At 47.7% G+C, this 1,153,433-nt stretch overlaps 8 protein-coding genes across 9 annotated transcripts; 2 read left to right on the forward strand and 6 right to left on the reverse strand.

The window, feature by feature from the left end:
- Positions 1 to 1,153: 1,153 nt before the first annotated feature.
- Positions 1,154 to 288,729, reverse strand: LOC119162682 (BBSome complex member BBS7). The gene is made up of 19 exons (XM_075882301.1): positions 288,538 to 288,729; positions 268,608 to 268,670; positions 267,293 to 267,355; positions 267,054 to 267,232; positions 237,856 to 238,042; positions 217,816 to 217,888; positions 192,736 to 192,802; positions 192,636 to 192,685; positions 191,121 to 191,251; positions 188,837 to 188,921; positions 188,677 to 188,776; positions 152,093 to 152,291; positions 105,493 to 105,567; positions 88,971 to 89,179; positions 87,598 to 87,762; positions 44,816 to 44,925; positions 35,880 to 35,983; positions 26,791 to 26,914; positions 1,154 to 1,683 (listed from the first exon to the last, which is right to left on the reverse strand). The coding sequence occupies exons 1-19, from the start codon at positions 288,571 to 288,573 to the stop codon at positions 1,547 to 1,549; spliced, it is 2,157 nt and encodes a 718-aa protein (XP_075738416.1). The 5' UTR covers positions 288,574 to 288,729; the 3' UTR covers positions 1,154 to 1,546.
- LOC142784366 (uncharacterized) lies at positions 45,138 to 47,150 on the forward strand. Its single transcript, XM_075882764.1, has one exon. The coding sequence runs from the start codon at positions 45,402 to 45,404 to the stop codon at positions 47,148 to 47,150; it is 1,749 nt and encodes a 582-aa protein (XP_075738879.1). The 5' UTR covers positions 45,138 to 45,401.
- Positions 288,730 to 313,267: 24,538 nt separating the features above from the next.
- LOC119178576 (proton channel OtopLc) lies at positions 313,268 to 428,178 on the reverse strand. Of its 2 annotated transcripts, none has more exons than XM_075882305.1 (8): positions 428,038 to 428,178; positions 426,854 to 427,051; positions 390,850 to 391,076; positions 378,936 to 379,050; positions 366,213 to 366,504; positions 359,207 to 359,373; positions 351,190 to 351,340; positions 313,268 to 314,914 (listed from the first exon to the last, which is right to left on the reverse strand). In XM_075882305.1, exons 1-8 carry the CDS (start codon positions 428,038 to 428,040, stop codon positions 314,013 to 314,015), a joined length of 2,055 nt encoding a protein of 684 aa, XP_075738420.1. In that variant the 5' UTR covers positions 428,041 to 428,178; the 3' UTR covers positions 313,268 to 314,012. The 2 variants fall into 2 exon arrangements, with proteins under 2 accessions (XP_075738420.1, XP_075738418.1); XM_075882303.1 differs by having other exon boundaries at positions 426,854 to 427,125; positions 428,038 to 428,143.
- A 32,052-nt stretch (positions 428,179 to 460,230) lies between these two features.
- Positions 460,231 to 965,395, forward strand: LOC119162698 (transient-receptor-potential-like protein). Its single transcript, XM_075882308.1, has 16 exons — positions 460,231 to 460,359; positions 491,355 to 491,528; positions 494,180 to 494,426; positions 542,663 to 543,007; positions 544,275 to 544,448; positions 569,801 to 570,035; positions 611,607 to 611,744; positions 614,694 to 614,833; positions 615,414 to 615,529; positions 699,817 to 700,053; positions 700,162 to 700,357; positions 814,428 to 814,583; positions 826,009 to 826,062; positions 837,383 to 837,569; positions 871,687 to 871,951; positions 965,141 to 965,395. The coding sequence occupies exons 1-16, from the start codon at positions 460,313 to 460,315 to the stop codon at positions 965,283 to 965,285; spliced, it is 2,856 nt and encodes a 951-aa protein (XP_075738423.1). The 5' UTR covers positions 460,231 to 460,312; the 3' UTR covers positions 965,286 to 965,395.
- On the reverse strand, positions 673,361 to 674,661 carry LOC142784382 (uncharacterized). Its single transcript, XM_075882765.1, has one exon. It carries the CDS (start codon positions 674,642 to 674,644, stop codon positions 673,361 to 673,363), a length of 1,284 nt encoding a protein of 427 aa, XP_075738880.1. The 5' UTR covers positions 674,645 to 674,661.
- On the reverse strand, positions 724,522 to 727,502 carry LOC142783731 (uncharacterized). The gene is made up of 3 exons (XM_075882312.1): positions 727,374 to 727,502; positions 726,612 to 726,919; positions 724,522 to 725,078 (listed from the first exon to the last, which is right to left on the reverse strand). The coding sequence occupies exons 2-3, from the start codon at positions 726,896 to 726,898 to the stop codon at positions 724,694 to 724,696; spliced, it is 672 nt and encodes a 223-aa protein (XP_075738427.1). The 5' UTR covers positions 726,899 to 726,919; positions 727,374 to 727,502; the 3' UTR covers positions 724,522 to 724,693.
- Positions 728,277 to 730,309, reverse strand: LOC142784397 (uncharacterized). Its single transcript, XM_075882766.1, has 4 exons — positions 729,831 to 730,309; positions 729,126 to 729,289; positions 728,842 to 729,014; positions 728,277 to 728,305 (listed from the first exon to the last, which is right to left on the reverse strand). The coding sequence occupies exons 1-4, from the start codon at positions 730,005 to 730,007 to the stop codon at positions 728,277 to 728,279; spliced, it is 543 nt and encodes a 180-aa protein (XP_075738881.1). The 5' UTR covers positions 730,008 to 730,309.
- A 108,890-nt stretch (positions 965,396 to 1,074,285) lies between the features above and the next one.
- LOC142795486 (CD151 antigen-like) lies at positions 1,074,286 to 1,134,993 on the reverse strand. Its single transcript, XM_075886064.1, has 5 exons — positions 1,134,953 to 1,134,993; positions 1,133,136 to 1,133,445; positions 1,087,709 to 1,087,807; positions 1,078,834 to 1,079,019; positions 1,074,286 to 1,074,369 (listed from the first exon to the last, which is right to left on the reverse strand). The coding sequence occupies exons 1-5, from the start codon at positions 1,134,991 to 1,134,993 to the stop codon at positions 1,074,286 to 1,074,288; spliced, it is 720 nt and encodes a 239-aa protein (XP_075742179.1).
- Positions 1,134,994 to 1,153,433: the final 18,440 nt, after the last annotated feature.

The following is a 1,153,433-nucleotide window of genomic DNA, read 5'->3' on the forward strand; positions in this document are numbered from 1 at the left end:
AAGACGACGGAATGAGAGCTCACGCGGTGCCCCGAAGATTTTATTTTTGAGCGTCCACAGTGTGAGAAGGTGGCAGCAGGAGCAGAGTATAGGAGTAAATGACAGGATGACAAGTGCCATCTGCCGCGCCTGAACCACAACACTATATCGGCGAATTCAGCACACTTGAACTGTGCCCGAATAAGCTGGAGCACAATGATGAAATTGCGCTGTAACATCCACAAAATGGCTAACGCGCCGGAGTGCGCAAACAGTTTGCGTCAATTCCACGTAAAATATGAGATTTCATGGGTGCTGCATCTCGACGAGCGACTGATGTACTGCAACGCTATCGCAGAGAGCGAGCAGCTCTGCCAGTAACAATGTAATCGGGATCTCTAACACAAGAGCAAGTCCGGTCGGCAAGTGGGTCAGAAGGGCACTGCAAGGAAGGGTGCAGTGTAGATGAAGTCAGCCCGGCATCTGCTTATGCTCTCAGTTCGAGTTTCTGAGATGCGAAAATGAAGAGCGAAACTGGATACACTGAGATGGATACATCCCAGAGGCTTGCTAGTGGTCGTTTCACAACGCTCCCACGGTGGCACTGACAAAGTATGTTCGTCCAGCGAATGGACTTTAGGGCCCATGTAATGTACTAAGGCAGCTGCCACAGAAACACTGGTGTGCTCTATCCTCCTTGCCTTGCGCCTTCGATGAATGAGCTTGTCCAGCGTATTTAGTGTCACTTACCGTTTGGGTGGCAATCAGTGTGGCTGCAAAAAGGTACTAGAGGAAGTACAGGAGATTGAAAGCCGGCGTATGAGTTTATTTTCCATCGGCTGCTAGGGATGTGTTCTTCAAGTTTTGTTTCAACTGTGGTACCTCCATGGTACAGTGAACGGTTGAATTCGCTTTACTGTCTACTAACCTGACCGATACGAATAATTTTTGCGTCACCTACAATGTGTTTTAACATTTTTTTTAAATTTACTTGTATTGCATGAGAATGCAATGCCTGGGTACTTGGAACTAGTAGATTAAAAGGCAATTGTAAGATATTCACATTTGTATATTGCCAGCACATTATGTAAAAACTGGCAGGAATAAAAAATAGAAAATATATAAACAGAGGCTCTAGCCTTGAAGAGGTTCTAGGCCTGAAGAAGGCAAGGGAGAGAGAGAAAACATTTATTTGGTGGCCATTGAGTGAATGTGGGAGGGTCCCTCTGACCTGGACTGCGCAACAAGTCCACTTTTGTCAAAATGGCAGCTCAGAAATCCTGTTTACAGATTTTTACATACGAAGATTGCGCAACATTTTTTATCAAGCGTACTTTATAGCTCTTTGCGCGTTCTTAGTCGTATTGAACTTACCATTACTATAGTGATTCCGGGTGTCCCACAACTGCTCGGTTTCCCTTACACGAGGGCTATGGTTTTGAGGCGTACAACCTGAGCTATTATGACATCAAGCAGTCGTGCAAAAAAAAAAAGAAATTCTCCAATACCTTAACAAATTAATGGTATTGACCAAGAGCTGCATGAACTTCCTGCACGTTGGTGAAGATTATGCATTGTGATTGAAAAACGCGACAAGCGCACTGAAATCGTAGTGGTCGAGGACTTGGAGCAGCGCAGGAACCTTGCTCTTCACATTGATTCCTTTAAACTTGTACACGTCAATGTAGAGGTCGGTGATCATTCCTGCGTGAGAAGAAACGGCGTCTATAAATAACCTCGCATGTTTAGGGAAAAAAAGGCTGCGAGATTTTTTGTGCCTTCAACAGAGTGCCGTGGAAAGCTGTGGCTTGTTGCTGTACATAAAGTAGCTCACACTTAGCCAGAATTTCCTTTACTGCATCGCTGTGGCCATGGAACGCTTAGCCAAAAGTTTGTAGATTTCAGCGAAAACTAAAAGGAAAGGGTCTATTATGCCTGTACAGATATCAAAAATGGGCCGCAAAAATATTTCAGTGAGAAGTGATGGGCTGAAAATCTCACCCACTGCAATAGCGAGTGTATCGTCATGAGCAGCCAGGAGCAAAGTCTTTTCTGCCATAGTTTCAGCCACTGCAAACCGCTGAATTTCAGTGTCAAGCTGAAAAAAAGCCACATTATTTCGAGGTCATGAACGGCTGACCACGGAGCAATATCGTACGCCAAAATGCGAACGCTCGCACAGCTAGCTCCTTGCTCTTTATAATGTGCCCTAGTGTTGCCTGACTCTCAGGCTGCTCACGTACTCCAAAATATTTGATTGATATGTGGGGTTTAACGTCCGAAAACCACCATATGATTATAAGAGGCGCCATAGTGGAGGGCTCCGGAAATTTTGACCACCTGGGGTTCTTTAACGTGCGCCCAAATCTGAGCACACGGGCCTACAACGTTTCCGCCTCCACCGGAAACGCAGCCCCCTCAGCCAGGATTGGATCCCGCGACCTGCGGGTCAGCAGCCGAGTACCTTAGCCACTAGACCACCGCGGCGGGGCACTCCAAAATATTTAAATAATAACTTAGGTGCTCAATTTAATTTGCTATGCCAGCTTATTTGTGAATGCACAAGAATTCACTCACATTACGCAGATTATAATCGAAGATTACATGTCATGAAGTGCACCTTATATTCTCCTCAAGCCGTAGTAGTAATTATTTATGTCACTTTTACAAGACCGAATAGCCAACGGAAGTCATTTATGCGAGCATACAAGACGAGTACAGAATCGGTACAAAGAGGACACTGAGCCATTGATAGCAACACTGAAGAAGCACAGACAAAAAATAAACGTGAAAAATGTGGCTGATCCTCCTACCTATGAATCGGTATAACAATAAAGTGAAACGTGTCTTCACAGAGGTACTTGAGCATTCTTTCAGCATCAGCAACAAATTTCGCCGTCACGTGAACAATGGCAAGCAGCTCGAAACTTGTAGAGCGCACCTCAAGCAAAAAATACGCACGGAATTGAAATACGCAGGATGAACGCGAACGGACAACTGTCACAGCTCGACACTAAATTTAGCGCACTGTTCAAACACAAGGTCCGACGCATGGAACGAGCGCACAAGCATACACAGAACATGCGCGAACAGCTGTCAGAATTTTCACTTCGACGTGTGTCAGCAGTGCACTCCTTTCGTAGCCGCGGCAGCGAGCGAAGTGACCTTCGTCGTCTCCGGAATTACGAGTCTGATAAGCGCGCGCGCAAGACAGACCACGCTCTCTAGTGGCGACGACCTTTAGGGCGCTCCCAAAGCGAGGCCGTCGCGCCATCTCGCTACTGATAATAAAAACGCGCAAAAAGTTCGAGAGCTCTGAGGAACGCAAAGTAGTGTGTGGTTTATGGCTTCTTAGCATTCTCGCGAATGTACGCTCCGTGGCACAGTGGTTAGCACCGCGCGCTGCAAGTCGGGAGGTTTCATGCTCTATTGGCCTGGTTTTATTGCAATAGCAATTATATGGACAACTTCGGCTGGATTTTGCCGCCGGCGTCAATATGCATACATATATGAAAACGCAAGGAAGAAAAATAATCCAGAAAAAGACTCCTGCACCCAGATTTGAACGTCCAACCACTTGCTTGGGATTGCGAGGCATTAGCCACTAAGCTACGAAAGAGCACCTCTTTCAACGTTGAAACGGGAAGCTATGTAGATCTTCCGCGAACTGCGGGCGCGGGCTAAAAACGCACACACGAAGCGACGAAGAGGCGCACTGCACAAGTGCGTCTTCTTTGCTTCGGTTGTTGGTTGATTTCGTTATGCCACAACATTTACTATAAGCCGATTTTTCTACCTCCCACATGCATAGATCAAATAACTCACGGCCCTCAGTCCCCAGCAGTTGCGAAGTAACTGACCACGGCGGCGGTCAGATCTGCAACGCAGCAGAGGGTGCTAAGAATCTCTGGATCCGGACAGGCCGCTGTTGGAACCTGAACTTGGCAACGTTTAACGCTAGAACCTTATCTAGGGGGGGAAGTCTAGCTGTACTATTCGAGGAGGCCGCACCCCAGGCCTCTTTATGCAGTTCCATCAACACGCGGATTTTTTTTTATCCGGTTGGGAACTGCGCGGTACCGGGATTCGAACCACGGACCTCTTGCATGCGAGGCGGATGCTCTAACCACTACGCCATCGCCGCGAGGGAAGTCTAGCTGTACTATTCGAGGAGCTAGAGGGTGTTAAATGGGATATAGTAGGGCTCTGTGAGGTTAGGAGGACAGATGAGGCCTATACGGCGCTACAGAATGGGCACGTCCTTTGCTATTGGGGCTTGGCTGACAGAAGAGAACTGGGAGTGGGGTTCCTAATTAACAGAAACATAGCTGGCAACATAGAGGAATACTATAGCATTAATAAAAGGATGGTAAATATCGTAATTAAACTGAATAAGAGATACAAGATGAAGGTGGTACAGGTTTACGCACCTACATCCAGCCATGATGACGCTTCAGTTGAAAGCTTCTATGACACGTGGAATCGGCAATGAGTAAGGTAAAAACACAGTATACAATACTGATGGGAGACTTTAATGCAAAGGTAGGGAAGAAGCAGGCTGGAGACCAGGCAGTAGGAGATTATGGCATTGGTACTAGAAATGCCAGAGGGGAGCTATTAGTAGAATTCGCAGAACGCAATAATTTACGAATGTCGAATACCTTCTACCGGAAGCGAAGAACCTTAAGCGAACATGGAGGAGCCCTAATAGCGAAAATAAGAACGAAATAGAATTTATAATGAGTGCACACCCAGGCATCGTGCAGGATGTGGAAGTGGTTGGCAAGGTACGATGCAGTGACCATAAAATGGTACGGTCTCGAATTCGCCTAGACTTGAGGAAGGAACGACAGAAACTGATACGCAAAAAGCCAATCAGTGAGCTAGCACTGAGATGGAAGGCACAGGAATTCAGAGTCTCACTTCAGAACAGGTACTCGGCTCTTAGTGAGGAAACCAACCTTAGCATAGATACAATGAATCATAATTTGACAAGTATCATTACGGAGTGTGCAGTGGAAGTTGGAGGCAGGGTAGTTAGACAGGACACTGGCAAGCTTTCCCAGGAAACGAAGAATCTCATTAAGAAGCGTCTAATCATGAAAGTCTCATGTACAACAGACAAAATAGAACTGGCAGAGCTTTCGAAGTTGATTAATGGGCTTAAGGCATCCGATGTAAGAAGGTATAACACGGAGAGAATTGAACACGCTCTGAAAAACGGAGGAAGCGTCAAAGCAGTAAAGAGGAAACTTGGGGTAGGCAAAAATCGGATGTATGCGCTAGGGGACGAAGAAGGCAAAATAACTACCAATATGGATAGGATAGTTAAAATAGCGGTGGAGTTTTGCAGAGATCTGTACAGTAGCCGGGCCAACCACGACTTTAACCACGACTACAAGAACTAGCAGTAATCCAGATGACACCCCGCCAGTAATCATAGAAGAAGTCATAAAAGCTTAGGAGAGCATGCAAAGAGGCAAAGCTGCTGGTGAGGATCAGGTAACATGAGTGGGCAGTGGAACGGAGCGGCCGCCACCATGGTCTCATCCAACAACTTTTTGCTTTTTGTACAGTTGTTCGCAGTCATCAGCACGAGCTCGCCAGACTGCGTGGAACCACATGCGCCTGGCACGCCAAACGGCACGTGCCCTCCCCAGCCCGAACCGAGCCGTTGTTGCCCGGAGCCACTTCAACCTCCCGTTCCGGTAACCCCTTACGCTGCCACCAAGCCAACCGCATCGACATCGTCAAGCCACCCAGAAAACTACAAATACAGCCAGCCTTGCACCGCGCGCCTCAGTGGGCAGTGGAACGGAGCGGCCGCCACCATGGTCTCATCCAACCACTTTTTGCTTTTTGTACAGGTTGGTCCCTTCCAAGATTATAGCGCTAAGCGATCTAGCAACTATTGTCTGCTGCTCCTTCCATGCCCACATGTGTTGCTTGATATAGTCGCAGAGTGTTTTGTTGTTATAAAGGAACTTCTTCTTTGCGGGGATATTGAACAGAATCCTGGTCCGAATAGCGAAGTATTAGCCGCCATCAGCAAACTAACCGCACACTTGGATGAGCGTCATGACAACTTGCAGAAGACTATTAACGAAGTTAAAGAAAACCAGTTGCTACTTGATGCCAAAGTAACAGATTTAACCACCCTACTAACTGTACTTGAACAGAAGGTTCTTACCCTCGAGAGCGTTCCCGACAATGCACAGATACAAGGTCTTGTAACGGCTGCCGTGCGACATGAAAGTGTCGCTCTCAGTTCACGGCTTGATGACTTCGAGGATCGCTCTCGTAGGGAGAACCTAATTTTTTATGGGATATTGGATTCTGCCTCAGAAACCTGGGCCGAGTCGGAGCTAAAAAATTCGTGAAATCCTGTCTGCGTCTCTTAAACTGGAACTTCCTAATGAAGCCATCTCCCGTGCACACAGGCTTGGAACATATGTACAGAACAAATGTCGACCTGTTATTGTTCGCTTCAGTTCGTTTAAAACAAGAGAAAGTGTCTTTACTAAGAAATCGATGCTTCGCAGCACCCCCGTGTCAGTTAGCGAAGATTTCTGCAAGGCCACGCGCCACGTGCAGAAAAAGCTTTTAAATTTCGCGAAAAGCACTGGGCAGCCATATCACTTGAAGTATAACAAGATACTAATCAACAAGAAAGCCTACGTTTATTGTCCGGTCACCGATCGTGTAACCGAGGCAGAACCTATTTATGATAACCCCGTCCACGTTGCTCCCGAAGTAAGCAATGCAGAATGCGCAGGGGCCAGCGCTCCTCCTTCACATCGATAGCTAGATAAGCATTTTCGAGCTCATGAATTTTCTTTTTTGCTATGTAATTCTCGAAGTGTTACTAACAAGCGTGATGCCCTATCTGCGCTAATAGATACATGTCTAGCTGATGTCGTCGTAGTAACTGAAACTTGGCTGTCCGCGGAAATTGAAAATAACGAAATATTTAACTGTTCAAAAAAGTTTAAATTCTACCGCTGTGACCGGGGTACGAGGCGCGCGGGCGGCTTATTGATTGCCATTAGCGACGAGAATTGCTCGTTCAGTGTGCCTGTTGTTTCACCGCTTGAAATTGTTGTCGCGTGTGTTCGCATTAACCACAAAGATATCGTTGTTTGTGGCTGCTACCGGCCTCATAGCCTTACTACCGGTTTCGCAAATGAATTACACGATGTACTAAATAAGTTGCAAGTAAGGTTTCCGGCTGCGCCTATGTTTCTCCTAGGTGACTTTAACTTCCCTGATGTTTCGTGGTCTCCCCCTTTCCCAATTATTTCATCAACTTCTCCTGACAGTGCTGCCTTTCTTGATGTGTGTTCAGACTTTAACCTTACCCAGCTGGTTAACGCTCCAACCCGCATTACCTCGTCCACCTCCTCAGTTCTAGACTTGGTGCTGACCACGCATCCCGACCTAATTAAATCCCTATCAGTTATTCCGGGCATAAGCGACCATCTAGCTATTCATTTTAACATGACTAAAATAACTAAAAGAAATGATAGCTCAAAAGTTTTTAGGGACTACAAAAGAGCCGACTATGTTTCAATTAATAATGAGCTTCAGCTTTTCCTAAACGATTACCTTTCGCAATTTCTGGAAAGGTCCGTGCAACAAAACTGGAATTTGTTTAAGCAGAAGGTAGCAGAACTTACCAATCGTTTTATTCCGCTCCGCAGAATTAGGCAAAGCGCAAAGTCCTCTTGGTTCACGCTTACACTAAAACGACTACTGAATAAAAAGAAACGAATTTTTCGAAGGGCAAAGCTAACTAACAACGCGGAAAGGTGGTCCGCTTATCATCACGCAGCTGACGAGTACACTCGCGCATTATCCGTCGCAAAAGAAAATTATTATCAACAAACGCTTCCCTCTCTGCTTGCAACTAACCCTCAGAAATTTTGGCAGATGATTAGGGGAAATGAAAACAAGGCGATAGAATTAATCCATGATGATAACAGCCGTGTACCAAAAGAAGAGTGTTGTGTCATTTTAAGCTCTGTGTTTTCATCGTGCTTTGTTAAACCTACAGCGCTTTCCTTTCCCGATACCCCCACCCACAACTTTGTTGCCATGGAACCCCTTTTATTTGACTGTGTCGGCATACAAAAATTGATAGAAAACTTGAAATTAGCCAGTGCTCCAGGTGAAGACGGTATCTGTGCAAATTTTTTGCATAATACCTCTGTTTACTCATCTGTCATTTTATGTAAGCTTTTCACACAGTCTTTGGAATGTCATTGCCTCCCGGGCGACTGGAAAGCGGGAAAGGTGGTTCCTCTTCACAAATCAGGTGACGTTCATAACCCCCGCAATTACAGGCCCATATCGTTAACAAGTATACCGTGTAAGCTCATGGAACACGTCATCTACTCCCACATAATCACTTTCTTAGAAAACAACTCGTTCCTTAGTGATAACCAGCATGGATTCCGGAAACAGTACTCATGCGAGACCCAACTTCTCTGCCTTACTAATGACCTTTTTCTTGCCATTGACGCTTCTTCCCTTGTTGACTGTATTTTTCTCGACTTTGCTAAAGCTTTTGACACTGTATGCCATAAACTGCTACTGCTAAAACTAAGCAAACTTAATCTTGATGCTAACATATTAAAATGGATTGAATGCTTTTTAATAGACCGCTCCCAATTTGTAACTGCGAATGAATGCAACTCTCCCCTCTCACCCGTAACCTCTGGCGTCCCCCAAGGATCCGTTCTTGGCCCACTACTCTTCCTGATTTACATTAACGATTTGCCACATAACATCTCTTCTTCTATTAAACTTTTCGCCGATGACTGTGTTATTTACCGAGAAATTAAAACCCCTTCTGACCACCTTGCCCTTCAGTGTGACTTAGACAATGTTTCTTCTTGGTGCGATACTTGGCTAATGAAGCTTAATGTTACTAAATGCAAAGTAATGAGAGTCTCACGTCGAACATGTAATATTTCTACTAACTATGTACTTAATAATTCTCTCCTTACTAAAGTTAGCTCATACAAGTACCTTGGCATTACAATTTCTGACAACCTTTCCTGGCAGTCTCACATTGACATTATTAAAAACAATGCTAACCGCACACTTGGTTATTTACGCCGTAACTTCTCCCTTGCCCCGATGCAACTGAAACTTCTGCTCTATAAAACATTTGTCCGACAAAAGCTAGAATATTCATCATCTGTATGGGAACCCCACGTAAACATCCATATCAGTAGCATCGAAGAAATTCAAAATCGCGCCGCTCGTTTCATTTTGTCGAACTATTCCCGTACAGCAAGCGTAACCCATATGAAGTCAACCTTAAATCTACCCAGCCTATCATTTCGCCGCAAAATCTCGCGCTTGTGCCTCTTTCACAAGTTGTACCATACCATGCACTCACTGAGTAACTCGCTTTTTTTGCCGCCATCCTACATTTCATCCCGCAGCGATCACCACTTCAAAGTTGGAATTCCAAGCAGCCGTACAAACCTCCATTTTAATTCATTCGTGCCCAAAACAAGCACGGACTGGAATCACCTTCCCGCTTCCATCGCATCCATCACTGACCCGACCAACTTCAAGAATACCATAAACGCATACCCTTTTTAAACATGCTCCATTTGTTTGTACAGTTTTTTTTTCACCACTCCTCTCTGTAACGCCTTGTGCATTGAGAGAAAATAAATGAAATGAAATGAAATGAAATCAGATCTGCTGAAGGAGTGAGGACAGATTGTGTTAGAAAAACTAGCCACCCTGTTTACGAGGTGTCTCCTGACGGGAAGAGTACCAGAGCCTTGGAAGAACGCTAACAGCATCTTAATACATAAGAAAGGAGATGACAAGGACTTGAAGAATTACAGGCCGATTAGCTTGCTCTCTGTAGTATACAAGCTATTTACAAAGGTAATTGCTAACACAGTAAAGAAAACATTAGAATTAAATCAACCAAAGGAACAAGCAGGATTTTGAACAGACTACTCATTATTCGACCACATTCCTACTATCAATCAGGTAATAGAGGAATGCTCAGAATAAAACTAACCACTATACATAGTCTTCATATTTTACGAGAAGGCGTTTGATTCAGCAGAAATATCAGCCGTCATGCAGAAACTGCGGAATCAGGGGGTCGATGAAGTATATATAAACATCCTGGAAGAAATCTACAGGGGATCAACTGCTACCATAGTGCTTCATAAAGAAAGCAACAGAATATAATCAAGAAGGGTGTAAGGCAGGGGGACACAATCTCCCCAATGCTATTTACCGCGTGCTTACAGGAGGTTTTCAGAAGCCTAGAATGGGAACAGTTAGGGATAAGAGGTAATGGAGAGTACCTTAGTAACCTGCGCTTCGCCGATGACATTGCATTGCTGAGTAACTCAGGGGACGAATTGCAACTCCTGATTACGGAGTTAGACAAGGAGAGCAGAAAGGTGGGTCTTAAAATGAATCTGCAGAAAACGAAAGTAATGCACAACAACCTCGGAAAAGAGCAGCGCTTCGAAATAGGTAATAGTGCACTTCAAGTTGTAAAAGACTATGTCTACTTAGGGCAGGTAATAACCGCGGAGCGGAACCACGAGACTGAAGTAACTAGTAGAATAAGAATGGGGTGGAGCACATTTGGCAAGCACTCTCAAATTATGACAGGTAGATTGCCACTATCCCTCAAGAGGAAGGATTATAACAGCTGTATCTTGCCGGTACTTAGCTAAGGAGCAGAAACCTGGAGACTTACAAAGAGGGTTCAGCTTAAATCGAGGACGACACAGCGAGCAATGAAAAGAACAATGGTAGGTGTAACCTTAAGAGACAAGAAGAGAGCAGAATGGATTAGGGAACAAACTGGGGTTAAGAATATCATAGCTGAAATGAAGAAGAAGAAATGGACATGGGCCGGGCATGTAGCGCGTAGACAGGATAACCGCTGGTCGTTAAGGGTAACTAATTGGATTCCCATAAAAGGCAAGCGGGTTAGGGGGAGACAGAAGGTTAGGTGGGCAGATGAGATTAAGAAGTTTGCGGGTATAAATTGGCAGCAGCAAGCAGAGGACCGGGTTAACTGGCGGAACATGGGAGAGGCCTTTGTCCTGCAGTGGACGTAGTCAGGCTGATGATGATGGTGATGATGATGATGATAATTTTTCTATTGCTCAAAATTAGGATGAGTTCTTCGCATAAGCTTCAATTCTTTGTGACGTTGACGCTACCTGAGCGCATTAAACGTAAAAGTTTAGTATCATAACTAATATGGTCCGAGTGCCACAGCATACATTTTTTTTTCATTTTTGATGACTTTGAATACATTTATTGAAATACCCAGCAGAGATGCAGACATTGTCGAATAGTGCAAGAAAAGTAATAAATAAAAACTCCCGAGCATTTCCCCGAGGGTGAACATGGTTAAGTGCGGATGCATGGGGTGATGCTATGAGGGAGAATAAAGTTAAAATCCGTTGGCATTCGCCAATGAGTTAACGTAAACTCCCCCGTGTGATCACATTGCGTTTCCCAGAAACCATTAGACCCTCTCGGGAAATCTTGGTGAGTTTACGCGTATATGTGAGAGTAAATTCGCACTATAAAGATGTTTATGTCCACGGCCCGCATCGCCCGATCGCGCTCGCTATCACGGGCCCTTCGCCGCGCTGCCTTGTCTTCAACCGGCGCGACGTCTTTAACGACGCGTGCAATGCTCGCATTCGATTGCGTTGTACTCGTTGTTGGAGGTATCGCAGTCGAGGTGGATGCCTGCGATGGATCCGTACCTATGACGACTTGCCGATCTTGAGCAAGTCGTTGCTGCGCGGGCGCGTGCCGCCACTAAGCGAAGGGCGGAGCTTGCGCAATCACGTGGTGTGTGATGTCGCTGCGCCGTTGCTACAGACGCTCCTCTCCACTCCTCTCGCCGTTGCTAGGAGAGAGGAGAGGGCGCACCTCGGACGGCGGATTCAGAGTCGCTTATAAAGTGCATTTGCACACAATAACGCAACTACAGTGTACTAGAATGGGGCAGTGGAGTGAACGAGGCGGCCGCGCCGCATCTCGGCTGATTCTCCGGTGGATGACTGTAGGGGCGGCGCTGTAGTTACATGGTACTGAAGATCGCGGAAGCGTCTGCATTGGGAGCGTGCGCGCCCGCGCCTGCGAAAGCGTGTAATTGCTCGTTTTCAGCGCGTTTAATGCGTTTCTGAGCCTTTATCAGTGGACGTACCTGCTATGCGCCATGGTGCACGATTAAATATGCAGGCACGCTGAAATTGCGTCGATACATTCACTGTTTCAAAAGCCTGCCGACCCCGAAAAAAAATGTCAATCGAAATTTGCACAGATCCGCCTAGCTCCCTACTCAATCAGCGCTTTCAGCTGCGTTACATCATAGGTGGCTACTGGCAAACTACAAAGAGAGGAGAAGTATCGAAACTATGATTAAATCATGCGCTCGTTTTGTCAGCAGTCTCTACGAAATCCAGAGCACAGTGTTCCTCATATGAGCCTATATGCGGTCGATTGTTTCACGAGAAACCCGAGTGTAAGTAACGTTGTCACAACATTAATTGGTGACGACTCTTTTTATCATGCCAGTTTTGTGGAAATTAATTATTGCTTTCCGAAAGGCTTACTACATATTAAACTTATTAAAAACACTCAAACATAATAAAAAGTGCCAATTGTATATATAGCCCATCTGTTATTCGGCTGGTATTCGCAAATTGGAATACGGCTGGTATTCGCAAATTTTCTGAACGCGGGTCATAGATGCGTGCGGGTGACTCTGCGTCAGCTCTATGCGCGCACCAGGTCTGCAGTTCTACCATCGCTGCCATCGAAATGTTACAATGACTGGGTAAAGTGGTAAAATACATTTTGCAAGTTTTACCCGCTGCTGATTGCTCCTTCGTTTGTAGTGTACACGCTAAAAGAGAACTGTGCTGTTTTTCGTTGCGCATTCACAATTTTTCAAATGGAGCCTGATTAGGAATTACTTATTTACATAAAAAGGAAATATATTTATTCTCGCCTGACGTAGCTTAAAGACCGTGGTTGTAGAATTTGCTGTGTTTTACAGCGAAAGCTATTGAAATCACAAGGGCCGATTCCAGCGCCGTAGATGACCATTATAGCACGAAATAACAAAAGAAAATCTCACGTAAAAAAGGGGCGCTTTTGGGAATCTAACCCGAGCTCTTTAAGCGGTAGTCCAATACTCTACCACAAGACTACGTGAAAACTTCAAGCAAAACTCTAAAATTACTTTATGTAGGCTGCATATCGGGTAATAGTTTGCGTTTAAATGTGAAATAACTTGTTTTAGAACAGTTAAGTAACAGTCGTGCGTCACACAACGTGAATTGTGCAAAGAATACGCCGTTATGCTCTTACGCACTTCAAAAGCCCAAGGCAGTGTTCATTAAGTTATTTATGGGTAACTCTTCGTTGAGTTATATTCATCGAGATTAATCGGGTAAGTTCGTGTACCGTCAAAGCCAACAAATGTCGCATTTCACCAGCGTAACGTGAATACTGAATGTTCCTGCTCGTTATCCGGTCAGAAATTCAAAAAATTTGCAAAATTTAGTCAGCTCTTACGTCTCACTTTGTTGGTAATCGGGCAGAAAAGCGGCCTTCAAGCACTGCAAACACTGTGTGAAGGACGCAAGCCAAGTGTGCTAATAGGCAGCACGGCAAAAAAAAAAAAAAAGACACGGATGGGGTGTTGCCTGCAAAAACAGAGGGCGACTTCGCCGCACAGCTGGTTGCTAGCCAGGCAAGATGGCGCACCTATGCGCTACTCTGGTCCTTTAAGTAGAGAGTACTAGAAGTGTTGAGTGGCGTGACCGCGCCAGGCTGCCTGATCCCATCCGCGTTGCCCGTAGCGGCGGCGCTGCAGTCGAATAGCACTGAGAGAGCCGCGCAAGGCGTGCAGAAACTCCTATGCACTACGGCTCCTACGTCGCGCTTTCTTGATGTACATTTATTCGTACCTGCCCATCATTCATGTCTAGTACATGATGCCATAGCCCTTGAAGTACGACACGCGAATATACTGAATTTGTGCTCCATAAAAGCCCTCGTGAGAGATCGAAAATATTTCAGGAAGGACGTGTCTTATACTGATTTCTTCTGTCACAATTCTTTCTTTTTTCGTCAGGCATCCACAATGAGGCGTCTACAAGTTAGCTGTGCTCAAAAAGCATTGAAATAAAAAAATACCGTTTCAAATGCACACAGAGTCAGGAGGCCGTAAGTAGAGAGGGGAGAAGAAGAGAATCTGCCCCCGCTACACCACAAAGTTTTTTTTCGTAATTTACCTTTTCAGGGTCTACTAAAATATTTACAAGCATTCACAGCGACCACTTATTACCAAAATTAGCCGTTCTGCTGCACCTCCCCCCCTCGAAAAACAAATCAAATTCAGAGTGCTAATCTTGCGGCGAACGTTTACAGTTGGCGAAGCTGAATGTAGCGTGTCTCTGTACAAATTCGCACTGTCAATTTCAACTTTTCGACAGTATGACGTCTTAAAACTAGTTAAAGTCTAACGTAGTCAGAGGAGAAATGCACCGCCTACAAATAGTAACTGTGCTAAGGGGCATTGCATGAATAGTGTTAATGGGGCAGTGACGTGTGACTTGAATGCGTGTTGATGTGATTGATTGATATATGGGGCTTAACGTCCCAAAACCACCATTTGATTATGAGAGACGTTGTAGTGGAGGGCTCCGGGAATTTTGGCCACCTGGAGTTCTTTAACGTGCACCCAAATCTGAGCACACGGGCATACCAGATTTCCGCCTCCATAGGAAATGCAGCCACCGCAGCCGGGATTCAATCCCGCGACCTGCGGGTCAGCAGCCGAGTACCTTAGCCACTAGACCACAGCGGCGGGGCCCCAAATGCGTGAACTTAAATATATATATATATATATATATATATATATATATATATATATATATATATATATATATATATATATATATATATATATATATATATATATATATATATATATATATATATAGTCTAGCAGATCCTCCGTGAGCGGTCACAACGTGGTTTATTTCGACGTTTCGGCCTAGAGTCTGGCCTTCATCAGGAATAAAGATACAGTTTGTTGGTGCTCAGCTTTATACAATCTCAAATCAGAGGGCAAGGAAAGAGGGAAAAAAAGGAAATAAAAAAAAGAATATATATATATATATATATATATATATATATATATATATATATATATATATATATATAGAAATTGGATTGAGCGGACAAACGTGCGAAAACTTTTATTGCTCCTACGTTTCGGCCGGGGTCCGGCCTTCGTCAGGGAATACATTGCAAATGTCAACGTGCTGCTTATATACAATGGGGGCCCCCAACACGTGTCTATTTAATATCAAATGTCACATATATGACAGTGGCACACAAATCAACATGTGGAAGAGCACGATGTGATAATGACAAGACTATATCACGAAATGATAACATACGGTGAAGTCTGCGCAGCAAAAAAAGGCGTTTTTCATAGTCACGGAAAGGATCAACATAACAAGGGTGATAATGTACCACGAATGCATTTAACAATATTGTGTTAAAACAACTTGATGAACCAACAAGAAACATATGTGACATTTGATATTAAATAGACACGTGTTGGGGGCCCCCATTGTATATAAGCAGCACGTTGACATTTGCAATGTATTCCCTGACGAAGGCCGGACCCCGGCCGAAACGTAGGAGCAATAAAAGTTTTCGCACGTTTGTCCGCTCAATCCAATTTCTATTCATCACTGGATTCACAGAAGACACTCGCTGGATATATATATATATATATATATATATATATATATTGTAAGCTGGCGTTCTGTACCCTCAAGAATCTTCTTTATTGTGCCCCACAACCTAAACTGCAGTGGTGGTGAAGAGAACTTAGAGATGAAAAGATGGGACGCATAAATAATGCTCGCACTTATTTTCCCCGCACGCTTGAGGGGCCAGCGTGGCTGAGACTTAGGCGGGAAAGGTACGGCGAACAAATGGTTCAAGACGTGAAACGTGGACTATCTCAGAGACACGGTATCGACGGTCCGAGGAACCCTCAACGGTAGTGACAAGGTAATTGACAAGAGATGTTCGTTCACAAACAACGTAAGGTCCGAGAAAGCGTGACTGAAACTTTTCACACAATCCCGGTGTACGAACAGGCGTACAAAGTAGTACTTTATCTCCAGGACGGAACGTGACGTCTCGACGAAAGCTGTCATAGCGTTGCTTAGCGTGGCTTGTGGTCTTGTTGACTGGCCTCCGTGTTGAGTTGAGCACGTTGGCGTGTGTCAGCGAGCCTGGAGACAAAATATTCTGGCGTAGTCGTGGACGTTTGTTTTTTCGTTACACTGAAGAAAGAGGCGTCGATGGCGAATGTCAGCGCACGACTGTATACAGACGAGGAAGACCACTGCTGCATTTTGGCAGCAGTGGTTGCGGTTGTGTACAAGCATTGACCCTTGTGTTCGCTCCGTCCAGGTGGTGAATCTTATCTGCACGGCTCACCGGGCAGCACTGCTTAGCTGCTGCTGCTGTATCTTCGGCACGTGCAACTACGTCACTGAACTTCAGCCACTACGTTCGCCATCTACCGGAGAAGGAGCCCTACAAATAGACCATCGTTTGCCATTGCTTGTCATTTTGGCCGCAGTGGTTGCGGCTGTGTACAAGCATTGACCCTTGTGTTCGCTCTGTCCAGGTTCGTTGCTTCTTGGTGCACTCCTTTCTGTTTTGCATTTTTTCTCGCTTCCACTGCTGCCTTTATTATAGTTTAATATAGTTTATTTTCTTTTTTATTTTGTGTCTTTTGTTCCGTATTTTGAGTTTACTTATCTTCATTACTTATCTTGAGAATGCCGACTTGCGCGGAACTAGCAAAGGAACTACAGGCTCTTCGGCAGGAGGTCGCAGAGATGAAAACAAGCCTTGCGATGTTCAATGACCTCTATGAACGTGTAAAGAATGACAATGAGGCACTAACTAAAGAAAAAAAAAGGTCCTGAAGGATGAGAATAAGAAGCTCAGTAAACAAATGTGTGATCTCGAACAATACTCGCGACTTAATAATGTTGAACTGAAGGGAATTCCCGAGACAAAGGGCGAAGACTGCTTGGCAGTCGTTCAGGTTATCGGTGAGAAGATTGGTTGTCCAATTGCCGATACAGACATAGACGCCGCGCATTGGGTACCCGCAAAGAATGGAAGCAACATTATTGCGCGATTCTGTTCGAGAAACAAGAAGGCTGAATTCGATAAGAAGGCAAGAAAGGCACGCCTGTCTACCACAGATATAGGGTTTTCTCAGAGCACAGGCCCTAAACCTGTGTATGTGAATGACCATCTCACACCACAGCGAAAGTGCCTTTTTGCACAGGCACTTGCGCTTAAGAAAGCCAACCAGTGGAAGCTCCTCTGGACTGACAATTGTACAATCGAAGCCAGAAAGGCGGATGACAGTCGCGTGTTTCGAATTGCATGCGCAGAAGATTTCCGAGTATTCTCAGATATCCTATAAGTACCCATTTTAAACCGACCTTAGATTAACATGGCTGCGTTCTCGTGTCAGCAAACATCAGAATTGCTACTCGAGAAGTCACAAGCCCTATCACTACTTCACTTAAACAGTCGCAGTCATGGAGGCGGAAATGTTGTAGGCCCGTGTGCTCAGATTTGGGTGCACGTTAAAGAACCCCAGGTGGTCTAAATTTCCGGAGCCCTCCACTACGGCGTCTCTCATAATCATATAGTGGTTTTGGGACGTTAAACCCCACATATCAATCAAAACAGTCGCAGTCTTAGAAAGCACCAGGATGACTTTGTTGCGTTGATTTCTTTGCTTAAACATTTATTCTCTGTCATATGTTTATCTTAAACTTGGTTGACTGGTAATGAGGGTAACTTGTACGGATTGCCAGGTTATTATTCTGAATACTGTAATCGGGAGCTCTGTCGTGGTGGCGGTAGTGCCATACTTGTCAACTCATCCTTAACCTACACACGCCCTAGTGACATAACCTTCATAATAACAATATTTTATGTGAATCTGTTCGGCTTGAATTCAACCATAGTGTTATACCATTGAATAGCCGTAGTACTATTATAGCTTCCATTTATCGGTCACCTTCATCATCGTATTCCGGTTTTTGTAATCAGTTAAGCATCATTCTTAGTAACCTAGTGAGGGAAAATAAAAACGTTGTCTTATGTGGTGATTTTAATATAAACATTATTGATCCTGATAGTGCATCGTGCTTAGAATATATGAACTGTTCATGCTGCTTTGGCTTTACGTCGCATATTTCAGCACCAACTAGAAACGATTTACTAGGTTCGAATACGATAATAGATCATATCATCTCCAACATTTCCACTGAACACGTTGCAGGTGTAATAGATGATAGCATTACAGACCATAATCCCGTATTTTTCATTCTGGGCTCCGAAAATGCCAAGGCCAGTAAGATCTTTACGAAACGCCGATTCGATGCGAACAAGTTTGTGCAAATAATTGGCACAGTAGACTGGACATCGGTGACTAATCTAGACTGCTCAGGAAAGGCTTTTGAGTCTTTCTCAGAAGTAATAGCTTCAGGTATAGAAGCATGCCCCACTTCCACTACTGTCACGAAGTGGTATCGTTCCCCTACAAATCCATGGATAAGCAACTCGTTGTTGAAGTCCATTAATAAAAAGAATAACCTTCATAAGAAACTAAAGTCGCAGCCTTTTAACCTCGCATTAAAATGCCGCTTTCACAAATACTCGGCAACATTATCTTCCTTACTTAGGCGTGTTAAGCGCCATTACTATCGGAATCTCATTGTAAAAACACAGGTAACACGAGACGCTGCTGGCAAATCATGAAAGAATTTCTCAACATGAAAAACTGCTCAGAGCTTACAATAAAAATAAAGCAAGGCGACGAAATGTATACCGACCCTGTAGGAGTGGCCGCCACGTTCAGTGAGCATTTCTGCGCATCTGCGGATACGCAGCAATCACCAGGTCATTTACGCGATATACCATGGCGTACTCATTCTTTTTATCTTCATTCCACGTCTGCAGATGAAGTCCTTCAGGTCATCACATCACTGAAGACCACAAGTGCTGGTTTAGATAATATTGATCCTTTTAAAGTAAAAATAGTTTCAAACTGATTATCACCACCTTTGGCAGTAATTATTAGCAAGCTGTTTTCAGCGGGTGTGTTTCCGAGCTGCCTTAAGGCTGGTAAAATAGTTCCAGTTTTAAGAAGGGTGATAAAACTTTTGTACAAAATTATAGGCCAATCTGTATCCTTACTTTCTTCGGTAAGGTAATTGAAAAGTTATTCCACATTGCAATAATGCGTTATCTGAAAAAAATTAATCTTTTATCTCCACAACAATTCGGATTCTGTCAAGGATATTCAACTGAGCTGGCACTAATTACCTTAACGGAGGAAATTAAACAAGCTATCAATAGAGGGTTACTTATGGGATCCGTGTTTATTGATTTGACAAAGGTTTTTGACACAAACAATCATCACGTACTACTTGCTAAACTCGAATCATTTGGTATGTCTGGTCCGCCACTAAAATTAATTAAGAGCTACCTCAGTAACCGGTCTCAAATGGTTCATGTTAATGGCCATCTTTCAACCTCCAAGTTAATTAACGTTGGTGTTCCACAGGGGTCAATTTTAGGCCCACTTTTATTTTTGATGTTTATTAATGATCTACCTACCATTCTTACAAGGACCAAGTGCATACTTTACGCTGACGACACAACAATCTTTCAGTCATCTAAATCAGTTTCTTCACTCCAGTATGACCTCAACACAGATATACATAACATAACTTTATGGTTCCAGGCCAATTATCTTCAGATCACTGCTACTAAAACCGTGTTTATGTTGTTCCATTCCCCGTGCATTTTACTTGACATACAACGATCCCTTGACATTGGTAATACCGTCATAAACATTTCCAGTGAAGCGCGATTTCTTTGCGTCATCTTAGATAGCGAACTAAAATTTCATAAACATGCAGCATCACTCGTTAAAAAAGATTACATTTGGTATTGACATTATCATCAAGACACGAACCCATTTTCCGCCTCACATCATACGTACTTTGTACTTTGCTTATATTCATAGCCATATTGGGTATTGCGTATCATCTTGGCCCAACACATATTTCACGCACATCGAACGTTTGCAGATCATGCTGCTCGCACGTCACATAAAGAAGCGAACAGCGTTCCGATTCCGCTTTCAAGAGCGGATGCGGCGAGGCAGATTCGTCAACTCGCCCGCAGTCTCACACTGACTGAGTGGAACACACCAAGCATACGACGTACAAGACTGCACGAGCTCGACCCTTCACTACAACTCCGGCCTCCACCCGGCCTACATCGACGTGCAGCTTCGCTTCTCTATCGCCTTAGTTGCTTTCACGAAAGCTTATACCACGTTAATCGGAATTACTGACAGTGCGGTGTCCGATGTTTGCGGCTCTGACGAAAATATCGAACACCTGCTGTGCCATTGTCCTCGATTTGCCTCAGATAGACAAATACTTGCCAACGCAATGCGGCGACTGGATGATCAGCCTCTTTCTGTGCAGGTGCTATTACAGCAACGTCCACATGCCTCGACAGCCCACAAGGCAGTGAAAGCCCTGCTGTGTTTCCTGAGAAAGACAGGCTTATGTGAACGCCTCTGACATGCGGTAGAGTTCTTCACGCTGCAGTGAAATTACTGTCAGTCTCTCCCCACCTTTTTTTTCTTTTCCCTCTCTTCTCTCTTTCTCGTCTTTCTTGTCCTCTTCCCTAATTCCCCAGTGTAGAGTAGCCAACCGGATGTCTTTCTGGTTAACCTCCCTGCCTTCTCCCTTTTTGTTGCTTCCTTCCTTCCTTCGAACGTTTGCAGCGACTTCAGAATCAAGCAGTTAGATTAATGACTTTCAGCCCATTTTACTTCTCCTGTAGCTCGTTGTTTCCTCAGCTTAACATACTCCCATTGAGACAATTATTTTGTCATAGAATAACTACTGTCGCGTTTGGACTCACCACGCATGACATTTTATCGCATGTATTGATCATCGTCACCTAACTAATAGTAACATCAACCGGTTGTCCCAGTGCAAAAATCTTCTTTTGCCGGCCGTAAGGACAAACTGCGGCAAGTTCTCAACCTTATTTATTAGCATGGCCAGTTGGAATTCATTAACTTTCGTATTGAAATCATCGCATAACATCCATATTTTTACTTCGTGCAGCAAGAAATAATACGTTCAGGAATAATCAACTCATCCTATTTGTGTAATTAACTGTTAATAGCTCTCCACATTTTTGTGCAATTTACTACTTCAATTTGCTTTGTATAATTGATAACACTGATATTGAAACGTGTTGCATTTGTCACATAGAGTTGTTCATTAATATTGCTTTTTGTCTTCACTTGCTTTTGACTATTTCCTTGTTATTTTTCAATAGTGAGTATTACCGTTATGTTGTGTATTGATCGTATTTTTATTGTCAATCAAGCTTATTCATTAATACTCACAAGTCCGTATACTATTGCTGTATTTTTTTGTAATTACCCCATCCATGTAGCCATAGGAGGTACCCCTGTCAGTTTCTCTGAAACTTTAGGACCTCCTGCTGTAATAACGCTAACCATGTAACTCAACTGAACTATTTAATAAACTTGACTTCTCTTAGCTTGACTTGACTTGAAGAAAGGTGAATACCCGGTGGTTCGTTGAACAGCGATATTGTGTGCAAACATTACGAACGGCAAGATTTTGGCCCAGTTTCATGCCTCGGTCCGATGTACATGGATATCATGTCACTTAGAGTCCGGTGGAATCACTCTGTCAGGCCATTTGTCTGCGGGTGCTAACCGCATGTAATCTAATGAATTGTGCCACAAGCTTTAAAAATTTCGTCAAGAATTGTTGACATGAAGGCCTTGCCTCGGTCACTCAACAACGTGCGAGGTGCACCATGACGCAATACAATGGCTTCTAAAAACAAGGCGGCAACGTTGGAGGCAGAGCTAGTGCGTAGAGTAGCGGTCTCCGCGTATCATGTGAGGGGGTCGACGGCTGTGACGATCCAGCGGTGGCCCGCTGGCGTTACAGGAAGTGGTCCGATGATGGCTATTCTGACAATGACAAAAGGTGTATCAGGGCATGGAATGGGGGGTACTAAGCCAGCAGGAGCTGAAGCTGGTCCTTTCCGGCGTTGACAAAGTGCACAAGAAGCGATATAATTAGCTACAAAGGTAGAAAGACGAGACCAGAAGAAACGGCTCCTAATGCGGTTGTTTGCCTTCTGAAATCCCGACTGTACAGCTGATCGGTTATCGTGCAACGCTTCGAGAACTTGTTTTCGCAGTTAACGGGGAAGTACTGGCACCCACCGATGCCCATACACATTGTAAGTATAGCGCTGCAGGACATTGTTCTGTAGCTTGAACTGCCGTAGGTGACGACGTAGTCTGGCATTAAGTGGAGAAGGCGAGCCATTAAAGTATCCGATGATACGGTTACAGTAGGGGTCGTCACGCTGGCACGCGGCAAACTGAGCGCTGCTGTTTAAAGATAGTGACCCAGCAACTGCCAGGGGTGATAACGTGAGTGAAAAGAAAGCCGCTTGATCACCTGAGGGGCATTGAGGATGCGTGGTTGGAGATAAAAGCGGCAGAGGGTAGCGAGAGAGAGCGTCGGGATCCTGGTGCTGCTTGCCAGACCTGTACACAACGTGAAAAGTGTACTCTTGCAAACGGAGTATCCAGTGACCAAGGCGCCCAGACAAATTCTTCAGCGAGGACAACCAGCATAGGGCATGGCGGTCTGTAATCACAGTGAAGTAGCGTCCATACCGATAAGGTTGAAATTTCTGGATGGCCCAAACGACAGCGAGACATTCCTGTTCTGTCATCGAGTACTGCTCCGCAGGTGTTAGTGCGCGGCTGGCATACGCAACTACTTGCTCACGTGAAGGGTCGTCGCGCTGGAGCAGGACATCACCAATTGAGTGGCCGCAGGCATCTGTGTGCTGGGAAGTGGGCGCACTCTCATCGAAGTGACGTAGGACGGGGTCTGTTGTCAAAGCACGCTTAAGGGCTTAGAAAGCACACTCGCACTCGTCAGTCCAAGTGAAGGCCGTTGCTGACGTCCGAAGCTTGTGCAACGGTCCCGCAATGGCAGCAAAGTGGCTGATGAAGCGGCGGTAGTAAGACGCCAGGCCCACAAAACTTCGCAATTGTTTTCGATTGCCCTGACGTGTAAAACTAATTAAGGCAGCAACCTTGTCGGGGTTGGGTCAAACGCCATCTTTGCTGACAAGGTGACTCAATACTTTGATGCTTGTGCTGGCGAGTGGCACTTCTTTGTATTGAGGTGAAGGCCAGCGTTCGAAATGCACGTTAGAACTTCATCCAAACGCTTAAGGTGCTGACGAAAAGTAAAATAATAAATTACGATGTCGTCTAAATAACATAAGCAGGTTTACCACTTGAGACCACGTAAGACGGTATCTATTATGCACTCGAATGTTGCTGGAGCGTTGCATAAGGAAAAAGGCACGCCGTTAAACTCTTAAAACCCGTCAGGCGTTGCAAACGCTGTTTTCTACTTGTCTGCTTCGCGCATAGGTATTTGCCAATACCCGAATCGGAGGTCGAGGCTGGAGAAGTATTCTGTGCCTTGTGGAGAGCCCAGAACATCATCTATGCGTGGCAACGGATATACATCTTTTTTCATGATCTCATTGAGCGCTCTGTAATCAACACAAAACCGGGCAGAGCCATGCTTTTTCCGGACCACCACCACAGGAGACGACCGAGAGCTGGATGAAGGTCGAATAATATCCCATTTGAGCATGTCAGTGACGTTTTCCTCAAGGATTTGCCGTTCCGCTGAAGACAAACGGTATGGGCGGCGGCGTACAATGGAGCTGCTTTCGGTTTCGATGCTGTGCTCTGCAACGGAGGTGCGGCCTAAAACTTTGTAATGTATGTCAAACGAAAAGCGGCGTTTTTGGAGAAGGTCTAAGAGGTCTCTCTTTTGCTCGGCAGTGAGGTGAGGACCTATAGTAGCAATTAAATCAACAGTGGGAGCTTTGATATCACTTGTAGCAGACAAAGGTGGTGATTCTGCGTGAAGAAAAACCAGCAAAAAAGGCTCGCTGTCAGCGAAGCAGCTCACAGCAGTGCCCCAGGGAATCATCACTGGCGAATAAGTTGGTTTCAAGGCAGAGACCAATGCTTTGCCGTCGCTAAACCGCACAAGCCCGGGTGCAATGGTAAGCCCCACAGGTTTGAAGCGAACTGATGGCGCTATGAACACGTCACCCTTAATTATAGTGTGCGAAGTGATCCTGAGAATTTGTTCATCTCCTGGCGAAAGGAAACAATCAGCGGCAGCAACGAAATGGAAGCTGTGTAGATCGACATCGGATGAACTCTCAGTAGCTGACATATGAATTACTCGCTGACGGCACGATATATGAAAGCTCATACTGAAGAAAGGAAGTGGCTGTGTGAGTGCACAAAGGAAGTACAAGAAACTGAATGTGGTGAAGGATGCCATCCCTGAAAACGCGGACTGTACAAACACTTGAAAGCTGAATAGGGACTCCATTTGCGCACAACGAAGGGGAGGGCCATCGTAAGGCGTCTTAACTCTTTTCAAGTGGACACACACACACACACACACACACACACACACACACACACACACACACACACACACACACACACGCACACACACACGCACACACACGCGCGCGCGCGCGCACACACACGCACACGCGCACACACACACACACAAACGACAGGCGTCCGCGGAACGCGCAGCACAGTCACAGCGAAGGCTTAAAAGCGGCCTTTCAGAGCCTTTTCTGAACTCTGGCATGCTGCAAGCAGACTGCTGGGAACCCACTGCACCACAAATATTCATAAACTTTGTGTGGTAGGTCAGCATTCACTATGCTCTTCTTTGTAATTCTTTAGAGAAGCCTTCTATGTGCTATAAACTCGTCGGAAACTTTTGTAAGATTTTTTATGCAGCGGCTGATGACGATGAAGAAATACGCCAGAAGTGGGTATGCCTCATAGTTAATAGGGGATCAAGAACAAGTTTTCTAATGGGTTGGATATTTCGATGACCCAGTCGTTACGCATTTGGAATTGTGTGGTGCCTGGCTATTCCTTTGATGTTCTAAAACGCCTTGTTACTACTCAAACTAACGCGACTCCTTTCCCGACATCAAGCCTGCTTAAGACCACTTTAGAAACAAGTTCCAAGCACTAGCATGCCTTAGTGGTAGAATAGTGGCCTGGCACGCCATCGCGTCATTGCTGTTTTTTATTTGCCGAGTTTTAGATGCGGAGCATCTAATACTCGAGGCTTGTAGTGCGGCGCCGTCCGCAAGCTTCCTCCTCCTTCTTCCACCATGTGTGCATCCCTTCCTCCTCTACACACCGCGCGCGCTTCACTCCTCCACCATCTGTGCACCCTTCCTCCTCTACACACCGCGTTCGACATCTACAATTCTCCTGATTCTCCAGTGGACGCGCATGCGCCGTCGCGCTTCGAGAACATTCAACAGCTGACAGTGCATGCGCCGTCGCGCTGTATATATACTCAAGGTCGGCGCTCGCTCGCTCAGTTGCCGCTCGTCGGTTGGTTTGTACGGCGCGTCGACGTCCACGGTCGCGGTGAAATGAATTCCAACGAATCCACAAACACAATGATTGACGTCCCTTCGACCAGCGCCGCCCTTTCGCATACGTGTGTACGTGTTCACTCATTTAACACCCTCTCCTACAACCACGTTAACCAATTTAGCCATCGACCCAAGTAAGTCGCACTTTAACACCCCGATAACCAAATATATGCTCCGCATCCTCCTCAGTGTTCCCCCGAGGGAAGCTGCGGGCAATTTTTTTTGTTCGAGACTGGTTACGAACACCAGCAGTGGTGGTGGCGGCGGCGGCAGCAGACAACTACGGCGCCGATGTGACCCGTGTTCTAATCTCATAACAGCTTTCGCTGTAATACTTCGACTGCGCCATAAGCGGCGAGCACCCGAAAGATTTTCGGTTACGCCTTGACTGCGAAACTTTCCAGCGCCAATTTTCGAAGGCCTTAGGATTACAGGTGCGAAGAAACCACAAAAAACCACGGAATAAACACACACATCACGTGAACCAGAAATGTGCCCTTGCGGCTTGGGGTGCCCTAAAGATCGTGAAAAATGTCTAATATATAAGTATTTGAAGAAACTTTTTAAAATGCCTCACAACTATAAAAAATAGGATTATTGAAAAAATCCTGACGCAGGTGATTAATTAAATGTATGCTATTAAATTGATTTTTACGAAATCTAGAGACTTTTCGGATAATGCGATGATTTTTGGCGGGTCCGGCTACTCATTTCGTCTTAGGGCAATCTGGCAGCACTGATGTCCACTCTTGTCTCGCTGCTCCGCTGCTTGCCGCCGCAATAAGATTTCCGTCAATATGCACGTTTCTCTCATTTCAAGGTCTACTCTCTCTCGGAAGTGCGGATGATCTGCCTTAGTATCTCGTACCAAAGTGAATGGGAGGCAGGCTGGAGATGGTGATACTTAATGAAGGGTTATTGTTGAACTAGGTTACAGAAATATGCCAGTGGCTTTCAAAGCCTGTTTAAAAGCCGTTTTTGAGCACGCGTTTAACCAAAGCGTGAAAAAGAATAAAAGACCTGTCACTCATGGTACTCTACCGTAAAGTCTTTCCAGGTAACAAGGTTGTTTCTTGAATTCCAGCTCCAGCTCATCGCTTTGCTCCAGTATGTCTTGATATTCAGGTGCAAGGCAGTCCGAATTTCCTTCGTACACCTTGAGATCCTGCGTGATAAGTTTTAGAGAGCATAAGCAGCATTGTTACAATAGTGTATTCTGGAATGTTCGGGGTATAATTCATCACACCGACCGCACCATGCAGCTGCGATGGAAAAGAGTCAAACAGGCAGATATTTCGATGCCCCAAGAAAGCAGTAATCAGCGCGATAAGCTTCCATTTGCTTTATATTCGTGGAAAACTTTCTAGAAGGGCTGGTGAACATTTATTCCTTTCATGGTGACTAGAGTGCCCAAGTTCCTGCAAAAATTAACAGCCGGTTTTCTTTAAATCTTCACTGTACAGGAACAATAGTCTCAAGTGGAGGCTATATCACACGGATATGACCAAATAACTGTTTGGTGAAAAACGTACACCACTTTTCGCTAAACGGAACCGTGTGTAGATGCGAATCAGCAGGCGCTAACGCTTAAAGCGACGTTGACGCTGGCGCTAATCACGGCGTTGCGTAGGAGAGATACTTGGGAAGCCGTAAAGCGTGCAGTGATGGACCAGTGTTTCCTGCTGATTTGATGATTGATTAGTGGCGTTTTGTGACGCAAGGGCCATGGGTGGCTAAAGAGCACCGTGTTTTTGATGCGATGAAAGCATTTACCAGTGATTGTGATGACAGGGTGTATTACAGCTGTATAGAGGCCTGAAATCACGTGCTCTATGAAAGCGTAAAATGTGTGTATAAAGTATAAAATCCTGACAGTGATAAGCGATTTGATGTATAGATGTGGGATGATTCACAAGTGAAAATCGTATCTTCAACTGAGCTATTGTAAAATAGCACAAATGTCTCCTCAGCCCCTTTGAAGCTAAAGGCTGAGAGGCAAATGCTTGTCAGAGCGGCTACTGCAGCAACGACTTCTGCCGAGAGATTGCGCTACGGATTTCTCTTATATGTGATGCGGAACTGTGAATTTCATCTAAAACGCCAATAATGACTGATAACAAAAATGGTTCTTTGCCAATGAGCATCCCGCGATGTAGTGGAATGTGTTCACGGCAAGCTAACGGAAAAGGGTTTTTTTTTAGATGCGGAAGCATCTTATACTCGCGCCTTGTAGTGCGCCGTCCGCGCCGTCCGCACCGCTTCTCGAACATTCGACAGCTGACGCGCGCGCATGCGCCGTCGCGCCGTCGCCCACCATCTGTGCCGCGCGCGCTTCTCCTTCGAGAACATTCGACAGCTGACAGCGCATGCGCCGTCGCGCCGTCGCCATCTGTGCCGCGCGCGCGCTTCTCCTTCGAGAACATTCGACAGCTGACAGCGCATGCGCCGTCGCGCTGTATATATACTCAAGGTCGGCGCTCGCTCGCTCAATTCCGCTCGTCCGTTGGTTTGTACGGCGCGTCGACGTCCAAGGTCGCGGTGAAATGAATTCCAACGAATCCACAAACACAATGATCGACGTCCCTTCGACCGGCGCCGCCCTTTCGCATACGTGTGTACGTGTTCACTCATTTAACACCCCCTCCTACAACCACGTTAACCAATTTAGCCATCGACCCAAGTAAGTCGCAATTCAACACCCCATTTCACAACCACGTTAACCAATTTAGCCATCGACCCAAGTAAGTCGCACTTTAACACCCCGTTAACCAATTATATGCTCCGCATCCTCCTCAGTGTTCCCGCGAGGGAAGCTGCGGGCAATTTTTTTTCTAATAGAGTCTGTGGGGCCCGAAACGTAGAGAGCACCACGCTCTTCGAGTAAACAGGTACGGTATACACTGTGGGAACGAACCAAAAGAACACATTTAATAAACTGCATTTACATTAGATCAACAACATTGTCAGCCGAATTATTATACCATCAATTTGGTTCGGCAAGCTAAAACAACCTTACACAATATAACGCAACGCTCAACGACGTAACAAACACAAGAACACACAACAGGCGCCTTCGCCAACGCCTAACTCACTACGAAGGCTCCCGGCGCGCAACCTGCGGTGCCACGCTACGGGGACCCACAGCTAAAGACCACCGTTCGCGCTAACCGCCACCCGCCAAAGAGCCCCGCTCATCTCTCTCTCCCTAGCCGCCACCGAGGCATACACCAGGCATCACCGTAGGCGCTACGCACTAACCATGATGATGGTGGGGATAAATGCTCGCGAGTACAACGCCACCTAACGCTAAATAGCTATGATCCTTCAATGTATTTGCGCTCTACTTTTATTTTTAGACACACACCAACTCGCCCTGCAGAGCAATTTGTTAGGTGCAGACGAAGCCTTCAACCAAACGACGTGGAATGGGCATCTTGGCTGCTTCTGCGCCAACCTGGCTGCTGCCCGGCCATGCAGTAGCGGCTGGTGGGCCTACTTCGACAGAAGGCAGGGCAGCGGTGGCTGCTCCTACCACGGGGGTAGGAAGCGTTGGTACCAGTACGCTTAGGCGCAGCTGGGCCGGCCACCTGAAGCCGATGTGGTGCTGCGCTCCGCTGCACCTTTCGTCGAACGACGTTTTGCTTGGTAACAGGGAGACACGAATTGTCTTGCTCCGCGGAAAATGATGTTTCGTTTCACTTTGACGGTTATACTTTCTTTTTCTTTGTTCCACGCAACGCATGCAGGACCTAGAATATGCCGGATGGTCACCGTTGCAGTTAGCGCAGTGTACATCGGCATTGCAGCGACAATCCATGGAGTGTCCCATGGTACCGCACTTCACACAGGTTAGCTGTCCTAGGCAAGTCTGGGAAGCATGGCCAGATATTTGCCATTCAAAACATCACCTCGGATTTGGTATGTAGGGTCTCGCAGATAGTTTCAAACAGCCGGTCACTATTTCGTTAGGAAGTGTGGAGCATTCGAAGGTCACGATTATGTTCTTAATTCACATTTCTTAGCTGTATCTCCGGATTATGATACGCTGTACATGTAAAACATTTTCATTCTTGAGCCAGCCAGAAGTTCATCATCGGCCAGGTCTATCAGGTCGTCGCCTGACACAAAGATTTTGACGGTGTTCATCGTTCTGTCAGGAGAGATGTTTACAGGCTTGTCTCCAAAAACTACTTGGTCTGCTAGTTTCTGAAACTGCATGTGTTTTGTCTTTAACCTCTACTAGAAGGTCCCGCTGGCCATCTTGGTAAATTTATAGCCACTTCTGATGGTTTCGGTGAGGCATCTGAATACTAGAAATGGGAAATGTTCCGAGTTTTTTTTTTGTCTGAGTTCTCACAGTTAATGACGTTGACGTGGTATTTGGAAAGCCGGCCTTCTTTCGAAAAAAAGTTTTGCATTGGCATCGGTGTGCCACCTTTTCAGGGAGCGATTGTGAACAAGGGGTTTCTTCATAACATGGAAAAGAGCGGTCTATACGGTAATGGTGCCTACCACCCACCACGGAGCCCATTATGAGGACGTGGTATATCATGTAAAGTCTGCTCAACGCCAGTAGTACGCACTACTAAACCAAATATGGCTTGGCCTTGCTCAGGTATTCACACAGAGTTAAGGACCCTTCCAAGCGCTTCCCGCACACCCACTTCACACGTGACGAAATTCCTGTCGCCCGTAAGTGGAGAGCGAAATGGCGGCCCAGTGCCAAAATGCCAACCTAGCGCTAGCCGCCTTAGCGGCTCTGTAGTAGGAAGGCTGAAAAGGTGTCTAGAGCCCATGTAGCAACTGTAATCCAAATGCAAGCATTTAAAGAAGGCACGCAGCAAATATAAGGAACGAAATCGCTTCACGACAGTTTGTAAAAGTGGCAAAGTAGAGCAGGCAGATGGTAGTAAGGATGAAACCATATTGGCAATTTAAAGCAGCCAACCAAGCTAAAACCACAATTTTCTTACTGTGAATCAAAAGCCGGTAAAACTTGAAGTGTGCAGCGGACCAACTGTTGACGTCATCCCAGCTAGACACGTCCACGCACAGTAACTGGAACCATACGCAATGACGCTGCGAACATGGAACGGAAGTTAAGTACAATACGGGCGCAACACTCATCTAAAAGTCACACCACCAAACGGACAGTGGAAATGTAGTCTTTAGAGAAGACCTCACTGCTCTGATTGGAGAAACAAGAGCTAACAAAATAGGCCTGACAACTGTAGCCTTGTGCGAAACCGGCGCTGGGGAGAGAGGGGGGTAGCACTGGAGCCCTTTCTAAAAGAAAACCTATTCCAAACACAACGCATAACGTCCCCTCTTCTGTGCCCCCCCCCCCGACTGAACGCGATTGTTGTCTCCGCACTCCCCCCCCCCCGATCACATAGTAAAAAATAATGAGACGCCCTTGAAGACACTTTAAGAACACCCCCGGGAACCGTTAATTCGATAAATAAGCCTGATCTGTTCCCAATCGCAATAATGAGTTGCATGGTGTGAGTCACGACATTTAAACTGCATCTCAGACAAATGTCGATGAACCTAAAGAACACAGGTGTCATCAAAAGCGCCATTCACCATTCACCTAAACTATTGTATTAGCATCACATGCCAGCAAAATGGGCTAAGTGAATGATTGTCGCAACCAAAAAAGGACAAATGTGAGTATTCATCCACAAGTGCTCGAAGCTCTATAAAGAATATGTCATGCATTAACCACTGTTCATGATGTTCTACTATATCTTGGTAAAGCCCAAGTTTTCTCAGAACCGAATTTTCAAGAGGGGGTAATCGATGACGAAGCAAGCTTGCTGACCACCTTACCAACTCCGAAAAATTGTTACCGAACGCTCCAACTGCCATGTGGTCTCGCGCTAAGCAGCAAAATATTCCAAAATACCGTGTCCTCAGAATGGGCGACAGGGAAAAAGATGCTCAAGTAGACCACGACAAGAAGCTGAAGAACCTGCTTCAGAGATGCCGACGGATTGGGATCTGTCTCAACAAGGATTGAAACGCAACTTCTAGTCACATGAGTCATTTTCCTAGGACACATGTTACCAATGTGATCCAAATAATGTCAAGGCGATTCCGCAGATCGCAGATGCCAAAGTCAATGGATTTCAAGGAGTGCAGTGCTGATTTGGTATAATGAACTGCCTCTCCATACTTCTACGGAAATCGTCACGCGTATTGATGCTTTTGAGGAAACTCGCTGTCAAGGATGCACCATAGCAGACGGAAAAGCTGCAGGAGGAAGCATTCGATAAGGCATGAGTCCGTGACAAGAGCTCCAGTTCTAGTCTTTCTTTGAATAATGAAAGCAGCTAGAAATACAATGTGATGTGAGCAATTTTGGACTCAGAGCAGCTCTTCTTTAAAATGAACAGCAAGTATTCCTTGTCAGCAGAGCGTTAACTACAATGGAAGTTCGTAATGCACAGAAAGAAAATGATATGCTGGCCGTTTTCTTTGCCTTAAAAAAGTTTCATAAGTATACATTTGAAAAAAAAAACAAAGATATTGAGCGATTAAAAAAACACTGAAGCAAGCTATTCTGAAGAAACGATTGGATCAAGCTCGAAAATGACTGCAAAGCATAATCCTTCAGAAGCAAAACACAACATTAAAATTGAACGCAGACCAGGAAAGCAAATAGTCTTGGCTGACATGATACCTAGGGCTTTCATTCCCAACGAAAGCAATGAAGCGGAACTTGAGAACATCCATGTCATGCAATACGTCACGTGAGAAAGAAAACCTTGGAAACAATGAAAGCTGTGACTGAAGGTGATGATTTACTGCAAAGAATAAAGTGAATCTTTCTTCCGGGCTAGCCACAACACAAACATGAACTGACCAAAGGCATGAGGTAGCTTATATTTAACGCACATAATGAAGGGCTTCTGCAAAAGTCATTTGCAAGAATCAAGGTTTCATGGGCGTTAATAACTCAAAATCAGCCAGGGCACCAAAGTACACCACCGCGGCGGTAGGTTTTAAGTAGCCACATTGTTCCTAAGAGTGGTCTAAACCACTCTTAATATTTTCTCTTAGCCACGCTGTTTTTACGCGAAATTTTGCTTCGTGTATCTGCTTACGAGCACTTTTCGGTGACGTAAGCAAATATAGCAACTGCATCACCATCACTGACATGTTCCCGGGCAGTCACAGTGCGCTTTATTGCAGCGGCCGATGTGACAACGATGGCCTCTTACGACGTTTTTTTTTTCGTTTCGTGAATCGGCTTACGCAACAAAATTTCTCTTAAACAAAAATGTTTTCGTAAGTGAGTTTTGTGAATCCTGCCCCTGTATTGCAAAGAATTACACCTAATTATTGTACTGTTTTTGTTAGGTGAAGCAAAGTGAAACTCAAGACAACGCCTCTTTGAATTGAGAGCTGTCTGCAATGCGCTCGTGAGTGTGTCTTCTGGACAGGAATGATCACAGAATTGAAACAATTCATCATGATGTGTGAAATATGCAAAAAGTATGCACAAGCCTAGCAAACAGAAACTCTCACACCACACATAACCACGCTGTTTATGCGAATGGGTTAGATGCGACAAGTTTGAATTCTAGGGAAAGAATGTTTTGGTTACAGTCAATTATTACAGCAACTTTTGGGAAGGGGACAAAGTCAAATCGATGGTGTCGAACCAAGTGGTACTGAAATTAAGGACTCACTTTGCAATATACTGGGTACCGAGAATTCTTATAAGCGGCAATGACCTGTCATTCACAAGCAAAGAACTCCAAAACGTCACGAAGAGCTGGAACTTCGAACACAAAACCTGAAGCTCGGGTTACCCGTGGTCTAATGAAAGGGCTCAATCAGGTGAAAAATCTCTCTAAAAACACAAAGAAGCCACTAAAATCCACAAATGCCACTTGTTTATCAATGAAACACACCATTCAAGAACAGAATGGCAGTCCAGCACAAGTGTCAATGAGTTGCCACACTAAAATGACTGTGCCGACAGCTTCACAGTTACTGCAACGCGGAACAGGCGATGGAAGTGAAATAGGAATTCAGAAGAGGCAAAAAATCACGAGCCACTATCAAAGACAAGTGAAGGTCTCGCCAAGCCTTAGAAAGGGTCAGTGCATGCCTCAGTTCAACCAACAAAAACAAGAGCATGGGTGAAAGACAATAATTAGCAGAATAGACTACCAGTCAGATGAAGTTCAGATGGAAGACAGCATCCCGAGAAAGAACCGAGTACTCAACAGGGCAAACCCTTCCTCAGACCAACACACTGAAGTCAGTCTCAGTTCCTCAGACCAACACATTGAAATCAGAGACAGATCAACGTAAGCAGACTGGAACTTTTGCCGGACCTCCAAATAACCATAAAGCCCGCAAAAAAGTTTCTGAATTTCACTTTTGGTTGAATGACTGAACCTAGAAAAGTATGGATGTATTAAGAAAGATCCACACATGCCACAACTTCATTTGCAGCATCTCACAGAAGCGACATGCTTCTTTGGAATTCTCCGGTTCCTCCTTCTCTGAGAAGGCACTGCGTTCGGGCAAGTTGGAATTGATCCGTAACTTTTGTAAGCTCTAAATGCACGTACAACCGTCCGCACCTTTAACACGAACGCTCCGCCGCGTGTCATGCAACAGTTTGATTGACGCTGACACCGCGTACGTTTGGGTTCTGTTGTCGAGATTCTAACCATACCATACATGTCTACATACTATAAAAGCCCACCGAGGTATTATCTCGGCAAAAGCGCCCAGCGCTTCGTGGCTGACATCAATCAAACTAGCCGTGGCCACGCATCGAAGTGCTCGTCTTAAAGATGCCAACGGCTGTACATAAGACGAGTGAACCCCTTGTCCTGTGTCCTTCACTCATCTCGCGCACGAGCATTTAGCTCTTATAAAAGTTACAGATGCCTCTTTTCCGTTCATTCCACCTCCTCCTCTTTTCCGAGATCACGAAGTATCAAGTGTCTGCCCCTCCGACTCTGCTCGTGGGCCGCTTCCCCCCCCCCCCTGCTTCTCCATTCTGCATTTGTGCCTGTAAGTAGCCCTACCTATTCTTGTACTTCAACGCTTATTCAACGCGGCGCTGACGAAACCATGGAACATATCTTGTGTTAGTGCCTTCAATACAACTGTCAAAAACAGTACCTGTCAGCAGTGTTAACACGCCTCGACGACAAGTCGCTCTCCGAAAATTTTTGGAATGCCGGAAAGAAGAAGGCTCACGCCGAAAAGTGATGAAGGCCCTCCTGAAGTTTCTGCGATCGACCCGCCTCGTCGAACGTTTGTGACATTCCAGTGTGTGTGTGTGTGTGTGTGTGTGTGTGTGTGTGTGTGTGTGTGTGTGTGTGTGTGTGTGCGTGCGTGCGTGCGTGTGTGTGTGTGTGTGTGTGTGTGTGTTTTCGCTTTCATCCCGCTCTCTTTCTCGCATTCCATCTTTCTTACTTTTGTGTCTCCCATTACCCCTTCCGCAGCGCGGGGTATAAACCAGATACTTGATTTCCGGTTAACCTCCCTGCTTTTCTTCATACCATCTCTCTCTCTCTCTCGAGCGAGAGAGAGAGAGAGATGGTATGAAGAAAAGCAGGGAGGTTAACCGGAAATCAAGTATCTGGTTTACGCGCGCGCGCGAGAGAGAGATGGTATGAAGAAAAGCAGGGAGGTTAACCGGAAATCAAGTATCTGGTTTATACCCCGCGCTGCGGAAGGGGTAATGGGAGACACAAAAGTAAGAAAGATGGAATGCGAGAAAGAGAGCGGGATGAAAGCGAAAACACACACACACACACGCACGCACGCACACACACACACACACATACACACACACACACACACACACACACACGCAGAGAGAAAGAGAGAGATGTATTTTATGCCAAACGAAAATAGGCGCACGTGTTGTGAAGCGCAGTAGCTAAAGAGTACCAAGTGAGTTGATGATGATAACTACTATCCGGCGGAACAAAAATACCATAAAAATATCGTGTTGGTGGAATAGCATAAAAACGCCTATGGTGCAGCCTCGTATACCCGTGACTATAGCCGGTAATTCACTGCCTCACCATTCGCCAGCCTTGTGCCGTAGTTAGCCTCCAACCCGAATTCACCAAAATATGCCCGCTTACCTTCAGGGCCTCCACGAGCTGCACCTTCTTGGCCAGTATCAGCTGGTGTTCAAGTTTTGGGTGAATCATCCGCAGTGTATGTGCTATGCTCTCCTCGTTGAATTCTGAAACGATATCCCAGTAACCCTTTATAGCCGCACTGGTGGCTATAATCATATGATCAAAAACTTGCAGCAAGCACCTGCCTCGAACACCTATCAGCGCTGAGGGACCATCAACCTTGGCCAGTATAAGCACTGAGTTCCAGATTAATTTAACCTGCTTCATTTGAAATGACAAACGCTTGAACGAACTTCTATCTTGCGCGGAGTGCTTTTCGTTCGTATTCGAATGAGTATTTTAACGTAGTGACAGTAATCATATAATTGAATGTAAACAATATAGTGTACATGTAGGAAATAAGAACTTCATTTTTACATTTTACCTGAGTTGTTACGTCTTCAAATATAGATGAGAGCCCACAAATGGAAACAGAGTCCGGGGATATTCAGGATGAACAGTAGAAGTGCCTCAGACTAGTTGACCGAGGTTTCGATAGGAGGACCTATCTGTTTGAAAGGCGCCATGTCATTCTTGGTGTGTTAGTTTTAAGGGGTTAGTGGTGACGTCATCTCCGTGTGGTGGTGCATGTCCCTGTTGATACTCGCCGTCTGAAAAGCATGAAAACTATAAAGCAGAAAGGTGCAGCCCTAGCTTCACTTCAAAACAGGTGGTAGTAATTTAAAGATGTTCTAAGAGAGGGGAAAAACACGCAAAGTTGGAGCAGTGTGCAGCAAAAGTGGTGGCCGCTTCAGACGCGAAAAAACGAAAGAGTTAATTCAAAGCTTCGGAGCCAGCAGGCGGTCCCTGCGTCCGGCAACCACAAAGGGTTGCCGACGTTGGCGGTGTATGCCGGTCCCCGAACGCCTATGTATGGGACGTACAAGAAAGCAGTTACAGAGGGAGAAGCAGACGGCGTACTTTTAAACTCCAAGGTGTCGAAGGTAAGCGATACTGGATGGGGTCTGAAGCACATTTTTGAATAACTACCACCTGACTGGAAGTGAAGTGAGGAGTGCACTCATTTGCTTTGTAGTTTTTTTTGCCTTTCTGACGGCAATTATCAACATAGACACGCGCCACCACCAGGAGATGACGTCACCACTAACCCCTTTAAAACTAACAGGCCAAAGATGACACAGCCCCTTTGAAAAAGATATGTCCTCCTATCAAAACGACGGCCAGCCAGTCTGAGGCATTTCCACTGTTCACCCTGATTTTCCCGCTACGTATTCGAATACTATAGTATGACTAGTCTCTGCAAGAAATAAACCAACACGTAGCCTCCTTATGCTGTTTCCAATAGTTGCTTTCGTCGTTTGACAGGAGCTGCGAATTGTGGCGCTTAACACTCTTTTCGGCGGAGGTGGGCTGTAGTGTCCCGATGCTGCACGGACACTGGCGGCGTAAATTGAGTTTTGCAAGTTCTCACTCTGCTCTTCGTGGCAGCCGCAAAGAAAATATCTCGTGGGAACTATAGTAAGGTACAATAATTGTATACGCAATCAATCTGCGAGTATTTATCAATATCTCTTGCTAATTCAGTGATTACGAAAATATTTGACCCAATATGCAGTTGAACAAGTAACCCTGCTGTTTCACTGTTCTAATCACGTGCGTTTAGTTTGGAAGCGAAGACATTTGCCTAGTTCACTTGGCCTAGTCAGTCATCGTTGTCTAGCTAAGTAGACCCTTTCCCAATAAAAAAAGGATGTGCACCGTTCCCTCGACTGGAACGGTGGTACAAAAGCGGGGACCAACCGAAAACCATTGGGCACGAAGTGCAATGCGGAGAGCGCTGGGATCGTTGTCAATTGCCAAGTTGGGGCCCGTCATTCAGACGTTCCAGTGACAGTGAGACTTCGATTGAACCATTTCTTATATGAGCACTCACAGACTACCAAAGTCGTCGATTCGCAATTTGTGGCTATTGGATAGCCATGCAAAGAGTAGCATCGTTATTGGCTAAAGTGGCTGCTTCCACGGAAAGTTAGTATAGGAGAGCAAAGAGGACACAAACAGCAGCGCCGCCTTACAACAAAGGTTTGGTGATAATATTTTATTTGTTTTTGCTGTAATTTTTATATCTTCTTTTAATTTAATTGCCCATGTATATATTGCGTGCTTCAATCAATAAACTTTAACGCAAGAGCGTTAAAGAGATCGTTTCGCAGCAACAGTGCCGGCGTCGGCATCAGTTTCCTTGATTGTGAAGAAAAATCATCATCTTGTGCGCGACCATGAAAAAATTCACTAACATGCAAATAAAATAAATTATAAAAACTTTTGGGTCTAAGTGGCGTCGAAATTCGTTCCATTGCCTCACAAGCATGTATTCTACCATACATCTAAACATCTGCTTCTGAATTCAGTTAAAGGTACTTAATCGGCTTGAAACTGATGTAAAACTAACATTCATGCTTTACAAACACACACATCCTGTATCTATGACTCACAACAAAACATGACATGTAATAATGCGCGGTACAAGCATACATTGCCATCGTGCGGCAGAAGGTGCGATTATCATAAGAACTTTATGGTTTAAAGGCCCTCACACTACAAAAGGCACACAGGTCACTGCGTCTTTGTGGCCCCGTAGTGGGTTCATAGCAACTTCAGAAAAATTTCATGCACTAAGTGTTTGAGGTACGCACTAGGGGCAGAATATCGCTGTCGCGTTAAACTCCTAAAGGCGAAGCCTAAGGATCCCCAATCCTTTCGTTGTAAGTCAGCGCTGCTGTATGTGTCCACATATGCCTGGCCTTACGTCTTTCATGCCGTTTTAGATGCGGAAGCATCTTATACTCGCGCCTTGTAGTGCGCCGTCCGCGCCATCCGCACCGCTTCTCGAACATTCGACAGCTGACGCGCGCGCATGCGCCGTCGCGCCGTCGCCCACCATCTGTGCCGCGCGCGCTTCTCCTTCGAGAACATTCGACAGCTGACAGCGCATGCGCCGTCGCGCCGTCGCCATCTGTGCTGCGCGCGCGCTGCAAATTTCGACCTACGACCGATGCAACCCGATCCACTCACTCTTTACTTTACCGACCACAAAGCCATCGTCCTCAAAGTTCGTCGCAATAAATAAAACACCGCCCTTTCGCATACGTGCCGTACGTGTTCACTCATTTAACACCCCATTTCACAACGACGTTAACCAATTTAGCCATCGACCCAAGTAAGTCGCAATTTAACACCCGTTAACCAATTACATGCTTCCGCATCCTCCTCAGTGTTCCCCCGAGGGAAGCTGCGGGCAATTTTTTTGTCCATGAGATATGAGGTGGGATTTGGTGCTGAAGATATGAATAAGGAATGATTTGATGGTGTGTGGCAGAAAATCAGGTTGGGTGAAAGTATGACTTGCACGCTATCTTTTAGAAAAGACAGCCACTTGTTCGTATCGCAAAGCCAGAAGGAAGCACCTCAGAAAGAAAGCTTAAATTCCAGTGGGAGATGGACTCCGCGAGCGGGCGCGTCCAAATCCTCGACACAATTTGCGCCACCGGAGGGAGGAAGCGGAAGTTGCCCGGAATACTTTGCAGTCATTCCATTACGCCATTCCGCGCTGGAATAGGTGGATAGCAATTCGTGGCTCACGCAAAGGATTGCAGGCTACGGCACCCGTCTGTATCAACTTCCAGTTCGAGGGTCTGTGTCGTCGTACGGGGGTTCCTGCTTCTGATCACTTTCTACGTAGCGAAGGTCTATTGGTAGCGCTGAAGTCTCTGTTGCATGTGACAGATGTGTGCTTTGATTTTTTTTAAGCTGTGAGGAGCTCCATGTAGCTTCGCCTTTTCGGCATATCAGCTATAAACATTTGGTCATCTCAGTGCTAGTATCAACGAAAACGGTGGCCATTTCACTCATAGGGCTTCCGTAATACCTGCTGGCATGAAACGAGGAAGAGGCGGCCAGTGCTCACCTTCAATAAATGCATCATTATTGAATGCAGCTATGTCGAGAGGGCTCATGCACAGCCCAATGCAGCCTGAACAGTATTGAGCTTGCTGATGGTTCCCATCCACGCTTGTAGGTGGGCAAGCTCCGCATCTTTCCGCACTCTACAAATACGCCGTGAGGCCGTGAAAAATCCTCGGCACAATGCCGACAAATGTTTCGGAACGTCGAGTGGTGACTTAACAACAACACTTCCGATTAGCAACTGGTTCACGCGAATGACGTCACCCTCATCGAAGTGCTTTTCCCACACGTGCACATTCGAGGAAACAAATGTGAAACTACGAGTGTCTTGCATGGCATTGCACCCTTACAGTTTTCCTGACTATCACTGATGGCAGCGAGAATTCGCAGACTTGTTCACTATTTCTTTTGTAAACAAATCGACAACGAGATATCTAGCAAGTACATGGTATCCTTCCGTACCTGCAGGCACAGCACACTAAGCACAATAGCAATCATGCGGTGAAAAATTAAGCGATGGCACGCCACGATATTATGGCCCCGTATTCACAAGCCAACCTCGGCTTTACCTCATATTTTCCTCAACTTCCTGTACTCTCTACATGCGTTATAAAGACACAAAAATGGCTACAGGCTGAAAGATAATGAGAATACTGGTTCGTGTATACTGGTCCAGTTTGTTTATCATACACAATAAAGGTTTAAAACCAATAAGGAAAACTCGAGAGAAGTGTGTTGTTTGTTTGTGAATACGGGCCTATGCATTGACCCCATAGCGGCACCAGCAGCCAGATTCCATCCGGGCTGCTTGATGCCCAGCACTAGGGAGCCTTCATGTGCGCGCATCTCCGCGTTTTAGGGTGGCGACAACTTCGATCATAGTTCCTTACAACTGGCTAAAACGGCCGCCATACTTGACGGACCGCCACGTTGGTTCTGAGCAGTCACGCATTTAAATTGAAGGCAGCGTTCGTTTCAACGAGAAGGGGGTACTTTTTTAAAGACGATAGTCTTGCTTGGGGACCTTCGATGCCAAAAGTTTGGTCTGTCTGTCTGTCTCTCTGTAGAATTGTCTATTTTTACACTCTTGACGGCACTGGTAACTGAAACGGCTGACCCCATCCGCAGCGATCACGAATGTTGCTCAAGGTTCAGCGTTCATACTTGTGCAGTTGTAAAAAAAACAATTATTGCGCATGTCTGGGGCACCACAACAACACGTATATATTCTGCATGTGCGTCTTTCACTAGAAAAGTGATACATAGGTAATTTCAAGGAACATAGCGCTTGTCACGCTGCACTGACTATGCAACGTTTGCACAAACAGGCGAGTGTTTCCAACGCTTTTTTCTAAAACTAGACGGTAGTGGCACCTACCCGTCGCCTTGCGTTCTACACCTTATCACCTCTTAGATGGGCGCGCACACCCGTCTCAAAGCCATGCGCTCCGTTTTCCAAGAAAACTGCCAGATGGCGCTCATGTCTCACGTGTGACATGACTTGATGCGCTCGTTCGCCTCCGCTACACGCTCTAGGCACTCTAACGCAGCGCTTTCAGAATACCATTCACCAATTTTCTTGCATAGAACATCAAATAAATTGTTCACTCTCTCCACACGCAAGACTATCGTCTTTCGACAACATTTGCAAATTACCATGCAAATACGGGGCCGATTTTTTATATATAGCAAGTTTAGAAGGCTAAACTGTTGTATTCTGAAGTTAGCCGCAGTTTTTTAGAAGAGTAAAGACATGTTCGTTACTCAAGTTTCTGTAAAATACTGTTAAAACAGTTCATTACTTCTACCTGGTAGACCCACCGCATTAGTGGAGTGAGAATATTTAAGGAGCCTATATTTGCTGGGGGAGAACCTTGATGTCACTGTGAATGGTCTTCAATGTATGCGTGGCATTCGTCTTAGAGCTGCAGACACCTGAAAGGCCTTCTAGTGCAAGGCTCCAAATCATGCTGTTTATATGATGGTACGCATAACGACAGGGAACGCAGATCAAACAACTGGGCAGCTCGCGATGTTTTCCGTAAACCGCATAACTCCGCTAGTCTGTTTTGCATACCCGAAATATTGCTTTTGTTCCGTAATATAATTTCCTGCAGCAAGTTCAGTTCCTGCGAACGAATCTGTGCAATGGACCGCTTAAAAGCCTTACAAGCTGTAAGCATTGCCAGAAAATAGCAGGGCACTCACCAATGCTTCACCAACTCTCCCCTTTCCCCCACAAGTATGTATATATTAGGCTAGAAGAGAAGGAAACGGGACCAACATAGGAAAAACCAAGTTTTTCCAGGTCTGATTTTATTGTAAACAGCATCCAAACAGCATCTGACCCTAATTTCATCAAAATGTCCTGCCTCTTTTGCTGGCAGCTTGTGTCCTCACAGTAGGCCTGCAATAAAGCAATAAGGCGAAAAGTCATACGCGGCGTCAACCACATACACGGAGTCCATACATGTTTTCTCTACAAGCGAAAAATAAAAACTGAGTTGACGATATCAAATCATCTTCGTGGCTGGTTATGAAACAGAAGGACTAAAAAAAAAACGCCGCAGCCTCTATATCCCATGGGGCATATTTGAATTACGGGCCAAGAACCGACTTGCTTAGTGCACATATGCTGCGGCATTCAGGACCGATAGACAGAAAGAAGGACGGATGGGAAAGAACTGTAAATCTGCTGCATTTCATATTATTGAAGCGAAATCTTTTTTTTTTTCAATTGTTGAGCGAGTTTCGCTGTGGTTCCGCGTACCCCATAGTAAGCCGCTTGAAACTTACTTCGGTCGCAACTGTGCAAGTCTACAGAGAACGCGTTGCTCGGCTCGTCTGTCTACCTCTGCAAATGCCCTTTCTCGGCGACCGAGGTGAAAGTGCATGAACGCGAACATTTGCGAGCAAAGGAAGACGCGAAAGCGAGCCTTGTTTGATGGTTTACGGGCCTGGCGTTTTACGCGATGAATGCGGCGATCGCTTCGGGAACCGGTGAAACGCAGATAGTGAATGCATGCAGGACTACACGTTCGACAAGTCATGTCATTCGCTTGGTGAACTGCGCTTCGACTGAGAGGACAAACAAGCATATTCAAGTTAACCAGTTTTCGCTCGCATAGGCACCCGGCAATGCAGTTTATGAGATCTGATGGTAGCGCCAGAACGCACAGCCTAGCGAGTAGGCGCAGCAAAACAGAACCTTTCAATGCGTAGCCTAGCGAGTAGACGCCGCAAAACCGGACTTGCCCATAGGCTTCCGACAGTGGACCAGAGGGCACGACAAAGCTCTTTGGGCTGCCTCGGCATTGTTGGTACCGACCGCCAGGGCTACTAAGAAAATGAAACTCTTGCTCAACACAATGACACGCTGAAGTGTCAGTGCCCTTTTTGACACGTTTCCAAAGAACGCTTCCTGGGCGCTTACATTATTGGCTGTGACCCCCTTGCTCACAACTAAAAAAGAAAATGATATGCACGTGCAAGTTCGGTTTTGTTGCGTCTACTCACTAGCCTACGCATTGGAAGACTCGGTATTGCTGCGCCTTCTCGCTAGGCTGTGTGTTCTGGCGCGGTCATCAGATCTCGTAAACTGCATTGCCGGGTGCTATAGATATTATTTTCTTTTTTGGCTGTGAGCGGGGGGGGGGTCGAGGGTGATTATGTAAGCGCCCAGGAAGCCTTCTTCGAAAACGCGTCAGAAAAGGCATTGACACTTTAGCGTCTTATTGTGTGCAGCCAGAGTTTCATTTTCTTGGTATCCCTAGCGGTTGGTACCAACAACGCTGATGTGACCCAGAAAGCTTTGTCCCGCCCTCTGGTCCACTATCGGGTGCCTATAACCTGCCGTAGCCGAACGAAGCCTGATCTTTTTTTTTTCACTGTTCAAGTTTTCGCGTTTACTTTGCTCAAACTGCTTTCCGTCGCATGACCAAGTCAGCAATTTCACGAAATATGTGGCGATATACTCAACACACTCGCCATTCAACGGGTACTCACCTCATAAACACGGGGAAAAGTAGTCGGCTTCAAGCGATCCCGCTTCACTTGTGTAATCAAGCGCTTCCCTTGGCTAGAGCAAGTCGGGAAGCGGGACAGCCTCCAGATGGTTTTGGATTGCGGCACGCAGCAGTCTGGCAGTTACACTTCAAAGCTCTTGTAGGTGCACTTAGCGTGAGGCTGGTGCCGTAGCGGAAGCTACGTCTACGGTGTAGTCAAACGCAGCTCATACCGCAGCTTGCACACCTGCGCCAACATGCAGCTGCTGCAGTGTGGCGGAGCAGGAACGCCTGGCCACAAGAGCCAACATGGCGCTTGTTGCCATGGAAACCGGGACTGGCAAAATTGGGTTTTATTTGGTGGCAGCAAGTGGTGGGTCAAAAACTGACAGCACCCTAAAACACGGGAACGCGCGCACATGAAGGCTTCCTAACTTCACTGTTTACTCAGAGCCACAGAACAGGCATTACTGTCTTTTATACTGCTCTACCTTTTTCTTCGAAGACGTGCCTCAAACTAAATCATGGTGTTCAGTAACAAACACGTGTTTAGAACAGTGACAGCTTCATTGCGATATAAATGTGTGGCGTCACTGAGAATGATAAAGGTTTGGGACTTTGTATATTTAGCATTTTGTAACTACGGCGCATCTACTAACCTTCATAGCATAGAGTGCGCATCCTAACAGTTTCATCTGGATTTTTCTATGTGACCTACAACATGAATGCTTGGAGATATGGCGGGTCACAGAAAAGACATGTATCTGGTATAGGTGCCATTGGCAAATGCAAAAGGCTGACAAATTGAATATGCTTAAAACGCACTCATTTTCATACTGCCTACTGTATTAGAAACAGCGTAAACAAAACTGTTCTTTTATTTTGGGGTTCTCAATTGGAAGGCCTGCAATGCTGCACGGCTTGTCTTCCAAGCTCTGAAGATTTGCTGAAAGCAAGCCAACCTACCACATGTGATGTCCAGTCTGATCGTTTTCTTGGTGGCTTGCTGAGCAAGGACGTCCCTCAGTATTGAAATTGTAGAAATGTTGTCAGACCTAAATGTTGCTTCACCCCGTCTGAAAAAAAGAAAGTATAGTGAGCTGTGTGATTGCCACCTAGCAACGGCTTCATTGATGTACGCTCATGGTTGCCTGCCTAAAACAATGAGTACAAAATAGTGGGAAATTTGTTTTCAGCTCATTGCAAACTATTTTTTAAATAGCTATATATATTTCAATAGACCAGCAGTGTGCGCTCTGCAGTGCCGCTCTAGTCCTGTTGGGGGCGCTGCAAGCGCGCGATGATGTAGGACGTGCTGCGCTTCGGCTCCGCTGATTTTCGGCTGGAACCACGGGCAACTTCACAGTACCCCGTCAAGACCAGCATCAATCGTTTCGGCTACTCACAGGCAACACGTGGATACCAGTGTCATCCAGGTGGGCCCGTTTTTGACAACTTTACGGCCGATCATCACCCGACCACGTTGGCGACGCCGTTAGGCCAAACGGCGACGCCAACGCCCGGCGGCGTGGGACCGGCTTTCCGAGGCAACATGGACGCTACTCTCATGCAGCGTGGATACGACCCGCATGCCATGACGTGGGAAACGATTCCGATTTCCGAAACGCCAAACTCTGCTTCTTCACCGAGGTTTCGGAGCCAAGCTCTCAACGACGCGGTGGAACGCCGCTCGCAAGCCAACGCCAAGAAGGCGGCGTCCGCCGCTGTTTCGGCATCCGGCACGCCAGCTGACAAGACGCAGCCTCCTGCTTCGCGCGCTCTGGGACGCAAGGGCAAGTTTCTCACCAAATGGAAGCCTCGCCCGTTTCCGAAACCGAGTCCGGACGACTATGTAATAGTCGTAAAGCCACGAGAGTGCATCTCATTGCATGATGCTTTCTCAGAGAACTGGTACGGGACTGCGTTTAAGGCATACCTCGGGCCCAAGCGAGCTGAGACGCTGACGGTTATTCCATCGAGAGAGCAAAATGTGATCGTGATTTACACCCCGGACCCTGACACGGCGGACAAAATGATCGGGGATTTCGTGGTAAACATCGAGCACAGGCAGGTTCTGCTCAACGGGTACCTGCGACAAGATGGTAGCAATGTCTGCCACGGAGTTATTGTAGTCCGCAACACAGATACGACGGAGACGCTCCGAGAGAGCGTACGCTGGAGGTCAGGCACCATCGTCGAGGTGCGTAAATTTGGCACATCGAACAAGGCACGTGTAACCTTCGCCGGCAAGGAGAAGCCACGCTTTGTTCACTACGACGCAATGCTGATCCCGGTCAAACCTTACTACCGGACGATCCCGGCCTGCGGCAAGTGCGGTGTCGTCGGCCATCGGATGGACACTTGTCCCAACCCACGACCGGATACGTGTGGCCTGTGTGGACAGCAGGTTCCGCTTGTGGAGGAGGGGGTGCGGGCCCCTCATGAATGTGTACCCGTATGTTCTGTGTGTGGTGGAGCACACGCCACAAACTCTCGAGCATGTACGGCCAAGTACCGTAATTCCAAGGTGGCCGCACAACAGGGCAGAAAGTCCAAAAGGGCGTCCAAGAAACGGCGCAAAGATCAGACTCCCAGTGAGCCACCACGCCGGGAAGTCGCCAAGACTGACAAGCCCGCTTCCCCTACTGGAGGAACCGAAAAGCAGCCGACGGCGCAACCATGCGGCGAAGCCAGGCCATGGGCCAACGCCGTGAAAAACGGAAAGCAGGTGGGTGGTACGGGTAGAGCTGCCTCCTCATCCCTCCCTATCATCCCCTCTTCATCGCGTAACGCCGACCAAAATATTATTGCCAAACTTCAGGCACAAATCGAAGCGTTACAGAAAAGACTAGCGGAAGCCGAGGCCAAACAGACCCAACTAGTCTCCCCTCCTCCTCCCCCCGCAGTAGAGGTAATGGAGAGTGAGACCGGGGCGGGGGCGGCAGACGCGGTTGCCGCACTCGAGGCTCGTGTGAACACCCTTGAGGTCCGTATGGACAGCCGTATAACTGTCCTCGAAACCCAAATCTCAGCGGCTGTAAATGCCGCCATTGCAAAAATGACAGAAACCATCCCTACCCTGATAGCCCAACAAGTTGCGCGTTTCACCAAAAGAGCCGGCCCAATTAAGGACGTGTCTGGCCGGTACCCCAAAACGCTTCGACGACAGATCGAATTTGAGGATGATGACAGCTGCTCCGCCTCCGGAATTGAGGACACCCCCCTCCCCGCGAGTGCTGGCTCGGGAGCACCGCCACCGCAATCGCTCGATAACTCCACTGACCATGGCGGGCTCCCTTAGAATTCGGAAGTCCCCACGATCCAATACGGCCACTCCCATCCAAATCATCCAGTGGAATTGTCGGGGCTTTAAGGCTCACACTAAGCGCGCCAACCTCCGGCTTTTCCTCGCAGCATTTCAAAACCTTCCTGCTGTGGTAGCCCTCCAGGAGCCAGGGAGTGCTGCCACACTCACAAACTATACTACGTTTCAGCAGGACCCTTTATCTTGCATCTGCGTCCACAAAAATTATACGGCCAACCTAGTTGATCTCGACCTTAAGCCAGCTTTCTCGTACGTGATGGTGACACTCCTTCCGCTGCGTAAACAGGACCCGCCACTGCACGTGCTAAACATTTATTGCTCACCGAAACTAAGCAACATTACATTCGCAGACCTTTTTAGCCGCGCTTTAAAGGCTGCGGGCAGGGACCCTCTGGTGATTGTGGGTGATTTCAATGCCCCCAGCACACTCTGGGGGTATGCACGTGAAGAGAAACGTGGACGTAAATTGGCGGAACTTATGTCCACGCTGGGCCTAACTCTTCACACCGACCCTGCCTACCCAACTCGCGTGGGTAACTCCGTGACCCGGGACACATGTCCGGACCTTACCCTCACAAAAAACATTCAGTATGCGGATTGGGTCAACACTGAAGAGACCCTCGGCAGCGACCACTGCATACTCAACACCACCATTCGCACCCACCCTTTGGCAAGACCCTACGGAGAGGCAAAATTACCCGATTACACGAAGTTTCGGCAAATATACGCCAATTCGACACCCATTGAGGAGCAAGGATACCATGCTTGGTCCCAGCAACTGGTTTCCTCATTACGCTCCACAGAAACACAAATTAAACTCTCCGAGGCGACTCCGGCGGTGGATAACCATCTCCTTCACCTCTGGGAGGCCCGGCGCAGCCTCGTCCGCCGATGGCGCCGGCAAAAACACAACCGAAAGCTCAAAATTCGCATCGCTGAGCTCACCCAGCGAGCAGCAGAGTACGCGGCCCAGCTCGCTGACTCTAACTGGGTGGACCGTTGCAACACGGCCGCTCGACAAATGTCCAGCCGGAGTACCTGGCGCCTCTTCCGCGCCTTGATTGATCCGACCCAAACTCGAACAGACACACAAAAGCATCTGCAACGAGCATTTCACAGCTTCGACGGAGACACAGCCAAATTGGCATGTAAACTCCGAGACCAATATCTATGCACTCAGCAGGACTCCCAAGGGCCGGCGTACTCGTATGCAGGTACCGAGAACGCGGAGCTGGATCAACTGTTCCAGTTACACGACCTGAAGGCAGCCCTAGCAAAAATGAGGCGAGGAACGGCGCCGGGAAGGGATAAAATTACCGTGAAATTACTTGCCAATCTTCCTGACTCGGCCTACACCATGCTCCTTGCCTACATCAATTCCATTTGGATCGGGAAAACAAGCCTACCAATTGAGTGGAAGACCGCCCTGGTCACCTTCATACCCAAAGCGGGCAAAGCCATTAACACGGACAACCTCCGCCCCATCTCCCTTACTTCTTGTGTGGGAAAATTAATGGAGACGATGGTGCGCGACAGGTTGTCCGCGTTCCTGGAGAGCAAAAATGCATTTGCAGACACCATGTTCGGGTTCCGCCCACACCGGTCCGCGCAAGATGTCTTGCTTCAGCTCGACCATGAGATCCTCTATCCAGTCGAGTATCCCCTGAATGACAAAGTTGTGCTCGCTTTGGATTTGAAGGGGGCCTTTGATAACGTGACCCACGAAATTATTCTAGCACATCTCTCACAGGTGGATTGCGGCCAAAACACTTTCAACTATATTAAACAATTCCTCACTGACCGACAATCATACATTCGGATTCAGGACATTGAACACGGCCCTTACCGATTAGGCACGAGAGGGACTCCGCAGGGAGCGGTCCTCTCGCCCCTCCTATTCAATGTGGCAATGATGAGACTCCCCGCTCAGCTGGCGAAAGTCGAAGGCATACAGCATGCGCTGTACGCCGACGACATCACCATATGGGCGTCACACGGCTCGGCAGGAGACATGGAGGCAAGCCTGCAGCAAGCGGCGGACATCGTGGATGACTATGCCCGTCGCTGCGGCCTTCAGTGCTCCCCGTCCAAATCGGAATTCGTGCACATACGCCCCTCACCAAAGTGCACCGCAAAGATCGACCTCTCCCTTCACAGCGGACCAATACCCGAACGCGATGAGATTAGAGTACTGGGGCTTTTTATACACAAAAATCGCAGAGCAGACACAACATTGGCCAAATTGCGTAAGGTGGGGGACCAGGTGGGCCGGATGGTCCGCCGGGTTTCCAACAAGCGCGGGGGGTTACGATGCAAAGATGCCTTGCGGCTGGCGCATGCATTCGTAACCAGCCGAGTCCTGTACTCGGCTCCATACCTCCACCTACGCAAATCCGACGAGAATGCACTCGAAGTCATTCTCCGCAAAATCTACAAGCGCGCCCTCGACCTTCCTGTCAGCACCTCTAACCAGCGCCTTTTGGGCTTGGGAATGGTGAACACCTTCAAGGAGCTGAGAGAGGCGCACTTGACAAACCAATATACTAGACTCTCTAAAACACCGTCGGGTCGCCGCCTCCTTGCCCGGCTACACATCAATCACTCAATACACACGGAAGAGCGCGTACGGATTCCAGAAGTTTGGCGATACTCCTTGCACGTGCGCCCTCTTCCGGCTAACATGACCCGAGACGACTACACTGGCCGACGCCTCGCGCGGGCGGAAGCCTTGGCTCGACACTACGGTCACAAATTCGGGGTATTCTACGTGGACGCCTCCGGCCCGCACCACGGTGGTTGGTATACTGCTGCGGTCGTCCACGAAAACACCGTTGTAAACGGACTCACATTCCGTGCACATAACATTACGCACGCGGAGGAGATCGCCATCGCACTAGCCGCCGCAGATCAGGACTCGAGGGTCATAATCACCGACTCAAGGGGTGCCTGTCGCAATATTGAACAGGGATACATTCCGTACCGTGCTTATAAAATACTGCAGAACAGCAGCTACCTAGGTGCCCCCGCGCACCGAACGATCATATGGGCTCCGGCTCACACGGGCCTCGATGGTAATGAGACGGCCGATGCCGCTGCCCGCGCGCTCACTCTCCGGGCACCATCCTCGTCCCCTACCGATCCGGAACTCGAACCCAATCCTGCCTACACCTTTAAGGAGATCACACAATTTTATCAATCCGGCCATAACGTCTATCCTAAACCCTGTAAGGGCCTCACGAAGGCGGAGGAGCGAATCCTCCTTCGCCTTTATACTAAAACTCTATTGTGCCCGGCAATCATAAAACACTTTGACCCCGCTTGCACGGGGAAGTGCCCACATTGTGAGGAAAGTTCCTCTGACATTTTCCACATGGTGTGGGCATGCCAAAAAACCCCAAATCTTACCCCACTACCCAACCCTTCGCGGGAGGACTGGGAGGCAGCCCTGCTCGGCTGCTCTGACCTGACGGCCCAACGGGCCCTGGTCGAGCGTGCCCGGGCCGCGGCCAACGCCAATGGGCTCCCGTAAGAGGGAGCCCACCTAGTGTTTGTACGGGGCGGCCCCTTAAGGACCGTTCCCACCCTCCCTGTAAATAACATCTGTAAATAAATGTTTTTCAGCAGCAGCTAGTCCTGTTGTCAGTTCACTCCCCCCTCCACTCTTCGTTTTTTCGGCTACGATTGGTCAGAAAGATTACGTCATCGATTCGTACTCTAACAATGGTAAGTGGTGTTTTATAGTGTGCTAAGCCGAAGAGAGCCAGAATATGTTGTCAAGCGTAGTAAATGAAGTTTGTTAAGTAAAGGTTTATTCATAATCGAAAACATGCAACATTTATTTATCAAGTGGTTCGATAAGAAGGGGTGGTGAAAAGGTAACTGAAGGCCTCACAGAGCACCGATCCCTACCCTGGCTGCGATGCATTGAATGTCATTTATATGGCATACCATTGACTGTACGTGCTCCTAAAACCTATCACTGCAAAATGTGTAAAATGAGTACAAAAATTATGTAGTGCACTGAGCGTCTAGATAAGGTATGCACGAATGACAACGTGGCAATGACGCTAGCGCTCATGTTCCATAAAAAGTCTTGCAAGTGAGGACCCGGAGGCTTGTGCTGCGCGGTATTCTATCATGATGGCAGCAGGAGCTCTTGAGAAAGGCTACGCTTTGAATAATAGCTATAACAAAACACCGTGCGTTTGTTTTCTGAAAACCTGTACATTTTGCCTGCGCCAACTACTGGCCAGTGTCTGACTAACCATGTGACATGGAAATAGTTGTGTTATAACTAGGCAAGCGAAAAGTACTTCAATGGTTCAAGTTCTTCTTGCAGATATCCCAGCAGAAAAACTGAAAAGCACTGACCACATTTTGAGAGATCGGAAAATCGTCACAAGTAAACAAGCGGTTTTCCTGGAGTGGATAAATGCGGACAAATGAACGTGCGACTCGCAAGTGGCCAGACGTAGACACATCAGGACACGCAGATGCAGTGCTGGTAGAATGACGGTGAGGCGTTTCGAAGCATAAGGATTGAAAGGAGAAACAACACGAACCACAGGACAGAGACCGCTTCTGTTCGCGCTCTTCCCTTGAGCCATCCGGGCCATATAATCGCTACAGTGTAGTTCATTTTCTTTAATGCAACGCGTGGCGGCGGCAAGGCGCCACGGTCGTCAGTGGGCGCCGACGCAATTCACATCAGTCCCACCCATTTATGAATGTTTCCGCACGTTCATTTCGAACTCAACACCTGAAAGTGGTACATCTTTCTACAGAGCAAGCCGTCGAAACCCAAGGATACCAGTTGCTCATGCGAGCGTTAAATTTATTCGAGTTTTGAGGCACAAAACAACACGAGCTACAAGTGAGTAGCTAAACCTAACTGCTGTCAGGCCGGACGCATCCAGCGTCGGTCTCAAGGGCTGCAAGAGCCACCGAGATGGAAGTAGACTAGGCAAGATGCCCCGAACAACAATACCAAAGAAGCAAGAAGCGCTTCCGCGTGTGACGACGAAGACTTTGATAGCGTTGCACGGGTGTATCGCAAGGAGGATTAAAAAAAGTGCTGGAGTCGAAGCTCCCGCAACACTTTGCCAGCAAAAATGAAGCCAGCTTTCGCCACTGCCAAGAAGGAGGAAACATGCTCGTTTCTGGTAGTGCTCACTTGAAGATCAAGTGGCTTTGATGTGTTAATGCAAATGCTACGTTATTTAAACAATAGATGTTAGATAAAAAGATAGGGGTTCCCGACAAAATAACAAACAGAAACGAGTGTAGGTGACTGAATCTCCAAAGAACTTTGCCTCCAATGAGAGGCGCACTAAGGAAAACTATAGTAACACTAAGACGCACTTGCAGCGCTGCGTGACTCGAAAAAGTTTCCACATTATACTCGTTGGGCGTGCGAGGGAAACGCTCCGTCGTTTTATTGTGCTCCTTTCGGCGTTCGAGTCGTCAACGCGGTCAGCGTTCCGGCGGCGTTCCTGCCAGGTGTCCACTCGCGACTTTGCCAGCCAGCTATTTTTAGGCCTCATCCCATCGTCATCGGCCCCTGCCGGGACCAGCGAGGGTGGCGCCAAGGCCTACGGTGCTCTCCCTCAAGGAGCAATGCTTCAACTTCACCATCTCGGAGGGGACGTCGTCCGTCGACGAGATCATAGATGGCCTCGAAGACGTCATGGGGAATGAAGGGGTGCTGTTCCTGCAACACCTCGGAGCTTCGAAGTTCCTAGTTGCGGCTCGGTCGGCTGCACAAGCAACCAAGCCGATGGTGATTCAAGGTTTCAAGTTAAAAGGTCACAAGGTACAAGTTGAAGCAGTGGGGGCGCCAAGCGTACAAGTCAGTGTGTTCCGCCTCCCGCCATGCGTGTCAGATGACGCAGTTATTTCAGCTCTTCAGTCATACGGAAAAGTGAAGGGCATCACATTTCTTATCTGCAAAGGCATCAATCAACGTACACTGGTACCCGCATCGTCCGAATCGAGATGGCCAAGCCCGCCCCTAACTTCCTATTGAGTATCGCGGTATGCGCAGAGTGTGCGCACGCTGCAGCAGAGAAGGTCATATTGCGGCTACTTGCACAACACCCTTCTGTCAATAATGTGGCACCTTCGGCCATAGATCTGATGATTGTGTGTCCAAGTGTAAGCGCTGTAATGAGGACCATGCGACAAAAGATTGCTTCCGTCCCAAGTCATACGCAGACGCAGCGCAGAGGACCTCACAGTCACTGAAAGAATTCCCAGAACTTGGAGAGCCTGCTTCGAAGAGAACGACCCAAATTGGAACATCCAGGCACATGGAAGTTTCGCAACGCAAAACCAAGCCGTGGCAACAGAAGATTCCAGATTATTGGGATGAAGACAGCGCAATCAACACATAATTTGATGACGCCAAGACAGAAGACATCAGCGGCGTTGATTCCGCGTCGCCATGCACAACGAGTGACAATGACGTTTCTGCGCTGACTGGGGACACCGCAGCGTTGTCATCTCCCACAACGTCGCCAGAGGAGCCCAGCAACGCTGTGAAGACGCCAAGTGCTTCTGCTACGTCTTCATCAGAGAAACTCAAGGCCACAGAAAACAAACAATCCTCGATTTCATCAACGTTGGAGGAAGAGTCCCAAGCATCTCGGGGTGCTGGCCAATCGGGAAAATTGCTCCGACCTTCCAAAACAACAAGTGCAAGTGGCGAGCTCCATGAACGGCCTCCTGTGGGCCTGGAAGGTAGCCTGAAGACGACGCCCACGAAAGAAGTAAAGACCACGTCTTCAAGAAACCTAAATCAACTCGCACACACGCTGTACAGGCCCAAGAAGTGTTAGACAAGACATCCAGACATTGTAGAAGTTGCTCGCCATCACGAAAATTAAGGAGTGACAGATTTTCACATGCCTCGCGATCGGTATCTTTGTCTACTGAAAATACGTGTTCTCCCGACAAGTTGTCTAGAGCCACAAACTCTCAGCGTCGCTCCAAGCCTGGTCGCTCAAGCAGTGGGAGTGACGTCACCACCTCCGAAACATCCAAAAAGCCCCGAGTGGATTCGCCGAACCGAGATCCATCACCTGATGCGGGTGAGGACTCAATGTTTTTTTTTTAATTTGTGCTGCCCACATTTATTCTTTCCGCTTCCTGCGTCCTGTACCGTTGAAATGCTTGCTTCCCAGCCGTACAAGCACTATGCATTTGTTGTATGTGATGCATGCAAACTGTTTAGTATTCCATATGCTACTGTCATTCACGATGGAACCTTTATGTGCCAATTTGTGAGTTCTATGCACTGGCGGCTAAGCCCTGCTATAGTAATTGCATCATGCGAGTTACGTTGCATGCTGCGTGTACTAATGCTATAATTATTGGTGTTGCTTACTGGGTCCGTTCTATCTGTACACGTGAGTAAATCGCAGCGCCAGTGTAGACATAATCTACTGCCGCTTGACACATGAGAGGCCGTGGTGTCCCCTGACTCATCGTTGTTAGAAAAAAAACGATTGTTTCGTTTCCCCCTAAATTTATTTTAAATGGAAAGGCTATCTTTCATGACTTTCAGTGTTCGCGGTTTCAAGGATCTTGTAAAACAAACCTTGCGCGCTCGCTCGGGGTCGACGTGCTTTTTCTGCAAGCAACCAACTTTCGAACGCGGCACAACGTCATGGCCTTCCGTACTAGATTTTTGGTTGAAGCCTTCTTCTCCCTAACGCAGATGAAGTCGCGTGGCACCGGTGTCGTGTTTCTCAATCCGAGGTTCAGGTGGTGTGCGCATCGCCTCTTTGATGCAGAAGGCCCTGTTATTGCGGTGAACTTGTAGACAAAGGACCAGAAAATCTAATTCACCAACCTTTACGTGCCAGTGCATAGGTCTCTTGTGAAAGGCTTTTTAGAAGGGCCAGGTCATTCCTGCTAAATTCTGCACCGTGCCTGTTGTTAGGTGATTTCAATTGTGTTTTTGATTCAATTCGAGATGCCCTAGGTTCTAGTCAAGGACGAAGCACATTCCTTTCGAAGACGTTACAGAAAATATGTAGAGAGTTGAAGCTGGTCGATTCATGGACAACGCTTCACGGGAACACCTTTGGAGCCACGCGCGTTCAGGGTACGCCTTAGAGCAGGATTGACAGAGTCTATATACCTAAACAGCTCGTTGGAAGTTTAGAGACATGCCATGTCATTTCTTTAGCACCTGGGCAATGCAAGCTTAGCGACCACAAGCCAGGGCCGTTCACCTTGAAAGCCCAGCTGGGAAGACATTGCTCCGAGTTGTGGCGAATGAATTCATCAATTTTAAATGAAGCTTCAGTATGGGAAATGCGCATGAATATCTATGTGTCTTTGGAAGATACGCCGCAAATTACGCCAACAACATGGGATCTCTTGAAAGCCAGATGGCGTGTGATTGCGCAGGAGACAGGGAAAATGCGCCATTCACGTCTTACACCTTAAATAAATGAAACATTCAGGTGTATTCAAATTGTTGAGAGCGCAGGTTATCTAATCGGCGCAATGCAAGAGTACATTGAGTCAAAAAGGCTAAATACGACCTTTTGTTAAGGGCAAGGTCCGGGGCTTTTAAACGCGCAGAGGAACGGCGCCTGCCTACGGATGAGCTAGGTAACTTGGCATACGCACAGCGAGTAGAAGTAAAGAAACACCGCTCAGCCTACGGATGAACTAGGTAACTTGGCATACGCACAGCGAGTAGGGTTAAAGAAACACCAGCCCAGTATTATCGGTGCAGCACGGACAGAGTGTGGGAGCATCGTCACAGATACCAAATCAATCGAGGAAGTCCTTAGGGCTCTACTTTGCAGACCATCGCTCCAAAGACAGCAACCAGCATGAAAGAATCGCCGACTTTTGTGAAGGCTTGCCCACGCTGTGTCCTGAGGCGTTTGATATGCTCTGCACTGAGGCGACGGAAGATGAAGTTTGGCAAGCCCTGAAGGAAAATGAACACTACCACGGCTCCAGGTTGAGACGGAATACTGACGGGGTTTCATATAGCCTTCTTCGACGACCAAGGCGACGCACTTACTGAAATGGTTTACGGGTTCATTGTTGATGGGCAAAAGCCGAGGTCTTTCAGTGAGGGCCGTGTGGTCTTGCTGCCAATGGAGGGCATGGATCCTGATGATCCACGGTCGTGGAGGCCGATTAACCTCCTTCACACGGACTACAAACTTGTAGCCACGATCCTTAGCTTGAGGCTAAAACCTTTTCTGCCCGATATAGTGCCACCCACGCAAACGTGTGCAGTGCCGGGTAGGTCAATTTTTCAAACACTTACACCGATAAGAGATTTGTTCTACTATGCCAACGCCAAAAACGTTAACGGTGCTTTCATGTCGTTGGATCAAGCTAAGACCTTCGACAGGGTCGAACATGACTACCCATACTGCGAACTTTGAATGTTTGGTTTGCCTGAGCAGTACGTCCGCTGCGTAAAGCTTCTATACACCAACATGACCAGCAGACTCCTCATCAATGGCGTAGAGAGAACAAGCTTTCCAGTAGCAAGAGGTGTTCGCCAGAAATGTCCAATCGCACCGGCGCTCTTTCTTTTTTCCATAGATCCTCTCCTTAGAAAAGCGTCAAAGTGTCCTGATATTCAGGGCTTTACAATGACAAGTCTGGGGTCCGTTAGCATCACCGCTTATGTGGATGACATCTCTGTGTTCGTGCGAAACCGAGCCAGTTATTGCGCTTTCTTGGAGCTGTTCGAAGAGTATGCCAGTTTATCAGTTGCTTTCCTGAATGCGGAGAAAAGCAAAGCTCTGCGTGTCGGTGGCTTCTACAGCTCTTTGCCGGGTGGTATTCAAACGTGGATGCCGCAAAGGTTCCCGGGGTATACTTTCAAGACGAGGAGGTGGCTGAAAAAATTGGGACGACGCCGTCCCTAGGGCCACGCAGGTATTCGCGTATGCCACTGACTTCAATTTGTCACTTGACGCCTATGTGACGGTGGTGAAAACCAAAGCATGCGCATATGCTTTTTTATATCGGGCACATTGCACTAATTTGCACTAATACCCAAACTTTTTGCAAGCCGCCTTGCGTCATTGATTGGAGCCTTTCTATGGGACGGGAAGACACCGAAAGTTCAACAAAAGTTCCTGAAGCTGCCAAAAAGTTGTGGAGGACTCAGTCTGCCAGATGGTGCGACATTCACAAAGGCACTTGCAGCTAAAACAGTTCAAAAGTTGTTTCAGGACAATGACTATCCTGATCGTAGCTTATTGCTATATTGGACCGGAACTCTCGGAGCCGCATTCACGTCGGAAAGCTACCGGGGACCTCAAGCAGGACACCCGCATGCCTTTTATAAAGCAGCAGAGGGCCTCAAGCGTTCGGTTGACGGTGACGCCGCCGAAGAATACATTTCAAAGCTCGCACCCGCACGCATTGGCGAAATGTTAATCAGTCGCTCGATTACTGATGAGAAAAAACACAGATGAAGGCCCAACAAGTAGAAGAAATGGTGGAATAACCACGTACCGGAAATAGTTAGAGAATTTGATTTGCTGCGGCGATGGGACGCGTTGTTCCCTCGTCAGAGACTGTTAAAGTGGGGCGTCGTTCCCAATGACCACTGCCCCAACTGCGGGAAAAGAGAAACGATCCACCACACGATGTTTGAATTCGTAGCGGCCAAAGGCGTGTAGCACGTCGCGCGTCGTCAATTCGGAGTGTCCATTCCTTCGGGTCAACAGCGCAGAAGGGGCTTATTTGAACAGCTCGTACTGTACGTCATAATGTTCGTCTTGTGGCGTCGCCGCTGTATGGCCGAAGCACGGCGACGACCCCAGCGAACCCAGCGTTACAGAAGATTAGAATGATCATGGTTTCGTACCTTATCGAACAGATTGAAACTCAGGGTGAAGAAGCCTTTATCAGAAGGTGGTATACACGTTTTTTAGGAGTTCAGATTGGGAACATTGAATTTCCTTTAGGGCCATTTTAACTCAGAAATTGCTTCTTGTCGCACGTAACATGTGAATCTGTGTCAACTTTGTGCTTTTTGCGTTTGTTTTTCGCTTTGTTCTTAAGTGATTCGTAATCTGTCAGAATATTGAAGTGCTGTGTGTTACATTCTGTCTATGTTCTCTTGTTTTTACACGCCACTGAAGTGATTTTGTTACACCAGACAGTTGTACTCACCTGAGATGTTGTTACCAGTTTGGAATAAACTTCCCTGTCTTAATCGCTGAACGGGGATACTTTATCATGCGCCTAACAAGATGGCCGCCGCAGTCACAATCTTGCCATATGCACGGCTTCACTCCGGGGCAATCATTTCCACTCCAGAAACTTTTTAAATCCTCCTTGTATATATCGAGGTAGCGCTCAGAAGTAGTGGACGCGCAAGCCATAACTAGGTGGGAGGACATGAACACGCCCGCTCGCCCATCCCAACACGGAGAGGTGTCCGAAGCGTCGTAAGCAAGGTTCTACAAGCTAACAAGATGCTCAGACGGCCTAGAGATGATATCGGAAATTTGTCAGGCCAGAAAAAAAAACGGGCTGAATGCAAGGAGCACGTGCGGTGTAATTATCGATGAGGCAATACGCAACGGAGCACGAGTGGGCGATGACAAATTCATAAGAACCTAATTAATCGACGAAGCGTGTTTAGAATCATAGGACAAGGAAGGGACAGAAGGGAGCGCTTACTTCCAACAAAATTTTATTTCGAGGAGCGTACAAATATATGCTCACGAAATTCGATTACAACCGACAAACAGATGAAAAACCCTCTATTGCCATGCGCTGAAAACTTATGATCTCAAAAACGACAATTCTTTTTCACAAAGACCTTCCCTTGTCCGATGATTCTAAACGCGCTTCGTCGAATAATTATGTCTTACAAACATGCCCAACTTTATACTCTAGTCATAAGAACCTGTCCCAACCTCATGCAGAAGATGCCGGTGCTCAGCACACCAGAGGAGAAAACGGTGATGAAAATTACGAAAAGCAAGGTTTTGACGATCAATAAAAAGCACGTTTCGACGACTGAGCAAATGATAAAGAAGACTATTTAAAACATCCCTCTGAATTACACGCAGCTCATTTTCGCGCTGGTGAACACAAGAAACTGCTCTCTGACTTACTGCAAGATGCTCGACAGTACGATTAACGTGATACTGCTCTACGAGGGCAACCGCGTTCCCAGGTGGGCTTATTTCAATAATGTAATGATAAGAGTATTACTGTACCGGAAGCAGACAGACTTCTGCAAAGAGTGTGGTGGGCTCTGCCACTGACCTGGCTTGTGCCCAAGACCAGACATCAAACTGGGCCTGATCTGCGGATTGAAGAAGCACAGCAGTGAACACGACTTAATGGCAAAGTGGTGAATCAGCAGTGAAGCGCACCCTACAGCCGACCGAACGTGCATAGCTAAGTACAAGGTGCCGCCCACAAAGAAGCAGATAAGGTGGCTGGGGCGATGCAGAGGCGAAAAGAGAAGAGTGGTCCCCATCGCCATCAGAGTTCAGGAATAGCATGGTGGAAGGCAAACACCCGAGTCGCTCGAGATCTCCTTCGAGCGACTCGGGCGGTACACCTATATCCATATCCCGCTCGTCGATAAGAAGGGGATACGGATACGGACGGAGCCTAAGTCCTAGTAATAGCACTAGTCGAAGTCAGAGCACAAGCCACAGCCAGCACCGAAACTGCCTCCCACAAGGCGGAGGGTGGGCCGCACCTGGTGGTGCACAGAAAGGGCAGTGCAAGATCAGCTGGTTCGGCATTGTCGCTGGCAGAGATGAAGACACTGTACAGGGGCCCCCTATCTTTGGCAATCCAAGAGCAGCCACTGACCCCAGCCTAGCACTGAGGATAAAAATATGCAGAAAGAAATCAAGGAACTTAGAGAAGAGCTGGCCAGGGCCAGAAAGCAGAATGAAAAATCTAGTAGGCAAATCGAAGAGCTACAACAGACACTGAATTAAATTATAAAGCGCATCGGACGACACTCCAAAGGGATTCAATCCTCCATCACCTCGGCCCCTCACGATCCTACAGCGTGAGGCGATGTAACTTCGGCAGTAGGAGGAGAGGAGACCGACGTGTGCCGCAGCGGCGAAGATGAAGTGCGGGCGGTGGGATGCAAGCGCAAAAGCCCGAGTGGTGCTACACCTTCGGAAGATGCAGAGAATTGCACAAAAGAACCGAAATGGCTGAAACCTGGAGCCTAACAAATTGACGCGATCGAAGAAATGGCGAACTAATCGACGAACACTGAGCGATTGTTTGAGATGCTTCTGACTCGGCTGACACGGAAAGAAACGTGCAGTATGCCACGGTCACTGCCAAACTCGCGACTGTGAATAAGCGAATCAAAGATCTGGAACGCATGACCGGACGTCTAGAGCAATCAAGTCCCTGGAGACTATATGCAGCAACAGCAACATGAACGCCACGAACAAGGAGGAGCCGGGTTGCCGCTACCACGTGTAGTATATGGTACGACCATTCTGAACCAATGCTTGAATAGAAGCTGGAACGCGAACGCTGCTCCCACTGAGGCAGGTGGGACTAACGGACAGTCACGTTCTCCCAGCACTTTTGACTAAGAACCATGGCTGCGTCCCGCAAGTCCAACAGCAGCCGCATAGTCTGACCAACGCTTTTTCTAGAAAGGGGCCTGGGACATCACACACTTTCCTATGGGGACGAAAAGTTCCCCGTACAAGGAGCGCTCGCAGCCAACACTAGAGTTCAGTTCAGACTGGCACGTAGGATGGACGTGTTTTTTTAGCACTCCCGACCGACTGCGCAGATAAGTGGTTTTTCATGTTTTGATCTTGCCTTTATAAATAAAAAATTCCGCCATATCCACGAAGTGAGTGATGATGAGTGGGCGAAGCTCCGGAGGTAAACCTGGTAAACCATGAATCCTCTGTACATTTTGCCCACTCGATTTTATTACATCGCTCCCCCTAGCATACGTCGCCGCACTAAATCGAACGATTGCCTTCAACCAATAACACGCGCCATATGTGACATCATTCCTATTTTATAATATCTCGCGTCTTTCATCAACAAGTACCGCTTTCTGGTTTATAACATCTTGCATCTTTTCATCATCAGCTACAAGTACCACCATCTAGTAAACACTACAAGAACTAAACGAGAGGTGGCTACATACAGGAGACAGTACCGCCATCTAGTGAACACTGCAAGAACTAAACTAGAGGTGGCTACATACAGGGGACGATACCGCCATCTAGTGAACACTGCAAGAACTAAACTAGAGGTGGCTACATACAGGCTACAGGGGACGCACAGCCCACGCCCTAAGGAGCTTTGCCCCTAATAAGCAACAGTTAAATCTTTGTAGCACTTATTACATTGTACGGCTTTTTCGGGGGTCAGCCATGAGGTATTTACTAGTTTGTGCGTGTGTGTGTTTGTTTCTTTGTTTTTTCTCATGCCACCCTTTGGGGGAGGTGCACGTGCATTGAACTCGCAAATTTTTGTAGTAGATCATTTTTCGTAGGGCAGGGATTGTGTTTTGTAGTTATCGAGTGAGACAAGTCATAAGAATAATCAGTGTGAAAAAGACATGATTAAAAAGGCTGTAAAGTGTTCAGGGTGCGGGTTTGGTTTGCAAATGAATCCAAGTGCAGACTCGAATGGAGAGGAGGCCGTGAGGTCGAGGAAAAATGGAGAAAATGATGGTTGCCCAAACTGAACTGCTGATGAGGATCACCGAGATGAAGACTGCGTTGGCGACACAGCAAGAGAAAACGAGGGCTAAGGGAGAAAGGCTGAAGTCCGCCGAGTAAGCACTAGCGAAGGTGAACAAAAAAGCGGCCGTTGGAGAGAACGGTAGAGCATCGGCAACCAGAACGGCGGAGAAAAAAGAACGAGCAACTTTGGAAAAAACAAGTTCAGCCGATTCAATTGCCGAGAGACCCAGCTTCAGCGAAGTAGTGGTGGGACTGGGAGGGGACAAAGCAGCCGGCGTCACAGGTGCGAGTAAGACCCCGGTGCAGAACGCTCCAGCTAAAAAGCCACAGCATGTGATAATCGCCGGGGACTCGAATTTAAATCGATGCGCAGAAGCAATCAAAGAGAGGGTGAGATGTGACAAGAGGGTTGCAATAGGGACATTCCCAGGACGCAAGCTGGAAGCAGTCACGAGGCAAGCGAGCGCAAACCTCAAAACTACAGCCGACAGACGAAAGCTCGTGATCATTTCAGGTGGTTTAAACGATGACTTAAATGAAGATACGGCAGAACTAGCAACCACACTGGCGGAAGGGGTCGACGACATGCGCGCCACTTCTCCTCAGGTACAGGTAGTGATATGCACGATACCCGAGGTACCGGTGCGTGACGGCCACCTGCAAAGAGTGGTTGTAAACGCAAACCAAATACATGGCGGATGAGTCGAGAGAAAGTCTTTGAGATGGTGGAAATAAACAGAGAGGTGCATAGGTGGGTGGTTTTTAACGAGACAGAATTCACTTCGATGGGCGGCTAGGTCATGAGGTGGGTTGGCGACTTGCAGGACGCGATGTAGCTTTCTTGGGGGGCAAGCGGGCCCTTCGGGGTGCAGGATAGCTAGTAACGAGGAAAACAACCAGGCAGACTCTTTGACGGTGGAATGAACAGATATGATTGCAAAGTGGCACTAGTGTCTAAGATGGGTAGAGTCAGGGGCAGAAATAGACGTAGCCACGAGAGCCAAGCGAATTCAGTCATAGGGCATATTAACATGCATGGGGAGCAGGAATAGGCTGAACTAGGAAGAGATAGAAGAACTGCTAAAGGAGGAGAAGCTGATGGTTTACGGTTTTGTAGAAACACATCTTAGGGACATGGAACAACCTCCTAACAATCCGGACTACGCAGGGAATATTGTAATAGAACAGAAGGAAGCAGAAAGGGGGGTTGTATATGGGCATTCATTCATAAAAGTACAGACTGGCAAAGGGTGAAGCACGAGTGCAAGGAACACTTATGGCTGAGAGGGAAAGTGTCAGGGCAAATGACGCTCCTTGGTATGGTGTACTTGTGGATGGCAGCAAAGGCTAGAAAGGAAAACCAGGCAATGGTAGAGTGTATATCAACGGACATGGACGAATTAGGGGAGAATGCGAGATAATTATACTAGGAGATATGAACGCGCACATAGAAGATATAAAAGTGTATACCGACGACCCAACAGGCAAAATGAACATAAATATGCGTGAAAGCCATGATTTGATCATTTGCAACAGTAACGAGAAGTGTGAAGGGCAAATAACATGGGATGTAGAAAGGCTGCATTCGACGATATATTACGGACTGATGTCACATAGGATGCATGATAGGCTTAGGGGAGTTCACATGAATGAATGTGGCTCCAGAGGTCTGGGTAGTGATCACAACCGTATCAAGCTAACTTTCGGAAGAGCAGTGAAAGTGGGAAGAAGTCAAGATGATCAACTACAGGAAAATTTTTATTCAGAAAGGCTAAATTGAAATAGCCACAAAACGTATTGAGAAAGTAATCACTCACAATAATGAAACAGTGTGAACATACACGAATCTAATTAGACCGTTTAATATACAGCTTGCTAAGTCACGTGACAAGTCACCCCAGAAAAGAGGACACAAACTCAAGAGTGGGTGGGATGAGGAAGTTAGGAGAGCCAAAGCAAAACTTCAAGAAGCCTCTAGGGAACACAGAAATGCTAAGCATCGGAGTGAACCGAAAGATGATGTTGAAAAAAATGGGAAAACTTTTTAAGCTGTAGACGAAAAGTGTCCCTTCTGACCAATGGAAAATTTAGAAGGTAGGGGCTCAGTGGCTGGCAGAAGTACATAAAAAAGATAGAAAGGCAGCTGCAAAATTTGGGAACCATCGAAACTCGCTAAGAAATGAGAGGAGCCCAGAGCAGATGTTTATATAACTACAGGTCAAGGTGCTAGGCTAGAAGAGAACGAAGCTATTGAATATATAAGAACAAGGGTGACAGAAAAATTTCAACAAAGAGGTGCCTTATGCACCACTATAGACAAGGAAAAATCAAGTGGCTTCATTTTCACAACAAGAGTGGGATAGGGCTGAGAAGGGGGTTCCTAGTTATACATCAACAGGCTCAGATGGCATTCCAATTATGCTGATAAAGACGTTGGGTCCGAAGTCTAAGCAGACTTTCAGAGAGGCAATGAGCAAAAAAATAATCGACAGTGAAGTCCCCGATGAATTGAAACTCAGCAGGATGAGCATTATCTATAAAGAAAGGGGGACAAAGCTGACATAAACAACTACCGTCCTATAACAGTGACTTTCAGTGGTCTACACTCTGGTGATGCAGATTATAAGGAAATACTGCAGGCATGGATAGAGGATGATGAGGTGCTGGGAGAACTGCAGAATGGGTTTCGGAAACACAGGAGGTTGGAAAACAATCTGTTCTCACTGACGCAGTGCATTGAAATAGCAGACAAGGAACACAGGCCGCTGTCACTAGCATTTTTGGATATCAACGGAGCGTATGATAGCGTGGTTCAAGAGAAATTGTGGGGAATACTAGACACACTAGCTGTGGAAGATAGAGGCACTAATCTTTTAAAGGATACCTATAAAGGTAACAAGGTAGTTTTAATCTGGGAAGAACAGGTATCCAAGCCCGTAAATGTAAAAGAGGGGTTTAGGCAGGGGGGTCCTCTGTCGCCGTTGTCATTATGTACCTACAAGGATTAGATGCCAAATTAGAGGAAAGTGGACTTGGCTTCAACCTCTCTTTCGTCAAACAAGGAAAACTCATTGAAAAGGCACTACCAGCAATGATGTACGCACGTGATATAGTGCTCATTGCCGACGACAAGGAAGATTTGCAGAGATTCATGAACATCTGCGGTAATGAGGGAGAGAGGTTAGATTTCAGATTCAGTAAGGAAACATCAGCAGTCATAATTTTTAACGATAATGAAGGTAGTGAGCTTAGAATACAGGAGGTCACGCTAGAGGTAACAGATTTATACAAATATCTGGACGTATGAATAAGCAGTGGGACCGAGTACCTCAGGGAACACGAAATATACGAGACGACGAAAAGTAAGAGAATGCAAGTGATGAAAAACAGGGCACTGTGGAATCACAATGGGTATGATGTTGTGAGAGGAATATGGAAAGGGGTCATGGTTCCTGGCCTGACGTTCGGCAATGCGGTCTTGTGCATGAGATCATAAGTTCAAGCAAGCTTAGAAATTAGGCAATGTAGAATAGATAGGCTTGCCTTAGGAGCTCACGGGAATGAACCTAATCAGGGAGTACTAGGTGATATGGGATGGACATGATTTGAGGGCAGGGAAACTAGCAGCAAGATAAAATTTGAGAAGCGATTGAGAGAAATGGGCCACGAGCATTGTGCTTGGAAGGTATTCAGCTACTTGTACATGAAGAATGTCGATACAAAATGGAGGAAGCGAACCGAAAATTGACTGGTAAATACTTAGAAAACAGCAGGGGGTCAAACCAAATAGTATTTTCGGTTAAGAAGGTGAAGGAAGCTGAGACAGATATGTGGAGAATGGGCATGAATAAAAAGGCCACACTACAGATCTCTCGAACTTTTAAGCAGGAAACTGCCAAGGAAAGCATCTATGATAATACTCGGGGTAGTTCTCTACTGTTTGAGGCCACGATGGTAGTGTTGCGAACCAAGACATATCGGTCTAAATAGGAAAGGGTAGACACGGTATGCAGTGCGCGTGGAAAGGAGAGGAAACTGCCGAACACTTGATAATGTTCTGTAACCGGCTTCACCCTATAGTTCAGGATGATGGCGCAGAGTTTTTCATAGCACTGTGGTTTAGGGACATGGAGGGTAAAATAGACTTTAAGCTTGCAGAATTGACTAGAAGGAGGTTATCTGATTGGTGGCTAAAGGAAAGGCACGAGAGAAATTTAAACCCTTCACTGCAAAGTACGAGTGCTCAACCTCACTATTTAAAGGAAAAAATATAAATGTAGTGTTTGGTTCACTAAGTATAACGGCTTGGTGGCGTTAGCCAGTTCCCAATCTAAAGGGTACAGCCACATCAATCCATTCATCCATCCATCCACTATTTTCGCTGAATGCGGAAGTGACGCCATGAAAAAGACGCATCGTGTTGCTTTCGAGACGGCAGTAGACATTGGTTTAATTTCAGAGGTGGCCAAGTTTAAAGCAGCCGCCGCAGCGTGCGCTCGACGCCGACACTGTTTGGGTGGCGGCGGAGGATAGAGCAGTGGAGGGCAGGGAACCAGCTTTTCGGCTGAAGTCGCAGACATCTTTCTAGAGGAGGCATTGGTCTGGCAGTGAAATTGTAGGGGCTTCAAGAGCAATAACATCACCGCATATATACGGAGTAAATGGTAATGAGTGGGGTGAATCGTCCATCAGTGCGCCTGAGTTTCCGTTCGTTCATGCGTCCACCCATGCTACCGTCCACGCGTCCGTCTATCTTTTCGTGTGTCGATCCGTCCGTCCATTCACCTGTGCGTCCACCCGTGCGTCTGTGTGTCCATTCGTACATCCGTGCGTTCGTCCGTGCATCCGTCTGTGCGTGCGTCTGTCTTGGTATCTGTCCATCCGTTTCTTCGTCTGTCTGTCTGTCTGTCTGTCTGTCTGTCTGTCTGTCTGTCTGTCTGTCTGTCTGTCTGTCTGTCCGTCTGTCTGTCTGTCTGTCCGTCTGTCTGTCCGTCTGTCTGTCTGTCTGTCTGTCTGTCTGTCTGTCTGTCTGTCTGTCTGTCTGTCTGTCTGTCTGTCTGTCTGTCTGTCTGTCTGTCTGTCTGTCTGTCTGTCTGTGCATCCGTCCGTCTATCTGTCCATCTAGTGAACACTCCAAGTATCGCCATAACACATATTTTTATCGTATATTCATCATCATCATCATCAGCCTGTCTACGTCCACTGCAGGACAAAGGCCTCTCCCATGTTCCGCCAGTTAACCCGGTCCTGTGCTTGCTGCTGCCAATTTATACCCGCAAACTTCTTAATCTCATCTGCCCACCTAACCTTCTGTCTCCCACTAACCCGCTTCCCTTCTCTGGGAATCCAGTCAGTTACCCTTAATGACCAGCGGTTATCCTGTCTACGCGCTACATGCCCTGCCCATGTCCATTTCTTCTTCTTGATTTCAGCTATGATATCCTTAACCCCCGTTTGTTCCCTAATCCACTCTGCTCTCTTCTTGTCTCTTAAGCTTACACCTACCATTTTTCTTCCCATTGCTCGCTGCATCGTCCTCAATTTAAGCTGAACCCTCTTTGTAAGTCTCCAGGTTTCTGCTCCGTAGCTAAGTACCGGCAAGATACAGCTGTTATATACCTTCCTCTTGAGGGATAGTGGCAATCTACCTGTCATAATTTGAGAGTGCTTGCCGAATGTGCTCCACCCCATTCTTATTCTTCTAGTTACTTCAATCTCGTGGTTCGGCTCTGCGGTTATTACCTGCCCTAAGTACACATAGTCTTTTACAACTTCAAGTGCACTATTACCTATCTCGAAGCGCTGCTCCTTGCCGAGGTTGTTGTACATTACTTTCGTTTTCTGCAGATTAATTTTAAGACCCACCTTTCTGCTCTCCTTGTCTAACTCCGTAATCATGAGTTGCAATTCGTCCCCCGAGTTACTCAGCAATGCAATGTCATCGGCGAAGCGCAGGTTACTAAGGTATTCTCCGTTGACTCTTATTCCTAACTGTTCCCATTCTAGGCTTCTGAAGACCTCCTGTAAGCACGCGGTAAATAGCATTGGGGAAATCGTGTCCCCCTGCCTTACACCCTTCTTGATTGGTATTCTGTTGCTTTCTTTATGAAGCACTATGGTAGCAGTTGATCCCCTGTAGATTTCTTCCAGAATGTTTATATATACTTCATCTACGCCCTGATTTCGCAGTGTTTGCATGACGGCTGATATTTCTACTGAATCAAACGCCTTCTCGTAATCTATGAAGGCTATGTATAGTGGTTGGTTATACTCTGAGCATTTCTCTATTACCTGATTGATAGTATGAATGTGGTCAATTGTTGAGTAGCCTGTTCGGAATCCTGCTTGTTCCTTTGGTTGATTGAATTCTAATGTTTTCTTTACTCTGTTAGCAATTACCTTTGTAAATAGCTTGTATACTACAGAGAGCAAGCTGATCGGCCTGTAATTCTTCAAGTCCTTGTCATCTCCTTTCTTATGTATTAAGATGATGTTAGCGTTCTTCCAAGACTCTGGTACACTTTCCGTCAGGAGACACCTCGTAAAGAGGGTGGCTAGTTTTTCTAACACAATCTGTCCTCCATCTTTCAGCAGATCTGATGTTACCTGATCCTCACCAGCAGCTTTGCCCCTTTGCATGCTCTCTAAAGCTTTTCTGACTTCTTCTATCATTACTGGTGGGGTGTAATCTGGGTTACTGCTAGTTCTTATAGTATTAAGGTCGTGGTTGTCTCGGCTACTGTACAGTTCTCTGTAAAACTCCTCCGCTATTTTAACTACCCTATCCATATTGGTAGTTATTTTGCCTTCTTTGTCCCTTAGTGCATACATCCGATTTTTGCCTACCCCAAGTTTCCTCTTCAATGCTTTGACACTTCCTCCGTTTTTCAGAGCGTGTTCAATTCTCTCCATGTTATACCTTCTTACGTCGCATACCTTACGTCTATTAATCAACTTCGAAAGCTCTGCCAGTTCTATTTTGTCTGTTGCACTTGACACTTTCATGATTTGACGCTTCTTAATTAGGTTCTTCGTTTCCTGGGAAAGCTTGCCAGTGTCCTGTCTAACTACCCTGCCTCCAACTTCCACTGCACACTCCGTAATGATACTCGTCAGATTATCATTCATTGTATCTACGCTAAGGTTGGTTTCCTCACTAAGAGCCGAGTACCTGTTCTGCAGTGACACTCTGAATTCCTGTAATTTCCCTCTCAGTGCTAGCTGATTGATTGGCTTCTTGCGTATCAGTTTCTGTCGTTCCTTCTTCAAGTCTAGGCGAATTCGAGACCGTACTATTCTATGGTCACTGCATCGTACCTTGCCAATCACTTCCACATCCTGCACGATTCCAGGGTGTGCACTCATTATAAAGTCTATTTCGTTCTTATTTTCGCCATTAGGGCTCCTCCATGTCCACTTGCGGTTTTCTCGTTTTCGGTAGAAGGTATTCAAAAGCCGTAAATTATTGCGTTCTGCGAATTCTACTAGTAGCTCTCCTCTGGCGTTTCTAGTACCGATGCCGTAATCTCCTACTGCCTGGTCTCCAGCCTGCTTCTTCCCTACTTTTGCATTAAAGTCGCCCATCACTATAGTATACTGTGTTTTTACCTTACTCATTGCCGATTCCACGTCTTCATAGAAGCTTTCAACTGAAGCGTCATCATGGCTGGATGTAGGCGCGTAAGCCTGTACTACCTTCATCTTGTATCTTTTATTCAGTTTAATTACGATACCTACCACCCTTTCATTAATGCTGTAGTGTTCCTCTATGTTGCCAGCTATGTTTCTGTGAATTAGGAACCCCACTCCCAGTTCTCTTCTGTCTGCCAAGCCCCTGTAGCAAAGGACGTGCCCATTCTGTAGCACCGTATAGGCCTCATCTGTCCTCCTAACTTCACTGAGCCCTATTATATCCCATTTAACACCCTCTAGCTCCTCGAATAGTACAGCTAGACTTCCCTCGCGGCGATGGCGTAGTGGTTAGAGCATCCGCCTCGCATGCAAGAGGTCCGTGGTTCGAATCCCGGTACCGCGCAGTTCCCAACCGGATAAAAAAAAAAATCCGCGTGTTGATGGAACTGCATAAAGAGGCCTGGGGTGCGGCCTCACCGGCAAACACCGCCGAGAACGCACTCCCTCACCAGAGAAGGATTTGCCACCCTGGTGCAGTATCTGGCCACCACCTCCCACATGCTTACGTCAAATAACTCACGGCCCTCAGTCCCCAGCAGCTGCGAAGCAACTGACCACGGCGGCGGTCAGATCTGCAACGCAGCAGAGGGTGCTAAGAATCTCTGGATCCGGACAGGCCGCCATTGGAACCTGAACTTGGCAACGTTTAACGCTAGAACCTTATCGTATATTACTTATATACAAGTACCGCCATCCATCGGACATTCTAAGGACTAAACGCAAGGTGGCTACCTACTACTACTACTACTACTACTACTATTTTGCTACTACTACTACTACTACTACTACTACTATTAAATACATTGGGGATGCATGACCCACGGGTTAAAGAGCGTTTCCATGCAATACATGCAAACGCTCTCGAAAAACAAGCTCTCCTACGTGATCACTTTGCAAGAACGTTTGGACTGGGCTCAGCTACCGGGCTATGTCACCTGTGGTTCCTTTTGCGAATGCAAACGAAGGACAATAAAGTGCAGTGGACGTCAGTGAATAGTCGGATATATACCACCACGCCCTCAATGAAGTCGTGCCTAGAAGTTGGACTAGGAAGACCGGCTTATTTGTGCTTAGTGTGTGCAGACCCCTTCCAAAAAAAGGCCCGAAGCGCAATTTAAGCGCTCCTTCTCGCGAAGCGATGTCCAAAGCCGCTTCCAGTTCTGTCCTCATCTGCGGAGACTTCAACGTGCCGCAGATGCAACGGGAATATTGCCATGTCACTCCAGGGGTCTAGAGAAGGTTTAGTGAGGTCTGCGCCATAGAGTTCTTTAATATACACTAGAGGGAACTCTGGCGCTAGTGTCTATGGGAGCTGCAACACACGGCGCTTCATCGAGCATGGGAATGATGGGTAGTACACACAAGTTTCGTACTCCTGGCCTGCTTCTGGCTCCGTGTGTGTTCGTGTAGCTTGAAGCTGTTTTTTCATGAAAACATAAATTAGCAAATGTTCACCGTTTGCGCTTCACAACCTTATTCTTTTAGACTTACCATTTTGAATCAAGTCACTAAGTTGAAAAGGGTTCCTTCTTTCTTTCAAAACAAAACCGTAACCAGCAATAGACGAAGCCGCAAGTACGATTCGCCACCCGCAAGTACGAAGACTAGGCGAATGTGTGTACTACTCATCATTCCCATGGTCGCTGAACGATCGCAGCGCCAGAGTGCCCTCTAGTTAATTTTGGGAAACTCTATGGTCTTTGCAACAGGGCTCTTACCAAGCACGTCGCTTGGGCTTGTCTCCAGAGCAGGGACACGCGCTCACTTATTTCTTTAGTGTTGTGAGCCTTCGCCTTGGCATACGACTCACTACTAGAAGCAGGTGGCTATATTCCTCCTCCACATCAACAGAAAATCACCGTCTCTATGATGTAAAGTAATTAAAAAAACTACAAAAGAAAGCCGCTTAAACAATGGAAAAGGACTTTAATAGTACCATGTTACACGCGAACAGTTCACCAATGATGAGGCAATGGCCATAGCACAAATAGGAAAAACACAGGAAAAGTGTTCTTTTCGGAACGCGGAAAATAAGGCTTCATGCGCACCAAGCGCACTGAGTCAGAGCTCGGTTGTCTTCATTGTGCCCATGTTGACGACGCAGTGTCCGGAACCACTTCTTAGTTTACGTCACTCACGCAGCGCAACACTTTACACGGACCGAAGTATCTACGTAGCAACTTTTCGGACTAGCCACGGCGACGAACAGGGGTCCAAACCCCAACTTGGTCTCCAAGACTGTAAGACACGTCATTGTGGCGCACGTTGTAATGCCGTGCATCGAACTGCTACTACTTACTCATTTGTAGCGGGGCCAGCTGGCGAGTTTTCTTGGAACGCTCTGCGAATTTTTTACCGCCAGTTGTTAATTGATCGGCGTCTTCAAAAAGAAGCATAGCTTCCAGCATAATCTGAATTTGGCGGCCATAGAGAAATCAAAACGGTGTAAATCACGTTATTTCTTGAATGGCAGTGTTATAAGCGAACGTCACATAAGGCAAAATGCGATCCCCTGTTTTGTGTTGTACGTCGATGTACATGGAGATCATGTTTATGACTGTCTTATTCAGTCACTCGGTGATACCGTTGCTCTGCGGATGGTAACCAGTCGTCGTTCGATGCCTAGTGTTAGTCGAGAAACTTCATCTATAAGCTGTGCAGTGAACACTGTTCGTCGGTCGGTTAGCACTGTGTATGGAGCACCATGGCGCAGAACAATGTGACACATGAAAAACTGAGCTACCTCAGAAGCCGTGGCTCGTGGTATCGCCTCTGTTTCAGCATAGCGTGTTAGATAGTCAGTTGCAACAATGACCCATTTGTTGCCGTTGGTCGATGAAAGAAATAGGCCGGGAATGTCCAAGCTGACGTTAAATGGCTCGTGGGGTGGATCAATTGGCTGACGTAATCCAGCTGGCATGCTTGATGGCGACTCTCGACGCTGACATTCACGACAGCTTTTGACGTACTGCTTCACGCTTGCCGAAAGTCCGGGCCAGTAGTACGCCTCACTTACTCTGGCGAGCGTTCGCGAGTAACCTAGATGACCAGAGGTGGGCTCGTCATGACACGCGGAGAAGACTTCATCCCGCATGTCCATCGGAATGACGAGTAAAAAAGCGCAACTCGATGAATGGCGTTTTTCTTGTACAGGACATCATTTAGGAGGCAGAAAGACGTCACGACGCGAGATAGATGGCGAGGTATAACGGCACTACGACCCTTTAAATAGTCGTGGAGCGGTAGAACCTCTTCATCCTTTCGCTGCCGCCCACTTAAGTCCGTTGAGCTAAGGGCGCCCAGGTAACCATCATCGTTCTCTTGTTCTTGGTTGACTAAATGCATGAGTGCACACAACAGTGTATCGGCGCCTTAGTGCTTCTGCCCAGATTTGTAGGCGGTGGTCACATGAAACTCCTGTAGACGCAAGCTTCATAGGGCCAGCCGTCCTATGTTCACCAACCCGCAGAGGGCATGGTGGTCCGTCACCACTTTGAATGCACGCATATAGAGGTACGGGTGAAACTTGGTGGTCGCCCATACTACTGCGAGACACTCTCTCTGGGGTCGTGTAATTCACCTCGGTATGGGACAGTGGGCGGCTAGCATAGGCTATGACTCGTTCTTTGCCGTGTTGATGTTGGACGAGCACTTCGCCGAGGCCGATGTTGCTGAAGTCAGTGTGCACCTCTGTGTTAGCATCATCGTCGAAATGCGCAAGAGCTGGGGCTGACTGCACCCGCTGTCGTAGTTCGGCAAAAGCAGCTTGTTGCTCGGAAGCCCATACAGATGGTGTGTCGTCTCGAGTAAGGCGAGTAAAGGGTTCTGCTGTCTTCGGAAACCCTCTAATGCATTGTCGATAGTAGGCCCAGAAGCCCAGAAAGAGCCGAACAGACTTTTTGTCTGTAGGATGCGAAAACGCGGCTACAGTGGCAAGTCTACAGCGGCAAGAAAACGCGGCCAGAGCGGGTCGGACTCCTCTCGCGTTCGCTATATGGCCAAAGAACTAAACCTATTCATAACTGAAGTGAATCTTCTCCGGATTGAGCGTGAGATCTGCTGATCGAATAGCTTCTAGCACACTCCCGAGGGGGTGAAGATGTCGCTGTAATGTTTCAGAAAAAAAACGACCACATCAAGGTATACAAGACAAGTTTGCCCCTGCAGACCAGTAAGCACGGTGTCCATCATACGCTGGAAAGTTGCGGGCGCTGAACAGAAACGACAAGTGAGAAATCGAAATTCATACAGGCCGTCGGGGGTCACAAAGGCAGTTTTCTCGCGGTCTCGCTCGTCAACCTCAATCTGCCAGTACCCGCTTTTTAAATTCATATACGAAAAATAGCGGACGCGGCATAATTTGTCTAACAAGTGCATGATGCGTGGCAGCGGGTACACGCCCTTTTTTGTCACGCTCTTCAGCTTCCGGTAATAGACGCAAAAGCGTAGCGTTTCGTCTTTCTTTTCGACTAGGATGACCGGAGCCGACTCACCGAAAGATAAGAAACTAGCCGGACTGATAGACGAGCTCGGCCTGGTTGGGCTTAATGAACCAGCGTCGCACACATGGATGGGAGAGGGCGCGTGGCGCGACACGTCGCCGGATCTGTTCGTTTTGTTGGATGCGGATACGATTGCTTGGTTGAACTCCTTTGAGGACCTGGGTAGTGACTACAGAGTCTTATCACGGACTTCGGGAGAGGCCGAAAGTGAGGTGGACGGCAGCCGAGAGGCCAAGATCGTAGAGTGGGACAAGTTTCGAGATAACAGAGAACGAGAGAAGCAGGAGAGCCTGATCGAAGATATGGGAGAATGGTGCAGGGGACCACTCACAGTCGTTGACAGAGCTGCAAAATAAATTGAGTTGACAGACTGGCGACAGGAAGCTTTAAAAAAGTTGATACAGGCCCCATGGAGGCATCGACGATGGCGCTTCAGAACCGACCAGATTGGATAGCCAGCTGGCGCATCTCGCAGAGGCCAAGAAGTCCTTGCAAAAAAAGCGAGTAAGCAGAAACTGAACAGGAAGATATGCAAGAAGATTGCTGATATTACCCGAGAGAGACAGGCTCACTACGCATGACTGTGCGAGCAGAAATGGCAGAAGTTGTGCCACATGATGGACGAAAACATGAGCACAGATCGCTCCTGGAAGGTTCTCAGGCACTTTCCGGACCCGACCAGCACCAAAACGGCAACTACTGTGCAGATGGACAAGCTGCAAAATAAGTAGAAAAACCATCCGGAGGTGTTCGTGGAGGCGATCGTGTAGGCCCACCTCACTCGCTCCTCAGGTAAGAGTCACTTTAAGTGCAGGGGTGCTCCCAACGAGGAACTAGACGCGGATTTTTCCGTAGAGGACATCAGAGGGGTCCTTCAGCCCCTGAAGACAAAGCCGGCCCCTGATCCTGACCAGATCACGAACCAAATTCCGAGGAACCTGAACGATGATTCCATTGAGAAGCTATGGCAGTTCATAAATGCGGGCTAGAAGGAAGGTCACGTTCTGCAAAAGTGGAAGACCACGCACATGATACTCATACCCAAGCCAGGCAAACAGCTTGAGCTTCGAAACTTGAAACATGAGGCCGATCTCTCTGACGTACTCTGTCGGGAAAGCCATGGAGCACGCCTGCCGCAACAGGTTGGCGACAGTCCTCGAGAAGCAGGACGCCTTTGACATTCACTCATCGGTTTTCGCAGGAGCTTTTCACGCAGGATGCCATGTTGCAGATCAAGGAACAGGTCACAAATGCCCCAAACAGGCACGTGAGCGCTCTGCTCGGATTACAGCTTAAAAGCAGCTTCCACGCCGTAAAACAGATGGTCATTTTGGATGAGATCGCCCGACTTGATCTCGGTGCTAGGTTCCATCGGTACGTCAGCAGCATCCTGAATTGACACAAGGCGACGCTCAAGATCGACGGGGCCCCACCGCGCACGGTTGGCACGGGGGATGCGGGTATGCCGCAGGGTTATTTGCTCTGCCCTATAATGTTCCGTCTTTTCGTGATTGGGCTACCTGAGCGTCTGGATGCGACAGAGGGCATCAATCGTACTATCTACGTAGACGACGTGACCATGTGGACCCCGGAGACTAAGAGTATCGGGGAAATGCAAGACAGAATTCAATAGGCTATCTAGGAGGTGGAGTAGCACCTAGAGGGCACGGGACTCGTTTACTCTCCCGATAAATCGGAAATCCTGCTCTATAGGCCACGCAACTGAGGACCTCACCCACAGGCGGTAGTGGACGCCCGTCGTTTGGGCATCTACGTCCCGATGAGGTAGAGGGCCGGAATACTGATGGTGTCCAAGATACGAGTGCTCGGCTTGTGGCTGGAAGAGAACGGTGGCAACCGCAAGCAGGTTGCGCGACTGCAGAAGAAAGTGCCCACCGCCACACACGTTGTCCTGCGGGTAGCGAAGAAAAGGAAAGAGATGAAGGAACATAACGTAACGAAGGTAATACATGCGTACGCGCTGAGCCACATAGTCTACGTCGCCACGTACGCCGACTGGAGCAGGAGCAAAACCAGTAAGCTAAACATGACGATTCCTAAGGCGTCCAAGACAGCCCTGGGTGTGCCCCGGTACAAGAAAACCCATAGGCTTCTTGAGCTGGGCTTGCACAACACGCTCAACGAGATCGCCGAGGCGCAGAGGATCGCACAGAAATCGAGAGGTCATCTGGCACCAAAACAGACAGACGCATTCTCGGCCTCCTAGTAATTAAATATCACGTGGCACAGCGCCTGAAGGAAGTATTGTTACCCGAAGTCAGAGATGCCATCATGAAAAAAACATCCCCAGGAACATGCATCCCGTCGACTTCTTGATACGGCCTAATGCAGGGCGGTAGCGATCTTGAAAGAACGCGGAAGGCGAGAGGGTGTCCTCTTCGTCCATGAGGCTGGATATCAGCGTCCCCCGGCGATAAACGCGGGATCAGACTGCTACTACCGCCGCAACAACGGAACGAGCGAGACGAACTTTAGGCACAAACACCATCCCTTGTACTAGAGCTACAACAACAGCAGTTTCAGTGGTAACATCAACGACAATTCCGAATGTCGACGGCAGCGCCTGCCCTATCCATGGTGGTCCATGAGGTATCCATGAGGTAAGCTCCGGGTCTCGGCATCGACAAGGCTGCTGTCGGCCGAAGCTACAGAAAAGATCGCCATAGATTTATCAGTATTCCACGGTGGTGCAGACGGTACCCTGATAATTAGTGACTCTAAATCACCAATTCGGAACTATACTGACGCTTGGGTGTCTGTAGAGGCGGCTCGCGTACTCAACGACAGGACCGGAGACGTCGCTTCAGGCATGATTATGGACAAAGCCCTCAACTGGTTCCCCGCACACAGGGGGCACATAGCAGCTAGCCCCTCCAACAGCCGTGAACGCAACAGCAGCAATGCCGAAGGTAGAAGTCTGTTGTTTTCGCAGCACATTATGGATCATTACCGACTCGTCCAACCAACCACCCGTCGGTAGAAGACACCCGACGACCCAGCCCAACCACAACGAGCGCTCCCACCTAGTCGCGAGGCAACTTACACGCCGTGATGCAGGACCAGCCGCCAGTGTTGTTGAGACGACTCTGGAGGAAGAACGCCAGTCGTCGCTTTTTTGCGCCGTTTTTGCGAACACAGTCGTCTCCGTTATTGCGGCAACCGAAGAGCGGAGTCCCAGGCGCGTGCCGCGCTGCGTTGCATTGACGCATGCGCGTTTCAGCGCATCCGGCGTCCCTCTGTAATTAAAACAGGCCGGCACAATGTTGACTGGGTAACGCATCGGCGCGAAATGCAGCATTACCTTCTAGTACACTCTAGCAGCATGTCGCATTTCCCGCTGCTTGCCGTCGGGCCGCACTGATGGACGCTGGTCACGCCTGGCGTCAGACTATATAGTGCTCGCGTTTTGCTAACGTAGCGTCGCTGTGCCCAGCGTGCACGCACGTTAACACTACATTGGAGTATATTGGGCCCTTCATGATGTGCTCGCAGCCGTTTTGCTAGTTCTACATATACCAAATTTGGTGTTACGTGAATGATGTTCCGTGAATGAATGACGAAATGTATGACTGGTGCAAACATGATAATCCTGACACGCGTGTCATGTGAGAACATGACGACATGCCACGCACATAGCGTGCTCGCGGCCGTTTCGCTAGCTCCCCATATACTAAATTTGATATCACGTGACAGGAATAGATGACGAAGGTAAACGACGCATTAAAACTTAATTATCATGGCACGGAAGTCATGTACGGTATTATTTACCTCCACCTCGTATTGTTGTGCTCATTTTAAAGCAACACATCAACATTTCTCATTCGTGCTTCGCATATCATTGATTCCCACTGTATACGTGGTATCTGCCAATTTTTTTTGTAACTCTCACTTCCGTGTACTCTTTATCAGTCGAAAATCGATGCATTTGCTAAGCCTACTCACTTCGCTAACCTGAGGTCAGCTATATTGATTCTCATAGGGAGAAACATGTTTCTCCGTGGCAAAAGGAGCAACTTTTCTCTATTTAAGGAGGAACTTTGGGGACATCACCGTTTCTCCCTAAATGGAGGGAACATCACTCCAATTTTTTAGGAGTGTGGCCATGAATAAATGATGCAGTCAGTGAGCTTCAAGACACACGGCTTGAGCAGGTGCGGCATGCCCGAGGAACTAACGAGAGCAAGAAAGCGGCTGTCATGTGAACGATAGGATTGTCAATCATCTACCTCAGGACAAGTCGACTGAATATGGCGAAAATATGCGACAGCTCCTGCATTAAATGAAGGAAATCTTACTGATTATGGGCCCCGAATAAGATGAACGTTAGGCTCTAAATGCCGTGTGAGTGCCTAAAAATTACTATGTCAGAGTTCGCACGGGGGATTCCTCTGCTTGCACAAAACACAACAGGCCGGTATAGCCATACTGTAAAAAAATGCGCCAGGCCTGCGTGGAAGGCACTGAACAAACATAGTGAAAGCTGGAAGAGCGGCCTTTCAGAGCTTTTGTTAAACACTTATAGATAACTGCTGCAAGCACACTTGCTTTATGCCCACTTTGGCATTATTAATAAAAATTTAGGGCAGTAGGATGGCATTCACCATGATATTTTTCGTCATTCTTCTGAGAAGCGTAGAGAAGCGTGGCTTTATGCCCACTTTGGCTTTATAATAAAGATTTAGGGTGGTAGTAGGGCATTTGCTAAGCTATTTTTCGTCATTCTTCTGAGAAGCGTGGAGAAGAGTGGCTTTATGCCCACTTTGGCATTAATAATAAAAAATGAGGGTAGTAGGACGGCATTCGCTATGCTATTTTTTGTCATTCTTCTGAGAAGCGTGGTATCTGCTAAACTATGGCGACGATTTTTGTGCCAATCGTTCATGCAGTGGCTGAGTACGAAGTGGGTATGCGCCACAGTTAATAGGTGGTCATGAATAAGCTTTTGTAGTGGGTTGGAGCATTGGACGACCCCCTCCTTATACTACTCGCATTGTGTGAAGAAGACGGTGCACGTGGCGGCATGCAGTACGAGGCTCGCGGTCGAAACGGATAAATCGAGAGACTCGCGTCGTGGGGCGGCTGCACGCGCGCTGCCGAACGCTCGAACATTGGTAACCGTCATCTCTGGTAGAAGGCTCTTTGGGACACGCAAGCTTCGGAGCTTGGCTTGGCCGTGCTCAACCTACTGGGGTGTTCTTGGCTGAGGATTGAGTGGTTTTAACTTTCTGTCTTGAAGTGCGATTTTATAGTTTACCTGTTTCTGAGTCTAACCGTATCTCTAGCGCTCATGTCGACTACTTCTCCTGGCCAGGCGCGATCCGCCTGGTCAGCGTCCCTGCCGTGTAATGAATTACCGCTAGACTCCTTTTTCCGCTGTGGTATCGACAGTGTTCCCGTGGCACTGGTACCTACAAATGGAGGCTTCATCAGACTAACAAACCCTCAGGCGGTTCAAAAGGAACTTAAGACAACTTCAAATCATTTCCAGACCATCACAGATGTACGCCCATTTGGGCGAGGAGGTATCGTGTGTAGGTCGCCGGATCAGACCTGCGTGCAGGATCTTCTTAAATGCACCTCCTTTGCTGCTACCCCGGTGAGTGCTATTATTCGATCTCATCTTGCATGTACCAAAGGCCTTGTACGGGGAGTCGACTCCAAGCTGAGTCCAGCTGAGACTCCAGACAGGCTCTCTGGAGCAGGCGTAATTTCAATTTACCGGTGTAATCGCCTAGTCGACAACGAGAGGGTACCAACCGAATCTGTCATCGCGACATTTGTGGGCACAAAATGCCCGTCAGAAATAAAATTATGGCCACTGATCTTCCGAGTAGAACCCCTCGCTTCTCGTCCGATTCAATGCAAGAACTGCTGGACATTCCGCCACAGTGCGGGAGGATGTAAATCTAACGTTCGTTGTAGCACCTGCGGAGAGAGCCATCCTTCAAGCAAATGTACTGCAACAGCGGAAAAGTGTTGTCTCTGTGGGGGCAGTCACTGCGCCGACAACTTTGACTGTCCCGCTCGTTCCCGGGAGGTTCAAATCCTTGAAGTTATTGACCGCCGCCGCTCTTCTCGAAGGGAAGCCATTGACATAGTTAGAGACAGGGCTTTTGGACTGCACTTCCAGTATGGACTCCAACCTATCGCAGGCTATTGAAACTGCTGTGGAAAAAGCAGTGAGTAAGGCAATGAATAAACTCATATCTAACCTTTCCGACTGTTTGGTGCAAATTCTTTCAAGTCAGATTGGACAAACAGTGAAGACTAGTACAGAACCAGCAGTATTAGACATTAGCAGCGATGCCACACAGCTACGCAATGTAGTGTTGGACGAACTTTCTGCATCTGCAGGCAAGGCTAAGCAGTCAGGAACACAGGTGCACTTGAACCGACATTCGCCTCAGCCGAGCACAAGTACTGCTACAGATATGGAACTCGATATACGAACTAATAAACGTACCAGATCCCCTATCTTCACCAATGTCAAGTACAAATCTAAACGGAATGAATCAGCTATTTCGCGTGAAGATGCTAACAAGGGCGCGACATGCGCCTCTGTGGTGCGCTCAACACCATAGGTCAGTTGAGGGTACTACAGTGGAACTGCCGTTCTATATTCTCAGCCTCAACCGACTTACAATACTTTTGCAATAATTTTAATCTTGATATTATAATTCTCCAAGAAACTTGGCTCACACCAGATAAAAAGTTTCATCTTGCAGGTTTTTGTTCTTTTCGATTAGATCGCCCATCACGTGGTGGTGGTTTAATGATCCTTGTATCAAGTAAATTATGCCATAGGGCGAAAATTTCTTTCAGAATGTTAGACTTGGATTGTGAAATATTAGCATTAGACTTTTGTCTCCCCGGATACCATTCTTTTTCAATTGTAAATTGTTACTTTCCCTCCGGTGTGCAAAGTACGCGTTATCTTGATGGCGTTTTGGTAGCATGTGGAAAGGAAGTTGTACTCACAGGAGACTTTAATTCACATCATTTGTCTTGGGGTATAAAGACAGATTCTTGTGGTAGGCGACTGTGGGAATGGACTATTGATCACAACGTCTCCTGTCTGAATAAAGGTCATGTAACATTTGTCCGAGGTCAAACTAGTTCAGTATTAGATTTAACGTTTTGCTCCAATGCAATCAAGGTTTTCTCATGGGCTGTTCTGGATTCGGCAACTAACAGCGACCATCTTCCTGTAGTTTTTCACATTACTTGTCCAACAATAACTTTAGATCAGCCAAAACGCACATGCATCAACCATAGCAAATTTCAAACCTGCCTTCGTTCTGCCATTTCCAAGCTTGGAAATGCCAGTACTAAGGAGATTACATCTACGATTGGTTCAATGCTGGAGAGATCTAGAAAAAATTCCAAATTTTCTATTCCATCCAATAAACGATCCTCCTCTCGTTGGTGGAATGATTAGTGTACGCGTGATTATAGGAGACGAAAAGCCGCCTGGAAAAAAAAAAACTTCTTAATCAGAGCCCAACAAACTGGAAGGGCTGTCAATTCCTTGCTGGCATATTTAAGCGTACAGTGAACCGCGCGAAAGAAGAATACGACAGTAGACATTTTGATTATTTTTCTAAATCTAAAATTAAGCGTGCTTTGTTCGCTTATCTTCTGACAAGAAAAGTACTGCCAGCACCTTTAACGTTGCAGTCATGTGTCTTGACGCCGGAAGAAATGAGCATCTCTCTAGAAGACATAGCGCAAGGTTTAAAACGCCGCCTCACTGCTAATTTTTTGGCTACTCAGTCCGTTCTGGTAAACTTTAATGAATTTCCAGAAGTTTCTTTAGCTGAATTGAGTCAGACAGTATTATGCTTACCGAGGACTGCTCCCGGACTAGATGGGATTACGAACTCTATGTTGAAATGTTTACTCCAGGAATCGCCTAATATTTTGCTAGAACTGGTGAATTATTCGTTAGGAAACGCATGGATACCTCCAGAATGGAAACTTTCCAAAATTGTATTGTTGCTAAAAAATGAAAATGATGCATACACGTTGGATAACATAAGGCCGATCGCACTGACATCAAACTTAGTGAAATTGGTTGAGAGAATCATCAATATACGAATTAATGAAATTATTACCATGAGGTCAATTCTAAGTCCTTGTCAAATTGGGTTCAGGGCTGGTTGTTCGATTTGGGATGCCCAAGTTGATTTAGAGAGTCGGCTTCAATTAGCTCGGCTGCATAAAAAATATGCAGCCTTAGTTGCCCTAGACATCGCTAAAGCATATGATACCGTGGAGCATTCTATTTTGATAGATCGATTAGAATACCTTGATTTTCCATCATACATAGTAGCGTGGGTTCACAATTTTCATGCAGACAGAAAATTTTATTGTTTTAAAGATGGGTTTTCATCATCTACTCATACCCAAACGAGATGAGTACCGCAAGGCTCGGTGCTTTCCCTGGTGCTATTTAATTTACTAATGAGCACCATTCCACGCAAAAAGGATATAACAACTTTTGTTTATGCAGACGATATCGCATTTTTTGCAATGGCAGATAACATTCAGACCTTATATGAACGACTGCAGACTTACCTTAATATATTGGAGAGCTGGCTCGATGGCAACAGCTTTTTACTTAATCCGAGTAAATGTGCCCTCCTTGTTTTCCCGCTGCATTACCCTGTGAACATCTCTCTGTCTTACCACCATGAGGACATACCACAGCTGGAATCTGTTAAATACCTTGGAGTAATTTATCACACGTCGCTTAACTGGCGACCTCATATCGAATATATCGCCGGAAAAGGAGTGCGTGCCATTGGCATATTACGTAGGCTAAGCGACTACCGCATAGGTATGAGAAGAGACACATTGGTAATGATATATCGCATGTACGTTCGTCCCACTTTGGAATTTGGATGTGTACTTTTCTCTGGAGTTCAAGCTTACAAGTTGCGGCCTCTAATTCTTCTGGAAAAAGAAGCTTTGCGCTTATGCCTTGGCCTTCCCAAAACAGTTGCCAACAATGTGTTGTATCTCGAATCGAGGGTCCCTCCGCTTTCTTGTAGAATTCGCCTTCTGGCTGTTCAGACATTCTTAAGAATTTATGAATCACCATTACGACATTCAGAAACAGCCTTTATTTCCACCCCGGAATCATTTTTTTTCTGCTAGAAGGCCGCGATTTCACACGCCACAAACTATATTTGTGCAAAATTTACTGGAGTCTCTAAACGTACGTATAAACGACATCATGCCGAGTCGTGATAATTTAGCCCCGGTGGAAATTCAATTCGACGACATTTTTCATAATAATGCCAAATTACTTCCCCATAATGTTTTGGATGGTTTACTACAAGATCACCTGCGCCGTATTACAACGAACGTTATTATTGCTACAGACGCATCGCAATACGACGAAAAGTCAGGGGTTGGTATTTTCAGCCCGATTTTAAATTGGATTTATTCCCTTCGACTACCCGATTTCATACCCGTTTTTTTGTGGCTGAGTTTCTGGCAGTAGTGCTCACCTTACGCAAGTTAGATACAGCAATTACATCAGCTGTCATAATAACAGATTCCCCATCTCTCTGTGTGGCAGTTTCTGTTGGTGCTGATAATCAAGTAACAAAGGCGTTCCGTGCTCTAGTACCTGCGCATTTGAGAAAAGTACGATTAGTTTGGGTGCCTGGGCATAAAGGTTTGTTTCTAAATAAAATAGCCGATTCCTTAGCTAAGTCGTCAATCAGCGAAACAATTCTACCACTCTGTCCATCATCCGCTTGTGTGACTGCTGCTCGATTCCGCAGACGTACGCTTATGCAAGTCTTTACAGGTTCAGCACTAACAAACTCTACAGAATATCGCCATTTATTATATCCCTGGCGAAGAGACTTTTGCCGCAATCGAAAACAAGAAGTAGCTATCACAAGGCTGCGTTGCCGGGTACCAAATCTAAATTTTTATAAACACAGGTCTGCTCAGGCACCTTCGCCACTGTGTGCATTCTGTGATGAACTGGAAACAATAAACCATTTCTTTTTGACCTGCAGGCGGTTTAACACATTACGAAAAACCCTATTAGAAATACCTTTACGTGGTATTGGTATGGACTTATCTCTGCCTGTCATTTTGTCTTTTGGAGCTTCCATTTCTGGTTTCTCTAATGCGACAGTATGCGCGGCCATCCGGGACTATATTGATGAAACTAATACGTTGACTAATTAACCAGTTTCATTATCCTAACAGGTCCACATAATTATATACGTATAAAATCATATTAGTGCTCTATTCTAAGAATAAATTCGTTTATGTAAATATTTACATGCATTACATTAAGCAACACACTTTCCTAGCCTATCGGTAATCTTTCTGTTAAACCTCCATCATTAAAAATCTGAACAGTAAATTTTGAAACCACTCGATTCTTGGCCAATCCCCCACAGTGGGTATGCGCCACTTACAATAGGATAACAACAACAACAACATTGTGTGACGCCTGGTTGTTCGTTTGCTGTTCTAAAACGCTTTGTTACTCATAATAACGTGATTACTTTCCCGGCATCAAGCCTGCCTAGGGCAAGTTTGCTAACAAGTCCCAAGCACGGCGTAGCTTAGTGGTAGAATACTAGGCTGGCACCAAGCGGACCTGGGCTCGAGCCTGACTATATCATTGGCACTAGTGCATTTTGCTAATTTCACGTGATGTGGTGACGGACACTGGCGGCGGCGGCGGCGGTGGACAACTACGCGAGACCCGAGTTGTGATCTCATAACCGTTTTCGCTGTAATATACCCAGCTCAGTGGAATCGGGAATCGATGCGCCCACTACACTCTGATGGCGCGTTCACACTGAGCATTCCGGCCGCCGATAGTGCGCTGAATCCGGTTCGGCGGCAGCAAGATCCGTTGAAAGGGCCCTCTCTGCGCCGATCGCTGTCGGACTGATTTTTGCGGCGACTGCCGCCAAATCTGTCCCCACAGACCATTACGAGCGCTGGTGAAGGAATTTCGAAAAGTGGCGGGCGAGCCCTACTCACTTGTCATGTTGCAGTGCATGTGACCGAATGTTGAGCGCAACAGAAGTTTCACCCATTCTCTGCCTATTTCACGTCCCTATTTTGTGGAAGAGGTGGCCAAGCTTGTCGCGGTCTTGCAGAGCAAGAGAAACCCACCAACACCGCTGGCACCGGCGATTTTTTTTTGCTCTGCATACATTACAAGGCAGCAGCTTGCCAGCACAACTGCATCTTCTTGCTTCCAGCGTACACGAATCAACGAGGTTTAGACCACCGCATAGCGTAATGGCGTTCGGGAGCCGCGACAACAACCGTGTGATCCATGCCGCGTTCGTCCATGCATGATTGGCAAAATCAGCGGCACGGGGCGCGTCCAGTCGTGAGGGGTGAGTGACTCCATGGTTGCTTGTGCGGTGCGAAAGAGGTGATTGAGCTCCTCTTGAATTACCTGCGTTGTTCTTGCCAGGTAGTGCTCAGATACGTAATGTTGGGTTTATGAGCAGACAGGTTATCAATAATAAGGAGATTTTACAGGGCATCAGTAAACGTCAGCGGAAATTCCGATTATGCATTGTTTAGCCCACGAGTCTTTTTCTTAACATAACTTCGGTAATTTTATTTACACCACTGTAATGTTTGGAGCGCTTATTCAATATGCAATACTGAAAAATGCCATGGTTGTGGGTTGATTATATAAAAAAATAATGACAGTTATGAACAAACCTATCACGATAAAAATCTTTTGATATTGTCATCATACCAATAAGTAATATTTGTCCGCTTTCCATATATAAAAACGCCGGGTCGAGGTGTACCACTGCGTATTAATTATTTCAGTCTATCATGTCAGCTGTACCAATAAAACATGAATAGTTGAAATCAGCGTTAATTCATTATATATGTAGTGAAATTAGCTAGAACAATTTGTTTGATACAGACATTTCGAACGGATATACGTACGCACTGATTATGGTGAAATTTTTTTCATTGTATAAGTGGTGTCTGAAATATTAAACCCTACGGGGTTCATTTTTCTTTCAAGAAAAAAAAAAGAGAAGGAGGAAAGGAGCTGAAGAGACCAGTGGCGAGAAATGCGTAAAGAAGCGAGGGTCGGGTAGCTTGGCAAAACGGGTTGTAGAGCTTAGACGAACCGGGCGTTGGAGTACAGACAGGTGCAGTGCGTGCTCTTTTTTTGTGTGTGTGTCCGTATGCTTGCGCAAAACGCTGTCCGCAATGGTAGTAGGAGGCCTGACGTTATTGTGGAAGAGCGAGGGGGAGAGGTTAAATGCGTATTTCTGCAACCCATTTGACCGCACAGCTCCGCCTTCTCGAGCTTCACCTTCTGCCTAATCTCGCCTTCTCAATTGCTGCGCTTCTCGGCGCAGGCCTCAACCGTGACGTAAACAAACGAATGGCCTCATTCGTTTCAAGTTTGCTGCAAGCACAGTGGCCCACTGCGGCATAATGTTTCTTTCGGCAATCAGCGAAGGGCGCGTGCGCATGGCAGCACACGAACCTACGCAGCTGCCCACTTCGTTACAGCGTTTGCAGCCGACGACAGTTAAATATGTCTGAACACTTTGTAATCGGTGCGCCTTTTAAAGGCTCTCTCATGGCGCAATGTACGAGGCCCGGTGCGACTCTCCACTTCTGTCACACAAAATTACTTGCGCTAAAGAGGCTGCTCCCCCACACAAGACCTTCACAAAAGTTTTTTTGTTTGTTCCGCAATACTTTCATGCCACAGCGTCAACCTGTGGCACAAGAACAGCTTGCTATGCAGATGGCCAAGGCTTAATTCTCATTCAACTAGAATATTTTATAGTCCATTGCATTCCCATCCTCATTTTTCGGTCATGCGACTATCGGATAACGCTGGCGCTACCACCGTCACCAGAATTACCGCGAAACGAGCTCTTGAACACTCGTGGGTAAATGAAGTGGGTAGAAACAGTACCTGTAAATTCTGCCAGACAAGACGGCCAACTGTCCTAAGCCAAACAACATTTCGGTCCCCCATGAAGCAGTTTGGTGGGAGCCCGAGCCCCCTTCATTCCGTACTGTCCGCCTAAGCGCTTACCCATCGCTTAAGAAATTCCAAAAAGGAAGTTTACTTCATGGAGAATGTTTTTGTGATCATAAAATGCGAAAAAGACAGGCTGGTCAACCCGTATTCGGTTTGCTACCGGGAAAGACTTAAGGGAAGGAAAGCGGAGAGGCGTGCGAAAACGAAAATGAACAAAAGAGGGACTCAATAGGCCACACAAAAAGTTCAACAAGGCCTTGTGAGACTTTTTGTGGGCACTCGAGCACTGACTGCTTTGACGTCAAGGGTCTGTAGTGAAGGCAGGCCAAAGCAGTGGCGGCAGCCCGTGTTCACTGTTCATCGTTACAACCTCGAAAGATTGAACTGGAGCAATTCGTGACGAGATGCAATATCGTTTGAGCACTTTCTCACCTGCTAGGCTGACACTAAGTTCGGCTTGAGCTTACCTGTAGAAACATATCAGCAAAGTGCCAAGGAAGGTGGAGACGAAGCGAAGTGTGGCTGAGTCTCCAGCTGGAGGCCACTCAGCCACTTCTGGGAGGCTGAGCACCAGCCAAGCATGCATCTCCGCCATGCTGAATGATCCGCGCAGCTTGAGCACGTTCATGCAGCTACGGAAACATCGAAGGCTGTGTTAGAACACAACGCTCGACGCTTCATGAAAACAAGCATTGCACAATCCACACTGTGCATCCCCTAACTATCGTTATGTGTGCTGACGTTACGTGATATGTGAGAACATTTGCACACAATTTTCGTCACTGCTTCACTTAATCATTGTGGTGTTCACGCATTTTCTTGAGTGGGACATCCCTTCCAACTTGGGTGCAACCAAGTAGACTCTTGACATTTATGCGGATTCTAAAAATAATATTTCTTGTGGTTAAACGTTACAAAGCGACAACACCTTTATCAACAAAAGGGTGGCTACTTGGGCTGGTTGGTATTGTGTTTCGCAAGAAATTTACATTCTTCATGCGCAGGGGAACATTTCATGAAGAGGTCGTCTAGGGCATAGCGCACACATAAGAGGTGTGCGATCTGTCCTGTCTGCCCTCTTTCTGAAACACTAAGAAAGTATATTGCTTAGAAAAACATTATGAGGGTATTGGAGGGCTCGGGGTATTCGGGGCACTTGGGCTTCTTTAACGTACGTCCATCTAAATTGCGTGCCTCTAGTATTTTCACCTCCCGCGAAAAGACAGCCCGTATTTGATTCCATGAGGGGAGCAGTTCAGCACCATAATTACTAATTAAAAAATTGGTGAGCCTCCTGTTTATAACTAACAGTATTAACATGCGCACTTCCACTGTCGTTTCGAGAATTACATGATAAAATATTTAGCATATTATAGGACTAGGTTTCATGCAAAGCAGTCGGCGAGCAATAGGATATTCTTTCCTGGCTTGGAGCCAAGCGTTACGAGGCGATTTTTGTAACGGCAGTAATTGCGCCCACATTGTGGCCTTACCAGGATGCACTGGCGACCAAAGTTTAACCTGTGACCTTCAGAACTGCTTTTAAAGTAAAGGTATAGACACGAAGGCCAGTTATTACTTTTTGACTAAATGAAAAGTATGCCTAAGTGTATTAGATCGGGGTTCAACAACGCTCGATTACCTGTAAGTGTTCAGGTGTTCGCGTAGCGCATATATATTCGAGTATTTGGAGAAACGACCATTTGAAAAGCTGTCGTGCGATAGACGCCTTACCTTCTTACACATAATTCTTATACACGATACCTCTGATCTGATTGTTTGACGCTACGACTACCTTTCGCCGCAGCTGGTATGAATTCGTTCTACCCGGTAGAAGTACCTGTCATCTTCCAGCAGCGAGTGTGTCCGCCGGTGAAGAGAGAGGGGTCGTATCTGGTACTCTCGCCGGCGGCAGCACTTGGGCTGAAGATGCGCGGTGACGTAGGCCCGCAAAACACCCTGCTGGCCCTCGATGGTTCGAATCTTGACCTCGAGCCTCGATGTGTTGGCCTGGCACCGGAACGTGGCGAGCAGGTAGTTGCCACTGGACTAGAGGAATACACCAATAATGTCTATACAACCGAAAGCCAAAAAAGTAGAATCACAGCTTTCTCGAAAAAAGAGATGCTTTCTGCAACACTAGAAAAGCCAGAAGTAAATAGGAAAGGGAAAATATTCGCGTGCGCAAGACCCATATACCCTTCAGGTGGGCTCACGCTAAAGTAGCAATACGTGCCATTGGACTCTTCTTTCAGAAGCCATCGTGAGGTGCTCGATGGTTTTTGAGCGCAGATTGGTAGGTTGGGTGAGCTGGCTCGCCGTAATAGCTTGGTCACAAAATATGAAAGACAGAAGATAAGCAGCAAAAAGCGGCCGCATCTGACGCGGCCATGGGTCACATATTCTGGCCTGTAAGTTGGCTTGCAGGTACCTCCAGTTCTTACGGCCGGAAAAATTATGTCCTAGCCATTGAAGGGAAAGTGTTACAAGCTGCCACTCTAGCGTCGCCAGCGCGAAGTCAGCGACGGGAATGACAGCAGGTTGGTTCGTTCCGTACGCAAGCAGAGACAGTGAAGAGATCAGAGACGTGGGAAAACAAAACAAACTTTACTCTAGTGATATTGCAGCAACACGGGATCTAATACAACACTTCAATACAACTAACAAAATACATCGACACTTGATACAACTAAAGAAATATATAACAGAAACAATAAATCAGCTTACGAGAGAGAACTATTACAAACTACACAAACTAACAAGAATAGAACTACAGAGGAGAAAGTTCGAAACAGGTGAAGGCATACGTGTGATGACCGGCAGCGTTGTGTCCCCGACGATCGGATGCGAGAAGTCGAAGAGAGTTCTGGCACGACTGCGATGTCGGCGGTGTTGCAACGCTGGTGGCTCCGGGAGGCTAGTGCTTGTAGGTGACTTCGAGCAGGTTGAGCTAACTCGAGGCGAAGTCCCGATGGCTACGTTGCAGACGTTAATATCGCGTCACAACTAGACGAACGGCTAAGTTTAGGTGGCCAGCCGATACAGAGCCACACTAAAAACTTCTAGAAGAGATGCTTGTTGATCTGTTTCTACACCATCTTTGTCAGCGACTAGTCTGCCTAGCAGGGCAAAATCCTGCGCTTAAATCCCCCTCGTGTCTCCTCGCTCTCTTCCTTGGGGACAAGAGACCTCTACATGGGTCCAATCATGTGCGTTTGATTGATGGAAACTCCGCCTCAAAAATATTTTAACGCCACCCCTTTTTAATTGGGAGAGGGCCCGCAACTAGCGAGAGTGACAACCTGTCGGGTTGTTGTCATACGGCTTGGCCACCTGAGCGTTTCCCACGCTTTTCTCCGTGGGAACGGTCAAACGTTTGGCTCTCAGTCGGTGCGTCTTGTAGTCTAATCCTTGTTTGGGGTATACCGCGGCCTTCTACGACCTTGCAGACGTCGCCACAGTTACAAAAGGATTAACTGTCGGCGGCGACGTTCTAAGAAGAGCACCCCATTTTGCACTTCTCGGCTCCCTTTCATGGGCCGCCGTTTCTCACGGTCAGTCGGGGAGTACGGCGCCCGTTAATTGCCGTGACGCGGTGTCGCCAAAAATGGCCGTCCGTGACAGAAAGAAAAGATGATTGCGACACAAAGCCGTTCATGGGCGGAGTGGTCACTACACTATGCCAACAGGCGATACTGCACAAGGACAGAGCGCATCTGCAGGATGAGAAAGAAAAGTTGGTCGGGGTTTTCAAGACATGCTCTCGTGATCAGCTGGATGAGATTATGACAAGAAGTGGTTATGTGAGAGCACACGTGGCACATGTAGCTTAGATAATTAGCGTTATACTCAGCTGCAAGTCAAGGGCAGTGCGACGTTTCAACGTCAAAAGACCCCCTCCTAGATGTGTCGCCATTACGTTGCGGCCAACTGCCCTTGTGCCGTGCTGCTCACGAGAGAAATAAAAAAAGTCATCGCAGAAGCATTTCGCATAGGCATGTGCACGAAGTAGTCTATGAGGGGGGTGCAAAGTCGGCCACATGCATTGCCATAATAAGCAATAAAGGTGGCACTGCGACGAACATTCGCCCACCAATGGTACTTCGTACAGGTGGTTAACCAGTGGAGCGCTAGAAAGCAGTGGTGTACGAAACACCGTTCCGAATATTCCGGGAACTATTTCCTTCGAACGAAGAACGCCACCGTTCCTTTCAGGATCGGTGGAACTGCAATGGTAACTCAATACGTTTACTAAACAATGGCCGAGGGAACGGCGTTAGTTCTGTAAGTGTTGCACGGCAATAAACAAAGTGCATGCAAGCCATGGTGTGACATGACTATAACGCATCCTCGATTTTTAAGACGATAGTTTTTTTTGGGATACTTCAACACAGATGTTGCTCTTTCAGTCTCTTTGCTGGTGTGCGTGTTCAATGATTCAGCCACCTGGTGAAAGTTCAAGCCCGTGATCTACGTCCACCCATGTTGGCCTGGTAGCGGCGATCATACTTGTGGACATTGTCAATCAAAACCAAATATACTCATATTTCAACACCTAATGAGTATTAGGGAGTGTGTTTCCTCATTTAGAAAATGCATAGGTACGCAATTTTAGAGATCGCAGCGTTTACAGGTGCTACACTGCGCTGACCATGCGACGCTATCAACGAGAAAGCGAGGCATCGCTAAACTAGAGTTACGGTGTATGCTACTTTCATGTATCCGAGTTGGGCATCTGTTTACCAATGTCGCTAGCGACCACGCACTGCTGAGAAGCTCATGCACAGACCACGCCGGGAAAACATAGCCGCCCAGCCGAAATCGATCGCCGTCCACCTGGAATCTATCGTGTGACCTACGAACATTTATTTGTTTTAGATTCATGTCCCGAAGCTTCGTCAGCAAGGTATTTGCCTGGATTCGGTGCCATTTTTGAAAAACATACTGAGAAACTTGGCAGATCCCACGTACAGTGTGAATGAATGATATGCGAAGCATGAATGAGAAATGCTGATTTGTCACTTTAAATAAGCAAAACGTTACGAGGGGTAGGTAAATGATGCGGTACTTGACTTCCGTATCATGACTATCATGTTTAGATGTGTTGTTTACCTTCGTCATGTATTCACGTCACGTGAAACCAAAATTATTACATTTGAAGGCAGCGAAACGGCCGCGAGCACGCTATGAGCGTGGTATGTTCTCATGTTCTTACAGGACACGCGAGTCTGGATTATAATGTTTGCAGCAGTCATATATTTCGTCATCCATTGATGTCACGCAACACAAAATTTGGTATATGCGAAACTAGCAAAATGGCCACGAGCGCATCCTGAAGGGTCCAAAATACTCCAATGTATCGTTGACGCGCGCGCACGCTGGGCACAGCAGCGCTACGTTAGCAAAACGCGAGCGCGCTGTAGTCTGACGCGAGACGCGACAAGCGTCTGTCGGTGTGGCCTGACGGCAACCAGCGCGAAATGCGACATGCTGTATTTCGCACCGATGCGTTACACGGACAACACTACGACTCTCTTATTTTGTGAAGGAGGGCGCCGGACGTGATGAAACGCGCATGCTTCAAAGCCCCGCAGCGCGGCACGCGCCTGCGAGTAGTAGTAAACAACTTTATTAAGGCAGCTGACGGTTTCCTAAGTGGCGAGGGCTGTCAGGCCATGCCTGGTCGCCACCTCGTCAGCGCGTTTGATGGCCCGGAGCTGGGTGTCCAGGCTTGTGGTCGTGAGGATTCTCTCCCAGGCCTCACTTGAAGGTGACTGTCCTAGGAGGTTTGGTGGGGGAGGGTCCTTGCTGCATCCCCAGATGATGTGATCCAAGGTTGCGGTCTGGGTCTTGCAAAGGGTGCACGTAGATGTGAATAAGGCAGGGTATATGTGCCTGTATATGTACGGGGAAGGGAATGAGTTCGTTTGAAGCCGCCGCCAAGTGATTTGTTGAGCTTTGTTTAGTTCCGGGTGCGGGGGTGGTCTGGTTTGCCTTGATAGCTTGTAGTACTGTGTGATGTCGTGAAAGGTGATGAGTGCTTCAGTTGCTTCGATATCGTGGTCCGAAGTCTGGCCCACCGCTCGGCATACGAGTCCTCGAGCTTGTCTGTGGGCGGCTTCGTTACCCGGGTTTCCTGCGTGCGCTGGGACCCAGATGAGTTGGATTAAACGAGGATCGTCATCGTCGGTGCTGCTGGCAGTAGTGTCGCCTGAGGCGTTGCGTGCCGCTCGGGGCAGAGGACGGAGGATGCGCGCCGTGGTTGGGGAAACAGTGCCCCGGGCAAATCGGATGATAGCAGATTTGGAGTCACTGATAATTGTTTCAAAACCGGCCATTGCGGCGAGTGCTATGGCAGCTTCTTCGGCCTCGGTTGGGTCTTGTGTGCGTATGGAGCCGGCGCACCTCGTGGTAGGCTCTATATCGACTGGGGTACGTTTCGACGAGACGTTGATTGCAAAGGCTTGTTTGGGGGTTGGGTAGCTTGCCGCGTCGACGTGAGCCACTTTTGTGTTCGTACCATAGGTATTGTGAAGGTTTCTGGCGCGGGCTGATCGTCTACCGTCATGAATGCCGGCCAGCATGTTTTTCGGCAACGGCTGCACAATGAAGCGCTGTCTGAGGAGAGGCGGTAGCGAGATCAAGTCTTGTCCGCTTGGTGACGAGGGAATTCCGATACGTTGAAGTATCCATCTTCCGGTTTTACTACCACGCAATCGTTCAATTTGTGCAGTTCGGTGAGCCTCGATAAGTTCATCTATTGTATTGTGAATTCCAAGGCTGAGGAGGTGCATGGTCGATGTGGTGCGGGAGAGGCCCAAAGCGATCTTGTGGACTGTGCGAATAAGTCTGTCTACTTTTTCTTTTTCAGCCTGGAGGAGTCGTAGGTACGGTAAGGCATAAGTTATTCTTGTGGTTACGAAGGCGTTTAACAGCTGGAGAAGTTCCTTTTCTTTCATGCCGTGTTTCCGCGCAGAGATTCTTCCTAACAGACGGGCAGTCTGAGTGACGGTGACCGCAAGCCTCTCTAGTGCGACGGTATTGCCCCTGCCGGCTTGTACGTAAAGGCCGAGTACCCGCATGTGCTGCACTATCGGTATTTCGGATCCGGCCATTCTGAGAGTGATGGTTGGTAGTGGCGGGTGTTTAACCTTACGGTAGTCAGGAGGACGAAGAAGGAGGAGTTCAGATTTCTCCACTGAGCATTCGAGACCTGCACACGCGACGTATCCGGCCACTGTGTCCACGGCACGTTGCAGTGCCTCCTCGATCTGTCCGTCGGAGCCAGTAGTGGTCCATACCGTCACGTCGTCCGCGTATAGGGTGTGTCGGATATTGGGTATGCAGTCTAGTAACTGTGTGAGTTGGCTCATTACAAGGTTGAAGAGGAAAGGTGAAAGAACAGCTCCCTGTGGCGTGCCTTTGTTGGATAGGGCAAGTCTCTTCGTGGCGTTGCTGTCAATCAGGGAAAGTTCCACAGTACGGCCTTGTAGGAAAGAGCACACGTAGTTGTAAATACGTTCCCCAGGGTTTGTTGAAGCCAAGTGCTGGGCTATCGCTTCATGTGTCACGTTATCGAACGCCTTGCGTAGGTCTATGCCTAGCATTGCTCGCGTGCCCGCACGTACGGGGTCTTTCAACAAATCGTGGTAGATTTGTACGAGGGCGTCTTGAGTAGATAAGTGGGCGCGAAAACCGAGCATGGTTGGAGGGAAAAGGTCTTGCTCTTCTGCAAGTGTTTCTAGCCGAGCCAAGACCACGTGCTCAAATAGTTTGCCAAGGCATGAAGTTAACGAGATGGGGCGAAGATTTGATAAGTCTGCCTTTTTTCCGGGCTTTGGTATAAACACTATTTTCGCGTGCTTCCATTCTTCTGGTATATTTCCGGCATGCCAGCAGTCATTGAAATATTCAGTAAGGGCAGTTACTGACCTTGCGTCTAGGTTGCGGATTGTTTTGTTCGAGACGCCGTCTGGACCTGGTGCCGAAGTTGTGCGAAGCTTTAGAATGGCTGCATACACTTCGGCTTCTGTGATGTCGGCATCAAGAGTTGGATTTGGTTTACCTTCATAGGGTGGTAGCGGTGTCGCTGGTTGATGGGCTTGGTTGATGTATTTGTCCGCCAGTTCAATTAGTAGATCTTCGTCTGATCCGGGGTGTTGGTGGACAAGTCGCTTAAGTCTGTGCCGTGCGGCTGTTTTCGAGTCGTCGGGATCCAGTAAGTGGCGTAACAGGTGCCACGTCTGCTTGTTGCCTAGCTGTCCGTTGAGTCCGCTGCACAGCTGGCCCCATTGTTGGCGGGCGAGGTAGGTACTGTGTCGCTCAATTTCTTCAGAGAGGGCCTGTATGCGGCGACGCAATTTCTTATTGTAGCGCTGCTTCTGCCATCTGCGCAGCAGGCTTGCGTGTGCGTCCCACATGTGGAGAAGACGAGAGTCTGTGGCAGGCGTTTCCTCTGCTGCTTTACTTTCGCGCGTTGTGCGTCGCACGTGGTCGTTTAGGGAGGCTGTCCATTCCTTGAGGTTTGTTATGCGTTCTGGGGCTTCACTTTCACGGACGTCTCTAAATTTTGGCCACTCCGTGATTTGAGCGAGGGCTTTGTGTACTCTCTTGCCAGCGGACGTCTGTACCTGGATGGCAATGATGTAGTGGTCACTACCAGCGAGTTGACAGGTGTTCTCCCATCTGGCCTGCGCAATATTCTTGCAGTATGTGAGATCGGGTGACGTGTCCCTACACACGCTGTTTCCTATGCGGGTTGGTGACTGCTGCAGGTCATTTAGTAGAGTGAGCCGGAGGTCCTGACCGAGTTGCCATAGCTTCTTGCCTCGTTTGTTCGCCTGCAGGTAGCCCCAGTCAGGGTGCCTGGCGTTGAAATCGCCCAGTATAAGCAGTTGTGCGCCTCGAGAAAGCGATGTGGTTTTCTGGAAGAGCAGGTTGAAGTCGTCGGCGCGTGCCCGGGGTGCGCAATATACGTTGAGGATGAAGACTGATTGGTGCGAGCGTTTTTGCGGAAGAATTTCAACGACCGTGTGTGGAATGTCCGAGAATTCTAAGTCGTGTTGTTTCGCCGTGAGGCTCTTGTGGACGAGCGTGCCTGTACTTGGGGCTTCTTGGTTGTGCGAGTCGGTGAATTGTTGGAAAGCGATGTAACCAGGGAGTGAGACAGAAGCCATTGTTTCTTGTAGTGCGATGACGTCTGGAGGCGTTTGGCAATTGGGCAGTTGTGTTTCTTGTACGAGTAGCTGCAGGTGGGCTTTCTTTTTACGAAAGCCCCTGCAGTTCCACTGCCATATAGTCAAGTGGGTGCTGGCCATGATGCATCAGCTGGAGCATTACTTGAGGCCGTCGTGGGTTCGCTGTGCTGGGTGGAAGAGTGAGAGGTCACTCGGTTGCGTGTGATAGCTGGTGCTCTGGCCATGCTTTGTTTGATTACTGCAAAACTGGTGTCTGTGGCAGTTCTGAGTGCTTCTAATCCGGCAACGGTGTTGTTTACGGTGGCTTCCATGTTTGAGAACCGTGTCTCTATGTTCGTTAGGCGTGAGTCTACGGTTGCGAAGGCTTCTGTTACGGCGGCACGAACGGCGTTGACGACCGTGGTTTGGACTGTCGTGCGGAGGGCTTCAGCAACGGATGCGTTGACCATTTCAATAATTCGCGCCGTCATGTCCTCTTCGGATTGCAGCGTTTCCGTGGAAGTCGTTGCTTTGCGTTTGGCTGCTGCGGCTGGTTGGGGCTGTTGAGTTGAATTATGCACGGACTGGCTGGCCTTTGCCAGTTTACTTTCTAGGGAGCGGTTCTGCGCAAGGAGCACTTCGATCTGAGCTTGTTGCGTCGCCATTTGGGATTTTAACGCATTGATTGTTTGCGTAAGTTCCTTGACGAGCGGGTCATGCGTTGAGGCGCACGATTTCGATGGCTGCGGGGGAGATGATGGCAGCGGAGACGCTGCGCTTTGCGCCCATGCCACACTAGGGTTGCTTGGTGGTGCTTTGGATATATCAGCATGTGGGATGCGACTTGATGATCGGGTTCTTGATTTGGATCTAGAGTGGGAGGCTGCTTGACCCTGGCGAGATCGTGACTGCGATCGGCTGTCGCGTTTCGTCGGCGTTTGTGATGTCCCGAAACTGGGGTAGTTACGCTCGTCCAAGGCAGGCGGGCTATCGTCATTTGAGGTTTGCTGCGTCGCTGGTGACTCGGTTTGTAGCGTCTTTCCTGCTTGTGCTGCGTTAAGTGGTTCAGACTTTTTGGCGAAGCGGTACTCGCATCTTGAGCTGTTCGTCATGTGTCCTCCTTGACAGACGATACAGCGTGCTTGGCATGTTGGTGGCGTTCCTTGCGGCGGTGGCTCGTGGTCTTCTCCGCAACGCGGGCAGCGTCGGCGCCTAGGTTGAGGGCACACATCGGAGCGGTGCCCGGTCTTCCGGCAGTTGAAGCATGCGTCTACTTTGGGATGGAAAGGGTATACTCGAATGAGACCTCCACGGTGTAGAAGCCATCTAGGTAGGTGGTCCCCGAGCAGCGTTATAAGTAAATTCTTCGTTTTTCCCATGCGTCTGCCACCGACTATTTGGTAGTCAGGGTTGCTGTCTTGAAGGTCCTTCAGCGTCTCATCATCGGTGGGGAACGTGTGGGCGTAGAAAGAAATGCCTCGTATCGCGTCGTCTGGTGGCGGGGCGTACATGTGTAGCTCAATCTGCCGGTCTTCTCCGAGGAGGATTGATGTGATGCGTTGGTACGCGATTGCTCGGTCGGTGGTTGCCACACTAACGGTGAAAGTGTTATTCCTTGGGTGTATGCGTAGTTGATCACGCTTGGCTGGGTCCAGGTCACACAGAGATGCCGCTTTAAGCAGTGCTCTCTGCAAGTCTCCGGGTGATGTGCGCGTGAGGTCAATGGGTGTCTTGGGGCGTCCCACGATGTGGTACGTGTGCGACGGCAGTCTTGGCAAGGGATGGCGTTTCAGTTCCGGCGGCGGCCGGGGGGTTGGTGGAGTTTTGGGGGCTTTGCTTACTTGCGCGTCGTTCATTTGGGCTTGTTGCTTAAGTGCCTGGTGACGTTTCGCCTGGGCTCGGAAACCTTGAGGTGGTGTCCAGGAATCGTCTGACCATTCTTCGAGAGAGATTTCGACGCCGTCGACCTCGATTTCCATGTCGGCTAGTGTCCCAGCGGCCGCGACAGCGGCGTCCGGTGTAGCGTCGCTAGGCTTAGGCGTCCAGTGGCGGATCTTGCCGGCGTGGCGTGAAAAGATGAAAAGCTTACTTGAAAATTGTGACCAATATCGGTCGGAAAGTTGTATCCTCGGGACCGGTATGATTTGCAGAAACCATTCGTACAAGAAATCTTGAGCTAAGGCACGTCTTCCTACTGAAACATCGGAAAACTCCGGAGCTCGGTGCAGACGCGTCCGATCGCGGCATACGTGGAGCGCTGACTCTCTCACGCGCCTGCGAGTATGTGGCAGGACCGGCGCCTGGCATGGCAGCGCTGGCGTGACGCGACGAAATGAACGCCGGTGAGCAGGCGCAACGCGTCACGTCGAAATGTATTGGCGACTTGACTGTGGCATGTCATCATGTTCTCACATGACACGCATCTCATGATTGTATTGTTTGCACCAGTCACATACCTTCGTCATTCATTGGCGTCACGTTGTACTAAATTTGGCATATGTGAAGCCAGCGAAACGGCCGCGAGCACATCATGAGCGTTGCATGTAGTCATGTTGTTACATGACACGCAACTCATGCTTATCATGTTTGCACTAGTCACACACCTTCGTAATCCATTCACGTACCGTAATACAAAGTTTGATATTTGTGACGCTAGCGAAACGGTTCGAGTGCATCATGAGCGTGACATGTAGTCATGTTGTTACACGACACATATGTCATGATTTTCATGTTAGGGTCTGTCGCTTGTGTTCGCCATGTAATCTTGTCATGCCATACCAGTTTCGCAACATGCGATGTGAACGAAACCACCGCCAGAGGTGCAGGACCATGACATGTAAATCACGACATTAATGACATATATTTCATGATTTTTATGTTGTGACTAATCAAATGTGTTTTTCATACAGTCAAATTATACCATACCAAGTTTGGTATTGATACCATTATCGAAACGGCTAGGAGAGCTAAAAGTCGTGGACGGCTAGATAGATAGATAGATAGATAGATAGATAGATAGATAGATAGATAGATAGATAGATAGATAGATAGATAGATAGATAGATAGACCGATAGATAGACCGATAGATAGATAGATAGATAGATACGCTCAAAGTCGCCAAAGTTCACTAAGAAATGCTTTGCATTAAAAAAATTAAGGCACTTCTTGAATGGTGGTACTTCGAGTGTTGAATAGATGGACGAACGGACACACAGGCAGATGCATGAGTGGACGCATGGACGAACGCAGGAACGGACGCACGCACGGACGGGCGGATGGACGCATGGACGGTCGCACAGACGGAAGGAAGCAAGAACGAATGGACGGACGAATGCTTCGCCCCACTCTCCATCATTCACTCCGTGGATATGCTGCCAATTTTTTTCCTCTCTGTCTTCTACAGTAAACTTGTCTTCGGGTCACCGCTAAAGGAGCCCGATCGGTGTAAAGTATGCGAAGCTTTGCCATCAGACTGAAGGTAGCGGCCTAAAGTACGAAGTCGAGGTACCTGAGGGATAGGATGGCATTCAAGGGACACTGAAATGTTAGAAGAATCGTCAGTTTTGCGGCGCCGCTTACATACCAGTAACAACTCCGACTTCGCCCCTGAACACGCAAAGCTGCCGGCAGCAGCATAGTCTTGTACAACAGATGCAGCTTCCTGAAGGGTCTCCTATGCAACAAATAGCCGGTCCGCGGACGCTAGGCGGAGACGACACGTTTATTCGTTATGGAGCCGAAGCTGTTCATTTCTAGCGCGTGTCTGTCCCCACTTCATCCTATTCGTTAGCCTGGCCCGCTCCAAGAGAATAATCCGCAGCATTCTCCGAGGGGGGCCAAGATGACTCGCACGCTTCCATGTAGTCTGGACCACACCAGGTTGCTCCGATCCCGATTATTATTCAACATCATCCTAGGGGGTCAAGGAGAATCGTACTCACCGAGAACGCAGTTTGTGTTAAAATGCACTTGCTTTGCTACCGGGAGTGCCTGTGCACTGCGGCCATTGGTTCGTGACTGTCGCACCCCTTGCTGTCTGCGGAACCAATGCTGATGAGACGGCGGGTGTTTTTGACGTGCGTTAGGCAAACGGGCTTGTCATGCAGAAGTACGAAAACGCGATGCCTGTCGCGGTGGTGGCCTAAAAGGTGGCTGGTCTGAAACGAGTTATTCAAGTACAGCGTCACCATGGACACGCTGGCGCTGACGACGTCGATGCACTCGGCGGTGACAAGCATCGACGTGCTTGTTCGGCGGCTCCACGTCTTCCAAGTTCCTGCCGTCAGCAACCGCGTAGCCAGGCTGATGACACTTCTTTCCTGAGGAGATACCTTGCTTCCACACCGATAGATCGTGGTGCTTGTTTGAGGTTCGTGAAAACATTTTATCGCTCCTGATGGCACCAAAACGCCACATCGAATATATGTCTGTGTGCGTTGCAAAAAAGATTGCGGTTCAAGACGAACAGTGTGCTAGACTGATGCTGAATGCTTTAAGATGACAAGGGTCCCTGCACCATCCGGCCAAACATTGTCTCTATCGCTTCTAGCGTTTCAATTACGTGGTAAATTTTTCCGGTGGTGAACTTCCAATAGTCATCGGATCCTGTGATGATACTGATCTCGTCCGGGGTCCACGTATTTGGTTGAAAGCTGCCACCTGCATTGTACCCCTGTTCTCCAAGCCGGTGCAAAATGTTGGGGTCGTGTGGTGAGCTTGTGACAGAGCAAATTTCAGGAATCGTTAATGCTTCCAAGGTAAGCGTTGAATCGTTGAACTGGCTTCGAAGCCGCACGTTGACACGCTCGGTGCAGAGTCGCCTTTGTGACTTGGATTCTCCAAAAGTGACAAGGGAGGGCTCTTCTTTTTCCACGACGGAACACTGAAGCATCCTTGCCCGGTCGGCACGAATGTAGGGGTGCTGACTGCCGTTGTCCAGCAGTACCCGCGCGAGGAGTCAGTGGTCTCGAGACTGCCAAAATTTGACCTGTCTGTAACAATACGTGAGTACACTCAACGTGACTCTTGGTGGCAGTGACCGTTCGAGTGGTTAATGAGGGTGGTTGTTAAAACGCTGGGGATCCTGCATTGGGGTGCGGATCTTTGGCTGGGCGTGATAACTCGCAGAGGATGGTCAGGTGCCATCACTGGCTGGTTCCACACCTAAGATTGAATGACTTCCTGCACATTCTAGCGATGTGGTTTCGTGTTCCACAGGGAAAGCAACGGTTGGTGTGCTATAGCCTTGCCCGCTTCTCTTCAGCCAATAGGTTGACATTGCAAGCGGCGATAATGTGATCCTTGCTGTGGCAAAGTGGGCACGCCAGAGTAAAAGGCAAGGTAGACCCCGTTAGGGCGGACGCTGACGGTATAATTTCTGTGCCATACGTTTCTTCGGATATGTGGGTTCTGGCTTCGTTTGGCGACACACGACGACATTGTAACCAGCCCACCTTTCGGATTTCCACTTGAATGCGTAGAAACGTTCGTAACTCCTTGGATAGCTGCGTTCGGTCTTCTGGCGTTTCGGCGACGCAAGAGGCGCAGTTAGATTCCTTCGATTTCTGCCTGTACATTATGGCAAGATCCTCCAGCAGACATTAGGACACTGTTTAAGACCACAGTGTACTGGTCGGGCGCAACTCCTAGGCCTTTCAAGGCACTAACGTAGAACTGCACACTATCGTGCAGCAGACCAAGCCTTCGGACGTTTGAAAAGCTTTTCACAGTGCTTAGCGCAAGGAGACTATGAACATGCTCGTTCACAAGGAGACTCTAGTGACCAAAGCGATCTGTTAGTGTCTTGATTGCAAGGTCATAATTTTGCTCTGCTAAACAGATACCTTCGACAGCTCGCTTCGCGCTCCCAGTTAAGTGAGGAGGTACTTGAGTTTTTCGATGCGCGGTAGCTCGGTATTCTTGTGTATGATAGCATCAAAATTGTCCCAAAAAGAATTCCGTCTACAAAGACGGCCATCAAAAGTTTGTATCTGGAGCTTGGGCGGTTGAACCGCAAGCGGACGGTGCGCTCTCATGCCCTGCTGCTTCGCTGGAGCTCGGAAGTTGTAGGTTGCTTGGCCCAAGTCCAGTGGCTCGTGACTGCGTTGTGGCTGCCTTCTCACGTTACTGTAGCCAGAACTTGGCTCGTGACATGGCGCAAAAAATCTTTGAGTTGTACTCACCTGATGTTTCCACTTCATTATCCAGGTTTTCTTCGTCTATTGCCGCCAGAATGACCTCGTCAAGCCTCGAAAGTGCTGCTCCTCTATAATTCAGGAAATCCACGTGGCCGGTAATCTGGGAGGCATCAGAATCCGGTCTCTGCAGCAGGTATGATAACATTGCTAGGGCTCGGGTGAAACCAGCTCTGATCAAGCCGCGCTTCTTCAGAAAATGGTCATTGGTCACTATGGTCGTGACGTTCAGGGAAGTCTACGAAGGGGCGGATTCTGGGTTTCGCGCACCAAATGTAACAAATAACCGGTCCGCAGACGTTAAGCAGAGGCAACCTGCTTATTCGTCATGGAGCCCAAGCTGTCCATTTCTAGTGCGTGCCTGTTTCCACTTCGTCCTCTTGGATAGTCTGGACCGCTCCAAGAGAATATTCTGCAACATCCTCCCTGGGGGGCCAAGATGACTCGCACGATTCGATGAAGTAAGGACAACTCCAGGTTGCTCCGATCCGCAATATTATTCAACACCCGAGATGATTCTGTCTCACCCTTTGGCGGCCTAAATTGCTGTATAATCTGCATTGATAGCATGCTGGATGTTGGGAATCTGTTATAATAATGGAGGGAGTTTAGTGATAGCCACGTCGAACAAGCTAGGCGAAAGGACTGAGCTTTGTGATGTTCCTCTGCCTGCGAAACGAATTACGTCTGAGCTGTGGTCCCTGATTCCGATAGTGGCCATGCGGTTGGAACGAAAGAACCTGACACAATTGTAGACGCGGGAGACGCTCTGGGAGGAAGCTAGATTGTCAAGCATTAGGTCGTGAGAGATGTTGTAAAATGCCCACTTCAGATCTAGAGCCACAATTGCCTGAACCTGACTTGAAGCGGGGCTATCCAACACGACCTCCTTAAGCTGCAGCAATACGTCCTGTGTAGATTGTAGTAGCGACATAAAACTTGTCTGATATACTGAGACAGTCTCTTATGGACAGTCTTCGAAGTGGCCAAATTCTTCTTCTTCGCCAAAGTAATCCACTATGATGCTCATAACATTGTTAGTACAGGCCGAGGAACGGCATTTACAGCCGATTTTATGCAGTCCATCGTAAAGCTTACCCACACTTGCCAGAGGAAAACAACTGCTGATCATCCGAAAACCATTAGCCTGACCGAACGTCTTAACAGAACACCGACTCATATGTTAAAAATTTACCTAGGCATGGAGCACCATCCATGGGACACTATACTACCATATGCAACATTCGCATACAACACCGCATTGCACGATGCTGCTCAAGCGACGCCGTTCCAGCTTGTTTATTGCCAAACAGACACTACACCTCCGGATGCAGCGCTGTCTGTAATGGTGCATTCAGACGACGGACCGAATCCGGATTTGTCGTGGACGCGGACGGCTAATCCGCGGATGATCCGCCTGCAGACGCATCCACACGACGGACGGTTTCCTAGGAGAAAACAGCCGGATTACCCTCGACAGCAGGTTCGCCGCTCACCTGCGTCTGCTGAAAGCAGACCGGTTTGAGAGTATTCAACATGGATGCCCGCAAGAAGCGACGCTTGACTGCGATGTCTGTCGCGTTGTGACAAATGAACAAGGAGTGTTATTCTGTCAGGAGAAAAGGTAGTTGCTGGCAGAATGTTCTTTCAACACCATTGTTCTCCACTTGTAGAACTTCTGAACGCGTCTCCCATCCTTTTTTAGAAGCGGCGCGTCGCCGGTTGCAGAAGTTAGAAAATTTCACCATCATGACGGCTAAGAATCTCGCGTGTCAAACGACGGCGGCAACATTTCCCGAACCACCAAAAATAACTTCCGCGTATTTAATCACCTGAGAACAGAGCACCCCGAAAACTAAGTAAACCATGCTCAAGCGTAGATAATGCCGACCAGTCATGCAGCTATTCGCGAGCCATGGAGGACATGCCGCGAGCAGACGAAAAGTGTACTGGTTGCCACCGACCCCAAGCTATTCCGCTGAAGTACCGGCTCTCCCCCGCCAGAATCCCGATGTGAGAAACAGGTTGGGTTCATCCGTCCGCGAGCCGCGCGGACGAGTCGCGGACGAGGGGAATCGCTGATGTGAGGTCACGTGACGCGCCGTCCGCCCCGCCACATCGGGATTCGGTCCGTCGTCTGAATGCACCTTAAGTGACCATGATTGCCAGAAAGGTGACGTCAGAGATTCCACTCAAACGGCTGACGAAGCAGGTCAGCTGCCACGATACCGCATTCAAGAGCACCAGTGAATTATTGGTCACCCATACAACTTGCGACGTAGAGAGTTCGAGTAAGCACAAGGTGACAGATTATGGATATGGAACCGTGCACGAACACCTGGCCTCTTCGAAAAGCTTCTACGTCGTTACTTTGTTCCTTACCGAGTACTGCGCCAAATTACCCCTTTAAACTACAAAGTTTCGCCGGAAAGACAAGTTAGTTTATCCAGGTGCCTGAACTTTTCACGCTGTTAGAATGAAACCATACTACGACCGGCAGTAAACATTATAATCTGTGCTTAATGCCACTATCCCCAACGCATATAACAGATAACACCGTCTAACTCGCCGGCTTACGCATCGGGACAATGCATTTGGAGGGGGAAGAATGACGCATACCATAAACGTGTTCTAAATACGCCCGCCCTCCTAGCAGACAACGGCGTGCTGCAGCTGCAAGAATTGGCCATGACTACACGCGTCTCGAGTGCACGGGATCGGATCTTTGAGGATTGCGCTAGAACGGAGGAAGGAGCAGTGACGAGCAGCTCGAGGAAGCAATCGAACACTTCTTGTTTCTGCTTCGACAGTCAATGATATTTCATTGACTGTCAAAGCAGGTATTTCTGCTTCGGCAGTCAATGAGCGAAAATGACAGGACACTGGCTGTCATCAATTTTAATAGAAAGTAGGTCTGTTCCTAAAGTCCTGTGTACGCAGATATATCTTAACATGATTTACCCCTGTGCTGAAAAGAGCATTCGTACCTACCTGAGGATCACACGTCGTGTAGCTGACAACAGCTGAATTCTTGCTGCTGTCCAACAGGTCAACGGGTACGTTGGACTGCAAATGAAAATATGTACAATAGTGCGTTATCACTCATAACTTCATAAGCAATGGTTCACCAAGTTCCCCAGTCGTTATGCGTAGCGCAAACGTTCTGAGGTACTTAGCTTAAGAAAATAATTTTATGGGCTGCTATGCTGAACCCGCCAAGTAATATTTATTGCACGCATACGTTTCGTAGTGACGCCCTAAGTGGTATAGTGGTTATGACACTCGACTGCTAACCCACGAGATCGAATCCCGGCTGCATTTTCGAAGGAGGCGAAAATGTTGGAGGCCCGTGCACTTGGATTTAGGCGCACTTTAGAGAAGCCAAGGGGGTCGCAATTACCCGATTCCTCCACTACGGCGTCTTTTATAAAAATATCATGGTTTTGGGACGTGAAATTCCGCATAATATAATTGTTACGTCTAAAATAGGGGTAGGACAGTTTATTCAACAGAAGGCTGGATGTCGAGGCCCCATGGAACAAAGCTGCCGAGATAGAGATCTCCTTCTTCCAAAGTTCACACTTCTATGATTTCTTCTCGGTCCGGCACCTACACGTTGTAATCTTTCCCCCTTCACAGACGAAGTGCACCGCGCGTTTGATGCATCGCCCCACAGTCAAAAAGCTATGAGGCGAGCTACATGGGTAACCTAAGTCTTAGTGGATCGTCTCCCACTAGCTGTCAGTCGTGCAATTTTGTAATCGACCGCACTTAAGCGCTAAAGGACAAGGAATGAGCCAGTGTGGTGGGCGAGGAGCGTTGTGGACGAGCCACGCTTGCATAGGCTTCCTCACCAAGACGAGGTATCCTGGTTCATATGTGACGTGGCGGTGCTTGCTGTCGTAGGGTAGCTTTCAGCCACCTTACGATGCTATAGTACGCAGGTGGGCAAAACGGTGAGTTTCTTCTGCAAGGCAAAGTATTTCGGCTAAAGAGGTATTGTCATTGTCGTAAAACAAAAAGATCGTGTTCAGGGTGTGACGAGGGGGTCGAACATAAACAAGGAAGGAAGGGCTCTGACGTGGCCTCATGTTGTGCAGTGTTGAAGGCATACGTGATGAACGGTGAGACTTCGTCCCAGTCTTTCGGCCGCGTACATTGAGAGCATATTCACGAGTGTCCAGTTTGTGCGTTCAGTGAGGCCATTCGTTTGTGGATAGTAAGGTGTCGAATGTCGAAGTTTCGAGCCACTCGTTCAGAGCTGTTCCTCGACAACGTCTGCCGTAAACTGACGGGCACGGTCACTTATCATGACGCGATGAGGTTCATGGCACAGTATTATAGAGTGCAAGAGGAAGGAGGATACTTGACCAGCAGTCGCAGACGGCAGGGCGGCCGTCTCGCAGTAGCGGGTAAGATATTCAGCGCACACTACAATCCATCGGTTTCTTTTTGCCGAGCGCGGAAAAGGACCCACAAAGTCATTGCCAACTTGCTCAAATGAAGTACTGGGAGGCCTCACAGGCTGTAGAAGTCCGGCCGGAGTAGTCACGACATTTTCGCATCTGGCATTGAGTACAATTGGCCATGTACTGCTCAGCTGACTGGCGCATGCGTGGCCAGTAAAATCGCTCGTGTGCCCGAAGGAGTGTTCGCGTCATTCCCAAGTGACCCGAAGTTGTGTCTTCATGCATGGCACGCAGAACATAGAAACGGAGTGTGTCCGGAACCACCAACAAGAAGCCCGAACCCGTGGCTGAAAAGGTCTTCTTGTAAAGTCATCTTTGACGAACGCAAAAGCGTTCTGCCAAAGTGGATGTTCGTGCTTCAGCAAATAACGGCTCCAAGCTGACGTCCTTCCACTGCTCATTTTCAAAGGTAGTCTTTTCCGCGAATATTGGAGTCACTGACGCAATTAGATGATGGGAATGGTCGGCATCGCAAAGTGTTCTAGTAAGCGGCATCCGCGAAAGGCAGTTAGCGTCAGTGTGCTTCTGGCCGCTTTTGTATATACCACGAAGTCATACTCTTGCAAGCGGAGGGCCCAGTGTGTAAAGCGGCCAGATATGTCTCGAAGGGTTACAATCCAGCACAAGGAATGATGTTGTGGGACCGCTTGGAAAGGACGACCGTAAAGGTATGTACAGTGAAGACGAGTGCCAAACATTTTTGCTCTGTCACTTTGTCATTCCGTTCCGGTTTACTTGTAGCTCTACTGGCATATGTATTGACATGTTTCTTTCCATTGCAGCATTTTACTACAACTGCACCTATGTCAATGCCCCTGGCGTCAGTATGAACTCCGGTAGGCGCGGAAGGGTCAAAGTACCGGAGAATAGACAGCGACGTGAGTAAGAACTTGAGTTGGTTGAAGGACGTCTCACAGTCATGTTTCAATTCAAAACTAGCACCTTGACATAGCAGAATGGTCAGGGGGAAAGAAATGTCGGCGAATGTAGGAATAAATCAGTGAAAGCACGAGCACAGGCCTAGAAAGCTACGAAGCTTTTTCATTGAGCGAGGTAGTTTGCACACCTTCACAGCTGCTGCATTGTTTGGGTCAGGTCTGATAAATCTTTGTTGACGAGTTACCCAACTACCAAGGCTTTTCGCTCACCGAAACGACACTTCTTCGAATTAAGAACAAGGCCAGCGTTTCTAATGCATTCCAGAACAATGTCCACGTGTTCGTTGTGGTGATGACATGTGGGCCCGAAGATCACGTTGTAATCTAGGTATCACATACAGACGTTTCATTTTAGGCCACGCAGAATCGTGCCCATGAACCTTCGAAGGTGGCAGGAGCGTTACACAATCCAAACGGCATCACGTTAAATTCATAAAGTTCGTCCTGAGTTATCAAAGCAGTCTTTTCCTTGTCCGCTGGATGCGTAGGGATCCGCCAGTAGCCTGAACGTAAATCAATAGACGAAAAGTAGGACGCCGAATGGAGACAGTCCAAGGCGTCATCAATTCGTGAAAGAAGATAAACATCTTTTTTCGTGATGGAGTTCAAACGGCAATAGTCGACACCGCCTTTCTTTTTCCCAAGAATCACAGGAGCAGTCCAAGGACTCGATGATTCTTGAATGATGCCCTTCTGCAACATTACACACACTTGAAAGTCTATTACTTTGCGCGCGGACTGTGATACTTGGTATGGTTTTTGTCGGATTGGCTGTGTCATTTCTGTATTTATGCTGTGGCGTGTACGACATGGGGAAATCGAAGGCGTATGGTCACTCTGGGAGGAATAAAAAACTTGCAAGTACTTTATTGGAACGTCCACAAGCATACTGCGTTTGTCCACAGGCAGTGACTTATCAACCATAGAAAAATTTTGGAACTGTCTGAGCAGGCGTTCACTTGCACATCACGCGGAACGTCAGAGTGGACAGCTACTGTTTCCGGCGAGTATTTTTTAAACGAGGGTAGCCTAAGTCCTTTTCTTAGCAGCACAGGTCCATTTGAACGATTCATTGTGCAAAGTTTTGAATGACTTTTCCTCAAGGAAACTATGCTGTGGGGTACTAACGTGTTCCTTATACCACTCACGTGGAAAGGCTCCAATGACGCGTCAAACCTGGTAATATTGTCGTTAATATGTGAAGAAACTACTGGAACGCATGGAGCACAGAAGGCCAAGACAACGGTATCTTCATAGACTCAGAGCGCACCATTTTCCTTGCCCGAATTCTCGGTAAGCCCATGAAAAAAACGCCACTTATGATAAACTCGCCAGATCAACAATACACAGTGGCCCCACACATCCGCAGAAAATCTATGCCCTGGATTATGCCATGCGTGCTCCGTGGAAGAACCGTAAATTCTGTCACAAACACTCGATCACTCAGTGACACTGCCGCAGTACAAACACAAAGCGGACACAGCGAGTTGCCACCAACGCCACGAACGTTATCGCTTTCTCCCACAAAAAGATGACTTCTCGTCGTAAACGAGCTTTGAACGCAACTCTCATGATCGACACGGTGGCTCTAGTGTCTACAAAAGCCATTGGATGTATACCATCAACAAAAACTTGCACTCTGTAAACATAAACACCAGGGGAGGTATTTGTTCTTGCAGCGAATCACCAGTGACATTATTCCCAGCGGCCACGCAGCCTAGTTGGCCTGATGTGGGTGCGCGTAGTGGTGACACGGCGACGGCAACCAGCACAGTCGAAGTGCTGGAGGTGGTGTCACACTCAGGTCGGAGGCCGAAGAAGTGTTGCGGAAGTGCCCCCGCCGGAAGCTGCTGTTAGGTCGTGGTTGTCTAGTCAGTGTTCTTGTAAGGGTGGGACACCGGACTGTTGAATTGAATGTGGAGGCCGTTAGTTTCGTGGTATTTGTGGTTGATCACAGTACCTTGATATGTTACCGGTCAAGCCGCAGTTGTAGCACACAAGAGCTGGGTGAAGTCGCCGCTGCGCCTTGACGTGATCTGGCATTTTGTCGCGGTAATTTGTGTGAGTGCGATGCACATTAGAATCGTTCGCTGGCCGGTAGTATGGTCGTTCATTACGGCAGCGCTGAGGGTATGGCAGTCTTGGGAAGCAGGTCGGTCTCTAGCGATAACTACGTCGAGATTCCAGAAACTCTGTTCCGTTGACAAATTGACTAAAAAAAACTCAAGCTGTGAGGTAGCTACGTCTTGCGGTAAATTGCGCTTAGAGGCGCAAGCCACTTCTCGTGTCATGCTTTCTTGTCTTCCTAGATATTCTCGAACAATCTGAAGGATGGTTGTAGCTAGGTTAACAGGTGGTACGGCTTCTACGCTGGCCACCGTGGTGACATTGGCCAGACGAGCAAACCAGCATTATTCTGCACTGATACAGGGTTTCAAACGTCCGACAGTGTCTAACGACATCTGACAAGGATGTGAGACTTTCTTTGCTTATTTGAAAGTATACACATTCTCAGCAATACCTTTCAATAGATGTCCCGCCTTGTCTTTTTCGGAAAAGCTGAAATCTACTTGTCTACAGAGCCTCAATATCTCTTCTGTGTAGATTTACATGTCCCACCGGGCAACTGAGCCTTTTTTGCAAGAGTCTGCTCAGCAAGCTTCTTTTGTGCAGCAGTGTTACTGAAACACTTCGTTATCTCAGCAACAAAGTTTCCCCACGTCGGAAGCATATACTCATGGTTCTCGTACCAGACGAGTGCAACTTCAGTAAGGTAAAAAAAAAACCACACGATACAGCTGGAAGGCAGCATCCCATTTCTCGTATTAGCTTACCCGCTTGTAGTGCTTGAGCCATGCGTCCATGTCACCGTTGACCTTCACAGAAATAGCTCGAGCGTCTTGTAATACGGTCAAGAGCTACTGGGGGCTGGTTTCCGAGCTTTTGCTTCGTCAGGCGTCATGGGCAAAGGAGCAAGAAGGCCGGCGAGGCGACGACTCCGGCGAAGTCTTAAGGGTAGCGGTCCTGTCATTATTTGTTATACCCCGTACCTTCCGCCCCTCTGTTACGTCTGAAATAGAAGTACAGTGGTTTTTTTTCCAGAAGGGTGGATGGCGAGGCCGCACGGGACGAAGCTGCCGAGAGAGATATCTTCTTCTTCCGAAATCCACACTTCTATTCCATTCTCTCAGTCCGGCACATACGCGTAGTAATAATATTATTTTGCAGTGCCTCTAAGTAAACCCTAAACACATGGAGTCAAGTTCCATTCACATGAACTAGATTTAATGTGTGACACTCAACCAAAAAGGGTCCCTTTTCATTTCCACGATATGCTTTATCAACGCTCTCCACACACTGAACCGAGACAACTGGTATAAACTATGAACGCGATAGCGTTGGAACGCTCATTTCGCAGAGATTTCAGCGTTTGATGCTGACGTTAGTTGTGAGCGAAAAATCATCTTGTACGTGCGTGACTGAAAAGTCGAAAAGATGCAAATAAGACAAAAAAATGAAGAAAAAACTGTGGTTTAAGTAAGAGTGAAACCCAGACCATCTGCGGAGCCAGCAGGTGTTCTACAAAGCCGCGGGTCCACTTTACATAGTTTAAGAAAAAAAACAAAAAACGACATGAATTGAAGTCTATGCACGGCGGTACAGAAGCCTGCTTCGAGCCACACGCACTCGTACCACGCACGTAGTCTTCGCGTAGCTCGAGGCACTACAGCTATGACGGGTTCGGGCGAATAAGACAACAGGCTAGGTCAACAAAACAGCAGTTTATTGCTACCGTAGCAACAACGCCTGGAGGTCAAGTAGATGGTTTGTCCACTCTATGAAGAGAACAGGGTAGCCTTATGCCTTTGGTCGATGGCCATGGCTCGCAAGGGTATCACAGATCAGTCGTTCGCGTCCGGTGGCTGGTACAAGAATGATCTTCCAGCAAGCCCGCTGATACTGTTCAAACTCTCGGTTTCCCTCTCACCAGTGAAGACCGACTCCCCTGCCGAGGGAGAATTGCATTTCTCGGGAGCCGGGAAAGGGGGGACAGAGCGAACGGCCCCCGGAAAAAGGCGTCAATGTCTCAGGGACCGTTTTAGAGGTGAAGCTCCTTAAAGTGGCACCCGTTCGTCCCTCGTAATCGTAGCCGTAGTCGTAGTGTGTAACCAGTCTTACCTTTTGACCTGCAAGATAGTGCCGGTGGGAGATTTCTCCTGCGGGTTGTTGAACAATGAAAAATTCATAGCGTGCGCGTAAACTAAAAGCCGAATTCTCCTGTCTCTCATTCCTCATTAGCAGCCATTGGCATGTACATTGAACACTATCTGACAAGAAAGGGTTGCTACGTTATACTCGCTGGGCGTAACCTCCTTGGTTTTAGAAAGGTTTAGCGAGCATTAGGCCACAGTGCCATGAATACAGTGAAGTAGTATATACCATGAACTCGAGGTGGTTAAAGGTGGGAAGTAGACACGAAGCGCAAGCCGTAAGAAAGTGTGCGTGTGCCATTTCTCGTTTAGTTCTTATAATGTCGGCTGTATTGTGGTGCTTCTGTATGCGGAATATACGATGAAAAGATGCGAGATAGTGGTACTTGGAGTGTGGACTAGATAAATGAATGGACACACAGCAGACGCATGGACGAACGCATGGATGGAAGCAGGGGCGGATGCATGGACGAACGCAGGGATGGGCGCACAGATGGCCGTGCGGACGCACGAACAGACGCACGCACGGACGGGCGGATGGACACGTGGACGGTCACACAGAAGGACGCATGGACGGACGGAAGCAAGAACGAATGGACGGATGGATGCTTCGCCCCACTCTCCATCATTCACTCCGCGGATATGCAGCTATTTTTTTCCTCCAAAAGGGAGAACGTTTGACCGTGTTGGTTTTTGATCGTTCTACATTAATGAGATTGCAAATAACTGCATGTATGGAACCGAAAGAGACAAGCGCTTGTCTTGGTCTCCTTCTGTCGCATATTCCTATTGGTTTATGAAGAATGGTTTTCATTGCAGGTACACTAGCCGCACTGCCGTCAAACAGAAAGGAAGCATAGACGCGCATGCTGCCCCACATCCTTCTTTCTTTAAGAAGGCGCTCGAACGACAAAGACCTGAAATATGGGAATACTATTTTATTCGTCCTCCAGGAAAGCCAGGAGGGCCTCATCAGCGTTCATGCCCTCCGGCTTATGCTTTGGGTTGGCGTCACTGGGGGCCCCACTGATGTCTCTGCAGCAGACAAGGTAAAAGCTGCCACCTCCGGCGTCGCCACTGCCGTGCCCTCGTTTGTCACGGCTGGCATTGTCACCTCTGCTGGCCGCACAGTCTCCGCTACCTCAGATGACTTCCCTGCCACTACATTCCGGGTGGACTCGCGCCGGTCACATAGCCTTAGGCTACAGTAAGGAACCATTCGGCGAAGTCCGCCTCCCGGGATACCCGTGCCAGCATGCCATGCAACGTAGGCGGCGCCATCTATCATGAATTTCAGCTGTCACAGCTTCAAAACCCTGCGAGACAGCTGACCAGTAGCATAAGTATGCCATGAGGCTGGCATGACATCTGCACTTTTTTATTCGTTTCTGCGTCTTGTTGCTGCTGCATCCCCTGCACGACAACTGCACTAGGATGAATTATTTCAGGAAGCATAGGGCTATTCAAATGGGCCTCTTTTCTCACCAACCGGCTGCAGTGATCGTCGCCGCAACGCCCTTCTCTCCTTCATCATTGCTGCCGGCCTCGATGAGTGATCTCCCCAGAGAGGGAAAGGTTTGTTTGAGACTATTTTACAGTGATTGTTAGCTTTGCGTATGGTACCGCCGAAATCGAATCGTAAATGCTCTAAAGCGTCATATAACTTTCGCTAGCATTTTATATACATAACAATATTGCACTAGTTCAAAACGCGCGCCTAAATACCATTTATCTAGCACTCCACAGCACTTGAAACGGTATGGGCTCAACATTCGTGGACGGGGGGAGGGGAGGTGAGTGATTTTTAAGGGGAAAAGAACATAAAAGTGAGCCCAGTAACTGTATTTCAGTGGGAGGACACCTCGACAGTAGCTCACGAGGAAAGGGAGTAGAGAAGGGAATGAAAGGATAGAATTAAAAGGTAGAGAGATAGAAAGGAGAGAGTGAGGTGGTGGGACAGGGAGTGATGGAAGTGAAGACAGGAAACAAGGACAAGGTTGCACATGTACCACTGGCGAGAGCTCTTGTCGGCGACAGGAGATGGCGTAGTGCTAATCCAGTCGGCCAGAGCTACGCTGTCATCGGAGATCGCGAGGGCACAACCGGGCGGCACGGAAATGTGCCGTAAAAGAAAACCCACGGGTGTGCTGAAGAAAAAAATGACGTCCGCACAAGAAACGGCCATTTTCGAGCACCCGAATGGGTGAACAAGCACTCTTAGGAAAATAATGTAGTACGGATCCTCAACGAGCGCACGCACCTCGCTTTTCGCTCGTGCCGACTTCTTATACACTGTGTCGTGAATTTCAGTGTCAAGGCCTCTTGATGATTTCTATTGGTCGGATCAGCTGAGAGGCTCAGAAGCATAACCCTTTAGGGGCGAAGCTCCTTATGGCGTGGCTTGTGCGTCTCCCTTTGTCGTAGTGCGTAACCTGCGGCACATACCCGCATACCAGTGGCATATACTCGCCCTCGGGCACATATACGCGTGCCAATGTGTTACGAAAAACGTAGCATGGCGTCCTTATCATGGTCTCTGCGTTAACAAAGCGCTGACAGCCAAAATGTGGTACATACTTCCGTTTAATCCTTGGATTGTCCGTTGGATGGCAGTACCTGAATATAATGAATATATGATAAAGAAAGCGAGATGGCAGAACTTGAAGTGTTCACTAGATGAATGGACGGATGCACGAACGGACAGACAAGCAGGCGGACACACTGACAGACAGACGGGCGGACGCACGGACGGATGGACTGACACGCGGACACATGAGCAGACGAAAAAAACGGGAGCACGTATGGATGGACGGACGCATGGATGGAAGCACGGACGCATTGATAGACGCTTCGCATCACTCATCATTCATTTCGTGGATATGCTGTGATTTTTTTAGGGGCGAAGCTTCTTAGAGTGTGGGTTGCTCCCTCCTCTCTACTAGCAGCAGTAGTATTAGCCCCGAGAACAAACACTGGCGTCGCTACGGTCACGGCAATGTGATGTCACGGCACGAACTCGCCTGATCCACCGGCGCTTGTCGCCTTTCTCTGCACCCACCGTGTACACGCTGCTTAGCCATACGTTCTTAATTATTCCTCAATTTCGTGACGCAAATTTCTCAACTTATAAGGTGCAAGGCTTCATAACTAGTGAAAGTTCTGAAAGTTGTAAGTTTACACAATTTCCCTTAGGGTCGGCAGACTCTCGTCTAAGCGGACGATTTATTGTGAACATGGTGATGCAGGAGAAGACACTCGTTGTTTTTATCGCGTACACCACAAGATGGGTGCTAGGAAAATGTGCTCAGTGGTACCAACATTATTACAACTATACATAGACTCCGGGACTAGAACAAGCCCGTGCCAAAGTAAGTGAAATAACATCGGGACGTTTTCAAATCACTTAATACATTGGGCTTTACTGTGCAAGTAACGCCTGCATCTGCGAATGATCTAAAAGATTCGACAGAACTGCGTTTTCTTCAGCAGGAGATATTACAAGTATATGACTGTCATAAGCACTCACGTAACATATTCGTGAAACAAACAAAACAATTATGCCACACAAACAACACTTTCGGAAATAATGAGATATTTCCATTCATTATTTATGTGTGCAGATTTTTCCGCAACAGTCGCCAGGGATTATATAGTCTTATACACCGATGCCTATACACTGATAGTCCTATACACCGTATAGAGTCTTATACACCAATACCATCACACATGTTTTGGCAATTCCTCGCTTAACAAGCGTGGAGTGCGTTGAACTAAAAGGTGTTATGACCGCCATCAGTAGGCGCCATGCTGTCGCTGAGAAGCGTGGCCGGGCAGCGTTCCCACGCCTAGAACCCAGTTTTCTCGGAACCAGCGTCCAGAGATTACGGGGGAGCGGCGCTCTTTTAATCCTCAAAGAGGTAGCCGACTGGTCGGCTGCCTATGCCCGCCAGGTATTGTCCCTGCTAGCCGGCGGATGAGACGTCGTGTCGCCACGAAGCTGTAAGCCGGTCCAGAGAGGACAACAAAGACAGCGTCTTCCTTTGAAGAAACGGCGACCGCCGCCACAAGGTGCCCTGCTAATTGAGCGGACATATTGGCGGACCGTTTGATGTCTGCTGTCCGGAGCTTGGGACCCCTCGACCAGCGACACACACGACGAGCAAGAGCCCCCCTGGCGCCACCTTTCAGTGCAGTGATCTCGACTCAAAATTGGATGTTCACGTGCGCCGTGCATGCTCGTACCCCTCACCTGTCGTGTGTGTGTGTGATTGGTGTTCCCCTCAAGATGGAGGAGCCCGACAGGGCTTATAAGGACGCCGCAGAGTGCAGGACGTCGCTCTGAACCAAGTAAAGGTTCAACCACCACGTTCGTAGTTTGTGAAAGCTCTGAACTGTGTAGCGGTTCAACCACCACGTTCGTGGTTTGCGAACTCTTAACCTCATGCTGTAAATATTTGTAAATAGTGCCATAAACCTGTTTGTTTTTTCGTATCCCCATCTTGTAAGCGCTCGTTTCCTCAACCCGAAGCTACACCACGCTACCACAATAGACCGGGTTTTGTTTTCGTATCCTCCAGCGACCTTCCTTCCGACCCGCAATAACTGGTTGGCAGAGGTGGGATACGACTCAGCACCCCGAGTCACAACAAGGGTAACATGGTTTTCTTGAAGTGGGGAGCGTATTGCCAGCACACGTGTTCCGACAGAAACACGAGCTCTAGGTCTAAAAATCTAAATTTGTTATTGTCAAGAAACTCCGGCGTCAGCTGCAAATCATTCATGTTCTGAGTGAAAATGCTAAAAATGTCGGCGTGCTGCCTTGTGTCAACCCATTCAGCAATATAAAAGACCAAAGAATCATCAATGTAGCGAAATACCTTAATGGTATGTGTCTTAGCAAGCCTCGCATGTATGCGTTTGTCATAACGATCCAATAAAATGTCTCTGAGGACTGGAGCTAAACATGATCCAATACACACGCCCTGTCTTTGAATGTACGATTTGTCGTTTCTCGTGACGAATGTCGACTCCAAATTAAGTTCAGAAGTTCAAGAAAGCTATCTACGTCACTTCCACGAAGTTTACAAAAATCACTCTCACCAGAGCGCTGGATGCACTCTTTCGCCTGTTCGCACAAAATGTCCTGAGGTAGGGAATAACATAAGTCCTTAACGTCCATGGAAAAAGCACGGGCACATTGGGGAAACTCATCACGCGGATAAACTGAGATGTCTTGCGTTTTTCTTATGATAACTGGATCTTCATTGATCAGCTAGGGCTTTAATATGCATTTGTAGATACCTTTCATTAGGTTTTTGACAAGAGTCATGCTCCGATACGATGACCCGAAAAGGACAGAGTTTCTTGTGGGTCTTAGCTATGAAGAAGACAGAAAGGCTTGTACCTTTGCACGTTCTCACCGACACGGCCAATCTAGTGAGCCCCAATATTTCACACAGCTTCTCAGTTACCTTTTGCCGGAGCTACTTTTTGCAGTTTCCTGAAATTCCCTGATAACGGTGCTACCACCTTGTCTTCATAAAGTGGTTTAGCAACCAGGACAAATCATCCTTCCTTGTCAGACTGGAGTAAATTTATGTCCGCTTCTTTAACAGCAGACACGACATGCCGAACTTTTTGAAGTTCTTTCTCTCATGGGTTCCTTGGACAGACACTTGGCTCCCTGTTTGATGCAACTCTCAAATTCATCAGCTTTTGTTCTTCCCGAAGCTCGCCTGACGAGACTGACCAATGCAGTCTTATCAAGCCTCGGATGGACGCAGTATTTAGAACCGAGATCTAGAAGGCACTCCACGTCTTTGGGAATTCATTCGTTGCCAAAAACGACCACTTTCTGGCCCGAAATGAATGCTGTCCGTTTTTTCTTTGGTAGTCTAATCACCATAGAATGCCAAAGGAAATCAGAAGTTTGCGAGTCATCCCGGAGATCCTGCCGCCCCATTTCCTTCGCTATAGTGAAGGGACCCTGCTTCAGGTTAATGGCAAGAAGACATTCGGTGAAAAATGTCACCTGTCTCCAAGCCTCTCCTGTTAGCATCTTGCACATCCTTTTCTTGTGGCCCCAGGAAGATTCCAGTCCATCAAAAAGGCATGAAACTTCCGGTGATAGACCCAAAAAAGTTGGTCCTTTTTGGGTCGTCGTGTCGGGGCGTGACTCCTGACAAAAACTTGTTCGAAGGTATCTACAAATGCATATTACAGTCCTGACAATTGAAGATGCATTCATCTTAAGAAAACTCCAGGACGTCACAGACTGTATACGTGATGAGTGTCCCCAAAGTGCCTCATGTTATTTCCTACCTCAGGGCATTCTGTGCGAGCAGGGGAAAGAGTGCACCCAGCGCTATGGTGAGAATGGTTTCTGTAAACTTTGTGGAACTGAGGTAGATAGCTTTCTTGAACTTCTGAACTTTTATTTGCAGTGGACGCTCGTCGCGAGAAACGAAAAATGGTACATTCTAAGACAGGGCGTGTGTACTAGATCATGTTTAGCTCGAGTCGTCAGATACATTTTATTAGATCGTTATGACAAACGCATAGATGCGAGGCTTGCTGAGACACATACCATTAAGGTATTTCGCTACATTGATGATTCTTTAGTCTTTAGATGGTGCACGCCCGCGCGTGGCACCATCTATCACCACGCACCGTTACCAGAGCAAGGGAAAGGAAAAAGGAGTGGCCGTATGGCGAAATGCCCGCGAAATTGTCACGGGCACCCCTCAGGTCCCCACAAGTTGTCAATTAAAGATTGGAATAAGGTGGTCTGGCGCTTGCGCTAACATTTGTATTTTCTTCTGTGTGTAATCCCTCGCCCTCTCGACTATATATATATATATATATATATATATATATATATATATATATATATATATATATCCCCGCCATCTGTGCAATAAATTGGTTTTAAGTGTGTGCTCTGTCCTATTTCACTGGTCTATCTTCTTTCTAAACAATTCCTGCGCACTAATATAGTAAATTTCTTTCCAAATGCAATAGAAACCCGCCCAAGTAGCCACTCTTTTGCAGTATATTTCAAGTACGTCGGGCTCTTTCCCCTTCCCTGCCTGTTCGAGACAGGCTTCCATAAGTTTTATCGTTGATGCAACGTGCAAACCCAGGCTTTGAACCTTTTCACTGAAGAATTCCTACCTACCACAGGAAGTTTCATTCCTTTTTGGTGGACTGGAAGCTTCCTTGGGCCACAAGAAAAAGAGATGCAGGATTCTAGCAGGAGATGCTTGGAAACAGGTGAGATTTTTCACCAAATGTCTTCTTGCCATTAACCAGAAGATGGGTCCCTTTAAGAAAGCAAAGGAAATGTTGCAACAGAATCTGTGGGATGCCTCGTATACTTCTGAGTTTTTTTGGCGTTCTATAGTGATTAGGCTACCACAAAACACCTCAAGCACCAGTTTTGGGCCAGAAAGTGATTGTTCTTCGCAACGAAAGGATTCCCAATGACGTGGAGCGCCTTCTGGAACTCAGTTCTAAATACCGCGCGATCTGAGGCTTGATAAGACTGAATTAGTCAGTCTCATCAGGCAAGTTTCTTCAAGATCAAAACTGATAAATTTGAGAGGTGCATCGAACAAGGAGTCAAGTGTCTGCTCAACGGCCCCTTGAGAGAAAGAACTTTCAATATTCGGCATGTCTTGTCCACTCTTAAAGAAGCGGACATCAAGTTACTTCAGTCTCACAAGGATGGAGGATCTGCCCTGGTTCCTAAACCCCTCTAAGAAGACAAGTTGGTAGCAGCGTTATCAGGGAACTTCAGTGAACTGCCGAAAGTAGCTCCGGCAAAAGTTAAGTGAGAAGCTGAGAAGCTGTGCGAAGTATTGGGGCTCACTAGACTAGCCGTGTCCGCGAGAATGTGCAAAGGTACAAGTTAATCTCTCTTCTTCACAGCCAAGACCCACAAGAGACTCTGTCCTTTTTGGGTAGTCGTACCGGAGCGTGACTCATGGCAAAAACCTAATGAAAGGTAACTACAAATGCATATTAAAGCCCTGATCATTGAAGATCCATTCATCATAAGCAAACCCCAGGATGTCTCAGACTTTCTGCGTGATAAGTGTCCACAATGTGCCTTTGCTTTTTCCGTGGACGTTAAGGACTTATGTTATTCCCTGCCTCAGGACATTCTGTGCGAACAGGTGAAAGAGTGCATTCAGCGCTATGGTGAGAATGATTTTTGTAAACTTTGTGGAACTGACGTTGATAGCTTTCTTGAGCTTCTGAGCTTTTATTTGCAGTCGACGTTCGTCGCCAAAAATGGCAAGTGGTACATTCTAAAACAGGGCGTGTGTATTGAATCATGTTTAGCTCCAGTGCTCAAAGATATTTTATTAGCTCGTTATGACAAACGCATTCATGTGAGGCTTGCTTAGACGCATACCGTTAATGTATTTCGCTACGTTGATGATTTTTTATTCTTTTATATTGCAGAAGAGGTGCACAAGGTAGCACGCCGACGACATTTTTTGCATTTTCACTAAGAAAATGACTGATCTGCAGCTAACGAAGGACTTTCCTGACAATAACAAACTTAGGTTTTCAGACCTAGAGCTTATGTTTCTGCCGGATCACGTGTGCTGGCAATACGCTCCCCACTCCAAGAAAGCCCTGTTAACCCTTAGTTCAGCACCCTCCACGATTGTTAAGCGAGGAATTACCAAAGCATGTATGATGGCATCATTGTCAAGGTCTTATCATCACCAGGTACAGAGCAGTTTTGGCAACCAAGTTGCCAGAGTTAAAAAAGCAGGCTTTCTTGGTCACTTGCTCTCGCGCATAGCAGAATCACTTCTGAATGTATTAAAGCAGGGCAAGAATACACGGCACACATCTCAAGACAAGGCAAAGCTGAAAGTGTCTGCCATTCCTTATGTCCACAACTTTTCCCACTGCAATAAAGAATCGTAGAAAAAAACCGGGGTCGAGGTTGTCTTCACGGCAAAAAATAGGCTGAGCTCTCTTTGTAAAAGAGTTACCAGCGAAGGATCTTTAGGTGTCTGGTGTAATAAGAAGCACGCAAAAATGCTTTTAGAATGTACAAAATGCGTTGTATATCTGATTTATTTATCATGTGGTCGACGCTACATCAATCAGGCAGGGCGCTGTCTGAACGATCGTCTAAGGGAGCCCGCAAATCTGATGCGCGCATCAGTGAGAAGCCACTTGGCAAGTCACTGTGCGAATTGTAGGTGGTGCACTCCGAAGTTTGATGAATGCCAAGTATTGGGAAGATTTAAAGATTAGAGGGCACATAGAATATATGAGGCTTTTTCGATTAGCAAAGCGGGAACTGAGTGTGTGAGTGCCCCATTCGTAAATCTGCTAGATAATGAATACAAGTATCTTTTCAGTTAGGTTGTCAACGGAAGGTTAGAATAAGGTAGTCTGGCGCATGCGCTATTATTTCTATTTTCTTCTGTGTGTGATCTCCTCGCCCTCTTGACTGTATATATATATTCCCGCCATCTGTGCAATAAAATTGGTTGTAAGTGTGTGCTCTGTCTTGTCACGCTGGTCTATCTTCTTTCTCAAGCGTTTCCTGCGCACTAAGGAAAGTGAATTTCTTTCAAAAAAGGCCATTTCCAAAAAGAAAAACTTTCAATCTGTAGGGGTGTGGACCCATGTAATAACTATACAACCTTCGCTTCGACGAGGCGATGACTGGTCTCGTACGTATTGTCCCCCAACAGGTAATCATCTGCCAGAAAAAAAACATACAAATGAGGTGGCTATATAAACTGGTAGCCCGAATAGCGGCCACACCATGACTACGATTCTGCGCGAAGACTGAATCTGACCGCAATAGGAATTCGCGCACCTAACCACAACCATACTTAGCCTCAATAATTTCGGTCAATTAAAGCTTCAAAATTACTGCGAGAAAAACATAATCTAAAAAAAACGTGCTTAGTGCGCAGGTACACGAGAAAGAAAAAACAACAGCAGCGGCGGCCCTATCCTAGGGCGAACGCCTTTCGGTATATGTTGCGATACTCGATGCTGTACGCGAGCGCGGGACTTGAAACACTTGTAAAAGCGCTGTTCGTATATACGCGGATTCCTCCAGTACAAATTATTCTAGGGGATGAGAAGCCCTTATATCCCTGAAAAGAATCACCCATTCACATATCAACCTTATAATGCAATAATGTTGTCTTAGTTCCTTCTCAATATCACATGATTGTGCGTGAATGAGTTTGTTGTATCCAAACTTGTTTTTTACACCCGTGGGAATTCGGCTGTCGCCGCCACGAATGAAAGCCATCATCAAGGTTAGCAGCGTGACACAGACCAAGCACAAGGGCGATATCAGCATTTTGTTCATTTACAATAATCTAGACTGCATCCAAATCAAAGGGTCGCACGTGCGGCTGAGCGGGGTCTTTCACAAAACCAAGTATTCGTCGAGGTAGACTACTGAAAAATAAAGAAAGTGTGCATTGTCCCTGCTATGTAACGCGCAGTGTTTTATACCAGATACACACAACTCTGACCGCATGCTGCTTTCTTCTCCAACAAGCAAAGCGCCTCGATGGTCGTCCTTACAGTACCCGACATACCACTGAACACCGTAGAACTTGCAGTACGAATGGGCGATCATAAATTACCAAATCACTCCTGTAACCAGCCCGTGGTCTTCGCAGAGGCGGGGACGTTAGACCGCCTCCCTGCCCCCTGCTTCTGCGGTGCCACGGGAGGTTGTTGGAAAGAGAAACTGGGAAAGCCTCGCGAGCGAGTGCGAAGCGTTGTGCGCTTTGAGAGCGCGGCTTTCGCGCCAGACTTGTCAGCACGGCGCTACCGACTGTGCTGACATGACATTCTATTTCCACGCCATTCACTTTTTCCTCTCTGCTCTATTCTTTCTATCATCTACACTTCCCCCTTTCTTCCATCCCTAAAAGCGTTGAGCCGTGTCCGCAACGGGAGGCAGAAAATAGCGCCCTTTTCATCTCTTCCTCTATAATTAACCTCTCCCCCCCTCTCTCTGTTGACTGGGTCGGCCCTTTGCGAGGAGTGAGAAAGACAGTTACTGATGCTGAGCGCCGAGTTTGGTCGGCTCAGCGACCGTCACTCTACAGCGGGTGTTATTAAGGACGATATAGTGTTTCTTGGGGGCATTCAATGAACGAATGAAACAACTTTATTGTAAAATCTGGCTAGTTGTTGGTCCGGGCCAGACCACTCAAATGGAGGTTGGAAAACCTTGCCTCCAAATAGTCTTCTGAACTGCTGGATAGCCAAGGTTTGTTCTTCTAGTTCGGAGCTGCGCAGCATTGTACGCCAACACTCCCGGAGAGGTCCCGGGGAGTCTGTTTGCTTCTCGGGACACTCCCAGAGTACGTGACTTAGGGTGGCCGCTTCTACTTCACAGGCTTTACATATCAAGTCTGGGTAAATTGATGGAAGCATTCCGTGTAACTGAGCAGGGCTGGGGAAAGAATGAGTTTGTAATTTGCCTGTTGCCTGTTTTCGATGTAATTTTAGGTTAGGTGGAAGGAAAATACTCCTCAAGTCACAATGAGACATGGTATATTCTGCATATAGCTGGAGATTCTGTCTTTTATTACAGGTTCTATTTCGGCAGCAGCATTTCCCGACGAGGGTACCCCTTGGGCTGTGTGGCGGGTTAACTCTCGCGACAGCGTACGGACTGTCTCGTTTGGGTTGTTGGTGACCGCGTTTGCGTGCGCCGGGAACCAGAATAGATATTTATGTTCCTCCGAACTCAACAGTTCCTGGTTCCTCGCTAGAATATTTAGGGCACTTTGCCAAATGCGTTCCACGCAATATTCCTGATTGCAACCTGTGAGTCGCTCAGAATGAAGCGGTGTTTTTTGGAAGTGAGAGCCATGGCGATGGCCACCTCTTCAGCTTCCTCAGTTCATGTCGTAAAGACAGTATAGGCAATAACGCAGTTTCCGGTCGCGTCTACAGCCGCTGGAACATGCACTTTCTTCTTGGAGTGCAGGCTAGCATCTACGAACACAGACTTTTCACTTGTCCCGTGTGTCTTGAGCAGTGCTTTTGCTCGGTGGTGTCGGAGTTATGCATTCATGGTGGGTTTCATGCTTCTTGTAAGCGGGTTTATCACGATGTTAGAGTGGATGTAGGTGGGAATGTCGTACTTTTCGCCGTCCTGAACGTGGTATGTGACGTACAATTTCGCTGATATGTTCCCGCCCGTTTTAGTTGCGGACAGCCTTTCTAAGTGTGAAACGCGCTGGGCTTCGGCATCTAACTCATCTTATCTAGCGTGTTGTGAACGCCTAGTTTCAGGAGTAGTTGCGTACTGCATATTCTGGGACGCCTAAGGCTTGTTTGTACACTTTCCTGATCAGAGAGTTAATTTTGTTGCTCTCTACGGTGTGCCAATTGTGGAAAGCCGCTACGTATGCAACATGGCTAATTGCAAACGCCTGTATTAGGTGCATGACGCTGACCTCACCCATGCCTCACTGTCTATTTGTAACCCTGAGCACTAAACGCATAGCGTTGGCGACCTTGATTTGTTGCATGTGGATAGTTTTCCCATTGGTTTGCTTGGACTCAATGATCAATTCGAGGGCTCTTATATGCTGAACTATGAGTATAAGTTTGCCATCGGCCGTGCTGACTGTAATCTCTTCGTACTCGCGACTACCTGTGTGTGATTTTGGTGGTCTGCCTCTAAGCGTGGGTCTATATAGAAGGAGCTCCAACTTTTCTGGCGAACATCTAAGGCCCGTGCCTTCTATGTATCTATCCACCGAGGCTACGGCTCCTTGAAGCTTCTGCTCTATGTAGCCATCACTACCGCCGGCTATTCATGTGGTAATATCATTTGCGTAGATTGAGTGATGAACTCCCGGAATTTTATCAAGTTCGTTCGGTAGGCCTATCTTAGTCAAAATTTATTTATTTATTTGTTTATTTACAGGAACTGCATTCCCCGTAGGGGATTTTAGCAGGGCGTAAATACAGCTTATTATCAAACAAATGCAGGCAACAAAACCAAACAGGGTAGAACAAATACATGTTACGCAAACGAATACATTCTTTTAGGCTATTGCGCGTACAAAAACAGGCCCTATACAAAACATCAAATAAATAATCAAAAACTCGGCGAAAAGAAATACATATTATGAAGGAGGTCATATTGAAAAAATAATTAACAGATGTTTGCAGCAAATGAAGACATTGAAGGTTGTGTAACTTGGGTATTAGTCACGTTATTCCATTAAGTCACCGTTCTTCAAAAAAGAAGAATATTTGAAACAATTGTTTTTTTACGCAGAATGAAGTAATTGTTAGGCGATGTTTTTGTCTTGTGGCATAACCAGAAGAAAAAGTAATTATATCAGATATGTTTATAGTGTACTGTTTATAGATAAGTTGAAATAAAAATTTTATACGAGAAGCACGATTGCAGTCCGTAAGTGCAGGCAAGTTGGCTTGTTTTAGAAGTTCAGTTGCAGAGGTACGGGTGAAGTTATTGAAAATTAAAAAGCATTGGCGAAATCATGGGGCCCTGTGGCGTTCGGGTGCTGCCCAACTCGTAGAGGTCTGATTTACCATCACCTATGGTGATCCTCATTCTTCTACTGGGCAGGAAGTCTTTCAAATAGTTGTACGCTCTCTCTGCCATATTTAGACTAGAAATTTGAGCTAGAAGGGCGCCATGTGCCACGTTATCGAAGGCTTTTTTGAGATCCAGTCGAAGGATGATCCAGGTGGATCTGGATTTATGGTCGAGTACTTGGTGCCTAATTTGCAGCATGGCGTATTGTGTAGACAAGTGCCATCTAAAGCCTAGCATTGTATCTCGGTAGTGACCACCATCATCTAGGTAGTCGTTTACTCTACAGAGGAAGGTGTGCTCCATTAGCTTTCCCACACATGACGTGATCGAGACAGGCCTAAGGTTAATTTTGTTGATTGGTTTGCCTGCTTTAGGAATTAAGATTGTTTTGGCTTCCTACTCTGACTCGGGTATCAAGCCACTGATCCATCACTCGTTTATATACTCGGTTAAAAAATCTACAGAGTCCTCGTCCAGGTTTCAGAGTACTCAGTTCGTTACACTGTCCGGCCCTGGTGCCGATTTAAGATTTAAGTTGTGAAATACCGCTCTTATCTCCGCCGTGGTAAATTTCTTGTCTAGCGTTGCGTTGGCGTCTCCCGAGTAATCTGGGTCTCACACAGGTGGAGTCTGCGCAACATCTAGAGCCTTTAGATCCTGAATTAACTGTTCCTCGTTACCCTTGTGATTTTGTGTTAACTTGCGAATGGTGTGCCTCTGTTCCATTTTGATATTTGTCTGATCTAACAGAAACCGAAGCAATTTAGACGTTTGGGAAGCCCCGAGCTGCCTGCCCATGTCTCTACAGATTTGTTCCCATTGTTGCTCGTTTAGTTGCCTGCAATAAGCCTCAATGTCCTGTTTAATTGCGTGATCTTTTTTCGTAACCCTCTTTGATGCGTCTGCATCCTCCACTAGCTTGAAGTCATTCTTTCACCTGCCATAGGTGTATAAGCTCACTATCTAGCCTTTCCATGAGAAGGTCCGACTGCACTTTTTGCGTGGCCTGCCGGGCGCTCTTTATTACATTTTCACACCACCTCTTTATGTCCAATGTGAGTGGGGACGACGACCGTCATCTTAGCTCTCTAAACTTGTCCCAGTCAACAAGGCGTTTCGTTCGATTGGATGACCGAGTTGCGTCATTCTCACGTGGTATTGTCATCACCAGAATTTTATGGTCACTACCCAGATCGTCGAGAGCATTAAGTCACGTTGCGCCCGAGGCGTTTTTTGTCATAGTGAGATCCGGCAACGTGTCCCTTTCGGCACTTGTACCTATTCGCGTATGTGCACTAGGCTCAGTGATTAACGTTAAGTTCTCGTGTTGTATGCTCCACAGATGTTTGTCGTTGGAGGAGCTGAAGCCGTAGCCCCAAGCTTCGTGTAGAGCGCTGAAGTCTCCGCCCTCTAAAATCTGAGTGTCTCCCGCTACCACAACTGCTTTCCTGAAGTGAGTATTGAATTTTTGTCGCCGATTGGACGGGCTGCCATATACGTTTAACATAGAAATACTTGTCACCTTTGAATTTCGAGGAATGACTTCTGTCATTATGTAATCATGTTCTACACCGAGGTCATGAGTTTTGACTGTCAGTTCTCTGCTAACTAATCCGAGAATTTTATCCTTGTTGCCTCGCCCAGTGCCTATGGATTAGTAACCCGCTAGTTTGGCAAGCCCATGCGTTTCCTGGAACAAAAGAACGTCCGCTTTATTGCCCTGCGTAATCTATTGTCGGAGAACGTATATTTTGGTCCCATATCTCCTACAATTCTATTGACAGATTTTGAACGGTCACTTAATCCACCTGCCTATACCTTAAGTTGCATGTGACGGAGGGATAAAAGTATAGCTTGCCGTAGAAAAGCTAACGGTGTCACCGCGGTTGGATAATCCGAGTAGTGCTGTGGCTGTGGTTGCACATTGGCTACTTTATGTACAGTAGGTGTTGTCATTGCACTATTGGTACATTGCTCTATGGTTTCGACTCTGGCGGTGAGTGCTGCAATATCAATGGACGCTTTGGTCGTGGCCTCAACTAGCGTTCGGATAGTGGCTAGTATTTGACCTAGCTTCCTCTCAATAGTATCTGACCATTCCTGTTCAGCGAGATCTTGCCTGGGACTTGCGATTTCACGGTCTTTTGACTTTGGCCTTTCGTTTGAGTGGATCATGCGATCGTCACCTATAAAAATTTTGCTATTTTCTACCATGGTAGGAGTCAATATTTTAGTTTCCCGGCTATACCTTCTGGCGAAAGTTGATCAATTTTGGCATTTAACGGTGTGATAATCTCTTATTTGGGTATTTTCTGCTTTTAGCATTTCGAGTTCCACATTAGTGTGTTTAACTGACTCCCCAGTCTTCGCTGGTCACAACCCACGTACTTCATCAGCCCAGCTCATCATGTATGGCGAATTCCTCAGCTTTGATCCGGACCGGGACCACGACCTGACAGGGGTGCAGCCTCTAGAAGTGGACCCTGTCCCTCGGCTTCCCCTTGATCTTAATCTCGACCTCGAGTGGGATTTTTTCTTTGCTGAAGGAGTCACTTGTCTCTGGTTTTCTTGTGACTTGGCCCACTGTCTCTGCTTGACGATGAATGGCTTCTTATACTTGACTTTGCAGTTTCTGTCCGCGGTCGCATGATCTTTGCCGCACATCCGGCATTTCGGTTCGCACGTGTGGTCTCTGTGTGAATTGAAGGCACCGCACCCAGGGCAGAGTTCATCGTTGGGTTGGGGCAGACATCACTTCTGTGGCCGATCCTGTTACACTGTCTGCAAAAGTCTATTTGTTACCGATAGAGCGCACAGCCTGTGATGACCCCGGCGTAGCACACGGTAGTCGGGACCCTGTTGCCGCTGAAGAGCACTATAACATTCGTGGTGTTTCCAAGCCTTTTTGCATGGATGACCGTGGGGTTTCTACTTGTAACAAAAGCCGATATAATATTTCCTGGCATTCCTTCTAGAGAAATCCCTCTGATAACTCCCTTGGATGTCTCTTCGGGTGCTGTCTCGTACGCCTCCACTTCGTGTGCCTTGCCTTTGGCGTTTATCTGCTTGATTTGTCTGTACTTATCAGCCCTATCCGGATCAGTAGTGCTCACCACAAAGATGTTATGAATATTGCTGGGACAGATGACGGCCTAGGCATCCTGCTCCTCTTCTCGATTCGGCCGAGCTCTTGGGTTTCGGTTTTCGTCTTGTCTGCACTCCCAGCAAAAGCGTTGGTGCCATCGGGTTCGCCATTGACGCCGAGTTCCTTGTTTTCGTTCTCGCCGTGACGGCGTCACCTTTCGGCAGTGTGTCATCCATCAACGGCCGATTCGTCACGCATTTCGGCATCCTACCGCCAGGATACAAGATTTTCTGGTGGGACAGAGACACCCGAGGTGGTGGTGTGGCAGTGATAATTGAAAACAACGTAGCGGCAGCAATAGTACATTGCAAGTTGCCAGAAACAGTGTGGTGCAAGGTGAATTACGCTAATTACACGCATCTCATTGGAGCCGTCTACAGACCACCCGGAAGTCCACCCGAGTTTTTAGAAGAATTAAATGTGTTTTTGTGTGATCATGTAAATGAAAACACAAGGCTGATAATGGCTGGTGACTAATTTAGCGCATATAAATTGGGTAAGCTTTTCAACTAGTCATGCGGAAACCCGTAGTGCTGGTAGATTATTAGAGGTGATGTTTTCTCATAACCTCACACAAATCGTAAAAGATTATACACGAGTTACCCCTACGTCACAGTCATTGTTAGACTTGGTTTTCATATCGAGTAGAGTGACTGATTATGCCGTATCAGTTGAAGACGGCATATCAGACCACAGAATGGTTGCGGTTGACGTATTTTTTGATACCGACTTTCGAGCAAACCGTCATGTGTATGCACATACTAAAGATTACGATCGCGCTGATGATACGGCAATCCTCGACTTTTAAAAAAAGTCGCTTGGTGAATTTCAGGAGGCATCAAAACTTGAGTCCGTTGAACAGATCTGGAAACGTTTTAAGGAAATTGTAGATTACTGTTCAGACAACTTCATACCCACTCGTGTTAAAAGACAAAACAAAGAAATTCTTGAATAAGTAGAAAAATAATTCTCATGAAGCATAAACTAAAAAGACTGCGCAGAACTCATAGGGCCTCGACCGAAATATCGTGTGCTAAAAAAAACTTGAAAGTAAATATAGCGCAATCCAAGAAACATTTTTTTATTAACACACTCACTAACTTTCTAACAAACTCACCACGTAAGTTTTGGCTGTTTTTTAAGGAAGCGAATGAAGGAATTGATTTTATTGTAGATGGGAAAGAAGTAATCACAGAAAAGTCAGATATAGCTGAAAGACTCAATCAATTTTCTCAATCGGTTTTCTGTAAGAGTCAGGGTGACAACGAGGAAATTGAATCGGGTACTACAGTGACACTTCAGGAAGATGATATAAATATTAGCCGAGAAGGTATATTCAATCAACTACTTCTTTTAAATACCAAAACGTCATGTGGACCTAACGGTATATCGAATCAATTTTGGCGACGATTTGCAGAGTGGCTGTCGTACTAACTAGTGATTATTTTCGAGAAATCTTTAATATGCCACTCGTTACCTCAAGATTGGCGTAGAGAAATTGTTGTCCCAATTTTTAAAGGTGGCGATAGAACAACATTGAACAATTATAGGCCTGTCTCACTCACGTGGGTATGTTGTAAAATATTTGAACATATAGTGGCAAAAATATTCGGCAATTTTTAGAACAAAATGAATTACTATGCCCCTTTCAGCATGAATTTCGCGGTGGCCTTTCAACAGTCACACAACTGGTTGAAACTATACATGACTTGTTATAGCTGTAGATGCCTGTATGCAAATTGATGTTATATGTATCGATTTTTCAAAGTCGTTCGACAGAGTTTCACACCGTAAGCTGCTATTCAAGCTTCGCAATGTCGGTATTAGTGAGAATGTTCTCAGTTGGATCAGAGCTTATCTAAGCAATCGACAACAAGCAGTTAGAGTGGGAGATGCTATGTCGGGAAATCGGGAGGTGTATTCGGGAGTGCCTCAAGGATCTGTATTGGGGCCCCTACTCTTTCTTTTATACATAGATGATATATCATCAGTTGTCCAACCACCAGTAAAAATTAAGCTGTTTGCAGATGACTGCCTAATCTATTGTCCGGTATCATGCAGAGATGATCAAGTGAATATCAATCAGTGCTTACAAACCCTAAACTCATGGTGTTCTAAATGGGGTATGGAAATTAACATTAAAAAAATCCCCTTACACACACATTACAAAAAAAGAAGGAAGTGCTTTCGCTTGCTATAACATTGGTGATAATATACTGGTGAAAGTCTAATTTTAAATACTTGGGTGTAACTATAACAGATAAGTTGAGCTGGCGTCCTCATGTCGATAACATCTGTCAATCAGCAAGTAAAAAATTGTGCTTCCTACGAAGGAAGTTAGGCCGAGCCACAAAAGATGTCAAGCTGCTTGCCTACATAACGTGTGTGCGTCCGAGATTAGAATACGCTAGCGCTGTGTGGAGCCCACATCAAAAGGTCTTAAAAATAAATTAGAACGAATTCAGAGAATGTCAGCTCGCTTCAATTGTCTGCTTCAAATATCGAAGAAGGGATTCGGTTACTGAAATGTTAAAAGTGTGTAAATTAAAATCGTTGGAATTAAGAAGGCGGAAACAAAGGTTGAAACTTCTTTTTCAGATCTTGCTTGCCGGGGTGAAAATAAACAGGGATGATTATTTGAAGCATTCTTATGAAAGGTTTCCAAGGAGAACATGCACTACATTTATACAACCAATACATGCTCGAACAGATATCTTCCGATTTTCCTTCTTTCCCGATGGTATTAATATGTGGAATGAATAACCGAACGATATGGTGCAAATAAGAACTTTGAGTGATGTTGAGGCTGCTCTTGATAGGCATTTTGTTGAGAATGCATAGTTATTAGTGTTCATGTATGTGTTTCCTTAGAAATGTTTCATTGGTCATAGAGATCATGTTGTAAATATATTGAGTGAAAAGGCATGTATAACTGTGTTTCTCATATAATTATGCTATATGTTACAGAGTTCATCCGACGATTTTTTAAATATTTAATTTTGTGCAACTCAATTCTTCACCCTCCCTATAACGACCCTCAAGTGAGAGTTAACAGTATGACAAATAAATAAATAAATAAAATTTTCTTCTTGAAAATGAATTTCGCTTGCCTCGGCGTCGTTGCCGGACGCTCCGGATGCCGGAGAGAGCGCCTTCACAACGTTTAGCGCCGCCCTGCGCGTCGGGGAGCCCGGCTTGGCCTGCCGCTTCTCCGTGTATCACAACGCACAAAAAGGCGGTCGTAAAGTGGCGAAAAAAAAAGTCGGCCCTTCCTGATGTGGGTATCCGCTGATTCCTGATGATTAGACAGTTTCGTTGAGACCAAATTTATCAAAGGTCCCCCTCCATTGGGACCTTCGACGCAAAAATGTTGGTCTTTATTTTTGTCCGCTCCTAACGGTTCTTTAACAGCACCAAGGTGGCCAAACGATACTTCACACGGCCGACTCTATCTGCAGCACCCACCAATATTGCTCAAGATTCAGCGTTCATACTTGTGCGATTGTCAATTAAAAATCAATTATTGCCCATAACTGAGGCACCATAACAGCACGTCAATATTCTGTATGTGTGTCTCTTACTAGAAAATGCATACATAAGTAATTATAAAGATCGTAGCGTTTATCATGTTGCGTTGACCAGGCAACGCTTGCGTGCAAAGGCAAGTGTTTCCTACTCTTCGCTAAGACGACACGGTGGTGGCACCTACCCTTCGCCTTGCGTTCTACAACAAATCACCTCCAACCGCTTTGTTTTCCAAGATAACTGCTAGATAGTGCTCGTGGCTCACATGTGACCCGACTTGATGCGCTCGTTCGCCTCCGCTGCATGCTCGAGCCACTCTAGCGCAGGGCCTCTAGTTGGCCGATTTTCTTGCGCAGAACATCAAATAAACGTTTTGTTCACTTTCTCCAGACGCAAGACTGTCGCCTTTCGACGACATTTGCAGTGTAACATGCAGATACGGGGCCAAATTGTTTCATCGTAACACGCCCATGCGGCGGCGTTCGCGTGGTTACCTTGCGTGCATGCGTCCCTGGCCTTCTGCATAGAGGAGAGAAAATTTTGGAGTGGAAGTTAGAATGAATGTTTGATTCAATAGTAGCGTTTTGTTTATTAGGTTGCCGTCTGTTTACGGTTCATACAATTGATGCTATGTCAGTACTGTAGTCTTTTTTGTTAGAGAAAGTGACGTGGGGTCTTGTTTCTTCCGTTTAATTTCAGGAATATATCATACTGATATTGTTACGGGGAATAAAGTATACACTGGCGAACAAATGTGTACTGGCGAATATATTGGCGAGCTAATGCGTACGACGCTGCTGCACTCCGAGCACGTTCCCGTTCAGCACTTCGTCGTCGTCATCCTCAGGCATCTACTTAGCCCGTGACATTACCCGCCGGCGGCAGAAGCACCGTCCCGGTGCGATCAATTCTCGAGGCGTGAGAAGTATGGCTTAAGCCGTGACACGTGCACTATATCGGTGGGGACTGAAGCTGGTACTGACGTGGTATGCAGTGGAGCTATCTCATAGGTCACGCTGGTGACCTTGCGTATGACGCGGTAGGGGCCAACGTAACGGGACATTAGTTTTTCGCTGAGACCAACACGACGTGATGGTAACCACAGCAAGACGAGTGACCCCGGAGAGTACTCTACGTCGCGGTGCCGGCGATCGTAAGCACTCTTTTGGTTAAGCTGCGAGGCACATAAACGATCCCGGGCGACTTGGCGGGCGATGTCAGCTCGGGCCAGGGCATCACGAGCATAAGCAGTCGATGAGGGGGCGTCAGATTGGAGCATGGTGTCCATGGGCAAAGGCGGGTCATAACCGAACAGTAGGTAAAAAGGGGAAAATCCAGCTGTATCATGACGTGAACTGTTGTATGCGAAGGTAACGAAAGGTAAGTGGATGTCCCAATCTTTGTGATCCTTGGAGACGTACATCGCTAACATATTCGTCAAGGTACGGTTGAGGCGTTCCGTGAGGCCGTTGGTTTGCGGATGGTACGCTGTAGTGAAGTTGTGGTGGGTAGAGCAGGATCGCAGGAGCTCGTCGACTACTTTAGATAGAAAACAGCTGCCGCGGTCGGTGATCAACTGACGAGGAGCACCATGACGCAGAATGATGTCATGAAGAAGGAAATCGGCTACATCAGTAGCGCAGCTGGTGGGGAGGGCGCGTGTAACGGCATACCGCGTTGCGTAGTCGGTAGCAATAGCAATCCACTTATTACCGGTGGCCGACACGGGAAAGGGTCCTAGAAGATCGAGGCCGACTCGGAAAAATGGTTCATCTGGTACTTCAATGGGCTGGAGGGTACCAGCAGGTCTCAGAGCAGGTGTCTTGCGGCGCTGGCAGAGGTCGCATGCCGCAACGTACTGTCGCACAGAACGGTAGAGGCCAGGCCAAAAGAATCGGCGGCGAACGCGGTCATACGTGCGTGACACCCCTAGGTGTCCAGCGGAGGGGGCATCATGGAGCTGGGCCAATACGTCTGGGCGAAGATGGGCAGGAACAACGAGTAAAAGCTCAGCGCCATCAGGGCGGGTGTTGTAGCGGTGCAAGATGTCGTTGTGAAGAACGAACAGTTGTAAGGAGTGGTCAGGGTGGGGAGAGTGCAGACCATTGATAATAGCACGCAAAGAGGGGTCGCGGTGTTGTTCAGCAGCTATGTCGGTGAAGTCGGTAATTGAAAGAACGAGGGCCTCTTGCTCATCTTCCCTCGTGTCAGGGGGATCGACTGGGTAACGGGACAAGCAGTCGGCATCCTTGTGAAGTTGTCCGGATTTATAGGATACGGAAAAAGTGTACTCTTGTAAGCGCAGCGCCCAGCGACCAAGGCGTCCCGTAGGGTCCTTGAGTGAGGAGAGCCAGCAAAGCGCATGGTGGTCCGTAATAACTGAGAATGGTCGGCCATACAGGTACGGTCGGAATTTCGCAATGGCCCAGACGAGAGCTAAGCACTCGCGTTCTGTGATGGAATAATTTTGTTCCGAGCGCGACAACAGTCGGCTTGCATACGCGACGACGCGGTGCATGCCTTGTTGCCGCTGCGCGAGCACTGCGCCTATGCCGTGGCCACTGGCGTCAGTACGAAGCTCCGTGGCGGCAGATGGGTCGAAGTGTGCTAGGACTGGTGGATTGGTGAGAATGTCAACCAGCGACGAGAAGGCGTTTGCTTGCTCTTGGCCCCAGGTGAATGCGACATCCTTTTTGAGGAGGCAGGTTAGAGGACGGGCTACTTCAGCAAACTTCTCGACAAAACGACGGAAATAGGAGCACAGTCCCAGAAAACTTCGGACGTCCTTGGCTGAGCGGGGTGTGGGGAAGTCACGAACTGCTCGGACTTTCGCAGGGTCTGGTTGAACGCCCGCAGCGTTAACAAGATGGCCGAGTACGCAGATTTGGCGTTGCCCAAAGCGGCATTTGGACGAGTTAAGTTGCAAGTTGGCACGTCGAAAAACATCAAGCACTGCGGACAGACGGGTAAGATGGTCGTCGAAAGTAGTCGAAAAAACAATAACGTCGTCAAGATAGCAGAGGCAGATGGTCCACTTCATGCCTCGAAGGAGAGAGTCCATCATGCGCTCAAATGTCGCGGGGGCATTGCATAATCCAAAAGGCATCATCTTGAACTGATAAAGTCCATCAGGAGTCACGAAGGCCGTCTTCTCTCTGTCTTTGTCGTCCACAGCGATCTGCCAGTAGCCTGAGCGAAGGTCTATTGAAGAGAAATATTTGGCACCGTGCAAGCAATCGAGTGCATCATCTATGCGCGGTAGGGGATAGACATCTTTCTTGGTAATATGGTTGAGATGGCGGTAATCAACACAGAATCTCCAGCTATTGTCCTTCTTTTTAACAAGTACAACGGGTGAGGACCAGGGACTAGATGAGGGTTCGATTATGCCCTTATCAAGCATTTTATCGACTTCTCGCTGTATAATAGCACGCTCCGGGGCTGACACACGGTAGGGTCGTCGGCGAATGGGTCGAGCGTCACCGGTGTCGATGCGATGGGTTACCACAGATGTCTGGCCCAAATTACGGTCGCCGAAGTCAAAGATGTCCTGATAAGAAGCAAGCACACGGCAGAAAGCAGAGACTTGTTCAGAGGTGAGCTTGTCAGATAGCATTGGCTTGAAAAGGTCAGAACAGGAACGTGACGAGAACGACGTTGATGAAAAATCGGGTGGCGAATCGGTGGTTAGAGCGGAAACTGTGTGGTCGGCCAGTGGTGTAAGATGCGCAAGTGACATGCCGCGAGGAATAACTTGCGCTGAGAGGCCGAAATTGAGGACGGGAAACGAAGTTCGGTTGTCCTTAACGGTAACCACCGTGTTGGGGAGTGCAACATTGCGTGCCATGGCGACGTCAGAAATTGGGGCAGCAACATAATCACCATCGGGTACTGCAGGATATGGCGAGAGTTGGACTTGGACTGCGGCTTGCGGCGGAAGTCTAAGGAAATCGACAGAGCGTAGACGAGGTGGGCTGGTAGAGACGGTCTCCGAAAAGGATGGTAGTTCGAGCCGAAGAAGACCTTTGGAACAGTCAATGAGCGCCGCGTGTGAAGTCAGAAAGTCGAGTCCAAGAATGAGGTCATGAGGGCAATTTTCCAGTACAGCGAACAGAACTGAAGTTTGATGCTCAGAAATTGTTAATCGCGCAGTGCACATTCCAAGCACAGCAGGAGTACTCCCATCCGCTGTACGAACGGTAGGTGCAATCGCAGGCGTCAGAACTTTTTGGAGGCGGCGGCGGAGGTCTGAGCTCATCACAGATATTTGTGCACCGGTATCAATAAGAGCAGTTATAGGTAAACCATCAACGAGAATTGTAAGGAGGTTGCACCGCTGGTCGGGAATAATCAGAGGATTTGCAGTCCAAGTCGTGTATGCAGCGTCACCTCCGGGGGCTGCACCGGCTAGTTTTCCGAGCGACGGTCGTAGGGAGACCGAGAACGGCGGGGTTGGGGCGAGCGGGACTGACGACGCACGGGCGATGGCGAGCGGCTGGTCCGACGTTCTGGATTATGCTCTGCACCTGTCTCAGCACGGTAGGACGGGGCATAAGGTGCACGTTCAGAGCGAGGCCGCCAATCATAGAAGCTCGGTCGAGGTGATGAGGTCCACCGGCTGCGGCAATGGCGAGCGATGTGTCCTATCCGATGGCACGTGAAACATATGGGCCGATCATCATGAGTGCGCCATTCAGCTGGGTTTCGTCGTGGCGCGAACGTGCGGTTCGGAGTGGCAGCCGCAACGACTGGAGCCGAGCTGGAAGTAGCAGGGGCATTTTGATGAGGTGGCGAAATGCCCATATTCGCGATCTCTTGGCGAACCACGGCCTGAATCATTGAAACAGCACCGAGGTTGTGTCCTGGCGCGCTGACGCTAGACATAGCGGGAGCCATAGCCTCGAGTTCCCGACGGACTATTCTGGTGACGTTTTCTGGCGCTGGTGGTTGATGTAGTGTGGGCAACTCTTCGCAAGAGGACGTAGCCGCCGTGTTGGGAAGGCGGTCAAATCGGTGAACTATGCGCCTACTTTTTGCCTGTTCGAAGCGACGACATGCTTCGATGACCGACTCCACCGTCGAGCAGTCCTTGCACAGGAGAAAATTGAAGGCGTCATCCGCAATTCCTTTCAGGATGTGTCCGACTTTGTCCTCGTCGAGCATGTCCTTGTCGACCTTGCGGCACAAAGCCAACACGTCCTGGATGTACGCGATGTACGGCTCTGTGGATGTCTGGGCACGAGTGGCAAGCTCTTTCTTTGCGGCCACTTGACGTCCGATGGGTTTCCCAAATAAATAGCGCAATTTCTGCTTACAGACGTCCCAGCTAGTCAACTCTTCTTGATGTGTCTCGTACCAGAGTTTCGCCGTGCCATGCAAGTAGAAGATGATGTTCGCCAACATAAGCGTCGGACCCCAATGGTTGCTGCTGCTGACGCGCTCATATTGAACCAGCCAGTCATCGACGTCTATGCCACTTGTGCCGTTGAATGAACCTGGGTCACGAGGTTGGACCACAACGATCGGCTGCGGGGCTGACGAATCTTGTTGACATTGAGTAGCCTGGTCAGTCATCGTGGTAGCTTCAATGCGCCGTCCGCTGCGAAGATCCAGCTCGTTGGGCTGTATAGCGAGTGGTACCCCGCACCTTCCACCAATGATGTTACGGGGAATAAAGTATCCACTGGCGAACAAATGTGTACTGGCGAATATATTGGCGAGCTAATGCGTACGACGCTGCTGCACTCCGAGCACGTTCCCGTTCAGCACTTCGTCGTCGTCATCCTCAGGCATCTACTTAGCCCGTGACAATATGTGCCCTTTTGCACATTATATAGGAAAAAAACTGGGGCACGAGACGCCAGCATGGCGGCATCAACGGCGCCGAGGCCTGGCACATGAGCTCCACCACATCGATGGCATCTATCACGCAATACATGTGGACGATATCACCGTCTGGGCCACGCGGGGTCCCTTGGAGAAAAAGAATATAACCTGCAGCAGGCAGCCACATGCGTCGAACAATACGCGCAGGCACGAGGCCTGGCCTGTGAAACAAAAAAAATCTGAGCTTCTACGAATTTATCGACGCAAGTTCCCACCAATGGCGCAGAACAACCATGGCTCCCGCCTCCAGGTCGTCCTTGCTGACAAACAAATCCCAGAGAAACCCACCATTCGAATATTAGGCTTGTGGGTACAGTCGAACCGCCATGTGAATCATACACTTTCCCTTCTCCGCACCACTACACTGCAAGTGACCCGAATGATATCTCGGGTAGCCACTCGTCGCCATGGCATGCGCGAGGAGGACACCCTGAAACTCATACGTAGCCTCGTGGTCAGTAGGGTGACATACAGTTTGCCCTACCAACGCCTCACCAAAAGCGAACAGGGCCAAGTAGACGCCATGCTCCGCAAAGCCTACAAAGCGGCACTCAAGCTACCACCGGGTACTCCTTCTAGCAAGCTTCTCGCAATGGGCCTACACAGCACCTTTGAAGAACTTTGTGAAGCGCAACTCGCCACACAACTGCAACGGCTCACGCAAACACCTACAGGCCGTGACCTGCTCCCTACGCCTTGGCTACATCAGCCAGTTTCACGACGCAGCTCGTCGCAAGCCCATTCCGGGCCAACTTCGTGCCACTTATAAGGTCGCTCCCATCTCCCGCAATATGGATCCCCGACTACATCAGGGCCGGCGGGAAGCCAGAGTGGAAGCCCTCGAGCGAATTTATGCACACAAGAACACTACGTACTATGTTGACGCCGCCAACTACGATTATGCAAACAATAAGGCTGTAGCCACAGTCGTGGACCACACACTCACAGAACGTACCAGCACTTCCGTGCGGTGCCACAACATCACCGATGCTGAAGAAACTGCCATCGTGCTCGCTCTCGCCCTCGACTACAGACAACGAAGGTCGTTGACAGCTCTCACGGACTCTCAAGCAGGTTGCCGCAACTATCTACAGGGGCGCATCAGCCAACCCGCTCTCAACGTCATCCTGAGCGTTACAGACACTGGCGAGCATTCCATTACACATCCACTCAGAATTCGGCATCGGCTTATATGGACTCCGGGCCACATGGGACTGGAGGGGCATTAGGCAGCGGATAGGGTAGCTCGAGGGTATGCGAGCCGAGCACCTTCAAACTCCGCCCCTGAGGAACTCGTTCCGGTCCCTTGCGACTATTCGGCCGTCCTAAACCATTAGGAGGACTTAGAAAAGCTTATTCGCTACCACACTGAACACTAATTAAAGAAGAATTGGTCAGCTGGAGGCAAATTCAAACCGGCTCGTTTCCAAATTTGCACATCCTGAGTAAAATGCACCCCTCGGCATACTCTCCTCTCTGCCCATGGTGTTCAGCTAAAGCCACTCTGTACCACGTCACGTGGGAGTGTCAGGCCATTACAGCCCTACAACCAGTACAAAATCCAACAGCGGAGCGATGGGAGGAGCTGCTGGCCAGCGAGAACCTGGAAGATTAGTTGAGTCTGATCAACCGGGCCCACAGAGCGGCTGCTGCAAGCGGAGCCCTGGACTTAGCCCCCCCCCCCCACCGCAAGCTAAGCATCTCCGAATACTCGGAGCTTCTCCGCCGAAACTTTCATGTAAATAAATAAACAAATAAATAAATAAATAAATAAATAAATAAATAAATACGTTTTCACCACCATCAACGGCGCCGAAGACGCCTGGTTTGCAAGTCGGTGCGATTATTCACCTTTTCATAAACGCCTTCCTGGGTTCCGCTATAGCCCTCCTTGGGCTGTGCAAATTGGCGCGTCCCCTCGAAAATGCACTGACAGCGCTGCACCCTTAGCCTTTGTACTCCCGCGCACAGCCCATCATGGCGGTGTTTTTTTCCTTCTTGTGAAAACGTGTATAAACCCTCCGCATTTAATAAAAAATGGCAGCATATCCATGGCGTGAATGATGGAGAGTGGGGCGAAGCATCCATCCATTGATTCGTTCTTGCTTCCGTCCGCCCATAAGTCCATCTGTGTTACCGTCCATGCGTCCATCCATCTGTTCGAGCGTGTGTCTCTTCGTGCGTCCGCACGTCCATCTGTGCGCCAGTCCCTGCGTTCACCCATGCCTCTGCCCCTGCATCCATCTAGTCGTCCATTCGTCCGTGCAGCTATCCGGGCGTCCATCCATGCATCTGTCTGTGTGTCCGTTCGTCCATCTAGTCAACACTCCAAGTACCACTATCTCGCATCTTTTCATCATATAGTCCGCATAAAGAAGCACCGCCATCCAGCGAACAATCCAAGGACTAAACGAGTGGTGGCACATGCACACTTTCTTACGGCTTGCGCTTCGTGTGTACTTCCCACCTTTACTCAGCTCGAGTTCATGGTATATACTAGTTCACTGTATTCATGGCACTGCGGCCCAACGCTCGCTAAACCTTTCTAAAACCAAGGAGGTTACGCCCAGCGAGTATAACGTAGCAACCCTTTCTTGTCAGATAGTGTTCAATGTGCATGCATATGGCAGCTAATGAGGAATGAGAGACAGGAGAATTCTGTTTTTAGTTAACGCGCACGCTGCGAATTTTTTATTGTTCCACAACGCACAGGAGAAATCTCCCAGCGAGACCACCTTGCACGTCAAAGCGTAAGATATGTTACGCACTACTAGAGGGAAGAACGGGTGCCGCTTATGGAGCTCCGCCCCTAAAACAGACAGCCCAGTCCACAAGTGAAATCATAATGCCGCTTTCTGCACTCACGGGATGCACGGAAAAAAATGAGTCACTTTCTTTTCGTGGAAATACTATTCCTGATTTAATTGGACGCTGCTTAGAGAAGTAATACAGGCGTGCTCGCACAGCTGCGACGCGTAGTACGACATTTATTGCTTTTAGGGACGAAGCTTTTTATAGCGTCACTTGGTCGGTCGTCCTTCTATCCAGCATATCTACGAAGTGAATAATATTGCCACATGGTTTGCTTGGGTGAGATCGAACAGTGAAAGAAGACAAAGACGATCTCTCTTAGCCGCTGCTTGGGTAGTCGCCTAAACGAGCCCATTTTATCAAGTTTGTTGAGAGTAACGTGACAAGACTGGTGGAGTTGCTGGGTACAACGTCTCACGATCCACCTGATGCCCAAGACTCCGTCGAGCAGCCGGAACACAAGCCTTGCACCCGTGGACACTCCTGTTCATAGAGTAAGCCGCCGCCAACGAGGCCTACCGCCTGAGACACCAACCACTGACGCAGCGACTATGACTTCGACACAAGATCCCATGCAAGCTCCGACACCTTCCACGCCGATCTACTGCACCGTCCAGAACCCGCTCATGCCTAGCCCCTTTCACGGGGAGCAGCATGAAGATGTTGACGACTGGCTGAGTGAGTTCGAACGTGTGGCAGCGATCAATTACTGGGATGATGCCGCGAAGCTCCGGAACATGCATACTTGCCTAAAAGACGGTACCAAGACGTGGTTTTTGAACAGGGATGATGTCCTTGCATCTTGGCGCGAGTTACAGAGTCGCCTCCTGGAGACCTACAGGAGTCCCGACAGCCGCGAACGGGCGGAGCGTGCACTACAATCACGCATCCAGATGCCCAACGAGACCGTCTCGATCTACGTCGAGGACATGACACGGCTTTTCAAGCGAGCGGATCCTGCTATGGCAGAAGAAAAAAAGTTTGGAGCGAGTACTGCACCAACGGTCTGCTCTGTTTGACCGTCAAGTGAATGCTGCCTCGACTCCCGAAAGTTTCGCCACCCCTGGGAGCAAGAGCCCCGAATGGATTCGCGAGATCATTCGATCTGTCGTCCGGGAAGGAATGGAAAAGATGTACGGGACAAGGCGAATTGATGTATGTTCTACCACCAGTGTCATCCGTGACGAGGTCCAGCAGGTGTTGCACGCCCATCGTTTTCCGCCCACGTCAGTTGATGCGGAAACGGCTCCTGTGTCTACTGACAGTCGCCGTCGTACGTACGCGGAAGCCTTGCGATCTGCCACTCCTCTTTCTGGTCCAGGAGTCCCGACCCAGCCAGTGCCGCACGTTCCGATCCAGACAATGCCACACGTCCTGATCCAGACAATGATGCTGTCAGTGGCGATTCAGTCAGCGCACGCTGATTTGGACATCGATAGTCGCCATGCACCGATGCGCAAGTCTGATCTCTGGCGTACGCCAGACAGACGACCCCTCTGCTATCATTGCGGTGAGGCTGGTCACATTTACCGCGAATGCCCATACCGGCAACTTGGACTGCGCGGATTTTCCGTCAATTCCCCTCGTCCCCGAATTGGTCAAAGGCCAAAGGATATCGAAGAGTATCTCGCGCAACAGCGTGCACCCTTTACACGACGGCAATCGCGGTCACCATCTCCGAGGAGACCCGCAGCCACTGGGCCACGTTTCGGGGTAACGGCACAGGAACGCTCCCCGAGCCCTCGTCGGGAAAACTGACAGCAGCGGCCTTCGGGGGCAAGGTCGCTGGGACTCAAAGTGCGGAAGACCTCCCATCGATGCTTGCACGCAACGCCGAAGGCATTTCGTCAGAGAATAATCGCAGTACCGAAGAAACGCCGACATCCACATCTGAACCTAGTGACCGCGTGTCACTCGACAATCCTGTGCTGGTTGACGGTCTTCAGGTCAGTGCATTGGTAGACACTGGTGCAGACTATTCGATCATCAGCGGGAGGCTAGCGAAAGATCTCAGGAAAGTGATCACGCCGTGGAATGGAACGCGAATTCGAACAGCTGGAGGACACGTTGTAACACCGCTGGGTCGCTGTACCGCAAGAGTGAAAATTCGTGCGTCAACGTTAGTGCTCAGCTGCCTCGTTTTTCGCGACTGTTCGCGTCAGCTGATTATCAGCATGGACTTCCTTCGGGAATACGGTGCCATCATAAATCTCCGTGAGCGCATCCTGACCTTCTCGACTCAAGGCGCAACAGATCGAGACGCTGATAACTGCCGTAGACCTGCGCTGCGTGTTGCTGACGATAGTGTGACGCTGCCACCTCGAGCAACTGTTCCCATCGAAGTCACTTGTGAAGACTTCCAAGACGGTGACGTGGTGGCTGAAAGCAACCTATCACTTCTGCTGCTCTCAGGTGTATGCGCCGCCCGAAGTGTTGTGCGCGTCCGTGACGGACAGTCAACGATACTAGCAACGAACTTCAATTACGAGCACCGGCATCTTTTCCGCGTAACCACCCTAGCTTATGGAGACCCTGTTGCCGACGTCACGGAATGCTTCGCATCCGAGGAAACGCATGAGGATGAGGAATTTCTAGACCGCATCGACATTAATTCGACGCTGTCAAACGAGAGAAAGGCTGCACTTCATGACCTTTTAAGGGAGTTTCGATCTTGCTTCACCTCTTCTTCTAAAGTCCGTCAAACACACCTCACGAAGCATTGAATTATTACCGACGATGACGTCCGCCCCATCCGGCAGCAGCCTTATCGCGTTTCTGCCAAAGAACGCGAGGCTATTCAGGCACAAGTTAAAGAGATGCTCGATGACGGGGTTATTCAACCATCCAGCAGCGCTTGGTCCTCGCCAGTCGTTCTAGTAAAGAAAAAAAGACGGAACGCTGCGATTCTGTATTGACTACAGGAAGCTTAATAGCGTCACAAAAAAGGACGTCTACCCGCTTCCACGGGTCGACGACTCCCTCGACAGGTTACGACGTGCGAAGTATTTTTAGTCCATCGATCTAAAGAGTGGCTATTGGCAAATTGAAGTGGATGAACGAGACCGAGAAAAAACCGCGTTTGTGACTCCAGACCGACTTTACGAATTCCGAGTTCTTCCCTTCGGCCTTTGTTCGCACCAGCCACTTTTCAGAGGATGATGGACACAGTTCTCGCTGGCTTGAAGTGGCAAAGCTGCCTTGTCTACCTCGATGATGTGGTCATCTTTTCCAAGAGCGTCGAAGAACATCTGAAGCGTCTGAGAAAGTTTGAAACCCCAAAAATGCCATTTCGGCTATGAAGAGCTGAAATTTCTGGGACATGTCATTAGTGCGGATGGAGTGCGACCTGATCCAGACAAAACTGCTGCTGTCGCCGCCTTCCCTGTTCCATCAGATAAAAAAAGCAGTACGCCGTTTCCTCGGCTTGTGCGCGTATTATCGCCGATTTATTGCCAACTTCTCGAAGATAGCTGAACCTCTTACGAGACTCACCCGAGATGACGTACCCTTTACTTGGGGCGCAGAACAAGATACAGCGTTCACAGAGTTACGACAGAGAATGCAAACAGCCCCTGTTCTTGCCCATTTTGATGAGGACGCTGCTACAGAAATTCTTACAGATGCCAGCAACGTCGGACTTGGCGCTGTCCTTGTACAACGACACGGCGGCGTTGAGCATGTGATAGCTTACGCCAGTCGTACTCTTTCTCGAGCCGAGACCAACTATTCTACGTCAGAAAAAGAATGCCTCGCAGTCGTGTGGGCGACGACCAAATTTCGGCCTTTCCTCTACGGTCGTCCCTTCAAAGTGGTGACTGACCACCACTCGCTGTGCTGGCTGGCAAATCTCAGAGATCCATCCGGCCGTCTCGCACGGTGGAGTTTGCGTTTGCAGGAGTTCGATATTACGATTGCGTACAGGTCAGGGCGCAAACACGAAGACGCCGACGCGCTTTCTCGAGCACCTGTGGGGAACGCTGTCAGGGGCTACGAAGGTGAAGAGGCCTATCTCGGAGCAGTTAGCGACTCCGAATTTTTGTCAAAGCAGCTGGCAGACAACGAAATACGCCCATTCATTGATTCCCTGGAAGGCCGCAACTCCCAGTTCCTCAACACATTGCTCGCGAACTGTCCTCTTTTCGTCTAAGAAGGGGCATTCTTTACAAGAAAAACGCCCGTGGTAGCGACAAAGCCTTCCTATTCGTTGTTGCTACCGACATGCGTGATGAGATCCTCCTTGCGTGCCACGACGAGCCCACGTCAGGACATTTGGACTATTCGCGAACTCTCGCCCGAGTACGACAACAGTATTACTGGCCGCGACTATCAACTAGTGTACATCGATATGTGAAAGGCTGCCGTGAGTGCCAGCGCCGCAAGACTCCGCCTGTGAAACCCGCCGGCCTGCTCCAGCCGATCGCACCACCACGGACACCGTTTGACCTCGTGGGAATGGACCTTCTCGGGCCCTTCCCTTTGTCGTCCTCTGGGAACAAATGGATTATAGTTGCGACAGATTATCTTACGCGTTATGCTGAAACAAAAGCGTTACCTCGTGGCACGGCCTCTGAAGTCGCGCAGTTCTTCGTGCACCAAATCGTCCTACGGCATGGTGCTCCGTCATGCGTGATTACGGACAGAGGGACGTCGTTTACAGCACGAATGATGGAGGACATTTTTAAACTGAGCTGCACAAGTCATCGAAGAACAACGGCTTATCATCCGCAATCCAATGGACTGACAGAGAGGCTTAACAAGACCATAGCGGACATGCTGTCAATGTACGTAGACGTACAACACAAAACCTGGGACGAGATTCTTCCATACATCACGTTTCCTTACAATACGGCAACGCAAGAAACAACGCGATTTCCGCCTTTCCGACTTGTTTACGGACGCAACGTGCGAACCATGCTCGATGCTATGCTTACGTGCGACCAAAGCAATGAAATTGCTCAAGATGCTGAGCAATACACTCAATACGCCGAAGAAGCTCGTCAGCTAGCTTGCATAAACATCAGTCACCAACAAGATGCAGACGCACGACGTTACAACCTCCGCCATCGAAATGTCACCTACCACCCTGGGGACCGAGTGTGGGTGTGGATCCCTGTCCGGCGACCAGGCTTATCCGAAAAACTCCTAAGCCGTTATTTTGGACCGTACAAGGTTCTCAGACGAGTCACAGATGTTACCTACGAGGTGTTTCCGGATGGCGCAGCGTCTTCTCGTCGACAGCTTCGGCCCGAAACCGTGCATGTCGTTCGGCTGAAGCCCTACTTCACACAGTAGCCCTTGTGGTTTCACGTGCTACGACATGCCGTGACCTTGCGTTGCTGCTGCTGTTCTCATGTGTTTTAGATGCGGAAGCATCTTATACTCGCGCCTTGTAGTGCGCCATCCGCGCCGTCCGCACCGCTTCTCGAACATTCGACAGCTGACACGCGCGCATGCGCCGTCGCGCCGTCACCCACCATCTGTGCCGCGCGCGCTTCTCCTTCGAGAACATTCGACAGCTGACAGCGCATGCGCCGTCGCGCCGTCACCATCTGTGCCGCGCGCGTGCTTCTCCTTCGAGAACATTCGACAGCTGACAGCGCATGCGCCGTCGCGCTGTATATATACTCAAGGTCGGCGCTCGCTCGCTCAGTTGCCGCTCGTCCGTTGGCTTGTACGGCGCGTCGACGTCCGAAGTCGCCGTGAAATGAATGCCAACGAATCCACAAACACAATGATCGACGTCCCTTCGACCAGCGCCGCCCTTTCGCATACGTGTGTACGTGTTCACTCATTTAACACCCCCTCCTACAACCACGTTAACCAATTTAGCCATCGACCCAAGTAAGTCGCAATTTAACACCCCGTTAACCAATTATATGCTCCGCATCCTCCTCAGTGCTCCCCCGAGGGTGCGGGCAATTTTTTTATACTTGTTATTTTTGCGCTTGGCGCAAGCGTTGACGAAACTTCCTCATTTGCGCTGCGAGTACTGGCACTCTCCCTCTTTTGGTTCTCTATATCTGCGTGTGTATACCTTCAATTTTTTTATTTACGAGCATCGAGTCGATGCTTTCAAAGGGGGGGGGGACTATTGCCACATGGCTTGCTTGGGTGAGATTGAAGAGTGAAAGAAGACAAAGATGATCTCTCTGAGCCGCTGCTTGGGTAGTCGACTAAACGAGCCCATTTTATCAAGTTTGTTGAGAGTAACGTGACAATATGATGACTGGGGTGAAGCTTCCGTTCATCCGATGCGTGCTGTAGTGTGATAGGAGTCGACGGATGCATGGACAAACGAATGCACGGAAGGATGGATGGGCGAACGCTTCACCTCATTAGTTTTCACTCCGTGCATATGCCGTAGTTTTTGTTTATATATCCCACCGCCGACCTGCGTTTTGCTTGTCGTTGGCAAGTCCCACTGAACGTGGCTCATCTAAGAGACCAGTTTTGGCAAGCACGGCTCGACGGCCGGCGTGCCAGCCTAAGACGCGAAAAACGCTTCTAAGAAGCAATGAAACCGCGTCGAGGCGCAGCTGTCATCACATTAGGGCGTCTGCACGAATTCTCGAAACAGCGTTGCATCGAAAAGCAGGGCTAGTTCAATGAGAGCAAGATGAATCTATTTTTTTAGTGTAAAAAGTAATCAATGGGCATAGAATGCTGCAGTCATCTGATCTCGCTTGCGGATCAGGCTGCCATTTTTCTTTCTTCTTTGCCGGAGCCCCCCTCCTCCACCGCTTCTACACAGCCGGCGAACTTCGAGGTATTGTTTCGAGCACATGCGGATCTGTTGCAGAAGAATCGTAATTTTAACTGCGCCAATATGGGCGGTGTCAATATACAGCAAAATAAAAACCCCCATTTCAAAATAAAACACCCCAGCATTGACTTTGCCTCTCGTACTCCTTGACCTGAGAATTCCAAACGAACACAAAGCTATATAAAAGCACAAACCCATTTTTATCACCACATAAAAACTTTGCCAACGGTATGGCAGCCTTTTCGACCGTAACGAAGATCGTTGCGGTGCGGAGAAAACAGCGCGTCACGCCCACCTCTGGAAACACGCGCTCTCCGCGCGGTTGGGACGGCCGGAGAGAAACCCGCTCCGAACCCGTAATCTCGGAGGCCATGGCCAGCCACTCCTAGTTAGTGAATTGCTCAATAGGTGACGTTGTGTGTCTATGTCCGTAAAAAACTGTAAATTTAGTTTTTGGTTCACTAAGTATAACGGCTGGGTGGCGTTAGCCGTCGCCCGATCTAAACGGTAAAGCCATATCATTGCATCCATCCATATATCGTAAAAAATATGCCTGCCCTAAGACCTCTTATTTGTTATAGGATTGATTGACTGATTGATTGATTAGTGAACGCACAGGTCACTTTCGAGACGGCCACGGCAAGTATGGAGTGAACATCAATAGACGACGTTAGTGCTTTTCGTATAGCTGACGATTTTGTGTAGTTAACTGACGTACGGATGGACAGACAGACTTAAAAACAAAAAAGATAGACAGACGGACAGACAGACAGACGGACAGGCAGACAGACAGATGAATGAACAGACGCTTCGCGCATCATCACCATCAATCACTCTGTGGATAGGCTGTGTATTTTGTTGGTACATACATGAAGGGAAATTAAGAGAAAGGTACGACAGGGTTTCCTGTGGTGTATGATTCCCGGATACATTTGGAATCTACGTCCTTTGGTATTGTCTATAAGCTCAACTTGAGATTCGGAGGTTCAAAGAGTGCACTAGTACGTATAGACGGCATTTAGTAAATTAAGATACATTCACTAAACAGCGTGCGCGTTGCTCGCACCATATTTGCAACGAACGATTAGTATGTACTCACTTTCGTTGGCATTGCAGTTACAGGTTGGAGTAATGCTTAGATCGAGAAAAGAAGGAAGCACGACAAAGCTGAGAATACGCAAGAACTACCGACCACTCACTCCCAAATGAAAGTTTATTGGACGTGTCATAAAAATAGAAAAAAAACATGCGAAAGTGGATGTGCCGCTCGTGTGTCATAAAAAGACACAAGTCAAACAACGAAGGATCATGCTTAACGTCGATTATTCTAGTGAATTTTCTTCACCTGTAACGGCCGAGAAAGGAGGCTTACACAAAATGCGACGTTCTTTGTGACATAGTATGCCTTCACAATTTTTCGCGTTGTATAACTAGATTTACGGTACAAAATTGCTGTGCTTCCGAATGTGGAATTACATTTGCATGACTAACATAAGGACGTGAAATTGAACGACTACATTCAATTAATTTAGATGCTCGCTCGACCACACTGGCCGACCCGTCTGGCGAAACAATTGCCACAACAAATGGCGAAACAATTGGAAAACAAATGGCGAAACAATTGCCACGAATATTTTTTGCCCACTGCCTAACTTTGCTACCTTTCGCGCAGTACGCGACTAATGTGATTAAGTTCGTTTGAGGCGCGCCAAGCAACACCACGCGTACAGTTTCTAAAAATATATATTGAACATCCCAGCGACAAACCAGTTGCACTTTGTTCACCATCTTCGTCGGTCCTTCTTTCATTGTCCGGTGTTTTCCAGCGCTGTTTGTTCCCAACCCCGCACATCGCGTCCATACATTACTCATTCCATGCGACTTTTTATACATATGTGCAAAAACGGCAATATTTCTATGGGTGGAGGACGTCCGTAATTATATCCTTCTTTGTCACGCAAACAAGTTCTCTCAAACTGATGCAGAAGCACCTCTGAGGGGATCAATTTGAAGGTGAAAAACTTTTGCTCGTCTTATGCACGCGCTTTTTTTTTCTTTTGTGGATGCCGTCCGGAGGTAGCTAATCGAAATTCCTGGTTTCTGATTATTGGAATGCGTTGACATGCGAAATGAAAGGCCACTGTCGCCGAACCTGCACTATTCTATCCGCCAACATTCTCGCAGTGACACGTACGAGAGTATACCAAGAAACAGCAAATTGCCCAACCAAGGCACCTGGCAAATGAAAGCGAAGTGTCCTGATTTAAACACGTTTAGAATGTGGTCACATTCCACAGCGCATCACTCGTCCAATAAATTAAATAATCTCTGATGATTATCATGAGGAGGAGGAAGATATGTGTGGTGTAACGTCCCAAAACCACCATATGATTATGAGAGACGCCATAGTGAAGGACTCCGGAATTTTCGCTACCTGGGGTTCTTTATTGTGCCCCCAAATCTGAGCACGCGGGCCTATGAAATAGTCTCTATACTTAAACATTAACACCTCCCACCAGTTTGCTTAAACTTGATCACGAATGAATAATTAAACAGCTTGTGAAGAAGCATTTTTTGAGTAATTATGAATTCATTGTTTCTGCTCAGAGCGCTCACGATAACACGTTTTACAGCATGTGCGCAAACACTCGCATGCCGCTTTGCACACCGTGTGCATCCGCTCGGCAATATACTCACTGCGGCATTCTTTTCGATAATTGCGTCTGTTCAAACAGGCATGTTCAGGCATGCAGGTGTGTTCAGACATGTGTAATATTTGTGATTTATTTTAGTCAACAACCGGCAACGTGCTCGTTCTCTCATTCGTTAGATGCTCCCACTGCGGCCCCAACGAGGAGTGGGTGATGGCACAGCCTGACTCTACAATGTCACGAGGGAGCTTCCTGTAAACCACAGAAAACGTCTGTTACGCCTGAATACTCCTACGAGCACATATCCTTACTTAAATTAGGATATCTTGTGCTAAATACTCGTTACTGATAATCGCCCCTCCCCCGAATCTCAAACAATACTCCTCCTGGTTTTTTTTTCTCTGTCAATCTGACCGACTGAGGCGTCCTCTAATTCGAGAGAAGTTTGATTGATATGTCGGGTTTAACGCCCCAAAACCACCATATGATTATGAGAGACGCCGTAGTGGAGGGCTCCGAAGATTCGACCACCTGGGGTTCTTCAACGTGCACCCAAATCTGAGCATACGGGTCTACAACATTTCCGCCTTCATTGGATATGCAGCCGCAGCAGCCGTGATTGGATCCCGCGATCTGTGGGTCAGCAGCCGAGTACCTTAGCCACTAGACCACCGCGGCGGGGCGATTCGTGAGAAGTTTATCGAGCACACCCTGCTTATTTCTCAACATGCGTCCACATCGCCTTGCACATCTGCACCAAGTAGGCATCGGTAGCAGGGCACGGCTGAAACTCGAGCCTAAATGGCTCCGCTGTTAAAAATTATCGGGCTTATTCGTATGTTTAAGAACGGGAAAAGCGCACTGGGAACACAAAAAGCACACACAAACATGCGTGTTTTCTTTGTGTGCGCCTCGTAGGCAATAGCCATTTTCTTGGTCACTGAAATATAACGGCTCGAAGCAAGTGACGCAGCAATGTTGAAAATGTGAGCGGCGGCGGTCGTTTAGGCTACCCCCCATATTCAGAGATGATGACGATTTTCGTGGGTATGGTATATTTTATTTTGGTGTGTGTGTGAAAGCATTCTCGCATTCTTCTATGTACTTCAAAATCTGTATGGTTTCACCATGATACATATTTTCTACGAATCTGTTCGTAAATGCTGTGAACTTTTCGCTAAAAAAACGTGCGTTCTGTGTAAAAAAAAGGAATTTTCCTTATACTGTAAATTTGCAACACAGGCTGGAAATTCACAACACACATGTCAGTGTTTCATTTCTTTTTTTTTCGAAAGATAAACCGAATATCGATGCATTGCAGTATTTGTGTACGTGTGTTGTCTCCTGCCGTATTCTGTAGGGGCAGGGGTCTTTGTCAAGCCGCTATGATAGCGGCTTTTTGCTCCTGTCCTAGCATTCGTTTCAAGTGAGTGCTGAAATAGTAAAGAATCCGAATCCGAGATGTTATAGAGCATGCTGCAGCAGACGTTCTATCCTTCGGTATCTGCTGGCCAGGATTATAGTCAGTAAACAAAATCGGAGCAAGCTACATACGTCGACATTAGAACGGACATGCAAGACTGCAAATGTGGCACCTGTAAGACGACGGTGTCGATTGCCGTCTGGAGCTGAATGGCGAGCACGTACGAGGCGTCCTGGTGGTGCAGCACAAAGGAGTCATCCAGCGCGAAGAAGGGCACCGCAGAGATGGAACCCTTGTCCGAGGAATACGTGCGCAGCTGGTACGTCTCGCGTTCGCGGGCAACCTTCTGCTCCAGCTGCTCCACTTCCTCCCTGTACACGGGTGTTCATAAGCGTCATACATTGAAACACAGCAGTTTTCGTTTTAATGAAACCCAGCGAGTGATGGAGGCAAAGAAGTTGTAGGAGGAGTTATTGAGGATGCTCTTCTATATATATATACATATATATATATATATATATATATATATATATATATATATATATATATATATATATATATATGAAAGTAGATGCGCTTTCACATAACAACTGTTTATTGTGCCGACGTTTCGACGGGAACCCCGTCTTTTTCAAGGCATAATACTATTTACACATGTTCCGTGTCTTCTTATAGCCTGTCGAGACAGGAGGGAAGGGGTCAAAAGAAAAGTAAAACAAGTAAAAAAAGAAAGAAAAGAGAGAGAGAAAAAAAGAAGAAACAGCGAAACAGGAGGACAAACATTAAATAAAATATAGAAAATCTAGGGAAAGAAGTAAGACCGACACGGCGTAATTAGAAAGGGGCAGCATTTCAACAGAGTAGGGCAGAGGTAGATGAGCAATGTCATCATTGTCAACAATACCTCCCCCACACCCACTCTTCTCCAAGTGGGCAGTGAGCCGCCGTTCTTGTATTTCACCTTTCCGTGTAGTCCGCTGGCGGCTCGTTCCTCTTTGAAGTTTAGGACAAGTTAATGGGGAGGGCTTAAGCGCTTCGAGTGCGTGCTGGTGGCGTCGGGAGGAACGAAAAAGCCGGTGAATGAGGCACCGGCATCGATATTCATTATATGCAATGGCTCCTTGTCAGTGAAGGAACAGAATGTGCGTTAAAAATTAAAGAAGGAAAAAAAAGAAAGAAAAGAAGAACAGGAGGGGGGGGGGGAGACTGCAGGAGATCCGGGACAGTCACCACACAGTTGCGGCTCACTAGGAAGACATGCGCGCATGTATGAAAAAGTTAACGAAATTACCTAGCTGTCAGCTCCTTGTCAGTGAAGAAACAGAATGTGCGTTAAAACTTAAAGAAGAAAAAAAGAAAAGAAAAAGGGGGGTACACTCTATATATATATATATATATATATATATATATATATATATATATATATATATATATATATATATATATATATATATAAGGGAAAGAAGTGTATACCTAAGGGCTCGTTTTTCCGTGTTTTAACACAATAATAATGAGATATAACAGACAGTAATGCCAAGGAATGTACAGGGGAAGTTATTAAAACCAATGGAATGTAAATAAGAAGAAAGAAAAGTGGATGAAAAAATTACCAACTGTGAGCAGGAATCGAACCTACGACCTTCGAATTACGCGTTCGATACGGGCTCTGCTATGGAAACGATGAAGAAGACGTTTGTTGTGGCGGAGGCTCGTGCTGCTGCGGCTGCTACTGAAACCGCTGGCTGCTGTCTCGCTGCTGTAACGCGTAATTCGAAGGTCGTAGCGCGTAATTCGAAGGTCGTAGCGCGCAATTCGAAGGTCGTAGGTTCGATTTCTGCTCACAGTTGGTAATTTTTTCATCCACTTTTCTTTCTTCTTATTTACATTCCATTGGTTTTAATAACTTCCCCTGTACATTCCTTGGCATTACTGTCTGTTATATCTCATATATATATATATATATATATATATATATATATATATATATATATATATATATATATATATATATATATATATATATATATATATATATATATATATATATAGTGTCAAAACACGAAAAAACAAGCCCTTAAGTGTACACTTGTTTCCCTTATTCATTTACAGGGTCTCGTACTGGCACACTTGGTGCGTTTGGGTTGTATACGAGGGACTATTGGTCAGCTGCCAGCTCTTAATAAGATCACGTGCTACCTGACGCCAAAGAGGCTCATAAAGAGTGTGCCATATTAGCCACCATGGCTAGTGGTGGCGCTCACTGACACCCCCACGTTTAAACACTCAAATATACACACATATACCCAAACAAAGTGACTAGAGGAATAGCCTCCGTGGTAGCTCAGTGGTGGAGTATCGAACGTGTTATTATAAGGTTACAGGTTCGGTTCATGCCCACGGCAAGTAATCTTCTCACCCACTTATCTTTCTTGACATTCACTATACAATTCGGTCTAATAACTTTGCCTGTATATTTGTATTTTAGATCTGATTATTATTGTGTCAAAACGCGAATATATTGTAAGAATACTGTTATACGCCACGCCAAAGTGAAGGAACCGTTCAATGGGCCTAACAGCAGCGATACAGCAGCCAGCGGTTTCAGTAGCAGCCGCAGCAGCACGAGCCTCCGCCACAACAAACGTCTTCTTCATCGTTTCCATAGCAGAGCCCGTATTTGTCACTACATTGACTCTCCAGTGTGAAAGGAGTCATCCTGGGGACCTATGGCGCAGACACAACTGGTGGGTTGTAGGGAAGTTTTAGACGGTCGACGTGCACAGTCTGGCGCCCGCGGTGCCGTTGATGTGTAGGTGACTGAATAGGTTCAACCATGTAGTTTGGTGACGTCTGGCGCAGGATCCGGTACGGACCGTGATACTTGGGTATGAACTTTGAGCAAAGGCCTGGGGCAGATGATAGCACATGGTGCCACACGATTGTTCCAGGCGCGTATGACGAAGGTGATGAGCATCAGTCATGAGAGTGCTTCTGGCGAGCCTGATCGTGCGTAGTAAGCGAACGTGCGAGCTGCCGATATTCTTTGGCATATGTGGCGGTTTCGGCCAAGGTCGTCGATTCTGAAGGGTCTGGGGGGTACAGAAGGATAGTTTCCAAAAACGATGAAGGTTCCCGACCATAAAGAAGGAAGAACGGGGAGAATCCAGTTGTCCATTGAATTGTGCTGTTGTAAGCGTAAGTAACGAATGGCAGTATGCGGCCCCAGTTCGTATGGTCATCGGAAACATACATTGAGAGCATGTCACCCAGCGTGAGATTAAATCGCTCGGTCATTCCGTTAGTTTTGGGTTAACATACGGTGGTTGTTCGATGCACGATGTTGTATTGGCGTAGAAGGGCTTCTACAGCTTCTGACAAAAAGGAACGCCCATGGAAACTGAGAAGCTAGCGGAGTGCCCCATGTTGAAGGACGAGGTTGTGCAGAATGAACAGGCCGACCTCACGCGCAGTGGCCTCGGGAAGCGCCGAAGTTTCAGCGGTAGTTCGATGCTACGTTAACCCAGTGGTTTCCACTTGGTGTGTATAGTAGGGGACCGTACAAGTCGATTCCGATGCGGCCGAAAGGCTGAGAAGGACTTGGCTGGAGTGGCCCTGTGGCTGTGTGAGGGGAGCTCTTCCGGAGTTGGCACAAGGAACATGAACGGACGTACTGCCTAACAAAGCGGTACATTCCGCGCAAGTAATATCGATTTCGTAGGCGAGCATTCGTCTTCACTACGCCTGCGTGGGCGCATTGCGGATCCGCGTGGAAAAAGGCACAGACGTCAGAACGTAGGTGGCGAGAGATTACCAGCAACCATATGCGGCCATCAGATAGGTAGTTTCGCCGGTACAGAAGACTGTCACGGATGGTAAAATGGTGAGCAGTTCGTCGAAGTAAACGGTTCTCGGTACTTGGAGACGTCTGAGACAGGTACTCTAAGAGAGACGTTATCCATGGATCCTGGCGTTGCTCAGCGACATGTCGGCATGTTCAAGTGAAGAATATTCGCAGCTGCAAACAGACGCTGTAACATAATCATTGGAAGTGGCGAGTGAGAAAGAGCGTCGGCGTCTGAATGCTTGTGGCCTGACCTATGAATTACACGAATGTCATAACCTTGGAGACGTAGGGCCCAGCGAACTAGGTGACGTGATGGGTCTTTTATGGAGTATTCAGACGACGGACCTAATCCGGATTTGTCGTCGACGCGGATGGCTAATCCGCGGATGATCCGCCTGCAGGTGCATCCACAAACGGACGGTGTCCTAGGAGAAAACAGCCGGATTATCCTCGACAGCAGATTCGGCGCTCACCTGCGCTCGCTGGCAGCAGACCGGTTTGAGAGTATTCAACATGCATGCCCACCAGAAGCGACGCTTGGTGGCGACGGCCGTCACGTTGCTCTCTCGGTCGCTGGATTTCGGGCCGACCATTTGTGACCCGTGATCTCCGACGACAGTGCAGCTCTGGCCGAGTGGCTTACCCTACGCTATCTCGTGACGCCGACAAGAGCTCCCGCCGAGTGGTGCCCCGTCCTCCGACTCCTGCAACCGTGTCCATCTTTCCTATCTTCCCCTTACTTCCGTATGCGGCCATCCCCGTTCCTCACTCTCTCCTTCCGCTCCCTCTATCTCTATTCCTTTTCGTCCTATCCTTTTAATCCCTCCTTAACCCCCCCCCCCCCCTCGTTAGCTCCTGTTGAGGTGTATTCCCCCTGAGAGACAGTTACGGGACCCACTTTTCGCTTATTTCATTTAAAATCACCCCCCGCCCATTTCTCGCGTTGTGAGAAATGGGCGAGGAGTGTTATTTTCTCAGGAGAAAACGCAGTTGCTGGCAGAATGTTCTTTCAACTACATTGTTCCCCTACGTGCGGCACTTTTGAATGCGTCTCCCGTCTTTTTTTTACAAGCGGCACGTCGCCGGTTGAAGAAGTTAAAATATTTCACCACCATGGCGGCTAAGAATCTCATGCGTCAAATAACGGCGGCGACATTTGCCGAAACACCAACATTGATTTCTCCTTAATTAATCACCTCAGAACAAAGTCCCCGGAAACTAAGTAAACCATGTTCAAGCGTAGATGATGCTGACCAGTCATGCAGCTGTCCGCAAGCCATAGAGGGCATGCCATGAGCAGACGAAAAGTGTACTGGTTGCCAGAAACCCAGAGCTAGCCCGCTGAACTATCCACTTTCTCCCACCTCAATCCCGATGTGAGAAACGGGTCTGGGTCTTCCACCCGCGAGGCGCGCGGACGAGTCGCCGACGAGGGGAATCGCTGATGTGTGGTCACGTGACGCACCGTCCATCCCACCATATCCGGATTCGGTCCGTCGCCTGAATGCACCATTAATAACGACAACCAACACAATACGTGGTGATCAGTCATGACGTCAAACGGGTGACCATATACGTAAGGTCGGAATTTCATTATTGCCCAAAGAATGGCAAGGCACTGTTTCTCGGTGACTGAATAGTTCTTTTTCACTCTAGTGAGGGTGCGACAAGCGTAGGATACAACATGCTCGTCGAAGCCAGATTTACGCTGAGCAAGAATAATGCCGAGGCCAACTCCACTAGCGTCCGTAAGGATTTCGGTTGGGGCGTCTGAATCAAAGCAGCGTAGAATAGGTGGTGATGTCAGAAGATGGCGCAAAGAAGTGAATGCTTCATTGCATGCTGGAGACCATGCCGAGACATCTTGGTTGTCGGCAAGTAGCTGTGTCAGGGGCGCGATTATGGTGGCGAAATGGCGCACAAAACGGTGAAAATATGAGCGGCGGACGATGAAGCTGCGGAGTTCTTTTAGTGTAGCCGGACTGGAAAACTCGGCGACAGCGCGAAGCTTGGCTGGATCAGGACGGACACCATGCTTGCTAACAACGCCCTAAGAAGGTAGACTGGCGGGTAGCGAAGTGGCATTTCTTCGACTTTAGCTGCAGTCCAGCGTCAGAAAGACAAGTCAGGACGCTTGCGAAGCGGCTGAGGTGGGTGTCGAAGCGCTTCGAGAAAACAACGACGTCATCCTGATAGCACAGGCATGTGTTCCATTTGAAGCCTCTAAGGATGTTGTCCATGACACGCTCGAAGGTGGCAGGTGCATTACAGTGGCCGAATGGCATTACGTTAAACTCGTACAATCCGTCAGCCGTTACAAACGCAGTCTAGGAGCGATCGGCTTCATTCATAAGAACCTGCCAGTAACCAAATTGAAGATTTAAAGAACAGAACTATGCTCCTTGCAGGCAATCGAGGACATCATCGATTCTGAGCAGATATGTGGGGTTTAACGTCCCAAAACCACTCTATGATTATGAGAGACGCCGTAGTGGAGGGCTCCGGAAATTTAGACCACCAGGGGTTCTTTTACGTGCACCCAAATCTGAGCACACGGGCCTACAACATTTCCGCCTCCATCGGAAATGCAGCCGCCGCAGCCGGGATTCGAACCCGCGCCCTGCGGGTCAGCAGCCGAGTGCCTTAGCCACTAGACCACCGCGGCGGGGCAATTCTGAGCAGCAGATAAACACCTTTTCTCGTGATCATATATTTATCTTTTATTTATTTATTTATTTATTTACCAACACTGTAGGTCTTCTGCAGACCATTACTAGAAGCGGGCATACATCATCACAGGTAACCAACTAGATACAAAGTTCAGGAAATACAATATTTTGAGGGACGATACGCACAACAGCGAAACACTTACAATAGCGGGTACAACAATACTGCATTGGTGCTCTTCCCATACACGAGAAGATGAGAAAAAAATAATAAAAACCACGTACTACGCATGAAAAACAATATATATGTACAAAACATTACAATGCACCACTGCAAAACACGTTTTTCGTTATTGCAACAACAAGAACAACAAAATGTCACTATGCTGGCTCTGTTAACTGCTCCACAAAAAAATAGAATTCATCAATATTTGTAATATTAACAGCTTCACCTGGTAGCGCGTTCCAAGCGGTGACAGCGCGAGGGAAAAAGGAATATTTAAACACATTAATGTGGGCACTGAAGGGACGTATACAGTTATCATGGTTCGTTCTACTAGAACGGCGGCCAGGCGGATGAATATAGTCGTCTTTACAGCTTTTAAGGTGACCGTGAAAAAGGAGATAAAAAAAAAACTTCATGGAAGCAACATGACGCCGGCTAGACAGAGTTGCTAGGTGCGCTTGATGACGCATGTCCGTTGCACTGTCACGCCAGGAGTATTCTGAGTATATAAATTTCGAGTATATATGTGGGGTGTAACGTCCCAAAACCACCATATGATTATGAGAGACGCCGTAGTGGAGGGCTCCGGAAATTTCGACCACCTGGGGTTCTTTAACGTGCACCCAAATATGAGCACACGGGCCTACAACATTTCCGCCTCCATCGGAATAAACCACGTTGTGACCGCTCACGGAGGATCTACTGGACTAATGCCTGCCTATATATATATATATATATATATATATATATATATATATATATATATATATATATAGGGCTTGTTTTCTGTGTTTTCACACAATATTAATGAGATAATGCACAGTGATGTATAGGGGAAGTTATTACAACCAATTTAAGGTAAATAAAAAGAAAGAAAAGTCCGTGAAAAAATAACTTACTGTGAGCAGGACCTGCTCACAGTAAGGTATTCTTTCACCCACTTTTTCTTCTTCTTATTTAGAATACATTGGTTCTAATAACTTCCTTTATACATTCCTTGTCATTATTGCCTGTTAGATATCTGATATATATATATATATATATATATATATATATATATATATATATATATATATATATATATATATATAAATATATATGTGACGCTACAAAATGGAGACACGTCGTGGTCCAGATGCCATGCGTTTATTCTAAAGCACGCGCACTTCCTCTTCGTCGGCTTCTCCTAGAATCACCTTGTGAATGCGTTTATTGTAATGCACGTGCACTTCCTCTTCGTCGGCTTCTCCTAGAATCACCTTGTGAATGCGTCACACTTCCCCCTCCCCTCGAGAAAGTCTCAGTTCAGAAGGTTCAAAATAACGCCGCAGTTTGCTAACATGCACAATGTCAGAGTTTCTACGTAAGGGTAGCACGGAGCGGTTGATTTCATAGTTCACTGTTGAGACCTTGCGTAGAATCTTGTAGGGTCCTTCCATGACAGAACTCAGTTTGCCGTGGTTGGGATGCCATGGTGTCTCGTAAAGGACAAAGTCACCGACTTGAAACTCAATCGGAAGAAATTTTCTATCATAAATGACTTTGTTGTTATTATGGTAGGCGATAGAATTGGTAACTGCAGTTTTTCGCGCTTCTTCGACGGTTTCTTCTCGTTGTTTCAGTACAGTAGGATAAGATGGAATTCCATACATCAGGAAGGAAGGTGCGTAGCCGGTCACTTCGTGGGGTGTTCTGTTGTATTCGTCAATTACCTCCGGAAGCAGCTTAGTCCAAGACTTCTGTGGTTCGTCATTGATCTTACATTTAAGTCTCGTTACGATAGTCTGGTTTGTCCGCTCGTTCATGCCGTTGCATTGTGGATGATGAGATGAGGTGAATAGTTGGTGTATACGATTATGTTTTAAAAACTGCTTGAATTTTCCTGCGGTAAATCCTGTTCCACGGTCTGAAAGGAGCTTCCGTGGTTTTCCAGAAGCGAAAATTGTTTTTAAGCATGAAATGTAGGCGTCGCTGTTCTCACTTTTATGAGCAAACGCCCATACGTAGCGAGTCGCATGATCAATAACCAAGTGTATAAACCTTCTTGACGAGCCATATCCAGAAAATCCTCCTATGGTGTCTATTGCAAAGAGGTCGAAGGGCTCTTCAGCTGGAGGCAGTGATTCAAGCGTCCCAAACTTTTTTGTTTTCGTCTTCTTGCATCTCTGGCATGTATCACAATGCCGAATGTAAGTGGAAACATCGGTTACCATATGCGGCCAATAATATTGCGGAGACAGGAGTGATAGCGTCTTCTTCACACCGACATGCCCAAAATGTTGATGTGCATTCTTCAGAATGGTTGGGCGTAGTTCACGGGGCACGTATATTTTCCGTAGTCCTTTTCTTTTAACGATGATGATGTTATTTTCCAATGAGTGCGTTCCTTTTGGACGCTCATTGTTGCATCGCTGAAGGTCGTCGTGTGATAGAAGATTAACTATTGGGGCTCTGGAGAGCGCATCTGCTTCGACATTACTTGTGCCCTTTTGATGTTTGATGTTCACATCATACATTGACAGTTTCAAAGACCACCGGAAGAGACGCCCTTGAGGATTTTTAACATTCTTCAGCCACTGGAGTGCAGAGTGATCTGTTACAACAGTGAATGACTTTCCATGAAGGTAGCAATGCCATTTATCAATGGCATCTACAATGGCAAGACATTCCCTTTCTGTAATAGCGTAGTTCACCTCGTGCTTAAGTAGTTTGCGGGAATAGTAAGCAACAGGATGTTCTTTGCCTTTGTCATCAGGTTGTTTCAGCACTGCACCGATGCCTTCGCCAGATGCGTCACAGTACACGGTACATGGTCTCGAAGGGTCGTATATGCGAAGCACCGGTTCTTCAGTTATCCGCTCCTTCAGTTCACGAAAGGCTTGCTCGCATGCTTCTGTCCACACCCACTTGCTGCCTTTGTGGAGTAGTTTTGTGAGTGGAAGAGCGATATCGCTGAAGTGGGGGATGTACTGACGGTAGGTGTTTACAGTGCCCAGAAAACGCTGGAGATCTTTTTCTCGTTTTGGTGTAGGAAATTTGAGTATGGCAGCCACATTACTTTGCTTAGGTGTCACTGTTCCTTGTGAAATTTTGTGGCCCAAGTATTCAATGCTGCAGCGTGCAAATTGGCACTTTTTTCGTTTGAGTTTTACGTTCTCGGTTTTGAGAGCTTTCAATAGCGCCTCAAGGTGTCGTATATGATCATTAAATGTCTCTGAGTATACGACCACATCGTCAAAGTAATTAATAACATTGGTGAGCTGATGTTTCGCTATTATTGATTTCATGGCTCTTTCAAATGTAGCTGGAGCGTTCTTCAACCCAAACGGCATTACCAACCACTCAAAATGACCATCAGGCGTGACAAATGCAGTTTTCTGAACATCGTCAGGATGCATTTGCACATGCCAGTATCTCGACGTTACGTCCAACGTAGTGAAAAACTCCGCCTTTCCTAAGTGGTCAAGAATATCATCTATACGTGGAATTGGTTGAAAGTCGGGTACCGTTATGGCATTGAGTTTCCGGTAGTCAATACATAGACGAGTGCGTCCTTCACCTTCCTTTTCTGCTAAAATGACAGGTGCGGCGTAGGGCGATAATGAAGGCCTCACAACACCTTGCTTGAGGAGAGCGTTAACCTGTTTGTTGATCTCCACTTTGTCTGCCTGTGAACATCGGTATGGTGCTCGACGAATAGGGACAGCATTGGTAAGTGCGATCCTATGTTTCTCAGTAGTGATGCACCCAATATCTGTCTGAGATTTCGAAAATATCTCGTCATACTTGCTTAAAAGAGAGTCGAGCGCCACAGACTCATGCTCTGATAAGTTTTCGGAAGTCAGGGTTCGCATCACCGGGGCTTGAATGGTTTTCTTTTCATTGTGATGTGGAAGGTTCATATTCTCACGTGCTTGTGTCACTAACTTGCTTTCCAGATTTACAGAAAGATTGAAGTATGAAGCGCTGTCTAGGCCAAGAATTAATTGCGTTCTCATGCCTCGCAGCACATGTGCATAAACTTTCTTGATGACGTTCCCAATTTGTAACTGAATGTTTACGCGACCCAAAGTTCGAATGCTTGATGCAACTTGCTGGACCATGATGCTGGAGTCTCTCATCAACTGAAGCTTTAGCTGTTTGTACACATCCTCGCTGATACAAGTAATTGTTGCTCCTGTATCGAGAATTGCATTTACTGGCTTTCCGTTGATGAGAGCACTGAAGTGTATTAATGAAACTCTGGGTCGCCTTCCTCGTTTCCCTGTTCAGTATCAATAGCGGACACATTGCCGCGACGCGGACATTCGTTGTGCCAGTGAAACTGTCGTGGGAAACCAGCAGCTGAGCAGTATCTACATTCGTTTTGCGGGGCACGCGGTTGAAGAGTTATTGTCGGTTGCTGCGATCTGCTGAAGAGACGTGGAGCTCTTGATGCGATACTAGCGTTACGAGTAAAGGAAACTCCTCTCACCCGTTTTAAAGATGTCTCGACCCGTTGAGCAGCGGTGAGCCACTCTAATGACGAGTTGAAAGACAGTCCAGCGAGCGCCAGTTCCACATCAGGAGGAACACCATCAGTCAGCCCAGAAATGATGTGGCACTCTTTCAGGTCAGCCAAGGAACCCAGTCGCTTTTTCTCGTCGTAGTAGTCCTTGATGGTCTGCCCTCCTTTCAGTCGGTAGTGAATGAAGAGACGGAAGGCATCTCCGTCAGTCGAAGCAAAGCGGGCTTGCATGTCACGCTTGATATCGCCCCAAGTTGTCTCGCCGTTGCCGAAAATCTCTGTCAGGTACCACTTGAACGCTTCCCCTTCAATGTATTCGTTGAAGTGAGTGACCCGATCGCGGTGAGTCCATGATGCCTCGGCTGCCTTCATGTCGAAAAGAAGAAGCCACTTGTCGATGGGGACGTCTTCTGGTGTTCCCTTGAACTTCTGTATGTTGAGCGGGGGCTTTGGCTTAGCCATGGCACGTTGATGAGGTCTATCCTGTCGGCTTGTGTGACGCTACAAAATGGAGACACGTCGTGGTCCAGATGCCATGCGTTTATTCTAAAGCACGCGCACTTCCTCTTCGTCGGCTTCTCCTAGAATCTCCTTGTGAATGCGTTTATTGTAATGCACGTGCACTTCCTCTTCGTCGGCTTCTCCTAGAATCACCTTGTGAATGCGTCACATATATATATATATATATATATATATATATATATATATATATATATATATATATATATATATATATATATATATAAAGAAAAAAAAATTATTTCACATTTCACACAGAAAAAAGAGTTCCCGCACCAATTATTCCGACATCTCAGCCATGAAACTAGCCGTCATCTGGAATATTTCTGTGATGAAGGCCAAAACGCCAGAATAAATGGTGCTAGAACGTTCGTTGTGCGTCAAATATCTTTCTTTCTACAGTATCATAGCCTGAGTGACACTTCTTATAGCCTATCCTATACTGGGAATCCAGGTGTAGGCACCAGTTTCTCGTGGAACAATTGGGTGAGGGAAAGAGTAATACCTTATGTACACGCTGTTTCCCAGAATACGATAAATATTGCGCAGCGCACAAAAGTGCATGAGCTTTTTTATATTATATTATTATATGTGGGGTTTAACGTCCCAAAACCACCTTATTTATTTATTTTTATTTATTTACAGATACTGCTGTCTCAATACACGAGACATAGCAGAAGTGGGTACATTAGGAAAAGGAACGAACATACATTAAGCACTACCAAAGAAACATACAAATCATTTAAAACATATTATAAAATATGGTTAGGCAGTTCTTTCAAAAACAGTTCAATTGGTTTTTCGCGTAGGGAATTATCTAGGTTGTTTCAAATCTCAACAACGGCTGGAAAAAAGGAATGCTTAAAGTAATTTACAAATGGCTGTAAGGGAACAATGTTGAGTGGGTGAGATCGGCGCGTGGTTTGTCGTGCTGAATCACAAAAAGTAATCGGTGCTTCAATGCAACTGCGGCTGCGTACAATCTTATGTAGCAGAGTGATACGGTCAAGTGTGCGTCGGAAAGCAAGGGGTTCTAACGACAATGAGCATGCGTGAGATGAGGGAGAAAAATTGCGGTCATACCGGCCAAATATAAATCGTATAGCTTTTTTCTGTATGCCCTCGAGCATATTTATGTCAAGTGCAGTCAGTGTAGGGTGACCATACCGCTGAGGCGTACTCTAGCAATGGTCGGATGAGCGATTTATACGCCGTTAATTTGCAGTCCTCGGTAGAGTGCTTGAGTGTTCGTTTTATGTATCCCAGTTTTCGAAGTGCTCTAGCGCAAATTGTTTCAATGTGATGGTGCCACTTTAGGTTTTGAGTGTAGGTAACACCAAGATATTTGAATATATTAACAGAGTTTAGGTTGTGCCCATTGTAACTATAACTAAACCTTAGCGGCTGTTTTTTATTAGTAAATGTTATTTGAACAGTTTTTTGGTAATTAATGTTCATTTGCCACGTGGCGCTCCAACCACAAAAGGACGAAAATACTTTGCTCAGAACATCTTGGTCATGAGCATTATTTACGCTAGTATATAAAACGCAGTCGTCAGCGTACAATCACAGCTTCAATGGTGTGTCCTTAATGACCTGTGTGACATCATCAATATAAATAATGAACAATAGGGGCCCAAGCACCGAGCCCTGTGGAACCCCGGAAGTGACTGCACACGACGATGACTGCGCATGCTCAAACGTAACAAATTGTGACCTCAAACGTAGCCAATCAGCTATCCCGCCTATTATTTTGTCATCGTTAATAATACTTCTGAGTCTAGTAAGAAGTTTTTTGTGACATACTACATCAAATGCTTTGCTATAATCTATGAATATGGCGTCAACCTGTCCTCGAGTATTAAGAGCCGAAGTGATGTCGTGAGCGATGTCGATATGATCATGAGAGACGCTGTAGTGGAGGGCTCCAGAAATTTCGACCACCTGGGGTTCTTTAACGTGCACCCAAATCTGAGCACATGGGCCTACGACATTTCCGCCTCCATCGGAAATGCAGCCGCCACTGCCGGGATTAGAACCCGCGACCTGCGGGTCAGCAGCCGAGTACTTTAGCCACTAGACCACCGGGGCGGGGCGCATGAGCTTTTTACTGCGCCGAGTAAGTTGCAACGGCTGTGCGAGATCCCGACGAGACATGTAAACGAAGAGGTGCCAAATGAAGCAACAAAGCAAGTTTGTTGACTGCTTTCTGCATGTTGTGTATTGCCTGCTGTTATGTTGTGGTCGCTGCTACGTCGGTCAGACTGGTCGTTGCCTAAATGAACGGTTGAATTAACACTGATTGATTGATTGGTATAAGGTGTTTAATGTCCCCAAACCACCATATGAATATGAGACATGCCGTAGTGGAGGGCTCCGGAAATTTCGAACAGCTGGGGTTCTTTAACGTGCACCCAAATCTGAGCACACGGGCCTACAACATTTCCGCCTCCATCGTAAATGCAGCCGCCGCCGCCGGGATTCGAACCCGCGACCTTCGGGTCAGCAGTCGAGTACCTTAACCTCTGGGCCTTCGCGGCGGGGCAATTGCATGAACACTATTACAGCGTTATAAACGTGGCAGGCGGTTTCTTAGCAGTGCACTGTAGGAAGTGTGGTTATTTTTCTCTGTTTGACAAATGCGGAATTTCGGCACGAAACGAAAATCAGCTTAGGCGTGGAATTATAAAAGCCGGGGAGATAGAGAGTTTGGTTGACAAGTGGATCAGCATGCCATCTATCGCAATAAAAAAAAGAATTTGATTGTCTTGGCGTTCGTCTTGATGCCTAGTAAAGATACAGTTCTACCACGCAACAGATGTGCGCATATTTATTGCCTTTCTTGGTCCTACAAGTAGCCCTGGTATTGCAAACAAACTGTTGAAAGTTGTGCTATGTGTGTGTGTGTGTGTGTGCCTTCTTTGTGCCCTCGTTTTTAGTGCGCTTTACATTTCTTAATCTTTGGCAATTGTTCTTAACCAGCAGCCGACGGCTGTTACGCCGTCTCGTCGTGGCCCCGGCCACGGTGGGCGCGCGCTCCTTTCCACAGTCTTGCATTCCCAAGGCAGCGAGGATCGTGCACCGAATGTTTCTCCTAACTATTCTTGTGTTTGTTCTGCTTATTCTACTCTGGAAGTGCGCAATCGTGAGAGCGCTGGTCGAAGGGAAGGGTGGCGCTTCAAACGTGGTTCTTTGTTTGTCTGTTTGTTGTGTGAGTGCGCCATTCGCAGCCAGTAATTGATGTCTCTTGTAACTTGTATTAGGCAATTGGTGTCCTCCGGTAGTATCAAACGACTGGTAGTATCAAACGATTGTTCTACTAAACTTCCTGGTAACAAACCAACCCATTTGAAAAGCGTCGCCTAGGGTGTCCCTCGCTGCACGCACCCGGGCTTCTCGTTTCTTTGCGATGATGCTCCGAGCTCGTGTCCGCAGCGGCGTGAACGACGGTATACACGGCGGGACGAGACAAAAGAACGAGGACGCGGCTGTCTGCATGGATAATATATAAGAAATGAGGCACAACTTAGCGGTTATTTAAATTTTATTTCCAACGATTTGGACCGGTGTACTGGTATTCGTCAGGGTTTGCGAAGAAGTGCGACGCTACGCGAACATCCCGCATCGACAGGGTGGTTCAACAAAAAGAGGAAAACAGCGATAAATTAGTGGTGTTTTACAGTGGTGACATATGCTGTGCCCAACAGTTCTCCTTGTCTCATTCGCTGGAGCAAACAAAATAGAGAAGGGTGAGAGGGGTCCCATTTAGAGTGGGGCACGTGTCGTATATTTGGGCGAAACATAAATAAATGAGACAACAGAACACGAATAAACCAACTAAAATTCAAACAAGTAGGCAAAAGGAAGGAGAAAGAAATAAAAAAGATAGGGCGGCTTACGCGACGTACCCTTCAAGGTCGCAAAGGGACATTGTTCGCTCCAAAAATTGAAAGCGGCTATGAACTACTCGTACGAAGTGCTTTATTTCGTTCATTGAACTCGACCGCGTATTTGAACTTTTTAAAAAGTTAATCCTTTTATATATTCATGAATACTGCCATAACTAATGTTTGTACACAGCAGAATATGCCTGCTGCAAAGGTAAAGGGAACGCCACAAGTAGCACGCGGATGCCTCCTTTCTGTTATATATGACGCTATGAATAATTGGAGACGTGGTCAATGCCATGTTTAATCCAAAGCACTTCCTCATCGGCTTCTCAGCACCACTTCCTTCTTACGTCACATGATTCCCCTTCCCCCGATAGAAGGTTTGAGTTACGAGCAAGGAAAAAGTAAACTAGGAGATGTTTCGAAGTCACAAATGTCAAAATGCACAATTAGTTCTATAGTCCAGTGCAGTTCCGTAAACTCGCAAAGACTTCAGGGGACAGTGCAGCAGTCCGCTAAATGATGGAGTTCTGCAGGACGAGGCTGACTGTTGCGTACTGGGCAGCATAACCATGTTCTCAGAAGGGACACTTCTGATAAAACTACTTACATTTGTGTGAGGAACGAATGATTTTGAGAAGCCTTGGAGGTTCAAAAATTTGATTTTCATAGGCATTGCTGTCTGTCCTGTGTGTGTGCTTGTTGTAGCCTGATAGGTCGGTGACTTAAAACTTGTGGGGTAGAAATGGTGACGCCATTTTCTGTGTGTGCTCAGGGGTTGGTGCAGTATTCTGATGCTCACTTTTGGCCTCTTCTGCAGAAGGCGTTTCTGGCGACGATCCTTCATGCGAAAATGCCTTACGTCTTGTCTTTGTTCTTGCTTCAATAGACTTGTTTTGGGACGTCGTCCTTCTTGAACTGTCCGCTGGAGTATCTGAAATTATCGTCCTTTCTGAGAGATGCTGATGGCGTTGCTGATGTTCCTGTGAACGTGCTGAGGTGAGAGCCCTTCTTGAACCCCGCGCCAGTTTTCTTAGCAAGTCGATGTTGTGTTCAGTAGGTAGCTATATACCGGTGGTCTGTAGGCTGTTGTCATGCAATTCGGACATTGAAGGTAATCCTCCAGACTTGATAGAAAGCTCATCAGAGGCTTCTTGTACGCCGTTGACTATGATGAGTTCTTGCGCCTTGCAGTGTGCAAGGTTTGATGTTGCTTCACCACCTCTTCGACGAAGGACACAGAATCACGTTTCAGTGGATTCCAAGTCACTGCGGCATATTGGGCAACGAACATGCCGATGCAGCTGCCCGATCAGCACACGAAAATGGTGAAGAAAAATCTATACCATTTTCAAGGACTGATGCTGCAATGACCATCAGAAAAATCGCTATTGCAGAATTAAAATCCCTGTGGAACACCGAGTGCTTACGGCACACGCGACTGCGTAGACTGGACACGTCTCGTCGACTCCGGCCTCCGTCTGGACTCTCCCGACTCGAGACAACGGTGCTTTGCCGACTATGGCTTGGTGTCGCCTTCACCAAAGCTTTCGCCTTCCGAATCGGCATGGAAGACAGTGCTGCTTGCGGTCATTGTGGCAGCGATGAAACTATAGAGCACGTTCTCTGTCACTGCCCTCGTTACAGCGTGCAAAGACGGCAACTAGCTGCTGCGTTAGCTCGCCTTGACGACAGACCTTTGTCTGAACAATCAGTGCTGGAAAGACGACATGATTTGTGTGCTCACAGAAAATCAGTGAAGGCCCTACTGAACTTTTTGCGTGGCAGCGGCCTATTGTATAGACTGTAGCACCCCAGCTCCCCCCCCCCCTTTTTTATTTTTTTCTCGCGCGCGTCTATTTCCCTCTTCGCTTTCTTTCCAATCTTTCTTCCCCATTCCCCTTTCCCCTAGTGCAGGGTAGCAAACCGGATGCTCCATTTTCTGGTTAACCTCCCTGCCTTTCCCTCATTTTATTCTCTCTCTCTCTTGATGTTTATGAGTAATCTGTGTTTCTTTGACCGTCGTGTGTACGTGCAATAGACGGCGATGCATGAACGCGTACGGAAGGAGTGTGGCTTGACAGGGTGTCTTCCCGATTTTCAAGCCGGTCAATCATGTATGTGGTAGTCTCGTGAGGAGTGCCAAGAGAGTAATGGGTACTAGCGCAGCTTCTTGACGCAAAACAGGTGGTAGCCTACATAATCAAGGTAAAAAATAAAGTTCATTGAATTGTTGTTTAATGGCTGGATCTTTGTATTGCAGTGAAGAGGTAAGCTTAGGTGATGGCGACCTAGGTGGGGAACGCAGATGGGAAACCAGGTGGTAGGCTGTGTTTTTTTTTTGTGGAAAAAGAACGGGATGCGAAAAAGAACGGGAAGTGAAGTCACGTCAGTGACTTCACCTGACGGGGTTTGTAAATTTATGTTCTGTGCTCGAATGAGTGAAGGCTGCTTACGACTGCGATGACCAAGTTCAAATGCATAGAGATGGTGTGTTATTGGATAGTCATTGCAGTCTTGAAATCGGATGATCATTTTCTCTTTGACCTTTTCCCATGGGTCATTGTTTTGGAAGATGTGTGTAAGGTAGAACTTGAAAGCCTCACCGCAGACGTAGTCAGTAATGTGATGAGTATCTGCCGTTCCGACTAGGATGCAGAGGTATCGTGGAGCTCGAACAGGTCGAACCAGTCATGTACAGGTCCCTCGTCCTTTGCTCCGGTGTACTTGGAGATGGGAAGTTCGATTGACGTTGTTCTCATGATACCAGTAACTGCATACACCTGAAATCACACCTTCTGTGGTCGAACAGATTTTAAACTAGTCATGTCATGTTTGTTATGAGGAGACCGAAAAATCGACGCATATTCGAGTCTGTCTAAAGTCTTACGGTCAGTGAGCATTTTTTTTTCTCTAATAACACCAAAGTTTTCAAAGAGCTTGCTGCAGATTGTTTCGACGTGCATGTGCGATCTTAAATTTGCTGTGAAACTCACAACAATGTATTTAAACTGCATATCGCGTACAACACTTACACCGTCATTAGTACATGCAAAATGAAAAGCATCGGTCACAATTTCTGGATTGATCGTAAATACAGTTCTATTGAAGTTGGCCATGTTTCACTTCCGTTACAAAACAAAACAAAAAAACACTTTTTGGCGCATGCTTACCTTGAGTGTTAGAGATCGTTTTACAGATAACGTAGTCGCCTGCCTATATTTTAAGTTTGATTTTAGTATCACCAATAATTCCTTCTTCGTCAATTATATAACTAAAAAACAAAAGCCTACCAAGCACCCAGCCTTGAAGCCCCTTTCTCATGTGATATGAAATATTATCCACTGTTAAAGGGAACACTCTAATGAGCACGTGTCATATTGCATGCCCCATAACTGCTGGTAGACGCACAAAAATTATTCGGGCATGGCAGTGTTCTATCAAATAGAGTCAGGAATGTCAACCAGAAGTTGTATGATACAATGTAAGCCACTATGATTTTGCCAGAGAGGGAAATTCGGACAATGTGCACACGAAAGTGTTTCCTTTAAAAGTGAGCCCCTCTGTACGTCAGATGACATCGCGTGGTTTCATGTAAGAAATTGTGAGGGTGACAGCAAGCATTCTGCTATCCTATAAACCAGCTTGTTGTCACCCTCAAAACATGTAGAAACCTGAACATCTTAGCATGTAAAACCTTGTCCAAGACCTTCGAATAGTCAATAAATATGACATTCACCTGTTTTCGGTCGTTAAGCAAGGAAGCATTGTGCGTAAATTGAAGCAACTGGGTAACAGCAGAATAGCCAGCCCGAAAGCCGTCCTGTGATTATGAAAGTATATTGCGTGCACTTAGGTGTTTCACAATGTATTTTATTGATATGCTACAAAAGTTTAGAGCTAGTAGAAAGCAAGATTATTGACCTATAAATCGGTATTATTTGCTTATTTGCGGACTTAAGTACGGGCGCGACGTTTCCTAACGTCCACAGCTGGCGAAGTGCTCCAGAGATTACTGATTTTTAAATATTACAGTAAGAAAGTCCGCACACACATCAGAGTACCACGTTAGAAACATATCTGAAATACCATCTAGACGATATCGTTTCGAAACCTTAAGACCTATTATGAACTTATAAGCTCCACAGAAGCTTAATTCAATATTAGAAAATTGGGGGGCCCTTAAGCTTCGTCTTTAAGAGTTGAACACGACAGCGAAATTCGGTCCCTAGTGCACCCTTAAACCGCTAAGTGCATACTTATTCATGTTTTGTTACATACACACGCCTCCACTCAAACAAGCAAGCATAAGATTAGACCAGCGCGCTATTATCACGGAATGGGCTCGTTTTCGTTGTGACACCTGTAGAACATAATGCGTTAAAGGGGCCCTGAAATACTTTGTCAAGTAACCGTGGAATGAGTGAATACGAGCTTATTGCCTCACAAATTCAACTCCGCAAAAATTTTAAGAATCCGCCCAGTGTGAGTGGAGTTACAATTGTTTGTCGCATGCTGCAATTGCATTATCTCTTCTGCCGTTCCGTCAAAAGTGCTGGAAGCTAAGCAGGGAGGGGTGGCAGGGCAAAGAAACTACCGCGCCCCTTGACCTTGAGCCCTTTTTTTTCTTCGAATGCGTAGATTTTTCAGTGTGATCGCGCGCGCACGCGTGGACAAGTAGCGGCCTCCCGCGGCTATTTCGATAACTTGATTTTTTTTCTGTCACAGACGCATAGACGATTTTTCGCTTACAACTAACGGGGCTGACGCCCGCTGTGGGTTTCCTGCAACACTAGTTCTTTTATGCTATCGCGTTAAAATAGCAGGTAGTTTGCTGCACGCGGAAAATGAAAGGGCGATGTCGTTATCGGTATATCAACTATTTAGAGCGAATAATGAAGGTATTTGCAATAGCTTCAGAATTTGAGGAGGATTGGCCATGAAGAATAAACGACGAGGGCATAGACGATGTAGGGCTAATCGACCTCTATAACCTGAAAAGATATTTTTCATAAATCTAGCAAAGATATTGCTAAAATTGTAGTTCTTATACGATCTTTTATTTTAGCTTCTAATATACTTTTCAGTGCATAAAATGAAGACAGAGTATGAATACAGTTGAAATTACAGTTTTTACATAGGCGCTTTATGTGACGATTGAGGTAAATTATATTTTTATTGTACTATAGGTGTCTAGAGTTTCATTCAATATATGTTTGAGGTACATACTTTGGTAGACATTCGCGCGCAATGTCACAAAACTTGATAAGAAGCGCACTTACATTGAGAAATTCACTACAACCCGATTGAAAAAAGTCCACCGTAAGAATAGTGGATTCCACAATCCACCATTTTGGTGGATTATGGTGCTGGAAATGTTGGTGGCACATGGTGTATGGTGGAGCGGATGGATGATGGCACGCTCTTGCCGGCAATGTTGAAGCGCGAAGCAGCGTCAAAACCACCGTTACGAGCTGCCACTAAAGAAATAATAATTAAAAATAACTGTATAAAAAACGATGTAGAAAGCACCAGTAAAGAAGAAAAAAACAAGTGATAGCGCGTAATCGAACCTGCCACCTTCGGATCCCTAACCGAGCACACTAACCACTGCTCAACGCCGACAAAGGGCAGTTTAGGTGTTAAAGAAGTATACAACTCACAAACTCACTTGGCAGTGACGGCGGAACTGTGAACGTCGTAATAAGCAATCTGCTTTCTGTACAGGCTGACGCACGTTTTTCACCGGTGATACCCAACCCTGGAAGGAAAGGTACCGTGGTCCCTGGCTGCATAGTTACGCTGCTGCGTGCTTCATTTGTGCGCCTGCGTGCTGCCGTGTCCTGCGCGGTGCAGCTTCGTCCACGTCATCAAATTCACCCTACAAGAAGAGCGCTCAGGTCGCCGGCTGCATCACTTGGCAGTGACGGCGGAACTGTGAACGTCGTAATAAGCAATCTGCTTTCTGTACAGGCTGACGCACGTTTTTCACCGGTGATACCCAACCCTGGAAGGAAAGGTACCGTGGTCCCTGGCTGCATAGTTACGCTGCTGCGTGCTTCATTTGTGCGCCTGCGTGCTGCCGTGTCCTGCGCGGTGCAGCTTCGTCCACGTCATCAAATTCACCCTACAAGAAGAGCGCTCAGGTCGCCGGCTGCATCACTTGGCAGTGACGGCGGAACTGTGAACGTCGTAATAAGCAATCTGCTTTCTGTACAGGTCAGTGACCAAGTATACTGAGCTGCTTATAGCTTTTTTTGTGTGTTCCGTCGTCACTGCCAAATTGTTTTGAATTATCTGTGGTGCTTTCTTGCTTCTTTCGTAAATCATTAAGATTTGTTATGGCTAAATTGAAGGAGGAAATGAAGACTGAATGTGTGAAGTTAAAGGAGGAGGTGCAGCAGGAACTTAAGATGTTCCGTGACTCTGTGGTAAGGGATTTCAGGAATGAAATTCGAGACTTGAAAACAGAACAAAGGAACATGACTAAAAGCATTGACTACGCTCACGACAGTATTGAGGAGTTGAAGAAAAAATTAGAAGAAGCTGTCGCTGAAAGTGCTCGCCTTAAAAGTGATAATGCTTCTCTACGCCTAGAAAACGCGTCCTTGAAAACCTCTGTATTTGAATTGGAGCATCGATTGACCGGCTGTGAACAGTACTCTAGGAATGTCAATATAGAAATACAAGGCGTTGTGAAAAGGGAGACTGAATCGGTCAGTGACTTACTTTGTACGCTAGGCACGGTTATCGGAGAGCCGCTTAGCAAGGATGACATAGAGGCGTGTCACCGTGTGCCGAGTAGAACGGAAAACAAGAGCAACATCGTTGTTCAATTTAAGTCCCGCGTCAAACGGGACAGGGTGCTAAAGAAGGCAAAAAAAGCGCGCCTTACAAATGCAGATTTGGGCATTGGCAACTCAACTTCCTTTTCACCGCCTGTGTATGTGAATGAACATCTCTGCCCGACGTTGAAAAAACTGCTCGCGACCGCTGTAAAAAAGAAGTACGAAATGAAATGGAAATCTGTATGGTCTTACAACGGGAAGATATACGCTAAACAGACTGACGAAACACCTGCTGTACACATACCCAGCGAGCGTGATATCGACAGGATTTTTGGAGGGCAAAATAGTTCTGTGTCTGCATAATGTCAGTTGATGTGCTTGCTTGAAACTTTGAAATAGCATTTATTTCGCTATGGATTACCTAGAGCTTGCTTTTCCTCGCGATATCTGCTTACACAATCAAACAGGCAACTCAGTTCTGCATATTAACACGAGGTCACTTAACCATAAAAGGGACGACGTTGCACTCTTTTTAGAGCAATTCCAAATAAAATTTGACCTCATTCTGATGACTGAAACTTGGGGTACAAATGATGAACCTACTTTTACTCTGGATGGCTACAATACATTCTATCTTAATCGGACGCATAAGCGAGGGGGAGGGGTTGCTTTGCTCGTTACGACAAAAAAGAGTTGCCACGTCGTCCCTGAATTCAGTAAGATAACAGATGAATATGAAATACTTACAGTCCAGTTTAAAGATGAGCTTATCTCGGTAACCTACCGACCGCCAAATGGAAGCATGGCAAGTTTCATGCAATTTTACGAGAACTTCTTGGAGTATGCTTGTTGTAATAATTTCCTCCTTATTTCTGCAGGAGATTTTAATATTAACTTACTGGAGGAAAACTGTGTCACCCGCGAGCTAAATAACCTTTTGCTCTCGAGTGGTTTTAAAAATCTAATTAATACGCCAACACGAATTACATGCTCCACTTCATCAGCACTGGATCTTGTCATTACCAATATTGACACAGTAATTTATAGCGCAGGCACAATAACATCTGATATTAGTGACCACTGTCCCGTGTTTATGAACTATTTTTGCAAACCTCTCGATAAAGGGACGCGGCGGGTGCTGCCTACCATACAGCATATTACATCTCGAAGTCTTGAAGCTTTTACGCTCGATATATCCAAACAAAACTGGTCATCTGTATTTAAGGAGAAAAATGCCGATAACGCATATGATGCATTCATCCAAACTTTTCGACGCATTTACGCAAAACATTTTCCATTTAAAACATTAAAATCTGCAAGAAAGGCAAGGAAACCCTGGGTCACTCGCGAGCATCTGAGTATGATAAAGCGTAAAAACATCTGCTATCACACTTTTCTACGTACGCGCTCTGCCGAAACTTTGAAAGAATTTAAAAAGCTTCGCAATAGATTAAACGCTGAACTTCAACGTGCCAAGAAAGCCTACTATCAGCGTATCTTTGTACATGCCAATCGGCAACGTTCAAGTGCTACGTGGAAGCTAATTAATACCATACTCGGTCGTGATAATAAAAATGCTTTGCCTGAGTCCATAACCTTTGGGGGTAAAGATTTTAGAGGTGCAGCACTCGCAGATCATTTTAATAACTACTTCATAAATGCAGTAGCGTTGTGCAATGATAACGCGGATTTTGTCGCCGGATGCAGTAACGTGAGCCAAAGTATCTTTCTTGACCCAACAAACGAAAGTGAAGTATGCGAAATCTTCAAGCATCTAAATAGTACTAAATCTCTTGATGCCGATGACCTGCAGATCACACCAATAAAACATGTTTTATATTTACTTAGTAATGTACTAACCTATATATATAACTTAGTTCTTGAACATGGTGTTTTTCCAGAAGCCATGAAGAAAGCTCGCGTATCAGTCATTTTTAAGGGTGGTGACCGCAACAGTGAAAGTAACTACAGGCCTATATCGGTCCTTCCTGTCTTCTCTAAATGTTTAGAAAAAATTATTCATGTCCGCATAACGAAATTTTTTAATAAACACAATGTGTTAACAGATGCGCAGTTTGGCTTTATAAGCGGCAAGTCCACTGAAACTGCATTGTTGACATTAAAGGAAGCTATACTTCATAACTTTGAACAAAATAAATTCACACTCAGCATATTTCTAGACTTCAGTAAGGCATTTGACTCGCTTCATCATAATATATTGTTAGACAAATTAGAATCAAATGGCATTCGGGGTGTTGCCAAATCTTTAATTCGATCATATCTTAGCAATAGGTGCCAAAGTGTTTACATTAATGAAAATAGCTCGTCATTCTTGCCCCTCACTCGTGGTGTGCCGCAAGGCAGTATACTTGGTCCGCTGATGTTCAATGTTTACATTAATGACATTGTTCAACTGGACACAACAGTTAAATACGTCATATATGCGGACGATTCAACAATAATCCTTGATGGCGTTAACTTAGATGACATTGTAAGCAAAGCAAATGATATACTTTCAAGAATTTCGTCATGGTCCAGAATGAACCAGCTTAAAATTAATCCAAATAAAACCAAAGCCATTGTTTTTCGTGCCAAAAATAAAGTACTCGCTACCCATCAACCTTTAGTTCTTGAATCAGTGCCGATTGATATTGTTGATAGCTACAAAATACTTGGAGTTTATTTTTCTTCCAATCTAGGCTGGGATACACATGTAAATTTTATTTGTAAAAAGCTTTCTTCGGTAACAGGAGTGATGTCTCGTTGCCGTGACATTTTGCCGCTCAAAGTGAAACTTCAGATATATTATGCGCTATTTAATTCACATCTAATGTATTGCAGCCTTGTATGGGCCACGACAAGCAAAGCAAACATCAATAAAGTCATTACTTTGCAAAAAAAAATAGTCCGCCAGATTGGAAATATTGAACCGTTCGGAACGACGCGTGGAGCTTTCCAAGAATTTAATATAATACGAGCTGACAACCTTTACACATTTCGCTTATTGCACACACTTTATTTCTCGAATAAGGAATTCTCCAACTTCATTAGATCACTGTCATGCCTACAGCGTCGTGTCATTACGATTCCTACAAGAAATACAGATATTTGGTTCGTACCGCGTTTCCGCACTACATATAGACACCAAGCCTTGGCCTACAACGTTCCCACAACACTTAACACGCACGAAAGTACAATCTCCTGTAACAAAAAACAACTACACTCACATTTCTGCTCTCTGGCTCCATAGGAACATGCGCAACAACCCATTCTCACAGTCTATGTAATTTTTTTTTTTTTTTTTTTTTTTTTTTTTCAGTCTAGTGTAAATAAATTGTATCATGTTATATCTCGTTATTTTGCGTTGTATTAGCGATATGAATGTATGTGTTTTCACATAAATGTATATATGTTTCTTTTTAGGTTGATAAGTGTCAATGTATACGACTGTCTGTGCATGATGTATTTTGCTTATTGAAACCCCTTTTTTACACATTTTATAACAGGTATTGTAAAATAATCAGTTAAAAAATCATTTTTGAATTGTGTATTGTTCATGTTTTTTTTTTTTTTTTTATGTACTTGTAATCATTTCCGCACTACTGCCATGTGTATTTTCAGGTCACCAGGGCCTTTGTCAAGCCGTTCTCACGGCTTTTAGCCTTGGCGACCTTCCAGTTTGGTCTGGTAAATAAATAAAGAAATTGAAATTGAAAAAAACTCGCTGTTTTACTTCAGTTTTGTTTGTCGCTTACTACAGATGAACAGGATCTGCACCTGCTACTAAAATTTGCACATTTGATAAAAAAGAACCACTGCTGCCTGTAACAATTGCCACTGCGGTAATGGCAAGAGCACAATGTTTTTGTTACAATTTACAACTGCTAGAAAAAAAACAACAACTTAGTTGACTGAGGAGCAGGTAGAGTTTACCGGCGGTTACTGCCAAGTTCAATATCTGTTTCGCGCTCCTTCCAAAGGGCAATATCTATTCATGCTTTTAGACGCTTCTATGCTCATTCAATACATACGCCCACGCAATTGATTGTGATGTTTTTCGCGCAACGCAGAGCGCAGTCGTGCTAGCGCAGCGCTCCCTACCAACAGTGGCCGATGATTGGAAACAGCTTCGATTCCCATCGGCTTCTGTTATCATCGGCAAATGGCCGGACAGCATGACAGAAAAGGGCATGGCCTACAAGAAAAATATGGACAAGGTGGTAGCGAGAGCGTCAAATAATTTTAAAAGTTTGCGTTTTTCTTAGCTGTTAACCTTTCTGAATAATTAGAACGAAATTGAATTTTGGAAAATAACTGTCATATTAACCATGGAGGCCAAGGGCTTTCCAGACACATACCATGGTCGCTGGCCAATGTTCACACAATTTTTCTGGTCACCAAGCATGCTTACTTTTATGTATGATTTATGATTCGACGGAAATTCGTGGCACGCGAACACGTACAAGAGGCAAAAAGGTTAAACGGTTAGAGCGGATGTGTCCGTTTCTTTGGTGCACTTTGTCGTGAAGACAGACGAACAGCTGCCGAATAGCCACGGATGATCATTTTTTCCGGTGAATAACACAATTCGCACTGGCTCCTCTACGGAATACCTCTTCTTTTTCTCTTTTCACTCAAAGGACCAGCAAGTACAAAGTATGGCGTTTAAACTGCACACGTTTTAGCGAGCGCCTGCAGTTTGGCCCATACACAGCCCTACTGCGCTTAAGAAAAATAGCTCACCACAGCATCCAGACAGGTTATTCTCAGAAACCCTCAAACTACAACGGCTGTGAATCGTTTACGCAATAGTACAAAGATAATCAAAATTGTTGCAATTCGTCTAGCTTTAAGCCAGTATACACGCATGCACCATTTACGCTCGCTTCCTCCTTCCACGCTTGCATGACTGCGCGCCGTCTTCGCCTTGTTGGCCATGTTCGCAAGTTGGATGGATATAAGGGCTGTGCAGCGACGGGATTTTTATTCAAGTTGAAATAGAAGGTGAGTAAATATCAGCTGTAACTGTATGTGTGCTTGATCTCTAAGCACCATATGCGAATTGGCGGTCAGGTTTACGGCGGCAAAAAGAGCGCATGTGTTTAAAAGCGGGCGCTGCGGAGTCCTAGCCGTAGCCATAGCTCGTCTCGGCGAGATCGCACATGGCGTAGTTGCGGTCTCTTGTTACAAGTAAAAACCGTACATATTCGAAGCGATCTTCGGTACAGGGTTTGAGCACCAATTCAATTCAGCGTATTTTTTAAATGAGCAATCGAAGCACTGTTTCCGGTAAAGCTTAAAATTAATTGAAACAGCCCGGCCCTGGCCGAAAGACAGTTGCCCCGCCACCGGATGTGTTTGTTGACGCGTGCTGGGCGGCCCTCTCTTGTTCACTTCCGGTGCCCGTCTCGGACGACGAGTGCATCTCGCTAACGTGACATGCAATTTAGGGTGTACGCCAATGCGTTAATATTTCACTTGAAATTATAATCTTGTGCGTGCGGTCATACTTATAAGGCATAATAGATATGAAGGCTGTTGCCAAATGTGAGAAAATTTTGGGATAATCTACCTTCCAAATTCAGCAGCACGTGTATTATTTTTTTAACATAAAGCTTTGACGCAATAAAGTTCCTCGGTATTGTTGGGTCTACTTTAGTGGATTTCTACTTCGGAAAAAAGTGTTATGATGTAATTTTAGCTTCACAGGCTTCGGGATTTCATTTATAGATATTGAGAAAGTTATCATTTCAGATGTTGGCGCAGTTAGAAAGTTGTAGTTGGTCAATAAGTACGCAGTGTTGGCGAGCCATGCGATTTTGAATGTATACCATTTCTTCAGAGATTTCATTGTATAATTTGTCGTAAATGATCTATCACAGCAAAATTTATTATTGTTAACGTATATTTGTTCTATTTTCTTGCATAGAGTGAGTGGCGCTCGTCAGATTATTGATAAACAACACCAAAACCCGATTAGTCCAGTTGTACAACAGTAACTTTATTTAATTTGTGCCAAAAAAGAAATGCTGCACAATTATTTATAAGGTAAGCTTGTCACACTTACCAAGCACATACGTTCCTTGGCCACCAATAACGTTCCAAGCATGGACAATATGGCCACTGATGATTTACCATGCTTTACTCGCACATTTTGCTGGTAGGGCTGTTGCTCTGTCGTTAGGAACAACTACATAATGGCTTGCCCAAACCAATGCAGAACGTCATAAACATTTTGCTATCTTATTGGTTCCGTAAGCATACGAATTGACGAGTTTGTGTTCCCACAAAAAGACCCAGTGAAGTGCCGGCAAGTGCGATCGGCGGCTGTCGGTGAGGGGAGACGTACATTTGGTGGAAGTGCTGCAAGCGCGTCGCATCGATGTTTGTCGCTTCTTGCGTGGACACGGTACACAATTAAAAAGGCCTAATTTAGGCTAAATAATTACACAGCTGTGCTGTATGTCATTTTCACTCATCAAAATTGTGTATTCTGATACCCAGAAGCGCCGAAAACACTTGTACGGGCTTGGTCGGTATGACTAACCTTTGGTGAAAATCATGGTGGTAGAACAGAAGGGTAAAGGTCAAGTTCACAGGGGCTCGTCTGGACGCATGTTGAAAGTGAAAGTTAATGCATATTCGTGCGCACTTTGTTAACTTAACAGTATAGAGTGTGCAAGCAATAGAGTGTGCAAGAATTTCCAGGGTTGTGTTTATAGCGTGGCGACATCAAGTGACCACTGTGTTCTGCTCTAACATTGAAAGGGGCTGTTGCGAACTGGAGCTCAATTATTTGTCAACAACTGCGTGCCGATGTAAAACATTTATTGTCCCTGTTCACAGTGACCCCTCTAGTCTTCTAACCATCAAAACAAAGAAACACATCGTGGATGTCAAACTGATGTAAGTACGGGCGCGAAATGTAATCATATTCCCGGCCACATATACTACGCTCCACAAAAATTGAAATGTTGTTGACACCACAGGGATAAAGAAATAAACGTGCTAGAAAGCGTAATTAGCAGAGTTGGTTTCTTTTGACCGTAAACATATATCTCTGCTCATTCAAAATGAAACACTACAAATAAGTGATTTCTCATATTGTCATAGGCTTTTTTGTCATGCCACCATCATCCACCAAGCTTCCATCACGCCACCTGTCATTCACCTAGCTCGCCAAGCCTTCCACCAAACACGTTTTGCCTCGCCACCATCAGCCGGAATTTCCACTATTACCGCCATTGGCTCGCCACCAATACCACCATTCGCCACAAATTTTTCCACTCTAGCCGTCATCAGCCGCCTATTTCCACCGTCACTATCTTTGGCTCGCCATCACCACCACCATCTGCCATCATGTTTTGCACTCTCGTCGTCATCAGCCATTATGCCTACTTCAGTTTCCACCATATCCACTAATATTTCCACCATATCCGCTATTCTCTCCACCATATCCACCAACGATTCCAGCATGGAACCTAGGATTTTCAATAGGCGACATTTGAATTCTTCAAAAGATGAAGCTAAAGTGCCCAGTACGCAAGTGTCACCAACTTTAAGAAAGTTCAACACCTTTGATCGCAGGCCTTTGAGGAGTACACGCTAAGTTTGAGGCGACTTGAACAGTCTTGTGGTTGGAAAACACTTGGGTGAATTCACAGTTTACATCGTGCGATATGATCATGGAGCTCCATAACGAAATTAGGCTGCAGCTAACACTTTTTCATCTTATTTCGCGAAACTGCAAATTGCTGGTGTATGAGAACACGGCCACTCCAGGAAAAAAAGCAGTGTTTGTATATCATAGCGCGTAGCAGAGCACACGAGATGGTCACTCAAGCCCGCGGAAATAGCTCGCTCGCAAGCACTCGCGGCCGCGCCCTTATAATCAATGTTACTATAGTGGCTTACAGCGCAATGCACCCGGTGATAGACTGGAAGTGGACACGGTACAGCATTGACTTTCGACTAAATATTCATGAAAAAAAGAGGAACATATATAACGCACAGAACACCTCGTGACTGAGCCGGCCTTTTTATTCGATCAAAATTATACGCAGCTCATCAAAGCTTTGTGACGTAGATATGCGGCAAATATAACAAAGAAAAATTTTTGAGGGAAGAGCACCCAAGAACAAGAAAACACCAAGAGACAATAACACGCTCGAATGTGCATTTTCAGAAGCTGTTTTAGGGCCCTCTTATATATTGGGCATGCAATGCGGACACAATAGAGAAGCCAAGACACCGTAAACGTCGCTCTAAAAAATCCTGAAGCTGTAGAGAAGAAGGTGAGGTGATGTATATTCAATGCCCAGATTATCCGATCGTATTAAAGTGAGACAAACGGCGGCACACTGCCATTATAACACGGCGGATGTGGTGTTATGAGCAAACATTAGGTTTTTTCTCTGAAAACTTCGTCGGCGGTGTGAACGGCGTGTGAAAAAATGGACAGCGGTGGCGCACAGTTCAACTCCGCAGCCAAGCAGCCGGTGACCTCACTGAGCTCCTCCACGTAAGCGGCTGCCGTACCTCTCGCAAGATGTCGTCTCTCAGCGCTGAATTTCGTTACTAGATCGTGCGTGTATCCGCAATTTATGCTGACGACACTTTTTGCAATAAATAGGCATTGGCTGAACAGCATCGTTGCAATTTGTTCGGCGATGTTGTCGGAGTTGCCTGGTTGGTCGCATGTTATATACAGCTACAAGAGCGCTGGACCGTGGTGGGATGGTCCCGTGATCTTTCACGACGCGCAGACTTTTAAGTTGATGATCATTACCGGCATACCTGAAACTTGATCTGGGGTCATCTAAATTGTAACTGACCTGTCTGGAATGTCTAGAAGGTCGCCGTAATCACTCATGAAACCCATTCTTAAGATGTGGTCCTTGCAGCACTCCGAGGAAATCACGGACGTGGCAATGAAAGTCGAATCGCCAAATAACTTCACAGTCGGCATCATAAGTTAACCACCCGTGGTTCCTATCTTAGCTAGGCCACGCGCCCATGAAATTTTACCTTTTCCAGTTTTGATTAGCTTGTTTTGTGGGGTTTAACGTCCTAAAACCACGCAATGATTATGAGAGACGCCGTAGTGGAGGGCTCCAGAAATTTCAACCACATGGGGTTCTTTAACGTGCACCCAAATCTAAGCACACGGGCCTACAACATTTCCGCCTTCATCGGAAATGCAGCCGCGACAGCCGGGATTCAATCCCGCGACCTGCGGGTCAGCAGCCGAGTATACCTTAGCCACTAGAACACCGCGGCGGGAAACTTTTCTAGTTTATTCGGCAAGATAGAAATGTTCGCCAGTATTGACTAGCGCGGTCACAGGGCGTCCGTCTATGCAACTATCGCGGTCGGCGCTTACGATTTCCTTAGGGGTCGGTGACGTCGTTCATCTTATCGTAATGGAGGTATTGCAGCATCTCGACGGGCAGGAACCTTTCCTCCGAAGGTCGACGGTGCGGCGAAGAGCGGCGCAGCTGACGGCGATGTGTTTGCGGGTACGTGCGCACCGTCCGGTCGAAATGAGCCCGTGGCAAGGTCGGCGAAAAAGTCGCACATCTTTCATACATGCAGATGCGGTAAACATGGCCGGCTTCGCCGCAATGGAAACAATGTGCACAGCAGTGGACGGTACGCCACAGGTCCGTCTTACGTACGCCTAGGGGCCATCCTTCGAGACCGAATTGCAGATGTTGGCTGGCGGTGAAATGGTGATGTTTCCGCGTGTGTGGGTGATGAAGTGGAGTCGTCACCGGTGGCGGTGGCATAATATGTATAAATGCGCACCATCACCATCAGCCTATACATTAAACGTCATAAAAAAGCTTAGGCAAAGTATACCCTAATTATGAGCCTAATTATAATCAGGATGATGCATATTTTCATCAAAATCAAGACAAAGCGATTTAGTACTGTTTCGCAAGCCATCGACAACATTATAAATCAGCGTATCGGGATTATGAAGCAGCTAACCTGCCCTTTGATGATCCGAGTGGGAAGATACCGTTCCATAATTTTGCCTCTATAGTCATTTTTGACGTTCCATACAGCAACATTACTAAACGACTGACGAGAATCTGCACGACACGTTTTATTTGCTTCCGAGTAGCCCCTGCTAGAACTTCGCCCGACGCGCTATGCAGTGAAGGCGAGGCAAACGCAAGCTCCGTACTAACTTGTGGTTGTTCAGATGGAAAGCTCTTTTTTTTTCTCGCTTAAAGCAAAAGCCACTTTTTTTTAAAACTTCCTGAAGGGGCTACTCAGAATACATACTATGCAACAATATATAGGCCATTCTTTTACTTCACATACTATATTGCCGAAATTGAGCCGGAATATGAGTCAAAATACTAGTTTTTCGAAGCCTGTCACAATATTTTGGCAACGTTTTAGTGTGATTACTCCCGAAGTACTTTGATATATTATATGAAGCATTTTGTAAACAGAAAATTTAAATATGTTACTGAGTCAAAAACTTGTGCTTCTTATGAAAAAATCCCAAATATGCCGCATATTGCAATCGTTCTCCAAGGCGAAAGATAAAGAAAGAGAAAAAAAAGTCAATTTACTCTCATAGTCATGACAGAGAGAAGTGCCTTGACATTAAGGAAGCCCCGCCACGGTGGTCTAGTGGCTAAGGTACGCGGCTGCTGACCTGCAGGTCGCGGGATCGAATCCCGCCTGCAGCAGCTGCATTTTCGGTGAAGACGGAAATGTTGTACGCCCGTGTGCTCTGATTTGGGTGCACGTTAAAGAAGCCCATGTGGTCGAAATTTCTGGAGCTCTCGCCTACGGCGTCTCTCATATTCATATGGTGGTTTTGGGACGTTAAACCCCACAAATCAATCAATCATTAAGGAGAAAGTTTCCTCGCAGTAATTGCTCAATCCAGTAAGATAATATAAGTTATTTCGCGCTGCACAGTTTCACCTATAGTTGCTCAAATTTTGAAGCGCTCTCTGTGCAACACAAATCTTTTTCCCGAAATGTAACACCTCCGTAACTGCTTTTGAGGTTTATGTATACATGTATGATTCTTTTCAGCATGATCAGACAGAGCAGTTGGCAAGTTAATATATATATATATATATATATATATATATATATATATATATATATATATATATATATATATATATATATATATATATATATATATATATATATATATATATATATATATGTATATATATTGAGTACCGCCATCTCGCGCGTCGTATACCCTGTGGCACATACCCGCTTTACGCGTCCGTCTACCTGTCCGTCTGTCTGCATAAATAATATATATATATATATATATATATATATATATATATATATATATATATATATATATATATATATATATATATATATATATATATATATATATATATATATATATATATATATATATATATATATATATATATATTGCCTTCTTTGTCTCTCAGTGTGAATACATCCGATTTTTGCCTATCCTAAGTTTCCTCTTCACTGCTTTGATGCTTCCTCCGTTTTTCAGAGCGTGTTCAATTCTCTCCATGTTATACCTTCTTACATCGGATACTTAAAGCCCATTAATCAACTTCGAAAGCTCTACCAGTTATATTTTGTCTGTTGTACTTGAGACTTTCATGATTAGACGCTTCTTAATGAGATTCTTCGTTTCCTGGGAAAGCTTGCCAGTGTCCTGTCTAACTACCCTGCCTCCAACTTTCACTGCACACTCTTAATGATACTCGTCAGATTAGCATTCATTGTATCTACGCTGAGGTTGGTTTCCTCACTAAGAGCCGAGTACCTGTTCTGAAGCGAGACTCTGAATTCCTGTACTTTTCCTTTCAGTGCTAGCTCATTGATTGGCTTCTTGCGTATCAGTTTCAGTCATTCCTTCTTGAAGTCTAGGCGAATTCGAGACCGTATCATTCTATGGTCGCTGCATCGTACCTTGCCAACCACTTCCACATCCTGCACGATGCCTGGGTGCGCACTCATTATGAAGTCTATTTCGTACCTATTTTCGCCATTAGGGCTCCTCCATGTCCACTTGCGGTTTCCTCGTTTTCGGTAGAAGGTATTCAAAATCCGTAAATTATTGTGTTCTTCAAATTCTACTAGTAGCTCTCCTCTGGCGTTTCTAGTATCGATGCCATAATCTATTATACTATATACCATATAATACTACACTGCTATATATATATATATATATATATATATATATATATATATATATATATATATATATATATATATATATATATATATATATATATTCTAAACTTTATTCTAAACTTTATAGCGAAATTCAACCAGGAACATCCCGCTATAACATTCTCCCATACTTACTCACCCTTGTCTGTAGCCTTTCTCGACGTCAGGATTACCATTTCCCATGGCCGCCTAATTACGAAGCTTTTTAAAAAGCCAACCGATAATCAGCAGTTTCTTCATTTTGAAAGTAGCCACGTGCGCCATTGGAAGACTGAAATTCCATATAGCCAGGCACAGCGCTTTAGGCGCATATGCTCTGAAGATCAAGATTTCAATTCTTGCTGCCATGATCTGAAAAAGAAGCTTCTTAAGCGAAAATATCCAGAAAAAATTATTGACGACGCGATACACCGAGCCAGAGGACGCGATCGAATGGACTGTTTAAAAGGTAGCATAAAAAGCAACGGGCTTCAGTCAGCCAATTTAGTACTAACACACTCAGCGTCCATCCCCAAAGTTCAAGGTATACTGCGTAACCATTACAACATCCTCACCCAAAGCGACAGACTAAAAGCGGTCTTTCCTGAACCCCCTCGAGTAGTGTATAGGCGCTCAAAAAACATAGGTGACATCCTGACGTCATCTAAAATTGCTACTACTAACCGTACTGGTTGTAGCCGCTGCAACAAACCCCGTTGTAAAGTTTGTCCTCACATAGAACCGTCATTAACAGCCACCAGCACATCTAACCAATTCATTTTCACAATTAGGGCAAGCTTTAATTGTGATTCATCCAATGTAGTGTATTTACTTGAGTGTGGCACCTGCTATATGCAATACATAGGCCACACTGAAACCCCATTCAGAATACGTTTCAACAATCACAGATCGCATGCTAAAACCCAACCAAACCTTCCATTATCAAAGCATGTGAACATGCCCGGCCACTCATTTAGTAACCTCAAAGTCACGATACTAGAATCGGGATTCCGCACCAGCCATGATCGTGAACTGCGCGAATCATATCTCATTCATAAATTTAACACTGTTTCAGCTGGAATCAACGAAAATAAAGGAAAACTGACCTGTCTTTCCATAGATTAAGAGCGATGATGCACTGGTTTCAAATTGTACCACCTAAATCATGCCTTCTATGTCTGCCCTTTTTATTTTTATTTTTTATTATCTTCAATCATTTCACAGTGGCTTCCATTATACGTTCACATATCACTAAGATTGTTCTTATGCTGCCAAGCAATGTCATTACACATCTACATCTCTTAACTACGTATAAGCATGGTATCACGTCACTCTACATGTAAGGGAATCTTTAACTATGTCTTTAGTATGTATGTACCCTTCTGGTTTTCGTATTTTTGTCTTTTTTTCTTTTTTTCTTAAGTACTTGACATTTTATGATGCGCATTGTAATGCTAACCAGAGCAGATGGCGCTGACCTGTTATTGAAAGGAGCTTTTAAAGCCATGTATGAACTGTTGTCACATTACTCGGACGAAGGTTGGTCCACCAGCTGAAAACGTTTAGTAAAGACGCTTCCACGAAAGTTTCGTCGCCCCTTTTTTGCCTACAATACGTCGGGTCCAGCGTGAATGACGTTCAAAGAACCTGGTATATATATATATATATATATATATATATATATATATATATATATATATATATATATATATATATATATATCACCAAAGTAAACACAACTTGCCACCGCCTGGCAGGAATCGAACCCGCCCGCGGCGAGCTTCGAATTACGTGCGTCTTCTTCCCAGTTGAGCTACGGTTCCCTGAAGTGGATGATTGTCACCGTGTTGGGAAGAGCATCGCGCACGTTATTCGAAGCTCGCAGTTTAGGTTCTAGCTGTTTGATTCGAGCGTACCATGCGAACAGACTGGATTGTTGGGTTGGAGCGATGGATGATCCCTTTTGCTATGCAGCGTCGTTAGATAGGGTTTGTAACAATGAATACAAGAGATGGTTTGTTTTGGTTTTCCTTAAACTTAAGTCATACAAAGAGATGAGTCCTGTAAATCACCCGACTTCATTCAATCGTCGTGTTTGGTATATAACGCAAAAAGGCCACCTACTTCAACTTGAGGATCTTTTGCGCTGACTCTGGAGAAATGAGCAGGTAGTCGGGGTCCAGCCTCTTCTCTGAATGCTCGGCGGACAGCCCGAAAATCCAACCTGGCAGAAATGTACAGGCGCAATGAGAGACGTTCCGCGACACCCGAAGCCGCTTCTCACCGCTGTAAGTAGTGACCAGCACTTCATCGTAGCGGGCGTTTCCGATGGCACCTCCTTGCACAGATGTCACACTCTCACCGCAGTTCTGCCAATGGAGAACGCAAGTAAGCATCTGCCTGCAGTACATTTTAGGAGCTCAGCGTAATAAAGTACCATGGAAACACACTGATGAAAGATATCTTCATTCGAGCAGCATAACGTTTTCGGAACTCATGCTTATTCGTAAGCTTTTTGATGATGACAGCTAACTATTTAGGTTTTTATGTAAGTGCCCTGGCAAAGATACTAACTAAAGTGTCCCTTTAGTGTCGCGCCTTGAATTAGAGAAAAATACTGAAGAATTACCTCGTTGGTACTTTGAAGATGTATGCATAACTTCAAAACATGGCGTAGTTCGTGAAAGGACGGACGCAATAGATCTCAGGAGGCCAATTTGATAGAATATTCCCGTGGCATATAAAAGGCGGCAGAAAAATAAATGCAACCTCGAGAGCAAGTGACTCAAGTCCAAAGACACAGCGAGTGAGTCAAGACGAGTGAGCACGAACGGTGCTCGTTCCAACAATTTTAGCGCAACGCGATGGTGTGGTTGACGAGGATAACGTTACTGTGCCGCAAATCTGTATCTGACTGATTTATTCGCAGAACGAGGACAGGTCAGTGTATTGTTGGTGGCCGCTGGGATAAAAGAGCATCGCGCTAAGAAATTGGGGACCTCAGTTACGCCGACGTTCACGTTCATTGGTAGTTAAGCGTTCTTTGTGCATTGTTTCGCCACAAGAGCGAAGGAATTATGGGTACATCAAGAAATTGCTGTGTCAAGCAAAGAACGGCATGTAGCCCACAACTTTCAGCGAACATCTCCTGCAGAAAGCACTGACGAAATGCACAGCACGAGCGCGTACAAGCTCTCACAGCTCGACACTCGAAGCAACAAAGAGAAGAACGCTCGAAATGAGGGACAAGTGCGCACCACCGTCACAATTTCAGCGTGTTCGTGTGGGAGCAGCGCGATCCTTTCGTGAATGCGGCCGCGTATTCGTGCTTTTTCAGCTTCAAAGCAAACTTGCGGTAGAAGAGGCAGCCGCATCTCGAGGTGAGCTTGCGCACGAGGGAGCCTCGACGCTATCATGCGCACTTTGACCACGCCACGCGGAGGCGCGGCCCTGAGGTCCCTCGATAGAACTGTGTGGGGACCTTGCGCGGCCAACACGCGGCCGTCGCGCCATCTTGGTACAGATGACGGAAATGCTCCGAAGCAGACGAAACTGAGCACGACGTGCGTCACAGCCTTGTGTGGTCACGTGACCAAGCCGCCTATGCATCGACGTCTCTGCTTGACTCGGCGACGCGAAACCGATATCGATCCCCATAAAGAGAGCAATAGTAAATTATTTAGCGAAAATACACAAATCTTGGTGCGTGTATCATGCTTCCCGTAGCTGAAAGAAACGCTTTCAGCAAAGAACACGCATGCCACAAATTTGGCGGTACGACTCTTTTAATATAGAAGGTGCTTGTACTCCCGCAATGACACAAACAATTTTTTTTTTCTGATTTTGTTGCCTAGGCGCGTATTTAAAGCATTGACAAACAAATATATATCAAACAAAAAGCTAGACTAAATTACCTCCCATTGACAGAACATTCGCACTACACAGCCTTCCACCGAACATCTGGTATATATATTCATAGTATTCTAAGCAGTCATTTAGTGCAGTTCGGGATATTCTTGTTGTATATAAAATACTGTGAATATTTCTTGAGCATTAGGTATAAGTTATGATCTGCTTGTCGATTGCCCTAAAAAGGACAGATATCTTTTAATGAAAACTCGCCAAATATCAAGCAAACTTCAAAAATTCAAAAAAAAAAAACGGTTCCACCTATAGTTTGGCACGCTGTCGTACGGGTCATTCGCGTTTCAAAAACCCTTAGGGTCCTGAACTTCTCAATAACGCTAGTAGGTCCTAAAGGAGGTTTTATTGAGGAAATTACCCTTTAAGAACTATTTGTTGAAGTAAAACATGCTGTTTGCCTATTTTTTTTTTTTGCAGATTACGGTTATAGTCAAAAGTGTTTTGCTTCCTAAAGGTGCGAAGTAATTACAGCGTGCTTGGTATCGTATATGTCGTATGATCACAATACAATGTTGCGTCCATCCTGGTACTTTTTTCGTACGAGAGGCTCTGCATGCGTCCTCTGTTCCCCACTGCGCAATAAAGAATACTTGCGCTTCTCCACGTAGTGTTTCACATGTAAGTGCTGAGTTGAAAATAATTACGTAGGAGAAACGCAGCAACGGTTCACCGGAATCCTTGAAGGAGTACACTTCGACTTGACCATCGTTTCTTCCAACGAGAAGGTCCATGACGCCGTCGCCCGTCATGTCGTAGGAACCGAGACAGGTGATGCCTATGCACGATTGTGAGTCAAGCGAATTAAGAATGACAGCAGTACGAAAAGAAGAACAAAGGCGAGGGGCTTTGTAAGACGCAACCAAATGAAGCCAACAAACAACGAAAGCGTGTGAGGCAGCTGTAGAGTTTAAATCCAGTGAAATATGACATGCACTGGAATGAAGTAGAGTGAATAAGAAAGCACACTTTGGCTTCTGCGGGGCCGGAATTTTCACAATGACGCATCTAATTCCCTCAAATGTGCAGTTTCAGTTTCAGTTTCAGTTTATTTAGCAATGTTTTTTTCAGCAATCATGTTAAAGTACAGTGATTCAATGTTTTCATACAATGGCAATGGTCAACACAAAACAAAATGTAAATCAGATTAAAAAGTGAAAAAGATGCAGGGACAGGAATTAAAAGCTGCTAAAAAGCAGCTTGACGGGAATCCTGACCCTGAGCAGATTGGCCGCAGACTCGTGGTGATGTAAAAAAGAAATAAAATACAAGCAAGTAAAACAGAAAAAGTACAAGACCGCATAACACAAGCAAGTAAAATATTAACAAATTTAGCAGCAAACTTCAACTGCAGACATAATGTAAAATTGCAAACATTGAAAGAATACGGCATAATATGGGAGAACAAAGTGAGAAGGAATACAAAAGAACATAATTTTTATATATAGGAAACACTACCTTGAAACAGTATGCATAACGAAAACACAAATAGATGAAACAGTTCATGTTTGTACATGTGCATATGAAAAGGCTAAAATCCACTTCTATTCAAACGAATTATCAAATTGAATATGATACTATAATATAATACATGGTGAAAATGAACTTGAGATTAATTGATAAAATTCCCAGACTCTCTGGGGTTGCTAATTAAATATTCTTTCCACTGCTTGTTTGTCAGCGTATCAGGCGTTGTGCCTTTGTTGTTTAGGTGATTCAAAAAGTTTGGCATGATATACTTAGGACTTTTAAAACCGTCATTCGTTCGCGAAAACGGTATTTGCCATGTGTCTCTTTTCCTTATGTTGTAAGGTGTTGCGGGTGACTCCTTGAGCAGACACCGTGTTAGAATATTGGTTTTACTATTCGAACCATGTTTGCATTTAGCAAAGAGATTGAAATTGTACAGTTGTTCTACTTGGAGCACGTTATATGTAGTAAATAATGTATGTATGAGCGTCGTAGTGAACACCTGCAAAATGTCATATTGCTTTCTTCTGTAGCCTGATCAATTTTAATTTGTTCTTTTGCGTGTGCATGCTGAAAGACCAGCATGCGCCTTGCTTTCATTAGGTTGTGTCAGAGCTGTGTTTTCCTTTCTCTTTGTTATTTCTCACTGCTATCATCCCGCCATGCACACACAAGTGGCTCGGCGTACTCACTTCCACCTCCGTTGATATTCTCGATCTCCCAGACCGGTGCATGAGGAGACCTGCGCACCAGTGGTTTCTTAGAGACAGCCAACGGAAGACCGTTGCTTACTTGTCGATGGAAATAAGGCCCACTTTGCCGTCGCTGGTACCGTACACAACGTCCTTGCCCGCAGCACCTGCAAATACCATTTACTTTCTACTTCTGTTGGGTGTCGTAATGGTGTTGTTGTTTTTTTTCAATGGCACTACTCTCTGTCAGATGTGCCCTATATTAGATGCCAATTCCGACTTAAAATATTCGGCTGCCCTAGAGTGCACTTTCTGGCCACTAGAAGAGATGAGCCGATCACTACCAATGTACTACCTACTCGGATATCCCCCGTGCTCCCTGTATACGTTGACGTCGGCGGTGGTGATCATTTTCCAAAGAAGTGGTCCTGAAACTGGATGGATACTCGAACAACTAGGTGTTAGGTGTAGATGACGTTCACCACGTCTCGACAGTGACCGTGACAATTATCGAGTTTCTTTGATAACATCCAATTGACAGAACATCACGTATGGCAGTATAGTGACCATTGTGAGTTTCTGACAAAGAGCTCTGAAGGGACCGCCTACACTAATAATTTGGATCGATAAAGTGTCTTCAAAAACTCTGCTGTTTGTTTCATATTCTTAATTTCTTGTTACAAAACCAATCAAATTCATTTTGTTAGTGAATTATGCCTCGCCCTTTGCGTGGTGTGTGCAAACAGTACATCGCAAACCACTGATTTGATGACTACTGATTGAGGAAGCATGCGCAAAATTTAAAGGCAAGTGACGATGCCTGCATTTCTTCCGAACACAGAACGTACGTGCAAATATTTCTCGAAGTCTGGGCAGAAGACAGAATAAATGAGCCCGTGAGATCTATGAACGACGTCTGACATAAAAAAGAACGGAATGTTTTAGCGACACATTCTTTGATAAAGGCAAGATGATGTATTACAATGCATCTTGTCGAGAGGGGTCTTGTCTAAATATCAATCGGTCCTTGTGCACATCACCTTGCTTCATTGAGTGTCACTGAAATAAAAGCACACAGACACGCTGAAATCTAGAGACATCCACATTGTACGAAGAACGATGGTGAGTTGGAGAAGCATTAGGATCATGAGGTGATACCACGAACCACCAGTGATATTTACCCATTGACTCACCGACGAAAAGGGGGGTTAGGGGGTTGTAATCTTCCCTAGAGGATGATTTAACCCCCCTCTTACATGGCCCATTGTCCTTGTCGCCGAGTCCCCTACGTCAGTGATGCATCGAAGGGGACGGGAATCAGGTGTTTTAATTCATCCCACGAGAAGCCGACCCCCCCCCCCCCTTCCCGGTAGTGCAGCCTTGTTTTCAAGTTGTTGTCGTTTCATTGCAAGATGTGCCTTGAGGGCAAAATTGCCTAATATATTCTAGTATTATGTCATAATCACATACCTACTCCTGTACTGAAAGAGCAGAAACGGCATGCTCTGTGGCTCGAGCTGCATTCCCTTACAGTTAAGCAGCTTTATACAAAAAGAAAAAGGTGCTTTTACGAGTCATCAGTCTGGCCTCTTTTATTTTATTCTTGGTGGAAGAGGTGCTGTGTAATATGACAATGCCCTGCGTGACTTGGCTTCGGTACACAGTGCATATCACTTCAAGATGTATTGCATCTAGCGGCTCAACCAGCTGTGTATGCAATGCTGCTTGCATGTACTGTAAATGAGCAACATTTGCAACATACGTTTGTAATACTTGTGTCCATGTGCTTCGAGTTGTCGATGAGTACACCTTCGCACTATCCAATGCTAGCTTCCTGGTTAGCTCAATTGGCAGAGCGACTGCTCAGATAGGTGTTCGTCCTGGTTCGAACTACGTACCAGGACGAATTTTTCGGCAACTAAGAGGCTTTCCTTCTGAGAAGTCCGTATGAATTTCCTTGTGGCTTCGTGCTACAAACGGGTGTTTGTCTTACCCTTTCATACATGTATGTTCAGAACAAGAGTTAACAGTGTTGTTCGCTGTTTATAATATTATCCGGTTCACACGTGCAAATCTACTCCACTGACTTGCATTCATACGAATACCTGGTTCACTTGGACGCTCCTGATGCAATTAAAGGTTAAGATCTCGTGTGCCTAGATACCACTAAATTATCGGCCTCACAAGGCTTGATTTAATAGTTTTTGATTGATTGATTTGTGGGGTTTAACGTCCCAAAACTACTATACGATTATGGGAGACGCCGTAGTGGAGGACTCCGGAAATTTCGACCACCTGGGGCTCTTTAACGTGCACCCAAATCTGAGTACACGGCCTACAACACTTCCGCCTCCACCGGAAATGCAGCCGCCACAGCCGGGATTTGATCCCGTGACCTGTGGGTCTTGATTTATTGGCCCTAAAGGTTTGATGTGACGAAGCTGCAAAGTAATGACATTACGCTCAAGTTGCTTTAAATGTGCATTTTTTTTCAAATAAAAAAACATCTAAGTTTTTATCAACTAAATTTATTGAACAAGTATTCAGTTCCACTTGAAACAGAGGCTCATTGTCATTCAAGATGTCTCGCAGCCTGAAAATAAAACTACAAACACACCTAGCCTAACTGATATCCTCAGTTTACTTCAGACCACCCGAAAATGCCCTATACATCAGTAGTAAAGACTATAATGCGAAGAGCCGCAATTCAGTGAAAAACACAATAAAAAAGAAAAAATAAACACAATATATTTAGCAATCTCACCAAAAACGGTTACCCAAAATTGTTTGTTGAAACACAAAAACACAATGATACAGTCTTAGAAATGCAGGAACAATATTTTGCCTTTCAACACCATGACAGAAACACATACCTCTCCGTTGTCCAAGGCGTCAGTGCAACCATCACCCGTTTGAAGCGAACTCGGCCGACGTGCCATTCGTGCAAGGCTCGGTTGGGTGATAGTAAGAACACTCCGTCCACTTTCACTGCGTTAGAGTGCCTCGAGCGTGCAACGGAGGCGAACGAGCGCGTCGAGGCACGTTAGACAGGAGCGCTATCTGGCAGATATCTTCGAAAACGAAGGCGTGCACGCCCGTGGAGAGAGATGCGTGCCTGTCTCGGAGGTGATAAGGTGTAGAACGCAAAGCGACGGGCAGGTGCCACCACCAGCCGTCTTAGCAGAGCGTTGCGAACACTTTTACCTTTTTGAGCATCACGCTGCACTGTCAGCGCAGTGAGATAAACGCTGCCGTTCTCATAATTACGTGTGGGTGCTCTTCTAGTATAAAGGCACGCATACAAAACATTAACGTGTTGTTGTGGCGCCTCAGATATGCGCAACAATTGCTTTTTACTTGACAATCGCACAACTATGAACGCGGAAACTTGGGCAATATTGGTTGGCGCTGTGAATGGGGTTCGCCGTTTGATGCCGTTTGAGGTATCGTTAAGGTGGACAAACATAAAATGTACAGACAGACAGACAGACAGACAGACAGACAGACAGACCAAATTTTTTCCGTTCAAGGTCCCCAGGAAAGACTATCGTGTTTAAAAAGCAAAGAAGTCTCGCTGACTTTTCACACTTTGAATGCGTTTGTCGCAGCCGAGGCTAGGAACGGGTGGTTCGTGCCTCCCCACTTTGAACTCTAAAGAAGGACCGTATGCATTCCGTAACGTCGGAACAATGCCCACTCAAAGTTCTAAAGATGAGAAGGCGCTTCGAAACACGTGTTTTCGGTTTTCTACGGGGCTTGCGCAGGCAAATGGTGTCTCGAGAAGGGTGATAGTGCGTTTTCTCCTTGACAGCAGACGTACAATGAGCACTGGAGTGGCGAAAAGAAAGGCGGCTTTGCGCGCGTCTCGTTCGTCAAAGCGACCGCAAACAACGGAGGCTCTGCAACAGAAGCACAGGGCGATATTAGTTTAAGCCACGGTGTAAAAACTACTCTTACACCGTGGTTTAAGCACATATAAGTACGCTGTGGTTACTGCATTTCTGAGCAAGGCTTATAGCGTGTGCGCCACCAGCATGGTCGCCAGCCACCCCGCACTGCACACATGCTGGGACCCCAAGCAAGCACGACTGACATGCGAAACGTACAGTAGCGAGGAAGGGAGCAGTAAGACGCCATGGTCTAATGAGGGAAAAAGGCGTTGGGAACTCGCGAAAGGTATATTGGTGGAGTTCACCTTTTCTTGCCTTATTTCTCTGAAGCCATGTGTCACGCTCTCTTCTTGTACCCCTTCTTTCTTGCACATGGTACATCGGACGAAAGCCACGCATGAATGCATACGTTCAGTTCACTCCCTACAACTTGTGTGTGCTCTGCGTCTGCTGCGCGAAGGTGGGTCGGCAGGGCGCTTCCGAACAGACGACGGGCATCGCTCAAGTGCCAGTGGAACATGATCCTCACCGACCTGCCGAAAAAGATTCCGCATTGAGATTCAAGACACGCAGCAACAGCACCGGGATCCTCGATTACGGCCAAAAAGGGAACGATGACTCGGCACATACCGCCGTCAGATGCGTTCATCGATTAGTCATCACTGAGGATGCTTCAGTTGCCAAACTTGAGCACCCGAATGACATTGCGAATTGGTAAGCGTAGATACAATTCAGTTGATTCGTAAGCTGAGAATTTTACTACGCGTGCGCTGCGCTGAGCTCTGAATCTTCCTTATAATCAATACCACAAAGCTTGTACTCAATATTTACAGTGCACTTTCGTACTTGTAGTCTGACAAAGCTTAGAAAGCTAAATATATAGGACATTCTGTTCGCATTATCAAGAAAATTCTCGGCTGCAGTTCTTTAACTGCTAAAGTTGCCAATGGGGCTTGTTTGTATCGAATTCACTCATTACTCAAGTAAAAAGACAAATAAACAATAATTGGGGCACAAGAAAGCCACACTGCGCCAGGTGTCGCCGTGTGTCTTTCTTGCATTCCTTTTTGTTGTTCTCTACCATAGAAGTCATGTTTTCTTTAACAGCTTTGTTTGATAACCAGCCGGCTGACACGTCAGCACCAGAATCACTAAACGGGGCTGAAAAAGCTAAGAAAATGAGTATTTACGCCAGACATCTCTGTTGAGAACTATGTTACACCTTGTTTTATTCTTCTTCTCGTTTCTTTTGTACGTGCACTGCTTCAGCGAACAGTTTGTTGGCTTAATGTTTTTCAAGGTCTCCCGGTAAAAACACTTAGAGATCGTTGTCATCGTCATCTGAATGTAATAATAATAATAATAATAATAATAATAATAATAATAATAATAATAATAATAATAATAATAATAATAATAATAATAATAATAATAATAATAATATAATTTTAATAATATATTATTTCATTATCATCATTATTGCAGGTAATAAAACCTATAATAATTATTTTGTATGTGGTACTTTAGTTTTATCTCAAGTTTCACCCTCACCCCCGAAGAGAAAAAACCTGGGTGCGCTAATGCATTGACCACTCACGCATTTCAATTAATTCTAAGCGGTGTATATACAACTTTTAGTGGTGATGATGATGGTGATATATGTTGTTTATTGGCGCAAGGGCCATTGATGGCCAAAGAGCGCCAGGAAATGATATCGGATGAGAGCAATGGTTATGGTAAATGGCTGTAAAAGGGCCTAAAATTCTGTGCTCTAAAAATCCGTAAGACATATATTTCTTAAAATCATGAAAGTGAAGTGAAGCATGCCTGGTGAGAATGAGTCTTTAGTTATCATGACATCACAAAATAGGAGCGTTATATTAGCACCGATTTCTCACCAGCGCCCTTGGTCCCAAGGGCCGGGAGACAGGTGCTCTTTTGGATGTAGCATCCGCAGCAGCAGCCTCCAACTTTTAGTGGTCATAAGTGGTATGCTGCGTTATGAATAATTTTACCTTCGATATTACGGCTTTGTGGAATGGGATCTAGCCTGATGCTGGTAAACACGAGGTATAGGCACGTTCTCCTGGTAGTTGATGACCCGGCCGCGCATATTGAGATTCCAGTGAATGCAGAGCTAGCAACCGCGACTGCACGCGGATTGACTGCTTCAGCTCAAGACTCTCTGATATTAGTGTCTAGAAGTATTCTACTGATATCATGCCACAGCAAGGGCAGGTGAGTGACAACTCAACCTCGCCGCTGTTTCGTACTCAATTTTTTTTTCCTGCCTGCGCTTGCTCGCCGTGTCTGAGGTGTTGGGTGTTCGCTGGTGTCAGCTGTGCGACTGTCTCATGCGGTGCAACGTGTTCTGTGGTGCAACAGTGTAATGCAGCTGCGCTGCTGGGGTGTTGCGTTCTCTAGTTTTCTATGTAATGCGCACCCGCTGTGCAAACTTAGGTGTAAACACGTAAATATTACTCCGAAGTGACAACAAGTGCGGGGCGACACGCGCGCGCCAGCATGGCCGTAAGCTTGGCTCACGAACATGGTGATTGGCGGAGGCCGGATCAAATGCAAGGCGAATTGTTCGTGGGCTTCGAGAGAGGAAGTATGCCCCAGACGGGGTGGCGAAGAATGTGAAACAACTACTGTGGACTCAGCCCACCAGTACCTTGCCTGGTCCCGAAAGTATGTGAAAGCGTGTCATCATCGAAAGTATGTGAAAGCGTGTATATATATATATATATATATATATATATATATATATATATATATATATATATATATATATATATATATATATATATATATATATATATATATATATATATATATATATATATATGGGAAATAAGTGTATACCTAAGGGCTCGCTATCCGTGTTTTGACACACAATAAAAATGAGATCTAACAGACAATAATTCCAAGGAATGTATAGGGGAAGTAATTAGAAGCAATGTAATGTAAATAGGAAGAAGGAAAAAGTGGGTGAAAAAATAACTTGCCGTGAGCAGGATTCGAACCGTGAGCAGGCTCGAATAACGCGTTTGATGCTCTCGAACGCGTTATTCGAAGGTTGTAGGTTCGATTCCTGCTCACGGCAAGTTATTTTTTTACCCATTTTCTACTTATTTACATTACTTTGGTTTTAATAACTTCCCCTATACATTCCTTGGAATTATTGTCTGCTAGATCTCATAAATCTATATATATATATATATATATATATTACGTAAGAAGGTAGCGATGGTTAGGAGTTAGTAGTAGAGGCAGAGAAGGAAGAAGTGAGAACGGAATAAACATGGGGTATGAGCCAGGCCACGTCTCCCAGTCATCATAGCGTCACACAAGTCGACAGGTTGAAGACCTCCCAGCCACTTCATCAGTGCCTCATCATCGACGCAGTTCTACACAAGACGCCCTGACCATACATCGACTACAGAATCATTTCCTAGCCGCACACAGCGACCAGCACCATGACAAATACATCGCCGGACCTTCCCATCCCCAAGTACACCAGAGCAGCGGACGATGGACCTGTACAGGACTGGTTCGACCTGTTCGAGTTCCACGCTACCGCTGCATCTTGGTCGGAACGGGAAATGGTTGCGAACTTCAGCGACTACGTCACCGGTGAGGCATTTAAATTTTACCTTACCCACATATTCGACAACGATGAGTCTTGGCAAAAGATAAAACAAGAAATGATCGTTTGGTTTAAAAAATACGATGACGACTACGACGAAGACTTGCTTGTAACCCACCATTCACAGACAACCGCACTCAGTCGTCAATTTTACAGGCAGTCTTCAACCATTCGAACGTACAACAAGATTCGACCTCTGACAAAAGACGAAGTGGCACACGAGTTCAGTGGCAGACGACAACGCGTATTTTGGGAAAAACGCAGCCATCGAGCGCGCCTCCCTTCTGCACGAAAGTCGGCATCTGCGAAGTCATCGCTTCAGCATATGACCCCAGACGTTGCCCAACCACCTGATGCCGTTCACTCTTCGTCTGGAATACATGGTCCACCACCTGGTTTTCTACGACGCAGCTCTTCAAAGGCTCCTAACGGTTACTATTCGTGTCATAAGGACGCCTTGTTCATGGTAGACCAGCTGACACATGAGGAAAATGCCGAACAACGCCATGACGACTCAAAGAGTGAAAATCAGTCTCCACAAATTGGATCAGCTTATTTTCCATCTAGCAAAATTGGGCTACCTCCTGGTTTTCCGTCACTTGGCTCTGTCGTCGCTCACAACGCCCACCTCACATCTAGCACGCTCACAATGGTCGGGATAGAGCTGCGGAGCTCAGAGAATACTCAGCCAAGCCCTGAACCTACCATCCAGATTCAGGCGCAAGAAGCACTCGCAGCGAACAGCGAAGAAGAAGCCCCTGATGATGTATCTATCAACTCTGAGGCATTACCTTCATTACCCGAAATGCAGCACAACAGCCTAGAGACTACTACACGCCCACTCGACACCACATTCAATTGCCCAGAAAGTCAATGTCATGGTGAAAAAGGGCTGCCACCTCAGGTCTTATCGCAGCAACATCATCAATGCCAGCAAGTCCAAGAACAACAGAGATTCCAAGGGCTATACGAACAAGGACGACGACGAATGGAATCACCTTCGGAAGAACACACGCGGTTTATGGAAAGCCGTTTACAAACGTGTCAACCAAACCAACGACATATTCAAGATTTCTCGCACGAAACAAAGAAAGCATTGAATCCAGGATATTTTCCCAAGGGACGTCGAGTAAGCTTTCTCCAGTCGAGATCAAGACTCAGGCAACACGACATACAATGTCGAGAAAGGCGCCAAACCATACCCTGTATTCCGCAAGAACGCAGAAATCACCGCACCAGCCTCGGTCAACAAGCACGAAAACGGGTGGCGACGCATGGGTTCCAATCAAGACAAATAGCACGACACCTGCGCAAATCATCCAGCCAATGCTTCAAGGCCATCACACCACGTTCATTCATCGCAAGAATACCGGCTGTGTTTCCATCTGATTTCACGCTCAAAGCATGCTTATGTTGTCCAAAGCGCAACAGCCAGCCTCGCCCTCTAGAGCTGTACTTGATACCCCGGATTGCTGTCCTCTCCTGTGAAACTATAGTATGTTAACAGAAACTTCCTCGGACTTGGAATGATCTTCTCTTTTTGACAGTGTTGAGTTCTAAGCCGTGCATGTTAAGTTTTCATTTATGTTCATCTGACGCGACTTCTTTCGGGGGGAGGGGGAATCCTGTAACGTAAGAAGGTAGTGATGGTTAGGAGTTAGTAGTAGAGGCAGAGAAGGAAGAAGTGAGAACGAATAAACATGGGGCCAGGCCACGTCTCCCAGTCATCATAGCGTCACACACACACACACACACACACACACACACACACACACACACACATATATATATATATATATATATATATATATATATATATATATATATATATATATATATATATATAGTCTAGTAGATCCTCCGTGAGCGGTCACAACGTGGTTTATTTCGACGTTTCGGCCTAGAGTCTGGCCTTCATCAGGAATAAAGATACAGTTTGTCGGTGCTAAGCTTTATACAATCTCAAATCAGAGGGCAAAGAAAGAGGGAAAAAAAGGAAAGAAAAAAAAAGAAAAGAAAAGGAAAGAAAAAAAAGAAAAAAGAGAAAAATAATATACGGTGGGCGCCCCTTCCACTTTTCCTTTCACTTCACCCCTTATCTCTCTCCCCCCTCTCCCCTTCACCTTTCTGATGTCAGCGGTCTGTGTGTGTTTCCGTTCACTAGCGCATTCCTCCCGATCAGACGGCCCCTCCTGGCACTGGCGGTTCGGTGTGGGGCAAAAAAGAGCTTTTCAGGAAGTTCTAAGCCTTTAACTACTCGGGGTCCCGTAAACAATTCGTCGTAGAAGGACGGGGGCCGCGTATTGTGGCAGAGGCTGGTCAGCGGGCATTTTAGGAACTTAGAAGTGTGGCAGCTTGGGCTAGTTGGTATGGCATGACGATAGTTATTGCGCGAGAACAAAACGACGACACAGAGACACGTGTCCTTCTTGTCTCTGTGTCGTCGTTTTGTTCTCGCGCAATAACTATCGTCATTTTAGGAAGTTCTAAGCCTTTAACTACTCCGCGCCCTGTCAATATTTCGTCGTAAAAATAGGGGTGCCCCGTATTGCGGTAGGCTGTGCAAGCGCATGCAATGCGAATCCCTTGCCCGCTTCTAAATTACGCGTGTCGTGGGGGCCTCCCGGCTGTGCACATGGTTGCTGTTGGGCATGTCGTGCATGGCACAATTGATTGGGTAGTAAAATAAAACAGAAAACAGACGACAGCTGCACTTAGGAAAAGTAGTTACACTTGGAATTGTTTTGGGTTGTCCAGTGCCCTTCGCAGCTGCAGTGCCGTGAACTCAGTCACTATTTTCATTGTTGCCGTTATTGTTTTCTAATGCTTTAATTGCTGCAAGTGTACCAGGATTCTCATTTATTCCTCTATCGAGGGTGTTAAATCGGTGGATAAGGTATGACTCTCGTTGTTCACGTTCTCGATTTGATTTAAATCCCGTCTCCAAGAGCGTTACTGATAGTTTGTCGAATGCATGGTCGAGAAGATTGAGATGTTTTGATAGAGGTAGACTTGGGGCTGATTTCGCATGGGCTCTGTGATTATTGAAGCGAATCCTAAATGGTGTTTCTGTTTGTCCGATGTACTGCATACCACACACGTTGCATTCGAGTAGGTACACCGCATTAGAGGAATCGCATGTTAGGTTTCCTCGTATGTTAATCGAAAACTTGGATTGCGTGCTGGTTGCTTTGTTTGTTTCTCGCATCGCCTTACATACAAGACATCGTGGCTTTAACCAAGGGCGGCATGAATTATTGGGGGGTGATGTGTTAATTTGGGAGTGGACAAGGGTGTCTTTGAGGTTACGTGGTCGTCGGTAAACGACGCCTGGAGCGGATGGGAATGCGCGTTTCAGACGTTCACTTTGTTCCAGAATGTTGTAATATCGTTTAAGGATTTTGTTTACATTGGGGAAGTTTGTGCTGTAAGTCAAGCAGAGGTTTGTTCATTGTGGGTCTTCTCGTGGTGGTCGCTTCATAAGTAAGTCTTCACGCTTCAGTTTTCTTGCTTTTTGAACAGCGTCATTAATTGCATGTGGGGGGGGTATTTTTGTTGCTCGAGCATAAGTTTTAGCCTCTGTGAGCTCGGGTCAAAGTCAGCGTCTCTAGAGCAGATTCGCTTAAACCGGTGAACCTGGCTGTATGGGATACTGTTTTTACAGTGGCGTGGGTGATCGCTTTGATAATGAAGGTATTGTTGTAGATCCGTTGGTTTGCGATATAGGGTTGTAGAGAGCTTCTCTTCTTCTATCGTTATGGTAACATCAAGAAAATTTACGGTAACTTGCGAGTATGTGTGTGTGAAGTGTATGTTCGGATGTACAGCATTGTGTCTATAAAGCTGAGAAGTTCGTCCTCGCTGTGGGTCCAAATAAGAAAGATGTCGTCTATGTATCTTCTGTATAACATTGGTTTCAAGGAACTTTGTGCAAGAAATTCAGATTCTAGCTTTCCCATAAATATGTTGGCATAATTAGGTGCCATTTTGATGCCCATAGCGGTCCCGCTGATTTCTCGAAAATACTCTTGGTTAAACTCGAATGAATTTAATTCGAGGACCATCCTCGTCAATGTTGCAATGGCAGAGAAATCTGGGGTGTTAGATTGTCTATGGTTTGTGTACATGTTTTGTAACGCAGCTATGCCGTCATCGTGAGGAATATTTGTATATAATGAAGAGACATCAAGAGTAACCAAGTACGAGTTTTTCGGCACACAGATACCCGCAATGTCTCGAAGAAAATGTGTGGTGTCTTTTATGTACGACGCGAGGGTGCATGGAATGTGGCTTATTAGTTTGTCCACGTACCCTGATATGGGTTCAGTTATTGTACCGATGCCTGATATGATTGGTCGACCTGGGTTACCGGGTTTATGAATTTTTGGGAGGATGTAGAAGCGACCTGGACGAGGGTATGCTGGACGAGGGTATGCATCAAATTATCTCAATCTTCCCGACCACGCATTCGACAAACTATCAGTAACGCTCTTAGAGACGTGATTTAAATCAAATCGAGAACGTGAACAACGAGAGTCATACCTTATCCACCGATTTAACACCCTCGATAGAGGAATAAATGAGAATCCTGGTACACTTGCAGCAATTAAAGCATTAGAAAACAATAACGGCAACAAGGAAAATAGTAACTGAGTTCACGGCACCGCAGCTGCGAAGGGCACTGGACAACCCAAAACAATTCCAAGTGTAACTACTCTTCCTAAGTGCAGCTGTCGTCTGTTTTCTGTTTTATTTGACTACCCAATCAATTGTGCCATGCACGACATGCCCAACAGCAACCATGTGCACAGCCGGGAGGCCCCCACGACACGCGTAATTTAGAAGCGGGCAAGGAATTCGCATTGCATGCGCTTGCACAGCCTACCGCAATACGGGGCACCCCTATTTTTACGACGAAATGTTGACAGGGCGCGGAGTAGTTAAAGGCTTAGAACTTCCTAAAATGCCCGCTGACCAGCCTCTGCCACAATACGCGGCCCCCGTCCTTCTACGACGAATTGTTTAGGGAACCCCGAGTAGTTAAAGGCTTAGGACTTCCTGAAAAGCTCATTTTTGCCCCACACCGAACCGCCAGTGCCAGGAGGGGCCGTCTGATCGGGATGAATGCGCTAGTGAACGGAAACACACACAGACCGCTGACATCAGTAAGGGGAAGGAGAGAGGGGGGAGAGAGATGAGGGGGAAGTGGAAGGAAAAGTGGAAGGGGCGTCCACCATATATTATTTTTCTCTTTTTTCTTTTCTTTCTTTCTTTTTCTTTTTTTCTTTCCTTTTTTTCCCTCTTTCCTTGCCCTCTGATTTGAGATTGTATAAAGCTGAGCACCGACAAACTGTATCTTTATTCCTGATGAAGGCCAGACTCCAGGCCGAAACGTCAAAATAAACCACGTTGTGACCGCTCACGGAGGATCTACTAGACTATATGCAACGCTACGGCCACTCAACCACCATGCCTGCCTATATATATATATATATATATATATATATATATATATATATATATATATATATATATATATATATATAGTTCTTTAATGTGCACCCAAATCTGAGCACATGGGCCTACAAGATTTCCGCCTCCATCGGAAATGCAGCCACCGCAGCCGGGATTCGATCCTCCCGTGACCTGCGGGTCAGCAGCCGAGTACCTTAGCCACTAGACGGCGGAGCCCCAAATGCGTGAACTGATATATATATATATATATATATATATATATATATATATATATATATATATATATATATATATATATATATATATATATATATATATATATATATATATATATATCGACGAACCACTTGATTTTATGACCACAATTTATGTCCGTCTGTCCGTGTTCTCAATATAATGCGCTTCTGAAACTTCATAATAAAAGCTGTATCGCCTTGCGTTGTAACGAATTCAGGTTTTCCTTGCAGCGGACTCCCCAATTTTATGACACGTAACGCTAGTGCGTACTGCTGAAAGAGCATGTTGGAGTGTGACTGGTACAGCTGTGCAAAGAACAGTTCATGCCAGCATTGTTTGTAAACTCGTGCGCTAGCTGCTTCCAAGATTACAAATACGATATTTAGTGTAGGTGGTGAGAGGCGTTGTATGCACCACGATATGCTGATCTAGTCCAGACGAGAGAAAAAAAAACTAGATGAAAAAGTCAAACCTTGTTGGAAGCAGTTTTCCATCTGTCTGCGCGCTTGTCATTGGGAAAAGTGGATATAAACTAAAGCTTAGAAAAAAAAGCATTTGTTGCTCGCAATACTACGTAGCCCGAGTATAGCATACATACTAGCAGGGTCCATCAATAATACTAGGCATCACTGTGCACTATGCAAGTAATGCATCATAGATGTGTAGCGCACGCTTAGCAGTCTCATTGTCCAATGCGCCCATAGTTTATATGGAATAACCACTTCATACCTCTAAATGCTCTTGCTCAAGATATTCAACTGCCTTTTCCTTTGCGACAGTGCACAAATGAAGGTTCAGGTAATAAACTTCAGCTGCAAGCAAAACCGGTGCACTGCCAGGTGCTGGCTACGTTAGCATGTTAATGCACTTGTGTGAAGGTCAGACAGTCTAGTTACCGTGTACTATAGCATTATTCTTTAGTGGACTACATGCTAGTTAGCATGTCGCTCTTTCTCTCAAGCCCTGGTTTCGTCGTGAATTTTTTTCATCGTGAGGTTTAGGTCACTTCAGGAATTGAGTCACTTTTCATACCATCGCCAACACAACTTTTATGGATGCTGTGGTGTTGATATGGGCAGCAGTGGATTACCTGTACTCTTTCAAAAAGCGGCCCACACTTACATTCATTGCATTTATTTTTATAATCATTGCATGCACATCACCTCAGAAAATTAAGCTAGTTGACTGAGATTCAACACGAAAGAAGGTGAGGCATGCAGGCACAGACAACAGAAAAGAACAAGACTGCAAATGGGGCAGTGAACTGAAAAGGCACACTGTGACCTTCTAGTGAGCAACCATTTCGGAAAAAAAATGGAGGAGAGTTAATAGTACTTTAAGTAAGGCCTCAAGGTTGTGCAAACCATTTTCTAGACATTGCCCCCGCACTTGAGGATCTGTGCTTGCGGTACTCCCTTAGATAATCAAGACTGTCGCTAAACCTTCGATTGAAGCATTTTAATGTTGTAGACTGTAGCATTGCCAAGTCGTACCTTAACTCTTCAGTCATTAAATAGCGTGTTCATGAAGTTGACGCCAGCCTTGATGCCCAGATTATGCTTCTGTGCATTTATTCGGAGAATATTATTCTGGCAAGCAGGTGAGCGTTTCACGGCATTATTTATTTTTATGTGCAAACAATCATTTCATCTCTCAAGCAAGTAATTTGGCGTAAATGATTGAAATGAGCAAATGAACGTACCCAGGGAATTTTATTGAGATACATTGACCCAGGAAAATCACCGGAGTCGCCCTTTAAGAGAACGTGACTACTTTAAGTTTTTTGCTCAGTTAGGTGGTCAGTCACACAATGTCCATTCATACTGTGAAACCGCACAAGGTGTTGGCAATTATGCTGAAGAAATTTAACGGTGTCATAGCAGCAGTAGGCTCTTCACAGGAAGGACTCTATTCCCTAATTTACTCGACTACCTGTTGCCAGCAATTAAAGAGTCAATTTGACCTTTAAGTAGTCATAATAAATAATGTCGCCAGTATTCTACAATATTTTCTACTACAGAAATAGTAATCAGTAAGGCAGCAAGTAAATATAAATGTCTCCAACTTGAAAGCGCCTTCAGAAACGTTTCTTGAAGCACCTTCAGCACCATGTTCATTAAGTGGTGCCATCAAATTTGGAGGACCTAAAAAGCCTTTTGTAGGCTTCATGTGTACTCAAGGACACTCAGCACAGAGTGTTGAACTTTGCAAATGTTTAGAATATATCTTAATTCACTCCTAAAGTGTGCCTAAATGTTCATTATCGCGGGTGAAATCCCTCGCTAGTGTCACTGTCACTGACGCCGCACCAAATTACAAGGACATAGAATGAACAGTGACTGACCAACAGCTCTGTTGTACCAGGCAACCAATAGGTGGGCGAATTGTGGCAACACAATTTTTCTCAGCGTGTTGGCGATGTAGCCAAACCTGCTAGCATTTTTTAAAGTGCTTCGCATCGTGATGCTAACCTTTGAAGGCAACTTTAGGGAATTTCACTTTGTTTACACATCTTAGCTAAACCATACTGACCCCCGTATTCAGAAACGCTCTTCGACTCGACTTTCACCCTTCACTTGACAGAGTTGAGCACTGTGGCGCTGATCGGCTGAAAATGATGCTGCGCTACTTAAGAATCGCAGCAGATTATCACGGATATGCAGTGATTTGCCGTGCCTAAAGGTGGTGCTCCCATCAGCTTTCTCAAGCCAAGGTGAAGCGTTGAGTGAAGGGACGTTCTAGAATACGAGGGTTAGTTACTGTATCTCTAAACGTGAGACCAGTAGGTGGAACACTTTGCATCACTAAGATATGTCAGAGCAGTACAGAACTGTTGCAGATATCTGGCACATTCTAATTCTCTGCTGGTGTCCATTCTTATCAGTGATGTACTTCTGAATGCAAAGGTTCTTTATTCATTTTTCACCACGATCATCAAGAAAAACAAAGAAACGTTCCTATAATCGTGGTTGCATGAAGTGTCACAGGTAGTCAATATTATTGTATGGTAACCGCGTACTCTGGAAACATCTCTACACATACTGGAATTTTATACGTGCTAGTACTTTCCACTACAGAATTTTAATGCATTTTGACGGTAGCGAGACAGTTGCTTTTGTGTGTGTGTGGGTGTTTCTCGTATCTCATGTATTTCATGAAACTCTGATTAATACAGCAGCCCAGCCCCTCTAAATAGAAATGGCTGTGGCTAAAAGTAACCTTATAAAACGTACTTGTGCGGCAATTAATGAATTTGTTTGTGCGTTTTACAAAAAGATGCCAGTCTGCTTCTTATCTATCACTCTTTCTTTGTACAGCCGCACAAAATTTTACCTAGGTTATTGGCAAGCTCAGAGACAACATTAATACTGCATCTACTTTCCACTTTCTTCAATCTGTGACATATACAATAAATGTACGAAATGCTTGCGACTTGTTTTTTTTTGTAAAATTGAAGCTGTTTAAGTTGGCTTAAGTTTGTACAGCCTATAAAAATGCGTATACTTTGTTGATAAACTTTGTAGCAGCGTGTTGAGTATAGTTGCTATTAGCACAGTGTACGAATGAGATCGGTAACTACCTGAACTTGGTCGCAGTTGAGCTTGACGTAAATAATGTTAATGTTATGTTGGGTGCTAGATAGTTGCAGGCAACGTTGAAATCATTTATTAACTTTTTAAATCATAAATGACGTCTGCGCTTGTATTTTTTTTCAAATTGTCAGACAATATAAAGCTGTGAATGGTGCAGTGGAATTCATTTCATAAATGTAAATGCCGAAGAAGACGATAAATAAAGTCTCGACTTCCTCGGACACTGCGCCTATAAGAAGAGCATCATCCGATCATCTCTGTAGTGGGCACGCCGGCTGGTCGCCTGTGAGCAGGATGACAAACCCGTTCTTCTATTTCACGCAGGTGAGCAATAAGTACTCATCAGTCAAGTCTAGTGACCGGTGTCTAGTCCAGCTGACGTGCCCACGTCATTTGTGTGCTTTGTTTCACTACGCGAACGATGCCATGTACTCTTGTATGATGCTTTGTGGCGATACCGAGCCCAATCCAGGGCCTGAAGCGGAAAAGATGCTGCGCGAACTTCTTGAAGGTCAAAAGTCAATGCATGAAAAACTAGAGAAGTTGGAAAACAGGGTTAAGATTGTTGAAGACTCAGTGGCAATCGTTAAACAACTCTGAGCTAAACTTGTGAATTTAGAACACACAGTGTCACAGTTAGATAAAAAGTTGACGAAGCTTGAAGACAGGAGCAGGCGAAACAATCTTCTTGTTTTCGGCGTTCCGGAGCCGTCTGGGGAAACTCAAGAATCACTGGCGCAGAAAGTGACTGAGGATATATTTCGAGATACATTAGGAGTGAAGGTGTCCTCTGTAGAAAGAATTCATAGAATAGGCCGTCCGCGTACGAACCAGTCACGCCCTGTGACTTTAAAGTTGTTTACCATCGCGAGAAAGTTTCCGTTCTCAGTAACGGTTACAAATTAAAGGGAAAGACCATATCAATCTCAGAGGATTTCTCGGCTGCCACTAGACAGGTTCGAAAGTGTCTACAGGATAGCGCGGCTGGTGACAGGCGAGATGGGAGAAAGGGAACTAGTTTACGATAAAATAAAAATCGGCAGTGAATTATACTAGTGGGACGAAACAAAAAGGCACGAGTACCAAGTAATCAAAACCGCGAAAAGAGACGGACAACCGGCCGTCAGCTCCGCTCAGGCGCGAGAGTCGCGGAATGAAATAAAGGCCTCAAAAATACTTTCCGATGTCTTAACTTAAATTCCCGAAGTGTAATAAAAAAAGAACAGATGACCTAGAAAGCATAGTTGCCGCTCACAGCCCCCATGTAATAGTTATTACAGAAACGTGGCTGCACGGTGACATAAGTGACTCGGAAGTCGCACCGCATGGATACCTTATCTACCGCAAGGACCGTGATTCCCGCGGTGGCGGCGTTGCTATTTTGTACATCGACTGTTTCTACTATTCCGAGTCGGTCTCTTTCTCGTGACAATATCTTCAGCTTGAGTTACACAACCTATCGAAAGACCACTGCATATCACCCTAAGAGCAATGGTTTGACAGAAAGGCTAAACAAAACGCTAGCCGACATGATCTCTATGTCGTGGATGTGCAGCACGAAATGTGGGAAGACGTACGTAACTTTTGCGTACTACACTGCAATGCAGGAAACTACACGCTTCACGCCATTTGAGCTAGTTTATGGTTGAGATGTTTGAACTATGCTAGACGCCATGATTCTGTATGAGGACATCGACCAGCTCGACCAATTAGCCCCCGACATCAATGAGTACGGTCGGAGCGTGAAGAGCAGTACCAACTGGCCCGTGTGCTCATTAGAACTCAACAGTGTGCAGACGCACAGCGGTACATCATTCATCATCAAGAAGTTAATTATGAAGTTGGCCACCAAGTTTGCGTTTGGGCACCCATTAGGCGGTGAGGTCTCAGTGATAAACTTTTGAGGAAGTACTTTGGACCCCACTATGTACTCATACGTGCGAGCGATGTCAACTACGAAGTGGTTTCAGACGGAGGCTCCCCATGATCCCAGCACAGATTACCACGCGCAGAGACTGTACATGTCGTCCGCCTAAAGCTATAGTCCACGCGGTGACGCGAATTTCCTTCGTGTGTCAGGTTACTTTTCATGTGAACAGTGAATGCCGTTTATTTCCGATTTCCGGCCCCAGAGCGCATTTTCTCTTGTGTGCTACTTTGTTTATTGTTTGTTTATGTTGCCCACTTTGACCCACTGCTGTGTATGCTTTTCTTTCAGCATCAGGTTGATGCTATCTTTGCAGGAGGAGTAATGCCACCTGGTGTTCTGTACCAGTGAACAGTGAACCTGTTCTGCAGTGTGCCTGTGAACGAAGAAGTCAAAGACGAGCAATCCGTGCCAGCCGTAGTCTTCTTTCTTCGTGCCTGAGATTTTGACAGTGGCTTCTCCTTTTACGTATCTTCGAGCTCCTCGCGCATGACTATTTTTGCTACAATGGCTGTTTTGGGATCCAGTCATTCTAATTTTGAGGCACATATTTTGATAGGCATTCACGCGCAATGTTGATATTTGGGGTTTAACGTCCCAAAACCACTATATGATTATGAGAGATGCCGTAGTGGAGGGCTCCGGAAATTTAGACCACCTGGGGTTCTTTAACGTGCACCCAAATCTGAGCACACGGGCCTACGACATTTCCGCCTCCATCGGAAATGCAGCCGTTCACGCACAATGTCACAAAACGTAGAAAAAAAAGTGCATCTCACTTGCAAAATCTGCTACAATAAATATTCAAATTGTCCAGACTATAGTGTCCAGCACGAGAGTGTCAACGTCAGCTTTAAAGAAGCTCAAACCCACTTGGATATAGGTCTTTGAGATGAAAGCGCTATGTTTAAGGTAACTAAAACCCTTCGATGACTTCAGAGTTTACACCTTGCGATAAGAGCACGCAGTCCCATAACGAACTTAAATTACCCCTAACTTTTTAATCTGATGTCGTGAAACTGTAAAACGCTGTTGTATATTGGAATACAGCCGCTCCCGGGAGAAGATTAGTGTTTGTGCAGTGATATCATAGAGCGTAGAACGGTACACGAGGCTTTCACTGATGCCTGCTGATATAGAGTGCACGCTACCATGCGCTAGCACTCGCGACCACGCTCTTATATTCTAAGTTCACAGTTGCGGATATAGCAACGCAGCAACTTACCTCAGTATCCCTTTATACTCCTTCGTCCAGCAAAAGAAATACGGCTTTTGCTGTACAACATAGATGGCAGCAAATCGATGGCAAACATCGCACTCAGAGTGATGTTATCGCATGTGCCCTTCATGCGATGGATATGGGCAGCTTGTTTCATCTATGCTTCAGCGGTTTTTTATGCTGAAGCTCGCGAGGTTTGATATAGACGTGGACATTATACTGAATATGACAGCGACGATGCAAGCCTGTCGAGAGTGTCCATATAATTCTTCTTAAAATAGAACAATTTTCAAGGACCGTCGAAGCAAGCTGGCTTTTTTATGGAGTGCTGCGCCATCTTCGCTTTAAAAAATTCATCCGCAAAGAGAATGAAAAAATGCGGAGCCTCTCTTTGTTCTCCATTACACTACACCACATTCCATTCACTGCAATGCTTTCAGGGTCCATCTTTTGAACATTTAAGTCTCCATAAAGCACGTGTGGCACTAAGCGTTAGCCTATCAGGTCCTCGAGCTTGTGGGCTACACTCTGCTATTTTCACTTGTGCAAAACACTGCTGTATATTGGAAAACGGCCGCTCCCGGGAAAAGATAGTTTTTGTGCAGTGATATCGAAGTGCGTAGAACGGTACACGAGCCGTTCACCGATGTCTGCTGATATAGAGTGTAAATTCACAAAATTCAGCAAAATCACAAGTTCATCACGCGTGGTGTGCGAATTGAAGCTAGCCCGCCGCCTTTGCGTGGGTTTTGCCGCCTGTTTTTGCGTTCTCGTGTCACGACTTGACTCTCCTCCTTCGCTGTCTGCCGCGCTGTGGGGAGCGAGAAGAGGCGTTTAACCTTTCTCACTTGGTAGCGGATGTCGACTGTGGCGCCATGTGCAAAGTCACTCCGGGCTTTTCGCACGCGCGTGTCGGGAGCGAGAGAGATCACAGAACACCTACCAGCTTAGAGAACTGTATTTTTGGGCTGTTGTATCAAAATAACATGCAAATACGTAGCGGTGGCATACTGAACTGCAATACCGCGAGGTCAGATGGCGCTGGTAGCACTATCATCCTCAATAAACAGACGCATTTTTTTTTCCTGCAGGTGGGGGGGCCTGCGGCTGGTTCGCGCTGCTCACTTCCTCTGTTTTTTTTTCGTTGCTAAATCGTGCTTCGCATCTGTAATTATCGCCAGTTGACCTAGCTGGCCTCGACTGGCAAAAGCAACACCAATCAAGTAAGGTTTCCATCCTTTATTGCGAGTGTCCAAGCCGGTACAATCAATCTATACGGTAAGGTCCGAACAAAACAAGTCACTCATACATATCGAAAGCTTTCAACCCATGTATAAAGACTCTTGAAAGCTAACTAGCATATGCATATAACTGAACATCAAGATCGCTGAGTGAACGTCGCTCTCATTGTGCTGTGACACTCGAGTTTAATAGCGTGGCTTCTGGACAAGGGTCCGATTCTGCCGTCAGATGTGGCGCTTGCCCTGTAGCGTTGATCTTGCAGTGAAGTAAATGCATGACGTAGAATCGGGAAAGAAACTTGCACATTGCCGATAGATAGCTAGCGCAGTGAGAGAAATGTAGTTTTTCTAAATTTGTTTAATAAGCAATTGCGGATGCGTGCATTTCTGAATCTTTCTCGTTCTGCAATGCTACATTGTGGGCACGTCGGCTGGCATCCAGCCAGCACCATGTCAAATCCACTCCTGTTTTTCATGCAGCTTGCTCTGATCGCCTCGACTACCAAAGCCAGCAAAGCAAACACAGTATCCACGCCTGTTCCACGAGCAATCCATGGAGACTGCGCATAGGAATTCCTAAGCCTGGGAACCGACTCGGGACACCCGTGTGCAACCTCGTTGATAACAACGAGCCAAGATATAAACGCCCCATTTACATAGGATTTCTTCAGTGGGCACGTCGGCTGGCATCCAGCGAGCACCATGTCAAATCCACTCCTGTTTTTCATGCAGGTTAGTAACAATGCTTCCACAATTACTCCAATGATCTTTGCCTTGTCCAGCTGACGTGCCCACGTAGACTTACTGAAATGTACTTTACTGCCTGTGACTTCATCTTGTCGCTACTCATGCTATGTGGTGACGTCGAGCCTAATCCAGGGCCTACCACTCAGCAGGTTCTAGCTGAACTGCTTGAGGGCCAGAAAAATATTCAACAAAGGCTGGGGGATATTGAGGTCAAACTGCAGAAAGTTGATGAAGCTACATCTGCGATAAATGAAATTTTACGTATGACATGAATTTACGAGTTACAGTTTTAGAAAGAAAGCTTGTTGACGTAGAAGAATACAGCAGGCGTAACAACCTAACTATTTTTGGTATAGCTGAATAACCAAAAGAAACGTATGAAGAACTGTCGCTGCTTGTGTTGAAGGAAGTGTTTACTGATAAATTAGGTATAATAGTTACTTCGGCAGAAAAAATTCACAGATTGGGTCGGAATCAACCTAACAAGCATCGACCGGTTATTATCAACCTGTTCGACCACCGTGAGAAATTAAACATACTAAAACATTGCTTTAGCCTAAAGGGAAATAGCTACTCTGCATCGGGAGACTACTCCCCTACTACAAGGCAAGCACGCAAGAAACTATGGCAAAGCACTGCGGAACTTCGAAGGGCGGGTCAGATGGTGAAGTTAATCTCGAACAAAATAAAGATTGGTGAAGAACTATTTACATGGGATGATGCGCATGACGAGAGAATCCCGGTGCACGATGGCAGAGATAAGACAAAAAGAAGGCAAAGAAAGCAATGAACTGACACCAGACACAATGAATCAGAAAACCTAACGCTTATGTGTTTTAACTCCCACAGTCTTGTAAATAAGTTGATTGACTTCAGTTGCCTAGTACAGTGTCATAGTCCGTCAATATTATGCGTCACTGAAACCTGGCTCAATGAATCCATTTCTTAAAATGAATTTCTGCCCCCTGGTTACTCGGTTATTCGAAACGCCAGGTCGAGTAGTTGAGGAGGTGGCGTTGCGCTCTTTATCAAAAACGATATTGTATATATAACACTGCCTGATCTCCTTGAAACAGAGTTTGTCTCGTGTAAGATCAGGGCATGCGGTGTGTTTGTAGTGATTGGAGCTGTTTACCTGCCACCAAGTGAAGATGACCATTGCATATTGGCAATCACGGACTATATCGTTAAGCAGAGACTTCTTGACAGCAAACTGATCCTATTCAGGGACTTCAATGTACCCCACATTAACTGGGAGTCTTTCACCACGACCGACCGTGACAAGGTTCTTTGTAATTCATTGATTGACTTCGCTGTATCCCATGATTTTACTCAAGTTGTTCAAAGTCCCACCAGAGGTGGTTCAATCCTTCACCTTGTTTTTGTTACAGCTGACCTATTGAATGATGATTCAGAGTGCGAGGTTGTAGAAGGTATCTCGGATCACAATGCAGTCTTTGTCCAACTTTCTATTCACTACGAACTTAAAAAACCAGAATACAAAGTTCTTACTGATTTCTCACGTACCAACAATGAAGGCGTACTTTCCCTGCTAGCAGATTATTATGCAAATTTTCTGCTTTCCAGCAACAGTTGCGGTGTAAACGAGTTGGTTGAACACTTTGGCACGATTGTGTCCGACTGCATATCTAAATTCGTGCTAAACAAATGCGTGAAGCGCAATCCTAAACACCCATGGTATAAACTGTGACAATAACTTTTACAAATAAAAAGGAGCCATTGCAATTTAGATATGGCGACTCCAATCACACACTGGAAAAAGTTCAGGAATTTAAGTATCTTGGTGTTGTATTCTCTCTCAACTTGAAGCAGCACAAACACATTGACCTTATTTCTGCAAAATCGCTTAAGAAATTAGGTTACTTAAGAAGAACGCTAAAGGGCGCCACAAAAGAATGAAAGCTTATCGCCTTCAAATCACTGGTCAGGCCTCTTTTTGAATATCCGTCTGTTGTGTGGTCACCACATCTTGCAATTGACATAAATAAACTTGAGGCCATTCAGCATAAAGCGATTAGATTCATTTTTAACCGTTATGACCGTGATTTCTTCCCCTCTGAGCACTACCATGCTTTATCGCTAAACTGCTTACAACACAGAGGTATGTGTGATCGGCTTACCATGCTACATAACATCATACACAATTCCATCCGCATAGCCAGACCCATTTCGTTCACCAATCATCCTACCCAGGTGACTCACCGATACGATCCGTTGAACATTGTGCCATTCAGATGTTTTATTGATTGTTATAAATACTCTTTTTTTCGTGCACAGTTGACGCTTGGCATAATCTGGACACTACTTTGAAACAACTACCGCATGCGCTGTTTGTTGAACAAGTGTCCAGCTATGTAATTTGATGTTCCTAATTTTTGCTGTTGTTCTTTTTGTCTGATCATTTATTGTTTGTTGAACAGGTGTCTAATTATGTAATATTATGTTTTTTATTTGTGCTGTTTTTGTTCGTTTATTGTAACCACTCCTGCAATGTCTCAAACATGAGACAGCAGTATCTGTAAATAAATTGCGTACTTCACAATTGTGCAATGTCGCGTCGGGTCGACAGGGTGGGTACTAGTTTTAATGCTCATCCGTGAGCCCATGTCATAGGTAATATGTATTTGGGTGATGGGTCTGAAAATATTTCATGCTTGCTACATTTATTCTTAGAGTTAAGTTACACAGCTACTGCAGCTAGAATTTCTCGTCGCAGGTAATGACCGGTCTGCTGAGTATGCAGAGAATATGTATGCTAAAGGAACACTTATGAAGTGTGTGCTTACAGATCGAAAAGGCCCAATTCTAATACAATAAGCTTTAGGCATGCATTGTACAATTTTGTTGTTTGCACATCTTTGTTGGTGCTCTTACAGTACACTATCTGCTCAGCCCTGAGCACAATCCCTTTTTGCAAAGACATATCGATAGGACTTGAGCACTCTCTTGCAAGCAAGCACTCACGAAATCAATTGGTGGTACATGATGTAAATCTGTCCGAATACTAGATCTATTAAGGTCACATTTATTACACACTTGTTATTCTGTTTACTTTTTCAGTATACTTGTGCTTGAAAGCTGAAGTTATTTTCTCCCTGCTACTTAAACAGCTTGCAGTGTTCAACTTTGGGACCGAGTCACAGTACTTTGCTAAAAGCTGGGACCTTCTCTGTTTTCTCACCTCCATCACCCTGGTAGAGACACAACGCTGTCGCAGGACCAGACACTTCAATTTCCATCTGGCATTGCGAATCCTGAAAAAGAAATAGTGAGAAAGCAAAGCAAATCTTGAACAAATATGGGAAAATCTCCAAAGTTTTCGATGCAATTGTTACGATAGAATTAAGCAAACGTGGTGTATTAGAACCTGCAGGTTTGTAAGCTGTATTGCAATTACACACTTGTCTCAGCAAGCAGGGTCTACTTTGTCGGAAATTTTCGCACGCTGCCCGGCCTTCAAAGTAGAAGCAAGGTGAGCATTTTCTTCTAGTTTATTCGCAGCAATAGACGAGTCATTGCTAATACATTAAACCTTTTCAAAATATTCAATTCCTATGTTCTCACAATGAGCGAAATAAACAGTATTTTATGACTGTATCAGAAGCAGTCGAGGGGAGCAGCCTATAACGTATTTTATTTGAGGGGTGAAGCACCTAAAGGCCCCACAACGTCCATGTGTGAGTAGCCATCGTATACAGCAGATACGGTAGAATTTTCTCTTCGGAGTTGGAAACCAGTGTTGCATCACGAGCTTAGGTGGGGGCAAATGTTGGTGAGCGAGGCAAGTGTCCCTTTTGCACCCCATGCCGACGCCCATGACAGCAGATTCCGCGCTGATGTATGTGAAGAACGCGAAACATATGTAATAATCAAAAACATAAGCCAAAAACTGCTGGTCACAACAAGCAATCTGAGAGGCCACAACACCGTAAGAACAATGGCATATTACCGCCCATAAAACAAATATAGAAGCTAGGGCTATGCAGAAGAAAATGAAGGGCTGTTAGGCAGAACAAAATAGAAGGTCACCACACCAAAAGCATCAACAAAACATGGTGGAAGCTTCCCGTCCAGGTTTTCAGGTGTCGCCGCCATCAATACGATGACCGAATGAAAGCGTCTAGTGAGCCTGTTTTTTAGATGCTTTTATTTGTCAGATGATATGAGTTCGCGTACGAATTGTTTCGCATTTAGTTACATCCAGTCATAAGGATCTGTATTGTGAACACGTAGAAGGCTGAGAAAAGACTCACTAACGTGGCAGTGAGAACTAGAAAATGTCGCGCTAAACAGGTTGCGAAACGCACATGGATATGTTGATATCAATTACAGATAGTTTGCCGAATACTATGAATGAAGTGTAGGTGCGTGAGCTGCGTACTTTTATTCACACGAGCGTATGCTTCATGCAGTTCAATGTATGTATTGTCCAGCGCTGAACAGCATCTGTGCTGCGGACAACTGTGTTGAGTCCGTACGTTGTACGAGCCTTTTTTTACACGTGAACTCTTATGCATGTATATTATTCACTGGTAAACTTGCTAAAATGTGACTTCCGTGGCCTTTCCTTCATGTAGCATAGATTGAGTCAAAATAAAATGATTTATCGCAGCAAGTTCATGTGATCAACCTTGTCATTTCGCTCGACCAGCATCCTGGACTTACTGGAGTAAGCACGCAGGCTACTTGTGAGCTTTTGATGAGTAGTTTACTGCAGTTATTGAAACGAGACAAATTGTGAGAGGCAGCTGCCGCAGCGAGTGGGAACAGCCATTACGCAGAAGCAGACCTATCAGAACGCAATCCGCCATATCAAAGCAACCTTGCGCTTTTGACACCTGCTTTGTTACTGCACTGTTATAAATTATACAATTCTAGCCTTAATTATTCCTAGTTTTAAAGAGTAAATGGAGTATAAGTAACATTGCTGAGGTGAGGGGGTGTGGTTACGACCTTATGTTTTTACTAGCAGAAAGACCGCTTCATAGCATCAATACTGTTCATGCGTGCTCACAATGGGTACACGGATTTGTCCTGATTGCTGATAGGAGCTGGACTACAAGCATTGAAGTGAGAGGGGGGTGCTGACACAGGCTTGGGGGGGGGGATGCGCCACTGCTCCCAGCAGTAAAGCAGCAAAACTGCGACAAGGACCCCTATATAAGGGCTGGAGAAGCGCAAGCCCAACGGCAATGACGTTTCAATATTAATTTCACAAATAATTCCCGATCCGATGCACATTGTTTCGTCCCATCACTTCGTGGATACACGTGTTTTCTCTTCGAGGCAAGTGATCGACGTTTTTGATCAAATTGAGTAGAGACGCATGTATCGCAGGTGTGCCTGGAAAGACGCCTGCAGTAGTCACGGACTCGTCACTCGAGTAGGAACATCTATTTTGTCGCTATCAAATGAACGAAATGGAGTGCTGAAGATTAAATCATAATTACCGGTTGTCAGCGTGTTTGAAAAATGCGTGATTACAATTTGCACAGTCATGTGTACATGTGTACATCCCATGACATTGCTATCGTAGGCTAACGCCACAGGAGCGAAGGGAAGAGACAACCGAATCACAATCGACGCCACCAGGGAACGCTCGCCTTGGCTTCACGATTCACGGATTCGGAGCAACTAGACTATATAAAGGAAAAAAAAGATAAATCTAGTGGTTTTTTTCACTAAGTATTACGGCTAGGTGGCGTTAGCCACCGCCCGATCCAAAGGGTACAGCCACATCCATCCATCCATCGAGCCACAGCCGAGCGCCATCCTTGATTTTCTCTGTTTGAGGGCGCTCGCTCGCGCTATGTTCTGTACGAGTTTATAGCCAAGGCTATAAACTCTTTCAAGAAGCAGCACAGGCATGGCTTTATGGTAGAATGCTTCACTGCAATTGAGGGAAATGAACTGATTTGATTCCATGAGAAGGCAAACGCGTGAAAAGATCGGAAATAGGGGCGCCTTGCTTTGAAAGCAATGTGAAAAAGGCGCAGGAAAGGAGTGCTACGTGCAGATGAGATGATGGAGTTTGCGGGTATAAGGCGAAAGCATGCAACAAACGCAGAATCAAGTTGATTGGTGAGACATGGGACAGGTCTTTCAACTACAGTGGTCGTATTCAGGCTCATGATGATGATCACGTGACTGCCCTGCATGATGCCTACGTTTCATTATGCATCATGGCGTAATTGAAAGCGTGGCCGTTGTTTAAGCCGAGCGTAACGTGTCTGTCGAAGACAAACTCTCCGCAGAGTGGTGACGTCACCTTATGTTGCCTAGCAACCACCGTCGCCTTTGCTCGTTTGCTTGGCCCGACGCAGACACTGCTCCACGGTCTGCTGGTGGCTGCACGCTACTCCGCATCAGTGAGCAAAGCTGTCGTGCTACTCTTTCCACCAGTCAGACCAACACCACGAGCAACATACATCACACTGCTCTACACAACGTGTTCTGCCGTTGTAGCGATGTTGCTTGCACGCAGGTTTTAGAATTCCTGTGCGAGTTCTTTTTTTCTTTCCGAATTTATCTAGGCTGTGTGGTTAATGGCGAGTGATACCGCTCGATAGAGTGTTTGTGTATTGTGAAGTGAACCGCCGTGGAGCTTTCCTCGTGTGGAAGATTCTTTGAGTCACACATGGCCACGCCGTTCCAGCAACAAAGGCCACAGTTGCATTTCAGGTTATGAAGAAAAAACAACTGTCGACCAAATGCTCATGCAGCTTCATTTACGAGGGATGGTGTCATCGGCAGGCAACTCCGAGGAATAGTTTCACTGGATGTGCAGATTCGAAGATAAGCTGGCGAAGCGACCACGAGCACATCATGAGTGTGACATGTAGTCCTGTTATTACATGAGAAGCATGTCATGATTATCACGTTTGGACACGTATTTTACCTTTATCGTCCATTCACGTCACGCAACACCAAGTTTTGTATATGTGAAGCTATAGCGAAACGGCCACGAGTGCATCATGAGCGTGTTATGTTGTCATGTCCTGCGTGATTTTAAGGTACATGAAAAACAAAGAGATTGACAGACGCTATATACTTGAGAAACAATCTGTAAGGTGTCCATTAAAGAAGTCCAGGGTGTCAAAGTGTATAGACCATCGAGAACCAGTGGCTCTCTGGTGGGCGACGCTGGGGAAAACGCTTTGGTGGAAGAAATAGACGTAGGGGCGTTGTGGCCGTGCACATGCGTGTCCCACGACCACTTGGCGGGATGAAGGTTACTGTATATTGCCCCGGGAAACTGCCAACGCTCAGTGTAAGGCAGACATCCCGAGCAAAAGAAGCGCTGACGGCACCGCTACAAGAGACGAAGCCAGCCGCAGTGGGCGAGCGGGTCCTGCATGCGCACGAGCTTCAACGGAGCGTCCAGCGCGCGTGAAGACAAAACGTCGTTGCTCGAGGCAGAGGTTCGCGAGGACTACGGACGTGTTGTTCGTTTTTCCAGCTGCTGTGTGATTCCTTTGGCTTTGAGCACAAGTTCGTCCTTATTAAAACTTGTAAAAAATAGGGCACCCTTGTGGTGAGTTGTAATATCTGCTACAATGCGCCATACCTTGACGGAACTCTGCTACCTTTAGGTAGCAGAGTTGCGCCAAGGTATGCTATCTTGGGTTCAAGTGTCTTACGGGAAAGCACTCACCACCCGCGTAGGAGCAGCGATCGCGCTTAAGAATACTAGCGTTGCTTTCTTAATAAGTTTGTGGTTTGTTTTTTCTCTAATTTTTATGAAAGTACGAGAAAACCTCAGTTGCTCTGGTCACGCCTGGAAGCCTTGATTTTATGTTGACGTTTTTGCTATGTTATGATGAGAAAGCGTGCGTCCGCTTGATGAACTAGTCATACATATGTATATTTATAGTAGGCCACACATTAGCAAAGGCTTCTTTTGCGCTGTTTTGTCCCGTTCACTTGCATAAAATTCTTTTTCACTCATGATCGCTATCGCGGGAGTTAGGGATGAAATATTTTAATGCGTTGGGCTCATTCATTACCTGTGTGAGTTAACCAGCTAAGGCTTTTGTAGGCTTCAACTGAATCGAGCTGGATAGCGATTAAGAGTGGCCGTGCGACGCCCGCATTACGCGTGGTTTGCGTAACACGCACGTATTACAATCGCGGCTCACGACAATTGATGTGAATCGTTGTTCAACAACCCTGTCGTGACCAACATTATTTTCATTTGAAGTTTTAAAGCTGCATTCAATTCACGGACTAGCAGCAACACCTTGCTGATTTAAAAAGTGCTAGCTTGAATTCTCCCTTTATTTTTAGCATTTTAACCGCCAGACCAATTTGAACATATGCAGCTGACACACGCTGGCCGACTCTGCATGTATAACGTATTACCTACTGCATTTTTGGTTAATACAAATACAGCAAGTTTTGCAGTGCCATGGACAGATTTAAAAAAGAAAGCCAAGCGCATGGACTTCAGCAGAGAATTGGAAAAAGGGCACTTGCCCCCCTCAAGCCACAACAGCACTTGCCCTCACCCAAGCTATACCAGTGCTCTTGCTCTTCTTAAACCGTTATGCAACAATGGTTTGCATCCCCCCACGAGAAAATCCTGCAGACGACAATGGCCAAGCGTTTATTCCTTCCCACTGAGCCCTCATCTTTCTATAGCAACACCACCTGCACCAGCGTCCAATCACCTGGGCTCTACGTAGTACAATTCAACACGGAATTCAACACAGAATGCATTTGATGCCACATTTCTCGTGACCAACAGGCAGCATGACTAAATTACCGAAAAAGTGTGGCAAGAATGACAACAGCTGTTGTCAGCTCCAATTGGTCTGCCCGGAATCCACGTAGCGTTGACTTCTCCGGAGTGCAAAGGAACCACCTATGACAACGTGATGGCGCTCGGTGAATAGGGGCGCTGAACTCCTGTAGGCGGTAGGCAGTTCAGTTTGGACTGTCACGGTGGATGGACGTGTTTTTTGAGCGCTCCCAATCGACTGCGCAGATAAGTTGTTTTGCATGTTTTGAGCTTGTCTTTGTAAATAAAGTGCAGCAGTTAAAATCCCTGTAGCGCTTATTTTCTTGTACGGCTTTTCGGGGGTCAGTCACCAGGTATCTATTAGTTTGTGTGTGTGTTTGATTTTTTGATTTTTTGTTCTTTTCTTTTGCCACTCCGTGGGGGAGGTGCACGTTCATTGCACACGCAATTTTTTTGTAGTAGAGCTTAGACTTTCCCTTTTTCATAGGTCGGGCCTCCAGTTTTGTAATTATTGAGTGAGACTAGTCATAGAACAATTGGTGTCGAAAGGACATGGTTAAAAAGACTGTGAAGTGTTCAGGATGTGGGGTTGGGTTTAAAGTGGACTCAAGTGTAGAAGCGAATAGAGAAGAGGCTGACACGAAGTGTAGGCAATGCGAGGTCAAGGAAAAAATGGAGAAAATGATGGTTACCCAGAGTGAAATGCTGATGAGAATCACCGAGCTCGAGACTGCGTTGGCGACAGAGCAAGTGAAAACGAGGGCTATGGGAGAAAAGCTGAAGTCCGCCGAGGAAGCACTAGCCAAGGTAAACAGAGGAGCGGCCTACGGAGAGAACAGTAGGGAACAGGCAACCAGAACTGCGGAGAAGAAAGAGCAAGCAAGTTTGGAAAAAACAGGTTCAGCCGGTTCATTTATCGCAAGGCCCAGTTTCAGCGAAGTAGTGGTGTGGCTGGGAGGGGACAAAGCAGCCGGCGTCACAGGTGCAAGTAACCCCCAGGTGCAGGACGCTCCAGCTGAAAAGTCTCAGCATGTGATAATCGCCGGGGACTCGAATTTAAATTGATGCACAGAATCCATCAAAGAGAGGGTAAAGGTGACAAGAGGGTTGCAGTAGGGGCGTTCCCAGGACGCAAGCTGGAAGCAGTCGTGAGGCAAGCGAGCGCAAAACTCAAAACTACAGCTGATAGACAAAACTTCGTGATAATTTCAGGTGATTTAATTGATGTCTTAAATGAAGATACAGAAGGACTAGCAACTACACTGGCGAAAGGCGTAGATGATATCCGCGCCACTTCTCCTGAGGTACAGGTAGCGATATGCACAATACCGGAGGTACCGGTGCCTGATAGCAACCTGCAAAGAGCGGTTGTCAACGCAAACCAAGAGATATGGCGGATGAGTCGAGAGAAAGGCTTTTGAGGTGGTGGAATTTGTCGGAGCTAACACGAAAAAGATCCAGCCCTGACAGCGTTCAGTTTTCGAACTGATTTTTGTTTTTTTATTATCGCGCTGCACCCCACCGCGCGGCCCAAATGCCAACTACTTCCTTGACGAGCGCCGCATTGAGGCGCTACAGCGCTCCCCCCCCCCCCCCCCGTAGAGCGAGAGCCGTAGGAATCACCAGAGCAGTCGCCCAGTGGACATGCTTGGATGTTGGCATCCAGACATTAGATTGAAACCCCGCGGCCGCGAGAGCGGCGATATACGCAGGTTTCAGTCGATCAGCAGCCGCGACGTCTTCACGGCCATTGATGTCCAGCATGAACGTCTTAGGTGTACGATGGAGTACGCGGAATGGGCCATCATAGGCTGGTGTTAGTGGTGGCCGTATTTGGTCACGCCGAACGAAGACGTGACTGCAGTCATGCAGATCCTGACTGACGAAGACAGACTGGGGGTGTCGGTAGGCAGGAATCACCGGAGCAAGGTCCCGAAACGTGGTGCACAGCTCTCGAATGTACGTGGAGGCATCGTGAGTGGAAGGGGGTGATGATCGCTCGAAGAATTCTCCTGGAAGACGCAGGGAAACGCCATAGACTAGTTCGGCTGACGAGCAGCCGAGATCCACTTTCAATGCTGATCGGATGCCCAGAAGTACGAAGGGGAGGTAGTCGAGCCAACGTTCCCTTGGCTGGTGAGCAGTGAGGGCAGCTTTCAGTTGTCGATGAAGCCGTTCGACCATGTCATTGGCGGAAGGATGGTAGGCAGTTGTGTGGATGTGTTGAATGCCCAGGATATTGGCAAGTGCGGTGAAAAGGGCCAATCGGAACTGACGATCGCGATCAGTGGTGACGATAGAAGGGTATCCAAAGCGCGGCACCCATCCGTTTGTGAAAGCCTTGGTAACTGTTGGTGCTGTAATGTCGGCAATGGGAAACGCTTCCGGCCATCTGGTGAAGCGATCCACACGTGTCAGCAGGTAGCAGGCTCCTTGCGATGACGGAAGAGGACCGACGATGTCGAGATGGACGTGAGAAAACCTTGTGTCCGGAGGCCGAAAAGGGGATGTTGCCGTGACAGTATGACGGCGAACTTCAACGCTCTGGCTATCAAGGCAGGTTTGCTCCAGCGTCGGACATCAGCATCAGATGCTTGGCCAAAGGAAACGAGATGTGACTAGCTTCTGGGTCGCACGAATACCAGGATGGCTCATGCTGTGCAATTGATCAAAAATTGCACGACGAAAAGCTGAAGGCACGAAGGGCCGAGGGACACCAGTAGACGTTTCGCACGTTATTAATGAGGTAGAAAATGGAAGCGGGCACTCCGTGAACGATAGAGACGTGGATGAAGAGCGAAGACGATCCAGCTCAGGATCGTTGCTTTGGGCAGCTGCTAGCTGTTCCATGTCTAGTGGTGGCTGGGTCGACAAGGCATCGATGCGGGATAGTACATCAGCAGCAGCATTTTCCGGCCCATGTACGAGTCTGAGACCCACAGTGAACTCGGAAATAAAGCATAGTTGACGGATCTCCCGTGAAGTACAGTTGCTGTGATTGCGATGGAAGGCAAACGTAAGGGGCTTGTGGTCTTTAACGACGTAAAAGTCCCGGCCCTCCAATAAATGACGAAAATGTCTGATGGCGAGGTATACCGCGAGGAGTTCTCGGGCAAATGTACTGTATTTTGTCTCTGGTGGCTTCAGTTTTTGCGAGAAAAACCCAAGGGGCTGCCAACGGATACGTGCTGCTCGAGAACGGCGCTAACAGCCACGCTTGATGCATCGTGAGCATCGATGATGAGACAAATTGGGGCATCTGGGACGGGATGTATGAGCATGGTAGTGTCTGCCAGAGCCTTCTTGGCAGTGTCGAAGGCAGATGCAGCGTCCTTGGGCCACTCCAGTGGCGCAGCCGGGTCTTTCTTTTTAGCCAATAGGTCGGTCAAGGGCTTTATGCTCAGGACCGGATGAGCTTGCTACAAGGAGGTCATCAAGGTAGGCAAATATGAAATCGAGACCTCGCGTGACCTCGTTGATAGTGCGCTGAAAGGTCTGTGCAGAGTTGCGCAATCCAAAAGGCATCCTTACATATTCAAACAGACCGAATGGGGTGGTGATGGCCGTCTTCGGAATGTCGGCGGGTTCTACAGGAATCTGATGGTAAGCCTTATAGTGAACCCGCTACCAACTGCAGCGGACGATCACCGCGGGTTCACGCTTAGCGAGCCACAGGGCCGCTACTACGTTTACTCGCGTGTCGCGCACCGCTCCGCGCGCGCTCAACTGATAAGGCGTTTAGCGCGGCGCGGCAAATGGACAGTGTTCTAATGCAAAAGTACACAGCACATTATTGCCTCTGGCGGCACCCCGACCAACAGTACAACGTCCGCTCGCGGGACGCGGGTAGCAAAAGCACCCGCGCGCGGACGTTCACAATAAGGGGAAAACCGCGAGCACGTCGCAGCTGGCAATGGCGAGCTTTGACACGCCGGTCGGGAAAAGGTCCCTCGCGGCTATGCTGCGCACTCTCACGATGGCCACTGGTCGCGAGTGTTAGGGCAAACCTCGTACGCGTAGGCCTACGGCAAGTGCGGCTCGTTGTGGTACGACCACTTCAAGCACTAGGCACCGCTCTAGGCTTAGCGTACGCTACCGAAGCCAGCACTCAAGTAAACACGCCTGCCGGGGTGCACAAGGCCACCCCGGGCAGGCTACCGTCCGCGATTCCCAAAAGGGACGCGGACGAAGGAAAACACGTGCTTACCCGGCGCCGTCCACGGAGCAAGAGAGCTCTCCCTCGGCGCGCGCTACCGCGTGCCATGCCCGCACGTGGCGCCATCTATCGCCACGTGGTGTTAACAGAGCAGGGAAGCAAAAGGGTGTGGCCGTGTGGCAGAAGCCCGCGAAATGGTCGCAGGCGCGCCTCAGATCCCCACACCCTCCTCTCCTTAATTCACCCTATATACAGGTCTGCAAAGGCAGCTGGTCGTCGCCCATGCATGCAAAGGCGTCATGCAATGGGCAACAGCTAGCCTCAGCCTCGCTCTGCAACTGCTGCTGAAGAAAAAAAAATAAACAACACAAGAATACACTTGACAAATACAATGGCTCCGCGGAAGAGGGGTAACGGGAGTTCATGATGCTCACGCAAGAGCGCGTCCACGGCTCGGAGGGGCAGCGTCACGTAATGTCTGACTTGGGTGATTGCCTGGATGCGAGAGTTCGAGGGGAGGGTTCTGGTTGAGGCCTTCATGCGAGGAACGGGCTTACCTTCGTCTCGTCGATGTCGATGACAGCCCTGCAAGTCCGACGAACGCCGCCTCGGTGGAGGTCCGAATGGACCTCGCTGCGACAGCCGGCCCTTCTGCTGGAATAATGGTCGCCAAATCCATTGGCTGTGAGGCGTCCTGCGGCGTCGGTCGAGTCGTGCACAGCGTCTGCGACAGCGGGCCTCGTGCAGGTCTCCGAACACCTCCAGAGTCCAAAGTGGTGTAGGGATCGGTGACTTCTTAAGTTGCCGCCACACGCACACACACACGCACACACCTCCGATGGTCGGGTCTCTCCAAACGCGCACCGCAAGGGAAGCGCAGAGTGTCATTTGTCCCTCTCCCCACGCTAAAGCACCAATTCACAATCCCCTCCTCCAGCGAGGAGAAAAAAAGAAAACACGAAAAAAACATCCAGTAAACAACAACACCCAAATGACAATCAGCAGCAGTAACTGGGCGGAACAGACTTCTTTGCAAGCACTGTCTGTAAAGAAGCTAGTTAACTGAGACTAGACAGTATAAATGAGGGCCTTCGGTTGCGGAAATAAGCCCGCCGTCCGGCGCGAAATCAATAAGGTGACCACTTCCTCAGATTATACCGGTGCGTGGTCCGAATGCGGTACGCCGCGCCGGGTGTGCGCCGTTGCTTGCGCGAAGAGCCACTGGGCGCTGGCGCAGGCTCGTCAGACCTCGACGCAAAGGCTTTCAGGTCTGCGAAGTGGGCACGGCTGAGTTTTCCCGAAAGCGGGTCTTTCAGCAAGTACGCGAGTGGAGTCCAAGCTTTTTCCACTTGGTACGGACCAAGCCACTTTTGAGCGAGCGAAGCTGAGAAACCCTTGCTCGCGTCGCTAAGAGCGTGGTTGCGCTTCAGGACGAGGTCACCCACCTTAAATGAAAGGTGGCGACGTTTTCGGTCGTACTGGGCCTTTTGCTCGGCCCTGGCCAATACCAAACTTTGCCTCACTCTACTGAGAGCTCGACAAAGCCTGTCCCGAAGTGTGGAAGCGTGAGCAGAACAGTCTGCCGGTTCTTTCTCGTCTCCGAGCTGGCATTGCATGACACTGGTCACCGGATTTGCCAACTCCCTTCCGAAATTAAGGAAGGCTGGAGAGAAACCAGTAGAGCGACTCTCGGAGGTTCGGATTGCAAACGCGAGTTCACTCAAATGGTCTGCCCAGTCCCTTTGACTTTCGGCAAAGGCCGCCAACATCGGTTTGAGCGTACGATTGGTTCGCTCCGTCAAATTGGACTGGGGATGGTAGCGCGAAGTGGTGCAGTGATCTATTCCTAGGGAACGGCAAGTATGACCAAACACCCGAGCGGTGAAATACGACGCATTGTTCCGGGACGCGGTTAGCAAAGACACCCGCACGCGGACGTTCACAATAAGGGGAAAACCGCGAGCATGTCAGATGATGTTTAAAGAAAATGGGAAATCTTTCTAAGCTGTAGAAGGGATGCATTCCTTCTGATCAGCGAAAAGATTAGAAGAAAGGGAGCCCAGTGGCTGGCAGAAGTACACAAAAAAGATAGAAAGGCTGCTGCGAAATTTCGGTACCATTCAAACTCCGTAAGAAATGAGACGAGCCTAGAGCCGAGGTTTTTAACTACAGCTCAATGTGCTAGGCTAGAAGGGGATGAAGCTATTGAATATATAAGAACAAGGGTGACAGAAAAATTTTAACACAGAAGTGCTTTATGCACCACAATAGACAAGGATGAATGAAGTGGCGCAATGGCTCCATTTTTGACAACAAGAGTGGGAAAGGGCTAAGAAAAGGCTTCCTACATCAACAGGCCCAGATGGCATTCCAATTATGCTGATAAAGGCATTAGATCCGAAGTCTAAGCAGGCTTTGAGAGAGGCAGTGAGCAAAAATAATAATTGATGGAGAAGTTCCCGATGGATGGAAACTTATTAGGGTGAGCATGATCTATAAAGGAAAGGGGGACAAAGCTGACATAAACAACTACCGTCCTACAACAGTGACATCAGTGGTCTGCAGGCTGGCGATGCAGATTTTAAAGGAAAGACTGCACGCATGGATGGAGGATGAGGGGTGCTTGGGGAACTGCGGAATGGGTTTCGGAAATACAGGAGGTTGGAAGACAATCTGTTCTCACTGACGCAGTGCATCGAAATAGCAGAAAAGGAACACATGCCCCTGTGGCTAGCGTTTTTGGATATCAAGGGACCGTACGATAGCGTGGTCCAAGAGGAATTGTGGGGAATACTGGACATACTAGACGTGGATGATGTAGTCACTAATTTTTTAAAGAATATATATAAAAATAAGAAGGTACTTATAAAGTGGGAAAAACAGGTATCTAAGCCCACAGAGGTGAAACGGGGGCTAAGGCAGGAATGTCCTCTTTCACCCTTGCTATTCATGATGTACCTACAATGACTAGAGGCCAAATTAGAGGAAAGTGGACTGGGCTTCAACCTCTCTTTTGTCAAACAAGGAAAGCTCATTGAACAGGCACTACCAGCATTGATGTACGCAGATGATATAGTGCTAATGGCCGACAACAAGGAAGATTTGCAGAGATTGGTGAACATCTGCGGTAATGAGGGAGATAGGTTAGATTTCAAATTCAGTAAGGAAAAATCAGCAGTCATGATTTTTAATGACAATGAAGGTAGTAATCTTAGAATACAGGAGGTCACGCTAGAGATAACAGATAAATACAAATATCTGGGCGTACGGATAAACGATGGGGCTGAGTACCTAAGGGAACACGAAATATACGTGTCGACTAAAGGTAACAGGAATGCAACGGTAATGAAAAACAGGGCACTGTGGAATTAGAATAGGTATGATGTTGTGAGAGGAATATGGAAAAGAGTCATGGTTCCTGGTCTCACGTTCGGCAATGCGGTCTTGTGCATGAGATCAGAAGTTCAAGCAAGATTAGAAATTAAGCAACGTGGAGTAGGTAGGCTTACTTTAGGGGCACACGGGAATACACCAAATCAGGGAGTACAAGGTGATATGGGTTGGACATCATTTGAGGGCAGGGAAGCTAGCAGCAAGATAAAATTCGAGAAGCGATTGAGAGAAATGGGGCAGGAGCGTTGGGCTAGGAAGGTATTCAGCTACTTGTACATGAAGAATGTCGATACAAAACGGCGGAAGCGAACCAGAAAATTGACTGGTAAATACTTGGAAAACAGCGGGGGCCAAACCAAAAAGAATTATCAGTTAAGAAGAAGGCGAAGGAAGCTGAGACCGATATGTGGAGAATTGGCGTGATTAAGAAGTCCGCATTATAGATCTATCGAACTTTTAAGCAGGAAATAGCCAAGGAAAGAATCCATGATAATACTCGGGGTAGTTCTTTACTGTTTGAGGCCAGAACGAGAGTGTTGCGAACAAAGACATATCGGGCCAAATACGAAGGGGTAGACACGGTATGCACTGCGTGTGGAGAGAAAGAAGAAACTGCCGAAGACTTGATAATGTTCCGTAAAGGGCTTCACCCTGTCGTTCAGGTTGATGGCGCAGAGTTTTTCAAAGCACTGGGGTTTAGGGACAGTGAGGGCAAAATAGACTTTAAGCGGGTAGAATTAACTAGAAGGAGGTTATCTGATTGGTGGCTAAAATCAAGGCACGGATGAAAATTGAACCCTTCGCTGCAAAGTACAGATTTTCAACCTCACTATTTAAGGAAAAAAATAAATCTAGTTTTCGGTTCATTAAGCTCTAGCCACCGCCCGATCTAAAGGGTACAGCCATATCCATCCATCCATCCATCCATCCATCCATCCATCCATCCATCCATCCATCCATCCATCCATCCATCCATCCATCCATCCATCCATCCATCCATCCATCCGTCCGTCCGTCCGTCCGTCCGTCCGTCCGTCCGTCCGTCCGTCCGTCCGTCCGTCCGTCCATCCATCCATCCATCCATCCATCCATCCATCCATCCATGCATCCATGCATCCATGCATCCATCCATCCATCCATCCATCAGGAGCAAGTGGCTTTCGGAAAACAGAGGCGTAACCACCGGGTAGGGTGGCCCATTCTAACCACCCTACCGTGGGCGCAACTCTGCTACCTAAAAGTATCGTATACAGTAACTCTAGGCGGGGTCATTCGAGAGCACACCAGGCCCCGGAAACTCAAGTTCGAGTGTCACCTGTAGGGGGTGAAAAAATCAACCACGGCGCGTTTCTGCTTCAAACACCCAGAGTGGATCTACTAACCGCTCTCGCCACCTGCGCTAATGCACTTCCTTGTAGGGGTGCCCTTGTCGGGGCCAAGTTTTTTTAAATTTTGGAATGATCAAACACTGCATCTTTGACTGCAGCGACACATAAAATACAACTTGTTCTTCTAGCAAGTAGTTTTTCTATAACATGTGCTGCTTCATCAATTTTTCGTAATAGTTTTGCACCAGCTGACTCGAAGTCAGCAGCAGCCAATTGACATCATTATCCTCACTTGAAAGTTTGCGGCGGTCGACGGTTGCGACGGCAGGTGACGGCTCGCAGTACATTCAGATGTTTCTCAGACTGTTTCGTTTCGCTCTAAATATTTCGAGCCGCTGCCGACCAACACACTTTTTCTCGTTCTGTTTATTTTGACTCTTTCAAATTCTTGCGTGAAGGGAATTCAAGTGACCTTCGGGGAACAAAGTGACCGTTGAAGCTTTAATCGGATGAACGCCAGTTGCAAGCCCGGACCAGTGAGTGGAAACTACTTCAGTTTTTTTAAGGACGGTTGCCTGCGGGGCTAGTTGGTCCATTTCAACATATGTAGTTTATTTGCCAATGACTACGTAGGCGTCATACGGTGGCAGCGCATTGCAATATTAAATTTTAAACTTACTTGCAGCGTGGCTTCATGTGGGAACGCGTCGCTGACTCAATAGTTAATTCGGAAATTTAATCGACAGGTAACACAAACCAGGCCGTTGCGATTGAAGAAGGCAAATAAATCACTGTGGCATCGCATGTGTCTTCGTAGCTAGCTCATGTACTAGTGCAACAAATCAACTAGTTACTAGTTTACCGCAGCTGCGTTTGAGAAACATCAGATAACTATGGGTCTGGTTCTGCTGTAGTGTGACAAAGAAAGTGTCACGTAAATGAGAAATCCTTTTACTGCCAGAGCAACCTGGCCCAGCTGACATGGAAGAAGCTGTGCACAATGGGCAAGAAACCTGCTACATGACATGCCTTGTGAAGAAGCAGCCCTGAGTGATACACGTCTTATGAGGTACCATTACATATATGTATAAAATACTACTGTTTACTAGTTAATTGAGTTTCTTTGTTTACATTGAAAAAATGTCATGTGTTGATTTCATGCAGTGATATCGAGTGATGTTACTTGTTTTTCGAGACTGCCATGCAACGACAGGATGACTACCCCCGAATGTCCACTCTGCAAGCACGTTGAAACATTTGAATGTCCACTACAACAGGTCGTCTCAAACCTCACAAATGTAATGCTGTCACAAACGATCGCTCTAAAAAGGGCGCGCCGCCGAATTCTGGCGACCAAGCGCCAGCGAGGCACCTCAAGGTCAACGGCAAAGAAGAAAATAAGCATCCAAAGACTCCCCGGGCGCGCCGTCTCCCCCCTCCCCCCACCAACCTCCTCACATCGGTGGCCGAGCAAGCCCTAGAAGGTTTTAGAAGGAAAGAGACGTGGTGATGCAGAGTTGCGTCACGTGTCACGGACGGCCCTCAAAACGTCTTGCTCTTTCCTCAGCCTTGGCTGTGCATCGCGCCGACGAAACGATGGCAACTTTCTGGAATATAGCGCGAAAGGTATTTAAGCGAGGAGCAGAGAAAGAAAAGCAGGAGAAAAAGAAAGTTTGCGCCCGTGTACGTAGGGGAAGAAGAAAGTATGCGCCAGAGTGCGTAGGGTGCTTCCTCCGTGTCCACGGTGAAGGTTTTGTCCTCAGTGACAAAGCAGGTAATGAAGAGGATTTCCGCTTGTGGGGTGAAAGCTCGTGTTACAAGCAGAAGAGTGTGAGGCTACCACCAGAGAGCGAAGACACGTCCTGCAATCGCAACGCGTGGGAAGCCGACGTGTTACCGGTGAAGTTTGGTGCTTGGAGAGCGGCTAATTGAAGACGCGAGGTTTCCTGCAAGAGAAACTTCGGGGGCAGTGGAACGACAACAGCGCTGGACTTCGAGTGTCTGATTCTCTGAAGAGTATTATTCAGACTTTGTTCCAAGGACTTTGGAATAAATAAGTTTTCGAACTCTTTAGTCTTTAGGTGTCTTGGTTGTTCGATGCATGCGATATAATTGTAGCGGCTATTGTTGTTTGTGTCTGTTGTTTCGAGTGTAGCTCATTGTACTGTGTAGTACGCTGTTTGATGGGAGACATATTGTATTCAACTATTGTCCAGTGTGCATATTTGTGAATCGTTTGATCTGCCATATTTGAGAATATAATTTGGTGTTGTTTATCAACTCTCGGCTCTGACTTGTTCTTTGGGCCACAGTCGGCGTCCGCTGGCACGCCAAATAGGACCACTTGATAATTGTCCACGCTTTCGTGGTGCAGTTTGAGGGGCCGATACTTCGGCCCTTGGAATTAGCCCAGTTATCACCTCCCTAACTAACGGTACCTGTGACAAATGCTGTATTTATGAATGTTTTACCGCGCATATCATGGAGGGGTGCTTTAGATTGGCCACAAGCATTGGCTGTCTACCATGGCATGGAATCTACACTTCAATAATGTTGAAACTATACCACTATTACATTGTGTGGCACTGCTGAGCAGAACGACACACTATTTGATCCCAATCACAGTGGCCATATTTCGATGGGGGTGAAACGCTAAAACGCTTGTGTGCTTAAAGGGCCTGTAAACAGCCCCAGGGTCCAAAAAATTTTAGTGATATATGTTCAGTTTTTCTTAGCAAACGTGGCGACTGCAAGAATTTTGCGAATACGTGCTATAACAAGGAAGGTACAGGGGTTAGGACATTGGTCTAAGCTGGTTCCAAATTTTCGCGTGGCCTCGCCCCCTTCTTCCTTCCATGAAGGGAAAGGCGTAGCCCATTGTCATGACTCCGCGCACTTCGACAACGTGACACCACGTCAGCGATTGACATCAACAGTGAACTCGATCAGTCGCAATGCACTTCCGCTTGCTGCGAAGCGTGGTTGTTTCAATTTGTTTACCGTTTGTCGCTCTAGCCCCGGGTCAACCGTGTAAGCGTCAGGTGCGAAGTGTTGATCACAAACGATAAGGTCCCCGGCTTACGTCATTGGATGGCCGATTCGCTTCAGCCATGCAGCGTGCATTACTTGATTGACAGATTTTTTTCTAAAATAGTGTGTCTCTCTCTCTCTCACTCACTCTTGAAATCGTAGAAGCAGAACGCCTTTTTATCTGGCGGAACACAATTAGCGTGTCATTGATACATGCTCATACCGAGATGGCGTACGCATACGTAATTGACACATGTGTCGGACAGCATAGAGTTACTCTATTATGATATGCGCGCATATCATGAAATCGTAGCACACTACAGGCTGAATCGGCAAGTATACCCGGGAGCGGACAGATCACTCAGTAAGTAAGACGAGATTATGGGGTGAAAGTTACAGATGGAAGTTTTTCCAAAGCTCCTACATTACAGCTAGTGGCACCCACCAGTTTTACGGTCCCAGTGCAAATGTGGTGATGAGGTGGCAAATTTGGTTCACACGGTGTCAACATGTTGAATCAGAAGGATGGTTTACGCGCTGTGTAATTCTGGAATGCTCTGCTCCACAGTCTGAACCCCAACGTCCATCATAAGTCATCCCTTGCTGCTACCAAGTAATACTGGCCGGGGTTAGGGGCGAGGGCAATGCATCACTTGATTGGCAGATTTTTTTTTCAAAATAGAGTGTCTCTCTCTCTCACTCACTCTTGAAATCGTAGAAGCAGAACGCCTTTTTATCTCGCGGAACACCGTTAGCGTGTCACTGATACATGCTCATACCGAGATGGCGTACGCATATGTAATTGACACATGTGTCGGACAGCATGGAGTTACTGCATTATGCATACGCCGCAACTCTTGGACATCACTTATAAGCTACAATCACTTATAAGCTACAAGTTTTCCCCATTATAGGTTGTTGCAAGTTAAGTGGTTGTGTCGTCGGTTCTTTTCTGACCATGCGCGTGTGCGTGTTTTGCGCTTCAGTGAGAAAAAAAATTATGTACCAACAAGCCTGGCTAGCTACCTTGATCTATTGGGTCTCGCTGGAAAAACTTGGGGAATGCAGCTCAATTGTATATTATACGACTGTTTGGGGTGCTGTTTCTTGGCTCTCCACGATACAGTCTGCCCTTTATATTGAACTCAAGCAAAAGAGGTTGACGCACGATAGAAAATGTTCAGGCACAGGCACTCTATTGAAATTGAAGCTCTCAGGAGACATATAGGGCATGTGGCCCGGACTACCCGCCACCACCTAGCCTCTCTACCGGCGGGTAGGCTTCATACTTCCTTTTCTAGAACAGTGACTACGCATGGTGACTTTCTACCACTAGTTTTACGCCCACGGCAAAGCATTCAGTTCTAACATGGTGCCTCAAACAGCCAGTGATCAACCTGACAATACCATGCTTTTAGAAAAACGAGATTTGTCAATACAAGCCTTTAAGCAGCTTGTCTTACTTCTACTGTACAAAAAGTACCAAGACTGCATCCCCGTCTACACCAACGGTTCCGTCCTACCGAAGAGCAGAACAGCGGTGGTCGTTATTCTAACGCATGCCCTAGCCTTCAAATTCAGGACAGTTCATGACACAACATCAACAGCAGCAGAGCTTGCACCACTTTTCACTGCGCTGCGTTCGATTAAAGACCAAAGCACGCAACGGTCAACCTTCTTCTGCGACTGCAAGGTGGCACTGCTGTCACTTCTGTCAAACTTATGCCGTGGTCCGCAGAAATAGTTGTTTTTTGAGACGACAGCAATGCTACACCAGTTAACATAGAAAGGGAACCACATTATATTTCAGTGGCTGCCAAGTAATTGTGGAATTATCTATAACAACCAGCCTGATCAAGCTGCCCGTTGAGCTCATACAGAAAACCAATCCCGGTCATCACCTCTCGCTACACCGACGTGGCTAGAAAGCTCCGCATGCTTGCTCTGCAAAGCTCCTTGTTCCATTGGAATGAGTCTCTTTTACGCATGCAAGATTACGCTTTATTGATGCGACGTTAAGCTTACGGCTTCCAACTAACTTACTACGAGGTGACGCAACTTTTCCGTGCAGACTATGGTTGGGCGTGCTGTTTACCCATGCATACGCGTTCCACATAGAGATGGCCGACACCATCCCCTGTGCACACTGCGAAGATGAGACAATTCGACACGTCCTGTGCGGCTGCCCAGAATATAACATACAAAGCCAATATATGTCTAATACTTTCAACAAGTTAGATGACCAGCCACTGTCAGAGGAAAGTATGCTGCGCCATCGTCTAGACTCATCATCGCAGACGAAGACCGTGCAAGTCCTAGTGGGCTTTTTGAGCAATACTGGCTTGTTGAAACGACTTTTAATCGGTTGATTACGTGTTTTCCTCTTAATTTTCACCTGTCTCTTTTTTTTCAACCCCCTATTTCCCAACCCCTGTGAAGGGTAACATACCGGATACTAGTATCTGGTTAACCTCCCTGCTTTCCCTTTTCTCGGTTCTCTTTCTCTTTTGGAAAAAGTGGAAGAAGGAGATGGGTGACTGTCATGTTTGCCGGAAGGAAATTATAATTGCTTACCTTGAGCACACGAAGGAGCCTGTCCTGGCAAGCAAGAACGGGCACTAGGGCCCGTAGCTTGTCGATTGGCAGCATGATCATGTCATTTATGCGGCCATTCGACAGATAGTAGTTTTTGTCCTGGCACTCAAAGTAGTGGTTGTAGACGTATTCACCGCACACCGCCAGGTCATTGCCGCACACGCTCCTGCAAAGATACGAGAGAGAGCCATTGCTCAACATCTTTGCCGCGTACTGCTGTGGTGAAATCTAAAAGTGCTGCAGCTATCGCGCTGCCAGTATTTCGCAGAACAACATTCCATTTCATCCCTCTGCGCCATCAACTAAGGCACGCAGAGGGACGCAAAAGAGGAAGTCGAGGCCACCCAGTTAACTGAGCAATGCAAATTTATTGGTATCACGACCATACGCTTAGTCGCTGACGCGTACCAACACTTCCGACCCGCCTCGTTATGACTGATCCTTGCACAAACACTTGGACGAAAAGCCAGAAAAGAACTTTTAACATGCTTCAACAACTCCTGGCTCAGCGGCAGGTTTCCCCGAGAATGGAAATTAAGTCGATTAATACCACTTTTGAAATCGGGAAAATCACCATTGGCCTTGGCAGCGTATCGCCCTATTGCCCTCGCAAGCTGCCTCGGAAAAGTGATGGAAAGAATGGTTCTATTTCGTCTCGAGTGGTACTTGGAACGATACACCAAATACCCTTCTTGCATGGCAGGCTTTCGTCGGGGCCGCTCCTCCATCGACTCTGTCCTTGACTTATCGACATTTGTACAGCAAGAAAAAAGCCGCAAGCGCATATCAGTGGCACTCTTTTTTGACGTGAAGGGTGCATATGATAATTTAGCTCACGATGCCTCCTCACTTCTCTCGCAGCAATGGGCATTGGTGGACGAATGTTTCAATGGGTAAAAGATTATATAACTGGCAGGGGTTTTATTGTGCAAACATATGAGGGTACAACTGCTGAACATTACACTTACTGCGGAGTACCTCAGGGAAATGTTTTAAGCCCCACATTGTTCAATGTTGCCCTCATCGGTCTGGTGAAGGTTCTGCCAAAGTCGGTGTGCCTATCTATATACACCGATGATATTTGCTTCTGGAGTGCTGAAGTTACTCGCCCTCAGGTGCGTGCACGAATACAGCGGGCAGCAACCCTCACAACAGCCTACCTTCAGAAACAAGGCCTAACTATATCAACTGTGAAGTGCGCGTTGATGGCGTTTACACGCAAACCAATGACGCCATACCCTGTTTACATCAATGAGCAGAGTGTCAAATATGCACGGACACATCGTTTCCTGGGCATAATAATCGACAGAAGTCTTACGTGGAGCCCGCATTGCGCGTACTTGAAGAAGAGACTGCTATCTATTGTGCATATAATGAAATTCCTGTGCGGGAAAGCATGGGGAACTTCTGTGGCCTCCATGATACAGCTGTACAGGGCCCTCTTTCTGGGTCTATTGCGCTACAGCTTGCCGGTACTGACTAACACTTGCAAATACAATACTCATTCTTTGGAGAGTTTGCAGGGTCAGGCTCTGCGTATCTGCTTAGGACTGCCCCGAAGCGCTTCTACTTATGCCACAATCATGCTTGCCAAAGACCATCCGGTCAGGACATATAGAGTTGTGGATTGCCTCAGAGCGCACATTCGACATGCTAGCCGTGTCCCCGACCACCACTTGGCCCTTCTACCCTCCGGAAGACCACGTGCTGCGAGAATGGCATGTCCTTTGTGGTGCCTCGTCCAGCCGCAAGTACGTCTAGAAATTCCGGGTATCAAAAAGAAAAGCAATCACTCCAGAGTAGCATTGAAGCAAGCAACACTGCTATTATTACATAAGTTGTACTTGGACCGAACGCAGATATACACTGATGGGTCCGTCTCGTCCAGCAGCTCATCAGGTGCCGCTGTAACTCCGGCTGCAGCAATAACAATCAAGTTTAGGTTGTCGCATATGACTACATCTACGGCATTAGAGCTTGCTGCTATAAAGGCTGCTTTACAATATCTCGTTCAAGAACGTCCAGGAAAATGGGTCATATTCTGTGATTCGAAGGCAGCGCTTCAAAGTTTGCAGTCTGCCATGCGTAGGAGGAGTCATGAACAATTGGTACAAAAAATAAGACATTGCCATCATGAAGCTCTAGCACGAGGGCATGATATTATATATCAATGGCTGGCTGAACATATCGGTATTACCGGAAATCAATTAGCCGATGATGCAGCCCGCTCAGCCCATGAAGGAACCCGTGTAGTCCCGATTCCTCTATCAAGGAATGATGCAGCAAGACAACTTTACCTGCTGGCTTGAGATCTCACACGCACGTTCTGGTCATCTACCAGCTTCCAAAGGTGTCAATTTTATGAACTGGATCCTTCGCTCAAGATAAAGCTACCATCACAACTTTCCCGCTCTGATGCGACACTGTTATGCCGCCTTTGGTTGGGTGTAGCATTTACAAAGGTATACTCCTTTCGCATTGGTATGGCAGACACTCCTACATGCGACTACTGCGGAGCTGAAGAGACCATCGAACACGTCCTGAGCAGCTGCGCTTGCTACGACACACAGCGATGCCAGCTCCGGATGGTATTGAATCAACTTGACCCCGGACCATTTTGTGTGCAGAAGATGCTAGGACCTTGGGCATCTGCCTCAGTTGCGCAGAAAGCGACTAAATCACTGCTATTTTACTTAAAGTCAACAAACCTGAGCGACCACCTGTAGACTGTGTGTGCTCCCCGAGTGTGCTCGTGATTGTGTGTACCTTCTCATCTCTTTGCAACCTCTTTTCTCCTACCTGCCTTTCCTTGCATCTTTATCTCTCTCTCTCTCTCCTGCACAAACATTGCCGTATGGGAGGCTACGTGTGGCAATAGTTACAGTGGAGGAAATTGTGGGCCTGCACTGTTAACTTAATTAACGTACAGAATAGTGATTTTCTGGGGCAGGCCAGCACCTCCTCCATTTTTTCCAGTGTCCGGGCGAAGGAACCAATTTCAATTTGAAGCGGCCGTCAGTGGTAGTGCGGCGTTTCGCCACCAGGTGCCGCAACTGGAGTAGAGATGATACAGATACTCTAAGACATGCCGCCGCGTCTTCTCTCGCACCAATGCCACGGCTCCACTCGAAGCTGCTATATTACTCGGTTTTCAGCTGTAATTACATTGTTTAAGATGTAATAAAAACTCAGAAATGAGGATCGTGAAGCACTTGTTCTGGATACCTAGCTCATTTCTAAGGCATGTGTCGTTCGCTACTACTTGATCGAGACGCTCGTGCGTCTTCTATGCCAATACCAGATAGCTTATGCCAGTAATCCGCCGAAGATCGTTTTGTCACCGTGGTGCTCGCTTTACTGAGAAGTGTTTTTTTGGATAACTTAAAGTTCATTTTTGAAAGAAGCCTTTGCAAGGAGCTAAAATTGAAAGCTTGGGTGCCTAATGCTTTGTTATGCTTGCTACTCTCTGTAGTGGTGTAGCACATTATGCACTAGCGTAGAATTTATGCGCTAATTATAACCAAATCCCACTAGACTGCTTCCAGGGATATAGGTCATTATTTGTTCCCTTCACAAAGTATTGCATGTGTTGCCACCAAGAAAAACAAAGTGTAAGAAAAGAAGGAAGTCTGGCAGGTGACTTCACCATTTGAGAGCTACAACAATCAAATCATCGCGAATTAAACAAGAACAGCTCCATATGCGGCAAGATTTCCGCGACTATTGGCTATGTATTGAACAGGCGCTGTAAAAGTCTGAAGTCTAATGCAGACTCTCAACTTGAGCCAAAGTGACACGCAGGCATGAAAAATTCGTCCTGTGGACCGTAGCTTAACCTTGTCTGTGTATTTGTGGACGGTTTGTTGTAGCTTCAATATCCGGCTGTTCAGCTGTGTTTCTGCTTTCTTCCCTCTGTCCTCTTAATTCGGTAACGAGCAGAGTAGAGTCCGAATGCTTGGGTGGTGCCCGTGGGCTCCCGTTCAGCTTCGGGGCGTAATTTTAGCGTTGCCCACGGCAGTGATCGTGAGGTAGCGTTGTTACTGATAGACTCATTTTTTTTTACTGTTCGTAAACAGAGCACTCCCGTTTAGCGATACCAATAGTCATGTTGCCAAACGTTACGAGTGGTCTTCGACCGCCACTACTTATAATCTATAAAATACTCGGGTTGTAAACGACGGCTACATATTAGAATGTAGTACGATGATTTATTAGCAGACCATTTGTTCTGCCCGACTTCTGCAAGCTCCCGCTCCCTGATCACCAGCGGAATCTGCAATTTCACGGAGGTACAGCCATACAAGGCATTAGGGCAATTCATTTATTTCTCTCAACATACTGCAGCCCCGCAGAACTATCGCAGCAGTGGGCAAATACACACATGGAAGAGCATAACAAGTACGCTCTACATCAATGGTTAGTAATATACAATAAAAAATCATCCAGTGATAAATATCAAACGTAACCAGGCAAAGAATTCCACAATTTAATAGAATGAACAAAAAACTAAATTTAAACGCCACGGCACGATGAACAAAGTAGACATGTTTAACTCATTGTAATTTTGGGTGGTCGTTGGTCTAGGTGTGCTATATATTTGCCGAGTAAAGGGAACCGTGGGGAATTAAGCTATAAAGAAACTTCAAACATTCAACGTGTTCACGGGAAGAGAGACTGGTAAGCTGTGAGATAGGCTGATGGGAACTTGGTGAGAAATACCTGTCAAAGCGACGATAAATGAAACGTACAGCTTTCTTCTGAACAGCTTCTATTTTGTTGATGTCCGAAATCTTGTGTGGGTTGCACACAACAGATGCATATTACAATATTGGACGAACGAGTGTTTCATAAGTGAGGAGTCGTATGCTGAGAGGTGCTGAACGTAAAGTGCGTTGTAGGTAGCCTAATTTTCTAAGCGCATGGTTGCACATGAGATCGATGTGTTGAGACCAAGATAAATCCTGAGTGAAAAGGAGACCTATATATTTGTATTGTGAAACAATTCCGAGAGGGCAACCATTAAACGAATAGGTAAATGGAGAGGGGGAAGGACGCTTGAAAAATGACATGGATGCCGTTTTTCGGAAGTTGATTTGCATTTGCCAAGTGTCACACCATGATTGAAATAAAGCAAATGAATACTTAAGGATGATGTGATCATGAGCAGTTTTAATCGTATGATACAAAACACAATCGTCAGAATACATGCGGATTTTGACAGGAACATTACTTGGCACATCGTTAATCAAACTTAGAAATAAAAGAGGGCCTAACATTGAACCTTGAGGAACGCCAGACGTTACAGTGGAAGTGGAGAAATGAGAAGACTTGAATAGTACGTACCGAGACCTATTGGATAGGAAAGAAGAAATTCAGTTTACTAATGCTTCGTTTTTAAGAATAACAGTGAGCTTTTTTAGCAGTTCGTAATTTGAAACAGTGTCGAAAGCTTTGGAAAAGTTTGTGAATATTGTGTCAATTAGATCACCAGCATCAAGAACCTGTTAGATGTCATGAGCGAATTCACTGAGCTGGGTTATGGTACTAAACCCGCGTTGAAAACCATGATGGGCATCAGATAAAACAATATAGGAATCTAAACATTCGGTGGTTTGCTTGAAAATTATGTGTTCGAGTATTTTACAAGGATGGGATATGATAGGGATTTGTCTGTAGTTCGATAACGACTGCTTTTTCCGGATGTGTATAACAAAAAAATTTTAGCCAATTTCCATGTTGTAGGGGCAACAGACGTCGAGAGAGATTTCTGAAAGATAATGGTTAAATACCGACTAGTCCATAAAGAGTACCTAATGACGAATTTGTTGTCTATATTATCAGGACTATACCTTTCTTCTTCGGATCGAGTTTTAAAATGAGATTCAGCACACCTGGTTTGAAACAACAATATGGCCAATGGAACTGCGAGTAAGCCCTATAAAAGGAGGAACAACGGAATTATCAAGTGTAAAAACAAATGGAAAGTAATTATTGAATCCATCTGCAATACGAGCTGCATCGCCTGTAACTGTGTCATTTATTTTAAATGTGTCAGTGATAGAGTCCATCGGCAGAACCGACTTCCAAAATTTACGTGGAATATTTCTAAGCAAACCGGGCAGTGTAACTCGATAGTAAAAATCACGAGCAGCATTTGTTTTGCTTCGAATTTCCTCCTTCAGAGCAATGAATCGTGCGGCAAGAACAGCATCACCAGTGCGTTTAGCACACCGCAAACGCCCAAGTCGTCGCGAGAGGTGCAAAATTTCCTGTGTGATCCAAGGCAACTCTGAGTTCGTATTTTCTGTTTTTAACGGTACAAAATGCATAATGCACGTTGAAACAAGATCACTGAAGAACTTTGTTAAAGTGTCAATATCTTCTGAAATACTAATCGCTTCAAACTGGGCAAAAGAAGTGCTAAGTGTATCAATAATACCAATATCGTCAGCATGGCTCATGTTGCGGAAAGTAGAATAGATGTATCGGGCTCTCGGTACAGGACATAAAATAGATGCAAAAACAGCTTTATGATCCGTTATGCTATCCACAACAGTTTACACATAACCATAATCGCAGTCTCTAGGGCTGAAGAAGACAAGGTGACTGACTATTTGCTTTAGGCCGGAAGTTAGGGAAAAGTTCAATGTTTCTCTGTGAGGTTGGGAATCATGACCTAGCAGAGATAACGACGTCCCTTTTATATAGGGGACATTAATATCACCCATATATATTAGATTTGGCGAATGAGGAGCTATTTATTGGACGAATTCACTCAGGAAAAACAAAGAGTCCGCGATCAGGTTAGGTGGACGGTAAAAGACAGCAATAACAAAAGCGAATGTTTCAAAGTAAACTTTACACCAAACCGATTCAGTTTGAGACGAAGGATCAAGAGCAGAAAACTTTAAGCCGAAACGTAAATATAAAGCAACGCCACCACCTCTACCATTGATTCGATCACTTCTTACGACATTGAAGCTCGGCAGCGAAATCTCCGCATCACGAATTTCGTTATAAAACTAACTTTCCGTGACATCAATGACATGGGGGGGGGGGAGCAGGAGAAATCTAGCGACGAGAAATCAGGAAAGTTGTTGACTAATCTGCTTGCATTAATATTTAAAATACAAAGATTATCAGGGAAATCCTGGTGGCGTCTACAAGAAGTAGGAGTAGTGGCTGAAGGAGATGCCATCGCCACAGTATCGCAATTACGAGACGGAAAAATTGTGTTAGACTGCGCGTCCCAGTTGTAGTGTATGTTATCAATGAACACGTGGTTGTAAACAATGCGCACGGAAAAGCCGCTGTTGCGATGGGTTCTGGGTGCCTCCCATAGGTTCCTTGTGATGAAACGTACGTTATCAGAATAGTCTTCGGATATGCGTTGATCGGAGCCCTTCAGCTTTGATGAGTTTTAAGAATATGAATTTTCTCACGAAAATCCAGCCGCCTGAAAATGATAGGGCGGCTGCGGCCTGTCTGACGTCTACCTAACCTATGACACTTTTCGATTGGTGGGCAATCCATGCTCAGAGTTTCCGGGAAAAGTTTTAAAACAACGTTGGTCATTGCCTTATTATCATCATCTGGAGATTCAAGAATACCGTGAAGGATCAAGTTATTATGGCGCAGTCTACTTTCTAGGTCATCGTTCTGAGCCGTGAGCGTAATCACCTTCTTATTAAGAGAACAAACTGAGCTTTTTAAATCTTTATTATATTTTTAGATGCATTAGACATGGTACTGGTTGATTCTAGAGCGTTAAGTCGCGACTCAATAGCCTCAAAGCGCGAATTGACTGAAAAACGAAGCTCGGCAATATCCTGGGCAATTTTGTTTTGCCCACCTAGCAGGCTGGAAAACATGGCAGAAACAGAAGGTTCACTATCTATGGATACCACGTGGTTATTGGCTCCGCGCACATCCCCACTCTGTAACAAAGTAGATACTCCAGAGTCGGTGCCGGAGTTACTAGTAGAGTTACCTTTTATACCCCTTGGCCCAAGGTTTAGCTCAACGTCTCTACTCAAGCACAGAGAACTCAAACAGTGCAGAAGCTGAGCATAAATGGAAACATATAGAGATACAACGGTCTGTGGGCAACAAAGCAGCAGCAAGAAACGACCATTTGAACGGATAGAGTGTGCTTTGTCCAAATAACATACCTGCACAATAAAGAAGCACCGCGTGAGCATTGTGTTGTCGCTGCTGCCGCCTTGCCCACTCTAGAACAGCTTTAAATGCCTCATCAAAAGCGAAAATTGATCGCCGGTGGCGTACGGCGTCCTCTCGCGTCGGCGGCGCACAGACGAGTGATGCTAGAAATCATCATTGCCTGAAAACGTCCTCACATGACGCCACATAACATATGGCGTTTGTGACGTACCTAATGGTCACATAACTTGACGTCATCATATAACATCTTCGCTTCATGAAATGAGCTGATCATGAGCGCAGTGCATAACCAGCTGAGGGGCAGAAAGCTAGCTTTGTCTCCAATCCTTAGAACAGTAACAGAACCATGTTGGGCACAGAAATATCCCGGAGGGAAGTAGGAAACATTCTGTGCATTGAATTGGACGAAAACGAGGATAGTTTTTGCCTTTGCGTCGCCTCAAGTGAATCCATACAGGGCGGGCAAGTTTTTTTTTTGTTTTATGTAACTAATGAGAAATGAAAAAAGGCAATATTTTTTCCCGTCTGACACGCAGAGTGGTACACAGCAGTATTATATACTGAGGCATGCAAATAATGAGGTTGCGATAGCTTAAAAAAGAAATTGAAACACGAATGCTATGAAACTCGATTGCATATATTGAACCGCGGTAGCACGGCCTGACAGAGCCAGGTGAAAATAGCGCGCCGCTATGTTCGTGCTGCTTTTCATCCTCCATGCATCCGTGAAAGCAGTCAAGAAGCACGACTGCAAAATTAACTCGCAATGAAACACAAACTCACGAGCCTCCTAATACGCGCGGCCGTTCAGCGCCAGCACCTCGCAGTCTAGCCCCGCTGCAGTGGTCTAGTGGCTAAGGTACTCGGCTGCTGACCCGTAGTTCACGAGATTGAATCTCGGCTGCGGCGGCTGCGTTTCCGAAGGAGGCGGAAATGTTGTAGGCCCATGTGCTTAGATTTAGGTGCACGTTAAAGATCCCCAGGTGGTCGAAATTTCCGAAGTCCTCCACTACGGCATCTCTCATAATCATATGGTGGTTTTGGGACGTTCAACCCCACATATCAATCAATTGACAAATCAATCAATCAAATCAATCATCCCGTTGTCTACTCGCGCAGCGCCATCATGCGGCAGTGGAGGTGGAGCACGCTCTACGGCCGTGCACTGAACAAAAAAAAACAGCGGAGGCGCTGGGCAGGCCCGAGAGATGTCAGAGTGAAGAGCGTTGTCTCACTCGCACGACCGGTGTGCGACAAACTAGGCCGATGTTTGTTGTGCGAGCGGCCGAATGTCCTCAGTGTACTGCAGCAAAAATCTCATCCCCAGGAGCGACTACATTACTACACACATGCCACTGCCGTCTCAAGGCAGCATGGTCAAGAGGAAACGTCCGGTACGGCAGCATAAAAATAATTGCTAAATATGTTTCTCGCGTGAATTACTTTCTTTTTCTATGAATTGATTGGTGTGTCATATCTGTGAAGCATCGACCATGACAATATTGTCACGGGGTCGTGATGTGTACAAAGGAAGCAGACTGGACCACAGAGTACAATATAAAAAGTTGAGAGGCCACTCCCATAGGCCCCTCCGGCTGATATGGGTTCTCATCGCTGCAAATGGTCTTTGGGAAGCTTCGCAGCCTTAGAGAGGAAAGACCGCAAAAAAAAAGATGTCTCGAAGGCTATTTTATAGTGATTATGAATATTATACATCCTCCGAGACCACTTCTATGTGCGTGCTGGTATCTCAGGCCATACATAATTTTTTAACCTGTCGTTTGCATGCCCCGATTAGCTTCGTGTAAGCTTCACCACCAAGCAACAAGTGCACGATCTTCACAAAAGAGAAAGAGATCAAGTCAAGCGCTTGTCCTGACCTCTTGTGTTTTATGAATTTACCCAACACGGCCAGAACTTCTCTCTTTTGAAGCATACGAAGACACGGTGTGTCTATGCGCACATCTCCATTGAAACATCTCAATTGTTGGAGCGAGTGAACAAGCTTTATTTAACCAGCGGATTGAGGCGTGGGCCTAAGCCGCGCCAGGGGCCTTGGAGAGACCTTGTCTCTTATCCACCTCTCATGCTCGCTGGATGGCCCATATTTATTCTGCCCGATCTGAGCTGATCAACGCGGCTTTCCACCGTGCCCCAAGCTGTTCTGGGGAGACTGCATTGGCGTCCTGTATCTGCGCGCATACCCATAAAATGTGCTCTAGGGTGGCGTGGCTCATGCTACATAGCTTACATGAGTCATCTGAATATAGTTTGGGGTAGATGCGATTGAGGTGCTTCTGGTTGGGAAATTTTCAAGTTTGTAGTCGCCTCCAGTCAACCTCCTCAAATCTGTCTAATGTGGGGCTAGGTGGTGGAAATCTGTGCCTCGATTTTCGGTAGAATTGGATAATGTCGCAGAAGCTAAACATTCTGCAACTCTCCCAGCACTCCTATCCTCCCGGTACCTCGTGTGAAGCTGCATCGTGAGTGCGGTGAGACCTCGTGCTACGTGGTGAGCTTCCTCGTTGAGGTCGGGAATGGGCGACGCACACGGGGTGTGGGCTGGGAACCATATAATAGACCTTTCTTGGAATTCCTCGGATGATATAAGATTTGCCTTGCGGAATAGTATGTTAGTTGCCTCAGGAGATATTCTTCCTCGTGCATAGTTACGGATTGCCGACTGCGAGTCGCTGATGACATACCTACACTTTGTGGAAATTGTGGCCACCTATTCCGTGCTTTCTGAATTATCAGAGCGTATGAAGCACGCGTTTACGCATTTGCGGTCGGTGTTTGTTCCTGCCGCAACGTAGGATTTGTGACTAGGGTACTCCGCTGCGTCTACGAACAAGGCGCTGCGTCTCCGCTGCGCCTCCTTGTCTCTGCCGTAGGCCTTAAGCAGGGTTATAGCGCGGCTTTTTCTTCTGCCCTGATTAAGTTCGGGGTTCATGTTTTTGGGCAGATTGGGGACCGGGGTCCAAATAGCACCAACACCGAAAACCTGTTTGAACTGGGCTTACATAACACTTTAGAGGAGCTGATAGAAAAGCAACAGATTGCCCAGTTGGAGGGACTAGTCAATTGTTGGAGGAGCGAAAACTATTATTGTCAAGTGATATACTTGGTTCGCACATGCCAACATGTCTCAAATACCGTATACACTACACGTTGCGCTGAGCTAAGCCCGCTTTCCTGCAACGGTCGTGGTTTCTCCGGTGCTTTAAGTTTTTTTTCACGGCAAAACAGGCACGACGCGCTCTCGCGCTTTTAATTGAAACGAAGCCCCGCCTGCACGCTATTCTGCGCGTGCGTGCGCGGCAACCGCACCGCTAGTGCCCCGTGGAGTGCAGCCGCGCTGCGCGGTGTTCGCACTAAGAAGGGATGCATGCAAGAAAGCAATTAAGTCCAGTAATAAATAAGAACAAGCAATAAACCACAGCACTAGAGGAACAACAACAAAGAATACAGTCCTTAAGTACACACATGAAACGGCTTGAGGCGAACGACGTGAACGTCTTCAGGTCATGCACGCTGCCGTTGAGAGTTCGTCATTCCGCCCGGCACAACCTCGTAGTCGAGTGTACCGAGACATCTAACAACCCTAAGCAGCACAAAGTGCCATCGCAGAAATTTGAGCAGGCCTAAATCCTCGTCGGCGCATTGGCGTCCTCGCCCAAACATGGTCACCGGGCTTGTATCCTATGAAAGTTTGTCGTAGCTCATCCGGAAGCTATGAGCTACGCTACTGCACGCCGCCATCCCGTTCCCCTACCGCAACGTCGAGACGCCGCACAACCACAGTACCGTCGCCATACGACAATGCCTCTCCACCACGCCCATACCGTTCGCGTCATGAAAAGCGCGTCACGCCAAGAAAAGCCAACGTTTCCAGCACCCCCTACAATCACCCGCTCTGCTACCAGTGGGGGGAAGCAAGCCGAACCTACCGTCACTGCCAGTACCACCACATGGGCCTGCGTGCATTCGCCGTAAACGCACCACCTCCCCAGCGTAGTAAGAGACCAAAAGCAACTCTACCAATGATTTTGCCCTCTTCGATGCTGCCGAAGCTGCTTCGACGAATCGAGGCCCCAACCAGATTTCGAGGTGAACCACAGCCTTTCGAAGGCGCGAGCAAGACCAGTTAAAGACCCTGCTTCTGCAATTAACGAACTGCTTCTCATCATCATCGAGGGTTTGACAAACCACTGTCGCGAAACAACGCATAATAGAACAAAGTGCCCGACCACTTCGACAGAGCCCGTAACGAGTTTCCACGCGCGAACGCGAGGTTGTAAAAGTCAATGAAATGCTACGCGACGACATTATTCAGCCATCCGCGGGCGTCACCCGTGGTATTAGTGAAGAAGAAAGTCCGAACCTTACGTTTTTTTGTTGATTGCCACTGCCGGAACAAAATAACTAAAAAGGACTCACGCCTACGTATAGCAGACGCCTTGGATCGATTCCACAGCGTGAAGTACTTTTCGTCGATCGATCTCAAGACCGGCTGTTGAGAAATCAAGGTGAACTAGAGATATCGAGAGAAGACTGCCTTTATCACACAAAACAGCGTCTTCGAGTTTGAATCACGTCATTTGTTCCTTTCTCGGCGCCTGTGACGTTCCAGCGTGTTGTGGACATCGTGCTGTCTGGATTAAAAATGGCAGACTTGCCTCGTGTACTTGGATGTCGTCGTCGTGTATTCCTCGATCTTCAACAAGCACCTCCGCCGCCTTGACACGGTACTTCAAGCAATCAAGAACGCTGGGCTCATCCTGAAGCCAGAAAAGTGCCGCTTCGCATATGAGGAAATCTTGTTCCTAAGGCACTTGCTTGGCAAGTATGAAGTCCTTGCCAACCCTCAGAAAACAACCTCCACCGCTGATATCCCATTTCCCAATGATGAACAGGCCGTGCACCGAGGATTGTGCGCCCAATATAAGCGTTTCGCCAGAGGATTTTCGCAGATCACCGAACATCTATCTATCTATCTATCTATCTATCTATCTATCTATCTATCTATCTATCTATCTATCTATCTATCTATCTATCTATCTATCTATCTATCTATCTATCTATCTATCTATCTATCTATCTATCTATGACTTTAGCTCTCCTGGCCGTTTCAATAATGGTATCGATACTAAACTTCGCATGGTATAACATGACTGTATAAAGAACATATTTGACTAGGCATGACATGAAAACGATGACATGTATATCATGAATGTCATGATTTACATTTTATGGTCCTGAAGCTTGATTGATATGTGGGGTTTAACGTCCCAAAACCACTATATGATTGTGAGAGACGCCGTAGTGGAGGGCTCCGGAAATTTAGACCACCTGGGGTTCTTTAACGTGCACCCAAATCTGAGTACACGGGCCTACAACATTTCCGCCTCCATCGGAAATGCAGCCGCCGCAGCCGGGATTCGAACCCGCGCCCTGCGGGTCAGCAGCCGAGTACCTTAGCCACTAGACCACCGCGGCGGGGCTATGGTCCTGAAGCTCCTGCGGTGTTTTCCCTCACATGGCATGTTGGAAAACTGGTATGGTATGATATAAATGCATGGTGAACACAAGCGACAGACCTTAACACGCAAATCATGACAAGCGTGCCATGTAACAACATGGTTACATGCTACGCTGATGATGTGCTCGTAGCCGTTTTGCTAGCTTCACATGTACGAAACTCAGTATTACGCGACGCGAACGGATGGCATAGGTAAATGACACATGCAAACATGATAATCACGACATGCGTGTCGTGTAAAAACATTACTACATGCCACACTGATGATGCGCTCGCGGCCGTTTCGCTAACTTCACATATTCCAATTTTGGTATTACGTGACGCCAAGGGATGACGAAGGTATGTGACTGGTGCGAACATGATAATCATGACATGCGTTTCATGTGAGAAGATGACTACATGCCACAGTCAAGGCGCCAATGCATTTCGAACTGACGCGGTGCGCGTGGTCCTTGGCATTCATTTCATCGCGTCACGCCAGTGTTGCCACGCCAGGCACTGGTCTTGCCATGTACTCGCAGGCGCGCGCCGCGCTGCGTTGCTTTGACGCATTCGCGTTTCAGCGCGTCCGGCGTTTCTCCGTCACGAAAAGCGGGAGACGCAGTGTTGTCTGTGTAACGAATCGGCACGAAATGCAGCATGTCGCATGTCACGCCGGTTGCCGTAGGGCCGCGCCGACGGACGGTGGTCGCGCGTGTTGTCAGACTATAGAGTGCTCTTCTTGCTAACGCAGTGCCGCTGTGCCCAGCGTGCGTGCGCGTCAACGCTACATTAGAGTATATTGGGTCCTTCATGATGTGCTCGTGGGCGTTTTGCAAGCTCCACATACACCAAATTTGGTGTTACGTGACGTCCATGGATGACGAAGTATACGAATGGTGCAAACATGATAATCCTGACACACGTGCCATGTAAGAACATGACAACATACCACGCTCAAAACGTGCTCGCGGCCCTTTCGCTAGCTCTACATATTGTCACGATGAGTCACAAGTATTGGGGGATTTATTAAACCACCGGATAGTTAGCACTAGGACGATGCGTCAGTCCTGGCTGGCTCTCGAGCACAGAAGAAACACGCGATCTTCTTTTTTCCTCCAGATTAAAAGCCGCTCTTGCTGTCAACCCACTACGTGCTGGTGGCATTATCCCCCTTCGAAAAAGAAAAAAAAAACAAGTACCAATAAGAGCAAAGAAAAGTACATAGCAGCACCGCGATGCTACTATAGGTACGTGAAAAAAAAGGGGGGGGGGAATTCAGATAAAGTGAAAAAAGAAATCGAAGAGCGTGGCAATATAGGAAACGTCAATGAACGAGAAAGCAAGTTCACAAAAATAAACAAAAAACCCAAAGAACGCTGTACGGTAAAGAAAAAGTTACGAACAACGCGCAATAAATGGTTTAATGCGCAACACATGAACGACGTCCGGCCTCACTCGTGTCCTGCTCCGTGCATGGGGTGTTGAGTCCGGAACCACTTCGTAGTTCACGTCACTGACGCGGCGTAACACTTTATAAGGGCCAAAGTACCGGCGCAGTAACTTTTCACTAAGGCCACAGCGGCGGACCTGTGTTCACACCCAAACTTGATCTCCGGGGCTGTAAAACACTTCTCTGTGGCGGGTATTATAGCGTCGTGTGTCTGCCTGCTGTTGCTGGCCGATGTGCAGTCGCGCGAGCTGCCGGGCTTCCTCAGCACGCTCTGCGAATTCTTCGGCGTCAGTTGCCAACTCGTCTTCGTCTTGACACGGCAGCATAGAGTCTAGCATGGTCTTCACTTCGCGGCCGTAGAGAAGCCGAAATGGCGTGAATCGCGTGGTCTCTTGCACGGCGGTATTAAACGCGAAGGTCATGTAAGGTAAGATCCGGTCCCGTGTTTTGTGCTGTACGTCGATGTACATTGAGATCATGTCTGCGAGGGTCTTATTCAGTCGTTCGGTAAGTCTGTTGGTTTGCGGGTGGTACGCAGTTGTCCTTCGGTGTCTGGTGTTGCTCAGTTTGAAAACTTCGTCCGTAAGCTGCGCCGTGAATGCCGTCCGTCTGTCCGTTATTACACTGTAAGGAGCACCGTGTCGTAACACAATGTGGTGCATGAAAAAGTTTGCTACCTCAGAAGCCGTGGCTCGTGGGATCGCCTGCGTCTCAGCGTAGCGTGTCAAACAGTCGGTCGCGACGATCACCCATTTGTTGCTGTCCGCAGACAGGGGAAATGGCCCGAGAATATCCATGCCGACTTGGTCGAACGGTGTGCAGGGTGCTTCAATGGGCGGAAGCAAACCAGCTGGCTTAACAGATCGTTGCTTTCGGCGCTGACATTCCCGACAGCTCTTGACGTACTTCTTGACGCTTGCTGAAAGTCCTGGCCAATAGTACCTCTCGCTCACTCTGGCAAGTGTCCTTGAGTAGCCCAGATGACCGGATGTGGGTTCGTCATGGCAAGCGAGGAGGACGTCGTCTCGCATGTCTCGAGGAACCACCAGGAGGGAAGCACGGTTGTTCGAACGAGCGTTCTTTTTGTACAGCACACCGTCTCGCAGGCAGAACGACGTCAACGAGCGGGATAAATAACGTGGTATGATGGGACCCTGGCCCTCTAAATGATCAATGATTGGACGAATTTCTGCATCATCTCGCTGCCGTTTGCTCAAGCCTGATGCGCTAACGGCACCCAGGAAGCCTTCGTCTTCCTCTGCTTGCTGACTGACGACATGAAGGGGTGCGTGTGACAGTGTGTCAGCGTCTTCATGCTTACCACCGGACTTATGGACGATGATGACATCAAATTCCTGCAGCCGCAAGCTCCGCCGTGCTAGCCGTCCTGAAGAGTCGCGCAGGCTTGCCAACCAACAGAGCGCGTAATGGTCCGTCACTTTCTTGAAGGGACGACCGTAAAGGTACGGGTGAAACTTGGTGATTGCCCACATGACTGCGAGACACTCTTTCCTTGTAGTGGAATAATTCGTCTCGGCACGGGATAGAGAGAGGCTGGCGAAGGCTATCACTCTTTCGATGTCCTCTTGACGCTGAACGAGCACTGCACCAAGCCCAATGTTACTAGCGTCAGTATGGACCTCCGTGTCAGCATCATCGTCGAAATGAGCGAGAACGGGCGCTGATTGCATGCGCTGTCGCAGCTCATCAAAAGCTTCTTGTTGCTCGTTTTCCCAGACAAACGGCGTGTCGTCCCTTGTGAGACGAGTCAGAGGTTCTGCTATCTGTGAAAAGCCATGAATGAACCGGCGATAGTAGGCGCATAAACCAAGGAAGCGCCGGACGGCTTTCTTATCGACAGGAGCTGGTAATTCGGCAACAGCGGCAAGCTTGTCGGAACGGGCCGGATTCCTTCGGCGCTAACTACTTGTCCAAGAAATTTTAGTTCTTTATAGCCGAAGTGACACTTCTGTGGCTTTAGTGTGAGGTCCGCCGATCGGATAGCCTCCAGCACGCTGCGCAGGCGGTGAAGATGCTGCTCGAACGTGGTAGAGAAGACCACCACTTCATCAAGGTAGACAAGACAAGTCTGCCACTTGAGCCCTGTGAGGACAGTGTTCATCATTCGCTGGAAAGTTGCCGGCGCTGAACACAGGCCATAAGGGAGCACTCGAAATTGGTATAGGCTGTCTGGAGTCACGAAGGCTGTCTTCTCACGGTCTCGCTGATCTACCTCGATTTCCCAATACCCGCTTTTGAGATCGAGAGAAGTGAAATAATGGGCATGACGAAGTCTATCTAGCGAATCGTCGATACGCGGCAGCGGATACACATCCTTTTTCGTCACGTTGTTAAGCTTTCGGTGGTCGACGCAGAAGCGTAGCGACCTGTCCTTCTTTTTGACAAGCACGACTGGGGATGACCACGCGCTGTTGGATGGTTCAATAACGCCATCGCCAAGCATCTCGTGGACTTGCGTACATATGGCTTCACGTTCTTTAGCCGACACACGGTAGGGGTGCTGGTGTATTGGGCGTGCGTCCTCGTACGTGATGATCCTGTGTTGAGTGATGGACGTCTGGCGAATCTTTGAGCAACTTGCGAAGCAAGACCCAAACTCGAACAAGAGCGCTAGCAGCACAGTGTGGTTTTCGGTAGACAGATCAGGATTGATGTCAATATTACTCATTGACGTGTCTGCGGTATCCGATAGTTCTGAAGTGAGACTTTTGGTTACGTTTGCTACTTCGTGGGCAAACGCTATCGAAGTGCCACGGAAAAGATGTCGATGCTCGTTGCTAAAGTTGGTTACGAGCAATTCAGATCGGCCATCACGAAGGTGTATTACACTTCTAGCTACACAAATGCCTTGCTGCAGGAGGTGTTCTAAATTTGTCTCAGCCACCACACCGCCATCGGCCAAACCACAGCATGTTACGTCGACTAGAACACTTGCTCATGGAGGAAGCGTCACGCTCTGTTCATAAATACGGAGTACGTCGATACGCCTTCCGTCATCCTGCACGTTGATTGCTCGCTGGGCTGAGAACGGGACGCGGCGCTCTTGCAGATCAATTCAAATCAAATCAAATCATTTTATTTTCCCAGAAGAAACAGGTTCTGGAGAGGTTCACTGGCTAAAAGCTGTTTATGGACAGCTTGACGAGGCCAGTGAACCCTATACAAGGCAGGTGGGACAATGACAAAGATGTGTGTAACAAAAAAGACCATAAGCTAACGTAACAATACCAAATACGGTGTAATAAAAACATATATATATACATTCCTACTAAACATCCTGATACCAGCATAGCACAGAAGATTACATGGACGCGAGCAAAAAGAAAAAAAACAAAGAAAGAAAACAAAAGAAAAATCCAGCAACCGTAACACCATTATTGCCAAAAAGAAAATAATAAAAATAAATAAATGATGAAAATATCAGAGAAGATGTATACAAATTTGCTCCTTGTGTATGTGCTGCATCATACACTGTACATCACATTATAGCTCCATTTTCCTGCAGAAAGTTAACTCCCAGAATGACGTCACGGGAGCATTCACGTAGAACAAGGCAGCTTGCTACGAATGTATACCCTTGAATCTGTACTCTAGTTGTGCAGGCGCCCAGTGGAGTGACGACGTTGCCACCAGCTGTGCGAATCTGCAAGTTATGCCACGGCGCGATGACTTTCTTCAGCTGCGTTGTGAGTTTCCCGCTCAGTATGGAATAGTCTGCGCCGGTGTCCACTAACGCATTAACTGCACAACCATCAATTGTCACTGCTATCGAGTGAAAGTCGGCCATCGTTTGCAGCAGTACGTCATGTCGGACCGGTTTCTGTACGGTTCTGCGTCAATAGGAGGTCTTCAGCGCTTCGACGTTCAGCGACCCCGCCCCCAGAGGTCGCTTGGGCTAGTTCTCCCGGCGGGGGCTGGGAGACCGTGTGGTAGAATACCGCTGGGGTGTTGAAGAAAATCGCCTCGGTGGTTGCGAGCGCGACTGGCGCCCGGCAGACGGTGGTGCATGCTTCTGGGAGAGGTAGTTTTCGATTTCGAGCGGTCTCTGGCCGTAACGGGGTGGTGGTGAGTACGCAGAGAAGCCGCGAAGCCCAAGACGGTGATATGGGCACTGGCGGTACAAATGATCAGGTTCTCCGCAGATCAGAGGCCGGCGATCAGGTTTGCGCCAAACATCATACTCCCGAGGAGAAGTGCGCCGATCGTCGATGTACTGAACTGGTTGCACTGAACGATGGGTGACAGAAGCGCCAGGGACAAAGGCCAAAGGTGGTGGCGTGTACGTGCCTTGGTAGTACGGTATGTGCTGCGCTGACTGTAGTGAAACAGCAGGAACAGGATGGACGAATAAAGGCGGTGATGAAGCAGGGCGTTTCAAGGCTTCCGCATAGGTTGTCTCACGACGGTATTCAGCAGGAGCTGGCACAGCTGTATCAGAAGGCAAGGTGTCCCGGAGGGCCTGGTGCAGCTCATCTTTGATCACAGTTGCAATAGAGCTAACCGTAGGATGAGGTGTTACACCAGCCTTTTGAAACTCTTCACGTACTATATCACGGATGAGTTCACGTAGACAGTCGTTGCTGGTTCTAGTGGCGGTGAAAATGTCGGCAGCAGACATGCCACTGACTTGCCTGTCGTATTGGTTGGATCGCTGCTGCAGCATCTTTTCCATTGTCAGGGCCTTGGACAAGAACTCCGCAACCGTCTTCGGAGGGCTTCGCACGAGGCCGGCAAAAAGCTGGTCCTCGACACCGCGCATCAAGTGACGCAACTTCTTACCCTCCGTTATTCTTGAATCGGCCCGTCGGAAGAGGCGCGTCATGTCTTCGACGTGCGTGGTCCCAGTTTCATTTGGCAACTGGACGCGTGCCAGAATAGCTCGTTCAGCTCGTTCTTGGCAATCAGCACTGGCATAGGTCTGCAGAAGTCTACGAGATAATGCGGGCCACGTCGTCAGCTGCTCCTCTCGGTTTTGATACCACGTACGTGCCCCATCTTCGAGATAGACATAGACACAACCCAGTTTCGCCCCGTCGTCCCACTGATTCAAGGTGGCTACGCGCTCGAAGTCTGCCAACCGGTACTCAATGTCCTCGTGCTCCGTGCCATGGAACGTCGCCGGTGCGCGTGGGCTTTCCAACGTGTGGCGGTTCGACGTCGTGCATCCCGTGCCGGTTGCCAAGGTTTGCACCAAAGCGCTGGTCATATTTGTCGATGGGGTGGGAGCAGTATCGTCGGCTTCTGGAGGCAATCCCCTGATTCGGCAGCTGGTCCGATGCACGGGAGTATTGACTGGCACTGGACTCGTATCACGGCTTCCTGGGGGGTCTGCAACATGCGTGAGACTAACCAGCACCTCCAACCGGTTTGTCACGATGAGTCACAAGTACTGGAGGATTTATTAAACCACCGGGTAGCTAGCACTAGGACGATGCGTCAGTCGTGGCTGGCTCTCGAGCAGAGAAGAAACGCACGATCTTCTTTTAGGGGCGAAGCTCCTTATGGCGTGGCTTGGGCGTCCCTCGTATGTATCCACCAGTGGCACATACCCGAAATAGGTATAACACTTGACCTCCAAGGTGGTGCCAGTGAGAGATTTCTTCTGTGCGTTGTTTAACTATAAAAAATAGTGCTCAATGTCCATGCAAATGGCTGCTAATGGGGAATGAGAGACATGAGCATTCGGCTTTTAGTCAACGCGCACGCTGCGATCCCCATTAGCAGCCATTGGCATGTACATTGAGCACTATCGGACAAGAAAGGGATGCTACATTATACTCGCTGGGTGTAACCCCCTTAGCTTTAGAAAGGTTTAGCGAGCGTTGAGCCGCAGTGCCATGAATACAATGAACTTGTATATACCATGAATTAACTCAAGGTGGTTAAAAATGAGAAGTAGATACGAAGCGCAAGCAGTAAGAAAGTAAAAGCCGAATTCTCCTGTCTCTCATTTCTCATTAGCAGCCATTGGCATGTAAATTGAGCCCTATCTGACAGGGAAAGGTTGCTACGTTATACTCGCTGGGCGTAACCTCCTTGGTTTTCGAAAGGTTTAGCGGGCGTTTGGTCGCAGTCCCATGAATACAGTGAACTAGAACATACCATGAACTCGAGGTGGTTAAAGGTGGGAAGTGGACCCAAAGCGCAGGCCGTAAGAAAGTGTGCGTGTGCCACCTCTCGTTTAGTCCTTGGAATGTCCGATGGATGGCGGTGCTTCTATATGGGGAATATATGATAAAAAATGCGAGATGGTGGGACTTGGAGTGTTGAATAGATGAACGAACGGACACACAAACAGATGCATGGATGGACGCATGAACGGACGCATGAACGGATGCATGAAAGAACGCAGGGACGGGCGCACAAACAGACGCACGGACGGTCACACAGACGTACGCATGGACGGACGAATGCTTCGCCCCACTCTCCATCATTCACTCCGTGGATATGCTGCCATTTTTTTTCCTCCAGATTGAGAGCCGCTCTTGCTGTCAACTCACTACGTGCTGGTGGCAATATACTAAGTTTGGTATTACGTGACGTGAATAGATGACGAAGGTAAACGACACATTCAACATGATAATCAGGTCACGGAAGTCATGTATGGCATCATTTACCTCCCTATTGTAACGTTGTGCTGATTTTAATGTGACATATCAACATTTCTCATTTGTGGTTCGAATATCATCGATTCTCACTGTACGTGGAATTTGCGATTTTTTTTCCTGCAGGAAATCCTGGGAAGGCCAGGACATAAAATGCGAGCTCCGAGGCACTCCCGACAAGCTCTCACAAGCTCGCTGAAGCTCCCATCATGCTTTTGTCGAGAGCTTCCATAATCTTACCACCATCATGTACCACACTACCTGTAAATATTTTAATTAAAACGTACTGTTGACAGCTCCGGGCTCCTCTTCTCGATATCGCCCCGAGACTCTGGCTGGCTCCAGTCTTCTGTGGAGACCCCCGGTGACATCATGGCTAAGGTACTCGGCTGCTGACTTACAGTTCGCGGAATCGAATCCCGGCTGCCGTGGCTGCATTTCCGATGGATGCGGAAATATTGTAGGCCCGTGTGCTCAGATTTGCGTGCACCTTAAAGAACACGTGGTGGTCGAAATTTCCAGAGCTCTCCACTACGGCGTCTCTCATAATCATATGGTGGTTTCGCGACGTTAAACCCCACATATCACCCAATTGCTAGCGTCACTTATACCAAACTTGGTATTATGGGACTTGAATTGATGACGAAGCTATACTACTGGTGCAAGCTTGATAAACATAAGACACGTGTCACGTAACAACATGACTTCATGCTACGGTCATGACGCGCTCACGTCCGTTTTGATGGCTTCACATGCACCAAATTTGATGTAACATGACGTCAATGGATAACGAAATTATGCGACTGGTGAAAGCCTCATAATCATGAGATTTCTTATCATTTGAGAACATGACTACATGCCACAGTCAAGGCTGCAATGCATTTCGACGTGACGCCGTGCGCGTGCTCACCGGCGTTCATTTCGTCGGATCACGCCGTAGTTTTCACTCCAGACGCCGGTCCTGCTATATACTCGCAGACGCGCACTACGCTGCGTCGCTTTGACGCATGCGCGTTTCAGCGCGTCCGGAGTGTTTCCGTCACGGAAAGAGGGAGACGCAGTGTTGCCTGGGTAACGCATCGGCACAAAATGCACCATGTCGCATTTCGCGCTGGTGGCCGTCGAGCCGCGCTGTAGGACGCTGGTCACGCCTTGCGTCAGACTTTAGGTGCTCGCGTTTTGCTAACGTAGCGTCCCTTAGACCAGTGTCCGCGCGTAAACGTTACGTTGGAGTATATTGCGCTCTTCATGATGCACTCAAGGTCGTTTCGCCAGCTCCACATTAACCAAATTTGGTGTTACGTGACGTAAGTGGATGGCGAAGGTATATGACTTGTGCAAACATGATAATCATGAGACGCGCGTCATGTAAGAACATGACCACATACCATGCCAATAGCGTGCTCACGGCCGTTTCGGTTGCTCCACCTATGATAAATTTATTATCACGTGATGTGGATAGATGACGAAAGAAACGACAAATTAAAACATGATAATCATGAAACGTAAATTATGCACGGCATCATTTACCTCCACCTCATAACGGTGTGCTGATTTTAAAGTGACATATAAACCTTTCTCATTCCTGCTTCGCATATAATCGATTCCCACTGTACGTGGGATCTGACAATTTTTTGATCACGTGAACAAAGCTAAATCTGTATTTTTTTCATCAATCAGAGGACAGTCATTCTTTAAAGAAAAAATCTTGCCTGCCCCGATGTTTTCACGTGTGATGTGGTCCCTGCAGGTGGCTTAGTATATTGAAAGCCCCTGCCCTACCCATTAAAATTATACATCTTCACGAAATAAAGAATGGTTGAATCGGAAAACCTCTTGATATGGTGTAGTGGAGTAACCCTATGTTACTCGAGCGTAGCCCTATACTTGGTAATTGAAAGGCATTAACAAACGTGAAAATTAGAAGACAAAGGTTGGTTCTAAAATCTATAATATCTACATGATGTTGCCTACTATACGGTTTCGTGTTTGTAGGTGCATCACAATTGATCTTCGTTTATTCTAGATATTTTTTGATTTCCACGTATGTTTAGGCTACGCCAACGGTTTTCGATACATCTTGACTGCACCGTTACAGCGTGGCGGTTACGTTGCTCAGTTGCTGATGCGCAGGTCGCGGGGTAGATACCGGTGGTCGCAACTTCATGGAGGCCAGTGTACTGGCGATATATATGCACGATGAAGCACACCAGATAGTTCAAATTTCCAGCCCTCCAATACAGCGTCTCTCATAATCATATCGGTGTTTTGAGTTGTAAAATCATTATTATATACCTTGACAGTGGACGATGAAAGCCATTGACAAAGCTAGGTACTAAAGTCTATAGTGTTTCACTTCTTCTCTAAGTGGCTATGGTAAGGAAAAGAAAAGGGCCGGCCGTACCTGTCTATCGTTTCCATGACACCTAAGCAGTTCGGCACAGGAGAGGGGATAGTGGGAATAAAAGTGTATAGGTAAGAAAAAGGGATGAGAAGAGAAAAAAAAACGCATTCAATCCGCCCCACGCACGCACGCAAGTTAACACACACGCAACATGTATTCGACCGAGAAGACCGCCGAGAAAACCGAGGTGATGCGCACAATTTAACGTGGGCCAGAAAAAGAGTGAGGATCTCCAGACTCAGTTGTCCCCGATGACGCACCGTTTAAGAGGCGTAATCTGGGACGGCCGCAACAAATTGCCGCTCAAGACAGTCCACTGGAAGCATCAGGATCACAGACCGTAAATGACTCGGTTAGCATGTGTATTGTCGCGGCCGCCGAAGGGCCGTCAAATGCCGGCAGCGTCGATAAAGCGGGTGGTGTCGCCGCGATCTTGGGGACCGCGGCAGGAGCCTGCAGTTGCGGAAAAGCGTGTGGTGTCCGCGTTGCTGTCAATAGCTTGGTGGTGACCGCAGGGGTCATCTGAGATGTGGATGAGGATTAGGCTGCCGTTCTTGCAGTGGGGACGACGGGCGCACTCGTTATAGAACGACGAGCCACCTCCGAGGTCGTCCATCTCGGAAGGAGCGTCCCTCGAGTGTGGTGGCGCTGCTGCCAGGGGTCCTAGCGTGTCCCAGGGATCGCAGAAAGTCAGGGTGCCGTCAGTTGAGGTCATGATAACCACGGTCTTGCGCTGGAGTTGCCAGGACGGGCAGAGCGACTTGGTTGCGGTACGTTTCCCGCGGCATTTTATACAGCGGAGTTGTTGTGCTGCACACAAAACTGGGGCGTGCTTGATGCCCCAGTGCAGCCACCGTTCGTCTCGCGAGCAGGTGGCGGTTACGTGCCCAAAGCGGCCGCAACGGGACCACTGCAGGGGCCGTGGCTAGCGAGGACATTGCTTGTAATGTAGTATATCCGGGGGGACAGTGATCCCCGCGAAGGTGAGGTTGAGGCAGATACCTCTGCGGACACTGTAAACGAGTGGCACAGGTGATGCAATATTGTCGGCGAGGTCCTCGAAGCGGATCGCTGGGTCCACTCCTAAGACCACGCGAATGTCCAGCTGCTTGGTCCGAACCTTGGTGTCGCAGATCGTCCCGACCTGGAGTGGGGCGGTTAGATTAATAATGGGGTAGGTATCAACCGCAATCAGGTTGCGCCTGAAATTCACCCGCACACGCTGAGTGGCTGAGAACTCTGAGAGGAAGGCGGCGATCGCATCCCTCGACACAGCCAGGAAAATGGCCTTATTCCCGGCGTGCCGATAGATGACGGTTCCCGCCCGGTCACTCGAAGGTAGGTCGCCGACGAAGTGGGGACCATCCGGGCGCGGAGACGTGCTTGGAGGCACGCGCGCACTGGGGGCGGGCACCGATTGCTCAGCAACAGTGGTGATGGAGGGGTGAGAGGAGGTGTTGGTGCTGATAGGACTACTAGCCACGCTCATGATGCCATGGCGGCCGTTTCAATAAATTCGCTTATACCGAATTTGGTATTACGGGACGTGAATGGGTGACGAAGGTGTGACACAGTTGCAAGCATGATAAACATGATTTGTTTGTCGTGTAACTAGATGACGACATGCTAGGCTCACGATGCGCTCGTGGCCGTTTCACTAGATTCACGTGTGCAAAATCGGTATTATCCGACGCGAATGAACGACATAGGTAAATGACACATCCAAACATAATCACGGCATGCATGTCATGTAACAACATGACTACATGCCACACTCACGATGCGCTCGCGGCTGTCTCACTAGCTTCGCATATGCCAAATACTGTATTACGTGACGTCAATGAATGACGAAGGTATGTGAGTTGTGCGAACGTGAAAATCATGAGATGCGTATCATGTAAGATCATGACTACATGCCACAGTCAAAGCGCCAATACATTTCGACGTGACTAGGTGCGTGTGCTCGCCCGCGTTCGTTTCGACGCGTCACACCGGCGTTGTTGAAGCAAGGCGCTGGTTTTGCCACATACGCGCAAGCGTGCGCCGCGCTGCCTTGCATTGACGCATGCGCGTTTCAGCGCGTCCGAGATCTCTCCGTCACGAAAAGACGGAGACGCAGTGTTGTCTAGGTAACGCGTCGGCGCGAATTTCGCGCCGGTTGTCACCGGACCACGCCGACGAACGCAGGTCGCGCTGGTCACGCCTGGCGACCTGCTAGAGTGCTCGCGTTTCGCTATCGTATCGTCACTGTGCCCAGCCAGCACGTGCGTCTACGCTAAATTGGAGTATATTGGACCCTTCATGATGCGCTCGCGGCCGATGTGGTATCTTTACATATACCGAATTCGGCAATACGTGACGGCAATGGAGGACGAAAGTATACGACTGGTGCAAACATGATAATGCTGACAAGCATGTTATTTAAGAAAATGACAACATACCATGCTCATAGCGTGCTTGCGGCCGTTACGCTAGCTCCACATATACTAAATTCGGTATCACGTGACATGAATAGATGACGAAGGCAGACGACACATCTAAGCAGGACAATCATGACACGAAAGTCATGTATGGTATCATTTACCTCCACCTTGTAACATTGTGTTGATTTTAAAATGACATATCAACGTTTCTTATTCATGCTTCGCATATACTCGATTCCCTCTTCACGTAGGTCCTGCCAAATTTTTTCTCAGTTGCCTCTGTGAGGCGCCTTTCGTAGCCTTTAAAAGTGCTGCGCGCGAAAAGTGCGGAGCAAGGGTAAAGACGGGATCGCAAAACACGCGTCCTCTTGGTTGAAACCTCGATCGGCTCGTGTCAGTCTCCGACTAGTGCAAAGTGTTGGTGCTTGTTATGGCCCAATTTTGGGTGCACTATGGCTAAACCTTTTAATGCGAAGCATTTCTTAGCGAACTTCGGCGACTTTGAGCGCATCTATCTATCTATCTATCTATCTATCTATCTATCTATCTATCTATCTATCTATCTATCTATCTATCTATCTATCTATCTATCTATCTATCTATCTATCTATCTATCTATCTATCTATCTATCTATCTATCTAGCCGCCTATGACTTTAGCTCTCCGGGCCGTTTCAATAATGGTATCGATACTAAACATCGCAAGGTATAACATGACTGTATGAACAACATATTTGACTAGGCGTGACATGAAAACCATGACATGTATATCATGAATGTCATGATTTACATTTTATGGTCCTGAAGTTCCTGCGGTGTTTTCCCTCACATGACATGTTGGAAAACTGGTATGGTATGAAATAAATGCATGGTGAACACAAGCGACAAACCTTAACACGCAAATCATGACAAGCGTGCCATGTAACAACATGGCTACATGCCACGCTCATGATGCGCTCGCGGCCGTTTCGCTAGCTTCACATGCACCAAATTCGGTATTACGTGACACGAACGGACGACATAGGTAAATAACATATACAAACATGATAATCACGATATGCGTGTCATTGAATAACATGACTACATGCCACACTCATGATGCACTGGCGGCGGTATCGCTCGCTTCACGCATGCCAAATTTCGTATTGTGTGACACCAATAAATGATGAAGGTTCGTGACTGGTGCAAACATGATAATCATGAGATGCTTGTCAAGTGAAAACATGGCTACATGACACAGTCAAGGTGCTAATACATTTCGATGGGACGCGGTACGCGTGCTCGCTGGCGTTCTAGTTGTCGCGTCGTGCCAGCATTGCCACGCCAGGCACCAGTTCTGCCATGTACTCGCAGGCGTGCGCCGCGCTGCCTTGCATTGACGCATGCGTGTTTCAGCGCGCCCGAGATCCCTCCGTCACGACTCCGTCACGAAAAGACGGAGACGCAGTGTTGTCCGGGTAACGCATTCGCCCGAATTTCGTGCCGGTTGCCGTCAGGCCGCGCGGACGGACGCTGGTTGCGCCTGGCGTCAGACTATACAGTGCTCGCGTTTTGATAACGTAGCGTCGCTGTGCCCGTTTTGCGCGCGCGTCAGCGCTACATGGTAGTATATAATTGGGCCCTTCATGATGCGCTCGCTTCACATTTAACAAATTTGGTGTTACGTGATGTCAATGGATGACGAAATATATGACGGGTGCAAACGTGATAATCCTGACACGCGTGTCTTGTAAAAACATGACCACATACCATGCTAATAGCTACTCACGGCCGTTTCGCTTGCTCCACCTATAGTAAATTTAGTATCACGTGACGTGAATAGATGACGAAGGTAAACGACACATTCAAACATGATAATCATGACACGGAAGTCATATACGGCATCATTTATTTTCACCTCGTAACGTCGTGCTGATTTTAAAGTGACATATCAACCTTTCTTATTCGTGCTTCGCATATCATCGATTCCCACTGTACGTGGGATCGGCCTTTTTTTTTCGCTTGAATTTCGGTGTGCGTGCGTTGTCGAACTATTTTATTTTGATCTCGTTAACTTTTTCCGTCATATCTATATGGTTTGACGGATGTTTGTGTAAGCGTTGTTATTTTAACGGTCTCTTGGCAATTTATTTTTTGTTCTGCCTAATTTTGTTCTTGTTTACCTTTGTTAACATTTCACACTGTGCCGCGCTGTGCGCACGGAAGCCAAAGAGACGGACGAGCCTCGGCCTTGAAAGTTCCATCTTGAAGACACTGACTGCAGTCTTCGTGACAAGATGTACTCTGTCTTTCACTGGTTGATGTGATAGCGGTACTCATGTGCTGCACCTGCACAGTGAGCTTTTTTGGCTGAATGTTTCTCTTCAATAATCCAACAATTCATAGCTTTAGGGGTGTGTGCATCTACCCCTATACTATGTTCAGTGTTCTTGCTGCTTCAAGCAACATGGACATACTGGCCAAGATCTTCTGCAGTGCAGCATTTTCTGTCTATAATGCAATGTATATCCTGGAATAAGCAACTCAACCAGCAAGAAGTATTCAAAGTGTAGCACAAGCTCACAACTCACATGCACCGTATGTTGTCTGTCAGATTTGTGTCGAACTTCAGGAACTGCTTTCCTTTTCGTGTGTAACCGGTGATCTCGTTGCCTGCAGCCACAAATATCTTGTCCTGAATGTTGCCGACGGGCCCGCCCAGCTGAACGCAGCCGACGCCTTTCCCAGCAGGCAACGTCTTGAACACCGTCTGTAGTTGAACAATGCGAATAATGAACAATGCCTCCCAAGAGAACAGCAGCTGACTTACTTCAATGCGACCACGGCTGGCCCCGAATGCGTGAACAACGCCAGACTGGCTGCCTACAACCACCTGCAAGAACAACACTGTCACACACAGGTCCCGTTAATTAGGGAGGCGATCGCCGGGCTAATTCCAAGAGCCGAAGTATCGGCCCCCCGAACCGCACCACGAAAGCGTGGACAATTTAGAAGTGGTCCTTATTGCCGCGCCAGCAGACGCCGGCTGTGGCGCAAAGAACAAGTCAGAGCCGAGAGTTGATAAACAAACAAAATTATATTCTCAATAATGGCAGATCGAAAACAATACACGAGTATGCACACTCCACAATAGTTGAGTACAATATGTCACCAATCAACCAGCGTACTACACAGTACAATCAGCCACACTCAAAACAACGGACACAGACAACAATTCACACTACAATGCAGTCGCATGCATTTAACAACCAAGACACTTAAGGACTAAAGAGGTAGAAAACCTATTCAGTCCAAAGTCCTTGGAACAAAAGTCTGAATGATACTCTTCCGAGAATCACTCACTCGAAGTCCAGCGTTGTTGTCATTCCGCTGCCCCCTGAAGTTTCTCTTCCAGGAAACCTCGCGTCTTCAATTGGCCACTCTCCAAGCTTCAAACTTCTTCGCCCGAACACGTCGGCTTCACACACGCAGCTGTTGCCACGCGTCTTCGCTCGATAGCGGTAAACCCACGCTTTTGCCTGTAGCTCGAGCCTTCACCCCTCAGGTGAAAATCCTCTTCATCTCCTGCTTTGTCGCTCGGACAAAACCTTCGCCGACTACATAGCGGAATCCCAACGCGCTCTGGCGCTAACTTCCGTCTTCTCCTGCTTTCTCGTCTCCGCTGCTCAATTAAATACCTTCCGCGCGAGATTCCAGAAGGTTCTCGTCATTTCGTCGGCGCGATACGCAGCGAAGGCTGGGGAGAGGGCGAGATGGTTGGAATGCCCTCCGCGATGGATGACTCAACCCGGCGTGACCACGCCTCTGTCATTCTAGAAATTTCGCGGGCTTGCTCGGCCGCCGATGTGGGGTGAGGAGGTTCGTCGGCGAAGCCACGCTTCCGAGGGGAGAGCGCGCGCCCGGGGAGCCTTGGATGTTTGTTTTCTTTTTTTTTCTTTTGACCTCCCGGCGTCTCTCCCGCGCGTTATCGCAAGAATTTGGCGGCGCGCCCAATTTTAGCGCTCGTTCTGTGACAAACACTGATTTTAGCTCACAGGGGTGCTTTCGACCGAACAGGACACAGCCGTACTGATGGAATCTATATTTTACAGAGAGGGAGAAATGAGCAGGCTCTTGTCGAATACCTTTTGGCATCCTTCCGATGAGCGTGGTAAGATCTTGACGGCCCCTGGCAATGTCCCTTCCACCTGCCGGGAGTCAACATAAAATGTTACACTTGGACGTTGAAAAATTCCCGGACATCATAGCACAAAGGGGAGACATCTGTAAACACGCTCTAGATAGCTATATGGAAGTGCGTACTTTTTTAAATTCAGGTCTTATTTTAATGGCTGTCGAAGCATTTCTTTGCAAACTTCGGTGATTTTGAGCGTATCTATCTATCTATCTATCTATCTATCTATCTATCTATCTATCTATCTATCTATCTATCTATCTATCTATCTATCTATCTATCTATCTATCTATCTATCCATCTATCTATCTATCTATCTATCTATCTATCTATCTATCTATCTATCTATCTATCTATCTATCTATCTAGCCACCCATAACATTTACCTCTTCCTGGCCGTTTCGGTAACGGTATCGATAACAAACTTCGTATGGCAATTCATGACTGTATGAAGAACATATTTGACTGGTCACAACATGAAAATTATGACATGTATGTCATGAGTGTCATGATTTACATATCATTGTCCTCAAGCTCTTGCGGTGGTTTTGTTCCCATAGCATATTGCAAAACTGATATGGTATGACATTGTTACATGGGGAACACAAGCGAGAGACTTTAACACCAAGATTGTCTCACGCATGTCTGGAAAGAACATGACCACATGCTGCACTCATGATGCGCTGGCGGCCGTTTCACTGGCTTCACTTATAGGCACCGTTCAGTCGAGTTTTTCAGTTTGACTGCAGCGCCAGAATATATAGCCTAGTGGGTGAAAAAATTTGCAGATCCAACGTAAAGAGGGAATCGATGATATGCGAAGCACGAATGAGGAAGGTTGATATGCCACTTTCAAATTGCCACAACGTTAAGAGGTGGAAGTAAATTATGTCGCACACGATTTCCGTGTCATCATTAACATATTTATATGTTTGGGTACCTTCATCATATATTCACGTCACGTGATGCCAAATTTACTATACGTGGAGCTAGTCAAACGGCCACGTGAACGCCATTATTGTGGTATGTTGTCATGTTGTTACATGACACGCGTCTCATGATTATCATGTTCGCACAAGTGATATATCTTCACCATCGATTGACGTCCTGTAACGCCAAATTTGGTTAATGTGGAGCTAGCGAAACGACCTTGAGTGCATCATGAAGAGCGCAATATACTCCAACGTAACGTATACGCTCGGACACTGGTCTAAGGGACGCTACGTTAGCAAAACGCGAGCACCTAAAGTCTGATGCAAGGCGCGACCAGCGTCCTACAGCGCGGCCCGATGGCCACCAATGCGAAATGCGACATGCTGCATTTCGTGCCGATGCGTTACCCAGGCAACACTGCGTCTCCCTCTTTTCGTGACGGAAGAACGCCGGACGCGCTGAAACACGCATGCGGAAAAGCAACGCAGCGCGGCGCGCGCCTGCGAGTACATGGCAGGACCAGTGCCTGGCGTGGCAACGCCGGCGTGACGCAACGAAATGAACGCCGAGGACCGCGTACACCGCGTTCCGTCGAAATGTATTGGCGCTTGACTGTGGCTTGTAGTCATGTTGTCACTTGACACGCATCACATGATTATCATGTTTGCACCAGTCACGAACCTTCATCATTTATTGGTGTCACACAATACGAAATTTGGCATGTGTGAAGCTAGCGAAACCGCCGAAAGTGCATCATCAGTGTGGCATGTAGTCATGTTATTCAATGACACGCCTATTATGATTATCATGTTTGTATGTGTTATTTACCTAGGTCATCCGTTCCTATGTCATCCTATGTCATTTACCTACGTCATCCTATGTCATGTATGTTCCTATGTCATTTACCTATGTCATCCGAAACGTATTGGCGCTTGACTGTCGCTTGTTTCCATGTCCGCACATGACATGTATCAGATGATTACCATGTTCGCACCAGTCATATACCTTCGTCATCGATTGACGTCACGTAATACCCAATTTGGCATATGTAGAGCTGGCGAAACGGCCGCGAGCACATCAAGAGTGTAGCATGCATTCATGTCGTTACATGACACGCATCTCGTGATCATCATGTTTGGGTGTATCATTTACCTATGCCGTCCGTTCAAATCATGTAATACCGAAATTGGTACATTTGAAGCTATCAAAACGGCCGCGAGCACATCATGAGCGTAGCATGTAGTCATGTTGTTACATGACACGCATCTCGTGTTTATCGTGTTTGCACCAGTATCATAGCTTCTTCCATTCCCGTCCCGTAATACCAAATTTGGTATAAGTTGTGGGGGTGCTGACAACCCCCCTGTAAAATTGTCTGCGCCGCGTGGCGCACGTGTCTCGCCCCAAGGCTTTATTTCGGTGGTGACCACCACCGGGTGATAGATGGCGTTGTGTTCGCTTTGAGTACTAATGTCCCTGAAAAATAAAGTAGCGCCATTCGTGTCAATGTGCAGACTCCTCTCCCCTCGCGTGCATTGCAGATAGTAAACGACGCTAGTTGAGGGGCTGTATGGCTCTTGGCCGCAAAGATGAGCTTGTGCTCATGTTTCCGTTAAAGCGCATCTGGGCGCTGCGGTTCTAGGCGATGCACCGAAAGAGTGATTGAGAAAGAAAAAAAATATAAAAAGTAACGTTATATACTACGATATGACGTGTATATAAGCAAGTGGCATCCAGTGGCAAAAGACATCACCGCAAGCAGGCAATACTCAACGCGATAGCCCACCGTTTGCACGCAGACGCGCTCAGCGGTGTCGCTCTCGATGGCAGCGCCACTGCTGTCCGTGTAATAAACTCGGCGGTGCTAAGAATCTGCGGCATGACGCACTAGCCTTTGTGAAGGTATCGCAAACGCCATTTTGTTTGTCCACTTTCGCGGTGTTTGTTTGTGGCTAGGTGTGCGCGCTTGGTATTGTTGTGTAGCCTGAGTTCGACCGCGCGTGAGTGGGTGCACGGTAATCCTGCACGTTTCGGGATGCCGACCTGCTGTGCCAGCGGTTGCAAAAGCAGGTACAGCAGAGGAAAGAAGCTATTTTCGCTTCCGCGAGGAAAAGACAATGCCGCTCGGCAAGAAGTGTGGCTCCAGCGTATCGGAAGGACTGACTTGGACCCTGTATCGTAGCGGCTTTGTGAGGTGAGTACCGGCGAGCTTAACTCTATCGTTTCGCTTGTATTCGTGTTTACAGTGTTGCGGTACTGTCAAGCTCGAGCATCACACAAAGAGAGTAACCACGTTGATGGTAAACGTGCATGCCAGTTGAAACGCGTGCCGCGTTTAGTGCCGTGTAAACGTTGCGTCTCTGGCTTGACCCATGCCGACCGCGGCGGCTGCATTTTCGATTGAGGCGGCGATTGAGGCGATTGAGGCGCGTGCTTTCGCATTCATAGTTTCCTCGTGGACACTCTAGAGGCGCTGCTGTGGCTGCTGGGAGAGGAGGTAGAGGCGAAGGGGTGCGGTTGACGCTACTTTAGTTTTTTTTTCAGGGACTTTATTTGAGTACCACTGTTGGTAGAGTGGAAGCGCCGGCGGTGGCCCCTGGCGGAAGGCGGGCCTTGGTCGTGGCCGAGAGTTGAGCGAGCCGTCTTCTGCGCGTGGCGGCTGCCGCGAACGGTTGTCTGTAGCGTGGGTCCCCGGAGCTCGGCACCGCGGGCTTCGCGCCGGGGTCCCACGTGGAAAGTCAGGCGTTGGCGACGCCGCCTTGGGTATGTGTTAGTGTGTTGGGTGTGATAGTGTGTGTTTATCAAGTTATTGTGTGTTTAGTGTGTCATTGCGTTATGTTGTTTGTATGGTAGCGTGTTAATTAAAATTGATGTAACATTCGGCGGACGATATCGTCGTCTAAATTAGTTAATAAATGTATGTATGTTGTGTGAGTTGTACAGACCGTGTCTGCTGTGTCTGTTCACTCCAAGAGCGTGGCGTGGCGTGGCGATGCGCACGTTCGCCTCGCCGAGACACCACACTGGCTGCCCAACGTGGAGCTCTTGGAGTATCGGACGACAGTTTTTGCGGTTCAATACAGGGATTTTGTTAGAGCCGGAGTAGAGTAGGCCTAGGGGGGACTTCTTTCCTAGCGTCGGTGGTGTGCTTTGTTGAGAAGCGAGGAGATTGGTTTTGTAGCGTGTTTGAATTTGTCGGCATTTTGACTTTCTATTTATTTATTTTTTGCTCGCAAGTGTTGTTATTTTTTGTTGTTAGTTTTCAAAAACGTTGTTGAATTAGGACGAGAGCCATGCGGTCCGCATCCTGGGGTGAGCTAGGCCTAGAGCACGTGGTTTGTAGGCCAGGCCCGAAGCGAGTGAGTACGGAAGCCTCGTGGGTGGTCTGATTTTCTGTAAATAGCTTCTTCTATCTCTTTGGGCTCAGGGAGCCGGGCGTCGTTGCTGTCTGGTATTGCGGCTTGATGCCGAGGCGTCGTGACACCGCCCGGGGCGGTGGACGCCGATCGCTCGGTAAGCTGCTGTGTGCGGTGAGTGATAGGGCCACCTCACAGATTGGATGTCTCCTCGCGGCTGCCTCTTCTGCGCCTAGGCTGGGTGCTGCGTGGATGCCGGTTGTTGCCGAGCGACTCATTAGGCCTAAGGCTCTGCGCAGCCGCCTGTAGCACGTGGCACAACTAGGTGGATCGTGGGGTTGAGGTGTTGCGCTCTGCTTCTCTCACTTTTTTTATCTTGCGATGCAAGGGTTAGGAAAAGTGCTTTTTGTTTTATTTTGATGGGCGTCTCGGCCGCCACCGATGTATTGTTAGCAGTACTGACCAACGTACCACGTGGACGAAAAGCTCGAAGCTCCCTTCCCGAGGACCTACTCGATTGTTTTCTTCCAAATTTTTTTGTTGTTGTTGATGTATTCACAGAGGGAGGGATGTCATCCACGGCCGGCTATCCTGCACATCGTCAGCGTCGCTGGCCAGGAATGCGGTCGCGAGGTCGGGCGATGGAGATGAATGGGACCTGCGCAACTGCCTGCAGTCCGGCGCCCTCGCGAGTGCTGGTCGCAAGTGGAAGACGTGTCGGCGCTTGCGACGGATCGTCGCGCCGACGGCAACGTTGCTGTTGCGGGGCCGGTACTGAGGTGAAGTCTAGCCGGACAGTGTAGCAGTGTCGACCAGCGGCGGTGTCGTGGTGCAAAAACATTATGGTCGTGCGATATCATTTTTTGTTAAAGCTTGTGTAGCTAATTTTTGATTTCGGGATATGGTTTGATTTAAGGTTGGGGGAATGTGAGGGTGCTGACACCCCCCCCCCCTGTAAAGTTGTCTGCGCCGCGTGGCGCACGTGTCTCGCCCCAAGGCTTTATTTTGGTGGTGACCACCGCCGTGTGATAGATGGCGTTGTGTTCGCTTTGAGTACCACTGTTGGTAGAGTGGTAGCGCCGGTGGTGGCCTCTGGCGGAAGGCGGGCCTTGGTGGTGGCCGAGAGTTGAGCGAGGCTCTTTTGCGCGTGGCGGCTGCCGCGAACGGTTGTCTGTAGCGTGGGTCCCCGGTGCTCCGCACCGCGGGCTTCGCGCCGGGGTCCCACGTGGAAAGTCAGCCGTTGGCGACGCCGACATGGGTATGTGTTAGGTGTGATAGTGTGTGTTTATTATGTTATTGTGTGTTTAGTGTGTCATTGCGTCATGGTATTTGTATGGTAGCGTGTTAATTGAAATTGGGGTGTTATGCGGCGGACGATTTCGTCGTCTAAATTAGCTAATAAATGTATGTATGTTGTGTGCTTTGTACCGACCGCGTTTGCTGTGTCCGTTCACTTCAAGAGCGTGGCATGGCGTGGCGCTCGTTCGCCTCGCAAAGACCCCACAAAGTGAGCTAGCGAAACGGCCACCAGCGCATCATGAGTGTGGCATGTAGTCATGTCGTTACATGACACGCATCGCATGAGTATCATGTTTGCACCAGTCATATACCTTCGTCATCCCTTCACGTACCGTAATACCAAACTTGGTGTATGTGACTCTAGCGAAACGCCCGTGAGTGCATCATGAGCGTGGCATGTAGTCATGTTGTTACCTAACACGCATTTCTTGATTTTCATGTTAGGGTCTGTCGTTTGTGTTCTTCGTGCAATCATGTCATACCGTAGCCGTTTTGCAACATGCCATAAGAACGAAACCAGCGCAAGAGCTGCAGGACCATAAAATGTATATCATGACATACATGTCATGATTTGCATGTTGCGACTAGTCGACTATGTTCTTCTTACAGTTATATTTTTTCATACCAAGTTTAGTATTGATACCATCATCCAAACGGCTAGGAGATCTAAAAGTCGTAGGCGGCTAGATAGATAGATAGATAGATAGATAGATAGATAGATAGATAGATAGATAGATAGATAGATAGGTAGATAGATAGATAGATGGATAGATAGATGGATAGATGATGGATAGATAGATGGATAGATAGATAGATGGATAGATAGATGAATAGATGATAAATAGATAGATAGATAGATAGATAGATAGATAGATAGATAGATAGATAGATAGATAGATAGATAGATAGATAGATAGATAGATAGGTAGATAGGCTCGAAGTCGCCGAAGTTCACTAAATGCTTCGCATTTAAAAAAGCAACCTTAAGACGGCCTCAATCGAAATGGTACGCGAAGTGCGTCTCGCATCTTGCACCTGTCAGTGGATTGTGCCCGTGATATACACATGGGGGACGTGAGCACGCGTCTTTTTTCTGCGTGTCCCTAATGGTGAATGCCAGAAACATCAAGACGGGCAGTGTGAGCAAAGCAGCTCCATCTCGTCAGTGTGCGGCGCCTATACCAAATTTGGTATTACGGGACTTCAATGGATGACGAAGGTATGATACTGGAGCAAACATGATAAACTTGAGATGCGTGTCATGTAACCACGGGACTACATGCTACGCTCACGATGCGCTCGTGGCCGTTTCGCTAGCACTCTAAGGCAAAATCACCAGAAAAGGGAGTAACGGAGCCCAATAGGCGTGCGCGATGAACGGATAGACAATTGAGGATAAACCACCGAGAGAATCGTGCCGCGTGCAAACCACCTTGTCGCCAAATACGCTCCAAAGGGATGAACCGCGCAGGCATTGCAGGCAGCGCACAGAGCGTTGCCAAGGTCACAACCGTTCTCCTTCCCTCTTGGCTCACTCTTTCCCCGTATTTTGCTGGCGACGGTTCCCGTTCCGTCGCACTCGAAGTGCTCGATCACGGCCGCCTGGATTCGACACTCTAGGATTTACGACGTGGTGCTTGTGTGTACGCTTGGATGAGCGCGGGCTACTGCTTTTGCGTTTCGCTGCACCCATGAAGTCTGGAGCAAGTCTCGACACGTCACCACGCCGCACTGTATTATCTCTGGCTTCAAGATAGTCACGACCAACACACGACAGCGACAGTTCGGAAAGCTAACATGGCGGCAGAGAAGACGGCAGACCTATGGGATATATACTTCAGTCCGACTAAGGGCAGAAATCAGCGCTCCATTATTTCGCAAGTTGCTTATCATTATTTATTCTACTCTATTTGTCGCGTGTGCGATACGGATCACCCTTGCCGGCAATGGGCTCGGTCGTGTTGTATATCGCACGCACGAAATGCGCCGCGAAGGTCACATTGGGTGTCTACAGTTCGCCTGTGCTTTGCGACCGCCTGTTGCGCTACGGGGATCGAAATGAGTCTGATGCTGTTGTTGAAGCTGTTGTGCTACGGGAATAGAAATGAGTCTGACGCTTTTGTAGAAGCTGTTGCGCTACGGGGATCGAAATGTGCCTGATGCTGTTGTTGAAGCTGTTGCGCTACGGGGATCGAAATGAGTCTGATGCTGTTGTTGAAGCTGTTGCGCTACGGGGATCGAAATGAGTCTGGTGATGTGTGACATCACGATGAAATTATTGACATGTCATATCTCACGTATGTTTTTATTTCACCTTGCACGTATTTCTCATATGCATTCGTGCTCATCCTCTGTCGTGTGTGACTCACTATTTTATATACTTAATGTGCAGCCGTGGGCACACACCGTCCTGAAGGCTTTGTGCGCTGTCGTCTGCGATGCCAGTCATCCATCTCACGTACGTTTTTATTTCACCTTGCACGTATTTCTCATATGCATTCGTGCTCATCCTCTGTCGTGTGTGACTCACTATTTTATATACTTAATGTGCAGCCGTGGGCACACACCGTCCTGAAGGCTTTGTGCGCTGTCGTCTGCGATGCCAGTCATCCATCTCTTTCGTCAGAGTGAGAAGCTTCAGAAGGACTGTGCGAAATGTGAAGGCAAAGTTATTTGTGTGTCATATATCACACGCATGTTTTTATATTAACTTGCATGTACTTGTCATATGCGTGCACCTTCATCTTCTGTCACGTTTAACTATTTTTACCATCTTATTGTACATACAGCCGTGGGAACGCAACAGGCAGAAAGCTGCGTGCGCTGGCGTCTGCAATGCCTGTCATCCATCGCTCTCGTCGGAGCAGCTCCACTAGGAGTGAACAAGGTGTGACAATGAGACTGACTGGACTTGTACACTTCGCCAAAAATTCACCTAAAAAATGGAGAAACTTCATGTGTATGTAGAAAAATAAAAGATTTCGATGTCTCACTTTTGTCTTTCGCTGTTGCCGTGACTGCGAAAGCAGTTGCACAAAAGTGGCCAACTACTTTTTCGTGTGTTCTTTTCTGCACTATTTCTGTCTCACTGCGCTGAAAAACAGGCGAAAAAACCTTAGGCCTGGCGGAAAAATAAAGAAAAACAATGTTTGAACTGGGGATAAAAATTTCCTCCGAGTGGAGTATTTGAGTGGATCAACCATTCGTCCGACTAGGTGCAAAAATGAGGACTAACGGTTGCCCAGTAAGGTGTAAATAGGGGGATTCACAGTTGCCCTATAAGGTGCCAATGAGAGGATTAAATGTTAGTCCATTGAGGTGAATTGTTGGACTAACGGTTACTCACTAAGGTGTAAGTGTGAAGACTAAATGTTAGTCCCTTGAGCTCATCTGTGGGGACTAACTGTTAGACCCGGTGCCGTTAGTCCTTAAAGGGATTAATGGTTGTGCCAGCCCCATTAGTCACCGAAAGGACGAACCACAGACCCTTTTAACACCCTTTTGCCATAGAGTGTACCAAACTTCGTAATACGCAACGTGAGAGAACGGCATAGGTAAATGACACATGTAAACGTTATCATGAAATCATGACATGTGTGTCATGTAACAACATGACTAAATGCCACGCTCATGATGCGCTCGAGGCTAATTCGCTAGCGTCACATATACCAAATTTGATATTACTGTAGGTGAATAGATGACGAAGGTAGTGTGGTGCAAACATGATAATCATAAGTTGCATGTCATGTAACAACATGGCTACATGCCACGCTTATGATGGGGTGGCGGTGGTTTCACTAGCTTCATATATGCCAAATTTGGTAAAACGGGACATGAATGGATGACGAAGGTAGGATACTAGTGCAAACATGATAAACAAGAGATGCGTGCCATGTAACAACATGACTAAATGCCACTCTGTTGATGCGGTCGCGGCTGTTTCGCTAGCTCCACATATGCCAAATTTGGTATTACATGACGTCAATCGATGACAAAGGTATATGACTGGTGCAAACATGATAATCATGAGATACATGTCATGTGCGGACATGACTACAAGCCACAGTCAAGCGCCAATACATTTCGACGTGACGCGTTGCGCGCGGTCCTCGGCGTTCATTTCGTCGCGTCACGCCGGCGTTGCCACGCCAGGCACTGGTCCTGCCATGTACTCGCAGGCGCGCGCTGCGTGGCGTTGCTTTGACGCATTCGCGTTTCAGCGCGTCCGGCGTCTCTCCGTCACGAAAAGAGGGAGACGCAGTGTTGTCTGGGTAACGCATCGGAACGAAATGCAACATGTCGCATTTCGCGCTGGTTGCCATCTGGCCCCGCTCTCGGACACTGGTCGCGCCTGGCGTCAGACAGTACAGTGCTCGCGTTTTGCTAACGTAGCGTCGCTGGGCCAGCGTGCGCGCGCGTCAACGCTACATCGGAGTATATTGGGCCTTGCATGATGCGCTCGCGGCCATTTAGCTAGCTCCATATATAAAAAATTTGTTGTTACGTGACGTCCATGGATGACGAAATATATGACTCGTGCACGCATGATAATCCTGGTGTCATATAAGAACATGACAACATACCACGCTCGTAGCATGCTCGCAGCAGTTTCGCTAGTTTCACTTATAATAAATTTCGTATCACGTGACGCGAATAGATGACGAAGGTAAACGACACATCTTAACATGATAATCATGACACAGAAGTCATGTACGGCATCATTTACCTCGACTTTAATTGTAACATTGTGCTGATTGTAAAGTGACATATCAACATTTTTCATTCCTGCTTCGCATATAATTGATTCCCACTGTACGTGGGATCTGACAATTTTTTTTATTTATAGCAAATAAGCATCCTTGTTTTAACGCTGTAAAGCTGTTTGGCCCTGTGTACCCTGCGTCTCCCAGTGACATGCCGTTCCAGCGTTCCAGTAGCCAGCGCGACACGGGGGGGGGGGGACTGATGTTAAATGAAAAGAAGAGAAAAGTTAGCCCTGTAACTGTCTTTCAGGGGTAGGACACCTCAACAGCAGCTCACGAGGGGGGGGGAGTAAAGAAGGGATTACAAGGTAAAAAGATAGAGAGATTGAGGAAGGAGAGAGCGAAGCGCAGGGACAGCGAACAATGGAAGTAAGAAGAAGATAGGACTGGGTCCATAACCCGGCATGGTACTGAAGCAAGACTGATAGTTGGGCTAGTTGGTGGTACATTATGGGCAGTAACAGCCCACAAACTTACGGTACGAAGAGAAGAAACACAAAGCGCTTGTTTGTATTTCTTCTCTTCGTCCCGTGAGTTTGTGCGCTGTTACTGCCCATAATGGCACTGGACGCGGCGGAGAAGGGAGGTCATGGCAAGGACTTGCCTGCTCCGCCACCGACGCATGCTGACGGTCGCTTCTTTCCGAGCCTGCCGTGTACCCGCTTTGCAGCGATACGGTGACGATTTATTCGCACTTTCAAGTGGTTGATTGATTGACATGTATGGTTTAGCGTCTAGAAACCACCATGTGATAGACGCCGTAGTGGAGCGCTCCGGAAATTTCGACCACCTGGGATTCTTTGATGTGCACCCAAATTTGAGCACAGGGGCCTACATCATTTCCGCGTACATCGGAAATGCAGCCACCGGAGCCGGCATTTGATCTCACGACTACCGGGTCAGCAGCCGAGTACCTTAGCCACTAGACCACCGCGGCGGGGCTCCCAGTTTCGAGCAGTAAGTCACTAAATGTACAAAGTAAATGTATTTATTGTTGTTGAAGGTTAACTAAGCTGCAGAAAGTATGTATCCGCTTTGAAAATATTGGTGCAGGGTAGCAAGACATCAGTTGTTTGCACAATGCACGTGCTCGGCGAAATCATTGCAAAGAAAATATTCGTGCTAAATGGGTCTGGCTTTATTACAACTTGGTATAGACTACGTGATAAAACATTTGTGTCGAAGTATTGCGAATGAAGTTAGGACGTGTTCAGTTTACTTTGAACATTGTGCTTTATTGTGCAAGTTATGTCTGCCTCTGCAAATAATGTAACTCGTAAGACAGAATTCCACACTGGGATGCCGGAGACTTTGTATGGATCTGTCTTTCATACACAATAACTTTTAATAGTGAGGAAATAAAGAACGCTGCAGACCAAAATATGGTTTCCGGAATTTTCGGACATTAGATCTCATTTAATTTCTTCTCAACAGTCGTCAGGATTACGTATTCGCATACGCTGATTCACGGGAACAGCTGACTCGATCTACCATCACGTCCTAAACGGCAATGATCACTTCATGTAGAAGCACTACTGATAGCTATCGTTTGCAAAACAAACGCCAGTAAGTCGAAATAAATTGTTTCGATGACGCACTCCTATTCGTGGCCCACGTGATCAGTGAGTGAGAACAACTTTTTTATGCTACAGTGCAGACGCTGAGGTTGCCACGCCTCACCCGGCTACTCCCACGTGGGGACCGGCAGGTCTAGCCTGACGGCCCTGTCGCGGGCACACTCGACGGCCAGGATTTGGTCCTGAAGTTCTGGGCTGTGCAGAAGCGCATCCCACTCGGGTTTGCTATAAGTCGGCCCAAGCGACCCGCACTCCCAGAGCATGTGTGCTGATGTAGTGGTCTGCCCGCAAGTGGCACAGGTGGCATCGGGGAATTTGTGAGGATAAATTGCATTTAGGTATGCTAACGACGGCTTCGAGTGGGTTTGAAGTAAGCGCATTGAGACGGTCTGTGCTCTATTGAGTTTTGAATGGGGCAGAATAAAGCCCTTTGCTTCAATGAAGCAACGATTGGTCTTGCACGTAATGCTGATATACAAATTGATGCGGTTCTGGGGTAATCAACCGTTGGGAAAAATTATTTATAAGGTGGCTCTCTAAACTGGTAGTTACAAGCGTCATAGCACAAATACTAGGATTATGCACGTAGACACTATCTGAAATCAGTAGACGTTTGTGCAACTAACCGCAACTTTTCTTCTAATGAAACGAAGCACCGAAATTGTTCCCCAAAACATGAAGCTAAATAATGTGATGAAATATGAGTACCTACGCGCAAGAAAATCTAACGCAAAAGCTGAGGCGGTATGCTGGCGCGAGGGCATTCGAAATATTTTACGACACTGGATACTGACTTACGCACGGCCCGCAGGAAAAAAAAAAACGCCACCAGAAGTTACTCCCATGCGTTTGATACAGCTACCAGTTGGGGAAGTGAAACAATCACATCTTTTCAAAGGAATCACATGTGAACAAGGCGACCTGAAATGCAAGTACGCTGTCGTATACGTTTCAGAAGTGCGACATGATTGCGGGACACGCTGCAGAGTCATTTAAAAGTACTTGTCGCTGGACTAGTTGGTTCGTCATACTGAGAGAACTTGTAGAAGTGTAAAAAACACCTGAAGAAGTTCTTGAGAGGCGCCTAGCCAGCCAACGGTTGAGAGTGAAGTACGAGCGGACGGGAAAGTGGGGCGCAGGAAGGACATAAGTAACCATAGCAACGCATGGTGGCGCTGCAACTTTGGACAGGCAGCGCCATCTTTGGTAGAAAAGTAGATACCAGGGATGTGTATTGCGCGTTTTTCCTTCCCGCCAATGCGCTGCCGCTCGCTTACGTGCTCGTGCAGAGACCGCGCGCTGCTTTTGAGTAACCTCACAACATACCGCCTGCAGTGTGGCTTCACAAAGATCTCGGAGCTGGACAAGCATCCGAGAAGCGAATCTAACAGAGGGAATCTCGTTAGTCAAGTTTATGACTTGGAGCAAACGACGGAAGACGGGAACGGCCGAGTCACTGCGAAATGCATTTCTCAGGTCCTCTGTGATAAGCCCGTGTACGACGTATGCCTCGACGGAAATCTCATTCTGCCGATATGAAGTCGAGTACTCTATCAATGTGCTGTGTTCACGTATATGGGAAGCATATAATTGTTGTTTTGATGTGGTATCTAGCAGTAGCAGCCGTGTCCTGCCATGTGGAAACGTTTGTAGAGGGCTGAAAAAATAAATAAAACTAAAGTTGTAGGGTCATGGTAATAAAATGTACCAGAAGTTTTAGCGTCATGTCCTCCATGCCACACATGAACTACCTACGTCGCCGTGATGGAGAAAGCCATGTTTAACCACAGCGAGCCAACTTGAAATGCTCGCCTTTTTTCCCCGGCTCTCGTGTCCTGCTTGCTGTGTTCGTGAACTGTGACTATGACAGCTTTAAAGGTAGGCAGCGTCGCTTGGTGTTGTCTGCATTGTTGTGGCAGTCCACAACACAAAATACTTCCGACCTCACCGACGCTTCCTTGGGTCCACTTCTATCGCGGAAAGGCAACTTCGCACAGCGAGCGTCTCGTTTGAGCGCACCAAGCTGACGGCACGGGGTCCAAGTTCCCCTCGCCAGTTTCCCACACCGAATGCAGAACGCGGTGCGCGCGTGCCGCACGCACTCCCGTTTCGGGAAACACACTGATACGCCTGTAACCTCACTCACGCCTCTCCTGAAATTTTTCGGAGCTCGCCGCCAGGGCTAGGCACAGTGTTGTCGTGACTCCACAAACTTAAGCCTCGGTGCCCTACATAGCGAACAGCGAGAGAATGAGTGGCGAAGCACTGCACCTACCCTATCCTACACTCTCTCGCACCACACGTCCCGGTTGCTACGAGTGAGGTTAAACGGGCCCAGTGACACTATTTGAGCATGTAATTTTTATTGCTTCTTCAGGTGCTCTGGAATGCGCCGATATCGTTGCGCAAATGGCAACACCGAAATCGACACTGTTATAATTTTAATTCAAGGGACAAACTACCTAGGTTTCAGACTGCGGCGACACACATTGGCTATTTTTGTTGAGAAGTGACGTAATGTCATGTGACGTGACGACAAACACCGTTCTCTTTTCATTGACTGGGTGCGAGAAATAGCGTGCAATATTCATATGGTGGTAGCTAGGCCATACGAGTGAATGCTAAAAACACCAAAAACCTTTTTAGATGCGGAGCATCTAATACTCGAGGCTTGTAGTGCGGCGCCGTCCGCAAGCTTCCTCCTCCTTCTTCCACCATCTGTGCATCCCTTCCTCCTCTACACACCGCGCGCGCTTCACTCCTCCACCATATGTGCATCCTTCCTCCTCTACACACCGCGTGCGCTTCTCCTCTTCACGAACATTCGCTAGCTGTATAATGTAGCGCGCATGCGCCGTCACGCTTCGAGAACATCGGCAGCTGACGCGCGCGCATTCGCCGTCGCGCTTCGAACGGCGCGCTTCGAGAACATCGGCAGCTGACGCGCGCGCATGCGCCGTTGCGCTTTTTCCCCTTCTCAAACATTCGACAACTGACAGTGCATGCGCCGTCGCGCTGTATATATACTCAAGGTCGGCGCTCGCTCGCTCAGTTGCCGCTCGTCGGTTGGTTTGTACGGCGCGTCGACGTCCAAGGTCGCGGTGAAATGAATTCCAACGAATCCACAAACACAATGATCGACCTCCCTTCGACCAGCGCCGCCCTTTCGCATACGTGTGTACGTGTTCACTCATTTAACACCCCCTCCTACAACCACGTTAACCAATTTAGCCATCGACCCAAGTAAGTCGCAATTTAACACCCCATTTCACATCCACGTTAACCAATTTAGCCATCGACCCAAGTAAGTCGCACTTTAACACCCCGTTAACCAATTATATGCTCCGCATTCTCTTCAGTGTTCCCCCGAGGAAAGCTGCGGGCAATTTTTTTATACTTCCTCAGAAAGAAATCATTCCTGTTTCGAAATGCTGTATTTGGAGAACACCGAACACAACACAGCCTGTGAACAAGGCTATCATACGCCAGCAAGCAACTAAACATGGAAAGGCATGCTACGTTTTTAGGGAGCCAACATTGCGACGGGTAGTGGGTGCCGGCGTTGACGTAGAACGAGTCTTGCATGCAAGCTGAGAAGTAACCCTGCCTAAAGTGTATGTGTGTATTTTACACAGTGTAACCGTGGGAGCGTCATCTATGGTTCTACTCCACGCACGTGGTTCATAGTAACCATGCTAAAGATGCCGTCAAAAAGAGAGGTAGTGAGGTATTGTGTGAATACCATCATGTGGTGACATTTCCGGAATGTCTTTAAGAGACGCGCACTGGGACTTGAAGTGGTCTTTGACGTCAGCAGGCGAGTGAAATGCGAAAGAGAACGCTTCTCTTCGTCGTCTGCTCGAGTTTCGAACTTTGGGGACTCATAACTTCACGGTCCGCACACCAATTTCCATCATTCTTGTTGCATTCGTCTCAGTAATGATCGCTACGCGTGTTCCGGTGCTAGATAGGGCTGTTCAAAAAGTGTCGCAGGGCCCCTTTGCGCACGCGCCCATAGCTGTTGCTCGGAGAGGGATTGAGAGCAGAAAGATAACACCTGCCGGCACGCGGGCACTGGCGCACGGTTAACGCGGTATGCCTGACATTGCCCGACTAAGAAATTCATTGGAAAAAGGGAGTGGCGCTTTAACTTTTAATCTGGCTCCTCTCACACTGATGCGTAGTCACGCGTATATAACTTGGAGCATTGGGAAAAACAGTTGGCAGTGCGTAAAGTGTAAGCGATGTAGCCCCCATGGTAGCTGCTACTGTACTGCCAGTACGTCGATCGCTATGGTCCTTAAATAATTTGGCTTGTAGTAAAGCTCAACCACTTAAAAAAGTGCTTTGCTGCAAGTGCCTTGAGGCATCTAAATTCGGCTGAAGTACGTCAATACATATTTATTGAAACATTTTGTACTAAAGTACTGATGACACTGGTGCAAAATTATACCACCAAAAAGTAATCTTAACACCGGAAAGGAAAATTATGCCCAAAACCGATGCACTATATGCAACGCACTAGCATCCATTCCTTTTTTTTTCACAACCAAGTAAACAGTTACTCACAGCGCAAGAAGGACAAAGACGCAGACGAATGATAACACAACACGAGTGCTGAATCTTACCACGAACTATCGCCAAATAGCTAAATGAACTATTACAAACTAGCCCACATTTCCCTTCTTGGCAAGTAAACAGAGGTACTACAGAATTCCACGGTTCCATTCGCAAACAGTGCAATGTTTACCGATCTCGAAGGCGAAACACCTGATCTGAGAATGTACTGATTGATTTGTGGGGTTTAACGTCCCAAAACCACCATATAATTATGAGAGACGCCGTAGTGGAGGGCTCCGGAAATTTCGACCACCTGGCGTTCTTTAACGTGCACCCAAATCTGAGCACACGGGCCTACAACATTTCCACCTCCATCGGAAATGCAGCCACCGCAGCCGGGATTAGATCCCGCGACCTGCTGAGAATGTACTGCCATGCGCGTTTATTGATGACAGACCTTAAGCTACCAAGTCGGAAGCACACACATCGTTGTTTTAGAGCAGGATGGGAATATGTTCCAGGCGGTGCCATTGAAACGACTTCGTAGTACGGAGGCACACGCACGTTCCGGTAACGAAGAGAAGGGACGTCATCTCGACAAACAGCTCGTTCCTATTTTGGTTGCCCTTTGGGAACGAGAACGCACCGTCGGTCTGTGGCCACCGTGACAATTCGGCGTGCAGCATCGCCAGGATTTCTAGCTGTACACTATGCGAATATCCAGTTCACAAATATCCACGCCCCTGTTCACAGGCACAGAAAAACAAGACTTTTTCCAGTTACCAAGAAGCACGCCACATAAGCGTAAGAACATGTGGCCTGGCAATTCATTTTTTTGCACAGCTTGAGCTGGCGTGTGCAGCGAAACACGACGTGCACCTGAATCGTAGCACACATGCCTACAGCACTTTCGCCTCCATCGAAAATGCAGCTAGCATTCGTTCACGTGACCTGCGGGTAAGCAGCCGAGTACCTTAGCCACTAGACCTCCTTGGCGGGGCCTCTAATGAAGAACGGATAATCTGAAACTACCGTTGTCAGAGTACAATCTAAAGCTAGTCATGTTTCGCACTAGTGTCCATTCAATACGAGCGGTGATTTCGCTTTTTTTTTGATCCACTAATATTGTTGCTTCTCTTCAGCTGGAAAAACGTTGTGCGCGCTCTTCCCGAGAGTCTTATTCACAGCTCTTGGGCCAGGAGAGCCTCCATTTAGCGTTGGCGCCTTCACTTTAAGTGGACACACTGGTTGGTAGTGCGTCACTCGGAACACAGAGCATGTCGAGACACAGCGCCAAAGTAACATCTCAGTGTTTGTTGCAGGTGATCGCATACGCATGCGCACGCAAGGAAAGGGTTGAGGGGGAGGGTGCAGCCTATTGCGTCAGGCGCTTGTCGGATCTGCTGGGTTGATCACTTTGTGTGCTGCTTCGCACCATTTCGCGTGGTGTAACCAGGGGGGATGCCCCCCCCCCCAAAAAAAAATAAATCTGCCTACACTTTTAGTGGTCTTGCGAGATGCGATATACAGGGCGTCCCAGTGATGACGCAGCCTGGCTTAGAAAAAGAGAAACGGCGAAGCAAACCTAGTGCGTATCGTTCCCAGTACACTACTAATTTTTGTTACTCATTATTACCACTATATTTAGTTTATTTATGTTTGTAACTCAAAATGTACGCACCTAATTATCAAAATGTCGTAAAGCTGATGTGCACATGTTGAAACGTGATCTGCTTGTGCTACTTCCAAAGACGTATTAGTTTGGCCGCTCGTTTTTTTACAAATAAATAAAGCCCGCGAAGTGTTAAAAATAACATATGACTGCACTTACACCTGCAAAAAAAAAGCTGCGCCCTCAAATAATCTTACTGGAAGCAACCGCTCTGCCTCTTTTCCGTCGCCAGAGACAGCGTTATTGGCATTTTCATAATAAGAAGAGTAATTTCTGGTTTAAAATACGAATATGACTAGTTACTTAGTTGTGAATAATGAAAATATCGGTAGCAGTTACTACAGTATTGACTGATTTGTAGGCTTTGACGTTCCAAAACAACCATATGATTATGAGAGACGCCGTAGTGGAGGGCTCCGTAAATTTCGACCACCTGGGGTTCTTTAACGTGCACCCAAATCTGAGTACACGGGCGTACAACGTTTCCGCCTCCATCGGAAAGGCAGCCGCCGCAGCCGGGATTCAAACCCACGACCTGCGGGTCAGCAGCCGAGTACCTTAGCCACTAGACCACTGCGGCAGAGCAGGTTTAACGTCTCAAAACCACCATATGATTATGAGAGACATCGTAGTGGAGTGCTCCGAAAATTTCGACCACCTGGGTTTTTTTTAACGTGTACACTAATCTGAGCACATGGACCTACAGCATTTTCGCCTCCATCGAAAATGCTACCGTTGTAGCCGAAATTTAATCCCGTGACCTGCGGTTCAGCAGCCGAGTACTTTAGCCACCGCAGTGGGGCTGATTGGTACACACTGAGTATAGAGTTCAGCTCTATTGGTCTATTGCCGTACGTGTGCTTCTTAGCACTACTTACTGTTTTAATTCGATTCCACTATAACCAGGAGTATTTTTACTGGAGTGACAGTGAGCGATACATATTTATACCGTGACCATTTCGTAACAAACACCATCTCTGTGTATCCGTTGTCGACGTCATGCCTTACGCTGCACAGATATTGGTAAAAAATCGTGACAAGGCAGCGAGACGCGACGTGCTGATTATCACGTCTAAGCCGTCGCCTGTTCTCTCGACACACTGAAAAATCTCACCGAATATTTCGTAATCGTATACTGTGGTCGTTTACGTTTTGGGCAATACTTCGCTAGAAATTTAAACATGCTATTAAACATTGCGCACACAATATAGCTCTGACGAATATCTAAGCAATGAGTCTCAGACCAACGATGTGGCAAGTTTTTCATTACTTATAAAAATACTCGCAAAATAGGCATTGAAAAAATATCTCGTTACACATTTTTACATTTCGGCGCAGGTTTGCTATAGTATGACAATAATAAAAATATATTCGAGACAAGTGAAACAATTGTGTAGGCGTATATGTTTATATTCTTATGAGCCAACAATTCACCATGTTTGTTTTTGTGAGTTATCACATGCATCGTAATCAACTTTGTCATTTTCATGTAATTTCTCTTCAGCTGATTTCTTAACTAGTTTAGACATTCATAAAAACTAACAGGAAAGAAATTTATTTCACTTTCTTCTCACACACTGCTTCGAAGCAGAAAGTTTTGGCTAATAAGTTAGAGCCGTCATGGTGTCAAATAATATTTACAGGCATAAAAGGTCAGGCAATCGCCGGCTCTGCATCTGACACGGAAATGCGTGTGCCCTTCGAGTGATGCTTCGCTTACCTGAATGTAGTCGCAGCGATTGAATTCTAAATCCATGACTTGCAGCGTTAGTAAGCAGCGATCTTTGTAGCATCGATTCGATGGCGCTCTTCGAACACTTTTTCCACGTCTACGGACGCGGCTGTTGCGAAAACAGCGGTGGTCGCTAGGTTACCAAAGATGCCACTGGATTGGAAGCCGAGGTAGTTGCGGGGCTTTTAAATACGGGCCTGGCAACGAACTTGAAGTGAATATTTGTATTCACGCGGAGATGCGCTTTTCGTCCGCTTCCTCATTACTTGGCTGTTGCAATTAACTCATTTTGCCTGTTTAAAGTGATCGGCTCCAGGTGCACGATTGCCATTAAAGTAAACGTTCTCTTCGTTGATGACATGTGACGGAAAAGTTCAGCAGCGCAAAGCAGCACACGTTGCTTTATGCTACGGAAGTGATGTGGTTCGCGTTAATGACACAATATTGCCCCATATTGGAGCACCGGCGATTGGTATCCGCATCACACAGTTAAGCTCGGTCGCCGTAATTGTTTTAGTGCCACGACAATTATGTAACATATTCTCAAAATACACATGAAATATTTATGGCAGCTATGCACTATAGTGCCAAGTAGATGGCCTTCTTTATTCCTTCTATTTCTTCAGTGGTCGTCGCTCCTTATTATGCATTGCTCTGTGTGTTTTTCTCTCTTTTTGGTACCTCTTCGTCTGCCTTTATATATCTAACAGTTCCTGTGCGTTTTTCAGTGTGGGTGCACTAAGAAAACCCTGGTGGTCCAAAATTCCTGGGCGCTCCACTGCGACGTCTGTCACAATCATATATGGTGCTATTTGGAGGTAAAGCCCAATATATGATCATATCTCTTTTAGGGGCGAAGCTCCTTAAGGGGCCACTCATCAGTCCCCACACCAAATTTTAGTTAGTGAAAGTTGTTGGGTGTCTCATGAGAAACATTTTACCACAAAAAAAAATTAATCGGTTCATTACAAGCTGAGAAAACAGTTTTTTTTTTTCAAGTGGCAGGAAACGAGGATGAGAGGAGGCGAGCTCAAAACCCTTGGCGCTCCTTTGCATAGCCTTCGCAAGCCAAGTATATTCCCTACCCTCTAAGTCATTCGATCAAGAGGTCACGTGCACATGACGAGCCCAAACAATCTTAACCCCCGGCCACACGAGTGGCGTTGTTTTGTTGACCAGCGTCTCCTTTGACGTCTTTTGCCTGTTTCTACGGGATAGTTTGGAAACGCTGGCTGAGATGAATGATGACGAATATACTTTATTTTCGTATTCGGCATGTTTGTGTTCCGGGCTAGACCGCACAAGGAGGTACCGGGAGACATTGTCTCTGTACAGCCTCGCTGGCCTGCTGGATAGCCCATTTTTGGTCTTGAAACTCCCAGCTTAGCAGCACAAGCCGCCACCCTGAGGACCTCAGGAGAACTTGTTGATAAGTTGGGGCATTCCCATAATATATGTTTGTAAGACGCCTTCTCTGTTACACATAGCTTACATTTATTGTCCGGGAATAAGTGTGGGTAGCTCCTGTGGAGGTGCACAAGGTTCGGGTAGCATTTCATCTGTAGCTGTCGGTATTCCGATGCTTCTTGCTTGTTTAGACTCGGGTGAGGTGCGGGAAAGTCGCGTCTTGCTTCTCTGTAGTGTTGCATGTATTCTGTGTGACTTATGACGAAGGCCTGGATCAGACGAATTACGTGCGCTTCTTTTATACCTCGGTGTTTATTCGTGACCCTGAGAATCAGCCTCATCGCATTCGTGACTTTGGCGTTTAGTCTGCATATAGTCTCGCCGTTGGCACCATTAGCCTCGATTACTAATGCCAGTACCCGTATTTTTGGAACAATCGGTATAGCTGTGCCCTCCTGTGTATGAATCCTAATTTCCTCATATTGCCGCTTGTTTTCCTCTGGCTTGGGTGGTCTGCCTCTGATTGCTGGCCTGTAGAGAAGCTCTGATTTCTCCGGGGAGCTTGTGAGTCCTGTGCCTTCCAAGCATCGCTCAACTGTTCCTATTGCTTTTTGGAGTCTCTGTTCTTTGTAGCCGTCGCTGCCGTCACTGACCCGTATTGCGACGTCATCCGCGTAGATAGAGTGATATATTCCTGGGATTTCATTTAACTCTTCTGGTAGTTCAATCATGACTAGATTAAGGAGCATTCAGGATATTATGGAGCCCTGTGGAGTGCCTCTGTAGCCCCATTCTTGGAGATCAGATGTAAGGCCTCATAAACTGAGCCTTGCTTTTTTGTTGGTTAACAAATTTCTTACGTAATTATAGGCTCGCTCACCCATGTTTAAGCTCGATATGCGGCTGAGAATTGTTTCATGAGCAGCATTGTCAAATGCTTTCTTGTGATCCAGACCGAGAACAGCTCGTGTGGATCTTGTGGAGTAGTTATGATTTGGTGTTTATTCTGTAGCACGGCGTCTTGGGTGGCTAGGTGACGACGGAAGGCTATCATAGTGTGTGGGTAGTGTTCACCATCCTCAAGATAGTTTTTGGCTCCATTTAGAAATGCATGCTTCATTGCTTTTGCTACAACTGACGTTAATGAAATGGGTTGGAGATTTACTTTGTTGATTGGCTTTCCAGGTTTTGGTACAAGGATTGTTCTAGCCTCTTTCCACGCATCGGATATTGCCGCTTCTGTCCAACATTTGTTTATGTTGCTTTATGCATGCATACTGAGATTATAGGGGGCGACGCGCGTGTGTGCCTGACGAGGATGACGAAGGGTGGTCTCCGCTCGATTGATGGTGAACTGCTCACGCCATTACCGCTGGTTTCAAATGCATCTAATCCACAGCCTCGTCAATGCGGCGTCTCTTCTTTTCGATAACATATTTGGTGGAGGTGGAACGTTCCCCGTCCTCACCACGAAGCTTCACAGTGGCCGCATCATTCGGTCTCCGGCCATGGCTACCAATAAGAACAACTTATCAGCATCTCCATCTGTAGCTCCAGCCACCACATACCTGATGATGCCTCACCCCCGTGATCTCGGTAAACTCTCCGCACAACCTGGGCTTGACGTTGACTACTGGCTCCGTATGTACGAGCGTGTTAGCCAGACACACAGATGGGGCCCTAAAATGATGCTCGCCAACGTAATATTTTACTTGGACGGCATCCCACGTGTTTGGTTTGACGCCCATGAGACCGAGCTCATCAGCTGGGATATCTTCAAGGAGCGACTACGCGACCTCTTTGGGAACCCGTCTGGTCGCCAAATGGAAGCGTGAAAAGAACTTGCCACTCGTGCGCAGTCTTCAACTGAGTCGTATGTCTCGTACATACAGGATGTGCTCGCGTTGTGCCAGAAAGTGGACAAGAAAATGACAGAGAGTGACAAGGTGGGCCACATTATCAAGGGCATCACGGACGACGCCTTCAAATTGCTCGTGTATACCAACGCTACGACAGTAAATATGATTACTAAGGCATGTCGCCGCTTCAAAATGGCCAAAAGCCGCCGTGTTCTGCCTCAGTTTACGCGGCTACTGAACACGACTGTTGCGTCAACCTGCACCGATCTCGGTTCCCCACCACCCATGCAGGTCAGTGTGGCACGTATAGTTCGATGGGAGCTTGAGGCACAATGTCTGGCACCATTTCCACCACATCCGCTCGACCACAGCGCCACAGAAACACCTCCGGCGGTCTCCGTTATCCAAACCGTCGTGAGACAGGAAATTGCAAAGCTCCGTATTCCTGTGGCCTGCTCTGCCTCCCGACCCACTTCCAGACCAATGACAATAAATGCACCACTCCATGACTCAAATTTTATTGCGCGATCCCGCAATCCGACAGAATGTAGAACTGCAGACAACAGACCGATCTGCTTCCGCTGCCACCGAGTTGGCCATATCTCCCGCTACTGCCGCAGCACTTGGACGCCTTCAAACTGGAGCCCATTTTCCTCTATTCGACCATACGAGGACTCCCGTCGGTATTCGCCCAGTCATGTGTACCCTTTTTCCGACGTCCCTAACAGCCGCTCAACCACTCGTTCGCCGTCACCTCAACGCCGCCGTTCCCCATCACCCCAATCACGCCGCTATCCATCGCCGGTCAACTATGGATCCTCTCGGACGGAAAACTAGATCATGCAGCTCCGGGAGGTAGTGCTGCATCAATCACGACTGATACAAATCCTCCGTTCACGCTTCCCACTGATACTGCCACCATTGATGAACGAGCCGCTGTGGCTCATACCCGTTTTTGGGCTACGAAGAAGAAGAGAACGTTTTGGTTGCTCCGGTTCGGGTGAACTCCTGGCTGCAGATCTTGTTTTTGCTCGCGACATTACTGGTGGAGATGCTGGGTACGTGTACTTCAGCTGTGTCGGCCATCGTGGAGACAGCTACATCTCCCAGAGCAAGAAGCAGCCACCGCCTGCGTGGGTTACCCCCTGAATTTGGTCCCTTGACATCGACACCCAGAAAGATGGCAACTTCGATGACAAGCCAGGCGGTCCAAACCAGCGATGCCCATGGTTCTCTTCTCGCCCATGTTTTTCATGCGCCACAAACACCAAAGCCGTTCCATGGAGATCTCTTCGAGGATGTTGATGACTGGCTCGACCACTTTGATCGGGTTGCCTGTATCAACGAATGGGACGATGTTCGCAAGCTGCGCAGAGTTTACTTTTACTTGGAGGATTCTGCGAAGACATGGTACGAGAACCACGAGGGCTCCTTTGCAACCTGGCAAGAGTTTAGCCGTCAGCTCCGTGACGCCTTTCGGAACACCGAAAGGAAGGAGAGGGCCGAACAAGCCATATCCTGCAGAAACCAGCGGCCGAACGAACGAGTATCCATGTTTGTCGAGGACATGCTTCGGCTCTTCAAGCGCGCGGACCCCGCCATGCCCGAGGAAAAGAAGGTGAGGCATTTGATGCGTGGAGTAAAAGAACAGCTTTTCGCTGGGCTCGTGCGCAATCCACCAACGACAGTCGCCCAGTTCATCAGTGAGGCGAACACAATGGAACGTACGCTTCAGCAGCGGTCATCACAATACGAACGCCAGATCCCGGCCACCGCATGCTCTATCGGCTCTGACAGCGAGAGACAGGCCCTTGCAGACTTCATTCGAAGTATTGTTCGGGACGAACTGCGACAGCTTCAGGCGGTGGGATCCCATCAACCTGTGTCTGCCCTCGCGGATGTAATCAGACAAGAAGTCCGGCAGGCCGTCACACCCCTGACCCCAATCACACCACCGATTCCCGAGGCGCCAGTCCTGACATACGCAGCGGCATTGCGATCCCCTGCGCCACCGGCTACAGATCCTGCTATGCGGCCCAGGTACCAGGCTATGCAGTCATTCCACACCACTGCATCGAGCCCGCCTCACGGCTCAAGGTTCCAGAGCACACCCACCTATCTGCAGTCTACCTCAAGACAAAGTGGTAGCAAGGCAAGCACGTGGCGCACCTCGGATAACCGTCCGCTCTGCTATCACTGCGGCGAAGCGGGTCACGTATACAGGAACTGTCAATACCGGCAACTAGGTCTCCGCGGCTTCCATCCTGAAGCTCGATGCCCGCGCTACGGTGAGCGCCCCCGCGAAATCGAAGCCTATCTCACGGGCCAGCGAACACCTTCGACTGTTCAGCACCACCAGTCGAGATCACCGTCGCCTCGCCGGTCTACGTCACCTAGTTTGCCCACATCGTCTTCCGCTCCTTTCAGGAGCCGGTCACCAAGTCCCCGCAGGGGAAACTAGGAACGGCGACTTCTGGGGGTGAAGTCGCGGCCCGGCGAACTGTAAAAGACCCTCATTCGACGCAACGACCAGACAAGGACCGTTCCGGTTCTGCAGTGTTCTCTGACAGCAGAAAGATCGTTTCTGCCGAAATCGCCGTCTTCGTCGACAATCATGCTGTCAACGCCCTCGTCGACACCGGGGCCGACTATTCCGTAATGAGCGCCGCACTGGCATCTAAACTGAGGAAGGTTACCACACCATGGCAAGGACCGCAGTTGCGCACGGCAGGGGGCCATCTGGTGATGCCTACCGGTATGTGCACGGCACGCATTCGTATACGTACGTCGACATTTGCAGGCTCTTTCCTCGTATTGCGCGTGTGCTCTCGGCCAGTCATTCTAGGAATGGACTTCCTTCGTGAATACGGCGCCGTCATCGACCTCCGTGAATTACTTGTGTCGTTCGAGGATCCTTTTTGCGCTGCAATTGACAGTACACAATTCCGGAAAAGAGCACTTCGTGTTACCGACGATTCTCTGACTCTCCCACCTCGAAGCAGCCTCTTTGTCGAAGTAGAATTGGGACAGGACATGTCTGACGCGGTAATTGCAGAGGCCAATTTGTCTCTCCTTATTTCACGACAAATCTGTGTTGCCCGAGGAATCATTCAGCCTAGCAATAGGCATGTTCACCTGCTGGTCACGAACTTCAGCGACGAATATCGCCACCTAACGAGACACACTGCCATTGCATATTGTGAAGAACTTGCCGATGCCGATGGTTCGCCCACGTTAGCTTTATTTTCATCGAATGGCCACCCTGACGAGGCGTTCACGAGCACTCTAGACGTAAACGAGAGACTACCTTCGTCTCAACGAGAAAGCCTTTTGCGTTTACTCGGCTCATTTCAAGACTGCTTTGCCACTACGTCAAGGGTTAAACAGACACCACTTGCTCAGCACCGTATCATCACGGAACCCACCGAGAGACCCATCCGACAACACGCCTATAGGGTGTCGCAAAAAGAGCAAGACGCTATACGTGACCAAGTCCAGCAGATGCTTCAGGACGACGTCATCCAGCCATCAACCAGTCCCTGGGCTTCGCCAGTTGTGCTAGTAAAGAAGAAGGACGGTACGTTGCGTTTTTGCGTTGATTACCGCAAACTGAACAAGGTCACCAAAAAGGACGTTTATCCTCTACCCCGGATAGATGACTCGTTGGACCGTATACGCAACGCTAAATATTTTTCTTCCATGGATTTACGTAGCGGCTACTGGCAAATCGCAGTGGATGAGCGCGACCGCGAAAAGACGGCGTTTATTACTCCCGACGGCCTGTACGAGTTTAAAGTGTTGCCTTTCGGTCTATGCTCAGCGCCAGCTACTTTCCAAAGAATGATGGATACGGTTCTCACAGGGCTCAAATGGCAATCATGTCTTGTTTACCTTGATGACGTCGTGGTCTTTGCAGACACGTTTGAACAACACGTCCAACGCCTTCAGGCAGTACTTCAGGCAATCAGAACAGCGGGGCTTTCTCTCAAACCCGAGAAATGTCATTTTGGATATGAAGAACTGAAGTTCCTTGGTCACGTTGTGAGCCATGCCGGCATCCGCCCAGACCCGGAGAAAACCCGTGCTGTTGCCGCCTTTCCCGTGCCCACAAATAAGCGCGACCTACGCCGATTTCTGGGGCTCTGTGCGTATTACAGGCGCTTTGTCAAAAACTTTTCGAAGATTGCTGAACCCCTCAACAAGCTTACAAAAGACGGTGTCTCGTTTCTATGGGGTCCCGATCAGTGTCATGCGTTCGACACGCTCCGAAACCTCCTCCAGGCTCCGCCTGTACTGGGTCATTTTGACGAAAGCGCTGACACGGAATTACACACTGACGCCAGCAACGTTGGACTAGGAGCGGTATTAGTTCAGTGGCATAATGGCGTAGAGCGCGTGATCGCCTATGCGAGCAGAACGTTATCCCCAGCGGAGAAAAACTATTCTGCAACCGAGAAGGAATGCCTCGCTGTTGTCTGGGCCATAACAAAGTTCCGCCCATACTTGTATGGCCGCCCATTCAGGGTAGTTAGCGACCACCATTCCCTTTGTTGGCTCGCAAATCTCAAAGATCCCTCAGGTCGTCTAGCACGATGGAGCCTTCGGCTACAAGATTTCGATGTCACCATCGTCCACAAATCTGGGCGGAAACACACCGACGCCGACTGTCTCTCACGTGCACCGGTCGAAAATGCCAACACTGACCTTGAAGACGACGACACTTTTCTTTCTGTCGTATCAGCAACCCGCTTAGCTGAGCAACAGCGTCACGACTCGGAGCTCATTCCGCTCATTGACTACCTGGAAGGACGCAATTCCCACCCTCCTCGAAGCTTTGCACGCTCGCTATCCTCCTTTTGTTTCCGCGATGGAGTGCTTTACAAAAAGAACTTTCATCCTACACAAGCTATGTATCTGCTTGTTGCGCCAACTACGCTTCGTGGTGATATTTTACGTGCGTGTCATGATGAGCCATCGTCCGGACACCTCGGCTATACGCGCACGCTGCAACGGATTCAACGCTCCTACTACTGGCCACGTCTCGCAAAGACTGTGAAGCATTACGTTCGCACATGTCGCGACTGTCAGCGACGTAAGGTTCCACCTTTACGACCAGCGGGACTACTGCAACCAATAGGCCCACCAAGGGCGCCCTTTCATCAGATTGGCATGGACTTGCTGGGGTCATTCCCCACGTCTTCGTCTGGAAACCGGTGGATCGTGGTCGCTACCGACTACTTAACACGCTACTGTGAAACGAAGGCGCTTCCAAAAGCAACCGCAGCAGATGTCGCCCAATTTTTCGTGAACAGCATCGTCTTACGTCACGGTGCTCCAGCTGTCGTCATAACTGATCGTGGGACAGCTTTCACCGCAGAGATGCTGCAGGAAGTCTTGCGATTAAGTGGCACGGAACATCGCAAAACAACGGCTTACCACCCGCAAGCAAACGGGCTGACTGAACGACTCAATAAGACAATTGCAGACATGCTGTCAATGTATGTGGACATCAATCACAAGAACTGGGACGCCATACTTCCCTACGTAACGTTTGCGTATAATACTGCTGTTCAAGAAAGTACCGGTTTCACACCTTTTCGCTTAGTCCATGGTCGCGAGGTCACGACGATGCTCGACGCCATGCTCCTGCCCGACAACTTAGGAACATACCACACCGATGCCGCCAAATTCGCGCAGTGTGCAGAAGAGGCCCGTCAAATTGCTCGTCACCGTATTCAACATCACCAAAGCGCAGACGCACGCCGCTACAATCTTCGTCACCGTGAAGTAATTTTCAAGCCCGGTGATGAAGTCTGGGTGTGGACCCCTATCCGACAACGTGGCCGTTCAGAAAAGCTTCTTCGCCGCTACTTCGGCCCTTACAAGGTCGTACGACGTCTCAGCGACGTCACATATGAGGTTCTCCCAGAAGGCACTTCGAGACGTTCCCATTTCACCCCGCGAACTGAAGTCGTTCACGTTTCACGGCTGAAACCATACTTTTCGCGCTGTGAATCGCCAGAGAGTGACTGACTTTATTCGTCTTTCCCTTGCATTCTTTCCTATTTTTCTTATTTCTCATTTAACTCTTGACTCCACAACCAACTATGTTATTCCGCCTTACACCGCTCATTTTGCTTGCATGGTAATTTTTACCTCATTTTCTTTCTTTTTTGCCTTCATGTACAGCATCGAGACGATGCTTCTTGGGAGAGGGGGTAATGCCACCATTGATGAACGAGCCGCTGTGGCTCATACCCGTTTTTGGGCTACGAAGAAGAAGAGAACGTTTTGGTTGCTCCGGTTCGGGTGAACTCCTGGCTGCAGATCTTGTTTTTGCTCGCGACAATACGAACTTGATTGAGGTGTATGTGCACGGTATTTCTTTGACGGCGTTAGTCGATACCGGAGCTCAAGTGTCCATAATGAGTGCTCATCTGTGTCGCCTGCTCAAAAAAGTCCTCACGTCTGCAGCAACTAAAGCCTCCCCCCCCCCCCCTGTAGCTTATGGTAGAACTATGGCCATCGCTGGATTGTGTACCGCTCGCGTTAGAATTGCTGGCCGCCATGTCCCCGTTTTGTTTACGGTGCTTGAAAATTGCCCTCACGACCTAATCTACGGCACAGACTTCCTATCGACGCATTGTGCCCTCATCGATTGAGCCACCGGTACTCTTTGCCTAGAACTTCCTCTTCTCCCGGATTCTCACCCTGAACTCCCGAACAGCTTATGCACCACTGACTTCTTCCGGATACCACCTAAAGCTCTCACATTCGTTTAATTCGCAACACCCACTCCCATGCTTGACGGTGATTATATCGTGACGCCGATTCCTGATGTTCTTCTGGCGCGCGACATTACTGTCCCACACTCTGTCGTAACCATGGCCTTTAACCGAACATATTTACCTGTTATTAATTACGTCACTTGTTTTGCGGCAGACGCATGTCCCAATCACCCATGTCACTCACAGTATGCCACGAACCTCGACGCAACCTTACGCTTCATGATCGCCCGGGACCTCGAACCTGAGAAGTCAGCCAAGCTCTGCCGCCTTCTGGCTTCCTACCGCGACATATTCGACATAGACAGCCGTCCACTCGGCCAGACTTCACTTGTCAAGCACCGCATTAACACAAGTGATTCTGATCCCATTCATCGGTGACCATACCGGGTGTCTGCCAGCGAGCTTAAAGTAATTTAACAAGAAGTCAGCAAGGTGCTAGCCAAAGGAATCGTTGAACCCTCTTCGAGCCCTTGGGCGTCCCCTGTTGTGCTCGTTAAAAAGAAAGATGGCACGTGGCGTTTCTGCGTGGATTATCCCCATCTAAATAGAACCACGAAAAAGGACGTTTACCTTTTACCCCGCATTGATGACACTCTCGATTGTCTCCACGGCGCCCGATACTTTTCTTCAATAGACCTACGTTTCGGCTACTGACAAATTGCTGTCGATGAAAAAGACCAAAAGAGGACTGCGTTTGTTACCCCAGACGGCCTATATCAGTTCAAGGTTATGCCGCTTGGGATATGCAACGCCCCAGCCACGTTCGAGCGCATGATGAACTCTCTGCTACAAGGGTTCAAATGGTCAACATGTCTTTGTTAAGTTGACGACGTCGTTTTATATTCCCCAACATTTGAGACCCACCTTCAGCGTTTGTCAGCTATTCTCGACATATTCCGCACTGCAGGCCTTCAATTAAACTCGTCGAAGTGCCCCTTCGGACGCCAGCAAATTATGGTGTTGGGCCACCTTGTCGACACATCTGGTGTGCATCTGGACCCGGAGAAAATTCGTGCAGCCACCAGTTTTCCTGTACCCCGGTCAGTCAAAAACGTCCGGAGTTTCGTAGGACTTTGTTCCCACTTTAGAAGGTTTGTGAAAGGTTTCGCAACCATCGTTCGACCCCTCACTGAGATTTCGAAGAAAGACGTCACGTTTACGTGGTGTACCGACCAAGCTGCTGCTTTTTCTCATCTAAACACGCTTCTGGCGAATCCACCTATATTGGCTCACTTTGACCCATCTGCTCCGACAGAAGTCCGAACAGATGCTACTGGTCACGGGATCGGAGCCGTCCTAACCCAACGCCAACGAGGACACGACCGAGTTGTCGCCTACGCTAGCCGCCTCCTCACAGCTGCTGAGTGCAATTATTCCATTACAGAGAGTGAGTGTCTTGCTCTTGTTTTGGCAGTCTGAAAGTTCCGCCTATATTTATATGGCACAAATTGCTCTGTAGTAACTGACCATCATGCGCTATGTTGGCTTACGTCACTGAAGGATCCTACTGGCCGGCTCGGGCGCTGGGCTCTGCGACTGCAGGAGTATACCTACACGGAGACGTACAAGTCCGGACGCCTACATCAGGACGCAGACTGCCTGTCCCGCTACCCGGTTGCTGAGTCAAGCGCTATGCCTGACACCAACACCGAGCCTTGCGTCTTTTCCCTTTCGCAAATGACATCCACCAGTGACGAGTAGTGCCATGATGCGTCCTTGCGTGCTATCCTTGAGCGCCTCGAATCACCATCTTACAATCAGTCCCATCGCTCATTCGTGTTCCACGATGGTGTATTATACTGCCAAGGGAAGGACCGCCAGGTGGCGCCGTTTTGTTTGGCTGGCCGCATACAGTGCTCCACTTTCACGTGTTCTTGGCCCGTTACCGGGCCCCGCCCGTGTCTGTACAAGCTCACTATTCCTTCTAGAAGACTTCCGGGACACGCCGACACCATCCGGGCCCCGGTCCGACCCCAGGCTGGCCCCCCAGGCCCCTTCAAAAGTACGAAGCGGCGCGGCGCCGCGCTAACCCTAACGCGCCGCGCCTGCACCTCCACGATGCAGAGTCCTGCCCAGCACTCGACACCAACGACAACTGACGCCCTGTCGGTAAGCCCAGCCTCCTCCGGTCGTACCGCTGATACAGCCGTGCCTCCACTGTCAACATCTGGCAATGTCACCAGCCCCGCGCCGACAACAATACAGCAACAGGCAGCGTTCCTCAACAGCGCGCATGGTCCAACAACGTGCAACGCTGGTGGCGTCTCTGCTACTCTCAGCTTAATAGCCACGCAAACGCCGGAGCCCGAGAGCCGTAATGCAGCGTTGGCATTGCAATCAACCACGCCTGCTGCTCTCCCCACCTTATCTGCGTCTGGCCTACCCATTGGAAATTCCGAGTCTGTCGACAAGCGCGTTTCGACGAGTGTCGTTCCTTCCATCGCCGACGTTTTGCCTTCCATCACTTCAGCTGACGACTTATCGACGGAAATGGACTTCACGGCATCGCAAGTCAACGAAGACAATACGCCATCCCCTGAAGGCAGCTGGAACACCGTTAGCGCCAATCGAAAACCTGCCTCGACCGCCCGCCCCCGCTCCGAGCTCATCACCGTCGGAATCCAACTTCCACCCGGAACACTCACGCCGAAACTGCCTCTCTATGACCTGCTTTCTACCATCATAGCCGCCGCAAATCTCTCTCCCAAGACCAGTGCGGAGGTCACCCTTCAAGCCAAACCTGCTCAGAGCCTTGTGTTTCTGAAAACGCACTCACCTCTCACTGCCCACCTCCTACTCTCCCTCACAAGTCTGGAACTTAATGGTAAGCCAATCACCATTAAGCCCTATGCCCTCAGTCCTCCAATATCATGTCTCGGCGTCATACACAACGTCGGTGGTCACTTCACAACATCTCAGCTCTTGCATGACCTCGAATCCTTTACTTCAGATATACTCGCTGCACGTATGATGGGCTCCACTGAATCCGTCCTCATAACATTTGCTGGAACCATCATCCCTCGCTTTGTGTACTTCAAACGCGTCTCTTTCCGATGCCGTCCACATAAACCCAAGCCCCCTACTTGCACTCGGTGCCTTGCTATAGGGCACCGTGCTCATCAATGCCCCCAACACAGCGTTCCGGCCAAGTGCCGCCGCTGTGCGTCTCCTCTACCAGCAGATCCCGATGCTCACGTTTGCGCCCAACCCTGGTGCATCCATTGCCAAGTCAACACCCACTCATCTCTAGACTCCACCTGCCCCTACCTTCTAGCTAAGCAACGCGACTGCGCCAAAGCAGCTTTTCTCCGTCGCACAGCCATGCGCCGAGCCACTCAGCCTTCGCCGCCCTCCTCTTCAGCGCATGAGCTCCTATCACCTCCCGCAACATCCCCCCCGGGCTCATACGCCGCTAAGGTTAAGGGAACACCTCCCATGTGCACTTCTTCATCAAACACACCTTCACCATTTTCAAGTAACGAGAGCCGCTCCTTCGATCTGCGACTGGCTATGTTGGAGCGCAACCAGCGCGAGCAACAACGCGTCTCCGATGAGCTACAACAGAAAATACTTGCACTGACGCAGACACTCGCAACTACCACATCCTCTCTTACCTCTCAACTCACGGAGCTAAATAAGCAACTCACCACACTCACCGCCCCGACCTCCAGCTCCCATGTAACCAAATTGGCCGACATGGTCGAAACCACCACCACTGCGCATCACACTCGTTTGGTCCAGCTGGAAAATTCAATTGTCCGGATTCTTACGACCCTCGAAACCCAATCTAAGCAACTGGAATCTTTCACCTATATGCTTAACTCCCTGCAGGAGTCACTTCCCCCGGCAAAAAAGAAGGAACGCGCACGCGTAGGTGCTTCCTCTACTCCAAATACCTAGATGGCGCGTGAAAAGGACCTCGATATTTTGCAGTGGAACTGCCGCAACTTTCGTCATAATAGGACCCCTCTCCATCAATATCTTCTCACCCGCCAAACATTACCCCATTTTCTCCTTATACAGGAGACTCGGGCGGCCCTTGCCGTCCCGGGCTACCGTGCATATCACGCTACGACGGGAAAGCCACTTGCGTCCATTTATGTACGCAATGACGTTCTCGTTGAACCACTAGATGTACCCTCACCCCTCCTGAAACATTTAGTTGGTGTGGTCTATTACCAACCCTCTACCCGTATTTCTCTCGCTCTGATGTCATTTTACAACCCCCCTGTCACGTCCTCTTTGTTTAGTGCTCTTGGCAAATTCCTGCACTCCCTTCCATCGACCACCCATATCCTCCTTGGGGGTGACTTTAATGCTCCTCATAGGCTCTGGGGTTACCCCCAAACACTCAAACCAGGTCGCCTTCTACACTGCCTCGCCCAGGAACGCCATCTCACCCTTCTTAATACTCCTGACACCCCTACTCGAGCGGGCACTGTTTCACAGCGTTCCACTACACCCGATCTCACGTTCTCTCGGAGTTCCCTTCCTTTTCACTGGCAGGTCTCCGCTGAAAATTTTTTCAGTGATCACTTTCTCATACACATCACCATCCCTCTTTCCCACAATAGGCGGAAACAACGAGTCGCTCACACTGACTGGGAAGCATTCCGTAATAACCTTTTGTCTGACTCATTTAAAACTTACGACGACTGGACGTCGCGGATCTCCGCAGCAATGACATCCTGTAGTCGCCGCGCTCGTTTTCAACTCCCCATTCCTGACCCTGATCCTCACTTCCTCCGATTATGGCGACGTCATAAACGTTTGAAACGCGCTCTCCGCTCCCAGCCACATAACTTCCAACTTTCCTTCCGAATTGATGCTCTGCGGGCTGAAATTATCGCTTACGGCACTTCTCTCGAGCACTCTCGTTGGAACACGCTGTGTGACGGCCTTGACTCCGCACTGCACTCGCGCTCTACATGGTCTCTGTTTAGGTCTCTCTTAGGTACCAAGCCTGCCGTTGCTCCCACCCTAGCTAAAGCTCTCACTCAAGGGACTCCATCTGATGTGTTTGAAAATTTAAAATCTCTGTATCTCCCACCCCCTCTCACACCTTCCCACCCAGATTACTGTGGCGAAGCTAACCCAGACCTGGACCGCCCATTCACGCTCAGGGAGCTGGAAGCTGCCTTAGCCACTCAATCTACCCGCTCGGCACCCGGTGAGGATGAGATAACATATACTACATTACGTAATCTCCCCGACAACGCGAAGGAATTTCTCTTACACACATTCAACGAAGCATGGAACAGCGGCTGTCTTCCAAGCTCTTGGACATCATCTCTAATTTGCATGATTCCGAAGCCCGGCAAACCTCCATCTCTCTCTAACCTTCGCCCTATCTCTTTGACGTCATGCGTTGGCAAGACTCTTGAGCGAATGGCCTTGACTCGACTGTCTGATTTTATTGAGGCGAAAGAGTTTTTCCCTCCTTCTCTTATTGGCTTCCGACGCCACGTTTGTGCGCAGGACATGTTCCTTGTTCTTCAGCATACTTTTCTTTCACCTTCTCGTAGTCAGATCCATGCGCTTGTAACCGTCGATGTACGGAAGGCATTCGATGGCGTGAGTCATGACCACATACTCGCTCAGCTCTCCTCCCTGTCATGTGGCTCCCGCATGTATTCTTACATCCGATCATTTCTTTCCAATCGAGTTGCTCGCTTCAGAGTCGATACTCATTTGTCTAACCCACACTCCCTCACCCGCGGCACTCCTCAAGGTGCCGTACTATCTCCTACTCTATTTAATATGGCTATGGCCCCCCTTGCCTCCCAACTGTCCCAAATACCTGACCTCCACCATATTTTTTATGCAGACGACATCACTCTCTGGTGTACGTCTGGATGTCCCGGCCACGTGCAGGATACTTTGCAACGTGGCCTGGACCTTATCGCTTCCTTTCTCGCTACTGCTGGCCTGTCCCCTGCACCGGAGAAATGTGAACTACTTTTGCTAAACCGGTCTGCGTACCAGCGCTCCCACAATACCCTCATCTCCCTACATCTTTCTAGCTCTCTCATCCCCACTGTTCAGCAATGCAAAGTTCTTGGCTTCCCTTTGCACGCGACAAAAAACGCGCAGGCCCTACATCACGCTGTGAGGACTTGCCACTCAGTGGCCCACCTCCTGCGACGCGTTGTCACTCGGCAGTCGGGGCTCCACGAGGCTCATGCGTGCCGTGTTGCACATGCGCTTGCCCTTAACAAGTTCCTGTACTTTGTACCCTACGTTCATTTCACCGAAACTCAACTCAACACACTTGAAAGAGCTTTATTAGGCCTCTACAAGGCAGCTCTAAACCTCCCTCTCACTACCTCTACCACTAAGCTCTTTGCCACAGGCCTCTTCCATCCATTACGTTCTCTTATTTCTCTGCACCACGACTCTCAGATTGCCCGTCTTTCTCTCACTCGTCAAGGCCAATGGCTATTAGCCCAAGCTGGTATCCCTCACATTCCCGTTTCCGTGCCCACCTTGCCTTCTGCCGCTAGCACCGCTGCTTCTAACCTTCGCATCCTTCCCCTCCCATCCAATATGTCTCCCGTTCTTCACGCCGGCCGGCGTCATGCGGCAGCACAGCATCATTCTCCTCCTCTCTCTACACAGGGAGTTGCCTACACGGATGCCTCATACATGGCTCCTCGGGGCTCGTGCGGCTACGTTATCTACCATCCACACCTTTCGTCACCTGACACGCACACCAGCGGGCCATACTTACACCCGCCAAATGTACTTTCGCTCGAGGTCCTTTCCATGGTCCACGCCATGCAGTCATTTTCCTCCCTCCCTTCTCTCCCCGAGTACACGATTTACTCCGACTCTCACGCCGCCATCCGTCACATACAGAACAACACGTTGCCCCCTGCTCTTCAACAGGAGGTCGAGCGAGCGGCCTCTGCTCTTCAACCCTCCACTGTCTTCCTCCGCTGGGTTCCTGGGCATTCGGGTATTAACGGCAATGAGCTAGCTCATCAGCTTGCCCGCGATATATTGCACCGGGCACCGTTCATTCCCTGGCCCACACCTTCGGAAGACAGTGAGAGCTCCGCGAATAACGATGGGCAGATCTCCTTGCGTCACACTATCAAGGAGGTATATCTCCAGCTCCGGCTCGACAAGCGTCTTTACCCTCCCCCTCATCCATCACTCACGGCGCTGGAGGCTCGAACTCTACGGCACATCCAAATGAACTGCTTGATAACCCCCTCTCGCCTTTTCCTTTATAAATATAGGTCTAACCCCTGCTGTCCTAATTGTCCTTCCCCATACGCTGACCTGTCGCACTGCCTGTTTTACTGCCCAACTGCTCAGCAATCCAGCTATTACCCTCCACCATCCCTTTCCATCACCTCCTGGCTCGACTGGATCGGCGCCGAAGGGGAAGAAGAACAGCGTCGACTGATCGCACAGGCGGTCGAAATGCTCGGCCTGTAAATTTGGCTGAATAAAAGTCTATTACTACTACTACTACTGCCAAAGTTTTGAGCCAGATGGACCGGCCCTGCTGCTTATCATTCCAAAGCACCTTCGCTCGGAAGTTCTAAATGAACTTCGACCTTCCGACTGCCGGTCACCTTTGTGTGTAACGCACTTACGACCGAATACGCCGACGCTTCTTCTGGCCAGGGCTTACACGCTCAGTCAGACGATACGTTGTAGCTTGTGAGAAATGTCAGCGCCGCAAAACGCCATCGACACTTCCCGCCGGATGCCTTCAACCACTTGACATTCCGTCAGAACCGTTATTCCGCGTTGGCTTGGACCTACTTGACCCTTTCCCCTTGTATTCCTCGGGTAACAAGTGGATAGCTGTGGCAACCGACTACGCCACGCGTTATGCCATCACACGAGCTCTTCCAAAAAGCTGCGCTACAGACGTCGCCGACTTGCTCGTCAAGGACATGATTTTGCAACACGGAGCCCCATGGCAGCTGCTCACAGACCATGGCCGCACCTTTTTTTGTTGAAGGTCATAGCCGACATCTTGCAGTCCTGTCAAACGAGACACAAGCTGATCACGTCATACCATCCACACACGGACGGACTCATGGAGCGTTTGAATCGAACTTTTATAGACACGCTCGCTAAGTATGTTTCTACCAACCACACTGACTGGGATCTTGCGTTGCCGTACGTCACATTTGCCTATAATCCTTTGCGCCATGACACTGCCGGTTACTCTCCATTCTTTCTGCTGTTTGGCCGAGAACCAGCATTGCCTCTAGACACCGTCATACCAACCCCTGCAGTACCGGCCAGTGAATATGCCATGGACGCTATCACTCGGGCCGCTCACGCACACGAAATCACCCGTACTCGCCTTCTGACCTCTCAAGGGAAGCAAGGGCGTTTGTATGACGAAGGACACCGCGACGTACACTTTCCGCCCGGTTTTTTGGTCCTGCGCTGGTCTCCAACCCATGAAATTGGCTTGTTAGAAAAACTGCTTACTCGCTACACAGGTCCACACCGAGTCTTTTGTATGGTTACTCCTGTGACATATGAAATAGGTCCTGTCGCCCTGTCGCCTTCATGTGCCCAACAGGCTACCGATATTGTACATGTTGCGCGCTTGAAGCCCCACCACTCTCCTAGTGACGGGGACATTTAGATGCGCGGGGATGGCGCTTCTTCCACCGGGGATCATGCTACATGCATGCGCACTGGTATTCTATGGGGTGACGCACGTGTGCGCCTGACGAGGAAGACGAAGGGTGGTCTCCGCTCAAACGCTGGTGAACTGGTCCCGCCATTACCGCTGTTTTCAAATCATCTAATCCACAGCCTCGTCGATTTGGTGTCTCTTCTTTTCCGTAACAATATACTCAGTTAAAAATTCTATGGATTCATTGTCCAGGTTACGTAATGCTCGGTTGGTGACTACATCGGGTCCCGGTGCTGATTTTACATTTACTTGTGGAGCAACGCTCTAGCCTCCACTACCTCAACGTTTTTGTCCAGGTTGGGCTTTGCTTCACCTGTATACTTTTTATGTTGTCGTGGCGGCGATTTGGGCATGTCGATGTTTTGTAGATCTGTCATTAGCTGTTCCTCGTTTCCTTCTTAATCGTGTGTTAGACGACGGATAGTGTGTCTCTGTTCAGTCTTGGTATTGGTGGAATATAAAAGAAACCTCAGCGACTTCCACGTTTGCGATTTTCCTTTATGGGTGCCCATGCCCTTACATATCTTCGCCCATTGTTGCTTACAGAGCTGCTTGCAATGACTTTCAATGTCTTTGTCGAGCAGTGCTATTCTTTTACGGATTGTTCTGTTGTGTCTTTGCCTCCGCCATTGGTGTTGTAACGCTTATTTAGTTCGGCACGGGTTGATTAATCTTTTATCGATGCGCTCAACTGGGACATCTGTTTCTACTTCCTCTGTGACTTTCCTGACGGTGTCTATTATGCTCTTGCACCATTGCTGGATATCGTCAGGATGTTCAGTAATCGTTTTTCTGGTCTCCCGAAATTTATCCCTGTCAACTAGACACCTTGTGTTACACGTGGTCGTAATCCTGTCGCTATCGGTGAATGGTACGTATGTTTCGAGTATGCAATGGTCACTGCCTAAATCCTCGAATGTGTTGTGCCATGTAGCCCCCGGGGCATTCTTGGTTATTGTAAGATCTGGTGTTGTGTTTCGCTGGGTGCTTGTACCTATGCGTGTGTGTGCATGCGGGTCTGTTATCAGAGTAAGCTGTTCGTCTTGTATGCTCTGCCATAACCATTTCCCTTTTGGGTGGTGAAACCATACCCCCATGCCTCATGTGAGGCGTTGAAGTTCCCTGCTAAGATGAGCGGGGCGCTGCGATCTAATATCACGGCCTGCATAAACAGCAAGTGAAATTGCTGCCTGTGATTTGACGGACTGCTTTATACGTTAAGAATAAATGTGCTGCTCCCTTTTGTTTCCTAGATAGCAGCTCTGTCATTATATGGTTGTATCCACATTCTAGATTATGGGTTCTGACCATAATCTCTCTCCGTACTAGTGTAGTGAGAGATTTATTTCCTTCTTCACGCTCGGGACTTACTGTTATCCTATGTAGTGTGGCGAGGCCATGCGTTTTTTTTTTGAAGTAAAACAACATCTGGCTTGTTACCTTGTTGGATGTACTGCTGGACGACAGATTTCTTAGCCGTGAATCCTCTACAGTTCCATTGCCATATGCGGAGTTGTCCTTTACCACGCCTCACCATCGCCATTCGTTATTTGTGTGGGAGGCGTGAAAATAGGTGGGTGGATGAGAGGGGCTGGTGGCTTTGTGGGAGTTTCCTGCAGAGGATATGGTGCCTGCGGTTGTTGGTGAACGTTCACGACTGCGCCCAGAAGGTCTGCGATTTTTTGTGCGTTGCGTCCTCCTTCAAGCATTTCCACCCTGGCTGCTAGTGCCGTCAGATCAACAGACGTCTTAGTGGTGGTTTCCAGGATTGGAATGCGGATAATAGCTGGTATACCTTTTTCTCAATGTTATCTAACCTTGTTTGTTGCGAGATGCTTTCTTGTTTAGTGCTCAGGGGATCTGTAGTTTTCTGCGTTTCGGCCTTTCAATTTAACGGAGGGTAGTTATCTCCATGCGATCGTCAGTTATGGTTGTTTCCTCCTGCAGTACAGTATTAGTTATATTAGGGCTTCTGGGTTTGCCGCATTCGCATTCCATAGTGAGGAGTTCTATTTGAACTTTCATCTGTTCTATGATTTCTTTCATTTGTCTGTTTTCACCTTTAAGCCGTTCGAGCTTTAACTGTTGCTGTTATTGCTACCGTTGTTATTTTTAACCTCCTGAGGTCCCTCCGGTCGCAAGCTCCATGCTCTATCTGCCCAGCTCACCTTGTTTGTTGGTCCCTTAGACGCCGATCCCGACCTGGAACTGGGGTGGGAGCTTGCAGAGCTGTGGTGCTTTTAACCGGTGCGGGATCTTGTTTGTTGTCGTTTTCCGGGTCTCGATGTTAAGCGCTCTTGTGGACGCCCTCTTGGTAGAGATGAGCTTTGCCTTTGATGTTCTCGCAGTCTGGCCTATTGTGTCTGTTCTACAATGTAACGTTTCTTGAACCTGGCCGTGCAGCTTTTACCTACTGTAACGTGGTCTTTTCTAAAGATTTGACAGCTAAGGTCGCATCTGTGGTCATCTTTGGGGTCGTGAATGCCGCAACCAGCACAAAGTTTATCTTGGGGGTTGGGGCACACGTCACTTCTGTGTTCCAGTCTTTATTCTTTATTCTTTATTCATCAGATACCCCGCAGCGCCCGAAGGCGTTATAGCAGGGGGGTTACATCAATAAATGACGTACATCTCCGTTCACCGACTCAATACAACTTTGTTCACACATAAATAACTGAAATACATTTTCGTTCACACACATAGTAGAATTTTATTCACACATCAATACATCTTCGTTCAGGTTACAACACGGGTTGGTTTCACTGCTTGCAGTAGTCAATTTGCTTGCGGTATAGCGTGCACGGTATTATTACTCTATTATAGCACACACTTGAGGGTACCTTATTTCCACTGAAGAGCACAATGACTGTTGTGGTATTCCCAGTAGTTTAGCCGTGATGATGCTGTGGTTTTCTTTCAGTGACAAGGGCCGCCCTAATGCTACCAGTAGTTTCTTCCAGTGGGATTCCTTTAATGATACCTTTGGTTGTACCATCTGGAGCTGTTTCATACGCTGCCACTTCATATTCTTTACCTCGTATAAGTATTTTTTTGTATTTTTCTGTACTGGTCAGCTCAGTTAGGGCCTGGTGTGCTCACTATCATAGATAGATATGTGGGGTTTCAACGTCCCAAAACCACTATATGATTATGAGAGACGCCGTAGTGGAGGGCTCTGTAAATTTCGACCACCTGGGGTTCTTTAACGTGCACCCAAATCTGAGTACACGGGCCTACCACATTTCCGCCTCCATCGGAAATGCAACCGCAGCAGCCGGGATTCGAACCCGCGCCCTGCGGGTCAGCAGCCGAGTACCTTAGCCACTAGACCATCGCGGCGGAGCGAGTGCTCACTATCATGATGTTCTGTGTCTTGTTGGGGCATATCACGTCCAAGGGCCGGTCTTCTGGTGGTGTAGCCATGGCTTCATGTATGTCTCTGGTTTTATCGGTTGGGCCGAGTGCGGCTACGCGTAGGCCTCCTCTCGGTCGGATGACAATTTTGTAGCCTCCCGCTGGCAGCTTGGGCATTCTGCTCGCTTTTTAGATGCTGCTCATCCGTATTTCCAGCGTTTTGGCTTGCATGTTATCAAAACCGGGTTCTACCTTGTTCTTAGCACCATGGCAGCCATCAGCGTCCCTGGCCGATTCATGTGCGCGCTTTCGACGATGTCCGTAGTGAACGGTGTGCTAGCCTTCTTCACTCTCGGTAGTGGCTGGCGATTCATCATCATCGTGTTGTACATCCATTGTCCTCGAATCGACATCAGTGTTTTGCGCGTCGCCTGCCGACACGGTGGATTTCATTGGGTTTACAGCGTCAGCTCCCTGAGGAAACCGGCTTGTTTCGCGAGGCTTAACAGTGTCTCGAGTGGTGTGCACAGAGAGAAGGCCGTATAAAGACGAAAAACAGTTGGCCCACCTTGTCTTTGGTATCCTGAGAATCTGGATAACGAGGCGAATCCTCTGATATCACTCTGAGAAATGCACGTGGTGATGTTCACTGCGAATTCGTTCATGAAACAGGAGCCAACGTGAAGCGCGTCTGCACTCGTCGGCGCTCGCAGTGCCTCCCCTGGCTTAGATGCGGCAAAAAATATGAGCACAATCAGTGCGTGAACGCGTAGGAGTGTTACTTACGCTTCTACGGCTGTCGTCTGCTTGATGCGCTGACCGCGGGGACACGAACGCATGCGAAGCACCGGCCCATTAGCCCCGCATCTCGTTGTAAGTCACGGGAAAAAATAAAAGAAAGATGCTCACTTTTTCTTATTGCATCTCATTATTAATCTCAGGTTTTATACATCTATTCAAGCAGCAAATTACATAAACTACGCATGTCGTAGTTTATGTAGTACAGGCAATGTCACGTCGTATACTGTTGACGACGTCAGAGCACAGTTCTCTACGTCGATGTGCAACGTCACGGCATTGTCGTGTACGTAGGGTCATTCATACGCGCACGTCATGTCTTCATTCTCTCGGCGCGCGCCCGCAAAAGGAAGGGGGGACAGTGTTTATCTTGAAATTTGACCCGTTTCCGCGGCGCGTAGCGTTGCGAATTTTGGCAGACGTTATCATGAATGCCTCGTCTACGCATTGCGCTTGTCAGCTCGAAATGGTAAAACCTGATGAGTGGCCCCTTAAGGCGTGGCTCGATGATCATCTGTATGTATGGCATGTTTGTAGTAACCACTTCCCATCATATCCACGGAGTTAATGAAGATGAGTTGAGTGAAACGTCGGAGGGTTCTGTCGCCAAACCGTGAATCATCCACTGGCCGCGCCTATGAGTCATCTGTCTGTTTGACGCGCGGACGGGTAGACGCAACGGACGTGCGCACGGATGGTTGGACGAATGCACAGACGGACGAAAGGGCGGACGCACGGACGGACGCATAGATCGATGCACAGACAGACACATGGACGCACAAATGGGTGGACAGACGCACAGATGGATGGACGCATGGACGGACGGAGACACGAACGAACGGATGGACGAAAACGTGGACGGACTGATGGACTCTTCACCCCACTTATCAACATTCACTCCGTGGATATGTTGTGATTTTTTTTCTTGTGCCTTTCTTTCTATTTTTCTGTACTTCTCCATTCCCTTTGTTTTTCCATCACTTTTTTCTATCCTTCTCTTTCTCTCGCCATGTTTCTATTCGTTATTTATGTTCGCCTCTCTCCCTTATACCTCTCTCGCGTACCGGTTTTCGTTTGCCACTTTCAGGGCAGCGGTGGTTGCCCAATTCTCGTATGTCCACTTGAGGAGTGCTCTCGTGGTGACAGCACACAAATTACGGCGGGCGTGTACCAGTGCATGCTTCACCCTTATTGACCACCTACTAAGCAGTTCTTGTGTTACACGCTGGCGGATAAGCTTCAATTCGTTTGCAGGTAGTATTCCCACATTTCTCAATGGCTGAGAATAATAGCGATGAATGCTTTGAATCTTAACTAAAATATCCGTGAACGCACCATGTTGTCTTCCCCTTAACTCATTCAGCGGTGGTAGTAGTATAAAGCAAAACAGAATGAAGTATATTCGGGGTGAAGCTCCTTACTATCGAGCCATGCGTTCCTCGATGACGCTGAAAACAAGCGCGTTGTCGCCTACACATTCTCTTTCTGCCATCGCTGCACTAGGACGATGAAGCACCACTGTGCTTTGCTCTTCATTTCACCAATGATAATTAAGGCAGACTTAATGAAGGCAAAGCCAAGTCCTCGCCTAAATACAATATACAATCAATAAAAAACAACAAACATTGTATATGTTGTAAGCGGGTGGTCACTCATTTTCATATTAGACTAGCCAACGTACGAGGAATTTACGGTTACCCGAATTATCTGCCGGAGCTTCATCCACTTATCATCATTTAATTAGTGGATATGCTGTGATCTTTTTAGAAATAAAATTCTGCGCGTTTTGCAGAACAGTGTGAACTACGCGACAGTAAAACACGCAGGACACCGTAAAAATGCTCGAACATTTTGTATTTCAACATAGTGTTGATTTATTTTACTATAAATTCAAAATCATACCGAGTAATAGGTTGTGTCCTGCATTGTTTTATAGCACATTCCTATAAGGATGTAATGATGGGAGCTTGAACAAGACTTAAGACGACAAGATGAAGCAAGACTGACGCTTCGCTGAATTTCATGAGCAGCTCCAGCTCTTCAATTACGGTCAGTTAGTTCAGCGGCTAAATTCATTATAGTTTCCATTTTTAATACTCACACCTATGTGTAGCACCGGCCTTCTAATCACAAGGCGATCATTCACAAATATGCTCTCAAGCGGCCACTCTGGTCGGACTACTCCCGCTCAGTCACATCTTGCTCGATTTGCCAGTCACTCAACTGCAGCTGCGAGCCTCCAAGCAGATGACTATGAATCGAATACTTTACTGCAGTTGAGAAGGTGGTGTGAAGAGGTGGGTAACTCCATTGCTAGTGGCATGACCGCCTTTAAACCGCATCCTCAGCCGCTAATGATCCAGTGACCGCTGCTAGTCGTAGTAGAGTGTGAGCGTTTAGGGATTTCTCAGAATGATGTTCATGCAACTCATAGGCGGCGAAAAGTCGTCAACACCATAAGATATAAACTTGGTAGCAGATATTGTCCGCAATTTCAGCCGGGTACAGGCCTTCTTTGTGAAACAGAAAATGCCTGCGTCTGATGCCTAAACACCTTAGCCGAATAGCGCACTATGACTTTCACTCGCCCTTGTGGTAAGCCGCTTGCCAGATGTCTGCCAGGCAGACAGCCGAATGGAACCTGTAGAACAGCATCAGTGGGATTGTAGCATGTCCAATGAAAGACCAGAGGTTCCCGTAAACTAGCTTTGCGGCGATCAGGTCGTCTATGTGCTTTTGCTGCACCGTAAAGACGACCCACTGAGTGACATTCAAAATGAGAAGGAATGTGATGATCTCTCTGCCAGGTTTGCGGTAGCGGAGCACGTGTGAGTTGCTGCACCTTCGGAGTCCGTCGACGAGCACCGGCGTTTGGATGATGATCTGCACGAGTGCAACCACGCGAAGCACAATCCTGAAGGTGTCCGACAGGTGAAGTTCCGCCATTATGCACAAGATGGCGTGAATGAAGAAGAACGGAAGCGGAATGAAAAGCAGGAAGTTATCCAGGAACGTCACCGGGTGCGCGTTCTGGTCCAACTGGATAACCTTGAAGTAGGCCACGATGCTAGCGAGCAGTCCCAGGGCCGTCAGGATACCTTCCTGGCAATTGTAGATAGTTCCGCCGACCGTCTTGAAGTTAGAACCCTGGAGCACCACAAAGAAGATGATGACGGTAATGATGGACGTGAGCAGGACGAGGATTCCCGAGAAAAGACCTTTGTTGGCTGCGTGGCAGTCGGCGCTGATGACCACGTTGCTCTCGTACGTGATCTCGTGGTTGCCTTCAGGCCCGTCGATTTTCTGCTCCAGGTGGTGCGACTTGGAGTGTAGGTGAACGTTGCCGATGTTTTGCCACACGATGAACCACACTCCCGCCAAAATTATGCTGAACTCGATGGTGCATGGGTACAGGTAGGCCGCTGAGCTGAACGTTGGACTGTAAGGTCCTTTGCAGCCACCAGTCGCCGAGTGCTGCGAGCCTGCGGAAAGAACATTGCGAAGGCGCTATTAGATACGTCGCTTAAAATCCACTATAGGGCTTCTATTATTATCGCACTCATCAAAGAACGTCTCTGCAGGAGGACATTTGATAATAAAACGTAGAGAAAAAGCTTTGGACCCCTTGTGTCATTCTCTTTCTACTGTATAGAAAACTCATCACTACATGTGCCAGGCACATTACTGGAAAAAACTTGCGGAAAAATAGCAAGCTGTTCAGATTCGAACGCACTGCGAGACGACATTCACGACTTACACTGGAGCGAAGACACTTTTCACCAGCAAAACAACCTGTTCAGCTATGGCCACCATAAAATAAGGAACCTGTTTATGTTCTTTATTTCCTTAGAAGCCGAAGCTGCAAAGGAGAACGGGATTCGCGCACGCTCTGTGTGCGGGTTACTTTGTACGCGTTTACACGCACAGCAGCGTGCCCCGTTTGTTGGTTAGTACTAAGTTTACGTGAGAGCCAGTAAGCTCTGGCACGGGCGCAGATAAGGCTACCTGCACAACTGCTTTTCATCACTTTGCCGCTGCTTCTGGAACACGCAAGGGATCATGACATTGCCACCCTCAGGCGTGAGTACTGCATAAGTAACGACTTCAGAGCTGTGCATAGGTCCACACAGCAACCACAACTGCGCGGTGAAGCCGCACTCCGCATATGGGAGACCATGCGATGCTGGATAGGTGGCGCGCCGAAGAGCAGCACCTGGCGCAGAATGGCGCCGCGCCCAGATGCCGCGGAGAGAGCGCGCGCGTGTGCAGCGCTTCATTTTGGAGCGTACACTTCGAAAAGCGCTTGTAATGCTGCACAGTGGTTTAGAAACAAAACAAACTTTGTTCAAACGCTCCTCTCACATAAAGAGCACTCGAAAATGAAAAAAAAAGGCTCTGCACAGCGTGGCATCGAAGGTACAATGCTGTACAGTCATGGCGACTCCCTCGTCATCATTTTCTGGTTGCGTGCTGGATTTTGTGCTAAGCAACTGCTGGCTGATATGCCCCAATTCGTAAGTCTGGGAGGCGACGATATCACACTGGCAACTTCTGTAGTAAAGAAAGAAAAAGAGAGGAAAGCAGCTCCGGCATCATTTTTTTGTGGCGTCATGCATATGTACATTCTGTCCGCGGTAGGTATGCACGGGGACGTTGATCAAGCAAACCACCGTGACAGCATAGCGCAGGTAAGTCACGCTTCTATGCTTTGTAGCGCGGGATAGATTTCGGACCACGGCGGCCGCATTTAAGTGAGGGCGAAATACAAAGAACGACCGTGACCCAAGATGTATGAGCACATTGAAGAACCCCAAGGAGACACAATTCATCCTAACAACCACGCTACAGCGTGCCTCAAAATCGTATCCTTTTTAGTACGTGAAGGACTAGCAATTGATGTTGAACGGACACGTTTATTTCGAACAGACAGAGGCAAGCGGTAAAACTGAAACCGTGTGTAAGGCAAACTGACCCATGACTAAAAGTCAAAGACTTTTGACCCTTTTTTAGCAAAGCATAAATTTTGATGTTACTTAGCCATGACAGCCAGTGAGAAAGAAGCTTACAGCATAGGCTGACTCTAGCAAGCTAAGCTTCGAGTTTTTCGCTGCTGTAACAAAAACCCTGTCTTAAGCGCAAACTTAGTCTAACAAAAGCATCTTAGCACCGAGTATTCATCGCGAGCGTATCTTTTACAGTAATTCGAAGGCTAAGGTGAGCGTATCACCACATAAATTTTGTGGCCAAAGCAGCTTTCCTTCCACGTCTTAGCAAATATGCAGACTACTTATTCAGCCCCGCCGCGGTGGTCTAGTGGCTAAGGTACTCGGCTGCTGACCCGCAGGGCGCGGGTTCGAATCCCGGCTGCGGCGGCTGCATTTCCGATGGAGGCGGAAATGTTGTAGGCCCGTGTGCTCAGATTTGGGTGCACGTTAAAGAACCCCAGGTGGTCTAAATTTCCGGAGCCCTCCACTACGGCGTCTCTCATAATCATATAGTGGTTTTGGGACGTTAAACCACACATATCAATCAATCAATCAAGACTACTTATTCACTTGACGTTCGGGCATCAGAATGGATTTTTGTAGCGGTGGTCAGATGAAACCTTTTTTTTTTACATGTGCCGTACGCACACTAGTTTATTTCCGGCAATACACCGTATAAACTTGGCTGTTTCGCACTGGTTTCCACTGGTGGCCGTCTTCATTATATAGTGAATCTGGCAGACAGGCGCGATTCGGTTTAAAAACAAGCCCAACACTACTAGACAGGGTTCGAGAGCAGAACATACTTTGCTTGTCGGAACGCTTGGATGCAATGCCGCGTCCATTTTCATTGATATTGCCACGTTCCTTTCCTCTAGGAAAGTTTTGTTATCACCCAGTTACACTATGTTCAGCGTGAACCACGCCTATGGTGTTAGAGAGGCTTCGAGACTGTAATAAATTGTTTGGTTAAGGTTACGCTCACTTTGCGAACATTTCACATGATTCTGGAACGCTAGAAACATAACGCTAGAATGTTCGATGGCAAGTGTATAAATAGGGAGTTTTAGAATACCGTTTGCAAGCGCTGCGGGCGTTGCGAGTGCCATATGAATTATTAGAGAGTTTTAGAATAACGCACAATGAGCCCTTGCGGTGTGGTCGCTGCTACTGCGCATGCGTCGTAACGCGAGTCGGCGTTCGCGTTCGCGCACCGCACGCGAAAAAATCCGAAATTGCGTGCGGTAATGGCGGTCCGCATGTGGCCCGAAAGCGCTGGTTTCGAGGCTACGGTGTCGCTGCGATCGTGCGTTGCGGTTCGCAGCCACGCAAACGCTATTATAAAGCTCATATGGCGCCCGCTACGCCCGGAACGCCCGCAGCGCTTACAAACGGCATTCTAAAACTCCCTATTGAATAGCGTTTGTCCTGCTGCGAACCAGAACGCACGATCGCCGCGACACCGTAGCCTAGAAACCAGCGCTTGGGGGCAACACGCAGGCCGCCATCATTGCCCGTAGCCTCAAAACCAGCGCTTGCGGGCCACAAGCCAGCAGCCATCACCGCACGCAATTTCGGATTTTCAGCGCGCGGTCCACGAACGCGAATGCCGACTCGCGTTACGATGCATGCGCACTGGCAGCGACCGCACCGCAAAAACTCGCGGTGCGCTATTTTAAAACTCCCTAATGCCGTCCCGCTTCACCGCTTGTCAGCTGATCGACGGCCGATGGTCTGCCCTCCGCTATCAGTGTGCCAGTGTCTTGCTGTAATCTGACTTTTCTTTTGCGTGGCGACAAGTTCAGCCAATAAATAAACATTTTTTTTGGACGAGTCGTCTCTGTCTTTGTCAGCGCTGATCGAGGCTGGCTTCAGTGTCCTCTTCACGGTGTGGGCTTGGCTCACGGCTGGAGCGGGGCTTTCGGTAGATGGGCCGGAAAGCACCTCCACCAGATGTCATGGTGTCGTGACGCTGAGAAAGGTGGAGACGACTTGTCTAAATAAAAAGTGTTTAATTGGCCGAACTTGTGGCCACGTAAAAGAAAAGTCAGATTACAGCAAGAAACTGGCACACTGATAACAGCGGGCAGAGCGTCGGCCGTCGATCAACTGACAAGCGGCGAAGCGTGTCGGCATTTATACACTTGCCATCGAACATTCAAGCGTTATTACTAGCAGCGACGTAGGTTCCAGAATAATCTGAGAGGTTCACGAAGTGGGCGTAATCTTAACAAAACGATCTACTACAGCCTCGAAGCTTCTCTAACACCGTAGACGCGGTTTGCGCTGAACATAGTGTAATGGGGCGATAGCAAAACTTGAGAAAAGGAACGTGGCAATATGACAAACAAGGGAAATAAACCGTATAACGTCCCAAAACCACCATATGATTATGAGAGACGCCGGTGCGGAGGGCTCTGGAAATTTCGACCACCTGGGGTTCTTCACCATGCATACAAATGTGAGCACACGTGTCTACAACACTTACGCCTGCATTGAAAATGCAGCCGCCGCTGCGGGGATTTGGTCCCGCGACCTGCGGGTCTGCAGCCGAGTACCTTAGCCACAAGACCACCACGGCGGGGCATTTCTAACTATTGTCCCATTTGAACACTAGCGCCCTTTGGTTTTGTTTCGGTGCTGCGCGCCCGCACCGCCTCTACCAGCCGCCACTTTCACCTGCGGGATCAGCTGAGAAGTGCGTGCTTTGGCCGCCAGGGCACCGCGGAAACTCCAGCGCTGGTTCGCTATGGAGCGGCTCCAATCGGCATCCCTGTCGTGTCACTGGCGGCCGATGTACTTATGTGGTGGCGACTAATACCAATTCAGTCAGTCGCAGCAGCAGTGGTGCCAATTTCGAAAATGGACCTAACATCCACTTCTCAGCAGTGAAAAATTATTAGCCACGTTTATAAGAGGAATGCACTACTCTAAAGCTAGCATATACAGCAGCTTTTTAGCCCCACAACACTATGCGCCATCTATCTCCATATTAGGTAAAAAAGCAAGCTGACTATTTTGCGGCGCTGGTAATCGACAGGCCGCTCCATTGTGTGTGGTATGAGTGCCCTATTATATTCTTCTAAAAAACCCTAATCGGCGCTCATCTTTGAGTGTGAAGAAACTTTATTGCTATCTTGTTCTTTCGTTTCCTGAAGTGTAGCCTACAGCATCCTTCAAAAAAGCTTTGGCAAATAATTACCTTTGGGTCATTCCATGCGTAATAAACAGCGTTTTTCCAGCCATCACGAGTATGGCTGAAAACATTTCCACATTTTTCTCTAAGTTCTAAACTCGTCATGCTTGTTTATATATGCTGCCAACAATTTACCTGCTAATTTATGAGACTGTGTATATTGCGCCAACTCAGCTAGAAGGCGTCAAACAATAACTTTCTTGAATGCTTTTGAATAACCCTCGATAAAATGGCATTTGCGGCAAGTTCATGAAGTGATGTAAGTAAAACTGATTGGCTATTGATGCATAAAAATTCTGCGAGGGCTTTTCGGATGAGCAAAATAAGTGATGTTGCCGCAATTGGCATTCTCTTCCGCGAACATGGCAAGCTCAAAGGGCACAACTAAGACACGTAATGATGGCCTGTTTGACATTCTATAAAATAATAACTTAAGTGCTCAAGGTACAGCAGATAGTATGCAGAAAAAAAGCAAATTCATTGTTGGTGGGAGGGGGAGCTCTGTATTCAGTGTCAAAAAAAAAACAGATCCCACGTACAGAGAGAATCAATAATATGCGAAGCACGAATTAAGAAGGTTCATTTGTTGCTTTGAACTCAGCACAAAGTTACGATGTGGACTGTTGCGAACGACGAGCCGATCCCGCCGAAGCCACCACTGTTGCGAATCTGCCTCCGTGGATCCCACCGCTGACCTCCACTGTTGCGAAAGACGGCGACGCCGACCCGGTCCCACAGGCGCCACTGCTTTCAACTCCGCCGGGGAGGTCACCAGCCGTTTGGTAGCGTATGTTTCTCAGCTCGCGACTGCTTCTGCGCAGAGCTGATAAGACGAGCGGACGAGACGACGGTGAGTTAAACAAGGTTTATGTACAGCATATATACAGAAGCGTTACAATTTCGGCACTGGGGCCGACAGAGACTCGAAGAGCCGAGCTCTCCTCTCTAACACATAGGTCAGCTTTTCGCCTAAAACCGCCGACTCACACACATGCCGGCTCTCCGACACGGGGACTCATCTCCATAGGACCTCCGATCGCGACGCGCCGCAGGGCTTCTTTTATTTACACCGGGTCCAACCAAAATGTCCAATCAGAAGCGCCGCTGGTCGTCAGGGCAGATTCCTCCAATGGGGCGCCGCGCCATGCGTCAGACCACCAGACACGAGGACGCCGGCTCGCTGTCACGTGCGCCGATGACTCAATGCACGTGGGTCAGAGAAGCGCCGCGCGTGTTTACGCCGTTGAGTTGTTCGCGCCAGGCAGACTGCGGGCTGGCCTTGACCCAGATTACCTTTTTCAGAGGCACGGACGTTTGACGAGGACTCGCTGGCATAACAGCACCCCCGCCGCCAGACAATGCACCGGAAAGACGAGCTGCTTCCACGGGGCTCGGATGTCAGGTGCGCTCGTTCGCCAGGTCCCTCCAGGTTCGCCGCCAGGGCCATGGGGAGAATACAGCTCCAGACTGTTCCGGGAATACAGCCCATTCTGGACGACGGATCCCAGCTCCACTGGCTTGTCGCCACAACTTGTCGACCAGCTTCACTCGTCTCTTCTGACCATCTTCGGCTTCAGCACTTGTCGATGGTTCTGCAACTTGCTAAGAACGGTTCGGCAACAAACAACACACGACACAAGCAAGTGCCCTCGGTCACCCGACAGAACACCAGACAAAGTATAGTACAACATATACCTATCTACGTGTCTATCGGAATTTTGTTCCCCCTACATCAAGAGGCACATGTGAGACACAAGACTCTTAAAGTAAGAACTTGAATTTTTCACAATTACAACAACGCAACGAATTAGAATACCACATAAAGTTGGCCCCTTGAGATCACTCCAAACGAGAGCGCTCAGCCCAGGTCGTGATGAGGTCAAAATTTTGCCCCGAATCGCCAACGAGAAACCGAAAGGTTGAGAAGGTACTAACTAAACGCACGGCTCAATGTGTCTGCATTAGCGTTTAGCTTTCCCCCTTTTTTTTATAGCGAACGTCAAAGTTACGCTGTGGAGCAACATGCTCCATCTCCGTAACCGGCCACTTTTAGGCGACGATACCTATGCGGCACCAAGAGCGGCTCACACTTTCGACGTTGCACAGGGGAACAACGATACGGCTTATTACGGATTGACTCCTCGCCGCTTAGCTCGATATCGTGTTCGATCACCTTCGTGTTTCCAGGACGGTCCGAAAACACATCTTCAAACACCAAAACAATCTTTCTCAGGTCCTCCTTCCGGACTTCACTTAACCTAGGCTCTAGGTTTATCTGCTCCCGGATTACTTTCGATCCCCCTTCAATTACCTCACTAGAACTAAAAATTTCTGCTTCCTCTTCCTCTGAAGCATTCAGCAACAGATTTACGACCGCTTGATGTTGAACGTATGGTTTCATCAAGTTGTAAATTTTGTCCGGCCGCCTTCCTAATTTCACTTCATAATTTGTATCGCAAGGCTTCGATAATACTTTGGCGGGCCCTTCCCAATCAACCTCAAGCTTGTTCCTTTTGGACGGCTGCAGCAGCATTACCTGATTATCAACTTCAAAAGCGCGCTTCTTCACCGATTCCTCGTAGTGCTCCTTCGACAGCACTTTTGCCGCGTTTTTCTGGCTTTCCACTAGCGCTTCAATCGAGAGATCCTCACGCTGCTCTCGAATGAGCGTCTCTCGATCAACTCTCGGCAGCTCGCTCCAACTTTCCGCTACAGGCGAGAGCGTTGCAACCCTCTCGCTCTGACTCAATGGCGCCATGTCGTCTCCCCCTACCGCGCCGGCCGCGCTGGCCGTTTCCGCGACGGGCCGCTCGCGTGACTGCTCACATGACCCATGCGGAAACTTTCCTTTCTGGGGTTCCGTCGACCCGCCGACAAGGTCACTTGAGAGTTCACCGCATTGAACCAGATCAAGCTGCCGCGATAGCTTCCGCGCTTGCGATCGCGTGAGAGCCATGCACGCTAAGTTGGGGAAGAACGATTTGCCCTGCTCTTTGAGAAGCTGCTCTGAGTTGTTGGAGAAAAGATAAGGAAAACGATCGGGAAGCGCGGTAGACACAGCCGCTTCGGTGCAAAGCTTACCGAACGGGCCTTCAATGACAACCGTGGCGATTGGTAAGCAAGCACTCTGCTCCTCGGCGACTTGCCTGATCCACGCGCATTCTCCGGTAAAGTCATCCGGAGACACCAATGAAGGATGGACAACATCCATGGTTGCCGCGGAGTCTCTTAGTGCTCGACACATTTTCTTATTTACTTTAATTTCTTGGAGATACGGCTCCAACAACCGCATGTTTTTTTCTGATTCTCGGATCGTTGCGAAAGCTAACTTTTCCTGACAGTTTCTCGCGATGTGTCCTTCCTTTTTGCAGTTGTAGCAGATTAGCGGCTTCCGTTTGTTTTCCGATTCAAATGCCTGTTTGGTAGAAACCTCACTCGATTTCTCCGCTTCTGTTTGCCCTTCCCCTACACTGTCCTTCGTAAGAGACGGGTCCTTCTTGAAATTACGGTGCGGAGCGGGTTTCCGTTGATCAGGTTTCTTTGAAAAGCCCTCTTTTCTCTCATCCTTTTCAGCGCGCACTGCCCTGCTGTGCAACTTTCGGCGAGTATAATACTCCTCAGCTAACTCTGCTGCCTTGTTTAGCTGTACTTCCCCAAGTCTGTCCTGCAGCCAAAGTTTGACATCCTCTTCGATGCAGCGGTAGAATTGCTCCAATGCAACGCATTCCACCACTTTATCGCGGTCGTCATAAACACCTTCGCCCTTGAGCCATTCAATCAAATCGGCTTTAAGACGAAACGCGAAGTCAACGTGTGACTCATTCCCCTTTTTAGCATACCGGAACCTTTGCCTGAAAGCCTCGGGTGACAACTTATAACGTCTCAAGAGCACTTCCTTAACCTCGTCATAGCTCTCAAACGCTTCCCTCGATAAGCAAGTTATCGCGTCGGACACTTCGCCGGGAAGAAGAGCTAGCAGGTTCCGCGCCCAAAGAGACCGCTCCAAAGCGTTTCGCTCACAGACGTGTTCAAACTTGACGAGATATTTCGCCATGTCCTCGCCTACTACGAACGGTGGCAATTGGTCCCTAATTCTAAAACCGCTGACCTGAACTGTTGGAGAAGCTACGCTAGGCGCCTGTGAACACTGTAGTATTGCCAATTCTATTCGTTTCATCTCGAGGCGTTCCTGTCTCTCGGCCTCCTCGCGACGTTCGCGCCTTTCAGCCTCCTCACGTTCGCGAGCTTCACGCCTTTCAGCCTCCTCACGTTCGCGAGCTTCACGCCTTTCAGCCTCCTCACGTTCGCGAGCTTCTCGCCTTTCAGCCTCCTCACGGCGTGCTTTAATATCCACCCAGGCCTCATCAACTTCCTCAGCCGACACTCCCTCCTCCTTCATGATCTCAAGGATCGCTTGCTTTCGTTTCGCACGGCCTAAAGTAATGCCGAGTTCCTCACAAATTTCGATGAGTTCCTTCACTTTAAGGTTCTCCATCGTTCACACTAGCCTCTTGCTGTTTGCCCCTGTTAACAATTTACTTGCCGTACCCACTATAAGCCTACTAGCACGACGCGCAAGCAATATTTCGCACTCCCGTGTTTACCCCCTCCGCATTAACTTCGGTTTCAAAGCACTTCGACTTTGCTTGAAACGATCAAAGCTCACTACAATGCTTCACACAGCCCTTCTCTAAACTACTACAACCTGAGCTAGAGTAGTCTGGTGAACTGAGGGGAAAACATCAGGCACTCACCGCATCGATGTCGCTGACGCCGGCCGATCCCGCAGCTGCCAACCACTGTTGCGAACGACGGGCCGATCCCGCCGAAGCCACCACTGTTGCGAAGCCACCTCCGAAATCCCACCGCTGCCACCACTGTTGCGAACGACGAGCCGATCCCGCCGAAGCCACCACTGTTGCGAATCTGCCTCCGTGGATCCCACCGCTGACCTCCACTGTTGCGAAAGACGGCGACGCCGACCCGGTCCCACAGGCGCCACTGCTTTCAACTCCGCCGGGGAGGTCACCAGCCGTTTGGTAGCGTATGTTTCTCAGCTCGCGACTGCTTCTGCGCAGAGCTGATAAGACGAGCGGACGAGACGACGGTGAGTTAAACAAGGTTTATGTACAGCATATATACAGAAGCGTTACAATTTCGGCACTGGGGCCGACAGAGACTCGAAGAGCCGAGCTCTCCTCTCTAACACATAGGTCAGCTTTTCGCCTAAAACCGCCGACTCACACACATGCCGGCTCTCCGACACGGGGACTCCTCTCCATAGGACCTCCGATCGCGACGCGCCGCAGGGCTTCTTTTATTTACACCAGGCCCAACCAAAATGTCCAATCAGAAGCGCCGCTGGTCGTCAGGGCAGATTCCTCCAATGGGGCGCCGCGCCATGCGTCAGACCACCAGACACGAGGACGCCGGCTCGCTGTCACGTGCGCCGATGACTCAATGCACGTGGGTCAGAGAAGCGCCGCGCGTGTTTACGCCGTTGAGTTGTTCGCGCCAGGCAGACTGCGGGCTGGCCTTGACCCAGATTGCCTTTTTCAGAGGCACGGACGTTTGACGAGGACTCGCTGGCATAACAGGACGTAAGTTAAGCCACACATCACTAGTATGTCATGATTATCATGTCTGCGCCTTGCACTGGTGTTCATCGTACATTCACGTCACGTATACTAAGTTTGGTACGTGTGAAGCTATAGAGAAACGGCCGCGAGCACGCTATGAGCGTAGCATATGTAGTCATGTTTTACATGACACGCACTTCATGACTATTATGCTTTATGCGTCATTCACATTCACCGTGTATTCATCTCACGTGACACAAAACTTTTTATATTTTGAGATTGTGAAACAGCCACGAGCACGCTATGAGCGCTGCATGTAGTCATGTTTCACATGACACGTACGCCTAGATGTTCATGTTTGCATGTGTCATTCACCGTCGTCATTCATTTACGTTACGTAATTTCAACTTTGCTATACGTGACGCTAGTGAAACAGCCGCGGACGCATCATGAACGTGGTATTCTGCCATACCCTGTCATATCCTGACATGACATTAGTCCTGATTTCTATATTAGGGTCTGTCACTTATGTTCGCTATGCAGTAATCTCATATCATACCAGTTTTGCAATATGTCATGCGCACGAAACCACCGCAAAAGCAGCAAGACCATGGAATGTAAATATGGACACTCTCGGCTGGATTTCGCCGTCGGCATGAGCATCGATGTGGACGTCGGCGTCCATAGAGGAAGGAAAAACTAAGAAGAGGCCATGACGTCACATTCGTGAAGCCACCGCATCGCAAACAGCCACCTAGCGGAGAAGCAGATAAACACTTCGCGATTCCCGGCGAGCAGCCATCGCAGCGGCCGGCGCCGACCGCCGACCGAGTGGTAAGTGTTCTCTGCTGACGGCGAGTCGATTCACGAGTGCTGCTGCTTTTGCGTGTTTTTTTTGGGGGGAGGGGAGCTGTGCGACCCCCAGCTGTAGTGCATACTCGGTGCGAATCGCGTGCACTGCCAGATGTACCTGGTGGCACCTTTCACGTATGTTCGCTTCATTGTTGATCAATAATGCATGCTACTTGCATGCGGATATCTTAACTGTACGCTCCGTCGGTTCTTACTCATTGTGTCAACTGAGAACACACGCGAACTTTCGTGTTTAGTGTTGTAGGCAACGTGTCGCGTTTTTATAAGCTGTGTCGTCCATACGGAAGGACAATAAACTTTTTCTAGTTATCGGACTAAATGTGTATGCATTGTACGGTGAGCGCTCGCTGCGTATTAGTTGTGTGTGCACTTAAATTACACGCTTTACGTGCACGATTGCGTATACAATACAGTGGTGCCTTCTTATCGACGTGAAGTACGTCAAGTACTAGGCTGGCGTTGCACAGAATAGCTACGAAGCAAGCTTTCAAAATCGACATTGCCTCACTGACACTATATACGAGCAAAGAAGTACTAATCGGCCCCCAGATCGGGAAATCTGGCTAAAAAAAGGCCTTACGGCTAGCAAAACACGCAAATCACTGCCGGGTGAGTTTGAATGTGATGATGCAGGGGCCGAATGTTTTTGATTACGCCACGTACCGGTGTTTTCTGTGCCGTCGCACAAAAACACTCAACGATATATTTCAACACGCCACTTACGGGCGTGCCACGCATGAACAGTCAGGGAAAGGTGTGCTCGGAACATTTTACTGCATGCAAACCATAAATTTTTTTACAAATACCTAGAGGCAAGTGTGGCGCCACCTACTATGCGAATTTCTCAAGGGGCGATGCTGGAGCGCTAGGAATGACGGTATATGTGTCTGCGAGGCCTGTGTCGGCTGGCGTTCGGCGAGGCTTCAGCTCAAAAGCGAATATGACTGCGTAAATAAAGCTTTACTAAAAGAAAACGTTTATAGACAAATTCCACCGGACTTACGTCACAAAAATGCGGTGGCGCTGTTTTGGTAGGCAAAAGACACTCTGCCTACCGCAGTTTCTGCTGGGTTTTCATTGGTGCATGCGGTGTTCTCAGTCAAGCAACGAGGAAAAAAAACAGTATGCCGACGAACTGCGTCGACGTTGGATGTGAGTCACGTCTCACGACTTAGATTTGTTTGTTGGCGCACATCGCATCTTTCAGTGCTTATGGCTTTCACAATGCTTATAGGCACCCGGCAATGTAGTTTACGAGATCGGTGGTGCAATTATATACAAATTCCAAATCCGGATGGAGGCGTTTAGTCGGTGACGTCAAAAAAAAAAAGGGCGGTCCGCAGCGGTCGCGAGGACAAGGGGAAGCAATTAAACAGCCAATGAGGGAAAAGAAGGCTTGCGTCATCATTTTGACGTCAACTTAGGGACCGTAGAGCAAAGTAAAAAGTGTTAGTAACATGTTAAGAAGTATTTAACTATTATTGATCACTATTAAAATGCGTGGGCACTAGTTTTTAAACGTTCGAGAAGCAATACGGCACAATCCAAACGTATTTTTACTGTTATTGTTTTGAAAGAACGCTAAATTTAGCGGGATGGTTAGTGGTGGCGCTAAGTACAACCAGGTTTCAAGCAGTTACTGTTCTCATATCTCCACCACCAAACGGCGCAACCTTCGAAGCCGTTGGCTCAGTCGAGCGCAGTCACGGTGGAGGGCAACGGCACCGCTAGCCACCAGCAGCAGCGGCTCATCCGCGTTTCCGAGGGTCAATGCGCGCTGGTGCTCGCCTTTACGACCGAGAATCCACAGCTCGCGGCAAAAGCCATCGAGCTGCAGCACGGCGTCACGGTCGCCGACCGGCGGCGGCTGTGGCAAGTGCTCAGCGACGCGCTGAACCGCTGCCGCACAGGCGAGACGAAGAACCATGACATGTTGTCTAAGTGCTCGGATGCCGAAAAGTCGCGAAGCCCTTTCATTTCAATCCAGATCCATGCCACTTTGCAGCCATTTCAATCCATCCGGTTCCTTTCGGACGGTCTCTTCGACCGTTCCTTCGTTTACCCCCGAAAACCGGAGGAAAACAGTCACGTGACACCTCGTTCCACGTCACATAGAACGTCACAGCAATCGTCATGGCTCGAATGGGCCAATCGCGTGCGACTCAGTGGAACAGACCGCCTCCGTCCGGATTTGGAATTTGTATATAATCGCACCACGGATGAGAGCGCCATATAAAACAGCCTAGCGATTGGGCACAGCAAAACCGAGTCTTCCAACGCGTAGCCTAGCGAGTAGACGTAGCAAACCGGACTTCCACGTGCATATCATTTTCTTCTTTAGTTGTGAGCAGGGGCGTCACGGCTGATCATGTAAGCGCCCAGGAAGCGTTCTTTGAGAACGTGCCAAAAAAAGGGCACTGACACTTCAGCGTGTCACTGCGTACAGCGAGCGCTTCTTTTTCTTAGTATCCCTGGCGGTCGGTATCAATAATGCTGAGGCAGCCCAAGAAGCTTTGTGGCGCCCTCTGGTCCGCTGTCGGCTGCCTATGGCATCTCACAACGCTGTTTTGTTGGTGCACATCGCAGCCCTCAACGCTTATTGCGGAAGTTACGTGCGGACGTCGCTATAATTTTAACCACAATGTCGACATCAACCTACCTGCGTTTAAAAACACGGAATGGTTCTATAGGCAGGTCTCATTCCCACGTGCTAAATTCTAAAATAAAAGTGTATTTACCTTGACGGCACCACCAAACCGCGAAAGAAAGAAACATATGACTTAAAAGTGGCGGAGAGAACGCTTGCTTGTCATCTGCCTGCCAAGTTTAGCAACCGTTGATTACTTCTTACGCTCCGTAAAATTGTACATCAATGTAGAAGGTTCTAGTGTTATATACAACATGTTTCTGTGCAATGACAAAAATAATTAGCTTATTGCGTGCTCTTTTAGTAAGAAATCAATCATTTTACCGTGAAGCCAGATATCTGCGAGGTATACAAATCAGAGTCAAGTTCAAAGCTCACGTATCCCGTCATTCCCTTGCATCCAGCAGCTCACTAGCGCCATATGTCCCTCTAGGTTTGATTGTGAGAAACTGCATGATGCAAACCATATCCGTTAAGTTTACGCCGAGCCCACGCAGAAGCGAACCAGCGCCGAGAGCACGCCGCGGAGCGTCTGCTCTTTTGTTTGCCCCATAAATTTGACGTCACATCCGCCAGACTTCTCGCAGTGCATTGGGATACGATAGGGCCTCTCCTCAGTTTCTCCTTCCTCCATGTTGGCGTCGATGTTATGCACCGTATATGTATACGTATCAACATATACGAAAACGCAACAACCCCCCCTCCCCCCTCCCCCCCTAAAAAAAGACTCCGGAGTGCGGAATAGAACGTGGGACTTTCGCTTCGTGAATGCGACGCGAGCCATCGAGGGTTTTTTTTCTTTATTGCCTAGCATAATATCAATACTGTTTACAATTTACATATTTACATATTGGTCAAAATACAAGTGCGTCACAAAATATACCCACAGAATTCATTGAAGTATCGTCAGTTCTTAGCTGACTGTTGATCAATACTTGGCCATTCGTAACACTTGCCTAATGCGCCCAATCCAGTCTGGTACATCCTCTTGCCCCTTCAGCACTTCAAGAAAACGGCACACTATTACACAAAAAATATTGGCGCACAGATAGCACTTCTACATCCGCATTTTCAAAAGCAAATCGGGTTTCCTATATACTGTGCAAGCCCAGAAGCATGATTAGATCATAAGGTAGGCCTGCCTCGTTTTTGACCGAAATAAAAATGATGTCATGTGGACTTAACGGTAATTATTTGTTCACGATTCTCTTCAATATGTCCCAGAAAAAGACCGCACTCCAGCAATCTTTGAAATTTGAACTTTGAACTTTGAACATTTTCTTTTCCAACATACCATCATTTGGCATGCTGAGGGCTGGGGTCAAAAAGCCTCTTCACGGGCTTGACTTGGACCACGACCCCGTACAAAGTGGCTGGGATAGGCGAGTGTACATTATGGTATAAAATAAATCAGACAACAACTATGTCGCTCAATTAGGAATGCATAATAGTACTGTAAAGGAATGCATAAATATTTACATATAAACATATAGAGACAGAAAATGCAAGTGAAACAGATCGAAAAATAAATTTTTAAAACAATGTACCAACTTCAATTTTGATAATCACATAAAACATCAATGAGAGTGTACAAATGAAAAAGAAATACAATGGCATTACACAGGTAGGACAAAAACGCATCTTTAGCAATAGTTTTACAGTGTTAGTTGATTCAGATGGAACGGTAATAGAAAGCGTAGCATCTCCTTGCCGTAGTTCGTGCGCGTGTGTGGAAGAAACCACGTGTGAACATGACGAGTGTTATAAAAAAGGGTCCGCCGGTTTATACGAGCAAGTATGCCCAAAAAGTTATCACTTTTCAGTCCTGTGTAATAGTGTTTCATAAGACTTGTTGGATAATAATCTGGTAGGGTTAATAAGTTCATTTCTTCAAAAAGCGGTGACGTGTGACTTCCATACGGAACATCTGCAATGGCGCGAACTGCCGTTTTCTGTATGACATGTAATTTGTGAATGTTCGTTAATGTTGTTATGCCCCAAACCAGATGACAATAATTTATGTGTGATAACAACAGCGATTTGTAGATGAGAAGTTTAACTTTCTTTAGGAAGCAGGAAACGCACCCTAGACAAGATTCCAGTTATCCTGGATAAACTCGAAGACAGCTTTTTAATGTGGGAATTCCATGACATGTGTTCATCAAAGATTACACCTAGACATTTAACACTTGGTACTATCTGAAGTTCCGAGGTGCCGAGCATTGACGGGGCATGCAAAAGTGGTGGTTTATTTCTAGGCCTAAAGTGAACAGCTCTCGTTTTTGAAGAGTTTAATTTTAAAGAATTATTGCATGTCCAGGACGCTAGCTTTAATAATACGTGGTTTGCGTCATTGATTAAATCCTTATAGTGTTGAACAGTGAGTAAGTAGTAAGGCTGTGTCATCTGCGTATATAATATACTTTACAGATGCGTCAATGTTTACAATATCATTAATATATACGCAGAATAAAAGGGGTCCCAGGATACTGCCTTGGGGAACACCTGCTGCGTTTGCGTAGTTGATGGGAGAGGAGTCTCGAAGGGTAACGCTGGATGACAGCCGAACAATAAATAGAAGGGGGAGAAGCCGGCGGTGTCATGGCGTGACGAATTGTATGCGAATGTCACATAAGGCAAAGTACTATCCCAATCAAGGTGATCTTTGGAAACGTACATAGAGAGCAGTGTTATGGTTTGATTTAGGCACTCGGTAAGACAATTTGTTTGTGAGTGACAGGCCGTAGTGAGCTTGTGACACGCCGAGCACGAGCGAAGGATGTCACTTACTACTTTCGAAAGAAATGAGCCACCGCGATCGGTCAGCAGCTGTCGAGGAGCGCCATGGTGAAGAATTACGTCATGAAGCAAGAAGTCCGCGACCTCAGTGGCACAGTGGGTCGGTAGCGCTCGTGTGATATTGTATCTTGTGGCGTAATCAGTCGCTACGGCTATTCACTTGTTTCCAGTGAAGTAAGAAATGGTCCAACGAGATCAAGACCGACGCGGTAGAAGGGGACGGTGGGTATGTCTATTGGTAGGAGCAGACCAGCTTGAGGCATGGTGGAATGTTTGGAGCGCTGCCAGGACTCACAAGCAGCGACGTATCGGCGCACAAAACGGTAAAGGCCTGGCCAGAAGAATCTACGCCACACGCGATCGTACGTGCGCGTGACCCCGAGATATCCAGCGGTTTGGGTGCCGTGAAGCTGTTCAATAAAAGCGGAAAGGAGTACCACAGGAACTACGAGTAGTAGCTCTGATCCCTTAGCGCTGGTGTTGCGTCGGTAAAGAATGCCATCGCGTAGAACAAACAAGTGTAGCGATGGGTCTACGTGGGGCAAACGAAGACTCTGCATGAGAGACCGCAAGTCCGCAAGCGGACATCGCTGAGCTGTTCCTTGCGTATGTCGGTGAAAGCCTACATGGCGAAGGCACAAGGGTCAGAATCATGTGCTAAATGTTCGGGTGGGTGAACGGGGTGATGGGATAGACAGTCGGCATCTTGGTGCGTTCGGCCAGATTTGTATGCCACGTCAAATCTGTATTCTTGTAGTTTCAAGGCTTAACGGCCAAGTCGTCCAGTTGGATCTTTAAGGTACGACAGCCAGCACAAGGCATGGTGATCCGTAATTTCTCTAATTACTGAAAAGGTGCAGCCAAACAAGTATGGTTGAAATTCCCCGACTGCCCAGACTAGTGCGAGGCACTCACGCTCTGTAATGGAAAACTTGCTCTCCGAAGGAGAAAGGAGGCGACTGGCCCAAGCGATGACGCAATCCTGTCCTCGTTGCCGTTGGGTGAGAACAGCATCAATTCCCTGTCCGCTGGCATCGGTACGAACTTTAGTATGGGCTGACGGGTCAAAATGGGCCAGGATGGGTGGGGAAGTAAGTAATGTTGTAAGGGTGCTGAAGGCAGTTGCTTGGTTAGTATCCTAATAAAAAGGCATGTCCTTCTTCAGTAGTTCCGTAAGTGGTCGGGCAATGTCAGCAAAATTCTTCACAAAACGTCGAAAGTAAGAACAAAGGCCGATAAAACTCCGTACATCTTTTGCGGAACGTGGTACCGGAAAATCTTTGACAACTCTAATTTTGTTAGGATCAGGTTGCATGCTTCGAGCACTGACAAGGTGGCCCAGCACAGTGATTTCTCGATGGCCAAAGCGACATTTGGAAGAGTTGAGCTGAAGTCCTGCTGTCCGGAAAACCTCAAGAACTGCCGATAGGCGGCTAAGGTGGCTTTCAAATGTAGGTTGAAAATACGATGACGTCTTCGAGATAGCACAGGCACGTGGACCATTTGTATCTACGCAGGAGAGAGTCAATCATCCTTTCAAATGTAGCTGGGGCCTTATACAATCCGAATGGCATAACATTGAACTGAAAAAGTCCATCCGGTGTAATGAATGCGGTTTTCTCACGGTCTAAAAGTAAAAGTAAAAGACTACAACGCAGCAGATAACCCAAACATTGCCCACCATTTAGAAGAAGCATTACTGACATTTCAGGATGACGATGTTAACGTCTTATGGGCAAAGTTTAAGTCATGCTGCAATTATTGCATCAATAAGTTCATTCCAGATAAAATGAAAAAAATCAACAAAGCCAATCCTTGGATAACCAGAGAAATTCTACATTTAAAACGTAAACTAAAACGGTACCGAAAAAGGAAGAACAGGGATGCCGCCCTCCTTTTTAAGCTAAGTTCTAAGTTGAAATCTAAACTACGAGAAGCTAAAGAGCGCTTCTATTCAACCACCCTTGGGCGCTTTGCTACCGAATCCCCTCACAAATTCTGGCAATTTTTATCAAACAAGGACTCAAGAAGCGTAGATCAAATAGCTGTTGGTGCTCGCATTGTTACAGATAAAAAAGAAATTGCTGATACGTTCAATTCCTATTTCCAGAGCGTATTCTCAAGGCCAGCCACGCTGGGTAATACGCCTTACGTCAACGATAGCAACCAATATATTCATATTACTGTCGAAGGTGTTACTGAGCTGCTCTTACGATTAGATCCTAAAAAATCCGCAGGACCTGATAACATTCCCACCGCATTTCTCAAAAGATATGCAGAGCTCCTAGCTAGATTCTTGGTACAGTTGTATTCTAAGTCTCTTGAAACTTCTTGCCTCCCACTTGAATGGTTGGTTGCCCGAGTGAAACCAATTTTTAAAAAAGGCTCTGTCACCGATTATTGTAATTACCGACCCATATCTCTCACTTGCACAGTTTGTAAAGTTCTCGAACACGTAATTGCTAAACACCTAAATGATTTTCTTGACAACAATAATCTTCTTACTAACGTACAGCACGGTTTTCGAAGAGGTTTTTCAACTGCAACTCAATTAGTAGTTACCGTCCATGAGATGGCACAGGTACTTGACGAGGGCGGACAGATTGACGCAGTTCTAATAGACTTCTCAAAAGCGTTCGATAGAGTTCCACACTCGAAACTAATAACAAAAATGAAAAACTTAGGCATTCCATCACAAGTCGTCAATTGGGTCATCTCATACCTAACTGGCCGCAAACAGTATGTTGAAATTGACGGTTCCTGTTCTCGTTTTCTTGATGTTTTTTCTGGCGTCCCACAGGGTTCGGTCTTGGCACCGGTTCTATTTAACATTTATATTAATGATCTTGGCCAAATTGTAAAGCCCCCTCTACGCCTTAAGCTGTTTGCAGACGATTGCATCATCTTTAGCCACATAGTGTCTGTCACTGACCAGCACGTTCTTAACCATGCTTTGCATGCAATAACGGAATGGTGCAATAAATGGGATATGATTATAAATCTCGACAAGACAGTTTACATGTGCATCTCCAATAAGAATAAATCTCACTTCATGTATAGTCTTGGCAATTATCAGATTAAACAAGTGGAGGAACATAAGTACCTGGGGTTAACCTTGACGTCCAAACTTAACTGGTCAACACATATAAATAACATATGTTCCTCCGCGAGAAAGAAGTTAGGATTTTTGAAGCATAAATTAGGTGATGCCCCCTCATCGCTTAGACTCATTGCATACAAATCCATTGTAAGACCCACCCTGGAATACGGAAGCATTGTATGGGATCCCCATACTATCACTAATAAAGAAAAGCTTGAAAAAATTCAGAGATTGGCAGCTCGCTTTATTTATAAACGTTTTAGACGTCGCGACTCCCCTTCAGCTATGTTGGAGCTCGCACACCTAGAGCCATTGGCCAACCGACGTAAAAGTGCCCGTCTAAAGTTTCTACACCAGCTATATTTTAATAAATTGGGAATCCAGTCACAAGATTACATAGCTAATAACCCTAGTCGAGCGTCTCGTCACAAACATAGCCGAAGTATTACACCGTTCTTTGCCCGTACAGACCAATACAAATATTCATTTTTTCCCAGAACTGTTTCCGATTGGAATGTTTTGCCAGAGTGTTCACCCTTGCTGTCATCCAATGTATAATGATTGTATACTTACCTGTTGATTATGTACCCTCACATTCATGTGTCGATCTTGCATTCATACGCATGTCTTCTGGATGTGTACATCCCTCTCCTGCTTGGACCTTTCAAGGTTCGCAGTATTGTCCAAATAAATAATAATAAATAAAATAAAATAAATAATCGACAGAAATCTGCCAGTATCCTGATCGCGAGTCGATAGATGAAAAGTAGGCCGACCCATGTAGGCAGTTGACAGCATCGTTCATCCGCGGCAGATGATACACGTCCTTACGTGTTACTTTGTTTCAGTGACGGTAGTCTGCGCAGACGTGCCAGCTGCCATCCTTCTTTACCAGCAGGACCGCCGATGCCCATAGACTGCAGGAAGGTTTGATGACGTCTTTTGTGAGCATTTCTTCAACTTCATGCTGGATAACTTGTCGCTCAGCATTAGACACGCAATAAGGACGTCTTCGGATGGGGCTGGCGTGTCCAGTGTCAATCCTATGAGTTACAAAGGATGTCTTACCCAAATGGCGGCCATACAAATCAAAGATGTTACGGTAGGATTTCAGCAGGTGCCGGATATCAGCTGTCTGTGCTGGAAGAAGGTCAGGGGCGATCATCTTGTCGATGGTGGCATGCGCTGCGCTCTTCGAGAAGCAGAACGGAGCAGATGACGAAGAAGATTCAGCAACGAACGCCGAAATGGCAGCATATATAGAAGAAACTTTTGCCAAAGTCATACCGTATGGGATAACTTGAGTGCACCAGCTGAAGTTTAGGATTGGAAGAGATGCTGTATTTCCCGTGACTGTCAAATGTGTGTGAGGCATGGCAACAATTTTGGCCAGCAGAACGTCAGCAATAGGTGTCAGCTTGTAGTCACCATCGGGAACAGGAGAGACAGGTCTCAGGTTCACGTAAGTAACGACTTGAGGTGCTAGGCGAACGTGATCTGCAGAACACAGACGTGGTTGAGCTGGTGTTGCGTCGTCATGGTAACACGGTAAATCAAGTTGAAGCATGCCGGTTCCACAAACAATTAGGGCAGAGTGGGCGGATAAAAAGTCCATGCCGAGGATAAGTTCATGGAAACGTTTCTCGAACACAGCAAATAGCACTGTCGGGAAGCAATCGGCAACACTTATACGCGCGAAGCACATTCCAAGCACGGAAAACGTGCCACCATTGGCGACCTGGATGAGTGGTACTGTGGGTGGCGTTAAAACATTCCTAAGGCGGCAACGAAGTCTGAATACATCACTTATATGTTAGCCCCTGTGTCAACAAGTGCAACAACGGGTGTGTCGTCTACTTCAACGTCAATAAGGTTGCGTCGAGTCGGCAGTATGGTCAGAGGATTTGGCAGGCAAGTGGTCGATGCAGCATCACCTCCGGGAGCTGCATCATCTAGTTTTTTTCGCGGCAGGTGGTCAGTCGGCGACGTGGGTCAGCGAAATTGGAGAGAGTGAGACGATGGGCGATGGGGGAGCGGTGAATGAGACTGGTGAGCAGGCGGAGACGGAGAACGACGACGATATGGCGGCATAGAAGGAACGTCTTCACTGGTGGTCTGAGGTGATTCCCGGTAAGTTTGCAAGCGTCCATGATCCCTCTCTGGGTGATGGGTGTACCCACAGGGTGCCTGATGCCAATACCACCAAGTGTTACAATGGCGGGCCACGTGTCCGATACGGTGGCAGTTGAAACAAATCGGACGATCGCTAGCAGTCCTCCACTCGGCTGGATTGCGAGGGCGCACCGGAAGGCTTTGGGCATACGAAGCAGGGGGTCGGCGACGGTTGATCGGCTGAGAGGGAGCTGTAGTTAACTCGGAAGCCAGTCCAGCATTGGAAAGCTCTTGGAAAGACTCGGAAGCCAGTCCAGCATTGCAAGCTTTTGGAAATCCTGATAGCACTTTACTCTAATATGTTTTCTTGAAAATTAGATGTTTGAGAGAGAGATGACAAGAAGAAAGACGGGGAGTTTACCAAGGGCTAAGCCCCGGTATGCTACCCTGCACGGGCAGGGGGAGAGAGGGAATAAAATTTATAAATAAGGGAAAGAAGTGCAGATGCTTACACGGTAAAGCGCTTTCCTAAATGGCTTTCATATGTGTCAATTCCACTTTGAGCTAGAATTTTTAAGAACCACTACCAAATATATATACCGGCCCAAGAACCAGCAGCGCAGCAGAAGCACCCGCAGGGGCTACATGGTTTAATCTATATCCAGTGCCGACATTTTTCTCAGGCTCGAAGCTACATGAGCGAATACGCAGCACTTTGAGGGGGGTTAAAGCAAAGAGGAACTGCCCCTCCTTATTTGTGTCAGTCACAAGAGATTTTTGTGACAGGAATTTTTTTTCTCTCGCAATGGTCATCACCCTGTTATTGTGCTGAATAATACATTTTTGGCAGCAGCACACACTCTCCTGAATAACTGCATGTCTATGAAGACAGGTGTTCAAAATAGTACACATAAAACTGCAGAAACTTTGCAAATGAGTACGAACAGTTTCTCTGCGTCTTCTAGATAGTTTGTGTGTGTGTGCATGCGTGTGTTTGTGGATAGATAAAAATGAATATAATTTACCTTGATTATTTAGTGCGTTTGTTCGTCCGTCAATTTTTGAGCCTATAGATTGACCGCACGTTTGATAGCGCACAATATTTGACCTTTTCATGAAAGCAATGGCTCACAGGTATATCTCCAAACGCTTTCAAGCGCATGTTGTTCTAGGCGCAACACATTACTTATACCAGCGCCTTTTCTGAATCAAAAGGCAGAATAAAGACGTTAAAGTGGCGGTTCCACTGCCTACATCTTGCCAGTAGTTTGAACAAAAAAAAATGGCAGCATATCCACGGAGCGAATGATGGAGAGTGCGGCGAAGAATTCGTCCGTCCATTCGTTCTTGCTTCCGTCCGTCCATGCGTCCGTCAGTGTGACCGTCCATGCGTTCATCAGCCCGTCTGTTCGTGCGTCCGTCCCTGCGTTCGTCCATGCAGCCGCCCCTGCGTCCGTTCATGCGTCCATCCATGCATCTGTCTATGTGTCTGTTCGTCCATCTATTCAACACTCCAAGTACCACCATATCGCATCTTTTCATCTTATATTCCCCATATAGAAACACCACCATCCAGCGGACATTCCAAGGACTAAACGAGAGGTGGCACACGCCCACTTTCTTACGGCTTGCGCTTCGGGTCGAATTCCCACCTTTAACCACCTCGAGTTCATGGTATATACTAGTTCACTGTATTCATGGCACTGCGGCTGAACGCTCCGTAAACCTTTCGAAAACCAAGGAGGTTACACCCAGCGAGTATGACGTAGCAAACTTTTTCAGTCAGATAGTGCTCAAAGTACATGCCAATGGCTGCTAATGGAAAATGAGAGGCGGAGAATTCGGCTTGTACTTTCTTACGGCTTGCGCTTCGTATCTACTTCCCATTTTTAACCACCTCGAGTTCATTCATGGTATATACAAGTTCATTGTATTCATGGCACTGCGGCTCAACGCTCGCTAAACCTTTCTAAAGCTAAGGAGGTTCCACCCAGCGAGTATAACGTAGCAACCTTTTCTTGTCAGATAGTGCTCAATGTACATGCCAATGGCTGCTAATGGTGATCGCAGCCTGCGCGTTAACTAAAAGCCGAATGCTCCTGTCTCTCATTCCCCATTAGCAGCCATTGACATGTACATTTAGCACTATTTTTTATTGTTCAACAACGCACAGAAAAAGTCTCTCGCCGGCACCACCTTGGAGGTCAAAATGTTATACTTGTTACATAATACGGGGGACGAACGGGTGCCGCTATAAGGAGCTTCGCCCCTAAAAGACACCAGACGATGCCTCTCATGCACGTTTGCAAAAATCGAGAAAATTACGTGGTTAGCGTCGCCTCACGCGGCTCTTGCATGGCGTCGCGCGAGGTGACGGAAATCGGCCCTAGTTCACTCTGAAGCATCCGCTATCTACAGTGGGCGAAATTCACCTGCCACCGAAACGCAGCATCGTTCCCGCTGGACGCACCCCACGCCACCGAATATGTCGTCTACCACGGGGCGAACGCGGGATGGATGCACTCCCTCCCGGTTGTTGTCAAGACTCGCTAACACCACTACCCTATGCGGTTGTCTACACTTCGATGATTCTCGTACGCAGGAAGGAAGAAGATGCAGTTCTGCTTAATTTGCTGGCAAGTCGCTGTCTTGTAATGCATGAAAAGCAGAAAGAGCCGCTGTCGCCAGCGTCGTTAGTGCGCGTTGGTCTTGCTCTCCACGCCGCGACAAGCTCGGTCACGCGAATGACAAGCTCGGTCACCTCTTCCACGAAATGTGGAGGTGAAGTAGGCACAGAGCGGGTTGAACTACCATTGGTTACAACATTCAGTTACGTGCATTGCGGCATGACAAGTAAGTGGGGCTTGGCCGCCATTTTTCAAAATTCCTTGACTAGCACTCCTCTTGGTCCGCGGCAAGCGATTCGGTGCGGACAGCGTCTTGCGTCGTTTCAGCTACACGACGAAACGGGCCTCAGCGACAGCTGGCAGACCAGCGTCGTAGTGTTCTACTCTCTACACACTCTCTTACTAATTCCCGTCCACGGCAAAACGACTGAACATGACATCCACCAAACGGTTTGAAGCGTTTGAATGCACTGGCATCGCCGCTAACCATCTTTTTGATGTAGCGACCTTGGATCTGGCTTGATGTAGCATCGCGCGAATGCGTCTGTTTTTTTTTAATGCGAAGCATTTCTTAGTGAACTTCGGCGACTTTGAGCGTATCTATCTATCTATCTATCCATCTATCTATCCGTCTATCCATCTATCTATCTATCCGTCTATCTATCTATCCGTCTATCCATCTATCCGTCTATCCATCTATCCGTCTATCCATCTATCCGTCTATCCATCTATCCACATATCCATCCATCCATCCATCCATCTATCCACATATCCATCCGTCCATCCGTCCGTCCGTCCGTCCGTCCGTCCGTCCGTCCGTCCGTCCGTCCGTCTGTCTGTCTGTCTGTCTGTCTGTCTGTCTGTCTGTCTGTCTGTCTGTCTGTCTGTCTGTCTGTCTGTCTGTCTGTCTGTCCGTCCGTCCGTCCGTCCGTCCGTCCGTCCGTCCGTCTGTCTGTCTGTCTGTCTGTCTGGCCACCTGTGACTTCTAGCTCTGCTGGCCGTTTTGATAATGGTATCGATACAAAACTTGGTATGGCATACCATGACTGTATGAAGAACATATTTGATTAGCCATAACATGAAAATCATGATATTGATGTCATGGATGTCTCGATTTACATTTCATGGTCCCGCAGCTCTTGCGGTGGTTTCGTTCATATGGCATGTTGCAAAACTGGTATGGTATGACATGATTGCATGACGCACACAAGCGACAGACCTTAACATGCAAATCATGAAATGCATGTCATGTAACAACGTGACTACATGCCAAGTTCAAGATGCGCTTGAGGGCGTTTCGCTAGCATCACACATACCAAATTTGGTATTAGGGTACGTGAATATATGACGAAGTTATGTGGCTGGTGTAAACATGATAATCATGAGATGGGTTTCATGCAACATGCCTACATGCCACGCTCATGATGCGCTGACGGCCGTTTCTCTAGCTTCACTTATACCAAATTTGGTATTACGGGACGTGAATGAATGACGAAGGTATGATACTAGTGCAAACATGATAAACATGAGATGCGTGTTATGTAACAGCATGACTACATGCTACGCTGATGATGCGCTCGTAGCCGTTCGGATAGCTTCACATGTACCAAACTCGGTATTTCGCAACGCGAACGGATGACATAGGTAAATCACACATACGAACATGATAATCATGACATGCATGTCATGTAACAACATGACTACATGTCACACTCATGATGTGCTCTCGGCCGGTTCTATAGCTTCACATATGCCAAATTAGGTATTACGTGGTGTCAATGGATGACGAAGGTATGTGACTGGTGCAAACACGATAATCACGAGATGCGTGTCATATGAGAACATGACTACATGTAACAGTCAAGGTGCCAATGCATTTCGACTTGAGCCGGTGCGCATGCTCACCAGCGTTTAATTCGTCGGGTCACGCCGGCGTTGCTATACGCCAGGCACCGAGCCTGCCATATACTCGCAAGAGCGCGCCGCGCTGACTTGCTTTGACGCATGCCCGTTTCAGCGCATCCGGCGTCCCTCCGTCACGAAAAGAAGGAGATGCAATGTTGTCTGAGTAACCCATCGGCGAGAAATGCAGCATGTCGCATTTCGCGCTGGTTCCTGTCGTGCCGCGCCGATGCACGCTGGTCGTGCCGGTCGCACTTGGCGTCAGTCTATAAAGTGCTCGCGGTTTGGTAACGTAGCATCGCTGTGCCCAGAATGCGCGCACGTCAACTCTACATTGGAGCATATGCGCCCTTGATGATGCGCTCGTGGCCGTTTTGCTAGCTCTACATATACCAAATTTGGTGTTATGTGACGGCAATGTATGACGAATGTATATGGCTGATACAAACTTGATAATCTTGACATTCGTGCCGTGTAAGAATCTCCCAACATACCACGCTAATAGCGTGCTCACGGCCGTTTCAGAAGTTCCACATTTCATCATATATTCCTCGTATAGAAGCACCGCCATCCAGCGAACCTTCCAAGGGCTAAACAAGAGGTGGCACACGCACACTTTCTGACGGCTTGCGCTTCGTGTCTACTTCCCACCTTTAACCACCTCGAGTTCATGGTATATACTAGTTCACTGTATTCATGGCACTGCGGCCCAACGCTCGCTAAACCTTTTTAAAACCAAAGAGGTTACGCCCAGCGAGAATAACGTAGCAACCCTTTCTTGTCAGATAGTGCTCAATATACATGCCAATGGCTGCTAATGAGGGATGAGAGACAGGAAAATTCGGCTTTTATTTTACGCGCACGCTGCGAATTTTTCAGTATTCAACAACACACAGGAGAAATCTCCCCCTGACACCAACTTGCAGGTCAAAACATAAGACTGGTTACGCACTACGACTATATACGACGAGGGATGAACGGGTGCCGCTTTAAGGAGCTTCGCCCCTAAAACACGAACAGCTGAACCATGAAGAGGTGCACATTACTGAATTCTCGCCGGGGAACGCTAGCTAGTTCAGCGGACGCCTGATGAACGCGCAATCATCCAGAGTATCGAAACCATTTGCCGCTTGGCGACACCGCCCCACCTGCTGACGTGGCGCGAGTGGAAAAGATTCATTTTCTCAGCCCTCCTTTTTTGTGTGTATTTATGTTGTTTTTCGTGAGTAAATCCCAAACAATTGCAGTGTATTCTAGCTTCGGTCTTATAATTGTTTTGCCTTAGCTGGTGTTTGCAATAACTGATGTCTGAGAAGTCAGAGTTTTGGGAAGGAGGATGCACAAATGTTTGACATGTGTGAGTTCCATTTCACCGTATGTGTTATAGTTAGACCTAGATTTTGTAGTCTGTAACTTCAACGAGTGGAATCGATTCGAGCGAGTATGGAAAGGTAAGACACTTGTTGTTCCTTGTTATTTTCTTGAACAGTTTTCTGGGCGTTAAGAACCATGTCCCATCGCTCAGATCATTTATGAATTATTTGTAATTATGATTAGGAGTACTTGGTCTTCAGAGCACTGCCCTTTAATAAATATCACACGATCATCAGAAAAAATGTGGAATACAAATCGGTTCACAAATTTCATCAACGATGTCATTTATGTATACGGAAAACAACAAGGGACCCAGCACATTTTTTTGTGGTACGCCCAATGTTACAGGTAACTTCCGCGAACAATGGCCATCGATACTTACAAACTGTACTCTGTCACTTGAATATGATGTAACAGAAGAAACTATGAAACCCAATAAGCCTACAGCTTGAAGCATAAAAATTAGTTTTGCATGGCGTACAAGGTCAAAAGCCTTTTGAATAGAGGAAAACAAGGGCAACCTGTCCCGACTTGTCTAGAACCGAGGCGAGGCAATGTATGATTGTTCTACACTGGGTCACTGTAGACAGCCTTTTTATAAAGCCATGCTGAAACGGGGTTATTGTAATAATGCCAGTTAAGAGCTTGTTTATCTAATTTGCCATGATATGCTCCAGCATTTTGCAACTCAACGATGTCAGTGATATTGGTCGATAGTTTGTTGATAACATGCTGTCACCTTCTTTTAAAGACGGGAATGATTCTAGCTGTTTTCCGGTCAATAGGAATTTTAGCTGATGACAGGTAAACATGGAAAACAACAACTAGGAATTTCGCAAGCACTTCGGCATATCGACGAAGAAAGGCGTTCGGTATGTTATTAGGCCCACGTGATGACTTCGTCTTTAAATTTAAAAGCATGGAAACAACAACGGCCTCTGAAATAGGGGTGGAATCTCCATGCTTGTTGTTATGGCTCTGATGTTACTGTTCAGTCTGACTGAAAAAAAAAACACTAATAAAGTAATCACTGAACATTTCAGCTATGCTACATTTATCATCAATTCGTACGCCGTCACACATTATTCGATCTACTGCCTTTTAGATGCGGAAGCATCTTATACTCGCGCCTTGTAGTGCGCCGTCCGCGCTGTCCGCGCCGCCCGCACCGCTTCTCGAACATTCGACAGCTGACGCGCGCGCATGCGCCGTCGCGCCGTCGCCCACCATCTGTGCCGCGCGCGCTTCTCCTTCGAGAACATTCGACAGCTGACAGCGCATGCGCCGTCGCGCCGTCGCCCACCATCTGTGCCGCGCGCGCTTCTCCTTCGAGAACATTCGACAGCTGACAGCGCATGCGCCGTCGCGCTGTATATATACTCAAGGTCGGCGCTCGCTCGCTCAGTTGCCGCTCGTCCGTTGGTTTGTACGGCGCGTCGACGTCCGAAGTCGCCGTGAAATGAATGCCAACGAATCCACAAACACAATGATCGACGTCCCTTCGACCAGCGCCGCCCTTTCGCATACGTGCGTACGTGTTCACTCATTTAACACCCCCTCCTACAACCACGTTAACCAATTTAGCCATCGACTCAAGTAAATCGCAATTTAACACCCCATTTCACAACCACGTTAACCAATTTAGCCATCGACCCCAGTAAGTCGCCAATTTAGCCATCGACCCCAGTAAGTCGCACTTAACACCCCGTTAACCAATTATATGCTCCGCATCCTCCTCAGTGTTCCCCTGAGGGAAGCTGCGGGCAATTTTTTTTGAAGAACCTTTGTTCTCGGTTTGGCACTCTTATTCGACGGTTGTTGCTATCATCTCAATAATACAAATCACCATCGAGTGGCAGTTCATTGTATGCAAGGGTGCTTTCTGGCCTTGTTCCTTTTCGCTTTTGGCACTGTTCCACAACTTCCGTTTCCTCAGCGTATGAAGTGACTACTCATTCTGTATGGCTATTTTCATTCCTTTGAGCTTGTGTGCATTTTTAAGAACAAGTTATTTTGCATTATAATCCTAAATGTATACTATCACAGGTTTTTGTTTACCGGGTTTACCGATATGATGGATCCGGCCCAGTGTATTGCCTGAAGTATTCAACTTTTCGCAGAATATCTCTATAATGACTTTCTGTTTCAGATATTGATCTGTCACTTTTGGATTTTCTTGTACGCCAAAGACAACGAGGTTAGAACGTCTGCTTCTGTCTTCGAAGTCAACCACGTCTAATTAAGGAAACTAACAGATTTTTCCCGTTTGTCAATGCGGAAAGTTCTTTCCAACTCAGTGAACCGGCGGTTACAGTCTGTAAACAAGTCCTGCAAACTGGTCTGCTGGTTTCTCAGTGCTGCTACTTCGAATGCAGATGTATTCTGGCCTTCAAGCAACTCTTTTAGCATCTCCTGGTTATTTAGGCCGGGATTTGACTTCACATTCACGCACAAAAGTAACATGCACACGTAAAACATCTCGCGAGCAATTTCAATGCACATCGAGGGGTACGCCAAGACGAAAAGGCTAAGAAAGTCACTCTTAATAGTATAATAAGTTTCACCAACCTGTGTGAAGCAAAAAAAGGTGCCCGTAAGGCACCATGCCAAGGGTTGATCTGCCGTCTACACTGAAGTGAAAACTCTGCGGTGCGCCATTTATAAGTAGTCGATGTGACATGTAGATCCCAGGGGGCGACGAAGCACTACCTGGGATACTGTAATATTTAAGGCCTGCCTGCATGGCTCAACTGGGACCAGCGGCGTGGCCCGGAAGGAATTGGGAAGGAAATGTGAAATAGGCCGTGAGTATGTGTTTTATTTCTACCCTTTGAGTTTGTCATAATCCAGCGAAAAACCACAATCTGGAACATTATTTTATTTTATTCGTGTGCAAAGCCCTTCAAGAATTGAGATATATAAATAGGTCAGTATTTTTACTGTTACATAATTTTATGAACCAGCCGCGAATACAATTTTATTGAATGTATATATTGTGAGCATTATTCATACGCGTCATCTTACTATATGTACATCCGCATCATCATCAGTCTGACCTGTGCTGTGGGGCAGAGGCTCGGCAAGTAAAAGAGGTGTCTTGCAGTCAAAACGTCGAGTTACAAGTGGTGGAGAGTGCTTTTTGACCCCCTGGTCCTCTCCCTGGAGCGCTTTTTCGTAATCTTCGACTACAAACCATCCCTGGAGCTCCGGTCGGGTCGCCGTCTGCGCAGTCAGACTACGGTCATGTCGCAAGACGAGCACAACAACACGGCTCCATCCACCCCGCCTGCACCCCTGGGCATGCCTTCTTGGACTGTCACCGCCCCTCAAAAAGATCCCCCGATGTTCTCCGGCCTTCGCGGTGAAGACGTTGAAGACTGGTTGGATGAGTACGACCGTGTGAGTGCGCTTAACTATTGGCATGATTCTGTGAAGCTGTCCCGTGTACCTTTCTACCTGACGGGTATCGCTAAGACATGTTTTCTCAGCCATCAGCTGGATTTCCCAGACTGGCCTACCTTTAAGCAGCAGCTCCGTCAGATATTTGCCAACCCTTCTGTACGTGCAGACATCGCCAAACGGAAGCTTGCTGAACGTGTCCAGCACTCCGGCGAGTCCTATACATCTTACATTGAAGATTTCCTCGCCCTATGCCGTCGCGTTGACAGCTCGATGGCGGAGCATGACCGCGTTCGCCGTTTGCTCAAGAGCATAGGCGCCGTCGCATTTAACGCTCTGGCGGCAAGAAATCCGACCATGGTCGCCGATATCATCAGTACGTGTCAGCGACTCGATGACCTTCAACTTATACGTTTGCAACCTGAAACAGCAGATATCAGGCCAACGCATGACGGTGAGCTCCGTGCGTTGATACGGTCTATTATCCGCGAGGAGCTGCAACTCCAAGCCACCTCGTCATCTTATGAGCTCCACATGACGCCTTCTACAGGCAGCCTTTGCAACATTGTGAGGGAGGAACTAGCGTCCATGACGTGTGAGCAAGTCCCGAGCTCGCATACCACTCCAAAGCCGACGTACGCTCAGGTGGTTGCAGCGTCACCTCCTCAGCAATCACCGCGGTATGGGACAACTATGCAGCCTTCACTGAATGTCCTTGCCCAAAGAGCAACACCTCCTTCTTTCCATACCTGGCGTCCATCTCGACCTATTTGCTATTATTGCGGAATACGCGGCCACATCTCACGGTTCTGTCGTCGACGTCAACAAGACGAAAGGCGTGGCTATGGTGACTACGAGCGGGATGAGTTTGCCCCCTCTCCACAACATTGTCACCCATACCAACTTTACCAACGCCGCTCACCCTATCCACAGCACTTCGATGCAGCCAGTACATTCCGCTTCTCGCGCCGTCGCTCCCCGTCACCTATGCGCCATTCCTCGTCACCACTTCGTCCGGCTACCACGGCGTCTGATCATCGTCCGGAAAACTAAACAGTGCAGCTTCAGGAAGGAAAGCTGCATTTGGCGGACTGCATCGAACTCCTCCGGAACGCCCCTCAAATGTACTTGCAGTGTGTGTTGAGGGTATATGGACTGAAGCCTTGGTGGACACAGGTGCATCGCTCTCAGTTATTAGTGTGCACTTGTGTTCCCGTTTGCGCAAAGTGAAGACACCGTATGATGGCCCTCCCCTTCGCTGTGCTAATGCGGTTTTTGTTCAGCCTTCTGGTGTTTTCACGGTACGAGTTTTTATTGAGGGCATCCTTCACCATATACAGTTCCTTGTTTTGTCATCGTGTACCAATGCGCTCATTTTAGGATGGGACTTTCTCTCCTCAGCTTCAGCCGAGATATCTTGACGTCAGAGAGTCATTCACATATCACATACTGCGCTTTCGTCTGATAACTGTGCCCATAGCCAGCGTTTCATCGCCGCTGATGACTGTTTTATTCCTCCAGGTAATGAGCATATTCTGACCCTGACATCAGATAAGATCGATACTAGTGATGTGTTCCTAGCACCGTGTGGACGTTACATCTCTGGTGGACTTACCATCGCTCCTAGCCTGGTGCGCTTTCGTGATGGCAGAGCATTAGTTACGGCAGTTAACCCCACTTCATAGCCTGTTGCACCACCCCAGGGCACCAGTGTGGTTTGCTTCACAGATACCGAACCACTTTCTCTGGTGCCCCTTCACGGAGACTCGCCATCTTTATCTACCAGTACTGATGACCAGGCTACAACGGCTGCTTTAAAAGCCACAATAAAAACCGATCTCACGTCAGCGCAAAGGAAATAACTTTTGGGTGTGCTTCAAAAACACAGCGCTTCATTTGATGTATATTCCAAGCTTCTGGGTCGCACTTCTGCCGCCGTGCATCGAATTGAAACTGAAGGCAATACAATCGTACGCCGCCGCCCATATCGAGTGTCGTCCACAGAGCGGAAAATCATCGAAGACAACGTTGCTGATATGCTCCAACGAGATGTTATCCGGCCTTCGCCCAGCTCGTGGTCATCACCTGTGGTGCTAGTCCGAAAGAAGGATGGTTCGGTGCGATTCTGTGTCGAGTATTGAGCACTTAGTAAGATCACGTGCAAATGCAAAGACGTCTACCCGATGCCACGAGTCGACGACGCACTTGACTCTCTGCAAGGCGTTGAATTTTTCTCCAGCCTCGATTTACGGTCTGCTTATTGGCAAATACCCATGCACGAAGCGGACGAAGAAAAAACTGCCTTTGCAACACCAGACAGGCTGTACGAATTCAACGTCATGCCATTCGGTTTATGTAACGCTCCTGCCACGTTTGAACGCATGATGGACACAGTTCTACGCAGCCTAATATGGAAAACATGTCTCTGTTATCTAGACGACATCGTCATTTTTTCCTCTTCTTTTCGTCAGCATCTTGATCGTTTGGACGAAGTTTTGACGTGTATTTCTAGTGCTGCACTTCAGTTAAACACAAAAAATGCCATTTCGCCAACAAGAACATCAAGGTGTTGGGCCACCTTGTCAGAAAAGAGGGCGTTCGTCCGGATCCTAACAAGCTTGCTGCCGTGATACGCTTCCCTCGGCCAGAAAATCAGAAGCACCTATGAAGTTTCCTGGGCCTGGCATCCTACTTCCGCCGTTTCATTAGTCGTTTTGCTACCATCGTGTCGCCACTGCACAAGCTGCTGACATCCGGATCAACTTTCGCTTGGAACGACGACTGCGAGCGTGCCTTTCAAGCCCTCAAGAATGTTTTAACGTCTGAACCTGTTCTGTGCCATTTCGACGAGAACGCACCTACATGTCTGCACACCGACGCGAGCGGCCATGGTATTGGTGCAGTTCTTCTACAGCTGGATGCCACTTCACGGGAAAGAGTTATAGCGTATGCTAGTCGTGCTCTTACGGCTGCTGAACAGAACTACTCCATAACTGAGCAGGAGTGCCTCGCTGTTGTTTGGGCCATACAAAAATTTCGACCGTATCTTTACGAACGCCACTTCACAGTGATTACAGACCACCACGCCTTGTGCTGGCTATAGACACTGAGAAACTTGTCTGGTCGCCTCGGTCGTTGGGTGCTCCGCCTGCAAGAGTACGATTTTGACGTCATCTATAAGTCTGGCAAAAGACACCCAGATGCAGATGCTCTCTCCACTGCCCCCTTCCACCGTAATCATCAAATACGTCAGCTGATTGCTCGTTTGGTGGGCAAGGCACTGCGTCACCCCTCACATTATCACACCTTGCGGTTATCGAAACGCCGGCTTCAAATCGCTACACCGAGTTCGCCACACGCCAGCGTGATGATCCATATTGCAATCGCATTATCCAACGCCTAAATGGCATGTCACCTACTCCTAATGCTAGATTGCGCCGACAACAACGGCAATTTAAGCTCGATAACAATGTGCTCCATCGTTACGTTTACACTACTGATGGACACCGCTGGGTTTCAGTACTTCCGCGTTCTCTACGTCATCAAGTCCTCGAAGCCTTTCACAACGACCCATGTGCAGGCCACTTGCGATTTCACAAAACACAAAGCCACATCAGAAACCGTTTCTTCTGGCCGGGCATCTCTACCTTTGTGGCCAAGTACGTTGCATCTTGTCATCTGTGTCAACGGCGGGAGCGACCAACTTCGTCTCCTGCTGGCCTTCTGCAACCTATCCGGTGTCGCGAGACTCCTTTTGCCATCGTTGGCATAGACCTACTCGGACCTCTCCCCATCACGCCAGCACATAATCGTTGGATTGTGACTGCTGTCGACCACCTGACAAGGTACGCAGAGATTGCTGCACTACGCACAAGTTCTGCTTCAGACGTCGCAGACTTTTTTCTCAACGCCATTGTATTGCGTCACGGTGCACCTCGCGTTCTCCTGAGTGATCGCGGCAAGACGTTCCTGTCCACCATAATCGAAACCCTGCTCACAGCCTGTGGTACACTACATAAGATGACGTCAGCCTACGACCCCAAAACTAATGGGCTGACAGATAGATTTCATCGGACACTAACAGACATGCTGTTGGTGTACATCGCACCAAACCACGACAACTGGGATACCATTTTGCCTTTTGTGACGTTTGCTCATAACACCGCTGTTCAAAGAACTACTGGCTACTCACCTTTCTACCTCGTGTACGGCCGTTCACCGACATTCACCATCGACGTCTCTTTCCTAAATGTGCCAACTGACGCCTCGGCAACCGTATCAGAGCAGTTCATCACAAGGCTCGAAGAAAGTCGGCAACGGGCTCGCCTTAATACAGAACCAACTCATTAAGACCGCAATCAACGCTACGACAGCTCTCATCGCGACATCTCCTTCAGTCCGAGGGATGAAGTGTTGCTTTGGACGCTCATTCGTACTCCAGGATTGTGTGACAAGTTTCAGTCACGCTTCATTGGGCCCTATACAATCAATGAACAAACGTCCCCAGTGAACTATCGTGTCACTCCCACCAACCTTTCTTCGGATCGTCGCTGCCGTGGTTCAGAGATTGTCCACGTATCACGTCTGAAGCCATTCGTTCGACGTTCCGTTTTCGTCTAAGACGCGTCCGGGCTGGCCGCTCACGCGTGGGGGGAAATAAGTGTGAGCATTATTCATACGCGTCATCTTACCATATGTACATACTCATCATAATCAGTCTGACCTGTGTTGTGGGGCAGAAGCTCGGCAAGTAAAAGAGGTGTCTTGTAGCCAAACGTTGCCTTACAATATTCGAAAAGCGACTTTTGAGAAAAAAATTATTCTTTGACGCCCCCTAGCTCATACGACACATAATTACCCTCGCTCATTATAGGCAGTCAAATTTTTGGGAGCAGGTTTGAACGAGCAGAACGAGTTTCGAGCTTAGAGAAATGAATGGTAAGTTTTTCAGCCATATTCGTGATGGTCGAAAAAATGCTGGTTGCTTTAGCATGAAATGACCCCCCCCCCATGCTCCATTTCTCATTTTGACGTCGCATATCCAGTGTTTGTTAAATTCCTGTAACTTGCTATCATTGCGGCTATATTCGTAACTTCTTTGTAAACCCTCCCAATGCGTCCAGGGTAACCAAATAAAAAAGAAATAAATAATACTAATGAATACCATTTGACGAGTTGTGGTGACCTTCGCTGGCATGGTGAGTGTGGCTGCTCATGGCATCGTCGACGATCGTGCTGAACCATGCGTGGAGCGATGTCGCGATAAGGTGCATCACGCCGAACCTTGCGACTTCCTTGAATCTATTGATCACGATCTGTACGGTAGAAAAAAGAGGCATGGTCTGAATGGCGACGCTTTCTTAAAGACAACAGTAGTTTCAATGGGTACTCAAAGCAATGACTACAGCTAGGTGGCTTGATTGTTTATTACTTGGTATTGCTACGTACATTGTAGGGAAATGTAGCTATGGGAAAGCAGCCACGGCATATCTGCGGACAAGAACCAGTTCAAAAAAAAATAACAACCGATCATGCCCGCCAGTAGCCACTGGGCTGTTACGTTATTCCATTTCACCGTTGTAGAGGTGCCTTAAGTGAGACTCCGGTTACGCTTGGTAGCATTATTGGTGAGTAAAGATAGGCCCTGTAAAGTGTGTTCCGCAGAATAGCGGCTGGAGTATAGAGAATCGTGGAAACTTTATGTTGAAGAGGATTTAGACACGTTATACCTCAGAATATCAATGCACCAGAAAGGTAAAAAAGCGTCAAAATTTTGCAAACGCAAAATAACGGCGACGTGAAACACTTGTGCTATAGAGCGATCTGACTTTTTTCAAGAGTATACAAAATATTGACGAATGTAATTTCCAATCGCACAAGAGCCCCACTTAACCCATTAGTAACAAGTGCTGGCTTTAACGCCGCAAAACCACCACATGATTATTAGAGATGCCTAGTGGAGCGCTCCAAAAATTTTGGCCAATTAGGGTTCTTTAACGCACGCCTAAATATAATAACACAGCCCTCAATCATTCTCGCTTCCGTCGAAAATGCGGCTGCGAATCGATCCCGCGACTTGTGGATCAGCCACCGAGTGTCTCAGCCACAAGACCGTGGCTGGTCCCTTTCAACCTTAATCAACCTAGGTGGAAAGATGGCTTCAAGCATGGGTATTATATTATGGGTAATATTCAACGGTCAATCTAATCACTGAGAAATCTGTCGAATACGAAAGATTCAGTAAATGGCATTCGTATATTACGAAAAGACATTCTAATCTGGTGAGACACCAAAGGGCCCGGGGACATTGCGTGTACAGACGGTATCGGAACAGTTCGCAGAGATATTTACGCTGGTTTGCTCCTCAACATAAAAAGCAGGCAAATCCTTACCAACAAAGGAATGGTGGTGAAGAAGTTACGATCTTTGCATCGCTACATTATGCCTGTCTAGGCGTACTCACAAGATGAAATTGGTAAGAGCTAGGAATAAAGAATGACGAACACCAATTATAGCTTTCGCAGCTTGCAAACATTGTATTCTACTGCAATGAATGCCACGAATTACAAATAACAGCAACAACAACAAATTGAACCAAGAAATCTCTATCTTCACAAGGAATACTGTAAAAACTAAGCAGAGACAGCACCCTCCATTCAGGCCATCTGATCTATTCTCCACTTCTTCCTTTGTTTATCTTCCTTGATAGCGCTTTTGGCATACTCAAATCGCCCAGTGAAAACACGATCAACGATGTGGAGTTGATCTGGGTGCCTGCACACTCGGATAATCCTGGCAAGGAAGCTGCCAATGACAACGACCGAGGTCTAATCGACCGGGTTGCAGCGGAATCCGAGTCGGGCTCTTCCGAGAAGCGCATGCATGTCTTCAGCAAGATGATTGAAGCATACTGCAAGGAACTCCAGCTATATCGTCCACGCCATCGATTTCTGGACAAATTTCATGACATATTACGACGCCAGCTCCAGACCCGCACACTTCCGTCTCCCTATTACCTTTCGCGCATCTACTCGGTAGCATACTCCACGTCCTTTGTGTGCTCAATGCACTCACCCCCATTCCACCCACATCCTCTTCGAATGCCCGGCAGACCCTCCGCCGAGGGACCCGGAACCAGTGACCACATGGCAGAAACGGGAGACCCCGCTGCCCTTCACGGACACGGCCAAGCAGAAGACCGCCACTGACCGGGCCAGGCAGCCTAGTCCTGGAGTTACAGGAACTCAGAACGCAGAGCGTTGTGGGGTCGTGCGGGGACCCTGAGACGTATATGCCCGAATCTCTTGGCGAAGTAAAGCTTTTCCCCCTCCCAAGGGCTCCTAGTGCGCAAGAGCCTCGATGCCGCTGCTGTTAGTCACCACAGTCGGCCATAAATGCGAGCGCGTGGAGCTGCCGCTTCGAATGGGCAGCATCGTGGTGGTTGGCCCCGCCCACACTGCAACATCTGCGAGGAGCGCCTCTGGTGGGCGACACTGGCTACCTCGTGGTGGTCGGTTTCGGCCGCGTTGAGCCGTCATGGGAGCGCTGAGAGTTGTGTCTGGTGGCCGGCTTGGGCTGTGTTGCAAAGAAAAGGCCAGATGCGTCCTACCAGGAGAAGATTCGCTGAACAGCATCTGATAAAACACCTTGGGTGGCGCAATTTTTGGGTGCTTTTTCTCGCTTCCGTCCACGCGTGATAGTATTCGTGACTGGAGTACAGTCCTGCGCTCTTTGCGCAGAACCTTGACTAAAATAAGATTGTTAGGAACGTTGAGCTCCATTCGAGACTGCTCCTCACTGTTTTTGTTTGTCTTATGAATTCGTAGCATGTGAAGCCCGAGATGAGACCACGCACTGATGCCTCGAAGAGAAGATGGTTTTCGAGCCGGTGTTACCAAGTCCCGGGAAAAAAATATATCAGAACTGAGCGCGCTCTCCCCTCTGGTGCCACGTTCCCAGCCAGCACTTCCTCTATTTTTCAGTGCCCGGGCGAACGCTCTCTTCAGGCCGCTGAGCGCCCGCTCCGCCTCTGCTCACCGCTGCCGCATGATGGTGCTGCGCGAGACAGGATGCTGACGCTGAACGGCCGTGCATATCAGGAAGTTTAATATTCAGTCATGCTTTGGACGGCTTTCACGGATGCAGGGAAGATGAAAAGTAACACGAACATAGCTGTGGGCTGTTTTCACCTGGCTTTGTCAGGCCGTGCTACAGATTCAATATATACGTGCGAGTTTTATAGCAACCGTGCTTTATTTTCACTTTCAACCTACTGCAACCTCATTATTTGCATGCCTCAGTATGTATAACTGCTGTCTACCACTGCATATCTGATGGGAAAATCAGATTGTCTTTTTTTATTTCTTACTATATAAAAGAATTCAACGGTTTCTTTATAAGTTCACCTGAAACGACTGAAAAGCAGAAACTATCCTGGTTTTCGTCCTGTTCAATGCACTGAATGTTTCCTGTTTTCTCCGGGATATTTCTGCGCCCAACATGGTTCTGTTACAGCCTCAAGGATTGGAGACCAATGTAGCTTTCTGCCCCTTAGTTGGTTATGCACTGCGCTCTTGATCAGCCCATTTCATGAAGCGAAGAGGTTATATGATGACGTCAAGTTATGTGACCGTTAGGTACGTCACAAACGCCATATGTTATGTGGCGTCATGTTAGGACGTTTTCAGGTAATGACGATTTCTCGCATCACTTGTGTTCGTGCCGCTGACGCGAGAAGACGCCGGACACCACCGGCGATCGATTTTCGCTTCTGATGAGGCATTTAGAGATATAGCCCTAATGCATTGTACAGCTGTAGCTCCGTGAAATTGCAGCTTCCGCTGGTGATCGGGGAGCGCGTGCTTGCAGAAATCAGGCAGAATAATTGGTCTCCCAATAAATCATCCTACTACACTCTAATATGCAGCCATCATTTACAACCTGAGTATTTAGAGATTATAAGCAGTGGTGGCTGAAAAGAACCCGTAACGTTTGGCAACATGGTATCGCTAAACTAGGGTGCGCTGTATCGAAACAGTCAACAAATGAGTATCAGTAAAAACGCTACCTCACGATGACTGCCATGTGCAACGCTAACATTACGTCCCGAAGATGAATGCGAGCCCACGGGCACCACAAAAGCATTCGGGCTCTACTCTGCTCGCTACCGAATTAAGAAGCACTCCTTTCTCGCGCACACAGGCAAAACCCGCGCAGCAGCCAATCGTAATGTAGTGGTACAGGGCCATCTAGAATGCCCTCACCTAACTGCACTTTTAATTTACTACCTTCAGACAGCGCCATAAACACTGCCTTCCCTTTCTTCTCGTCTCTTCTTCTCTCGGTTACGCCACACGCAGGACAAAGTAACTCATAAGAGCAGCGTAGCGCCAAAAATGATAGCCCCAAGTGTGATAGCTAAAGACAAAGCTTTACAGAAAGCCGACTGACAGACACCGCTACCTTCAGTTAGAAAGTAGCCACGTAAGACACAACAAGACAAGCATACCGTACCGCCAGGCGCTTCGTTTTAAAAGGTTGTCCTCCGCCATATCTGACTTCCGAGATAATTGTGGCACACTCAGTGACGCGCTAATAAGACAAAAGTGCCAGCCTCAGATAATTGACGATGCCCTTCAACGTGCTAGTGCAATGGACCGAAGTGAGCTCCTTTCCTCCAACAAGTCTGCTCCACACCGACCATCTGTAAACCTAATACCAACGCATTCCACATCAGCACCAATGGTTAACCACATCCTACGAAGGCACCACAAGATTCTCATACAGAGCAACAATCTAAAAAATAATTTCAGAATTACAACATGTAATCTATCGTCGATCAAAAAGCTTGCACAATATGCTGACTTCACCTGTACTAACTCCTCCAGTTAATTCAGGTTGCCTCCCTTGGGGCAAACCACGTTGCAAGGTGTGCGTACCCATAATCACCTATATTCGAGCCCAAAACCGGCGTCAAATTTTAGTATCAAAGGTGATTACGATTGTGATACAGGTAACTGTGTTTACCCACTTGAGTGCTCAGACTGTAAGCTTCAGTACCTAGGCCAGCCAGCGACACCATTTATATTGCGGTTTAATAATCACAAGGCGCATATCACGACTTTTCCTAACCTGCCCTTATCTAAGCACCTGAATGCGGTAGGATATACACTTGATGACCCAACTGCAACCATATTAGAATCTGGTTTTAAATCTCACCACGAACGGGAAGCACGCAAATCATTCCTCATCTACAGATTTAAAGCATTGCATTCAGCATTAACGAAAGCGCAGGAAATTTGACGTTCCTGGGCCCACGTTAAGCAAAAATACACTGAGTACCTCCAGGTTAGTTCGAGTTGTATGCGTTTGGTTCGATTCATCTTGCTAGGAAGCGCAGCCACTATTATAACGAACACACAACACAAGCGCTTAACTTCAACTAAACGTTTATTACAAACGTCAGAGTATATAAAGGGAATGAAAAAGAGAAAAAACAGAGCAAAGTGAATAAAAAAGATAAAAATGGTAGACAACAAAAAAACAACACACGTGCCAGTCCCTTACATCATTATCCGTTATTGTCTATCACCCCATCCAAAAAACATAGTTCTTTCCGCGTGAGCGCGATAGAGGGTACACTAACACATTCAAAATCATCGCGTGTCATTTCAGCCGCTTCCACTATCAAACGGGTTAACAAATCTCTGTCTCGATACAGCACACACGTGTTATCAAAATAAGGCACACAACCGCACTCCTTACAGTGGATCGCCAAGTGACCATCAGTACCCTTCTGCACTTTATTGTGGTGCTCCTTTAGCCTTTCATTAATGCATCTTTCGGTTGTTCCCACATAAACAAGACCACATGACAAGGGAACTCTGTAAACAACAGACTGTGCACACTCTACAAATTTATTGCGATGCTTAATTTGGCAACCTTTCTTTTCTTTTGAAACAGGACAAGTTTGGCGACATATTCTGGACAGTTTTTCAGGAGCAGACATAACAACTCGGACGCCCACCTTATTACCAATCTTTTTAAGATTGTGTGCCACAATATGAATATAGGGGACAACAGCCGTTTTACGCTGCTGCAGGGAAGTGTTATTACGCTGCCTATTTTGTTTCTTTAGGTCCCTATGTAGCGATTCAGCGACGCTTATAACCATTCGTTGCGGGTAGCCTGCTGCCTTCAGTCGCAAAACCTGTTGCTCAAAGCTCTTCTTCATGAGGTGAAAACATGACTTCTTCAACGAATTGAAAAGGCACATTCGTGCAAAAGACCTCTTCACTACTTTTGTATGGGCAGAAGAGAAAGGCAACAATGGCTTCTTCTGCCCATACAAAAGTAGTGAAGAGGTCTGTTGCACGAATGTGCCTTTTCAATTCGTTGAAGAAGTCATGTTTTCACCTCATGAAGAAGAGCTTTGAGCAACAGGTTTTGCGACTGAAGGCAGCAGGCTACCCGCAACGAATGGTTATAAGCGTCGCTGAATCGCTACATAGGGGCCTAAAGAAACAAAATAGGCAGCGTAATAACACTTCCCTGCAGCAGCGTAAAACGGCTGTTGTCCCCTATATTCATAGTGTGGCACACAATCTTAAAAAGATTGGTAATAAGGTGGGCGTCCGAGTTGTTATGTCTGCTCCTGAAAAACTGTCCAGAATATGTCGCCAAACTTGTCCTGTTTCAAAAGAAAAGAAAGGTTGCCAAATTAAGCATCGCAATAAATTTGTAGAGTGTGCACAGTCTGTTGTTTACAGAGTTCCCTTGTCATGTGGTCTTGTTTATGTGGGAACAACCGAAAGATGCATTAATGAAAGGCTAAAGGAGCACCACAATAAAGTGCAGAAGGGTACTGATGGTCACTTGGCGATCCACTGTAAGGACTGCGGTTGTGTGCCTTATTTTGATAACACGTGTGTGCTGTATCGAGACAGAGATTTGTTAACCCGTTTGATAGTGGAAGCGGCTGAAATGACACGCGATGATTTTGAATGTGTTAGTGTACCCTCTATCGCGCTCACGCGGAAAGAACTATGTTTTTTGGATGGGGTGATAGACAATAACGGATAGTGATGTAAGGGACTGGCACGTGTGTTGTTTTTTTGTTGTCTACCAATTTTATCTTTTTTATTCACTTTGCTCTGTTTTTTCTCTTTTTCATTCCCTTTATATACTCTGACGTTTGTAATAAACGTTTAGTTGAAGTTAAGCGCTTGTGTTGTGTGTTCGTTATAATAGTGGCTGCGCTTCCTAGCAAGATGGATCCTTACCAACTGGCCCGATACAATTGTTTATTGGTTCGATTCGCCTCCTAAGTGCCTTTCACTTTCAAATTCTTCGCTCACGTTACGTGGGACACCCGGTATATAACACACACACACACACACACACACACACACACACACACACACACACACACACACACACACACACACACACACACACACACACACACACACACACACCACACACACACACACACACACACCACACACACACACACACACACACACACATATATATATATATATATATATATATATATATATATATATATATATATATATATATATATATATATATATATATATATATATATATATATATAAGGGAAAGAAGTGTATACCTAAGGGCTCGTTTTTCCGTGTTTTAACACAATATTAATTAGATATAACAAACAGTAAAGCCAAGGAATGTACAGGGGAAGTTATTAGAACCAATGGAATGTAAATGAGAATAAAGAAAAGTGGATGAAAAAATAACCAACCGTGAGCAGGAATCGAACCTACGACCTTGGAATAACGCGTTCGATGCTCGAACGCGTTATCGAACGCGTTATTCGAAGGTCGTAGGTTCGATTCCTGCTCACGGCTGGTTATTTTCTCAACCACTTTTTTTTCTTCTTATTTACATTCCATTGATTCTAATAACTTCCCCTGTACATTCCTTGGCATTACTGTCTGTTATATCTCAAATATATATATTTGTGTGTGTGTGTGTTTCTTGAGTGCCTCATGGCTCCTTAATCTACTAGAAGTTTACGAATTCACCTAAAGATGAAACAACACCTTGTGATAGATGAAGCGACCTTTGTTTATCAAACAGAAAGCAAAAATGAACGTCTGTTTTCGGGGGGAAAAGTGCATTTAGGGTTGAACAGACCTACTCACGTTCGAGTACTTGAAAATGATGAACAGCTGGTAAAAAGAATACACAGGCCTCAGCGAGTGGAGAAGGATGCTGATGATGTCTCTGCAGTTTTCAGGGTCTCTGTTCCAGTCGATCACGTGTTTTGAAAGCATTAAGCCTTCGTGGATAATGTGCCCGGAACAAAACACTGCAACAAAAGAAAATTTTCGTATTACACCCACACACGCACGCCTCATACAAACTGGTTCACATACGAAAGTTTGAGCTCACGCACTTGGCCATGTGCCTCACCTCAAGGCGCTGCGCTCTCTTCGTCGGCCTTCAAGGTTCAGTGCCACTTGAACGCTGCTTGTCACCGTGCATAGTAATTTCTCCCTCAACGTTGAATGGGAGCAGGCTTTCTCACTGTTTCATGCAGTCTGCCAGTTTGTTATTTCTTTACGTGCTTGATTTGTGTGCGTGTGCGTGTGTGTGTGTGTGCGTGTGTGTGTGTGTGTGTGTGTGCGTGTGTGTGAGTGTGTGTGTGTGTGTGTGTGTTCTATGCGCCTATCCTTAAGGTGCGTTCTAGCCTGCAAACACCTTGACAGTTTGGTGGGAACGCCTGCGTTTTCAGTTCTTGCATCGTTAAAACTTTGCCGTTATTCTCACTGCAATGTCACCGTTTCTGCAGAAACAGCGCGAAATGACTGGTCCCAAAGTACACGCCCATGATCATGCGTTAATTTTGTCGTCATTGTGTTATTAGGCCTGCTTTCGCCATTTGGCTAAACAATGACAGCTGATCAGCCTGATGTTCACCACAAGTCAGGGGCATTGGCATACTTATTTAGAGGCGGAGCTCTTAAAGCCGTGGGTTTGTCGCTTCAAGCTCATACGCGACCACCTAGTTCTACGACTCACTCAGCAGGTGCGAACGAATGGATGGACGCACAGATGGAATGACAGACAGACAGACAGACAGACAGACAGACAGACAGACAGACAGACAGACAGACAGACAGACAGACAGACAGACAGACAGACAGACAGACAGACGGACGGACAGACGTACGAACGATTCACGGTTTACTTATAAGACTCTCCTAAGCTTCGTCCCTCATCATTCAATCCGTAAATGTGCTTTGATCTTTTTTTTTTCGGGTGGGGGGGGGGGGGCAGTTTATAACTTTGTACCCCATTGCAGGGAAAAAACTCACCGAGAGGGGGCGGGGGTGGTCATTGGTTCCTTGCGCCACCTTTGGCTACGCCACCAGGGTTGCCACTGACTTAATTTTTGGTGAAATTCACCAAATCTCAAGCGAAAAGTCGCGAAAAGTCGCCGTTTTCCTTCACATTTTGCCAAAAAAGTCGCAACTCAACATAAATGTGGCTGTCCTGGTAATAAAGACAAATAATTGTGCACAGCCCCTGAAGTACATCATCCGTAATCCTACATATTGAGTGAGTGAGTATGAACTTTATGGAGGTCCTGGGGAAAGAAAGCGGTGCTGAAAGCCCCGAGCTTTTTAATGCCAGTCGAATCACCCACTTTACCACGGGATGGCTCACTGGGCTTAAAGTCCTATCACCTACTCCATCATGGGAGCACAGAGAAAGGGCATCCATGCAGCAGTAGAGTTCTGAAGACTAGCGCCTCATGACAAAAGTTTGCGATTGTTTCAGCTGTATAGAATACAGGGCAAAACAGTCTCTACATCAAGCGAGGGATGACGTTTGAGACCTTTCTGCTGATTTTAGAGAATGTCGTTGTAGTGCTACAACGTGTCCGATAATAAAACAACCTAATTATAAAACAACAGAAATTAATTCGAAAGGACGGCGTCACCGAGAAAATGCCCACACCCAGCTTCCTTTGTAGTCATTCTTACGTTACATAATCGCCTGAGCGCCGTTTCTGAAGGCTGCACGAAGAAATTAACTTTTGGCTGGTCCAAAAATGTGTTAACAAGTTTAACCTCTACAATGCTATCAGCGTCGTCGACTCTGATGGCCGAGAGCTAGCGTCGGCCACAGTCAAGGCACGCGACTCTGACGCAGTGGAAGAAGCGGCAATTGCTCTCGCTACCACCACATGTAAAGACGCCGCGGTGACTTTCATTGACTCGTAAGCCGCTTGCCGGAATTATGTAAAAGGCCACGTCTCAGCCGATGAAATTAACATACTGCAACGGCAAAACTCTCCACTTCCATATTTCTGCGTTATATGGGTTCCTGGACACGAGGGTCTACAAGGAAATGAAGCTACTCACACCGCTTCCCGCGAGCACGTCAGCCGGGCTGGCTGCCCTGGGACCAAATGATACCAGATCCGTGGCTGCAGAAATGGAGGTAGTAGAAAACACCTACTCGTCGCAAATTCAATACCACAATCTGGAGCGACGGGTGTACCCTCCACCCCATCCAAGATTAACCAAAGAGGAGAGAGTGATTTTCAGACGCCTACAAGGCAACTTACATACATGGCATATTAATGCACCACCTCTACGTAAGGACACATGGCTACATGTGCCCACTCCACAGCGTACCAGACACCTTGGCACACTTGCTCCTGGAAGGCCAGTAACATGCAAACTACGACGTGCAACTGGAGCGGAACCAAGCCCCAAGAATAAACGACGACCACCGATTGGAAACGTGGGAGGCAGAGCTCGTCCTCGAGGACCTGGAAGACCAGCGAAAACTCGTCGCCAGGGCCAACAGGCAGTCAAAGCCAGAGGTTTCCTGGACTAGGGAGCCCTCCCACCTTAAGGTAACACCGGGCCTTGCTCAGAACAGTTTTCTAAATAAGCGTTTATTTCTCTTTCTCTCTGCCAAATCATTTAGCACACCGTAGTGCATAAGTCGACAAGCTATCGAGGACAGTTAGGGGTTTCGTCGCAACATGCGGCCTAACCATCACCGCTTGAAGAAACACTTCGAAGAAGCTCTGAAAGCACGTAAAAATATTATGCCACCACTTCGCGGCACGTGAAGCACTCCGTTGACGTAAATTTTGCTGGGAGGTTGTTGGCGGCCACACCAGTGAGCCAATGCCTCAAGGATGCAGTTGAATTGAGCAACAGGGCAGACCTACAGAATCGCGCGTAAAGTGCGTCTTCTAATAAGGGCTCCGAACCTATGAAAAATTGAAAAAAAATCTTCTTTCCTCTTATTTCGAAGTCACTGAATAAAGAATGCATAACTATGCCTAGCCCTAAGCCAAAAAATTGCCAAAGAAATCGTCATGTCACCATTCATAACTTTAGGTCACTACGGTTCTCCTAAATTTGCCGATTTCGTGAAAAGTAGCCACCAGTGGCAACCATGTACAACACTGCCATTGCCAGAATGGTTCTAACTCCACATTATGCGAGGTTTCCTTACAGTTATCTTTTTACTTGAAGGAGCCGTGGCAGTACCTTGACGCATGTCGGGTTCTTCGCGGCAACGTGTAGTTATCGATGACAGCCAGTTCGGCATGTTGGTATAAGTTCATGATGAAGCGAGCGGCCAAAAGTACGAACACTCGGACAGGACATAAAGACGAGCGCCTAAGAGTAACTGAAAATTCTTATTTCCAAACGAAAGGGGTCCTCCCTTCGTCAGGGGATGAGTTATACTAACATAGACGTTCAAACTTCATTGCTGTTACGTCCCTCTCGCCTTGAAAGATGTTTGCGAGAGAGAAAAACTAAAAAAAAACGCTGCGAACGCTGAGCACGAAACCAGCTTGTGCACATCCAAATGTCGGTGTAAGTCCACATCCGGTTCTCATCGTGTACTGGCCAATTCTCGACGTAGTCCGGCCACCTAAGATTGTCGCCGCGGTAGCGGGAGGAGTTCGCGACGGCGTGCATAAGGAAAGTTTCCCCTTAATGGGCCGGTCGGCTCTTGACCTTTGATCTGCTAGTACGAAGAGCTGACCAACCCATTAAGGGGAAACTCGTGACGATGTCCTATCTCCGGTATGTTTTTATTTCACCTTGCACGTATTTCTCAAATGCATTCGTATTTATCGTCTGTGACGTGTGACTCACTATTTTACATACTTCATGTGCACCCGTGGGCACACACTGTGCTGAAGGCTGTGTGCGCTGGCGTCTGCGATGCTTGTCATCCTCTTTCATCAGAGCAGCTTCAGAAGAACTATACGAGATATGGAGGTAAAATTATTGGTGTGTCATATTTTACACGCATGTTTTATATTAACTTGCCCGTACTTGTCATATGCGTGCATCTTTAACTTCTGTCACGTGTGTCTGTCTATTTTTACAATCTTATTGTACGTACAACCGTGGGAACACTACAAGCAGAAGGCTGCGTGCGCTGGCGTCTGCAATACCTCTCATCTATCGCTTCCGTCTGAGGAGCTCCCCAAGGAGTGAACAAGATGTGGCAACGAGACTGTACTTGTACGCTTCACCATGAATTCACTTAAAAGAATGGAGACACTTCACGTGTATGTAGGAAAATAACAGATTGAGATGTCTCCCTTTTGTCTTTTGTTGTTGCCGTGACTGCGAAAACAGAGACACATAAGTGACTAACTACTTTTTCGCGTGTCATTTTGTGCGCTATTTGTTGCTCTCTGCGCAGAAAAACAGGCGAAAAAATTATTAGGCCTGGCGGAAAATAAATTAAAAATGTTTGAACTGGGGATAAAAAGTTCATCTGATTTGAGTATTTGAGTGGATTCGTCTGGCGAGGTGCAACTGTAAGGACTAACGGTTACCCGGTAATTTGTTAATGGGAGGACTAAATGTTAGTCTTTAGGGGTGAATTGTGAGACTAGCGGTTACTCACTAAGGCGCAAATTTTGTGAGGACTAATTGTTAGTCCTCTGGGTGAATTGTGGGACTAACGGTTGTTCACTAAGGTGTAAATGTGAGGACTAAATGTTAGTCTCGTGAGCTCGTCTATGGGGACTAACTGTGAGACCTGGTGCCGTTAGTCCTTAAAGGGATTAATGGTTGTGGCAGCCCCATTAGTCCCCAAAGCATGAACCACACGCCCTTTTAACACCCTTTTGCCTTCAAGTGTATAGTGGTTTTGGGACGTTAAGCCCCACAAATCAATCTATAGGGCCCCTGACAGAACTACCCGTGAAGTAATTGAAGCCTATGAAATTGACAAAATGAAAGAAAATTGTGTGAATGTGGGTTCCTTGGCTTTTGCAGCTAAAGAAAAAAGGTATCAAAAATCTACGCTTTCACGTTGGCGAGAGCAGATCGTCTCAATCGGTGATGACGCGTGCATGAGCTGTAATGCATCGGAACATGTTGTTTTCGAGGTTTTATCGGTCTACTCTTATTGCATGAATAGCATGTGTGATCGCAATTGAAACATTATTTGCAAGTTAGCGCTGTGTGTGTGTTTGTGTGTCTCCCTTTTTGTTTCCTTGTCGTGGTGCGCTATATGAATGATGAGAGGATATGCTGTGATTTTCAGTGCGCATCACTATGCTTTCAAAGGAGCTGCGAAAAAAAATCCAAGGTGGCATTCAACTTACGATAGGATGTTGTTAACGTCTGATGAAAACCTCGGCATAAGTGAAACTGCTATGAAACTGAACACTGCGCATTGCAATGGTGCCAGCGCCTAAACAGGGCAAACTTAATTTAGGCTTCTCACACTGACCTCTCAATAAACAGTAAGCCCCAATACAAACTTCGCATCCAAGAAATGGATCTCTGAATGCTATTTACAAACGCACGCGGAAGCGTGGTAGTAGTTTGCCGACAGCTCCAAGAAGACACGACTGCCGCAGAAAATGCGCGTCTTACCGGTAACATACATTTTGAATTTCCTCTGACACGTCCCATTTTATATCTTAAAAATGCGGCTGTTCACCATCGACACGCGCATAGCACTCGCTCAAGGACATCGTGTTTGCCTTGCTTGGTCCTCCAAAGGTTATCAATGAATCGCTCTCGGTTGCAGCGAGAATAATACCGTGAAAAGGTTCTTGAAATTTTTTTTAAACCTTTCGAGGTAATGACAGATGATGCTGCACGTGCAGGGTGACCAGACTACAGCACATTCAGAGCGCGTAAACGTTCTGGGAGAGCCCAGGCAGAAAGTGGGACCGGTTTTGCTAGAAAAGCGGCGAAACGCGCGCGGTGCAGCACCTCCTGGCAAAGGTTTGGAGGGCTATGCTGGCTCCTCGTTTGTTGTTGCAACGTGGTTATCTCTGGCAACTCCTCTGCCTTCATGTAGGATGGTGCTGCTAGCTCGGCGGTTGCTAGGCAATGGCTCAGCTCGCTGTGTGGCTCATCTTCCATGCTTACAGGCTTATATTAATAATGAGCTCGTCGTTATTAAAAAAAGCCTCTCGGTGCCACTGTCACTTGTTTCCCTCATCCCAGATCTGCAAGTGAGACATAAAACCTGATACCAGGTATATCTATCAATGGTCCATGGACCGACACTGCACACTGGTTTGCGAGGTCTCAGGTTGGTCACAATGTGCGACGCTGGACTGGTGCTGGCGGCAGCGCTTTCCGTGTGTTGGCCGCCTTCGGCGGTATGTGAGAATGCCGAGAGACGCCACCACTAAAAAGCCGCGGAAAAATTGCTGCAGGTGGTTCAGCCTTTAGTCCACCTTCCCAGCTTCCCCTTTAGGCATGTGTACATACAAGATAAACCTAGTGAAGCGCTAAATGAGCAGTTTCCTGCATTTTACTTTTTTACTCGGACCTTTGCCATCTCTGTATTTGCAGAGGTATTTCTTGATATCATGTGCGCCAACACAAGATTTGTTATATGCATAGCCCTAAGACCGCTCAAAGGCGACATTCACCTTGCGATGATGAATACAATCGAAACCATACCTTGAGGGGTAACATGAGTACGCTCTGTGGCTGATTATGACAGGATTATGAACCTTTTCTAATGGGTTGGCAGCATTTAATTTCTACCAAGCCATGTGACGCCTCATGCAAATCTGCACTTATTCATCAGCACAAAAACACACTCAATAACGCTCGCCCGGCATGGTCTTCTACCAAAGCTCGGTTATATTGAATGGCCCGCAAGTTCTGCACTCACCGGCCATACCGGTCTTGAGGAAGAAGCTTCCTGAATGTCGTCCCTTGAGGAAGCGGTAGTGCGGCAGCACGTGGTGCTCCTCTTCATCCTCTTCATCTTTGGTTGTCTCGGCCCACGGGTATTGTTCGTTGATCACGCACTCGGTAGTGAAAGAGAAACGGTCCGCCAAATCTTCGTACTCCTTCAATTTTTTCTTGATTCGTGCCAGGATATGAAGCTTGTAGCGTGTCAGGTCCACGTGCAGCACAACCAGCCACGCTATGCCCACAACGCACATCACAATGCCGTATACCTAAAGTAAGCAAAACACGATCAGTTCACCATGATAAGTGCCTAATGCGTTTTAAAGGGTCACTGAAGAGAAACAATTTTAGCTGTTTTAGATCGACAAAGTGCCCTCTGAGAACTCAATTACTATAAGTTTCACTGTCATAGGTTTATTATTAGCGGAGAAAATCAAGGTTGAAGCTTCATTTTCAAATTGCCGCGCATGACGTAAACAATTCCACGATGTATTTCTCACATTTTCTCAACATTGGCTCAATGAAATGTTGCGAAACTTCGTATGATAAGTCTGTGGCACCCGCAGCGTACAATATACTTCAATTTTATTGATTAAAAGCTACATACGACCAACGAGATGCCTTAAAAAATGTTGACGTCGCAATGTTTGGTGCGGAAATCTCAAGGTGGCGTCTTCTGCCGCAGTTTTTTTTTACGTGCATTTTATTGCGATAACGATTATATGGACACTCTCAGCTGGTATTTGAAGCCGGCGTCAGCGTAGTTCACCGCAAATGTATACTTATCTATATATAGCTCAAGAAAGAAAAAGAAAGCCGCCTGCGCTCGTCGCCCAACTTGTCGCGATGCGCTGACGCGTGCTTATATCCTCCCCCCCCCCCTTATTTTTCCTCGCTGACTGAGGGGGGGGGGGGGGTACATGCTTGTGAGCGCGCGCTTATTCTTCGCTGGGGATAATCGTGTGCTTCGAATTTCAACGGAACGATTGCCTTAAGCTATGTTCACACTACGGTCGTAACGTGCGTAACAGCTCGTTCGGCGTATCGAACGCAACGGCTATAAAAAGCGTTACCGCAGTTATGCCGATACCTTTGTTCACATTTACAGCTACGTACAATACGATTTTTACGATAGGACAATCATATTTGTCGCTGTAGAATCGACGTCACTAGCGGTCCAATATGGCTCCCATCAACACGCGAGCGCTGGCCGAGTTGGAAGAAATTCACGCTCAAAATGAGCTTATGGCCGTGTATTCAATCGCCCGAAGATGGCGATTGAATACACGCAGACGGCACTTTTCACTTCCCAGACGGCACTTTTCGCTTCCCAGAAATGTCCAACGACTAAACCACACCAAATGAAGACAGTACAGCAGGCAGCGCGGAACAACTTTTCACGCACGTTGCGAGCAAACAAAGCCAACCCAATCGTCACCGCGGAATGGCGAAGTAGCACTTCCCGCGCCGGCAGCTACCGCCATCGCCTCCGCGATGCTGCTGCAGCCGGGAGGACGGAAGTCCCGTCAGGTCTCGTGACCGGTTGTTGAAAACCGAAAGCTGATCGGTCATTGGCTGTGTCGTAACGGTCGTAGTATCGCAGTCGTAAAAGTTGCCTAGCCTTTAACACTCTCACCCACGATTTATGCGTTCGTTGCGAACGTTGGTACCTTTACGTTCACAGTCTGAATTAGACGCATACGCTTGTTGTGCTTCCGCTTACGCGTGTTATGAAAAATCGACGCCTTACGACCGTAGTGTGAACATAGCATTAGTTGCCAGGCCTACAAAGGTCACTTCGCTCACCGCACAGGCCCCGTTTACAAAAAGAGCGTGCTGTTCATACACAGCGAAGTATGACCCCTGGGACACTTGTTACTTTGCATTATCTGTACCTGTGATCACGTTTATTGCGGTGATTGTTTTTGTTTAAACAGCGCTTTAAGTGTCCAGCGGTAAAATTTGTTAGTTCGCTCTCGTCCTGTGTGTACTGTTTTCGTGCGTAAATTGTGTGTAAGCAGCGCACTGCACGTTTTTATCTGCTTGCTGTTCTCAGCGTCACATTCCGAGTTGTTGCTATCGCAATCATTTCTTCTATCTATCTATCTATCTATCTATCTATCTATCTATCTATCTATCTATCTATCTATCTATCTATCTATCTATCTATCTATCTATCTATCTATCTATCTATCTATCTATCTATCTATCTATCTATCTATCTATCTATCTATCTATCCAGCCTCCTACGTCTGCTGCTTCATGATCAATTCCTTTACTTGGGGTACACCAAAAACGCGTGTGTTTTTTTGTAGTGGGTGACCCACTTTAAACCAAAAAGTCATGATAATCAGATGTTCTGACTCCCGATCGAAATGTACGACGATAGTTATAGCGCGAGAACAAAATGACGACACAGAGACAAGATGTTCTCGCGCTAAAACTATCGTCATGCCATACCAACTAGCCCAAGCTGCCACACTTCTAAGTTACGCAATGTACGCTTGTACTGCGCATAATTAGTGCGATATTATGTGTGCGTTTGTAAAGCGAGCAAGATACTTTCACTGCATTTCGTATCAGAGGAAGTTATTTTTACTGTGTTTTCAAGAAGACGCGGAACTCTGAGGCAGAACACCCACTTGCCACCTAAGTTACCAGGGCTCTATCCCAACTGGGACCTACATTTTTTAGACGCGAAACAGCTCTTTGACTAGCGTAACGCCGTCCATCCCTGACTCTATACCAACGCGCCTCTCCCTGCTCCCTCGCTGCAGGTGTCCGTCTGTTTGTCAGTTTATGCGTCTGTTTGTGCGTCTGTCTATGTGTCTCTCCATTAGTCTGTCTGTCTGTATGTGTGTCTGTCCACCTATTTGTCAATCTATGCGTCTGTCTGTCCTTGTGTCTGTCTGTCTGCCTGTCTGTCTATATGTGCGCCTGACCGTCCGTTTCTCAGTCTATGCCTCTGTTTGTCCATCTGTCTGTTACTTTGTCTGTTAGTCTGTCTGTCTTTATGTCTGTCTGTTTGTCTGTCTGCCTGTTTATATGTGTCTGTCTCTCCAGTTTTCAGTCTATGCGTCTGTCCGTTTGTTTGTTGGTCCTTGTGTCTGTCTGTCTGTCTGTCTGTCTGTCTGTCTGTCTATCTGTCTGTCTGTGTGTCTGTCTGTCTGTCTGTCTGTCTGTTTCTATATGTGTGTCTGTCCATCCGTTTGTCAGTCTACATGTCGGTCTCTTCTTGTGTCTGTCTGTCTGTCTGTCTGTCTGTCTGTGTGTCTGTCTGTCTGTGTGTCTCTCCGTCCACCTATCTGTCCGTTTGTCTGTCTGTTTGTCTGTTTGTCCATCTGGCAGGAGCTTTACCCCTAGAAAGTTGCAATGGTCAGCGAGGCCCAGAGACCAATCGCTTATTGTTACGACAGGCGTGTGCACAATAGCAGAGAAGAGCGAAGAGAACGAGACGAGCGGATGTTGGCCGGGCACTAAAAATATGCCATCGCGTTGCGAGCCCAAGTTACGAAAACCTAAAACAACTGGTGCATCCCGCCTCCTTCACGTTCGCATGCGAGAGGACCATAGCCGTTCAGACGTCAACTTCAGCACAGGGCTTGCGGACCGGTGCTGACAGGCAAGCAGCAGCTGTCGGGCTACTGTTCCATCGAGAGGCCTGGCCAGGTTGTTCTGGTTTCTTGGCGCATCGCCCAAGCGCCAACGTTCCCTATCGTCACCAGCAAGCCCGCGTCAATTCAAGAAATCACGCTTCCGCTTCTTGGCGAGATTGAACTCGCAATGTACACCACTGAGCTGCGTCAGGAAGATCATTTGCATATTGCCACGTTTCATTTCTAAAGTTTTGTTATCGCCCCAAAACAATACACAATTCTCAGCACAAAACGCGCAAGCAGTTTTCGAGAAGCTTCCGGACTTTAGTAGATCATTTCGATAAGATCACGCCCACTCTGCGAACTGTACAGATTATTCTGGAACCTATGCCACCGCCAGCGATAATGCTGGAACATTCGATGGCAAGAGTATAAATGCCGACGCACTTCGCCGCTTGTCAGTAGTTGATCGACGGCCGACGCTCCGTTCGCCGCTATCAGTCCAAGACTGCTACTGTAATCGGACTTTCCGTTTACCGGGCACAGGTTCGCCCAAATAAACAGTTAAATTCCAACGCCAAGTCTCCTGTCTTCGGCCACGTCACGACCCCTTGACATCTGGTGGAGGTGCTGCTTCGTTCATGTACCGGACGCCCCCGTCAAGACGTGAACGCAGCCCACGTCGCAAGGAAGACACCGACGCCAACCCAGAGCAGCGAACAAGCCGCCGACAGCAAGGTCTCCCGCCGGAGTACGGGCTTCTACAAGACAAGGCGTGGAAGACCAAGGCCATGACCTCGACTGCAGCGACAGTGACAACCGGAGCGTCCCAGCCCACGATCGTCATTCATCAACCCAGGGAACCACCAACGTTCCATGAGTCATCGTTTGAAGACCCGGAAACCTGGCTAGAAACATACGACCGTGTGGCCACCCTCAACCACTGGGACAACGAAGAAAAGCTTCGTCGTGTGTACTTCTACCTGAAAGACACCGCAAGGACCTGGCTAGAGAATCGGGAGTCCACGCTCCGAGCGTGGGATGTCTTCTGCGGCGCATTTCTGCAAACGTTCGCGAGCATCGCTCGCAAAGAGAGGGCTGCTGCTCTACTAGAGACCCGGGTTTAGCTACCAAATGAAAAGGTTGGAATTTTCACAGAGGAGATGACCCGCCTATTCCGTCACTCTGACCCAGACATGTCTGAGGAGAAGAAAGTTCGTTTCCTCATGCGAGGGGTCAAACAGGTTTGTTATCGCCCCAAAACACTACACAATTCTCAGCACAAAACGCGCGTGCAGTTTTCGAGAAGCTTCCGGACTTTAGTAGATCATTTCGATAAGATCACGCCCTTTCTGCGAACTGTACAAATTATTGTGGAACCTATGCCATCAGCAGCGATAACGCTAGAACATTCGATGACAAGAGTATAAATGCCGACGCACTTCGCCGCTTGTCAGTAGTTCATCGACGGCCAACGCTCCGTTCGCCGCTATCAGTCCAAGACTGCTACTTTAATCGGACTTTCCGTTTACCGGGCACAGGTTCGCCCAAATAAACAGGTAAATTCCAACGCAATGTCTCCTGTCTTCGGCCACGTCACGACCCCATGACAATATTTAGGTCTTGAGCTTTAGTTTTATTGTGATAACAATTATATGGACACTCTAGGCTGCCTTTCACCATGGGCATAGACGTTGGCGTCACTATCACTCACCGTATTTATATATATGAAAACGCAAGAAAGAAAAAAATTCAGAAAAACACACCGGTGCCCATGTTCAAACGTGGGACATCCAAGACGTGCGTGTGAGGGGTTAACCACTGAACCAATGAGGAGTACGCACTTCAACATCCGATTGGCAAGCCATTAATATTTCTGGTTTTTTGTGTTGGAACCAACGAATATCTCTTTGATCATGCTCTCCTAAGTTCAGTCCTACAAAGTTGATCAAAAGCATAATTTAGAACTTCATCACAATACTAAAGGCACAGATGCCTGCGTAGTGCAAAAAGTGTATGTGCAAAAGCAGTTTTATTTCACAACCAAAATATGTATATATTGAGCTAGCAATGATGCAAATAATAATTGAACCATGTGAAAATTGTTCACAATCACGGCCAGCTGACGTCGTACTTTATTAAATCACGTCTTTATGACGGCTACCAAAGTTTCTCGCAGATCTTGAACAATAAACAGGACAGAAGTTAAAGAGAAGTTAGTTGCGTAAAACTGCTGAACAACGAATCACACTAGATTGTATTTTTCGGCTACTTCAATTAGCAGACAGCTGAGGTGATATCGTTGGTATGGACCCTTTAGAATACACAGTACTTAACGTACGTAAAAACACATGATACAAGAACGAGAACGTGCACTGACTGTCAACAGTTGGCTACTGTTATGCCGGGAGCGACATTACAGGGCGGCTTAAAATTACAATGGTGGTGCGGTGAGTCTGCTGGGCCCCCGGACCAAAAACCCTTTCCACCTGACTACCCGGGAGGACCATTGCAACCTGTTCTTCCGCCTCCTCCTTTGGGTGGTGCTCCGAACAATGCGCCTCGCACCTGGACTTGTGCCAAGAACACGCTTTCTACATTCCTGGGCCAGCAACCGCGCCTTGGTGCATTGTGTTCGGGGCTTGCAAGGAGCTAGCTGAGCCAGTGGTGCCGTATTGCTCTTCCCTGTGCCACCGGGTGTGCGTGTCCTTGCACTTTTTTAGAAACTGGTTTGGCGCACTAGTCTGCAGAGGGTCGGAGTGGAGGAGGACAATCCTATTGGAGGGACCTGAACTGACTTGTCTTCCTTTGCAGTGAATCCTGGGAAGGCGGTGTAGAAAAACGCGAGCGCAAAGACGCTCGGGTGTGCTTCACCTGTTCCATGCTGTTCTACGCTACTCTCAACGTGTAAATATTGTACATAAACGTTTTCTTCTCATCTACGCCGGCTCCTCGACTCGTCTTCTCCCGGCACTCGGATGGCTCCAGCCAGGACCACGTTACCCAAGGTCACCACAGTTACGGACGTGGCGGCATGTCCCGACACCTCCTTCCTAACACTACCCAAACTCAAAATGGTTCCACTAGCTCACTTTTTTCCGTGTATGCATTGCATTAAGAAAAAAAAAGATGCCCACTTTTCAAAACGTTGGCTTTAGCGACATTGCCTGTTGGACAATTTCGCATAGTGAGCCGATTGCATGTATTTCATACACAGTATTAGGAGCTGTCATGATAGAGGCATGCAAAAAATTACAGAATATTCACGGAGTGCATGATGATGAGTGAGGTGAAGCATCCATCAGTCCGTCCACGCTTTTGTCCATCCGTTGGTTCTTGCTTCCGTTCATCCGTGTGACCATCAGCGCGTCTGTCCGCGCATTCGCCCAGCTGTGCACCCATTCATCCGTCCGTTCGGCCATCCCTCCGTGCATCCATCCATCCCTCCGTGCATCCATCCATCCCTCCGTGCGTCCGTCGGTGAATTCATCCGTCCGTTCATCTATGCGTCCATCTATCCATCTATGCGTCCGTTCATGCGTCTGTTCGTCTCTTCCTCCTTGTCCATCTGTCCATCCATCTAGTGAACACTGACTATTATATAGGGTTAAACGTCCCAAAACCACCATATAATTATGAAAGACGCCGTAGTGGAGGGCTCTGGAATAATTGACCACTTGGGGTTCTTTAACGTGCACCCGAATCTGAGCACACGGGCCTACAACATTTCCGCCTCCATCTAGAGAACACTCGAAGTACCGCCACATCGCATCTTTTCATCATATATTCATGATATATAAGTACCGCCATCCAGTGGACATTCCACGGAATAAACTAGAGGTGGCGCGGCTGGACAAGAGCAGCAGCACGCGCACTTTGTAACGGCCTACGCTTCGAGTCTATTTCCCACCTTTCGCCGCATCTAGTTCAAGGCAGTGTGGTCAAACATCGCCAAACCTTCTTAAAACCAAGTATGTTACGTGTTAAAACGAACGAGTTTAACGTCACAACCTTTTTTGGTCAGATAGTGCTCAAAGGGCGTCCTTCTGATACTATTTCAGTAAGCATCAAATTCAAGGCTGATTCTATTAGATATTAGGTCACCGATTCTTGTATCTGTAGGTTAATAATCAGGAACAAATATCCTTTCATTTAGGATTACCGTGCGCTGGTTTCCTCATCAATTCAAAAAAGTGCACGCGTGCCGCTCCTCTAGTCTGGCCATGAAGGTGGCTAAATACTACTGTGACGCACTATATACTGCTACATACATCGCGGACGCACGGTCTATGGCTTAAGGAGCTGTGCCCCTAAAATAAGTGGTCACCGTGCGGTGGCGACGAAGAGAAAAGTGAAGTGCGTGCGAGAGCGACACGTGCCATAGTGCGCAGGCCGGTGGTCGGGACAGCGCTGCGAATAGTGCTTAGAGAAAGGCGGTTCTCAGCTCGACGTCCGGCCCAACGAACTAAGCAACCTCCACCAGGCGTTACCATTCCTTTACTATGGCTGGGGTTCCGGCTGGCGTTCAAGACAGCTGAAGGTCAACCGCGACGAGAGACGCCTGCGTTCTGGCTGGCCCAGGGATCTGGCCAGGTGCCCTTGTTCTCACTGTCGTTTGTAGTGATTGATCGTGTTGCGTGGGTGGTGCACCACTGCTGCTGAGGTCGTTCCGAGCCGCTGAAATAATCCGGGCGTGGCCGAGACGAACTTGGTCGCTGAGCTACCGAGCTGCGGCAGCAGAGATCCACGCCATGGCAAGGACTGCCGCCCGTTAGCGACGTCAACCAGTGAGACAAAACATCGTCTTCGAGCGTCGGGCATCGATGTCTTTCACCGGCTACAAACACTGCGAGCCCCTTCTGAGTCAAACAACTAGAGCTGTTAGGACTGCATATATTAGAGTACCTCTCGCGTTACTCGTTAATTGATCATCTTTCTCTCTAAATATATGTTTGCGTGCATGCATTAGTGGCTCGACTCAGTTCCCTGGTGAGTGGTCCTGGGCCGAAATTCTGACATTACATCACAATCCTTCGAGCCTGCCAAGATTTTGCTCATATAGACTGCGAAGAAAGTTATCGTTCCTCGAGCGCACCCTCACAACAGTCGGTCCGATCATGAACACTGATGAGATAAGCACTGTTGTGTTACAGGTGGGGTTATCAGGCGCATAACTGCGTAAGTTAGTTTAGGCAGAACAGGCGAGGCAGAGGAATGAACATACTGCTGAGCGAGAGGCGAGCAAGGAAGCAGATGAGAGAGCGAAGCGAGTCCTCGAGTTTGAAGCTCAAGCTTCAAAAAGGAGCTTCGTCAAGTCGAGCGAAAAGTGTCAACGAACGACACTAAAAGGCTAAATCGGTGTTGCGCCTCTGGGCACTATGCCTATTATACGTACGCCGTTTAAATGTGTTATAGTCGATTTAATCGGTCCGTTCTCACAAAAGTTGCACCCTGGCAACTGCTCAATTTTGACGCCTATTTGCCATTTGATATGCAGATGCCATTGTACGCCCCGCAATTGACCCTGTGCATGTCCCAGAAAGATTATTGAGGTTTTCTGTCCAGTCGGGCAACCGAAGGAAATTGTAAGTGACAAAGGGACAAGTTATACAGCGGAACTCATTGGAGATGTGGGCCGTCTTCCAGCCATCAAGTTTTTTTAACGACACCCTACCATGCCATGGTGATTGGGCCCGTCAAAAAGATTATTGGAACGCTAAAAACCATGTTGAAGAAGATGTATCTGGAAAAAACACAATCCTGGGACAGATATCTCGCCCCACTCCTTTTTGCGTACAGAGAGGTGCCGAAAGGGAGCTTGAGCTTCTCGCCTTCTCAGCTCACTTATGGCCGTAACGAGCGAGGACTATTCCCGGTGTTGAAGGAGCTGTGGCGCAATGAAGACATTGACGGCACAATGCGCACTACTTATACCTACTTGGACGATCATCAAAACCGCCTTGAAAGCATATGCAAATTGGCGCATGATGAGTTAGAGTGAGCATGCGCAAAACAAAAGGAAAGAGCCTTCCTGGAAAACTGACCGTTGTAGTTAATGTGCTACTTCTTCTGCCAACGGATTCCAGCAAGCTGCTCATGCAATGGAAGGGCTCATTTGAAGTCGTGGAACGTAAGAAATGAAGTCATGATTGATTGATTGATATCTGGCGTTTAACGTCCAAAAACCACCACATGATTATAAGAGATGCCATAGTGGAAGGTTCTGGAAATTTCGACCACCTTGGGTTTTTATTGTGCACCCTAATTTGAGCACATGGTCCTACAGCATGTTCGCCTACATTGAAAATGCAGCCGCCGCCGCCAGGATTCAATCCCGCGACCTGCGGGTCAGCAGCCGAGTACCTTAGCCACTAGACCACCATGGCGAAGCGGAAGAATAAGGTCGACTACGTTGTCGCGATAAGCATATAGAAAAAATTTCCCACATTATTATCCTTAAGGGGCCCTGAAAAAATTTTTCAATAACCATGAAAACAAATCACTCCAAGAGCTTATTGTCTCGCAACTATAACGCCGCAAAAATTTTAAGAATCCGTCCAGTACGAGTGGAGTTACAAAGATTTGTCACACTCTGCAATCACATTCTCTCTTCTCTCGTCCCGACGAAAGCGCTGGAAGCTAAGCAGAAAAAGATGGGAGGCGCAAACAAAGTACGTCACACGCGCCTCATTACTTTGAGCAATGATTTTTTCTTTGAATACGCGGCTTTTTCAGTGCGATCGCGAGAGCACGCGTGGGCAAGTCACAGCCTCTCACGTTGATCTTTGTAACGACTATGCGGGCCATGTTCATATCAGGCAACGGCTGATGGTCACTCTACGATTGATCTTTGAGTGTCTTCCGTTATTTGTCGAGGAAAAAGAAAACAGTTTTAGCTGATCTTGATAATTTATAGTGGATTCCAGCACGCGTGGTGCGCTATAACATTTCGCTCACGTGTTCTTGCGAGCCTCTAGTACAGATCGGCAGCCTTTTCTGGCCATGGTCAAAAAGTGTTGCCGGGCCCTTTGAACAAGTACATGGAATGCGAAACTTTGCCTGTGCAGCAGGTGTCAGTCATAGACAAAGTTGATGAAGGGCCACCGGAAGTGATCGAGGAACAGCAATGCGAAACAACTTCACGTGATCGAGATTCCAGCCCCTAGTCTATTTCGCACGCAGATGACATTTGATGTAGAATTATCAGGACATCTAAGTTTTTAACGTTCCGAGCTACTTAAGTTGTTGAATAACTTTCAGATCATTTTACGAAGCCTCTGAGGGAAAGTGTACACGTGTCCTTTTTTTTTAACCCGTTAGAACATTGTGACATTTTTCCCACCTCTTCGTCACCTCAAAAAAATTGTGAACGACTTTCTTAAACGCCAGATTGTGATGTACTATCAGAAATTTGGCTCATGACCACTCATCAAAGAACTCAGTTGAGCCACTAACGCACACACGCAAACATATATTTACAGACAAAGATGATCAGTAAATGATTACCGTGAGAGGTACTCTAATATATGCAGTCTTAACTGCGCTAATTATTTGACTCAGGAGGGGTTCGCCATGTTTGTAGCCGTTGAAGGAAGCTAATGCCGGTCGCTCGAAGGCGATGTTTCTTCTGGCTGGTTGACGTCGCCAACGCGCGCCAGCCCTCGCCATGGCACAGATCTCTGCATTAACATCGCGGTAACTCGGCCACCAAGCCACGCAAGGGTTGTCTCAGCGATTCGGAACGACCTCAGCAGCAGTGGTGCACAACCCACGGAACACGATCAATCGGCTTGAACGACAGTGAGGAAAAGGGCATCTAGCCCGATCCCTGGGCCAGCTGCCTAGCCGCAATGCAAGCCTCACTCGGCTTTGTAGCCCTGCAGCATTCAGGAGTGCCGGCCGGAACTTCAACCAGAGTACATTAATGGTAGCGCCTGGAGGATTTCGCTTAGTTCTCCGAATTGGAAGTCCAGCCCAGAACCGTCTGTCCTTGACCACTGCGCAGCTGTGCCGACCACCGACACGCGCACTGTCACAAGCATTGCTCGTGCAGACACTTCGATTTCATTTTGATCACCCCAGCACGATGACAACTTATTTGTTTTACACGCCTCTGTCATGACAGGAGCCATGACACATAAATTTGCAAGATGGCTACATACATTTTGATGAACAGAAATGAGCCTCTTATATTTGCTTGACATGGCAAAAGTAAAGAATGAACGAACTCTGTTGGCGAGGCAACAGGCATTCGAACCTTTCAAGCAGCAGATTTTGGCAGCATAAAAATGGTTCTCATCATCACAAATTAGTCTAGCAACACTGCGTTTATGTCAGTTCAGTCATGTTTGCAGAGAACTGGGTTTACTCATGCACTCATTCAAAACAAAAACCTGCTGAAGTAAACAACTTGAGTGCTTGTGCTCACGCGTTGTCACTAGGAAACGTTGATAACTTACGCGGAACAGGAAATCCCTTGATTAACAGCTCCCCCCCCCCCAAACGCACAAATCTTGTGATTAACCGATTCAGTCATCTTCGTCTTAGGCATGGTTGCCCTGATCGGCCACGCCAACCACGGCTTTGGTTTGCTGCAGGCCACATCCAAAGCCTTACTTTCGCCATATTCATAATTGGCATGCTAACCGAGTGAGAAAGCCGTATGCGAACAAACATGTGATATCGATAGCAAGGGGATAGTAAAGGCGAGCGCTAAACGCACGTCTTCGCGAGTTTCGACCGATTCAAAATTCAAAAAATAAGAAATGAAAAATGAACGAGAGGTGTTCTATACAATTCAATAACCTTATAATTGTAAAAGCTGGTGAAAGGCAATATTTAGAACATCCACGTTCACCTCAATTAATGCAAACAAGTCTCAGGATGGCCGGCAACCGCCCAGTGTGTGTCGTTCGCGTCTTATTTGCGCATTAAACTTCAAATTTCTTGGGACCTTTCGATGACGGCCGCTCACACACCCTGCACAGGCATGGACGACACTGTTCATTACAGTTTCCATATTGTAACGCATACGTTAGGAAGTTAGCGGTCAAAAAAACGCGTTACCGCCAACACTGCAGCTGCATGGGGCCTTTAGGACCCACCTCGTCGTACTCCTTCATGGAGAACAAATGGCCATGGTAGGTTGATGTGAAGATACAGCCGAGGGTCACGATGAATATGGCGTAGATAAGGCTCAACATCGTCGTCAAGTTTCGTCTGTGGAGAAAAAGAACATGATCCATTTAGGCAATACGAATAAAGTTCCTATCACCAATCACATTACCGGCCAGAGCACGAGTTGTGAGAAATAAAGCACAACACGTTCTCTCAGATCCCCATTTTGAAGTGAATGCAAATGATTGCGCATTTTCGTTGTGTACCTTGTTGTGCATAATTTACTAACACAGTCAGCAACAGAAGTTCTTTTCATAGCAAATGACTCCCGTAAAAATAACTAATACTGTTTCTCTTCTGAATCTCAAGTATGCAAGTGCCGTGTGTTGAAAGCATTCTGGTTTTACGTGAAACGCAAATGTTTTCCATTCACCTAAAAGCAGGATCCCTCTTGTGACTACCTGAAATAGGCAAGAGGCTTGGATTTCATTTCTTGCAATAAATACGCCGTTAAGCCGCGTGTATTTCGTTCTGTTCTATCGAGCAGAAAAACTGGGCTTCTAGTGCCCGTAAACTTCTCTTCCGGGACAAGTCTTTTTCGTACCACTACCGTGTTGCATCCCGTATCTCGACGTACAGATGCAGCTTTGCCCTCAAGCAATCCTCTCACTTGTGGGAATCGAGAGCGCCCTCCAACCTGGCGCCTCGTTCCCCAGCTGCCGCGCGCGCGCCGTCAGCGTAGCCCGGGCGCGCATAAGCACCGGCATCCGCCAAGATGGCTGCCAGGGCACCTCTTGGTCTGGGCCAGTCAACCGTCGGCTCCTTCCCGTGCTGGCATGTCTGGGCACGCTACGCTGGCGCGCTGCGCGGGCCTACGCAACACCACCTAGACTATTTACAAGGCCCGTTCATACCCCTCTCTCCAGACGGCATACGTCACGCTAGTTGTCCGATGTTATGACCGGTACAGCAAGGAGGTGGCTTGCAAGGGACGCTCATTGTCGTAACGGTCAAACGCTGTCCGCGTCCTGCAGGAACGCGGGAGGCGTCTGTGTGCGCCGCAGGAAATGCACATCAGCGTCGCTGGCACACACAGTCGGCGTCTAGCGCGTGCACGGACGGCTATAAAAGGAGCGTGTCGGGAGTGCGCTGTGCTCTCTCTCTGGACTTCGCTGGCCCGCTCGTCTCGAGTGCGCTCTGGGCCCTTTGATGGAAAGGCGCGTCTCTACGCTCTCGTTGCAATGTACTGCTCTTGCAAATATGTAAATTAAACGCATCTTCTATTTGTTCGTGAGACGCGTCGCAAGAGTCGTCCTTCGCCGGATCCTGGGTGGCAGCCTCAACCTCTCCCCGGACATATCACCGACTGTCCAGTGGCCGAGGACGCGTCGCTCAGGTGGTGGTGTTGGTCACCCCGCGCACTTTTTTACCCCGAACGGCGGACAAGCTACGACAGGTTTGCCTTTCATCGCTACCTGCTTCGCTGGTTAGACTGCGTTAGGCCTGGTGCTGCATCGCACTGCTCTGAGTCTTCGTCCGTTCCCACGTGTCCTATTTTATTGGTGTTGTATTTGTGAGTATGTGATTACACATCGATCAGTGCGACATGGGACGTTGTTGTGTTCCCGGGTGCCGCGGCAATTATGACAGTGGTCCCAAAGTGCGTGTTTTCGCATTCCCCAAGGATGAAGCTCGGAAGAAGTTTTGGATAAAAGCCATTCCGCGAAAGGATTTCACACCAAGCATACACTCCAAGGTGAGAAACTGCTGAAGTTTGTGGTCTTACCGGCTCTATCACATTACTGGCGTTCTGGCTCTGTTACTGTTGAACGGAGCGAGTATCATGAGTGGAGATGGTAGTTTTGTCGCGCTTCAGGTAGGGCAGTGTGGTAAAATAGAACAAAAATACTCAGGCTCGTGTCAAAGTTCCCATTAGCCCGTTTTGTATGAAAGTAATAAAGTCACTGTTATGCTTGGTGCAGGTTGGTGAACTCCACTTCCTCGAGGCTGACTTCTTCACAAAGCTGTCACATTTCGACGCAGCGTCGGGACGGACATTGACAGTTGACAGCGAGAGGGTGCGCCTAGTGTCAGATGCTATACCATCGGTGTTTCCGAACTGTCCGTCCTACCTGAGCACGAAACGCAATCGTCGAGAATCTCCTGTCTCGAAACGAGCTCGAATGGAAGACGAGGCCTTGAGCAAAGCGATTAAGGACTCTATATGCGCAAAAAAAGCGAAGCGGAGAAAAATGCTGTGTCCTCTTTCTAACACGTAAGAGGCAAGCTTTCTGCTGTATGCAGTAATGATTTCTGGACCATCAAGGCCAACTATCGTTGTGTGATGTTTCTCCGCATCGAAGATAATCCTTCACCGCACGTGAGGTTTTCCGTCACTGTGCTTGCTGATCTCTCACTTGCAGTCTCAGCAGGTATGATCAAGCTGGTTTCATTACCTTGTGGAGGCGCAGTTACCAGACGCAGTGCGCAACATCCGGACGTTGTCCTCACTGCTCCAGAAGCTGGAAAACCACATGACTGAGACGCCTGAAGTTGCAAGTCCGTCGAAAACAGCGTCAGTGTTGCAGCATATCGGCTCCTTATTGAATGAACTGTCCCAAGACAGTGACACGAACGAAGAACACAGTGCTTTGTTTCGTTTGCTAAATGATCAAAAAGCTCTCGCACTCGCTGCCCCCAATTGTCGCTACAGTGCTGAAACATTAGTGTTTTCTAGCATCCTGCACTCCATATCTCCGCACGCCTATAACTTTGCCAGATCAGCGTCGACGTCGACTTTACCCCATCCTTCAACCCTGCGCCGCGTTTGTTCCAAGTAGGGAGGCGATCCACTGAAGGAGCAAAACGAATCGAACTTCCTTTCCTACATTCGAGAAAGAGTGAAGGGCATGCAGCCGCACGAAAAGACGGTGACACTAATGGCTGATGAAATTCACATCAAGCCATACTTCGATTATAAAGGGGGCAGCATAGTTGTATCTGCAGCCAATTCTCAAGAGGCAGCCACAACCACTCATGTTTTCATGCTTCAGTCGCTCTTGTCGTCAAACAAAGATGTGCTTCACATTCTTCCTGTTGCTAAAATGACCGCCGAAATTCTACATGACTTCTGCAAGAAAGTAATTTTACAAGCAGAATCTATGGGCCTCAGGGTCATTGCTGTAATTTCCGACAACAATTCCCTCAACCGGAAAATGATGTCGTTTTTCTCAGAGAAACAGGAAGTAAGCATTGTACATCCTCATCCAGCCGACAACAATCGGCCTCTGTTTTATGTCATAGACCCTGTGCACATACTGAAATGCATCAGGAACAACTGTATGAATAAAAAAACAAAGGAATATGCTTTTACTTTCCTGAAGTGAGCCTGTCAGGAATATTGCCCGACGGGCCGCCCAGAATGAAAGCAGCATCACTTGAAGCCGTACGGCAGCTGTATGCACTGGAGCAGACATCGCTTCTCAAGCTTGGATACAAGCTAAATTCCAAGGCAATCAATCGACAACACCAATGGAGAGACAAAATGTAAAGTTGGTGTTAAATGTCATTAATCCGTTTGTATCAAACGCACTTGAGACGCGTGGCGATGCCCTTGAAACCACATGTGCCAGTTCAACAGCTCTCTTCATAAACATCATATTGACGTGGTGGAAAATCGTCAACGTGAAGACCCCTTCGAAAGGTCGCCGACTGAACGACACCCTTCAAAATCCAGTGAATTCTACGGTGGATCAACAGCTGGTTTTCCTTAGTGGCATGGTAGACTGGCTGGATGCTTGGAACAGCGTGAACATGAGCCGTTGCTGCTTGACAAGGGAAACACATTCTGCTTTGAAACTCACTTGCTACTCCCTTGTTGAGCTGTCGCGGTACTGTTTAAAAGAACTGAAGTTCAAGTATGTCTTGCTGAGAAAATTTCAAACTGACCCTCTTGAAGATCGCTTCGGTCGCTACCGCCAGCTTGCTGGTGCACAATATCATGTTTCCGTGAGGCAGCTTCTGGAGTCTGAAAACAAAATTCGTCTGCAAAAGCTGCTGATGCTTCCGCAGGCAGACATCAGCAGCTAAAGTGGCACAGAAGTATCGCAACATAACTTCTCTGTTCCCATCTCAAATGATGAAATTTCCAACCCAAAGCATGACATGGAGGTCGTTGCTTATATCGCTGGATATTGTGCTCATTCAGCACTGAAGAAGCTGTCGTGCGCATTTTGCAGCAGCGTGCTTGTCCTGGAGAGCAGGAACATAGATGTGGAAGGTAACACAATGACTGACAAGTTGTCAAGAGGAAGCTTAAAGTTTCCGCAGCCATGTACTGTGCACATGGTGCTGGTGACGCTTGTTGTCGAAAAGCTCACCAAGGGAGAAAATGCAAAGGCGTTCCTCGCGTCGAACAACCAACGTGGCATTGTAAGTTCCATTACCACATCACTGCTAGGAGATGTTGAGCTAGAGACTTGTGAAAATGGCCATACCTCTGAGACTATCGTGCGGCATGTAGTGCGTGTTGCAACAAACGTCGCTCTGAACAACTTTTGTAGACTTCGTAATGACACCATCCAAAGCACCGCACAAAAAAGGCAGCTGAGAGAAAAATCAAAACCCTGAACAAGAAAAGAGGTAGGATGGTTTTAGCCTTTCGTCCTAATAAAACCACTTCTACAAATGCGTTTCTGACTATTACAGTTTGATCACTAAAGTGTAAAGGCAGGCGTAAACAAATACAGACCGCACAGGAAGAAAAAAAGAACAAAAAAAGAAACACCGGCTTTCAATAAGTGCCCACAGCACATATAACGAGAACGAGTGGCGACGACGGCCTGGGTGCAGGTGGGCAACTAGCGTGACGTCACGCTCTCCCTGGAGGGGCCTTGTGAATAGTCTAGGTGGTGTTGGCCTACATCACAACGCAGCGCCATTTCCCTTTGGGCCGCACGTGACATCCTCCTCTCCTACGAGCTATGTTGCGCCCGACGATTCGCTCGTCGCGGCAGATGCTCTCAGGCCTCCACGAGAGGTTGACGCGCTGCTTAGCAGGCGGCTTCTCGTTCGTGCGTTCGACTTCGGCCCTTGTGCGGGAGTGGTAGCGCCCTAGGCAAGCGTACTTGCTCGGTCTTGCGGAGTTCCCTATACGGCCTGCAAGCCCATGAGTGCCGCACTGTGCTGCATCTTGAGTTAATGAACCCGTTGTTCTTGTTTTCCTGCCTTGTGCGTGGTTCCTGCGCCGTGTCGGAGAAAACGACGAAGCCGGCCACAGGGTCGTCGCACGCAGCGGCACTGGAGGACGTCGCATCCCTACACGGTTGCGCTTAGTAGGTAAGTCTAGTGCAAACCTATCTCCACACACTACAGGCAGATTTCAGACATCAGCGACAGTTGGGGTAGGCATCGACATCGTATTCACGACTGGGATAGTCTCCCCAGTCTGAATTACGACGTACCCTTCATCCGGTTTTTCCGGTGTGTGAGCGTTGTCTACTTCTTTGGGTGACGGCGTGCACGACGCCAACCGCTTTTCCTGAGTTTGAGTTGTCTCCGCCGACGACCCGTTCCTGCCACTCGACCAGCCTGTTGCTGACTGGTTGTTTCTTGTCCGAGACCAACATTCAAACGCACAGTGCCCTATCTTATTGCACAAGAAACATGGACTTCGGCCTTTGAACAGGTGCTTAGCAGTTTATGCTTTGCAAGCATCTTCTGAGCTATCCTTATCTAGCTTGTCCTTGTCCATATTGGACAAATTCTGGGTTTCCAGTAAGCATCCTGCGTTCTGCGCTAAAGAGTGCCATTTTTTTTTACAGTTCCTCTCCTTCAGAAATACCCTCAGGGTGGGTGAGCTTCCTTTCATGAATTGTTCTGAATTTATTACGTCACGAAGAGCGTCATATGTTTTCTCGACATTTGCCAGCTCCATCCAACGGTCGAAATGACCTGCTATGCGAGAAGCATATTGGAGCCCCGTCTCTTTGTCCTCTGGTCTCGCCTTACGAAATTTCTTGTGGTATCCTTCAGGCGTATACGGGAATCGTAATAGCAGTATTGCCTTCACGTGCTCTTAGTTGGTGGCGGAAGCAGAGTCAAGTTGATTAATCACGGATAACACCTCTCTCGTCAGGCACAAGCAGAGCGAAAAGGCCCATTTGCTCTGAGGCCACTCTTGAGACACTGCGACGCGCTCAAAACGCTGCAAATATGCGTCGAGGTCATCTGGCATCTCATTGAATGGTGGCGATAGCTTGTGCGGGCCACAGCAATCCATTATAGCTGGGACGCTGCGTCGTCGCTTACCGGTCGCCCTCTCTTTCGCGCGTTCGAACCAGTCGTCTGATCTCGCAACTTTATCTTCAACTGCAAAACGCGCTCCTCGGAGTGCAGCGGTCTTTCCTCCAGCGCTATCTTTTCTCGCTACTCGTCACGAAGTTCCGCGCGAAGGTTCCTTTGAATTACGCGCTCCACGTCAACCGATTGCTGTAGTGCTGATCCCGTTAGACCCCTGTCCGTTCCGATCGTGTGCAATTTCTCTAAATCGATCGGTTCGTCCCGCCCGTCTGGCCATCGGCAAGAAGGTAATGCTGATCTATCCTGGCAAGGCTCGCCAAAATTTGTGGGCAACTGTGGGCGCAGGTTAGCCAGATGAGGACAGAGGACGCTCGAGGACAATGAGAGACTTTTATATACACGAAGCCGGACAAGGGAATACACACTACATAAACTCACACATGTGTACACGCGTTCGTGGTCTTACGCAGAAGGGAAGTTTATGTTTTAGTTCGTCCACTCACGTTGTACTTTTGAAGTGTGAACGATCCGATTGACCTGGAGCTCTCTCATCATCAGGAGGCGGTATGCCTCGGGCTTGTGGAGTCCGTACCGAGGTGAGGCCTGGCCTAAAAGATAACCGCCAGGGACATCCCAGTACGGTGATCAACGCCTTGGCTTGCCTGTACTCACACCGAGAACAGCGTACCGACGACTGCCGCGGACATACCTGGGACAGCGTCTTGCTCCGAGACCAGGACAGCAGCTGGCCGGGAAGAACGTTGCTTCAGACGAACCCGGGTTGAGGTGGGGCGATTTCTAGTCCAGAACCCACCCGAGAACTTCAACACCGAGACGAGGCCCGGACACGGAGGGTCAGAACGAGCAGTCGGGGCGTGGCCCGAACTTGTTCTTGCGCTCTGCTCTTTCAGGTTAGCCGAGCTGTCCCCGTGGCTCAGGAGCTTTTCACGAGGTACGCCCACGAGCACGCGCATAGGTGAGCTTCATCGTTTCACCGCTATCTATCATGGTGATTCCCGCGCATCCTGAAATGGTAAATCGGCCCCGCACACCGATCTTCTAGGTCAATGCACGACGCACACTCTCCGGGGCAATGTTTTTCTCCATACCGACTTTGGACCGAGAAATTAACACGTGATGTTACGTGTTTTTGAAAGGGAGAGGACCATTGGCCACCTATGCGTATCTGAATAGTTCTAGGATTTCAGGAACTCGGAGGGGGCCTTTATCTGTTCGAGGATTTCCCGAAAACACAGTAGGCCTTTCGACTCCGTTTCTGAGTCCTGAAGAGGAGATTAATGTCCGTCTGGTCTTGGAGATATCCTATTTCAGAAATCTCCTCGAACCAGGAAAAGAGTCAGGTTGATGTTGAGGCTGTCTATTATGACAGTCTAGCAAATAGACTCCATGTACAGTCCCATTTTGCTTACTTTTCGTCCTTTTTTGCTCCCCCTTCAGCTAACTTCACAAATGGACGAAATCGACCCCGGAGACCACTGATCGAATCAAAATATATGCTCTTCAATCTATGTTTTTATTTACCCTCCTATAATATGACCTATGCGCACATGGAATACTATACAGGAAATACAATATGTAACTTCTTGTAGCATAAAAAATAACTTTTGAATTACAGAACAGGAAATACAATCGGTAACCCTAGGTAATATAAAGCGTGTGAAACTTGAAATATAATACAGGAAATACACTAGACAACTTTATGCAGTGTAAGACATGTTACATTTTGTTTACAAACGGCAATTACAATTTTACATTTGTTACATTTCGTACGTTTTTTACAAACAGTAATTATTCAAACAGTTACAACGTTAAAGAATCCAAACCCTTGATCCGAGTGTGGGAGAGGACGTTGTTAGCCTGTGCACAGCAAACGTTAAACTTTCATCCATATAACCCGGCTTTTCCTAAAAATCATCTATTGATAAATTCAAAAACCCATCTTGTCCCCTGAACCAAGATGCAAAATAAGGTAATATAAATTGACTATTACTAAGTGAATATGAATTTGGAAAACAACGCAATAGAATGGTGAGAAAAAACAAAACAATCAAAAACAAATAAATAAAATAAAATTAGGAATCTGAGAAAAAAGGCTATTGAAGGCAATAATTGCCATCGCTCAAGTAAATCAATTGAAAATATAGTAATTTAAAATCAAATTATTAATAATGAAAGAAGGTATTTTGTTATAAGTGCAATAAGTCGGTGGAACAAGTGGTCCAGTATAATTTCAAGAGAAATAGAACTATTTATAATTATATAATATTGAGGTAGCAGGAGAGAACCAGGAAAAAAGAAAATTTGGAAAAAGGGAAGAGAAAAAAAGAGAAAAACCTTATGGTAATGGGAAGAGTTGTTCTTTCACCTTTTTTTTTCTTCACGGTGTCAATTGATATTTTTTCTCCCTTACTCTCTCCCCCCCTTTTCTTTTTATTTTCCCTTTCCTTTCTCTCTCTTGCCTTGCCCAAATTGTACTCCCAATAATTACTGTCCCTTTCCCTACCCCTGTCGAAGAAAAAAAGTAACTTTATGTTGTAAGTATTTATCTTGATGTAGTTCACATTTCTTCCAATAATTTGAGTGATTCAGCATCTTTCAAGAGTTGGTTCCTTTTCGTGGTTAAATCATTCGCATATTTATTTTTTAGTTTTTTTGTATATTTACACATTATTCTGCAATATTTCAAGTAATGATTCAGATTCTTAGCCATTGCCCCACAGAAACATTGGTCACTATTTCGCATTTTAGATCTTTGTAGATGAAGTGGGAATCTACCGTGGCCCGTTAATAATTGTGATTTATTGTGATTTGCGACAAAAGCATTGGGAATTTTATCAATGGAAGAGATCTATCCCTCACTATAACAGTTGTTTTGTTGTACTTCCAGCTTACACCGGTCATTTCATTCATTACATATTTGTTTTGCTATTTCGGTGCTGATAAACTTTTTCGACAATGGTAAGTAAACTTTTTCTCCGTAATTTATTGTCTTTTTTGCCAGTTCATCTGCGATCTCATTGCCGAAATTTCCACTACGTCCCTACACATATACCTTGTGGGGGTGCTGACACCCCCCCTGTAATGTTGTCTGCGCCGCGTGGCGCACGTGTCTCGCCCCAAGGCTTTATTTCGGTGGTGACCGCCGCCGGGCGATAGATGGCGTTGTGGTCGCTTTGAGTGCCACTGTTGGTGGAGTGGTGGCCCTGGCGGAGGGCGGGCCTTGGTGATGGGCGAGCGTCGCGCGAGCCTCTTCTGCGCGTGGCGGCTGCCGCGAACTTGTCTGTCGCGTGGGCCCCGGTGCTCGGCACCGCGGGCTTCGCGCCGGGGTCCCGCGTGGAAGGTCAGGCGTTGGCGACGCCGCCTTGGGTATGTGCTAGTGTGTTGGGTGTGTTAGTGTGTGTTTATCATGTCATTGTGTGTTTAGTGTGTCAATGCGTTATGTTATTTGTATGGTAGCCTGTTAATTAAAATTGATGCAACATTCGGCGGACGATATCGTCGTCTAAATTAAATAATAAATGTATGTTGTGTGCTTTGTACCGACCGTGTCCACTGTGTCCGTTCACTCCAAGAGCGTGGCGTGGCGATGCGCGCGTTCGATTCGCCGAGACCCCACAACCTTAATTATTTGTTGCTTTTGAGTTGCTTTGTGTAATCTTATTTTGTTTCGTTTATATACGGGTTTAGGTTATCAGGATTATTAATGTCTTGGAGACATGATAAAAGTTCTATAATTATTCGATACCTTTGATCTTCTTTCTGTTGAGTGACATATTTTGGTCCTACAGCTTATAGCTATAGCATCTGCCTTAAAATTGTTGCAATATCTAGGTAGTGAGTTCTATCTAACTGCCAATATTTTTGAAAATTTATTAAAAGCTACAAACGCTGCTCCTGGAATATATAAATGACATCAGCCATCGGTAAAAATATAAATCTGAACGTTCTATCAAAATGTAGTTTATATGGAAAGCTCATTTTTTCCGCTAGGTGGCATTCCCATTTATCAACTACTGATCTAATGCCCTGCGTATCATATACGTCGTTCGCCCAAGTGAATGGTTTCTTTTGCTGCATTATATTATCTACTTCCACTTCTTTTTCTATCCTAAGCTGAACGGATGGTAAGTTTAATAATATATTTATTGTATTGGTATACACAGTATGGTATGCTTTAGTTATTATTATTATTGGTATAACTTGGATTGTTTTTAGTTCTTTCTCCATAATTGATACATTTCTATACCGTATCGGTGCCGCATATGTGATTTTTCTTTTTGTTGCTCTTTTGCATATTTTTCTTAAATGTTTCTCTTTCATCCCTTTATTTTTTTCAGTAAACATATTTAAATTCATTGTCAATTGTGATACTTTTCTTTTACGTATTCCAGGTGATGTAAGAACGTAAACCTTCGTCAAATATTACTCCTAAAATTTTTATCATGTCTAGGTAAATATTATTATCACCAAGTTTTAATAACAATGGGCTTTTTATACCTTCCTTCAAATAATATCTTAGGAGATTTTAGTGTAATAAACTCAATTTGCTTAGTTTCAATCCAGTTGTCTATTATTTGTGAGGTTTTATTTGCTGTTTGTTGTAACTCTCTTTCAGACTTGCCTTTGACTATTATTACTATATTGCCAGCAAATGCTTGAATGAATGCTTTCTCCGAAACTCTTTTAACTAACAAATCTGATCTGTTATTGTCCATAATAATGGACCTAGGGGTAACCCTTGGGGGCAGCCTTTCTTTCATTTCATCCTTAGGTTTACCTCCATAATTATATATATATAAATAAATATATATAAATAAATAAATAAATAAATATATATATATATATATATATATATATATATATATATATATATATATATATATATATATATATATATATATATATATATATATATATATATATATATATATATATATATATATATATATATATATATATATATATATATATATATATAAGGGAAAGAAGTGTATACCTAAGGGCTCGTTTTTCCGTGTTTTAACATATTAATAATGAGATATAACAGACAGTAATGCCAAGGAATGTACAGGGGAAGTTATTAAAACCAATAGAATGTAAATAAGAAGAAAGAAAAGTGGATGAAAAAATCACCAACTGTGAGCAGGAATCGAACCTACGACCTTCGAATTACGCGTTCGATGCTTCGAACACAGGAAGCACCAAATTGTTGAATGTGGAAGGCTTCGCTAATCTCGCGCTCACGCTCGAGCAAGGTTGTTAGTTCAGCACTCCGTCCTCGTCTCTTCTATCCCCTTTTTGTCATTTGCGCTGTTAAGCGCTTTCTCCGTCTACCATGCAGCACCAACCAGCCCAATCATGCACCTTGTTAAAGTTCCAACAAGCCTTTTCAGGCAATTTTCCATAGGCACATAATTGTGTATTACGCAAGCTTAACAGGTTTCCACTTCAGGATTCTTTATTGTGCGAGTTTATATTGCAGTCTTATACCATAGGCGCTACGAGGTAGTAGAGGTTCCCTGTGGACATCACCCGGAGACATACAGCTTGCTACCGCTACGTGCATAATACATTACTCACCTGGTGGCGGACCTGTTTGACTCGAGGCTCTCCTCCGAAGAAGGAGGGCGAACGTGATTGGTGGAGACGCTGTCCGGCTGCAAGTTGCGCATGCGGAAGCTCATGTTGGTTGGTGAACTGCGGCCGCTTGAGCAAGGCTGGCTGATCGTGTAAATGTTCACATTGCATTTTTCTTCGCTTTCCGTGCGTGTGTCAGGAAGCGTCTCTCCCATGCTGCCGGGCCCTTTCTGCGAGAAACACCACTTGAACAATGTGCAACATGCTTTAGAACCAGTCGCCACATTTTCAAATTATCCAAAGACCAACGTCCGATCACAAGTACATCATATATTACAAACTACACCAGCAGAAGCTACTGGTAAAATCAGTAATCTTTCAACTTTGTTAATGGTTTCTGCAGCAACATTTCATGCCACCATACAACCACGAACATTGCCACCAAAGAACTCTGTTGTCATGGTTAAATAGAAAAAATGAAAAGTGCGACAATTCATTGAAGTATTCGTGAGTAGGTTATTACCCCTCTCTAAAAATCTCTGTTCGTATTTGCTACCCGTTTATCATAACTGTTTTTTTTCTACCCGTTCATGATGACTCTATGCTTATGATGCATTGCAACTTAGAACCAGCTGTTCACCTTAGACTCCTGCCATGCTGTACTATTTGTGGTAGATATAAAATTCGGCAGATCCCACGTGCTCTGGGAATCAACGTGATGCGAAGCACGCCTAAGGAAAGTGACTGTGGTGCAATTGTTTCTTGAGCGAAGCAATACAAAATGACGCTAAACATCTGTACAAGTGTTAAACGCAGCGACTTGTATGTTGATCTCTCTCAAATGTTTTACATGACCAGTTGTTAACAGTCATGAAACGATGCCAACAGGAACGTTGGTATTTCAAACACCAAAAGCCATAAGTGGAAATGCAGCATTTTTGCTTGCAAAGATCTCAGCCCTGGATAGTACTGCGCAGACCAACTTAAGCGGATCGTGCTGAACTACAATGGACGCTAACAAGACGTGACGCCTGTGTAATTGGAGTACACATGTAACCTTTATATAATTTATTGTTCAGCACTCTCACCACAATTACTGTTTCTTCAACACTACGTCCGCATAGGGTTTTTTTTTCCAAAAGTGTTTGGAGACGTGGCATGGCTCCACAGTAGAATACTGAATTTCCACGCACAATGCTTTGATTTAATTCCTCCTGCGCCACTCATATTAAGTGTTTGAACTCGTGGGGTACGCACGGCCGATGTCACTTTTTTAACGCTTTCGCATTTAAATTACGAGTCACGATGATGAACACAATCAGTTACTTGACTGAGCTCCGAAGTTCACACCGTTCCCGTCTCCTGTATGCGTTCGGCCAGGATTTGTCAAGAAACGTAGAAGAGCTTCGTCGCCGGCGCTCTTCAGAATTTCGCGATTTATTCTCCGCGGAGAAGAAATTGTTGCCTACAACTTTTGTCTTTTTTGCAGAAGAAAAAGTAAGGCGAATCCTCTCAGATAACGAAGGTCACGTTTTTGGGCAGAGCTTGTTTGCGAGAAATGCCAGATCAGTCATTGAGAGTAATTTTTAAAAAGCGCCGCGCCAAAAAAAAGAAAACAAAATGCCCTTAGTTTACATCTTGCCAAAACGCAAAAGAATAACGTTCCTTTCTGGGCAATAGTATGAGGAAGACACACGTGGCTTGAGGGGTCTTATGCTTCCTACAAAGACTGTCTTGTAGAGCAATGTCTTGTAGAGCGACTAGCGAGCCCTTTCTGGGGAATCCGTGTGCGGAGAGCATCGACGTGGAAGCCCTTGACTATTCGCTTCCACACAATGAATTATTGGAGAGCGTGAAGGTGTGCATAACAACGAGCTAGACTCGCGATCAAGGTGGGGTTGACGATGGAGTCTTTCTTAGAACTGCTCATGGTACAGTCTACGGCATTCGCGTTGCCAAAGAGAGGGCGGGCGTGTGCATTGCGTCGACTGTAGTAGCTGACGCATTCCTCAGCCGCGTTGATAGAAAAGTGTCAGAAGGTTTAGCTGATACTGCGGAACACATCCTTTGTTAGGTCGATGACTATCTAGTGCTCGTACACAAGAATATTTACAACGATGACGTCTTTGATGAACAATTTTTAGAGAAAATGCCTGTGCTCGGAGGTTCGCAATAGAATTTCTTCAAGATATGTCGCTACAGTTTTTGAATATATAGTTACTCTTTAGGGCAGAGCACGTGTGCTGGCGTTACCGTTCATGAGCCACAAAACCAGTGCTTAATCTCGCATGCGGTCACCATGCCTAATCAAAAACACAATATTATTTTTTGTAAGACGATAGTCTTAGTCTTTCTTGGGGACCTTCAACGCAAAAATTTTGGTCTGTCTGTCGGTGTCTGCTTACCTGCCTGCCTGCCTGTCTGCCTGTCTGCCTGTCTGTCTGTCTGCTAGAAAAGGCATACATTAGTAATTTTAGGGACCGTAGCGCTTATCACGCTGCGCTAACCATGCAACGCTTGCACGAGAAGGTGAGTGTTGCACGAGAAGGTGAGACGTGATGGTGGTGGCACCAACCCATCGCCTTGCGTTCTACACCTTATCATCCCTGAGACGGGCGCGCACACCCGTCTCAGAGCCACGTGCTTCGTTTTCCAAGAACACTGCCAGGTGGCGCTCATGTCTCATGTGCGACGTGACTTGATGCGCTGGTTCGCCTCCGCTGCACGCTCGAGGCACTCTAACGCAGCGCCTCAAAAAAATCATTCTCTGATTTTCTTGCGCAGAACATCAAATAAATATTTCGCTCTCTCCACACGCAAGACTATCGTCTTTCCACGACATTTGCAGATTGCATGCAGATACGGGGCCTTTTTTTACTTAAAATCTTTGTTTCTACAATCATGTGCGGACAACGTCTGTTTTAGCCTTTATGACCCGATAAACAGGCTTGGTACAGCTGGGTACCCCAACCGTGTTTTGAACGCTGCAGAATACTCAATCCAGTAATTAAAGGTATGGAAAGAACCCCCAAACGAAGCTTGCAGTTCTTTTCACACACAGGTTGGCCCACGGCCTGCAGTTGCATCGAGGTGTGGTGCAAACTCGACGTTTACAGCATCTTTCAATGTTACGCCCACCACCTCGAAAGATGCTGGAGTCCTGCACCACGCGGAGAAAAGAACACCTGTTATAAGTGTGCACGAGTCCAACTGAAATAATGATTGATTAATTTGTGGGGTTTAGCGTCCCAATACCATCATGTGATTATGAGAGACGCCGTAGTAGAGGGCTCCGGAAATTTCGACCACCTGGGATTATTTAACGTGCACCCAAATCTGAGCACACGGGCCTACAGCGTCTCCGCCTCCATCGAAGGTCGAACTGAAAGATGCATTATTTGCCAGTTAAGTAAGCGTGGCCGAGAGACGATACGTATGCGCACCTTGTGGCGCATGCTGTAATCAGTGCTTGTGACGTATAATTCTCGAAACAAAGATTCCAGGTAGAAGCTTAAGAAAGACAGTACGTGAATCTCTTAGAGCAGTGTTTTATATAGAAAGGAATCAGAACCGGCGTATGAGCGCATTTATACTAACTGCTGCTTGGTCAAATGAATTTTATCGACTACGGGCTGTAACAAAAACAAGGAAAGAAAAAGATGTATGACTTAATTGCATGTTCTGTTGGCTTCTTTGACGTTTGCGTGCATGCACCACTTCATATATTCAAAGCATTCATGCTATGAACAGAGGTTCCTCTATTTTCCCCCACAGATTCATGGGGTGGCGTCTTCCATTCCTCGAGTTCAACGCTTGGCTCTGTAAGAGATACGGTGCTTTCAGATAGCATGTGGCCTTTCATGGCGCTATGCGGGCAACAAATGGGGAGGCGTCTCTGCTGGGTCACTAGCGCTATGAAGTGGCACGGCATTGCATCGAGCCACAAAGAAGCCGCGTCAAGGAACAAATTTGACAGGTGTGTGGTATTAGAGAAGGACACAGATCTATCGCATGTTTGTGGGAAAGCGCCCAAACGCACGTGTGATGCAAGCAGCCCTAACCTTCATGTGACGCCGCATAGCGCCCACTTTCTGAAATAAGGTGGACTGATGGCTCCTGTAGAACAGCGAGCGTTTGCACTAGAATTGAATTAAATAAAGGAGGCTTTGCTATGAATAACTACTTGAAAGTAAGTGCTGTAGGTGTTTGGTGTATAGGTGTGTGCGTGTGTTAATGTAGCTTGCGTTTGCGCTCTTACTATATTTACAACCCGCAGGTCGCGGGTTCGAATCCCGGCTGCGGCGGCTGCATTTCTGGTGGAGGCGGAAATGTTGTAGGTCCGTGTGCTCACATTTGGGTGCAGGTTAAAGAACCGCAGGTGGTCGAAATTTCCGGAGCCCTCCACTACGGCGTCTCTCATAATCATATGGTGGTTTTGGGGCGTTAAACCCCACATATCAATTAATCAATCAACCAATTAATCAATCAATTTAACCATATTTTAAAAAAATTGGCAGATCCCGCGAATAGTGGGAATCGATGATATGCGAAGCACGATTGAAGAAGGTTGATATGTAACGTTAAAATTACCACAACGTTACGGGCCGCATGGGTGTAGCACACAAATATAAACGTTACGCGCACTCGGGTACCTGGATAAGATGGAAGCACGCTGTATATCGCGTAACGACGGCACCACTAACATTTTCAATACCAGCCCCACCAGTAGTATAGGGATGTAAATTATGCCGTACATGACTTCGATGTCCTGATTATCATGTTGGCGTCTACATTTGTTTGTTGTCGTCCATTCAAGTCACGTAATGAAAAAAATTAGTATATGTCAAGCTATCGAAACAGCCGCGAGCGCATCATGAGCGCCGTATATAGTCCTGTTCTTGTCAGACACGAATGTCATGATTGTCATGTTTGCACCAGTCATATTTGTTTTTATTTCTGAGATAGAATACACCACATGCATGTCATGATTAACATGTTTGGACGTGTCATTTATGTTTGTCATTCGTTCGCGTCACGTAATATTGAATTTGGCATATGTGAAGCTACAGAGAAACATCACCCAGCGCATCATGAGCTCAGCATGTATGTAGTAATGTTCCTACATAACACACACGTCATGATTATCATGTTTGCACCAGCCATTTGCATTCGCCATCCAGTCACGTCACGTAATACCAAATTTGGTATATGTGAATCTAGCGAAACGGCCGTGAGAGCGCAATGAGCGTATGGCGTGTAGTCATGAGCTACATGACATGCCTATCAAGATTTGCACGTTAGGTCATGCCAGTTACGTTCGCCATTCAGTCATGTCATACCATACCAGCTTGCAATATGTCAAGTAAACGAAACCACCGCAAGAGCAGCAAGACCCTGGCATCTAAATAATGACATTCAAGACATACATGTCATGATTTTCATGTTATGACAAGTCAATCATGCTCGTCATGTAGTCTTGTTATGCCATACCAAGTTTGGTATGAATAGCATTACCCAAACGGCCAGGAAAACTAAATGTCGTGGGCGGCTATATAGAAAGATAGGCACACACGGTCTAAGACGCATTTCACATCCCAACCACGGAGCCGCCTGCACCATCCTATATGAGTCGTCTTTCAGGACATGAATAAAGTCTACCATATCAAATCCATACAAACGCTGACTGACAAGTGACAATGTACACTATCCAGTTATGTGATTCTGGTTGCATGCAGCACCATTCAACCATTTAGCATGTGCTTTGTAAGCTAATGAATTAATGTTTTGTTTGTCGAGTGTGGGTGGCACTTGTACTTCACTCACGAAACGGCAGCTGAAGAGAGCGAGCAATGCTGAGTCGTGCGTCACACATCTTGTTTCGCATGAAAGCAATGGTGAGAAAATTTTGATTACAACCCAAGAGAACGAAAACAACCTTTGCAAATAGTTATTACGAGTGGATGAACTGACTACACTGGAAGAAGTATGGCTCAAAAGCTGCGAGATTGAAGTGACTTCCAGAAATGAATTACTTCATCATTTGTAACTGTAACTGTTTCGCTCATCTGGCAAAAAATACAAGCATCGTTTACACTACGTACGTGACTAGTAATTAGTAGCCAATTGTTCATGCTAGGTATGTTAATTTCTAGAGTAAATGGGCACGTTGAGCATGAATACTCTTGCAAGCATGTTCTTACAGGGTCAAATGAAGAGGCCTTAAGGGAATACGCGCTGTGATGTGCACGCCTTCATGAAGGTTTTACTGTACATTGTAATCAGATACTTTGCATAAGTGCTAGGAGTCATAAATGTTTTCTTGGACAGCGGTCTGGTTTTGGTAGATGAGGTTGGCTCAATCGAAACAAGGGGACACTGTATCAAGGCTTTATTCCTGTGACCGGTGCGCGTGTACACTTGAGCGTCTTTTAAATTTTAGCCACGCAGGAAATACGTACGCCGGCAGCGTCAACAAGGTGATCCAACACGATAATCTGACGAAAACCGAAGTGGAATTTGGAGGAATTGAGCTGCAGGCCGACCCGTCGAAATATGGATAGGAAAGTCAAAAGACATTCAAGGTGGCTTGCGAAGATAGGTGAGAAAATGATCACGTCGTCCAGGTAACACAAACATGTCGCCCATTTAAATCCTTGTAGGGTAGAGCGTGTCCATCATTCTCTCGAAGGTTGCTGAAGCGTTGCAGAGACCGAAGGGCGTGACATTGAATTGGTAAACACCGTCAGTGGTAACGAAGGCGGTCTTTTCTCGGTCCATGTCATCTACAGCGATTTCCCAGTAACCCGATAGGAGGTCGAGAAATGAAAAGAAGATGGCGCCATTGAGGCAGTCGAGGGCATCATCAATGTGTGGTAGAGGGTACACGTCTTTTTTGGCAACTTTGTTGAGGCGTCGATAATCAATGCAGAAACGTCACGAGCCGACTTCCTTCGTTAATACTATCTATCTATCTATCTATCTATCTATCTATCTATCTATCTATCTATCTATCTATCTATCTATCTATCTATCTATCTATCTATCTATCTATCTATCTATCTATCTATCTATCTATCTATCTATCCACTTACGACATTTAGCTCTCCTGGCCGTTTCGATAATGGTATTGAACTTGGTATGGCATAACATAACTGTATGAAGAACATATTTGATTAGTCATAACATGAAAATCATGACAGGTATGTCATGAATATGATGATTTACAATTCATGGCCCTGGAGCTCTTGCGGTGGTTTCGTTCACATGGCATGTTGCAAAACTGGTATGGTATGGCATGACTGCATGGCGAACGCAAGTGACAGAACCTAACATGAAAATCATGAAATGAGTGTCATTTAACAACATGACTACATGCCACGCTCATGATGTGCTCGTGGTCGTTTCGATAGCGTCACATATACCAAATTTGGTATTACAGTACGTGAATAGACGACAAAGCTATCTGACCAGTACTAGCATGATAATCATGAGATGCCTGTCATGTAACAACATCACTACATGCCACGCTAATGATGCGCTGTCGGCCGTTTCGCTAGCTCACTTGTACCAATTTTGGTATTATGGGACGTCAATGGATGAAGAAGGTGTGATACTGGTGCAAACATGATAAACATGAGATTGGTGTCATGTAACCACATAACTGCATGCTACGCTTATGATGCACTCGCGGCCGTTTCGCTAGCTTCACGTGCACCAAACTTGGTATTACGTGACGCGAACCGACAGCATAGGTAAATGACAAATACAAACATGATAATCACGACATGCGTGTTATGTAACAACAGGACTACATGCCCACTGATTATGCGCTCGTGGCCGTTTCGCTTGCTTCACATATTCTAAATGTGGTATTACGTGACGCCAATGGATGACGAAGTATGTGAGTGGTGCAAACACGAATAATCATGAGATGCGTGTCATGTGAGAACATGACTACATGCCACAGTCAAGGCGCTGATACATTTCGATTTGAAAAAAGTGGGATTTCGACGTGACGCGGGGAGCGCGCTCGCCGGCATTGCCACGCCAGGCGCCAGTCCTGCCATATATATACCCGCATGCGCGCGCCACGCTGCGTTTCTTTGACGCATGCGCGTTTCAGCGCATTCCGCGTCCCTCTGTCACGAAAAGAGGGAGACCCGGTGTCGTCTGGGTACCGCGTCGACGCGAAATGCAGCATGTCGCCTTTCGCGAAGGTTGCTGTCGGGCCGCGCCGACGGACGCTGGTCGCGCCTGGCGTCAGTCTATAGCGTGCTCGCGTTTTGCTAACGTAGCGTCGCTGTGCCCAGCATGCGCGTGCGTCAACGCTACACTGAAGTATATTGGGCGCTTCATGATTCGCTCGCGGCCGTTTTGCTAGCTCTGCATATACCAAATTTGGTGTTACGTGACGTCAATGAATGACGATGTATATGACTGGTGCAAACAATTTAATCCTGTCGTGACTGTCATGTAAGAACATGACAACATACGACGCTCATAGCGTGCTCGCTGCTATTTCGCTAGCTCCACAAATACTAAATGTGGTATAATGTGATTTCAATAGATGACGAAAGTAAACGACACATCCAAACATGATAATCACGACACGGAAGTGATGAACGGCATCATTTACCTCCACCTCGTAACGTTGTGCTGATTTTAAAGTGACACCGAAATTTCTCATTCATGCTTCACATATGATCGATTCCCACTATACGTGCGATCTGCCGACTTTTTGTGAGCAATTTAGCCACTTCTTTCTGAATCACTTCTCGCTCGGACGCTTACACGCGGTGCGGCCGAGGGTGAAAGGGCGCAGAGTCACCAGTGTTGATTCGGTAAGTGACAATTTTAGTCTTGCCCAAGGGACGATCGTGGGTGTCGAAGATGTCACTGTATGAGGACAGAACCTGGCGTAGAGCGTAGGTCTGGTTAGGCGAAAGCTCTTATCCAATCATGTTTCAAAAAATAGCATCCTCTGAGCGGGGTCACCGTGAGACTGCGCTTCGATAAGGAGCAGATACAGCAACAACACTGACATCGTCGTCTGTTACGGCAGTTAGAGACATCTGGGCTAGAGACATCTGTCAGGGCAACACTTGACGGGTGAAACCTAAGTTAAGGAGCGGAAGGAACACACAGTTATCCGCTATGGTCGCGATCGTATACGGCACAGTAACACGGCGCGTCAGCCGAATGTCAGTAATCGGCGTAACGATAAATCACCGTAAGGAACGGGAGGGGCAGATGACAAAGACACGTACGTGATGGCTCGAGGTCGCAGGCCAAGGAAAGTGGTTGGGCTCAGGCGGCTGGTGGACTGTGCAGAGTAGTCGGCAAAGATTGGGAGATCAACGCTAAGGGTACCAGATGAACAGTCGATTAAGGCCGAGTGTGAAGAACGGAAATCAAGGCCAAGTATTAGGTCATGGGGGCAACAGGCTAGCGCGGCAAAAATTTTACGGAGAGTCGACCGGCAATGCTGAAACAAGCAGTGCACATTCCGATTACTGGTACAGTACCACCATCGGCAACACGTATCGCCTACGTCGTAGACGGTGTCATAATCTTTTGCAAGCGGCGCTGCAGAGAAGCACTCATAATAGACAGCTGCGCACCTGTGTCAATGAGGGTGGTCAGAGGAACATGGTCGACTTGTACCTAAAGCGAGCTGTGGTGCGTGGGACACGTCAGTAGAGATTTTTCGGCCTCCATTGGTAATGCAGCTTCCCCTCTATAAGCTGGAATATCTAGTTTTCCTGCTCCTATCGTCCAGAGAAGCTCGGCGAGGAAAAGCGCCGAGGTGGCGGAGAGCGGTATTGGCGGTGCAGCGGCGACGGGGAGCGGGAGTTGCGGCGACCCGACGAAGAGTCGTAGTGTAGCGGCGACCGGGCAAAGGGGAGTCAGTGGAAGTTCGTAATATGACGACAAATATAAATTGAAGGGTGTGGCGGCTGAACGTCGAAGGGTCGCAGGTTTCACGCGCGCAGAGATAGAGAAGGTCTGTCGTGGTTAGTTTGACCAACGGCGGTGGCAATTGCAAGAAACGTGCCCATGCTGGTGGCAGGAAAAACAGATATGGCGGTCGTCGGGTGTTCGCTATTCCGAAGTGTTACAGAAGGGCATTGTTGGAGGTGGAAAATGCACATTGGCAAGCAAAATAGTCAGGTCCCATCTATAGCTTGCGCTGACTCGTTCGTAACGGTTGATGTTTTTTCGACGTCAACGCCATCCTGGCCGGAAAACACACCGGGATCACGAGCAGGAGGTAGAACGACGTACGTAGAAGTCACGGATAAGGCAGGCGGGGAAGACGACGGTTGTTCAACCTGTGACATGGTTGAATCTATGATGATGCGGCCGTTGCGGAGCTTCGTGATGAAGACAGGGAAGTGCCCAACACCTTCACCACAAATATGTTACGTAAAAATGACACGAAGCGTGTCTATTTAGAATCTGTATCGACACTCATGCGTATAACATCGACTAAAATGGAGGAGAGCACGCACGACCGACAGACCACTTCCTCGTTGTCGTCTTCTGATCGCCAATATGTCAGCTACGTAGCATTATATAACCTTGTTTTAGCTGCTGCAATTAATCACGTAGCATAATTTATTCCTTCCGGCAAATACTCGCCGTGTCCAGACTTGTCCGCAACAGGCCGTGGTAGCCCTTTGTGTTCAACAGGCTTCCATGTTGATTCAGGAATAGTGTTTGTGAATACCAGCCACAACCACGAAAATCCAAATTCTAATGTGGAGCGAAGCGGGATGGTGTAAGCGCCAGGCTGAGTATGGCTCAGTATATTGGCGTTAGTTAGCTAATAAATGTGGTTTACAATGTGAGTAGCCTATTTTTGCTGGCAAAAGGGTAGTGACTATTTATTTTTGAACTTTATTAGAACGTGCACTGTAGTTGTTCAGAAAGAAGGACATTTTACAGACGTTCAGGGCTTTACATATAGTCCTGCTCTAAGTGGTAACAAGTTAGGAAAGAAGGGAAAACTTAAGGGCTCGTTTTCTCTGTTAGAAACAATAATAATGAAAACTGGCAGACAATTATGCCGAGGAAAGTATATGGCATATTGTTAAAAGTAATTATAATATAAATGCGAAGAGAGAAAAGTGAAAAGGATAACTTGTCGTGGGAGGGCACTAAACCTGCGACTTTCGAAAAACGCTTTCGATGCTTCAAATGAGCTACCACGGCGGCTCTCCCCCATCCACTTTATTGCGCTTGTGAGTGCATTAAATGTGGGAGCTTCAATTAGCGCTGCCATTGCAGCGAGTGTGGGACACTTATTTTTTGCCTATTGGTGCCCCGTAGCACGTGATCTCATTACGAGGTGGCAGCTGACAAATAATGCCTTCCATATAAAACTTGAAGACAGTAAGTCTACCAGAACGAGACCCTCCCTATTAATGATCAAAAGAAGGGTAAAGTTAAGGACTTTGTTAGAAACAGACAGACTGATTACTCTGACTTGCATGAACAGCTGGTCGGACCAACCACCGCGTCACAAGCGGTCATGGGGGTGCCGGAGCTTCACCCCTCCCCTCCTCTAGGGGTCAGACCCCTGTGACCGGTCAATGAACCACTCGCCCAGAGCTACCAATCACCTGCGCTGAGTGGTGCACACACTTATTTAAGGCCGTGCTGGTCTATTGTTAAAGGACTCGCACCAGAAGACTTGGTCGTGCTGGCAGGCTCTGTTGGTACACAACCTGCTTTGCCTGTTATACCTGGGTAAACATTGTTTTTCAATACGTTTGCCTCTTTGTTCAACTCCTATATTCTATTCGACCTTTGTTCAAACTGTATATATATATATATATATATATATATATATATATATATATATATATATATATATATATATATATATGTATATATATATATATATATATATATATATATATATATATATATATATATATATATATATATATATAAAGGGAAAGAAGTGTATACCTAAGGGCTCGTTTTTTCCGTGTTTTAACACAATATTAAATGAGATATAACAGACAGTAATGCCAAGGAATGTACAGGGGAAGTTATTAAAACCAATGGAATGTAAATAAGAATAAAGAAAAGTGGATGAAAAAATTACCAACTGTGAGCAGGAATCGAACCTACGAACCTACGACCTTCGAAGGTCGTAGGTTCGATTCCTGCTCACAGTTGGTAATTTTTTCATCCACTTTTCTTTCTTCTTATTTACATTCCATTGGTTTTAATAACTTCCCCTGTACATTCCTTGGCATTACTGTCTGTTACATCTATATATATATATATATATATATATATATATATATATATATATATATATATATATATATATATATATATATATATATATATATAAGGGAAAGAAGTGTATACCTAAGGGCTCGTTTTTCCGTGTTTTAACACAATAATAATGAGATATAACAGACAGTAATGCCAAGGAATGTACAGGGGAAGTTATTAAAACCAATGGAATGTAAATAAGAAGAAAGAAAAAAGAAAGAAAAGTGGATGAAAAAATTACCAACTGTGAGCAGGAATCGAACCTACGATTATTGTATATATATATATATATATATATATATATATATATATATATATATATATATATTTATATATATATATATATATTAAGGGAAAGAAGTGTATACCTAAGGGCTCGTTTTTCCGTGTTTTAACACAATATTAATGAGATATAACAGATAGTAATGCCAAGGAATGTACAGGGGAAGTTATTAAAACCAATGGAATGTAAATAAGAAGAAAGAAAAGTGGATGAAAAAATTACCAACTGTGAGCAGGAATCGAACCTACGACCTTCAAATTACGCGTTCGATGCTCTAACCACTGAGCTATCACAGCGGCCCTCCCTCCATCCACTTTTTTGGGTTTATCTGTGAATTTAGAAGTAGGAGTGACAGTCAGCGCCATCTATAAGCCAAACGACGAGCGTGAAAACACTCTTATGCGCATGTTTGGCGTCACATAGCACCTGAACTTATTATGAGCGGGCAGCTGATTAATTGTCCCTCTTATACAACCTAAACACACCAAGTCTGCCAGTACGAGACCCTCGTTCAATGAAATAAGGGAAAGAAGTGTATACCTAAGGGCTCGTTTTTCCGTGTTTTAACACAATATTAATGAGATATAACAGACAGTAATGCCAAGGAATGTACAGGGGAAGTTATTAAAACCAATGGAATGTAAATAAGAAGAAAGAAAAGTGGATGAAAAAATTACCAACTGTGAGCAGGAATCGAACCTACGACCTTCGAATTAATATATATATATATATATATATATATATATATATGATTCAAAAAAGAAATTCTGTGGGTCCGGTGCAAATATAATTAAAAATAAAAGAGCACACTTACGAAAATTTGATAATTGTTTACTCTACGTTTCGGCCGTGGCACGGCCTTCGTCAAGATTAACCAATCAGGTTAATCCTGATGAAGGCCGTGCCACGGCCGAAACGTAGAGTAAACAATTATGAAATTTTCGTAAGTGTGCTCTTTTATTCTTATATATATATATATATATATATATATATATATATATATATATATATATATTGTCATGGGCTAAGTAGATGCCCGAGGATGACGACGACGAAGTGCCTAACGTGAACGTGCTCGGACTGCAGTAGTGTTGTTCGCATTAGCTCGCCAGTATATTCGCCAGTGCGCAATTGCTCGCCAGTGTATAGTTTATTCCCCGTAACATCATTGGTGGAAGGTGCGGGGTACCACTCGCTATGCAGCCCAACGAGCTGGATCTTCGCAGCGGACGGCGCATTGCAGCTACCACGATGACTGACCAGGCTACTCAATGTCAACAAGATCCGTCAGCCCCGCAGCCGATCGTTGTGGTGCAACCTCGTGACCCAGGCCCATTCAACGGCACAAGTGGCATAGACGTCGATGACTGGCTGGTTCTATATGAGCACGTCAGCAGCAGCAACCATTGGGATCTGACGCTTATGTTGGCGAACATCATCTTATACTTGCATGGCACGGCAAAACTCTGGTACGAGACACATCAAGAAAAGTTTACTAGCTGGGACGTCTGTAAGCAGAAATTGCGCTATCTATTTGGGAAACCTATCGGACGTCAAGTGGCCGCAAAGAAAGAGCTTGCGACTCGTGCCCAGACAACCACAGAGCCGAACATCGCGTACATCCAGTACGTGTTGGCTTTGTGCCGCAAGGTCGACAAGGACATGCTCGACGAGGACATAGTCGGACACATCCTGAAAGGAATTGCAGATGACGCCTTCAATTTTCTCCTGTGCAAGGACTGCTCGACGGTGTAGTCGGTCATGGAATCATGTCGTTGCTTCGAACAGGCAAAAAGTAGGCGCATAGTTCACCGATTTGACCGCCTTCCCAACACGGCGGCTACGTCCTCTTGCGAAGATTTGCCCACACTACATCAACCACCAGCGCCAGAAAACGTCACCAGAATAGTCCATCGGGAACTCGAGGCTATGGCTCCCGCTATGTCTAGCGTCAGCGCGCCAGGACACAACCTCGATGCTGTGTCAACGATACAGGCCGTGGTTCGCCAAGAGATCGCGAATATGGGCATTTCGCCACCTCATCAAAATGCCCCTGCCACTTACAGCTCGGATCCAGTCGTTGCGGCTGCCACTCCGAACCGCACGTTAGCGCCACGACGAAACCCAGCTGAATGGCGCACTCATGATGATCGGCCCATATGTTTCACGAGCCATCGGATAGGACACATCGCTCGCCATTGCCGCAGCCGTTGGACCTCATCACCTCGACCGAGCTTCTATGTTGGCGGCCTCGCTCTGAATATATATATATATATATATATAATATATATATATATATATATATATATATATATATATATATATATATATATATATATATATATATATATATATATATATATATATATATATATATATATATATATATATATATATATATATATATATATATATATATATATATTGCTACATTCATGTTGTGACATTTTGTGGGACGATGCGCGTGTGTGCTTGATGGAGAAGACGAAGAGTGGTCTCCGCTCGGTGTCTGCTCTACCGGTCTACCGCGACGCCGACCAGCGAATATTCCGTTAACGCTATCACTCGGGCTGCTCACGCACGCGACATCACCCGCACTCGCTTTCTGGCCTCTCAAAAGAACCAGTGGCATTTGTACGACAACGGCACCGTGACGTGCACTTCTTACTCGGTTCATTGGTGCTGCTGTGGTCCCCGACCCGTCAAGTTGGCTTGTCGGAAAAACTTCTTTCCTGCTACACAAATCCATATCAAGTCCTTCCTGAGGTTACTCCTGTGACATACGAAATTGCCCCTGCTGCCTCATCGCCTTCAACTGCCCCACAGACCACCGATATCGTACAGGTGGCACGCTTGAAGCCTTACCACTCTCCCGCTGACGTTGACATCTAGATGCGCCGAGACGGCGCTTCTGCCACCGGGGGTTATGCTACATGCATGTTGAGATCTTGTGGGACGAAGCACGTGTGTGCCTGATGAAGAAGACGAAGAGTGGTCTTTGCTCGGTGTTTGGTATACCGGTCACGCCGATGCTGCTGCTGGTTTGAAATATATTTCATCCACAGCCTCGTCGATACGGCGGCTTTTCCGTAACAATATTCTTACGTAGCGATCCCCATTGCAAAAACCAGTGCCACTGGGTACCAGCGCTCAGCGTCATGTGTGATTATGAGCCCAGTATGGCGCTGCTGCTCCAGCGTCCCAGTACTCTGTGCAAAATGGCTTCACAGGGTTAAAACGGGGGTGCGCATTCTCCATAAATAAAAAATATATATAAGTAAACTAGCGCGCAATCACAATGAAAAATAAAAAAAGCAAAAAGTGCAAAAAAATAAAATACCTTCTGATGGGATTCGAACTCGCCACCTTCCAATTTAGAACCGAGCACACTAACCATAAAACGTACTTGTAGAGTTGTAAATCGACTATTTATTAAAAAAAAGCGCCGTTCGACTTCATGTTTACAAGTTTCACAGTCAAGTTTGATGTGATATCTTTCGAAATAACAATTGCGCCTTGATTCGACAGTGACGACCGGCTTCCGGGCACCGAGTGATGGGCTGACATTAGCAAGAGCGCAAAGCTTTTGGAAGCATCCGCATTTTACTCTCAAAAATCTCAAACTTAATGGAGGAGCAGCCACAGATTGTCAGCTGTTGCTGCGATAACTTTTTTCCTCTGATAGTCGGTTCTCACACTCGCTACTGGCTGGCATGTACAGATGATTTAAAATGACTTGTTCAGTAGATATGCACGCACACAAGTGAATAATGGGTATTTTTCTCCGCGCAAGCGCCGATATAACAGTATACATATTTGCTGTTATATTGATACCTGCAACTAAGAAACCATCGTTGAAATTACTAATGCAATCAACCGAAAAATTATGCCAGTGTGTTAGTTCAATAAGTCGTACCAAATTACCACCTAAAAATTGCGCGTTCTTACATACGAGTCAGAGCAGTAACGGTTACTGCGCTCAGAAGGGAGCTTTCGGTGACAGCCTGCGTTGCTGAAAGCACAACACATAGATCATCGTCGCTCCTTGTGCGGGCATCGCACACGCGGATAAATGGTCTATTTAGGCTCAGGAATGTCTAAACCGTACTTTATAGTCATTCTTACTGTTTAGAATTGAGCCTAATCAAAGTAAAAAGCGCCAGCAGCTTGTGCACCGACGTGGCCTGCACGATAGGCCTCGCTGGGACGGGGCACTGGGTAAGGCTGCTCTCGAAGCAGCTGAGTTGCGATGCTTGAAGTTCCTGCATTTGAGCTTGGCAGCATTTCTAACTGTTACCTAAACTGTACCTCAAGTAAGTAGGAGGTTAATCATTGCCGGACATGCATTTATAGAGTGGCCATACCGAGCGACAGTCGCTTTTCTAGCCTACGCTGGCAGTATACAGTGGGCGTGCCAGTGTACAGATATATGCATGTATATCAATAACAACAATTAAAAAAACGCCCTAAGAAATACTAACACAATCCGCTGAAAACGTATGCCAGGGAGTCAGTTCACGAAGGCATACCAAATTACCAATTGTAAATTGCGTGTTGTTACATATCAGTCGGAGAAATACCGGCTAAGTGCACGTGGCCGGCAGATTTTGGTGACAGCCTGCGTAGCTGAAAGCGCGACGCATGGATCTTCACGGCTCCTTGTGCGAACATCTACACAAGGCAAAATAATTGATTTAGGTTAATGAATGTCTAAACTACAATGAACAATTATTCTCACACTTTAAAACATATACACCGACGCGGCCGGCACGACAATGCTCGCTGGGCCGGGCACTGGTTTAAGACTGCTCTCGACGCGGTGAGTTGGGATGGTTGAAGTTTCTGCATTTGACCTTCGGAGCATTTCTAACTGTTAGCTGAAGTAAGCAGAAGTAAAGCACGGCCAGGCATCCATTTACGCGGTGTGGCGGAATCGTACGACAGATTTTTTTTCTCGTCTCCACAGGAAAACTGTGCGAAGCGATCGAAAGAGCTCATTTACGTTTCGTCAACTTGGCGACAAAAACAATTTTCTCTTTCTGTTAGGAGTGGCGTCCAGCTCCAGGCTTATAAACACTGCAGCTTGGAATTCCTACAGCAATACACGGCTGATGCGAATATGGAAGGTATACGTGTGGGCATATGCCAAAAAGGTGCATTATAATTGCTGCGATACGTACGTGCACCACAAAAATTACGTATGCTCGGTATCTGTTGAAGTAGCATCTCTCTGTGCCGTCGAACCAAGCGTTTTGTATTCAACGACAGCGAAACGAACCACGGCACACGTATAGAGCAATGTTGCGCGCTGCGCTGGTTGAAGCAGTGCATGCTCCAGTATTCACCGGCGTTTTCCAGTGAAAATTCTAGTTCTCCAAGCGCTTCACAGGGAGCAGCAGCGGTTAAGCCAGTGCCCCTACCAGTGCGACACAGCTATTTCCCAGTGCGCCCAGCGAAATGACAGTAAATGCTAGCGTGTGCCAGTGTCTCCAGCGTGTACCAGTGCCAAGAAACGTACTGGCATCACGCTGGGGACATTGTTTTTTTTTGCAATAGGGCGATCATGGTGAAATAAACCAAATCTCAAAAGGCTGAACTACACGGTGCGCTTTGACCAGCTTTTTGTACGCTGGCGTCAATGCGCGACAACGTAACTGGTGAGGATGCATGAAATGTCCGCTTCAGGACGATCCAGACATCTGCAGTGCCGGTGTCGACGTTGGAAGCGGTTCAATTCCAAGCTCACAGGGTATATATTTTACATGTTAGTGGTTCTTATCATTCGGAATAGCTGATGTTACATGTCAAAAAAAAATGGAAAGGTAATTATTCAACGACACTGATTTCTTTTCTCCCTAAATATTTGGCACGCGAGACACAAAACGTATAATCAGGAATATTCCTAGTTGGTTCATTGACGCACGCTTCATTGCAAGGTGTCACGTTCATTCCTTTCGGTCACAATGAGTGACGCAGGGCTGGCGCTGGCCTCAGCGCTTTCCGTGTGGTTGGGTACTCCCTCTGGTGGCGTTTAAATCAGGACGCCGAGAGGCGCAACGCCAGAAAACACTGAGGCATGTGGTTTGGCCTTATGCGAACGGTCCGCTCCGCCGGTGTGGTGCTCGACATCCCCGCTTTCTAACAGTGTCGTCGCAGTGGCATACTGGGACACCACGTACTTCTAAAGGAGGGTGCACTGTTGATAGCAAAAACCTTGGAAGTCGAAATGAGTGTTCTGAACTGTTTCCTTGGCGCAGTCAGTGGCGTAGCCCAAGTAATAATTATCCTGCCATCGCCTCGACGAGTAGCTGATTACGATATCTTTCGCAATGCCACAAAACCATGACATAATTATGAAAGACGCCGTTACGGAGGGCTCCAGAAATTTCCACGGCCCAGCAGGGCTCGTAACGTGCACCTAAATTTAAGCACACCAGCTTCGAAAGTTCTGTAATGAAAATGCGCCCGGGATTTCATCCTGTGGCTTGAGTGCCATAACCCTTAGGTCACCGTTGCGAGTGAGACTTGTCTCGCACGTCATATCCATATACAGGCTGATTTTTCTCGGGGGTAATCAAGTGCAAGATCTTACAAGCTAGCTATCTAAACCTGCTTACGAGGGTAACAGTGGCGCTGCTGCATGAAGACACAATCAGATCGCAATAATGGATAATATACCATTTTCGTAGAGAAATGAAGCCCCCAAAATGTTGCGAGCAAAATGTTAAACAGATGAGTAGGATGAGTGAGCGAGTACAAAAGAAAACCTCTACAACTACAGCGGTATTCGAGGACGCGTGCATGTTTTGAAGATATTTAGTGAGCTGCACCTGTTTTTGAAACTGCGCGTGGGGCTTTCCACGCCAGCAAAAATGCTATGCGCAGATACGGGCGTGCGCGCGACGCAAATGACGCTTATGGCACCAAAAGTGGCATATTTGAGACGAATCCCCCGTGAAGAACGCAGCGCAAAAATGCACATATGCTGCCAAAACTAAGACACGACCCGCACTGTAGAATACTTTTTAACCAGCTAGATTTCTTAAGGTGCTGGATGAGCACATGCACGATCTGTAAGAGAAAAACTTTGGCTACCTCGAAACAAGAGAGCCACCAGCCTCGTCGGTGTAAGCGTGTCCTCCTCCAGAGTAGAAGAACCACATTGACAACCGGCTGCGGCGTGTGCCTCGTCACTTGCGTAACATCCGTCGCGTTCTGGTTGGCTCACGGCCGACGTGACTGATCTCAGGGCGACGGTAAAACGCCGGGAACAGCGTATCCGTTTGCCGCTGACAACTTCGTGTGGAATTCAACGGCTTCCGGCTCGTCAGTGTGAGGGTCACATCTCTCTTTCAGTGCCTGTCGCAAACTGTTTCGAAATGCTAGTTGTTTAGCACACGCAATGTCTGTCCTAAACGGAAGCCTACAGGTTAAGGCTAAGCTGTTCAGCATAGAACCTCGCTAACCTGAAATACACCTGTGCAGCCTAATTACGAGTATACCAAATCCACACACTCCCCGGCTACGTCCTAACTGTAGAGAATTAGTTAATTTAGTAGTGCACAACGAAAATTTGCAGCACTCACAGACACGGTTGCATAACGTGATAGCTTAATACTAGCACAGAATAACAACTACAAAAGAAAACGTGGCTGAATACTCCATCGTAGAAATCAGTGAAACACGAAAGTGAGACGCGTTTTCGCCGAGGTAGTTGAGTGCGTTTGGGCATTGATATGTGAGACCTTGTATGATGAATTTTTATGTTTGGCAGCCATAGCGCTGTTCACGCAGATGCAATTCTGTTCGCGCCGATAATAGTACATCGCTATCTCGCCGACTAAGAGAGGAGACGCCGCAGGCACCGAACAGCGAGGAAGGAAAATATCGGCTCCCGCTCTCAACATCTGTTCCGCCAGTTCATCAATGTGTGTCATTGAATGGATTGCATTGATCGACGCATAACATCGAGGAGAACAAGGTTACATCAATTTTCTGTGGTGGGTGAATTTTCGTCATTTTACGAGACTTTTTGTGCCGACGAAGCCGTGCTTGAGGTAGGCCTACGCCGAGCCGGGTCAACGCCACACGGGCGCGCGCCGAGTGGCATTCATCAGGGCCCAGTGGCCGCACTTTAGACATGCAAGTAATGATGGACGGATAGAGCATATTTCCTACCGAAGAGTACGGGTGGCAAGCAGCAGTTTCCAAGCGAATGTCGACCAAATCTGCTGCTAGCGGGGACTCTGCCGGAGCTGGGCCTAACATGGACGCGGCGTCTAGAACATTTGAGAACGGCAATCAGGTCAAGAACAGAGTCACCATGGCGTCCTGCATGCCCTATATGCCTAAAAATCACTTCAAGATCATCCTACGACCACGTGGTAGCATCAATATTACCAACATGGGTTTCACCAAGGTAGGCAAAGCCATCATAGAAGCTGCAGGTTTGGGCTTGGATCAGACGGCGTCAGACATCATCTGCCCGAATGCCAGCCAGAAAGAACATAATGGTAGCAAGTACACCGGAGCGGCAAAATGCTGAGAGGTACGTGAGAATAAGATCAATAAACTTGGGTGGTTGCAATTATGAGATCAACGCCTATGAGACTCCACCAGACGATACGTGCAAAGGAGTGATAAGAAACATCGACGTCGCCGACGGGCCGGTGGAGCTTGAGAAAAATATTGTCAACCCAAGAAACCCCTTGGCGCAGCGTGGCTAAAAAAATTAAGAAAACCGGCACGGTGGTCATCGCCTTCGACGGTTACAAGGTTCCAAATTTCGTCAGGTATGGTCCGATCCTGTTGAAGTGTTCACTCTACGAGAAAAACATCCATATATGTTATGCTTGTGGCTGGCTCGGACACAGAGCTGACGTGTGCCACACCCTGGAGAAGACCATGTGAAGAGGATGTGGCGCAGTAAACGTGATTAAAGAACACAGGTGTCAACCCAGATGTAAACTTTGCGGTGGTCCACACTTCTTGGTGGACAAGATGTGCAGACAGCGTTACACAATTCCATACGTTGTCAGAAGAAGAGGTGAAAGAGCAATGACAACCAACACTGAAAAGGAACAAGACGACAATCCGCTGAACCTGCACTCATCCGAGCTGCACTCCACGGCATCAGCTCCAATGGACGACTCGAAGCCAACAGCAGCATCTTGCGGCAGATCCAGGTCCCGAAATCACTCCCTATCCAGAGGAAGGAGTGTATCCAGATCCAGAAGACGGAGTGCATCCAGGTCCAAATTCGTGGTAAGGTCTGGGAATCAGAGTCCATTGATCAACCCGGAATCCGAAGGAAGCATTGGTTCCACGTGGGTCGACAAAGTCAAGGGAGTGGCAATGACGGACAAGACGCCAACTACCACAGGACAATCTTTCGACAACAAACGACTTGCGTAGGCCGATGGTGCGCGAACCGAACCGGTAAGTGTCATGCTTTGCGACCCACCCCCAGAGCAAAGTAGCGAAATAGAGAAGCTCAAGAAATAAATTGAATAACTAAGGGAAACGAACAAAAATACGGGTACAATATTATCAGCAATTAAAAAAACTTTTAAGTGAACTGAAGCAGGCCGAGAACAAAAACACGCCAAAGGAAACGCCAGTTCCCGTGCCTGTGGGTGATGGGACCATGTCGGCCAAGCGCAGATTCGTCGAAAGTAAGCTCAAGAATACTGAGACGCACAATGAGGGAATAAAACAAACGCTAGCCTCATTTACAGATAAATTGAAAATTATCATGGACAGCATATCACAGTTGACTATAAGTATGGGACAAATGCAGAGTACATCAAATGATCCTAGGGAAGGGCTTAAGGCATTTAGCGAAAGAGTGAAAACTCTTGAAATGATGAGTATGTCCGGCAACGACAGAGCGCAGAGTGAACCATCGTTCTTCAGAGCCGCCATGATTTCCAAGGCAGGAGATACGAATTCCTATATGGACCACACTAAAAGAGAATTTCGAGTGTGGCATTGGAATTTCGGGAGGTATAACAACAAACGTGCCACCCTTCAGCAATATCTCAGATCACTGCAATCTAAGCCGGATATAATATCGCTCCAAGAAACTGGCTATGGATACGTCACGCTCACTGGGTATAGAGCTATAGAGTGCAAAACCTATGGTAGAGACTTATATGTGTTTGTAAATAAGCAGTTGACACACATCTCTCACAATCTGGGCATTCGGGACAAGAACTTAGAGTATCTCATGGTGGAGGTATTAGTGCCAGTCTCATACAAAAAAAATAAAAACATAACAGTTTATTTGTCCTCAACATTTACAGTAACCCGAAGCACTACAAGCAACAGTACAAGATAAGTTTCGAGAAAGCTACTAAACTACCGGAAGCTTGGCCCCTAATCATATTAGGAAGGTCAACGCTGCTCATGAACTCTGCATATATACTGTGATAAACCCCAAAGGCAGGAATCTATGGCAACACGCGGACAAGCAAGACCTGGTCTGGATTACGTATAAAGGGTATCCCACAAGAATCGGCAATTCTGTCTGTAGAGACACCACACCCGACCTAACCTTTGTCAAGAACGTAGAGCATTCCATATAGACAAATACCGGTCATAACTTCGGAAGTGATCACTATGTTCTCGAGGTTAAGCTGGAGGTTAATAAAGGCCGCACTCGAGAAATTGAGGTTGTTGATTGGGATGTCTTTCGCAGAATTAGAACGCAAAGCGAACCAAATGCTGCCAAACCAAGCCTCAAAGAGCGGTGTGACTCCATCGGGAATGATATCAAATCAGCCACCAGAAGTCTTCTCACTGACGCTAACGTGGAAGCCTTGGATTCTAAACTAGCCCACTTAATTGAAGCAAAGCAGGCCATTGCTAAAAATGGCGGACTCAAAGACGCAATTGTAAACTAAGGAAGAAAATAGCAGAACTGAATAAACAAATCAAACTGCACTGCACCTACCTAAGTAAGCAGCAGTGGGATGAATTTTGTGAAACGATCGATGGGCAGATCAGGAACGGTAAAGCATGGAAACTCAATAAGTGCCTCCTAGACGAGCAAGGCACCAGGTCCAACCAGAGACACTGTCTTGCCCGGGCCACACACGCAGCCCTTAAAAATCAACACAATGAAACAGTTACTAAACAACTCATAGACAAATACCTACCAGTCGCCGAGGACCCAGAACGATTTCCATGATCGGAATACCGGGGAGCCCCTCAGCCGGAGCGGGATCGACCCTTCACTTTATCTGAAATCCGAAGAGTGTTGAGTGAGTTAAACAAAAAGTGTGCTCCTAGCCCAGATGGGGTGACCAACAAGTCACTCAGGAATGTGGACGAGCACTCTAATGATTCACCGATGGATTTCATTAACGAAGCATGGAATTCGGTTGAGGTTCCAGATGAATGGAAACTTTCTCAAGCTATACAACACAAAAACCGGGAAAACCTCCATGTCTGGAGAACTTGCGACCAATATCACTAACATCATGTGTAGGAAAAGTTGCCGAGCATACAATCACCAACAGGCTTAGGTATTTCTTGGAGGACAACAAAATATACACCTACAATATGTTAGGCTTCAGACCCTCACCATTTGCTCAGAATGCTATGAAGCAGATTAAACACCACATTCTAGACGGATACTCTAGAGATACCAAAGTCATCCTCGGACTAGAAATGGAGAAAGCATTCGACAACATTAGGCACAAATACATCCTTCAAACGATAGAGGAAATCGGACTTGGATCGAAAATGTATATTTACATAAAATCTTTCTTAGGAGCACGTACAGCGAGGTTAAGGGTGGGAGACACCGAGTAAGACGTGGTTCAACTCGGTGATCGTAGAACCCCTAGGCTTGGTGATCTCTCCCGTCCTCTTCAACCTGTACATGATCGGCCTGTCCAGGAAACTGTGCAATATCAGCAACATTCACCACACCATCTATGCTGATGACCTTACCATATGGTGTGCTGGTGGTAGTGAAGGGCGGGTACAAGATGCACTCACAGAAGCGGTGCAGACAGTGGGAGAATACTTGAGGCTCACTGGTCTCATGTGCTCCCCCACAGAAATCGGAGTTGTTACTTTACAGAAAAGAAAAAAAGGGGGGAGACCTAAGGGATAAAAGCCACTATCTGAAAGTGACATAAACGGGGTAAATGTACCCAGAGTCGACACGATGAGAGTACTGGGCTTTCTTATAGATGCAATCAGATGGCACTCAAGAAAATTATCTTCGAGGCAGAGAACGCATATTGGATGATCAGAGTACTTGCAGGGAGACAAAAAGGCATGAAAGAGGACACTCTTATCAGGTTGATCAACTGTTTCGTGCTATGTCATATTTCATATGCGGTTTCTATGTATAACTGGACACAAACCCAATTAATGTAGCTTGACGTGGTGATGAAGAAAATCATCAAAAGTGCACTGGGTGTCCCGCTTCGCATCAGCACTCATAAATTGCTCGAGTTAAGGGTACACAACACAACTAGAGAAATTGCGGAGGCTCAAGAAAAGTCACAAATAGCAGGACTCTCTACAACTTGTACGGGGAGATCGATCCTCGATAGAACCCTGATCAACCCTGTCATCGACCAAGAGACGTACTCCAAGATACCACAGGACTTTGATGAGAGCATCATCATTGCCCCGTTGCCAAGAAATATGCACCAAACCTTCAACGTCGCCAGAAGGGTGGACTCTGCTAAGGCTTTACTGATGAAGATGGATAAAGGAGGCAGGGGGGCTTGCTTAGTCGACTCAGCCTAATCTAAAGATCGAAATAAGTTTGCCGTGGTAGTAGTTGACCACCAGGGCAGGTGTACCAACTGCGCCACGGTTTAAACTTCCAAACTGGAAGTCGCTGAACAGGTTGCCATCGCATTGGCCCTGACAGATTATCGATACACAGAGATATACAGTGCCTCAAAACGAGCCATTAGAGCCTTCAGCAGGGGCAGCATCAGACCACAAGCAGTTTGAATTAATAATAGTAAACAGGCCATTGATACACATTACATATATTGGTTCCCAGCGCACCTTGGATCACTCGATGACACTCCGCCCCGCCGCGGTGGTCTAGTGGCTAAGGTACTCGGCTGCTGACCCGCAGGTCGCGGGTTCGATTCCCGGCTGCGGCGGCTGCATTTCCGATGGAGGCGGAAATGGTGTAGGCCCGTGTACTCAGATTTGGGTGCACGTTAAAGAACCCCAGGTGGTCAAAATTTCCGGAGCCCTCCACTACGGCGTCTCTCATAATCAAATGGTGGTTTTGGGACGTTAAACCCCACAAATCAATCAATCGATGACACTCCCATGAATCCAAATTATTCGGTCAACAGCATTGCCCGTGAACTTACGGACCGGGACGCTTTTAAACGTCGCTTCAATTCTGCTGGATTAAAAAATCTACAACGGGATACACCCATGACATATAATGAAATTACTAAACATTACTACCTGGGGAGGAGAGAGTTTGCACCCCCTCACAGCAGACTAAGCAGAGCACAAGCGGTCACATTTAGGCAATTACACAGTCTTATTACTCACCAGCACAGGTAAAAGAATGGTACGATATAAAAGATATGGATGCTGTTTGCAAGGCATGTAAGAAAGAAGTATGCACGCTTAAGCATATGCTCTGGGAATGTGGGTCGCTTGGCCTTGGCATTTCACGGGAACGGTTTACAGGAATGATAAATTCTCACGACCATATCCCCCGAGTCCTGGCTGACCAGTACGGCCATGACAGGTCTAGGAGGCTTGACCTCCCAGTCCCAACGTGGGATTAGCCAGGCAGGTGGCTATACTCTGTATAGGACGTATAAATGAAGGTATTTCCATCCATCCATCCATCCATCCATCCATCCATCCTGCTGACTAAGGCCAATGATTGTGTTTCAACCATTGTGGTAGCTGACGTTGTTACGTCGGCACAACATGCCTTGAAGTCAGCGCAGAAACAACACCAGCAAGCACACGCAGCACTCCGTTCCACCACAAGGACGAAGCAACGAATGCAATAGCAACAAATAAGAATGTCCCGCGACCAGCAGCAAGTAGTTCGGAACTTGCAGCGCTCTGATGAAACACAAAGTACGCACGAAAAGAATACACAGAGAACGAGTGGCAACTTTCATAGCTCGCCGTTTGAAAACACGACAGACGAATGAAATGAGCGCGCAAGTATACGCACGACGAGGGCGAACCAAGAACTGTCACTGCTGTTGCTTCTTCATCAGCACGCTCTTTTCGCTGCTGCGAGCGTCGTTCGTTCTCCCGTCAACATTACGGCCCAAGTAGAAGACACCCCTCTCCCAAGAGAAATGCCCGCGCATGGGCGACCACGCCCCGCAGCGCAGGCGCCCATGCATCGCGACGAGCGAGACGATAAACTAGCCTTTCCCGAGCATGCCGCCATCTTCATGACTACGACAACACGCTTGAGTACTTCCGAGCTGCATGTACTTAAAGCGATATATGTGAGTATAGGGTAGACAGAATCGTTTCGCCACAACGAATGGTGCCCCCAGAGATCCGCTTTTGGACGCACATCTCAGAGGCCGTGCGTCAGCTCTTAATCACGTTAGCCGTTGAAATAGGTTTAACGTGGCCGCTCGCCTGACGCATCTGGACGGTCATTACGTATTCCCTGCATCGTTCTTTGAATATCTTATCACGTCGATACGCAAGTTCTGACTTGTCAAACATTTAAGTGTCCTGTTACTGTGCATTGGTCCGTTGACGGTATCAAAGTTTACGACTCACCGTTTTTTTTTCGTAGCTGAATGCGTTTCGGCGAAGTGGACAGCGCGAGAATTGCGTCCAACCGCCGGAGTATCCGCGGTCACTCAGGGGTCAGAGCACTAGGCACTCCCGCTGAAGTAAGTCTCTTTACATAGCTTCTATTCGTTTTCAATGCCTTCCTCGGAAATCAACCTCAAGATAAAGTGACACCCAGTGATAAAGATTACGGATGGCAGATCGAGTTGTTCGTGCCAAAATAAAGTACGAGGACGACACGTACGCATGTGCGGCCGGTCGCCTCTGCGAGCCGCTCCGTGAGAGTGTACGTAGGGGAGTGCTCGGAAAGGTCGCAGCATCAATGCACAGAAACTGAAGTCCAAAATGGATCAGTCTGCATGTGGCGCTGTGGTCGGTAGTTGGTACTGTGCTGTAAGAGCTTCACGCGGCTCCACCAAAGATGTTCAGGGCTTGAATGCCCGTTTTCCCCTAAAAAATTCCGTGTTCAAACCACAGCTGTAGGTCGTGCATTTTTATTGTGGTGTACTACATTTTACAGCTGTATTAGAACACGACGCGGTAGTGCACAACTGTAAAGTACTCAATGTAGCATTGCAGATCAAAAAAAATTCAGAACTGCACGTATCCGCGATTGTTTACGTAAGAAATTTAGCAAAACTACATTGCTCTCACTGCGCGAGCTTTCTGTCGACAATGTGCAAGTTTCGTTCCCGATTCTACATCATGCATTCATTTCAAGATCAACACTACTTGGCAAGCGCCGCAATCTGACGGCGCAATCAGACCCTTGTCTTAAAGCCACGCTACTAAACTAGAACGCCACAACACAATAACAGCGACGTTCATTCAGCGACATCGATGTTTATTTATATGTATAAGCTTGTTAGCTTCCCAGAGTCTTTACACATGGGTTGAAAGCTTTTGGTATGTATGAGCGATTGTTTTGTTCAGAACTGACTGTATACATGGGCTGTACTGCCTTAGACACTCGCAATAAACGATGCAAACTTTACTTGATTGACGTTGTTTTTGCCAGCCGAGGCCAGCCAAGTCACCTGGCAATAATTAGAGAGGCGAACCGTGATTAAGCAACAACGAGAAAAAAAACAAAATACCAGAAGAAGCGAGCAGCGTAAACAAGCAGTGAACCACTCTTCCTGCCACAAAAAAAAAGGCCTCTGTTTAATGATGATGATAACACTAGCAGCGCCATCTCACCTCGCGGCATATCAGTGCAGTACGCTGTCGCTACTTATTTACACGTTATTTTGATACAACAGTCCAAACATACAGGGTCTGTTCTCTAAAGTGGTAGGTGTTCTTTAACACGCATGCGTGGCTGGCCTTGGGAGGTTCCCCACAGGCAGTCCCTTTGCAGTATGCCGGCTCAATGGCTACAGTGCGTTGCGTCGGCGGCGCTGACTGTCCGCGCACTTTTCACGCCGTGAGAAAGCAGGGCGCTTTGCAGAATTCGAGCAATGTTTCTTCGGAATGGGGCGGGAATGTGTTGTGCTGAACTGCAACAGTGGTTTCGCATCCTGCAAGAAGAAGGTAATTACCTTCTTAGTGACACGGTGCGTTTTCAAGTTGGGACTCACGGCATACATAGCACAGATCGGAAGCTCACGCCTCGTGACTACGTTTGTGCGAAATATTTCTGAAACGGTGACTCTGCCACGGCATGTGATATGACATATATACATGTTACATGATCCTGCATGACATTCATATAGCTTTTTCTTTCTTTTCGAAGCAGCTTCTAGCAGTGTTGTAGCTTTGTACTCGAACGGCTGCATGTCATGAAAAATGCGGGGATGCGATTCCTACGTAAAACCGAAGACATTTGTATCTGTCTCAATTTGGGGTCATGGAAACGCTCATTTTTTCTTCCCAACGAACTACGATGACACTGACCTCCCTGCAAAGCGAGCTCTGTAAAGCTTTCGCAGCGGAATTGCCAGCCGGCGACGACGCACTCAGTGTGACGTGAAGATCGAACGGCGAATCATAGTGGAGTGGTTATAAACGAGAGCGTGGTGACGGCGGTGCGCGCATCGTTCCTCCTCCGAGTTTCCCGACAGGGGGAACGTAAGTGCTTTTTCAGGCGAGCGCAGTTTCACCTCCTCCGTCGATGGGACGCGTACAGGACGGACGCTTCGAGAAAGACGATGGAGAAAGCGTGTTGCCTCGAGGAGCCATGGAGTAGACCTTCAGGATGGCACCACTTTCATAAGGCTAGATGTCTCCAAAGAAGTTGCTGGCGGACCATCGCAATAAGTCTAGGCTGGCAGCACCATATTACACAGTGATTGGCAGCGGAGCGGTAAGCCACCAAGACATTCAGCACCACTGAGGTGCTCGGCTCAAAAACCATCTCTGTCATGCCTCGGAAACACGAGATCGAGGCTCCCATTCTATATTAAAGTAAGGTAAACACCTCTACACAATCGAAGTGCTCATGTATGAAACCTTTGTAAGATGATACGATGAATGTCCAACACTGGCCTAACCTGGTGTGAACCTTGTGTGTCATTCTTTCGTCGACCGCCTTCCTGGTGACACCAACAGCGTTTCTGGTCTGTCAGATTGGAGAGACTCCATCATATTATCACCAGTGCAGTGCACTGCACACGTAGAGCATGAGGAAATGTTAAAAGCGAATTCCCCAATATTAAATTTTTTCGTGCTCTTTCGCTTCGTACACATTTCAACGCAATGAGTATTCTTATTTGCATTATTTTGACACAAAAAACAGTGTGAAATAAAAATGCACGTATCACTATTGTTTGTTTGCAGCGACGAACTTAATTCCCGAAATGCTGAGTCGTTCCATACGCGAAGTGGAGACATCACGTGCATCCCCTCGAACAGTGCGAATATGACGAGTGCACCAGGCGGGCCATTCTGACGAGAGGCGTCTCAAAAGGACAGTCATGCGTGGAACGTTGGTCTGCGGCCGAGGCTAGTGAGATTTAATTCTTGCTTAGGACGTTTCAGATTGCGTTATTTGCTTGCTGCGAATGAAGGCCAATCAGGCCAACGTGTGCGCAACAGCGACTAATAATAATAATAATAATAATAATAATAATAATAATAATAATAATAATAATAATAATAATAATAATACACATTAAAATTACAAATTTCAAATTACAAATTTTACAAGTATAATAGTATATTTTGCCATATAATAGTATATGGCAAAAATTAGGCAGTGGAGTTGTCTTACCACGGAACAAAAATTTTATTATTTCTGTTTAGGCACCACAAATTTTGGATTGGAGATTTTTTCTAGAGTCACTATTACAATGTTCATTTGGCCATTTTTTTTTGCATTGCGTAGCTTCGCGTACTGCAAAAGTATTCTGACATGCTTTATATGGCTCAGAAGATTACTGCGCTAATTGGAGATGTGAAGTGCTCATGTATGATTTTTTCATTACTTGGCGAGTTTAGCTAAAGCACCCTGTAGATGTGGGAAGATGTAAACTATAAAGTGCAGTGCACCGCAATCAGACCCTATGCGCATTGAAAAGAAGCTATAAGCACGTGGTGGACTCACAGAAACCGCACCGCTGTACAATGAGATACTTTGAGTCATAGCATTTATCAGATTTATCGGCGCCGTGCCAACGTACATAGCAAATGGTTGTACTCTGTGAACAAAATCAGGCAAAAAAAAAACGACAGCAAAAAAGAAGACTTTTGTGACAGAATCCAGGAATGGTTGCTAGAATACGTAAGCATGATGGTCAATTTACCAGCGTTTTCGTTTAGGCTCCTAGAAGCAGCTTTCAACTTGTGAAATGACAATTACTCAGTGCAGTTAGTGCTTATAATGTGAAGTGAATCCCGCTTTAAATATTGTCGTCCCAATTGATTTGAAGGTATGCCCGATGGCGCGAACGTGTCTAGATATCGGCAAATGGAGAATAGAGTGTACGTTGTGATTATTGAACCGGTACCAAAACGCATTGTTTGAGCGATATACAGCGACTTCATACTGGAAAACTCAAGCATATGAACTACATGATCTGTCTCAGCAGAAAACACTACAAATTTTCGAGCTAAAGTCATCGGCAGTGCTTTTAGCCGCAGTGGTATTAATCTGATTGCATGTCTTTCGTTAAAGATTGCAACTATAATGACAACCAGCAGAAGACATATATTTTTATTACGAAATTTGGAGGATGTATTGATGTTCTGCTAATTCTTAGTATGCCCATACATTGCACGGAGTGGCTCTGGAAAAAACTTTTGGGCGCTCGCTTTGCGTCCGCACGTTGGAATGTTTCTCAAGAATTGCTGACATTGGGCGTGGGCGCCTAATGCGCGAGTACAAGGTTTCTTGTTTAACGCCATATACTTATTACTGCTGTTGTGATTCGTTGTGGAGTGTTCTGTGAACTATGCACCGCTATTTTGTTCTTGATGCGCATATATTCCGATTGTGGCACAGTGCGCTAAGAGTACACATCTACTTACCCATATATAGAGGCGGTAACATGAAGTACATTCATGCTGACGAAGGCTTGTCCCCAAGCGGAAACATTATTAAAACGTCGATTTCACTCTCATGTGACAGTGCCGACGGACACTTTCACGTCCTGCAATTGTTACAGTAATAATAACACATGGGTTGTAACGCCTCGAAATAACGGCATGTCAATTACGGATTCTGCACACGCAGGACTCCACAACCGCTGGGGGTTGTTTAACGTGTACATAAGAGTGGCGTTAACAAGGGTACTTAGTAATGGTGTGGGAAGTTGGGCGAGTTTATTCGACATCTTGGTAACATAAGAAAAGAGTATCTAGCCTCGATCCGTGCCGGCCTTGATCGCGAGAAAAATGCCCGTGCGGTGCCGAGATCACGGTGCGGTGTGAAAGCAAGCCTGACTGCGTGCAAAAGTTCGAGCCACAGCCGCTTCGACGGCGCCAAGCTGGAGGTGGTAGCCCCATTATACAACCAAACGAAAACAAAAAAAATACATATCCTTACACTCCTTTTCGTACTCTTATTCTTAGCGTTCTCAAAGTTATGAAATTTTACTTTGACGTAACGCAAGCGAGCTTTACCTAAGTAGGGTACTCACACGAAAAAAAAAATCGGGTAATATACAATGGCAATGTGCTGTTCGTACCCGATCATAATGCTTGACGCTCGGCGAACACGAAACCCTGTAAGTGGCATGCTTCTCTAATGTCCAAACTAATACGGCAGCGAAGAAACTAAAACAAACAAACAAAAACAAACACGCTTTTTTCGATACACCAAGGGTGTGTCTACGACGGCCACATATCATATCACATATCTCTAAGATTGGCACCCCGAACATTAAAAAATACAGCCTATCTCACATGTATTAGACCGATTTTGGAATACGCATGTCCTGTGTGGGACCCGATGCAGGCGAACTTGATTGATAAGCTTGAAAAAATACAAAACAGAGCTGCGCGGTTTGTTTTAGGGCGGTACGAGCGGAGAGACAGCTGCAGTGCTATGAAAGCTGAATTGGGTTGAGAATTGCTTTCTTTACACAGGAAAAAACTGCGTTTGAAGTTTTTCTTTTCTGTTTTTCATGGGCGGACTGGGATTGGCCGTCATAACTATTTCAGTGAACCCAGCTACATATCTAGTCGACATAGCCACCGACGCAAAGTGAAAGGGTATCGAGCAAGAACGACCATGTTTTACAATTCCTTTTTTGTGATGACCATTAGAGATTGGAACCGGCTGCAAGACAAGCAAGTGTGCTGTATAAACGAAGAATTGTTTTATTCCAGTCTGTAACCCCGCTGCTGTAACGCCTTTTTGAGCAAAGCGGGGCACTCAGCGAATGAAGAATAAATAAAGAATAAAGAATACTTCGTGCGAAATGCGGCGGCGATCTGTCTGGCACGGTTATGTATAGAAAAACTGCCGATCCATTGCCATTCGTTGGTGTCGACATAACGACAAAACACCGCGCTCTTATCTGCGCACTGACGTGAAGCCAACATCTTAGGGTGTGTGAAACGTTTTTTTTATTATATTTCATCAGCGCTACGTCACTGCATGCGTCATGGCGGGAATTTTGAATTTTTTAATTGTGATTTGAGGGTACGTGGTGTCGTTCAGGCGAACTAAACCGCTCGTTTCCCGAAAAGCTGGATCTGATATGCCTTTTGTAAAGTGTAGCCAACCCTTGTTATCCTGACATTCACATGCACTTGAGTTTATTTTTCTGCGAAGACAATTTGGGAACTAATATGTCACTATGTAGGCATCCGTTGTATTACAGCGCCAAGCATTCTGCTTACTGCTTGGTGGAATGGCCCAATTCAGTTTGCGTTGTAATAAGGCGAATAATTAGAAGCCGCCTTAAAGATCTCAGGAAGCGGATTCGAAAAACATTGTTAAGTAAAATGGTCCGTTTTTTCTTATAAACGTACCAAGGGGTAATTTCAGGTGATTCCCTATAAGCACTGACTATCTTACTATCTTACTGTCGTTAGGTATACCGTCTGCGCGTACCTTAATAGGTACACGCGGATGGTTTACCTAACGCTTGAATTTCATAGCGATTACCAGTGCCACCTGTATCACGCATTTTAACTTATTTACCACGAATGCGTTAAACAGAGCAGCTTTTCTATTTTAGTTTTCCTTTATTTAGGCCTCCCTATTTTTTTACTACAAAATGTCAGGTAATTGTAGCTATCAATAGCGGGTATAGCGATGTCGTACCACGATGACTCGTGAAACTATGCTGCCACGCACTCTTATTATTGTTATTTTCACTTTGGTGTGATCGGGTCACAAAAAAAAAAAAAAACTTATGACCTCTCGAAGAAAGCCGCCCGCAACGTTTCGTAAACTTCGAGATTGTCTCAGATCTACTTCAAGTCTCCCGACTCCGTTCTAGCACCACTACCTTTTCTGCATCCTTTTTTCCGCTGCGCAGCTGCAGAATGGAATGGCCTTCCTCACGACATTGTTTCTATCACTTGTCCATCACGTTTTGTTCAAAGTGTATCTATGTACCTGTCTCGTTAATAAATTGTGGCATTAGTTACATCTCTGTACAACCCACCCCTTATGTAAGACCCCCTTGAGGGATCTTTAAGGTAATAAAGTGAAGTGAAGATGCAAATCAAATAAATAAATATAAGAACACATGGTCAAAGTTTCCGGAGTCTTCCACTCGTGCCGTCTTCACCATGATATTGTAGTTGTTGGACGTAAAACGGATTCACAGGCCATAACACTGGTCGGTGTGATCGCATCTGTTTAGGTAGATACAAGCCACGTTCTGCCGATGATCGAATTACCCAAGGCACTTATCAGGGTAATGCGCGCTTAGCCTGGGCTTTGCGTTATTTTCTGCACGCAAGTTATCTCATTAGTGAGTTTCGTTTCTGCCAGAGTGGCTGCCGCTTTCTTCATGGTCACCACCACGTGACAACACAAAAGGTTCGAGGCATTTCTGAAGCACACATGTTGTCCGCATGAGAAAAATATTGCAAGTTAGTGAACATATAGATGACGAACTCCAGGAGATCAGAAGAATAAGAAACGTAATATCAGCTTTATGCGCTCTACGTATAGGCTTTTGTACACAGTGTTCCGCAAAATTTTTGCTAGTAGCATTGTCGCTGCTGTAAACCTGCGACTGCTATCAGAATTGACATGCTAGAACCACTGTTAGAAAAGTGGGGTCTTCTGTTTAACTGCTAAAAGCAGCTAAAACACATCCCAATAAGATGCTTGGAAGTAAACTAATTTACTTGGAGCGAAAAGTTGTGAGATACCAACAAACATTTCATAAAAATGATCTTCAGCACATTTCAGAAGTCGTCAACCAGTCATTTTTGTGCATATGCGTTCACTACTAAATTGTGGGGGTCTTTAACCAGAAATTTGCGAACGTATCGAAGTATCTTAAGATACTATTGGCAAGTATCGTATCGGATACAGTTTTTGCGGCAGTATCCTGTATCTGTATCTCCAATATTTTTTGCCTCCGTATGTTGTAGCGTATCGCGATACAATATCAAAGTATCTTTGCCCAGCCCAGTAATAGAGGTACCAGTTACCTACAGAGTATCTAAAATAAAATAAGATACACGTATCCTCGATAGCGCCTAGCCCTGGTTTGAACCCCCATGTGAAGAGTATAATTTATCTTTGCTCGAAATATTCATAACCAAAAATAAATTTCGCAGCATATTTCTAGCCCTATATTTCATTTCATTGAACCCCAAAAAGATCACTAATGACCTCAAGACATTGTGAAAGCAGGCAGTAATTTCTTACACTGTGCACAGACTGAATTGCGCGATATACACATGTTTAGTTTTTAAGATTCCTTTGAATTCGCTCCATTATCATTGTTGCTATTTCTATTTTTTGGGAATTTGGACTGGATTTTTCTATTTTTTATTTATTATTATTCGTTGTTGTGTTCGAGTGCAAATTTGCTGACTGTTTGCCACTGCTGCCATGCTAAAAGGTGGCTGTGGGCCTTTGTCAAGCTGCCTCTATCGGAGATCAGCTTTTACCTGCAGCTGTCCTTCATTGAACTATTGATGAAAACTAAAAGATTATTATTAATATTTTGCAGCGAAATGCAGAGCGTGTAACGCCGTGTCAGCGCACACACGTCTGAAGGGGGGGCTTGCCTGCTGTCCGATGGCGGAGAGGCTGCCCGACCTGCGAGATCGGCCCCCGTGCTTGGCGCTGCGCGGCCTGTCGGCCTCGCCCAGCCGTCCCGAGCAGCTCGAGCTGTGTGGCCGGAAGTCGGAGCCACGCCGGTTGACCATCATCACCGCCATGGGCATCGGGCTTTTGCCGCCGCCACCCGATGGCCGAGACATGTCCTGTCGACCAAGCACAAGTTGTCGCCATACGAATGCAGCAGTTGCCGCTTTTACGAAGCAGTTGTGCTTCTTTCCTAATGAAGGAGCAAGCAAACGTGCATTTCGTACAACCAGAGTGAAACGAGTGTGGCAACACGTGGGAGTACTCTTGCCAATTACCAGTTGATACGCACATGCACCAACAGTGCTGTCTCCGTACATAGAGAATCAGCAGCCGACGATAAGCCAGATCACATCGATGCATCAGAGCGTCCAGTTATGCGACGAGCGATGAAAACAACGCGCCTGCTACATAGCACTCGTATGTTATGACGAAAGAGGCGAGATATTTACGGCTGGTATATTACGTAGCGGGAAAGGCAATGTCGCCGGAGCCAACGTACGTGGATACTGTGGCTAATAATAATAGTAATAATAATAATAATAATAATAATAATAATAATAATAATTGAGGTTTACTATCCCAAAAACGAGATACGATTATGAGAGGGGCCTCAGTGGACGTCTTCTGAAATTTATACCTCGTGGTGTTCTTTAACGTGCGCCAAAATCTAAACACAGAGGACACAAGCGTTCTCGCCTTCATTGAAAATGGAATCGCCGAGACCGCGATTAAATGCTGCGACGTGCGGGTCTGATCACCATAACCAGTAGAGCTCCGAGGCGGGCTCTAAAAATGTTGGCTCTTACGATAGCTATAGCGCGAGAACAGAACGACGACACAGAGACAACAAGAAGGATACGAAAGGCACGTGTCATTCTTAATGTTTCTGTGTCGTCGTTTTGTTCTCGCGCTGTAACTATCGTCATGCCATACTAACTAGCCCAAGCTGCCACACTTCTAAGTTGGCTCTTACACCGTTGGCTGCTGAACGATACCGTCTCTGCCTAAACTGTCTGCATGCACTAAATACGCGCCGCGCTTTCTGGATGCGGTTAGATTGTGATCAGAGTAGGAAGAGAGAAACAAGCTTTCGTGTCCTCACCATGCGCAGCTACGACGAACACACAACGAAATCCGGGATCTCCAGTGCAGTCGGTGCGCCACGCGTGAAAGCGTCGCTGCCTGTCAGTCATACCTGACTGACGGGGCTTTCTAACGACTCTTATCGTTGCCTCCTTTGTTCACCATTGTCTGCACTTCTACCATATTTTGCTGGCTCTGATAAAGCATCCTTATCATGGCAGCTAAGCACAAAGGCGTCCTCCGTGTTAATCGAGTCGGCATAATACAATTTCACTGCCGGCCCTCGTTCAACTTAAGAAACTGTCATCGCGTACTAATTTAAAATGACCCTCCTCGATTTTTCGTTACAACTTTATTATCACTTCTACAATCGCTCGCACGTGTCAGACTGTTTTATTGATTGTTTTATTTTTATTGATTTATTTCTGCTCACGAAAACTCCTACCAATGCTCGGAGCACACCAAGCAGCAAGCTTCGCTTTGAGATCGCTTTTTGTGGCGAGTACACGCAGGGATAGAATCCAAGTTCAGTCGACAGTCCATTTGGGACAGCAGAGACAAGCGCGGATAGCGTTTACTGATAAAAATTGGGAGTTGATGTTTTGCGGATGGAAGGTGATGTAATTTTACCGCGACAGCGATTAAGAGCTCGTTTCGCAGAAATCCCAGCATCAGAGTCGTTGGCCGTGAGCGAAAAATCGTCATCTTTTGCATGACCGAAAAACCAAGAATGATTCAAATAAAAGAAAAATTGAAGAAGCGTAGTGTGGCGACAGAACCGGGTAGTTTGGTGGCAAGCATCTGCATGTGAATACAGTGAAAAGAACTTCCTCTGCCTCAAAATGCAGTGAGAGTAGTTTTCTTGCTTTACATGGAACCAATATACATATTGATTCCAAAAGCAACATGAAATGTTGCAGTAATAATGCGTGGTACAAGCGTTCATTACCAGTGGGCGTCCGAATATGTCATTATTATAATGGCTTCGTAATTTAAAGCCGGTCACCCACTACTGAAGGCACACACGCACTGCACCTGTTCCCTTAAGGCCACGTAAGGAGTGCATAGAAAGCTCGAGGAGGTTTCATGCCCTAATTAAGTGTTTGCAGCACGCATTAGGAACAGGATATTGCTTTCGAGTTGAACTCCTAAAGGTAAACCTTAAGGGTTCCCTAATTTTTTCTTGAGCATAACGTTGCGAAATGACGCTAAAGATAAGTAAAAATGTTGTACGCACAGACAAGTTAAACAGTCACAAGCCGCACTTTAGAGAACCACAGGTGGTCGAAATTTCTGGAGCCCTTCACTACGGCATCTCTCATATTCATATGGTGGTTTTAGGACGCTAAACTGCACAATAAAAAAACTGTCATGTTTACTGCTGCGTAACGATGCCAGCAGTAACATGTGTATTAGAAGCGGTAAACTGATATGAAGCGCTAGTGTGCTCGCGAGGATAGTAGCTTTGAACAGTGCTACAAAAATCAGCTTCAGCAGATGGCGCCTAACTACAACTCACATTAGCCCGACACTGCGACCACAATGGACGTTTACTAAACATCAGGGTCTATTTTAAAAGTAGTCCGGAAACCCGGCGTGGCTCTGTGGTGGAATACTTGACTGTTACCGAAAACGCTGGATTCGAATTGGGCTCCGACCCTGGCGTTTATTCTTTTCAATCGTTCAGTCAATGCTGCCGATGCCAGCCTTTTCTTAACGCTCGCACGTTAAAATTACCACATACGTTCCTGCCGCTCCTGGGTAGCATTACCTGTGGCACATACCCATCCGCGGGTACGTGCCACAGGTCGTTGACATATCGGCCTTTTCAATGTTATCAGGATATACGCCAGCTGCGAGAACGGCTTGTCCTTTGTGGTGTCTCGACCAGCCGCGAGTACGTCTAGAAATTCCGGGAATCAAAAAGAAAAGCAGTCACTCCAGAGTAGCATTGAAGCAAGCAACACTGCTATTATTACATGAGTTGTACTTAGACCGAACGCAGATATACACTGATGGGTCCGTCTCATCCAGCAGCTCATCAGGTGCCGCTGTAATTCCGGCTACAGAAATGACAATTAAGTTTAAGTTGTCGCATATGACTACATCTACGGCATCAGAGCTTGCTGCTATAAGGGCTGCTTTACAATATCTCGTTAAAGAACGTCCAGGAAAATGGGTCATACTCTGTGATTCGAAGGCAGTGCTTCAGAGTTTGCAGTCTGCCATGCGTAGGAGGAGTCATGACCAACTGGAACAAGAAATAAGACATTGCCATCATGAAGCTCTTGCACGAGGGCATGATATTATATATCAATGGCTGCCTGGACATATCGGTATTACCGGAAATCAATTAGCCGATGATGCAGCCCGCTCAGCCCTGCTGGCTCGAGATTTCACACGCACGTTCTGGTCGTCTACCAGCTTCCAAAGGTGTCAATTTTATGAACTGGATCCTTCGCTCAAGCTAAAGCTACCATCACAACTTTCCCGCTCCGATGCGACACTGTTATGCCGCCTTTGGTCGGGTGTTGCATTTACAAAGGTGTACTCCTTTCGCATTGGTATGGCAGACCCTCCTGCGTGCGACTACTGCGGAGCTGAAGAGACCATCGAACACGTGCTGTGCAGTTGCGCTTGCTACGACACACAGCGATGCCAGCTCCGGATGGTTTTGAATCGACTTGACCTCGGACCATTTTGTGTGCAGAAGATACTAGGACCTTGGGCATCTGCCTCAGTTGCGCAGAAAGCAACAAAAGCACTGCTACTTTACCTCAAGTCAACAAACCTGAGCGACCGCCTGTAGACTGTGTGTGCTCCCCGAGTGTGCTCGTGATTGTGTGTACCTTCTCATCTTTCTGCAACCTCTTTTCTCCCCTTTATCCCTTCCCCAGTGCAGGGTAACAAACCGGATGTGCGTCTGGTTAACCTCCCTGCCTTTCCTTGCATCTTTATCTCTCTGTCTCTCTCAATGTTATCAGATATGTCCCCATATATCGGTTAACAATAGAGCAATTAGTAGCGACCATCAAGGAAACCAAAAGAACGCGTGAGAGGCTAATGAAAACACACAAAGAAGACAGTGAAGGTGAGAATAAAAGTGCATACGAAAAAAAACCACGTACGCTCAGCTGGTTACGCTTTGTCAGTAAGCTTAATTGATGGGTGGCTGATGCACCTTTAACCTTTCCCCCTGGTATGGAACGCCTCGATAATTATGCGACGCAATAGTTTTTTTTTTCCTTTATGCCGACCCATTGCACCTTCGAAAACTGCGCCGAGGCCACACTGCGCGGTCAAAGCCGGGGAGCGATCACTCGTGCTCCATGAACGCTCAAGCCTCTCACGCTGTGTCCTATATGTAAATTATTTCGCACACGCATCCGGTACATCTTTTTTCTTACTGAATTTGGGGTGGCCCGCACGGTGCGGAGTTGTACTCCACTACGGCGTCTCTCGTAAGCAGATCGTGGCTTTGGGACGTAGATATTTTGTTATTCGATTTCATCCAACTAACCAAGTTGCATACTTTTGAAAGTTTAGCAGCCTCACAAGAAACCATGCACCACGTATTTATGCCCGGTCTTTTTTAAACAATGGAAAAGGCCGTGAACAAATGGAACAGCGGCGACTGAATCCAGCCATATCGGTTTTTGGGCTCAAACATTCTGCGGACCAGCTTACCGTAAACTCCGTCCGCTGTGTGACAACCAGCGAGACCTGCTCACTCTGCATCAACCTGCCGTAAAGCAGTGAAAGTGACCCCATTTTGGTCGCATTCGAGTGGCTGGGTGCATGGTTAATCGGAGATTCTTTTGCTAGCAATGCCAACAGACGTAGTCGGGCCTACATTTTAAAGCAAGATCCACAAAGTGTAGCCTGAAAATCAAAAGATTTCACTGTTGGTGCTTTAAGATCGGGAGGGCGAAACTAAACGCAACACATAGGTCCTCGTCTGTTTCTTCCTGTGTGTTGTGTGAAGTTGCGCCCATGGACACGATGACTTTTATGTGCAGCCTGAAATTATGCCCAAAAATACCTGTAATTCTGAGGCCTAAGCCATGCCTGCTGAACAGTCCAGAAACACACCTGAACGTTTCTTTATAGTTTTGTCTTCTCAAGGATCTCAAGTAAGAGTGGACATAGCGAACTATATTCTAACAGAATCTGTCATACAGTGTTCAATTGCCATATTCACTCCGCTAAGAAAAATGTCACTCAGCATAAGAGCCGCACTGAAGCCAACGAAAACGCTCCTTTTCTGTATTTCGAACTCCCACGGTGGTCGAATATAAATAAGGTTCAAAAGTTACATTCTACTCCCAATTGTGAATTGTTATAAACTCGGTAAGCTGCACGCCTGGACGCCTTGAACAACATCCTGACGTGGCAAGAAATAAAAAAGATGGTTGAGGCTTGCTGCTGCACTGCTTCCGGGGCTATACTAATTCTCTAGAGAAACATCGCGGACCGGGTATTCTGTGCATGGATTCTTGCACACAATGTGGTATACGCCAATTGATTTCAAGAAAACGAGAAAATGGAGCCTGGTATTTATTTCAGAAATTATTTTTCTCGGCTAGGAGTGTGGCCTATGGGTCTCGACCACGTAAAACAGTTCTAGCGTAACTTCCGGGACTCCTTCACATTTATTACAACGTCCTTTATGGCCTACGTTATCTGAAAAAATATTTGCACAAAATAATTGCAGCTGTGAGACTTTGCGGATGATGTAGGCGGACGATATCGCTGCAGTGCTTGTGGTTATAACTCGCCACTATGCTTGATTGTAAAGGCAACATCTTTCCCTCGAAATACGCCTCATGAAACGCGATAAATAAAATCCAGTTCATTCACCTGAGGCGCCTCGACGAAAAAAAAATCAAATGTGGCTACATTGCTGAGTACTTCATATCGACGTGCGATATTCAATAATAAAGTATCGCTAAATAACTGCCGCTAACGTAAATTTCGTCATTCAAATCACTACCCGATTTGTTTTTGTTACCGTCACATAAGTAAGCTTTCACAAAGCTACTCACAATTCAGTAATTTGTTTTTATCGTCACGCACGGGTATTTTCAAGCTTTGCTACCAAAATAATCGAGCATCAGGCAAATGCGTCATTTGTTTCATTAGTAAGTAAAGCGAACACATCATGTTTATGCTTTCCAAGAATCCGGTGCCGCCCCACGGAAGCTTTTCATGACGCCTGCTTCACTAGTAGATTGCCTTCCTCTTCAACCGTATTCGTTTTTGACTCTTTCTTTCGCAAATACAATCGCGTGATTCCCCAGCAAGACATGCAACCGTTTGCATTCAGCTACAAAACACTGCAATTACAACCGCCATGCCACACCTTTCAGTGCCGCTTGATGTCACAACGTGAACGGCACCTGCAATCTTTCAATTTAGCAACTTGGTTGGTATGTGTGGTTTCACGTCTCAAAACCACCTTATGATTATGGGAGACACCGTAGTGGAGGACTCCGGAAATTTCGACCACCTGGCGTTCTTCAACTTGCGCCTAAAACTGAGAACGCGGGCCTACAGAATTTTCGCCTCATCGCAAATGCAGCCGCTGCACCCGGGAATCGATCCCGCGACCTGCAGGTCAGCAGCCGAACACCTTAGCCACTAGACCACCGCGGCGGAGCTAATTTAGCGACATAAGCGCGCGGTCCTGCAGCTGACGAGATAGCACACAGATTACTCCTTAATGCCACCAAGCAACCACATTCTTTTGTTAACTGTGGCAGAACTGCGTGCGCTTACTTTCGCTCTGGTTCCGCGGACGTCTTCGACAATGCGGCGGCTCGAAACTGTAAGTTGAGGTACAGAAAAAAGACATCGTCGTACGAACAAGACGCTTTGCGTGCTTGCGCTCTTTTTTTCTTTTTTATTTGAACTTCCTTACAGTTCTCTTAGGCATTCTTTAAGGGGGGGGGGCTTTAAAATAACATCTTCATCATCATCATCATCACCAGCCTGACTACGTCCACTGCAGGACAAAGGCCTCTCCCATGTTCCGCCAGTTAACCCGGCCCTGTGCTTGCTGCTGCCAATTTATACCCGCAAACTTTTTAATCTCATCTGCCCACCTAACCTTCTGTCTCCCCCTAACCCGCTTCCCTTCTCTGGGAATCCAGTTAGTTAACCTTAATGACCAGCGGTTAGCCTGTCTACGCGCTACATGCCCGGCCCATGTCCATTTCCTCTTCTTTATTTAAACTATGATATACTTAACCCCCGTTTTTCCTCTAATTCACTCTGCTCTCTTCTTGTCTCTTAAAGTTACACCTACAATTTTCTTTCCATTGCTCGCTGCGTTGTCCTCAATTTAAGCTGAACCCTCTTTGTAAGTCTCCAGGTTTCTGCTCCGTAGCTAAGTACCGGCAAGATACAGCTGTCGTATACCTTCCTCTTGAGGGATAGTGGCAATCTACCGGTCATAATTTGAGAGTACTTGCCGAATGTGCTCCACCCCATTCTTATTCTTCTAGTTACTTCAATCTCGTGGTTCGGCTCTGCGGTTATTACCTGCCCAATGTAGACATAGTCTTTTACAACTTCAAGTGCACTATTACCTATCTCGAAGTGCTGCTCCTTTCCAAGGTTGTTGCACATTACTTTCGTTTCCTGCAGATTAACTTTAAGACCCAACTTTCTGCTCTCCTTGTCTAACTCCGTAATCATCAGTTGTAATTCGTCCCCTGAGTTACTCAGCAATGCAATGCCATCGGCGAAGCGCAGGTTACTAAGGTAATCTCCATTAACTCTTATCCCTAACTGTTCCCATTCTAGGCTTCTGAAAACCTCCTGTAAGCACGCGGTAAATAGCATTGGGGAGATTGTGTCCCCCTGCCTTGCACCCTTCTTGATTGGTTGGTTGGTTAACATAAATGAGCAAAAAAATGTAATCAAATACCACTAGGAAACGACACAGAAAAAAATTGGACACTTCATAAATAAGATGTAGTACTTAGTAGTGACACACACACACACACACACACACACACACACACACACACACATATATATATATATATATATATATATATATATACACAAAGAGAGAGAGAGAGAGAAGAAACATGGGCCCCTGTGGCTAGCATTTTTGGATATCAAGGGAGCGTACGATAGCGTGGTTCAAGAGGAATTGTGGGGAATACTGGACACACTAGGCGTAGAAGATGTAAAGTGAAAAGTTGGGCGAGTTGGTGCTGGTTCATGATGATAAGGGGCGCGAAAAAAACGACACACAACAGAGAAGTACACGGGACGACGCGCTACTAGCAACTGGAATATTTTATTCAGGAAACACCATTTATACCGCAGTGACATCAAATTTAACCCAACGTATCGACCAAAAACTAAAAATACATGCTCAGCATGCCTACAAGTAACGTTGCAGATAGGCTATCTCCCCTTCCTGCAGACTGATAGAGGGGTGGCTGATGCAATCGGGCCCCTCCCTCTGGATAAAGAGGGCTTCTATAATCTCCCTCTCCGCTGAGCCCCCGTGCCTGTAGATTACAGTTGTCTGCTCACATGCCGGCTTACAATTACCCTGATCGCACCCTCTGCAATGCATCGCCAGATGCGTGAACTGCCTTACGTGCCATTAAGCACGTAAGGCAGTTCGTTCCTTGCGCACGTGGTGTTGTATATAGAATACCACTGTCGTGCGGCAAGGCATACATAGGGCAAACTGGTAGATGCCTCAACGTGCGGTTGCGAGAGCACAGCAGCTCTTTAATAGGAAGGCCGTTCACGCATCTGGCGATGCATTGCAGAGGGTGCGATCAGGGTAATTGTAAGCCGGCATTTGAGCAGACAACTGTAATCTACAGGCACGGGGGCTCAGCGGAGAGGGAGATTATAGAAGCCCTCTTTATCCAGAGGGAGGGGCCCGATTGCATCAGCCACCCCTCTATCAGTCTGCAGGAAGGGGAGATAGCCTATCTGCAACGTTACTTGTAGGCATGCTGAGCATGTATTTTTAGTTTTTGGTCGATACGTTGGGTTAAATTTGATGTCACTGCGGTATAAATGGTGTTTCCTGAATAAAATATTCCAGTTGCTAGTAGCGCGTCGTCCCGTGTACTTCTTCTCTGTTGTGTGTCGTTTTTTTCGCGCCCCTTATCATCATGTAGAAGATGTAGTCACTAATCTTTTAAAGGATATTTATAAAGGTAACAAGGTAGTTATAAAGTGGGAAAAACAGGTATCCAAGCCTGCAGAGGTAAAACGGGGGCTCAGGCAGGGGTGTCCACTGTCACCAATATTGCCGCATTCAACCTGCAGAGGAGAGCTCGCGCAGCCAGAGAGAAAGACGAAGCTTTTGCCCGGTCCTCTTATCAAACGCTACAGAGATATGTCAATATGCTGGAGAGATGGCTAGATGCAGTCTGCATGACCTTAAATGTAAATAAGAGTGCAGTATTGATATTCCCGTTATCCGATCCCATCTCAATTTCAATATGTTATAAACAAGAGCCCATTCCACAGGTGGAATCTCTTAAATATTTGGGAGTAACTTATAATGCCAACCTAAACTGGACTCCTCACATAGAAAGCATGGCATCTAAAGCACAACGCGCCTTAGGAATTCTTCGTAGACTGAGCAGCCGCCGATATGGTCTACGCAGAAGCACAATGGTGATGATCTATAAAATGTATATGCGACCAATCCTAGAATTCGGGTGCGTATTGTTCTCAGGTGGCCCTGCCTATAAAATAAAGCCTCTGGTCATGCTGGAACGAGAAGCCTTGAGATTGTGTCTAGGACTACCGAGGTTTGTAAGAAACAATGTTTTGTATCAGGAAGCACGATTACCTACATTGCCTTGCCGTTTTCGTATCCTAACGGTTCAGACGTTTCTGAAATTTTATAGCTATGCGCCAAGACGATCTGAGTATGATTTTATAAATGACCCAGACAGCTTTTTTCTTGCCCATTGGCCACGCTTTCGAACACCTCAAATTGCTTTTGTTCAGAAACAACTAGATAGGTTAAATGTAAAAATTCGAGATGTGATTGCTGCGCAGGATACAAATCAAATTCTTAAGATTGAATTCGATGACATTTTTCCCTCTAAGCCCAAATTACAATCCTATAGGGTATTAAATAGCCGACTGCAGGATTATCTTGCACACGCGGAAACGAATAACATTATAGCCACAGATGCTTCAGTATTGGATGAAAAGACAGGTGTAGGTATATACTCACATTCGCTTGACTGGTCTTTTTCATTAAGATTACCGGATTTCACCCCAGTTTTTGAAGCTGAGCTGTTGGCAATAGTTCTAGCGCTGCGAAAGCTACCTTTGAATGCCGCTAATGCGATCATAATAACGGATTCCCTGTCAGTATGTACGTCGATTACGGCGACAACAAAATCGATGGCCTTAAAGACGCTCCTTATGCTAGTTCCTCCTCAGCTGCAGCTACTGAAATTAGTATGGGTACCCGGTCATTGCGGCTTAGAAGTAAATGAAATCGCCGACTCTCTAGCACGAGCAGCATTGGAAGGGCCAGTGCTATCAGTCCTTCCCGAAGTGGCCACTATAACGGCGACAAGATACAGAAAGCTTGCGCTCAGTGCAGACGCTATGGAAGCAATATTGTCAACACCAGAATTTACTCACTTAAGATTTCCATGGAAAAGTCATTGGTGTCCTACAAAACAGTTGGAAACCATAATAACCAGATTTCGATGTCGTGTCCCTCCGTTAAATTTCTATTCACATAGGGCTGGTCTGGCGATATCACCACTATGCAACTTTTGTGCAGAATTGGAAACAATAGAGCACTATTTTTTATCATGTCGCCGATACAAATTGCTTAGGAAAACATTCTTAGCCCTCCCATTCGCTAGCCTGCGGTTGAACTTATCTACAGAAAACATACTTTCCTTCGGTGCTTACGATCTGGGCTTCAGCCACGAGAACGTTTTCTACGCAGTTTGCAAGTACCTGATTGAAAGTAAAAGAATTAAGCTTTTAATTGCGTGATTATTAATCATGCAATAAAAATAATAATTCCAACGAACACAAGAGCATTGTTTAACTATCCTGATTCTTATTCAAGGTAATGAATAGTTGTCTTATCTGCACGAGTGACAAGCAACTATTGCACTCCATTCATTCTGACTAGGGTTTCTTTATTTTTTTCATTCTTTTTTTCTGGTGGGTGGTTTCAATATTAAAAAAAAAACTTACCTAATTAAATCATCGATTCTTGGCCAATCCCCCTGAGTGGGTACGAGCCACGTCTGTGGATTCATCATCATCATCATCATCGTCCTCTTTACGAGCGTCTTTCATTTTAATTAAAGTGAGCTCTTCTATATCAGACTCCTGCTGTGGCTGCGTCGTGACACTGGTGGAGGAGCTGGGTACATGTCCAGGACACCTTCCAACAGCCCGAGATCTAACCCACAAAGACTTCTGCTCGTCGAAACACCCGTTCACCGCGCCAGCCGCCGCCTGTTAGGCTTGAGCCCAGAGTTCGGTCCTTGGACGGAAAACATGACCGCGCCGGGAAGCAGTTGCCCCACCATGACGAGCCCAAGCACGACACAGGTGACTGTTTTCACCCCTAAAACTCCTGTGGACTTCCATGGCAACACATATGAGGACGCAGATGACTGACTGGCTCGAGGAGTTCGAGCGCACAGCCAACGTTAACGGGTGGAACGCCGCACGGAAGTTGGAGTACGTGTATTTCCCTCTTCAAGACGGGGCTTGCACATGGTTCACGAATCGCGTGTGGTCAACGTGAGATGAGTTCCGACGGAAGTTCCTGGACACCTTCGCAAACACCGAAAGGCGGGAGCATGCACAACGACTTCTCGAATCCCGGATTCAAAATCCCAACGAGTCTGTTGCTATGTTTGTTGAGGACATGGCTCGTCTCTTTCATCGAGCCGATCCCGATATGTCCGAGAACAGAAAGATCAGCCACCTCATGCGTGGTGTTAAAAAGCAGCTGTTTGCTGGTCTCGTACGGAACCCACCTTCAAGTGTCGACGAACTTTCGAAGAAGGCGACCGCCATCGAACGCACACTACAGCTACGCTACAGCCAGTACCACCGTCCAAACAACAGTGGACAAATCAGCGCAACCGCCGTGACCACTGTGACACCAGAAGAGCGTTCATTGCGTGACCTGATACGCGAAATCGTGCAAGAAGAGGGGAAAAAGCTCGCCGCCACACCGAATGACTGCGCGGTTGCGTCGGTCACAGAAGTTGTTCACCAAGAAATAAGGCAAGCGCTTTCACTTCCCGAGCCGAACACTGAATTAGTTAGGCCAACATATGCAGATATTCTCCGTTGACAGCCTAGATCTAACGTGTCGCCACCTCAGCAGTACCATCAGCAACAGCCGCCGACAGTGCATTGGTACTACAGGGAAACGTCGACGCCGATGTGACCCCCATTCCGCAAAACCGACATATGGCGTACCCCTGACTACAGGCCCCTGTGCTTCCATTGTGGGGATGCAGGCCACATCGTGCGGTATTGTCCTCATCGCGTTGCCGGGTATCAAGGATTTCCGTCCACTACCCCTCGGCGCTATTTCGACGGAAGACGCAACGTTGAAACGAGCACGACGATCCCGCGGGACGTTTCTCCTGGGTTCCGGTCACGCTGGCCCTCCCCAGGTCATTTTCCCCAATCTAATAGAGGTTCCACCACGGACATGGCGAAAGGAAGATCTCCCATTCCACGCCGGGGAAACTAAAAGCAGCGACCTTAGTGGGGGGGGGGGGGGAATGTTGCGAATCGCCGAAGATTTGAAAATCCCACATTACCACCGTACGAAGCGCCGCACATTTCGAACGAACCGACGAAAGACGAGATTGTCCCCGCCGACATTACACTTTCAATTGACGGTCACGACGTGACCGCACTGGTCGACACTGGTGCAGACTTTTCAGTAATGAGTGCGAATCTGGCCGACAAACTCAAGAAGGTAAAAATGGAATGGACGGGGCCACAAATTAGAGGAGCCGGTGGCCAGCTGCTGACACCTACCGGAAAGTGCACCGCACGAATCAAGATCTGGGATTCATCATTCGTGGCAGCCTTCGTTATTCTTTCTGAGTGTTGTAAACAGGCCATCTTGGGTAAGGATTTTTTGCGGGAGTACGGTGCCATCATAAATATACCGGGCGGTGTACTGACCTTCTCAGCGGACCATAGCGCAGCGCTGCAGCGCAAGCCCATGAGCGTGATTGACGACGTGACCATCCCACCGTTGTCATGTCGCCTCGTCTCTGTCGAGTGTAACACGCAGAATACTGGAGAAGGTGTCGCGGAACAAATATCGACGCTTTTACTCTCTCGAGGAATCTCTATTGCCAAAAGTCTCGTCAGTGTAGCGTCTGGGCAAGCAGAGGTCCTGTTGACAAACTTCAGTAACGAGCGTCAACACATTACAGGAGATACCACAGTTGCTTACTTCGAAGAAATTGTAGAATTCCACGAGTGCTTCGCAGTACAACAGGCAGAGACGCCTGCCGCTTCAGCACCACTGCCTGTCGACGTGAGCACAGATTTATCGCCAGCGCAGAGGCAGAGTCTTCTAGATATTCTCGGCCAGTTGGAAGATGTTTTTCGTCGACCTCGAGGGTAAATCAAACGCCACTCACAAAGCACCGAATTATAACGGAAGAGACAGCAAGACCAATTCGACAAAACCCATACCGCGTGGCACCGAAAGAACGCGAAGCAATCCAAGAACAAGTCCAGAAAATGCTCAATGATGACATCATTCAGCCGTCAAAAAGCCCTTGGGCATCACCGGTAGTGCTAGTTAAGAAGAAAAAAGGCAGCTTACGCTACTGTGTGGACTACCACAAGCTGAACCGCGTGACAAAGAAAGACGTACACCCACTACCGCGTATTGACGATTCACTTGACAGGCTGAGGCATGCACGCTTCTTCTCGTCGATGGACCTGAAAAGCGGTTATTGGTAATTCGAGGTCGATGAGCGGGACAGAGAAGACTGCTTTTGTTACGCCTGACGGGCTTTACAAGTTTAATGTCTTGCCCTTCGGATTGTGCTCAGCCCCAGCAACATTTCAGAGACTGATGGATACCGTCCTATCAGGCCTTAAGTGGCAGACGTGTCTGGTATACCTCGACAACGTCATTATTTTCTCACCAACATTCGAGGAACATCTAAGACGGCTGCTATTAGCATTGCGAGCAATACGGTCCGCTGGCTTAACGCTGAAACCTGAGAAATGTCATTTTGGTTTCAAGGAACTCCGATTCTTAGGACATGTGGTGAGCCATGAATGTGTTCGTCCGGACCTCGACAAGATCGACGCCGTCCGAAAATTTCCGGTGCAACAGAAAAGAAGGCCGTAAGACTTTTTTTTGGCCTTTGCGCCTACTACCGCAGGTTTATCACCAATTTCTCGCACATAGCGTCGCCCTTAACACGCATAACGAGACACGATGTTCCATTTTTATGGGGCGACGAGGAAAAAGCAGCATTTGACGGTCTACGACAGAGCCTGCAGACACCACCTGTGCTTGCTCACTTTGATGGGGAAGCTCCAACCATGATCCACACTGATGCTAGCAACGTAGGTTTAGGCGCTGTACTCGTCCAGTGGCAAGACTCAGCCGAGAGAGTGATTGCATATGCAAGTAGGACGCTTTCCCGTGCCGAGTCCCATTATTCCACAACGGAAAAGGAATGTCTTGCTGTAGTATGGGGAGTTCAGAAGTTTCGCCCTTACCTCTACGGCCGTCCCTTCCACGTAGTCGGCGACCACCACTCCCTTTGCTGGCTGACTAACTTGAAGGACCCGTCCGGTCGGCTAGCGCGCTGGAGCTTACACCTACAAGAATTCGATATGACGGTCGTCTATAAGTCGGGACGGCAGCACTCTGATGCTGATTGGTTATCCAGGTCACCTATAAAGCAAGACGATGTCTCAGAAGATGATGACATGGCATTTTTAGGAGAGGTCAACACAGTCACCATTTTGTCTAAGCAGAAAGACAGTGAGTTGATTCCTCTTATTAATTTTCTTAACGGCCGGTCTACAAGCGTTCCCAAGATATTTGCAAGGAGCCTGCCGTCATTCTGCTTGCGCAGTGGTGTCCTATACAAGAAGAACTTTGCCCTCAGCGGAAATGCCCACTTACTTGTAGTCCCGACATCCATTCGCGATGAGAGCCTGAGCGCTTGCCACGATGAACCAACCTCCGGCCACCTCGGATACACGCTGATATGCCCGGGGAGGGGTTGAGGTTGCCACCCAGGATCCGGCGAAGGACGACTCTTGCGACGCGTCTCACGAACAAGTAGAAGATGCGTTTAATTTACATATTTGCAAGAGAAGTACATTGCAGCGAGAGCGTACTGATGCGCCTTTCCATCACAAGGGCCCAGAGCGCACTCGAGACGAGCGGGCCAGCGAAGTCCAGAGAGAGAGCCCCGACCGCACACGCGACGCGCTTTTTATACCCCTCGTCCGTCCACGTGCATCTTCTCAGACGCAGACTGTGTGTCCAGTGACGCTGATGTGCGTTTCCTGAGACGCCTCCCGCGTTCCTGCAGGACGTGGACAGCGTTTGACCGTTACGTCGATGGGCGTCCCTTGCAAGCCACCTCCTTGCTGTGCCGGTCATAACAGCCCGTCCGCCGCCCGAAGAGTTCACGAAAGGGCTGCAGTGGCGCTGCTCCCTGAAGTGTCTGTTGTGCTTCTTCTCGGGTGTTTCACTGATTGTCAACCACTACCCATACACGCACACCACACAGCACAGCACACCTTTGCATAGCACAGCAAAAAGCAGATCGCCCAACAAGCGCATTTCGGCGTCGCCACGATCCACCGCACACCCACACACCTGGGAATGGTAACCACACTCGGCGCGCAACGCCCACTTGGTCCCAACATGAGACTCTCCACATCCGCAGAGTCCCAGTCGCCGTTGCCTGGTTTCACCATAGTGTCACGTTACTCACGACAAACTTGATACAATGGGCTCGTTTAGTCGACTAGCCAAGCAGCGGCTCAGAGAGATCGTCTTTGTCCTCTTTCACTCTTCGATCTCACCCGAGCAAACCATGTGGAAATAGTCCCCCCCTTTGAAAGCATCGACTCGCAGCTCGTAAATAAAAAAATGATGGTATACACACGCAGATATAGAGAACCAAATGAGGGAGAGTGCCAGTACTCGCAGCGCAAATGAGGAAGTTTCGTCAATGCTTGCGCCAAGCGCAAAAAGAAAAGACAAAAAAACACAGGACAACACAAACAGCAGCAGCAACGCAAAGTCACGGCATGTCGTAGCACGTGAAACCACAAGGGCTACTGTGTGAAGTAGGGCTTCAGCTGAACGACGTGCACGGTTTCGGGCCGAAGCTGTCGACGAGAAGACGCTGCGCCGTCCGAAAATTCCTCGCAGGTAACATCTGTGACTCATCTAAGAACCTTGTATGGTCCAAAATAACGGCTTAGGAATTTTTCGGATAAGCCTGGTCGCCGGGCAGGGATCCACACCCACACTCGGTCCCCAGGGTGGGAGGTGACATTTCTATGGCGGAGGTTGTAACGTCGTGCGTCTGCATCTTGTTGGTGACTGGTGTTTATGGGAGCTAGCTGACGAGCTTCTTCGGCGTATTGAGTGTATTGCTCAGCATCTTGAGCACGTTCATTGCTTTGGTCGCACGGAAGCATAGCATCGAGCATAGTTCGCACGTTTCGTCCGTAAACAAGTCGGAAAGGCGGAAATCGCGTTGTTTCTCACGCTGCCGTATTGTAAGCAAGCGTGATGTATGGAAGAATCTCGTCCCAGGTTTTGTGTTGTACGTCCACGTACATTGACAGCATGTCTGCTATGGTCTTGTTAAGCCTCTCTGTCAGTTCATTGGATTGCGGGTGATAAGCCGCTGTTTTTTGATGACTTGTGCAGCTCAGTTTAAAAATGTCCTCCATCATTCGTGCTGTAAACGACGTCCCTTTGTCTGTAATCACGCATGACGGGGCACCATGCCGTAGGACGATTTGGTGCACGAAGAACTGCGCGACTTCAGAGGCCGTGCCACGGGGTAACGCTTTTGTGTCAGCATAACGCGTAAGATAATCTGTCGCAACTATAATCGATTTGTTCCAAGAGGACGACAAAGGGAAGGGCCCGAGAAGGTCCATTCCCACGAGGTCAAACGGTGTCCCTGGTGGTGCGATCGGTTGGAGCAGGCCCGCGGGTCTCACAGGCGGAGTCTTGCGGCGCTGGCACTCACGGCAGCCGTTCACATATCGATTTACACTAGTTGACAGTCGTGGCCAGTAATACTGTTGGCGTACTCTGCCGAGAGTTCGCGAATAGCCCAAATGTCCTGACGTGGGCTCGTCGTGGCATGCAAGGAGGATCTCATCACGTATGTCGGTAGGAACAACGAGTATGAAGGCTTTGTCACTACCACGGGCGTTTTTCTTGTAAAGAATGCCTCTTCTTAGACAAAAAGAGGACAGTTCGCGAGCAATGCGTTGAGGGACCTGAGAGTTGCGGCCTTCCAGGGAATCAATGACTGGGCGTATTTCGTCGTCTGCCCACTGCTTTGACATAAATTCGAAGTCGCTAACTGCTCCGAGAAAGGCATCTTCATCTTCGGAGCCCCTGACAGCGTTCCCCACAGGTGCTTGAGAAAGCGCATCGGCGTCTTCGTGTTTGCGCCCTGACCTGTACACAATCGTAATATCGAACTCCTGCCAACGCAAACTCCACCGTGCGAGACGGTCGGATGGATCTCTGAGATTCGCCAGCCAGCAGAGCGAGTGGTGGTCAGTCACCACTTTGAAGGGACGACCATAGAGGTAAGGCCGAAATTTGGTCGTCGCCCACACGACTGCGAGGCATTCTTTTTCTGACGTACAATAGTTGGCCTCGACTCGAGAAAGAGTACGACTGGCGTAAGCTATCACATGCTCAACACCGCCGTGTCGTTGTACAAGGACAGCGCCAAGTCCGACGTTGCTGGCATCTGTATGAATTTCTGTAGCAGCGTTCTCATCAAAATGGGCAAGAACAGGGGCTGTTTGCATTCTCTGTCGTAACGCTGTGAACGCTGTATCTTGTTCTGCGCCCCAAGTAAAGGGCACGTCATCTCGGGTGAGTCGCGTAAGAGGTTCAGCTATCTTCGAGAAGTTGGCGATAAATCGGCGATAGTACGCGCACAAGCCGAGGAAACGGCGCACTGCTCTTTTATCTGATGGAACAGGGAAGGCGGCGACAGCAGCAGTTTTGTCTGGATCAGGTCGCACTCCATCCGCACTAATGACATGTCCCAGAAACTTCAGCTCTTCATAGCCGAAATGACATTTTTGGGGTTTCAGCGTGAGTTCAGCTGTGCGAATGGCTTCCAGAACCTTTCTTAGACGCTTCAGATGTTCTTCGAAGCTCTCGGAAAAGATGACCACATCATCGAGGTAGACAAGGCAGCTTTGCCACTTCAAGCCAGCGAGAACTGTGTCCATCATCCTCTGAAAAGTGGCTGGTGCAGAGCAGAGGCCGAAGGGAAGAACTCGGAATTCGTAAAGTCCGTCTGGAGTCACAAACGCGGTTTTTTCTCGGTCTCGTTCATCCACTTCAATTTGCCAATAGCCACTCTTTAGATCGATGGGCGAAAAATACTTCGCGCGTCGTAACCTGTCGAGGGAGTCGTCGACCCGTGGAAGCGGGTAGACGTCCTTTTTTGTGACGCTATTAAGCTTCCTGTAGTCAATAGAGAATCGCAGCGTTCCGTCTTTTTTCTTTACTAGAACGACTGGCGAGGACCAAGCGCCGCTGGATGGTTGAATAATCCCGTCATCGAGCATCTCTTTTACTTGTGTCTGAATAGCCTCGCATCGTTCTTTGGCAGAAACGCGATAAGGCTGCTGCCGGATGGGGCGGACGGCATCGTCGGTAATAATTTGATGCTTCGTGAGGTGTGTTTGACGGACTTTAGAAGAACAGGCGAAGCAACATCGAAACTCCCTTAAAAGGTCATGAAGTGCAGCCTTCCTCTCGTCTGACAGCGCCGAATTAATGTCGATGCGGTCTAGAAATTCCTCATCCTCATGCGTTTCCTCGGACGCGAAGCACTCTGTGACGTCGGCAACAGGGTCTCCATAAGCTAGGGTGGTTCCGCGGGAAAGATGCCGGTGCTCGTAATTGAATTTCGTAACTGGTATCGTTGACTGTCCGTCACGGACGCGCACAACACTTCGGGCAGCGCACACACCTTGGAGCAGCAGAAGTGATAGGTTGCTTTCAGCCACCACGTCGCCGTCTTGGAAGTCTTCACAAGTGACTTCGATGGCAACAGTTTCTCGAGGTGGCAGCGTCACACTGTCGTCAGCAACACGCAGCGCAGGTCTACCATAGAGAAAGAAGAAGACAAGAGAAGACACTCCGCGAAACCTGGCCTCAGGAAGTGCGTCACGATTACGTAACCAACTAGTGCTCTCATCAAACGTCAGAGGGCGCAAGCGCAAAAAAAAACAGTCATAATCAATGCAACAGAATTGTTTTCACAAAATAATAATTATACGCCCAAATTTGGTAGGTTCTTTATACATAAAAACAATTTATTCAACACACCTTACGCGATTATTTTTCTTCAGCCGTACTGTCATAAACAGCATCTACCCAGCGACAAGCCCATGCATGACTGACAGCGAGAAGCTTTCGTCGCTTTCGTCAACCTCGGCTGCGTCGGCGTTTTCAAGCGTGAGATAACAGGTGAGGCACGTATTCAAGCGAAGCTTGTTGAATAACATGTTGTTGGTCTTGTTCGGTCATTTTTTTCAGAAAAGGGTTACACCTGTGCGAATAAGACACCATGCAACAAACATAGAAAGATGCACACACACACGTTGCGCTTCGTGTGTGCGTGTTTGTTTCTTACGTGGCGTCTCATTCACGCAGTTGTAACCTTTTTCTGAAGCTTGTAAGGCCTGGAAGGTTCGCTAAAAAGAAAGTTAGTGGCTCTATGCGGCGGCTAGACGGGAACATTATGCAACGTATGCAGTATAGCAAAGGCGGCACGGCGTCAAGCCGAGGCGACGCGTGCTGCGTCTGCCACGGACGCGAGCGTCTGTAGGCTGAGCGTAGCTGGGCAGCTAGGTCATAGGCTCGGTGCAAAATATTGAGAAGCGTTCGCTGGGCCTCGCATGCTTCACGACACGTTTCCCGAAGGCTCGCAAAACGAATAATTTTTGGTGTGCCGGAGGCAAATCTGCACTAGCCAAGTGGCCATCATCTTCGTTTCTTCGCTAGCCTTGTGCCACTAGTGCAAGCTGCCCACAATTTTTTTGACGTTTCCAATATAATTTTACCACACAAATTTCAACTACGACTTTTCTTCCCAATGTACTGTGCTGATACTGCGTACGCACGAAGGTGTTCTAAAGTTCCCAGGCCGCGATACCATTGCATTACAAGGGATAGCGGCCTGGAAACTTCTGAAGATCTTTGTATACGTGGTCTTGACGTCTATCTTTGTAAGTCAGAGTTTTATGGGTCAGAGATGTATCACTGGTTTTGTATTGTGCATCGATTAGCTAATCATTCAAAGGGGTTTGTTGGTACACTTATGACGTGCACATATCTTTTTCGTAATTTGACAGCGAAGTCTCCATTTACTAACATTTTCAGACCGCGCTGATGCCATGCCGTCCGGCGGTCCAAGCTACGGCAGCTACTGCTGTGTATCATGGTGCTTCAACAATGGCAGAACCTACAAGAAGCCTGGGACGAGTTTCTTCCGCATACCACGGTACGGCAGGTGTGTTAAAGCTTTTGTATGGTTTGCATGTCTTTAGGCTTACTGTTCGTACTTGCTCAGTGAGGGTAACAATAAAAAATCACTATTCAAGCACTTCCCCTTTCAGCTGGTAGTTCATTGCCAATGCAGGATGAAAGCATGGATGCAGTATGCTGGACACGGTGATCTCCTTAGTAAGCCGGCCAGCCTATTCTACCCAACGTACAGGGTTTGTAGCAACCATTTTACTGCTTAAAGTTTCATGGACCCTGGGCACACAAGGCTTACAAGAATGTCTGTTCCCAGTGTGCAACCAGCTGCACCATGTAGGTGATTGACTGAAACTCAAATATGTGTAATAGCAGCCACTTGTATTGAATCAGTGGCGACAGTTAACCGCGAAGATCTTTGTAGCCGGTGGAGAAACCTCACTATAGAAGTAACACTTGGAAAGTCTTAAATTTTGTGAACTATGGGCTATTACCTTCCTAACAGCAGCCTTACATTTCTGTCGTTTTTTGATGCTCTTGACCAGCGCAACTTGTTTTGAAAGACTTTCACGGGCTATTTCACGTTATCTTCAAGCCTGATTGCACATGTACATATACCTTTCATCGGTGAAAGCTGGCACTGTTGATAATTCCAAAAATCACAAATTACTTGTTTCCTAGTTGGTGCCTTCTCTTTTCCTCCACGTTCGACCAATTTGCTCATTTGAAAGAGCTGTTTAAGTTTCCCCTTGCTATAAGCTTTGTAACTTGTACCAACTGCACATATATGCACGTTCTCCGAGCGTCGCTTCAAATAGTGACTGTGACATGACTGCAGAAGCTGCACTGCAAGGTGCGCATGAGCTTCAGTTTGTGTTATTTTAAGCCTCTTACTGACACATTGTCGTAATTTCATTTCTTCAGGACCTGCGGTAGAGGCTTCAAAAAGCGGCTCCCACACATTGAGGTGCCCCAATGAGCAGGGTGCGTTCAGTGTCGCGATTTCTTTTATTTACCTAAATTGACTGTTGACCAAACCTCTGCAGGTGGCAGCTCCCTTGTAGCTGGTGAAAGAATTTCTGCTGACTTCATGTTGCCGGAGAAAACCTTAACCAGTTGTTCAGCTGTCACAAAAGGAACTTGTGTGACCGGTAAGTTGTATGTTCACTTCAACACCAGATTGGATTGATATAGAGACTTCCGCAGGCCGCTCGCAAGATTGTTCCGACAGCACTGTCCGAGGCACTGAACAAGCTTCGCAAGACCCTCCAGAAGATGTCTCTGCCAACAGCTCCACGCCTGAGTGCCCTAGAGAAAATGGTGACTATGCTTTTATTGCAGCTGTTTTTAATGTGCTATTTTATGCTTAGGACATTCTGAGGAAACTATCCTCAAAAGGACACTACGTGTGCACTTACAAAATGTAAGGGTGGGCTCTCAGTGATTTTCATTTTTTTGTGCATTGTCAACATTGTGAATGGTTTGTTTTTAGGTAGTGGAATCGAAAACTTTGCACCACAGAAAGTTGTGCACCTTGGGTCTGAAAGAGCGAGGAAAGTGCTCGTATGGGATTAGTTGTTCTTCGCTTTTACATCCATTTTTTGTTTATTGCAGTGCGTTCCTGTGTGCCAGCGACAATGTCTCCATCAATGAAGTACGAGCAAACCATTAAACATCTGCAAGCCAAAGTAGCAGCACAGCGGAAAACTATCAAAAGACTGCGGAAACAGCCTCACCAAACTAACCACTCATTCGTTGCATACATTGTTCTGGTTACCCGCTATGAGGAGTAGGGACACTGTGTATTCGCTCGAAGTGATTTGCATAACCTTAAAAAGAATGTTGGGTATCCTGTCTGTATTTTTGTAGCAAATGCGGGCGAACTGTACACTTTACTGTGGGTCGCTTGGTTACTGTGTATGCTTTATCTCTCCAGCTCAAGTAATATATCGATAACAAAACCGCTTGTTGAAATGTCTTCGAGCGGGTAAGGAACACAGTATGAAGTGGGCACAGTTCATGTTATCACGCTTTTTGTATTTTAGCTTCTCATCAACCTCCTCATCTCGCTCATCAAAATTTTCAAAAGAATACCCAAACTTTTAGCGTTTGATGGGGCTGTGGACGCTGCCATTTTATTTTTATATAGCTTGTGAGTGATAACGTACGATGTAGAGCCTTTGTGAAAAATAATGAGCCAAAGTGGTTTCCTTCTGCTATTTATTAGCCCTGTAATACCGCTCTCGTAACACCAATTAGGGTCCACAATTCTGGATAAGTGATGACTACAATCTATTTTAGCTCTCAAGCGTAACAGCAACACCCAGACGCAAATCACTTGGGATCTTAAGTTTTTGATGATAAGAAGAGCCACAAGACCTGCCAGTGTTGTAGCATAAAGTTTGTCTTTCACGTAGTGAGCAAGCTGCAAAGCCCTACCATTCTGAGGACAAGCAGGCATCAAGTCTGCTTTTTTTCATTTTGGGCTAGCTGTTCTTAAGCACAGCCAGCACACTGCAGCTTTGCCTTTCTGCTATATTGTGTCATGTGGTTTCTGTGCACTCATTTTTTCTATGCATTATTTTGGTTAACCCCAGGCGTGATTCGCGACTTCATTGCTGTGTATATGTCACTTCTTCCTTCTTCTTCAGCATTGTGCACTGTGTTTTTGCCAAAGATCCTTACTTACCACCCATGGGCCCGGTGTGCCATACTTCACCAGCTTCTCGGCTTCTGCCAACTCTAGCGATGTGTGCGTTGTCTGTGTTCTCTCGGTATTTGTTACAATATTTGTTACAATTTATTTGTAAGGCGAGATGCATTTGTTCTCTACCTTTGTCATATTGTGCTTTTTATATTCTCAGACTCTACCTTGCCTTTGAATAAAACATTGCGGATACTCTGTCTCTTTGACTGATATATACATGGATCACTTGTTCCAAAATAACAAGTGATCAACAAGTGAACAAAAGAACAAGAACAAGCGCGATAAATAAAATCGTAGTGAATTATCACTACCTGCATCTCTTTTTATTATAACTTAATCGAAATAAAAATAAAAAAAATAAAAATTCAAAATTTGCGCCAGTGAAACCGAAACAGGAAGCGCACGCCACTTGCTCTCACCAACCACCAGGTGTGCTAGGGTCGATTGGGCCGCTGGGGTCTACGGGAGTGTCCACTCTTCACCTTTTTTTTATTTCTCTATGGGTCTACGGCAGTTATCAGCGTCTCGATCTGTTGCGCCTTGAGTCGAGAAGGTCACGATGCGCTCACGGAGATGTATGATTTAGTTCTATTCGCTTAGTATGTGATAAGAAACATCAGTTTAGATATGTAGATTGTGTGTGTTGCGTTGTGTACATGTTCTTGTTATCGTGTGGAAAATATTACATAGGACAGACTAAGCGGTGTCTTAATGATAGACTACGGGAACATGCCTACAACGCGAGAAATAAACTTTCAGCGGGAGGGTTCTTGGCGGCGCACTGCAAGGGGTGTGGATGCTCCCCTGATCTGTATAGCTGCACCGTTATCAGCAGGTCTCGCAATCAGCTGACACGTGAGATCAAAGAAGCCGAGGCAATAGAAAAAATGGGAAACTTGTGTGTGAGCTCACCTTCGATTGCTTTGACAGATAAGGAAATGACGTTTCTTGGGATGACACCACGTGCAAGATGAGTCGTGTTTCTACGCATGTATAAGATGGGTGTCAAGGGCATGAAATAAACAGTTGGAAGTTTAGCGCCTACCTGTCTTGACGTCTCTGTATTCTTTCATCTTTCCTTTTCATGTGTGCAGCGCTAATAGAAGCTAAGTTCATGGATCACCAACTCGCCCGAGCCACAACACTTTTGCACTTATGATGGCACCGTATTCCCGAAGGAAGTCCATGCCGATAATCAGCTGTCGCGAACAGTCGCGAAGAACGAGGCAGCTGAGCGCAAACGTTGACGCACGAATTTTGACTCCTGCGGTACAGCGACCCAGTGGTGTTACAACGTGTCCTCCAGCTGTTAGAATTCGCGTTCCAATACCATGGCGTGATCACTTTACAGAGATCTTTCGCTAGCCTCCCGCTGATGATCGAATAGTCTGCACCAGTGTCTACCAATGCACTGACCTGAAGACCGTCAACCAGCACAGGTATGTCGAGTGACAGGCGGTCACTAGGTTCAGATGTGGATGCCGGCGTTTCTTCGGTACTGCGATTATTCTCTGACGAAATGCCTTCAGCGTTGCGTGCAAGCGTCGATGGGAGGTCTTGCGCACTTTGAATCCCAGCGACCTTGCCCCCGAAGGCCGCTGCCTTCAGTTTTCCCGACGAGGGCTCGGGGAGCGTTCCCGTACCGTCACCCCGAAACGTGGCCCAGTGGCTGCGGGTCTCCTCGGAGATGGTGACCGCAATTGCCGTCGTGTAAAGGGTGCACGCTGTTGCGCGAGATACTCTTCAATATTCCTTGGCCTTTGGCCAATTCGGGGACGAGGGGAATTGACGGAGAATCCGCGCAGTCCAAGTTGCCGGTACGGGCATTCGCGGTAAATGTGACCAGCCTCACCGCAATGATAGCAGAGGGGTCGTCTGTCTGGCGTACGCCAGAGATCAGACTTGCGCGTCGGTGCACGGCGACTATCGATGTCCAAATCAGCGTGCGCTGACTGAATCACGACTGGCGGCATCATTGTCTGTATCGGGACGTGCGGCACTGTCTGGATCGGGACGTGCGGCACTGGCTGGGTCAGGATTCCTTGACCAGAAAGAGGAGTGGCAGATCGCAAGGCTTCCACGTACGTACGACGGTTGATTGATTGATTTGTGGGGTTTAACGTCCCAAAACCACCATTTGATTATGAGAGACGCCGTGTTGGAGGGCTCCGGAAATTTTGACCACCTGGGGTTCTTTAACGTGCACCCAAATCTGAGTACACGGGCCTACAACATTTCCGCCTCCATCGGAAATGCAGCCACCGCAGCCGGGAATCGAACCCGCGACCTGCGGGTCAGCAGCCGAGTACCTTAGCCACTAGACCACCGCGGCGGGGCGTACGTACGACGGTGACTGTCAGTAGACACAGGAGCCGTTTCCGGATCAACCGACGTGGGCGGAAAACGATGGGCGTGCAGCACCTGCTGGACCTCGTCACGTATGACACTGGTGATAGAACCAACATCGATTTGCCTTGTCCCGTACATCTTTTTCATTTCTTCCCGGACGACAGATCGGATGATATCGCGAATCCATTCGGGGCTTTTGCTCCCAGGGGTGGCGAAAATTTCGGGAGTTGAGGCAGCATTCACTTGACGGTCAAACAGAGCAGACCGTTGGTGTAGTACTACCTCCATTGTTGCCGCTTCAGTAAGGAACTCAGCAACACTTTTGGGGGGACTACGGACCAAACCAGCAAAAAGTTGTTCCTTCACACCACGCATGAGGTGGCGCAACTTTTTTTCTTCTGCCATAGCAGGATCCGCTCGCTTGAAAAGCCGTGTCATGTCCTCGACGTACATCGAGACGGTCTCGTTGGGCATCTGGATGCGTGATTGTAGTGCACGCTCCGCCCGTTCGCGGCGGTCGGGACTCCTGTAGGTCTCCAGGAGGCGACGCTGGAACTCGCGCCAAGATGTCAGAACATCATCCCTGTTCAAAAACCACGTCTTGGCACCGTCTTTTAGGCAAGTGTACACGTTCCGGAGCTCCGCAGCATCCTTCCAGTAATTGATCGCTGCGACACGTTCAAACTCACTCAGCCAGTCGTCAACATCTTCATGCTGCTCTCCGTGAAAGGGGCTAGGCATGAGCGGGTTCTGGACAGTGCAGTAGATCGGCGTGGAAGGTGTCGGAGCTTGCACGGGTTCTTGTGTCGAAGTCATAGTCGCTGCGTCAGCGGTTGGTGTCTCAGGCGGTAGGCCTCGTTGGCGGCGGCTTACTCTATGAACAGGAGTGTCCACGGGTGCAGGACTTGTGTTCCGGCTGCTGGACGGGGTCTTGGGCATCGGGAGGATCGTGAGACGTTGTACCCAGCAACTCCACCAGTCTTGTCACGTTACTCACGACAAACTTGATACAATGGGCTCATTTAGTCGACTAGCCAAGCAGCGGCTCAGAGAGATCGTCTTTGTCCTCTTTCACTCTTCGATCTCACCCAAGCAAACCATGTGGCAATAGTCGGTCGTGTCGCACGGCGTTAAATGTAGGTCGCCGTCCTCAGAGGCTGTTTTTTTTTCTGGGCCAGTAGCTTCCCGACTTTAGTGGGGGAGGGTGCACACAAACAAAACACTGACACTGTGAGCACTCAGCCCGCCTAAGATTCGCCAGGTTCAAGTTAGGGCGAAGCTCCTTTTATTGTTTATTGCCGAACAGAAGACTACACTGAGGTGGTGACCAGCCGAACTCGAAACAAAGAAGTAAAAACGCGAACAAAATCTAGAGGGAAGTAAAAAGTATCCAAGCAAACTAGCTGTGGAGATGACACAGAAACACCACTTTAAAACCAAAAATAGGCAAACAAATATGCTTCTAAGAAAATTCCTGTACCCTGCGGTCTCCAGCTTACAGCTGTCCCTCTCTCTTCAATCGTACACGTGGCGGTCGAGGTCTTGGCGGATTGCGAGAACGCCCGAGGCAACGACGCGCACGTGCTTCCAGCTGAACGGCACAGTCACGCCTCATTCGCGATTCCAGCGGGCTTCGGTCAGCCCGGCGGAGGGGATTCGAGCAACGCGTGGGAAAGAGTGGCGATGTCCTCTTTGGGCTCACTCCCGTGCGGTGTTTAGCTATTGTGGCCTTTTTCTCAGGACCTCTTCGACACTCTTGTTCGTGGAAAGCTCTAAACCTCTGCCGCGAATTCGGTCGCAAGGATGCGCACTGTGGCCTGCCGTTATTCCGCTGGCGCCTTCCACTTGATTGCATTTGCGAAGAACCCGCTGTTCTTTTACTTGTTGTCCGGTGGCTCGGACTCGTGCAGGGCAACTTTGACGCCGATGCGAAACGCCTAATTTTGCCTGCTACGCTCAAATTTTGCGAGCTTTCTTCAACACGCGTAGTGCCTTTTGTCTCGCTCGCGGCTCTTCGACGTCTCTTGCGTCTGCGCCGCTTCCTTTGCCTCGTTTCCGAGCCTCCCGATTGCATCTCCAGCTCGTCAACCCTCGCACACCGTGCGTCAGCTGTCTAAGTCACGCGGTCTAAATTATTTTCGACCAAATCATCTTTATTCTCACCCTCTAGACCGGCGGACTGGTTAACACACTGAGGAACAATGCAGTTGCTTCCCTTCGAAAAATCTTGCTCGCATTCCTGAGAGCTGTTTGCAACTACACTTAAGGATGGCTGAATTTTCCGTCTCATTGCCTCGTTTTTCTGTTCCAGATCACTAGCGCTTTTTGCCTCTGCAATCTTAAGCTGAAGCCACAAGCGCTCAAGCTCCCTTTCTTGGCTTTCCGCTTCTTCTTTGCGTATGACGGTTTCTCTTTCAAACATAAGGCGCTCTCGCTCTTCGACTTCTTGTGCCCTTTTCATCCTCTCCTGAATGAGCTCCCAGCACTCGACGAGCTCCTCCGTATCCGCGCCAGAATCCTTAACCGCCTGTATTAAAAGTGGCTTTCTATGTATAGTCGCCACCTCAATCCCCAGCTCCTGGCACAACAGCACTAAATCCGGTTTCCTCAATTTGTTCAAGTCCATAATCACCCCGTGCAGACTTCCGTTGCTCAAACTGCCGTCAAGGTACATCTAATAAACCCAATCCTTCACAAAGCGGCAACTAATTTACCCTTTTGGATAAACATCACCATCTATCCAAAACACCTGGCAGAATCTCTACGGAAAGTGAGCACTCACCAGCATCGGCACCAGGAAAGAACACGAACCGATCCCGCCGCTGCCAACCAGTTGATATGCCCGGGGAGGGGTTGAGGCTGCCACCCAGGATCCGGCGAAGGACGACTCTTGCGACGCGTCTCACGAACAAGTAGAAGATGCGTTTAATTTACATATTTGCAAGAGAAGTGCATTGCAGCGAGAGCGTACTGACGCGCCTTTCCATCACAAGGGCCCAGAGCGCACTCGAGACGAGCGGGCCAGCGAAGTCCAGAGAGAGAGCCCCGACCGCACACGCGACGCGCTTTTTATACACCTCGTCCGTGCACGTGCATCTTCTCAGACGCAGGCTGTGTGTCCAGCGACGCTGATGTGCGTTTCCTGCGGCGCACACAGACGCCTCCCGCGTTCCTGCAGGACGTGGACAGCGTTTGACCGTTACGTCGATGAGCGTCCCTTGCAAGCCACCTCCTTGCTGTGCCGGTCATAACAACGCGCACATTGGCCAGAATCCAACAGAAGTACTACTGCCCGAAGCTTCCAGGCACTGTAAAGCATTACGTCCGCACGTTCCTCGATTGTCAACGAAGAAAATCGACACCTTTAAAACCAGCCGGATTGTTGCAACCAGTTCAAGTGCCCACCATGTCTTTTGCACAAATCGGAATGGATCTCCTTGGACCATTTCCGACTTCGCATACTAGAAACAAGTGGGTAATTGTCGCTATGGACTATCTTACTCGCTACGCAGAAACAAAGGCTTTATCAAGTGGAACCGCAGTAGAAGCGGCACAATTTTTCATTGAATATATTGTTCTGAGGCATGGCGCTCCTAGAATTATAATAACAGACAGAGGTACCGCTTTCACGGCCATGCTGCTCAAGTCAGTGCTTGAGTTGAGTGCACGTCGTCACTGTTGTTACCAACGAGCCTGTGTGGCGTACTTCGCATGGTGTCAAATGTTTTGTGGAATGGTTGTGGAGCTCAGATGGCGTGAACTTTGCTGAAGGATCGGGCGGCACACCTGCACGTGTTGAACGACATTCGGTTGTCCGCGCATGAGGGTTGGCGTGCAGGTCTGCATGATCGATGACAACTTATACAGCATGCGTGCCGTGTGTGGTCTGCTCTGCCGTAGGAGCACCAGGTACGTCGTCCTTAGCTGCGTCAGTCATAGTTGCAGCGTCTCGGAAGTTTGGCTGTGGTTTGCGGCTTGTGACTTAAACTTCGGCTGCGGGAGACTGCGAGGGCGAGGATGGCCGCCGCTCGCAAGACGCACAGAATGTCGAGGTGGGTGGGGAGGCGCCTTTAAACATCGTTGACGCTGAAGCCTCGGTGACCGAGGGGTGAATAGCGGGCAGTACTATGCCCGTAGTCGTGGTAGACACCGGGGCATTCGACGATGTTGCCGTCATAGAACCTGACGCGTCAGAGGTATTGTGATCTGCGGAAGTCGGCGAAGACGAGCGGTTGGCGAGCATGCGTATACATTATTGTCGGCCAAGGACGATGAAATAACGCACCTCGTGGCGGACCGGTCGTCGGTGGCAGGAACGTCTGGAAGAACATCGTCGGGTGGGCAGTAGGGCGGGGAATCGCGCCGCTAGTGCCCGGACGAGAGGTTGGAGGAGACGTAGCCGGACAATTGAAGGCTTGGTCAAAGCAGGGATGATGGCCGGTTGATGCCGCTTGCTGGGGCGTAGGGGAAACCTGGAACTCGCGGCTCCCCGGAAGCGGGCGGTAGGCTTCACCGTAGCAGGAGTGCACCGCAGCGCAGAGGTCGTCGAATGGTCGCGGGCTCGAGTTCGACTCGGCGGCTAGATGACGCAGCTCAACCGGGAGGGCGTTCAGCAGGACAGCGTGCATCATCGGCTGTGCCTTGATGCTATTGACCGTGAGAATGCCATCGAGCCGCATAAACCACGCTCGGGGGTAGACCAGGTGAAACGGCGGAACTGGAGGGCAGAGTTGTGGAAGCATGACAGCGGGCCGCTCAACAAAGGGCGTGTTCTCCGGGTCACCAATGTCGAGGACGGAGAGACGAGACGGTGGCGTTGAGCCCGTGCCGAGGTCAAGGCTTTATTCGGGATGCAGGCGTAGGCACAGTCACCGCTGCAGCGTCAAGCCAGGTTCCGAAGATAGGCTATTCTGATAATCTCTCGTGGCTCCCGCCACATGAGCCACGTGGCTCGCTTGTCTTTCGGCGTGACCACTTAGCCAAATCTAGCGCGACGCTACAGGTATATACGTGAATTGAAACGTGGGAGTGTCAGTCAGCGCCATCAGTAGCCATAGATGCGAGTCTAGCACACTCTTTATGAGCCTGTTTAGCGTCACGTAGCACGTGAACTTAATACTAGCTCGCAGCTCACCAATATTCATTCCCTCGTATACAACCTAACGGCACCAAGTCTACCGGTACGAGACCCTCGTTAATGAATAGGGAAAAAAAGTGTACACTCTAGGGCTCGTTTTTTGTGTTTGACACAATAATAATGAAATCTAACAGACATTAATGCCAAAGAAAGTATAGGGGAAGTTATTAGACCATATTGTATAGTAAATGTGAAGAAAGAAAATTGGGGGAGAAGATAACTTGCCATGGCAGGAAACAGACCTGATATATATATATATATATATATATATATATATATATATATATATATATATATATATATATATATATAAAGAGTGGCTACAGGTGGCGCTGACTGACACTCCCACGTTTAATTCACATGTATACCCAATAAAGTGGCTGCAGGGATAGCCGCCCTGGTAGCCCAGTGGTAGAGTATCGAATGCGCTATTCGAAGGTCGTAGGTTCGTTTCCTGCCCACGCAGGAAACTAACTTGCGAACCTGCGTTTCCTGCCCACGCAGGTTGATGATTGTTTGATTTGTGGGGTTTAACGTCCCAAAACCACCATATGATTATGAGAGACGCCGTAGGGGAGGGCTCCGGAAATTTCGACCACCTGGAGTTCTTTAACGTGCACCCAAATTTGTGTGCATGGGGCTACAACATTTCCGCCTCCATCAGAAATGCAGCCGCCACAGCCGGAATTCGATCCCGTGACCTGCGGTCATCAGCCGAGTACCTTAGCCACTAGACCACCGTGGCGGGGCCTGCCGACGTAGGAAACAGGCTCGTAAAGAGTGTGCCACACTCGCCGCCATGGCTACTGAGGGAGCTGACTGACACTCCCACGTTTAAATTCACATATAAAGCCAATACATTGGCTAAGGAGATAGCTGCCGGGGTAGCTCTGTGTTAGAGCATCGAATGCCTTATTCTAAGGTCGCAGGTTCGGATCCTTCCAACGGCAAGTTATTTTTTCATCCTCTTTTCTTTTTTGTGTCGTAAATACATTACTATTCGGTCTAATATCTTCCCCTATACTTTCCTTGGCGCAATCATCTGTTATATATATAAAAGGGAACGAACTGTATACTTAAGAACTCGTTTTCCGTGGTTTGAAACAATATTAATGAGATCAAACAGACAATGATGCGAAGGAATGTATAGGGCGTGTTATTAGACTGAATTGTAATGTAACTACAAAGAAAGAAAACTGGGTGAAAAATAACTTGCCGTGGGCAGGATCCGAGCCTGCCACCTTCGAATAACGTATTCGAAGAAGGTCGCAGGTTCGGTTCCTGCCCACGGCAAGTTATCTTTTCACCCACTTTTCTTTCTTCATTATATATATATATATATATATATATATATATATATATATATATATATATATATATATATATATATATATATGGGAAAGGGGTGTACACCTAAGGGCTCGTTTTTCCGTGTTTTGACACAATATTATGAGATCTAACAGACAGTAATGCCAAGGAATGTACAGGGAAAGTTATTAGAACCAATAGAATGTAAATAAGAAGAAAGAAAAGTGGGTGAAGAAATAACCAGCTGCTCACGGCTGGTTATTTCTTCACCCACTTTCCTTTCTTCTTATTTACATTCCATTGGTTCTAATAACTTTCTCAGCATTACTGTCGGTTAGATGATTATAATATATATATATATATATATATATATATATATATATATATATATATATATATATATATATATATATATAGACTTTTTCTCGCCATTTTCTGACTCGCCTTCAAAGGAAGCGAGTAACTTAAAACCATATCATTCCTGTCGCAGTGTCTCTTGGATACGAGAACCCTTTGCGAAGAATCGCGCACGCAAGGACAGCTTTTTCAAGTGCTCCTCTCGTTTTTGTTGTTTATGTGTTTTTTCTCGCTCTCTGTGATTATGTCTTCCACGATTCACTACAAAGCCACTACCCAAGAGTAGCATGCACAGCCGAGTGGTTCAGGAGCTCGCGTCTTGGGTCCTGCCTTCAGAGGGCCGATAATTCTGTATCCCTACTCGTTCGGTCACATCGGCTGCAGAGCGGGAAGACGAACAGAGCGTTCACCATTTCTGTTCACGCGTCACGACCGAAACAACTCCACTGCTGGAAGGTTTGCGCCAGCTCACGTCTGTGAAGCCCAGAGGGTCGAGAGGAGAAACCCGTGAGGCGCGCATCCTCTTTCGTCGTTCAACGGCTTCCCCTAATTCCATTTCACGATCGAGCCCATGGCTGGTCTCCGTGCCGGACCATTTGTGTGGAGTGACGGTGGACGCCCCTCGTGAATAACTGTCGTTTCGGCTTCCTTTAGGTGACATGGATCTACAGGATGGTGCAAACGAACGACGGAAGTTCGGATCAAGGTTAGTCTTCAAAAATGGCTGCTCTACTGTAGCAAAAGATAGTTGAATCAGCATGGCGGCGCTTTTATTTAGATTTACGCATTCGTACAATTACTATTCAGTGAAACAACGTATATTCTGCAACATTTCATGATTTACCAACAACTAGTTTCTCTGTTTACTGGCAATACAAAGTTTTTAAAAGCAGTAGCCATGGAGTATATCTGCAGCTGGTGGCTGCGTAATGCGCCTACAAAAACAAACCCACTTGTAGAAATATGAGCGCCAATGATGTTCTATGTTTCTAGCAAAACGGTGTGATTTTACCTGACACGCAAACCTAAGGCAGGGGTGCCAGGCTTCGCGCTAGTCTAGTTACTTTTTTCCAACCTATTCCAACAGGCCACTGCATGAAGCCCTGACCCGCATGTCATTTACTGCACTTCACAATACCTTGGTAGTATAAGGTGTGAATACATTTTTGTATAAAATTGACTGCCATTGCTTCCTAAGGAAAGTGCCTTACATTGTATGAAACCAGAAGCCCGTCTCTAATCAAAGTTTCGGTATTGAAGCCGAAGCGCCTTGTTTCTTGCTTTTAATGTTTTTAAACTTTTTAACTGAGGCTTTAGCCACTGTATTCGTTTTTACTTCGCCTTGTAGTTCGTGATATGCTTGCATGAACAACTGCTTCTGATGTGTACTTATTGGCTGTGAACAAATGTTTTGAATGCCTCCAATTATTCGTGTTGTTTTTGTTTCCTCGGAATAGTGATAATTGTTTTTCTTAAGGTTGCCCAGTGTTGTCGCGTATGCTGATATGTAGGGGTGGCGAGGCTCGTCAAGCAGTCATTCATGACTGCTTTTTTCTTGCCATCCTCAGTTTTTTTGCCTGTAAAAAATACTGGAATAAACTGATTGATTGATTTTTAGACTGGAGACTGCATAGGAAACGTACGAATGACCTCGCTATTTTTATCCCCTTTCTTGTTTTCCTCGTTTGAACCAAATTACCAACATTCTGTGACGTCGCAGCCATTGGCTCTGAAGTATGTTCGACTGAGGTACGTGTCTAAAAACAATTGTTGGGTTACAACGACCACCATATGAGTACGAGAAACGCCGTAGTGGAGGGCTCCGGAAATTTTGACCACCAGGGGTTCTTTAACGTGGACCTAAATCTAAGCACACGGGTCTGAAGCATTTTCGCCTCTATCGAAAATGCTGCTGGGATTCGACCTCGCGACAAGCGAGTCGGCAGCCGACTGCTTCAGCCACTAGACCCCCGTGGCGCGTAAGGCGAGTTTCTAGCTACCTGAATTAAATTTGGTCCTTGCGTTACACGAGAGAAATACTTTTGGATGCGTTGCCGAGATTCGGAGAACAATTGTTCATGTGTGTCATCTTGCTGACCACATATTCCCCACGCGACTTTGCAATAACAAATACAGAGAGCGCTCTGCGTCTTAGCAGCTGCCCCATCCCCGAAACTTCAGAACATGTGTGTGTTGTGCCATCTGTTGGAAGCAGTGGCTGTCTGGTGCTCCTTAGTGGCTCAATGAGAAGCAGACAAAAAAGACCGTGAATGAGACACCATATCGACTACCGGTTCCAGGGAAACCCCCCGAACGTTTTAGGCGTAATTTGAGCGAAGTGGCGAACTTCTCAGGCAATTGTTTGTTTTACCATGCTGCCCATGAGATAGAACATGTAGCGTGCAATGAACAAATGAAGAACAAATAAATATCGACAGGAAAGAACGCTGACCGGGTTCCCGCTATTGCGCAAGCGACACGCACGGGCAAAAGAGGCACACGTATGAAAAAAGGTACTAGGCATGATACATACGCAAGAACTACGCATAGAGCGGAACGCCCTCTTCTTTGCCCCATAAGGCGACACGCCACCTAAAGCTACCCACGAGCTTGGTTTTAAAAATAACCGCATCAGTGGTACGATCCAAGACACGTCTAACTGCGGAACAGTAAGAAGTGTAAAAAAAAACGAGAAACCAGAGAGAAGCAAGAGACGAAAACGTCCACAACAACAACATGGCTGACACGTGGAACAAGAATAATATCGTATGACCAAGAAACTGTCCAGGAACTTGATCAACTTGACTGTGCGAAAGTGAACTGCAAGGCTTGCTAACAAACTTGACAAGGTGCTGCCTAACGAAACAAGCTACGCATTCAATTTAAGTGATTTTCACTTGGTCAAAATGCACCACGCATTCGCAACTCCTGCTACCGAAATATCGGAGCCCTTAATTCTTACCCCCTACTGTGTTACCACATCGCCAAGTCGGCCCGATGATAATTTTTTGCTGTTCACAGTATGTACGCGACGACACCTGGAACATACTTGATGAAAACACTAGCCTGCTTCATCAATCGCGAACAGCTTGATGTAATGAACAGATCTGCTGTAGCCTGTGACGCTACGCACGCACGCCCTTCCTGAACAGATGCAGGGCCAATAAGGAATGAAGACGACTGCGTGCCTTCTTTCGTGTCCTTGAGAGCACAGCCCATAAGCACCCATTCCTGATTTGAGCAGCGGCGCCATCAGGGGCGTCACCAATAGACATTAAAAATTGAGAAAAAAATACGAGACCTATACAGGGGCCCTATGCATGGCACTCGAGTATTCTACACTCTAAAGAAAGGAGAGTGGCCTGTAAACAATAATATACCAGCTGGGAGAATTAGGGGGATAATGCCCCCGCTCTTCTCCGGTGAGACCACTTAAACCGTGATATACCAGAGCATACACACTCGCTTTCTACCGTTCACTGGTTGGTGATGAAGGAAACCAGAGGAAACCGGGGCTGATTCTAGGAAGTCGCGATGGCGCTAGCTGCCGCACACCTAGACTCGCACGTCAGCATTAGAGAATCGAGAGGGACTTGCATAAGTATTCAACGTGGGTATGTCGCACACCAGGGGTACCGCATCTTACAAAACAGCAATTTCGTCGAGGCCCACCGCGTTCCGAGTACCATATGGGCTCCAGCTCACAAGGACCTCGAAGGCAATAAAACGGCTGACGCAACAACCCGTGCGCTCACTCTGCAGGTAACGCTTTCAGACCCTTCTGATATAGATATCGACCCTTATCCAGGCTTAACATTATGAGAAATTGCTCAATTGCAACGATTCGGCTATTCAATGGATCCCAAACCCTGTAAGGGTCTTACAAAGGCGGATGAGCCTTCACTCCTCTGCCTATACACCAAAACCCGGCCGCACCCGGCAGTTATTCAATATCTTGATCCTGCCTGTACAGTAAAATGTCCGCAGTCTGCGGAGGAGCTTTCGGACATTTTTCACATAGAGTGGCCATGCCAGTCAACCCCTCGCCTCACCCCAAAACCAAACCCCACCCGGGAGATTCGGGAGGCGGCCCTGCTCGACTGCTCTGACCTGGTGAGCCAAACGATCCTTGACAACCCAGCCCTGGTCGCATTGGGCGCCAATGGGCTTCTGCAATGAGGAGCCCACCTAGTGTTTTTACCAAACCACCTACTCCCTGTTTATAGATAAAATAAAGTTTTCTCTATCTCCCTCATTATGTTGCGTTGGTTGCTCCACAACGGCTCTGGTGCATCGCTTATGCTCCGGTGGACTATCCCTGATCGCTCCAGCGCATCGCTCAATGGCTTTCATGGGCTGTTGGAAGAGTAACGTAGGCAGCTTCGCCCCCGGGCGGCCGTTTACCACAAACCAGCATTGCGCAGACCAAGCTGGTGCAGTGAAGGTTGTGCGAAGCCTTCGGCTGCGCTCGGGAAAAAGAAATCGTTCAGTGCACTTTCTGGACGTCACTGCCAACTACAAGCAGCAACGAAGGTTGTCATCGACACAAGGGAGTTGTGGTAACCTAAATCGTGTGATGGTGCCGGGCAGCAAAGAACACTGTGTGATCTCGCGAGTGTTGAGCAACCCGGCGGTCGCTGGTGCAGCGCAGGATTCGTGAGTGTGCTCTTCTTGAATTACCTGTGTTATTCTTGCCAGGTAGTGCTAAACTTAGGTAATGTTTGATTAATAAACCAAACATGTGATGGGTATTAGGCTAACTTCATAATAAATCAGTAAAAATATCAGCGGGATTCCGATAATGCGTTTTTTATTCGAAATATAAAATAAACGAAGTAGTTTTTGTCACCGTTACTTGGCGACGGCTACCCATTTCCACTTATTTGGTACAAATAAAAATATGAAAAAAAAACAATAGCATATATACATATGTACAGTTCTACATGGGTGAGAGGAAGAGCTTTCCTATATGGGCAGAAGAAACACGTATACACCACACGCTCACTTTTAACTTTTGTCCGCTTAGTATTTGTCACAAATCTTCGTTTCTTCGAAGAACTGTTGCAGCACCTTCACTGCTTTGCCGTTTGTTTTGGATGGCCAGGGACCTAGTATTTTATTCAACCCGAATGGTTGCTCAGAATCTAACCTATGCAGTTCTTGTTCCAGTCGCCTTCGGTGTGTGTTGTGTTTCGGACGGTCCAGCAAAAGGTGACAGATATCCTCGTCGTCGTGGCCGCATTAATATGCTGACGATGTTGCACGATGAATGCGAAGTAGGGAGTGCTTTGTGTAAGCAGTTCCGAGTCGTAGGCGATGAATGAGTGTGTCGATACGTCTCGGGAGGTCACGGTCTAATTGATATTCAAGATTAGGATCAACAGAATATAGGAACGATTCCTTTGTTTTGTCTGTGAACCAGGTAGACAGGTATAATTCACGTTTTGTTATTCTTAAAATTCTATTTACATCCAATTGAGATACCGGAATGATGCACATTTGCGTAGAATTATGAGCGGTTTTCGCCAACTCATCCGCCATTTCATTTCCCTTGATTCCACAGTGACTGGGAACCCACTGAAATGCCACTCGATGATTTGACTTCGTAGCTTCTGAGAGCTCTTTTAGTATAGCGTATATTATACGTACATCAATGTGTCTTGAAGTGGCACTTTCCACACAAGCCAGTGCTGCCAGAGAGCCTGTAATTACCACCCATTTTCTTGGTGTCGTTGACAGCTTAATAAAGCTTATGGCTAGCGAAATCGCTACGAGCTCCGACGTTGTTGAAGAAGAAAGGTGGCTCAATCGACATGCATATTCTTCGTGCAATACCGGAATTATGAATGCTGATGTCGCTGTCTCTTTGGTGACGGAGTCGTCAGTGTACACGTGAGTGTATCCTTGGTACCTGTCAAACAGATGATGTGATGCCAACTGCTGAGCGGCAACGATGGGCACTTCATGTTTGCTGCGAAGTCCTTCTATTGAGGTTTCAATAGCTGGTAGCTCAAGCAGCCATGGAGGGTAGTTTTGGTCCAGTGGCCAATGTTTCAACACAGGAAGCCGGGAAATGTACTGTTGGTACACGTGGTGTATTTGCGTTCCAGCACGGTTCACGATGTTGGATATGAGCGGATGGGAAGGGTGTGGCGTGACTAGACGAAAGAGGTGCCAACATGTCTCCACATTTCTAATTACTGCAAAGTTGGGTTCTCTTGCCTCTGCCAGTGTCAAAGAACTTGATGTTGCCTGTGGAACCCCAAACATATGCGTAAGCTTCGTGCTTCTAACAGCTGAAGTCGGTGTAGCGACGTCTGAGAGATGTTGTGGAGAACTGGCGCAGAGTAGGCACTTTCCTGTCGGATTAGTGCACAATGGACGTGGAGGAGAGACGCTGATGTGCCACCCCCTTTTGTGCCCGCGATACGACGTATAACATTTATGGTGCTGTTCACTGGCTTTTCTAGATCAGCAATATGCTGACTCCATCTGATTTAGCTGTCTAAGGTAACGCCAAGGAAGCGATGCTTTCTTGCGATTTCGATTCTCTGGTCAGCCACAAAAAGCTTCAAGTTTTTCACTCTTTATCTCGTGAATGGCAGAACTACAGATTTGGCGTGAGAAATCTGCATGCCTCGCTCTTTGAGGTAATCACTTATTGCGTCTAGTCCTTGTTGAAACCGATGTTCGATCACTTCCAGTGATTTGTGAGACGTCCATATGCATATGTCGTCTGCATACATGGATATGTTCAAGGCTTAGGGCAGTACTTCTCGAAGACCTGCCATTGCAGCATTGAAAAGAAGCGGACTTAGAACGCTTGTTTGAGGTACACCTCTGCTCATATTGAAGTGATCGCTGTCTACGTTATTGGTTGAAATGTATATTTGTCTGTTACATAGGAACTTAGTGATCCATTGAAGAATACGACCGTGAACCCCTAGTAAGGTAAGCCCGTGCAGCACAGAAAGGTGGCTCACAGAGTCGAACGCCTTCTTATTATCTATGAACGCCGCAACAGCCATATTTCCACTGCTCATCTCATGTTCTACAAATGTAACGAGGTCGAGGACGCAGTCTATGGTGCATCGCCGTCGTCTGAAGCCAGCCATCTGTTCTGGAAGTGAGTTGTTAGCTTCAATCCACCACTGTAATCTTCTGTCAACCGTTTTTTCCATTACTTTAGATACAAAGCTAGTGAGGCTGACTGGTCGAAATGAGTCGAGCAAAAGCGGTGATTTACCGGGCTTCAGTAGTGGGACGATTCTTGCGACCTTCCAACACATTGGAATTTACGCCTTCGTCCACATGTCGTTATATATCCGTAGAAGAACTGGCATGCCGTTGGGTCCTAGATTTTTCAGAGCAGTGTACGATACGTTGTCGGGAGTGGTTGCCGTTCTTACGCGGGTTAGCGATAGAGCAGTACGCAACTCTAGTAGAGAATACGTGTTATCCAGTTGAGCATGTGATAAAGTGCATGCTTCTTGGATTTGGTGCTCTACAGAACTAGGCAGTGCAGTAGTGTTGTGAACCAATTGCCCAGTTCCAGTAAGCATTGTGCAAAACTTATTAGAAACACGACGTTCGGATAATCCAAGAGATATGGCCAATGCTCTGAATGCGTTTCGCTGGGATACTGTATGACTTAGAGCAGTGATAGTTAGCCAGATTTTCGGAAGTGGAATAAATGGGGTCAATGAATTGCAGAAATCATGCCATTTTTTCTGACCTAACTTTTGCATGTGTCGGTTAGATTGGATGTGTATGGCCTGACTCTTCTTATAATATCCAAGCCTCCCAGTGCGGCGATAGCGACGTTCTGCTCACCTTCTAATAGCTCGTAGGCGCTCATAGTCTGCATCTACACTGGAGTGGCCTGCTGGGACAGCTGTAAACCTTGTAGCACGGGAGTAACTGCTTTTAACGCAGGACATAAATGTATCCAATTCATTGACTCCCATCAAGTCACGTCCAGTATGTTCACGAAATAGTTTCCAGTCAGTTAGCTTTGAAATTAATGTGGTCGTTTGCACTTGCATTCTTGGGCGTTGCATCAGAACTGGATAATGATCATTCCCTCGTGTTTCTAGGTCTGTACACCAGTTCATATCTCGTGCAATGTCAGGGGAGGCTATAGCCCAATCTAGACAGCTGGCATAATTATTACCTCTTGAAAACGTTACTGATCCATCATTCAGTACAACAAGACCACATCGATCAATTGCTTTTTCGAGTGTTCTCCCACGTATATCAGTATGAGTACTGCCCCACGTGGAATTGTGCGCATTGAAATCTCTACAGATGAGGGCAGGTCCCTGAGCTTTACCCAATAAATGAACCAGAGTTGATTCGGGGATGCGTGTCGATGGTTGCAAATAAACACAATTACGGTGATGCTAAGTTTCTGGAATTGAATTTTGCATCCTACAAACTCTGGCACGTCCGAGTCCGACGAGCATAAATCAAAAGAGGGTATGTCACACCGTACGCATAACAGTGCCCTGCTAAAGCCTGGATTTCTTCTTGATGCATATGTGAAATAGTTAGAAATTCTAAAGTCAGGGCCAACGTTGGTTTCATTTAGACACAGAACGGGGAAGCTATACTGAGCAACCAGCTTCATAAAGTCTTCGCTTTTGGGCCTAAGACGATTGGCATTCCACTGAAACACAGCTGTGTTGCGGAAGCAGTTGTTCATTTGTAGAGCCATTTTGCTATACAACAATTTTTTGTTGTACTGCTGAAGGCTCTAATGAAAGGACTGCGCTCACCTCTGGTAGGTCATTGGCCTGTGGAAATACACGCAGGATTGCCTTCAAAGCAAGGAAGAGCATCGACATAACCATATCCACATCCCTTGTTTTCGGTGCACGTTGCTGTTGTGCCTTTGGCTTTGGCGAGGTGAAAGGTGTAGACGCTCGGTTATCCTGAGTTTCTAATGATTTCCGTGCCCTTCTGTCGCTTGTCTGGCTTTGAACGCTTGGTGATTGTCCTCTACGGTTCGTTTTGGCTGTACTTTTGTTTTTCTGAGCTGAAGCACGCTTGGCTACCGTCGCATACGACAGTGGTGATGTACTCTGTGATTTGGAAGTCACAGGGAGTTGATGCACGGTTTCAGGATTCGGACAAGGCGATCTTTTTTTTGGAGCTCTTCCAAGCAAAGTTTCTTGTCGCTTGAGTCGAGTAGCTGCCTGGTGTTTCGGACAACCAGCATATGACACCACGTGGTCTCCATTGCAACTGGCACATTTGGGATGATTCCTTGATGTGCATTCGTTGTAATCATGTGCTCCTGCACAAATTTTGCAGCGAAGTTGTCCATGGCACGATTTGGCAACATGTCCATATCGTTGACAGTTGTAACATCGTGTAGCGGGCTGTAGGTACTCTTCCACCGGATGACTTGTGAAGCCTAGGAGAATACGAAGCGGTAGTGGCTTGTCGGGGGAGAACTCAAGAATTACACTGCCGAGTAAATGTGGCTCTGCTGAAACATCTTCACGATGGCGCCATTTAGTCTGTCTCCTGACTGAGATTACACCGCTGTCTCTTAAGTATTGAAGCAGTTGATCTTCACTGTATTGCACTGGTACTTCTCTAATCTTACCTAGATTCCTCACATACGACTACGGTATGTAGGGTGCCACTTCAAGGCCAGCAACATTTGTTAACTCAAGAAGTCTGGAGGATGCAGTAACTGTAGAGACACTTACGGAGAAGTTGCCATCTCTGTTGACACGGAACGACACCACTTTAGCAGCAGATACTACTTCACTGGCCAGTTTGTTCGGATTGACTTTCCAAAACAAAGCGCTAGGGTCTGTCAGCTTGAAAACTACGGGTATCGCCGCTGGTCGGGCTTTCTTGTACGTAACTGTTGTGAAAGGCCTGTCTTCTGCTTCTACATCACAGTTCATTTCCGCGGAGTCGATGATTGTCGCATCGCTGTAATCCTCTTGATTATCAGTTCGCGCCTTCTTCGGAGTAAAACACTCGTCGTCGGTGTTAGGTGTCATCGAGGGGCCGTCACAGTCCTCCTCCGGTCCGCGAAACACCGGATTATCTTGATGTTCGGATGCATTCATCACTTCGTCTTCATCTGATTGGCACCGAGAAGAATGGCCGCCACCAGTAGCCGAAGCTTTCGGACGTCGTGGCAGCCTAACATAAGGCTTCGGCGCCTTGGAGACGTGGCGCCTGGTGCACCGCGAAGTTGGTGGCCGAATCTTCGCTGTAAGATGCAGAAGACGAGTAAGAGCACTTACAAAATTGGCGAAAAAACAGCAGCGCTAGGAAACTCACGCCCAGTGTTTCTTCACTTCGTCTTCCACTTCTTTTTCACTTCCCCAATAATGCGTTGTTTGGACGACGTTTTTTTTATTAACATAGCTTCAGTACATTGCATCAAGGCATTGTAATATTTGGAGCGCTGATTATATATGCAAAAATTAAAATATCATAATTGCGGGTTGATTTGATAAAAAGTTATTAATTGCTATACATAAACCTAATCGTTATAAATCTTTTTTTTTGTCTTGTCAGTACACGTAAATGGTAATATTTGTCTGCTTTCCATATCAATAAACACCAAATCGATGTGTACCTTTGGGCACAAAATATTTTTACCTATCATGTGAGCTGAACTGATAACACATGAAACGGAAGTCATAATATTTATTCATATATGTAGTGATAAAGGTAGGACAATGTCTTTGGTACATAAGTTTTAGACCACACACACGCCCTCATAATGGTAAAAAAAGGTATTTTGATTTTATAGGAGGTGTCTGAGATATCAATCTAGAAGTATACAGGACTTTTTGGGTGATGTGGTGCTTTCAAGACAAGAAAGAAAAGGGTCAAATGAACTGACGAGGCTAGGGAGGAAGAATCGCAAAAAAGTTTTTTTTTTCTGTGGTAGGAAGGAAGCAAGCAGGAAAAGGGAGAAGCAGGGAGGTGAACCAGAAAGGCATCCGGTTGGCTACCCTACACTGGGGGACTAGAGAAGGGGACAAGAAAGATGAGAAAGAGAAAGAGGGAAATGAAAAAAGAGAGAGAGACTGACAGTAACTTCACTGCAGCGTGAAGAACTCCACCGCACGTTAGAGGCGTTCACACAAACCCGTCTTTCTCACGAAACACAGCAGGGCTTTCACTGCATTGTAGGCTGTCGTGGGATGTGGATGTTGCTGTAATAGCACCTGCACAGAAAGAGGCCGATCATCAAGTCGCCGCATTGCGTTGGCAAGTACTTGTCTGTTTGAGGGGAATGGAGGACAGTGGCACAGCAGGTGTTCAATATTTTCATCGGTGCCGCAAACATCGCATGCCGCACTGTCAGTAATTCTGATTAACATGGTATAAGCTTTCGTGCAAGCAACTCCCAGCCAAAGGCGATAGAGAAGCGAAGCTCCACGTCGACGTAGGCCGGGTGGAGGCCGGAGTTGTGAAGGGTCAAGCTCGTGCGGTATTGCACGTCCGATGCTTGGTGTGTTCAACTCAATCAGTTTGACACTGCGGGCTAGTTGAAAGTCTGACTCGCCGCGTCCACTCTTGAAAGCGGGATTGGAACACTGTTTGTTTCTTCATGTGGCGTGCGAGCAGCATGATCTGCAGAATCATTTCCGCTTATACCACAATGCCCAGGTAACCACTGAAAGACGATGTCGTGGCCTTTTTGTATTAAGAGGTGGTGAAGTTTCATGGTTTGGTAGGTCAACAGGTCGTGGCATTCGCTTAGGAGAACGGACAGCAGGCACTGTGACGCTGGTTTTGAGCTCAAAAACACGGTCCATTTACTTGGTTTTTCTTCAGAATTGATTAGCTCCAGTGCACTGCGCAGAGCCTTGAGTTCTGCCGTCGTGGACGTTGTGGCATGTATAGTCTTAAAACACCGAGTTCTCCCTTGTGATGGTATAACCACTGCTCCACCTGAACTAAACGGCGTAGTAGAGCCATCCGTGTAAATGTACACGTGGTTACTGTAGTTTTGTTCCAGTAGGAATAGACTCAGTTGTTTCTGGGCATGTGTCGGTAAGCACAATTTTCTACGCATTCCTGGAATCATTAATTGAACTCGCGGCCATCTCAAGCTCCAGGGAGGAAGCAGTGGATTTGATGCAGGTGCGTACGCCTCAGTGAACGATGAACAAAGATTGCAGACAGTGGCACCTTATGTGGTGCGAAGTCTTTCAGCAGCGAGGCTCGCCAGGTGGTGGCGAGGCTCGCCAGCAGCGAGGCTCGCCTATTTCATGTTCGGTTTCTTTCTCTTAGTGCGCAGTTCTCCCGGTTACGCTGTTGTCTCCCATACTTCCACATTTTTCTCCACACCAGGGGATGCGCCGATCCTTTGGGCTGGTTGAAAGTTCATTCTTGAAGCATACGTAAATGCTGTCGATGGAGACGCCCGCAAACCAGACTGGCAAAAGGCCCTGCTACCTAACGGGCCACGCCGGCCTCAAACTTTATCACACTTTATGTTCCGCCAATGCGTCAGGCACGCCTGCGCTGTTAGACGTATTTAGAGCCACTGTCGCATTGTTTGACGAACATTTCGAAGGTGCGTACTGAGATTATGTCGCGAGTTTCCACTCCCAAGAGCGTCGTCAGCTCCCCGGTGAGCCCGTTGCAGACTTCATAGCCATCCCAGTGGCTAGCCGCGTCCTGCGAGCTCGGCGTGCTCGAAAATGACGTGATCAGCATACTGTTTATTGGCGTCGCATCTGATAATGCTCGTTGCCGGCTCCTTCAAAAAGACTCGTCCGTTACCTTCTCACAAGCCCCCTCGATTGCACGAGAGGATGAACTTGCACGCGTGCATTTATAGCAGTTCGCTCCGCTTTCTGTGCAGCAACAATCTGCTGCGGGGCCTCATGGCACCCTTATGTCCCCCGGGCTCCTGTTCTAGGCGGACGTGTTTCTTTCTCTGCCATCTGCCATTGATGCAACGTCCCGTTGGTCCAACGTAGGACTTGCCGCAGCTTAAGGGTATCTGGTACACCCCCCCCCCCCCCCCCCCTTGTGCGCATCGCCTAAAAGGTTTAGTGTGCTGCTTCTGGCAGCCCCTTGGCTCGTGTGACACCCGTACACAATTGAACCGGCTTGAAAGGGTAGTCTGCGTTGGCTGAGACAATAAGCCGAGTGTGCGGAATTCATGTTCGGCTGCATTTCACACGTTCTTCATAGTGCCTCCATGCTGCCGTTTTCCACAAAGCTCGGCCTGCCCGGTACCGCACACTCATCCCTGCCACGGGCCACACAGTTGGTCTGCACGTACGACCCAACGTCTTTCCACTGTGCTGTGTCGTGTAGTGTTTTCTTGCTCACCATGAAACGAACTGAGCATGCCTCTTCCCTCTTTCAAGGGTTGGGAAAGAGGTGGTGTTTAAATTAGCCCTTTCCGGGGCAGAGATGAAAACGGCATTTTCATTTGACTGTCCTCGCTCCCACTGTTTTTCCCTGAATAGAATCCTGGAGAGGCCAGGGCATAAAACGCGAGCGACCAGACGCGTCCAACAAGCCGCCAGAAGCTCCCATCAAGCTTCCATCGAGAGCTTCCATTAAGTTGCCTTGATCATGTAGTAACACGCTATCTGTAAATATTGTAAACAAAGTTACTGTTGACAGATCCGGGCTCCTCTCCTCGGCATCACTACGAGACTGGCTGGCTTCGGTCCTATGTATAGGCAGAGCCCCGATACCGGGTTTGGTAGCAGTAGTATGTATTCTATTGAAGTCGCGGTTAAATCACCATCAAAAATCACAGCATATACACGAAGTGCCTGATGATGAGTGGGGCGAAGCGTCCATCAGTCCACGCGCTTCCGTCCGTCTGTTCGTTCTTGCTTCCATCCATCTGTCCGTTTGTGCGTACATTCGTGCGTGCGTCCGTCTGTGCCTACGTCCGTTCATGCATCCACCCGTCTGCCCTTCCTTGCGTTTGTTCATGCGTCCGTCTGTGTGTGCGTCTGTCTGTGCGTCTGTCCCTGCGTTCATTCGTGCTTTCGTCTGTGCATCCATCTATCCGTCCGCGCGTCCGTCCGTGCACCTGTCTGTCCGTCCGTGCACCTGTCTGTCCATCCGTCTGTACGTCTGTCCATTCGTCCGTCCATTTAGTCAATACTCCAAGTACCACCATTTGGCGTCTTTTCATTATATATTCATTATATAGAAGTACCGCCGTCCAGCGGACATTCCAAGGACTAAATGAGAGGTGCCATGGCCGGACAAGAGGAGCGGAATTCGCGCACTCTCTTACGGCCTGTGCTTCGTGTCTAGTACTCACCCTTCAGCGCCGCAAGTTGTTTGTACTGCAGCCCACCCCTCACTAAACCTTGCCTGAACTAAGGAAGTTACGCCCATCGAGTATAATGTAGCAACCTTTTCCGGTCAGATAATGCTCAAAGTGCGTCCTTCTATGACTAGTTTTTTTTCGTATGCAGATAATGCAAGGCGAATTATACTGAAGATTTAGTCACCAGTACTCGTCTCTGTAGGTTATTTTGTCAAAAAACTATCTATTTATTAGTAACGTGCGCGGGTTTTCTCCTAGTACTACTACGACGCACTACATACTTCTACATACATCGCGGACGCACGACCCACGGCTTAAGGAGCTTTACCCCTAAATACCATGGACCATCTCCCCGAAGGGAACCTTGATGGGATGCGAAGGAGCAGCGGCGCGCACGGAGTTGACTCGGTTGAAACGGGCGTCAACGCGAGTGCTGTGTTGGATAAACTGTTTGAAGCGGAACTTGGTGTAACGTTTACTCCAGCAAACGTTTGTTTGAAACGCAAAGACACGGGTTGCTGGACGCACTGAAGACGCTTGCACGCGGCTGCTTTGAATTACGTCTCGTCGGTGTTACCCATGTGCCGTCTGGGTTATCGAACGTGATCGGTGGTCTTCACTCGCATCTCGTCGTTACCACTGGTCTTCCACTGCCGACGCTTGCGTTCGGCTTCCCTGGCTCGTGCCTTGTCGGTGTTGACAGCCCCATTGATTGAGACGATTGGCTTCGCTAACCCTCGCAACGCGGGCGACAGCCGGGAAAGGTACGCGCCCACCAGCGGGAAGAATGCCGCGACGGCGTTCCGTCCATCGGCGCAATTGCGCGGCAAGCAGCGGCGCGCTGTCAAGATTGTCGGCGTCGCAAGATGCTCAAGGTGCGCGCAGCGTCCTGGATCACGGCTTCTTCTCGCCGGTAGATGGAGAGAAGTAACGTGGTTAGTTGACGGCCACGTAAGGAGTGGGCTCGAGCATTGCGAGCAGAAGAGAGGATGAAGCCAGATTAAGCTGACACGTGGCGAGCGTGTGACAGGCGAGAGAGAAAGAGATACCACCGCGCACTGCTAGGAGGGCGGGACCTACTTGGCACCACTCCAACACTTGCGGTGGGGACAGCGGGGGGTGGGGGGTGGGGGGACTTAAGGACGGCGTTACACAGGCTAGTCAAACAGCAGCTTCGCATCTAAAACTATTGGAGCTGTTGGCTTGAAAAATGTTCTTCACATATGACGGACTTTTGCCTATATACACAAAATATTATTACATAACAGTTTTGCTGCTGTTTTAGTAAGAAATATTAACGAAATCGGCACGAAGCTCCGTGATGATAAAGAAATGATTTTCCGTGTGCTTTTAAGCACCAGACTTTTCAAAATTTTTGTGTATATTGCTCCATTTCAGGTTAACAAATGCGCTGAACGAAATAGCTGAGATCTACTGCAAAGGTTACCTCACAGAAAGGACATTTCCTTAAAATGTGCCATATTTTATAAGCCAATTTATAACATATTCTCAAAAAAAAATTCCCGTTATTTTTCTGAGCTTGGAGTTATCAAGCACGAAAAGAGGCCAAATGGACTCAAACTCAGAAACGACAACACCGAGAGAACACGGAGCAACAGTGTCCATCTTCTTAATTTCTGTGTCGTGAATGTGTTCTGATACATACGCAACATGTTGGCAGAAAAAAACCTGCGCTAAATTGCAAATTTCTTCATGTGCGAGCGCACACGCGTCACCCTGACGTAGGGACTAAGCGCAAGATTTCTAGAAGTATAGTAGACTCGGGCTCTCAGAAAGAACTGCTTATTCACCCATAAACAGAGTTTCAGAGTCACAAGTCAAAGAAAAGTTACAGTTACAAACGTCCCTGAAGCAGTTGCACGTTTCTTGCTCCTAATGAAGTAACCTTGTGATATAGGCGGTGAGGGGGTGTTAGTGGCACCAAAGGTGACTGTCGTGGAAAGTGTGGGTAGCACCTACGAGAGTTGCGTTAACCAACCAGCTGTATTATTGGTGGCGACCTTGATGCAATACCATGCTTGCTTGTTACGCATGTGTCACTGCATTTTGCAGAACAATGTTTCAGGCTTCTTTGCAGGTTTCACGGTTGTCACTCTATAAAAGTAACGTGATTTTCGAAATAAATGTTTTTCATGTTGGAGAGAATCATTTTGAGCTGTCAAAGCACCGCTGCGGAGTATCATACGCTGCGTATTTCGTAAATGGATACGTCTATTCCGGCACTTTCTTACTTGCACTGTTCTTGTAACAACCAATCGTGGCGCTCTTGGCAGACACGCGTGTCGCGACTGAATGCACTGAACGAATTCACTGCCACATGTTTGTCTTCATTTTCGCCCCGAGGGCGCAGAAGCTGAATCAGCGTCACATTCTGCAGCTTTGTATTGAGACCATCTATTTTGCCCATTTAATAACTGATGTGGCGGAGATGAGGAGGTTGTGTAATTTTGAGTGATGCTTTAGTACATCCACAATTCCATCGCAAGAACTCTTGCCGCACCCCGTTGCAGAAAATAGCCACTGCCCCGAGGCGTACTTGGTCGTTGTAAGTTCGTTGAGCTGGTACTTGCTCTTGAAATGGCTTGGGGCACCTAGGGACACCATCATCGACTTATGTAACATGTGCATATAAAGAAGCAACACCTTTGAGCCACTCGTGCACCGTTGCAATGGCGTAGAATGCATGGGTGGAGTCAGGGCTATAGAGTGATCGCTTATAAGAGCGCGCCTGCGCTTCCTTTTCAAGTCGTGACGACACATGTGAAAATAGAGAGTTCGGTTTTTTGCCAAAAATATGACTGAAGCTCCCCACCCCCCTACAGAACTACGGTTAGTTTTCTCCGAAGTCAAAATTCAGGCGAACACAAGCTTTCTCGAAGGATTTGTTTTGCTTCACTAATGGCTCTGTCCTGAGCGCGTCCAGTGTACTCGTGTGACACCCAATTTTCGAAGCACTATGGAGCGCGTTCCTCAAAAGCGTCCAGACTTGCTGCTTTTTTGACCGAATCTTCTTGCTTTCCAGTGGCTAACACAACTACTTCTATGGAATTTTGAAGTTCAGCCGCCGTAATAACTTAAGGTGGGGTTCACAAGTCCAACAACTATAAAAAACACTGTCTGGGCAGTGGTTTACACATGGTCTGATTACAAAGGTCTTCGGCGCTATTTTAAGATGAAAGTGTTTTATACCGGGGTTCACCAAGACTTCTGGGTCGTACAGTACGGCACACTGTTAGGGAGAACCGGCGAACGCGTGACACGAAGATTTGTACACATCCCTCCGCCTCTCTCTCCCCTTTCATCCCCTCTGTTCAAAACAAGGACCCGTGATCGTAGAGCTAGACACACCTTTACTCAAATAAAAGTTAGCTTCGAATCCCACTTTCTTCTTTTGTTTCTCTACGTCTGTCTAGCCTTCCCCAAACCCCTGCTCCATTTTATTTTTAACATCCTCCGAGGGGAAAAAGACGCGTGCACAATGCGTGCTGTCGCTTACAACACGTACAATGTTTGTACCAGCTAGCCCAGCACGTGGTCAGTTTCCAAACACACGGACCATGCTTTGACCACTTAGTCACGTTCATGATGCAGTTCCGCCATTTGGACCAGTTAGCACGTCGATGACACCAATGGGAGATGAAGCCTGCTGATGCAACATGCAAATATGCACGTGCTTCCATCTACGTCGTTTGCATCTATGTGTGGCATTGCGGGTGTACTGCACACTCAGGTACTTCTGAAGAACGTTTACAGCAGCATTTTGGAGTCTTCTCCGTGAGGTGCCTGGATGACTGGACGAAACCACGTGATCCAGGCGGCCCGACCATGACACGCCAAGGCAGGGTATGCAGAAAGCCGCTGCGCAGCTATCCGTTTGTGTGCACACTGATCCGTTGGCGTACACTTGTAGGTGGCTGCGGTACATGGTGCTCAAGTGGTCCACCGCAAGAAATTTTGCTTCTGCGGCTGGAATGGTGCGCTTCGCTGGTAGATTGGGTAAGCTGAAGATACACGCAACATCCACAAAAGACCATGGCGGGTCCATATGGCGCCGTTTAGGCAGTTTCTAGCCTAAATATTGAAATGTGTTTAGTGCCGCGTTGAAATGTGAGCCAGTTCTTGCTCTCGGCCGCTGGAGAAGCGCCGTGCCTGCGAAGGACTCGCCCAGTCTTGACAGCTACGTTAATAAGGCCTGAGACGCCAAAAGGCGGAGCGGAAGAGACTCGGCTTCATTGGTGACCTTCGTGTTTGAGGCCGCCTGAGGGGCTCCCATCGCCAAGCGAAGACCCTTTCTGTGTACTGCCTCTAGGCGTTCGAACTGGCTTGGTGATGGTGATATCAGGGGTAGCTGATAAAGAATGCGGCTTGTTGTAAGCACTTCATTCAATTTAAGCATGGACATAGGATTGTTGCCCCAATGGACCCCTGCCATGTGACGAAGAGCGTTGATCCTTTGCACTGATGCAGTGACTATACCATCAACCGCACGTCGCCATAATAGCTTGTCGATGGTAATGCCCAGGAAACGGACACTTGTTGCACAACGAATTGAGTGACCTCGAATGTTCAGCGACAGATGTGTTGACTTCCGTCGCGCTCCTGGAAAGAGCAAGAAGGCCGATTTTCCGCTGATAAAGATAGGCCAAGTGTCAACAAGTGACGCTCAATGATTGATGTGCAAAGGGCAGCGATGATCCGCACCTTGCGAAAAGGCTGTCATAGGCACCGGACAGTTGATGACGTCATCTTTCCTGAAGGACCCGCGGCAACTAGGAGGAACGTGCAACGAACTTTGTTAGTCTTCCTGCGAGACACTGGGCTGTCTGACACGTGGTGACATTTTCCAAATTCAGGAGATGCTCAGGCGGAACAATTGCCGGCCATGCAGGCCAGGCTAACCCCACCTGCTGCAACACCACCACCACCACCACCCACCACCACCTGAATGACTGCCGCGACGTTTGTCACTGTTGTCTAAACCCTGTGTCTTGCTCTCCCGCTGCTCCGTAGAAATACGCTTATGTGGTTGTTTCGCGTGCTGGTTCTGCTGTGGCTCTTTTTCTAGAACCCCCCGCTTTAGTTTCAGAGGCAGAAGCAAGGTTCTCACTTGCGTTTCTAGGCGACCATCTCCTTCTTTTGTGACGGCGTCGTCCAATTTCTCTAAGCTGATCTGAACAGAGTTCTGACGTCCAGCCTGCCCAAACAACGACGGAGGCACCACAGAAACTGCTGGCTTAACTACCGAGGAGATTGAACAAGCCATCGTCACTGGTGGGCAAACTGTAGGCAAGTTCTTCATTTGTCCCCTTCCTCAGTTGCTCGCTGACAGTAACCCGTTCATCTCCTCAAATCTTATCATTCATATCACAGGTTCCATCATTTTCACTTCCGGGATTGGCTATCGCTTGATACAGTTCTTTCGGTTGTTCCTCCCACTTTGGAATGTTTCCACAATGCTCAAGTGACTGTTCGTTTCTAGTAGAATTAAGAGTGCAACACAGCCGCTCCGAAGAATCTCTCACGCACAGACCAGTCGCTTGATTACTACCAAAAGTGGCCAGAAGCCTCGAATTCAGCGGTGGTGGTTCCACCCTCTCGCACGCCGTTACGCCCAATGCTGTGTTACTTCTTTTATCTTCAATCAAATTGTTTCCATATTTCTCGACTTGCAGACAGGCTGCATTCGTTGTCGCAATACGCGCCTTCAGAGCATCTTGTGTCATTTTATTTGTCTTCGAAAATGCTGTCATAAGCGTCGGCGTTTTTACAGAAACCAGGTTGCTCATAGCTTCTGCTGGCATCTCTGACGTAATCAAGAGGCGAATAGCACGTGCCACGTAAGCGAAGAAACAATCTGCGCTCAGTGAGGAAAGACTGCCCTACAGCGATAACACACATGATGTTCTCACGTTAGTGTGCAGCATCCTGGAGTTCCTGGTCAACTGCCTCGTCTTCAGTTACTTTGACGATGTACTTGTGAAAATGGCTGAGCTGGGCTTCTCTAGTGATCATAACAGTGATTTGTCTGTTCACCTCACGTGCTTCGGTGTCTGAGTTTCACATTAGTCCGTCAGGAGCGTAATGTTCCGTGAGACGCTGGCCCTGACAGTCTCACGCTCCTTCGAATGGCACTCGGCTAACGACGTTGTTGTCGCGGAATGACCACTCCTGGATTTTGGCACCAAATATTTAAAGCAAGGAGCCATGATCTTAGAGCTGGACACGTCTTTACTGAATCAAGGGTTAGCTCCAAATCCTGCTTTCTTCTTCTCTTTCTCTACGTCTGTCGCACCTTCCCTCAAGACCCTGCCCCACTACTTTACTTTGAACACCCTATTCTTCTCCCTTTCTCACTTGACTTCGCGCTTTGCTTGACTCGAGTAGATGCGATGGAAGCAACAGATGGCAACATTACATTCAAACATTTCTGGGGCACAACCCAACATAATCGTTCCACCACTAGCTCAAGGCAACGTTACCCCACGCTGACCGTCTTAAGCGTCAACAATAGCAAGCAATGCAGAAGACGATGCTGTGAAAAGATGAGCATACGACGCTCTGAACACAAGCGTTTGAAGCGAACTGCCGATTGTTCACTACGGAAACGAGAAGCAGCTGCGGAACGGCAACGCCGAAATGCGGATTCCGAACTTCGTGCATGAGAAGCAGTAGCGAAACGTGAGCAGCGAGCTTTAGGACCAAATGTACGTGAGCGAGAAGAGGCGTGCAAACGTCGTCAACAAGAGGTGGCTCCAGAAGCTTCTCGTGAACGCGAGCGTGCTGTAAAATGCGCGGGGCATGCCAAGAAGTTTGCGTAGCCGGTCGTTCGTTTCAAACGTGACTTCAAAGACCACCGCTTCGGACACAGGTATAAGGTGTGCGACCAACTGCGCTTCGACATCAAGAACAAAGCGAAGCAGACCAACGTGCTTCTGGTTGTTTGGAGCACGTTCGGCAGCATGGACTTAAAAGGCGGCGTCAAGGACAACGTTAACAGCGACCACGATGATGACGAGAGACTGCCGGAGCTGTTCAAGTCGTACTCTGTGTGCGCATCGTGTGAGGAATCGTTGGTACGTGAGCACGACCGTGGGTGAGCGTGACCTACGGTTACCATTACCCCCCTCGACCCGCACACCTACCCGAGATGAACGCGGTGGAAGAGCGGCTCATTTAGCTTCGACTACCGTTCATGAGAATCCGTCGACTGACGCGTGGCAACGGCGATTACGGAATCAAGGGGCAGGTGGTGAACGTTCCAATCGACGTCCCCAGCTTCGTTCAGTGCCTGCCCCGCGGCGTTCCCGAGGACGTATAGCCTTCGACGTGCACATCAAGCCGAGCCTCGCGAGTCCTGCGTCGTACAAGTGCGGCAATATTCTAGCTAAGCTGTTGCTGTCGTTGCTGTTGCTGTTGGTCGTGGCTATCTTGAAGCCAAAGATATACAGCGCGGCGTGGTGACATGCCGAGACTTGCTCCAGACTTCATGAGGCTCGCGAGTCCTGCGTCGTACAAGTGCGGCAACATTCTAGCTAGGCTGTTGCTGTCATTGCTGTTGCTGTTGGTCGTGGCTATCTTGAAGCCAAAGATATACAGCGCGGCGTGGTGACATGTCGAGACTTGCTCCAGACTTCATGGGGGCAGCGAAACGTAAAAGCACCATCCGACGCTCACTTAAACGTACACACAAGCACTACGTCGTAATTCCTAGATCGTCGAATCCAGGCGGCCGTGGTCGAGCACTCCCAGTGCGACGCCAACGTGAACCGTCGCCAGCAAAATACGAGGAAAGACTGAGCCAGTAGAGGAGCAGAAGAACGGTTAGTCACCTTGGGAAAGCTTTTCGCACTGCCTGCAATCCCCGGGCGGTTCATCCCTTTGGAGCGTGTTTGGAGACTAAGTGGTTTGCGCGCGGCACGCTTCCCTGTGTGGTTGCTCTGCATTGGTCTATCCGTTCATCGAGCGTGCCTATTGGGCCCCGTTACTCCTTTTTCGGGTAACTTTGCCTTTGAGTGTGGTCACAATTCACGCGTCATGGACCAATTTGGTTGCTTTGCTTGCATAATTTCGCAAAAGCTGTGACGCTCACTGAGAATCACTAATAAAATATATTTTGCCCTTAGGTAATATTGCTCACCCGGGCAGACTTACAGCTCGATCTGAGGCTCAGTGTGCCAAGCAGCCCACACTGAATAAGCTTGCATGTACTTCGCAGTTATTCTGTCTATCACGCTATTTTGCGTGAAATAAATTGTGCATATTTAGCAGAGCCAAGATTTCGTTTCTTGCACATTCAAGACATTACAATCTATATTTCTGTGGAAACACCTGTTGAAACGATTGCGATTGCCGAGCGATCGCCAAGCAACAACATACATCTGGTGCTCTACAATCAATTCACCATATCTAGAGCACAAGAAAAGTGCCGTGTGGTTTTATCACACGTGATAGTTACGGAATCTTACGATCAAAAGCCACTGTATACGGTGGCGTATGGAAGATTTCACTCGTCTTACCGTTTTTACTTGGAGTACTACAGTTCACCACGCAGCCTCCCAGCATTTAAAAAAAGAGCTGTTGGTGTGTCAGATTGAAGTGCATGGTAAAAAGCAGCAGGTGATCGAAATTATCCTTCTATTGAAATGTCTTTTTCGTTTTTTAGCTGCTTCGTTTACACAAGATCAACAATTGAGTCTTTACTTTACTTCACCAAACAATACACCTGAGATCTCGACAAGCTGAATGAAGCCGTGCCGAAACCTAATATCATTACGCTTATAAACCGCAACCTACAATGGGGTTGCATTGCCTGCAAGGTGTCAGCTTCTCCGCAGCACCGAGGAGCCACTTCTCACCACGTCATGACACTCGGCAAATAGTGGTGCTATTCGCCAAGCGGCTGGTAGATATATGTGGACGGGAAGGCGAGGCTCTAGAACTAGGACTTAGTGCAACAAAATGTGCATGGATGGTATTCAATGATCACAAATGCCAAGCGTTCTCAATACAGGGCTAAGAAATACCGAGGGTAAGGAAACACAAGTACCTCGGAGTATGGGTAAATTAAGGATATTGACATACTGAGGTACAGAAAAAAACATCGGCAGCAAATGGAAAGAGGAACGCTGCAATAGTGAAGCACAGAGCAATAAGGGGTATAATAGGTACGAAGTGCATCGAGGTCTGTAGAAAGGCGTAATTGTTCAAGGGCTTACATTTGGGAAATCAGTGGTGTGCATGTAGAAAGAGTTGCAATGAGTAATGGATGTAAATCAAAGGACTGCGGGACGTCTGGCGTTGAGCGCTCACGGGAGGATGACGAATGAGGCCGTAAGGGGAATGTGGGATGGACAGACTCTGAAGTAAGGGGAATATGGGGTGGACAGGCTTTGAAGTAAGGGAAGCTCACAGAAAAATGAGATTTGAAGAGAGTATCAGGCAAATGAAGTAGAGTAAATGGGCAGAGAAGGTGTTCAGGTGTTTGTACACGAAGAGCGAGGAAACCAAGTGGATAAAAAACGCCGGGCCTGGGAAGTCACCGCGAAAGCTAGAAGAGCGGCCTTTCAGAGTTTTTTTTTCTAAACACTCATTAGATAACTGCTGCAAGCACACTTGCTTGATACCCATTACGACAATAATAATGAAAAGTTTCGCGTAGTAGGCTGGCATTCGTTATGCTATTTTTTGTCATTCTTCTGAGAAGCGCGTAATCCACTAAACACTTGCAAGCAATGTTGTGCCAATTGTTCATGCAGTGGCTGATGATGATGAATAATTGTGGCTGAGGCGGGTAAGCGCCATTGTTAATAGGTGAAGAAGAACAAGCTTTTGTAATTGGTTGGAGCATTGGACGACCCATGGCACTCATTGCGCTGTTCTCATTGTGCGACGACTGGTTATTCCTTCGCGGTTATAAAACGCTTTATAAGTCATATTGACGCGATTGCTTTCCCGACATCAAGCCTGCCTAAGGCAAGTTTGCAAACAAGTCCCAAGCACTGGCGTGGTTTAGTGGTAGAATACTAGGGCGGCCCACAGCGGACCCGGGTTCGAGCCTCACTGTGTCATTGGTACTAGGTTTTGTTTTCTGATTTCGTGCGCTGTGGTTACGGATAGCAGCAGCGGCGGCGGCAGACCACTATGACAACGCGTGACCAGAGTTTTGCTCTAATAACAGCTTTACTGTAAAAAAAAACAAAAAACTACAAGGCCTACCAGTGAATATACGGCTGGAAGTGTGGGTGACACGGCAACAAGAAGCAATATGCGAAAAGTCAGAGAGGCAGAGAGGATTTATTGGACAGCAGCGATGAAAAAGAAGCCGGCTCTCAGTAACTACCGAGGGCAAGAACGAAACGAGGCGGGAGAGGTTTTATGGTAATTCAAGGGGAAGCGCACTATCGGTCGAAGTGAGATCAGGTTGCCTTAGAACGAGTCGCCATAAAGCAAGATCCAGTAAAGAGAGATGGTACGTACAGTGGGGGAGTTAATGACATAATAGAACATCTGATTGAATGTGGCGCTATCTACCCAGGTATAAGTGTGGGTGCAAGCCTACTTGAGGTTTTTGGTTTCAGGGACAAACAAGGAAAGTTGACCACGTCCGCGATAGAAACAAGGAAGAGACGGTTAGAGTCCTGGTGGCAGAAAAATAGAGATAAAGGACATAAACAGTGGGAAAATGGGGTCATTCTGCCTGAACAGACAGAGAGATGGTACACACGTTTATATTTTTTGTTATAATAACATCGATTTAATTGAAGTAGATAAGGCATTAGGGCAACATGAAAAAAAAAAGATTTATTTTCGTTTATTTCTTGTGAGCCTGGTGGTACACATGTCACTGCCCCATTATAATAAGGACTTTCATAGCATCCACTCATCAATCCGCTGGGGCTCTTGTATCTGGGGCAAGTGGCACTTGCAAAACAGTGGCGCAACTCAAGGTAGCATATACAGTAACTCCATCCGTTACCGTTCATTAGCGCTGAGGCGGCGGACGGAAAGAACTAGCACTCTCACCAGCGAAAAGAAGCGTTCGGGAGGCAGCATTTCTTTTAGGCCCAAAGCTCTTTGGGGTTGAATCTCATCTGCCGTCGTCCCTCGATGATGGTGACGCTCACGACGTTATGAAGAACAATCGCGTTCCAGACCACACATTCGCATTTTGCTAGATGATACGAAGCACCAACATTGTCAACATGCCATTCATCATTCTACTGATAAGCAAAATATCAGTCACACATCTGTGAGTCGCTATGTGTGCTTTGTGTTGGGGCTGATGACGATGAATAATAGGCGCATTACAGAGTGGGTATGAGCCACAAGAGAAGGTGAAAAAGAACATGGCATTTCTGCCATGGATGAAAACGAACTTGAATGCGCCTTCGCCCTCGAAGCTGCAGTCGCACTGGAACGTTGGCCAGCCAATCTAGAGGCGTCGAGGCTGCACCGAAGCGGCAGCACCGGCAAGCTGACCCGGAGGCGTCGAGAACTCGGGAAGCAGCTGCGAAAGCCTTAAGCGCTAGCTAGCTCAGTGTTGTGGCGCCGAAGCCTGGCTTAAACCTCAACTCAGTTTCAGTTTCAGTTTATTTAGCAATCTTTTTCAGCAATCATGTTAAAGTACAGTGATTCAATGTTTTCATAAAATGGCAATGGTCATCACAACACGAAATGTAAATCAGATTAAAAAGTGAAAAAGATGCAAGGACAGGAATTAAAAGCTGCTAAAAAGCAGCTTGACGGGATTCCTGACCCTGAGCAGATTGGCCGCAGACTCGTGCTGATGTGAAAAAGAAATAAAATACAAGCAACTAAAACTGAAAAAGTAAAAGAACGCATAACACAAGCAAGTAAAACATCAACAAATTTAGCAGCAAACTTCAACTGCAAACATAATGTAAAATCGCAAACACTGAAAGAATGCGGCATAATATGGGAGAACAAAGTGAGAAGGAATACGAACGAACATAATTTATATATATAAGAAACACTACCTTGAAACAGTATGCATAACGAAAACACAAATACATGAAACAGTTCGTGTTTGTACATGTGCATATGAAAAGGCAAAAATGCACTTCTATTCAAACGAATCATCAAATTGAATATGATACTATAAAATAATACACGGTGAAAATGAACTCGAGATTAATTTATCAAATTCCCAGACTCTCTGGGGTTGCTAATTAAATATTCTTTCCACTGCTTGTTTGTCAGCGTATCAGGCGTAATGCCTTTGTTGTTTAGCTGATTCAAAAAGTTTGGCATAATATGCTTAAGACTTTTAAAACCGTAATTCGTTCGAGAAAACGGCATTTGCCATGTGTCTCTTTTTCTTATGTTCTAAGGTGTTGCGGGTGACTCTTTGAGCAGACACAGTGTTAGAAAATTGGTTTTACTATTCAAACCATGTTTGTATTTAGCAAAGAGATTGAAATTGCACAGTTGTTCTACTTGGAGCACGTTATATGTTGTAAATAATGTTGATGTATGAGCGTCGTATGGAACACCTGCAATATGTCGTATTGCTTTCTTCTCTAGCCTGATCAATTTTAATTTGTTCTTTTGCGTGGTGTTTCCCCAGACGAGGGTACAGTGATTGATATGCGAGTGAAATAAAGCATTATAAATGAGGAGTTTATTTTTTGGAGAAACTATATCTCGGAATTTCGAAAGCCCTCCACATGCCTTGGCAAGCTTGTTGGCAACATCATACACATGCGAATCCCAGTTTAAGTCTTCACTTAAAGTGACCCCCAATACTTTAACGTCTTGTACAATCCCAATCTCTTTGTCACCGAGGTGTAAGTCTCAGCTAGAAAAAATTTTTATTAGTTGGTTTGAATAGAACAGCCTTTGTTTTAGCAGCATTAATAACAAGAGAATTCACTTCACTCCATTTTTGTAGCTTTTCTAGCGCGTCGTGAGCTAGTATACTAAGATTAGATACGTCGTCAGATTGGAGGAACAAGCTTGTGTCATCGGTGTAAACTGAAAATTTGACGTTCTCGCTAACTCTTACTATGCCCTTTACGTAGATGTTAAATAACACGGGGCCTAACACACTTCCCTGCGAAACACCGGCGTTTATGTCTAATAGCGAAGGACTTTTATCTTTAATGCTTACACATTACTTTGTATTCCCTAGATAAGATTTGACGAGATTTAAGGCTACACCCCGGAAACCATAATGTTCTAGTGTAGTAAACAGAGTTTGGTGGTGTATTATGTCAAACGCCTTAGGAAAATCAATATATATAGACAGTGTTTGCTTCTTTTCCTCAAATCTCTTTAAGATTACTTATTTTTGTGCTAGCAAAGCGTGTTCACTTGATATACCTTGACGAAACCGAATTGTTCTGACGCAATCAAAGAATGCTTACCGCAGAAAGATATAGTTCACTTACAGATAACCTTTTCTAGCCCTTTAGAAATAACAGGCAATAGCCCTTTAGAAATAACAGGCAATATTGCGATTGGACGGTAATTTGAGAAGTCATTCTTATTTCCCGATTTGTACAACACGCTACTTTTATCGTGCTGTATTTTCTCGGGGAAAACTCCTGTGGCTAAACACAAGTTGAACAGAGAGGAAAGTGGAGGCACTAGAAGGTCAAGTACGTGTTTAATTGGGCCAATTTGAATGTCATCAATTCCTCTACTGAAGACTCAGGCACAGATGCATGGTTTGAGACCATTCGACAATATTATGACTCGAAGATGGCGAAAATTGTTGTATCACGCCGCAGAGATACGGACTTGAGCAAGGAAGACATGGCCGCCGGACTGTTCTTTTCAACGAACACCGTTGAACTCTTTATTCAAGCAAACTATGAACTACATACAGCGTTGCCAACATAAATAGGCATTCTAAGTGTTGCCAACCCACAACAATAATCAGCTGCTTCTAGCTAGCACAACATGTCATCGCCCCAGAAAAAAGAAACAGAAGTACTTTGTACGAGCCCACTTTACACAAAAATGTCAGATCACAAAATCTCCGAAACGTTTTTATTTTCGAACGTTTGCTGACGCTTCTCTTTAAACCACAGTATCAATTTGTGTTTCACGAAGGTTGCCTTCTTTCTCGGGAGCCGGTGACACTAGAGACACATAATTCTCCAGGGCAGTGTGGACACATCATATTCCTCAAGACAGATGCAAAGCGGTGCGGAGTTTCGCGCACTGCATCCGAGTGTTGACTAAGGTTCTAATGGGACAACAGGAGAATTTATTGGTCTCGCTGGGGCTGGAGATAGATCCATCCGTCTTGAAAGGGTGCATGACCAGTTGGTGCTGGTGGCTCAAGTATCTCTCTGTCTGTAACTTGACATTCCTCTGGCACCCCTGTCAATTTTGAAGCATTCCAAACACATCCATCTTGGAGCTTGAAAGCTCCAATTGGAAGCTTCTTCATCACTTTGAATGAACGAGGGTATGCAAAAACTCCCTTAGCACAAGCTCCTTGTTTTCTAACACGCACCATGTCTCTCTCTTTATATAAGGCACCTTTGCACTCCTCTTGTCATCCACGTACTCTTTTTATGCAGCGATGCTTTTCTTGTATGCACTCGCGAAGCTCTTGCAGCATTGCAGAAGCCTGCACTGCGACATCTTTTGAGAACATGCTTACCACATCAAGTCGAGTCTTTGGCTGGCGCTCATATAAAAGCTTAGCAAGATAAGTGGCCATTATAGCGTGTGGCATAGCCCTATAAATTATAAAATAATCCAGAATGGCTTGCTTCAGAGGCCGTTGCATCAACACCTACTATTGAATAAATTCTTCCAGGCTCTTATTGAAGCATTCGACCAACCCTGCGGGTAATATTGAGCTGAGGATTATAAAGCGATGATACACAGCGTTTAATGTTTCTTTCTTTAAAAAGTTTTCGAACAGCTCGAACTCGTACTGTGGTTCATGCTCAATTACGAGCTCTTCCGGGTTTAGCCCTCTCCGCTATAAACTGCCTTTATACCACGGTGTAAAAATTGTGTTTGTGAAGCAAACTTCTGGCCATTTCATCGAATAATCGATGAAAGCTATGATAAACATTGTACTTCTTGCTCCATACGTGTTTAGGGGTCCAACAATGTTCATTGCCAGTTTTTCATTTTTTAGAGCTCCCTTAGGAAAGTAACAAGATTAAGTGGAGCAACGAACGTTTTTGCTGACTTGTCTGCAGACTCAAAACATAGCAGCTGCACGCTGCATTTTCCACTTGCCTGTTCCATATTCCACCACCATTACTTGACCTGCAGTCTTTGCTTTGTGCTTGTGATTCCCGTATGTGCCAAAGAAACAAGGTCGGCCGTAAACATCTCTGGCACAACTACGCTGTCCAACCTCCATGCCATCAACAGCGGAAAGCTGTTGTCGTATCAGAAAAATGGCATCAACTTCTGTGGCAACATCTTTTTGGCTCGCCATGCTGTTCCTATGTACTTGTGGACCAACTGTAGCATTTTATCGGCTGCCCTCGCAATTTGCCCTTGTTCTTTCGTAATGCAGAAAGAAACAATGGGAATGATTTCCTCTTCTACATCGGGTGGTGTGGATGATACCGTAGATAGTCTAGACTGCCAGAGACCCCGCTGTATCTCAAGCTACCAATGACCAGTCAGTGTCACAACGGTGAACATGCTGCGCTAATAACCAGTCGAATGCGGTTCAACACCGATGTGCTGCTGCTGTTCCTGAAGTTTCTGCTCTTGGTTAATTCTTAATCAAGACGAAGGGCCTGCAGTTACTGTTGTTTCACTTGTTCATGAAGCGCAGCAGCAGCAGATGGCATAAACGAGTGCGTCAGCCAACCATGCTACTCGACATGCACTCCTTCAAAACGTCGTCGTCCTTCAAAGAGAGTGTATCCAAAGTGTCTGCCGCAACATTGTCGCAAAACCTTTTTGAGACATTATCGAAGTCAGTAAAGTAACTCGGCTGACCATCTGGCGATCCTCAATGGCTTTCTCTGAAGATGTTCGTTCACATGAGCAGTTCGGCGTTCATGTCTCCCTTGCTCGCGCCCGTTGCTTTCGGCGTGATACAACTAACTTCCAGAACGAACAGACCTGCTCCGACGCCGTTTCTGCGCTGAAGCGACGAAAGCGGACGTCCTGGGGTTTACCAAAATGTGGAACACTTAACCGTTGATAAATGCAGTCGTTTGCCCAGAAGAAGCAGAGCGTTCGGGGGGCGGTGTCGGGATCTACTACGTTAAACTGCCAGAGAACGCGGTGTATCTCAAGCTACCAAAGGCCATTCAGTGACACAACGGCGAACATGCTGCGCTATTTAGCAGTCGAATGTGGTTCAATACGGATGCGCTGCTACTGTTCCTGAAGTTTCTGCTGTTGGTTCTTAATCATGACGAGAGACCTGCAGTTACTGTTGTTGCACTTGTTCGCGAAAAGCAGCGAACAGCAGATGGCATCAACGAGTGCGTCAGCCAACACTGCTACTCGACATGCACTCCTTCAAAACGTCGTCGTCCTCCAAAGAGAGAAATGTCAAAGTGTGCCCTTCACAACAGCAGGGTAACCTACACCTACTGTGCTCGTGCGCAACGCATCCCCCCCCCCCCACGTCCAGGAGCGCGAGAGTTCATATAGCTTCAGCCGGGAATGCGAGAGGGCATTCACGTCGCCGCTTCTTTCACTGCACTTAAGCACTCACTGCGCGACATTCAATGGCAAGTGCACAGAAAGGCACCGTTTCACTGAAATTCTTGAAGAGCTTCTTGTGTGCGCTCGTTAGTGTAACCTTCTCGTCGGCACTCAAGCACCATAACCACAAACTCATCCCATCAGGCTTGACGCAGCTAAGGCTCCTGCAACAAGTATTCGAGGGTATCTTTGGCAAATAATGTGCAAGGATTGGTAAGCAATAGCCTTCGGGTCCCTCACATAAGTGGAATTCGCTACTGTAACATTGGAGTTGTTTAGGCTTTTCTGTTTGCTTGTGGAGTTTGCTGAAATTCGGCGGGTATGTACAGCTGAAAGTGGATACTTGTTTATCATCTTCTTCACAACTACTGATGCCTAGCCAATTGTTCACCAATCAGTTGCTAATCAATAACTGATCAATTTCCCATAAATTCTAAAACAATGTAGGGTTTGCTTAACGTCGCCAATCTTACACAGACAAAGAACCAATAACTAATCAATATCCAATTGGTAAGCGATCGATATAACCAATAAAGTATAAGATGACTGCATAGTAAAGCACAGGTGGGTATAAAAAATGAGGCCAGGCAAAAGGGCGACGCCAACAGCGCAGCTTACCCAATTTTCGCATCACAATGCTTTTGTGCTATTACAAATGTGCCTACAATATCCACTTGACTCGTTGTGGTCGTTCGTCGCTGGTCTGCATGCAGGCGCAAAGCATCCGAGCTGTCCATACGCAGCGAGGATGAGAACACGTCATCTATGTTCCACTTTACGTCCAAGGTGCGTTCGATGAAGCATGGCATCGCCAGCAGAAAGCTGACTCCACTCGAAAAGAAGTACCTGCTGGCAGCTGAGCACGGTGACATACCCACCGTGTCAAGGTACGTGATATTCCTTCTATAAGGCATGATTCAACTTACACAAGTGCAATAAATTGAAACGTGTATAGTGGTGGAGTAAAAAAAATGCTAATTTCCGAACCACCTTTACAGAGAAGATGTACTCTCGCCACCAGCTTGAACAAATGTGCTTTTACTTGATTATTTCATGACCGAAACTAATAAACTGATGGAATATCAAATGCATCAAGCCAGCCACTTTCATGAGTACGTGTATTTATAGACAGGATAGATCTTTTAAAGGGGCCCTCTGACAATTTTCAACCCCACAGTTTTTAATCCTGGACTGCATAAACTTACGCACCGGAAAAATGAGTGCAGCAAGAACGGCAGCGATAGCGGCACGCAGTTGGAAGTTATTATGTTTAGAAAGTTCAAAATACAAGGGAAAAAATTCCGCCATATCCACGAAGTGAATGATGATGAGTGGGCGAAGCTCCGGAGGTAAACCTGGTAAACCATGAATCCTCTGTACATTTTGCCCACTCGATTTTGTTACATCGCTCCCCCTAGCGTACGTCGCCGCACTAAATCGAACGATTGCCTTCAACCAATGACACGCGCCATATGTGACATCATTCCTATTTTATAAGATCTCGCGTCTTTCATCAACTACAAGTACCGCTTTCTAGTTTATAACATCTTGCATCTTTTCATCATCAGTTACAAATACCACCATCTAGTAAACACTACAAGAACTGGACAGGTGCAGCAAACACTACAAGAACTGGACAGGTGTTGATGGACAGGTGCAGCAATCACCTGTCCATCAACATTTATGCATAGCGTCACAAGCCATTTTTCAAGCTAATTCATGGCTTTTTTGTACGTTTTTTGTAACCCCACCCCTTATGTAATGTCCCCCTGGGGACCTTTAAGGTAATAAAATGAAATGAAATGAGAACTAAACGAGAGGTGGCTACATACAGGAGATGGTACCGCCATCTAGTGAACACTGCAAGAACTAAACTAGAGGTGGCTACATACAGGGGACGGTACCGCCATCTAGTGAACACTGCAAGAACTAAACTAGAGGTGGCTACATACAGGCTACAGGGGACGCACAGCCCACGCCCTAAGGAGCTTCGCCCCTAAAATGCCTACCCTCAAATCGAATTTCGCGGGGTGACATGACCACATTTCACTCTCTGCATTGACGTTGGAGGGGGCCTCCAATGATATCTGCTGAAAGCTTTTACGTAGAGGAAGCTCGTACACCACTGTTGCCTGTTCAGTCACATGTGTTTATGACGCTGTTGTTATAGCAACTGGCAACGTGGTGCCTGCAGTTTCCAGTAATGCTTGTTTCTTGTTTTTATGCTATGAAAAAAAAGGATGATATGTATACTTTTTATAGGATTCGAACTTCGCAATTCTCATCCAATTTTTTACATCTAGGACAACTTAGGTTTCACAAACTGGGTTGTGGTAATGCAACAAGTATTAGTTGCTATGCGCCGAAATTTTCGAGCACCTCGTTTAGACTGCGTGAAAACTTGCTTCCTTTTTTTCTTATTCGTGACTAAAGTAGGCACCAAGAGACAATGTCAAGCCCATCAGCACTGCCTCATACACCACTCGCGTTCACTTTTCGTGCAGCAACGAAACTTGAACCGATCTCATGAACAGGAGAATGAAAGTCCTTTTCGGCACTACTAGCAAGGCCGCCAACAGACGTCAACAAGATGATTGCGCCAGTTTTGGTGATTCCGCAAACTTCGTTGGCCACCAGAAGAACAGGGAGGGGAGGGGGGGGGCAATCTCAACTTTATAGACTAATGTCTATGCTACGTGCGCATAATAGAGAAGGGGGCTAAGCAATAAACATTCACCTCCTGTAGGAGAACCCTGCACATGCTTATGTTAGGCGTACACTGTTTTAGACGTACACAGGAGCGGTGCACGCACCGATGTTGATTTCTGGTGGATACCGCTGTAGTTACTTTAGTCACTGCGATGTCTGTTGCCTCTACAATAATCAAAACTGTGGAGTGAAGCACAATCAATATTTTAACTTGCCCTCATATCTTCGGAAACGTACCAACTTGCTCCAGTTGAGAACGCGTCATTCTGTGGTGAAGTTAGACAGCTTTAAGCCAACAGATCAAGAGACCCTGTGCATCGTCAGCCTGGGACGCGTGCGAGTGGTTGCGCGCCCTCCTCCTCTACCGGTGCGACTACACGTTTTCAGAGGTTGGCACTTTGCGTCAATGTTCGCACCGGAAGAGGATGACAACATCGGAGAGGTGTAAACGACGCTGTGGAAGTTCCACCACCATTGCAAATAAGCCGCGCCAGGTGGTCCAGTAACTAAGGTCAGCTGACCCGCAGGTTGCAGGGTCGAAACTCGGCTGCGATGGCTGCATTTTCGATGGAGGCGAAAATGCTGTAGGCCCGTGTGCTCAGATTTGGGTGCACGCTAAAGAACTGCAGGCGCGTCGAATTTGTGGAGCCTTCCACAACGGTGTCTACCATAACCATATGGAGGCATGGGATGTTAAATTTCACATATAAATCAATCAAACTTTGCAAATAAAGGAAATGCGGCTTCTCGCATTGCCTCATTAGTTGTAACACAGCCGTTTTGCACCAGTGACTCAGCCTCAAATTGTTTGTTTTTTACATTATTTCAGGATACTGAACCTGGCCAAGGTGCGCTATGAGCTGGTGGAGCTGGACATAAACTGCGCCGACTCATTGGGACGCACGGCGGTGCACATGGCTATAGAGAACGAGAATTTGCCTCTGCTCGAGACGCTTCTGGGAGCGAGCGTGGAGGTTCAGGACAGCCTGCTTCATGCCATCAACGCCGAGTACGTCGAAGCAGTCGAGTTGCTGCTCGACTACGAGGAAACCACGCACGTGCAGGGAGAGCGATACGTGAGTCCTCCCGGTTGTGTTTGTTCTTTCAGTTGACTCAAACATCGGAAGACGCATGTGTTACGTATCTATCTTTGTTGAGATTCAGCCAATTCTTGGTACTTCATGCTGATCTAACCAGTCATCAGTAAAAATTAGTAGGCATTGTTCGGGGCACATGTGCTTCCACAGGAGGGTTCGTCTTCAGAAAATCATACCATTCTGCACACCGTGCTAAACAGTTCTTTTCAAGTTGCACCAGGCCACGTGTTACTCTTCAATGAACAAAAGAAGACAAAATTTATGGACTCAATTTTCATGCGAAGCCCTTTAATTCATTAGGGGCAGCGCCCTTTACAAATACTCCTGCTTATTCGGAAAAAAAGAAACGCACAGCAAAATATTCTGACTTTTGTCGTTGGAAGCGCAGCCGGGTGAGTGCCGCAGCACCGGCAGTAGGAGGTTGTGGACACGGCCGGGAATATTTATTTATTTATTTATTCATATACCCTAAAGGCCCATTTGGGCATTACATAAGGGGGGGGTAGTTACAATACAGCATGGTTATGTGCAAAACAGAAATATTTACACAGAACACGAAAAAATAATAAAAAGGTGAATAATGAAATATGAGGTGAAAGCGGGCGGGTGAAGGATACGTGTTGGTATGAAGTAGACACAAAGTGGTGGCCTGTGCCCGGTTGAGCTTGGGATGAGGTGGGAGAAAGGCTCGGCGTCTGAGGTAAAAGTTCTTAACCAAATCATTGTAGGTAGTCAGGTTGGCCCTGGTGTCCATCTCGTCTCCAGCAGCGCCAGCGCGGTTGACAAGGCCTCGCGCAAGGGAGTGGGTGTTGAGGTAGGGGAGGCGTGGGTGGACTGGGCCCGCGTGAGCGGGAATCATGTCAGAGTGATCATGTTTGCTTTGAAGTGTGGTGCCTGGCAGAGGATGCGTAGCACTTGAGGAGAAATGCGGCCTTTGCTGTAGTTAGTGACGGCGGAGCGAGAGTCGCATACGATGGTGTCACAGGGGGGATATAGAGTGGCCAGGGCGATAGCCACCTCTTAAGCCGTCTCGGCAGAGGAAGTAGTGACGCTGGTTGCATGGTGTGGGACTCCATTGCATGTGGCGACAGCTACAAAAAGTGAGCGCCCGGCACAGTACAGACACACAAACACCACGATCCTTTCGTCGAAGCTCGATGAGGCTTTGCGGAGCCCCGCTTTTTACGACCAAACCTGGGCGACCCAGCACGCCCGTGAGGCGGCATCGAGGGAGGCGTAGGCCCGGCCACCTAAACCTGCTGGTTTGTTATAATGACGTTTATTTTTCCTCCTTGTCGTTGGAATTTCGGATGCCACGGATTGCAGCATGATAATGAAAACTTCGCATATTCACTCGGTCCTATTTTCTCTGTTCTATACATAGTTAAGCTTTAGGAAAACGAGAGCCTGTCACACGCGCGTGGTCAGTACTGCTTTTCCTATATTCGTTTGAGGTTTAACAATTTATACGTTCAAAAAGCGGATAGCTTGTCCTTCAGCAAGAACAAATAGTTCCTGCACAGCGAGAGTAGCGCACAGGGTGCATTGGTATGCTCCGAGGTGTGATCAAATCTCGGTGTGTTTTTTATAATGCTATAGTACTGAGTGAGGGCACACACGTACCTAATGTTGTGCGGTGCCTCAGAGATTGAACCAGCTTTTTTCGTTTAGAGAATGTCATTTTTAGGTTATCGGAGACCTACAAGGCTGCGACAAAGGCCGCTGTCGATGTGTGAGAGCCTGATGAGATTTTTATTGTCGCTTCTGGCCCTAACACAGACACTTAGGAGGAGAAGGGGTCAACCATAAAAAATATCGTACGAAATAGACGTGGGAGTACTATTTCTGTTTTGTTATGGAAACAGTTTTGTTTCGTAAAGGACAAACACCAAGCCATAGTTGCTCAGCTGTCGAAAAATGGCAAAATTCTTCGTGTGTTTTGTAACGAGGTGGTCATCCGCTAAAAGCTAAAGAAAAATGTGGCTGATCTCTCGTTCTAGGGATCCGTAAAACACGAAAGTGTAGCGTGCCTGCACAGAGGTTTTTGAGCGTTCATGGTTCAATGTTTCGCCACAACACTGAAGGAATTGACGCAAATTGCTAAGTCATCGAAAGAACGGCACGCAACAGGAGCTCGAGATTTCCAGCGCCCCCCTCAAGCTGAAAGCATGCACTAAATTAGCCTAAACAGGACAAGCACGGACTAACAATTGTTACAGCTCGACACTTCAAGCGTGCTGTTGAAAATATGAGGCGTACGTGAACTACCATACAAGTGCACACAGCACAAGCACGTACAAGTGTCACAATTCTCACTTCTTCATGTGTAAGCAGCTTACTCCTTTCGTAAATCTGACTGCGGCAGTAAGCGCAGTGCCCTTCGTGCTCTCTCAAACCACCATTTTGATAAACGCGGGTTGGAAGGACCACGCTTCGTGGAGGCGGCGCTCTCTGAAATGCTATGCAGGCTAAGTGCCTTCACCCAACGTGCGCTCGTCGCGCCATCTCGCTGCTAATGACGAAACCGCGCTGAAGCTGCTGAGCTCTGAGGACCGCCGAACGGTATGTGCTGTATATAAATGACTCGCCGTTTGCAATTTTTGCTACATGCACACTGCGCCGTAGTGAATAGCGCCGCGCGCTGCGGTTCGAGGGGTTGCTGGTTCGACGCCCCGCAGCGGAGCCTTTGCGTACCATTTTAAATGCAAAGCATTTCTTAGCGAACTTCGTCGATTTTGAGCGTATCTATCTATCTATCTATCTATCTATCTATCTATCTATCTATCTATCTATCTATCTATCTATCTATCTATCTATCTATCTATCTATCTATCTATCTATCTATCCGACTGCCTACGACTTTTAGCTCTCCTGGCCGTTTCGATAGTGTTATCGATACCAAAATTGGTATGGCATAGCATGACTGTAAGACAATCATAGTCAACTAGTCATAACATGAAAAGCATGAGATGTATATCACGAACATCACGATTTACAATTCATGGTTTTGCTGGTCTTGTGGCGGTTTCATTCACATGACATATTGCCAAACTAGTATGATATGGCATGACTGCATGGCGAACATAAGTGACAGACCCTAGCGTGGAAATCATGGCATGCATGTCATGTAAATCATTACGACATGCCACACTTATGGCGCACTCTCAGACATTTAGCTAGCTTCACATAGACAAATTTTCGTATTATGGGACGTGGATGTATAACGGGGGTATATGACTGATGCAATCATAAGGTGCATGTCATGTAAGGACATCACTACATGCCACGCTCATGATGCGCTCACGGCCGTTTAGCTAGCTTCCCATATACCAAATTTGGTATTATGGGACACGAATAGATGACAACACTATATGACTGGTGCAAACATGGTAATCATAATATGTGTGTCATGTAAGAACTTTACAACATACCATGCTCATGATGCACTCGCGGCCGTTTCGCAAGCTTCACATATACCAAATTTGGTATTGTGGAACGTGATTAGACGATGAAGGGAAACGACACTTCCAAACATGGTAATCATGATACGTGTGTCATGTAAAACATGACAACATGCTACGCTCATGGAAAGCTCGTGGCCATTTCAGTAGCTTTACATAAACCAAATTTTGTATTACGGTACGTGAATGGATGACGGAGGTATGTGACTGGTGCAAATGTGATAATCATCACATCATGCGTGTCACATGCGTGTCATGATGACTACATGCTACGCTCATGGAAAGCTCGTGGCCATTTCAGTAGCTTCACATAACCCAAATTTTGTATTACGGTACGTGAATGGATGACGAAGGTATGTGACTGGTGAAAATGTGATAATCATCACATGCGTGTCATGGAAAACATGACTACATGCTCCGCTCGTAGGATGCTCGAAGCCACTTCGCTAGTTCTACATATACCATATTTGGTATCACGTGTCGTCAATTGACGACGAAGGTAAATAACACGAACATAATAATCATATTATTTGTGTCATTTCAAATATGACCACATGCTACGTTCGTAGCCCACTCGCGACCGTTTCACTAGCTTCATATATACTAAATATGGTACTACGTGACGGGAATGAGCAACAAACACAGATGCCATGTGCAAACATGGAAAAATGTGCGGCCTACTCTGCGTCCACCTCATAATGTTGTGCTGATTTCAAAGGGACACATCAACCTTCCTGATGCGTACTGCGTATGTCATCGATTCCCAATGTACGTGGAATCTGCCAGTTTTTTTTTTTGTTTCAAATCTCTCAGTGTATATTTCACAATGTCATATCGGTGGCGGAAACACGTCAGCCTGGCCATGGTTGACCACGGCGTAAAACAAGTTTGTGTTAAAAGTCACAGTTTTGCCGCAAGGGCGAAACAACGAATGCGATAGCCATAACTTGTACTGCAACGCTGAGAATGGCGAGCAGATCGAAACGTGCAGTGCGCTGCTTACACACAAATGACGCACAAAAACAACACACACAGCATGAGAGCGAACTAACAAAGCTTACCGCTTGACACTTGACGCACTGTTCAAACAAAAACGACGCACCAAACGTAATCAGAGGTACAGATGATTGCAAAGCGGCATGTGTTCCAGCTGTTACTTCACTGTGTTTGAAAAGCGCACTCGTTTGGCAAAGGGTGCGTGTCCAGCGAGTGAAGTGATTTTTGCGCGCCGGGTAACCGAGCGGAATCGTTCCGGTCAGAGTCGAAAGCACGCACTTCTCCCCACCGAAGCATAAGCGCGTACGCACAAGCATCTAAATCCTTCGTCCCCATTCCAGGGGCGAAGTACGCGTGGGAGATTTGCGCGCATTGGCTCGACGAGTTTGGTGCCGAGCGCGGGTGGCTTTCTTTCTTTCTTGAGTTCTCATATACATATAGATACTTACACAATTACGGTGCATGACGCTGACGTCAGCGGCAGAAATCAGCTGAGATTGTCCGTATAATGCAAATGAGTTCGGCGGAAACCCGCAACGTGGAGGAAGGGTTAAGAAATGGAAAAAAGGCAGTCATCCGTTTTGTATCCCGAAGCCACAAGGAAATCCGCCCTTGTGGCTTCGGGCTACCAAACGGGTGGTTGTCATCATTACCTTTTTTAAGCCTTTCACCACCTTGCGGATTTCCGCCGAACTCATTTGCTATACTTGTGTCCATGTGCTTCGAGCTATCCCCGAATTCGCCCTCTTGCTCTCAATCGCGAGCTTCTTGATTAGCTCATTGGACAGAGCGACCGCTCCGGATAAGCGTTGGTCCCGGGTTCGAACCCCAGGCCAGGACGAATTTTTCGGAAACTAAGAAGCTTTTCTTTCTGAGTAATCTGTACGGATTTCCATGTGGCTTCGGGATGCAAAACAAGTGGTTGTCTTCTTTTCCTTTCTCAGTGTCCATATAATCAATATAAAAACGTAGTGCCATTGTACATTCTTCTCAGCAGCTGCAACAATTGGCATGGAAAGGGCTGAGCTCTACCACCATGCTACGAATATTTTGTCTCACGGATATTTTTATCCGTGAGACAAAGCAGTACAGACCCATATTTACCTAGATCATAGTAATGGCTGCGGACAATGCCTACGGGCTCTACAACTGTACTGTATGCTTCAGCAGATCCCCTACGCGTTGACGGTTGTTATTCAGTCACATATTAGCAAGACACTCACTTGCCATTGTTGTACCTAACCGACGTGTCAAGAGGTCTCTAGCGCACGCTATGCTTGGTATTACACTCAATCTATACCGGCATTTCACAAAGCTTTGATTGCAATGCAGGAATGCCACAATACCTTGAGTGTTGCAAGAAGCGTGACGTGACGCTTTTTATGAGGACGCGGCGCTCGAATAAGCTGTATGGTCCAAGAGAACTTTGGCATTCATTTGGCAAGGGCATAGCGCACTATCTATTCTTGCATATCACCAGCTTTCCTATTGCTATATCTCGAAGGACCAGCGTACTTTGTGAAGTACACTGTCAAACCTTGTGCAAGAACTCAAGAAACTCTATGAAAGTTTACACGTGCTGTTCATCATGGCATTTAGTTAACTGTTCGAAATCTCAATAAAATCAAACTAGTACTTCTTTCATGGTCTCTATGGGGTTAGGGGCTGTCATCGTCGCTTAGCGTAACGTTCCATGTGTAGCATAGTGGCAATGAGAACTGCTCGCGGCCTCACCTAATTGTCATTATCAGCAAGAAAGTTGAGACTACTCTGACCGTAACGCAAGCAAAACCATGTACCAGACAGAGACATGGGAAAAACATCTTGTATCATCGTCAATCTAACATCATCTTGTGTTTTAATTCTCAGCCTTCACTGTATAATTTGACAGACAATACCATAAGTTGTTTGGCATGTTTATGTGTGTTGTACGCAGTGCGTTCTTCATACCTCTTATTGCATAAACATTTGTATTTTTATTATATTCTTACAAGTTTTACCTATGATTTCGCGGGGCCCCGCCGCGGTGGTCTAGTGGCTAAGGTACTCGGCTGCTGACCCGCAGGGCGCGGGTTCAAATCCCGGCTGCGGCGGCTGCATTTCCGATGGAGGCGGAAATGTTGTAGGCCCGTGTGCTCAGATTTGGGTGCACGTTAAAGAACCCCAGGTAGTCTAAATTTCCGGAGCCCTCCACTACGGCGTCTCTCATAATCATATATTGGTTTTGGGACGTTAAACCCCACATATCAATCAATGATTTCGCGGGACCGAATTCCGGCTGCGGCGGATTTGGATGCTCGTTAAAGAACCCCAGGTGGTAGAAATTTCCGGAGTGCTCCACTACGGCGTTTCTCATAATCATATGGTAGTTTTCGGACGTTAGACCCCACAAATCAATCAATCACGACGTCTAGGGTTACCACATAGTGAATGATTACGTAAGACACAAACCCGTTCGGTTAGTGATACAGGGATAGTTCCGTATCTGCCTCGAGCACTGCTATAGCGGTGCCGCTGCTTGACTTGCCTTGTGGCTAGTGCGGAGAGCCGTTCCATCCTCTAAAAAACCCCCGTAGAATTTAATGCATTATGAATAATTTGCGTCCAGCAATTGCGAAAAAAAGTAACAGCTTTGTCAAAAACGCGAAGCGATGAACGCAATAGCAACAAGTTGGAAGGTCATGCGAAGAATGGCAAGTAAATCAAATCGTGCCCCACGTTTCTCACGCGCAAATGACGCACGGAACGTACTCACAGGCAAAGATGAACGCGAACAATTATCTCAGTTGTTACTTCGCTGTGTCTCAGACGCACGCCCTTTTCGCAAACGGAGACTGTGCAACAAGTGCAGTGATCTTTGCGCGCCTGGTAACTACAACAAAATCGTTCCGGCAAAAGCCGCTTAGCGTAAGATTCTGCCCACAGAGTAAATGGCGCGCGCACGTGTGAGCATTCACTCCGCCCCCCCCCCCCCTCCGTGGTGATAAGTACGCGTGGGAGATGAGAGCGCACGCCACCGCGCTCTGACAATCTGGTGGCGCTATAGTTGCTCTATGCGCCATCTACGGGAGCAGAGTTGCGCATAGGTCTGCGATCATGTTCAACGGTTGTGCAGCGAAGCCACCGCTCACGCACACAAGAAAAGTACGGCGTGATGCCCCGGCGCGGGCAGCATGCCGCAGACTTATTCGCGTGCTCTGAGCAAGATTGCACTGTGCAGTGAGGAGGTGTATTGCTAAAGGTAGCAAAAATGCTTGGAGCTAGTGTGCCTACGTTCAAGTGCTCGTTAAAAAAGCTCAGGTGGTCAATATTTCAGGAGACCTCCACTACGGCGTCTCTTTTAATGATATGCTGATTTTGGGCCGTTAAAGACACCAATTAAATAATTCAGGTGAAAATGATTAAAAAGCTAACTCATTCATAACAACGCCGCTGCACGGTTTTTATACCAAACATCCGATGCACAGTGTTCCTGAAATAACAATTTCATGATTGCCTGTCACTTTCCCCCGCCAGATAGCGCCCCCTATACACTCTGTCGGAGGCTCACACGTTTACGGCTTTGGTGTTTTGGCCATTCTAGATTTCAGGCTGAAACATTATAATCGCATTGGCGCTCGAACCTCGGCTTATTTTCACTTGATGTTTGGAGTCTCAGCAATGCGCATATCGCAAGTTCGTAAAAAAACAAATGTGGATTTCCAAGATAGCACCGCGAACGTAAAGCCTATCTGGCGGGTAGTTTACGGTAAGTAGAGGTTTACGGTCTGTAAAGACCCGCGTATGCGCCGATTCTACTCAGTGTTGTAAAGAAGTATACGTACAAGCTAAAAACATCTGATGGCAGTCACGATAAGACTAAAGTCTGCGCGGGCGCCACGTCATCGTGTATGTAAAAATGGTTTCACCACAAGAGTTTGAACATTTGACGTCTATTTGCACATAGAAACAGCGCTCGCTGAATAGTGTCGCGAGTGGCGCATGGACAAGGTATGCGCAACTTGCTACCTTGAGGTAGCATATACTGTAACTCTAGCCCATGCACGATCTTCGCGCCATTTCGCTGATAATGCTGAAAACACTAAAGTTCCCTCGAGATGGCTGTCGCCAGCGGTAAGTTGTAGATGTGAATGCCTTGCCGTTTCAACGTTGAAGGAGGGCTCCTTTGTGACTCAGTGGTGAATGCCTCACTCGTTGAATTTCGTGCCGATCGCTTGTGCCCTCGCAATCTCCGACGTCAGCGTAGCTCTAGGCGACTGGGCTGGCCCTACGCCATCGCCTGACGCTGATCTTCGACGACAGCGTAGCTCCGGCATACTGGACTTGCCCTACGCTATCTCCTGGCTCCGACGAGCCGTCTCACCAGTGGTGCCCTGTCTTAGGACTCATGCAACCGTGTCCATCTTTCCTGTCTTCTCCTTACTTCCGTCGTTCGCTGTCCATGCGCCTCACCTCTTCCTTCCTTTCTCTCTATCTCTACCTTTTGATCTTATCCTTTTAATCCCTTTTCTACCCCCATCCCTCGTGAGCTACTGTTGAGGTGTCCTCCCCCTAAGAGACAATTACGGGCATCACTTTTCTTTTCACTTCAAATCACTCCCCCACCACCTGGTGAACGCCTCGCACTCAGAAGCAAGAGGTCAGACGTTCGATTCCACAAGCTGGAGTCTTTTTGGGACAATTTTTTTCTTCCTTGCGTTTTCATATATATATTTACGTATTCATATACGGTGAATGACGACGGCGGCAAAATCTAGCCGACAATGTCCATAAAATTACTATGACAAGAAAAACAATCGAGCGCCATCTCTTCAAAGGATTTCGCACAAACAAGACTCTTTCTTCGCATCCACTGCCGTGTCTTGCTCCAAGTCAACCCTGTTTCCGCTTTTTTTTTTTTTCGTTGCCGTGGGATGAGTGCTCTCTGCAGTAGGCCCACCGAAAGAGAACAGCTGGGCCCATCTCATACGTCGCGATCGCGTCTTTTTTGGCAAAGTTAAAATGGCGTAAAGGTCGTGGCCACATGTCGGACAATGAGCCAAAATTTCACTCAGATACCATCGCATGAACGGCATGCTTCAGACGTGCACTTTTGCTTACACTGTACTTTTAATCGTTTGGCGCTGTGGAAGATGGCGTCCTACAAAATCGCGTTTTCTTTTATTGGGGAGGTTCGCCGTACGGCAAAAATGCGTATTAAACAAAATTATGGAGCATCGTTCTCTTCATAAAGTCGAGGAGGGATCTGTGGTTTGGCCCATGAATTCGTTCTTGCACGTCATGCGGCCTGGTGAGCTGAAGCCCTGCACGCCGCAAATAGCGTCGACGAGCTACTTGAAGCCCAGGGCATGTCCACAAAAGGTGGTTAAGGTTCGCTCCCTACACCAGCACGGGCCACTCGCACAGACTCAAAGCGCCACGGCTGCATTCAAGCGAACCCTCCGGGGAAGCAATACCTCCTCTTGAACAGTAAGTCCCCTTGGAAAGTCATGACCAAACGGAGGTATGAAAGCTCGCATGGTGCACTGAAGACCTTCTTTGTCAACATCCAGAGTTTCAGAATTGGTAGGAGGAGCAAAGATAAGGAGTTCATGACAGTTACAGGCTGACAAGCGGCATCTAGCGTGGCTTGAGCCAGAACACTAGATCGGCGAACCCAACACTCTCAAACAGAGCACGTGTAAGCTGTAGCACGCCGGTGAAAACGCACTGCTACACCTATATAATGGTCAATGCGACGGAGTGCGCGAACAGGTTGCGTCGAGTCCGTGTAGAGGATGACGCTTGATGGGTGCTGCATCTCCACAAATGGCTGAAGAGCTGCAAAGCCATCGCGATGGGCAACCAGCTCTGCCGGTATGGATGTAATGGGGACCTCTAATGCATAAAAATAACTCTGGCCAACAAGTGGGTGAGAAGCGCACAGGAAGGAAGTGCGCGGTATGGATTATGTTAAGCCGGCGTCGACATATACTCTCTGTTCGGGTTCCTGATAATCTGATATTGAAGAGTGCAACTCGGTATACGGATACGGATTCACCTCTCGACGTATACATCCCAGAGGCTTGTTGGTAGTCGCTTGACAATGATTCCACGGTGGCACTGACACAGTAGGTTCGTCAAGCGAATGGGCTTTAGGGTCCATGTAATGCGCTAAAGCAGCAGCCGCAGGAACACTGCTGTACTTTGTCATCCTTGTTTGACGCCTTTGATGAATGAGCTCGTCCAGTGTATTCAGTTCTGCTTCGGCCTGGAGAGCAAAAATCAGAGTGAACCTTCCACGGCCTGTGATCCCACGCATGGTTTCGCGAATGAGAGTTTCCAATCGCACCCATTCTGCTTTGGTGAAGCGCTGGAACGATTCTTGGTACACAAATCGAGGTTGGAATATGAACATGCCAGTTGTCATGCGATACGACGAAAAAGATGAAGTATCGACCATACGACGCTGAATGCGCCGGTTCTCGTCCGATCAGCGAAGCTAAGCAGGCTAGGTCAGTACTTAGGAGGATGCATGCTGGAAGCAGTCTTTTGTGCCGACCGAAGCCATTGTGAGGTCAATACAGACGCAAAAATGCTTCCCCAAGGACGCGAACTTTAGACGCCTCAGTGAAAACACGACCATTAAGCATAAGCCGTGCAGGTGCTCGGTGAAATTTGTGGCGGCCCCACTTATTAGCAATGCTCATGTAGGCAGTTTTGTCCCGTGAGAGTGTGAGTCTTACTAAAAAACACCAGGCCAATGTGGTATCGAGTGCTTCCTGCAATGCACGCACTCGATTGTCTAAAGAATAGTGAGTCGGTGATAATGATATGTGGTGTTTTGTGGCGCAAGGGTCATTTCACGAATAAAGAGCGCCAGGTTATAGTATTAGAGATGTGGACAATGAATATGTTGAGCGGCTGTATAAGGGCCTTAAAATTTCTCGCCCTAAGGCCGGTAAATATAGAAGTAATAAAATCATGACAGTGACGTGAAATATGCATTGAGAATGGCTGGGGAAAGCATGCTGAAGAGATTTGACATTAGCACATGTGCCTCGTTAGCGCCTTTGTGTCCAAGTTCCGCGAGACAGGTGCTTTTCACTTTAGCCACCGCAGCAGCAACCTCTCTTGAGAGGTCGCGCTACGCGATGGCTGGGTATAATACATGAAAATCGGACATCTCTTAGAAAAGCTAACACATATTTATGAGTGACAACTGGTTTTTTATCGATGAACATGACCGCGTGAAATGGTACCTGTTGTCGGTAGGGTAATGGAAAGTGTTGTCTTTTTAGAGAGTCTAGTTGGTCACATGGAAATAAAATGTGAAGCACTGATAGTGCTTCCCCGCATCTGTTACACAGTGGAGAATCTCCATTAGACAAAAGGTACAAGAGTGTCATGTGTGTGTGTCCTATCCTGAGCCTTGTAAGTGTTACCTCTCTGCGTCGTGATTTCGACACTGGCGGTCAATCACCAACATATGGCTCAATAACATGAAGTCTGTTTTGTGTGCGTACATTCCACGTGCTCTGCCAGTAATCTCTGAGGTTTTGTTTGAGAGAGGGTTTCAGGTCAAGTGCTGGAATAGATGTGGGTGCAGTGGCGGTGCTTTCTGGACGGATCCGGCAAGCTGGTCTGTCATCAGGTTGCTTTGGATATCGCAGTGTCCTGGTACCCTGCCCACAACGACATGTGGTTTAAGTGTGCAGAGTGTGCATCATCATCATCATCATCATCCTACGCCCACTGCAGGGTAAAAGCGTCTCCCATGATCCGCCAATCAACCCGGTCTTGTGCTTTACGTCGCCACGCTATATCCGCAAACCTTTTAGTGTCATCTGCCCACCTAACTTTCTGTCTCCCCTTCGTGCGTTTTCCTGCTCTGGCGATCTGGTCAGTTACTCTTAACGGCCGGCGGTTGTCCTGTGTATGTGCTACGTGCCCGGCCTATGTCTATTTATTTTTCTTGATTTCAGATACTTACACTTAGCCCGTGTTTGTTCTCAGACACACTCTGCTCTCTTGTCTCTTGGGGTTACAACTATAATTTTCCATTCCATCGTTCGCCGCGTCGTTTTTCATTTAAGCTGAGCCCTCTCTGTAAGCCTCCAGGTTGCTGCTTCATAGGTAAGTGCTGTCAAGATGCAGCTGTTATATACCTCCCTCTTGAGGGTGTGGGGCAAGCGCCACGTTGTTGAAGTGAACGGACACCACAGACATGGTCGGAGCATACCAAACACCAACACATTTATTTACCTACTTTTAGTTCAGCAATATCTTCAGCCGAATTAATATATATCAGTTGCTATCAACACGCTAAACAACCTTAAACAATATGTAACAACACTCAAAAACATAACAAAAACATGAACACACTCAAGGCGGTGTCGCCAACGCTTGGCTCACCCAAGGGGCCGCGAGCAACGACCAGTGGCACCGTCCTCACAGGCCTTCCGCGACAGACAACCACTCGCGCTTACCGCCACACGCAAAAGAGAACCGCTCATACCTCGTGTGCCACCACCCAGGCCTGCCGCCAGGCATCACTGCCAGCGCTACACTGTAACGCAATCTAGCCGCATTGGGCGTTTTAAGGGCGTGATATCACTTTTATGCAAACTTGTACACCCTTAGGTTGCAACAAAAAAGAGTCACATGGTTCTGCCATAGAGTAATTATACGGACTCTAGAGGAAAAGCTCCCCATAGGGCCCATGCATTAAAGGCTATAACCGCTGGGTGCCGCCATGATGGAACGATACTGAGCTTTCGTGTGACGTTCACTCACAGTCGTCACTGCATGCTGCAATAACACTTGGCATTTTTGTGTTTTGTGTATCTCAGTTACATCGCAGTATGACACTGTCACATGAAGTCGAGTTTCTGGCTCATGGCAACAAAAAACATGGACGCCAAGGCACTGTATACGACCAAACCGGCGCTACAGTGGCTAGAATAGGAAAGTGTGAAGAACGCGCTGGCTAGCGCGTAACGCTTTGAGAAGAAAGCACCAGTGGCGCTGGCGCACGTTTGCACGTTGGCGGATGTGTCGAGAGAAAGCCTTTGAGGTGGTGGATATACAGAGAGAGGTGCATAGGTGGCGCGGTTTTCAACGAGACAGAATTCACTTCGGTGAGCAGCTAGGTCATGAGGAAGGTTGGCGACTTGCAGGACACGCAGTAGCTTTCTTGGGGGGCACGCGGGCCCTTTGGGGTGCAGGATAGCTAGTAACGAAGAAAACAACTAGGCAGACTCTTTGACAGGTGGTATGGACAGATACGATTCCAAAGTGGCACCAGTATCTAAGATAGGTAGAGTCAGGGGCAGAAATAGACGTAGCCACGGGGGCCGAGCCAATTCAGACTTAGGGTATATTAACATGAAGGGTGGCAGGAACAGGCTTAAGTTGGAATAGATAGAAGAACAGCGAAGGGAGGAGATGCCGATGGCATACGGTTTTGTAGAAACACATCTTAGAGCATAGAACAGCCTCCTAACAATCCGGACTACGTGTGGGAATATTGTAATAGAACAGAAGGTAGCAGAAAGGAGGGTGCTAGTGGCGCATTCGTTCATGAAAGCACAGACTTACAAAGGGTCAAGCAGCAGTGCAAGGAATATTTATGGCTAAAAGGGAAAGTGGCAAAGCAAATCACACTCCTTGGTTTGGTGTACTTGTGGGTACTTGTGGACGGGAACGAAGGCCAGAGAGGAAAACCAGGCAATGGTAGAGAGTATAACAATGGACATTGAGGAGTACGGAGGAGAGTGCGAGATAATTATACTAGGAGATATGAATGCGCACATAGAAGATATATATAGGTATACTGACTCAACAGGCAAAATGAGCATGGATATGGGTGAAAGGCATGATTTGATCATTTGCAACAGTACCGAGAAGTGTGAAGGGCAAATAACACGGGAGGTAGGAAGGCTGTAGTCGACGATAGATTACGCATTGATGTCACATAGGATGTATGATAAGCTCAGGGGAATGAACGCACATAGATGAAGGTGGCTCCAGAAGTCTGGGTAGTGATCACAGACGTATCAAGCTGAGTTTTGGAAGAGCAGTGAAAGTGGGAAGCAGGCAACATGAGCAACTACAGGAACATTTTTATTCAGAAAGGCAAAAAGAAATAGCTACTGAAAAATTGAGAAAGTACTCACTGAAAATAATAAAACAGTATGGACATACACGAATCTAGTTAGACTGTTTGAGCTAGAGCTTGCTAAGGCACGTGACAAGTCACCCCGGAAAAGAAGACACAAACCCAAGAGTTGGTGGGACGAGGAAGTTAAGAGAGCCATAGCAAAACGTCAGGAAGCCTCTAGGGAACACAGACATGCTAAGCAGCGGGGTGAACCGTCAGATGATGTTGAAATAACATGGAAAATCTTTCTAAGCTGTAGAAGGGATGCATCTCGTCTGATCAATGTAAAGATTAGAAGAAAGGGAGCTCAGTGACTTGCAGAAATACAAAAACAATTATAGAAAGGCAGGTAAAAAATTTTGCAACCACTTGAACTCCTTAAGAAATGAGACGAGCATAGAGCAGAGGTTTATAACTACCGCTGAAGGTGCCAGGCTAGAAGGGGACGAAGCTATTGAATATATAAGAGCAAGGGTGACAGAAAATTTTCAACAAAGAAGTACTTTATGCACCACAATCGACAAGGATGAATCAAGTGGCGCAATGGCTCCATTTTCACATCGAGAGTGGAAAAGGGTTAAGAAGAGGGTTGCTAGTAGTAGATCAACAGGTCCAGATGGCATTCCAATTATGCTGATAAAGACATTAGGTCCAAAGTCTAACCAGGCTCTGAGAGAGGCAGTAGGCAAAATAATAACCGATGGTGAAGTCCGCGATGAATAGAAACTAACAGGATGAGTATGATCTATAAAGGAAAGGGGGACAACGCTGACATAAACAACTACCGTTCTATAACAGCGACATCAGTGGTCTACAAGCTGGCGATGCAGATTATAAAAGGAAGACTGCAGGCATGGATAGAAGATGAGGGGGCGCTGGGAAAACTGCAGAATGGGCTTCGCAAACACAGGAGGTTGGAATACAATCTGTTCGCACTTACGCAATGCATCTAAATAGCAGAAAAGGAACGCAGGCCCCTGTGGCTAGCATTTTTGGATATCAAGGGAGCGTACGATAGCGTGGTTCAAGAGGACTTGTGGGGAATACTGGACACACTAGGTGTGAAAGATGAAGTGAAAAATCTTTTAAATGATATCTATATAGGAAAAAACGGGCGCTTAGGCAGGGGTGTCCTCTGTCACCCTTGTTATTCATGATGTACCTTCAAGGATTAGAGACCAAATTTGAGAGAAAAGACTGGGCTTCAACCTCTCTTTCGTCAAAAAAGGAAAACTCATTGCACAGGCACTACCAGCATTGTTGTACGCACATGATATAGTACTTATGGCCGGCAACAAGGAAGGTTTGCAGAGATTGATGGACATCTGCAGTAATGAGGGAGATAGGTTAGATTTCAGATTCAGTAAGAAAAATCAGCAGTCATGATTTTTAATGATAATCAAGGTAGTGAGCTTAAAATACAGGAGGTCACGCTAAACATATCAGATAAATACGAATATCTGGGCGTATAGATAAGCAATGGGGCCGAGTACCTAAAGGAACACGAAATATACGTGACGACTAAAGGTAACAGGATTGCAGCGGGGATGAAAAACAGGTCACTGTGGAATTACATTAGGTATGATGTTGTGAGAGGAATATGGAAAGGGGTCATGGTTCCTGGTCTAACGTTCGGCGATGGGGTCTTGTGCATGAGATCAGAAGTTCAAGCAATATTAGAAATTAAGCAACGTGGAATAGGTAGGCTTGCCTTAGGAGCTCACAAGAATATACCGCATTAGGGAGTACAAGGCGATATGGGATGGACATCATTTGAGGGCAGGGAAGCTACACTCTAAAAAAGAGCGAGTAAAAAGGGTGTCTTTTTGTCCCACAACAATAATCGTGATCTGTAGTGCGTTCCATCTTTGCGCTATCGCCTCGCACCCGGTACATTCCGGTCACGATGGACATGCCCATTATCAGGGTTACATTGCATTCTCGATAGGAAAGTGGCCAGCACCGAGTTTTCAAGAAAGGAAGCGCACGCAAGCCTGATGACGATTATTGTTGTGGGACAGAAAGACACCCTTTTTACTCGATATTTCTTTAAAGTGTAGCAGCAAGATAAAATTTGAGACGTGATTGACAGAAACGGGGGAGGAGCGTTGGGCTAGGAAGGTATTCAGCTACTTGCACATGAAGAATGTCGATACAAAATGGACGAAGCGAACCAGAAAATTGACTGGTAAATACTTAGAAAACAGCTGGGGCCAAACCAAAAAAGAATTATCAGTTAAGAAGAAGGTGGTGGAAGCTAAAGCAATATGTGGTGAATTGGTATAATTAGGAAGTCCGCACTAGAGATCTATCGAACTTTTAAGCAGGAAATTGCCAAGGAAAGGATCTATCTATGATAATACTCGGGGTATTTTTCTACTGTGGGAGGCCAGGACGGGAGTATTGCGAACCAAGACATATCGGGCCAAATACGAAGGGATAGACACAGTATTGCCACGTTCGATTTCCCAAGTTTTTGTTATCGTCCCAAAACACCACACAATTCTCAGCGCAAACCGCGCCTGCAGTTTTCGAGAAGGTTCCGGACTGTAGTAGATCATTTCGATAAGATCACGCCCACTGTGCGAACGGTACAGATTGTTCTGGAACCTACGCCACCGCCAGCGATAACGCTTGAACACTCGACGGCAAGAGTATAAATGCCGACGCGCTTCGCCGCTTGTCAGTTGTTGATCGAAGGCCGACGCTCCGTTCGCCGCTATCAGTCCGAGACTGCTATCTGTGCGAGACTGCTGCTGTAATTGGACTTTCCATTTACCGGGCACAGGTTCGCCCAAATAAACAATTAAATCCCAACGCGAAGTCTCCTGTCTTCGGCCACGTCACGACCCCGTGACATCTGGTGGAGGTGCTGCTTCGTTCATGTACCGGACGCCCCCGTCAAGCCGTGAACACAGCCCACGTCGCGGAGAAGACCCTGACGCCAACCAGGAGCAGCGAACGAGCCGCCGACAGCAAGGGCTACCATCGGAGTACGGGCTTCTACAAGACAAGGCGCGGAAGACCAAGGCCATGACCGCGACTGCAGCGACAATGACAACCGCAGCGGCCCAGCCCACGATGGCATTGCATCAACGCAGGGAACCACCAATTTTCCATGGGTCATAGTTCGAAGACCCGGAGTCCAGGCTAGAAACATACGACCGTGTGGCCGCCCTCAACCACTGGGACCATGACGAAAAGCTGCGTCGTGTGTTCTTCTATTTGGAAGACACCGCAAGGACCTGGCTCGAAAATCGAGAGTCCACGCTCCGAACGTGGGATGTTTTCTCCGGCGCATTTCTGCAAATGTTCGCGAGCGTCGCTCGCAAAGAGAGGGCCGCTGCTTTATTAGAGACACGCGTTCAGCTACCAAATGAAAATGTCGCCATTTTCACAGAACAAATGACCCGTCTATTCCGTCACGCTGACCCAGACATGCCTGAGGAGAAAAAAGTTCGTTTTCTCATGCGAGGGGTCAAACAGGAGCTCTTCGCGGGACTGATGAGAAACCCACCGAAAACCGTCCAAGAATTTGTAGCCGAAGCGACCACTATCGAAGAGACCCTGGACATGCGCACCAGACAGTATAATCGTCGCCTAACTGCAGACTGCGCTGCTACTCAAGCCAGTAACTACGAAGACCTGCGTGAAACGATCCATTGTGCGAGAAGAACATTGTGCGAGAAGAAGTTCGGCAATAGCTTCAAATTCCCCACGCACCGCTGCCCGAGCCGGAAGCTATGAGCTACGCCGCTGCACTGTGCCACAATGCTCCTCCCCGTCCACGCCAAAACGCCGCCCCATCGCACTTCCGTCGACAGACGCCACCGCCGCCACCACCCCCACCGACGTCATACCGTTTGCCAGCGGCCCAGCGCAGTGCACCGAGGAAGACTGACGTCTGGCGCACCCCTGACCATCGCCCGCTCTGCTACCACTGCGGCGAGGCCGGACACACATACCGCCGTTGCCAGTACCGACAGATGGGACTGCGTGGCTTCGCCGTCAATGCACCGCGTCCACAGCCAGGAGAACGACCACGTGACATCGCCGACTACCTGACAGGAACTCGGTGGACACCACGAAGCCCTTCGCGTTCGCCGTCGCCGAGCCGTCGCACGTCATCGCACCACCGGCAGTACTCTGGCCCAACGCGGGGCCGGTCTCCTAGCCCATATCCGGGAAACTAAGGGCAGCAACCGGTGGAGGTGCGGTTGATGTGCGACGAACTACCGAAGATCCTCCGACGACGACGACGCCGCGACGGAGCTTTCCGAACACAACGCCAAACAGGCAAAGCCCTGACGGCGAGAGCTCACTTACCGAAGGTGGCCTGACGACGCAACATGGAAGCAGCGGAACAAGCCGACGCAGCCGTGACCCGACGCCACGCCCTAACTGTAATGCGAGACGGCGAACTAGTGACCTCGACGTTCTTATCGACGGCCACAGTGTGACCGCTCTCGTCGATACTGGAGCCGACTATTCTGTCATCAGTGGGTCGTTCGCCGCGAAGTTAAAGAAAGTTAGGGCAGCTTGGAAAGGCCCTGAAATCCGCACAGCCGGAGGTCATCTCGTAACGCCTGCAGGAATCTGCACAGCGAGAGTCACCATTAACGGCCGTATTTATCCTACAGACTTCGTAGTCCTACAGCGTTGCTCGAGAGATGTCATCCTTGGAATGGACTTCTTATGCCTCCATGGTGCTGTCATCAACCTAAAAACAAAGTCGATAATGTTATCCACTGAAGAAGCACTACCGCTGCGCACGCCGTCAGGACACCATGCCTTGAATGTGCTGGAAGAACAAGTCACCATTCCGCCTCGCTCAAGCGTCATTATTTCAGTCGGCGCTCCTAAATCACCTCACTTGGAAGGCGTCGTTGAAGGCAGTCAGCATCTGTTGGTCACCCAAAATATTTGCGTCGCAAGAGGAATTGCAGAGCTGCGGGGAGGCAAAGCAACGGTTATGCTCACGAATTTCAGCAATGAGTACAAACATGTGAACAAAGGAACAACGGTCGCATACATCGAAGAAATTGTCGAAGCCACCAGTGCTTTCGCCCTCGCCAATTCTGCGGAACCTGCTCAGAGGAACCAAGCCCCTCCCATAGCTTTCGACGTCAATCCCAGACTTCCGAAAGATAAGCAAGAACAGCTCAAGGCCCTGCTCCTGCAATACGAAGATTGCTTTTCGTCGTCATGGAAAATTCGGCAGACCCCAATCACGAAACATCGCATCATAACCGAAGAAAATGCCAGACCACTCCGTCAGAGTCCGTACAGGGTTTCGACGCGAGAACGTGAGGCCATGAAGAGACAAGTTGATGAAATGCTGCGGGATGACATTATCCAGCCGTCCAAGAGTCCATGGGCATCCCCAGTGGTGTTAGTGAAGAAAAAGGATGGGACCCTACGTTTCTGCGTCGATTATCGCCGCCTGAACAAAATCACAAGAAAGGACGTATATCCTCTCCCACGAATAGACGACGCACTTGATCGGCTCCATAACGCCAAATACTTTTCGTCAATGGACCTCAAGACTGGCTATTGGCAAATCGAAGTCGACGAAAGAGACCGAGAGAAGACGGCGTTTATAAGACCGGACGGCCTCTTCGAGTTTAAGGTGATGCCCTTCAGCCTTTGCTCAGCGCCTGCAACTTTTCAACGCGTTATGGATACAGTACTGGCAGGATTAAAGTGGCAGACTTGCCTTGTGTACTTGAACGACGTCGTCGTGTTTTCCTCGAGTTTCGACGAGCATCTTCGGCGCCTTGGAGTTGTACTTCAAGTCATCAAGACTTCCGGACTCACACTGAAGCCAGAAAAGTGCAGATTTGCGTATGAGGAGCTCTTGTTTCTGGGGCACGTTATCAGCAAGTCTGGAGTTCGTCTCGATCCACGGAAAACAGCCGCCATCGCCGACTTCCCACCGCCCACTGACAAGAAAGCCGTGCGCCGATTTCTGGGCCTGTGTGCCTATTATAGGCGGTTCGTGAAAAACTTCGCCCACATCGCCGATCTTTTCACTAACCTTACCAAGGCCGACGTGGAGTTTAAGTGGGAAACGCCGCAGGAACACGCTTTCCAGGAGCTTAAACATCGCCTCCAGACGCCTCCGTTACTTGCCAATTTCAACGAATTCGCCGAGACAGAAATACATACTGACGCAAGCAGCGTAGGTCTTGGCGCCGTTCTTGTGCAGAGGGCTGACGGACTTGAAAGGATTATTACTTACGCCAGCCGATCGCGATCCAAAGCAGAAGCAAATTATTCCACAACAGAAAAGGAGTGCCTCGCCGTCATCTGGGCTACGTCGAAATTTCGCCCCTACCTCTACGGCAGACCCTTCAAAGTTGTGAATTAAAAGACGTGAATTATAAGGCTGTGATTTAGTTCACAGCAGCCCCTAAACTTAACGCACACAAGTCAGTACAGGTTAGGAGGGTATCTTCTCGAAACTGTACCGCATTGGCTTTTTCGGTTAGCCATTTCGGTACCTGTGAACGACATTTATATATTCCTGGTGTACTCAACGCTACCGGGAAACGGTCACATCTGTAAAGAATATGGTTTTTCATTGAAGTAGCGATAGCAGCGATGGGGATGCAATGCCTAGCTCTATGGAGGAGTAGGCATTGTTAGCGAAGCTGCAATATGTAGGCTATTTCCTATTCAAAAGACAGCGAGGCGCCGGTAGGAAAAAGGAACTATTCGATTAGGCAACCTCACGCGTCGCAGCGAGAGTATCCCCATGGACTGCTATGCACATTGATGCTCCCTAGGTAAAGATAGGGTTCAGGAAGTTCATCTATCAAAGACTGGAATTCGTGTTTGCGCAGTTGTGAATGTGGTGGTATGTGTATAGAGCAAATGGTGATGAGTTTGTTTAAAAGCACCACTCGAACAGCTACTGCCTTTAGAGAAGTTTGAAGTTTTAAGTGTTAACATGCTACCTCTTGCTAAACTATAACAGCTACACCTCCAAATGATGCGATGACATCATCGCGGTCCTTTGGGAAAATAATGTAACTTCGTAGCAAGTTGGTGTGTTTAGATTTTAGGTGTGTTTCGAGTACGCACAGCACTCTCGGTGAGAGTTTGTGTAGACATTTTTGCACATCGTCGAGTTTTGTAAGAAGTCCTATAACGTTTCATTGTATAATTTGTGTTTCCATATCGAATGGAAAATAGTGCTGTGCGTACGAGAATGAAGTCACTGTATAAGTGACTAGTTGTAGCTTAAGTAGCACGGCCGTCATCATCCCCTTTTATCGGTTCCTTTGTTTTCGTTGTGCGCTTCAGAGATCCATGCTGCATTTTCGACACCTGAGAAACCTACCGTGTGTGTGTCCGTTGCCTAATGTCAGGCATTGGATGCCCGGGTACGCGAGCTGCTGTTGTGTTATTGCGACCTCACCAGGCGAGACGTCGTCGGGAGACCCGACGACCCTGAATTTGCCTGGGTCTGTGGCTAGATAGGTGGAGCGGGCTTTGCTGCTTCCACCACGTGGGCGGCCATCACAGCCAATGGCTCACTTTGCTTGGACCTGGGTAGTGGCAGAGGGTGATGCGACGATGCCTCCTGACGCACCGCATCAGCGTAGGTTGTGGCGCGAAAAGCCAAACACCTTCGGCATGCTTCTATAAAGGAGATGTTTTTGTGGACGTTATGTGTAATAATGTCTTTTTTCCTTTTTTCTCCTGAGGACAAGTACGCAAATATACCGCGTCATCTCCGTCACAGTTTACACAGTGCGGGATTTCATTACAGTTGCCCGAGGCATTGCCTTCGGCCCCCCCTTTTGCACAAGTAGGTCGACTACGACAGCTCTGAAAACCATAGCCGAACCTTTGACTCTGCTAACATCAGCCAGGGTTTGGTTGATGTAGTTTAATCGATGTTTCAGAGTAGCCAGTTTCTAATATTTGTGGTAGTTCACTGGTTGAAACGGTCTGTACGAAGGGTTTTGCGGGGATTTCCTGATTCTTCCTTCGAATGATGATTCGCTTCACACTAGTCTCATTCCGTTTTTCCCAGCCCTCGAGGAGTTCAGCGTCCATTAGGTCAAGGAGGTCTGTGTCGGAACAACTTCACGAGCAGAGTTCGCGGATCGATAGGGTGTTCACATTGATGGGAGTCACGCTCAATATTCCAAGGTTCTTGAGTTTCTCCAATTAGGTTTTGTGACGGACTACTAAAAGAAGGTCTCCACTAGCCATTTTCGTAACTTCATAGTCATCACCTAAAGCGTGACGTCAGTAATCGCTATAGAATGAAAAGGGTACACTGTTTTGGCCTCTCTTTGGAAGTTTTACTGTGCACCACATGATATTGGGGAAATACTTCTTTGGGTCGGCCAAAAGAAGTAAGTTCATTGGTACGTACTCGCTTGGAAGCTGCACGATAGTTCAGGAGGGAAAGATGCATGATAATGGCATACGATTCAGCAACAATGGCGGCGACCCACGACGGAGCCCAACGAGAGGACGCAACAAGATTCGCGATATGGGAACCATACAGACGCCTGCCGTACACCGCTACTATATCCCAATGCGCGTAGACCAAGACTGGCTAGTTGCACAAGGTCAATCGAAACTGTGGAAATAACAGAAGAGATTAAAAGACAGGATAGATGAGAAAGAGGACAGGAGATAAATAGAAAACGAGAGGTGGCATACGCACACTTTCTTACGGCTTGCGCTTCGGGTCTACTTCCTACCTTCAACCACCTTGAGTTCATGGTATATACTAGTTAACTGTATTCATGGCACTGCGGCCCAAAACCTTTCTAAAACCAAGAAGGTTACGCCCAGCGAGTATAACGTAGCAACCTTTTCCTGTCAGATAGTGCTCAATGTACATGCCAGTGGCTGCTAATGTGAAATGAGAGACAGGAGGATTCAGCTTTTAATTTCTTACGGCTTGCACTTCGTATCTGCTTCTCCCCTTTAACCACCTCGAATTCATTCGTGGTATATACTAGTTCATTGTATTCATGGCCCGGCGGCTCAACTCTCACTAAACCTTTCTAAAACTAAGGAGGTTACACCCAGCGAGTATAAAGTAGCAACCCTTTCTTGTCCGATAGTGCTCAATGTACATGCCAATGGCTGCTAATGGGGATCGCAGCATGCGCGTTGACTAAAAGCCGAATGCTCCTGTCTCTCATTCCCCATTAGCAGCCATTGGCATGTACATTGAGCACTATTTTTTACGGGCGAAGCTCCTTAGGGCGTGGGCTGTGCGTCCCCTGTAGCCTGTATGTAGCCACCTCTAGTTTAGTTCTTGCAGTGTTCACTAGATGGCGGTACCGTCCCCTGTATCTAGCCACTTCTAGTTTAGTTCTTGCAGTGTTCACTAGATGGCGGTACCGTCTCCTGTATGTAGCCACCTCTCGTTTAGTTCTTGTAGTGTTTACTAGATGGTGGTACTTGTAGCTGATGATGAAAAGATGCAAGATGTTGTAAACTAGAAAGCGGTACTTGTAGTTGATGAAAGACGCGAGATCTTATAAAATAGGAATGATGTCACATATGGCGCGTGTCATTGGTTGAAGGCAATCGTTCGATTTAGTGCGGCGACGTACGCTAGGGGGAGCGATGTAATAAAATCGAGTGGGCAAAATGTACAGAGGATTCATGGTTTACCAGGTTTACCTCCGGAGCTTCGCCCACTCATCATCATTCACTTCGTGGATATGGCGAAATTTTTTATTGTTAAACGACCCACAGAAGAAATATCTCACCGGCACCACCTTGGAGGTTAAATGTTATACCTATTTCGGGTATGTGCCACTGGTAGTTACGTACTACGAGGGACGCACAAGCCACGCCATAAGGAGCTTCGCCCTTAAAAGCTTGCTTCGGAGGCTGCCCCACTCGTGTCGGCTTCGAGGAGCGGCGCTCGCGTAGCGCTGAGATTGAGCCGCCACCGTCACTGGCGTCCTGCGGCAGCGTTGAGTTTCTTTTTTTTTTGCTTGCTTGCTTACCACAGTGGCGCGAGCTTGAAAGGAATGTTTGATTCCGGTCATTGCAATAGTACTTAACATGTTACACGACGATCAAGCATGCGTGATTGAATTCGCAGTTTAAGATAGCAAATATATGCCGACCTGCGGCGCGCCGGGCTGTCGAAGTGGCTATGCCCCTTAAGAAAACACTAACGATTGCGGCGCTTCATCTAACCCCCAAAATTACCCTGCAGTTCTCAGGACCTGAACAGCTGCTATTCCACGAAAAGCCTTCCTGGTGACAATCAAGACATACATTTCGAATTTCGAGGACCTAACCACTAGCTGCGAGCACATCGTAAGGGGAAACGTGAAACTTTCATGTGGTGAGTCAACACATAAGGTTGGTGCGTTTCCGCAAATTTTCCCGAATCTTCCTGCACACTTGTCTAAACCAGCAGCATTAAAGCACAAAAGGAAGCCACCGAAACTTAGATAAACCGCGAATTTCGAGGGCTGTGTGTCCTCAAGCGGTGGCTATGTGTCGAAGTTAACATGGAAAACAGCGATGTCGACGAAGCTACTGGCATCCCCCCCCCCCCGATCCTTAGTTGTGTCTAGGGGTAGCAACATGGTTCCCTGCATTACAATACTGAACAGTGTTCTAATCCTAGAAGGCTCAGCTTATCCAGGCGGTAGTTTTTTTTTCAGATTCGTTTTCTGTGCTGCGCTGAAAGCTTCAAAGCAAAGCCAGCCAGAGGGTTGCGCTACGAAACCGAGTGCCTAATTTCTTGCCTGCTCCTCAAAATATCGAGCCCTGCTGCTGCTTATAGGTTGATGCCAAAGGTGAACATGCTGCCTCTGCTGACATAGCCAAGTTTTAAACAATTAAATTATCAAGGGAATGCTTTGCGAATTTGGATTCAAAGAGGTTTCGGTCAGCAATATCAGTTGTGCTGGATGAAGGCCGGTCATCAGTTAATCCACTTCACCGGTAGAACCTTTGGAAAGCCGTGTTCAGTGGCGTACCAACTCTTTCGCGAGTGCAGACCTACCTCACTCATCAGCTGCTATATATATATATATATATATATATATATATATATATATATATATATATATATATAAATATATATATATATATATATATATATATATATATATATATATATATATATATATATATATATACGTAGAATAAAAAAGTCTGGCTTCAGTTGCCGCAGAATTAAGGTAAAATAAGAATACGCCTCTGAAATCTTCATCAGACCGGTCTCCGATCGAAACGTCACCAATAAGCAGTTTTTTAGAGGCGTATACTTATTCTATATATTGTGATGTAACGGTGAAGGCAACCTTTATTAGGCCCGGAAGACACGATGAAGCGACCACGCCCAAGGCACAGAACTCAGACAAGCCAAGTTCCCACAGCAGAAGAAGATGACGACCACTCATGATGATGAATATGTGAAGATAGATGATGTGCTTAATGAATGCCTACACTAACTCCCCCCCCCCCCCGTGAAAGCGGTCATCCTGACCGCAGTTCTTGGCCGCATTTTAAAGCGAAGATGAACGCCGTATGAAAGGCTTCATGCGGGATACGTGGACTATTTCTGCTGCCCTGTAGCGGCGGTCCGTCGGAAGAAGAACGGGTGCCACGCGATAATTCACAGGAGACGTTTGCTCGAAGACAGTGTAGGGGCCAATAAAGCGTAATTGAAACTTCTCGCACAGTCCGGGAGTGCGAATGGGTGTAAGAAGGAGGACTTCGTCGCCAGGGCTGAAAGACACGGCACGATGAGAGGCATCATATTCAAGCTTGCGATCCTGTTGTTTGGCTTCAGTGTTGACGCGAGCCAGCTGGCGGCAATGATGTAGACGAGACACGTATTCTTCACTCGAAGATGAACATGGTTTGACAGGCGCAGAGAAGAACAAAACATCGAGGAAAGAAGAGGGGAAGCGACCGTGGACGAGGTAGAACGGCGAGTAACCGGTTGTGCGCTGTACAGAGGTATTATACGCAAAAGTGACAAATGGCAAAATGGTGTCCCAGTTTCTGTGGTTGGGTTCGATATACATCGCAATCATATCTGACAGTGTACGATGGAAGCGCTCAGTCAGGCCGTTCGTCTGAGGATGGTAACTGGAGCTTGTTTTGTGTGTAGTGCCGGCTGCCTTGAGCACTTCTTCGACGAGTGCTGAAAGAAATACTCTTCCACGGTCGCTCAGGATTACACGAGGAGCTCCGTGTCGAAGGATTATTGCTCGAAGGATGAAATCGGCCACTTCCGAAGCTGATGCAGAAGGCACGGGAGCTGTTTCGGCGTAGCGGGTCAGGTGGTCGACAGCTGTAACTATCCAACTATTGCCCGTGACAGTCATAGAAAGCGGACCATACAGGTCAATGCCAACTACCTCGAATGGTTGCAGGGGACACGGGAGCGGTTGTAATTGTCCACTTCGAGTTGATGTAGGTAGCTTGCGACGCTGACAAAGGGCGCATGAGGCAACGTACTTCGCGACACAGGTGGACAAGCCCGGCCAGTAGTAGTGACATCTTATGCGGTCATACGTTTTCTGGAAGCCCATGTGTCCAGCAGACATGTCGTCGTGATATGTTTCGAGGACTTGAGCCCGAAGAGAGCGAAGTAGAACGGGCACCCAGCGTTGACCATCAGGGTGGTAGATATGACGGTACAAGACGTGGTTGTTGAGCTTGAATTGCGTCAGCTGTCGGCGAAGACGGGCGTTAGGGGGCCGGCAAGTCCCATCAAGACGGTCCATGATGCGGCGACCGTAAGGGTCAGCACGTTGGTGAGATAAGAAGAAATCACACTCGCTTGGAAAAGTTGGGTCCAAAGTAGTTATTGACGAAACATGTAGGGAAGAGACGGCCGAAAGCTTCTCGTGTGTGGCAGTGGCGGGTTTGTTAAGCGGCTTCGAAGAGAGCGGGCAACGCGAAAGGGCGTCGGCGTCTTGATGCTTGTTTCCCGACTTGTATGTGATAGTGAAGTCGCATTCTTGTAAGCGAAGAATCCAGCGACCAAGGCGACCGGACAAGTTCTTGATTGTCGAGAGCCAGCACAAGGCGTGATGGTCCGTAACCACAGTAAAGTGGCGGCCGTGGAGATAAGGTCGATACTTTTGTATCGACCATACGACCGCTAGGCACTCCTGTTCGGTGATGGTATAATTCTTTTCAGCAGTAATCAGTACACGGCTCGCGTATGCAACGACTTTCTCACGTGAAGATTTGTCTCGCTGTAGGAGAATTCCACCAATGCCTCGACCGCTAGCGTCTGTATGCAGGAGCGTAGGCGCGGTTTCGTCGAAATGGCAGAGGACTGGTTCGGATGTGAGTGCACACTTCAGTTGGGCAAACGCCGCTTCACATTCAGGAGACCACACAAAGGCGACGCCTGATCCGAGCAACTTGTGCAATGGTGAAGCTATTGAGGCGAAGTCTCGAATAAATCGGCGAAAATAAGAAGCGAGGCCGAGGAAACTGCGCAAATCTTTGGCTTTTTCAGGACACGGGAAGTGTTGGACAGCGGAAATCTTGTCAGGATCGGGACGAATACCGTCCTTGCTTACGATGTGGCCTAACACTTTAATCGTCTTGCTCGCAAAACGGCACTTCTTGGTGTTCAGCTGAAGGCCTGCGTTTGCAAGGCACGTAAGAACTTCGTCCAGTCGTTGCAAGTGCTGAGGGAAGGTTGACGAGAAAATAACGATATCGTCTAAATAGCACAAGCAAGTCTTCCACTTCAAGCCTCGTAAAACTGTCGATCATCCGCTCGAATGTTGCTGGAGCATTACAAAGGCCGAATGGCATGACGTTGAATTCATACAGCCCATCTGGTGTTGAAAACGCTGTCTTTTCTTTGTCATCCTCGTGCATGGGTATTTGCCAGTAACCTGAACGCAGGTCTAGGCTTGAAAAGTACTCAGCACCTTGCAGTGAATCCAAAGCATCGTCTATGCGCGGCATGGGGTAAACATCCTTGTGGGTAATCTTATTAAGTGCTCTGTAGTCCACGCAAAACCGCACGGAGCCATCTTTTTTCCTTACTAAAACAACAGGGGATGACCAAGGACTCGCGGAGGGACGTATAATGTTCCGTTGCAGCATAACGGCTACATTTTGTTCAATGATTTCACGCTCGGATGAAGAGACGCGATATGGCCGACGGCGTACGATGGAAGTGCCATCGGTCTGGATACGATGCCTAATAATGGACGTCTGTCCCAGAGATGAGGAATGGGCATCAAACAATCTCCTATGCTTTTGTAGGAAGGCAAGCAATTCATCTGTCTGTGAAGAGGTCAGTTCTGGACTAATAGTCGCAGCAAGAACAGAAACGCTTGATGAACGTCCAATAGAAGGAAGGTCAAAACACGCTGGCATAAGAGAGACAACAGAGACAGGTTGAGATTCAGAAACGCAAGCCATTGTGGTGCCTTTAGGAATGAGAATTTTCTCAGAAGTCTGATTTGTAGCGTAGAGAAGTCCAAAGCCATTGTGGAATCGCGCTAGACCTGAAGCAAGGGCTATACCTCTTGCGAGACAGCGTGCAGATGGTTGGACAAACACGTCACCAGAGTCGATCACATTAGAAGTGATGGCAACTATCCGCTGATGATCAGGTGGTAGCTCGGTCTCTTCAGCAGCGAGCAAGCGAACGGGCTTGTCATCCGCATACAGGGCATAGTCAGTTTTCATCATATGAACAACATTTTCTTTACAGCAGATGGAAGCGTTCGCCTTAGACAGAAAATCCCAGCCTAATTTAATCTGGTGGGCACACGAATTCAGCACAGCAAATTGTACAAAATGAAGAATACCAGCTATGAAAACACGAGCGGTGCACATAGCGGCAAGTCTAATGGCGTCCCCTTGAGCAGCGTGCAGTGTAGGTCCATCATAAGGGGTGGTGACTTTTCGTAGACGTGAGCACAAAGATCGATCAATCACAGACAAAGAGGCACCAGTGTCTATTAAAGCGTCCACGTACACACCTTCTATTAAAACAGCTATCGTATTATATGGACGCACTGGAGGAATTTCTGTCTTTTCGTTCGATGCAGCTTTTCCTCCAAAAGCTGCAGAGGTTAGTTTTCCGGGCGTTGGTTGGTGAATTGCGAGACAGGTCGCAATGGAGACGTGGAACGGCGGAGGGGTGAGGGTGAGCGGCGTCTAGTAGAGCGGTAGGAACTGGTTGGCTCAGATGTCGCAGTTGGAGACGGTGAGCCGCGTAGCGGCGGATCATAAGGACGACGTTGGAAAGCGTACCAGCTTGTCCCATCATCCCGTCCGCAGGAGTCGAGTCCACGACGCTCGTCCTGCTGACGCTTCCGACAGACGCGTGCAATGTGGCCCCGATAGCCGTAGTAATAACAGATCGGACGATGCGGCCGACACGGTGGGTGAAAGGGCTGGCTAGTCACACTCGGAGTTAACGAAGCCAGCGGGACAGGCGTCGAGTGTGCGGGCATCGGTTGTACCACGCCTAAAATATATATATACGCCTACAATATATATATATATATATATATATATATATATATATATATAGTGGGAGTAATAATTCAATGGGCCACTTAGTCTTCGTGAAGGTATGGGATGTGGCACAACGGGAGCGTTGTCAACAAGGATAAATATATTTATTTCCCAACAGTTTCGGGAGGGGTCCTCCCTTCATCAGGGGATGAGTTAAACTCCACATATCAATCGAGTTATACAGACATGAGCTTCCAAACTTCGCTGCTGCCGCGTTCCTCTCGCCTTGAAAGATGTTTGCGAGAGTGAGAGGGAACTAAAAAAGGAAAGAAAAAACAAAAAAGGGGAAAGAAAAAAAGACGAAAAAGAAAAAAAAGAAAGTAAAAAAAGAGGAAGAACCACTGTCGACACTGAGAACGAAAGCAACTGTCCGTGTACGTCCACATACGGTTCATATCACGTGCTGTTCAGTTCTCGACGTGTGTCGGGCCACCCAAGATTGTCGCCGCGGTGCCGGGAGGGTCCGTGACGGCGTGCGTAAAGAAAGGGTTTCCCAGTAATGGGTCGGTCGGCGTGCGGCCTGCGTAAAGGAAGGGTTTCCCGTTAATGGGTCGGTCGGCTATTTACCTTTAATCTTCGTCCGTTTCCCTTCAATGGTCATCAAGTGGTAGGCGAACATAAACACTTTGTATGCGCATGTGGAAAAAGAAAAAAGAAAAAAAAGAAAAAAGAAAGAAAAACAAAAAAACAAGAAAGGACAGTGTACACGTACGAGTCAGTCACAAAAAAGCATGGTGTCCAGCTATCAATCTTTGTCACCAATTTCCTCCTGGCTTACTTCTCGGAGGCAGTTGAGTTTTCCGGGGTCCTGGTTGATGCTGGCTACTAATGTTCGAAATTTGAAAATAAAATATGCCTCACGCTGTTCGCGCTCGCGTCTGTTTGAGAAACCGGACTGCAAAAGAGTTACGCTGATATTTTCAAAACTGTGGTTTGGCAGGCGCAGATGTCTAGATAGAGGTAGCTTCGGCAGTGAAGTGGCGTGGTAACGGTGATTATTGAACCGCAGCCGAAATGGCGTGTCTGTTTGGCCGATATATTCTTGTCCGCAGATGTTGCAATGTAGCATGTATAATACGTTACTGAAGTCACAATTAAGGCTTTCAGTTATGCAGAATTTGAAATCCGAGAAGTTCGCTTTGGATTCACGTGTTGTGACCATCTGTGGGCATACCTTGCATCAAGCTTTTCCGCAGGGATGGCACCCTGATTGAAATTTGGGGGTGTTTGTTTTTGCTCTGACAAGAATGTCCTTCAGATTTTTATCCCGGCGGTACACCACGTGAGGTGGCTTCGCAAAAATAGAAGTTAGTCGTTTGCTTTGCCTGATTATGTTTAAATGGCGGGAAAGTATATTGTTGATTCGTGGCGCTGATGAGGAGTAAGTTAGTACAAGGTTCGTTTGGGAAGTCGTTTTACATACTCTGTTTGGTCCCTTAATTATATCATTCCTGTTCACGTTGCGAGCACGTAGTATGGCATCGTCAATAATGTCTTCCGGATAATTTTGTTTCAATAAGGAATGCTTAGGTGTTCCGCGCGTCTGTCAAATTCCCGCATATCGGTGCATATTCTTCGGTACCGGTAGGACTGAGAATATGGAATACCCGTTTTGCAATGCTTTAGGTGGGTGCTGTTGAAATGTAGGTACATTTGACGGTCTGTGGGCTTTTTGTAAAGGTTTGTTGACAAGCGGTCATTTTCGACCGTGACAGTGACGTCCAAAAAGTTAATGCTAGTTTTGGAAATTTTGTGCGTGAATTTTATTGACGGGTGGCACTAGTTAAAATCTTGTATGAAGCGGAAAAGACTTCCCTCATCATGGTTCCATATCATAAAAATATCGTCTAAGTATCTTCTGTAGTAGAAAGGTTTCAAGGTGCGTCCCTCAATGAATGGGATTTCAAGTGAAGCCGTATAGGTGCTCGCGAAGTTTGGGGCCATTTTCGTGCCCATTGCAGTGCCACTGACCTGAACGAAATGCTTGCCATTGAACTCAAAATGGTTATAATTTAGTACAAGTTGAAGAAGTGTAAACAGTACCTCGCCACTTACACTAGTTGATGAGTCAGATTTTACATATTCAGAAACCATAGCCGCTATTCTGTCATTGTGGGGTATGTTTGTGTACAGTGAGCAGACGTCCATGGTCACGAGAAAACTGCCGCCTGGGATGTCGAGACTTGAAGTTTCGCAGATGAAGTGGCTTGTGTCCTTTAGGTAATAGGGAAAAATTGGGGGGATGTTTTTTATTAAGGAATTGATGAATTCTGATATTCTGAGCCACCTTACGTGGTGTACCGCCGGGATAAAAATCTGAAGGACATTCTTGTCAGAGCAAAAACAAACACCCCCAAATTTCAATCAGGGTGCCATCCCTGCGGAAAAGCTTGATGCAAGGTATGCCCACAGATGGTCACAACACGTGAATCCAAAGCGAACTTCTCGGATTTCAAATTCTGCATAACTGAAAGCCTTAATTGTGACTTCAGTAACGTATTATACATGCTACATTGCAACATCTGCGGACAAGAATATATCGGCCAAACAGACACGCCATTTCGGCTGCGGTTCAATAATCACCGTTACCACGCCACTTCACTGCCGAAGCTACCTCTATCTAGACATCTGCGCCTGCCAAACCACAGTTTTGAAAATATCAGCGTAACTCTTTTGCAGTGCGGTTTCTCAAACAGACGCGAGCGCGAATAGCGTGAGGCATATTTTATTTTCAAATTTCGAACATTAGTAGCCGGCATCAACGAGGACCCCGGAAAACTCAAATGCCTCCGAGAATGAAGTGGTTCTTAAGAGAAAAGAAGAAAAAAGTGAGCCCCGTTATTGTCTGCTTCAGTGAGCGACACCGCCACAGAGTCACAAGGGATGGGGGTGACGAGGGATAAAAGGGTAGAAGTGAAGGTATAGGAAAGAGGAAGAAGAAGCAACAACAAACTGAGGGGATAGGAGAGTCAGGAAAGATGGAAAACGGTCACTGGAGTCCGGGGACGGGGTACACTTGCGAGAGATGTTGTCGGCGTCTGTAGATGGCGTAGAGCAGGTCCAGTAGGTCAGAGCTGCGCTGTCACCGAAGACCGTCGGCGACAGGAGGTGACATAGGGCCAGCCCCGTCGGCCAGAGCCACGATGACGCCGAAGGTCGCGAGTGCGTGGGCGCACAACTGGTCGGCACGAAATCCAGGGAGCGGTAAGCCAGAAGGAAATTGGTGACAAAGATTGATAGCTGGAGACCATGCTTTTTTCTGACTGACTCGTACGTGTACACTGTCCTTTCTTGGTTTTTGGTTTTCTTTCTTTTTTTCTTTTTTTTCTTTTTCCACATGCACATACAAAGTGTTTACGTTCGCCTACCACTTGATGACCATTGAAGGGAAACGGACGAAGATTAAAGGTAAATAGCCGACCGACCCATTAACGGGAAACCCTTCCTTTACGCAGGCCGCACGCCAACCGACCCATTACTGGGAAACCCTTTCTTTACGCACGCCGTCACGGACCCTCCCGGCACCGCGGCGACAATCTTGGGTGGCCCGACACACGTCGAGAACTGAACAGCACGTGATATGAACCGTATGTGGACGTACACGGACAGTTGCTTTCGTTCTCAGTGTTGACAGTGGTTCTTCCTCTTTTTTTACTTTCTTTTTTTTTCTTTTTCGTCTTTTTTCTTTCCCCTTTTTTGTTTTTTCTTTCCTTTTTTTAGTACCCTCTCACTCTCGCAAACATCTTTCAAGGCGAGAGGGACGCGGCAGCAGCGAAGTTTGGAAGCTCATGTCAGTATAACTCATCCCCTGATGAAGGGAGTACCCCTCCCGAAACTGTTGGAAAATAAATATATTTATCCTTGTTGACAACGCTCCCGTTGTGCCATATCCCATACCTTCATATATATATATATATATATATATATATATATATATATATATATATATATATATATATATATATATATATATATATATATATATATATATATATATATATTATGCTTTGGCGGTTAACATCTACAAATACCACAGTGGTTTATGTAATTAATTTATCATGAATGTTAGTCGTCGGGGTGGAGATGTACCAAGCGTCAACGAGGGCACGCATATAATTGTTAAATGGGGCTACAGCTGCCAAACACCAAAAACATACATTCGGCAAACCCTCATTTATCAATGAACAGTACATATTCAATTACCCTTTGTAAATGTGCGTTTTACTTTCGCGTTTTACTGCCTGTATAGCTCCAACTTCCAAGTTGCCATAAGCAATGCCAATCAGGTTTATTGGAGACTAAAGCAGAAGCATTTTTTGCCGTTTCAGAGCGGAATAACTTAAACATCAAAAACTATTCGTCACACTCATCGGCTCGCAACAGCTTCGACAGTGCAGCGGCGATGAGATACCCTTATCGAACAAAATTATTTTCCAGTCCATGAAAAGTTTGCGTGTTTTAATCCGTAATTACACCAACAAGTCACAGCAGAATTAAAGCATGAACAAGTGATGTAATATTATGGAGCCCCTGTGCAGCGCTTGCCCACTCTGCAATACTGCAGCGCAAGACCCGAAAACGTCGCATAAGCGACCCGCACCGCAAAGAATCTACAAGAAATATCATCATAGCGGAAATGTTAGCAAAATTTCGCTATGTTGTTACATTGCCTCGTAACATTTTCCTTCTGCCGTTAGAACATAATTGAGTTATTACTGTTGTTACGGAAAACTTCGCCTTACTTGTTGGCTCCCCAGTCTGCAACCAAGAGCAACCACTGTCAAAGGGGGGGGGGGGCTCGGCCCCCCCCCAACTTTTCCCAGTAGGGGGCTCGTGCCCCCTTGCCCCCCTCCCCCCATCTGGTTCGCCTATGGCCGTGTTTTCATTTTCTGGATGTCGTTCTACACCTTTACTCCCATACAGTGGCCCTATTAAAACGTAATTTTTGCTGAAGCTTCGTTGGTTTGGTAAATTTGTCTTTTTTTTTCTTCCACCAAGCTCGCCGGTTCTTCCTTGTATTCTTGCGTGGTGGGTTTAAGTCTTTCGGAACCAGCCCGAAAATGATCCTCCACACGTGCCGTATCTTCGGGGCTCATGTTGTGGTCGAAATCGAAGGGAATCGGCTGCTATGACCGCCCGTGCATATTTATTTATTTATTTATTTATTTATTTATTTAGTTACCTCAAAGGCCCCAGTCGGGTATTACATGAGGGATGGGCATAATTAGCAACATATTAACGATTCAATCACGGTCTTGAATACATGTGGGTCGGAGTGGTCTTCAGGTAGTCAACATAACTGAGAAGAGTTGATACTATCTGCAAGCTCGTGGGTTTCAGCTGGCTTCCCAAACCACGTTCGCTGTATGCGCTCGAGAACAAGCTTTTCTCTACAACTGAGGGCAAAGGTGAAGTTTTTCGTTACCACCACTGCCTTGGCGATTTCGAGAATACCTTTGTTTTGATCAACACTGAATGAAAAAAAAAGAACTTTCTGGAAAAGCTTGACATTCCTGGATTGAATCTTTCTTCGGTCTTGTACTGCAGGCAACCAAGTAGCTTCCTCTGGGTATAAATCTGGATCGGAGGGGACACCAGTACCTTCGTCAACATAGCCATACTCCATGTTAACATGAGACACATCGTCATCAATGGCCGACACACGGCCGTAGAAATTCGCAATTTCTTCTAGTTTCGGCAGCTCTCTTTTGCGCTTTAAGGCCGCTGATTTAGACAAGTGTGCAGGAAAATTGGGGAAAATTTGAGGAGCAGCGCCGGGCTCTAGAGTGCCTACGTACCACGTTGAATTTTGACGTTTCCACCTACTATGTGCTCGCAGCAAGGGATTAGGTCCTCGGATTTGAAATGTAGATCTTGACTGTCACCTGGAAGGCTTCTCGTGGAATAGCAGCTGTCCAAGCCCAAAGAACTGCAGAATTATTTGGAGTTTGAAGAAGTGCCACCGATCGCAAGTGTTTTCCTCGGAGGCATGGCTACACGAAAGCCCGGTGCTCTAAAGGTCGATATGTTTACTATACTACTTCCAATTCACTCAAGCACGCTTGATCGTCGTGTCACGTGTTAAATGAAAAAAGTCGAAAGAACCTTTCCAAATAAAGATTATTTAAATACTGGCTGCATGTCATCTACTGCACTGTGTTCTATTTTTTCCTTAAATTATTATTCCACAACATTGGAAGCCCTTCTCCTAAGTGCTCGAATAATTTCAGCTACAATCCGAGCAGTTTGTGTATGAAATACATCTTCATATTGCCACTAGTACAAGTTCTGAAACTATTATTTCCACAGATTCTGGCATGCTTGTATGTGCCGCTCTTCAGAAGAGGACAAAGATGCGCGTGCAGAGAAAAACAATAGTCGTACTGCCGTTGTTCGAATCTGTTTGACGTCCTTGTGTGCCATTATCAGCAGGTTACAGTTACGTTGTAACGTGACACTGGTGGAGGTGCTGGGTAATAGTCTATGCACTGTTACCACGAGGAAGACCTCGGTCCCAACATTGATGCCTTAGTAGAAACAGCCAACCTTCGATGCAGTCGGTGGCAGCTAGGCCTACCACCCCAGTTCAGCCCTCTTCCGGAACGCTCCAGAACCATGGCATATGCGACAACTGCAAGCCAGACTGAACAGACCGCGACTCCACCAGCTCCATGGCTACCAGCTTCCCGAACGCCAAAGCCCTTCCATGAGGAGCCCTACGAAGACGTTGAAGACTGGCTGGACCAATACGATCGAGTCGCCGTCGCCAACGAGTGGGACGAGCACCGGAAACTTCGGTATGTCTATTTCTACCTGGAGGATTCGGCGCGTATTTGGTTCGAGAATCACGAGACCGGCCTGACAACCTGGCCGGTGTTTTGCACTCAGCTGCGGAACACGTATGGTAGCGCTGACCGGAAAGAACAAGACGAACGTCTCCTCAATTCTCGCAATCAACGACCCAATGAAAGCGTGGCCATGTTCGTTGAGGAGATGTCTCGTCTGTTCCGTCGAGCGGATTCTGCAATGATGGAAGACAAAAAGATGCGCATTCTGATGCGGGGTGTCAAGGAGCAGCTGTTTGCAGGACTTGTACGAAACCCACCAGCTACCGTGGCAGAATTCCTCCGTGAAGCGACGACAATGGAGCGAATGCTGAGACAGCGGTCTTCGCAGTATGAGCGGTCCGACAACCTTGCATGTCTGTCAGCACCCTTGTTAACACCCGATGTCACGAGCGTGAGAGACCTTGCTGAGCTAGTCCGTAGCATTGTACGCGACGAGCTGCAAAAGCTTCACGCAGTGCTTTCACAGCCTCAAGTGGCTGCTCTGACAGACGTCGTCCGTGAAGAGGTGCGGCAGCTGGTACGACCATTAGCGCCACCTCCAACCGAAGCTCCTCTGCTAACGTATGCGGAAGCTGTACGTACTCCTGCACCGGCAGCCAGCTATTTCCCCCGACCGATTAGCCTGCAGACGCCACAGCACTTCTCGGGCGAGCCACGCTATGAAAACCAACGACCGACTTGCCTGCAGATGCCGCAGTACTTCTCGGGCCCACCACACTATGAGAATCCGCGACCCAATTTGCGCAAATCTAGCGTGTGGCGCGCTTCCGACAATCGGCCACAATGCTACCGCTGTGGTGAGCCAGGTCACTTGTACCGGGAGTGCTCGTACAGACAGATGGGCCTACCTGGATTACGGCCAGACGCTCGTCGGCCCAGGGACGGCGAACGACCCCGCACCATCGCAGAATACTTGGCAAGTCTACCGCCTCCGAATCTTCAGCGACGCCAATCACGCTCTCCGTCTCCTCGACGCTCTACGTCCGCGAATCAATACTCCACTTTCGCCGATGTTGTTGGGGGACGATCCACTAGGTCCCCAAGTCCACGCCGGGGAACTAGAATCAGCGGCCTCCGGGGGTGAGACCGCTCTTAAGCTATTGTCAAAACAGCCTCCTCCGACCCTTCCACCGACCTTCGACGATTCCTTTCAGCCGACACCTCACATCGCTGACGAACCCGTTTCTGCTGACATTGCCGTTCGTGTCGACAACCATCCAGTGACTGCTCTGGTCGACACCGGCGCCGACTACTCAGTTATCAGCGCTGAAATTGTGGCTGAACTCAGGAAAGTCACGACTCCTTGGGGGCATGGACTAAACCTTCGGACAGCTGGTGGTCATCTCTTGACACCAATCGGGAGATGCACCGCAAGGCTGCAAATCTGTGAGTCGACGTTCGTTGCTTCTTTCCTTGTGCTTGCCGAATGCTCCCGGAAAGTTATCCTTGGCATGGATTTCCTTCGTGAACATGGCGCTGTTATAAATCTTCGAGACTGCCTCGTAACGTTTGCTGACGACTATGGCCCGAAGCCTAGAGATACCAATCCGCAGAAGACTGCGCTTCGCATTGTCGACGACACCGTCACACTTCCGCCACGCACCAGTATGCTCGTTACAGAACAGGGCGACATAGACCATGACAATAGTGGCATCGCTGAAGCCAACCTTTCGGTGCTCTTGTCTCAGCAAATCTGTGTTGCCCGCGGCATAATTCAATTTAAACGTGGCATGACTGAGTTGTTGGTCACCAATTTTAGTGGATCATACCAACATTTGGCCAAGCGAACAACGATCGCTCATTTCGAATCCATTGACGATGAAGCGTGTACGACGATAGCCCCAATTTCTGCAGCCGTTGAAAGTGACACCGTGGTAGCCGATGCAGTCGATGTCAATCCGAAGCTGTCATGTGCACAGAAAGAGCAAATCCGCTGTATCCTCCACATGTTTAGTGACTGTTTCGCGTCTGCATCCAAGATAGAACAAACGCCAACCGTAAAGCACCGCATTGTCACTGATCATGCTGAACGGCCCATACGTCAACACGCCTACCGAGTATCCCAAAAGGAACAAGAGGCTATACGTTCTCAAGTGAAGCAGATGCTCGAAGATGGCGTAATCCAACACTCGAACAGTCCATGGTCGTCCCCCGTCGTACTGGTAAAAAAGAAGGACGGCACTCTCCGATTTTGCGTCGATTACCGCAAACTCAACAAAGTCACAAAGAAAGACGTTTATCCGCTTCCGCGCATCGACGACTCACTAGACCGCCTCCGACGCGTCCAATACTTCTCCTCTATGGATTTACGCAGTGGCTACTGGCAGATCGAAGTTGATGAACGCGACCGAGAGAAAACAGCATTCATAACGCCTGATGGTCTGTACGAATTCAAGGTGCTGCCCTTCGGTCGGTGTTCTGCCCCTGCGACATTCCAGAGGATGATGAATACAGTGCTCTCCGGTCTCAAGTGGGAAGCATGCCTTGTTTACTTAGACGACGTCGTTGTCTTCTCCCAAACGTTTGAGCAACATTTGCAGCGACTTAGATCTGTGCTTGCTGCAATTCGCACGGCAGGCCTATCACTGAAACCAGAAAAATGTCATTTTGGTTACAACGAATTAAAGTTCCTCGGCCACCTTGTTAGCCCTGATGGTATTCGGTCGGACCCAGACAAAACATTGGCTGTCGCAGATTTTCCACCACCTACCAACAAACGTGATGTGCGTCAATTTTTAGGCCTCTGCGCATACTACAGACGCTTTGTGCAAAATTTCGCAAACATTGCCGAACCCCTCACTCGTCTGACAAAAGACGACGTTCCCTTCGTGTGGGGCCTTGAGCAAACACGCGCTTTCTCCGAGCTCCAGCAGCGTCCCCAATCTGAGCCCTTACTCGGACACTACGACGAATATGCCGACACTGAACTACACACAGACGCCAGTAACATCGGCCTTGGTGCAGTCCTCGTCCAGTGGCAAGGCGGCGTCAAACGCCCTATTGCTTATGTGAGTCGCATTTTATCATCTGCGGAGGCGAATTACACAACAACTGAAAAGGAGTGCCTAGCTGTTGTCTGGGCAATAGCTAAATTCAGACCGTACCTGTATGGTCGCCCGTTCAGAGTTGTTACCGATCATCATGCGCTCTGCTGGTTGGCGAACCTTAAAGACCCTTCCGGACGTCTGGCCAGGTGGAGCTTACGCCTTACGGAGTTCGATTTGACAGTCGTGTACAAGTCTGGCCGTAAGCATACTGACGCGGACTGCCTTTCCCGAGCTCCTCTTAAGACAGTGTCAGGTGATCACGATCTCGACGGCCGTTTTCTCTGCGCCGTTAGTGTATCCGACTTGGCCGAACAGCAAAAGAACGACTCCGAGCTTCGACAATTCATCGAATATCTCGAAGGCCGTACGCCGAATCCACCACCAGCATTCGCCCGCTCGTCATCATCGTTCTGCGTCCACAGAAATATCCTCTATAAAAGAAACTTCGACCTTTACGCGACTGAGTACCTGCTCGTTGTCCCGCCAGCGTTACGAGCCGATGTCTTGTCCGCCTGTCATGATGAGCCTTCCTCAGGCCACTTGGGATACACACGTACCTTGACCCGGATTCGCCAACACTACTACTGGCCTAAGCTCAGTCGAGACGTGAAGCATTACGTGAAGACGTGTCACGAGTGCCAGCGCCGTAAAGCACCACATCAGCGCCCAGCCGGCTTTTTGAAGCCCATCGCTCCTCCGACACAACCGTTCCAACAAATAGGCATGGATCTACTCGGACCTTTTCCCAAGTCTCGTGACGGCAACCGCTGAATTGTAGTCGCTACTGATTACGTGACGCGCTACTGCGAAACGAAGGCATTACAACGTGGCACCGCCATTGAGACTGCCCACTTTTTCATGAAAAACATCGTCCTCCGACATGGAGCACCAGCAGTTGTCATAACTGATCGTGGCACAGCTTTTACCGCCCGGATGATACAAGACTTCATGCAGCTTAGCGGCACAGTACATTGAAAAACTACTGCATACCACCCACAAAGCAACGGCCTTACAGAGCGACTAAACAAGACGATCGCCGACATGCTATCCATGTACGTTGACCAAGACCACAAAAACTGGGATGACATCCTCCCTTACGTCACGTTCGCTTACAACACCGCTGTGCAAGAAACAACTGGATTCACACCATTCTGGTTGCTTCATGGCAGGGAGGTCACTACAATGCTGGATGCCATGCTTGTACCAGACAGACACCAGATTAGTGTCAAGACGAACGAATTTATCAGACTGGCAGACGCGGCTCGTAAGCTTGCAGTCGAACGAATCCATAAGCAACAATGCATCGACTCGCTGCGGTACAACGCTCGTCGTCGCGATGTCTCTTACCAACCCGGAGAACGAGTATGGTTGTGGATGCCCATTCGACAACGGGGCCGGTCGGAAAAGTTGTTACGCCGCTATTTTGGTCCCTATAGAGTCCTCCGTCGTCTCAGCGAAGTGAACTACGAGGTTCTTGACGAGGACATGGCTCGTCAATCCCGCCGTTCACAACAGCCGCACGTCGTCCATGTTTCGAGGATGAAACCATTTTACCAACGCTGACTATTCGTCACACTCCCTTGAGTAGACTTACAGTGATTGTGAACACCCCCTTGTGTACTGCTTATCGTGCGTGTTTTCATCTGGCAATAATGTTATGACATCGGGACGATGTCCTTTGGGAAGGGGGGTAATGCCACTTAGTACAAGTTCTGAAACTATTATTTCCACAGATGCTGGCATGCTTGTATGTGCCGCTCTTCAGAAGAGGACAAAGATGCACGTGCAGAGAAAAACAATAGTCGTACGGCCGTTGTTCGAATCTGTTTGACGTCCTTGTGTGCCATTATCAGCAGGTTACAGTTACGTTGTAACGTGACAATATATAATTTACACCATTTATATCAGCTGTGCCAGTGTGACGCTTGCAAGCTCACTGATATAAAGCACAGGAGGATTGCGACGCTAATTCACCCAAGACTGCCCATGTGGACTGTCTATTTTTCCTTAGCTGTTAAAAAACCAAGCACAGAAGTTTCTAAATATATTCTTACACGCATTTTATACGATGTGTAATTACAAGAGGCTCGTTTGCTTAGAATCGTCCACAAGCTGAAGGTGCTGATGAACACCTTTTATTGCAGAAGCGACAGAATTGTGTTTCGGGGGGGGGGCACCATCTTGATCTGAAGAGGGTGCCAGACAGATAAGTGTGGTCGAGTGTCACTTTTTGCTCTGTAAACAATAGCGAAAAGATTTTTTTTTCAGAGGGAGGGGGGAGAACGGTACTGGCCTGGTGTGCCATCCACTCGCCACACCACTGAGTTATTGTAGGCAAAGAAATAATCATACCTTTCTTAAATACAGGCGCGGCCCTTATTTATCTCTTAGTGGTATTTATTCAGCTCTCATCAAGGTGCTTTGACTGCAATCCGCGTATTTGGAAACAAATTTCCCGCTGTTTCGCATGCAGAGGTAGCAGACGACGCTGCTTCGCCAACACCAAAGCGACAGCAGCGCCGACGCTGTGCGGGATGCGGGATTGGCCGCTCTTCACCGCTGTAACCACGCGCACTTACCCAACTGACACTATCTGAAGACGTTGGTCTCTTGAGCTGGTCTGTGGGGACTAACTGTTAGACCCGGTGCCGTTAGTCCCTAAAAGAATTAATCGTTGTGGCAGCCCCATTAGTCCCTAAAAGGACGAACCACACACCCAGTTAGCACCCTTTTGCCTTAGAGTGTACCCCAACAATCTGGTTCTTGTTTACACTACAGTGATGCTGGGCCCTGCCACCAAGTGAGGTTGGGAGAGTAAGCAGGAACACCCGCATGATCACGGCGTTGAGATAACGAGTCTGGTGAGTTAAGCAGCCTGAACGCGTGTCCACGAATGCTTCCATCACCATTTGACCTCGTAGTAGGATAGCCCCAGGCCATATGTGTTGCATTAAAGTCCCCCGCCACTAATATTGGGCGACCATTGTACGTCCGCCGCTGATGTCGCAACCACTAGATTATAATGTGCGAGTTCTCTCCACTGTATAGACGCATATAACAAGACACCAGAATCACTCCAGTGCGATGAAGTCGAACGAACGCGGCAACCACTTCCTGCCACCGATTGTACCAATGCATCAGGTGGATAGGTGACTGGTGGAATTTGTTCGTCACATACACATTCACTGATGTAAGGTATTTCTTAACGCTAGCGCGTTAAGGTTGATCATGTGTTTTCGTTCCTGGGTAGATACTGAGTGTCAATCACCAGTGGCACATACCCGTCCTTGGGTATGTGCCACTGCGTGACGGGAAGTGTTTGACGACGTACGCGACGGTAGTGTGACATTATTCATGTATTGACTAGCCCGTCATATTCGTCTAACCAGTTTGTCCTCCCATGCTAGTTTGGCTCACGCCAAGTCAAGGGGGTGACCACCAGAGCAGCCAAACGTAAGCGGATAGATAGATAGATAGATAGATAGATAGATAGATAGATAGATAGATAGATAGATAGATAGATAGATAGATAGATAGATAGATAGATAGATAGATAGATAGATAGATAGATAGATAGATAGATAGATAGATAGATAGATAGATAGATAGATAGCTACGCTCAGAGTAGCCGAAGTTCGCTAAGAAATGCTTCGCATTTAAAAGGTTTCTGACTACCAAACGCACACGTGCAGGTGGCCAGACCCGATCGTGGTTTTCGTTTGGGCAGTCAGCTGTTTTTGTAGCTCTCGGTGTCACGGCAGTTTGTTGACATGGGGAGAAAAAAAAGGCGCCACATTTTGAGTACCACTAGCATGACGGCAACCTTTACGACGTTAAAGAGCGCACACGATTGTGCTACAGTTGAAGCACCACGCTTAGCCTTGCGCGTCTAGTTGACATCAGTGCGCGGTAACAAGAGTGTCGTTATGGTTGTGGCGTTTCTTAATAAGGAATCGCAATTGGAGTACTCTTTTTGCAAAGGTGAGTGAAGCTGTAAGTCGGCCTTGTATATGCTCGCTAGTCCACAAACATTGCATCTCGAATCGCATGCATTGTAGATTTTCACGTACAAGAGGAAAATCTAGCATACGATGTATGCATACTACAAGCGTGCGCATTTTCTATTTAATTCTGAGTAATGATACGTGCGTGAACTTCCTGTATAAAACTCTGTTTTTCGGGCTTAAGTTAAAATGTACTTGATAAAGATTTGTGGCTTTAGTGGTGTTGTGATTATATTTTCACAAATACATAATTGTAACACTTTATGAAGTTGCTCATAATTTTTCTATGGTCTGCGAAATGAAAAAGCTGTGAATATTTGTTGGCCATTTATTCCTGTGCTCTCCCAAATTATTATACACCTGTGCGAAGCCTGTTATAACGTCAATCAGCTTTTGCTTGTTTTTATTCATAATTAGCTGGAGGAAGTTGAAAACGTTCGTCTTTTGTGCGTTACCTACGCATGCATACAATTATGTTCTGCAATGTTGTTGTACGGTTGAGGGTGTTCCCTGAATCAAGACCTTTCTACTTTGCAAGAGCTTTTATTTAGGTAGTGTTAGCTGGCCACACTAACAAATTCAACACATGCACGTTAGAAACGCAGGCCTTATACCGCGTTCACGCACAGCATAGGAAAAGAACCGTAACTTTCAAATAAAATTGAACATTCGACGTAACAAAAGTCATGACTGCCGAGGGCAGCAGTGTCAGCTGTGAACATATCAAAGCATAATATAAACTGAACTTTAAAAAAGCGTGGCTGATTCCCCCATTAGTATTGGGCATAGCACGAAAGTGAAACGCACGTGTCCATGCGGGTGCAGTTGAGCGTTTATAATACATTGTCTCTGCAACAGCAGGTAGTGCAAAGCCACGCTAAGAACGTCTAGCAGCAAGAAACTTGCAGCGCGCACCTCAAGCAGAAAGCACGCACGTAAATATCATATGCAGAACGAGTGCGGGCTAACAACCGTCACAGCTCGACACTTGAAGCACGTTGTTGAAACAGAAATAAAGACGCATGAAACGAGCGCACAAGATACGCCTACGTCCTCTTCCGATTTGGATGTCTGACAGGCATGTGCGCAGGAGAGACCACGCTCAATGGAGCTGGCGCTTCATGTAAGCGGCGACCTTTAAAGCGCGCTCAACGCTACAGAGTGCCATGGAGTGGAGGTGAAACAGCGCATCGAGGCACTCTACCCAACGCTAGGGAGTTTTTACGTGCGCACGTCTTCGTTCTTTAGGGTGGTGTCAGCCTTAGACCCACCACTTGTCACTGCCTGCTAAAACACACTGTTGCCTGTCCACCTTTTCATGGCGACAAGAGCCGTGTTGGTTCACTTAGTCAAGTGTTCATGCTTCGCCGCACTGCACCAGCTGTATGTTGGCGCAGGTGTGCCAGCTGCGGTATGAGCTGTGTTTGACTACACCGTGAACCTAGCTTCCACTACAACATCATGCTCGCACTAAGCGCACCTAGAACTTTGGAGTGTAAATACCAGGGTGCTGCATGCAGTAGAGCCAAAACATCTGGAGACTATTTCACTTCCCAACTTGCTCTAGCCGACAGAAACACTGTCCGGACGAACAGACAGCCAGACGGACGGACGGATGGACTGCCTGACTGACTGGTGGACAGACGCACTGATTGTCAGAAGCAAGAACGAATGAACGGACGGACAGACGCTTCGCCCCACTAATCACTCACTCCGTGGATATGCTGTGATTTTTTCCTCTTCTACAAGGTGGCGGCTAACTTCAGAAAACAGCCCCTCAGCTTTTGAGAACTTGCTATGTAAAAAAAACGCCCCCTTCTTGTTGAAGCCGACGCTATCATCAATGCAAACGAGCGACCACTGTGAACCAACGTGGTGACCCGTGAATTATGGCGGCTCTTTTAGCCAGTTGTAAGCAACCATGGCCGAACTTGTCACCACTCTAAAACAAGCAGACGCGCGCACACGAAGACTCTCTACCCAACGCGAGGCCGTCGCGCCATCTCACCGCTGGTAACGAAAATGCGCTAAATATTCAAAGCTGCAATGCAAATGGTGCGGGGCTGTGGCAACATATCACATACTCTCGGAATGTAGCGTGGTGCCGCCGCCGGCGGATATTATGCGTGATCCCTCACTGGGATGCTGTGTTGACCAGCTCAGACACAGTCGTCCTGACAAGGGTCGTGGAGTAGGCCACACAGGTCGCCGTCAACCTTGGGCTGATGCCCATCTAACACGGTGTAGTACGCAGTTGCTTTCTGAAGAAATAAACTTTTGCCCTCCATCAATACAAATGGCTTTCCGCTAGAATTTCGGACAATGTACGCTCCGTGGCGTGGGGCGTAGTGGATAGCACGGCACGCTGAGAATAAAAGAGCTGCTGCTGCGATTCCACGTGTTTTCTTTATCTTTTCAATCTCTTAGTACATATTTCTCAGGTTTCTTTCATGACACAAATATGTAAGAGGAGCAGTGGGGCACTCCCGCATAACACTTTCGAGGTGAAAAAAGGCAGATCCCACGTACAATGGTCATGATGATATGCGAAGCACAAATCAGGAAGGCTGAAATGTCACTTTAAAATTATCACAACGTTAGGAGGCGGACATAAATTATGCCGTACATGACTTCAATGTAATGATTATTATGATTGGACCAGTCATTTACCTTGGTCGTCCATTCACACCACGTGATACCAAATTTGGCATATGTGGAGCTGGCGAAATGGCCGCGAACGCGCTATAAGCGTAATACGTGTACGTGTTTTACATTACACTCATTCTATGATTTGCACGTTTGCACATGCCATTTACCTTCGTCGTGCATTCATTTCACGTAATACGAAATTTCGTATGTGTGAAGCTAGCGAAACAGCCGCCAGCGCATCATGAGCGTGGTACGTTGTAATGCTCTCACATGCCATGCATGTCATGATTCTTATGTTTACACCAGCCATATACTTTCGTAATTCATTACCGTGACGTGACACCAAAATTGGTATATGTGAAGCTGGCGAAACAATCGCGACCGCACTATGAGCGTAGCATGTAGTCATGTTTTGACACGTACGTTATGATTATTATGTTTGGACGTGTCAGTCACCTTTGTCGTCCATTCGCGTCATGTAATACCAAATTCAGAATGTGTGAAGCTCTTGAAACGGCCGCGAGCGCACATCATGAGCGTGGCATGTAGTCATGTTGTTATATGACACGCATATTATCATTATCATGTTTGGACGTGTCATTTGCCTTCATCGAACATTCGCGTTACGTAATACCAAAATTGATATATGTGAAGCTAGTGAAACGGCCGCGAGCGCATCATGAGCGTGGCATGTAGTCCTGTTGTTACATGAGACACATGTCATGATTTCCACGTTAGGGTGTGGCACTTGTGCGCGTCATGCAGTCATGTCATACCATACCATTTTCGCAACATGTGATGAGAACGAAACCACCACATCAAAAGCAAGACAATGAAATATAAATCAGGACATTCGTGGCATATCTTTCATTACTTTTAAGTTATATTGTAGTCACTTAAGCTCGTGCTACATTGATATTATGTCATAGCAATTTTGGTATGGATACCATTATCGAAACGGCCTGGAAAGCAAAATGTCGTAGGCGGCTATACAGACAGACAGACAGACAGACAGACAGACAGACAGACAGCCAGACAGACAGACAGACAGACAGACATACAGACAGACAGACAGACAGACAGACAGACAGACAGACAAACAAACAGATAGATAGATAGATAGATAGATAGATAGATAGATAGATAGATAGATAGATAGATAGATAGATAGATAGATAGATAGATAGACATATAGATAGATAGATAGATAGATAGATAGATAGATAGATAGATAGATAGATAGATAGATAGATAGATAGATAGATAGATAGATAGATAGATTGAGAGTCACCTAATCTCATTGGGAAATGCTTCGCATTAAAGAAAAAACGATCAGTAGTGGGCGCACTGCGCGAGGTTGCTCTAAGCAACGCGTGTCGGCTTTTCGCTAACGTTCGCCGTTGGTGGCGCCACAGGTATCGCTTAAAACAGCGGCACGCGAGGCAGATTGAGCGCAGCTCATGTGTAAAGATGAATGCCCTGCAGGAGTGTTTGGCATGACGCCTGTGTCAGGGCGTTTAACTCGATGTGTGAATGCACTGACGCAGAACTGGGAGAAGGTCAACTCGGCTACCTCCACGTTCAACCCAGAGATCACGCCGCTCATCCTGGCCGCCCACCGCAACAACTACGAGATTCTGAAGTTGCTGCTGGACCGCGGCGCGACGATCCCCATGCCGCACGACGTGCGCTGCGGCTGCGACGAGTGTGCCGAGGCGGTGCGCCGCGACTGCCTGCGCCACTCGCGCTCACGCATCAACGCCTTCCGCGCGCTCTCATCGCCCTCGCTCATCTGCCTGTCGAGCGTGGACCCCATCCTGACAGCGTTCGAGCTCAGTCTCGAGCTCAAGCGGCTCAGTTACGTCGAGAACGAGTTCAAGGTCGACTACAAGGTACACTCTCCCTCCCCTCCATTCTTGCGTCAGCACACGGTGCGATTCGCGCCAATCGCACCTTTAGTCTCCTCGTGCTATCATTCACGCGGGGGAAAATGTCGCAGCTTTGCCGCAAAGGCGAAGCAATGAACGCGATAGAAACGAATTGGAAGGTCACGCACAGCATGGCAAGCAGATCGAAACGTGCTCGCGTTTCTCACGCGCAAATGACGCACAAAACTTACTAACGGGTAAAGATGCATGCGAATAAGTGCGTCAGAAACGACGGAAGCGACACAGTTCCCTCCAAACGCCCCTTTTGTCTCTTCGTGTTATCGTTCGCTCGGGGTAAAAGAGCAGTACAAGCGCAAATCGAGCAAAAACGACCATGAGGCAGTGCGCGACAGCCGTATGCTTCTCACTGCTTTCATCTCTGTAATAGACATCAATCTCACTTCTACAATAAACATTTTCAGAGTGAGTGCGTGGATCGCCACGCTTCTGAGCGCTGCGCTGATGGATGGTGTTAAAGGACACACTCTGTAACACATTTTCGTCGTGCGTTTTAACATATTTCACGTGCATCCTATTTTTAATATTGCCATTTTTTAAGGCGTGTCGATAAGCGTATTTTGGAAACGTATCCAGCACTCGCAAACATGGACGCTAAAGAGTCGTCTCGTGGTGTCACTAGTTTTCAGTAGTATTTTTTAGTTCAGCAAGGTCAAGACAGAATGGTCTGAATATCAGAACATGGTGCTCGTGCAACTGAACAGTTTAAGTATAATGCTGCACGCGCTTCTCCGAGATTCTTAAGATTTAACAGCACAAAAAATACAAGACGAAGGGGAAAAGGACGGGACAAGCGCTGACTTCCAACTAAAATTTTATTGACAAGGAGGCTACTATTATTATCCCCCAGTGAACAAAAAAATCAGTGAAAGTCTCCGAGATTCATTCATTTCACTGTCATCGGCGAATGAAACACCCGCACCACTACAACATTCGCATTAGTTAATCTCCTTATGGTCGGTGACATAATTCTCATTTGTTTCAAGAGTAAAGCTCGTGAACGGTGCTCACATTGTATACTTGTACAACTGGCTTGACGAAAGCACCGTTTATAACATACACCCCTGAAAGCACCCGTTCAGGTGTTCAATATACTATATGCTCTCTTGTACAGATGCTCTGCTTTCTCTGTATATTTCTCTAGCCCAAAGCAAGAATAGCATCCTTGCCAAAAAGTAAATGTAATGCCTTACTTACGCTGCTTAATGCGCAGAAGCTCCAGCACCAGTGCCAGGATTTCGCCACGTCCCTACTGGACCACATCCGCACGTCAGCAGAACTTGCATGTATCATGAACCATCAAGTGAGGGCTGCGAGTGATAATCAAGAGGACGACAGCATGTCTCTCGCCAGGCTAGAGCTTGCTATAGCACACCAACAAAAAAAGGTACGCTAATCTGGTGTAATAAATGCCCGCACACTCCTGCTTTGCATTGCTTACTCGTACGAATCAGTTTTATGGTGCCCGTAAAGTGTCTCCTATGTTTACTATAGTGTTCCGCTCGTCTTCAGTTTTCTGCTATTTATTTTATGAGAAATTGACACTTTATACTAAAGTTGTTGACTAAAAATGAGCGTATATCTTGCTTAAACCCAATATATGTGTATACAAATGTTTGGATGAAATTATTTACGGCATTGAAATGTTTCATCAACAGCGAATGGGATGATCATAATGCTAATAGCAGACATATCCACACTTAGTGCTAGAAAATGGCAATGGACAAGTAATATAAACAAGTAGCACGTATTTCTTAGCTTTCATTCAGAACTTCTTTAAGTAAAAAACCGTGACAAGTGGAGGAACCTACGCAATAGAGGGAAAATGTTGTATCAGATACTATCCCTTATTTTCAACACATAAACATACAGGCTGGTATCTGAGTAACATTTTCCGTTTATATGTTGCGTTCCAAGCATGGAGAAACGCTACGTCCAAACTGAGAAAAACATTTACCAGTCCTAAGACACACATATAAAAACGCGGTCCATGAGGCCGCTGCACTTGCCGTCCGCAGATGATCCTTCGTCGTCCAACGCAAGTTCGCACTACTCAGCCCACCAAGCACTCCTGAGGCACTGTGCTGGCTGGCGCTTTTGTAATGGATCTGTGGGACACGCGCACGCAAACTCTGCAGCACCTGCAGCTGTCAGGTGGACATTTTCACAACTTTTCGCTTGAAGTTTATTGATGTGTACAGCGTTTCTCTCTTGCCTTGTCCCATTACTCGTCATTTTTGCGAAGAAATGTGGTACACTACACACACGTAAAGCAATATGTGCACCTTGTTGATCCTGTAGCGCCATGATAGATTTCGCCAGCTGGCCGCGCCGGAAAAGAAGCGAGCCGAGTGGCACGGGATGCGCGAGGCAGGAGGAAGGTAGAACAGCCTAGCCTGTCGTTAGTGTGTTTCTGGCTGGCTGGACGCTACGGCCGCCGCTCTACTTTGGCAGCTCGCTTCCTCGCGGGGTCTTCCTTGCATTAAACCAGCGACGACTGCACGTCTACGTCGGCCGCTGTCACATCGCTACAAATTGGTGACCAAGGACACACGGATGAGCGACCGACGCTGCACAACTGCCACCGAGCTCCGTACGTACGTTCCAGCCAGCGCAAGCCTGGCCGCCCCAATTCAACCGGCAACTGCCACCATTTCAGACTTATGACATCGAAGAAGAATGGCAATTTGGGCTAGTTGGTTTGAATTCATGGTAATAAAGGCTGCAGCGTGAGCACGAATGTGCTAGAAGAAACAGACGGAAGTCGAGGCACGGAAAGCAAAAAGGACAACACAGCGCTCGCGTTGTCCTCTTTGCTTTCCGTGCCTCGACTTTCGTCTGTTTCTTCTAGCACAATCGTGCTCGCACTGCAGCCCTTATTACCATGAATTCTGACATCGAGTCATGGTTCTAAGAGTTTGAGGCTGCCTTAGAGCTCAATAGCTTCTGGCTCCAAGAATTCATGTTTGAGGTCCTGGAGCATGTTCTTCCACCTGACCTCAACCGACGCCTCGCGTCTTTTTCTTGGAGCTCCCACCCATATGCTGAACTACAGTACGCCGTCCTACGGTTTTACGGCGCTTAACACCACCTCCGACCAGGAAACGACTACATGGAATGCGCTTCTTCATCTATGCTGATCAAGCCTTCCTCGCAGTTCCTTTTGACCACATCTTGCCCAGCGCTATGCCAAATCAATGAGGTAGGTTACCGTCCTTCGACAAACGACTCCCTTGTCACAGCATAAGCCATCTGAAGATCGGCTTACGGTTAACGGTTGACACTTGTGGACACATTGCTGAGCCCAACGCCTTCAGCACCTACTGACTCTGTGTGCCACACCCAAAATGGTGCCACCTGTCACTTGTTTGCTTACACTATGGGCGGCACCATAAGCAAGTCAGCTGCCCCCTTCCACGTCAGCAGAAAGCTACCGCCAGCATGATACTGACTGCGGACGACGCCTTAGTTATGCTGCTGGTGGAGCAACTCGATTATGATTCACCGGCTCTACAAGCATGTGGCCAGCATACCGTCCCCATTCCAAGATCTCGTGAGGTGGCTGCCATAGGTGGTGACATAGCCACATATGTGGCGTGCCATGGTCTGGGGCAGCCTAAGTCTCCTGCGGAACCCCTTTGCTGATAACCTTCTCTGGGGGCAGCGCTGAAAAGATTGAAACCAATTAGTACTCTCCGCGCGAAATTCGGCATCACAGTGGTTCTGATCAGTGCTGCTCCATTCCGGGCTCTTTTCCTTCAGCACGCGACAAACATGTGCCAGCGTCACTGCTACCTACGTACACCTTGCGCTTGTGCCACCAGCCCATCGCTGTTCAACACACCGGCCTGCTGCCACGTCTATAGCCCTTCATAAATCATAGTGTGCGTTGCGAAGCAGGGCGTTTTGGTGACTATTGGCCTGCGTGCTCATGCCTGCACCACGCACAGGAAGCGTCGAGCTCTCACCAAAACTAAAGGCTACGCTGATCACTCGCCTCTTTCGACGCCTGCCCACAGGAATCATCCCTGAACTCCACACCATTCGCACTTAGCCGTTTTCTGCGTGGCCACCACTGGTGTCGCCGATGCCAGTGACCACAAGGTCCTTCGCGGGCTGCGTCACTGTTGCCTACAACATTTTTTCGGCACGCACCTCGCCCACTCCACGGCTCCCAGCGTCGTCCGCCGGAACTTTCGGAAGCCCAGCGTTTTTCCACGATGACTACTCGGACTTCGCCACGGACAATCCACGGACTGTCGCTCATGTACATGGTGTCCGTCTCTTTTGATTTTTATTTTGTGCATATGCTTAAAATCGCGCAAAGTGCTAGGGCGGGGGGAGCCTTTGTAGCGCCATGCTATATTTAGCCAGGTGGCCGCGCTGAGAAAGAAGTGAGCCGCGTAACACCTGATGCGCGAGCCACGAGGAAGACCGAACGTCCCAGTTTCTGAACCTGGCTGAACGCTGTAGGCGATACCGCTTCGCTATCGCCTCGCCCAAATAAAAACTGCGACCACGGCACGGTCTCATCGCCGCCGTCTTGTCCCTTTTTTCTACAATGCTATGGCTGATGACGATGGAAAATTATGCCTCAGCCTTTTGTATACGTGGGAAGCATTCAACCACTCCCACGTTGCACAATCCACATTGTGTACCGCGGGGCTATTTTTCTCTTCAGCCACGTTACATTGTATACCTTAACGTGGTTTCCAACCAATGATGCAGCCTGTCTATGGCAGAGGTCTCCAAACTCACCTCGGCCTGCATTTACGAAATTTAGCCCCACAGTGGCCGGGACAGTGTAATGTTGAAAGTGGGGGGACGAGATAATTGGACCACAATGCCAAGTAACGTTACTCTTTGAAAGAGTGTTTTTTTTTTCAGATCCCAATGGGATCGTTCTTGAGCAGGAAACTCGACGTGAAGTTTTAAAAAATATATCAATACTTATTTCATGAGGAGTGAGATCTGGACACCAATCCTGAAACGAGCTTTCGTTGCACGATGATGTTTCAACTCACAGAGACCGCATGTGGTACCTGACAAAAAAAAATTCTTCAGACCAGCCCCATCTTTGTAGTGTAGTACTAGTGTTGGCGGTAACTCGTTAGAAGTGACGCTGTTAACGGTAACGTGTTACATTAAGCTGTAACTGAGTAACGTACTCGCTACAATCTCAAAACTGTAACGGATAACGTACTTACGCTACTATTCAACGGTAACGTGTGGGGTCACGTTAATTCTTTTTCGTCTTCCCGGTGCAAGTTTTCCAGATCTCGCCCCGACGAATTCTTTTGATACAGAGGCACACAGCTGCCTGCCAGGCACGGACAAAGTATGCACGGGCGTAACTAGTTTTGCTTATGAGTATCACCCAATTCGAAATTTCGTAAGACACGCAGACTCCCTGTGGGGAAGGTTGGGCTATCTCCACCCAAATTTTAAAGAAAGGAGTAACTTTCTGTGGTCAAGGCTGGGCCATCTCCACACAAAGCTTGAAGAAAGCAGCGACTCCCTGTGGGAAAGGTTGGGCCGTCTCCACATAGAGCTTGAAGAAAACCGTGGAATGAAAAAGCCGCCATGAGAAACTGTACAAATATGCGTATCGTGGAAGTAGGTCGCAGTTGGGGGATTGCTGGATTTTCCGTGCCCAGGCTGGGTAAGAACATGCGCCACTCAAGTATTCATTGTGCGCTTCGGGAAGAATAGAACTTTCCTGTAAGAACGATGTGTGAAAAAGGAGTACAATCGTTGAGTACATCTTGGTGAATGACCAACGCATCGAATTTTCGCGTCTACAACTTAGAGGGCAGTTACTACAGGCGGCTTTCTGTAAAATTCTGATCCATCTAGGAGACAGTAACTACAACAGGTCTGCAAGCGTGCTGCCAATTGAGAGTGTGCCTTAAAGGTATTTGGCGCATCAAAGAGAATAGGGTAACCCCATGGCAGATGATCCTATTTTACTTTACAAAAGAATGCCATTGGGACACGGAATGCTGAATTTTTCATGCACCGGAATAAAAAAAATTTACTCCCGACCTTGATAGGCGTTCCTATACTAAAGCCCATTACTACCGCCGTCACACAAACACTTTGACTAGCCAAGGTTACAGGTAGCCTCGCAGCAGACATGACTGCAGTTAGTCTCCTAACCATGGCGATCGCAAACGGGTGATTCCATGAGATGTCGACAAGAATGCGAAAATACATAATCTAGTTTTATTGAGAATTTTACATAGTATGCACATACTACTCAGTATCGCAAAAAGGAACCTGTTTTTTTTTTTTCGTGCTCAATTTGGGAAGCGAAGATATTTAATACATTAAACTCAGAGATAGTGATTTCATTGCCATCGTCCTAGAAAGTTCTGAACCATGTAAGACAAATATTATCATTACAAAGCATATATTTTGTGCATTAAACGTATGCGCTATACAAAAAGTTGATTAACATTTAAAGTTGTAGAGGGAAGAAAAGTAGTTTTGAAAAATGTATAAATATTATGAGATGACTCCCGGTACGCAGTAAACAGGTTGTATTTTCCATCCAGACGCATGAGCCAAAAGCTGGGGCCCGCGTGACAGACGATGATGGTCACTACAATGGTTTTGTCATATATGTGAAGATGAAGTATATAGTCAGTGCTCACACACTATTTTCCCCCCTTCGCGAAAGAGGGCAGCAAGTTAGAAAGGGTTGGGACACAGATTATATGGCTTCAGTCGAGACACGTGGGCGATCTTGGTGTTGCGATGACGACAATCAGGAGCTGCGTTGACAGCGGTGACACGATATTTGACGTCAGATGTTCGTTCCAAGACAGTGTATAGACCGAGATATCGGTGAAGGAATTTTTCGCAGAGCCCGGGTGCACGCACAGTTGTGCGCAAAAGGACTTCGTTGCCTGGGCGGAACAGAACAACGCGACGCTTCGCATTAATGTCGATTCATCTCTTGTCCTGAATGGTAGCAGTGTTGGCACGAGAAATTTCACGGAATCGGGCGGCGCGAGCGGCGAATGCTTCCGGGAAAGATGAAGATGGAACAAAAGATGTGGACAAAAAGGTGATCTCGAGAACAAAAGTCGGTGAGCGGACATGTACGAGAAAAAAACGGTCTGTAATTCGTCGCACGCTGTATGGCGGTATTATAGGCGAACCTGACAAAAAGAAGTATAGTGTTCCAGTTTTCGTGACCCGGTTGAACGTATGGAGATCATATCAGACAAATTTATGTGAAAACGCTTGGTCAGACCGTTAGCTTTTGAATGATACCCTGACGTGGTTTTGTGGATGGAGTTAGAGGCCTGGAGGACTTCATCAAGGACTTGCGAAAGAAATTTCTTACCACGGTCACTAAGAAGGACACCTGGGGTGCCCTGTCGTAAAATAACGGCACGAAGGACCAAATCGACGACATAAGACGTAGCACCAGACAGAAGAGCTGCCGTCTCCGCGTAACGAGTAAGGTGGTCCACGGCAGTAACAATCCAATGGTGGCTGGCGGACGTAAGCGGAAGAGGTCCGTATAAATCTATGCCCACGAATTCAAAGAAACTGGACGGGCACGGCAGTGGTTGTAGTGGTTCCGCGGGAACAGACATGGTACCTTTTTGGTGCTAGCTTGCGGCGCAGGAAGCGACGTACATGGCGACAGAAGTGAAGAGGCCAGGCCAAAAGCAGCGAGTCTTGAGACGGTCGTAAGTCTGGTGGAACCCTAAGTGGCCAGCTCTCGTGTTGTCTTGGAATGCTTGTAAAACTTCCAGACGAAGTGAGGGAGGAATGACGGGAACCCATTGGTTACCGAGAGAATGGTAAATTTGCCGACATATTGTTCCACCTTGAAGCTTGAAACGGGCAAGTTGTCGTCTTAGGCGGCTGTTTGGAGCACGCGATAAGCCCGTAAGCCGATTGATGATTGTGAGGCAGTAGGTACTGGCATATTAATTACAGCGAGACGAGATCTATGGACGAAAGAAGGTCCGACAAGGCGAAGAACTTTTTTGAACCAGCAGCCGTCTGCTTGGTCATTTAGGTGGTCCATGACGAACAGATTGAACATGACACTTGGGGGTTAGGTGAAAGCGGGCAACGCGACAAAGCGTCGGCATCTTGGTGCTGCCCACACGACCTATATATGACCGTGTAGTCATGCTCTTGCAATCGTAGAACCCAATGGCCAAGGCGCCGCGACACATTTTTGACAGACAATAACCAACACAGACCATGAGCGTGATGATCAGTCACGATTGGGAAATGCCGGCCGTATAAATACGGGGGAAACTTTTGTACGGACCACACGATGACGAGACATTCTTGTTCGGTGATGCTGTAATTTAATTCAGCAGGTGAAAGAGTACGGCTCGCGTATGCCACGGCTTGTTCTTCGAAAGCGTGGTGCCGCTGAATACGGACAGCACTGATGCCAAGTCCACTTGCCGCCGTGTGCAGCACCGTAGTGCTGCAGGGTCGAAATCGTGAAGCACTGGCCGTGACGTGAGGCATCGCTTGAGACTGAAAAGCGGCTTCGCAGTCATCCGACCAGACAAAATGCGCACTCTTTGTCAGAAGTTTGTGCAGACCAGCCGTAATAGTATCGAAATCACGTACAAAGCGGCGGAAGTACTACGCAAAACCAAAGAAGGTGTGGAGGTCTTCGGGTAAAGTTGGTGTAGGGAAGTGCAGTACCGCGGCAACAATCTCGGGATCGAGCTAAACGCCATTTTCACTAACGACGTGACCTAATACCTTGATGCTGTGACTAGCAAACCAACACTTCTTAGTGACGAGCTTGAGACTGGCCTTAGCTAAACATGTGAGGGCTTCGTCTAGCCGTTCTAGGTGCTGTGAAAAACTGGACGAAAAGATTACGATGTCGTCCAGGTAGCAAAGGCTAGTCTTCCATTTTAATCCACGCTGCACCATGTCTACCAGTCGTTCGAATGAGGTTGGGGCGTTTCATAGGCCAAAAGGCACGACATTGAATTCACAGAGCCCATCTGGCGTAGCAAACACCGTCTTCTCTACCGGACTCGAACATCAGAATCAGCCAATATTGAGAGCGCAAGTCGAGCCTTGAAAAGTACTTGGCACCTTGTAAAGTATCAAGAACGTCGTCAATGCGAGGCATTGGGTAGACGCCCTAACGAGTAATTTTGTTGAGTGCTCTGTAATCAATGCAAAAGCATACCGAGCCATCCTCATTTTTTTTACTAGCACGACAGGAGAGGACCATGCGCTTGTCGAAGGACTGATGAGGTTGCGCGCGAGCATGTCGTTGACTTGTTTTTCTATGAGCTTGCGTTCAGAAGCTGACGGGCGGTAAGGGCGGTAGCGAATGACACCAGATACGTCGGTGTCGATACGACGAATGAACGGCCATTGTTGTTTAACCCAGACCTTCAGAAAAAACGTGAAAGCAAGTTTTGTGTTTTATTATTAACGCAAGCAAGGCATCAGTTTGTGTTGGGTTGAGATGTTTACACAAAGTGGCCTTGCGAGCAGAAGATGAACCTTCCGCTGGCATACATTTTGAAAACGACGAGGCAGATGAACCAGTGACGACACAAACCGGTGCTTCTTCGGTAATGCTGGCAACAGTGATCCCCTCTGGCAGCAGTTGTGGTTCTGGCGCAGCGTTACAGGCGGTGACACTTGTATAATCACGTGATAACCGCAATAAACAAGATGCGATGGCAATACCTCGCAAAATGCAGCGCTGGCAAGAAACAACCATTGCGTCACCATCTAGAACGTCTCGTGACTTGATCATAAAAACACGCTCTTGTCGGGGGGGGGGATCAGGAGAAAATCCACAGCTGTGACAATGTTGGGTGACGAAATGACAGTAGCAGAAGAAAGCTCAGTGTCTGTAATACGAACGAGGGACTGACCACATGCAATTACAGCAGACGCAGCTGACAAGAAGTTGTAGCCTAAGATTATCTGATGAGCGCACAAAGGCAGCACAGCCAACTGTATGTGATGACGGATTCCGCCGATGAGAACGCGAGCCGTACTGACCGGTCGGGCATTTCGGCCTATCGTTAGCGCCGCAAAACATGGAAACGACATAACGAGTATGCACTTTACGCAAGTGAAAACACAATACACGGTCGATTACAATAATGGCGGCTTCAGTGTTTATAAGGGAGTCAGCGAAAACACCTTCTACACAAACAGGCAGTAAAGTAGCTAGACGATTGATTGATTGATATGTGGGGTTTAACGTCCCAAAACCACCATATGATTATGAGAGACGCCGTGGTAGAGGGCTCCGGAAATTTCGACCGCCGGGGGTTCTTTAACGTGCACCCAAATCTGAGCACACGGGCCTACAACATTTCCGCCTCCATCATAAATGCAGCCGCCGCAGCCGCGATTCACTCCCGCGACCTGCGCGTGAGCAGCCGAGTACCTTAGCCACTAGATCACCGTGGCGGGGAACTACTACGTCTCCAACAATATCGAATAACAGTAGCAGCATAAACACATATTCCTGGGCAATGGCACAACGACGATGCGCTCGCGAATATGTATTGGTGTTCCAACCTTTTCGCCACGCTGCGTATGGTAGTTTATGCCCAGTCTCTCAAGGATATTTTGACCAGCTCTGGTTCTCGCCGAACGTTCGTGCCGGGCGATGTTGTGCGCTTCGATTAGTTCATCTAGGGTATTGTGTAACCCCAGCTCGAGAAATTTTTCATACTAGTATTTATTGCTAAGCCTATTGCGCGTTTTTACGCTTTACGGATGAAATGGTCTAGCTTGGTTCGTTCATTGGCCTACCACGTAAGGTAGGAGGTGACGTACGTTATGTGGCTCATTACGAAAGCATGTATCAGATGTATGGTATTGCTTTCTTGCATTCCGGTATGGCGATTTGTTATTCGTTGCAGTAACCGGAGCGTTCCATTGACAGCACCGTCTACTCTGCGTATGGTTTTACCGTTATGGCCGTTGGCCGACAGGTGCAAGCCCAGTACTAGAATGTTGTTAACTTGTGAGTAACGGCACCGTCCGATGTTACTACTTTAATATCTCCGGCTGTACGCTCGCTGGAAGAATCGGTGTTCTTAGGTTTACGACCCCTGCATGTGGGTCTGCAGAAAAGGAGCTCCGATTCAGCTTCGGAACATTCGAGGCCCATGTCGCGAAGCCAGTCCTGTACCACATCGAGCGCCTCCTGCAACATTTGCTCGATATGCCCATCATTCCCCTCGGCAACCCAGAGGGTGATATCATCGGCGCATAAGCTGTGGTGGAGGCCTTCTATCTCAGTCAATTTTTGTGGTCCGACAAGGGCGAGGTGAAAAAGCATGGGCGAAATTACGGAGCCCTTAGTCGTGCCCGTGCAACCCATGTCTATATCTTGCCATTCTAGTCCGCAGATTGCTAACCGGCCCCGGCGACCTGTAAGGAAATCCCGCGCGTAGTGGTACCTTCTTTGTCCCAGTCCCAACGCTCGTATGCTTTCAAATATTGCGGCGTGTTTAACGTTGTCGAACGCTTTCTTGTGGTCGAGCCCGAGTATCGCTTTTGTAGATCGCGTGGTATTGTCTACGATATCATCTTTGAGTTGAACCATAGCGTCCTGCGCGGGGAGGTTATGACAAAACCCCAGCATCGTGTACGGGAGCATGTCTCAGTCCTCGAGGTAGTTCGTAAGACGACCGAGAACCAAATTATTTTACCAACGCACTAAGTCAGAGATATCGGTTCAAGATTGTCAATCTCTACCCGTTTGCTTGGTTTGGGGATCATACTTATCCACGCAGTTTTCCACAAGCTTGGTATATCGCCCACTCTCCAGCACTCAGTCATGTAAGCTGTCAATTTATCTATCGAGTCATCGTCCAAGTTACGCAGTGTTTTGTTTGTTGTCCCGTCCGGGCCTGGTGCCGATTTCGTGTTGAGCTTGTATAGTACTGCCTTCACCTCTGCCTCACTGAAGTCCTCGTCCACCTCCGCGTTACTCTCACTATCCTGTCCGTGTGCCGGGTGTGCGATGGGGCTTGAGGACGTGAAGTAACGACTACGCAAGTCATCCAAAAACCCCGCGGACGTGAATTCGTACTCGTGCAGTAACTTGTTCAGCTTATGTGCGTGTGCTGTTTTGGTATCCTCCGGATCCAATAGATGCCGGAGAGGACGCCAAGTCATGGCCAAGCCCAGCTGGGTCTTCATCCCGTTACACGTCTCCTCCTATGGCACTCTGCATACTTCTAAAGCATGCGCCTCTATATCCCTGCTTAAGCGTGCAATGCATCTGCATAGCGTTCTATTGTGGCGTTGACGCTTCAACCTGTCTTGCAGGCTGCGTTTGGCTTCCCACATATGTAGGAGTTCGCTGTGTATTACTTTTACCTCTGCTTCCAGCGAAATTTCCCGCGTTGCCGTTTTTACATCGCTCCTGAGCGTCGCGGTCCAGCTCTCGATATCCTCGATAGCCGCGCTGCTACGTTTTTGCTCTTTTCGGGCTTTGCGAAATGCGTCCCAATCCACTAGCGGGTGATACTTGCTCTCGGCGGCGTACCAATGAAGGTGGTGTTGATCCTGGTTAAACGTCGATCTGAATCTCGATCAATGAGTGATCACTACCCAGGCTTTCCTGGGTGCTAGCCATTGCACGGTAGCGACGTTCCTAATAAACGAGAGGCCAGGTGAAATATCCGCACATAGGCCGTTGCCCCTGCGCGTAGGCGCACAAGGGTCAGTTAAACTTCGAGCCCCTCATTCTGCATATCGCCCCAAAGGCGCTTACCCTTTGGCGTTTCTTATCCTTGTAGCGGAAGCTGCTCAGCAGCACCGCATTCTTTTGGTGCTGCAGACGGTGGGCTGCAGCACCACCGTCTGCAGCCGGCCGTCGACAGCGCGCCCACTCGCGGCGCCAGCGCCTCCTCCCCCGGTTCGGGGAACAACGTGTTGTCGGGGCAGGCTCCGGGGATTAGCACCGGCGGCATGCTACGTCTGCTCGCTCGGGGGCCCCCTTTTCCTCTTTCTTGTAGAAGAACGCGGGGGTGCCTCCTTCTCTCCCTCGTCGAGGGGAGCTCTCGTCACTCGCACGGAGTGGAAATAAACAGTCTTGCCCTGCAACTTCAAACCAGCTTCACGTCTCCTTTCTCGCTGCCTCCGGCAGCCGGCATTCCCGGCCGCTACAAAATTGGTGACGCGAACGCTTCAACGAACACGCCGCGATGAGCTCCGACGACAACGCTGCTGCCTCCACACCTGCGGTCATCGCCACAGAACTGAAGCTACCAAATTTTTTGCCGAAAAATCGAAGAGTTTGGTTCAGCCAAGTGGAGGCCCGTTTTGAGCTCCGGCACATCACCTCGCAGTCGACAAAATACCTTCACGTCGTCGCAGCCCTGCCCCCCGAAATCGCCGACGCTATCGACGACATTTTGGTTTCACCCCCCGCGCAAGAAAAATATGACACCCTCAAAAAGACGGTGCTGGACCGCCTCGAGGCGCCTGAAGAAAGCAGACTGCAGCAGCTCTTGTGTCGCGAAGAGCTGGGCGACCAACGACCTTCCCAACTGCTGCACCGTATGCGGCAACTACTCGGTGTGCACGCGCGTCAGCACGGCCACCTCCCACTTCTTCGTGAACTTTTTCTGCAACGGCTCCCCCAGTCGGTGCGCGTGGTTCTCGCGGGTTCAAATGAGACGTCCCTTCATCAACTAGCACAACTTGTCGATCGCATCACGGAATACTCAACTCCAACCTTTGCGCCCATAGCTGCTGCAAGAACACATGAGCAACCAGATCGACTGTCGCGCCTTGAGGAGAAACTGCAACACCTTACCGAGACCATGCAGAAACTTGTGCTATCTGGCGCTCCCCAACAGGACGAGCAACGACGCAACCAATCCCCTTCAAGACACCCAAGCTCTTCCCAGAGAAGCCATGCATGAGATACACAGGACGGAGTTTGCTGGTACCACCGTCGTTTCGGCACGGGTGCTAGCCGCTGCACTCAACCTTGCTCGTTTCTGGGAAACGCTCCGGCCAGTCGTTAACGGCGGCTTACGACATTGGCCCTCCACCCAGCCGCCTGTTTTTCGTAGTCGACCGCGTAAGCAACTCGCGCCTGCTAGTCGACACGGGAGCCGAAATCTCTATTGTCCCGGCAACCCCCGAGGATCGCCGACGTAGCAAAAACACATCGTCTCTGCCAGGCAGTGAACACCACTGCCATCGCTACGTACGGCTTCCGCTCGCTGACAATAGACGTCGGACTCAGGCGCCTGTTTCGCTGGGTCTTCGTGGTGGCGGATGTTAATTTCGCCATACTCGGAGCAGATTTTCTCAGCCACTTCAACCTGGATGTGAGCTTACGTGACCGTTGCCTCAAGGATAACAACACATCCCTCAAAGTACGTGGTTTGGAGTCAAACATCTGCTCATCTGGTATCTGCGCCTTCCATCCAGTATCAGCCTACCACCACGTCCTGGCCGAATTCCCCTCGCTCACCAAGCCCCGCAACACGGAACAGCAGGTGAAACATAACGTGACTCACCACATCGTCACCACCGGGCCGCCAGTCACCTCCCGGCCACGACGGCTGTCCAGCAAAAGGCTTCAAGCTGCACGCAGGGAGTTCGAGCATATGCTGCAGCTGGGAATTGTTCGCCCTTCGTCTAGCAACCATTCATCGCCGCTACACATGGTGTCTAAGGACGACGATTGGCGCCCGTGTGGTGATTACAGAGCCTTGAACGCATCGACAACGCCGGACCAGTATCCTCTGCCACACATTCACAATTTCAGCGCGCGGCTAGCAGGTACGAAAATATACAGCAAGATCGACCTTGTAGCGGCATACCACCAAATCCCCGTCGAAACGCAGGACATACCAAAAACAGCCATAACAACTCCATTCGGCCTGTTTGAGTTTGTCCGCATGCCCTACGGCTTGAAAAATGCCGCACAGACCTTTCAAAGGTTCATGGATGAGGTCACCCGGGGTCTTCCGTTCATCTTTGTCTACCTGGATGACATTTTGGTGGCCAGCAGAACGCCTGCGGAGCACGAAGAGCGCCTCCGCCAGCTCTTTCAGCGTCTGGATGAGCACGGTCTGGTGTTGAAACCTCAAAAGTGCGTGTTTGGAGTAGAGGCGCTCAACTTCCTCGGCCACCACATCACTGCTGAAGGCATAATGCCATTGGAATCGAGGGTGAAATCCATGAAGAAGTTTCCAGCTCCAACATCTTTTCGCAAGCTGAGGGAGTTCCTCGGGCTCTTAAACTTCCACCGGCGCTTCATTCCGTCTTGTGCTCGAGTGCTCCAGCCATTGACCGACCTGCTGCGCCGAGACGACCAAAAGGCACCAGAATTTTGTTGGTCTGACGAACACCAGAACGCTTTCCAGAAAGCTAAGGACGAGCTAGCCGCGGCTACCCTCCTCATTCATCTACGGCCTGAAGCTCCTACACGCCTCATGGTAGACGCTTCCTCCACATCGGTCGGAGCAGTGCTGCAGCAACAGGAGGGCGCCCAGTGGAAGCCACTGGGCTTCTTTTCGAAACGTCTGAAGCCTTCAGAAGCACGGTACATCACTTTTGGAAGGGAGATGCTCGCAATCTATTGTTCCATTAAGCATTTCCGCTACTTCCTCGAAGGCCGTGAGTTCTACATCTTGACAGACCACAAGCCCCTCACCTACGTATTCAAAAACAACAGTTCCTCCTACTCAGAACGAGAGATCCGTCAGCTCTCATTCATCTCCGAGTTTTCTACAGACATCCGCCACGTTCCCGGGGTCGAAAACGAAGCAGCTGACGCCTTGTCTCGCGTCGACGCTTCCGGCACAGAAGTCCTGGACTTCGAAGCTATGGCCGCAGCTCAGCGGGACGACCCCGAGTTGACAAGACTGAAGGGAGGGGGATCTTCACTCGTGCTCTCGGAGGTTGCACTTCCCTACGTCCAGAGCACGATAACCTGCGATACCTCCCAGGCAGCACCACGACCTTTCGTCCCACTGAACTTCCGCCGAGTGGTATTCAACACTTTCCACTCCATCAGCCACCCAGGTGTCCGCGCCACCCAGCGGCTGATAACGCAATGCTTCGTTTGGCCCGGAGTCAACGCGGACGTGCGACGATGGGCTCGGACATGTGAAACGTGTCAGCAAGTGAAAGTGACTCGCCACAATCGGGCTGCACTACAGGAATTTCGGACTCCTGAGTCGCGGTTTGACCACGTTCACGTCGACCTCGTGGGACCACTACCGCCCTGCCAAGGATTTAGGTACCTGCTCACATGCATCGACAGGTACAGCCGGTGGCCCGAAGCTATACCAATTGCGGACATATCAGCTGAGACCGTCGCGCAGGCCTTCATTCAAACATGGGTGTCCCGCTTTGGCTGCCCCGCCCGCATAACAACTGACCGGGGACGGCAATTCCAGAGCAACCTCTTTTCCGCACTTTCAACGCTCCTCGGCACGAAGCTGCAGCATACAACCGCCTACCACCCCGCCAGCAACGGAATGGTTGAGCGCTTCCACCGCAACTCAAAGCCGCACTGGCAGCGAAACTCGACCGCCAGCACTAGGTGGAGAAGCTCCCGCTCGTTCTTCTTGGCCTACGCTCAACGGTGAAGGAAGACCTCGGCTTCAGCGCAGCGGAAATGGTCTACGGCTCAACAGTGCGCCTCCCGGGAGAATTCTTCTCCAACCAGACACCTTCCGCCCCAACAGCCTCCGATCACATCGAGAAGCTGCGCGCATGGCTCGCGCAACTCAGGCCAACAGCACCTCGCATCGCCCGCAACAGGAAAGTTTTCACTTTTCCTGACATGGACTCTGCTACCCATGTGTTCGTGCGACACGACGCAACGAAGCCCCCCCTTACTCCGCCGTACGATGGCCCATTCAAAGTTTTGGGACGTACTAACAAAACCATCGCAATCGACGTGCGGGGGAAACGAGAAGTCGTCGCCGTTGACCGCGCCAAGCCTGCTCATATTGAGGTTTCCATTCAAGCAGCCTCTCACGTACGATTTCAGTGCTAACCATTGGACTGTGACCTTTCACTATTCAGCCCATAACTGCTGTCATTCTTTAAAAGCTCCGCAATCTAGGAGGGGAGCCTTTGTAGCGGAAGCTGCTCAGCACCACCGCATTCTTTTCTATCCCGTCTGCAGCCGGCCGTCGACAGCGCGCCTACTCGCGGCGCCAGCGCCTCCTCCTCCGTGTTCGGGGAACAACGTATTGTCGGGGCCGGCTGAACGGACTTTCCTCTTTTCCTCTTTTCCTCTTTCTTGTAGAAGAACGCGGGGGTGCCTCCTTCTCTCCCTCGTCGAGGGGAGCTCTCGTCACTCGCACGGAGTGGAAATAAACAGTCTTGCCCTGCAACTCCAAACCAGCTTCACGTCTCCTTTCTCGCTGCCTCCGGCAGCCGACATTCCCGGCCGCTACATCCTTATCCCCAAGCCGCTTGGGGCGCGTTGAAGTCCCCCGCGATGACCAAGGGCCCGTCGCCAGCTGCTTCGCGCGCCTTTCGCAGTAACGTGCTAAAACAATCTTTGGCTTTAGGTCGGCTATATAAGTTCAATGTAAACATGCTAGAGCCACACCTTTTCGATGGAATGAGCTCCATGAGTACGTGCAGTATGCTGACGTTTGTAAGTTCGCGTTGCGCCACGGTGAGGTTGCGTCGCACTAGCGTTACAGTGACCGTCGGTGCTACCGCGTTCACAGACACATCTATAGCTCTGTACCCCGCCAGCTTGTCCGGGTCGTTTGTTTCCTGCAAAAGGATTACATCCAGTTGTTCCCGGATTCATAGAAATTGTTGGAGATGCACTCGCTTCCTCCTGTACCCCTGCAGTTCCACTGCCCGATCGTGAGCGTGTTCCATGTGTTATGCTGTCATGAGCGTTGTTTGTGAGGTTTCGTGTGGATCCATGGTGACTGTACGTGTTTTAGGGGCGAAGCTCCTTATAGCGGCACCCGTTCGTCCTTCGTTGTCGTATTAGTAGTCGTAGTGTATTACCAGTCTTACATTTTGCCGGTGAGAGATTTCTTCTGTGCGTTGTTGAACAATAAAAAAATTCGCAGCGTGCACGTTAACTAAAAGCCGAATTCTCCTGTCTCTCATTCCCCCTTAGCAGCCGTTGGCATGTACGTTGAGCACTATCTGATAAGAAAGGGTTGCTACGTTATACTCACTGGGAATAACCTCCTTGGTTTTAGAATGATTTAGCGAGCTTTGGGCCACAGTGCCATGAATACAGTAAACTAGTATATACCACGAACTCGAGGTGGTTAACGGTGGGAAGTAGACACGAAGCGCAAGCCGTAACAAAGTGTGCGTGTGCCATTTCTCGTTTAGTCCTTGGAATGTCCGCTGGATGGCGGTGCATATGCGGAACATATGATGAAAAGATGCGAGATGGTGGTACTTGGAGTGTTGAATAGATGGACGAACGGACACACAGACAGATGCATGAACGGACTCATAGATGGCTGCACCGACGGATGGACGAATGGACGGACGCAGGGGTGGATGCACAGATGGACGTGCGGTCGCACGAACAGACAGACGCACGCACGGATGGGCGAACGGACGCACGGACGGTCACACAGACGGACGCACGGACGGATGGAAGCAAGAACGAATGTACGGACGGTTGCGTCTCCCCACTATCGATCATTCACTCCTTGGATATGTTGCCATTTTTTTTACTTGCCGTCCAAGTGATCCTGCGCCTCGTCGTCAGGTAACGGCCTAAAGTAGGGTTTCCCGGTATTCCGCACGGGGTGACCCACTACCCCTGGAAGACTCATTTCGATATCGTCCATGCGTGCTTGCAGCATCGCGAGCATCTGTGTGAGCCGAAATATCGCAATGCTGAACTGTTCAGTTTGCGCGGTTTGTTGAGCTTTGCGCTGTTAAGTTGCGCAGTTTGCTGCACTTGTCGGGCCATTATCGCGCCTACCTTGTCGTCGAGTCTGTCGACTCACTCGCAGAGTTTCTGCTCGCGTTTCTGTGATTTGACGAGCTCAGCCTACTCCGGGTCTAGCGCTTTACGTTTAGAGGTTGCTTGGTGCGCATCTTGCGTGTCCATAGCTTTTTGCACACTCTGAACGGTATTATAAGCCGCGTTGGCGGCGATGAGTTTAAGAAAAGGAGAAGATAAAGAGACTGTAGAAGCCTCCTCCTTTAATGTCGCAATTTCGTTTCTTAACTCATCATTTGCTTGGCACAGTTTTTTCATTAAAGACTCGAATTCATCTAGTCGTTTCTGTATTGAGCTTTCTGGTTCGCTGTTGGTACTGTTGTTAGCAGAACTTTCGCGTCGGTCTACGGCGGGGTTTCTAATACTAGCAGCCTCGACTCGCGTTTGCGGTGCGCGAGGCGCGCGACCAAAGGCGATGTTTACCCACCTGACGTTATGGGGGTCGCATACTATTCCGCTTTTCGCTGCAGCGGCGTAGGTGGCTTGGACCGTCGACTTGCTGCCATTCCTCCCTGAACGGGGTCGAAAGACGCCCCGGGAGTGCGCCGGAAAACGAGTACGGGAGCGAGTGCGGCTCCGCTCGCGGCTCTCTCTCGAGGCCGATTGCCTATTGCCGCTGCATCGTGTTGATGCGTGGCGTCGGCGGGAGCCCTCCCTTCCGTCGTGGACAGTGCTGCTGCCGCTATGGGTGGCCTCAGCCTCCTCGCGCATTCTCCGTTCCTATTGTCGCTTGATAAGGTAGGGTGTTTTGTACTTGGATTAGCACTTGCGGTCTCCGGTGAAGTGATCCTTTACGCACAGCAGGCACGCGGGCTCTCACCAATGATCATTGGGCGGGTTGCTGCATCCACACCCACAGCACTTCTTGTTGTTTGGGTTGGGGCACACGTCGGCCCGATGTCCCAGACGACCACACTGGTAGCACATGTCGAAGTGTTTTTTGTACAGAGTGCACCTTAGCACCATTCCTCCGTAGTTCACGTCACGGGGCACGTAGTATCCGTCGAACAGGAATATAACGTTCGTCGCGTTTCCAATTCGCTTGGCATGCAGGGCGTTCGGGTTACGGTGGTTCACGAGTCGTCGTACCACGTACGCTGGCTTTTCGTCAAGTGATACACCCTTGATGACGCCTTTGGATCTGTTATCCGGCGCCGCTTTGTAGGAATTCTCTTAAAACTCGCGGTCACCGATACGCAGCTTGCAAATACTGCCGTACCGTTTTGCACGATCTTCTGAGGGCGTGGGTACCTCAATCAAGTTTTGGCGGCCCGGTTAGTGGTGGTCTTCTGCTCGGCCGGGTCCGTCGAGCGCAGCAGGGTCTGCCATACCTCCCATGTGGTCAATGGCTGCACGTCATTCCACTACATGAACTCATAAACGCATAGAGCAGTGGGAATCGTGTAGGAGCCCTGGGCCATACGTGCCTGAATCCCATAGTCAAATAAAGTGTTTACCGCCACCAAGTTTTGGCGCTTGTTCAGACTAACACGCTGTCCTCTTCAGCTTCTCCGCGTCCCACCCATGCCGCATTGTGTATGCAGCAGTGGACGCGGTCCTTCCAGTACTGCGATACGTTGAAGCCGTTCCGGGGTCATACGATGATCTCTTAGGCATCTGTCGGCAGGGTGGGCGTTCGGCTTGCGTTGCTGAGTTTGCTCACATGCTGCGTCGCTCTCTGCATGAACGCGGCCTTCTTGGGACTTGCTGGCGTTGCTCGCTGGTTCGTCGCGCGGTCGGCGTCTCCAACCGCTTTCTTGGTGTTACGCTTTACCTCGCACCATCCTTGTTCTTTCCTGAACTTCATCGGTGATATCTCCTTGCCGTCAACTTGCATGACGTTGATTGCAGACGCCAGCACAGCGGATGGGTAGCACCCGTTTGCGACGCCGACGCATCAGGCCTGCCGTGCCCATCAATTGGCTTGTCGGTCCAGCGTGGCTGTACGAATACTCTTCACAGAAAAAGCCCAATTATGGCTCACCTGCCTAAACCTCGTGTGGGGAGAGTCCACAAGACTTTCGCACTCGTATAGGAAGAATGTAAACGGAATGGCAGGCAAGCAATAAAAAATTGGCAGACCCCACGTAAAGTGAAAATCGATTATATGCGAAGCACGAATAAGGAAGGTTGATATGTCACTTTAAAATCACCACAACATTACGAGGTGGAGGTAAATTATGCCATACACGACTTCCGTGTTACGATGATTGTTATGTTACCATGTTTGGATGTGTCATTTACCTTCGTCATCTACTCATGTCACTTGATGCCAAACTTAGTATATGTGAACCTAGCCTCTTTTCATGACAGAGGGACGCCGGACGCTCTCAAACGCGCATGCGTCAAAGGAACGCAGTGCGGCGCGCGCCTGCGAGTGTATGGCAGGACCGGCGCCTGGCGTGGCGATGCCGGTGTGACGCAATGAAATGAACGCCGGTGAGCACGCGGACCACGTCACGTCGAAATGTATTAGCTCCTTCACTGTGGAATGTAGTCATGTTCTCACATGACGCTCATCTCATGATTATCATGTTTGCACCAGTCACATGCCCTCGACATTCAATTACGTCATGTAATACCACATATGGCATATGTGAAGCTAGCAAAACGGCCACGAGCGCATCAACAGTACGACTTGTAGTCATGTTGTTACATGACACGCATGTCGTGATTATCATGTTCGGATGTGACATTTACCTATGTCGTCCATTCGCGTGACGTAATACCAAGTTTGGTACATGTGAAGCTAGCGAAGCGGCCGCGAGCGCATCATGAGGGTAATATGTAGTAAAGTTGTTACATGACACGCCTCTCATGTTTATCATGTTTGCATCAGTATCATACCTTTGTCATCCAATGACATCCCGTTATACCGAATTTGGTATAAGTGAAGCTAGCGAAACGACTGCCAGTGCATCATGAGCGTGGCATGTAGTCATGTTGTTACATGACACGCATCTCATGATCGTCATGTTTGCACCAGTCACATATCTTCGTAATCCATTGCCGTACCGTAATGTCAAATTTCATATATGCCACGCTAACGAAATGGCCGCGAGCGCATCATGAGCCTGCATGTAGTCATGCCACATGACACGCATGTCAAAATTTTCCTGTTAGGGTCACTCGCTTGTGTTCGCCATGCAGTCTTGTCATACCATAGAGGTCTTGCAACATGTTCTGTGAACAAAACCGCCGGAGGATCAGCAAGACCAAGAAAACAAAATCATGATATTTATGCCATACATGTCATGATTTTCTTCTTATGACTAGTCGATTTTGCTCGCAATACAGCCATGTTATTCTGTATAAATTTTGGCATCGACATCATCATCAAAACCGCCAGGAGAGATAAACATGTGGCTAGACAGACAGACAGACAGACAGACAGACAGACAGACAGACACACAGACAGACAGACAGACAGACAGACAGACAAATAGATAGATAGATAGATAGATATACAGACAGACAAACAGACAGACAAATAGATAGATAGATAGATAGATAGATAGATAGATAGATAGATAGATAGATAGATAGATAGATAGATAGATAGATAGATAGATAGATAGATAGATAGATAGATAGATAGACAGACAGACAGACAGACAGACAGACAGACAGACAGACAGACAGACAGACAGACAGACAGATAGATAGATAGATAGATAGATAGATAGATAGATAGATAGATAGATAGATAGATAGATAGATAGATAGATAGATAGATAGATAGATAGATACTGTCAAAGGCGCCGAAGTTCACTCAGAAATGCTTCACACTTAAAAATTTGCGGAGCCGATGCGACGCGCGTCCATGGCCCCATAGTTCAGATAATATAAGCAACATATATTTATAGTATGACTTGATCACGATGTGTTGACGGCACTTCAACTTCATAAAACATAGCTGCGCAGTCAAAGTAAGAACTTAGCCTTGTTCGTACACATTCATAGTAAAAGCAGTGCGAAAACTACAATGCAGAGACAAAAGAAAGCGGACAGAGAGGTGACTGCCAACAACTGCGTTTATTTTCGCAGTTCGGGAAATGGAAAAAGTGAAAGAGAGGGGGACGATTTTTCTAGCACACGCGCACTGATCGTGCCTTATCGAAGAAGCATTGAACGCTCAACTGCAAAGATCTCTTTGTCAGTTAGTGAATGGATGGGGGAGCTGATTCTTGCGCGACCTGCGCATGGATGGCAAAGGCTTCAAATATTTTGAAGGCACCGTTAATAAAAATATAGCGAAGCAGCGCAAGATGCGCGTCTGATAAAACTATGTGTGGCATCCACACTCAGCACAATGAATTGCCAGATTGCGGCCTGTTTCCGCTTTGATGTTGTCGAAATGTTCACGTCAGCGACGATCCACACACTGCGGCTAGTGTATGTCCAATGTTGGTGCTGTCGCAGAATGTGGAAAACTCGTAGATAACGTTCACTTGCATTGAACGGTGCCAAATACAGGACTCTTCTTGCACTTCTTACTAGCAGCACTGGCGTTGTTCTTTCATCTGCACGATGAACCGAATTTGATGAATGCGAATAGACAACGTTGAGAATTGTGCACACGGCACCTTTCTCGATGCGGTATAGAATGCGCCATCCAGATATATTCCTACGAGAGCGGCCGCGATTTTGAGTACACCCCAGTAATTCGACAAATGTGCGAAATCAGTAGTGATACCCTACCTACATGGCATATCTCTCTCTGCTCTTGGTAAGACACGATGGCGGCCACGAGGAATTTCTGTCTCATGAGATAGTGTCAGCGCAGGGGAGGAGAGTCGTTCTGTTCTGTTGTGCTCTCCCCACTTCCTTGTATTCGTCAGACAAAAAAAAAAACACCAGGGTGCACCGGCATTCATAGGATGACAAGTGAGCGACCACGAGTTGTACGTTTTGCTGAACTATCTTCTTGAGTAACTTTCCCAACGTTGCACCAGACATGTGAAACGGAGTATAAAAGTAAGGTCAACGATTGGCACAAGTTTACCTGGTTGGGAGGGAAACTGAAAGAATGAGAAAACTCCCACGATAATTATATTAGGAAAACCCGACGTTTTGAAGCCCCTCCAGCTTCTTCCTCAGGGGTGAGAAATCTCGAAATGTGCGGCGCTTATATACGCCTGCTTGCCGTGCGTGAGAAGCTCGCCGTGACTCAGCGCAAACGCTGGCAGTAGAGGGAGGGCAATGTCCCCATAGAGTAGTTTATGTTCCCCCAAGTCTGCTGAATGTACCAGGACTCGAAGGGGAGTCGCCAGAAAGTGTTGCTTTCATCCTCTAAAATGACCATGTCGTCCGGGCAGAGGTGATCAAAGCACTAGCTGTGTTCTTCTGCTACTGTGCTCAATCGGCTCTACAATTTACGGAGGTCGTTTCCGTGCTCTTGTCTCCTTTCATTGAAGTTCCCTGTTTTTCCATTGTATAAAACGTGGCAGTAAGTGCACAAGCTCCGGCCCTAGATCGCCGGTGCACGATCTTTGTGCGGAGGGGTGAAGCTGCCGATGATTTGTGGGTGACGTTGACCCCTGTCTTATTCAGTATACGGGTTACAGTTTCGCTGGTGGCGGTGACGTAGGGGATTGACACACGGTGTTGTTGCGCAGACGCAGGTACCAAATTTTGTCCGCTTTTACTTTTGCGGAGGGCTCTGTGAAGAATCCGCACTGGCTTCGAAATGTCGCGTTTTTCTGATATAGTTTTGGTTGGAGTTTTCTGATTTCTCCCGCATAGAAGCAGCACGCTATAAGAATGGGCTTTTTGTGCGTAAACAACCTACCATAATGTCCCTGGATTTTTTCTTCTTGCCTAAGTACTGCAACTGCCTCCTTTCCCGGCCGTCTCTCCCGGGCAGCCGGCGTCTGCTGCCATTTTCTTCTTGGAAGATTCTCAAAGCCACGCATGTCTAAGTACAATAGCCACGAATATTTCGGCGGAACGACGTACCTTTCTCTTGCAGTCATTGCCCAGTCGTTAATGAGTGGGGGATTCGTTTCACCAGGTGCTGGCAAAGTGTTAGGAACAACATGGCAGCCGAAATCAATTAAATTCGTCAACGGGGCTTCAGTGGTTGTCGCAAAAAATGTGGCAGAAAAAATTGTAGGTAGGAAGAGAAAAAAACCGGGGCTCTTTATCAGAGGAAAATCTAGGGGCTGCCCGTGGCTAGTTATCTTTTCGTTCACTTTCTTTCTTCTCATTACAGTTACTTCGAATTACATCCCCTGCACTTTTTCTGACATTATTGTCTGTTAGTTTTTATTATTGTCACCCGTATTGTGATTTTTTCTTTGTGATTTCCTCAGTTAATAGTGAGCTCGATGCTGCACGCCCGATTTGAAACAAAAATATGCTGTTCGCTTGTAATTTATTGTGGCGCTGCGGTTTTCCTGGAGTCTACGGTGAAGGCCAGTGGAGCTGTGCTCATTTTGCCGTATACACACAGAGGAGGCCCACCTGCTCTCAGTGTCCGAGGTAAACTGATGATAAAGGAGCACGCATTTATAGATGGGACCAGGCGTCTTGCGTTTAGCCGCACCAACGAGAGCTGCAAGAAGCGCACACATCTTCTAGTAAAGGTAACCCTGAGTAGTATGCGAAGCAGCCATGGGTCGACCTAAAGTTCTTTAAAAAAGGGGTTCATTAAAGTAGGCTTCATTGTCACCGCCACTTTGCGAGATTTCGCCGCCGCTGCACTCAAGCGCATGCCTTCAATCATGCTACTACGCTGCGAGTGTGAGAGGAATATATGTTTCTGTCATAAAAAGCAGCACATTTCTCATACCACAGCACACGCAAAAGTTGAGCGACTTCTCTACCGCACAGCCGTCAAGTGGACGCTCCGAGTACCAGCGTGGCTACGACGACGAACAATCCTCGACTGCAAACTGCTTGAAAGTGCTCAAAGGGATGTCGCGCGTCCGTGCTTACCCTCGGCGTATATTTTATTAATGCGCTGCTGGTGAAAAGAAATCCTTGCCACTCCATTTGTACTTGTGGGTTTTTTAAATCTTTTGCGGCAGTTGATTCGCGAGACAAACAACTCCTTCATTCGAGCCAATCGACGATTATTTGCTAACAAAAATGTTGCAGGGCTCCTTCCACCTGAATCATTACGCGTTGCATTAGTCACGAAAATATGTCGGAATGCAAATAACCGAAATTGTCAACCTAGTGCTAGGGAGAGCATATTTGAATGCGAAAATTCTAAGTGGATCAATTTAGCCACTCCTGTTTTAGCACACTTCGACGGATTCTTATGATAAGTAGGATTATCAGGACGGTCACCCCTTACTGGACAAGCTCACTTGATGAACCAAGCACAATCTTGCAGCTTCTAGTGTTTTCTTTGAAACACACTTTTGCGCTGTGAACTCTTCATTACAAATGCAAGAATTCGGTGAGCCAGGCATCTGAAACGTCTTATGCAGTAAACAACTGCTTTGAAGTGAAGTCACCTGAAGCAATGGAAATTATACCATCTCAAACAATCATACACCCGCGGTAAGAGGCGGCTATGTTGTAAATGTCATGTGAGATGGCTCAGATGAATGGTATACTTAATCTATAGCCATGTCATAATAATCAAGAAAATATTTTGCCTCGAGTTACAAACACAGACACTGAACCACATTAAACAGGACAGGCCTCCATCGCAGCAAACAAGCTCAAGTGATGCAAATTACCATGTATTTGTGTCCATAGTGTTAATTAGGACTGCAGTGTGCCTAACGTTGTGTCCTTTTCTCTCGCAGTTCGTTGCGCACCCGAACGTGCAGCAACAGATGAGCACCCTATGGTACGATGGTCTGCCTGGATTCCGGAGAAAGAGCATATTCGGCCAGTGCCTGCAGATTGTCAAGATCGGCGTGGCCTTTCCCTTTTACTCAGCCATGTACATCTTCTTCCCACGCAGCCGCATAGGCAGGGTCATGAAGAAGCCGTTCGTGAAGTTCATCTCAAACGCCTTCTCGTACCTCCTTTTCCTGCGTGAGTGAGGAAGCTTCTCTGTCGGTCAATATTTCTGCGTTTTTTTACAGCACATGGCTCGCAAGCTTTGCAAACACGCTAACCTGACGGTTTGTTTGATTAACACGCGTAAATGTGGGCAGCAGTTGTGCTTGAAAGGGAAAAAAGGACAGCCGATGAAGGACAAGGCCCTGTGTTCGCCGGTCATTAAACTTTCGAGTCACGCAACAACATGGTACGTGTTGGTCTTCGGGGAGGGGGGAGGGGGCGTTGTGGCGCGGTGCATGAAGGAGAGTGGGAGGTGCTTCAGCGCTGGCGAAGCTAGAGGGACGGGGGGGGGCGAATGCACTCCCTTGCACATGAGTACCATCCAGCCTACGTTTCTCCGCTTGTCGACTTTTATCATTTGGGCAAACAGCGACGGGACGGCGAAAGAACGAGACGTGATTTTGCATGCGTTTGGCCAATAGACTACAATCACAGTCTGTATGTAGCATTTGTAAGCAATCGCGTGTGGCTCTCGTAGAACACTTGCTTGCCACGCAGAGCGCCTGCATTCAGTTCTCCCTCAAAAGGAAAATTTTAGGGTGAAGCACCTTGAGAGGCTTGTCCACTCACTGTACATGATATTGCGATGGCGCTAATGAAGAATAAGCAAGTTAGCACATGCTAGGTACCTGATAGAACACTGTATCTGTGTCTTGAATGAACACGAATGGTGGTGGCAAAACGACAAAAACACCAAGTGGACTCGGAGTTGAGGGCGCGGAAATCGGCGGCAAAACGAGAAAAACGCTATACCTTTTCGTACTTTTCGGAGACTTCAACGTGGACACCACGGACAACGATTGGCCAGTCCAGTATATGACGTCTTCATGCACACTACGGCGCATTCCGCTTGACTAGGAACAAGCAACAACCACCAGGAGACCATGCGTACACCTCATCTTTACCAACTTCAGTCTAGGCACGTCCGATAATAGAACCATTGGCTCTGCATCTTGTATTTAGAGCATACAGAAACAATGTATCCGATGCCTTAACGTCCTTCTCTATATTCTCCAATCCCACGTGCTCATCCTCATCTTTTTTCCTGTATACATCATTTCCCCGACTGATAAAAAAATATCAATTGCGTAGCACGTAGTCCCTTAGCTTCGATTGAGTTTTTTTTTTCACTCGTCGGCTCTTCCGTGATGGCTGGCTGCACATTTTGTTCTACAGTGAAGATGGTTTCGACTGCAGTAGGAAGGCTCTGGCTGCAGTGAAGATTGTTAGTTGGTTTGGGCTGCTGTCCCTTGCCCTGACGTAGGTGGACAGCCGTCGTGTTCTTCACTCGCAGGTGCACTACCTTTAAAAGGTTCGTCCGATGAAGGCAGATTTCAATTTAGAATTCGAGGCCGACTGCTTATGAGCTTCCCCGCAGCTTCTGGGTGTACTGCTTGAAATTCGGAAGAGTTTCATGCGCGACTGCCTTCCAAAAGAAATGAGGCTAGCCCTTGTTGCTTAGTAATTTTCTTCGCTTCCGAAAAGTACGAGGATATTTCCCCGTGAACACATGGCTTTCTCACATGGACGTAGTCACCGACAGCAAAGTTTTTGGTCCGAGCTCCACGATGACAGTCAGTGTAAAGTTTGGAAGAAGTTTGTTTTTGTTGGACACGCTGACGCAGCCGTTTCATCGACTCTACTGCATTTTCGTGAAATGAAGAATCCGGTAGTCCAATAATGCTTAAGCGATTTTGTGGCAATTGTCCGTGCAGATGAATGGTGGGTGCCACTCTTGTTGTGGCATGAGGTGTGCGGTGGTAGACGCCCAAATAGTCCGCCACGGCGACACGGATATTATGCCACTCGTATACTGCCATTGAACTACAGACTTGAGGACTTAGTTGAACCTTTCTACAGGAACGTTTGCCTGCGGGTAATAGACAGAAGAAAAGCAATGATGTATGCCGCGTTTTAGAAGAAACTCCTCAAATTCTGTTGAGCTGAATTGTGGTCCGTGATCCGAAACTATTTCATTCGGGTAGCCACAGTGATCAAAACTTGTAACAAGAAGTTCTTGACCGTCGCCGTAGAAACTTGTCTTGAAAAAAAATTCTGGTCATTTGCTGGGATGATCAATAAGCGTCAACACATAACGGCTATTGATCGGAGCTTGCTCAAAGGGGCCGTTATTATCCATGGCAATTTTCTCCCAAGGCTTGTCTGAGAAAGTTACTGGCTGCATAGGGGCTGCAGTAGGCCGTGCAGATTTGTCACATGACTGCCAAACAAGACATGTTTATTCAGTTCTTCTACATGGTCACCCCTTCGAGGCGACCAGTACATCTCTCGCAGTCTACTTTTCGTACGATTAATTGACGGATGCGATTGGTATGTGGCTTCCATCAAACGACGAGTAAGACTACTTGGAACTACGATGCTTTTATCACGGCAAAGGAAGTTGCGGACAATGGATAGTTTGGCAGGTACATGTAAAAAGGTCTTTAGCACTGTTTCCAGAGATTTTTTCAGGTCAAGATGACGAAACGAAGTCCATGACTTTTGTGATTATCTTGTCAGATGCAGTCGCTGCTTGTAATTCTGCCACGGTTAACATTGGAGAAAGCAGGCAACCATATTGATTATCAGTGACGTCACCGGTTTCTCCGGATAACGGCAGTCGAGAGAGTGCATCAGCCACCACAATATCACTTCCCTTGCGGTACTCTACAGTGTAGTTGCAACACATCAATCGGGCTGACCAATGTGAAATGCGCAATGGCCGATGTCCTACACCCTTAGTAGACAACAAGGTAACAAGTGCACTATGGTCAGTTCACAGAACAAAGGGACAACCCCAAAGGTACACGTGCCAATGTTCACAAGCCAAAACACATGCTAAGGCTTAGTGTTCACCTGCAGAATATTTCCGTTCTTGTGGGCTCAAGGTCCGGGAGGCAAAGTTAACCGTCTGTAGAATTCGCTTGCTCTCTTTTTGTGGTACATATCCTAGCCCATATCAAGAGGCATTGGTCGTGACAATTATGGGAAGGTTTGAATCAAACAAATGTAAACCTTTGCAAAGTTGTCAGCAGCGCTTTCAAAAGGACAAAACTCTCTTCGGCAGCTGACGTCCAAGCGAATGGCCCGTTGCCTCGAAGCAATGCCTGTAGAGGTTTCACAACATCCGAAAAGTGGGGAACGAACTTGGCGCAAAATCCCGCCAGGCCAAGCAGGGAACGAAGTTCATTTACGTTTGAAGGCGCTGAAGATGCTTTCATCGCTTGGATAGGTGACGCTATCGGAAAGAGCCATTTGACATTCACAACATGTCCCACAAACGTGAGTTCCGTGACGTCGAAAACGCACTTCTCATTTAGTTTCAGGCCTGCTTTACAAAGTCGCTGCAAAATGTGGCGAATAATTGCAAGATTGCCTTCTAGAAAACGGCCATAAACGATAATGTCACCTTTGTAAAAAAGTACCTTTGCACCTTTCAGTACGAGATACATCATTTTCTGAAACGCCGACGGAGCTGAAGTCAAGCCGAAGCATACTCTGTTGAAGCGAAAAAGCCCGTCGTGCGAAATGAAAGTAGTCAGGTCACGACTTTCAGTATCTAGTTCAAGTTGATGGTAACCAGACGCCTAATCCCGCTTGGAGAATCGCTTGGCGCTAGCTAAGCTGTGCAACAGCTCATCTGTCTGCTGTGGTGGAAAGCTATCGACAATTATAGCTTTATTACGCTCTCACAGATCAACACACAATCGTATTGAGCCATATATTTTCCGAACAACCACTATCAGGAAAACCCACCGAGAGGCATCTACGCGCTCGATTATGTCTTGAGCTTCAAGTTTCTGCTTCTCAGACGACACCTGCTCACGTAGGGTACACGGCAGCCGTCATAATTTGCTGGCAACGGGTGGAATGGACTCACGAACCTCAACTTTGTGTTTGAATCTTTTCCTAAGTCTGAGCTGTAAGTCAGAGATGTTCATAGTCGGAACATAACTTAGTTGGCAATGTAGGAGTGCTGATGCAAGACACTGAAGTGATTTACCTTTAATGCTCATCTGTAGTGCCGCAATGGCGTCAAGCACAACACAGAGGTGCCTTCAGATACATTATACATAAGAATGCAAGCAGTTATGTCTTGAAACGCAGCTGAAGCGACCAAACATCCTCGAACGAAGAAATGAATGTACATGTTGTGATAAGTGCAAAGCCAAATCAATGGGGTATCCTGTACAAGGCACCGCAAACTTTCGAGCTTGTTATCGTTGTGGGGCGGCTGATCACCTTGCAAATAATCCTGCATATAAGAATCGCCGGCGCAGATATCGTCTCTGCGAGAAGATTGGCCACGTAGACGTAATATGCGGGTCGTCTGGATACTCTGCTAAAGTTCGACAAGTTGATGACGATGACGACACTAGCCCTCAGTGTACCGGCAAAACAGTTTGTGTTGTAAAGGAACACAAGCATAACATTTACGCATCCATCGCAGCCGAAGGCCACACTATCTTCATTCTAGTTGATACGGGTTCTTCTATCACTATTCTGGCTGAAGAACTCTATCGTCAGTTTTTTTCGAGCACTTCTGCTGTGAAGTCAACCTCAGTGCAACTTGTCGACTACTCCAAGTCAAAGATGTCGATCCGAAAACGATAACAAGCTCGAAAGTTCGCGGTGCCTTGTACAGAATACCCCATTGATTTGGCTGTTCACTTAGCACAGCAAGTACATTCATTTCTTCGTTGCGAACAAGTGTTTGGAACATATGTTCGCAAACTCTGACGAAGACCGGTCCACCGGTCGAAACCCTTGGTAATAAAATTAATACAACCACTAAGTTGTGTTTCTTCTTTAAATATATATATATATATTGTGAGAATTCATTGTACGTCATCTTCCTCATCTATCAATAACCATCATCAGTCTTCGCCCCGTTCCTCTTCATGATCGGCGCCATCTTGCTGTTGCTTCAATAAAGCGTCAGCTGCACCGTTGTATTTCAAGTGGTGGAGGTGCTTCCCGATCTCTTCGACCTCTCTCCATCCAAAGCCAGCTCCTGGAGCTCCGTTCGGGACGTCGCTTGCGCCAGCAGAGCACCATGGCCCAAGAGCAAGCCCAACCGAACCCTACCTACCATTCTTCCTGGCGGGCCCCACGTCCTATTTGCTACTACTGTGGAATTCGAGGACACATTTCCCGGGTCTGTCGACGTCGGCAGCAAGATGAACGTCGTGGTTATGCCGCTTTTGAACGAGACGACACATGTGCTCGAGGTTACTACCATTATGCCGACAGTCCTTCCAACCACCGATCACCGTCTCCTGTGCGCATCTCCAACACGACCAACATTACACGTGCATCCCGACCACGCTCCCCTTCGCCACTCCGACGTTCTGTTTCACCACTTCGGCCTGTCTCTCAACTGGCTGCCCAGCGATCGGAAAACTAAACAGTGCAGTTTTTGGAGGGAAAACTGCATCGCGGCGAAATGACCCAAGTCCTCCTGAACGACCGTCAAACATCTTATTGGTAACTGTGGAAGGTGTGCGGGTGTTGGCTTTGGTGGACACGGGAGCAACTATATATATATATATATATATATATATTACCGGCTCACTAGTGAGTTGTATTAGTCCCCCCACTCGCGAAAGAGTTGGTACGCCCTTGGTCATTGCTACCCTGTAGTCACCTGCTCAGCTGTGAGTGTGCCACGAACGTCATTTGTGTCCTTTGGTCAGAAGCTCAGCCACGAGCACAGCACCCCCGTCATTCTGCCCTATGGTGAGACGCTCTGCCACGAGCGTGCCACCCACGTTACTGCTACCCTGTGATCAGATGCTCAGCCACGAGCATGCCCCCCACGCCAGTGCAGCCCTGTGTTCAGACGCTCAACCACGAGCCTGCAACCCACGTCATTACTGCCCAATGATAGGACATCCAGCCACGAGCGCGCCACTCACGTCATTGCTGCCCAGTAATCAGACGCTCAGCCACGAGAGGGCCACACACGTCATTTTTGTGCTATGGTCAGACGCTTTGTCATGAGCATGCCATCCACATCGTTGCTGCCATATGGTTAGACGCTCAGCCAAGAAAATGCCACCCCTGCCATTGCTGCCCTATACTCAGACGGTCAGCCACGAGGGTGCCCCCACGTCGTTGCTACCCTGTAGCTAGAAGCTCAGTCACAAGCGTCCCACCAACGTCAGCACTGCCTTGTGATCAGACGCTCAGCCACGAGCGTGCCACCCACGTCATTGCTGCCATATTCACACACAGCCACAAGCGTGCCATCCCCGTCATTGCTGACCTGTAGAGAGACGATCAGCCACGAGCGTGCCGCTGACCTCATTGCTGCACTGTGGTCGGAAGCTCAGCCTCGAGCAGGCCACCCACGTTACTTTTGTCCTATGGTCAGATGCTCAGCCACGAGCATGCCATCTACGTCATTGCTGCCCTATTGTATGAGCCCAGCCTAGAGCATGCCACCCACGTCATTGCTGCCCGTCATTGCGTACTAAGAGCATGAGTGCATGTTCAGCGTTCTTCGTCGTCATGCGTCATTATGTGGGCGCAGAGGTTGTTAAGTAGCTTATGTAAACGAGGAAGAGGGTAGTATCATCATCAAGACTAGTTCAGTGTTCGGAAAACAGAAAAGGTCAGCGGGTGGGCTTCGCCACGAGTACGGCGGCTCGTTCTTTCTTCAGCACCACCCACGTCATTACTCCTCTGTAGTCAGACGCTCAGTCACAAGCGTGCCACCGACGTCATTGCTGCCCTGTGGTCAGACACCGAGCCACAAGCGTGCCACCCATCGTCATTGCTGCACTATGCTCAGACACTCAGCCACGAGTGTACTACCCAGGTCATTGCTACTCTGCAGTCGACGCACACCCACGAGCATGCCATCGACGTTTTGTGTCCCTATGGTCAGACACTAATCCAAGAGCATGCCACTTACGTCATTGCTGCCCTTTGGTGAGATACTCAGCCACGAGCGTGCCACACACATCAATGCTGATCTATGTCAGACGGTCCACCACGAGTGTGCCACCGACGTTATTGCTGCCCTGTGGTCAATTACTCAGCTACGAGCGTGCCGCCCACGTCATTGCTACCCTGTAGTCTCCCACTGAGCCACGACGGGCCACGAACGGCATTGCTGTCCTGCGTACAGAAGCTCAGCCACGAGCGTGCCACCCGCGTCATTGCTGCCTGGTAGTCACAGGCACTGCCACGAGCGTGCCACCCACGTCATTGCTGCCCTACGGTACGACAATCAGCCACGAGCGCACCATCGAGGTCACTGCTGCCCTGTGCTCAGACGCCCAGCCACAAGCGTGCCACCCACATCATTTCTGCCCTATGTACAGACACTCATCCACTAGCGTGCCACCCAAGTCTTTGCTACCCTGCAGTCAGACGCACAGCCACGAGCGCGCCGCCCACGTCATTGCTGCACTATAGTCAGACACTCAGCCACGAGCGTGCCACCTGTTAAATATTTCATGTAAAAGAAGAAGAGCGCCGTATCATCATCAATATTAGTTCACTGTTCGGTAAAAGAGGTCATTGGGTGGACTTCGCCACGGGCATGGCGGCCCGTCCTTTCGTCAAAATTTCAATGCCGTGAAACCCGGGAGGAAGGCCCTGAGATGAAGCGGCCTTCACGAATTTCGATCACAGTTGCAGCCTTGAGGACTTTTGTGAAGCCACTGTGGGTAAAGCTTATGCGCTCGGCTATACCACCGCCGAGACCTGGGAGCCCGACCATGGTTGCAACTGAGACTACTAGGAGCACTGATGGTATGACGTGAGTACAGGCATCGTATGAAGGTTCACGAGACGGGAGCCCTCACATCTATTTTGGCTCCATCCTGACTCGCCCTTGACGAAAACGACCCGATATTCACAAGTCAAGGCAGTCCCTAGGTCAACGACGCATATCTTGACAGTGCCGCACCATGAGTGCAGACACCGATTGAAGACTCGAGAGATGGGAGCCCTCACGTCTACATCGGCTCAGTACTGACTTGCCCTTCACGAAGATGGCTCAATATGCACAAGACCATCGAGAACGACAGCCCGACAAGTGACGAATATTTGTTGTGCGAACCTTCTGCGATGGATGCCGTGTTGACCATGAATTTGCCTTGCGACAAGGCCGGCCAGTGATCTTTCCCATTTCCGACACTGTACCGGATCATGGAGGCGCTTTACCAAAGGTGGAGTCAGACACGTAAGGCCGTCGCGCAGGTCATCGCAAATGTCGAATACCTTTGACATATGGACCACCCATTAATATGTGAGTTGAAGAAGTTTCACCGAATTTCACTGAACAGTACAACAGAGAGAGAGAGAGAGAGAAATAGAAGGAAGAGACAGGGAGGTTAACCTAGAAGAACTGGTTTGCTACCCTGTACAGGGATGGGAAAAAAGGGTCAGAACGATGATAGAGATATAGAGATATAAAATAAATTAGAAAAAAACACATGCGCACATATTCAGAGAGTTCCGATCACAGTCGTTTGAACAGGCCGGTTGAACGCAAGCAGCAGAGGAGCGCCTTCACAGCCTTCTGCGACCTAAAGTCCTGTCGGTAGCAAATGATTCTTTCTTGCGAAAGAGTCTCGTTGTCCAGTTCGTCTAGTGCATTGCAGAGTGACTGTCGCTGCGACCAGTATTGTGGGCATTCACACAGAATATGCCAAGTTATTTCGTCACTGCCGCAATTGTTTCATGCAGCAGTGTCAGCCATTCCTATGCGGAAGGCGTACGCATTGGCAAATGCGACACCCAACTATAATCTGCACAGCATAGTAGCGCCTCGTTGGCGTGAATCCGGAAAAAAATTCGAAGACTGAGATTCGGGTCTAAGGTGTATAATCGTGCATGTGTGAAATATGACTTTTTATGTCGACGTGGTGCGCTTGCGTGCAAGCATGCGGAGTATCCGTGCAGTGTCAGTTCTGGAGAGCGGCATATATATTTGATCTCTTTCAGTATGAACAAAACTGGTAGCTCGATCGGCCCGTTCATTGCCAATTATTCCACAATGACTCGGAAACCATTAAAACGCCATTTCATGTCCTTTCTCAATGAAATGGTGAGTATTTTCTGCAATATCGAATACCAGCTGTTTGTACGGGCCGTGTCGTAAAGGTGATAGAAAGGATTACAGTGCCGCCTTTGAGTCACTGAAAATTGACCATTATTGCGGCTGTTGATCGCTGATGGATTGCAATGAGGTACGAAGAGCTGTGAGCTCTGCTTCCGTTCATGTCGTAAGGTGAGAGGTCTTCAATTTTCTTGTTGTGTCTTTTATTAGTATAACATATATTGCCACCATTGATGAACGAACTGCTGTGGCTCATACTCGTTTTGGGCTGCGAAGAAAAAGAGAACATTTTAGTGGCTCTGGTTCAGGTAAACTCCCGACTGTAAGTCTTGTTTTGCTCGTGACATTACTGGTGGAGAAGCTGGGTACGTGTACGTCGGCTGTGTCGGTCATGTTGGAGACGGCTACATCTCTCAGAGCAAGAAGCAGCCGCTGCCTGCGTGGGTTACCCCTGAATTTGGTGCATTAGTATCGACACCCCGAAAGATGGCAACTCCGATGACAAGCCAGGCGGTCCAAACCAGCAATGCCCATGGTTCTCTTCTCGCGCATGTTTTTCAGGCGCCACAGACACCAAAACCGTTCCATGGAGACATCTTCGAGGATGTTGATGACTGGCTCGACCACTTTGATCGGGTCGCCAGTATGAACAAATGGGACGATGTTCGCAAGCTGCACCGAGTTTACTTCTACTTATAGGATTCTGTGAAAACGTGGTATGAAAACTACGAGGGCTCCTTTGAAACCTGGCAAGAGTTTAACCGACTGCTCCGTAACGCCTATCGCAACAGCGAGAGGAAAGAGAGAGCTGAACAAGCCATATCCTGCAGAAACCAACGTCCGAACGAACGAGTATTCATGTTTGTTAAGGACATGCTTCGGCTCTTCAAGCGCGCGGATCCTGCCATGCCCGAGGAAAAGAAGGTGCGGCATTTGATGCGCACAGTAAAAGAACAGCTTTTCGCTGGGCTCGTGCGCAATCCACCGACGACAGTCGCCCAGTTCATCAGTGAGGCAACCACAATGGAACGTACGCTGGAGCAGCGGTCGTCACAATACGAACGCCAGATCCCGGCCACCGCATGCTCTATCGGCTCTGACAGAGAGAGACAGGCCCTCGCAGACTTCATTCGAAGTATCGTTCGGGAAGAATTGCGACAGCTTCAGGCAGTGAAATCCCATCCACCTGTGCCAGCCCTCGCGGATGTAATCAGACAAGAAGTCCGGCAGGCCCTCACACCCCTGGCCCTGATCACACCACCGATTCCCGAGGCCTCAGTCCTGACATACGCAGCGGCATTGCGATCCCCTGTGCCACCGGCTACAGATCCTGCTATGCGGCCAAGGTACCAGGCTATAGCCATTCCACGACACTGCTTCGAGCCCGCCTCTCGGCTGAAGGTTTCAGAGCACACCCATCTATCTGCCGTCTGCAAGACAAAGTGGTAGCAAGGCAAGCACGTTGCGCACTTCGGATAACCGTCCACTCTGCTATCACTGCAGTGAAGCGGGTCACGTATACCGGCCTTGTCGATCGCGGCAACTAGGTCTCCGCGGCTTCCACCCTGATGCTCGATGCCCGCGCTACGGTGAGCGCCCTGGCGAAATCTAAGCCTATCTCACGGGCCAGTGAACACCTTCGACTGTTCAGCAGCACCAGTCGAGATCACCATCACCTCGCCGGTCTACGTCACCCAGCTTGCCCTCAACGTCTTCCACTCCTTTCAGGAGCTGGTCACCAAGTCTCCGCAGGGGAAACTAGGAACGGCGACTTCTGGGGGTGAAGTCGCGGCCAGGTGAACTGTAAAAGACCCTCCTTCAACGACGCCACCGGACGAGGACCATTCCGATTTTGCAGTGTTTTCCGACAGCAGAAAGATCGTTTCCGCCGAAATCGCCATCTTCGTCGACAATCATCTGTCAACGCCCTCGTCGACACCGGTGCCGACTATTCCGCACTGAGCGCCACACTGGCATCTGAACTGAGGAAGGTTACTACACCATGGCAAGGACCCCAGTTGCGCACAGCAGGTGGCCATCTGGTGATGCCTACTGGTATGTGCACAGCACGCATTCGAATACTTACGTCGACATTTGCGGGCTCTTTTCTCGTATTGCGCGTGTGCTCTCGGCCAGTCATTCTAAAAATGAACTTCATTCGTAAATACGGCGCCGTCATCGACCTCCGTTAATTACTTGTGTCGTTAGAGGATCCTCTTTTGCGCTGCAACTAACACTACACAATTCCGGAAAAGAGCATTCCGTGCTACTGACGATTCTCTGACTCCCACCTCGAATCAGCCTCTTTGTCAAAGTAGAATTGGGACAGGACGTGTCTGACGCTGTAAATGTAGAGGCCAATATGTCTCTCCTTATTTCACGACAAATCTGTGTTGCCCGAGGAATCATTCAGCCTAGCAACAGGCATGTTCACCTGCTGGTCACGAACTTCAGCGACGAATATCGCCACCTAATGAGACACACTGCTATTGCATGTTGTGAAGAACTTGCCGATGCCAATGATTCGTCTACGTTAGCTTCATTTTCATCGAATGGCCACCCTGACGAGGCCTTCGCGAGCACTCTAGACGTAAACGAGAGACTACCTTCGGCTCAAAGAGAAAGCCTTTTGCGTATACACGGCTCATTTCAAGACTTCTTTGCCACTACGTCAAAGGTTAAACAAACACCACTTGCTCAGCATCGTATCATCACGGAACCCACCGAGAGACCCATCCGACAACATGCCTATAGGGTGTCACAAAAAGAGCAAGGCGCTATTCGTGGCCAAGTCCAGCAGATGCTTCAGGACTACGTCATCCAGCCATTCACCAGTCCCTGGGCTTCGCCAGTTGTGCTAGTAAAAAAGATGGCAGGTACGTAGCGTTTTCGCGTGGATTACCGTAAATTGAACAAGGTCACCAAAAAGGATGTTTATCCTCTACCTTGCATAGATGACTCGTTGGACCGTATACGCAACGCTAAATATTTTTCCTCCATAGAATTGCGTAGCGGCTCCTGGAAAATCGTAGTGGATGAGCGCGACCGTGAAAAGACGGCGTTTATTACTCTCGATGGCCTGTACGAGTTCAAAGTGTTGCCCTTTTGGTATATGCTCAGCGCCTGCTACTTTCCGAACAATTATGGATACGGTCCTCACTGGGCTCAAATGGCAATCATGCCTTGTTTGCCTTGATGACGTCGTGGTTTTTGAACGACACGTCCAACGCCTTCAGGCAGTTCTTCAGGCAATCAGAACAGCGGGGCTTTCTCTAAAACCTGAGAAATGTCATTTTGGATATGAAGAACTGAAGTTCCTTGATCACGTTGAGAAGAGCCATGCCGGCATCCACCGAGATCCGGAGAAAACCCGCGCTTTTGCCGCCTTCTCCATGCACACAAATAAGCGCGACCTACGCCAATTTCTGGGGCTCTGTGCGTATTACAGGCGCTTTGTGAAAAACTTTTCGAGGGTTGCTGAACCCCTTAACAAGCTTACAAAAGCCGGTGTCTCATTTGTTTGGCCTCCCGATCAGTGCCATGCGCTCGACACACTCCGAAACCTCCTCGAGGCTCCGCCTATACTGGGTCATTTTGACGAAAGCGCTGACACGGAATTACACTCTGACGCCAGCAACGTTGGACTAGGAGCGGTATTAGTTCAGTGACATAATGGCGTAGAGCGCGTGATCGCTTATTCGAGCAGAACGTTATCCCCAGCGGAGAAAAACTATTCTGCAACCGAAAATGAATGCCTCGCTGTTGTCTGGTTCATAACAATGGTCCGCCCATACTTGTGTGGCCGCCCATTCAGGGTAGTTAGCAACCATCATTCCCTTTGGTGGCTCGCAAAGCTCAAGGATCCATTTCGTCGTCTAACACGATGGAGCCTTCGGCTAGAAGATTTCGATGTCACCATCGTGCACAAATCTGGACGGATACACACCGACGCCTACACGTGCACCGGTCTCTCACGTGCACCGGTAGAAAATACCAACACTGACGTTGAAGACGACGACACTTTTCTTTCTGCCGTATCAGCGAACCACTTGGCTGAGCAGCGTCATGGCTCGGAGCTCATCCCGCTCATTGACTACCTGGAAGGACGCAGTTCCCACCCTCCTCGAAGTTTCGCACGCTCACTATCCTCCTTACGTTTCCGCGATGGAGTGCTTTATAAAAAGAACTTTAATCCTACACATGCTAAGTATCTGCTTGTTGCGCCAACTACGCTTCGGGGTGACATTTTACGTGCGTGTCATGATGAGCCGTCGTCCAAACTCCTCGGCTATACTCTCACGTTGCAACGGATTCAACGCTCTTACTACTGGCAACGCCTCGCAAAGACTGTGAAGCACTACGTTCGCACATGTCGTGACTGTCAGCAACGTAAGATTCCATCTTTACGACCAGCGGGACTACTCCAACCAATAGGCCCACCAAAGGCGCCCTTCCATCAGGTTGGCATGGATTTGCTGGGGTCATTCCCCACGTCTTCGTCAGGAAACCGGTGGATTGTGGTCGCTACCGACTACTTAACATGCTACTGTGAAACCAAGGCACTTCCAAAAGCCACCGCAGAAGACGTCGCCCATTTTTTCGTTAACAGCATCGTCTTACGTCACGGTGCGCCAGCTGTCGTCATAACTGTTCGTGAGACAGCCTTCATCGAAGAGATGCGGCAGGAAGTCTTGCCATTAAGTGGCATGGAACATCGTAAAACAACGGCTTACCACCCGCAAGCAAACGGGCTGACTGAACGACTCAATAATACCATTGCAGTTCAGTAGGGTTGAGAGTTGGGCTAGTTGGTGAGACATCATTTAACCATATGGTGAAGTAGCGCAAATTCGACGGGGACGAAGAGGACAAGAAAACACGACACTCGCTACACTCGCAACTAATTTTTATTTCAGAAGCAGCACTTCATATATAACCCATAACCCTAGCGACAGAGAAAAGAACTACAAACACTGAATCATTCCCAACAGAAGCTTTTGCGCAGACTCAAGCGATAGTACACGGCAGATAAGCTTAGACACTTTTTAAATGATATAACTAAAACAGCCCTGGGTAACATCAAATCAAATAAAAAAACAAACAAAAAATTGTTGCGGGAATTCACACGTGTTTGAAACAAAATTTTGAAACGACAAGAAGGAGAGTATGACACATGCAAAAACTGACCTCAATTAAGTCCTTCGAGGTAGCTGGCTTCTCGGTTACTTAACGAAACCGATGACTGACTAATGCATCCTTCTTTTCTTTTTTTTAATGTGAAAGGCTTCGACAATTTCTCTGGTTAGTTGGTTTCCATGACGGAAGACTACGGTTGTGTCACTGTACAATGGTGAGCAGCCACACTGGGAACAGTGTCTCTTTATGTGAGAATGAATGTCAGTTCCTAATGATCGCTTGTGTTCTAAAAGTCGGGTGTTCAAACAACGACCCGTCTGGCCGATGTATACCTTTCCACACGTTAGCGGCAAGCAATACACGACTGATAGGCTACACTTAACAAACTTTGTTGTGTGATTTACCGTACAACTACCAGCATTAGTGTTTACTGCTATGGAAACTTTACGGTCTAGTTTGGAACATATTATACTAAGCTTGTTGGGTGCCGAAAAAACTAATTCTAGGCCATAGCGATTCTAGACCGTAAAGTTTCCATAGCAGTAAACACTAATTCTGGTAGTTGTACGGTAAATCACACAACAAAGTTTGTTAAGTGTAGCCTATCAGTCGTGTATTGCTTGCCGCTAACGTGTGGAAAGGTATACATCGGCCAGACGGGTCGTTGTTTGAACACCCGACATTTAGAACACAAGCGATCTTTAGGAACTGACATTCATTCTCACATAAAGAGACACTGTTCCCAGTGTGGCTGCTCACCATTGTAGAGTGACACAACCGTAGTCTTCCGTCATGGAAACCAACTAACGAGAGAAATTGTCGAAGCCTTTCACATTAAAAAAAGAAAAGAAGGATGCATTAGTCAGTCATCGGTTTCGTTAAGTAACCGAGAAGCCAGCTACCTCGAAGGACTTAATTGAGGTGTGTTTGCATGTGTCATACTCTCCTTCTTGTCGTTTCAAAATTTTGTTTCAAACACGTGTGCATTCCCGCAACAATTTTTTGTTTGTTTTTTTTTATTTGATTTGATGTTACCCAGGGCTGTTTTAGTTATGTCATTTAAAAAGTGTCTAAGCTTATCTGCCGTGTACTATCGCTTGAGTCTGCGCAAAAGCTTCTGTTGGCAATGATTCAGTGTTTGTAGTTCTTTTCTCTGTCGCTAGAGTTATGGGTTATATATGAAGTGCTGCTTCTGAAATAAAAATTAGTTGCGAGTGTAGCGAGTGTCGTGTTTTCTTGTCCTCTTCGTCCCCGTCGAATTTGGGCTACTTCACCATATGGTTAAATAATACCATTGCAGACATGCTGTCAATGTATGTGGACATCGATCACAAGAACTGGGACGCCATACTTCCGTACGTCACTTTTGCGTGTAAAACTGCTGTTCAAGAAAGTACCTGTTTCACACCTTTTTGCTTAGTCCACGGGCGCGAGGTCACGACGATGCTCGACGCCATGCTCCTGCCCGACAACTTAGGGATATACCACACGGGTGCCGCCAAATTCGTGCAGTGCGCAGTAGAGGCCCGTCAACTTGCTCGTCACCGTATACAACATCACCAAACCGCAGACGCGCGCCGCTACAATCTTCTCCACCGTGAAGTTATTTTCAGGCCTGGTGATGAAGTCTGGGTGTGGACCCTTATCCGACAGTGCGGCCGTTCAGAAAAGCTTCTTCGCCACTACTTCGGCCCTTACAAGGTCGTACGACGTCTCAGCGACGTCACTTACGAGGTTCTCCCAGAAGGCACTTCGAGACGTTCTCGTTTCACCCCGCAAGCTGAAGTCATTCACGTTTCACGGCTCAAACCATACTTTTCGTGCTGTGAATCGCCATTAAGTGACTGACTTTATTGGTAACTTCGCGTATTTCTTTTTGTTTCGTCATTTCCTTGCAATCTTTCCTGTTTTTCATATTTCTCATTTAACTCTACTCCAAAACTAACAACGTTATTCCACCTTACGCCATTCATTTTGCTTGCTTGGTAATTTTGGTCTCATTTTCTTTTCTTTTTCGCCTTCATGTACAGCATCGAGATGATGCTTTTTGGGAGAGGTGGTAATGACACCATTGATGAACGAGCCGCCGCGGCTCATACTCGTTTTGGGCTGCGAAGAAAAAGAAAACATTTTCGTGGCTCTGGTTAGGGTGAACCCGTGACTGTAAGTCTTGTTTTGCTCGTGAAAATATAATGCCGTTGAACTCTTCTGTAAAACAGAGCCATCGGTGCATACGAGTATACAGCCTTGATACATCTCGTATACCAAGAGCAGAGCAAGCTGCCTAAGAGCACGGGACGACATATCTGTTTTTTCCGGATGCCAGGTAGTTACCCTGATGTTAGCCTGAGTAAGGCACCAAGGAGCAGTCGAAGGCCTGGCGGCGGGTGTGAATCGTTTTGGCAGAGTCGCGATATGTGGTTACCGTTTGGCAAAATGACGAACGTGGTTTGTCTGCCGGAAAGAGGCTAGCTGGTGGCAGGGTGTCCGAGCAATATGCCTAATATGCGTCCTGAGTGCTTCAACGTCAATATGTGTCGTGATGAGGTGGTCACCGGCTATCGCTATAAAAGGCATTGTCGACGCACTACGAGGCAAGCCCAGGCAAATCCGGAGTGCCTGGGACTGAACACTCGGTTCCACTCGTAGGCTTGTTTTCCTTGCATTGGTTCATGCCGGTAAGCTGTACCACAGGAAACCGAGAAAAAGTACCCTGTATAGCTGTAGCATTGAACTGGGAGACATTCCCCAAGTTTTCCCTGCAAATAACTTCAGTAGAATACAGATACAAGCTTCTCAGAGGATTCGATGACGAGATTGAAAACACAGTTGACACCGATCATTTGGAAGCGGATATGAAAGAAGCTGAAGTTTATGAACGCCGGATTATTCTAGCGAGCTTGAAAGCGGAGTGTAAGATTGAAGATGCGCGAAACCTCGGCAAAGTCATGCGGAATTTATCAAACAACAGATGTGATCAGAAGCAGAAAACAAAATACTCTCTCCGTCTGCGTCACAAGCATTCAGCCATTACCTGCCGAATAGCAATCTTGTCGCACAGAAACTAGATGAGTCGGCCTCAGGACAAAACGAGGAATACAGCACAAACATACAAACCAGGGTTCCAATGACAGAAAAGGCAAAAGAAGAACCCAACACCGAAAAATAACCTCCAAGTCTAAACACATCTTCCACGACTTTAGAACTAACGTCCTCGGACTGTACCCACGAAGGAAATGAGATAATATCTATAACATCTCAGCTGATCCATATGAAAGACATTTGTTTGATAGGAAACTGGGAAGCTTTTGAATATCGCAAAGGTAAACCACCAGGCGTTAAAGGTTAATGCACGCCAAATACGACAACTCCACACTGAATAAATCACCGCCAATATGCTTAGAGGTGCCTGGCGGAAGCAAGGCATCGCCACTTTTTCAAGCGAGTGGAAACTGAAGGAAAACCGCAAGGACACAGATGCAAGTCCCAAGTACTGCATTTAGGCTCTCTTCTGAATAGCTACAAACGTCCATGTTGAGGGCGATACGGGTGACCCATCTTATTTCAGTGAAGAATGGTGAAAGAGCATCAGAGCCGCATATAAGAGAGAGCAGACTAAGACAGAAAGAGACGGCTGGTGCTTCTGAAGTAAACGAAAGCGAGGCAAGGAAATCAAAAAAACTGTCCAAAGCGAGCTACTGAAAAACAACGTGGAAGAGACTTCATCACCATTGGTCATGTGAACTAAAAGTGCTCATTGAAAGTCCACCATGCGAAACACGTTCAAAAGCGCGCATTTGAAACAAGGTTCGGAAACACCGCTGGAAGAGCCAGCACAGGATAAAACACCTATATTGACCGACTTAGAACTCTCATAATTACCGACAAGTATTGTGTACTTAGAGCATGCGTGTATGTTTAGTGTTCTTCTTCGTCATGCGTCATTATAGGTTTACGAAGGATGTTAAATATTTTATGTAAACGAGGAAGAGGGCAGTATCATCATCAAGATAGTTCAGTGTTCGGAAGAAAGAAGAGGTCAACGAGTGGACTTCGTTACGAGCAGGGCGGCTCGTCCCTCCTTTACCACCATTCACGTCGTTGCTACCCTGTAGTCAGACGCTCAGCCACGAGCGTGCCACCGACGTCATTGCTGCCATATGGTTAGACACTCAGCCACGAGCGTGCCCCCCAGGTCATTACTACTATGCAGTTAGACGCTCAGCCACGAGCGTGCCACCCAGGTCATTGCTACACTGCAGCCAGATGCTCAGCCACAAGCGTGCCACCGACGTCAAAGCTGCCCTGTGGTCAGACGCTCAACCATGAGTGTGTCACGCACATCATTGCTGCCCTATGACCAGACGCTCAGCCAAGAGCATGCCACCCGCGTCATTGTTACCCTGTAGTCAGACGCTCAGCAACGAGCGTGCCACCGTTGTCGTTACTGCCTTATGGTCTGACACTCAGAAACGAGCGTGCCACCGCGTTCGTTGCCGCCTTATGGTCAGGCACTCAGCCGCGAGCGAATTTTTCCAACTGGCAATGTTCGTGGAAGCGTGTAGTAGACGCTCAAAAAACCTGTTCTGGCCTCGCATGACGGCTGCTGCTCCACTCCTAGGGTGAAATCGCTTGCATCTGAAAAAGGCTTAATGCCGTTAGTGGTAACGTAATAGTGTTATCGGTAACTTAGGAGTGTATTCGAAACAATTTTAGAAATGTAACGGGTAACGTACCTACTTTACCCATTTCCGGTAACGCGTGGTGTCATGTTACTTTTTCATGTTCTTGGTGCAATTTTCCCAGAACTCACCCCACCAAATTTTTAGACGCAGCGTCGGACAGCTGCTAGCTTGCCAGGCACGGTCAAAGAATGCGCGGGCGGAATTGTTTTTCTTTGTAGAAATCCCCAGGTAGAAATATCTGAAAGTACCCCTGACACTTACTTTGGAAACTCAAGATGCTTGTGTTGTTTGAGAGTCCTGCGTGCGCGGACATTTCTGACGGTTTATTAGCGTTGCCTAGGAGATATTTCAATTTGGTTTTAGATAAAGGGTGAGGTTCGTCTGAGTATTCAGGTACAATCGATATTTTCTGTGGTTTCACAACAAGGGGCCCCCTCCAACACTGTAGAGGTGTAGAAAGTGATCTCGACGTCAGAGAACACTTGCGGGACACGCTTCAAGTGGTACCCAGCGAGGACTCGTCACCTTGGTGCAGAAGACTGAGGCGCAAAAAAACATAACGTGAAGGAGAAAGAGCAGGAGAGAAGACAGAACAGCGCCAAGTATGCACCAACTAGCCCAAAAACAAGTCCTTTGGACTCGTCACCCCTTTCACTCAATTGTGGGGCTGCTCCCAAGGGACATTTTACAAGCCATCTCACAATGCCTCGTGGACGCGTGAAGTACTTTGGAAGAAGTCGATACACCGAGAGAACTCGCTCTTGCTACACCCGCTGCTCGTTGGTGCCATGGTGCCGTGCGAGCACAAAACAAAAAGAACATGGCACCGTTTGTTGATAGGGTCTGGACGCACCTGCATGTATATCTACGCATGAAATGTGAAATCAATAACGCGGTCAGTGTAAATAGCAAAGGACGGGTGTAAATAAAACGTAGAAGATGAACTGCATGCGAGTTGTTTCTTACCGATACATGTGGTCAAAACATGTTATCTTGAGGAATGTGAGCTGAACACTGAATTCATACTTATTCAACGTTGAAGTGGTGATTAAATGCTATGGCTTTTATTACCATCGTGATTTGATCAGGCAGTTAAAACAAGAAGGCAGAGAAGTTGGACAGCTATAGAGCTTTAAAAAAATTTCTGGACAAGTCATGCACTGAAAAGGGGAAATGTAAACAGATTTTAAACGTTTTGAAGACGAAGAAATGTAACTAGAATTTACGTGCGACTTACCTTGCTCTGATATTGTGCGGATTCTTATAAGACGCTTAAGTCTCTCTACGGAGCATGTTTGCTGGCAGTATATTTCGCGTTTTTGAGACCGGCATCCAACTTCCCGTCAGCGCATTCAAGTATTGTTCAATGAAAAATACCTGTGCAATATTCACGCTTGGCAAAAAAACAATAAAAATGGTTCATTGTATGCTTGAGCAATAGTTTCTAGCTGCAAGAAGGCGCGGTGTCCTGCCTATGTCATATTTTATCAGTTTGTGAACAGGTCATACTCACTGCAAAAAAATTAATTCGAACAATCTTCACCTGCGAAAAACTAAAAATATTGTAGTTTTTCCATGTATACGTTCTGCACAGTCTGAAAGGACGTTGGGAAGCGATACGTGGTGAGCGTTGTGCTCTCCGCGCCATATGCTTAGTAACATTTCTTCTACAGCACAAAAGGTCGCAGCTGGGGTCTGTAGTGCGGAGAGAAAAGTACTATGAGGAGCATTCCGACTGTTCTTTCAATTGCTGTGCAAGAGTTGTCAGCTGAATTCTTCTTGTATACATCATACAGGGCGCTTACCAGCGCAAACGACAGGACAGAGACAGGACAGTCTCGTCTCTTCTCCTGTCCCCTCCTGCCCTGTCGTTTGCTCTGGTAAGCACCCTTTATGATGTTGTACCAACACGCCCAATCCCACTGTCTCTTGTATACACATATATACATTTGGTCACCCTGACCTATCTATCAACGCGTGCCACAGAGATTATCAAAATTCATGGAACGAAGTCATCTCATCGCACCTCAGATTTTCAGTAATGCAAATGTAATTTCACCTTTGAAGGCCTGGTAATATTGCAGGGTCACGCTAACCGGACCACATGAGAAATCTCAGAAACATATCATAAAGAACACCACACCTTGTTTAAATCAATCAACCTTCGCTATCACTACAACACAAAAACTTAAAGGAGCACTGACATGAAATTCGCTCATGCCAAGATTTTTGCGTCAGCGAGTAGCTATAGACCCCGTATCAGCGATTCGCGACCTAAAACGCATTGGAGAGATAAATAACTATCGTTTTTATTTATTTATATCACTCGTATCTAGCACTATTCAAAGCGGTCGGCAATCCCACCATTTTTGGCTCTGGGAGCACCACCAGAGGCGCTACCTCGCGGTCACCTCCAGATCACGCCACAGCTGACCACATCTCTACAGAAAAAAGTGACGCCAGGCTCAGCTGCACCACAAACATTTCGTGTGATAGGTGGACACACTTAGTCATGCCTTGTCACCTGCATTGCTGTCGTCACCATACAAAGTGTCAACTCGGGTTTAATATGACAGTCTCGAGCTTGGAATCCCTGCGATTCGCGGCGTCACGAATTATTTTTGCTTCGATCGACCTTTTACAGGACAGTGATTCCGAAAGAGATTCCGTTCCAAGCAGCACTGCAGAGGTGCCCAAGGATGCACGCTTCAGCCATGTCGGCTCATGTGTCTCAGTCAGCTATATTGGCGGGTTCTGGCGTGCAAAGCATTCAGGTATACGCAGAGGGGTCAATGCAATATAACTATCGCGAATAAGCATCAGCGGAGAGGAGGAGGAAAGAACTTTATTCAGAGTCCGGCGAGTAGATGGGGTGGGCGATTGGCCCCACCTAGGATACGGCCAGGAGCCCTTGAATCCTGGCGGCTTCCTCGGCCTGCTGGATGGCCCACATTTGGTCTTCGAGGACGGAGCTGAGCATTGCGGCTTCCCAGCGCGCGCGAAGGCTGTCAGCAGAGGCCGCATACTTGTTATGAGTACTAATCCCTCTACATTCCCATAACATATGCTCCAGAGTGGCTCTGGAGTCACAACGCTTGCACCTGCCCGTTTTGTATATATCAGGATATATAATGTGCGATAGTGCAGGATTCGGATACGTCCTAGTTTGTAACGGCCGCCATTCAACAGACTGTCTTTTTGTTAATTTTGGGTGAGGGGACGGGAATATGCCCCTCTGTAATCAATAATGTTTTTGTGATTTCATTGTACCTTTTCATTCTGTCTTCCCACTCCCACTCGTCTGCCACGCCGTCTTCACCGGAAAAGGCTGGGGCGGCACTTGAGAGGGCAGCTGGGTTGGTGAGCCCTCGAGCGGCGTCATGTACAGCCCTGTTGTTGCTGTCCCTCGCGATGGCGTGATCAGGTGTCCATATAATGTATGTATTCCTGGGGCATGTTCGGCACCCTTCTTGTAGAATACGTAGTGCCTCCGGGGAGATGCGGCCGTTGGCAAAGTTTCTCACTGCTGTTTAAGAGTCACTGATTATCACGGTTGCGTTTGTCTGAGCTACTGCGAGCGCTATGGCTGCCTCTTCCGCTGTCTCGGTACTTGTGGTGCATATCGTCGCGCATGTCGTACAGCGTTTGTTGCTATCGATTACGGCTGCGGTAAACCCCTGTTCGCGCTTGTATCGAGCAGCGTCTACGAAAACTGCGTCCTTGTCATTACCGAACTTTTTTTGTATTTGTTTTGCTCTTGTCTCTCGTCTGGCCTTATTTTGTTCGGGGTGCATGTTTTTTGGCAAGAATGGTATCATCATTGGTTTCCTGGTCTCTTTTGGGATGTCCACCTTGACGCCGTGTTGCGTGTGATACGTTATGCCTAGTCGCTCTAGATTGTCTTCCTGCTCGTGTCTTAGAGAGACGTTCATATTGCGCCGTACGCTGCGCCTCAATAAGCTCATCTATGGTATTGTGCAGGCCTAGCTGTAACAGTTTGTCGGTGCTTGTGCTAATCGGTAGCCCTATAGATAGTTTGAATATTTTACGAATGAGGCAGTCTAGCTTGATCTTTTCCGTGACTTGCCATTTTAAGTACGGCGCTACGTATACTATTCTGCTTATCACGAATGCCTGTATCAACCTTATCGTGTTTTCCTCCCTCATGCCACTGTGCTTAGTTGCTATCCTTTTTATGAGTCTCATTATTCGGGCTACAGTTGCATCCAGTCGTCTGAGGATTTCTCCATTGTTGCCCTTGGCTTCGATGAGCAGACCCAGTGCCCTGATCATGTCGATTATGGGTATGGTTTTTCCATCGGCTGTTCTTGACTGTATTTCTTCTCTATGAACGAGATCTTGTAGGCAGTTGCCTGGTTTGCGACCTCTACGAGTAGGTGTGTACAGCAACAGCTCCAATTTTTCCGCAGAGGAGACTAGCCCAGCAACTTCCAGATACCGCTCGACCGTTTCGACTGCTGTTTGAAGCGTTTCCTCTATTTGACCATCACTACCACTTCTCACCTATAGCGTGATGTCGTCTGCATAATAGTATAATTCAGTCCTTCGTTTGCATGCAGTTTGTTTGGCAGTCCAATTAGAGCCAGATTTAATAACATAGCTGATAATACCGAGCCTTGCGGCGTACCTGCACTGCCCATCTCAATTTCCTCCGAAACTAGGTCCCCTATCATGATCTTTGCCTTCCTTCCCGTCAGAAAATTACGCACGTAATTGTACGTCCGTTGTCTCAGACCTAGATCGTTTACCCTTTTTAGCACCGTTGCATGGATTACATTATCAAACGCCTTCTTGAGGTCTGACCCTAGAATGGCCTTTGTCGCTGTTCCCGAATTATCTATAATCTAATGTTTTAACTGCAGCATTGCGTCTTGCGTTGAGAGGTTCCTCCTAAACCTTATCATTGTGGGTGGAAGCGCATCTCGGTCCTCGAGATAGGTAGTTATCCTCTCCAGAATCACGTGCTCCACGAGTTTCCCCACGCAAGATGTGAGAGATATGGGTCTCAAGTCCGCAATCTGCAATCACTTGCCTGGCTTGGGTATTAACACAATTTTTGCCGTCTTCCATTGTTGCGGAATCTGTCCTTCCTTCCATGATTTGTTAATGAATTCAGTTAACTTAGTTATGGACTCGTCATCTAAATCGCGTAGCGTTTTTTTTAGTTATGCCATATGGTCCAGGTGCTGATCTAGTATTGAGTTTTTGCAAGACGGCCCTCACTTCTGCCTCCCCGATCAGCAGCGGAAAAATAGAATAAGTTTCCTGCTTGTCAGGTTCTTTTTTGCGCCTACAGATGGCTCCACCTATCCAACCTCTCGCGGTTAACACGCTATTACCGCTTTTACGTTGACGCAAAGTTTACAGATGAACTAAAATTCAGCGATACATGCGTGTTACTTTTTAGCGATGATATCTTACCATACGCTGTTCCACTTTCGATAGCTTGTGGTCGTCTGTATGTGTAACACATACGTGATATGAAAAGACACCCTCATCGCGCTTTTTCCGTGCTTCGAACTAGGCGACTACAACTCACCTGCAACTCACAACGATACCCTGACATGCTGACCAACAAGCACACGTTTAATCATGCCCTTTTTTTCGTCGTTCTTTTAAAGGTGGTTTTTATCTTTGTAATTACACGAAATCATTCAAACCGGTGCGACAAAAAATAAGACGCGACGAGTGAGTGCGTTTCGGCGCTTTGGCTCCAGTTGGTGCCACTATAAAACATTCGGATCGTACACGTCATCGCTACTAGGGCTTCGTCACTCAGGATAGTATTTGTGGAATGTATCACACCGAACACGTAGCATTAGTGTCGATGTTGCAGGGCGCTCTATTTTCCGTTGTTTTTTTTCTCCTTTGCTTTTCCACACTGTTTCACATCGAATTAAAATATCTTCCACGTGACGGATGCCGTTCAAATTTGGCCAAAAAGACCTATGCATACAGGACGATTGAATGATGGGCACATATTGATCAGGAAATTTGATGTCAGTGCTAATTTACTTTATTAAATGTGAAGCATTTCTTAGCGAATTTGAGCGTATCCATCCATCCATCCATCCATCCACCCACCCACCCACCCATCCACCCACCCACCCATCCATCAATCAATCAATCAATCAATCAATCAATCAATCAATCAATCAATCAATCAATCAATCAATCAATCCATCCATCCATCCATCCATCCATCCATCCATCCATCCATCCATCCATCCATCCATCTATCTATCTATCTATCTATCTATATCTATCTATCTAGCCGCCAACGACTTTTAGCTCTCCTGGCCGTTGCGATAATGGTATCGATATGAAACTTCGTATCACATAGCATGACTGTATGAGGAACATATTTGACTAGTCATGACATGAAAATCATGGCATGTGTGCTATGAATGTCATGAACTGCACTTCATGGTCCTGAAGCGCTTGCGGTAGTTTCGTTCACATGGCATGTTGCAAAACTGGTATGGTGTGACATGATTGCATGGCGAACACAAGAGACAGACCCTCAAACGAAAATCGTCACATGCATGTCATGTAACAACATGACTACATGCCGCACTCAATGATGCGCTGGCGGCCGTTTAGCTGGCTTCACTTATACCAAATTTGGTATTACGGGACGTGAATAGATGACGAAGGTATGATATTGGTGCAAACGTGATAATAATGAGATGCGTGTCATGTGAGAACATGACTACACGACACAGTCAAAGTTCTAATACATTTCGACGGGACGCGGTACGCGTGCTCGCCGGCGTTCGCTTTGTCGCGTCACGCCAGCGTTGCCACGCCAGGCACAGGTCCTGCCATATACTCACAGGCGCGCTTCACGCTGCGTTGCTTTGACGCATGCGCGTTTCAAGGCGTCCGGTGCAAGGAGGAACAAAAAAAAATGCCCGCAGCTTCCCTCGGGGGAACACTGAGGAGGATGCGGAAGCGGTTCCGCCAACAGTTTGGCCGGCGCTGGTCGAAGGGACGTCAATCATTCTGTTTGTGGATTCGTTGGCATTCATTTCACGGCGACTTCGGACGTCGACGCGCCGTACAAACCAACGGACGAGCGGCAACTGAGCGAGCGAGCGCCGACCTTGAGTATATATACAGCGCGACGGCGCATGCGCTGTCAGCTGTCGAATGTTCTCGAAGGAGAAGCGCGCGCGTGGCACAGATGGCGACGGCGCGACGGCGCATGCGCTGTCAGCTGTCGAATGTTCTCGAAGGAGAAGCGCGCGCGGCACAGATGGTGGGCGACGGCGCGACGGCGCATGCGCGCGCGTCAGCTGTCGAATGTTCGAGAAGCGGTGTGGACGGCGCGGACGGCGCACTACAAGGCGCGAGTATAAGATGCTTCCGCATCTAAAATAGCTGATGTGGAAGTCATTGCCGAAAAGTGAAGTCGTGCCTCTGGCAAGATGGCGGCTGCGGCGGCCATCTCTCTAAGGGAATGATAAAGTATCACGGTTAAGCGATTAAGAACGGGACGTCTCCCTCGCACGCCCAACGAGTCGAATGTGGAAACTTTTTCGGGTCACACAGTGCTCCAAGTCCGTCTTAGTGTTAGTAGTTTTCCTTGGTGAGGCTCCTATTGGAGGCAATGTTCTTGGGATGTTCAGTCACCCATACTCGTTTCTGTGTGTTAATTCGTCGGAAACAACTATCTTTTAATGTACAATTAACGTAGCATTCAGATTAACACATCAAAGCCACTTGATCTCTAAGTGGGCACTATCGGAAAAGAGCATGTTTCCGCCATCTTGACAGTGGCAAAAGCTAGCTTCGCTTCTGCTGGCAAGGCATTGCGGGAGCTTCCACTCCAGCTATTCTTCTTTATCCTTTTTGGTTCGGTGTCCCTCCGTTATGAAAGCAGGGAGACGCAGTTTTCTCTGGGTAACACATCGGCGCGCATTCCGCGCCGGTCGCTGTCGGGCCGTGCCGATGGATGCTGGTCGCGCCTGGCATCAGACTGTAAGTGAAGTGAAATGAACTTTATTTGGTCCTGAATGACTGGTCAGACACCCCCCTAAGGTGTGTCTCCCGTAGTTGCCGGCCGCATCCATGCCGGGACTGGAAGACCGTGGCTCTCCGCCCGTTCGCAGGCCTCCTGGACTGCCGAGTATTGGACTGAGAGTTCGGGGCTTTTAGGAACCCTCTCCCAGTGTTCTTCTGTGCTGAACTTTGCGCCATGTAACGCCGGGATACCAGAGCATGTGAGCGAGTGTGCAGTTATGTGCCTCATAACTAGGGCATACTAAAGTTATGCCATCAGCAAAGTGGCTGAATGTGCTACGAGTGGGGAATGAACCTGCCTGTAGCATCCGAAGAACCGACGACTGTGACCGAGTGAGCTTGGATTGCGGAAGCGGGTACCTCCGCCTAGACAACTGATAATGGGACGTCACTTCGTTAAAGGTGCCAAGTGGATCTTTAAAGTTATCCGCGAACCCACCTCCGTACCCGCCCGGACCGCCGCGGCGCGTGATTTCTCGCGCACGGTTGTGGGCAAGTTCGTTGACGTTAAGAAGAGTCGAATGCACCTCTGAGCCCGTGTGGGCCGGAAACCAGGTGATTGTGTGGTGGCCTACTACACCCCTGGAATATAGAATAGCGGCAGCCTTCCTAGAGAATACTCCCGAAGCAAAGACCCGGGCGGCAGCCCTAGAGTCAGTAAATATTTCTGGACGCGAAGGGTACGTCATCGCCAAGGCTATAGCTACCTGCTCTACTACGGAGGCAGACGCTTTCCTCAAGGAAGCTGAATTGAGTACGTGACCGCGATGATCAACGACCGCAGCTGCAAAACAATCGGAGCGGCCGTACTGCGCCGCATCGACGAAAGCTACACTGCCCTTGGACTTAGCCACGAAATCAAGGAGAGACTTGGCCCGTGCCTTTTGCAGGCCGACATTGTACTGTGGACGAACGTTACGCGGGAAGGGTGCCATATCGTACGTGCCCTTCACAGTTTTTGATAAGATCTTCTGTTCCCCCCCTGCCGTATTACAATATCCCAGCGACTGTAGGAGACGCTGCCCAGCTTTCGTGGAGGAGAGTCGCGCGACCTGAGCTAGTGTTTGTGCCTTGGTCACCTCCGTGAGGGTGTTGTGCATGCCCAGACTTATTAGCCAGTCCGTGCTGGTGCTCATAGGTAGGCCTAGTACCCTATTGATGCTTTTACGCAATAAAATGTCGAGTTTATCCTCCTCGCGTTTGGACCAATTTAGCGAGGATTCCCCGTAATTATTGGGGCTCATCAGGAACGATTGGAAGAGCCGAAGTATATTGCTCTACCTCAGCCGTCCCCTGCGGCTTGAAACCCTCAGTATTAGTCTGAGCATGTTCTCCGTTTTTGAGGTGATGTGAGCCAAAGCCTGTGAATTTCTGCCGTTAGATTCAAGAAGGAAGCCTAGCACCCGAATACAATTGACTCTTGGAATCGACTGGCCATCCCGTGTAGTTATAGTAATCTGCACCTGATCAAGCAGTGACTCGTTCTTTCTGCCGGGTAGAACTGGTCGATATAGAAGCAACTCCGATTTAGAGGTGGATAGTAGGAGCCCTGTACCCTGCAGAAAACGTTCTGCCATTGACAAAGTAGATAGGAGCGCCTGCTCCCCTTCAGCATCCGAACCGCCCATGCACCAGACTGTAATTTCGTCGGCATATAAGGCATGGTTGGTATTGGCTACAGTGGAGAGGTGCTGCGAGAGGCCTTTCATGGCTATGTTGAACAAAAGGGGTGAAATCACCGCTCCCTTCGGCGTGACCCTCGCACCCAGGGTGAATGTCTCCGATTTTAATTCGCCGATCTTTTTGGTGGCTTTGCGGTCCGCGAGGAAGGAGCGAACATAGGCGTGAAACTTGGGACATAATCCCATGCGCTCTACCTGTTCCAGGATAAACTGATGTGAAATCGTATCGAAGGCCTTGGCGAGATCAAGGGCCAATATTCCTCGCACATCTCGGGTGTGTCGATCGATAATTCGCCTCTTAATCAGCAGCATCACATCCTGGGTAGAGAGACCCGGCCGGAAACCTACCATGTTGTACGGAAACAGCTCTTTATCCTCAATATACCTTTATACTTTGTTGTGCACCACATGCTCCATCAACATTCCCACGCAAAATGTGAGTGAAATGGGACGGAGGTTCTCCATGGCGAGTACCTTGCCCGGTTTGGGAATGAGTCTGTACGCCAAGCCTCATGTACGCGACCTTCTGCCCAGAGGATATTGACCTCCTCGGTTAACTTAGCGATTTACTTTCCGTCAAGATTGCGCAGCGACCTGTTTGTAACGCCGTGTGGACCAGGGGCTGAGTGGCTATTAGGCGCATGAAGCCCCTTTTCGATCTTAAGGTTCGTAAAGGGCGAGTTGATTTCCTCGAGTGGCCTTCCCTGGTAGACTGGGTAATCCCAGTCCCCGGAGGGGCCAAGCGAAAGATATAGCTCTGCCAAATCCTTGAGTAAAGTGGTGTCAGTGACTCCACTAGTCCGCTGTGCTTGAACTAAGCAGTCGATTGCCAACCTCTGATTGCTTTTGGAGTTTGTCTGATCGAGTAGTACCTTCAACAGGTTCCATTTACCTCCGATGCGCATCTGCGCATCTACTTTTGAGCAAACCTCGTTCCACTGCTGCCTAGAAAGCTCCTGGCAATATTCTTCAATACATTTATCGAGAGTTTAAGCTCAATATAAGGGTGGCTAAGCGGCACGATTTTGAAAAACTTGGAAACAAAACAAAAAATTCCGCCATATCCACGAAGTGAATGATGATGATTGGGCGAAGCTCCGGAGGTAAACCTGGTAAACCATGAATCCTCTGTACATTTTGCCCACTCGATTTTATTACATCGCTCCCCCTAGTGTACGTCGCCGCACTAAATCGAACGATTGCCTTCAACCAATGACACGCGCCATATGTGACATCATTCCTATTTTATAAGATCTCGCGTCTTTCATCAACTACAAGTACCGCTTTCTAGTTTATAACATCTTGCATCTTTTCATCATCAGCTACAAGTACCACCATCTAGTAAACACTACAAGAACTAAACGAGAGGTGGCTACATACAGGAGACGGTACCACCATCTAGTGAACACTGCAAGAACTAAACTAGAGGTGGCTACATACAGGGGACGGTACCGCCATCTAGTGAACACTGCAAGAACTAAACTAGAGGTGGCTACATACAGGGGACGCACTGCCCACGCCCTAAGGAGCTTCGCCTCTAAAACTAATTCAAAGGCGTTCTGGCAATACATGAAAGGCTATGGAGCAGAATCACCTCGGGAATCACCAAAATGTCTTTGTGGTAAAGCCTATGAACAGTGGGTTGTCCTTACGAGTGATGTTGTTGAGGCGTCGGTAGTCCACACAGAACCGTCCTTCTTCGTGACGAGAACGACAGGAGATGCCCAGGGGCTGCTAGAGGGGCGAATAACATCGCGGCGAAGCATGTCGTCGACTTGCTCGTTGATTACACGGCGTTCTGTGGGAGATACGCGATATGGACGTTGCCGCAGCGGTGGCTGTGCGCCTGTGTCGATGCGATGCGTCACGGTGGATGTGCGGCCGAGAGAAGGTTGGGCGACATCGAAAGAAGAGCGGAATTCTTCCAACAGGCCCAAAAGCTGGGAACGCTGGCCTGGCGTAAAGTTGTTGGGTATGGAGGGACCGAATACATCATCGGATGATGAAGAAGATGTCGAAACAGTACTAAGCGTACAGGAACTTGAGCACTGCATGTCATCGGGTTGATCCATAACTTGCGCGTCTTCGATGGGTTCCACGCTGCTGAGACATTCCCCTCGCACCAACGTAACGCCGTATGGAGATGAGTTCACAACAAAAATAGTGGTGCTGCCGTGAGTGAGTTGCGCGGTCGCGAAAGGAACCAGCAAGCCTTTTCTTATGAAAACACGATGAGATGGCGAGAGGAGTGCAGTGGTGTGAGAAAGGCTTGCGCAGTAGAGCGACACCGCCACGGACGAGTTTGCAGGCGCTTGAGTGTCGTCTCTGACGAATAACTTGCTTGCAGCAGATGGACTGTCGGCCGGCGTCAAAGAAGAGAATTGCGTGAGTTCTATTTCTGCTGGTGCGCAATGAATGACGGCGTCGTGGCGGGAGAGAAAATCCCATCCTAAGATAACGTCGTGTGAGCATGAAGAAATTATTATGAATTCGATCGCATACATCACGTCCTGAATCATAAGGCGGGCTGTGCACATCGCTGTAGGGTGAATACTTTGGGCGCTGGCTGTACGGAGGGAGAGCCCGCAAAGCGGCGTGGTCACTTTGCGCAGTAATCGGCTAAGTTTTGCGTCCATCACGGATACGGCGGCTCCAGCATCTACAAGGGCAGATGCACGAACGCCATCCACAAGCACGTCTGTCACGTTCGACGAGCTTTCCTGAGGGCTTCCGCAGTTCGACAGCGTCACAGCCCTTGCCTCGTGGACTGTGACGACTAGTTTTCCTGGTCGCCCTCGAGTGGACGTGGCCACATCGGCGACAGTGAGCGACGTCGTGGAGATGGTGAACGGCGGGTAGATGGAATGGGGCGGGACGACGGTGACATAGGCGGCGGTTGGTCATAAGAGTGGCTTGATTGGCTGGGAAAGTTGGAGGCGACCTGCGGTTGCTGCACACAATTGCAATAGCGTGCTACATAACCGACGCAACCACAAGAAAAGCAGATGGGGCGATTGTCAGCAGTGCGCCATCGGTTCGCGGGTCCCATCCATGTCGCAGAACGCGATGGACGAGCCGGCTGCTGAGTGCATGGTAGGCGGCACTCGGGGCACGTGGGTGACGCCGGCGTATGTAGGCCTCGCGACGGTGTCGGTGTAACTTAGGGGAACAGCGACAAAAATCGGTGGGGGCGGCCTGGCGACAACTTGGGCGTAGCTGAATGGCGCAGATGCAGGAGGCGGCTGGTGGTATTCAGGGACTACCTCCGCGACCTCTTCAATAATGAGGAGTTATTAGACGACACTGAGAAAGCTACCTGTTTAAACAACTACTTCCATTCCATACACTTGCCGAAATATAGCTCCAGTGCTTCGCAATGCACAAGTTCCGCGCCGAAAATGCAATCAGTAGAGTTAAGTGTGAATGGAATTAGGGCATTACTAAACAAACTTACCGATAATAAGGCTATTGGACCGGACGGAATGTCACCTCGAGTCTTGAAGCAGTGTGCTGAGTCAATTTCTCTTTACCTGCACGTAATCTACACAAAGTCTTTGTCCTCCGGTGCCCTCCCAGACGACTGGAAAATTGCACATACAGTTCCCATTCATAAAAGTGAGTCCAAGAAAGACGTAACCAACTATAGACCTATTTCACTTACGTCCATACCCTGCAAGTCATTAGAGCATATTCTGTATAAAGAAATAATGGCACATTTATCAACAAACAACTTGCTGGCGTCTTAACAACATGGTTTTCGTAAGGGCTTATCTTGTACAACACAATTAATTGAATTTAACCATGATTTAGTACCTGAAAAAGACAATAGCGGACAAATCGATTACCTTTTCCTGGACTTCCAAAAAAGCTTTCGACACTGTGTCGCACTCTTTTCTTTTAAGTAAGCTTGCTGCGCTAAACATTGACCGCGAAGTTCTGGTGTGGATAGATAATTACCTTTCAGGCCGCCAACAGTGTGTAGTATTAAATGGCAAAAAATCAAGTTTTGTAAACATCACTTCTGGGGTGCCACAGGGCTCAGCCCTAGGGCCACTTTTATTTTTAATATATATAAATGACATTTGCTCAGGAATTGATTCTAACATACGGTTGTTTGCAGATGACTGTGTCTTGTACAGAAAAATTAGAAATGAGAGTGATGTCACCCTGCTCGAAAACGACTTATCGCGCATCCAAGAATGGTGTTCAAGGTGGAAAATGACATTATATGCCAATAAATGCATTCATGTTACTTTCACGCGTAAAAAAACCAACTCAGCTTCAGAGTATGTAATCTGTAATAGTATAGTAACACAAAAACCGCATTAATAATATTTAGGTGTAACTTTTTCAGCCGACTGTTGTGGGGTCTCGACCAGCCCGCCTTTGCGAATCAGGCTCGCCGCGTTTACCCGCGTTATGTCTGCTCCGCGTGAGTTCTGTCCGCTGACGCTTTTAGCAGATACCGCATTGCTCGAGAACAGGGCCAGTACCCCCCTTGAGCATCACAGTCGCGCACCCTCACTTGTCACAAGCCCCCCGTTGGGCGCCAGTGTGGGGTCTCGGCGAGGCGAACGAGCGCATCGCCATGCCACGCTCTTGGAGTGAACGGACACAGTTGACGCGGTCCGGTACAAAGCACACAACATACAATTATTAACTAATTTAGACGACGATATCGTCCGCCGTACGTTACATCAATTTTAATTAACACGCTACCATACAAACAACATAACGCAGTGACAAACTAAACACACAATAACATGATAAACACACACTAACACACCCAACACACTAACACATACCCAAGGCGGCGTCGCCAACGCCTGACTTTCCACGTGGGACCCCGGCGCGGAGCCCGCGGTGCCGAGCACCGGGGGCTCACACTACAGACAACCGTTCGCGGCAGCCGCCACGCGCAGAAGAGGCTCGCTCAACTCTCGTCTATCACCAAGGCCCGCCTTCCGCCAGGGGCCACCGCCGGCGCTACCATTCTACCAACAGTGGTACTCAAAGCGAACACAGCGCCATCTATCGCCCGGCGGTGGTCACCACTGAAATAAAGCCTTGGGGCGAGACACGCGCGCCACGCGGCGCAGACAACTTTACAGGGGGGGGGGGTGTCAGCCCCCCCACACTGTTCACGGAATGCACACGTTGATTCAGTTGTTGCGAAGGCCGCCAAGTCAATAAATTTTATACAGCGCAGCCTGACGACACAAACGCCGGCATGTTTGAAATCAACGGCGTATTCAACATACATTCGCCCTATGCTTGAATACGCCTGTGCCGTGTGGGACCCCTGGCAAAGTACTTTAGGTCACAAACTTAAAAAAATGCAAAATAGAGCTGCAAGGTTTGTTCTAAGCCGGTACTCAAGAAATGACTGTTGCACCAATATGAAAAATGAACTAGGGTGGGAATTACTCTCATCGCGTCGAAAGAAACTGCGGATAAAGCTCCTGTACCAAATATTTCATGCAAAAACCGGCATTCGAAAAGAAAAGTACCTTCACAGTCCTCATTATATCTCTTCGCGAAATGATCATTGTTTCAAGATATTAGAGTACCGTACCAGATCTAATTTGTATGCTAATTCGTTTTTTGTTCGTTCCATTAGAGAATGGAATCACTTATCAAATGAACAAGTGTGCTGTATTAATGAAGATGTGTTTTTCTCGACATTGTAACCCCCCTGCTGCAGCGCCTTCGGGCTAAGTGGGTAATCATTGAATAAAGAATAAAGAATAAAAAATTTATTAAGGAGAGCTATGCGTTTGCGGAGCCTCCTCTTTAGCTTTTGTGTTCGCCATCTCTCAACCAGCGATTTTTTAGCTTCCAATAAATGCGCAAGACGCGAATCCATCGTATCCACCTGTAAGTCGGTTTGGACAGTTTCGGTGGCAAGCAGCTCATCCTCCGCGAGTCGAGAAAAGAATTACTCTAACATGGCATATTCTGTCTCATCAGCTTTCCGACGCTTCCTGAACTCGTCCCAGTCCGTCACCCTGTACTCTTTAGGTGGTGCCGCCCGGGTTTCTTGCGTGACTGCGAGGATGAAGTGATCACTTCCCAGGCTTTCCTTCAAGTTAACCCACTGAACTTTCCCCGCACTTCTGATGAATGCCAGATCCGGAGTGGTGTCTCTTGAAACGGAATTGCCCATCCGGGTTGGGAACTGAGGGTCCGTGACCAGCTCCACGGAACAGTCTGCCATAGCTTGAACGCGGCTTTTCCCTTTAACAGTGGCTTCTAGATAACCCCAGGCTGGGTGAGGTGCGTTAAAGTCACCGATAGCTGCAAGCGGTGACTTGCCTGCAAGGGCAGCTGCCTTAGCGACCCCCGAGGAGAACGCCTGCTTGTGATTTCGAGGGCTGCTGTAAACATTCAGTACGAATATGCTGCACTTAAGCCAATTATTCAGAATAATTTCAACCAGCTCAGCCTCCAAAGTAGAGTTGCCGAGCGCAAGCGTGTGCTCTAAAAACGCACATTTGTTCGAAACCAAGACAGCCAGACCATTTTGACGCACCCCCCTAAACGATATATATCGATAGCCGGGCAAGGCAACCGACGCGTCAATGGTTTCTTGTAAAGCAATCACATGTGGCTGAACTGCCAAGAGAGCAATGTACTGCTGGAGGGAGGCCTTATGCTTCCAGAACCCCGTGCAGTTCCACTGCCAAATGACGAACTCAGTTGGGTATGGAGCCATGGCTGCTGCTACTGTTTTGCCGACTTAACGGCACGTACATATCGACGGGAGCCTGATCCATTGGCGTACCGGGGCGCGCAGAGAAAACAAGTGAAACAGGCGTCACCGGGACAAAAGAGTTTCCGCCTGGAGCAAGTCTCCTTTCGATCATGGCAACTTTACATGCTACGAGGTCAAAGAGTTCCGCCTGCCGTGCTACCGCCTTTTGTAAATCTTTGATTGCTCCCAAGACGTCCAAGTCGGAAGCCGCCACTACCTCTTCTTCCGCACCTATCTTTTTCTTAGCCAGTCGCGGCTCTACTCACGAAAACCGTACCAGGGCCTGTGCTGTATTTTTGAGAGCTTCAAACTCGACCCTCATCTGCTGACGCTGCACTTTAAAGCTAGCATTTTCTTGAAGTAAGAATGCAATCCTAGGGTCTTCTTTTTGCTCTTGCAGTGCCGCGTGCGTTACCTGTGCTGGCTGCTGCGCCGGGCTTGGCTTAGCATGATCCGCGCAATTCTTGGGAGCTTCTCGGAAGCGTAGCCTAGAGTGGGAGCGCCCCATGGAGTGGGCGCGCCTCTTGGAGCGAGAGGGTTCTCTTGAGTGACTGCGACTCTTCTTAACAGCTCGTGAGGGAGAGCGCATCCTCGAGGTTGGTGCCATGCTCGAATCCCGTGACGTCAGACCCTCTTGGTGCTGCCTGCGTTTCTTGGCGGCCTTTCTACACCGTCTTCGTCACCTTGCCAAGTAGCAAATTTGGAATCAATGCTGGCAAAACTTGTTGGACGTTAGATGTGACCCCCCCCCCCCCCTTGCACAAGGCACATGTCGGCTGGCATTGGTGAGCGTTCTCAGAATCGTTGACAGCACACCCGCAGCCCACTTTCTTCGTCGGTGTCGGGCAGACATCGGCACGATGTCCGAGAGCTCCACATCTATAACAAACGTCAGTCTGTCTCCTGTACAAAGTACACCGTAGCATGCTCGAACCACACATAACATTGTTGGGTACCTTGAGACCACTGGAGAGAACGACGACGGTAGTCGTTTCCTTGATGCGATGCACCTCCATGGCTTTAGGTTTGCGCTGGTTGACGATCATCGCCGCCAACTGTCGCTCATCGATGTCCACGTCGACGCCTCGGATGACACCTTTGTAGGTATCGTCGGAAGTTGCCGTGTAGGCCGAAACGTGATACTCAGTGGAGCCAAGGCGGATTAGTCGCAGCGCCACGTAGGCGCCCGCGTTGCGGGACGCTGGTGTAGAGACCACAACGATATTCTGAGTTATGTTCGGGGAGACGATATCCTTCAGTGTTTCTTCCGGGGACAGTTTTGGTGCCGTCTCCAGGGCTTGGGCTAGACGAATCAGGCTAACCGTCTTGAGATTCAGGCCTTCTCTCGGTCGGACTATGACTCGAATATGGCTCCTCGGCAATCGGGGAAGCCGCGATGCGGCTCCAAGACGACGAACGACGCCATGTGCGTTGGCCGTGCGATGGCCAGCCGTTGCTCCACTTTGAGAAGAAGCAGTCGCTTGTTGGGGAGAACGCTTATTCTTGCCTAAAGCAGTCTGCCGCCCAGGCGCGTTAGCGTCTTCTTGGGAAATAACTTCCCCGTCCACCACCATCACCTCCGGCATGATGCCGTTTCGTCGGCATGGGAGGATGCTTGGTCAAAAAAAATTCATTAAAAACGGTGAAAAATGGGCCTACCAGGTAAAAAATTGGCTCGGTAGAATCCTCTCGATGACATCTGTCGAAGGGTGTACGATTCCGGAGGATTGAAGCAATACTCTGTCAGCAATAATTCGAAGACGACAGGAGGAGAAGGAGAAAAACTTTATTCATCCCAAGAGGGAAAGGTGTGGTGGTGGAGTGTCAGAGGAGCCTACCCAGCGTAGATCCCCCGCTACCCTCTTGGCCCAATCAAGATCTGGTTCTGGACCTCGGGCGCCGAGCTGCACATAGCAGCCTCCCACTGCTACTTACTATTAATGTGTAGAGAATTGGGTGGTGGGTTTCGAGTACACCCCCACATGATATGGTCTAGGTTAGCTCTTTGTTGACAGAAAATGCACAAAGGGGAGGGGTATATCACAGGGTGTATAAGATGGCGAAAAGATGGGGTAGGAAACGTACGGGTCGGTAACTGGCGCCATAATATTTCATGGTAGCTCGAAGCTCCCGCAGCGTCTCTCGCCGACGCAAGAGCTCAGAAAGACACGTTCGTTCACACTGGACGCTCGAAAGAGACTCCCCATCAGACTGTAAAGTGCTCGCGTTTTTATAACGTAGTGTCGCTGGTCCTAGCGTGCGAGCACGTCAACAATACATTGGAGTAAGGAATTGGGCCCTTCATGACGCACTCGCGGCCATTTTGCTAGCTGCACATATACCAAATTTGGTGTTACGTGATGTAAACGGATGACCAAACGGGTGACCAAAATTCTTCTCGTCGGACGCACGTGACAATATGACTGGTGCAAACGTGATAATTCTGACACGCGTGTCATGTAAGAAAGTGACAGAACACCACGCTAGTAGCGTGCTCGCTACCGTTTCGCTAGCTCCAAATATACTAAATTTAATATCACATGACGTGGATAAATGACGAAGGTAAACAACACATTAAAACATGATAATCATGACACGAAGTCAAGTATTCGATCATTTACCTCCACCTCGTAACGTTGTGGTGATCTTAAAGTGCCATATCAACCTTTATTATTCGTGCTTTGCATATTATCGATTCCGACTGTACGTAGGACCGGCCAATTTTTTATTTACTTATAAACACGCGCCTCAGTTGTTAATCTTCTTGGACATTTTTGTGACACGCGCGAGGAACCCCCATTTTTTATATATTTTCGTCAACTCGTTCGATAATCTTTCAGTCGTGAGTAAGCGTTTGCAGGCGTGTATATTTTTTTCCAGGTGGTACTTCTTTCCTTTCGCGCTGTAGGTTTTATTCCATTCTGCAGTTACAGTTACGAGGGAAGTTGGTAGATGCATATGCTGCGAGTGGCCCTGATGTGTCTAGTCAATCTATTTTATTTTACGAAATTCCACTGTTCTCTAAAGCACTCTTTATATACACCATAACCGTACAGTTTACTCGTAAACATCCTCAAAAAACAATGATTCCTAATGCCGTGAAATTATGGGCAGTGCTTGCATCCTCAGGGAACCAAGTTGTACTGTTATTACGTATTCCAAAGGCGGATTGACGCCAAAGGACCACAATAGTTAACTGACGCTTCTGATTCGCTCAGCTTGTTGATCGGGAACACAAGTCCAAATCATAGACTGGCCATCACACCAAAACACTGCTGTTTTGTGAGTGAATCAGGCAGTAATATATCACACCTTGCCGAATTCACCTGATCGGAAAAGCGCTGGCACGGATCAAAGGGAAAGGTGAAGTGTCAGGCCCTTGCGCTCATCGCGGCTGCTGCTGCAGCCTACCAACTTTTCTTATAAGCGCTTGCGCGCCCGTTGGTCGGGCTTGGGTGCTTGAAAAAGATCTATTTAGGCATGGCTGCGTACGCCAGCTGTGCTTTGCTTTTCGCTGAGGGAGACACGCTTGAAGCACCCCCATCATTTCATTCTTCACCGCACGTATGTCTTTCGGCCCGTTCAGTGTCACCAAAGCTCGAGCGCACGTAGTCTCATGCGCCGCCGCAACGTGGAGCGCTCGTTTCTTATCATATAAGCGGTCATTTCGAGCTGACGCAATTAGCTATGCAAATTGTTAGAGCATTTATTCTTCAATTTCTGTATTACCAGACGTAAATCATGCATTCAATATTGCCATATGGCACAATGGTGGGCTACACGACTGTCACGTCACGCTCGCTTTTTTCTTTTATGACACCACCATTGAGAGAAAAAAAGCTTTAGCGAGCGTCGAGTGGAACATTTGTATTCCAATCGCAGTCAAAAAAAATTAGACCCACGTATGGTGGAAATCACTTGTATGCGAAGCAAGAATGCGAACGTTGATGTGTCACTTTAAAATAAGCACAACGTTACGAGAAAACATAAATTATGCAGTGCATGACTTCCATGTCATGATTATCATGTTTGGACGTCTGATTTACCTTCGTCATGTATTCACGTCACGTGGTACCGAATTTGGTATATGTGGAGCTAGCGAAATGAACGCAAGCATGCTATGAGCGTAGCTTAATTGCAGTCATGTTTCACACCACAAGCATAAGATGATTTCCAGGTTAGCGTCTGTCACTTATGTTTGCCTTGCAGTCATGTTATGCCATAGCAATTTTGGTATTGATACCTATATAGAAACCCAGGAGCGCTAAACGTCATACGTAGGCGAACAGACAGACAGACAGACAGACAGACAGACAGACAGACAGACAGACAGACAGACAGACAGACAGACAGACAGACAGACAGACAGACAGACAGACAGACAGACAGACAGACAGACAGACAGACAGACAGACAGACAGACAGACAGACAGACAGACAGACAGACAGACAGACAGACAGACAGACAGACAGACAGACAGACAGACAGACAGACAGACAGACAGACAGACAGACAGACAGACAGACAGACAGATAGATAGATAGATAGATAGATAGATAGATAGATAGATAGATAGATAGATAGATAGATAGATAGATAGATAGATAGATAGATAGATAGATAGATAGATAGATAGATAGATAGATACGCTCAAAGTCGCCGAAGTTCGCTAAGAAATGCTTTGAACTTACGTTGTGGGCGGCGCACCACCGAGTAATCTTCAAAACGAGCCATGGAAACTGCAACGCCACGCTCTTTCCTGCCTTCATTTTTTGCTCCATGGCTGGAATTCAAGGTGGTGACGTGACGCTCGCTCCTAGCTTCTCTCGTCGCACCACAATGAAGGAAAAAACCCAGAGGGAGCGTTACGCGGCAGTGTTGACATCCAGCCACGGTATAGAAGAAAACGCGGTGGGACTGCCACGGGGCAATCTTCAAGACCAGCCATAGAAACTCTCACTTGACTCTCTCTCCTAACTTTATTTTTTGCTCCATGGCTGGGCTTCAAGGTGGTGGCGTGACGCTCGCTCCTAGTTTCTCGCGTCACACCACAATGTAGACAAAAAGCTTAAAGGGGTCGTGAAGAGCTTTTCAAGATTTTCTAACTATGTTAGTATTCACAATACTGGCCGTCCTTTCAATCCTTCACCTAGACTCGTGTGATCGTTAGGGCTTACGGAATAACTAAAAAAGCGCAACTTTGGTTTCATAGCTGACGTTCCCGACGACTGTGCAACTGTGCAGCTGACGTCAATTTAAAACAGCCAATGAAAAGTCTTTCTCGTCAACAAAACATGGTGACGCAGCCATGTTTTGAGCCCTATTCGACCATGGTTCATAACATCAGATTGTTTTGATTGGGGCGCTGTCTCTACATAACAATAGCATTTAGGGTCCATGGTTTCATAGACTTCCGGCAGCAAGTGGTTGGAACATACGGAACTATTCTGTGCACCCATACCATCAGGGCCATCGCGGTAACATCGCACGATGGTACATTTTACTGGTTTACCGAGCATGTTGCCTTCCATGCGCACTCTCTAGCCCCAGTGGCCCCTGCTTCACCATCGGGGTTCCCAGTTTCAAAGACAGTCGCCAAATGCCACAAGCGGAAAGCAAGAAACAAGAACAGGCAGGTTGGCTACACTGTGCTGGCGAAGGGGGAGTAAAAGGTTATAGAATATATATGTTATAAAAATGATGCTGCAAAAGAAGGAAAACTACAGGGAAAGAAAAACGACACTGTTTAAAGTCTGTCTTCAAGACCAGTTGTCGTAAAAAGCATTGGTAATACGCTTTGAAAGCCTCCTTGATTAAGGACGCCTTCGGCCAGTGTCACAGAATCTCTTTTCTCGACAAAAGGCGATCATACAGTCAATCTAGCGCACTAGAAAGTTCTTGTGTTGAAGCATTGACGCAGGTGCACTCACACCCATCACTCACGTTGATGTCGTATCGATTGACGGAACACTTGATCCTGCGCACACTTTCAGTCAAACGAAGATTCGGGGAAATGGTCCCCTATTATTGTTTATTTAATAGTGCGAGAAACCAGGCACACCTGAGTGAATGAGGTGGAACGGGTGTTAAATTACACAAAAGTTTCATGCTGAAGGTAACTGAATTAATTTGCACTCTCTATTTTCTTTGACGTCTGATTCCAGTTCTCTTGATTCTGGCATCTCAAAGGGTGAACTTGGAAGATCTTCACTCCCATTTTCAAGGTGGCGTAGTAACAAAACAACAGCAGCGAGGCCTGCCGCCTTCGTTTGTCGAAGTGGCAATCCTTACCTTCGTCATAGGTAAGACTTCCATCACGAAGATTCATCAAGAATGCGATCCCATTTAAGGCACCGTTCATAACTTATTACATTTTACTGACATTTTGTAACTCCTCAATCACTTCGCAAGCCAGTTTTTCGGGCAACTTGCCTTATACTTATTAAGCCTTTATCTAGCGCTCATTTGTTAAATATAAATGGCTTTCTTTAAGGAGTAGCAATATTTTTATACAATTATTTCCATTTTCAATATCAAAATACTCCTATATTATACAATAAATAATTAAAGAACTACATGAAATTTTCGTGGCGGGTTTCAAGCTGAACATCAAAATTGGACACGATATAGCGTGTATCAGCAACATTAACTCAAAAGTTCGAAGCCAGTACGCTGAGGTACTCAGTTTTGACTGGATTTTCCAATGGCCCCATATGTATATTGGCACTGCCATAATAGGGTAACAATAAAATACAGGATCTGTAACCGTGAGTAGGAGTGAAGCGATGGGCGCTGACGCTTACACTGGCAGCGGCGTGGACGCTGGCGCTCATCGCGGCGTTGCACAGGAGAGGAACCCAGAGAAGCGCAAGTCACGCAGTGATGGACCGGTGTTTTCTACTGTAACATGCCCATCACTGCCAATGGGCAATGAAAGACAAAGGACTCCGATGGGACACAGAGACGCGCCCACTGCGGCTTTTTTATTGTTCAATAACGCGCAGGAGAAATCTCCACCGGCCCTACATTGCAGGTGAACATCCAGTGCCTAAATGAATGGGTCGGCTAGTTAACGTTTGTGCAGCGTGAGCGGTCGGTTTTTTTTTTTTTCAATCGAGAAACTCGCTAGCGGACGCTGCGTGCGTCGGCGTTGCGAAGCGAGAGATGGGGAGCGTAGGAGAGGAGAGAGGAGCAAGGGACGCGCATACACATTAAGAGACCACCGGATTGTGCTCGACCATGAGACTCTTTGCGTCTAATAAAATTAAAATAAAAAGTAACATGGAAAGTAATCACGTACTCTGGAGTAGCTTTCTGATCCCTTTTGAGGTTGTAGTTGAGATCGCTGAAGCAGCTGTAATTGATTTGACTTCCGAGTAACGTAAGCTTCCTCCGAGAGGTCGGATTTCAAGCTCTTTCTTCTTGATGGCCATCGTCATCATCGGGCATTGCGAGGGGAACTGCGGAGCAGCTAGTTTATGCCTTCGTGAAGAAGGTGGAGACAGGGCAGAGCGAGTGAAACTATCAGTTGGTAATGCCAGCGAAATGATCGGAAATGCTTCATCTCTGAACGCGCAAGCGAATGATTCACTCTTGCGTTGCCCGTTGATTATGCGAACAAGGATGACATGGTACCCTCGGTTTTCTTCTTGTGCATGTTGTACGGCTTTGCTCTGCACCGATTCGTTTTGCGTGCTCGACGAAATCTGAGCTCAAGGAGCTCCGCACTTAACGGCACCCTATAGAATAACATAGCTTGTGCATAAATATCAAACACGACACGCTTTCTACTGCCCACCCCTGTTGTCCAAGTCGTCCGCGAAAGCTTTCCAAAATTCTAGTCATCTGCGCTTTATCAGATTATCGTCGTGATGATCATCATCATCGTAGGAGTGACTTCACCCAGTGCTCAGTAAATTGGGATGTCTCACTGGTATTTTTTAGCTCTGCTACCAAACTACACTTCTGAAGTCATTGCTGAATTATTTTCTATCGTTCTCACACTTCATAAGCTTCCTGCAAGCGAATCAGAAGCAGTCATACTTACTGATTTTCTCTCAGTTTGTGCTGCACTCTCTGAAGCAAAAAATTTACACTCAAGAATATGTTTAGTAGTTTGATACCAGCAAACCTGACTAAAATTTACTTGCTATGGGTACCTGACCACCGCAGGACTTATCTGAATGAAACGAACCACATTATCTATAATCGAATTTCTCTTCCATATTTTACCTGATTTGCCTTACTTAAAAGCACAAATACTTGAAAATACTTGCTTGCACAGGAAATAGCCAAATTATCACTAGAGAAAGTCAGAGACTTCGTACATATGAGATTTTTCTGGAGCAAAATTGGTGTGTATTCCAGCAGTTAAATATTCCAATCATCAGATTACGCTGTAGAATTCTGCGTGTGAATTATTTTTTACATAAAGCTGAGCCCACATTATCTCCGTTATGTCTATCTTTTAAGAAAATAGGAACAATAGACCATTTTTTATTCTGTCGCCAATATTTTTATCAAAGAAAAAGATATCTTGTCGATCCGAACGAAAAGGTAGGTTTAGAAGTAAATTTACAGTTCGCCAATATTTTTATCAAAGAAAAAGATATCTTGTCGATCCGAACGAAAAGGTAGGTTTAGAAGTAAATTTACAGTAATATTATTCCTTGAAGGAATAACATTAGGTTATAGTCACAAGGAGTTTTGCTGTGCTGTGTTTTCGTACGTAAAACAAACAGAAAGATTACATTGTTGGTATAATATTATTCCTATCTGATAGCCTTAACACTCACTCGTGCTGCATTTTCATTCATTATTTACGATTTCGTTTTATAGATTTATTTTCCGGCTGCGGCGGCTGCATTTCCGATGGAGGCGGAAATGTTGTAGGCCCGTGTGCTCAGATTTGGGTGCACGTTAAAGAACCCCAGGTGGTCGAAATTTACGGTGCCCTCCACTATGGCGTCTCTAATCATATGGTGGTTTCGGGACGTTAAACCACACAAATCAATCAAATCAATTAGGTTTATTTTCTGTGTTTTTTGCCCGGTTCTTGGCCGACCCCCGTTTGTGGGTGGAGTTATCAGAGGAACATCATCAATATTTATAAATAACCCAGTGCAGGTCAAGTCACTCAAAGTAAAACAACCGTTCAGTGCACTAAAGCATGACACTTCCACCTTGAGCATGTCATATTTCCTGCCCAAAGCAAGAGAGTGCTTGCTAAACGGGTTCCTTTTGTTTTGCAGCTCACATATGGGAAGAGGCAACTGAAATATGGTCAATAGGCATAGCCCATTACCTCAAGGATAGTTGGAATATGCTGGATTCAATACGAAATACCATGTACGTCGCTGCAACACTGCTCCGTGTGGTGGCCTACATTAAGGTGCGCCATCTTTAGCGATTTGTATGCTTTCTCGTCAGTGCTAATTTGTAATTACGAGTATGTACCAGTCGATGTAAGTGCCACTTGTACGATCGTGACTAATGCCATGCACTTGCAGATTACGTTTGTTCTTCTAGACCGATGCCTGCTAAAGATAAAACAGGCGTGCTGTTTCCAATGAGACCAGCGTGGTCGCAATGTAACTCATTTCACGGTGTTTTCTGTGGTGGTTATACTACTATAAGCCACTAGTGTAGCACCCATACGCACATGCAGTTACAGAGTTGACAACGTATAAGACTGACCCTTGACATTCCATTGAAATAGACCACCACGCATATTATGACGCTATAGCAGAGCTAAACTTGCGTTACAAGCAATGTTCTGTACACTGCACGTGCGTCGCCCCAGCCTAAGTCACTGCCACAGTGACCAGCGTTGCACTTCTGATTGTGGCGGTTGTTCTAACAGCCAACTTTTTAGCCAATTATCTACGAAGGCAAATCGCATATGCCAGAAATTAAAGCTTGCAACCTTCCTCGAAATCGTGGCGACAAACTTTTTTCTTTTTGTTTGACAGGAGACACAGGAAATAGACGAGCACCCGCTGCTTGCGTACCTTCCGAGAGAAGAGTGGGAGCCCTTTGATCCCACGTTGATTGCAGATGGTCTCTTCGCTGCCGGAAACGTTTTTTCGTGAGTGCATCTCATAATTTCGCGCAATTGAGATAGTATGGTGCTACCAGCACTTGGCCTTTAGGACGTCGCCCTTGTCAGCGCTCGGGGTCTGCGCGCACGTGTTGGTAAAACAGCTGCTGTGGACGATGCATTAAAATTTTCCATGAAAGCACTTGTGGATACAACGGCTCCCTTCTACGTCGACTTCGTTGTAAGCTCTGTGGCCCATACATTTGTTTGTTTTTATGGGCACCCTGAAGCTACATAGAAGCCATACCATTGTCGGTATTGTGTCGTTTTTCTAAAATCTACTCAGATCCTAAGAGGCAAGGCATGAGCGAAGAAACACATCTTAACAATGAAGACAACACATTCCTGATGCATCATCCTCTGAGTAATGTCACACAAAGCCGTAGCCGAATTCCCCGTTCATTATGTGATGTCAGGATAATTGGTAATGGTGTAAAGACAATTCGGAAATTTTAACTTCTTTTTGTAATGTGAATGTAGTGGAGCTCGGGCGTGTGTGCGTGTGGGGTATAGTAGAAGGAAGAGAAGAACGGAGGGAGATAAAAAACAGCCGCATTATTCATGTCGTTCTTATCTGATTTTTCTCTCTTTCAGCAAGCACTGTATAAACATTTATTTTATAAGGTACAGTGTGGCTAATATCCCTTGTGGTTATGAGCCGAAGTCTCCTAGGCGACAAAACAAAACAAAACAGCCGGCCTGCAGCAAAAGTGTTGTCTCCGAGTGACGTTCAATGCAATTGTGCAGTCGCTGAAGAAGAAGTCTTACATCCCGGCTACGTCGTTCAGGACACCCGCCAACGTGCAGCCGCGATAAGCGCACATTGAGAATGGCGTCCAAGCCTCCTAGGCAGTTGTTCGCCTGCCACCACTGCCACCACAGTTCGGAAACGGCGTCATGGCCTCCACGGCAGCTCCAGTAGACTTTACCGGTACCAGCTCACGACAAGAGACACCGTTCACGCGTCTTCAGCCATGAATCCGGCCGTGAGCACCGGGACCACCACGTACTTTGCGAACCCTACCCATGGTGCATTGGGCACCCCCACCAACCACAGCGCTGAGTTGTGGCGTCACCTCACGCAAGTGTCCGCCTGCTTGTCCAGCTGGCATCGTTGAGCTACAGATTCCGTCTAGCCGCGTCACCTTATAACGCTCTCGAGGAAGTACCGGAGCTTTGAGGCTTCGAGGATGACGCTCATAAATTATTGGAGACTACTATCAACACCACTGGCTCGCGGCATGCCAGGCAAGAAAATTATAAATGGCTGGTGGTCATCGTTCACCTTGGCGTGGTGACGAGGTGTGGCATAAATATGAGGGCATCAAGCTACCGACCTCCCTGGAATGGAGGGCCAGGCTCATCGCTGTTTTCGGCCATACCCACCATGGAACATGACGGATACCGAGAATGGAGCTAAGGATGAGCACGTCCTCGAGGCTGCACTTAAACACTGCGCCTCATCGACAAGTAGTTCTGACTGCATTTTTCGCAACACGCGACTCGGCTGGTTCTCGCATCCAGTCCAGAAAAACTACCTCCCGCCGAGTTTCGGTAACTGGGCTGAGAACCTGGCACCATCACGTACACGGCATTAAGTCGTCCATTGCCCAACGTGGCTTTTTCTTTCGCTACAAGACTGCGTCGGCGGAATAGGCAAGCTCACGGCAATTGTACAAACAGGAGCTCCATGCACTGTGCTACATCAACGTTATGCCCTAGTCATCCTCTAGCTTTAGTCTGATGCATCATCGTGTGGTCTCGGTAGGGGCGTGTTGCCTGTCGGAGCACTGGATTTGCAGACACGCACCAAAACCGGAAGAACGTTTCTTGCCACCGTTCGGGTCTTCGAGCACTTCCATGTAGACATGAATTTGGGAGCTGATTACCTCTTGTCAACTAAAGTTCAGATCACCATAAATGGTGAGCGAGTGAAGCACCACTGCTTCACCCTTGTCTCGGAAGCCCCGGCTGAAGAATCGCAGACACAAGCATCCAGCAGCGAGAGCACCCTCAGTGACCAGCTGGATGGAGATCTGTCTGCGTCACGGCAGTCATTGTTCGAGTGTGCGAGTGCTTCTCTCAATAAATCCATGGCTACTGATGACACACTCGTGGAAGACATGCCTGATTTGACGAAATCTGCCCCCCGTACTTTGACCGAAGCTAGCGATGCGCCACAAGCGGATGAAGCCAGTATCAGTCCTTCCAGCATTCCGGTGAGCAGCTCTGCTAGCGATGATGGGAAGTGGATTATGGCTTTTAGCGTACAAGCTGAGTACCATGCGGATCACCACGAGACAGTCTGCGTTAACGGGGAAACCGACGTGAAGCGGCCAGATGGCGACCAGCTCACTCGAAGCAGCGAGATGACACTTGGCGACTGCAGTGAGATGTACAGCAATTGTGGCATTAACCCCTATGAATGCTGCCATACAAAAACATGAGACAGCACTTCGCTTCCTCGTGGACGTGCAACACGAGATCGCACTAACGGCAGCACAGAGGTTCCTGCGTCAGGTCACCATGGCCGAAATCGCAACCTGTGCGAACAGGCCGGCATACTTAGTTAGGCAAGAATTTGGCGGCCCAATATAGTAACCCTTTCAGCCCTGCAATTTTTTATTTTGTCAGTCACATGAATTCTTAGTGCATATTTTACAACTAGTTAGTGTCTCAGAAGAACACAAACAAAAACTTTAGTCAGTAATATGAGTATGTATGAATTTATAGACGTGATATCAAATTAGGCTATCATAGTCTTGTAGCCATGAAATGAGAAAAATCTCAAATTAATTGCTCTTATATCCTATAGTGCTCTAAATCTGAACAAACGCAGTATCTGAAAGTGTAGAAGCTCTTAAAAAATTTCAGGACTTCAACCCGAAAGTGTCGCCTTCCCGCCTCTGCTTGCCCGCGTCATCGTCACTAACAACCTTTGTCCAGATTACTCTTCTTTACGGCTCCATGCTCCGCGATAATGAAACAACGGTGGTGTCAATCGCAGTGGGCACAGTTGAAAAAATGCTTCTCCGAGTATTAGCGGGCTCTATCATATTTTCAAGGTTCTAGGAGAAGCTTTGTATGATATCGTCAATTGACGACACCAGGGCCGAAAGGGCCAACATGAACAAGCATGGCCTACAGCTGAACTCGAAACAGCGACGGCGTAATCTGCAGCGATGCGTGCGACGACCGTCTCGACATAGCCAGTGGCGCCCGCCAGAGCTATCATCGAAATACGATCAAAGTAGGACGCACTGTGGACGTTACAGGCCTCCTCAAGGCACCAAAGGCCGTCCGCCAGGGTGTCAGGTAGAACAGCGAGGCAAGCCGTGGCGTACACCAGAAAGACATTAATAGTAAGAAGCAGTGGGAGGCTGCTATGTGCAGCTCGGCGCCCGAGGTCCAGGATCAGATCTTGGATTGGGCCAAGAGGGTAGTGGAGACCTACGCTGGGTAGGCTCCTCTGACACTCCACCACCGCACCTTTCCCTCTTGGGATGAATAAAGTTTTTCTCCTCCTCCTCCCCAAAGGCACAGCCAACACCGCCCACCAGACAGTATCGCTAGCAATGACAGTTCTGAGTTCAAAGCCTGTCGGACTTCGATTACCATTGCGGCACAGCCATTGTCGTCAGCCCGAACGCCTTATGGAGCTGGTCGTGCACTTTCGAAGTGTGGCCGAGTGTAATGTATATGTAGTATTGGGCATGGGTGCGTGTGGGGCTTAGTAGAAGAGGGAGAGTAACCAAGGGAGATAAAGAACACCCAGCCTGTAGCAAATGTCTTGTCTCCGAGTCTCTTTCATTACAATTGTGATATTCAGCAGCGAAGCTCCAAGACTCTAAGGCTAAATTTAGCCGAAAAAGGAGTAACGGAGCCCAACAGGCGCGCGAGATGAACGGAGAGACCGTTGAGGAGTAACCACAGAGGGATGCGCGCCGCGTACAAACCACCTAATCTCGAAAGCGATGAACCGCGCGGGAGATGCGGGCCGTTCGCCAACCGTTGCCGAGAAAACTAGCCGTCCTCCTCCCTCTTGGCTCAGTGTTCCCCCTTATTTTGCTGCTGGCGGTTGGCGTTCCGTCGCGTTGCGAGAGCTCGACGATCTAGGAATTACGCCGTGGTGCTTGATGTGTACGCTTGGGTGAGCGTGCGCTGTGGCTCTTACGTTTCGCCGCGTCCATGAAGTCTGGAGCAGGTCTCGACCAGACCTGTGCGCCGGTACGAAAATTGCCGGCGGCGGCGCGTCTGTGTTTTAACCTCCGGCGGCGCCGCGTGATCGGCGTGGGGCTCTTAGGATCGGCGGTGGCGCGGCGCGAAAGGGGGGGAAGGTGTACTCCAGAGAGAAGAGAGAAAATAGCCTTTCGAATAGTGAAAAATAGAAACGATGAAAATATGGACTGTCTCCTTGAACAAAGCTCTGTATTGCTAGCTTCCGCTTTGGTTCCAAGCAGCGCACCGGTGGTGTTCTGTGGCTCTGGGGCATGACGCTGGAGGCCACTTTCATATTCTTGTGCTGCCCAACGCCCTTTTTGACATGAATTCGATAAGAGCCGCGAAAACCGTCATCGCAAGGATGAAAGCCTCCGATATAAAGAAGCGCCTTGCGAGGTCACCGCTAGGGACGAGAGCATGCCCTGCCCCATCAGCAAAGGGCGGACTGGACCCACCAATGTCTGTGCCTCAGTTTCTTATGACGTCAATATCTTCCTAGCGGTGCTACGAGCAGTTCTGAATACCTTTTGAGTTGACTAGCACACACACAGTCAGTACTGAAAAATTAGGTGCAAGGAAAGTGCATCGGCATGCAGCAACATGTGACCAGGCGCTAAAGTAACGGGAAAGTGGCTATAACTGAACGCATTTCGTCCGAAATACCAGTAACGTCGAATACATATCTGCCCGGTGACGGGTGAACAATAGCGCAAGATCTTGTGTGAAGTGCTCCACTCAAATTAGTGTGACGTCCGCAAGTCCCTTCTCGTGTACTTGTCTGACTTTCATCAAGAACGTTGGTGATGTCCAAGCAGATCCAATTGCTTTATGCCACCGTTACCCCGAAGCAATGGTTACTGTGGTGACAAAGCAAATAGAAGACGGTATGAAGGACAAAATTATTAAAAAGTCTTTTCGTGATCAATATATATATATATATATATATATATATATATATATATATATATATATATTGTTAAGGCGTTTATTAGCCGGCCCACAGCGAGCAAGCACAATGGCGACAGTAACGGCCAAGCACGGGCTCTCAGCGCGAGCGGCATCCCTTTTGGGTAGGCCCACTAGAAGGCACCTGAGAGTTCCACCAATTTCAGTGTTCGGAAGCTTCTTTACAATTACCCCGGGGTCGAAGAGGGAGCCGCCTGGCGACCTAACAGCTTGTCACTATGAGCGTGTCATAGTAAGCCTTCAGGCGCTCCACGTTGACTATGTCGCGCCCGCGACGGCGCATGTCCGAAGTTTGTTCAATTGGTTCGATCAGATAGTTGACCGGAGATGTGCGCTCGATGACACGGTAGGGGCCTTCGTATTTCGGGAGTAGTTTGGAAGAAAGGCCAGCTACAGAGGTCAGATTTGAGAGCCATACAAGAGAACCAGGAAGAAACGAGGGCTCAGAAGTGGCGGAGCCATCACGAATACTCTTCTGCCGCTCTTGCTCATGCGTCGTAAATGTCTTGGAAAGCTCTCGACACTCTTCAGCAAGCCTGGCTGTCTCAGAAATAGGTGCACATTCAGATGGATCCGGCGTGTACGGGAGTATTGTGTCGATAGTGTGTGAGGGGTGCCTTCCGTACAGCAAGAAGAAAGGTGAAAACCCGGTTGTGCTCTGAGGGGCGGTGTTGTAGGCGTATGTGACGAAGGGCAGTATAGTATCCCAATTCGTGTGGTTGGCGGCGACGTACATCGAAAGCATGTCGCCGAGGGTGCGGTTAAAGCGTTCGGTGAGACCATTCGTCTGCGGGTGGTAAGCAGTAGTTTTGCGGTGGACAGAATGGCACTCTGTGAGAATGGCTTCGATGACTTCTGACAAGAAGACACGGCCTCGATCGCTGAGAAGCTCCTGAGGTGGACCGTGGCGCAGTATGAATCGATGCAGTGGGAACGATGCGACATCACGCGCAGTAGCCGCAGGGATAGCGGCGGTTTCGGCGTATCGCGTTAAATGATCTACGGCGACGATGGCCCAGCGGTTACCAGCCGACGTCAGAGGAAGTGGTCCATACAAATCGATACCTATGCGCCCAAACGGACGCTCAGGGCAAGGTAACGGTTGCAGACTGGCTGGCGACGTGTGTGCTGACAGTTTGCGGCGTTGGCAAGCGAGGCAGGAGCGAATGAACTGCTGCACGTAGCGGTACATCCCGCGCCAGAAGTAGCGTTGCCGAATGCGATGGTAGGTTTTGAATACCCCAGAGTGCGCGCATTGCGGATCAAAATGAAAGGATTCACATATCTCTGACCGCAGACTGCGGGGTATCACGAGTAACCACTGCCGGCCATCGGTGTCGTAATTGCGTCGGTGTAGAAGGCCGTCACGGATGGTGAAATGGCGAGCTCGACGACGCAAGGCACGCGTGGATGGCGCTGCGGATGGATCAGAGAGCAAGTCGATCAGCGGGCCGATCCAATTATCCTTTCGCTGTTCGGTAGCGATTATGTCAACGTCAATGGCAGAAACAGCAGCCGAGGATACTGAGCAGAGCACATCACCTTCAGGCAGAGGGGAGCGCGAGAGGGCGTCAGCGTCAGCATGCTGGCGTCCGTTGCGGTACAACACGCGGATGTCGTAGTCTTGTAAACGAAGAGCCCAACGGGCGAGACGGCCTGAGGGATCCTTCAATGATGAAAGCCAGCATAGTGCATGATGGTCGGTGACGACATCGAATGGGCGACCATACAAATACGGTCGAAACTTTGTAAGAGCCCAGACGATCGCCAGGCACTCTTTCTCCGTGACGGTGTAGTTTGTCTCAGCTCTCGTGAGCGTACGGCTTGCATATGCTACGACATATTCAGGGAATCCGGGTTTGCACTGCGCCAGGACAGCGCCGAGGCCTACACCGCTGGCGTCTGTGTGCACCTCCGTCGGGGCCGTAGGGTCGTAGTGGCGTAGAATGGGAGGAGACGTCAACACATGGCGGAGCTTCGCGAACGCGTCGTCGCACTCAGACGACCACAAATTGAGGGACCCGTTACTTCCAAGGAACTTCGTCAGCGGTGATATGATCGTGGCGAAGTTTCGTATGAAGCGTCGGAAGTATGAGCACAGGCCCACGAAACTACGCAGTTCTTTGACGGACGCAGGTTTGGGGAATTCGGCCACGGCCCGAAGCTTGGCTGGGTCAGGAAGAATGCCATCCTTGGACACGACGTACCCAAGGATGGTGAGTTTCCGTGCTGCAAAGCGGCACTTCTTCAGATTTAGTTGCAAGCCGGCATTGCTGACACGTGCAAAAACTTCTTTCAGGCGTTGGAGGTGCGTAGAGAAATCTGGAGCGAACACAACAACGTCATCGAGGTAACACAAGCACGTGTGCCATTTCAACTTGCGCAGAACGGTGTCCATCATGCGCTCAAAGGTCGCAGGTGCATTACATAGACCAAACGGCATGACGTTGAATTCGTACAAGCCGTCGGGTGTGATGAACGCAGTCTTCGGTCGAGCGTCATCAGCCATGGGTACTTGCCAGTACCCCGAGCGCAGATCTAGAGAAGAAAAAAATTCGGCTCCGTGAAGGCTGTCAATTGCGTCATCGATGCGCGGCAGTGGGTAAACATCCTTGCGAGTGATCTTATTGAGCCGTCTGTAGTCCACACAGAACCGCGCAGAACCATCTTTCTTCGCAACAAGAACAACAGGAGACGCCTATGGACTGTCCGAGGGCCAAATAACGTCGCGTCTGGGCATATCATCAACCTGCTCGTTAATTTCCCGACCTTCAGCAGGCGACACGCGGTAGGGACGTTGCCGTAATGGTGGATGGGCACCAGTGTCGATACGATGCGTAACAGCGGACGCACGACCGAGAGAACTTCGCCCGACATCGAAAGAAGAACGATATTCTCGCAACAGGTTCAGAAGCTGGGAACGCTGTACCGACGTGAGGTTGTCATCAATGTAAGGGCCAAATACATCAGGAGATGATAAATCAGAAGTGGAAACAGCACTGATGGTACGCAAATTGGGACAACGCGAGTCATCAGGTACGTCCAGGACTTGTGCGTTATCCACTGGTTCCACTCTGCCGAGACATTCCCCTCGAACCAAGGTAACAGTGTACGGGGATGGGTTGGTCACGAAAATAGAGGCGTTGCCCTGGGTGATTTGCACGGTCGCGAAAGGTACTAGCAACCCTTTCCTTCGGCAAGCACGGTCGGATGGCGAAACGAGTGCAATTGTGTCGGAGAGTCCAGCGCAGTAGACAGATACACCCATCGTGGAGATTGGAGGCACTATGGTATCGTCTTTCACGAGAATCTTGCTCACTTTCGAAGAACTGTCTTCCGGCGTCAAATGCGAGAAGGGGGAGAGTTCAATTTCGGCGGCGGCACAATGGATGACGGCGTCGTTGCGGGAGAGAAAATCCCACCCCAGGATGACGTCATGAGAGCATGCGGGAATGATGATGAATTGGGCGACATACAGAACGTCCTGAACGACAACGCGAGCTGTGCACCCTGCTGTAGGATGGATACGATGCAAACCGGCGGTACGAAAGGACAATCCAGAAATTGGCGTCGTCACTTTACGAAGCGAGCGGCAAAATTTTTCGTCCATAACGGATACTGCAGCTCCTGTGTCAGTAAGAGCAGATGCGTGAACACCGTCCACAAGCACGTCAATGACATTAGATGGGCGGCTCTGAGGGCTTTCACAATGCGATAGCATCGCAGTCCTTGCCTCGGGAACTGCGACGACTAGTTTTCCCGCTCGTGAGCAGCTGAACTTGGCCGCATGGGGGACGGGGAACGACGTCGTGGAGACGGTGGCCTACGAGAAGATGAACCTAGGCGAGTTGGCGGTGGCATAGACGGCGTTTCCTCGTGATAGGTACGCCTGATCTGGCCAGCAACAGGCGACGAGATATGGGGCGTCTGTATGCGAGTGCAATAACGTGCTACGTGGCCGGCGTAACCACAGGCAAAGCAAATGGGCCGGTTGTCGGATGTGCGCCATCGGTTCGCCGGGGTAGGTCTTGTCTATGACGCAAGAGCCGATGGACGGAACGGTGGCTGGAAAGGCTGCAGGGGGTGCTGGAGCTGAGTCTGAGAGGTCACGTCAACATACGTAGCCGGCATACTCGCTGCAAAGGATGGAGGTCGTGCGGCAGCTTCGGTGTAAGTCATTGGGGCGGGCGCTTGAACGACTGGAGGCGGCCTGGCGACCACTTGGGCGTAACTTGGGGGTACAGGAGCCGGAAGCTGTTGTGGGTGGTACGCAGGCATGACCTCCGCTATTTCCTGCTCAATCGCTCGGCGGATGGAGGGGGGAAATGGTAGTGGCCGATTGTTGAGCAGCCGGTGGGTGGGCAAAGGGCAGGAGAGAGAACTGCCGTGCGATTTCCTCACGTATGAAGGACTTGAGGTCTGCCAGCAGTGCCACCTGGTCACAGCTCGCCTCCAAGCCTGCAAGCCCTGCATCTCGTGGTGTGGAGCGACGGGTCATCGAACGCTGCCGGCGGAGGTCCTCGTAGCTCTGGCACAGCGTGATGACCTCAGCTACTGTGCCTGGGTTTTTGGCAAGCAGCATCGTGAAGGCATCATCGGCAATGCTCTTCATGACGTTCCGGATCTTGTCTGATTCGGACATGCTGTCGTTAGATTTCTTGCATAGATCCAGGACGTCTTCAATGTAACTGGTGAATGATTCACCGGCCTGCTGAGCGCGTTCGCGTAAGCGCTGCTCGGCTTGCAGCTTACGAACGGCAGGGCGGCCAAAAACGTTGGTGATAGCGGTCTTAAAATCGGACCAGGCTGCGAATTCAGACGCGTGGTTGTTATACCACATGCCGGCCACACCCGCGAGGTAGAAAACCAGGTTGCGGACTTTACCTGCCTCGTCCCAATGATTGGGGACGCTGACGCGTTCGTACATGGCGAGCCAGTCCTCGACGTCGGTGCCATTCGCGCCGGTGAAGACATGTGGGTCGCGGATGCGGGGGACACCGGAACATGGCGTCGGCGCAGGAGGAAGCGTTTGCTGGGCGGCGTCTTGTTGCATGGTTGAAGGCACGGTACGGGATCTAAGCTCCAAGGGCATCGAATGTGAACCGAAGATGTTTGAAGGGCACAGCACTCTCCACCAAAATGTTAAGGCGTTTATTAGCCGGCCCACAGCGAGCAAGCACAATGGCGACAGTAACGGCCAAGCACGGGCTCTCAGCGCGAGCGGCATCCCTTTTGGGTAGACCCACTAGAAGGCACCTGAGAGTTCCACCAATTTCAGTGTTCGGAAGCTTCTTTACAATATATATATATAAATATATATATAAATATATATATATATATATATATATATATATATATATATATATATATATATATATATATATATATATATATATATATATATATATATATATATATTGTAGCAGAAATAGGCGCCCACTCGGACGGATCTGGCTTGTACGGAAGTATAGTGTCGATGGTGTGTGACGGGTGCCTTCCATATAATAAAAAGAAAGGTGAAAAGCCAGTAGTGCTTTGAGGGGCGGTGTTATATGCGTAGGTGACGAAGGGTAGAATGTCATCCCAATTTGTGTGATCGGCGGCGACGTACTTGGAAAGCATGTCGCCGAGCGTACGGTTGAAGCGTTCCGTGAGGCCATTCGTCTGCGGGTGGTAAGCAGCAGTTTTACGGTGAACAACGTTGCACTCTTTGAGAATGGCTTCGACGACTTCAGACAGGAAGACGCGGCCTCGATCACTGAGCAGTTCCTGAGGTGGACCGTGTCGCAGCATGAATCGTTGGAGCAGGAAGGAGGCCACATCGCTCGCTGTAGCCGCGGGGAGAGCGGCAGTTTCGGCGTATCGCGTGAGGTGGTCCACAGCAACAATGGCCCAGCGGTTACCAGCTGACGTTAGTGGAAGTGGCCCATACAAATCGATGCCAACGCGCCCAAACGGCCTGGCAGGGCAAGGTAGAGGTTGCAGACCTACCGGTGACAGTTGCGTTGAAGTTTTGCGGCGCTGACATTCTATGCACGAGCGAACGAATTTCTGCACGTAGCGGTACATGCCGCGCCAAAAGTACCGTTGGCGAATGCGGTGGTAAGTCTTCGATACCCCGGAGTGCGCACATTGCGGATCAGAATGGAAGAATTCGCATATGTCAGAGCGCAGACTGCGAGGTATGACTAGTAGCCACTGGCGGCCGTCACCGTTGTAATTGCGTCGGTGGAGGAGGTCGTCGCGAACGGCGAAATGGTGGGCTTGACGACGCAACGCGCGAGTGGATGGAGTGGATGGATCAGTCAGCAAGTCGATTAGTGAGGCAATCCATTGATCCTTGCGCTGTTCAGTAGCAATGGCATGAATGCTAATCGAAGAAATGGCAAGGTGATACACTGAGTTGTTGACATTGTCGTCAGGCAAGGGAGAGCGCGACAGGGCGTCGGCGTCAGCATGTTGCCTTCCATTGCGGTATAGCACGCGGATGTCATAGTCTTGCAGGCGAAGTGCCCACCGGGCGAGACGGCCTGAGGGATCTTTCAATGACGACAACCAGCATAGTGCGTGGTGGTCGGTGACGACATCAAATGGGCGACCATACAAATAAGGTCGGAACTTTGCAAGGGCCCAGACGATTGCCAAACATTCCTTCTCGGTGACTGTGTAATTAGTCTCGGCTTTAGTAAGCGTACGGCTCGCGTACGCCACGACATATTCCGGGAACCCTGGTTTGCGCTGCGCAAGGACAGCGCCGAGGCCGACACCACTGGCATCCGTGTGTACCTCTGTAGGGGCCGTAGGGTCGTAGTGGCGGAGTATGGGAGGCGACGTCAACAAACGACGAAGTGTTCTGAAAGCGTCGTCGCACTGTGATGACCACGAATGGAGAGGCCCGTTACTTCCGAGAAGCTTCGTCAGCGGCGATATGATAGTCGCGAAGTTTCGAATGAAGCGCCGAAAGTAGGAACACAGTCCTACGAAACTGCGCAGTTCCTTGACGGATGTCGGCTTGGGGAACTCGGTCACGGCCCGAAGCTTGGCTGGATCAGGGAGAATTCCGTCCTTGGACACGACGTAGCCGAGTATTGTCAGCTGCCGAGCTGCAAATTGGCACTTCTTTAGATTCAGTTGCAGACTGGCGTTGCTCAGACGCGTTAAAACATGCCGAAGGCGTTGAAGATGCGTCGAGAAGTCAGGAGCGAAAACGACGACGTCATCGAGGTAGCACAGGCACGTGTGCCATTTTAGGTCACGCAGAACTGTATCCATCATGCGCTCAAAGGTGGCGGGCGCATTGCACAGCCCAAACGGCATAACGTTGAACTCGTACAAGCCGTCGGGAGTGACAAAAGCGGTCTTCGGTCGAGCGTCCTCAGCCATAGGTACTTGCCAGTACCCTGAGCGCAAATCGAGGGATGAAAAGAATTCTGCTCCTTGCAGGCTGTCAATCGCGTCATCTACCCGCGGTAGTGGATACACGTCCTTACGGGTGATCTTGTTGAGGCGTCGGTAGTCCACACAGAACCGCACAGAACCGTCCTTCTTCGTGACGAGAACGACAGGAGATGCCCAGGGGCTGCTAGAGGGGCGAATAACATCGCGGCGAAGCATGTCGTCGACTTGCTCGTTGATTACACGGCGTTCTGTGGGGGATACGCGATAAGGACGTTGCCGCAGCGGTGGCTGTGCGCCTGTGTCAATGCGATGCGTAACGGTGGATGTGCGGCCGAGAGAAGGTTGAGCGACATCGAAAGAAGAGCGGAATTCTTCCAACAGGCCCAAAAGCTGGGAACGCTGGCCCTGCGTAGGGTCGTCGGGTATGCAGGGACCAAATATATCATCGGATGATGAACCAGATGTCGAAACAGCACCAAGCGTACAGGAACTTGAGCAGTGCATGTCATCGGGTTGATCCATAACTTGCGCGTCTTCGATGGGTTCCACGCTGCCGAGACATTCCCCTCGCACCAACGTAACGCTGTACGGAGATGAGTTCACAACAAAAATAGTGGTGCTGCCGTGAGTGAGTTGCACGGTCGCGAAAGGAACCAGCAAGCTTTTTTTTATGAAGACACGATGAGATGGCGAGAGGAGTGCAGCGGTGTCAGAAAGGCTTGCGCAGTAGAGCGACACCGCAACGGACGAGTTTGCAGGCACTTGAGTGTCGTCTCTGACGAGTACCTTGCTTGCAGCGGATGGATTGTCGGCCGGCGTCAACGAAGAGAATGGCGTGAGTTCTATTTCTGCTGGTGCGCAATGAATGACGGCGTCGTGGCGGGAGAGAAAATCCCATCCTAGGATGACGTCGTGAGAGCATGAAGAAATTATGATGAATTCGACCGCATACATCACGTCCTGAATAATAAGGCGGGCTGTGCACATCGCCGTAGGGTGAATACTTTGGGCGCTGGCTGTACGGAGTGAGAGCCCACAAAGCGGCGTGGTCACTTTGCGCAGTAATCGGCTAAGTTTTTCGTCCATCACGGATACGGCGGCTCCAGTATCTACAAGGGCATATGCACGAACGCCATCCACAAGCACGTCTATCACGTTCGACGGGCTTTCCTGAGGGCTTCCGCAGTTCGACAGCGTCGCAGCCCTTGCCTCGTGGACTGCGACGACTAGTTTTCCTGGTCGCCCTCGAGTGGACGTGGCCGCATTGGCGACAGTGAGCGACGTCGTGGAGATGGTGAACGGCGGGTAGACGGAACGGGGCGGGACGACGGTGACGTAGGCGGCGGTTGCTCATAAGAGCGGCTTGACTGGCTGGAAAAGTTGGAGGCGAACTGCGGTTGCTGCACACGATTGCAATAGCGTGCTACATGACCGACGCAACCACAAGCAAAGCAGATGGGGCGATTGTCAGCAGTGCGCCATTGGTTTGCGGGTCGCATCCATGTCGCAGAACGCGATTGGCGAGCCGGCTGCTGATATGAGTGCATGGTAGGCGGCACTCGGGGCACGTGGGTGACGCCGGCGTATGTAGGCGAGACCGTTTCTCCAAAAGCCTGGGGCCTCGCGACGGTTTCGGTGTAATTTAGGGGAACAGTTGCAGAAATCGGTGGGGGCAGCCTTGCAACAGCTTGGGCGTAGCTGAGTGGCACAGATGCAGGAGGCGGCTGGTGGTATTCAGGGACGACCTCCGCGATTTCCTGCTGAATGGCTCGGCGGAGCGGAGGTAGAAGTGTACTTGATGGCTGTTGAGCATGTTGTGGGGAAGCAAAAGCCAGTAGAGAGACCTGGCGGGCAACTTCCTCACGCACGAACGACTTGATTTCGGCGAGCAAGGTTGCGTGGTCAGGAACTGCTGACAGGGCCGAGAGATCAGCATCACGTGGTGGCGGGCGACGGGTCATCAAGCGCTGCCGCCGCAGCTCGTCGTAACTTTGGCATAACATGATGACTTCTGCCACAGTGCGGGGGTTCTTTGCCAGGAGCATGGTGAAGGCATCGTCGGCGATGCCTTTTAGAACATGCGTGATTTTGTCTGCTTCTGACATGTTCAGGTCGACTTTCTTGCACAAGTCAAGGATGTCCTCGATATAACTTGTGTCCGAGTGGGCGCCTATTTCTGCTACAGCCAAGCTTGCTGAAGAGTGTCGAGAGCTTGCAAGGACCTTTACAGCGCATGATCAAGAGCGTCAAAAAGTCATTCGCGCTGACGCCAGCACTACTGCGCCCACGTTCCTCCCTGGAGCGCTCGTCTGGCTCTCGATCCCTACTACTGCAACTGGCCTATCTTCAAAACTGTTGCCCAAGTACGAAGGCCCCTACCGTGTCGTCAAATGCACTTCCCCAGTCAACTACTTGATTGAACCCATCGAACCATCTTCGGACATGCGTCGTCGAGGACGCGACATTGTTAACGTGGAGCGCCTGAAGGCCTACCATGACCCGCTCATTGTAACCACCTGTTAGGTCGCCAGGCGGCTCCCTTTTCGTACCCGGGGTAGTTGTGGTAAAGCCTTTGAACAGTGGGTCGTCCTCTTCAGCGCCTTCTAGTGGGTCGCCCTTTGCATAAGAAGAAGAGCAGCTCGCGCAGAGAGTCGATCCCCGCATTGACTGTCGCTGTCGATAAGCATCGCTAAGTGTCCGCCAATAAACCGCTTAACAATATATATATATATATATATATATATATATATATATATATATATATATATATATATATATATATATCATGTTACGAATGTTTGAACCTGAAGCACAATATGCATATATTCCTAAATAGGCTTCAAGAAGAGGCACCAGTTTTTTTTTCGGGGGGGGGGGAGGGGGAGCTGTGGAAACAGGGAGCTGCATCGCAACATTCCCATGACAATTCAGTTTGCTCAAAAAATCTGACAAAATGGCACATGCTTTGTTTTCTTTAGTTATGCACGTATTGATTTGCATGAGTAAATACCAAGGGTATAAAGCGTACAAACCCGCAGATATATTTATCTGCCTGTGAAAGTTATGAAAGACTCGTATGGAAGCAGTAGAGAAAATGATGAGGATACCATGATATGCGAAACATAGCACTTAGTACAACAAATATAAAACTTTCCACACCAACACACCGCCTGTGGTTTTTTCTAGAACAACCAATGCGATTAAGGCAATCCGAAAGCATTTAACCGCTTATTACACTATTCTATGACCACAATTATGTGAGGCAAAATGTGGAGCATGTGAAATAAACTCCGTAGTACACAAAGCGAAACGTGTGTCTAACCTCATTAAAATGCACGAACATGTAAGCAAAATAATCGCCAAAGGCTTCAGTGCAGCGTCGGATTCAACCCGCTGCTGAACACCGGGACCACACGTTTCAGCTTTCGCTAGTTAACCATTTGTACGGAGTGCTTGGGCGTTTTTTTTACTCGTGTCGCTTACTGAAACTCATAGAGACTCGTACTATAATCTGGAAGAAAATCGGGCGCTGCGATCGTTGAACTATTGTGGCAATGATGGGAAGTACACAGTTAAGATCGAATTGGGTTAGTTAGCGAACTGCCTATACGCGTGTTTTCCGTTTCAATTTGGTTCTGTTTCACCCGGTCTACAGTGTTCACAGGCGTGCATATATGTTTGTGTCGGGCAGCGGCGCAAAGAACGGTATCTTGTTGAATGGGGCGGGAGCATGCTAGCTTTCCTGGCTTAGGCAACGTTGCATATATACTGTTAGTAGTTGATAGTTTGGCAAAATGACATTCACGTACTGATTCCTAATAATATATATTCCGAAATTTACCAAGGGAACTGCATAGATATCACTTTATTAAAATTACGTCCTCCCCACACGCGCAATTAACGTGGCTGCGAAGCGACGATGAAGCACCATGAACGCCCCTCAATGATCCGCTCAACCTCCGGTGTTAAAAAAAAAAACCTCTTCTGCTCTGCACTGAATGTTTTAACAGCGGAGTGAGAAATCCGTTGTGTATACGAACCACTGCCATCACGATCTTTCTGTGGAAGAGGACACGTGCCTACCATGTATATAAAACAAAATGTGTTGATTATTTACCTGCCTATACAGTTTTTTTATTTCCATAAATTTATTATGCATATTATGAGTTCAAAACCCATTTTTATTTTCATCATTTCAAAAAAATTGATTATTTGCAAGCGCCCAATCTCGGGAAGAATTCCTAGTTGTGTACAATACTCAAGTTTGGTAGAATTTGTCCTGGTTTTGGGTCAATAGCGAGATCACGCAGAGTTCCTGCAATCAGCTTTATATTTGGAAGTATGAAGCAAGTCTTTATAGAGAATAAGATCACGTCACTTTGTTTTGTTCTCGGTACAACAAAATTCACCCGAAAAAATATGAAGCTTCTACTTCCCATCAATCGCATTCTGGTTTAAGAGTCTGGTGTCTAGCCTGTTGGTATATAGCTTGATATCTAGGAATTCACCGTTCATAAAGCACATACACGAGAAGGTAAAAAGACAACCACACACGCTGGAGCTTGTGGTTGTCATGTGTTTTTTTTTTGAGGCAAGGTTTCTTAATTCGAAGACATGGTGATCGAAGGCCGTTCAATCAGCCTCACGTGCCCCACGTAGAGATTTCAAAAAACCAACTCGAGCGCGTGCGCACATACACACACACACGCACGCAAAACGCTGTCCTGGTGTGTGTGCGAGCGTGTGTCGTGTATTTGCACTCAAATTAATTTTTTGCATGCAATGATTTACCAAGTAGCCCAACAACAAGTAGTTCTACTCGCATAAACACTCGCAACCGATTACACTCTAGGTTCTGTGGTATGAAATACTACGCTGAAACTGTGGCCTTCACAATCAGCATTAGCAGTGCGATTGCCGATCACCGATGACATTGTGATGTGAAAGCACTCGCTGACTTTTGTCATTCTGGTAAAAGTGGGTACGACTGGTGTGGCCAGGGCCTTCAGTATTTTACGGCGTTGTGTGATTTTATCGCGCGAAGTTAGCGCATCCGCTGCGGCGTCATGATATACATTAAAAAAAAACCGAGTTGTGGCGCGGCGGCGGTGGCGTGCCCGCTCGGCGGTGGCGCTAATTCTCGGCGGTGGCGCTAATGCCTAGTTCACACTGAAGCATCCGCTTTCTACAGCGATCGAAATTCCCCTGTCGCCGAAACGCAGCGTCGTTCACACTGGACGCGCCCCGCGCCGCCGAATATGCCATCTACTACGGGGCGAACGCGGGATGGATGCGCTGTCACCCGGTTGTTGTCGCGGCTCGCAAACGCCACTACGCTATCCGGTGGTGTATACTTCGACGATTCTCGTACGCAAGAAGCAAGAAAAGACAGTACTGCTTACTTTGCTGGCAAGTGGCTGTCTTGTAATGCACGAAGAGCAGAAAAACCACCGACGCCAGCGGCGTTGGTGGGTTCGTTTTGCTCTGGAAGACCGCAACAAGCTCGGTCACGCCAACAGCAAGCTCGGTCACCTCTTTCACGAAATACGGAGGCGAAGTAGGCACAGAGTAGGTTAAGCTCCTGTTGGTTTCAACATTCAGTTACGTGCACTGCGGTATAACAAGTGAGAAGGGCTTAGCCGCTATTTTTCAAAATTCCTTGACTAGCGCTCCTATTGGTCCGCGGTGACCGATTCGGCGGCAGACGCCGCAAAAATCGGTCTGAGAGCGATCGGCACGGAGAAGGCCCTTTAGGCGGATCTCGCCGCCGCCGAACCGGATTCGGAGCACTTTCGGCGGCCGGGAAGCTCAGTGTGAACGTGGCTTAAGCGGCGCGAGGAATTCATGCGGCGGCTCACAGCTCTAGTCTCGACTCGTCGCCGTGCTGCGCTGATATCCCTGGCTTAGTCAACTCACGCCACTAGCGGTTGGAAATGAAGGCCAACATGGTGGCCGAAAAGACGGCAGGCCTATCGGATACACTATTTCAGTCTGACTCAGGGCAGAAATCAGTGCTGGATTCTGTCACAAGTAGGCGATCGTTCTTTAACCTGCCGAACTTGTCGCGTGTTCGATACGGATCGCGCTTGCCGACAATGGGCTCAGTCATGTTGTTGTCGCACGCACGAAATGCACCGCGAAGGTCGGCTTGGCCTTCTGCAGTTATCCTGTGCTTTATCACCACCTGGAAATCGGCCGCCATTGCCGTCAGCCTCCTGCACGCTCACTCATCGAGTGCTCGCCTGTCTTCGCCGCTGTGATGAGCTCCGGGCTCACGATATTGCGCGGAGACCTCGTTGCTGTGTTACAAGTCGTCCAGAAAACGTTGTTGTTGCTCGTAACTAGCTTGGTTGTATTACGTCGCGCGCTGTAAGTGCACCGGCATCAGCTGGCGGGGCTTTCGCTTTAGACTTCAGACTCTGCCCAGGTGGCGCAGCGAAAAGCGCCGCCATCAGCGCCCCCCTTGAAGCGCTGGTCATAAATGAGTAGTGCAAAGCGAGTCGTCAACAAGCGAACGTGCATAGGCCCTCCTCTTTCGTTGACCTTAAGGCACTGCTTCCTGAAATTTAAGGACTCGGCAAGCTTCTTACTTCAATCCAACCTCGCGTTAGAAAAGTAGGAAGCTTATCAAAACTGGGAGTACAATGCGAAAGTTGTTTCAGTCAATTCGGCGCACTGCAACTGGCACTACAAGCGCAAGCGAGCATCGCATGGCATCGAGTTACAGGCAAGCACTCCGACGTTCGTTCTGTAACGCCAAAATGCGTTAAGCAAGGGCACACACATGATGCCAAAGCGAAGAAGTGCATACACGAGCAATCTATCTTACGATCAGTCGCACGAAGTTCACTTTATTCGGCATAATAGCCCTGGTGATTTTCGCCATTTCAGTTGCATTCTTCATCAATATCTCGCTTCCTGTGCGATGAACTGTTTTGTTTACGGTTGGCATCTGTTTTGTATATGCTGCAAACGGGGATGCATGCGTGTGCACATTGTCGTTGTACAACGATATGCAAAACTGAGGCCTCGGAGATAGCTCGGACCATCGCGGAGACAGCGGCAAATAAAAAAAAAACTTAGTGTGGTCACGATCATTTTGCGATTTACCTGTATGGCGTGCATGTCCACACTTAAGAGATAAAGGCGGAACTTGGACACTTGAAAGCCCTCAGGCGTAATGCTGTGGAGCTTCAGGTTATCGGAAGTCACGGCATATGCAAAGTATATCGTGCGTCTCACCTGTCTACTGCTGCATGGTGCGCACCGCGATCAAGGCTCTGTTGAGCTTCATAATCAAAGTTATACGGTTCCCCTTGATATCAAAGGTACTCAAAACAATAACAGGAGACCTGCGTTATCGCACTTTCTCACGCAAGCAGCTGTAGACAACGCGAGTGATTCACTTACCCAATACAACAGTCCAAGTCAAGTGCTGTCGCCGATCTGGTTCGCGAAAGCTGCGGAAAACAGTAAAACGCATTCCTTAACGTCCGTAGAAATTCACCACGCAACTAGAGCGTCGGCTGGGGTCTTTTTTTTCCGTAGAGTGTGGAGCTGTTGCATTTGCTTCTGTTTTCGCCGTCGTCCTGGCAAGTAAACCAGCAAGCACTTCACGGCGGTTCGGTGACACGCCTGACTATCGTAGAAAAACTCGTAGCTATTTTTCTAAGAGTTTAATGCTGAATTACAGCTAATATTTAGCACGATCGCTGTTTTTTACGCTGTAGTTGCACCTGGTTGCGCAGCAATCTGTGCGAGGGAGTCGGGCTTTGCACTACTCAAAACTGGGTCGACACATGGCGCTGCCTGTCCGCAAAACTTCAGGGAGACTCTTTGACATGTGGCATGGAGAGATACGACTCCAAAGTGGCACCAGCATCTAAGATAGGTAGAGTCCGGGGCAGAAATAGACGTAGCCACGAGCGCCGAGCCAATTCAGACATAGGGTATATTAACATGCAGGGTGGTAAGAACAGGCTGAAGTGGGAAGAGATAGAAGAACAGTTAAGGGAGGAGAGGCCGATGGTATACGGTTTTGTAGAAACACATTTCAGGGACATGGAACAAACTCCGGACAATGCAGACTACGCGTGGGAATATTGTAATGGAACAGAAGGCGGCAGAAAGGGGGGTGGTATTGGGGCATTAATTCATAAAAGTACAGTCTGGCAAAGGGTCAAGCAGGAGTGCAAGGAATATTTATGGCTAAAAGGGAAAGTGGCAGGGCAAATGACACTCCTTGGTTTCGTTTACTTGTGGACGGGAGCAAAGGCCAGAGAGAAAAACCAGGCAATGGTAGAGTGTATATCATAGGACATTCAGGAGTTAGAAGGAGAGTGCGCGATAATTATAGTAGGAGATTTGAATGCGTACATTGAAGATATATATTGGTATACCAACCCGACAGGCAAAATGATCATGGATATGTGTGAAAGGCTTGATATATCATTTGCAACAGTACCGAGAAGTGTGAAGGGCAAATACCATGAGAGGTGGTAAGGCTGCAGTAGACGATACATTACGCACTGATGTCACATAGGATGTATGATAAGCTTAGGGCAATACACATAGATGAACGTGGCTCCAGAAGTCTGGGTAGTGATCACAAACGTATCAAGCTAGGTTTTGGAAAAGCAGTGAAAGTGTGAAGGAGACAAGATGAGCAACTACATCAAAATTGTTATCCAGAAAGGCAAATAGAATTAGCCACCAAACAAATCGAGGAAGTAATCACGGAGGATAAATAAACAGTTTGGAAATACACGAATCTAATTAAACTGAGCTAGAGCTTGCTAAGGCACGTGACAAGTCACCCCGTAAAAGAAGACACAAACTTAAAAGTTGGTGGGATGAGGAAGTTAAGAGAGCCATAGCAAAACGTCAGGAACAATCTAGGGAATACAGACATGATAAGCAGCGGCGTGAACATACAGATGATGTTGAAAGAAAATGGGAAATCTTTCTAAGCTGTAAAAGGGATGCACCCCTTCTGATCAATGAAAATATTAGAAGAAATGGAGCTCAGTGGCTGGCAGAAGTACATAAAGAAGATAGAAAGGCAACTGCGAAATTTCGGAACCATATAAACTCCCTAAGAAATGAGACGAGCCTAGAGCAAAGGTTTACGCCTACAGCTCAAGGTGCTAGGCTAGAAGGGGACGAAGCTATTGAATATATAAGAACAAGGGTGACAGAAATTTCAACAAAGAAGTGCTTTACGCACCACAATAGACAAGGAGGAATCAAGTGGCGCAATGGCTCCATTTTAACAACGAGAGTGGGAAAGGGCTGAGAAAAGGGTTCCTAGTAGTACATCAACAGGCCCAGATGCCATTCCAATGATGCTGATAAAGACATTGGGTCCGAAGTCTAAGCAGGCTTTGAGAGAGGCAGTGAGCAAAATAGTAACCGATAGTGAAGTTCCCGATGGATGGAAACTTAGCAGGATGAGCATGATCTATAAAGGAAAGGGGGACAAAGATGACATAAACATCTACCGTCCCATAACAGTGACATCAGTGGTCTACAGGCTGGCGATACAGATAATAAAGGAAAGACTTCTGGCATGGATAGAGGATGAGGGGGTGCTGGGGGAACTGCAGAATGGGTTTTGGAAACACAGGAGGTTGGAAGACAATCTGTTCTCACTGACGCAGTGCATCGAAATAGCAGAAAAACCACAGGCCCCTGTGGCTATAGCATTTTCGGATATCAAGGGAGCGTACCATAGCGGGGTTCAAGAGGAATTGTGGGGAATACTGAACACACTAGGCGTGGAAAATCTAGTCACTAATTTTTTAAAGGACACTTATATAGGTAACAAGGTAGTTATAAAGTAGTAAAAACAGGTATCCAAGCCTGCAGAGGTAAAACGGGGGCTTAGGCAGGGGTGTCCCCTTTCACCTTTATTATTCATGATGTACCTGCAAGGATTAGAGGCCAAATTAGAGGGAAGTGGACTGGGCTTCAACCTCTCTTTCGTCAAACAAGGAAAACTCATTGAACTGGCACTACCAGCATTGATGTACGCAGATGATATAGTGTTAATGGCCGACAAGGAAGGTTTGCAGAGATTGGTGGACATCTGCAGTAATGAGGGAGATAGGTTAGATTTCAGATTCTGTAAGGAAAAATCAGAAGTCATGATTTTCAATGACAATGAAGGTAGTGAGCTTAGAACACAGGTGTTCACGCTAGAGATAACAAATAAATACAAATATCTGGGCGTATGAATAAGCAATGGGGCCGACTACCTAAGGGAACACGAAAGATACGTGACGACTAAAGGTAACAGGAATGCAGCGGTAATGAAAAACAGGGCACTGTGGAATCACAATAGGTATGATGTTGTGAGAGGAATATGGAAAGGGTTTATGGTTCCTGGGTTGACGTTCGGCAATGTGGTCTTCTGCATGAGATCAGAAGTTCAAGCCCGATTAGAAATTAAGCAACGGGGAATAGGTAGGCTTGCCTTAGGAGCTCGCGGGAATACACCAAATCAAGGAGTACAAGGTGATATGGGATGGACATCATTTGAGGGCAGGGAAGCTAGCAGCAAGATAAAATTTGGGAAGCGATTGAGAGAAATGGGGGAGGAGCGTCGCGCTAGGAAGGTATTCAGCTACTTGTACATGAAGAATGTCGACACGAAATGGAGGAAGCGAACCAGAAAATTGACTGGTAGATACATAAAAAACAGCAGGGGGCCAAACCAAAAAAAAATTATCGGTTAAGGAGAAGGTGAAGGAAGCTGAGAGTGATATGTGGAGAATTAGCATGATCAAGGACTCCGCAGTAGAGATCTATCGAACTTTTAAGCAGTAAATTGACAAGGGAAGGATCTATAATAATACTCGGGGTAGTTCCCTACTGTTTGAGGCCAGGACGGGAATATTACGAACCAAGACATATCGAGCCAAATACGAAGGGGTAGACACGGTATGCAGTGCGTGTGGAGAGGAAGAAGAAAGTGGTGAACACTTGATCATGTTCTGTAAAGGGATTCACCTTATAGTTCCGGATGATGGCGCAGAGTTTTTCAGAGCACTGGTGTTTAGGGGGGCAAAATAGACTTTAAGCAGGTAGAAATAACTATAAGGAGGTTATCTGATTGGTGGCTAAAGTCAAGGCACAAGTGAAAATCAAACCCTTCACTGCAAAGTACGAATCCTCAACCTCACTAATTAAAGGAAAAAAATAAATCTAATTTTTGGTTCATTAAGTATTACGGTTTGGTGGCGCTAGCCACCGCCCGATCTAAAGGGTACAGCCATATCCATCCATCCATCCATCCATCCATCCATCCATCCATCCATCCATCCATCCATCCATCCATCCATCCATCCATCCATCCATCCATCCATCCATCCATCCATCCATCCATCCATCCATCCATCCATCCATCCATCCATCCATCCATCCATCCATCCATCCATCCATCCATCCATCCATCCATCCATCCATCCATCCATCCATCCATCCATCCATCCATCCATCCATCCATCCATCCATCCATCCATCCATCCATCCATCCATCCATCCATCCATCCATCCATCCATCCATCCATCCATCCATCCATCCATCCATCCATCCATCCATCCATCCATCCATCCATCCATCCATCCATCCATCCATCCATCCATCCATCCATCCATCCATCCATCCATCCATCCATCCATCCATCCATCCATCCATCCATCCATCCATCCATCCATCCATCCATCCATCCATCCATCCATCCATCCATCCATCCATCCATCCATCCATCCATCCATCCATCCATCCATCCATCCATCCATCCATCCATCCATCCATCCATCCATCCATCCATCCATCCATCCATCCATCCATCCATCCATCCATCCATCCATCCATCCATCCATCCATCCATCCATCCATCCATCCATCCATCCATCCATCCATCCATCCATCCATCCATCCATCCATCCATCCATCCATCCATCCATCCATCCATCCATCCATCCATCCATCCATCCATCCATCCATCCATCCATCCATCCATCCATCCATCCATCCATCCATCCATCCATCCATCCATCCATCCATCCATCCATCCATCCATCCATCCATCCATCCATCCATCCATCCATCCATCCATCCATCCATCCATCCATCCATCCATCCATCCATCCATCCATCCATCCATCCATCCATCCATCCATCCATCCATCCATCCATCCATCCATCCATCCATCCATCCATCCATCCATCCATCCATCCATCCATCCATCCATCCATCCATCCATCCATCCATCCATCCATCCATCCATCCATCCATCCATCCATCCATCCATCCATCCATCCATCCATCCATCCATCCATCCATCCATCCATCCATCCATCCATCCATCCATCCATCCATCCATCCATCCATCCATCCATCCATCCATCCATCCATCCATCCATCCATCCATCCATCCATCCATCCATCCATCCATCCATCCATCCATCCATCCATCCATCCATCCATCCATCCATCCATCCATCCATCCATCCATCCATCCATCCATCCATCCATCCATCCATCCATCCATCCATCCATCCATCCATCCATCCATCCATCCATCCATCCATCCATCCATCCATCCATCCATCCATCCATCCATCCATCCATCCATCCATCCATCCATCCATCCATCCATCCATCCATCCATCCATCCATCCATCCATCCATCCATCCATCCATCCATCCATCCATCCATCCATCCATCCATCCATCCATCCATCCATCCATCCATCCATCCATCCATCCATCCATCCATCCATCCATCCATCCATCCATCCATCCATCCATCCATCCATCCATCCATCCATCCATCCATCCATAGTCGGACGTCTAAAGCGTCGGAAGTCTGCGAAAATTAGTCGCCATTGCAGTTGGCTTCCCCACCAATCGGTAGGAAGCTGCTCGGCGCCGGGCGTTGGCGGCGGTAGACTCGCGTTTCCTTGCTGCACTCACACTCGCTCGAGTTTGGCGGTCTCTTCGGCGTCTGCTCCAAACCAACTCGGCGCTGTTCGTGGCGGTGGCTCGGCGTACGCTCTCTCTTGTTCGATGTTCACTGGGGGCAGACGCTCCGCGTGCGACGCCATGTTTGGTTTCACGTTTGCTTGCTCGCGCTTGCTTAGAACTCACCGACTTGGTGGCACGGTGGATCACGGCGCCTCAGAGTTATGACTGCGGCCACCTCACTTAAGCTGTTGCGCTAGTGGAATCGAAATACGTATAATTTGCATGTCATATTTTACACGTATGTTTTTATTCCACTTTGCACGTATTTGTCATACGCATGCATATTCATCTTCTGTCACGTGTTTCTAAGTATACAATCTTATTGTGTATCTGTGAGCACACACCGTCCAGAAAGATTTGACTGTGTGCGCTGACGTCTGCGATGCCTGTCATCTATCGCTTTTGTCGGATCAGCTTCAGAAGGAGTGTGCGAGGTGTGAAGGTAAAGTTTTTGCGTGTTCCATTTTACACTTATGTTTTAATATGAACTTGCACGTACTTGTCATATGCGTACGTCCTAATCTTCTGTCACGTGTGACTACCTATTTTTTACTACTTTATTGCACAGCTGTGGGCACACAGCATTCAGAAAGCCATGTGCGTTGGCATCTCCAATGCCTGTCATCTGTCGCTTCCGTTAGAGGAGCTTCAGAAGGACTGCACAAGATGTCACAACGAGACTGGACTTGTATCGTATATTTCACCATGAATTGACTAAAAAATAGAGAACCTTCTCGTGTATATATAAAACTCAAACATTTCACTGTCCTACTTTTGTAACTTGTTGCTTGGTAAGTACTTGTCGCTGGGCTAGTTGGTCCGTCATACTGAGGGAAACTACTAGACGCCTAAAGCACCACAGGAAGAAAGACACACAGAAAAAAGAACGGTCTTTTTTCTGTGTGCCTTTCTTCCTGTAGCGGTTTAGGCGTCTAGAAGTTTCTCTCGCTTTTGTCTTTCGTTGTTGAAGCGACTGTGAAGAAGTGACCCACAAATAGCTGAATAATTGTTTGCGTGTTTTTTTTCGCGCTATTGGTTGCTCACTGCGAAGAAAAACAAGCAAAACAGTATTAGGCCTGCCGGATAGTAAATAAAAAAACAATCTTTCAATTGCAGATAAAAATTTCATCCGATTGGAGTATTTGAGTGGATCCAACCATTCGTTCAGCAAGGTGAAACTGTGAGGACAAGTGGTTGCCCAGTTAGGTGTAAATGTGAGGACTATATGTTAATCCTGTGAGGTAATTTGTAGGACTAACGGTTACCCGCTAAGGTGTAAGTATGAAAACTAAATGTAACGTCCTTGAGCTAGTCTGTGGGAACCAACTGTTAGGCCCGGTGCCGATAGTCCTTAAAGAGATAATTGTTTGCTGCAGCACCATTAGCACCAAGAAGGACGGACCACACACCCTTTCAACACCCTTTCGCCTTACACTGTAAAAATGTGGAGGTGTCGATCGCTTGTTTGTACGTCACCGCCTACAGTTCCACCTTTGCAAACTACCCTCTACTTCGTCTTTGCAAACATCCCACTATGCCCTATCACCGATCCACCACTTCACCGACCATAAAGCAAATGCTGTTAATAAGTAGCGAATATGAAATGCAAGATGGTCGTGTTCTTGTATACAGGTACGCGTTAAAAATATATAGATTGTCCCACTGTGCCCATGCGTTGTTTCTACGGGAACGCCTAGAGTTCCCCGTTTGCAAGCTGCCCACTAATTTGTCCTTGCGAACATCCCACGGCGTCCTACGAGCTATCCACCACTTCGCCGACCATAAAGCCGTCAAATGAAGGGGGAAGAGAACCGACGTATAGCTACAGTTTACGAATAATAAAACTTCGTGTATAACAGTATACAGTGTTTGTCACGTCTATGATCATGTAGTGGACGATATTTGAGGAGTGTTCACGGTTTAGCGATGAAACTCTATCTTCATTCAATCCGTGGATATGCTGTGAATATTTATCTAATGGGCTGCTGTTATGCACTATTTTACTTGGTACGTGAAATATGAGCTTTCATTGTACTGCTGTCAATCGAATGCTATGGTAAGTGGACGCTTTCGAGCCCATTTTCGAGGCTTTTTGCCCACTGCGCACCACAGTGGCTAAGCTCTAATAAGGATCGAGGGGGTTTCCGTTGGTGTTTCCGATGCAACTAAAGGCATACGTACACCATAAATCACAAGTTAAAAATTCTCCCAGCTGCGTGCCGCGGGCACCGATGAAACACCGAAGCTAGTGGCGTTACTTTCATAAGGCATTTTACAAGTCCTTCAGATAGGTTGCACCCCTGCTCTTTATTAGGCACCCTATTTTCGTTAGTCATTGGTAGTGTAGATTTACTGCATCTTCACCATACTTCTAAACGAAGGTTTACAAAGAAGCCTTCGCTCAAGATGCTCCGGTATGTTGCTCTTTATGAAACAGTCTTTGTTAAGTTTCGAGGTGGTATATAGCCACGTGAACCTTTTATAGACACAAAAATGGAAGGGGAAGTAGGAAGCTTACAATAAAAAACCCGTTAACAGGGTTTGTGTCGATCCGGCGTTTCGACAAGTGGATTTGTCTTCCACAAGACCAGAACGAAAATAATGTCGTCAGCCTTCGCGTGTCTACGCTTCGTCCCCTCTCGCGCATCCTAACAAAGGAGGGGGGATGCCAACATTTATACGAGGCTGTGGAAGAGCTGGGAACGCTGCAGTAACGAACTGTGTGAGTGAAGAGGCAACAGGTGTCCCGTGAATTTAAAAAAAACGAAGGAAGTGGTGGGGAGGTGAGGATGTGCACATTTCGCTAAATCACGAATTTCAGAAGTTAACAATAGTAGCTTGCGATTCTTAGACGAAGGGTTTTACTCGCACTGTTTTCCTTGTGAATGTACCATACAATATGGATTCAGGCACCCCCTTTAGAATAAATTTCATGCCTGCTGGGTGGTGTGTATTGAACTGGTGAATAAGGCATGACTTGTGAGAATCGAGCACACCTTTCCCTTCGGTACCTCGCTTCCCAGCTTGTGTAAGTGCAGACAGTGTGCAGCTCGAGCACCGGGATCATGGCCACCGTGGTTTCGCCACCAGGTCTTTTTGACTAGTGCCAGCCGTGCTTCAGTTTTGCCTCCACGGAGACACGTGCCCGAACATGCCCGGACAACGTCTCCCTCTCGCGTTTGCTAGCACACGTAACGATGCTTAGCTGACACGAGAAATCCGCCTCTCCGGACGGGTACTGTTCACCCGGTGCTCGCCACCACCACCTAGACTGCGCTCGCCCGCCGCCAGCCAGATTCACACAAGCCTGCTCGAGAGGTAGACGCGCTCCTTTAGCAGGCGGCTTCTCGTTTGCGGCTGCTCCTCTTTGTGTGTTAGCTCAAGTGCCTTCCGGCAATCGTACACTCGTCGGCCTTGCGGAGTTTCCTGCCGGTTCGAATACCCGTGATTGTCACACTGCTGTATCTTAGGTAAATGAATCATTGTTTTTTGATGACCTGCCTCGAGTGCCATCTCGCCGCCGTGTCGGAGAGTCGACGAAGCCGGCCGTATAGCGTCTTTGTGCGCGATGGCAGTGGAGAACGTTTGCCTCTTTCCGGTCACTTCGTAGGATATGCCTTTCGCAAACCTACCTCCACGGAGACTGAATATTTTTGTCTCTTGAGAACCGGTACATAGTCTGAGTATTTAGAGATTGATATTGTCGAAGTTGTGTCCTGCTACATTAAAATGCTGTACTACTGCTTTCAGCAGTTTCTTTGCCGTGTCCGTGGTGAACGTTTACTCTGAAATTAACAGGCTGTACTGTTTCGCCGAATTCATTTTTATAGGAATATGAACACTGGATCAAGTACATAAAGCTTGTACGAGTGCATGTCAGACTAGATTTCATTCTGTCATGGTACTTCAACAACTGAGGACAGCATGGAGAATGATTGAAGAAAGGACAACAAGGTGTTTGAGTGAACAAACCTTTGTCAATCGGAGGTCTTGTGTGGTTTTGTCTGTGACAAAAAGGTAGAGGTGCTGGGTATACGACTGTGTACTCTGACCTCCAGAAGTTGGAAGCTCTGGACACCGGTTCAACCTAGAGCGTCGTAAGCAGACAACTTACGCAAAAAGCGATGACTTCAAGGACTGCCTCCGGAGCACAGCCCGCGAGTTCTACCGAGCATGCCAACCACTACCGGAAGTCAGACACTAGAGACGCATGGTATGGGTCAGGTACCTTTGTCGCTCGTCTTCGACACACCGTGTTTGCCGTGGCCATTTGATGGTGACACCTCTGAGGGCGTGGAGCGCTGGCTAAATGACTTCGATCGGGTGGCGATGCCAACTTTTGGAACGAAAGGAAGAAGGTCGGGTTCGTGTCTTTCACCCTGGATGACTCTGCTCACGTATGGTTCATTAAGAACGAGCCGTCCATTACTACCTGAGAAAAATTTCAAAACCAGATGCGTGACACCTACAGCAGTCTTCAAAAAGAGCGAGCAGAGCAGGCCCCTCAGAAGCCGAATGAACGCGCAGCCGTGGAGAACATGTCGCGGCTTTTCAAAGGACCAGTGGCGTCAACTTCACGCATTTCGCATTTTTTTTACTTCAACGCGTAGTCGTAGATCCTCTAGGAACGATTAAGTAATCAAAATTCCGCAGATCAGACGTACCTTGGGAATTGACGTTATGCGAAGCATGCGTAGCGAAGATGACCTTGTAATTATTTATTTCAGTGACAGGTCATAAAATGACGCTAAATATATGTATTAATGTTGTACACAGATAAATATATTGAACAATCACAGATGTTTATATAACCAGCTTGCACTTGCGTAACGATGCCAACAGGAACATCAGTATAAGCAACGCCAGGAGCGATAACCTGATACGAAGCGCTTGTGCTGGTGAAGATGGTAGCCCCGGACAATGCTACATAAGTCAACTCTCGCGCACGGCGCCCAACGGCGGTTGACGTTGAAGGGACTGTCTACCGTCCTTTACTGCTTTTCCGTTTTGTGTCTCAATGAAAAGCGTACCATCTGAAGTGGCTAACCTTGCAGTGGTGTCTTTGTAAAGCGTGAAACATTTCTAAAACATGATTTTTCGATCTGCGTTCGGTCTCCTTCCAACGATGGAATGAATGCCCACAACGCTAGTCAGTGGATACGATGACAGTTGTACTGCCGATAAAAGTCGAAAACTAAAACCACGTGCTGCTTCTGCACGCTTCATCAAGTTTTCTCTATTATTAAAACAAATACCTTAGTGGTCGCTAAAGGCACGCACGCACGTTTTGTTCTTCTTACAAGCGGCGGCCGTGGAGGCCGTGCTCGTGTTTTTCCGCCGTTTGCAGGCGGGCAAGCGAACAACACCAGCCTCTTTAAATGCGCGAGAAAAAGAAAGCATAAATTCTGGTGCAGCCTAAAGATGCCCGAAATGCGTAAAATTTTAGGTTATACACGTTAGCTGTTAGTAAAATAAGTCTACCTGCGAAGATATTTCGCCCTGTAGATTGAACCACATCGCTGTTGGGTGGCGCTAGCAATTATTTTTTTTCGACTTTCAATATCATGTTAAAAGTACGATTGCTGTATTTGTGCGACAAAAGTATGCTCGTTGCCGCCGCCAAGACGAACGTCCTCATTTACGCAACGTAAGAACTTTTTTTTTTTCCGAGCGGTAGACAGTTCCTTTCACCTGACGTGGCGATCGACTGTATTGACCAGTATCGAACCGAATTCAAAATGAGTGCAAATCCTGCCAATTCGTAGCAGTACCAAGTGGTCACCTTCCACTGTCCCGTCCCGTTTGATCATGCGGCCACACGAATTGGTGACATAATTCTAAGTTGTCATTTTGTCTGCTCGTCGCGCACGTGTATGTTTTCGCCACACCCATTGTCGTCGCTGCCGTCATCGGCATTCACAAGCGACGATCAAAGCACTGAGGACTATAGAAGCGCTGTGATTGTGCCGTGGCGAATCATTTCATTGATATGTGGGGTTTAACGTCCCAAAACCACCATATGATTATGAGAGACGCCGTAGTGGAGGGCTCCGGAAATTTCGACCACCTGGGGTTCTTTAACGTGCACCCAAATCTGAGCACATGGGCCTACACCATTTCTGCCTCCGTCGGAAATACAGCCACCGCAGCCGGGATTCGAACCCGCGACCTGCGAGTCAGCAGCCGAGTACCTTAGCCACTAGACCACCGCGGTGGGGCTAACAAATCATTTCATTGCGATAGCAATTATATGGACAGCCTAGGCTAGTTTTCGCCGTCGTCTTCGCAGCCGGAGCCGCTGCCATTCGCGTGTCTGTACATGTATGCATATATATAAGGAAAAGAATGCGCCGGCCTCCTCTTTCTGGAGAGCCAACATCACCTTTACGGTCGGGGTCGTCTGCACGCGCGCTTATTTCGTGAGCGACCAAGGATGGGGGGGGGGGGGATAGTCAATAGAAAAATATTCTTTGCTGGAAACATAAGACTTGATTTCAGTGCACTCATATAGGTAAGGGCAACCTATTGTAAATATTATATTAAACAACAAAATACTTGATTTAAAAAAAACATCATACGTAAAGAGACACAGTCCCGTGATTCAGAAGAATAAAGGGGGTAAAAGAAAAAAAGGCACAATCGCAATATAAAATATTGTATTATATATGTATTTAACATAAGTTTTTAATTTCAACCAACAGAATATTATGACGGCAATGAAAGCACAACAGGAAGAAAAAAAAGAAATAATGAAAATGCCATGTGCCGAACAGATACGCATACGCATCTGTTTATCACAACGAGATGCTAGTGGAAAAACAAACTTTTATCATCCCCGACAAAAATGAGCGAAGGGTGCGTATTGAAGCCGTCTCAGTAGATGTGTTATATTTACAGTATCTATTTAAAAGTGCAGCTAGTTGTAATGATACTGACTTATTTTCATAGTTATTTCGACATAATGGCAGGAGCCAGAGGTCCTCGCTTCTTGTGTCGTATGCATAGCGACGTCTTCATAGGCAAAACGAAGTGATGAAGTCTAGGTTGTTAGTCCTTATGACTAGACGATATGCAGAGGAAAGACCATATGCGTGGGTCAGTTTAACTTTAAGTATATTGAATGCTTCAAAAAAAAGGGCAGTTTGAGTAGCATACGGAACGTTGGTTGGCTACAGCCTGAATTGCTCGATTTTGGCATACCCTGAGCGTTTTCAAGTTGTCACGAAATGTGCTACCCCATACAAGATTACAATGGTTTAACGATGATAGAAATAACCCGTTGTATAGCAAACATTTAGCTTTTTGAGGTAGTATTTGACGGTTCTTGTTAAAGCAGTGAAGGAATTTAACTTGTTGCGAACGTACTGTACATGCTTATTCCATCACAATGTTTCTGTAAAAGTAACACCTAAAGTTTTAATCTCGTTTACAGTGCTAATTATGCCAATATCAAGATATAAGTTTTTGGTAGGTTCAGTTACTGCGTGTCGAGTGCGAAAAATTTTGACTTGTGCTTTTTTTTGATAATTAACAAAGCATTCATTTTTGACCACGCTAATACTTCAGCAATAAGCGCATCATCGGCTGCCATACGGTTGCACTCCTCCGAAAAAAAAAAAGGCTGTATCATCAGCGTAACCTACCCACTTCGAATTTGTAGCAAGTGAGAAAATACCGTTAATGTACACGATGAATTAAAGCGGTCCGAGGATACTCCCTTGGCAGACCCTTGTCTTAAGGCGTTTTATATGTGAATTAAAGGTTTCATTCGTGACAAACTGACTTCTATGCAGGAGGTATGAACGAAGAAGATCATTGAATTTGCCACGCACGCCATAGTGCTCTAGCTTATATAGTGGTATATTATGTTGTATACAATCAAAAGCTTTTTAGAAGTCAGTTTAGATGCCCGGTACTGTATTTTTGTCTTCAAATGCTTCTTTTATGAATTTTCAGGGGGATAATAGTGCTTGTTCTGTGGATTTACCTTTCAGAAAAACCATACTGGGTAGTGAAATAAGAGAGTGTTTGTTCAGAGAGCGAAAAAGACGTGCATGCATAATGTTTTCAATGCCTTTGGACAAGACTGGAAGTATAAAAATAGGTTAATCACAAGTTACCCTCATCTTTTTTTCGCCCTCTTTGTGAATGGCAATAAGCCTCGCCATTTGCATTTCTCCCGGAATACAGCCACTTCCAAGCACTAAATTGCACAGTGTCCTCAGGACAGGAGCACTGATGCCAATGATGTGCTTGATAGGGCGAATTTGCATGTCGTTTGGATCAAGTGATCTTGAAGTTTTTAAGCCCTTGAATACATCAATAACCTCACTCTCCGTTGTGGGGAAGAACACCATGCTCAAATGGAATGCGCTAATGCCAAGAAGCGGATAAGGTTGAACGGTGTATGCGTTAGACTGGCCTACCGCAACGAAATGATCTATCAGTACGTTTGATAAATTTGAACCGACCTTCGTCAGACTATTTACACACAACCTTTGAATTGCATGGTCTGCCTTAGGATGAATTATCTAGTTTAGTCGTTTCCACAGCAGATCAGTGTTTGACGCTACAATGAAATGCTTGCTGAAGTATTGTTCCTTTGCTTTTCTTAGCATACCATTCAGACTATTTCGGAAAGATTCGAAATTCTTCCACAATTCAGGGTTTCTAGTTTTGATAGAATCCTAATCGAGATTGTTATTCAACTTGATTTGGCTGCGAAGGTATTTGGTTAGCCATATTTTTCGCGATTTCTTACCTAGATGTCTGACAACAAACGGGAAATGTTTAGTGTACATTGTTTTTAGTTCAGCATTGAAAGTCTCACACATTGAATTTGAGTCATGTTGTTTGAAAACTGCGCGCCACTCATGAGCTTCGACTTCGTTACGGAAGGCATTCAGAGATGAATGAATGAATGAATGACCTTCATTTAAAGTCCGGCAGCTTTACCGGGCGAAGTGGGGTAAGAGGGGATTAAACCCTGTCCCTTCCTACTGTCCGTCAATTATGATGGCGGTGCCTCAGGTGCCCGCTTGAAGTCCTTGCACCCGGGTGGCATCTTCAGCTTTCCGAACGGCCCAAAGCTGGTCGGCCAGCTCGTCGCTTGTGAGTGCCACCTCCGCTGACGCCACCGATCGGCAACAGTGACCGCAGCCGCGGCGGAGGCCGGCCCTCGCGTGGTGGGGGCAGCAGCAATTGGCCTTGGAGTTCGTCCCTGCCTAACATGCGTCGCGAAGCGAGCGGCGGCAGTGACGTTACATTTTTAGGCACACTCCCAGGGCACGTGCCGCAGTGTGGCCCTTTCGCCGCACGCTTTACACGCGTCCGTCGGGTATAGGTGAGGATAACAGACGTAGGATCACCGGGCTGGGGCACGTATTTGTTTGTAATAACCTCAGAGATACGGCCTGGCTTTTTGTCAAATTTGTTGTGTAGGGTTGGGTATGTTGCTTTCGTTTAGTCTGCTATGTTCTGTAATGTCGTTGAATGTGTTCAGGCGATCACCCCACGACCATTCCAGTTATTGTTGCGAGGATAGTGCCATCACCCCGCTCTCGGAGGTGAAACACTATTTCTTGAAAACGCTGCAATGGCTGAGAGTAATGCCTAACTGTCGCTTCATGTTCGATTAAAGTAAAGGTGGGAAGGTGGTCACTTAGGTCGCTTGCGATCGGACCACCACAGAAAAGCTTTTTGTCAGTGTTAGTGATGAAGATATCGATAAGGGTATCGGATCTCTGAGTAATGCGGGCGGAATTCACGGTAGTATTTACAAATCCGTTTGAATGCAATAGTTCTGACAGCTCAGTTTAAGCCCTTGATGTCTTTAACATGTCTATGTAATATAAACGCCAAGAAAAAGCGTATGTTGGTTGGCCCAAATGAACTCGAAATATTCTTCAAGAAAACCTAGATAAGTGTGAATATCGGCGTCAGGTGGGCAACACAAAATATATTGGATCGGCTACGCACGCTTAGAACTTCGAAGTTATTACAAGAAACAGAAAATTATTCGACAATGATGACGTTTAGTTGAGTCTTAGCCAACAAAAGTATGCCCCGTTCTCTGCGTCCAGAACGGTGCAAAAGCAAAGCTTTGATAGCCTGGATGGGAGAACGGTACGGAATGATTGATTGATTGTTATGTGGGGTTTAACGTTCCAATACTACCATATGATTACGAGAGACGGTGTAGTGGAGGGCTCTGGAAATTTCGACCACCTGGGGGACGGTACGGAATGTGTAGTGTACCACGTTTCAGATACCATTGTGATATCAAATGGTACACCCATGCTAGCTAGAAGTAGTTTGAATTCATCATGTTTTGATTCCAATCGCCATGCGTATACATGAAGAAAAGACAACTGAACACTTCCAGCTAGGTGCCTAGGCGAAGGAGGTTTTACAGCCATTATTGCAGTAGTCTATAAGGGAAAATGAACACTTTAAAGGCAGTTTAAGTTATGACGCGCCAGTTGAGTGCATAATCTTCTCCAAGTTGCTTAAAGAACTTAATCGCAGCACAGCTGAACTTTCGTCTCGACGAGCAAGCATTCGCCCATCTATTGTACAGACATATCACCAACCTACTTCGCTCTTTTTAGCCACTGCAGCACCTAGAAGCTGTTTATTATGACGTGTCAGGTGTTCATTGATAAACACTGATTTTGCCGAATAGCAGTCAAGGAACGTACCCATTTTGTTAGTTTTGCTTAACTGTGAATACACGATGACTGACGTCAGTATCGTCTTTCTATACAGTTTCGACAATGATCTCACCCATTTTTGAGACCGCGTCATCCACATCTGGGGCTACAGGAACGCCCTTGATCTCTACATTATTGGAGCGAGAAGATTGCCTCAGCTCGTCGACTTGCGCGGTTGAATTTGCGTTCTCCTACTTTGGTTTGATTTTGCTAAACCTGAGTTCCATATTCTATTTTATTACCTCTTTGAGATCACTGCTCATCTCAGCCACACTGTCACAAGAATTGCTGCAGTACTGAACACTTTTTTTCAGTGAACAAAGTTCAGACATAGTTTACTTTCTCAAGTAATCAATTTCAATCTGTTCTGCCGTTGACTCGCAAAGTTTACCGTCAATGTCATCTTTGCCAGTATTTCGCGTGTACGGCCATTCATTTCGAAATGGCTTTAGACAAAAGGAGTAGTGATCACAACAGATAGAAAAAGAAACAAATGCAAGTATCACAAGAACTCTGCTTGGCAACAGTGCGTAAAAACAAAAAAATGAAGTACAAAGGGCTTAGAAGCACATACCAATTGTGCTTACCTGCGAAATTAGAATATGCCGATTAGTCTGAATCATTGACGTACTTCTGCCGAATAAAGTCGTTGGTCATTGCACAGTGGTTTAAATAGGTAGCTGCAGCTGTCGCTGACGCTTGCACATGCGACGATTCTTGCCACGTGTAGAGCAGCTGCACCGGTTGATGTCACCTTCCTGTGGCGGACGGTAGTAGCAGGCTTGAAAGGTGCTTTAAAGATATTCGTCCCACTGCGAAATAAGGGTATGCCGATTAGTCTGTGCATCGTTGACGCACTGCTACCGATTTATTGATTGGTATGTAGGGTTTCTCGTCATAAAACCACCATATGATTATGAGAGACGCCGTAGTGCAGGGCTCCGGAAATTTCAACCTCCTGGGATTCTTTAACGTGCACCAAAATACGAGCACACGGGTCTAGGCGTACAGCATTTCCGCCTCCATCGGAAATGCAGCCGCCGCAACCGCGATTTGATCCCGCGACCTGCGGGTCAGCAGCCGAGTACCTTAGCCACTAGACCTCCGCGGCGGGGCGCACTGCTTCCGAACAAAATATTGAAGCTTGCATTTTCATGTACTTTTTTGTTCGTATAAAATTGCAGTTTGTCGCTATCGCATGCATCGGTTCGTCTTTTCGGTTTAACTGATTTTGTGCAATCATCCGTGCCACCATCGCGAACTGCTTTATGACAACATGCGCACAAGTATACATAGCCACCGAGCAAGCTATTCGAGACACAGCTAGGCATCCAGCGACTATGAACGTTCGGCAGGTTTTGCACCATTTGCCATAAGTTATTTCGGCCTGATACGCAGGGAAGGATCTGAAACGTGTGGTACCGCATAAACCCGCGTTCGTGCCACGTAATTACCCTTTATGTGTAATCACCATCTCATGTATATACGGGCAGAGACAAAGCAATACCGCACTCGCCTTTATGACCGTGTCTGCATGACATACTAACCTTGCACATTTCACAACGCCCACATACGTCCGCGAATGCCTTTGCGTGCATTTCAAAATGTCAGACCACAACAGAGCAAGTTGTATGTACAGTCATGCCCGCTTATACGCACGATTGCTTGCAGAGCCGCTTCATTCGCGCGCGTTGAGCTGCAGCTTTTCAATGTGTCTTCAAGCATGCACACGTGTGCCACACTGTTGTAGAACATGCCTCTAACGAGGCTCTCACAAGACCATGGCATATTGCCTACATTGGTCCATACCATAAATTCGCCGAACATAACGTTCGGCGAACGCAAAAAAATATAGTCTTAATTCCAGGCAACAGTGAGCAATGTGCATTTGGTCGCGTCGTTATTACGTATTCCGAAATGTTTTTAAACTCTGGCTAAAGTTACGTGGGACACCCCGTATATACCTACCTTTCTTTCGAATAAACTTGAGTTGCGAGTAGGCGCTCTTGGTCTGTGCAATTTCCTGTTCTTGTGTCCGTTCCTGTGAGCGCGCCCTTATTCATTTAAAAGATGGACCAACACCAACTAGCCCAAATATCCGTGCTACTGGAGCAAACTCGCTCGGCAAACCGCCGCACCGGATGTGGTGCCGACGTACCGAGAGCCGATGCAGTGAAACTACCTTTCACGGCGGCGCCCTCGTCACCGTCGCGGAGAATGGTCGAGTACTGAAAGTTGTCTCATGGCCTCCGAGATATGGGCGCGCGGCGGGTTTCTTTCCGGCCGTCCCAATCGCACGACAGAGAGAGACAATAAACGTTTATCACTGCGATAGCAAATATATGGACACTCCCGGCTGGATTTCACCGCCGGCGTCAGCGTGGATGTCATGCACCGCATAAGTATACGTATCCATAGATACGTATACATTTAAGCATAGTGAAAACAAGCTCAATAAAATAAAATGTGCTCTACCGCATGAACTACTGATTGAATTAGAGCTCGCGCAAATATGCAACACCGATTCGGCCACAATGGGCCATGAAAATTTTGTTCGAAAATACAGTTCAAGTTTAGAGAACGGCGCAAAATTCACGGGTTCTGGGCCCATCAGGCAACCTATGTTGCGGGTGTATAACGTAAGCTCAGATTTGACTAAACGAGCTTCATAAACACCTAAGCGTAGGTGCAAGCCTTGCAACATGCTGCACGCGAACTCGAGTAACACGGTAGTCCGAAGATGCCTGTCGGCGCGGATGCGTACACCGGCATACGTTCGGCTGCCCGCAGTAATTTCTCATAGCAGTTTAAAAAAAGGCCGTACAACATACGAAACTGTCTTAAACACGTTGACTGTTAAAGAACACAATATGAACAGGCTTGCAACCGTGCCAACACCACTGCCGACAGAGGCGGGCGCCGACACAACTCTGCTCAAATCCGCCGCCGAATTCCCACCGCGCGCGCACGCGCCCTGTGCTTCACTCACCGAGGCATGCTTCCATCGAAAGAAAAAAGTCGCCCACGCTTAACTTCCCACAAAAACACCTTCACCCTGATGAAATGACACACACAAACAGGTTCGCTACGTTAAAAAACTTCACCTATCGTCTACATGTAACGAAAAACGTAGCATGACGTCGTTATCACGCTCTCGGAGTTAACAAAGCGCTGACAGCAGGAATGTGGTACATACCTGGCGAGTGCTCCAAAATACGACGCCACCCGTCGTCGCTTAAGTAGTGTTCATCTTCGTAATGAGCAGCACCGGCAGAACACAAAACACGAACGCATAGCGTAAGCACACCTAAAAAAAACGAGAAAAATCGATGCAACTGACCAGTGGCCAGGCGCCCGACCAGCGAGCAAGCACGCCCAAACAAGTATCACGGCTACATCCCCGCAGACACACATTGGCGCACTAAAAAACTTTATTGATGCGTTTGAATATAAAAATATACGTAAATATACATAACATAAATAGGCGAAGCGCAAAATGATTTTATGTCTACTAACAAAAATGTACAAGTGAAATTTGAGCGCGCGAAATTCAAAACGTTTGCAGGTGCAATGCAATTTTGAACAAATGAACTACAGCAGTAATAATGGCCTATGTGACTCATGCCTTTTGAATTCCAAATATAGTATTGTTGACGCACATATTTACACACGAGATTTTATTGCAATGATTGATGCTGCTTATGCATAGGCCTGTCCACCACAGGGGGAGGGGGTGGGGGCGGCCCCTGGTCACGTAGGGGGCAATGTAAAGCCTTATAGATACATAGAGAAATAGAGAGGGGACACTGTAACTCGAAGGGGGTTGCAGTGCCACCTCCTGATTACCTCATACATCGCCACCCCCCCTGAAGGGATGTCAAATAGCAAATACAAATCTCAAGGCGTGCGACGTGGCATCCCGCAATATATATATATATATATATATATATATATATATATATATATATATATATATATATATATATATATATATATATATATATATATATATATATGGGGGCGAGAGGCACGCAGTGTCTCTCCCTCCTCTCGTGCCCTTCGCCCCTTCACTTCGCAAAGGCGCTGACCATGCCATTCTTTGGCCTTTAGTTCTTGACCTAAAGAATTACTTCCCATGCTCCCGCATGGTTGCAGAAGGTAGTGCATTGCTTTCATTTTTAACCAAACACGTCTCGTCTTCGAGAAACTTGTGAAAACGACTTGTGCTCAAACGGCTTTTGACCGAGCTAGGTTTTTTGTAATAAATTCAAGCTTTTTTTCTCGATTGCTTCTACACATGAATATGTGCTGTCTGTAGATCGTGACAGTAGCCCATTCACTTATTCACATTTAATGTGAACGATATAAAGAGGTAAAGCATATCGGATTATATTGTGTGAGAAAACGTTATTCCCTTTTAGATTTTCTCGAGTGTTCTGTAAAATGTGCCAATGCCTCAATCACTTCCTTGATTTTGTCATCCCTACGACATTGTTATCTTAGGAAAGGCAGTACAACAGGCACGTTGCGCTATGCGTTGTATTCAAATTGCAACCATGGATGCAGCTTGATTCTTGCACGTGCACCACCCGCACCGGTAGTCTGGTGCTTATGGTGATCAACTTTTGACCCGCTAGTCGCAGGGTCGAATCCCGCAGTTCACGGCAACCATATTTTCGGTGGAGGTGAAATTTTTCGAGACCTGTGTAGTTAGACTTAGGTAAGGAAATCTTAAGTAACCCCAGGTTGTTTAAATTTTCGGTGGCCTTCAGTACGGCGTCTCTCATGATTATATTTTATTTCATTTTATTCTATTTCATTTTTTCATATTTTACAGTGCTTCTTTATTTGTTGGTGGATTCATATAGTAGTCAGAATATTATCTTTGATACCTGCACACTTTTTACTGTTTGTTTATACCTTTCCCCTCCTGCCTGAGCCTTTTCAAGGCCTACTGTATTCCTAAATAAATAAATAAATAAATAAATGAAATATATGACAACTTTGGGATGTTAAACGGAACAATTTTTATTGGAATTATAAGTGTACACCTTTCAGCTCTTCAACACCCTCACGAATGGCATAATGACACCCTTATGCCACTTACACCCTTCTCCCAAAATGTACCAACAAAGAAAAGGGTGTACATGTGGAAAACACCTTTTTTACACCTATAAGGGTGCACAAATTTTTATTGTGCATTCGCCATTGGACGTTGTAGTGTTACTGCTAGCCACGACCTAGATTCCTGAATAAAGTGAAATGCTCCCGATGTGGGTGTTCTCAGCAAAATGATCTGCAGCCCCGAAGCTTCTGGAATACTGTAGGCGTGGTTTACATTGATAATCGCGTACAGCGTAACGGGCTGATAAGAAAACTTGAAGGAATGTGGATATACATGAAAAGGCAAAACATAAAAAAATTGCCCGCAGCTTCCCTCGGGGGAACACTGAGGAGGATGCGGAGCATATAATTGGTTAACGGGGTGTTAAAGTGCGACTTACTTGGGTCGATGGCTAAATTGGTTAACGTGGTTGTGAAATGGGGTGTTAAATTGCGACTTACTTGGGTCGATGGCTAAATTGGTTAACGTGGTTGTAGGAGGGGGTGTTAAATGAGTGAACACGTACACACGTATGCGAAAGGACGGCGCTGGTCAAAGGGACGTCGATCATTGTGTTTGTGGATTCGTTGGAATTCATTTCACCGCGACCTTGGACGTCGACGCGCCGTACAAACCAACCGACGAGCGGCAACTGAGCGAGCGAGCGCCGACCTTGAGTATATATACAGCACGACGGCGCATGCAGTGTCAGCTGTTGAATGTTCTCGAAGGAGAAGCGCGCGCGCGGCACAGATGGCGACGGCGCGACGGCGCATGCGCTGTCAGCTGTCGAATGTTCTCGAAGGAGAAGCGCGCGCGGCACAGATGGTGGGCGACGGCGCGACGGCGCATGCGCGCGCGTCAGCTGTCGAATGTTCGAAAAGCGGTGCGGACGGCGCACTACAAGGCGCGAGTATAAGATGCTTCCGCATCTAAAAGCCCAGAAAAAACTTCCAAGCATTTCCGCAAGGGGGATCATGGTCAAGTGCGAATGTATGGGTGATGCTGTGAGGGGGAGTAAAGTTAAAATCCGTTGGCATTCGCAAGTGAGTTAACGTAAACTCCCACGTGTGATCACTTTGCGGCTCCGAGGAATCATTAGACACTTTCGAGAAATCTTGGGGAGTTTACGTGCATATGTGAGAGTAAATTGACACTATAATGATGTTTACATGCTTTTTTTATTACGCTCGGCATGTCGATGGGCACGTTCACGATCTGTCCCTTAATGCCGTACTAACCGTTAAGGAAATACTCACGTGCTCGAAAAGACACACGTTAGGCGCGCCGTGCCGTTTCGTTTCTGTCGCTCGCTGCGTGTTCCTCGCATGTTGGGGTTATATCTTCCATTTATATATTTCCTTGAAATTTTTACCTTATTCTACGCGTACCACGCCACCCAGTCCTAAGAGAGTTCCTCCGAATGATAAACGTTTTACCTACCTTTGAAAAAAGTATCCTAGATATGCGGGTCTTTTCAATGATTAGTCCCGAAGTCACCGTCGACTGTCGGAGATACAGTCCCGCATTCGTTTTCCTCACGCATTTATTTTTATGGCAAGGCCAAAAGCTTGCTAAGACAGGCATGCCTGGGCGAATTTCTGTATATACAGCCCCCCAAAACTTTACATTAAACAGCATCGGAAAAAATGCAGTTTCATTCTTTCACACACATGTCCATATGTCACAAAAGCAGCACTTTTCAAAAGCACAATTTAATGGTTCACAATTTCACAAAAGCAATTTCACAAAAGCAGCAATTTCTTGGGCACTCCAACCATCCTACACCAGCTTCGCAAGCATACGAAGATGTTGCGTCTTGGTTTTTAGCTCCTGTTTCTTTCGTTTGCACACCTGGGCCATTCTCATGGCAACATATTTGTGCAATAAGTTGGCCATGATTTGCTCTCTGTGTTCATTACACGGAAATGAAAATACATGTTCTTTCAACAATTCTTCAAGCGTCTGTTCATACACATTCCTTTCTGTAGAATGCTTTTGAAACTCTGTTTCCGGCGCCCTAAGCAAGCAAAAAACATTGCGCTTTGGATGCAGAAGCCCGCCTCTTGTCTTGCAGTTCACCAAACTACTTTCTGGTTGAGAATGGATTTCCCACTCCTCTATTAGGCTGTGTCGACAAGTTGAGCAGGTGGAGCACTTGGGGAACTTTCTGCACATGAAACCTGCCAGATAATATATGATGCAGTCCGCCACCTCAGGTACCGTACACACATTGGCAAAAGCCTCGGTGCACTCAACTTCTGCAACAACCAAACCGTCCAATTTCTGCTTCAGCATCTGAAGCTTCGTCTCTTCACTGCCACTTCTTTGAAACGCAAGTTTCAAGTCTGTTAAGCTAAGCAGATGGGTACTTTGTTACGACAGTCCTTATGTTACTCACTTCAATCCTATGAAACCCCTACGACTTTGAGGGCAAGTATGCGAGGGACGGGTCGGCGAATAAACTCTCAAATAAACCAGGGAGAGTGGTCGTAAGTGGCCCCAGATCGGTTGGTTCGTGAACGCTCGTCCCGTTGTCGCTGTCATCGGTCGCTGACGGTGAAGGTGCACAAGAATTGGCTTTGAAACGCTCGTCACCCAATACCCTTCTCTTCTTTTCTGGAGGCGCAAAGTGCCTCTCTGCGGGCCGCTTCCTACTTTTTGGAGTTTCCAATAGGTAGGGTGGGCAGTCAGGGAACCTCGTGGGCACTGCATTGCTCGCCAGTGACGCGCGTCGTGGCGTGCTGACGAGTAAATTTCCTTTGTACTTCGCCGTCCATGTTTTGGAGACTAGTTCAGGCTCAAAGTGCCTTTCCCAAACGAAGTAAGTCACCCGAAGAAGGCGGTCCTTTCGTGGGATCGCACGTTGCCACAGGTTCAGTCGCTGCTCGTCTTTCGGTGCAGAGAAAAGCGAAAACTTCTCATGGCAGGATTTGTACCCCGTAGGGCAGCGGGGAACAAAACAGCTTTTTCCCCATCACAGGTTAGCACTAACAACCATCATTCGTAACAATCACTTCGCGATAACCACAACGTGAAACACACGGTGCCGGTGAGCGGACTGCGCTTTCTGACGGCAGCGTGACCCCCCTGACTGCTGCCGCCATCTCACGGCGCGGTGGCGAACCACGAACAAGCATTCGCCGTGGTCGCCGCATAGAACGGCACAGCCGTTCAGACACCTAGCTATTCTTCCGCCGTGGTCCGGAATGTCAGCTGCACGTGCATTGCATACTGCGGCAGCAACTTCATCAGGTACGTGCTATCGCGATTGAAAAGAAACGCGAACAGCGGAAAGCGTTGCTTTCGACTCAGTTGAACTGCAGCGTGCCGTGGCTGTGACAAGACAGAATTTGCGTTGGAAGCCGGCGTCAACGTAGCGCTAGATTCTGGCTCCAACTTATGCTCATGCATCGTATGTGTATCAATTAACGGTCCTGCCGGGCACTCGGGATACATACGTGGTGCTAAAGTGCCAGCTGGAACAGGATCTTAAAGGGGCCCTCCAACACTTTTGAAGCACCTACTTTTTGTATGTGTTTTGCGTAGACCGATGGCCGGGGATGAATTTAGTATAGGTCCAAGCACCGATATCAAATCATTTAGCGAAATCACCTCATTGCTGCCGACCGTGTCAGCGCACAGTGGCGCTCGTTAAAACTACGCGGGCGGAAATGACGACGATGAGCGCAGCCTATCACAGCGCGAATGTTACGCTACAAGCTTATGTGGCGTAGCATCAAAAGTTTCATTGTTATGCAGTTTAATTTTTCTGTTCGAAGCTTTTGATTGATCCGTAAAGAGATACCATCGCAAAAAAGGTCACTATACAACAAAGCGCAAGAGAGGCGCTGGCGTCCATCTCGCCTCGAGATGCTTTGCTTGCCGGCATCGGAAGTCCATGCAAAAAATTTTGCTCTCCTCTAACTTCTCCGAGGTTCTTTTGTGGCTCACCCATACAGCACCTCACCATAGTAGGTCGAGCGGTTGTACCGAAGAACTCGCGATGCCTCTGAAGAATCAGAAAAAGGTTTCCGCAGTCCCGGGATGCTCGACCGATAAGCCCAACCATGCTTCGCCCGTGTCGTTCCACAAATACCCTTTTCAGCATGAGAGGAGAGACATGTGGATGAAAGCCCTGAGTATTCAAAACGGCACAAGACGTCGTGTGTTCTCGTTGCACTTAAATGAAAATGCCTTTGAGTGTCTACATGAAGTCACAGAATTGGCCTGTCCGTAATTTTATAGGAACAGCGCCGTATTAGAAAGAGCCCACGGGAAGCTTTCGAGTGTGGCCTGATGTACTGTAGAGGGCCCACCGTTCCAAAGACTTGCACTGATCTGTTCCCCGCCGAGATATGGTTGCGCGCCAACATAAAATCGTTCCAAAGCACAGGATCAACACAAGAACGCGCGTGGCGATTTGAAGCATCCATCTCGCAAAGTGAAGTAAAAAAGAATAGGGTAAGCCTTTACATACCAGCCAGCTGCATCACTGTCAGGGGGTGGGCTTCCAGGCGGCGGCGACGGCGTTTACCTACAATCGTCTTCAACACCTCTTACTGGTGGCGAATGCGAATCCGAGGAGCTTGGTTGCTGCCTCGGGGTGTCCTTGTAAGGCACGACTACGGTGTGGGCACGGTGCGTAAAGCCTCGCTCCGAAGCGAAAGGACCTGCTCGAGTTCTGACAAGTCGGGGAAGCTCATTTCTACCAGCCTCACCCAGCTGTTCGACAGCGTAAACAAAACGGCGTGGTAAGGCACCACGTTGCCTGTTGCTATCGCAACAGCGTCATACACACATTTGAATATACAGGCAACAATGGTGTACAAGCTTCCTCTATGTAAGAGCTTTCAGCCCATGTCATTGGAGGCCCCTGAAACGTCACAGCAGAGAGTGAAATGTGGTCATGTCACCCCGCGAAATTCGAGTTGAGGGTAGCCATTTCTTTTTTTCTTGTATTTTGATTTTTTTAATCCAATAACTTTGTACTGCGTGCCGCTATCGCTGGCATTATTGTTGCACTAATTTGTCCGTACGTCAGTCTATACAGTCCATGAGTGAAAATGAGAGTTTGAAAAGTGTTAGAGGGCCCCATTAAAGGGACTGTCTACCGTCCTTGCTCTCCTACTTTGTGTCGCAATAGAAAGCATACTGTGTGAAGTGTCCAACGTTGCAGCGGCCTCTCTGGAAAGTGCGTAAAAATTTTTAAAACAAATTTTCTGTCCACGTTATGTCTCCTTCTTTTGGTGAGATGAATGCGGTCGTGGTTAGGTTCGTCATATAGCAAGGCGTGTGACGCGAGGAAGACGGAGATAGTGAGGAAAACAAAAGGGAGTTATATTGGATGAACAAAAAAACTATTGCACATACAGTACTATAAGTCGTACACGCACGCAGTTCACACACAAAACAAAAGAGTAAACAGTCTCACAGTCTGTGCCGTAGCCCGGTGCCTTGAAGTGGGACTCGTTGCGTGCTTGGATGCTGTCGTCGCTTGGGTGCCTGGTCAGCATACCACTGTAGAGGGCATCACCAGGTCTAGGCGTAGCCGCACACTGTCAGCGACGTCGGCTCGCTGGACATGGTCAGCAGCTCCGGTCTTTCGAGGGCGCTCGCCGTACCGGAGATGTCCGCAGCAGGACCACTCACCCAGAACTCGCGCCTGGCCACGCCGACACGCCGTTCCCCGAGGACGTCAATAGCTCGAGGACCTCGTCAATGGCTTTCGAACCTCGCGCGTAGTTGCGGGTTCGCCCTAGGCTCCCTTGTGTCGTCTTGCCGGCGTCCGAACAGTTTCGTTCTCCGCGAGCGTCTCCTCTTCTTTTTTCAATGGGCGCACTGCAATGCCCCTTCATTCTTCTCATCTTCCAGGTGATGTGGCGCTGTCGTCTGCTATGCTCGCATTTTTTAAGCTACTACATCTCATCACCCCCCACTTAAGAAAGTTCTTCCGGTAGAACTTGAGGGCACTGGGGACACGTTGGTTCACAGTCGGAAACACACACGTAAGAACCACTGCACACTATAGCAGTTCCGAGCCCCGCACACTCGGCACATTCGGTCACAAAAGTACACACCAGGAAAAAAAAGAAACAAGTCACAGAACTAAAGGGTCATGATACTTGTATCGCGCTGGAAGGTTCACATCATAAGCTATTAATACCACTGAGCAACGATTATTCATAAAGACGTTGCTCACGGTCTTGGCAAACGGCTCATGTAATCTGCACCTATGTTGTCTCTGCCTTTGATATACTCGAACAAAAAGGCCTATTCCATAAGAATGAGGCTCCACCGTAGGACGCAGCTGTTCAAATGCTTGGCCGACTTGATATACTCAAGCGGTTTGTGGTCACTCTGTAGAATGGATGTGCGTCCAAATAGGTAGATGGGAAATTTCCGAACCGCCCACGTAAGAGCCAGGGCCTCTCGCTCCACTGTAGAGTAAGCAGCTTCGCGTGGTTGCAGTCTACGGATTGCGTATGACAATGGGTGCAGTATTCCTTTCGTTGGAATGGAACACATGGTAGCTCGTCGCTTTCGGTGTCATCCGCCTGGCAAACAGCTGATGCTTCCTGCGGTGGTGCAGGAGGCCATTCCTCATACTTTTTCAGTAGGTTTATATGGAATAGCGTGCTCCTGGTACCGAGGTCAATTAAATAGTCGACATCATTTCTCTTCTCAAGGACATTAAATGGTCCATTCCACGTCAGAGCCACTTTGTTGGCATCCGATGGAAGCAGACGTAAAACCTTGTCTCCAGGGGATAATTGACGTAGTCTGGCCTTTTGGTCATAATGCTTCTTTTGTACTATCTTCGCTTTCTGAAGCTCCTCCTTCGCTAGACGGCCGGTGTCTTCAAGATGATTCCGCAGTTCGACTACGTACCCGTAGGATGTTTTTACATCATCATCAAGATGATCGGCGGCCCATATTTCCTTGAATATCGCCAGGGGACCTGTGACATAACGGCCATAGAGCAAGTCGAACGGGAAAAAGCCTAAGCTCGACTGGGGAACTTCGCGATAAGCGAAGAGTAAGGGCGCTAGGTACCGGTCCCATTTCTTCGGGCACTCCTGACACATCCTTCTTATCATTTGTTTCAGGGTGCTGTTGAATCCCTCTACAAGACAATTAGCCATGGGATGATATGGTGTTGTTGGCAATTGTTTGAAGGAGAGAAGTCGGCTTAGCTCCTTCATTAGGCGTGACGAGAACGACGTGCCTCTGTCACTGATTATCTCCCGTGGGACACCTACACGAGAAAACATCTCCAGAAGTGCCTAAGCGACTTTCTCCATCTCGATGCTCGGCAGTGCTACAGCATCGAAATAACGCGTTGCCATGTCCACCATTGTCAGTACGTACTTGTTTCCGCCCTCTGACATCGGTGATAATGGACCCACAATATCAATGGCTACTCTCTTGAACAGGGTGTCAATTATAGGAGTGTTGCCGAAAGGTACACGACCCATCAGGTGCTTGGGAATAGTTCTTTGACACATATCACACGATTTAACAAATCGTGTGATGTCTGACTGAACCCCTGGCCAGTGGAACTCTTCGAGTACCCGGTCTGTGGTTCGTTTAATTCCCTGATGGCCCGAAAGGATGCCTTCGTGGGCGATTTTCATAACAAAATGTCGGAGGCACCTTGGTACCACAAGCTGATTCACCTGCCTCTTAGAGTGAAGGGTGTACTTGCAATAGAGGATTCCGTCCTTCATAAAGAACAATATTTTAGCAAACCTTGTCTTGACCTCTTTGTTAACGGCTTTGAAGCATTTTTGCAGGCTGCTGTCTTCCTCCTGTTTGGTTCTAAAGTCCTGTGGCCTGATGTCCAAGGGGTTAATAACTAGAACCGGACGTAAATGTGGATCTCCTGCCAGTCGGTTTACTGCAGCAATTTTTGTCTTGAAACGTGTTTTCCTTGAAGCCGACATCGAAGTTTTTTCATACAAGGATCCGTGTGCAGAACTGAATTTTTCTGCGCCAGAATGCTTTTCTGCAGTGGTCTGGGTGTAAAAACGGCTCTTCCAATTGTTATCAGGATTGTGAGCATCTCGAACGCCTTCCACATTTCCCAAGACAACATGATATAAAGGAGTATCCATACAAAGGGCTCGAGTTTTGCCAGTGAAGAAAGGTGAAAAAATTTCCACGTGTGCTTCAGGCAGCTTCATCAACTGTCCATCCAAGAGGTAAATCGAGGAAATCTTTCCAGTCAGCTTCCTACCCGCCACAAGAGACCTTTTGACAATGATTGAATCGCATCAGGTATCTCGCAGTGCTGTTGCGGGATATCCTTCGAGTACACCTTCGCCCGTGGGCATCGATTTTTCCTTCATCTTGGCTGGATGCGTTTCTGCGCACTCCGGACTATAAGGAACACAAAGGGAAGCCTGCGACTCTGAATTAATTATCTTGGCTCCATCTCTTTGTTGAAAAGAGCATGAGGCCTTCTCAACGCTGTTGGCCCTTTTGGAGCAGTCACCTGTTTTATGCCCAGGGCAGCGGACGCCAGATATGTCGTGGTTAAGTTCGTCATATAGCAAGGCGTGTGACGCGAGTAAGATGGAGACAGTGAGGAAAACAAGAGGGAGTTATATTGGACGAACAAAAAACTATTCCACATACAATACTATAAGTCGTACACGCACGCAGTTCACACACAAAACAAAAGAGTAAACAGTCTCACAGTCTGTGCCGTAGCCCGGTGCCTTGAAGTGGGACTCGTTGCGTGCTTGGATGCTGTCGTCGCTTGGGTGCCTGGTCAGCATTGTAGAGGGCATCACCAGGTCTAGGCGTAGCCGCACACTGTCAGTGATGTCGGCTCGCTGGACGTGGTCAGCAGCTCCAGTCTTTCGAGGGCGCTCGCCGTACCGGAGATGTCCGCAGCAGGACCACTCACCCAGAATTCGCGCCTGGCCACGCCGACACGCCGTTCCCCGAGGACGTCAATGGCTCGAGGACCTCGTCAATGGCTTTCGAATCTCGTGCGTAGTTGAGGGTTCGCCCTAGGCTCCCTTGCGTCGTCTTGCCGGCGTCCGAACAGCTTCGTTCTCCGCGAGCGTCTCCTCTTCTTTTTTCAATGGGCGCACTGCAATGCGCCTTCATTCTTCTCATCTTCCAGGTGATGTGGCGCTGTCGTCTGCTATGCTCGCATTTTTAAGTTAGTACATCATAATGCTCACAGCATTGGTTGGGGCCAGTGAAAGTCGAAAACTGAAACCGCGTGCGGTGTGCAGGGTTCATCAAATTTGGTTAATAATAAAACAAATACCTTTGTGGTCATTATAGACACGCACACACTTTTTGGTTGTTTTTATTGAGTGGTGGCAAACGCAGTGGTAGCGTTCCTTCGCTGTTTGCAGGCAGGCATGCAGGCAAGCGTACACACCACCGGCAGCACCACCGGGCGCCCATTGGAACGTGTCAGAAAAAGCAAAAGCAAAAATTGTTCTTTGGCGCGCAACGTAAAGCTGACTCAAGTGTTTAAAATACAATTGCAAGTTAAGCGCGTTCGGTTTTAAGTGAAACAAGTCGACCTTTGAAGATTTCTTGTGCTACCAATACGCCTTTTCACAGGAGGAAAAAAAACACCACCATGATGAGCGGCGTGCGAGCGTACAAAGTCTAAGGACGCAGCCTTGTTAGTGCATTTTTGAGGGGGTCACGCCAATTTTCGCAGCCCGAAGAGGACTACGGCGGCGCCCAGAGAGGTGTTTTTGAAAAGGTCTATAGATTGTCAAGATTGACCACACTCGCTTTGGGTGACGCTTGTGGTCACTTTTTATTGACTTTCAACATCAAGTTAAGATGATTATTCCTTTTTTTAGCAAGAAAGCGTGCTCGTTGCTTACGATGCGATGAACGATCTTTGCATTTGTGCCACAATCAGGAAAATTTTCTGAGCAGTAGACAGTTCCTTTAACTTTCTATGGTGACGCCAGCCGAAAGCACTTGTAGATTCGCCTAATGACTTGTCAAGGCATGTCGCAGCTCAATCTAGGGAATAGCCATGCTTTCCGTGCCGTTCACATGTCTTTGCATCGCGACAGTAGGTCATTACTGTTGTACTAAACATGCGTGGTGCGTGCATCCAGGCGTTATTCCTAATACGTATATGCTATTATTTACATGCGGCCTGCGATATAGTTCTGCAATAGTTTTGTGTCGCATACCACAGGCATGCTCCACCCAAATCGCTGCTGTAAATTGGAACAGCTGGAGTCGAGCTTGAATAAACGCAATAAGTATACTTAGTCAAGAGTCCGACGGAATCCCGTCTGGTCGGGGACGAACATAGTGCAAAATAACAAAAACGCCGACCAAGGTGAAATACACAAAACTTAAAAACACGTTTCGGCTCCCCACACGGGAGCCTTGTTCACAGTAAGTATAAGTATACTTACTCGTACAATTCACTAGGCTCGTAGATTTTCCTGCTGATTGCGATTATATTCTATAGGGCAGCCGAGCTCAGAATTTCGCGTTCTGGACGGAAATCCGTGCAATCGCAAAACACCGCACCGGCACGATTCCCGCGATGCACTGTGAACTTCACAGGTGGAGCTCAGCAATCTGTTCTGCTTGCGCTGCTTGTTGTCGCATCAGATGACAGAGCAAGGGTACCCAGATGATAATTCATAAGCGGGCGCAGCGTAAACAGGCGCTTTTTTCGCATTTTGAACTCCCAGAGCCACTGCATGTCATTCTAGCGAGGCGCGCCTTGGCAGTTTAAAACAAATTATGGCGTCTCTGGGAGCGAGGGTATACCACCAAAGGCGCCTGCGAGATAGGCGTGTTTGATATGTGGGGTTTAACGTCCCAAAACCACCATATGCTTATGAGAGACGCTGTAGTGGAGGGCTCCGGAAATTTTGATCACCTGGGTTTCTTTAACGTGCACCAAATCTGAGCACACGGGCTTACAACATTTCCGCCTCCATCGGAAATGCAGCTGCCGCAGCCGGGATTCGATCCAGCGGCCTGCGGGTCAGCAGCCAAGTACCTTAGCCACTAGACCACCGCGATGGGGCGAGAGAGATAGGCGTGTTCTGGCCTATACAAAGGTTACACGTACCTCACATCCGAGAACGAGAGGACCCAGAACCGCCATGTTTGTCAACAAAAGCAGCTGCCTCGAAGCGTATCCGGGAGGTTTACAGCGGTGAAATCTGGTCTTCGGTCGCGCTACTGTCTTTACCACCACTATTTGTGCCGATTTTGGATGCAGAACAATACCCGCCATGGTGGTCTAGTGGCTAATGCACTCGGCTGCTAACCCGCAGGTCGCGGAATCAAATCCCGGCCGCACTTTCGGTGGAGGCGAAAATACTTGCACCTGTGTGCCGAGATAGGCGCACGTTAAGGAACCCCAGATGGTCGAAATAGCTGGAGCCCTCAACTACGGCACCTCTTATAGTCATATAGTGGTTTTGGGAAGTTAAGAGGGCTCAACAGCTCCAAAGAAACTCAGATTTGAACTTCTTATGTTCATAGATGGCGGCACTTGTACACCATATAAAGGTGGGAAATTCGAGCATGCTCGAGGTGTCTAAATCTCACCAGGACACTGAAATTTTTCTCCGAGTGTGAAAGTAGCGCTGCTGAAAACTTGCCCGGCACTTTTTGATAAAGTGGTTGGCACTTTGTCTGAAAAAATTCCTACGCTTTCTGCCTGAACCATGGCGAATATTATTGCGGGGTCAAAACTATTTATGGCCTAGCAATGCTCTAACTTCTCGCTTTTGTCACAGCGCACCTGTAGCTTCAACAATGCTAATTATGTTTCTTTACAGCTGTCTGATGCTTATTGTTAGAGGTTGTCACACATTTTCTGCAGCCCCTTAAACTAGATGCAAGAAGGTACAGTTTGCTTCCTCGGGCTATGGCGACAGATATGAGCGCCTTGAGCTGTGGTATGCTGAGTGCATGGTGGATGAGGTCATTGCTAGGGGTCACGCTCATTCACACCCCGCTTTGAAGTGGCAGGTGTGTCCACAATTAATGTGGTCATGCTGACGTCCACTTGCTGGACGACACCAGCATTATCTCAGGTATTCTTCGAAACACGTCTATACGAGAAATTACAGAAGCTATAAAAGCCTTTTCACAGGAGGAAAAAAACATTGCCATGTAGGGCCAAGTGCGCTAGTACGACGGCTGACTTAACAGCCTCGAAGGAGAGTTTTCAGGAGGTCATGCATTTTCAAAGTTCGCACGTGGAACACACTTCGTTCTGCGAATTCCCCCAGGCGGGGGACTGGACTTGCCCAGCCTCCGTATCCTCACTATCTGGTCCAGCGTGACACAGTCACTTGCTACAACATGCCTCCAATAAGGAACAGCGCCACCGCGGCGTCACCAGAGGCTTACATCACCACTGGTGGCTATAAAACTAAGCTGCAGAGCTCAGAAATTATCATTGCTACTCTAACCGTTCGAGAACAGTGCCAGCATGCTAGCCAACCCTATCGGAAAAAAACGAATGGTGGGCATGGTGGAAACCACCACCCACCATTATAGTGGATTAGTGTAGTGGGTGAATGGTGGGAAACGCCCACCATGGCGCATGGTGGGTATGGTGGGTGCTGCAGTGCCGGCAAAACTTGAGCACGAAATGACGTCATAATCACCGTGACGAGCTGCCATAAAAAATAAAAAAGAATTCTATAAAAACAGTATAAAAAACACCCGTCCCGTAAAAAAAAAACAAGGCGCCACGGAGGATCGAACGTGCAACCTGCGGATTCCCATTCGAAGACGCTAACCACTGCGCCACACTTTTTTTTTCTTTCTTTATTGCCTGTTTACATACAACATTCACAAACATATATACATCAAACAAAGTAGAAACATGAAACAAAAAAGAGGTAAAAAGCATCATATTTAACAGGCTTTTTAAAATTCCTTCATCTGTAGAAGGCTTTCTACTTGATGAAGCCACTCGGGCACCTCTTGTTGAACCTTTTGTGCTTCCACGAACGAACAGACAGATTGAAAGAAATATTGCCTGACCGGACGTGCATTAACATCAGCATGGCGCACCGCCATTCTAGATTGCCATATACCGTGCAGGCCCAGTAACATAACTAGGTCGAAAGGTATTCCTTCTTCATTTGATACTGGTAGAAATCTGATGCCATAGGCATCGAGAGGCAGATCCTTTTTCAAAGTCCTTTGGAGAACATCCCAGAAAAAGACTGCATCCCAGCAGTCCAGGAAAACATGTTCAATTGTTTCCGGCTTTTTGCAGAGAAGGCAATCAACACCCCAAGGAACGAATAAGCCTTTTTCTTGCATCCATGTTTTCACGGGCAAGGTCCCAGTGTGCAACTTAAAGAAAAAGGATTTCGCTCCAGGTGTTACCTCCATTTTTTTAACACGGCTTAAGACATTTTGGCCTGGGCCTACACGGTATAATGCTCTATATAGGGGAACAGGAAGAACTGTTTCTACTAAATCTTTGTATAACTTTTTACGCGAAACCGTACTGAGGTATTCCAATGAAAAACGTGTTTTTAGAAAGAGACATGAATCAACAACTTCTTTTAAGAAACCTCTAACACTTGCTTTCATGTGAACAGATGCTACCACAAATTCTGGCAACCGTCTTCCAAGCCTAAGCTGTATAACAGTACGTATGAATGGGTCTCGATTATTTCGGAAAAACATAAACCGATTAACTAACTGACGAAGATACAAATGACACAGACCAAGTCCTCCAGAGCGAACCCGTCTGAATAAGTTAGTTCTACTTGTTCGCTCCCAAGAAGAACCCCACAAGAAAACAGCAAATATTCGATGAAGCTTCTGTAGATTCACACGTGAACAATGCATTACCTGAAGGACATACCAGAGCTTACTGACTAAAAATACGTTACAAAATGTCGCTCGTGCGAAAATTGATAGCTGGAAACCATTGAGTTTTTCAGCTTTTTCTCGTAGCTCCACGACCTGACGCCGCCAGTACGGTTCACTGTCACAATAATATTCTAATGGCACACCTAGGTATCGTACTGGAGTAGTAGTCCATGAAATACCAGCCACAAATTGTGGAGTCACAGGCCATTCGCCGTGCCAGTAACCCAGGCACTTGCTCCAGTTTACCAAACTACCACTTGCATTACAATAAAGGTTCACAATTTTTATGGTTTCAGCGATACTATCATAATCTTTACAAAACACAGCTATATCATCTGCGTATGCCAGTACCCGTACTTCAGCTTCTTGTAGTTTGTACCCCACTATGTTATTGCTTTTCATGACTTTTTGGCAAAATGACTCTATATAAATTGAAAATAGGAGGGAAGACAAAGGGCAGCCTTGTCGTACAGAACGTCTGACATTAATTCGTTTCCCAAGAACCTTGTTGATGATTAGCCGAGTTTTACACCCAGTATATGCCATTCGAACTGTATCTCGAATTACTTTGCCAACATTGACATAGTCTAACAAAAGAAAAAGAATTTCGTGCGGTACTCGGTCAAATGCTTTTTCTAAATCTATCTGGATCATCGCGATGTGATCATTTGTGACATCGCAGCACTCCAATACACTTCGTGCCTTGTGAATGTTTGTGAATATAGTGCGCCGTTTGATCCCACATGTCTGGTGGTCGCCCACAATGTTATTAATAACTGTCTGAAGTCTCCTTGCTAGCACTTTCATCAAAATCTTGTAGTCGATATTTGAGAGACTAATTGGCCTGTACGATTTCACTTCACGTAATTTAACTGCGTCCTCAGTTTTTGGTATTAAAATAGTATGAGATAGCAGAAAAGAAGGTGGCAAAGTCTTTATGTCTAAGGCTTCGTTAAAAACCGCTGCCAGGATCGGTGCTAGTTCGTGTTTGAATTCTTTATAAAAAGCGGCTGTTAAGCCATCAGGTCCTGGGGACTTTCCTAAATGGAGGGCAATGATTGCTTTTGTCACTTCCGGTTCAGAAATAGGACACTCTAGGCTGTCTTTCCTGCAGTCCTCAACCTTTGGCATTAATTTTAAAAACTCATTCCTGAATTCATCTACATTTACTTTACATTTATCAAATAAAGTGGTGTAGTACTCGTTGAAAGCATCCTCTATATATCTTTGTTCACTTGTAACGTTACCCATGTATTCAATCTGATGTATAACATTCCGCTGAGCGTTTCGTTTTTCGAGACCAAGCATTCTTTTGGTCGGTTTCTCTCCTACGGTCATTTTCTCTGTCCTTGCCCTTATTTGTGCGCCACGATATTTCTCCTCATCAATTTGTTCCAATTTGGACTTTACTGACCTTATATCATTTGTGAATAAGCCTGGCGTTTTGCTGTCCTCTGCTAGCAGTTCTTTGAGATTTAAACGTAGGGTTCTTTCTTCTTCACTCTTTCCGTGTTTTATTACACATGAGCGTTCTATAGCTATCAACTTTATATTCTGTTTAAATTGTTCCCACTTCACTACGTATTTTTGGTCCCCACTATCTATGTTTACCAACGCCTCTCGAACACTGTCCATAAATTTTTCATCTTCCAAGAGATTAGAATTCAGCTTCCACGTGTCCCAGTTAAATACTGGTCTACGTCTATTCCTTTTACCTATTACAAATGATACTAAGCAATGATCACTAAATGAAATAGGGAGGACATTGTACTCACTGATAATCGGAATTAAATCCAGTGATACGTAGGCCCTATCTAGGCGCGCATGACTGGAGCCTTGGAAATGCGTATACAGTGTTGGTCCTTTACCAATACACTCAGCAACATCCTCAAGGTCTAAGTCAGAAATTAGATTCATTAACGCGACTGTGCTTGAGTCGTTGAAATTGGATGTACTTGTTTTATCATCGGCACTGATCACACAATTAAAATCTCCCATAAGGATGACTATGCGATCGCATTCACAATAAGTACGAATTTCGTCGAATGTTACACACCGTTCATCAACTTTAAGAGGTGCATATAAACAAATCACTCGCCAATTAAGAGAAAAGGTCAAATCACATACAACAAACCTTCCGGATGAGTCAGACGTGACGTTTCGAACACTGGCACCTAAACTATTCCGCACAAAGATCACACACCCTGCCGACCTACCAACTGCATGACTGACGCTGGCGGTGTAGCGTCCGGTGAAACGTTGCAGTAGGCTCTCGGTGGCGTCCACGCTCTCCACTTTGGTTTCCTGAACTGCAATAATGTCCAGGTCTTGGTCCATGGCTAGTCTGTAGAGCTGAGTCTGTTTCTTCCTGGAAGCCAGTCCTCGTATATTGAGCGTCGCTGCTTTCACGGACCCGCTCAGCGACGTGATCGGTGAGCGGGTCCAGGCTGAGAGCCCTGCACGTTCACTTATTGGGCTCTCGTCGTCCAGGGCGGATCCATGTTGTACACCTTTAGTTTGAGCGGCCATCGTCGCGTTTGAGCGACGACGACCGTTGGCGGGCAGCGTTTCGTTTCTTGCCTCCACTGACCACCTTCCACTGCATTTCCGACTTTACTTGCGTTTCGTCTACTTGAGCACCGTCGTCTGAATCGCGACGGCGTTTTGCAGACGCCGATTCTAATTCCATGTTTAGGGTATCCAGATCACTAGGCAAATCCTCATTTTCGTGTGTTTCGTTCGCCAAAGAGTGCTGTGAAGCCGAGTTTAGAGGAGTCGAAGCAGCGTTGGCCTGGGACGCCGGCGTTTCAGGGCGCGTTGCTTGCAGCTGCGACGCGGCGTGCATCGCAGGCGCAGGACGCGTCTCTTCGCTAGTCGTTGGGGCCGCTTGACTTCCCATCTTCCGTTCGGCGTTCGTGTCCGGGGCTGAAGAAACTTGCTTGCTTTTCCCCAGCACCGGCGTGTCGTCCGATGTCGTCTGCTTCTGTGGTATCGCAGGCAAAGACGCTTGTTCAGATTCCTCCTCATCCATGAGAAGTTCACTCTGTTGAGTCTCTGGTCGTCGCCCTGCAGCTCGTGCGTATGAACGGTTACACTCATCCCGCTCATGCCCGAAAGAGTGGCATTCGCTGCACCTTGGGACCTTACAATCGCGTCGCATATGCCCCGTGCTTCGGCACCGCAAGCACAAAGGCGGTCTTCCCGGCACCACGACCAGTGCCGTACTGCTGCCAATACGCACCTGATGGGGCAGTTGATCCACTGAAACGCCATCTCGTAGTTGCATGCGTATTACACGAGTGGTCGATTCAACTCCTTCAAAATCCTCGACTCTCCATCGGTCATCGGTCACCTCCTTGACGTCGCCGTATTCATAGAAGGCACGTCGAATAGCGTCTTTTGTAACATCGAACGCTAGCCAGTGCAATTTCATTTTAACTTCTTGCCGCGTCGGGTCAATGACGAGACATACCCGGTCTTTAACTTTTATAACGCCTGCGTCTGTCAGCACTTTCTTTGCTTCCACGGTCTTCATGTTCAATAGCCACACGTGCGACATCTGATATGCTCCGATGCCACTTACTTGCTGTATGACGCCTAAATCTTTGAGAGGTTTCCTGAAGTCGTCGATGCGGTACGGTCGGCCGCTGACGTCGCAGTGTAGAGCTACTGCTTGACGCATCGCTTCACCTGATGGCAACGAAGGCAGAATAATCCTGTAGTCCTTTGGAACGAGGGGAGACGCTGTACCGCGGCCGGCGTCGGCCGCTGTCGCTGCTCGGGATGAGCTTTCCATCCTGCGTCCGCACGCGTCGGTGACCAGAAGCAGAAACTGCGCCACACCAACATGACGTTGTAAGGGTGTTAAATACTTAGTTGGCATACAAACTTACGGTTCAACTTAAGTTATGTTTGTCGCGTACACAACATAGACAAAATCTACACCTGCTACTCAAAATTGCACATGTATTAAACACAAGCAACTGCGGCCTGTAACGATTGCCACTATGTTAACGGCACTAGTGCTATTTTTTTACAATTCACAACTTCAAGAAAAAAACCAAGAGGACTGGGGAGCAGCAACAGTTTACCGGCGGGGTCTGCCAAGTTTAATATCCGATTCGCGCTCGTTCTAAAGGGTGACATCTGCTCACGCTTTATGACGCCTCTAGGCTCATTCCATAGATACGCCCGCGTAATTTATTTGATTGAGTATTGGGATGCTTTTCGCGCAATGTAGAGGGCGGTCGCGCCAGCGCAATGCTGTAGCTTTTTCGCTAAAGCAACTTCATAACGGCTTGGCCAAAACGAATGCAGTGTGCCGGAAACATTACGCTTCATGTTGGTTCACCAAGCATACGAATTGCCACGTCTGAGTTCTCGTACAAAAGCTAGAGAAGTGCCGGCGAGTGCGACCGGTGGCTGTCGGTGAGAAGACACCTAATTACGTTCTCTGGAAGTGCTTTAATCGCGTCGCATCGATGTTTGTTGCTTCTTGAGCGGACACCATACACAATGAAAAATGCTTCATTTAGGTTCATTGATGCCATGGCTGCGCCGCATTGTCATACTTAATCGTCGAAATCGTGTATTCTGAAACCAGGAAGCACGGATAACACAATTGTAGGGGCTCGGTCGGTAGGCCTAACTTTGATGGAAATCATGGTGGTAGAACATGTAGTGCACTGATCCCAGATTGGTACACTATATAGATTGCCCGCCATTATAAGCCCACCCATCATCTGCTTACTGCTTCCCAGCATTATCGCGATGGTGGGCAGAGCTTCTCAGCTTGGTACACCATGTGGCCCACCATAACAAGCAGCACCCATCATCTGCTTAGTGCTTCCCAGCATTATCGCAATGGTGGGAAGAGTTTCTCAACTTGGTACACCATGTAGCCCACCATAATAATCACCACCCACCATATGCTTAGGGCTACCCAGCATTATCGCAATGGTGGGCAGAGTGTCCCATTATTGCCCACTATCTAGCCTCTGCTTTCCACCATCATTTCCACTTTACCCATCATCTGTACACCATACCACCCAGTATGTCCCGGCATAACCACTATATTTTCCACTACGTCCCACCATAGCCATCATAATTTCCACCATGCCCACTATTACTTCCACCATGCCCACTATTATTTCCACTACGCCCACCAAGTTTTCCAGTATCCACCATGGCAATTTTTCCGATAGGGAAGTTGCTGCTACTATGCTAATAAACAGTTATGTTTTATGTTAGAATGCGTCTTTCTATTAACACGGCATCCCACAATCGTATTTATTACTTACTAGATTTATAAGTTCTAGACGGAATCATCTCACCACAATTAACTGAATATGCCGTAAAAAGCAGCTTTTCTAAAAAAGATAACGTGTGTTTCAGGCACGGCTTCCGTTGTTTTATCTCTGAAACCCTGCGATATGCTTCGTCGCAATATAGACGGCTTAGCCACACACATAGAAATTCTACTTTGGGAAAATATCTTTCAAATAAAATTCGAAGATACAAAAGATACGTGCGTTGCTCTCTTTCATATTGGAAGTAATCAAACAGAATGCCAAGTTTTTGTGCATGAATAGCCTAACGTTATTTGATGGCACCAAAACAGATTCATGGTAACTCTTCATATATCTTGGCTGTCTCGCAACTTGAGCAAATATTTTGAAAATGAAGGCGCTTCAGAGGCAAATGGAACGAAACGTATAAAGCGACCGACAATGGTTAGGTGGCACAGCAATCGGCCCAGCCATCAGCGCCGCGTTGTCGATTCCGCGAATCGTCGAGGTGGCCAACGAGCAATTTACACCGTGCATGGCGTGAGTTTGTCGTGCTGTTTGAGGCCAGTCGGTGGTTTTGTATTACGGTTTGAAGGCGATTGAAAACATCGATGCTCATTCTCGACCACCGACACTTAAAAAGGGACGCGTACTGTACGGCAACGAACATGTGTATGCTTTTAAAGAAATGAAGATGGACATCGCACACAGCAAAAACGTTTACACCTTCAAGGGTGTAAAACGGGTGTACGCATTAAAAGCATCAATATGAACACACTTTTTACACTCCAAGTGTAAAATTTAAGGTGTTTCTGAATAAAACACCTTGAAAACACCACATTTACACCCTTATGTTTCGGGTGTGATGAACAAGGCTACGAACTATTGATTCATATGTGGGGTTTACTGTTCCAAAACCACCATATGTATATGAAAGACGCTGTAGTGGAGGGCTCCGGAAATTTCGACCACCTGGGGTTCTTTACGTGTATCTAAATCTGAGCACACGGGCCTACAAAGCTACAAATTCACGACATTTTCGGGCAGTTTTTCTTACATTGTTAGTATACATTAACTATCTTGCTATCAGTAACGCTCCTCCTACTAGCTGCTTGCGGGTCTAGTAATGAATCGAAGCAGGAACTAATGTGACCGAAACGAAGTTTCCAGCGACAAAGCACGCAAACTGCTATAAGACGGAAGATACAACAGGAGCACCGCTTGTCCAATAGAGTAAGGGCCAATCCTCTTGTATTTGTTCCTTTCATCTGTGCCATTTGCGTCATTTCCGATGGAGGCGGAAATGTTGTAGGCCCGTGTGCTCAGATTTGGGTGCACGTTAAAGAACCCCAGGTGGTCGAAATTTCCGGAGCCCTCCACTACGGCGTCTCTCATAATCACATAGTGGTTTTTGGACGGTAAACCCCAGATATCAATCATCATGTGTCATTTGCGTGATAAGTCAACTCTCACAAAATGCACTAACTTGCCTGAACAGTAATGTTGGGCACATTGGCATACCCATGCATGGAACACTCCCTCTACTCCCGTCGTGCAAAAGATCGAAGCTTTTAAGGCTAGAGGTAAAACGTTCGCCACCTGCAAAAAACACCATCTGCAGAGTTGTTTAGCCATAACCACCACGTCAACAGGTCATCAAGTATCTTAAAAAGGAACGTTGACGTGGTGTATTTTTAGCAGGCACGTTTTATTGATTCACTGTAGCGAATGTTCCTCTTGATGTGTCCTCAAAAGTGCGTCATGATAATTAGGAAGAGGACACTGGACATAAGGAAAAATGCAGAATAAAGAGATTTTGGTGACCTTCATGCCGCCTTGCTCACAATTACAGGAGCCTTGTTGACTGAATTGCGAACAAAGCTCTCCTTAGGAAAGCCGAAACGCATTCTCCATGCAGTTCTCTCTCTCTCTCTCTATCTGTTTTGTGGATCTCCTTTTTTAATATGTTACTTCACCAGCAGACGTGCTTAAGTCAAAGCCTTGACATTGTAGGTAGTGAGAAATCAACATTGATAAAATATTTTCAGCCGCAGTCTTGTTCTAAGGACTGCAAGCTAAGTACAAATATATTGTCGCGAGGTGAAGACGGAAGTAGTATTTAACAGGTTGAGAAAGTAGCAGCAGGTCAGTATTTTTATTTACCACGCTCCAGAGCGTTTCTCTTCTTTCTCGTTATTGCTTGCCGCATAAAAACGTGCAGATGCGAGTATTCACTGTCGTCTTCATCTTCCTAGCAGCACGCACGGGGCCATATGTTCTCATGAAATAGTGTGACGGCCGATGCATGCAATGTTGCGAGGAGCAATGTCTTTAGGGAAATGAAAGTGCGGATAAAGTATCGCCTGCCTGACCCTGAATGCGCAGTCCCTAAAGACCCATAGACCTAAGCAGAAGCCATCAGCTTAGCTTTTTTACCAGTATTCGGTACAATAGGTCGATGAAGGTGCGCTAAATATTGCTCCTGAATATTACAAACGCGCGTTCTGACTAGTAAGCTCGTGCTGGTCACACGGCACCATCACAATGTTCACTGCGATTCAGATGCACTGTAAAAGAACGAGTATAACGCAACAGATCACTGCCGAAAAAAAAAGAGCAGCGCCCGCGCAATCAGTAGAGGGTCGGAGCTAGCGTTAAACCGCATCTAGCCAGTCTGAGAGTGCCACCGGCGCCATGAAGTCTCGTCGCCTAGACAACCTTGGCTGCCCGGGATTGCGGCGCGCGTGGGTGCAGAGCGTGGGAAAGGGACTGGTTTCGTCTTACATGTCACTGCGTGTGCTGGCGAAAAACCCTCCCGTGTGTGTGTGTGTGTGGTGCGCGTGGCTTCTCGATTGGCAGAATTTATTAGTCAGTGTTTAGTTTGAAATGTGCCTGCGCTTTGTGCTCAACCTGTGTGTTCTCTCAATGTGGATTATTGCGAAGATGCACCATCCTGAAGGCGGGACCAGCGGATTCATATTGTCGAGCACTCGAAGTGAATTAGTGAGTACTGATCTCACGTTATTCCGTTCAGCGCTTTGTTAACTGCGTGAGCACGAGAATAACGCCTTCAAACCATTTTATTTTCAACTAGTTGATGACGTATCAGCATTCGTTTATTTAGCGAGAATATTTGTCCGAACTGTTTCATGGAGATGATGGAGAAGTGTGATTGTGGGCAAGTTTTTTTGTTTGTCTGTTTGGATTGTTTGGTGTGCGAAGCACAGTGAGCATGCACAGCTGTGGCTCAGCGAAGAATTTGAACAGATTTTTGCGGTGCCCTTTGTTGGCAGCTGTGTTTACCGGGCCCCACTCGTGATGAACATCAATTTTAGTTTACTGATTAATACATGTGTGGGGACGGCGCCTGTTAGCTTTAAGCATCAACCGTATTTAAGACGCATATGCTTGGGCAATGTGTTGGTGGTTCATTTGCTTTCTTTTTTTTCCTATTGTACAAAAATATCGAGACCGGAAAACAAGGACGTGGCGTCCATGTCGTTCTTTTCCGTCTTATTTTCGTTTTGTGCGCTAATACTACCGTGATAACTCAGGTTGATGCATCGGGTGACAACACAGCATATTGCTTCGCGTTGGGTGTGCCTCCCGAAGTTTGGCTACTTGCTAATACATTCAATTTCGTTAAATTCATCTTCACCGGTATTTTTGTTCACCCGCAACGTAGCGTGGCACTGCCGGCAGCCGTGCGTGCGCAGCGGATCGAGCAGTGAAGCTGAACTTGTGTTTGAACGGACCTTTCGTCTGTGTGTGTGGCCGAACTGCCCACTTTAACAGTGCAAATGCTTCTTTGAGCATGACTGCAAACGTTCGAGAGAGAGAGAGAAAGAAAACATTTATTGAAAGAAGCTTGTGAGTGAAGGTGGGAGGGTCCCTTATTCCAGGAACCCTCTGGCTTGGACAGCCCGCCGAGCTCGAGCGACGAGTTGACGCTGCTCGACCAGGTCCGGCTGGGAGATCGCAGCCTCCCACGCTTCACTGAGGAGGTCTTGGTCCGCATCTGGTGCTGCTGCTCGTTGTCTTGGGACGCTTACTTGGCACTGCAGTAGGAGGTGCGCCAGAGTGTCTGCCACATTGGAGTGAGGGCAGATGTAGCTGTGCAACGTTGGCCTCATATGGTGCAATAGTACGCCGTGTGTTAAAGTGATGCTTTGAAGATGCCTATAGTCAGTCTCTTCGTCTCTTGTGAGTTTTGGATGTGGCGGGGGGTATAACCTGCGTTCGAGCCGATATTGTTGCAGTAATGCATGGTACGTTAGTGGTATGGCTTCTCTTGTCTCTGATTCTGTTGTTGAGTGGGAGGTGCCTCGGATCTTGTATGGCAATGCCCGGTTGACGCATTCGCGGGCTGCGGTGTGTGCCGCTTCATTTCCTTCGAGACCTTCATGACCCGGAATCCACACGATGCATGTTTAGGGAGGAGGATTGTCCATGCGCTTTAGTAGCCTAATCGCCACCGTGGAGACCCTGCCTTTCAGGTAGTTCCGTGCCGCTGTTTGTGAGTCGGTAAAGACCACGATGGGATCCTCACTCGTCTGGGTGGCGAGTGCTATAGCAGCCTCTTCAGCTGTTTCCGCACGTTTGGCGAGGATAGTCGCCGATGCCAGTACCGCGCCCTTGTAATCTACAACGGTAATCGCGAAGGCATTACGTCTCGGATATTTAGCTGCGTCCACGTATCGCGCCTGCGGGTCATTGCCATGTTTTTTCTGGATCAAGTTAACCCTGGCGAGCCGCCTTTCTCGGTGATGTTGAGGATGCATGTTCCGAGGGATCTGCTGTATTTCAAGGCTTTCTCGCAGCTGTGACGGTATTTTGCCGTTGCGTTCTTCGTTGGGTTCTAGAGTGGTCTGGTATCCTGTGCGTCGAAGCACGGCTTGCCCTGTGAGTGACAGCTAGAGTCTCTCGACCTGGTTGATGAGGTGTGCTTCGGTGAGTTCTTCCCACGTATTATGAACTCCCATACGAAGCAGTCGGTCAGTGGAGGCGGCTGGCGGCAGTCCTAGGGCAAGCTTTGTAGCCTTTCGTATCAGCAGATTAAGTTTTTGTTTCTCCACTGTCTTCAGGCTGAGGTAGGGAGTTCCGTACGTTATGCGGCTGTAAAACAGAGCTTGTACCATTTTTAGGGTGTCGTGCTCTTTGAAGCCACTGCGGCGATTATCCACCCTTCGGATTAGGTGGGTGAGCTGTGTCACAGTGTTCTGCAGCCGGGGTAGGGCAGCGGAGCCAGACCCATCTTTATGTATGTGTAGTCCAAGGACTCGAAGCGTGTCAACTTGTGGTATTTGGCCTCCCTGTAGAAAGACTTGTGGGTCAGTAGTGTCGTAGCTTGGTGGTCTACCCCGGGTGCGTGCCGCAAGTACTAATAGTTCCGACTTTTCCGGAGCACATTGGAGGCCGCAGGTCTTGAGATATCCTTCAGTGATGTTCACCGCCTCTTGAAGTCGGTCCTCCTGTTCACCCGTGCTTGAACGTCTTGTCCACATAGTGATATCCTCGGCGTATAACGCGTGATGTATCCCAGGGACAGCGTCCAAGAGACGTGGGAGCTTAAGGAGGGCCAAGTTGAAAAGCACTGGTGATATCACTGAGCCCTGCGGCGTGCCTTTGTTAGGGAGTTGAAAAAGCTCGCTCCTGATATTGGCAATCCCTACAGTGGCAGTGCGGTTGGTGAGGAAAGCCAGCATATAGGCGTATGTCTTGGCACCGCAGCCGACATCTTTCAGGCTATGCAGAATGGCTTCGTGGCTCACATTGTCAAATGCGCCCTTTACGTCCAAAGCTAGAACAGATGACTTACTGTGCTTGCTCAAGCGGAGAAGATTATCTTCCTTTATCTGCAAAAGGATGTCTTGTGTGCTGAGCATTTGGCGGAAGCCGAACATGGTGTTCGGGTAGTGACCATTGTCTTCGAGATGTGTGGTGAGCCGCTCGTTTACCATGTGCTCAAAAAGTTTCCCAGCGCAAGATGTAAGAGAAATGGGACGAAGATTCGCAGTCAAGATTGGCTTGTTTGACTTGGGTACCATGGTCACCTCTGAGTGCTTCCAGGCTTGTGGTAGCTCACCCTTCCTCCAGCAGTCGTTATAGTGCCGAAGGAGCGCCGTCAACGCCCGGGGCGGTAACTGTCGTAGGTGCTCATTGGTCACTCCGTCTTTTCCCGGGCTTGTGTTGCGCGTAAGCTTAGCAAGAGCCGCGTGTAGCTCTGCCAGCGTGAAAGGCTGGTCTAGTGCTTCGTTCGGTGCTCCTCGGTACTCCCTGGGCGTCGAATTGTTGATGGAGGTAGCTTGCTGGTTAACCGAGCCACAAAGTTTTGCTTGAAGTTCTTGGAGTAACTGGTGCTCTGTGCCCTCATAGTAGTGTATGAGCCGCTTAATTGTATTTCTTTAGTTAGTTTTGGTGTGGGTGTCGTCAATCAGGGCTCGAAGAATGCGCCAAGTCTTCTTTGTGCTCAATGTCTCTTGAAGTTTGTCGCAGAAGGACCGCCAGTTCTGGCTCTCAAGGTTTTCGGCGTACTCATGTGCCTGTCTAGTGAGTACGGCGATGCGGCGCTTCAGCTTGCGGTTGAGCTTTTGCCGTTGCCATCGTTTAATAAGCGATCTTCGGGCTTCCCATAGGTGAAGGAGATGATTATCGACTGCCAGATTGTCCTCGTTCAAGTGTATCGTTTTGGTATGTTCGTCAGCAACACTTACAATACTGTTTAAGCAGGCTTCAATGTCTTCGATAGTCGAATCATCATCAAGCTCATTCCTGTAGGCGGTTCAGTCCGTGAGCCGAGCTTTTCCTGTCTTGAGTGAGCGGTAAGCCTGTTCGACCTCTATTTGAATTATGTGATGGTCACTCCCTAGAGTGTCTGGTAGCCTTGTCCACGTTGCGTTGTGCACGTCTCTAGTGAACGTGAGATCAGGATTAGTATCCCTCGAGACGCTGTTGCCAACTCGGGTTGGATGGAGCAAGTCATTCCACAGCGTCAGACCGTGTTGCTGCGCAGCGTCGTGAACACGCGCCCCCTTCTTGGTGGTGCTGTGATAGCGCCAGGCCGCGTGTGGAGCATTGAAGTCCCCAACCATGACGAGTCGGTTGCCGTTAACCATTTGACGGAGCTCGTGGACGAAGTGGTCGTATCGGTGTAACTGCTCCCACGGAGGACTGTAAATGTTGGCCAGGTATAAGCTTTGTTGAGTCTTCCGAGTGGGGATTATCTCCACGGTGGTGTGTTCGATGCCAATGTCTTCAATTTCATGAGCCTGTGCGGTTAGAGTCTTCTTGACTAGAATTGCGGTGCGGGGTGTGCATGTGAGAGTGCTGTAGCCAGGGAGCTTGATTTTTTCTGTGTGGGTTTCCTGCAACGCGATCATATCTGGATTATTTCTTTTAAAATATTCTTGCAAGTTTGCAGAACGAGGTCTGTAGGATCTGCAATTCCAGTGCCAAATTCGAAGAGTGGGGAGTGGCTCAGACTGTCTATGTGTGAGAGCTGCCATTCTGGCAGTTGATTCCCGCCTGGTGCTGGTCGTTTGGTGCTGTAGATCGAATTTCCGCTGCAGTTTCATCCCCTAAAGTTTTTCGCTCTTTCCGCTTGGTCCCTGATTGCTCTACCAGCTGCTCATGGGTAACGAAATTTTTGTATGCATATGTTATGAAGTTATGCTGTTGTGCCATGAAGCCATCAAGCTTGGCGTCAAGCGTGCTTACAGTACGGGTCAGTGGGTCTACCTTTTCCATAATTTTAGTAACCACTTTCTCTATGGTTGTGTTTATGGATGCGAGGAGTTTCGCAGTGAGGGCTTTTTCGAAAGCTTCAAGGCGTCGTTCGACGAGGTCGAGCATCTTCGCTTCATGTGCTTGCAGCCTTTCTTCTACCCGCTTCATTATTCTGGTTTCCGTCTGTTTTAGTATGCTGTCGTCAAGTTCTAGTGTGCTATACTCGGCTGGTGGGCGTTGTTGTATCCTCCGTTGTAGATCTTGGACTTTATTTTCTAGAGCCCGGATGGTCGCTGTCTGAGCAGGCGAGATGGTCGAGGCACTTGTAGTATTTAGAAAACTGGGCCCGTCACTACTGGTCACCGCGGCGGCGTAACTGATTCCCCTAACGGAGCAAGACCATGATGGCGTGCGGGATCCAGAGCGACCTTTTTTTCTTAGAGCGAGAGCGACTTCGGTCAAAGTTTGGGGGAAAAGAGGGGGCCCGTGAAATTTCTGGTGTGATAACTGACCCGGGTAAATCATTGCTGCAAGCACTCCAGTGATTCTCATGAGCGCGGGCGTTATCGAGCTGGTGGCGTCTTACTTGATAAGGAGGGGGGTTGCTGCGGAGTTTCTTCTTGCATTCCTTTCCAGCAGTCTCATGGTCTTCTCCGCAGATCTTGCACATCGGTTGGCAGTCATGTGGTTCTGTGTCCTTGTCGTGGCCGCATTTGTAGCAGAAGTTCGCTTTCGGCTGAGGGCAGATGTCTTGTCGGTGACCTAGGGCGCCACAGGTTCGGCAATATTAGATGGACTTCCGGTATGGCTTGCATCGGTAGTCTCCACTGAGGTACGCACGTAAAAAGGAACGTGCTGCCCGTTGAAATTGATAACTGCAGCTGTGGAAGATCCCAGCATGCGCGCGCCAAGGACGTGGTACCTTGGGTCTACGTGAAGTCCTGCAACAATCTCTGTGGGGCTTGTTCCTGGTTCGAGGCCGTAGATCACTCCGCGGCACACATCATCGGGGTGTTGAATGTGCGGATTCACTTGATATATTACTCCACCGAGCTGTATATCATTTATACTTTGCAGTTTGGAAGCTCGTTCAGTACTTGCTGTGCCTGCGATGATCACATTCTCTACTTTTTGCACCTGCACTCGCACATGGTCATAGAAGTCCTGCTGGGCCAAGCCACTGGATCTTCCGGTGGCATGTGTAACCTCTATGAGTGTTCGTTTTGAAAGATCTAGTCCTGGTTGCGGGCGGAATACGATTTTGAAGTCATCAGTAGGGAATGGCCGCATTTTAGTGCTGCGTTGACGTTGCGGTTGAGATTCGGCGTCTGGCTTCATAGGTTGCGTAGCTCGTTCTTCGGCTGACTTTTCTTCTTTGGCTGACCTGCCTTTACGGCCAGCTTGAAGCCACTCAATGTGGGCTTTGCCTGTCGTTTTGCCACTATTTTCAACAAACGTCCATTGTGATGCCGTTCTTGAGTTACCCTCCGTGTTGTCCACTTGCATCGTACTCGGGTTTTCTTGACGTGGGTTAGACGTCTGCGTTTCCACGAGAGCTCTTTACCTCAGACGCTGCGTCTCTTTGTTGCGCGAGCAGCGTGCTCGTGCACCTACGAGACGCTGGCGTCCAGCTCGTTTCGCAGGCCCGTCGCCACAGCGACGTTCGCGTGCAGTGCGTCCTCTGAATTCCTTGGCGCGTCCCAGCGAGCAGGCACAATAAGTTTAGACTTCAATATCTAGTAAAAAAATTGCCCGCAGCTTCCCTCGGGGGAACACTGAGGAGGATGCGGAAGCATGTAATTGGTTAACGGGTGTTAAATTGCGACGTACTTGGGTCGATGGCTAAATTGGTTAACGTGGTTGTGAAATGGGGTGTTAAATGAGTGAACACGTACGGCACGTATGCGAAAGGGCGGTGTTTTATTTATTGCGACGAACTTTGAGGACGATGGCTTTGTGGTCGGTAAAGTAAAGAGTGAGTGGATCGGGTTGCATCGGTCGTAGGTCGAAATTTGCAAAGACGTGGTCGATGCAGGTTCCGCGAATGGTGGTCGGCTGGTGGTGTTTGCAGTCGTCGTGCGTTGCGCGTTTCAGCGAGTGTCGCGACGCCATGTATTCGACTATCCAATCGTCCTTGATGACGTCGACGTTGAAGTCGCCAACTAGCATGAACGGTCGATGTTGCGGTTGTTGTTTTCTGTAATCTTGCACGGCCTCGTCGACGTACTTTTCTACGGCGGCACGAGAGAGGTTTGGTGCGAGGTACATCGTCACGACGTCGACGCCACAGACTGTAGCAACGCAGTGCTCGCCGTTGGCGCGTTGTTGAACGCCGGGCTGTAGTCGGAGGTCAATGAAGGAGTCGTCGTCGTTGTCGACGTCACGCTTGACGTAAATTCCCACACCGCCCACAGGTCGTTGGAACCCGTGCGTGCGCGCGACCGAAGCGTATCCCGCAACGTCGACGTCATTGGCGTTCCACGTCTCGGTGAAGCAAAGCACGTCCACTCTGCGTAGTACACAGATGGTGGGCGACGGCGCGACGGCGCATGCGCGCGCGTCAGCTGTCGAATGTTCGAGAAGCGGTGCGGACGGCGCGGACGGCGCACTACAAGGCGCGAGTATAAGATGCTTCCGCATCGAAAAAGTACACTCACTGCGATGAGTCTGGTGTCAAACGATGCCTTGCAACGTGAGGAATCCCAGGTCACTAAACGCGAGCAGTGTCCAGACAAGGTTGCACAGAAAATAGCAAAAAGAGCAGGAGCCCATGTGAGGTGCGACTACACACCTCAGCCCCCTGGCGGACTTTTTCAACGTTCGAGCACATTTTATTTTATTCCGCTTGTTTCTATAATGTGTAACTTTCATAATATTCTTGTTATTCAGAGTTATAATGCCTTCGCCTCGCTTTGGCGTTTAACTTCGCTAAGTACTTCAGATGTTAAAGGTATATTCGCTATGTGAAGCATAATATTAGTTTTTTCTTGCACAAAAACACTCTAATGGTATTCATACTGCACGGTATCTAAGCGTGTGTTGCAGCCAAAATGTAAGACTGTGCAGAATATTTATCTGGGAACACAACACGCACAGCCACTGAACAGCCTACGCTGCATCAGGAAGAAGTTATGCTTTTCTGCCTGTCAGCGTGATTGGAACAAACGGCCCTAATTTAGCAGTATGCAATGGTCATTGAGTGAAAGCAACAGTGCCACTATATTCTAAATTTCCCAGCCAATTTGGCGGCTATGGCGAATATGAAAAAAATTGTGCTGATTTAATGCACTTAAAACAGTGGACTGCTACAAATTTCGGAGAAATAAATTGGTCACGTGGTCGCCTTTAGAACTTCGCAGAATGTTGTCCGAGTGTTGTTTGCGAAACAAAAAATATTTCACAAGTGCCACTCCTTTTTTTATACCAAGTTCAGTACATGTTATGTAAAGGGGCTTGAGTCAGGAGTTTGAAACTCAGTAATATTAATGCAATGTTTCGCACCACATACAGCTTCAAGAATTTAGCGAAAATGTCTTATGTTTTCATTTTCTCATTGCGATACTGCACTTTGTATGAATATCTGAAATGTGACTACTCACTTCACAAAAAAGATATTTTGATAAAAAATTATCTTCAGACATCTCAAGCAATTAACCTCGACGAGAAAGATGACTCATTTCACAGAATTCTCATTTTTGTTCATATTGAGACGCAATTTGCACCATGTGGTGATCCCATTAAAATCACTTTTTATCTAAGTTGAAAGCAAATAAACAGTTCTTTGTATGTGCCAAGTTTCATCATTACAGTTTGTATTTTAAGGAATAAAATATATTTTTTAAATTTTCCCATCAACGGCAATGGGAAACTTGGTGCGTCGGCTGCCGTATGACCAAATCGCGAATGGGTAACTTCAAAAATCATTTAGGGGCAAAGCTTCTGAGGCCGTGACTAGTTCCCTCCACCGTAGTCGTACTAGTAGTATGTAGTCACTTTGTGATTTGCACAATAGATGGCGTTAGTGGTTTTCACAGCATATGCACGGACAAAATGATGATTGGTGGGGCGAATCGTTCGTCCGTACATTTGTGCTTTCGTCCGTCCGTCCGGGCTTCCGTCTGTCGGTCTGTGTGTGAGTCCGTCCGTCTTTCTGTCCGTCTAAACTTGCGTCAGACTGTCTGTTCATCTGTTTGTGCGTCCGGACGGACGGACGCTTCGCCCCACTCATCATCAATCACACCGTGGATATGGTGTGATCTTTTTCTCAAAACATAAATTGCTATGACAAAATTTGTCACATGAAAAGAACTGTTTATTTGCTTTAGATTAAGCTACAAAGGTTATTTTAATTTAACTACTACATGGTGCAAGTTGCGTCTCATTATGGGCAAAAACTATTCTGTGAAATTCGCGATTTTTACTCGTAAAGTTTGACAGTTTGAGAGGTCTAAAGCAATTTTTTCTCAAAATATACCTTATGTGAATTAGGTATTCACTCCTCGGATATTCATTCAAAGTGCAGTATTGATATAGAAAAATACAGATGTAACACATTTTGGCTAAATTATTTGAGACGTGTTTGGTCGAAAATGTCAATAATATTACCAAGCTTCAAACACTTTACACAAGCCCTTTCCTTAACTTGTGGACCAAATTTGGCACAGAAGAAGAAGGGGTATTTACAAAATAATTTTTTTTTCACAAACACACAGGCGACATTCCGGGATGTTCCGGATGCAGCTACGTGATAAAAATTATTTGCGAAACATTCTAGCAGTAAACTTTTTTATAGAAGTAAATCAGCGCGATTTTTTTCGAATACATTTGAGATGGTCGCCAAATCGACTGGGACGTCTGACGTGGAATGACCGAATAGCCAACTGTTCCATTATATAATCGTCTCAATGTGAGCCAGTTCAAGAACACTAGTATCATTCGCATTTTAACACGTAACTACACACTGCTTAATTTTACAAGTTAATTGCACTGAAAACCTTCTCAATGTGCATACCGTCATGTATGCTCAGTGGCATTGTGCTTTTGTACAATACAGATAAATATGTATATTTTGTTGCGCTTCGTATTGCATTCCTTTTTAATAAACTAATCGAATGAGTACCAAGGTAGATCTGCAGAAATACACATGTAGCTGTGTTCATGCATACTTAAGCCTGGAGCTTGACATTCACTTAGGTTGGTCGATTCATGCAGCTAATGGAACATTATCAACTTAGATAATGCACTTTTTATTTGCCTGCTCGAGCAAGCTGAAAGGGTAAAGTAAGGTTCATATCTATGGCACGAAAGGTATAATGATTCTGCCACAGAGCGCTTTTTGTGGCGTTTATTGTTCAGCATACCTTTTCTTGCACGTTTCACTGCAGTGGAGCCCGATGCCACTGAATATGCTTGCTATGCACTCAATTTATACTTACACACAAGAAAGCAGTTAGTTATGCAGGGTGCATACTGTATATTGCACTCTTTGTGAAATATCAGTCACTGTTCCTTGTGTAATTATTTAGGTTTCCGGGATTCAATTTCCTGTATAGAAAAAACAGCTTGACCCAGCTTCTCTCGAAGGCACCAGTCATCTCAGCAGCTGAAGATGATTGTGTGAGCAGCAGTGACGAGCTGTGGTTTTGCAATTAGAAGTATACCAACATTGACATTACATTCATCCAACCCCAATTACACTACCTTGTCGAATGTTCTCATTTTTAATGTCGAGATTTATACTGCGACATATGATAGGTTGTAAATGTGACGTCAGAAACTCGCTTACTCTTTCTACGTGTTTTTTTTTCTATTGTATAAGTGAGATTCAACGCCATACCTCTCGATAGTTTGCCCGACTAGCGCAAATGTTTTCGAAAGCTTTGGCGATTCATTTTATTGAAAACAATGAATTTCCAGTATAGAGAGAAAAAAAACTCGGTCACGTGAGATATTTCAAAATTCTGCAGAATGCCGTCAGTGGCCTGTTTTTTAAGACTTCTTGCAGTTTTTTTTCATAAATAAAGGCAGATTTGAACATGTGGGCCTAATTGTTTTTGGCTTCGGCGTTATGTTCAGCTGAACCTTACGCTACAGCTTACTGCTTGCACTACTGTGGTGTGGTGCATGCGTGTGTGTGTGTTTGCGTGTGTATGTGTAAGTGCCTGCCGCGTCCTACTTTGTCGTTTTTGGCCCAGTGTACCTACACAGATAAACACTGGTGTTATGCACCTCATTAAAGACCACACCTTATTTTCTCAGCTGCATGCTTGCAGGTTTAATAAGTGCAGTGGGTGACACCAGTATCGTCTTTCCTCCCCGTCAGTCGCCAAGAAGGTTCATATATGCTTCTCCCTGAGGACAGTTGAGGCGTGGGTCAGCTGGGGATGAATATTTGATGAAATTAGGTGCTATGAACAGCTCTCCTCAACGCACGAGATGAAGCGTGGCTTCCTGTGTCTCTCCTTTTGTTGTCCCGTTAATTGCGCTTCATTTGATCAAGTATGCTTATTCATGTAAATACCATCGTTTCAAGGGTGTTTTTAGTGTTACACCCCACTCGCACGGGTGTAGCTTCATCCAACAGCCATAGTTTAGGGGTGTTCATCAACACCTATTAAAGTAGGGTGTAATGTTTCTTTACACCCTACGTTTTCAGGGTGTTTCTAAACACCTTATTGTTTAGGGCGTTCCTAAACATCCTAAAGGGCGTTGCCCATTGCAGCGCAGCGAAGTGCTTGTCACAAAAAAGCAAACATGCTTACGGCGTCCAATTCCACATAAGCACATAAATACGACCGCACACGTTCTCGATCAGCTGTCACTCGTAGTTTTACTACTCGAAAACCTCAAAGCTGTTGAGCAGAAGCTGTCGACAGCCTCTTGTATACAGAAGGAAATATTGTCCGAAGGTAACCAGGATGATTCTGGATGGTGCTTTTTCGCCGTTGTCGAAATGCCTCGAGCGTATCCTGGTATTCTCGTTAGGTTTCCAATACGAGTGGTCATCGGCACTGAAACATTAAATTGAGAACAATCAGCTGACACTTATTAACTCGAAAACAAAACGTGTGCAACTGTGCGCGAGCGAAACGCAAATATCTGAATACGCGATGAGTGATGAAGCAATTAGCTGACAGTAACAGGAAAACAAATCGTGTGCGCGGGAGAAGCAATAACTTGCGAATACTCCACGTGTTACGCGATGCACTCCAGCCATATTTTCTCGTATTAAGCTCGAGAAAGCATGGGAAATAACGAAGCCGTTCCAGCAGTCTAGTCATCGTTCTGGTGCACAAAGGAGCAGAAAGGCAAGCTAAGATATAAATGCGTGCAAAAATGCGTCATGCGTCCAAGCTCTTACGACGTTAGGTTTCACGAGTGGCAACCATAGTGCGTGAACGCTTGTGAACAGTTAGAACGTTACCGTGCGTTGCAAGAGTGCTTCCCGTTATTGCTTTTGCTCTGATGTCGTTTAATGAAAATTCGCAAGGGCGACACCTACTTGACACGCCGAACAGCGACGAGCCACTTCTGCCGCCGAGTTGCTTCCCACGGTCTCGATGGTGAGCGATACAATATGATGCCGACAACTCCTTCTTTGTTGTGGCAATCTTTACGCAGCCGCATCTGCGTTTGTTCTGCGCCCATGGTTCGGGCGCATTTGTATGCTTGATGAGCGTATGTATATTGTCACGGGGGCCTGACGTGGCCGAAGACAGGAGAATGAATTGGAATTTAACTGTTTATTTGGGCAAACCTATGCCCGGTGAACGGAAAGTCCGATTACAGTAGCAGTCTTGGACTGATAGCGGCGAACGGAGCGTCGGCCGTCGATCAACTACTGACAAGCGGCGAAGTGCGTCGGCATTTATACTCTTACCATCGAATGTTCTAGCGTTATCGCTGGCGGTGGCATAGGTTCCAGAATAATCTGTACAGTTCGCAGAGTGGGCGTGATCTTATCGAAATGATCTACTAAAGTCCGGAAGCTTCTCGAAAACTGCACGCGCGTTTTGTGCTGAGAATTGTGTAGTGTTTTGGGGCGATAACAAAAATTGAGAAATGGAACGTGGCAATATATTGTAAAACAGTAGCAGCGTTGGGGTCACGACAGCGTTTATTAGACCGAATCGCCTGATCGACGCTTCGAACGAAGAAGAAGCTTTTCGTGATTATATAGAGATGAAGAAATGAAGGTCAAATGCTGTGAATATTGTGCTTACACCAATTTCCCCCTCGCGCAGAAGCGGCCAACGTGGCTGCTGTTCATGAAGGCGGTGTACGTCGCACGAATGGTTTTAAGCGCGACACGTGAACAACCTCCGTACCACGAAAACGGCCGTCGGAAGGCATGACAACAGGGGTTACTCGGTTGTAAACAGGAGACGTCTGCTCGACTATGGCGTAGGGGCCGCTGAAACGTGAGTGAAACTTATCACACAGGCCTGAAATCCACGTTGGGGTCTGCAAAAGTACTTCGTCTCCAGTATTGAAGGGAACTGCGCGGTGGACGCCATCGTAGCGAGTCTTCTGCTCTTGTTGGCTTGCCTCTGTATTAAGGTGGGCGCGTTGGCGCCAATCGGTCAGGCTAGAGATTAAGTGCTCACTCGATGACGACGGTGAGTTCACAGGGACGTCGAAAAAGGAGATGTCGAGCGGAGATATCCGTTGACGGCCATAGACGAGAAAGAATGGGGAATAGCCCATGGTGTGCTGCGTAGCGGTATTGTACTCAAAGGTTACCAATGGCAGAATGGTATCCCAGTTGGTGTGGTCGGCGTTGATATACATAGATATCATGTCGGTCAAATTTCGATGGAAGCGCTCTGTGAGGCTGTTAGTATGGGGATGGTAGCTAGAAGTCGTCTAATGAATTGTATTACTTGCGTGGAGAACGTGTTCGAGTAGCTTCGAGAGAAACGCTTTGCCGCGGTCACTCATTAGGATTCGTGGCGCACCATGTTTCAGAAAGATTACCTCCAGAAAAAAATGTCTCAATGTCCTCTCCCGATCCAGAAGGAAGTGCAGCTGTTTCGGCGTTCCTTGTCAAGTAGTCAACTGCTGTGACAATCCAGCGCTTGCCGCTAGCTGATATTGGTAGCGGTCCGTAGAGGTCAATGCCGATGACATTGAAAGGAGCGTCAGGACACGGGGGAGGTTGTAGGAGACCGGCCGGGCAGGAAGTGGGTCACTTGCGGCGTTGGCAGAGCGAGCATGACGCAACATATCGCGCTACGCAGGTGGAAAGCCCAGGCCAGGCAAAACGACTGCGGATGCGTTCATAGCTTTTTTGAAAACCGAGATGAGCAGCCTTGCGCTCATCGTAAAACGCCTCCAAAATCTGCGCCCTCAGGTAACGAGGAGCAACAAGAACCCAGCGCTATCCTTCGGGGTGGAGGAGAAAGCGGTAAAGGACTGAGTTTTTAGTCTTGAAGTTCCGCAGCTGTCGATAGGCGTGGGCGTTGGGATGACGAGAGGACCCTTGAAGGCGCTCCATTATAGAGCGACAGTAAGTGTCGCTGCGTTGTTGAGATGCAAACGTCTCGTTGCCGAAGGCAGAAAGTCGACAGCGGCGAGAGAATGAACTGACGGAGACGCTTTGATTGGTTCACTTGCAGTTGGTGACAGGCCAGGAGTGCCTGATGAGGATGGTAAATGACAGTGGCTAAGGGCATCGACATTGTTGTGGTTTTTGCCGGATTTGTAGGTAACGTCCAACTAGTATGCGTAGAGACGAAGTATTCAGTGGCCGAGGCGTCCAGACAAATTCTTCAACGTCGACAACCAGCGCAAATCGTGGTCGTCAGTGACGACGGTAAAGTGGCGGCCGTGAAGATATGGTCGAAACTTCTGGATGGCCCAGACAACAGCGAGACACTCCTGCTCGGCGACGGCGTAGTTTTTCTCTGCTGCTGTGAGGGTGCGACTAGCGTATGCGATGACACGTTCGCCATAAAGCTCTGTTCGTTGCAAAAGTACAGCACCGAGTCCGTGTCCGCTGGCATCAATATGGAGGAGAGTGGGTGCGGCGTCATCAAAATGACAAAGCACTGGCTCAGGCGTGAGGGCACGTTTCAAGGTGTCTAAAGCCATTTGGCATTCGTTCGAGCATATGTATGACGTTCCCGAAGAAACGAGTTGGTGAAGTGGCGCAGCAATGGTCGCGAAGTCTCGTATAAAACGCCGGAAGTACGACGCAAGGACAAGAAAGCTTCGGAGCTCTTTGGCGCGTTGAGGCACCGCGAAGAAAAGAATGGCGCTAATCTTGTCGGGATCAGGCCGGATTCTATCTTTGACGACGAGATTTGTGAGTACTTTAATACTTTTGATTGCAAAGTGGCACTTTTGGCGTTGAGTTGAAGACCAGCAGCTACAAGACACGTCAGAACTTCATCCAGGTGCTGCAAGTGCTGTTCGAATGTTGAAGAAAATATGACGATGTCTTCAAGGTAACACAAGTATGTTTTCTACTTGAGGCCCCGCAATACAATGTCTATCATTCGTTCAAATGTTTCTGGCGCAATGCAGAGGCCGAAAGGCATGACGTTAAATTCGTAAAATCCGTCGAGTGCGGCAAAAACAGTTTTTGCCTTGGCATCCGCGTGCATCAGAATTTCCCAATAACCGGAGCGCAGGTGAAGACTCGGAAAATATTCCGCTCCTTGTAAGGAATCTAAGGCACCAATGTGAGGTAAGCAGTATACGTCTTTTATGGTTACTTCGTTCAATGCGCGGTAGCAAACAGAATCGCACCGAGCCGTCTTTTTTTTCGCACGAAAACTACAGGCGACGACCAAGGGCTTGAGGAGGGGCGCATGATATTTTGCCTGAGCATATAAGCAACGTGCTTGTCGATGATCTCGCGTTCGCTGGAAGAGACACGGTATGGTTGACGACGGACAATACAAGTTCCGTCGGTGTGTATGCAATGATCCACAGCGGAAGTCTGGCTTATAGCAGTGGAATGTACGTCAAAAGAATACTTATGCTTGAACAACAACGCCAGTAGTTCGCCTGCTTGCGGGGGAGTGAGATCCATGCTGATGGCATTGACGAGAGCTGTAGTAGGTGGAGCATCTGTGGGTATTGAACGTGATTCCACCAGACTGGTGTCCGAAGCCACTACAGAGATAGGTTGTGTATCCACGCTGGAAAAAAAAGTGCCCTCAGTAAGCAGAATCTGCTCATTGGTGATATTCAGCACAGCGAGAAAGGCGGTGCCGTTGAAGAAGCGGACAAGATTCGATGAAAGTTCAATCTCTCTGGATGGACAACGGGCTGATGTATTGACTAGAACGTCACCGTTGTCAATGGAGTCACAAATAACAGTGGTAACGTGCTCGTGGTTAGGTGGCACAAGGAAGTCTTTGGCTGTTCGTAGCTGGTTACGTGATTTCGGAGAGATATCATCTCTCTCTCGCATATGTATGAGTTGTTGTTGACAAGAAATAGAAGCACCATCATCAGAAAGAAAATCCCATCCTAAAATAAGCATAAAAACACAAGAAGCCAACACAAAAACTTAATATGGTGCCGGATCCCATCAATGAAAACTCTAACGGTGCACTATGCTGATGGCCTATATGCGAGTCATTTGCGCTACGTAAGAGTGTGCCAGTATAGGTGGGGTAACCTTATATAGACGAGAACGCAAATCCACATGAAAAACAGAAATAGCAGCCCCCGTGTCAACCAATGCTTGAACTGGTACCCCTTCATCATACACTATTAACAAATTGGCGTGCCCTCTGGAAGTCTTGGTGTTTGTTCGAGCGATGCAGCTTTCCCTCCAAAAACTGCACCAGCTAGTTTTCCGAGCGGTAGTCAGAAGTATGTGCAGCCGGTTTCAGAGGAGATGTTGAGCGTCGCAGAGGTGAAGGGGACCGGCGCCGTTCGGGAGAGTAGGGGCGAGGTGCGGTTAGTGGAGAAGTCGGAGAAAAGGAACGTGTCGTAGGGCGGCGCTAGTACTGGCTCGGGGATCGTACCGAATCTCTTTCGTAAACGTCGTAGCCACGGCGTTCGTCCTGCTGGCGTTTGCGGCAAAATCGTGAAATATGGCTCCGGATGCTACAATAGTAACATATTGGGCGAGACGAGCGCCAGGTGGCGTAGAGTGCTGGAGCTGTGACAGGTGCTGGTACTGGCGCTTGGACAGGCGAGTGTGGTGCGAATGCTGCTAGGTTGGACTGCGCAGAAACAGGATGCGCGTGCTGAACCAATGCAGGTGGCATGGCAGCGATTTGCGCATACGTCATGGGTGGCGTTGGTGGCGTCGGAGTGTTGGATGGAAGAGCGCCAGCCATGGATGAGAGCTCCTCTTTGATGATGTCGCACAGATCAGCAGATGGAGAGTGAGGCCGAGGGGCGGGTGAACATGACAACCCTTGCGCTTGAAGTTCCTCGCGAATAAGAGTGCCAATCAGCGTGCGCAAATCCGCATCCGAAAAAGGCCGGCTGTTACTGGCGTCTGTGTAGTCTGGGTACAATCGAATGGCTTTGAGTTCATCAAGATGTTGACATGTGGTGATGACGTCTTCAACGGTGGTGGGGTTTTTTACAGCCAGAGCATTAAACGCGACGTGGCCTAGTCCTTTGATGATGTGGCGAACACGATCAGCTTCTGTCATCGCCGAGTTTCCATGGTGGCAAAGAGCAATGACGTCTGCAATGTACGAAGTGTACGTTTCCCCGGGATGTAGGGCACGCCCATCGAGCTTTCGTTTCGACCCTTCAGAATGGATGTTCGGTTTCGCAAAAATCCTACGGGCTTGTTGAGCAAAAGTAGGTCAATCCGGGAAGCTGCTCTCGTGGTTAAAAAACCACGTTTTCGCGACATCGGACAAATACAAGGCGACGTGACGACGTTTTCGAGGCTCATCCCATTGGTTGTAAACACTGGTCATGTCGCCTTCTTTCAGCCATACCTCGACGTCGTCGCGTGAAAGACCAGAAAAGATGGGTGGGTCACACTGCTGGGCGTTCACGCTCCACGCAGGAGTGGTTTGTTAGACAGGGATGCTGGATGTCCTGGGCAGTGCTCCTTGAGCCATGACTGCGGCCGGAGAAGCAAGCGGCGACCCGAACGAAGCTCCAGGGGAATGTGACGTTGGAGAGGACTTGAGGATCAAAGCAGCCTCCACCACTCTGTACGACAGTAGCAGCGTTGAGGTCACGACGGCGTTTACTAGGCCGAATCGCCTGATCAACGCTTCGAACGAAGAAGACGCTTTTCGTGATGATGATTATATACAGATGAAGAAGGTGAAGGTCAAACGCTGTGAATATTGTGCTTACAATATAAATGTTCCCGTATATGTTGCCGTCGCTCTGTCAAGCTTGCTCGCTTACAGAGCACAGTTGTTCTGTGAAAATCTCCGTTTATTAACAAAAAAAGAGATGGTTTAAAGAAACTGCCAAGTTTATTCAGCTGCTCGTGTCGATTTTGCACCATCGTGCCCACACATCAATTCAGGACCTTTTATTACTATAAAATACACACTACAGAAGAGGCAATAAAAAGAACAATGCTTCATTGGAATGGATGCTGTCCAGCCGACATCAATAAGTGCAACCACCCCATTGACAGCTGCTGGGGGCGTGTTCGTAGCTGCAAGATATTGAGTTTCCTCGGAAGGCGCAACGCTTTCATTCATAGGTTTCCTGAAAAAAAAATTGCAGAAGCATTCATTATTTCAGACAAAACTGTTAATGCACTTCTAGTTTTGTCCAATCGCGTAAAAATTATACGAAAACTGTTTTTTTCACAGAACCCGTCACAATGTAGTGGAACAGTTCAGAACGTGTTACGAAGCTCAAGAAGCCCGTTCTCGAGTTTAACGCTTCAAGCTTTCACTGCGATAGGCCTGTGGGCCCACTTATTTATGAATGAAGCTTGCGCTTCATTCGAGAAATTTAAAACTGGAACAAACCTAGCATCGCTACAAACGAGCCGACGTGGTCGCTGACTGCCTGTGTTAGCCATGTCAAGCCAAGCTAGAAAGGCAATGTTAACAGCTGACCTTCCTTAATCAGTTCTTTATCTTGTAAAAATTATATTGTGTGGAGTTTAAGAACATTTATTTTTAGAAGTGCAGAAATCTCTGATGAACAATGCTTACTTGTGCTGCACTGAAAGCAATACAATTTTTGAGTGGCTGTACTTGCTACTGCTAATTGCTACCACGTTTCAATGGCTCATGCACATTTTTAATTCTATAGCAGACGGGGCAGCTCTCGTAACGCTGTGTAGCGCGAGCTCACTAACCATGCGGGTTTTCTTCGCGAAGAAAGTGAGTGTTAAACAAACGCTCCTCATTACATATCACCAACACAGAGGTAGATCTCGCGGAGGGATGGCAGTCTTGTTTACACTCACCTTCCAGGCGATATTCCAGTCGGCGCGTAGCATTTCGATAGCGTAACACTTCATTGCAGTATGGAATCACGTTTCCGACAGTGCAGAGATGATTCAGTGCTCCACAAGAGATAGCAATCACAACCACATAACGATAGCACATACACAACACACCGCTTCACCAACGAGGGTTACCTTGACGGGAACACCACACCGCGCATTGATACAGCTGAGTACGAGCACCTTTTTTTATTTTTGAGGGTGGGGGGCATACACATTTGCGCATGTTTATGCTATATAAACAACGTTACTTTGCTCCTGACGCAGTTGCCGTGGTTTTCACGACCATTTGCCCTAACTCAATTTGTTGACAGCTCATTTGTTTAGGTAACTATTTGCTTACGCGCATGCTGACCCTTCCTTCGAGGCCACCTCTGCGCCGGCAAGTTCCGCGGGAGTAAGCGTTGCTCCACATGGTCTATCAGTTCCTCCCTCTGTTCGCACACGACACTCTCGTCTTGCAGTTAATCCCTCCATGAACTAACTGTTGGTTTCAGGGACGAAATGCCGCACTTACTCCAATTTCGCTCCCTTTTCGCTTCCTTGTGGCTTAGAGTGTAGCTGTTCATCACTTGTGGTGCAGCATGCCAAACAAAGGCCCATGTCTCTAACTTATCAACTTGCATTCCCATTTAATAATCTGATCTTTTGCAGAATAATAACGTGACTAGGTTTGCAACTGATCAAAATCGCCTCTTACCCCCCGCTCCTACTAATTATGGGCAAAAAACTTCCGCTTTCAGCGCGATATCCTTTTGGAATGCGTTACCTTTTAGCATTAATCGTTGCACTTCAATTCCTTTGTTCAAAAAGTCCGTCAAAAATCATTTTCTCCAATAACCTTACTTGTGACCGTTTACCTGTTTGACTCGCTTGTTCATCGTTTTTTTTATACCATGTTGCGTGTTTTGGCTTGATTTGTGATATAAAAGTGCATTTTGATGTCCGTATATTGTAAGAATTTTCTGTTGCTCTGTATAAATTTTACCGTCGATTTGTATCGACAAACCGAGGGTCCCACTAAAGTCTCTGGCTCTGGGACCCTCGTCTGTATATCTTAGATATTGAACCTTGCTTTTGAAAATAATAAAACTTGAAACTTGAACTTGAAACTAGGCGCAGAAGTGTCTAGTTATGTATTGTTGTAAAAGCGAATGACACCCGACTGTGTAGTACAACCACGGCCGCTTCAATGGTTGAAAGCGCAGCTGTTATCACAAAGTTGCGTCGTTGTGAACAGGTTGGTTTTATTGACGCCAAGCGCACGAACAGTTTATGCACGTGCTTAAAGGCCTAGACTTTTGTGAGTTCATAGACTCTCCAGATAAAGTCCCGTAGGTCCCTGCTTTGATTCTGAGTATCATAGAGCTTCATGTTCGTTGCTGTACTTGTTCATATTGCGCAGTTTTAATCGTATTCAAACTTGCTTACAAGGCGCTCGAGTACTTGTTGCTAGCTGGTAGAGAAACTCTTGCGCTTTACGTACTGAACCGAGCATATTAGGAGGGCGTATTGCTCAAAGGCTTTAATGCATTTGTTCAGGGCACTGCGGCTGGTGCACCTATTCTCGATGAACCCCCACCTGGGGCCCCTGCAGATATCATTGGGCAGGATGGTCATCGACATCGTCAAGTTTTTCTTCGTCTACACCCTGGTGCTGTTCTCGTTCGCCTGCGGCCTCAACCAACTGCTGTGGTACTACGCGGACCTCGAACAGACCAACTGTGACCCGAACAACATCAGAGACTCCTCCTGCCTTACGTGGAGGCGATTCTCCAAGTGAGCTCCGAAAATTTATATTTATGGGAGGAGGTAGTGTCCTCGTGGAGTGCCTTCACAGTCGATGATGATGATGCGACTCATCTTTCTTCTGGTTGGCCTTTGCAGCCTGTTCGAATCGTCGCAGTCCTTGTTCTGGGCGAGCTTCGGCCTGGTAGACCTCTCCAACTTTGAGCTGACGGGCATCAAGAGCTACACGCGGTTCTGGGGCCTACTCATGTTTGGATCGTACAGCGTCATCAACGTCGTCGTTCTCCTCAACCTGCTCATTGCCATGATGAGCAACTCCTACCAACGCATATCGGTAAGACACGTTCACTCAGATTTTAAGCTCTTTATGGAAGAACAATTTTTGTTCTGCCTTGACATTTAGCAGTGTGCAGCGACAGCTCCAATAACGTCTTTACAAGAGCCCGGATTCCAGGCAAATGACAATTTGGTCCTACTTTGCCACTTTGATATATGAGCGTGAATTATAGCTTAACGAGTGTTTTATAGCGTTGTTAGAGTCCCTATTATTGGCTATTTTTTATGTTTGCGCCTAAATTCCTATAGGTGCCTAAAATGACTATTTTCGAAGTCTTTGGCATACGAACGCTACTTAACGTCGAATTTCGCTTTCGCGTGTAGTTTAGTTCATTATTCATGTTATTGGGTAAAATTAATTTTTCAGAACTTATGGGGTTCAACCTAGTTCTCTAGTTAAACCAACTTCGGAAAGAAACCAACAGCAGCAGTGAAATAGGACGCACCGGCCGCGTAGCGCTGACACGGCGCAAGTGCTTGAGGAGGCGGTCAGGCGGGGGAGAGGTAAAGCAACACCACCTAGACTATTCACAAGGCCCGTTCATACCCCTCTCTCCAGACGTCATACGTCACGCTAGTTGTCAGATGTTATGACCGGCACAGCAAGGAGGTGGCTTGCACGGGACGCTCATCGGCGTAACGGTCAAACGCTGTCCGCGTCCTGCAGGAACGCGGGAGGCGTCTGTGTGCGCCGCAGGAAATGCACACCAGCGTCGCTAGGACACACAGTAGCACGTGCACGGACGGCTATAAAAGGAGCGTGTCGGGAGTGCGCTGTGCTCTCTCTCTGAACTTCGCTGGCCCGCTCGTCTCGAGTGCGCTCTGGGCCCTTGTGATGGAAAGGCGCGTCTGTACGCTCTCCTTGCAATGTACTTCTCTTGCAAATATGTAAATTAAACGCATCTCCTACTTGTTCGTGAGACGCGTCGCAACAGTCGTCCTTCGCCGGATCCTGGGTGGCAGCCTCAACCCCTCCCCGGACATATCACCGACTGTCCAGTGGCCGAGGACGCGTTGCTCCGGTGGTGGTGTTGGCCACCCCGCGCACTTTTTTACCCCGAACGGCGGACGAGCCACGACAGGTTTGCCTTTCATCGCTACCTGCTTCGCTGGTTAGACTGCGTTAGGCTTGGTGCTGCATCGCACTGCTCTGAGTCTTCGTCCGTTCCCACGTGTCCTATTTTATTGGTGTTGTATTTGTGAGTATGTGATTACACATCGATCAGTGCGACATGGGACGTTGTTGTGTTCCCGGGTGCCGCGGCAATTATGACAGTGGTCCCAAAGTTCCTGTTTTCGCATTCCCCAAGGATGAAGCTCGGAAGAAGTCTTGGATAAAAGCCATTCCGCGAAAGAATTTCACACCAAGCATTCACTCCAAGGTGAGAAACTGCTGAAGTTTGTTGTCTTACCGGCTCTATCGCATTACTGGCATTCCGGCTCTGTTACTGTTGAACGGAGCGAGTATCGTGCGTGGTGATGGTAGTTTTGTCGCGCTTCAGGTGGGGCAGTGCGGTAAAATAGAACATAAATACTCAGGCTCGTGTCAAAGTTCCCATTAGCCCGTTTCGCACGAAAGTAATGAAGTCACTGTTGTGCTTGGCACAGGTCTGTGAACTCCACTTCCTCGAGGCAGACTTCATCACAAAGCTGTCACATTTCACCGCAGCATCGGGACGGACATTGACAGTCGACAGCGAGAGGGTGCACCTAGTGTCAGATGCTATACCATCGGTGTTTCCGAACTGTCCGTCCTACCTGAGCACGAATCGCAATCGTCGAGAATCTTTTGTCTCGAAACGAGCTCGAATGGAAGACGAGGCCTTGAGCGAAGCGATTAAGGACTCTATATGCACAAAAAAAAGCGAATAGGAGAGAAATGCTGTGTCCACTTTCGAACACTTAAGAGGAAAGCTTTCTGCTGTATGCAGTAATGATTTCTGGACCATCAAGGCCAACGATCGTTGTGTGATGTTTCTCCGCATCGAAGATAATCCTTCACCGCACGTGAGGTTTTCCGTCACTGTGCTTGCTGATCTCTCACTTGCAGTCTCAGCAGGTATGATCAAGCTGGTTTCATTACCTTGCGGAGGCGCAGTTCCAGACGCAGTGCGCGACATCCGGACGTTGTCCTCACTGCTCCAGCAGCTCGAAAACTACATGACTGAGACGCCTGAAGTTGCAAGTCCATCGAAAACGGCGTCAGTGTTGCAGCATATCGGCTCCTTATTGAATGAACTGTCCCAAGACAGTGACACGACCGAAGAACACAGTGCTTTGTTTCGTTTGCTAAATGAGCAAATAGCTCTCGCACTCGCTGCCCCCATTCGTCGCTACAGTGCTGAAACATTAGTGTTTTCTAGCATCCTGCACTCCATATCTCCGCACGCCTATAAGTTTGCCAGATCAGCGTCGACGTTGACTTTACCCCATCCTTCAACCCTGCGCCGCGTTTGTTCCAAGTATGGAGGCGATCCACTGAAGGAGCAAAATGAATCGAACTTCCTTTCCTACTTTCGAGAAAGAGTGAAGTGCATGCAGCCGCACGAAAAGACGGTGACGCTAATGGTTGATGAAATTCATATCAAGCCATACCTCGATTATAAAGGAGGCAGCATAGTTGGATCTGCAGCACATTCTCAAGAGGCAGCCACAACCGCTCATGTTTTCATGCTTCAGTCGCTCTTGTCATCAAACAAAGATGTGCTTCACATTCTTCCTGTTGCTAAAATGACCGCCGAAATTCTACATGAGTTCTGCAAGAAAGTAATTTTAGAAGTGAAATCTATGGGCCTCAGGGTCATTGCTGTAATTACCGACAACAATTCCCTCAACCGGAAAATGATGTCGTTTTTTCGGAGAAACAGGAAGTAAGCATTGTATATCCTCATCCAGCCGACAACAATCGGCCTCTGTTTTATGTCGTATACCCTGTGCACACACTGAAATGCATCAGGAACAACTGTATGAATAAAAAAAAACGAAGGAATATGCTTTTACTTTCCTTAAGTGAGCCTGTCAGGAATATTGCCCGACGGGCCGCCCAGAATGAAAGCAGCATCATTTGAAGCCGTATGGCAGCTGTATGCACTGGAGCAGACATCGCTTCTCAAGCATGGCTACAAGCTGAATTCCAAGGCAATCAATCCAACACCTATGGAAAGACAAAATGTAAAGTTGGTGTTAAATGCCATTAATCCGTTTGTATCAAACGCACTTGAGACGCGTGGCGATGCTCTTGAAACCACATGTGCCAGTTCAACAGCTCTCTTCATAAACATCATATCGACGTGGTGGAAAATCGTCAACGTGAAGACCCCTTCGAAAGGTCGCCGACTGAACGACACTCTTCAAAATCCAGTGAATTCTACGGTGGATCAACAGCTGGTTTTCCTTAGTGGCATGGTAGACTGGCTGGATGCTTGGAGCAGCGTCAACATGAGCCGTGGCTGCTTGACAAGCGAAACACATTCTGCGTTGAGACTCACTTGCTACTCCCTTGTTGAGTTGTCGCGGTACTGTTTTAAAGAACTGAAGTTCAAGTATGTCTTGCTGGGAAAATTTCAAACTGACACTTTTGAAGATCGCTTCGGTCGCTACCATCAGCTTGCTGGTGCACAATATCATGTTTCCGTGAGGCAGCTTCTGGAGTCTGGAAAGAAAATTTGTCTTCAAAAGCTGCTGATGCTTCCGCAGCCAGACATCAGCAGCGAAAGTGACACAGAAGTATCGCAGCATAACTTCTCTGTTCACATCTCAAATGATGAAATTTCCAACCCAAAGCATGACATGGAGGTCATTGCTTATATCGCTGGATATTGTACTCATTCAGCTCTGAAGAAGCTGTCATGCGCATTTTGCAGCAGCGTGCTCGTCCTGGAGAGCAGGAAGATAGATGTGGAAGGTAACACTATGATTGACAACTTGTCAAGAGGAACCTTAAAGTTTCCGCAGCCATGTACTGTGCACATGGTGCTAGTGACAACGCTTGTTGTCGAAAAGCTCACCAAGGGAGAAAATACAAAGGCGTTCCTCGCGTCGAACAACCAACGTGGCATTGTAAGTTCCATTACCACATCACTGCTCGGAGATGTTGAGCTAGAGACTTGTGAAAATGGCCATACCTCTGAGACTATCGTGCGGCATGTAGTGCGTGTAGCAACAAATGTCGCTCTGAACAACTTTTGTAGACTTCGAAATGACACCATCCAAAGCACCGCACAAAAAAAGGCAGCTGACAGAAAAATCAAAACCTTGAACAAGAAATGAGGTAGGATGGCTTTAGCCTTTCGTCCTAATAAAATCACTTCTACAAATGCATTTCTGACTATTACAGATTGATCACTAAAGTGTAAAGGCAGGCGTAAACAAATGCAGACCGCGCAGCAACAAAAAAGAACAAAAAAAGAAACACCGGCTTTCAATAAGTGCCCACAGCAGATATAACGAGAACGAGTGGCGACGACAGCCGGGGTGCAGGTGGGCAACTAGTGTGACGTCACGCTCTCCCTGGAGGGGCCTTGTCAATTGGTGGTGTTGGGTAAAAACGCCATTTCTACAGCGCTAATTCGAAACATGAGGGCCACCACTGGAGACGTCAGTGCGCTGCTGTTGCTGTGACGTAGTAAATGACATCATGTGACTGGCCTATGCCGTCGTCAGTGCAGCGCACTTGCTTCCAGGTCCTAGTCAGCTCATTTTATAACACACAGGTTTGTTCTCACGCTCATTGCATCACTGCCAGACGCATTCGAGTGAGCGTTCATGAGAATGAGCCCCTACGAAGCGTCGTGGCTCCGATACACTTGACGGATAAAACTGAAATTGGCGAAACAATTCAGCGCTCATCCGGAGGTTGGCAGTTCACTCAGTGGCTCCGCAAGGATTTTGCGTCTGGAATTGGAGATAAAATGTTCGGTGCGTATGACGCAGTAGTTCACAGATATGTAGGCATAGAAATTTACTGCCTTTATTTGCACCATGGTGCAAATAAAGGCAGTAATGAGAGCCTGCAGGCAGCAATAAAGAGCCTGCAGGTTCTTTTGAGGCTGCAGGCTCTAAATAACAATTCCAGAAACGTAGAATCACAACAACCATTCTGTTTGGCGCTTGTATTGTTAAAGAAACGCGTGATGCGATCTCTCACCGTGGTGTGAGTTTTCGTGCATACTCTTAAACCAAAAAGCAGCGGAATGTATGTTGGGTAAAGTCGAGAATAGCGAAACAACCAAGTATTGATTATCGTGTGTGGCAAGGAATTTCCCGAAAATATTTAGTGTACTGCGTTCGGTTTAATATCTGGTGAGTACGACGTTAGAATTTGCGGAATTGAGCACATAAAAAGTTTCGACGTTTATTCAGCCAGGCCGAGAGGCCTTTTTCAGCTGTCTGCAGCTCAAGGGCAGCGAGTATGGTTTTGCCTTAATGATGTCACTTTGCGTTGCATATTCGGACGTTTTTTCTTCTGTTGGCTGCGGTGATGTGCTGAGCTGTTGGTAAACAAATTAGTTGATAGCAGTGACCAGCAGAGTCACCAATAACAAGATACAGTAACAGTAAATATTAATCAAGCAAACCATGCGAGCAGGTAATACTGCAACGTTCGCGCATCACATCGGATCAGTGAATACACCCCGCGCAGAGAAGCGCGTCTAGTGAAAGCGAGGATTAAAGAGACAAATTATATGCGAGTGATGTTCCTCTTGTTGAAATATCTGTCTTTTAAATAATCGTTCTGTAATAACTCTGATGAAGGTAGCCGGCCGCACAAGCCACGCTTGTTGTGAAGAGTGATGTTATTGCGGCAAAAGAGCTTTATATATCCTTATAAAAGGTCAAGCGAATTTAAAAAAGATGCCAAAGCATCATTCCTCTTTTACCATTTGATACCACTCTCAAAAATAGGTCGAAGTGTTATTGTGAATACTGTGCGACAGTCCTACTGATCAAAACGTTACCGAGCACTTTCCGCTCAAAACCAAGAGACAGGTACGCGCCATCGCGCTTGCCTCACTAACCGAAAATGTTCGTTCAATGTGAAAATTCTTCGGTTTACAGACTACTGAAATTAATTTCATTACAACTCAGTTTTTACCAGAGCACCTCTTTGCGTTGTGCGTGCCTGGCGTCATGCGCACGCACTCCGCCTAAAGTGCACGACTTGACGATGACCGTACGTTGGCTCACTAAAAATCTTTGTTGGCCAACACTCCAAGTTGTTTCGCAGCTTACACAAACACAACCGATGCTTGCGAAGCGAGAAGCGCCACGGCAAAACAGCCTGAATCACAGGAGTTGTCGAACAATTCACTGCTGGTACCACGTGATGTCGTTTTTTACGTCACAGAAGAATTTTGGCGGAGGGCGCCATGGTTTGTCCTCGCTGCCAATACAGGGGAAATGGAAGAAGGGAATAGATGGGCGACAGGAGAGGAAAAGCGCGTGCCTGGCCAAGGACGTGGTAGGTGGCTTTTACAGCAGGTTTTTGGTAGGAGTGTTCCCAAAGAATTGAACTTGAAAGTCTAGATGTGTGGGGGGAGGGGGAGGAAAGGGTAGGAATTAGAAGGTACCTCTGCGCAGCCCCAAGAAAATGGAGGAAGAATGCGAAACTATAGAGCGTCGTCAGAGAAAAGTAGAGCATATTTAAAAATTCACTGCCACATCCACAATGGGAATGATGTTAGAGGAGATGGCTCGCAGTTGGACAGAACACTTCTTGGTGAGGCCATTTCTGCATGAAGGCTTGTTAAAAAGCCAGCGCATCATGTCTACGTCGAAGGTAGCATTGTCGGGCACGTTCCGCGGCCGGCACTGCACACTGCCGGCCACGTCGATTGGCTAATTGCGCACCTGCCGCTTTATGCCATACTGGGCGCTGCCTTGAGTCAAATGCCTAACGCTCGAAAATGGCGGACGTAGAGAGACGTTCTTAACGGGGCTGAGAGCCGGCAGGTGAGGGGGGTTGGGAGGATATCGGTAAACGTGCGTAACGCTCGTTGTAGGGACGTACCTACGATGCGACAATCCTCGCTCTGCTGGCCTCTCTGACGGTTCTTTTTTCTCTCCTCCCGGCTCAGAGGCGGCGCCAGTTCGCGTGTGGCCAGACTAAACACCACTGGCACCCTCACCTTTGCCTTTCTTTCACATTTCTTTATCTCGCCCACAACCCATTCCACATGTGGCATTGTTGAGGTGATCTTCCGAGAAGGACAAAGTTACGACGTCATAATTTTCTCTTCGCTTCACTTCCTTTCAAATCCACTTAATGAGGTGAACGTGCGGGCCATCGAAAACCGATGTATTGTACAGTTCTTCGATGTGCTTCTGCGCAACAGGGTAGAGACAGTGCCTTTGTGGAGGCCACATTGGTTCAAAGCGTTCACGTTTCCTGGCATTACCTGGCTTGCAGAGAGGGATCCCTTTCAGATAAATGCGCGGTAATTCAGCTCAGTTTTGCCCGTCTGGCGGTAGGGATTGCATATGTAACCTTAGTAACAAATAGGTTGGGCCCTAATAAATACGCACGAAGGATTTCATAGCGAAATAAAGGCATTTAAAGCAAATTTATCGGCCTGTCTATCTCACAAGTTGCACGGGTTGGCGTACTTTCACGGCCAATTCATCAGGCTGAGTAGTACCAAATGACTAGACATGATTATAGGATGTGAAAAAGATAAACGACCGCTGGTTACATGAAAGCTATGACAGGCCCCTAATGTACGCTATGACATACGTGACATGACCAAGGAGCTACAATGGCCGTTTGGTGAACTTCATGTATACCAAATTGGCATGGTATGAGAAATACATGAGAAAAATATACATGACTGGTCATCGCACAGAAACCTTGTCATGCATGTCACATGGGCCATGACATACATGTCCCCGTCATGGAGTTTTACGGCCGTTCATTAAAAGGACACTAAAGGCAATTATTAAGCCGACGTTGATTGTTGAAATAGTGGTTCAGAAACCACGTAGTGTTACTTTTGTGCAAAGTAAGGGGCTATTTTGAAACAAAATCACGTGTTGTCCACATCGGATTAGCGCACTTCAAATTATCCGCCTCAAGAAGTGGACTGACTGGACCAATTCACTTCACTGTTACCGTGCGCAACGTTGCCTGGCTTCACTGCACTAGTAGCAGCAGTCCGAAAGCAGCGGGAGCCACAGCAGCAACAATGGCCATTGAGCGATTTCCCGCCATTGGCTTCAAATTTGCAGGCGTTTTTTTTCTGGTTCAACTACGCCTCGATAGAAGGCACCACTTGTCCAGTGTAACCACGCGATAATTGAATTTTTGAACCACTCGCGCATTTTCCCATACTAACGTCCGGTGGTTCTTTTGTCCAAGAATCAAACAAAAGCGAACAGGCAGCATTTTATTGCGCCACTTAATTTACAGAAGGTTCCTTATTTAATGCAGTTAGAACAATTACTAGTGAATAATTGCAAGCGGTCCTTCTGGTGTCACCGGGATCATTTTCAGAATGTCCTACTGCGGCGCTTGTGTTCTTGTGCAGTTACTTTGATTTCTCGGTAATAAGGGTACTGTTGGTAATATTATTGTCGTTTTACATGTTGTCATACATTGAGCTTTCACTCTGACGTGAATTGTTGTTTCACTTTAGGGTCCCTTTAACTTGATGCGTTCAAAAACTGACATGGCATACCAAGAGCGTATGGCTAACATGAATGATTGGTCGTAACACAACAATCATGTCATGCATGTTTTATGCACGATGGCACACTTGACAGTCAAAATGCTCTGAAGGCCGTTTTATTAACTTTTTCTGTACCAAAACAGCGTAAGATAAAAAAGACTGCTTAAAACACCAAAAAGATGTTAGGCATTTCATGTATGCAACGACCTATATAACCCGGTCGCGTATTTGGAATTGCTGGCGCCGCATCGCACGAAGGAGGGAAAAGAAAGAGTGCGAGGAGGACTACAGTGCCAGCGTCATGATTGCTTCCGCGCTATTGGTTCCTCTCTGTAAGGGACGTGCACGCCTGTTGGTGACGTGCTGGTGACGCACGCACGCACCTGCGATGGAATGTGAGGAGTTTTTGCGGCTGTTGTATCGTAGGGAAGCACCCACAACCTGCCGCCGCACTAATTCTCTACCTTTCCCTTCTGTCTTTATGCATCTCTCTTTCCATCTCCCTGCAAGAGCTGAGCCGAACCGTGCTATCCGCAAGAGTTGTAGAAGTCTTTTTTGTTTTATTTTATTCAATCAACCACTACATCATACGCGCCACTGCTGGCAAGGTCGACGCTCATGTGCGAATTAAAGTTCGAAATTACCATCAAACGTTCAATTACATGCATCGCACTTCTGTCACACACCATACTAGTTCCAACTGCCCTTGCGCAAACGCGATTCTGACTGTCATGGCAGACGCCCAGACGCTCACGTCTGAATTAGACGCCAACACATCGAACGTGAAGCGTGTTTCGGTCCACGACGCAGCTCCGAATGACATGGAAGCCTCGCGCACATTTACGTGCAAAATAGACGCCAGTTCGGCCGGCCCATCTGCCGTGAAGTGCCTCCTCGTCGACCTCTGCACGGACGGATACGCACGAGTGGCTCGCTAGCTACAGCAAAGCAACTAATAGGACGATCCACATCGTATTAGTTGAATTGCTGCTGTCTGTGCTGAAGGCGTCACGGAGGCACTTCACGTTGACAGTCGGAACCTCTTCATTGAAATCATCACCGTGCTATCGCCATCTTATCGAAATTCACTCGCTGGCGCCCTCGCCGCACGGTAGCGATCCATCCAAGACACCGAAGGGGCGAGGGTGCTTCGGCACGATGGAATAGCTGTAAACACTTCTGTGTTTCCGTGACTCCGTGACGACAGTAACTGCCGGCGTGTCTTCGGGAGATCAGCGGCTGAGCGAAAATTCGCCCCATGTCTTAAGCCTCAAATGACCACGAAGCGGGCAATCTCGAAGAGTTAACAATGCCCTCTGTAAGGCTTCCGCGGCGTCTGAATAGGCATCTCGAGCACCCAACTAAAGTATTTTCTTCGCTACCTTATTGTGTAACCCAGAACCCGTCCCTCGTTACCATGGATTATGGCGGAGGCTGCGCCGCTTAGCCGGAGAGGGTCTATGGCAGAGCGGGGAGCATGGATGAAAATGAGGTGCAGGTGTGCAAGTTTAGCCGGTGTTGCTGCGACACCATCGCACGTGTCACCAGCACGTCACCTCCAGAGGCGAACCAATAGCGCGCGAGCAATCCTGACACTGGCACTGGCGTCCTCCTCGCACTCTTTCTTTTCCCTCTTTCGTGCGATGCGGGGCCAGCAATTCCAAAGACGCAACCTGGTGATTGAGCCCTAATGGTGGTTTTAATAGGTATTTGAGAACTAAAATCTACATGGCATGATAAGATAATGCCATGGACATGGAATGAGATATCACTATGTGTATGTGCCTTGGTGAAAAATGAGAGAAAAAAAAGAAGACCAGACATTGAGCTCGTGTCCTTGGTGATCGTTTCTGCTCGATGTGCTGCTGCTCCTGTGAACAGACGTTGTGTTTTTATTCGTAATCGCGTGACAAATTCTGGTGGAGGTGTTGGGTTAAATCTTGTAAGTGAAATCTTCTAGTGAAATCTTCTAAGAACCAGCTGATTTACAGCGCATCCGGCTTACACTAGGCGTACCACCTTGATTCGGCCCCGTTTCACGCAAGGCACCCCAAAGGGCCCTCCCTAAAACCGCAATCGCCACCTCGGCAGGCGCCGGGGCGCCTGCCGAGGTGGCGATTGCGGCTTTAAGAAGTTCACGTAACAGCCATCTACAACCCAGGCCACGGGCACGCTGATGCCGATGGCCTTTCGCGTGCTCCACCTGCAAAGACATCGAATGATGGTGATACTGTGTGGCGGAGCATGTGCGCCCAGTCACCCTTTTCCTTATACGGCAGCGCGAAAGCCTAGTTGTGGGGATATGACTGTTATTACGAGAGTCAATAAAGCCTGTTGCGAAAGGATGCAACACCCACACGGCCGGCACTCGCACTCCCCTTTCCATGCGCATGGAACGGGTTCCCGCTCCATCAGCAGGGGAACTTATTCTCGTCAGAAAAGAAAAACCAGGACGGTGAAGAAAACCAGCGTGCTGCAACCGGACGCTCTCTCTGATACCGGCCAAGAAAGAAGTAGGTCTAACTCACCGCCCATTACGAGTCGAGGACGACAACGACCAAGGAGTAAGCGTCTACTCTCGTTTTCTGTAGTATCTCCTCACGACATTTACGCGTTATTGGTAAAGAATAGCTATAAAGTGTTGTTGTAGACCTAGCATGTTGCCTTATCCGCCCCAACCCGTGTAGCTGCAGTGATACAAGCAACGGATAGGGGACGTTAATAGTGCACGGTACGACTGTGTGTGGCTGAGACGGACCCCTACAGCTGACGGCAATTTCGTTTACGCGGTCAGTGAATCTGACTTAGCCCGATAACGGCGGAGCAATTCAGAGCTTCGACAACTTATGAAATGCCTTTGAGGCAGCAGCTGGAGTCCGCCACGTGCATTTGCGCTTTCAATTTGTCCACTTAAGGGCGTCTTCTACAAAAAGAATGTCGAGCTCTATGCGACCGAACACCTGCTCATCATTCTATCCGCTCTGCATCCTGACATTTTATCTGCATGCTACGACGAGCCTTCATCCAGCCACTTGGAATTCGCGCGTTGCCTTTCCCGGATTTCTACTCACCACTACTGGCCGAACCTCACCCACGAGCATTACGTTAAAGCATGTAATGATTGACAGTGCCGTAACGCCCCGCTGGTTTATTGAAGCCTGTTTCACCACCACCACAACCCCTCAAACAAATCGGCATGGACTTGCTCGGGCCATTTTTTGAAGTCACATGATGGTAACCACTGTGTTGCAGTCGCTACTGAATATTTGACGAGACACTGTGAAACGAAAGCCCTACAACGAGGCACTGCCAATGAGGTTGCGTACTTCTTTATGAACAACATCGTCCTCCGTCACGGTGCGTGAACAGTTATCATGACTGACCGTGGAGTAGCCTTTACAGCCCCACTAATGCAAAACGTCATGAAGCTTAGTGGAACCACTTATCACCAAACCAACGGTGTAACGGAGAGACTAAACAAGAAAATTGCTGACGTGCTCACCATGTGTGTTGATCGCGATCGCAGGAACTGGGACGATGTTCTGACATACGTTACGTTGGCCTACAACAGTGATGTTCGAGAGACTACACGGTTGACCCATTCCGGTTGCTTCACGCTGTAGAAGCAACTACGATGCTCTTACCTAGCATGATCGACATTACTACTGATGCGAATGACTTCATCCGGCTCGCAGACGCAGCCGACAAGCTTGCAGTCGATACTTCGAGCGGACCCGAAAATAGCAATGCATCGACTCGCAGATGCATGATTCTCGTCATCGCCATGGGATTTACCAACTCGGTGATCTAGTGTGTCTCTGAGTTCTCGTTCATCAAAAGGGCCGCTCGGATAAAATACTTCACCGCTACTTCAACCCCTATAGAGTCCTACGTTGCATCATTGGCGTCTACTATGACATATTTGCACAGCGCAAGACTACGAGTAGTTACGACGCAACTACAGAAGAAGAGACAAGGACAGAAAGAGCGCTCTTTCTGTCCTTGTCTCTTCTTCTGTAGTTGCGTCGTAACTACTCGTAGTCTAGCGCTGTGCAAATATGTTGATTCCCAATCACCAATTAGCCTAAGCATCTGTCTTACCAAGTCTACTACGAAGTTCAGCTTGAAAAAACACCTCAATGATCCTATCGTTCTCAGCAGGTGGACATTGTTCATGTACCGAGAATGAAGCTACATTACTCCAGAACAACTTGACACTGCACCATGCATGTTTGCGTATGTGCGCGACTTCTCTGTTCGAATCGGCATTGAGCATCGCAATAGTTTATTAAAATCTGAAGCATTTCTTAGCGAACTTCGGCGACTTTGAGCATATCTATCTATCTATCTATCTATCTATCTATCTATCTATCTATCTATCTATCTATCTATCTATCTATCTATCTATCTAACTATCTCTAGCAGCCTACGACATTTAGATCTCCAGGCCGTTTCGATAATGGTATCGATACCAAATTAAGCATGGAATAACATGACTGTATGAAAAATATATCTGATAGTCGCAACATTGAAATCATGAGATTTATGTCATGAATGTCATGATTTACATGTCATAGCCCTGCAGCTCTTCTGGTGGTTTCGTTCACATAACATGTGGCAAAACTAGTATGGTATGACATGATTGCATGGCAAACACAAGCGGCTGACCCTAACATGAAAATGATGAAAGGCGTGCCATGTAACAACATGGCTACATGCCATGCTCATGATGTGCACGCGGCCATTTCGCTAGCTTGACATATACCAAATTTAGTATTACGGTACGTGAATGAATGGCGATGCTATGTGACTGGTGCTAACATGATAATCATCAGATGCGTGTCATGTAACAACATGACTACATGCCACGGTCATGATGCACTGGTGGTCATTTCGCTAGCTTCACTTATACCAAGTTTTGTATTACGGGAGTTGAATGGATGACGAAGGTATGATACTAGTGCAAACATGATAAACATGAGATGCGTCTCATGTAACAACATGACTACATGCTACGCTCATGATGCGCTCGCGCCCGTTTTGCTAGCCCCTTATTTACCAAAATTGGTGTTACGGGACGTCAATGGATGATGAAATATATGACTGGTGCAAACATGTTAATCCTGACTCGCGTGTCATATAAGAACGTGACAACATACCACGCTCATTGCGTGCTCGTGGCCGTTTCGCTAGGTCCACATATACTAAATTTGGTATCACGTGACGTGAATAGATGACGAAGGTAAGCGACACATCCAAACATGATAATCATGACACAGAGGTCGTGTACGGCATCATTTACCTCCACCTCGTAATGTTGTGCTTATTTTAAAGTGACTTATCAACATTTTTCATTCATGCTCTGCATATCATCGATTCTCACTGTACGTGGCATCTGCGAATTTTTTATTATGTTTCTTTTTTTGAAGGATGGGGGTACGCCATGGGCATGGAACGAGATTGAGGTACGCCACTATGTGTGCGTTCCTTGGTGAAGTATAAGAGAGAAAAAGAAAACGGGATGGTGAGCTCGTGGCTCTGGTGATCGGTTTGGCTCGATGCCCAGTGCTCCTGTGAACAGACGTTGTGTTTTATTCGTAATCACGTGACAATATTATGAAGAACATAACAAGCAGATCATAACACCAAAACGTTGTCGAACTTAGCTTTGTCTCAAACATGAAGGCTAATAAATGGTGCGTGCAACGTTTGAGCGATTGGTTGTAAATAAGAACGAGGCTCTAGACCACGCACTATCGTCTAGTTATACGTGTATAACTAGGGCACTGTACATAGTTACCCGAGTATGCAATCAGCTTTAGTTATGTGTATCTGGCCATGACACAACTACACAGAAGTGATTCTATCAAATTAAGTCTGAAACTTCAGTGCTTGAACTTTTCTTAAAATGGAGTTTCCCAGTGCCATTTTTAACTTGGGGCAAAATTTACGCTGCGAAATATACTCTGAAACAGCCGTGTGCTTAGTTTCAAATTTTTTAAGAACATAGGCGTTCAAAATAATTCAGACGGCATGCCTTACATTGATGTTGTAAACTTCATAAAAGATGTCATCTTTTCTAAGACTGTCTTGAGTGTTTGTGTGGCCTTGTTATTCACAGACGGAAAGCAACTGCTATTTTGCGATACAAAAACGAGTAATAAAACTTGTTATTCACGTCAAATAAGCAGACTGTTGTTTCATCACTGTCATTCGCGCGTAATCCTTCGCTGAAAGCTTTCATCAGAACTCTTATGAGCTTTTGATTGTTTTACTGGTGCATGAACATGTGAGTACAGGGTAAACGTCAATTCAACGTAAACCACTGTTAGCGACGAAGTTTTTTTTGCAAGTCTTATCGACAGTGCCACAATTCATGGGGAAGCGAATGAGAAAAAGAATTGGCAGCATATTCACGGAGTTAATGATGGAGAGTGGGGCGAAGCATTCGTCCGTCCATTCGTTCTTGCTTCCGTCCGTCCATGCGTCCGTCTGTGTGACCGTCCATGCGTCCATCCGCCCGTCCGTGCGTGCGTCTGTTCGTGCATCCGCCCCTACTTCCGTTCGTGCTTCCGTCCATGCATCTGTCTGTGTGTCCATTCGTCCATCTATTCAACCCTCCAAGTACCACCATCTCGCATCTTTTCATCGTATATTCCCCATATATAGAAGCACCACCATCCATCGGACATTCCAAGGACTAAACGAGAGGTGGCACACGCACACTTTCTTACGGCTTGTGCTTCGAGTCTACTTCCCACCTTTAACGACCTCGAGTTCATGGTACATAGTAGTTCACTGTATTCATGGCACTGCGGCCCAACGCTCGCTAAACCTTTCTAAAACCAAGAAGGTTACGCCCAGCGAGTATAATGCAGCAACCTTTTCCTGTCCGATAGTGCTCAATGTACATGCCAATGGCTGCTAAAGGGGATCGCAGCATGTGCGTTAACTAAAAGCCGAATGCTCCTGTCTCTCATTCCCCATTAGCAGCCATTGACATGTACATTGAGCATTATTTTTTATTGTTCAACAATTCACAGAAGAAATCTCTCACCGGCACCACCTTGGAGGTCAAAATGTTATACTTGTTACACACTACAACAGCTACGAGGGATGAACGGGTGTCGCTATAAGGAGCTTCGCCCCTAAAAATGCGCGTCCTTAATCAGTGCGCCGAGTGGAACCAAACGCGTCGCACCGATATGCGGAATATCTTCCCTTCTCTTTTAGAGGACGCCTGACAATAAATTGGAAACTCGAGATGCTTGTGTTGATTGATAGGCCTGCATGCGAGGGCCCTTTGGACGTTGCAGGGTCAACATTTGTGAGGCGCGCACAATACCCCAACTGGCAACCTGCGAGGACTAATATTCGTCACCCCTCTCGCTCAGAATGCTTTGCTGGTGGTGGTGGTGCTGGTAGTGGTTGTAAGAAAGAAGAAAAACGCACCTAATTTCTGTGTGCTTATTTCTGTGTGCCTAGGCGACACAGCACAGTGCCTTATAGGGGTGGGGGGAAAGAGGAATAAAAAGAATAGAAGGAAATAGATGAGGAAATAGAGAGGCAAGGGACGGAAAATAAAAGGAGATAGGAAAGTGGGGATCCGGTCGAAGCAGTCCAAGGGCGGGGCACCACAATGCGAGAGCTGCACGGCGTCAGGAGACCGCGGAGGGTGAACCAGTCGGCGGGAGCTACGCTGGCATCGGAGATCGCGAGGGCACAACCGTCCAGCTTGAAATCCTGCGAGCGAACCCACTCGCGAGCGAATCCGCTGTTCTTCTTCTGGGCGGCACACGCTCAAAACACACACATTGTTTCATTCTTCACCGCACGTGAGCCCCCCTTTTTGAAAACAGTCTCAGGCGCTGCTCCGCTGTGCGGCGCTAGTTTCTTACGGTATTTAGACGGTCGTTTCGAACTGACGCAAAATCGTTCTGAATTAACGCCACTGACATTTTTATGCGATGCGTTTGAGCAGTGTGTGTGTGTGTGTGTGTGTGTGTGTGTGTGCGTGTGTGTGTGTGCGTGCGTGCGTGTGTGTGTGTGTGTGTGTGTGTGTGTGTGTGTGTGTGTGTCAAAACATATTAATAAGTATGCGCTTAGATGTTGAAGGGCGCGTTAAAAGACGGATTTCGCTATCGCGTTCAACTCTTAAAGGCGAAGGCGCCAATTTTTGGATGGCGTAAAGAGCTGGTGAAGAAACGTGACGTCTGACCACTCTAAACTTTCATTCACGCATACTAGTCTGTGTTGGTCGTCGCGAATAACCGTAATTATAATTGAACATGCCAAATAAGCAACACGGCTGACATATTTGCTCGGTTCTTGGATGTGATAATACGCGAGAATCACAAGACGTTTCGTTTATTGCTTACACGCCACGGTGTTCTAATGACTAACGCTGGTCGCGGGACCGAGTCCCGGCCACGGCGGCCGTATTTTCTCTGGAAGCTGAAAGCTTGAGGCCCATGTGCTTAGATTTAGGCGCACGTTATTAAACCCCAGGTGGTGAAAATTTCCGGAGCCCTCCACTATGCAGCGTCTCTCATATTGTCACACTTACGTGGCGGTCTTGGCCCGTAAGCACGGAAACGAGGCGACTTGAAAAAAAGTAAAATTTGAGTGAACTCGTGTCCCTAAAAAATTGCGTGAAAAACTGTCGGTGGCGTCGAAACGGCCTGCCTGGTTCAGCGTTGGCGGAAGGTATACCCATGCTCTCTTCGCCACTACGCATCAAATTATCACGTGATTCCACTGCTTATCAAAGGCATGCCCAGCGCGTGAGCGACGAAACGACGCGCTACCGACGCCACACTGTAGATAAGCTGAGGACAGTGCTGCGCGACGAAGTGGTCACCAACACAAGTGGACGTGGCAATGCTCCCCCGCGAAAGAGCATCGTCCCGATGCTACAACGTAACGAATACAAATGAAACTGGGAGCTTTCTTAACGATTGGCGTAGGAAAAAGCATACACATCACAAAAGATTGTCCATAAGTCCGCCGACGCTGGAAAAACTTTTTCATGCGCACGGCATGCACGACTTCAGGGCACGCTCGGCATCGTTCAGATTGCGTAACCCCACCAGGAACAACTTCATACGAGAGCGGCCCCAGATGCCGTGTGATCTTGTAAGGTCCAAAGTAGCGACGGAGGAGCTTCTCGCGGAGACCACGATGGTGAATCGGTGTTCATACCATTACACGATCACCAGGTGCGAAATCCTTCTCGCGGCGTCGCAAGTTGTAGTGTCGGGAATCGGCGTGTTGCTGCTTCTTTATGAGTGTTCGGGCAAGCTGGCGGGCTTTCTCTGCACGTTGTGGGAATCCGGCAACATCTTCGTCAATGTTCTCATCATCGACGTTTGGTAGCATGGCGTCCAGCGTAGTCGTAGCGTCTCAGTCATGAACAAGTTTTAAAGGCGTCACATGCGTTGTCTCCTGCTGCGCCGTATACGCGAACTTGACGTAGGCTAGAACTTCATCCCACGTCTTAAGTGCCAACCACTGGCACGCGTTCGCTCGCGTCTACGCGTCAAAAGCGTCAAATGCGCCTCTCGGCGTCGACGTCGGAGGGGCATACGCGAGCTGGCGCGAGGGATCAAGCCGGGCTTGATATTTCGCCTCGCGTACGCTACGTCACCACGCGTACAGCGGCGCCGACCAACCAGAGGCCGCGTGCCAACCAACCAGAGGCCGCGATGACTCCGAGTGCTGGGCCTAATGGCTGCCGCTTCGAAGGCACGGCCGAGTGCTAGAGGCAAGCACGAAAACTACTCCAAACGTTCCTGTATGACCGCTTCGTCATCTAGAATGACACGACGAATGTCTGCGAGTGCTACCAGCGTGACTCAATTTCGTGCCGAGTGCGAGTGACGCCGACAAATCCAGCGAGTACCTGCCGGCTTGCTAGCGAGTGCCTGCCAGTTTCAGTGTGGTCGTTGGCCGTGTGAAAACATCGTATCGGCGATTGTACTGCGCCTGTGCTTTCATCTCCATACGTTGTGCTCGAAGTCAGTGGGCTGTGGTGGTAAGATGCTTCCGATGATACAAGTCAGGATGATCGACACTAGCCGGATGCCGAAAAAGATGTGTGCTTCGTTTGCATTCCTCGGTGGAAGCTGACGGGACAAACTCAGACAACGAAAGTTAAGTTGTTTACGTCTCAGCTGGCTAAAAAAAGAAAAAAAAATATTACATAGAAAGAGTGCTTGAGGCTTGTCTGATGCCTTTGCAGTAGCGTGTGATGCCAAGCTAGTGACATGTGATCATCGTTTACATCGGCGTACGAACTCCGTTGAGCTGTAGTGCATGATGTCACTGACACGAACGAATTGATCCGGCATGCGTGTTTACACCAACGAATTCAGCTGTAGCTCCGATGTGCGTGTTTACGTGAACGAATTCTACTGAAGCTTCGATGTGCGTGTTTACGTGAATGAATTGCACTGTAGCACCGGTGTGAGTGTTAACGAGAAGCATACGACAAATGCAACTGTGTGATCTGTTAGCCGTCGTCGTGCAGCGGTGAAACAGTCCTACTGTGACAATTGCCAGCTGATTGCCAGCTTCTGCACATTCAGACGATGATGCTTTCAGGCCTCCAGGGGTTGTTTGCCCAAACACCCAAGAGAGGACTGCACCAGAGCCTGCTGTCGCCGATGGAAGTGCCGGGTCAACACCAACCCAGCGAAGAAGTCGCAAAAGAAAGAATGAAGAAGAGTTATATAGAATTACTCAAAATGTGCAAGACTTGTGCGAGACATTGAAGAAAACTGAGTCAAGAAACGAACATGAATATTTTGGGCTGTGCCTTGCTAAATACTTTGAGAAGATGCCAGAAAAGTGACAGTTAGAGCTGAAAGTGAAGATCATGCAATTAGTAATGGAGTATGTGGACTAGTTTCTTTTTTATTTCAATGGCTGAAGTGATTTTTTTTAATTAAGGTACGGGGCCAAGTGCAAATTTCTTTTTAAAATGTCATTTTTTACATTTTCTGTCATGTTAACTGAATCACTCATTATTTTGCTGCATGAACTTTCTCTTTAAACAGTTTTTTTGCAAAGATGCAAGGAAAAATGTTACACTACCCAACAGTTGCGAAGAAAAAACTGAAAGTGCCTGTTTTGTGTGCATCATAAGATTAGCTTGATATGTGATATTTCGTTTACTCTTTAAAGAGGTTGTGAAAAGGTCACTTAACAACGACAATGCGGCACCATCAGTAGCCACATGCTCTAACTATATCATCAGCCTGAATGAGCCTGCATAGACGCTTTGACTATCTAGAAACGCAGAACTCTACGGCATCTGTGAGCGCGTGCAAGAGGCATCCCACAAGAATGCTGCTTAATATGACGTCAGCTACAGAGTTCAAGTTGGTGCCTATTGCTTATGGCAAAGGCGCTGATAGGTGTTTGAATTGCATGCACTCGCAAGTACCGAAGAGTTTTGCAATCCTCGATAGGCAAAGAACTACTTATGCTGATGTCGCCTAGTTAGTGCGTGTGGATGTCGGTGGTTTCGCATTGTCGTTTTAGATCGAGCGTTTTATGACTCTTTTAGCCTTCATATTAAATGTGCAAATATGTAATAATGCTTTGTTAGCATTGTCAACTTGACATTTTTAGTCATAAAAACCATACACTTCTCACCAGGTTAATGCACAGCATTGTGCATGCATTGTTCGCACTCAAGGACACATATGTCAGCCTGTTAACAATTAGATTTGCTCTCTCATTTAAATAATGTCTACAGAAAGAAAAAAGGCAAACAGCTGCTTGAGTGTAACTAGTTACAAATATGCAAGACTTAGCACTCCTGATTGTGTAGGTGCCACACCTGTTTAAAATGTTTTTGTTCATTTTCTTGAAACCTGTTTAATCACTGTGCTTTTAATATTCATTTGAAGAGATTTATTTTGGTTCATTGCACAGGGCAAAGCTTCTTTTCTGTGCCTGAAAAGATTAGAATTTGTAGAATGTGGAATTTGAGTGCACACTTTTTTTTTGCTACTTCAGGGAGCACTAACATTTTTTTTTTCATTAGTACATTTTGGTACACAAAATGCACACTTTAAATATTAATTTGACTTGCAAAAAATTTTTACAAAAATAGGGCTTGTCTTTCAATGCTCTCATATGCCTATAAAAATCTGCTTTGTGATTCAGACTAATAATCTCCAAGTCTTGTCACTAAAAAAAAAAAAAAAACACCTCCGATACTTTGCTTTATACCTATAGGATCAGGGGAAGCGGGAGTGTTTGAAGGGGTCATAACACCCAATTTTCGAACATGTTCTGTCGGTTAATCGTTTCGCATTCACAAATTAGCTGGCAGAATGGTAGCGAATTTGCATGAACACTTACTTTGTAATTGAGTGTTTCATAAATACACAAGTGGCTGGACAGTGGGGCAGCACTCGTGAGGAATTATGTAACAAGCAGCTAACTTTTCGAGCATCTGCATTCCTGCGAGCAGTTCTTCGTCAACTGTATGTGAAACCTGTTATTTTAGCCTTGTTTCATTCGGCACTGAAATTAGAATACTTGCTGCAGCTGAAACTTTGGTATAACAGAACGGCTACACTCCTTAATGTGCATTGTCACGTTCGTCATGGCAAAAGGCTAGTCGCTGGGGGTGGGCAAGGTTTTCTTTTATTGTAATATTTTAAGGTTTGCTTTTTATAACCAGTCTGGGAATAATATACCTTTTACTTTTGGTGTTCACTGAAAGTGAAGTTTTTGAGTGATTGTGACATGGCCCCTTTATTTAGTCATGAAATATGTGATTTAGTCATTAATCTTGTGACTTATTTTTATATTTATTTGTGTATTGTAAATATTATCAGGGTTGCACAGAATGAATTTGGGGAATATACGTCATTTTGATGATGTCTGTCCTTTATAATAAAAGTTACTTCAGTAATAATTACCAAGGTATGCTTTGTTCACATGGTCATTCCTGAATTATATGCTTGTATTGTGATGAGCTACATACAGTATGACACAAAGCATTTATGCCACAATGCGCCTGGATTTCATTGCTAATGCGGCTTCACTCATGCAAAATGTTTGCAACACGTAAGTTACTAACGTAAATGAAAAGTACAGTTGCTTTTGCTGCATACCTTAAGGGGTACCGACACCATATTTCTAAGGCGAGTTTAGTCTGACTAACTAATCTCCTGTATACACAGACGACTCTGAGAAAGTATAACACTCGGCAAATTCTGATAAGGTATTTCATTTCAACATTAAAATCAAATTTCTCGCAGGGCACCTTACAACATCGACACTAAGTTGACGTCGGGACTTGAGTACTGATTTTGGTGACTTCACGCTGCATTCTGGCTAGTTGGGATGATATCTGGTACTGGAACTTCTGAGATGGCTGCTTGGTTCGTGGAAATGTGACCATATCTTGTACTAGCACGTAACGAAAAGGTCATACTTTGTTGCAACGACAGGGGACACTAGGAGTTTAAACTAGCTTTCAGAACACTATAATTAGTTTTTCAGGGCACACTTGCGCATTGCGGTACATTTTCTAGGCTTCTGAGTGCTTGGCCTTTCCATGGTTGTAAAAAAAAAATGAAAATTTTTTGTCAATACCCTTTCAAAAGGACAATTACAAGTTCTCTGTAAATGTAAAGGCCTAGCCATTTCCATATGTATGAGCCAGATTTATTTGCACGCCATAGATATTGTACTGATGAAGTGCATTTATTTATGAGACGAGAATATAATTGTTCGAACCCATCGATCCCAGACATTGTCCAAGTTGGGTTTTAAAAGACAAATATTGAAACCTAAATGTTTGTAGATTATTAGACATATGTATTAGTCTTAATATATTTTAATTTGGTTTTAAAGTAAGCTGGAGTTAAAACCGGTGTTAAATTTCTCATCAAAGCAATTAAAGGTTATAAACGATTCAGCTATGTCTTGCCTTAAGTTGGCCCTCACGAGCACAGGTTATGGTCTTTTAGATATAGGTTATCCACTTGATACAGTGACTGCTGTCACTGAGCATTTGAAGAAGTCGGTAATGTCAAACCAGAGCATGGTTGCAGAAGGCAACAGGAATAAACTTATTGTTGGGATACTGTACATTCATTGTGCACGGTATCTCAAGGGCCTAAGAAAGTAGGCAGTTGACACAGCGTTAACATTGTTTTTATGGTTGCCAATAAGCTGCGTTACATTTGTGTCGCAGCGCAGAGGAATGAGAGAGAGAGAGTTAAACAAAACAAGCTGACCCAGAAGGCAACAGGAATAAACTTATTGTTGGGATACTGTATATTCATTGTGCACCGTATCTCAAGGGCCTAAGAAAGTAGGAAGTTGACACAGCGTTAACATTGTTTTTATGGTTGCCAATAAGCTGGGTTATATTTGTGTCGCAGCGCAGAGGAATGAGAGAGTTAAGCACAAGAAGCTGACCGATATTTGTTTCATCAATCACACCAACAAATTCATTGATTGCCGTACAAGTGTAGTTGACAGGGATCCTTTTTTTTATTCCCCTGAGTGTACAATATGGTGGATCGATTGAGCAACAGCCGATGCACTGTTTCATGACACACAGCGGCGCTGCTATGTCTTGTAGAAAGATGCTTATGTACTGCGGTAGCCACGGCTTTCTATGCAGTCAAAGTATTCAATGGCAGTTAAAGTATTCAATGAATATGTTATGGTCCCAGTGATCGTATAACTTGTCACTGCCCCCCCCCCCCCCCCTGTAACATTGAGCATCCACTTGGTAGCTTGTGTGCTCTGTCCGATTGAAGTTCGTAGCACTCGCTAAACATACGGTTTTGCAAAGGCACCAGACCATTGCAGAGTCACTGAAAATGTTACATTGCCCCAGTTTGTGTCAAAATGACACCGCTTTAATTCACAACATGTGGACTTAGTGAAATAAAAATTTATTTTTCACAGAAGAATAATTTACAAGAACACATTCAAATTTGAGGAGAATAGAAGGTATGGCAAGATGAGCCAGGGAGCACAGAAAACAAGAAAAGTGAAAAGCTGATTTGCGTGAGGAGTCAAATAATAGGTAGGCAAAGTCACTCATGAGAGAACCCTCACACTCACATTGGCATCAAGCCGCGAGTCTGAGCCAAAGTAAGTGAAGTATTTTGGCAAGTCTGAGTGAGTGAAATTGAGAAAAATTGAGAAATCGAGTTTGAGTTCCACAGAGAAAAAAGTTTGGTACCTTTTCTCTGCAACAGCAAAAGGAATGTAACCATATTTGCTTACTTGTTGTAGCTCATGCATACAAAGTTTTATAAAAATCAATTCAGTACATTTTGAGAAAAGGTAGGTTGAAGTTGAAAAACTTACAGAAAACGCACTTTGAGAAAAACAAATTTTTACATCCACATGCTGCTTACGCCAGAGGTTGCGTGGCACACTACGGTGCGGAATTTAAACCACGTGGAGTGGCTTCTCAACGTCGGGCTTCAACAGCTTCGTTCCTCAGAGTACAGTGAATTTTTTGGTGTCATGACTGCAAATTCAATTTTTTGCTGGGTTCACCCTACCATACCCCCTTAAGAGCAGCTGTCACACTGAAGAATGGGCAAGCAGTGCCATGCTAGAAAGGAGAGTGATGACGCAGCTGTGCGTCCTTGCCCGAACTGGCAGTGAAGAACAAGTGTCTAGGAGGGCTGCTTCTTTGTCAGTCCTGGTAGATTCCACTGCCAAGGAACCTGGCCAGCCGTGCTAGAAAAGTAGCTGGCGAACAACCTTCTTGCAGCACCTGCATCACCATCGTAGTTTCGTGCCTGTGTTGGAGCCATGGCAAAGAAACTGTTGTCTGGCACATGTTGCACACCATGCCGCCAGCGCCCTCCAACAACGTTTCCGAAACTGTCTTCTCTGTCCAAGAATTGATGGGCATGTGGGTTGTACAGAGTAAGGAAGTTGTGGAGGACACAGGCGGCCTTCACCACGAAGTCCACATGGCTGGGCTGCACGTTTATGGTGCGAAGCAGTATCCTCCACCTGGCAGCAGTGATGCCGAAGGCATTTTCTGCACAGCGTCTGCAGACGAAAAAGAAAAATGTTGCAACAGCGAATGAAGACGCGACACACCATGGTGCCTTCAAGGCAATGGAAAGTGCTTGCAAGATAAAAGTAGTGGTGTGGTAATGCCGAGTAGTTGTGACAGATGAGCCATTTGTCACAATGTGATGAAAGACTATTTCCCATTTAGTGCAATACTTTCTCCATTTTTTACAGCCCACTGTCAGAAAACAGTGCGAAAATGGGATGATGGAATGAACAATCCAAGTTCCGAGTTCCTTCGCCGTCGCCATCTTTGTTCACTGTTTCCTTGTAGTACGATGTACCAGCTGTCCCTTCATTACACTATTCTGTTACAGGCTGCTGCACTTGAGTATTGTACTGTAATAGTATATAGAGACAGCAAGTGTTCAACCAAATTTATTTTCATTAACCCGTTGTCGGCACAATCGCGTATGACTGAGAAAGATGGAACACCAGACGAGGGCTTATTACTGTCAACGGCAGTAGCACTATGAACTTTGGCTTGTGTACTCAGTGTTAGCAAAAGGCACTCTTTGTCCATTTCTGCATCTTTTATTTTTTCAAATGTTAACTACTGAACTTTGCTTGTATCACCACTAGTTTTTAACCGATGCTGGGCTGATTATTTTGAACCTTGTGAAATAATAGTAGTACGACAGATGCTCTACAATGGCTGGAATAGAAGCTGGAGTGAATAGAATAATACAGAAGGAGTTTCTAAATGCACCTCTTTTCCACTGTCTAAGCCACAAATTTGATCATGTGATCAACGATTACAATTTTTCCGTGAAATGTGAAACATTGCGGAGGTCATCACATGTACAGTAACACTTTTTCATGATGTGCGCTCAGACTGCCCAACCTACTGCATGGTAATATGAGGTGATCTGCAAAATGCAAGTTGATTAAGATCTTTGCTCAGCAATGTCTGGCCGTAGTCAAAGCATTCGAGGCGCTTTCATCAATAGAATCAACCTCAAATGCTGTAACTACACAAATATTTATGATGAGTGTGAACAGCATAAGTCATGTATGAAATGCAGCAATGACTTTATCACAAGTCTCATCATATAATTTTCTCACTGAAACACATGGTGTGTGCACCTACTATACAAAGACTAACTGCAGGTAGATGTATCCAACATATTGTGCTACTTGCTGGTGACCATTTAGCACAAGTCAACCCTGCACAAAGAGCTTTTTTCGTGAAGTGATCGTAACGCTTTATTTTTGACGGACACAATCTTCTCAGCACTAAGATAATGCAGAGTATCTCCTAAAACTTGGCTACTACTGCCCTGTTTGAAAGCTTAATTTCATGTGCGCAGTTTTAACAGAAAATAGTGCCTATTTTGTGGTAACTCGGTGCTCCAGCACTCCTTCCCACAGCAGAAAAGTTCTGCAAATGCCCTTGGTTGACTAAGATCCACAGGTTAAGCTATCGTGTTCAATCGCACGTGATGGGCCTTTTTGCGAATGAAGGCTATGAAGACATGAGGTTAACGAATCAGAGAAACAATCCAATACCTTGCTCGGCTGAGCCTGTAGTTGAAAATCCTCATAGTGTCATTGAGGCATTTTGCGGGGTAAGGCCTCATGAAGTCCTTACGAAGCTGGAATGCCTCGTCTCCCACAAAGGCATAAGGCACACATGTGGAAGTGCCTGGTAGGGTGCCAACTGCTGGAATGTCAAGGCGGCCTTTAGAGAGGTCACAACCAAAGGATGATTCCTTGAATATTCCCCCATCGCTTTGGCGGCCTTCTGCACCGACGTCCACAAGCACATATTTGCAATCGCTGTCCACCACAGCCATCAGCTCTATGGAAAATGTGCCCTGAAACAATAAACACGACAAAAAATCCAGATCATGACCTATCTGTACAGCCACAGTGAATAACAGCAGTACAATAATTACTATCTATGTTAAGGTTTCACGTATCTTCAAAAGTGTGGCATATATAACAACTATTTGCTTAAACGGAGGCAGTCAGTCTGGTGATTTACTGCACTAAAATTGTACAGTACACCAAGTTACTAAAGACGCAACACCACTTGTGTATGCTTCACACCATGTGTCCACTCTGACTTTGTGAACCCTGTAATTTTACTGCAGTTTAGAATCATCCAAAAACTAACTAGACGAATATCTAATTTTGCCAATCTGATGATTCCAGTTTTCTGATCTGCTCTTCTATGTTCATGTTGCACTTATCAGCTACAGTATTTGTGCAAGCATAAATGAAAAATTTAGTTGAGAATGCACAGGGAGAATCCAGGTGAGCTTTTACCTTATAGTTGAAGAATTTGCTGCCAGATTTTGGTGGACATACAATAGCAACATGCTTCCCGTCAACGGCACCCAAGCAGTTCGGGAACTGCCACCGTGAATGAAATCCTTTGGCAATACAGTGCCAGTCTGCTTTGGTAGGTGTCTGGAAGTACAAACAAAAAATGTCGTACTTTAACAAGAAAGAACCTATAATGCAACAAAACAAATATGCAGAGAGCACATTATTAGAAGCAATGATTTTCAAAACGGTGTTCAGCAAAATCCGTTCGAATAAAAGCCACGTACTTTACACTGCTGTCATGCGACTCTCGCCACTTTTCTTTCTCTCATTACAAGAGTCCCTCATTAAACAGAGGCAGTCGATCTGGTGATTTACTGCACTTAAGTTGTACAGTACACCAAATTACAAAAGATGCATGAAGTTAGGAAAGACGCAACACCACTCGTGTGCTTCACACCATGTGAACCTTGTAATTTTACTGCAGTTTAGAATCGTCCAGAAATCAACTAGACTAATACCTCATTTTGACCATCTGGTGATTTCAGTTTTCTGATCTCCTTTTCTATGTACATGTTGCACTTATCAGCTACAGTATTTGTGTAAGCATAGATGAAAAATTTAGCTGAGGATGCACAGAGAGAATCCAGGTGAGTCCACTAAGCTCCCCAACAATTCATGGCTGAGAAAAAATAACTTAAACATTGTGCTGGGCTAGTTAGAATATGGAACTCTGATGAATTTGCAGTGCTTATGCAAAAAAAGGGAAAAACACAGACACAGAAGAAAGAAAAATATTGAATTATGCTGTAAAATAAGTTCAATTTACAGACGTCTTGTAACAACGTTTAAAACGCACGACTAGTACGACTACACATTTCATCATCATTACATCCTGGTGGATCACAGAGCAAGGAGAGCTTGCTGGTATCCTGGCAGGAATTTAGAGAAAAAGTGGGCCTGGGCTTATCACATTGTGAGAAGGTATGTTAGATTGCGAAAAAAGGATGCAAAGAGTTGGGAAGTGCAGCCAAGTATTACAAAAGGTTAGGTGCAGTGAGTGGTATGAGTGTACCTGCAGGTTTTTTAAACACATGCAAGATATTAGAAGTAACAAATACACAAAAGAGTGGCCTACTCTTTGGGCAGAAGAGTCGTGTTTCAAGAAACCAGCAGGGTGGCAGTGAGCATTTATTCTGGATGCATAAGTTTGCAATGCATATTGTGGTCTATCATGTGTTCCCTGCTTGTATTGGGAAACAATTTATTGCTGTCTATCCACCGTGATGGCTCAAATCTATGCGTATACCTCAACGCAACAAAATTCTCTTTACATCACTAGTTGCCGTCAGTCAAGCTTTGGTGAACATGTATTGCAGCAATCAAAAAATATGTGCCATCTCCTCTCTGATTACGAGTTCTCACTTCAATTTAAGGCTGAACCTATCCATGCTGCTTCCAGGCTTACCTATCAGGTAACCAACATCAAAGTGGAATTGCGAACCGCTTACCTTCATGACATGATTTTTTAGCCTTTCCCAGATTGCTTCGCATGTTTCATGAATGCACAAGCGGGCAGTTTCGATTCCCACTCGATACGCCAGAGCAACAGAGGGGATATCTTGCCCTGATGCAAGGTAACTGAAACAATAAACATGAAACAATGAAAAAATAACGTGATTCAAAGCTATCTTTTTTGGCACTTACATTCAGTTAATGCTATGTGGCATGTTTTACCTCAATATCACTAACCTCAAGGTTATTGCAAGCCGTTCACCAGGCTCGAGAGTTTCCCTCGACACGTGGATTTTTGTCAGGTCCAGAGCAACGAATCTGAGCAGCACATCAAAAAGTGCTGGCGTCATTCGATAGAACTTAAAAAAAAATCCATGATCGCCTTCGCGCATCCGTTTCATCTGTTGAAAACAAAAACAGATTACAGTGATTGAACAGATTCTTACAGAGAAAAAAAAAATGAACGGGAACCAGCAATGTACCTCTCTTAACGCCGAATCCCTGATCGAACATTCAAGCACATGTGAAATTTCAGATATAATACAGTATTCCTTGGGTGGAATTTTCTCTGCAGCTTTCATTTTATAGCTGAATATGCCCTACGAGTAAATGCATAGAAGTTTGCTGGGGCATACATGCAACATTTCCCAATTGGCTGTGCACTCACTTGCTACTAAAACAAAACGCTTCAAGAGGTCATGGGGTTTGAATACAACATACGTATTATAACTGCTCTATTGTCAAAGGCGTGGTCATCACTCGCTTGGTTTATTTGTTTTCCTTGCATGTTTATTGGTATATCGTATTATTGGCTTTATTTATTTTGCTTTCATTTTATGTCATAGGTGTCATTGCTGTTTATTTCAGTCAGGAGTGATCGAACAGCACGACGTCACGTTAAAATGAGACTGAACGAGGTCAAGAAAGAGCTGAAGAACTTACCGCAGTGTGGTAGAGGCCTTCTTGCTTACGCGCCAAGAAAACAGGGCGAATCCACCAACGGCGAGGCTGCCGCTGCTCGCGTACTTGCTTCCTCTTTTTTATGAGCAGCATGAGGAGCACGAGTGTCGAAGTGAAAACTGTTGTATTCCTGCGGGAAACTGCCGACACCGCAGGCATGGTTGCGAGAAACGCACGAGGAAAGCTTCGTGAAGCAGTCAAACACACGTCCACCCGTCAACAGTAGCACACACGGAGAAAGAACAGCAATTGGCGCGAAGAGCTGATGTTGATGTGGATGACACGCGAATACAGTCGACACTATTGGCTTGATTTCTAATGAACAGTCTAAATAATTAAGAAAAGTGTCAATTCAAATATAAAATATACTATTTTGATTTAAAAAAGCTCCTCCATGGCATGAATAAGAGTAACAAATGTTTGAAAAGTCAATCTTTTCAGGCAATGCTTTGGCAGTTTCACATCAAAAGCTCTGGCAACACTGCGCGTCAGCTAGGCGCGACGCGAGCAGGCGCGAGTGCCGACGCGTACCAGTGGTTGCGCGCCCTTTTCCTCCATAGGCGCGACTAGACGCTTTTGACGCGTAGGCGCAGGCGTACGCGTGCCAGTGGTTGGCACTTTATGCTCGACGTCCACGTACATAGCGAGCATATCGGCAAGCGTCTTGTTGAAACGTTTCGTCAAGCCGTTTGTCTGGAGGTGGTAGGCTGTCGTACGGCGATGACAGGTGTGGCTGAAACGCGATATCTGTTGTGTGAGCTCTGCAGTGAACGCCGTTCCTCTGTTGGTAATGAGGACCTCAGGTGCGCCATGAGAGAGAATGATGTTCCTCACAAAGAATCTTGTGACCTCTAGTGCACTCCCTGACGGTAACGCTTTCATTTCTACGCAGAGCGTCAGGCAGTTCGTAGCCACCACAACCCATTTGTCGCGTTCGACGACGTCGGGAACGGACCAAGCAGGTTCATAGCGATTTGCTGAAAGGGCTTCAATGGGGGGTCAATTGGCTGCAGGAGTCCAGCCGGCCTAACAGATGAGGTCTTGCGCCGTTGACAGTTTCGGCAGGTTCTTGCATAGTGAGCGACGTCGGCGTTGAGACGTGGGCAGTAGTATTTTTCCCGGATTCTTGATAAAGTACGAGTGAATCCAAGATGTCCGGCGGTCGGCTCGTTGCGAGACGCCTGCAAAATATCTTGCCGCAGATTGCGTGGTAGGACTAAAAGTTATGTCGATCTATTTGGTGCAAAGTTCTTCCAGAGTATGAGATTGCGGAGGCACAGGGACGAGATGACACACCTGTACATCCTGGGTGGCGTATCGGTCTGACTCTCCAAGAAGTCAATGACGCTGCGTAGCTCGGGATCTGCGCGTTGTTTGTCTGTGAAGTCACTCGCACTGATTAGCCCGAGAAAACCGTTGTCGTCACGGTAGTTAGGTGCAGTTGGTTCAAAGGGTGCTCTTGACAGGCAGTCTGCGTCTGAATGTTTTCTGCTCGACTTATAGACCACTGTTACGTCAAACTCCTGTAACCGCAAGCTGCAATGAGCTAAGCGACCGTACGTATCCGTGTGCGTGACCAGAGGCATCTGGCTACAGATGGCATCGGCATAAGTCACCACTGTGGGCTGCGGCACTGGTTGCAAAACCGTCTGGGTCGGAAATGTTCCGAGCACCTGATGCAGCTCGTCGCGAATGACGTTTATCAGAGGTGCGTCGTGTGGGCTAGCCGCAGGGAGCGATTTCTGAAGTTCCTCGCGGATTATGGTCCGTATAGTTAGCGACGACTATGGGCGTCTAGTGTATCGAAGTCCACGTCACCCGAAGAAACAGCTGGCAAGCTGCGGTTGTATTGTCTGGCTTGCAGGTCAAGTATTTTTTTTCAATTGTGTCCGCCTCTGTCACAAATTCTGCAACTGTCTTTGGTGGGTTGCGAATGAAGCCGACGAACAACGATTCCTTCATGGCTCGCATCAGGTACTGGAGTTTCTTTTCCTCAACCATATCGTCGTCTATGTGTCGGAAGGTTTTCTGCATTTCCTCGACTAACACAGTTACAGGCTCATTATGGTGCTGTTGACAGGTCTGGAGCATGGCTTTAGCCTGTTTCTTTCGGTAGGCATGTGGGAATGTAGATGCCAGTCGTCTTTTTAAAATTTCCAAAGTTGTCAGGGAAGTCTTGTGGTTTTCATACCAAGTTTGGTCGGAGTCTTCCAGAGAGAAAAAGACGTTGCGCAGCTTGTCTTCTTCCGACCACTTGTTATACAATGCGACTCGCTCGAACCTGTCCAGCCATTCTTACGAGTCCTCGAAGGCGGAGCCATGAAACTTCGGTGGTTCTTTCCGTTGTTGGAACGTAAACGTAGTAGGAGCAGTGGCGTTTGTCATCGTTGTTGGAGGATGGCCTTCCACGTGTCGTACAGGGTCTCGCAACAGTCCGTACTCCGGAGGAAGTCCCAGGCGCCTCCGACTGGTTCGAATTTCTTCCGAGTTTTCTACCTTCACTGCTTCGGTGCGGTTGTCTTTGCGTAAGAGGTTAGCTTCACGGCTTGAAGGAGGTTGATTGATATGTGGGGTCTAACGTCCCAAAACCACCATATGATTATGAGAGACGCCGTAGTGGAGGGCTCCGGAAATTTCGACCACCTGGGGTTCTTTAACGTGCACCCAAATCTGAGCACACGGGCCTACAACATTTCCGCCTCCATCGAAAATGAAGCCGCCGCTGCTGGGATTCGAACCCGCGACCTGCGGGTCAGCAGCCGAGTACCTTAGCCACTGGACCGCCGCGGCGGGGCAGGCTTGAAGGGGGTGCTCAAACCATAAGCACCTCCACCAAATGTTACATTTACGCGGCGGTCTTGGCCCTGCTGGGACTCCGGGTCCTGCCGGTCTCGTTTTCGGTAGCTGGCCCCGTCGCAGGATCCATCGTCCAACAATTCAGCGAGAAGAAGCGCCCGAACGAACGACAGAGATTTATTTACATGTGGAGAAGTGGTCAACTGATCCAAAGAGAGAAGAGTGAAGAGATACAAAACGTCTTCGGCATTTTATAGCGCCGCGTTGCCGACACTGGGCGCACTGTCCGCATCGTCAGCCAATACGGTGGCTCCGGCACCTCGGCCACGAGAGAGGGGGAAACACACCTCACAACACATGGAGTGGCACAACCTAACACGAGGTCCATATATGGTCACGGCGCCCTAAAATGTTGCCAAACATGGTCACGAACGCACAGCAGATTCCGGAGTTCTCCCGGCGAGAGGGGGAGCCTGAATGGGGAGGTGGGGGTGGACGACACAGTCGGTCAAGAACCGGTTCTCCCCCAAACTCCTGTTGCTTGGTTCCCTAGGGCCGGTCGTAACAGTCTCTCGCGCGGGGGGGGGGGGTAAAGATCTCGATGGGCTGAGGTTTGCAGCCACTGTCCGGAGAGATCAGCGCCGGCAGTCGGTTTGGTGACGACCGTCTTTGATGAAGTAGAGGGCACCACCTGCTTCATTGTGGGCTCAACAGACATCACATACGCACATGAAAACACAACTACTCAGCCGGTGAGCGCCGGACAATTCCGCCAAACTCCACCAGGCAATTTTCCCCTTTAACTGATCTTAAAGGAAATACACAATTTATTCAAAATGTTACTCACACGTTAAGGTGACACAAAACAACAACACTGGAAGCACACCGAACCCGAAACCCTGGATAGTCGTGTCTTCAATGTTTTCAAACAAGTACCTCTAAAAGAGTAAAAAAAAAGAAACAATCACTAGCTCTTGTCTAGGTCAGGAAAAAAAATGCCAGAATTCTCGAGACATCCTCTCGCGTCAGGGGCATCGACTTAAGCCATCAGCATTGCCATGGAGTACACCCTTTTTGTAGCGTATTTCAAACGTATATTGTTGCAAAACGAGGCTCCAACGCAGCAGGCGGCCGTTCTTAGAGGACATGGTCTGTAGCCAGGTGAGAGGACAATGGTCCACTTCGACAATGAACTTGCTTCCGGCAATATACCAAGCCAGTTTCTGGACTGCCCAAACCAAGCACGCACATTCCTTTTCGCTAGCGCTGTAAACCTGCTCGCGAAGGGTGAGTTTCCGGCTAACATAGAGGGCGGTATGCTCTTCATCCCCCTCATCCCTTTGACTAAGAACTGCCCCCATGCCTCTATCACTAGCGTCGCATTGGACTATGAAAGGCCTCGAGTAGTCCGGTGAACTAAGCAAAGGTTGGCTCGACAAGGCTTCTTTCAAAACGCGGAAAGCCTTTTCTTTCTCCTCATCCCAGTCGACCATTTGGGGCTCGGTCTTGCGCAACGCGTCAGTAAGAGTGCTGGCAATGTCGGAATATCTAGGGACGTACTTACGATAGTAACCAGCTATTCCAAGAAAAGCCCGAATATCGGTTTTCGTTCGGGGCTGGGGAAAGTCTCGGATAGCTGCCACTTTCATTTCAGAGGGACGGCGATGCCCTCGACCGATAACATGCCCGAGATAGAGTACCTCTGCTTGTGCTAGCTGACACTTTGGCGCCTTTACCGTTAAACCTGCTTCGCGTAGGCGTGTCAATACTGCTCTCAAATGCGCCAAGTGTTCTGACCAGGACGAGGAAAACACAGCGACGTCGTCCAAGTAAGGCAATGCGAAGTCCTCTTGACCCCGCAAAACCTTATCCATTAAGTTTGAAAAAGAGTAAGGCGCGTTCTTTAGGCCGAAACTCAACACTTTAGGACGGAATGTCCCCAATGGTGAAATAAATGCAGCATACCGGCTCGCCCTCTCGGTGAGTGGCACCTGCCAGTAACCTCTCACTAGGTCTAGCGTTGAGATAAATTCCGCGCTGCTTACCCTCTCGACGCGTTCCTCAATGTGGGGAATTGGGTATGTCTGATCCTTGGTGATGAGGTTTAACTTACGATAGTCCACGCAACGACGCGGATCTTTGCCGGGTACCTCCACAAGAATTAACGGGGAAGTGTAATCACTTTCACACGGCTCAATCACGCCCAATTCCAGCATCCTGTTAACCTCTGCTTTTATTAGCTCAAGCCGGCGAGGTGTCACCCGATACGTCTTAGATCTTACCGGTTCCGACGAGGTAAGCTCTATGTCATGAGTGAGGACGGATGTCCGGCCTGGCTCGCTTACAAATCCGTCTTGAAACTCGGTCAAAAGACCACGCAATTCCTGCTTCTGCTTCATTGTCAGCTGTGACTTTGATACTAAATCCTCAACTCTTTTCTCGATCGGGACTTCGTCCGATTCGGGAGCTAATTCAGGAATTTCTGCCGGAACCTCTTCCGGAACATTTAAAGTCATGTTCACGATGGCTTCCCTCTCTTTATAGGGTTTGAGTAAGTTGCTATGATACACCTGGTGTACCTTACGACTTCCTGGTAATTTTACCACATAGTTGGTGTCAGACAATTTTCGAGTAATCTCGGCCGGGCCGACCCATTGCACTTCAAGCTTATTCTTTTGGGAGGGCCTCAACAACATGACCCTGTCTCCTACAGCAAAGTGTCGCGCTTTAGCTGTCCGATCGTAGTAAAGCTTAGCCTTCTGCTGTGCTTTGGTCATCGCACTCTCGGTCAGTTCTTGGGCTTTTGTTAGACGATCCAATAAGGTGAGGACATATTTCACTACTACAGGATCATCACCCTGACCTTCCCACGACTCTCTCAGCATACGAAGAGGAGACCACAGTCTGCGGCCGTAAACAAGTTCCGCTGGCGTAAACCCTGTTGTCTCATGTGGTGCAGTTCTTAGTGCAAACATTGTTGCAGGTAAGCACATTTCCCAGTCAGTTTTTCGTTCAAAACATAAGGCTCTTAACACTCGCTTCATCACGGAGTGAAGCTTTTCTATCGAGTTCGACTGCGGATGGTACACTGAACTATGCAATAATTTCACGCCACACAGCTCTAGAAAGGTTGTCGTTAAGGCACTCGTGAAAATGGTGCCCTGGTCTGATTGTATCTCGGCAGGAAAGCCTACCCGGGCAAACACGGACAGAAGTGCGTTCACTACTTCCACGGAACTTAGCTCTTTTAGCGGGACCGCCTCTGGAAATTTAGTAGCTGGGCAGATTAAGGTCAGGATGTGACGGTAGCCTGAAGTTGTCTTGGGCAAAGGACCTACTGTGTCAATTACCAACCGAAGAAAGGGCTCCGTGATTACGGGTACCAGCTTCATTGGAAACTTCGCCTTATCTCCCAGCTTACCCACTCGCTGACACACATCGCAAGATTTTACAAACCTCTCTACATCTTTAAAGCATCCAGGCCAGTAGTATTCCTGTAAAAGACGATTTTTCGTCTTCTTTACGCCTAAGTGGCCTGACCATGATCCTCCATGCACCAAACTAAGCAAATCCTGACGATACGCCTGAGGTACGACTACCTGGTCAAACTCTACTCCTCGCCTATCTAGATATTTTCGATAGAGTATGCCGCTCCTCTCTTGGAATCTCACATTTCGTTTGGCGATTCCCTCTTTCGAACTGTCCTGGAATTGCTTAAGCGTCGGGTCCCCCTTTTGTTCGGTTATTAATGAAGCGGGGCTCACCTGCAGCAGCCGACTGAAATTATCCGAAGTTGGCATGACACACAACTCTTTTGTATTTCCTAGTACCTGGAATGTGTCACCCTCTGTGCTATCCTCTGTACTACCAGGAATCGGCTTGGGAGCAACGGCATTTTCTATTTGCTCGGTCAACGAGGCGAAATTGACCCCTTCCAATTCGGGAGGAGGTTCATCGTCACCTTTAGGAATGGTTGCCTCCGCGACTACGGCTTCTGCAGCCTATTCTCGCACAAGTCGATTTGTTACCGTGGTGTCCAACTCGCAACCAGGCCCGTTGTCGATTTGAGGCTTGTTTGCCTCAGTGAATGTTGCTCTCGCAGACAGCGCACGTGCCTTCGTTCTAGTCAGTGCCTGCACTATGCCTTCTCCCAACGTTAGACCTTTCTCCTTCAGCGTTTGATCTGACTTATTTGAAAATAAGTAAGGACACTGAGGGGGTAGATATGGCGATACCGCGGCTTCCGTTTCCAACGTACCAAATGCGCCTTTAAGGACAACTTTAGCTACGGGGAGGCACTGACTGTTTGCTTCTACGGCTTGTCTAATCCAGGCACAGTCTCCTGAATACTGTCCGGACTGAACAAAAGACGGGTGAACTACGTCCATAGTGGCTGCGGAGTCTCTAAGAACCCGACACTGCTTGCCATTCACGGTAAGGTCGTACATATAGGGCTCTAACAACTTCATCTTCTCGTCGGCTTCATTTATAGATAAAAAGGCCACCTTTTCTTTCGGGCAATGTTTCGTGAAGTGCTCCGTTTCGTGGCAATTGAAACAAGCCGCCGGTTTTTTTCGCCTCAAATTTCCTTTTGCTTTCCTCTGCCGACGCCCCATGGTTAGGTGCCTTGTTTTCCTCACCCTTTTGTGCGACACTTGTCGGTTGTTTTCTAAACGGCGCCTTATTCGGTAGTAGGAATTTTTTCCTTTTAGGCTCGCTGTTTGCCCCGAGGGCGCGGCGCGTAACGAATTCTTCAGCGAGCTCTGCGGCTTTCGTTACGGTGTTCACGTCCGGTCTATCCTGCACCCAGAACCTCACCTTTTCTGGTAACCTTTGATAGAATTGTTCCAGACCGATACACTCGAGCACCTTGTCATGATTCCCATACGCCTTTGCCTCTTTGAGCCACTCCCCCATGTTGGCCATTAACTTGTAAGCCAACTCCGGGTATGAATCATTGTTCTCTTTTACAGCGTTGCGAAATTTTTGTCTGAAACCTTCCGCTGACAACCTGTATTTCTTGAGAAGGCTCGACTTTACCTCACTGTACTCGTCAGCCTCCTCTTTCGTGAGGCGCGCGATTACTTCTGAGGCCTCCCCCGGAAGTAGGGACAACAAGCGTTGAGGCCATGTATCCTGGCTGAAACCTTGCCCTTCACAAGTTCTCTCAAAGTTGACGAGAAACAGCCCAATGTCCTCCCCTAGCTTGTACGATCTCATTAGGTCCGTCATTTTGAACCTGACCCGCTCTGCGGTACCGGATGCCTCGCTGCCTCCTGTTCTACTATTATGGCTAATCTCTAGCTCGAGGCGCTTCATTTCAAGCTCGTGCTTTCGCATCTTATCTGCCTCGGCTTCTGCCGCTTTCCTTTCGGCCTCGGCCGCCTTTCTTTCAGCCTCGGCCGCGGCTGCCTTTCTTTCGGCCTCGGCCGCGGCTGCCTTTTTTTCGGCCTCTGCCGCTTGCCTCTCCTGAATCTCCTCGACACATTCTGACAGCTCGTCATCCTCCGCCCCCAATGCGAGAATCGCCTCTATCAGCTCTGGCTTTCTTTGAGAGCCCGACACCTCCAGATTCAACTCCCTTGCAAGTAGCAACAACATGGACTTTCGCAGGGATTTCAGATTCATGGCTGCTTCCAGTACCGCTGTCTCTGTTCCACAAAGATTCCTGTCCTGCAACTAATTAACCTTGACGGCAACGACAGCTCTAGGTTCCTGCCTTGCCTCAAGTTTTCCGTTAACTTAGTCTACAAATAAAGCTTCAAAAAGCTCTTATACGGAATCCTGCCCTGCCACTGTTAACCTTGACGCCACTGACAGAAGGAGCTTAACCAAGCTATCACACAATTTCTGCCTGACGCAAGTTACCTGTTAACCCAATGACCAAGACAGCCCCTCTCTACCAGCTTTTACTTAACACATAGAGTAAATGCCTGGTAAAATTTAACAGAGAAAGCCGGCACTCACCCAGTTCGCAGTCATGTCTCCGGCGTCGTGCCTCTCAGAAGTGCCGTTCGATTCCCTTTGGAAGTCGATGAGCTCGTGTCATCCTTCTCCTGTCGTCCCGTTGTTGAACTTCGGGCTCACTCCGTCCAGTGGTCGCTTTCAGGGTTATCGGCATCCCGACGCTGCCATCCAGCTGTTGGGACTCCGGGTCCTGCCGGTCTCGTTTTCGGTAGCTGGCTCCGTCGCAGGATCCATCGTCCAACAATTCAGCGAGAAAGAAGCGCCCGAACAAACGACAGAGATTTATTTACATGTGGAGAAGTGGTCAACTGATCCAAAGAGAGAAGAGTGAAGAGATACAAAACGTCTTCGGCATTTTATAGCGCCGCGTTGCCAACACTGGGCGCACTGTCCGCATCGTCAGCCATTACGGTGGCTCCGGCACCTCGGCCACGAGAGAGGGGGAAACATACCTCACAACACATGGAGTGGCACAACCTAACACGAGGTCCATATATGGTCACGGCGCCCTAAAATGTTGCCAAACATGGTCACGAACGCACAGCAGATTCCGGAGTTCTCCCGGCGAGAGGGGGAGCCTGAATGGGGAGGTGGGGGTGGACGACACAGTCGGTCAAGAACCGATTCTCCTCCAAACTCCTGTTGCTTGGTTCCCTAGGGCCGGTCGTAACAGCCCGTAAGCACGGAGACGAGGCGACTTGAAAAGAACTAAAGTTTTTTTTCAGCGAACTTGTGCGCATAAAATAATTGCGTAAAAAAACTGTCGGTGGCCTCGAAACGGCCTGCCTGGTTCAGCGTCGGTGGAAGGAATACCCGTGTTTTCTTCCCTGGTACGCATCAGATTATCACGTGGTCCCACTGCTTATCAAAGGCATGCGTAGCGTGCGGGCGACGGAACGACACGCTACCGATGCCACACTGTAGATGAGCTGAGTACGGTGCTGCGTTAGGAAGTGGGCACCAACATAAGTGCACGCGACAATATGGTGGTTTTAAGACGTTAAACCCCAACAATTACGCTGCATTGTTCGTTCATTGCTCCGTACTACTTCATGACTTCGATTTTTGTGATGCTGCAGTGAAGTTGGACTTTTGTTAAGATGTCTGTGTCCTCACTCTTTGTGATTACGGGGCGGAGATTTTACACCCGAAGCATACCATGTAATTAACTACGCGAATTTATTAAGGCCAGAGGCTTTGATGCCAGCTTAAAAACTCACATGGCGACCTATACACCCATCTAAGACAATTCGATGGCGGTATTTGTCTTCTTTTTCTTCTCTGTCAATGTGATGATCGTACGCCGCCAGTCTACGACTGTCAGAAGGATTTCGCCATGGGTGAAAACCCGTCTTGTACCGTGGCTGGGGGAGAGCACGGGTATAGCTTGGGCGTGGGCAAGTGCTGGTGTGGCTTGGAGGGGGCCACTGCCCCTTTTACACACCCCGCCCTACGCTCCTGCCCGCAAATATTCACAACTTGCTGTACCTAAGGAGGTTTGCACTGCCTACAAATTCAAAGGTATAGTGCAAAACTGATTTTGCATTGCCTCCATGATCAGACCACGTTAGGCAAAGCTCGGATGTGATGTGATAACTTGATCACGGGAAGTCACGTGACATTTCGATAACTTCACAATTTTTGGCAATGTCTGACGTCATATATGTTGTCTTATCACGTGATGACTTTTTCTCTCACTCGACGCCACCGACGCAGGACGACAACGGTCAAGTTTCACGTCTGCTGAGACGTCTAAGGTTTTCAGCTAAAAACCAAAATTAACCGTCGGTGGCTTCGGCATCCCGCGGTGGCGACGTCAACAAGAGTGATGCAAAATCATCGCGTGATGACGTCACCATATGACGGCATCGGGACATCATGGATAACCAGAATGTCTAATGTTAATTTTAATGACAAATCGCGAGCGCTGGCACAGATTGCTATTGAAGCGCGCAAATCCGAGTGCGATTGCTCTCACCGAATCTGCGATTGGAACTCGAAGGGAGCTGTTGATGAGCGAAAAACTGAGCGATAGAGCACGAGAGGCCGCGAGAGAGTGCAAAGCGTTTTCCCGACATCCACAGGTGATTGGACAAAAGGCGGGCGCACAGAATACGTCCTTGAACTTCCGGTCAATTCAGCGAGAATTCTTGCTCCACGGAGCAATCCGTGAACTGCGGTTGCTCTCTATCTGCCATTGGAACACACAATGCACGCTCACAATCCGCCATTGAAATGTGATTTCTCCACTCAGAGCAGAAAAACTTGATCTAGATCTGCCATTGCAATTCAACATAAGGTCATCATGACCGTCTCATAAATACGTCATCACCCCTAATCTTCACTTTGCACTGCTCTGCTGTCGACCCAACAATCACGGAGGCAGAGCAGAACCAGGTGAGGTGCTGAAAGATTGGAAGGCATCCAGTCATAGAGCGAGTGCAAAGCCACCTTAGGTGAGTGAGTGAAACAACTTTATTGGGTCCGCAACAGGGACGAGTTAACTCAGGGTCACCTCAACTCGGGAACAGTAAGGTTGAACCTGAGTCCTCTGGACGGCCAGGATTTCAAAGGTGAGGACGTCCTCAGCCTTAATCAGCTTCTTCATTTTTTCTTGGTAGAAAGGAGGTTCAACTTAGGCACAGAGCCACAGGACATGCCACATTTTTTTTTACTTAATTTCCAACTCACAGTCTTAGAAACGGTAACTACGAAAGGACAGCATGTTCTATAGTATACGCCGTTTGAAAACAAACACTGCATGCGAAGTATCCACTCTGTGGACGTTCTGGTAGCTGGTTTGCTGCTCTCATCTTCCAAGGTGCAAAGTCTCTCACATGGAGCATTTGAAACAGGCAATTAGTATTCAAATATACACAACATAGTGAGGCTTGAACAAATTTATTAGGGTGGGATTTCGACATTGATCATCATTCGCGAAGTGCATGGTCTTGCACTGCGTATTACACGGAAGTATATCGCGTATGATAATGCCCGAAATAAAGAACTAATAATGAATCTGTACGGTCATGTTGACAATAAAACAAACAAGGAAAGCTTCAGCTACGTGGAAATACGATTAAAGAACCACAGGGGACTCGCCGCAAAATCCAAGAAAAGTTTCGAATTTAATAGCCCTTTTCGCGCGTACGTGAACATTTTCCCGGCTCATTGTTAAGTCAAGGTGTTCGCTGGGTGCACTTTGCTGTGTATTGCGCCTCTTCTTCGAGCGCAGATTATTACGCATGATATTTCCGCAATGATGCATTCATACGCCCAAGCCCTGCAAGAAACAGGGTTAGCCAACGATTCCGCGAGCAGAGGACACTCCGCTACGGCTTCCCACAATGCTTTGTAGCCGCCGTAGGAGGCGTGCACCGATTTCTGGAAAGGTGCATTATTGGGAATGTTCGCGAAACCGGGAAAGATCCAAACTAGAGGTGTCGGATGGTAGGACGGGTGGTGAATTCGGCCAAGAAATTGTGACGCTTGAATGGTGTGAGTGAGTCGTGTAGTGCTGTCAGTCGATGTTGAAGAATTAAGTTATGACGCCGCTGAGTACTTTGTTGAAGAGTGTCGCCGAGCGACGACCAGCGCTTGAGTACGTTTCAGTGTTTTCTAGAAGAAAATTATTCGAGACACGTATACTGTTAGCAACGTCAGAGCGAAGTCGTCGACGTGGAGAACCAATATCAAAGCTCTGCCATGTCTGTAGGGCAGTTATACTTGCACGTCATTCCCACATTCTTTCGGCTCGCGCCCGCAAAAGGAAGGGAGGGCAGCGTTAATCTAGAAAATTCACACATTTCCGCGGCACGTATCGTTGCAAATTTTGGCGTAATTGTGAACGCCCCATGTACGCATTGCGCTTGTCAGCTCGAAATGGTCAAATCTGCTGAGTGACCCCGCCTCGGTGAAACAGTGGTTGCTCGGCTGCTGATCCCAAGGTCGCGTTTCAATCCCGGCTGTGGCATTTTATTGAAGGAGAAATAGTAGAGGCTCGTGCGATATTAGTGCACATTAAAGAACAACATGGGCTGTCGACATTTTTGAGACCTACGGCGCCCTTAAAGTCATAGACGTAAAACTCAACTAGGAATGAAGAGTTGTGCGTTCGCTGCGATTTCCCTTTTTTATGGACTGATTTATGCCTAGTGAAGTCTAAATTTACCCCTAAATATGGACGATAGTAAGATGTAGATTTCGAGGTATTTTGTGGACATGGGCACGCTGGCGGAAATATTGTTGAAGCAGGCACTACGATATTGTCAGTAGCAAAAAACTACGCTTTTCTCAGTTTCTCTCTGAGGAAACTGAGAAAAACCCTTCTTGTCTATTATATGTGCGCCGTACGTGTGCGTGAAGTGAAGAAATGTCCAATATGCTTGTGGTAATATGGCAAAGACAGTTATGAACTACTGAATAGCCCAACAATCAATTTTAGGAGGTAGATGGTTCTCTGTACATGCGCTCCATTAGAGGCACGTGATGAGTTTGGCTGTCCGATGAAGCAATTAAAGAAGCACTATACCCTCGCCTTCAACTCGCTCGTATGACAACTCAACAATATATATTAATTGTTATTGGGAATAATTAAAACGTAGTGGCTCTGAATTCATTGCCGACTAAATAGCCGATTGGAAACTTTATTGATAAAGGTATACTGGGCCTATTTATTGGCGTGTCGTGACATATTTATTTCCGCTACTGGTCTTATCTGGTCATTACTTATCTGGTCATTATGTGAATCAGACAATTGCCAGTAATAATTGTTATTCTTTATTTGTTTATTTATTCATTTATTTACTAATACCTTGCAAGCCTCGCAGTGGGATTGTGTAAGGGGGGTCAATACGAAGTGAAAAGCTATTGATAAGCTAGACTTATGCATTGCGAATAATGGCAATGTAACATTCTTTAGGCCCCCAGCTTGTACAAGTATTATTGACTTGACGTTGCATTCAAGTGACGTTCAACTCACGTGTTGCACAGATCCGGACAGAATGGGCGGAGAGAATGGGTGATCATTTCCCTATATTGATCAATGTTGCTGGCTAACATCTGACGGTAGCTAAATCCTGTAAAGCAACTGATTGGGATCGCTTTCGAGAGCATCTAGATCACCGATTAGAGGATATGTTTCAGGATATGCTAGCGAGCGAAACGGCTGCAACCGCTATGTTTAAGCTACCTGCACATTTTCAGCCCTGGACTTAAAGCTCCGTAATTTGTGTGCGGCCAGAAGAAGGACAGAGAAAAAGCTTATGCGAAGAGGTGGTGAGCCTGCTAGCAAAACTCAGTTCAACAGACTTAATGCAGCAATACGGCGATATAGCAACAAACTTCAGAAGAAATAATGGGCAATGTTTTGTGAGAGTTTAAGTGTATTTACTCCACTGTCAAGGATATGACGAGTAGTAAATAGTATTGGAATCACGCCCAAGCCTTTAAGGCCGTTTATTGCCCTCGCGTTATTCAAAGATACATCAATGCTGTCTCCAGCCGTGGAGTTTGCGGACGTGTATCTAATGGTAAGAGAAAGTGAACCAAGCTTACCAACTCCCGCCTCATTCTACATCTGCCACCGACGCATCTTTTACGCTGCGAAAACTTACGTCAGCCATAAGTTGTCTCCGTCGACGCTGTGCTCCTGGACGGGACGGAATCACAAACCAAATGATCTCAAATCTGCCTGCAGAAGTGAAGAGGAGGCTTCTGATTCATTTCAACTATGTTTGGGAGTCGGAAAACATTCCTTAAGCCTGGAAAATGGCCTGGGTAGTGCCAGTGCTGAAGCCAGGTAAAAACAGAACAGAACTGGCATCATACAGACCAGTATCACTAACTTCGAGCGTAGCGAAGCTGATGGAGAAGCTGGCCTGTGGTCGGCTGACATGGTGGATGGAAAATCACACGGCTTCCAGCATGTATGACTGGGTTTTGGCAACGGTTGTGCTGCCGAAACCCAGTCACACTCACAGCAGAAGTACATGCACACAGCAGAAGTACCGAGCGTAGCGAAGCTGATGGAGAAGCTGGCCTGTGTTCGGCTGACATGGTGGATAGAAAATCACACGGCTTCCAGCATGTATGACTGGGTTTTGGCAACGGTTGTGTTGCCGAAACCCAGTCACACTCACAGCAGAAGTACACGCACACAACACAAGTACGTTCTTTCGTACTTGAATAAATTGAAGAAAAGTACGCCGATCATTTGAAAGTTTTCACTGATGGATCAATCGACATAGTGCGCGGAGCAAGCGCTGCAGCGTTTGTAATCCCGTCTTTAAAGGCGTCCTGGGCAGCGCAACTCGAGTGCGTTGTTTTCGACAGCATGTGAAAGCGTGGCAATTCAGGCAGCCCTGAAGAAACTGAAGCTTTGTAGGCAGCAACAAGTCGTGCTGTTTTCGGACAGTAAGCCCGCTTTGCAGTGGCTAAAACATGGATTGCTTTTGGATCGATGCACTCAAAGATCACTGCAAATGCTTAAAAACCTGCATGGCATTGGTATAAGCATTAAGTTTCAATGGATTCCATCACACGTGGGTATAGCGGATAATAAGGCGGCTGACAGACTTGCCCGGAGTGCTCTGGAGCTTACACCAACGAAGAAGGCTCCCAAAGACAATCAGCGTATCATACGAGGGGCTGTCAATAAGCAGTTTCACTCGTTATGGCTGACGCCTCACCAGCCATATGTGACACAAGGGCTATCAAGGGAAGAGGCCTGCTTGCTTCATCGCATCCGAACGGGATCAGCGCGTACACCAGCATGGCTCTACAAGATCAGTCTCTCCGCGATGCCCTGGTGCTCGATGTGCAAGGAAAACGGTGATGTAGAACATTAATTGCTTGAATGTCGTGAGCTTAAGAAGGAACGGCAATGTTTATTTGAGGAACTGCAACAGTTTGTGGGGTCTTGGCGAGACGAACGATCACCTCGCCACGCCACGTTCTTGGAGTGAACGGACACAGCAGTCGCGGTCGGTACACAATGTGGGGTCTCGGCGAGGCGAACGAGCGCTTCGCCACGCCACGCTCTTGGAGTGAACGGACACAGCAGACGCTGTCGGTGCACAGCACACAACATACATACATTTATTAACTAATTTAGACGACGATATCGTCCGCCGAATGATACATCAATTTTAACTAACACGCTACCATACAAACAACATTACGCAGGGACACATTAAACACACAATAACATGATAAACACACACTAACACACCCAACACACTAGCACATACCCAAGGCGGCGTCGCCAACGCCTGACCTTCCACGTGGGACCCCGGCGCGAAGCCCGCGGTGCCGAGCACCGGGGGCCCACGCGACAGACAACCGTTCGCGGCAGCCGCCACGCGCAGAAGAGACTAGCTCAACGCTCGCCCGCCACCAAGGCCTGCCTTCCGACAGGGGCAACCGCCGGCGCTACTACTCTACCAACAGTGGTACTCAAAGCGAACACAACGCCATCTATCGCCCGGCGGTGGTCACCACCGCAATAAAGCCTTGGGGCGAGACACGTGCGCCACGCGGCGCAGACAACTTTACAGGGAGGGTGTCAGCACCCCCACAACAATAACATGATAAACACACACTAACACACCCAACACACTAGCACATACCCAAGGCGGCGTCGCCAACGCCTGACTTTCCACGCGGGATTCCGGCGCGAAGCCCGCGGTGCCGAGCACCGGGGACCCGCGCTACAGACAACCGTTCGCGGCAGCCGCCACGCGCAGAAGAGGCCCGCTCAACTCTCGGCCACCACCAAGGCCCGCCTTCCGCCAGGGGCCACCGCCGGCGCTACCACTCTACCAACAGTGGTACTCAAAGCAAACCCAACGCCATCTATCACCCGGCGGTGGTCACCACCGAAATAAAGCCTTGAGGCGAGACACGTGCGCCACGCAGCGCAGATAACGTTACAGGGGGGGGTGTCAGCACCCCCACAAGTTAGGCTCGCCATGTGGCAGCGTGACTGATATTGTGTTGCCGCGTGGTTCCTCGATCTTCAGGAAACAGGTGTCGCGACTTCTCTTGCAATTTTTGATTGCTGCAGACCTCGCATGTGACTGGTGATAAGTGACACTTATGTTTGGGGTATAGCGCAGCGAGATAGAGTACCGGCACAATACCGCAAGTGGAATAGCACAAAGGCCGCCATCCTATGCAGGATTACGTCGCGCTATGCACGATTTTTATTTTAAAAGCCTGCTCATGCTTAGTTCAAAAACAAAGGACATTAGCTACAACTAGCAAAGAGAAAACCGGGCGGGGCAATTGCCTGCAAATTATGCAAGGCTAGATCCGCCGGCTACCTACAACATCCTCAACCTCAACCTCGAAGTACAAAGTTTAAGCGAAGTTTATAAAGGTATACTTAGCGTACTTATTTGCGTGTATTGACTTCCATATTTTTTGGCAATATATAAGTAGGTGTAATGTGAATGGGATAGTTATCAGTTATTATTCTCCGTAAATAGTCTCGCATATGGATAATTTATTACTCAAATGTTGCAAGATGTTACAAACGAAGGGCATTGCGGAAAAGTTGCTACCAATAGTGTCTTAATATATTTTCTGCCCAGCTGCTAAGAACTCCACCCAGTTGGCCTGGAATGCACTCAGTAGCTTCTTGATAACAGCAGTCTAGAAGAACAAAATGGCATCGCATGCTGACCGAACACGGCAGAATGCGACTGTTACAAAAAAACAAAAAGGAAGTGAGAGAACACCTAAGCCGGACGCAGTGTAAACATGTACAAGTGCGATTACTTCACCGATGTTCAGCGCCCTCACCTCCAGTCGTGGCCAGTTAGTCAACTTTTCCTTTCACCGCACTCTTTGGTTCGGGAAATGACTCGGCAGGCCTCAGAAAAGAGGAGATTGACTGACTGTGTCGGTGCCTATGCGATTCACAATCTCTAGATTATTTTCTCTGCAGTTATTCTGGGTCCACAAGTAAGCTACATCTAGCCGAGTTTTTTTCCTACTATGCAACAAAATTTAGGTGCTCTGAATACCTTTGTTTCGTCCTATCTCATTTGGCTGCTAAGAAATAGCGTTCCAACAACCTATCTTTCCTTTCCGATGTGATCCTGTTCCATTCTTCTCAAATATAATTGTCCATCTGTGTTTCATTTTTCAAGTGTCAAAGGTGTGCTTCTTAAACCGCATAAGTTTTTCCTTATTCAACTGCTTCTCAATCTCCAACGACTTTGCCTTTTTTCTGCCACCCTGCATTAAAATGTAACGAATTGCAACCCGCGCCCTTTCTCTTATTTTACCTTTTCTCTCTTTTTCGCTACACCACTTGTCGAAGAGTTCCAGTAAAGTTCTTCATGGTTCGTCGTCGATCACGTAGATCTTGAACGGTGATCGGCAGCGATGATCACTTCAAACGCAGGCCACAGAGGAAATTGAATAACTGAATTCATTTGTAATGATGGAAAATAATATTGTAACGGGCTAGTAAAAGGCAGAAAAGAGAACGAGAGGAAGACGAAGAGTTTTGGCAAGATCCATTACAAACAGGTGAGCGCTGCCAACAAATGGGATGCCGCTTCTCAGCTTCTGTACGTCGCGTTCTTTCGGACGAATACTGCATTAATGTGGTACGAGAATCGGAAGGAAACGCTAACGATGTGGGACAGATTTGTTTCTGAGATTAAAGAGTGTTTTGGTGATCCAACTACGAAAAAGAAAAGAGCAGAACAGACGCTAATGCAACGCGCTCAAGTGCCAGGTGAAACTTGCACGACCTACATTAAGGAAGTAATAAAGCTATGTAGGATCACTTACTCCAGAATGTCTGAGGAAGACGAAGTCGGGCACTTCATAAAAGGAATTGCCGAGGATGTTTACAGTTTCCTCATCGCGAAAGACACCATGACATCTGTCGCCGATGTCATTCGACATTGCCGCACTTTTGAGCAACTGAAGACGAGGCGCATCACGCCGAAGTTCGCAGGCTAGCCAATGTGACGACTATCACGAGTATAGACAGCAACCAGGCGCTTGATCTTGCATCAACAAACCGGCAAATAGTACGCGAAGAACTCGGCCTGTACGCGCAAGTGGCACACCACCCAAGCACTCATCCCCCCTACCTGCCAACAGAGTTCGAGCGAAACATTGCTTCATTCTCCTCGCACCGAGTGACGGAGGGCATTGAGGATTCTAATACCCAGCACCTCCACCACAACTGTTACAGCGAGTTGTGATGAAATGGCTTTGTTTACAAGAGGTGAGCGATGGTCGTTCGCGGCAGCGCACTGCGATCTTGCCAAGACTCTTCGTCTTCCTCTCCTTCTCGCCTCTGCCTTTTACTAGCCCGTTACAATATATACAACCGAGCTATAGATGGCGTAACACAGCATAAATGCAGACAAAAGTACAGTCTCACTCTTCTACTTATAAAGAAAGTTAGAGCCCAGACTGTTGTCAATCTTCTTCGCCTCTAGCTTCACTGGTCTATCAGCTTCCTGATTGCAGCTCAGGCTAGATATATATACATGTTACGTACGTAGTACGTGGCCTCACTGATCTATCAGCAACCCCGATTACAGCCCAGACTTCCGAGCCAACATCACGCACGTAATTATCTACTACCACGACGAAAGAAAATTGGCAGTATGGCTATATTTTTACCCTTCCTTAACCGCGGCGGCCAATTAGAGCCAAAATATTCGTTGGTCCCAGCCCATCAGGCAGGGCCGAAACGGAAAGCCCAACCATCAAGAAAAAAATTACAGCATATCCACGGAGTGAATAATGATGGTTGGGGCGAAACGTCCGACCTTCTGTCTGTCTGTCTGTCTGTCTGTCTGTCTGTCTGTCTGTCTGTCTGTCTGTCTGTCTGTCTGTCTGTCTGTCTGTCTGTCTGTCAGTCTGTCTGTCTGTCTGTCTGTCTGTCTGTCTGTCTGTCTGTCAGTCAGTCAGTCAGTCTGTCCGCCCTTCCACGTCCGCCCGTGCATCTAGTGAACACTTCAAGTACCGCCATCTCGCATGTTTTCATCATATTGTCGCAGTGCAACGCGAACAAAAGATGACAGCAGCTTACGGCAGCGAAAAGAGCGTATTCAGGATCAGCTGTACAGCAAGATGCCTGCTTCGTTGTCGTTCCGAAAAACCACCTGACCCACTAGCTGCAATCGACAAAACATTCCTATCATCGTTCTTTTTCATATTGCTACATGCATGTGTATTGACATTACAGGGGGCGACGCGCGTGTGTGTCTGACGAGGAAGACGAAGGGTTGTCTCGGCTCGATCGCTGGTGAACCGGGCACGCCATTACCGCTGGTTTGGAATATATTTCATCCCCAGCCTCCTCGTTACGGCGTCTCTTCTTTTCCGTAACATATTTGGTGGAGGTGGAACGTTCCCCGTCTTCGCCACGAAGCTTCGCAGTGGCTGCACCATTCAGTCTCCGGCCATGGCTACCAATGACAACAGCCTGCCAGCGTCTCCATCTGTAGCTCCAGCCACCACATACCTGACGATGCCCACACCCCGTGATCCAGGTACATTCTCCGCACAACCTGGGCTCGACGTCGACTACTGGCTCCGTATGTACGAGCGTGTTAGCCACACACACCGATGGGACCCTACCATGATGCTCGCCAACGTAATATTTTACTTGGACGGCACCCCACGGGTCTGGTTCGACGCCCATGAGACCGAGCTCACCAGCTGGGATACCTTCAAAGAGCGACTACGTGACATCTTTGGGGACCCGTCCGGTCGCCAAATGGAAGCGCGAAAAGAACTCGCCACTCGTGTGCAGTCGTCAACAGAGTCGTATGTCTCGTACATACAGGATGTGCTCGCGTTGTGCCGAAAAGTCGACGAGCAAATGACAGAGAGTGACAAGGTGGGCCACATACTTAAGGGCATAGCGGACGACGCCTTCAATTTGCTCGTCTACAATAATGTCACGACAGTAGATATGACCATCAAGGAATGCCGTCGCTTCGAAATGGCCAAAAGCCGCCGTGTTCTGCCTCAATTTACGCGGCTACCAAACACGGCTGTTACATCCACTTGCACCGATCTCGGTGCCGCACCACCCATGCAGGACAGCGTGACACGAATAGTTCGACGGGAGCTTGAGGCGTCAAGTCCGGCACCATTTCCTTCACATCCGCTCGACCATGGCGCCGCAGAAACGCCTCCGCCGGTCTCCGTTATTCAAGCCGTCGTGAGGCAGGAAATTGCAAAGCTTGGTTTTCCTGTGGCCTGCTCTGTCTCCCGACCAGTCTCCAGACCAATGACAACAAATGCACCACGCCATGACTTACACTTTATTCCGCGATCCCGCAATCCGGCGGAATGTAGAACTGCAGGCGACAAGCCGATTTGCTTCCGCTGCCACCGAGTTGGCCATATCTCCCGCTACTGCCGCAGCACTTGGACGCCCTCAAACTGGAGCCAATTTTCCTCTAATCGACCATACGAGGACTCCTGTCGGTATTCGCCCAGTCGTGTGTACCCTTCTTCCGACATCCCCAACAGCCGCTCCACTGCTTGTTCACCGCCACCTCAACGTCGCCGTTCCCCATCGCCCCAACCACGCCGCTATCCGTCGCCGGTCAACTGTGGATCCTCTCGGACGGAAAACTAGATCATGCAGCTCCGGGAGGTAGTGCTGCATCGCTTGCGAATGATCCAAATCCTCCATTGACGCTCCCCACTGATACGAACTTGATTAAGGTGTATGTGGACGGTATTTATTTGACGGCGTTAGTCGATACCGGAGCTCAAGTGTCTATAATGAGTGCTCATCTGTGTCGCCTGCTCAAAAAAGTCCTCACGCCTGCAGCAACTAAAGCCCTCCGTGTCGCTGATGGTGGAACTGTGGCCATCACGGGAATGTGTACCGCTCGTGTTAGTATTGCCGGCCGCCATGTTCCCGTTTTATTTACGGTGCTTGAAAATTGCCCCCACGACCTAATATTCGGCATGGACTTCCTATCGACGCATTCTGCCCTCATCGATTGTGCCGCCGGTACTCTCTGCCTAGAACTTCCTCTTCTCCCGGATTCTCACCCTGAACTCCCAAACAGCTTGTGCACCACTGACTTCTTCCGGATACCGCCTAAAGCTCTCACATTCATCGAATTGGCAACACCCTCTCCCGTGCTCGACGGTGATTATATCGTGACGCCGATTACTGATGTTCTCCTGGCGCGTGACATTACTGTCCCACACTCTGTCGTAAGCATGGCCTCTAACCGAACATATTTACCTGTTATCAATTTCGGTTTCATAAAGCAAGTGCTACCCCAAGGAATTTCGGTCGCCACACTAAGACCCTTAATTGACGACCACGTCACCTGTTTTACGGCAGACGTATGTCCCGAGCACCCACATCACTCGCAGGATGTCACGTGCCTCAATTCAACCTTACGCTCCATAATCGCCCCGGACCTCAAACCTGAGAAGTCAACCGCGCTATGCCGCCTTCTGGCTTCATACCGCGACATATTCGACGTCGACCACCGTCCACTCGGCCAGACTACACTCGTCAAACACCGCATTAACACAGGTGATTCCCATCCCATTCATCGGCGACCATACCGGGTGTCTGCCACCGAGCGTAAAATAATTCACCAAGAAGTCACCAAGATGTTAGCCAAAGGAATTATTGAAGCCTCTTCGAGCCCATGGTCGTCCCCCGTTGTGCTCGTTAAAAAGAAAGATGGCACGTGGCGCTTCTGCGTGGATTACCGTCATCTGAATAGAATCACGAAAAAGGACGTTTACCCTTTACCCCGCATCGATGACGCTCTCGATTGTCTCCACGGCGCCCGATACTTTTCCACAATAGACCTACGTTCTGGGTACTGGCAGATTGCTGTCGACGAAAAAGACCAAGAGAAGACCGCATTTGTAACTCCAGACGGCCTATATCAGTTCAAGGTTATGCCATTTGGGCTATGCAACGCCCCAGCCACGTTCGAGCGCATGATGGACTCTCTGCTACAAGGGTTCAAATGGTCAACATGTCTTTGTTATCTTGACGATGTCGTTGTATATTCCCCAACATTTGAGACCCACCTTCAGCGTTTGTCAGCTATTCTCGACATATTCCGCACTGCAGGCCTCCAATTGAACTCGTCGAAGTGCCGCTTCGGACGCCGGCAAATTACAGTGTTGGGCCACCTTGTCGACGCCTCTGGTGTGCAGCCGGACCCCGAGAAAATTCGTGCAGTTACCAGTTTTCCTGTACCCCAGTCAGCCAAAGACGTCCGGAGTTTTGTAGGACTTTGCTCCTATTTTAGAAGGTTTGTGAAAGATTTCGCAACCATCGCTCGACCCCTCACGGAGCTTCTAAAGAAAGACGTCACATTTACGTGGGGTACCGACCAAGCTGCTGCTTTCTCTCACCTAATCACGCTACTGACGACTCCACCCATATTGGCTCACTTTGACCCATTCGCTCCGACGAAAGTTCGAACCGATGCTAGTGGTCACGGAATCGGAGCCGTGTTAGCCCAGCGCCAACGGGGACACGACCGAATTGTCGCCTACGCTAGCCGCCTCCTCACAGCTGCTGAGCGCAACTATTCTATTACGGAGCGTGAATGTCTTGCTCTTGTTTGGGCAGTCTCAAAGTTTCGCCCATATTTATATGGCACTAATTTCTCTGTGATAACTGACCATCATGCGCTATGTTGGCTTACGTCACTGAAGGATCCTACTGGCCGGCTCGGGCGCTGGGCTCTGAGACTCCAAGAGTATACCTTTACGGTGACGTACAAGTCCGGACTCCTACATCAGGACGCAGACTGCCTGTCACGCTACCCGGTCGCTGAGTCGAGCACTATGCATGACACCGACACCGAGCCTTGCGTCTTTTCCCTTTCACAAATGACATGCATCGGTGACGAGCAGCGCTATGATGCGTCCTTGCGTGCTATCATTGAGCGCCTCGAATCACCTTCTTCCAGTCAGTCCTATCGCTCGTTCGTGCTCCACGATGGGGTATTATACCGCCAAAGTTTTGAGCCGGATGAACCGGCTCTGCTGCTTGTCATTCCGAAACACCTTCGCTCGGAAGTTCTACATGAACTTCATGACCTTCCGACTGCTGGTCACCTTGGTGTGTCACGCACTTACGACCGAATACGCCGACGCTTCTACTGGCCAGGGCTTGCACGCTCAGTCAGAAGGTACGTTGCGGCTTGTGAGAAATGTCAGCGCCGTAAAACGCCATCGACACTTCCCGCCGGACGCCTTCAACCACTTGATATTCCATCAGAACCTTTCCTCCGCGTTGGCTTGGACCTACTTGGCCCCTTTCCCTTGTCTTCCTCGGGTAACAAGTGGATAGCTGTGGCCACCGACTACGCCACGCGTTATGCCATCACACGAGCTCTCCCAACAAGCTGCGCCACAGATGTCGCCGACTTCCTCCTCAAGGACGTTATTTTGCAACACGGAGCCCCACGGCAGCTGCTTACAGACCGTGGCCGCATCTTTTTGTCGAAGGTCATAGCCGACATCTTGCAGTCCTGTAAAACGAGACACAAGCTGACTACGTCATACCACCCGCAAACCAATGGACTAACGGAGCGCCTCAATCGAACTCTTACAGACATGCTCGCTAAGTATGTTTCTACCAACCACACCGACTGGGATCTCGCGTTGCCGTACGTCACATTTGCCTACAATTCTTCGCGCCACGACACTGCCGGCTACTCTCCATTTTTTCTGCTGTTTGGCCGAGAACCAACATTGCCTCTAGACACCGTCATACCGTCCCCTGGAGTACCGACCAGTGAATATGCCATGGACGCTATCACTCGGGCCGCTCACGCACGCGAAATTACCCGTACTCGCCTTCTGACCTCTCAAGAGAAGCAACGGCGCTTGTATGACCAACGACACCGCGACGTACACTTTCCACCTGGTTCTTTGGTACTGCTCTGGTCTCCGACCCGTCAAGTTGGCTTGTCAGAGAAGCTGCTTACTCGCTACACAGGTCCATACCGAGTCCTTCGTGTGGTTACGCCTGTAACATATGAAATTGGTCCTGCCACCCCGTTGCCTTCATGTGCCCAACAGGCTACCGATATTGTACATGTTGCGCGCTTGAAGCCCTACAACTCTCCTAGTGACGTTGAAATCTAAATGCGCCGAGACGGCGCTTGCGCCGCCGGGGGTTATGCTACATGCATGTGTATTGACATTATAGGGGGCGACGCGCGTGTGTGCCTGACGAGGAAGACGAAGGGTTGTCTCGGCTCGATCGCTGGTGAACCGGGCACGCCATTACCGGTGGTTTGGAATATATTTCATCCCCAGCCTCGTCGTTACGGCGTCTCTTCTTTTCCGTAACAATATAAACAGGGGTCACTTGCCCCTCCTTATAAGAGAATCGCCCCGATGCTGATTCAAACGCACAGTATTTTTTAACGTGTATAGTCAGTCACTCACATACGGCTTCATACGCACTACATGAACAAGTTCAGGCTGGTGCTGGCGACGCCTCGGACATTGGGGACTGTCGGAGACAACCTCGTAGGTGACGTCACTTAGCTGGCGCGATACTCGGTATGGCCCGAAATATCGCCTTAACAGCTTCTCGGACAGTCCACGTTTTTGTACGGGTGTCCAAACCCACACTCTGTCACCGATTTTGTACGTTACAGTTCTATGGCGAGCATTGTAGCGGCCTGCGTTGTAGTCTTGTCGCTGGTGGATCCGTAAGCGGGCGAGCTGTCTAGCTTCTTCCGCGCGTTCCGTGAACACGTCAGCGCCTGTGTCGGTAGCGTCCCATTCATGTGGCAACATCGAATCCAGAATAGTCCGTACCTCCCGTCCGAGAACCAAGCTGAATGGAGTCATACGAGTCGTCTCTTGTTTAGCCGTATTGTATGCGAACGTGATATAGGGTAAAATCTCGTCCTAATTCTTATGTTAGACATCCACGTACATCGACAGCATGTCTTCAAACGTCTTGTTGAGGCGCTCTGTTAGTCCATTTGTTTGCGTGTGGTACGCAGTGGTTTTAAGGTGAGTCGTTCCACTAAGCATCAGGACGTGGTCTCAAATAGCTGCCGTAAATGCTGTTCCGCGGTCCGTGATCACGATAGTCAAAGCACCGTGGCGTAGCACAATATTTTCTATGAAAAATCTCGCCACTTCCACTGCGGTGCTCTTTTGGATAGCTTTTGTTTCGGCATACCTGGTTGGGTAGTCTGTTGCGACTATAACCCAGCGATTCCCTGCAGTAGAAGTAGGAAGGGGTCCCAAAATATCCATTCCTATCTGTTCAAACGGTGTACGTGGAACCTGAACTGGTTGCAGCTGACCGGCGGGTCTCATTGGAGGTGACTTGCGTCGCTGGCAATCGATGCAAGTGTGAACAGTGTGAACGTGGTGCTTGACGGCTGTTGTGAGTCGTGGCCAGTAGTATCCCTGCTGTACTCTTGCCAATGTGCGAGTGTAGCCTAAATGGCCAGACGTCTGCTCATTGTGACATGCTTGGAGCACTTCAGTTCGAAGGGGTGCAGGAATAACGAGCAAACTGGGAGCTCCGATGGACGAAAAGTTTTTCTTGTAGAGGACGCCATTGCGTAAGCAAAACGACGATAATGTCCTTGCGAACACTCTAGGTGCCCTCGAAGAACGTCCGTCCACGTAATTAATAAAATCAAGCATTTCAGGGTCACTTCGTTGTTGTTGGGCAATCGTGCACGCGTCGAGAACACCAAGGAAGGCCATATCGTCGTCGTCAGAAAGAGAAGCTGACTGTACTGGTGATCGAGACAGGCAGTCGGCGTCCGTATGGTGCTTCACAGACTTGTGTATGACCGTCATATCAAACTCTTGTAGCTTCAGACTCCAACGTGCTAATCGGCCGGTTGCATCTCTTAAATTAGTCAACCAACAGAGGGAATGATGGTCACTTATAACATTGAAAGGCCGGCCATACAAGTACGGGCGAAATTTTATAACTGCCCAGACCACGGCGAGGCATTCTTACTCAGTTGTTGAATAATTGGCCTCAGCGCGTGTTAGCGTCCTGCTTGCGTAGGCGATCACTCGTTCCGTGTCTTCTTGCCACTGCACAAGCACAGCTCCGAGACCTACATTGCTTGCGTCAGTGTGAAGCATTGTTGGCGCTTGTTCGTCGAAGTGAGCAAGCACTGGAGGTGTTTGAAGACGTTGGTGGAGGTCATTACACGTTGCTTGCTGTTCGTGATTCCACTCAAAGGTGGCGTCGTGTCTAGTGAGGCGAGTTAACGGCGACGCAATCCGTGCGAAGTCGGCGATGAACCGGCGATAGAAGGCGCATAGGCCCAGAAAGCGCTGGACAGCTTTCTTATCTGGGAACTGTGCCACGGCCGCAACTTTTTCGAGATCAGGCCGAACGCCGGAACAGCTGACGACATGACCAAAAAACAGCAGTTCTTCAAAACAAGTGGCATTTCTCTGGTTTCAATGTGAGGCCTGCGGAGCGTATGGCTCGTAAAACAACTTCTAGCCTCTTGAGATGCTCGTCAAAAGTTGGGGAAAACACTATGACGTCGTCTAGATAAACTAAACAGGTCTTCCATTTTAACCCAGAAAGTACAGTCTCCATGAGCCTTTGAAAAGTAGCGGGTGCTGAGCACAGACCGAACGGTAGAACTTTATATTCATATAAACCATCCGGCGTCACAAAAGCGGTTTTTTCCCGATCTCTTGGGTCTACCTCGATCTGCCAATATCCACTTCTGAGGTCCATTGAAGAAAAGTGGCGAGCGTTTCGAAGCCTATCGAGGGAGTCATCAATACGTGGAAGCGGATACACATCCTTCTTAGTCGCTTGATTCAGCTTCCTGTAAACCACGCAAAAACGCAGCGTACCGTCCTTTTTCTTAACTAATACTACAGGCGATGCCCACGGGCTCTGTGATGACTGAATCACATCATCTTCAAGCATTTTAGCGACTTGTTGCTGTATCACTTCCCGTTCCTTTGAAGCCACACGATAAGGATTCTGGTGTATAGGCCTTGCTGCGTCGTGGGTAATTATTCGATGTTTTGTTAGCGGCGTTCGACCGACCCGTGGTGTCGATGAAAAGCAGTCCTAAAATTCAGCTAGCAGCTCAAGAAGTCTCGTTCGTTCGTCCCTTGACAACGTAGTACCAACGTCAAGATTAGGTAGTGATTCTTCTTGAGGTGCTTCGTCTAGGGTCGATAAACTGCCTTGGATTTCGGCAGTAGTGTCAAAGTAAGCGACGGCTGTACCCTTCGGGAGATGTCGGCGCTCAGTGCTGAAGTTAGTGAGCAGTAAGTTTGTGCGTCCAGCAGTGACAAGACCTCGAGCAACTGAAATACCGTGGCTAAATATCAACCCTTCGGCAGATGTCGGCGCTCAGTGCTGAAGTTAGTGAGCAGTAAGTTTGTGCGTCCAGCAGTGACAAGACCTCGAGCAACTGAAATACCGTGGCTAAATATCAGTGAGCTTATTTGGTCAGCAATGCCGTCGCCTTCAAACGGCTCATCCCCTGCCACCGAAACAAGCGTACACGATCGTGGCGAGACGACCACATCGTCATCCGTCAGACGCAAAGGCCCTGAACAAGACGTATGTCTCGGCTCTGAACAATCGACTAAAGTAGGGCTGTTGTGAAATGTAATGACACTGTCAGGGGTGTTGATCACGGCGCCATGTTCTCTCAAGAAATCCATTCCGATAATCAGGTCTTTACAGCATGAAACGAGAACGACGAACGTCGCCACGAAAGTAGAGCCACCGATGTGGCTCTACTTCTTATCTTATCTCTATTCATATTATACAAGTATCGCCATCCAGCGGCCATTACGAGGACTGAATGAGAGGTGGCCATCTACAACCAACTACTACTACTGTAGGTAAAAAAGAAGATTGTGTGCCGCAGTGGGTCACGCCTTTAGAGAGAGGAGCCGAACGCGAGCTGTTCCCCGAGCGCTGTGATTGCTGGGTCGGTTGCCGCCACCCGCTTTCCGCATCAATAGACCTGCTTGTCAAGTACAACTTACGCCTATAAACCCGGTTTCAGAGTGGTTAAGGTGCTGGGTAACTCAACCTGTAACTACGTAGCATGAAACTACCTGCCATCCCAGAAGTGGCTGAAGAAAATACCCAGCAAGGAACGACCCAGCCTCCGATGGTAATCGTGCCCACTGCGCTACGCATGCGCGATCCACCTTTTTTCGATGGTGCCGATGACCAAGACGTAGAAGATTGGCTGGCAACATCTGAAAAGCTAGGTACAAGCAACAAGTGGGACGACCCTTCGAAGCTGTAATATGTACCCTTCTACCTGAAAGAAGTAGCGAGTCTCCGGTTTAACAACCACCACTCGGAATTCGCCACTTGGGGTGCTTGTAAGTTACGCACTACCGATGTCTTCAGTCGCCCTGAGGTACGCAAGCTTCGTGCCAAACAGCACCTGCGGTGACGCCCACAGCTTCAGGGGGAAGGCTTCACAAGCTACATCGAGGATGTGCTCGACTTGTGCAAGCGACTTGACCCTTCAATGATCGAAGCAGACAAGATGAAATACATCTTGAAGGGGATAGACGACGACGCCTTCCAGATGCTACTGGCCAAGGGACCACGTACCGTGTCCGAACTCACTACTCTTTGCCAGAGCTTCGAGGAGTTACGCAAACAATGGGTCATGACACGGTGGCCAGCGGCTACCGATGAAACTCTCGCGGCATAGACCCTGGATAGAGACCACAACACAATAATGACGGAAATCAAACGATATGTGCGCGAGGAGGTGGCCCGACAACTTTCGTGCCTGTCGTATCTACCGGCAAGGGAACCCTTTTCTGAGCGTCTCGCGCCCGCCATAAAACAGGTAATACAAGCGCAGGTCTCTGAGGCACTGCCGTCTGCCTCTCAGACAGCACCCGTCACCACACCATTGACTTACTGCTGTTGCTGCTACTCCACTACGACCTTTACTTGGGCCGACTCCCCAGCTTGTACGAGTACCAACGACGCCATTTCCAGCAACACAACAGTGCTATAACGAAAACCCTCAGCGCACAGTTTACAATCGCTCTATCTGTTACGCATGCGGATATCCAGGTCACGTGGCGCGCTTCTGTCGCCAGCGCTTCGCAACAGGCCCGGCTGTAGCTCCGAGGCTACTCTTTCCCAGCCCCGTAAAACGGCCAACGAGAACTGCCCCGTCAATTCGACCGACAACCAGTGAAACGCGACCCGTCACCAACCGAACTAGACCACCGACCATTTGGTCCCCGTCGCTCATCCTCACCACGCCGCTACCGTTCTCCGTCCCCTCTGCGTCGCCGACCGAACCCCGTAGAAATGGAAAACTGACTGCTGCAGCTCCGGAGGCACAAGCTGCGAAATTGTCGCATTATAGAAGTCCTCGCCCGTCCCCCACAAACGTTCTGTAAGTGTTTGTTCAAGGTCTACAAACTCTTGCGCTCGTTGGCATGGGTGCCGCCGTATCTGTGATGAGTCAAAAACTCTGCCGTTCGATACAAAAAGTAACGACGACGCCATCCGACGTTTCGCTGAATACTGCGAGTGCGCAACCAATTCGACCAGTCGGAGCATGTACGGCGAGAGTAATCATTCAGGACTTCCTGTACCACATCTAGTTTCTCGTGTTTACCACTTGTTCCTACAACGTGATACTTGGATGGGGTTTTTCTGGCACGCCACCACGCCGTCATTGACTGCGCTCGCACGCAGGTGGAATTTTTCGTGCTTTCTGATGCGCCATTTAACGACAATGAGCGCACTCACCTTGGCAAGCTTCTTATTGCTTCTGACATTGATGTTCCTACTCTTAGTGCCATCGTCGTCCCCGTCATTCGCACTGAATTTTCTGGCTCTACCGTTGTGTTCTCCCCATCTGACGTTTTCAGTCGCCGCCATGGTACGTCTCTGCCGTACGCCGTTCTGCCACCTCACCAAGATACTTCCGGAACAGTCGTTCGCAATCCTAGCTCATGACCTCTCACCTTAAGAGCTCACGAAACACTGGACTATGTTCTTCCTGTTGATGACAACCTTATTGTGCCTATTGAGTCCCACGAAACTGGCCAGCAACTTCAACTGACCGCTGTTACTCCTTTTTTTACGCGAGATGACTACTCTTCGGATATCTTGAAACGTTCCATCGACAGCAAGCTTCCTCCGGATAAACAGGGCCAGCTAATAACCCTTCTGCTTGAATTCTGAGATTCATTTCACCTTTCTCAAAAGGCACTGAGTCATACTAACACCATCCCTCACACAATCTACACGGGAACGCACCCTCCTTTGCGGCAACGCCCCTACCGCGTATCACCCAAGGAACGAAGTGCAATTGCAGAGCAGGTGGACAATTTGCTTCAGCGCGGTGTCATCAAGCCATCATCTAGCCCCTGGTATTCACCTGTTGTGATAGTGAAGAAAAAAGACGGTTCGATTAGATTTTCTGTCGACTACCGGCGACTGAACAAAACTACACGGAAAGATGTATGCCCTCTTCCCCGCATCGACGACGCTATCGATTGCCTAGAAGGTGCCGAATTCTTTTCTTCGCTGGACTTACGTTCAGGTTACTGGCAGATTCCGATGGCAGAGTGTGATAATCCCAAAACAGCATTCATTACGCTGGATGGCCTATACGAATTCACAGTTAAGCCATTCGATCTGTGCAATGCACCTGCAATGTTTGAACGAATGATGGACAGCATTTCACGCGGCCTTAAATGGCAGATATGCTTATGTTACCTTGATGATGTTATCGTATTCTCTCCTGATTTCCCTACCCACGTCGACCGTCTGCGCATAATTCTTCATTGCCTTACTAAGGCAAACCTCAAGCTTAACCCAAATAAGTACCACTTTGGGGATCGCCAACTTACTATACTTGGTCACGTCGTGTCAGAGGATGAAATTTCCCCGACCCGGACAAACTTCGAGCCATAGCTCACTTTTTGAAGCCACCTTCACTCAAAGAAGTTAGGAGCTTCATTGGCTTGTGCTCGTAATTTCGCTGTTTCGTGCATAACTTTGCATCAAGAGTAGTCCCACTTACGCAACTACTGAACGGTCCAGCTAATCTTTCTAACTGGACCCCGGCATGTGACGAAGCCTTTCTTACACTGCCCTCCTACTTACGTCACCGCCCATTCTACGCCATAACGACCCAAATGCGCCCACTGAAGTGCACACAGACGCCAGTGGCGTTGGTCTGGGAGCAGTACTCGCGCAACGAAAGCCCGGTATTCCAGAGTGCGTCGTCCCATATACAAAGTACAGTACACAAAGTACAGTACGCATATTCAAGCCGCGCACTCACGAAGGCGGAAATGAACTACTCTGTAATGGAAAAAAAATTGCCCGCAGCTTCCCTCGGGGGAACACTGAGGAGGATGCGGAAATTGGTTAACGGGTGTTAAATTGCGACTTACTTGGGTCGATGGCTAAATTGGTTAACGTGGTTGTGAAATGGGGTGTTAAATGAGTGAACACGTACGGCACGTATGCGAAAGGGCGGTGTTTTATTTATTGCGACGAACTTTGAGGACGATGGCTTAGGGACGTCGATCATTCTGTTTGTGGATTCGTTGGCATTCATTTCACGGCGACTTCGGACGTCGACGCGCCGTACAAACCAACGGACGAGCGGCAACTGAGCGAGCGAGCGCCGACCTTGAGTATATATAAAGCGCGACGGCGCATGCGCTGTCAGCTGTCGAATGTTCTCGAAGGAGAAGCGCGCGCGCGGCACAGATGGCGACGGCGCGACGGCGCATGCGCTGTCAGCTGTCGAATGTTCTCGAAGGAGAAGCGCGCGCGGCACAGATGGTGGGCGACGGCGCGACGGCGCATGCGCGCGCGTCAGCTGTCGAATGTTCGAGAAGCGGTGCGGACGGCGCACTACAAGGCGCGAGTATAAGATGCTTCCGCATCTAATAATGCCTCGCAATTGTTTGGGCGTTAAGCAAGTTTCGTCCTTACTTGTACGGACAGAGTTTCGACGTTGTGACAGACCACCTCGCACTTTGTTGGTTGGCGTCGCTAAAAGATCCTTCAGGTTGCCTTGGACGTCGGGCTCTTCGCCTACAAGAATCCGACATTCGTGTCGTCTACCGCGCAGGACGAAAACACTCTGATGCGGACGCCCTCTCACAATCGCCAGTGAGATCCAGCACAGACCTGCATTCGGACGCCAACTTCCCCATAGCTTCCATTTCCGTCTCAAGCATGTCGTCTGAACAGCGATAGACCCATGGATAAAATCTCTCCTAACATTATTTTCCGACTCCTCAGCGCCTACGTACCTACGCGCTCTTCGCCGCAAGGCCACACATTTCGAGATATGGGACCTGCAACTATACCGCTGAAACTACCACGCGGATGGTAGTAAATGGCTCTTGGCTATACCACACCACATGCGATCTGGTGTATGTGCGTATTTTCATGCCAACCCACAACATGTTCACGCTGGTGAGTTAAAAACATATCGCCGGATCTGCCAGCGTTACTACTGGCGTGGTATGTACACCTTTGAACAAAAATACATTCGGTCCTGTTCATTATGCGAACAACGAAAGACAGCGGCCGATTCACACGGATTATTACAGACTCTACCGTGTCCGGCGCGCCCTTTCGAGCGCGTTGGAAACGATATATATCGCCACGTTCCATTTCTCAAGTTTTGTTATCGCCCCAAAACACTACACCATTCTCAGCGCGAAACGCGCTTGTAGTTTTCGAGAAGCTTCCGGACTTTAGTAGATCATTTCGATAAGATCACGCCAACTCTGCGAACTGCACAGATTATTCTGGAACCTACGCCACCGCCAGCGATAACGCTCGAACATTCGATGGCAGGAGTATAAATGCCGACGCACTTCGCCGCTTGTCAGTAGTTGATCGACGGCCGACACTCCGTTCGCCGCTATCAGTCCAAGACTGCTACACTAATCGGACTTTCCGTTTACCGGGCACAGGTTCACCCAAATAAACAGTTATATTCCAACACAAAGTCTCCTATCTTCGGCCACGTCACCAACCCGTGACATCTGGTGGAGGTGCTGGGTAAAGACCGAATGGCATCACCTTAAACTCGAAGAGGCCGTCCGGTGTTATAAACGCCGTCTTCTATCGGTCTCTTTTGTCGACTTCGATTTGCCAATAGCCAGTCTTGAGGTCCATTGACGAAAGGTACTTGGCGTTACGGAGCCGATCAAGTGCGTTGTGTATGTGTGGAAGAGGATATACATCCTTTATTGTGATTTTGTTCAAGCGGCGATAACAAAACTTGAGAAATGGAACGCGGCAAATGGAACGCCTGCAACATTTCAACGCGTTATGGATACAGTACTGGCCGGATTGAAGTGGCAGATTTGTCTTGTGTACTTGGACGACGTCGTCGTGTTTTCCTCGAGTTTCGACGAGCATCTTCGGCGCCTTGAAGCTGTACTTCAAGCCATCAAGACGTCCGCACTCACACTGAAGCCAGAAAAGGGCAGATTTGCGTACGAGGAGGGAAGGCCGCCAGGGGGCGCCGACTAGTGCGGACGCGCTTATACCGGCTCCTGGTTTTTCAATGTTTTCGGTTGGTTTCTCTCACCGAAACCTGATACGTTATTTGTTAATCGACGCAGCTCGTTGTGAAGACTTTGTCGACACCGAACTTTTCACGGTGGGTGACTTTTTCCACGTTGTACGAGTGTGTGTGAGTTCCGACCACGCCAAGGCGCAGCTAACCCTATTGCAGTCAGCCTAACCTCGGCGAGGCAGCGCGGGTAGGCCTAGGCCTAGACCTGCGTTTGCGGGTGCTTTAGCCCGAGATGGAGATCGTGGAGGGAGAAGAAATCTCTCAAGAGGAAGCAAACAGCCCCGGCTGGATGACGGCGTATGGCCGCAAGAACAGCAAGGGGATGAGAGCGTCGACTACCACCCACGAACGCCACCCAACGCGCGACGGACGAAAGGACGGTGGCCGCACCGCCGCCCGGAACGCGCGCCAGCGCATCGTCGCCACCTCAAGGCTCCCTCAGCTGCCGAGGGACACGTATCGTATCATCGTCAGACCGCGGGACGGCCTGAATGTGACCAAGGTCAGTCAAATACGATTCGAGCAAGCCCTGGCTATGGCGGCAGCCCTGGCTCCAGCCGACATTGAAGAGGACACCATTTGTCCCAATGGCACCCAAAACATATATGTGGTGTGCACTCCTCAGGAGAAGAATGCATGTGCCTACATAAAGGCGGAGCAAGTCCGACTGGGCGAACGCACGTACCGCATCTCTGTGTACCCGGCTCCACCCGATGACACATGCAAAGGTGTCATAAGGGGTGTTGACGTGGATATCAGCGAAGTTCAGCTCCGAGCAAGAATCGTCAACCACCGCAACCCAGAAGCTATCGAGGCTAAAAGAATCAAGAACACCACGGCCGTGGTAGTACTGTTCAAGGGTATGAAGGTGCCCAATTATGTCTCTTGTGGCGCGAGCATGTTTCGCTGCACGCTATACCGGAGGCACACGGAGGTTTGCTACGGCTGTGGAGGTTTGGGACATCGTGCTGACGTTTGTCCTAACCCAGACAGCAAGTGGTGCCGTACGTGTGGACAGAAATCGCCAACGGAGGAACATCAGTGTATCCCAAAGTGTTCGCTATGTGGAGGTCCACATCCCACTGCAGACAGAACATGCAGCGAGAGATTTCAAGTCCCCTACATCGTCCGACGGAGACGACGTAAACGCCAGCGGCGCTCCCAGAGGAAGCAGGCGGCCCAAGGAACGCGGTCCCGAGACTCCAGTGTATCTTCTAGCGTCTCTGGCACCTATGGGAGACGCCGCTCTGTCACGCCAGCTGGGCAGCGGCGCAACGCCATGAGGAGCCGCTCGCGTTCCTGCGGGCGTTCGGCGTCTCGTACAAGATTCCAGGAGGAGCTCACATGGGCTGATCGGGTGAAGAAGACGACGCCGAAACCGAAAAAGGTAACGCGGTCGGCATCGCCAGAGCATGACGAAAAAAGTGAAATTGAGCAACTACGTCAGGAGATTGCTAGTCTCAAAGCTGAGCTACAAAAGCAGAAAGCCGCGCAAGTGATTTCTAGCAGAGTCGAGGGCACGAGTGTGGCGGATAACGTCGTGCATAAAAGCACACAGGAAACGAAAGTCGAGGTTAGCAAGCCCAAACGTAGAGCCCCCCCTCCGATTGAGGATGAGAGTGACTCGGATATGTCTGCAGAGGAAAGCTCGCAGAACAAAATTCTGGGAGAGTTACTTAGGATTTCTAAAGACAATCAGTCAATCATTAATCAGCTAGCGCTACGCATGGGAGCACTTGAGAGCAAAGTAGAAGCTATAGAGAATAAAGTGGTTGCGCTTGAGCATAAGGTGACTATTAAAGCCAAGCCAAAGTCTCGTACACAAGCTGCAGCTAACGATGATACGGGAGGGACCCCGCAGGGTCAATAAAACGTAAATTAGCAAAATGGCGGGAACTGAGAAGGTTCTAGTAATTTGGCAGTGGAATTGTGCTAGCTTCGAACGGCGCAAGACTTCACTGCGACAGTACATTACGGCTCAGGCAGAAAAGCCACAGGTAATTTTGTTGCAAGAGACACTGTGCGACACACTCACCCTCACTGGTTACCAATCGGTGGCGGCGAGGGGGGAATCAAAGAGAGGTGTAGCTACGCTAGTGAGCAAAAAACTCGCTTACGTTGTACATAACATTCAGGCAGGACGCAGCAGAATGGAGGCGCTTCTTGTGGAGGTTATCCCCAACAGGTGGCTTCAGCAGAGCGTGTTCATTCTTAATGTTTACAGCCCACCATCCGATCAGAGGCAGTCTTTCCACTCCCTGCTAATGAAGGCTACTACAATCGCTAGACAGTCACCATTAATAATTGCGGGAGACTTCAACGCCCCACACAATGCATGGGGGTACATCAGGCAGACGGCTAAGGGCACAAATCTAGCGCGGGCAGTCGATGACTTAACGCTAACAGTCATCACCGATCCCCGTTTCCCCACGAGACTGGGTACATCGGTAGCCAGGGACACTACACCCGACCTCGTATTTGTCAAAAATGTACGGAATGCAACCTGGGCAAACACGCAAGAAAACCTGGGTAGTGATCACTTCATCATTGCCGTTACCCTTCAGGTCAGAGCACCCCAGGCCAGAGAATTCAGAGTGACCGATTGGAAAGCTTTCCGAAATCTTAGAAAAGAAGACACGGGTGAATACGCCAGCTTCAGCGAACTTGTTGAGACACTCAGAGCAGATGTTGAAAAGGCCACCAAAACTATTCAAACCGAGCTCGATGTTCCCAGAATGGACCCGCACCTTGCACACCTCTTGGAAGCCAAAGTCTCTATCTTGAGGCGATGGAAAACGCAGAGGCTTAACCGGAGGTTGCGCAAGAGAGTTGCGGAACTCAACAGGGACATTGAACAGTACTGCACCGAGTTAACTAGGCTGCAATGGGATGAGGTCTGTGCAGCAGTCGATGGGCGCATGCGGACAGGTGGAAAATGGAATCTTCTGAAACATATGCTTGATGACGCGCAGACGAAAGGCAATCAAAGACAGGCACTGTGCCGTCTCATACACAAGCACAGACAAGAGGGCGGAACAGAAGAAACACTCTTAAAAGAGGTAGCAAATAGATATCTTCCGCTAGGCGCAGGTACTTCAGAGGAGTATCCCGAAATAGAATGTGACACGGTAAAAGAGCTCGATGACCCCTTCACGGAGTCTGAAATTAGGGCCGTCCTTTACAACTTGAATAGCAGGTCAGCCTCAGGTCCGGATGGCATCTCAAACAGACTGCTAAGGAACCTGGATGACCGATCCATTGAGCTGCTTACGAAAGAGGTCAACAAGAGTTGGGAGAGTGGAAGCATCCCAGAGGAGTGGAAAGCGGCCTCGATTGTGCTTATTCCTAAACCGGGTAAACCATTACATATTGACAATCTAAGGCCGATATCACTAACCTCTTGTGTAGGCAAGGTAGCTGAGCATGCGATCCTCAATAGGATTTCAGACTACATAGAACGCAATGATTTATTCCCGCATAACATGATCGGCTTCAGACCCGGCCTCTCCACACAAGATGTGATGTTACTCCTCAAGAAGCATATTTTTGATAACGGCACTAGGGATGTAAGGGGTATCTTAGCCCTTGACCTAACCAAAGCTTTTGACACCATATCTCATCGCTTTCTCCTGCAGGCCACAGCCAACCTACATCTGGGAGCAAAGTTTCAGGCCTTCGTAAGATCATTCCTGATGAATAGAACGGCTACTATCACGATCGGTCAACATAAATCAGATAAATTCACCCTTGGGGCCAGAGGCACCCCGCAAGGAGCAGTCATATCTCCCTTGTTATTTAACATAGTTATGAAAGGCTTATCGGAAAGGCTCAGCTCCCTGCCCAATGTAGGTCACTCGCTTTACGCGGACGATATTACGATTTGGTGCCCGGGAGGATCACTCGCAGAAGTAGAAAACGCGCTGCAATCAGCCCTAGACGAAACGGAGTCTTACCTAGAAGGCACAGGCCTCCAATTGTCCCCAACCAAATCGGAACTATTGCTGTACAGGCCGGCCAGGCAAGGCGTTAGAAGAGTTCCACATTTGGACCAAATTCCCATCGCCCTTTTTGCAAAAAATGGACAGCGCATACCACGAGTCGATTCAATTAGAATTCTGGGACTACTTATCGACGCGAGGGGATGTAACACCAAAACTATCATGCACATCACGGCCAAAACTGAAAACATGCTGAGACTCGTCGCCAGAGTATCAGGCCGCAGGAAAGGACTATGTGAAGACAACCTACTCCGGATTCATCACGCCTTCCTAATGAGCCATATTAACTATGTAGCTTCGGCCCTTAATTGGACCAAAACGGAAAAAAATAAGCTAAATACACTCATGCGAAAGAGCATCAAAAAAGTACTGGGATTGCCGGTAACCACTTGCTCTGAGAGATTAAGCGAACTCGGTATGCACAACGACATTGATGAAGTGATCGAAGCGCAGGTCACTGCCCAGGTGGTCAGGCTCTCGTCAACTAGGGCTGGGAAACGCATTCTAGACTCGGCTGGCATGGCCCCAACAATGGTTAATGAACGCAAAATCGCCTTACCCAGGGAGGTTCGGGAGACCTTCGCGGTCAGCCCATTCCCTCGCAACATGCACCCACAATACAATGTAGGGAGGCGAAAAGCCCGTGCACGAGCAATATTACAAAAGGTCGGCGAGAATCGTGAATCGACTGTCTTTGTCGACGCCGCTCAGTATGGCCAGTCTTGCACATTCGCGCTGGCAGTCATTGACGGCAACGGAGAATTACGCTCCTCAGCCTCGGCTAGGTTAGCTACTAGTGCTATCGCGGAGCAGGTCGCCATAGCCCTCGCTATGACCGACCCCTCGCACACCAACATTTTTACAGACTCACGAGCGGCCATCAAAGCTTTTGAATCGGGTAACCTAGCGCGAGAGGCTGCCTCCATTTTGGAAAAAAGAACAAACCCTGGCACTCACTTGATCTCTTGGTTTCCCGCCCATATGGGTGCAGACGTTCATCGGACCATACCTAACCTCAACGAGCTTGCCCATGACCGTGCGCGAGATCTCACGCGCCGCGGCGGCATGGAGGCCTTATGGGGACAGGATGAAATCCAGTTTAACGATCCGCTTCTTACTTTTAACGAAATCACATCTCACTATCGGCTTAGTAGAAGGACCTATCCTCTTCCTCATCCGAAGTTAGATAGGCATCAGTCAGTCACACTTAGAATGCTCCAGACAGGCTCATTCCCCTCGCGGGGATTCCTGAGTCGTATCTCAACAGAAATTGATTCAAGTTGTCCGGACTGCAACGAAACTTACTGTTCTTTAGCGCACATGCTTTGGCAATGCCCCGCGTTACCTACTGGCCCTCTATCCAGTGAAGCCGACTGGGAAGAAGCCCTGCGGAGCTCATCGCTCCATACACAACTTCAGGCTATCCAGAGGGCCCAAGAAAGGGCGGAACATCATGGTGTCCCAGCCCCGACTTGGACGCGGCCAGCGGTTTCCGCGGGTCCCCGATAAGGGTTCACGCGAAAGCTCCTCAGGATCTAATAAAGTTCTTTGTCTGTCTGTCTGTCTGTTGCGTACGAGGAGCTCTTGTTTCTGAGGCACGTTATTAGCAAGTCAGGAGTTTGTCCCGATCCACGGAAAACAGCCGCCATCGCCGACTTCCCGCCACCCCCTGACAAGAAGGCGGTGCGCCGATTTGTGGGCCCGTGCGCCTATTATAGGCGGTTCGTAAAATACTTCGCCCGCATCGCCGATCACCTCACTAACCTTACTAAGGCCGACGTGGAGTTCAAGTGGGAAACACCGCAGGAACACACTTTCCAGGAGCTTAAACATCGCCTACAGACGCCTCCGTTACTTGCCCATTTCGACGAATACGCCAAGACAACAGCCCATCCAAAAAGCAGTGCATCCGAGGTAGCTAAGTTCTTCGTCGAAAATATCGTCCTACGTCACTGCGCCCCGGAGGTCCTTATCACCGACAGAGGAACTGCATATACTGCTGACTTAACTCAAGCGATCTTGGCATACAGCCAGACAAACCACCGCCGGACGACAGCGTACCACCCACAGACCAACGGCCTCACCAAGCGGCTTAACAAGACGATCGCCGACATGCTGGCAATGTACGTCGATGTCGAACACAAGACGTGGGACGCCATTATTCCTTACGTGATCTTCGCATACAACACGGCGGTGCAGGAGACGACGCAGATATATCCATACAAATTGGTCTATGGAAGAAGCCCGGCAACGAGGCTCGATGCCATGTTACCCAATGTCACTGACGAAGAAAACCTCGATGTGAGTGAGTACCTTCAACACGCTGAAGAAGCCTGACAACTCGCGCGTCTCCGTATCAAGAATCAACAGACGACTGACAGCCGCCGTCACAATCTTCGACGACGCTTCGTGGAATACCAGCCCGGTGAACGTGTGTGGGTATGGACGCCGATACGCCGACGTGGACTAAGTAAAAAGCTTCTGCGACGGTACTTCGGACCGTACAGGGTGCTTCGACGTCTCAGCCCACTTGTTTACGAGGCTGTCCCCAACGGCATCACGAACTCTCAACGACGCCGATCGCGACCTGAAGTCGTCCATGTCGCGCGCCTCAAGCCGTTTCATGCGCGTTAACAAACTGAAACAGTGTTTTTTTGTATTATTATTGTATCGTAATTTATTCATTGTACTTTCTTGCATTATTGTTGTACCTTCATCTTTAGTTAAAGCATCGGGACGATGCCTTTTTTAGAGGGGGCAATGCCACGTTTCATTTCTCAAGCTTTGTTATCGCCCCAAAACACTACACAATTCTCAGCGCAAAACGCGCGTTCAGTTTTCGAGAAGCTTCCGGACTTTAGTAGATCATTTCGATAAGATCACGCCCACTCTGCGAACTGTACAGTTTATTCTGGAACCTACGCCACCGCCAGCGATAACGCTAGAACATTCGATGGCAAGAGTATATATGCCGACGCACTTCGCCGCTTGTCAGGAGTTGATCGACGGCCGACGCTCCGTTCGCCGCTATCAGTCCAAGACTGCTACTGTAATGGGACTTTCCGTTTACCGGGCACAGGTTCGCCCAAATAAACAGTTAAATTCGAACACAAAGTCTCCTGTCTTCGGCCACGTCACGACCCCGTGACAATATGGTCCACTTCCGTACACTGCCGCTGGAAATCGATGGATCATTGTCGACGTCGACCATCTGACGAGGTATGCTGAAACAGCTCCACTACCCACGGCTGGTGCACGTGACGTAGCCACTTTCGTCTTGCGATGCTTCGTAATGCGTCATGGGGCACCACGTGAACTACTAAATGATCGAGGGCATGTCTTTTTATCCGAAGTTGTACAACAACTGTTTCGGGCACGCCGCAGGGTGCACCGCACCTCTACAGCCTACCAACCCCCGACCAACGGTCTAACTGAGCGCTTCAACCGAACGCTGAGAGACATGCTCGCCATGTATGTCAATTCCGACCAATCTAACTGGCATGTCATTCTCCCATTTGTGACTTATGCGTACAGCACCGCGACGCAGACAACCACAGGCTTCTCGCCTTTCTTTTTTCTATATGGGCGTGAGCCATGTTCCACACTTGACACCATTTTTCCGTATCGTCCCGACGTCGCAGAGTTCAACCCTCTTTCTGAAATCGTGCACCACGCTGGAGAGTGTCGTCAGTTGGCCCGATCATTCACCTCGGACAAGCAAGCACTCGAAAAAGACTGCCACGACCGCGACCAGCAAGTCGAGACATATGCCGTGGGCTCGCTCGTCTAGCTCCGACTGCCCTTCCACTCCCCAGGTCTGTCCTCTGTTGCGATCCCGGAAGGAAAGTCGCTGGAGGATACGAAAACAAAACCCGGTCTCTTGTGGTAGCGTGGTGTAGCTTCGGGTTGAGGAAACGAACGCTTACGAGATGGGGATACGAAAAACAAACAGGTTTATGGCACTATTTACAAATATTTACAGCATGAGGTTAAGAGTTCGCAAACCACGAACGTGGTGGTTGAACCGCTACACAGTTCAGAGCGACGTCCTGCACTCTGCGGCGCCGTTATAAGCCCTGTCGGGCTCCTCCTTCTTCAGTGGAACACCAATCACACACGCACACAACAGGTGAGGGGTACGAGCATGCACGGCACACGTGAACATCCAATTTCGAGTCAAGATCACTGCACTTAAAGGTGGCGCCAGAGAGGCTCTTGCTCGTCGTGTATGTCGCTGGTCGAGGGGTCCCAAGCTTCGGACAGCAGACATCAAACGGTCCGCCAATCTGTCCGCTCAATTAGCAGGGCACTTTGTGGCGGCGGTCGCCGTTTCTTCGAAGGAATACGCTGTCTTTGTTGTCCCCTCTGGAACGGCTTACAGCTTCGTGGCGACATGACGTCTCATCCGCCGGCTAGCAGGGACAATACCTGGCGGGCATAGGCAAGCGGCGAGTCGGCTACTTGTTTGAGGATTAAAAGAGCGCCGCTCCCCCGTCAGCTCTCGACGCTAGTTCCAAGAAAACCTGGGTTCCAGGCGTGGGAACGCGGCCCGGCTACGCTTCTCAGCGACAGCATGGCGCCTACCGATGGCGGTCGTAACACCTCTAAATTTGCCCCCCCCCCCAAGTTTCATGGCCCTTATCGCGTCGTCGAACGTCGATCTCATGTCACATACGTGATCGCGCCACTCACGCCATCTGCAGAAAGGCGATGCCTTGGTCGTGAGACTGTCCACGTGAGTCGTCTCAAGCCCTATCACGACCCACTCCTACCCTCGTCACATTGACTTGCCAGGATGGCTCGTCTTCCTCGCCGGAGTATTGTAGAGAAGAAGAAGGTTATGTGCCGCAGTGGGTCACGCCTTTAGCGAGAGGAGCCGAGCGTGAGCTGTTGCCCCGAGCGCTGTGATTGCTGGGTCGGTTGCCGCTGCCCGCTTTCCGCATCAATAGACCTGCTAGTCAAGTACTACTTACGCCAATAAACCCCGTTTCACTACTACTACTACTGCATACATCGGGGACGCACGACCTATGCCTAAGTATAGCTTTGCCCCTAAAACAACTGATTCCTCCTTACCCATTCACAAGTGGTCGCTAGCAGTGTCAAGAGCGGACGTCAAACGTGCGGGATTTGTTGCGCACACAATCCGCTCCTCAACGGCATCGTTAGCAAGCAAAAGGGACGTGACTAAACGCGAAACGGGGTCTTTCCTTTGCAGCGTGTACCACCGCTGGCCGACGCCCCCCAACAGCGCCGCTGGCGCTTCGGACCCACGCTTCGGATCGCAGCATACGCGTTAACTAAAAACCGAATGCTCCTGTCTCTCATTCCCAATTAGCAGCCATTGGTATGTACATTGAGCACTATTTTTTATTGTTCATCAACGCACACAAGAAATCTCTCACCGGCACCGCATTGAAAGTCAAAATGTTGTACTTGTTACACACTATAACGCCTACGAGGGACGAACGGGTGCTGCTATAAGGAGCTTCGCCCATAAAAAATGGGCAGATCCCGCGTACAGTGGAAATAGATGATATGCGAAGCACAAATCAGAAATGTTAGCGTGTCACTTTATAATCAACACAATGTTACGAGGTGGAAGTAAATTATGCCGTACATGTCTTCCATGCCATGATTTTCATGTTTGGATGTGTCGTTTACCTTTGTTATCTATTCACGTCACGTGATACCAAATTGCGTATATTTGGAGCTAGCAAAACGGCCTCGAGCGCATCATGAAGGGCCCAATATACTCCAATGTAGCGTTGACGCGCGCTCACGCTGGGCACAGTGACGCTACGTTAGCAAAACGCAAGCACTTTATAGTTTGACGCCAGGCGCGACCAGCGTCCGTCAGAGCGGCCCTATGGCAAACGGTGCGAAATGCGACACGCTGCATGCATTTCGCACCGATGCAGTACCCAGACAACACTGCGTCTTCCTCTTTTCATGACGGAGGGGCACCGGATGCGCTGAAACGCGCATGCGTCAAAGCAACGCAGCGCAGCACGCGCCTGCAAGTATGTGGCAGCTTCGGCGCCTGGCATGGCAATGCCGGCGAGCACGCGCCTCGCGTCACGTCAAAATGTATTGGCGCCTTGACTGTGGCATGCAGGCATGTTCTCACATGACACGCATCTCATGAATATTCTGTTTGCAGCAGTCGCACACCTTCGGCATCCATTGGCGTCACGTAATCTTCGGCATCCATTGGCGTCACGTAATCTTCGGCATCCATTGGCGTCACGTAATACCATATTTGGCATATGTGAAGCTAGCGAAACAGCCGCGAGCGCATCATCAGTGGGGCATGTATTCATGTTGTTACATAACATGCATGTCATGGTTACCATATTTGGATGTGTCATTTACCTATGTCGTCCGTTCCCGCAGCGTAATACCGAGTTTGGTACATGTGAAGCTGTAGAAACGGCAGCGAGGGCAGCATGAGCGTAACATGTAGTCCTGTTGTTACATGGCACGCATCTCATGTTTATCATGTTTGTACCAGTATCATACCTTTGACATCCATTCACGTTCATCATTAACGTTCATCATTAATCATTGGTCATCATTAACGGATAGACCATTGAAGAGCAACCACAAAGGGAAGCGTGGCGCGTGAAACCAAGGGATGAACGGCCGGGCATTGCAGGCAGCGCGAAAAGTGTTGCCAAGGTGACCAGGCCTCCCTCTCCTCCTCTGCTGGCTCAGTCTTTCCCCGTATTTTGCCGCCGACGGTTGGCGTTGCGTCGCGCTCGGAGTGCTCGACCGCGGCCGCCTAGATTCGACGATCGAGGAATTACGTAGTGGTGCTTGTGTGTACGCTTGGATGAGCTTGGGCTGCTGCTTTTGCGTTTCGCTGCACCCATGAAGTCTGGAGCAAGTCTCGACACGTCACCACGCCGCGCTGTATATCTCTGGCTTCAAGATAGCCACGACCAACACACGACAGCAACAGTTGGGAAGGCCAATATGGCGGCCGGGAAGACAGCAGCCCTATCGGATATATACTTCAGTCCGACTCTGGGCAGAAAACAGCGCTGGATTCTAAGTCAAGTACGTTATCATTCTTTATTCTACCCTACTTGTCGCGTGTGCGATACGGATCGCGCTTGCCGGCAACGGGCTCGGTCGTATTGTAAATCGCACGCACGAAAAGCATCGCGAAGGTCAGCTTCAGCGTCTGCAGTTTGCCTGTGCTTTGCGACCGCCTGGAAATTGGCCGCCATTGCCGCCGGCCTTCCGTACGCTCGCTCGTCGAGTGCTCGCCTGTCTTCGCCGCCACGATGAGCTCCGGGCTGACGATGCTGGGCTGAGACCTCGTCGCTGTGTTGGGAGTCGTCGAAAACACGTTAAGGGTACTCGTAAAGAGCTTGGTTGTAGTATGTCGCGCGTTGTAAGTGCACCAGCACGGGCTGGCGGGGCTTTCGCTAGCGTCGGAACTCACTGAAAATTGGTCGCCATTACAGTTGACTACCCCGTCAGTCGGTCGCAAGCAGCTCGGCGCAGTCTGTTGGCCGCGTTTGCGCGCGTTTGCGCGCTGCTCTCGCTTTCGCTCGAGTTTGTGGAAAAGGGCCGCATTACCGTCGATTTCTTCGGCACTAGCTCCAAATCAGCTCGGCGCTATTCGTGGCGGCGGCCAAGCGTAAGCTCGCTCTCATATTCGAAGTTCTCGGGCGGCAGACACTCCACGTGCCACGCCTTGTTTGGTCTTGCGTTCGCTTGCTTGAGCTAAACGACGTCGCTCGCTTAGAACGCACCAACTTGTTGGCGGCACGATGGTTCGCGGATTTCTGGCTACAGCCGCCGCTCCTAAGCTGTTGCGCTATGGGGAACGAAATGATTCTTTGACGATGTGTGACATCACGGTGAAATTATTAGCATGGCATATCTTACGTATGTTTTCATTTCACCTTGCACGTATTTCTCATATGCATTTGTATTCAACCTCTGTGACGTGTGGCTCACAATTTTACATACTCATTGTGCAGCCGTGCGCACACACCGTGCTGAAGACTGTGTCGCTGACGTCTGCGATGCTTGTCATCCATCTCTTTCGTCAGAGCAGCTTCAGAAGGACTGTGCGAGATGTGAAGGTAAAGTTATTTGTATGTCATAGTTTAACGCGTGTTTTTATATTAACGTGCACGTACTTGTCATATGCGTGCATCTACATCTTCTGTCACGTGTGTCCAACTATTTTTACTATATTATTAAACGTGCAGCCGTGGGAACACAACAGGTAGAAGGCTGCGTGCGTTGGCGAATGCAGTACCTGTCATCTATCGCTTCCGTCGGAGGAGCTCACCGAGGAGTGAACAAGATTTTACAACGAGACTGGACTTGTACACTTCACCATGAATTCACTTAAAATAATGGAGAAACTGCATGTTTTTGTAGAAAAATAAAAGATTTCGATGTCTCACTTTTGTCTTTCGTTGTTGCCATGGCTGCGAAAGCAGTTACACAAAGTTGGCTAACTACATTTTCGCGTGTTCTTTTCTGCGCATTTTGTTGCTCACAGCGCAGAAAAACAGGTGAAAAAAGTATTAGGCCTGGCGGAAAATAAACAAAACAATATGTGAACTAGCGACAAAAAGTCCATCCGATTGGAGTATTTGAGTGGATTAAGCGTTCATCCAGCAAGTTGCAACTGTGAGGACTAACGGTTGCCCGGTAAGGTGTAAATGTGTGGATTAACACTTGATCTATAAGGTGCAAAAGTGAGGACTAAATGTTACACCTTTGAGGTGAATTGTGGGACTAACGGTTACTCACTAAGGTGTAAATATGAGGACTAAACGTTAGTCCTTTGAGTTCGTCATTGTGGAATAACTGTTAGACCCGGTGCCGTTAGTCCTTAAAGGGATTAATGGTTTTGGCAGCCCCATTAGTCCTCAAAAGGACGAACCACACACCCTTTCAATAGCCTTTTGCCTGGGAGTGCATAATACCAAATTTGGTATATGTGACGCAAGCGAAACAACCACGAGCGCATCTTGAGCGTGGCATATAGTCATGTTGTTACATGACACGCATGTCATGATTTTCATGTTAGGGTCTGTCACTTGTGTTCAGCATGCAATCATGTCATACCATACCAGTTTGCAACATGCCATGTGAACGAAACCACCGCCAGAGCTGCAAAACCATAAATTACATGGTTACGGTGTTAATTTACAAATAATTAGGTGGATTCAAGCTTACCTGACGAATCGTCAACATTTTGTGGAAATAGCCGGCGAACATTCATCTTTTTTGCCCATTCCTTCTGGTGTGCCGCAAGGGTCGGTTTTAGGCCCAATTTTGTTTCTGCTGTACATTAATGACATTGCAAGTGGTGTACATCCCAACATTGAAGTGCGATTGTTTGCCGACGATTGTCTTTTGTTTACACGCGTCAAGACTGTCTCTGACCAAACTTGTTTAAATGATGCCTTAAACATTATTCACAATTGGTGTGCAAAATGGGATATGGAAATCAACCCTAAGAAGTCTGCCTGCATGACAGTCTCAAACAAGAAAACGCCTTTAATGCTTGACTATACAGTGAATACTAACCAAATCAAAAGATCCACCCAAATTAAATATCTTGGTATGACAATTACAGATACACTAAATTGGAATGCACATATTGACAATATCTGCGGATCAGCGCAGCGGAAACTTGGACTACTGAGACGTAAATTAAGAGGTGCTCCTCCTGAGGTTAAACTTCAGGCGTACAAAACTATTGTTCGGCCTACCTTAGAATACGCTAGTATGATCTGGGACCCGCATCACCAATATCAAATAGATAAACTGGAGCGTGTTCAGAGGCTAGCAGCGCGATTTATTTTTCCCGTTTATGAGAGGAGGCAGTCATTAACAACCATGCTCACTGAGGTTAAACTTCCTCAACTTGCCATTCGCCGAAAAATCAATCGACTAAAGTTTTTATATCAGCTTTACAACAATAAACTCAATTTAAACCCTTCTCTCTATTTGCGTCCCCCAGGAAGAGTCTCATCAAGAACCAATCACCCACACGTAATTATGCCCTACACACCGAGAATTGACACATTTAAAAACACTTTTCTTGTCAGAACGATTGTCGACTGGAACTGTCTTGCCGCCGATTTCTTTGAGAATGTAGACACAGTTGAATCTTTTGTTGATAAATTAGAATTGTCATTGTATGATGTAGTTCCCACTCTGTAACAGCCCGACAGGGCTTACAGTATTGTGAATAAATAAATAAGTGTAAATCATGACATTCATAACAAACATGTCCGGATTTTCATGTTAAGATTATAGAAATATGTTCTTCGTACAGTCATATTATGCCATACCAAGTTTCGTGTCGATAGCATTATCGAAACAGCCAGGAGAGCTAAAAGTCGTATATGGATAGATAGATAGATAGATAGATAGATAGATAGATAGATAGATAGATAGATAGATAGATAGATAGATAGATAGACAGACAGACAGACAGACAGACAGACAGACAGACAGACAGACAGACAGACAGACAGACAGACAGACAGACAGACAGACAGACAGATAGATAGATAGATAGATAGATAGATAGATAGATAGATAGATAGATAGATAGATAGATAGATACGCTCAAAGTCGCCGAAGTTCGCTAAGAAATGCTTCGCATTTAGCAAGAAGCACTTGGTGTGGCCATAATAACGAGAGCACATGCACAGCGCGTTTGTTGTTTTTTTTCGTTTATGTTTTTAGCTGCTGGTAAGGTGTGATTATGGCTCGAGAAAGGGTCGACGCGCGCATACATGTCGGCGAAAACATAAGTCGACGCACAGCCAACGTATACCTAGACTAGGCCAATGCGCTCTGACACATGTGACGTTTGCCAACGCTCCAATAACGTCGCACTATAAACGCAACTTTACGTGAGCGGTGACGTACCCCTGTGCGGCAAAGCGAGGCTAGCATCTACAGCGCTAGTGCCCCCTTCCCCTTTCCTAAAATATTTCCGTCGGTTTTTTCGAGAGTAGTGCAACATGGCGGTTGCATGAGCGTGGCTAGAGTGTACTGTATATAGCGAAGCGAGCAGAGGCTAACACTGTGTATTCCCCTTACCTCTTGAAGATTGCCGCCGCTAGGTTCGAAAGTAGTGCAGCTCAGCGGTTGTGTTCGGGAGGCTAGCGGTTGTGTTCGGGAGTATAGTGTAGCAAGAGCGTACTCTACTCACCCGTAACTGAGCTAGGTTAGCGCTGCCGCCTACAGTCTACACGTAAACTTCGTTGGCATTTATGTTCTTCGTAGCGGCAGCAGTGGGGAGTCTGCCGAGCAATGCGGAATAAAAAGAAGCCGTAAAGTGTACTTGTCAGGCAGTGGACCGGTGGATCACAGCGCTACTTCGTCGATCGAGAAACGGTCCATGTGAAAAGCAGGGGACAAGACATTGCAAAGGGGAACAATATTTTGAGTTTCACGTCCACTCTGAAGCACGCATAAGTACAAAGCTTTCACCATTTCTCACGCAACTGCCAATTTATTTAAATAACCCATGAATCTGCGCAGATAACATGTATTTTGTGGTCAATCCACGGGCACACGTATTGATTCTGTTATTTTTATATCTGTATCTGCGAACTCACACGTACCCATTACACGGAATGCAGCCATATGAGAAAGCTTCACTGACACAGCCACTTGAACTTTATCGCTTACACTGTATTGTAATGTACAATTTAAACTTCTCGAGTAACGTCATGCAATAAAAATTATGCACTAAGTGGTTGGCCTGCGCACCAGAGACAGGATGTCGCTATCGCGTTCAACTAATAAAGGCAAAGCATAAGGATACCAAGTCTTTTCGGACGTGCACGAAAGGTGCACCCCGTCCCCAATAGACCCGTCGCTGACACGGTTGCCACAAAGCCTGAATCTGCTTTGGAAAGAATACAGGATTGTATGTGTTTAAGCAAGCGTCTAAAGTTTCGAGGGGTGCTGATTCAAATATTCTGCATGCAATTTAAGGCCTCAAGTATGCTTCACTAACTTCGGTGGACGTCAAGCATTCTTTTTCGCGTAAAAACGAATAGCGACTGAAAGCAAGCACAAATCAAGCGTGATAATATTGAAAATATACTGGTTTGTCACTGTTTTTTTTTTCAAGAATTACGAATTGCCTTAGCTTTCACCGAAATCTGTTCAAAAGTACTTATGAATGGTGCCAATATATGCCTAAACGATAATTTTTAACGCCTATTTATGTCTAAATGGCAGTTTTTATGGCCTATTATAGGTGCTTAAAACATTGTTTTTCCGTGCTTAAAGTTCCGCTCTCTAGATATGACCATAGCTTCTTTCCAGAAAAAGCGAACACGCTGGCCTTTTCAGGGCACAAAGCCATATGCCGGCTTACCGTACCTCTGGTTGTTGTCCTTATTAGCTACCCTGGACACTAAAGAGCCCGCTTTCCTTCTCCCCAAAATCAAAGCATATCCACGGAATGAATAATGATCAGTGGGGTGAAGCGTGCGTCAGTCCGTCCGTACTTCCTTACTTCTGTTCATCCGTCTATGCTTCCGTTCATGCTTTCATCCGTGCTGTGCGCCCGTCCATGCGTCTGTTCATCTGTCTGCCTGTCCTTCTGGGTGTAAACCCATCTGTCTGTCTGTCTGTCTGTCTGTCTGTCTGTCTGTCTGTTCATCTGTCTGCCTGTCCTTCTGGGTGTAAACCCATCTGTCTGTCTGTCTGTCTGTCTGTCTGTCTGTCTGTCTGTCTGTCTGTCTGTCTGTCTGTCTGTCTGTCTGTCTGTCTGTATGTCTGTCTGTCTGTCTGTCTGTCTGTCTGTCTGTCTGTCTGTCTGTCTGTCTGTCTGTCTGTCCGTCTGTTCATCTGTCTGCCTGTCCTTCTGGGTGTAAACCCATCTGTCTGTCTGTCTGTCTGTCTGTCTGTCTGTCTGTCTGTCTGTCTGTCTGTCTGTCTGTCTGTCTGTCTGTCCGTGCATGCGTCCGTCCATTCGTCTATTCTTGCGTCCGTCTGTCCCTGCGCCCGTCCATCTATTTAGTGGACACTCGAAGGGAAGGCGATGTGGCCCCTCCTGGATACACCCCTGTACCGGAGGTACCAGACCGTATACAGGGTTTCCGCCTTGTTTTCCGCCTCAACATACAGAGCGAAAATTGATCATTGCAAGGGGGTGCCCCTCCTGACAAAAAAGGAGCTCCCCCCCCCCCCCAAACAAAAATCCGGTTACGCGTCTGCTCCGGTTTCGTACATACCACTACCTCTCTCTGAGGGTAAATCGTGCGCATATCATCGACCGCTTTTGCTAATGTGGTCGTTAGTCCTGCATATTCTTTGTTCAAAACATCGTTTAGACCTTCCGCGATCACTGCAATGTTTCGTCCATTAGCATTAGTTGCGAGTTTAGCACTCACTTGCCTCATATGACACTGATGCCACCCACCGAAAAAATAGATTAACACTGCACGTTTTCGAAGACGATGCCACTGTTCCTCGCAAAGGCCGCCACGTGTATCTGTTTCTTTAAGATAAACAGTAAGCCAGTGCGGTATTTTGTCATGCAATTCACCAGACACCTAGATGGTCTCTTGCACGTACCACATCTAATCTTGCCACAATAAGCTGTAGGTTAAGCGCTTAAAAAGTCACAGCTTTGCCGCAAGGGCTAAGCAATGAACGCGATGGGAACAAATTGGTATGGTCAAGCCAAGAGTCGCAAGCAGATCGAAACTTGCCCCGCGTTTCTCACTTACACCAAACGTATTCACTTGCACCAAACGTATTCACAAGTACAGATGAATGTGAACAATCGTCTCAGTTGTTACTTCGCAGTGTCTGAAAAGCGCGCCCTTTTCGCAAACTGAGAGTGGGCAGCAGGTTGCCTGACATTCGTGCGCCTGGTAACTACAACAGAATCATTCGGGTGAAAGCCCAAGGCGTACGAATCTCTCCACCTCGAGCTAAGCGCGCACACGCGTGAGCGTCCACCTCCCTCTCCACACGGGGCAAATTACGCGTGGTAGATGAGAGCGCGCGCCACCGCAACGTGACAACCTGGCGACGCACGCTCATTGCACCATCTCTTCAGTAATGCTCAAACCACAATACTTCCCCCGAGATGGCCAGCGCTAAGCGGTATACATAAATAGCTTGCTGTTTAAACGTTGAAAGAGGTGTTCCTTCGTGGCTCAGGGGCTAACGCCTTGAAACGCAAACAAGAGGTCAAACGTTCGATCCAGCGTGCCGGCCTCTTTTTCTGGTTATTTCTTGCGTTTATATATATATATATATATATATATATATATATATATATATAAGTGAAACAAGTGTATAAGTTAAGGGCTCGTTTTTCGTGTTTTACACAATATTAATAAGATCTGACAGACAATAATACCAAGGAAGGTATAGGGGAAGTTATTAGGCCAATTGTAATGTAAATGAGAAGAACTAAAAGTGGGTGAAAAGGTAACTTGCTGTGGGCAGGATCTGATATATATATATATATATATATATATATATATATATATATATATATATATATATATATATATATATATATATATATATATATATATAGGCAGGCATGGTGGTTGAGTGGCCGTAGCGTTGCATATAGTCCAGTAGATCCTCCTTGAGCGCTCACAATGTGGTTTATTTCGACGTTTTGGCCTAGAGTCTGGCCTTCATCAGGATCCTGATGAAGGCCAGACTCTAGGCAGAAACGTCGAAATAAACAACGTTGTGACCGCTGACAGAGGATCTACTGGACTATATATATATATATATATATATATATATATATATATATATATATATATATATATATATATATATATATATATATATATATATATATATATTGTAGTAAACGAGACAGACACAACACCCGTTCATCGGGCAAGGTGTTTGTTCGTTTGTTTGTATCCTCTAATCCATGGCTACAAACAAACAAACAGCTTGCCCGATGAACGGGTGTTGTGTTATATTCTGCCTCTTCTTCCTCGCTTTCTAGCCCATGGCTCACAGCAGCCACGCCGCTCTTCGTTACATTCGGCCACACTGCGGACCCGACAACGAAAAAAAAGAAATTACAGTTCATTGCAACTGCAGCGGTCCGACTGCTTTTTTCAAGCGCGACACATGCACGGCAAAGTGGTTTCTTTTGCGTTTATCCAGAGTGAAGTTCGCATCTGAGGTGTTCACATGCCAGTTAGTTTCTCCTACACGCTGAGTAATTATGAATGGCCCGGCGAACTTAGGGAGTAGCTTCTTGCCAGGCCCGCTGGTGCCCTTTTGCACCCAGACCTCGTCACCGATGTTGTAAACAGGAATGGGTCTAAGGCGTCTGTCATAGGGGCGCTTTTGATTTTCTTGTGCGTGGGTGGCTTTCTTGATCGCCTCAGTTCGGATCTTCTGACAGGCCGCTTTGCGATCATTGGCACGTGCAATTGTAATGGGAGCATCCAGACTGAGGACCGCTTTCAGCTGTGGTATATAGTTTCCCATAAACAATTTCGTAGGGCGTTTCCCCGGTAGACGTCTGCAGTGCCATGTTAATCGCGAAAGCGGCTGACGGAAGGGGGACGTCCCAGTCGGCCTCTCCTCTTATCCCTGCCTTCGTATATTGTTACGAAGCGCGCCTCCGACGACGTTACGAAGGGCGCCACGAAATCTCACCGCTGACCACTGTTTCGAAAGACGGTGACGCCAACACGGTCCCGAAGGCACCACTGCTCCGATCTCCGCCGACACGGTCACCAGCCGTTTGGTAGCGTAGGTTTCTCAGCTCGTGACTGCTTCTGCTCAGAGCTGATAGACGAGCGGACGAGACGACGGTGAGTTAAACAAGGTTTATGTACAGCATATATACAGAGGCGTTACAAATACGGCACTGGGGCCGACAGCTTAGAGACCCGAAGAGCCGAGCTCTCCTCCCTAACCCATGGGTCTGCTCTCAAATGGGTCTGCTAACACATAGCTCAACTCTTCATCACATAGCTCAACTGCGACACACATGTCTGCTCTCACATAGGACTGCTGCTCGCGACGCGCCGCAGCGCTTCTTTTATATGCACCGGGTGGATTCTTTGAGTAACCAAATGTCCAACGAGAAGCGCCACTGGTCGTGAGGTCAGACTCCTCCAATGGGGTCGCCGCTGGGCCGCGTCATTCTTTCTCATTGAATCTGGAGAGGCTGCGCTGCAGGTGGCTGCACCCTAGGACGAGTGACGTCACCAGGCATTGCGTCAGACCCGCCAGACAGGAAGGCACCGATTGCTTGCTCGACGGGCTCGCTTGCTGAAGTGACAAAATGCACTTGCGTGACAGAAAAGCGCCATCGCGTGTTGACGCCGTTGAGTTGTTCATCGCGTCAGGCAGGCTCGCGTGCTGGCCTTGCCACAGATTTACTTTTGTCCGAGGCATGGACGTTCGCTGCGGACTCGCAGGCATAACAGCACCCCCGCCGCAAGACAATGCGCCGGAAAGACGAGCTGCTTCCACGTGGTTCGGATGTCAGGCGCGCTCGTTCGCCAGGTCCCTCCAGGTTCGCCTCCAGGGCCATGGGGAGAATGCAGCTCCAGAATCTGTTCCGGGAACACATCCCATTCTTGAGGACGGATCCCAGCTCCACTGGCTTGTCGCCACAACTTGCCAGCCAGCTTTACTCGTCTCTTCTGACGATCTTTGGTCTCAGCACTTGTCGATGGTTCTGCAACTTGTCAAGAACGGTTCGACAACAGATAACACAGGACACAAGCAAGTGCCCTCGGTCACCCGACAGAACACCAGACAAAGTATAGTACAACATATGCCTAGCTACGCGTCTATCGGAATTTCGTTTCCTCTACATCAAGAGGCACATGTGGGACAAAAGACTCTTACAATGAGAACTCAATTTTTTTACACCTACAACAATGTAACGAATTAGAATAGAACTTAAGTTGCCTCCTTGAGCTCACTCTGGACGAGAGCGCTCAGCCCAAGTCGTGATGAGGTCAAAAGTTTGCCCCGAATCGCCAGCGAGAAACCGAAAGGTGGAGAAGGTACTAACTAAACGCATGGCTCAAAGCGTCTGCATTAGCGTTTAGCTTTCCTTTTTTTAGCGAACGTCAAAGTTGCGCTGTCGGAGTATCACGCTCCATCTCAGTAACCGGCCACTTTTAGGCGACGATACCTATGCGGTACTAAGGGCTGCTCGTACTTGCGACGTTGCACATCTGTGTAACTACAATAGGGGAGTCCAGATTTCTCATAAAAAGGAACATTCTTTCTCAGCTCCTTCTCCTGGACTTCACTTAACCTAGGCTCTAGGTTCAACTGCTCCAAGATCACCTCCGATCCCCTTTCGATTACATCACTAGAACTCCAAATTTCTGCTCCCTCTTCCTCTGAAGCATTCAACAGCAGATTTACGAACGCTTGAGGTAGAACGTATGGTTTCAACAAGTTGTAAATTTTGTTTGGCCGCCTTTCTAATTTCACTTCATAATTGGTGTCAGAAAGCTTCATGGGTGCCTTTCACTTGTCCGTGGATTTCCCCGCTCTCTGACAAGTGTCGCATGAGCGTACAAAAACTTCAATATCCTTCCACATTTCGGACAATAAAACTCAAGGGAAATTCTAGCCTTGGTTTTTTTTAATGCCGAGGTGCCCTGCCCATGCGTTTTCATGCGCCAGTTCCAATAGATGGCGACGATACTTTTGTGGCACCAAGAGCTCCTCATACTTGCGACCTTGCGCATTTGTGTAGCTCCGATACAAAAGCCCTGCTTTTTAAAAAAAAACATTCTTTTTCTTTTGTCCCAAGTTTACGCTTTCTATTAGCGCTTTAATCGAGAGGTCCTCACGCTGCTCTCGAATGAGCGTATCTCGATCAACCCTCGACAGCTCACTCCAACTTTTCGCTACAGGCGAGAGCGTTGCAGCCCTCTCGCTCTGATTCAATGGCACCATGTCGTCTCCCCCTGCTACGGGAAACCGCGCCGGTCGCTTCGGCGACGGGCCGCTCGAGCGACTGCTCACATGACTCACGCGGAAAATTTTCTCTCTGAGGTTCCGTCGACCCGCCGACAAGGTCACTTGAGAGTTCACCGCATTGAACAAGATCAAGCTCCTGCGAAAGCTTCCGCGCTTGCAATCGCGTGAGGGCCATGTACGCTAAGTTGGCGAAGAAGGATTTGCCCTGCTCTTTGAGAAGCTGCTCTGAGTTGTTAGAGAAAAGATAAGGAAAACGATCGGGAAGGGCGGCAGACACAGCCGCTTCGGTGCGAAGCTTACCGAACGGGCCTTCAATGACAACCGTAGCTATTGGTAAGCAAGCACTCTTCCCCTCGGCGACTTGCCTGATCCTCGCGCGTTCTCCTGTAAAGTCATCCGGAGACACCAATGAAGGATGCACAACGTCCATGGTTGCCGCTGAGTCTGTAAGTGCTCGGCACGTTTTCCCATTCACCTAATATCTTGGAGATATGGCTCCAACAACCGCATGTTCTTTTCCGATTCTCGGATTGTTGCAAAAGCAAACTTTTGCTTACAGTTAATGCGATGTGCCCTTCATTTTTGCAGTTGCAGCAGATTAGCGGCTTCCGTTTGTTTTCCGATTCTCGGATAGTTGCAAACTGTTGCTTACAGTTTATCGCGATGTGCCCTTCCTTTTTGCTTTCATCCTTTTCCACGCGCACTGCCCTGCTATGCAACTTTCGGCGAGTATAATACTCCTCGGCTAACTCTGCTGCCTTGTTTAGCTGTACTTCACCTAGTTTGTCCTGCAGCCAAAGTTTTATATCCTCCTCGGCGCAGCGGTAGAATTGCTCCAATGCAACGCATTCTACCACTTTATCGCGGTCGTCATAAACACCTTCGCCCTTGAGCCATTCAATTAAATCGGCTTTAAGACGAAACGCGAAGTCAACGTGTGACTCATTCCCCTTTTTAGCATACCGGAACCTTTGCCTGAAAGCCTCGGGTGAAAACTTATAACGTCTCAAGAGCACTTCCTTCACCTCGTCATAGCTCTCAAACGCTTCCCTCGACAAGCAAGTTATCGCGTCGGACACTTCGCCAGGAAGAAGAGCTAACAGCTTAGAGACACGAAGAGCCGAGCTCTCCTCTCTAACACACAGGTCTGCTCTCAAATGGGTCTGCTAACACATAGCTCAACTGCGACACACATGTCTGCTCTCACATAGGACTGCTGCTCGCGACGCGCCGCAGGGCTTCTTTTATATGCGCGGGTGGGTTCTTTGAGTAACCAAATGTCCAACCAGAAGCGCCGCTGGGCGTGAGGTCAGGCTCCTCCAATGGGGTCGCTGCTGGGCCGCGTCATTCTTTCTCATCGAATCTGGAGAAGCTGCGCTGCAGGTGGCTGCACCCAAGGACGAGTGACGCCGCCAGGCATTGCGTCAGACCCGCCAGACAGGAAGGCGCCGATTGCTTGCTCGACGGGCTCGCTTGCTGAGGTGACTCACTGCACGTGCGCGACAGAAAGGCGCCGTCGCGTGTTGACGCCGTTGAGTTGTTCATCGCGTCAGGCGGGATCGCGTGCTGGCCTTGACACAGATTTCCTTTTTTCCGAGGCATTTACGTTCGCTGCGGACTCGCAGGCATAACAATATGGAGCGAGTCGTGCCTGGATGCTCTGGTTGGTTCTCTCAGTAAGGCCGTTTGCTTGAGGATGAAACGCGGATGCGAAGTGGTGCTGCACGCCTTCCGTGCAAAGGTACTTTTTCAGTTCCCCGCTACGAAATGTTGTAGCGCGATCAGATATTAACTTTTTTGTAAGCCTTATCTCTATTCAAATCGGTGCTTGAGGAAGTCGATTAGGTAAGTGGATGCAAGAGATTGCACGGCCTCCACTTCCACGTATTTTGACAGGTAGTCTACTGCTACAATGACGTAACGATTTCCCGCAGTGGTGGTGGGTAGAGGTCCCATGTAATCAATGCCAATCGTGTGGAAAATTGTTTCGGGTATCTGGATTGGTGTTAGTAATCCAGGTTGACACCCAGGCAGTCGCTTAAACTGCTGGCAAATTTTGCAACTGGCGACATACGAACGGACGCTACTTTGCATCTTCAGCCACCAAAAACGTTCTTGTAGTTTCTGAAGTGTGGCTCGTTGGCCAGTGTGTCCGCCTTCTGGGGAGTCGTGAATGGCTCGTAATATTTCTGACCTGTGGGATTTCGGGATCACCAGGAGGTAACGTTCTTCGGATCAGTCCGCTCGCCAGTGACGCTGGTACAAAGCGGCATTGCGCATCACAAAAGTACTGTGATTTCCCTTGTCAGTAATAGATGCAATAATGAATGCCAAATCTTTATCCTCCTGTTGGGCTCGGGATATATCCATCTGGGCGAAAAAATGTGGGTTTGCCTGGTTTGTTGCGCGCAGTCAAGGCGGTTCCGTGAGAGTGCATCGGCGACGTTGTTTAGCCCCCCGGCTCTGTGGCGCACGTCAAAATCGTATTCTTGCAGCGTGATTATCCACCGGACAAATTTGTGCTTAAGTTGCTGCTTGGAGAACATCCATGCTATAGCAGCATTATCAGTCACAACAGTGAATTTACGCCCGAAAAGATAATGTCGAAACTTATCATCCACGCTCCATACCACTGCAAGACATTCAAGCTCGTTGGAGTGATAGTGGCGCTCGGTGTCTGAAAGTTTTCGGCTGGCAGAAGCGACCACGTGTTCCACGCCATCTGGATCACGCTGCACTAACACAGCTCCTAGGCCGACTTGGCTCGCATCAGTGTGCACTTCGGTGGACCAGTCTTCATTGAAGTGACTTAGTATGAAGCAACAAGTGAGCTTTTGTTTTATAGCTGGAAAAGCATTTTCTTGTGTGACGCCTCATTCAAACCGCGCGTCTTTTTTAAGAAGACCGCTCAAGGGAGCTGCGATCGAAGCGAAGTGGGGAGTAAACCTTCGCAAATACGACGCCATACCCAGAAATGACTCAACCTGCTTCAAGCAGGTTGGTGTGGGATACTGCGACACGGCAGCTATTCGCTCCGGGAGTGGCTGAATGCCTACAGGAGATGTATTATGTCCCAGGTACGAAATCTTGGACACCCCAAACTGGCATTTCTCTTTGTTCAAACGAAATCCTGCTGCATAGAGTGTCACAGAACGAGCGCTAAAAACGGGCGCGCCGCCAAATGCTTGCGGTAACACGCGGAAGAGACGCCGGGAGGTCAAAAGAAAAAAAAAAGAGACAAACATTCAAGGCTCCCCGGGGCGCGCGCTCTCCCCGCAGAAGCATGGCTTCGCGGACGATCCTCCTCACCCCACATCGGCGGCCCAGCAAGGCCGCGACTTTTCTAGAACGAAGGAGGCGGGGTCAGACCGAGTGAATCATCTTCCCGAGAGGGCAGTCGAACCGTCTCGTGCCTCTCCCCAGCCTTCGCTGCGCGTCGCGCCGACGAAATGAAGAGAACGTTCTGGAAGGTGGCGCGGAACGTATTTAATCGAGCAGCCGAGACGAGAAAGCAGGAGGTGACGGAAGTTAACGCCGGAGCGCGTAGGAATGCCGCCGTGGAGTCGGCGAAGTTTTGGTCCGTAGGGACGGCTCGAGCTACAGGCAAGAGCGTGGGTTCACCGCTATCGAGCGAAGACGCGGGCAACAGCTGCGTGTGTGAAGCCGACGGATTTCCGGCGAAGCACAAAAAAAGAAGTTAACTTCTTTGGCGCAAACAATACGGAAAAAAGGAAAAAAAAAAGAAGGCGAGGAAAGAAACAGATTGACGCCAAACTAACAACTACTTTATTCTTCACACAGCAACGCATATATATGCCGAAACCACATACATTGCATGCGCACGCACAGCTTCGTGTAATAACAAAAATCCCTTAATACATCACACCACACACCTGAATGTACATGCGTGTTGTCATATTACACTTGTAAAAACACGATATCTTAAACAAGATGTGTACGCAAAAATTCATATTCGATGGCATGCAAAGAAACGGAAGTATCACTGATACAATCAGCTCCGCTTTTCTTAATATGATAAGCCTCCAAAGCAAGTCTTGCATCTTCATTCCTGCTTCTGCCTAGAATCATCGTATCATGAAACCGTGGCGAACATCCAATGCAGGATTGCAAGTGAGCAACAAGATGTGCCCCTTTGTCTACCTTTTTAACTATTTTTTGCGCATGTTCCCTAAGACGCTCGTTTATGCAACGTCCTGTTTGCCCGATGTAGATCCTGCCACATACCAGAGGTATGGCATATACCACACAAGTGATGCAAGAAATAAAGCAGACACCATGTTTTATTTTGCACCCAGTTTTGCTACTACCGCAGGTGCGGGAGCACAACTTCAAGAGTTTGTTGGGCGCGGAGAATACCAAGGGGACCCCATGCCTGTTAGCAACTTTCTTGAGTTGATGTGTGACCTTATGTAAATAAGGCATCACAACAGGCCTGAACGTTTCACGTTCACATGTCGCCTTCTTTCTTGTTTTCCTTTTCTGAAGCAGGGCTTCTGCTACGGCTGTAAGGAGCGTCATAGGGTAACCTGCAGCCAAAATACGGCGTACCTGATTTTCAAAACTTTCCTGCATTTTATGAGCGCACGACTTACTGAGAGCTGAATCTATACAGGTTGAAACTATTCCTCTTTTAACCACTTTCGAGTGGGCCGACTTAAAATGTAACAGCTCTTTCTGTACACGGGGACTGTAAGCCCAACACACATGCCGGTAACCTACTTCCAGACTAAGGTCAAGAGCTTGTAAGACATTTTCCTGGGGCAGCTCATGCGTGAAAGTGAGCCCTTGTCCGTGTTGCTTAAAAGCATTTAAAACATCAGTCACCGTATCACAGTAGTCAGAGCCAAAATTTAAAAACACAATAAAATCATCTACATATCTAAAAACTCTTAGAACCTTAAAAACTTCAAAAACCTTTTGTAGAGACCTATCGACATGGGCTAAAAAAATATTGACAAGTACAGGAGCAACACAGGATCCGATGCAAATGCCATCACGCTGAATAAAATGCTGGTCATTAAAAACTATAAATGTGACTTTAAGATAGAATTCTAACAAACTCAGAAAATTCGCCACGTTCAACCCGACCTCGTTCTGAAACGAGATAGCACCGTTTTCTTCAATGCATTCATGCACAGATAACAATAACCCTTGCTGCGGTACAGAGTAAAATAAATCCTGGACATCAACCGAGAAAACATAGCCCACTTTTTCGTTCCCTCTACAAAATTTTACTATATCTTCAGAATTCTTAGTGCGGAATGGGTCGTTGACACTTAGCCACCCCAGCTTCTTCTGCAAAAATTGGCTTACGTTGTGTTGCCAACACCCAGACTCACTAATAATGGTTCTAAAAGGCGTTTCAGGCTTGTGCGTTTTAGCTGTGAAAAACACATTTAAACAATTGGCTTTACTTCTCTGAATACTTCTCGCAAGCGGCGCGAGCTCCAACTTGTTACAAAATTCCACAAATCTTGATTTTACGCGAATTTCGCTTTTCTTAACCGCTACAAAATTTTTTGTCACTGCTTGTAACGCTTTCTCATTAAAAGCCCCACTTTCTACTACAACAAAACCACCTTCCTTGTCTCCCTGCAAAAGACATAGGTTATTATTCCTTAAGTAGGACAACGTATGATTAACACTGAAATCCATGCGTTTTGCTCCTTGCTTAGATACAGCTTTATCTAGGCACTCCACCCCTTCAAGTAGGCATCGATCGCGCACTTCTTGCTGTGCCTTTGAAGCCACATTTCTATTGAAAGCCACCAATTCATGCGCAGGAATACTGGAAGGCATGCAAAACTTGGGCCCTTTGGACAACAAACGAGAAACATTTTCAGGCAGGCTAACATTACCTATTACTTTGACATTAATTTTGGCACTAGGACTGTCCTTCTTTGCTGCATTGCACAAAACCTTTAAAAGGCATTTCCACCTAGCTTCAATGAGCTGGCCCGCAAGTCGAATCAAAGAACGGTACTTTTTAAGAGCCAGCCAGTAGGGAACACTGGAAAGGCACATATTCCAAAGCCAGTCCCGGAAGAAACGAACTTGTCGCCACATCTCTGATCGTAGAAGTTTACACAGTCTTTTGGTGTGAGCCCACGAGGGATATATGGGACCAAACAAAGCACTCACATCTGCCGGAATCAAGAAGAAGTTTGAAGCTTGGAGAGTGGCCTATTGAAGACGGGAGTTTTCCTGGAAGAGAAACTCCGGCGAGGTTTCCTGGAAGAGAAACTTCGAGAGCTGCGGAACGACAACAACGCTGGACTTTGAGTGAGTGATTCTCGGAAGAGTATCATTCGGACTTTTGTTCCAAGGACTTTGGACTGAATAGGTTTTCTATCTCTTTAGTCCTTAAGTGTCTTGGTTGTTCAATGCATGCGACTGCATTATAGTGCGTATCGTTGTCTGTGTCCGTTGTTTTGAGTGTGGCCGATTGTATTGTGTAGTACGTTGATTGATTGGTTTGATTGGTGACATATTGTATGCAACTATTGTGGAGTGTGCATTTTTTATGTATTGTTTTCGATCTGCCATTGTTGAGAATATAATTTGTTTGTTTATCAACTCTCGGCTCTGACTTGTTCTTTGGGCCACGGCCGGCGTCCGCTGGCGCACCAAAAAGGACCACTTCAAAATTGTCCACGCTTTCGTGGTGTGGTTCGGGGGGCCGATACTTCGGCTCTTGGAATTAGCCCGGCGATTGCCTCCCTAATAAACGGGACAGGTGTGACAATTAATCTGGCGTCCGCGATACAGGACCTTTTGGTGCACAGTGTGTCCAAAGTAGTGAGAAAGAGCCTCGAGTTGTTGATAGTGCTATCGGAACGATTTTGTGTGTTGTTCAGTGTTCTCGTTAACGAGTGCAGGGGAGTGTTCCGATAGACTGATTTAGGCAGATACTTTTTGCACGCGGCAAGGTTGTATTTGCGAGTTGCGAGACACAATGGATCTCGAAAAGTTAGTTGCGCTTGGTGAGAAGATGGGTCTTTCTGGCGCCGAACTACGGAAGTGGGTAAGCCAGAAGGAGAAAGAGGCGGTGGAGAGAGAGAGGTTGGCAGCGGAGAGAGCCAAGGAAGAAAAAACAGCTGAGTTGGAACGAGAGAGGTTGGCGGTCGAAAGAGCCAAAGCGGAAAAAGAAGCTGAGGTGGAGAGAGAGAGGTTGGCGGCAGAGAGGGCGAAGGAAGAAAGAGAGCAGCAGTTGAAGTTGGAGCTGGAGAGAGAGAGGTTGGCAGCTGAAAGGGCGAAAGAAGAAAGAGAGGTAAAAGAGCGACAGCTGAAGGAAGAAAGAGAGCAGCAGTTGAAGTTGGAGCTAGAGAGAGAAAAGCTGGCGGCTGAGAGGGCGAGAGAAGAAAGAGAAGCGGAGATGGCTGAAAGGGAGCGGCAGCGGCAGCACGAGATGGAACTCGAGCGGCTCCGTTTGCAACAGCGAAGTGAAACTCCCGTCCAAGCTAGAGTTGAAAGCAGCGAACGAGAGGATCATGGCTTCCGCTTGAACCCAAGCAAGTTGCTCGTAGCGTTTGATGAAAGGAAGGACGACCTAGACGCGTACCTCCACAGATTTGAGACGATTGCGAGGAGCCAGAATTGGCCGGAACAGCAATGGGCAACTGCTTTGAGTACTTGCTTGAGTGGTGAAGCGCTCAGTGTGTACGGTAGGCTGACGCCGACCGATGCAGCCAACTATGCAAAGGTGAAAGCTGCTTTGCTGAAGCGATTTAGATTTACCGTGGAAGGTTTCCGGGACAGATTTCGGACAGGAAAGCCAGCTGATGGTGAGACGGCTACGCAGTATGCCGCCCGACTTTGCCATTATTTCGACAGATGGATTGAACTTTCAGGGACAGCACAGGAGTACAATGAGCTTAGAGAGCTCCTAATTAGAGAACAATTTCTTACTAGTTGCCACCCAAGCCTGTCGCTGTATTTGAAAGAGAGGAAGGCTGAGTCATTTGAAGGAATGCTTGAATTGGCTGATCAATTCTTGGAAGCGCAAGGTGGAACTAATTTGGCCAGAGTCAAGAAGGAGTGTCCCGATGATTCGAAGAAATTGGCTCCCGAAGAAAAGAAGCGTGCACCAGAGAGCATTCCGCGATGTTTTTTGTGCAACCGAGTGGGTCATCGCGCGAAAAACTGTCGAACGATCTTTACGAGCCCTACGGCAGTAAAATGTTTTAAGTGTGGTCAGACTGGGCACAAAGCAGATGCTTGTCGGAACGGAGTGAGTCAAACTCACCAGGTATCCTGTGTTCAAGCGGCAACGAAATCTGATAATAATGCCGTCGCCGATGGATTCGTAGAGTTGAAAAATGGGGAGAAAATTCCTATTGTGGGTGCTGTAATGTCAAAACAGCCAACCGGTGTTACGAAAGGAATGCCAGCGCTGCCTGGAAAAGTTGCGGACAAAAAGATTACGATGTTAAGAGATACCGGCAGCTCCACTGTTATCGTGAGGAGAAATTTGGTACGGGAAAGTGAGTTGACAGGCAGAACGAAACCGGTTTGCCTAATTGATCGTACAGTTCGGATGCTTCCCGAAGCAGAAATTGAGGTTGAAACCCCGTACTTCAGCGGGAAGGTTACTGCTTTATGCATGACGACCCCCCTGTATGACCTTGTCATCGGAAACATCGACGGGGCGCGAGGGCCAAGTGATCCAGAATGTTTGGGAGAAGACCCGAAGATAGAGCCCTCGCCAACACAGCGGCCGCGAGATACAGTGGAGGAGCATCCCGTGACGGATCTCACTAGAGCCCAAGGTGAAGCTGCGGCGCAAGAGACAACGAAGGAGAAGACGATCGTGTCGAATAAGTTCACAGGCCGAGCAACTGGACGTACGTCGGCACGACATCAACCGACTGACACTGTAAAGGAGACGGAGTTGGCCAGCCGGGCAAAATGTAGAGGTAGGATCAAGCGGGTAAATAAACAGACAGGACCCGTCGAATGCAATGACGCGTTAACGGTGTCGGAAGTGACAACGATGGCTGAGATGACGCCTCAGATATCGTCGTTGGAAAGGGCTCGCCGAAAGGGAACGTGGAAAAACAAGAAGAAGTCGAGCGAGCACCGCAAGAAAGGGCGCAAGCGCCACTCAAAGTACACAGGATAAGTGCTGAGGTGGAATCAGAATGTGTTTGGCAGGGCTGAGTGACATATGTTGTGTTAATGTTCTTGTTATCCTGTGTCTCAAGTGTATGTCGAGCGAGTCAGTGTTCTGTGCGATGATGTGATGTATAGTGTTGTATAATTGTTGTATAGACAGAACTTTGTACGTTTGTATTGTTTGGAATGTGTTATGAAGTGTTGTAGGCATGTACCTGTGGCTATATTTCACGTGTTGTGTAATCGAATTACAATGTACAATTGTATTAAGTGATCTAGTGTGAATGTGAAGTGTCATGAGCGACTGATGGTGTTACAGTCTGTGAGAGTGTGTGGTGACTTTTCGCGCTCGTTTGTGTGGTTTTTGAATATTATGAGATAATATTCTTAAAGTGGGGGGCAGTGTCACAGAACGAGCGCTAAAAACGGGCGCGCCGCCAAATGCTTGCGGTAACGCGCGGAAGAGACGCCGGGAGGTCAAAAGAAAAAAAAAAAGAGACAAACATTCAAGGCTCCCCGGGGCGCGCGCTCTCCCCGCAGAAGCATGGCTTCGCGGACGATCCTCCTCACCCCACATCGGCGGCCCAGCAAGGCCGCGACTTTTCTAGAACGAAGGAGGCGGGGTCAGACCGAGTGAATCATCTTCCCGAGAGGGCAGTCGAACCGTCTCGTGCCTCTCCCCAGCCTTCGCTGCGCGTCGCGCCGACGAAATGAAGAGAACGTTCTGGAAGGTGGCGCGGAACGTATTTAATCGAGCAGCCGAGACGAGAAAGCAGGAGGTGACGGAAGTTAACGCCGGAGCGCGTAGGAATGCCGCCGTGGAGTCGGCGAAGTTTTGGTCCGTAGGGACGGCTCGAGCTACAGGCAAGAGCGTGGGTTCACCGCTATCGAGCGAAGACGCGGGCAACAGCTGCGTGTGTGAAGCCGACGGATTTCCGGCGAAGAAGTTTGAAGCTTGGAGAGTGGCCTATTGAAGACGGGAGTTTTCCTGGAAGAGAAACTCCGGCGAGGTTTCCTGGAAGAGAAACTTCGAGAGCTGCGGAACGACAACAACGCTGGACTTTGAGTGAGTGATTCTCGGAAGAGTATCATTCGGACTTTTGTTCCAAGGACTTTGGACTGAATAGGTTTTCTATCTCTTTAGTCCTTAAGTGTCTTGGTTGTTCAATGCATGCGACTGCATTATAGTGCGTATCGTTGTCTGTGTCCGTTGTTTTGAGTGTGGCCGATTGTATTGTGTAGTACGTTGATTGATTGGTTTGATTGGTGACATATTGTATGCAACTATTGTGGAGTGTGCATTTTTTATGTATTGTTTTCGATCTGCCATTGTTGAGAATATAATTTGTTTGTTTATCAACTCTCGGCTCTGACTTGTTCTTTGGGCCACGGCCGGCGTCCGCTGGCGCACCAAAAAGGACCACTTCAAAATTGTCCACGCTTTCGTGGTGTGGTTCGGGGGGCCGATACTTCGGCTCTTGGAATTAGCCCGGCGATTGCCTCCCTAATAAACGGGACAGGTGTGACATAGAGTCTGTGTAGTACTTCGTCCAAATTGCGAAGGTGTTCATCCTCCGTCCTGCCAACGACCAGGATGTCGTCTAAGTACACCACACAGGCTTGGTTTTTCAATGGTCCGAGCACTGAATTCACCGCACGCTGAAAAGTGCTAGGAGCCGTTTTTAGTCCAAACCGCATGCGGTTGAATTCATACAAACCGAAAGGTGTGCGAAAGGCCGTTTTACATCGATCTTCCTCCACGACGTTAATCTGCCAGTGCCCTGCGCGTAAATCAAGCGACGAAAAGAACTTGCAGTGACGTACTGTATCAACAGCGTCATCAATGCGGGGTAAAGGGCAGGAGTCAGACATTGTACTCTTATTAAACTGCCTGTAGTCCACGCAGAAGCGTAGTGATCCGTTTTTCTTGCAAACAAGGACGACTGGCGCTGCCCACGGACTCGATGACGGCCTAATATTGCCCGCGGCAACCATTTCATCTACTTGTTCTGCGATCACTGCCCGTTCTCGTTCAGCGTATTGTCGCAGCGGTACGCTTATTGGCGGATGATCTCCCGTTGGTATGCGATGGAGCAGCAAATTACTGCCTGGCAAATCTGCTGTATTGCTGGCGAATACTGGCTGATGGCGAGCCAATATAGAAGATAAGGTAGGCGGAGTGGACGGATCACCTGTCGGTGGTGGCAGGGTTGTGGCGGTAATCCCAGCTGTCGAAGACCGGAGTTCGACGTGGCCGCGACGTATGGTGAGCTCAGTGTCATCAGATAACAAGAAGTCAGCACCAAAGATCATGTCGGCAGGGAGGTCTTCAAAGACGGGAATTGCTGGAAGAACTTTAGTGCCCGCTGCCGTCCGGACTGAAATGTCGAGCATTCCGACTGGCATGGCACTTCCTCCAAGTCCGCAGTGTGGAGGTTGCGTCCACGGTCGGATAGTGTCCGGAGCATGACGTCAGTGTAGCGCCGTTCGTTCCGCACCGGTATCCACCAGAGCAGATAGGTAACCTATTCCCTCAACATGAATGGACATCCGAGACGTTTGACAAGCTTGGTAGTGGATTCGGGTCTGGAAAGGTTGACGACACTCCTTGGCGTTGTGGCCAACGCGAGCGCATCCGTGCTTGAAGCATCCGTGTCGTGTGGAGGCGTAAGTCGAACGGACAGTCGGTAATGTGTTCATGCTAAGCCGACGACGAGAGTTTTGCTGAAGAAGTTCGGCTGCCTTTTGAGCGAAAACCTGGGGTGACGCTTCAGGTGATTGGCAAGATAAGATGGCAGCATGGGTAGGTCAGCCAAGCCATCAACGACATACTGGCGGGCAACCGGAGAGATCCATGTAATGCCACATTTGTCGAGAAGCCCGAACTTATCGTAGACGTATTTACGGGCGTCTTCCGATGGAGCCCGCCGACGCGATCGCATGCGCATGAAATGGTCGTCGTATGCGGATGGAAGTGGTGGGAAGGCCATGACGAAGGCTGTAGTCCAGTCACTCCAGGACTTGTACTTGCAGCCATCGTATTGATGCATCGCTTTGGCGGACTCGCGCAGTCGGCTTACGGCTAGCGATAGCGTCACGTCGTCAGTCCATGCATGTCGACAGGCCAACGAATGGATTTCATCTAGCCAGATGGTTGGGTCTTGATCAACGCCAGTAAAGTCAGGAATTTCTGCCATAGACGGAGGAGGCAACGTGGTGCGTGCACAGGCTGCTGAGAAGGCGAAGGTGGCGTCTGCAAGACGCTGGCTCGAAGTAGCGATGGTCTGCAGAACCGTGCTGAGTTCGCTGGCGGCTACAGGCGAGGAATTACGCCTGTCTTCTGGCGACGGTACCGACGTTGCTCCAGGGATGGTACCTGAGGCGAAGTCCAAGGGAGCGTGTACGGCGTCCCTGGGCAAGGAGGCGGTTTGTGAAGCCAAGTCAGTGGACTCACCTTGTGGTTTGGCAAGGACGCGCAGGCAGCGCGCTGGCTTCGGTACCCGCGGTGGCCAGGTCGGATGCCATGGCCACGGTAGCAGGCGCTGCGGGCTGCTGGAGAGTGCGTCCGCTCCGTAGGACGGTTTCTTCACGCGGGTCGTCGCACACAGGTTCATTGAATGGCTGTGCCATTGTAGTAAGCGAGACAGACACAACGCTCGTTCGTCGGGCAAGCAGTTCTATTCAGCCTCTTCTTCCTCGCTTTCTAGCCCATGACCCACAGCTGCCACGCCGCTCTTCGTTACAATATATATATATATATATATATATATATATATATATATATATATATATATATATATATATATATATATATATATATATATATATATATATATATATATATATATATATATATATTTATATATATATATATATGTGACGCTACGATGAATGGGCGACGTGGCCTGGCTCATACCCCATGTTTATTCTATACTGCACTTCTTCCTTCTCTACTTCTACTAACCATCACTTGATACGTCACACGATTCCCCCTCCCCCCGAAAGAAGTTGCGTCAGACTAACAGAAATTATAAACTGAACATGCAGGACTAAAAAGTGAACACAGTCAAAAAAGGGAAGATCGTTCCATGTCCCAGGAAGTTTCCGTAAACACACTAGCTTCACGGGAAAGTGCAGCAGTCCGGTTAGTCCTGGAGTTCTGGTGGGCGAGGCTGACTGTTGCGTACTATAGAACACAAGTACACCTTCAACGTGGAAACTGCAGATGATGAAACTGTTTGTACTCTGGCAAGGAATGAACGTAGTGTGAAGGCTTTGGAGCACCAGCAGCTTGATTTGCGTAGGCGTCGTGCTCTTTGCCTTGATTGGTACACATGCAGCGCCACCCGTCTGCATGTTTGTTGACCAAGGTTGTTCCGGTGATTTCCGCGTCCTTCCGGACTACAGGGTGTTGATTTGCGCCTTTTCTGTCGTCGTATGTCATGTTGCCTTAGTATTGATCTCAGCTTGAGAAAACTTACTCGACGTCCCTTGGGAAAACGTCTGGGATTCGATGCTTTCTTTGCCTCGAGTGAGGCATCTTGAATATGTTGTCGTTTCGGTTGAGTCGTTTGTAAACGTTTTTCTTGACACCATGTGTGTTCTTCCGACGTCTCAAGTTGTCCGTGTCGAATAACAAGACGCTTAATCTGGGCGATTTCATTGTTCTGACCTTGCTGATGTTGCGATAAGTGTTGATGAGGTGGCAGCCTTTTTGCAATTAGACAATGCTTTTCTTGGCGATTTGACGTAGTGTTCAGTTGGCAGCTGTTACAAAGCTTTTCAGGCAGCGAAGTTGGTAAGACAGGTTTGACTGGAGGAACATCAGAGGTGCCTTCGGCAGCATTGATTACGTAGTCTTCTGGCACCTGGCACCCTGTTGGAGTCGCTTCCGAGCCTCCTGTGTTTGGGCTTTCAGATGGCTGTGTTTTCAATGGCGACGCCGCATCAGGCGTGGTTTGGTCAAATTCCAGTTGGGAATGGCTGTCTTTCTGTGCAACGAACGATGCATGCTCTTCCGGTGCATGCATCTGCACAGAAGGGCCAGAGCTTGGCTGAGCCAACGAAATAAAGTCTTGTGATGAAAAACACCTTTTCGAGTCGTCATGGCGTGGTTGGGTATTTTCCCGATGCGTCGATGGTTCACCTATTGTGAACACGGTGTCCTTACGAGGCAGATGGTTAGCGTTACGAACACCCGAGGAGCCACGTGCTGTAAAACCAGGTGGCGGGACATGTATGCGAGATGAAGAATAGGGAGCATAAAGTGGTTGAGCAACGTCTCGTGTCATACGCTGAAGCGATGATTTTGGAAGTGCCGTCTTGCGTGTAAAACGGAGGCCCGAGCGATGGCTGTGGTTTTCCCGAAATACGCTTGGTCGCTTGTAAGTGTACTCATGTTCTACTTTTTGTTGTGGCAGTGGTCGATTCATGCTGGGCGTTCGTGAGTTTGAAGACTGCTTGTGAAATTGACAACCGAGTGCGATTGCCTGTGGATGGTTGGTTATAAGCGAGTCTTGGTCATAGTCGTCATTGTATTCTTGAAATCGGATGGTCATTTCTTCTTTAATCTTTTTCCATGACTCGTCATTTTGAAATATGTGAGTGAGGTAGAATTTGAAAGCCTCACCGGAGATGTAGTCGGTAAAGTCGATGATCATCTCCCGTTCCGACCATGATGCAGTGGTAGCATGGAGCTCGTACAGGTAGAACCAGTCCGGCACGGGTCCATCGTCCGCTGCTCCGGTGTACTTGGGGATGTCAAGGTCGTCTGATGCTGCTGTCATGATGCTTGGTGGTGCTTGGTAGTCCGCGTTCGGTCACTGCGTCTCGCTGAGGTCTTCCATGATGATGGCCGGGCGATGAAGTGGCTGCGAGGTCTTCATCCTGTCGACTTGTGTGACGCTACGATGAATGGGCGACGTGGCCTGGCTCATACCTCATGTTTATTCTATACTGCACTTCTTCCTTCTCTACTTCTACTAACCATCACTTGATACGTGACACACATATATATATATATATATATATATATATATATATATATATATATATATATTGTGAGGAGGTTTATTAGCCGTTAAAGACAGCGACGAGACAGCGTGAAGAACCGTTCAGCGATCGGCACAGCAACGAACCGAAGCACGAGCCGAGATAGCCGGGCGTTGGCGATGCTGCTCGCTGCATGCACATCTTCTTCTTCACAAGATATATATATATATATATATATATATATATATATATATATATATATATATATATATATATATATATATATATATATATATATATATATATATATATATATATATATATATATATATATATATTGCATCGTGATGTGATAGTGCAACACACGTCATCAATTCCACTCGACACGAGCCGTGTCCTTTCCCTTCCCTCTTTCCTGTTGTTGTGGCTTTATAAGCAAGCGCAAGAAAGGACTCAAGGTTCTTTTTCACCCGTCAACATGTTAGCCTCGTCAATGCCACACACACGCCCATAGCGCACGGAACTTTACATGGTGTCGGAAGTGGCCGCCCGGTGAACACCATCAAGCCGAAGCAGGACCTCGAACGTGCCCAAGAAGAAACATCAATTTGCTGAAGCCACCAGCACCATTTCCAATGACAGGTGATATGGGCAAGAATTGGCAACAATTTAAGCAAAAGCTGGAACTATACTTCACGGTAACCAAGCTGCATGACAAGCCCCTAAGCAAGGAGACGAAGACAGCAATACTATTGAGCTTAACAGAGGAAGATGCATAAAAAGTTTTTAACAACTGATTCAGCGAAGGTGAGAGCAAGGACGATTATGAGACCGTCATTAGCAAGTTTGACGCATACTGGGCTGCGCAAACAAACGAAGTCTACGAGCGGTATCTGTTTCGTAAGAGGATGCCGACAATGGGGGAAAGTTTTGTACAGTTCTCTCGAAACGTTAGGATGCAAGCCCGATCGTGCAACTTCGGACAACTGACAGTTTCCATGATACGCGACCAAATTATGATTAGCATTAGCAACGACGGCCTGCGAGCTAAACTTCTTTATTTATTTATTTACAAATACTGCTGTCTCACTGTTCGAGACATTGCAGGAGTGGGTACATAACAGTGAATACACACTAAACTAACAAAACACATGGTGTGGTAGTTCATTCAAAAAACTATTGGTAGGCAACTTTCGGAGAGAAACATCCAGATTATTCCACAATTCCACTGTGAAAGGCAAAAATGAAACCTTAAAACAATCTAGAAATGGCATGAAGGGTGTGATGTTAATGGGGTTTGACCTGCGAGTGTTTGCAACGGAGTTGGCAAAGGAAATGGGCATGTCAATGGTGATTATCTTGTTCACGATTTTATGTAAAGTGCCGATACGCTCACAAGTACGTCTGTGTTCAAGTGATTTGAGTGATAGACGTACAGCGTGTGACGAAGGCGAAAAATTCTGATCATAACGGTGATATATGAATCTTATTGCTTTTTTTTTGAACACCTTCCAAGTGTGCTATGTCGCATGCGCAGTGAGGTGACCAGACAACGGAGGCGTATTCAAGAACAGGCCGTATCAGGGATTTGTATGCTGTTAGTTTGCATTCGTGAGTAGCATCTTTTAACATTCGCTTCAAGAAGCCCAATTTTCGGAGCGCTTTCGAGCAGATTAGGTTTATATGTTTATGCCATTTTAGGTTGGGTGAGAATGTTACGCCAAGATACTTGTATTCGTTGACATGCTTCATGTTCTGGCCATAGGAAAAACGTAGGGGTTCCTTCTTGTTTGTGAATGTCATGCTTACCGTTTTGTTAAGGTTTAGTGCCATTTGCCACGTTGAGCTCCAGGTACGGAAAGAAGAAAAAACATTATTTAACTGTATTTGGTCACGGGAGGTACTAATACAAGAATAGAGGACACAGTCGTCGGCGTATAGACGGAGTTTGACCTTTGTATTTTTTTGTTATTTCGACAACATCGTTGAGATAAATTAAGAAAAGAAGAGGCCCAAGGACCTGCAAGACAATGAGCTCACGCTGGCCAAAGCAAAAAAAAAAATTCAAAGCATCAGAGGCAGCTGCTCAGCAATGCGAAGCATGGGCGCATAGCGTAGAACCAGCGGAACAGGTCAATGTTGCTCGGGCTACGACAAAGCATCCCAAAGCCTTCAAGTGCTCCTGTTGCGGTAAAGAACACAGGCCACGCGACTGCCCAGCTTATAGCAAAACTTGCAGAATATGTAAGGCAAACAATCACTTCGCTGTTTGATGCAGAAGAGCTGCGCGCGTTGACGAGCTAGAGGATGACGACGATGGCGACGACTTTGAAATTCTAGATGTTTGTATCAGCAGCACACAGAATGAACGAGACTGGATGGTGACAGCGAGCCTTTGCAGCAAGGAAGTCAAATTCAAAGTCGACACGGGATTTCAAGGTAACCTCGTACCGTATTTCGTCTACAGGAATCTTCGGCCAATGCCGCCTACAAAACCCAGCAACACCACTCTGCGGTCATACGATGGGACCATCATCGGACACATAGGCGTCATCAGCCAAGAAGTGGTCATCGGTGACAGACGCCAGAACTTGACTATCTACGTCTCAAAAAAAAAAGAAAGACAGGCACTACTCAAGCTTAAGGCGAGTGAAATGCTCAGGCTGGTGACCAGGACAGTCGACGCCGTTGCAGCAAACAGCTCCGAACAACTAATGTAAGAATTCGGTGAACTGTTCCAAGGTACCGGCTGTGTGCAACGACACTACACGATGGTCCTCTCCTCAGATGCTGTCCCAGTGGTTCAAGCCGCCCGCCGAGTCTCGCTAGCCCTGAAGGAACCCCTTCGCTGCAAGCTGAAGCGAATGGAGCAAGCGGGCATTGTGACCAAAGTGAACGAGCCAACTGAATGGGTAAGCCCATTGGTAATTGTGAAGAAAAAAGATGGAAAGTTAAGGGTCTGCATGGATCCCAGGGCAATCAACGCTAACATAAAACGGGAGCATTACGAGATGCGAAGACAGGAGCCCATTGAAGCAGAACTAGCTGGTGCAAAGGTGTTCAACCGACTTGACGCGAAAGCTGGTTTTCACCAAGTGCCTCTAGATGAAAAAACATCAAAAATTTGCACTTTCGCCACTCTTTTTGGGAGGTATCGGTCCTTGCGGATGCCTTTTGGAATTGCGCCAGCATCAGAAGTATTTCAAAAGACTCTCGGCGAAATATTTGACTCCTTTCCGGGAGTTCATGTGTATGTTGATGACATTTTCATTTGGGGAACCTCGCAGGGAACAACATGACCAGCGCTTGAGATCAGTCCTTCAAGCTGCAAGGCAATCTGGGCTGAAGCTAAACGCCCAGAAGTGCAAGGTTAGTGTTCAAGAAATCGAATTTCCGGGGGATATTATCTCGAAAGACTGTATTGTTGATTATTTTTCACGTTCTGGGCTGGGACAAGGAAAAGAAGAAGAAGAAGAAGAGCGCGAGCGAGGAACGCGGGGACGCTCAAGTGACAGCAGAGCGCTTCCGAACGCAGTTAAATAAACAAGTATTTTTGCCTTATACCTAAAAGACGGAGTTGAGTCTGATCGCAGTGTCTGGAACGCCATCGTCTAAACATTGGTGCCGAAGAACCAGGATTGAAAACCAGGACCCTACGGACGGCTACCAGTCAACTGCAGCGGCATGGAGCGACTGAAGTCGAAGCGGACGTCGCGGCGAGCACAGAACACGAGGATTATAAACGAGGCAAGTGATCTCCTCGCTAACGACTCTGCCTCCTATGACCAGCTCAACTCCATATATGAGAGGCTGAAGGCTAATAACGAAGAGCTTAAAAACTTGAACAACGAGATTGAGCCGCATATACCTGACGAGGAGTTCGAGGTCGAGTATAACGCTGTCTTACAATACGAGGACGTTGCTACGCGCATTCTCGCTGAGATTCTGAACAAGAAAGATTGCATGCTAAGGACATCGACCGGAATTCAAGAAACAGTTTCCCAGACAGTCGTAGCACCATCAGATGAAACTGGAGTTAAATTGCCTAAACTGACAATAGCTCCTTTTTTTGGAGACCTATGCAAGTGGCCCGAATTTTGGGAACAATTTTACCAAATTGTTCATAGTAACAATCGCATCACTGCCACGGAGAAGTTTCATTACCTGTGACAGTATCTTAAAGGAGACGCTGCATCAGTAATTGCGGGCCTTCCGACGACAGAAAGTTGCTACAGTGACGCAATCAAAATGCTACAGAAGCGATTTGGGGACAAGACGCGCCTGGAGCAAGAATATTTTGCCAAGCTACGGATGTTAAGCCCTGTCCGTTCATCGACTGACACCAAAGCGCTACGCAGCTTGTACGACCAAGTTCTCGTGAATATCCGAGGCTTAGAGACTTTGGGTGTGCACAAGTCGTCATTTTCGTCAATGCTCTGCGACATCCTACTGCGTGCTCTTCCACGGGATATAGTCGTGCAGTATCATCGATCATGTGCCGTCCAGTTGGCATATGACTCGAGAGCTGAAGCTACATCCGTGGGACTGGACCGTGTGCTCAACTTCCTGTGTATTGAGCTGGAAAGCCTGGAAAAGAGTGATTTTAAGGATGCCAAAGAACGAGAACATGGAACACTCCCCGTGGCCAGTCAGTCGACGTACTCTCGGCGTGGGAAACCGACGTCATCTGTGCTTCACAGCAACTTGGTACGAGAAAAAAAGGACAACTGCGTATTCTGCTCGTCCAGCCATCATGGATCGGAAGCCTGCACAGCTGACTTGTCACTGACGCAGAAGAAGCAACTGCTTTCCAACGACAAAAGGTGTTTCCGCTGCACCACCAAAGGACATCGGGCACGGGACTGCAAAAAAAGGATTTCCTGCTCCAAATGCCAAGCTCGACACGCTACAAGCATGTGCGATCCCGATAGGTGTTCGCGGAAGTCAGACTATGCTAACAAGAACCACGAAAAAACTACGACAGTCTGTGCATCACTTGGAAGAAGACCCGTCAAGGAAGACTCTACCACTTCCGTTTTTCTTCAGACTTTCAGAGCAAGGGCCATGAATGATGACACCTGCCGCTACATACGAGGCGTTTTCGATGGTGGCAGTCAGAGGACTTTCGTAACTGAAGATCTGTCCAAGCACCTCAAGCTGAAAAGCGTGGGAGCAACTCGAATAGCCTTCAATACTTTCGCAAATACATCGGACCAAGAGGCTAAGAGGCGTCGCATAGTAGAACTACGACTGCGAAGCCAGTTTTCCGACGCGGAAATAGTCTTAACTGCCATAGAGATCCCAAGCATCTGCCAAGACATCACAGAGACTGCAATGGACGTAGCCTTCGTTGCGTCTTTCAAGAAGCTGGGAAACGATGTTGCCGATGAGCTCCAACATCCATCTATCATAACTAAGAGTGGCATCAGCGTACTTATCGGGTCCGATCAGATGTGGAAAGTGTTGACCGGCGAAGTTTCACGGTGCGAAGGCAACGAATCATTGATCGCACTGAACTCCAAGCTTGGATGGACCTTCCAGGGAAGCACATCGCACTTGGTGTCCCACCCAACTACTTCACAAATGATGGTGTGCGTGCTAAAAGCCCAAGCTACCGATTCCGACGAGATATTGCGCTCCTTTTGGGAACTTGAAAACATAGGAATTATGGACGCGATAAATAAGCCACCTGAAATGAGCGACACCATGAGGCATTTTGAGCAAACGATTAGCTTCAAAAACGGAAGATATGAAGTGACCCTCCCTTGGAAGGATAATTTCGAGCTTGCAAGCAACAGGCAAGTAGCCGTTACTCGACTGGACAGGCTTATCAACCGTCTCAACTCCAGAAAAGGACTGCTCGAAACGTATGACCGTACCATAAGGGAGTACTTGAGGGCAGGACACGCCGAAGTAGTCAGTGACGTACCTGCAGAGGCGACGAAATTATATTACATGCCGCACAAGGAAGTCATGCGTGAACAAGCACTGACGACGAAAATGAGAGTGGTGTTTGACGCTTCGTCACATGCCAAAGGATGCAAGTCACTTAATGACTGCCTTCAAAAGGGTGACAACTTATACCAAGACCTCGTGCAAATTTTTCTACGCTTCAGAACGCACCCGGTGGCAGTTATCGCGGACATAGAAAAGGCATTCCTTCAAATTGCGATTCGGTAGGACGACAGAGACGCTTTCCGCTTTCTCTGGTTTGCAGAAGGAGATTTATCCAAGGGCAAGCTGCAAGAGTGGAGGATGACACGAGTGCCTTTTGGAGCCACATGAAGCCCATTTTTGCTCACAGCTACTATTCTCTACCACGTAAAAAGAGCACCGGCTGTCATGGCACAAACTGCGCAAACTCTTGCCGAGTCGTTTTACGTGGATGACTTAGTCACTGGTGCCGACACAGAAGAGGAAGCCGCTAAACTATTCCGAGAAGCGCGCTCAATAATGAAATCGGCCGGCATGACATTGCGAAAATGGACAACAAATTCAGCAAATTTGATGCGCACGCTTGAAAATCAAGTGGAATCTACTAGTAATGAGATGGTCGTTCTTCACGAGACGTCGGTCAAGGTTCTGGGTTTGGTTTGGAATCCTGCAAAGGATGAATTCAACTTTTCGGTTGAAAACCTACTCCGGTTTTTGACAGCACAGACGGGTACAAAACGATTTGTCTTGCAGTCAGCATCAAAAATATTTGACCCGTTGGGATTTGTAGGACCATATACTATTGTCATACGAATATTGTTTCAGAGACTGTGGATACGAGGAATCGGCTGGGATGAAGTCCTACCCAATGACCTGCAAAAAGAATGGAATGATTGGGTCATCCAGCTGCCGCAACTGCAAGACGTCGTCGTTCCTCGCTATCTGGGCGGCGGAGCAAGGAAGACCAATGTGCTTCAAGTACATGTTTTCTGCGATGCCAGTCCAGCGGCATACGAAACAGCGATATACGTCGTATCAAGTCCTGAGAAGCCGATACTGTTGATTGCGAAGTCCCGTGTAGCACCCATTAAGGAGACAACGCTGCCGCGATTGGAGCTGCTGGCTGCCTTAATCGGCTCAGGAATGTTGGCATACGTGAAAAGGGCTTTGAGGAATGTTCAAGTTGACTACACGATGTGGACAGATTCCGCCATTGTGTTGTCATGGATAAAAGGTGACGTCAAAAAGTGGAAACAGTTCATAGCCAACAGAGTCAATGAAATTAGGTGCACTACAGATCGATCCATCAAAGTGGAAATACTGTCCTGGAACGGACAACCCAGCTGACCTACTCACACGTGGCGCGACGCTTGAAAGACTGATGTGCAGCTCGAAATGGTGGCATGGTCCCGAGTGGCTAACTAAACCGATGTCTGAATGGCCCCTACAGTTCTCTGAACTAGACATAGCGGAAGCCACCCAAGGTGATGTTACAACAGACCACGTCGCACTAATGACACGCTTCTCAGTTCCGATAATTTATATTCAACGGTACAGCAGGCTTCAACAGCTACTCAGAGTCACTGCGTGGATTTTCAGATTTACTGACCGATGCAGAAAAAGAAGTAATCATACAGGACATCTCGTAGCAACAGAAATCCTGAACGCTGAACAGTATTGGATAAAATGTACACAAGAGCAAGGCTTTCTTGAAGAACTCACCACTTTGACCAACGGCCAACCAGTCGAGTCTACATCTCGAATCGCCGAACTACGCCCTTACATAGACAAAGACGGAATTCTTCGGGTTGGAGGCCGTTTATCCCTCATGCATTCCACACAAGATGTCAAGCACCCAATCATAATGCCGTCAAGTCAACACTTTTCGAAACTTTTGGCAAACAGAGCCCATCTTCAAGTCTTACATGGAGGAGTTAGAGATACACTTACGCAGCTTCGGGAACGCTACTGGATTTGTCGAGCTCGCTTTTTGGTAAAAAGAGTGCTGCATGGCTGCAATATATGCAAGCGTTTCAGTGCGGGCCCAGGAACTGCTGAGACTGCTCCGTTAACAAGTCATCGAGTGACACCAACGAAACCGTTCGAAGTTGTAGGAGTCGACTTCGCGGGCCCTCTGTATGCACGCACGGAGAAAGGGGACACGAAGGGCTACGTTGCACTTTTTACGTGCGCCGTATCTAGAGCCGTGCATCTCGAGCTTGTCTCGGAAATGACATCCGAGGCTTTCCTGCTGTGCCTACGACGATTTGCAGCTCGGAGAGGATTACCTAGGGTGATCTATTCTGACAACGCACGAAGTTTTCACAAGACATCGGCAGACATAAAGCGGCTAAACCGAATGTTCTCTGAAGAGGACGTCGTTAGTCACCTCAGGACCAACGGCATTTCGTGGAAGTTTATCGCACCAAATGCTCCTTGGTGGGGTGGATGGTGGGAGAGCCTTGTACGATCAGTGAAGCTTCCGCTGCGAAAAATTATCGGCAAAGCTCGTCTGAACTACGAATAAATATCGACAGTGCTGGCGGAGGTAAAAGCAGTCGTAAACTCTAGGCCTCTGACTTTCATCGAGACAGATGCAGGAGAACCTTGCACTTTGACGCCAGCCGAACTTCTCCTTGGACGAAGATTGACTTCCATACCGTATGCGACCGCTGACGAAGTCAACAGTAATTCCAAACGATCAGACGCCATACGCAGACACAACTACAGGAAGCTGCTGGTTGAAAGTTTTTGGAAGCGTTGGCAAAAAGAATACCTGTTGCAATTACGATCTGCACACTTTGCCGACACGAAATCAAATACAGCATTGAAGCAAGGGGACATCGTTCTCGTGCATGCGGACAACACTCCACGCCAGCTATGGAAGCTTGCAAGGGTCACGGAAGTGTACCGCAGAGCAGACGGTGTCATTCGTTCTTGCAAGATCAAGTTGCAAGGTGGTCACCTTGCGATCAGGCCGATACAAAGACTGTACCCACTTGAACTATGTGTTTAACTTTGCGCGGCCGGGAATGTTGATTATTTTTCACGTTCTGGGCTGGGACAAGGAAAAGAAGAAGAAGAAGAGCGCGAGCGAGGGACGCGGGGACGCTCAAGTGACAGCAGAGCGCTTCCGAACGCAGTTAAATAAACAAGTATTTTTGCCTTATACCTAAAAGACGGAGTTGAGTCTGATCGCAGTGTCTGGAACGCCATCGTCTAAACAGTATAAAACCCAACCGATGGTTGATCGAGTGTATAAAACAGACACACATGCCGACTGATAAACAGAGAGTGCAGCGTCTTTTGGGCGTAACCAATTATTTTTCCAAGTACCTACCCTCCTTGTCGCAGAGGACGGCTTCCTTGCGCAGTCTAATCAAGCATGATGCTGCATTTGCATGGACCCCAAACCACACGCATGAATGACAGAGTATCTGCGGCAGTCTTAGCGAACAGCCACTGCTTGCAATCTTTGACCCTCAGAAAGAAACAAAAGTGACGTCAGATGCCTCAATGTGTGGTTTGGGTTCATCTCTCATGCAGTATCTCGGAAGCGAATGACGTCCTGCGGCGTGCGCATCAAGGGTGCTGACTGACGCGGAACAGCGTCATTCACAGATTGAAAAGGAAACATTAGCAGTGACGTTTGGATGCCGAAAATTTCACTACTTCATCTATGGTCACCGGATAATCTTGGAAACCGATCATCGGCCGTTGATAGCGATAGCTCAAAAAGCAATCGCTGATATGCCACCTCGATTACAAAGGTTTTTTTCTGCGCCTGCTTAAGTATGATTATGTTCTTCGCTACGTCCTAAGAAAAGAGCTCATCTTGGCGGACATGCTGTCGCAAGCCACAGCCGTGAAGCGGGACCAGGACGATGCGGAAGTTGACGCCGACGTGGAAATACATGCCGTCAGTACAGTTACGGCTCTGGTTAGTGATGTCACACTGAAGCGGTTACAAGAGGAAACTGAAAAGGATCCCTATTTAAGTTCCGTAATACAGGCCATACGCGCTGGCCATATCGTTGAAGGAGTACTGCAACCTTTCACAGGTGAAGTGTCAGTCGTGAAAGGAATCTTACCGAAAGGTACCAAAGTGATGGTGCCTGTGTCCATGAGGAGCCAGATATTGGGACGAGTTCACGAAGGCCACATGGGCCTCAATAAGTGTAAGGCAAGGGGCAAGAAGATTCATTTTTTGGCCGAACATTAATGCAGAGACCACAGACATGGTACATAGGTGTGCTGTGTGACAACGTTATGCGTATACTAAGCCTAACGAACCGCTTATATGAGGCAGACACCAAAATACCTATAGTATATGGTCGGCGTCGACCTGTTCGAATGCGGAGGAAAGTCGTATCTGTCCGTGTATGACGCTCTTTTTAATTTTCCAGAGGTGGAGGAGCTGCGTGACACATTGGCGACACCCGTCATCGACAAGCTGGGGGCCATATTTTCGCGATATTGTATTCCTTATGAGGTGTGTAGAGACAACGGACCCCAATTCAGCAGTCGCGACTTTAGCACGCAAGCACGTATGACTTCAGACATGTCACCTCAAGCCCGCAGTTCCCAAGGTCCAACGGACTAGCAGAGAAGGGCGTGCAGGTAACTAAAGAATTTCGAAGAAAACAAAAGACTCACGAGAAGATTTCTGGCTGGGCCTCCTCAGCTATAGGTCAACCCCCTTAGAAAATGGACGATCGCCCGGAGAACTACACCAAGGAAGGCGATTAAGGTCGACACTTCCAGATTTCAGTGACCAGGAGACAACGCAATTGTGGAAACGTGTTCAAAAGGAACATTCTAAACTGGATCTGCCACCACTGGACAAAGGACACTGTCAGGATCAAGAAAAGAATTCCGCCATATCCACGAAGTGAATGATGATGAGTGGGCGAAGCTCCGGAGGTAAACCTGGTAGACCATGAATCCTCTGTACATTTTGCCCACTCGATTTTATCACATCGCTCCCCCTAGCGTACGTCGCCGCACTAAATCGAACGATTGCCTTCAACCAATGACACGCGCCATATGTGACATCATTCCTATTTTATAGGATCTCGCGTCTTTCATCAACTACAAGTACCGCTTTCTAGTTTATAACATCTTGCATCTTTTCATCATCAGCTACAAGTACCACCATCTAGTAAACACTACAAGAACTAAACGAGAGGTGGCTACATACAGGAGACGGTACCGCCATCTAGTGAACACTGCAAGAACTAAACTAGAGGTGGCTACATACAGGGGACGGTACCGCCATCTAGTGAACACTGCAAGAACTAAACTAGAGGTGGATACATACAGGCTACAGGGGACGCACAGCCCACGCCCTAAGGAGCTTCGCCCCTAAAAGTATTGGTCATGGAAAGCGAAAGAGGTCAAGCAGGTGTATCTAAGATCGTACGAAGTCTTGACAGAAGACAACAAAAGACTTCGTCGGAACAGCCAACATCTGCTCCCCACAATTGAAGCTTTCATCCAGGCTGCCCTGGAAAGTGAACCCAGCACTGACGAAGTCCAACAAACTGCACCTGCTATGCCCGACGTGCCCGACCTGTTTAATGCACCGCCAGTCATGGCGACATACCCCACTACATCATTACGAAGATCCAGCCGCCAGTATAGGCCACCTCAGCGCCTACAATAAGACTCAAATTTGCCAACAGTTGCCCTGAACTCTTTCCTTTTTGTCTTTGTGTGCTGTTAATACGTGCATTACACTAGTTTTTGTTCTAGTATGTGCACCATCAAAAGGAGAAGAATGTATCGTGATGTGATAGTGCAACACACGCCATCATTTCCACTCGACACGAGCCGTGTCCTTTCCCTTCCCTCTTTCCTGTTGGTGTGGCTTTACAAGCAAGCGCAATAAAGGACTAAAGGTTCTTTTCGCTAGTCAACATGTCAGCCTCGTCAATGCCGCACACACGCCCATAGCGCACGGAACTTGACATATATATATATATATATACAGTTATGACGCCGACACCGGTGTCAAAATACAGCAGAGGGTGTTCATATAATTGCTATTGTAATAAATTATTGTCCCAAACACCAGCGAGAGTGTTTTCCAGCGAGAGTGTTTTCATTACCGCGCCTTGCATGTTCGCCGCTGCGCAACGCTGTGAGGTACCCCGGCCGAGACCTGTTAAAAAAAGCAAGCTTGGAGCATGCACAAACATTTTTCTGCGCAGTCGTTCCAGAGTCCTCGCCGAACACGTTCATCTACCGCCACCCCCGCCACATGCACATACAACCGCTGCCAGGTGGTAGTGTGTGCACGCGCAAGTATTTTTGACGTATCCTCGTCCGCGTGTCGCTTTTTCGATGGTGTGCTTCAGTACGCCGCGCGTGCGGCAACTGTCGTGGCTGGGCGGCGCACATTTAGGATGACTCCACTTCTAAGGCACAGGTCCCTCGTTGACAATGCGAAGTCGTCCATCAACTGCATGTTACACGTGTACGCGTCCGGAATGGTGTGCAGCGAACAGAGTAAACTCCGCTTGCTTGTCGTCCAGTCTCCACTTCGTCTCACGCTTATCTCAGTGCCGGAACGTACAAGAATCGGTAGAAGTTGCACTTATTGCCCACCGTTTCACTGGGCCAATACTTACTTCACAGGGTAAAATATTGGCGCCATTACTAGAAGTTCAAAATCACTTGATTACTTTGCCCCGTGATAAGTGCATATCCTGTATTTGCCTGCACGTACACTTTCGGGGCTTTCGCATCACAGGTACACTGGGTAACAGTGACCGCACGAGCACACAGCAGGAGCAGATGATCGAGAAGGCGATGCTGCTATATTTCGCATTTTGCTTTTACGTCCGCACAACTAGCCAGACTGCTGCGTGAAGTCACCATGACCAGCACTGTTGCCTGCCGTCAAGTTAGTGTCAATGTCGGTAGGTGCGCCGCTACTCATTGTCAAAATGAACTATCTGATCAGTATTTGCTGAGCGCCGCACTTGCTCAGAGCCATCTCTGTAAGCTGAAAATTTTTATGACAGAGTAAACTCGCCTCCGAAAAAAACGCGTCAGTACCCTTTCAAGGTTTGAAAGAGCTATGAGTGTTTTGTTTTGATGATGCGCTTGGACGATACACGGTGCGAATACTATAAGCGCCTGTATTTATTTACCTTATGGAAAGCTAACGTGCTTCATCTACTCTGCAGGAACGTGCAGACACGGAATGGAAGTTTGGCCGAGCCAAATTGATCCTGAAGTACTTCCACCCAGGTCAGACGTTGCCACCCCCATTCAACTTGTTGGAGTTCATCCGCCACATCACTAAGCTCATTGGCTGCAAGGGACCAAAAAGAAAAGACAAGGTAAAACTTCAAGGGGCTCTGCAACGCTTTTTTAGCATGGTCAGAAAATTCAGTGGGCAAGGCGAGCGAAATTGTATAGCGCAGAACGAGGCCTGGAATTCACTATACATTTTCAGTCATCTAAAAATTGTTTTCTCTTCTCCCGAAAAATGACAATTCAAGCTCTAAAAAAATGCCCCACCTCCTTGAAGGGAATCACAAAGAAATGCGAAAGCATTGCGTAGCGTCAAGTATAACTGCACTGCATTTCGCAGGTGAGAGCCAGCGTTAAAGAATAATGTTTTTAAATACGAAGCATTTCCTAGCGAACTTCGGCGACCTTGAGAGTATCTATCTATCTATCTATCTATCTATCTATCTATCTATCTATCTATCTATCTATCTATCTATCTATCTATCTATCTATCTATCTATCTATCTATCTATCTATCTATCTATCTATCTATCTATCTATCTATCTATCTATCTATCAGCCTACGAGTTTTAGCTCTCCTGGCTGTTCGGATAACAGTATCGACACCAAACTTGGTATGGCTTAACATAACTGTATGATGAGCATATCTGACTAGTCATAACATGAAAATCATGAAATGTATGTCATGAATGTCATGAATTACATTTCATTGTCTTGCTGCTATTGCGGTGGTTTTGTTCACATGACATGTTGCAAAACTGGTATGGTATGACATGATTGCATGGCGAACACAAGCGACTGACCCTAACATGAAAATCTTGACCTGCGTGTCATGTGCCATTACAACATGCCAGGCTCATGATGCGTTCACGGCCATTTCGTTAGCGTCACATATAGAAAATTTGACATTACGGTACGTGAATAATGACGAAGGTATGTGACTGGTGCAAACATGACGTTCATCAGATGCATGTCATGTAACAAGATGACTAAATGCCACGCTCATGATGCACTGGCAGCCGTTTCGCTTGTTTCACTTATACCAAATTCGGTATAATGGGACGTCGATGGAAGACGAAGGTATGATACTGGTGCAAACATGATAAATATTACAGGCGTGTCATGTAACAACATCACTACATGTTACGCTCATGATGCGCTCGTGGCCGTTTCGCTAGCTCTACGTTTACCAAATTTGGTGTTACGTTACGTCAATGGATGACGAAGGTATATGACTGGTGCCATTATGATAATCATGAAACGCGTGTCACATAAGAACATGGCAACATATCACGTTCATAGAGTGCTCCCGGCCATTTTGCTAGGTTCACATGTACTAAGTTTGTAATCACGTGACACAAATAGATGACGAAGGGAAATGACACATACAAACATGGTAATCCTAACACGGAAGTCGTGTATGGCATAATTTACCTCCACCTGGTAACGTTGTGGTGATTTTAAAGTGATATATCAACCTTCCTCATTCGTGTTTCGAATAGCATCGATTCCCAATTTACGTGAAATCTGCCAATTTATTTTATTTTTCTTACAACATGCAGCCAATAGCACCGTTAGCAGCCCGTGGCGTGTTCTTGTCGTGAGAAACACGGCATATCTTTGCCGCTCTATATTAGCTAGCATGCATGGTTAAAAAATACTATGAAGTGAACAAAACAAACAGCGTTCTCGGCTCGACGTTGGCGTTTGACAGTGGCGTCTCGAGCAGAGATTTCCGGATGTTCTTGAGAGGCGCCCAGCCAGCGAACGGTCGACAGTGAGCAACGCCACCGCCACTCAAGGCCGGGGTGGTGGGGGGGAGGGCTGCCTGTGTGACGCTGCAGGATTGGGGCCGAAGGAAGCTGTGGAACGCTTCAACGGAAATACTTATATTATTAAAGACGATAGTCCTTCTTGGAAACCTTCGACACAAAAATTTGGGTCTCTCTGTCTGCCTGTCTGTACATTTCTTTGTCCAATTTTACCGGCATTGGGTACTTGAAACGGCCACCCCATCTGCAGAGCCCACCCATGTTGCTCACAATTCGGCATTCATACTTGTGCAATTGTCAATTAAAGCAGTTATTGAGCTCTCTGGGGCATTATAACAACACGAATTCGTAAGTTTTGTCACCTGTAGGGGGCGCAGTGGGTGATTCGATATGGTGCCCACAGAGAGTATCAGAGTGCGTCTTTCTCAAGACGCCAAGTGCGTCTTTCCCAAACAGTACGTCTTTCTCTCAGCTTCAAAAACAGATACGTCTTTGCACTGGGCATCTTCACAAGACGCTGAGTGCGTCTTTCACAAACAGTTACGTCTTTCGAAAGCATATTGGATGGCCTAAGCTGCTCATCCCCGCTGCGCTGTCTACAACTGTTCAGCTTGACCTACTGATGACATACTGGGGGCCGTCCAAGATGTAAACATGTGCCTTTTTCACGAGGCGATATGTAGCAGCGATCATAAACTGGGGCTTGAACGCAAGCAAAAACCAGATATTCTCGCTTTCTTACCTACGTTGCTGCAGAAGTAGTCGGTGCTGATAAAATGCGTGCTACACACTTTCATCAGTGATGTGACCGACTTGCCGATTCTCAACTTCACTATCTATTCTTTTTTCCTCGCTTCATCTCTTGAGAAGGAATGGAGACTGGCTGTCGTCGATGATCTGTTTGTACGCTGTGGCAAGCAGCACATGTGATTGCTTTCGAAGCCTTTAAATTTAGGCATTTCATGGCCGCGATGACGACTCGAACAACACAAAGCAAATGCACGCAGGAGCGCCGCCGCCCCAGCGACCGATACTCCTTGAAAAAAAATCCGCCGGTGGCCGTGGCGCGGCGTGACACTCTACAAAACTTGCGAATATATTCTGCATGCGCGTCTTATACTAGAAAAGGCATACATAAGTAATTTTAAAAACCGTAGCACTTATCACGCTACGCTGATCATGCAACGCTTGCACGAAAAGGCGAGTGTTACCAACGCTTTGCTAAGACGAGACGGTTGTGGCGCCTACCCATCGCCTTGCGTTCTACACTTTATCACCTCTGAGACAGGCACGCACACCCGTCTCAGAGCCATGCGCTTCGTTTTCGAAGTAAACTTCCAGATGCCACTTATGTCTGTGTGACGTGCCTTGATGCGTTCATTCGCCTCCACTGCACGATCGAGGCATTCTGACGCAGCGGCTCCAGAACACCATTTACCAATTTTCTTGTGCAGAACATCAAATATATGTTTTGTTCACTCTCTCCACACGCAAGAATATCGTCTTTCGATGATATTTGCAGATTAACATGCAAATACGGGGCCAATCTTTATTAAGATGGCCTAAGGACGCTGGAGGGCATTAGTTGTGCACATGGCTGATCTTTTTTTTTTGCGGGTATACAGGTGTAACATACTAAATGAAATGGGGAAGGAAAACACAGGCCATACGACTCGTATTTCATCATCATCATCATCATAAGCCTGAGTACGTCCACTGCAGGACAAAGGCCTCTCCCATGTTCCGCCAATTAACCCGGTCCTGTGCTTGTTGCTGCCAATTTATACCCGCAAACTTCTTAATCTCATCTGCCCACCTAACCTTCTGTCTCCCCCTAACCCGCTTGCCTTCTCTGGGAATCCAGTTAGCTACCCTTAACGACCGCGGTTATCCTGTCTACGCGCTACATGCCCGGCCCATGACCATTTCTTCTTCTTGATTCCAGCTATGATATCCTTAACCGTCGTTTGCTCCCTAGTCCACTCTGCTCTCTTCTTGTCTCTTAAGGCGACACCTACCATTTTTCTTTCCATTGCTCGCTGCGTCGTCCTGAATTTAAGCTGAACCCTCTTTGTAAGTCTCCAGGTTTCTGCTCCGTAGCTAAGTACCGACAAGATACAGCTGTTATATGCCTTCCTCTTGAGGGATAGTGGCAATCTACCTGTCATAATTTGAGAGTGCTTGCCAAGGTGCTCCACTCCATTCTTATTCTTCTAGTTACTTCAGTCGCGTGGTTCGGCTCCGCGGTTATTACTTGCCCTAAGTAGACATAGTCTTTGACAACTTGAAGTGCACTATTACCTATCTCGAGGCGCTGCTCTTTTCCGAGGTTGTTGTACATTACCTTCGTTTTCGGCAGATTCATTTTAAGACCCACCTTTCTGCTCTCCTTGTCTAACTCCGTAATCATGAGTTCAAAATCGTCCCTGAGTTACTCAGCAATGCAATGTCGTCGGCGAAGTGCAGGTTACTAAGGTACTCTCCATTAACTCTTATGCCTAACTGTTCCCATTCTAGGCTTCTGAAAACCTCCTGTAAGCACGCGGTAAATAGCATTGGGGAGATTGTGTCCCCCTGCCTTACACCCTTCTTGATTGGTATTGTGTTGCTTTTGTTATGAAGCACTACGGTAGCAGTTGATCCCCTGTAGATTTCTTCCAGGATGTTTATATATACTTCATCAACGCCATGATTCCGCAGTGTCTGCTTGACGGCTGTTATTTCTACTGAATCAAACGCCTTTTCGTAATTTATGAAGGCTATGTATAGTGGTTGGTTATATTCTGAGCATTTCTCTATTACTTGATTGATAGTATGAATGTGGTCGATTGTTGAGTAGCCTGTTCGAAATCCTGCTTGTTTCTTTGGTTGATTGAATTCTAATGTTTTCTTCACTGTGTTAGCAATTACCTTCGTAAATAGCTTGTATACTACAGAGAGCAAGCTGATCGGCCTGTGAATCTTCAAGTCCTTGTCATCTCCGTTCTTATCTATTAAAATGATGTTAGCGTTCTTCCAAGACTGGCACTCTTCCCGTCAGGAGACACCTCGTAAACAGGGTGGCTAGTTTTGCATAGGTCAAATTGCATACGTCCCACATCCATACGTCTAATTGAGGTGTCTACTGGCATCTAAATTTAGCTGTCTTGCAGTAGCACATATTTCAATGAAAGAAATTAGGCAAACGTTCCGGCGAGTATGGCGCATAGTACCGCGAACAGGTGCAAACTAGCAGTAAGAAATACTATGTACAAATTATATGCACGTCTCGACACACTAGCAAGCCTTCTCGTTTCTCAATCAAGTAATCAGAGGCGTTACAAGAAGATCGCCGTCTTGGCTAGCGAAATAATATTGACACTGAAGAGAAAACGCTTATTTTGAGGATGTACTGCTACGTGCGTTTACTGCTTTATTTTGACGAGTGCGAGGTGCGAGCGGCGTAACGTCGAACGCATTTCTTGCACCGCCTATGAATTCGATTGAGTGGAGCGCGAAGGTGCATCTGCTTTACGCTGTCCTTTTGCAGCCACGTTGGCTGCGTCGCGGCAAGACGGGCTCGTCTAAAACGCGAAATCCATGCTGTTTTCATCCATCATTTTCACTGGTATAGCGCACCACGACAAGGACACACACAAAGGAGAGATTCACACACACACAGCGCTAACTTGCAACTAATGTTTTATTTGCGATCACACACGCTGTTTATACAACAGGAGACGGATAAAACATGGAAAATGTCACGTCAAGAATACAGCACAGCCCATGCACGTGTCATCACCGATAGCGACAATTTACACTAGCCCGTCAAAGTGAAAATTCCAGATACTTATTTTCTTTAGATGATAATGCTATGGAAGGCACACTCACACATTTTTCTTTCATTTTGTCTATTTCAAAAGCTTCAATAATTTCACGTGTGGTTCTGTCACGGGCCTTAAAGAGTATACGGGTGTTTTGGAACATAGGGACGCAACCGCACCTCTGACAGTTAAGGGCCAAATGACCACATACAGCACTTTCTACATTGTACTTGTGCTCCTTTAGTCTTTCATTCACACACCTTCCAGATTGGCCTATGTATTCGCAACCGCAAGTCAAAGGAGTGCTATAGACAACACCACAACAACAATTCACAAATTTCTCCCGGTGCTTAATCTTACAAACCTGTTTCCCGCTACTCTCTGCATTGACCTTTTTGCACATTCCTTGCAACTTTTCGGGAGCAGAAAACACTACATCCGCACCCAAACTCTTATGCCTAAAAAAAGTTGCAAGGAATGTGCAAAAAGGTCAATGCAGAGAGTAGCGGGAAACAGGTTTGTAAGATTAAGCACCGGGAGAAATTTGTGAATTGTTGTTGTGGTGTTGTCTATAGCACTCCTTTGACTTGCGGTTGCGAATACATAGGCCAATCTGGAAGGTGTGTGAATGAAAGACTAAAGGAGCACAAGTACAATGTAGAAAGAGCTGTATGTGGTCATTTGGCCCTTCACTGTCAGAGGTGCGGTTGCGTCCCTATGTTCCAAAACACCCGTATACTCTTTAAGGCCCGTGACAGAACCACACGTGAAATTATTGAAGCTTTTGAAATAGACAAAATGAAAGAAAAATGTGTGAGTGTGCCTTCCATAGCATTATCATCTAAAGAAAAGAAGTATCTGGAATTTTCACTTTGACGGGCTAGTGTAGATTGTCGCTATCGGTGATGACACGTGCATGGGCTGTGCTGTATTCTTGACGTGACATTTTCCATGTTTTATCCGTCTCCTGTTGTATAAACAGCGTGTGTGATCGCAAATAAAACATTAGTTGCAAGTTAGCGCTGTGTGTGTGTGAATCTCTCCTTTGTGTGTGTCCTTGTCGTGGTGCGCTATACCAGTGAAAATGATGAATCCCAACCAACTAGCCCGGCAACGTGCCTTAGCTGTTTTCATCACTCTCTCGGGAGGCTACATCGTCGCGGTGGTGAGTGTCAGCGATGCTCAGCTAAAAATTCTCTAATGTCAAGGCTTACCCTAAGTCTGCTCTGAAGTGCACAAAAGATCGTTACTTTCGGGCAAGACCGCGACATGTATGAGATGGTGCCCTTAGGAATGACTCAGAAGCATGCATCACGAATGTGCACATACCTTCGGATCATGGAGAGAAAGGATCTCGTCTTGGCGAACTGCACGCTCCCATTTCACGCTTCGGTCGTCCTTTGGAAAAGAGAATACGTGAACCTTACCTTCAGTCCGCTGTCATAGTTGCCGCGACTGTTGGGCACGCAGCACCACCCCATTGTGCTGGTTTGCAGCCGTACACTACGTGAATATCTCGTGCACAAAGCGCATCACACATCCATGCCGCAGTTCACAGACACAGACACGGTCTTGTTCACTCGCCAACTCTACCACCAGCAGAACGCGAAAGAATTCGAGAGGCCTACTAATGCAGATGTTTCAACAGGATGAGCAGGCGTAGGCACGTCTGTGTGGTCAAACACGACGGTCAAGAATGATTGACGTCACAGCCAACAGCTGGAAGAGTGAGTGGGCCTGATCGTTTTTTTTCTAGGTGGCGTTGGATAAGGTCGCCAGCTGGGAACGAAACGAAAAGAACCGAAGCGTAGAAATGACGTGTTGAAGGAAGTAATCGTGAATTTTGTGGTCATATGATGCATTAGTGGACTTTACCAGGAGTACTACGAGCAAGAAGGCTGTGGTACATATAGAAGGCGTTTTTTTTTCAAAGCCTGCAAAGTATATGTCCATGGCGCATGGGGATAGCGTGCCCGCGGCAGCCGTTGTCACAGAACAAAAGGTCATGGGTTCGACTCCCGTTGGCGGCTCTTTGGATGAGATGCATTTTTGAGTGAGCTAGATTTTGTGACGTCCGCGCACCACTGCATATGCGCTTATTCTGTGTTCACTCAAGTGAGCACGAGGCGTGACCGCTGCCTCCGCTCCACATGGCAATATCGGCGGGAAACTGCTACGGATGACACACCCAAACGCAACGGCAGCGTCGACAAGTCATTCCCGCCGTACGCAATGCCGACGTCGATGCGTCCTCATCGAGCCAACGCGTTGGCTGCGGACAGGCGACGCGAGTCTAACGACCGTGCAGAACGCTTCGCTAGACCAGCTCGACGTCCTGGCCTCGATGGTGCGAACTCCAGTAAAATAACACCATCTCCCGCTGACGCGATGCGAAGCATCACGGGTCTTCCCGCCGCATTGGTTTGATTAGTTGTCTACATTAGCAGCAACTTAATTTGATAAGCACACACCAAGGATACCCAACATTGACAGAAACATCTGGCATTGGACTGTCGATTCAGAAGAGCACGAAAGTCACTTCGCTTGATGCCGCGGCTATCTCTATACAAAGGCGGATGCTGCTCACACACGATCAAGTAAGAATTGTGACATTTGTTCGCGCTCCTACTGTGTATATTTGTGCGTTCGTTTCGTGCGTCCTTCTTACTGCTTGAGAAGCGTGCTCCAAGAGGCTTGCTGTGACAGTTGTTAGTATACGTTCGAGCTGCTTGTGCTTATTTCGTGCGTTCTTTGTGCATGATGTGCGCACTGCAAGTTTCCAGCTGCTTGCCGTTCTTCGCATTAAATTGCAATTTGTTGCAATTGTTACTGTAGCATTCATTCCTTCCACGTTGACGTTGTGGTGAAAGAAAGCAAAATAAACGCTCAACTACCTCGGTAAAGACACGTTTCACTTTCCTGCTATACTGATTCTTAAAAGAGGGGTCAGCCATGTTTTACAGCGAAAGCTGTTATGAGATCGCAACTCGGGTCGCGCGCACTTGTCGGCCACCAGCACCGCCGGTGCCCGTAACTACAACACACGAATTTAGAAAAAAAACCTAGCACCAATGACACAGTGGGGCTCAAACTAGGGTCTGATGGGTGCCAGTCCTGTATTCTGCCACTGAGCTACACTGTTTTTTTATTACCACTGAGCTACGCTGGTGCTTGTGACGTGTTGTCAAATTTGCCATAGGCAGGCTTAATGTCGGGAAAGCAATCGCAGTAATAAGACTTACAAAGCGTTTTACAACGGCGACATAATAATCAGCCGTCGCACAATGCGAATAGCGTAACGAGTGGGCCGTCCAACGCTGAAAACCATCACAAAAACTTGTTCTTTTTCTCCAATCATCTGTGGCGCATACCCACTCCAGCCATAATTCGTCATCGTCGTCAGCCACTGCATGGACCATTGGCACAAAATTCCTTGCAAGTATTTAGCGGATACCATTCTTCTGAAAAGAATGACAAAAAATGACCGCAGTTTCTCGAGTGGGAACACTGGTTAGCCTGCGGAGCATATATGTTGAACTGCGATAAATGTGGTTTGTAATTTGCGACATGCGTGTGTGTTATAAGTGAACATGTCATCGTACACCAGCGTGCGGCTGACAGCGTTCAGGGCGATTGCCGCCGGCACTGGGTCGTTCAAGTCGCTGATTTCGGGTAGAGCTTCGATTTCGTCTTCGTCGTAAGTTGCGGCGGCGTCATCGTCGTCGAAACGTTCAAGTTGGCTCCAGTCTATGCGAACGTTGAGGTGTCTGCACAGTGAGGTGTTTTCCAAGTGTTTGAACCAAGCTTGGATGTTGCTGCGCTTGACCAACCCTTGCTTGTACGTGGCCTTGCTCACCAGTTTCCGCTGGACATGGACGTCGATGGCAGCGTCGTCTGGAATGTTGCGAGGCAGACACCTAACGACGGCTGGAACTTCGATGGGGACGTTCACTACCTGGCCCTTGGTTCCGTACTGTCCGTTGCCGTGATTCAAGTATCGTATACTCATAAACAGGAGTCGAGGAGCGATGAGCCGTTCTTCGACAGCGTTCAACTCGGGTAGATGTTCCGGTCGGGTCGGGTAGCAGTAGCCAAAACTCCCGCCGAGCGATGTAATTCTACCAGAAATTAACGACTGCTTGCACGTGGCACACGCGACGTATACTTGGCAAATTTGTCAGCGTCGCTTCCAAACGCATCGCAAAGAACCGACAACGCTTTGGAACGATGCAGTTCATTCTGAATGCTGCCGATCCGCGTCAAGTTGTTGTCGAACCAAATTCAATCACACACCTTGCAGCTGTGGCCGAAGCCCCGGTCGAGGAAGTCGCGCTTGAAGCGAGCGTTGGGCGTGGCGTACTGCTTGGCTCACCACGCTGCTATCGCGGCGCGCTCGCACTCACGGGCGCCATCGAGATCGGCCTCGCAGCGTCGACGCTTGCACGTGGCTTCACCGTCCGGATTCCCTTGCCGATGCTCACGCCTCGCAGCGGCTTCGCGTTCTCGAAGCTGGGAATCTTCCGCTCGACGCTGACGTCTCGCAGCTGCTTCACGTTCTCGAAGCTGGTGATCTTCCGCTCGCGCCGACGTTTCCGTTCCGCATCGCGAGCTCTTCTCAGTGCGGTCTTGTCCACGGACGAAGTGTCCTCGGAATTGCTTGCGGTTCCGCCAACACATTGGCTCACGCTATTGGAAGGGACGTCAGTAAGTGTGTTTGCGGATTCGTTAGTATACATTTTCACCAGAGACATCGGATGTGGAGCGACCACACAAACCAACCGACGAAGGGTAGCGCACCCCGACACTCGGTTATTTATAGCGAGCGCCGGCCCAGGCCTGCGCATGCGCGCGTTAGCATACAGCTGGCGCACGTAAAACTAAAGGTTGCGCGGCGCGCGGAGTGGAGAAGTGAGCGCAAAGCGCGGTGTGTTGAAAGGAGGAAGGAATGCACAGATGGCTGGCGGAGGAAGAGGGGAGGCTGCGGATGGCGACGGCGCATGACTAGCCCCTAGTATAACATGCTCCCCGTGTAAAAATAGCAAAGCGAATGCTGGCCTGCCACCCAAAAGTTTATTATTAATGCACTAGTGGGTACCAAGAAAGTGTGCTCGCAGTAGTTACCCAATGAGTGTTAGAAAGGGCTCTGGAAGGCAGCTCTTCTAGCTTTGGCGGTGACGGTGCTCTGCGTACCGCGCAGACCTGGCGTTTTTTTTTAACAGCGAAATAACGAACAGGCGTAGCACAATGCGAATAGCGTAACGAGTGGGTCGTCCAGTGCTCCAACCCATTACAAAAACTTGTTCTTTTTCCCCTAATAACTCTTGCATATACCCACTTCAGCCATAATTGCTCATCGTCGTCAACCACTGCACGAACAATCAGCGCAAAAATTCTTGCATGTGTTTAGCGGATACGACGCTTCTCAGAAGAATGACAAAAAGTTAGCATAGCGAATACCGGCCTACTACCCAAAAACTTTTATTATTAATGCCCTATGTGTGTGTGTCTGCAGTACTTACCCTATGAGTGTTCTGAAAGGCTCTGAAAGGCCGCTCTTCTACAGCTTTCGCTATGACTGTGCTGCGCCTTCCACGCAGGCCTGGCGTTTTTTTTCTGCTTTCACCGAGTAAGGTCGATGTCCCTTCAGTTAAGGCCGTAATCTTGCACTTCATATTGAGTACGCCTGAGTGGCCAGCCGAAAAGATGAGAAGTCTAGCTGACACCAACAAAAGCATTCTTCCCGGGCCACGGCGCTACAAACTTTCGTCGCTGACTGTACGTATCATCACTCAGCCTTGAGTCAGTCGACCACTGCTTTGCACTCATGAACAAGAAGTGAGCGCGGGCTGTACAAAAAGTTGCACTTGTACGTGATGCACAGCACGAAACTATGTTTTCGTTGTACTCTCGCTGAATGCCAATTTTTATTCTTGCAGATTTACTTGGAGGAGAAGGATGTGCATTTAAAGAAAGAAGAATTGACATATCAGGTTTGTGCAAACCCTTTGTTTGGTTGATTTCCGAAGGAGGCAGTATGGCGATATATTCCATGCAATCTCTGTTGCAAGAAATACCAAATTCAATTATGTTCATCGTGGCTAACAGCGCGAAAAACACAGAGGTAGACGAGAAGTGGGCAAGGCACAGCGCTGACTTTCATTTGTATTACCAACGATAAGTTAAGATTACTATGGCAGTTTCTTCTGCATCACATATGTATGTATACGTTCTCTCTGCCACATAATAAAGTATAATCTAAGTTTATGACGTCGGTTCTTTGAGTATAACCAAGCTGAAAGGGACTTGCCAGGATAGGCAGGAATAAAGCGGCACTAGTTCGCTGCAGTGCAGTAAGAAAGAAGCTCTGGAATTTATTTCTGGCATCTAGAACGTCATGTGTTCCATTCTGTCTTCATGCGGTCGCCAGTACATACGTAAGACCAGCGTTTGCGTGGATACTTAGCCGAGCGGACACCACAGTTCGTTGAAAGGCTTTGCGCAACTTAAATATTCACAAAAGTTGCCCACTATATTCACTGTTGACATTAGCTCAACCGCGAAATATTGTCACGCAAAATACGTGTCATGTTAACACGAGAGAACCATTCTTGTAGTGTGAGATGGGCTTACCACTAGTGCACGTGTCGTTCCTCTAGAGCTGCTGCTTAGTGCACAGGGCTGAGGACGATGCTTTTCAGACCACTCTCGCCACCACTCAACGATGCTCCTCAGGCGCTGCAACAGATAGTTCACTGCTCTAAATGGACGACACTCCTCGTGTTGTTGTCACTGTCAATTCTACCAAACTCAACCCGCAAAGTTGCATTTGAGGCTTGGCGTATTGCTGGTTGCGCGGCAGATACAGAATAGTTCGCTCACCCTGCAGAGGCTATGACCAGCTAAGATGACATGCACAATATTGCCATGTGAGTTATTTGCTTGGTTTAAGCCGACAAAGACTCTGAGCATCGTACCATGGTGTTCGAGAAGCATCACGCCTGCAGTAGATGATTTTGTTGAGATTGGGCACATGACCCGAACACTCAATATTATTACGCAGCCACCAGGCTGGAGAGTTCGACGTGTGTTTATGCGATTATCAGTTTATTGATGGCCGACGCACTGTGCACTGATATCAGTGCAGAGCTTGCTTTGCTTGCTGTAAGTTGGCTTCCCATTACTGGCCACAGGTTCGGCCAAATAAAGAATTTCACCTTGAAAAAGCTTGTTACTGCTTTCGTTACATCATGACCACGTGACCACATGACAGCCACTCCTCATGAATGAGTGCTGTGCTTCGTGAATAATGTCGCAGTAATTTTGCTTGATGTGTCCATCTTTGAAAGCATTTTCGTGGTTGACACGTGTGTTCTTTACCGTTACCTTCAGTAATTATTTTTACTTACGGTAAATTTTAGCGCGAAATAAAGCCGAGAGCACTTGCCTGTCTCACATCTTTACTTCGCGCTGAAAGCTGCCGTAAAAAAGAACCAACTTACCCAACAAGTCACTCTTCCGAAGTACTTTTACGTGGCCGAAGGCCTTCGGCCAGCCGTTTATATTGAACTTCGGTATAAGGGCTTGCTCACCCTGACAAAAGCGTTTACTGAAGGCCACGCACTTCTCCCAGCTATCAAAGCAAATCCAAAGAGCAAAAAAAGACCCACTCTCCCCTAACGTTTTTTCAGCATCTTTTCGTATTTTCAGTGTTGACAGGCGTTTTTCCCTGCTTTCATTACGTCTCTTTTAGGACGACGCAGCACGTAAGTACTAACCATGTCATTGTGTATGTGCCCATATCTCCGGCAAGTTAATTCTAGGACGCTTTTGTGCATGGATTCTGGTTGTCATAAAAAGCACATGCTGTCTGTGAATGAATACTCTGGATGTGCGCAAACAATACAAAATTAATCAGGGCTTGATTGTCGTGAAATTAGGGGCAGGCGAAGCTACCTTCCTGCCCTTTTTCCATTTTCCTCGTTCTGTTCCTCCTCCTTGTAGGCACCAGTCCTTCTTTATTGCATCTCCAAACTTTTTTGCCTCCCTGCAGGGAGTCGGAAATTCATCCACCCATTTAGCATCGATGCTTTTCAGTTTGGGCAGAAGTGAATTACCACGCTGTTCCTCAACAAGGCGTTCAATATTGCCCAAGAAAATAGAATCATCTGTTAAAGAGAGAAGGGCAACTGTTCCGAACGCATTGCGTTGCTAGGGCTCCTGCAAGGTAGTGGGAAACAATATTTCGGCTGAAGTATGACAGTGGTTGTCTAGAGGATTCAAGGCGGATCAGCTAAATGCATCAGCTAGATTGGTGGCAGGCCCTTTCATGTGTGTTTGACCTTGCAGCTTAGGGAGCCACCTTTTAACTTTTGGTAAAGCCTGATGTGTGAAATGTTCAGAACAGAAAATATTTGTCGCAATAGCTTTTAAATTCGGAACACCCGAGGTAAGGCCTCAATTTATCTACATTCCAGACCACAGCCAGACACTCGCATCATTGAATTGTGTACTGTTTTTTTGCATCAGTGAGCACCCTGCCTTTAAAGGACACTGGTCTCAATTATTCAATAATAACTTGAAGAAGCACGACTGCTATTCCGACACCACTAGCAACCGTCTACACCTCAAAGGATTGGTTGAGATCAGGGAGGTTCACCAGGGCATCGGGACCAAAAGGTTCTTTCGATCTCTGTTGCTGGTTGGTTCATTACAAGTTGCACTTTTCTTAAAAAGGCTGCTTAAGGGTATGGCCGCTTGAGAAAATTGAGCTCCGCCAAGCCAAGGAAGGCTTGAAGCTGTTGGACTATTGGTCATCGAAAGTAGTGCGACGCACCAACCAAGCACCTTGCTCTCATCAAGTGTACACTGTCCAGGTGAAACGATATGTCCAAGAAGCTGGAGGGAATGGCGGTAGGAGTTGGATCTTGTACAGATTAGTGGTGAGTCTTCTTTTATGATGCGCTCTAGTATGCATTGAATGTATTCCACATGGTTATCAAAGGTGTGTGAATAAACCAAGACATTGTTGAGGAGTTTATCCAAAGCTCAGTCTTCCGAAATGTGGATCATTGCTGGCCGCCTGCGAAACTGGAGAGCATTCAAGTAAACTCCAAGTGTCTCGGTGGCAGATAAACGTCGTGAAAAAGCCTTGCGAAAGGTCTTAACTTGAAAGCAGCTAGGCCTGACCCAACAGCACCAAAAGTCCTGGGCTTGAAATAAGCAGGCATCCTTGTACGGCTATTCAGCGGCCGATAATTGATAGCAAGGCGGAATCCAACGGAATTTTGCGAATAGAACGGAAGTGCTTGTTTACTGGCTGGTGCTCGGGCGTTTCTATGCACTGTTACAGTCCAGCTTTACCTCCCTCTGTCAACGCTGACTGTGTCACCTACCGTAGCGCTTACCGTTGCCGGCCCATGGTTCAGCCCCGGCGGTCACATTTTGATAGAGGCGAAATGCTAGAGACTTCGGTGCACGTTTTAGAACACCAGATAGCCCAGAGCCCTCCACTGTGGCGTTCCTCATAATTATATCATAAGTTCGGAAAGTAAAAGACAGAATAATGCTATAACAGTATGTGTAACGTCCGACCCACCTCCTATAGAAGGTGGGTTGGGGCTAAATGGAAGTCTGATTGTGCTTGTATATGAAACAAAGATTGGCTATTGATCAGCCTGTAGTTTTTTTATTTATGGCGTGCTGCGTTCTTTGCTTCTCAAGACAACTGTTAAAACTATACGGGCTGACTATTTCTTCAGTTGGAACTGATTTCGCACAGCAAACGTCACGAGTGATGTTGTAAAGTACTGTTATCAGCGCTGTGTCTTTATAGCTGATCCGTGCAGTAATAATAGAGCTAAAAAGACGCCTAACGGCGTCCAGTGAGAGCAGGTGTTGTGAACACTGGGAAAAGGAGGAAGGTTAAGCACCTGCGCTTTGCTGTCCTACTACAGTGTCTAGAAATATACTGGCTAGTGTGCTTAGCGCCCGGATTTCGTACGAGAGAGGGTGGCCCCGCATGTGATGACTGCACTCAGATGCCACAAGCGGCGCTGCGTGGCGAGAGGGTTCCGAGCTCTTTGTAGGATGCCTGCTTCTCGCCCTACTTCCGAGCTGTGCGAACGTGTTTCCGCGCGCTCCGCCTGTACGGCGGATTCAAGGTCGTGCAAGGTTGTGCAAGGTCGGTTGGTGCAGAAGCAGCGCACAACGAGAGATAAGTTTCTCTTCATTTCTTTGTGTTTGTGAACACCATTATTATTTTTTCCCTCCTAATCAATAATTAGCGTTGCGAGTACTGTAGGTGTGGGACACGGGCAACGCTTAGTGACGTCGACCACGTGAACGGGCTAGGCGGCTGTTTTGAAGAAGGTCGGGGCGCCCGGTTAGTTGTTAAAGAGCTAGAGCCGAACACGAAGGGGACCTAGTGAGAGGCTACTAGCGAAATTGAACACGTATGTGTGCGGTGTAGGCGGCAGCTTCAAACAGTTGTTGAGGTAGGAGAGTTGGATAGGAGAGTAGGAGAGTTGGATAGGAGTAGGAGAGTAGGATGGAGGTGGCTGGATAGCGGGATTAGGGTTGAACGTAGGCCTGTCGGGCACTCGGTCCGACGGTCGGGCGGGTGATGACTAAGAAGGCTAGGAAAACCACGAGCGAGAGTGAGCTGGTGCAGTGCGAAGAACGCAAGCGCTGGTGCTACTTAGATGAGACAGCATTCACGAGTTTGGCTGACGCGCAGAAGGCGAGTTTCGTGTGCAGGCTGTGCGAGGCACTGAAGGCGGCCGTGCAGCGCATGGAGGCTAACATCAAGAGCTTCAGGGGGAGCTTAGGGCGGAACGGGAGCAGAGGATAGAACTGCAAAAAAAGCTTGGAGCGTCGCGTGAGCGGGAGGAAGCTACCGCCAGCCTATTAGAGCAAATGAAAGGCGACCTTCGAAAAGAACGGGAAGGGTGGACCGAGCTAGAGCAGCGGGTTAAGGAACTAATGGCGCTTTTCCCCGGTCCCGAGCGGTGTGAGACGGAAGGCGTGGGAAGCGGAGAAGGTGACAGGCGGGAAGGAACAGGCGAGAAGGGAGGTCAGGGGGCCGCAGTGCCTGGCCACAGCACAGAGGCTCCGAGAACATACAGCTCGGTGGCGCAGCAGCCTTCAAGCAGGGCAGAAACACAGGACAGACGGCAGAGAGAAACAGGTGGAGCAAACAGGGGCGCCATCACAAACAGGAAGCCAGCGATTGGAGCGTAGAAGGGCCCTAGTGGTGGCGGACTCTAACGTGGCCAGGTTTAGGGAAGGCGTCTTCAAGACAGTGAAGGAAGGTGGGAGAGTCAGGGTGGAGGCACAGTCAAGGAAGAGCATGGTGGATGCACTGGCCAAAGCTCAGGAGGTTGTAGAAAACAGCATGCAGGGCGAAAATCTAGCCATTACTCATGCTAGGCTCAATGATGTGTTGAAGGGCAAGGATCAGAACCTTCAGAGAAAGCTAAAGGATGGGATATGTAAGCTCCGAAAAGCCACTGGGAGTGTGCATGTGACCATATGCGCAGTCCCAGAGGTCTGGGGGCAGCCTCGTGCGATTAAAACGAGGGTAGTGGAGGCCAATTGTGTGATCAAGGGTTTGAGCCGGCAACTCGGATACAGCGTAATGGAAGTTAACCAAGACGTGTACGAGCCCGGCGCTCACCCCTTTGCACAGGATGGCATTCACTACAGTGGTGCGACGGGCAGAAGGGTCGGTAACAGAATGCGTCACCAAGCCATAGCTTTTTTAGGGGGACCCAGAGCCCTGAGGCAAACAGTGTAGCCAAAGACGGTCCTAAAGGGGCACAAATATTCAAGCCACATGAAGTCTGCGAAAAAAATGACGTATGCACAAGGGCCGAGCTAAGTCAGACGTAGGCTATATTAACATGCAGGGTGGCGGGAATAGGTTAAAGTGGGAAGAGATAGACGAGCAGTTGAGGCAGGAGGAGCTGATGGTATATGGGGTTGTGTAGACACATCTTCGGAACCTGGAGCTACCACCCTGCAATACAGACTACGTATGGGAATATTGCAAGAGAACAGAATGCAGCAAAAAAAGGGGGGGGGGGGAATTGGTGCATTTATACATAAGAGCATGGGTTGGCAAAGAGTCAAGGAGGGATGCAAGGAACATTTATCGCTAAAAGGGAAAGTGGCAGAGCAAATGACTCTTCTTGGTTTCGTGTACTTGTGGACGGGAGCAAAGGCCAGAGAGGAAAACCAGGCAATGGTAGACTGTATATCAAATGACATTCAGGAGTTAGGAGGAGAGTGCGACATAATTATGCAAGGAGATATGAATGCAGACATAGAAGATATAGATGGGTATACTGACTCAACAGGCAAAATGATCATGTATTTGTGTGAAAGGCATGATTTGATCATTTGCAACAGTACCGAGAAGTGTGAAGGGCAAATAACATGGGAGGTAGGAAGGCTGCAGTCAACGATAGGTTACGCACTGATGTCACATAGGATGTATGATAAGCTCAGGGGAGTGCACATATATAAAGGTGGCTCCAGAAGTCTAGGTAGTGATCACAAACGTATCAATCTAAGTTTTCGAAGAGCAGCGAAAGTGTGAAGGAGACAAGATCAGCAACTACAGGAAAATTTTCACTCAGAAGGGCAAATAGAAATTGCTACTAAACAAATTGAGAAAGTAATCACTGAGAATAATAAAAATGTGTGGACATACACAAATTTAATTAGACTGTTTGGGCTAGAGCTTGCTAAGGCACGTGACAAGTCATCCCGGAAAAGATGACACAATTAAGCCCAAGAGTTGGTGAGGTGAGGAACTTAAGAGAGCCATAGCAAAACGTCAGGAAGCCTCTAGGGAACACAGACATGCTAAGCAACGGGGTGAACCGACAGATGATGTTGAAAGAAAATGGGAAATCTTTCTAAGCTATGGAAGGGAAGTATCCCTCCTAATCAATGAAAAAGATCAGAAGAAAGGGTGCTCAGTGGCTGGAAAAAGTACATAAAAAGGACAGAAAGGCAACTGCGAAACTTTGGAACCATCTAAACTTCCTAAGAAATGAAACAAAATCTAGAGCAGAGGTTTATAACTACAGCTCAAGGTGCTAGGCTAGAAGGAGACGAAGCTATTGGATATATAAAAACAAGGGTGACAGAAAAATTTAAACAAAGTGCCTTATGCACCACAATGGACAGGGATGGATCAAGTGGCACAATGGCTCCATTTTCACCACGAGAGTGGGAAAGGGCTGAGAAGAGGTAGCTAACGTGGTTGCTTGGGCAAGTTGGTACGACATAATTTACATAAAAAACAGTGCCAATAATGCTCCTTCTTTCTCTTGTCCCTCGTTATTGGCGCTGTTTTTTATGTGAACTGAGAAGAGGGTTCCAAGTAGTACATCAACAGGCCCAGATGGCATTCCAATTATGCTGATAAAAACATTGGGTGCGAAGTCTAAAAAAACTTTGAGAGAGGCAGTGAGCAGAACTATAATCGAAGGTGAAGTCCCTGATGGATGGAAACTTAGCAGGATGAGCATGGTTTATAAAGAAAAGGGAGACAAAGATGACATAAACAACTACCGTCCCATAACAGGGACATCACTGGTCTACAGGCTGGCAATGCAGATTATAAAGGAAACACTGCTGGCATGGATAGAGGATGAGGTTTGCTGGGAGAACTGCAGAATGGGTTTTGGAAACACAGGAGGTTGGAAGACAATCTGTTCTCGCTGACGCAGTGCATCGAAATAGCAGAAAAGGAACTCAGGTCTATGTGGCTAGCATTTTTGGATATCAAAGGAGCGTACGATAGCGTGGTCCAAGAGGACTTGTGGGGAATACTAGACACACTGGGTGTTGAAGATGGAGACACTAATCTTTTAAAGGAAATCGGTAAAAGTAACAAGGTTGTTATAAAGTGGGAAAAACAGGTATCCAAGCCTGCAGAGCTAAAACGGGGGCTTAGGCAGGGGTGTCCCCTGTCACCCTTATTATTCATGATGTACCTACAAGGATTGGAGGCCAAAGTAGAGGAAAGTGGACTGGCCTTCAACCTCTCTTTCGTCAAACAAGGAAAGCTCATTGAACAGGCATTACCAGCATTGATGTACGCAGATGATATAGTGTTAATAGCCGACAACAAGGAAGATTTGCAGAGATTGGTGGGCATCTGCGGTAATGAGGGAGATAGGTTGGAATAACAATAGGTATGATGTTGTGAGAGGATTATGGAAAGGGGTCATGGTTCCTGGTCTGACGTTCGGCAATGCGGTATTGTGCATGAGATCAGAAGTTCAAGCAAGATTAAAAATTAAGCAACGTGGAGTAGGTAGGCTTGCCTTAGGAACTCACGGGAATACACCAAATCAGGGAGTACAAGGTCATATGCGATCGACATCATTTGAGGGCAGGGAAACTAGCAGGAAGATAAAATTTGAGAAGCCATTGAGAGAAATCGGGAAGGAGCCTTGGGTTTGGAAGGTATTCAGCTACTTGTACATTAAGAATGTTGATAAAAATGGAGGAAGTGAACCAGAAAATTGACTGTTAAATTCTTAGAAAACAGCAGGGGGCCAAACCAAAAAGAACTATCGGTTAAGAAGAAAGTGAAGGAAACTGAGACTGACATGTGGAGAATGGGCATGATTAAGAAGTCCGCACTAGAGATCTATCGAACTTTTAAGTAGGCAATTGCCAATGGAAGGATCTATGATAATACTCGGGGTAGTTCTCTACTGTTTGAGACCAGGACGGGAGTATTGCGAACCAAGACATATCGGGCCAAATACCAAGGGGTAGACACAGTATGCAGTGCATGTGGAGAGCAAGAAGAAACTGCCGAACACTGGATGATGTTCTGTAAAGGGATTCACCCTATAGTTCAGGATGATGGCGCTGAGTTTTTCAAAGCACTGGGGTTCAGGGACAGGGAGGGCAAAACAGACTTTAAGCGGGTAGACTTAACTAGAAGGAGGTTATTTGATTGGTGGCTAAAGTCAAGGAACGAGTGAAAATTAAACCCTTCACTGTAAAGTACCCGTCCAACTTTACTATTTAAAGGAAAAAAAGATAAATTTAGTGCTTAGTTCACTAAGTATTTTGGCTAGGTGTCGTTAGCCGCCGCCCGATCTAAAGGGTACAGCCACATACATCCATCCATCCATGCATGCACGAACGCGCGAAGTTCCTCTCGTCCTGTTGCTGCCGGAGCCTCGCCACGATTAAAATCAGGGTGACAGCTGCCATTTGATTTACTGGGAAGTTCGACGGTGCCTAATGTACACTGGAACAGCCTGACATGTTCAAAGCTAAGCGGCAATGCAAATAAAGGAAGTGTATTTTACCGCTATGTCAAAGAATTTATCGGTCGAACAAGAAAAAAGTGTCTTGCTCCCCGCACTAATGGATCAAGCACGGTTTTCTGAATGAAAAAGCAGGATCAAGAGGGCAGACAGAAGGCCAAAGCCGAAGGCTGTCGTGTGAGAAAAGCATTCTTAGAGTGACTCCATCGAACTATCTTTCCGGATTAGGGTGAACGGCGTCGGGAACGAAATCGCCATATAGGCATAATTTCAAATATCAATATTTATCTAAAAAATTCAAAATACCCTTTCAAATTTCATTCACACTTTTTCCCTCATTTCAACGTCAAACTCCCTTTCCAACAACGTATTTAGTATTATATGCGGCGAATGTCAGATTGTTCATTGGCATGTTATCCTTCTTTGTTTTCCTCGAATCCTAATAGAATGCAGGCTAAGAGGTAAAGATTTTTGGGTCTTCTGTCAGAATCCCTGCTCTCTAGAACAAAGCGCATTATTAAAAATAACTCTGGTGGTCAAACTGTCAATGGTTTTCAAAATTATTTCTTTGCATAAAGCAACCACTTTGAGCACTTATCTATCTATCTATCTATCTATCTATCTATCTATCTATCTATCTATCTATCTATCTATCTATCTATCTATCTATCTATCTATCTATCTATCTATCTATCTATCTATCTATCTATCTGTCTGTCTGTCTGTCTGTCTGTCTATCTGTCTATCTATCAGTTTGTCTATCTAGCTGTTTGTATGTCTGTCTATCTGTCTGTCCATCCATCCGTCCGTCCGTCTGCCCAACCGTTCGTCTGTCTGTCTGTCTGTCTGTCTGTCTGTCTGTCTGTCTGTTTGTCTGGCTATCTATCTATCTATCTATCTATCTATCTATCTATCTATCTATCTATCTATCTATCTATCATATCGTCTACGTCTGGGTGCCCTCACGATCACCCCTATAACTTAGAGTAAACCAAATTCAGTGTGGGCAGGTAAGAAGTTTGATGATTATGACTCGCTGGTCCTTAGATGAATGATTTCACAATTTCGTCACGAACGCCATCAAACCCTTCTCACCACATCTTTTTTAACGCGTGAGTGTTAAGCTGGCATTGGCAACGTTGACCCTATGAATTCAAATAATAAATGTTTGCGTCCTAGCAGAGGAATCGAAGCCAAGCAATCTGTGTGGAAACCAAGTATTCTACTACAGAACCGCGCCAGGTCTTCGAAATACACTGCAAGAAGAACCAAATGTTCGTGAAACGCCAATGCTGGTTCCAGTGTTGACTATCCGATTTCTCGCATATACTTAGCGCCAATTCGTGATGTTTCGCCTAATAAAAAATTACAACAGAGTCAACTTCCATCAGCATGCTTTGCATAGCATTGATTCTCAAGTTACGTGGGATCTGCCTCTTTTTTTTGCGGGCAGTAGCGGATGGCAAAATGTATGCCACGAAATGATCTTCATTTAATTTTGCAAAGCGCGAATACTGTGAAAGCAATCGAGTAGTTCTTATACAATAAAACATTAGGTAAAAGCACTACGTGAATGCAAAAAAATAGTTGGCTTCGCCCGGCTCGGCCTCCTGAAAGCTTGGCAGCGCTTGCGGAGCGCAAATTTGAACGCAAATGCACCCACTCACACAACAGCGCACCATGCGGGCGCCGCCGGCAGTCATCAGCTGCGGGGCTATCTCATAGCCTGCGCTCATCACACTAGACAGTATATTTCTAGACACTGTAGTCCTACGTTGGGTAAAAATACTGGAACAAGTGTTGAGCATACGAGTAATCCGCGTGCCGTTAAGCGTTCTATGCACGTGGAAAAACTCAATTTGACAGCATTAGATGCAGGTGTATTCTACTGTAGACAATGAAGCCTTATACAAACGTAGCCAAGTAAGGTGTCTCTAAGTAATGGTGATTAAATCACAGCTGCACCCAAGCTCTGAAGAGAAGGCTAAGAACTGTTCTTCGTTTTCAGGAGGTTATGAAAAGTCTTGTGTGGCGTTATGTGACCAGCGAGCAGAGTAAGAACGAGCAGGCACCCGTCACCGAGGATGATGTGAACGAGCTCAAGCAGCAGATCACCTCCTTCCGATACGACTTGCTCGACGTGCTGAAGGACAACGGCATGAAGATCAACAAAGTACAGCGCAAGAGAGCCGAAGGTGGGCACAGATTGTGTACGAGCAACGATACATTCAAACGTCACGCTAAAATTTCTTCATGCGAGGAGAACAGTCGTTCAGTTAACCAGACTTGCTAGTCGAAGCTAACTCTAACGAGGTATACCATTGGGAGACCCACAACATTGCTCGTTATACCCAATAATCACCGTAACAGGACAAACGAATTTCCTTGAGCGTGTACTAAGGTCTTCAATATAAAAGCGCGTTATTCTAAAAATCAAACCCACTCTAAATTTGATGATTGCTGCATACTCTTAAAACTAGTTTCTCTTCTCCTATACACGTGGCAGTGACATGTGAAGCACGCTCTATTGAGGCCGTTTAGGAGAGTCATGCCACGCACGACTTTCCAAAAGAGAGTAAATGTGAAGTTCTCAAGTTAAAGGGAGTATACTCTAAATTTCAGGGCTTTTTTGTTAGACACGGCATCAATGAGAATAAACCGACAATTCTGCTACAGAAAAAGTTGGGGATGTTTTAGTTGCAATCATGATGTGAGTGGGAGATGATATAGACTCCAACCAAATGTTTTGAAGAAACCCGACGTTTCGGAACCGACTTGGTTCCTTCCTCAGGGGTGACTGCGGAGGCTACGTAGCAGCTGCGTCTTCAAAGCACTCGATAGGTGGCTAATGACTCCCCCCTCTCTCTCTCCCATTTTGCCGCGGAGCGAAGTCCGTGTGTGTACACTGGGGAAAGGGTTCCGAAAGAGCGGCTGATGTCATGGGCTGTTCTCTGTATGTGCCACGACTCGAGTAACAACCTTCTCCTCCAGTTCGGCTCACTTTCGAGGATGGTCATCACTTCGAAATTTATCTTGTGGTCCATTGCCTCCGCATGTTCGGTGACTGCGCTGCGCTCTTTGTTGAACTTCCGCACATCGTTGGCGTGTTGCTTCAGTCGTTCCGGTAGGTTTTTCGTCTCGCCGATATACGACGCGGGGCACTCGGCGCATGAAATTTTGTAAACGACGCCGGGGCTCCTGTCCATTGTTGGCCGGTCTTTCGGGCGGGGGAGGAGGCGGCCCAGCGTACGCAAAGGCACGTGCATGATGCGAACCCCCTCTTTCCTGAAAATCTTCGGCAACATCTCGCTGGTTCCCTGAACGTATGGAACTGGTACGCGTTTCGGGGGCCTGCCAATTAATGTTGATTGGGGTTTCCCTATCTCTTGTTGCTCTGCGCAGCGGGTGGCGCCTCGTATGAAGTTTTTTGGGTATCCGTTTTTTCTGAGGTCAACAATTATGCGGGCCTCTTCTTTCTTTCGCTCTGTGTCATTAGAGCATAGGTACCTGGCTCTCTCGAGTAGCGTGGTCACAACCGAGGCCTTGTGGCAGACGGGGTGGGAAGAATCGAAGGTAGCGGCAATTGTGCGTTGGCTTCATATGAACGGAGAACCCCAGGCTGTTGCGCTTTCTAGCCACCTGGACGTAAAGGAAGGGCAGGCAGTGGTCGCTTTCACGCTCGGTCGTGAATTGTATGGCTGGGTGCACGGAATTCAGGTGTTGTCTGAAGTTTTCAACTTCAGACGTTTTAATGACACAAAAACAATCATCCATATAACGCAGAAAAAGCTTGAGTCGCGGCGTGAAGGTGCTGACTGCTTTCTCTTCTATGTACTCCATGGTCAGGTTTGCCATCGTGACAGAGATGAAAGCTACCATCGTGGTTCCACTGTTGTGCCTGAAAATAGTTCCTTTGTGGGAGAAGTACGTACTGGAGAGGCAGAACTCCAGTAGACGACAGAGGTCGTCGGCCGCCAAAGGAGTCCTTTTGCTCACGCTTGCGTCGTCTTCAAGCGCAAAATGGGCAGCGGAGACAGCTAAGGGAACTGGCACGTTGGTGAACAATGAAACGACGTCAAATGAAACCATGCTCTCGTCATCACCGACGCTCACATCTGACGCTAGCTGCACGAAGTGGCTGGCGTCACGGATATGAGTTGGTGTCTTCCGGGTTAGTGGGGTGAAAATTTGGCGTAGAAAATTTGAAAGGCCTCGGCATGGGGAGGAAGTGAGGTCAACAATCGGTTGGAGGGGGACGTCAGGCTTGTGAATTTTCGGTAGTCTATAAAAACTCGGTGCGGATCCATTACAGCAGATGTGTCGCAGGTAAAGTGTTCTCAGATCTGGGTAAAGCATTAGCCATATCTCAGAACATTTTACCTGTGACTAATCTGCCCTAAAGGATTACCCAGATCTCGGAACACTTTACCTACGACTAATCTCCGTAACAGATAATGACCCCCCCCCCCTCTCTCCCATTTTGCCGCTCCACGGCAAAATGGGAGAGAGAGAGAAAGGGGGGGTCATTAGCCACCTATCGAGTGCTTTGAAGACGCCACTGCAGCAGTCACCCCTGAGGAAGGAACCAAGTCGGTTCCAAAACGTCGGGTTTTTTGAAAACTTTTGGTTGGAGTCTATATATAATCCCCCAGTTTCATACCCAACCAGACAGACTTCTGTTGAATGTTTACATTAAAGTCAATTGTGATATGATTGTGAAGAAAGGAATTGTGGACGATGCCATGAGTGAAAGGGTGCGAGGTGCGTGCCAAACGCTGGGATGCCGCAATGGTGAGTGACGCCCCGAAAGTGCGCTTGCACGACACGTTTGCGGACGGGATCGATCACAGTTGCGGGGGATCACGCGCGCCCAGCCTCCTTTTTTACGGCAGCGCGAAAGCCTGGCCACGGGAATTCCCGCACGGCTGGCGCTCGCGATTCTGCTTTTCCGGCGCGTGGAACGGGTTTGCACCCAACGCCACCGGGGTGGTGTTGTTCCACCCCTCAGCGAGAAAAGGCATTACTCTCGTCAGGGAGAGGGAAACCAGGGCACGGGTCAAAACTGGCGTGCGGACGGCCGCACGGGCTCTCTCTCTGACACCTGCCAGGAACCAATGAGGTCGGACCCGCAACCTAAACAAAGCTCAGATAGCGGCGACCCGAATAACATTATTGTGATTTACGCTTGATGAGGGTCGCATTTTGCAGGATGAGGGTAAGCTTGAAGCGATAGTCAGCTGTCCATTGCGGAATAATATTGGTGAGCTGAGGTGCTTTTTGGGGATGGTAAATTTTTATCACCAATTTATTCCAGACTGTGCGGCAGTCCAGGCGCCTTTGACGAAACTCTTGAGGAAAGGCGAGCGTTGGGCTTAGAGCCAAGAGCAGCAGGCCGCACTGCGTCGCCTCACGAAGTTGCTGGCCAACACGGCTCAGCTGCAGCTACCCGATTTGAACAGGGAGTTTGTGATTCACACAGATTCAAGCAACCTGGGCTTAGTAGCAATTCTGCTTCAGGAGCACGGAGGTTCCCTCCGACCCATTGCGTTTGCGAGCCGTGAGTTGACGCCGGCGGAGATCAACTATTCGCTAACCGAAAAAGAGTGTCTGGTGATAGTTTTTGCTCTCCGTAAATTTGACTTTTACATAGACGGAGTTGCGTTCGTGATTCAGACTGACCACATGGCGCTCACGTGGTTGAGGCCTTTGAACGAACGAAGTGGCCGTCTGGCGCGTTGGGCATTGATGCTGCTGCAGCGTACGACTTCACTGTTCGCTACCGCAAGGGTAAAAGAATGCCGTGGCCGAAGCACTATCGTGTGCTCCAGTCCGACACGAGGCAAGTCACGTGACTAGTTCGGAACGTACTGAGAGCGAGACACTCGCGCTTACGCAAACAGCGGAACGAACGTTAGTTCGAGGTAAGAGCTTGAGCTACGTAGAAGTTGTCGTTAGCGCAGGGACTGTTTTCAGCAGAAGGAAACTGTTAGAAGGTCAGCAAAAAGATCCATTTTGTCGAAAGCGGTTCGACGGGCTCCTGGAGCCGGGTGGTAGTGAGGCCACCGTGCAAAAGGGGGCAGCTGGTATTGCTGTCAGTGCGGAGCGCTCGGCAACAGCTGGTATTACTGTGAGTGTGCTGGATTCATATCTGCTTGATTCTGACGGAGTCCTGCTGAGACACATCCCATCCGAGGATGACACAAGGGAGTCATTCAAAGTCATGATACCGTGCACGTTGAGGGGAGCACGTCTTCGCTACTTTCATGACTCGTGCGTTGCTGGGCATGTGAGCGGCCCCGAGACTTATGCTAAGCTTTGTCGCCTCGCTACCTGTTCGGGTATGAAGCGCGATGTGATTCGCTACGCCCGTTCATGTCGTGTGTGCCAAAGCATCAAGCCACGAAGCGGGCGTCCGCCCGGTCTCATGCAACCGATTAACAGTCAGACTCCCTGGAAAACCACTGCATGTGGTGTAATGGGCCCGTACCCCACAACTCCTAGCAGAAACAAGTTCTTGCTCGTGATCACGGATCACTTCACTAAATGGGTGGAACTTTTTCCTCTTAGAAAGTTGACGGTTCGAGTGACCTTAGAGAAGTTTATGGAAATTTTCACCAGGTTCGGAATCCATGAGCAGCTAATTACAGACAACGCGTTTTATTTCACTGCGAAGGTGTTTGTTGACACGTGCGCCGCGTTGGGCATTAGGCACAGGAAAACAACCACCTACCACGCTCAGTCGAACCCCACGGAGCGAGTTAATCGCAACATCAAGCACATGCTTGTTGCGTTCTCTGAGAGACAAGGAACTGCGATACCTTCCTTCCAGAGATCGGTTTTGCATTGCGCTCCACCGTGAAACGATCGACTGGGTATGTTGCTTCATCACTGAACTTGGGAGCGAGAACTGCCGAGTCCGATGGAGACCGTACTTGCGGATCACAGTGTAGTGCCAGTGGCGACATCAGCACGCGCTTAATACGCAACGCAGCTGCGCGAGAAGCTAGCGGAAGCCTTACATAAAGCGCGGAATAATCTCGGCACTGTTAGGGCACAGCAAAAGGCGCAGTACGACCACACGCATCGGAAGGTATGCTACGAAGTAGACGGCCTGGTGCTGTGGTGCCATCATGTTCTCAGCGATGCTAGTAAACACTTTGCTGCCTCGCTGGCTCCTCAATTGTCTGGGCTGTGCCGAGTGCGAGAGAAAGTTTCTTCGCTCGTTTATCGACTCGCGAACATGAAAGGCGAACTGAGTGGTGGACCGGTACTCGTATATGACTTGCAACGCTACGTGGCACGGGAGGAGCATGAGGACTAGGGCCAGGCCCCTTCCAAGCCGCGCATGGCGGTTGATATTGCTCGGCACCGAGTGAGGAGCCCAGAACCACGTTACTTCTTGCGTAACAGGCAGAGACAGCTATGCAGGTAGGCCGCGTTTGATAAGTTCGACGCGGGGTGCAAGGGTTCGTATGCAATACATGTGCGATGGTTAACCTGTTGTTTTTCTGTGTCGACTTTCATCGAGCAGATGGAGAGTTGAAAGGGAAAGAGGTGCCACCGGAACAGATTGGAGAGGAAACTGGTCCTCTCGCCAGATCACCCCCAACATCATCCATGTCGTCATCACGGCCCCACCCAACCAAGCAACGCCATTTCCAACCTACCCCATTGCCCTCATCATCGGGCCTTTACGCAAGAGGTGCCAGGGTGACCACCCGACAGCCCAGCCAAGAGAGCCAGCCGCTTAGAAGCCGATATCACAAGCCTACCTAGCCGACCCATTGGTTCTCCGGGCACCCCTTCACCTCTGCTACCTCGAGGCCATGGCGTGGCACTCTGAAGATGAAACTCCCGAGCCTGCCAGACCAGCGGAACTGTGACCCGATGCGGCAGCCCAAACCATGCTGGAGAGGACGGCCGGAGCCAGTGCTGAACTAGACTGCCACCAACTGGCAACTCTCAGTCGCCATCGGCACTTTGAGTGGCGCGGAACAACAGGGCACGGCCCGGACCAGAGTGATACCGGCACCGGATCCAGGGCAGCAGTAACGGCGGCGAAGGTGACAGCAGTGGCAGTAGCGGCGGAGGAGGTGACAGTGGTGGTGATGACGGGCCATGATGCAAGTAGGCACGGCAACAGTGGTGGTGGCTACTCTGGATTCAGCGGTGATAAGTGGAAACACCGGTCACCTATGGCAGAGAGCCAACTGCAGGAGGGCACGGATAGGGACCCACCATCCTAGACTTCCTTGATGATGAATAACAAAATATTCTCATGTTGCAGTCTGTGTCGTTCGGAGGTTTTTTAAGGGCGGGAGGATGTGGGGGAGCACTTGTGCCCAGCCTCCCTTTTCCTTTTGACGGCAGCACGAAAGCCTAGCCGCGGGTATACTCGCGTGGCCGGCGCTCGCGATTCCCTCTTTCCCGGCGCATGGAACGGGTTCCCCTCCCCTCAGCTAGAAAAGGTATTATTTTCGTTAGGTAGAGGGAAACCGGGGAATGGGTCAAAACTGGCTTGCGGACGGTCGCACGGGCTCTCTCTCTGACACCGGCTAGGAACCAAGAAAGTCGGACCCGCAACCCCCCCCCCTGTGAGCCTAGGACGTCAACGACCGTCTACCCTTGTTTCCTGTTCTTTCTCCTCGCGACATTTTGCGTGCTTATGCTAACGCCTAGCAATAAAGGGCTGTTGTTGTCCTAGCCTGTTGCCTTCTTTGACCGAACCAATGTAGCTGCAATGAGAATAGCTACGAATAGGGGACGTTAATCGTGCACGGTACGACTGCGTGCGACTGAGGATAAAGTCAGGCTTCTGCGTCAGCCGTACATAGGACGGACCACCTTCAGAGTCATGACTGTGGCACGTGACCCAAGCCATGGTCAAAGACCCCCGAAGAGAAGGTGACATGTTACTGAAGAGTGCCAAATGAGGAAGGTCTAAGAAGACAGCGTTGCTCTCGCGGTGAAGGCTCGGTTAGCCCGGATCTGAAGGTGACAGTGAGAGGGCGCCGGAAAGTAACCTCAAGCATGGTAGTCCCCTACAGACGCTCTCCAGACCTGCGGCACCTTGCAACGGCAGTTCGCGGGACACCTGACACTCTTTGCCTTCTTCACAGGACGACCGCTACCTTGAACACGATGAAAGCATCCATCAATCTCAAACCTCGGCGCCGGGCCGCCCAAGCTCTCTGCATCACAGATGCGGTGCTAGTGCGAAAAGATAATGACACGATCTATGAATAGCTAACCTCTTCCCTGGTGATGGACAAGTGGGCCGCTGAAGCTCCCTGCATCATAGATGCGGCGCTAGTGCAAAAGGGCAATGAAACAATTCATCAATGTCAAACTATGGCGCCAGTAATATACAAGTGGGCTGCCGCCGCTCCCTGCATCATAGATGCAGTGTTTGTGCAAAAAGAGAATAAAATGATCTATCAATGTCGAACCCACTGCGCTGGTGATAGACAAGCGGGCCGCCGAAGCTCCTGCATCACAGATGCGCACTACACTGTAAAAAAACATTATCCGAGATAGAATTTTTCCAGCATATGAACCCACATAATACCCCTGCCCCAGTCATTTACTCCCGATGTGTGCCGAGTAAACTCGGCACACGTCGTTGTAAAACGGCCCTGCTTAATGACAAAGCTTATGAACAAGACCTCGTTAAACTCCCTACCGAGTTTCCGGTTACGTGGTCAAAGCTCCTTAAAAAATTCCCCATTGATCGTGACGTGCTTGCGTGTGTGTTGTTACGCCTGGGAGTCCAAACCGAACGTCAATGCCTCTGCAGAGACAACCTGTGTCAAGGCCAGCGATCAAGCTCGCCCTACGTGATCAACTCAACGACGTCATCTAGCGGCGGCGCCGGTCTGTCACGCAACGCACAGCGAGCTCTCTCAGTCCACGAGCCCGATGAAGCAGTCGGCACCTTCCAGTCTGGCGAGTCTTACGCAAAGCGTGGCAACATCCATCGTCCTTGGGTGCAACCACGCGCAGCGGCTGATCTCCGTTGGAGGATTCTGACATCACGACCAGCGGCGCTTCTGGTTGGACGTTGGTGAAGCAAAGATCCACCCGGTGTCTTTAAAAAACCAAGCGGCGCGTCGCCAGCAGTTGACCTGTGGTGTCAGAGAGAAGCCCACGGATGGGTGCGAGAGAAAACATCTCGTTGCTTCGAACCCTTTCGCCGTTGGCGCGGCCGGTGTCCTTGTAAGGGCAAGTTTCGTGGCGCCCTTCGTAACCTCGTCAATGGTGTGCCTTGGTAACAGTGAATGGCAGCTGAGGAATTGGCCGGCGTCAGCGACATTGATGCGGTGAATGTCTGATGTTTTCCCCTCAGTTCACCAGGCTACGCTAGCATAGGTTATAGTAGTTTAGAGGAGGGATGTGTGAAGCATTAGTGAGTAAGCTTTGATCGTTTCAAGCCAAGTCGGAGTGCTTTGAAGCCAAAGTTAATGCAGAGGATGTAAGCACGGCAGTCTTAAATATTGCTTGGGTGTCTTGCTAGTAGATTTATATTGGGTACGACAAGTCGATTCTTTGTAGGGGCAAACAGCAAGAGCCTAGTGTGAACGATGGAGAACCTTAAAGTGAAGGAACTCATCGAAATTTGTGAGGAACTCGGCATAACTTTGGGCCGTGAGAAACAAAAGCAAGCGATTCTTGAGATTATGAGGGATGAAGGAGTGTCGGCTGAGGAAGTCGATGAGGCCAGGGCGGATATAAAAGCACACCGCGAGGAGGCTGAAAGGCAAAGAGTAGAGTTTGCGAACGCGAAGCTGAAAGGTGCGAACGTCGCGACCGTGAGGAGGCTGAGAGACAGGAGCGTCTTGAGTGCGAACGAATGGAATTGGCATTTCTGCATTGTTTGCAGGCGCCTAGCGTAGCATCTGCGATAGTTCAGGTCTGCGGTCCTAGAATGCGGGACCAACTGCCACCGTTCGTAGTCGGCGAGGACATGGCGAAGTATCTCGTCAAGTTCAAACACCTATGTGAGTGAAATGCTTTAGAGAGGTCTCTTTAGGCGCATAACCTGTTAGCTCTTCTTCCCGGCGAAGTGTTCGACGTGAAAACGTGCCTGTCGAGGGAAGTTTTGGAGAGCTATGACGAAGTTCAGGAAGTGCTCTTGAGACGTTATAAGTTGTCACTCAAGGCTTTCAGGCAAAGGTTCCGGTACGCAAAAAAGGCAATGAGTCACACGTTGACTTCGCGTTTCGTCTTAATTCGATTGAATTGTATGGCTCAAGGGCGACGATGTTTATGACGATCGCGATAAAGTGGTAGAATGCATTGCATTGGAGCAATTCTACTGCTGCATCGAGGAGGATGTCAAGGATTGGCTGCAGGACAAACTTCGTGAAGTACAGCTAAACAAGGCAGTGGAGTTAGCCGAGCAGTATTATACTTGCCGAAAGTTGCATAGCAGGGTACTGCGCGTTGAAAAGAATGAAAAGAAAGAGGGCTTTTCAAAGATACCTGATCAACCGAAACCCGCTCCACACCGTTTTCAGGAAGGACCCGTCTCTTACGAAGAACACTGTAAGGGAAGGGCAAACGGAAGCGGAGAAATTGAGGGAGGTTCCTAAACGACGCACTGATACCACATGGGCGTCTGAATCACAGAAGCCGCTGATCTGCTACAACTGCGAAAACGAAGGGCACATCGCGATAAACTGTAAGCGAAAGTTTGCTTTCGCAACAATCCGAGAATCAGAAAAGAACATGCGGTGGTTAGAGCCGTATCTCCAAGAAATTAGTGTGAATGGAAAAACGTGTCAAGCACTTCGAGACTCAGCGGCAACCATGGGCGGTGTCCATCCTTCATTGGTGTCTCTGGATGACTTTACAGGAGAATGCGCGTGGATCAGACAAGTCGCCGAAAAGCAGAGTGTTTGCTTACCAATCGCTACGGTTGTCATTGAAGGCCCGTTTGCACCGATGTGGCTGTGCCTGCCGCGCTTCCCGATCGGTTTCCTTATCTATTTTTCCAATAGCTTGGAGCAGCTTCTCAAAGAGCAGGGTAAATCATTCTTCTCCAACTTAGCGTACATGGCCCTTACGCGATCGCAGGCGTGGAGGCTTTCGCAGAAACCTGATTTTGTTCAATGTGGTGAAACACCACCTGCAAATGCTGCTGATCTGAGTGACCTTGGCGGCGAGTCAAGGGAACCTCGGACAAGACATTATCCGTGTGAGTCATTTGAGCAGTCACTCGAGCGGCGCGTCGCTGAAGCGACTGGCGCGGTCTCTGTCTTGGGAGGAGACGACATGGCGCCATTGAGTCAGAGCGAGAGGGGTGCAACGCTCTCGCCTATAGCGGAAAGTTGGAGTGATCAATTGAGGGTTCATCGAGAAACGCTCATTCGAGAGCAGCGAGAGGACCCCTCAATTAAAGCGCTAATGTAAAGCGTAAACTTGAGAAAAAAGAAAAAGAATGTTTTCTTTTTCGAGAAGGCAGGGCTCCTGTATCGGAGCTACACAAATGTGCAAGGTAGCAAGTGTGAGCAACTCTTGGTGCCACAAAAGTATTGTCGCCAACTATTGGAACTGGCGTGTGAAAACACGCGGGCAGGGCATCTCGGCATGAAAACGACCAAGGCTAGAGTTTCCCTTGAGTTTTATTGGCCGAAAGGCTGGAAGGATATCGGAGACTGTACGCTCCTTCGACTTGTCAGAGAGAGGGAAAATCTACGGACAAGTGGAACGCACCCATGAAGCTTGTGCCAATTATCACAGAACGTTTTCGGCACCTAGTACTATGTGTTGTGGGGCCATTGCCAGAGCAAGGTTGTCGGTAGATCCTGACGGCCCTCTGTGTAGCCACAAAATTTCCAGAAGCGATACCACTTAAGGAGCTGAATTACCCTTGTGTCGTGGATGCACTGCTATCTATATTTGCACGCGTCGGATTTCCTTATGAAACTCAATGCGACAATGGTATTGTTTTCACCAGCTGCCTTACTTCTACCTCTTTGCATAAATGCAGAATAAAGTAGTGCAGAGCTTGATCCATCACCCGCTATCTAATCCGGTAGAGCGTATGCATTCCATTCTGAAACGGATACTGAGAGCTCTTTGCTACGAGAGCAAATGTGACTGAGAAGCGTGTATTCCTCCCGCTATGTTCGCTTTGAGATCAGCTCCTCATGAGAGCACTGGTTTTAGCCCTGCAGAGCTTGTGTAGGACAGCAGTTTGAGAACACCATTGCGAATGCTACGCGAGTCCTGGGAACGATTTTATGAGGACCCTAATGTAGTTGCGTATGTTCTAGACCTCCTTCAGAAGCTTGGAAAAACGAAAGATATTGTGGAAAGCCACACGAAGGCTGCACAAGTGTTGACGAAGGAGTACTACGACAAGTCGGCGAAGAGGCGCACCTATGAAGTAGGTATTCAGGTAATGCTCCTGCGGCCGTCCAAAAAATACAACCTTGAGGTTCATTTGCGAAGGGCCCACCAAAGTAATATCGAAACTTTCTGATACCAATTATGAAGTGAAATTAGGAAGGCGGCCGATCAAAATTTACCACACTAACTTGATGAAACCATACGTTCAACGTCATGCGGTCGTAAATCTGGTTTTGAAAGCTTCTGAGGAAGAGGAAGCAGAAGCTTTACCTCTAGTGATGTAATCGAAAGGGGATCAAAGTTAATCTTGGAGCAGTTGAACGTAGCGCCTAGGTTAAGTGAAGTCCAGAAGGAGGACCTGAAAAGGATTGTTTCCGACTTTGAAGACGTGTTTTCGGACCGTCCCAGAAACACGATGATAATTGAACACGATATCAAGCTAACTTGTGAGGAGCCAATCTGTAGCAAACCATATCAATTATCTCCTGTGCAAAAGCAGATCATAAAAGAAGAGATCGATAACATGCTGGAGTTCGTAGTCATAGTACCGGGTGAGAGTGACTCTACATACCCTCTAATATTGGTTCAAGTGCCGGGAAAAGATCCATGCATCAATTATTGGTGCCTTAACGCCATAACTCGAGACCAAACTTACCCGATACCAAACCTAGAGAAAAGGGTAGAAACTGTGTCACAATCTAGCTATATTTCCACGTTAGACCTCGTGCGAGGGTCTTGGCAAGTCCCGCTTACAGAGCGTGCTAGCCGCTATGCCACATTCAATTCTCCATTTGGAACGTATCGTCCACTTAAGCTGAGCTTTGGATTGAAAATGCACCCTTTTGTTTTTCAGGCTTAATTGACCATGTTTTTAATGGCCTCTCTGAGTTCGCTCTGCCGTATCTTGACGATGTCGCCATCTTCTCAAACAACTGGGAAGAACATGTCGAGTATTTACGCGTCGTGCTGAACAGGTTGAAAGAAGCTGGTCTTACCGTGAAACCTACTAAATGTGACCTAGGGTGCGGTGAGGTGTCGTACCTGGCACACGTTGTGGGGCGTGGCCGGCGTAGGCCTTCAGAAATCAAGGTAGCCGCCGTCGTGAACTATCCACGACCAACCACAAAATCTGAGATAAGGGCATTCTTGGGCCTAGCTGTATACTATCAGCAATACGTGCAAAACTACTCCAGCATTGCCAGCCTTCTAACTGACACACTTCGAAAGTCCCAGACGGTTAAAGTAGAATGGGACTCAGAAAAGGAGAATGCGTTCTGCAAGCTGAAACAGGCCCTAAGCGAAAAGCCCGTTCTCATGGCACCCGATTTCCCTAAGAGCTTTGTCATTCAATGCACAGCGAGTGACTGCGGCAAGGCAGCTAAATTGTGCCAGGAAGACTGTGCTGGTAACGAAAGGCCAGTTTTGTATTTAAGTCGAAAACTCAGCTGTAGCGGAGAGTCATGCAGTACCTCTGAAAAGGAATGCGCTTGTCTCGTGTGGGCCATTGAAAAGCTAGCCTGTTATGCCTCTAGTTCGAGGTTTGTGGTCCAAACGGACCACTGTCCTGTAACCTGGTTAAATAACATGTCACCTAAAAGTGGCCGGTTACTGAGGTGGAGCAGATACTCCAACAGAACAACTTTGACGTTCCCTACAAAAAAGGAAAGCTAAACGCTAATGTAGACGCATTTAGCCATGCGTTTTAGTTAGTACCTTCCCCACCTTTTGGTCTCTCGCTGGCGATTTGGGGCAAAATTTTGTCCTTATCGTAGCTTTAGCTGAGCGCTCTCGTCCAGAGTGATCTCAAGGGGCCAACATTATGTTGCATTCTCTTTCCTTACGTTGTTGTACGTGTAGAAGTTTGAGTTCTTATTTTAAGAGTCTTGTGTCTCACATGTGCCTCTTGATGTAGAGGGAACGAAATTCCGATGGACACGTAGTAGGTATATGTCGTACTGTACTTTGCTTGGTGTTCTGTCGGGTAACCGAGGGCACTTGCTTGTGTCGTGTGTTGTCTGTTGTCGAACCGTTCTTGACAAGTTTCAGAACTATCGAAAAGTGCTGAGACCAAAAATCGTCACAAGAGACGAGCGAAGACAAGTTGTGGTGACAAGTCAGTGGAGTTGGGATCCGTCCTCAAGAAGGGGATGTGTTCACGGAACAGAGCCTAGAGCTACATTCTCCCAATGGCCCTGGAAAGAAACCTGGAGGGCCCTAGCGAACGAGCGCGCCCGACATCCTAGCCACTTGGAAACAGCTCGTCTTTCTTGCACATTGTCTGACGGCAGGGGTGCTGTTACGCCTAGGAGTCCACACCAAACGTCAATGCCTCTGCAAAGGCAATCTGTGTCAAGGCCAGCGATCGAGCCCGCCCGACGTGATCAACTCAACGACGTTATCTAGCGGCGGCGCCGGTCTGTCACGCAACGCACAGCGAGCTCTCTCAGCTCATGAGCCCGATGAAGCAATCGGGGCCTTCCGGTCTGGCGAGTCTTACGCAATGCGTGGCAACATCCCTCGTCCTTGGGTGCAACCACGCGCAGCGGCGGGTCCCCGTTGGAGGATTCTTACATCGCGGCCAGCGGCGCTTCTCGTTGGACGTTGGTGACGCATAGATTCATTCAGTGCCTATAAAAAAATCCAAGCGGTGCGTCGCCAGCGGTTGACCTGTGGCGTCAGAGAGAAGCCGACGGATGCGTGCGAGAGAAGGCATCTCGGCTCTTCGAGCCCCTAAGTCGTTGGCACCAGTGCCGCATTTGTAAGGCCTCTATTTCTATGCTGTACATAAACCTTGCCTTAACTCACCATTGTCTCGTCCGCTCATCTATCAGCTCTGTGCAGAAGCAGTCGCGAGCTGAATAACACACACTACCGAACGGCTGGTGACCTTGGCGGAGTTCAGAGCAGTAGCGCCTTTGGGACCGTTTTGGCATCGCGCCTTCGTAACAGCGTGTACGGGCGTCTGCTTAATACGCCGGTGTCAGACTTCAGTGCCATGCGGGGGTGACCGTGACAGCATATGTCGACAGACAGCGAAAGCATCCGCGAAGATTTGCAGCGGCCGGTTGGTGTTTGTTTAGTGTGACCGTTTCAATGTACTTCGCATCGTTTAACCGCGCTGGAGATCGGCCTGATTCCTCAACTAAACTTCGCGAATAACTTGTTTCAATGTGCCGAATCAGGAAGAATTTCGAGGAAAAGTTTCAATGATAAAAGCAAGCTCTTGCGATCGTCAGTAGCTGCTTCTGTAGTTTCGCGGTCAAAAACTGAAGCGATCGCAGTAGGCTTCGCTCGACCTCGGGAGCTTACAAGCTGGCCGGCCGCAGTTGCGAGAAATGCGCCGGCAACGCGATCACCCCGGCCGCCTACGAAAGTGCTCTCCCCGACTACCGGCGACAGTAGTTTCTCAGATTTTCACCGATATTCAACCGGAAGCTACCTCTAAGCGGTACGCCATCGGTACCAAGCCAGCGTCGTGGCGAGCACGCACTGCTGCACCAGCCGCCATGACGAGGTCTATGAGCCACTGCTGAAGCAAATAATGTGTTTTACGGAAAAGAAATGCTGCTGGTAGAAATGACAGTTTAAATTGTCTCTTCTGTGCCATGCTACCGCAGCAGTCAGATGACTAACGCGAAGGTTAGCGCTGAACGAGGCTGAGCCACGCAGAAATGGCGTACGGCATGTCCATGCATTGCGAGCAACAGGAACCGCGATTGCGAACCGTCTTGTTTGTTTCAGTCTATCGCTCCGTAGCTTAAACTGCGGGGATAGCAGACAGCCAATACTTTGCGTGTGAAAAATAATGACGATGAAAACAGTACAGCAGCAAGCATATTGTGACCGTCAGCTGTCATTCATCATAAAGCCATGCCGTACTCGTGAATGAGGCCTATCGGTCAAATGTGGTAGCGGTGGTGTCGCCGTTTTTCGCCGACGCTGCGGAATGCGCGCCGTTGAAGTGTTTATGAGAAGCCGCGTGGGCTTTGCGGTCGATATAGCTCAATTTAGATTCACACACGGTGCTGACTGCAAATTCAATTTAGGCGACTGAACACCAGCTAGTTATTAGGTTCGCTATAATTAAAAGGTACTCATTATGAGGAGAGTTGGGATTTAAAGGCGTGTGTACTGAAGGATCTCGATCAGGCCACTGCGAATTCATACCTACGCCATGAACATTCATGGCTTAATTATTCGTAAAAAAGCGTTTATCTAGGGCTACCTGGGAGGTCGAAGTACGGTGCCTATATATACCCGGTGAAAGGACTGTGGGTGTGCTTGTGAGCAGCTAGCTGTGATCACTGTGTTGTCGGAAGAACTCTTCTTTCTGGGTGAGGAGGAATTCCTTCGGCACTGGTCCTGCCGTTTTGTGTTCATCTTGAGAGACGTGTAAGGCTTGTTTTCAGGCCTGCCTGGTATTGGTAGGTTAATCTTTGTTTAGTACTCATACAAATACCTTGTAAATACTATGTAAATATCTGACATATTGATCTCTACATTTCATTTGTGTGTTCTTCGTTTACCATGTATTGTGCATATGTAGACATTGTTTTTGTAACAATTCCTGTTTAGTTGAGTATGTTGTGTATGTTGTGTTCCGTTTACATATGTACACATATCTTTTTGTAACAACTTTTGGTGTGTCTGTGAATGTTGTGTTCTGTCGCAATGTTCTGTTCTATTGTAATTGATGTTCACTGTCTGTGAGAATAAATTTCTCTAAACGACATGTTATAATATTACTAGAACAATTTGTGCATGTCTGCGTATGTGTAACCAATATTGTGTCCTTCGAAGGTGATTTGATTGAAGTTAAGCGCGTAAAGATTGTGGACGTTTCTTTATGTAAAAATTTACTCCCATACTCACATACAAAAGTCCCCCGATGTATGTAAATCAAACCTCCCTTTAATTCACCCCAAAACCCCCTCCTATCCAGGAGTAAATTTTTACTCCCTATTCACGGTGTCTTTCATACCCCCATAAGGACATGCACCAGAGGCCAAGTCATTTCATTCCATGAGCTTATTTCTGTTTGCAGTGTAGTGGAAAAGGGCAATGAAACGATCCATCAATGTCAAACTTCGGCGCCAGCAATAGACAAGCGGGCCGCCAACGCTCCCTGCATCATAGATGTGGTTCTTGTACAAAAAATGAAAACATCTATCTATGTCGAACCCCTGCACCGATAATAGACAAGCGGGCCGCCGAAGCTTCCTGCATCATAGATGCCGCACTAGTGCGAAGCGACAAGGAAACGACATCAATGCCACAATCTGGTGCTAATGATAGACAAGTGGGCCGCAGACGCTCCCTGCATCACAGATACGGTGCTTGCGCCAAAAAGACAATGAAGCGATCTATCAATGTCGAACCCCTGCATGCGCCAGTGATAGACAAGTGGGCCGCTGAAGCTCGCTGCATCATAGATGCGGTTCTGGTGCAAAAAGACAACGAAACGATCTATTATTGCGAACCCCTGCACGGGTGATATCCAAGCCGGCCGCCGAAGCTCCCTGCATCATAAATATGGCGCTAGTGTGAAGCGACTATGAAACGACATCAATGTCAACCTTGGCGTCAATGATAGACAAGCGGGCCGCTGAAGCTCTCTGCACCAAAGATGCGGTGCATGTGCAAAAGGACAATGAAACGATCTATCAATAGTGAATCCCTGCACATGCTGGTGATAGACAAGCGGGCCGCTGAAGCTCGCTGCAATAAAGATTCGGTTCTGGTGCAAAAAGACAATGAAACGTTTTATTATTGCAAACCCCCGCACCAGTGATAGCCATGCCGGCCGCCGAAGCTCTCTGCATCATAGATGCGGTTCTTGAGCAAAAGGACAATGAAACGATCTATCAATGTCGAAACCCTGCATGCGCCGGTGATAGACAAGCGGGCCGCTGAAGCTTGCTGCATCATAGATGTGGTTCTGGTGCAAAAAGACAACGAAACGATCTATTATTGCGAACCCCTGCACCGGTGATATACAAGCAGCCCGCCGAAGCTCTCTGCATCACAGATGCGGCGCTATTCCGAAGCGAAAATGTTACGACATTCATGTCGAACCCTGGTGCCAGTGATACACAAGCGGGCCGCCGACGCTCCCTGCATCATAGATGCGGTGCGAGTGCAAAAAAAACCATCAATCAATGGCGAACCCCTGTGTCGGTGAGAGACAAGTGGGCCGCTGAAGCTCCCTGCATCATAGATGCGGCCCTAGTGTGAAGCGACAATGAAACGACATCAATGTCAAACCTAGGCGCCAGTGATAGACAAGTGGGTTGCCGAAGCTCCCTGGATTATAGATGCGGTGCGAGTGCAAAAAGAAACGATCTATCAATGGCGAATCCCTGGCACCATTGATAGACAAGCGGGCCGCCGACGCTCCCTGCATCATAGATGCGGCGCAAGTGAGGAGCGACAATGAAACGACATCAATGTCAGACCCTTGCGCCAGTGATAGACAAGTGGGTCGCCGAAGCTCCCTGCATTATAGATGCGGTGCGAGTGCGAAAAGAAACGATCCATCAATGGCGAATCCCTGGCACCAATGATAGACAAGCGGGCCGCCGACGCCCCCTGCATCATAGATGCGGCGCAAGTGAGAAGCGACAATGAAACGACATCAATGTCAGACCCTTGCGCCAGTGATAGACAAGTGGGTCGCCGAAGCTCCCTGCATTATAGATGCGGTGCGAGTGCAAAAAGAAACGATCTATCAATGGCCAATCCCTGGCACCATTGATAGACAAGCGGGCCTCCGACGCTCCCTGCATCATAGGTGCGGCGCAAGTGTGAAGCCACAATGAAACGATATCAATGTGAGACCCTTGCGCCAGTGATATCCAAGCGGGCCGCCGAAGCTTCGTGCATTATAGATGCGGTGCGAGTGCGAAAAGAAACGATCTATCAATGGCGAATCCCTGGCACCATTGATAGCCAAACGGGCCGCCGACGCTCCCTGCATCATAGATGCGGCGCAAGTGAGAAGCGACAATGAAACGACATCAATGTCAGACCCTTGTGCCAGTGATAGACAAGCGGGTTGCCGAAGCTCCCTGCATTATAGATACAGCGCGAGTGCAAAAAGAAACGATCTATCAATGGCGAACCCCTGGCACCATTGATAGACAAACGGGCCGCCGACGCTCCCTGGATCATAGATGCGGCGCAAGTGAGAAGCGACAATGAAAGGACATCAATGTCAGACCCTTGCGCCAGTGATAGACAAGTGGGTCGCCGAAGCTCCCTGCATTATAGATGCGGTGCGAGTGCAAAAAGAAACGATCTATCAATGGCGAATCCCTGGCACCATTGATAGACAAGCGGGCCGCCGACGCCCCCTGCATCATAGATGCGGCGCAAGTGAGAAGCGACAATGAAACGACATCAATGTCAGACCCTTGCGCCAGTGATAGACAAGTGGGTCACCGAAGCTCCCTGCATTATAGATGTGGTGCGAGTGCAAAAAGAAACGATCTATCAATGGCGAATCCCTGGCACCATTGATAGACAAGCGGGCCGCCGACGCTCCCTGCATCATAGATGCGGCGCAAGTAAGAAGCGACAATGAAACGACATCAATGTCAGACCCTTGTGCCAGTGATAGACAAGTGGGTCGCCGAAGCTCCCTGCATTATAGATGCGGTGAGAGTGCAAAAAGAAACGATCTATCAATGGCGAATCCCTGGCACCATTGATAGACAAGCGGGCCGCCGACGCTCCCTGCATCATAGATCCGGCACAAGTGAGAAGCGACAATGAAACGACATCAATGTCAGACCCTTGCGCCAGTGATAGACAAGTGGGTCACCGAAGCTCCCTGCATTATAGATGTGGTGCGAGTGCAAAAAGAAACGATCTATCAATGGCGAATCCCTGGCACCATTGATAGACAAGCGGGCCGCCGACGCTCCCTGCATCATAGATGCGGCGCAAGTGAGAAGCGACAATGAAACGACATCAATGTCAGACCCTTGCGCCACAGATAGACAAGTGGGTTGCCGAAGCTCCCTGCATTATAGATGCGGTGCGAGTGCAAAAAGAAACAATCTATCAAAGGCGAATCCCTGGCACCATTGATAGACAAGCAGGCCACCGACGCTCCCTGCATCATAGATGCGGCGCAAGTAAGAAGCGACAATGAAACGACATCAATGTCAGACCCTTGCGCCAGTGATAGACAAGTGGGTCGCCGAAGCTCCCTGCATTATAGATGCGGTGCGAGTGCAAAAAGAAACGATCTATCAATGGCGAATCCCTGGCACCATTGATAGACAAGCGGGCCGCCGACGCCCCCTGCATCATAGATGCGGCGCAGTGAGAAGCGACAATGAAACGACATCAATGTCAGACCCTTGCGCCAGTGATAGACAAGTGGGTCGCCGAAGCTCCCTGCAATATAGATGCGGTGCGAGTGCAAAGAGAAACGATCTATCAATGGCGAATCCCTGGCACCATTGATAGACAAGCGGGCCGCCGACGCCCCCTGCATCATAGATGCGGTGCAAGTGAGGAGCGACAATGAAACGACATCAATGTCAGACCCTTGCGCCAGTGATAGACAAGCGGGCCGCCGAATCTCCCTGCATTATAGATTCGGTGCGAGTGCAAAAAGAAACGATCTATCAATGGCGAACCCCTGGCACCATTGATAGACAAGCCGGTCACCGACGCTCCCTGCATCATAGATGCGGCGCAGTGAGAAGCGACAATGAAACAACATCAATGTCAGACCCTTGCGCCAGTGATAGAAAAGCGGGCCGCCGAATCTCCCTGCATTTTAGATGCGGTGCGAGTGCAAAAAGAAACGATCTATCAATGGCAAATCCCTGGCACCATTGATAGACAAGAGGGCCGCCGACGCCCCCTGCATCATAGATGCGGCGCAAGTGAGAAGCGACAATGAAACGACATCAATGACTGACCCTTGCGCCAGTGATAGACAAGCGGGCCGCTAAATCTCCCTGCATTATAGATTCGGTGCGAGTACAAAACAAAACGATTTTCAATGGCGAATCCCTGACACCATTGATAGACAAACGGGCCGCCGACGCTCCCTGGATCATAGATGCGGCGCAAGTGAGAAGCGACAATGAAAGAACATCAATGTCAGACTCTTGCGCCAGTGATAGGCAAGTGGGTCACCGAAGCTCCCTGCATTATAGATGTGGTGCGACTGCAAAAAGAAACGATCTATCAATGGCGAATCCCTGGCACCATTGATAGACAAGCGGGCCGCCGACGCTCCCTGCATCATAGATGTGGCGCAAGTGACAAGCGACAATGAAACGACATCAATGTCAGACTCTTGCGCCAGTGATAGACAAGTGGGTCACCGAAGCTCCCTGCATTATAGATGTGGTGCGAGTGCAAAAAGAAACGATCTATCAATGGCGAATCCCTGGCACCCTTGATAGACAAGCGGGCCGCCGACGCTCCCTGCATCATAGATGCGGCGCAAGTGAGAAGCGACAATGAAACGACATCAATGTCAGACCCTTGCACCACAGATAGACAAGTGGGTCGCCGAAGCTCCCTGCATTATAGATGCGATGCGAGTGCAAAAAGAAACGATCTATCAATGGCAAATCCCTGGCACCATTGATAGACAAGAGGGCCGCCGACGCCCCCTGCATCATAGATGCGGCGCAAGTGTGAAGCCACAATGAAACGATATCAATGTGAGACCCTTGCGCCAGTGATATCCAAGCGGGCCGCCGAAGCTTCGTGCATTATAGATGCGGTGCGACTGCAAAAAGAAACGATCTATCAATGGCGAATCCCTGGCACCATTGATAGACAAGCGGGCCGCCGACGCTCCCTGCATCATAGATGTGGCGCAAGTGAGAAGCGACAATGAAACGACATCAATGTCAGACTCTTGCGCCAGTGATAGACAAGTGGGTCACCGAAGCTCCCTGCATTATAGATGTGGTGCGAGTGCAAAAAGAAACGATCTATCAATGGCGAATCCCTGGCACCCTTGATAGACAAGCGGGCCGCCGACGCTCCCTGCATCATAGATGCGGCGCAAGTGAGAAGCGACAATGAAACGACATCAATGTCAGACCCTTGCGCCACAGATAGACAAGTGGGTCGCCGAAGCTCCCTGCATTATAGATGCGATGCGAGTGCAAAAAGAAACGATCTATCAAAGGCGAATCCCTGGCACCATTGATAGACAAGCGGGCCGCCGACGCTCCCTGCATCATAGATGCGGCGCAAGTAAGAAGCGACAATGAAACGACATCAATGTCAGACCCTTGCGCCAGTGATAGACAAGTGGGTCGCCGAAGCTCCCTGCATTATAGATGCGGTGAGAGTGCAAAAAGAAACGATCTATCAATGGCAAATCCCTGGCACCATTGATAGACAAGCGGGCCGCCGACACTCCCTGCATCATAGATCCGGCACAAGTGAGAAGCGACAATGAAACGACATCAATGTCAGACCCTTGCGCCAGTGATAGACAAGTGGGTCGCCAAAGCTCCCTGCATTATAGATGCGGTGCGAGTGCAAAAAGAAACGATCTATCAATGGCGAATCCCTGGCACCATTGATAGACAAGCGGGCCGCCGACGCCCCCTGCATCATAGATGCGGTGCAAGTGAGAAGCGACAATGAAACGACATCAATGTCAGACCCTTGCGCCAGTGATAGACAAGTGGGTCGCCAAAGCTCCTTGCATTATAGATGCGGTGCGAGTGCAAAAAGAAACGATCTATCAATGGCGAATCCCTGGCACCATTGATAGACAAGCGGGCCTCCGACGCTCCCTGCATCATAGGTGCGGCGCAAGTGTGAAACCACAATGAAACGATATCAATGTGAGACCCTTGCGCCAGTGATATCCAAGCGGGTCGCTGAAGCTCCCTGCATTATAGATGCGGTGCGAGTGCGAAAAGAAACGATCTATCAATGGCGAATCCCTGGCACCATTGATAGACAAACGGGCCGCCGACGCTCCCTGCATCATAGATGCGGCGCAAGTGAGAAGCGACAATGAAACGACATCAATGTCAGACCCTTGCGCCAGTGATAGACAAGTGGGTCGCCGAAGCTCCCTGCATTATAGATGCGGTGCGAGTGCAAAAAGAAACGATCTATCAATGACGAATCCCTTGCACCATTGATAGACAAGCGGGCCGCCGACGCCCCCTGCATCATAGATGCGGCACAAGTGAGAAGCGACAATGAAACGACATCAATGTCAGACCCTTGCGCCAGTGATAGACAAGTGGGTCGCCGAAGCTCCCTGCATTATAGATGCGGTGCGAGTGCAAAAAGAAACGATCTATCAATGGCGAATCCCTGGCACCATTGATAGCCAAGCGGGCCGCCGACACCCCCTGCATCATAGATGCGGCGCAAGTGAGAAGCGACAATGAAACGACATCAATGTCAGACCCTTGCGCCAGTGATAGACAAGCGGGCCGCCGGAGCTCCCTGCATTATAGATGCGGTGCGAGTACAAAACAAAACGATCTATAAATGGCGAATCCCTGGCACCATTGATAGACAAGCGGGCCGCCGACGCTCCCTGCATCATAGATGCGGCGCAAGTGAGAAGCGACAATGCAACGACATCAATGTCAGACCCTTGCGCCAGTGATAGACAAGTGGGTCGCCGAAGCTCCCTGCAATATAGATGTGGTGCGAGTGCAAAAAGAAACAATCTATCAATGGCGAATCCCTGGCACCATTGATAGACAAGCGGGCCGCCGACGCTCCCTGCATCATAGATCCGGCACAAGTGAGAAGCGACAATGAAACGACATCAATGTCAGACCCTTGCGCCAGTGATAGACAAGTGGGTCGCCGAAGCTCCCTGCATTATAGATGCGGTGCGAGTGCAAAAAGAAACGATCTATCAATGGCGAATCCCTGGCACCATTGATAGACAAGCGGGCCGCCGACGCCCCCTGCATCATAGTTGCGGTGCAAGTGAGAAGCGACAATGAAACGACATCAATGTCAGACCCTTGCGCCAGTGATAGACAAGTGGGTCGCCGAAGCTCCTTGCATTATAGATGCGGTGCGAGTGCAAAAAGAAACGATCTATCAATGGCGAATCCCTGGCACCATTGATAGACAAACGGGCCGCCGACGCTCCCTGCATCATAGATGCGGCGCAAGTGAGAAGCGACAATGAAACGACATCAATGTCAGACCCTTGCGCCAGTGATAGACAAGTGGGTCGCCGAAGCTCCCTGCATTATAGATGCTGTGCGAGTGCAAAAAGAAACGATCTATCAATGGCGAATCCCTAGCACCATTGATAGACAAGCGGGCCGCCGACGCCCCCTGCATTATAGATGCGGCGCAAGTGAGAAGCGACAATGAAACGACATTAATGTCAGACCCTTGCGCCAGTGATAGACAAGTGGGTCGCCGAAGCTCCCTGCATTATAGATGCGGTGCGAGTGCAAAAAGAAACGATCTATCAATGGCGAATCCCTGGCACCATTGATAGCCAAGCGGGCCGCCGACGCCCCCTGCATCATAGATGCGGCGCAAGTGAGAAGCGACAATGAAACGACATCAATGTCAGACCCTTGCGCCAGAGATAGACAAGCAGGCCGCCGAATCTCCCTGCATTATAGATTCGGTGCGAGTGCAAAAAGAAACGATCTATCAATGGCGAATCCCTGGCACCATCGATAGACAAGCGGGCCGCCGAAGCTCTCTGCATCACAGATGCGGCGCAAGTGAGAAGCGACAATGAAACGACATCAATGTCAGACCCTTGCGCCAGTGATAGACAAGCGGGCCGCCGAATCTCCCTGCATTATAGATTCGGTGCGAGTGCAAAAAGAAACGATCTATCAATGGGGAACCCCTGGCAGCATTGACAGACAAGTGGGTCGCCGACGCTCCCTACATTATAGATGCGGCGCAAGTGAGAAGCGACAATGAAACGACATCAATGTCAGACCCTTGCGCCAGTGATAGAAAAGCGGGCCGCCGAATCTCCCTGCATTATAGATGCGGTGCGAGTGCAAAAAGAAACGATCTATCAATGGCGAATCCCTGGCACCATTGATAGACAAGCGGGCCGCTGACGCTCCCTGCATCATAGGTGCGGTGCAAGTGTGAAGCCACAATGAACTGACATCACTGTGAGACCCTTGCGCCAGTAATATCCAAGCCGGCCGCCGAAGCTCCCTGCATTATAGATGCGGTGCGAGTGCGAAAAGAAACGATCTATCAATGGCGAATCCCTTGCACCATTGATAGACAAGCGGGCCGCCGAAGCTCTCTGCATCACAGATGCGGCGCAAGTGAGAAGCGACAATGAAACAACATCAATGTCAGACCCTTGCGCCAGTGATAGAAAAGCGGGCCGCCGAAGCTCCCTGCATTATAGATGTGGTGCGAGTGCAAAAAAACGATCTATCAATGGCGAATCCCTGGCACCATTGATAGACAAGCGGGCCGCCAACGCCCCCTGCATCATAGATGCGGCGCAAGTGACAAGCGACAATGAAACGACATCAATGTCAGACCCTTGCGCCAGTGATAGACAAGCAGGCCGCCGAATCTCCCTGCATTATAGATTCGGTGCGAGTGCAAAAAGAAACGATCTATCAATGGCGAATTCCTGGCACCATTGATAGACAAGCGGGCCGCCGAAGCTCTCTGCATCACAGATGCGGCGCAAGTGAGAAGCGACAATGAAACGACATCAATGTCAGACCCTTGCGCCAGTGATAGACAAGTGGGTCGCCGAAGCTCCCTGCATTATAGATGCGGTGCGAGTGCAAAAAGAAACGATCTATCAATGGCGAATCCCTTGCACCATTGATAGACAAGCGGGCCGCCGACGCCCCCTGCATCATAGATGCGGCGCAAGTGAGAAGCGACAATGAAACGACATCAATGTCAGACCCTTGCGCCAGTGATAGACAAGTGGGTCGCCGAAGCTCCCTGCATTATAGATGCGGTGCGAGTGCAAAAAGAAACGATCTATCAATGGCGAATCCCTGGCACCATTGATAGCCAAGCGGGCCGCCGACACCCCCTGCATCATAGATGCGGCGCAAGTGAGAAGCGACAATGAAACGACATCAATGTCAGACCCTTGCGCCAGTGATAGAAAAGCGGGCCGCCGAATCTCCCTGCAATAAAGATGCGGTGCGAGTGCGAAAAGAAACGATCTCTCAATGGCGAATCCCTGGCACCATTGATAGCCAAGCGGGCCGCTGACGCCCCCTGCATCATAGATGCGGCGCAAGTGAGAAGCGACAATGAAACGACATCAATGTCAGACCCTTGCGCCAGTGATAGACAAGCGGGCCGCCGGAGCTCCCTGCATTATAGATGCGGTGCGAGTACAAAACGAAACGATCTATCAATGGCGAATCCCTGGCACCATTGATAGACAAGCGGGCCGCCGACGCTCCCTGCATCATAGATGCGGCGCAAGTGAGAAGCGACAATGCAACGACATCAATGTCAGACCCTTGCGCCAGTGATAGACAAGTGGGTCGCCGAAGCTCCCTGCATTATAGATGTGGTGCGAGTGCAAAAAGAAACAATCTATCAATGGCGAATCCCTGGCACCATTGATAGACAAGCGGGCCGCCGACGCTCCCTGCATCATAGATCCGGCACAAGTGAGAAGCGACAATGAAACGACATCAATGTCAGACTCTTGCGCCAGTGATAGACAAGTGGGTCGCCGAAGCTCCCTGCATTATAGATGCGGTGCGAGTGCAAAAAGAAACGATCTATCAATGGCGAATCCCTGGCACCATTGATAGACCAGCGGGCCGCGGACGCCCCCTGCATCATAGATGCGGTGCAAGTGAGAAGCGACAATGAAACGACATCATTGTCAGACCCTTGCGCCAGTGATAGACAAGTGGGTCGCCGAAGCTCCTTGCATTATAGATGCGGTGCGAGTGCAAAAAGAAACGATCTATCAATGGCGAATCCCTGGCACCATTGATAGACAAGCGGGCCTCCGACGCTCCCTGCATCATAGGTGCGGCGCAAGTGTGAAGCCACAATGAAACGACATCAATGTGAGACCCTTGCGCCAGTGATATCCAAGCGAGTCGCCGAAGCTCCCTGCATTATAGATGCGGTGCGAGTGCGAAAAGAAACGATCTATCAATGGCGAATCCCTGGCACCATTGATAGACAAACGGGCCGCCGACGCTCCCTGCATCATAGATGCGGCGCAAGTGAGAAGCGACAATGAAACGACATCAATGTCAGACCCTTGCGCCATTGATAGACAAGTGGGTCGCCGAAGCTCCCTGCATTATAGATGCGGTGCGAGTGCAAAAAGAAACGATCTATCAATGGCGAATCCCTGGCACCATTGATAGACAAGCGGGCCGCCGACGCCCCCTGCATCATAGATGCGGCGCAAGTGAGAAGCGACAATGCAACGACATCAATGTCAGACCCTTGCGCCAGTGATAGACAAGTGGGTCGCCGAAGCTCCCTGCATTATAGATGTGGTGCGAGTGCAAAAAGAAACAATCTATCAATGGCGAATCCCTGGCACCATTGATAGACAAGCGGGCCGCCGACGCCCCCTGCATCATAGATGCGGCGCAAGTGAGAAGCGACAATGAAACGACATCAATGTCAGACCCTTGCGCCAGTGATAGACAAGCGGGCCGCCGAATCTCCCTGCATTATAGATTCGGTGCGAGTGCAAAAAGAAACGATCTATCAATGGCGAATCCCTGGCACCATCGATAGACAATCGGGCCGCCAAAGCTCTCTGCATCACAGATGCGGCGCAAGTGAGAAGCGACAATGAAACGACATCAATGTCAGACCCTTGCGCCAGTGATAGACAAGCGGGCCGCCGAATCTCCCTGCATTATAGATTCGGTGCGAGTGCAAAAAGAAACGATCTATCAATGGGGAACCCCTGGCAGCATTGATAGACAAGTGGGTCGCCGACGCTCCCTACATTATAGATGCGGCGCAAGTGAGAAGCGACAATGAAACGACATCAATGTCAGACCCTTGCGCCAGTGATAGAAAAGCGGGCCGCCGAATCTCCCTGCATTATAGATGCGGTGCGAGTGCAAAAAGAAACGATCTATCAATGGCGAATCCCTGGCACCATTGATAGACAAGCGGGCTGCTGACGCTCCCTGCATCATAGGTGCGGCGCAAGTGTGAAGCCACAATGAACTGACATCACTGTGAGACCCTTGCGCCAGTAATATCCAAGCCGGCCGCCGAAGCTCCCTGCATTATAGATGCGGTGCGAGTGCGAAAAGAAACGGTCTATCAATGGCGAATCCCTTGCACCATTGATAGACAAGCGGGCCGCCGAAGCTCTCTCTGCATCACAGATGCGGCGCAAGTGAGAAGCGACAATGAAACGACATCAATGTCAGACCCTTGCGCCAGTGATAGAAAAGCGGGCCGCCGAAGCTCCCTGCATTATAGATGTGGTGCGAGTGCAAAAAAAACGATCTATCAATGGTGAATTCCTGGCACCATTGATAGACAAGCGGGCCGCTGACGCCCCCTGCATCATAGATGGGGCGCAAGTGAGAAGCGACAATGAAACGACATCAATGTCAGACCCTTGCGCCAGTGATAGACAAGCAGGCCGCCGAATCTCCCTGCATTATAGATTCGGTGCGAGTGCAAAAAGAAACGATCTATCAATGGCGAATCCCTGGCACCATTGATAGACAAGCGGGCCGCCGAAGCTCTCTGCATCACAGATGCGGCGCAAGTGAGAAGCGACAATGAAACGACATCAATGTCAGACCCTTGCGCCAGTGATAGACAAGCGGGCCGCCGAATCTCCCTGCATTATAGATTCGGTGCGAGTGCAAAAAGAAACAATCTATCAATGGGGAACCCCTGCCACCATTGATAGACAAGTGGGTCGCCGACGCTCCCTACATTATAGATGCGGCGCAAGTGAGAAGCGACAATGAAACGACATCAATGTCAGACCCTTGCGCCAGTGATAGAAAAGCGGGCCGCCGAATCTCCCTGCATTAAAGATGCGGTGCGAGTGCAAAAAGAAACGATCTATCAATGGCGAATCCCTGGCACCATTGATAGACAAGCGGGCCGCTGACGCTCCCTGCATCATAGGTGCGGTGCAAGTGTGAAGCCACAATGAAACGACATCACTGTGAGACCCTTGCGCCAGTGATATCCAAGCGGGCCGCCGAAGCTCCCTGCAATATAGATGCGGTGTGAGTGCGAAAAGAAACGATCTATCAATGGCGAATCCCTTGCAATATTGATAGACATGCGGGCCGCCGAAGCTCTCTGCATCACAGATGCGGCGCAAGTGAGAAGCGACAATGAAACGACATCAATGTCAGACCCTTGCGCCAGTGATAGAAAAGCGGGCCGCCGAATCTCCCTGCATTATAGATGTGGTGCGAGTGCAAAAAGAAACAATCTATCAATGGCGAATCCCTGGCACCATTGATAGACAAGCGGGCCGCTGAAGCTCTCTGCATCACAGATGCGGCGCAAGTGAGAAGCGACAATGAAACGACATCAATGTCAGACCCTTGCGCCAGTGATAGAAAAGCGGGCCGCCGAATCTCGCTGCATTATAGATGCGGTGCGAGTGCAAAAAGAAACGATCTATCAATGGCGAATCCCTGGCACCATTGATAGACAAGCGGGCCGCCGACGCTCCCTGCATCATAGGTGCGGCGCAAGTGTGAAGCCACAATGAAACGACATCAATGTCAGACCCTTGCGCCAGTGATATCCAAGCGGGCCGCCGAAGCTCCCTACATTATAGATGCGGTGCGAGTGCGAATAGAAACGATCCATCAATGGCGAACCCCTGCGCCAGTGATAGACAAGTGGGCCGTCGACGCTCGCTGCATCATAGATGCTGCGCTGGTATGAAGCGACAATGAAACGACATCAATGGGGCCGCCGACGCTCCCTGCAAGCGGGCTGCCGACGCTCCCTGCATCATATATGCGGCGCTCGTGTGAAGCGACAATGAAACGACATCAATATCAAACACTTGCGCCAGTGATAGGCAAGCGCGCCACCGAAGCTGCCTGCATTATAGATGCGGTGCGAGTGCAAAATGAAATGATCTATGAATGACGAACCCCTGCGCCGTGAGAGACAAGCGGGCCGCCGACGCTCCCTGCATCATATATGCGGCGCTAGTTTGAAGCGACAATGAAACGACATCAATGTCAAACCCTGGCGCCAGTAATGGACAAGCGTGTCGCCGAAGCTCCCTGCTTCATAGATGCGGTGCCTGTGCAAAAGACAATGAAACGATCTATCAAACTCGTAGCTTTGCATGCGCCGGTGATATAGACAAGCGGGCCACCGAAGCTGCCTGCATTATAGAGGTGGCGCTAGTGTAAGGAGATAATGAAATGACATCAGTGTGAAACCTTGGCGCCAGTGATAGACAAGCAGGCCACCGAACCTTTCTGCATCATAGAAGCGGCGCTAGTGTGAAGCGACAATGAAATGACATCAATGTCAAACCCTTGCGCCAGTGATGGACAAGCAAATCGCCGAAGCTCCCTGCATCATAGATGTGGTGCTAGTGCAGAAATACAATGAAACGATCTATCAATGGCGGACCCCTGCGCTGGTGATATAGAAGCGGGCCACTAAAGGTGCCTGCATTATAGATGCGGTGCTAGTGCAAAAGGGCAATGAAACGATCAATCAATGTCAGCCACTGTTCTGGTGATAGCAAGTGGGTCGCTGAAGCTCTCTGCATCATAGATGCGGGGCTAGTGCCTAAGAGGAATGAAACGGTCCATCAATGTCAGCCCCTGTGCTGGTGATACACAAGCCGGCCATGGGCGCTCCCTGCATCATAGTTGCGGTGCTTGTGCGAAAAGAATGTGAAACTATCTATCAATGGCGAAACCCCGTCGCCGGTGAGAGACAAGCGGGCCGCCGAAGCTCCCGGCATCATAGATGGGGCGTTAGTGTGAAGCGACAATTGAAAGACATCAATGTCGAACCCTCGCACCAGTGATAGACAAGCGGGCCGCCGAAGCTCCCTACAACATGATGCGGTGCTAGTGCAAAAAGACAACGAAACAGTCTATTAACTGCGAACCCCTGCACCGGTGATAGACAAGCGGGCCGCTGAAGCTCCCTGCATCATAGATGTGGCGCTAGTGTGAAGTTACTATAAACGACATCAATGTCAAACCCTGGAGCCAGTGATCGACAAGCGGGCCGCTGCAGCTTACCGCATTATATATGCGGCGCTATTGCGACGCGACAATGAAACAACATCAATGCCAAGCCCCGGTTCTGGTGATAAACAAGTGGGCAGCCGAAGCTCCCTGCATCCTGGATGTCTCGCTAGTGCAAAATGGCAGTGAAACGATCCATCAACGTCAAACTCCTGCGCCAGTGATAGACAAGCACACCTTCGAAGCTTCAAGTAATATATATATCTAAAGATGGGGCAGTGTGTCAAAATACTATTGACCTATTCATCAATCTCAATCCACGATGCTGGCGTTGTACATTACTTTAGTTTTCTGCAAATTATTTAGGACCTGCCTTCCCCCTTCCCTTGTCTGATTTAGTAAACATGAATGAAAATTCTATCCTTTAGTTCGATCCTAACTAGCTGTTTCATGAGTTGTCGCGAGGATTAACCCGCCGCAAAACCCGACCACATGGCTCGGTGATCTTCCCTGGCGCCGCAGACGTACCACACAAATACCAACTTACAAGATACACAGAATATATGCAACACTACAGATAAGCAAGGCGCGTCTTTCCCGCACCTCATCCGAGTCTAAACTGGCAAGAAGCATCGGAATACCGACAGCTACAGGTGAACTGCTACCCGAACCCTGTGCACCTCCGTAGGTGCTCCCCACACTTATACCCGCACAATAAATGTAAGGGATGTGTAACAGAAAAGGCGTCTTACAAACTTATATTATGGGAATGCCCCAACTTATCAACAAGTTCTCCTGAGGTTTTCCGGGAGCAGTGGTGGCTTGTGCTGCTCAACTCGGAGGTTAAAGACCAAATATGGGCTATCCAGCAGGCCAGGGAGGCTGTACAGAGACAAGGTATCCCGGTATTTCCTTGTGCGGTCTAGCCCAGACCACAAACATGCCGAATACAAAAATAAAGTTTATTCATCATGATCATCGTTTTATTTTTGGTGCACTTTGGTGACAATTGATGCGCTCTTAATTTTTTACGGAATGTTGATATGTACTCAGTCTACGCCCGATTCTGCTATGTCTGACTGCTGATATCTTTATTGAATCATATGCCTTCTCATTATCTATAAAGATATTGTATAGGAGTTGAATGTAATATGAAGATTTCTTTATCACCTGATTGTTGTGTAGCCTGTACAAAATCCTGCTTGATCCTTTGGTTCATTGAATTCTAATGTTGAAGCGATTCTTTTAGCAATGTTTATACAAGGAATTACCATAGAATAAATCACAGTTGTTAGCGTAGCGTGCGCCAACAAAGCGTACATTTTTGCCACTTAAAACGGCCTTTTCTCCATTTAAAATTTGGGATACGATGTCCAGACTATTAGCTCAGGTCCGAACTGTGGTCAGAGTCAGTGGACCCATAGTTGGACCGGGCGCGGCTCTCACTGGGCCGGGTACAGGTGGGTAAAGTTCAACGAGTGCCTAGCTTGGGTCCAAATCACGGCGCGTGCAGTGCTCTCCTTATAGTAACCTTGCCTGCGCAATAATTGAATATTTTGGGATCAAGCGAAGATGCTGCTGATTGGTAACTGCTGTGGTTTGTGCGAAGATCGGCGTGACAGCTGGATAGAAAAATGGCGCGTGGTCTGCTGTGGTGGGAGCCATATCTCTGCGCCGCTTCAAGGATCCCGCTGTGCTGTGTTGACGGAGAGGAAACACGTGCGACGTGTAGTGGCCGCTTGACCAGTGATTATGTTTTAGAAATATTTTGCGAAAGAATACACATTAGCTCGCTCATTTCAAAGAACGAAGCGAGTTGTGGGAATCGGTGAAGACGAGGAATGGTGAGAAGCAGGTTTCGAGCGCGCTTCTGTTTTGAAACACCCAGTAATATTTTGAAGAATGATATCGATTTCGTATTTTCGACCACACATGGTGGCCCCCTCAAAATCACGCACACATATGACCACATATTGCATGGAACTCTATGTTGTATGAACAGTAGAAGATAATATTGTTGTTTTTTTCATTATTATCACGAGAAAAACGCAGATGCATTTGTGGCACTATATTCTGCAGCAATGTCAAATGCCCACTTTGGCTCCGTAGCCTTCCCTTCATTGCCACAATAAGTTGTTCCCGAGTATAACTATCTTCATTTATCGCCGCCGCAATTTAATGAAATGCCATATTTTAAAAACAAAACAAAATTGAAAAAGAAGCGTACTGGTATTAAAAACTTCAGCATCGCTTTTTGTGTGACAGCACCACCACTTGTAGTTTCGTCAACTCAAGTGGGCAATAAACGAGTGAATAGTAAGGGTTCAATAAAGGTCGAATAAAACATAGACAACAGTTTGTGAGAAACAAAAGAAAAATGCCCTCATCGCCAAGAAATCGCAACTGCCCGCTGACACACGATTGCTGTACGGGTGGTAATTGCTGGGACGGCACAAGTGAACCCCGAGTGAAAAAAAATTAAATTTTACGGTCCAAGAAACGTAATTATTTGGCAGTTTAAAACGTGCCAGTACCTTATTTGTCTGCTTGAAAGGTTCAAAATATTTATTCTCAGCAAAAAGACTGCCGAGAACATACGACACCGTCCATTTGCGACACGTTCGCGCTGTCACATATCATATTTGACACAGAACTAGTGAACACCTTTCGAGACGTCTCACAGATTCATTTTCTAGCTATACTGCACCATTGGCTCCTTGTCTGCATGCTATACTGCAATCGTCGTCGAAAAACGATAGCCTTGCGTCTGGAGAGAGTGAACAAAATGTTGATTTGATGTTCTGCGCAAGAAAATTGGTGAATGGTATTCTGGAGGCGCTGCGTTAGAGTGCCTCAAGCGTGCGGCGGAGGCGAACGAGCGCATCAAGTCACGTAACACGTGAGATATGAGTGTTATCTGGCAATTATCTTGGAAAACGTAGCGCGCGTACCCTGCGCGCCCATCTCGAAGTTGATAAGGTGTAGAACGCAAGGTGACGGGTAGGTGCCACCACCGTGTCGTCTTAGCAAAATGTTGGAAACACCTTTCTTTCAGTGCAAGCGTTGCATGGTCAGCGCAACGTGATAAATGCTATGGTCCTTAGAATTACTTATGCATGCCTTTTCTAGTAAGAGACCCACATACAGATTATCAAAGTGTTGTTAATGTGCACAATAAATACTTCTTAGTTGACAATCGCACAAGTATGAACGCTGAATCTTGAGCAATATTGGTGGGCGCTGCGGATGGGGTTGGCCGTTTGAAGTATCGTTTGGCCACTTTGTTGCCGTTTAGGGTACAGTTAAGGGCGGACAAACAGACAGGTGCACAGACAGACAGACAGACAGACAGACAGACAGACAGACAGACAGACAGACAGACAGACAGACAGACAGACAGACGGACGGACGGACGGACGGACAGACAGACTAAAACTTCTGCGTCGAAGGTCCCCGAGAAAAACTATCGTCTTTAAAAAAAACGGGCTGCGACTGCCATCGTATGATATTCTTCCATAGTAGTGCGGATCTTCGCACGCTTCGGTGTGTTGACAGACCAAGGACGACACCACCTGCTTGGGAATCTCGCAGCGCCAATGTTAGTAAAGTCCGTACATCTTTCCTTTCGCGATGTTTCGAACTCTCGCTTAAATAGCACTTCGTCACATGCTGATTCCGTGCGATCATCACTGTGCACATCACACATGTGTCCACATCAGCGAGAGGCTTTGTTGCTGTATCCTAGTTTCATAACCTTAATTTGCATTGTGTTTATACTGAACTTGTTATGTTCATGCAGCGATTCCGAACAAAAAGGTGCGCGTTCGTGAGCGGCGACTACTGAAGGACTTCAGCATCACACTCATGGACGCCTCGGATCCAGACTTGCTTTCGCGTCATTCGAGCAGTGCTGACGTGAGCAGGAACGAAGCCGAAGAAACGGAGTCGCGACCTCACTACAGCCGGGTGCTGCAGCGCTGGAGGGATCTAGTGAAGGCGCTGCAGGTGTCGCCCATCGGGAGCAGCAAGAACCTCGCCGCGCCCACGCGCACTGCAGTTCTCAGGTGAATGTAGACGCTTCGCAGCACCAGCTATACAAACTACAGAATAGGAGTGGGTTTATTAATTAGCGTTTTGGCCTGTAGAGTGAATTGCGCAGATCTCCGGCACCACTTGACATTCCCCTAGTGGAGAAAGCGCGTAACAGAGAAGTTGCACGCGCCACGGATTCATTCTTCTAAGTCTTCGCAGCTCAGCTACCACACAAGGCCTTGTGAAGCTCGCATTGTTAATCGCCTATCGTTTACGATGCTGGTTATATGGTAATTTGACACGGTAATTACTGCTTTTGTGCTATTACAGCACAATTTTAAACACATTCAGCTGGGTTCCTACAGTCGAATACAAGTGATTCATAAGAAGATGGCAGCAAAAGAAAATGTTCACGGCGGGCTTGGATTACTGCAGGCCGCTGAACAAGATGACCAAGGTTCGAACAAAACTTTTTTATGCCTGGATCCAACAAAACTTCACATACATATTTTTGTCATGCATATGACTTTAGCGTACGAACAAATGACAGAGATGAACTATTAGAAAAGAATCTGTTGATGCAAATACCTGGAAGTCAAACGAATGACCTCTCGGTTCACGACCATGAGCTCCGGGTCCTCTACTCACTGCACTATACCGTTGTACAAGGCTTGTCAGTAGTCCCCAGGCTACTATCCAATGTATTTTTATAGTAGCGTGGCCTGAGATTTACCCCCCCCCTGTAGAAGTACGACAAGTGCATGCCTTCTCAGTAAACCATAAATATTTAGAAGATGTCAACAAATTGTCTCAATATCTTATTTTATTTGTGGATATTCAGTGGATCTTGAGTGAACATCTATACATAAATAGTGAAAAGTGAATATGCATAATTGATGTGCGAACATTGTTTCACTATCTTACGTTCAAGCATGAAAATCCATGGAGAGATATTTTATGAAGACGGGCGTAGCCAGAACTGCTTTTTTTTGGGGGGGGGGGAGCCCCTCTTTGATCTGAAAGGGGGGGGGGGTACAGATGTGGTTGTGAAGACTTGTGTATTGTTTCTATGGTGAATTTCGGGGGAGTTTTCAGAGGGGAGGAGGCAGAGGCCTCGTGAGCTACCCTCGGGCTACGCCACTGCACACAGATGACAATGACGTGTAGTCTTTCCCGTATATTTCCACACAACATAGTGCTTTTTAATAGGCTGCATTTTTGTTAAATTAAATTGTGAACCCACTTTTTACAATAGTGCATACATGCGCAAACTTTTCCATTCAGTGGCTCTTCTGCCACTGAAACATTGTTGCATTGGATGTAAGTTTTACAGTCAAATAATAACTTTTGCATCTGTAATCAACATTATGGCTGGGTGTGTTCATCCCCAAATATTCATATTGAGAAGACTTTTAAGACTTCAATTACATTTTTCACATTCACCCTTCTTGAAACAGAGGTACATGTAATCAGAGAGTCGTAGCATATGCTTCTTTAGGAGAGCAAGCCGCAGTGAGCATGTGCATATAAAATTAATTCCACGCGAAAGGAAGTGAAGCTATAACGACGCTTTATTAGGGTTTGGCATGTTTTAATATAACACAACTTTTGCAAAAACATGTTTTTGCATCGTGTTCACTGTGGTTTAGATGCACTTACTTGCCGAGCAAGATGATGCATACAAAGTGCATTTGCAATGCGAAGGCATCCTGCAGATGGACTACTGTACATTTACAAACGCGTTTCTTCATTGCAACATGTTACTATTTTGAAATGTCAAAGCAAGTGAAAAATTATTCAGAGTACAATCTAGTTCTGAAGAAAATGAGAGCTGCATTATTAAAAAGTGCCAGGCTTGCGTGGAAGATGAAGCAGTAAAAGTAATAGCTGAAGGAACCGCCTTTTAAAAGTGCATTAAAACTTTATTGGGGAAACTACTACAAGTACAGTAACAACATAACGAGTATTATACAAATCATTATTTTGTAAAGTAGCAAAGTACCCACTAAGCCATTCTCTACTGTTCTATGGAGAGTTGATGCACGTGCAGCACGCCTGTAAGGCATGATGTGCACTCTCGTGATGCGGCGGCTGATCACTTTGTACTGAGTGGGAAGCTTTGAACCACCTGCTTGTTATGCCGTTCACACTGTGTAACTTAAGATTATTATTTTACTCTTCTACCACGCTGTTATATCTGCTAGCTTTTTGTGTAGAGTCACCTTTTAAAGAAGCGTCAAGCAAAATCATCACTCTGAAGGAGAGTACTTACTTCCATGCTGAAGGCTTTAAATGCTGCACAATCCTGGGTATATAGTTCTCACTTTTCCCAAGAGCGGTTACAGACAGAGTCGGTGGCGGTCAACTTCACCGCCAAAATTGGAAGTTCTTGTGATTTCATAGCAGCTTTTGCGGTAAAACATCCAAAGCAAGCATACCACTATATTAGTTTTCTCTATCTCAACCTGCGCTTCTGCCGGACACTAACGAAATCCAGTGGGCGAACATTTGATGTGTGATAAAGGAAGAGCAACGGACTGATTGTGTCTGAAAGGGAGCATAACAGCCTTTACAGCACTATTTAGTGACCATAACGCTGTGCTTGACAGCTGCAGCACAACCACAACACCAAGTCTTCACGATTCAAGCACTACTACATATACATTCTCCTTCTGAAGAAATTCACGCCCAATTACAACTGGAGAGGACATGTGTTCATCAGAGGCGAAGTTGCAAGCTAGGATGAAGTGTCGAATAAATGATACAACAGTTGTTTGGGCTATTGCAACTCAGGTAGAAAGTACTCAATTTAAAACAGGAATACTCAGGTCGTCCGCAGCTTGAAGGCAACAAACGTCTGTTGTGTGCACCTCCAAAAGTGTAGTCATTGGTAACAATGCACCTCCGAGACTGTGCCTTCACATGTGCCTTTTCAGCAATTCTGCAATACAGCTATTGCAAGAAAGCTCCTGGCTTGCGAAGCTCTTTCTTGATCTGCTGCAGACAGTTTTCGAACGAAAATACACTAAATTTTCAAGGACACCAAAACATCGGATGTAATCATCAAGGTGAAGGAGACAGTGCACATTGAATGAGAGGTGCTCCTGGCCATATTGTACAGTAAAACAACTCACGATATATTCAGGGGAGGGACTGTACATAGGATATTTATTGTATCCAGAGATTCTTGTTGAGTAGCACTGAGATCGCAAAGTGGAATGTGACGCAGTGCAAGTACAGTTCAATTAGCAACATGGTACGAAGAACAACAGGTCCTGTGTATACTGGGAAAAGGCGGAGCTGAGTGGTCTTCCACCTGTAGAGTTCTGCTAATGCCGTGCATTCGCGCAAAAATTCTGTTGGTACATACTTGCTGGCTTGTACAATCTTCTCGAACAATTCCTTTCGCGAAGTGGGCCTGATGGGAGCCGAGAATGGCCCGGACAGCCACAGATGGATTGATTTCCGAATAACAAATAAAGAAACTAAATGCATATAGTCAACAGGAATATCCCTGACTTAATCAATTGGCAGCCCTAACAAAACTAATGCACTGCTATGGTGATCATCTGCTTGGCTTTTTAATGACAAATCTGTTCTCATTGCAGAAGATACGGAAGGCAGAGTGACTCTGCCACTTACGTAGTTGCCTTCAACGGCACAGCGTGGGCAACTACAGTAGCCAGTGTGCGATTTTGTCGTCATGACAAGAGCTCTTGCAGGGGCGTCACAATTGAAACGGCGAGTCTGGTCACGGTACTCTTAACTATTATTGGCAATGCCATCTTGTGTCAATTGCAGAAGCTGAACCACAAACTGAACAACAATTCATTTGAATCTGACGGCTTTGAGTCCCTTGAAAACACTCCAACAGGAAATGGGTCGAGTTCTTTGCAGTTGGTTATAAAGCACAGTATAGGCCAAATCTCAGTGCGTAAGCTTTTTGACACTGAAAGGCCATCAATGTAGATGACAATTATACTGACGAGGGCACGATGCATAGTGTTTTGAGGCCTTGCTTTAAATCTTTCAATGAGCCAAAATCATAGTACTTTCCCAAACCCATGTCAACTACCACAGTACTGAGTAGTCTTGGAGGTTTCAACAAGGTACGCGCTTTAGTTGGCAGTTCACTGAATCAGTGATGTTCCTTCAATAGTTCAAGTAATGAAGTACCAGCAGGCTGCGTCATGCAATGCGACACTGCCTTGCTCTGAAAACCTTCGATGACGGAATTGTTAACCTCGGTTTCGTCAGTACTGCTACTCACTCTGGACTCTATGCTTCTGATGGTCACTGCGGAATCATCAGAATGGTGGCCGTCCCAGTCGTTATGCTGCGAGCTTGTATGTGAAACAAGACTTCCTGCCTCTGCCGGTGGATCTTGTACATCGTCAGGAATGCTCGGCACATCGCCTAAATCACCTAATTTACCAGGCTCCTCAGTGCATAGATGCTCACTCAATTTATCAACCAAGCTCTCGGATTAACAGTGCTCAATTCGTGGAATCTTGGGATCAGACAATGCATGCGAAACACGTTCTGCTCGATACCACGCCTTCTTCACGGGTGACTGCGTCTCTTTGACTTTCGGCATTGCCGATAGAGGGATACCACTCGTAATGGTATGTTGTAAACTCTATCGGGGCGGCAAGTCACTTGGGGTGTCAAAGGTGGCAGCAGTTCACACAGGTTGACGCAGCCTATACTGGGTCACTGATGTCTCGAGTAAAAATCATCGAAACAATCCTGCTACAGAATTGACCGCACGTAGAGTCACTCACAGGACACGGTGGCTCATTGAGGGCTCACTACATTATCACATCAATTGTCAGGTCATCTTTCAAACAACATCTCTGCGTTGTTTGAAAGACTCGCAACCTCGCGCGTACGGTAGCCAAGTTCTTTCAGTTCATCCTCGACCTCTATCCAACTCTAGCCACATTGCTACACAGTGTATTTTATAATACTATAAGTTACGAAAACGTAACTATTTTATCTAATAACAATTCACGGTGAGGGTGATGTTGAAAACGTGAGACATCACTTGGCCAACACGAACTGAGATCTGACACTTGCCACCAGTGACTCGATGCCGGCTGTACGCAGCCGAGACAAGCTTCAGCTTCTTCAGCCATGATCACGTTGTGTTCTCGTGCAACGTGCGTGGTGTGCTTCGGTTAGACCCGCGATCTTGGAGCACGTTTACGTCTAAGCTGTGAAAGGTTTGTACTTAATTTTTTTTCTCTTTTGCAATTATATGTAACCCAAAAAAACTGAATGCAGCATGAGGCGCGCAATATTGTGTTATGGTTGTCATATGTTCATGATTCTTCTTAGACATGTGCAGCGCATGCCGACAAAGGCCCTCCCGATTTTGTATATTGTTTATTTGATCATGATTAGCTTACCGTCTCGGCCTTTGTACAGGGCAATCATAGGTGAAATAATGCGCGTCTAGCAAATAGTCAAAAATTGTTCTGGCTGTTGTATCGCCAACCGGCTTTCCTTGTAGCACATTCACTAGGTTGTGTTGGTGGGGTTCAGGCTCAACCTCAACGCAGCTAGAATGATTCTACAAAACATTCACTAGTACATCAGTCCCTCGTAAAATTGTTCATGGACAATATAAGTTTCTGTTTAAATACCGTTTGTTATCATTAGTATTTTCCGATAAAAAAACTGAAGTGCCGGCATCATCGTTTGACGATGGTACATGCTGTTGGCCTGGTGGCAGAACCGGGAAAGTCATGCAGTTAGCAAAGGTTCGACCATGCCCTTGGCAACCTGGGGCAGGCACACGGCCAAAGTTAAAGGCCTTTTCTGTAAGTTTTGAAGCACCCATGACTGTTCAGACTTTCGAACTGTGATGCTACTTTTTCATGTAACCTGTAATGTTTCAATTATATACAGAGTGCAGCTCGCTAATCTAGAACGGTGGAGTGCCCCGCTCAAGGCTGCGTGGGCGATATATACAGAATACATGTGGTCTGAGATCAGACGTACATCAAAAGCATGTGCGCAGTCTCTATGACGTGCTTGGTTTACGTTTTCTTTATTTTTCGCTAAGACTGCATTAATTTAGGATCTACAGCTACATATACAAGTGTTTTGGGTGGCAAAAGTGTCGTTTTTGGTATGTAGAACAGAATATAAAACATTATGTGCAGTGTGTCTGCAACGAACTGTCTGAATGGTGGCATCGCAAACAAAAGATAATGTTGTCACATAGCTTGCACTGGGTACTAATCTGGGTGATTCACTGAGAGTTTTGGTTTTTCTATTTTTTATGACATTGTAGACAATGTATTTGATGGGCTAAATAATCGCATTGACCTCTCAAGAAAGGCTCTTTGTTCATTAGCGCCTATTCTAAAATGTGGCCTATATAAATTCGCATGTCATCTGTAGATGCCAGCCGTGCAGCCAAGAATATGACACTCCATTGTTCTGGGCTATCATGTTGCCCACTTCACGAGCTGCAACCAGTGCCATAGTCGTACCTGAAGGCTTAAGACAATTTCAGGTGTTGTTACTTTCGGCTGGTTTCGCATTGTACTTGAACAAAAATGCTAGCAGTTGCAGCAGCTATAAATGTACAAGAGCCACTTTAGCTTGTTAGTTAGCCGTAATTAATTCAGGACCAGCTCGAACGACACGAACAAGAATCTCTTATCTGTGCCCGTCAAGCCATTTCTGCATTAATAATGAGAGTTACCCTTTAACTCACCGCTAAGCTCACAAGGCTCCTCATAGGTTAAAATTTCCCATTATTGAACTGATACAAGACACTACGCATTGGTGCATAATTTTGCATTGTGAACGATGTATGAAGCAAGCTGCATTCGTACATGTAAATATGTGTACCCGTGAAATCATCAGTATAGTATTTATTTCTTTTGCATATGCATACGTGTATATGTCTGCTAACCATTGTAGGCATAGCACTTATTTCTTAATAATTATGTCTGCATCATTGTATTGGGCAAAATGAAGTATCTATGGCTACAGGGTGTGCAGTTATATGAATGAGTGAGTGAGCGAAACAACTTTATTGTTGATCCACAATAAAGGAGGATGAAGTATGGGAATTAAAAGTGGACTCTAGCGTGCTAGGACGTTCCGGAGCAAAATACGAACCTGCTGTTGAACGCCTGGCTGACAGAATTTACATCAGAGGTGCCTTCCTCTAGTGATGAGGAAAATTCCAGGTGTCGCGTTGCAAAACCTAAGTGGTATTTGAATGAGTAGGATGACGCACATATACCAAAGCCCAGAAAAAAGGTGTAGAAGGCAGGGCACAGAGGCACAGCGTGCCCATGGGTGCCACAAGACTTTCCAGCCTCATATGTTTCAAGTCAGTATGTTCTATATTGGGAAGCAAGGGCCTACCAATAGCTAGTGGCACAAGAAATGCCAGCCAGAGCTTTGCTGACACTGAAACTGTTACTTTGCGATATCGCTCTCCAATGCAGGGACTAAAAAAATTCAGTCAGTAACTGTCTTCATTGTTTTCTTGAGAATATATTTTAATGTGTTTGTATTTCAGAAGTACTAGCTTCACTGCGTGAGGTTTAGCAATCAGGCATGCTCTTATGCAGACATGCACCAGAGAAGGATTGGCCACCCTGGTGCAGTATCTGGCCACTGTATCGTTAGCGCGATTGAGCAAGGCATGACGAAGGGGTGCGATGGGAAGAAGAGCCACCATCTTTATTGTAGCAGTGCTTATATACCGAGCGAGACAAGAAAGGGTGCGTACCCTCACCGCACTATCGTATTAAAGGGGGCGGGTTTGACACGAGGCTCATGCTGCGCAAGATATGATACATCCTCCTTGGTGTATAAAGCAATTGACAGGTGAACACGACTGGAACGCTCACAAAATGTTAAGCACTCATTCCCGGCACTTGAACAAAGTTCTCGCTGTAAGCCAGCCGTCTGGGCGCTTTGCGTTGTCGCTGCGATCTTCTTGGAGCTTGTGTAGCTGTTGTGCCCGGGATCGGGGCCGCGGGCATGTACCCCGGCAACGCGACTGGAACCTCATGCGCCGTAGCGGATGGCGCTACGTCCTCACCGCTGTCGGGAAGGTCTGGGCTGAAGTCCTCGCTGGTTAACAGCAAATGTCAACGATTCCGTCACAGCTGCCGCCCTTCTTCTGTCGTGACGTCGTAGGACCTTGGATGCCCGGAAGTCCTTAGGACTTTAGCTCTCTTCGCCCATGCTCCTTTGGAATGCAGACGAACCGTGGCCCCTGTTTCGAGCAGCGCCAGCAGTCTTCCAGGGCGGTTGGTGTGGGAGCGCTTCACGATGGAGTGTTCTGGTCCGGTCTCCATGTCCGGCAGGGTGTTGCGCAGTTTTCTGCCTTGCAATATCTCCGCTGGGGCCATGCCGCACTCCAGTGACGTTGTCCTGTAAGCATGAAGACCCAGCAGAAATCTTGCTTTGTTTAATGCGTTTTTTCAGGATTCTCTCGATGACCTGGACGCCTTTCTCAGCCAAACCATTCGATTGTGGAGATCCTGGACTGGATGTGATGTGTCTGAAGTCGTATGCCCTCGAAAAGGACCTGAACTTGTGACACGAAAATTGCGGGCCATTATCTGTTAGATCTTCCAGTGCAATGCCGTACCTAGAAAATATGGCGCTAGTTGCCTGAATGACAGAGCTCGCCGATGTGTCACGCAACTGCTCCACTTCCGGAAAATTTGACAGCGCGTCGTATACGCTGAGGTACGACCGTCCACCGTACTCAAAGATATCAATGCCAACTTTCTGCCACGGCATCTCGGGCACCGGGCGCATCATTAATGGTTCTTGCGGCTGAGTATACGCGTACTTATTGCACGTACACTGCACATTTCCGCACGAATGCACCAATGTCGGCGTTGATGCCGAACCAAAATACAAGTCGCCTTGCCCTTTCCTTGCATTTGTTGATGCCCATGTGTCCTTGGTGAATTCTTTCTAAAGTGTCTTTTCTCAAACTGTTCGGAATCACCACTTTAGATCCTTTCAAGAGGACACCTTTCACCTGTGTCAGCTCTGTAGAGAATGGCTTCAGCTGTCTCTCTATGCGTAACCCGTGTTCTAAACTGTGCAGCACAGCTTTAATCTTAAGTATATTTCTTTTTACCTGACGCAAACGGCTGGACAAAACTATAGACAAAAAATGTAGACCGTGCTACCTTCAAAAAATGCTTTAAATTTAGTAAACTAGGGCGCATTTGTTCACTCGGTTGTCGAGTCACAGCCACGAGATATGTGAACGATGCAATATATCTTAAGGCATGCACAGATATTCTGATTCTTTGTTTGACGGTGTCACAGATAGCTTGCAAATACATATATATTTGAGAGCAAGAAGATGTGAAGCTTTTATTAGTTCAACGTCTTGTTGGTTCACAGCCAAACAGGTCACTGCTTTGTTAGACAAATTGGAATAAGCGCACCGTGGTTTCCAAAAAAAAGCATTATTAGAAGTTAGCTCCCGGGGTGAATGTCTGCCTATTTATTTTGTACTGCCTTCTACATGTGCCACGAAGACATTTGTTGAGGATGTGCTACCAGTCAAGCCAAGATCGCATACTTTGTCAATGTGATGGAAATACAAACATTAGAAACACTGCCACCTCTAGTAAGAGCAAAATACTTTGGTATCTTGGACTAGCAAGAAAGTTAAGCCCACTCTTGCGGAACGTTGAACGCGAATATTTCAGAGTGGGGGAGGTCAACATGCTGTGGCACTTTCAAACCCACGAAACATCTGCAGAAAACAGGGTAAAGGCAAGTCAAGAAACGCTGTTAAGAAGGCCTGCGCATGGATAGCTTTGTGAATCTAGGCCCAAGTGTTATGCTTTGTGCAAGCCAAAATCCATGTAAATAGGGAAAGCGTACTTTTAGGAGTGCCAGCGTAAACAAATCTTGGCAGTTGGCTTTTTAGTACAAACAGCAATCCCTGCAATGAAAACATAAACATTTTATCTTAACGGTAACAGTGTGAGCACACACACGGGCCAGCGGAGCCATGTCAAATTGTCAGTGCCAGTGTAACCATGCGGCATGATGAACTATTCTCTGGCCAACACATGCACAGTTTGCCCCTAAAAAGCGATGCTTTCATATACGTAGTACAAAAAGTCTGCACTTACCAAAATTCACTTGTTTTCTGTACTTTAGCACCTTTGGGAGCATCTTTATCTGCAGTATAACCAAATTTGCGCCATATCCCTGAAAAAAAAGTAGTAAAAGACATGCATCAAATATTGTTTCATTTGGTAGCAGCGAATTCAGGTTAAGAACAGCCAAGTGGGAATCAGCCTAATTATGTGCATGCAGCAAATCCCAAACGGCTTTATTGAGGTCGTCGAAATTTTCGTCGATTGGTATTAACGTCGATATGTGACTTCAATGGCATGCCAAGTTTTCACAGCGCATAAAGATTTCATGATGCAGAATAATGACAGCGCTAACGAGAACATACAGCATTTATGATTGTCTTTTACAATATTCAGTTTTGCTAAGGTTTTGCATCACTAAAGAAATCTGAAAGATTTGGGTCATTCCTCCTCCAATTGTTCTGTCCATATGTAAACTGCTCGCTTGATGGTGCGCTTATAAAATAGTACGTTCAGCGCAGAGGTGAAGCAAGTGACGCAGTGATGTGGGCAGATTTTTTTTTTAGGCGTGCGGGGAGGGGGGGGGTCCGCTTATCTGAATAGGCCAGGCAAGCGAATATGGTCAATTTGGGCTCTCTACGCCCGGCCTAAAAAAATTCTGTGCGCAACTGCCTGGCTATGCCAGTGAAGTGATGCGACAATGATTTGTTCACTTCCTGATTTACATACAATTTACAGCTCTAAAAAATGCGGCCCAAGGCCCCAACACTCAGCCGTTAACATTACATAAAGCCAATGGTAGAAAAGTGCCAGTATGAATGCAGCTACAAGCCCGCCCCAATGTTTTTTTCAAGCGAGGTAGTGTTGCGGAAATGAACTTTTAACTGCAAAAGTACACTGGCACTGCAGTGGTGACAGGGGAAGCAAGAGGGTATGCAGGCGGTAATGGAGGTAATTTAGTCCGATACGGCTAGCAATGGATACGGTGAATAAGAGCAAATCATTTCTCTTTCAATAGCGCAACCACTCAACAATGTATTGTAAGAGCATTAAATGTTGCTGGAAATGCCACTCACCTGCACGCTGATGCATGCACAGTCCTTTGTCCGACGAGCGAACAGGCTTGCAGATAGCTGAAGACGTGTTTACGATGTGTTTGTTCCACCCAGCAGCAAAATCCACAACTACTTCGCGCTCCATAAAGATAAATATACACTAACCTTAATCACGAATAAGTAGAAACGCAAATCTGCGACACACACACACGATCAAAACATAGCTCACAAGCTCGCACGTCCATGTGCTCGCCGACCACAGACCATATGTATATCAGTAGTGCGAACGCGAACCTAGTTGCGCCGAAAAAAAAAAAACATCGAGCAGTGGCAGCACAGGCGTCAGCGTAATGATTTCAGTGTGTTCTCCTAATACATTTATAAAAAAAACTGAGGTACACTAAAACTCATAATTAAATATAAAAATTGAGTGTAATTTTTATTTAGTGCTAGTAAACATAAACACTGAATAAAAATTACTTTGTAACTTACAGCGTTTGCTACAATAGCGCCACACTTGTCGTGCGGGCGCAGATGGCGCAGATTTGTCATTCTGCCCTCAAACTACACGGTGAAGCGTGCTACTAAGTGTATGGCTGATGAGAAGCGCGTCTGGGTCCGCTTTTTTTTTCTTCTCCGATATATCGGGAGGGGGGGGGGAGGCTCCTTATGCACGTGTTTCGGGGCTTGATCGACTTTGACGCCCTTACTTCGCGGACGAACGGCGTGTCTAGGCTTTTTTTATCGTTGTTTTGCACGTGTTTCGGCGTTCGGTCCGCTTTGACGTGCCAACTCTCCATTCTGCTGCTGCGTGTGTTAGGTACTTGCCGTACTGTATTCTCAGGCCTTCTGTGTTCAGCCAGCGCTGCTATCTTATTATCTACGGATGCTAAAATAAATCACTGTTTTGGTTTGGTGAAGTTGGCACACAGAACAAACAACAATCTGGCCCATGAATATCAATGTGGGCGGCATGCATATTTGTGTGCGGTGTCCTGCCGTGGAGTAACCGTTGCGCGACGAGAGCATTTACAGCGGTTCCTCCTTCCGTTGCTCCCTTACAAACTTAATATGAATACAGTTGCTCCCCCATTCTCGAACAAGTCGGCCATCTTGTTCCGCTTGGTCTTTTCGGAGAGTAACAGTCGGTCTGAAGGAGTAAAAAATTGCCCGCAGCTTCCCTCGGGGGAACACTGAGGAGGATGCGGAAGCGGTTCCGCCAACAGTTTGGCCGGCGCTGGTCGAAGGGACGTCGATCATTCTGTTTGTGGATTCGTTGGCATTCATTTCACGGCGACTTCGGACGTCGACGCGCCGTACAAACCAACGGACGAGCGGCAACTGAGCGAGCGAGCGCCGACCTTGAGTATATATACAGCACGACGGCGCATGCGCTGTCAGCTGTCGAATGTTCTCGAAGGAGAAGCGCGCGCGCGGCACAGATGGCGACGGCGCGACGGCGCATGCGCTGTCAGCTGTCGAATGTTCTCGAAGAAGAAGCGCGCGCGGCACAGATGGTGGGCGACGGCGCGACGGCGCATGCGCGCGCGTCAGCTGTCGAATGTTCGAGAAGCGGTGCGGACGGCGCACTACAAGGCGCGAGTATAAGATGCTTCCGCATCTAAAACAGCCGTTGCTCCCATTTCGGCTGTTTTTGGCTTAGAGTGCAGCATGTCGGCCAGTAGAAGCTACTTTCCTGGAACAAATCACATTTCTGTGTCATAGCGCATCAATCGCAGGATGAATCGTTGCAGGCGGGGCGGCATATCACCAATGGGTTTTTGGGCGATAGCGAGCAAAGGGTGATGGTCGGTCTCTAAGATAACGTTTCGGCCGTACACGAAGTGGCGCAAGCGTTCGCAGCCGTAAACACGAGCCATCGCTTCCTTCTCAATTTGCGAATAACACTGCTCCGCTTGAGTTAGCACGCGGGAGGCATAGGCGACCGGCTTCCATACGTCATTGTTGCACTGAAGTAGCGCCGCTCCGATACCGTTCTGCGATGCATCGGACGATACTTTCGTGGCTTTCGTGGCGTCGAACACTGAGAGCACGGGCTGCCTGCTGAGGTCAGCGCAAAGTTGCTCCCACTCGAGCGCGTGGTTGGCAGTCCATTCAAACATTGTATCTCGCTTCAGCAGGCTTCGCAAGAGGCTAGTCCTTTCGGCTAGTGATGGGAGGTATTTGGCGAAATAATGGTGACTCCTAGCATTCTTTGGACGGCCGATTTGTCCTCCGGCGCAGGCGTCTGGAGCATACATTTTATCAAGGAGGGGCTCGGCCTGATGCCATCCTTGCTGATGACGTCACCGAGATACTCTATCATCTGTGCGCCGATTGTGCATTTGGCCGGGTTAAACGTTAAGCCAGCTTGTTGGGCTGCTTGTAGTGCCGACCTCAGGCGCGCGTCATGCTTTTGCCGAGTTGTGCCCCAGATAAGGACATCATCAACGTACACCATGACACCGGGAAGGCCATCCAAAATTTCTGTTAAGGTTTTCTGAAAAACCTAAGATGCCGATGATATACCAAACGGTAATCGCAAAAAACGGTACCGGCCGAAGGGCGTGGAGAACGTGCAAATTTTAGAAGTTTCTTCATCGAGCGGTATTTGATGGAACCCTGAATTTGTATCGAGTCGAGAGAACAGCGTCGCGCCAGACAACTCGGCTTCCATATCCTCTCGTCTGGGCATCTCGTACTGTTCTCGTTTCAGGCATTGATTTATTTTTCTAGGATCTATGCAAATGCGCAGCTTCCCGTCTTTTTTTCGGGCAATTACAAGTGGACTCACCCAGTCCGTTGGTTCGTCGACTTTTGTGATGATGTGGCCCCGTTCCATGCGCTCGAGTTCTTCTTTGAGGGGCTTCTGGAGAGTCAGGGGTACGCGCCGAGTTGGTTGGACCACCGGCACCGTTCCCTTGTTGAGGACAATCTTGTAGACGCGTTCGACACAGCCCGTACCGGAGAACAAGTGTCGAAATTCATCGACGATTTCTTCAGAGCTTGTACGAGACACGGCGTGTACGTGCGGGATCAATCCCAGTTGCTCGCTCGCCCTCAAGCCTAAGATGGCCTGAGCCTTGTGTACCACGAAGAAGTCGAGTGCAGCGGTGTGGTCATCAAGCGTCACTTCCAGTCGCGTAATCCCTGCAAGTTTGATTACACCGCCGCCGTATGAGCGAAGCACGCCACAGCTGGGCTTCAGTGCTGGCCTCGGATGCATCCTGCGGAACACTCCGAAGGGCAGTAAATTCGCCTGTGATCCTGTGTCAATTTTTAGCGTGACTTTGATGCTTTGAACTTGCGCCTGAACGACCCAATCACATTGACTTGTCACTCTTCTCACAGACACATCGAGCACTTCAAAGTCGTCTTCATGCCTTCCCACCTCGTCAACTTGCGATGCGTTTCTGCAACATACGGCGAAGCAGTTTTTTCGTTGGCATCTTCGACATGTCCGTTCGTATGCAGGGCAGTTTCCTACAGCGTGCGTGCGTGCGCACTTCGGGCGTTTGCGGTTGCCTTGTCGATTTTCACCTTGGCTCTGCTTCGCATTGCGCACAGCATTTACTTGCTTTTGCTGGCTGCCCCACACGCCTCGGTGAGCCGCTGTTGCCTCGGCTGCCTTGCAAACTTGCTCTGCCTTATCTAAGGTCAAATTGGTGTCACTGAGCAGCTTTTCCCGGGTTTTATCATCGCCTATTCCAAAAACGAGCTGATCCCGGATCATGGAATCTGTTAGTGCGCCAAAGCTGCACTCACGAGCCTGTTTTTTCAAGTCTCGCAGGAAGTGTTCCAGGTGCTCACCTGGGGCTTGACTCATGTTCCGAAACACGTAGCGCTCGTGTACTTCGCTGTAATGGGTGGCGCAGTATTGCTCGAACTTCGCCACAACCGTTGCGTAGTCTTCTCTGCTCTCGCTGTCGGCGAACGTGAAGGTGTTGAAAACTTCGAGCGCTTTTTCACCGGCGATACTCAGGAGTAAAGCTGCCTTCGTCTTCGCTGATAGAGGTTTTTCCGATGGGTCTGATGCGGTGACGAAAAGTTGAAACCTTTGGATGAACAGCTTCCTGTTCTTGCCTGCGTCTCCTGACATGCGCAGCGGGTCCGTTGTTTTGAGGAAGTCCATGGCTGTTCCCGTCGTCGCTGTCCTCCGGTGAAGTTGTGAGTTTGACTAGCCACTTCTGACACCATGTATCGTTAGCGCGATTGAGCAAGGCATGACGAAGGGGTGCGATGGGAAGAAGAGCCACCATCTTTATTGTAGCAGTGCTCATATACCGAGCGAGACAAGAATGGGTGCGTACCCTCACCGCACTATCGTATCAAAGGGGGCGGGTTTAACACGAGGCACATGCTGCGCAAGATATGATACAGCCACTACCTCCCACATGCATACGTCAAATAACTCACGGCCCTCAGTTCCCAGCAGCTGCGAAGTAACTGATCATGGCGGCGGTCAGAAATGCAACACAGCAGAGGGTGCTAAGAATCTCTGGACTACAGGCCGCCTTCGGAACCAGAACTTGGTAACGTTTAACGCTAGAACCTTACCTAGTGAGGGAAGTCTAGCTGTACTATTCGAGTAGCTAGAGGGTGTTAAATGGGATATAATAGGGCTTAGTGACGTTATGAGGACAGATGAGGCCTATACTGTGCTACAGAATGGGCACGTCCTTTGCTATAGGGGCTTGGCAGACAGACGAGAACTGAGAGTGGGGTTCCTAATTCACAGAAACATAGCTGGCAACATAGAGGAATACTATATCATTAATGAAAGGGTTGTAGGTATTGTAATTAAACTGAATAAAAGATACAAGATGAAGGTAGTACAGGCTTACGCGCCTACATCCAGCCATGATGACGCTTCAGTTGAAAGCTTCTATGAAGACGTGGATTCGGCAATGAGTAAGGTAAAAACACAGTATACCATAGTGATGGGCGACTTTAATGCAAAAATAGGGAAGAAGCAGGCTGGAGACCAGGCAGTAGGAGATTATGGCATCGGCACTAGAAACGCCAGAGGAGAGCTACTAGTAGAATTCGCAGAACGCAATAATTTACGGATTTTGAATACCTTCAACCGAAAACGAGAAAACCGCAAGTGGACATGAAGGAGCCCTAATGGCGAAAATAAGAACGAAGTAGACTTTATAATGAGTGCACACCCTGGAATCGTGCAGGATGTGGAAGTGATTGGCAAGGTACGATGCAGTGACCATAGAATGGTACGGTCTCGAATTCGCCTAGACTTGAAGAAGGAACGACAGAAACTGATACGCAAGAAGCCAATCAATGAGCTAGCACTGAGAGGGAAAGTACAGGAATTCAGAGTGTCGCTGCAGAACAGGTGCTCGGCTCTTAGTGAGGAAACCAACCTTAGAGTAGATACAATGAATGATAATCTAACGAGTATCATTACGGAGTGTGCAGTGGAAGTTGGAGGCAGGGTAGTTAGACAGGACACTGGCAAGCTTTCCCAGGAAACGAAGAACCTAATTAAGAAGCGTAAAAGCATGAAAGTGTCAAGTACAACAGACAAAATAGAACTGGCAGAGCTTTCAAAGTTGATTAATAAGCGTAAAGTATGCGATGTCAGAAGGTATAACATGGAGAGAATTGAACACGCTCTGAAAAACGGAGGAAACGTCAAAGCAGTGAAGAGGAAACTTGGGATAGGCAAAAGTCGGATGTATGAACTAAGGGACAAAGAAGGCAAAATAACTACCAATATGGATAGGATAAATAAAATAGTGGAGGAGTTTTACAGAGATCTGTGCAGTAGCCGAGACAACCACGACCTTAATACTATAAGAACTAGCAGTAACCCAGATGACACCCAACCAGTAATGATAGAAGAAGTCAGAAATGCTTTAGAAAGCATGCAAAGAGGCAAAGCTGCTGGTGAGGATCAGGTAACATCAGATCTGCTGAAAGATGGAGGACAGATTGTGTTAGAAAAACTAGCCACCCTGTTTACGAGGTGTCTCCTGACGGGAAGGGTACCAGAGTCTTGGAAGAACGCTAACATCATCTTAATACATAAGAAAGGAGATGACAAGGACTTGAAGAATTACAGGCCGATCAGCTTGCTCTCTGTAGTATACAAGCTATTTACAAAGGTAATTGCAAACAGAGTAAAGAAAACATTAGAATTCAATCAACCAAAGAAACAAGCAGGATCTCGAACAGGCTACTCAACAATTGACCACATTCATACTATCAATCAGGTAATAGAGAAATGCTCAGAGTATAACCAACCACTATACATAGCCTTCATAGATTACGAGAAGGCGTTTGATTCAGTAGAAATATCAGCCGTCATGCAGACACTGCGGAATCAGGGCGTAGATGAAGTATATATAAACATTCTGGAAGAAATCTACAGGGGATCAACTGCTACCATAGTGCTTCATAAAGAAAGCAACAGAATAACAATCAAGAAGGGTGTAAGGCAGGGGTACACAATCTCCCCAATGCTATTTACCGCGTGCTTACAGGAGGTTTTCAGAAGCCTAGAATGGGAACAGTTAGGAATAAGAGTTAATGGAGAATACCTTAGTAACATGCGCTTCGCCGATAACATTGCATTGCTGAGTAACTCAGGGGACGAATTGCAACTCATGATAACGGAGTTAGACAAGGAGAGCAGAAAGGTGGGTCTTAAAATTAATCTGCAGAAAACAAAAGTAATGTACAACAACCTCGGAAAGGAGCAGCGCTTCGATAATAGTGCACTTGAAGTTGTAAAAGACTATGTCTACTTAAGGCAGGTAATAACCGCAGAGCCTAACCACGAGATCGAAGTAACTAGAAAAATAAGAATGGGTTGGAGTACATTCGGCAAGCACTCTCAAATTATGACAGGTAGATTGCCACTATCCCTCGAGAGGAAGGAATATAACAGCTGTATCTTGCTGGTACTTAGCTACGGAGCAGAAACCTGGAGACTTACAAAGAGGGTTCAGCTTAAATTGAGGACGACGCAGCGAGCAATGGAAAGAAAAATGGTAGGTGTAACCTTAAGGGACAAGAAGGGAGCAGAGTGGATTAGGGGACAAACGGGGGCTAAGGATATCATAGTTGAAATAAAGAAGAGGAAATGGACATGGGCCGGGCATGTAGCGCGTAGACAGGATAACCGCTGGTCATTAAGGGTAACTAACTGGATTCTCAGAGAAGGGAAGCGGGTTAGGGGGAGACAAAAGGTTAGGTGGGCAGACGAGATTAAGAAGTTTGCGGGTATAAATTGGCAGCAGCAAGCACAGGACCGGGTTAACTGACGAAACATGGGAGAGGCCTTTGTCCTGCAGAGGACGTAGTCAGGCTGATGATGATGATGACTTGACACTTTCATGATTTGACGCTTCTTAGTTAGGTTCTTCGTTTCCTGGGAAAGCTGGCCGGTGTCCTCTCTAGCTACCCTGCCTCCAACTTCCACTGCACACTCCGTGATGATACTCGTCAGATTATCATTCATTGTATCTACGCTAAGGTTGGTTTCCTCGCTAAGAGCAGAGTACCTGTTCTGCAGTGACACTCTGAATTCCTGTACTTTCCCTCTCAGTGCTAGCTCATTGATTGGCTTCTTGCGTATCAGTTTCTGTCGTTCCTTCTTCAAGTCTAGGCGGATTCGAGCCCGTACCATTCTATGGTCACTGCATCTTACCTTGCCAACCACTTCCACATCCTGCACGACTCCTGGGTGTGCAGTCATTATAAAGTCTATTTCGTTCTTATTTACGCCATTAGGGCTCCTCCATGTCCACTTGCGGTTTTCTCGTTTTCGGTAGAAGGTATTCAAAATACGCAGATTATTGCGTTCTGCGAATTCTACTAGTAGCTCTCCTCTGGCGTTTCTAGTGCCGATGCCATAATCTCCTACTGCCTGGTCTCCAGCCTACTTCTTCCCTACCTTTGCATTAAAGTCGCCCATTACTATAGTATACTGTGTTTTCACCTTACTCATTGCCGATTCCACGTCTTCATAGAAGCTTTCAACTGAAGCGTCATCATGGCTGGATGTAGGCGCGTAAGCCTGTACTACCTTCATTTGTATCTTTTATTCAGTTTAATTACAATGCCTACCACCCTTTCATTAATGCTATAGTAATCCTCTATGTTGCCAGCTATGTTTCTGTGAATTAGGAACCCTACTCCCAGTTCTCTTCTGTCTGCCAAGCCCCGATAGCAAATGACGTGCCCATTCTGTAGCACAGTATAGGCCTCATCTGTCCTCCTAACCTCACTCAGCCCTATTATATCCCATTTAATGCCTTCTAGCTCTTCGAATAATACAGCTAGACTTCCCTCACTAGATAACATTCTAACGTTAAACGTTGCTAAGTTCAAGTTCCAATGGTGGCCTGTTCGTATCCAGAGATTCCTAGCACCCTCTGCTGCTTTGCAGATCTGACCGCCGCCGTGGTCAGTTGCTCCGCAGCTGGTGGGGACTGAGGGCCGTGAGTTAATTGACGAATGCCTACGGGAGGGGGTGGCCAGATACTGCACCAGGGTGGCCAATCCTTCTCTGGTGAGATCATCGGTGTGTACCGGCTTTAAGCCGGTACGATCAGACAGTAGTGGGAATGCTCCATGCATGTCTTCCTTATTGTTGTTCAGCAGCGTTGGCGGCCACCCACCACGGAGCCCAACGAGGGGACGCTACAAGTTTACAAATGCTGAAACCTGCAGACGCCAGCCGTACAACGCCACTATAACCCAATGCGCCTAGACCAAGGTAGGCTATTTGCACAGGGTTAACCCTAGCCGCCAGGAAGTTTGGAAGTAAACGGAAGAGAGTAGAAGACAGGACAGATAAATAGTAAGAGATAAAGACGAAGATGTAGGGAGAGAGAGATAGGAAAAGGCGACTGCCGATTCCCCTGGGTGGGTCAGCTCAGGGGTGCCGTCTACGTGAAGCCGGGGCCAAAGGGGTGTGTTGCCTCTGTCGGGGGGCCTTAACGGTCCAATCACCCAGCGTCGGCTCAACCCCCAGGATGCCCTTTTCCTCGGACACGGCAAAGCCACGCACGGCTAGGCGTGGGAGGGAGTCGAAACTCCCCCGTTAGCTCGGGTTCGTGGTGTCGCTACACACCAAACGCCTACTTGCGTAGGCACCCCTGCGGTATGTTTAAACATGACTAAACTAAAGTTATTGACTGTTGAACATTGTCAGTGAACTTCCCGCATAAAATTAAAATTTGTTCATGGATGTTTATTACAACTTTACTTCAGGGGGATGTGATAACATCGGTGTTCAGTTGACTTTATAGTTATTAGTCCAAATTATTATGATAGGCTTATTTACTTGTAACTATCCAAGTTTAGAAAACTTCTTGCTCCCAAAAGCACATCAAAGTTTGATATTGCAACATGGAATCAATAAGGACCCTGCAATTGAAAGCTCGGCAGGCTACCATATTGATAACTATATTATTATCGCAGCAATTCCAAGCTCCAGTCTATCTTATTTAGCCCAAGTCCGCACTTTGTACGAGGATGACTGCAATGCAGGTGATATGTCATAATCACATGTAACCCCCTGTAAAGGCAGTTTCACTGCAGTAAATGGCGTACCAAGTCTCAAAAACACCTTTTCAATGCATATTACCTTGCCTTTAACCTCTTTGTTAAAAAAAACCCCTGTATATTATTCCATATTTTTGAATTAACAACAAGTGATTCCTCAATGAATTCAGGTGTAAAAATGGTTAGCTTAGCATCAAGCTTGATTTCACTAGCGGTACATGAGCTTGACTACCTTGCTAATGTAAACTATGCAGTGGCCTAAGACATTTCGGAATAAAGTAAATATGAAATATATTGCAGACCCAAGTTTTAATAATCAGAGACATTAAAAAAAACTTTCCACAATTCAGAAACACATATCGCAGATGATATTACAAATTTACTTTTCCAGTGATTAGGTTTAATTTAGATTGCAAGATACCTCTAAAAAAAACCCGTGGTCCGAAGGTTGTTGTTTTCACACATTCTCGCTGTTTTGCGCTCCTAAAATTTGAAATTTTCGTTCGTAATAGGAATTTTGTACCGGTTGAACTCCTTGTATCTTCACGAACAAGTAGACACCACTCTGACCCTCCTAGAACCAATATTGCTAAAGTTATACGTAGATATGTGTAGAGCTCACTTACCCGTGCTGCTGACGCGGCCGCCATTGGACGCGGCGTTCAATGAAGATCAAGGAACTCCTTATCGCAGTGGGGGATTGCACTCGTTCTCGTTCTCGGGTCTCGTAGGTCTTGGCCCTCACACTCCTCTTTGGGTGACTCCATCTTACCTCCCCCTAAATCTCTACTGATATCATCTTTCTCTGTCTCTGTGCGGAATTGCTGCTTCGACTTATTGGCCAAATATGGCCAAATCTCCGAGAATGGTTGTCTCAGATCTGTACTGACGTTCCAATAGTCGGGCTAGCTGGCCTCTTTTCTCTCAAATCAATCCCTTCTAGACTTCCTTACAATTGTCCTCACCATGTTTTGTTTTCTCACTATCTAGTGCGCTCTGCATTGGGGTGCAGCAAGTAGGTTCTTTCTTTTTTTTTCTTACTCCGTTCCTTTGTGAACCTTTTCTTTGTTTTTGTCTCTCCAGTCATTGCTTGGGGCTCCCTGAACCCCAGCCCGTGACTATCTAACGTGTCCTACCTTGTTGTATTAACCGAGAAGTGTTTTTTTTTTATATCAGATTCTGCCCTGTTGCGTGCAGTATGAATACTCGACTACTTAGTTCCGTGCAGTATGTGTTTAAGTGGGGGAAATAGTGTCCGGTTTCTCTTTAATTAACAACGTAATTCGGAAAGTACTTCTGGGTAGTTGTTAAGCCCTTTATGTTCTTCCAAGTTACCAGAAAAGTTTTGTTCACTACCTGATTTCCAGCTCGATGAACGTGGATTTAATTGTGATGTCGTTCCCATTCAAAATGGCTGCCCCCTTGACGCTGTGTATGCAGACTTTTCAAACGCCTGATCCCGCGTTACTACGGCAAAATACACACTGAGTTCGTAGTATTCTGTAAACTCAAGGATGTATAATCCAGCAATAAACTCGACTTTCGTCGGTGGCACTTAGATTTCTTTGATTATGTTAGATTCGATTAGCTACCGTGCCCTGTGCTTCCTATGGAGGGAATACATGGGGTGACCACAACCCCTATAATTCGACTTCTGTTGATCCTAGAATTTTCAAACCTTTGGAGCAGAATCCGCACTTATATCCGCGACCGAGGTGTCCATGGCTTGGTATTCTTCGTAGTTTTGGTCGTTTTCGTCGTTCCGAAGCCTGGCGAGCTCTGGGGAGGCCTCCAAGGCCGCCCCGAGTGCCGCGCCGACCGGAGCGGCTCCTTTATAAGCCTCTAATCCAAGTTTCCCTTTATAAACCTCTAATTAGAGGCACAGTTCTTGAAAATTTCAGTGACCCACACTCGTTTCTGTGTGCTATTTCATCGGGAACAACTGTCTTTTATTATAAAACTAACGCAGAATATACGCTAAGATATCAAAGCCACTTGATCTTTAAGTGAGCAATATCGCAAAAGAGCATGTTTCCGCCATCATGGTAGTGGAAAAAGCTGGCTTCACTTCTTCTGGCAAGGCATTACGGGAGCTTCTACTCCAGCTCTTTTTTTTTTAACCCTCCCTGGTTCACACGCAGATATCGCCCTAACGAAACTTCTTGAGCAATTCGCAACTCCACAAAACGCTCCAAGGCTGGCAACACTGATAAAAAAAACAAGATAGCTACGCCTAACAAGGTCGACGTGGCACTTTGACGTGGCGTTATGCGTCTTGGTTGTGTCGTCGGTTCGCGTTGCTTCGTCGAAAGACAAAGGGTGCCGGCCACGGACCACCTCATTCTCATATGCAAGAAGGATTTCACTGGCGCAAGATCGGAAATATTTGCGCTGTTCACGCAAACATCCAGCCTATTCGTTGAACTGTATCAGATTTACTTCAAGTTGAATAACCTGTGATGTGAGACAAAGGTTGAAGAAGGCAATGGCGCATGTGCAGAGCCTCTCGTAAAAGTGAGAGCACACTTTCGCTGCGTCGCTACACCGTGTGAGAATTGAGGCTAGCTCGCTGCCTTTGCGCGGGTATGGTGGCTAGAAGGGGGAGGTGGGAGCATCACCAGCTGCGGAGTGTAGCAACAGATCATGGCGGCAGCGGCGGCGCTGCTGTAGCTTTTTAGATCGGTCGGTGGGGGCGAGCGTCCTTGACGGCCAAACAGGCCAGGCGCTGCACGAGAAGGTATGCGCACTTTGCAGAGCTTGCGACCGCCATGTAATAACTGGAATGCAGCTGTATGCACTAGCAATGGAGTGTTTTAAACGAAAATTTAAGCACGAAATGTATACCGAGATTAAGGTAACGAACTACCTCTAATGGCATGCAAACATACACGGTGGCACCCAAAAGGCAAGGCGGCGTACTCCACAAGACCGTGCGTATAAGTTCGAATACCATTTGAAACGTCGGTGTAAAACGATCGTATGCTCAACAATCGCAACGTTCGGTACCTCCCTTTACATTTCAATACGTAACTTTTAACGATTTTATTATACTGTAGTTTTCGCAGCTGTTCACTTTTTCGATGAGTTTCGCGTCTGGTGAATTTTATACACACCGCGTGACGTATATTCAATCAAGGAGATTTTAATAAAAATTGTATACATGCGCGACGTTCAGGGAATTAACAGCCTGCATCTTAATTTTTGTACATCGCGAATCTCATACAGCAAGCAGCTCTAAATTACAATCACATGAAAGCGCAACTCCACACATATTCACGTTACGCGACGAAGCTTCAAATAGTGCATCGCTGCCGTCGCTTGCCCTCCCGTGCCTTGTTTTCCGCTTTTACAATGAAGTGCAGCCTTGTCATTGTATAAAACTTGACGAGCCTGTTAGTAACATCTCTGGAATATTTTTCGCAGCCAAGATGAGTTAGCCGGTTTCTTGTCAACGCAGAAATGAAGTCGATTATGCTATTTGCTTTAAGCTTGCTGAAGCTAAAGCAGCGCGCGTATTAGTCTTCCATGTTTTCGATAAAAGCCTGCAGTTCATCAGATGGGTAGAGCAGCCCACCCCGGTCTACTTCTCTGATTAGGCAGGCATCTGCGGGCATATCAGAATCGCGTGGTCGGATAAGGGCTTTTGCACATTCAGGGCACTTGGTTTGGCTCAGCATCCTTCGGGCGACATATCCAGCAACGTAATGCATAACTCGGGAGTCGCTTTTTACCGAAACCATTGCGCAGTGATCTGTTGGGATGCCAGATGATTCAAGGATTTCATGTACTTCATTGAGACACCCTATGTCCATGAGCTTGTCAAGCTTCGTCTGGAACTCTCTCCGGTCTTTGTGGCTGCCATGTATGAGGCTCTTCAGCACTGACGGTGACACATTTCCGTTAGCAGGTGCCTTCGCCAAACTGCAGAGCGACAGACAATTTGCCGAAAGCAGAAACTGGGTTGGCGTCGGGTGGTCGTTGCTTCCCGACATTTGCCGCAAGATTCCGAACACAATCTCCAGAGGATCCTGGCTTAGTCTTGATGTAAGCAAGTACTTGTAACCAAGCTATTTTGTGAGATATTCGAAAATCGACATGGTGCTTTTCAGAGTAACGGAAAGCCCTTCTGCAGTACCCTGGCTGAAGAAGCCCAGCTTTCCAACGTTTCCTTCTCACACATCTAGATATGCAATAAATTCCTCCACTTCAGCCAGGACTGGCGAGTTTGGACGCATGGCACCGCGGCTGCAGCGGGAAGTCATGGCTGCAATCAGCCTGGCCATTCTTCTGATAAATGACACTGTTGCGTCACTAGAGCCAACGCCCCATACTCTCTCGATCTCTTCCTTATAAGCATACTAACCCCCGACCATCTCATCACTGAAAAAAGTGAAGGCATAGTTCACTTTCATTTTTTCAAATCCGTTCGGATGGATGACGACTCTTGTGACACGAGGCATTGCTTTAAGCCGCACAATGTCCCTATTGTCACACTTCCATGCCTCTTTCACAACATCTATCCTGACCCTTCCTTCGGGCACCTGGAGACCCGTCGACACAATGCTGTTGCGGGCGCACTTCACAAGATGCGAAAAGTCTGATAAGAAGTGCAGACTTCTGCTGTGATCTGCATGGTGCTTCACTTTGCAAACAACTGACTTTGAAGAACCCTTGATGCCAAATTGTCGCCACATACTCCTGTTCCAGGATGCACCATCTGTGGTCACAAAATCCACAAAAAGCCCAGACTTCTCGGCAGTTAGTGTTGCATCGACAATGATTTTTGCAAGCACATCTGCCTTGACATTTCCATGGGAGCCGAAAACCCTTAAGATTTGCTGAAAGTTGCCTGAAAATGGCTGGTACAATACTACTAGACCGTGATCACACGTTTGTGTGCTCTGATCTAGAGAAGTGTATTTGCCCAAGTCAACGAAGCCTTCGATGAGTCCAATGCTTGTCACTTTGAGGCTCCCCGAGAGCTTCAGCTCGTCAATTAACAGACCTCCGTGCCTGTGAAACTCATCTATACTTTTGGTTTTTTCTTCGATGGCAGCAAAAACATTATAATTGAAACCAAAGTTGCTCTTATAATTTCTTACGTACTTGTTCAGACAACTCTTGCTGGACAAGACCATTATTTCATGCTTTCGAATATGCTTATACAGCTTTGAGCTTTTCATGCGCATTATAATGCAGTCCAGAAGCCATTCATCGCTGTACTTCATCCCTGTGTTCCTTTCCTTTTCGCTGCTTCAAAGCATGTTCGTACCTGCTGCCGCTGTTTCTCAGGCAGCTTAGACAGACTTTCCTGAAGGTTTGATTCAGAGAGGGCAGAATTACTTTGCCTCATTTTCGCAAGTATTTGCTTTAGTTCACTAACTTTTGCCTTTTCTCGCCTCAACTGTCTTCCCCGCATAATTAGTTTCTTCGAAGCACGGTCACCAGTAGCTACTCTAGCTTTTCTCTTCTTATAGGATGCTTAGTTCAAAAGCAGTTTCCTTAGATACCTGCAGTGTATACAAGGCCTTTGATCTTGAGACATGCCTGAGGAGCTTTTGCTGTACAGCTTGTTTCCATGCGTTCTGTATTATGATTGATTGGAACTGTTAAGCCGCTCCAGTGGAATAGCACCTTGCTCAAAACCGGAGCACACAACCATCTCTTTGATGGAGTGGAGGAGGCTTTCCACAGCATTCACATCAAACAAGTCCACTTTTTTACAACTTTCCCTTGCACAAACAATACACAATGATAGCAATTATCCTCAGCAGAGCACAACACCAGTTTCTTGAAGCGCACACTATCACCATCTTGAGCACAAACAGTAAACGCAACAGCGTTCGGGGCATCCGCAAGTAGGCACATCGACCAGTATTTGCTTGGAAGCTTCTCACCTTTCATATGCTCCAGTTTTTCCACTGTACACGACGCACCGGGAACACGTTCACCGTTCGTTGTCACATCTAAGGAAGAATCGTGCTCCATCGAAGGAAGTTCGTTTTCATCGTTCACTTTTCTTTTTTTGCCGAGCACTTCTCCTCTCGATGTCCGGGAGCTGCGCTTCTGAGAAAGCTTTTTAGAGAGATAACTCGGAGTGTTTGGGAAGATCGACGTTATTGCATCGTCGGTAAGGCATAGGCGGCCGCGAGGAATCTTCACAACTTCACCATTCACGATGTGCGTGTAATCTCTCACAATAAACCGTTGCTCGAAGTGTAACTCGCACAGGACTGCAGTTCGGTCAAGCAGTTTGTCACCACGTGGAAAGTACCGCTGCCATGCTTTCAGTCGATCCTCATCGTTCGGTACGGTAAAAACAGACCTTTTTACACCTGCCTTTCGGGCTGAAACGTACCCGGTAGAGCATCCGGGCGCGAAGCAGTGAGTCTGGCGCTTCACTGGTTTAGCCGTCACGATATGCGGTGTGAAGAGGCTTCAAAACTTCGAGCATCGTGCGAACAGTACGAACGCAAGCCGCGGAAACGCACATGCTCCGCTTCGGCCTAGAGGGGCATCTAAAAAACGACACGCGCGCCACCGCTCGTCGGCATGAACAACTGACACCCTCTCCGCCAACCTCCGCAGCGCGCGATGCTCCCACCTCACCTTCTAGCCACCATAGCGCGGGCTTTGCCGCCTTTTCTGCCGTTCTCATGTCCCGACATGTCTGCCCGCCTTTGTTGTCCGCCGCGCTGAGAGAGCGGAGTGACGTTTGACTCCCTCACCCGGTATCGGATGTTGACGGTGGCGCCGTGCGCGGGGACTCCCAGGAGAGGTTTTCGCGCGCTGCGTCAGGAGCGGACAGATACTCTCCGGGACAGCAAACGGTGAGCCACGCTATCTTTTCGTCCGTCGACTCCCGTCACTCGGGGCTCGTCGGACTTCGCTGACGGCGCCTCGCGCCCGATGCGAACGCTCACCTTTTGTTGCCCCGCTGCGTACGCACGGCCAGAGGGTGGTACGGTGTCCTAGTGCGTGGCCTGGCTACGCTGACCCGTCTCCCTCCGAAGCCAACACGAGCGCCTTTGCCCTCGCTCGAGCAACCGGGCCTTGGTCCCGGTGTCTCCGTGGATCGCCTTTACCGCGGAGACGTGCTCGTGGCACCCTGTGTAGTACTTTGTGCCCGTGGCGTGGATAAGCCTATTTTTTCCCGCCGCGCCTTTTGCCACGGGCTGTACTGCGTTTGGTGTTGCCTCAATAAGGTGTTGCGACTTTGAGCAGTATCGTGTTCTCGCCACGGCGACGGTTAACGCGTGCCCTGCGGCTCGCTAAGACCGGACCCACGCTGGTGGCCGTGCTCCTTCGGGATACGTGTACACTACATTGGCGCCCAACGTGGTATCAAAAGCTCTAGCTTTTGACTGCTCTTAGCGAGTCAGTTCGCCTGCGCGATTCGGGCTCGTCGCAACTTGTCTGCTTCGTGGCATGCCGCGTTGCACTAAGAGGCCACCGCCTCTATCGACGGGCGCCCTTCGGCGCTCGCCTGTGTCGTCACCCCTTGTTGTGGCGAATACACTCCTACGTGGTAGCTGACGCGCTATCTCGTGCCCCATGTTGTCTGCTGAGAACCTGGATTTCGGTGCGACGGCCGCTCGCGGTGCCTTAGCACATGCAAGCGTCGGGGGCGAAACAGCGGCGAAAAGGGGGAGTCCCCATGAGGATGACCTTGGCTGCTATCCAGGTAAGTGGCGCACTGCGTGGCGGCCCAGCGGGGGAACTTTCCGAAAGCCACCATGCCGAGAGCGAACCCGTGACTCCATGCACGTGGCGGTTGCTGCAGTGCTGAGTGGGCGCGATACCAGTGTAGCGAAACGTCGGAGTTGTTCAAGTTAGGCGCATCGGACGACCAGGGAGACGAATAAGTGTGGGTGAAACTCCGCGGAGGCAATCGATGAGACGTCAACACGATGATTTCGGGGAGCACTCATTGGGGGTTTATTTAGCTAACACAACTTCAATTTACAAAATGCACTGGGTCACAAAGACAAAACATAGAAAATGGTGGCATACCCCTCGGCCTGCATAGCTGGTCTCCGGTGGTGAGATCCGCTGTTGACCCCGACTCCGCTCCCTTTTTAAATTCAAACATCCTCTTTTTAACCCTTGGTCGAACAAAGAGTCTTCACAAAAACCAATCACATGTTGGGACTCGCAGCATCACAACCAATCGCAGAAACACTTTCATAAAAGGCACTACATTTGTAAAAACCTCGTCCCCAAAATGGAACACGCAAAGAAATAGGTCCTCCGCACGTGACACTCTCTCCCATGCCAGGCCGTGCTGTCCAACATTACTCATGCTGCCTCCTTTGGCCGACTACCGTCGGCGGCCATTCCCACGCTCGGGCCCCGTCAGTTCTTTCATTAACTGTTGCTTCCTAGAAGCGTCCTTAAGAGCGATGGATACACCATTGGGCTTCGTGCGCTTACCAGGTGTACATGCGACAGCGAGGCGCCCCGACATCCTAACAACAGCGCGGGAGAATATGGTCGTTTACCGGCCGCCACTATGTCTCGGTCAGGCTAAGTGGTCGCGTCCCCATGTCATTCTCAATGACACGTGTGCCTGTTAACAATGGCTTAAACTCAGAAGGTGGCGCCAGACCTGCCTCTTGCTAGACGCTTTTCCGAGTAAGCTATCCCCTTCTAATCCCGAACGGGGCGACCTTGACTGCTCTGCTTGCGAGCCGTAAAAGAACAAGGTTCTCCGTGAAACCTTGCTCTCGCGACACCTCCCCCCTACGAAAAAGAGTGTCCCACTCGTTTTATCTGCAAAACACGACAAGAAATAGGCTAACTATACATAAAGGTTTTGCATTCAACAAGGGTGTGAGATGCTTATTTAAAGACAATTATGCATGTGTATAAAAGGTGAGACGCTTTAAAAAATACATAAAAACTACAGATGAAAAAACAAAACAAAATCATTGGGCACAGAAATAAATAGGTTCACTCGTCGGTACTGCAATACAACTCAGTGTCCGTTTCGTAAGCACTGACATTCTGTTGTGCGTAGTTATTACTTGAAAATGTCTTCCAGTCCGAGTAAAGTTCAGTGTCCGTGTCGTAGCTTTCGCACTGCCGTACTGGAACACTGGTCTGTGTCCCGCGCACACAATGTTGCAAACGGGGTTCCTGACCCAGTCGCGAACCGCACTCGCGCACATCACCATTGGAGCCGCACTCGCGCACAACACTTCGATGCAATCCGTGGTCATCTCTCTTTGCACTGCACTCGCGCACAACACTTCGATGCAATCCGTGGTCATCTCTCCCGGCAATGCCCTCGCGCACATCACCACCGAGATCGCGCACCTCATGATTATCATCAGACTCATCGTCCGCGTCGTCGGCATCGGAGCCCAATCGAACGTGGCAGGGCTTTAAACGCGCCACATTCACAACGTCACGTTTTTCCCCAGTTTGGTCTACCACCTCCCAGTTGTTCTCGGCTACCCGGCGCACAAGAAGGAAAGGTCCGTGATATTTGTGAAGAAGCTTCGTCGTCTTCCCTTTCGCCCGGGAGGGAGTCCACAAGTACACCAAGTCGCCCTGATGATAAACAACACTTCGTCGCCTAGCATCATAGCTGCGCTTGTTCTTCTCCTGCTGACGCTTCTCCCGTTCATTTACTATTTTTCGAGCCTGCCGCAGCCTGCGGGCCACTTTCATTGCATCCAGGGTGTAGTCGAATCCGCGTTGCGCGCCCGACCCTACATCCACCGGTAGTGTCGGTTCATGTCCGTGAAGAAGAAAGAAGGGAGTGAATCCAGTCGTCTCGTGGGTGGAAGAATTGTATGCAAAAAGAACGTACGGTAGGAATTCATCCCAGTCGCGGTGGTGTGAGGAAACGTACATGCTGAGCATGTCAGCCAACGTGCGGTTAAAACGCTCGCACAAGCCGTTGGCCTGTGGGTGGTATGCTGTTGTGGTGGCATGCTCGCTACCCACGAGCCGGAATATTTCTTCGGTCAAGTTGGCGACAAAGTGCTGCCCACGATCGCTTATTACTTTCTCCGGGGCAGCATGACGTAGGACGATTTTTTCGACGAAAGCTCTTGCTGCTTCTGCGGCAGTGGCCGCTGGACACGCGACAGCCTCGACCCATTTCGTATGGTAGTCGGTAATCACGACGATGTAGCGGTTCCCTGCTTTGGATTTAGTGAAAGGCCCAATGAAGTCCATACCCACCTGCTGAAAAGGTCGACCTGCAGGTGCGATTGGTTGGAGGAAACCGACCGGCCTCCCCGGTGGTTGCTTTCGTGTCTCGCAGTCGGGGCAGGAGAGAACGTACTTGCTTACGTACGAGAACATCTTCGGCCAGAAATATCGGCAACGAACTTTCTCCCATGTGCGCTTGACACCTAAGTGGCCTGCCGTGGTGGCGTCATGGCAGTACCTTAAAATCTCAGATCTCAAGCACTTGGGGACAACGAGCGCCGCACGATCCTCCTGAAACCCTTTCGCCCTTCGATACAGTACACCGTCGATCAACCGAAAGCTCCGTGCCGTTCTTTTAGTTTTCCTGACAATGGGCGCATCCGGGTGCTCGAGGTGCTGCATAATTTCTTTCATCCATGGGTCTGCCCTCTGCTTTTTTCCAACATCCACCTGATCCAGAACCAGCAACGGTAAGAGGTTTTCTTCGCTTACAGGCGCGGGATCATGAGGAAGGCGGGAAAGCGTGTCGGCATTTCCATTCTGGAGGCCAGGGCGGTGTCGCAACGTTATGTCAAATTCCTGAAGCAACAGAGACCATCGCATAAGACGACCGTTCGGATTCCTTACTTTCCTTAGCCAAGCCAGGCTGGCTTGGTCAGTCACGACCGTGAACTTAGCACCAAAGACGTATGGCCGAAACTGTCCGCAGGCGTACACAACGGCGAGGCATTCTTTCCCAGTTGTACTGTAGTTCATCTCAGCCTTGTTCAGGTGGCGGCTGGCATAAGCGACGACTCTCTCTTGAGTTCCAATTTTCTGTACAAGCACGGCACCAATGCCGTAATCACAGGCATCAGTGTGCACCTCTATCGGCTTTCCCGGCTCAAACTGACGCAGAATTGGGGCTGTGATCAGCTTCTCTTGGAGGGATTGCATGGCCACTTCGCATGCCGCATTCCAGACGAAAGGAACATCCTTTTTGGTTAAGTTGGTCAGACGTCGAGAAATACGAGAGAAATCTTTGATTAATCGCCAATAGTAGTTACAGATTCCGAGAAAGCTCTGTACACCTTTCTTGTTTCGTGGCTTGGGGAATTTTTTGATCGCTGCTACTTTGTCTGGATCCGGCCGGATGCTTTCACCTGTGAGAATGTGTCCAAGATATTTGATCTCCTGGCGGGCGAAGCTGCATTTCTCGGACTTCAGTCGTAAGTTTGCCGTGTCCAAAGCCGAAAACACACTTTCCAAATCTTGCAAATGAGATGCCATAGTCTTCGAGAAAATAACGATGTCGTCCAAGTAGGCCAAACAAACTCTCCAGAAAAGACCACTGAGGACTTTGTTAATCATTGTCTGAAATGTGGCAGGGGCGTTGCACAGGCCGAAAGGGACAACATTGAATTCGTACAGGCCGGGTCCACAGGCAAATGCGGTCTTTTGCTTATCTTCCTCCTTGATGCCCACTTGCCAGTAGCCTGATGTTAGATCAAGTGTGGTGAAGTATTTTGACCCCTGTAGCACGTCGAGAATGTCATGAGTTCGTGGCAGTGGGTGCACATCTTTTTTAGTGACCTCATTGACTCTGCGGAAATCGACGCAGAAACGCCAAGTCCCATTTGGTTTCTTCACGAGGACGACAGGTGATGACCAAGGACTGTGAGACTCTCTAATTATCCCATCGCGCAGCATTTCTTCTACTTGTTGCTCAATCTGTTGTCTTTCAAAAGGGGAATGACGATATGGGTGCTGATGAATTGGTCGAGAATCGCCTGTGTCGATCACATGTTCAGCGACATGAGTCTGCCGGATGGGGTTGTCACTGCTCGTAAATAGGTGGCGGTAGTTCTCAATGAGCGACAGCAGTTCATCCCGCTCAGATGGCTGTAGGTGATCCCCAGTCTCTATGTCAAACTCTTGAGGCACTCGATCGTTCTCGGGGGCCGTGATTGCCAGCTGTGCGTCATGAATAGATGAAGCCCATCCAAGCTTTGTTCCGCTGAGCAGGTTTACTGGCGACATGGTAGGATTAGCTATGCGAATGAGGCCTCTCCCATGCACGATCCTCGTTATTGTGCGTGCAACCTGAAGTCCGTTTCTGAGCGTGCTGTTCGGTTCGACGAGGTGAATTCCGTCCCTTGCAACCTTTACTTCAATAGCGACTTCTGTGCGAGGTTCAATGCGAATTTGCTCGTGGCACCACACTGTAAGTACATCATTATGTTCGGGGGCACTTGAGTCTATCCGTAGCCGGAAAATTTCACCGTTTAGTTGCAGCTCTTTTTTGGAGAAATCAATGAGAAGCCGGGCTGCTCGACAAAAAGGAAGACCACCGAGTAGCTCGTACGGGCAATCCTTGACCACTAAAAACGTCTCGTGAACTTTGGTGGTGCCAAATTCAATTTTTATTTCAGCTTCACCATTGGGGGTGAGCAAGCCTCCGCCAATTCCTCGGATGAATGTCTTTTCTCGATTTGAATGAAGCACATATTTTGTTAGCTAATTCTTCTGAGATGACATTTACGGACGAGCCGGTGTCAATTACAAGTTTTGTTTCTGTACCGTTGGCTCGTGTGGGGACTGTGAGAAGCTGACTTTCCGACAATGTGCCGATGGGGCGGCCGGGCTGGCCCCCTAGGCCCGGCCATTCTCGTTTCTCGAAGGATTAGGCTGCACATTCTGATTGCCTTGGAGCTCAGCCTCATCGTTCCTGTCATCTCGGAACCGCTGCCAGCACTGTTGGGCTATGTGACCTATGCGGCGGCAAATCTGGCATCGGGAACGCCCGTCGTTGGCACGGGAAGTTCTCCGAGGCCAAGGCATTGGGGGGCGACGCACCTCGTCTTCGATGTCTTTTAGCCGGTCAGACAGCAAGGCAACCGAGTCCGCAATCGTTTTCAGGTCTCTCTCGCGGTCGGCGACCCCCCGTGGGCAACGCAATTCGGCCGCGGTGCAAGTGGTGACACACGTAGGAGGAGGGTGCCCTGTCGCTGCGGCGGGTGCGAACCCTACGGGATGCGCGATGTTTTGCATCCACGACTGCGATCCGGTGGAATACTGGATGCCAATCGGTTGTAGCCCTGACACACGGCTCATCAAAGCTGCCAGATTTATGCGTTGCAAAATTTGGAGGAATGCAGTGCAGCTCTCCGGGTTTGCGATTATCATTTTCTCCAGAACATCCGGACGTAAACGGCGTATAAGGTATCGCAACCGATTATCTTCCGTCATAGACGGGTTCACTCTTGCGCACATCTGTACGACGTCATAGTAGTACTGCTCGGGGGTTTCGGACGGCAATTGAGTGCGGTTTTGTAGCCGCAAATAGGCAATCTCGACTGAGTGGCGACTCGTAAAGGACGTTTTTAGTAGCGTCGCCTATTCTTCCTATGTATTAGGGGCACCGGTTAGAATTCGAGAATTGTGCCACTTTTTCGCATCTCCGTCTAAAGCAAGATATAGAAATTTCACCTTCGTGGCTTGGTCCCAATTATTAAGCGATGCTACATGTTCGTAGCAAAGTAGCCACTCGGAAATAGATTCCTCCGGCGTGCCTCTAAAGACTGGTGGTCCGACGAATGGTGTAGCTTAGGGGGTAGACATAGCAGAGAAGAAGGTATGGGGTTCCGTCATAGTGGAGCAGTCAGAGGTAGGTTCCGGATATTTGGTGTTGACTCGGGGCATAATTTCAGAGCGGGACTATCGTTACCGAGCAACCTCCACCACTTTGTAGCGAAACGTGGGGGTTGTTTAAGTTAGGCGCATCGGACGACCAGGGAGACGAATAAATGTGGGTGAAACTCCGCGGAGGCAATCGATGAGACGTCAACACGATGATTTCGGGGAGCACTCATTGGGGGTTTATTTAGCTAACACAACTTCAATTTACAAAATGCACTAGGTCACAAAGACAAAACATACAAAATGGTGGCATACCCCTCGGCCTGCATAGCTGGTCTCCGGTGGTGAGATCCGCTGTTGACCCCGACTCCGCTCCCTTTTCAAATTCAAACATCCTCTTTTTAACCCTTGGTCGAACAAAGAGTCTTCACAAAAACCAATCACATGTTGGGACTCGCAGCATCACAACCAATCACAGAAACACTTTCATAAAAGGCACTACATTTGTAAAAACCTCCTTACCAAATGAAACACGCAAAGGGATAGGTTCGCACGTGACACTCTCTCCCATGCCAGGCCGTGATGTCCAACATTACTCGTGCGGCCTCCTTCGGCCGACTACCGTCGGCGGCCGTTCCCACGCTCGGGCCCCGTCAGTTCTTTCATTAACTGTTGCTTCCTAGAAGCGTCCTTAAGAGCGATGGATACACCATTGGGCTCCGTGCACTTACCAGGTGTACATGCGACAGCGAGGCGCCCCGACATCCTAACAACAGCGCGGGAGAATATGGTCGTTTACCGGCCGCCACTATGTCTCGGTCAGGCTAAGTGGTCGCGTCCCCATGTCATTCTCAATGACACGCGTGCCTGTTAACAACGGCTTAAACTCAGACGGTGGCGCCGGACCTGCCTCTTGCTAGACGCTTTTCCGAGTAAGCTTTCCCCTTCTAATCCCGAACGGGGCGACCTTGACTGCTCTGCTTGTGAGCCGTAAAAGAACAAGGTTCTCCGCGAAACCTTGCTCTCGCGACACCAGACTCCCCCATTTGGGAGAATGGGAATCGCTTTCAGCAGCGAAGAGCTACTGAAATCTCAGCAAAGTGATTGCCACGCCAATGGCCTCTGTCCCTCCCCGGCCTGCAGCCGTTGCGGAGACCCAGAGACCTTCGAACACCTCCTCTGCGCCTGCCCTGGCTTAGCACAGGAACGCTTGAGGGCCTACATGGCCTACAGAAGACAGGGTCTGCCCGTCTCCACCCTGGAAAACCCGATGTTCCCGTCTCGTCCACATCCAGCAGCACTCCGCAGCCTGGCGGAGTTCGCGGAGGAGTCAGGAATTGCTGCCTACCGCTGATCCCAGGAGCCCTGCTGCCCTTGCCCTTGCCGATGGCCTGCTGCTCGCGCTGAAGCGGATCGGACATCCCTCCTTACACACCACACACTATTTATCCTATCCTCTTTCATCCCCCTCTACCCCACCCCAAAGGCACTGCGCCGTGTCGCCTGTAGACAGACAGAAATTAGGTGCCTTCTTCCTTTTCCTCATGAACCACTAACAACAACACAAAATGATTCGTTTCGAATCTCGAAGGGACGGAGCGTCGTATACGCTGCTTGTTCTGCGGCGGGCACGATTAGGGGGCTGAAACAGCGTGTGTCGCTGAGTCTCTGGCGGATTCATTTTGCTGGACTATGACGGGCTCCTGCTGAAGTATATAGCCACTGACGACGAGTCCGTCGACCCGCTTAAGGTGGTTATGCCCAAATGTCTGAGAGCCGCACTGTCGCGATCCTCTCACGATGAACCCGTGGCCGGTCACCTGAGTGGCTCGAAAGTTTTTGCAAACTGAGCAATGTTGTGACCTGGCCCGGGACGAAGCGTGGCTTTTATCGCAATTCTGTGCCTGCCACGTCTAACAAACGGTTGAGCCAAGGGTTGGAGAGCCGCCCGGTCTTATGAAACGATTGTCAGTGAGCGTCCGTGGCACGTACTAGCTGAAAGATCCCCTTTTAAAAAACTCAGCCGTGCCCACATCCCAGAGCTGAAACCCTTTGTCACGGTCTGACGAGCTCGCGCCAGTGCCCTGCGGCACTTCGCGCAAGCAACGGGCACACCCGGAGCGGCGGACCGCATTCGGACCCCGCACCGGTATAATCTGAGGAAGCGGTCACCTTTGTGATTTCGCGCCGGACGGTGGACTTCTCCGCAACCGAAGGCCCTCAGTTTACAGTCTAGCCTCAGTAGAGGTTGGCTTCTTTACGGCCTTTTCTCGTAAAGAAGTTGACCACGCCCTCTCTGCTGCCAGTGCTTTTATTTTTAAGTGTTCATGTGTATTTTATGTTTGTTTTGTCTAATATTAAGTGTTATTTGTATTTTATGTTTTTTGCCAGATGTTGAGTGTCCTTTTGCTCTGTTTTTACTTTTTTCCCGTGTTCATTTTGTCTACCGCGAAGGAAGCTGTGTGTGACCTTGAGTGTCGGTGCTTGCTGGGGGAGAGAAACGAAGGACGCTTTGCGCCTACGCTCGCGCAGCTGTCGGAGTTGTGTGTGCGTGTGTGGTTGCGTGACGCTTCGGTGCGAGCCCGCGAAGAGTGCGTCATGGCTTTTCCCCTATCGACGCGGACACTGGAGGTGCCGGGGGGGCATTGACCCACTGACATCAGACCGTCTGGCTGTGCTCTGCTCTCGGCCGTCGCCGAAGAAGCCCTGCTGCCTTCCCACCATGGCTCCTGCGCGAGGCCAGCTGAAAGCAGCTATATGCTGCCGGACGACGCCAGGGCGCCTCGCAGCCAGTTCTGGTTCGGCCTCCCTGATCACTGGAGAGGCCCGGCTTCCCGCAACGTCCAGCTCCGTCATCGAGCCAGAAATGCGGGGCCTCCGATCAACTGAAACGGCTTTCGTCGGACTCACGGCTTATCAAGAGCAGCAACAAGATATCAGTGAGCCCTCCCCCCCCCCGTACCTCTGACCTCGCACTCGGGCATCACGCCCAGCGGACACTGTCACGCCCTTCCGCCCCTCCACGCAGTGGACGCTATCCCCCTTCAGCACCACGAACACTAGTCCCACTTTTCTATGCTCCCTTCCGCAGTTATCTTTATAGAGTCATGTGTTTATTTTGTTATTTATGTTTTTGTTCCTCCTTTGTCATTATTTTTTAGCAGCAGTAGCAGGGCTTAACTGAGGTTAGCTGTCGCTCATAGCAGTGTCATTTTAACTGCATGGGTGACGTCCGGCTGCCTTTTGCAGACCGGTAAAGGGCAAATTTACGAGAGGGGGATGTGGGAATTGAGGCTAGCTCGCTGCCTTTGCGCGGGCTTTGCCGCCTTTTCTGCCGTTCTCATGTCCCGACATGTCTGCCCTCCTTTGCTGTCCGCCGCGCTGAGAGAGCGGAGCGACGTTTAACTCCCTCACCCGTTAGCGGATGTTGACGGTGGCGCCGCGCGCGGGGACTCCCAGGAGAGGTTTTCGCGCGCTGCGTCAGGAGCGGACAGATACTCTCCGGGACAGCAAACGGTGAGCCACGCTATCTTTTCCGTCCGTCGACTCCCGTCACTCGGGGCTCGTCGGACTTTGCCGACGGTGCCTCACGCCCGAGGCGAACGCTCAGCTTTTGTTGCCCCGCTGCGTACGCATGGCCGAGGGTTGGTACGGTGTCCTAGTGCGTGGCCTAGCTACGCCGACCCGTCTCCCTTCGAAGCCAACGCGAGCGCCTTTGCCCTCGCTCGAGCAACCGGGCCTTGATGCCGGTGTCTCCGTGGATCACCTTTACCGCGGAGACGTGCTCGTGGCACCCTGTGTAGTACTTTGTGCCCGTGGCGTGGATAAGCCTATTTGCTTTCCCGCCGCGCCTTTGCAACGGGCTGTACTGCGTTTGGTGTTGCCACAATAAAGTGTTGCGACTTTGAGCAGCCTCGTGTTCTCGCCCCGGCAACGGTTAACGCGTGCCCTGCGGCTCGCTAAGACCGGACCCACGCTGGTGGCCGTACTCCTTCGGGATACGTGTACACCACAACTGCTACAGGCAAGGTCTTAAAAATTCGTAGATCACCACGCTGCGACTCGGGCTGCCTTTTGCGAGTATCCCATCGAGTTATGTTGTCCTTCAAAAGCTGAATACGCATGCCATTCACTTGATTGCAGAACTGATTTGTGCCTGGGTCAGTGTATCTTGAGATAAGGCAAATCATGGCTTTGACTGTAATAGGAGTACTTCTTTTAATCTCATTCACCGATATATTCTTAACTAGATTTTTTATGAATAAGATCAATGGCCTCCGAACGCTAGCCTGTTTGTGTTGGCAGTAGTTCATATTTAAAGCAGATATATGCACGTACGCTACACATGCGACGAATGCATGGACGTGTATATATATATATATATATATATATATATATATATATATATATATATATATATATATTGTCACGTTCCACCGTCACTGCAATCTGTAGATAGTAACACTCAAGGACGTCATACTGATCAACCGCAACACGACTTTATCGTTTTCTCTGGAAGTGCATCTTCGTCCTCTTTTGAACAACGGCACATACAAGCTTGCCAGCATCTATGAAAATAATACTTGCAGAACTTGCACGAGTGGCATTACCCCCCTTCTCAAAGAACATCGTCCCGATGTCATAACATAATTACCAGATGAAAAGAAAACACATACGATAAGCAGTACACCAGGGGGTGTTCACAATCACTGTAAGTCTACTCAAGGGAGTTTGACGAATAGTCAGCGTTAATAAAACTGTTTCCTTCTCAAAACACGGACGACGTGTGGCTGTTGTGAATGACGGGATTGGCGAGCCATGTCCTCGACAAGAACCTCGTAGTTCACTTAGATGAGACGACGGAGAACTCTATAGGGATCAAAATAGTGGTGTAACAACTTTTCCGACCAGCCCCGTTGTCAAATGGGAGTACACAACCATACTCGTTCTCCGGGTTGGTAAGAGACATCGCGACGACGTGTGTTGTACCGTAGCGAGTCGATGCGTTGTTCCTTATGGATTCGTTTGACTGCAAGCTTACGAGCTGCGTCTGCGAGTCAGATAAATTCGTTCATCTTGACACTAATCTGGTGCCTGTCTGGTAGAAGCATGGAATCCAGCATTGTAGAGACATCCCTGCCATGAAGCAACCGGAATGGTGTGAATCCAGTTGTTTCTTGCACAGCGGTGCTGTGAGCGAACGTGACGTAAGGAAGGATGTCATCCCAGTTTTTGTGGTCTTGGTCAACGTACATGAACAGAATTTTGGCGATCGTCTTGTTTAGTCGCTCTGTAAGGCCGTTGCTTTGTGGGTGGTATGCAGTCCCTATTGCAAAAACCAGCGCCACTGGGTACCAGCGTCCAGCGTCATGCCTGATTATGCGCCCAGTATGGCGCTGGTACCAGCGCCTCCCAGCGCAGGTACTGGGACGCCGGAGAGCGGCAGCGTCCCAGTACTCTGCTCAGGATGGCTTCACATGGTTAAAACGGGGGTGCCCATTCACCATAAATAAATGAATATATAAGTAAAATAGCGCGCATTTACAATAAATCATTAAAAAATAAAAAACTTAAAAAAAACTTAGATGACGGGGTTTAAACTCGCCACTTCCTGATTTTGAACCGAGTAGGCTACTCACTACGCCACGCCAGAACATGCACACAGCGTTGTAAAATGACTATCTATCCGAAGAATGCACCGTTCACCTTCATGTTTACAAGTCGCAAAGTCAAGACTGATACGATATTCCTTTCTGAACAACAATTGTGTCTTGATTCGACAGTGACGAACGGCTTCCGGGCACCAAATGACATGCGGATATTACCAAGAGCGCAAAGTTTTTCGAAGCATCCAGATCTTAACTCTGAAAAATCACATATTGACTGAAGGAGTAGCCACAGATTGTCGGCTGTTGCTGCCTATAGTTTTTTTCCTTTGATAGTTGGTTGTCGCAATTGCTACTGGTCAACATGTACAGATGATTTAAATGTCTTGTTCGGTAGATAGCCACGCACGCGAGTGAATATTGAGTTTTTTTTCGTGCAAGCGACGATGTAGCAGTACACATCTGGCTTGCCAGATTACATATTTGCAGTTATATCGATACCTGCAACTAAGAAGCTGCCGAAGAAATTACTAATGCAGCCCGCTGAAAAAGTATGCGAGTATGTTAGTTCACTAACGCGTACCGAATTACCAACTCAAAATTCCGTGTTCTTGCATACGAGTCAGAGAAGTACTGGATCCTGCGCTCAGAAGGAAGCTTTCGATGACAGCCTACGATGCTGAAAGCACGACACATCGATCGTCACAGCTTCTTGTGCGGGCACCCCACACGTAGATAAATGGTCTATTTAGGCTCATGGATGTCTAAACTGTACTTTACAGTCATTCTTACACTTTAGAATTCCGCCTATTTAAAGTAAAAACCGCCGGAAGCAGGTACACCGGCGTGGCTGACACGAGAGGCCTCGCTGGGACGGGACACTGGGTAAGACCGCTCTCGAAGCAGCTGAGTTGCGATGCTCGAAGTGTCTGCATTTGGGCTTCGTAATATTTCTAACTGTTACCTCAACTGTACATGAAGTAGCTGGAAGGTCAAGCAATGTCAGAAACGCATTTACGGAGTGGCGATGGTGAGCGACAGCCGTTTTTCTGGCCACCACTGGCAGTATACAGCGGACGTGCCAGTGTACAGATATATTCAGTTATATAAATACAAACAAATAAAAAAACACCCATAGAAATACCAATGCAATAAACTGAAAACGTATGCCAGGGAGTCAATTCACGAAGGCGTACCAAATTACTAACTGAAAATCGCGTGTTGTTACATATATCAGTCGGAGAAGTACCACCTAAGTGTGGCTGGCAGCTTTCGGTGACAGCCTGCGCATATCTGAAAGCGTGACGTTCTATAACCAGCGCTCTTTATGCGAACATCGACACAAGACAAAATAGTTGATTTAGGTTCATGTATGTGTAAACTATACTTTACGTTCATTCTCACACTTTAAAGTTGTGTGTACACGAAGCAAGAAGCGCCGGTAACATACATACCAACGCGGCCGGCACGACAGGTTTAATGCTCGCTGGGCCGTGCACTGGGTAAGACCGCTCTCAACGCGGTGAGTTGGTATGGTTGAAGATTCTGCATTTGAGCTTTGGAACATTTCTAACTCTTACCTGAAGTAAGTAGAAGGACAGGCATGGCCAGATATACATTTATGCGGTGTGGCGGAATCGAACGACAGTTTTTTTTTTCTCGCCTCCACTGGGAAACCTTGCGAAACGATCGATATATATAGCTCATTTACGTTTCGTCAACTTTGCGGCAAAAATAGTTTCCTGTTTCTGTTAGGAGTGGCGTGCAGCTCCATGCTTACGAACACTGCAACTTGGTATCGTTAGAGCAATACACGGATGATGCGAATATGGCCCGTTTACGCGGGGGTATATGCGAAAAAGGTGCATTATAATTGCTGCGATACGTACGCGCGCAGCAAAAATTCCGTATGCTCGGTATCTGTCAGGGTAGCATCTCTCCGTGCCATAAAATGAAGTGTTTTATATTCAGCGACACCGAAACATAGCACGGCACACGCTACAATAACATACACGCTGCAGCTGCGCTGGTAGAAACAGTGCGTGCTCCAGTAGTCACCAGCGCTAGCCAGTGAATATTCCGGCGCTTCCAAATCTCCGCAGTGCGCACCAGCATCACAGCGGTTGAGCTAGAGCCCCTATCAGTGTGACACAGCTTTTTCCCAGTGCGCCCAGCGAAGTGCCAGTGATTACAGGCGTGTATCAGTGTCTCCAGCGTGTACCAGTGTCAAAAAATTGCCCGCAGCTTCCCTCGGGGGAACACTGAGGAGGATGCGGAGCATATAATTGGTTAACGGGGTGTTAAAGTGCGACTTACTTGGGTCGATGGCTAAATTGGTTAACGTGGTTGTGAAATGGGGTGTTAAATTGCGACTTACTTGGGTCGATGGCTAAATTGGTTAACGTGGTTGTAGGAGGGGGTGTTAAATGAGTGAACACGTACACACGTATGCGAAAGGGCGGCGCTGGTCGAAGGGACGTCGATCATTGTGTTTGTGGATTCGTTGGAATTCATTTCACCGCGACCTTGGACGTCGACGCGCCGTACAAACCAATGGACGAGCGGCAACTGAGCGAGCGAGCGCCGACCTTGAGTATATATACAGCGCGACGGCGCATGCGCTGTCAGCTGTCGAATGTTCTCGAAGGAGAAGCGCGCGCGTGGCACAGATGGTGACGGCGCGACGGCGCATGCGCTGTCAGCTGTCGAATGTTCTCGAAGGAGAAGCGCGCGCGGCACAGATGGTGGGCGACGGCGCATGCGCGCGCGTCAGCTGTCGAATGTTCGAGAAGCGGTGCGGACGGCGCACTACAAGGCGCGAGTATAAGATGCTTCCGCATCTAAAAGCGTACTAGCATCCCGCTGCTTTTGCAATAAGGGTAGTTTTTTGATGTACTGTGCCGCTAAGCTGCATGACGTCTTGTATCAGCCGGGCGGTAAAAGCTGTGCCACGATCAGTTATGACAACAGCTGGTGCTCCATGTCGGAGGAGGATGTTCTTCATAAAAAAGATGGCAGTCTCAATCACGGTGCCATGTTGTATTGCCTTCGTTTCGCAGTAGCGCGTCACGTAATCAGTTGCAACTACAATCCAGCGGTTGCCGTCGCGAGACTTGGGAAAAGGTCCCAGCAGATCCATGCCGATTTGTTGGAACGGTTGTGGCGGAAGAGCAACGCGCTTCAAAAAACCGGCTGGGCGCTGACGTGGTGTTTTATGGCGCTGCCACTCGCGACATGTTTTCACGTAATGCTTCACGTCTCGATTGAGCTTAGGACAGTAGTAGTGTGGGCGAATCCAGGTCAAGGTAGGTGTGAATTCTAAGTGGCCTGAGGAAGGCTCATCTGGACAGGCGGACAAGACATCGGCTCGTAACGCAGGCGGGATGACCAGCAGGTACTCAGTCGCGTGAGGGTCGAAGTTTCTTTCATAAAGGGTATTTCTGCGAACGCAGAACGATGATTACGAGCGGGGAAACGCTGGTGGTGAATGCGGGGTAGGACCTTCAACATATTCGATAAATTGCTGAAGCTCAGAATCTTTCTTCTGCTGTTCAGCCAAGTCGGATACACTAATGGTGCAGAGAAAATGGCCGTCGAGATCGTGATTACCTGACGCTGTCGTAAAAGGAGCTCGGGAAAGGCAGTCCGCGTCAGCATGCTTCCGGATAGACTTCTACACGACTGTCAAATCTAACTCTTAAAGGCGTAAGCTCCACCTGGCCTGACGTCCAAAAGAGTCTTTAAGGTTCGCCAACCGGCAAGAACACATGATGGTCGGTAACAACTCTGAACGGGTGACCATACAGGTACGGTCTGAATTTAGCTATTGCCCAGACAACAGCAAGGCACTCCTTTTCCGTGGTTGTGTAATTCGCTTTCGCAGATGATAATATCCGGCTCGCATAAGCAATAGGGCGTTCGACGACGCCTTGCCACTGGACGGGGACGGCGACAAGGTCGATGTTACTGGTGTCTGTGTGTAGTTCAGCGTCGGCATCTTCGTCGTAGTCCCCCGCAGGGGCGCCTGCGCAAGTAGGCGTTTGGTGTGTAGCGACACCACGGACCCGAGCTAACGGGGGAGTTTTGACTCCCTCCCACGCCTAGCCGTGCGTGGCTTTGCCGTGTCCGGGGAAAAGGGGACCCTGGGGGTTGAGCCGACGCTGGGTGATTGAACCGTTAAGGCCCCCCGGCAGAGGCAACACACCCCTTTGGCCCCGGCTTCACGTAGACGGCACCCCTGGGCTGACCCACCCAGGGGAAATCGGCAGTCGCCTTTTCCTATCTCTCTCTCCCTACATCTTCGTCTTTATCTCTCACTATCTACCTGTTCTGTCTTCTACTATCTTCTGTTTACTTCCAATTTTCCTGGCGGCAAGGGTTAACCCTGTGCAAATAGCCTACCTTGGTCTAGGCGCATTGGGTTATAGTGGCGTTGTACGGCTGGCGTCTGCAGGTTTCAGCATCCGCAAACTTGTAGCGTCCCCTCGTTGGGCTCCGTGGTGGGTGGCCGCCAACGCTGCCGAACAAAAATAAGACAGGCATGCACAGAGCATTCCCCTTACTATCTGATCGTACCGGCTTAAAGCGGGTACGCACCGATGATATAAACTTTTTTAACCAGCCCAAAGAAACATATCCTCACTATCATGTTATCCACTGTGAAAAAACTGAAAAGCAAGCCAGAACCGTCTCTCCTTTCCTGGTTTCTAGATGTCTTACCGAAACCCTTGGCACAGGATACAAGGTAACCAAAATGGCTAGTGGAGACCTTCTCCTCGAAATCCGTGACAAAGAGCAATTTGAAAAGCTAGGCCATCTTTCAGATTTCGGTGGCATACCGATAACCATAACACCACATAGATCAATGAACACAACTCGCGGAGTGGTATCTGACATGGACTTACTTGACTTGACTGAGACTGAGCTTTTGGAGGGGTGGAAGAGCCAAAATGTCACTAATGTACAGAGAATCAACATTAGAAGAGATAATAAGGAAACACCGACGAAACACTTAATACTCGCATTTGCATTCAGTAAACTACCGGAATCTATTCAAACAGTGTACACAAAGACATCTATCAGGCCGTACATACCAAACCCTCGTCGTTGCTTCCAATGCCAGAGGTATGGCCATGGCTCTAAAACCTGTCGCGGTCGCCAGACTTGTGCACAATGTGGAGTCCTAGGCCACGTGTCTGAGAACTGCAAACAACCACCACACTGTGTAAACTGCGAAGGAAACCATGCCGCATATTCACGCTCCTGCACATACTGGAAAAAAGAAAAAGAAATAATTACGTTGAAGGTGAAGGAGAACATTACATTTAAGGAAGCACGGCGAAGAGTCGCTCCGTTCTATGGAGCTACATACGCTGATGCGGCGCGCCAGGGGGCACCGCCGCACCAGCCGGCTCGGTATGCTGGTGCACCGCCGCACCAGCATACCGAGCCGGTGGTTGTGGCACCTGGCCCCAAGGCGGCTGTAGCCCAGGCTACACCGCCTACTCCCAAACAGAGACCGGAGACTCCAGAGTCCTCCGGTCTCAAGGCCTCACCTCACCAGGTGAGGCCCGAAATTCGAATTAACAGCCCGCACGTGCGGGCATCCAGTGCCTCCGAGGAGGCAATGGATACGTCGGCACCCTTGGTGCCGAAAGAGCGGCGTCGCTCCCCGGAGCGCGTCAAGAAAACCAAAAAGCAAATAACAGGGCCTGCTGACGGCCCTGTTAAGTGAACTCAAATTCCCCGTCTAAACAGCCACTCGCTTTTCGTACACACAGCATTATTTTACATTCACCAAGAACACTCAAATTATACAATGGAACGTCAGGGGCCTTCTCAGAAACCTTGACGACATCCAAGAACTCCTACACGAACACTCACCAAAAGTGTTTCTGTGTACAAGAAACACACCTTAATTCAAAACACACAAATTTTCTTCGCAAATACGTTATTTTTCTAAAGGACCGTGATGATGCCATGACATCATCCGGAGGTGTTGCCATCATAGTGAATCAAGAAATTGCATGCACACACTTACAACTCCAAACATCCCTTGAGGCAGTGGCTGTTCGAGCGGTTCTTTTTGATAAACTAATCACAATCTGCACTATTTACATCCTTTCTAGCTATCAGCTGCAAAAACGTGATTTACACTCTTTAATTGATGAACTTCCGGAGCCTTATGTTCTCCTTGGAGACTTCAATGCGCATAGCAGGCTATGGGGAGACTCTCGTTGCGACGCGCGAGGTCGACTGATTGAACAATTTCTTCTCTCGTCGAACGCATGTCTCCTAAATAGAAAAGAACCAACCTATTATAATCTAGCACATAACACCTACTCCTCCATAGACCTAAGCATAGTGTCTCCATCTCTTGTGCCTCTACTCCAGTGGAAAGTCGTCAGTAATCTGTACGGAAGTGACCACTTTCCCGTAGTTTTGAGCACAACTACAGCAAATGAGTGTACACCCCGTGTTCCCAAATGGCTCATAAACAGAGCCGACTGGGAACGGTTTCATGCCATCGCTCGTATAGATTGGAGTGACATATGTACTTTAAGCATTGATGTTGCTGTCGACCACTTCACAGCTTTTTTGATTGATGCTGCAACAAAATGCATCCCACAAACAAATGGGCACCCAGGAAAACGGCGTGTCCCATGGTGGAACTCTGAATGCCGAAACGCGCGCAAACAGCAAAACAGAGCTTGGAGGCTGCTTCGGAACTCACCGACAGCCGAAAATCTTGACACCTTCAAGAAAATAAAGTCTCAAGGCAGGAGAACGCGTCGGCAGGCCAGAAGAGAAAGATGGCAGAAGTTTTTGTCAGGGATCAATTCATACACACAGGAGGCTAAAGTCTGGAACATGGTCAGTAGGATAGCAGGAAAACAAGTTCACACACTTCCACTCGTGGACACTCGGGGTGATACCTTGGAAGATCAGGCAAACTTCCTCGGTGCACACTTCGAACAGGTATCCAGCTCATCCCACTATACTGACACTTTCCGAAAATACAGAACAAGAATAGAAAAGCAGAAACTTGAACACAAATGCACTAGATCCGAGGCATATAACCAAGCTTTCAGTCTAGCTGAGCTGCGAATGTCTCTAAACTCCTGCAGTACTTCTGCCCCAGGTTCTGACCGTGTGGTGTATGAAATGTTAAAAAACCTACCAATCGAAACACGAAAAACCTTACTTTGTTTGTACAATGCTATCTGGTTTTCTGGCGCTATCCCTACCTCCTAGAAAGAGGCTATTATTATTCCCATTTTGAAAGAGGGCAAAGACCCTTCTTTACCCTCGAGTTATAGGCCTATAGCACTAACAAGCTGCTTGTGCAAAGTCTTCGAAAAAATGATAAACTGCCGACTTGTACATTTCCTTGAAACAAATAACTTGCTCGACCCATTTCAGTGCGGGTTTCGAGAAGGTAGATCCACCACAGACCACCTTGTTCGTATCGAGGCACAGATCAGAGACGCCTTCGTCCATAAACAATATTTTCTCTCTGTGTTCCTCGATATCGAAAATGCTTATGATACAACATGGCGTTTCGGAATTCTAAGAGACCTTTCCCACCTTGGCGTGCGCGGAAGAATGTTTCACATAATCAAAAGTTACCTGTCAAACCGGACATTCCGTGTCCGAGTGGGCACGGTTCTTTCCCAAACATTTGTTCAGGAAACAGGCGTGCCACAAGGTGGTGTACTTAGCTGCACACTTTTTCTCATAAAAATGAATTCCTTGCGTTTGACCATCCCTCGCTATATGTTTTATTGTACATATGTCGATGACGTCCAGCTTGGCTTTAGGTCTTGCAATCTGGCATTGTGTGAGCGGCAGGTTCAGTTAGGTTTAAAAAAGCTCTCCAAATGGGCAGAGAAAAACGGATTCCGACTGAACCCACAAAAAACACGTGTGTTTTGTCCTCTCGAAAGAGAGGCATGCACTCGGAACCTGACATTCGACTGAACGGGCAACGTCTGTCCGTCAAAGCCGAGCATAAATTCTTAGGCTTAATCTTGGACAACAAGTTGACCTTCGTACCGTACATCAAGTATTTAAAAACAAAATGTTTAAAAGGCATGAATGTTGTAAAAGTGTTGTCACGTACTACGTGGGGTAGTGATAGGCAATGCCTCATGAACCTCTATAGAAGCCTCATTCGCACCCGCTTAGATTATGGGGCCGTTGTCTGTCAGTCTGCTACTCAAAGTGCCTTGAAGATGCTGGACCCCGTGCACCATTTGGGCATCCGCCTTTCTACGGGTGCTTTTCGCACCAGCCCCGTCGAAAGTCTTTATGTTGAGTCAAATGAGTGGTCGCTTCATCTGCAGAGAACTTACATGTCCTTTGTTTATTTCCTTAAGGTGAAAGCAGACAAGGAGCACCCATCATACTCTACAATTGATGATTTGTCGAGCTCAACTCTGTTTCAAAACAGGCCTTCGATGAGGCAGCCCTTCTCAGTTCGCCTGAAGTGTCTAGCTGAAGAAACTTCAGTGTCACTTGAACACAGTTTAATGGCTCCTGTAGCATACCCGCCACCGTGGCAGTGGCAGACTATAGACTGCGATGTGTCTTTCCTAGAAGTTACAAAACATGCACCTATTGCCCATATCCGAACATACTTTTTGGAACTTCAACACAAATACACACGTCCTGAGTTCTTCACCGATGCCTCCAAAACTAACTCCTCTGTGTCCTACGCTGCTGTCGGCCCATCCTTTTCGGATGCTGGCCCTCTACATCCACGCACAAGTATCTTCACAGCGGAAGCTTACGCAATACTTGTGGCAGCTAAACACATCAAACAATTACAAATAAAAAGCAGTAATTTATACAGACTCTCTCAGTGTGGTAACGGCTCTGCACACTCTTAAAAAACAAAAAAACCCGGTCCTTGTCTCACTTTAGTCCATTTTGTGCACACTCTACACACTCAACCAACATGTTGTAGTGTGCTGGGTGCCAGGGCACCGTGAGATCCAAGGCAACGTGAGGGCGGATCAGCTCGCTGCATCCGTCCATGAGAGCACCGCCATTACATCCATATCAATCCCGGCCCTTGATCTTAAGCCGTCTCTCAAACGAAACCTCCGGGACTACTGGCAGAGCAAGTGGGATACACACACACAAAACAAACTACACGTTATTAAGCCACACCTTGGTCATTGGCTGCCTGTATCGAAATCGCGTCATACAGAGGTAATACTAACGAGACTCAGGATAGGACACACATACACGACACACACATATCTTTTGTCTGGTGGTGATCCATCATTGTGTGACAGATGTGGTGAACCATTAACCGTCCTTCACATGTTAATCCAGTGTAAACACTTAGAAACTATAAGAAAACAACATTTTACATTACCCTACCGACAACATATACCTTTACACCCTGCAATGTTCGTCGGTAGGGAACCACTTTTTAGTCACAAATCATTGTTAGCGTTTTTAAAGAAATTCATAGTTTTCATATCATATACCCGGGCATCCCGTAGCACGACCTCTCTAGAGAGGTTTTTGCTGCGGAGGTTACACAAGAAAGCACTTGCCTCACGGCCCTTGGACGCAAGGGTATGAACGAGTGAGGCACTTGTGCTAAAGCCATACATATCCACCATCGTCTTTTATTATCACCAACTCTTGTCATCTATCCTCACCACACACACCTTTCACGGCATGGTCATGATTTTATTACTTGTATGTTTTTACCCGCCTTACCGCGAGAAATTTTATGGCCCTTATACAGCCGCTCATCACAATCATTGTCCATATTTTTAGTAAGATGAACTGGCGCTCTTTGGCCGTGAAATGGCCCTTGCGCCATAAAACATCCAACATCATCATCATCATCGTCGTCGTAGTGTCCGAGTAAGGGATCAGCCTGGAGACGCTGCTGGAGCTCGGAGAAATGGCGTCTTCGCTCAGGGCCACACACGAAGGGAACATCTTCTTTTGTCAGACGAGTGAGGGGTTCGGCAATGTTTGCGAAATTTTACACAAAACGTCTGTAGCATGCGCAGAGGCCTGAAAACCGATGCACACCACGTTTGTTGGCAGGTGGTGGAAAATATGCGACAGCCAATGTTTGGTCTGGGTCCGGCTGAATACAATTGTGGCTAACAAGGTGGCCGAGGAACTTTGATTGGTTGTAACCGAAATGACATTTTCCTGGTTTCAGTTAAAGTTCTTCCAAGCGAATTGCAACAAACACAGACCTAAGTCGTTGCAAGTGCTGCTCAAACGTTTAGGAGAAGACAACGATGTTGTCTAAGTAAACAAGGCATGCTTCCCACTTGAGACCGGACAGCACTGTATCCATCATCCTCTGGAATGTCGCAGGAGCAGAGCACAGATCGAAGGGCAGCATCTTGAATTCGTACAGACCATCAGGCGTTATGAATGCTGTTTTCTCTCGGTCGTGTTCATCAACTTCGATCTGCCAGTAGCCACTGCGTAAATCCATAGAGAAGAAGTATCGGGTGCGTCGGAGGTGGTCTAGTGAGTTGTCGACGCGCGGAAAAGGATAAACATGCTTCTTTGTCACTTTGTTGAGTTTGCGGGCGCAAACGAAAAGTGCCGTCCTTCTTCTTTACTAGTACGAGGAAGGACGACCATGGACTGTTCTAAGGTTGTATCACGCCATCTTGGAGCATCTGCTTCACTTGAAAACGTATTGCCTTTCGTTCCTTTCGTGATACTCGGTAGGCGTGCTGGCGTATGGGTCGTTCAGCATGGTCTGTGAAAATGAGGTGCTTTACGGTTGTCGTTTGCTTTATCTTAGATGTAGATGCGAAACAGCTGCTAATTATGCGGAGGATACAGTGAATTTGCTCTTTCTGCGCACATGACAGCTTCGAATTGACATCGACTGTATCGGCTACCACGGTGTCCCTTTCAACGACTGCAGAAATTGGGCCTATCGTCGTACACGCTTCATCGTCAATGGATTCTAAATGAGTGATAGTTGTTCGCTTGGGCAAATGTTGGTATGCTCCACTAAAATTTGTGGCCAACAACTCAGTAGTCCCTTGTTTAAATTAAATTATGCCATGGGCAACACAGATTTGCTGAGACAAGACCACCGAAAGGTTGGCTTCAGCGATACCGCTACTGTCATGGTCTATGTCGCCCTGTACAGTAACGAACATACTGGTGCGTGGCGGAAGTGTGACGGTGTCATCTACAACGTGAAGCGCAGTCTTCTGTGGATCGGTATCTCTAGGCTTCGGGCGATAGTCGTCAGCAAACGTTACGATGCAGTCTCGAAGATTTATAACAGCGCCGTGCTCGTGAAGGAAATCCATGCCAAGGATAACTTTCCGGGAACGTTCGGGAAGCACAATCAAAGAAGCAATGAACGTCGACTCACAGATTTGCAGCCTTGCGGTGCACCTTCCAATTGGTGTCAAGAGATGACCACCTGCTGTCCGAAGGTTTGGTCCAGGCCCCCAAGAAGCCGTAACTTTCGTGAGTTCAGCCACAAGTTCAGCGCTGATAACTGAGTATAGTCAGCGCCGGTGTTGACCAGAGCAGTGGCCAGATGGTTGTCGACAAGAACGGAAATGCCAACGGAAACGGGTTCGTCGGCGATGTGAGGTGTCGGCTGAAAAGAATCGTCAAAGTTTGGTGGATAGGTCGAAGGAGGCTATTTTCACGATAGCTTAACATGGTCCCACCCCCGGAGGCCGCTGATCCTATAGTTTCCTTGGCGTGGACTTAGGGCCTAGCGGATTGTCCCGAAACAACATCAGCGAAAGAGGAATATTGATTCGAGGACGTAGAGTGTCGGGTAGACGGGCAGCGTGATTGCCCTATCGCACAAAACCAGTGGCACTGGCCCAGCGCCATACCTGACTACTGGACCAGTGTCCAGTGTGGCGCTGACACTGAGACAGTGCCACGCTGCACGAGGCACGCTGGTGCTGCACACTGGGACACCAATTATCGGCCAAAATCTGGCTTTTAAATTGTGTTCAGAATTGGTGGTCATGCGCACATCGTAATTAAGGCTGAAACACGCACGTAGTGAAAAAGACAAAAGAAAAAAAAATTAAAAACTGGGTGAGTAAAACATATTACCTAAACACATCACGTATTCTGAGCAAGACGCGCTGCCCACTGCTCCACACCTGAAACACGAAGATGACCTTATTTTTCTTCAATCTAAAAGTAATTCAGGTATCCAGTATTTTGAACTTGTCGTTTATATACGCAAAGTTTCGTCTCTCCGTGCCCGCGCCAATCTTGCGATTGTTGGCTCATTCTTTGCGGGTCGCATTGGATCACATCCATCTAGCACGTTTTGCCGCAAACCTTGTTAGCGTAGCTGCAGATGTGTTACGGCAATCATAGTCACTCGCTATGCGGTTAGTCATACCTATATATAAAACAGCGTTCATCTGAACTGCTCACTGAGTACTGTATATTTCGCCCCTCGATAGTTAGGAAGTATTTTCTGTCCTCCTCGTTTACGTTCCGCGAACGACAACCGCAGCAGTTCACTTTAATCGGAACGACCCCTAGGCTTAGGGCCGTACTTCTTGTGCCACGGTTGCTGTATAGATAGTGGATATTCAGTTAAAAAGATTCTAATAATCGTTACGATGTAGTAACGATGTAGTTTTGATCATAACTGACATACGAATGGTCATATTTTCACCTTAAATTACACGAATCAGAAGCTAAAAACACCAAGATCGAGCATTGCAGTGGATAACCGCTGCCGGGGACATGCGGCTTTCTATGGTGCGACCCGCAAGGAACTACTGCTAGAGTAGGTTGGTCTTGATTATCAGGCTAATACTGCTGTCATTTTGTCTTGCGAATTCTCAGTTCTATCGATGCCGTTTATGAAATACATAGACGAAACTCAATCAAACTTTAAGAAAGTGCACCCACGCCAAGGCAGGCATCCATGGGTGGGCTGGAACCTTTTTTACCGAAATTCTTGCATGCCCCTCCCCTTTGCCCCCCACCTCCAGAAGCAAGCATGGGTAAAACACGACGCATAGGTTTTGTGCTCCCTGCCGCCTTGCAGGAAAAAAGTTGTCGTTCCCTCCCCCCCAGAAAAATTCTGGCAGCGCCTCTGACCGGTACGAACAACATAGTGTCGCGTGTTATAAATTACAGGGGTTTATTTAAAAACACGGACAGTGGAACTTGTAGAGACGCTCTCAAAGAAGGCCGCTAAGATTGTCGTCTTCTTCACTCGCCTGCGCTGCGCCTCTCGAGCAAATACACGTTCTTCGTTGTCGTTGCTATCTCACCGCTAAATGCAGCTATGCACGCAGCATTACCCTCCCGCCAGAGTGAGCGTCGTCGCGATGTTCAGCAGGTAGAGATGCGGCCAGTGGGTGTTTACATCACTGAGAGTAGTAGAGTTTCATGCGGACCACGTGCACTGTCTCAGGCAGATGCTGGCGACGTTTCGAACAGGAGGAGGCGTCGGGTACGACTTCGTACGTCACGTCGCTAAGACGGCGCAAAACCTTGTAGGGTCCGAAGTATCGGCGTAGGAGTTTCTCTGAGAGGCCTCGTCGTCGTACAGGAAACCAAACCCAGACTCTATCTCCTGGTTGATAAATGATGAATCAATGGCGAAGGTTGTACCGTTGGGCGTCAAGTTGCTGCTGGTTCATTATTCTGACGCGGGCAAGCTGCCTTGCTTCCTCGGCGCGCTCAGTGAAGTCTGCGGCGTCTGTCTCTGAATCATTGCAATCGTAAGGCAGCATGGCGTCAAGCATTGTCGCAACTTCTCTGCCATGAATAAGTGCGAACGGCGTCATTTTTGTTGTTTTCTGACGCACCGTATTACACGCGAATGTGATGTACGGCAATATTCGGTCCCAATTCTTGTGTTCCATGTCGACGTACATGCAAAGCATGTCAGCGATTGTCTTGTTAAGGCGTTCTGTAAGCCTATTCGTTTGTGGGTGGTAAGCTGTCGTCTTCCTATGTGCTGTGCCACTGAGCGTAAGCACAGTGCACAAAATCTCAGCTGTAAACGTGGTACCTTTGTCTGTTATGACGACAGCTGGAGAACCATGTCTCAGGACAATGTTCTCAATGAAGAACTGGGCCGCTTCAACTGCAGTGCCACTCGTGATCGCCTTGGTCTCCACGTATCGGGTGAGGTAGTCCATCGCCACTATAACCCATTTGTTGCCGCTGTCCCATATTGGGAATGGGCCCAGCAGATCCATTCCGATTTGAGAAAACGGGGTTTCTGGCACGGGCACAGGATGTAATAGCGCAGCGGGTTTCACAGGTGGTACCTTGCGCCGCTGACAGTCAATGCATGTTTGGACGTAATGTTTAACCACTGCTGCGATTCTTCGCCAGTAATATTTTTCTTTGATGCGTGTCAGTGTTCTTGTGAAACCGAGGTGGCCCGCTGTGGCTTCGTCATGGCAGGCTTGTAAAATTTCGCTGCGGAGAGCTCCAGGAACTATTAGCGAATAGCTTCTACTTGTTGGTGAAAAGTTCTTTTTGTACAGAATTCTGTCCCATAAACAGAATGACGATAAGTTTTTCAAAAACCCTCTTTTTGCATTGGCGGCTCGTCCGTTCAAGAATGCTATAAGCGAGTTGAGCTCCCGATCATCTTGTTGTTGCCGAGAAATGATAGCTTCATCAACAACTCCTAAAAAAACCTGGGAAATCATCATCATCTATAGCCGGTAATTCAATCGGTGACCTTGACAAACAGTCGGCGTCTAAGTGTTGCCTTCCGGATTTGTAAACTACGGCCATGTCGTACTCTTGGAGCCGTAAGCTCCATCGTGCTAAACGTCCAGATGGGTCTTTCATGTTGGTCAACCAACAAAGAGAGTGATGGTCGCTTAAGACTTGGAAAGCGCGGCCATATAAGTACGGGCGGAACTTCACAACTGCCCAAATGACGGCCAGACACTCCTTCTCTGTTGCTGAGTAGTTGGACTCGGCGCGTGTCAACGTTCTGCTAGCGTAGGCAGCCACTCTCTCCACACCATCTTGGCATTGGACAAAAACAGCACCTAGGCCCACATTGCTGGCGTCTGTATGGATCGCTGTTGGTGCATTCTTGTCGAAGTGAGCGAGGACAGGTGGAGTTTGTAGACGCTGTCGCAGCTCGTTGAACGAAGCTTCTTGCTCTTCACCCCATACAAATGCAATGTCTTCCCTTGTAGGGCGGGTGAGGGGAGAGGCGATGTGTGCAAAACTTGCTATAAATCGCCGGTAGTAGGCGCAGAGACCCAGAAAACGCCTGACCGCTTTCTTATCAACAGGCCTTGCGAACTTTGCGACGGCTGCCGTTTCATCTGAGTCAGGCTTCACACCTTCGCGACTGATCACGTGTCCCGGGAACTGGAGTTCTTAAGTTTGAGTGTGAGTCCAGCGGACTGTATGGCTTGAAGGACTGACAGTAGCCGCTTTAGATGATCTTCAAACGTGGCCGAAAAAACGATCACGTCGTCGAGGTACACAAGGCACGTTTTCCATTTCAGGCCGGACAGAATGGCATCTATTAGTCTCTGAAACGTGGCTGGGGCTGAGCATAGACCGAAAGGGAGGACTTTGAATTCATAAAGCCCATCTGGCGTCACGAAGGCGGTCTTTCCTCGGTCGCGCTCATCTACTTCTCTTTGCCAGTATTCCCTTTACGGTCCATTGACGAGAAGTAGCGCACATGCCATAGCCTGCCCAAAGAGTGATTGATCCGTGGTAATGGATAAACGTATTTTTTGTAACATGGTTCAGCTTACGATAATCGATGCAGAAACGCAAGCTGCCATCTTCTTTTTGCCCAGTACCACTGGCCATGCCCAAGGACTCTTTGATGGTTGGATTACATCATCCTCTAGCATCTTCTTGACTTGCTGCTGGATTACCTCACGTTATTTCTGAGCGACGCGATATGGGTTCTGTCGAATCGGTCTTGCTGTGTCTTCCGTAATGATGCGATGCTTAGTCAGAGGCGTTCGACACCCTCTTGATGTCAATGAGAAGCAGTCCTTGAACTGGTCGAGCAGCTCCATAAGACGGCAGCTTTCGGTCGGTGTTGGACTCGGACCGATATCAAGTGGTGGTGTATGTGGAGGTGATTGATCTGTGGCTTCCCCTTGCATTAGAAGATAGTCGTGAGAGTAGTCGAGGTCTTCGAGGTACGCCACAGCCGTGCCTTTACCGATGTGCCGGCTCTCATTCATGAAGTTGGTCAGAAGCACCTCTGTGCGCCCATCCACTAAGCTTACGATGCCGCGAGCGATGGCGATGCCTTGGCGAAAAAGAAGGCCAATGATGCGTCCGGCTATGGCGTCTTCATTACAGTGCACGGCGCAACACACGGAAACAAGACTACGTGACAGTGGTGGCACGCAGACGTCGTCGTCGACCACACGTAACACCCTGGGTTCTTGGTCTGGATCATGGGTCACAGACTTCTCAGTGGCGAATGTGATCACACAATCGCGTATGTTGACCACAGCACCGAACTCTCTTAAGAAGTCCATTCCCAGTATCATAGGCTTGCAGCACTCCGGTAGGATCAGAAATGTGGCTACAAAGCCACATTCTCAATCGTGAGTCTTGCTGTACATTTTCCCGTGGGAGTCATTATCTGACCTCCAGCATTTCGGATATAAGGGCCCGTCCATTCCATCCTGACTTTCTTGAGTTCGTCTGCCAATCGTTCACTCATTATGGGTGAAGTCTGCACCCGTATCGACTAAGGCCGTCACTTCAACACCGTCAATCGTCACAGTGAGGTCGGCAGTCACAGTTTTTTCGGCGGAGTCTTCATCGTCGTCTCTCACGTGTTTCGGCAGCAGTGGGGGATTTTCAGCAATTCGACGGCTTGAAACCTTCCCCCTAGAGGTCGCTGCTTTCAGTTTCCCCGCCGTGGGCTGGGAGACCGACCTCTGACGGCGTCAGCAAAACTACGGCGGCTTGGAGAACCAAAGCGAGCCGGGGATGGTGAGCGCGTCCGGAAGGTAGAAGAGCCTTCCCACCTGCCAGCATGGTCGTCGTCGATGGGAGCACGGCTGTCGTCGAACTGTCAGCGCGTAGCTGTAGCTTCAGCGATGGAGGTCACCGTGGACTCCTGCTGCGGGGGCGCCTGTGACTGCAATGTGTATTTTGCGTTCTCCTTCGCGATCTCCTCACGCGCGATCTGTCTAATCAGGTGGCGTAGAGAAAACTTGTCGTTTGCGGTAAGCGGCGGCGCCTGCAGCTGCACCGGTGGCCGGGCGATAAGACTGTCGGTACCGTTGCTGCAGCGCACGCTCTATTGCGGTGGCCTCCCTGGTGAACTCGTCCACTGTTGTCGGCGGATTGCGCACAAGACCAACAAATAGCTGCTCTTTGACACCCTCATGAGACGGCTTAGCTTTCGAGCCTCGGGCACGTTGGGGTCCACGCGGTGGCACAGACGCACCATATTCTCAGCAAACATGGTGACACTTTCATGCAGCTGTTGGGTGCGTCCTTCAAGAGGGCGTTGTGCGTTTTCGCTTCGGTCTGCGTTACCGAACGTGTCAAGAAACCGACGACAAAACTTCTCCCATGTCAATGTTGCCTCCCGGTCTATAAACCACGTCTTCGCGCCGTCTTCAAGGGCGAAGTATACGTGGAAGAGCTTTCCATCGAGACTCCAGTAGTTCGATTTAGCTACCCCTTCAAATAGCTCAAGCCAGTCTTGCGCATCTTCGTTCGGCCAGCCATGAAATGGTTCAGGAATGCGCATATTCTGGACCGTCACCTGTGCAGGACACCTTGCCATTTCTTGAGTAGGGGTGGCTGTCGGAAGTGTTGCTCCCTTTAAAAGGCCAAATTCTGGTTCAAGACCTTGAAGGCGATGGCTTGAGTGGTGCACAGGCGTCTCCACGCGTGGCTGTCTCGTAGGGCTGGACTCGGGGCTTCTCACAGGGGTGCTGATCATGAGGTGGTAGTACCCAGCACCTTCACCAGTGTCGCGGGTTATAAATTACAGGGGGTTTATTACAAACACGGACAGTGGAACTTGTAGAGACGCTCTCAAAGAAGGCCGCTAAGATTGTCGTCTTCTTCACTCGCCTGCGCTGCGCCTCTCGAGCAAACCCGCGTTCTTTGTTGTCGTCGCTATCTCACCGCTAAATGCAGCTATGCACGCGGCATTATGAATGCTTTAGCGTACACAAATCAATTGCCTAAGGAAACTGAAGCTATGTGTAGCACATAGATGGGAATACCATCATATTCGGTAAATTTTACGCTTGACATGTTACGGTTCAATATGCAGTCTTACAGAAAGTGCGCCGATCGCGTCTAGTTCCTGCCATTGTGCCGCTGAGATTATCAGTGTGCGGAACAGACTGTACAGCGTGACCAGTGCCTCCCAGCGCGCTTTAAAACACCGGCTCCGCTGTACAGTGTCCCAGTGCTTCGCAGCGCGCTGTAGTACACTGGGATACACTGTACAGCGTTTCCAGCGTCACCCAGCACGCTGACACGCACTGGGGGATACTGGAAACGCAGTTTATATTTTATAGGGTGGCGTCGCTGAAGATTCAAAGACGGTAGACTTGTCAAGTATTCTGCAATAGCGCGGGGTCGTTCCCCATCTCTGGGCCAACGAGCGTCTGGGTGAAATCCAGGTAGGCCCGTCTGTCTGTGCGAGCACTCCCGGTATAAGAGGCCTGGCTTACCACAGTGGTAGCAAAGTGACCGATTGTCGGAAGCGCGCCACACGCTAAATTTCCGCACATTAAGTCGCGGATTCTCATAGTGTGGCAGGCCCTAGAAGTACAGCGGCATCTGCAGGCAAGCCGGTCATGGGTTTTAATAGTGCGGCAGGCCCGAGAAGTGTTGCGGCGTCTGCAGGCTGGTCGGTCGGGGGAAATAGCTGGCTGCCGGCGCAAGAGTGCGTACAGCTTCCGCATACGTTAGCAGAGGAGCTTCGGTTGGAGGCGCCACTAATGGTCGTACCAGCTGCCGCACCTCTTCACGGACGACGTCTGTCAGAGCAGCCACTTGAGGCTGTGAAGGCACTGCCCGAAGCTTTTGCAGCTCATCGCGTACAATGCTACGGACTAGCTCAGCAAGGTCTCTCACGCTTTTGACATCGGGTGTTGCCAAGGGTGCTGATATACATGCAAGGTTGTCGGACCGCTCATACTGCGAAGAACGCTGTCTTAGCATTCGCACCATTGTTGTCACTTACCGGAGGAATTCCGCCACGGTAGCTGGTGGATTTTGTGCAAGTCCTGCAAACAGCTGCTCCTTAACACCCCGCATCAGAAAACGTTCCTTTTTGTCTTCCGTCATTGCAGAATCAGATCGACGGAACAGACGAGACAACTCCTCAATAAACGTGGCCACGCTTTCATTTGGTCTTTGATTGCGAGAATGAAGGAGGCGTTCTGCTTGTTCTTTCCGGTCGGCCCTACCATGCGTGTTCCGCAGCTGTGTGCAAAACATGGCCAGGTTGTCAGGGCAGCCTTGTGGTTCTCAAATCAAATACGTGCTGAATCCTCCAAGTAGAAACAGGCATACCACAGTTTCCGATTCTCGTCCCACTCGTTGGCGACGGTGACTCGATCGTATTGGTCTAGCCAGTCTTCAACGTCTTCGTATAGCTCCTCGTGGAAAAGCTTTGGGATTCGAGGGGCTGGTGGCCATGGAGCTGGCGGAGTAGCGGTCTGTTCGTCTGGCTTGCAGTTGTCGCATTTGTCATGGTTCTGCAACGTTCAGAAAAAGGGCGGAACCGGGGTGGTAGGCCTAGTTGCCGCCAACTGCGTCGAAGGTTGGCTGTTTCTACCAAGGCGTCGATGTTACGGCCGAGATCTTCCTCGTGGTAACAGTGCGTAGACTATTACCCAGCACCTCCACCAGTGTCGCATTACACCGTAACTTCAACCTGTAGATAATAGCACCCAAGGACGTCAAACTGATTCGATCAACCGCAATACGACTTCATCGTTTTCTCGCATGTGCGTCTTTGTCCACTTTTGAACAGCGGCACATACAAGCGTGCCAGCATCATATATATATATATATATATATATATATATATATATATATATATATATATATATATATATATATATATATATTGACGCGTGTCTATATGTGGACGATAACGATGATGGGGCATTTAGTGGGCACGAGGTAGTGGGCCTCTAGCTTCTCTCGAGGCTGAAAAAGACGATCTTGTGACTGAGCTGTTGAGGACACGCTGCTTTCGTCGTCCCAAGGTGTATCTGTGTTTTATTCGCGTTGTACCGCGACACTGGTGGAGGCGCTGGGCCGCAACCCTGTCTGATGCTCCACACGCCCGCTGGGAGCCGCTCATCGAGTCCAAACGCATTGTCACCTGTAGAAACACCGGTGCATCGCTCCAGTCGACGGTTGCGAGGCCTCGCGCCAGAGCTGACTCACTCGCCGGAACCTGCTAGGCACCGCACAGCTCAACCAATGGCCAACGCAAGCTCGCAACAGGTGCCCCAAGGCAGCTTTCCGACGCACCCATTTCAGGTGACCCTCTTTCAACCCCTCGTTCCCGATTGCTTTAGTGGCGGTGCCCATGAAGACGTTCACGACTGGCTTGACCACTATGAGCGTGTTGCCAAGGTAAATCATTGGTCGGAACAGGAAAAGCTTTCACGCGCCTATTTTTACCTTGACGACGGTGCTCGTACTTGGTATGAGAATAGAGAAGGCAATCTGTCAGCTTGGCCCGACTTTCGAGAGAAGTTTGTCGATACCTTCGCCAATATCGATAGAAGGGACCGTGCGCAGCAGTTATTGGAGCTACGGGTTCAAAAACCCAACGAAACCGTTGCAATGTTTGCCGAGGACATGACTCGTCTCTTTCAACGAGCTAACCCGCACATGACGGAAGATAAAAAGTTGAGTTACCTCATGCGCGGTGTCAAGGAGCAGCTTTTTGCCGGGCTACTGCGCAACCCTCCGACTACCGTGGTTGACTTCATTAAGGAGGCTACGGCTATCGAGCGGGCCCTTCATCAATGCTGCAGGCAATATGACCGCATGTCCTGCAATGTCCCAATCAATGCTATCGCCATGACGTCTGAGAGTCAGAGCTGCTTGCGAGACTTGATTAGGGAGATAGTTCGCGAGGAACTGCAGAAGTTGCGGAATCCTGTTGCTGAAAATCCCATCGCATCGATCACTGAAGTCGTACGCGATGAAATCCACCAAGCGTTGTCTACGGCTAGCCCTGATGCTCAGCAGCGTCCTATGAGCTACGCTGCCGCTCTCCGACGTCCACCACCCGCTATGCCAACGCCGTACCACCAGGTGCCGATGGCCCCTTCGTATCCGCCGCAAGAGCAGACACTGCATCAGCCACCTACGCTACAGCCATACAACCAGCCATCCACAGCCACACCATGGGCATCGACGCGTCCACCGACCGGGAAAACAGATGCATGGCGCACCGTGGACAGGCGTCCACTATGCTTTCACTGTGGAGGTGCAGGACATATTGCCCGTCATTGCTGGCATCGAGGTGATTCATTCCGTCCTCAACGACCTTGGTTTGACGGTCGACGTGCCAACGACGAATACACTCCGCGCCGTGACGACACCTCTTTCTCTGGAGCCCATTATCACTTTGAGGATGGCTCTACCACTGCAGAGAAGGTAATGCCTGCTCACCCTCCTGGTCCGAGACGTCAGTCCCGCTCTCCGTCCCCCACGCGTTCGCCTTTGTCGCACCACCGCACCTATGCGAACCTTAATACGAGAAGGTAACATAGCCCGCGCCGGGGAAACTGAGAGCGGCGACCTCCGGGGGCAAGGTTGCAGGCCATAAAGATAACGACAAGAAGCCCCCACAGCACGACGCCATACAGCCGATAAGCCGTGAAAACGATGAAATTGTGACTGCTGACCTTAGTGTTCTTCTCGACGGCCAGAAAGTGACAGCTTTAGTCGACAGTGGTGCCGACTTCTCCATTATCAGTCCGGACCTCGCCGACAGCCTCAGAAAAGTGAAGACGCCGTGGACGGGCCTTCATATATGAACAGCAGGAGGCAAGTTATTGATGCCCTCGGGAAGATGTACCGCAAGAATTGGCATCGGAGGTTCTCCTTTCACTGCGTCGTTCGTCGTTATCGCCGCATGCTGCAGAGACGTAATTCTCGGCATGGACTTTTTACGGGAATATGGTGCCGTCATCAACATACCAGAGAGCTTGATTACGTTTTGCAACAGTTCGGGCTTACCCGATTCCCCAGAGGCGCGACCAAACCAACTGCGTCTTACTGATGACGATGTGGTTCTCCCTCCGAGGTCATGCACGCTTGTTTCTGTGGCCGCCGCTACTCAGTTTGACGCCGATGGAGTTGCGGACCGAATAAGCTCGCTGCTCTTCACCCACGGTATTTCTGCCGCACGAGCTATCGTCAGAGTTGCTGCTGGACGCACGGACGTGCTGCTGACCAATTTTAGTGCTGAGCGCCGGCATTTTCATAAAGGTACGGCTGTCGCTTACTTCGACGATGTCATAGATGCCGAAGGCTGCTTGGCGGTAGTCGACGAGTCGCTAAATCTTGATTCAGTGCCTGTTCTGGACGTTAGCATTACTTTGCCAAAAGACAACCGACGCAGACTCCTTGAGTTACTGGCCAAATTTCAAGACTGCTTTTCGACAACATCAAAAGTTGGCCGCACGCCTCTAACCAGGCATCGAATAATTACCGAGGAAACGGCGAGACCTATTCACCAGAACCCTTATCGCGTGGCTCCAAAAGAACGTGAAGCGATACAACAGCAGGTAGACAGAATGCTTGAAGATGACGTCATTCAGCCTTCACAGAGCCCCTGGGCGTCGCCTGTAGTCCTCGTTAAGAAAAAGGACGGCAGCCTGCGCTTCTGTGTGGATTACCGGAAGCTAAATCAGGTGACCAAGAAAGACGTATATCCACTACCGTGTATAGACGACTCTCTCGACAGACTTCGACATGCTCGACACTTCTCCTCAATGGACTTGCGGAGTGGATATTGGCAAATTGAGGTGGACCCGAGAGACCACGAGAAGACCGCTTTTGTGACACCAGATGGGTTATATGAATTCAAGGTCTTGCCATTCGGTTTGTGCTCAGCCCCTGCTACCTTTCAAAGACTCATGGATACCGTGCTTTCTGGGTTGAAGTGGAAAGCATGCTTAGTATATCTGGACGACGTCATAGTGTTTTCCGCGACGTTTGACGAGCACCTTGAAAGACTTGAGGTGGTCTTACGAGCCATACAGTCCGCGGGCCTGACGTTGAAGCTTGAGAAGTGCCACTTTTGCTACAAAGAGCTGCGATTTCTTGGTCATGTCGTCAGTCATGCTGGTATTCGTCCCGATCCTGAAAAAATCGCAGCCGTAGAACAGTTCCCTATGCCGACTGATAAAAAGGCTGTCAGACGCTTTCTCGGCCTCTGCGCGTATTATCGACGATTTATCGCGGACTTCGCACGCATAGCATCACCACTAACTCGCCTAACAAGAGAAGACGTCACCTTTGAATGGAATAACGAAGACGAAGCTGCTTTTAACGATCTTCGCCAGTGACTACAAACACCCTTAGTCCTTGCCCACTTCGACGAGATAGCCCCTACGATGCTTCACACCGATGCTAGCAATGTTGGTCTGGGAGCTGTGCTTGTGCAGCAGCAAGATGGCGCAGAAAGGGTAATCGCTTACGCAAGCAGAACGTTAACACGTGCTGAGGCTAATTACTCCACGACTGAGAAAGAATGTCTCACCGTGGTATGGGCGGTTACGAAATTTCGTCCGTATTTATAAGGCCGCCCCTTCAAAGTAATTAGCGACCACCACTCACTGTGTTGGTTAACTAATCTTAAAGACCCTACCGGCCGATTAGCGCGTTGGAGTCTCAGGCTGCAGGAATTCGACATGGCAGTCGTACATAAGTCAGGGAAGCGACATATGGGCGCCGACTGTTTGTCCCGTTCACCCATTGAGTCGGCAACCCTACCCGAGGAGGAGGAAGCATCATTTCTCGGTGTCCTCGACACGACCACCATTGCGCAGCAACAACGAGACGACGCTGAGTTGCTTGGCTTAATTACCTACTTGGATGGCAGATCTCGGAAGGCGCCAAGAGTTTTCGCAAGAGCGTTGTCATCATTTTGTTTACGTGGTGGAGTACTCTATAAAAGAAATTTTTCGTCGACGGGATCTGCCTATCTGCTCGTCATCCCAGCAGCCCTTCGCCCCGAAGTACTGAAAGCATGCCACAACGAGGTTACCTCTGGCCACTTGGGTTACACAAGAACGTTGGCCAGGGTACAGCAAAGGTATTACTGGCCAAGACTAACCACAGCCGTGAAGCACCATGTTCGTACCTGTCTCGACTGCCAGCGACGCAAGTCACCGCCAACTAAACCAGCTGGCCTCCTGAAACCCGTACAGGTCCCAATGACTCCATTCCACTAGATCGGCATGGACATTTTGGGCCCACTCCCTACTTCTACTGCAGGCAACCGATGGGTTATCGTCGCGACGGATTATTTGACCCGTTATGCCGAGACAAAGGCTATCCAGAGAGGTACAGCAGCGGAGGTGACAAAATTTTTTATCGAGAATATTGTACTGAGGCATGGTGCACCAACCGTCGTAATCACAGACAGAGGAACCTCATTTACAGCAGCTTATTTGGACCATGTTTTGATGCTGAGTGGAACAACGAATCGTAAGACCACCGCATACCACCCACAAACGAACGGGCTGACAGAGCGTCTAAACAAAACCACTGAAGACATGCTTTCGATGTACGTTGACGTCGAACACAAAAATTGGGATACAATCTTGTCTTACATAACGTTTGCATACAACACGGCCAAGCAAGAAACGACCCGCATGACACCTTTCAGCCTCGTTCATGGACGGGAAGCACGAACCATGTTAGATGCAATGTTACCGCACGAAGGCGATGACATCGTCCCGGACGCCGACACGTTCACAGAACGGCCAGGGTACAGCAAAGGTATTACTGGCCAAGACTAACCACAGCCGTGAAGCACCACGTTCGTACCTGTCTCGACTGCCAGCGACGCAAGTCACCGCCAACTAAACCAGCTGGCCTCCTAAAACCCGTACAGGTCCCAATGACTCCATTCCACCAGATCGGCATGGACATTTTGGGCCCACTCCCTACTTCTACTGCAGGCAACCGATGGGTTATCGTCGCGACGGATTATTTGACCCGTTATGCCGAGACAAAGGCTATCCAGAGAGGTACAGCAGCGGAGGTGGCAAGATTTTTTATCGAGAATATTGTACTGAGGCATGGTGCACCAACCGTCGTAATCTCAGACAGAGGAACCGCATTTACAGCAGCTCTTTTTGACCATGTTTTGATGCTGAGTGGAACAACGCATCGTAAGACCACCGCATACCACCCACAAACGAACGGGCTGACAGAGCGTCTAAACAAAACCATTGAAGACATGCTTTCGATGTACGTTGACGTCGAACACAAAAATTGGGATACAATGTTGCCTTACATAACGTTTGCATACAACACGGCCAAGCAAGAAACGACCCGCATGACACCTTTCAGCCTCGTTCATGGACGGGAAGTACGAACCATGTTAGATGCAATGTTACCCCACGAAGGCGACGACATCGTCCCGGACGCCGACACGTTTACAGAACGCGCAGAAGAAGCTAGGCAACTTGCACGTTTACGGATCAGCCAGCAGCAAGACTACGATGCAGGCCGCTACAATGCACACCGCAGACCAGTCGTCTACCAAACTGGCGACAAAGTATGGGTTTGGACGCCCATACGAAAACGAGGACTTTCCGAAAAACTCTTAAGAAGATACTTTGGACCGTACCTAGTTGTGCGACGACTGAGCGATGTCACTTACGAAGTTGTTCCCGACTGTTCGTATAGTACAAGGCGTCACCAGCACCTTCCTGAACTCGTTCACGTAGTCTGCATGAAACCCTACGTCAGCGAGTGATTGCATGATACTTTAATTTAGAAAAAAAAACTGCATTACGGACTGCGCATCGGGGCGACGCTCTTTGGGAGAGAGGCAAATGACGCGTGTCTACATGTGGACGATAACGATGATGGGGCATTTAGTGGGCACGAGGTAGTGGGCCTCTAGCTTCTCTCGAGGCTGAAAAAGACGATCTTGTGACTGAGCTGTTGAGGACACGCTGCTTTCGTCGTCCCAAGGTGTATCTGTGTTTTATTCGCGTTGTACCGCCACAATATATATATATATATATATATATATATATATATATATATATATATATATATATATACATATATATATATATATATATATATATATATATATATATATATATAGAGAGAGAGAGAGAGAGAGGGGGGCATGGTAGTTTAGTGAGTGGCCGTAGCGTTGCAAGTAGTAAAGTAGATCCTCCGTGAGCGGTCACAACGTGGTTTATTTCAACGTTTTGGCCTGGAGTCTGGCCTTCAACAAGATTGAGGGTACAGCTTTTTGGTGCTCAGCTTTCTACAATCCTAACTCACAGGTGTTTGTTACAGACCTCCACGCAATAGCACCGACTTCGCTCGTAAACTAAACAATGCACTAAATGTCATTTGCTGTCGGCACCCTTCTTCTTTTTGTAGACTTTGACCTGCCAGACATTGATTGGCGGAGCACCGTACTCTCTTTAGTAAGCCAAACCAAAGCGAGAGATTTTCTGGACGTTTGCGTCAACTTTAATCTAACGAAACTTGTATCAGAGCCGACCCATGTTACCCAAGACACTGCAAACACTTCAGACCTAGTACTGGTCGACTGTCCAGGCAGTTTGTCGTCCATTGCCTTTCTTAGAGAAATAAGCGACCACAAGGTCATCCATGCTTCTTTTCGCTTTCCTCCAGCTTTGCGGCATAAGCGCGAAAAAACTTTACATTTATACGACAAAGGTAATTATGATGCAATATGTGAACATTTACAAATTTTTCTACCTTTCTTCGAAGATACGTTTCATAACCGCACCATTAATGAAAATTGGCCGTTATTCTAAGAGAAAATAAACAACTTAGCGAACCGGTACATACCAAAAATTACCTTTCGAACGTATGAACAAAAACCATGATTTAATAATTCGCTCAAAAAACTAGAAAACAAAAATAAACGCATGTATCGTGCCGCTAAATGCAGGACGGACACGTTTGCATGGGAAAAATACTACGCTGCTGAACGAGCATACCTATCAGCAATTTTCAAGGCGAAAGATGCGTTCTTTTGCGATGACCTTCCAAAACTTTTAATCAAAAACACAAAGAAATTCTGGCAGGTGATAAATCCTCAAGAAAAGCACAGTATAACACTTACCAATGAAGAACGGGAAACGTTCGACGATATAAAATGCGCGAACCTTTTTAATTCAGCCTTTGTGTCTGTATATACAGAAGAGTTCACCACGTCCCCTCTTCTTTCGCGTACCAATGCAACAAGTCATATGCCGACCATTACTTTTTTCCCAGATGGCATCTCATCGTTAATCGACAATGTTACACTCACATCGTTAGCCGATGTGGATAACATTAATTCGAAACTGTTGAAGAATACTAAACATGTCACCGCGGTTTTCCTGTGTTTGCTGTTCTCGCAGTCACTTTCAACTGAAGAAATGCCATATGACTTGAACGTGGGAATGGTTGTTCCAATTCACAAAGCAGGTGACCGGAATTGCCCGCTTAATTATCGCCCCGTTTCATTAACGAGTGTGCCCTGTAAGCTCGTGCAACACATCAAGTGCGCAGAAATTATGAAGTTTATTGACTCGAACAAATACTTTCATTCTTCACAGCATGAGTTCCGCAAAGGCTTTTCCTGCGAAACACAACTGGCCATTTTCCTGCTTGGTATTCATACCAACTTAGATTCTAACCTCCAGACAGACGCGATGTTTCTAGATTTCGCAAAAGCGTTTGACAAGGTACCACACCAACGTCTCTTACTAAAACTTTATCTTGCGAACATTAACCGCGACATTTTGCGATGGATTGAAGCGTTCTTGACAAACCAATCTCAGTTCATTACAGTTAACAACCGCGCATCTAGCCCCTTACCAGTGACCTCCAGCGTACCACAAGGATCTGTTCTCGGACCTTTACTCTTCCTAATATACATCAATGACCTGCCTCTGCACGTGTCTTGCAACGTTCGTTTGTTCGCAGACGACTGCGTCATTTATCGAACAATTACTGACACATCGAATCAAGACTTACTTCAGGAGGGCATCAACCGTCTACAGCAATGGTGCGACCATTGGTTAAAAGAACTTATTCCTAAGAAATGCAAACTGATGGTATTTTATCGTAGGCATGACGCATTTCCTTACACATACACAATCAGGAACATTCCCATGTGTTCTGCGCAGTCTTACAAGTACCTAGGTGTTACTATATCGAACGATTTGTCCTGGCGCACGGCGTCACTAAGATCATTTCTTCTGCTAACAAATCACTTGGTTTTCTCAAGTGTTATCTGAAATGCGCCCCCAAACTGGTTAAACTACTGGCCTACCAGTCAATAGTCCGTCTGAAACTGGAATATGCATCTGCCATATGGAATCTTCACCAAAAATATCTCGTCAACGCACTCGAAGCCATTCAAAATTGTGCCCCAAGGTTCATTCATTCTAATTATTTATATGACACGGGCATATCTTACATAACGAAAGAATTGAATTTGATTCCCCTTAGTACGTGCCTGCGCACTGCAGCCCTGTCACTTTTCCACAAGTTTTATCACACCTCGCTTCATCAGCCACCCTATATCCTCCCCGCAGCCCGAGAATCTCATCGTATACGGCACACTTTCCAAGTGGGCCGCCCTTGCATGCGCGCAGTTACCTTTTCCGCCTTATACTTTTGCCATGCCGCTACAGATTGCAACAACCTTCCCCAGCAGATCGCCCCCATCACTTGCCCGTGTTGGTTTGCGGAGAGTATCACTGCGCACTTATCGCAATAAAAAGTGAAATTATAGTTTGTATTATTTACTGTACTAGTGCTGACGTATTATTTATTGTACTTGTGCTGACGTATTGTTCTCGTGTTCAGTTACATTTTAAGCAAATTATGTACTTTAGCGCATGTATTTTTCTGTTTTGTCTTTAGTTATGCATTAAGCAAATCATGTACTAATGTGTTCCCACCCCTTATGCAATACCCGTTTAAGGGGTCTTTAAGGTAATAAAATGAAATGAGAAATGAAAGAGGGGGAGAGAAAGAAAGAGGAAAAAATGAAAGAAAAAAGAAAAGAAAAGAAGAAAAAGGAAAAAAAGGAGAATATAAGGTGGACTCCCCAATGCGCCTCCTTTCACTCTTCCTTCCCCTTCTCTTTCCGTATATATATATATATATATATATATATATTGAAAGAAGGTTTATTGACGACTGTTACGATGGTGGTCCTACGAAGAAACACGATCGTGCAAGAGCAACGGTCAAGCAGATGCCGGCGATGATCAGCACGAGCCGAGCGAGCGAAGCCCAGCACCCAGTACCCAAGCGGTGGCGATGTTGCTTGCCAACGACGCTCTTTCTTCTTCACAATTTGCCCCCGCCGAAAAAGAGCCATCCTGGCGACCTAAGAGTCTGGAGGCAGAGGGCTATAATATGGCTTAAGGCGGGCGACGTGGACGATGTCACGTCCACGCCGGCGCATGTCGTCAGATGGGGAAAGTGGCTCGATGAGAAAATTCACCGGCGAGGTTTGCTCCAAAACGCGGTATGGGCCCTCGTACTTTGGAACGAGTTTTGAGGAAATGCCGGGGGTTTGGTAAGGAACAGTCAGCCATACAACTGATCCCGGGGAATAGCTGGGGCTTTGTGAAGAGTCGGCGTTGTTTTCTTTCTGGCGCTGTTGTTCTCGAGACGTAAAGGTGCGTGCGAGTTCACGGCACTCTTCCGCATTTCGGGCAGCTTCGGACACAGATGGGCATTCGGATGCGTCAGGACGGTATGGAAGGAGAGTATCGATGGTGTGGGATGGTTCGCGTCCATAAAGAAGAAAGAAAGGTGAAAATCCAGTGGTAGACTGTGCCGCGGTGTTATATGCGAACGTAATGAATGGAAGAATGCGATCCCAGTTAGTATGATCGGATGTCACATACATGGCGAGCATATCGCCAAGTGTGCGGTTAAATCTCTCCGTGAGCCCGTTAGTCTGCGGGTGGTATGCCGTGGTCTTGCGATGAACAACATGGCATTCAGAAAGCAGAGACGTGACGACTTCTGATAGGAAGGCTCGACCTCGATCGCTTAGTAGTTCTCGAGGTGCACCATGTCGTAATATGAAGCGATGAAGGATGAAGGATGCTACGTCCCGCGCAGTGGCACTTGGAAGGGCGGCGGTCTCAGCGTAGCGTGTTAAATGGTCCACAGCGACTATAATCCACCGATTTTCATCTGATGTTGTCGGTAGAGGGCCATAGAGATCAATTCCGATCCGATCGAAAGGTTTGGCAGGGCACGGAAGCGGTTGAAGCGCACCGGATGAGTGGAAAGGCGGTGATTTGCGACGTTGACAGTCAGGACAGCCCATAACGAATTTTCGAACGAAATTATACATTCCGCGCCAGTAGAAGCGATGGCGAATGCGTTCGTAAGTTTTGAAAACTCCGGCATGACCACATTGGGGATCGTCGTGAAAGGAGGCGCAGATTTGTGATCGCAAGCTGCGCGGGACAACCAAGAGCCACTTACGACCTTCGGGGGCGTAGTTGCGTCGGTGTAGTAGCCGATCACGAATGGCGAAATGAGCAGCTTGACGTCGGAGAGATCGTGGTACCGCAGTGGTTGACGATCCAGAAAGACAGTTAAAAAGAGAAGCGATCCACGGGTCCTTGTGTTGTTCACTGGTAAAGGAGTCGAGGTCAAGAGATGCGATTGAGATACCAGTGGTTCCGCAGGCCGAGTCGGGAGGTAAAGGCGAACGCGACAGGGCGTCGGCGTCAGAATGCTTGCGTCCGCTGCGATAGATGACACGAATGTCGTACTCCTGGATTTGCAGTGCCCACCGAGCTAGGCGGCCAGAAGGGTCTTTCAATGTGGCGAGCCAACAAAGTGCATGGTGGTCCGTTACCAGGTCGAATGGGCGACCGTACAAATAAGGGCGGAACTTGCGAAGCGCCCACACTAGCGCCAAGCACTCTTTTTCAGTGACGCTGTAATTGGCCTCAGCTTTAGTAAGTGTGCGACTCGCATAAGCGACGACGTATTCGGAGTAGCCCGGCTTGCGTTGGGCGAGAACGGCGCCTAGACCAACCCCACTAGCGTCTGTGTGAACTTCCGTTGCAGCTGTTGGGTCGAAATGCCGAAGAATTGGAGGAGATGTTAGCAGACTACGGAGCGTGGCAAACGCGACGTCGCAGTCAGGAGACCAGGATGAAAGGTCTGCATCACCGCGTAGGAGGTTGGTCAGTGGTGACATGATCGATGCAAAATTTCGCACGAAGCGCCGGAAGTACGAACATAGTCCGACAAAACTGCGTAAATCTTTCAGTGTTGTAGGTTTCGGGAACTCAGCGACTGCTCGCAGTTTTGCAGGGTCGGGTCGAACACCATGCTTGGAGATGATGTGCCCTAAGATGGACAGCTCTCGCGCGGCGAAGCGGCACTTTTTACGGTTCAGTTGGAGCCCAGCGTTGGTTAAACACGTCAGAACCAGTTGGAGCCGAAGCAGATGCGTAGGAAAATCGGGAGAGAAAACGACAATGTCGTCGAGGTAGCATAGACACACAGACCACTTCAGTCCACGCAGTGTGTTGTCCATGAGCCGTTCAAACGTGGCAGGAGCATTACAAAGACCAAATGGCATTACGTTAAATTCGTACAGGCCATCTGGTGTAATGAACGCAGTTTTCTGGCGATCAGCTTCTGCCATAGGAACCTGCCAGTATCCAGATCGTAAGTCTAAGGAGGAGAACTATATATATATATATATATATATATATATAGTTATAAACTTCGAGAATAGTGCAGTATAGGAAACAAAACAATAAAATATTTATTTAATCCTAACAGTTTCGGCTGGTGGACCAGCCTTCTTCGGAGGATGTCTTCGGAGGACTTACATCCTCCGAAGAAGGCTGGTCCACCAGCCGAAACTGTTAGGATTAAATAAATATTTTATTGTCTTGTTTCCTATACTGCACTATTCTCGAAGTTTATAACTTTTTTTACGGTAGCCGGAAGAAACTCTGATCATCTTTCATATATATATATATATATATATATATATATATATATATATATATATATATATATATATATATATATATATATATATATATATATATATATATATATATATATATATATATATATATATATATATATATATATATATATATATATATATATATATATATATATATATATATATATATATATATATATATATATATATAGTGAAGAAGTGTTTTCAGTGAGCCAAACGTACTGAAGAAACACAACTTAGCGGTTGCCTGAATTTTATTACGAATGGTTTCGACCGGTGGACACGTCTGGGTCAGTGTTTCCAAACAAGTGCTATGCTATGCGAACATGCGGCATCCACTTGTTGGTGCAAGAAGGAAGCGGGAGAGAGCAACAAATCAGTGGTGTTTTACAGTGGTGACATACGCTGTGCCGAACAGTTATCTTCATCTCGTTCGCTGGAGCAAACAAAAAATAACCAAAGTAAAAAAAGAGGAAGAGAAAAAAATAAAAAAAACAAGGAGGAGGAGGAGAAAGAAGGATGGGAATAGGGCGGCTTCCGCGACGCGTCTTTAAACAACGCCGTTTAATTTGCGAGCCCGTATGACACGTGTTCACCAGGGCACCTACGTCACGGGGTGGAGACCCTCTCCAAGAAGCGGAGGCCAGTCTCTGAAAGAAGGGGTCAGCGGGGCTGGAGGCAGTGTTGGCTGGAGCGACGTTGAGCATCCGCGCAACACGTTCCTGTGCCGCGGGCGGCGGGGCGACCGGTTTCTGGGAAGCAATTTTAACCAGCACCACTAGCGCAGTGACTTGTGTCCCTAACTATTTTTTTAATTGAAAAAAAAACGTGTTATGTATAGTTGCGTAGCCTGTGGAGTCATGTAAATAAACTGCAGTAAAGTTTACGAGTGCTTCACAACCTCGCTCGTAGAAAAAAGATCGTTAAAATAAGGATTTTGTTAAACTATGAAGCGCGCTACTTTTCGATACGTGGAGGCGTCACCCGGTGCTCGTCCTTTCGTGCAAGAGTTGCAAGTTCATCGGCCGCCGGGTTGCGATTGCTGCTGCGTTATCCGTTCCGATTTCCACAGTTTGTTCCCTTTGGCCACTGTTATAAAGTCAGCGTACTGAGCGTGGATATGCACATTAGCGGGTGGACGACAGTGTGACTTTGTTGTGTATTTGTGCCCGGAGTGTTTCTTCCTCGAGAGATCAGCGAGGCCCAGAGAGCCTCGCAGCTGAGCCGCCTGAGCAACACAGCCGCGGGCAAAAGATTGGGTGGGATTACTACCTCCTGGAGAACACCCGGGAGCAGGACCGGGCGGGGAGCTAGAAGAACAAGTCCCCCTGAGCGACGAGGCAGTGAGGAAGATCATCGTCTACCCGATGCCAAAGAACACGAACACGGAAAGGGAACGGGCAGGCGTGCGGCGAGACCAGCGGCGCTGGCCCGTCAACAAGAGAGGCGAGGGTGCAGTCTACGTGGAGGCCGCAAGATATCCGGGAAGACGCAACGCCTTTGCAGCCGTGGTGGTCAGCGCTACTACAGGTAAACTACTAACAGCAAGCACCGTGCGCGCCCAAACAGCCGACCAGGCAGAAGAGGCGGCGATAGCCCTGGCCACAAGTAGGCCGGGCACGCATAAGGTGCTAAGCGACTCAAAGCAGGCAATCAAGAATTCTGCCCGAGGCATGGTCTGGCGGGGCACGGAGTGGCTAGTGAGGTCCATCTCGCGGCTTCGCAGGCTGCTTGCGGTGGCGCTGCAGGACCAACCATCGGCCTCAAATGGTTCCCAGCCCACATGGGACGACAACTGGCTCCCGAAATCGAGAACCAAACGAGGAGGCGGACGCTGTGGCCCGTGATCTCATCACGTGCCGGACCGCGGCAGCCCGTTCCCCGAAACCAGCGGTGAAGAACGTGAAGAAGACCTCGATCCCCTCACCGACTATGGAGGGATCCTGGCGGCATACAGAGAGGCCAGGAGAGCCTTTCCGCCCCCGCATCATCAACTGTCACGTGCGGAAGCAGTGAAGCTCCGACAATTGAAAACAGAATGCGAGCTAACGCCAGCATTGGCCCGGCACGTATGCCCCGACACGTTTGTGGACGCAAAGTATAGCGTGCGTGAGCGTGAACTAGCCACCCTCCGCCACATTATGTGGGGCGGGTGTAACAGTGCTGTGAACAATGGGAACGGGCAGTGCCAAGACGCCACGTATTTCGAAGAGGTGGGAGCATGGATACGCTCCGGAGACTCAACGACGCCACGAAGGGCCATCCAGCGGCTTGAGGAGGCCCTGACAAAGCAGAGAAGAAAAGAAGCCGACGCCCCGGACAATGGGAGCGGAGGAGCCCGAGTATCCAACGCCTAGCCGGAGCACAACGACCTCGAGATCTAGGCCCTGGGACTAAGTGACTCTATTAGCCATAGTATTAAGATATGGAATGCCCGCGCCCTGCGTCACCGGTGACTTCCCGCACGCCGGATGCGTAATTAAATGTTGTTTCTCCCCATCGCGACTATGCGTGTTTGTGTGTGAACACGGGAGTGCGTAATTCCGGACAAGTGTTGTGTACCTCGATGTCGCGGGAACTTCAAGAACGGATCCAAATTGCGGATATTCCGATTCCCGATGGATGAAGAGTGTCGGCAAAAATGGATTCGCGCTTTACTGCGACAGAACTTCCTACCCACACAGAACACGAGGATGAGTAGTTCATCTTTTTTTGCATATTTTATTCATCGCAAGATGAGCTGCAGTTATTAGAGAGAGAGAGGCATTGACAATTTTGGAATATATATTTTCTATGCACAAGCTCAGCAGTACTGCTAACGATTAAAACTTAAAGGGGATGTCTAAAGCGCAGCCACAAAACGTGTTTATTTACTTATGCGAAGGCATATGCTTTTCTTCAGGTCTGTGAGCTTCACTTCCACACAGAAGACATCACGCTCGAAACATCGTATACAGACGACTCGACTGGACGAACAGTCACTGCCCCCTTGCCGCATGCGTGCCTACTCCCAGGGGCAATTCCGTCGGTATTCCCCGACTGCCCCAAGTATCTGATCTCCCAGCGCAGCACGCGAGAAGCTCCGGAGGCAAAACGGTTACGCTTGGAGTCAAGCGCGCTGCAAAAAGCTCTTCAGCAATCGGCTGAGACATTCCGACGTGAAGTTGAAGAGGACGGAATTCAGTCGGTCAAAGACCTAGCGGACTACGTTAGATGCAATTCGTCGGCTTTCTGGCACGCAATAGAAGCGAAAAAACGCCTTATCATGCTGCACATCGTTCCCATGGATGCCCCGAGCATTAAATATTCTGTCACGATCAAGCTGAATTTGAGCATACTCTTTCATTATTTGAAGGCCCCGACTCAGAAGCTCGGACGTAACATCTCGATTACCGATGTAGCTTCAGGGAAGAGAGAAATTACGGAGGTCCTTGAGGCTATTGAGAAATGGAACCATGACCTGATTTCCAAAGCAACCACCTCGAAGGGAAATGCTGTAGAAATTGTGCGTGCACTGCTTTCCAAGCTGTGTGAAAGGGAAAAAGAGGATGATGTTCCCACAGTCAAGTTTTTGATCGAGCAGTTCAACGTTTTGTCAGAAAAAAAGGCACGAAGACGCTACTCACCCGACGTCACGGTGTTCACCTGCCTACTTTTTACCGTTTCGCCTCACGCTTACAGATACATCCGCCGCTCCGGAAACATCATTCTTCCGCATCCAGTAACCATCCGATCAGTATGCTCGTCAAACAAAATGAATCCCCAGCTTGAGCACCAGCCGTCTGCCTTTCTGAGATACATGCCGAAGAGAATATCAGACATGGACGCTCACCAGCGCGTTGTTACGCTAATGGTGGAGGAAATCCACATGAAGCCCTTTTTTTAGTACAAAGGTGGAAACATCACTGGCATTGCGCACAACTCACTAAAGGCGGCCAACAGCGCTCTTGTTCTTATGGTTCAGAGCCTCACGTCAAAATTCAAAGAGGTAGCCCATATAGTGCCCGCCCGCTCTGCAGACGAGAAGTTTCGGCACGCGGTGCTGAAAGAAGTAATTTCTGGCTTGGAGAAGATTGGCTACAAAGTTGTTTGCGTTGTAACCGACAACAACAAAATCACCAGGAAAGCTATGGAGCATTTTTATCGGCCTTCTCCAACTTGCTCATCTTCGGAGACTCGCTTTGTTTATGAGCATCTTTGTGATCCTGCAAGACCACTATTTTTTATGGCAGACCTATATTTCGAAGTGTATCCACAACTGGCTGATGCAAAATAATCACATGCGGTGCTTTTTTTGAGATGGACTCAGAACACACAACCGGACGGCGCATGTTGACGGCATCATTTCAAACCATCAGAGATGTGTACAATTCTGAAGTTGGCCAGCTACTGAGGCATGCTCACACGCTGACTCGGAAAGGGCTCTCTCCGACGGACATTGAAAAACGAAATGTCAAACTTGCCCTGCAGATATTTCATAACTCCCTGCCTCCCACCCTGCAAGCCCTTGAATCGAAGCAAACCTTCAGTTTGTTGAGAGGACCGCGGCTTTCATTGATATTGTGCTGACGTGGTGGAAGTTGTTGTGAATGTCCAGACATGGTACCATGCAAGGGGAAAAGGCTGAGGGATGAACTCCGACGTTCGGTGTATTCTCTAGATGCCCCGCAAGTGGACTTTCTGTACAACCTTTTGGTCTGGCTGGACGAGTGGAAGAATTGCACTGCGGAGAACGACAGCGGCAAGTTGACCAAGGAAACCCATGCTGCTCTCCACCGAACAACTCATGTACTCGTGGAAATTGTTAGATGCTGCCTCACCGAGCTCAACATGTTATGCGTCCTCTTTGGCAAGATCTCAACCGACGGCCTGGAAGACCGCTTTGGATAATACAGGCAACTCACAGGGTCACAGTACCACGTGTCCATACGACAAATCTACGAGGGCGAAAACAAGATGCGTTTCCAAAGCACGCTATCGGCTGTCAGTAAACCTTCACAGCACGAGAGTCACAGAGACTAACAGTGGGAAGACCTGGACCGAGACGAGGGTGCTGCACGCACTAACTACTATGTGGTTGTCAGGCAAGACGCCTTGTCTAAGATGACGGACATCATTCCGGTATTGGTGTACGTGGCAGGATACCGCGTTTACTCCACTTTGAGAAGGCTGAAATGCGAGAAGTGCAGGGACGTCTTAATCATTGACAAGGAAGTCACTGTCTCCGTGGAAGATCCCAAGTACGAGCTTGGAAGGAACTTGACTGAGGAGGACTCGTACATCCTTCAATATTTGCTGTCAACGTCGTTGCACACAGCTACGCAGTCGTTGAGAAATTGTCAAGAAGAGATGACTTCCAGATTATTCTCAATCAGCGTCAAGTGGCGGCATATCTCACTGTGGATCTACTCACTGAAAATGACTCATCTGATTTGGATGGCTGTGATGCTGGGCACACGAAGGAGATTGTCCGTAAGTACATTTTGTGGTGCAGTTCGAACATTTTGCTGAAAAACGTGTGTTCCAGAATCAATGATGACACTCGTACAGTTATTAAGGCAAACTTAGGTTAAACAGAATTGCAAAGCAAATATAAAGAAAGGTGAACTTTGAAAATGGAACAAATAATAACAAACATAATGGGATGGGTGATATTGTGCGATATATATGTGCACAAATCCGGAAACTCAGGGAAATGCAGACAGACAAAAAGTAACAAAAACTGACATAGTTTTAATGAAAATATTATTAAAAATAATAAAGAAATAAAAATCACACAACAAAGGTACGTATACGAACAGAACATTGAAAAATCTTTTGGTTGGTCCTTTCCCCCTATAAATAATGGGCACCTCTGATGAGCATATCGAGAAATAATAATAAAATAACAATAATAATAATAATAATAATAATAATAATAATAACGGTCTAAATGAAAAATTAAAAAGTGAAAACTACGCCAGACTTGATTTCTCTTCCATCTCACCACTGCCCGACCTAAGAAACGATAGGTTCCAATGCTTCCATTGATACCGTGTGTTAGTGTTTGGAATTTGTGGATGAAGTGTGACTCCCTTTGTTCCCGTTCACGCTGAAACCTGACTGGAGGAGGGTGACTCGTATTTTCTCGAACGAGTGCTCTGGCAAGTTCAGATGCTTGGAAAAAGGCAGATTTGGCAGAGTGCGTGCGTGAGCTATGTGGTTATTGAAACGTAGTCTGAATGCCATACCAGTCTGACCGATATACTGCTGGCCACAGACATCGCAATGCAGCATATATATATTACGTTCTGGCTGTGACAATTCAGCGAGTACTTAATTCTGAACTTGCCAGAGCACTCATTCGAGAAAGTACAAGTCACCCTCCTCAAGTCATGCTTCCGCGGGACTCGTGAACGGGAACAAAGCGAGTCATACTTCTTCCACAAATTCCAAGCTCTAACCCCCGAATGCAGAGATGTTACTTGGCTCGCGACTTCAACTTAACTTGAGCAAGTCGGCTTGAAGCAAGCAGCGGACTTCAAAACGCCCAAGTCAGCCTTCGCGTTTCATAGATGCTCAGGCTGTCTTGCTTGGTCAAGTCAAGAACGAGCTTCAAAGCAGAAACATGCTGCTCGCCTGCTGACGAGAGTAATAATGAAGTTGTTCGCGTAAGGCATGCATTACAGTAAAAAAAAGACCACACGTTTTAAAATAACTATAAAAACGAAGGGCCACAAGCATATTCTTGCCATTTTACGGCTAACGAGCGGCACGTGGTGCCGGCCGCCACAGCGATGCGCAGTGTTGCTTTTGTAAAGCGTTCATTGCCCGCTGGTATTAGTGGCCACCCGAATGCGGCGCGTTTCTCCACGGTCAATTGCTTGTTTGGATGCGAAACAAGCATCGCGTTGGGTTATTTCGTCGTTTTTTTTTTCAATCGCATGCCATGGCATGTATTTGTACTGACCTGGCTCACGAGGTGACGCGATTTTCACGGTATTTGCCTTTATGTTCGCCTGTGTGCATGCCTGTAGTGGCCTAGGTCGCAGTTATTATGAAAAAAAAAAACAAGTTCAGGGAACAAATGTGATTCGTATCGTCTTGTTGAGCTTGGTAAACAAGAGAAAAAGCGCGGGCCAGGACATTGGCCTCAGCAGAATTCTGTCTCGCGAGGTGCAGCGGTGTCTCGCTGCATGATGGTGAAGCGGATAAAAAACCCGTGATAGGGGCACCTCTTTTTTATGTGTGTGTAATTTTACGTAGCGTTGTGCTACAAGCGATGCCTTTCTGAGCGAGAAACAGCACCCTAGGCGGGACGAAAGGATAGACGAGGCACACGGACACAGCACCGAGTCAATTTTTTTTTACCGAAAGAGACGGAAAATGTCGTCGTGTCATAGAAAAACAGAAATAGCCTTTGCGGTTACGGAACACTTCGGCGTCTTCGACACCGGGGCTATTAATACACACGTGTGTGTAGTCGACAAAACCTGTAACGCCATGGAACTCATCCACTTCATAAAAGTCCCGCATAACTATAGAAAGTGCCACCGGCTGCGGAAAGCGCACCAGCATCGCGTACAGGTGCTTTGCGATGAGTAGCGTAACTTTTCCGACTGCACGGCACACTGTCGACTACGAAATGCGGACGAGATTTCCGGTGACTGGTTGGAATGTGCCAGAGCCGTGAAACCTAAGAGCCATCAGTAGCTGTAACACTGAATGCACGGGCTGTCTTCGGTTGTCGCCACTTTATTGGAGCGGCAACATAACCGGCAGCTGCCTGCCCCGCGGTGTTCTTTGTGAACCTGTACCGAGCGTGGGATTTGTTGCTCGTCGTACAACTCCATAGGATTTCCTCGGTCACGTAAAGCGGGTCCAAGAATCTTCGGCAGGCAGTGCGTCTCAGAAAATGCTACGCTTATGGCGGGGCTAGGAAACTCAAAAGCCACCACCCTCCGCGCGACGTCCATCCGAGAGGAGGCCATGTTGGAATAACGCATGTAGTCGCTTTCAAGCTAGCCCCGCAGCTGACTTGAAGCTTGTCCTTTCTTCGACCGAGCCAAGTCGCCTTCAAGTCGTCCGCAAGTTCGAGAACGATTTATGGTGACCGGCAAGACTGTCTTGAGTCAAGAACGAGTCAAGTACGAGTCAAGTAACATCTCTGCATTCGGGGGTAAGACACGGCATCACTGAAAGCATCGGCAACCTATCGTTCCTTTGGTCGTGCAGCGGTGAAATTGGGACAGGAATCAAGTCTGGCGTAATTTTATTTATTTTTATTTTTTATTCTTTTAAAGTCTGTTTTATACTTTTATATTTCCTTTAGAAACCGTTGGTATAAATATTATTATTATTATTATTATTATTATTATTATTATTATTATTATTATTATTATTATTATTATTATTATTATTATTATTATTATCATTATTATTATTATTCATCAATATCCTCGACAGAGGTGCCTAATAGTTATCGGGGGAATGGACCAACTAAAATTTTTTTCTATGTTCTGTTCCTATATGTACCTTTGTTGTGTGAATTTTATTTTTTATTATTCTTTATAATATTTTACTATAAATATTTATTTTTGTGTTACAATTTGACTGTCTGCATTTCTCTGAATTTCCGGATTTGTGCACATATCTCTCACACAATATCACCCATTCTATTAGGTTTGTTATTAGTAATTTCATTTTCAAAGTTCACCTTTCTTTATATTTGCTTTGCAATTCTGTTTAACTTATGTTTGCCTTATTATCTGTAAGTGGGAGAGCCCAAACAGCACCAGCCGATTTCAATCACAGGCGCTTCAGGGAGTGGTACAAAAGAACTGGACACACGCACGCACACACGCAGTCATATTGACAGGGTGTGCCTTCTGGCCCTAGATGTTGGCTTTACTTTCCAAACGGCCTTTAGTGCTTTCACCATCTTTGCCCCCAAATCTGCCCCCCTCTCCCCACATATGGAATGTGACAGTATAGTTTCAGCGAAAATGAAACACCTGTTTCTCCTTTCCTTTTTCTAGATGACCTCAGAAGTGGCCGGATCAAACACTCTCTCTGGGGGAGTCCCTGCTTTCGCTACAAGTAATTGCCTACCACCCAAGCTCACCCACAATGTCCCGCCGGGACCTTCAAAGACGCGTCGCGGAAGCTGCCCTATCCCCCTCTTTCTTTCTCCTCGTCCCCCTTGTTCCTTTTCTTTCTTTTAGATGCGGAAGCATCTTATACTCGCGCCTTGTAGTGCGCCGTCCGCGCCGTCCGCACCGCTTCTCGAACATTCGACAGCTGACGCGCGCGCATGCGCCGTCGCGTTCGAGAACATCGGCAGCTGACGCGCGCGCATGCGCCGTTGCGCTTCTCCCCCTTCTCGAACATTCGACAGCTGACAGTGCATGCGCCGTCGCGCTGTATATATACTCAAGGTCGGCGCTCGCTCGCTCAGTTGCCGCTCGTCGGTTGGTTTGTACGGCGCGTCGACGTCCAAGGTCGCGGTGAAATGAATTCCAACGAATCCACAAACACAATGATCGACGTCCCTTCGACCAGCGCCGCCCTTTCGCATACGTGTGTACGTGTTCACTCATTTAACACCCCCTCCTACAACCACGTTAACCAATTTAGCCATCGACCCAAGTAAGTCGCAATTTAACACCCCATTTCACAACCTCGTTAACCAATTTAGCCATCGACCCAAGTAAGTCGCACTTTAACACCCCGTTAACCAATTATATGCTCCGCATCCTCCTCAGTGTTCCACCGAGGGAAGGTGCGGGCAATTTTTTTTCTTCCTTTGTTTTTTATTTCGGTTCTTTTTGGTTTGCTCCAGCAATAAGCGAAGTTAACTGTTCGGCGGAGCATGTGTCACCACTGTAAAACGCCACTTATTTGTCGCTCTCTCTCCCGTTTTCTTCTTGCACCACCATGTGGATGCAGCTTGATCCCATGGCGTCCTACATATTTGCAAATAGGCACTGCGCCATGCTCCCGAACGGGCTGCACAAATTAGGTGCCTTTTCTCATCTTCTAACCACTACCACCACCACCATATTTGCAAACCCTGACGAAGACCGGTGCACTGGTCGAAACCGTTTGCAATAAAATTAAGAGAACTGCTAAGTTGTGTTTCTTTGCTTCCCATATATATATATATATATATATATATATATATATATATATATATATATATATATATATATATATCCCCTGATGAAGGGAGGTCCCCTCCCGAAACTGTTGGGAAATAAATATATTTATCCTTGTTGACAACGCTCCCGTTGTGCCATATCCCATACCTTCACGAAGACTAACTGGCCCATTGAATTATTACTCCCACTATATATATATATGTATATATATAGGTAGGCATGGTGGTTGAGTGGCCGTAGCGTTGCATATAGTCCAGTAGATCCTCCGTGAGTGGTCACAACGTGGTTTATTTCGACGTTTCGGCCTACAGACTGGCCTTCATCAGGATTGATGAAGGCCAGACTCTAGGCCGAAACGTCGAAATAAACCACGTTGTGACCGCTCACAGAGGATCTACTGGACTATATATATATATATATATATATATATATATATATATATATATATGTGTGTGTGTGTGTGTGTGTGTGTGTGTGTGTGTGTGTGTGTGTGTGTGTGTGTGTGTGTGTGTATTGTCACTTGCTACAAAACGTCTTCAACTCGAAAGAACTGAGCCGGCGGGGAGACGCACCGAAAACTGGCAAGATGGCTGCTTCAATAAAACAACAACTAACCAGATGATTTATGGGGTTTAACGTCCCAAAACCACCATATGATTATGAGAGACGCCGTAGTGGAGGGCTCCGGAAATTTCGACCACCTTGGGTTCTTTAACGTGCGCCCAAATCTGAGCACACGGGCCTACAACATTTCCGCCTCCATCGGAAATGCAGCCGCCGCAACTAACCACAGCGCGCACTGCTTCAGAACATCGTCTTCCATTCTATCGGGCAGCCATGGCTTGCGCTCGGAGCACCTAACGGCCAAGTGGCATTATTCCTCCTCTAAAAAAATGGGCATCACTCTGATGCTAGGAAAGCACAAAGGCAAAGTCGGGTCGAACCAACAGAAAATACACGCATGAAAAAACAGCAATAATGTTCATGCACAGTCGCACTTCTACATGAAGTACGTCTTCGTCGCACTATGTGCACAATCTCCGAAGAGTGCATCCGCCGCCGTGGCGAGAAGACGCGGTCAGGGACTACCTCGTAGTTCACATCGCTCACACGTCGCAACACTTTGTACTGTCCGAAGTAGCGACTGAGCAGTTTTTCTGACAATCCCTGGCGTCTGACTGGAGTCCACACCCATACTTGATCGCCTGGATGGTATTCAACTTGTCGATGGCGAGCGTTGTAGCGGCATGCATCTGTACTCTGATAGTGTGTAATGTGTAATCGCGCTAACTGGCGTGCTTCTTCGGCGTATTGTGTAAACTGTACAGTGTCAGGAGAGATCAAAGCTTTGCAATTGTGTGGAAGCATTGCATCCAGCATGGTCTGGACCTCATGTCCATAGACAAGACGGAAAGGCGTGAATCGCGTAGTTACCTGGACGGCAGTATTGTACGTGAGTGTGACGTACGGTAGCACTTAGTCCTACGTCTTTGCTGGACATCTACGTACATGGATAACATGTCAGCGATGGTCTTGTTGAGTCCCTCTGTCAAGCTGTTGCTCTGCGGATGATATGCCGTGGTCTTGCGATGGCTCGTGTAGATGAGCTTGAAGACGTCATTAATGAGTTGGGCCATGAATGCTGTTCCTCTGTGTGTCATTACGCACGACGACGCGCAGTGTCGAAGAACCACCTAGTTCATAAAAAATTGGGTGACCTCGGAAGCCGTAGCGCGTTGTAGTGCTCTTGTTTTGGCGTACTTCATCAAATAGTCGGTGGGTACTACGATCCACTTGTTGCCGGCAGATGATAGCGGAAAGGGCCCCAGTAAATCCATTTCTATTTGATCGAATGACGCTCTAAGTGGTTCTATTGGTTGAAGAAGCCCCGCGGGCTTCAGTGGCGGAGATTTGTGGCGTTGACATTCCCGGCAGCTTTTCACGTATCGCTTTACGGATGCGGAAAGCTTAGGCCAGTGGTACGCTTGTCGAACTCGAGTGAGAGTTCGAAAGGAACCTAAGGGACCAAATGTGGGCTCATCGTGGCTGGCGAGAAGAATGTCGTCACGCATGTCAGTTGGCACAACTAGAAGATAGGTTCTCTCATTGCCGTTGGAGTTTTTCTTATACAGGACCCCATCTCGCAGACAGAACGACGACAGACCTCGAGAAATACATCGAGGTATGGAAGGGTAGTGTCCTTCAAAGTTTTCGATAACTGCGCGAATTTCGTCGTTCGCGCGCTGTCGGGTAATGAGATCTGTTGTAGTAAGGGCCCCAAGAAAACCACCGTCATCCTCGGTGTCGTGGCCTTAAACTTCAACAGGTGCACGGGACGGTGAATCAGCATCTTCGTGCTTGCGACCTGATTTGTAAGCGATCGTGAAATCGTATTCTTGCAGACGAAGACTCCATCGTGCCAGTCGCCCACATGGGTTCCGTAGGTTGGCTAACCAACACAACGAATGATGGTCGGTCACTACCTTGAAGTGGCGTCCGTAAAGGTAAGGCCTAAATTTCATCGTGGCCCATACAACAGCGAGGCACTCTTTCTCTGACGTGGAGTAGTTGACCTCGGCGCGGGAAAGAGTGCGCCTAGCGTACGCTATCACTCGCTCTGTGCCCTCTTGTAGTTGGACGAGGACAGCACCAAGACCCACATTGCTGGCGTCAGTATGAATTTCAGTATCAGCGTCTTGGTCAAAAGTGAGCGAGGACTGGAGGTGTCTGCAAACGCCCCCGTAGCTCAGAGAAAGCTACGTCCTGTTCTTTCTCCCAGACGAATGGAGCATATTCACGAGTGATGAGTGAGCGGTTCAGCTATCCTAGAAAATTGGCTATAAAGCGGCGATAATACGCGCAGAGCCCTAGAAAGCGACGTACTGCCTTTTGTATCACGTGGCAATGTATATGTAAGGTAAGGAAGTGTATACCCAAGGGCTCGTTTTTCCGTGTTTTGACACAATATTAATGAGGTATAACAGACAATAATGCCAAGACAAATATAGAAGAACTTATAAGAACCAATGTAATGTATATAGAAAGAAAGAAAAGTGGGTGGCAAAATAACTTGCCATGAGCAGGAATCACACCTACGACATTCGAATGACGCATATATATATATATATACATATATATATATATATATATATATATATATATATATATATATATATATATATATATATATATATATATATTAACTTGTGTCTACATGAGGACGAAAACGATGATGGGAGATTTAGTGTGATTTAGTGGACACGAGGCAGTGGGCCCAAAATATCTATGCTGATTTGGTTGAATGGAGTCGTCGGAATCTGTACGGGTTCCGGGAGGCCAGCTGGTTTCGTCCATGGTGACTTGCGTCACTGGCTGTCGAGAAAGGTACGAACGTGGTGCTTCACGGCTGTGGTTAGTCTTGGCCAGTAATACCTTTGCTGTACCCTGGCCAACGTTCTCGTGCAACCCAAGTGGCCAGAGGTTACCTCGTTGAGGCATGCTTTCAGTACTTCGGTTCGAAGGGCTGCTGGGATGACGAACAGATAGGCATATCCCGTCGACGAAAAAAGCAGGCAACCGATGGATTATCGTCGCGACAGATTATCTGATCCATTATGCTGAGACAAAGGCTATACAGTGAGGTTCAGCAAAAAGAGTACGTTGCAGGCCGCTATATTGCTCACTGCAGAACAGTCGTCTACCACACTGGCAACAAAGTATGGGTTTGGGCGCTCGTACGGTATCGAGGACTTTCCGAAAAGCTCTTAAGAAGACACTTTGGACCGTACCTAGTGCTGTGGGAACTGAGTGATGTCACTTACGAAGTTTTTCCCGGAGGTTCGTATAGTAAAGGCGTCTCCAGCACCACCCTGAACTCGTTCACGTAGTGCGCATGAAGCCTTACGTCAGCGTGTGATTGCGTGAGACTTTTCTTGAAAAAAAAAGACTACATTGCAGGCTTCGCATCGGGGCGGTGCTCTTTGAGAGGGAGGCAAAAGACGCGTGTCTACATGTGAACGAAAACAATGATGGGGGATTTAGTGAACACGAGGTAGTGGGCGTCTAGCTTCACTCAAGACCGAAGAAGACGATCTTGTGGCTCAGCTGCTTTCGCTGTCTCAAGGGGTACCTGTGTTTTTTTTCGCATTGTACCGCGACAATATATTCGCGCAAGCATACATACACGCACGTGGCATTTTTTATGAAGGCGGAAATGTTGATGGCCCGTGTGCTCAGATTTGGGTGCACGTTAAAGAACCCCAGGAGGTCTAAATTTCCGGAGCCCTCCACTACAGCGTATCTCATAATGATATTGTGGTTTTGGGACGTTAAACCACACATATCAACCATCAATCAATCATACACACACGTTTGGCCTTCACGTGCGTTTGTATGTGTGTACATATTGGAAAGAGATAAACGAGACAGAGACAGCACCCTTCCTGTGGGCCGGCTGTTCTACTCTCCACTTTCTTTTCTTCCACTTCTCTAGCCCATCATGCGTGCCGGAGCCCCAGTGTCGTTCTTCGCCATCACACTCGGCCATGACTGCGAGCCTCCAGTGAACGAATACTAGCTGCGTTGCAGTGGCCGGATGCGGCAACGGCGTGACTGGGTCTGGAAATATCGCGATGGTCGGTACCACTTACGCTGCGCCTCTGCTTGGAGATCTCTCAGTACGTTTTCTAGCGGGCGGAATTAGCCTTCTCCGTGTGGTCGAACTCGACCACGGTGCGATGTCTTTCGACAATCTGTATGCGCATGTTCTTGTGGGTGACTTTGGCTGAATCGTGGTGGTCGGCGCAGCCCACGCTGTGAGTTGTCTGTTCGATCTGCAAGTGGGTCTGGTGGGCGGCCTGACAGTGGTCGGCCTCGGCCACATTGGCATTCGGCTTATACAGCTGCCGATGGCGACTCTGGCGGACGCCATTGGCTGTGCCGTGGTGATCGACAACGTTTGTCACGTTGTGAAATTTCAGAAAAGTCTCTCTCGTTCTTTTCTAGCGTGCATATATGGATGTTTCGTGGTGCTTCGGTTTTGTGTTCGGGCCCATGAAAGCGCGTAGTCTGAAATTTCGGTGATTGCACTGGCGGGCGACACTGATTGTTTCGTCAAGGTCGGAGACCAACCCGTAAACACTGGTGTCTTTCCCACCACCGCTGGTGGGCCGAGCTGCAGACGGATGCTCTGCGAGGCGTCCGTGTGTACGTATGGGCCATTTCTGGACATAGGTTGTGACGCAGCTGATGGTCGGGTAGCACAACAGACCTCCCGGAAATCGCTGAGCCGTTGGCTGGCTTCTGGCGAGGCATCGCGTGCACGTGTAGTGTCCAGAGAGGCAATAGCAGGAGAGTTGTTCCGCGACAATATCTCAATGGCAACCACCTCAGCCTGGCTAGGTGCGTCGGTTTTCTCGAAGGATACATCCCTTTTGAACCCAGTATGCGCGCGATAGAGCGTCTGTGCGTCTTTGGAAAATAATATCTGAGGCACCTGCAAACATGGCTGTGTCTGGTCAGGGTTCATCTTGTTCGCTTCCTCAAAAATGCTGCTTTGTGAAGTGGTAAAGCGTACATTGTGGTATTAACGATGGTACACATGGTCTGATATAGTTCTGTGGGGTCTGGCCCAATAGGGGTAAGCGCCTCCACGTCCTCCTAAGGAAGATCTGGTGGTGATATCCCGGGTCTAATACCTATGGAGAGTCTATGACCTACAGAGGTGAACTGTGATCACTGCAGTCAGGGTCAGCAGCAAAAAAGTAGTCGATGTATTCCATTGCTGAACTGCAACAAACCATTGCCACCTCGATGTGGTGCGCCTCCTGAGTCCCTTCCTCGCTGGAAGTCTTGGACTCACTGACATCATAAGAAGTCAGGCCGAAAGGGGCTATAAGCTTCGAGCTTTACTCAGTCCAAGACAGCTGCTTCACGCCTTTATACCAGTGCCACGCCACCGCACCAATCTGAAGGTGCTCTACGGCCACGGCCCATTTTTGTCGTTCCGTCCAAGCTTTGCGAGGTCCGGTAGCCTTGATGATTGCCACCCAATCTTCGGCGTGGTCGTAAAAGCCACTGAACTTTGGTATCGCACAGGTGGCTTGCGATGTTGGGATCACAGGTGAAAAGGCACAAAGTGCCAACGCGAAGCCGCCGAGCTGGTTCTCGATCTGCATGAGGACACCACGGAGCACTCTACGTTGCTCGGGTACACTGGCCTTCAGGTCATGTGAGGCATCTGCGTCGAGCATGGCGTCGGTGGAGCTTGATGCTGGCAGGATGGCAGAAACCAGCGTAGAGTGTGACGCTCTTAAGACATTGATCGTGGAGCAGAATCGGGCAATAGTTCGCCGCAGGTGCGTGGCGCTGTTTGAAGATCCGCTTGGAGAGACAGGACCATAACTGCCAATGGTGTTTCTAAGGTGAGCGTCACCTGTGTGCTGTCACGTGGAAGGGTATCACGGTGTCCATGAAGTGATATTGAGCCTCCGAGGACGCCTGGATGCCGTCCACAGAGGATGCTTGAAGCGCCGAGACAGGTGACAAAGAGGCATGCACGCCCTTTCTAAGAAAGGTGAGCTCATGCGCATTGTTGGCGCGGAGTAATGCGTCACTGGACAAGTTCCACGAAACCATAGTGGAGGCACGGACGCCGTCCGCTGCTGGTGGAATTTCTACTTGCCGCGATGGTCGCCTGTTTGAGTACATCACCGAGGAAACGGCATGGTGTTCCTCAGGAAATCCTGGCGGAGCTCGGAACGCGTGAACGGCGTCCCTTGTGGTAAACGAATACGGCAGCAGTGGTTGGCAACTACCGTGGAATACTGATGCCGTCCCCAAACATTGGTGGCAGCGGCGGCAGGAGAGCAGGCGTCGAAGAAGCCTTCACACCGTCCTCAAGCTCGGCTTACCACGGCTGCTTGCTGGCGGGTGCCATGGACGAGGAATTGAAGACGTAGTACTTCGTTTTTGTCGATTGCACCATCGTAAAGGAATAAATGAGACAGAGTCAGCATCCTTGCTGTGGGCCGGCTGTTCGATTCTTCACATGTGCTTCCTCTACTTCTCTAACCTAGCATGCGTGCTAGAGCGCCGGTGTCATTCTTCGCCATCACAATATACACAATACATACATGCGAAATGAAAATGTTTGGGGGCAAATACTGCTCTTATCACCAACTCTTCCCTTTCTAGGCCTTTGAAGTCGTGCTGTAAGCTGTGGTAAACAGCATTGAGGAGATCGTATCCCCCTGTCTTACTACCTTCTTTATAGGTGTTATGTTGCTTTCTTTATGAAGCACTAAGGTGGCAGTTTATCCTCTGTGGGGTTATTCCAGGATATTTATGAATGTTTTGTCGACACTCTATATACCGCAGTGTCTACATGACAGCAAAAATATCAGCAGTCAAAGACACTCAGATAATACATCTAACACCCAGAAAAAGAGCTAGGAATTCCTCTCCGATAGTCTCACGAGCAACCGAGTCACCATCAAGTGCTTGCTGGATCACTTGCCAGAACAACGTCAAAAATAAGAGTCTACGCAACTTCTCCACGCGCTACAAAGAAAGGCCTCAGTCGACGCTACTGTTACATTGTGAATCGTCACGGACGTAAATCACTACAGTCTTAACGATTTCCATCACACGAAGCAGAACACAGAGAGCACCAGATACGGACCATGACAGACGTGTTGGATAAAGGAATTACTTGCGTCCTCTAAGATGTTAGCATGAAAAAGGGTGATAATGCAGGTCTGAGGCTAATATTTCAAGTATCCTTGACGAAAATCTTGGTAACCTTGGCTATCGAGCTCTATATACAGCCTCTGACCACGGTGCGCGCCGTTCTACAGTAGAATGCCTGCATCATGAACTCCGCGACAACTCATACTGTGAACCACTCATATTACCACGCGCCATCGCGTACGCACGCTTGGAAGGCTCAAAAATCCGGCTTCAACTTGCAAACGTTCGTGATGAAAATATATCGCTAAATGTTGGCCGTGATCATGTTTTTTTTTGGTCTCCGCGATTGCCAGAGCAACCAAAAAGCTATTAAGCCTTTCGTTGTACCTCAAGAAAGTGGACAAAAACCTATCTCCATTTTAAGAATATACAGACAGAATGCAGCTGTTAACAGAGCATTCCAGGCTGCGTGAAAAAAAAAACATTCCGGCGTTCAGAGAGCGGGAGATTGAAGGAGAATGCAACTGCGAAAGCGAGGAAATCTCCCCAGCTATTTCATTGTACCTGATAACGCCTGCTTCGTAATAATGATTGTAAGATACATTGCTCGTGTTTGTACTCCATTGCTTTAATATTACGTGTGTGCCCAAACCCAATGCATTTATGTGTTACAAAAACCCCGTCGGAGTGCTTGCCACGTACTCGATGTCGTTTGATGCCCGCTTGCACTTGCGAGTTGCAGCAAGTTAAAATAACTGAATAAAAAATTTGCATTGCACATGCTTCCTGCTATTTTAAAGCGACGTTGGATCGACAGTGGAAGGTCCTTGATTTCCAGGAAACTACGTCTCTACACCAATGAAATAGGGAGGGGGGGGGGGTCTTCAGAGGCCTGTGCACGTTCGCTAGCGGATGACTCTCCCTACAAAATGTAGTTCTGGCCATGCCGACGATGAGAGCACTGGTGGCCGTGGTTTTCGCAGCGCCGCCTAGCCAGAGTCCGACATCTCCTCGATGATTCCGCTAGTGCGTTAGGTTGACCGTAGTTTCTTGGAACAGAGAGGTGCATCGGCTGACGAACGTTCATCATCGCACACATTCTTCTGGCACTCACGAACGTTAAACTCCTTCCCATCTATCATGCATGAAACAGGAATTCAATAAATGACGCATTCGGCGTATATAGACGTGATTCGCGATGCTTCATCGTGCGCCTCCTTTAAAGGCGATAGTCTTTTTAGGGTACCTCAACGCAAAAATTTTGCTCTGTTTGTATGTTTATTTGCTTGTCCGCCAATCGATACTCGGAACGGCCAAATTCTAACTGTATCCACAGCTCCCGCTAATATTGCTCAAGTTTCAGCGTTCAAGCTTGTGCATGTGTCAATGAAAATGTAGTTATTGCACGTATCTGAGACACAATGACACCCCGTGAATATTCTTCGGTGTGTCTCTTTATACTACAGAAGGCATACAAAAGTAATTCTAAGGACTGTAGCGTTTATCACGCTGATCTTGCAATGCAAAATATGCACTAAATGACAATTGTTTTCAACGCTTTGCTAAGACGATGATGTGGTGGCGCCTACCCGTCGCTTTGGGTTCTACACCTACTCGCCTCCGAGACGGACGCACACGCTGCGCGCTTGCTATATCAGAGGCCATCCTTTCGTCTATCAAGATAACTGACAGATAGAGCACATGTCTCATTTGTCTCGATGCGCTCGTTCGCCTCCGCTGCAAGCATGGAAGTTCTTTAACGCTGCGCCTCCAGAATACCATTTCTGTATTTTCTCGCGCAGAACATCGTATAAACGTTTTGTTCACTCTCTCCAGATGCAAGACTATCAACTTTCGATGACATTGCAGTGAAACATGCAGAAACAGGGTCAATTTTTTTTCTTTGCGGACCATGTTACATGTCAAAGGTATGATACTTTATGTAGTACCAAAAGAACCGCTTGAACGCCACAATGTTGCCTTCTTTTCTTAAGACGATGCGAAGTTTTATGCATGTAATAAGTAACAACCAAAACCCTGTTTCGCCGACAAGCTTCCATGTTCAACATTTTTGTGCAGTTTTTTTCTGCAGATTATTTCCGACGTGAGCAGTTTTCGCACGTAACCTGCTGCTTGGAGCCGACGTACCCAAGCGTTAAAGCTTTCAACGACAGCCTGTGTACACAATTTTGCCAAAGCGTTATAAAAGCTTGGCTGGTTTCGTGCGTGATGATGTGTATGGCAACATTGATTTTCGTCGTCGCAGTTCGTAATTATCAATATGTGAGGTTCAACGTCCCGAAACCACCATAAAATTATGAGACACCGTAGTGGAGGGCTCCGGAAATTTCGACTACCTGGAGTTCTCTAATGTGCACGCAAATGTGAACACACGGGCCTACAGCATTTCCGCCTCCATTGAAAATGCAGCCGGGATTCGGTCTCGCGACCAGCGGTTCAGCAGCCTTAGCCAGTATACCACCGTGGCGGGGCATGTCGTGGCTCGTACGTCCAGCATGTATGTTGATTGAAAAGGTCAGCCGCAGATCTAGGAACCACATGGTGCTGTCCCGCGGCCGAATGTGTGTGATAGACAGCGGCGATACACAACCTTCAAACAGTCTGATCAGGCGCCTGCTAGCAAATTGGAGTATTTCAGCTTTGCTCTATTAAACCAAAAGAAACATTGTTGCCAAAGACAATATTACGAATTAAATTAATCAAGAGAAGCATTTCTGAAACATGTCTTTCCAACGCCTCGGAAAATTCATGTCGACATCCTGTCACTGAAAGCTACAATTCTCAGACCACCTCTGCCAGGACCCGTAGAGTTAGGTTTAGGACAATGTGAAACAATCTCAGAAGGTTGGAATTTTCGGCGTCCTTCCTTTCGGAGTGCCTTGTAATCATATCAAGGTTTTGGCGAGTAATATTATTACTCGTACATTTAGTATATGAAGAGTATTGTAATACTATCCTTTAGCAGGCTGTAAGGACGACAAGCAATGTTCAGGTGCTACAGAAATCACAGAGTAACGACGTCGTCTTCGCAGGGAAAAACTGGAGCACCAGGTGAGCACCGAGATCGAGGAGGGGTCCCTGCCGACTGTGTGCGAGGCTGAGCTGGCCGCAGCAGAAGTGAGCGAGACTCCGCTGGTGGACTCGGTGCAGGAGGCTGCGAACAAGGGCTGGCTGTAGGGTCACTGTTCTGTGGCTGCCCGTTGTTTGATTTGCTGGCTTGCTTGAATTGCATGTTCTCTTTGGGGAGCCTTGTATATGCACGTGCAATAAACTGTCAGTTGTCTGATTGCGCTGTGTCCCGCCCTTCGCATGGATTCAATTTCAATGCTGAAACAAGCCCTTTCCTCAAGTCACACACGCAAGCTCAACAAAACCTGAAGAAGCGCCACACCTTGACTGGCTCCCGCCTGCATTATGCATCACAGTGGCGGCGAACACCAATATATATAATGACGGTAAAATAGGCAGATCTCACGCACAGAAGGAATCGATGATATGCAAAGGACGAATGAGAAAGGTCGACATTCCACTTCAAAATGAGACAACGTTACAAGGTGGAGGTAAATTATGCCGTACATGACTTCTGTGGCACGATTATCATGTTTGGATGTGTCGTTTACCTTCGTCGTCTATTCACGTCACGTGATACCAAATTTAGTATACGTGGAGCTAGCGAAACGGCCGTCAACACGTTATGAGCACGGTATGTTTTCATATTCGTACATGACAGCCATGTCAGGATTATCACGTTTGCATCACGCATATATTTCGTCATGCATTGACGTCACGTAAAACCGATTTTGGTATATGTGGAGCTAGCAAAACGGCCGCGAGCGCATCATGAAGGGCCCAATATACTCCAATGTAGCTCTGACGCGCGCGCACGCGGGGCACAGTGACGCTACGTTAGCAAAACGCAAGCACTCTATTCACCTTTTCATAAACGCCTCCCTGGGTTCCGCCATAGCCGTCCTTGGGTTGTGCAAATTGTCGCGTCCCCTCGAAAATGCACTGACAACGCTGCGCCCTTAGCCTTTGTACTCTCGCGCACAGCCCATCATGGCGTGACGATAGTTATAGCGCGAGAACAAAACGACGACACTGAGACAAGAAGGACACGAAAGACACGAAAGTCCTTCTTGTCTCTGTGTCGTCGTTTTGTTCTAGCGCTATAACTATCGTCATGCCATACCAACTAGCCCAAGCTGCCACACGTCTAAGTTCCATCATGGCGGTGTTTTTTAGGGGCGAAGCTCCTTATAGCGGCACTCGTTCGTCCCTCATAGTCTGTAACAAGTATAACATTTTGACCTCCAAGGTGGTGCCGGTGAGAGAGTTCTTCTGTGCGTTGTTGAACAATAAAAAATAGTGCTCAATGTACATGTCAATGGCTGCTAATGGGGAACGAGAGACAGGAGCATTCGGCTTTTAGTTAACGTGCAGGCTGCGATCACCATTAGGAGCCATTGGCATGTACATTGAGCATTATCTGACAAGAAAGGGTTGCTATGTTATACTAGCTGGGTGTAACCTCCTTAGCTTTAGAAAGGCTTAGCGAGCGTTGAGCCGCAGTGCCATGAATACAATGAACTTGTATATACCATGAATGAACTCGAGGTGGTTAAAAATGGGAAGTAGATTCGAAGCGCAAGCCGTAAGAAAGTAAAAGCCAAATTCTCCGCCTCTCATTTCCCATTAGCAGCCATTGGCATGTACATTGAGCACTATCTGACTGAAAAAGTTTGCTACGTCATACTCGCTGGGCGTAACCTCCTTGGTTTTCGAAAGGTTTAAAGAGCGTTTGGCCGCAGCGCCATGAATAGAGTGAACTAGTATATACCATGAACTCGAGGTGGTTAAAGGTGGGAAGTGGACCCGAAGCACAAGCCGTAAGAAAGTGTGTGTGTGCCACCTCTCGTTTAGTCCTTGGAATGTCCGCTGGATGGCGGTGCTTCTATATGGGGAATATATTGACCCGTGTCTACATGTGGACAAAAACGATGATGGGGGATTTAGCGGAAACCAGGTAGTGGGCCTCTGGCTTGACACGAGAACGAAGAAGATCTTGTGGCTCAGCTGTTGAGAACACGCTGCTTTCGCTTCCTCAAGGCGTACTTGTGCTTTGTTCGCGTTGTACTGCGACACTGGTGGAGGTGCTGGCCCGCGACCCCGCCTGATGCTCCACACTCCCACGGGGAGCCGTTCATCCAGCCCAGAAGCACTTGTCGACACTCCCGTGCATCGCTTCAGTCGTCGCTTGCGAGGCCTCCTTCCAGAGTTCACTCTCTCACAGGAACACTCTACAAAGCACCGCTCAGATCTACCAATGGCCACCGCCAATCCACAACAGTTACTACGAGACAGTAGTTTGCCAACCCCATCTCAGGTTACCTTTTTTTCACCGCTGGTGCCTGATCGCTTTGGTGGTGGAGCACATGAAGACGTCGAAGAATGGCTTGATCACTATGAACGTGTCGCTAACACCAACCAGTGGTCCCTTGAACAAAGGCTTTCCCGCGCCTATTTTTATCTCGACGACAGCGCTAAAACTTGGTACGAGAACAGCACCACTCTGTCCAAGGACGAGCGACAGAGACTTCTTCAGCTGCTAGCCGAATTCCGCGACTGCTTTTCAACGACATCACGAGTTGGTCAAACACCTTTGACAAAGCACCGAATAATCACCGAGGACACGGTGAGACCTATCCACCAGAACCCTTATCGTGTAGCTTCAAAGGAACGCGAAGCCATACAACAACAAGTCGCGAAAATGCTTGCAGATGACGTCATTCAACCGTCGCAGAGCCCGTGGGCATCGCCTGTAGTGCTAGTAAAGAAAAAGGACGGCACCCTGCGTTTTTGCGTGGACTACAGGAAGCTGAATCGGGTGACCAAGAAAGATGTGTACCCACTCCCACGTATTGATGACTCCCTTGACAGACTTCGGCACGCTCGCTACTTTTCTTCCAAGGACCTGAGGAGTGGTTACTGGCAGATCGAGGTAGACCCAAGAGACCGAGAGAAAACCGCTTTTGTGACCCCAGATCGTTTATACGAATTTAAAGTCTTGCCTTTCGGTTTGTGCTCCGCGCCCGCAACGTTTCAAAGGCTTATGGACACGGTACTTTCGGGATTGAAGTGGAAGACGTGCCTAGTCTATCTGGACGACGTTATAGTGTTTTCGACCACTTTTGACGGGCATCTCAAAAGGCTGGAAGTTGTTTTACGTGCCATACGGTTCGCGAGCCTAACATTGAAACCAGAAAAGTGCCATTTCTGTTTTCACGAACTTCAGTTTCTCGGTCACGTCGTCAGCAACGCAGGCGTCCGGCCCGATCCTGAAAAAATTGCCGCCGTCACACAGTTCCCAGTACCCTCCAATAAGAAGGCTGTCAGACGCTTCCTAGGCCTTTGTGTCTATTATCGCCGGTTTATCACAGACTTCGCCCGCATCGCGTCGCCACTAACTCGTCTCACAAGAGATGATGTTACCTTTGAGTGGAAAGAAGAACAGGAGGCTGCCTTTAATGACATGCGTCAACGTCTCCAAACGCCCCCTGTGCTCGCCCACTTCGACGAAGAAGCCCCGACGATGCTTCACACAGACGCGAGCAATGTAGGTCTTGGGGCTGTGCGTGTGCAACGGCAAGAGGACACGGAAAGAGTGATTGCCTACGCAAGCCGAACGCTAACACGCGCAGAGGCTAACTATTCAACAACAGAGAAAGAATGTCTCGCCGTAGTATGGGCAGTAATGAAATTTCGCCCGCACTTGTATGGCCGACACTTCAAAGTTATTCGTGACCATCACTCCCTTTGCTGGTTAACTAATCTAAAAGATCCCACCGGCCGATTAGCGCGTTGGAGCCTAAAACTGCAAGAGTTTGACATGACGGTCGTGCACAAGTCAGGCAAGCGACATATGGATGCTGACTGTCTGTCCCGTTCACCCATCGAGTCGGCAACCCTACCCGAGGAGGAGAAAACGGCATTTCTCGGTGTCCTCGACACCACCGCCATTGCGCAGCAACAACGTGACGACACTGAGTTGCTTGGCTTAATTAACTTCTTGGAAGGCAGATCTCAGAAGGCGCCAAGAGTTTTCGCAAGAGTATTGTCATCGTTTTGTTTACGGGGCGGAGTACTTTACAAAAGAAACTTTTCGTCGACAGGATCCGCCTATCTGCTCGTCATACCAGCAGCCCTTCGTACCGAAATACTCAAAGCATGCCACAACGAGGTGACCTCTGGCCATTTGGGTTACGTGAGAACGTTGGCCAGAGTACAGCAAAGGTATTACTGGCCGAGACTAACCACAGCCGTGAAGCACCACGTTCGTACCTGTCTCGACTGCCAGTGACGCAGGTCAACAGCGACTAAACCAGCTGGCCTACTGCAACCCGTGCAGGTCCCAACAGCTCCATTCTACCAGATAGGCATGGACATTTTGGGCCCACTTCCTATTTCCACTGCAGGAAACCGCTGGGTTATCGTCGCGACGGATTATCTGACCCGTTATGCCGAGACAAAAGCTATTCAGAGAGGTACAGCAGCGGAGGTGGCAAGATTTTTCATCGAAAATATTGTACTGAGGCATGGTGCACCAAACGTCGTGATCACAGACAGAAGAACCGCATTTACGGCAGCTCTTTTGGATCACGTCCTGATGCCGAGTGGAACAACGCATCGTAAGACCACTGCCTACCACCCACAAACAAACGGGCTGACGGAGCGTCTGAAAAAAACCATTGAAGACATGCTTTCGATGTACGTAGACATTGAACACAAAAATTGGGATGAAATCTTGCCATACATAACGTTTGCGTACAACACGGCCAAGCAAGAAACGACCCGCAAGACCCCGTTCAGTCTCGTTCATGGACGAGAAGTACGAACTATGTTAGATGCGATGCTGCTGCACGAAAGTGACGACATCGACCCAGACGCCAACACGTTTACGGAACGCGCGGAAGAAGCTAGACAACTGGCACGTTTACGGATCCGCCAGCAGCAAGAGTACGATGCAGGCCGCTACAATGCTCACCGCAGAGCAGTTGTCTATCAAACTGGCGACAAAGTATGGATTTGGACACCCGTACGGAAACGAGGACTATCACAAAAGCTCTTAAGATACTTTGGGCCATACCAAGTGCTGCGACAACTGAGTGACGTCACTTATGAAGTTGTTCCCGACAATTCGTGTAGTACCAATCGTCGCCAGCACCATCCTGAACTCGTTCACGTAGTGCGCATGAAGCCTTACGTCAGCGAGTGATTGTGTGAGACTTATCTTTTAACAAAAACTGCATTATTGACTTCGCATCGGGTCGATGCTTTTTGAGAGGGAGGCAAATGACCCGTGTCTACATGTGGACAAAAACGATGATGGGGGGATTTAGCGGACACCAGGTAGTGGGCCTCTGGCTTGACACGAGAACGAAGAAGATCTTGTGGCTCAGCTGTTGAGAACACGCTGCTTTCGCTTCCTCAAGGCGAACTTGTGCTTTGTTCGCGTTGTACTGCGACAATATGATGAAAAGATGCGAGATGGTGGTACTTCGAGTGTTGAATAGATGGACGAACGGACACATAGACAGATGCATGGATGGACGCATGAACGGACGCAGGGGCGGCTTCATGGACGAACACAGAGACGGACGCACGAAGAGACGCACGCACGGTCGGGCTGATGGACGCATGGATGGTCCCACTGACGGACGCATGGACGGACGGAAGCAAGAACGAGTGGACGGACGAATTCTTTGCCCCACTCTCCATCATTCACTCCATGGATATGCTGCCATTTTTAGATGCGGAGCATCTAATACTCGAGGCTTGTAGTGCGGCGCCGTCCGCAAGCTTCCTCCTCCTTCTTCCACCATCTGTGCATCCCTTCCTCCTCTACACACCGCGCGCGCTTCACTCCTCCACCATCTGTGCAGCCTTCCTCCTCTACACACCGCGTGCGCTTCTCCTCTTCACGAACATTCACTAGCTGTGTAATGTAGCGCGCATGCGCCGTCACGCTTCGAAAACATCGGCAGCTGACGCGCGCGCATGCGCCGTCGCGCTTCGAGAACATCGGCAGCTGACGCGCGCGCATGCGCCGTTGCGCTTCTCCCCCTTCTCGAACATTCGACAGCTGACAGTGCATGTGCCGTCGCGCTTTATATATATTCAAGGTCGGCGCTCGCTCGCTCAGTTGCCGCTCGTTGGTTGGTTTGTACGGCGCGTCGACGTCCAAGGTCGCGGTGAAATGAATTCCAACGAATCCACAAACACAATGATCGACGTCCGTTCGACCAGCGCCGCCCTTTCGCATACGTGTGTATGTGTTCACTCATTTAACACCCCCTCCTACAACCACGTTAACCAATTTAGCCATCGACCCAAGTAAGTCACAATTTAACACCCCATTTCACAACCACGTTAACCAATTTAGCCATCGACCCAAGTAAGTCGCACTTTAACACCCCGTTAACCAATTATATGCTCCGCATCCTCCTCAGTGTTCCCCCGAGGGAAGCTGCGGGCAATTTTTTTTCCTTCCTGTGAAAAGGTGTATAGTCTGATGCCAAGCGCGATCAGCGTCCGGGTGCGAAACTTGGCGTGCTGCATTTTGCGCTGATGCGTTACCCAGACAACACTGCGTTTCCCTCTTTTCGTGACGGAGGGATGCTGGCCGCGCTAAAACGTGCATGTGTCAAAGCATAGCCTCCTCTGCTATGGTCAAAGCAACGCTGCGCGGCACCCGCCTGAGAGTACATGGCAGGACCGGCGCTGGCATGGCAACGCCGGCGTGACGCGACGAAACGAACTCCGGCGAGCACGCGCACGGCGTCACGTCGAAATGTATTATCGCCTTGACTCTGGCATGTAGTCATGTGCTCACTTGACGCCATCTCATGATTATCATGTTTGCACCAGTCACATATCTTCGTCATTCATTGGCGTCACGTAATACCAAATTTCGCATATGTGAAGCTAGCGAAATGGCCGCGAACGCATTATCAGTGCCGCATGTTGTCATGTTGTTACATGACACGCATGTCGTGGTTATAGTGGTTGTGTCATTTACCTATTTCGTCCATTCCCGTCCCGTAACACCAAATTTCGTATATACGTGAAGGTGGCGAAACGGCCGTGAGTGCATCATGAGCGTGGTGGCATGTAGTCATGTTGTTACATGACACACATCTTATGATTATCATGTTTGCACCAGTCACATACGTTCGTGATCCATTCACGTACTGCAATACCGAATTTGGTATATGTGACACTATCGAAACAGCCATGAGTGCATCATAAGCGTGGAATGTAGTCGTGTTGTTACATGGCGCGCATGCGATGATTTTTCATGTTAGGGTCTCTCGCTAGTGTTCAACATGCATCATGCCATATTAGACCAGTTTTGCAACATGTCATGTGAACGAAACCGCCGCAAGAGCTGCAGGACCATGAAATATAAATTGTGACATTCAGGACATACTTTTTATGATATGACCAGTCAAATATGCTTTTCATACAGTCATGATATGCCATACCAAGTTTGTTATCAGTACCATTATCGAAACAGCCAGAAGAGCTAAAAGTCGTAGGTGGCTAGACAGACAGACAGATAGATAGATAGATAGATAGATAGATAGATAGATAGATAGATAGATAGATAGATAGATAGATAGATAGATAGATAGATAGATAGATAGATAGATAGATAGATAGATAGATAGCCTTAGAGTCACCGATGATCGTTAAGAAATGCTTCGCATTTTATATATTGGCTTCATTCAAGTCATATAGCAAGATCACATTCATTCTTGAGTAAAAACAGGGAGAGCCTAAAATTTGGTAGACACCCAAGATTGATTGATATGTGGGGTTTAACGTCCCAAAACCACTATATGATTATGAGAGACGCCGTAGTGGAGGGCTCCGGAAATTTAGACCACCTGGGGTTCTTTAACGTGCACCCAAATCTGAGCACACGGGCCTACAACATTTCCGCCTCCATCGGAAATGCAGCCGCCGCAGCCGGGATTCGAACCCGCGCCCTGCGGGTCAGCAGCCGAGTACCTTAGCCACTAGACCACCGCGGCGGGGCGTAGACACCCAAGCAGCGCTGCGTAGGCTGCTCTTGAGTTCTGTTGCTGAGCAGAGTTTGAGAATTGGATGAAACGCGCGGGCCGAATGGAAAATCACCCAAGATGAAGGCCACAATCCTTCGTGGCCTGCGATGCGGTGTCTCGCTGACGACCCAAAACGCCCTGGAGACCCACGCTACTTCTCGATTTTGAGGCTTTTGGCAAACGCGAGCCCAAGAAGGGCTTGGTTCTGCGCGTGCGTGTCCCCCAAATTACTTGGGTCCTGGTATAGTCGCAGGTTTCTTACAGGATATGAAATTAGCCTGGCCTCAGGGAGAAGTCCTGATCCAAGTTGTTCAAGTCGAAAAGCGTTGTCCAAGCTCCATGTTTGTGGGCTCAAATCCCACTGAGGGAAAGATCAGTTTGTCGGCCTTTTTATTCATATTATTTCATTTCATTTTTTATATTGCTGACCCTGCACCGCAGTTTAAACTGTGGTAGCGGCTTAGTCAACTCGGTTGTGTAAGCGAAGACTTGTTACGCCTTGTTATTTACATTCATTGGCAATGGACTTTGCAGACCGAAATTTCGTATCAAGAGCACTCACTTTCCTCAGTTCTCAAAGTCAAACGCCGCCCAATCGCCAGCTTCGTGCAACCTTCTCCTGACGTTTCCGTTACCCCGTTCTTGCCTCGTTTCGACTTGCTGTTTTGCAAGCTGTTAATCAGCATTTTTCACTTACTAGCAAGTCGAGTGACATCCGGGTAATGATCCCACGCAGCACCAGAGTTACCGTATCAGGTAGCAAGCTGGTACTAGGCGGGCACCCTTGGCTGAACTGGACCAGCGTGGCAGGGAGTCACGTGAAGATTCACGTGACTGGGCTGGTGATGGCGCCGTGCAGGTCGTACGCGTTGCGATCGGCTCCAGTGATTTCTTCGCTTTTTGGTGTAATATGTGAGGCCTCATTCACCCGAAAGTGGGTCACAACGGACTTCTAAGGTCATCGGGACGCTGTGGACACAAGAATCGCACCGGTGGGTGGGCTATTTGTGCACTAATAAGTGACTTTCGTGACAACGACGCTGAGTGTGCAGCTAGAGACGCCGTCGTTCGGCCCGGCCGCGCCGCTGTCGGCGTGGTGCACGAGCACCGCGTCTCAAACAGAAAAGGACTTGTTCTCACCACATTAAGAGATGGAAGATGAATCATCGAAGACCCCGGAGGACGCTGAAGAGAATAATAAGGATTCCGGATGGATTACGTTGACTAAAACACGATCGGAAGTGAGGAAAGCCAGTAGAGCTGCTGGCGCCAGAACGCCGGCGTCTAAGACGAACGCTCAAGAGCCTACTCCCGGCTGTCACAGATTCAGAGGTGTCAAGAAAAACCTTATAAGGGGAAGCAAGATGCCACCGCTGCCATGTGAAAAAACTAAGGTCATCGTGAGGCCGAGAGGCGGTCTGTGTATTAGCAAGTCTGGCGCATCGATCGTGGCAGAGGCCATATGGAGTGCGGCGGGGCTCGGTCCGCAAGAGAGAAACACAGACACAATGTGCCCTAATACCTGCAAAATATTATGGTCGACAGTACTTCGAGCCAAGAGAATGTTAAGCGCTCCGTTAACGTTGAAGCTATTACGGTGGCTGGACAGCGCAACGAAGTCAGTGCATATGTGACTGCTCCACCTGCCACCTGCAAGGGAGTCATCCATGGGATCCCTCTTAGTGATGATCCAGGAGCCATCGACCAAAAGATTGCCAACGCAAGAAATCCACTGGCCCTCGGAGCAAAAATAATCAAGAATACTGGCGTCATCTTAGTGCTGTTTGACGGGTACAAGTTTCCCAATTATGTTTCCTATGGCGGCACCCTCATCAAGTGCACTTTATACAGGAAGCAAGTTGATGTTTGCTGTGCCTGCGGCTCACTAGGACACTGCTCTGACGTCTGCCCGACGCCCAGTGCCCCAGTCTGCAAGGCTTGCAGACAAGCTATCCAGCAAGATGAGTATAATGTTTGTGAACCAATATGCAGTTTGCGTGGCGCAAAGCTCCTTACCGCATCCAGGGAATGCCAGCACCAATATCAGATACCCTATGACGTCAGGCGCAGGCGAGGCCTGAGGACCCACGCCCCTCGAGAGAGGTCTCCATCCGTCAATGTCGATGGCTTCCTCGAGCTCAACGACTGTCATCAGCAGGGCCAGCCCGGACCAACGGCTCCTGGAGGCCGATTCAAATCACGAGGGAGATCCAGAACCAGAGGCAGCTGCAGGCGTTGTTCCACGTCCAGGTTTCGTCTCGGATCCCGTTCGAGATCCAAGGCCCACTCCATGTCCAGGACGCGGTCTCAGTCCAGGGGTTGCACCAGACGACGTCCCTGCTCCGGTGCCCATTTCTGATCCAGTCTTGCACCTGGCCAGGAAAAGACTGACGCACAAAGCACCAGACCGGACCCCTCGTCCAAGGTAGACTGCGTGAACGCACGGGGACTCCAGCTGTCTGGGGCAGACCACGACACCGAGGACCATAGCAGAGGCAAGTCAAACCTAACTTGCGCTGACAGAGTTCGTAGTAATGACGGCTAGCAACCTATGCAATGCGACGCGTCCCCAGAGCATGCTAGAAATGCGGAGATATTACGATTGAAAAAGGAAAACGTCGAGCTTAAGGATACGTTTACTAAAATGGCAAATGAAATGGCGGAGTTTAAAAGAATGCTGATCGCGATGCGCAGCAATACTGAAGGTGAAACCACCAATACGCCGGTCCCGGCCCCTATTGGAGATGGGCCCATGGCAACCAAACGCAGAGCGGTAGTAAGCAAGCTTAAGAACACAGAATCTCAAGTCGAGGAGATTAAGCAAACGCTGGTTACAATTACAGAGAACATTAAGATGGTTGCAGGGAGTGTAGCTAGCCTCACGGCGAGTGTTAGCCAGATGCAGGCTGCACTCAGTGACCCAGTAGAGATGCTTAAGGCAATGAACTAGCGCATCATGGCGCAAGAAAATCACGCCGAGCTGCCTAAATCTGTGCCACAGGGTGCGTCGCCTGGCAACGCGGAAGTGGCCATTCCCGTACACATCGATAGCCTAGGAGTTAATTACGAGAAGGAACAGATTTTTCGAGCCACACTGACCCCCTAAGGCGGTGATCAAAGTAGAATTCATAATGGATAACGATAAAGACACTGTTTCTATTTGGCAATGAAACTGCAGGGGGTACGCTGGTAAACAAGCACTTTTGCAGCAGTACTTTATAAAAATAACGAAGAAACCTCAAATTCTAGCCCTTCAAGAGAACTTAGCCTCTGCAGCGTCCCTTTCTGGTTACCGGGCAGTCCTTGGCCAGTCAGGAGGACGAGGTGTCTGCACACTAATTAGTAAAAAGCTGACACACGTCGCCCACAACATGAAGATTGCCTCAATATTCACATACCAGCAGCCGACCCCACACTTCTACCAATCCCCCGACCCATACACACACAGATAATAGTTAAACCTTTCCCAAGAAACACCCACGTTACCTACCATTCGGCCCGCCGCAAGGCCCGTGCAAAAGCTCTCCACAAATACTACGGTTCTGAAGAGGACGCCGTATGGGTGGATGCAGCTTGCACGGGCGACGACGCGGCAGTTGCAGTCGTTGATCCCACACTCCAACCCATTGCAACTCTCCACCTTCCTCCTGCATCCACCCCGGAATCCTCGGAAGAAGCGGTGATCGCGCTTGCCCTCGCACACACTGATGCCCAGTACGTCCTTTCCAACTCGAAAACCGCGATCCTAAATTTCGCGCGAGGACGAGTCCACGAGGGCGCTTTCAGAATTCTCAGCTCGCCCACCAAAAACCCGGCCCGCCATGTGGAGCTGATCTGGGTGCCTGTGCACTCTGGAAATCCCGGCAACGAAGTCGCCAATGACCACGCCCGAGGTCTCATGAACCGGGCGGCGGCGTAATCGGAGTCGGGCTCTTCCAGGGAGCGCATGCATTCGTTCAACGAGATGACCCAGTCATATCGCGCCGAACGCCAGCTATACCCACCACCCCACCGATCCCTCAAAAATTTTCACCAAATATTATGGCGTCGCCTTCAGACCCGCACCCTTCCCTCCCCCTATTTTCTTTCCCGCATTTACCCGGGAGCGTACGCCCCGTCCTGTGCTCAATGCACTCACCCCCACGCTATCCTTACCCTCATTCTCATGGAATGCCCGGCGGACCCTCCCCCACGAACCCGGAGCCACTGACCACTTGGGAGGAATGGGAGACCTTGCTGCGCTCGACGGACCCGGCCAAGCAGAAAATCGCTGCTGACCGGGCCGCCCACGTTATGGAACTGCATGAACTCATGAACGCATAGCGCAGTGGGGTCGTGCGGGGACCCTGGGACGTAAGTGCCCAAATCCCTTGGTCTAATATAGTTTCACCTCCTCCTGCCAGATCCAATATCGAATATGTAATGGTAGAGATACTACTTGGCACACCACGGCGCAATCAGCGGAAAAACAGTCTTTTTGTATTTAATGTCTACAGTAACCCCAGGCACAGGTACCAGCAGTTCAAGACGTTGCTCGAGAGGGCAGTTGAATCAGCCGGTCCTCAGCCCCTTGTAATAGTCGGTGACTTCAATGCCCCACAAGGCTTATGGGGATACGCGTATGAGACGAGAAAAGGTCGCGATCTCTGGCATTACGCCACCGAAGTAGACCTTACCTTAATCACTGATAAGGCTTTTCCTATGCGGATAGGCAACTCCGCGACCAGAGACACGACTCCAGACCTCGCTTTCATCAAGAATGTCGAAAAGAGTACATGGGCCAACACCGCCTTGGATTTTGGCAGCGACCACTACGTTCTGCAAACTTCTATTATAGTGGACCGCAGCAGAGTCGGAGAGTTCACGGTGGTTGACTGGGAAATTTTTCGCAGCATTCGCGGTACAAGAGCCAGTGCTCCTAACAATTTCGAGGAATGGTGTGAGGGCGTCCGCAGAGATACCACCGCTGCCACTAAGACGATAAAGACAGATTTAAATGTGGAGAAGATGGGCAGTAGGCTTGCCCATCTGCTTGAAGCCGAAGCAGCTCTATTTTCTCGATGGAAGAAGCAGGGGCACAACCATAGTCTGCGGCAAAGAATATCAAAGTTGAACAAAGAAATCGAACAACATTGCAACACATTGTGCGAACAGCAGTGGGATTAGCTGTGCGAGTCCGTCGAAGGTCAAATCAGAAATGGCAAGTCCTGGCACCTTCTGGAGCACCTCTTGGACGAGCACAGCACTAGAGCCAACCAGAGACACACTTTAGCCCGTGCCCTTCACGAAGCCGCCAAAGAACGGGGGGTTGACGAACTCGTTACCCAATTAGTTTCCAAGTACCTGGCGGTCGAGCGAGCGGGCGAAGATGGTGTGTTCCCAGAGTATGGCGGCCCTCCTCTGCCTGAACTAGACGAAGACTTTTCACAGGCTGAAATCAGCAGAGTGATACAAATGCTCAGTCGCAAGTCAGCATCAGGGCCAGACGGGATCACGAACAGAGCCCTCAGAAACCTTGACGACGCATCCATACAACGTCTAACTGGTTTGATCAATGAAGCATGGAAAACGGGAAAGGTTCCTGAGGAATGGAAGCTAGCTGACACCGTACTGATTCCCAAGTCAGGAAAATCTTTTAGCGTTGAGAATCTTCGCCCCATCTCCCTCACGTCGTGCGTGTGTAAGGTGACAGAGCACGCGATTCTAAACAGACTTAACTACTACCTGGAGGGAATTGAGATGTATAGACACAATATAATCGGGTTTTGTACCGGCCTTTCAACGCAAGATGCAATGCTGCTCATTAAGCACCAAGTTCTTGATGGATACTCTAGAGATACAAAAGCTCTTCTTGGCCTAGAACTAGAGAAGGCCTTTGACAACATCAAGCAAGAATTCATCTTGGAGACTGTGGCGAAACTCGAGTTTGGGCCCAGGCTGTTCAACTACATCAAGCCCTTCTTGTCTGGAAGAAAAGCGAGGCGGCGCATCGGGAACTTCTTCTCTGAAGACGTACCACTCGGACATCGAGGCACGCAGGGGTGTGTGATTTCTCCGGTGCTGTTCAATCTCTGCATGGTCGGACTGTCGAAAAGACTGGCTTGTGTGGACGGCATCAAGCATACCATCTACGCCGACGACATCACAATCTGATGCGTTGGCGGCAGTGAAAGCCGGGTGCAAGATGCCCTTCAAAAAGCAGTCGCCGAGGTGGATTCGTACTTGCGCCAAACGGAACTCAGACGCTCACCCGCCAAGTCGGAGCTCCTGCTCTATAGAAAAAACGAGGTGGCCGACCTAAGGAATGGAAACCCGTCGAAGAAGGCGATATACACATTTACACGAGTGACGGGGAGGACACCGTCCGGATCCTCGGCATGTTTATTGAAGCGAAGGGTGGCAACGGCACCGCTCTGCGGAAGATTGTCGCCAAGACTGACAACGCTTTTCGGCTCGTCTAAAGAGTCTCCAGGAAACATAGAAGCCTTAAGGAAGACAATTTGTTAAGGCCCATCAATGCGTTTGTGCTCTGCCACTTTACCTACACTGTTGCCATGCACAACTGGCTTATGTCGAAGTGGGACAAGCTCGACGTGATTATCAGAAAGATCGTCAAGAAAGCACTGGGGCGTCCCGTACGCACACACACCGAGAACTTGCTCGCGCTCGGTGTGCACAACTCTGCTGCCGAGGTAGCGGAAGCGCAGCAACGCTCGCAGCTGGCTCGCATATCCATTACGACGGCTGGTCGGCGCATACTTGGGGAGCTAGGTTTTAACCCTATGGAGCTTTAAACAAATAGCGCGCGTATATCAAAACATATACAGGAAAACGTCATTGTTGCCCCAATACCCCGCAACACTCACCCTGTACACAACGAGGGGCGTCGTCGGGCAAGGGCGACGGCTCTGCGGAAGCAACTGGGAAAAGGGGGCGTAAATGCTAGTTTCGTTGGCGCTGCAGCATATCGAGACGGCAAAACGTTCGCAGTGGTGGTCGTGGACCAGATGGGCTCGACTACAAACGGCGCCACGGTACGCACCACGAACCCCCAGGTGGCTGAACAAGTGGCCATCACACTCGCTCTGCTAAATGGTCGGTGCGAAGACGTCTACAGTGACTCCAAAGCCGCAGTCAGAGCCTTTCAAAAGGACCGCATATCAACACAGGCAGCCAGGATCTTGAACAGCTCCACCAGCGATACGATTGACCCTCACACCATGCATTGGTTCCCCGCGCATGTAGGCTCCGTAAATGGCGTTGCACTGAACCCGAACGAGCCGGCCCACATGGCAGCGCGTGCGCTCACTGACCGCGCTGCTTTCGAGCTGGGCGACGGCTGCAGTGCCGACGACGTGGGGCATAAAGACACATCTACTACACACAACGAGATTACGAAGTATTACTACATGGTGAGGTTGGCATTCCCAATGCCACATTCAAAACTCAATAGAGCACAGGCCGTCTCTTTGCGCTTACTTCAAACCCATTCGCACCCGTCATTAGCATACCTAAACGCAATTTATCCTCACAATTTCCCCCATGCCGCCTGCGCCGCTTGCGGGCAGACCACTACATTAACACACATGCTCTGGGAGTGCGGGTCGCTTGGATCGACTTATAGCAAATCCGAGTGGGATGCGCTTCTGCACAGCCCAGAACTTCAGGACCAAATCCTGGCCATCCAGTGTGCCCGCGACAGTGCCGTCCGGCTACACCTACCGGTCCCCTCGTGGGAGTAGCCGGGTGACGCGTGGCAACCTCAGCGTCTGCACTGGGCCATAATAAAGTTGTTCTCCCTCCCTCACTCACTCACTCACTCACTCACTCACGTGAACACGGCTGCTCGTGTCCTTCGCTTCAAGAACCAGCAAAGGTATGCTCCGCGAGGACAGTAACAATTTGATCAAAAAGAACAACCCTTATACCACGCATTGGAGCGTTCGATGCATTTGCGACCCTCCCATCAATAATTAAATTATGGTGTAGATAAAGTGCAATTATTTTTACAGGCACTGTCAGTCCTTGCCCAAGGTTATTACATGTTCATAACTTACATCGTAGAACTTGTCCTCAACAGCCCTGTCACGCAATGCCATTTTGTGTGTGTGTGTATATAGCGAGACTGCTGCGAGCGCACCATGAGCATGGTATGCGACACATGCCGCAAATATCATGCATCTCACAATTCCACCAGTGGTCTAAGTTCGTCTCACAATGCTGTCAGGCAACATAAATTTTGGTGTATATTGTGCTGAGTTAGTTTAAAAACCATGCTTTTCATTAACAGGAGGAGACGATGAAAATGCTTTTGCGGTGAGGGTGCGCGAGGAAGAGGAACGCTCGAACAGCAGTCGGGCCGAGGCAGCAATGACAGAACAATGGTCCGTAGCGGCACCCAACCTGCCCCAAGTGCAATGCGCTCGAACTCAGACGATAAGCCACGCCAGGCGACGATGGTGCGACTGGTCACGGTCGAGACCTGCGGGTGAGTCATCGATTGCGTGGGCCGCCTAGCCACTGATACGGTGGCGTGCTAAGATGAACTGCAGCATTTCGCGGAAGTGGTCGAGCACAGGCTTGGGCCTCCACCGCACAGCGAGGCGGCCGTTCCAGTGACTGTCATGGCGGTTCAACAAGCCCGTAGCGTCACAATCTCAGGAGACGCTGCAACACGTCGGACCGTCTCGGCGACAGCGACGTGCGAGTGGCCCTCGTCGAGTGATGCGCGGACTAGATGCGTTGTGTTAGGGCCGCGCAAACCATGCTCTGCATGCTCTAGAACTGCACAGACGGTCCTACCCACAAAGACTACCAGTTCATGTCTATAGTGTTGCCTATTTATATATCAACGTCCTTTTCTATAAACTTGATGTCTTTGTCCCCGCTCCACCTCTTGTCGGTTAAGCATTTATTTAAAGTACCTACAGCGCCCGCGAGGGGCATTAGTGTAGGGGGGAGATAACGATTTCGAAATGCAGAAAGGCGACAGTCCATTATTAACACTGAGTTGAACATAAAAGAAATACAGATACATAATAAAGCATCCAATGGTGACACGTAATAAACATTGACGTGTGTAAAGGTACAGCAGCAAGAAAATATATATATATAAATGCATATATATATATATATATATATATATATATATATATATATATATATATATATATATATATATACAGATAAAAGCAGGCGCAAAAAAAAAGAGCTGAAGCGTAGATCGCTAGAGAGATGAAATGAAAGTGTAGGCAACTTTAATGTGTGCTCAGGCTACGATAAAATATGATGTTCCAGCGCAGTGGCGAATGATTCCCTGGACGCGGCTACAATTTCATGAGGTAGTATGTTCCATTGCTTAATTGATCGCAGAAAAAATGAATATTTAAAAAGGTTAATTCTGGTAGCGAACTCGCGCACTTTAAGGGGGGGATCAGTATATGAGCAGATATATACGTAGGCTCCGATGTGTAGTTTTTTTTTTGTGAATACCCATTAAAGCATGGAAGATTTTGTGAAACAGAGATAAATGTAAGAAATATTTATTTATTAGCACACATGCCAGGCCCACACTAACATCTCACATATTTTAAGCTAGCGAAACAGCCATGAACCTAGCTTAGCATGTATATTATTTATTTATTTTATTTATTTATTTGCAATACTGTCGACTCCATTGTTGGAGTCATTACAGAGGGCACATTGCGGGTAGTATACATTCATGAAGAACAAACAATAACATTTCAACTGACATACGGGATTCCTTACATTATTGGTGAAAAAAAACAAGGTACAAGGAATAATGAATTATCCGCATAATTAAAAACAGGAAGATAATCGCACCAAAATGTGTTATACAATGTTATAAGAATATGTAGATATGTAGCGCATCTTTATTATCGGCACAACCATCATCACCAGCAAGCGCATCCGGCAAACCATTCCACATTTTATTTGCACGAGGAAAAAAAAAGAGAATGAAACGAGAAACATCAATTTGAAACGCACCACATTTTTCGGTTCACATGATATCAGAGAGCAGGACAAATGACGGTGACCGAATTAACAATATGCGCAGTTTTCTAGCAGGAAACTCAGGAAAAAAAACAGACGGATACAAAAACATAGGCCTCACCCAGTACTTTCTGGCCTGCTACAGTGCGCCGTGCAAAGAGGAAAAAGAAAAGAGGAAAATAGCAAAGGTATGTGAAGCATTGAAGCACTACTGTAGATTACGCATGGTTTCTAACACTGCGGTGAATGTGGATAGTGTGTTGGCATTAGTAGCATTTGCATTCAGTTTATTCCATTCGCGTATTGTTAGTGGGAAAAACGATTTTCCAAAGACGTCACTGTTTGAGGAATATTCTTGCAGACTGTATTTGTGCTTATGACGAGTAGGGCGTGACTGTGAAAATGTGACGTACTTAGACACATCTACCTTGTAGTGGCCATGTAACAACTGGTACAAGAACCTCAGGCGTGCCTCTTTTGCCCTAGTAGCTAGTTTTTCAATGCCAGAAGAAGCCAGAAGGTTGTAGCGGACGCTGAGTGCTATGTTAATCCTCTAATGGATGGCGCTGTCGGCATGCGCGCGCCACTTCATGTGGGGTATATAGCAGGGGGGCAGTTCGGAATAAAGGGTCTTCTTGTTGTTGCTATGAGCCATGCTCGTGTCTTACTCGGCGTCTCTGAACATGGTGTCAGAAGTGGGCGTCTAACGCAGAGTTATGGAGGAGACAGACGCCGGACCTTCTCAGCTCAACTTCATTCACGTCGGTATACCGGGACTTCAGCCTCCGTCGCCTTTCAACTTCACCAGCCCTGGGGAATGGACAACATGGATAACGAGGTACGAAGATTACGCCTTCGCGGCCGGTATCAACACAGCCACCGACGAGGTGCAGGTGCGAACTCTTTTATATTGCATGGGTTCCCAAGCACGTAGCGTCTTGTCGTCGCTAGGACTGTCTGCTCCGGAAAACCGCCCGTTTGCGGAAGTCAAGGCTAAGCTCACTTCGCATTTTGTCCACCCTATCAATGAGATTTACGAGAGCCGCCGATTTCACCGCCGAGTGCAACAACTTGGGGAGCCGGTCGATGAATTTTTCACCGCGCTCAGGAATCTTGTCAAGCGTTGTGGGTACAACAACGCCGAGATCGAAGACCGCCTTGTGCGAGACAAGTTTGTCGTTGGATTGCGGAATGAGAAGCTATCGGATCAGTTGTGCCGATGTACGAAACTTACAGCTGAGGAAGCGTTGTGCCAAGCGCGTGTTCATGAAGAAGCCGAAAAAGAGCGTCTATCCCGTGAAACTTCCAGCGAGAACGGGGCCTTTGACAGCTTAAACGTGGACGCGGCGCAACGCGCGAAGAACGCTTCATCGCGTCGCAGCAAATCTGTGCAGCCAACTCAGTCTACTTGCGATTACTGCGGCCGTGGTCACCACTCTCGAAAAGAATGCCCAGCTCGCAAGGCCACATGCAATTTCTGCAAGAAGCAAGGTCATTTTATTGCTGTTTGCCGGGCCAAGCATCGGAAAGAGCTGTTAGGCTCAGTGGAACTTCACGCGCTCAGTACGCGTCGGGCACGATATGCCGACATTCACGTGAATGGTCACCTCGCACACTTCAAGATAGACTCAGGGGCCGAAATAACGGTGGTTTCACCTTCTTTTCCGGCATTACCTACTGTTTTGGATAAAGTGGACGCCGAGGTATCTGGTCCTGGAAATCAAAGGCTGCACGTTCTGGGATCTTTCACTGCTACCTTGCAGTGGCGTAACAAAGTGTCTGTGCAAAGACTGTATGTTATCAAGAACCAGACGACACACCTCCTGGGATTACCAGCAATTGAAGACTTGGGCATCGTTCAGTTTTTGGACTCTGTGGATGGTATTCCGTCATCTCAATCAAAAATTTTTCGTGGGCTTGGCGAAGTACAGGAAGAATACCACATCCGCGTCGCTCAAGATGCTCGTCCCTTTTCATTAAGTGTTCCTCGACGAATACCTCTGCCTCTGCTAGAGCATGTGAAGAAGGAATTGGATGAAATGGAAACCCAAGGAGTCATTCGCAAGGTTGACACGCCTACCGCATGGTGTTCAGGCCTCGTCGTCGTGCCGAAGTCGTCGGGCGGGTACAGGCTCTGTGTCGACTTGACGAAGCTTAACAAGGTTATCCAGCGGGAACGCTACATTCTGCCGACAGTTGAAGACATCTTAGGCCAGCTTGGTGGGGCACAAATTTTTTCCAAGCTCGATGCAAGATCCAGCTTCCACCAAATAAAACTAACTCGTGAGAGTGAAGAACTGACGACATTCATCACACCTTTTGGCCGATATTGCTACAAGCGTCTTCCCTTTGGCATTGCGACAGCACCCGAGTATTTCCAACGCTTCATGTCGAGACTGCTCGAAGGCATCACCGGAGTCGTCAACATGATAGACGACATACTCGTCTTTGGTAGGAACCATCAAGAGCACGACCAGCGTCTAGCTGACGTCTTGGCACGGTTGACTCAAGCGGGTGTCACTCTTAATGAAAAGAAGTGTCAGTTCAGGGTCTCTTCTGTCAAGTTCTTAGGAGTTGTCGTCAGCCAGCAAGGAATTAGTCCAGACCCGGACAAAGTCAAGGCTATCATGGATCTCCCACCACCAATCGATGTTAGTGGTGTTCGCCGATTACTTGGAATGGTAAACCATGTGGCTCGATTCATTCCAAAACTGTCTGAGATCTCCGCACCTATTCGTGCACTCCTCAACAAGAACAACGCGTGGAGCTGGAGTTACAACCAAGAGGAAGCGTTCAAGAAGATAAAGTCTTTGCTCAGCTCCGACACATGTATGGCTATGTACAATCCCCATTACCCAACTATAGTATCGGCTGACGCAAGCTCTCATGGCCTTGGTGCCGTTTTACTCCAAGATCAACCGTCAGGAATTCGACGAGCAGTTGCCTATGCTTCCAGATCTCTCACTACTACAGAAGGACGCTACAGTCAAACGGAAAAGGAGTCTCTGGCTGTCACATGGGCTGTCACCAGGTTCGATCAATACCTACGTGGACTAAGCTTTGAGGTCGAATCCGATCACCTTCCGCTTGTAGCTCTCCTGTCAAGTAAAGATCTAGACATCTTGCCACCTCGAATTCAACGTATGCGAATAAAACTGATGCGCTATCAGTTCGCCGTCAAGTATGTTCCTGGAAAACTGCTAGCCACAGCGGACACACTATCAAGAGCACCCTGCGACTTGCCAACTTCTAAAGCAGTCAGCAGCTTGGAAGTCTATATAGGGGAAGTTCTCAAGGAGCTACCTTTACAACTGGAAAATCAGCTGGACGAGATCCGTCGTCTTCAAGCTCAAGATAGCGAGTGTTCTTCTATTATGACTTATTGTGAGAAAGGCTGGCCGTCCAAGAAGAGAGTTCCGACCCATTTAGCACCATACTGGAAGGAGCGAGAAAGACTGAGTGTGTACGATGGGTTACTCTTACTGGATCGCCGCATTGTCATCCCGTCAGCCCAACGCAAGGACATTCTCGCACTACTGCACGAAGGACATCAAGGTGTCCGCCGCTGTCAAGAGCGCGCCCGCGAGTGCGTTTGGTGGCCCCATTGCAGCCAGCATATTGAGGACCTTGTGGCTCAATGTGCTAAGTGTGCTGAGACGCGAGCCTTGCGTTCTGAGCCACTGTCACCAACGCCAACACCGGAACGACCATGGCAACGCCTGGGAATCGACTTGTTCCACCTGGAAGGACGCGACTACGTCCTCATTGTCGACTACTACTCCCGATTTCCAGAAATAGTCACACTGGGAACTTCATCAGCAAAAGCGGTTGTTGCTGCGGTCAAGAGTTGTTTCGCCCGTTTTGGGATACCAGACGTTGTGCGGACGGACAATGGACCTCAATTCTCGTCCAAGGAGTTCGCCGACTTTGCAACGGCGTATCGATTCTGCCACGAGACCAGCAGCCCTCGATACCCTCAGAGTAACGGAGAGGTAGAGCGCATGGTGCGTACCGTGAAAGATTTGCTGAAGAAAAGCCCGGATCCGTACCTCGCTCTACTCGCATACCGAGACACACCTGGAGTTTCGGGCGTCTCTCCAGCTCAGTTACTCATGGGAAGGAGACTACAAACTCGTCTTCCGGTTCTGCCTGAACGACTTCTTCCGGCCTTACCCAATCACGAGGAATTTCAAGCACAGGATACTGCAGCGAAGTTGAAACAGGCGAAGGACTACAATAGCCGTCACAGTACTACTCCTCTGATTTCTCTCAGTATGGGGGAGGACGTGTGGATAAAGGATTTAGGTTGCAGCGGTCGTGTCCTCAGCCCAGCTCAGCGACCAAGGTCATATGTGGTCGAGACTCAAAGTGGTGTTGTCCAGAGGAACCGTTGCCATCTGGTGCCGTTTGTAGATGACCAAAATGTCCAACAGCAAGCATCAATGGCTTCATCACCGACGCATGGAACCTTGTCATCAAATCCGCCAAGAGACTCAGCCTCGACCTCAGCGTCGGAATCATTGTCTCCAAGTGCTTCAAGTGCTTCGTGCGCATCACCTGTGCCGCCTGTGAAGATGCCTCCCTCACCTGAAGTGCAGACGCTACCTGTGCAAGCAAGTGCGCCTCAGTGTGATGAACCTAAGCGTACGCGTTCTGGCCGTGCCGTGAAACCACCGCGCAGGTTGAACATGTAACTATCCCGGGAGGGAAGATGTAGCGGACGCTGAGTGCTATGTTAATCCTCTAATGGATGGCGCTGTCGGCATGCGCGCGCCACTTCATGTGGGGTATATAGCAGGGGGGCAGTTCGGAATAAAGGGTCTTCTTGTTGTTGCTATGAGCCATGCTCGTGTCTTACTCGGCGTCTCTGAACAAAGGTTAGTGGGAGAATCTGTACGTTTCAACTTGTTGTGTACAAACCGTATGGCTTTGCGTTGTACTGCCTCTAATTTACTAATACCACTTAGCGTATAAGGAAACCAAACTACGTTGGCAAATTCTAATACTGGTCTTACGAACATGGTATAAGCCAAGAGTTTTGCGGGCGCTGTTGCAATTCTAAGTCGTCTTTTTAGGTAGAAAAGTTTACGCAGCGCGGCCGCAGTGACGTTAGCTATGTGTGTATCCCATTTCAGGTCAGACGTTAATGTAATGCCTAAGTACTTATGCTGCACAACATTAGTCAGTGGTGAACCATGAATGGTGTAAATTAATCGCGATGGATTCTGCTTGCGTGTTACCGTCATAGCTGCGGATTTTTTCACATTGATGGACATTTGCCACTTAGCGCACCAATCTGCTAGCTTGGTTAGACATTCATTGAGATTAATGTGGTCTGTGTAGCTGGTTACCTCCTTATAAATAATGCAGTCATCTGCAAACAGTTTGATATTACAGTCAATGTTTGACGTGAGGTCATTTATGAAAATTAAAAGTAATAGTGGTCCCAAGACGGAACCTTGAGGGACCCCAGAAGTTACGGGGACTATGTTTGATATATGACCTTCATACTGCACGAACTGTGAGCGATTTGTTAGGAAATTTTCTATCCAAGAAAACAATAACCCCTCTCCCATCGCATTTTTCAGTTTAATTAGTAACTTTCTGTGACATACTCAATCGAAAGCCTTAGAGAAATCAAGTAAAATTATGTCTGTTTGGCCACGATTATTTATGGTAGAAGCTAGATCATGAACTACCTCCGTTAGCTGCGTAACAGTGGACAGGCCACTACGAAATCCGTGTTGATTAGGAGACAAAATTTTTATTTTCTCGAGAAAAACAGTTATGTGTTTGAGGATGATATGCTCTAGTAGCTTACATGAAATGCTAGTGAGGGATATCGGCCGGTAATTTGAAACCAATGACTGTTATCCTGATTTATGAATAGGTATTATTTTTGCAATCTTCCAGTCATCTGGCAGCTGGGATGAAGTAAGCGACTTTCGAAAGATTAACCCAAGAAACTTGCTACACCATTCCGCGTACCTATTAAGGAACTCGTTAGGAATATCATCTGGACCACTCGATTTTTTAGCATCTAAGTTAAGAAGCAAGTTCAGTATTCCTGTATCTGTGACTTCTAGGTGATCGATGCTTGGCGAATCGAGGGATAATACTGGAGGAGTGGCACCATTATCAGTCGTGAACACTGATTGGAAAAAAAATGTTGTATTCGTTAGCCTTTTCCGTTCTTTCCCCTGAATCCGTGTGCGACTGTGTATTATTGCTAGTGCGAAGGTATCTCCAAAATTTGCTTGGATTGCTTTTAATAAAGCTTGGAAGTGTAACACTAAAATAATATTGTCTGGCAGTTTTCTTTTTTTGCTTAAACTCTGATTTTGCGCACTGCAGCTTCTGTTGAATGGATGATTTACACTTATGGTTTTTCGCAGCCACACGCAACCTTTTTAACCTACGCTTGGCCTGGATAACCTCACGTGTTATTCAAGGATTATTCCCTGGAGCTTTCTTGTGTTTCTTTGGTATGAAGTTAGTGACACAGTACATAACAGTAGATTTGAAACTTAGCCAAAGTAGGTTAGTATCACTGGATGCGTCAAAAGCTAGCTGCAAAAAGTTTTCGAACTCATGTGCGAGATGGGTTAATACGCAGCTATCGTCAGCTTTTTCGAAATAAATTACAGTTGATCCACGCTGCTCACATCCAATACTGGAGTCAAGCGGCAGCAAGCATATGACTATGTGATGGTCTGATATGCCGTCAACTACGTCAGTGCGAACACGGTCTTCCGGGAGGTGCTGACTAATCAGTATCAGATCTAATATGCTCTCGGCAGTGTTCTGTAAGCGGGTTGGAGATAACACGAATTGCTGAAGGCTAAAGTTCAACATTAAGTATATAAGAGCGTCCGAGGCAGATGATGTGTGGTTTAGCGTAGTCCAGTCAATGTCTGGGAGATTAAAATCTCCCATAAGCAGGACACGAGAGTTGCGAACATGACGCTGCATGAAGTCATGAACTGCAGTTATGCATTCGTGTCCGGATGACGGACCTCGATAAACGCATCCAACGAATATAGAAGTGATATCGCAAAGAATCCGGCAGAAAATTGCCTCAGCATCTGTTACAGCTGGAAGCGATACATATGAATGGCATTTCTTTATGAGTAGAGCGACGCCCCCGCCACGAGAAGGTCTATCCTTACGGATAACGTAATAATTTGGAGGAACAACTTCACTATCGTATATCTCGGAAGAAAGCCATGTGTCAGTGACACCTACTATATCAGGACTGTATTCTAGTATAAGATTTTTGAGAGCATCTATTTTGTTTAGAACACTTCTAGCGTTAACATTCAATATATATATAGTCAATATATATATAGTCAAGGCTTCGATTTTGCGTGTAGACGAGCTTGCCGAGTTTGCGGTCATATTATGTTTTACATGCCATTGTGATCGTCATAGAAATGTTTGAACTTGTGATTTACGTCCGTCTGCAGACAAATCATGCAATACCAAATTTGATGTATGTCACGCTAGCAAACTGGCCGCAAGTGTACCACGAGAGTGGTAGGAAAGTCATGTTGGCTTGACATCTCACAATTTACATATTCCCACTACTTGTCATTCATGTTCCGCATACAGTACCATCTCAAAATACCAAATTTTGCTGATATCAAACTAGCGAAACAGCCGTGAGAGCACCAGGAGTGTGGCATGTGAGTCATGCTGCACGTTACTTAGATATGATATTCATTTTATCGTACGTCATTTATGTTCTTCATTCAGACCTTTCACGCAATAGCCCACTTAGTGTAAATCCCGCTAGCAAACTGGCCACAAGCGCAATATGAGTATTAGATGTAAATCTTTTTGTACATGACATTGATATAACGATTTTCACTTTACCATCTGTCTTTTATGGTCTTCCTAAAGTCACATCATGCAGTACCAACTATAGTGTATATCACGCTGATGAACCGGCCGCAAGTGCACCATGACCATAGTAAGCAAGTCTTGCTGGCATGACATCGTACGATTTATATATTACCACTTGAAATTCATGTCCATCATACAGTCACGTGATGAAATACTAAATTTTGTGTATACCAAGCTAGCGAAACAGCTGTTAACGCACCAGGAGCATGTCATGTGAGTCATGTTGCACATTCCATAGATATCATGATTTTCATTTTATTGTGCATCATTTATCTTCTTCATTCTGACCTTCCACACAATAGTAAATTTAGTATATATCTTGCTAGCAAACTGGTCGCGATCTCAACATGAGCATAGGATGCAATTCATTTTGTACATGACATGGATGTCATAATTTTCATTTTACCATCTGTAATTGATGGTCTTCATACAGTCACGTCACACACTGCCACATTTGGTGTATATTGCAACGAGCATTTCTTATTTCCTCTTCTGCTTGATAGATTCTCCCCCACAAAGCCTAGTAACGCGTATTCAGACACGAGTCCTACACCAAGAACGTCCCTTTATTCTACAGCGCGGGCCGAACTTCTTTCTTCAGTTCTCTTGCTTGTTGTCACGCGGCCGCAATCATGCGCAACATACTCCCAAGGGGGCAGGACGATCACGACGCAGTTGATTCAGGCTGGCTTGCCTTCAGAATGGATACCATTTCAACGGGTCGTTTTATAGTGTGTCCTGATGTTAGTCGCAGGGTGCAGATGCGTGCGATGCCATCCCTTCCCGGGTACACTGCCAAAGCTTTTGCCAGCTTCCATGGTAGCAAACATGTGCTTTCGTCGTGCACAAGCACCACGTCCCCTTCGCAAAGTCGAGGTAGTTTACGATGCGGCGCGTTGTGCGTGGATCGAAGTAGAAGAATGTCTTTTTCGGAACAATGATGTCACTGGGTAGGTGATGTCAGGCTATGGATCTCGGATACTCGATGACGTACAAACATTTCTCTTTTAGCAGGCGTGTTCCCAATTCGACGCAACGTCATCACTGAGTCGGTCCAGAAGTGTACAGGAACAGAGCTTAGCACTGGTACTGTCTTCACATACGCGCACAACCTTGCACCAACGACGCATGCCAAGAGCTCTAGACGTGGCAGTGAAAAGTGTTTAAGTGTTGTCACGCGGCTCTTGCTTATGAGGAGCTGTGAGCTGCAGCCGCCATTAATTGAGCGCGCCTGTACGTAGATGCAGGTACCATACGTTCTAGGACTTGCGTCGCAGAACGCATGTAGCTCGATTGAAATCGTCACATTAGCTGCTTGCAGGAGTACGTAACGGTCGACAGAATAGGCATTCGTGCTGTGCCCTTCAGTGCGCAACTGTTCCAGCTTGCTTTTTAGGGGCGAAGCTCCTTATGGCGTGGCTTGTGCGTCCCTCGTAGTACGTAACCACTAGTAGCATATACCTGAAATAAGTATAACATTTGACCTCCAAGGTGGTGCCGGTGAGAGATTTCTTCTGTGCTTTGTTTAACAATAAAAAAATAGTGCTCAATGTACATGACAATGGCTGCTAATGGGGAATGAGAGACAGAAGCATTCGGATTTTAGTCAACGCGCACGCTGCGATCCCCATTAGCAGCCATTGGCATGTACATTGAGAACTATCGGACAAGAAAGGGTTGCTACATTATACTCGCTGGGTGTAACCTCCTCAGTTTTAGAAAGGTTCAGCGAGCGTTGAGCCGCAGGGCCATGAATACAATGAACTAGTATATACCATGAATTAATTCGAGGTGGTTAAAGGGAGGAAGCAGAGACGAAGCGCAAGCCATAAGAAATTAAAAGCTGAATCCTCCTGTCTCTCATTTCACATTAGCAGCCACTGGCATGTACATTGAGCACTATCTGACAGGAAAAGGTTGCTACGTTATACTCGCTGGGCGTAACCTTCTTGGTTTTAGAAAGGTGTAGCGAGCATTGGGCCGCAGTGCCATGAATACAGTGAACTAGTATATAAAATGAACTCGAGGTGGTTAAAGGTGGGAAGTAGACACGAAGCGCAAGCCGTAAGAAAGTGTGCGTGTGCCACGTCTCGTTTAGTTCTTGGAATGTCCGCTGGATGGCGGTGCTTCTATATGAGGAATATATGATGAAAAGATTCGAGATGGTGGTACTTAGAGTGTTGAATAGATGGACGAACGGACACACAGACAGATGCATGTATGGACGCATGAGCGGACGCAGGGGCGGATGCATGAACGAACGCAGGGACGGGCGCACGAACAGACGCATGGACGGTCACACAGACGGACGCATGGACGGACGAATGCTTCGCCCCACTCTCCATCATTCACTCCGTGGATATGCTGCCATTTTTTGGCGGGAGGGCATCGTCCCACGCGCATTTCTTCTTCCACAAGTCTTTAAAGAGTAACTTTGTCCTGAGCAAAAATGGAGATAGATACCCCATCGGATCGTACACTCTTGCTAACGTCTGGACCACCACGCGCTTGGTTGAAGGCTTGTTCGCAGCGAATTCAGATGCTTCGCGCACCACGAGGACAATTTTGTAGCCTTCATGTTCCCAAGGTACACCAAGGACTTTGATTAGGGTACTCTCTCCAGCTTCATTTTCAAAAGCAATCTTGTCTCTAAGGAAGGTATTCCGCAAGGCATGTGCATTGGAAGCCCACTTGCGCAATTCAATGCTTGCTTCCGAGAATATATTGTGTGCTTCATTGTACACCATGTCAGCTTCGTCCATATTGGGAAGCCGCACGATAAGGTCACCGATGTAAAAGGCCTTCTCCAGTAACACTACAGTCTCTGCATATCGCTCTCGACAGAATGTTAGGTTATTTCAAATGGTTGCTAGGAGCAAAAATTGGCTAGACAGGCTCCGAACGGGACCCGCGTCATTCTCCACGTAACCACAGACAGAGATCATTATCCGTGGGCAACCGATCAATCCAGAGGAATCGCAGCACGTCGTGGTCTTCCAGGCGAATAAGCGTGGTAGTCGTCGTAATAGTAGGTAGTCACATTCACGGCCGGACCATACTCGGCGACAACCTTTCTTGGCACTGAAGAGGAAGCTACGGAGGCTCAGCTTCTCCACATGTAACACTGCGCAAAGTAGTCCGTTTTGGTGCGCGTCTCGAAACGCTGTGGAAAGTAACGGGGGTGCACCATCAGCGTTTAATGTAGACGCAGACGCCGCTTAGCGTTTGGGGTGCACACAAAAAGACAGAACTTTCTCTCGTGTTAAGCTGACCACCAGGGGGCCAGGGAGTTCGGATGTGCCTCGCATCAGCTCCGCGAAAAGTTGTTTGGTCTGGTGAAAATTGTGCAGTTACAGCAAACAACTCCTATAATCGCCTGCCTGAAGTTCTAGGGAACATCGAGACCACGACTTCAGGACTGTGAGTACGTTTTGGAACATTTTATGGCTATTTTGGTGTCGACTGCGTCTCCGCCCAGTAAAGCCTAACGCTAGCGGTAAACAAACGCGGCGGCTCGGCGGTGGCCGATGCCCCCGGCGTTCGCTTCAGAGCCCCGTTGTGGAGACGCGACGGCAATGGAGGTGACCGTGGAGGGTACTGAAATTACCCCTGAAGAATTTAGAGCCGCTGACTGGATCACAAAAGTTGGAAAGCATGTTAAAGAGCTGCATGACTCCACTAGAGGTGACAGACAGGGACGCCAAGATGGCAACGCCCGGGCAGAAAGTGGAGCCGAGCCCGGCGAAGACAGGAAGAAGACGGCGGCTGTGAACGCAGCATACAAAAAGCTGGGGCACAAGATCGCGGAGCGCTCGATTGCGTCGTACCTACCTTGGTTGCCGGCGAACGACTACAAGATAATCATTCGTCCGAAGTGCGCGCTGGCGCTCACAAAAATTCCCAACACCAGGCTCAGTGAGGCGGTGCGCATGGCAGCGCGAATTCCGTGGATTAAGGAACAAGAAAAGGAAGTGTTCATTGTTAACGACAAGCAAGGCACCCTGATTTTCAGCACTCCAGACATGGACACTGTCTGGAAGGTGACCAGGATTAAGTCTATCAAGATTGAAGGCAAGAAATATGACGTCATGGCGTACCTCGCGCCGCACGAGGATAGCGGGCGGGGTGTGGTGCGCGGCATCGACCCGAGATTGTCAGTAGAGGAACTGACTGACAGAGGCTTTCGGCAACTCAAGGAACCCGCCAATACTTGGTGTTAGGAAGCTGGGAAACTCAAGTTCAGCGGTCATCATCTTCAAAAATGAGACAGTGCCCAGGTGGATGTACTGTTACGGCGTACCACTGAAGTGCGTGCTTTATAAGAAACGATACGACGTGTGCTACCGATGTGGCCAGCTAGGACACAGATCGGACGTGTGTATCAGCGACCATGTTCGCTGCCGGGGATGCGGAATGACAGCTCCATCCGAGGACCATGCATGTGAGCCCAAGTGTAGGCTGTGCGGCAAAGGCCATCTGACAGCAGATCGGAAATGCAAGGAAGCTTTCAGGACCCCTTATACAATAAAGAAGAGACAGTGGGAGGCCTGGCGGCGAATGGAAGGAGAAGAGCGGAAGGCGAAAGACACCGATCCCCAAACGTGCAGAATGGAAGAGATCAAAGAACGGTCCAGGAGCCGGTCGAAGCATCGGAGAGGGTCAAGAGGAAGAGCAGCTTCCTTCCCAAGACTACCGGAAAGACAAGAAGGAGAGCTGCCACCCATGACTGGTCCAGTAAACGAGGGGACTTCTGGCAGTGCTGTCCTGAACAGTGGGAGACCCACGGCGCCGAACCGCAAGGTGGGTTGGGGAGATAGGGCCTCCCAGGATAAACGCGATGAAGAAATGTTAACCATTAAGGAAGAAAATCGCATGCTTAAAGAGCAGCTAGCGATGAAGAGTTGGCAAATAGAGGAGCTTCAATTAGCTATTAAGTCGTCGAACACAACACCGGTTTCCCTACCACGAATGCCACAGAATCAAAATATAAAAAGGCCGGAGGAGCAGAGCACTACTCCGCCTCCAGCGAAAAAGAGGGCAAAAGAAGCGGAAAAGCCCGTAATAGATGAGAACGTAGAGAAAGTGATAGACATGAAAATAGCGCAACTTGAGGCAAACATTGAAGCCAAATCTACCCAGGACGATGAATGGCGTAAGGCCTTCGAGAAACGAATGTTCAAGATGTTTCAAAACCTGACACAGCAGTTGCATCAGCGGGATAATAAACTTACCGAGGAAATTAAAACAGAATTCGCGAAGAGGGATCGGGCGTATGAACAGCTCGCCCAAGAAGTATTAGGCAGGCCGATGATTCACCTTAGTGGCAATCATGGCTCACAGATTCAGTAAGAACACCGTTTGGCAATGGAATTGCAGAGGCTTCACGCGCAAGCGTGCTGTTCTGCAGGAATTCCTGAGGAAAGGGGATCGACCGGATGTTATAGCTTTACAGGTATGTGGGAGAAAGGCGACATTGTCGGGTTAAAAATCCTATGTAAGCGAAGGCACGAGTACGCAGGTGGCCACCCTGGTCAGGCGAAACGTTACGGCGGTGCAGCATGACATTGGTAATGCACACATCGACCATGTTCTCATAGAACTAATACCCCAAAAAAAGGAAAACGCTAGCTTGTTCGTATTAAATATATACAGCTCTCCCAGACAAAGGCGATGCGACTTTGGGAATCTCTTCGCTTCTACGCGACGTAAAAGTAAGAACAACCCATTGCTGATCGTCGGTGACTTTAACGCTCACCACACGGCATGGGGATATAAGCAGGCTTCAATTAAGGGCAGGAAATTGTGGGATGACATGCAAACTCATAATCTGGATTTCTTAACCGACATGTTGCAGCCAACGAGGAAGGGAAATAGTGTCGCGGTTGACACCACACCCGACCTTACTCTGACGGGGAGCGGCACTAGTGCTACGTGGTGCAACACAAACGAGGACCTAGGCAGTGATCACATGATCATAGAAATAGTGGTAGAGGGAGGCCCGGCAACACCTCGGAAACGAAGGGTAGAGGCCGTAAATTGGGACTCTTTCAGGGACCTCAGGGGCGACCCGACTCCCATTTCCGACTTTGCCGAGTGGTGCGATGGGGAGTTACGTACTGTTAAGGAAGCCACTGAAGTGGTGGAAACCGAGGAGGACAACGAAGTGGTAGACATGAGATTGGTAAATCTTTGGAAGAAAAAGAAAGCTTTGGAAAACTGACTCCAACAGAGGAGATGGGATCGCAGTATAAGGAAACAATTAGCGGCTTTAAACAGGCAAATTGAAGAACACGCCATCACGCTCACGAAGCAATGGTGGGGTAACGTCTGTCAGGAGATGGATAGAAATATAAGTACGTACGGGACGTGGCGACTTCTTCGTCACCTTTTAGATCCGGAGAGCACGAAGATAGCGTCTAAACAGCAATTGGAACGGATGGCGCACCAATTAGAAGGCACTAGGAAGGAACTTTTAGAAGAAGCTCGGAGCAGATACATTAATCCCGCCGGATCCGAACCTCTCCCAGATTATGGAGGACGGGAAAACGCAGCCTTAGACGCCCCTATCTCCCTGGCTGAGGTGCGAGTGGAGATTAATCGGCTAAGGACTAGATCAGCGGCAGGGCCAGACAGAGTGACTAACAAAATGCTCCGTAATTTAGACGATAGGTTCATCGCTAACCAAGAAATGTACATACAGGAGTGTTGGGAAAAAGGGACGATACCGCAGGAGTGGAAACTCGCAACTGTAATTTTCATTCCTAAACCGGGTAAAAAACTCTGTTTCGAGAATCTTAGGCCGATATCGTTAACGTCTTGCGTAGGTAAGCTCATGGAGCATGTCGTTCAGACGCGGCTCATCAGGTACATGGAAGACAATGGTATGTATCTGGACACCATGATCGGTTTTCGACCCCGACTATAAGCGTGCGACGTGATGCTACAGCTCAAGGACCAAATTATAGACAAGCCAACGCGAGACACAAAAGTTATCGTGAGGTTAGATGTGGCAAAAGCATTTGACAACGTGAGGCACGTATCGATCTTGGAAAATCTGAGCTCCCTGAACGTCGGAAAGCGAGTTTATGACTACGTCAAGGACTTCCTTTCGAACAGGACACCCATTTTAAAAATCGAAGAAGAATCCATCGACGACATTAAATTAGGCAACCGGGGGACACCTCAGGGCTCGGTGTTATCACCCACCCTTTTCAACATTGTGATGTTGAAACTGCCTGAACAGTTAAAGGATATTGAGAATTTAAATCACACCATTTATGCGGATTACATAACATTATGGATGAACAAGGGAAGTGACGGCCAAATTGAAGGCTCTCTGCAAATCGCCATTGATAAAATCGTTGAGTACCTGGAGCCCAAAGGACTTAAATGCTCGGCCGAAAAGTCGGAAGCACTCTTCCTCATGCCCGCCGGGAACCGGCGGCTCCACAACAGGCCTGAAGTGGACATCCACTTGTATTTTAAAGGCGCAGAGATCCCCGCGGTCGACAGTATCCGTGTCCTTGGACTAAGGATTCAGGCGAACCGTAAGCATTCTGAAAATCTTGCTAGGTTGGAAGCCAGTTGTGATCAGACTTGTCGTCTCATCAGACGAATAGCAAACAGGCATGCTGGGATGAAGGAGACGAACCATCTTAGATTAGTGCAGACCTTCATAATAAGTAGGATAGTGTACGTGGCACCTTACTTAAAATTAAACCAAGCGGAGCGGGGCAAACTCGACACCATTATCAGGAAAAGTGTGAAAGTCGCGCTCGGACTTCCCCCAAACACGTCAACTGACAGACTTATGAAGTTGGGGGTATCTAACACACTCGATGAGCTAATTGAGGCTACTGTGACTGCACAACATCAAAGACTATTCGGATCTAAAACGGGGAGAGCAATATTAAAGAGATTGGGCTATGAGCCCACGCGTGAGCAGGCGCGTTCAAAAGACATACCGATACAGGTCAGGGACAGGATAAAGATACCTCCGCTACCCAGAAATATGAACCCTACCTTTCACGAAGGCAGGCGTAAAGCCAGAACAGAGGCATTACAATCCAGGTACACCGGTCGACAGGGCGTGGCGTATACAGACGCTGCGGAATATGAAAGCAAAGCGGCACACACGGCAGTGGCGGTCAGGGAAGATGGTGGCCTGATTGCGTGCTGCACAGTCCTTGGTGTCGAGACTGTAGAGGCCGAGGAAGTGGCCATAGCTTTGGCCATCAGCCAAAAGGGGATCAGGGTGGTCATCAGTGACTCCAAAAACGCTGTGAGAAATTATGAATCGGGAAGGGTGACGGGGACTTCCGTCTGTATATTAAACATGGTAGGAGTACCCAAAGAGCAGGTTCTGCTTGTCTGGGCTCCAGCTCACCAAGGACTTACAGGGAACGAGGAGGCTCATTCCGTCGCCCGAGGTCTCACCTACCAGTCGACCCCTGGAACCTCCCAAGTTACCACACAAAGAAGCGAGTATATGCGCGCATACCATGGAATCGTCGCACACTAGAGGCTGAATCGGCAAGTATACCCGAGAGCGGACAACTCACTAAGTAAGAAAAACGAGGTTTTGTGGAACAAAGGACCAAAGTTCGCCATACAACCTGTAAAGACTGCGCCTGAACTGCTAACCTTGGTGAGGCAAGTGTCGGAACTGGCTCCAGAGGCGGACGCTGACAGGTGCGTGTCTGAAGGTGTTGATGTATTGGTCAGCGCTCTGTCCTGTCTCTTCCTTTCTTCCTGCCGTTGTTTGCGCTGTGTTTTTAATCATGTATTTGAACCAACTCGCCCAAGCTTTAACCTTAGCAAGTTTCATTTCTAGTACACAGGGCTCTTTTAATTGTTCCTATGTGGATCCTTACGTCCTCATCACCCTCTTTGCCGTCTCTGTCTGCCGAGCACGCACCCTGTCGTTTTATCTAAAGAAGAAGTGGCTGCCGCCAGAAGTGTTGGGGCTTTTTGGTGGCTTCTTTCCATCGCAAGGACATGGAACAAGAATGTGCAAAATTTTACGAGCAGAGTGGAATAGGCAGGCAAGGTTCTACAAGGATTGCTTGTTCCTGCGCCTTCATGGCCCAAGTGTACTACCTCGACCAATTAGGAAATGGAGAGAATTCAGGAGCCTGGCGGATTCAACAGCTGAGTTTATGTGGATGCAAACTTTAGCTGAACTTCGTGCTTCTGCACCTAAGGTTACAAGGGCAAACGTCGACGGCGTCAAGACCCTCGGGGATGTGTCTCTTCCGGACGGCATTCGCAAAGTTCTGAACAAAGGACCAAAGTTCGCCATACAACCTGTAAAGACTGCGCCTGAACTGCTAACCTTGGTGAGGCAAGTGTCGGAACTGGCTCCAGAGGCGGACGCTGACAGGTGCGTGTCTGAAGGTGTTGATGTATTGGTCAGCGCTCTGTCCTGTCTCTTCCTTTCTTCCTGCCGTTGTTTGCGCTGTGTTTTTTAATCATGTATTTGAACCAACTCGCCCAAGCTTTAACCTTGTGGCGAAAATTACAGACCGGGGTTTTTCCAAACCCCGCACTTTACAGCAAGTGGCACCCCGCAGTTTTCCAGTCCCAGTGTAAATTTTGGGATGAGGTAGCGAATTTGGTCCAAATGGTGTGGACATGTTCAAGTCAAAACGATGGTTCTCACACTGTAGAATCCTGGGAGGCCCTGCTCTGCAGCCCAGATCCCAGCGTCCAGCGCGACATCATCAGTCAAGCCCTTGCTGCTGCCGCGTCCCAAGGGATTCCGGCCGACAGCTAGGGGTGACGGGCCATGCCTGAACAATTGACTGACTTTTTAATAAAGATTTCTCTCTCTCTCTCTTTTCTCTCGTGTTAAAAAAATTGGCAGCATATCCACGGAGTGAATGATGGAGAGTGGGGCGAAGCATTCGTTCGTCCATTCGTTCTTGGTTCCATCCGTCCATGCGTCCGTCTGTGTGATTGTCCATGTGTCCATCCGCCCGTCCGTGCGTGCCTCTGTTCGTGCGTTCGTCCCCGCGTCCGTCCATGCATCCGCCCCTGCGTCCGTTCATGAGTCCATCCATGCATCTGTCTGTGTGTCCGTTAGTCCATCTATTCAACACTCCAAGCACCATCTCGCATCTTTTCATCATACATTCCACATATAGAAGCACCGCCATCCAGTGGACCGACCAAGGACTGAACGAGAGGTGGCACACGCACACTTTCTTATGGCTTGCGCTTCGTATCTACTTCCCACCTTTAACCACCTCGAGTTCGTTCATGCTATATACTAGTTCATTGTATTCATGGCACTGCGGCTCAACGCTCGCTAAACCTTTCTAAAACTAAGGAGGTTACACCCAGCGAGTATAACGTACCAACCCCTTCTTGTCGGATAGTGCTCAATTTACATGCCAATGGCTGCTAATGGGGATTGCAGCATGCGCGTTAACTAAAAGCCGAATGCTCCTGCCTCTCATTCCCCATTAGCAGCCATTGGCATATACATTGAGCACTATTTTTTTATTGTTCAACAACACACAAAAGAAATATCTCACCGGCACCACTTTGGAGGTCAAAATGTTATACTTGTTACATACTACAACGGCTACGAGGGATGAATGGGTGCCGCTATAAAAATCTTCGCCCCTGAAACGTGAGGTCGCAACAGATAAAAGAAATACGAATGCTTTACAGATATGAGGTGCATCCTGTCTCAAATAGCTTCACGTTAAAAATAAAAAAGGAGCATTTATAAATCATGTTGAAAAGGAAAAGAGGTACTTTGCAACTACCTTCACTTGCGGTAGGATACACACGATTTGGCTTCGAAGCTTTCTTTTCAGTGCCAAGAAAAGTTGTCGCCGATTATAGAGGCGCGGCATGCGTGTACCTTTTTGAAATGTTGAAGAAACCCACCGAAATTAATCATACCTAAAATATATTTGTTTCTGAAATAATAACTTACAGAGACGAGTATTGTTCACTCTATATTCAATAAAATTTGCCTTGTAGTTGAAGCAAACTAAAAAAACTTGTATAAGAAGGAGGCACCTTGAGCACTATCTGACCAGAAAGGGTTGTCACGTTAAACTCGCTGGGCGTACCCCTCTTGGTTTTAGCAAATTTTAGTGAGGGTGGGGCCGCAGTGCCATGAATATAGTGAACTAGGATATAGCCATGAACTAGAGGCGATGAAAGCTGGGAAGGAGACACGAAGCGAAGGCTGTAAGAAAGTGCGAAGTGCCACCTCTTATTTATACCTTGGAATGTCCGCTGGATGGCGGTACTTCTATATCCTGAATATATTGTTATGGTTAAAGTCGAAGGCTGCTTATTCGCAGGGTTAGGTTGATGGTCGTGCAATATTGGCATCTGTAGGCTGAATCAGTCACGTCTTTCTTCTCTTATCCTCTCTCAGCTCATACCCGTTGCACTTTCCGGCTCCCAGACAAAACCCGCTGGGCGAGTATGAATCACTCCGAATTTTTAGGGTGAAACCGTTTAAGGCGATTGACATGTACCAGCTGGGTCTGGTTTGACAGACGGCCAGCTAATGACAGCCGTGATACCACGTATGTCAAATCGCACAAGCGATCAACAATGACGAATGGGCCACAGTACTGTGGTAAAACCTTCTCGCATAGAGCTTGTTTACGTTGTGGCGTCCACAACACACAAAGTCTCCTTTGCAGTATGCAACAGAGTGATGGCAGCTGTCATAGCATTCCTTCGATCGGTGTTCCGAAGTAACAAGCGAAGATGAGCAATACGCTGGACTTCTTCGGCTAGGCAGAGTGTCTTGGAGACAGAATAGTCGCTATGGAATTCAAATTGTAGAATAGTATCGATGCAGCCTAACGGTGAACGTGGATAAAGGAAGTAAAAAAGGAATATAATTGGTTGTCCCACGTATGGCCGTGTTATACGCATAGGTAATGAAGCGGAGAACGTCATCCCAGTTCTTGTAATGAGATGAAACGTGAAACGGCCAACATGTGAAACGGCCAACATGTGAGTCAGAGTTCTGTTCGTACGTTCTACCGGCCCATTCGTCTGAAGGTGATAAGGGGATTAATGGCAGAACTGCGAATTGCTCGGAAGAACCAGCTCTTCGACGGCGTCCGCAGTAAACTGTTGACCACAATTACAAATGATCACTCTGGGAGGGTCGTGCCGAAGACTGATGAATCTAAGCAAAAAACTTAGAAGATCCCACGTACACTGCGAATCGATGATATGCGAAGCACGAATGAGAAAGGCTAATGTGACATTTTCAAATCACCGCAACGTTACGAGGTGGAGGTAAATAATGCCGTATATGACTCCCATGTCGTGATTATTATGTTGGGATGTGTCATTTACTTTCGTCATGTATTCACGTCACGTGATGCCAAATTTAGTATATGTGGAGCTAGCGAAATGACCGCGAGCACGCTATGAGCGTTATATGTTGTCATGTTCCTAGATGACAAGGTGTCCGGATTATCATGTTTGTCCCAGTAATATACTTTCGTCAGCCATTGACGTCACTTAACACCTGGTTTGGTTTATGTGGAGCTAGCAAAACGGCCGCGAGCGCATCATGAAGGGCCCGATATACTCCAATGTAGCGTTAACGCGCGCGCACGCTGGGCACAGCCACTCTACGTTAGCAAAACGCGAGCACTCTAGTCTAACGCCAGGCGCGACCAGTGTCAGTCAGCGCTGTCCGATGGCAAACAGTGCGAAATGCGACATGCTGCATTTCGCGCCAATGCGTTACCCAGGCAACACTGCGTCTCCCTCTTCTCATGACGGAGCGACGCTGGACACGCTGAAATGCGCATGCGTCGAAGCAACGCAGCGCGGCGCAGGCTTGCGAGTACATGGCAGGACCGGAGCCTGGCATCGTAACACCGGCGTGACGCGTCGAAATGAACGTCGGCCAGCAAACGCACCACGTCACCTCGAAATGTATTGGCGCCTTTACTGTGGCATGTATTCATGTTCCCACATGACACACAACTCATTATTGTCATGTTTGCACCAGCCATATACATTCGTCATTCATTGACGTCACGTAAAAACACAATTGACGGGTCTGAAGCTTGCGAAACGGCCGAGAGCGCAGCATGAGTGTGGCATGTAGTCATGTTGTTAAATGACATGCATGTCGTTATTATCATGTTTGTATGGGTTATTTACCTATGTCCTCCCTTCGCGTCACGTAATTCCGTGTTTGGTATATGTGAAGCTAACGAAACGGCTGCGAGCGCATCATGAGCGTAGCATGTTGTCATGTTGTTTCATGACACACATCTCATTCATGTTTATCATGTTTGCACCAGTATCATACCTTCACCATCCATTCACGTCCCGTAATACCAAATTTTGTATGTGTGAAGCTAGTGAAACAGCCGCCAGTGCATCATTGTCGTGGCATGAAGTCTGTTGTTACATGGCATGCGTCTCATGTATATCATGTTAGGGTCTGTTGCTTGTGTTCGCCATGCAAACATGTCATACCGTACAACTTTTCCAACATGCCATGGAACGAGATCACCGCAAGAGCTGACGGACCATGAAATATAAATCATGACATACATGTCATGATTTTCTTGTTGTGATTAGTCAAATATGTTCTTCATACAGTCATGTTATGCCACGCCTAGTTTGGTAACGATAACATTAAGGAAACGGCCAGAAGAGCTAAAAGTCGTAGGCGGATAGATAGATAGATAGATAGATAGATAGATAGATAGATAGATAGATAGATAGATAGATAGATAGATAGATAGATAGATAGATAGATAGATAGATAGATAGATAGATAGATAGATAGATAGATAGATACGCTCAAAGTCACCAAAGTTCGCTAAGAAATGCTTCACATTTAACATGGCTACGCATGCCGCTGTCAAAGATTTTATCACCGCAGTTTCTCCGTAACGAGTCAGGTGGTCGGCGCATACTATAACTCATCTATTGTTAGATGAGCATTGAATCGGGCCCAAAAGATCGATACCAGCTCGATAAAATGGTAGATGAAGAGGTGGTGGTGGATGGAGAAGACCTGGTGGAGGAGTCGAAGGCCGCTTGTAGCGTCGACATTGTTCGCAACTTGCGACATAGTGCTTGAATGTGTCCGGCATTCTGGGCCAGTAAAAGCGCTCTTGTGTCTTATTCAAAGTTCTGGTGAACCACACACATTGTGGTTATAAGAGGTAAAAGAAGAGAAAAGTGAGCCCCGTAACTGTCTGCATCAGCGTGCGACACCTCAACAGTAGCTCACAAGGGATGGGGGTGAGAAGGGATTAAAAGAATAGGATTAAAGGTACACAGAAGAAGAGAGATGCGCTAGAACAATGGACAGCGAGCAACGACATATGAGAGATAGGAGATATAGGAAAAATGGAAACACGGTCACAGGAGTCCGAGGACGGAACACCACTTGCGAGAGCTCTTGTCGGCGACAGGAGATGGCGTAGGGCTAATCCAGTCAGCCAGACCTGCGCTGACCACGTCGTAGGGGACCGGCGGCAGGAGGTGGCGTAGAACCAACCCAGTCGGCCAGAGCTGTGCTGTCGCCGGAGACCGCGAGGGCGCAAGCGGTCAGCACGGAATCCAGCGAGCGAGTGCCCTGATGAACCCCGGATGGCCAGCTGTCACATCTTCGTGCATGGTTTTCAGTATGGCAAGTTGTAGGCTCTGTAGTACGACTAGAAGGAAGCGTGCGTCTTGAGCCGAATAATTTGTCTGGTATAGAAGGCCATCATGGACACAAGAACGGCCGGTGGCTCGAGGACGTGATTCCACGACAAGTAATGGCTCCAAGTTAATATCAGACTCTTGTTCTTTCTTGAAAGTAAATAATTCTGGGAATGTGGAAGAAATGAAGGCAAAACAGTGAGAGAGATATAGACTTTATTATTTCCAGCAGATTGCTGGAATGGGCTCCCACCTAGGGGCCAACGGAGAGACCGTGTCTCCCGGCAGCTTCCTTGCCCTGCTGGATCGCCCAAAGTTGTTTGTCCAGGCCCGAACTGAGCGGCGCAGTCCGCCAACGCGCCCGAAGGTCTTGATTGGAGGCCGTGACCCCAGAATTAAGTCGTCAAAACTGTTTTCATCACACTCAGTCGTCTTCAGAGGAAGGTGGGAGAGAGTTTCGGCATTTGGGTGGTGGTGTCCAGACTTGAACAACATGACAAAATCGTACTTCTGAAGTCGAAGAGCCAAACGCGTCAGTCGACCAGTAGGGTCACGATTATACAGCCAGCATAAAGCGTGATGGCCGGTAATGATAGATTTATCCCTATTGCAAAAACCAGTGTCACTAAGTACCAGCGTCCCGCACCATGCCTGATTATTGGCCCAGTGTGGCGCTGGTACCAGCGCCTCCCAGCGCAGGTACTGGGACGCTGGAGTGGCAGCGTCCCAGTACTCTGCACAAAATGGCTGCACAGGGTTAAAACGGGGATGCCCATTCGCCATAAATAAAAAATATATATAAGTAAAATAGCGTGCATTCACAATAAAAAGTAAAAAAGAAGTAAAAAGCACCTTTTGACAGGATTGGAAAGTGCCACATCTTGACTTCGAACCACATACGCTACCCACTACACCACGCCAGAACATGCATGTGGTGTTGTGAAATGGCGATTTGTCCGAAGAACGCGCCGTTAAACTTCATGTTTACAAGTTGCACAGTTAGGACTGACACTATATTCCTTTCCCACTAACAATGGCGGCTTGATTCGACAGTGACAAATGGCTTCCGGGCACCAAATGACGTGTGGATATCAGCAAGAGCGCAAAGTTTTTTGAAGCATCCACTTCTTAACTCTAAAAAATCACAAACTGACTGGAGGAGCAGCCACAGATTGTCGGCTGTTGCTGTCGATAGTTTTTTTTTTCTTTTGATAGTCGGTTCTCGTGCTCGCTACTGGTCAAAATGTACAGATGATTCAAATGTCATAATCAGTAGATATCCGCATACACGAGTGAAGATTGAGTTTTTTTTTCGCGCAAACGACGATGCAGCAGTACATATCCGGCATGCCACATTACATATTTGTAGTTAAATCGATACCTGCAACTAAGAAACCACCGAAGAAATGACTAATGCAATCCGCTGAAAAACGGGGCACTGGGTAAGGCTGCTCTCGAAGCAGCTGAGTTGCGATGCTTGAAGTTTCTGCATTTGAGTTTTGCAACATTTCTAACTGTTACCTAAACTGTACCTGAAGTAACTGGAAGGTCAATGAATGCCAGAAATGCATTTACAGTGCGGCGATGCCAAGCTACAGCCGTTTTTTTTTTTTTGCCTCCGCTGGCAGTGTACAGCGGGCGTGCCAGTGTACAGATATATGCAGTTATACCAATTGATACCAACAATAAAAAAACACCCATAGAAATACCAATGCAATCCTCTGAAAACGCATGCCAGGGAGTCAGTTCACGAAGGCGTACCAAATCACCAACTGAAAATTGCGTGTTGTTACATATCATTTAGAGAAGCACCTGCTAAGTGCGGCTGGCAGCTTTCGGTGACAGCCTGTGTAGCTGAAAGCGCGACGTTCGATCGTCAGCGCTCTTTGCGTGAACATCGACACAAGACAAAATAGTTGATTTACGTTCATGGATGTCTAAACTATACTTTACAGTTATTTTCATACATTAAATTTGTGTGTACACGAAGCAAGAAGCACCGGTAACATATATACCAGCGCGGCCGGCACTACAGGTTTAATGCTCACTGGGCCGGGCACTGGGTAAGACCATTTTCGACGCGTTAAGTTGGTATGGTTTAAGATTCTACATTTGAGCTTCGGAACATTTCTAACTCTTACCTGAAGTAAGTGGAAAGATAAGCAAGGCCAGACAAACATTTACGTGGTGTGGCGGAATCGAACGACAGCTTTCTTTTTCTCGCCTACGCTGGAAAATCTTGCGAAGCGATCGCGAGATCTCATTTACGTTTCGTCAACTTTGCGGCAAAAACAATTTCCTGTTTCTGTTAGGAGTGGCGTGCAGCTCCAAGCTTACAAACACTGCAACTTGGAATCGTTACGGCAATACGCAGATGATGCGAATATGGCCGGTAGCGGGGGCATATGCGAAAAAGGTGCATTATAATTGCTGCGATACGTACGTACACCGCAAAAATTACGCATGCTTGGTATCTGTTAGAATAGCATCTCTCCGTGCTGTCGAATCAGGCGTTTTATATTCAACGACACCGAAACATACCACGGCACACGCTACAATAACGCGCACGCTGCGCTGGTAGAACAGCGTGTGCTCCAGCAGTATTGACCAGCACTTGCCAGTGAAAACTCCAGCACTTCCAGTGCTTCGCTGTGCGTGCCAGCATCACAGCGATTGAGCCAGCGCCCCTACCAGTGCGACAAAGCTTTTTCCCAGTGCGCCCAGAGAAGTGCCAGTGATTACAAGCCTGTACCAGTGTCTCCAGCGTGTACGAATGCCAAAAAAAGTACTGGCATCACGCTGTTTCTGCAATAGGGATAAGGTCGAAATATGTGTACCACGAAAACAGCTGCCAAGCGTTCTTGTGCTGTTACGGTATAGTTGCGCTCAACTTTGTTGAAAGAGTGACTGGCATGAGCCACTACGTGCTCAGCTCCTTGATGATGCTGCACAAGTACAGAGCCGTGGCCGATGTCATTAGAATGAGCGTGCATTTCCGTATACAAGGACGCATCAAAGTGACGCAGTATGGACCCCGACGTAAGTAGAAAATTTAGGGGTGGAACGCATCGTCACAAGCTGAAGTCCAGTTGAAAGGGACGTCTTTTTGAAGAATACGTGTTAGGGGATGCAGCACGTCGTAGAACCTCGGAAGCTCCTCAATTCCCACACCGATTTTGGTGGTTCAGACGAGCTGATGGCTTCGATCTTTCGAGGGTCTGGCTTCACTCCATTTTTGCCAACGAGATATCCAAGTACTAATGTCTCTGTTTCACTAAAACGACATTTCTAAGGGCGCGTTCACACTAGGCCTCGAAGAGAGTAAAACCGGCGAATATCTTCGAAAACTGGCTCGCTTCGCCGCCCAAGCAGCCGGGAGACCACGCCAAGCGGCCAGCGCGCAAGAATGGTTCCGAGACCAATTTTTCCGCCGCGCGAAACCAGATCCGGTTCCCGCTTCACAGCCTTGGCTGCGCTAGATCAAAACACGTGACCTAACCAGTCGGCCGCAGATTCAACATGTCGGTACAGGCGTCGGCGGTGGCTTGCATCGGCTCAAATCGCAAACTACCCGTGCACCACGACGAAGCTTGATGGCCTCAACAAGGATGCGTTCATCGAGAGCCTCATTCAGATTACGATCGCCGAGAACTGCTGAAGTAGACGGTACAGCAGCAGCAATGCGGCATGCCCCAACATGTTCGCTTTTGTGTACAGCTGGTTGAAACCGCGCGGCCACTGCCGGTGCGTTCGCTCGTGTCGTTTCTGCTGGCGTATCTCCCGAAACAACGTTTGAAAAGGGGCGCGCTTTTTCTTTTCCCTACTTTGCACCAATAACTGAAATATGAACTTTAGTTTTCAGAAAGCAGGCGAAATCGAAATAACTGCCAAGGTAGTGACGGCAGCGGCAGCGCAATGGGGCCGAACGAACGTGAACAACATCGACGCTCGCGTTCGTGGTTTTCCAGCCGCTCTGGCGTTTTCATTTTCTCTTTACTTCCCAAGTGTGAACGTCGCCTTAGAGTTTAGGATCGAGCTGGCCTTTTGTGTACAGTTGAAAACAAGACTGAGGTGTCTGTCATGCTCGTTTAGCGTGCTGCCGAAAATCCCTACATCATCTAGGCAGCACAAACGAATTCGCCATTTAAGTCCTCGAACTATTGTGTCCATAAATCCTTCGAACGTTGCTGGCGCATTACGAAGACCGGATGGCATAACATTAAGTCAATAAAAGCCATCAGGTGTCACGAAGGCCGTTTTCTCTTTGTCCTTTGGTTGTGTACGTATTTGCCAATACCCTGATCGCAAATCCAGTGACGAAAAGTAGGCGGTGGAATGCAGACAATCAATTACGTCATCAATTCTAAGAAGCGGATACACATCCTTTTTGGCGACCGCGTTTACTTATCTCTTGTCCACGCAAAACCGCCATGATCCATCCTTCTTCCTTACTAAGATCACAGGTGCTGCCCATGGACTAGATGACTCTTGGACAACACGTTTCCGTAATATGTCGGTGAACTGTTCAGCTATCACTGTTCTTTGTGTCAATTACACGTTGTGAGGTTTTGATGAATGAGTGCGCAGATCCGGTGTCGATTCTGTGATCAGCATGAGAATTCGGTATCTCCGTGTCACCTTGTGTGGAATAGAACACCGAAAAATGTGTCATAAGGACTCGTGTAAGAGCATGTCGTTCATGTGATGGTAGCGACTTGCTGATCGTTCGTAAGACCTGTTCTTCAGAACTGCTTCTCGGGGAGGGGGGGTCGCATTTTCAGACTCCTGTTCTTGGCTTAAAACGGTGACAGTGCCGTACGTGATTTTGTCAAACTCGGCAAGCTTCATATCACGCGCAAGAACAGCACGCAACGAAGAACAATTGAAAGCCCATAAGCTTGAGTTGCCATTCACAACTGTCACGAGAGAACGAGGCACAAATACATTTTTCTTCACGCAACCCATTGAAGGTGGCTCGATTTGCGGGTCAAACGATGAAAAATAGGCAACAGCAAGATTAACAGGAACACATGATAGAGACCACGGCGCTAAAAGAGAATCGTTCGACATGACAAAGCAGTTTTTCCCCAGTAAAAATGTCTCGCCAAGCGTAGACATAATCGCGTTCTTTGCCGTTACTTCACATATCCCACAACATGGGATCTGCCAATTTTTATGTTTGGATGCGTCATTTACATATGTTGTCTGTTCGCGTCGCGTAATACCGAGTTTGGTACATGTGAATCTAGTGAAACCGCCGCGAGAGCATCATGAGCGTAATATGTAGTCATGTTGTTACATGACAAGCATCTCATGTTTATCACGTTTGTACCAGTGCCATACTTTCGTCATGCATTCACGTACCGTATTACCAATTCGGTATATGTGACGCAAGCAAAATGGCTGCGAGCGCATCATGAGCGTGGCATGTTGTCGTGTCGTTACATGACACGCATGTCATGATATTCATGTTAGGGTCTGTCGCTTGAGTTCGCCATGCAATCATGTTATACCATACAAGTTTGCAACACGCCTGTGAACGAAACCACCGCGAGAGCTGCTGGATTATGAAAAGTAAATCATGTCATTCACAACGTATATATCATGATTTTCATGTTATGACTAGTTAAATAGGTTCCTCGTACAGTCATGTTATGCCATACCAAGTTTCGTATCGATACCATAATCTAAACGGCCAGGTGAGCTAAAAGTCGTAGGTGGCCAGAAGACAGACAGACAGACAGACAGACAGACAGACAGACAGACAGACAGACAGACAGACAGACAGACAGACAGACAGACAGACAGATAGATAGATAGATAGATAGATAGATAGATAGATAGATAGATAGATAGATAGATAGATAGATAGATAGATAGATAGATAGATAGATAGATAGATAGATAGACGGACGGACGGACGGACGGACGGACGGACGGACGGACGGATGGATGGATGGATGGATGGATGGATGGATGGATGGATCGATAGATCGATCGATAGATAGATAGATAGATAGATAGATAGATAGACAGACAGATAGATAGATAGATAGATAGATAGATAGATAGATAGATAGATAGATAGATAGATAGATAGATAGATACGCTCAAAATCACCGAAGGTTGCTAAGAAATGCTTCGTATTTAATAGCATTACAGGAAAGCCTAGTTTCTGCCACATCTCTTCAAGGTTATTGAGCCGTTTCCGGTCAGCCCGGTGGTCAGGGAGTATGCACATTAGTAGATAAGAAATATACGCACCTGTCTTAAGACCTGAAGCTGGCGAGTTGCGATGTCGAATATGTCATGTTGGAAGTTCTGCTGAACACGAGATACCTCAACAAGTGAGGAAACAGCGTATTTAGACTCAATACTTACAGCAGTCCCAGGGAATAACGACAGCTGTTTCAGACAATATTCAAAAAAATTGCCCGCAGCTTCCCTCGGGGGAACACTGAGGAGGATGCGGAGCATATAATTGGTTAACGGGGTGTTAAAGTGCGACTTACTTGGGTCGATGGCTAAATTGGTTAACGTGGTTGTGAAATGGGGTGTTAAATTGCGACTTACTTGGGTCGATGGCTAAATTGGTTAACGTAGTTGTAGGAGGGGGTGTTAAATGAGTGAACACGTACACACGTATGCGAAAGGACGGCGCTGGTCGAAGGGACGTCGATCATTGTGTTTGTGGATTTGTTGGAATTCATTTCACCGCTACCTTGGACGTCGACGCGCCGTACAAACCAACCGACGAGCGGCAACTGAGCGAGCGAGCGCCGACCTTGAGTATATATACAGCGCGACGGCGCATGCACTGTCAGCTGTTGAATGTTCTCGAAGGAGAAGCGCGCGCGCGGCACAGATGGCGACGGCGCGACGGCGCATGCGCTGTCAGCTGTCGAATGTTCTCGAAGGAGAAGCGCGCGCTGCACAGATGGTGGGCGACGGCGCGACGGCGCATGCGCGCGCGTCAGCTGTCGAATGTTCGAGAAGCGGTGCGGACGGCGCGGACGGCGCGGACGGCGCACTACAAGGCGCGAGTATAAGATGCTTCCGCATCTAAAAGTCCGTTGACCTGGCTGGCACCCATCTCCTTGTCGTCGTCGGGAACTTCAACGCCTCTTATAGACTATGGGGGTACGTCTACGATAGAAGCAAGGGCCGAAGATTGTGGGAGAACGCCAACGAATTGGACCTCACACTCGTCACGGACAAGACGTTCCCGGCCGGAAGCGGCAACTCAGTCACACGGGACACCACCCCCGATCTGGCGCTTGTGAAAAAATTTTGATGGAGCGGAGTGGCATAACACTGCCAAGAATTTTGGCAGCGACCATCACGTACTCGAGACCCGCTTTGACGTCAACCGAAGTAAATTTAGAGAGTTCACCATCACAGATTGGCACCGTTTTCATGAGTTCCGTTGTACCGAGATTTCACCCAGCTCCAGAGACTTGGCAGTCTGGTGCGAACGAATCAAGAGCGACGCGGAGTCTTGCACAAAGAAAATTTTCATCGACCTGGAGGTAGACATGATGGATAGCAGGCTAGCTCAACTGATTGAAGCCAAGCAGAGCTGCTTCTCCGGTGGAATGCACAAAGACGCAATCGAACGTTAAGGAAAAGATTCTCGGAGCTCAACAAAACTATAGAAGATCCCTGTCGAACCATCTGCAAGCAGCAATGAGACGAGATCTGTGACTCGATCGATGGCCAGATGCGCAATGGCAAGTCCTGGGGCTTACACAAGCATTTACTACACGAGAGCAACACATGGTCGAATCAGAGACACACTCTCGCCAGAGCCATCTACTAAGCAACCAGGTCATGTTCCAAAGATGCCCTGGCTGCCAAGCTAATGAAGAAGTACCTGCCCCTGAAGCACGGAGACGAGGAGGTCCGGTTCCCCGGGTACGTCATTCTGGCCTGTACGGAATCAGACGAAGATTTCACCGTGGCGGAAGTCAGGCAAGCCATTTTGGGACTCAATGCTAAATCTGCGCCAGGTCCCGATGCCATCACCAATAAGATGCTGCGGAATCTTCATGATGGCCCAACGGAATACCACACAAAGAAGATCAACGAGACGTGGAAAAATGGCAGCCTACCAGAAAATGGAAGACCGCCACGACCATCCTAATCCCCAAACTATGCGATACTCCGCATATTGATAACCTCCAACCCATCTCACTTCCTGCGTAGGGAAAGTCGCGGAGTACGTCGACCTCAACCAATTAAGCCGATATCTGGAAGACAACAACCTCTATGCTCACAACATGATTGACTCCCGAGCCAGTTTGTCGATGCAGGACGCCATGAAGATAATCAAGCATCAAATAACTGGCGTCAATACCAGGAACACCAGGGCCTTGCTCGGACTCGACCTCGAGAAGGCATTTACAATGCTTTCTACTCATATATTCTGGCTTCTGTCGCAGATCTCGAGCTGGGCCTCAAACTGCATAGCTACGTCCGTTTGTTTTTGACTCGGAGGAAGGCAAAACTGCGGATTTGTGACTATGTCTCTGATGAGGTGCTGCTGGGCCCTTGGGGTACATCACAAGGCTCAGTCTTTCGCTCACTCTATTCAACATCTGCATGGTTGTTCTTTCGAAGAAACTGGCCCAAGTCGAAGGTATCAACCACACCATCTACGCCAACGATATCACAATCTGGTGCACCGGCGGTAGTGAAGGGCAAGTGGAAAATGCCACGCCAGAGGCGGTAGACGTCACGGAACAGTACCCTCTACGTACTGAATTCAGGTGCTCCTCGACTAAGTCCGAACTCTTGCGTTAGCGAAAAGAAAAAGGGGGCAGACCCAAGGGTTGTAAGCCGGTCTCCGAAAGCGACATTCACCTGTTCACTCGGAGCGGCAACCCAATACCCAGGCTCGACATCCTCAGAGTCCTGGGTATGTTTATCAAATCCCGTGGCGACAATGGCACAGCGTTGTGCAAGAGTGCTGCAAAGACCGACAACGCTTTTCGCCTCCTTCGAAGAGTCACGAACAGATGTCGGGGCCTCAAGTTGGATAACCTGCTTCGGCTCATCAACGCCTTTGTGCTGTGTCACTTCAATTACATGGTGACCATGCGAAACTGGCTCAGAGCACAGCGTGACAAGCTTACTGCCCTCACAAAAAAATCGTCAAAAGAGCCCTTGGGCTACCCGTCAGAACACGTACCGAGGACCTCCTACGGCTCGGCATACACAACACTATGGAGGAGATAGCCGAGGCTCAGGAAAGAACCCAGCTAGCTCGGCTATCTACCACGGTGGTCGGGAGGTGCATACTAAAGGAAATTGGACTCACTCCCACGAAGGATCTGGCTAGCAACACAAAATTACCCCGAGAAATAAGGAAGAAACTCGTCGTTTCTCCACTGCCCCGCAATGTCCGTTCAGGGCACAACACAGGTCATCGCAAGGCAAGAGCGGCGACGATACTTCAGCAAATTTCCAAAAACAAGATAGAGACAAGCTTCGTAGATGTCGCCGAGTAGCGAAATAGCAAGGCTTTTGCAGTTTCCGTTATGTACACGTAGGGCAAGATTATCAACTTTGCCTCGATTAGGACGACGGAACCCGAGGTAGCCGAGCAAGTGGCCTTTGCACTCGCCATGAAAAACGGTCGGAGAGGCAGTATGTATAGCAATTCCAAAGCCGCCGTCAGGGCATTTCAGAACGGCCGGGTAGCATGGCAAGTAGTTTATATTCTTAGAGGCGCCAGAAACAGTGACAGCACCACACACAGCATCTTCTGGTTCCCTGCTCACGTCGGGTCAGTTGACAGGGTTTCTCTGAACCTGAATGAGTCTGCCCACGAGGCTACGCGTGGCTTTACCGACCGCGCTGCCCTCGGACTGGGCGACGTTCCTCCTCGACACAGGGACGCTCCTAGCACGCACAATGAGATAACAGAATTCTTTTATTTAGAAAGAAGGCTCTTCCCACCACTTCATATTAAGCTAAACAGAGCGCAGGCGGTCACGCTCAGACTCCTGCAAACCAACTCTTACCCTAAGCCTGCGTTTCTTAATAATATCTATCCGAAAATTTACACAAACAGTTCTTGCGCGGCTTGTGGCGAGGTTGCTACCTTGCCTCACGTGCTCTGGGAGAGGGGGTCGTTGGGCTCGACGTTCAACAAGAAACAGTGGGACACGCTGCTGTGAAGTCCCCTCTTCGAAGATCAAATCGTGGCAGTCCAGCCTGCCTGTGATCAAGCCGCCAGGCTAGACCTCTCGGTTCCGTTGTGGGATTAGCCAGGTGCGCGTTTTGTCGCATTTTGCTGGACCAAATATAGTTACTTCACTCACTCACTTTCAAGAGTTCTACAGTAGCGCGTCTTCAGTCCCGTGCGCATGCAGGGCCAGCTCGTGCATTGCGGCTGGCTTTATCGCTCGTAGTTTTGCCGTCAGCATCTCTCTTCATTCACGACGTCCACGTTGTGCGGAGCATTGGCAATTTCCCGTGCATATAGTGCTACCACTGATGTATGAGCAGCGACAGCCGATAAAGTTTACACTACTTTTGGATGGCGTCAGACATGGGTTGATATGAATGCATCCATCTGAATCGGCGGTTAAAGATGCCTCGAAGATTGCCAAGGGAGGAGCGCCTCACCCTAGTTCTAATGGCTCAAAGGAGGTTCCAACGGGCAATAGCGGCTACAGTGAATCGTCTCCAGTTGAAATCGCGCTGTCTGAAAATTGATTGATTGATTGATTGATTGATATGTGGAGTTTAACGTCCCAAGATCACCATATGATTATGAGAGACGCCATAGTGGACGGCTCCGGCAATTTTGACCACCTGGGGTTCTTTAACATTCCCCCAAATCTGAGCACACGGGCCTACAACATTTGCGCCTCCATCGGAAATGCAGCCGCCGCAGCCCGGATTTCATCCCGTGATCTGCGGTTCAGCAGCCTAGTACCTTAGCCACTAGACCACTTGCCACCTTGCTGCAATATGCACATGCATTTTTTACAGCGAAAGCTGTTTTGAGATCACAACACGGATCACGCGCGGCGCCGTAGTTGTCCACCGCTGCCACTGGTGTCCGTAATCACTATCGCACGAAAAAAAAAGAACCCCACTAAACGAAAAACATCAAAGACAGTAGGGCTCCAACCCTGGTCCGTAGCGTGCCGCACAATATTCTACCACTGAGCCAGGCCAGCGGCTGTGATTCGTTCGTGAACTTGCCTTAGGCAGGTTTCATATTGGAAATCAATCATTTTATTATGAGTATTAAAGCGTTTTAGAACAGCAAAAGAACAACAAGGCACCACACAATGCGAATATCGTAACGAGCGGGTCGTCTAATGCTCCAACCCGTTGCGATAGCTTGTTCTTAATCACCCATTCACTGTGGCGCATACATTCAGGCATAATTCCTCCTCATCATCAGTCACTGCATAAAGAATCAACACAAAATTCTTCGCAAGAGTTGAGCGAATACCACACTTCTCCGAATAATGACAAAATATAGCATAGTGAATGCCGGTCTACTACCCAGAAATTATGATTATAAATAGCGTAGTGCCTACTCAGCAAGTGTGCTTGTAGCAGTTCCACAAAACGTCTTTAGAAAAGGCTTTGAACAGCCGCTGTTCTTTTTCTCTGTGACTGGCTTTTTTTTGCACTGTGTACCATTTGTATCCAATATCCACAATTTTTCCACATACCTTCGGTTTGCTTGGATTGCCACGTGTCTGTAGAAGAGGAGCTCACGCATGCGCCAGAGAGCCTACTGTATTGCCGCATGTGTTATTTTAATGTGGTCTGTGTAAACACACTAAGAGAGTCAGAAATGCTCGGCGTAGACCACTCCTCTGTGTTCGAGGAGCTTTAAGATTGTAGTAGATCTTTTTTTTGTTAAGGCAGTACGTGAACCGGCTTGCTTATATTACGCGACCTCCACTGATAAGGCTGGAAAGTTCGATGCATCAAAGACAGTGTCATCGAGCTGTGATTAGACACTCTCTTCACCGATATCAGGGTACCACGCGCGTTTCTAGCTGTACTTCGGGTTTCCAATTTTCCGGCAACAGGTCTGGACAAATCAATAGTTTCATTGTGAACACGCCATCACTGCCTTCGTCAACGTCACAACCACGTGATATTGTGCTTCTACAATATTTATGTGAACTTCATTTCTGCCGTGTGCCAAGATTGCAGTGTCACAAAAATTTTGGTTGATATGTGGGGTTAAATGTCCAAAAACTATCTTATGATTATGAGAGACGCCGTAGCAGAGGTCTCCGGAAGTTCTGACCATCTGGGGCTCTTCAGAGGGTGCCCAAATTTGAGCACACGGGCCTATAGCGTTTTCGCCTGCATTGAGAATGCAGCCGCCGTAGCTGGGATTCCATCCAGTGACCTACGGGTCACCAGCCGAAAACCTTAGCCACTAAAACACCATGGTGGGGCTGCAATTCGGGTTGCACTGACAATCAAAGCAGTGCCGAGTGCGAATCCTTTGAGTTGTAACCCCACCACATAAATTCTTATAATCCTGAAGCCTTTTGTTGAGGCGCCTGCCCTTCTGTCCTATTTAGGATGATCCGGAGAACACAGCAATTATATACACTCCCTCTACCTTTCCCTCAAATTTCTTTATATCTTTGGCTTCTCATGTTTTATCTCGGGCAACCTCTTTAAGGTTATCCTTGTTCACTTTTCGACACAACCATACCAGCCTCTCGTCACCGAGAATACCACCTACACGTCATACCGGAAGCTAAATTTTTGAATGAATGCGTTATTGTGTGCATGTAAGGCAATGCAACCACCCAATACTTATTTTCTCGTTTTTTTGCTGGCTGTGTACTTCTTTTAGGCAGAATTCCAATTCCGCCAACGAGAATCTGTATGAAAAAAGTCACAGCTTTGCTGCAAAGACGAATCAATGAACGCGATAGCAACAAATTGGAAGGTCACGCGCAGAATGTCGAGCACATCAAAACGTTTCCCGCTTTTCTCACGCACAAATGACGCATGAAACGTACTCACTGGTACACAGATGAACGCGAATAGTATTCTCAGTTGTTACTTCACTGTGTCTAAAAAGCGCGCCCTTTTTGCAAACGGAACGTGTGCAACGATTGCAGTGACATTTGTGCGCCCCGTAACTACAACAGAATTGTTCTAGTCAAGCTTGACGCCAGCCAAGATGTATGATCCTTTCCACCGGGAGATAAGGACGCTCGAGAGATCGTCCACTCCCCTCCTCTTCACGGGTCAAAGTGTGCGTGAGATATTAAAGCCGCCGTACGCTCATTGCACTATCTTGCTGATAATGCTGAAAACATGATAGTCACACCCCCCCCCCCCTACATGCCCGCCAGCAGCGGTAAGTGGTAGATATAAATAGCTTGCTTTTAGGAAGCACCCTGGGTGGCTCAGCGGTTAACCCCTCACATTCATGATGCGAAGGTACCACGTTCGACTCCACCCGCCGGAGTCTATTTTTTCTGAATTTCTTTCTTGCGTTTTCATATATATAGATAGACACGTATACATATACAGTGCACGACATTGACGCCGACGCCAGCGGCGAAATCCAGCCGAGAGTGTTCGTATATTTGCTATAGCAATAAAAACTTGCTTTCAGGTTGCAGAACACGGAAGGGGCATATCTCGTGAAACAAAGGTAAATTTGTATACACCTTTTCACAGGAAGAAAAAAAACACCGCCATGATGGGCTGTGCGCGGGAGTACAAAGGCTAAGGGCGCAGCGTTGTCAGTGCATTTTCGAGGAGAAGCGCCAATTTGCACAGCCCAAGGAGGGCTATGGCAGTGCCCAGGGAGGCGTTTTTGAAAAGGTGAATACCTCATGCAAGTTCCAACTGAAAAACTGAAATCATAGCTGTGTTAATGTAAATTGCGGAAAAAGAAGTGGCTCTGTTCGGTCACTATTTTTGTGCACAGTGCAATTCTGTCTCCTTTCTTCGACAATTACGCTCACATCAATTTCTTCCTCGGTGTGCCAACAAGATGTCGGGTGAAGACTTCGAGGGCTCGGCGCCTTACAGATACAAAAGTTCTTTATCAAAGACTTGGCTAGTACGTGACCACTACGGGGGTTGGTAGCCATCGCCACGAGCCTTAAGCTCGTCCATGTGCGTCAACCCTCATGAGTGATTCTACAGGACACAATCAAAAGCCTGGGGGCTTACAGACACGACAATACACTATAAAGCCGACACGTTTGCCCATTCACAGCTGTGCAATAGGTTCAGCGAGCCCAGCAGCAATTGAAAAGATGAAGATGAGAGCAAGAAGCTTCGCTTAGAATAGAATCTTTTCGACGATAAAACATCAACATATAGCCTAAATGATGGGCGAAGATGAAACATTTACGCTGGTTGCGTGTAAGAAGAAGCGAGCAGAGGGCAATTCAGCCGTCTTTCGTCCAACAGCTGAAGGTGCTCTTTCTGGAAAGTGAACCGCAATCGAGTGTCAGCCAAAGTAGTTTCCGCTGCTAAAGAAAAAAGCGAGTCATTCAGAACGACCAGACATTGAAGCTTCAGTGCCAGCGTTGCTTCCTCAGCTTTAGCAAAGCGTATTTTGATGCTTTCGAAAGTAGGCGGCCTGGAAGTTAAGCCTTTCATCCTAAAGTCATACACTCGGAACGTTGGGAAAGTAAAGCATGTGCCTCTGCAGTATTCAGACGAACAACTGCTAGAGTACTTGGGAGAGGCGGGGGCTATATCGGCGTGGCGGCAAATGAAATATTACCGCCAGAAAGATGGAGCAGTAACGTCGCGTCCTCTCCACACACTGATCCTGACTTTTCGAGATGACAGGCCTTTTCCAGGAAGAATCTACTTACGATTCACCACTCACCCAGTGAAAGAATATCTCGGTAAAGCACTTCGGTGCTATAACTGCCAGCGATTCGGACATATGGCGAAAAGTTGCTGTAATACACGCCGGTGTGAGGTCTGCTCAGAAGAACACCACCATAAAGAGTGCAAGTCAGTTCTTCAGCTTAAGTGTGCGAACCGTGCAGGTAATCGCGCTGCTTCATATTTAGGCTGCCCGCAAAGTAGAGCTGTTGCGAAAATGCACCGGCATGAGCTCAACCATGGAAAAAAACCGCGCCCCAATGAACCCTCTCCAAACCTTGAGATTGTTCAACCTCTTCGTAACCTACCTCAACGCGCACCGCCACAACAGCCGAGAAATGTACCAAGACGACCGCCAAGCGCACACCCGAAAGACCACTCGCGAGAAGTACATTCAACTACCCCGACCTACGCGTCAAAGCTGTGAACGCCCACGTGACCTCAGACGGAAAGTTGCAGAACCGACAGCGCCAGTGTTCGCCCAAGCTACAACATCGAAACATCACGTCAATCTCAGTAGGCCTTATAAACTGAACCATGCAATGGGGACCATGCCTCTGCATCAGTCATGCAATTGATTCTATCAATGCTTTTCGCAGCACTTTGAGCAAACGTATCTGCTCTACCGGAAGCAAACAACCTGCCAGAATAAAAGCGCTGCTGCCTCTAGAAGCACTATTGTGTAAACGATCCGGGCCCAACCTGCGACAAGTAACATTTGAATAAGCGCTTTAAGAATGTCTGCATATTTCAGTGGAACGCCAACAGTCCTTTGCAATGCCAAAGTCCTTTTGCAATATACCTTTCCAATACTTTTCATGCAAGAGGCAGGAATAAATGACGATTTCCGCTCTTCAACTACATGATATATAAGTCATCTCGTCGAAGTGGACCTAGCAGAGTGCATCTGCGCGTCATAAATGAGCTACCTTCTCACCAAGCTCTCTTCAATGACTCGGACTTCCCAGAATTCTTCGCTTGCAAAGTGTCCTTTGGTGAGCAGTGTGTAACAGAAATAATCTTTACCTACAACCTCCAAACCGTATTTCGGTGGAAGAACTAGCAAATACCTTCAACATTTCTAGTTCATATACATTTGTATGTGGAGACTTTAATGCGCACAACATAACGTCGGGTAGTGATCGATGTGATGCACGTGAGAACGTTGTTGAGCGCGCCGAAGACACATGCAATTTGACTATTATAAATGATGGCTCCCCAACTTTTTTGTCCGTGGACATAATTACTCGAGTTGCTTAGAAGTTATCAAGTGTTCCCAAAATCCAGTGAATGGTGTGGTATGAACAACGAATGTAGAAACACGTGGGAATGACCATTTTCCCATTCTTATAAATCACCCCTACTTGCGAAATGACGACATCAAGCGCTACAGCAAACGAACGAACTGGAAAGCATTTTGGTACCGCCTAACAAACCAAAATGGTAAGCTTACGACAGTTGAAAGCTTTGCTGAATTTTTGCAGGATAATGCGAATAAATGTACAAAAAAGTCCCAATTCCAAAAGACTATGCTGCAGTCGACGGAAAGTATGAGCATCTAAGAGACATAATACGACGTTCTGAAAGGGCATATTGAAGCAGTGGAAGTTTAGAAGCATACAAAAATGCACAAAAAATCCACGGTGTCATGCCCGGACGACTAGAAAATTTAGGTGAACGACGCTGGCGTGATATTTGTGGCACACTCTCTCCCCACACACCTGTCCCAAGAATTTTGCTAGTAATTCAAGCATTTAGTGTCTCTATATCACACAGCTTCCCATTTTGTGCGCTTGCTGTAGCCTTGGACAAACGGGGAGTTGTGGTAGCAGCTGAACTTTGTCAATTTATCATTAGGCCCGGTGCATAACCATGTGCTATACTTGATAATTATGTCGCGTTCGCCATGCAGACAATTAATGCCTGCTATTGGGCTGAACACCCTCAACTATACCCTGTGTTTAAGTTAAGTAAGCTGCAGTGAGTTGTAGCATCATGTCGTCAAGAATAGGCCTCTGGACAGGATGGCATTACGTGCAATGTGCTAAAGAATTTTGGGCCAATGGGCACTACCATTTACTTAGATATTTACAATAATCTATGGAGGCGAGAAATCGTACCCGAGTCTTGGAAGTTTGCCCTCATCATTCCTATCTTACAACCGGCTAAGACGCCCTTGAGATTTGAATCCCTCTAGCCAATTAGTCTGACAAGCTCTCCATGAAAGGTAATGAAAAAAAAAGAGATTGACGCACGACTGCAGTGGTGTTGCAACAACACTGGTGTATTCTCCAGCTACTTAACAGGTGTACGACACAGATACACGATGGATGCAATACGGGACATTTTTATCTATTTATTTATTTATTTATTTAGTTATTCATACTGCAGTCTCAAGCAGACACTATATCAGGTGTGATACATTGATACATGCTACCGAAAAAAAAAGCACAATAGTTTTCAAAGAAAACATACGCAGTGAAAAATACAATGCAAACAGATGATACAATAGGGTTAAGAAAATAAACAAAAACACAACGGAATTTAACATCAAATAGTAACTGTAAAAGGCAACAGTGCAAGAGCAAGCTCGATAAACACAAAAACGAGTATAGTTTCAACAGGAAAATTTATCAAATTGAGCAGAATAATGCAATAAGTTGGAACGCATAATAAAAAGAAGTATATTAAACGGTGCTAACGACATAGTAACGCGTGTGGAGCATGAACGTGCCTGTGGTAGTTTGACGGTAGCAGCGTTCTTACACTTTGAAAAGTCATTTGACACAGTCAGTAACACTCATGTTTTGCTGAGTATGTTGAAACTCGGACTGTCTGGCAGGTTTTTGCGGGGGATTGCTAAATTTTTATGAGGTGGCAAAATATTCTTTCAGACGAGTGAAGGATTGAAAGCGGAACACGACGTCAGACAGGCAGTGCCACAAGGAAGCGTGCTCAGCTCTTTTCTTTTCAATTGTGTTATGGTTGATTTAGCAAAAACTGCCGTCTAAGCTGAAATACTTCTCATATGCAGATTATGTGTGCATTCGGGCATCTGGCACGGACATTCGGTTAATTGAATTTGCATTGCAAGACGGCATAAACATTATAAAACACTTTTTGAAAGAAAAAGGTATGTTTCTGTCGCACACAAAGACGGCTATATTGCCCGTTACATGTAATAAGTTTAATAACTTCAATCTCTATTTAGAAGGAGAACCCCTGATAACTGTGATACAGCATCGGTTTCTCGGAGTAATACTTGATAGGCAGCTATCATGGGCACCTCACATAAAGAAACTCGAAAACGAGGTGAATTTGCTAGTGAATATACTCCGCAGAATTGCCGAGACATCATGGGGCGGATTTATATTATCCATGCTCGCTGTTCACAGTGCTATATTACGACAAAATTGCATATTCCGCAGCAGTCTTACAAGGCCTTTCCCGCACTTCAGAGGAGCGACTTCAAAGACTATTAGCTTGGAGACTGCGCGTCTGCCTAGGTGTTCCGCGAGCGAGTTCCAACAGCCTTATCATAGCAGAGACTCGACAACCGCCTTTTCCAATCATGAGAACAATCGAGACATGCCGCCATGTTTTTTCGCTTACAGACGCAACACAAAGACCACCCATTGGCACTGGATATATTACATAGGAACAAAACCAATGCTCAAGAAGAAATACACAGTAATCTATATATAATATCAAGAAATAAATTTTGAAGCTTTGAAGTGGACTATTCTCCATGGCTGCTAACAACACCAAACATCGAATTCTCAGTAGATAGCATTATCAGAAAGAGAGTTATGTTCATCCAAGCTGCTCAACCACTTGCGCTTTATCAGATTCACATGTGGTATCCCGGGTACATACACGTTTACACAGATGGCTCAAGTATTACAACGTCTTCAAGAGCAGAATTTATTATACCTCAGCTCAATAATCAGGAATCACTTAAATTATGTCACACGACGCCATTTACTACAGCTCAATATTTCGCTATTTTGTATGCTATAAAGTTTACAAGCTCGGCAGCAGACGCGAGAAAATGGGTACTTTTAAGCGATTCACGGGCCGTTTTGAGATCACTCTCCAGTACAAACACGAAAATGATCAGTGATAGTATGACATACGAAACGCTGAAAGAGCTCACCAGAGCAAGCAAGGTGCAATATGAGATTAAATTTCAGTCGATACCTAGCCATTCCAACATTCCTAGAAATACAGCGGTACATTAAGCGGCACGACAAACACATCGTAAAAATGTTACTGTTTGTTTATCCATTTCGAAAAATGAATTGCGTAGTATTATAAAGGCTACAACGTTCAGAATGAGCAAAACTGCTTGGTTTGAAGAAATTACAAAGACCTGTGATTTATATCGCATCGATCCATTCATTAAATTCAAAGTTACACTAGCATTAGATAGAAGTATGTAAACTCTTATTCACCAGTTGAGGCAAGGCACCACATACACAAAACAATTTTTGCACAGAATTGACACAGTTGAAATTCCTGAATGCGAATGTGGATTTACGTCACCTTCTCATAGACTGTCCACACCATGACATGCCGAGACGCCGTCTCAAATCCAAACTGTTGCATTAGACCGCAGACTGTTTAGCATGAAGAAACTTCGGGGCCCGTGGCCAACTGGAGTTTTACAGGCTCACGCTTTAAAAGCGCTAACACTTTTCATTTTCATTTCATTTTCATTTATTGCGTCCTTAAAGGCCCGAGGGCATTACATAAGGGGAAAAAACAAATACGCTGTGAGGGCGCACAATTCAATGTGAACACCTTATCATAAACACTGCAGTTCTAAATGCGCATATGGTAGTTTGTTCCAGAATGACAAGAAATACTAATCAAACAATGAACTAAAAAAACTTTGACTGGGAAAATGAACACAAACAGTATGACAAAAAATTATGCATACAGTACGCTGTAGGGGTATATCTACAGCCATCGGTTATTGGGTGGAATCAAAGTGGGATTCCAATTTTGCGCGGAATGGTGTGTGGTCAGGTGTGACAACTATGGAGTCGGGGAGGCGATTCCAAAGTGTAAGTGCTTGGGGGAAAAAGAGTCGTGCATTGCAGATGTACGGCCGTTGATTGGTGCAATGAGGATAGAATGGTTAATGCGAGAAGTTCTGTTACGAGGATGTAAAAGTTCGTGTCTTGATTTCGGGCAGAAAAAGAAACTTTGCAGGAGGCATAGGCACCCCGCCACGGTGGTCTAGTGGCTAAGGTACTCGGCTGCTGACCCGCAGGTCGCGGGATCAAATCCCGGCTGTGGTGGCTGCATTTCCGATGGAGGCGGAAATGTTGTAGGCCCGTGTACTCAAATTCGGGTGCACGTTAAAGAACCCCAGGTGGTCAAAATTTATTATGAGAGACGCCACTTTATGATGCGTTTCTCATAATAAATTTATGATGCGTCTCTCATAATCAAATGGTGGTTTTGGGACGTTAAACCCAACAAATCAATCAATCAGGAGGCATAGGCGTGAGATCAGGTAGCGTGACGCGAGAGACGGTAGTTGGATTGATTGTTTTAGGGCGGTGACGCTAGTTTCCCTCGAGAACTGCGAGGCTATAAAGCAGGCAGCGCGGTTTTTGACTGATTCTAGTTCGTTAGCGAGATATGCCTGGGATGGATTCCAAATGGACGATGCATATTCGAGCTTTGCGCGTACGTATGTTAAGTATGCTAGTTTTTTAACGTCAGGAGATGCTGATTTTAGATTACGGCGCAGAAATCCAAGCGTGCGCAGAGCGTCTGAGCAGATGGATTGCACGTGTGGCGAAAACTAACTTTTCTTACAAGTGAGCGGAATTACTGATAAGTACTAAAAAATAACGTACTTTCATTTGTATGACACATGTATTTACTATGTGCAGTATGATATGACACCCTTCATATGTGTGTACTGAAGGGAATGATGTGTCGGCTGCTTTGTACACACGAGCGTATATCTTCATAAGGACCAATCGTGCGCTTGGCTGTTTTGTGCTGGTTGGACCAGATATTAAGGAGGGACATTATCACAGACTTCATTCGTTGACTTTTCAACATTTCTTTATCATTGTGTTGTGATATGTGCATATGTGTTTTTGCATATGTGTGCTCGAGTGTTCTATTTTCCATGCACTGTTTCGTATGTTTTTTTTAATATACGTGTTCAACTTTCACTCAAGGGCTAAGGAGTAGCCGGCGCCATACTTGTGTGCAACATCTCATATATTATATCAATAATAACAATATTATTAGTAAGAATATGTTTTGACAAGAAATATGAATGTTTTATATGTAGTCAGCATCCACGTTGGCTCATGAGTAGTTTGCCCCACCCTTTTTATTATTATTTTCATTTCACATTTAGATGCTGTTCTTCTGTGTCAACCCTGTTGTCTGCGTTCAAACGCTTCATCCCTGAATTTATGATGCATTGCCGTAATCACCATCATTATCAGGCTGACTACGTCCACTGCAGAGCAATGCCCCCTTCCATGATCCGCCAATCAACCCACTCTTGTGCTTTCTTCTGTCACATTATATCTGAGACCTTCTTAATCTCATCGGCTCAACTAACTTTCTGACTCCCTCCCGTGCATTCACCTTCTCTGGGAATTCAGTAGGTGACCTTTATTGACCAGCGGTTATCCTGCCAACACGCTACGTGCCCAGTCTATGTCCATTTCTTCTCCTTGATTGCAACTACGATATCCTGAACCGCAGTTTCTTCCCTGACCCACTCTACTCTCGTGTTGTAGCTTAAGCTCACACCTACCATTTTCATTACCATCGTTCGCTGTATAGTCCTCAATTTCAGCCAAACCCTCTTCGCAAGCCTCCATGTTTCTGCTCTGTAGGTAATTACCGGCAAGATTTGGCTGTTATGTACCTTCTTCTTGATGGTTAGTGTTACACTACCATTCATGATTTGAGAATGATTGCCGAAGTGATACACTCCATCTTTATTTTTTCTAGTTATTTCACTATCAATGTTCGGCTCCGCGATTACTACCTGTCCCAAGTAGAAATGTTCCTTTACCACTTCCAGTGTCTCTCCACCTATCACACATCACTGTTTTCTGCCGAGACTGTAGCACTTCGCTTCAGTTTTATTCGTCCTAATTTTCAGACCTGCTCTTCTACTTTCGTATCCAGATGAGTTATCATGAGCTGTAATTCGCCCTGAGTTATTCATCAAGGCAATGTCATCAGCAAAACGCAGGTTACAAAAGTATTTTTTCTTAGATCTTATCCCTAACTCCTCGTAATCCGGGACCCTGCAAACCTCTTGTAAACACGCGGTGAATAGCAGTGAACAGATTGTGTCTCCCTGCCTTACATCTTTCTGTATAGGTATTCCGTCACTTTATGCATGAATAACCATGGTGGATGTGGATCCGCTGTAATTTTTGTCCAGTATACTTATGTAGGATTAGTCGATGCCTTAATGCCATGGTACCTGCATCACTGCTGATGTCTTGACTGAGTCAAACGCCTTCTCGTAATTTATGAAGGCTAGGTAACCACTTGGTTGTATTCAGCAACTTTCTCTATCATTTGAATAATAGTATGAATATGGACTATTGTGTAGTAGCTAGTACGAAATCCTGCTTGGTCCTATGGATGATTGAACTCTAATGTCGTCCTAATTGTATTAGCTAATATTTTTGTAAATAGTTTGTAGAGAACGAACAGTAAGCTGATCGACCTGTAATTTTTCCATCCTTGACCTCACATTTCATATGGGTTGAGATGATGTTGGCGTTAGTCCAAGATTCTGGTACCATTCCCGTTAAATGACACTTCTCATAGAAGGTGGCCAGCTTCTCCAACACCATTTCTCCGCCATCTTTCAGCAGATTTATTGTTACCGTATTCTAAACAGTGGCTTTGCATTTTTGCATTCCTTGTAGGTCTTTCCTTACTTTCCCTGTCCTTTCTACTAAGATGTCAATTTTTTCTGGGCTAATATTGCTTCTTACAATATTGACGCAAGGCAAACGCAGTATTCAAACTACGCGCGTTAGTTCGTGCGCCCCCCAAGAGATCAACAGCTTGATGATCAAACAAGAAAAGGCCGTGTCGGCGCGCGCCTCCTCAGCACGGGATTTTGATGACAAAGAAGTGGTGCACAGCTCGAGGGTTTCTCGGAGATTGATCCCTTTTTTTTTGCCGATCGCCTGTTAGAGACACCGCTACATTTTTCTTTACTTTTCGGGCACAAGTTCGCCCCAATAAACAGTTATCCGTACACCATTTGGATTGTACGTAACAATTCTGGTGGAGGTGCTGGGTAATGATGCCAAACCCAGTTGGACTTCGAGGAAGCAGCCCGGAACCACGAGCAGACGAACCAACTGAGCTCACGCCAGTTCATCAGCGCTCCAGCCGTCGTCTACGTGGTGAGCCGCCGGAATTTCCCCTGCCACCAGAGCCCAGAGTGTCTCCAGCTGTCTCCGGTGAGAGTACCGAAATGTCGTCTCCAACCGCTGCCGCACACGCCGTTTCGTCTCCAGTCGCTGCCACGCACGTCCTTGTCGATGAGCCACTGACGCCGGACCCTTTTCATGGCGATCCTCATGAAGACGCCGAGGATTGGCGGGAGGGTTTTGAGCGCGTCGCCAACTGCAACGAATGGACCGAAGAACGGAAGCTCCGCCGAGTTTATTTCGCATTGCAGGACAGCGCATGAACGTGGTTAACGTGGTTTGAAAACCATGAAGGTACCATTCGATCGTGGGATGATTTCCGACGGGAGCTACTGGCCACATACCCGAGTACAGACCGCAAGGAAAGAGCTGAAGCTGCCTTGTAAGCAAGAAACCAGCGCAACAATGAAAGCGTCACAATGTATGTGGAAGACATGTGCCGGTTATTTCGCCGGTATGATCAAAATATGGGCGAGGACAAGAAACTTCGGCACCTGATGCGTGGGGTGAAGCAGGAGATTTTTGCTGGTTTGCTCCAATGTCCCCCGCGGAACGTCACTCAATTTCGCACCGAGGCGACAGCGGTTGAAAAGACTCTGCAACAGCGAGCGAGGCACTACAATCGAGTTGTTAACGTCGCATCCGTAGACGCGGTGTCAGCAGTCTTCGCGAATGGCATCGACGTATTACGAGAGCTCATTCGATTGGTGGTTCGAGAAGAGCTCCAGAAGCTAAACGGCAACCCCTCAACGGTCTCGTCATTAGCGGAAGTTGTTCGGGAGGAGGTGAGACAGGCAGCCCGTGAGCAGCAGCCACAAGCCCAGCCTGTTCACGCGTCGGTTCCGATGCAGCCCGCAGTCTCATACGCCGAGGTACTGAGAAGCGTCCCTGTACCTCCTTTCGTCGCCCCTGGACCTCCTTTCGCCGCCCCTGGACCTTATTTCGCCGCAGCAAGCACGCATCTGCCAAAACCTCGATTTACGCCGTCCCCAGCCGAGACTAGGATCCGAAAAGCTGATATATGGCGCACTCTTGATTGAATTCCGCTTTGTTATCACTGCGGCGAAGCTGGCCATCTTTACCGGATGTGTGAATATCGCCAAGCTGGACTTCGGGGTTTTCCCGTCAATGCTGCCTGTCCACGGAATGGGGAGCGACCTTTTGAAATCTAGGAGTACTTGTCAACGCGTCAAGGTGCTCACTCCTCGCAGCAGCATCAGTCTCGGTCGACAGTGCCACTGAGGTATCGGTCACCAAGTCCGCGCCCATCTTCAAACTCTCCGAGGCGACTTCCCCAAAGCCCGCTTCGGGAAAACTAGAATCGGTGATCTGGGGGGGGGGGGGGGGGTAAGGCCGCTGCCGACGCAAGAAAACAACCTCCAGTGCCGATTTCAAAATGTGATGATGGACACGAGACTATGTGCGGTAATGGTAACGTCGCTTCGGATTTGTCGGTAATTATAGACGGCTACGAAACGAATGTTTTGGTAGACACAGGCGCAGACTATTCCGTCATGAGCAGGGGACTTGCCAGAACGCTGAAAAAAGTGCTGACCCCTTGGATAGGACCACAACTACGAACCGCCGGGGGACACCTTATCGATCCGGCAGGCATGTGTACCTCTAGAGTCGGGATACGCGGCTTCACTCCCGTCGCCAGCTTCATTGTCCTGTCGGAGTGTTCGAGAGATGTAATTATCGGAATTGACTTTTTGCAGGCCAATGGCGCAGTGATAAACTTGCATGAAACGTTCGTCTCGTTCTCGACGAAACTCGCCATCGCGACATTCGAGAGTGAAAAACGATTCGATGTGCTCCAGATTGCAGCTAATGATGTAACAGTACCTGCAAGATCCATCATCGTTGTCACCGTAAAAAGCAATGTGTACAACGACTATGAAGGAATGGCAGAAAGCAATACTGGGCTATTACTCGAGAAAGGGATCTGTGCAGCAAGAGGTATTGTACGACTGCGTGATGGGTGTACGGGTGTCTTCCTGACAAATTTCCGAAACGAGGTGCAGCACCTTGCGAAGGGAACTGTTGTTGGTAACTTGCACGATTACGTTCCAATTACGGATTTGAATTCTTCCGAGACTGCACCACTGCACCCTGACGGTATAGATTCCATACTCGCATCTATCCACATCGAAGCAGCCCTATCACCGAACCAGAAACAAAAACTCGAGAGCCTTATACGGGAGTACGCCTCACGTTTTTCCACGTCATCGAAAGTGCAAAGAACATCTATCATCAAACACCGCATCATAATCGATCAATCTGTTAGACCTATTTGCCAGCACCCGTACCGAGTGTCACCAAAATAGAGATAAGTCATCAGAGGCCAAGTTGAAGAAATGCTCAGGGACGACGTAATTCAACCATCGGCCAGCCCACGGGCCTCACCTGTAGTACCGGTAAAGAAAAAGAACCAGACCTTGCGCTTCTGCGTTGACTACCGAAAATTGAACGTCGTCACAACGCGGGATGTCTATCCCCTTTCAAGGATCGATGAACACCCTTGACAGACTACGAGACGCGAAATTCTTCTCCTCTCTAGACCTCAAGAGCGGATACTGGCAGATAGAGGTGGACGAACGAGATCGCGAGAAAACTGCTTTCGTGACCTCAGATGGGTTATACGAGTTCAAGGTACTCCCATTTGGCCTGTGTTCCGCACCCGCCACATTTCAGCGTATGATGGATACTGTGCTGTCCGGGTTAAAATGGCAGTCCTGTCTTGTGTATCTCGATGACGTCGTGATCTTTTCGGCCACCTTCGATCAGCATGTGGAACGACTACGGACTGTGCTCGAAGCGATTAGTTCAGCAGGGCTGACAATAAAACCCCAAAAGTGCCATTTTGGTTTTCATGAACTGCTTTTCCTCGGTCATGTGGTTAGCTCTGAAGGCATTCGACCTGACCCCGAAAAGACAGCAGCTGTAGAAAAGTTTCCTAGACCGACAGATAAAAGGGCTGTGAGACGATTCTTAGGACTTTGTGCCTATTACAGAAGATTCATCAAAGATTTTTCGAAGATTGCGGAGTCACTAACCCGACTGACAAAAGAAGACACGCCTTTCACCTGGACAAGCGAGCAAGAAGAGGCGTTCAATGAGCTATGACAGCGACTCCCACACCACCTCGTCCTGGCACATTTCCACGAAGAAGCCGAAACAGAGATGCACACGGACGCAAGCAATTTGGGTCTAGGCGCCGTTCTTGTGCAGCTGCAAAACGGAGAGGAAAGAGTGGTCGCATATGCTAGTCGCACTCTTTCGAGAGCCGAAATAAATTATTCGGCGACGGAAAAAGAATGGCTGGCGGTAATATGGGCCATACAGAAATTCCGACCATACTTGTATGGTAGACCATTTCGAGCAGTGAGCAACCATCATTCGTTGTGCTGGCTCGCAGGCCTGAAAGACCCTTCTGGGCGACTTGCTAGATGGAGCCTCAGGTTGCAAGAATACGACATAACAGTCGTATACAAGTTGGGCCGCAAGCACAGCGATGCTGATTGCCTGTCACGTGCACCAATGGAGTCTGCACCTGTGGAAGATGGAGACGACTTTCCGTTTCTTGGGGCCGTCAGCACTGCAGACATGACTGAATATCAGCGATCTGACGCGGAGTTGCTTAAACTGATCAAGCATCTGGAAGGGCAACCCGTGCGTATTCCTCGAGTTTTCGTCCGGGGATTGTCCTTGTACCTCATGAGAAACAACGTTTTATACAAGAGAAACTTTTAGCACAGCAAGGAGAAATTCCTACTCGTTGTTCCTTCGGCCTTGCGACCCGAAATCCTGGAAGCCTGCCACGATGACCGAGCAGCAGGACACCTCGGAGTGAGTAGAACACTGGCTCGCATCCGCACCAAGTACTACTGGCCAAAGTTACTGGATGCTGTACAGCATTATGTAAGGACATGTAGAGATTGCCAGAGACGCAAAACGCCTCCATTGAAACCTGCAGGATTTCTCCAACCAATCGAACCACCTGAGTCTCCGTTTGAACAAGTAGAAATGGATCTACTTGGTCCATTTCCTACGTCATCAATGGGCAACCGATATATAGTAGTGGCGACAGACTACTTAATCCGGTATGCCGAGACAGCCTCTCTCACCAGGGGCACGGCTATAGAAGTAGCTGAGTTTTTCGTCACTAACATTGTACTACGGCATGGTGCCCAAAAGGTGGTTATCACGGATCGAGGAACTGCATTCACAGCCAATCTGACGCAGTCCATTAAGAAACTTACCCACACAAGTCACAGGAAAACAACGGTTTACCACCCCCAAACGAATGGGCTAACCGAGCGACTCAACAGAACTCTAACCGATATGTTGTCCGTTTACGTCGACTTGGAGCACCGTACGTGGGACAAGATACTGCCGTACACCGCTTTCGTTTACAATACTGCTGTGCAGGAGACTACTAAGGTGACGCCATTCCAGCTAGTCTATGGTCGAGTAGTTACCACACCATTAGATGCAATGCTGCCTGTAGGCGGCAATACAGAGCACAAGCCTGACATCAGCGAATTCATTCAGCGAGCCGAAGAAGCACGGCAGTTGGCGCGACATCACATAAAACAACCACAACGCGTGGATGCAGACCGTTACAACCTTCCTCGGAGAGGAGTCGACTACGCACCAGGCGACCTAGTTTGGATTTGGACTCCCGTGCGGACGCCTGGCCTTTCCGAAAAGCTCATGCGCCGCTATTTCGGCCCTTTCCGAGTCCTTCGTCGCGCCAGCTCCTTGAACTACGAGGTGTCACCGGAAGGACAAGTGAGCTCATCAAGATGCCGAAGGAGCACAGAAATCGTGCATGTAGTCATAGTGAAGCCATACTATGACAGGCAATGAACATCGAACAATACACACCCGATTATGAGGAATACCTATTTCTCCAATGGAAATCACGCATTCAGACCATCTCAGCAACACTGCTTTTACGCATCGGGACGATGCGTTTTTGGAGGAGGGTTAATGACGCAAGGCAAACGCAGTATTCAAACTACGCGCGCTAGTTTTTGCGCCCCCCAAGAGACCAGCGGCTTGATGATGAAACAAGAAAAGGCCGTGACGGCGCGCGCCTCCTCAGCACGGGATTTTGATGAAAAAGAAGTGGTGCACCGCTTGAGGATTTCTCGGAGATTGATCCCCCTTTTTTTTTGCTAATCGCCTGTTAGAGACGCCACTACATTTTTCTTTACTTTTCGGGCACAAGTTCGCCCCAATAAACAGTTATTCGTACACCAATTGGATTGTACGTAACAATATCATCATGGTTATTTTGGCTTCTGTAGAGCTTTCTGTATAACTCATCTACCACCTCAAATATGCTATTTATACTGATTATGATATTGCCTTTCTTGTCCCTTAATGCATTCATCCGATATTTGCCTATGCACAAATTTGCCTTCGCAGCTTATAGGTTTCTGTCAGTTTTTACGCCTGCTCGATTCTCTCTGTTATTTTTTCTGATGTCGGCTGCCTTACGCCTTTTGATTAGCTTCTCAAGCTCCACTAGCTCTATTTTGTCGGCTGCATTAGGGGCTTACAAGATTGTTCGTCTCTTAATGATATTTTCATCTCCTGAGATAGTTTGCCAGTGTCCTGTCTAGTGACTGTATCTCCGACTTTCATTGTGCATCTTTTGATGATACTAGTAACATTATCGTTCATTGTGTCAACGCTAACGTCGGTAACCTCGTTTAGAGCCACGAATCTATTCTGAAGCAAAACTCCGAATTCGTGTACTTTTCCTCTCCCTGATAGCTCATTATTTGGCGTCTTGCGCATCAGTTTTTACCTTTTCTTTTTTTTAAATATAGGTGAGTACGAGTTCTTGCAATTTATGGTCGCTGCATAGGATCATCCTGTACAATGCCTAGATGTGCACACAAAATGAAATCTATTTCATTTTTAGTTTCGCCAATAGGACTTCGCCACGTTCACTTACAGTTGGCGTGTTTTTTTGGTGAACGTATGCAATACCCGTAAAATATGATATTCTGCAAACTCTACTAATAACTCCTCTCTGGTATTTCCAGAGCCGGTGCCATATTTGCCCACTGCATTGTCTCCGGCCTGTTTCTTGCCTATTCGGCATTGAAGTCGCCCATCAGAATGCTACACTGTGTCTTTACTTTATTTATGGCTAAGTCTACGACTTCACAGAGACTTTCAACCAAATGATCATGAAGCTTCATGTCGGCGCATAGACATGTACCAGCTTCCTCTTGTATTTTTTAAGCGAATTATGATACTTGCGACCCTCTCAGTGATGGTATAGTATTTCTTTATGTTGCGAGCAATATTCTTTTGTATACCCCTACTCCCTAGTTTTCGTCTATTAACTAATCTACGGCAACATAGAAAGTGCCTGTTCTTCGGCACTGTATAAGTCTCATAATCATCATCATCATCATCATCAGCCTGACTACATCGACTGCAGAACAAAGGTCTCCCCCATGCTCCGCCAGTTAACTAGGTCCTGTGCTTGCTGCTGCCAATTTATACCCGCAAACTTCTTAATCTCATCTGCCCACCTAACCTTCTGTCTTCCCCTACTCCGCTTGCCTTCTCTGGGAATCCAGTTAGTTACCCTTAATGACCAGCGGTTATCCTGTCTACGCGCTACATGCCCGGCCCATGTCAATTTTCTATTCTTGACTTCAACTATAATATCCTTAGCCCTCGTTTGCTCCCTAATCCACTCTGCTCTCTTCTTGTCTCCTAAGGTAACACCTACCATTTTTCATTCCATTGCTCGCTGCGTCGTCCTCAATTTAAGCTGAACCCTCTTTGTAAGTCTCCAGGTTTCTGCTCCGTAGCTAAGTACCAGCACCATACAGCTGTTGCATACCTTCCACTTGAAGGATAGTGGCAATCCACCTGTCATAATTTGAGAGTGCTTGCTAAATGTGCTCCACCCCATTCTTATTCTTCTAGTTACTTCAATCTCGTGGTTTGGCTCCACGGTTTTCACCTGCCCTGAGTAGACATAGTCTTTTACAACTTGAAGTGCACTATTACCTATCTCGAAGCGCTGCTCTCTTCCGAGGTTGTTGTACATTACTTTGGTTTTCTGCAGATTAATTTTAAGGCCCACCTTTCTGCTCTCCTTGTCTAACTTCTTAACCATGAGTTGCAATGCGTTCCCTGAGTTACTCAGCAATGCAATGTCACCGGCGAAGCGCAGGTTTAGTTACTAAGGTACTCTCCATTAACTCTTATCCCTAACTGTTCCCATTCTAGGCCTCTGAAAACCTCCTGTAAGCACGCGGTAAATAGCATTGGGGAGATTGTGTCCCCCTGCCTTACACCCTTCTTGATTGGTATTCTGTTGCTTTCTTTATGAAGCACTATAGTAGCAGTTGATCCCCTGTAGATTTCTTCCAGAATGTTTATATATATTTCATCTACGCCCTGATTCCGCAGTGTCTGCATGAGTGCTGATATTTCTACTGAATCAAATGACTTCTCGTAATCTATGCAGGCTATGTATAGTGGTTGGCTATATTCTGAGCATTTTTCTATTACCTGATAGAGAGTATGATTGTGGTTGATTGTTGAGTAGCCTGTTCAAAATCCTGCTTGTTCCTTTGGTTGATTCAATTCTAAAGTTTTCTTGACTCTGTTAGCAATTACTTTTGTAAATAGCTTGTATACTACGGAGAGCAAGCTGATCGGCCTGTGATTCTTCAAGTCCTTGTCATCTCCTTTCTCGTGTGTTAAGATGATATCAGCATTCTTCCAAGACTCAGGTACTCTTCCCGTCAGGAGACACCTCGTAAACAGGATGGCTAGTTTTTCTAACACAATCTGTCCTCCATCGTTCAGCAGATCTGAAGTTACCTGATCCTAACCAGCAGCTTTGCCTCTTTGCATGCTCTCTAAGGCTTTTCTGCCTTATTCTATCATTACTGGTGGGGTGTCGTCTGGGTTAATGCTAGTTCTTATAGTATTAAGGTCTTGGTTATCCCGGCTACTGTACAGGTCTCTGTAAAACTCTACCGCTATTTTAACTATCCTATTCATATTGGTGGTTACTTTGCCTTCTTTGTCGCTTAGTGCATACATCCGCTTTTTGCCTATCCCAAGTTTCCTCTTCACTGCTTTGACGCTTCCTCCGTTTTTCAGAGCGTGTTCTATTCTTTCCATGTTATACTTTATTACATCGAATACGTAATGCTTATAATTCAACTTCGAAGGCTCTGCCAGTTCTATTTTGTCTGTTGTACTTGGGACTTTCATGCTTTGACGCTTCTTAACGAGATTCTTTGTTTCCTGGGAAAGCTTGCAAGTGTCCTGTCTAACTACCGCGCCTGAAACTTGCATTGCACACCCCCTAATGATACTCGTCAGATCATCATTCATTGTATTTAGGCTAAGGTTGGTTTCCTCAATAATAGCCGAATACCTGTCCTGAAGCGAGACTCTGATTTCCTGTACTTTCCCTCTCAGTGCATGCTCATTGATTGGCTTCTGTCGTATGAGTGTCTTGCATCCTCCTAACTCCCCTGAGGCCTATTACATCGCATATAACACCCTTAATTCCACGGATACTAGATCGCGTTCTGGTGATAAACGTTGCCAATTTCAGAATCCAATGGCGGCCTATCTGCACCCAGTGATCCCTAGCACCATTCGTGGCTTCGCAGGTCTGACTGCTGCCTTGGGTAGTTGCTTCGCAGTTCTGTGGATCACTTCATTTCATTTCATTTTCATTTATTTATACTGTTAGCCCAGAAGTGGGCCGTTACAGGGTGGAAGTACAAACAATTATTTGCAAAACAGAAGTACCGTACAGGTCTCGAGATAATTTCTCGGTATTATTGTGACCAGCAACTCGAAGTTATACATAACATACATAAATGGAACACACATGCGATGCAATACATACGCGCAGAACAGCACATGACGCATTTGAGGCGGCACTTTTGCACCGCGCTGAAGATTTGAAAGACAACTACTGCAGGATCATGCAACCAACAAAAAGTACACACACACGCAAAAAAAAAAACATATGTCACTGTTATTCGGAAAATAAACGTTTTAGATTCTGTTCAAATGATGTAAGCGAGGAACAACCAATTATAGACTCTGGTAGCATATTCCAATCTTCAATAGCACGTGGAAAGTAACTGAACTTAAAGCAATCGTTACGTGGGACTAGGGGTGGTATATACATATTATGGCGATGTCTGGAGTGTTCTTGTGTGTTGACCTGGAAGTAATCTGAATAGTTTAGTTTAAATTGATTATGAATTAACTGGAAGAGGAATTTCAGACGCTCAATCCTCGTCCTAAGTTCAGGACTATCCAGTCCAGCTTTTTTACAGAGTTCAGTAGGAGAATGATGTCGGCTATATTTATTAAAAATAAATCTCGCACCAAGTCGCTGTATTTTTGTTATTTTATTGCAGTTTGTCTTTGTGTAAGGGTCCCAGACAATTTTAGAATATTCGATAATAGGTCTGACAAGAGTTTTGTAAGCAAGACACTTTATATCAGATGGGGCGGTATAAAGGTTACGTCTAAGGCTATACAATGCCTTGGTAGCCCTGGAGCATACATTATCAATATGAGTGTTCCACCGGAGGTCGGGCGTGAACCATAACCCAAGATATTTATAGTTTTGTACACGCTTGAGGAAAGCATTGCCAATCTGGTAGTTGTAATCTAGAGGTGCTTTCTTTCTAGTTATAGTCATAAAGACTGTTTTTTCTGTGTTCAAACTCATTTGCCATTCTTCGCACCAATCCTTTATTTTTTGAAGATTGTTGTTTAGATTAACTTGGTCATGTTCAGTCTCGATTCTACTATAAACAACACAGTCATCGGCAAACAACCTTATCGGGACCGTAACGCGGTTTGGTAGGTCATTTATATATAACAAAAATAAAAGGGGACCCAGCACGCTCCCCTGGGGAACTCCAGAATTCACTGCAACTGCTCTAGACTGTTTATTGTTTATTTGAACAAACTGCTGACGGCAGCTGAGATAGGATGAAAACCATTTTGTCAAGTGATTATTTTGAAACGTTTTGTCAATTTTAAACAGGAGCTTTGAGTGCGACACTTTATCAAATGCCTTTGCGAAATCCAAATATACCACATCAGTTTGACCACGCAAATTGATTGTTTTTGAAAGATCATGAACAAATCCGATTAACTGAGTTGTTGTAGATAAGCCTCGGCGGAAGCCATGCTGCTTCGAAGATAATAGATTGTGCGTATCAAGATAGGACATCAAGTGTTTGTTAATAATGTGCTCGAGTATCTTTGAACATGTACTGATAAGCGAAATAGGACGGTAGTTGCGCTCGTCTCGAGAGGAGCCACTTTTGTGAACAGGGGTAATTTTAGCCTGCTTCCACGCTAGTGGGAAAGAGCCACTGCGCAGGGACGACTGAAATATTTTTGTAAGGAAGCGAGCCGCCCATTCAGCGTATCTGTACAGAAATTCGTTTGGTATACCATCAGGGCCGGGGGTTTTTCTTGTATTTATATTAAGTAAAAGATTTAGGACACCCTCTTCGCTAATTACCACATCATCGATCGGCCACTGCAATGGTGACGTAGAAAACTCGGGCAAAATGCCATTATCATGAGTAAACACAGAAGCAAAAAAAGAATTGAAATCATCAACACGTTGTTGAGTAATTTCAGGTGGCCTCGGAGAGCTTGCTGGGGGAGTTACAAAGCGCCAAAACCTTGAGGGGGCTTCCTTCAAGTATTTCGTCAATGTCACATTGAAAAACCGATCCTTCGACTGCTTGATCAGACGTTTCAGTTCTTGTCTCATTAAAGAAATGCAAGCTGTTCCTTCAGGGGTACAATTTTTTGCACAAGATTTCCGTTTCCGTTTTAGTTTTCTTTTTGTATGAATGATTTCTCTGGTGATCCAGGGATTGGTTTTACAAATGCGTTTTCTAATCCTAGGTACATAGCTGTCTATGCACTTCCCTACAACAATTGAAAAGAAATGCCATAGCCTATCAGTGCTGCAGTCAGTGTTGTAAAGGACCTGAAATTCATCAAAGGACCTTTCAAGATAGTCCAGAATAGACACATCATCAGCCGCCATAAAATTCAATACAGTGCTAAGTGTGGGTTTACCCAAGGTGTCTGGGGACAATGCTAGGTGCGTTACTACCATTCTGTGGTCGGATAGGCCTTCTACAACTTCACAACGGCTGAGTAACGGCAACAGCTTTGGGGACACAAAAACCAAATCAAGGATAGATGACCTTGTAGTCCCTATCCGAGTAAATTCAGTGACAGTTTGCGTTAGCCCGTAGCAGAATGCCAGCTCCAGTAGTTGCTCAGCACTTGCAACCTGTTCCGATCCAGGAGACTGGGATAGCCAATTAATATCCGGAAGATTGAAGTCCCCTAATAATAATACGTTATCTTGGAGGCTAAAATTAGAATCCATAAAATTTCTTAGCTTTGCGATTATATCAAGAGAGGAATTTGGCGCTCTATAAATCCCTCCAATATACACAGTTCGCTCGCTGAACCCACACCTAATCCACTTTTCATATTATCGGTTCGGAAAGCCTTTCCATCTCAAGATACGAACATCCAGTTAAGGCTTGTGTAGCGTATACGAACGACTTTCACGAGGATGAGTATCCGGGCCTTCACTTGGCTACAGTTCCTTGCAGACACAGATCGAGAAGATGATGCCCATGAGCTGCACATAATAGAGCGACATCACCAACCGTGATGGGCTTCATTTTGATACTCACCTGTAGGACGGCTACTCCGCTGGTGACAGTAACCATGAGCATGCCTTCTCGTTTCACTAACTCCTCTAGGCCAGCAAGGCATCCCTGCAGAAAATTAAGCGAGTACACACCTATTCATTTTTGTAAACCTGGTAGGCACCGTGTAACGTAACGGAACGTTGGCCTGCCCAGTTGTCCCAGCTAGAAGCTTGCCACCACCCTGTATTATCACGTGACAACCAGCACAGCAGGTGCACAAGCTGCAGTCGATAACAGCGCGTCAGCATGCCTCTCGCACGTTTACAAGCGGCGGACGTAACAGAGAAAGTTCTAGGGGCTGTGGAGGGGTTCTGAAAAGGACATATGAGCTATGATGACGTGTAGCTCTAGCTTTGAGAACCTCATCAAAAGATATGAGGTATCTTAAGTGCAAAAATGAGGCAGATTTGCAAAATGTCATTGCCGTTGCTGCAGCCTATGTCCCACATGCACATTTTAATTTGTACAAATGCAAGAACAGACACAGTTCAGCAAGAGGCTCTAGGGTACAATACCCAAATGTGTGGTCCAAAAATACATAGCCACAAATCGTTACAGTAAATCCTCACATATAACAAATGTGCTGGAAAAGGTATTCTTGCAAATGCTTCAACAATTGGACAATACGGTTAAGTACCTGTGTGGTCCACGGCTCAATTTCTACGCTGAAGCGGACGCCGCAAATTGCGTACGGCAGTAGACATACTCGGCAAATTTTCCCGAGTGGTATTTTTCGGCGAATTCACACAGCAAGAAATTTTCGTGAAGCGCACCACAGCCGAAACAGTCCTGCCACCCTGCCTTATACACTTGGAATGGGTACGTGTATAATAATAAACGTGCATTATCACGTGCATAATCATGAAAGGCATTGTCTAAGTCATTCTTTCATTGTCGCCATTGTCTAAGTCATCCTGTTGCTTTAATTAACCGTACCCACGCAGAAAAAAACATGCTCGATCGTTGGCTCGATGACCGAGTGGCACCTTTAGTTCACGCGGATATAACGATAGCGTTTTGACATGTCGAAATTTCTTGCAGTTTATATTAAGAACGGCAAACGGAAAAATGCTTCGCATATGGCAAAGCTATCTAGAACGTTAACGTGCTTTTAAGTAAACCTGCTCGATATGCCTCCACGGCTTATTTTTTTATATGCGGCGCAGCTCTTTCACTAGCCTGTGTAACACTGTCCCTCCATCCGCAGTGCTCCCCTCGCTGCAGATGTTGCAGTGGTGCCAAGTAGCTCACGCCTTCCTAGCAGCGCGCAGTGACGTTTTTTTCACTCGCCTGCCGCGCGCTCGCTGCGGGTCAGCTCTCTTTCTCACTTCACACTTTCCACCATTCGCAACGCGCCACGAGAATCTCGCAGCACCGACAATGTGAACCGGGAACACACTCGAAAAATTCTTCAGGCTTTTTCACATCCTCCTTTCCCCGTGTGCTAGGTTATACAGAGGCCTAGAGTTTCTCACAATCATGTCGAGAGAGAAATCCGGCACTAGTGAGCTGCTGGATGCAAGAGAATGACGGGATACATGAGCTTCAAACTTGACTGTGATTTCTATACCTCAAAGACGCATCTGGCTTCATAATGATTGATTTCTTACTGAAAGAGCATGTAATAAGCTATTCATTTTTTGACATTGCACAGAACCTGTTGTATTTACCACTAGAGCCTTCTACGTTGATCAACAATTATACGAAGTGTAAGAAGTAACCAACGGCTGCTAAACTTGGGAGGCAGACGACGAAGCGAGCATTTTTTCCGCCATGTTTATGTCGTCTGTTTCTTTCCTTCGCCGTATGGTTGTGCCGTCAAGCTGGGTGGACTTTTATTTTAGAATATAATACACATGAGTGAGATCCGCTTCAAAACGTTATGTTTTAGAGAAGATTTATTTACGCAGTCGTATTCCCTTTTGAGCCGATGATTCGCTCAACCCCAGCCAACACAAACCTCCCAGACACATATACTACCATTCCCAGCGCTGCAACATCGCCCTTTAAGAAATTCGCTTAGACGGTGGCGCCACACTTCCTGCTAGGTATTTGTGAAAAACTCTATGCACAGAGGGGCCAACAGAACAACTGGAAAAACGTCTGGTAACACTCTAGTATGCTTCCACGTCTGTTTTCGGCGGCAAGTCAGTGCATATGCGCCAAACTACCATGCAATTTGTGTTCTTAGTGGCGTGTGTTTGCGCTTAGTGCGGTGTGCGTCGTGTCCATGTGAGCGTTATTTTTTCGGCGTACACGTGTTAATTCCCGATGTCATGTATGGCACAAATTACAAGGATCGCAACGACTTCAACTTCGTGCAACAAGGGGCGTTGTTGTGTTCTTTGGTGCCATGGAAACTATGACAAATGGTCGAAGTGCGCCTGTATTCATTCCCAAGTGATGACGCGCAGAAGTGAGTGAGGCTTCGAGCTATCCCATGGATGATATCACGCCAATAGTGCATTCAAAGGTTCCGAATTTTAGCATTGCTTTATAGGCTGTGTGAATCATCGTTCTTAGCTGCAAAAGCGGTATTTATCGAAAGAGAATACTCTTTTCGCACATAATGAAAATACTTCAACACAAAGATGAAGAAGCATGCATTTCTCATGAATATTCACTGGTATGTGGGGTGTGTTTGTAAATTAAAAGTTCTAAGAAAGATATCCTTCTCACAGCATAGTTAAAATAACTTCTATTTTGCTCTAACTGCCATATATTACGCCTAGTTTAGTCTCAGTGTTTTTTTCTCTGCATGTTGATGTGTGCTTCGATGTTAAGCAGGTTATGTAGCTAGTTTTTGTGACAAAAAACGGCATTCTCATGATGCGATGAAAGAAAGAAAACAAAAGTAGCAAAAACTGGAATTCTCTTTCAAAGCAGATGTTGATGCCCACCTTGGAAGGTTGTTTTATTTTTTCATTTTCATGCTTTCTTCATTTTTTAGTGAAGAATCGTAGGTGCAGTACTTGCCTGGTCCACGGATAGCAAAGTTCATAGTGTCGCGTAAGAGTGTTTTTATTGTTATGCTACGCCTATCACTGTGCCGTTTTCAATGAACGACTTCTTGCTTATAACACAGGTAAATAATTACGAAGGAACAGCTGGTCGCATATTATATCTACGCATAGTGTGTTTCATGTGTAGCAAGTTTATAACAGCCACTTTTTTTTTGCGCTCAAGGGTTTATGAGCTGCTGTTGCAAGCAGTGGATTTTATAACGACGCTGTCACTTTAAGACGAACGTCCAAGAAGGGTAATAGAAGTATAACGAGAGAAACGCAAGCTGTAGCACAATGTTGTACCTTCTATCTTTTTAAACTGGCCAAATTACTTCACCTCAAAGCAAGCACGTCATGAATAGCCAGCGAGGAAGATCGCAAGAAGAGAAAGCGCTGCTTTGCAAGAAGCTATAAACAAGTGACTTGAGTATGTAGCACTTTAGGGGAAAAGAAACAAGGTGTCTTCATATACGGACTCAAACACGAAGCTGTCTGGGACCTGCAATAACCATTTTTGGAAAGTAACTATGAGTGAAGAATGCGTAAGGTCTCTTTTCATCGAAAATAATCCTTCTCCTTAAGTTGAATGCTGATTGACTGTTCTCCCAGATCTCTCACTGTGTTGTTTTGAACGAACTGCAACTTCGATCGCTTCCTTGGGGTAGCGCTGTGCCAAGTGCTGTACTTGGGGCAGCGCTGTGACACGGTGCTGGTAAAGAAGCTAGTGGTGCAAAAACTGTCATTGGGTGAATACGCCAAAGACTTCCTCTCATACAGTGACCAACGTAGTATCTCGATTCACTCACATTTTCCTTGCTGGAAGCACAGACTGAAATCGATACATGTGGGAATGGCCACACCGCACAAACTGTCTTGTGCTAGGTAGTTCGATAAGCAACCAATGTTGTCTTGAACAACTTCTTCAGGCTGTAAACTGACAGCATCCTAGACAATCCGCAGGTGAAAGGTGCAGCACGGAAATCAGCAGCGCTTAAGAACAAATGATGTTTTAACGGAATAAAGCTCTCCGGCGGTGGCGGCTGCATATCTGATGGAGGCGGAAATATAGTAGGCCCGTGCGCTCAGATTTGGGTGCACGTTAAAGAACCCCAGGTGGTCAAAAAATCCTGAGCCCTCCACTACGGCGTCTCTCATAATCATATCGTGGTTTTGGGACGTTGAACCCCACATATCAATGAACGCAATAGAGCTTATCCTATGTCATATGGTTTCTTCTTACGAGAGCGAAACTACATGCAGAATGCTTCACTTGTGCCCGAGAAACCTTCTCAAATACATAAAGCAATTCGCATGGCCGCCGGATGAAATACATCTTGTTTTTTTTTTTTCAGTGGCCGTGGTATTTCGCACTCATCACAGACTATTACAACGCCAATAGAAGCGAGCGCGTGACGCTCGCGAATACGTGCGGAATGCCGGAACGCAGCTCCCGCCGAGGCCCACAGGGCGACGTCACGCAACTATCGGATACGCCTTGAGAATCTAGGGGGTGTTGGGACATCGCGCCGCTGCTTGCCGCACGATCCCGGCGACAGACGGGACGCTGTCGCGGCACGCTTCCCTCTAGTGTGCGCGCACCTTTGCCGGCTATCGCCGGCTTTACGAAGGTTAGCGAAGCCGATCGCGTTCGTGAATGGTGACGTCAGCACCGATGAGGCGCGAGCCAAGGAAGCCGAACGCAAGCGTCAGCAGTGGAAGACCAGCGACACCGACGAGGTGAGAGGCAAGAACATTGATCGCGTTCGAGAATACGGATGGTGCGCGGGTAACAGCGACAAGATGCGTGCCACGAAAGGCGATTGCAGCGTCCTCAATGCTTCTCGCTTCCCGTGTGCTTACTTCGCGTTTAAAACGAACTTTTACTCCAGTAAATGCTACACCGAGTTTCGCTTCACTTTCTTTTTTTGCACGACGAAAAACAGAGCACGCACCAGAGAAAACACATCAGCAATGCGGTAAACGCAGCGACTTTGGCCCACCAAGCGAAATCTAACGCCCGACAACAGCGCCACCACGCATTCGTGGCGTATTTCCGGCGGAATTTATCTAAACCCGCGTCCACGTGTGCATAGAGCATGTCAACACTCGTCCTTGCTCCTCGGGGTGACATCCTACGGCAGTTGGCGGCTCTGACGTGCTGCGCTCAGCAGGATGCGTGGACTGATCGACACGCTGACCTGCAACATTGTTGAAAGGTGTTTAACCGAAGACGCGCGCTCCTCAAACCGCGTTCGCCATCTGCATGCCAAACGATGACGTGTTTTTACTACACGCACCTGGCCTGAGGCGCTATGCGGGATGGCCCGAGTTTAGCGGAACTCGGAATCCTTCCGAGCTCTGAGCGCCAGGAGGCGCTAAGTAGTGAAGAAATAATCACACTGCGCATCGCTTTCTTGAAGCTTTTCTAAGAGCAACTTCGCTCAAACCCAAATTATAGCAGTATAGACTCCTTCATGAAGCTGCACTGATTCCACAGGTGCCAACATGTTTGGACAGGATAAACTTTGCGAGGAGAAACTATGGCCGGAAGATTGGAGAAACTTCTTAAAACGCTCACTTTAACGGGAACCGTGCTCTTGGCGAGCAACGCCAGTAGCGCTTACGCTCGTGCGCTCCGGCAGTTTTAGGGGCGAAGCTGCCTAAAGTAGCACCCATTCGTACCTCGTCGTAGTACGAAACCTATCTTACACTTTGACCTGCAAGGTGCTGCCGGTGGGAGATTTCTTCTGCGCGTTGTTATACAATAAAAAAATCGAAGCGTGCGCGTTAACTAAAAGCCGAATTCTCCTGTCTCTCATTCCCCATTAGCAGCCATTGGCATGTACATTGAGCACTATATGACAAGAAAGGGTTGCTACGTTATACTCGCTGGGCGTAACCTCCTTAATTTTGCAAAGGTTTATCAAGCGTTGGGCCGCAGAACCATGAATACAATGAACTAGTATATACCACGAACTCGAGGTGGTTAAAGGTGGGAAGTAGACACGAAGCGCAAGCCGTGAGAAAGTGTGCGTGTGCCACCTCTCGTTTAGTTCTTGGAATGTCAGCTGGATGGCGGTGTTTCTATATGCGGAATATATGATGAAAAGATGCGAGATGGTGGTACTCAGAGTGTTGACTAGATGGACGATGAACACTGTTATTACTGGCGCCAGAGCTGACGAGGGAGCGGCGCTCTTTGGGTCCTCAAAGAAGTAGCTGACCGGCCGGCTGCCTATGACCGCCAGGCATTGTTCCTCCTAGACGGAAGGCGAGACGTCGTGTCGCCACGACGCCGTAAGCCATTCGAGAGAGGACAACAAATACAGCATGTTCCTTGGAAAAGACCGTGGCGGCCCCCGCAAATCGCCCCGCTAGATAAGCGGCACACACACGACGAGGAAGAGCCCCGCTAGCGCCATTTCGGACTGCAGAGTCACGCCTCAATATTGGACGTTCACGTGGGCCGTGCATGGTCTGCCCCCTCGGCAGTTGTGTGTGATCTGTGATTGGACAGTACCGTCTACACGTGTTCCCTGATCTAGGAATCTGGGGAACACATACCCTTTTTAATGAGCTACCCGGCTCATTCGAAGTAGCACCGTGTAGATTAACAGATTCGAGAGCTCGCTATATAAAAAAGAGCTCGTCATGTACGAGAGCTCACAATGTACATAATGTAAATAAACCCTGTTCAAGTTTCTCTTCCTCCTGCCTCGACAACTTCATCCTGGACCTCCGGTGCCTGCAAACCTCGGTCACAACTGGTGGCAGCGGTGCGATACGACTCCGTGACGGAGAACGACATGAACCGGAGTTCAGCCGAAAGCCCTGGAATTCGGCGGGATCGAAGCAGCGTACCGCGACCGCACGTAATGGGGTGAGTACCTGGCTTTGCGCTTGAGCTATATCGATTCTTTTAGCCCAGACCCATTAAAAGATACATATAACCAACAATTTCCTGGCCACTGTGGTTATCTCAGCGCAAAGCGGCACAGGATAGTTATCTGAGCAAGTTAAGCAGGAAGGCTTAGATAATTCGATAGGAATAAGTTTTGCGGAATTTGTAACGGTACATTCAGGAGAAATTTGGGATGTAAAAATCAGTATAGTAAGGAAGAAACAGGAAGCAGTTTAAAAGGGGAGGTTGGCCATGCAGTTCTACTTGTGTGCTTAAGCTTGGGGTCTCTGCTGTTGAATTTGCCAGGCTTCAATTTCTCCCAACCCAGAATTAAAACGCTGGTGGGTTTATGTTTTATCACAGCTGAGCCAAAGCAAGTGTTCATGGACCTCGGGAGAATAACGAGAGCTAACCTGCTGAACCTGTGTTGGGATCTCGATTCAAATTTTGACGATGATATGCCAGCATCTAAACTCCGTGAAGTGATTCTCGAAATGAAGAGTAACAAGAAGGAAATTGAGCACTTCGGGAATATGTATTTAATGAATCGGGAAGAGGAAGAGAAGCGCGAGCAGGACAAAGAGAAAATCGAGTGAAGGAATGAAGAACATAGAAAGTGGATGCAGGAATTAGATGAGGAGATAAAAACAATGCATCGTAAAGTAGGGGCATTGCAGCAAAGAGGCCAAACATTCGTAGATGTAACGCACGAACGGTGCAATGTAGCGGTGGTGCCGTTTAAAGCCGAAGAGAAGGCTACAGGCCGGAAGTTTGCTGATGTAGCGCAAGAACGGTGTGATTCAGCGGTGGTGCCATTTGAAGCCGAAAAGAAAGCTAGTACCTGTAGGAACATGGTTGAGATTCAAACCCGTTCCGAGTTAAAAGAGCTCACGGTCAAAGCAGGGTGTGAGGGTTCTCTGGTGGAGGAAACGAAGTTAAGATTAGCAGAGCGTTCCACGAGAATTGAACCTTGCAGCCCTATAGACGATGTTGATGAGCGTCAGAGGCGGACGAAAGGCTCCAAAGTTAGCACCAAGGAGTGTGCCAAACGGAGAAAGCGTCCAAAAATCCGAAGCACGGCAAAGCTCGTGGTCAGCGCGGCGTGTTTGACGAGGACCTTCGAACGGCGCGGCGGATTCGTGAAAAAAGGCCCATTGTCTTCCCTGACTAGCTTGAATCGCATGCGTCTGATTGGCCGGAGAATAAAGAAAAGAAAAGCGCAGTCTACGCGGCCGCGGTCTAACGTTGAATTGATAGGCAGTTGTCAGGACTGTGCGCACGAAACAGGGAAGGAGCATATCGATGATGAAGAACTTGAGAGTGGGACGAAAGGCTCCCAAGTCCACGCAAAAAAGCCTGCACAGGCGAGAAAGCGTCCGAAGGGCAACAGTAAGGCAAAGCTCGCGATGAGCACAATGAGCACAACATGTTTGAGCAAAGTGCCAACCACTGGCACGCGTATGCACGCGCCTACGCGTCAAAAGCGTCTAGTCGCGCCTGTGGAGGAAAAGGGCGCGCAACCACTGGCACCCGTCAACCGCATTGACGCCCACGCGTCGAAGGCCGATGCGCAACATTGCTTGATCTTTTGGCTTAGAACTGTCCAAGCTCAGCACAGAACGGCACCTTCTTAACTGGAGCGGGTTTGTATAGTTTAGAGGGTATAAGAACACATTAAAAGTTGATAGTGCTTACCCCACCACAGTTTAGACTATTTTAGAAGTAATTGACATTCCAGTGCCCAAAGTAAATATAGCAGTATGCACCTGAAATCAACATCGGTGCGTGGGCTGCTCCCGCGAATGAACATTCGCGTCTAGGATACTGCACGTCTATCATAGGCGTGTGCAGGATTCTCCTTAGGGGGGGGGGCAAAAGTTTTTCGCAGTGCCCTCTTCCCCTTCCTATTATGTCCATGTAGGGGCGGACTTAGTGCTCCCTCCCTATTATGCTAATATATGGAGTGTACATTGAGCCCCCCCCCCCTCCTCTTTTCAGTAAATGAGGCCGAAAGCCTGCTGTGTTTGAGCAGTATCCTCTAATGCAACAAAGCACACCCTGTTCTTATTGATAGAACAGATATTGATCATAAGATAGGAACCGAATACTGCATAGAATGTCTTTGGGTATTTCCCATACTCGAAATGTGCTCTAATGCAACTAGCTGTGCCTGACACTTCATGATGTGACAGATATCGGTCATAATATTGCAACTTAACCCTGTATGAAAGACTTCTGGACGTTGTCTTTAGTCAAAGTATTCTCTAAAGCGACAGACCGCACCCTACTGTTCATGAAGTGACAGATATCGGTCAAAATATTGAAACTAAACCCTGTATGGAATACTTCTCGACACTGTCTTTAATCAAAGTATTCTCTAAAGTGACAAACAGCACCCAACTGTTCATGAAGTCACAGATATCGGTCATAATATTGGAATTGAACTCTGTATGAAAGACTTCTGGATGTTGTCTTTACTCAAAGTATTCTTTAAAGCGACAAACCGCTCTCAACTGTTCATGACGTAACAGATATTGGTCACAATAATGGAACTGAACCCTGTAAAGAAGACTTCTGGATGTTGTCTTTACTCAAAGTATTCTCTAAAGCGACAAAACGCACCCAACTGTCATGAAGTCACATATATCGGTCATAATATTGGAACTGAACCCTGTATAGAATACTTCTCGACGTTGTTTTTAGTCAAAGTATTCTGTAAAGTGACAAGCCGCACCCAACTTTTGATGATGTGACGGATTTAGGTCATGAGGCTGTAATTGTGCCCTGTGCGGAGGGCTTTCAAATGATAAGCGTATTGGAAATATCCTCGAATGCAAGAAACTGCACCTGACTTTTATCGATACAACAGATACTGGTCATAAGAATGTATCCAAGCACTACGTAGAATGTCTTTGGGCATTTTTTGTAGTCAAAATATGTTCTAACACAACTAACTGTACCTGAAACTTTCATGATAAGACAGATATTGGTCATAGAACTGCAACTAAACCCTGTATGGAAGACTTCTGGACGTTGTTTTAGTCTGTAAAACGACTAACCGCATCCAACTCTTTAGGAAGTCACAGATATCGGTCATAATACTGGAACTGAACCCTGTATGGAAGGCAGCCAAAATTCTCTCCAATGCAATAAAACACACCCTAAACTTCATAATGCAACAGATAATAATGATAAGATTGGAAGCGAGCGCAGCAGGAACACTTTCGGATGGTATGTTTATTTATTTTCAAATAAGGCAGCCCAATATGAGGCTACTGCAGGAGTGGTGTACATATATACAAAATAAAAGCATTTAAACAGTAATATCACAATAAGTGTGCCAACATAAACAAATATCACTACCCCCTGACTGCACCCCGGTAAAAAATGAGAGAAATAGATGATTATTATGATACAAGTGCCTCCAAAAAATCAGACAGACTGGTATCACAAACCAAACCAAGTAGATCATTCCAGTGTTTGATAACATTATTTGAACGTGTTAGAGAGCGCTACAAATGGCTTCTAAGCTGCATTGTGATTACAGATCAGTGCTTTGTTGAAAGTTTCTGCACTTTGCTGGTAGTTTAAATATGCCTCAACATCTACAAAATGCAACTGACACTTTTTGATGAGACAGATATTGGTTTCAAGATTGCAGCCAAGCATTGTGTAGAAGGCTTTCACACGTCATCAATAGTCAAAATACCCTATAATGCAATAAAGCATGCCCAAAATTTTCGATTGGACAAATACCGGTCATAGGATTGTACCAGAGCACCGTACAGAAGTTTTGGCAAGTTTTCTAACATAGCTAAACTGAATATCTTGATATTTTGAATATGCTTAAGTGCATGTATATATAGTCCAGGTTAATGCACATACTAAAAAAACTGAACAGAAATGAAGCAGTCCTTCAAAACACATACAAAGATTCAATGTTCGAAAGCATGTAATAATATCTTCAGCTCATTACAATCTGGAGGCACAGATAAATACTTACACAGTTCTGAAAGGTCTCAAAAGTCACATGAGGTACTTTTTGTATTTCTTCTATACAAAGTGCAGTACAGTACTAGTGCGCCTTCATTCATTCTTTGCATACATGTGGTGACCTTCTCTTCCTACTATCGTGTCATCGTGCAGCTGATTTCTGATTTCAAATCAGGTTCTTCTCACAAGGTTTTCAATTATCTGTCCAGCTGTAAACGAAACGTGTGTTATATTATAGTAAACTGTAAAACGACGGAGAAGCGCCACTGTATGCTTATAGCTGTGAGTTTCAGAATGAACTATAAATTAAGAGTGTGTGTGTTAGAATGCCTCCAAACAACGTATGTGCTACTGAGCGTGGCAGAGAAGCCGAACAAGCGAGAAGTGAAATAGCAGGCAATACCAGCAACACTTAATCATGCAACTTCCTTTTTCGATAACCACAGCAAAGCACGTTCGAGTGTCCGTCTTGCACATGAATGGACATGAGACCGCTGACAGCTGAATGTGTCAGCGTCGCTGTTACCCGACACGAAATCACATCACACTGCTACCAACCAGCGCACGCTTGTTATTAGCTTGGAAACACAAGAAAACAATTTGCACCGAAGCCAACGAATGTTTCAGCGTCATAAGATTCGCGAATACACTTATACGTACGATTTCACATCACCGAAATGTGCCGGCTAGTGCGAGGTTCACTTTCAGCGATGATGAATACCGATGTTGAAAACAAAGACAGTGCAGATAAAACTCCTCCGTATGCACTACGCGATGTTTCGGGCGTCGTATATGTTCAGCCGATGTTTTTCGCATGTGCTGGTTCATACTAACTAGACCGTAGAGGCCTACGCTGGATGCAAATGACACCGCTCCGAATTGCCTTCGCGGTAGGCGAGGGCTGACGCTGAAAGCTTCAAACCTCCGAAGTCTGTTTACACTCGTTTTCAGCACAGAAAATCGCAGATAAACGCACAGGAACACCGATATCCTCCAGTAGTCTGTACGAGTCTGTACGACGTTTTCGCTCAGCCGACGATCGCACTCAGGACCGGCGAAGCCAGCCGGCCGGAATTCGCTGGATTAGTCGGCATCGCTCGAACTCGGCACGAAACCGCGTCACGCTGGTAGCACTCGCAGTCGTTCGTCGTGTCGTTATCTTTCTAGATTACGAAGCGGTCATTCAGGTGTGTTTGGAGTAGTTTCCGTGCTTGCTTCCAGCACTCGGTCGTGCCTTCGAAGCGGCGGCCATTAGGCACAGCACTCGGAGTCATCGCGGCCTCTGGTTGCTCGGCGCGCGGCCCCTGGTTGGTTGGCGCCACTGTACGCGTGGTGACGTAGCGTACGCGTGGCAAAAATATCAAGCCTGGCTTGATCCCTCGCGCTTCCTCGCGTATGCTCCTCCCACGCCGACGCCGAGAGGCGCATTTGACGCTTTTGACGCGTAGACCCGAGCATACGCGTGCCAGTGGTTGGCCCTTTACATGCATGTGGGTGCTGATGGGCATCAGGGGTGGGCGAAAGGCTCCGTAGACGGCACCAAGAAGCGTGCGAAACGGAGAAAGCGTCCTAAAAACAGGCAGGTGAAAATCGCGACGCATTTGAGGAATGTGTTCAGATGGCGGGGCAAAATTTGCGAGAAGGTTGCCGTATCTCAAGTCTCCGAGCGGCCGAAGAGAAAGGCATTGTGGGTGTAAGTGATCAGAGGAAAAAAGACCCTTTTGTTCTTCTCGCGGCGACTTGGACGGGGTGCGCAACATAGCGGTTGATGGTTTTCGCGAAATGGCGGGAAGGAACGACAGCAAGTCCGTTTCGAGGAATGTCGCGAGGTTCGGTAACAAAGGGATTTACCTTTACGCATGTTGTACACCCCACTTCACGAGAAAATCCTTCCGGGCGCGACCACCACGAGTTCGACTCAAAGTTGTTGAGAACAGCTGTTAGCTTGTCAAAAATAGTGACTCAGGACTGTTGAAAGGAATGTTTTGTTTGTTTGCTTTGGTGATTTTGTATAACTAGTTTGAACTTTGTTTTCGTTAGCGCTCTATCGTTTCAGGAACCTATATGCGTTGTATATATATCTATCGGAAGGATAGTGAGACGCATTAGAGTGAGTGGCAGGGCTTGAGAAATGACATCCTTCAAAATAAGGTGACGGAAAAAATATTATGGCGTTTTCGTTGCGTGTCATGCATAGACACGGGGATATATCCTGTTTGTGTACCAATAGTTGAATAGTGGGTACGTTGCAGTTGGGATAGAAGCCATGGAGAAGAGTTTAGCGCCTATGAGGGTAACAGCTGGTTCCAGAATCAGCTGAATTTGACAACTGCGAATGTTGCTACGCTAAAAGAAGAGGCCGATGAAGGCCACATTAAGTACAACGTGATGATGTGCCGGGTAAATCTAGCGAGGCAGCTAAGATAGTTTTAGAACCTCTGGCACAGACACAGCGAGGTTGTCCCGACGGTGAATCTTGCATACAGGGTCCAGGCAGATTTCGAACCGCAAACATCAGCTTCGGAAGAGCAGAGTGTACAGAATATGCGAGCGAGAGGCTCATAAACGCCTCTTAACAAGAAGCGTAGACGAAAGCGGTGTCGTAAAGCAAAGAGGTTGGTTTGGTTAGTGGTTCGTAAGGAAAATAAAGAAGGCACCTAATTTCTGTCTGCCTATAGGCGACACGGCGCAGTGCCTTATATGGGTGGTGGTAAGGAGGGATAAAAAGAATAGGAGGAAATAGATGAAGAAATAGAGGGGCAAGCGACGGAAAATAAAAGGAGGTAGGAAAGTGGGGATCCGGTCGAAGCAGTTCAAGGGCGGGGCACCACAATGCGAGAGCTGCCCGGCGGCAGGAGACCGCGGAGGGCGAACCAGTCGGTGGGAGCTACACTGGCGTCGGAGATCGCGAGGGCACGTCCGTCCAGCTTGAAATCCTCCGAGCGAATCCCACGGAGCGAGAATGCTCAAGCAAAGAGTACCACAAAGAGCACAGCCCGCTTGAAGAAAGTTAGTAAACGTTGGAGCGGCATCGGAGTTGTATGCGTCCAAGCCACCGGACAAAACGAAACAGAAAAAGCACGTTGGATGAAAAGGCAAACGGAAAGAAGGGGACAGTCAGCCTTTCGTCGCTCTGTCGACAGCATGTTTGATGGGCCGCGGGAGTCCAAGGTCCATGGCTCCCTAATAGTAACTAAGCGAGAGTAAGAACTCTGGTTGCCATCGAGGAGCTTTGCGGGGGTCGGAGGTGAAGCGAATGGGTTTCGCCATTGTTCCGTTTCCCATTCGCCAAAAAAGACCCACAGGGCGCGACACCGCGCGTTCGTTTGAAAAGAAGTATAGACAGCCTAAGGCTTTTGTCGATGGCCACCAGCGGATTTGTTTTGTTCTGAAGTTTGCGTTTGACGGTTTAAGTTTGTTTTGGGTTTCGGAATGTGTTCTTTAAGCATGTCGGCTACTAGATAGTGTTTATGTGGTGGTTCTTGGGCCCTCAGACGCAGAAACCCAAGACAAGGACAAGAGAAACATCTATTGACTTCACACACAAAACAATCACAACACTGTGGCTATCTGTACAACACACTGGCTCCGTAATTCAGTCATACAGTCCTTATGTCCACGCGCCGCGAGTAACCCACGCGTCCTCACTACTCGGAAGTCTAATTCCGTCTGGTGCCACTCACGCTCCCGCTGAAGACGATGGCGTCGACGACGCAACCTCGCCACGGGGAGGTTGCCAAGTGCACGGGAGCTCACGAACAGACCATCAGCTGCTCGTGCTGGACCAGGCGGCCCCACGCTGCGGCCGACGCAACGCCGAGGTCGCACCTTCAATTGGCGGTTGTGCCGGACCGGCTCCGACGTGGCACCGTGGCCACGATCTCGGTGACTGGTTGTGCCGGATCCGAGTCTGGACAGGATCAGCCGCTTGCCCTGGCCCACACGCTCGTCCGCCACAGGAACAGCATGTCAGGCCCGGCCCGGAACCGCCACTCGCCGCAGGAACATGCCCCGCTCGTCCCGGTTGGGTTGGTGACACCCGCTCGTTGGTTCGGTCCCCTGAGGCCCAACGCCTAGCGCTCTTGCTAGCTGGCCGCGTTCTTCCTCTGCCCGTCGCTGTTCCGAAGCTCACGCGCTCACGTTCCTCTGACCCCGTGCACACTTTCGTCTTCGTCGGTTATTTCCCGCTGTCGGTTTCACTTCCAGTTTCGGTTTTGGTTGTGAGAAGCACTCTTACCACACTCCCCCCAACTTCCAGTACGTTGTACACACGTAACACACAGTTCCCGAATATAACAAAGGTTCCGCACACTTTAAATGTCACAGTTTAGATGTAAAAAAACCAATTGCACTATGATGACAACATGATAAAAAAAAATTGTGTACAACGGCAATAAGTCACTGCTCGGTAAAAGCCGCACGACTCATATAGTCGGCACCAACGTTGTTCACACCACGAATGTGTTCCACGTGAAAGTCATATTCCATAAGAAGGAGACTCCACCGCAGGACTCGATTATTTAGGTGCCTAGCTGACTGAATATAAGTCAATGGCTGGTGGTCACATTGCAACGTGAACGGCTTGCCATAGAGAAAAATGTGGTATTTGCGAACAGCCCAGGCTACGGCAAGGCCTTCTCTTTCAATTGTGGAGTAGGCTGCTTCGCGGGGTAGTAATTTACGGCTCGCGTATGAAACTGGGTGCAGACGGCCTTGGTGTTCCTGGAGCAATACTGCTCCTAAGCTCCACGAAGACGCATCCGTGCGCAGAAAAAATGGCTTATGCAAGTCGGGTGACTTCAGCACAGGCTGCGTGGACAATAGATTCTGCACTTGTCGAAACGCTCTCTCATGTTCTTCACCTCTGAGATACGCATGTAGATGCCTCGGGTATTCTGCCCAATGTTGAAATAAACGTCTTGTTTCCTACACGCATGTGGCGCCCTTCAGGTAGTTCTCCTTTGAAAGCTCCGTCGTCCGTGCCAAACTCTTCTAGTAAGTCCGTGAGCGCGTCGCGGAACTCGATCATACCCTGTGCAGGGATGGCGACCTGGGACCTAGGACCACCTCGTGCTATCGTCTGGGACACCCTTAGAAACCGCCCCCTGGAGTTTTCCTTGAGATCCAGGTAGTAGCGCCTATTGTCCTTAATCATTATCTCACTTTTCAACTTGCCATCCTCAGGCAGTTTCTCTGGATTGGGGGGACCCAGGGAAGCGTACAGCTCACTGAAGGATGTCAGGTGGTCCCGGAACTCAGCCGCTGTTGACATGGCGAGGAAGAGACGACTTTTCCTACCCACTACCCCGACCTGTTGCACCTCGGCCACCTTGATGAAGCGGCCCCGGCGGTTCTGCTTGACGTCCAGGTAAAACCTCTTGGACTGGATCTGGAGCACCTTGGTGGCCAGCTCCTGCTCACCCTGCGACATGAGCTGTCCTCCGTTTTCCGAAGCGCCGTCATCTTCACTGGAGGACCCGTGCCCTCGTTGATTGCGACGTGGAATCCAGCGGGGTCGGAACGGCCGCCTGTCGGCCGCGTACGGGCTACCCTGAACAGGCTCACCATCGGGTCCGGTCACATTGGCTGCCTCGCAGCCCTTATCGCCGACCACGACGTCAAACTCGACGGTCTCACCCTCGCCAACGCTGCGCAGCAGCTTCTGTGGGTTGTTGCGCGTGATGGCCGTCTGGTGGGCGAAGATGTCCTCGTGAGTGTCGTTGCGGTTGATGAAGCCATAGCCGTTCTTGACATTAAACCACTTCACCGTCCCCAGGACCCTCTCGGCGATGATAGGCTTCTTCCTGCCACTGAAACGACTCTCTTCGCCCATTGCCAAGTTGGCGGCGATCTTCGGAAGGGGCCACTTTTCCGTGGCTTCATGCGGTGGCTCATACGCTTCCTCCGCATTCGATCTTGGTTTGGTTGCGTGCGAATTGCCAGATACATCCTGCTCACCATTGACAGCCTTCCCTTTGCTAGAGTCTGTGCATGGTGCACGCCTTGTTTCCACATGGCCATGGTCATGCTGTCGTGCTGACTCATTCATAGGTAACGTATCCGGCAATGCCGCGCCCTTGATGTTGCCCAAAATTACGTCGTATAATGGGTCGGTCATACACTTAACGAGTACTTCCCCAGTAAACAATGTACATTGCAAACGGACTTTTGCCTCTGGGAGGTATCGCACAGTACGGTCCAGTAAGTACACTGGGCTCGTCGTTCCCGTGAACTTCTCCTTCGGAACCAAGGATTGCCGCACGACGACCGTGTTGCAGCCGGTGTCTCGAAGCACATGCACTGGTCTGTCCTCTAGGAACCCCTCCACAACAGGCATGTCAGCGACTCCAACGTTCGCGGATCGTCGACTTGATGTGACATTGACGATGGGTATTGTTCCGCCGTCTTGGAGAACAATGTAGCCACTCTTATGTTGTTCAGGTGTCAAGTCTTCGCGTTTTTCCGATAGCATACATGATGCCTGGTCTTTGCCAAATTTTCTACCGGGGCATCTGTCACTGCTGTGTCCACTTTGTATGCATACTCCGCATCGGCTGAAAGTATTCCCTTTCGTGCGGGACCAGCAGTCGGCTGCGCGATGGCCTGCCTTGTCACAAAGGAAACAGCGACTTGCAGGCTTCTCCGTCTTCTTCGCGGACTCCGGCTTGGACACCGAAGGTCCCGGATCCTTGGGAATCCGTTCTCTTCCTAAGTTTGTGAGCGCCTGTGCTTCCATGAATTTATCGGCAGTCTCGCAAAGCGAACTCAGGGTTTTGCAACTTCTCTCCTTGAGAAAGATCCTGAGTGCCGGAGAACAACTCTTCATGAATTGCTCACTTATCATCAGATCTCGCAAGCTAGCAAAGCTTGTCTCCGTTTTTCCCACTTCAAGCCAACGGTCAAAGTAGCCGGAAAGTCTTGCAGCATACTGCAGACCAGTCTCGTTTTCTTCGGGCTTCGCTTTACGAAATTTTTCGCGGTAGCCTTCCGCAGTATAGCGGAACCTCTGAAGAAGCGCCGCTTTCAGCTGATCATAATTCAGCACAGCTGTTGGATCTAACCGGCCTATGACTGTTAGCGCTTCTCCTGTCATGCATAGGCTAAGCGAAAGAGCCCACTTTTCACGCGGCCACCCTTGACACGTGGCGACCCGTTCAAATCGCTGCAGGTACGCGTCGAGGTCGTCCCGAGCCTCATTGAAGGGCGGAATCAGTTTATGAGGACTGCAGACCTCTGTTATTCCTCTGGCGCTCATGCTGGATCCTTCTTGTTCGTCAGCCACCATTGGCTGTACCCTGCTTGCGCTCTCCTGAAGTCGAAGCTTCAGTTCGAGGATCTTCAGCTCTTGTTCCTGCACCTTCTGCTGCTGCTCTAACAGCTTCTACTGCCTCTCAGCGTTTTCTTTCGCGATCTCGCGCTCCCTAGCGCGCTCATCTCGAGCTTCAACGCACTCTCGCTCAACCCACTCTCTGAGCTCCTCGTTCTCCAACCCTAGCTGTCGGCCAAGTGCAATAAATTTCTCCCTGTCCATGACAAAGACTGCGTCTGAGTAATGGCTTTAGATTTTAATAAGCCATCCTGGCAGGCTCGCCAATTGTGGTGGTTCTTGGGCCCTCAGACGCAGAAACCCAAGACAAGGACAAGAGAAACATCTATTGACTTCACACACAAAACAATCACAACACTGTGGCTATCTGTACAACACACTGGCTCCGTAATTCAGTCAGACAGTCCTTATGTCCACGCGCCGCGAGTAACCCACGCGTCCTCACTACTCGGAAGTCTAATTCCGTCTGGTGCCACTCACGCTCCCGCTGAAGACGATGGCGTCGACGACGCAACCTCGCCACGGGGAGGTTGCCAAGTGCACGGGAGCTCACGAGCAGACCATCAGCTGCTCGTGCTGGACCAGGCGGCCCCACGCTGCGGCCGACGCAACGCCGAGGTCGCACCTTCAATTGGCGGTTGTGCCGGACCGGCTCCGACGTGGCACCGTGGCCACGATCTCGGTGACTGGTTGTGCCGGATCCGAGTCTGGACAGGATCAGCCGCTTGCCCTGGCCCGCACGCTCGTCCGCCACAGGAACAGCATGTCAGGCCCGGCCCGGAACCGCCACTCGCCTCAGGAACATGCCCCGCTCGTCCCGGTTGGGTTGGTGACACCCGCTCGTTGGTTCGGTCCCCTGAGGCCCAACGCCTAGCGCTCTTGCTAGCTGGCCGCGTTCTTCCTCTGCCCGTCGCTGTTCCGAAGCTCACGCGCTCACGTTCGTCTGACCCCGTGCACACTTCCGTCTTCGTCGGTTATTTTCCGCTGTCGGTTTCACTTCCAGTTTAGATTTTGGTTGTGAGAAGCACTCTTACCACAGTTTAGGTTTCGGTTTTGTTCATTTCTTGGGCGTTGTACGTTTCTCTAAGGTAACCGTTGTGAGATTGCATAAACGACACGCATAAGAGCCTGCGTCATGGTAGATGCGTGTGGATGAGCAGAGGCGACGTTATGAACTAAGTACGACTGAGCGCAGCGACGTGAAATATTTCTTGCGAGTTTTTTAGGGACCATGCGAAAGTTTCTTTTGTTCATTCAGTGTTTTGTTCGCATGTGTCCGGTGTTGAAGAAAAGCTAGTTCGTGAGTTTATGTGCATGCTTTCTGAGAGTAGTAACTGCAAGGGGAAGTAAATTGGCAGTTTGTCTACGCAGAAGCACTATGACGTGCGTTTGCGGACGTATAATGTCGATGTTTTGATGCAGATGCAGCATGAGAGTTGTCTCTTCGTCAGCTCTGAGGGAACTGATGACTAGCTTTGGCGGAACAAAATTTTGGGAACTAAACGATAGCGTGAAGCAAAATGATTTATTTTATGAGTATGAGGCCTGGTAGGTTACAGCGCATTACTCACGCTTGCACATGGGTACGCCATGGGGAACGCATCGCTTGGCAGTTAATTTTCTTGAAAGCAGCCTAATGGGAAGATAATTCTCGAATTGGGATTGGAAGTTTTGGCGAAAGCTCAAAGAAACGTTCCAGTTGGTGCTTTGTGCGTGGTAATACTACTTAAGGAAGCTTGTTTTGGAGAATTGTTAAAGCTCGATGTGTCTCAGTGCCGGCAGTGCGCTCTCCCATGCCTGTGGTGATGTGTATGAATGCCTTTCCCAGAAGATAGTCACAAGGAATGAGCGGGAAAGAGTCCTTGGCTGGGTGGCATCGGCAGTGGCCTCGAAGACGGCACCACGCTACGACACTTCGGGCAGCCTGTGCAGCTTGTCACCCTAAGGGCGAATCTCCCGCCGGTGGTCGAGTTGTTGTGACTGGCGCCAGAGCTGAGGGAGCGGCACTCTTTGGATCCTCAAATAAGTAGCCCACCGGCCGGCTGCCTATGACAACCAGGCATTGTCCCTCCAGGCCGGAGGGTGAGACGTCGTGTCGCCCCGACGCCGTAAGCCGTTTGAGAGAGGACAACAAATACAGCATCTTCCTTGGAAGAGACCGTGGCGGCTGCCGCAAATCGCTCCGCTAATCAAGCGGAGCGATTTGCGGTGGACCCTTTGATTTTTTGATTTCGGTGGACCCTTTGAAGTATGCTGTCATGAGCTTGGGACGCCTCGACCAGTGGCACACACACCACGAAAAACAGCCCAGCTGATGCCACCGTGGACTGCAGAATCCCGCCTCAATATTGGACGTTCACGTGGGCCGTGCATGGTCGTCCCCCTCGCCAGTTGTGTGTGATGTGTGATTGGGCAGTACCATCTACACGTGTTCCCTGATCTAGGGATCTGGGGAGCACATATCCTTTATAGTGAGCCACCCGACTCATTCGAAGTAGCGCTATGTAAAGGAACGCCAGATTCGAGAGCACGTTATGTACGAGAGCTCACAATATACATAATGTAAATAAACCTTCTTCAAGTCTCTCTTCCTCCTGGCTCGACAACTGCATCCCGGACCTCCGGTGCCTGCAAACGCCGGTCGCAACAACACACAGACAGATGCTTGGATGGAAGCACGTATGGCTGCACGGACGGATGGACGCATGGACGGACGCAGGAGCAGATGCATGGACGAACGCAGGGATGGATGCACGGATGGACGTGTGAACGCACGAACAGACGCACGTACAGACGGCTGGATTCACGCACAGACGGTCACACAGACGGACACATGGACAGACGGAAGCAAGCACGAATTGACGGACGAATGCTTCGCCCCACTCTCCATTATTCACCCCATGGATATGCTGCCATTTTGTTCGGTTCCTTGAGGAGAAATGCTTTCTTCGCACCCTTTGTTTGATTGATTGATATGTGGGGTTCAACGTCCAAAAACCACTATGTGATTACGAGAGACGCCGTAGTGGAGGGCTCCAGAAATTTTGAACACCTGGAGTTCTTTACCGTGTGCCCAAATCGGAGCACACGGGCCTACAGCATTTCCGCCTCCATCGGAAATGCAGCCGCGATTTGATCCCGCGACCTGTGGGTCAGCAGCCGAGTACTTTAGCCACTAGCACATCGCGGCGGGGCACCCTTTGTTTGATGTGCATCGGATCCGTGAAAGTACAGAGAACTGTGAAAGTCAAAATTCAGCGGTGAGGGGCTGTTTTTCGGTTTTCTGGGCAAGCAGACAACTTCGAGGCGCCGACCGCCGCGCCAAGCCAGACGCACCACCACATAGAGGCTGCTGCGCCATGGCCATGTCTCAAGCGTCGGTACACGGACGCTCTTCAGGAAACGCTGAGGTCTTCTCAGGAGCAATCACTCGTTCAGGCAGATGAAGAGTCTGCTACAGAAACCACTAAAATGGGCTTTCAGACCTTGTCACCCCACGATTCGTCCGGAGAAGTCGAGACAGTGTGGCTGCGGGGAAACGCCAGGATGGCGCCGCATAGACAGAGTATGGCTGGCACACGCTTTTCACACGTCAGTAGAAGAATAGCCATACGAGAAAGCAGACGAATGTGTCAGAAGCTGCGGGGTGCACCACCTCGTCAAGCAGCCCGCCGAAGCGGGGAAGTCAGGTGAAGCGCAGACGTCGTACGAGAAGGTGCCGGTCGCTCCCGCCCCTGCCAAAAGAAGTAATAAAGATTGTCCTGAGACCTCACAAAGGCCTACTCAGCTATGACCTTTCCACCGCTGTAATAGACGCTTGGCACCGACACTTCGACGGCGGTAGCTTCATGCTGCGCGTCCACCCGGGCTGAAATGTCATCCTATCGACGCCTCACGAGCATGTAGCAAAAGAGCTGTCAGAGATCACCCCTCTGATTATCAGGAGACGAGTACACTCATTCAATTCGTACGCGGCAGATCCTGAGGACGTCTTGCGAGGCACAGTTTATGGTATTCCGCCTGATACTTCTCAAGCAGAACTCATGGCAAATCTCCGTATGCGAACCGAGGGAGTCAAAATTGAGCGGGCACGCATGTTCGGATCTATGAAGACCGCCATCATTACCTTAACGGGCAACATGCTCCGTCAGTGCGTCTATTTGATGGGAGCAGAAGCCGTCTGCTATTCCCACAAGCCTACAAAGCTGGCGTGCAATGTATGCCACTCTGCAGGGAACTGAGCTGGCGTGTGCTCATTGTCCGACGCCAATGTATGCTACACGTGTGGGACGCGTGAACGCGCATAAAAACACCAGTGTGCCCCTAAGTGCGTGATATGTGGTGAGGACCACACTACAGGTGACGAAATGTGCAAGAAACTTAAACTTGTTCCGCCTATGAGGTCCCGAGTAGATCAGGCAAAACGGACGCACCATCCACGCTGGTCCAGCTCCGACCAGGACTCGTCAGTAGAATCACGCTCGTACTCAAGTTCAAAGTCACGGATTTCCTCAAGTGGTCAAGCCCAGTTTGAGTCCGCAAAACGACTCAAGAAACAGCCCCATCAGCAGCAGCCCAGGAGCAGCAGCAGCCTCAAAGGCAGCAACAACAGCAGCAGGAGCAGCAGCTGCTGCTGCAGTACAAACCCTGGCGCCACCACAGGAGGGAACGCAGGCAGCTGCCTAGCTGCCAGCCAGCAAACACGGTGAGCTAGGCAAAAATTGTGTCTCTCTCTGCTTTCATAAACGAGAATTCCGGGTATCAGAAAATGGTTGCCACCGATGGTTGGGTGCTATTTTGTGGTTCTCTCCGCAGTACACTAGAGACTATCCAGACGTGGGTGCAACTGAAAGTCATGCTGGAGCCCTACAAATCAAAGTCTGACATGAACCGCATTCTTCAAAGAACAGTACGCGGCTATCCAGGCCCCGACGGAGAGTTGATCCAGGCGCTTAAACACTGTTATATAGACAATGATGTGGTGCTGCTATGCACATTATAGTGCACCGGCAGCAACAATGCTACATTAGACGCCCAACTCACAAAAGAAGGGGGTTTCGTGGCAGCCCACGCTGTCGCCAAACCTCTCGGGCTGCTGTGCGAGCATTCATGACGGGGTCAGGTTGGGAGCAGGCGGAAAATTTCAAATAGCACTGCAATCGATGGTCACATCACCTATTGTCCTGCACACAGGGGCAAAGATGTCCACCCTGTTATTCCTAATGCAAATGAGTCTGCCCATCCCCGCGCACGCGCAATGTCGCACCGTGACGGGCATTCAGCCTCTAATTTGGGAGAAGGCCTCGAGCAGCTTGATTTTATCCTCACCATTAACGGAATATGTAAGCACTATCAATTGTCCAGACGTAGGTTCCCACACCCGCACCCGCAACTGTCGAGTGCTCAGTCAATCACTTTACGAAAGCTGCCAACCGGTACTTACCTGTCGTCCTTCGTTTACAGCAAGTTTATCGACAGCATAAAGCCTCACTGCCCTCATTGCGGTGAGAGACGATGCAGGTTATCCCACATGCTCTGGCAGTGCACGGCGCTGCGCGATGGCAAGACTCTCACCACAGAGGACGTTTGGAAGGATAAAATTACCAGCTCGAACTGGGAGGTCCATATCCGAGCGTCCAGAGGGCCCGCAGTTTGGGGGAGGGGCATGCCTTTCTTGTCCCAACGTGGGTGAGAGCCGCAGTCAACCCGAGCTCTTGAGGGTGTTATGACGGAAGCGACATTCCAGGGCGGCTTAAAATTTGCTGTTATGCTGGGAGCGACATTCCAGGGCGGCTTAAAATTTGCTGTTATGCCGGGAGCGACATTTCAGGGCGGCTTAAAATTGCAATGGTGGTGTGGTGAGTCTGATGGGCCGGCGGACCTAAGAACACTTTCCACCTCACTACCCGGAGGGACCTTTGAAGCCTATGCTTCTGCCTCCTCCTTTGGGTGGTGCACCGAACAATGGGCCTCGCACCTGGACTTTTGCCAAGAGCACGCTTTCTACATTCCTGGGCCAGCGACCACGCCATAGTGCATTGTGTTCGGGGCTTGCAAGAAGGTAGCTCAACCAGCGGTGCCGTATTGCTCTTCCCTGTGCCACCGGGTGTGCGTGTCCTTGCACTTTTCTAGAAACTGGTTTGGTGCACTAGCCTGCAGAAGGTTGGAGTGGAGGAGGACAATCCTTTTGGAGGGACCTGAACTGACTTGTCTTACCTCGCAGTGAATCCTGGGAAGGCAGGGTAGAAAAACACGAGCGCAGAGACGCTCGGGTGTGGTTAACTTGTTCTATGCTGTTCTACGCTACTCTCAACATGTAAATATTGTACATAAACGTTTCCTGCCCGACACCTCCTTCCTATCAGTGGATGGCAGCTCGGCGAGATCGGCCAGCGTCAGCTACCCTGGTGTAGTGAGCGCTTGAAGTTTACTTCTCGTAGTGCCAGACCTATCTAGCGCTTTGTTAGTATGTTTTGGTGTGGTAACATTGTGGGCCGGCCAAGAAAAAAATGCTTCGACTACATTGTTTCAATAGAAGGTAAACGGGGCGTAGTGAAAAGCTCGTAAGGCCATACCTAGCTAGCGCTCTTTGTTAGTAGGTTTCGGCATTGTAACTTTGTGGGCCGGCCAATAATTGAATGATTCGACCAGACTGTTTTAATAGAGCGTAAACGAGGTGGAGTGAACTATTATTATGGACAAGTTTAAAGGGCTGGACCTTCTCGAAATTCGCAAGGAGTTAGGGCTTGCGGTTGGCTCTGCTAAGCGGAAACAGCAGATCATCGCGTTTACGGAGAAAGAGAAAGTGACTCTCGAGGAAATCCAGGAAGATCTTGACCAAATTCGAGATAGAAGGGATAGAGAGGAGAAAGCTCAGGTAAATATTCGAGCTGAAAAGCAAAAAGAGCGAGAAGCTCAGGAGGAAAGAGAAAGAAGGGAACGTGAGCTGAAACTGAGAGAGCTGGAAGTTAGGGTATCAGCCGGGAACCTTGCTCCCGCAGTGAGGAAACCGGGAAACCCAAACAAGATAACAGACCTTGTGCAGCCGTTCAAGGTTGGCGGGGACATTGCGCTTTATCTTGTCTATTTTGAGCGACAATGCGAGAAAAATAGAATCCCTCTCGAGGATTGGCCGCAAAAATTGCTAGCGCTGCTTCCCTGCGAGGCCACCGACGTATTAGCCCGACTTAGTAGAGAGGACGTGGAAATGTATGACAAGCCAAAGCGGCTTTGTTGCGCAAATATCGCTTGTGCACGGAGGCATTCCGACAGCGCTTCAGACATGCACGTAAGGCCAATTGACACCAGGACTTCGCCTATCAGATTAAGGCTAACCTTGTAGAATAGCTGAAGGGTGTGGAAGTTTATGGAGACCACGATAACGTAATAGAATGCATTGCCCTAGAGCAGTATTACAGTGGTATTCCAGAAGAAACAAAGCTGTGGCTCCAAATTGGCTCACAGAAATGAATTTTAGCAAAGTAGCTGAGCTTGCCGATGACTATGAACTGCGTAGAAATTTGTGCGGAAAGACAGCGCAGCCTGAGAAAAATCCAAAGAGATTCGCGTCTAAACAGTTTGAAGGAAAGAGGTTTTTTCCACGTAACAACTTCCGAAAGGAAGAATCACAGGCGCAGGAGCCGCCGTGAGAATGAGTAGAAAACAGGCGGCACTTCAAAGGCGTCTGCTGACGTCAACCACACATTTGATGCGCAAAGATCTGCAGTATGCTACAACTGCAATGAACCAGGCCACTTTGCTAGAAGTTGCAAAAAAATGGCATTTGAAAGCATACGTGAGTCGGACGAGAGCGTGAGACTTTTGCAGCCGTACACGCAGAAAATGCTTGTAAACAGCAGGAAGAAGAGGGTACTGCGCGACTCAGCCGCCACGATGGATGTTGCACACCCAAGTTGCGTTTCTCCTTCGGATTTTACCGGAGAGTGCTTGGATCCGACAGGTGGCTGAGGAGAAAAGTGCATGCTTGCCAATAGCTCGAGTGATTCTAGAGTGCCCTTTCGGCCGACTAAACACCGAGGCAGTGGTATCCGAAAATTTGCCGGAGAATTTTCCCTATTTGTTCTCCAACAAATCTACAGAACTTCCTAGAGAGCGAGGCGAGTTGTTTTCCAACGAAGTTGCGTTCATGGCCCTCGCGCTATCTAAAGCGCGTGAAATTTCTGGAAAACTAGGGATGAGTTGAGCCGCCAATGTCAGTAAGCACCAAGGTAGAATCAACGGAGGACACTAGCGAATCGCTCGTGCCAACTCAGGCGGATCGGGACGCGCATGAGGAAAACGGGAGGACCGTGAGCCAACACGCTGAGTGTCCGGAACGAGTGGAAGGGTCAGTTGTAGCACCCATGTCAAACTCTTTGCAGCACCTTACTCAAGTGGTTAAACCGCACTTGGTCGCTGAACAAAGGGCAGATCCATTCCTGAAATCCCTGCAGGAACATGTAAAAGAGGGGGTAGCGAAAAAAAAACATTTCGTTCTACGTAAATTCTGATGTCATGCATCGAAAATATGCAGATGCAAAAGAGCGATTGTACGACCAGCTTCTAGTACCGCAGAAATACCGCCGACAACTCCTCGATCTGGCGCACGGCAATGCATGGGCTGGCCACTTAGGGATCAAAAATACCAAAGCCAGGCTAGCTCAGGAGTATTACTGACCCGGCTGTTGGAAGGACGTAGAGGAGGAGCTTGTTCGCTCTTGCGACACATGTCAACGGGTCGCTAAGTCCACTGACAAATGGAACTACCACATGAAGTTGGTGCCAGTCATTTCAGAGCCATTTCGTCAGCTTGTGATCGACATTGTAGGCCCATTACTGGAATGGCCGTCTGGCTGTCGGTATGTTTTAACAGTCTTGTGCGTGGCCACTAAATTTTTCGAGGCCATTACTTTAAGGGAGCTAACTTCAGTTGCTGTCGTGGACGCTTTGTTGTCCATTTTCTCTCGTGTAGGATTTCCGTCCGAGATTCAATGTGACAATGGGAGCGTTTTTACAAGCAACTTAACAAATATATTCTTTGACCGTTGCGGGATAAAGATTGTGCATAGTTTGGTGAAGCAACCTCAATCGAGTCCGGTTGAACGAATGCACTCTGTACTAAAGCGTATTTTGAGAGCTCTTTGCTTTGAAAACGAGTGTGACTGGGAGGCATGCATGCCTGTGGCATTGTTTGCGATTAGGTCCGCCCCTCACGAGAGCACTGGCTTCAGCCCCGCGGAGCTGGTTTACGGGTGCGGCTTGCGAGGTCCTTTACGCGCTGCTCCGCGAGGCATGGGAAGGATGTGGGTAAGATCCTAACGTCGTCGTGTACGTGCGGGGTCTCTTGGAGCGACTCGGTAAATTATGAGAGCTAGTCGAAAAAAAACGTGAAAGCTGCTCAGGTCTTATCTAAAACGTACTACGATAGGTCAGCCCATCAGCGCACGTTTAGTGTACGCGATAAGTTGATGCTGCTGCGTCCCTCCAAGAAACATAAACTTGAAGTGCAGTGGGAGGGCCCAGCAAAAGTAATGTCAAAGTTATCCGACACGAACTATGAGGTTAAGTTGGGGTGGAAACAGAACAGAGTTTTCCATAGTAACCTCATAAAACCGTATGTACAACGCCAGGCTATCGTATATCTGACGGTGAATATGCCGGTAGAGGAAACTGCCGAAATCCCAAGCTTGAACAATCCTGAGATACCCACCATAGAGGGCTTATAAGAGCAAGTAAGCAGGGGCCAAGGTCTCGACGAAGACTAGAAAACGGATTTAAAAGTGGTGGTTCAGAATTTTCGGGCAGTGTTCTCCAACAGACCAGGAAGAACCTCAGTGGTTGAGCATGACATCGATTTGTCAAGTGATCAACCAATTCGAAGCAAGCCTTACCGCGTGTCCCCAAAGCAAAGCGAAATTATGGATGCAGAGGTCAAGCGCATGTGCGAGCTGGGAGTGGCTATTCCCTGCCAGTGTGACTACACCTCACCACTAATCCTCGTAGACGTGCCGGGCGAACACCAAAGGCCCTGCGTGGATTATCGTAGGCTCTCTTTTTATTATATAATTATACGAAGTACAGTACACAAAGTACAGTGGACACAAGTAAGGGGCAGGGTTGGCCAAAAGGCAAATAAATGCCTGACAAGGCGCCGTAACCCGTCCCAGACTATAAAGCGCAAAAAAGCAGTAATGTACACATAATTTTAATGTTTTAACAAAGAAGCAGCCGCATTTACAAATTTTTTATAAGAACTTATAAAAAAACGTTAGATGAACCTTTTATTAAGTGCAGACCTGTCTACAAGACTGAGTTTATAGCAAACAAAGCAAGGATAATGTGAAAAAAACCAAATTTATTAAATACCAAACCAATTTATTAGAACTCATTAATGAAAATGTCACGAGTGTATACACTTCAATTATAAATACAACCTGTGTGATACCGCAGAAAGAGAAAAATTATTCTTGGAGCCCTACTAGATATGTGTGTAACTTTTTTTAAATGCAATTAATGAGTGGCTCTCTTGCACTATGGTGGCAATTGCGGGATGTGCATTTAATAGTTTAGGGATCACATGCGCTAGCTTTTGCGAGCCCTAGTTAGTCCTTATTCTTTCGCGGCGGTATGTTATGCGTCTAAAGCAGTATGTATGTTGTCTTTGCGAATATGCATCATGAAAAGCGATTGAATCCGATTTCAATTGATCCCATATGATCATGGCTATTTTTTTATTTAGGATGTTTTCAAACTTTATTATGTCGTGTTTGTTGAAAAGTAAAGTGCAATGTGTTCTAGGTCGAACCCCTTCACTTATCCTAACTATTTTTTTCTGTAGTTTATAAACACATTCTTTGTTTGTGTTTGTAGTGTTACCCCATAATAATAAACAGCAATTTATACGCGAGTAGACTAAGGAATAGTACAGTTGCTTCGTTATCCAAATTGGCAAAAACATCTGATTTTCCAAATTACACCAATTGAGCGCGAAAGATCGGTGCGAACTTTGTTTATGTGATATGTCCAGTCGAGTGTTTCATGAAAAATGATACCGAGAAACTTTTGGGATGCGACCCGCTCAATCGATTCCCCTCGAAACTTCACTTGGATGTCATGAGTTATAGTTTTATTTTTTTGGCGAAAAATAACATATTTTGTTTTTTTTGGTGTTTAGCTCTATCTTATTTGCTATGAATCATATTTATAAGTGCTTAAGCCATTTGTTTGCTTGCTTCTCTAAGCTGTTGATGTCTTTGCCAGAGAAAAAAAAAATGTCGTGTCATCTGCGTATAGAACCATGTCCGGGGTTAGTGGTATAATAACAATAACATTGATAAATAAGAGGAACAGGAGCGGGCCTAATATAGATCCTTGAGGGACGCCGTACTTAATTTTATCCATTTTAGATACTACATGATGCGTATCACAATACTGAAATCGATTTGTTAATTAACTGTCTAATAATTTGAGTGAGACACCCCTTATGCCGTATTGGTTTAATTTCACCAGGAGTATTTAATGTTTGATCAAATCGAATGCCTTTTCAAAATCAAGAAATATTCCAAGCGTATAAGATCTTTGCTCAAAACTATCTATTATTTTGTCCTTGATAGACAGCAAAGCCCCCTCTGTACTTTTTTCTTCTTCTGAAAACCGTACTGCCGTATAGATATAGGTCTATATTTATTTAAATCATTTTCATTGCCATCTTTGTGAATGATCGAGACCCTGGCTATCTTTAACTTATCAGGAAATATTCCGGTGCCTAAAATCAAATTACATAAGTGTGAGAGGGGCAGACTAATATACTGTGAGACTGCTTTTAATGGCCCTGCTTTTACACCGTCAACATCTGCCGCAGAGTTGTTAGGCAAATTTATAATGAAATAATGTACTTCAGATTCATCAGTGGGGGCCAAAAAAGTGATTTTGTAAGACATTTTGTAATGTACGTTCTTGGTTCACAGTCTACTTCATTATTAGCGGAGGTTTCACAAGCACCCGACTTCAAAAAAATGACGGTTGAACTTATCAGCGAGTGATATACCGGAACAAGGCTTGCCTTCTATCGTAAGCTTGGTGATGGTTTTTTTTCTTGATGAAGATGAAAGACCGTTCATGGTATTCCAAACTGCCTTCTGGTCATTTGCAATAGCAGAAAACTTACGTTCATAATATTGTATGCGTGCCCGCTTTATATCAGACCCTAATTTATTTCTAAACTGTTTAAACTGCCATAAGTAGTCGATTTGCTTTGGTTTAATGAAAGTGTGAAATATGTTATCCCTTTCTTTTATTCTCTTTAGAAGTGACACATCTGTTCAGGATTTCCTAGCTTTTATGTTCGTTTTGAGCAGTACTATAGGAAGTACCTGATCATAGAGCTGTGTTATTTTCAACGCAAACGTTTCGTAAGCTCGTACAGGTTCTTTGATTTGTAATACTTCACTGAAAGCTGCCGCAGCAACTAATCTTTGAAAGTTTTGAATTTTCTTTGTGGTAATTTTTCTGTAATAAGTAGGGTTGGGTTTCTTACACTTTGTTTTATGTGACTTTGTGAATGCAAAAATCGAAAAGTGGTCACTAACATTAGGTATAAGAACTCTAGCACATATTTCATTTTTAAAGTTGGTGAAGCACAAGTCAAGAAGGGTTTCAGGTACTTCTGTCATCCGAGTAGGCCCATAAATTTTGTTCTCATAGCCAAAACAGAGCATTGTGTCAAGAAGGTTTTGCTTGTTAGCAGAGGTAGCCAACATGTCAATGTTGAATTCACCCGTTACGATCACTCGTGCATTTTGTCGTTCACAAAATTCTAATAACTCCCGAACAAAGTATAAGGAGGCTGACACAGTTCCGGAAGGAGGCCTATATATTACTACTTGGAAAAAATTAGCCGATCTCACCATCACTGATTCAAAATCACAAGTTGTAACTGTATATTCATTGATGAGAACAAATTTAAGGCTATCGTGGATATAAATTGTCACACGACCACCTCGCTTGTTCTTTCTACAGGTTGTGACGCAATTGTAGCCTGTAAAGGATACAGCGTCTTCAAAGCTCGTGAACCAAGTCTCAGTGAAAGCTAAGAAATCAAACTTATGTTTTAAGAGGTCGAGCAGTATGTCAACGGCTTCTTTTTTATTTCGTAAGCTTTGCGAATCATGAAGTAACGATAACTGGTCTTTATCGTGAAAAGAGTTTAGTTGCTCAAAGGAATATGCGTCGTAGTAAAGGTATTTCTTTCCATGCGCCATAGTGACTTGCTGATCCGGTGTGGGCCGACATCATTCAGTATAGCGAATTTTTTCGATATCTTGCTCCGATACGATTCTAATTACTTGGTCACGCGGGGTGTGGCGCACAAAAAGCTTTCCGTTTCGGTGCCATGTAAACTGATATTCTTCTTCAGTTGCCTTCGATTTCATTTTCCAGAAAAGTGCTTTGTTGTACGCTGTGAGGTTTTCATTGAAGAAAATGTTTAAATTTGTTTCTCTTAAGTCGCTCTTTTTTTAAGCCATCTTTCTTTCGTAAGGCGAGACGAGAAGCTGACTATCGAAATATCAGGTTTATCACTTTTTTTGTCTTTCTTCGATGGCATACGGTGCACAGCCTCGACGTCACTCTGAGAAACTGGTGAAAGCTCAAGATCACATGTTAATTTGTTTAGCTTTTCTAGGAGGATTTCATCAGTGAATTGGGACAGTCCGAGCACTTCGAGGTTAAGGCGTCTGCTATACTGATCTAACTCGTTGATTTCGTGTTTGAGCTTATCCACTTCTTTTTCTTTAGCCTCAGTCTCGAGTTTCCCGACTCGTTTTTTGAGGTCCAAAAGGTCATTCGACTGGTGCTTCAGTTTCGCCATAGCTTCATCATATTTATTCGACATAACCTTTGCCGACTCTTCGATGTTCTGAACAGTTGTTTTAATTTTTTGCAAAGCATCAACCTTTGATTTGATTGTTAGTAATTCATTTAGTTTGCGGTGGATTTCTCCTACCTCAGAGGCAAATTTCGTTTCTGAACCACGAATTTGACCCTCTGAACGACTTTCAGCATGAGCCATCGATTTGCAAAGTGCGCATACCCATGATTTTTTTGCCGCTGCCGATTTTTTTTGTAGGCATTTGCTGTTACCCCTGAGCATGTACCAACGTGGTAATAACACCTGCATTCAGAGCACATTAGCCACAAATCACTGTCGCTTATCTTGTCGTTACAATCACGACACGGGTCACCCATGTTGACACTCAAGCGAAAAGCACTCCACCCACTCAGCAGAAGAAACCATAAACTAATAGATTCGTATCAGATGCTAGGAAAATCAAAAGTAACCAACCTGCAATGTAAAAGGTACGCTTTTAAAATTCGCTGCGTTGCCTCAATGATGTCTCTACTGCTGCCGAGTGCGCAAGTGCCGTAAAACCATGCAGCAGACCTCCTTTTATGGAAGCGAAGGTGCTTGTCCACCAGGGGACTCTCTCTGGGCCTCCGCTTGACCAATAGCTTGTTCCCGTTCTTCGGCGCGTGCTCCAACAGGCGTCGATTGTGATACCGCAGTTTACTGCAATGTACAAGGTACGCTTTTAAAATTCGCTGCGTTGCTTGTATGATGTCTCTACTGCTGGCGAGTGCGCAAATGCCGTAGAACCGTGCAGCAGACGTTCTTTTATGGAAGCGAAGGTGCTTGTTCATCAGGGGACTCTCTCTGGGCCTCCGCTTGACCAACAGCTTGTTCCCGTTCTTCGGCGCGTGCTCCAACAGGCGTCGATTGTGATACCGCAGTTTTCTGCAATGTACAAGGTACGCTTTTAAAATTCGCTGCGTTGCCTCGATGATGTCTGTACTGCTGCCGAGTGCGCAAAATGGTTAAATGCAATAACAGTAGACCAGACATACCCCATACCGAACTTGGAAGAAAGGGTGGAGACTGTATCTAACTGGATGTACATTTCTACTTTAGACATTGTTAGAGGTTATTGACAAGTCCCTTTAACCGAGTGCACGAGCCGCTACGCTGCTTTCATTTCCCCCATGGGAACATTTCGTCCGGTAGTATTAAGGTTTGGCTTGAAGAACGCTCCGTATTGTTTTTCTGCCCTAATGGATAGAGTTTTACATGGGCTGTCAGACTTCGCGCTTCCCTACCTGAATGATGTAGCTGTGTTCTCCAATACCTAGGAAGAACACATCAAACATCTTCAGATCGTGCTGGAAAGATTGCAGGAGGCAGGGCTCACAGTACGGGTGGAAAAAACTCATTTTGGTCGCTCTGAAGTCAGCTATTTGGGACATGTTGTCGGGCGCGGCCAACGGAGGCCGTCGGAGCTGAAGGTAGCCGCTGTAGTTAACTACCGCCGTCCGTCTACGAAGACCGCGGTGCGGCCGTTTCTAGGCTTAGCTGGGTATTATCAACATTAAATAAAAGATTACTCTAATCTGGCTAGTGCTCTAACTGACGTCCTCCGAAAAAACGGAACCTGTGAACGTCGTATGAGATACCAAGAAAGAACTCGCGTTTCAAAAGCTAAGGGAGGAGGAGGGATAAATGAGGAAGGACAGGGAGGTTAGTCAAAAGCCAAAACAGGCATAGAGTGAAGGACGTGTGCTCATGGCACCCGATTTCACAAAAGGCTTCGTCATCCAGTGTGACCCCAGTGACCGTGGCCTGGGGGCAGTACTGTGCCATGAAGATATTGAAGGGAACGAACGGCCAGTCTTGTACTTGAGTCGTAAACTCAGTAGCAGGGAGCAAGTGTACAGCAACAGCACTTCCGAGAAGGAATGTGCTTGTCTTGTATAGCCAATTCATCGATTGGCATGCTACGTCCCCGGGTCGCGCTTCGTCGTAGAAATCGATCATGGCCCTTTAACTTGGCTCAACAAAATGTCCTCAAAGGATGGCCGTCTCCTCCGCTGGAGCATGTCAGCTCAGCAACACAATTTTGAAATTCCCTATAAGAAGGGCAAACTGCATGCTAATTCCGATGGTCTTAGTCGTTCCTTCTGAGCTGTGGCAGCATTCTCAGGAAAAAAATAATGTACTGCTACGTATTTTTTTATGTGCTTACGCTTTTCAGATATTTTTGTCTGTGTGTGTATCATGCACAGTGTGTTACCACTCAGCGAGAGTGTTCAGGAGGATTAGTGAAACGTGAGAGTTTCCATTGGCTTCCTTGATTGCTCACTTCTCTTCCCCGAGTAGCTATAGCGCAATTGTAATTATTGTATCCTCTCGACGTTGTTGTTGTAGCAACAACCGAAATTGAGGTCTGTTTTGGCTTGTCGCCATGTGATACGCACTTCTCCCTGTTGAAGTTGAGTGCCGAAATGAATCATCAGGTTTTCTTTTGTCTGGTTTAGTATTACATCTGGTTTGGCATTGCGAGGGGTGTGCTGAAGGCGCTTGCAGCGTTAGGTGTGGTCTCACAATGGTTGTCTTGTCGAGTTCGTCGTATCCACAGGATGGCCGAGTCTGTGCAAGAGGCTTGATCGTGGGGAATGCCTGCGGAGACGATGGCGGTCCGGAGGGCTTCGCAACGAGAACCAGGAAGAAGCCAGGTGTCCGACCGCATCAATTCAGCCGAGCCACGTGTGGCAGCTCGTCCTCGTGATGCATCGTTTGGTGGCGGGGGTGCTGTTATGCTGGGAGCGACATTCCAGGGCGGCTTAAAATTTGCTGTTATGCCGGAAGCGACATTCCAGGGCGGCTTAAAATTACAATGGTGGTGCGGTGAGTCTGCTGGGGCCAGGAACCTAAAAACCCTTTCAACCTGACTACCCGGAGGGACCTTTGAAGCCTATGCTTCCGCCTCCTCCTTTGGGTGGTGCACCGAACAATGGGCCTCGCATCTGGACTTGCGCCAAGAGCACGCTTTCTACATTCCTGGGCCAGCGACCGCGCCTTGGTGCATTGTGTTCGGGGCTTGCAAGGAGCTAGCTGAGCCAGTGGTGCCGTATTGCTCTTCCCTGTGCCCCCGGGTGTGCGTGTCCTTGCACTTTTCTAGAAACTGGTTTGGCGCACTAGTCTGCAGAAGCTCGGAGTGGAGGAGGACAATCCTATTGGAGGGACCTGAACTGACTTGTCTTACCTCGCAGTGAATCCTGGGAAGGCAGTGTAGAAAAACACGAGCACAGAGACGTTCGGGTGTGCTTCACCTGTTCCATGCTGTTCTACGCTACTCTCAACATGTAAATATTGTACATAAACGTTTTTTTCTCATCTACGCCGGCTCCTCGACTCGTCTTCTCTCGGCACTCGGACGGCTCCAGCCGGGACCACGCTACCCAAGGTCGCCACAGTCACGGACGTGGTGGCATGTCCCGACACCTCCTTTCTTACAAGGGGCATCGGCTCCTCAGGACAATTTCAGAATAAAGTTTGTTGATGATTGATTGATATGTGGGGTTTAACGTCCCAAAACCACTATATGATTATGAGAGACGCCGTAGTGGAGGGCTCCGGAAATTTAGACCACCTGGGGTTCTTTAACGTGCACCCAAATCTGAGCACACGGGCCTACAACATTTCCGCCTCCATCGGAAATGCAGCCGCCGCAGCCGGGATTCGAACCCACGCCCTGCGGGTCAGCAGCCGAGTACCTTAGCCACTAGACCACCGCGGCGGGGCAGAATAAAGTTTGTTGACTAACTGACTCGTAAGCCACGTCTCTGTTATAGCAGTGAAGTCGAGTTTGAGGCACAGAAGCATTGATTCATTAGCATCCATTTTCTTGACAATTGCGGTGAGCATTTCAACTGGTGAAGCTTACTTCTCTCGTCATGTGCTTTGCCTCGATGCAGCGTTTTACTGGTTTATCGGATGGGTGGATCCATCGTTAGAAGGGTCTGCCTTATTTTTAGCATCTCCCCAGTGACAAAACTCTCCATTTAATCGCAATTTGCCAACAACCAGAGATACCCTATACTCTTTAGCGAAGTGTACTTCTAATGTCACGTACGGGAGCTCTGAAGTATTCCCCTATTCTGTAATTAGCTTAAGACAGTTTTTCAAGACTATGGCGTGGGAGTCAAGCAACCTCAAAATGATCGGCCTCGGTTTTTTACTAGGTTTACCTATTCTATGGATTATTTCTATCTTAACATTATCGAACTTGAGTATGTTCGTCAGAATTTCTTCTTAACATTATCGAGCTTGAGTATGTTCGTCAGAATTTCTTCTTTAACACATGTCTCAAGCTGCCCCACCACGGTGGTCTAGTGGCTAAGGTACTCGGCTGCAGGCTCACAGGTCGAGGGATTAAATCCCGGCTGGAGCAGCTGCATTTCCGATGGAGGCGGAAATGTTGTAGGCTCGTGTGCTCAGATTTGGGTGCACGTTAAAGAACCCTAGGTGGTCGAAATTTCCGGAGCCCTTCACTACGGCGTTTCTCATAACCATATGGTGGTTTTGGGACGTTAGACACCATATATCAATCAATCAATCAATCAACATGTCTCCAGCTGCTCACCAGTTTCGTCAGCGTTTTCTTCTACACCATATTATTATGCCTTGTGCTAATATCCACCACGTTCATTACAACCAACCCAATCAATGCCATGTTCAATAAAAATTCACCGATCAGCCGAAAACTTTTCAATCTTGTTTATTAAGCCCAGGCTCATTATTAACCTCAACACTGAAACCAGTCTTACGCAGTCGTCACTTTGGAGCAGACCAAGCACACTGAGTAGACGTGCCACAATAAAACCTTGAAAAATCTAGCTGATCGCGCGCTCCTCTGTGGCTCCAGCCTTGCAAAGCAGGACAAGTTGACTAAACTGTTTTATGTGCATAGAAGATGCTGCTTAGCCTCCACTGCATGAAACGGTTGGCAATCGCCACGAGTTCATCAGTAGCCTTTTAGAAATCAACAAGCTTGTATCCGAGATGACCCGTCAATCACCTTTATAAAGAACGCCTGTGGTGAAGATCGGGTACGCCCACAGCGTTTGCTCTTGCCGAGAAGCAGTGCTCACGTCTCATCGCTAATGAGCGGCACCATTATTTTATAAGAAGTACAGGTTTCATCACTACATGGCTAACACGTATTGCATTCAGTTTCACGGCGCACACGACGTACCACTCATAGCCGCCATGATGCGAGCTCCCCTGCTGATAAGACATCCGCATATTTATCTGCAATATTCGATAGAAGCAAAACGTGCTGCACGAGAGTGCTGCGTGTGTATCCTTAAATTATTGCTTTCGAGAAAGGATCGAAATGTTCATGTTCCAGTGAAACGAAAAAGTGTCCCTGACGAAGAGAAGCGCCCACGAGCACGCCTATAGGGTCTGCAATGTTGAGTTTGCAAGAAGGTAACCCGACAATCCCGCTCGCATCATTGCACTTCGATGACAGTGTCATGGCGCTGACGCTTTCGCACGTGACAATCCTTTGAAAACTATGCCGCAGATGCGTATGTGCTAATTTATGTAACCATTTTTATAACGCTGCAACCGCGCGCTCTCATCGTGTCATGGCGGAAGCGACCAAACTCGAGAAGTGGGTGTCCAAACACGTCATCTTTTGGAATCGACATGCCGAAAGCACCCTGAGTGCATTTTCGCTCAAACAAGCTCGCCGATGTCACTCGTGCAAACCATCCTTGGCACACCATGTCATATCCCGCAAGTCGGGCTCGCGCGCCGGGCCAGTGTGGGTGGGAGCGTACCTTGCTGTGTCTGTCATCTCCATTCTGGCACAGGGTCTCATTGAGAGGCTGCGGGTTCTTGTGTGCGTCCGGCTCGTCACGAAGCCGGCAGCACGTCTTGCTCACGTTGTCGCCACGGCCGATGCCCTCCACCTTCCACACGCTCTCCGCGTAATCGGCCGGCCCGGATACGCCACAGCACAGCATCTGCGTATTCACGGCCCCAAGAGGCGAATCTATAGCTCATATTCAAATTGGGTGCACGTTAAAGAACCCCAGGTGGTCGAAATTTCCGGAGCCTTCCACTACGGCGTCTCTCATATTCATATGGTGGTTTTGGGACGTTAAACCCCACATATCAATCAATCAATCAATCAATCAATTTTCGGAGTGTTATTTACATAATGCTTTATAAGAACTACTCGATTGTTTTCACAGTACTGGCACTTTGCAATACCAAATGAGGATTATTTCGTGACATACATATCGCCATCCGCTACGGCCCGCAAAGAAAAAAACGAAAAAAATACAGGCAGATCCCACGTAACTTGGGAATCAATGCTATGCAAGGTGACTCTTGTAATTTTTTCTTAAGGGAAACAGTATGGAGGGGCGCTAAATATATCCGAGAAATCGGATAGTCAACACTGGAACCAGCATTGGCGTTTCACGAATATTTGGCTCTTCTTGCAAATTATTTCGAAGAACTGGTATGACTGTGTAGTAGAATACTCGGTTTCCATGCAGATTACTTGCCTTCGATTCCTCTGCTAGGACACAAACGTTTGTTATTTTCATTCGTATGGTCAATGTTGCCAATGCCAGCTTAACGCTCACGCGCTAAAAAGAGGTGTGGCGAGAAAGGTTTCATAGCGTACGTGACGGGATTGTGAAATCATTCATCTCAGGACCAGAGAGTCATATTCATGAAACCATTTTACGCGCCCACACTAATTTTGGATTACCCTAAGTTAAGGGGTTGATCGTGAGGGCACCCAGATGTAGGCGATTTGATAGATAGATAGATAGATAGATAGATAGATAGATAGATAGATAGATAGATAGATAGATAGATAGATAGATAGATAGATAGATAGATAGATAGATAGATAGATAGATAGATAGATAGATAGATAGATAGATAGATAGATAGATAGATAGATAGATAGATAGATAGATAGATAGATAGATAGATAGATAGATGCTGAAAGTGGTTGCTGTACGCAAAGAAATTAATTTCAAAAAGCATTGACAGTATAACCACCAGATTTATTTTTAAAAACGTGCTTTCTTCTTGAGCCTGAGCAAGAATTATCATAGAAGACCCAAAAACCTTCACCTCTTAGCCTGCATTCCATTAGGATTCGAGTCAAAACAAAGAATGATAACATGCCAATGAACAATCTGACACTCGCCGCATATGATACCCAAAACGTTGTTGGAAAGGGAGTGCGACGTTGAAATGGGAGAAACACTGTTTGAATGAAATTTGAAAGGATATTTTCAGTTTTTCAGATAAATATTGATATTTGAAATTATGCCTAAACGGCGATTTTGTTCCCGACGCCGTTCACCCTAATCCGAAAAGATAGTTCGATGGAGTCACTCTGAGAATGCTTTTCTCATACGACAGCCTTCGGATTCAGTCTTCTGTCTGCTCTCTTGATCTTACTTTTTCATTCAGGAAACCGCTCTGGATCCGTTTGTGCGGGGAACAAGACGCCTTTTCCTTGTTCGACCGATAACTTTTTTGACACGGCGGCACAATACACGTCCTTTCTTTGCATTGCCGCTTAGCTTTTAATCCTCAGGGTGTTGCAGTGTACATATGACGCCGTAGAACTTCACAGTAAATCAGATGGTAGCTGTAACACACTGATTTTAAACGCGGTGAGGACTCTGGCAGCAACAGGGCGAGATGAATTTCGCGTGTTCGTGCACCCTCTCGACACGCAGCGCCACTTGTGGTACCTGAGTGCAGTCATCACATGCGTGGCCACCCTCTCTCGTACGGAATGCACACGCTCAGCACACTAGGCAGTATATTTCAAGGCACTGTAGCTCAAGCGTTTGTCTCATAGCATCCGTCGAAATCAGAAAGAGCCCTGCGACCCGCACCTGGCTCGTGTGTACGTAATAGCGCGGTGCTTTCTTCTGTACGCGATCCTCGAGAAACATCGCGGCCGGGCTACAGTTGTGACACGACGCGCTTAGCGCTTTCACTACAAAGTTCAATCACACAGGCCGAAGAATGGCACCTTTAGCCCCATTTCTGCGTCCCATTTGTGACGCTCATCCTTCTATCACGCGTAATTCTCTGATTATGCTTAGGCGGTTAATTCAATGTTTATTCAATTCACGATAAATGTTAGTCGTCGGGGTGGAGATGTACAAAGCGTCAACGAGGATACATCCACGCTGAACACTGCTATAGCTGCCAAACATGAAAAATACTTCCTGCGAATCCTCCTTTATCAGCGTACAGTAAATATTCAATTACCTCTGTAAAAGCACATTCTATTTTTGTGTTTTACAGATTTATATAACGAAGGAATCAACCATATGTTTTGAATGAATATTGCACCTATAATATCCTATTAAATTATTATACTTTCTTGCATATATTCAGGCTTCTGTGGATTAGAATTTCTCTTGTTTGCTAATAGTAAAGTGCTTCTGGTGCTTGCAATTATTATCATAATTGCTATTATTATATCACTCTTATTATCAACTTCTTATAACTTTTATATTTCAAAAGTGTATAATTTCTAGTGCTGGCAGCGTAGTGAATTATTTACAATCATTTGTATTGGCAACTATTGAAGGGCGCCCAGGCACCTTTATAAGTACGAAAACACAAACGAAGTAAATAAAGTTTTTCTTTCAAAAAATGTTGGCGAATAAAACAAGAAACGACCCCTCATTGCTTCCTTTCGAAGTTGTCGTTAGCTGTATATGATTGGTCTAAACTTGCTGAGTAATGCACACAGCATGAGCATCAGCATGAGGCAAGCGGGAAGAGCCAAGAACCCAAGCGTTGGTGATGCTGCTTGCCAACGATGCATATTCTTCACAATTTGACCCCGCTGAAAAAGAGCCATTTTGGTGACCTGAGAGTCTGGAGGCCGAGGGCTATGGTAAGACTTGAGGCGGTCCACGTGGACGATGTCACGTCCAGGCCGGCGCATGTCATCAGATGGCCAATTCGGCTCAATTAGAAAATCCACCCGGGAGGTTTCCTCCAAAAAGCGGTAAGCGGTAAGGGCCCTTGTACTTTGGCATGAGTTAGAAGAAAGGCCAGGGCTTTGGTGTGGAACAGCCAGCTATACAAGAGATCTCGGGGAATAGCTGTGGCTTCGTGGAGAGTCAACATTGATTTCCTTCGGCGCTGTTCTTGTGACGTGAAGGTGCGCGCAATTTCACGGCACTCTTCCACTTGTCGGGCAGCTTCGGACACAGGAGGGCATTTGTATGCGTTAGGACGGTATGGAAGGAGAGCGCCAATAGTGTGGGAAAGTTCGTATTCATATAGGAGAAATAAAAGTGCAAATGCGGTGGTTGACTGTGCCGAGGTGTTTTATACGAACGTGATGACTGGAGCAGTGCGGTCCCAGTTAGCATGATCAGGTGTCACATACATCGCAAGAATATCGCCGAGGGTGCGGTACATTTCTCTGTGGGCCCATAAGTTTGTGGCTGGTATTCAGTGGTCTTGGGATGAAAAACATGGCATTCGTAAAGTAGACCTTCGACAACTTCTGAGAAAAAGGCTCGACCTCGGTCACTGAGTAGTTATTGAGGTGCACCATGTCAAAGTATGAAGTGACAGAGGATGAAAGACGTTACGTCTCGCACAGTGGCACTTTGAAGGGCGGCGGTTTCAGCGTACCGTGTTAAATGGTCCTCAGTGACTATGATCCATCGATTGCCATCGATGTTATCCGTGGTGGGCCATAAAGAACCCATTTCGACCTGATGTAAAGGTTTGGCAGGGCACGGAAGCGGCTGAAGCGCACAGGGCGAGAGGGAAGGTGACGATTTACGGCGGAGAAAGTCAAGGAAGCACATGACGAATTCGCGAACAAAATTATAAATTCTGAGCCAAAATATGTGTGATGGCAAATAGGTTCGTAAGTTTGGGAAGCGCCGGCATAGCCACGCTGCTGCTTCGTTTCCGACGCAACAAGATAGCAATGAATGCTGATGTTGAGAAGGCGTTCCTTCAAATTGGCCTGCAAGAACACGACAGAGATGCACTTCGCTTCTTGTGGTTCAAGACTTCACCTCAAGTGGACAGCGCACTGCCGGAAACAGAAGTTTGGAGAATGACGAGAGTGCCCTTTGGAGCTACTTCATGTCCTTTCCTTTTGACTGCAACCTTAAAGCACCACTTCAGGTTCGAAGAGAATCGCTTTCTTTGACAGCCCGGCTATTGCAAGACTCCATATATATGGATGACCTTCTTATTGGCGCTGACAACTTTGAACAAGCTGTTCAAATGCATAAAGAGATAATTGAAATCTTCAAAGATGCTTCAATGAACATTCGTAAATGGGCCAGCAACGACCCCGTTGTATCTGCCGTGTTCGTACAAGGAATCACGTTTTCCGAAAAATCACTTTGCTCACCTTCTGGACCTCTGAAAGTCCTGGGACTTTATTGGAACAAACGGACGGATACCTTTTCGTTTAGGCCCCAGGATATTCTACAGTTTATGGAGGAGCATCGAATTACCAAACGCTTTGTGCTCCAAGCTGTTGCAAGGATCTACAACCCTTTGGGGTTTCGTCACCCTTTATAGTAAGGGCGAAAATCTTCCTACAAGATCTCTGGAGGGAAAACCTCGGCTGGGATGACACCATGCCAATGAAGCTGTCAGCTGTCTGGAAAAAATGGAGCAAGGAGGTAGCCATGCTACATGAGATCAGTATTCCCAGGTTCCTCGCAGCGGGCAGCGAAGGCGCTTGTCAAAAGGCAGAACTGCACATCTTTTCCGACGCTAGTGAGTCAGCATACGGTGCTGTATCCTACCTTCGTACCGTCGACTCAAGTGGTACCGTCCACACTATACTATTAATGGCAAAGACAAGAGTTGCACTGTTAAAGACGGTTACCTTGGCGAGGCTGGAATTAATGTCAGCTTTACTTGCAGCCCGCTTATATGCCTACATCATCAAGAACTGCGACCTGGGCATTGGTGAAGTAACATTTTGGTCAGATTCCCAGATTACCCTTTGCTGGATTTACAAGGTCCCCGTTTCTAGGAAACCATTCGTACGGAACAGGACGCAGGAGATCAGAAATTTGACAGAATATTCTCGATGGAGATTTTGTCCCGGAAAAGAAAACCCTGCAGATTTGCTCACTCGAGGCTTGACTGTACACAAACTGAGTAAATCACAGTTGTGGTGCTATGGATTCGGATGGCTTGCCATGTCTCATACATTTTGGCCTGAATTTAGGGGAAACCTTGACCTCGAGAACGGAAAACTCGAGGCAGCTGAGATGGGGCCAGAAATCAATATCCACGCTGTTAACACGAGAACATCGATGCCAACGCTGATTGATAACGAACGATTCAGCAGCCTCACAAAAGTTGTAAGAGTAAAGGTATGGGTTTTCCGTTATGTTAAAAAGTTGAGAAAGGAAAGCCATAGGTTCGAGGAGCTGTCTGCTGAAGAAATTCAACAGGCGGAGTGCTACTTGATTCGCGTAGAACAGAGAGCTCACTTTGGTAACGAAGCCAACTGCGTCGCAAACGAGAATCCGATTCCTTCCAAAAGTCCAGTTGGCCAATTAAGATTGTTTCTCGACAACAACGGGCTGCTTCTGGAACAAGGAAAAGTTCAGATTACGGACGTCTTGTACGGTTCTCGCCATCCAATTCTCCTACCGAAAGACTGTCACCTCGTTACTTTAATCATCAATCATGCTCACGAAAAAGTCAGGACGAAACAGCAGGACGAAAACGGATGCTTGCTTTGTTGGTCTCGGATGAGGTGTGCGGCTCTATGCCGTGAATAACACCTTTTTTGGTTCCTTCACCTGCCGTAACATATACGTTGACCGAGTGTGGTCTTCCATTAATATTCAAAGACGTGACACCTGTCATCCGAGTCGACGCTAGTGCTATGTTGGAGCCCGGTCGGATGCGGAGAATAAATTAATCCCAACTGATCATTCCTTGGCAAGCATCCGCTATAGCGTCAGAGATCGCTTGGGAGATCACATTTTTCAGAGTTCCTGGTGAGGTCAAAAGACATTTTTCAGATCGTCTTTGGGTAGTGCGGGAGTTCTCCGTCTTGTAGGTCGGCCCCAGTGCTTAGGCTATTTTTTTTGTGGGAAGTCTGCGTAACCACGGCAAGGCTAGGGTTGTCGTCTTCGGGAGAGCGTCTCCCGGCGTCGCCGCCGCTTTGCCGCGGCTCCTCTGCTTGATGCTAGAGGTAGCGATGCCTCCCCAAGGGTGGAAAAAGCAATGTCCGTAAAAACATGACGTAAGGCTTTGATTTCCGTGAAACGGATATTCACCAATACTGGAGCACGTCATTTACACGCTCATAGCAAATTATGAAGGGTTCGAGGGGGTGGACCTCGCAGAAAATACGAAAACATACGGAGCTCGATGTGCACGCGTCTGCACTCATCGGTGTCCCAGCAGCGTCTCTTTAGCGAGAAATACTCTAACCAATCAGTGGCCGTTGAAAATTGCCAGGTAGCAGCGCGACAACTCAATCGAGTTTATGAAGCTGGGGAATTTCAATGGCCCTCAACTCGACGGCCTTTCAGAAGAGTCAGACATCAGTATTCATCTGTTTAACGTTGAGAGTTTTAGCGAAACGGGGAACCAAGCGCAACGCACATTTTCAGTTTTAGCCAAGCGTCGTTCGGTCAACGCTATCGTGATGCCACCGGTGCATGAAACTTGTTTTAAATGAAAATAAACACAGTTTTTGCAGGAAGACTGAAAATTCTGTTTTAAAAGCGTGTACATTTTATTTACTGTTTGACACGTGAGCAATAATTTCTTTTTTTTAACCTTCACATAAACCTGGACTGCAATCGAAGTCTTCAAGGCAGCCCAAACACGTTTCAAACACCCCGTTCTGAGGCAGCGCGTTCACCGCGTTGTCTTGTGGCAAATCAAATTGAAAAGCTTTGCTTAACAGGTGGAAGAATGGCCGATTTCAAATACTAAATTTTTACTATTTTTATTGAAAATTGCTTCCGATTGAAGATTCGTGATGTCCCTTTGAGAGAAATACCAAAGAAGCATTTCTAGACGCTTCTGTATGGTCCAAAGTGTCAGCTCTAGATCGTTTCGGGGAACTCCAGCCCACACGCGCCGATTTTTGAAGGGATTGGCTGCAACCACTTCTAAGAAGAGGTACAGATCCTTGTGTGCCTTGAACTGCCGTCGGTGCTTGCGTGTTTGCCGAGCAACCACTGCGTTTCCCGAGCAGCGTAGACTCGCAGCACAGGAGGCTGCCATTTTGGTCGTTTCTTTTCGCGTCAAGTGATTCTTTACTCGCTACCATGCTCGCTACAAAGATCCGTTCGCACGCTCAGCCATAGAGTTTCCCAAAATTAACTAAACGGCACTCTGGTACTGCGATCGCTCAGCAACCATGGGAATGATGGGTAGTACACACATTTGCCTAGTCCTCGCACTTGCGGGCGGCAAATAGTACTTGCGGCTTCGTTTATTGCTAGTTACGGTTTTGTTTTGAAAGAAAAAAAAACCAACCCTTTTGAACGTAAGGACTTGATTCAAAATTGTAAGCCTAAAGAAATAAGGTTGTAAAGCGAAGTGAACATTTGCTAGTTTATGTTTTCGTGAAAAAACAGCTTCAAGCCACACGAACACACACGGAGCCAAAAACAGGCCAGAAGTACGAAAATTAGACAAATGTGTGTACTACCCATCATTCCCATGCTCGCTGAAGCGCCTTCTGTTGCAGCTTCCATAGACACAAGCGCCAGAGTTCCCTCTAGTGTATATTGAGAAACTCATGTGCTCAGCACCTGACCGTATAGCGCATGCGTAGTGGCACAACCACCGGCTGGCGGAGTGGAGCGGGAGGCAAAATACGGCCAGCTAGAAGTCCTTATTGGCAATGACTCAGTGAGATTTTCTACGGACAACAGCCGTTTGTATCATTTTACTAACAGCTTCGCTGTTTAAACGAAACTACGTAGTGAGATGTCGAAAGCTATGCCCACGTTGCACGCCACGCGACAGGCGATTACAAATATCAAGCAAGTGCGGCGGTGTAATGTTTGCCCATGGAGACCTATAAACGGGCTGTTTTTCAGGACTGAGTGAGTTTCTAACAAATGCAAATACTAAAAGTAGGACTGAGAATTACAACTTGTGAAAAGCGTGAATAGTTATGTGTGACTGATCACATACACACAATAAAGGAAAACAATTGCAGTGACCTTTAGGAGATGAAAAGTGTTCATTCAATTACAAGAACAGTATATATTCCTCAATATGCACTATTTCGATTATATATAATCAGTTTCGTAAAAGCGTAGCGATCATGAATATATTTTCCACTTTCATCCTGAAAAAAAAATCCAAATTTCGTACTGTCATATTTCACCGTTGCTGGAAGCCTGCGTCTCCCTCGACGACAGATATTACCTTCTGCATTTAAGATTTTTCGATCAAAGCGTCTCTGTGAGGGGGTCTCTTTTCTATCTGTAGCATGTATTTATGCTTTTGTTTTTCTTCATTCATTCCTGACGTTTTGCACTCTCGCATATCTGTTTAGCCTATGTCCTGCTTTTTAATATAGCGACAACAAAGGCTTCAATATACATTAGGTACCGTACAGTCCTTGGTTACTGTGACAATCATGACGCCACCGAGCCGTCCTGTGATTATGCATACCTTGGCCTGCGCCCAGTCGAAAGCAGTGGTCACGTGAGTCTTTTTCCCGTATTCTGTCTTGAGTGATTCATTCAGGTTGTCCTTCATATCCAATATTATCTGAAAGAAAAGGAGTTCCATCAGTTCTGCGTAAGTACCTACAGACATCTTGGGAAAAAGGCACTATCTTCTAAACAAAGTACACAAATCTTTTTTTTTGTCATCTGCACTACAAAAAAACGAGCGAGAATGAGACGGGTGGCGGTGCTTCTCGAGGGCAGCGATTTCGTTCTTAGAAAAAGCTTGGAGTTACTGTATATGCTACCTTTAGGTAGCACAAGCGAACTGCAAATTAAAGGGCTCGTTTTCTTTGTTACAGACAATAGTAATGAGAACTAACCCGCAAGGTAGCACTATGTCGCGTCTGTAGGCACCGCACACCGAGCAGAGGGAGCTGTGTTCCTCGTCCTGCCCCGTCCCAAATTCGCTGACATTGGCCGTAAGGAGCATGTAGAAAGCAGACATGCGCACGCGTCCCCCGTGCAGCCCGGCCACAATCTGCCCACACTTGCAGGGAGGGAGACGGGCTCGTCGCGTTCCATTTTCACGGACGCCGTCACAATATCGCTGTTTTCATCCCTCTAGGCTTAGCGTTCCGGCGCTGCAGTCAGATTGAAAAACTCGACGGCATGGTGCCAATATTGTTACATCCACAGATTGGGCGGGGGGTAGTGGAGACAGGTTTCAAAAAGGCTTACCCTACAAAGCGACCGAGACGGAACGCGACGTACTCCACTACCGTCACGCACAAAGACACTACGGCCGAGTTCGTCGACTCTGAGACGTTGCGCAAAGATGGCACTCGAAACAGGTAGTCCACAAACACGGGTTTATTTACCCAAGATACAGCACAGCGTGACCATCACGGGCTTACAGGCCGGCAGAAAAGCTCCGCAATACTGATCGAGTACGCCACCCTGCGGCGCCACGATTACCACGCAAAGCGGAACCACCAAAGCGCGCGAATGAAAAGTCGGCCACAAAGGCAGACCATAACTTCCTCCGTTGCAGGCGTGCAAGCATTTACTAAGCACGCGAGCGCCGATTAGTAGGCATAGGGTTTCCTAAATATACCCTAAAGGGAACTCTGGTGCTAGTGTCTGTGGGAGCTGCACCGCACGGCGCTTCAGCCAGCATGGAAATGATTGCTAGTACACGGATTTGTCTTGTTCGTACTTCTGGCTCCTTTGGCGTTCGCGTGGCTTGATGCTGTTCTGTCACAAAACAAACATCAGCAAATATTCAGTGGTCGTGCTTCCCCACCTTATTCTTTTAGGCTTACCATATCAAATCTTTTCACGAAGTTCAAAACGGTTCTTTCTTTTCATCGAAACACAAGGAAACACACGAATAAACGAAGCCACAAGTGCGATTCGCCACTCGCAAACATAAAGACTAGAAAAACCCGTGTACTACTGATAATTCCCATAGTCGCTGAATGTTTGCAGCACCAGAGTCCTATCTACCTAAATTTAGAAAACTCTGTGGTAGTAGCAACATTGGAGTGGAGGAGTGTCTAAAGCGCTGGCTCCCCCGTAGGCTTTTTGCGGTGAACTGCCGCGCCGCGCCGCTGCTGCGCTGAACACGTTCAGATTGGCACGGTGGATGGACGTGTTTTTGAGCGCTCCCGATAGACTTCGCAGATAAGTGGCTTTGCATGTTTTCAGCTTGATTTTATAATAATTAGGACAGCAGTGTAAACCTTTGTTGTTCTTAATACTTTTTACGGCTTTTTCGGAGGTCAGTCACTAGGTATTTACTTGTTTGTGTGTGTGTCTTCTTTGTGTTTTTTTTTCTTTTGCCACTCCGTGGGGGAGGTGCACATACACCGAACACGCAAAGTTTTGTAGTAGAGCTTGGACTTTCTTTGTTTCGTAGGGCAGGATTCGTCATACGCCATGTTTTGTAAATATAGAGTGGGACAACTCATAAGGACAATTTGTGTCCCAAAGACATGATTAAAAAAGCTGTAAAATGTTCAGGATGTGGGGTGGGTTTGGAAATGAATGCAATTGCAGATGCGTATGGAGAGGAAGCTGACGCCAAGTGTAGGCATGTGAGGTCGAGAAAAAAATTGAGAGAGTGATGGTCGCCCAGAGTGAACTATTCTTGAGGATCACTCAGCTCGAGACTATGTTGACAACGGAGCAAAAGAACGAGGGCTATGGGAGAAAGGCTCAAGTCCACCGAGGAGGCACTAGCGAAGGTGAACAAAGGAGTGGCCGACGGAGAGAACGGTAGAACACCGGCAACCGGAACGGCGGAGACGAATGAGCAAGCAAGTTCGGAAAAACAGGTTCAGCCGGCTCAATGGTCGCAAGACCCAGCTTCAGTGAAGTAGTGGTGGGGTTGGGAGGGGACAAAGCAGCCGGCGTCTCAGGTGCAAGTAACCCTCAGCTCAGGACGCTCCAGCTGAAAAGTCACAGCACGTGATATTCGCTGGAGACTCGAATTTAAATCGATGCGCAGAAGCAATCAAGCAGAGGGTAGGAGGTGACAAGAGTGCTGCAGTAGAGACGTTCCCAGGACGCAAGCTGGAAGCAGTCATGAGGCAAGTCAGCGCAAAACTTGGAACTACAGCTGATGGACGAAACCTCGCAATAATTGCAGGTGGTGTAAACTATGTCTTAAATGAAGATACGATATGACTAACGACCACAATAGCGAAAGGGGTCGATGACATGCGCGTCATTTCTTCTCAGGTAGAGGTAGTGATATGCACGATACCGGAGGTACCAGTGCGTCACAGCAACCTGCAAAGAGCGCTTGTCAACGCAAACCAAGCGATATGGCGGATGAATCGAGAAAAAGGCTTTGAGGTGGTGGAAAGCAACAGAGAGGTGCATAGGTAGGGTGGTTTTCAACGAGACAGAATTCACTTCGATGGGAGGCTAGGTCATTAGGTGGGTTGGCGACTTGCAGGACGCGCAGTAGCTTTTTTTTGGGGGGGGGGGGGGTGAGGGGAGGGGGTTGGGGTCCAGCATGGCTAGTAATGAGGAAAACAACCAGAGGACTCTTTGATAGGCAGTATAGAGAGATACGATTCCAAAGTTGCACCAATATCTAAGACATGTAAAGACCGGGGCAGAAATTGACGTAGTCGCGAGGGCCGAGCTAATTCAGACGTAGGGTATGATAACATGCAGGGTGGCAGGAATAGGCTGAAGTGGGAAGAGATAGAAGAACAGCTAGAAGAGGATATGTCAATGGTATATGGTTTTGTAGAAACACATCTTAGGGACGCGAAACAACCACCTAACAATCCGTACTACGCATGGGAATACTGTAATAGAACAGGAGGCTGCAGAAAGGACGTGGTATTAGGACATTCATAAAAGTACAGAGGGGCAAATGGTCAAGCAGGAGCGCAAAGAACATTTATGGCTAAAAGGAAAAGTGGCAGGGAAAATGATGCCCCTGGGTTTTGTATACTTGTGGAATGAGGCAAAAGCCAAAGAGAAAAACCAAAAAAAATGTTGATACTAAATAGAGGAAGCGAACTCGAAAACTGTCAAGCAAGTATTTAGGCAACAGCAGAATATCAAACGAAAACGAAACATCGGTTAAGATTAAGGTCAAGGAAACAAAGAGGGGCATGTGGAAGATAAGAATGCTTACGAAATCAACACTGGAGACCTACTGAACTTCTAAGCAAGAAATCGCTAGGGAAAAGATCTACGATGATTTTCGGGGTATTTCTGTGCTCTTCGAGGCTAGAACGGGATTATTGTAGACCAAGACATAGAGAGCAAAATACCAAGGCACAGACACGGTAGTTAGTGCGTGTGGAGAGGAAGAGGAAACGACTGAACACTTGATAATGTTCTGTGAAGGGCTCCGCCCTGTAGTCGAAGACAATGGCGGCGAATTTTTCAAAGCATTGGGATTTAGGGACAGTGAAGGCAAAATAGACTTTAAACAGGTAGAAATAACCAAGACGAGGCTAAATGATTGGCGGCTACAATCGAGGCGCGAGTGAAATTCTATCCTTAAAGGGCCACTCAGCAGGCCCCATACCAAATTTTAGTTAGACAGTGGAAGTTGTTTGGTGTCTAACGAGGAACGTTTTGCCACAAAAATTTTTCTAATCAGTTCATCACGAGCAGAGAAAACAGGTTTTTCGTAGTGGCGCGAAACGAGGATGATAGGAGGCGGGCTCGAAGCCCTTGCGGCTCCTCCGCGTAGCCTTCGCAAGCCAAATCTCTTCCCCACCCTCTCCAGCATCCGGCCATAAGGTGACGTGCACATGACGTGCCCAAACAAGTCCAACCCCCGAGCACGCGAGCAACGTTGCTTTGTTGACCAGTGTTATTTTGTGGTGTTCTGCCTCCTTCTGCGCGATGGTTTGGAAACACTGGCTTAGACGCAGTAGAGTACATGTGCACAATGAGTCTGCAAACGCGTAGAAGCGTTCCACGGCGGTCGTCTGCTCAATGCGCGGACCGCGGGGACACGAACGCATGCGACACGCTGGCACATTAGCCCCGCATCTCGTAGAATTTCACGGGAAAAAATGAAAAAGCGCACAATTTTCATTGCGTCTCATTATCTATTTCAAGTTTTATTAATATTTTAAAGCAACAAATACATAAGCTACGCATGTTGTGGTAAATCATTTTCGCCATGTCACGTGGTATACTGTTCACAATGTCAGAGCAGAGTCGTCTACGTAGAGGACTAACTTCATTGCATTGCCGCATACGTAGGGCCATTCATACGCCTACGTCATTCCCTCATTCTCTAAGCGTGCGCTGGTAGAGGGGAGGGGTAGCAGCGTTCACCCTGAATTTGGACCCATTTCCGCACAGGTAGCGTTGCAAATTTCGGCAGACATGATCCTGAACGCCTCGTCTACGCATTGCGCTTGTGAGCTCAAAATTGTCAAACCAGGTGAGTGGCCCTTTAAACACGCAGTCATAGCCCAATTGAAAATCCTGTGTTGGTGGATGGTGGAATCGTTGGTGGATATGGGGGAAAAATAGTGGATATGGTGAAAATATAGTGGATATGATGAAAATATTAGTGGATGTGGTGAAAACTGTAGTGGGCATAATGGCTGATGACGGTGAGAGTGGAAAAAAATGATGGCAGATGGTGGTGGTGCATGGCGAGCCAATGGTAGTGACGGTAGAAAATGCCAGCTGATGACAGCTAGAGTGGAAAAAAATGGTGGCAGATGGTGGTGGTGGTGCTGGCGAGCCAATGGTGGTGACGGTGGAAAATGCCGGTTCATGGTGGCGAGGCAAAACGTGTTCGGGGGAAGGCTTGGTGAGCAAGGTGGATGACGGTGGCATGATGGAAGCTTGATGGATGACGGTGGCATGATGAAAAGCACATGACAGTATGTGAAATCACTTATTTGTAGTGTTTAATTCTTGAATGCACTGAGATATATGCTAACGGTAAAAAAATACAACGCTGCTCATTATGCTTTCTAGTACGTTATTTTTTTATTCCTGTGGTGTCAACAACGCTTCCATTTTTGTGGAACATAGAGTATACGTGGCCGTGAATATGCTTACATTTAGCGCACGTACTTGCAACGGTTTGACATCCGCGATGTGTTTTTTATTTTGTAGGGATGTTTAGAAGACTGGAGTTGTCACTGTGAACATGACAATAAGTGTTTTACATCGGCGCGCAGTTGTCGACAAATAATTGGGCTCCAGTTCGCAATTGCCCCTTTCAATATTAGAGCAGAACACAGTAGTCACTTGATGTCGCCACGCTAGACACGCAACTCTGGCAATTCTTGCACACTATTGTTTGAGCCGTACGTTTAAGTTAACAAATTTTGCGCGAATATGCATAAACTTTCACTTTCGTCATGCGTCGAGATGAGCACCAGTGAATTTGACTTTTACCCTTCTCTTCTACCACCATGATTTCCACCAAAGGTTAGTCATACCGACCAAGCCCGTGCAAGTGTCATCAGCGCTTCTGGGTTTCAAAATACACAATTTTGACGAGTAAAATGACAATACAGCACAGCTTCAGCATCATTTACCCTAAATGAAGCTTTTTTATTGTGTACGGTGTCCGCGCAAGAAGCGACAAACATCGATGCGACGCGCTTGCAGCACTTCCACCAAAGGTACGCCTCGCCTCACCGACAGCCGCCGGTCGCACTCGCCGGCACTTCGCTGGCTCTTATGCGAGAACATAGACACGTCAATTTGTACGCTTACTGAACCAATATGATAGCATAATGTTTCTGGCACACTGCATTCGTTTTTGACAAACCGTTATGTAGCTGTTTTTAACGACAGGGCAACAGCGGAGTGCTGGCATCACTGCGGTGTGCTTGCGCGAAGAACATCAAAATCAATTGTGGGCGTATCTATCGAATGAGCACAGAAGCGTCATAAAGCCTGAACTGTTATCGCCCTTCCAAACGAGCGAGAAACGGATAATAAACTTGCCAGTAACCGCCGATAAACTCTACCTGCTCCTCAGTCGACTGAGTAGTTTTTTTTTTTTCATGCGGTTGTAAATTGTAACAAAAACATACCGCTGTTGCCATTATCTCAGAGGCAGTTGTTACAGGCAGCAGATGGTCGTGTTTATCAAATGAGCAAATTTTAGTAGCAGGTGCAGATCACGTCCCTCCCGAGTAAACGACAAACATAACTGAAGTTAAACTGAGACTTTGTGAGTTGACTACTTCTTCAGCACCCATATCGCCATCTCTTCGTGGCGCAGTGGTTAGTGTGCTCCGTTCGAAATTCGGAGGTCGCAGGTACGACTCCACGCCGGCGCGCTTATTTTTTACGGGTGCTTGCTACATCCTTTTTTATACAAATATTTTTATGACTTCTTTAGTGGCAGCTCGTCACGGTGGTTCTTACGCTGCTTCACTCTTCAAAATTGCTGGCTGGAGCGCGCCATCCACCATTCACTCCACCATACGCCCCCATACACAATGTGCCGCAAACATTTCCACCGCCATAATCCACCAAAATGGTGGTTGGTGGAATCCGCCATTCCTATAGTGGACGTTTTCTTTTTTTTTCAATAGGGAGTACTTAACTTTACGGCTAGGTGGCGTAATCTATCGTTAGGCAACCTTCATGTGCGCGCGTCTCCGTGTTAAGGGCAGAGAAAGCTTCGATCATGGTTGCTTACAACTGGCGAAAGCGGCTGCCATGCTTGATGGGCCGCCATGTTGGTTCTGAGCGGTCACTCATTTACATTGAAGGCAGCGTGCGTTTCAATAAAAAGGTGGTAGTTTTTATATATATAGCAAGTTATGAATGCTGAAGGATTGTTCTCTGAAGTTAGCCACGGTTTTGTAGAACAGGAATGACATGTTCGTGACTCGAGTTTGAGTAAAATACTTTTAAAACAGTTCGTTTCTCCCACCTGGGAGACCCACCGCATTGGTGGAGTAAGGATACTAAGGTAGCCTATGTTTGCGAGGGGAAAACCTCGATGTCACCATAAACAGACTTCAATGCCTGCGCGGCATTCTTGAAGAAAATTCACCTTAGCACTGCAGACATATCAGAGGCCTTCTAGCGCATGGCTAAACCGTGCTCTTTATATGATAGTACCCATAACGACAGGAAAGGCCGCTCAAACAACAGGGAAGCTCGCAATTTTTTCTCTAAATCACATTACTCCGCTAGCTTGTTTTTATACCCTAAATATTTTGTCCGTATTAGGCCGTTTGCGAAAAAAGGCGCGCCTAGCGCCACGGACGCAAACTGCAGTCTGCCGCCATTGTGAGGGCACCGCAGCAGACGACGCAGGTTGTGTGTTCCAGCGAATCTGATGCGCGTTTCATGCAGCGTACAAATACACCTCTTTCGCTCCCGCAGGACGAGGACCACGTCGATAGAGCACGCCGATGAGAGTTTTCTGCAGGCCGAATTCATGCATTGCCTCTCATAACAAGCCAAATTGCTCGTCCAACCCGTTGAAGGGTACAAAATATTGCTTATTGTGCAGCGGAAGCAGCCCAGAAAGCTTACCAGAGAGTACTAGGAGCACGTTCAAGCTAGGAAGCGGTGCAATTGCTGTGGATGAACCTGATTCTGATTCTTTATTTCAGCATTCATTTACGACAAATGCTAGGACAGGAGCAAAAAGCCACTATCATAGCGGCTTGACGAAGGCCCCTGCACTCACAGAATTTGGCAGGAGACAACACACGTACTCAAAAACTAAAATGCATAGATATACCGATTATCTTTCGGGAAAAAAAGTAATCAAAGTAATAAAACACTGAAATGTGCGTTGGAAATTGACAGCACAACAAAAAGTTTCCTTTTTTCTTTACACAGAATACACTTTTTTAGTGAACAGTTCACAATGTTTACAAACACAGTCATAGAAAATACGCATCATGGTGAGACCACACAGATTTTCGAGTACATAAGAGCACATAGGAAGGCTTTCACACACACCACAAAAATAAAAGATATACCATACCTAAGAAACAAGAAAGGAGAAGCAAGCACATATGTGGCACAAAATTACTCACATAAAGCAGCACGGCTAAGAAAATACTGCTTGAACATTCAACGTGTATTTAAATTAATGTTTTCCCCCTCAAGATTGTTAAGCAGTAATGATATACGGAAAGGTAGCCGGTCTCTTCTATGATTTGTTCGCGAAAAGGGGACATCTAAGTTTGACGCTCTCTGATGTCATAATTGAGTTGATGTGGTTTGTTTAACTTACAAAGATGAATAAATGCACCATGGTCTCATTTAACGCTTTCTTTATACTTCATGGCAAGGTTAAACTCATAATGGTAACGAAATGGGAGAACATTAAACTGAGCAAATAATGGACTTGTATGGCTGTCATAAAGAACACACGCAACATGCCGTAATGCTTTTTTGTAGCATAAATAATGTCCTGCTATTTTTCTTTGACGTAGTTCCCCATACTAAATTACAATAACTAGCATGAAAGATAATATATTGTATTGTACAACAGTAGCCGTATTTTTTATGGAAGAACATCCCGAAGCCTACACAGTGCCCCGCAACCTTTCGCCATACGTGTTCCAACGCGTTCGATGTGTTTGTCCCACAATAAGTGCTGATCGAAGATTACACCTAACGTTTTAACGTCAGCCGTGACTTCGATTCCTTCTGATCGATAGAATATGTTTAGATTACTATTTACGTGTTTTTGGGTTGGTGCAAAAAGAACAGCTTTTGTTTTTTTTTAGAATTAACCTGCAAAGAATTTGCTTTGCACCACAAATACAGCGTTTCGAGAACAGAGTTAGCTTGTTGGGATAAATAATCAGTACTACGCGACTGGAAGGAAAAGCTGGTGTCATCTGCGTATACTATATAAAGTAGCAAGCTGCTAACTTTTACTAAATCATTTATATAGAAGTTGAACAGTACGGGTCCTAATATGCTTCCTTGAAGAACATCAGCTTCCAGCTTCAGTGGGTCTGAGTTTTCACCCGAGATGCAAGCGCATTGTTCTCTGTCAATCAGGTAAGACCTGAGAAGATCCAGTGGTAATCCACGGAGTCCATAATGTTCTAGCTTTTTTAGTAAAGTAACATGGTTAATCCTGCCAAAGGCTTTAGAAAAATCAACAAGTACACCTAATGTTAACGTTTTCTCTTCAAAGTCATTCAAAATTAACTCCTTCAGTGTTAATAGAGCCAATTCCATCGATAGGCCCTTACGGAAGCCAAATTGGTATGGAGTTAATAGCCGATATTTTTCACAAAATGACACAACCCATTTACAAATAATCTTTTCCTAACCTTTTGAAATGACAGGGAGCACTGACACCGGCCGATAATTCGACATATCATTTCGGTCACCTGATTTGAACAAAGCAGTTATCTTTGCTTGTTCCGTTTTTTTCGGGAACACACCAGTAGACATGCAAATATTGAATACGTGCGCAAGTGCATCCACTAGAAAATCTAGTGCAAATTTAATTCGTTTAATCTGCAGACCATCAATGTCCCTTGCCTTACTGTTCTTTAAAGATATGAAAGCAGAGTAAACTTCTTCAGGTGTCGTGGGCTAAAAAAATGCCGTGTGCAGATTAAGCGCTCCCATGTAATTAAAAGCGTCTTTACTGTGAGCGCTAAACTCTAAACTTGTGAAGTGTTGATTGAAGCAGTTTGCTAATTTAACAGCCTTTAGCTGCTTCCCATTCTCACTAACTTCGAGCTTTTCATTGCTTTTGCTTTGATTTAGAAGTTTATTAAGAGCCCACCAAACTAAATCACCCTTAGAATACGTATCGCTAAACAGTTTTTCCATGTATACCTTTTTTGCATCTGGAAGAAACTACAAAATTACAAAATTACGATATTTTTTAAAAGCGAAAAAATCATCCGGGCTTCTCGAGCGCACGAAGTGGCTATACAAGTCGTTTTTCTTACGAATTAACTTTAAACATTCACTTGTTAACCAAGGTTCGCGTGAATTTTTTGATGTCTTTATCATTGCTAACTTAAAACAACTACTGTAGGTGTTTTTTATCATGCGCATTAGTGTATCGTAAGCTGTGTTAGCGTCGATACAGTTGAATACGGGTGCCCAGTCAACGGCTTCAAGCTGATCTCGAAAATCATTAATTCTTCTTGGATTTGTCTCCTGAATTGAAGATTTAGATTCGTGTTGTCTTGCTGTAAGAATGTTGTTTCGTTTAGAAAACATGTAAATCGGCAAATGATCACCTAAATCCACAACAATGGTACCAGCACTGATACTTGGCACTGGGCTATTTGTAATAAATAGGTCGATAAGTGATTGAGTAAGGCATGTGACACGAGTGGGTGCTTTTATTACGTTCGCACAATCTAAAGAGTCAAGGAGTAAGGCTAAAGCGTGAGTAACTGAATTCCATTGCAGCTGATTAATATTGAAATCACCACCTATGTCTATGCACAGTTTATTTTGATATTGTCATGGCGGTCGAGACGCGGCCGAAGACAGGAGACTTTGTGTTGGAATTTAACTGTTTATTTGGGCGAACCTGTGCCCGGTAAACAAAAAGTCCGATTGCAGTAGCAGTCTTGGACTGATAGCGGCGAACGGAGCGTCGGCCGTAGATCAACTACTGAGAAGCGGCGAAGTGCGTCGGCATTTATACTCTTGCCATCGAAAGTTCTAGCGTTATCGCTGGCGGTGGCGTAGGTTCCAGAATAATCTGTACAGTTCGCAGAGTGGGCGTGATCTTATCGAAACGATCTACTACAGTCCAGAACCTTCTCGAAAACTGCAGACGCGGTTCGCGCTGAGAATCGTGCGGTGTTTTGGGACGATAATAAAAACTTCGGAAATGGAACGTGGCATTGCCCCCCTCTGAACAAAGGCATCGTCCCGATGCTTCAACTAAAGATGAAGGTACAATAATAATGCAAGAAAGTACAATGAATAAATTACGATACAACTATAATAAAAAACACTGTTTCAATTTGTTAACGCGCATGAAACGGCTTGAGGCGCGCGACATGGACGACTTCAGGTCTCGATCGGCGTCGTTGAGAGTTTGTGATGCCGTCGGGGACAACCTCGTTATCAAGTGGGCCAAGACGTCGAAACACCCTGTACGGTCCGAAGTACCGTCGCAGAAGCTTTTCACTTAGTCCACGTCGGCGTGTCGGCGTCCACACCCAAACACGTTCACCGGGCTGGTATTCCACGAAGCGTCGTCGAAGATTGTAACGGCGGCTGTCGGTCGTCTGTTGATTCTTGATACGAAGACGCGCGAGTTGTCGGGCTTCTTCGGCGCGTTGAAGGTACTCACTCACATCGAGGTTTTATTCGTCGGTGACGTTGGGTAACATGGCATCGAGCATCGTTGCCGGGCTCCTTCCGTAGACCAATTGGTATAGAGATATCTGCGTCGTCTCTTGCACCGCCGTGTTGTATGTGAATGTGACATACAGAAAACTGTACATCGACATGCTAGCAATGTACATCAACGTACATTGCCAGCATGTCGGCGATCGTCTTGTTTAGCCGCTCGGGGAGGCCGTTGATATGTGGGTGGTAGGCTGTCGTCCGGCGGTGGTTTGTCTGGTTGTATGCCAAGATCGCTTGAGTCAGGTCAGCAATAAATACCATTCCTCTGTCGGTGATAAGGACCTCCGGGGCGCCGTGACGTAGCACGATATTTTTGACGAAGAACTTAGCTACCTTGGATGCACTGCATTTGGGAAGGGCTTTTGTCTCGGCGCAGCGGGTGAGGTAGTCGGTAGCTACCACAATCCACTTGTTTCCAAAAGCCGACGTCGGGAATGGCCCCAGTAGATCCATCCCAATCTGCTGGAAAGGTCGGCAAGGTGGTTCAATTGGCTGCAGAAGCCCGCTGGCCTTGTCGGCGGTGTCTTGCGTCGCTGACAGTCCCGGCATGTCCTCACATAACGAGTGACGTCGGTGGTAAGACGTGGCCAGTAGTACCTTTCTTGTATCCTCGCGAGCGTGCGAGAAACACTGAGGTGCCCTGCCGTCAGATCGTCGTGCAGGGCCTGCCGGAGTTTTGGTCGCAGAGCTGAAGGCACCACAAGGAGGTACTTAGCTCGAAGCGGTGAAAAGTTTTTCTTTTGTAGAATAACATTTCGCAGGAAGAACGACGCAAGTGCGCGCTTGAATACCTTCGGGACTTCGGTGGTCCTGCCTTCGAGGTATTCTATTAGGGCCTTAAGTTCCAGGTCGGCCCGTTGTTGTTCAGCGAAGTTGTCGGTACTTATCGTTTTCAAGAAGAAGTCTTCATCCGGGTCGTCAGGTGGTGGTTGGTCGACAGGCGCACGAGAGAGACCGTCGGCGTCGGAGTGTGTCTTGCCGGACTTGTAAATTACAGTAATGTCATACTCTTGAAGTCTCAGACTCAATCGTGCGAGCCGACCTGAAGGGTCTTTCAAGGTGGCTAGCCAACACAAGGCGTGGTGGTCGCTCACAACTTTGAAGGGCCTGCCATAGACGTAGGGGTGAAATTTTGACGTAGCCCAAATGATGGCGAGGCACTCCTTTTCTGTTGTGGAATAATTGGCTTCTGATTTGAATAGCGATCGGCTGGCGCAACCAATAACCCTTTCAAGTCCATCAGCCCTCTGCACAAGAACGACGACAAGACTTAAGCTGCTTGCGTCAGTGTGTATTTCTGTCTCGGCGAACTCATCGAAATAGGCCAGTAACTGAGGCGTCCGGAGGCGATGTTTAAGCTCCTGGAAAGCGTGTTCCTGCGGCATTTGCCACTTAAACTCCACGTCGGCCTTGGTAAGGTTAGTGAGAGGATCAGCGATGCAGGCGAAGTTTTTCACGAACCGCCTATAATAGGTGCACAGGCCCAGAAATCGGCGCAACGCCTTCTTGTCAGTGGGCGGCGGGAATTCTGCGATGGCGGCTGTTTTCCGTGGATCGGGACGATCTCCAGACTTGCTAATAACGTGCCCCAGAAACAAGAGCTCTTCGTACGCAAACATGCACTTTTCTGGCTTCAGTGTGAGTCCGAACGTTGATGATTGATTGATTTGTAGGGTTTAACGTCCCAAAATCACCATATGATTATGAGAGACGCCGTAGTGGAGGGCTCCGGAAATTTCGACCACCTGGGGTTCTTTAACGTGCACCCAATTTGAATATGAGTCCGGACGTCTTGATGGCTTAAAGTACAGCTTCAAGGCGCCAAGGATGCTCGTCTAAACTCGAGGAAAACACGACGACGCCGTCTAAGTACACAAGGAAAGTCTTCCACTTCAATTCTGCCAGTACTGTATCCATAACGCGTTGAAAAGTTGCAGGCGCTGAGCAAAGACCGAAGGGCATCATCTTAAACTCGACGAGGCCATCCTGTGTTATAAACGCCGTCTTCTCTCGGTCTCTTTCATCGACTTCAATTTGCCAATAGCCAGTCGTGAAGTCCATTGACGAAAAGTACTTGGCGTTATGGAGCCGATCAAGTGCGTCGTCTATTCGTGGGAGAGGATACACGCCCTTTCATGTGATTTTTTCAGGCGGCGATAATCGACGCAGAAACGCAAGTCCCCATCCTTATTCTTCACTACACCACGGGGGATGCCCATGGACTCTTGGAAGGCTGGATAATGTCATCCCACAGCATTTCATCAACTTGTGTCTTCATGGCCTCACGTTTTCGCGTCGAAACCCTGTATGGACTCTGACGGAGTGGTCTGGCATTTTCTTCGGGTATGATGCGATGTTTCGTGATTGGGGTCTGCCGAATTTTCGACGACAACGAAAAGCAATCTTCGTGCTGCAGGAGCAGGGCCTTGAGCTGTTCTTGCTTATGGCTCGGAAGTCTGGGATTGACATCGAAAGCTATGGGAGGGGCTTGGTTCCTTGGAGCAGGTTCCGCAGAATCGGCGAGGGCGAGAGCACTCGTGGCTTAGACAATTTCTTCGATGTATGCGACCGTTGTTCCTTTGTTTACATGTTTGTACTCATTGCTGAAATTCATGAGCATAACCGTTGCTTTGCCTCCCCGCAGCTCTGCAATTCCTCTTGCGACGCAAATATTTCGGGTGACCAACAGATGCTGACTGCCTTCAACGAAGCCTTCCAAGTCAGGTGATTTAGGAGCGCCGACTGAAATGATGACGCTTGCGCGAGGCGGAATGGTGAGTTGTTCTTTCAGCTCATTCAAGGCATGGTTTCCTGACGGCGTGCGTGGCGCTATTGCTTCTTCTGTGGATAACGTTATCGACTTTGTTTTCAGGTTGATGATAGAACCATGGCGGCATAAGAAGTCCATGCCAAGGATGACATCTCTCGAGCAACGCTGTATGACTACGAAGTCTGAGGATAAATACGGCCGTTAATGGTGACTCGCTGTGCAGATTCCTGCAGGCGTGACGAGATGTCCTCCGGCTGTGCGGATCTCAGCGCCGTCCCAAGCTGTCCTAACTTTCTTTAACTTCGCGGTGAACGACCCACTGATGACGGAGTAGTCGGCTACAGTATTGACGAGAGCGGTCACACTATGGCCATCGGTAAGAACGTCGAGTTCGCTAGTTCGCCGTCTCTCATTACAGTTAGGGCGTGGCGTTGGGTCTCGGCTGCGTCGGCTTGTTCCGCTACTTTCATGTTGCGTCATCAGGTCCCCTTAGGTAAGTGAGGTTTCGCCGTCAGGGCTTTGCCTGGTTGGCGTTGTGTTCGGAAAGCTCCATCGAGGCGTCATCGCCGTCGGAGGATCTTCGGTAGTTCGTCGCACAGCAACCGCACCTCCATCGGTTGGTGCCCTTAGTTTCCCTGATACTGGCTAAGAGACCGGCCCCGCATTGGGCAAGAGTACTGCCGGTGGTGCGGTGACGTGCGGCGGCTGGGCGACGGCGAACGGGAAGGGCTTCGTGGTGTCCACTGAGTTCCTGTCACGTAGTCGGCGATGTCACGTGGCCCTTCTCCTGGCTGTGGACGCGGTGCATTGACGGCAAAGCCGCGCAGTCCCATCTGTCGGTACTGACAACGGCGGTATGCGTGTCCGGCCTCGCCGCAGTGGTAGCAGAGCGGGTGGTGGTCAGGGGTGCGCCAGACGTCAGTCTTCCTCGGCGCACTGCGCTGGGCCACTGGCGAACGTTAGGACGTCGGTGGGGGTGGTGGCGGCGGTGGTATCTGGCGAGGGAAGTGCGATGGGGCAGCGTTTTGGTGTGCACGTAGAGGAGGGGCGTGGCGGCGGGCTGCAGCAGCATAGCTCATGGCTTGCAGCTGAGGCTCTTGAGGCTGAGAAACGCCCAGCGATTGCTGGATCTCCTGGCGTACGATGTCCGCGATCGATTCCACGTGAGGCTGCGCTGAAGGAAGTAATTTTCGCAGCTCTTCTTGCACGATCTCTCGGATCGTCTCACGCAAGTCAGTGGTTCCAAGCGCTTAAATGCCGGCGTAGCTTGTAGACGAGAAGCTACGGTCATATTGCCGCGTGCGCATCTCGAGCATCTTCTCTATCGTAGATGCTTCTGAAATGAATTCGGTGACCGTTTTTGGTGGGTTTCAGATCAGCCCGGCGAAGAGTTCCTGCTTTACTCCTGGCATGAGCAGACGGACCTTCTCCTCGGACATGTCGGAGTCAGCGTGGCGGAAAAGTTTAATCATATCTTCCGTGAACAGCGCCACTTTTTCATTTGGCATCTGCATGCGGGTTTCGAGAAGAGCTGCAGCCTTCTCCTTGCGCACCACACTTGCGAAAGTGTGAGCAACCTGGCGCGAAAGACGTCCCACGTCGTAAGGCTTCGCTCTTGATTCTCGAACCAGGTCCGATCAGCATCTTCTAAGGCGAAATACACATGCCGAAGCTTGTCATCATCTGTCCAGTCATTGAAAGCGGCGACGCGGTTGAACCTTTTGATGCAGCTTTCCGGGTCTTCCAGTGGCGAACCGCGGAAAGTTGGTGGCTCTTTGGTTGCCGGAGCAGGAGTGGTGCACGCTGCACGGGGGCGGTCATGGTTGCAGTAGTTGATGTCGGGATCCCGGTCCACCTGGGTGCTTCAGGAAGGGGACCATACTCTGGTTGTAGTCCCCTCTGCCTGCGGCTTGTTCACTGTTCAGGGTTAGCGTCCATGTCTTGTTTGCCGCTTGGGCTGGGGTCGCGGCTCGAAGGGGGCGTTCGGAACATCAAAGAAGCAGCACCTCCACCAGATGTCACGGCAGTCGTGACGCGGCCGAAGACAGGAGACTGTTGGAATTTATTTGGGCGAACCTGTGCCCGGTAAACGGAAAGTCCGATTACAGTAGCAGTCTTGGACTGATAGCGGCGAAAGGAGCGTCGGCCGTCGATCAACTACTGACAAGTGGTGAAGTACGTCGGCATTTATACTCTTGCCGTCAAATGTTGTAGCGTTATCGCTGGTGGTGGCGTAGGTTCCAGAATAAGCTGTAAAGTTTGCGGAGAGGGCGTGATCTTATCGAAATGATCTACTACAGTCTTGAAGCTTCTCGAAAACTGCAAGCGCGGTTTGCACTGAGAATTTTGTAGTGTATTGGGGCGATAACAAACCTTGAGGAATGAAACGTGGCAATATGGATAGCATAGTAGCTCCTCTAAGAATGTGAAAAAAACTTTCGCAATTTCCATCAGGTGGTCGATACAAAACAATGAAAACATTGCATCCACATTGTATAGTTATCGCTTCATAGTCGGGTGTGGTTTTGGAAAGATTGGCAATCAAGTTACATGAAAGTTTTTCTGACACCATCTGCATAACTCCTCCACTACGACGGCTTGGTCTACTTATAACGATGTTTTGATAATGTAGCGAAACGTCGGGGTTGTTCAAAGTTAGGCGCATCGGACGACCAGGGAAACGAATAAGTGTAGGTGAAACTCCGCGCAGGCAATCGATGAGAAGTCAACACGATGATTTCGGGGAGAACTCATTGGGGGTTTATTTAGCTAACATAACTTCAATTTACAAAATGCACTGGGTCACAAAGACAAAACATAGAAAATGGTGGCATACCCCTCGGCCGGCATGGCCTGGTCTCCGGTGGTGAGATCCGCTGTTGACCCCGACTCTGCTCTCTTTTCGAATCAAACATCCTCTTTTTAACCCTTGGTCGAACAAAGAGTCTTCACAAAAACCGATCACATGTTGGGACTCGCAGCATCACAACCAATCACAGAAACACTTTCCTAAAAGGCACTACTTTTGTAAAAACCTCCTTACCAAATGAAACACGCAAAGGGATGGGTTCTCCGCACGGGACACTCTCTCCCATGCCAGGCCGTGCTGACCAACATCACTCGTGCCGCCTCCATCGGCCGGCTTCCGTCGGCGGCCGTTCCCACGCTCGGGCCCCGTCAGTGCTTTCGTTGATTGTTGCTTCCTAGAAGCGTCCTTAAGAGCGATGGATACACCATTGGGCTCCGTGCGCTTTCCAGGTGTACATGCAACAGCGAGGCGCCCCGACATCCTAACAACAGCGCGGAAGAATTTGGTCGTTTACCTGCCGCCACTATGTCTTGGTCAGGTTAAGTGGCCGCGTCCCCATGCCATTCTCAATGACACGCGTGCCTGCTAACAATGGCTTAAACTCGGACGGTGGCGCCAGACCTGCCTCTTGCTAGACGCTTTTCCGAGTAAGCTGTCCCCTTCTAATCCCGAACGGGGGCGACCTTGACTGCTGCGCTTGTGAGCCGTAAAAGAACAGAGTTCTACGCGAAACCTTGCTCTCGCGACACCTCCCCCCTACGAAAAAGAGTGCCCCACTCGTTTTATCTGCAAAACACGACAAGAAATAGACTAATTCTACAAAAAGGTTTTGCATTCAACAAGGGTGTGAGATGCTTATTTAAAGACACCTATGCATGAGTATAAAGGGTGAGAGGCTTTAAAAATACATAAAAACAACAGATGAAAAAACAAAACAAAATCATTGGGCACAGAAATATATAGGTTCACTTGTCGGTACTGCAATACAACTGAGTGTCCGTTTCGTAAGCACTGACATTCTGTTGGGCGTTGTTATTATTTGAAAATGTCTTCCAGTCCGAGTAAAGTTCAGTGTCCGTGTCGTAGCTTTCGCACTGCTGTACTGGAACACTGGTCTGTGTCCCGCGCACACAATGTTGCAAACGGGGTTCCTGACCCACTCGCGAACCGCACTCGCGCACATCACCATTGGAGCCGCACTCGCGCACAACACTTCGATGCAATCCGTGGTCATCTCTCCTTGCACTGCACTCGCGCACAACACTTCGATGCAATCCGTGGTCATCTCTCCTGGCTCTGCCCTCGCGCACATCACCACCGAGATCGCGCACCTCATAATTATCATCAGACTCATCGTCCGCGTCGTCGGCATCGGAGCCCAATCGAACGTGGCAGGGCTTTAAACGCTCCACATTCACAACGTCACGTTTTTTCCCAGTTTGGTCTACCACCTCCCAGTTGTTCTCGGCTACCCGGCGCAGAAGACGGAAAGGTCCGTGATATTTGTGAAGAAGCTTCGTCGTCTTCCCTTTCGCCCGGGAGGGAGTCCACAAGTACACCAAGTCGCCCTGATGATAAACAACACTTCGTCGCCTAGCATCATAGCTGCGCTTGTTCTTCTCCTGCTGACGCTTCTCCCGTTCATTTACTATTTTTCGAGCCTGCCGCAGCCTGCGGGCCACTTTCATTGCATCCATTCCAGGGTGTAGTCAAATTCGCGTTGCGCGCCCGACCCTACATCCACCGGTAGTGTCGGTTCATGTCCGTGAAGAAGAAAGAAAGGAGTGAATTCAGTCGTCTCGTCGGTGGAAGAATTGTATGCAAAAAGAACGTACGGTAGGAATTCATCCCAGTCGCGGTGGTGTGAGGAAACGTACATGCTGAGCATGTCAGCCAACGTGCGGTTAAAACACTCACACAAGCCGTTGGCCTGTGGGTGGTATGCTGTTGTGGTGGCATGCTCGCTACCCACAAGCCGGAATATTTCTTCGGTCAAGTTGGCGACAAAGTGCTGCCCACGATCGCTTATTACTTTCTCCGGGGCACCATGACGTAGGACGATTTGTTCGACGAAAGCCCTTGCTGCTTCTGCGGCAGTGGCCGCTGGACCCGCGACAGCCTCGACCCATTTCGTATGGTAGTCGGTAATCACGACGATGTAGCGGTTCCCTGCTTTGGATTTAGTGAAAGGCCCAATGAAGTCCATGCCCACCTGCTTAAAAGGTCGACCTGCAGGTGGGATCGGTTGGAGGAAACCGACCGGCCTCCCCGGTGGTTGCTTTCGTGTCTGGCAGTCGGGGCAGGAGAGAACGTACTTGCTTACGTACGAGAACATCTTCGGCCAGAAATATCGGCAACGAACTTTCTCCATGTGCGCTTGACACCTAAGTGGCCTGCCGTGGTGGCGTCATGGCAGTACCTTAAAATCTCAGATCTCAAGCACTTGGAAACAACGAGCGCCGCACGATCCTCCTGAAACCCTTTCGTCCTTCGATACAGTACACCGTCGATCAACCGAAAGCTCCGTGCCGTTCTTTTAGTTTTCCTGACAATGGGCGCATCCGGGTGCTCGAGGTGCTGCATAATTTCTTTCATCCATGGGTATTCCCTCTGCTTTTTCCCAACATCCACCTGATCCAGAACCAGCAACGGTAAGGGGTTTTCTTCGCTTACAGGCGCGGGATCATGAGGAAGGCGGGAAAGCGTGTCGGCATTTCCATTCTGGAGGCCAGGGCGGTGTCGCAACGTTATGTCGAATTCCTGAAGCAACAGTGACCATCGCATAAGACGACAGTTCGGATTCCTTACTTTCATTAGCCAAGCCAGGCTGGCTTGGTCAGTTACGACCGTGAACTTAGCACCAAAGACGTATGGCCGAAACTGTCCGCAGGCGTACACAACGGCGAGGCATTCTTTCTCAGTTGTACTGTAGTTCATCTCAGCTTTGTTAAGGTGGCGGCTGGCATAGGCGACGACTCTCTCTTGAGTTCCAATTTTCTGTACAAGGGGGTGCCAATGCTGTAATCACAGGCATCAGTGCGCACCTCTATCGGCTTTCCCGGCTCAAACTGACGCAGAATTGGGGCTGTGATCAGCTTCTCTTTGAGGAATTGCATGGCCACTTCGCATGCCGCATTCCAGACGAAAGGAACATCCTTTTTGGTTAAGTTGGTCAGAGGTCGAGAAATGCGAGAGAAATCTTTGATGATTCGCCGATAGTAGTTACAGATTCCGAGAAAGCTCTGTACACCTTTCTTGTTTCGTGGCTTTGGGAATTTTTCGATTGCTGCTACTTTGTCTGGGTCCGGCTGGATGCTTTCACCTGTGAGAATGTGTCCAAGATATTTGATCTCCTGGCGGGCGAAGCTGCATTTCTCGGACTTCAATCGTAAGTTTGCTACGTCCAAAGCCGAAAACACACTTTCCAAATCTTGCAAATGAGTTGCCATAGTCTTTGAGAAAATAACGATGTCGTCCAAGTAGGCCAAACAAACTCTCCAGAGAAGACCACTGAGGACTTTGTTAATCATTGTCTGAAATGTGGCAGGGGCGTTGCACAGGCCGAAAGGGACAACATTGAATTCGTACAGGCCGGGTCCACAGGCAAATGCGGTCTTTTGCTTATCTTCCTCCTTGATGCCCACTTGCCAGTAGCCTGATGTTAGATCAAGTGTGGTGAAGTAGTATTTTGACCCCTGTAGCACGTCGAGAATGTCATCAATTCGTGGCAGTGGGTGCACATCTTTTTTAGTGACCTCATTTACTCTGCGGAAATCGACGCGGAAACGCCAAGTCCCATTTTTCTTCTTCACGAGGACGACAGGTGATGACCAAGGACTGTGAGACTCTCTAATTATCCCATCGCGCAGCATTTCCTCTACTTGTTGCTCAATCTGTTGTCTTTCAAAAGGGGAATGACGATATGGGTGCTGATGACTTGGTCGAGAATCGCCTGTGTCGATCACATGTTCAGCGACATGAGTCTGCCGGATGGGGTTGTCATTGCACGTAAATAGATGGCGGTACTTCTGAATGAGCGACAGCAGTTCATCCCGTTCAGACGGCTGTAGGTGATCCCCAGTCTCTATGTGAAACTCTTGAGGCACTCGATCGTTCTCGGGGGCCGTGATTGCCAGCTGTGCGTCATGAATAGATGAAGCCCATCCAAGCTTTGTTCCGCTGAGCAGGTTTACTGGCGACATGGTGGGATTAGCTATGCGAATGAGGCCCCTCCCATGCACGATCCTCGTTATTGTGCGTGCAACCTGAAGTCCGTTTCTAAGCGTGCTGTTCGGTTCGACGAGGTGAATTCCGTCCCTTGCGACCTTTACTTCAATAGCGACTTCTGTGCGAGGTTCAATGCGAATTTGCTTGTGGAACCGCACTGTAAGTACATCATTATGTTCGGGGGCACTTGCGTCTATACGTAGCCGGAAAATTTCACCGTTTAGTTGCAGCTCTTTTTTGGAGAAATCAATGAGAAGCCGGGCTGCTCGACAAAAAGGAAGACCACCGAGTAGCTCGTATGGGCAATCCTTGACCACTAAAAACGTCTCGTGAACTTGGATGGTGCCAATTTCAAGTTTTATTTCAGCTTCACCATTGGGGGTGAGCAAGCCTCCGCCAATTCCTCGGGTGAATATGTCTTTTCTCGATTTGAATGAAGCACATATTTTGTTAGCTAATTCTTCTGAGATGACATTTACGGACGAGCCGGTGTCAATTACAAGTTTTGTTTCTGTACCGTTGGCTCGTGTGGGGACTGTGAGAAGCTGACTTTCCGACAATGTGCCGATGGGGCGGCCGGGCTGGCCCCGAAGGCCCGGCCGTTCACGTTTCCCGAAGGATTAGGCTGCACATTCTGATTGCCTTGGAGCTCAGCCTCATCGTTCCTGTCATCTCGGAACCGCTGCCAGCACTGTTGGGCTATGTGGCCTATGCGGCGGCAAATCAGGCATCGGGGACTCCCGTCGTTGGCACGGGAAGTTCTCCGAGGCCAAGGCATTGGGGGGCGACGCACCTCATCTTCGATGCCTTTTAGCCGGTCAGACAGCAAGGCAACCGAGTCCGCAATCGTTTTCAGGTCTCTCTCGCGGTCGGCAACCTCCCGCGGGCAACGCCGCTCGGCCGCGGCGCAAGTGGCGACACACGTAGGAGGAGGGTGCCCTGTCGCTGCGGCGGGTGCGAACCCTACGGGATGCGCGATATTTTGCATCCACGACTGCGGTCCGGTGGAATACTGGATGCCAATCGGTTGTAGCCCCGACACACGGCTCATCAAAGCTGCCAGAGTTATGCGTTGCAAAATTTGGAGGAATGCAGTGCAGCTATCCGGGTTTGCGATTATCATTTTCTCCAGAACATCTGGACGTAAACCGCGTATAAGGTGTCGCAACCGATCATCTTCCGTCATAGACGGGTTCACTCTTGCGCACAGCTGTACGACGTCATAGTAGTACTGCTCGGGGGTTTCGGACGGCAATTGAGTGCGGTTTTGTAGCCGCAAATAGGCGATCTCGACTGAGTGGCGACTCGTAAAGGACGTTTTTAGTAGCGTCGCCCATTCTTCCCATGTATTAGGGGCACCGGTTAGAATTTGAGTATTGTGCCACTTTTTCGCATCTCCGTCTAAGGCCAGATATAGAAATTTCACCTTCGTGGCTTGGTCCCAATTATTAAGCGATGCTACATGTTCGTAGCAAAGTAGCCACTCGGAAATAGATTCCTCCGGCGCACCTCTAAAGACTGGTGGTCCGATGAATGGTTTAGCTTGGGGGGTAGACATAGCAGAGAAGAAGGTATGGGGTTCCGTCATAGTGGAGCTGTTAGAGGTAGGTTCCTTATATTTGTTGTTGACTCGGGGCATAATTTTAGAGCGTGACTATCGTTACCGAGCAACCTCTACCACTTTGTAGCGAAACGTCGGGGTTGTTCAAAGTTAGGCGCATCGGACGACCAGGGAGACGAATAAGTGTGGGTGAAACTCCGCGCAGGCAATCGATGAGAAGTCAACACGATGATTTCGGGGAGAACTCATTGGGGATTTATTTAGCTAACACAACTACAATTTACAAAATGCACTGGGTCACAAAGACAAAACATAGAAAATGGTGGCATACCCCTCGGCCGGCATGGCCTGGTCTCCGGTGGTGAGATCCGCTGTTGACCCCGACTCTGCTCTCTTTTCGAATCAAACATCCTCTTTTTAACCCTTGGTCGAACAAACAGTCTTCCCAAAAACCGATCACATGTTGGGACTCGCAGCATCACAACCAATCACAGAAACACTTTCATAAAAAGCACTACTTTTGTAAAAACCTCCTTACCAAATGAAACACGCAATGGGATGGGTTCTCCGCACGGGACACTCTCTCCCATGCCAGGCCGTGCTGACCAACATCACTCGTGCCGCCTCCATCGGCCGGCTTCCGTCGGCGGCCGTTCCCACGCTCGGGCCCCGTCAGTTCTTTCGTTAATTGTTGCTTCCTAGAAGCGTCCTTAAGAGCGATGGATACATCATTGGGCTCCGTGCGCTTTCCAGGTGTACATGCGACAGCGAGGCGCCCCGACATCCTAACAACAGCGCAGAAGAATTTGGTCGTTTACCTGCCGCCACTATGTCTCGGTCAGGTTAAGTGGCCGCGTCCCCATGCCATTCTCAATGACACGCGTGCCTGCTAACAATGGCTTAAACTCGGATGGTGGCGCCGGACCTGCCTCTTGCTAGACGCTTTTCCGAGTAAGCTTTCCCCTTCTAATCCCGAACGGGGGCGACCTTGACTGCTGCGCTTGTGAGCCGTAAAAGAACAGGGTTCTACGCGAAACCTTGCTCTCGCGACAATAACCTGGCAAACGAAGAATATCATCTTCTGCAGAGTACCATGTCTCTGTTACCTTTACGATATCAAACTGGAATGTAAAGTCACTAAGAAATGCTTCTATCTTGTGTTTATTACGGGCCGACTGAGCATTGAAATGCAACAACGTAAGAGAGTCGGCATCGCCAAGATGAACAAGTTTGCGTGGTGGAAGCATCATTTAAGAAGGAATAATATTTGCCGTTGGTAATAATCACAAGCATATGTTAGATTGATCTGCTTCGCACGTGATCTTAAAAACGTGAGCTTCTTGATTTTTCCGTGCGAACACTTTTCCGTTCCTCACCCATACAAATCGCCATTTCATTTCTTTCTTCTTTGCAACTGTCATACCAAGTAGTTGCTTCAGTTGAGGGAATAAGTGTCCATTCACAAACACTGACTGCTTGGAAGGAAATGCAATGTCTTGTGCCGTGATTCTGTTCTTTCGTGCTTTTTTAATTACAGCGTCGCGTTTAGAGCGACGGTTGAAAGACACGACGGTGTTCTTATCAGTGCCGGATTTCCGTACGGGGACGTGATGGCAAACATCGATATCGTGTTCCGTTATCGGCACAACAAGCACTTCACCTACTTTTTCCAGAATATTCCCAAGGCTCTCATTCTGATAGGAAGGAACACCCTTCAACTCAATACTCTTGTTTCTGGAATATTGATCTTGTGTCACTATCTTTAGCGAGTTCTGAGACACTTGTTTCTTTAATTTTTCAAGTTCTCGCAAAAGAGACTTGGGCTGCTTTTATATCGGAATTTTGCTGCTTAAGCGCTTCACATTCTATTTTCAGTGCCTCATACTGCTCACCAGTAAATTCTTCACTTTGCTTGAGTTCTTGCAGTTCTTTAAGAAATTCACGTTTCAAATCCGCAATTTTCCCGCTTAAGTTCAGCCACACCATTTCCTGCCCCGCCGCGGTGGTCTAGTGGCTAAGGTACTCGGCTGCTGACCCGCAGGTCGCGGGTTCAAATCCCGACTGCGGCGGCTGCATTTCCGATGGAGGCGGAAATGTTGTAGGCCCGTGTACTCAGATTTGGGTGCACGTTAAAGAACCCCTGGTGGTCGAAATTTCCGGAGCCCTCCACTACGGCGTCTCTCATAATTATATGGTGGTTTTGGGACGTTAAACCCCACATATCAATCAAATCACACCATTTCCTATTCTGAACAGCAGAAAACACACACACACACTTAGACACTACACAGCAAACACCTCAAAAGAGATACACCTTAATCAATAGGCAGCAGGGCAGCAAATCAGACTTTAGTAACAAGAAATCATGAAATGTAATATCCAACCTGCAGAATAAACGTGGGGTAAATTCTCGGTTCCCGTGGCTGCCTCTGCTGCCAAAATGACGGCGAAGGACAGGCGGTGCTCCTTATAAAGGGCCTGCAGAACAGCCAATGTGACGTGGATCCACGTTGGTGCCGCAATCAGTCGCAGACAGCTCAGGCAGGCAGTGCAGCGATGCAGCTCTGATGCAGGGAATGACGTCCCTTAATGCGTCGGTACAGTTGCACTCGTGATGCAATGGCACACCGCTTTCTTGAAAGTCCCTGAGCGTCGGTATCTGCAGGATAAACGTGGGGTAAATTCTCGGTTCCCGTGGCTGCCTCTGCTGCCGAAATGACGGCGAAGGACAGGCGGTGCTCCTTATAAAGGGCCTGCAAAACAGCCAATGTGACGTGGATCCACGTGTGTCCCACAATCAGTCGCAGACAGCTCAGGCAGGCAGCGCAGCGATGCAGCTCCGATGCTGGGAATGACGTCCCTTAATGCTCCGGTACAGTTGTGCTCGGGATGCAATGGCCCACCGCTTTCTTGAAAGTCCTTGAGCGTCGGTATCTGCAGAATAAACGTGGGGTGAATTCTCGGTTCCCGTGTCTGCCTCTGCTGCCAATGATATGGAGAACTAGCCGCCAACTCAAACATCACAGCACTCACGCATTTGACGGCTCGCTTTCCATGCCCTCATGATGGCGCTAGCTATCCCACGCTCCTTTGCGAAGCGAAATTGACGAAAAGCTCACTGTCAGGTGGTGTATTTATGAAAAGGGTCTCTATAATTTTCTGCAGCGAGCTTAGTTCTTGCGAACAAATCTGTAAAATATACTGCTTAAAAACCTTACAAGCTGTAAGCATTGCCAAAAATTATTAGGGCACTCAATCATATCACAACAACGCTCCCCCTCCCCCCACAAGCCTGTATATTAGGCTAGAAGAATAGCAAAAGGTAGCAAGAAGGGACAAACCAAGTTTTAAAAGTGTTAATAAACAACAAGACGTCAAAAATAACGATGCAGCGTGTAGGGCATATTTGAGATATGGGCCAAAAACCGACTAGCTTAGTGCACATATACTGCACCATTCAGGACCGACCGGCAGAGAGAAGGATGGACAGACACGAACAGTAAATCTAGTCGCATTCTATGCTATTAAAAAGAAATCCTTTTTGCAATTACTGAGCGAATTTCAGTGTGGTTGCACCTGTCATTTAAGGGAAAAACGAATACCTTGGCAAGACGCGCAAAATTTAGTGATGTTGCAACTGTGCAAGACTACATGAGTCTGCAGGAAACGCGTTCGTCGGCTCATCTGTCTACCTCTACAAACGCCCTTCCTCAGCGACCGAGGTGAAAGTGCAGGAACGCGAACATCTGCCAGCAAAGGAAGACGTGAACTTGAGTGTTTGTTGGTGGTTTACGGGCTTGGCATTTCCCGCGACGAATGCGGCGACGGCTTGGGAAACCGATGAAACGCAGATAGTGAATGCATGCAGGACCACACGTTCGACTAGTCATTTCATTCAATTGGTGAAGTGCGCTTTTGACTACGAGGATAAACTAGCACACTCAAGATAACCAGCTTTTGCGCGCATAAACCAGCGTAGCCGAACGAAGCCTGATTCATATTTTACTGTGCAAGCTGTCGTGTTTACTTTGCTCTAACTGCTGTTCGTCGCATGGCCGAGTCAGCCATTTCACGAAATGTGTGGCGATATACTCAACGCACTCGGAATACAACGGGTACTCACCTCACAAACACGGGGAGAAGCAGTCGGCTCCAAGAAGTCTCTCTTCACTTGTGTAATCCAGCGGTTCCATTGGCTAGAGCAAGCCGGGAAGAGGGAAAGTCTCCAGATGGTTTTGCATTGCTGCACGCAGCACCCTGGCACTTACACTTCAATTTTCTTGTAGGTGCGCTTAGCGCGAGGATGGTGCCGTAGCGGAAGCTACGTCTACGGTGTAGTCAAACGCAGCTCATACTGCAGCTTGCGCATTCGCACCAACATGCAGCTGGTGCAGTGCGGCGGAGCAGGAACCCCTGGCCGCAAGAACCAACATGGCGCTTTTTGCCATGGAAAGCGGGACTGAGTTGAGTTGAATAAACTTTATTTGCCCAACGGTTGTTGCTGTGCCCGGGTCTAGGCTGCAGGGGACAAATCGTTCGAGGAACATATTTTGAGGTTCTCAGCGACGGCTTTGGTCCGCTGGATGGCCCACACCTGGTCTTCGAGGGCCTCGCTGAGAAGGGCGGCTTGCCGTCGCTCAGCAAGGCGCCCCATTTCGGTGGGTCCCTCAGTTGACGTCATCCTTTGTCGTGGCCTATGTTCATCTTTTTCGCGTTGCCAAAGTATATGTGCCATATCGGCCCGTTCGTGCGCGCACCACGGGCAGCCAGGCGACCATAAGCGTGGGCCATAAGTGGGCCATAAGTGATGCAGATGGTAGGGGTTGGTGAACGTGCCCGTCTGCAGCCTTCTCAGGTCCACCGCCTGTGACCTGTCCAGGCGCACGTGGGGTTGCGGAAATTTCTCCCGGTCTTCCTATTGTGCGCAAGCACGTCGTGGTACGTGGCACGAAATTCTTCTCCGTGGCGGTCGGCGCACCTCTGTTTCCTCGCCTCTTCTGCACCAACTTCAGTTGCCGCCGCAACGGGCGTGGCGAAAGTGATAATTACGGCATGGCCAGTGACTGTGGTTACCATCGTGCCTCGGCCGGTGCTCCTCCCAACCACGGTTGTGGCTGCTCCGTGGGTGGCTGCGTCGCGGCGGGTAAGTTGCCTCGCGACGAGGTGGGCGCGCTCGTTATGGTTGGGCGGGATGCCAGTTAGTCTTTGGCTGTTGGCGTTGTTGCTGCTACTTTTACGGCTGTTGTTAGCGGGACTGACAACATTGCGTTTTATTGGGCGACGGCAAGTGGTGGGTCGAAGGCTGACACCACGATAAAACACGGAGACGCGCGCACATGAAGGCTCCCTAGGACCCGTGGACGTTCGTGCTACAGAGCGCGCGGAAAGCGAGGGGCGTCTACTACGCACTGTGGTTTTATATGCGAAGCAGCTCTTTGACTAGCCTGTGTAGCACTGTCCCTCCGGCCCCACCGCTCTCCTTGCCGCAGGTGTTTGAAGGGTGCCAAGTAGTTCACGCTCTCCTATCAGTGCACGGTGACGTCTCTCTCCCTCGCCTGCAGCGCGCTCGCCGCGTGTAACGTCTCTGTCGCTTCACCCTCTTCACCGCTCGCAAGGCTCGAGACATTTTCTCACATTGACATCATCTGTCGGCAAGAAGAAGCTGCGAGCCAGTGGGTATCTCGCAGCGCCGAAAATGTGGACAGCGCACCGCTGCTTGCCGCGCCATCGCGCCGACTGGCGGACCGCCGTCGTGGCATGCTTCCCGCTAGTGTGCGCGTACCTTTTCCGTCTGTCACCGGGACTGCAAGGGTTAGCGAAGCCGATCGCGTTCGCGAATGGCAACGTCACCACCGACGAGACGCAAGCCAGAGAAGCCGAACGCAAGAGTCGGTAGTGGAAGTGCAGCAGCACCGGCGAGGTGTGAGTCAAGAACACCGATCGCGTTTGAGAATTAAGATGGGGCGCGGGTAACACCAACAAGACACAAGCCAAGAAAGCCGAGGGCAAGCGCCTTCAACACGTCTCGCCTCCCATGTCCGAGTTTCGCATCAAACCGTTCTTCCAGCACCCACGTTGACATCCGTTTCAACCAGGTCAGCACCGTGCGCACCAGTGCTGCTTCGCATCCCGCCAGGGTTCCCTTCGGAGAGATGGTCCAAAGCTTTCTGGCGCTGGGTTTCTTGAACGGGCACCTAATTTATATATTGCCACCTACATACGTGGATGTGGCATGAACACTTGGTGATGCCTCGAATGCAATGCCACACAGTGTCGGGACGGAAATTTACTGTTTTGATAAACCTGTAAGGTGCCTATTTAAACACTCACTCACGCACAATTTTAGAGTTCAGTCGCATTTTATATATGTCAACGAGCGGACGCACAAGAACACATACTCTGTTTGTTATCGCCAGCTCTAGTTGCAAGAATATCGCCACGCGATTTACAAGCACACTTGATAATCATATGTTTATTCCCGACACAACTGACCTGCAGTAACAATTTCGACGGCTGACAGATCTACTGCCGTGAGCAATTTATAGGCTGGAAAGCAGATTTCAAGCTTGTTCGACTAATTACAATGCAGTAAATTTAATTAGGCGTGCATAATTAACAAAACTACCTTTCGCTTGATCATTTAGTATCGTGAACAGTTTTGCTCATGCCAGCTACCATGAACGGGCACTATGAAACGAGAAATCGAAAAGCCACTTGCAATGTGGCTTTTTTTTTCTGGGATGTGTTCTGCTTTTCTGGCGCATGTTCGAAATAGCACAGTATATTTTGAACTCGAAAATGCACAGCAGCCATTTGAGACAGAAACGTATGACGGAGACGGACTTGCCACATGGAATGATGAAGAAAGTGTTCCGTTTTCTCGTCGATTCGTGCAGTGGGGAGCACGGCAACCTGTCATCGTGGCAACTACGCAGCCCATAGTCACGGCGCTGCGCTGCACAAACACCGCCACACTGATGCTCACTAAAACCTCACGACACAGTACACAATCACAACACCAACGAAGTAGCACTTCCGCACTTCACAGGATCGCCTCACAGAACTGCTTGGGTCATTGGCTTAGGTTTCGATGGTGGTGGTGCCAGTGGCGCCGCGGTCACCAGCACCCACGTAACCGTAAAGCTGGATTTTCCTAAAATGGACCTTTTTTGCGGACGTGAGTGCGCTTGGCGAATGGGGGTGCGAGCGGCGATTTCTATGAGTGACGCAATTCTGCTACTTAAAGGTAGCATATACAGTAGCTCTAAGGCTCAAATTGGTGCAGCACCGTTCACCGCCCTAGCGGAGAAAGAGTAAAGCTCCGGTCACTCAGACGGGTCAGGCCATGGGCGGGCAAGACTGCACCTGCGCGCTGCTTCTTAGGGCTTCCGCGTCGGGTGTCGTACATGCCTCTCGCTGTTGTTATGAGGGGGGCGCTGCGACCCTGACTTTCCTACGCCGTTCTGGGAAACTCGCGCGACGCCGGAACATGAGTTCAGCTGCGCATCTCCACTCATCACCCACTGAAAAACAAGTTGCCTAATCGTTGAAGATGCACAAACGATTAATGGCATTGCTCATACCTGATGATGCTGGGCTTAAGCCTATATGCCGCTGAAGAGTGCACTTTGCTGACAATGCCAAAAGCCCCGAAGTGCACGCATGGATGCAGTCTTTTTGTGACAGAAAATGCAATATCACACGACCCTTGCAAGTTCGTCTGGGTACGCTGAACGCTTTCTTCTATCACATTCTACTTGATGCAAAGGAAACAGGGCCTTTCTCTTTATTTGTTTGCATCTGCTGCGATTTTCTTAACAGATGTGCAGTGCTTGCTTTCGTGATAATATTGGGACGCCTTCGTCTCTTCTTTTAGCAGTTCCTTCAACTTTTCGCATTTTTGAACAACAGTGCGACACTTGGAAGCACAATCGTCCTATCCTTGTCTGGTATCCACCCGTGCGATGAGCGTCGCTATTTATTGTTTGCGTGCAAACACTTGCCGCTTCTTGTTCAGTGAAAGCGTCTTGTGAAGTTGCAACATCCAGATCTGCTTCGTTGGTCCCCGCTTTTCTTTTACTTCATGTCTGACGTAGAGGCGAAGCTCGGGAAGCAGGAGATTTGTGAGGCTTCTATGCACTTAAAAATCAAGTAGGAAGAATTGCTCTCGAAAACATTACACGCGGAGTCAGGAATATGTTTTAATATGCGGAACGCACTCGCATAGTCTTCATCGCGCAAGTGTGTACTGCATACGATTGTCGGTGCAGACTTGTAGTTGATGATGAGGTTGTCTCTCACAATATTCTTTTGTCACTTGGCGCACAGCTCAGTATTGTTTGGGAATTGGAGAGAAGAAACACCGGGTGTTTTCCACGAACGGGACTTGAAATACGAAACCACGGTGATCGAGCGTCCATGAAGGTACACAGCAATACACCTCTCACAGCTAATATATGTTACTGTGCGTAATGCATGTACTGAAGGTTGTGCGACTGCCTTCAAGACTCGAGAAATTACTGCAGACTGGAAACTGACAAAGCACTGAGTGAAATGCAGCCGCGGTGGGTAAGTCCCACAATAAAGCAAGCCACAATAGAGATAAAATGATATTCACAACAACCTGCTTGTAGCATTAAGCCGCAATGAATTCATAAAAGTTTTTTAGAAAAAAAAAGCTGAATGAGTTCTTTGAAATCGGTGATTCTGCCTCTATTCCTGATTTCCTTAATAATCCACCTCCCTCTCTTTGTCAAAAGCCATCATTCCACGGTTTCAGATTGACAAACTCTTTAGTGTTCGCGGGGAAAAAGCTCTCCTACCGCCGACGATTGGCGAAACATACAAAAACTTGCCCATTGTTTTCGTGATGGGTGAGAAAGTCGTAAGAAAAGAACCGCGCGCAGATGCAGTCTAGCCCGTCTGTGGCCGCGCTTGCTTGGTTTTCCCGTTGCGCGAATGGAAAACGTGTTCCTTGAGGCTTTTACCTCACATTTTTCACACTATGGGCACCGCTTTTTCGTCATACTGGAAAGCCAGAACGCACACTTGCTACAAATATTGTCACGGGGCGAGGGTAGGCAGAGTGTAGAAATATATATACTGATTGTGGACGGAGTACACAGTGTCCTTGAACCAAGACGGCGGAGTGACAACCAATCACGAGCTTTTGTTCAATCGTCATCTTTGTCACCTTCACGGTGGCTTTGTTGATGTTAATGATGACTTGTATCATATAGGCGCCGCCGGTGAAAGTGCCGTCTCGGCGCTTAAGAAATTGGGCGATCCTGCGCAGAAAAGTACGGCTTAAGGCGGGAGACGTGTACAATATCAGTGGACGGCAGAGACGATGAAGATGAAGTGTCCAAGGGGGTGATCTCATAGGTGACCTCGGTCAGTTGCCGCAAGACTTCTTAAGGCCCGTTGTAGCGAGCGAGGAACTTCGAGGACAGGCCAACGTGACGGGAGGGAGTCCAGAGCAAGACCAACGATCCTGGGGAGTAAGAGACAGCTCTGTGACGGCTGTCGTAGCGATCCTTTTGAGAGAGCTGCGAGGCAGAAAGGTGATCCCGGGCAATCCGGCGGGCCGCTTGAGCCCGAGTAGTTGCATCGTGAGCGTATTCGGTAGGAGTGCCAGTATGCGACGACAGAAGAGTGTCAAAAGGCAAATTGTGGTGACGGCAGTACAAGAGATAGAAGGGAGAAAAGTCAGCGGTGTCATGTCGTAACCATATTAAGAAATGATGAAGATCTTAAAAGTGCCCGTCAAGTTCCACCGCTTTCAATGCAAGCAATGCAAGGAGCAAATGCTTCAGGAGTGGACTATGGCAGTTCGTCGATACTTACGTGGTCCTGTCACTTTGAAAAATTTTCGGTCACGCACAGTATCACTAGCTATTAACGGGGAGAAACATGATGGCCGGACTCAAATGAAAAGGAATTGCGTTTGTAAACTGAAGCTACAGCAAATAGGCAACCACAGGACATTTCAAGATTGAACATTCGCTTTGCGAGACAAGCTTTTGTAATGTGACGACGAGGGAGCTTGCTAGCGTAATACACTACAGTTAAAATACCGTACCATGAGTCCTGCAAGTGATGGTGGTAGACCTCTCGTCGCCGCTCAGTGTAAACAGATTTTCGCTGCGTGTTCGCTCTGAGTGTTTATACGTACAGGTCTTGCAAGCAACACCCACCGATCAGTTGCAGGCTGATGTGTTGCGATGCTAGGATCCAAGTCGTCACTTGGATTCCGGCATACGCCAGCTGCATTTCCATGAGAGAAAAATGTAGTAACACTGTGCTTAGATTTGGTGCAAGAATGGCAGAGAGTGTGTATTCGTCTAGCATATTTCAAGAGTAAGGAAAGATGACGCACAATGTAAACAGAAGTGGCACTCGGTGTGTGCGCACCACCTGTCCATTAACGTGCCTTACACTTAAAATAAATCTAGGTGCACATTTAAAACCCCAGGTGGCCGGAAAGAATTTGAAATCTCACACCACTGCGTACCTCCTAATCATATTATGCTTTTGGCCCGTAAAATACTGAATCCGTGCATGCACCTGAGCCGCAGGCGATGTACAACTGTCGCTAAGAAAACTAGCTTAAGAAAAAGCCAAGGCGTCAATAAAATCTTCGATGGTTTCACAACATTACGCGTGGTTAAGAGGGGCAAATCTCGATGTAACCAAAATCATGCTCGATTCTAGTGATCATTGTATATTATGACGACACCAAACAAGCTGTCAACAAACCAAAGTGAAATTCAAATCAGTGAACACGCTGCGTGATTAGGCGTGGATATAATCTGGAATAAAATATGCGCAGCAGCAAACTTGCATAGTTGAAGTGGGCTAAAATACTTTTTGTGCGCGGCGTACCATTGTGCTTTAAAGGGACAGTAAAACAAATCCAAAGTTGCATTGTACTTACATGATACGACGATGTTAACATCCGATGAAAACCTCGGCAAAAATTAAACTCTTGTGAAACGGAACACTGCGCATTGCAATGGTGCCAGCGTTTCAACAGGGCTGATGTAAATTTAGGCTCGTCACACTGATCTCCTAATAAATATAAAGCCACACGACAAACTTGGCATCCAAGCAATCTAAATCCGAACGCTATATACAAACACACACGAAAGCGTGGTGTTAGTTTGCCGACATCTTCGAGAAAACACGACTGCAGCAAATTGTGCGAGTTTTATTCGTAACATATATATATAAAAAACGCGCTGTTACCTAGCTTTCAATGTCATGCAAATGCGGCTGTTCACCATCGCCATGCACATAGCACTCTCTGAAACACACCGTCTTTGACGACTTAAGTGCTTGGTCCCGCCAAGGTTGTCAATCAATCGCTCTTGGTTTTCGTGTGGTTCAACGTGACAGTGAAAACGGTTTCACAATCTTTTTAAACCGTCAGAGGAAGACGACCAGTGGCAAGGGTGCTAACCGAGTTGACGTTATCTGGATGTGGTCCTGTTCAAACTTGTCTTCCTGAGGACTACCAACAGCAAGCGCCAGAGCGCCTACTTCAACTCGAAAATCGGCATCGACAGAGACCGCCCACAACATCTCCAGTCGACTTGCCACTCTTTGTTTTAAATAGCAAGCCACGCTTGCCGAGTTAGGCTTACCGTGATTCACAAAGCTTCGTCTTTTGCCGAGTATTCGCGCACGCATTGCGCTTTGAGATGTATTCCTGCAATTCGTGGTCCACGTGCTTGACCTCTTCGCGTGTCGATGGCTGAGCACATGCATTCAACCACCAAAGCAAATGAAAAAAAAAACAGGACATGAGCAGGGGAGAGGCGAAATCACTGTGCCTTCGACAGAAACAGTGGACGAACAATTAAGAGTATTTGGCAGCAGGTAAAACGCAGGCAAAAACCGAATCATGAAGAATGCAACAGGGTACGCGGACACTGAACAAGTAGTCAGAAAGAAACAAGGCTATCAAGGAAAGGTGAAGACAATTCATCCCAGCCCACCGCATGTAATGTGAAGCACAAAATGCAACGTGTGGAGTTGTGGGAAGGTAGGCCAAAATGGGAGGTGCCTCAGTTTACGTGAGCTCACTGAAAGGCGCACCTTAGCTTCCTTTGGCAATGCAGTGCAGCAGTTACCGCTTATAGCACAATGTCTTTGGGGAAACTTGGGGAATCTTTTATGAAAAACAGAGGGCTTGCGCGGTGGTTGAGGCAAACAAAATCAATAAACATGAAAACTTATGCATCGGCCGGACGACCACATAACGAAATTCCGGAAAAGGGTAAGCATGCGGGTTGTGCAAATACCGCAGACACGTCACCCTCTTGGTGCCCATTCCTCTCCATGTAATCACATACTAGAATGTATCGCAGTTTCTTTTTTTATTATGCTTTGTGTTTCCGTTTTTCGTGCTTGTGATGTCTGCGATTAAAAACCAGTTAAGGTTAGTGTCTGTCTTGTCTTCGCTAGTCGTGCTGTGTCCATAATAAATTCCTACCAACTAGCCCTATTCGCAGTTCTCTTAAAAGACCAGTCAACAAACCCGAGGTCCGAAAATTGTGATGAAACGAAGCATGTGCACTTTTTCTATCTGAACATGCCGCAGCAAGAATTTTGCGAATCCATACTATAATAAGGAGGTTACACGGATAGGAATATTCGTTTCAGCCGGTTTCAAATTTTCGCGCGGCCTTGCCACATAGACAGGGGAAGGCATCAACCGCCGTAGTGAATTCGCTCACTTCGACAATGTGACACGACGTCAGCAATACATCATCAGCACGCAGCCAACGACCGAGCCGAACATCCCCGACATGAGCACGTGTCATAGCGGCGCGGGGAGGAAGCGCGGCCCGAGAAGCACCCTTCCCTTAGATGAAAGTAGCGAGATGCCTTTTCATCTCAGAGGCTTTCGTTCTGGCAATACCTCTTCTCCCTAAATTCTTAGGATCTACGAAACGGCAGAGGGCAGCACAGGAAAGTTAAAATGCGGACTGCGCGGCCGAAGCTACATTACCGCAGGGCCAAGGCGCCATTTCGTAAGTCAAATAACCAATCGATGAGCGCACGTCAAGTTGTCCACGGGGAAGTTTTCGTAACTGCGTGTATGAGAGGGCATCGAGTTTCCCTAAGTTAACTCTGGCGCTGCTATTGTTCAGTGACCATGAGAATTATGGCCAAATATGCTTTTTATTTGTGCTTGCGGGTTTCATCTTCTGCTTTTATTTATTGCAACGTTTTGATTCTGCTCTTCGTGAGTCAATTTAAATTTTTAGGCCTCAGGTGGTGAAGTTCAACATTTTCATCTTGCCACAAAACAGCTCCAAGCCACACGACGCCCAAAGTACGAAATTTAGACATGCACATGATTATGATGCTCGCTGAAAGCCACGCCTTGCAGCTCGCCCGAGTTCCCTCTAGTGTATATTTAGGAAACCATGCAAAAGGCTGTGGATTTGTCAGAAGAGGCGCGGGAATAGTTTAGGAAACGGAGTGCTGTAATATACAGAAACCGTGATCGCCGCTCTACGAATAGGCGAGCTTTATTTTTTATTGATACGATGTGTAGGGACACGGTGGCTCACAAGTAAGGCACCGGCTACTCCTTAGTCCCTGAGTGAACTTAGAACACGAATCCTAAAGAAAAAATAAAGAAGGGCACATTAAAAACAGAACACCCTAGCACAAATACGTAATAACACACTCATACGCCCATATCAAGCAACACCAGCACAACAATAAGGAAATGTTTCAAGTCAATTAATAATGTCTCTGATAATGCCTGTCCAACCAGTGAGCTTTCTTAAGGGGTGTATAAACAACAAGTTCGAGCCTGTTTACTGGCCTCTAAATTAGGCAGTTTTCGAATATCGGCCCCAAACATTTTGGGGCTCTCGTGAATTAGCGTCCAACCACTGCGCGTGCATGAGAACAACATAGCATTCAGTTCTGCTTTAGCAACGCTTTCTTTTAAATTTTGCGGGAAAAAACGCTTTGCGCCAAACACGCACGGTGGCACTGAAATTAGCGGCTCTCGGCATGAACTCAATCGGGCTCAAATCATGATAACGCCTGAAGTTCGTAAGCCACCAGAGTGACGGCAGCTTTCGCTTCTTGCAACAAACGTGCATCGGAATAATAATAATAATAATAATAATAATGGTTTATTTCCACCAATACACAGTTGATGGAGGGGGTGAGAATAAAAGCGACTATCCGCTTGACTAAGTTCTCACCCCCCTATGGTTGATCAATGGTTGATTTCGAATTTCTTGGCGCTACAGGAAAACACTTCGGGTAGGCAAGTACAATCTCTTTTTAAAAGAGATTGCTTTTAAGAGGCCGCAATGAGTAAGCGCAAAGCCCTGATCGAAAGCTCTTTGCTCCTGCGTGCCCGACGCTAACACACTGAAAGCTCTTTGGGGCCCCCATTCGGAAGCTCCAGTGCAGTGACTTGTTTGGCGAGGGGGTTCATTCTTACAGTAGGCTTAGCGCAAAATAAAGATGAGAGACAGACACGCGCAAACTATCAACTGATTTTGTTAGAAAAGCACACACATACATACGTGAACAAAGTCACAGTTACGTGTCACAATATCAAAATAATAATAATAAACAATAGCAAATAATAAATAATAAATGCAGCGAAATTCTCTTCCAGAGGCTTCTTACAGTGGTGGCCGTCCGCTTCTTTCGAATAGTTCGCTATCTAAAATGCTTTCGCCCTCCTCTCTCCAGGTTCTAAAATTACGCAAGGGCATCTAAACCAGCGTCATTTTCGATGCAGGTGCCAAGTGCTGTTGAGCGATGAATGATAGTTCCCGAAAAAATGGAGTGGACGTTGTGAAGCCCGCCACAGTTTTTGCGCAGCTTTTAGATCCTTGAAATTGTTCCACACGCTTCTGACTGGACCAGCCAAAAAAAAAATAGTTAAGTACAGTCGCACTCTACAAGTTTTGAAGCATTGTTTCCGTTTTCTAGACAAATGGCTCCGGTCCAGTTTCCTCCTCCGTGACTTCCACCCCTGCAATGCCCTCGCTACAGGTGTCTTCTAAAGCTACGATTACAATCAGTTGTTTCTGCTGAAAACTGGCTATGATGAAAAATACCAAACTCCTCGGTTTTTGTTCTCGTCATGCGTGATAGCGATTGCGGACGTAAAAAAATCTCACAGCAGCTTTCATCGTAAACATATTCTCCCCCTTACGTGCGTGGAGCTTGTGAGGTATTTGTAAATAAAACAGAGACCACCCCTTGCGTGATGCTTGTTGGTATCGAATGGTGGACAAGCGTAAACATGGATACCAGCATATATGGTGCGGATTTGTTGCATGCGGCTACTTGACGTGAAAAAATTAGGGCAGCTTCGCACGAGTAGGGGTGAAGGAAGTGCGACGTGCCAGGTCTTCTTATTTTCAGATCTTCTTTTAGAATAATAACTCTTGTGGTCCTAACACCACGACATAATTATGACAGACGCCGTAGTGAAGGTATCCGGAAGTTTCGACCACTTGGGATTTTTTAACGTGCACCGAAATCTGCTTCTTAGTTATCAACGGCGCAAAAAACACACACACACACACAGAACAAAGATGAAGAAGACCACACAGACAAGAGCATCCGTGCTTTTTTTACGCCGTTGATAACTACGAACCCACACCAACTCGCCCAACTGACAGCGATATAGACCCAAATCTGCCGCACACGGGCCTCGGGCATTTTCGCCACTATCGAAAATGTGGTCGCCATGATTGGGATTCGTCCCCGCGACCCGCGGGTCCGCAGCCGAGTGCCTCAGCCACTAGACTACCAAGGCCTCTTCTCTCAATATCTTTTCTGCGTCTGTTTCTTTTTATTACTGCCCTCTCTTTCGTGCTCTTTCTTTCTTTGTCTTTTTCCCTATCTTTCGCGTCCTGTATTTTTTTCTATCATTTTCCCTTTCTATATCTTTCTTTCAACTTCCCCTTGACTTCTCACACTGTGTCGGAGCATTCAGCCACCTGCTGTGCTGTTGCATTACCATTGTGCGGCCCACTGCGAGTGAGCATGAATATGGTGATTTATGATGATGATGAAAGCTTTCTCTGAGTGGTCACCTAAAAGAGCTTCGCTGTCCAAAACTGGAGAGATGTCAAACAATTCTTTCGCTCTTCATAGTGTCACGTTTCCCCGTAAACAGAACACTGACACGTTTATTCAAGAACCAACGGCGTGTTTTATGCAGCAGCCAAAAGCAAAGACAAACACAAACGCGCCGTCTTCGTCGGTCAGTGTCTCATTTCACGAGACTGTTGCCGCGCATATCGTCTTCGTTGTCTGCCCGTTTTGAGCACGACATTTGGCTTCCCTTAAAAGTGTATCGCCCCTATGCTACAGCCGAGCCAGTCATTCGTGCATAAAGTCACGTTGTACACGTGGCAGTCCTTCACAAAGTCACTCGCTTACGCACGGTTTAATGTGCGCTACGTGCACAAGTTAGGGTCGGTGGGGGCGAGCGACGCCTTGTACAGTTTCGGCTATTCGTAACGACTTCGTAGGTAACGTCACTTAGTCATCGCAGCACTCGATAAGGTCTGAGGAATCTGCTGAGCAACTATTCCCATTGTCCCCATCTACGTACAGGAGTCCAATCCCACAACCAGTCCCCGATTTTGTACGTTACAGGTGTATGACGTAGGTAATAGCGATCTGGGTCGTACTCTTGCTCTTCGTATATTCACACACGTGCGAGCTGCCTGGCTTCCTCTGCGCGTTGAGTGAACGCATCAGCACTTGTTTCATTGTCATCGCATTCATGTGGCAGCTTCGCGTCCAACATCATTCTTACTTCTCGCCTGCGAAGAAGGCTGAATGGGGTCATCCGTGCCATTTCTTGTTTAGCAATGTTATATGCAAACGTTATGTAAGGTAGAATCTCATCCCAATTTCGTGCTCATGTCCATATACATTGAAAGCATGTCTTCCACAGTTTTGTTGAGCTTCTCAGTCAACCCATTGCTTTGTGAATTGTAGGCTGTCGACTTACGATGAATTGTACCACTCACCAGGAACATATGATCTGAAAGCGCGGGCGTGAATGCGGTTCCACGATCTGTTATACCGATCGACAGCGCCCCGTGTCTCAGCACAATATTCTCTATGAAGAATAGGGCCACCTCCTCTGCTGTGCCTCTCTCGATGGTTTTTGTCTCAGCGTAGCGAGTAAGGTCGCGGCTATTACCCAGCGGTTACCAGCACTACAGTCGGCCCAAAAACTCTATTCTGACCTGGGCGAAACGGCGTTGGTGGAACCTGGACTGGGTTTAACAAACCGACTAGTTTCTTTAGAGGTGACTTGCGGCGCTAGCAATAGAAATAGGTCTGAACATCATGTTTTACGGCAGCGATGAGTAGAGGTGAGTAATGCCTCTCCCGAACTCTGCCCAGTGTGCGCGTGTAGCCTGAATGTCCAGAGGTGATGAAGTTGTCGCACGCTTGCAATACCTCAGAACGAAGAATGGTAGGGACGACAAGCTGGTAGGTGGACCCGTCTGACCAGAAGTTCATTTTGTAAAGGACATTGTTTTGCAGACAGAATGACAATAGTCCTCTTGCAAAGGCTTTGGGCGCATTCTGGCTTCGTCCTTCTAAATAATTCATCAAGCCAAGTAGCTCAGGATTGTCATGCTGCTGGTCTGCGATCGTTGTCGTGTCGAGGATTCGGAGGAATACTGCCTCTTCATCAAGAGAAGCAACCGACTCTATCGGTGATCGAGACAGGCAGTCGGCGTAGGTGTATCGTTTTCTCGACTTGTACGCCATTGTTATAACAAACTCCTGTAGTCGAAGACTTCAGCGGGTTGATTGCCCGGAAGGATCTTTTAAACTTGTTTTCTAACACAGCGAACAGTGGTCGCTGATAACCTTGATTGGATGGCCGTACAAGTATGGGTAAGATTTCATGACTGCCCACACCACGGCGAGACATTCTTTTTCAGTTGTCGAGTAATTTGGTTGTGCGCGTGACAAAGTCCTCCTTGCGTAAGCGATCAATTTTTTCTCGTCCTCTTGGTGCTACACAAGCACAGCTGCGAGGCCAACATTGCTGGCCTCAGGATGGAGCATTGTAGGGGCTGCCTCAACAAAATGGGCAAGCACGGGATTCGTGTGTATAACGTCGCCGCAAGTCATTAAAACCAACTTTATGTTTATCGACCCGAACAAATGCAGTGCCATCCATCGTGAGGCGAGCTAAAGGTGACGCAATGCTCGCAAAATCTGGGATAAACCACCGATACTCGCACAGAAACCCGCAAAACGCCTGACTGGTTTTTTATCTGATGATGTGGGAAACTGTACGGCAGCAGCAACTTTCTCGGGATCTGGACGAACTCTTGCATAATGGGCGGCATGGCCAAGAAACTGAAGTATCTCAAAGCAGAAGTGACACTTTTCAGGCTTGAGCGTCAGGCCTACGACCTGTATGGCCTGCAAGACCACCTGCAACCATTCGAGGTGTTCGTCAAACGTTGCAGAAAACACAGTTACGTCATCAAGGTATGCTAGGAGGGTTTTGCCCTTGACCCCAGTTAGCACGGTAACCATGAGATGCCGCAAAGTAGCAGGCGTGGAGCACAAGCCGAGTGGTAAAACCCTACATTCGTACAGTTCGTCTGGCGTCACGAAAACTGTTTCTTCACGGTCTCTGGGGTCGACTTCAATTTGGCAATATCCACTCTTCAAGTTCATGAAAAACCTGTAAAGAGAATCATCTATGTGGGGAATCGGGTACACGCTTTTTTTTGTCACCTGATGTAGCTTTCGATAGTCCACACAAAAGCGCAGGCTGCCATATTTCTTGGCGATTAGGACAATAGCTGACGCCCAGGGGCTTTTTGACGGTTAAATCGAGTCGTCTTCAAGCATCTTGGCTACGTGCTGTTCTATTGCTACTAGTTCTTTTGAAGCCACACGGTGTGGATTTTAATGCGATAGTCTCGCTGTTTCCTCTGCGATGACTCAGTGTTTGGTCAAACATGTCCGGCCATCTGCGAGGTCGACGCAAAACAGTCTTGGAACTCGGCTAGCCGCGCAAGGAGGCGTTCCCGCTTTTGCTGAGTTAAAGTGGAGCGGTTAGGTTAAGGTCATGTAGGTCTTGTGTAGGCGTTGCTTCGAGTGCTCAAAAGCAGTAACGAACATCTGCTATCTCGTCAAAATATGCCAAAGCTGTGCTTTTTGGAAGGTGCCGGTGCTCGGTGATGAAATTTGTCAACAGCAAGTTTGTGCAAGTTCATGCAGCTGTCGGTGACTTGGACTATTCCTCGTGCTACTGAAATCCTTTGAGTTAAAAGAAGCGCGGTCAGTTGATCGGCGCCTTCTTCATCCCTGAATGGTACGTCACAAGTTACTGAAACAAGGCTACGTGATGGAGGTGGCACAACAATATCATGGTCATTGAGACGAAAGGATTTGTGCTCTGGTGATGAAGAATCACTCAGACGATTGCACTCTCATAATACAAAACCACGTAGCCCGGGAGGTCGATTACAGCGCCATGCTCACTGGGAAAGTTCATTTCTCTAATTAAATCTTTGCAGCGCTCTGGGACAATTATGGAAGTCGCGACGAAAGAGGAATATTTTATGCTGATTCTTGCTGTGCATTTTTCAGTAGGGAGCAGCAATTGACTACCCGCTGTTCCTATACGTGGTCCTGTCCACTGCGTTGTGACTTTTTTTAAGACGAGTGGCCAGATCTTGACTTACTGTAAAAGCATAGTTATTATAGAAGTTACAAAGGCCGTCACTTGCTCTCCATCAATAAATACATTGAGGTCGGCGCCCACCATTTCATCGCTGTTAATATTCGTCGGCGTCGGGTCATTCTGCATCCGCAGTACTGGGGACGGTATGTCGTCTTGTGGCAAGGCTGTGACCTTACCGCCTAAGATTGCCACGTTTAGATTCCCCGGTAAGGGCTGGGCGACCTTGTTCCACGAAGGTCAGCAAAAGTACGTCGATTTGGTGACGACTTCTTTGCAGGGAATGGAGAGCGTGGCCGGTGGCCGGAGTTTGGCTGGTGATTTGGAAGCGACTCGTCATAGTGAGCAATGTAGTCAGCGTTGGCACGGGGACCGTCGTACCCAGGCTGAGAGGAGCGACACGATGAGTCGCAGTACCACAAATAGCGAGCTATATCACCGGCACTACCACTGTTGAAGCAGAGAGAGCGCCGATCGACCGTGTGCCAAGCGTCAGTTCTGCGAAATTATGGGCGTACCATAGTGTCCTCTTGTGGTGGCGAGTAAGGCGCGGTGAGCGATGGCTGGTGACATTCAGAAATCGGAGTCATGGGCGAGTGTCTGAAAGCCTCCTTCAAAGGTGGCGAATAAGATGCGGCTGTAGGTAGCAGGCAGTATGGCGTGATAGAGTGGACGGGTGGTGGACGGCGGACAGCATCTGTGTAATTCATTGGACGCTGCTCGCGGCCACAATCAGCTGCTGAGAAAGCATGCCAAAGCTCGTCATGAACGACTGCGGCAACGTCGGCCACCGGTGTTTTCACAGGCGGAGTCCAAAACATCTGAAGTTATTCTCAAACAATATCCCTGGTCGTGTCACGCAGGGGAGTTCTGAACGCCCAAAGACAATGAAGACACGTGGATTGAGGTGATAGTGGACGGGCGATTGTTTCGCCTCAATATTTAGTGCAGAGCGTGCTCAATGGCAATGGCTTGTCGTATAAAATCGGCCACGGTAGTTGGGACATCGCGCGGAAGGCAGGCATAAGGTAGTGCAACCTCTTTTTTTTTCGGGGACATTGGGATCAACCCGACGACACGGGCGTGTCACGTCCTCAGCAAACATTGTCACAGTTTAATTTGGTTTTTGAAGTCGTAACTCTCGCAACTGCGTAGCACGCTCTCGACAATCGGCGCTAGCAAACGTGTCAATGCTGCTGAGGAAAATCGTCCCATGCTGATACACAGCCTTCTTGGTTCTCAAGCCACGTGTGAGTGCGGTCATCGAGAATGAAGTGGGTGTGGGCGAGCTTTTGTTGAGCATTCCACAGGCTGATGTCGCAACACGTTCATAATGCTCAAGCCACTATTCAACGTCTTCATGTGGGGCACCACTGAAGGCATCTGGTACAGGGGGCTGAAGAAGTGTTACTTGGGCCGGAATAAAAATATATCTGCCTTGTACCCCTTGTACTACCTGTAGATGGCTGGTGGTGTCCATTGGCAGACGTACAAAATGCCTGGTATAATGTTCGTCGAAAGAGGTCATCTCAGGAGAGAGGCCTAGCAACCGCCGACCGAAGCGGTGCACTGGAGCCGTAACAGGTGAGTGCGTGTCAGGACTCATTGAACGACTCCCAGAACGGCTGTAGAGCATCGGCAAGCTTGCAGTCCAGCATCTCCACTAGTGCCGTGGTTCATGGTAAAGAGAACACCAAGACGTTTATCCAAGAACCAACGCCGTGTCTTATGCAGCAGCCACAAGTAAAGACATAAACGCAAACACGTCGCCTTTTTCGGTCAGTATCTCATTTCACGAGACTGTTGGAGCGTACATCATCGTCATTGTTTGCCCATTCCGAGCGTGGCTGTGTAATGGTCGGCTTTGTCTTTTTTTCGCAGTGTAGTATTGAAGGTCTGCAGTATGTCCCACCAAGACAAGGGAGCTGATACAAAAACTGTGCTACATCATTTTAATTCTCAACGTGCCCTTCTAAGGCTGTGGGAGACGGACCACCAGCCGAGACGCGTGGTAAGGAAACTTCGTTTAGAGTTTTCCTGTCTCAAACTCACCGCCTCGTGTCACGGCGACCAGATATATCATCGAGCTGTCGGTTCTGTCGATTGCGCCGCGCAAGTCTCTGCTATCGGCAGGTCCCGTATAGTTCCTGCAGTCCGGGCTGATTTGCTCACGAATGGCTTCAGCCCTAATGCGTACCCTCAAGAGTGTTGATTCAACTTTCCGACCGATCACGTTTTTTCCGTGGCAGGCAATACGGGAAGAACCGACTGCATTTTCTGGCGTTACGCAAAGTTTAGTTCACTGCCACAGTGTTTGTTTCCGTTTACGATGAAAGTCCGAGTGCTTGATGCACTCAGAGGACCAGACTGTCCTCTGAGTGCCAGTGACCTGCGTCGTAGAGAGGCTTACATAGGGTCGAACTCGGTTAAGTCAATGTAAAAGGCACATCGTATGCGGCAGTGGGTGAGGAAAGAATACCTTGTGTTGGAAAATGAGCGCCAGCGTGCCGGTGGCAATCTCGCAGGCCAGAACGAGGAAGACGAAGGCCAGGTACGTGCCCAGCAGGCACCTGCTCTTCTTGACAGTGCCACAACAGCCGAAGAAGCCGACCAGGAGCACCAGACCGCCGCTGCCGACCAGGGCAATGGTCAGGTACTGCACTTGCTGCGCCCGCAACAGCGGCAGCAACGTCAAACGTTGCTCGTCCATCAGCAAGAACGTGCCCAGTCCTGCGAGCGCCAGGCCAGAGAGCTGCACAGTACGGTTCACCTTGAGAAACGAGTACTTCCTTGCGGCAAAGGTAGTAGCGCCCTATTTATAACGGATTTTTCGCCTCACATGAGGCAAATTATTTCTCGCCTCCACTAAAGCGGAAATGCTCGACTAATGATGACGTCATGATTGTGTTTCCTGTCGCCGCTCTTCAACTGCCAACCCCCAGCAAATATCTTGGCACATATTGTGTCTCACTAGCGACGGCTGCCTTCAGCCACAGCATTTGCGGGAGGCAAGAAAAACGGCAAATCAAGGCTAAGCAATATGAGGGCCCACCAGTCTTGCAAGGTGATGGGCTTTCTAGAATGAAGGTGCATGCTTACGCTGCCATTAGTAAGATAAGTTATCTCTCTCAAGTGACTTCAGTAAAAAATTCCTAAATGATTAACAGATTGATTGATTGATATATATGTAGGGTTTGCATCCGAAAACCACCGTATGATTATGACTCACGCCATAGTGGAGGGCTCACAAAATTTCTACCTCCTGGGGTTCTACATTGTGCACCGAAGTCTAAACACATGAGCCTAAAGCATTTTCGCTTGCATCGAAAATGCAACCGCCACCATTGGAGTTGGATCCTGCAACCAGCAGGTCAGCCGCCCAGTACCTTAGTGACTACACCACCGTGGCAGCGCAGTAAACAAATTATTTGCAAAGCCTCCAAAGCATTTCTCTCATCCGCTAAAGCAGGAATTTTTTAAATGGTGACAACACCATGATTGTGTTTGCTCTCGAGGCTCTTCAGCTGCCAAGGCACGAGGAAGCATTTCGCAAATAGCGTCACCAACGATGCCTGCCTTCCACCACAGCACCGGTTCGGCGCAGGCAAGAAAGAAGGTGAAAAAAGACTCAACGATGCGAGGGCCCACCAGTTTTGCCAGGTGATCAGCTTCTCGGAAAGAGTGCGCATGGTTACGCTGATTTAAACAACAAAAGTCATCTTTCGCAAATGAATTGCAGTAAACGATGTCATTGCAAACTCCTATCTGCAAAGTATTTTTACACTACAGTGGAAATTTTCAACTCGTGACAACGCCATGGTTTTGTGTCTTGTCGCGGCTCTTCAGCTTCCAAGCCCCGAGGAATCACTTGGTACATAGCGCAACAAACGATGCCTGCCTTCTGCCACAGAATTGGTTTGGTGGAGCTAAGAAAGAAAACAAAGCAAGACTTTGCTAAATGAGGGCCCACCAGTCTTGCCAGGTGACAGGCATCTCAGAAGGAATGCGCATGATTACGATGTCATAAGCAAGAAAAGTCATCTTTCGCAAAAGATTTCAGTAAACCATTTCATCGCAAAGTCCTATCTGCAAAGCATTTCGCTTCTATAGTACAGTGAGAACTCTCGACTGGTGACCACGCCATGGTTTTCTTTTATGTCGTAGGTCTTCAGCTGCCAAGCCCCGAGGAATATCGTGGAACATAGCGTAACCGACGATGCCTGCCATCTACCACAGCATTGTTTTTGCGGAGGTAAGATAGAAGACATAACAAGCCTTAACAATATGAGCACCCACCAGTCTTGCCAGTTGATCGGATTCTTAGAAGGAATGCGCATGGTTACGCTGCCACAAGCAATAAAATGATCTTTCGCAAAAATTTTCAGTAAAGAAATATCTTTGCAGAGTCCCGTCTGTAAAGTATTCCTCTACTACGCTACGGCCGGTATTCTCGACTGGTGACGACGCCACGGTTTTGCTGCCTGTCGGCGCTCTTCAGCTGCCAAGCCCCGAGGAGTCATTTGGCACATAGCGTCAACAACGATACCTGCCTAATACCACAGCATTGGTTGGGTGGTGGTAAGAAAGAAGACAAAGCAAGCCTAAACGATAAGACACCCACCAGACTTGCAAGGTGACCGGATTATCAGAAGTAATGCGTAGGGTTATGCTGCCATAAGCAAGAAAAGCCATCTTTTGCAAATAATTTCCATAAACAATTTCTTTGCAAAGTCCCATTTTAAAAGTATTTCTCTTTTACGCTACAGCCGGAATTGGTGAAACACTGGTAACGATGCCGTAGCTTTCTTTCCTGTAACGGCTTTTCGGCTGCCAAGCCCCGAGGAATCATTTGGCACATAGCGTCACCATCGGTGCCTGCCTTCTACAACAGCATCGTTTTGGTGGAGGTAAGAAAGAAGACAAAGCAAGCCTGAACGATAAGACACCCACCAGTCTTGCCAGGTGATCGGCGCATGGTTATGCTGCCATAAGCAAAAAAGTAATTTTTTGCAAATGATTTCAGCACACAATTTCTTAGAAAAGCCCTATCAGCAAGGTATTTCTTTTATGTGCTACAGCCGGAATTTTCGACTGGTGACGACGCCATGGTTTTGTTTCGTGTCATGGCTCTTCAGCTGCCAAGCCTCGAGGAATCACTTGTCACATATCGTGTTCAACAATACATGCCTTCTACCACAGCATCGGTTTGGCGGAAGTAAGAAAGAAGACGCAGCAAGCCTTAACGATATGAGCGCCCACCAGTCTTTACAAGTGATCGCCTTCTGAAAAGGAATGCACGAGGTTCCGCTGTTATAAGGAAGAGAAGCCATCTTTTGCAAATGATTTCCGTAAAAAATTTCCATGCGAAGTCCTATCTGCAAAGTATTTCTCTTCGACGCTACAACGGGAATTCTCGAGTGATGACCGCGCCTTAGTTTTTTTGTTTTTTCCTGTCGCGGCTCTTCAGCTGCCGAAACCCTTGGAATCACATGCCACATAGTGTTACCAACGATGCCTGCCTTCTACCACAGCATCGCTTTGGCGGAGATAAAAAAGAATACAAAGCAAGGCTAACCATATGACGGCCCTCCAGTCTTTCCAGGTGATTGGCTTCTCAGAAGAGAGGCGCACGGTTGCGTTGCCATAAGCAAGATAAAACATCTTTCATAAACTATTTCAGTAAAGGAATTTTTGATTGATTCATTGAGTGTGTATTTTTGTTTGATGGATAGATAGATAGATTGATTGATTGATTGATTTATTGATTGATTGATAAGTAAGGTTTAACGTCCCAAAACCACCGTATAATTATGAGAGATCCCGTAGTGCAGGGCTCAAGAAATTTCGACCACGTGGGCTTTTTTTATCGTGCACCAAAGTGTCAGCTCACCGGCCTACAGTATTTTCGCCTATATCGAGAATGCAGCCACCGCCACCGAGGTTTGCTCCGTGACCAGCGGACCAACCACCCAGTAGCTCAGCCTTTACACGACCGCGGCGGGGCCGTAAAGAAATTCTTTGGAAAGTTTCTCTCACCCATTAATCCAGGAATTTTCGGAATAGTACCAACCCCATGAATGTGTATGCTGTCGAGGCTCTTCAGCTGCCAAGCCCCGAGGAATCACTTGGCACATGACGTTACGAACGCATTGTTTGGCGGAGGTAAGAAAGAAGACAAAGCAAGCATTAATGATATGAGCGCCCAACAGTCTTGCCAGGTGTACGGCTTCTCAGAAAGGCGGCGCATAGTTTCACTGTTCATTGAAAAGTCGTCTTTCACAAATTATATCAGTAAATGATTTCTTCGCAAAGTCCTATCTGCAAAGTATTTCTCTTCTTTGCTACAGACAGAATTCACGACTGGTGACAACGCCAAGGTTTTGTTTTCTTTCGCGGCTCTTCAGTTTCCGAGCTCCGAGGCATCACATGACACATGGCGTCACCAACGATGCCTTCCTTCTACCACGGTATTGCTTTGGCGGAGGCAAGAAAGAAGGCAAAGCAAGCATTATCGATATCAGCGCCCACATGTCTTGCCAGGTATACGGCTTCTCAGAAAGGCTGCGCATGGTTTCGCTGTCATAAGCAAGACAATTCATCTTTCACGGATGATTTCTGTAAACAATTTTTTTTGTAAAGTCCTATCTGGAAATTATTTCCCTTCTACGCTACAGCCAGAATTATCCACTGGTGACAACGCCAAGGTTTTGTTTTCTTTCGCGGCTCTTCAGCTGCCGAGTTCCGAGGAATCACATGACACATGGCGTCACCAACGATGCCTCCCTTCTACCACAGTATTGCTTTGGCGGAGGCAAGAAAGAAGACAAAGCAAGCAATACCTTCTGGGATTTTAGAACAGATCAGTGTGGACAACGGTTGTGGGACTGGTCGGTAGACAACAACTTATTGTGCCTTAACGCTAGAACTCCCACATTTATTCGAGGTCATTCACGCTCCGCCTTAGATTTAAGCTTTGTAAGCTCGGCCATTGCTAGTACATCGTGGACAGCCCTTGATTGCGCCTCCAACAGTGACCACTTTCCAATAATGTTCGAAATCGCTTGCCCCGTCAAACCATCATGCTTCGATGCCCGAACCTATATAAATTATTCAAAATTTCAACACGACCTAAAAACTGCTTTAGACGCTCCTTCTCAGGATGGAGATGACACTAAAGCTATGAAAATAAGCGCAGTAATCAAAAGGGCATACAAAAACGCTGAATTTGCTGTTAAATCGGCGAAGAGAATACCCTATAGCCCCTGGTGGAATTCTAACTGTTCACGAGATCACAGACGAAGACAGGCAGCTTGGAAGAAGCTAATACATAATCAGTCCCCTAAGAACTGGTCAGATTATAAATTTCTTGCCGCTGTATTTAAACACACGGTGGCCCAAGCTAAAGAAGAATATGATAAAAGACATTTCGATTTTCTCTCGAAATCCAAAAGTAAGACAGCTTTATTTCAATATATGCGATCTCGCTAAATCCTGCCGTCTACATTAAATACTGATTATGAAAAACTATCATTGGAAGAAACGAAAAACTCTTTAGAGTCAATTGGCAGAGGTCTAGAAATTAGATTTTCTTCGATTATGACTTTCATCTGGCAAAAGTCTAGCAAAGCACTGACTTCGAAAACGTAACGCTGTCTGAAGCATCAAAAGTCATTCGAGATCTACCATCGTCAGCTCCTGGTCCAGATGGAATCACAGTTCCTATGATTAAAATTTTATTCAAGCTATCCCCCGGCGACGTCCTCAATCTTATAAACTACTCTTTAAAGAATGCCTGGATACCGTATGTCTGGAAAATAGCTAAAGTAATCTCATTAATAAAAAAGCAAGGATTAGGTTTTACCATAGAAAATATCAGACCCATCTCGCTAACTTCGAACATGGTGAAACTCATAGAGAGGTTTTTAAAGTGCCGAATAAACTCCTGGATGACGAATAAGGTCATATTAAGCCAAATCAAATTGGTTTTCGTTGTGAATGCTCAATTTGGTGCGCCCATGCGTATTTATAGGCAGTCGAATACAGCTTGCTCGTAAAAGGAAACAGTACGCCGCATTAGTAACTCTCGACATAGCTAAAGCGTACGACAGTGTCGAGCACTCTATTCTACTGACCACCTCGAAGAGTCTAAAGTTTCCTCAGTATATTACTGAGTGGATAGCAGAATTCCTGAAATCAAGGGAACTGTATTGCGTAAAGGATGGCTGTTGCTCGCATAAATTCAAACAGAAACGTGGTGTTCCCCAAGGGTCCGTCCTATCTCCAGCATTATTCAATATACTGATGAGCTCTATTCCAATTGTTCATGATGTCAGTGTCTACATTTATGCAGATGACATCGAGTTCTTCGCTGCAGAGAGCGACATTTACTCACTACATCAAAAACTGCAAAGATATATTAATACACTAGAAATTTGGTTGCAATCCATTTCATTGTCATTGAACATCAGTAAAAGTGCGCTCTTGGTGTTTCCTATAGCAGATACAGTTTCAATTTCTGTATTGTATAATCGGGAACCTATTCCACAAGTTGATTCAGTCAAGTACTTAGGAATGATTTATAATGAAAAGCTAAATTGGAGCCCACACATTGAATATATAACAGCAAAGGCACATTGGGCGTTAGGTTTATTACGCAGGTTAAGCAACAGAAAATACGGGCTGCGTAGACACACGATGTTAATGATATATAAAATGTATGTGCGTCCAATATTGGAATTTGGGTGTGTATTATTCTCGGGGGCCGCTGGTTATAAAATTAAACCGCTAGTAATGTTAGAGCGAGAAGCCCTGCGAATATGCTTGGGACTTCCCAGGTTCGTGGCGAATAATGAATTGTATCAAGAAGCGCGATTGCCAACACTCCTCTGTCGATTCCGCATTCTAACGGTTCAAACCTTCTTAAAGTTCTACAGTTTACCGGCGCGAAGATCAGAGTACGCATTTATCAGCGACCCTGACTCTTTCTTTCGTGCACATTGGCCTCGATTTCATGCCCCACAGATAATTTTCGTTAAAAAGAAACTGGATTGCATAAATGTAGACATTAGCACAGTAATTGAAACTAATTCCTCAACCATCAACATTAGAATAGAGTACGATGAAATTTTCCCCCCACAAGCCAAGTTGCAATCTCTTAGATTTTTGACCACTACATTAAACGATTACTTGGTACATGCAGAAACAAAAAATGTAATAGCTACAGATGCTTCTGTCAACAATGAAAAGGCAGGCGTAGGAATTGCGTCTGATTTCCTCGGCTGGTCTTTTTCAGTAAGGCTTCCAGATTTCACTCCTATATTTGAAGCCGAGCTAGTTAGCTCTTCGTAAAATTCCTACGACCGAGACCAGTGCAAATATCCTAACAGACTCACTTTCGGTGTGTGCAGCTCTGACAACCTCTGAACAATCTCGTGCCCTAGCAGCGTTCCACACATTAGCACCGCCGCATTTAAAACTCCTCAAATTAGTGTGGGTCCCAGGTTACTGCGGATTACAATTAAATGAATTGGCAGATGCTTTGGCACAACCATCACTCGATGGACCAGTAATTTCAGTACTTCCCGAGTTAGAATACTTATCGGGGGTTAGATATAGAAAATTCGCTATTTTTACAGATAGTTTAGAAAATATCACACAACGGACAGATTATCAGCACCTCGAATTTCCATGGAAAGCCCAGTGGACTCCGTCAAAAAAAACTTGAAATTATAATCTCTAGATCCCGGTGCCGTGTCCCCCCATTAAACTTTTATTTACACAGAGCTGGTCTGACACTTTCCCCCCTTTGTCCGTTCTGCGAAGAATCAGAAACTATTGAACATTATTTTGGCTCATGTCATAACTATGCATTAATTAGCAAATGACTTTTAGATATTCCATTTACGAAGCAAGGTATATATTTAACCACAGAAAATGTCTAAGTTTTGGTGCCTCTGTTTTGGGAAATTGCCACAGAGATGCATTCGACGCGGTGTGTATTTTATTCAAGACTCTAAACGTTTTTCAACATAAAGCCCACGTTAACAGATACTAAAAAAACGAGTCGAAAAGTAATTTTCAATTCTGGATAAATCTGTGACATACCAAATTAGTCGGATTTGGCAAAACCAGCTGTCTGGTCGGCTCCCAAAATCAAGTTGTAGCTATTAGTGTCTACTTTGTTGTTGATTCTTTTTTCTCGCTATCTAAATCTTTGGTTTCTTTCTTTTTTTAACATACTGTCTTCACTATACAACTCCCTCCCCCCCATTATTTTCGTTGTAAGCAATAATGCAGTTATCGTCTATATGAGACTATATGTTCTCTTGGCCAATCCCCCAGAGTGGGTACGAGCCATGGATTAGAGGATACAAACAAACAAACAAACAAACAAACAATAACGATATCAGCGCCCACCAATCTTGCCAGGTGTATGGCTTCTCAGAAAGGCTGCGCATGGTTTCGCTGTCATAAGCACGAAAATTCATCTTTCACGGATGATTTCAGTAAACAATTTTTTTGTAAAGTCCTATCTGGAAAGTATTTCTCTTCTACGCTACAGCCGGAATTCTCGACTGGTGACAACGCCAAGGTTTTGTTTTTTTTTTTGCGGCTCTTTAGCTGCCGAGCTCTGAGGAATCACATAACACATGACATCACCAACGATGCCTCCCTTCTACCACAGCATTGTTTTGGTGGAGGTAAGAAAGAAAAGAAAGGAAGCATTAACGATATAAGTGCCGACCAGTCTTGCCAAGTGTATGGCTTTTCAGAAAGACTGCGCATGGTTTCGCTGTCATAATCAAGAAAAGTCATGTATCGCTAAAGATTTTAGTAAACAATTTCTTTTCAAATGCCTGTCTGCAAAGTATTTCTCTTCTATGCTACAGCGAAAATTCCCGACTGGTGACAATGCCATCGTTTTGTTTCCTTTCGCGGCTCTTCGGCCGCCAAACTCCGAAACATCACATGGCACATAGCTTCGTGAACCATGCATGTCTGCTACCACAGCATCGGTTTGGCAGAAGTAAGAAAGAAGACAAAGCGAGGTTTAAAGATATGAGCGCCAACCAGTCTTGCCAGGTGATCGGCTTCTCAGTTTGAATGCGCATGGTTTCGCTGTCATGAGCAAGAATAGTCATGTTTCGCAAATGGTGTCAGTAAACAATTTCTTTACGAAGTCTAATCTGCAAAGCATTTCTCTTCTACGCTACAGCCAGAATTTACACTGGTGACGACACTATGGTTTTGTTTTCTGTCGTGGCTCTTCAGCTGCCAAGCCCCAAGAAATCATTGGCTCATACCGTCACCAGCGATGCCTGCCTTATACGACAGCATTGTTTTGGCGGAGCTAAGAAAGAGGATAAAGCAAGCCTTAACGATATGAGCGCCCACCAGTGTTACCAGGTGATCGGCTTCTTAGAAGGAATGCGCACAGTTGCGCTGCCATAAGCAAGAAAAGTCATCTTTCGCTAATGACTTCAGTAAACAATTTCTTCGCAAAGTCTCATCTGCAAAGAATTTCTCTTCTACGCTACAGCTGGAAGTTTCAGCTGGTGACGACGCCATGGTGTTCTTTCCTGTTGCGGCTCTTCAGCTGCCAAGCCCCGAGGAATCACTTGGCACATAGCGTCACCAACGATGCCTGCCTTTTACCACAGCATCGGTTTTGTCGAGGTAAGGAAGAAGACAAATCAACGCTTTGCGATGTGGGGGCGCACCAGTCTTGCCAGGTGATCGGCTTCTCAGAAGGGAGGCGCATGGTCACGCTACCCATTTAAGAAGAGCTCACCATGTACGAGGGCTCGCCATTTACATAATGTAAATAAAATCTCTACGAAGTTCACTTCCCTGCTGCCTCGGCACCTTCTACCCGGATCTCCTGTTCTTGCAAAGGCCGGTCGTAACAATGATAGCATGATAATGTATGGGTGCGAAGAGAAAGGACGTGAACAAAAGAAGGCACATTCAAGGCAACAGAGCGCGAATGGTTGGTTCACACCAGCTACTAGCAGTGGTCGTTCGACCACTTGCATCTGGTCGCAAACAGTCGCGAATGGTCGCCAAGCGACTGCATTAGCTAGTCGCTTCCTGACCAATTTTTATGTCGTGTGACTGCAGTCGCAAAGCTGCTGGAACCAATCAACGGTGCCCAGAAGTTACGCCAGCATTTCTTTATATGCAGGCTCATTTTTTTCATTTTTTGTTTTTATTACACTGGCCTCCTGCCGGCAGACGCAAACGAGTGCGTTTCTCAAGGCCACCTCAAGACCATCAAGGCCACCATGGAGTGCTACTAAGGCCACCATGGAGTGCTTGGCTTGGAAATGGCGGGGCGCAGCAGCTCGAGAATGTCGAACTTACGTGGCGACATTCGCAAGAATTAAACAAGGTCGAAATAAAGATAAAAAAGATTGTGCAATGACTTTCCCCCGTATTCGGAATCTTTTTGTAGCGTTAGCTACACTGGCCTCGCTGAGCCAACTTCGCGTGGCACTGGTCTGCGCATGCGCAACGATACTCCGCCGCCGCCGCACGCCCCTCGCCGCAGGTGTGCGCGCAATTCGATACGCTGCGCGGACGATCAGTGGTGTCACGCACCAGAGCCGGCACCTCCCTCGCACTCAGCCGCGGCCGCGCGCGACTCGCTGCCGCCGGTGTGCGCTCTCCAGAGGAGTGCCGTCATAGCCTTGGTAGACATATGGACGCCAACGCGCGCGCCTTCCCTGTGCAGTCGCCATCTGACACTGCACTGGAGCCGCTTGATAGCGCCTCTGACTGGCGTTTGCCACTGTGGTATAGTCATGGAGAAGGAGAGTGCAAATGCTGCTCAACGGTGCAGTAGAGCGGAGAAGCTTCACTCATCGGATCCCGAAGTAGTTGCCCGGCAAAATAAATGCACATGTGCTACGCAATGCGTATATATTATGTGTGTGTCATTGGAACAGCTGTAAGCATGATGTCTGGAAAGCTAAGAATAATCAGCTGAACCTTTGCTAACGTTACGTATATCCTGGAAAAGCTGAGCTAAACACTGCCATTTTTTCTGTCTTGATCTTGGTTTTTCACCGCCTTCAATGCAGTGACTTTGTAACGCGTTTTGGCTTCATGCCTTGGCACCCACTGAGGACACCACATTCGAGACGCGTTTGTGCTGCATTGACTGCTGTGGCAAGTCAAGTTAAATTTAAGGACCGATTATGAATACGTACCAATCTAGGAAATACTTCTCGTTGACTCAGCGCAGCTTGTGAGGTAGGCGCCCCGCATGGCCGGCCAACTCTCGCCAGCGAAGGAACGATCACACCTACCACCAGTTTTTTTTTTTTTTCGGAAGCTTCTGTGCTGCTAGCGCTCATATCGTGGCATAGCGCATCGGCACCATGACAATCTCTTGTTCTTCGCTTGTTCTTCGCTTCTTCTTCGCTCAGCAGCGTCAAGGAGTTCGATGTGCGAGAAGGGACGAAAACAATGAATGCGACGTGCCCAGTTCGCTCCGCTCACTCAGCTGGCGGCGATCAGCTTATCGGCGCCGGTCTGCGAGTTCCCAAAGATAGTGGATAGATCCCCTCCCCCTCCCAATGCACCACGCGCCTTTATGAAGCTCTCGGAAGCTGCGCGCTCATTGGTTCATGCGTGATGTCGTCGGCAAACATGGCTGCGCCCATGACGATGCTGCAGGCGCCTGCCAGGCAAGACTAAATAAATGCGCTGTGTTCGCCTAGGCGACGTTGATCGTGAAAAACGCCTTCCGATCATTCGGCGCCATGCGTACAAACGAAGTGTGCCGAAAAGCACTGTGAGCTTGCTTGTATTGACAATGCACTTCACTGCCGCGGGCAGTGTTGGTCCGTTTTCAACGACAGAAGGAGACACGAAGAAATGGACAATCGTATCCAGTGAACTGCACTTCCGATAGAGGCAGAAATGTTGTAGGCCCGTGTGCTCAAATTTGTGCACGGTAAAGAACCCCAGGCGGTCGAAATTTCCGGAGCCCTTCACTACGGCGTCTCTCATAATTATATGGTGGTTTTGGGATGTTAAACCCCACAAATCAATCGTATCCAGTGAAGATTAAGAAGACGTTGAGATGCTGGTCTTTGCAAGTTATTTTTCACTGCAGTTACAAACAGTAGAGCCAGAAAATGGTTGTTTATGAGACCAAGGTGCAGTTAAGTTCGCAAACAATGCAAACGATACCATTATCCAAACAGCAGGAGAGCTAGAAGTCGTAGGCTGCTAAATAGATAGATAGATAGATAGATAGATAGATAGATAGATAGATAGATAGATAGATAGATAGATAGATAGATAGATAGATAGATAGATAGATAGATAGATAGATAGATAGATAGATAGATAGATAGATAGATAGATAGATAGATAGATAGATAGATAGATAGATAGATAGATAGGACAGACAGACAGACAGACAAACAAAGAGACAGACAGACAGACAGACAAAGAGACAGACAGACAGACAATGAGACAGACAGACCGACAGACAGACAGACAGACAGACAGACAGACAGACAGACAGACAGACAGACAGACAGACAGACAGACAGACAGATAGATAGACAGATAGACAGACAGACAGATAGATAGATAGATAGATAGATAGATAGATAGATAGATAGATAGATAGACAGATAGATAGATAGATAGATAGATAGATAGATAGATAGATAGATAGATAGATAGATAGATAGATAGATAGATAGATAGATAGATAGATAGATAGATAGATAGATAGATAGATAGATAGATAGACAGACAGACAGACAGACAGACAGACAGACAGACAGACAGACAGACAGACAGACAGACAGACAGACAGACAGACAGACAGACAGACAGACAGACAGACAGACAGACAGACAGACAGACAGAGAGAGAGACAGACAGACAGACAGACAGACAGACAGACAGACAGACAGACAGACAGACAGACAGACAGACAGACAGACAGACAGACAGACAGACAGACAGACAGACAGACAGACCAATTTTTTTCCGTTGAAGGTCCCCAAGAAAGACTATCATCTTTAAAATTACGCACGTGTTTATCGAGGCTTCACTGCAACATTGGTAGGTATTTTGGTGAAGGCATGTGCGAATCGTCACGATCGAATGCCCAGAGTAAGCATCATGTTGCAAATCACTACAGTTAGTGTGGGAAAGACTGCAGTGCGTACGGCAAAACTACAATCTGAAATCGTTAGTGCTTTGAACTTGCATTGTTTACACGTCAGTTAACGGACAAATGTCCTGTATAAGAAAAGAATAACCAGCTCCAGCTAAGTTGCGCGTAGTGTTCAAAAATGCACCCTCCTCGGCATTTCTTTTTGGAGACAATGCACGTTCGCGTAAGGCAAAATAATCATGCCGAGTGCACGTGACAATAAATGCTACACTAGCTGTAGGGCTGTGAATGATAAATTATTGATCAGTTTGAAGCCTGTTTGCAGCGCCTTGCGAGAAATTACATGAATGGGCTCTTTGCAACTTAGAAGTGTGGCAGCTTGGTCTAGTTGGTATGGCATGACGATAGTTATAGCGCGATAACTATCGTCTCTTTGCAACACTGCTAGTTCTGGCTCCGTGCAAAAGAAATATAAAAAACACTACACCTCAGCCTGACAGGTAATGTGTTATTTATACGGATTATGCTGACATAATTTTCATAATTATACTTTAATGTGTAACTAACAAAATGGTACAATGTGACGCTGTTGATGCATATTTGCTATGCATTGTTCAAAAACGTACTAATACTTTAGTATTCTTGGGACAGTTCGCATTTTTCTTTATTATATGCTAGCATTTGCCTATCGAAAAAATTGCTAACAGATGGTTAGTAAAGAGAGAGCATACAATACAGAGCATTTTTTTTTTGTTGTCATTTCTAACTTATTTATGTTAACACCACAGTCTTCCCAGTTCCCTATGCAAAAAATCATTTGTCTTTTGCAACTGCTTAAGCTTACTTCACTTCTGTAGCACTTCTTTTCGAGCCCTCTGGGATGATGAAGGGATACTGGCAGCAAGAGTTTCATTTTCTTGTGTCAAATGAAAGACCCAGCTTTCAATGATCTAAAAAATGTACTGCAAAGTGCCAAACCTCTCTGCAAAAGTAATTACAGTATCCTTTTAAAAGCAAGCTTCCATTTGAAAGCTACTTACCGTGACATCGTAACACCATATGAGCTTTAATGTAAACGCTCAACAGAAGTCTGTCTGGTTGGGTATATAACTGGGGGATGATTTAGACTGCAACCAAAAGTTTTGAAGAAACCCGACATTTCAAAACCGACTTGGTTCCTTCCTCAGGGGCGACTGTGGAGACTACGCAACAGCAGCGTCTTCAAAGCACTCACGGGGTGCATAATGACTCCCTCTTTCTCTCTCGTGTTGCCGTGGAGCGCAGTCCATGTGTACACACTGGGGAAAGGGTTCCGAGAGAGAGGCTGATGTTATGTGCTGTCCTCTGTATGTACGACGACTCGAGTAGTAACCTTCTCCTCTAGTTCCGCTCGCTTTCAAGGATGGCCATCGCTTCGAAATTTATCCGGTGATCCAACGTCTCAGCGTGTTCGGCGACTGCGCTGCGCTCTTTGTAGAACTTCCGCACATCGTTGGCGTGTTGCTGCAGTCGTTCCGGTAGGTTTTTCGCCTCGCCGATATACGAACAGGGGCACTCGGCGCACGGAATTTTATAAACGACACCGGGGGTCCCGTCCCTTGTTGACCGCTCTTTCGGCCGGGAAGGAGACGGCCCAGCGTACACGAAGGCACGTGCGCGATGTGAACCCCTTCCGTCTTGAAGATCTGCGCCAATATCCCGCTGGTTCCCAGAACGTATGTAACCGGTACGCGCTTCCGGGGGCTGCCAATTAAGGTTGATTGGGGTTTTCGTATCTTCTGTTGCTCTGCGTGACGGGTGCTGGCTCAAGTGAAGTTTTGTGGGTATTCGTTTTTTTCTGAGGTCCAAATCACGTGGGCCTATTTTTTCTTTCGCTCTGTGTCATTGGAGCATAAGTTCTTAGCTCTCTCAAGTAGCGTGGTCCCAACCGAGGCCTTGTGGCAGGTGGGGTGAGACGAATCAAATCGAAGGTAGCGTGTGCGTTCGCTTTCTATGAACGGAGAACTCCAGGCCTTTGTGCTTTCTTGCCACCTGGACGTCTGCCCTTTCTGGACTGCCTGCGCTTTCTCGACGAAGGCATGGTGCGCGGCTGTATACAAAGTTTCTTGCGTCAAAACGTGTGGAATGCAAACAACATGGTAAAAATACAAAGTTTTTGGGAGTGTGAAGGTTTTAGATTAGTTTTTAGTTTTTATCTTCAAAGCGACATTAGCAGCTGGAGTTGCTCGCAGCAGAAAAAAAACCGTCGACGCCAGCCTCGTTAACACCTTCAATTAGCGTCTTTTTGGACTAGTTGGTAACTATTTATGAATGTTAAGAATTTGAAACACACGCATTGAAGTCACATAACCTTTCAATGTGTCTGTGTGTTGTGTGCCTTCCAGAAAAGTGTAAAAGTAGTTTGCCGTTTGCCGGCTGACGGGAAAGAAAATGAATAAAAATTGCGTGCTGTCGTGAGAAAAGAGAAGAATCACAGCATATCAACGGAGTGAATGACGACGTACGGGGCGAAACGTCCATCTGTGCTTCCGTCCATGCTTCCATTCGTGCGTCAGTACATGCGTCCGTTCATGCGTCCGTCCATACGTGCGTCCATTCGTGCAGCATATCCACAGAGCACTGCACAACACGGACGGACGAATGCTTCGCCCCACTCATCATCATCCATGATGACCAGTGGGGCGAAGCGTACGTCCGTCCGTGCTTCCGTCCACCTGTCCGTCCATGCATCTGTTTTTCTGCCACTCACACTAGCGCCACATGTTGAGTGAGTCATAGAACTAGGTGGTTACGAACTGGTCACAGACGTGCATGGACAGACCTGCGTCTTTAGAAGCTTCGCGCCTTGAACTGCAATTGCGTACCATGTTTTTATACATTGTTTTTGAATTATTCGTTATCTACCTCATTTTCAGCAACACACACCCTGAAACCCACAGGATATTGTATTTTGTTTTCATCTTTTTTACCTTACTGCAAACAGCAGATTGGCAAACAAACTATTGAAAACAGATCATACTATTTATTGATCTACATGTGGACTTTATGGCATCAAAATTATGGCTCGCACGCGATATTGATCATCAAACCAAGTTTAGCGTCTTTTCTATAGAAATATACTGTAAATTAGTAATTTTATAAGCATTAGTTGGTATCATTAAAATGCAGAAACCACACGGCTCTACACCTCTGAGCAAGCAAATTGCATTTAATACACAGCAATTTCGGATGGCTGAGATTCTACATACTTCTACATACTTCGAAATTGAGCGCTATAGAACTCACTTCAAGTTCACCGCAGCACATGTCTTGCTTCCACTTCCACTAGTTCTCGTTGTTTCGAGCTGGCGCAGGTGAATGCGCAGCCTTAATCGTGCATCACTTGATATCAACGTTTTTTCCGGAGAACCCTAGTGTTACTGACATCCCTGCACGCTTCAATTTGCCCTTTCGATTTACTGTTCAGTTACAGCTTTGAGAGGGGACTTCATGGTTAACAGGCTGTCTGTCCAGGACGTGATTCCTTTGAAGTGCTGATAATAAAAGTATTTTGGACTTCCTCGAACTAGATTTCGACACCTTTAAGAGCAAACACAATAACGGGTATATCGGCGTAAACGGATTATGGTTGCACTTCAGGACGGCCGTGCATACTTGTATTAACAAATATGTCCCACAAAAACAAAGAAAGATTAACCGCCAAAGCCCGTGGATTACGCGTGACATAATTCACTTAAAACGTCGTGTTAAGCATCTCTCCCGAGCGCCCAAAACGCCTAACGTGTTACCTTTCCTAAGGGCTGACCTACGGAAAAAAATCAAACAATCAAAGTATCACTTTTTTAATGTTAAGATGCACGGCTTTCTTTTCACCAACCCTAAGAAGTTCTGGACTCACATCACCCAAAAGAATGACCCAGTCGGCAAAATTAAAATAAACGACAGGGAAGTGTCCGATGCCTGCTCGATAGCAAGGGCTTTTAATACTTTTTTCTCGTCTGTATTTGTACGTGCAACCCAGTGCTGCACTAATTTCAATATTCCTGGCTTTGACATTCCCGATATAACTATTACCGAGCCGGGAATATTTTCGGCTTTGCTCAACCTTGACCCTAAAAAGTCCGCAGGTCCCGACAGAATACCAAATGCATTCCTTTACCGGTATGCGGAGTGGTGCTCGAAATACCTTTACATTATATTTAACGGAAGTCTACTAAGCGGTGTGGTTCCAGATGATTGGAAAACTGCAAAAGTTACTCCTGTGCATAAATCTGGCGATAAACTTTCTGTAAAAAACTACCGCCCCATATCCCTCTTGTGTACAGCCGGTAAAGTTTTGGGGCACTTTATATTTAAACACCTAGTAACGCATCTTGAGAGCAACATGTTTTTTACGAGCAATCAACATGGTTTTCGGCGTGGATTTTCCACGGTTACACAACTAATACACACGACTACTCCCACGTAACGATTGCTTTAAGTTCAGTTACTTTCCACGTGCTATTGAAGATTGGAATATGCTGCCATAGTCTATAATTGGTTGTTCCTCGCTTACATCATTTGAACAGAATCTAAAACGTTTATTTTCTGAATAACAGTGACAAATGTTTTTTTTTGCGTGCGTGTGTACTTTTTGTTGGTTGCATGATTCTGCAGTAGTTGTCTTTCAAATCTTCAGCGCGGTGCAAAAGTGCCGCCTCAAATGCGTCATGTGCTGTTCTGCGCGTATGTATTGCATCGCATGTGTGTTCCATTTCTTGTTATGTATAACTTCGAGTTGCTGGTCACAATAATACCGAAAAATTATCTCGAGACCTGTACGGTACTTCTTTTTCGCAAATAATTGTTTGTACTTCCACCCTGTAACGGCCCACTTCTGGGCTAACAGTATAAATAAATGAATGAATGAATGACTAACGACATCTTAAAAGTTTTAGATAAGGGGGGGCAAATTGACGCTATATTCTTGGATTTCGAAAAAGCTTTCGATCGAGTACCCCATAGCAACCTGATGTTAAAAATTCGAAACTTTGTCAAAAATGTGAAAATAACTCAGTGGTTGGACTCCTACTTATCAAGCCGGTATCAGTACGTTCAGATAGGTGACTCTGCCTCTCACTTGTCATCAGTTGTTTCTGGAGTCCCACAGGGCTCCGTCTTAGGTCCGTTGCTTTTCATTATCTATTTAAACGATTTGCAGTTCGACTGTCCGGTGCGTTTCCGTTTCTTTGCCGATGACTGCGTTGTTTATCTTCCTAATGAATTGGTAAATGACCAGAAAGTTCTCAACAAATACTTAACAGCTGTTAGTAATTGGTGTGCCGATTGGAACATGAGCCTCAACACAACAAAGTGCCGCCAAATGACAATAACGCGCAAAAAGTTTCCATTTCAATATGCTTATCAAATTAACAATGTTGAATTAGAGGTTGTTAACGAGTTCAAATATTTGGGTGTAACCATGACATCAAACCTCACCTGGAACAAACACATACAAAACATTACATCATCAGCACTGCGCAGACTTTGGCTTCTAAGACACCGACTTCAGCACTGTACAAGCCGAACGAAGACCGTTGCGTACACTACGCTGGTCCGCCCCTTGCTCGATTATGCAGACGTTGTTTGGGACCCACACACAAAGACGGATTCAGCGATGCTCGAACGGGTACAAAAGAAAGCGCTGCGATTTATTCACAACGCATACAGCAGGCGAGTATCCGTGACAGAACTGCGCAGGCGTTCTGACCTACCAACACTAGAAACCCGCCGTAAATTACATCGACTTAAAATATTACACAGCATAGTCAATGGTTATTCTAAGCTTGACTTCAATACTTATCTTGAATTCAACATGTCACGCCCCACCCGAAACAAGCACAACAAAACAATCCTAATGCCTCTCACGAGAACAAACGCTCACCGTCTATCCTTTTTCCCGAGAACGATAGCAGAATGGAACACTTTGCCACGCGACGTTACTAACTTAACTAATCAAAATGCTTTTTCAACGGCTATTCAAAATTGTGTATGATTGGAAGTGCTGGTCTAGTTCCCCTGTCTATTGAACTAACGTATTTCATGTGTTATCTTGCTACCATGCCACAACGCACACTGCTTGTCTTTTTTTTTGTTTGCGCAATATTTTTTATCTTTACATGGCAACATCCGATTAATTTTTTTTACGCTTCCTGGTCAATGCGCGTAGTGTACTTTGTGTGTTTTGCATTGGACTAGCATTGTCGGTTTTATTGTATATTCATGTAGCTATTTGTAACGAGAATTACTGCTGCTTTGCGAATCGTGGGCCGTGTTACTGATTGCGTGCGCTTGTGTGTCGTGACAATCTGTAAGCTTACTGCATTATTCCTCCCCTGTGTACCGAGGACCATGTTACTGGTCGCGTGTAAACTTTGTGTTCAAACTCTGCACTATACCACTTCTGCATTGGCTGCCAAAGGGTGGCTGGCAGTATTGAATAAATAAAAAAAATAAAAAAGTTCTCTTCACAAGATATGAGCGAGATCATAACCTCAACGCTTTTTCACCATCCTGAACACGCTCCTTCGGTGCAGTTAAATATGCGTGTTAATTGCTCACTGAGCCCTTCATTGCAGCCCTGCGTTGCCCACAGTCCGTTTTCTTCAACATTCTTTTCGCAAAAAAATCCATCTATATGGTGCAAAATGCTGCACTCTATTGAAGTTCACGCTTCAATGAAAAGAATTTCACCCTCATCAATTTCCTCTTCAGCATCTTCCCGACACTCTAATTTCTCTTGGCAAATCATGTCAACCAGGTACTGTGAGCCATTGATTACATAGCTAGAGTTCGCCGGTGTGGAAAAACAAGCTTTAAGTCGCATTTTATGTCGTAGGCGTTAGGAATGGGCACAATGACAGATGCGCGGACGGGTGGAAGGACGGAAGCACGGTAGACTGACCGACGAATGCTTTGCCCCACTCATCATTATTCACTCCGTGGATATACTGTGACACCGTTTTTTTTTTACATGCAATGCAATGCAACTGGCTACTACGACTACGACGACACGGGACATACGACCCATGCCGTAAGGGGCTTTGCCTCTAGAAGAAATAGTTGAAGGTGCCGGCAGCAACATGCGCAAAACGTAGACGCACACCTTCGCGCAATTGCAGCTTGTGTACAAGAAGTGATTAAGAACAATGCATTTTGTGCTTCCCAAACTGAACGAGTTAAATACGCATGTACACAACATTAAAATCAACGTGTATGGCACCCGGTGCACTGGTGATCGCAATTAGGCCTGATCGGAATCAAATTTCTCAACAGTGATTGGCAGCCTTCTGCAGCTGACGTAAGAGAGTCAATCACATCAGGCTTTTTCGCGATTGAAAGTGCTCGTGTGACAGCGCTTTGAGATATAACTCTCGAAAGGCCGAAATGACATAACATGCTGCGCAAACACGAAAGCTTCACGGATTGCCACTTGTCGCGCTTGATCTTTACAAGCCACAAAAGTCACCTTTTGGGATCTTTGGAGAATATGGGCATCCTGCAGCCATTTCGCGAGTGGTTTGTGCACTGTGGCACGCAACAACCACACATTTTGCCCGAGAAAACGCCACGCATGTGCCTCACTCAACCACC

The sequence above is a fragment of the Rhipicephalus microplus genome, chromosome 2 (genome assembly GCF_043290135.1).
Source record: "Rhipicephalus microplus isolate Deutch F79 chromosome 2, USDA_Rmic, whole genome shotgun sequence".
Lineage (NCBI taxonomy): Eukaryota > Metazoa > Arthropoda > Arachnida > Ixodida > Ixodidae > Rhipicephalus > Rhipicephalus microplus.

Bases quoted from the DNA above. Each gene is read 5' to 3' on its own strand.
- LOC142784366 (XM_075882764.1), top strand. From the start codon at position 45,402: ATGGACGCTACTCTCATGCAGCGTGGATACGACCCGCATGCCATGACG.
- LOC142795486 (XM_075886064.1), bottom strand. From the start codon at position 1,134,993: ATGCGCATTCCTTCTAAGAATCCGATCAACTGGCAAGACTG. The intron at 1,133,446-1,134,952 runs GTGGGTGCTCAT...CTTTGCCGCAAG, and splicing joins CCGATCAACTGGCAAGACTG to GAAGTACTCGTTTCTCAAGG. The intron at 1,079,020-1,087,708 runs GTATGCATAATC...GTGAATACGCAG, and splicing joins TCGACTGGGCGCAGGCCAAG to ATGCTGTGCTGTGGCGTATC.
- LOC119178576 (XM_075882303.1), bottom strand. From the start codon at position 428,128: ATGACTGACAGGCAGCGACGCTTTCACGCGTGGCGCACCGACTGCACT. The intron at 427,126-428,037 runs GTGAGGACACGA...CTCCTTCATTAG, and splicing joins GTTCGTCGTAGCTGCGCATG to GAAAGAAGCACAACTGCTTC. The intron at 366,505-378,935 runs GTGGGTCCTAAA...TGCTTACTTTAG, and splicing joins CCATGAAGGAGTACGACGAG to GTATACGGCATTGTGATGTG.
- LOC142784382 (XM_075882765.1), bottom strand. From the start codon at position 674,644: ATGGAAAGCTCATCCCGAGCAGCGACAGCGGCCGACGCCGGCCGCGGT.
- LOC142784397 (XM_075882766.1), bottom strand. From the start codon at position 730,007: ATGCCTGCGGTGTCGGCAGTTTCCCGCAGGAATACAACAGTTTTCACT. The intron at 729,015-729,125 runs GTTAGTGATATT...TTATTGTTTCAG, and splicing joins CGGCTTGCAATAACCTTGAG to TTACCTTGCATCAGGGCAAG. The intron at 728,306-728,841 runs GTAAGCCTGGAA...AATTCCTGCCAG, and splicing joins TGATGTTGGTTACCTGATAG to GATACCAGCAAGCTCTCCTT.
- LOC119162698 (XM_075882308.1), top strand. From the start codon at position 460,313: ATGGATCTACAGGATGGTGCAAACGAACGACGGAAGTTCGGATCAAG. The intron at 494,427-542,662 runs GTGAGTCCTCCC...GCACTGACGCAG, and splicing joins ACGTGCAGGGAGAGCGATAC to AACTGGGAGAAGGTCAACTC. The intron at 614,834-615,413 runs GTGCGCCATCTT...TTTGTTTGACAG, and splicing joins GTGTGGTGGCCTACATTAAG to GAGACACAGGAAATAGACGA.
- LOC119162682 (XM_075882301.1), bottom strand. From the start codon at position 288,573: ATGGATTTAGAATTCAATCGCTGCGACTACATTCAG. The intron at 192,803-217,815 runs GTGAGAAAACAG...TGGTATTTGCAG, and splicing joins TCTCTACCAGGGTGATGGAG to GTGCTGCGGGCAAGGACGTT. The intron at 192,686-192,735 runs GTAAGCAACGGT...ACTGGTGCGCAG, and splicing joins GGCCTTATTTCCATCGACAA to GTCTCCTCATGCACCGGTCT.
- LOC142783731 (XM_075882312.1), bottom strand. From the start codon at position 726,898: ATGGCTGTGGTGGACAGCGATTGCAAATATGTGCTTGTGGACGTCGGT. The intron at 725,079-726,611 runs GTATTGGATTGT...TTTCGTCTGCAG, and splicing joins TACAGGCTCAGCCGAGCAAG to ACGCTGTGCAGAAAATGCCT.